Here is a 1,153,433-nt window from a genome sequence, read left to right on the forward strand (position 1 = left end):
AGGAACTGGTCATTTATCATCTATTTTTCTGTGATCTTGATGGATAGGTTGTGGAGGAATAGTAATCACATATGACAATAAATCAATCCCTGAACCATCACATTTTAGTGATAAAAGGGACCTAAGTGGGCTTATTATTTAAATGAGAAAATAGGCCAGAAGAGACTGACTGACTTCTACAAGGTCAACTGACAATTTATATGACTATCAAAGTGCCCTCACACCTCTTACCTCATTTGACAACCTAAGAACAATCCTGTGACACATGAAACTTGATTGGCTTTTTCCAAGTGTTTTCTCATCAGTGATATTATCTTATTCTCATAACAATTCTATAAAATGTGAGCGGATAAGAATTATGTACTGAATATGCGGTTTATGAATATGGGGACAGGGTCAGAAAGGTTAAGATACTTGCCTAAGGACCCACAGCATGCAAGGCACAGAACCAGTTCTAGAATTCATCTGCCTGGTTCTGTTTACTTTTTTAGTGTTACACTTGAATCAAATAGTGAATTTAAACTGACAGACCTTCTACTTATGTAATAATATAAAGCAGTATGGTAAACTGATAATCATTAAGGTTTTCAACTCTTACCATTGTGAAGTTACATATTTGTCTTATATGAAAGTCAAACACAGGGACAACAGAGCTTGAATTCACAAAAGTAAAATTCAAATATCAGAATTTGGGGGAAATAATATAAACAGGCAAGATGAAACTAAATTGAGAGAGTTTTAGATCTGGACAGGAGATTATAAAATAAAAAGAAAGAATACCTCTTTTTGTTTTGGGTGTGTGTGTGCAAGCTAAGTTGCTTTAGACATGCCTGACTCTGCCACCCCATGGACAGTGGCCCACCAGATTTCTTTGTCCATAGGATTCTCCAGGCAAGAATGCTGGAGTGGGTTGTCATGCTCTCCTCCTGGGGATCTTCTGGAACCGGGGATCTTCTGGAACCATGGATCAAACCCATCTCTTATGTCTCCTGCATTGGCAGGCAGGTTCTTTACCACTAGGGCTGCCTGGGAGGCCTCTTTCCTTTTGGGTAGGGAAACTGATTTTCAGAAAGTTGATATAATTGGCCTCAAATCCTATTTCTGGCCTATGGTAGAGACTGAGCAAGAATATACGTATTCCAATTTCTTGTTGCATTAAGGCATTTCATTGTGGTGATTGAGATGATCTAAATAATTCTGCAGTATTTTTGATAGTGTGAGGCACACCAGCCTTGGGTGGTACTCAGAGTGAACTTTGATGACTTCTAGACATGCAATTAAGTAACATTGATTCAAGCTTTGAGAAGGTAATTTTCTTTAATTCTCTTTAAACTCTTCTGGTTGCATTCAAGGGAAATTCTCTGCTGGATTCGAATCTGACCTTAACACCTCTTGAGTACTTGCTAATTTCCCTTGTTTAGCAGAGTGTGCAGGCCACAGGCTCACAGCATGTGAGCAAGGTGAGAGCGCTTTGTGGTAGGCAAGAGTGCCTGGCCAGAATTTGATAATACTGTTTTGTGTTCATTGTGTGTATTTTGCACATATGACAAATCATATTAATTTTCAATTCATGTAATGGCCTAGCATTTTTAAAAAAATAAGTTCTTTTCAAAATTTATTTAAATAAAAATGAGTTGATTTATGAAAAAATCTTATGCACATCACAGTACAGATGATGGAAATAGTACACAGATGTGACAAAAATCCAAGTGACAATGAATAGATGAAGTTGAATCATTATTGTCACAGGAACTCTTACCAAGTTCAGGCTCACTCTACTCACTGTGTGACAGGCCAGTAAGTCTGACAGACAAGGTGTTAAGGCAAGGAATATGACTACTTGGAAAGCCAGCTGATCAAGATGATGGCAGACTAATGTCTCAAAATAACCATCTTATGAGGTCTGAGTGCCAGGTTCTTTCATAGAACAGAGATGGGGGAAAATGGGGAAACAAAGTAAAGAGGCCATTAATCTCTTAAATAGCTCCTGGAATGGCAAGCCTTGGCAGAGGATATGTTAATTTCTTCTTTCCTGCCATCCACAGGTAGACAGGGTCCTGAACAAAGGCACTTTAGTTTAACAGTAGGCAGAGGGGCAGGGTTTTCTGAGGAAAGCCATCATGTAATGATTATAATAACAAAAGCAATGAAAAGCAAGCTGAAGAAACATTTCCAGTATGGAGCCAGAACTGGCTCCTCCCTACGACAGAACTGGGTCCAAGGCCATTGTGTGGGGCACATTGAAGACTCCCAGTCCTGCTACCAAAGTTAGCTGTGTGACCTTGGGCTAGATCCTTCATACCTCTGACTGTCAGAGAGAGAGAAATAACTAATAATACTTCCTATGCAAGGCTGTTGTGATGATTAAGAAATATCTATAACAAAGACCAAGCACAGCACCCAGCACTTAGCAAGTGCTAGAGAAAGAGTACCTCTGAGGAGAGAAGAGCTTTCAAAGAACCTGCAGTAAGGAAGAGAAAAGTGAAAGGACAGGAGAAAGCAGTGAAGCACCAAATGCAGCCTTGATTTTAACCTCCGTTTTCCTCACTTGCTCTCCTGCAACGGCCAAGTAAGATCACAGCCGGTTAAGTACATCTTTGCTCCAGGAGGTCTGTTTGTCACTTTTGAAAAAGGTAAACTATAGTCCTTGAGGCTGCTTTATTGCTCAGAGACTGACTACAAGTTTGCTTGATGGCAAAGCAGCCTTCAGGGCACCCTGGGAGGTGGATTCATTTGTTATTCTTGCGTAGGAGGCTTTAGCTTCTAGGTTGTTAAAGAACAAACAAAAATACCTCTTAAAAAATGGGCTATGGTTTGGTGAAGCTTGAAATGTAATCCTTTGGTTCAGCCCTAAGACAAAATCTTCATTAAGCTTCCTGAGGTTTGCCCTGGTGGGCTATGTATGGTTTGTTCTGTGGGCTGTAGTTTGCTTGATTGATTTCTGAAGATAGTGTATTAAAATGCTATTTATATTTATTACTGAGTTGTGGATTCCCCCTTAAATAATCCCTCCAAGGTGCATACCTTACCGGCGTCACACTAGTCCTAGCCCTGTTCCCTGGTCCACAGGGACCAATTTCACCCCTCTGTGAGGAAGACGGGCTATAATTGCAGTGAGGTCACCTGCTAGGTCCAGTATTTTTGGGCTTCCCTGGTGGCTCAGGCAGTAAAGAATTTGCCTGCAATGTGGGAGACCTGGGTTCAATCTCTGGGTTGGGAAGATACTCTGGAGGAGGGCATGGCACCCACTCCAGTATTCTTGCCTGGAAAATCCCATGGACAGAGGAGCCTGGAGCACTATAGTCCGTGGGGTTGCAAAGAGTCAGACAGGACTGAGCGATTAAGCACTGCACAGCACCCCTGCTAGATCCGAAGGTAAATAATAGCATAAGGGATTTTTATTTGCTCAACATAAGCCGGACAACAATGAAATAGTTTACTTCATAAAATTATGCTTGCCTTGCTATGGTGAAAATATAACCCAGATTACATAACTTCATGTAAGAAGTCTAAGAGGGTTGAGTGTTCATGCACTGTGTGGGATGCTTGGATAGAAAACCTTCACATGTAATTGCATGAATTGAATCCATTCTTTCATCCAGCAAATATTATTTGGAGTGTCAGTGCTATGCTAGACACTGATGTGAATGCAGGTGTCAAGAGACCATGTGGCCATCCTTAGGAATTCCCATTTCTCAGCTATGAATGTGGCACAGGTAGACAAAGAATGCCAATAAAGTAGCTAGCATTCACTGAATGCTAACTGTGTATAAGGCACTGGGGCTGGGTGTTCTACAGATATTATTTTATATTTTTATATAAATAAAAGGTTCATATAGTGAAATTCCCAAATCTTATGTGTACAATTTGATAAATTTTTATCTATCCCTGAGTAACCATGATCCCAATCAAGATACAGAGAGATATATCAGTGTGTACCTTGTTGTTCTCACTGTTACATTTAAAATAGATAACCAGCAAGGACCTACTATATGCACAGGGAACTCTGCTCAATGTTATGTGGCAGTTTTGATAGGAGGGGAGTTTGCTGGAGAATGGATGCATGTATATAAATGGCTGAATCCCTTCACTTTTTGCCTGAAACTGTGACATCATTATTAATCAACCACACTCCAATATCAAATAAAAAGTTCTTTTAGAAAAATGATACTGAGAGAAAACATTTTCACTACCCCAGTTAACAGTTCCTATATGCCCTGTCCCAATCAATCTCCATTCCCCTCAGAGGCAATCTCTGCTTTGCTCTCTAATAATATATTTTTGTTTGCCTATTCAAAGACTGAATATATGTGAAATTAGTGTTAGAATTTGAGACTGCCTTCCTTAAGTCAGCATGTTTTTGAGATGCATCCATATTATTGTAGATTTCATTAGGTGTTTATTCCCCAGTAGATTCTCCTTGTGTGAATTTAGCCATGTATTTTCTCAAAACTGTTTATCTGTTAATAGTTGTTTCCAGTTTTGAGGTGTTACGAATAAGGTTAAACATTGTTTTGCATGTCTTTTCTGCTAGGTCATGAGGTAGGGCTATATTTAACTTTTTAAGAAATTGCCAAATAATTTTCCAAAGTGGTTGGATCATTTTACATTCCTACTCAACAATACATGAAAGTTCTAGTTGGTCAACATCTTTGCCAATATTTGGTGTTGTTGGTATTTTTAATTTTAGCCCTTCTAGTAGATATGTTGTCGTTGTTTAGTTGTATCCAACTCTATCGCCACCCCATGGACTCCTGGACTCTGCCAGGCTCCTCTGTCCATGGGATTTCCCAGGCCAGCACGCTGGAGTGGGTAGTCATTTCCTTCTCCAGGGGACCTTCCCAACCCAGGGATTGAACTTGTGTCTCTAGCATTGGTATGTGGATTCTTTACCAGTGAGCCACTAGGGATCACTTGCTATAGAGTAGGTTCTCATTTGTTACCTATTTTATACTTATTAGTATATATATATATGTCAGTCCCAATCTCCCAATTCATCCCACCCCCCTGTTTCCCCTCTTGGCAACCATAAGTTTATTATCTACATCTGTGATTCTATTTCTGCTTTGCAAATAAGTTCATCTGTACCATTTTTCTAGATTCCACATATAAGCAATAGTATATAATATTTGTTTTTCTCATTCTGACTTACTTCACTCTGAATGACAATTTCTAGGTTTATTCACATCTCTGCAAATGGCATATTTTGTTCCTTTTTATGGCTGAGTATTCCACTGTATATATGTGCTGCACCTTCTTTATCCATTCCTCTGTTGATAGACATTTACACTGTTCTCCATAGTGGCTGTACCAATTTACAATCCTACCAACAGTGTAGGGGGGTTCCTTTTTCTCCACACTCTCTCTGGAATTTATTGTTTGTAGGTTTTTTGATAATGGTCATTCTGACTACTGTGAGGTAATACTTCATTGTAGTTTTGATTCTTAGTAATTAGTGATGTTAAACATCTTTTCATGCCTTTGTTGACCATCTGTATGTCTTCTTTGGAGAAATGTCTATTTAGGTTTCCCACTCATTTTTTGATTAAGTTTTTTTTTTTTTTTTTTTTTTTTTTTTTTTTTATATTGGACTACCTGAGCTGTATGCACATTTGGGATATTAGCCCCTTGTCAGTTGCTTCATTTGCAACTATTTTCTCCCATTCTGAGAGTTGTGTTTTTGTTTTGTTTATGGATTCCTTTGCTGTACAAATCTTTTAATTAAGTCCCATTTGATAGAGTTTTTCTTATTATGAATGAAGAGCTGTTATAAAGATTTTTGTAGAGGTTTTGTGTCTGTGTACATTTTCATTTCTCATAAATATCTGAGACAGGAATTGCTGGAGTCAAATGGTAAGTATATGTGTGTGATACATGTATTCTTAGCTTTATACAAAACTGTCAAATTCTACTGCAAGATTGTTGTACCATTTTGTGCTCCTACTAGTAGTCTTTGAGAATTGTAGTTGTTCTGTGTTGTGGATACTCTTTCTTTTTTATGCTGAGGTAAGAATGTCATGCTAACAGATGTGTATTAGAAAAGTATTGTAGTTTTAATTTGCATTTTCCTAATGGCTAATGATGTTGAATCTCTATTCATGTGCATATTTGCCATCCATATGTCTTTGCTGAAACTATTCAAATCTTTTTTGCCCAATGAAAGAAAATGGCTTGTCCATTTTTATTGCGACTTGAAGGCTGTTTATATATCCTGGATACAAGTCCTCTGTCGGGTAAATGTTTTGCAAATATTTCCTCTAGTCTAAAGCTTATCTTTTCATTTTCTTAACAGTGTCTTTTGTGGGCAGATGTTTTGAATTTTAATGAAATCTAATTTATCTTTTATTTTTTTCATGTATAAACCATGTTTTTCATGTTGTATCTAAGATATCTTTTCGTAGCTTAGTTGCAAAGAATTTTTTTGGTATATCATAGTAAACTATGATATAAAATTTAAAATTTGAATCTGTAATCAACTATCTTTTAAATACATTAGAAGATAAACATCTAGATTTCACTTTTCTTACATATTTACCATTTTTGGTGTTCTATATTTACAGAAATCTAAGGTTTCATTCAGTGTCATCTATCATCATTCTGCAAAAACTTACTTTGCCACTTCCATGAATAGATCTACTAACTATTAATTCCCCCAATGTTTATTTCATTTATTTATCAAAATTAAAAAAAAAACAAAAAACAAAACTACCTTTAGTTTTAAAGGATATTTTTACTGGATATAAATTTATAGATTGACAATTTTACTTTCCTCAGAACTTTAAAGATGTCATTCCTTTGGGCTTCTGGTACATCTAGCCTCTGATGAAAAATCAGCCATCATGATATTTTTTTATCACCTTTATGTAATGTGCCTTTGTTGTCTGGTTACATTTAAGATTTTTCTGTTTATTTTTCACTTTTATCAGTTTGCCTCTGACATGTAGTTTTCTTTATATTGATCTTTGTTGGGGCTTGCAGTAATTTTTCATCTCTGGTTTGATCTTTTTTCATAGTATTTGAGAAGTTTCCAGCCAATGTTTCTTCAAATATGTTTTCTTCATTTTTCTTTTATCTCCTTATGAGTCTCTAGTTACATGTTAGACTGCTAGAAGTTTTCCCACAGGTCATTGAGACCCTGTTCTTATTTTTCCCATTTGTTTTCTCTCTGTTCTTAAAATTGGATAATTTCTAATTTCTATTGATCTCCTTTCAACTTCACTAACCTCTTTTCCTTTAGTCTCCATTCTGCTGTTAATTCCATTAAATGAATATTTCATATCTAATACTGTCAGTGCTAGAATTGTCACTTGGTTCTTTTCTGTAAATTTTTCTTTTAATAATCCCCTCTCATTCATTAATACAATTTTTTTCTCTTTAAGTTTCTGAGCATATTTCAAATATTAAAGTCCTGGTCTTATAACTACATCAGAGGTGTTCTGGGGGTCTATTTCTATTACTTGCCTTTTCCTTTGACCATGGATCACATTTTCCTCTTTCTTCTCACATATGACAAAGTTGGATGTTGTGGATGATACATTGTAGATTTTATATTTCAAATTTTTTCCTTGATCAGAATTTGTTTTACCAGGCAGTTAAGTTACTGAATGACCATGTTAAACCTGTGAGGGATTTTTAAAACTTTTTAATTTAAGTATAATTGATTTATAATGTTGTGTTAGTTTCAGGTGTGCAACAGTAATTAAGTTATATCTATCTATATATACATATAAAGTTTTATATATACTCTTTTTCAGATGTGAGGGGTTGATTTTATACATTTTTAGGGTATGAGTGTTTCTGGTTTGCTCCTAATCCTAGGGAGACTCCTCTGATCCTGAGAAATTTTCTTTACCCTATGTTATAGCCTTCCTGAACTGTTAATGGAAAGCCCAAGTCCTTTATCAAGGTCTCCTAACATGATGTGTTTAAACCTCCAAGTGCTATCTCCTCTGAAGTTGGCAGAAACTGGAATGTCACTGTAGGCATATTGCCTTCCACTGTTGATTTCTGCTTGATTCCTTGAGTTCTTCACAAGTCCTATTCTGGAGTTGGCCAAAGATTTTAGAGGTGTTTATATATAGGTTTTGGTGCTTCTTCCTCCATAGATTCTCACTTTGCTGGATTTTCTCCATCAATTTCTAGCCATTCTGGTACCATTGAAATCTTTACACACCTGTAGCCAATAAGACTACAGTGCTCTGTTTGATTATTAACCAGTCTATACCTCATGGACCAGAGAATGGCCTCAGGAAAAAAGCCAAATGAGTATGGATCTTACCCCATGTTGTTTCCTTCTTTCATGGGTAGAGTACAGTCCAATTTCTGCCTGCTTTTGATCACTCTTAGTGTCTTAAAGCATTTCATTCACAGTTTGTTATCTTCATTGGTAATTTTATTAGTGCAATACAAGCTGCTTTATTATTACTGAAATTAGAACTTCTCTTGATTCTGAGTTATTATATTTTTTCCTTAGAGTAATAGTTCTACTATTATTATGTTGTATATTTTATTATATTAATACATTCCAGTTATTGTAACCACTGTTTTCCTAAAAAGCAAATAAGGCTAGGAGAGATTAATATACTTTCTTGAAGTTACCCAGCCTTCAAGTGGTACAGGGTCTGGCTTTAAACGCTCTAACTTCTGCTATAAATCTAAAGTCTTGGGCATTATAGTTAATTCAAGGTAAAGAATGAAAAAAATCATGTGACCTCAGGGGAAAATTCAGCATGTTGGTGGTAGGGACATCCTGTGTTTAATCAGTCTGTGTTAGGGGTTAAGACTTTAATATATCAATTTTGAGGGAGACACAACTCATTCCATAACAACTAACCACTGGTCTCCATGTAGCATCTGAAATGACCAAGATCACACAGTTAGAATCAGATCTAAGAGTCACTCATTCATCCTACCTTGTTTAGGGCTTTCCCATTGGTGGGTAGTGCTTTGACTGTTTGTCAAGAAGGGCTCTTCTTTTCTTTACCTGTTAAATAGTCAGGAGACCTGGGTAAGAACTGTCCTCACAACGCTAAACTATCCCTAACTTTGTTGCCTGCCTGAAACTTCCACCATGAAAGAAATTCCACTGGATAAATTCATGGCCTTTAATAGTATAGATAGCCTGGTTAGAGGTAAGGCATTTAACATTTTAGCATGAATTATTAGTATTAATAGTTGATGTATTCCTTTCTGATATGAGAGCTTCTATGGATAAATACTAATTGGAAACCCTAATTTAAAAATTGACAACATATTTTAATAGATATTTCTTTGAAGAAAATATAGAAATGATCAATAAATATAGGAAAAGATGTTCAGCATCATTAGGGAAATGAAAACCAAAACCACAATGAGAGAGCACATCATACCCATTAGGATGGCTATTATGAAACAAAACAAAACAAAGTACTAGAAACTCACAAGTGTTGATGAGGCTATCGGAAAATTAGAGCTCTCATGCTTTGCTGGTAAGAAGGTAAAATGGTTCAGCTGCTGAGGAAGACAATTTAATGGTTTCTCAAAAAAGACATAGAATTATCATAGGATCTAATAATTTCACTTCTAGCTAAATACTCAAGAGAATGTTTAAAAAGGCACTTGAAGAGATACTTGTAAACCAGTGTTCATAGTAGCATGAGGCACAGTAACCAAAATGTAGAAACGTCCCAAATCTCCATCAACAGATAAATGACTAAACAGAGTTTATTGTAAGATTCCACTTATATGAAGTACCTAGGGCAGGCAAATTCATAGAGATAAAATAAATTAGGGGTTACCAGGGCCTGGGTTTTTTCCAGTAGTCATGTATGGATGTGAGAGTTGGACTATAAAGAGGGTTGAACACTGAAGAATTGATGCTTTCAAAACTGTTGGAGAAGGCTTTTGAGAGTCCCTTGGACTGCAAGGGGGTCAAACCAGTCCATCTTAAAGGAGATCAATCCTGAATATTCATTGGAAGGACTGATGCTGAAGCTGAAACTCCAATACTTTGGCTACCTGATATGAAGAGCTGACTCATTAGAAAAGACCCTGATTCTGGGAAATCAGATTGAGGGCAGAAGGAGAAGGGGGTGACAGAGAATGAGATGGTTGGATGGCATCATCTACTCAATGGACATGAGTTTGAGCACACTCTGAGAGATAATGAAGGGCAGGAAAGCCTGTAATGATCCACTCCATGGGATTGCAAAGAGTTAAATGTGCCTGAGTAACTGAATGACAATAAAAGGGCCTGGGGAGAGAGAAGAAGGAAGTGTTATTGTTTAATGAGTACAGAGTTTCTGGATGGTGAAGAAGTTCTGGAAATGGATAGCAGTGATGGTTTCACAGCATTGTGGATGCATTTAATGTCACTCATATGCTTAAAGATGGTTAAAATGGTAATTTATATATTATGTACATTTGATCAGAATAAAAATATTTTAAAATGAATTGGAAATATTACATTGAAATTTGATCCAGACAACTTTGTGTATGAATGGTATATAGTCACAAATTTGGATTCCCTTTCTGACTTACTTCACTCTGTATAACAGGATCTAGGTTCATACCCTTCATGACAACTGACTCAAACCACTCCTTTTTATGACTGAGTAATACTTCATTGTATGTATGTACCACAACTTATTTATCCATTCATCTGTTGATGGACATCTATGTTGCTTCCTTGTCCTGGCTATTATAAATAGGGCTGCTATGAGCATTGGGGTACATGTGTCTTCTGAATTATGGTTTTTTCAGTATATGTGCCCAGTAGTGGGATTGCTGGGACATATGGTAGCTTTATTTCTAGTTTTTAAAGGAACCTACATACTATTCTCCATAGTGGTTGTATCAATTTACATTCCCATCAACAGTGTAAGGGGATTCCCTTTTCTCCACATCCTCTCTAGCATTTATTGTTCATAGACTTTTTTTTTTTTAGATGATCATTCTGACTGGTGTGAGGGGGTATCTCATTAATGTGTGTGTGTGTGTGTGTGTGTGTGTAATCTAGAAAAATGATACTGATGAACCTATTTACATGGCAGGAATAGAAAAACAAATTTAGACAATGGACTTGTGGACATAGTAGAGGAGGTAGAGAGAGGGAAGAATTGAGGGTAGCATTGACATATATACACTATCATATGTAAAGTAGATAGCTTGTAGGAACATGCTGATTATCACAGGGACCTCAGCCCAGTACTCTGTGATGACCTAGAGGGCTGAGATGGCTGTAGGTTGGAGGGAGGCTCAAGAAGGAGGGGATATATGTATACATATAGTGGAAGTGAGAAATAGATTTAAGGGACTAGATCTGATAGACAGAGTGCCTGATGAATGATGAACAGAAGTTTGTGACATTGTACAGGAGATAGGACTCAAGACCATCCCCAAGAAAAAGAAATGTAAAAAAACAAAATGGCTATCTGAGGAGGCTTTACAAATAGCTGTGAAAACAAGGGAAGTGAAAAGCAAAGGAGAAAAGGAAAGATATACTCATTTGAATGCAGAGTTCCAAAGAATAGCAAGGAGAGATAAGAAAGCTTTCCTCAGCAATCAATGCAAAGAAATAGAGGAAAACAATAGAATGCGAAAGACTAGAGATCTCTTCAAGAAAATCAGAGATACCAAGGGAACATTTCATGCAAAGATGGGCTCAATAAAGGACAAAAATGGTAGGGACCTAACAGAAGCAGAAGATATTAAGAAGAGATAGCAAGAAGACACAGAAGAACTATACAAAAAAGATCTTCACGACTCAGATAATCACAATGGTGTGATCACTCACCTAGAGCCAGACATCCTGGAATGTGAAGTTAAATGGGCCTTAGGAAGCACCACTACAAACAAAGCTAGTGGAGGTGATGGAATTCCAGTTGAGTTATTTCAAATCCTGAAAGATTATGCTGTGAAAGTGCTGCACACAAAATGCTAACAAATTTGGAAAACTCAGCAGTGACCACAGGACTGGAAAAGGTCAGTTTTCATTCCAATCCCGAAGAAAGGCAATGCCAAAGAATGCTCAAACTACAGCACAATTGCACTCATCTCACACACTAGTAAAGAAATGCTCAAAATTCTCCATGACAGGCTTCAACAGTACATGAACTGTGAACTTCCAGATGTTCAAGCTGGTTTTAGAAAAGGCAGAGGAAACAGAGATCAAATTGTCAACATCCACTGGATCATCGAAAAAGCAAGAGGGTTCCAAAAAAAACATCTATTTCTGCTTTACTGACTATGCCAAAGCCTCTGACTGTGTGGATCACAATAAACTGGAAAATTCTGAAAGAGGAATACCAGACCACCTGACCTGCCTCTTGAGAAACCTGTATGCAGGTCAGGAAGCAACAGTTAGAACTGAACATGGAACAACAGGCTGGTTCCAAATAGGAAAAGCAGTACGTCAAGGCTGTATATTGTCACCCTGCTTATTTAACTTATATACAGAGTACATCATGACAAACGCCAGGCTGGAGGAAGCACAAGCTGGAATCAAGATTGCCGGGAGAAACATCAATAACCTCAGATGACACCACTCTTAAGGCAGAAAGTGAAGAGGAACTAAAAAGTCTCTTGATGAAAGTGAAAGAGGAGAGTGAAAAAGTTGGCTTAAAGCTTAACATTCAGAAAACTAAGATCATGGCCTCCAGTCCCATCAGTCAGTTCAGTTCAGTCGCTCAGTCATGTTCAACTCTTTGAGACCCCATGAATCGCAGCACGCCAGGCCTCCTTGTCCATCACTAACTCCCAGTCCCATCACTTCATGGCAAATAGATGTGGAAACAGTGGAAACAGTGGCTGACTTAATTTTTCTGGGCTCCAAAATCACTGCAGATGGTGATTGCAGCCATGAAATTAAAAGAAGCTTACTCCTTGAAAGGAAAGTTATGACCAACCTAGACAACATATTAAAAAGCAAAGACATTACTTTGCCAACAAAGGTCCATCTAGTCAAGGCTATGGTTTTTCCAGTGGTCATGTATGAATGTGAGATTTGGACTCTAAAGAAAGTTGAGCACAGAAGAATAGATGCTTTTGAACTGTGGTGTTGGAGAAGATTCTGGAGAGTCCCTTGGACTGCAAGGAGATCCAACCAGTCCATCCTAAAGGAGATCAGTCCTGGGTGTTCATTGGAAGGACTGATGTTGAAGCTGAAACTCCAATCTTTGGCCACCTGATGTGAAGAGCTGACTCATTTGAAAAGACGCTGATGCTGGGGAAAGATTGAGGACAGGAGGAGAAGGGGACGACAGAGGATGAGATGGCTTGATGGCATCACCAACTGAATGGACATGGGTTTGGGTGGACTCCAGGAGTTGGTGATGGACAGGGAGGCCTGGCGTGCTGCGGTTCGTGGGGTCACAAAGAGTCAGACATGACTGAGTGACTGAACTGAACTGAACTGATAACTGATTCAAGATATTGTACAGCAGAAACCAACACACCATTGCAAAGCAATGCTGTCTAATTAAAAGTTTAGAAAATGTAAAGTATAAAAAAAAAGAATGTCCATTTACCAGATGAAATTGTAAGAGGCCCAAGAAAGCAACACAGCATGTCAAGGTAACCTAGCAAAGAAGGGGAGACCAATAGTCAAACTGGTCTTCGTCCTTGATGTATGCGATGAGTCTTGGTTTTTAAGGGGGCGACATTATCAATAAACCATAAAGCAATTAATTTTTGATTTCCCAAAACTGTTCTAAACTCTGTCCTAGGCACTTCTGGGGATTGTCTTTTGGGAAATCAATAGTATAATTTCTAATCTCAACTATTCATAATCTGGTTGGGAACAACAGTTTAATCACACATAACACAATTTATGAGAAATCCAAGATTAAAAATTTAAGAGTTAGGCTGGGTAGTTTAAAAGTGTGAAGTTCTAAAGTCGGGGAGATTTAGCAAAAGGGCTGGTGGTGCCTGGGGAGGTGGTGACCTTGAGAGGAGTCTCGGTTGGCTTATTGTGTTGATAAGCCAGACATGTACTAGATCTGCTGCAGTATTGATGGATATCCTCGTGAATGCTGAGCAGGGGCCTGTGGTTCCAACAAGAGACTAAGAGTTTTATCAATTGCCATGAAAACTGTGGTAACTGGATTAACCACTAACATGGATTGAGGTTTTCATTGGGGTTAACCCCAATTTCAGCAAATTGGTTTCTCTCTTTTTTTTCCTTTTCTTTCCTTTCCTTGTAACTTGGCTGTTTAGAAGAGCCAGGTAGGACAATGGGTACAATACCCAGGTTTAGTTTTCTGGAGTTAAAGAAATATGGTGAAGGAATTTTTTTTTTAAATGGCCTTTCCCTGGTTTTTGTAACCTGGCGATTCAGTTAATGGGTGAGGAAATCTTGCCGGTGAATCCCTCCTCACAAGTTTCTCTGTCTTCCAGCCTTGTAGACTCTGTTGCTGCTCTAGCATTTCTCACAGTGTGGGGAGGCCTGAAGTCAAAAGGACAACTTCAGATCATCCCAATGTGGGAGTTACAGAACTGGTGTTTGCGAGACTAGTTCATGGTGGTTTAATCAATGAGCTCCATTTCTAGAGAGTCTTCCATCTTCTTGATGGTACTCTCATGGCTTCATTGATGAAGAACTGTCAGCAAAATCTCATCTTCTTTTGCTTTTTTCTCTTCCTTTATTGCCTCGTGTTCTTTTTCCTTCCCTGTTAATTGAGTATTGCTAAAAGATTAAAACTAAGTCTTGGTACATAAAAATGAATAAAACTCATAATTGATCCTTAATAAATGTTTTCTAAACTGAACTGATGGAGAAAGAAATGGCAATCCACTCCAGTATTCTTGCCTGGAGATTTCCTTGGACAGAGGAGCCTGGTGGGCCACAGCCAATAGGGTCACAAAGAGTTGGACACGACCGAAGGGACTTAGCATACAAACTGAACTGAATATATAATCATACACTCTTGCCATTGGAGCCTCAGCTTGGCATTCAAGTCTGACCATAAAATGGACGCACTCACTCTTCCATTCTTCTCTGAATGGAATCTCTTATCCAAAGATGCCCATCTCTCCTTTCAAACACAGTGTGCACATTTCATAAGGCATCTCTTTTCTCTGTCCCTCCATCTTGACTCTTCAAATCTCATTCCTAGACAGTTTTTCAAACATTACTCTAGATCCTATGGTTCTCTCCATCCTTTACCTCCCTCTCGTTCTCTCTGCTTCACTGATAACTAACATGCACACGACAGATTTTATCACTGACTCCTGGCAGGTGCTACCAAACTAGAGTGTGTTTCTGTGTTTGTCTCTGTTTGTCTCTATCTGTTTCAATATTACTGGAACACTTTAGTGGCTTTTCTCCACATCACCACACATTGAGTGATTGCTTTTGCAGCTTATCAGGTCTTTATTGGGCACCTAATCCCAGCATTGCCTGAAGTGATTTTTAGAAGCTCTTCCTTTAATTCTCCAAGTTTTCAGTCAACTTAGATACTCAACCTCAGCTCTGGTTCCATTGTGCTTGGGGGTTATGACTCAGTCTGTGACTAAAGTCTAGAGTCAGTTTATATTTGGAGTTATATTCTTACAGTAAATATATGTAAAATTGTAATTAACTGATGTTTTGTCTGTATGATGTGGGTATTTTGTTAATTACCATAGCCCTATTGCCCAGAAGAGATCCTGACACATATTAGTTGTGGAATAAAGAATTAATGAATGTTCTTACTCTGTGGTCAGGATCAGAGCCTAGTACTGGTTGCGGTTAAGGCTATTTCTGTGCCCAGGGTTAGCTGGCAGTCTGTGGCTAGTTTCAGGAGTCTGGTTGTTTGCAGCTGAGGTCAGGTTTTACTCTTTGAGTCGGAGCAGGACACAATTTGGGGTCATGCTCAGGGCTGAGGGGGAGTCTAGGGTTGGGAGTCAGTATCCCATCAAGGGACACTAGGCAAACTGGTCCAAATGGGATCAGATTCTTGATCTCAGGCTCACTGCCATTGAGTGCTAAACCTCAGCATTAACTATGGGCTGGGAGTAGAAAGTTTAGTAGAAAATCTCTCAGAACACACTACCTGATTACAACTTAGAGTAGTAGCCAGACTCTATGACATGTATACCCCCTTCTGGATGAATTTCACCAATAGTTTTCAATGGAATTATAAATAAGGGGATCTTCTAACTTCATCTGTTGAAGACTTCATGGTTTGGACCCACATTCTCACTTCTCTCTGTACTGGTTAAGTATCAGTCCCTGACTCCTCTGTCAGGGTGTCTCTTTGATTCTGCTGCTGTGTCTGTCTTGAGTTACTCTGGCTGTCTCTCTGGCTGTCTGCCTGCTCCTGTCCACGTTTCTTTCTCCTCTCCTGGTTTTTAGCTGTCACCTTGCTGGGTTCTTGCTGAAGCAGCACTGCTCCCAAATGATTAGTAACTTGGAAAATGACTCTGAATATGGTAATGGATTAATCACAGTGGAGAAGGAATAACTTGGAAGCCAGATGCCTTGGAAAGGAAATGATCACTAGAAGTTCCTTATCTAAATCTGGGCAAATTTCCTCCCCAACCTAGGCTACTGCATAGATATATAGAACCTCCTTGTAGCACCTAAACTTTCACAGTCCTGTTGAGTGGTGAACCCTAGCATTAGCTTTGCACTGGGGATGGGATGTTCAGTGCCATTGCTTCTTATGGCACCTTAACTTCCATGGTCCTCTTACTATTTCATTATCAAAACTTACATTTTAGGGTCCTACACTCTGATCTCTCCTTTGAGCCGAAAGACTCAGATTTTGATCTTGGATTTGTCACAAATCTGCTTTATACTTTGCACAAACTATTCAATCTTGAGACCTCAGTTTACTCATTTGTAAAATGGAAAAAAATAGCCTCCATGAGGAAAAAAGGAGGTAATCAATTTGTCAGTGCTTTGTATAATAAGTTGAAAAGCTTTGTGCAAAAGTAAGGATCAACTTTATGGGTCTTCCTATATAATCCTTTTTTCATCTTAGAAGAGAAATTTCTTTATGACTTACAGTCATAAATAATCCTAGGCTTGTCTGGTGGCTCAGATGATAAGGAATCTGACTGCTATGCATGAGACCTGAGTTCAATAACTGGATCAGGAAGATCTCCTGGAGTGGGGCATGGAAACCCACTCCAGTATTCTCTCTTAGAGAATCCCAGGGGCAGAGGAGACTGGCAGACTACAGTCTATGGGGTCACAAAATACCACTGAGTGACTGACATTTTTTCACACACACATGAATAATACAGACACTGGATGTCAGGGACATATGTGTTTGTCTGGAATGATGGGTACTTTGCAGGGTTTTACTGGAAACTGAATTTGTGTAGATATTCCCTTTTTTGATTAAACACAAACACATAGTTGTTCACATGCAAATAAAATGCAAACTTGTACATGACATAGGGAGTAAATTGAGGACAGAATCTTTTCTATTTTTTAATATTATCATAATTTCTCAATTAGTCACATTTTATTTACTAGAATTTATATGTGATTGTGATTAGGAATATGTGTCATTATTAATTTATAAAAGGAAAATAAAAATGAAAGAGAATGTGACAGGGTGATGAAGTGGAGAGTGCCTGTGATTTGAACTATGGTTCAAAATTGGGAAAGGAGTATGTCAAGTCTCCTATATTGTCACCCTACTTATTTAACTTAATATGCAGAATACATCATGCGAGATGCCAAGCTGGATGAAGCACAAGCTGGAATCAAGATTGCAGGGAGAAATATCAACAACCTCAGATATACAGATGACATCACCCTTATGGCAGAAAGTGAAGAGGAACTGAAGAGCCTCTTGATGAAGGTGAAAGAGGAGAGTGAAAAAGTTGGCTTAAAACTCAACATTCAGAAAACTAAGATCATGGCATCTGGTCCCATCACTACATGGCAAATAGATGGGGGAACAATAGAAACAAAGACAGACTTTATTTTCTTGGGCTCCAAAATCACTGCAGATGGTGATTGCAGCCATGAATTTAAAAGAGGCTTACTCTTTGGAAGGAAAGTTATGACCTACCTAGACAGCATATTAAAATGCAGAGACATTACTTTGTCAACAAAGGCCCATCTAGTTGAGGCTATGGTTTTTCCAGTGGTCATGTATGGATGTGACAGTTGGACAATGAAGAAAGCTGAGCACAGAAGAATTGATGCTTTTGAACTGTGGTGTTGGAGAAGACTCTTTAGAGTCCCTTGGACTGCAAGGAGATCCATCCAGTCATCCTAAAGGAGATCAGTCCTGGGTGTTCATTGGAAGGACAGATGTTGAAGCTGAAACTCCAATCCTTTGGCCACCTGATATGAAGAGCTGACTCATTTGAAAAGACCCTGATGCTGACAAAGATTGAGGGCAGGAGGAGAAGGGGACGACAGAGGATGAGGTGTTTGGATGGCAACACCGACTCAATGGACATGGGTTTGGGTGGACTCCGGGAGTTGGTGATGGACAGGGAGGCCTGGCATGCTGCAGTTTATGGGGTTGCAATGAGTCAGACACAACTGAGCAACTGAACTGAACTGAACTGAATACATTACCTTAAAGGAAATTATCCTTTTCCTACTTAAGATTTAAAAGCCCTGTGTTTGTATTGTATTTGATGTTTTTTTTTTTTTTTTTGCTTGCTTTGCCTCTTCATAACTGAGTTTTAATAGCACCAGAGCAGCAAGATGATATTTATATTAAAGCCAACTCTCCCAAGTTCATTTGTGATTTATAAGCCTACAAACAGTGGCAACTTTATTTCACCAAGGTAGATTTTGTGAACGTCATCTTTCACCTTGTTAAAGCCTGTTTCTCCTAGCAGCTTTGATTTTGGGCAGTTGTAATTGACTAAAATTGACTGCTCATTGAGAGATGAGACTAGGTAATCAAGGCTAGAAAGTCGAGCTGCAAGTTTTGTCAGACTTTCTGCAAGGTCTCCTCAGCCTAGGGAGCTGAACTTATTGAACAGGGACTGGTATGGATGGAGGAAGATTTAAATTGGAGCTGCTTTTCCATACCCTTTGGAAAGCTGCTGACTCATCTCCTAAACTAGGCCAGATCAAAGGCAAAGCTGAAGAAACTTTCTTAGGCATTTACTCTAAGAAAAGAATGAGAGTTTGGCCTACCATATGGAAGTAAAGTGAATTGTAAGGTATATCATCTCATGGGGACTACAGAGACCCTACTGACTGCTGTGGCCCTGCAAGGAAGCTTGAAATGCCTATTTCTTCCTTGATTTCAAGCATCAAAAGTTCCCTCGAAGATGCTAATGTTATGATGAAGTTGGACTATGTGATCTATTGTTCATGTCAAAGCTGATATTTTAGGATATTAGAATTCTTGATCTCTGAATAGAAGTCCATGGGATTGTAGACCTTTCTCCGAGTTAAAATCAGGCACAGGCTAATAAAGCCATTCCAAGTTTTTTCAATCCCAGCCATGGTTCTTCCACTGTTATGGTCCTGAGGCAATGGCTTCAGCCAGAGGAAGAAACCTGGTCATCCTGAGATACTGGAGCTGGTAGCTCATTGGAGATCAGCTAAGATTATTCTTTGTTATTTTTTAGAATTGTATTTTATTAAATATTTTTATGATTTTTAAGTTGCTTTTCATTTGAAATTATTACAAATTATTGGCTATATTCTCCATGTCATACAATTACATCCTGAGCCTATCTTACACCTGATAGTTTGTGCCTTCCATCTTCCCACCCCTTACTCCTATGTTTCCCCTCCGCCTTTTATTTACTAGTTGGCTGTATATTTTAGATTCTACATATAAGTGATATCATACTTTATTTGTATTTCTCTGACTGACTTATTTCACTTAGCACAGTGCCCTCCAAGTTCATCCATGTTGTTGTAAATGGCATAATGTCATTCTTCTTAATGGCTGAGTAGCATTCTATTGTGTGTGTGTGTAACATCTTCTTTATTCATTCATCTATTGATAGACACTTAGATTACTTCCGTATCCTATCAGTTGTAAATAATGCTGCAAGGACAGAAAATTACCAGTAATTAAATTGAAGCAGTAATTTAAAAATGCCCAGAAAACAAAAGTCCAGGACCAGATGGCTTCACAGGTGAATTCTACCGAACAGTCAGAGAAGAGTTAACACCTATTCTTCTGAAATTATTCCAATAAATTGCAAAGGAAGAAACATTTTAAAACTCATTATATGAGGACAAGATCACCCTGATACCAAAACCAGACAAATACATCACAAAAAATTTATTCATTATGTGTCCATTCTTTGCAATATTCATTCACAAAGCATGTATCAACCACATAACTCTTCATATAGGAAAAATAAGGCCTAGAGAAAGAAAAAATTTTGACTAAAGTTATCTATTTGGTGGCAGATCTGAGATGAGACAGAAACTAGATACCTTAATTCCCTCTCCCTTTCTCAACACTTACACTAAGCAAAAATATGCCTTTCTGTTTAATTTACAATTTCATCATTGATGTAACTACCTTCTAAATTACAGAAAAAGTTGGTGTCAACAGTACATTAGTGTAAAAGAAGCTATTTTATAGTCTTCAATCACTGGCTGCATGGAAGCTTGGAAAATTGGAAATAAATCACTTTTATTTACATCTGGTGGGTTCGGGAACATCCAAGTAAGAAGCAATTGAGAATCATGAATCTAGATTTGGCTAATTCAAATTGAGATGCATTCCATGAACTGTGAAGAAAGACTTTGCTAAGGCAACCACCAATATATATCTAATTTCAGGACTGTCCCTTCTCTAAAGCGTTTTAGAGCAATTTCAAACTAAATGAAAAGAGTAACCCAAATTAAGAAATACCGTGACTTGCAGTTTTCTATTACTTACTAAAACAAGTCAAAGTAATTGTTTCCTGGTATATATCCTTAGTTAATTTCATTAAAGTGAAAGCTGGGAATGATATAAAATTAACAAATTATTAAAAATATAAGTGCATGGTTCTAATTTGTGTGACAATGTTTGAAAAATAATTTTCTCTAAGGTTTCCTAAACATTTCCTCTGAAGATGCTAAAATAAAAATTTGTTTAATAAAGGAGGCAGTTTAGTTTAAGTTAAACTAGAGTCAGAATGATTCTGTTCCAACACGTACCAGCTATGTACCCCCAGGAAATTTTATCGAGATTTTGGAGACTTGGTTTTCTCAGTAGTGCAATGAACACAATGATATCAATTTTGAAGGACTGTTGTAGGATTTCCATCTGGCAAAACATTTTCAGTGTTTAATGCAATGCCTCTAACATACGTGTGAAATGGTGGTGGTGGTGATTTAGTCCCTAAGTCGTGTCTGGTTCTTGCGACTCCATGGACTGTAGTCTGCCGGGCTCCTCTGTCCATGGAATTCTCCAGGCAAGAATACTGGAGTGGGTTGCCATTTCCTCCTCCAGGGGATATTCCTGACCCAGGAATCGAACCCAGGTCTCCTGCGATGCAGGCAGACTCTTTACCAACTGAGCTACGAGGGAAGCCTAGGTGTGAAGTATGCTCATTAAATACTAGTATTACTTATATTTATTAATATGAATATTAGACATTTCAAATACTGGCTTCCCACTCTTAAACTATCACAAATTTTATATCAGCAGAAGATAATGAATGCTAAGTAAGTAAAGAATATTCTCACTGTAAATATCTATATTGGTGAGCCTGTTGACCTTAGCAGACCCAAGTCTGACTTGTTAAAGGAGAGAAAGGATACTCATTCCCAGGAAAGCCTCCATGAACTTTAAATTATTTAAAACCATCCACTTGAAAGGACACGAGTCCTGCATGACAGCTTAGGCCATTATTCTGATATATAGTTTCTTCCAAAGCTCTATCTCAGTGTAACCTGTGTCCCAGCCAGGCTGCAGGCTAGTCATGCTCTCACTCTATTGACTTGCCAAGGGGAATTATTTATTTGGCACCAGTAATATGCTCTGTACTGTATGGCAGTGGGGGTGATAATAATAGCTTGGGTTTATTTGGTACCTTCCCCCCAAGGAATTGAGAGGACATTCAGACACACAGGGAAGGGTAAGCTTCCATATTGCTTCTCCTAACTTGTAGCCCTGGCAAACCACTTTGGGATGATGGTAATGTTGATATGTATATTGGGGAAAATGTCAGTGGGAATGGAAATGAAGCAGAATAAAGGAGGTGGAGGGAAAGAGAAAATTGAGAAAGAGGAGCTGGGCAAAGATAGAATGAAAGAGTTGTAATTTCATTGCTGTAGGAAGCAAGAGGCATCTTTGAATTGATGTTATAGGAAGCCTGCAGAGTAAAAGATCCCTTAAAAATATGTCACTCTTATTTCTTTTAAGAGTCAGATCTTCAACTTGAATTCACAGATAGCTATAGTTGAGGTCACCCAACCTATATAACTTTCTCTCTTTTGTCCTCAACCTTGCCTGAATCAGACTCTCAGGGTCTAAAAATCCTTATCTCAGAAGGAAGACATCAAAATGCACTCAATCATAATCGCTAATGATAGAGTCTCAACGTGGGAAGGGGTGAAAGTGGGTAGCACCCACTTTCTTTGCCTTTGTCACTTCCTCAAACAGCAAACCCTTCTCAAATAAGTGAGATAGTTGGTTCTCAAACAGCCTTGGTTATAAAAATCTTCTTGTCTCACAAGATAAATCACTCCAGTGTTCAGAAGCCCTGACTGTCAGAAAGGTCTTTCTTATGTTAACTTGAAATCTGTTTTCCTCTAATGGCTAGTTATGTAGGACTTGTTAGCCTTTGTTCTGTGTGCTGTGCACACATAATTCCCAAGTTTCCCAATAATAATGAAAGATAGCTATTATTATCCTCATTTCTATAAATAGGAGAGAATAAGACTCAGGAGAGTTAAATGGCTTGTTTAAGCTGCTAGAGTCATATTCAAAGCCAAGTCTATTTGATTCTGTAACCTGTCCTCCTTCCACTTCTTAACCAATGTATTCCCTTCCCTTTCATCTATCAAAACCCTACTTGCTTATAAGGTTACCTTAGATTCCAATCTTCTATGAAATCTTTTTTTACATCGTGAGGTGTTCAATTTTTGTTATGAGCCATTTTATCAATTTAATTTTGTAGAATTCTTATAGCTCTGACTCCATTAGATCATGTATCATGAACTCTGTTCTACTGTGAACTTAAACTTTATTTAGATATTGTTTGATTCTTTAGAGTCATGGAATACCAGAAGTGAAATGCACATTGTTCAGTTGCTAAGTTGTGTCTGACTCTTTGCGACCTGATTGTCTACTGAATGGCAGTCTTTCCTGTCCTTCAAATATCTCCCAGAGTTTGTCTTTTCCAATTAGTCAAATGACAATAGTTCATGATTTTTTTTTTTTTTTAATTAGTTGGAGGCTAATTACTTCACAACATTTCAGTGGGTTTTGTCATACATTGACATGAATCAGCCATGGAGTTACATGTATTCCCCATCCCGATCCCCCCTCCCACCTCCCTCTCCACCCGATCCCTCTGGGTCTTCCCAGTGCACCAGGCCCGAGCACTTGTCTCATGCATCCCACCTGGGCTGGTGATCTGTTTCACTATAGATAATATACATGCTGTTCTTTCAAAACATCCCACCCTCACCTTCTCCCACAGAGTTCAAAAGTCTGTTCTGTACTTCTGTGTCTCTTTTTCTGTTTTGCATATAGTGTTATCATTACCATCTTTCTAAATTCCATATAAATGTGTTAGTATGCTGTAATGTTCTTTATCTTTCTGGCTTACTTCACTCTGTATAATGGGCTCCAGTTTCATCCATCTCATTAGAACTGATTCAAATGAATTCTTTTTAATGGCTGGGTAATATTCCATGGTGTATATGTACCACAGCTTCCTTATCCATTCGTCTGCTGATGGGCATCTAGGTTGCTTCCATGTCCTGGCTATTATAAACAGTGCTGCGATGAATATTGGGGTACGTGTCTCTCTCAGATCTGATTTCGTCAGTGTGTATGCCCAGAAGTGGTATTGCTGGATCATATGGCAGTTCTATTTCCAGTTTTCTAAGAAATCTCCACACTGTTTTCCATAGCGGCTGTACTAGTTTGCATTCCCACCAACAATGTAAGAGGGTTCCCTTTTCTCCACACCCTCTCCAGCATTTATTGCTTGTAGACTTTTGGGTAGCAGCCATCCTGACTGGTGTGTAATGGTACGTCATTATGGTTTTGATTTGCATTTCTCTGATAATGAGTGATGTTGAGCATCTTTTCATGTGTTTGTTAGCCATCTGTATGTCTTCTTTGGAGAAATGTCTGTTTAGCTCTTTGGCCCATTTTTTGATTGGGTCATTTATTTTTCTGGAATTGAGCTTCAGGAGTTGCTTGTATATTTTTGAGATTAATCCTTTGCCTGTTGCTTCCTTTGCTATTATTTTCTCCCAATCTGAAGGCTGTCTATTCACCTTACTTATAGTTTCCTTTGTTGTGCAAAAGTTTTTAAGTTTCGTTAGGTCCCATTTGTTTATTTTTGCTTTTATTTCCAATATTCTGGGAGGTGGGTCATAGAGGATCTTGCTGTGATTTATGTCGTAGAGTGTTTTGCCTATGTTCTCCTCTAGGAGTTTTATAGTTTCTGACCTTACATTTAGATCTTTAATTCATTTTGAGTTTATTCCCTTGTATTCCTATATACTAACAATGAAAAAACAGAAAGAGAAATTAAGGAAACAATACCATTCATCATTGCAACAAGAAGAATAAAATACTTAGGAGTATATCTACCTAAAGAAACAAAAGACCTATACATAGAAAACTATAAAACACTGATGAAAGAGATCAAAGAGGACACAAACAGATGGAGAAACATACTGTGTTCATGGATTGGAAGAATCAATATTGTCAAAATGGCTATTCTACCCAAAGCAATCTATAGATTCAATGCAATCCCTATCAAGCTACCAACGGTATTTTTCACAGAACTAGAACAAATAATTTCACAATTTGTATGGAAATACAAAAAGCCTTGAATAGCCAAGGTAATCTTGAGATAAAAGAATGGAAATGGAGGAATCAACCTGCCTGACTTCAGGCTCTACTACAAAGCCACAGTCATCAAGACAGTATGGTACTGGCACAAAGACAGAAATATAGATCAGTGGAACAGAATAGAACGCCCAGAGATAAATCCACGTACCTGTGGACACCTTATCTTTGACAAAGGAGGCAAGGATATGCAATGGAAAAAAGACAACCTCTTTAACAAGAGGTGCTGGGAAAACTGGTCAACCACTTGTAACAGAATGAAACTGGAACACTTTCTAACACCATACACAAAAATAAGTTCATGATTTTATGGGTATTTACTATGAACCATGCAATACTCTCAGTGATTTTCTTACATTAATTCATTTAAACCTTATAAAGTATGTACATATGTTATTTCCATTTTATAAATGAGGAAATGGAAATATTAAGAAATTAGTTAATTTTCTGTGGTTAATAGTTACAGATTCAGTCAGTTAAATACTTTGAAATGGAAAGTTATTTTTTTGAAAAACTTATTTGTCAGCAAAACTTGATGTGACTTAAACTGATCTTGTGATAAAGCCTGACATGACCTGACATCATACTGTTTATAATTATGTATGTCTCTTAATGCTAATATTAATATGTTTTGCTGCAAAATATTTATGTGTTTAATTATTGAGTACTACTCCAGACCTTTCTCAGGATAGAGGTATATTGTATAATATTTGTGTATTATTTATCTAATTCTGTCTCCCCAGCCTTCAAATAGTGTTTGCAAACACATGTGGCCATAAAGGCTTTTGCAGAAAGGATTAAAATCTGTACTTAGTGATGTATAGAACCATGTTTTAATTGAGGCTATTAGATGCCAGAACATGGATCCATAATAATTATGTCAGCTTAAAAATTTTTTTTGTTGAAGTATAGTTGATTTACAGTAGCATGTAAGTTTCAGATGTTTAGCTAAGTGATTCAGTTATATACATATACATATAATTTTTTCAGATTATTTTCCCTTAGAGGTTATTGCATAACATTTAGTATAGTTTCCTGTGTCATGCGGTAGGTCCTTGTTAGCTATATATTTTATTTATAGTAGTGCATATTGGAGAAGGCAATGGCAACCCACTCCAGTACTCTTGCCTGGAAAATCCCATGGACAGAGGAGCCTGGTAGGCTTCAGTCCATGGGGTTGCGAAGAGTCAGACACACCTGAGCAACTTTACTTTTACTTTACACTTTCATACATTGGAGAAGGAAATGGCAACCCACTCCAGTGTTCTTGCCTGGAGAATCCCAGGGATGGCGGAGCCTGGTGGGCTGCTGTCTATGAGGTCGCACAGAGTCGGACACGACTGAAGCGACTTAGCAGTAGCAGCAGCAGCAGCAGTGCATATATGTTAATCTCAGACTCCTAATGTATCCCTTCCCTGCCTTTGGTAGCCATAATTTTGTTTTCTGTGTGTGAGTCTCTATTTTGGAAATAAGTTTATTTGAGTCTTTTCTTTCTTTTAGATTCCACATATAAGCAATATCATATGATATTTGTCTTTCTCTGACTTACTTCACTCAGTATGACAATATCTAGGTCTATCCATGTGGCTGCAAGGGCCATTACTTCCTTCTTTTTTATGACTAAGTAATATTCCATTGTGTATATGTACCACATCATCTTTATCTGTTCATTTGTTGATGGATATTTAGATTGCTTCCTTGTCTTGGCTATTGTGAATAATGCTGCAGTGAACATTTGGGTACATATATCTTTTTGAATTAGTTTTCTCTGGATGTATGGCCAGGAGTGGGATCATATGGTAGTTCTATTTTTCATTTTTTGAGGAACCTCCATACTCTTCTCCATAGTGGCTACACCAGTTTACATTCCCACCAATAGTGTAGGAGCATTCCCTTTCCTCCACACTCTCTCTAGCATTTATTATTTATAGACATTTTGATGACAGATGCCAAATTTTATAATATTCCATGCAAAATATAAGAAAACTAAAAATTAGGGAGGAACAGTGACAAGGCCACTATTATATAAGTGGTGAAATACATGTTTTTCATATATTAGCAACCTTTAAAGCAGGGCACTTTTCATGTTGGCCTATAACTAAACTCTTAGCTCTCTGGGGACAGAAGCATTACTTGAGATGCAGGCATTTCTGTCCTGTGCCCACCATGGCACAGTGGTTGAGAGAACCCAAGCTTTGTGTTCACAGGGACCTGTGTCTAAATTACATCTCCATCACCTAATTGTCAGTATGTGGCTGTGGGTCATCTCACTAAGCAAAAGACACAATGAAGACAACACAAAGGAAACAGAAGGGAACGGTGTGTATAAAATGTAGTGTGGAGCAAAGATTAGACAACTGGAAATTTTTCTTCTTCATGGATTTTTGATGGCTGAGTTTAGATTAACAGGCTTTGGAATCCCTTTTTTTGTCTTTGATAGTGTTAGAAACAACCTCTGTGCTACAGCTTCTGGGTCTCACCTTTTCACTACAGTGAGAAGAATAAGCTCTTCTGAGAACTCTTTTTTTTGTTGCTAGCCAGCCGCTCATGACCCTAACTCAGTGAGGCAAACATAGAAGAGAAAATGATTTATCTTTCATTCTTAAAAGAATGGCATTTGGAGCTTGACTTAAGCAACATTAATTTGGGGCTGTATCAACAGAGAAAAACCTTCACAAAGAAGGCATTCATAGATATTTTATAGAGAATGAGTATTTAGGCATTGAGGAGCTCTGTCAATATTTAGTTACACATGAGCTAATCCTTTCCCAACTTTTAACTAGACTATATCAAGAGTGATTTACAAAGAAGAATGGAACTGGAGGAATCAACCTGCCTGACTTCAGACTCTACTACAAAGCCACAGTCATCAAGACAGTATGGTACTGGCACAAAGACAGAAATATAGACCAATGGAACAGAATAGAAAGCCCAGAGATAAATCCACGAACCTATGGACACCTTATTTTTGACAAAGGAGGCAAGGATATACAATGGAAAAAAGACAACCTCTTTAACAAGTGATGCTGGGAAAACTGGTCAACTACTTGTAAAAGACTGAAACTAGAACACTTTCTAACATCATACACAAAAATAAACTCAAAATGGATTAAAGATCTAAATGTAAGACCAGAAACTATAAAACTCCTAGAGGAGAACATAGGCAAAACACTCTACGACACAAATCACAGCAAGATCCTCTATGACCCACCTCCCAGAATATTGGAAATAAAAGCAAAAATAAACAAATGGGACCTAATGAAACTTAAAAGCTTTTGCACAACAAAGGAAACTGTAAGTAAGATGAAAAGACAGCCCTCAGATTAGGAGAAAATAATAGCAAATGAAGAAACAGACAAAGGATTAATCTCAAAAATATAAAAGCAACTCCTACAGCTCAATTCCAGAAAAATAAATGACCCAATCAGAAAATGGGCCAAAGAACTAAACAGACATTTCTCCAAAGAAGACATACAGATGGCTAACAAACACATGAAAAGATGCTCAATGTCACTCATTATCAGAGAAATGCAAATCAAAACTACAATGAGGTACAATTACACGCCAGTCAGGATGGCTGCTACCCAAAAGTCTACAAGCAATAAATGCTGGAGAGGGTGTGGAGAAAAGGGAACCCTCTTACACTGTTGCTGGGAATGCAAACTAGTACAGCCACTGTGGAAAACAGTGTGGAGACTTCTTAGAAAACTGGAAATAGAACTGCCATATGATCCAGCAATACCACTTCTGGGCATACACACTGAGGAAACCAGATCTGAAAGAGACACGTGTACCCCAATGTTCATCGCAGCACTGTTTATAATAGCCAGGACATGGAAGGAACCTAGATGCCCATCAGCAGATGAATGGATAAGGAAGCTGTGGTACATATACACCATGGAATATTACTCAGTCGTTAAAAAGAATTCATTTGAATCAGTTCTAATGAGATGGATGAAACTGGAGCCCATTATACAGAGTGAAGTAAGCCAGAAAGATAAAGAACATTACAGCATACTAACACATTTATATGGAATTTAGAAAGATGGTAATGATAACACTATATGCAAAACAGAAAAAGAGACACAGAAGTACAGAACAGACTTTTGAACTCTGTGGGAGAAGGTGAGGGTGGGATGTTTTGAAAGAACAGCATGTATATTATCTATAGTGAAACAGATCACCAGCCCAGGTGGGATGCATGAGACAAGTGCTCGGGCCTGGTGCACTGGGAAGACCCAGAGGGATCGGGTGGAGAGGGAGGTGGGAGGGGGGATCGGGATGGGGAATACATGTAACTCCATGGCTGATTCATGTCAATGTATGACAAAACCCACTGAAATGTTGTGAAGTAATTAGCCTCCAACTAATAAAAAACAAACAAACAAACAAAAAAACAAAAACAAAAGAGTGATTTACACTGAACTTCAATTTGGTTTTTGATTTCCATTAGAAAGAATTTACTAGGTGCAGACCAGTGGCTTGGTTTAACCAAAATGGTGAACGCCAGCTGGAAGACTGCCTGCCTTAGAATTACCACGGAAGCTTTTTAAAGTATAGATTTTTGGCCCCCAGAGATTCTGTGTTCAGTAATTCTGCTAGGACTCAGACATTTATATTTAAGTTCCCAAGTGATTTTGATATGTAATCAGGTTCATAAATGACTTTTCAAAGCAAAATACAGGCCTCAGAATGGAAGCTCATTTATTATTTAGCTTATTAATTTCAAGTCTTTTGCCAGCACTAGTCCCCCGGTTTCTCATCTGTGAAGTGGGAGGTCAGTGAGCTTATCTCTAAGTTTTTTCTGGTGCTGATGTTTTATGATTTTATTTTTGAGAGTATAGTAATTGCAGTATATGGCTCTAGACTGCTTAGAGAGATAGTTTTTTGTTGTTGTTATTTTTGTTGTCATTGTTGTTTGCCAAGATAGGCATTTTTCTATAACATAAGACATAATAAACTGGGTGTTGATACCAATAGTTTGAGTGGCAGTCCAGATAACCTTTTAAAAAATATTGTGATAAAAACATATAATGTGAGATACACCCTCTTAACAAATTTTAGAGTGAATAGTGCATTATTGTTAACTATAGTCCCAGTGTTGTACAGAAGATTTCTAGGAGTTTTCCATCTGCGTGGCTGAAATTTTATACCCAATGAACGGCACCTCCCCAGCTCCCCTTCCTGCCAGCCCCTGGGAACCACCATTTCACTTTCTGCTCTGATGAGCTTGGCTATGTTACACATCTCCTATACATGAAATCACATAGTATATGATCTTGTGACTGGATTATTTCCCTCAGCATAATGTTCTCAAGGTCTATCCATGTTGCAGCATGTGGTCAGATTTCCTTCCTTTTTATGAACAGTATGCCGCTGTATGTATGAATCCCATTTTCTCCATTCATCTGTTGGTGAGTATTTGGGTTGTTTCCACCTTTTGGTTGTTGTGAGTAGTGCTGCAGTAAGTGTGGGAGATCAGTCAGGATCCTGATTTCAATGCTTTTCAATAAATATTCATAAGTAAGAATGCTGGATCATATGGTGGCTCTATTCTTAATTTCCTGAGGGAGATCCACACTGTTTTCCGTAAAGGCTGAACCATTTTACATTCCTGCCAGTAGTGTAACAGGGTTCCAGTTTCTCCATACCCTCACCAGCAGTGGTTCTTTCTTTTCTTTTGTAATAGTCATTCCAACAAGTATGCAGTGATACCTCACTGTGGTTTTGACTTGCATTTTCCTGATTATTTAGTGATGTTGAGCACTTTTCATGTGCTTGTTGGCCATTTGTATATTTTCCTTGAAGAAACATCTGTTAATTTCATTTGTTCATTCTTAAAAGTTGGGTTATTTTGGGTAATTATTTTTAATTGGGTTCCTTCCAGTCTTGAGTTGTTAGAGTTCTTCACATATTTCAGATATTAATACCTTTTGGTATATGATTTACACATATTTTCTTCCACAGACTGCCTTTGAGAGATCCATGATTTCAATGAAAGAAAACTTAGGTTATTTCCTTCATTCTTTAAAAGCTTGTGGATGGTCAAGCCTTTAATGTCTGTTGTCTCAGTTTCCATTTTTGCCAAAAGGGATAATAATACCATTCTTAACTAATTCATTATCTTGTGAGTACCAGATGACTTAATATTTATTAAGATGCTCTGCATCATTCACTTAAATGATCAGCATTTTACATAACATGATCAAAATCCAACATGTAGGGTGAGTTTAGAGAGCTCGTTTCTCTTAGATTTCTCTGTGATAAGAGTCATAAAGAGCTTTTTGCAATCTCTGTTAGGTGGTAGGAAACAAACTTGTATATGACTTTTGAAATGCCTGGTCATCCATGCAACCATTCATCTATGCATCCAACTCTAGTTAAGAATAGTTAACTTCTCATAATTATTTTATTCATAATTACCATAATTATACTTGAAATAATTATTGTAATATAGTAATATCTTACATGTACATGGCTCTTTACAGTTTACAAAGTACTTTGCAAGCTGCATGTGTGTATTGTAGAAGTCCTTAGAGGCAATTGTTTCTCCCTATTCACATGGCTCTTTACTAAAGGTGACAGACTTAGCCTGTCTAAGAATTTTAACCATATTCTTGCTAATGAGAAACAGGGATGGCTATCTTAAATAACTATTCGTTTAACACATTGATCACATAACTTGTATCCTCATGTTAATATCATCAAGCTAGTAGGAGGAAGTGGTTAATTGCTTAGGAGGTATCCAACACCCAGAAAAAGTCCATGACGACTAAAATTAAAAAGAGATTTAAGCACAAGGGAAGATCTCAAGACGGAGTTTCCTCATTCAGCACAAATTCTGAACACCTGTGCTCCTGATGAACCTCAGTACCCTCATCACAACAGCATGGCTGTTTGCCTCATCCCAGAGAGCCTCCATCACTGGCTCCTGGCCACCTCCTTCTCTGCAATGCCTCAGACAAAAAAAAAAAAAAAAAAAAAAAAAAAAAACCATGTCACTCTTCTCCACGTCCTAACCCCATTCTGTCAGTCTTGCCCACATGCTGATGAAATATACTTTTGGCTGGGGGAAGAAAATTTGCAAGCCATCAACCCAGAGATGGTTGTGATGGGAGTTGCAGTGATGCAGTGACCAGGTTCCAGGGGGCAGAAATTGTTCTCTGGAGAAGGCTGTCTCCTCCTCCTCCTCAGTAGTCTCTGTATTGAGAAAGGGCACCCTGTTTGCTGTGCCAGCTTTCTTAAATTCATTATGTAACATAATATTAATACACACATGCATATATATTATGCACATTATTTATATGTACTCGCAGGTGCAAGCCTTACAGTGTAGTAAACATACAAGAATCATAGTGTAATGAACAAACATTGAAATTTATGAGTACAGCCTTACCATTTTACAGACAGTCAAACTGAGGCCTAAGAAGTCTGAAGGATCTTGTCAAGTAGAATTGCCATGCACATAATACAGTGGCAGAACCGGATCAGAACTCACGGAAGGCTGGCCTGACTGCACGGAGAAAGTACAACTACCAAACATTTCCAAAGCAACTCATATGTCTCTTTTATAGCACTTATAAAAATGGAAGCGACATAATTATGTATTTATATTTTGTTTACTGTCTTACTCCTCCACTAGACTCGGAGCTCCTTGTGGAAGGAACTGGGTTTGTCTTGATCTCTATACTATCCTCAGTGTTTTGCACAATGCCGAGTGCACAGAGAGTTCTTAATAAATATTTGTTGAGTAAATGAGCAAATAGATGAATATATTAATGATAAATTAATAAACCTGCTAGGAATAAAGTCTGTTTAAGATTCTGGAATAGTAGTCTTCCCTTGGAGCAAGCTGTCCCTCCATATTTTATATCTTGGAGCATATTTTATTTTTAATGATGGCATGAATGCATTTTTCATTCATTTTGTGTGCAAAGGCAAAAGGTCCCCTTGCTTTCAGGATGACAAATACAAAGTGATTGAAAATTATTTAGTATGTTGGGGACTGGAACAGGACCAAGGATTGGTTCAAAACTGTTGACAGTATCTGATGGCATAGCTGACTGACAGAAGGAGTCTGGTTGTTCCCAAGGATTATTTTTCCCTATACTGCATTCCACCCCATCCTATCTTATACTTTACTGCTCTCTTCATCCCACTCCTCTCTCACCCAATTACAGACCCTTGGCCAATTTTCCATGTAAAGGGCAGGGAGGGCTGATTCCCAGAGCTGGGCTCTGCTTTGCCACTCTGGGTTGCCTGAGTATTAGAGCTAGTGTTTGCCCAGCTGCTGGAGTCAACTGATTTCCTTTTGAGGACATACCTCTCCCCTTCCTTCTGCTCTCCTCCCCAGATGTTTGTGACCAAAGGCAGCCACAAGGCCTGGAGGACTAGTCTTCTGTTCTGGTCACTCCTAGGTCACCAGCTTGAGACCAGGAGGACCATCCTGCTGCATTATTTAGTCTAGGTGGGCTTCCTGGAGCCAAAGTCCCTAGAGGTGTTTAAATAGCTTGTGAGGGATTGTCGGTTCACTGGCAAAATTTTGTGTTTTCATCTTCTTGCCTGAACCACAAGCCAGTGAATTCCTCTGTCTGATTTTGGTTCTTGTTTCTCTGAACTGTGTGACAGCTCTAGCTCTCACCTCAGAGGGTACCATCAGAAACTGAACATTGAGATTTGAAGACTAGTTAATATCAGCCTGACACCATGTCCTATTTCTGACTTAAATCTGCTTCCAGTTAGAGAAGTAACAGGTCGAGAAGGGAACTTAGGCTTCACCTTCCTTGCAATATTGAAGAGTAAATGGAGATCTAGAACAGAATAATGCCTTTTCGAAGTCCCCACAGTGAGTTCCTCTCTCTTTATTCCAATTTGTGGTTTTTAAAGCTAGCCATGAAAGTAACAAATTGTTAGTCACAGACATTTGAGAAGGTGGATAAGAATCATCTAGGAAGCTTGCTAAATATATTCTGTTTCACTTGATCTGCAGTTGGGCCCAGGAGTATACAGTTTCAGCCCTCTCCCAAGGTTCTGTTTTTTGAGGACCACACTTGCTCTGATGTGGACCATGAGGTTACCCTGATTGATAAAGTAGGTACAGAAGGGAGAAAAAATGCCTGTTGAGTGACGCAAGATGATTCAATAGAGGTAGACAAAAAGATGGAGAAGGTGATGGTAGTGGTGATGGAGGTGGAGCAGAATGCATTAGTGGTAAATCTTATACAAGGTGTTTTGATAACAAGCAACAGAAATCAGCTCAAGCAGTATATACTAATTTTCTAGAGCTGCCATAATAAAATACCACAGGCTGGAGGCTTAAACAGTGGAAATTTATTTTTCATAGTTCTGATGGCTAAAAGTCCAAGATCAAGGTGTCAGTATAGTTGACTTCATTCTAAGGCCTCCTTCCTTGGCTTGCAGATGGGTGTCTTCTCACTGTGTCCTCACTTGATCTTTCCTTTGTGTGTACACCCTTTTTGCCTCTTTGTATGTCTAAATTTCCTCCAGTTAAAAGGATACCAATAAGATTGGATTCAGTTCAGTTCAGTTGCTCAGTCGTGTCCGAATCTTTGTGACCCCATGGACTGCAGCACGCCAGGCTTCCCTGTCCATCACCAACTCCCAGAGCTTGCTCAAACTCATGTCCATTGAGTTGGTGATGCCATCCAACCTTTCATCTTCTGTCATCCCCTTCTCCTCCTGCCTTCAATCTTTCCCAGCATCAGGGTCTTTTCCAACAAATCAGTTCTTCGCATGAGGTGGAGTTTCAACTTCAGCATCAATCCTTCCAATGAATATTCAGTACTGATTTCCTTTAGGATGAACTAGTTGGATCTCCTTGAAGTCCAAGGGATTCTCAAGAGTCTTCTCCAACACCACAGTTCAAAAGCATCATTTATTTGATGTTCAGTTTTCTTTATAGTGTAACTCTCACATCCATACATGACTACTGCAAAAACCATAGCTTTGACTAAACAGACCTTTGTTGGCAAAGTAATGTCTCTACTTTTTAATATGTTGTCTAGATTGGTCATAACTTTTCTTTCAAGGAGCAAGCGTCTTTTAATTTCATGGCTGCAGTCATGATTGGCAGTGATTTTGGAGCCCAAAAATATAAAGTCTGTCACTGTTTCCATTGTTTCCCCATCTATTTGCGATAAAGTGATGGGAACAGATGCCATGATCTTAGTTTTCTGAATGTTGAGTTTTAAGCCAACTTTTTCACTCTTCTCTTTCACTTTCATCAAGAGGCTCTTTAGTTCTTCTTCACTTTCTGCCATAAGGGTGGTGTCTTCTGCATATCTTTATTGATATTTCTCCCGGCAATCTTGATTGCCACTTGTGCTTCATCTAGTCCATTGTTTCTCATGATGTACTCTGCATATAAGTTAAATAAGCAGGGTGACAACATCAGCCTTAGAGTACTCCTTTCCCAATTTGGAACCAGTCTGTTCTTCCATGTCCAGTTCTAACTGTTGCCTCTTGAGCTGCATACAGATTGGATTAGGGTCCCTGCTAATGGCTTCATTTAATAACTTCTTTAAAAACCTTATCTCCATATATTTAGATTCTGCAATTCTGGGGTTAGAACTTCCGCATTTGAAGTTTGAAGGTACATAATTTAACCTGTAAACACTGACCTAGGTTCACAGGGTTGACAGGGTGCTGAGAGACCAGGCTCAGTAATGGGCAAAATCCAAGTGTTTGGAGTGAATGGGATGAGGTAGGTAGTCCTAGGGATGGGAAAACAAGTTAACTTGATAAACTTAAGGTGTTTAATATTCTTCATTTCCCCTTTCTGAAAGGCATACTTTCAGTCCTGCTGTGTTTCCATGAGATGAGAAAGAATTAAATTGTAAGGCTTTCATCCAAGTTCAAAAAAATCAAACACACAGATGCATGTTGAAGACATGATTTATCAATAGTGAATGAAAGATCATGATTGTTATTTAACTTGCCCTGAGGCAGCCATGAATAGAAAATAAAGATGTATGCTGAGAAATCTAGACTTAAGTTCCTGCTTCTACTCTTTGATGGAGATGCAGACAAATAGAATTACTGACAGAAGGAATCAACCAAAAATTTAAAACTGATAATGCAATAATAGACACTTGAATGTATCATCCATATGCCAGGCACTGTTTTAAGGGATTCACTTATATTAACTATTTAATCTTTACCAGCAACTCTACGAGATAAGCACTGCTGTTACAATCATTGTTCAGATGAGGAAATTCATACAAAGATCTTAAAGTAACATTCCCCATATACCCAGCTAGTGAGTCACAGAGCTGGTCATTGAACCCAGACAGTCTGACTCCAGAGTTCTGTATTATGTTGTCCCTCAGGAAAGGGTTCAAAAAATTGGAAATTTTTCCAGAACGATCAGTTTTCAGATGTATATTAAATTACTATATGGAAACACATTGTGTTTATTCTGTATGAGGCATCAGAGTAGATCTAACATTAATGGTTGAGAAGATACATTGTCAGGAAGTTTCTGACTCAGTTGTTTAAAGAACTTTGAAATAGTTCAACCAGGGATTGGGCTACTACTACAGATAGACATTTTTCTTTTTCTTTGCTTATAAAACTATTCTTCGTGATGGGCATTTTCCCTTTTCTTTGCTTATAAAACTATTCTTTGTTTAAGAGGACTGTAGGTCCAATTCCAAGGCGTGATTCACAATTGGTCAGGCTGTCCTCTGCACCTCTGCCAATGACTGGCTGAGGAATAAGCATGTGATCCTATTCTGACCAGTGAGATACTCAGGAAGTCTTAGGGGCCCTGGAAAGTTTTTCTAGTGTTTAAAAGGGAGAGATAGATGAGGAGAAAGCCACTAGTGTGCACCATTTTTCTTCTTGTTCTAATAGTATCAGAAGAGAGAAAGATCATTGAGCCAATGAGGAAAACCATCACTGATTTCCTACAAGGTGGAAACAGCCTTTGAACTTGGTGACTTTCTTGAGCAACCAAGGAAGTGTCACTGGTGCCACTTCCATCCAGACTTTTTGTTAAGTGAGATGTTAAAGTCTGTGTGGTTAAATACGCTGTTGCTTGTGGCTTGAATCATCCTGATACAATTGCCTCGGAAGGTAATGAATTCATCAATGTCCTTGGAGTTATGCAAGCAGAACCCAGAGGCCCACTTCTCAGGAATATGATAGCAGGGGCCCAGGCTTTAGATGGGCTTTATTACAGGAAAATTAAGGTCACTTCTAGTCCTAATAGTCTGTCTTTGTGCCCCTATGCAACCCTGGCACAAGTCACTCTGAGTGACTCCCTAAGCCTCCATCTACTGAGCCAGGCTGGCAGCCATGGTTGACATTCTCTATGAGTCACTTGTATTGTCAGGCCCTTGTAAAAAGGCAGAGGCTGTGATGTCACAGTTCCTCCAATGACAAAGCATCAGGGGACAGCCAGAAATAGACACGTGGAAGCCCTTGCCACTGGCGCTCTCTTGTACTTTGACACAAGTCACATTTCTCTTAGCTCAGATGCCAGGCTGCTGGAGAATTGGAGAACCAAAATAGACAGGCCCGTCTAGTCACCCTCCTAGAATTCCCCATCTGCTCTGACAAAGTTCTGGGGACACCCAAGGTGAAACTTGCCTAGCAGAATGTTGAGAAAGTGACAGATTTAGTGGGACTTTGTTTCCAATCATAGTGGGCCACTCACAAGAGAAGGCCCTGAGAAAATATTTTGAGTCAGCGTTGTCCTCAATGCGTTCCTGAAATCTCAGGTTGGGAAGTGTTGGAGACCACAGTCACTTCATCTCTGGCATCCTGGTGCTGTGGGTGGCTGGTGGCTGCTGAGTCTAGCAATCACCCCTTTAGAGCTGTGTCAGCCATCTGATGGAATGCAAAGAGGCCACAGATCTTGGGCACTTTTACTTGGGAACAATTTTTATGTAATACTGATGATCATAGAAGTAGATAATATTTGTAAGGATTTGAGGGGATCAGTAGGTAGTATCTACCTTTTCCCTTAAGTCTAAGCCAATTCAGAGATGGATGCAAGAATCAGAAAAATGGTTATCAAACTGTCAGCTCTATTACCGATGAAAGATAGGTTGGAGGATTTGACTGAGGGATAAGGAAGCAATGGATGTCCTAATACTATATCCCAGAACAGAACATTCTCAGACCAGGAGGGATGTCCAATCACAGGCCTCCTTTGCTGAGCCTAGTATATCGCTAAGAGCAGACCCCAAATTACCCTTCCACATGCACACTTGAATAAATCCCCTCTCTCCTGGGAAGTGTGAGCAGAAGTGGGAAGAGAAGCTAGGAACGTTGGTCTAGCAGAAGTCCTTGCACATGGAAATACAATGAGTGAGAAATAAGACTTTCTCCCAACCATATTGACTGAGTCCTTAATATTTGCCTGAAAATGTGTTGGGTATCTGCACAGACTGTGTAGTTTAATTCTCTTTTTAGCCTTTTGAGAAAAGTACTAGTATTATCTATGTCTCACAAATGGAGAAACTGAGGCCCAGAGAGATCAGGAACTTTGTTGAGGGACACACCCAGTATGTGGTGAGATGGGATCCAGACAAAGGTGTGTAGGAGGTCAGAACTCACCTTGTTAGGTGCCATGCCACATCCCCTCCTTGTCATAACTGTGTCCTGTGGCGAGGGTACCAGGAGGAGATAGGGGAACATAGGGTTCTTGATCAGAAGACTCAGTTTTGAGGACAGTGATAATTTTTGGTGATAAAATAATTTTTTTACTATTATAGACATTTATCTGAAGAATTTAAAAGATAATAAATTTAGCTTTGCATTTCAGCAATTTTATTATAGAAAAAAAAGTATTAAAAGAAAAATCTTTAACTAATTCAAATAATTCAACTCAGAAACATAAACAAATATCAGCTTTGTAGTCAGCTTTATGTCTTAAGAGGCACAAAATAAAGACCTAAATATAAAGACCAATACATATATATATATATATGTATATATATATGTATATCTCACGTTCTATATGTCTACTTCTATTCTAAATACTAAGTGCCTTTAGCTGCTTGTTTGGCATATGTCAAGAGCAGACTTTACATGAAATGTTCCCTTGGTATCTCTAATTTTTTCTTGAAGAGATCTCTAGTCTTTCCCATTCTATTGTTTTCCTCTATTTCTTTGCATTGATCGTTGAGGAAGGCTTTCTTATCTCTTCTTGATATTCTTTGGAACTCTGCATTCAAATGGGAATATCTTTCCTTTTCTCCCTTGTTTTTCGCCTCCCTTCTTTTCACAGCTGTTTGTAAGGCCTCCTCAGACAGCCATTTTGCTTTTTTGCATTTCTTTTTCTTGAAGATGGTCTTGATTCCTGTCTTCTGTACAGTGTCACAGACCTTCATCCCTAGTTCTTCAGACACTCTATCAGATCTAGCCCCTTAAATCTATTTCTTACTTCCACTGTATAGTCATAAAGGATTTGATTTACATCATGTCTGAATGGTCTAGTGGTTTTCTCCACTTTCTTCAATTTCAGCCTGAATTTGGCAATAAGAAGTTCATAATCTGAGCCACAGTTGGCTCCTGGTCTTGTTTTTGCTGACTGTATAGAGCTTGTCCATCTTTGGCTGCAAAGAGTATAATCAATCTGATTTCGGTGTCGACCATCTGGTGATGTCCATGTGTAGAGCCTTCTCTTGTGTTGTTGGGAGAGGGTGTTCGCTATGACCAGTGCATTCTCTTGGCAGAACTCTATTAACCTTTGCTCTGCTTCATTCTGTACTCCAAGGCCAAATTTGCCTGTACTCCAGGTGTTTCTTGACTTTCTACTTTTGCATTCCAGTCCCCTATAATGAAAAGGACATCTCATTTTGGGTGTTAGATCTAGAAGGTCTTGTAGGTCTTCATAGAGCTGTTTAACTTCAGCTTCTTCAGCATTACTGGTCGGGGCATAGACTTGGATTACCATGATATTGAATGGTTTTACTTGGAAATGAACAGAGATCATTCTGTCGTTTTTGAGATTGCATCCAAGTACTGCATTTCAGACTCTTTTGTTGACTATGATGCAAATGGTGATTGCAGCTATGAAATTAAAAGACACTCCTTGGAAGGAAAGTTATGACCAACCCAGACAGCATATTACAAAGCAGAGACACCACTTTGTCAACAAATGCCCATCTAGTCAAGGCTATGGTTTTTCCAGTGGTCATGTATGGATGTGAGAGTTGGACTATGAAAACAGCTGAGTGCTGAAGAATTGATGCTTTTGAACTGTGTGTTGGAGAAAGGGACTTTCTTGAGAGCCCCTTTGACTACAAGGAGATCCAACCAGTCCATCCTAAAGGAGATCAGTCCTGGGTGTTCATTGGAAGGACTGATGTTGAAGCTGAAACTCTAATACTTTGGCCACCTGATGCGAAGAGCTGACTCACTGCAAAAGACCCTAATGCTGGGAAAGATTGAAGGCAGGAGGATAAGATGGTTGGATGGCATCACCAACTCAATGGACATGGGTTTGGGTGGACTCCAGGAGTTGATGATAGATAGGGAGGCCTGGCATGCTGTGGTTCATGGGGTCACAAAGAGTCAGACACTACTGAGCAACTGAAGTGAACTGAACTGAAGAGCAGGCTTTATTTGAGGGATGTCTTCCCTTGAAGGTGGAGGAGCCTGCCCCTCCCCGGCTTAAAAGGTAGGAGACAAAAAGAGAGGGAAGGGAGTGAAAGAGCAGAATGAAGAGACATGGTCCTGATTTTCTCATCCCTGTGCTGACTTTGGCACAGGAAGCAGGAGGCTCTTTAGAGAAATTGGGGCAACATTGACATTCACCAGCCTAGGGCATAAGATGTACCCACCAGTCCCATGTGGTGTGGGTTGGTCCCAAGAATACTTGAGAGTGTATTTGGGGATCTTGCCAGTGTGGATTATGGTGCTTGGGGCAAGCTGGACCTGAAGTGAAGACTGAGTTTAGACCCACAAGGAGGGGAGAGTGAATTTCCAGCCAAACCTCAGAGAAGTCTCAGCAGCTAACAGTAGGTTGGGTGAAGCCAAGTAGCCAGGGGTCCCCAGTTGAAGAAAAAGAACAAATGGGAAGCAATGTCTAGCCAGCCTCCCTTTCTGCCATGTAGGCCAGAGGGGCAAGCGGAAATCAATTGGATAAGGGATGTGATCTCTGGACCATAATGGCCAGGAGGTATTCTTCTACATACTTATCAATGTGAATGACTGTAAACCGCAATCGTGAACTCTCTCTCTCCACATTTTCCTTATACCCAGAATCCCTCTTGCTGGAGAAACAAGGAGAGATTACTTGAAATATTAAAAAAAAAAAAATTATACTAGAGAGACTAATACTACTTAAAGTGACCATTTAGATAATAAGGACAGACAAGATTTAAGCCAGATGGATCATTTAGTTCATTTTTCTACTGTCAGATGAGAGTTATAGACAGCTGTAAGTTCACTTATAAGCAAAATAAATTCATTTACCATCTTCATCCAAACTGAAATGTGAGCAGAATTGTATGATCCAATTACATAAAGTGGTATTGCTGTTAAACATTTCTGACTGAAAGTAAACCATCTAAATATTGAACTTTTAAATATTTAAGCAACATTAACCTTTGGCCAAAACAAGATAATATATGTAAAAGTTCCTGGCACATATTAAGTGCTAGGTGAATATTAATTGATGTAATGTTGTTTGGGGCCAAGGTCAGGAAACAGAACAACTGTGTTCTTTGTATCACAGCCCTTTTAGAGCCTTAATGCTGGGCAAGATGGACCCAGAGTAGTATCACTGCTTTTCCTTTGTGTGATGATGTGAGGAAGTGTGGTCCAGATGAGAGATTCCCAGACCTGGTCCTGCATTAGAATCATCTGAATCAGCTTCTTTAAAAATATAGATTATTTCTCCTCTGGTTCCCCTTGTGATTGTGATTCAGTTTTTCTGGGAAAGTGCCAAGGCATCTTTTGAACACCATTAGAAATCTGTTCAGATGGCATTGTAAATACCAAGGGGCACCGTGGTACATCTTCAGTTATTTCTTTCCTTCTTTGATTGTTGTTGACTCTCACAGACTCATGAATAGGTAGACTAGAGAATGTCTGGTATGATTGTTTTGTTAGTTTTGTCTGTGTCCAACCAGCTCAGCTTCTGTCAATTCCCTAAATTCCAAAACAAAGCAAACGTAAGGGATGATGAGATATTTTGTTAGGCCAAGCCATATAAAATAGCATCTCCCCGTTACTTCAGCAGAATATAGTCTTTGTGCCAAAACCAAAGATTAGGTGGGAGGGGAAATTTGTCCTTAACCGGAAGAATCATTTTCTTGTTTTTCTCTCCTTCTCCCGGCCCTGTTTTTATGTCCCAGAGGTCTTTTCTTTCCATCAACTCTAAAACAGGAGTTTTACTGCAGTACAAACTGCATCTCAGGCAAGGTGTGTGCTAGAATTCCTATAAGAAAATCTTTCTTTGGGGTCCTAGCACTTTCTCCCACTTCTGCCACCAGTTTAGGATGTTGTTGCCTTACTGTGGCCTCCCCAGCACTTTCTGAGTCATTATTTTCAGTTGGTCACCTGACCAAAACTGGTGCCCTGGCTGAAGCTGGCAAATGGCCATAGTGCTAAACATAATCGTTCCAGTAAAACATGGCTGATTAGCATAGAAATCTCCATAAGCCTTTCTATTCTAATTTTGATGTTAGAATTCTGGCCCCTCTCGGAGGTCATGCTAACCTAGTTAAGGCTCTTGGAGAAAATACTCTCATTCCAGCTCATTGCATTTGCATTAAAATATATTGTCCTTCATCTGACATGCTAACCAGCAACTCATCATCTGCATCTTTGTGAAAAAACTGAACTGCAAAGCACCATCCATTATTTAAGTTGGAATCCAGGAAGCTCAGTGAAAATATATGGTGGGAACCAAGACATGAAGGCCCTTATAGTTCTGACTGTGAGCACTTCACTGTGGATAAAGTGAAATGATTTTGATAAAAAGAAGATTACTGCAAAGTGAAGGATGCTAACCTATTGGTGTCCTTACACTGTCACACCGCCAAAGGGGCAATATGGTATTGTGAGAGCATGAATCTCAGAGTCAGACTTTTTGGTTGAAATTCTTGTTCTCCTGCAGAAAAGTTTGGGAATTTGGGCAGGTTATCTAGCTTTTTTTGGTGCCATAATATATGTTTCTGTAAAACAGGAATGATAATAAAATAGTTTTCAATACATATCTCTTTGGGTTACCTGTGAAGCTTAAATGAGATCATTGCTCTATGTTACATATGCTCAATTGATGTTAGCTACTTTTATTATTAACCATCACACATCTACAGAATGGTTAATCCTTCATGTGTCTTATTGATATAATACTTTTTTAAAATTTATTTTTTAATTGAAGGATAATTCCTTTACATAATTTTGCCATTTTCTGTCAAACCTCAATATGAATCAGCCATAGTTATACATATATCCCCTCCCTTTTCAACCTCCCTCCTGTCTCCCTCCCCATCCCACCCCTCTAGGTTGATACAGAGCCCCTGTTTGAGTTTCCTGAGCCAGACAGCAAATTCCTGTTGGCTATCTATTTTACATATGGTAATGTAAGTTTCCATGTTACTCTCTCCATACATTTCACCCTCTCCTCCCCTCTCCCCATGTCCATAGTCTGTTCTCTATGTCTGTTTCTCCATTGCTGCCATGTAGATAAATTCTTCAGTATCATCTTTCTAGATCTGTATATACACTTAGTATGAGATATTTATCTTTCTCTTTCTGACATACTTCACTCTGTATAGTAGACTCTAGGTTCATCTACCCGATTAGAACTGACTCAAATGCATTCCTTTTTATGGCTGAGTAATATTCCATTGTGTATATATATCACAATTTTTTATACATTCATCTGTCAATGGACATCTAGGTTGCTTCCATGTTCTAGGTATTATTAATAGTCCTGCAATGAACAATGGGATACATTGTGTCTTTTTCAATTTTGGTTTCCTCAGGGTATGCCTAAGAGTGGGATTGCTGGGCCAAAAATAATACACCTGCAATGCAGGAGACCCCAGTTCTATTCCTGGGTCAGGAAGATCCACTGTAGAAGGGATAGGCTACTCACTCCAGTATTCTTGAGTTTCCCTGTGGCTCAGCTGGTAGAGAATCCACCTGCGATGTGGGGGACCTGGGTTCGATCCCTGGTTTGGGAAGAGCCCCTGGAGAAAGGAAAGGCTACCCACTCCAGTATTCTGGCCTGGAGAATTCTATGGGGTCACAAAGAGTTGGACACAACTGAGGGACTTTCACTTTATACCATGATGGTTTTATTCCTAGTTTTTGAGGTATCTCCACACCGTCTTCCATAGTGGCTGTATCAATTTACATTTACACCAACAATGCAAGAGGGTTCCCTTTTCTCCACACCCTCTCCACCATTTATTCTTTGTAAACTTTTTAATGGTGGCCATTCTGACCAGTGTGAGGTGATATCTCATTGTAGTTTTGATTTGCATTTCTCTAATAATGAGCAATGCTGAGCATCTTTTCATGTGCTTGTTCAGTTCAGTGCAGTTCCTAATTCTTGTCCGAATCTTTGTGATCCCATGGACTGCAGCAGATCAGGCTTCCCTGTCCATCACCAGCTCCCAGAGCCAACTCAAACTCATGTCCATCATGTCGGTGATATCATCCAACCATCTCATCCTCTGTTGTCCCCTTCTCCTCCCACCTTCAATCTTTCCCAGTATCAGGGTCTTTTCAGATGAGTCAGTTCTTCGCATCAGGTGGCCAAAGTATTGGAGTTTCAGCTTCAGCATCAGTTCTTCCAATCAATGTTCAGGACTGATTTCCTTTACGATTGATTGGTTGGATCTCCATGCAGTACAGGAGACTCTCAAGAGTCTTCAACACCACAGTTCAAAAGCATCAATTTTTCGGCACTCAGCTTTCTTTATAGTCCATCTCACATCCACACATGACTACTGGAAAAACCATAGCTTTGACTAGGTGGACCTGTGTTGGCAAAGTAATGTCTCTGCTTATTAATATGCTGTCTAGGTTGGTCATAGCTTTTCTCCCAAGGAGCAAGCCTCTTTTAATTTCATGGCCACAGTCACCATCTGCAGTGATTTTGGAGCCCCCCAAAATAAAGTCTGTCACTGTTTCCATTGTTTCCCCATCTATTTGCCATGAAGTGATGGGACCAGATGCCATGATCTTAGTTTTCTGAATGTTGAGTTTTAAGCCAACTTTTTCACTCTCCTCTTTCACTTTCATCAAGAGGCTCTTTAGTTCTTCTTCACTTTCTGCCATAAGGGTGGTGTCTTATGCATATCTTTATTGATATTTCTCCCAGCAATCTTGATTACCACTTGTGCTTCATCCAGTCCAGCATTTCTCATGATGTTTTTAACTCTGCATATAATTTAAATAAGCAGGGTGATAATATACAGCCTTAGCATACTCCTTTCCTGATTTGTAACCAATCTGTTGCTCCATTTCCAGTTCTAACTGTTGCTTCTTGACCTGTATACATATTTCTCAGGAGGCAGGTCAGATGGTCTGGTATTCCCATCTCTTGAAGAATTTCCCACATTTTGTTGTGATCCACACAATTAAAGGTTTTTGACTTTCAATAAAACAGAAGTAGATTTTTTCTGGAATTCTCTTGCTTTTTCGATGATCCAGTGGATGCTGGCAATTTGATCTCTGGTTCCTCTGCCTTTTCTAAATCCAGCTTGAACATTGGAAGTTCATGGTGCACATACCGTTGAAGCCTGGCTTGGAGGATTTTGAGCATTACTTTATTAGCGTGTGAGATGAGTGCAATTATGTAGTAGTTTGAGCATTCTTTGGCATTATCTTTCTATGGCATTGGAATAAAAACTGACCTTTTCCAGTCCTGTGGCCACTGCTGAGTTTTTCCATATTTGCTGGCATATTAGGTGCAGCATTTCACAGCATCATCTTTCAGGATTTGAAATAGCAAATAGATGATGGAATTCCATAGATGGAATTCCATCATCTCCACTAGCTTTGTTTGTAATGATGCTTCCTAAGGCCCACTTGACCTCACATTCCAGAATGTCTGGCTCTATGTTGGTGATCACACCACTGTGATTATCTGGGTCATGGAGATCTTTTTTGTAGAGTTCTTCTGTGTATTCTTGTCACCTCTTCTTAATATCTTCTGCTTCTGTTAGGTCCCTACCATTTTTGTCCTTTATTGAGCCCATCTTTGCATAAAATATTCCCTTGGTATCTCTGATTTTCTTGAAGAGATCTCTAGTCTTTTGCATTCTAATGTTTTCCTCTATTTCTTTGCATTGATCGCTGAGGAAGGCTTTCTTATCTCTTCTTGCTATTCTTTGGAACCCTGCATTCGAATGGGTAATCCATCCTTTTCTCCTTTGCCTTTCAATTCTCTTCTTTTCACAGCTATTTCTAAGGCCTCCTCAGACCACCATTTTGCTTTTTTGCATTTCTCTCTTGGGAATGGTCTTGATTCCTGCCTCCTGTACAATGTCATGAACCTATATCCATAGTTCTTCAGGCACTCTGTCTATCAGATCTAATCCCTTGAATCTATTTCTCACTTCCACTGTATAATCATAAGGGATTTGATTTAGGTCATATCTGAATGGTCTAGTGGTTTTCTCCACTTTCTTCAATTTAAGTCTGAATTTGGCAATAAGAACTTCATGCTCTGAGCCACAGTCACTTCCTGGTCTTGTTTTTGCTGACTGTATAGAGCTTCTCCATCTTTGGCTGCAAAGAATGTAATCAATCTGATTTAAGTATTGACCATCTGGTGATGTCCTTGTGTAGAGTCTTCTCTTGTGTTGTTGGGAGAGGGTGTTTGCTATGACCAGTGAATTCTCTTGGCAAAACTCTGTTAGCCTTTGCTCTTCTTCATTCTGTACTCCAAGGCCAAATTTGCCTGTTACTCCAGGTATTTCTTGACTCCTTACTTTTGCATTCTAGTCCCCTATAATGAAAAGTACATCTTTTTTTGGTGTTAGTTCTAAAAGATATTGTAGGTTTTCATAGAATTATTTAACTTCAGCTTCTTCAGCATTACTGGTTGGGGCATAGACTTGGATTGCTGTCATATTGAATGGTTTGCCTTGGAAACAAACAGAAATCATTCTGTCATTTTTGAGACTGCATCTAAGTACTGCATTTTGGACTCTTTTGTTAAGTATGATGACTACTCCTTTTCCTCTAAGGGATTGTTGCCCACAGTAGTAGATATAATGGTCATCTGAGTTAAATTCACCTATTGCAGTCCATTTTAGTTGGCTGATTCCTAAAATGTCAGTGTTCACTCTTGTCATCTCCTGTTTGATCACTTCCAATTTGCCTTGATTCATGGTCCTATGTGTGGTGCAGGAGCGGCTGTGAGGAGATACCCCATGTCCAAGGATAAAGGAGAAGCCCCAGCCAGACAGTAGGAGGGATGAAATTGCATTTAGAATCAAACCCCATACCTGCCAGAAATGCTCGGCGGGCTCAAGCAAACCTCGTGCATGCCAGGACCCAGAGACCCCACAGAGACTGAGACAGACTGTGTCTGAGCGTCTCCTGTGGAGGTGTTCGCCAGCTGTGGGCTGCCACAGGGGCACGGGCTTTGGATGTAGCAGACCTGGCTGTGGCATAAGCCCTCTTAGAGGAGGTTGCCATTAATCCCACCGAAGAGCCGCCAGAACTTACACAGGACTGGGAAACAAACTCTTGGCAGGAATAAACAGAACCTTGTGCACACCAGGACCCAGGAGAAAGGATCAGTGGCCCCGCCACAGACAGCCCTGGACTTGCCTGTAAGTGTCCAGGAGTCTCCAGCGGAGGCATGGGTCAGCGGTGGCCTGCTGGAGGGCTAGGGGCACTGAATGTACATGCATGGGACCTTTTGAAGGAGGTCGCCATTATGACTGTTACCTCCACCATAGTTTGGCCCCAGGTAAGTAACAGCAAGGGAACACGGCCCCACCCATCAACAGAAAGTTGGATTGATGATTTACTGAACATGGCTCCACCCATCAGAACAAGACCCAATTTTCCCCTCAGTCAGTCTCTCCCATCAGGAGGCTTCCATAAGCCTCTAACCCTTCTCCATCAGAGGGCAGACAGACTGAAACCCACAATCACAGAAAACTAATCAATCTGTTCATATGGACCACAGCCTTGTCTAACTCAATGAAACTATGAGCCATGCCGTGTAGGACTACCCAAGATGGATGGGTCATGGTGGAGAATTCTGATAAAATGTGGTCCACTGGAGAAGGGAATGGCAAACCACTTCAGTATTCTTGCCTTGAGAACCCCATGAACAGTATGAAAAAGCAAAAAGATAGGACACTGAAAGATGAACTCCCCAGGTCGGTAGATGCCCAATATGCTACTGGAAATCAGTGGAGAAATAACTCCAGAAAAGAATGAAGGGATTTCTGTGGTATCTATTTTATAAGAGCACTAATCCCATTCATGAGGACTGCAGTCTTATGATGTAATTACCTCCCCAAAGTCCTACCTACTAATGCCATCACTTTAGGTTGTTAGGATTTCAATATATGAATTTTGGGATGACACAGACATTCAGGCCATCACTCTTAGTATGGTTAAATGTATCATACTGTACACTTAACATTTTGCTAAGAGGGTAGATCATCAGTTAAGTATTTTTTTCTCACAAAAGGCAATGATTTATGACTTAAAGGGCAGGAGGAAATGTTTGGAGTTGAGATGTTTGTGGCATGGATTCCCTGGTGACTCAGACAGTGGAGTCTGCTTGAGATGTGGGAGACTAGCATAGAATGGCATAGCTTGTGATGTTGATTCTATAGGTGTTATACATCTCCAAATACATTAAACACATACAGCTTTTTGTGTGTCAATCATATCTCAATAAAATGGTTAAAATGAAACTATTAGGGATAGGATTGAATTAGCAGATATTCATAAAAGCACTTAGCAGAATCCCTGGCACTGGTTAAGTACTTAATACATGGCAGTGAATTTTTATTACTATTGTAATAAAATACACATCTTCTTGTGAAAACTTCCAAGTCATAGGAGTATTTTCCTTATGCAGATAATCTGAATGGGCTGCGTCGTCAGAGAAAAGGGAGACTCAACATCTCTAAAATAAAACACCTGAGACTATGGAGCCAATATGACAGTCAGGTAAGTTAGACTTATAATCCTCAAGGGTCACTTGTTGGACTAGATGATCCAGAATTTTCTGAGGACATTAAAATATGGATTATTGGGTCCAATGCCATATCCATTGAACCAGAATATCCTAAGGAAGCAGGTCCCTGGAATATGTAGGCTTTAAAGCTCTCAGGGTATAATTTATGGGCTGCCAGTTTTGGAAACCACACAATTAGGCTGCCACCTACATGAAGTGACTTACAGAGAGCCAAAAGATTGTCTTCAATTATGATTTGTTTCTCTCATGACCTTCCATTTATACATCCATTCATCCATCTGTTCACCTATCCATCAGCCAAACATGTGTTAGTGTCCAGGGTTTGCCTTATGACCTGCTACTACGGTGGTTGATGCAAAGATTAATGATCACTGCTCTTAAACAGTTGATAGTCTGAGATATTAGATAAATTAAGTATAAATAATATATGATGAGCTATAAAGTGCTATGGGGGTTCATAAAAAATGAGCCCTTATTCTAGGTTGTGATGGAAAAATCAGGACAGCTTTCACTGTAACCAAGGGAATCCTCTCCCCTGGGGATCCTTTTTGCATTCAGTCGTCTCCTGCCCTAAATGTTTCCAATACTATCTATGGATTCTGTAGCTTTCAGACTCACTCTTCACCTATTAGAGTTGCATGGTTGCTTACTTTATTTTTGTCCAGAGAGCCCAAAGTAAAGGCTGCATCTTAAACACCATCTTTCCTCCCAACCTCCTAGCTAGGTGCCTGGCTCTGACTGAGAACCTGCAGGAGGTACTCGATAAACACTGAAGAAGTTGGGTTGCTCTAGTGGTTATGCAAAGAGGGAAGCAATGGGAGCAAGTCTGGAGGGGTGGGTCTGGACCAGATGCTGAAGCGCCTGGAATTTGAGTTAGGGTTGGGCTTTAGTTTTTAGGCTGTGAGCCCATGGGCTGTCAGCCCCTGGTGGAATCACCGAAATGAGCTTTTCGGCCAACCGTGTGTGTGTGTGTGCGTGCACACACACAGTAGCTCAGTCATGTCTTACTCTACGGCCCCATTTTCCAGGCAAGAATACTGGAGAAAGTTGCCAATTCCTACTCCAGTGAATCTTGATCACCCAGAGATTAACCCGTATCTCTTGCGTCTCCTGAACTGGCAGGCAAATTCTTTAACCCTAGTGCTGTCTGGGAAGCCCTAATTCAATGTATCTATTGTCTATAAGGAAAAGGCAGATAGGGCAGGAGCTAAGGCAGTGTATCTCAAAAGTGTGGCAAGGCACAGAGATAATTTTAGATATAAGCTATGACAAATTACATTGAGTTGTATAGTAAGGCTCTTCCCTTTTCAGTTCTATTTCAATTCATCTGATTACTTCAAGGAGACATTCTCAGTTGGAGGCTTGTATTTTGTTGTTGTTGTTGTTCAGAAGCTAAGTCATGTCTGATTCTTTGGTGACCCCATGGACTGTAGCCCACCAGACTCCTCTGTACATGGGATTTCCCAGGCAAGAATACAGGAGTGGGTTGCCATATCTTTCTCCAGGGAATTTCCTGACCCAGGGATCGAACCCATGTCTCCTGCACTGCAGACCAATTCTTTACCGTCTGAGCCACCAGGAAAGCCCACTAGTATTTTAATACCTCTCTAAAACTTTCTAATCTACCCTTTGAACAAAGAGAAAACATATTTCAGGCTCAGAGGTCTGACAAGTACATTAGTTATCAATTGCCATTTAATATGTATGCAGCAAAATTAAAAAAAAAAACCCTCTGTGTCTTCTGACAATAAACCTTTATTTAGCTTGAGTGTCATCCATTAAAGCAAGTGGTTTCTTTGGCCTTGGACTGGATTGCTCTCAAGTTTTGCAGTTAGCTTCTCAGATGACTCTTTCCTGGGGTAACTGGGCTATACTTCATGTATTTCTCACATCCTTCCACTGGACTAGCCTGGGCACATTCTCATTGCAGAAGAGTGATCCCAGTCACACAAGAGCTTTCATGCCTCTGTTTGTGTCAAATTTGCTAACATACTCTTGGCCAGAGCATGTTCTGTGACTGAATGTAGAAGCAAGGAATGAAGAAATGGACTCTGTTTAGTGAGAGGAACTTAAAGTCATGTGGTAAAGAGACATGCATACAGGAGGAGATGAAAATTTCAATAGTTTCAGTGTATCTAGAATAGCAGGTAAGATTGTTTAGCTAGAATTTTGTAGCATGATTTCACTGTTATTTTTTCAGCTTTAAAAAGGAATAATTTTTGAGGCATAATTGACAAATAAAATTCTGAGACATTGAAAGGGAACATCGTGGTGATTTTATATATATATATTGTGAAAGAATTATCCTTGTCTAGTTAACTGTCACACCCATCACTTTACATGTTTGTCTTTTTTTTCTTTTTCTGGTGAGAACATTAAGTTCTACTCTCTTAGCAAATTTTAATTATATTTTGCAGGGTTATATTCACCATAGTATACATTAGATCCTCAGAATTTATTGATCTTTTGTAAAAAATTGAAGTATAATTAATTTATAATATTGTATTGATTTCTGGTGTACAACAGTGATTCAATAACTTTATAGATTATACTCTAAGTTATTACAAAATGTTGATGTAGTTTCCTCTGCTGTACTATATATTGTTGTTGCTTATCTATATTATACATAGTAGTCTGTATCTCTTAATCACATGCTCCTGTCTTCCCTCCCTACTTTCACTCTCTACTTGTAACCACTAGTTTGTTTTGATATCTATGAGTCTGTTTCTGTTCTGTGATAAACTTTTGTTTGTTTTATTTTTTAGTTCCATATATAGGTGATAACATATTTTTCTGTGTCTGACTTACTTCACTAAGCTTGATATTCATCCACATAGTTGCAAGTGTCAGAAGTTAATTCTTCTGTATGGATGAGTAATATTCCATTGTGTGTATGCTACAACTTCTTTATCCACTCATCTGTTGATGGACGTTTAGGTTGCTTTTGTATCTTAGCTATTATAAATAATGCTTCTGTGAATATTGAGGAGCATGTATCTTTTTGAATTAATGTTTTCATTTTCTTTGTATATACCCAGGAGTGGAATCCTGGATCATAAGGGAGTTCTAGTCTTAGTTTTTTGAGGAAACTTCTTACTAATTTCCATAGTGGCTTAACCAATGCAAATTTCTAAGAGTGTACAAGGGTTCCCTTTTCTCCACATCCTCCTCAACATTTGTTATTTGTGGTCTTTTAAATGAGAGCCATTATTAAAGGTTTAAGGTGATATCTTTTTATGGTTTTGATTTGCATTTCTCTGATAATTAGCTATGTCAAGCATCTTTTCATGTCCTGTTGACCATTTGTATGTCTTTGAAAAAAGTCTATTCAGAACTTCTGCCCATGTTTTAACTGGATTCTTTTATACTGAGTTGTATGAGCTATTTATATATTTTCAATATTAAACCCTGTCAGTCATTATGTCAATCCCAAAGAAAGGCAATGCCAAAGAATGCTCAAACTACCACATAACTGCACTCATCTCACACGCTAGTAAAGTGATGCTCAAAATTCTCCAAGCCAGGCTTCAGTAATACGTGAACTGTGAACTTCCAGATGTTCAAGCTGGTTTTAGAAAAGGCGGAGGAACCAGAGATCAAATTGCCAACATCCACTGGATCATCAAAAAAGCAAGAGATTTCCAGAAAAACATCTATTTCTGCTTTATTGACTATGCCAAAGCCTTTGACTGTGTGGTTCACAATAAACTGTGGAAAATTCTTCAAGAGATGGGAATACCAGACCACCTGACCTGCCTCTTGAGAAACCTATATGCAGGCCAGAAAGCAACAGTTAGAACTGGACATGGAACAACAGACTGGTTCCAAATAGGAAAAGGAGTACGTCAAGGCTGTATATTGTCACTCTGCTTATTTAACTTATATGCAGAGTACATCATGAGAAATGCTGGGCTGGAAGAAACACAAGCTGGAATCAAGATTGCCGGGAGAAATATCAATAACCTCTGATATGCAGATGACACCACCCTTATGGCAGAAAGTGAAGAAGAACTAAAGAGCCTCTTGATGAAAGTGAAAGAGGAGAATGAAAAAGTTGGCTTAAAGCTAAACATTCAGAAAACTAAGATCATGGCATCCAGTCCCATCACTTCATGGAAAATAGATGGGGAAACAGTGGAAACAGTGGCTGACTTTATTTTTCTGGGCTCCAAAATCAATGCAGATGGTGATTGCCACCATGAAATTAAAAGAGGTTTACCCCTTGGAAGGAAAGTTATGACCAACCTAGACAGCAAATTGAAAAGCAGAGACATTACTTTGTCAACAAAGGTCTGTCTAGTTAAGGCTATGGTTTTTCCAGTGGTCATGTATGGATGTAAGAGTTGGACTATGAAGAAAGCTGAGTGCCGAAGAATTGATGCTTTTGAACTGTGGTGTTGGAGAAGACTCTTGAGAGCCGCTTGGACTGCAAGGAGATCCAACCAGTTCATCCTAAAGGAAATCAGTCCTGGGTGTTCATTGGAAGGACTGATGTTGAAGCTGAAACTCCAATCTTTGGCCACCTGATGCAAAGAGCTGACTCACTTGAAAAGACCCTGATGGTGGGAAAGATTGAGGGCAGGAAAAGGGGACAGACAGAGGATGAGATGGTTGGATGGCATCACCAACTTAATGAACATGAGTTTGAGTAAACTCCAGGAGATGGTGATGGACAGGGAGGCCTGGTGTGCTGCAGTTCATGGGGTCGCAAAGAGTCGGACACGACTGAGCAACTGAACTGAACTGACTCATTATGTGCAAATATTTTCTTCCATTCAGTGAGTTTTATTTTCATTTTTTCAATGGTTTCCCTTACTGTGCAAAAGCTTTCAAGTTTAATTAGGTTCCATGTGTTTATTTTTGTTTTTATTTCTTTTGTCTTAGGAGACAGATTCAAAATATACTGCTATGACTTAAGTGAAACAGTGTTCTGGGTGTGTCTTTTCTCAGAGTTTTAAGTTTCAGGTCTTACATTTAAGTCTTTAATCCATTTGAATTTGTTTTTGTATATGGTGTGAGAAAATGCTCAAATTTCATTCTTTTATGTGTAGCTGTTTAATTTTCACAGCACCATCTGTTGAAGAGACTGTCTTTTTTCCACTGTATATTCTTGCCTCATTTTGTTGTAATTGACCATAGATGCATAGGTTTTTTCCTGGGTTCTATATTGTGTTTGTTTGAGCTGTGTGTCTGTTTTCGTGCCAGTACCATGCTGTTCCATTACTATCACGTTATAGTATAGTCCAAAGTCGGAGAGTATGATATTTTCACTTTTATTCTTTTTTCTCAAGATAGTTTGGCAATTCAGGGTCTTATGTTGTTTCATATCTTAAGATTATTTTATTCTAGTTTTATGAAAAGTGGCCTGGGTATTTTGATAGAGATTACATTAAATCTGTAGATTGCTTTGGGAAGTATGGGCATTTTAACAATGTTAATTCTTGCATCCCAGACCACAGCTAACATCATACTCAACAATGGAAAGCACAAATCGTTTCCTCTAAAATCAGGAATAAGACAAGGATGCCCTGATTGACATGACATGACATGACATTGAAGTCGCTCAGTCATGTCCAACTCTCTGCGACCCCATGGACTGTAACCTACCAGGCTCCTCCATCCATGGAATTTCCCAGCCAAGAATACTGGAGTGGGTTGCCATTTCCTTCTCCAGGGGATCTTCCTGACCCAGGGATCGAACCTGGGTCTCCTGCATTGTAGGCAGATGCTTTACCATATGAGCCACCATAATCAGAAATCTATCGCTTATCTCTACACTGATAATCATCAGGAAGATAAAGCAAGAAAGCAATCCTGTTTTAAATTGCATCAAAAAGAAGGCAATACCTAGGAATAAATTTAACCAAGGAGGTAAAAGACATATACTCTGAAAACTCTAAAACATTGATGAAAGAATTTGGAAATAATACAAAGAAATGGAAATACTTCATCATTATTTTTTTTAAACAGTTGTTTTGTGTGAGTGTTATAAGTTTTTTTTTTTTTTTTTTTTTTTTTTTTTTTTTTTTTACTTATGGTACTAATAAAAAGTTTTCTTGTAAAACAAAATTGAGACAAATGTAAGTGGATGTAAAGAGTAAGTCTTTTAAAAAAATATAGCCCATGTGGTAGCAAAAATTATCAGACAAAGGAAGTGATAAGTTTGGAAAACTCTGAACCAGGTTGATGACAATTAGGACTCTGAGCAAGGAATTTACCAAAGAGGTGCTGTAAACTCAGATAAATAAGCTTAATATCCACATCAGTTCAGTTGAATTCGGTTAAGTGAACATATATTGTATCAACATCCTACACAACACAGTGGCAGGAGGCAGAGATGCAAATGAAAAACTCAAAGACCTATCCTAAAACAGTTCATCACCTAGTGGGTGAGAGATATGTAGCAGAAAACTTTGAACCACTATGGTAAATTCTATTAATATATTTAGTCAACATGCCTTAGGCGCCTACAGAAAGGGCACTAAGCTTAAGCTGGAGAGTAGGCACTGGGGAAGGGTAACCAGCAAGTTCCCTGGAGGAGGCTCTGGAAGAATGAATAGAGGCTCCCTGTACGAAGAATGAGCGAAGGCATGAAGAATGTGAAGTACTCTTGGGAAAGTTCATTCTTATTGAAGCCTGATGTTTGAAACAGGAGATGAAACTGGGGATTGGGGGCAGCCAGAGTGTAGATAGCTCTGTTTGCTACACTAGACAGCTTAGAATTTTCCCTGTTATGGACAACAGGGAGTCATTGATGGTTCTCAAGCTGGGAAAAGACATATATATGCATTTATTTATAATATATGTGTTACAATTATATAAACAAATATATTAAAACATACATTATATACATAAAATACATTATTTGTATATAACATGTTTTTCTTTTCTACAAAAACTCCTGCGAGGTGATTTTGCCACCTTTGTTTTGCAAGCCGCCAATGACAGGGTCCTCATTATCCTACAACTGAGCCTGCTATAGTCCCGATTGTAACCAGGTAAGAAAGATAGACTTGAGGGACACAAAAATGATAATCAAGACTGTGCAGTAATCCAGGTGAGTGACACGAAGGGACTGAAATGAGTAGAGGGTCCGGAAATGAAGATAGAAGAGAGCTCTTGGTTTCATACTAAAGGCTGTAAAAATGTGAACTGTGGTTGTGCTTGCTTTAGAGCCCACTCTTCCTGCATAAACAACTCCCAAACCACACAAATACCCTTTCTTCCCCCTTATAATTGGACAACCCAATGCTGACACCCAGTGGCTGGTCCAGATTCCCCAAAACTCCCAGAGAGAGGATCCTGAGGGGCCAAGATAGACGTCAGCTAGCCCGCCCTGGCCCTCAGAGCAACTCAGGATCCTTAGCTGAAAGGGCAAGTCTAAATTCAGCTAGAGATGGCTGGCCATGTGATGTGTTTGGTCCCACACAAAGGATAGTTCCCTGTGAGTTTAATGCAGACAAAAGAGCTAAATTAAACCTGCAGATGAGAACAGCATTGCGTCAAAGTCAGCCCATTCTAAGGCAGAGGCAAAAGCAATTACCCTCAGAGTTCCCCCGAGAGCTCCCATCCAAAGCACCAATAAGAAAATGGGATATTTAAAGGTCAGTTCCTCAGTCAGATCAGCACTCTGTATGGCTGTATTCCAGACTTATTGCTTTGGATGGAACCTACCCAGACCCTGTTCTGACAGAGTCAGGGTGTGTTAGCACAATGAGAAAGTTGACAGATCAGGTGGTAAGACAGATCCAGGGAGGGAAGATGGGTTTCCCGGGGTCTCAGAGCAAACTAATGGCAGACTGTACGGGTTTCACAGGAAACATTTATTATAGCTCTGGTGGCTGGAATGTTCTGGGTTATGGTGCTGCCAGAGTCGATGTCTGGTAAAGTCTTACTTCCTGGTTCACAGGTGGCCTTCTCATTGTGTCCTTACATGGTGAAAGGGGTGAGAAAGCCCTTTAAAGTTTCTTTTACAAAGATCCCAGGCCCTTTCATGAGGGCTTCACCCTCATGACCTAGCCATCCCAAAGGCTCCACTTCCTAGGACCATTACATTGGCGTTAGGACTTCAGTGAATTCTTTTGCAGGGGACATTGTCCACAATGGCTAAAACTTTGGTTGCCTTCACTCTGCTGTCAATGCCTGTCGTCTACTTGGTATCACAATTTGAAGGACCCAGAGGAATGTTCAAAACCAAACTCCCAACTCCAAGTCCATCCTGCGACGGTTCTCAATGTCTGTGAGCCCAATGCTGTTTCATAGATAAGCTCATTAGTGTCACATTTCAGATTTCACATGTAAGTGATAGCATATAGTATTTGTCTTTCTCTGACTTCCTTCACTTAGTATGGTAATTTCAATTTGCATCCATGTTGCTGCAAATTGCATTGTTTCGTTCTTTATTTCTGGCTAAGTAGAAATATCTTATTTTTAATATCAAAACATACTATATATGAAGTGGATAATGCACATTAAATGATGCATTTCTATGGCTCTTAGTTGTTGGCTCTTTTTAGCTAATGTAAATGGTTTTATTAGACATGACACATGAAGACTAAATTGGATTTCATTCCTTATCTTTATTTGAAGGACATAATTTTAAAAAATTGTATTGGAGTACAGTTGATTTACAATGTTGTGTACTTTCTGCTGTGCAGCAAAGTGAATCCATTATATATATCCACTTGTTTTTTGTTCTTTTCCCATATATATCATCTATAGCCCTTGAGGAGGAACAGAAGGTCCTTGACTTTATTTAATGGTTAAAGTGTTATTATTTTGTCTTGCTTGACTGTTTCCTTTTCTTTCTGCATTTCCTCACTTCTCTGATTAAATTTACTTTTGGAAATTGGGGAAGGCCTAGGAGGCTGAAGTTTTTCCACAGATGAGAGGCAAACAGAGGACATGGTATGTGGGGGTTGGGGGTGGAGTAGGGGGTGTCTGTTCTGGGAAGGCCCCACTGAATCTTGCTCGGTTTCAAAAAAGAGCTTTGTCTGTTTGGTTATTACTGCACCTCCAATCTTGGAGAAGGAAATGGCAACCCACTCCTGTATTCTTGCCCAGAAAATCCCATGAACAGGGGAGCCTGGCAGGCTACAGTCCATGGGGGTTGCAAAGAGTTGGACATGACTTAGCGACTAAACCACCAGTGGTAAAAAAACCCACCTGCCAATGCAGGAGACATAAGAGATTCAGGCTCGATCCCTGGGTAGGGAAGAACCCCTGGAGGAAGGAATAGCAACCCACTCCAGTACTCTTCCCTGGAGAATCCCAATGGACGGAGAAGCCTGGTGGGCTGCTGTCCATGGGGTTGCAAAGAGTCAGACACCACTGAAGCAACTTGGCATGCATGCACATAACTCCAGTCTTAGGCCAGTGCTGAGTACAAAGCCCATGTTGGTCCATGCTTTGATGAATGAGTGAACATTCACATCTGTGTTCATATGATGGATCTGCAGTTCTTTGGGGTGGTGGTATCTACAGAGGATGAATAGGGTTAGCAACTGCCTGGGTATTGCCTAAAACTCAACTACCTGTTCCTGATCCTTTATGTAGTTTATTACCATAGAAGCAAATGTTACCGATCTGACAAAAGACTCAAAAAGGCAGGCCTGTCTAATGGAGGAAAAAAAAACGTATTTTAAATCTGGCTTCTCAAGGTAGGACACTTGGAAGATGCAGTCTTAGGCTAACATGCTCTGCTACTTTTATTTTCTGCTACTTTCCATTATGGCAACACCTGCAGGGAAGATGGTTAGTTACTGGTTCGTGCAGTAAGCTGGTGAACTTGACAGTTTAGCTGGTCCTTGACTGAGTCCACTTATTTACTTAAAATTAACTGTTCTATTCAAGGCCTTGTGGTGGAGACAGGTGGAGAGTCTCCTGCTTCCACTGCCGTTCATGCCTGGACCCCACAGTTGCATTCTTCAGGGAGCAGTTAGAACGTGCTTACCCTCTCTGTCCCTCCCTCCTACTCTCTCTCCCTCTTTGACTTAATACATAAAGCTTATTTTTACTCCATTACAAGCCAACACTAGTGTTCCCAGCCAGCTCAAGGACACCTTTGAGATTATCTGGAGACCCAGACACCTTCTGTGTATAACTCTGACCTCTTTTAGAGCCTCAGGGACTTCTGCAAAAGGGGAAAGGATGGAGAGGATTATGCATGGGAAGTTTTTAGGAGTCAAGTGCATGATCTCTTTAAAATGTAAGTTGTCCAGGATCTTACCCTACCTACCACCTTCAATGTTTTCCCACTTGCCATAGAATAAATCCCAAACTCCTCACCATGGCCTGCAAGGCCTTACGTCTTTGATCTCATCTTCCCTTTGTTTCTCTCTCCTCATTCACTCTGCTCCAGGACACACAGCCGTTTTTTCTTGGTCCTTGACATCCCAAGCTTTGACTTGTCTCAAGTTCTCTGGGCCTGTTATCCTCTCTGCCTGGATGCCCCAACTCAGTCAGCATGGCTGGCTGCTCCCCTTGCCTCAGTAGAATTCAGATCAGAGAGACCCTTTCCACCTGCCCTAATTAATGTCTCTCACCCTGTCTTCAAGGATACTCTATTTTATTACACTTTATAACTTTCTCCATAGTTCTTATCAGCATCTGAAATTATATGTGCTTACCTGTGAGAGTAATACATCTATCTCTTTTGTACATGATTGTTCATTCCTGTGGTTCAGAAGAGTATCTAGCACCTGATCAGTGCCTAGCTCTGAGTACCTCAGTTCAGTTGCTCAGTCATGTCCAACTCTTTGCGACCCCATGGACTGCAGTATGCCAAGCTTCTCTGTCCATCACCAACTCCCAGAGCTTGCTCAAACTCATGTCCATCAAGTTGGTGATGCCATCCAACCATCTCATCTTCTGTCATCCCCTTCTCCCCCTGCCTTCAATCTTTCCCAGCATCAGGGTCTTTTCCAGTGAGTCAGTTCTTCACATTAGGTGACTAAAGTATTGGAGTTTCAGCTTCAACATCAGTACTTACCATGAAGCAAATACTCCTTGAACCATTACACTAACTAATTTAATTCAAAAAGTCACTACTATTGCAATCCCTATTTCACAGAAGAAACTGAAGCCCAGAGAGGTTAAGTAACTTGTTTAGCGTCATAAGAGTAATAAGTTGAAAAGCTGGAATTCTGATTCTATGACCTTGACCACTATATTGTATTGTATTACCCTCACTCAGAATCCTAGTTTTGGAACAGAATTTGGTGTCATCGGATCACCTCACCAGCATTAAATGCATGGATATGCTCTGTGACATACCTTCTGAGGTTTCCTAACATTTCTTGAGCATTTTGGGGACAAGAACCCACTTTCTCTTGAGTGAACCCACTTCATTATGGAAATTAACCCAAAGGTTAATTTCCCCTCATGTTGAGATAAACCTGCCTCTCTATCACTTCTCCTCCAGCGATCAAATTCCACTTGCTCAGCCCTCTGTGTGCCCTAAGGAAGCCCATCAGCAGTGACCAGGTCTTCCTCCTGACACTTCTCTCCTCCCATGTGATAGTGCCAGGGTCACCATGGGCATGGTTTATCTTCCTTACCTTGCAAGGAAGTGCAAATGTCTGCCCAGGCTTTATACAGGTGAACTCCTTTGTTCCTGTCCCTCTCTGGGGAAGCTGTGGACCAGCCACGAGTTAGTGGGATTTCTAAACCCATCACATCTGATTTCTCTGAATCTCATCTCACAGCCAGGATGGCACAAAGGCAGTTCCTCCCTGGGACCATGGGAGCTGTTATCTGCTGCTCCTTGGATGATGCTATTAGCATTACTTATAGCTCCCGTTCCTCCTTCACAGCCTGAAATCACAAGCATGGGAGAGGCTGATAAAGAAACTGGCTTATATATGCCTTTCCTTTCACTGCTGATATGCTTGTCCCTTGTGGGTTCTTGCAGAATAATGGAATCACGAAGAGAAGAGAAAAGTTATCATTGGGTTAGGAAGTATGGAGCTCCAGTATGCGGGACTGTCTGGGGGTCACTGATTCAGGGGCTGGAGGTGAGCAGCGTTTACAGGCAGAATAAAACTTTTGCTCAGAAAAGGCCACGTCGTAGAGCTAAGACTCACTGACCTGTGTACAAATACATTTTATTTATTTGTTGTGTAACTCAAGCAAGTTACCTTACCTCTTTAAAATAGAGAAAGTAATACTTAGCTGACACAGCTGACATGAGGCTAGATGATACTTTTCTGTTTTGTGTGGTATGGGTCCTCCGTACACATGAATTCAGATCAATTGGACTCAGCGGAGGTTTCTTTTATTTGTTTAAAAGTCTATGTTTGTGGGATTGAAATCTCTATCCCAGGTATTTGGCTAAACCCACCTGTGAAATAGGGTGGTGCTTTATAAAGGTAGAGACATTTTTAGTAATGACAATTGAATATGCCTAGGACTTTACAATTTTGCAAAATGTTACCCCAAATGCTAATTCATTAATTCCCTTGACAACCTTATGAGGTAAGGATGCCAATTTTACATTTTATAGATGAGGCAACTAGGACACAGAGAGGTTATTTAACTTGTCCCAAATCACAGTGATTGAGTAATTAGTCACTATTTGAGCCCAGAAGACCTGGATAGGGACTACACCTTGAACTCAGGTCTTCTGATTTTAAACTCCTGCATTGAACAGAGAGTTCTTTGCTGGGCTTGTAGAAATTAACCTTGTGCTATTCATCTCTGTGTCTTAGACCTTAGTGCCTGGCACTCAAAAAGGCACCAAATAGGCATTTATAGAATTTTTAAAGTTTTAAGCAACCATGGATAATAAATGGATTTTGCAGGAATGGAGTTAATAGTCCAGTGTAGTAAATAAGACAACTTATAAATGAGCTACTACTTACCCACCCCACAACTTGCAAAGGTTATTCCCCACCCTGTTTCTTAACTTATGTGTGTCTTGGACTGGAATATTTGAGACTCCTACCATGAGGACAATTGTGGGGGAAAAGTGGCTAGTCCAAAGAATCTGTGTTTTTATAATTGAACAAAGAAAAATGCTGTGAGGACCAGACATTGCTTAGGGAAGCAGCATGTGGTAGTGACAAGGGTGTAGGTGTGGGGGTCAGTTTCTGGTTCAAGTCATGGATCTTTATGGAATTTATTCCTTTATGCATCTATCCATGATGGTAGGCAACCAGCCTACCATCTACCCTGCATGACTAGCACCAGTGACAACAGACTTCCAATTGCCCCCTTCATTTATTATCTTTCCTTTCTCTTTTATATTTCTAGCCCACTTTGCATACTTATCTAGTCCTTGCCACCACAGCTCCTGACTCCTTGCCTTGCCTCCCATTCATGGCTTCCTTCTTGGGCCTGACCCTTAGCACTATTTCTCTGGTTCTGACTTCAGGTTTCCCTTGTCAATTAGAATGAATTTTGTTTGTTTTCTCCCCCAAATGCCCTGAGAAACATATGCTCTCATGAGAGTAATTCCCTTCAATTAGCCTCATTTCTTTAAATTGGAGTTGACCCAATGGAATCTTTTATTTCTAATGTGTAACGATTCTATTCATTCATTGCTGTATTTATTCATTTCATCTTAGTCTGGTTGGGCTGCTATAACAAAGTTCCACAGAGTGGGGCTCACAAACAACAGACATTTACTTCTCACAGTTCTGGAGGTTGGATGTCTGAGATCAGAGTGCCAAGAGGGTCACATCCTCGTAAGGACCCTCTTATGGGTGACAGACTACTGTCTTCTCACTGTAAACTCACATGATAAAAGTGGGCAAGGGGGATTTCTTGGGCCTCTTTTACAAGGCCACTAATACCACCCGAAAGGCCGCACACTCCATCACCTTCAGTGTTAGGATTTCAACAGATAAATTTTGAGAGGAATGTTCAATCTATGGGACTTTCATTTAATCAACCAATATACATTAAGTATCACCTACTTGCCAGGCACACCAGTGCTGGAAGACCATGTGACTTGGACCCAGTCCTTGCCCCTGAATTCCAGCACATGGAAAGGGATGTGATGTAGCGTGGTGGTTAAGATCATGTAGGCAGATCTGGATTCTAAACACAGCCCTGCTACTTGCTGGATGTAATACCTTTGTTAACTTGGTCAAGGTATTTAACCTCTCTGATCCTGTTTCTCCATTTATAAAATGGAGATATCACCTTATAGAATTACTGTGCTATTAAGTGAAATAATCTCTGTTATAAGCCTGGTGCAGTGCCTAACTCATATTAGGTTATAACACACTAGGTCAGCTTTGGCTGATTGTTTTTATTAGTGAAGGACAAATAGGTAAGGTAATTAGAATATGGTGTGGTCAGTGCTATGATAGGGAGAGTATTGGTGATGGTTGTTCAGTTGTCAAGTCGTGTCCAACTCGTCATGTCCAACTCTTTGTGACCCTATGGACTGCAGCATGTCAGGCTTCCCTGTCCTTCACCATCTCCTGGAATTTTCTCAGACTCAGTGTCCATTAAGTCGGTGATGCCATCCAACCATCTCATCTTCTGTTGCCCACTTCTCCTGCCCTCAATCTTTCCCAGCATCAGGGTCTTTTCCAGTGAGTCGGCTCTTCGTATCAGGTGGCCAAAGTATTGGAACTTCAACTTCAGTGTCAGTCCTTCCAATGAATATTCAGGGTTGGTTTATTTATCGAGGTTTCAGAAGGCTTCCTGGAGGAGGTGACACCCAGTTAATACCTTAAGAGAGAACATGAGCAGTCCTGTTAAGCAAATGTGGAGCATTCCAGGAAGAAGAAACAGCATATGCAAAAGCCTGGAACAGAGAAACAGCAGCCCACTTTGTGTAGTTTAGTATGGAGAGAAAAATTGTGAAAATGGGTGGGGAGAGATGAGGACGGTGCTCTGCTTACTTCTTTTTTCTTGACTGCCTTCTTCCTCCTGCCCCACCCCAAGCGATGTCCTCATCTCTTTACCCTACTTTTCCTCTTTGCACAGCTGTGATTTGCTAGGGGCAAAAGATGCCCGAGAGAAAGTTGCTTCCCCTTGGTGACTTACTTACAGAATCGCTGATGCAGGTACCCCATGGAAAACCTGAGCCATATTCTATTTCGAGACATTCAGCCTTACACAGCACATCCAGCTGCTGCAGCTTGCCTCATTACCCATGAAGGGGACATTTGCATGGAAAGAAATGGTTCTGTTCACCTTGTTCTCTGGGCAGATCTGTCCTGTAGAGGATGGATTGGGAGAGTGAGCAAGAGGTCACCCAGAGGTGCTTCCAATGAGCCCCTGGTAGAAGCACAGAAAGTGAGACTGGGAGACTCTTTGTGGCTCATTTCTATTGATACTTTCCCATGGCAAAGAAAACTGTGAAAATTCTAATCCTAGATTCCAGGAATGATCAGGTGTAGGGGATGGGTAGAACTAGTAAGAAGAGAATGATAGTGATGTTGACAGTGGAAGAGTTTTTGCAAAACTATTAAAATTTGCCCCCCTGATCTACCATCAATGTCAAACATGTGGCATGGCTCCCTCTACCCCTCATTCCTGCACCTGTGGCAGACATTACTAGCTGAAGGCAGCACTTTTCTTTTAAGCCCTGATAAGATCTCAGAATACTTCTAAACATGGTGCTTTAGAGATCCACTGCTAGGTGTGTGGAGTTGGCACTTGCAGTGAGACACCCTAACTACCTTCATTGCTTCTCCTTTGATATGCAGGGCAAGTCAAACCCACCAAATAAAGCATTTATCCAGGATAAATCTGCACATTAAGGGCAGAGCTTAGGTTGCAAACCCTTTACAGGATCTGCTATCTTTAAAGGTATCACAAAGGCCAGTTAACAATTCTTCTTTCCAAAAAGATGTTGTTATCCTGCTACTCCTCGGCTCAGCATCCTTCAATAGCTCCCCATTGCCTATAGAATAAGATGTGAACAGCTTAGCAAAGCATTTCAAGTTTTCCATCTTTTGAGCTCACCTTCAGTTGAAGGATTCTTGTCCCTCTATTCATACTTCTGCATCAATTCGGCTGCCTTTATCCTCCAAAGCTTAGGTCAAGAATTTCAACTTCTCTAAAAACAGCCAGTCTCAATGCTATTGATCTTCTTTCCCTGAAAAACTCTAACTTTTATAGTTCAAGCCACATCACTTATTGGAGTTCTAGAGATTTTAATTCCCTGGTGGCTCAGATGGTAAAGAATCTGCCTTCAGTGCAGGAGACTCGGGTTCAATCCCTGGGTCGGGAAGATCCCTTGGAGAAGGAAATGGCAACACACTCCAGTCTTCTTGCCTGGAGAATTCCATGGACATGGGGATCTGGCAGGCTACATCCATGGAGTTGCAAGAGTCAGGCACAACTGAGCGACTGACACTTTCAGTTTCAGAGATTTTAATGGTGGAAAAATGACATCTGGACAATATTGCTCTAGATTCCAACTGTTGTGCATCACTAGAAAAGGGCAAGCTGCACCTAAAGGCTGACTTTTAATGAACACTGACCCTTTCCACCTGCAATCACAGCACAGCTTCAGTCCCAGTGTTGGACCAAACTAATGAAGTCTCATTGGCTTGAGGTAGAGTGAAGATGGGCGGTAAGTAAGCAAGGAACCCCTGTACTCTAGGGGACTTCATTTAATATGCACTGCCCCCTTTCCCCCCTTTTTCTTTTTTTGTTTAGCCTATCTGTAGGGCAGGATCTCATTAATCAATTTGTTAATAAATTATTTGTCAAGTACCTTCTATTTTTCGGGCACTTGCTTTTTGGACTTGGGAACACAAAAACAAGACAAACTCCTTCCTCTAATGAAGCATGTATTCAGACAGGAGAGATAGACAAGACACAAGTAACAAATAAATAATGCCTTTCTTGTCTAGCATATCCTAGGGGAGCATGATATGTACTCAATAAACACTAGTTACTTTTGCTTATTTAATATGTATTTTAATTGGTGTCTTCTTGGTTTGTGCTAATATTAGTTGAATGTTGAAATAGTCATGCATCTTATAATTACAATCAACAAAGGTGGTCCAGAAGCATGGAATGTAGGATAATGTGACCTAGAGTCAGCCCTATACTCTAAGCTCAGCTACATTTAGAGTACTGTTCTCCACGACCCTGAGGGTCTACAGAGTATCTGACAGAGGATAGTTAGGTTGGTATGAGGTCTTGGCATCATGTTACCTGAAAGACCTTTTAAGGAAGTGCAACTGGGTTTTGGAGAATAGTCTAGGATTTTGGTTGAAATGTGGGCAATAGTGGTTGATTATTTGTTGTAAATAATTGAAGAGCTAATATATGCCACAATGAATACATTTTTTATGTGTATCCCAGAGGATAAAACCAAGATCAGTGAAAAATATCAGGAGGCAGTCCTTAATTCAATTTAAGATGTTCCCAAATGGGATACACATACAACTCCAGTCTTGTGTAGAAGGAAGCTCCCTGACCCTGGAGAAGTTCACACATAAGTCACAGAGTTTATCGTGGGCATTCAGACATTCAGAAGATGTTTGTACCAGGCAGTCTGTAACAACTGTGTTAGCTTTATATCTAGTAGTGATTTGTCCTAGGTAGTGGTAGTTTAGTTACTAAGTCATGTCTGACTCTTGTGATCCCATGGACTGTAGCCCACAAGGCTCCACTGTCCATGGGTTTTCCAGGCAAGAATACTGGAGTGGATTGCCATTTCTTTCTCCAGGGGATCTTCTAGACCCAGGAATCGAACCCAGGTCTCCTGCATTGCAGGCAGATTCTTTACGGGGATTACTATTCTGTGTTATGAGCCAGAGAATATTTTCATGTAAATTATCTGATTTGATCTCACAAAGAAAAGATTTATACCATCCCCATTTTATAGATGGGCAAACAGACCTCAGGAGGCCCATCATTCTTGGCCAAGCTGAGACTAGGGTACATGGCTTATGACCTCATGAGCAGTTCTCTTCCTCCAGAGTTTAAACATGCTTGTGGATTCATCTTATAAACCAGGACGGACAAGGTAGTGGTTTGGAGCTACTCTGTGCCCTGTATATTCATGATTTTCTTTTTTTGAGAGAGCTACTGTTACATCGTCTCTGATTTTCTGTTTCAGTACCTATACGTTTCTTGCCTAAGGGATGGAAGGTGATGGCATTGTTTACATGATGCTGGAGAATTTAATTTGTGTGTTTCTTTCCAAGCTGTCCCTTCTTTATCTAGCTAATTTTAGTCTATCTTGAACCTCACCTTTTCCTGGAAACCTTCTATAACCTCAGATCATAGAGTTTTCTCCATTCATTTTGTCTCATATAATTTCTATTTTAAAATTGCTTAACATCTGTAACTTACCTATTCCTGCTTGGACTATGAAATCTTCAGTAGTACATTTCCTCCTTCCTTTGTACACCCCAAGTATCTCACCACATCATTGGGTGCCAGAGCACCTGATGACTTTGAATTCACCTCCATGGTCATCAGTCTTCTCACTGATGATATGTTAAAACACAGTTTCCATTTGCCCTTAAAAAAAAAAGCAGAAGCAGAGTATAGCTTTGACTCTGAGCCCTAGTGATCTTGCATTAGAAACTTGGCTCTGCCAGTGGCTAGAAATATGACCTCAGGGAAGTTTCTTCACTCCTCCAAGCCTTATCTGAAAAGTGGGAATCACGATAGTACCTACCTTAAAGAGACATCATGAAGGTTAAATCAAGAAATGGGTGCGATTTTTGCACTTGGTACCTGATACATTGTTAACATACAATGAATATTAGTGTTGTTATTCTTACAAGTGTTACTAAGTGTTGCTATTCCTACCTTAGAATTTGTCAGATAAAATGACCTGGATTTGTTTAAATGATTTGCTGTTCAGAATCCAGGGATATATACTAGTAAATCCAGAGCCCTATTTTAGGTATTTAAGTGTACATTTTTATGCTTGTACTTATTTATTTATACCTAGACTTGTCCTAAAAAAGGATATAAGGCAGCTTATTAACATGCATAGAATATAGCAAAGTAAAGTAAAATTTACAGAAGAAAAATGATGCAAAAGGAAAAGCAGGGAAGAGAAAGGCAAAGCTTAGAAATGAGGATAGCATATAAAATATATGCTATGAAATATTTTACCCATGATGGAGGTGAGCTATGAATCTGGTTTTGAGTTTCTGAGAGGCAAGGAGTAAAATAAGATCAGTTACTTAGTTTACTGTTCACAGAAGTTGGGAACAGGCTGCTTACGAAAAATGAAAAGTGTTATAATAATCTTTCCTAGTGGGATTGGAGAAGATTCTCCCATAGCCCAGAGGGGAAGCTGGGCAGAGTAGCATGCAGCGTCCTTGTGGTGATTTTAAAATACATCCACAAGTTTTTTGAGATTCCTCTCTTCCAGAGTGGGTGGGGTTGGTTCTAAGTCTTCCCTTACTGACTGTGAGACTTCTGACAGATTAAAGACACGATGGCTTTCCCCATCTCTCTCTCCCCCTCTCTAGGATCCCTCCCTCTAGGGAAAGCCAGTGCCATATTGTGAGGATGCTCAAGCAGCCCTGTGGCAGCATCCTGCCACAGTCTTGTGAGTTAGTTGTCTTGGAAGAAGATCCTTCAGTTTCAGTTAGGTTTCATGTGTCTATAGCTCTGCCTGGTAACTACAATCCTGTGAGACACCAGAGCCACTCAGATAAGCTGCTTCCAGGTTTTCTACCCTCAGAAGCTGGTGAGAGAATATGTGTTTGCTGTTTTATGCTACAAAATTTGGGGGCATTTTTTTACACAGCGACAGGTAACTATTCACACAATCCTGAACACCTTCTCAGAGTGATCACAGTGAGGAATTTCAAGTGAATACTTCTTGAGGTGACTCTCAGTTTGTGGTGAGTGCTAGGTGTGTGCAGGTAGATCAGGACTCAGGCAGACATGGAAAAGACTTAGAGATATAACAGTTTTGTAGGAGGAGATAGACCATCAGCTGTAATGTGAGTAGGAATGGCCATGTCTAAATGAGTTTCCTGGAGACTCTTCTTGAGGGTAGTGCCTTTGATGCTCTGGGGGAAGCAGGATTAGGCAGAAGAAGGAGTTCAGCTGAGTTCAGTTGCAACAAAAGTTTCAGTGAATTCTGTGGGGGAGGTTGGATCTGGGACAGTCTTTCAGAATTGTCTGGAATTGAGATAAGGGGTCTGAGCCTGTGTATCCTGCAGTGATCAGTCATCAGGGGAGGAAATATAACCTTGAGTGAGACACTTTCATTTAGTTAAGGGGAATTGCTGGACCGTCAGCAGACAGCATTTGTCCACTGATGGAATGAGTGCCTAGAGCCTAGAGGGGGATGAGGGTGGCACCCCACAGCATCCATTCTACCAGCTAATGCTGACTTGGGCAGTTGTTATAGTCATCATTATCATCATCATCATTATTACCATCATCATTATCATTTATTGGCTCCCAGATCTGAAAAGTCAATGGATAGGGCTGGTTTCAAGCACAGCTGGATTCAGAATCTCAAATGATATTTTTCCCTATAATGTTTTATTCTCCGGCCTCTGTTTTCCTTTCTGTTGGCTTCCTTCACACTCCGGAGTGTGGCAGAGAAAGTTGTCATAGCTCTAGGCTTACATTCTGCCTTCCTAGCATCTCAGTGGAAAGGCCCTCTTTCTCAAAATTTCTAGCAAAAGTTCTGGGCTGCCACTGGCCTCCTGGAGTCACTGGTATATCCTTGAACCTATCCCAGTGGCCAGGTGACTGTAGGCTTTGACTGACCAAGACTAGATCATATATCTACCCCAGAGCCTGAGTGGGGTCATTCCCACACAAACCACATGAACTTAATCCCAAGGAGTAGCTTATCAGAGGGAAAATGTATTGGAGTTTTATTATCCAAGGCTGAGAAATAGAAGTCTTCCAGAGGTAGGTGGGATGTCAATAGGAAATAAAAGGACAGAGGTCCATCTTAGCCAAGGGACTAACCTGAGCAATGACATGGGAGTGTTAAAGCATATAGCTTGTTCAGTGATTAGCACATAGTGTGTGTGTGTGCTCAGCCACTTCAGTCGTGTCTGACTCTTTGTCACCTATGGACTGTAGCCCTCCATTCTCCTCCATCTGTGGGGTTCTCTAGGCAAGATTACTGCAGTGGGTTGCCATGCCCTCCTCCAGGGAATCTTCCTAACCCAGGAATAGAACCCACGTCTCTTACATCTCTGCTTTGCAGGTTCTTTACCACTAGTGCCACCTGGGAAGCTGGCAAATAGCATATTTTTATGCAAAAACACATTTGATATATAAAAACCTCTCTGTCTCCCATGATACAGATATAGACCCATACCCCTTTACTCAGGGGAAGAAGAACACATTGGGAGTGATAAATTATTCAGGTCATATTTCCATATGCACACAGAGTCCAATCACTAGAGACACTGCGCTCCCCTGGGAAGCCTCTCTGAAAGATGATGGGACAGGACAAAAAAGAGGGAAAGGAAGGAAGAAAGGAGGAGAATGAGTTCTGGCAGGTTTTGCTCGCAGCTGGAGTGAGTCTGAATGAACCACCGATTTTCCCTGAGGCTGTTCCGTCATGACCAAAGTGGTCTGGATTGGCTACAGCAGCCTGGGCCAGCCGCTCTGAGGCATGCGATGACAGAGTGTGGACCTGATAGGAATTTGTGTCACTCTATGATGGGTGGCAGCTTTGGTGATTACCACAGAAGCTTGGAGTGAGGAGTTATTTGGTGTAATCAAAAGGTCTTGGTGCTTGGGAGAGAGCTGGGCAAGAAACTGGGGTATTTTTGCTGGGCGACTAACATCTTTTAGTGATGCGAGTCAGGTGCCCATGAAAAGACAGCAGTGCATTCTCAGAAGGACTACTCCCAACTCTGTGTCTGGATACGAGGATGGATAGAAGGTGTGTTTTAATAGATATGAGGGTAGCATAGCTCTCAGGGGCAGTAAACGGAGGCTCCTAGGGGAGAACATGGGCATACAATATGGAAGCTTGAGTTCAATAAAGTCATCAACCTGTCAGATTATGTCTGACCTTGCTAAGAGAGATCAAAGAGAGTTTAACCAGGACATTGACTTTACAGAATGAAAGAATTTATCTTTACAGAGGTAAGGTGGTTATGCCATATCATCTGAAGAATGAGAAAAAAAAAATTAAGCCTAAATGGGTTATACTTTTTATGATTATATAAAAAGATATTAACAAAGCTATGGTTTGCATTCAGTCTTTTTTTTTTATCAAAGTATAGTTGATTTACAACACTGTGTTAATTTCTGTTGTACAGCAAATTGATTCAGTTATACATATATATGTGTGTATATATTGGTTTTTATGTACCTTCCATGATGATTTATCTCAGGATATTGAATACAGTTCTCTTGTATGACTTTGATGCTTACCCATTATATATATACAACGGTTTATACCTGCTAATCCTAGACTCCCAATCCATTCCTCCCTCACTGCCCCGCCCTCCTTCACTTAGCAACCACAGGCATATTCTCTGTGTCTGGGTGTGCACTCATTCTTAAAACTTTGTCTTCCTTAATTTGAAAGTAACTTTCCCTCTTAGGGCTTTTCTAGTGGCTCAAATGATAAAGAATCTGCCTGCAATGTGGGAGACCTAGGTTCAATCCCTGGATTTGGAAGATCCCTTGGAGAAGGGACTGGCTACCCACTCCAGTATTCTGGCCTGGAGAATCCCATGGACAGAAGAACCTGGTGGGCTGCAGTCCATGGGGTCGCAAAGAGTCGGACAGGACTGAATGACTAACACTTTTACTTTCCCTATTTGGGGATCAGATAGTACAGATAAACCAAGTTAATTCATACTTCTTGAACAAATAAACATACTTGACAAGCAACTGAAAGTGATAGAAATTAAAGGAGAACAGTTACCTGGGCAAATATATGGACTACAAGGAGGTTTTCTGAGAGGTAGAAGGTGGGGCGTGTCTGTACCAGGAAGATGCAGCTGATTTTTCCAAGTGATGAGAAGCCAAACGATGTGATCCAAGAAGAGTCACCAGACAGCAGTTTCCCAAAATATTTTTATGAAGCACAAGTCTTAAAAAATTCTCTAATCCTTTGAGAAATATGTTTATCTCACTCTAGAAGATCCCCAGGGAGCATTAGCTTATTAAAGGCTCTGAGAAGTCCTGTAGGAAACACAACTGCTTAACTATTTAACCAAATATTTCTTAAATACCTTTGAACCTCTTTTCATTTTGTATTTTTTGTTCACAACACCTGTTAATAACCCACAGAAAGTGCTTTGAAAAATGCTATGGCAGATCAAGTGTACGACTTTGAGAATTTCTTTCTTAACTTTAGTCTTTATCTATAAAATTAGATAATTAGGTTAAATTTATTTTATTGAAGTATATTTGATTTACAATGTTACGTTCATTTCTACTGTACAGCAAGGTGATTCAGGTTTCTATTTATACAGTCTTTTTCATATTCTTTTCCATCATGATTTATCATAGGATATTGAACATGGTTCCTTGTGGTATACAGTAGGGCCTTGTTGTTTATCCATCCTATATATAATAATTTGCATCTACACAATTAGGTTAAATACTAGTTCCCTCTGAGTTCCTATGATTCTAATTATTGCACATTAGTGGCAGAATTAAAACTAGAAGAGAGGAAGCTTCTGTAAGCAACCATCATTTCTTGCCTGGACCACTGCCATAGCTTCCACCCTTCTCTGCCACTTCCAATCTTGCCTCTCCCTAAACTCTCCCCTACACTGCAGCCAGAGATACCTTCTAAAATAGAAATAAGATCATGTGTCACATCTCTGCTCTCAAACCTTTGAGGTTCCCTCCAGGCTCTGAGGCAGACCCCTGAGACTTTGTAAAATACCAGAAAGCTTCTGCTTAATCTATCACTAGCCACCAATACTTAGTGAAATCAAACATTTTTTAGGTTAAAAAAAAAGACAACTTTTTGTTTAGTAGAAATGGTGGACATCAAAAAGAAAAAATGTGTCAAACAGCCTGAATATCCAAAGAGGAGTCTACAGACTATGTGGGAACTTGATGGAAATGCTGGGACTTAGGCTCAGTCCAGTTCTTCTGAATCAGAATTTGCCTTTTGATTTGTGTGAATAGGAGAGCTTGAGAGGCACTGTATGATAAGAATCCAAGTCACTGTACAGATCCTTAGGAGTTGGGATCAAGGCACAGGCTTTAGATTCAGGCCTGGTTTTGAATCTAAACTGTCTTGTGACCTTAAGCAGGTTCCTTAGCATCTGAGCCTCAGTTTTTTCATCTGTACAGTGGGAGATTAAAACAAATTAGTATCTTGCTCATAAATAAATTGTGAGGCTTAAATGATATATTAGAGACAGCCTTTGTCACTGTATTGGCATATAGTCATTAATATAAGCTAGATTAATATATTGGGAAACTAATAAGCTCATGGAGGTCCTCCAGCATTTGGTATCATGGTCTAAAGGTTAGAACAAGGTAGGGGTGAGACAAGGTAGGAAAAAGGGGTAAGACTTATGAACCCATTCTCTTAGGAGTTACTGAGTACCTCTGATGGGCCAGCCCTCTGGAAGGAACCAGGGTTACTGGGGCGGGCAGGGCATTGTCCTTGCCCTCATGAAGCACACAGCCTGTTAGGTCACAGACATCATCGGCAGGGAGCATGAGTGCTACCGAAAATAGACTTGGCCACGCTCTGGCCTTGTTTGGCACAGATCTCGCTGCAGCAGGGCTTCGATTCCAGCTGATCCTTCTCACTGGTTCTTAATTCTCCCAAGGATTTCTCCTTGGGGAATTAAAAAAAAGTCCCATTTCCCTCCTCTACCTCAAGGTATTATTTTGTCCATTTGGAAAGGGAAAAATACCCATCAGCTGTTTTAGGTGGAAAATATCTTTTCTTATTTCTATGTGAAATCATATATTTTTTTCCAGGACTTTCTGGGTCACTGAAACCTCAGCATGTGTCTGTTTATCTAGGACTCTTGGGTGACCCCTTCATTTGCCGAGCAAGCTCTCCTGTGTACACAGGGCTTGGCAGCCTCCAGGATGGTTTTTCTAATCAAGATATCTCTCTTTCCTAGCTTGGCAGAGCTGGAAGTCCTGCCTGGGTAAGGCTTGAAGAGAAGCAGAGAATGAGGCAAACGCAAGCATGTTCTCATTGTCAAGTCTCCCCTACCCCTGGTTCCTCTGTAAATTTCCCATGAGTTGGTGAAAGTTCTATGAGTTTTTATACACTAAAACATAATACCTGCATGAGGAAGATAAAAAGGAATTGCTGGCTGGCTTCTATAATTTTGATAAACTTTCCTATTCATATAGGAAAGCTTTGTTGGAATTTTCTAGCGAGTATTTTCAGGAGAATAGACTTGACAGTTGAAAACGCTGTCTTGGGTGCCCTGTGTCCCTGGTTATGGCAAGAAAGAGCTTTGTGAGAGAGCCTAGAAGAAATACAACCATTTGTCTGAGAGAAGGGCTACATCAGGTCAGAGGAATGGAATTCCATTTTGTTTTTTTTAATTAATTATTTTAATTGGGGGCTAATTACTTTACAACATTGTGGGGGTTTTTGCCATACGTTGACATGATTTAGCCATGGTTGTATATCTGTCCCACCATGCTGAATTCCCCTCCTACCTCCCTCCCCAGGATTTCCATTTTAAATGAAGCCATCTCCCTCTCTAAGGCTATCCCCATTTTATTTTATTTTTTCTTGGCTTTATTTATTTATATCATTTTTTAACATTGAAGTATAAATGATTTATAATATTATACTAGTTTCAGGTAGATAGCAAGGTGATTCAGTTATATATACATTACTATATAATATATATATATTATTCATCTATATATATATATATTATTTAGTTATATATACACACATATATATATATGTATTTTTTCAGATTTCTCTACCAGACTTCCCTGGTGGCTCAGATGGTAAAGAATCAGCCTGCAATGCAGGAGACCCAGGTTCAATCCCTGGGTCAGGAAGATCTCCTGGAGAAGGGAATGGCTATCTACTCCAGTATTCTTGCTTGGAGAATCTCATGGACAGAGGAGCCTGGTGGCTCCCGGTGCATGGGGTTGCAAAGAGTCAGACACAACTAAGAAACTAACACAGACAGACATAGGTTATTACAAAATAGTGAGTAGAGTTACCTGTGCTGTAAGTAGGTTCTTGTTGGCTATCTATGTTATATGCTTATTTTGGGCTTCCCAGGTAGCTCAGTATTAAAGAATCTGCTTGCCAATGCAAGAGACACAGGTTCGATCCAGGCTCAGGAAGATCCCCTGGAGGAGGAAATGCCAACCCATTCCAGTGGTCTTGCCTGGAAAATCCCATCGACAGGAGTCTGGCGGACTACAGTCCATGGGGTCACAAAGAGTCAGACACGACTGAGCACAGATGGGTATGGGGTATGCTTATGTTAATCCCAAACTCCTAATTTAATCCTCCTCCCACTTTTCTTCTTCAGTAACCATTGTTTTTAATATAAGTTCATTCATATCAGTTTTTATTTTAAGATTCCAGATATAAGTGATATCATATATTTGTCTTTCTCTTTAGGACTTACTTCACTTACTGTGATCATCTCTAGGTACATCCATGTTGCCACCAATGGTATGATTTCATTTTATTTATGGCTGAGTAAAATCCCATTATATAAATATACCACATATTCTTTATCCATTGATCTGTGGATAGACATTTGTGTCACTTCCATGTCTTGGTGATTGTAAGTGGTGCTGCAGTGAGCACTAGCGTGCATGTAACTTTTACTGAAGTCTAGCTGATTTCCAATATTGTGCTAGTTTCAGATGTACAGCAAAGTAGCTATGTGTGTACATATATTTCAGATTATTTCCCATTATAGGCTATTATAAGATGTTGAATACGGTTCCCTATGCTGCACAGTAAATCCCTGTTGCTCATCTATTTTATGTATAGCAGTTTGTGTCTGTTAACCTCACACTCCTAATTTATCCCTCCTGCCCCTGTCCTGTTCCTCGTTGGTAACCATATATTTGTTTTCTATGTCTTTGACTCTGTTTCTGTTTTCTACATAAATTTTTTTGTACTATTTTTTAGATCCCACATGTAAATGATATATAATATTTTTCTTGCTGTCTGAGTTACTTCGCTTAGTATGATATTCTCTATGACCTGAGCCCTGAGATGTGGTAACCTCCTGGAAATGGGGAGACAGTGATTGTCTACTTCATTCAAACAGAAAGCACAAAGTATGTGAGTGCCCTGTCCAGCATCTGCCCTGAAGTTTTTATTTTCTTCTCTTCTTCCCTTTTAATTTGTTAAAAATGTCCTGGGTCTCTGATTTGTCTTTTGTTTATAAATGCTAAAGATATAAAGTTCTCATTTGTATGATTTTAGCTGCAAGATTTGAGAACAAATGCTTAATCTTTTAAGACTTGGTTTCTCTATCTGTAAAATATTCAGTTTGGATAAGATTATTTCTAAAGTTTCTTCAACCTAAACTCAGATTCCCAAGGATGCTACATTATTTGATGACTACTTATACCAGGTTGGCAGTTAGTAATTCGTTTCCAGGGCAAACCATTCAATATCACAGTAATCCAAGTCTATGCCCCAACCAGTAACACTGAAGAAGCTGAAGTTGGACAGTTCTATGAAGACCTACAAGACATTTTAGAACTAACACCCAAAAAAGATGTTATTTTCATTATAGGGGACTGGAATGCAAAAGTAGGAAGTCAAGAAACACCTGGAGTAACAGGCAAATTTGGTCTTGGAGTACAGAATGAAGCAGGGCAAAGGCTAATTGAGTTCTGCCAAGAGAACACACTGGTCATAGCAAACACCATCTTCCAACAACACAAGAGAAGACTATACACGTGGACATCACCAGATAGTCAACACGAAAATCAGATTGATTTTATTCTCTGCAGCCAAAGACGGAGAAACTCTATAAGTCAGTAAAAATAAGACCGGGAGCTGACTGTGGCTCAGATCATGAACTCCTTATTGCCAAATTCAGATTTAAACTGAAGAAAGTAGGGAAAACCACTAGACCATTCAGGTATGACCTAAATCCAATCCCTTATGACTATACAGTAGAAGTGAGAAATAGATTTAAGGGACTAGGTCTGATAGACAGAGTGCCTGATGAACTATGGACGGAGGTTCATGACATTGTATAGGAGACAGGGATCAAGACCATCCCCATGGAAAAGAAATGCAAAAAGGCAAAATGGTTGTTGGAGGCCTTACAAATAGCTGTGAAAATAAGAGAAGTGAAAAGAAAAGGAGAAAAGGAAAGGTATTCCCATTTGAATGCAGAGTTCCAAAGAATAGCCAGGAGAGATAAGAAATCCTTCCTCAGTGATCAATGCAAAGGAATAGAGGAAACAGCAGAATGGCAAAGACTAGAGATCTCTTCAAGAAAATTAGAGATAGCAAGGGAACATTTCATGCAAAGATTAGCACAATAAAGGACAGAAATGGTATGGACCTAACAGAAGCAGAAGATATTAAGAAGAGATGGCAAGAATGCACACAAGAACTGTACAAAAAAGATCTTCACGACCCAGATAATCACGATGGTGTGATCACTCGCCTACAGTCAGACATCCTGGAATGTGAAGTCAGCTGGGCCGTAGAAAGCATCACTACAAACAAAGCTAGTGGAGGTGATGGAATTCCAGTTGAGCTATTTCAAATCCTGAAAGATGATGCTGTGAAAGTGCTGCACGCAATATGCCAGCAAATTTGGAAAACTCAGCAGTGGCCAAAGGATTGGAAAAGATTAGTTTTCATTCCAATCCCAAAGAAAGGCAATGCCAAAGAATGCTCAAACTACGGCACAATTGCACTCATCCCTCACGCTAGTAAAGTAATACTCAAAATTCTCCAAGCCAGGCTTCAGCAATACGTGAACCATGAGCTTCCAAATGTTCAAGCTGGTTTTAGAAAAGGCAGAAGAACCAGAGATCAAATTGTCAACATCCGCTGGATCATTGAAAAAGCAAGAGAGTTCCTGAAAAACATCTATTTCTGCTTTATTGACTATGCCAAAGCCTTTGACTGTGTGGATCACAATAAACTGTGGAAAATTCTGAAAGAGGTGGGAATGTCAGACCACCTGACATGCCTCTTGAGAAACCTGTATGCAGGTCAGGAAACAACAGTTAGTACTGGACATGGAACAACAGACTGTTTCCAAATAGGAAAAGGAGTACGTCAAGGCTATATATTGTCACCCTGCTTATTTAACTTATATGCAGAGTACATCATGAGAAACACTGGGCTGGATGAAGCACAAGCTGGAATCAAGATTGCCAGGAGAAATATCAATAACCTCAGATATACAGATGACACCACCCTTATGGCAGAAAAGCCTCTTGATGAAAGTGAAAGAGGAGAGTGACAAAGTTGGCTTAAAGCTCAACATTCAGAAAGCTAAGATCATGGCATCTGGTCCCATCACTTCCATGGCAAATAGATGGGGGAAACAGTAGAAACAGTGTTGGACTTTATTTTTTTGGGCTCCAAAATCACTGCAGATGGTGACTGCAGCCATGAAATTAAAAGGCGCTTACTCCTTGGAAGGAAAGTTATGACCAACCTAGATAGCATATTAAAAAGCAGAGACATTACTTTGCCAACAAAGGTCCATCTAGTCAAGGCTATGGTTTTTCCAGTGGTCATGTATGGATGTGAGAGTTGAAATATAAAGAGAGCTGAGCGCAGAAGAATTGATGCTTTTGAACTGTGGTGTTGAAGACTCTGAGAGTCCCTTGGACTGCAATGAGATTCAGCCAGTCCATCCTAAAGGAGATCAGTCCTGGGTGTTCATTGGAAGGACTGATGTTGAAGCTGAAACTCCAATACTTTGACCACCTCATGCGAAGAATTGACTCATTGATGCTGGGAGGGATTGGGGGCAGGAGGAGAACGGGACGACAGAGGATGAGATGGCTGGATGGCATCACCGATTCGATGGACATGAGTTTGAGTAAACTCCGGGAGCTTATGATGGACAGGGAGGCCTGGCGTGCTGCGATTCATGGGGTCGCAAAGAGTCGGACACGACTGAGCGACTGAACTGAACTGAATTAGCTGGCAGTTAAAACAGAGCGTAAAGTTGAAATTATCTTGGTTGAGATCTGAAAAATGCCTGTTACCTTTAAAAACAATGTGAGCCATGTACACTTTTGTCTTAGTTCCATGTGTGTGTATAATGGTGGACACTACTGAACAGTTTCCCATGGAGTTGGAGGATGGTTGTGCAACAATATAGGTAGGAAGGAAGAATACTTAGCCATCATTCCTCTGGGTACTTCTGATCCCCAAGGGCAGATATCACTAGTCAATCTTATCATTCATTTCCACACAGGGCTCCAGAGAGCTAGTAGCAAAGTTGCGATGGAACCTGTTTGTCTTCCTTAGCACAAAAGACCCCCACAACACTGGCACTATCAGCAATGTTCTCTAATCTTTGAGATACTGGAGATTTTTCTTATTTGAATATAATTCATTCAGCACATTTTTTTAAAGCTACTGCTAGATTTCAAGCACAGTTCTTGCTAATGGTGATAAGCAATAAGTGTGTGTTTATTCAGTCATGTATATAGCTCCTTGAGACCCCATGGACTGTAACCCTCCAGGCTCCTCTGTCCATGGGATTTTCCAGGCAAGAATACTGGAATGGGTTGCCATTTCCTACTCCAAGGGATCTTCCTGATCCAGGGATCGAATCTGTATCAGCAGGTGGATTCTTTACCACTATGCCACCTGGGAAGCCCATGAATAAAGCAGACAAAATTCCCTGCTCTCATGGAACTTTCATCCTAGTGGGAACAGGGGAAGGACAGACAATAAACAAATAAAGATGTAAATATACAGTGTGTTAGGTACTGGTAAGTGCTATAAAGAAGCCAAAACAGAAAAACAGTAGATGGAGTGGATATGTATGAACTTGGAATTGTACTGCCATTTAAAATAAGATTTTCATGAAAGATTTTACTGAAGTGACGTTTGAGGCAAGACCTAAGAATGGTGAGAGAGGTCAGGTGACGATGGGGGAGCTGGCATCTAAGGCCATGTCACGGTGCGCAGAGGAGCAAAACTCATTTTAAAAATGAAAATATTCACTGATGAATTACCCCTTTGTAAAATTAGCCTGACTGAAGCATTCTTCTCTGCTTAACAATTGTTTCTCCACCCATCACATTGATATTTTTGGCAAGTCTGCTGATAAGTGATATGTATTGCAGACATCGAATAATACAAGCAAAAGTAGAATCAGTTGTAAAGTATAATGACCAGTGATAGTAAAGGTAATGAATCTGCTGAAAGTTATGTTGGAAAAGTGCTTGCATTATAACCAAATAACGATCTGAGTTTTTAGAATTAACAATTGAAAAAGAGAATCACTGAGGATTAAACACAGTAGACTTTCTCAAAGAAAATATTTAATTGAAGGACTAGGGGAAGCCTTTGGGAATTTTTAAAAATTCTTAAACATTTCTGAAAACATAAACCAGTTAATGATCATCTGTGAACATCAAACCTAAAAAAAGGTTATATCTTGCTTTGTGCATTCTTTTTTTTTTTAAAGTGTGCCTTCAACCCTCCATACTTGGTTTATTCTTTGTTGCTTCTGAGAATTAGCATGGAGCTGCAGTTCACTAAATGTAAGTTAGAAATAACTTATTTTAAAGATTTTGATTTTATTTTTAAACTAAGGTCCCAATGGTATCTCTTCCACTGTTTAGTAGAATGTTTTAGAACTTGTTTTAAGTGGATTTGCTTTAAACTGGCTGATTTCCATTATCAGTAAAATTCCCCTGAAGGAGGTGAGGTGAGTTTGGAGAGGTGCAGAAACCCACTCAAGGTCACATGATTAGAAGGTGGCAGAGACTAGGAAATGCTTTTTCTGTGTTTCCCAAAGGAGATCAGAGTCAGGTTGAAGCAAAACTCTAGCAGATTCATGGTTTGAATCCACATGGGAAATCACAGCTTGCAGACAGTTAATCAGAAAACTAGCACAGTGACTCTTTTTGAAAGATAGCTTTTTTTTTCTTTTAATAAGAGGACATTATTCTGATTTAAGACACATTCCTCATAGCTCATGGCAGTCTTCAAGGAAGCAATGCTCTCTTACGAGACCTGCAGAAGAGGATAAAATGTGCTTATTTCCCTGCTGAATATTGCAGTGAGGCTCTGAATGCCTTCTCCCCTCACTGTAGAGCATAAGAGCTCTAATTTGGATTAGGATACAGAGCATATACTGCATTAAATAATGGACCAGCATTTTTAGGAGTCATCTTTTCCCCTTTACTCTTGGGACTCTTAGAGAAGAAATAGATGCTCTCTATAGTTTCTAGTTTTTTGCTTTAGTAATGCCTTACATTTCCTTATTTGACCCATCCATACCTTGCGATCTGTGTTGTTTGAGGAGTACTTGGGGATTTTTGAATTTGCATTTTGCTTAAATACACAATAAGGAGATAATTTACTTGCTATTCACTTCTAAATGTAGACTGATAGACAAATAGATAGGATTTAGTTTCCCTGAGTACCTAAACACTTCCGAAAGTAACTTCAGGAATCATCTCTTATCCTTTTTATATTTTACACTGAGAATTGTACAGAAAGGAAAAGCAATGTGCCTCGGTCACCCAGCAAGGCAGTGACAGGTCTCACATTGGAATCAATATTTTCTGAATTATGGTTGGGTGCTGCAGTTCACCTCAGTATGAATGTCATTCCTCTATGAATTTATGCATGAGTAGCCAGCATATCATATATTTAAGATATCTGCTAGAATTATCTTTTTCTTTACTATGTCCCAGTACCAAAGAGGAACATACCATATTCTGCAGTTGTACCCATAAAATTTAGCAGTGTACTTATGGTTATGTCACTGAGAGCTATATTGAAATATCCACCCTCCCACTTCCCAAAAAGTTGGGTGACTTTGAATAAATGTTTAAAGTGCTTTTTGTCTCTATTTCCTCATTTTCTAAATAAAGATGATAATTCTTCCTTCTCAGGTGTATTTTGAGGATTATCTGAGATAATGAATATAAACCATTTAAGTGTGTGACATCACATGTAGGCTTCCTTGGTGGCTCAGTGGTAAAAAAAATTCACCTGCCAATGCAGGAGATGCAGGTTTCATCCCTGGGTCAGGAAGATCCCCTGCAGAAGGAAACGGCAACCCACTCCAGTATTCTTGACTGGGAAATACCATGAATGGAGGAACCTGGTGGGCTACAGTCCACTGAGTCTCAAAGAGCCAGACACGACTTAGCGACTAAATAGCAACAAATAATCAAGCATAGATAGAGCCCAGTAATATTAGCTGGCATGTGGTCATCATCACCATGAGCTACATCAGTCTTAGCATCCTCACTATCAATGTCATTAGCATCTTCATCAACGTTTTTGTTAGTGCTACTGGCAAGTTGCAATCAAACCTCTGAATTGTGCTTTGAGCACATCCAGTCCAACCTTGGTCTGATGACTTAATATTCTCCAGCACCCATGACTTAATATTCTCTCACATCCATGCCACGTGGCTGGCTAATGTTGGCTTGAATACCTCCAATGCCAGGGAACTCATTTCTTCCTAGGGTAGCCTGTTCTATTTCTAGAAAGGATTTTAAATACAACTAAACTAGGCTTTACAAGTCTCTAATATTTAAAATAAATGGCCAGTTCCAGCCTCATTACTCACATCTGAAATGATTTATATACCAATTATGTAAGGGATTTGCTTTCACTGTTTTCTCATAAATATTATAGATCAATTAAGTCCTTGTTTTTCCCTTGTCTAAGCATGAAGATTCCAGAACAAAACTTGGAAACTGGCTGACAGGAAGAGGCAGCAAGATGCCCCATCAGTCTTCATTTCCAGCCTGGGCTTTGTCACCAGTTGTAACTCTGGGATGAGGAGTTCCAACTGTTCTGCCAGGCTACTCCTCCTCTCAACCAGTCACTCCTCTTACTTCATTTGGCTGACGGTGGTATTGTGATACCTAACATGGGGCAGATACTGCTTTTGATCCTAAGGATGTGAAGATAAAGGATGTGAAGGTAGATAGACAAATTATATGATCTCAGAGAATTTACAATCTTATTGGAAAAGACCCTGATGCTGGAAAAATGAGGGCAGGAGGAGAAGAGGGTGGCAGAGGATGAGATGTTTGGATGGCATCATCAACTCAACAGACATGAGTTTGAGCAAACTCTGAGAGATAGTGAAGGACAAGGAAGCCTGATGTGCTGTAATGCATGGCACCCCAAAGAGTCAGACATGACTTAGCAGCTGAACAACCATGATAGGGGAATCACGGCAAATAAGTGAAGAAAGATGATAATTTCAGTGAGCGATAAGTGCTAAAGAAAATTAAAACCGGGCAATTTGACAGAATGTTGGATGGGGTATGGGGAGACATTTTAAACTGAGCAGTCAGGGAAGGAAGTGACAGTTTAGCAGAGGTCTTCCTGATAAAGAGGAGACAGCCATCTGAAGGTCTAGGAGTGCATTGGTCCAGGCAGAGGGAGCATCCTGCAGGAATGAGTTTGGCCAGCTTGATGAGCAGAGTGCTTGACTAGAGGGAGCTTTCAGGGCATGAGGCTGATCAGATAAGCAGGCCCAAAGACAATTCTGTTCTGATGGCCTTGGGAATCCATCAGAGGGCTTTGAGTAGTGGAGTGAGATTGTATGCTTCATGTGTTTAAAAGGTCACTTAGACTGTAGATGGATTGTACAGGGGTAGAGTGGAAGTGGGTGGTGAGAATATTGGTGGTTGTCCAGGTTAGAGACAATGGTGGCTTGGATTGGGTTCTTAGCAATGGAGATGTAGAGAAGTGGACTGACCCAGAGAATACTGGAGGTGGGGCTGAGGGGACCTGCAGGAAATGAGGTCAAGTAAGAAGTCAATGAGGCCTCTACATGTGAGGTTTGAGCAACTGGATGACTGGTGGTACCATTTACTGAGCTGGGGAAGACTGGGGATAAAAACATTTGGAGGTGAAAATTAAGAGTTCTGTTAGGGACATATGAATTGCATTGAGATGGATATTGACTATCTCAGAGGAGAGAGGGTACTGTAGTTCAGCATACAAGTCAGAGGTGGAAGTACCAACTCTGGGAGTTGTCAGCCTAGGATGGTATTTAAAGATGCAGGACTGGAGAGGGTATTCTCAGTGTGCCTTGGCAGAAATCCACTCAAAATTGTTAGCTGACAGCGGCCACTGGATTAGTAAGTGTGTGCCATTCAGATTTTTCTTACTTTTTTTCCTCTGATTGAGAAAACATACCTAAAGGGCCATGAAGATACAAGATGTTGGTTGGAATCAGTTAGAGAGATGATGTCTTCCTTCACCTCAGTGGATATGCAATCTATCAGTTGAAAGAGAGATGTACAAGTCATTAATTACAGAACATAGAAGGTTAACCTGAAGAGAAAGGGCAGGTATCAGCAAGTCCTGGACTAAAGCATAGGGAGGAGCAGTTTGGTGGGCATATTAGGGAGGACTTCACAGGGGAGATGCTCTCTGTAGGGGAACCTGAATGATGAAAGACATTTTAGAGATTTAAAAAGGGAGGTAATAAAAGCATTCCAGGCAGAGGGAGACCTTGCAGAGAATGAACTGGGATAAGGCAGAGAGAGACACACAGTAGGGACCACATAATAGGAACTCAAAACAGATTTGTGGAATGAATGAACCGTACCCCTGCTGATCCTGTGTCTGGGCTGGCCATTTCTCCTGTGCCCAAAGCTAGACCTTGTAATGGATTTGTCCCTGTGTTCTGAGATGTAGATCTTGCATAGCTCAGGGGAAGAAGCAGGAGCCTCTCACCTTGTGCGGAGAATCGAAGGGCAGAGAAGAAACAAACTCCTCCCATGAGGCCAATAATGATGACACTCAAGATTGTGGATGGCGAGCTTGTTCCAAAGGTACCGTTGGGCATGCAGGCCGCCTCGCAGTAAATCATGCTGCACCAGGCCTCGCAGCACATTACTGGCTGGCTTGGTGTGTTCTCTAGGGGAACAGGACAACAGATCCAGGAAGCGAAAGGCAGGTCTGCAGAGAACACGAGAGCCAGACAGGCACCCTGTGCGCCTCACTCTGGAGCTGGAGAAACCGAGGGTCTGAGAGAGCCATCACCTACCTGGCTGATGTGACAAATTAGTGCCTCTGCTCTTTTGCCCCCTCTGTTTGAGGTTGGAAGTGTTTAGCTGCTCCACGGGTACTTGTCTCTGGCTCCAGGGGAGTTGCTATCATCTGCTGTCATGGTGCCCTGGTCCCCAGCACTGCCCTCCTCTTGTCTTGTGCTCAGAAGGCTGGGTTGAATGCTGGATAGAAGCTTACTATGCTCTTCCACTCCCTGAAGAATCATGGCATCTGTATGATTCAGATCATCAATCCAGAGAACGGCAACACTTTGGGTGTGGACATTGTTGGGCTGTCCTTGAAGTCTCCATCATTGGGCAGATCTTCATCAAGCCAATTTTGACTGGAGGCAGTTATAGCTGTCTTTGGCACTTGAAAGACTGTTTTATGCTTCCCCAGAAGCCAAAGCATCATTTTCCTCCCTCCAAGCTGTCTGAATTGCTTCCCAAATGACTTAGGGACAGACGGTTGGCTTATGCTCCTGTTTTGGGTCTCCCTGGATCCTTCTTGTCTTGTGGCTGGGCTGGTTGTTCTTTTTGGAAATTGAAAAAGAAGATGCTGTTAGACCACAGGGAAGCTGAGGGTAGTAGACCTGTGTAGGAGAAATGAAAAGGGTGTGGGGTGAGGACCACAGGGAAAATAGTGGTGGGAAGCTGGATAATTCAAGTTGAGACACTTAGGCTGATGTATGACTCTTGTAAATCCATAAGCAGCTTCTAGATGCCTGGCAGACTAGTTTCTTCAGTGTAAATGCCTTGTTTTTTTCCTTTTAACGAGCCCGGAATAGCAATCTTGCAGTATGTGACAGTAGGCCTTTTGTTTACAGGCAAGTAAGGTACTGAAGATGAGAAAAAAAGGAAGAAAGTGTTATTATTTCTGGGCAATCCCATCTCCCTGAGAGCTAGGGTCCAACCAGTCCCGCTTACTGACCTCTTCTCACTAGCACATTACATGGCACATAATAGGTGCTCAGAAAGAATTTGTTGAATGAATAAATGATTCCCTAGAAGAGAATTAGTCTCTAAAAACACCCTACTTTCATCTTTTTTTCCCCCAGAATTTTCTAGCATCAGAAACTTCAGCATATTATTATGTTCACAAAAAAGAATTCAGTAATCGTTTACATCCACACAGCATTTAACAAGGTATTTCACGTTCATTGGCCTGACTGTGCTCCCCACTGGATTGATGACTTCTTAAGATCTCTTGTCCATCTCCTCTCTGTAACCCTGATCCTGTTGGCCCAAGGCTTGTGATTGACATTCATTCAGAACCCAATCAGCTGCCAGTACTACACCAGGCACTGGGTTACTGGTGGTGAGCTGTAGGGACAATAGATATACATGGAAACCTACCAAACACAGTGTGACCAGTGTTAGGAAGGAAGACAGTAGTTCCAAGATAGAGAATAACTGCCTCTAACTTATGGGTCAGAGGTCTCTAGGATCTCTGAAGTTTCACTTATCTGAAATCTTTATCCCATACCATCTTCCCACTCTCCTATGTTGTCTCCACTATGGGAAGTGACATGGTTCACCTGAGAGATGTGAAGACATTCAATGAACATCTCAGACTGGCTCCCTGGGTGATTGATTTTTTCCCTCCCTCCATCCCTTCTTTCTTTCATTCCTTTGATTCATTCGTTTATCCAACCAACTAACATCTATTCAGCACCTACAATTTTCCACACGCTGTGCTGGTGCTGCCAACATACCAATGAGCAAAACTGGCAGAGTCCCCACCTTTGAGGAGCTTATGGTCTCCTAGGTGGAGGCTCATTAATCAAATAATCCCAGAATGTCTTATTATGAACACCGGAAAGTGCTGTGAAAGCAGATTCCATGCTTCAATGAGTGTGTTTAGCATGGAGGCTTGAGCTGGTATAGGGGTTCCAGAAGGGTCTCCCCATGGAGGTGATGTAGACAAGGACATGAAAGGGAGCTGGACATCACAAGGCACCATCAGAGGAGGGTGGACAGCCCTGAGTGACTTATAGATAGGTCCTAGCATCACGGTTGGGGAATCAGTGACCTTCATGTTAATTCTGCAAAGTGGGCAAGGGTGACTCTATTATAGAGATGTATTTTTACAGATGAGAAAGAACTGTGGCTTGAGGAAGGTGAGCGAGTCACTCAGTCCCCTTGAAGCAGCACAGAATTGGGGATTGTGCCTCAATGCATAGCCTGGAACTCTCTCTAGAACTTCCCATGCCTTCCTGTGCCATAGTCTTCTGGCTATAGTTTAAGTATCTGATGCCTACCTGGATGGTTAATTGTTACTAGGCCAGTTCAGGCACATGGAGCACATACTAAATCCTGGTTGGGAATGTCACTTCCAGGTCCATTACTTTTTTCTCCAAATGAAGAAAGATGAAGAGTGGTAGTCATGTAAGCCTCAAAGCTGGGGATCTAGTCCTGTCTGTTCATCTTTCAAGTCTCTGCATCTAATTGCTAATATACTGTGTCACGTCCAAGGTCAAACTAGCAGTGGCATTTGGAGACTCTGGGCTTCTTAACAGAATACATCTTTCACCTCTTCTTCTGCCTAAAATACTTGGGTAAAAAATGGATGCCTGCTTAATATGCCTGACCCATTCCCATAAAGTTATAATAACTATCTTGGGCAGGAGAAAGCCCAGATTAAACACAAGTGTCTTATCTAGTTCCTTCTCTCCCTTGCTCTCATTCTCCCTTTCAGCTTTGTAAAAAGCATCATTATCTCCTGAAAGCTAATATATCACTGGGGATAACCTGTATTTTCATAGTAATACCCCCTGATTGTGTGGAATTTTAACTTTCCCCTGAAAATCCCTTATATGGGTTTTTATGAGGATGCTTGTTCAGACTGGGAAATGCAGTAGGTGTGAGGGCTTTGAAGTCAGCCCCAGCCCCACCCCCCGCCACTTGCAACTTAGCAGTTCTGTGATTGCAGGTAAGGTAATTAGCCACTCTGAGCTTCATCCCTCTCTTCTGTGAAGCTGAAATGAATGTTGGGAAAGAATGGGATGGGATCCAAGGAAGAAGCCTGTGCAAAGCACAGAGTTGAGGCAGCCTGGAACATAATTGTTTCTCATTCAACTTCGGTTGTCATATCACGGTTGTCCTCTTTCATAGATGGAGACCTGTGGGGACCAGAGACCAAAGGGGACCTGCCTGGGACCACACAGTTAGTTAGATCCTGAGTCTGGCCAAAGCCCATCCCTGCCTACCAGATGCCCTGCATCCTGTATGTCCACTCAATCCCTTATTCTTCAGGCAAAAAACAAACCTCAAATATCAATGGAAAAACAGCCTTCATCCCATTGCCTACTAGTGACCTGAATTCCTGGTAACTCAGGTGAGTGTTCCGCCCCCAGCCCCTTTCTTTTGCACCGGAAGTCCTCCGTCTTGCCGCGGCATGCAGAGGTATCATTAGGGAGAACATGCTAGTCACGTTTCCACTTATTTCTTTCCTCTGGGGTAGCCCGTTTTCATGAAAATAGAGCAGGGAGGAGGAGGAGTATTGGTATGATCTTTATCATCATTTATCAGAGCAAACTTGAATTGGTTTATTTTGGAGGAAAACTTTCTCTGAAGACTGACAAGGCAGTAGAAGATAGTAGAGCCACTCAGGCAGCCCAAGGGAGACGTGAGATAATAAGAATCCCTTACACTCCTGCAGGTTTTAAAGCTCTCACAGCATTTCACTTATACCACCTAATTTGATCCTCTTGGTAGTCCAATAAGACAGGAAGAATAGGGAGTCCTATCCTTAGGTGGGTAAACTGAGTCATGGGGTATCGGGTACGTCATATGAGGGCAAAGCTATTTCTGCAGTCATTTGTTCAGCAAATCTTAGGCATGGAGAGATAATCCAGACATTGACCTGGCCTGGAAGAACACCCATTAGCAGGGAAAATCAGCACAGGAACATGAATAAGAAATTGTATTATTTGGTTAGCACAGGGACATCCATATGTCAGAGGACATTAAAGGAAAGAGAAGAACACCCAGTTTAGCCTAAGGAGGAGTGGTAATCAGGGAAGGCTTCCAGGAGGGGGTGATGCCTGAGATTTAAGACTGAAGAGGTGTAATCTAGGTGAAGGGGTTGGGAAGATAGCACAAGCAAAGGCATGGCTTGGAGAAATGGCCTGATAATTTTTTAAAAAGAGGAATGGAAAAATCAAAGAAATCATGGAACTTGGATCTTAAAGTGCCCTGAATGCCTTGCTAGGGACCTTGAGTTGGTCACTGGGAGTGTGGATGGGGATAGGGGCATTGAAGGGTTTTGGTAAGGGGATACATGCCTAGTTTCACCCAGATTAGAACTCAGATGTTTGATCTTCTGGTGCAAAACTGATACCCCAGTATTACATCCAGGGCCACGTGTTCAGCCCTCATCACGGGTCTAAGCCTCCCTCAGCCTCCTAGAACCCACCAGCCCTTCATCAGAGAACCCACAGTTGGTCAACGCAGGTGACAAAGTGTCTCGGCTATGTATCCTTCCCCTGGCATTGTGCCTTTGTTCTGCTTATCAGGCTGTTGTCTTCTCAGGACCAAACCTCATATGCTCCAGCCCCTAGCAGAGCCCTTCTGCATATGCAATTGTCTCCATCCATCTGGCTTTAAGTGCCAGCCTTCACCCACACCCCTTGCACCCTCCCCCTGCCCCATCCACCTCCTGCCTTGGGAATGGCCCTTGCTGGGTGAAGTTTTGCTTTCATACCACTGTTTTCTATAGCATCAGGGACCCAGGACCTGGAGCAAGGATTCTTGCATCTCAGCAGCCTTGACTCTGTACTTATCTACTTTGTCGTTCTTGCCTGGAGAATTCCATGGACAGAGGAACCTGGTGGGCTATACAGTCCATGGGGTCACAGAGTTGGACACAACTGAGTGATTAACACTTTCACTTTCAAACAGAATAGCCTCTGACTGAATGCTGCCAGCTCTCCTAGTTTGTGATTCTACCACTGGAGTCTACATTAAGTCCATTCTCAGCTTCTGCAAAATCTGGAGACACTCAGGGCTGGGACGTCTGACCAGATGGGATGTCTGGTCTGGGCCAGAGGCTGGACTTGGAACTGCAGTGTCCCCCTGCCACTGCCTGGGGAAGGGAGAGGACGGTGCTATTGCCCATCCAACAGACACCAGCCCTCCCATCCCCAAGCTGCAACTGGAGGCTGCTGCTGGGAGTCTAATTCTGTGGTCCATTTTTGGTAGTTCTGCATACATTTTAAAGTTCCAGGCCAATCTGGGAAATTTGCCACAAATTTAGCTGGAGTCAGTCTTGTTCTTTGCTTTAGCCCCTCTGAAGTTTCTGTGCCTGATCAGGCAGCAACTGGTAGGTTCAGAAGATGGGCCAGGATAGGGTTCAGAAAGCTGATGGAAAAGAAGTAAGCAGAGGCTGAGAGGTGGGTTCTGAATAAATACTGGATGGATGGATGGATGGATGGATGGATGGATGGGGTGAGACTGCATAGATGGATGGTGGAATAAGTGAGGGAGAGGCCCTGAGGAGGACTGGCACCAATGCCTATCAGTGAGAGGACACTGAATAAGTATTTGCCAAGTTGATGTGGAAGAAATTTGGGAGAGAAAAAAATGAGATGGAAGAACATAAAGAGAGAATAGAGTTGGAGCAGGGTGGAAAATGACTGAGAAAGAAATACAGAGAAAGAAAACAGTAGACAAGGAAAAAATGACAATAGGAAGGAAGGATAAGAGGGAGAGAGGGAGGGAACCATGAAAGATGGATGTGACAGACAACAGATTAAGACACAGATGAAATTGGGGAAGTGTCCTGCCTATAGTCATTCCATATCCTTTGCTAGAGCTGCCTGAAGTTCCAACACTGAAATTAGAAACTGTGTGTGTGTATGTGTGTGTGTGTGTGTGTGTGTGTGTGTGTGTGTGTGTGTGTGGTGTGTTAAGGCACTGACCTCTACTAAAATCCAGAATTTCCTGAACTAGTACAAAACCGGAAATTGTTATCAGGTCATTCCTTCTTAAAGCCAACCTGACAGCAGTGTTTGGATTGAGTTGCCTTGGAAAGATAAGTAAGGAAGCCTAGGCCAGGTCCGTGGGCTGCATTTCCAGGGCAGTGATGGGAAAGGTAAACAGCAGAGAACCAGGTCCTGCAACAGGGAGTTCAGTTCAGTTCAGTCACTCAGTTGTATCCGACTCTTTGCAACCCCATGGACTGCAGCACGCCAGGTTTCCCTGTCCATCACAAACTCCAGCAGCCTACTCAAGCTCATGTCCACCAAGTCGGTGATGCCATCCAACTATTTCATCCTCTGTCATCCCCTTCTCCTCCTGCCTTCAATCTTTCCCAGAATCAGGGTCTTTTCCAATGAGTCACTTCTTCGCATTGGGTGGCCAAAGTATTGGGGTTTCAGCTTCAGCATCAGTCCTTCCAATGAATATTCAAGACTGATTTCTTTGAGGATTGACTGGTTGAATCTCATTGCAGTCCAAGGGACTCTCAAGAGTCTTCTCCAACACCACAGTTCAAAAGCATCAATTCTTCAGCACTCAGCCTTCTTTATAGTCCAACTCTCACATACATACATAACTACTGGAAAAATCATAGCTTTGACTAGATGGACTTTTGGTGGTAAAGTAATGTCTCTGCTTTTTAATATGCTATCTAGGTTGGTCATAGCTTTTCTTCCAGGAGAAAGCATCTTTTAATTTCATGGCTGCAGTCACCATCTGCAGTGATTTTGGAGTCCTCCAAAATAAAGTCTCTGACTGTTTCTGTTATTTCCCCATTTACTTTCCATGAAGTGATGGGACCAGATGCCATGATCTTAGTTTTCTGAATGTTGAGTTTTAAGTCCAAAAATTCTCTTATGTGTGAGGTCCTTTGACTTCTATTTCATTTGACCTCTGACCATTCCTAAGGGGCATCCCAAGTTGGAGCCAGAAGTCCCTAGAGATTGTTTGGTTCAGGGGTCCCCATCACAGGGTACATATACCAGTGGTAGTAGCAAGGGAATTTTTTAATAGAATGCAGGTGAACATTTCTGTTTATTTGAATAATTACACATATGCTGAGATAGTTATCCTCAACTGATGTGATACTGGTTTTTAAAAGTGATAAGATTTTCTTATTAAAATTTAAGCAAAGAGAGTTGAGGTAAAGACAGATTATTAAATAATTTATGATGAAGCTGTCATGCCATCTTGAAGAGGCACCAAGATGGTATAGCCATAGTTGGGGAAATGCATTTCTCATTCAAACTCCTCCTTTCACATATAGGGCCACTGGGACCCAGAGAAGGGAAATATCTGGCTCAGAACCAGGGGTGGAGTTGGACCAGAACCCCGGCCTCCCATCTCCTCAGTGAGCTTTCTATTTGCCTGTAGTGCCTCACAGTCCTCCTCTGATCATCCTTCTTAAAGCCCCAAGCAATCAATCTGTTAATTATGGGTGTGCTTGACAAATTCTAAACCCCCTATTGCTTCAATTCATGGATGAAAATAATTTGTTTCACAATTACTTGTCATGGTAGCTACCTTGAAATCATATGAGCATTAGACACAGTGCGATTGTTGTGGGTTGTCCTTGATTTATAGAATAAGGAAATATTGAGACAAATGGTGTACAAATCAAATTTGTACAAATCAAATTCCATTGATTTACTTTATCTTGGAGGTGTTTGATTTTAATTTTTGAATTCTTTTCAGTTGGTAATTGCTTCAAGACATTTATTGATTGTAAAGAAAAGAACACTAGACTGAGAGGTTGGAAAACTGGGTACCAGATCCAACCCTGCAATCTCATAAAATGTGATCTTGAGAAATCTTGAACCTCTTTGCATGTCAGCTTCCCCAAATGAAATAAAAAATGGCAGGGTTTGAGGAGAGGATCTCTGCAAGCCTTTCCTCTGTCTCTAATCTCAGAGGCTTCCCTGATTGTATGTTCTTGATCCCAATTGACTTTCTCTCCTCTCTAGTCTTTTCAAAGTTGAGAACACATAAAAGTTAGACCACCAATAGGAACCATTTCAAATCATGTCCATGCTAGGATTAGAAAATGGGGGTAAAGGGACAGAGGGAAGCCAAGGGTTGGCATGAAGTGAAGATGCAGTGAACAGCTTTGGAATTGTCTGCCCAGCATCCGCTTGCAAAGAGTTACCCCTTGTCATCATCAAAATCACTGCAGAAAGATTATATTATACTATGACCGCACATTTAAGACGTAAACTAATTGATTCAGGGGTTTGTAGGCACCTGCCCAAATTTGGGCTAATTAGAGTATCTCATGGAGAATTTGATTCTGGTCTTGAGAACGAGAATCTAGACTCTTTGAGTGGCTTTACTGTTGTAAAGCTTGGGGGCTGCTAGTGGTCATTTTTGTCTTCAGCCATGAATGCCATGATACCTGAAAGAAGGAGCAGAACAGAACTGAAGCAGGAACATGAGGAGAAAAAGAGAAAAGGAAAACAATATGACTTCAGTTCCTTATTTCTGAGACTTAGCTGCATTTCATCCTTACCCTTATTGAGATACCCCACTATCCTTATAAATTATTCCCCAATGCACTTTTTCTTATTGCCAAGGCTGGTGTAAGTTGGGCTCTGTCACTTGCCAGGAAGAAGATTTCTAAAGCTGACAGGGACCGCATTCCAGACCCACCAAATCAGAATCTGGGTTCCAGACATATATATATATATATATATATATATATATATATATATATAATTTATTTGTTTTTTAATGGAAGGATAATTGCTTTACAGAATTTTGTTGTTCTCTGTCAAACCTCGACATGAATCAGCCATAGGTATACATATATCCCCTCCCTTTTGAACCTCCCTCCCATCTCCCTCCCATCCCACCCCCTACATTGATACAGAGCCCCTGTTTGAGTTTCCTGAGCCATACAGCAAATTCTCCTTGGCTATCTATTTTACATATGGTAATGTAAGTTTCCATGTTACTCTTTCCATACATCTCAGCCTCTCCTCCCCTCTTCCCATGTTCATAAGTCTATTCTCTATGTCTGTTTCTCCATTGCTGCCCTGTAAATCAGTTCTTCAGTACCATTTTTCTAGATTCCATATATATGTGTTAGAATGCAATTTCTCTTTTTGACTTACTTCATTCTGTATAATAGGCTCTAGGTGCACCCACCTCATTAGAACTGACTCAAATATGTTCCTTTTTATGACTGAGTAATATTCCATTGTGTATATGTACCACAACTTCTTTATCCATTCACTGGGGCAAAGACAGCTATATAAATGGTGCTGGGAAACTGGACAGCTATATGTAAAAGAATGAAATTAAAACACTTCCTAACACCATAAACAAAGATAAACTTAAAATGGATTAAAGACCTAAATGTAAGACCAGAAACTAAAAAACTCTTAGCGGAAAACACAGGCAGACACTTCATGCCATAAATCAAAGCAAGATCCTCTCTGACCCACCTCCTAGAGTAATGGAAATAAAAATAAAAATAAACAAGTGGGACCTGATTAAACTTAAAAGCTTTTGCACAGCAAAGGAAACTATAAGCAAGGTGAAAAGACAACCCTCAGAATGGGAGGTAGCAAATGAAACAATTGACAGAGGATTAATTTCCAAAATATACAAGCAGCTCATACAACTCAATACCAGAAAAAGAAACAATCCAATCAAAAAATGGGGAAAAGACCTAAATAGACATTTATCCAAAGAAGACATACAGATGGCTAACAAACACATGAAAAGATGCTCAACATCGCTCATTATTAGAGAAATGCAAATCAAACCTACAATGAGATAGCACCTCACACCAGTCAGAATGGCCATCATCAAAAAGTCTACAAGCGATAAATGCTGGAGAGGGTGTGGAGAAAAGGGAACGGTCTTGCACTGTTGGTGGGAATGTGAATTGATACAGACTGATATTTGAAATAAAAGTTCCAAAGATGATGCTCATGTGCAGTCAGGCTCAAGAACCTGCTGAGCGGTGCCATGGAGAGAAACTTCTAGAGTAGCACACTTGAGGTGTCTCAATCTCAATCTGAGCACCTACGTGCTCTCAAGCTCAGTTTGTAAGAGGTCCTCACCTGTTAAACAGAGATCGTTATCCTCATCTTCCACTCTTCCCAGAGCTGTTGTGTGGAGTAAAAGCGGCACACCTGTGGCAGGTTGCCTTCCTCAGGAAGCTGACTCCGGCGGAGGCGGGTGGGCTGTGGAGACCGGCGGGCCGGAAGTTCACTCGAGCTGCTCTCAGGAGCCGCTCTTGTGAGAGGAGAGCAGGGCAGCAGGTTGGGTGAGAGGACAGCGGCCCCGCGGGTAGCTCTGCGTGGAGAAGACCCTTCAGCACTGTTCTCAGCTGGCGTGAGGCAGCCCTTCCGTCGTCAGTCACTGCAGGTGGGCACACGGCTGCCCAGACCTCCATTCCTGGAGGGGCGTCTGAGCAGCACTTCACAGGTTAGTCAATTCCTTCCTTTGTTCCATAAATAAAGGGAACTCCTTACCCTCCCGAGACCTGGCCTGCCTTGAGCGTGTCCTGTTAGAATAAAGCCCCTCCACCTCTCTAAACTTTGAAACCTCTAGGCAACCCCTGCTTCAACCTGAATTCAGTCAATCCCCACATTTTATTATCCTCTTTGTTTTTGCTACTCTTGTCTTAGTTCAGTTTGCTATCTTCTCGTTTGAATTATTTCAACAGCTTCCTGATAGCTCTCCCCGCTTCCTGAATTCTTTTTCTGAATTTCATCCTGCTGCAACTGCCAGAGGGATTCCTCTCAAAGGCAGAGCTGAGCCTCTGATTACTCTGCTTAAAACCTTTCAGTGGTTCCTTTCTGCCCTCAGGGTATAGACCACGTTGTAGGATGGCCCACGGTGGTGTCTTCATCTGGTCTTCCATTCCCTCCTTCCCTCCCAGTAAGCCGCTCACAGCCTCTGTCACATAGTGAGTGCACTGCTCTCTGCCTTCTTGCCTTTTCTTGTGCTGTTCACTCCTCTTAGAAAGACCTTACATTGAAACATGTATATTGCCATATGTGAAACAGATCGCCAGTCCAGGTTCGATGCATGAGACAGGGCGCTCAGGGCCGGTGCACTGGGACGACCCTGAGGGATGGGATGTGGAGGGATGTGGGAGGGGGTTCAGGATGGGGGACACACGTACATCCATGGCTGATTCCATGTGAATGTATGGCAAAACCCAATATTGTCAAGTAATTAGCCTCCAATTAAATAAATTAATTAAAAAATTTTAAAAATTAATAAACACACAAACCCCCCCCACACACACAAAAAAAGAATGACCTTGCCCTCCCCATCTGGCTAATTCATATACATCCTTTAAGATGTCACTTTCCCCAAAACAACCCTGGACTCTCTTGGGAGTTCTCAGTGCTTTCATCCAACAGAACTCATCTTTTTATGTTATGTTGCTTGCTTTTTATTATTAAAAATTATAATTCTAATATCTAACATATATTGACTGCTGACTTGGTATACCATGCTAAATTATATAGATTATCTCAAATAACCTTATGTAGTTAGTACTGTACTTATCTCTATAGAAGAGTGAATTGAGCCTGGAAGTTACTCGTTCAATGTCATGTAGCTAGTGTGGTTAGGATTTGAAGTCAAGGCTGTCTGATTACACCATTTTATTTTATTAATCATTTAACCTCAGAACTCAGAATGGTGTCTAGCATATCACCTTTTGAACTAAACCTGGCACAGTGACTAGATCATGGTTTGTTTTCTATAATGGATTTCCCTGCTGTATCAGATATGTTGAAATAGGTTAATTTGTCTTTCATTTCAGTATAGGTAATATAATGCCTATTTATTTTTCCACATGTTAAAGATAGGTTCTTGCTTGGTTTAAATTTCAGATCCTGTGTAGTAGCTATAACTTCTACCTGAGTTAGTAGGGGACCAAGTAGTAAAGAAATAGTAGATGTATATGGTATCTCATTCAACCCCTTTTAACCTCCCCACTACCCCAACAAGGTAGGTTTCACCTCAGTTTTACATCTTTGGAAAGAGAGGCCCTAGAAGGTAGAGTGACCTGATCATTGTCACATGGCTAATATGTGGAGGAGCCAGGGTTCAGATTCAGGCCCATCCAACACCACACCCTTGACTTATTCCTGAATCCCCTGCAGTCCTGCCCACCTCTGTTCCTGGAAAGGCTGGCTTGTCCCCAGAGATCAGAACAGCTTCTAATGATCATTAATGTTCTTAGGCATCTTCACTTGCTGGTGCAGTTGCTCCCCTGGGGGAGGGAGCTGCGTGATCTCCAGGTCCAGTGCTCTTCTATTAGGTAATGAGCAGGTAGTTCCCTGGGGAACCTGATGGAAACACTGGGGCAGAGTCTTGAGCAGAAAGGGAGCTGCTGTTTTCTGAAACTGCCATCTTTCAAGGGTCTTATCCAAGTATGTTGTTCAAGAGGAAGCTAAGAGTTTGCCTAAACCCATAGAGACAGAAAATTAATGAGTGGTTACCAGCAGCTGAGGAGTGGGGTAGGTCCTGGGGAGTAATTGCTTAATGGTTACCATGAGATCTCCTTTGAGGGTGATGAAAATGCTCTCAAACTAGGTGGTGGTGATGGTTGTGCAACTTTGTGAGTGTATGAAATGCACCAGAATTGTGCCTTTTAAAAGGATTGTGCTGTGGACTTAGTTGCTCAGTTGTGTGTAACTCTTTACGACTCCATGGACTGTAGCCCGCCAGGCTCCTCTGTCCATAGGGATTCTCCAGGCAAGAATACTGGAGTGGGCTTAAAGCGTTACAGTGGTAAAGTTCGTGTCATCTGCATTTTACCACAATTTTTAAAAAAGTTTCCATAAACAAGTGGGCCAGGTTTGTGGACCATTTGCAAACAGGTGTGGGTCTCCTGCCCATCTATGTGTCTAAGCTGATTTCTCACAGCTGCTTTGGTAGTAAAATATAGGAAGCTATATTTTATATATATATATACATAGTCGGCAGCTATAAACATACTCACAGTCTGCATGTTGGTGTGATTTGCTTTTACTCTTCACTCCTGCCCAGAACTTCTTCCCTCAATCCAGGGAGACAGCATGGTGTGGCAGAATGAGCCTGGGCTTTGGAATCACGTAGGCCTGCATCTGAATCCCAGATTGCTGTTTAACTTACTCTGCTTGAGAGTACTTGACTTATCTCTGAGCCTTGGGAATCTGTAAAATGGGAATGATAATAGCACTTTCCAAATAGAAGTTGGTGAAGATTAGAATTGCTATCCATAGAGTCTGACATCTAGAAGGTGATCAGCAAATGCTGCTTCTCCCTTTCTTGTTCTCCTCCTTTTCCTCTTTCTGCTTATGTCCCTCCTAATTCCTCTCTTGCTCCTCATTATTATTATTAAACAAAAAAGAAATGCTAAGGCTAGCAGAAGAGTGAGGACAATGGAAAGGGTTTAGAGAAGCAGAATGTTCTGTAAATGATAAAGCTAACTGTAACAGCAATGATATTACATGCATATTGACAGAACTGTGATACCTTCTGATCCTCCCACTCTGTTTCCCTCGTTCCTTACTTTTATTCTAGTAACATTCAGAAGACTTATTATTCCCAATTGACAGATGGGGACACTGAGACTCAGGCAGGTCAAATCGGTGACTCCAAGTCACACTGGAAATGGCAGAGCCAGAACTGGAACAAGTGTCAAGTACACGCCCATGTCTGGCCTGCTGCTTTCTGCAACCACAACTGTAGTCAGAGCTGCTGAATGTGTTTGTAACGTCGTTCATAAAAAAAGGACATTGAACTTTGCCATGCAAGGAGTTTGTCTTCTTGAGGTTGCTAAGAGATTCTGTTTGACTATTCTACACTCTGCTGATTCTCTTCACCAGGTGGCTTAATCGGAGTAGATATCATTAGTGTTGTCATTAGGAGTCCTGAGTTCTAGTCCTGACTTGTCCCTTAAAGCCTCCAGGAAGATAGCTTAAGTCATAGTAATATAGTTCACTTTTTAAAATTAGTTCATTCTTTCATTCATTCACAGGTTCTTAAATGAACAGGTTTTCTGCTAGGTGCCAGGAATAAATGGAACAATAAACAAGCCAGATTTTCTTCTTCCTTTATGGAGTTTATGTTTTACTGGAGGAGAAAAATAATTTAATAAGCAAAGCAGTACATAAATGAAATAATTACAGTTTATATCAAATGTTCAAAAGGAAATAAAAAATGAGCCAAGATTGAACATAAGGGGCAGAAAGGGTGATCAGAACAAAGACAGAAAATAGACTTTGAAACTGAGAGCTGACACCCAGTGAGAGGAGCGGGGTTGTCAAGGAAGCTGAGTTTCCAGAGGAAAATGTCATGGATAGAGTGCTAAGGCTGGAGAGGATTCAGGGGGGTTTAGGAACTGTCTTGCTGTACCTCACTGTTCACAATATTTGCTGAACTCAGTGTAGGCAAGGTGTGAGCTGAGAGGCTGAAAGAAAGCTCAAGGAGCCATAGTAACTGAAGACATGAGAGGCTGTGGGGCAAGAGAGCCTGACCACTGCCATCTTGGCTAATTTGCTCTTTCCCTGCAGGAACCTAAAGAAAACAGGGTGGCCAGAGCTTAGTGAGGAAGCAAAGAGTGGCCTGAGCTGAGAGTGGGGAGAGATAGAGCCCAGGCTGTTCAGAGAGTGCCTGCTATAATAAGGACTTTGAATTTTAAGAGCTATAGGAATCCTTTGAAAGCTGTGTGATCTGCTTTGCATTTTAAGAAGGTAAATCAAGTTGCTTATGTGAGGAATGGACCGGAGAGGGAAGCCAGAGGCCCATTTAAGACCCTGTAACCATGAAACAAGGAAGTTGAGTGGCTTTGAATTGGAGTGATGACAATGAAGACAGCAAGATACAGAGAGATCGATAATCTGTTTTGGAGATAGAATCTAAAGGACTTGATGATGGTTGGCTGTGGAGAGGGATGGTCGCTATAATTTTGTCTAAGGCCCCTGGAAGCTGGGGGTGAATTGGGTGGGAGTAGAGGAATAACTAGTTCCATTTTGAACATGTTGGACCATAAAGAAAAGGGCAGAGAGACGATGAGGAACAGGGAAACCAAGAGGGCCATGGTTTGAGGACCTTGTATAAGGTCTGGAACAGCCATTAAGGCACTGAGTGGCTGTAAGTTCTTTTTGTTCTGAGTCCCAGTTTCTCCACCCATACTATGTATGGAGTAGATGATATCTTGTGCTTTCCCTACTTAAGCATTCTACGAGTCTAATAACATGCTTACTTGTCACTCATGGAGCTATCTAAAATAGTGTAAACCTGTTTATTTTATTATTTTGGGGGGGAACACATGTACACCCATGGCTGATTCATGTCAATGTATGGCAAAAACCACTACAATGTTGTAATTAGTCTCCAATTGAAATAAATACATTAATTTAAAGAAGCAAACCTGTTTATAGTTGAAGTCTCTTCTACCCCTCATAGGGCTTCCCTTATGGCTCAACTGGTAAAGAATCTGCCTGCAATGAGGGAAACCAGGGTTCTATCCCTGGGTTGGGAAGATCCCTTGGAGAAGGAAAAGGCTACCCACTCCATGTTTTCTGGCCTGGAGAATTCCAAAGAATGTGTAGTCCATGGGGTCATGAAGAGTTGGACATGACTGAGCAAATTTCGCTCACTACTCCTCATAAGTCAGTGAATTCCTGCTGTAAATACCACTTCCTTTCATTTGTCTTAAGGGATTTTTTTTTTTTTTTTGAGGTCTTCACATGGGAGCCTGTCATCTGACTTCGTCAGAATTGGGTGAACCTCCACAGAGTTATGAGCCAGAACTTTAATTCTGTTACGTGCACCCATTTGTTACTTCTATGTTTCTAGCAGCTTCTTTATTTTTGATTGCTTAGACGTTAGCTCCCTGGTTTACAGACTTCACACATTAGAATTACCTGAGGATCCTTTAAAATTACTGATGCCTGGGCCTTACCCCCAGCTATTGATTTAGTTAAGATGTGAGCTGGGCATTGAGGGTTTTGAAAGCTTCCCAGGTAACTATAATGTGCAACAAAGATTGAGAATCTCTGTGTTCCTGATAATTAAGATGGATGCGTGTGTATGTATTTAGTTGCTAAGTCATGTCCAACTCTTTGTGACCCCATGGAATATAGCCTGCTGGGCTCCTCTGTCCATGAGACAGCAAGAATACTGGAGTGGTTTGCCATTTCCTTCTCTAGGGGATCTTCCTGACCCAGGGATTGAACCTGTGTCTACTGTATTGGCAAATGGATTCTTTACCATTGAGCCACCAAGGAAGCCTGATAATTAAGATACTGCTTGATAATTAAGGTATGAGCTAATAAATGGCAAGCTAGAAGGGAAAGACCCAAAACAGGGCCTCCTCTCTTAGGACTTTAGATGTTCCCCAAAGCCCCAGGGATTCAAAGGATAAGGACCGAAAGGTGGAGCAATAGGGTAAATTGTTTTTATAGGAAAGACAATCAGCTCTATGCCTTGTCCGGTGTGAGTCAACTACATAGCAAGTGTATTTTTCTGTTGTTTTCTCTCCTATTCCCCTCAACAGATTCAAGATTCTCATCTTACCTATCTTGAATCAAAATTGTGCTGTATTACTCAACACATATTCAGAACATATCCTGTCACTCCTATCACCAAACCAGACATTGGCAATCAATGAACTAAATCCTGAACATATCCTCTCAAACTCTCAATACTCAATGATTCTGGTAGTCACTGCATCAGTGGTCAGAGTTGGCAGAAAAATATCTATCATCTTGACTCTGAGGAATACATAGTCATGCATTTTTTTGGAGGAAAGAAAAAGGATGTGTTTTCATAGTAGGTAATACATGGCCCTGTCCTTCTGATATTAACTTTATGTTCTGGTCTTAAGTTTCATTATCTGAAATAGGAAGTTTGGGCCCTTTAGTCTCCTAGTTGCAAAAGCACGGGAGGCCTGTCATTGCAGTGGTTTTTTCTCAGGCTAAGATCAATGAGAGACAAATCAGATTCAATCCAAAGTCACATGTGGAAGATTCATTATTTGAGAAAAGGGAACCTTGAGGTCATTCATCCTCATCTAATAAGGATGAAGCAGATCTAGAAACCTCATCTCAAAAGGAGAGACATAACTTCTGACTGTTTTGAGCTAGGTTTTATATTTTTTCCCCCTTATTTAACCCAGTTCCTTTATGGAACATAAATAAATTCTGAGGAGTAGAAGCATTGGAGAAGATTGAAAGATGACTGCATTTTCTCCACCTCTCCAAATTTGAAGTTGAAAAATCGTATTTGCTTTTTTCTTCTTATTTATCAAGGACTATGAGCTTCCCTGGTAGCTCAGACAGTAAAGAATCTGCCTGCCAGTGCAGGAGACCCAGGTTTGATCCCTGGGTCAGGAAGATCCCCTGGACAAGGGAATGGCAACCCACTCCAATATTCTTACCTGGAGAATCCCATGGACAGCACAGCCTGGTGGGCTACAGTCCATTGGGTCTCAAAGAGTCGGACACGGCTGAGCAGCTAACATTTTCACTTTTTTTTTTCATGCAGTCGCAAAGCTTAGTAAAAGTAGCCAGAGGTATGAACTGTGTTTATAAAGGATGAGCTCTCAACACTCCTATGCCTCCTTGAGGTTCCTTCTTGTTTTCCCAACTTTTCTCTGTGGAGGAAATGCTGCTGCTTAGGAAAGACCAAAGCAAAAAGTCTCATGCAAACCTTCAGACTACTAGCCCACACTGGGGCCTAGAAAGCATGCCGCCTCCTTACTCTGTTAGTATGCAGTGCCATGAAAAGAGGCAGGCTTTGTAGCCAAACAGATGTGGGTTCAAATCCTAGCTTTTCTTCTTACTTGCTCAGTGGCATGGAAAACCTCACCTAGTCTCTCTGAGGCTTGGTTTTCACTGGTAGATAAGGTAGATAGTGTCTGTCTTTCAGACGTTCAAAAGTAGAGGGCCTGGCTCAGACTAGATGCCGGACTTGGAAAAACCACCCAGGAAAATCTGCTCAAGCCACATAGCCATGACCTCGCTATTTCAGGCTTGACAGGACAAGCCCTAATCCTTTTCCTTTTCCATGAACTGGCAGACAAAACCCTACCGGCCAGGCCTCTTGGTGGGAGGTGAATTTCTCCAACCTGATGCATGTGACTGCCTTTTGTCCACCTCAGGAGAACTACCCTCCTTTCCCAGTGTGTGGCTTTGGCATGTGGCCAATCCCAGGACCCTCTGCTTCCCTACCACAGAGAGGACAGGTGGTCTAAGATAGACCGACCCTATTCTCCTTCCTTAGAATGTGGATCTCAGTGGAAGCATGTGAGAATGGCAAGAACCTGGGGCAGAGGCTTTCTAAAGCTGCAGGAGAAAAAAAGACCACAAATTGCTTCGGTAGAAACGCCCAGACCCTCCTTCTTCCCTGGCTTCACAAAGCCCTTTGTTTGTTTATTTATGGCTGTGCTGGATCTTTGTAGCTGCACCGGGGCTACTCTCTAGTTGCGGTGCACGGGCTTCTCATTGTGGTGGCTTCTCTGATTGCGGAGCATGGGCTCTAGGGCACATGACTTTTAGTAGTTCCCATGCATGGGCTGAGTTCCCCCACAACATGTGGAATCTTCCCCAAACAAGAATCAAACCCATGTCCCCTGCATTGACAGGCAGATTCTTGACCATTGGGCCACCAGGGAAGTCCAAGCCCTGACATTTATGATATTCATTTATCCTCTTTCAATTCTGAGCATCACTCAGTGCTGATCTATGTAGCTTCCCCTTTCTATGCTAGAGTTAAAGCAGTAGGTATCCCTGGCTAAGAATATTTGACAGAGTTGTCCCTACCTGGATAGGTGTCTCCCCTTCTAATATGTCTACACTTACTAATTTTGGGTCAGTGTGGGCCTCATGGGACATCCAGCACAATGTCTTCATTTAATATCGAAGACACCTGAGGCTGGGAAGTAGCATGTGACTTGGTCATTTTCCCATAGTCATTTGGGGGAAGACCTCATCTTCAAATTCAGATCCCCTGACACTGAGCCTTATATTTATTCTGTCTCTTGCCATCCTGAACTTAGGCTGTAAACATTAAGTTCAGCCCCTGCAAGGCCACAATAATAGTTTTCATCCTCAAAAAAGCTAATGAGCTTTCCCTTGTGTCATACACCATGCTTGCACCCCTGACCAGGTCTCTGGCATTGCAGGCTATTGGTTCAGAAGAGGGAATGGGGAGCTGGTGTGGGTGATAGAGGTTGGATCCAAACAGCCCAGATCACTACACAAGCAGCAGCCCTCAAGACCCAATAAAACATTGTCTTTGCATGAGAGAGGTACTCACCTTAATCTTCTTCTTTGTCACAAACATTCTGACCCTACTCAATAATTTATCTTCTCTATCCTAGAAAGATGGAAGGGTTCCATTTCTGAAACAGAAAAAGCAGAGACAGAAGTTTATTAAACACTAAAAGAAAGAAAGGAGACTGTTTGCTTTTTCCCTTAAAGATGGCAGAGAATGCTGAAAGTAAACAGTGTAAGGACAAACACTAGTCCCTCTTTGTAAGTCTCAGGAAAGCGGGAGGAAAAAGCAGCCAGAGTGGGCCTCTTATAAAGTGAGAAAAAAAGCAGCCAGAGTGGGCCTCTTATAAAGTGAGATGAAGTTCATAGTGTGGCTCCTTGAACCAAGAGAAAAGAAGAAAAACGCTGGCTATAGTGTACTGAGCACTTACTGTGGCCCGGGCCTTGTATTGGTGTTATTTAAGCCTGCAGTCACCTTGGAAAGAAGTATTCCCATTACATGGCTTCCCTGGTGGCTCAGTTGGTAAAGAATCCACCTGCAATATGCAAGAAACCCAGGTTTGATCCCTGGTTTGGAAAGATCCCTTGGAGAAGGAAATAGCAACCCACTCCAGTATTCATGCATGGAGAACCCCATGTACATAGAAGCCTGGCAGACTACAGTCCATGGGGTCGCAAAGAGTAGACATGACTCAGCAACTAAACCGCCACCACCATTCCCATTACATAGGTGTGGAAACTGAGGGTCAGAAAAGGGAGATCATTTGCTAGTAAGTAGTGAAGCCATGGTTTAAGCCAGGACGATGTAAACCTCAGATCTTTACTTAGTATGCTTTACAGCTTCCCACCCACAAGGACTAAGTCCCTAACACAGTTTTGAAGTCTATGACAAACCAAACATTCCTGCTCTAGGCATCTACAGATTGGGATAGCACCTCGACTTTGCAAATTTAATCATTCCTTTTTTCCCTCCTCCCCTGAACCAACCTTTACCCAGTGCTTAGAAAGGGCTACTTAAATCCATAGCCCAAGAAAAATGTATCTTTGTGATTAATATGTGTTAAAATGAGGAGTGACATGGTAATAAAATGGGAAAGGTTTGGGGGCCTTTGGGGAAATCCATCTGACCGCGGGCTGTGGTTCCAATAATGAGGTTGCTATTTTGTGGTCCTGGAGGTAATGTTTTCTGATGCAGGTCGAATGATTAACAAGGTGAATATCTCTGCCTGGAGGAAGGAGGGGTGGAGAGGAAGTGCCGGCAGGAAAATGGCTCAGGACAGGAAACCACAGGCCTTTCCTTCTTCATTTTCAGGAGCTGTGAGAATTTTAATTAAGCTCAGAGGCCAGGAGAGGCTGGTTCTCTGCTCTCTTTTACTTTCAGTCTCATTCATTCAGTGATGTGGGGTGGGGGGGAGAAGAAAGGGGACTGGAAGTACTCCAGAGGAGAGGGAAAAAAACAGAAGGATTCATTTTCCTAATCCATTTTCTCCATTGCCTAGAAATTTCAGTCAGGTAATTCCTCTTCTGTTTGCCTGGAGAGCTGGCTTGCCTTGGAGAGTGGAGTGTTAGATGATGGGGGTACTGCAGTGCCATGCAAGGGGGTGACTATGATTATATGTAGCCAGAGGATCCAGAAGTATACAAACCCTGCCTTGATCCAGGTATTCTTCTTCCTATGAGCTTCCTCATAGAGTCATATGCAAAAATAACTGTTATTAGCTGAGCTTTAATCTTAAACCTCAAAGTAAGGATGGCCTGGGTCAGGTGTTAACTTTCTCTTCTTGAGAGCAGAGGCAGTCCAAGGGGCAAGTAAAGTCTGAATGACATATTTTTCTCCCAAATTTAGATCCCTCTCAGTATGGCGCTATGGAAATGTACGTCTGCTGATAGCAAAGAGAGAGAGATGGAAAGATGGTATCCTCTTCCATTGTCCCCTTAAGCTGTTTCAGGCTAGATTAGGCTAAGGCCTGGCTACAATGCCAGAGGAAGGGAAAACATCCTGAGATGTGGGGACAGCTGGACAGAGATCCCACAGCAAGTGTTATTAAGCCTGTGTATGTGTCTCTGAGAACGCCACCCTCAGAATAAAAAGTCTAATTCATTTTTTAGACTCTGACCAACCATATAATCATGACACTTATGTCTGGGGATGGGGTGATGGGGTGGAGGTGGTGGTGAGGTCCATACCTTTCACCTCATCTCATCTTTGGGAGAGAGATAGCAGCTGTGGAGACTCCCAAAAGAGCAAATGGAAAAAAGCTATTGAATCTCCCTGTATTCCTAGTCTTCTGCCCCAGTTTTGTCTTTCTGGATGAATGCTGTGGTCTCCCTGATAACTCTATCTTTGCTGTCAGAATGATTTTCCTGAATCAGCACTCTCATTCACATCACTAAATGCTCAAAAATATTCCATGGGTATCACTGTCCTGAGCAGCCATGGGCAACCTGGCCCTCCTGTTTTTGTAAATAAAGTTTTATTAGAACTGTTATGATCATCTATTTTCATATTCTCTACAGCTGCTTTCATGCTGCAGTGTCAGAGTTGGGTGCTTGTGACAGAGAGCTTATGGCCTACAAAATCTAAAATATTTACCATTTAGCCCTTTACTAAAGAAGTTTCCTGCATCTTGGTCTAGAGAACGATGTCCAGATGTCTATACCTGGCAGTTGAGTCCTGCTTGTATTTGTTGTTGTTCACTTGCTCAGTCATGTCCTACTCTTTGTGCTCCTCTGGACTGCAGCAGGCCATGCTTCCCTGTCCTTTACCATCTCCCGGAGCTCACTTACACTCATGTCCGTTAAGTCGGTGATGCCATCCAACCTTCTTGTCCTCTGTCATTCCATTCTCCTCCTGCCTTCAGTCTTTTCCAGCTTCAGGGTCTTTTCTAATGAATCACCTCTTCACATCAAGAGGGCAAAGTATTGGAGCTTCAGCTTCAGCATCAGTCCTTCCAATGAATATTCAGGACTGACTTCCTTTAGACTGGTTGGATCTCCTTACAGTCCAAAGGACTCTCAAGAGTCTTCTCCAACACCACAGTTTGAAAGCATCAGCTCTTCAGCACTCAGTCTTCTTTATGGTCCAACTCATATTCATACATGACTACTAGAAAAACCATAGCTTTGACTATCTGGACCTTTGTCAGCAAGGTGATGTCTCTGCTTTTTAATACGCTGTCTAGGTTTGTCATAACTTTTCTTCCAAGAAAGAAATATCTTTAAATTTCATGATTGCACACACAGTGATTTTGGAGCCCCCAAAAATAAAGTCTCTCAATGTTTCACTGTTTCCCCATCTATTTGCCATGAAGCGATGGGACCAGATGCCATGATCTTCATTTTTAGAATGTGTATTTTTAAGCCAGCTTTTTCACTCTCCTCTTTCACCTTCATCAAGAGGCTCTTTAATTCCTCTTTGCTTTCTGCATAAGTGTGGTGTCATCTGCATATCTGAGGTTATTGATATTTCTCCTAGCAATCTTGATTCCAGCTTGTGTTTCATCCAGTTTGGCATTTCACATGATGTATTCTGCTTATAAGTTAAATAATCAGCATGACAATATACAGCTTTGACATACTGCTTTCCTGATTTTGAACCAGTCTGTTGTTCCATGTCCCATGTTACTTCTTGACCTGCATACAGATTTCTCATGGGGCAAGTAAGGTGGTCTGGTATTCTCATCTCTTAAGAATTTTCCACAGTTTGGTGTGATCCACACAGTCAAAGGCTTTAGCAGAGTCAATAAAGCAGAAGTAGGTGTTCTTCTGGAATTCTCTTGCTTATTTTGATCCAATGGGTGTTGGCAATTTGATCTCTGGTTCCTCTGTCTTTTCTAAATCCAGCTTGTACATCTGAAAGTTCTTGGTTCACATACTGTTGAAGCCTAGCTTGAAGGATTTTGAATATGACCTTGCTAGCATGTGAAATGAGTGCAACTGTGCAATTTGAACATTCTTTGGCATTGCCTTTCTTTGGAATTGGAATGAAAATTGACCTTTTTTAGTCCTGTGGCCACTGTTGAGTTTTTCAAATTTGCTCACATATTGAATGCAACATTTTAACAGCATCATCTTTTAGGATTTGAAATAGCTCAGCTAGAATTGCATCACTTCCACTAGCTTTGTTTGTAGTGATGCTTCCTAAGGCCCACTTGACTTCACTCTCCAGGATGTTTGGCTCTAGGTGAGTGATCACACAATTGTGATTATATGGATCATGAAGATCTTTTTTGTATAGCTCTTCTGTGTGTTCTTGCCACCTCCTCTTAATCTTCTGCTTCTGTTAGGTCCATGCCATTTCTGTCCTTTATTGTACCCATCTTTGCTAGAAATGTTCCCTTGGTATCTCTAATTTTCTTGAAGAGATCTATAGTCTTTCCCATTCTATTGTTTTATTTCTTTGCACTGATCACTGAGGAAGGCTTTCTTATCTCATCTCACCATTCTTTGGAACTCTGCATTCAGGTGTGTATATCTTTTCTTTTCTCCTTTGCCTTTCATTACTCTTCTTTTCACAGCTATTTGTAATGCCTCCTCAGACAACCATTTTGCCTTTTTATACTTGTTTTTCTTGAGGATGGTGTGATCACCGCCTCGTGGGCTATGTTATGAACCTCTGTCCATAGTCCTTCAGGCACTCTATCTATCAAATCTAATCCCTTGAATCTATTTGTCACTTCTACTGTATAATCATAAGGGATTTGATTTAGGTCATACCTAATAGTTTGTGATTTTTCCTACTTTCTTCAATTTAAGTTTGAATTCAACAGTAAGGAGTTCATGATCTGAGCCACAGTCAGCTCCCAGTCTTGCTTTTGGTGACTGTATAGAGCTTCTCCATCATTGACTGAAAAGAATATAATCAGTCTGATTTCAGTATTGACCATCGGTGATGTCCATGTGTAGAGTCATCTCTTGTGCTGTTGGAAGAGGGTGTTTGCTATGATCAGTGCATTCTCTTGGCAAAGCTCTGTTAGCTTTTGCCCTGCTTCATTTTGTATACTCTAATGCCAAACTTGCCTGTTACTCCAGGTGACTCTTGACTTCCTACTTTTGCATTCCAATCCCCTATGATGAAAAGAACATCAGTTTGTGGTTTTTTTCTGTTAGTTCTAGAAAATCTTGTAGGTTCATAGAACCATTCAACTTCAGCTTCTTCAGCACTAGTGGTTGGGTGCATAGCCTTGGGTTACTGTGATGTTGAATGCTTTGTCATGGAAAAAAAAACCAAGATCATTCTGTCATTTTTGAGATTGCACCCAAGTACTGTATTTCAGACTCTTGTTGACTATGAGGACTACTCCATTCCTTCTAAGGAATTCTTGCTCACAATAGTAGATATAATGGTGATCTGAATTAAATTCACCCATTCCTTTCCAAGTTAGTTCACTGGTTCCTAAAATATCTGTGTTCACTCTTGCCATCTCCTGTTTGACCACTTCCAATTTACCTTGGAAACAATGAAAGACCTTTTTTTCTTGGCCTCCAAATCATTGTGGGCGGTGTCTTCAGCCATGAAATTAAAAGCTGTTATACCAATATGGACCTAACTAATTCTTCTTGTTTTATTTATCTCTATTCCCCTTCAAGTACCTTGTGTCCCAGCCGAGAAGTTTCCCCCTACTTCATGATTTTAGTTGTCTTTGAGCTTTTTATGGAATTATTATGTGTTTATAGCAAAACACCAGTATTCTAAGTATACAGATTGATGAATTTTTACAATACTGACATATGCTTATTAGTTCAGTTCAGTCGCTCAGTCGTGTCCAACTCGTTGCGACCCCATGAACCACAGCACACCAGGCCCTCCCTGTCTATCACCAGCTCCTGGAGTTTACCCAAACTCGTGTCCACTGAGTCGGTGATTCCATCCAGCCATCTCATCCTCTGTCGTCCCCTTCTCCTGCCCTCAGTCTTTCCCAGCATCAGGGTCTTTTCAAATGAGTCAGTTCTCGCATCAGGTGGCCAAAGCATTGGAGTTTCAGCTTCAACATCAGTCCTTCCAATGATCATCCAGGACTGGTCTCCTTTAGGATGGACTGATTGGGTCTCCTTGCAGTCCAAGGGACTCTCAAGAGTCTTCTCCAACACCACAGTTCAAAAGCATCAATTCTGCGCTCAGCTTTCTTTATAGTCCAACTCTCACATCCATACATGACCACTGGAAAAACCATAGCCTCGACTAGACGGACCTTTGTTGACAAAGTAATGTCTCTGCATTTTAATATACTGTCTAGGTTGGTCATAACTTTCCTTCCAAGGAGTAAGCATCTTTTAATTTCATGGCTGCAGTCACAATCTGCAGTGATTTTGGAGTCCAGAAAAATAAAGTCAGCCACTGTTTCCACTGTTTATCCATCTATTTGCCATGAAGTGATGGGACCTGATGCCATGATCTTAGTTTTCTGAATGTTGAGCTTTAAGACAAATTTTTCACTCTCCTCTTTCACTTTCATCAAGAGACTCTTCAGTTCTTCTTCACTTTCTGCCATAAGGATGGTATCATCTGCATATCTGAGGTTAATGATATTTCTTCTGGAAATCTTGATTCCAGCTTGTGCTTCATCCAGTCCAGCATTTCTCATGATGTACTCTGCATATAAGTTAAATAAGCAGGGTGACAATATACAGCCTTGACGTACTCCTTTTCCTATTTGGAACCAGTCTGTTGTTCATGTCCAGTTCTCACTGTTGCTTCCTGGCCTGCATACAGGTTTCTCAAGAGGCGGGACAGGTGGTCTATTATTTCCATCTCTTTCAGAATTTTTCACAGTTTATTGTGATCCACACAGTCAAAGGCTTTGGCATAGTCAATAAAACAGAAGTAGATGTTTTTCAGGAACTCTCTTGCTTTTTCAATGATCCAGCGGATGTTGGCAATTTGATCTCTGGTTCCTCTGCCTTTTCTATAACCAGCTTGAATATCTGGAAGTTCATGGTTCATGTATTGCTGAATCCTTACTTGGAGAATTTTGAGCATTACTTCACTAGTGTGTGAGATGAGTGCAATTGTGCCATAGTTTGAGCATTCTTTGGCATTGCCTTTCTTCCGGATTGGAATGAAAACTGACCTTTTCCAGTCCTTTGGCCACTGATGAGTTTTCCAAATTTGCTGACATATTGTGTGCAGCACTTTCACAGCATCATCTTTCAGGATTTGAAATAGCTCAACTGGAATTCCATCACCTCCACTAGTTTTGTTTGTAGTGATGCTTCCTAAGACCCACTTGACTTCACACTCCAGGATGTCTGACTCTAGCTAAGTGTTCACACCATTGTGATTATCTAGGTCATGAAGATCTTTTTTGTATAGCTCTTCTGTGTATTCTTGCCACCTCTTCTTAATATCTTATATTAAGACATATGCTTAAAACTGGCTCTAAATCAAGAAATGGAACATTAGTTACCAGTGCCCCAGAAGCCCTCCTCATTCTCTTTTCTATCCTGATTTCTAAAAGTTATAGGTCAGTTTTAGCTCTTTTCGATCTTTAATTTGTCTGACTTTGTTGTGGATGTTGTTCAGTCATTCAGTTGTGTCCTACTCTTTGCGACCCCAAGGACTGCAGCACACCAGCCTTCACTGTCCTTTACTATTGCTCAGAGTTTGCTCAAACTCATGTCCATTGAGCCAATGATGCCATCCAACCATCTCAGCTCTGCCACCCTCTTCTCCTGCCCTCAATCTTTGCCATCAGGGTCTTTTCTAATGAGTCAGCTACTTTCCCTCAACTTAATTTGTGAAATTCAACCATGTCATTGCATGTAGTGGTAGTTTGTTTATTCTCATTGCTGATTTCCATTTTGCATGTTTTACATGATTTATTAATTCTACTATTGATAGACATTTGTGGTTTCTACTTTGCAGCTATTTTGAATAGTGTTGCTATGAACATCATGTTACATGTTTTTTTGGTTAACGCATCTATGCATTTCTGTTGAGCTAATGCCTAAGTATATAATTGAGTCATAGGTACAAGCTACCTAATCATCCCCAGGTATTTATATTAATATATAGACCTATCAGGGCTAATTGAGAATTCCAACTGATGCTAAGGCTCCTTGTCAACACTTGAATTTTTATTGATGGTGTTTATTATTGTTCTTTTTCCTTTGGAGAAATTCTGGTGGGTATATGGGGAAACCTCACTGTGATTTAAATTTGTATTTCCTTAATGACTAAAAGGTAGGGCACCATTTCATAAACGAATTGGGTATTTAGATACCCTCTTCTGTGATGTGCTTAAGTCTTTTTTTTGTTCCTGTGCGATTATCTGTTCTTTTGCAGAAGTTTTTTATGTTCCAAGTGTGACTATTTTGTCAGGTTTATGTCTTGTGAACTTTGACTCTCTGGATTGTCTTTCTGCTTAAGAATTTTGTTTGATGAACAGAGGTTTATAAACCTAATACATTACAATTCATCTTTTTTCCTCGTGGTACTTTATGAATCATGTTTAATAAATTTTTGCCATTTTCAAAGTTACAAAGATGTTTTTATAAATTTTCTTCTATAAGCTTTATTATTTCATTTTTCTTACTATAGGTTTTAAATCTACCTGGCAATGATTATGTGTGTGTATGTGTGTACGGTAGGTATCAGTAAGGATCAAGATTTACTTTTCTTCATATGGATATCCAGTAGATCTACTTTTTTTAAAATTAAAATATTCTTTACCCACTAAACTGCAGTGTCACCATTGTCGTGTATTAGTTTGCTATTTTCTTGCATAAAAACTGCAAGGACATCACTATTTATATATATATATTACAAGAGTACATTATTTATGATAGTATCAAAATCCATCAAATTTCTAGAAATAAATGTAACAAAAGAAGCATAACCCTATATACTAAAAACAAGAGATAAAAGAAAAACAAAATTATAGTATATGTGTACATACGTGTGTGTGTATGTGTATTCAGCAGCAGCATAATAGGTCTTGAAATATGGTAGCATATGTCTGCAGCTTTGTTTTTCTTCTTTAAGGTTTCCTTGGCTGTTGTTGGCACTTTAAATTCCCATAATAATTTTAGAAATAGTCATTTGGCACTATAAAATCTGATGAGATTTTGAATTTGTAGATCAAAATGGGGAGAACTGATAGATTTGCAATATGCTAGTGTGTCTAATCTGTCTAATCTTTACTTAGACCTTCTTCAGTTTTTGTTAATAATTTTCTGTAGTTTTTAGTGTAGAGGTTTATATATATTTTATACAATTTATTCCTAGGAATTTGGTGGTTTTTAATGATGTTACAAGTGATAAATACTTCAAAAAATTTTATTTCTGTAAGTTCCCATGTTGCAAATAAATGAAAATCCAACTGATTGATGTTGTATCTAGTGATCTCACTTGATTTACTTAATTGAAATAGTTCATCTGTAGATTTTGAAAAATTTTGAACTTGTATTTTTGCTATTACTCTGCTTTTTCTTTCCTTATTTTATTACAATAGCTAAGACCAAAACTACGTTGTATAAATGAGGTCAAAGTGTGCAGCCAGTTTCTCCCCAGTGTGGGGTATCTGTCTCTCAAACCAACATGACTTATTTCATTGATTTGGTCTCTATAAACCACTTTAGTGAAAGGAATCAGTGGGTTGGTGATTGTTTGCAAGTGTTCCTTGTGACTAAGCAGAATTATTTGCTGCTTCCTCTTCCCTTACTCTATTTTACAACTATTCTTCAAGTGTAGATGAACGACCAAAATCTACTTATTAGATTTTTGGGTTAAGTAAGTGTAAAATTCTTTTGTTGGTTTGCACAACAAAGTTATAACCATAGCTATTACCTACTGAATATTTTTTAAGTGTTGATGGCTTTGTTTGCATTGTTTTATTTGATGATACCAACAATCCTATAAAGTAGTCATCAGTGCTTCTTTTGTACAAATAAGTAGACTGCAGAATAGAAGTGACAAATTTGGCCCAAATCACCTATGTGGAAGTAGTGGAGCTAGGGTTTGGACCTAGGCAGTTTGATTGCAGAGCCCTTAACCATCATGCAGCTGATTTTCTCCAAATAAGTTGAAATTTGCCTCCTTAAAATTCCTTTGTAGCCATGCAGAACAAATGCCTTTTCTTTCCTATGAATCCCTTTCAGTTGCTTGAAGATAGCTTCTATCAGCCTTCTGAGTGTTCTCTAGATTCAGTGTTCCTAGTTTCTGTCATTCCTTGCATGACAGCATTTAAAAATCTCCTTTGCTTTTCCAGTTAGCAGTTTTCTTCTCACAACTCCTCTTCAAGCATGGTGTTCAGAGAGAGCTCCCTTGCTGCGTTTGAATGATCTGAACTGTGCTGAGGGCAGGACTTTACCCTTCTTCATCCTGGACTCTGTACCCTTTCTAATGCATCTCGAGATGGAAACAACCTGGGATAGATTTTGAAGTTCAAAGATCCCATTTCAGTCTTGGCAAAGCCGTTTAATAGCTGTGTGATGTTGGGCAAGTCACTCTATATCCTCCTCAAGCCTCAGTTTTATAGTCTATAATATATGGGACCATGACTGCTACCCTGGTTACTCCCCCTCCCAGAGAATGGTGGGAAAATCATTTGAAATAATGGATGAAAATGTTGTGTGCAAATTGGGAAGCTCTCTCTCAATGTCAGTTATTTTTAGCAGACACATCATGCTGTTGACACATATTGAGTGAGTATTTGTACAGAATGGAGCAGAATTCAGCCACAAAGAAAGAGAACAAAAGGGAATGTAGTGGCATTCAGCCAACAGAAGGAAATGCTAGTTGGGCTACTTAGGAAGAGAAGCAGTGGAGAGTGAGGGGTTAGCCCCAGCAAAGGAGGACAGATACAGACCTGCATGTTCAGCTGAGAATTTGGGGAACCTGTCTTGGTCCACAAGGTCAGTGGGGACCAGGAAACCATTATCAGCTCTGGTGACCTGAGATGCTGAATGGTGTTTTTCTTTCTAGTGAAATGGTGAGGCAGAGCTCTTCTCTGCCTCCCTCGCCCCACACCCCCACCCCATCCCACAAGGCTAATTATTATAAAAATTCTCTGTCATTGCTTTGCAACGGTCCACAGCCTAACTAATTTAAAAATGCAAATGAATGCTAAATTACAGTCAGCTTTTAGAACTGGTTTTCTGCCTGTGCACCTAGTGATGCTGGGTGTCATTTCCAGAGCTGTAAATCAATCTTGGGCACCCTGGGTGATTTGATAATGGCCAGCGGCATCACTGCTGATGTCACAAGATGCTCAGGTGATGGTAGGTTTCCGCAGCATCGTGGACCATCAATCTTAGGCTGTCTCTGCCTCTGCAGCGGCATACTGCAGCGCCACGTTATTCCTCCTGAAAACCAAGGGGCCCTCCTCCTGCCATCTGTCAGGCCTCTGATAGGCCAAGCCATGAGCCTGATTCTGGTGGTTGGACAGTTCTGCCTTAACCATTATCCTTCCTAGCTGTGAGCTTTGGGTCTGAAAGCCTGTTTGATGATTACAGTGATAATGAGAAATGAAGTCCTGCCTGTGAGCTAATGTTGAGACTAGTGTGTCTCACAGTGTATTCCTAAGAACTGGGGTGCTTTAAAATGCAGCTTCCTGGGGTCCAGCTCCTATCTCCAGAATTGGAATCTCTACAGATGGGCCCCAGAAATGTATTTTTTTCATTATTTAGATCATCTTTATTTGACTTAGTTGTAATGGGCTTAATTACAAAGGGAATCCATATTTCAAACGTAAATACATGTTGAAATGAATTTAAGAAATTTACTACAGTGAAAATTCTTCAGATTAAGAGCTTCTTGTCATAGTTCAGTTTTAATGGTTGACTTTTAACAGTGTTTTTTTTTTTTTCATATTCCTTTACAAGGTGCTTTATTACAGGAAATGGAATATAGTTCCATGTGCTCTACAGTAGGACTCTGTTGTTTATTCATCCTATATATACTAGTTTCCATTTGCTAACCCCAAACTCTCCTCTGCCTCCCCACCTTGGCTCTCCATACCTGTGAGTCTGTTTCTGTTTTGTAGGTATGTTCATTTGTGTCATATTTTAGAGTACACATAAAAGTGATATATAGTGAGAAATGTAAATTTTTAAAATAGGCTTCCCAGATGATCCTTCTGCATGTGGAATTTTAAGAACTACTGTCTTACATTGTAAAATTATGGCATACTGGGGCTGAAAGAGCCACTCCCACCACCACCCCTGCCACAGACCTAGCGTAGTGGTTTTCAAACTTGACTGTTGCACATTAGAATTCTTTGGTGATATCTTAAAACTCCCAGTGCTGGAGGGCTTACCCCACACAAATGTCACGATCTCTAGGGTTGGAGTCAGGCTACCAGTGTTGCTTCTTAAAGCTCCCCAGGCAACTCCAATATAGACCAAGGGTCAGAACCACTGTTGTGATCCAACCCATTGGTTTTACAGCTGGGGATCCCATGGCTGCTCACAGAGGCAGTAGGGACCCAGCCAAGAGAGTCAGTGGCCCACACAGGATAGGAGCTCAGATTTCTTGTCTCCTCATTGGTGTTGCTTCTACCATAACTTCTTGCAGTTGAACCAATGACAACCCTGATTCCCTGTGTTCTATTTTATCCTATACAAAGCAAAATAACACCTAAGAGTTCGAGGTCCTTATAATCCAGAGAATTTTTATTCTCTCAGGGTGATCCTCTGACTCCAGCCAGAGTGGTCCCTGATTTCAGCTATGGCCTAAAACTCAGCCCCAGCTGCAGGCTGAGCCACTGTCTACCTTAAGTACCCTGGGGAACAGGACAACTGTTCCCCTGTCAACTGGAGAAGGCTTGCTGGGGAAACAAGCTTCTCGTTCTGCAAACTCAAGCTTGAGTTTGGGGAGCCTAAAGAAGATAACCTGGGCAGGGTCACAGGCTAGGATGCACAGAGGGTGGTGAAGAGTCACCCTCTGCCTGGAATCACTGGGTTGTGTATCATAACCGGACTTGTAGGGTCAGTCTAAAGCTGGGATTTGAGTCAGCATGTGGTCTGGATTAGGGCTTAACCAGTACAACACATACGGCCAACTTCAGGAGTAAGTTCAAGGCCATCCAGTTATTCATTTCTTTAACAAGCTTATGCTTGAGAATGTACTTTGTTCCATGCAGGTGAGAGGTGGTCCAGATAAATGGAGCAAAAGTCAGTTTACAATAGTGGTTAAATATGTGAGCCGTGGACAGATGACCTGGAACTGCATTGGGACTATACAGTGTGAGAATCTGTTTATGCCATTTTTCTAAGTTTTGTTTTCTCACCCATTCCATGAAGGATAACAACAGCTCTTTCAAAGGATGGTCACGAGCATCAAATGTGTGTAAAAAATGCTTAGCTTACTGCCGGATGTATCATAGATATCTAAGTGATGTTGGTTACATGCAAACCAGTTGGAAAAAAAAAAGAAAAAAAAATCAATCTTTGTTTCTAAGTATGGGCTTTGGACACTGAGAAAACCCCTGGCACATCTCGGGGGACAACTAGGGGATGAAGGGAGACTTCCTGCCAGCTGCGTCATTCACCCAAGAGACTCAGCTGGCACCTCTCTTGTCCCTTTAGACAGCTTGCCGCTGGCTGGGATGGTGGCAGTGGGCCAGTCACTGAGTTTAAATAGAATTTTCTTTGCAAATTGACACAGCAATGAAATTACCAAACTGCTGTGTTTATCTTTCCAAATAAAAGACAGATTTTAAGTACATTATGCCAACGTAATTGAAAATCAGAAGCAAATGAGGAGGGTGTGCTGTAACTTCTACGCTCATGTGAGATTCCACTCTCTGGATCCCCAGTTAGGTATAGGGGGTGTTGCAGGATATAAAAGAAGATGGTATGCTTTCAATACCCCTGTACTCATAACTGTTAAGATGAGCTGGATTCTTAGAGTGATGGCAACTCACCACTTGGGAAACCTGAAGGCCCAGGATCTCTCTAGAGATGCAAGTATAGCAACTTGAATTTCAATTAAAATTCTGCTATCCCCATGACAGAGTCCCCTTAATTCTTCTTCGGAAATGCTGGCTGGGTAATCAGACTCTTGCGCTGCCTGCTGCAGGTGGCTATGTGTAACCGGAGCTTTACTGCCCAGGCTCTCTGATGCAAGCTCGCCTGCTTGGGATCTATGTGTTACCTCCTGCTGGCTGTATGTCAGGAATTGCGATGTCTCCACGTGGGGTTGGAGGCTGGCGGAGAAGTACAGAGCTGGGAACCTTCATGGGAAGTTTCGGGACTGGCTGACCACCTGGCTTCATTTCTGGGGGGTCCTTTTCCTTGTCCTATCTTAGTGGTTGGTACCTGACAATGACCGTGAGGGAGGTGGAAGTGGTCTGACCTCTCTTCTAAACCCATCACCCCAACTCCTGTCATGTCAAATCAAAATAATGTTTTTTAAACTTTTTATTTTGTATTAGAGCATAGCTGGTTAACAATGTTGTGATAGTTTCAGGTGGACAGCAAAGGGACTCAGCCATACACGTACATATATCCATTCTCCTCCAAGCTCCCCTCCCATCCAGGCTGCCCCATAACACTGAGCAGAGATCCCTGTGCTACACAGTAAGTCCTTGTTGGTTATCCATTTTAAATAAAAATATTTTAGATGTGAACAATTACAAATATTTCCTTAACCTTGAAAAATGTGAAAGAAAACAGATTCTTTTGTTTCACTTAAAAATATATTCGTTGTGCACCATGTAGGTAAGATGAAGTAGTTTAAGATGGGTTGGGCAGATTTCTACCCTAAACCTCTCCTTTGTTGAGTCTCCTCCACTCAGCCTGTTCATCCTTCTTGTCTTACACAGTAGCATCTTGTGGCTTAACCACTCTGCGTGGGGATGCATTGCTGTCTGGAGATGCTGATTGTCCTCACATCTAGGCAGAAAACAAGCTGAAAAGTGAGAATCTGTGCTAGCAAGTTGGTAACAGCACACTGTCTGAAGAGAATGAGTAATCAAATTTTGCTTAAAGAATATTGGCAACTGAATATTATTTGCAGAATATTGATAGTCAAGTGATGTTACAGTCTTTTGTGATAGAGTTGTTTATGGAGCTCTCATCTTTGGTCTTTCAATGTGGAAATCTGGTTTGAGTGAAGTACTAGTCTGACATTATTGATGGGCAGGCAGAAGTTGCTGACTTAGGGTGCAGTTGGATTTCTTTGTCATTTCCACCTTGAGTTGAAATTCTCCTCCCTGATGTCCTTGTTTACAAAGGACCTTGGGGTGACCTAAAGAATCAAGCATTACAGTTGTATCTGACTCTTTGGGATCCTATAGACTGTAGCCCGTTAAACTCCTCTGTCCATGGGGATTCTCCCTGGCAAGAATACTGGAGTGGGTTGCCATGCCCTCCTCCAGGGGATCTTCCCAACCCAGGGGTCATTATGATTAAACCTTGAAGTTCTAGTTGTGATATATCTACTGACTTGCTATGTGACCTTGACCAGGTCATCTAACCTTTCTGGACCTCAATTTATTAATCTGAAAAATGGAGACAATAACAGCTGTCCAGCATATGCATACATATGACTGATTCATGTTGATATTTAGCAGAAACCAACACAATTCTGTAAAGCAATTGTCCTTCAATTAAACAATAAACAAATTAAAAATTAAAAAAAAACCTGTCCAACAATATCCAACAATAACGTTACAGAGCCTTGTGAGGATGGAAAAATGCATATGGGAGTTCTTTGAAGAACAGGACACACTATGTGAAAATGATACATTAATGATGTCACAATTTGTCTTTCTCTAGACATTATCTTGCCTGGCAGTCTTAACAGAGTTATGTTTTTTAAGAGTGGAGACTCAAGGGCTAGACTGCGTGGTTAGGATCCTGGCTCTGCCTCTTGCTGGATATAAGATCTTTGGCAAGTTATTAAACTTGTTGAGTCTGTTTCCTGGTTTGTGTAGTGGAGATGATAGGGGTAATATTGATTTCAGAGGGTCATTATGAGAGTTACAGACATAATACATGTGAAGTAATTTTCACGGGGCCTTGCACAGAGTATGCTCTCCACAAAGTTTTGTTCCTTGTACTATTACTATTAACTTCAGCTAGTACTTAGGTCTCCTGCAATGGATTGTGACACCAGCCATCTGTGTTGTTGGGATATGTTCCAGACACCTCTTGGAGGGATGTTAGCCCATCTCTGAAGCCAAGGCAGCAGAGAATGCCCATGTACATCCCTCAAGAGATATCTAAGCATAGCGACCAAAGTTTGTCCGTTTGGCGACCCCAAATGTTTTCTTTTATGTGGAAGCTCATAATATTCCATCATAAATGTTTCATAATTGCCTCATGAATTATTCACCTGCAACTTAATAACCTTAAATTTTATGGGATTATGGTTTTATGAGAGAAAAACATTATCAGCCTGGGACCCAGCTGTGAAGAGAAAGTGCTGACCTTAACAATTTATTTTCACTATGCTGTAGACCGTTTTTTTGTAACTATGAAATACAGAATATTAACAAAAGAGCAAATAAAAAACTAAAAGAAGAGGGAAAAAATCCTTACATGGCTCTTTCTAAAAAATTTAATCTCAAAGCTGTGTTTGCAATATCTTTTCCTACTGCCAAGAAGCTGATCCACCTTCATTATAGTTGGTATCATTTTCTTTGGTAATGCCTAAAAATTATTCTTTCTTTTCTTTCCTTATCTAGCCTTTGGCCTTCCTATACTTTCATCTATTTCTCAATTGTTTTTTAAGTCTGTATTCATTAGTAATTTTTGAATTAATATTACGCTGTCACTCTCCTAGGTTATCAGAATGTTAGTTTTGGAAGGTTGTCAGAGTTGTTCAAGCAGAGTATGGTAATACAGTGGAAAGAGCAGTGGTTGGAAGATAGTCTCAGTTTAGGCTATAACTTAATTGATGCATAATGTTAGCAATTCAGTTAACTTTTCCCAGGCTCAGTTTCCTTATAAATAAGATGGGAAATATTGAGAAATCCAAGGAAGCTAATACTGGGTTGACTGAAAAGTCCCTTTGGGTTTTTCCATAAGATGTCATGAAAAACCCAGATAATTTTGGGGCAACCCAATAGGTGAGCCTTCTAAAGAAGAAAGCAAGACCAGGGCATACAAGGAACTGGCCCGGCAACACAAGTGAGGGAAGGCTGAGGTGCTGAAATCACTGAATACAGCGGAAGGATGAATAGGAAGATAGAAAGAGAAAGCTAGTTTGTATCAATTAGGCAAAGAATCCAACTTTATTCAAGTTTGAATTTTCACTAGGAGCAGAAAAGAATAAAGCAAGGTCATCTATCCTCTAATATCAGAGAGAGGTACAACTGTTACTAAAACCCTTTTATTGCAAGTCACAGGGTATGTATACATACATCTTGGAATCAAAGAACTGTGGAAAGACAACAGAAATAGTGAATGGTTTATTCCATTGCCCCCCTTTACAGATGAGGAAACTGAGGCTTAGTGAGGAGGTAAATTTGATCATGGTTCTGTGGTGAGTTAGAAGCACATGCTAGGACTAGAAGCTGAGTTCTTTACTGATTCACCTTGTTCCCCATTAGATACCTACAAAATATTGTAAAATGGTTAACCTCTAATTAAAAAAAAAAAAAAAAGCCAGTTTCTTTGATTTCTAATACTGGATACTTGACTGCCCCAGAAAGGGCCATGGGTCCACTATAAGTGGGGACCTCTGGAATGGAGGGCAGGAGTTACTAATAAAAATGGGGCAGGTTTTGGGCAGAGTAGGGACTGAAGAAGAGCTAAGAAATGTTATTCTGCTGCAGGCGAAATGAGCCCATCTACAAGCCAAGCTTAGCCATGGGTGGGGCATGTTTTTGAACTGGCTAGACCTGAGTCATCCAATTAAAACAGAAGCAGGTGCCCCAGAGGCTGCACCCCCTCTCCTTCCCACAGTTTGCACTGAGTTCTAATAACATTTTATTAAAATTCTCTGGATCCTGATTAATTTTCCTGGCTGCTTTCTCTCTTATTGCTCTCCTGGCCACAAGATGAGAACAGTCAGTGCTCTAACGAATGCAGTGAGCACTTGGGCTCAACTCACTGGGTCTAAATGGCTCTCTGTCCTCTGCCTAATGAAGCTTTGGGGATTTATCCCCTGCCTGCACTTTGGGTGGATAATGGGAGATGGCAGCCATTTGTGTCTGAGAAGATAGGCAATACCAGGAACTTCTCTTCTGGGGCATCATCTGTAAAAAGATCATTTATTTGGTTACTGGAGGGTCTAACTGTCAGCTGAGAGAGGAAACAAAGTCGCGTTTGCTCAGTGCAGTCTATATGCTAAGCATTTTTATGTGACCCTTCTCTAGGTTTTTAGAGCATCCTGTTCATTCTTCTAGCACAGAGCTGGCAAGATCTGTTTTCCAAAAAGCATTGGGAGCAACTTGAGAAGAGACATTGTATCTTTCTCAATGTCGCATTCTCAGACTCACCATAATGGCCAACCAACTCATAGCAAGTTCTCAATAAATAGGTATTAGATTGATGAACTACTGCTAACTGATAAAGGTAGGCTTTCTTATCCAGTGCTCACCACCACCCTCACTCCCTTTCCTACTTCCATTTTACAGATGAATAAGGCAAGGCTCAGAAGGATTTGCTGATGGTCTCTCATATAATGATACATACAGGTCTGTGTAATGTGAAAAAGGATATGACCTTTCTACTCATTAAATATGCTGTCTATTTCTAGGGAGAGTGTACTATCTCTGGGACCTGCTGAATTTCAGTCTAGATCCCAGTGAAGACATCTGCCTTTGGAAGACATCTGTTTTGGACTTAGCCTTCATGGCAGACAAGTTGCTAAAGTATCCAGATTGTTCAACTTACATCATAATACTGAAAGTGTTATTATAGGCTGAGGGATGGTTTCAAAAATGACAAAACTGGGTATGGTGGCATATAAACTAGAGTCTAAGGAACAGTGGGTATTAAAGGGAAGATAATTCAGGATCTTCTGTGTACAGTATGATAATTCCCTCTAGCCCTGTCAACATATACTTGAAAGTGTGGACCACATTTTTTTGATTCTCAGTGGTTATGGTTGTTGAATTTGGATGTCAGTTCAGTTCGGTCTCTCAGTTGTGTCTGACTCTTTGTGACCCCATGGACGGCAGCACGCCAGGCTTCCTTGTCCATCACCAACTCCCAGAGCTTGCTCAGACTCATGTCCCTCAAGTTTGATGATGCCATCCAACCATCTCATCCTCTCCATCTCATTCCTCATTTCCTTCTCCTCCTGCCTTCTATCTTTCTCAGCATCAGGGTCTTTTTCAATGAGTCAGTTCTTCGCACCAGGTTACCAAAGTATTGGAATTTCAGCATCAGTCCTTTCAATGAATAATTGGGACTGATTTCCTTTAGGATTGACTGCTTGGATCTCTTTGCTGTCCAAGGGACTCTCAAGAGTCTTCTCCAACACCACAGTTCAAAAGCATCAATTCTTTGGTGCGCAGCTTTCTTTATAGTTCAACTCTTATATCCATACTTGACTATTGGAAAAATCATAGCTTTGACTAGACAGACTTTTGTTGGCAAAGTAATGTCTCTGCTTTTTAATATGCTGTCTAGGATGGCCATAGCTATTCTTCCAAGGAGCAAGCGTCTTCTAATTTCATGGCTGCAGTCACCATCTGCAGTGATTTTGGAGCCGCAAAAACTAAAATCTCTCACTGTTTCCATTGTTTCCCCGTCTATTTGCCATGAAGTGATGGGACCAGATGCCATGATCTGTTTTCTAAATGTTGAGTTTTAAGCTTTAAGTTTTTCTGAATGTTGATTTTCACCCTTTCACTTTCATCAAGAGGCTTTTTAGTTTTTCTTCATTTTCTGCCATTAAGGCTAAGGTCATTTGCATATCTGAGGTTATTGTTATTTCTCCTGACAATTGTGATTCCAGCTTGTGCTTCATCCAGCCTATCATTTCACATGATGTGCTCTGCATATAATTTAGATAAGCAAGGTGACAATATACAGCCTTAACGTACTCCTTTCCTGATTTTGAACCAGTCTATTATTTCATGTTCAGTTCTAACTGTTGCTTCTTGACCTGCATACAGATTTCTTAGGAGGCAGATAAGGTGGTCTGCTACTCCCATCTTTTGAAGAGTCTTCCACAGTTTGTTGTGATCCACACAGTCAAAGGCTTTCGTGTAGTCAATAAAACAGAAGTAGATGTTCTTAAGGAACTCTCTTGCTCTTTTGATGATCCAACAGATGTTGACAATTTGATCTCTGATTCCTCTGCCCTTTCTAAATCCAGCTTGAACATCTGGAAGTTCACAGTTCACATGCTACTGAAGCCTGGCTTGGAGAATTTTGAGCATTACTTTGCTAGTATGAGATGAGTGCAATTGTGTGGTAGTTTGAGCATTCTTTGGCATTGCCTTTCTTTGGGATTGGATGAAAACTGACCTTTTCCAGCCCTGTGACCACTGCTGAGTTTTCCAAATTTGCTGTCATATTGAGTGCAGTACTTTCACAGCATCATCTTTTAGGATTTGAAATAGCTCAACTGGAATTCCATCACCTCCACTAGCTTTGTAGTGATGCTTCCTAAGGCCCACTTGACCTCACATTCCAGGATGTCTGGCTGTAGGTGAGTGATCACACCATCGTGGTTACCTGGGTCATTAGATCTTTTTTTTGTGTAGTTTTTATGTGTATTCTTGCCATCTCTTCTTAATATCTTCTGCTTCTGTTAGGTCCATATCATTTCTGCCCTTTATTGTGCTAATCTTTGCATGAAATGTTCCCTTGGTATCGCTAATGTTCTTAAAGAGGTCTCTAGTCTTTCCCATTCTGTTGTTTTCCTCTATTTCTCTGTATTGATCACTGAGGAAGGCTTTCTTATCTCCCTTTGCTATTCTTTGGAACTCTGCATTCAAATAGGTATATCTTTCCTTTTCTCCTTTTCCTTTCACTTATCTTCTTTTCTCAGCTATTTTTAAGGCCTCCTCAGACAACTATTTTGCCTTTTTGCATTTCTTCTTCTTGGAGATGGCTTGATCATTGCCTCCTATAAAATGTCATGAACCTCCATTCACAGTTCTTCAGGTGCTCTGACAAATCTAAGGGATTTGGTTTAGGTCATATCTGAATGGTCTAATGGTTCACCCTACTTTCTTCAATTTAAGTCTGAATTTTACCATAAGGAATTCATGATCTGAGCCACAGTCAGCTCCCAGTCTCATTTTTGCTGACTATATAGAGTTTCTCCATCTTTGGTTGCAAAGAATATAATCAATCTGATTTCTTTGGATATCAGAGCTATATTAATAAGGGATTGGAGACAGGCAAGAAGGAGAGGCTGCAAAACCCTTACATGTAAAATGGATCAGCGAAAACAGTGGGGGGTAGAAAAGCAACAAGTAGAAGCAAGGATCTGAGAGCCAAATCAAGGATGGACAAATTTAAATGGAAGGCAGACAATTTTAACCTGGTGAACATGGCTGAAGATGGGTTTTGGGAGCTCAGGGTATTCTTCAGAAAATATGTGTAAAATTTGCATATGTGTATTACACTGGGAAGAGGATACATAAGCAACTTTTTAAAGGATTGTCAACCACTGTTTGGGGATAATTAAAGCAAGTCAAGGAGTCTTAGAATCAGTGTTCCAGGATGGGAGAGATGGGGCCAGTAAGTTTCCCTGAATTGTGTTTGGAAGATGGATCTATGTACAGGCTGTAATAGTTAATATTTATTGAGGTATGAATATGTTCACAATATAACTTTAAGCCCCCTTTAAAACCTTTTTCAATATTATCTTATGGAATTCCCACAACAGTGCTTTGAAATGCTCATCTCCATTTTACAAATGAGGAAATTGAGGCACAAAGAGATGATGTAATCAACCACCCAAAGTAACATCATTATCAAATGACATGGCCATGATTGGAACGGAAGACTAATTCCTGAAGCTGTTGTCCTGATCATATCCTGTGTTGCCTCTTTAGAGGAATAAAAATATCCATCGGAGTGATGGAGGCCTAGCATTTTGCATGTCTTTGTAGATCATGTGACTTTGACTCCATGGCTGCTGTTTCCCAAAATGGCTTCATGTTGGGTACTTGAACTTGTTCTTTAGGAAGAACCCTCGTGGATAAGGCCCAGGAATAGTCCCAGAGAACCACCATGAGAGAGTAACCCCACAGCGGCAACAGCAGAAGGAAGGTCCTGGAGATGTGGGTGGCTGAGGGAGACTTCTGTTCATGGAGGAGCTTGAAAAACTCGTCTGTGAAGGGGCTTTCCAGAGTGGGCCAATGGAAAAATGGTGAAAGTTGAGCCTCCATCTTTAGCATTTACCCAGGGACCTTCATGCATGTCTCTGTCCACCCTTACCAAGTCCTCTTCCCTGAGCAGCAGCACAGGAAAGTGGGTGAAGTGAGGACTTTAGCATCTCATAGGCCTGGGCTCTGCTCTCGGCTCTTACCCCTCCTGCTGCATGCACACCTTTGGGCAGATTTCTTAATGTCTTAGAGTTGCACAGGACTTAGAAACTCAACAGCAACAACAAAGAACGCCCTCTCCATCCTCTGTGAACGTGGGGCAAGGACCACCCACATCAGGGGCTGTTGGGACGGACACATGAAAGACTGAAGGGAAAGCACCTTGCCTTTAGTGAACCCTCGATATGTGGTCGCTGTGGATTTGCCCCTCACAGCCAGGAAGATCAATGTGCACCAATGGCAGAAACAGTCCTTGACCCAAAGGGATTCTATTCTCTTGCCAGCTTCCCTTGACCTCCCTTTATCTAACTTGTTACCTGCAACAGAACATGAACTTTTCTTCTCCAAATTCTTCATAAACTCCACAGCTTCAGGGAACTAGGAAGATATCTGTGGGCTATCTCCAATCAGCAAGAGAGAGAGAGAGAGAGAGAGAGAGAGAAGGAGAGAGAGAGATGTAGAGGGAGAGAGAGAACTTTAATATCATGATGTGCTGGAGCTGGCTTGTATCGTTTCATGAAAAGCTTGAAATTGGCCAAGATGAGAGTACTTGCACACAAAAATTGTCAAATACTACTGCAATCACAGCTTTATTTATTTTCTTCAAGAACTGGTTTTAAAAAATTTTAACCAGCATGCCACAGAATAACTAACAGTTATAAACTGTATTGTCAGTCACATATTATTCTAAAAGCCTTATCGGTACTAACTGACTTGATTCTTGCAAACACCTTTTGAAGTTGCTTTTATTATCCCCATTTTACAGACTGGAAGACTGAGAAAGTAAGTTGTTCAGATCATGTAGCTAGCAACTGGTAGAACAGGGATATGAACATAGGCGGGCTGGCTGCAAAGCTTGCATTCGTCGTTGGCTATCCTGCCTCTTGAGGGTTCTTGTGACAGTTCAGTGACTCACATAAAGAGCTTGGCCCAGGGTTTGGTATTTAGTAATTGCCTGATAAATATTAGCTGCTATTATTTATATCAGGGATTCTTATTTGAGGTTGTGAGAATTGGATAAAGACTGCAGGTCTTTTCCCCCTAAAAGATGCACAGTATGTACAGCACATGGATATATACACACACTCACTGTGAAGATAATATTAGGGGACTTGTGGGCTCTCCAGTGCTCATTTATCTTAAGTTTTATCTTCTTGGGTTCATGTCATAAATCAGCTGACTGCTTCTAGTTCCCCACAGTCTTTGAGTTCTCCAAACATAGGAATGCAATTTCCTTTTTGTTTCTCTTTTTCTAGAGGATCACCCCACATTTCTTCAGCTCATCTCTGAGGACTGTCTGTGTTCCCCACCCAAACCACTCTTTTTCCTATGGATGTACTCCAATTCACTTTGTGCTTATCACAGTGTGGGATTCAGAACTGGGCAGTCTTAGAGTCTCCTTCATTTTTCCTGATCCTCTGACAATGGATATCTTTTCCAGTCTCATTTTGCCTCAAGCGTCCTGCCTCAGGGAACTCTACAGGGTACTCTACTTTCTAGCTTTTGGGATATAAAACTGAGTTGTAGTTATACCACTGCTCATTTCACATGCACCTTGCATGATGCACCCTACAAACACAACAGGAAAAGATTTATTAATATGTGAACACACAACTTAAAGCTTCTTGACTTGCTTCATCTGGATGCCAGTGAACTGAGAGACATGTACTTTGGTTTCCTCCTGACTTTTAAACTTTCCTGATCACCCCATTCCTCTTCCTAAACCCCTAATCCCTGCCAGCCTGCCTGCTCTCCACACCCTAAGTGCATCTTACTTTGACCTGATGGAAGAGGAATAACAGCTGATACAAATTAGTCTTTTGACATGGCTGAAATGCTTTATATGTTACCTCATTCAATTCAACCCACACATAAAGCTGGTGAAGTTGGGGTTTCAAAGGAAACAAGTTCAGAGATATTAAGTAACTTACCCAAGGCTTCACAGCTAATATCTGGCTAAGCTAGAATTCAAACCTGTATCTGGGAACTCTAGGTTTACACACTTATCTTTGTGCATGGATTTTTTCCCCCCCTATGTAACAGCATTTACTAGTGTTCTGACACATGGCCCCTTCCCTGAAAATCTACAGTTATCTGTGGGCTTTGGAAGTTTACAGTGGTTGTAAGACTTAAAGGGATTTCAGTCACTTAGTGTGTGTGCATGGTCAATCACATCTGACTCTTTGCAATCCCATGGACTATAGCCCACCAGGCTCCTCTGTCCACGTGGGATTCTCCAGACAAGAACACTGGAGTGGGTTGCCATTTCCTTCTCCAGGGATCTTGCAGACTCAGGGATCAAACCTGTGTCTCCTGCATTGGCAGGTAGATTCTTTACCACTGTGCCATCTGGGAAGCCCCTCAGTCACTAGGCACTGGGGAAATTCTTGCAGGTGGAGGATCTTCACAGTGTTGTCACACAGATATTTTCTCTTCTACCAGCCTTGTGGCTCAGAGACTAGGTGGGAGCAGGTTACAGCCCATCTTCTTTTCCTTCCACCTCAAGGGGAAACGGGTTAACTCCCTTCTAGAAAATAAAGCAAGGGCTCTGAGCTGGATTTCCGACAGTCCATGTGTGTATGTGTGGGTGCTCAGTTGCTCAGTCATGTCTGACTCTTTGTGGCCCTTTGGGCTGTAGCTCACCAGGCTCCTCTGTCTAAGGGATTTTTCAGAGGAGAATACTGGAGTGGGTTGCCATTTTCTGATAGTCTATATAAGCCTTTAAATAAGAAACCGGTTTTGAAAACCTGCCAGGTAGGCATCCTTTCAGCTTTCTGTGGCTTACCAGCGGCCCCTAGTGGCTAGAGACTCCAAGTGCCTTGAGCAGGGAGTCTTGGCTGCTGCTGCGCTCTGCTCTGGCCTTGTGCCCTGCACAGTTTTAAAACACTGTATTAATTCCCAATCAACGTATTTTGCAGTGCTGGGGCAGGAAAATAGTGGAGTCTAAAACCCTGGGCAAAGAGGGCATTACGATGGGTGATCTTCACCTATAAAATATGGAACCAGGCTATCACTAAAATCTTTCTCTTTTTAATATTCCAGACCACAAACCGGAAGGTGTACAATAGTGTTATACCTGTTTAGCTGCTGAGTAAACTCAGGTAAGAGAGTTTAAATAGCCAGGGGCACACAGGTTAGTGGGAAAGAACAGTCAGGTCTCTTTGAGACTAGACTCTAAATTTGCCAGACAGGTCTAAGGGGTGTGTGTGTGTGTGGGGGGGTGTGGGTGTGTGTGTGGGTGGTGTGTGTGTGTGGGGGGGGGGTTGGTATGTGTGTGTGTGTGTGTGTGTTGGCCTGGCAGTGGTCTGGTCTTGGGAATGGTACTGGCAGCTAGCACTTAAGAATTCATTCTGAGGCAGGCACACACTAGATACTCTTTTGTGGAATACCCCTTCAACTCTCCCTAGCTGCCCTGTGAGATGCACGTCTTCAGTTTACAGGTGGGAATGTGGATTCTCTGCAAGGCCATAATTGCCAGAGGTCATAGAAATGAAAGGTAGAGCTGGGAATTAGGTCCCAGCTTGTTCAACTCCAAATCAGTGGCTTGAATTTACCCGCTGTGTATTGCACGAGTGTTCTCCTTGCAGCCAGTCTAGGTTACTCATCCTTAGTACCCGCTCACCTGAAATATCTCCCTCCTCTCCCCTTCTTGGTCAGTGCTCATGACAATTTCTGCCGGTAAGAGAGCAGGGAACTGGGGATGTCTGTTGGTGGGTGTCCCTCAGGACATAGATTTTGTATTTGGGAGGATGTTCACTCCTCCTTGCGTGTCTCATGCTCTCAGACATCCTCTCTGACTCTGGTGGGTGGTAGGTGGACTGGGTCATGTCCTGGAATCTTGGAGGGTTCCCTTTGGAGAAGTATATGGAGACTGTGTGACACGGTAGTCCTGGGGTAGGTTCTGGAGACTTGGGACACTGAACAGCTACTAAACCATTCAAGACTCGGTTCCCTCATCCACTCAGTGGACACAGCAGTGCCTATCTCATAGGGTCGTCGCAGGCCCTGTTAATAAGACAAATACATTTGATATTCTTAATGTAACACCAGTCACACGGTAAGTCTCCTTACTGTGTTCATGAGCAAAGGAACACATGGAAATTTGATTTATTTCCTTGGGAAGGGTGCCAACAGCAGGATTAACCATCAAGAGACCTGGCCCCTTGTTAGGTGTTAGCAGGTGAGATTAAGTGGTTTCCCTTGAAACAAAAAGCAATTGACTTAGGGGCTGAAGCAAGAACAATGTGCTGATGGAAGACAGTCAAAGCCAAAAAGACCCCTCCCATTGGGATACATTGGGTGGCAGGAGACAAGTGATGACAAATCCTTTGTTGGGAGCAATGCCTCCCAAATCCTTTGCCAGGAGAGTATTGCATCTTGGGAGTAACAGGAGACAGCCACAGAGGAATTAATTTGCCTCAGAAGGAATTGCCTTGACTTAATAGCTTTATTGAATCCATGGTTTTCAGCTCATTGATTCCAGTTGCTTTCATTCAGGATTGTGCAGGAGCGATGCCATTACTTTGCCTGGTCAGGTTGATTGGCCACGATCCCGTTGCTGTGGCTTCATGTCTCTCCTTCTTCACATATGTCAGCATTCCTTCCTTGACCCCTGCTTTATGTCCTCATTTCGCCCACCTCAGAGGCTGGGCTGGACACATGTACATGGTCTGGGTAAACCCTTTGAGTTCCTTGCTAACCGGAAATAGTGGTATGCCCCCTCACTTTACAGCTTTTTGTGCTGGTTAGCTTTTGCTTAAGGATTCATTTTCTTAAAGCCAAACTCTGAAGAAAACTTAATTTTTGACTTCTTTGGGAGGATTGTCCTATGTAGCCATGCAGGGAGATTTTTAGGAATGTTTTCCAGATGTCAGTGTGCACCAGTATCATGTGGGAGCTTGTATAAAAGGACATTTCTGGGCCCAAATATTTAGATTTAGCAGGTTGTCACACACCCCCCTCCTCCTTTTTAAATTGAAGTAAACGTCAGATGGCATAAATTTAACCATTCTAAGGTGAATAATCTGGTGCCATTTAGTACACTCATAATTTTGTGCAACTATTACCTCTATGTAGTTCTAAAACATTTTCATCACCCGCAAGGAGATCCCTCATCCATTAAGTACTCACTCCCAGTCTCCAGTCCTCCCCAGCCTGTGGCAATCATCAGTTTACTTTCTGTCTCTGTGGATCTAGCTGATCTAGATATTTCAAATAGATGAAATCATCCTGTATTTATCTTGTTGCCTCTGGTGTATTTCACTTTGTATAGTGCTTTGAGGTTCATCCATGCTGTATCATGTCCTAGTACCATATTCCTTTTCATGGCTGAGTAATATTTCATTGCATGCACATGTAGCATTTTGCTTATTCATGTAAACAAAGTCCTCCCTTGGTTCTGCAGCTGGTCATCTTTGTTTCACACTTGGGAATTGTTAGCAGTGGAGATCACTGCATTTTCCCAGGGAAGTCTGATGCATTCTTAGAGTAGAGTATGAACAGTGCCAGGCCACAGCTGCCATCGGGTATGATAGGCATTTGGAGCTGGACCTAGAAATGGATGATTAGGGAATGTCTCACCTGGCAGGACAAGGCATTGAAGGAAGGGCATAGACAGAGACCTAGGTAAACAGTGCCGAGAAATGCAGCTAAGAGACTTCAGTCTGGATCCCAGCTCTGTTGTCTCATAATAGGCAAGTTAAAAACTCTCTGAATCTCCTGTTCCTGATCATAAAACGAAATAGCAATAGTAATTCTCATAGCATTGTTGTTTAGATGAAGTAATTTATATTAAGTGCATCTTATAGGGCCTGGAACAGAGTGAATAAAGCCCAAAGTGGCCATGATTTTTATTACTTTCCCAGAAAAGGAGTACTGTGCAGTTGGAGTCTGGCACAGGCAATTTGCGTAGACGGGGGCGGGGGTGTTCTCATTGGGGTTGGCGGCTGGTCTGGGATCCTATAACATCTCCAAGAGAACTCATGAGAGCAAGGCATGGCTCCTGATGTAGGAAAAAAGAGGCCCACTCTCCAGCATGCTTGCCCCAGCAATAAAGCAGGAGGTTTGCATTTAAAATGAGGCATACTGTCAGAGTGGAAGCAGTATCCAGGCAAAAGGAATCACTTTTGTCATTGTTGGTCTATTTCACTGCTGGATTGTGAGTACCGGGAGGGCAGGGATTGTCTGTCCTTCTTACTACTCTGTTCCTTGAACATGTGTAGAGCATCCAGTCAAAAAATATTTATCACACGTGTGACTGGCTAGCTGGCTGCTGTGTTCTCTCTCTATTAGCTTTGTTGTTGTTTAGTCACTCATTCCTGTCAGACTCTTTGGCCCCCATAGACTGTAGCCCACCAGGCTCCTCTGTCCATGGGATTTCCCAGGCAAAAATACTGGAGTGCATCGCCATTTCTCCAGGGGATCTTCCCCACCCAGGATCAAACCCACATCTCTATATTGGCAGGCAGATTCTTTACCACTCAGCCACCAGGAAAGCCACCTCTCTATTAGTTTAGGACTCCTTAAATCCTTCTGAATCATGTACTGTTGGAGGAATATACTCTGCCTCAGGTACCCTGCTATGAGACTATTCAGAAATCTGCTCCAAAATTCTTAAAAATGTGCACAGCTTTTGATTCAGAAGTTCCACCTCCAAGTATTTAACCTAAGGAAATACCTAGGGCTTAGAAGGATTATGACTCAAGAACATTAATTGTGTGATTATTTGGAATAACAAAAAAGAGGAAAGAACTTGGTATCCAACAAAAGGGAGATTGGTTAACTGTATTATTATACTCCCATTCAATAAAGTGTTTCAAAACCATCAAAATAAGGAGGAAGATTGTTTAATGATATGAGAGAATATCCAAGTTATGTAGTTAGTGAAAACAGCAAGTCAGCAATATTTTGATATAATAAAACTGTTTGTGTGTGTATATGTATAAGTGTAACACTGGAAGGATATATACAAAATACACTTCGTTGTTCTGAGTGATTAAATTAGAGATAACTATCTTTTGAGCTTGTCTGTTAACTTCCATTGTTTTTTTACAATGAACTTGTAGTGAGTTAAAATAAGAATGAATGTTTTTAAGGATTATGTGGGCTTCCCTGGTAGCTCAGCTGGTAAAGAATTTGCCCACAATGCAAGAGACTCCAGTTTAATTCCTAGGTCGGGAAGATCCCCTGGAGAAGGGATAGGCTACCCACTCCAGCATTCTTAGGCTTTGCTGGTGGCTCAGATGGTAAAGAATCCACCTGTAATTCGGGAGACCTGGATTCGATCCCTGGATTAGAAAGATTCCCTGAAGGAGGGCATGGCAACCCACTCCAGTGTTCTTGCCTGGAGAATCCCCATGGACAGAGGAGCCTGATGGGCTACAGTCCACGGGGTCTCAAAGAGTTGGACACCACAGTGACTTAGCACAAACACAACACAGCACAAGGATTATGTTTCTGATAAGAGTTTGGCTCTTGTCTCTTGAGTGTGTCTGAACCTACAGAGTGGACCAAATGGCCTCAGCCATGGGGGCTGGGAAGCTGTGGGAAGAGACTGAGGACAGCAAGGCATCAGGCGTGGCTTCTGCTACATCCCCCAAGTGGGGCACATTGTTTTGCTTTTCTGAAAGAAAGGATGCTCTGTCCCTCTTATTGTGTCATGTTCTCCATCCACTCCTACATGTCAGTGTCAACTTGAAAGTGCAAGGTGCTCAGTCATAGCTGACTCTTAGCGACCCCGTGGACTACACAGTCCATGGAATGAACCCAGGTCTTCCACATTGCAGGTGGATTCTTTACCAGCTGAGATGCCAGGGAAGCCTGAGAATACTGGAGTGGGTAGCCTATCCCTTCTCTAGCCAATCTTCCCGACCCAGGAATTGAACCAGGCCCTGGTGGCTCAGAGGGTAAAGCATCTGCCTACAATGCGGGAGACCTGGGTTCAATCCCTGGGTCAGGAAGATCCCCTGGAGAAGGAAATGGCAACCCACTCCAGTATTCTTGCCTGGAAAATCCCATGGACAGAGAAGCCTGGTAATCTACAGTCCATGGGGTCGCAAAGAGTCAAACATGACTGAACAACTTTACTTACTTTACTATCCTGCATTGCAGGCAGATTTTTTTTTTACCAATTGAGCTATCAGGGAAGCCCCAGTGTCAACTTAAATAAGGGGTAAACTGAGACAAGCTCAGATTACCATGAATCGAGGTTATTTGGAAATAGTAGGGGAATTGCCATTTGGGAAACACATGGACTAGTAAGCTATAAGTGAGTCTGTTGAGGGTTTGGGATGAGGTGTGATTATGGGCAAGGAGTGAAAAGAGGGAGAAGTCCAGCTAGAGTCCAGGCAGGAAGTTTGCTGGCTTGATGATGGAAAGAGATATTAGTCAGGAGATAAATGTTCGTCTTCTGTACATCAAGCATTTGTGGAGAATCAATCACTCGGTTAAATTCCATTCTTCTGAGGGCAAATGAGTAAGAGTTTCCATTTTATATCCTCCAGTTTCATTTCAGGCTGAAATTTTTTTATATAACATTAAATACACCCAGGCAGTAGGGGTTATTTTTGGTTTAGAGGGTGGATGGATCCACATTGTAGGCTTCTAACTACTGAGGTAACCATCCACACCCTAGTTTCAAGAAGATAAATTTAAACTTTTCATGGACTGAATTGTCCATACAAATTTATTCTGTCCTGTGTTCTAGGAAATTAAAAGAGGGAAGTCTGGGCTGAGAAAGTACAAATGAAATTAATATTTCTACCAAAAGAGAAACAAGATGAGCACCAGCTTCTGATGTTTACTTACAAGCACCCCCCCACCCCACTCCCCACCCCCCGCCCCGTCCAGGCCTGAGACGGTGTTCGCGGGTCAAGCAGGTGTGTCAGACTCCATCTTCTGTGAGGTTAGGATATCCCCAGAGAGTCCTGGGCCCTTCACACTAACCTGTGTCCTCAGGTTGCTCTTTGGGAATTCTTCAATATGTCAGCATCCTAGATGGGATTGTGATTTAGACTCATGCTGGGACCTCTACAGAATCTGCAAACCCACAGTGATGGTGTACTGTAGAGTATGCTTTAAAGCAGAAGGAATATTGCTAAAGGGAGCATATAGGGAAGAACAACTAATATGAAAGGAGATGCAGTTTGACAGATGAATAGTTCTTCAGGAGTACAGAGAGAATGCATCATCAGAGGCAGAGGGAGCAAGAGGGAATTCAGTGTGTGATGGGAAGAGACCACATGAACATAGAGGGCAAGCAAAGGTGTTGCCAGGACTAGATAATGAAGGGGCTCGTAATCCATTCTCAGGAGTTGACCATTTTATCCTGTAGCTTATAAATTGCCATTGAAAGATTTTAAGCAAGATTATAATCTTTAGTAGTATGCACACTCTGTCTTTCCTATTAATCTGTGAGTTTCTTGAAGGCAAATCTTCTCCATTGCCCAGTATAGTCTGTTATTTATAATAAAAGCTATACTTTCATCACTTGCTTACTGTGAATCTGACATTGTGCTAAATGCTTTATGTATTGTACTAGTTAGGATTCTCTAGAGAAACAGAATTAACAACAAATATACATAAGTCTTATTTTTTTTTTAGATAAGAATTCCCTCTTATTTGGGGGGGGGGGGTCAGTCTTCTGAAGGATGAGACTTTCAGCTAATCAGATAAGTCCCACCCACATTAGGGAGGGCAATCTGCTTTACTCAGTTCATTGATTCAATTGTTAGTCTCATCAAAAAACATTCTAAGGGGGATCGGGATGGGGAATACATGTAAATCTATGGCTGATTCATGTCAATGTATGACAAAAACCACTACAGTATTGTAAAGTAATTAGCCTCCAACTAATAAAAATAAATGAAAAAAAATACATACTATATAATTTAAAAAAGCATTCTGAAATACATACCCAGAATAACATTTGATAAACTATCTTATCTGATAAACCCAGATAGTTTATCACCCCAACCACCACCATTGCTCAGTTTTGCTGACATATAAAATTAATCATCACACATGAGTTATAGTTAACTTATACAATGATCTTGCAAGGTTATTTCTATTTTCATTCCCATTTCAAAGGCAAGGAAACTAAACCTTGGAAGATGGATGTCATGTCTGTGAATAGCAACAACTGGTATGTGATTTAGCCCTGATTTAAACCCAGGGAACTGACTCATTCTTAACCACTATGCTATAATAAATATTTTTAAATTATTTTTTTCTAGAATTCTCATGTAGAAATTTAACAAAAATATAATCACTAATAATATGTTAATTATATTGAACATCCATTATTGATTCCTATAGATGAGTAACTAAATGTACTGTTAACACCAGTCTTCCAATAAATCCATGTTTGATTTTTTTCTTTCTAATTCTAAAAAACAAAGAAGTAGTGAGGAGAGTTTTGCTCAGCAAACACTGGCGAATCTGGTAGAGAATTCAGTCTTCTTTTCACAGTGTGTCCCTTGGGTCCTACCAGTTGCATTTTAGTAAAAAGAAGGAATTGGTACATTAAGATGAGTCACTTATATGTGAAATCTAAACAGAAAACAAATAAGCAAATATAACAAAAGAAAAGCAGAATCATAGATACGGAGAACAAATAGGTCCTTGCTAGAGGGTAGTGGAGGCGGGGAAGCAGAGAAATAGGTGAGGGAGAGTAAGAAGTGTAAACTCAGAGATGATGGTGTCAACTAAACTTATAGTGGTAGCCACTTCGTCATGATATTAAGTCAAATCATTATGCTGTATACCTTAAATTTATACAGGGCTTTATTTCAATTATATCTAAACAAAACTGAAAGGAATAAAATGGAAAAAAAAAGATGTGAAGATGTGGAGGCAGTCAGGGAGGGCTCTTAGTTATGATATCTGTGTTGTGCAAAGAGGAAACAGATATAACCAGCTTGCAGTTAGACTTGATTCCTGGAAAGAATAATCGTGTGATATTATTTTCTGGGGATTGTCTTGAGTGTGTTTGAATGAGGTTCGAGTCAGATAAACTCATTCCAGAGTCTCTGGAGTCATAGGCAATGTGGCTTGCCTGTCCCTACTAAGTGGCATGTCCTGGCAATCTATGCAAATAAAATCCTGCTTTCCTACTGATATTCATGGGTCACTAAGATAGTCTTCAGTTAGAACTGTTGCCTTTTATTCCTCTCCCACTACATTTTTCTGGGCAGTTTTTAATATTTGAAATATATGCCTTTGTGAAAGAAGAGTGCTCTAAATGTGAAGAGTTGATTTAGTAAAGCAAATTTACCCTCATCAATTATTACAAGTTGCAATGCTTAAATAAATAGCATTTAAATAAATTTTCTTAAATCAAGGCACATACAAATTTATAAGAAAACATCAGAGAAACCCTGTATTGTATAACTGAATTTTGCTAACAGAGTAGAGCATGTGTTCTCATCAAAAAATATGTGAGGTGATGGATATGTTGATTAGCTAGACGGTATGAATCCTTTCATAATGTTTACATATTTCAGATCATCATGTTGTACACTTCAAACATATTGCAATTTTATTTGTCAATTATGGATCCAGAAAGCTGGAAAGATATTTACATAATTAAGATTGACTCAGTGGAGAGTAATGTTAGGACTTTAGTGGCCAGGCTGGTGGGAAAACATGGCCTTAGTCTGGGAAATAGTCTATTTTGTCATACTGAGGAAGCAGCTCTGGGCCAGAGTAAGACCAGTGTTCACTACTTGAAGGGGATTCAGCATAGGCAAATCTTTTTGTCTGTTCCCATTTAGGCTGGTGTGAGTAAAGGAGAGTTTTGAAAGCTGACATGGGCATTTCATAAAATGAAACGTAACTATATACTTTGACCCTTGGACAACACAACTTTGAACTATACTGATTGTCTTATATTCAGTTTGTTTTTTTTTTTTTTTTTTTTTAGTAAATGCATAGAACAGTGCTACACTGTCCTCTGTAGTTGAATCTATGGATACAGAACAGGTACAAAAGGCTGACTGTAAAGTTATACATGGATTTTCAACTGTGTGCCTCTAATCCCCAAGTTGTTCAAGAGTCAACTGTACTTTGCTTCAGAAAGGTATATGCTTAGCTGAAAAGGTCCTAATGATAGGGTTTCCTCTTCTGTTCATTTTTCTCTCTCTGGTTGCATTTAAAAATGTTGGTTTCTGTCTATAATACAGCTTTCTAAGACAACTTGTCAGTAAGAATGTGGCTGAAAATAACCACCCCATTATTACTCCATGTCTCCACATGACCCTTTAGTTTAAACATATACTTGTGTCTGATTATAGAGTTATTTTTTCTTTTCTTTACTCAAATTCTCAAGGAAGAACACTCATTATTTCCTAGCCATTTAGTGCCTTGACTTTCCTTGTGTTGCCTTTTTCGTGTGTGCTAGGTTGTACAATTGTCTATGACTTGTAGTGGATCATATGGTAAAACACACCTATTTTTATTTACTCCTCAACAAAGGTTTTTTTCTATGATCCAATTTGATTGATGTTGGCAATTTGATTTCTGGTTCCTCTGCCTTTTCTAAATCCAGCTTGAACATCTGGACGTTCACAGTTCATGTACTGTTAAAGACTGGCTTGGAGAATTTTCAGCATTATTTTGTTAGTGTGTGAGATGTGTGCAATTGTGAGGTAGTTTGAACATTCTTTGGCATTGCCTTTCTTTAGGATTGGAAGGAAAACTAACCCTTTCCAGTCCTGTGGCCAGTGCTGAGTTTTCCAAATTTGCTGGCATATTGAGGGCGGCACATTAACAGCATCATCTTTTAGGGTTTGAAATAGCTCAACTGGAATTCCATCACCTCACTAGCTTTGTTTGTAGTGATGCTTCCCTAAGGCCCACTTGACTTTGCATTCCAGGATGTCTGGCTCAATTGCCAACGTTGTATTGTCATAAAAGCAAGAGAGTTCCAGAAAAACATCTACTTCTGCTTTATTGACTAATCCAAAGCCTTTGACTGTGTGAATCACAACAAACTGGAAAATTCTTCAAGAAATGGGAATACCAGACCACCTGACCTGCCTCCTGAGAAATCTGTATGCAGGTAAAGGAGGAACAGTTAGAACTGGACATGGAATAACAGACTGGTCCAAATTGGGAAAGGGGTACGTCAAGGTTGTATATTGTCACCCTGCTTATTTAACTTATATGCAGAGTACATCATGCGAAATACTGGGCTGGATGAAGCACAAGCTGGAATCAAGATTGCTAGGAGGAATATTAATAACTTCAGATACACAGATGACACCACCCTTATTACAAAAAGTGAAGAAGAACTAAAGAGCCTTTTTATGAAAGTGAAAGAGGAGATTGAAAAAGTAGGCTTAGAAATCAACATTCAGAAAACTAAGACCATGGCAGCCGGTGCTATCGCTTCATGGCAAATAGATGGGGAAACAATGGAAACAGTGAGAGACTTTATTTTGGGGGGCTCCAAAATCACTGCAGATGGTGACTGCAGCCATGAAATTAAAAGATGTTTGCTCCTTGAAAGAAAAGCTATGGCAAACCTAGACAGCATATTAAAAAGCAGAGACATTACTTTGCTTCCAAAGGTCCACATAGTCAAAGCTATGCTCTTTGCAGTCGTCATGTATGAATGTGAGATTTGAACCATAACAAAAGTTGAGCATCAAAGAATTGATGCTTCTGAACTGTGGTGTTGGAGAAGACTCTTGAGAGTCCTTTGAACTGCAAGGAGATCCAACCAGTCCATCCTAAAGGAAATCAGTCCTGAATATTCACTAGAAGGACTGATGCTGAAGCTGAAGCTCCAATACTTTGACCACCTGATGTGAAGAACTGACTCATTGGTAAAGACCCTGATGCTGGGAAAGATTGAAGGCAGAAGGAAAAGGGGATGATAGAGGATGAGATGGTTGGATGGCATCACCAACTGGATGGACATGAGTTTGAGTAAACTCCGGGAGTTGGTTATGGACAGGGAAGCCTGGCGTGCTGCAGTCCATGGAGTCGCAAAGAGTTGGACACGACTGAGTGACTGAACTAAACAACAGATTGGGAGGGAAATTCTCTGAGAGGAGAATATGGCTTTTTACTGGTCTCCTAATATTACACCCCACAGTAAGTCTCAGTAGAGCTGCTTTGTTTTTAAGAAAACAAAAGCCTTTTTATTTTGTATCGGGTGTAGCCGGTGAACAATGTGATTGTTTCAGGTGTATAGAAAAGCGATTCAGTCTTACATGAACGTATGTTGTTTCTCCCCCAATCTCTCCTCCCGTCCAGGCTACCATATAACGCTGAGCAGAGTTCCAGCAGGGCTTCTTTGTTAACCAGTGGTGTCACACTTTCTTTAATCCCAGAGGTGTCACATGTCTGTCCCCTGTCATCTGCATTAAGCAGGACTCAAACCAGTGGCTGGTAGTTTGGGTGACAGTTCTCAGTTACCAGAAGAAAGACACTGGCGTGTGTGTGATCAAGGTTCCCATTCAGTAAGCTTCGGCTTAGGATGGAATGCGAGTAGGTACGCAAATCAGGAACCAACATAGAGGCTGTCTCACGTGGGTAGGCCACCATTCCATGTGTATGAGCAGGCTTATGACTCAGCAGTGACAGTAAAAGCTACATGATGCATCAGAATCACCTGGGGAGATTAATCTCAGGGCACCTGCCCAGATCTGGCGATCTGAGGAGAAAGTTGTTTTGATAAGATCAAATGGTGACTCTAATGTTGGGTCAAGTTCAGAGACCTCTGACTTATGAGGGCCTCAGTCGGCTCCTGCCCACAGTAGATTCTGAATCAGCCTGTAACAGCAGGAGCCTAGATTTGCATACTTCTAGTCTAGGATTCTTTTCTTTTCATCTTTCTGCTGCCTTTAGAGTTAAAGAAGTACAGGCCAGCATTCTTTATATCAGAGAAACGGGGTTTGTCTTGGGTAACTGTTAGCTTTCATGCCATATGGTCAGGCTAGGAGAACTCAGGTAGATGTCTTAAGAGACTGAATGTTGAATATACGTGTCCCTAGCAAATGGGCTCTATCAATCACAAAAATTATATTTTAATGCGACGTTTTTCGGTTACATACAGTGACAAAGGTTTGTTTGTTGCTGATGTTGTATATCTATACTGGGTCTCCTGGGGGTTCTCCTATGAAGTTTTCTAACTCCAGGACCTAGGCTGGTTGCTGAGGCAGAGGGAAAGGAGAACATGGCAAGAATATCTTGGTTTTTAAAGCTTGCACCCCAAACTTACACACATCAGTATAGTTCATATTTCATTGGCCACATCAAGCCCTTACTTCACATAGGCAGGGAAGTATACTCTTACTCTTATGGGTCTCAAAGAAGAGACCCAATCATAAAACCTTGCACAGGGATTTTGGCTTGTTTTCTACCACACCCCCAACATAGAATAGTGTCTGGTACATGGTAGGTGCTTAAAAATATGGACTGAATAAACAAACGAAAGTAAATTAACAGTCCACATCACCCAGGATTAACCCTGGTTCCTGACGCATTTCTGAAATTACCTTAGTTGGAACATCTTAGGAAATAACTCCAGAAAGGACTACTTTTGGGAAAATTGTCCCCATATAGATTATTCATGATTGGAAAGGCCTGAGCTTGAAGAGGATCTGGGCTACATGCCTAGTGGCATTCTACATTTTGAGTACGGGTCTTTTTTTCATGTTTCTACAAGAGTATGTGGCAGGCCAGTTGGAATAGTTGTGTGATTCTCAGGATGTTAAGTGTAACATTGGGGGCGGGGAGTCATTTCAAGATTTCACATTAGAGCTCAGAGTAAAATTACCATATTGGCAATTACTGTCATGGGGATCCCCTTTTAGCCAAAATGATGACTCCTCTTGGGGTTAACATTAGTTCTTACATGAAATGGCCAAAAGATTGCACTTAAGTGACTATCCTAGGAGGCCTGGCTCCGAAATTCATAGGCACATTAAGATGAATGGCCATTTCTACTCTCCTGCCTTGTCCTCAGCAAGCATGGGTCCTCAGAGCCACTTTATGCCAAGAGAACAAATGTTTGCAAGTGCCCCTTCTGTTTCTGGGAAGTCTAAAACCTGCCCATAATTTGGCTAATTTGTAGTTGATCATGGGGAAGATAATGAGTAGGGGAAATTGAGGGAGCAGGGGACAGAGTTGCTAGGAAACAGATTTACTTCTCCCATCCAGACAAATAAACTAAAGAAATGGTGTTAATGATTCCAGTTACTGACAGTCTCAGTTCCAAGGAAGCACAAATAAAATATGAAGTCAGGTTACTGTGAAAAAGCATCAGAGGCAGAGGCTCTGTGGAACATAGTTGTTAATAGTACTTCTTAGAGCAGATGCGCTGTTGAAAAGAAATCTTTGATGGAAAGGACTTAGCATGGTATCTGCATAGAGGGGATGGGCAATAAATGTTAGTCAAAATCACTATAGTTGTATATATATATATATATATATATATATATATATATATATATATATATATATATGACCTATTTATAAAGAAGTTATTTTAATCCCATCACCTTCTAAAATGTTCTAGCCCTTTTGAGTCACTTAGTGATATCCAACTTTTTGCAACCCCATGGTCTGTAGCCCACCAGCCTGCTCTGTGTATGGGATTATCAGGCAAGAATACTGGAGTGGATTGCCGTTCCCTCCTCCAGGGGATCTTCCCAACCCAGGGATCAAATTTATGTCTCTTGTGTTTCCTTCATTGGCAGATGGATTCTTTACCACTAGTACCACCTTGGAGGCCCTCTAGCCTTTCTATTGCCTGCAAATATGTCTTCCATTTCCAGTTAAAATTTTTCTGAACCTTTCTTTCCTCATTTCACTTCCTCTGTATTGATTGTTATAAGGGTTAGTGAGGTGAGATGCATGTATGCAATTAGGAAATGGAATGATTTTTAAAAAATTTTATCTGCTTGTTTTTAATTGTGGTAGATGCCACAGAAAATAAAACATTTGCTATCTAAATAGTTAAATATATAATTCAGTGGTGTTAGCTATGTTTACTGAATGTCTAGAATATTTTTGTCTTGCAAAACCTAAACTGTCCTGATAGACCAACTCCCTCAGCCCCTGGCAGCTGCAATCCTACTTTGGTTCTCTATAAGTTTGACTATGTTAGATCTAAGTGGAATCATACAGTATTTATCTTTCTACACTAGCTTGTTTCACTTAGCTTAATGTTCTCAAGGTTCATCCATGTAGCAGTATATGTCAGAATTTCTTTCCCTTTAAAGGCTGAATAACATTTCATTGTGTGTATAGACCATGTTTTTGTTATTCATTCATCTATTGACAACATTTGCCTTGCTTCCACCTCTTGGCTCTTACGCATCACACTGCATTGAATATGGGTATACACATATCTCTTCAAGATCCTGCTTTCAGTTATTTTCGATAAATACCGAGAAGTGGGTAACCTTCAATAAATTTTACATCTACAAACGACATATTTTGTCCTCATCATTATTGCTCATAGTCACTTTCCCAGACACAAGAGGGGAATTTTTACATAGGTCTTTGAGGTTCCCTCTCTGCTGCTCTCTGCTTTCTCTGCACCTCCAATCCCAGTAATCTCAGCAGCAGTGAATTCTGATCTTTTTCCTCAACCCAGCAAAGCTATTTCTCTGCATCACCATTTGGAAAATGCCCTCAAGAAGAAAGCTGGTGTGAATGGGAAGTTTTTCCCCCCTGTGCTTCTCTTCTGATTGCCCTGCATTAGTAACTGTCCAACACATGAAAGCAGTTTTGTATCCATTTTGTTGTTGTTCAGTTTTATAGGACAGATTAAATCTGATATCATCTACTCCATCAAAGTTAGAACTAGAATTTAACCTAGGTGTCTTACATTTATACTTTATCCTGTTGCGAGAGGAAACAAACAAAAAAATCCTCCAAACAAACAGGCAAATTAAGAAAATAATTACAAATCAGGATACATGCTATGAAGAAAACAAAGTCGCGGAAACATAGGCCTTCCCAGGTGGCGCAGTGGTAAAGAATAGCCTGCCAACTCAGGAGACAGAGGAGATGTGGGTTGATCCCTGGGTTGGGATGATCTCCTGGAGGAAGAAAGGGCAACCCACTCCAGTATGCTTGCCAGGAGAATCCCATGGACAGAGGAGCCTGCCAGGCTATAGTCTGTAGCATTGCAAAGAGTTGGACATGACTGAACACGCAACATAGGGAAGGTGGGGAAGGAGTATATGATTTGGGAATATGGTGATAAGAGGAGGCTGCTTTGAGGAGTTTTACATTGAGATTTAAATGATGAGTAGGACCTTACTATGTGAAGCAGAGCTAAGAGGGGAGAACAGAAGGATGAGCTAAATAGAAATATGGATTCTGAATAAGTGGTCCTGGCCAAAATTTATGTGACACAAACAAGGACCAGAGTGCCAGGATAGGTAACTCATTATAACTCATACTAAGAGCAAGAGGTCTGGAGACCTTGAAAGGGAAGGGATAAAGAAGCCATCACTATGTCTGCGGATTGGGTTTGGGCAGTATTTGGGGGTGTGCTAGCATGAGTGCTATCTTCAGATACCCCAAGAGCTATCATGGGGAGAACAGACAACACTCTAGCACATGGGTTGGCAAACTACAGCCCACAGGCCAAATCCAGCCATACAACTTGCAAACTGTGGATGGATTTTAAACATTTTTAACTGGTTTATTACATTTTAAATGGCTATATTAGTACTTGTGTAATAGCCTCAAGTTTATTTCTGGCCCACAAAACATGTTATTTATTAGTGAGCCCTTTAAGAAAAAGTTTGCTGACCCCTTGCTTTGTTTGAGGCAGTTGATGCTCACAGAGTAAGATTGTCCTTGCCAATTTTATTTAATACAGGTTCACTGTGGGAATTACAATAATTTCACAAGCAAGTAACAGGCAGGACAATGGCTCTTAAGCCATCAAGAAATAACATTTTGAGCCAATGATAGATTAATTACACTCCAGTTCCAGGCAAGGGGAGTTGAAAGCAATAAAGACAAAATTCATTTGAGATGTGCAAAACCAACCAGTTGGTTCTCAGGGGAGGTGGTTTAGTCAACTGAGAACTGGTATCCAGCTGTCAGCACAAAAGCAAAAGTCACCTGTTGTTAGAGCTTGTTGCTAGGGAACAGTGGCATCACTGTTGACAGGCTAGATGATCTCCTAGGGGCCTTGGCACAGCTTTCATGACTGCTAGTAAAAGAATCACCTTTACCATGGAAGGAGCTAATGCCTCAGGGTCATTAGAGATCAGCAAAGGGTCACCTTGCCCAGATGGAACACTATTCTATGGTCCTTATCAGCTCTGAGGATTTATGGTCTAAACGTCCCCACCATAGTTGCTTCTTCATGTTCTTGTCAATAAGTGTCCAGCTGAGCTCCTGAGTGGTTACTGACAGCCACAGATTTGGATGATGACATCCTGACACACAGTTTCACCTTTATATCAAAACAGCTTCATTCTTAGAAATAACTTCACTCTGAAAAATGACTTCATTTTTGTCAGAAACAAGTAGACTTGACATCATATCAAACCACTACACGGCACCTGTGTTCTGGATCAATTGCAGGAATTTGATTTGCTGTAGCAAAAGGAATGAGTTAGCAAAGTTGGTATCAAAAATTCTCTAAAGGGAAGAGATTTTCCTGGGTGGAGTTTTGGAGGGACCTCCCTCCTAGGCCTTTCCTTGCCCATCATCACACACTGGGTAGTTTTCCATCTACTCAGTCCATGCATGAGAGAACGTCATTTGGCTTTTTGAGAACCATGTGGAGGCATTGGACCAACTGGTCAAGAATTTGATTCTGTGAAATTGGACGGTTTTATATTTGGCAGAAATGACAGTTTGATTTGAAAACACCTAATTAGTGACTGTAGCTAATCATTTCACTGAATTAAATTATTTTATCATCCCTCCAACTGGATTTAGACCATAAAGTCCTTGAGTAAAATGTCAGTATCTTAAATTAATCTGTTCCAGGTTGCCACCAACCAGGGGAAGACTAGTTTATAGTCTATAATGTGTGTGTTCAGTTGCTCAGTCGTGTCTGACTCTTTGCAGCCCCATGGACAGTAGCCCACCAGGCTCCTCTGTCCATGGGATTTCCCAGGCAAGAGTACTGGAGTGGGTTGCCGTTTCCTCCTCCAGGGGATCTTCCTGACCCAGGGATTGAATCTGAGTTTCTTGCATCTCCCGAATTGGCAGGAGGATTCTTTACCACTTGAGCCATCTAGGAAGCCCTATAATCTGTAATAAACTAGGCTAATTTCCCAGAAACTAGGCCATGGGCCCAGGTACTTCAGAAGGAAAGTACTAGTTTCAGAGCAGTCTTTCCTAAGAAAACCCACCCTAGTTTATGGTTCAGAGTGAAATGTGGTACCGAACTCATTCATGTATTTCTTTATCTGATGAGGAACTCACAGTCCAATGGGGAAAGTGAAAGTGAAATTTGCTTAGTCATGTCTGACTCTTCACGACCCCAAGGATTATACAGTCCATGGAATTCTCCAGGCCAGAATACTGGAGTGGGTAGCCATTCTCTTCTCCAGGGGATCTTCCCAACCGAGGGATTGAACCCAGGTCTCCCACATTGCAGGTGGATTCTTTACCAACTGAGCTACCAGGGAAGCAATGGGGAGACAGATAAAATAATAGTAAGTATATAGGAAATTCACTTAGTTTTTGCATTGTAATTGGGGAAAAAGCTTTCCATTACCCTCTTAGGAAACCTGGCTATGTCTGAAAATTAAGTTATTAAAGACAGACTGACAGGAGAAAAGCATACAAATGTTACTGAATTTTAACATCTATATGAGAGTCTTCACAAGACACTGAAGATTCTAAAAAGTGATCAGAGCAGAAAGCTATAACTTTCAGACGAAGAAAGAATACATTTGTGAAGAATTGATAAGACAAAGGGGCTTGACCTAGGGATAGTCCAACTAGGACTAGGTCATGATGAGGGTTAGTTTAACAAGGTTAGTTTGTAGATTCCTCTGGGCTGATAAAAGTCTGTCTCTAGAAAGAGAAGTATTTATATTATGTCCATAGACAGAAAAGAAAGTTTTTTTCTGTGTTTACTGCTTCTTGATTGCCTCCAGCTTATGACCATATTATGTTAAAGGGGCAAATTTTGTAATGATATATTCTGATTTCCTGATATGCATTATGTCCAGAGCACTATAAAACATAGTTGGACATTGAAGGAGGTCAAAGCAATTTTTACAGAGAAGCTGATGCCTGGATAAAATCTTAAAGAATAGGATGGGTATACTCAGATGAAGGGTGTGGGTCAGCTGTGGCAGTATGTGGGTGGGAGAATTTAGGCATTAGAAAGGATGAACCATGAAAAAATTTAATGCACTTAGAAAATTTTAGAGTATTCTATATGACTAGATTAGAGTGGAGAGAAATGAGGCTAGACTGTCAAAAGATAGCACAGCTGTGTTACACAAGGAGTATAGCACATTTGAGTTTCACCCCAAGGGCAGTGGAGAGCTAATGAAAGATATAAACAGTGACATGATTGTATTTGATTTAAAGGAAAAAAATTTTTCTGGTAGCACAATGAAGAGTTGAGTGGAGCTAAGACCAGAGCTTGATGGATGTGTTAAGATGGCTATTGCATGCTATTTTAAACATTTTTAAAAAAAATTCTCAACTGTTTGTTGCTAGGATATAAAAATACAATATAACTTTATGTTGACTTTGTGTCCTACAACCTTGTAAACTCATTATTTCAGGTAGTTTTTTTTAAGATTCTTATTCCTATTTACACATTATTTCATTCTCAATTAAAGTTTTACTCCTAAGGAAAAAAAGATTGCTATTTCAGTTATCCAAGTGACAGGTGACAGAGATGTAGGCAATAGTAGGGGTGATGGGGAGAGGGGCAGGAAATACCAAGAAGGTCAGAAAAACAGGATTAATTATTGCTGAATGTGTGCAGTAAGTGAGGGAAGAGAAACTAAGAATGCCATTCAGATATATCTTGAATGAGACGACCACTCAGGACAGAAAATGAAATACAAGGGAAGGAATGATTAGCAGTATAAAATAGTACAGTAAGTCCCCTACGTATAAACAAATTCTGTTCTGAAAGTGCATTGGTAAATCCAATTTGTTTGTAAGTCTTACAAAATTAGCTTAGGTACCCTACTAACACATTCAGCTATATAGTATGTACTGTAATAGGTATATAATACTTTTCACTCAAATACATAAAAGCAAACAAAAAAGAAAACATTTTTAATCTTACCGTACAGTACCTTGAAAAATACAGTAGCAGTACAGTACAGCAGCGGGCCTACAGGGGCTGGCATAGGGTGAATAGGCAAGAAGAATTCCTGGCTGGAGGGGAGAGAGGGAGCGGGAGATGGCAGAGCTGAAGGGCCGTCAGCAATAGGAGCCTGAGGGTAAGCTGCGGGTTCACTCATGCCTGACGTTGATGGCACAGGTTCTGGTTCCTTGCTGGAACCAAATGTATGTTCCCATCTTTGAAAGTTCACAACTTGAAGGTTTATATGTAGGAGATTTACTGGACTGAGAACTATGGAAATATTGACTTGGAAATCGGGGAAGGTTTGAAAAAGCAACAGTGTTTGAGATAAGCCGTGAATGATGGATGAGTTTCCCGAATGAGAGTTGCTTGTGATCCTTCTAAGGATGACATCGTTAGCAAAGGCTTGTAAGTGATGTGTACAAGGGTAGGTAGTGTTCGCTTTCACAGGTAGGTAATGGTCTGTGGTTCATAGTGTTTATTGCCAGTGTCCACTTTCTCATTTGACTGGGATGACATTTTCATGAGAAGAACTTGGTAACAGAATGGTCTCTTTTTCAGAGGTGAAGATGCTGACACTTGGGTTAAATGAGGCTTCCAAGCTCATCGTTTTGTAGGGAGAACCATGGCTTGAGCTCACATCGCACCGAGTAGGAGGCAACATAAAGCTGGATCCAAATGGAAGGTCAATCAGTTGCAGCTCATCTGTCAGGTAAGGACCTGAACAGAAATTGCTCTCTCAAACCAGATTCTGTTTTAGCAGTAGAATCCAGTCATGTTTCAACTGTGTCCTAGAGGGCAAATCTGAACCTGGAAGAGTAGCTCAGGAGTTTTAGAGGAATCTTCAAGGATACTGTGAACTAACCAAAACCACTGAAAGGCAGGAAAGACCTTTATTCTTTTACTCCTGGAAAGTAGTAGCTTGCATGTGGCCATTTAGAAGGGTTATACCATAAATCCAGGTATTATAATAATAATTATTACTGTAATTCAATGTGATTTTATTTTGTTGCTCAAATTATTTCATTTTTGGCCACTGGGAGCTTTTTAAGTTGTTCTCTGTGTTCTTCTGACATACCTTCATCATTGTGGATATTTATTTATGAATAAATTAGCACATCCTTACTTTCTGGCACTATGGGATGTTTCAGGCACATCTTACACATTTTCTGTCCCAGTTCTAGAATCAGTAGACTCAGTCATTTTTACAAAGAGGGCTTAGTTGGTTCTGTGTGTGTGTGTGTGTGTGTGTGTGTGTGTGTGTGTGTGTGTGTGTGTGTGTGTGTGTGTGTGTGTGTGTGTGTGTGTGTGTGTGTGTGTGTGTGTGTGTGTGTGTGTGTGTGTGACATTGGAACCAAGACCTGGGTGCTTGATGTGCTTTTTGTAGCTTGGGTGCCACAGCTTCTAGGCAGTCTCAGCTGACAGAACAATACAATATATTAACTTGTGTGTATGTGTATATATATGTGTGTGTGTGTGTGTGTATATTTCTCTTTAACTGTCTGTGTCTATATTAAGCTAAATAAGGGTTTATCTTGGTGTCTCTAACTCTAATCCATTTCCACATGGATCATTATAACCTACTCCCTTTGTTTATGTTTAATTTCTTGTTTCAGCAATGAAAACCTGCCTCCCACCATCTGTTAATCAGTCTTAATTGTCCCAAGCCAGGATGCATGCTTTATTGTTTTAGAGTTGTTCTGTACTGTCATGGGGCAAAAGGTTTTATCACTAGAGTATAGTGCTTATGTGTAGTTCCCTTTGCCTTTAATCTTACAGGCTCCACAGTTTTCAAAGTTAGGTTTATTCCATTCCTACAAGTAAGGGTGTGTCATACATTTGTACTACAGTTAAATTCCTCCATCACAGTCTGTATTTCATCCTGAGATTCTCTGATTTTCTAAATCATCATTATTTTTTAAAGTTTGTGTGTTAGGTTCATTCTTTGTGCTCTAACATTTTATAGGTTTTGACAAATGTATAATATCATATATCCACCATTACAGTACCACATAGAATAGTTTCACTGCCCTGAAAAATCCATTGTGCTTTAATGCACCTCTTCAACTCCTGGAAACAAATGATCAGTTTACTGATTCTATGAATTTGTCCTTCCAGAAAGTAATATATATGGGATCTCCAAGACATCCCCAGGTTTGATGATTTGCTAGGAGAACTTGCAGGACTCAGCATGTAATACTCACAGCTAAGATTTACTACAGTGAAAGAATGCAAAGCAATAACCAGCGCAGGGAAGAGGCACATAGGGCAAAGTCAGGATGAAGCCAGGCGCAAGTTTCTAAGCGTTCTCTCCCAGTGGAATCACAGTGGATGTGCTTAATTCTTCCAGCACTGAGTTATAGCATGATAAGTGTTGTCTACTGGGGAAACTCATTAGAGACTGTGTCAAGGATTTTCATCAGAGGCTGGTCCTACAGGCATACTCTGTCTAGTATATACCAAAATTCCAGGCTCCTAGAAGAAAAGATGTTTAGCATCCACCACATTGTTTGTATAAGCATTTTCATCACAAGGATCTTCTCTTATAAATACTTGCAATGGTAGGACTCTTCCTGAAATCTGCTTCTTGAAATACCAGACAAGGGGCAGCTTACAAACAGATCTTTCTAAGGATAGCAGTCTCAGGCCTGTTATGTTCATTCTTTTACACGCATGGTATACATGAAGTCACACAGTATGTAATTTTCTCAGATTGGTTTTTTCCACTTACCAAAATGAATTTAAGATTCATTCTTGTCTTTACATGGTTTGATAGCTTATTCTTTTCTAGTCTCTGAGTAGTATTCCATTGTTTGAACATACCACAGTTGATTTACCCATTCACCTAGTGAAGGATATTTTGGTTGCTTCCAGTTTTTGAAGGTTATTAGCATTGATTCTGTAAACATTTGTCAGCAAGTTTTTGTATGGACATGAGTTTCCTAGTCAGTTGTGTATACCTAGCATGTGGTTGCTTGATTGTGTGGTAAGACTGTGTTTCATGTTATAAGAAACTACTATACTGGCTTCCGAAGTAGCTGTACCATTTTGCATTCTCACTAGCAATGGATAGGTTTCTATATACCACATCTTTGCTAGCAATTGGTATTATTTGTTTTTTTTTTAGTTTTTATGTTAACCATTTGAATAGGTACACAGTAGTATCTCATTTTCATTTGCATTTTTTAAAATAACAGTTGATGTTAAATAGTTTTTCTTGCCATCCTGTATCTTCTCTGTTAAATGTCTTATATCATTTGCACATTTTAAAGTAGGTTGTTTTTTAGCCTTGATTAAAATTTTGTATGTGGATATTTCGAATCAAGTCCTTTACTAGATATGTTTTACAGTTATATTCTCTTAGTTTGTGGTTTGTCTTAACAGTGGCTTTCACAGGATCAAAGTTTATAATTTTAATAAAGCCCAACCTACTAATTTTTCTCTTTTACAATCATAATCATAGTGCTATATTTTAAAAGTGCAAGTCATTCATTCATGTCTGACTCTTTACGACCCCATGAACTGTAGCCTGCCAGGCTCCTCTGTCCATGGAATTCCCCAGGGCAGAATACTGGAGTGGGTAGCCATTCCCTTCTCCAGGGCATCTTTCCAGCACAGGGATCAAACGCAGGTCTCCCGCATTGCAGGTGGATACTTTACAGCCTGAGTCACCAGGGAAGCCCAAGAATACTGGAGTGGGTAGCCTATCCCTTCTCCAGAGGATCTTCCCGATCCAGGAATCAAACCGGGGTCTCCTGCACTGTAGGCAGATTCTTTACCAACTTCAAAGTCGTCCTCTATATTTTTCTTCTAGAAATTTTAGTTTTACCTTTTTATGACCCATTTTGAGTTTAAAGTGTAAGGTCTGTGTGTAGGTTCATTGTTTGCATATAGATTTCCAGTTATTCATCATCGTTTGTTGAAAATACTACCCTTTATCCATTTAATTGCCTTTGTCCAAAATCATTTGACAATATTTGTCCTGGTTTATTTATGGGCACTGTTCTATTCCACTGACCTGTGTTTCTGTTCTTTCACAAAAAGCACACCATTGGTATACTGTAGTTGGTAATAAGTTTTGAAATTGGGTAGTGTGTCTTGAAAATGTTCTTCTTTAGTATTGCATTGGCTATTCTAGGTCTATTGACTTTCCATATAAACTTTAGAATTAGTTTGTTGACATCTACAAAAAAACTTGCATAATTGCGTATTTTTAATTAAAGCACTTCTCAGAACCAGTGGAGAAGGAAATGGCAACCCACTCCAGTATTCTTGCCTGGAAAATTCCATTGACAGAGGAGCCTGGTGGGCTACAGTCTGTGGGGTCGCAGAGTCAGGTACAACTTAGCGACTAAAGAGCAAGCAGCTTAGAATCGTTAGTATACTAATGTCAACTATGAATATCAAGGGAGAATACATACTCGGCAGTGTTTCTCAGACTTGTCTTCAATATTCTTTTTTTTCCCGGACCTGTGTTGTGCTCAGTCACTCAGTTATGTCCAACTCTTTCGACCCCATGGACTGTAGCCAGCAAGGCTCCTCTGTCCATGGGGATTCTCCAGGCAAGAATACTGGAATGGGTTGCCAGGGATCAAACCCCAGGGATCAAACCCGGGTCTCCCACATTGCAGGCAGATTCTTTACATCTGAGCCACCAGGGAAGCCCTGGACCTGTGTTACATAACCCCAGAGAGAATTCCTTTCTTTTAACAAAACAAAGCTCTGAAGGTCGCAGAGGAGGAGTTGTTTTGGCTAGGGTGATGATTTTATTAGGTTCGAGGCCTGGGGTAGAAATATATTTATTCTGAGGCTATAAATGTATTTTGACCACTTTTATACACGACATACATCTCCACTTTCAGATAATTTTACAGTTAGTATAAAAGCTCAGAGAATCACACTGTAGATATTGTGAAAGATTTCATTGATTCATGGTAGATGAATGGCTTTTTATTCAACTTATTCTCAAATAATGAGTGATTAAATGTGATAGTATATTGTATATAATAATTTTTATCCATATTTTGATGTAAAATTGTACAGCTTATTGTTGTTCAGTTTCAAAGTCATGTCTGACTCTTTGCAACCCTGTGGACTACAGGCCTTCCAGGCTTCCCTGTCCTTCACTATCTCCCAGAGAATGTGTAAATTCATATCCATTGAGTCAGTGATGCTATCTTAACATCTCATCTTCTGCTACCCTCTTCTCCTTTTGCCTTCAATCTTTGCCAATATCAGGGTCTTTTCCAATGAGTTGGCTCTTTGCATCAGGTGGCCAAAATATTGTAGCTTCAGCAACAGGCCTTCCAGTGGCAAGTAGAAGATGTGGTTTCGATCCCTGAGTCAGGAATATCCCCTAGAGAAAGGAATGGCAACCCATTCCAGTATTCTTGTCTGGAGAATCCCATGGACAGATTTGCCTAGCAGACCATAGTCCATGGGGTCACAAAAGAGTCCGGCATGACTGAGCAACTAAACAACATTATTAGCCCCTCAGTTAAAGGCTGCTTTCCTGAAATACTGCCAGTTTATTCAAGCACATCTGAAGCGTCATTGAAGTCATCCTCAAGAGCCCCAGGCTAAGTGTTGTTTTACAGAAATGTGTGCCTCTCTTACTACCTCAGCTCTGTTGATTTAGGTCTTTTTATTCAAGTTGGGGCAACTTGGGCAAACAGTACCAGTGGATGATTCTCTCGGTGGACTTGTAGCTTTAGTTATATAACCAGGTTAACAGTGCCTGTCGTTAGCCAAAATCTCGGCCTTCTCTGTCCACCGAAGCTGAATGAAAAATACGGAGACAGAGTTTGGAGGAAATAAAGCTGGCTTTAATTCTCAGCTGGCAGAGAGGGGAACATAATAGGCTCATGACTCAACAACTGTGCCCCCCCGAATCCATGAGGAGTCTAAGAGCTTGTATAAGGCAGGGGTTTCTAGTCAGGAGTTGGTGATGAGGAATAATGGTGATAAGATCTTCATTTCTTCCTCTTGTATTGTTTCAAAGACAGTCATAGACTGTCATCATTGGCCTAGAAATTGAGTCTGGCAGTTGAATCTCTCTGTGGCCTTCTTTCTGCTATGTAACTAGAGGGTACATGTGTTAGTAAGGGTAAACGCCAGATACAGGGTATGTTTAGAATAGGGTCAAAGGAAAAAATGTGAATTGTAGCTCCTGCAGGGTTAGGGGGTAGAAAAGCAAATTTAGTTACAGACACACAGAGTTAGGAGTAGTTAACAGTTAAAAAAAAAACTGGAATGTTCAGGCCTGCTCACTGTTCTGTCTTCTTTGTTCTCAGGAGAGGGAAAGAGAAAAACTCATTCCTCTTTTTTCCTTTTCACTACAACAAAATGAAGGCATATTTTGTTATGTTAATGAGGTGACTTGTTGAAAACCCTTTGTTAACCTAAGAATGGTTGCCAGAAGAACCAACTTTGTGATTAGAGGGTTGGGTGGAGCTAGAGATTTTAATGGCTGATCATTCATGCGTCTGAGATGAACCATCAAAGACAGGGTTTGGAAAGCTTTTGGGTTGGTGATGAGAAATGGAGTATTTCCTGCCATATCAATAGACAAGGGTGTTACAGTCATCAGTGATTCCAACCCTCGAGGGCACTCAGGAAGAAGCAGAATACCTGGTGATCTGGCAGCCATGAGGCTGCAGCTGCTCCCTACACAGAGCCCTAAGGAGATTCAGGATGTGAGAACACAGGATCAGTCCAGTTCAGTTCAGACCCTCAGTCATGTCCGACTCTTTGTGACCCCATGGACTGCCCCAAGGCAGGCTTCCCTGTCCATCACCAACTCCTGGAGCCTACTCAAACTCATGTCTGTTGAGTTGGTGATGCCATCCAACCATCCCATCCTTTGTCGTCCCCTTCTCCTCCTGCCTTCATTCTTTCCCAGTATCAGGATCTTTTCCAATGAGTCAGTTCTTCTCATCAGATGGCCAAAATATTGGAGCTTCAGTTTCAGCATCAGTCCTTCCAATGAATACTCAGGACTGATTTCCTTTAGTATGGTCTGGCTGGATCTCCTTGCAGTCGCAGGGACTCACAGGAGTCTTCTCCAACACCACAGTTCAAAAGCCCCAATTCTTTGGTGCTCAACTTTCATTTTGGCTCAACTCTCACATTCATACATGACTACCGGAAAGACCATAGCTTTGACTATACGGACCTTTGGAAGCAAAGTAATGTCTTTGCTCTTTAATATGCTATCTAGGTTGGTCATAAATTTTCTTCCAAGGAGCAAGTAACTTTTAATTTCACAGCTGCAGTTATCACCTGCAGTGATTTTTAAGCCTAAGAAAATAAAGTCTGTTGCTGTTTCCATAGTTTCCCCATCTACTTCCCCATGAAGTGATGAGACTGGATGCCATGATCTTAGTTTTTTGCATGTTGAGTTTTAAGCCAGCTTTTTCACTCTTTTCTTTCACCTTTATCAAGAGGCTCTTTAGTTCCTCTTCCCTTTCTGCCATAATGTTGATTATTGATATTTCTCCCTACAATCTTGATTCCAGCTTGTGCCTCATCCAAACTGGCATTTCACATGATGTACTCTGCATATAAGTTAAATAAGTAAGGTGCATGTATTCCTTTCCCAAATTGGAACCAGTCTGTTGTTTCATGTGCAGTTCTAATATTGTTGCTTCTTGACTTGCATACAGATTTCCCAGGAGGTAGGTAAGTTGTTCTGGTCTTTTCATCTCTCAAAATTTTCCACAGTTTGTTGTGATCCTTTAGAGAAGTCAATGAAGCAGAAGTAGATGTTCTTTTGGAATTATATTGCTTTTTATATGATCCAAAGGATGTTGGCAATTTGATCTCTGGTTTCTCAGCCTTTTCTAAAACCAGCTTGAACATCTGGAAGTTCATGGTTCACGTATTGCTAAAGCCTAGCTAGTAGAATTTTGAGCATTACATTACTAGCGTGTGAGATGAGTGCAACTGTGTGGTAGTTTGAGCATTCTTTGGGGTTGCCTTTCTTTGGGATTGGAGTGAATACTGACCTTTTCCAGTCCTGTGGCCACTGCTGAGATTTCCAAATTTGCTGGCACATTGAGTGCAGCACTTTCACAGCATCATCTTTTAGGACTTGAAATAACTTAACTGGAATTCCATCACCTCCACTAACTTTGTTTGTAGTGATGCTTCCTAAGGCTCACTTGACTTCACATTCCAGGATGTCTGGCTCTAGGTCAGTGATCATACCATTGTGGCTATCTGTGTTATTAAGATCTTTTTTGTATAGTTCTTAGTATTCTTGCTACCTCTTCTTAATACACAGGATATTGGCCCCAGATAGTCAGGTGCATATGAAAGGAATGATTTCAGTGAGACCAGACTCTTGCAAATTCCCATACATAGAAAAGCACTAAATTCCTTAACTTGGAATAACTGGTTTCCTTTAATTTGCAATAATTTCTTGATGTTCAGGCTACTTGCCCTTTGTTGTAAAACTTCTATGTAACCTGGCTCCTCCCCTCACCTCATCAGAGCAGTTCTCCCAGGGTTATTTGAGATGCTGTGTTCTGGGCTTAAAGTCCTAAAAATTACCACCGAGCAAAATACAACTTTCACTTTTTAGGTTGTGTGTATTTTTAGAGGTGCTGGGAAGATGGGTAATGACACGCCTGGAGAAGGCTTTGAAGCTGCCTTACCCTACACCTTACCTGCCTTTACCCATACCTCTCTTCTGTCTGGTTGTTCCTGAGTTATATCCTCTTATAACAATCCTGCAATCTAGCAAGTAAACTATTTCTCTGAGTTCTGTGAGCTGCTCTAGGAAGTCAGTCAAATCAGAAGAGGGAGTCTTGGGAATCTATGATTTATAGCCAATTGTTCAGAAGTACAGATAAGAACTTAGGCTTGTGGCTGATGTTTTAAGTGTGATGGTGGTAGGATTGACCATTAACTGGTGGAATCTGATGCTGTCTGGGTAGTTATTTTGTTGTTTAGTCTCCAAGTTATGTCCAACCCTTTTGCGATCCCATGGACTGTAGCCCTCCAGGCCCCTCTGTCTGTGGAATTTCCCAGGCAAGAATACTGGAATGGGCTGCCATTTCCTTCTTCAGGGGATCTTCCCAACCTAGGGATTAAACCTGCATCTCCTGCATTGCAGGCAGATTCTTTTACTCTGTGCCACTAGCGAAACCTGCGTTTGGGTAGAGAGTGTCACAGTTGAGTGGAATTGTAGCACCCAGTTGGGGTGCTGAGAATTGCTTGTTGATGTGGAACTGTCTTCCCTTCCCCACACCTGCCCCCGACATTGGCACTAATACCAAGACCTATTTGATAGGTTCTCAGTAAGTTTTATTGAGTAAATGGATACCATTGAATGGTTGAATTCTAGGATGTCAGAGTTTAACAGCCCCAGGAAACTAACCTAACTGTCACAACTGGCTGATGATAGAGCTCCAGAAATGGGAAGTATCTTACCTATATGTTTTTACTTTATTTATTCATGTTTCCCAATACATGGGCTTATTTACTTATTTTTTAAAACTTGATCATTTTTGGCAATGGAGAGCAACCCATAGATAATAAAATACCTATGTCTATATGAGACTGATTTTACTTATATATATGAAATGTATAGGGGCTTCCCAGGTGGTGCTAATGATAAAGAACCTGCCTGCCAATGCTGGAGATGCAGGAGATGCAGGTTCAATCCCTGAGTTGGGAAGATCCCCTGGAGGAGGGCATGGCAACCCACTCCAATATTCTTGACTAGAGAATCCCATGGACAGAGGAGCCTGGCAGGCTATGGTTCATAGGATTGCAAAGAGTCAGACACAACTGAAGCAACTTAGCATGATATGCATGCATGAAATATATATATTATTTTACATATTGCTATAATTTAAAATTTTTACCTTTAGCAATTTGGAAAGAGACTTAAAATCCCCTTCTGATCTTCAGCATCTCAGAAGCTGAAAACAAATTCTAAAACCATAGGATAACCTTGTGGTTTATATGAAATATAAAAGTACATCAGGTTTTATTCATTACTTTATCTTTGTGATACCATTACCTGCATTGTTGTAATAACCTAATAACTGTCTCCCTTTTTCTAATTCATGCAACCTTTCCTGCTATGCTAAGTCACTTCAGTCGTATCCGACTCTGTGCGACCCCATCCCTGGGATTCTCCAGGCAAGAACACTGGAGTGGGTTGCCATTTCCTTCTCCAACGCATAGAAGCGAAAAGTGAAAGTGAAGTTGCTCAATTGTGTCTGACTCTTTATGACCCCATGGACTGCAGCCTACCAGGCTCCTCTGTCCATGGGATTTTCCAGGCAAGAGTACTGGAGTGGGGTGCCACTGCCTTCTCCAGCAACCTTTCCTACATATGGACGATTGCATCTTCCTAAATCTCAACTTTGATTCTGTTTCCCCCACTTAAATGTTTTATTCTGCCTTCACATTTCAACATGGAAAGCCCAAAATGTTTAACCTGGCCCTAGCCAATCTCTCCAGGTTTATTCCCTCCACTGCCCACTTGTTAAAAATGTGTAAAAATCCTCCTGATCACTAGACCAGTGCTGCTCAAACTTTAAAGCTTGCATGAGTCACTTGGGGGATCTTGTTACAGTGCAGATTCTGATTCACTAAGTCTGGAGTAGGAACCTGGGTTTTACCTTAAAAGTAAGGCTAATAAAGTGGGTCCTAGAACCACACTTTGAATGTAAGGCCCTGACAGTATTATGGCCATCTCCTGTATGTACTCATCACCTTTCATTTTTATGTGCTTAGTAACTGTCTTCCCATCACTGGAGAGTATGTCTCAGAGGACCGTATCAGATCTGTTAGGTTCACTGTTAAGTCTATTGTATGTGCTATGCCATGCTGAGTTGCTTCAGTCATGTCTGACTCTTTGTGACCCCATGGACTGTCGCTCTCCAGGCTCCTCTGTCCATGGGATTTTCCAGGCAAGATTACTGGGGTGGGTTGCCATGCCTTCCTCCAGGGGATCTTCCTGACCCAGAGATCAAACCTGCATCTCTTATGTCTCCTGCATTGGCAAATGGATTCTTTACCACTAGCACCACCTGGGAAGCCCCATTAAGTATATTGGTACCCATCAAAAGGAATCTGAGATTCTTAAAACTCTAGCTTTGGACATAACCTCATTTGTCCCTCCCCTGCAAGTTTCAGGCAAGGAATTGAATTCAGCGAGGGAAAGTGACCTTTTCCTGGTACATGGCAAGTGGTGGCAGAGCTGAGAGGAGGAACTGGTTTCTGAAATAAATACCTATTGTGTTGCAAAACATCAAGTAAAGGTCTTAGGGCAAGTAGCAGCTTATTCAGAACTTGCACCCCCAGGTATTGGAGACTTAACAGAGAACTTCCATTATAAGCACTTTGGCAAGTTGCAAGTGTCTGTGAGTAGGCAAGAAGTACCTCTGGGGTGTTTCTCAGAGTCCAGGGAGCCTCCACAATTAGACTAATAGCTTATAGGATAACTAGAGTGTGGCCAATTGAGAAGGATTGACCTAATTCTTCCTTTTTAATTACCTTAATTTTATGCATCAGGTAATTAATTGAATGACTTAGTGATTACAAATGCTTTCTCTATTTCCAGCCAGGAATGAGAATAAGTTACATAAGAAGCATTAGTGGGAAAAGGAGGAGAGATTAGGACAAGGACCACTTGTTAAGAGTCTACATGAACCCCAAGCTGTTACACAGAAATCACCATAGTTTTTTATATCTGAGCAATGGAGTCCCCGGAGCAGTAAATGAAATCCCATTCCAGTATTCTTCCCTGGGAAATCCCCTGGACAAAGGAGCCTAGTGGGCTACAGTCTATGGGGTTGTAGAGAGTTGAACATGACTGAGAGACTAAGCATGCACACACCCATACACATGTGCACACACATACAATGTATTTGTTTGCTCATAGAAGAAAAAAACAGGAAATGCCCCCCCCCCCCCCCAACAAAGGTTTCTAGGACAAGATTGGTGTTTCTCAACTTTGGCACTATTGACATCTCGAGCATACAATTATTTATCGTAGAGAACCATCTTGTCTGTTAAAGGATTTTCCCTGATGGCTCAGATGTTAAGGAATCTGCCTGTAATGCAGGAGACCCAGTTTCTATCCCTGGGTTGGGAAGATGCCTTGGGGAAGGGAATGGCAACCCTTTCCAATATCCTTGCCTGAGCATTCTATGGACAGGGGAGCCTGTGGGCTATATCTGGGTTTGCAAAGAGTCAGACACGACGCACCTGAGCAACTAACACACACACCATCAGCATCCCCTGAAGTTATAGCAATCTGAAGTGTCTCCAGACATTGCCATTTATCCCTTCGGGAGAGCAGATCTTCTCCAGATGACTCCCCAGTTAAGAACAACTGGACCAGACCGTTGGTCAGGCTCAGTATGTCACAGCACTTTGCTGCAGCTACACAAGTTGTGCAATAACAGTTCCATGGTGCACCATTCTTGTAGACTTCAATAACGCTTGGGGCAACTTACTGCAGATTTTGATAATATCTGCAGTCTGTGTCTTTGACCTTTGATAATGAGCCATTGTAGGCTAAATATGAAGTGACTAATTCACAAAAACCATGTGCTTATCAGAGTATCCAATGACTTCAGTATCTAAAAAGATGGCCCATTGGTCGCCTTCATCTCCAGTATTATTCTTATCTTCTGCCCCACCTCATCCTAAACCTTTATATCATTCACTGTCACCTCTGAAATCTTCAAGTATCTTTCTCTCTGATCACCTACCTCTGTGCTTCTGACTTGATTAATCATTTAGCCCTGCCACCAATATTTTGACCCCAACCCAATGCATTGATCTCACCCATTTGCTTCACTGACTATTCCCTTCTTATCTCTATTTGTCTATTTATTCAGTTCAGGCTCTCTTGTCCACCATAGAAATCATTCTCTTATAAAAACCCTTCATAATCTTGCCTTTTAACCCCATGATGTGCTTGCCTTGTTAAATCTAAGGCAGCAGATTGAATCTTATTACTCACCTTGTCTGTTGTGGTGGTGGTGTTCAGTCACTAAGTTGTGTCCGACTCATTTGCGGCCCTGTGGACTATAACCTGCCAGAGTCCTCTGTCCATGGGATTTCCCACGCAAGAATATTGGAGTGGGTTGCCATTTCCTTCACCAGCAGATCTTTCTGACCCAGGGATCAAACCTGGGTCTCCTGCATTGGCAGGTGAATTCTTTACCACTGAGCCATCTGTATTTACATCTAAACAGATTAACATCTGCACCTCAATGGAAAAGACATATACAGTATTATGACTAATCAACTGCAGTTTAAGTTTAAGATTACAAACCCCAAATAAGCACTCACACTGTCTGGATTTATTCCTTTGCTCCTCTCTCGGACAACTCTTCTACACTTCACTCCTTCAGATATCTTACCACTTGCATGCCCTCTCTCTTATCTGATAACTTTGCTTAAAAACAGAAGCAGAGGGGTGTCTCGTATTTACATTATCAAATGAGAATATATCCTTATTTAGACCCATATATTCTGTTTGTCATTCTTTTCCCATTTCTATTAAGGGCCAGTCTCCCCCTGTGCTGTCTATCCCAGCCCTTATAACATCCTTATGTGTTTGTTTCTGTAGTTTCCCCATCTCCTGCATCACAATTGTTTCCTTTTATCCAAATCATTCCCACTGCATATAAATACACTGCAGTTGCTCACAGTTTGCCTTCTCATGATCTGAATTCTACTTCTACTACCGTCATATTTCTCTGTTCTCTTTGACAGTAAATCTTGAAGAATTGGTCTACACTCACTAGATCCTTGTCCTTATCTTTCACTATTTCTTTAATCTGCTTCAGTCTAGCTTTCACTATCATTACTTCTCTAAAGCCTTTCCTATCCATGATCATCATTTTGCCAAAACTAATGAACACACCTTCAAACTTCTTAGTCATTATTTACTGTTGACCACACTTTACTTCTTAAAATTCTCATCTTGGTATCTAGGATACCATCCTCTCATAATATTTTAGTTGCCTTTTTATGTCCTCCTTTCGTCCCCACTCCCACATTTTCCCTTCACAATCCTGCCTTTAATTGTTTGAGTTCTCCACTAATTGGTCCCACATCAGTTCTCAGTCTGCACATTTTCCCACAGTGATCTCATCTACCTCACGGCTTTAAATACCAAATGGATGAAAACGGCTCCCAAATGTGTATCTGCATCCTGTATTCTTTCCTGTGTTCCAGATTTATATATCCATCTCTTTACTATTTATAACTGAATATATGATAGGCATGTTAAATTATCATTTTCAAAACAGAATTTAAAAAATTTTCTCCCTCTTCTTCTATACTCTGCACTTCCACCAAGACAATTTTATATCATTAAATGGCTCCTTCATCTATCTCAGAACCCACTCAGAGACTCTTCAGGCTGAAATCCCAAGAGTCAACCTTGATTTGTTCCTTACTTTCATTCCCTATTTATAATCCCTCATCACAATGTTTCACTCTAGTCCTGAAATATGTTTTCTTTACCTGGTCAAAGAGCAGCAGCTCCAAAAACTTGTTAAAGGTGACCAGACAGATTTTATTCAGACTGATGCAGTAAAGGAGAGAGACTCTAGTATAAACTGAACTCAACTCCAACTAAGACAAAGATAACTGAGGTTTTTAAAGGGAAAGCAGAGAGAGATCACAAAGGGGCTATGGGAGAGAGAAAAAGGGGGACAAAAAGGAATTAGGGACTGTAGGAAAATGGAAAATTACAGAGAGTAGAGAATTACCGAAAATGGTTTGGCAGTGAGAGTTGGAACAATGCACATTTTGTAGCTTGGCAGAGTTGCATTTTCTTGAGCAAAGACTCAGCACTGGGCTAGAGTCACCTTTAGGGACATGACCTAGTGCAGGTGGAAAACAGTCTATAGTTAAGTCAGTTTCCTCAACACAGTGTTTGTGCCCTGGGAGTTCAGTGTTCACAGCCTCCTTACTGTTAACACCGTGACCGTCATTTATTACTGGACTTTTGAAAGAGCTTCTTCAGTGATTTCCTTGTATAATTCCTTGCCTTGTGTCAATTAAATCAGTTGTTCTTTGATCATTAAGGAAATCATTAAGTCCAAACTATAGCATACTATTTCATATACATATACATTTCATATAATTATGATTAAAAAGACAGACAATAGCAAGTGTCAGTGAGGATGCAGAGAAGTGGGAACCTTCATACACTGATGTTAGATGGTACACCTGCTTTGGAAAACTGTTTGCCAGCTATTTTAAATATTAAATATTGAATTATTATATGACCAAGCAATTCCTTTCCTAGATTTATCTACCCAAGAGAAATGAACACATTTGCCCACACAAAATATGAACTAACTAATATTATCTCTTCACTATAGATCAGCAGAGGGATTCTACTTATTCAAGTTACTTGAGGACCTACGATGATGAAGTGGCCAGGATTCCTACCAACAGTTGTTAGTTGCTATTCTAGAAGGAAAATATAACTCTGGCAGATCTCACATAAGCAATTAAGTCATACAGATTACTTCTGTTCACAATTTAGAGGCTGGAATTAACCATGAGACCCCATCTAATAACAAGGAAATGCAATTCTGCATGTGTCTGGGAGGTGGAGAACCAGAATTCGTCAGCAAGCATGCTAATAAATTCTTTGCCTGGGTCCTTGCTGTTTCCTTGACTTGATATGATTTTCTTGACTTGATATGATATGTGCAGAGCTGGGTCCTTCTCACCTTTTAGCTTGCAGGACTTCCCTGAGAGAACTTTTGTGAAAAGTCTGTCCCAAGCAGTGTCTGTATCTCTTGCACAGTCCTTTGGAGCTGTTTATCCCATCTTCTAATGTTTTATGACCCTGCTTATTTCATGATCTGAAATTGTTGGATATATTTCTGTGTTCATCTTCCTATTTGACTAACTCTTCCCACTTGAACATAAACTTTTTGAGGCTATAATTTGTATTCTTCTCTGCTTTATTCATTTCCAAATCCCCAACATTTAGAACAATGCTTAGCAAACTCATAATAGAAAAATCAATAAATATTCATTAAATGAATGGACATCCTTTCCTGCTTCCCTAGCATTTTCATGCTATTCCTTCTTACTCTTCTTTCAAGCAAAACACTATATATTCTCTAATGTTCTTCTTTTTCTTGGGTATGGTTTTGATCCCTGTCTCCTGTACAACATCACGGACCTCCGTCCATAGTTCATCAGGCACTCTGTCTTTCAGATCTAGTCCCTTAAATCTATTTCTCATGTCCACTATATAATTGTAAGGGATTTGATTTAGGTCATATCTGAATAGTCTAGTGGTTTTCCCTACTTTCTTCAATTTAAGTCTGAATTTGGCAATAAGGAATTCAAGATCTGAGCCACAGTCAACTCCTGGTCTTGTTCTTGCTGACTGTATAGAGCTTCTCCATCTTTGGCTGCAAAGAGTATAATCAGTCAGATTTTGGTGTTGGACATCTGGTGATGTCCATGTGTAGGGTCTTCTCTTGTGTTGGAAGAGGGTGTTTGCTATGACCAGTGAATTCTCTTGGCAAAACTCTATTAGCTTTTGCCCTGCTTCATTCTGTACTCCAAGGCCAAATTTGCCTGTTACTCCAGGTGTTTCTTGACTTCCTACTTTTGCATTCCAGTCCCTTATAATGAAAAGAACATCTTTTTTGGGTGTTAGTTCTAAAAGGTCTTGTAGGTCTTCATAGAACTGTTTAACTTCAGCTTCTTCAGCATTACCGGTCGGGGATAGACTTGGATTACTGTGATATTGAATGGTTTGCCTTGGAAACAAACAGAGATCATTCTGTCATTTTTGAGATTGCATCCAAGTACTGCATTTCGGACTCTTTTGTAGACTATAATGGCTACTCCATTTCTTCTAAGGGATTCTTGCCCACAGTAGTAGATATAATGGTCATCTGAGTTAAATTCACCCATTTCAGTCCATTTTAGTTCACTGATTCCTAGAATGTTGACATTCATTCTTGCCATCTCCTGTTTGACCACGTCCAATTTGCCTTGATTCATGGACCTAACATTCCAGGTTCCTATGAAATATTGCTCTTTACAGCATCAGACCTTGCTTCTATCACCAGTCACAACCACAACTGTTATTGTTTCTGCTTTGGCTCCATCTCTTCATTCTTTCTGGAGTTATTTCTCCACTGATTTCCAGTAGCATATTGGGCACCTATCAACCTGGGGAGTTCATCTTTCAGTGTCCTATCTTTTTGCCTTTTCATACTGTTCATGGAGTTCTCAAGGCAAGAATACTGAAGTGGTTTGCCATTCCCTTCTCCAGTGGACCACATTTTGTCAGAATTCTCCACCATGACCCTTCCATCTTGGGTGGCCCTACACAGCATGGCTCATAGTTTCATTGAGTTAGACAAAGTTGTGTTCCCTGTGATTAGAAAGAAAAAGAAATGCAGAAGAAAGAAAAAGAAATGCAAAAAATCCAAGAAAAAGAAATGCAAAAAAACAAAATGGCTGTCTGAGGAGGCCTTACAAATGGCTATGAAAAGGAGAGAAGTGAGAAGCAAATGAGAAAAGGAAAGATAAACCCATTTGAATGCAGAGTTCCAAAGAATAGCAAGGAGAGATAATAAAGCTTCCTCAGTGATCAATGCAAAGAAATAGAGGAAAACAATAGAATGGGAAAGACTAGAGATCTTTTCAAGAAAATTAGAGATACCAAGGGAACATTTCATGCAAAGATGGGCTCAATAAAGGACAGAAATGGTATGGACCTAACAGAAACAGATGATATTAAGAAGAAGTGGCAAGAGTACACAGAAGAACTGTACAAAAAAGATATTCATGACCCAGATAATCACGATGCTGTGATCACTCATCACCTAGAGGCAGACTCCCTGTAATGTGAAGTCAAGTGGGCCTTAGGAAGCATCACTAGGATCTAAGCTAGTGGAGGTGATAGAATTCCAGTTGAGCTATTTCAAATCCTAAAAGATGATGCTGTGAAAGTGCTACACCCAATATGCCAGTAAATATGGAAAGCTCAGTAGTGGCCACAGGGCTGGAAAAGGTCAGTTTTCACTCCAATCTCAAAGAAAGGCAATGCCAAAGAATGCTCAAACTACCACACAGTTGCACTCATCTCACACGCTAGTAAAGTAATGCTCAAAATTCTCCAAGCCATGCTTCAACAGTACGTGAACCATGAACTTCCAGATGTTCAAGCTGGATTTAGAAAAGGCAGAGGAATCAGAGATCATATTGCCAACATCCACTGGATCGTCAAAAAAGCAAGAGTTCCAGAAAAACGTCTATTTCTGCTAAACGTCTATTGACTATTGACTATGCCAAAGCCTTTGACTATGTGGATCACAATAAACTGTGGAAAATTCTGAAAGAGATAGGGATACCAGACCACCTGACCTGCCTCTTGAGAAACCTGTATGCAGGTCAGGAAGCAACAGTCAGAACTGGACATGGAACAACAGACTGGTTCCAAATAGGAAAAGCAGTACGTCAAGGCTGTATATTGTCACCCTGCTTATTTAACTTATATGCAGAGTACATCATGAGAAATGCTGGGCTGGATGAGACACAAGCTGTAGTCAAGACTGCGAGGAGAAATATTGATAACCTCAGATATGCAGATGACACCACCCTTGTGGCAGAAAGCGAAGAAGAACTAAAAAGCCTCTTGATGAAAGTGAAAGAGGAGAGTGAAAAAGTTGGCTTGAAGCTCAGCATTCAGAAAACTAAGATCATGGCATCCAGTCCCATCACTTCATGGGAAATAGATGGGGAAACAGTGGAAACAGTGTCTGACTTTATTTTGGGGGGCTCCAAAATCAGTGCAGGTGGTGACTGCAGCCATGAAATCATAAGATGATTACTCCTTGGAAGGAAAGTTATGACCAACCTAGACAGCATATTAAAAAGCAGAGACATTACTTTGCCGACAAAGGTTCATCTAGTCAAGGCTATGGTTTTTCCAGTAGTCATGTGTGGATGTGAGAGTTGAACTATAAAGAAAGTTGAGCACCGAAGAGCTGATGCTTTTGAACTATGGTGTTGGAGTGGACTCTTGAGAGTCCCTTTAACTGCAAGGTGATCCACCGACTCAACATGTGTTTGGGTGGATTCTGGACATTGGTGATGGACAGGGAAATGTGGCATGCTCTGTAGAGTCTTCCCCTAGTTAGAGGTAAAGTCTAGCTCAACCACACTTTCATAAAATTTAACTTTTTTATTAATAGCTAACAGTCTGCCTTGTATCTTTCCAGCTGTATGTATGATTCTCCATTGCTTCCTAATCCATACTTAATTTGCTTTACAGAGTCTTTTTAAGGCCAAGTATTATAACTATTTCATATTCTAGTGCCCAACTCCGTCAACATATATTTAGTGAACATCTCTATTCCAGGCAATATTCTAAATGCTATAAATAGAATTATGAAGAGCTTAGAGTCTCTGTTCTCATGGGGTTCATTTTCTAAAGGGACAGACAGACCACCCAAGAAATAAATATATGACATAATTAAGACATGATAAGTATTTCACATAAAATTAAAGTAAGATATGGAGGATAGACAATGAAGATGGAGTATTGGTTAGGGAAAGCTTTTCCTAAATGTGACATTTGAATAGACATCGACCTAAAGTAATATACAAGCTGGCAGAACATCTGGGAGAAGTGTGTTACAGAGAGATAGGACAGTAAGTACACATGCTATGAGATGGGAATGAGCTGAGAATAATTGATAGAATAACTAACATTTGTTGCTAGGAACAATGGCCACTTCATCATCCTAGGTCCCTGAATAATTGCAATAGGCAGAGCCCCTCTGCTGATCTATAAAGAACAGATAATAGTAGTTAGATTTATTTTTTGCGTGGATATAGTATATGTTTGCATTTCTCCATGTAGGTGGAGTACGACTGAGTGCAATCAGAGAGTTGTTAGGATCACATTCTATGCATTCTGTGGCCTCTCTAGGCCATGAGATAGTTTTGGGTTTTGTTCTAAGTGTGTTGGCATGTCCTTAGTAGATTTTGAACAAATTGAGAGTTCTTAAAGCATGAAATCAACTATCACTCCATCTCTTGTGTGTGGGAAATAAAAGTGGAATCAAGAAAAGTAGCTAAGAAGTTTTCTGATAAGGTAAGGGAGGAGGGCTTGGATTAGAGTGGTAGTGAAGAAATGTTTGAGAAGTGGATGGAGGGTGAGTGTAGTGTCCATGGGGCCAAGTTAAAAAAGAATTCAATAGGGAGGAAGATGAATTCAACCAATTCTGTGGCAAAGATGAGCAAAAAGAGCCTTGGTAATTGACCCCTGGAGTCAATAGTGGGCTTAATAAATGTGGTTTCCTGGGAGTAGCGGAGAAAAAAAGTCTTACTATAGTGATTTCAAGAAAAGGTGGAAGCTGAGAAAGTAGAGACAGAGAATATAGACTCTGATGGAATTTTGCTATAAAAGAGAAGCAAATAAACGGAGGGAAAGTATATAGTGTGCATAAAAATGCTTGTTTAGAGGATCAAAATTTTTAAAAAATACAGTCAAGGAAGGGGAATGGATTTATTTATAATTATTGGGCACTTACTCTAAAACGGACCCTTGAGACTGCCTAATTCCTACAATAATACTTACTCACACGAGACTGTCTTCTCTGTTTACTCCTTTCACCTCTCGCTATCCCCAGGGAGGAGAAAGACTGCCTGTGGATCAGGGATGAAATGGACTCTGAGGACCAGCCAGGCTACCTTGCTAGTGGCAAAGGTTCTAGAGGAAAACATAAAGCGGGAGACTGCAGCTCTGTACTGGGCAAAGGCTCTCTTGTCCCTTTTAGGATCTCTCTCACTTGTTCTCATTTTTTCTTGGCCATGATACTCTTTCCCCCTGTTTTGGGTTTCTGCCCAGTGCTTTTGAATTTCACTTTCCAGAAAGCAAGTTGTCCTGGCCAGAACTCTTAATTGCAGATTAAAAAAGAGAACAACAGAAAAATCAAAACAGTAAAATTCAAAGCAAAAACTAACTCTAATTGGTTTAGCTCAAAATGATGAATCAATTTTTTTCTTTTTCTTCCAGTATTTTTCCCCATCAAAGAAATAAGACCTTAAAAAATAGCATTAGGTGAACCTAGGAGAAAATGCCAAAAAAAAAAAAAATAATTTTCTTATATTGAGTCTATACTAGGATCAGCAAACCATAACCCATAGACCAAATCTGGCTTATTACCTGTTTCCTGTAAATAACGTTTCATTGAATCACAGCTATGCTAATTGATGTACATGATGTCAGTAATTCCTTTTATGCTACAACCACAGTCCTGAGCAGTTTTGAGAGTGGATGGTTGTACAGATCTGATACTTACTTAGTTCAGTTCAGTTCAGTCGTGCCCGCCTCTTTGCGACCCCATGAATCGCACCACACCAGGCCTCCCTGTCCATCACCAACTCCCAGAGTCCACACAAACTCATGTCCATCGAGTCGGTGATGCCATCCAGCCATCTCATCCTCTGTCATCCCCTTTTCCTCCCTCAATCCTTCCTAGCATCAGGGTCTTTTCCAATGAGTCAACTCTTCACATCAGGTGGCCTAAGTACTGGAGTTTCAACTTTAGCATCACTCCTTCCAATGAACACCCAGGACTGATCTCCTTTAGGATGGACTGGTTGAATCTCCTTGCAGCCCAAGGGACCCTCTAGAGTCTTACTCTCACATCCATACATGACCACTGGAAAAACCATAGCTTTGACTAGACAGACCTTTGTTGACAAAGTAATGTCTCTGCTTTTTAATATGCTGTCTAGGTTGGTCATAACTTTCCTTCCAAGGAGTAAGTGTCTTTTAATTTCATGGCTGCAATCACCATCTGCAGTGATTTTGGAGCCCCCGAAAATAAAGTCTGACACTGTTTCCACTGTTTCCCCATCTATTTGCCATGAAGTGATGGGACCAGATGCCATGATCTTAGTTTTCTGAATGTTGAGCTTTAAGTGAAATTTTTCACTCTTCTCTTTCACTTTCATCAAGAGGTTTTTTAGTTCCTCTTCACTTTCTGCCGTGACCCTTTATAGAAAAAGTTTGCTGACCCACAAGTCTATACTACTGTTTCCCAAAATGTGCTCTCAGTAACATTACCACAGTGGGATACGGTGAACACACAGGCATGAAAACTCCAAGGTAAGTAAGGTTAAACAAATATTTCACTGTAGGACTTCACAGAGCCTTAAAATGCCACTATGACCATGAGTCCCTAAAAGGGGATAAAATGTGCTTTGCCGGTTTAAGAATGAAGTTTTAGGGTTATTATTAATAGGATGGTATGATGATTCTGATTCCTAAAAAATGCCCAAATTCTTGGCTGAGAGGTGTCTCTTCTTTCCATAAATTTAAGTAAGAACAAACTGCCACTTTATCAGTAGCTGCTCAAGTGTCCAAAACTCCAATACTGGCTCTCCTGTAAAAAGCTGTAGTGAAACACAAATTTATCATTTAAGACTACACAAGAGACTTCCTATCCTCCCCCGACTTAAATCTTGAAATATTACTGTCTCATGTCAGGCTATGGATAAAGGAAGTTGAAGGAAATGAACAGAAAGTTACATGCCAGGTATTTTTGTAGCCAAGATAGGTTTATTCAAGATCAGTAGAGAATCAAAAATTGAGGTCTACAATTGTAGTGAGCCACATACAAGTCCCCATGCAGCAAGGGAAACAAAAAGAAAGGGGGAAAAGCAAGGTGGCAGGGCTATGTATTAAAAAAAAGTTCATGGCTTCCAGGGGATGAGTCCTTGCAAGGAGAGGAGTCTTTCTTCTCCTCTTGGGCTCTGCTTTCTTACAGAGCATGAGAGCTCCCCCTACTGGTCTTCAAGTTCTGTTTATTCAGTAATTCAGTTCAGTTCAGTCACTCAGTCCTATCCAACTCTGCGACCCCATGGACTACAGCACACCAGGCTTCCCTGCTCATCACCAACTCCTGGAGCTTGCTCAGACTCATGTCCATCCAGTTGGTGATGCCATCCAACCATCTCATCCTCTGTCATCCCCTTCTCCTCCCTCAATCCTTCCCGGCATCACGGTCTTTTCCAGTGAGTCAGTTCTTCACATGAGGTGGCCAAAGTATTGGAGTTTCAGCTTCAGCATCACTCCTTCCTATGAATATTCAGGACTGATTTCTTTTAGGATGGACTGGTGGGATGTCCTTGCAGTCCAAGGGACTCTCAAGAATCTTCTCCAACACCATAGTTCAAAAGTATCAATTCTTCAGTGCTCAGCTTTCCTTATAGTCCAACTCTCACATCCATACATGACCACTGGAAAAACCATAGCTTTGACTAGATGGACCTTTGTCAGCAAAGTAATGTCTCTGATTTTAATATGCTGTCTAGGTCAGTCATAGCTTTTCTTCCAAGGAGCAACTGTCTTTTAATTTCATGGCTGCAGTCACCATCTGCAGTGATTTTGGAGCCCAGAAAAATAGTCTCTCACTGTTTCTATTGTTTCCCATCTGTTTGCCATGAAGTAATGGGACTGGATGCCATGATCTTAGTTTTCTGAATGTTGAGCTTTAAGCCAACTTTTCACTCTTTTCTTTCACTTTCATCAAGAGGCTCTTTAGTTTTTCTTCGCTTTCTGCCACAAGGGTGGTGTCACCTGCATATCTGAGTTTATTGATATTTCTCCTGGCAGTCTTGATTCCAGCTTGTGCTTCATACAGCCTGGCATTTCACGTGATGTACTTTACACATAAGTTAAATAAGCAGGGTGACAATATACAGCCTTGATATACTCCTTTCCCAATTTGGAACCAGTCTGTTGTTCATGTCCAGTTCTAACTGTTGCTTCTTGATCTTCATACAGATTTCTCAGGAGGCAGGTAACATGGTCTGGTATTCCCATTTCTAGAATTTTCCAATTTGCTGTGATCTACATAGTCAAAGACTTTGGCATAGTCAGTAAAGCAGAAGTAGGTGTTTTTCTGGAATTCTTTTACTTTTTTGATGATCCAACGGATGTTGGCAATTTGATCTCTGGTTCCTCTGCCTTTTTAAATCCAGCTTGAACACCTGGAAGTTCATAGTTCATGTACTGTTGAATCCTGACTTTGAGAATTTTGTGCATTACTTTGCTAGCATGTGAGATGAGTGCAATTATGCAGTAGTTTGAGCATTCTTTGGCATTGCCTTTCTTTGGGATTGGAATGAAAACTGACCTTTCCAGTCCTGTGGCCACTGCTGAGTTATACAAGTTTGCTGGTGTATTGAGTGCAGCACTTTCACAGCATCATATTTTAGGATTTGAAATAGCTCAACTGGAATTCCATCACCTCCACTAGCCTTGTTCATAGTGATACATCCTAAGGCCCACTTGACTTCGCATTCCAGGATGTCTGGCTCTAGGTGAGTGATCACACCATCGTGGTTATCTGGGTCATAAAGATATTTTTTGTATAGCTGTTCTTTGTGTTTTTGCCACCTCTTCTTTAATATCTTGTGCTTCTGTTAGGTCCACACCATTTCTGTCCTTTATTTTGTCCTCATTCAATAATTAAGGTTTATAAATTAATTTTATTTTGCATTCTTCCCACTTTGATCAAGATCTTTCTTTGAAAGCATCGCCATTCAAGAGTAGAGCTGTCAGTTTCAGGGTTTTTGTTTCTTGGTTTTTTTTTTTTTTTTGGTCCCTCAATGCTAGGAAGAAACTTTCCTGGGTGTAGTGCTGGCAGGAATGTGCAGATTGGAAACTTACTGAGGTCACATACGAGTAACAGGGGAGAACTCTCAGGCACTTTTTATCTAAAGTCCATATGTTATCAATATCATAGACATTGGAGGGCATCGGAAGCCATTACATTATCATCAGAGGTTTGGCAATAAATTCCAACAAGCCTTGTCTGGATATCTTGGGAAAACTGTCTCATCAGATATCTGCTTCAATTCTGGGAAATCTTTTTCCCCCACATACACATTTGCTTTAATCAGTAAAGCCAAAATTAACATTTTTGTGAATAGTGATACACTCATGTTTATGGTCGGGTCACAAGATAATGTGCAGGCCCAGGAGGGTTTGGTGCCTTCTCTAGGCGTGAATCCAACAGTGTATTCCTTGGAGTTTGGTTGCAGGGACATTTCTAGCAAGGCTGAAGAGAGTTATTCTGGAGGTGTCTTTTCCAATAGATGGAATCCTTAAGTTGCAAAGTGTGATGCTTCAGGTCTTTGTCTCCTAGACTACACTGTGAAAAGATTTTTCTTCCAAAATATGGTTATTTTTAATAGAAACAATTGGCCTTTTGCATATTGGAGTCTCCATCTCTCTTTTTATCACCATGGGTCAAAACAAACAGGAGGAAGTGCATAGGGCATCCTGTGACTGTTTCAAAGGGTGAGGGGTTATAAATTCCAAACAGGGTGAATCTGAGACTTAGAAGGACCAAGGGCAATGTTTTTGGCTAAGGTATTTGGAGGGTCTCTACAAATATTGTACATTAAGTCTTAATAATATCTTTGATGCATTCAGCTAAATCAGACAATTGAGAGTGATAAGCACATTGAAAGTGCAAAGCCAGTCCAACAGTACACTCTTGATGAATTACCTGACCTGTAAAATGGGTTCCTTGGTCACTGTGAAGTTTGACGGGAATTCCCCAAGATAGGGACAGTCTTCCTCAAAAGGATCTTAACCTAGAAGAGGCAGTGGCCCATCTGTAAGGGAAGGTTCAGTCCAGTGAGAAAACATACAATCTATGATTGAAACTTATTTGTATCCATTAGATGGAAGAAATTATATGAAACCCATTTGCCAGATCTCAAATGGCCCATTAGGCAATTTTAAATGTCCAGTAGCAGTTCAAATAAGTTTGCCTGTGTTCTATTTGGGACAAGCAGGGTAAGTGGGACAGGTACTTTTTGTAGCCTTGTTCTTGCTTAAACAGCCAATGTGGATTCACGAATGCTGTCACTTTGTCAGTAGACCAGTAGTTTAACCCACATACAATGGAGAGGAGTGGAGATTTTAGAGTTTTTAGTAGGACTGGGTTGTTTTTTTGTTTTTTTGTTCTGAGTCAGAGCTTTCTCTTTTTATCAGACTGATATTTGTTGAATTTGTTGACAGTCTTATTTTTCTTTTTCTGAGGCCAGTTGTGGGTTTCTCTTGCCATGTTTTCTAAATTATCATTTGGGGAAATATCCCTTTAGATCATGGCAGTGATTTGACTGCCCTTAATCTCTTTAAGGACATAATTTCTTGCAGGAATATCAGCAACACAATTTCCTTTAGCTTTCAAAGAGTCAAGTTTAGATTGTCCTGGAATTTAATAGCAGCAAAAGTGGCAGGTAAAATTATTTCTTCCAATAATTCCTGAACATAGGGGTCATTTTAAATTTTATTTCTTCTGGAAATAAGGAAGCCATGGTGCTTCTGCAACAGTCCAAAATTATCAGATATTCTGAAAACATCTTCTATCAGTTAAATATTGGCAGTTTTGCCCTTGACCACAGTACAATTGTGTGTGTAAGAGTGTATAATTGAGCCTGTTGGGCTGAAGTAACAATAGGTAAAGATGCTGCCTCAACAACATCAGAATGAGTTGCAATAGCATACCCAGCACAATATTTACTGTTGTCATCTCTTAAATAAAAACTACCACTGAATCATGAGAAGTCAGCGTTACCCAGGGGAGTTTCCTGTAGATCATAGTGAGGAGTCAGGAGGTGGTAAGTTAGTATTAAGTAGTCATAAGGGACTTGCTCCCTGAAGGAGGGCAGAAGAGTAGTTATTATAGGATAAAAGAATTATGTGAGAGGCAGTTAACAAAAGGACTTCATAGGAGGTGAGGTGGCTGAATGAGAAATGTTGACTGTTACTAGAATTCAGAAGAGCTTCTACTGCTTGAGGTACAAAATTGGTTAAAGGAGATGACACAGCAAATTTCCTGGTGATCTTAAAGGAAAAAAACAGTGGCTGTTCTAGCTTTCAGGCAAGTGGACATTCCCATGCCACAGGATTCAGTTGCTGGTTATAATATCTTCTGAACTAATGGTGGTCCTCATGTTTTTGGGTGAGTACCCCAAGGGAAATGCCTTCCTTTCTATACATAAAAAGGAAAAAGAGTCTGATAATCGAGATGACAAGGGCAGGTAGGTTCATCAAACTCTCCTTTAAGTGCTTAAAAGCTATGTTGTTCTGGTCTTCCCATAAAATTGGGTTGGGGTTGTTATTGTTTTCTAAAGCATACAGAGGTTTGACCATAACAAAGAAATCTGGAATCTAATTTAGGCAATAACCAACTGGCCAAGGAAATTGTCATGGTTGGTCCTTAGTTTTGAGTTTTGGAATCATAGCTCAGTTCAATTCAGTTCAGTCCCTCAGTCGTGTTTGACACTTTGTGACCCCATGAACCGCAGCACGCCAGGCCTCCCTGTCCATCACCAACTCCTGGAGTCTACCCAAACCCATGTCCATCGAGTTGGTGATGCCATCCAACCATCTCATCCTCTGTCATCCCTTTCTCCTCCTGCCCTCAATCTTTCCCAGCATCAGGGTATTTTCAAATGAGTCAGCTTTTCGCATCAGGTGGCCAAAGTATTGGAGTTTCAGCTTCAGCATTAGTCCTTCCAATGAACACCCAGGGTTGATCTCCTTTAGGATGGACTGGTTGGATCTCCTTGCAGTCCAAGGGACTCTCAAGACTCTTCTCCAACACCATAGTTCAAAAGCATCACTTCTTCAGTACTCAGCTTTCTTTATAGTGCAACTCTCACATCCATACCTGACTACTGGAGAAACCATAGCCTTGACTAGGTAGACCTTTGTTGGCAAAGTAATGTCTTTGCTTTTTAATATGCTGTCTAGGTTGGTCATAACTTTCCTTCCAAGGAGTAAGTGTCTTTTAATTTCATGGCTGCAATCACCATCTGCAGTGATTTTGGAGCCCAGAAAAATAAAATCAGCCATTGTTTCCACTGTTTCCCCATCTATTTGCCATGAAGTGATGGGATCAGATGCCATGTTCTTAGTTTTCTGAATGTTTAGCTTTAAGTGAACTTTTTCACTCTCCTCTTTCACTTTCATCAAGAGGCTCTTCAGTTCTTCTTCACTTTCTGCCATAAGGGTGGTGTCATCTGCATATCTGAGGTTATCGATATTTCTCCCGGCAATCTTAATTCCAGCATGTACTTCCTCCAGCCCAGTGTTTCTCATGATGTACTCTGCATATAAGTTAAATAAGCAGGTGACAATATACAGCCTTGATGTACTCCTTTTCCTATCTGGAACCAGTCTGTTGTTCCATGTTCAGTTGTAACTGTTGCTTCCTGACCTGCATACAGGCTTCTCAAGAGGCATGTCAGGTAGTCTGGTATTCCCCTCTCTTTCAGAATTTTCCACAGTTTATTGTGATCCACAGAGTCAAAGTCTTTGGCATAGTTAATAAAGCAGAAATAGATGTTTTTCTGGAACGCTCTTGGTTTTTCGATGATCCAGCGGATGTTGGCAATTTGATCTCTGGTTTCTCTGCCTTTTCTAAAACCAGCTTGAACACCTGGAAGTTCACGGTTCACGTATTGTTGAAGCCTGGCTTGGAGAATTTTGAGCATTACTTTACTAGCGTGTGAGATGAGTGCAATTGTGCCATAGTTTGAGCATTCTTTGGCATTGCCTTTCTTTGGGATTGGAATGAAAACTGACCTTTTCCAGTCCTGTGGCCACTGCTGAGTTTTCCAAATTTGCTGGCATATTGAGTGTAGCACTTTCACAGAGTCATCTTTCAGGATTTGAAATAGCTCCACTGGAATCCGTCACCTCCACTAGCTTTGTATGTAGTGATGCTTCCTAAGGCCCACTTGACTTCACATTCCAGGATGTCTGGCTCTAGGTGAGTGTTCACACCATCGTGATTATCTGGGTCGTGAACATCTTTTTTGTACAGTTCCTCTGTAGGACACCATGAAATATATCTGGATCTAGTTCTGATATCAATTTCTCTAAATATCAATCCTGGATTTGGACAAATACAGTTTTTCTTTGGTGACCTTGTGTTTCTTTAAGGTTAAAAGCTTTAGCTAGTGGATACTGTCTCCCTGTGAAGAGGTTTGAGAAGGAGAGCAAAGAAGCAAATCATCCACATACTGCAACAATGTTGAACCTCTATTGAACCTTATATCATCCAGATGGATCAGCCTCCAGGGTTTGTGAGAAATAAGGACTCTCAGTAAAACCCTGGAGTGTTACTGGCCAGGAGGATTGTTGTTTTTCCCAAGTGAAGGCCAAAAGGTACTGGCTAGCTTCATCAGCCGGAATACTAAAGAGTGCACTGCATGTATCAATTACTGTTAAGGAATTTGCTTCCAGTGGGAATGGATATCAGTAATGTACAAGGATTAGGAACAATAGGGTGTGTGGGATAACAGTGCTATTTATTAGGTGGGGATTCCTGGCAAATCTCCACCCTCAGCCCTTAGGTTTTCTCACCAGCAGAATGGGAGTGCCACAGGGACTAGTACAGGAAATAAATGAGGCCTTGTGCTTTGTAGTATTCTGTTATGGGCTCTGTGCCTTGAAGGACTTGTTTACTTATAAGGTACTGATTAATTCTGGGTAGAGGTTTTGAGAGATCTGTTTGAGTCTTGATGGGAGGTGCACTGTGAATTTTCACTCACTTGGAGCTTTTGCTCATAAGGAGGGTAGTAGCTGATTCAACAGGGACAAATGATTGATGTTTCCAGAATCAGCTGTAGTGTCATCAGAGATGGGACCAAAAAAAAAAAAAGATGTCAAAGGGTCATTAAATTTCCTGGTTTGTTACTTTGATCATTACTGTCAATTTCTAGAATTATTTCCTCCTTTTGTGAATAAGAAATTCTGGCATGTTTCTCTAAGAAGTCTTGACTAATAAAATGGATAGATTGGCATAGAAGAACTAAGGAGAAAAATGTGCATCTCTCTCAAAGGGCCTGAACAAAGGAATTATATTCAGAGACTGAAACCTCTTGAGGTCTGTTAAAGATGCCAGTATTTGAACAATTTGCTCTGAGCAGAGCTGTTTTATGCTAGTGGAGTTGAGCACCAAAAGTGTGGTTCTGGTGCCAATTAGGAATAGAAGATATTCTTCCCCAATCTGTGAAAATGTTTTTCAAGCTGGTTAAGAGGAAGGGATGGGGCAAGCCCCTGTAGCTCTTTGGAGCCCCATCACTGAGAATTGGGAGGGCTTTGGAGGGCTGAGGCCACCTGAAGTGCTTAAATTTGTAAGAATATTGCTTCCAATGTCCTGTGTTTGCAATACTAGCAGAAACTAGATGGTTTTCCTTTTGTATAGGAGTTTTTATTGGTTGGAGTTGAAGAGTTTTGGCTGCCTTCCTTTGAGATGGCTCATTTACAGTATGAGAGAGCTGGTTTTGCCAGATTAACTGAATCTGGAGTGGACTTAGCTTCTCATTCCATCCTGGTCCTTTTTACTAGAAGGGTTCCAGTTCAGTCCATTAATAAAGTGTTAAAAGTATCTGGTTGGAATTAACATCTGAATGAAAACTAGAATTTTATTTAGAAATAATCTGAAGTCAATTGTAATAGTCGTGAATAGATTCATCATGTTTTTGCATGCAAAGCTCCAGGTTTGGTAAAGCCCTAAGAACTGCTCAATGAAGTTGCCTTGCCTGATCATATAACAAGTTAAGGGGCTGGTTTCCCAGTTGTAATTCTAGAGACCTTTTAGGATTTTCCCACTCAGGAGTTTTCATCCAGCGCTGAACTTGCCTTCACTGACAAGTATGTGAGCTAGCTGATACAAGTCAGAGAAACCAGACTGATAAATTTGAATGACTACATAACATTCCTCAGCCAATCTGCGAGGATCTTTGGTTACTTTGGGAAAGACTTTAACTATGGCTGACATATCAGGTTTAGTCCAGGGAATGTGAGGTTAGGTGTTTAGCCTCTGGATACTTTAAAAGCTTAATTTTAAAGGGACAGGTTCTGAGATGTTCAGAGAAAAAAGGAGTAGGGAGAGTTTCAGAGGAAAGGGGAAGTTTAGCAGGAGAATTGGTATGAGAAAACTGAGGGCGTCAAAGGGTCATAGGTGGCAGTGAAGTGAAGTGAAAGTCGCTCAGTCATGTCTGACTCTTTGCGACCTAGACTATACAGTCCATGGATTTCTCCAGGCCAGAAACTGGAGTGGGTAGTCTTTCCCTTCTCCAGGGGATAGTGGCATAGAAAGAAATGAAAATGATTGTGCCAGAGGTGGAGTCTATTCTTGAGGAACTAATGGAGAGAAACAAGATGGCGCCAGAGGCAAGCCTGAGACAAAGGAGCCGAGGAATACTAGACTGAGGCTTCAAGAGCCAGTTTTTCTTTCTTCAGTGATTTGTTTGTCTCCATTAGTTTAAAGTCTTACTTTGCAGAGGGGAGATTTTAGACTCCTGAAAAGGTCAGAAAACCTCAAGATACCAGTTGAAATAAGCTTTCCATTCAATTCTGGACATTTTTGAGCTATTCTAATCCAGTTCAGCTTTAACAGAATTACATTTGAGGATTTCAAAAGTTGCCCATAATGACGATTGATACTGTAAATTACCTTTGGTCAGGTTGGTGCATTTAGTTAAAAATGCACATGAGGAAGGAACACAGTTTTTAAACACAAAATCTGCCAGAGTCCCTGTGGAGCAGGGGTGGGGGGAGGCACCCTCAAGATATTCACATAACTGGCATCCCATTTCTTGGAGATTTTTCTCTAGAGTAAAAGAGCAGTTTTCAAGTAGCTCACAGAGCTCAGTGTAGACAGCTTGCAACTCATACAGCCTGCAGGCCTAACACCTGCCAATCCTAAGGAGGCAGCTTTGTCTCTGACAGCCCCTATTTTAAAAGAATGGGCCAATGGCTGAACTGGCACAGATTCAGTGAAGCAGCCCTTGTTCCTGAAGGAATGAGCTGCTGGCATTTCAGCCAGCTTCAGCTGAAACAGTCTGATCTCAAAATCAGACTGAAGTGTCAAATGACTACTTGCATTCAGAAGAAAGCCTTAACCAGTAAGATGAAAATTAAAAGGGATCCCTAAAGGGACTGGGGAACTTCAAAAGCAGAGAATGTGAGCTTGGATCCAGGAGAAAGATACACATTTAAACTCCAGGGATCAGCAAGAAAAACAATGAGCTCAATGGGTTCAATTTTGGATACCAGACCTCACTAGCTGTGCAGTCTTTTTTTTTGGGGGCGGGGGGGGGACGGTGGTGTTGGTGGTCTTCTCTTGTCCCTGTATGGGGCATCAAAATGTTGACCTAGAATAAATAAATTACCAGGTATTTCTCCAGCCAAAATGGGTTTATCTGGGATCAGCAGGAAATCGCAATTCAGGATCTGCAACTGCATGTGAGTCTCATATAACAAAGAAAGGAGAAAGCTTTTATAGAGGAAAAGGGAAGTTGGGAGGGCTGTAGTTAACAAACAGTCCATGGCTTTTCATTGGCTGAATCCTTGTCAGGAAGGGAGAGGAATTTTTCTTCTTCTTGAAGGGTCCTACTGTCACTGGAGGGCCTGGGAACTCCCCTTTCTTGTATCCCAATTCTATTTAATTAAGATTTCTGTTTATTAATTTTCTTACAGGAATTCTTTGTATGTTAGGGACAGTTGAGTCTTTTTCACAAAGGAAACAATATTTGGATGGGTTTTTAGGCGAAGGCCCCAGAAATGTTAAAGCCTAGTTCTCTGCCTTATTTGAATATGCTTTCCGGAGAGTTGTAGCGTCTCCTCTTCTGGATGGAAATCACTAAGAACATTAAGAATAGTGTAGGTTACGTTAGCGATCTTGCGTGGATTGCAGACAGTTCACAAGGAAAATGAAGACTTACTAGAATAACTGTATGGAGCTGTCTGCAGAGAGAATGAGCTGCCTGGGTAGGCAGCAAACTTACATAACTAAAAAAAGTTCAAGCATGAGATACATTGTAGAGGGAATTCAAATATCTCACTGGTTCTAGGATTCTAAACTTTACACTTGATCTTAGCCAAAAGGCCAAGAAGTTCTAAGTTTTATAGTCCCAACCAGCTCTGAGATTCTGAGTCTGATGTATAAGCATTGCATACCATTTGTTGTTGTTGTTGTTGTTTTTTGAAGACAATGCCAATTTTGCACTTTATTTCTATAAAAATAACTTATATGTCCACTTGGGGGTAGTAAAGTATTTTTCAGTATCTCCAGGGAGTTTTCAGTATTTTCTCTGCAAATACATTAGATGTAAGTGAAAATAGCACTGACTAGTTGTGTTATTTCTTTTATTTTATAAGTGACAGTTTCTTCTAGTGCATAAACAAACACAATAGGAATTACAGGCAAACAGATTTCATTTCCTTTTTTCCCCCTGTAATGTCCAGAGATTTAAAAACAACATACAGATTAAAACTTTTATCAGCAACAGATATGCCCAGAAGCTGAATGATATTTGAGTTAACTCTATAATGGTAGTTTCATTATATTCAGTTCACTAAGATAGTCCCAAGATGGTTTGAAAATTCCTGAGTTGTGAAGATCGGCCAACACTTGAATTATTCTCCTCTTAAATTGCTTCAGAATTTTTACTGTTTTTTTTTTTTTTTTTTTTTTTTACCATAATAACAAATTACTATGAAACTCAGTGGCTTAAAATAATGAACCTTTATTATCTCACAGTTTCTCTGGGTCAGGAGCTTGGGTGCAGTTTAGCTATGTAAGCCTGGCTCAGAATTTCTCAGGAGGCTACCATCAAGGTGTCCACAGACCTGTTGTCTTTTCAGGGCTTGACTGGGAGACAATCTGCTTTCAAGCTAACTGGCAACTAGCTCCTCTGGAGAAAGCTAGCTAAGAAAGAGGGAAAAGGAGGCCATGCCAGGAGAGAAGCCAGTCTTTTCTGTAATTTAATCTTAAAAGTGATATTCCATCATATGCTGCTTGTTAGAAGCAAGTCAGTATCATCTCACCCAGACTTAAGGGGAGGGAATTACAAAGGACATGCGTTCCAAGGGATAGGGATTATTGCAGGGGGGTGCATTTTATAGGCTGCCTAACACTAGACAGATTTCACAGTTATGTAATTTTAAGTTATTTCTCTTTTGAATTATTGCTAAAACAGTGTTCAGCACTTAATCAGATTTCCACTTTACGGGTGGAATAACCAGAACCTGTCTTGCCCTGGTGTCAGTCAACATGGATTCTGGCCTTTCCTCTGTGCTAACTAGCTGTATTACCCCAGGTTTAAGTCCTGAATCTTGGTTTCCTTATCAATAAAGAGAGGCAATTTGATTATACTCTTTTTTAGAATTTAATTTTTATTTTATATTAGAGTATAATTTACAATGTTATGTTAGTTTCAGGTATACAACAAACTGATTCAGTTATACATATGTGTATATTCATTCTTTTTCAGATTCTTTTTTCATATAGGTTATCCCAGAATACTGAGTAGAGTTCTCTATGCTATGCAGTAAGTCTTTGTGGATTATCTGTTTTATGTATAGTTAGTTGTGTGTATATGTTAATCTCAAATTAGGAGTTTGGGGTTGCACTCTTTATTAATAAGATCCCTTCTAGTTTGGTTATTGTTTTCCAACAAGAAAGGTTCTGTTCTATTCTGTTCTGTTCAACTCTCTTTCCTTCAGACAAGAATTTCTTAGCCTCAGCACTGTTGATATTTGAGGTGGATAATGCTTTGTGGTTGTTGCATGGTGGAGGTTGCCTTGGGCCTTGTAGGGTGATGAGCAGATCCCTGGTCTCACTTGATGTCAGAAATTTGTGCCAATCAAAATGTCTCCAGGCTGTGAGGACCACAGATCTAGGCAGAGCTATACTTAATCTAGTAAAAAAATGATTTCCTTTTCTGCAATATTTTGATTTTTCTCCACTAAGAAAAAAAAAAAAAACAAACTACAAACTAACAAATACACAAGAGTTAATTTCTGTATTATTTTGAGTTACTTTCTGCAATATTTTGATATTTTCCATTAAGAAAAAACTCTATAACAAATACACCAGAGTTACTAACTTAACAAGTATTTATAGTTTAAAAGAGAAAGGATCTTTGGAGGCAGAAATTCAAGGCCTAGAGAAAACAGTGTTGCTGTTTTCAGTGACACTGTCAGGGAGTGGAGTAGAGGTAAGACACTATTCATCTTAATCATGAACAATACTTATTCCACAGAAAATAATGAAACTACTGGAGAATATTTTCCAGGCTTCACAGAAGTGATTGTGTGAAAGTATACACCTGTGATGGTTAATTTTATGTGTCACCTTGACAGGATCATGGGGTGGGGTCCAAACATGTGGTCAGACTGTTTTCTGGGTGTTCCTATGAGGGTGTTTCTGGATGAGGTTAACATTTGAGTTCATCTGAATTAGAAGAATGAGTAAAGCAGATTGCCCTCTCTAATGCAAGTGGACCTCATCCAGTCGACTAAAGACCTGAATAGGACAAAAAGCCTGAGTTAGAGGGAACTTTGCCTGCTTGGCTGGTTAAGCCGGGCTACTGGCCTTCTCCTGTCCTTGGGCTGGAAATTATCTGATGGACCTGCCTTTCCTGATTCTCAGGCTTTCAGATGCATACTCTGTGACTGCACTACCAGTTCTCTGGGACTGGGTCTCCAGCTTGCTTTAAGATCCTGCCTCTTCTCTGAGTTCATAATCACATGAACCAGTTCCTTATGACTAATCTCTTTCTGTCTCTGTCTCTCTTAAGATGGATGGAAGAATTTCAGGCAAGTCACAACTTTTCTAAGCATCATATTCCAGGGCCCAGCACTATGTAGCACTTGAGACATTTCTCTGTCCACCACAGGGTCCTCCTGTTCCATTCTCAACTCCCCAAAGCCATTGACAAGGATGTTCTCTTTGGTCAGACTTGCGTCAGCCTCTTTGGAGCCCTCTTTTTGCTGAGGCCTCTCTTTGGTCCCCATCTTTTATTTATTTATTTATTTATTTATTTTTTATTGAAGTATAATTGCTTTACAGAATTTTGTTGTTTTCTGTCAAACCTCAGCATGAATCAGCCATGAAGTGAAGTGAAGTCGCTCAGTTGTGCCCGGCTCTTTGCAACCCCATGGACAGTAGCCTGCACCAGGCTCCTCTGTGCATGGGATTTTCTAGGCAAGAGTACTGGAGTGGGTTGCCATTTCCTTCTCCAGGGACTCTTCCAGACCCAGGGATCAAATCCAGGTCTTCCGCATTGTAGACAGATGCTTTACCTTCTGAGACACCAGGGAAGTCCGAATCAGCCATAGGTGTACATGTATCCCCATCTTTGTCTGAGTCTAGCTATAGCAAAGAATCCTGCTTAGTCAGTTTATAGATCATCCTTGTTATCACTGATAGCCAATCAAGCTCTTTTCCTATTTATATCCTTTATCTAATCAAGTTGCTCTTCCCTTCCCCCACCCTTGATGCCTAACCATGTTTCTCTTGGTAGTTTTATATCCACTTCCTCACCTAGGCCTATGTCCATAAATCCCCATGAGGTCCATGTTATATATGAGCTGATCTCTTCTCTCCATTGTAATAGCCTCTATTCTTTATTACAATAGTCTTGAAAAAGCCTTCCTAACTATTTTTAATGTGTCTGGTGCAATTTTTATTTCATTTCACACCGCAGTGCAATGACAGCTCCAGTAAATAAAATTTTCAGTAGACAGATAAACCTAGATTCTCAGACATTTTTTCAGTTTGAGTCAAAGTATGATTTAGATTTTTTTAAACTCTTAATGTGAACCATGTAACAGTTACCTAGGCATGTTTTAAAGCTGCAATCTTCTGTCAAGAATTGGTCTGTGTGTAGGGAATAGAAACTAATTTTATAGCTAATCAAATAGACATAAACCCATTGATGAAATTTTCTTTCTTGAGGTTCAAAGACCAATATTATAGGTTTAAGAATTATGCTTTTTTTAAAGATATACTTTATCTTCTGAACTATCCAGGCTCTCACTTCTTGCCATTCATTCAGACGTAGTGAGATACAAGAGGAGTTATGAACAAGAGAGGGAGGAAATCAGTCCTGATGCCGGCCTTGGCACTCACTGTTTTATCTCAGACAAGGCACCTTTCTGTCTTGTGCTTTAGCTGTGTTGTATATATTTGTAACTCAGAGCTAGAGATCGGTATTTAGCAGTGAGTTAAACTTCTTCTTCAGCAATTATTAGCTGTGTGACCTTGCGTGAGTTCCATAACCTCTGTGTTTAAATGTATCTTTCTTCTATGAAATGAGGATTATAATAATGCTCATCTCTTAGGATTTGGGGAAGATTAAATCAGATGGTAAATATAAAGCTCTTAGTACAGTAGCTGGAAAAGTATCAATAACTATTATGGATGTATGGAAGAAATGTTGGGTTAGATGATCTTGAAGACTTCATTCTCTAAATCTCTATGAATTTCATAAGTTATATAGGAGTTTAAAATAGGTTACTTGTCTCCATTCAGTCAGGGTCAAAGTTAAGAATACATAAGGGAAAAAATGAATATAAATTTCCTTTCAATCAGTAAATTTGAATAACCATAGATTCAGTAGGTTAAGGATAAGGGCTTATTTGTCATTCATTCTGTGTTTTTATTTTTAAAATACTTATTATTTATTTGACTTGTCTCAGCTCTCAGTTATGGCACGTGGGATCTTTAGTTGTGACATGAATTCTCAGTTGTGGCATGAGAGATCTAATTCCCTGATCAGAGGTTGAACGTGGTCCTCCTGTATTGGGAGCATGGAATCTTAGCCACTGAACCACCAGGAAAGTCCCCATTCTCTGTGTCTTTAGATCAAGCTCAGTGTCTGCTACTTGACTTGTATTTAGTATTTGCTGGGGTGGCGCACTGAATAGAATATAGATGCACAGCATTGAATAAATTTCCAGTCCTACTTCTTGCCTTTGGCTCCTGGCCCTTTCATTTATTTGTTTGTATGAATTGCAGCTCAGTTATCCTTGTCAAGCCTTAGTTATCCCATCTGTCAAATGGGGATTGTTTTAAGATTTACTTGATGAAGATGTCAAGCACATGGTTCAGGATCTGCCTCCTATTAAGTGTCCAGTAAAATAGCCACATATGATATAAACGTGATACTAAGTTTTGGGGATGCAGCTAAATATCCTTTTCTACATGTACTGGAAATAGTGTACCAGTTAATACCCCAGTGGCTTTTCTCCTTGTTACTTATCTCTGAGTTTGGTGTTTATACTTGAGTGACCACATTAATTGGAACCTTAGCCCTGTCTTCTCATTTGGAAAGCCAAAAATCAGACATTTAATTCCCTAGCTGAAGATAGGCTGAAGGGCTTCAGAAGCAATTAATATGCATGGCTGTTCCTTAGCAGCTTGATACCTTGTAGTTCTGCTGACTGCCATATATCAAAATATTGATTAATCTTTTATATAATAGAGAAACAGTCTTTAATACATATTTGTGCCTTCATTATTCATGAAACCTTAGCAGTTGGTGATAGCATCTTGGGCAGCTTGTTTATGTGGTGAAAATGGCTACAAAACAAAAACAAAAATGCCTGACACAGTTCTTGGTGTAGCACTTATTCAAATCACCTTATGTTTGAATACTTTCAAAGAGTTTACAGTTCTTAAAAACTGTAAACAAAATAAAATGGTGTTAAAAAATATATCTTCATGAAACAAATGTTCTGATTCCTATGTGTCATTTTCTCACACTTATTATAGCACTTCCTAGGTGTCAGGCAATGTCCTAAGAATGTTACAAATCGTATATAACTTATTTAATCCTTATGTCATCACTCAGATATAGATACTGTTATTATGTCCATTTTATAGACAGGGAAACTGAGCCACAGGGAGATTAGGTAACATGCCCAGGGTCACATGACTAATCATCTTACAGCCAGAACATGAACGCAGGCATCAGACTCTTGTGTCCATGCACTTGATTTCTGTGTCTGCTGTCTTGTCTGTATTAATGATCTAATGGAAAGTCAGTGGAGAGGTAATATTTGGGGATGACATTAAATCGAGAGGCTTTTTGATGAAGTAAGAGTCTCACTTGGAATCAGTGTAGTGATGTGGGGGACCACAGATACTGGAGTCAGATAGTTCTGGGTTCACACTCACTGTACTGCTTACTGGGTGTGTGTCCTTGATCCATCATTTCACTCTGTGGCAGTGCTATACCTCCCACCCTTGCTGGGGCCAGGGCCTCACAGAGATTGATGTGGACTGCTGGCACCCCCCCACCCCGACTTTGGGGTTGACCATGTGACTTGCTGGCCACAAGAAGCAGGTGGCCACTGGTCTTCATCAGTGCCCCGCCTCAGTTGGAGGGGAGCCAGCCCAGCTACAACCTGTAGGTGTCTGAGTGAGATGTAAATACTTAGCACTGTATGTCTCACTCACACTTGGTGCTTGCTTGTCTATTTCCCTGAGTGTGAAGTGAGGCTAAGTCAGATTTTGTCAACTCTTAAGGGGGAATACAATACCTCCCTCTTAGTGAAGCTGTGAGAACTTACTGAGCTAAGAGTACAGATGAAAGTTATGAAGTAGAACTTACTTCAGTTTCTATTGTTAAAGAATTGGTAATCAAGTTAGGGTCAGTATTAAACTTTTCAGTGTTTACAAAGGGAAGTATGAAATTATGATATACTATGTGTTACTATAATATTCAAATATTATATTCAATATATTCAAATAGTATTCAAATAATAAGCAATATTTACCCAAGCCCTATTAAGATCTAGTTTCAAAATGTTTTTTTTTTTTTTTACTAACAATATTCTTATCTATGCATTAACATGGGGTTCTTAATATACAAGTACTTTCATGTATTTGAAATTAATAAAGTGCTTTTCTTTTAGAATGGGCTTTTTATTTTATTTTAACCAGCTCAGTCTAACCATTTTAGCCTCCTAAATTCACATGTATATTTTTTCACAGTGTGTTTATTTCTCATGTGTAATTTGGCTATATGCAACAATTTCTAGGCTATGTTAGTTAAAACTTTCAAACATTGACATAACCTGTAAAATATTTCCAAAGTATAACATATGCATATCTAATGTAGAGTCTAAATATGGTTTAATGATTTAAAAGGATAAAAAGAGAGGAAATAGATTGTTTAGATGAACTGAACCTTTGCTTGGCTTGCACTTTCCACATATTTAAAAAATGAGGTCTCAAGCCAAGGAGAGAGAATGTAGAAATTTTGCATCTTTATGCAATGAATCCTATGGGGTATTTAAAAAACAGATGTATAGGGAAGAAAGTTTGATCTGTTGCTTTTTTCTGCACTAATTTTAATGGATAGCATCCAAGGGTAATTCTTCCACTCTAGGTTAATTATAAAATGCTGATGAGTCTTTCATGTCATAATTAGTATGCTTTAGCTTATTTTTATCTCTTACCTCTTTGGTCAAAATCTGGTCCATTGACTTTTTTTTTTTTTCAATGAGTTAACTGCAACTTTAATTAGTCTGTAATTATAGCGGTGCTATTGGGGATCTATTCTACAAACAAATCGCATATATTGTAGCAAGATGGAGGGTTGCCAGCATATTGATAATGGTGTGCTGATAAGCCAGGTCTTTGATGGGCAGTGTTGGCCAGTTTCTATGGCATAAATATTTCCACTGTGGCTGATGTCAAGCTACCCATCCTTTGACAGCTTCCTCTCAGAATTCTAAATAGGTAACAATAAACTTCTGCAAGCAAGTTCAACCCAGCACACAAATAAACAGCTAATTCTTACATACTGGACAATTATGTTGGAATAATGATACCTGTTAATTATCTTGCAGTACCTTCACTCAACTGCAACTCATCCATTAAGAGAGAATCTTTATGTAAGACTGTTAAGGACCCTTTAGAACAGAGATTATAATCATTTAAGTCATAGACTACTTTAAAGAGCAAATCAAAGCTATAAATTTTCTCTACAAGTAAAAAAGTACACTCTAAGAATTATGACTGTGATTTCAGGGGATTCTTGTACCTCCTGAAACTTTTCCATGGGTCCCAGATTAATAATCACTGCTATCTCTTTGGGCCAAACTAATTTGGCAAGCAACATTCTGAATATCTTTGCTTCTGTTCACTGTTTGTAAATCACTAGAGAGCTCAAAAATCACTATGTCATTCCAGTAGAGTTGAATTGCCAATACTTTGTTAACTGTGTTTACTATCTGGCCTCTTCTATCATTATCCTAAAATTCAGGGATCACAAGGAACTCAAGAGATGATGAGGTGCTCTACTGAGTAACACTGAACAATTTAAGCTTTAGTTTCTCCCTTTATTCTACTAATTTTGTGTCAACTCTTATATAAGGTAACTCGAGGACTTCAACTTTCATTGAAGGAAATATTCCTTATAGAAAATATAAGCTTCCTGCATGTATATATGTGCATATGTATGTATGTCTCTATAGACAAAACCTTAACACTTTCCCCTCCTTTTTAGTGTAACACTTAGTTAAACCTATTGCTCTCTGACTTGATCAAACACTGTTTTTTATATATATAGTCCCACAGTGCTTATATTTGGATTTTGTGGCACATTTCACAATTAGATTTAAACAATTTTGTAATGATTTTCAAAAATAATCATTTCTTCTACTAGGTAAATAATTTAAAGATCAGGTGATGCCACAATGCACATTACCTAATGGGCTCTGAAAATTTGTTGAATGAAAGAATTAATAATCATTTTTTGATTTTTACATCTTTAAGAGAAGAAAGAAAAATGAGGATTTTAAAAGAGACTAAAGTTTTAGTCAAACAACCAGATTACTAGCTTCAGTTTTAGTATTGTTTCCTTTGGAGTTGATGTTAAAGATAGTAATTGTACTAGACCTTCAAAAGTCAAGAAAGAAACTCAATTGTCCGTTTTTTTTGAGGTTTTTCTTTGGTTGAGTCTTTTCAACTTAGTCCCTAAATGGCCAGAGAATTTTTGCTCACTAACATAAACCATCACTAAGAATTCAGATTCATTAAAGTTGGCTTATAATTAGCTAAGAGATTTAAAAAATATATTGAATTACTTTGAAGATGACTGTTCAGTTAGAAAATAATGTCAGAGACCAATATCCTCATTTATTAGTAGAATGATCCATTCAACTTGGGGAAAATGCAGACTGAAAGCTGGAGCTTGCATGTTTCAGCATCAGTAAGGCCTGGGGCAGAGAAGAGTCTTCTCACACTTGTAGACACAGCAGGCATGCCATTATAATCACTGCTGATTAAATGGCCAACTGAAGGTTAGATGTCCCTGTCAGAAACAGAATCTTGGTCTTTCAGCTCTTTCTCATGGTTTCCTGTGGAGCCATTTTTTGGCTCACTACATTGGAATGTGAGGTCAACTTATTTACTCATATTTATTGTGATTGTTATATTGTCAGGACTCCAGTAACAGCAAAAAGGAACACAGGATACTTCATGTCTTTGACAAATTTACATTCTAGCAAAGGAAGAATATAAATCATGGAAATACAAAGCAGGCTGAAGGAAAAGCTTAAGATACATAAACTGATAGAAAAGTCAGATTATACTCCTATTTGAATAAATCAAGCAAGGCTTCATGGAAGAGGTAACCACAATGAGCTAGATATTGAAGAATGGATAGATCACATATGATGAAGATTGGAGGCATAGAGAGCATTCTGTAAGCAAACATGCAGCTAGGGAAACTGGGGTGTGACTTCATAAGAGCAAGTAATTGAACTTGAGTAGAAATGCACAGTAGTTGTGACGATGCAATGGCGGCCACTATAGGAGTGATGAGGGCTCTAGAGGCAATGAAGGATTGAGTAGGAAAAGTCATGAGGTTGAGACCAGTAGTTATCACTTGACTTGTCCTTTTTATGAGACAGTAGACATACATCTCTTTATGACACAAGTTAATAGAAATCCAGGTCTAGACCAAATAATGAAAACAAGTAGTATAGGTTGACTCTTTGGACCTTCCACCATATTCTCTTTCTTCCCTTTCTGCTCCAAGTGGAACTTGTATCTGATTTCATCCCTGATGAGAAATGACTGATAATGACTTGTGGATCATTAATAGAATGGTGGGAATAATAATTCTGAAGAGCAGTCTTATGTTACCAGGACTCTTTAAGTCAAAGGCTTCAGGACTCCAAGGAATCACATTGTAATTGAACAGTATGAAGCAGGGTAGACAGATTGCTGTGGAAAAACTGGCATGGGCCCCTCAAATTACATTAACAGCATTTCCATGTCTCCCTCTGTGGCTCATAGGGACCACTGGTTGTAAGAATGACAGCCCGACTCAGAGTGTGAATAGCAAGACAAATTATTCCCAGTTGTGAGAATGACTCAAAGTATAGGTGCTGTGACTTGTTAGTCATGCTCTTTTCATGGACTAGTGAAGGACATGAAGCAGTTAAGACAGTGGAAAGCTAACTAAAAATCAAGAGGTTCTGGGTTTTAAATCAAGATTTAAGTAGTAATTTTCACATTTGTTGGGGGAAAAGCTAGAATTGGATATCTAAGTTCCAAGAGTCATTTTACCTCTTTAATATCATATAAGAAGGCATAAATTATGGGATATCCCCCCACACCTCCATCATACAGAACCACACAGGGATGTCAACTCTTTGAGAGTTCCTTTCTCAGTGCCTGTCCAGTACAGAGGGCTGTGGGAAGGTGAGAGCTGAAGACAGACAGCTGACAAGGGAACTGGGGACCTGCATCCTCAGTCAGCTCCACAAGGTGACATTCTGTCAGGAAGATGTTCCGCTGCACAGATGGCCCTGGTGAGTGGTTATGGGAGTGCTGCTGTTGGCAGGAAGGAGGGATCACGGTCCGGAATGCTGCTTGGAAGCGGCGAGAGAGCAGGTTGTAGATAATGGGGTTGACCGCTGAGCTCAGGTAGAAGAAGACACCTGGAATGCAGAGAGTTAAGAGACAGGCTGAGGAAAAACTGAGGGGGAGGCAACACACGGAGAAGCATAAATATTTAATAAAGGTCTCAGTCCCTTTGATTGCCTCTTTTGGAAGTGATAATATATACAAGACTCTAATTGAGAATACAAAATGCTCTGAACAGATCTACCACCTGTGTACTTTAGGAACCAAACCTAGGAAGATTAAAGAGTCTTGGAAAAATTTAAGCTGGCATGGGATCTCTCTGAGATGTTCAGCAACTTCCTTTGATCCCCACTTGTTTAATTAAAGAACATGTTCCCATAGCATTAACGAGAGATGCTTAAGTATCAGAGGAAAGAGATGTTTTTATCTTATGCTTCAATCTATCATTTGAAACTGAAAGTAATGGAGGAATAGTAAATCAGTCAAGGCATAATCTCTGTTAAGACTCATTATGATGCCAAATAGCTCTTCAAAGAAGCATTCCCCAGTGTCCTTTTCCTGCCAATTCCTTCTCCTTGATGGCTCTTCCCACCTTATTTCCAACCTTAATGAATTCTTGTATTGCTTTCCATTTGTTTTCTCCACCAAATGCCTTACACACTGCCATTTTCTTGGTTGATACACACTTTTCATTGATCACCATATCCTATTTTATTTCCCCAAGGCCCATGGGAGCCTGCAGAATCAGAGGACTTAAGTTTCTGATCTTGGCCCTTGCTTATTCTGTGGCCCTGGACAGAACTGGCACTTCAGTTTCTTGTTCTTTATAAAATGGAGATGATAATACTATTTTAACCCACCTCCCTGGTTTATTGTGAGGATTAAATTGAGGTACTGTCCACAGAAGGGTTGAGAATAAGAATATAAAACAAGTGATAGATGCTATCCTCAACACATCCATTGTCATTCTCATTTATATAGTCCAGGACACATAGAGGGCCATTTGCCTGTGGACAGAATTGGGCACAGAGGAATGTTGCTGTTTAGTCGCAAAGTCCTGTCTGACTCTTTTGCGACTGTATGGACGATGGCCCGCCAGTCTCCCCTGTCCATGGGATTTCCCAGGCAAAAATACTGGAGTGGGTTGCTATGCCCTCCTCCATAGGATCTTCCTGACCCAGAGATCTAACCCAAGTTTCCTGCATTGCAGGGAATTGTTTACCACTGAGCCATCTAGGAAACCCAGGGAGGACTGTCTGCGGACCTGTGGGGGAGAGGGGTCCTTTTCTGTACACTGTTAATTTGTTCAATAAAGAAATACTGATTGAACTTTTATTATGTGACTTTGAGGCACACTGGAAGGTAGTGGATTTAGACTTTGTTCTCCAAGGATTTAGAATAGTATTACAGAGATAAGATTTATGCCTTATTTCAGTAACTAACAAGAGGATGATACCTAGCAATATCTGTTAAGAAAAGAGCAAAATATGTGATACTAACCGTCATGTTATGGAAATTCACATAAGCACAAGAACTCTAATGATCATGACAAATCACCTCCATAATAGTGGGGGTGACTGGACTCTAACCAGAGCATGAAATGGATAGGAGACATTGGGGAAGAGAGAAAGGGGTCTCAAGAGAGGAGTGGAAGAGAGATAGAAGGCACAGCATGCACTAGTGTACTGAGGTGGGAACAATTATTATGTAAGAATAATGCAGGATGTGCAGAAACCCCTAATTCACCGACTTGAAAAGTATATGGCTTATGAATTGAAAATACTATAATCTGAGGGTCGGAAGGCAAGTTGGGGGCGTTTGGGGCATAGCACTTTAAGAGGTTTAGGTATCATCTGGTTGGTAGGGTCAGGGAAGAAAAAATTATATCTTAATAGGAAAATGTTATTGTGTTATAAATGCCACAACTTGGGAATCTTAAGATGATTGTCTTGATGCCTCTGGAGAAGTGTAATCAACTAGTGAAGCCTCATGTGATCTTGTGTGTTTTCCAATTATTTTTTAAAGAATAATTTATCTTATTTAAAACACTTTTTTATTGAAGTATAGTTGGTTTACAATGTTGTGTTGTGTTAGTTTCAGGTATACAGCAAAGCAAATCAGTTATGCATATACATATATCCTTTTAAAAAAAATTCTACTCCCATATACACCTATACAGAGTATTCCATAGAATCCCTCTGCTACACAGTATGTCTTTATTAGTTATCTATTATATCTATAGTAGTGTGTTTATTATTTAAACACTTCCATTTCTCAGACAAACCACAAAGATCAGAGCTATAAACATTTTTGAGATATTGTCCAGAATAATAAATAGTTTAACATGGAGGAAGGTCCTAATGTTCAGATATAGACTGTACACAAGCCCTGTTGAATAAAAAAAAAAAATGGTGGTAGAAAACAGATACTATATATGGTATTCAGTATACATATGAATGTTTTTGCTCTGTGCACATCTGGACTTTAATTTCTAGAGATTGCTCTTATCTTTCCTCCATAATGATGTCTTTGTCTTTGATAAAGAGCTTGTAGAACCAGCCAGTGACTAGAGGAGGTAGAGGGATAAAAGTGGTCTGAACTTAAGGCTAACAGTTACACTAACTGAGAAAGAAAGACTTGGGGGGCCATCCTTCGCCCCATTTGAGAGGAAGGAACCCTGAACTTGAAGTTAGATGACTCAAGCCTGAATCTTAATTTTACTATTTGCGCATTATCTTTGGACAAGTCATTTCTTTTTTGTAGAACTGTTTCTTTAACAATAAAATGTTGATGATAATGTTTACAGATTTGTGATAGTCATAGACAGATCTACTATAGTTTAAAAAGTTCTTTAATAGTTATTATTTTATTTGCTTCTCACCATCAGCCTGTGGGCTTTCCAGGTGGTGCTAGTGGTTAAGAACCTGTCAATGCAGGAAATGTAAGAGATGCAATTTGATCCCTAAATTGGGAAGATCCCCTGGAGTAGGAAATGGCAACCCGCTCCAGTTTTCTTACCTGGAAAATTCCATGAACAGAGGAGCCTGAAAGGCTACAGTCCATGGGGTCGCAAAGAGTTGGACATGACTGAAATGACTTAGCATGCATCAGCCTATGGTGTGTAGAATAGGCATTATTGCTGTATTATAGTTGAGGAAACTTGGGAAAGAAGGAATCCATGTTTTGCATATTGCTAAGAATATTAATGGTACTGAAATGCAAATCCAGGCCCTCTGATTCAGCAACCTTTCCACCACTCTCCACCATAGTCTATGATGTCCTTAATGAGCAGCATTAAAGTGGCCTAAAAGCAGAAATTGATGCCCCATGAATACCTTTTGGCTGGCTTTCAGGAAGATGTAACACTTGCTGAAGATAATACCTGGTTTCAGGGACATGGATGTTTAATAAATAAGAACCAATTAAATCCCATGGCCATTGGCAGAAAAACCAAAGGAATCATTCCTTAGACCATTTTCCTCCTGTGATCATCATGTTTAGAGTTGAGGGTTTTCATAAAATAGTGTCTAAAGTAGTAATATGGTATATTTCTTTTGAGCCAGTAACCTATTTAATCAATATTTAATACTTAATAATATTTAACTATTAAATATTTAATATTTAAATACAATAAAAATCAAATGTCTTCATTATATGTATATATGCATGGCAAATCTCCATGATACATTGGTATATACAGATAGAACCTACTTGCTCTAAGCAAGATGAAAAATCTGCAACTACCTGAACACTTGTGATGCACGCAAAGGATCTATAATTTTACCTGATACCACATGGATGAGATTGAACACAGCAGCCAGAGGTTCAGTCCACTCCTCCACAAAGCTGAAGAAGAGCCGATCGATGTGGAATGGAGCCCAGCAGATAGCGAACACTAACACCAAGACAACTGGAAAAGGAGGATGAAGGGGAGAGTAGAAGGCAGTCAGAGCAAGAAGAGGTATACAGCTCCCTCTGAGTTCCTGCTAGCATTTGCCCTGCATCTTTGTTAAGTTATACTTCCTAAAGGTCACTAGATCCTATAGAACTTCTACACAGAATATGTAAACATAAGAATGAATTTTATAGGATTGAGAATCAGTTTCCCAAATGGTTGTACAAGGTTTCTTGTATAATGTAAGTTTCCTTTAAGGTATTAAAATAGTATTGAATGCATTCAAAGTTCTGAAAACATTCTACTATGGAACGTAAATTATTGCCAGTAGACTGTTGTAACCACATAAACTGGATATGTAAGTAAAATGATTGTGCTCCAGCAAGTCCATGTTCTTTGAAGTTATAGATTAATAAACTATGAAGTGCCGTATGAATTTATATTGTTATTCTAGAAAAAATAGAAGCTTTTATGATTTTAATCATTTAAAATTCTGCAAGAAGTCAGGGAAAAGAGAAAGATTGAACAACCATGAGCATACTATAAGCATCTCTGGATTGGAATGGGGATGTGTCTATTATAAATTGCTAGGGCACAGAATTCCTTCCAGTTGCTTTATGTTTGTTTTTACTTTTTGTTTTTAAGTCATTACAGATTCACAGGAAGTTGCACCTTCTAGTTTCTTATTTTCAGCTCCCCAGACAGAGATTGGTGCTACCAGAGTTTCTCTATAGGGCATTTAATCTCCATAATATAAATATGTATGATTTTTCTTCTCTCCTGGAGTTGTAAAATACTTTTCCTTCCTTTTCTTTTGAGATCTACTTCAAAATAATCTTGTAGGCGCTAAAGGAGAGAGAGAGATGTAGAGGAAGCAACATTAGCTATGCACTGATAACTTTTAAAGCTGGATGATGGATACTTTGGTGTTCACTTTACAGTTCTCTGAACTCATGAGCATATTTGATGTGTTTCATAGTAAACAGTACATATGTTTCCCATTGGTACTAAACATACTCAGAGTAAGTTGTCTGCCTGCTTTATGTGGTTTCAGGACTGTTTGAAAAATTCTTCTGAATTTACCCTTGAAGAAAATGTCCCTAATCTGCTTACTACTGTCTACAATTTCCTCTAGTTAAAAATTTTAATTCCTGTTAAAACTAAACCCTCTACTTGCAAAAGGCAAAGGGTTAACAGTGTATTTTATCATTGTAGCTTTAGTGTGAGTACACTTCAAGTCTCCTAGTGAAAGATTACGTTCAAAAAGGAAGGGAGAGAAATACTGAAGGGACTAGATTGCTTGGTAGAAAAGGTCAGGTGCTAACAGGTGGTAAACAGTTTCCAAGATGATTAGTAAAGCTGAAAAGACATATTTTAGTGACCTCACAGGTTTTGTTGTTGTTGTTCATATATATCACATAGTTGCAGTGAATGTTTCATATGCATATTATCGTGGAAGATTTTTTTTTTCTTCTAAACCTCACATTTTGAGTTGGAAAGTACATCACAAACCTCCTTTCTTTAATTCATCAGTATCTTGTTAGACTAGTGCTGGATCTTGTATTTTTATAATATTCTTTTGGAAGAGTGTGGATCAATGCCTGGATTTTGTTTTATCTATCTATATAAAAGAGAGTACTGTTTATATAAAATCATGCAATGTCATAGGAGGAATGACTGCTTAGAATATTCTTAACCAGCTGTTCTTATTCTGGAAATAAAAGTTTCCATGAAGTCCAAGCTTGGTATCAGAGGGTTTTGTGATCCCCTGAAATGGACTATCAAACATTTGATGGATGCTCATTTACGTATCTTCTGAGTGGAAAATTCACTGTTTCCATAATACTTTTAAAGAAACTCATAATACAAAATAGGCTAAGAACCACCTGCTCATTTTAAAAGGGAAAAGAGCTGCTCAAAGGCTCTGAGAGTGGGTATGATTTACCAAAAACTGAACAGAGTGTATTATATTGGATGCAGTTTAGTGTGTTGTTCTGAGGTCTTTAAAACAGAACAAAATAGGCAGGCCCCAGATGCTTGAGTATGCCATGGAAGAAGAGGACATGATATTTTGCTTGAAGAGAATTTCGATCTGATACCAGCAACACTTAGTCATACCAAACGTAACTGCTTTCCTTCAACAAACAAACAGTTACAAAATAGAGGACTCACACAGCATTTTAGTGACTGATTTTCTGGATGGTCTTTGAATATTTGCAGTCGCTTTATCTGCCTCAAGGTGTTGGTCTTTCTTCAGCTGCAAGGGAAATGCAAAGAGATATAAAGAAAGGGAAACGGTTTTTCCTCCCTTTAAGATTTAAGAAGTATGAGTCTAACACTCATTTTGTAAGTTAAAAAAAAGAAATTAAGAGAAATGTAAAGTGAAAGTGAAAGTCACTCAGCCATGTGCGATTCTTTACAACCCCATGGACTGTAGCCTGCCAGGCTCCTCTGTCCACGGAATTCTCCAGGCCAAAATACTGGAGTGGATAGCCTATTCCTTCTCCAGGGGATCTTCCTATCTAGGGATGGAACCCAGGTCTCCTGCATTGCAGGTGGATTCTTTACTGTCTGAACCACCAGGGCAGCCCAAGAATACTGGAGTGGGCAGCCTATCCCTTCCTTCTCTAGAGGATATTCCTGACCGAGAAATCGAACTGGGGTCTCCTGCATTGCAGGTGGATTCTTTACCAGCTGAGCTACCAAGGAAGCCCCAGAGAAATGTTAAGAATTAGCTAAATGTTTAATAATAAGTTGGAAGTGGAACTGGACTCAGGTCACCTAACTCAACTGTATAGATGGTTGTGGCCAAGTTACAGGCAACCATTGGTCCTATGGGTTTCTCTAGTGGCTCAGATGGTAAAGAATCTGCCTGCAATGCAGGAGACGTGGGTTTAATCCCTGGGTCAGGAAGATCCTCTGGAGAAGAGTGGCAACCCACTCCAGTATTCTTACCTGGAGAATTCTGTGGACAGAGAAGCCTGGTGGATTACAGTCCATGGGATCTATGAGTCAGGCACAACTGAGTGACTAACACTTTCACGTTCATTTAACCTATACTATTCTGTAAAACTGTTGTTTTGTAGTTTATTAATAGACATTCCATGAAAAAAAAAATTCCTAAAGTTAAAAAGTTAGACTTTTCCATTCATTCATTCATTTATTATATACTTATTAGACATCTATTAGAATGAAACCCCTCTGCTATGAGATGGATAGGCAGTAGAAAACAGAAACAGGTATTATTTCTGCTTCATGATCTTTATAGTCTTTATTGTGGGTCTTCTTTGAGCCTCAAAATGCTAATAGGTATAACTCATCCTCACGGGAGAGAGTGTATCATCTTTCCTCCACCTCCACCTTCCACATCTCCTATCCTCTCAGGGGACAGTGCTTCTTAGACTAAACAATACCCTTCCCAACCCTTTTCAGTGGAATACCTGGTACCATCTTGAGAAACACAATTTGGAAAACTCTGTTTTACAAATACTATCCATAAAGGCTCATATGTTTCTGAGTTTAGATGTTAAAATAACTTCTCCTAACTGGCAGATATGGTGATCTGTAAAATAGCATCTGAAAATTTCAAATATTAACATTTCCTCTACATACAGCCTCTCTCACCCAGTTAAGTGCCACCTACTCCTGGGAGACTTTTGTGGCTACTGTAGACCATTATCACTTTCTTCCTCTGAAACTCAATAGCACCGAAGATCTACATCATTTGTCTAGTTGTGAATTTTTTTTTCTCTTTCTGTATTTCAAGTTTGTGGAGATGTTCAGCCAGATAAAAGAAGCTTTAAGGACTCATAATAAATTACTATCAGATGTCTAGAAGATAGTATAGCGCTTATTCTCCCTTCTCTTAAAAATAGTGCCCTGATTTTCCTTTAGGGAATTTATCATTCTCCAGTTCATAGTCATTAATTTGGATCTGAATGATCCCATCTCTGGATTCAGATTTGCTTTTGTTGTTGTTGTTTAGTTGCTCAGTCATGTTCGACTCTTTTGCTAACCATGGACTGTAGCCTGTCAGGCTCCTCTGTCCATGGGATTTCCCAGCAAGAATACTGAATTGGGTAACCATTTCTCCAAGGATAGAACCCATGTCTCCTGCATTGGTAGACAGGTTCTTTACCACTGAGCCGCCAGGGAAATCCCAGAACCATGTTCAGTCCCTATATAATGTAGGTGTCATCCTTCAGTCAGAGTGGTTGGATGATTGAGACCAATGAGATTTCAGATACTTATATTTTTAGGAATGAAAGTTTCATTCCTCTTTTATTGGAACTGCCAGGGAGAGTTATTTGCTTATTTGTTTTTTTTCCTCCTCACCATGAGGAATGTGTGTGAGGCTGTCGCGCTAACGCCATGACAGGCAGTCTAGATTAGGAGTAGGCCTGGTTTCCCGGCGTAACATAATTATCAGGCCTCCTGGAGCCAGCCAATCAACATATGCCTAGCAAGAAAAAAAGGAAACCTATCAGGGGAAAGCTGAAAGCCCCATGTTGGGCCAACAAAAATTACCTTGCAACTGTGTAACCAATCCGCTTACGCCAACTACCCACTGTGTAACCAATCCGCTTGCGCCAACCACCTGCTGCTTTTTTTGACCTAATAAATACCCGAGAGAACTGGGGCTCGGGGCCTTTCCTCCTCACACACCTGGTGAGGGCGGGAGGCCCTGGCTCGAGTCAGTAATAAATTCCCCTATTGCGAGCTGCATTGTTTCGAGGAGTCTTCTTTCCCGACCGGGGACTCGGACTATGGGCAGAACAATGTGCTTGGAGCCACCAATGGGCTGCTATGCAGATTTCGAGGTTGAAACCAACACCACAGACAGAAGAGCAAAGAAACAGAAATAAAGCTAAATCCTTGCTGTCACTGTATGTCCTACTAGATTAATCTTCCCCAAGAGCCAGCTCTCCCTCTGGATTTTTCAGGTCTGTGCTCCCTTGTATTTAGTCAGATTGAGTTGGAGTTTCCTCTTCACAGTGTGGAAAGTCCTGAGAAACTGAGACCATCAGTGGGAGGAAAATTCAACCTGTTTTATAACCTGTGTAGATTAGGATCAATTGATTGAGTTATAAGGAGACATATTTCAGTTCCAGCTAAAGAAGAAATTAGTGTGGTCTGTGTAACAATGGAACAGACTTAAACTTCTATAATAATCAATGACCTTCCTGGGCTAGATGGTGTTTTTACAAAGTATTTTAGAGAAGGTATTTAAAATTAAATAAGACTTGGAAGAAGGATCATTAAAAGTTGCCTCCAAAGTTCAACAAATCAATATCCTGTCTTCCTAAAAGACAGATATGCTCCTCAAAGTCAGGTAGCTCTCCACGCTGCACTGCCCTGAAGTATCTGCGTGGGTGATTAATAAACTTGGCCATCTTGAATATATTGGTGTTCTCTACATATTCCTGTGCCTTCAGAAAGTAGGGGACTAAGGTTCCATGAGATTTGACCCTTTGCAGTCATCTAGAACTTGGAAAGAAATAGAGGGAAATATTGTGAAGTTATTAGGAATAAATGAGAAGAAACTAAAGATGATAAGATTTATTTATATAAGAACAAGGGCTTCCCAGGAATATAAGAGTAAAACAAAACAATGCAGGTAGAGTTCTGAACTCAATGGCTGGCACATGATATTCAGTAAATTGTATATTGTGATTCTGGGAGTTCCCTGGTGGTCTCGTGGTTAGGATTCTTGGGCTTTCACTGCTGTGGCTAGGGTTCAATCCTTGGTCAGGGGACTGAGATCCTGCAAGCCATGTGGTGTGACCAAAAGAAAAAAAAATCATGTATTGTGAATCTGATTATTGTCCTGAGTTTACTCAAAAGGCATAATAAATTTTCATGAAATATTTATTTATAGCTGTGGGTCCACTCATCTGTATTATGGAGTCCCTTCTAGAAATTCTTCTCATGGTACCACTCGCCCACAAGCTATACCTGTGTTGACACAACTAATGATCCAGATACACTGAGAAGAGAAACACTTGTGTTTAAGTTTAGAGCAATAAATCAAACTACAAATCTTTCTAACTCACCTTCAATTAAATCTACTAAAGTTTCTGATTATTTCATACCATTTAAAACATTTGTCCTTATTACAAGATAGTTATTCCATTATTTGATTCTAGTCTGTAATCAAGAACAATGAAAGATTATTAAGATCTGTTAGTCATTTCCCTGGGTGCATTCAACAGTTCTCATTAGAAATTTTTCTACTCCAGGGAACAGTTTCCTTAAATCAAACAGCTGGCAAATGGCTTGCACAATCCTTTTAGGAACAGGCTTCTTTTTCAGTGTAGTTTGCACTGAAAAGAAAATTCATGTGTGTATTAATCATTACCTACATTTTGGCTTTCTTAGGTTACAGTGACACAACTATTCAACTAGAAGAAGATTAAGAAACAGAATATTTATACATGTTACACATGGTTTCAACAGAATTTGAGGGGTTAACATAGCAGAATAGAATCCAAACAACTTGTTTTGCCAATATTAAATGCTGCATTATTTCTTGCTGAATAATTTCCTTTCCCTTCAGATGTTTAACAAAATATATATTTACCTATTTGTTATTCCCACCCACCACTAAACATTTATTTTAAAAGTGAGGTTATAAAAAGAGGAGAGGAAAATTGTTATCACTCTGTAGGAAGTTCAGAAGTCTTGCTACTCCACTCCTTTTAGCTATGTATGATAAAAAGCGAAGGGAGACATGGGGTTGACTATCAAACAGATAATCCCAATCAGTTGTTTATACTGATTAAAATCATTTTACCAGTGATTCATTTATATAGTTTGTGAGTTCATTTGTATAATTTTAGAATACCAAGATATAATTATAGCTTTTGTGTAAGTAGCTCCACAATCTGAACAAAATCTGTTTATTAAAAAAAAAAATCAGTTCAACCCTGTTTGCCCTGGCTGAATACTGCTACTATTCATAATACATCCTCTCCAGTTCAAGCATTAATGCTGCATGCAGGAGATGGGAAGGGACTTGCCCTAGGATTGGCTATTTTCCATCTCCATCATGTTAGAACCATAGAGAGCAGCTCATTGGGGACTTGAGTCCTGGAATGATGAAGCAGCTCTGAGTGGTCAATTTTGAGCACACATATGGCTCCCTTCCTTCTTTCTTGCTCCTGGGATTTCATCAGTCTTGGTTTTCTGCCTTCTGAAGGCATTTGTCCAAACTCAGTCATCTCTTTAGACTTGCCATGAGAATCAGTACTCATCAGAGTTGATCAAATCTCTTTAAAATCTTTCAGATCAAAAAGGCCCTCTGAGATAATATTTCCACGTCTCCTACTTTGAAAGCAGAGAAGCTTAAGTCCAACAATAAAGGAAACAATTTTGGCTCATTCATTCATTCATTCATTGAGCTTACAGTCTAGTTGGAGAGGAAGAAGTTAAAGAACCCACAAGTATAGAATTATAAATTGTGATAAATGCAATGATGGGAAATCACTAGGAATCATGAGCACCTACAGGGGAACCAGGCAGTTAGGGAATCAGGGAGGACTTCCTGGAGGAAGTGTGGGTCAAGTATGACTTAAAGGATAAGTCAGAGTTAGAAAGGCAAAAAGGATTGTGGTGGTGGGCAGTAGGGATGTTTCCGGCAAAAATACAGCAAAAGGTGCAAAGGGCTTGAGACCAATGCCACAGACTAGGGTCTACTTTTGACCCCCAGTCTAGAAATCTTTAAAATCCTATAGAAGAGACATTCTAAGCAGAGAGTTCCTTTCCGGTGTCCTCTGGGTAACACCTCATCCTTCCTGAGAATAGAATGCTGCATACACAAAGCGAACTAGCCTGGTTTCTTAGCTGTTATCTATCACCTAGCTCCTAATAACCAGGGAGCAGTAGATTCATGACAACACAATGAAGTGAGACTTAAAGTAATTGTTTGGAAGAGGAATCATGCGTTTCCTATTCAGAGTTAGATAGTTCCTCCAAATTGACCCGAGAACAAGTGATTGTTCACTGTTAGTAGAGATTGTATTGGTACATTTGGGGTGCATATTTCTCATTAGGCTCATGGAATCATGCAGAAGTCCTTTCCCCACAGTGTGATGCACAGGGCTTGCTAAAGACATGGTGACTGTGAGCTAGTCTGGTTTGACACATGTCTCTGAAATTACAGGGGCCAGTCCACCAGGAGGCACAGTTCTCTGCCTGATTAGATTTACTCCTGTGTACTTAAAACCTGTTTTTCCTCCTTAGACTTTGCCATTCACTTTAGGCACAGTATTTATTCGAAGGACCACCTGTGGAACACTCATTTTTGACACACAGTTTTCTCAGAGATGCACTGAGATGGCAGTATATTAATTATCACATAATACATGGTACCAGAGCCATCTTACAACATAGGATGTGAATGTGATGCCTGTTTTGTTTTCCTTTCATTTATAAGTCACATTGCTTCCACTCAAAGATTTCCTTTTCCTTTTCTTAAGGAACCACAGACTGTTAGAGCGATCAGGAGTGCTAATACATAAGATCTGATGTAAATTTCTCATTTTATAAATACAAAAACTAATTCCAGGAGAGAATTGTGTGACATTACCTAAAGACATCTTATATATGAGCTTCTTACCTGGGAGTCTAAATGGTCTCATGACTATTTCCTACATAACTACCTCCTTAAATGGGTATAAAACTGTCATGTTTAGTTTTCCTCTCTGTGATTTTTGATGTAGAATATACCAGGAAAGGAATCATATAGACTCACTTCTCTTTTCATTAAAAACAAAACAACAGTTTCAGATAATTTAGATCCAGAAAAAAAGGAAAAAAAATCAGTGTATCACCATGAGCACATGAAGGTAAACTCTAATTATAAAATGTTGCAAACTAAGTAATAATATTCTATTAATTCCAGCTATATATTATTCACACTGTCTTCTAATCTATTTTAGGCACTCTGTTTACCTCTTTGTCCTTCAAACTCCACTTGTTCAAGTTGATCTCACTCAGGCCATATTTTTGCATTTTAATCTTATATTTCCACAAAAGGATCAAAGCAACCACCAAAAGGAAGTGTCTGACTTTAAAACTGTATATCTGTCTTGGAGTATAAACTACACAGGAATAGTTTATTTTATATTCAGACCAAGTTGGTGCAGAGGAAAATTTCAATGCAGGCAAAGCAGGTGAGGGCAGGAAAGAGACCACAGGATATGAAACAGTCTCTCCAGGGGTGGCTGCCTTGTGCTGTTTAAAATGAAGCTCCATCCCAGACCTACTGAATCAGACTTCTCTGTAGGAAGGGACTCACACATCAGTTCCTATGGTAAAGTTTCAAGGTGATTTGTAGGAATACCTAGGTTTGAGAACTACAGTTACAGAGGGAAGAATGATGAAAGGTGAGTTAAAGGAAATGATTTATAGCTGTGGTTACTGTCTGTCCAACTGAAAGCCAGTCTGTTAACTTCTGAGTTTCCCCTCTGAGTTCACCCTGTTTTTCTCTAAGGTCCCTTCCATTTCTGAATTTCTCCAGTTCTAAGTGTTTCTCTGAACTTTGAGTCAGAGAAAAGAGAAGGCATGCCACCCTACGGGTTTCAGCCAGCTTGGATACTCACCTTGAGCCCCATGAGGTAGTAGAGGACACTGATGACCGTCATGGGGAGGATGTAGAAGAGGAAGGAGGTGACCTGGATAATGAAATTATAGATCCACATGGGCTTGATGACCGTACAGGTGGCAGAGCCCGGGATGAAGGACCCGTTGGGGAAGTAGTGGAGCTTGATGCCATGGATGCTGGTGTTGGGCAAAGAAAAGACAACAGAGAGGCCCCAGACGATGCCAAGGATGCGGAGGGCCCGGCGCCGGGTGCTCTTGAGTTTGGCGCGGAACGGGTGGAGGACAGCCACGTAGCGCTCCACGCTGACGGTGGTGACGCTGAGGATGGAGGCGAAGCACACGGTCTCGAAGAGGGCCGTCTTGAAGTAGCAGCCCACCGGCCCGAACAGGAAGGGGTAGTTGCGCCACATCTCATAGACTTCCAGGGGCATCCCGAGAAGCAGGACGAGGAGGTCGGAGACAGCCAAGCTGAAGAGGTAATAATTGGTGGGGGTCTTCATCGTCTGGTGCCGAAGAATCACCAGGCATACCAGGAGATTGCCAACGACCCCCACCACAAAAATCAGAGCATACACCGCAGTCACCGGGAGGAAGAGGTGGCTGCGACGAGGCCCGCAGAGCAAAGCGAGGTAGTCATCCGTATTGTTCAGGTATTTCTTGAAGGGATCTTCCAGCTCCTGTTGGTAGATCCAGGAAGCATTCTCATGTTTTTCCATCACTGCTATTAAAATACAAGACCTGAGCCCCGTCTGAAATGAGCTTCTGTCCCAAGCTGAGCCACAAAGGAAAAAGAAAGCAGGCAGGAAAGCACAGGCTTGGGGCAGGAGGCCCGGAGAGGGATAGTGCTTCAGAAACTGCTCAGACCTCGGATCCCTTTTGAAGAGCCCCCGACACAGAAGCCCCGCCCCTTCGCGGGCTGTGGGCCAATGTACTTGTCAGACGTCAGTGAGAGGACAGCTGGGTGGGGCGTGCTGGTTTCCTGAGCAGGGAGCAGGAGAGGAGGGGAGACGTTTCTCTGAGTTAGAAGGAGCTGGGAAAACAGAACTGTCACAAACGGTGGCACTAAATTACGTAAGGTGTGGGCTCTCAGAGCAGTGCATTCTGCAAAGTTGTGGGAATCTGGGTGGAAATACAAATTGAGGTTGCAAGGTCATGCATAGAAAAGTACAAATCTCCATTGATCCTCGTCACCTGTACAGCATAACAGAAATGGGAGATCAATAGATTTCTCAAGTATCTTGTTCCATTGAAAATTCAGGGCTCCTGGGGGAAAGTGTGATCAGTATGCCTTTTTGGTTTTGATTGCCTCCATGATAGAATCCAACACCTGCTCATCACCTAGCCCTGCCTGCAGTCTGACACTTCATTTTTAACAGCACCTTGCTGAAGCAAAAGGCAGTAGGATTTAGAATCAGGCACACATGTAAGAAATTCTGTAAAACTTTGGGAAAGTAGCTCAGACTCTCAGATCCACATTTTCTTATCTGTAAACTGGAGAGTCGGGTTATGGTATTCAATAAATACTTCTTGAGGACTTACTGTGTACCAACGAGTGTTCTAGGCTTTGAAGAAACATCAGTGAACCAAGACCAAGTCTCTGCCTATGTGAACTTTTCTTCTAGTAGAGATTTCTGAAAACGTCCAAGCAAACTAATGAGTGAATTAATAGAGTTGCAGATCATAATCTGTGCTGTGAAGAAAAGAGACCATACTAACATAAGGCTATAGTCATTCCTTTTTTTTTTTTTAATCAAGAATGGTCAATGAAGACTTATCTCAGATGTCATTTGGGCTGAGTTCTGACTGATGAAAGGTCAATCATAAAAGAGCTAAGGGAAGTGTATTCCCAGAAAAAGTAATAGTAAGTACAAAGGTCTTGAGGCAGTAAAAAGCTTGATGTGTTTCATAAACATTAAGAAGGCCAGCTGGAACTTAATGAGTGGACAGGAGAATATGAGAGTTTGAGATTGAAATGACTCGAAGGGACCAGATTATATACATTTTTCTAGGATCTGATAATAAGTTTGGATCTTATTTAAACTGCAGGGACTTTGGATCTGGTTCAAGACACAGATAAATCTTTGGATGGTTTTAAGCAGGAAGGTTGCTCCTGGGAGCAATAATTCCCTTGTGTCTCTGGACTGTTCTTGCCCATGGACTGAACAGGCTTCCATATTATGGGTAAGAAAATAGAAGTGCAGAATGAATTCACAGTGTACCTCTATCAACAGAGGTAAATCTGAACAAGAGCAGGGCTACTCTCTGTAGCTATGGGCCAAAATAAATACATGGCATTTGTCTAGCAGTGATAGTGGGCAATGACAAAGATGCTATTAGAGGCTGGAAGGATCCATAGGTTGGGGGAGTGCTGATAATTTGTTCTTTAGTTTACAGGTATCTGGAACAGGAGGAGACACATGTGGATGTGATGGATAGAAATCCATGTACCACTCAGAGTTCCTGGACTTTTACAGTTGTGTCTGAATAGGAGTAAAAATCAGGGGGCCAAGGGGATGTGATGTGGGGGTACAAGTGGCATCTATGTAAAGCTTTCAAAAAATACAATAGCTAATATTTACTGAGCACTTATTCTTCCTAGGCACTATTGTGAACATTATGTACACACATGGTTTTCTCACCATCGGATCTATATGTGGTTCCTTTGGTTCCAGAGACCTATTAATTGAAGGACAACTTATCAGCCTCCCCTATGGATTCTTCCAGCCTTTAAATAACATCTTTCTTATTGCCACCATCTCATCCTTAAACTAATGCAATGCATTAAAAAAATATTTTTTATTGAAGTATAGTTGATTTGCAATGTTTTAATTTCTGCTGTATAGCACAGAGACTCAATCATACATACATATATATATATATATTCTTTTTAAAATATTATGGTTCATCATAGGATATTGAATATAGTTCTGTGTTATACGGGGGACCTTGTTGTTTATCCATTCTGTATATAAAAGCTTACATTTGCTACCCCCAAACTCCTACTCCATCCCTCCATAAAACTCCTCCCCCTTGGCAATCATTAGTCTGTTCTCTGTGTCCATGATTCTGTTTCCATTTCATAGATAGGTTCATTTGTGTCCTAATTTGGACTCCATATTTAAGTGGTATCATATGGTATTTGTTTTTCTCTTTCTGATTTACTTCACTTAGTATGATAATCTCTAGTTGCATCCATGCTGCTGCAAATGGCATTATTTCATTCTTTTTTTTGTGTCTGAGTAGTATTCCATTATATACATGGACCAAATCTTCTTTATGTTGATGGACATTTAGGTCGTTTCTGTGTCTTCACTGCTATGAATGGTGTTGCTATGAACTTAAGGGTGCATGCATATTTTTGAATTATAATTTTGTTCAGATAGATGCCCAGGAGCAGGATTGCTGCATCATATGGTAATTCTATTTTCAGTTTTCTGAGGAGCCTTCTTACTGTTTTCCACAGTGACTACACCAACTTACATTCCCACCAACAGCGTAGGAAGGTTCCATTTTTTCCATACTTTTTCCAGAATTTGTTCTTTGGTAGCTCATTGTAGTTTTTATTTAATGCCATGTATTTTAGAGTGTTTGTCACAGCAGTGCTCTGCTTCCACACACAGTTTTGAGTTAATAAATTGGACTACATTATGCTGCAGTAACAAACAACACAAACTCTCAGTAACTTTAAACAACAAAAGCTTATTTCTCTTTTGTGTGTGTGCTATGCATTGATGGGGCTGGGGAGAAAAAGCTTTGTAAATAGTCTCTTCATACAGGATAATACGGGAAAGTCTACCGTTGAAAACACAGTGATAAGACTGTTGGGAAGACCTGACATGAGGGTGCAGCTTCTCTGTCCCTTCCTTTTGGGGGACTTTTCTTCATCTTTTAACATCTGGCAGTGCTCTGGATATTGGGAACGTACTCAGCAAATGGGTTATAAATAAAGAGGTGCAGAAACTAGATTGTCTATGAAGCAATCTTACTTGATGAAGGAGTAATTAGGAAAATTGCTCACCATCTCATAAGAAAGTGTTTCTGTTATAGATGTGAGCAATTTGAACACATTTCTCAGAGACTCTGGAATGAGAACAGAAGCTTGGTTTAGAAAGAGATATAACATTCCCAATTTTTAACTTTGGCTTTCTCATGAGTCAGGAAGAGCTCATGACCTTGGATAACACTGACAAAAATGTAGTGTGTAAAACAAGGAAGGTTATCATCAATTCCGCTACACACTCTCTAAGCCAGACCAAGAGTATTGGCTCTACTCTTGACTCCTGCTCTTAAAGAGGGACTTAGTAAGTTGACATGATTTACTGAGGACAGTTGGAATGGTAGAGGGATTTGGAGTTACTGTTCTAGGAAAGAGGAAGCCTGGCTTAGACATTATTCCTGCCCTCAACTATTTAAAAATGTACATTTTTAATGGAAGAAGAATTTGATTTATCCCAATTCACTTCCTGGGGCAGAACTGAGAGCAATAGCTTGTCAATATTAAGAGGAAGATTTTGAGCGTTTGGAGCAGATTACAATGGCAATGGACCACCCATGTCACTAAAGTCACTCAACTAAGGCTGACTGGCCATCTGTTAATAGTTTGTCAGGTTATGTCAGTTAGTATTAGTTTGCCTTTAAGATTCCTGAAAACAGTCATATTGTGCTGCATATGTGCTATTGCTTACTCAGTATCTCCTCTTGGTATCCAATGTGCACCTCAAAGCTAACATGTCTAAAACCAAGTTTATGCATCATTTTCCCCCTTAAAAACGTGCTTCTCCTATATTCTCTGTTCAGTGAGTGAATTACCATGTGCTTAGCTGTCCAAGCTAGAGAGATGTGTATTATACTCGCTCCACCCTCTCATTTACTCACTATCATCTGATTTATATGCAGATCTTTCCTGTCCATTATACCTTTCTATCTCAAATATATATGCATGTGAATATATGTGTGTGTATATATATATATACACACACACACACGTATATGTATATATATATATCATCTACTATTCTCCATTCTCACTACCTCTGCCCTCTTCCAGGCCACCATCATCTCTCCACTGGATTTCTAGCTGGTTTCCCACTTCTACTTTGCTCTGTAAGTTGTCCCATCTTATCTTGTAGCTAGAATAATGTTTCTAAAATGCGTATATGGCCATATATCTCTTCTACTTCAAATCCTTCTAGGGTCTCCATTGCCTTAATATGACTCATAAAGTCATTCACGATCTGTTTCCTTCTCTTCTGTTACTTTAGTTCCCAAGTCTCCTTTATAAACATGCTCTTGCCAGAGTATGTTGCTGGCAGTTCCCCCACAAAGATCTGCAGACCTCTGTGTATGTTGTCCCTCTTCTTGAGATCATCTGCCCTCCTTCTTCATTTCCCTTCACTCTATTAGCATGTCTTCATTATCCAGAATTCAGTTTATTCAGCACATTTTATGAGAAGACATTGCCTGTATTTCCAAACTGGGTGAGCTGTCCTTCTTGTGTGCTACTCTTGCTTTTTATATGCCTTCACCTTAACTCTTTATAGCAGGATCAGAAAAACCGTCCACAGACCAAATACATCCTATCACATGTTTTGCTTCTGCACTACAAAGGAAACTATAAGTAAGGTGAAAAGACAGCCCTCAGATTGGGAGAAAATAATAGCAAATGAAGAAACAGATAAAGGATTAATCTCAAAGATATACAAGCAACTCCTGAAGCTCAATTCCAGAAAAATAAATGACCCAATCAAAAAATGGGCCAAAGAACTAAACAGACATTTCTCCAAAGAAGACATACAGATGGCTAACAAACACATGAAAAGATGCTCAACATCACTCATTATTAGAGAAATGCAAATCAAAACCACAATGAGGTACCATTACATGCCAGTCAAGATGGCTGCTATCCAAAAGTCTACAAACAATAAATGCTGGAGAGGGTGTGGAGAAAAGGGAACCCTCTTACACTGTTGGTGGGAATGCAAACTAGTACAGCCACTATGGAAAACAGTGTGGAGATTTCTTAAAACACTGGAAATAGAACTGTCATATGACCCAGCAATACCACTTCTGGGCATACACACCGAGGAAACCAGATCTGAAAGAGACACGTGCACCCCAATGTTCATCGCAGCACTGTTTATAATAGCCATGACATGGAAGCAACCTAGATGCCCATCAGCAGATGAATGGATAAGGAAGTTGTGGTACATATACACCATGGAATATTATTCAGTCATTAAAAAGAATTCATTTGAATCAGTTCTAATGAGATGGATGAAACTGGAGCCCATTATACAGAGTGAAGTAAGCCAGAAAGATAAAGAACATTACAGCATACTAACACATATATATGGAATTTAGAAAGATGGTAACGATAACCCTGTATGCAAAAAAGAAAAAGAGACACAGAAGTATAGAATAGACTTTTGAACTATGTGGGAGAAGGTGAGGGTGGGATGTTTTGAAAGAACAGCATGTATATTATCTATAGTGAAACAGATCACCAACCCAGGTGGGATGCATGAGACAAGTGCTCGGGCCTGGTGCACTGGGAGGACCCAGAGGAGTCGGGTGGAGAGGGAGGTGGGAGGGGGGATCGGGATGGGGAATACGTGTAACTCTATGACTGATTCATGTCAATGTATGACAAAACCCACTGAAATGTGAAGTAATTAGCCTCCAACTAATAAAAAAAAAATAAAAAAAAAAATAAAGTGTTTAGAGAAGAAAAAAAAATAAAGCATTATTATTATACCACATTTATTTGTTTATGCTTTGTCTATGGCTGCTTTTGTGTGACATAGGACAGAGTTGAAAAGACTGAGTTGTTCACCAAACCTCAAACAATTACTATTGGGTTGTATATTAATTTGCTAGGGCTGCCATATCAGAGAACCACAGATTGTTCAGCAACAGAAATTTATTGTTTCCCAGTTCTGGAGGCTTGAGGTCCAAGATCAAGGTATTGGCAGGGTAGGTTCCTACTGAGGGTTTTGACAATGAATCTGTCTCATGCCTTTTCCTTCTTCTGATGGTTTGCCAGCAAGTTTTTGTATTCATTGGCTTGTAGACACATCACCCTAGTCTCTGTCTTGATGGTCACATGGCGTTTTCCCTGTGTCCTATTCTGTCTCAAAATGTCCTCCTTTTATAAGGACACCAGTCATATTGAATTAGGGTTTACCATGTTGATCTTATTTTAAGTTGATTACCTCTATAAGACCTCATCTCTAAATAAGATGACAATGAGAGGTAATGCGGTAGGAATTCAACCTATGGATTTTGGAATGGACAAAACTCAGTCTGTAACAGGCTTTTTATAGAAAACCCCAGGTTTACAGTGTTATATTCAACCATATATCCCAAAGGGCAAGACCCAGGTCTTACTAATGATAGTATTACTAGTATTTAGCTTAATGCTTTGGACAGACTTATCACTCAATAAATACTCACTTAGTTAAGAAATGATTTTGAGATTCCACCTGGTGACCTGGCATCTCATTTTTTACCATATCTATGCTGCCTTATATAATTATTTTCCATTTTATAATTCCTTCTAGATGTCTGAATGTTTTCATCGTGGTCTTGACTCAGTCTTCAGTTATCTATAAATAAATTACTAAATCTCTCAAAGTGTGAGTTTCCTTATCACCAAGGCTAAGACCCCTAAAGCCCTAATATTCTATAATACTGATGGCATTTTGCAAATATGGTAGCCCTTTTATCTTTGGTGACTAATCTTGTCCTTTGTTTACGAAGCCCAGTGGGTCTGCACTTTGGTAGGTTTATAGGACAGAGAGAAGAGGAGGACTTTGATTTACCCTAATTTTCACAAAGGCTTCTCTGGGTTCATAATTTCCTGGAAGGTCAGTGGGGGCTTCTGTGGTAGGAGATGCTGTATATTCAGGAAAAGAATCATGGTAGCTGTTGATTTCTTTCTAAACTATCTGATGGAAATAAAGTTAATTTCAGCTTCAGTCTCAATGACTTATATTAACTGGAAAGAGAAAATGACTGAGGGTGCTTAAACCACTAACAAATGGAGGGTTTAGTAATTACCTCTTTATGAAGGTGTCACCCAGAACAGTTTTCTCTGTAAATCAGAAGGGGACTCAATGGAAGTCAACCTCAGATTATGTGGTGTGATTCACAAGTAGAGAAAAGCCCTCCTGGCTAAATGTCCTGCCCTGACATTGCTAAAATCATATTATTTCTTTAAGTTTCTCATCTTTTTGAGGGAAAACATACTTCTCCTTCGCCCCATCCTCCTTATTGGGAGCAGCAGTAGCATCAGCAGCAGTGCCAGCTTCCATGATAGAATGTTAACTAGGTGCCAGGAACTGAGTTAAGAGCTTTACTTTAACCCCCTAATACAATCCTTGAGACAACCCAACGAGAAGGTATTTTTATTACTCCCATTTTACAGGCAAGAAAATCCAGGATTTAGAGAGATTAAATGCCTCATGAACTCACATGGTTAACTATCATTAGTGCCAAGACCTGAACGGGACCTAACCCATTGCTTTTTGCCTTATTTATGAGTCAGAATTATCATGCAACAAATGCTATTTTATTCTCATGTGAATTACTGAGCCACGTATTTCTGGGATATCTACTTTCAGACAGAGTATTCCTATGGACCCAACATATTCATATGGAGGTCAGTCCATAGCTGACATGTACTCAGTTCTGAGATTCACATTTTAAAGGACCTCTGGTTTAAGTTAAAATATTATATTTTAAGCACTCAAGTTATTAGAACTTGTCAAACTTTCACATAGGAGCATATCTAGATTTTCTGTTATAAATTGGCCCACAAATTAAAGTAAATGGCAATTTTCCATATTAGTGCTCTTTGTATAACAGGGCTACTTGTAGATACAGCTTCCCAGGTGGATCAGTGGTAAATAATCCACCTGCCAATGCAGGAGATGCAGAAGATATGGGTTCGATCCCTGGGTCTGGAAGATCCCCTGGAAAAGGAGATGGCAGCCCAGTCCAGTATTCTTGCCTGGAGAATCCCATGGACAGAAGAATCTGGCAGGCTACACAGTCCATAGGGTTGCAAAGAGTTGCACCCTGTTGAACATGCAAGCATGCACTTGTAGATAACACCATTCAGTGTCCTTGTCACTGTGGGAAGTATTTTGAATAAAAGTAATCAGGATATTTTTGTGATCCAGTTGAAGAGACAGACTAATCAAGTAATCTCATAAATAGTGCAAAATCATTGCAGAGTTGCATAAAAGAGGTTCTTTATTAAGAAAACTATAAGATGTGATCTAGATCTAAAACCTGAAAGATGAAAAGCAACTAGAAGGAAGTGTTGAGGGTGGGAGTTGGGAGAAGAGCATGCCAAGCCAAGCAAAGAGCATGTGCAAATATCCTGTGGTGGGAGGGGAGCAGTCTAGTACATGAGGAGGGGGTGAGGGGGTGTCTGATTCAGGAGAGTCACGCTGTGAGATGGGACCATGCAGAGACAAGTGTAGACCATGCCAAGGACTTTCTTTGATTTTATTTCAGTTTGCTACTGAAGGAGCCAGTGGCAGATTTAAGCAGGAGAATGACATGATCTTCAGAAAGATCTCTTTTGACTGTAGTAGGAAAATGGATGGAGATGAGGAATATGAGGGGATACAGGCTTATCCTGTTTCTTGTTATACAAGTAAGAGATCACATTCACTTGGATTTAGATGATGGCAGTGGAGATGATGGGAGGAGATATAAATAGAGAAGAATGTCAACAGGACTAAGTGGCTACCTCTTCCTGTCTGTGTGACCTTAAGAAAATCCTTAACCTTTCTGAGTCACTGTTTAACACCTCTGTAGAAATTCAAACCATAATAGTATCTACTTCAAGGTTATTGTGAGTTGACATGGGTACCTGGCACTTGGTAAATGCTAAGTGAGTGTTAGTTGTTATTCATATTTGTTGTAGAAGACGTCGTCACAGTAATAATAGTCATATCACCAAATGCAGGATGAAGAGCTGAGTAGGGTGAAAGCATTTGCAATAACTGGATAAATAAAATTCCTGGGTCAAAAAGATATAATTAAAAGTAATTAACCTGAAAATATACTTCTTTGTAACTTCCTTTTGTGACTTCTTTGTAAAGCCTGGTGTTAGAGAGACTAAAAAAATTTAACTTTCACATTTTCATCCTTCCCCACAGCTCTTCAGAGTTATAGTCACACTGAGGAGACTGGAAGTCCGTATGCCACTCCCCAACCTTGCCAACACTAAACATCAGCAAAGTTTCCTTTTAGGGGTACAGTATTATTTAATTTTTAGTTTAAATTTGACTGTCTTTTCATGTTTAATGGTTTCCATTTTTTTTTTCTTTGAAACACCTTTTCACACAACTTGCCCAACATAAGTAATAAATAGCAAAGAAGACTTTTGATAACAACATAGAAACATATTAAAAGGCAACATTCCAGTAAATAGTTAGAATTTTGAGGAGTCAGATGAGGGCAACCAAAGTATTAAGGAGATTAGAAATCATCAAAGTGATCTTTGTACAAAGCCCCTAGGAAGATTGGTTCTGGAGCGCTTTGGAAGATTGTCATGTAGAAAATAAACATTTCCCATGGTGCTTCTCTGACCCAAATAATGATGCTACAAGCAGGTATGTAGTAAGTTAAATAAGTAAGATATTTCTAATGGTTCTCTGAATACAAATAAAGGAAGCTGTTTGAGACTCAGGGACTTTCCTAGCAGAGAAGACATTCAAGGGTGTCTGGAGACCTCTCAGATGTGCTGGAAAATATTATAAATCAGACAAAGATGAATGAGTTTCTTACTTTTCAGAGTGTCCTCCACAGACCAGCAGCATGAGTGTCACATGGGAGCTTATTAGACTTGCAGAATTCGGGTTCCAGCTCAGACTTCCTCAATCAGAGAGTGCGTTTCAGCAGGACTCCCAGGAGTATATTAAAGTGTGAGGAACACTGAACTAAATAACTTTGATAGTTCTTTTTTAATTGGAATGATCCTGTGAACTTAGGCATGATCTCTGGAGGAAGATTTGGGGCATGACTTAAGGATGGTGGAAGAGGTCCCATTGAGCTGGCAGGGCTTGTTGGGTTTTTCTAACTTCTCCATGCATTTCTGCACCAAGTTATTAGCAGTGCCTGTGGTGATACAGGAAGAAGTGGGTTGTTTCTTACAGAGTGAATATTGAACAATTGACTCTCAGAGTGAAAGACACTTGGGGATTATCTGGTTTATAGTTGTTACTTTTTTTTTTTTTCCATAGCTTTATTTCATGCAGAAAGGACTGAAGAGCAGAAAGGGGGAGTCACTTGCCCAGGTTAAAATTAAAACTGATAGTTTCTTTGTACTTCAACTTCTAAGTTTGTTCTCTCCCTAGCTTGCTATCCCTCTGCTCCTCCATCTCTTTCCCTCTCCACCTCTAATATACACACAATTCACAGGTTAACCTGCTTTTTCAGTTAATCTGGTGCCTGTCCTCAGTGCCAAATACCAAAACCAAGGTGATAGGGGATTGTAATACCTCAGAAGGAGTCTTTTCCAGGCTTAACAGAGCAGGCTGTGAAGAGCAGTATGAACAGCAGTTGAAAGTGAAAGGAATGTAAACTAAGAATGCCAGAGCTTTTTGGCATAACGTTTACTCTTTATTAGTTTGCCCTCAGGCTCTCCAGTTGAGGTTTACCATTCGTTTCAATAAAAAGTCTTGATCTAGACCAGAGAAGAAAATGGGGAAGAGCTAAGTTGTTGTTATTCAGTCACTAAGTCATGTCCAACTCTTTGCAACTCCATGGAACACCAGGCTTTGCTGTTCTTCACTATCTCCCAGAGTCCACTCAAACTCATGTACATTGAGTCAGTGATCACATCTAACCATATCCTCTGTTGCCCCCTTGTCCTCTTGCTCTCACTCTTTCCAAACATCAGGGTCTTTTCTAATGAACTGACTCTTTCCATCAGATGACCAATGTATTGGAGCTTCAGCTTCAGCATCAGTCCTTCCAGTGAATATTCAGCACTGATTTCCTTTAGGACTGACTGGTTCGATTTCCTGGCAGTCCAAGGGACTCACAAGAGTCTTCTCTAGCTCTAGAATTCAAAAGCATCAATTCTTTGGCACTCAGCCTTCTTTATGGTTCAATTCTCACTTCCATACATGACTACTAGAAAACTATATCTCTGACTGTATGGACCTTTGTTGGCTAAGTGATGTCTCTATGTTTTAATACACTGTCTAAGTTTGTCATAGCTTTTCTTTCAAGGAGCAAACATCTTTTTATTTTGTGGCTGCAGTCACCATCTGCAGTGATTTTGGAACCCAAGAAAATAAAGTCTGTTATTGTTTTCATTGTTTCCCCATCTATTTGCCATGAAGTGATGGGACTGGATGCCATAATCTTAGTTGTTTGAATATTTAATGTTGATTAGCAGTCCTAATCCCAGTGACCTGAAGACCTGCATATAACCCCAGTTCCACCATCTCAAGGATGTTTAGCATAATGGGTCCTTGGCCAAGTTATTTTATATATGTGTATTTCCATGTTCTTATGCAGAAATATATGGATTTTTCTTATATCACCTATTCACAAGGGTTTTGTAGTTCTCACAATACCTTGGGAAAATATTTTGTAGCTCCCAAGAGATTTTTGTAGTTTATTGCTTGTCAGCTACTGGGCTTCCCTAGTAGCTCAGATGGTAAAGCATCTGCCTGCAATGCAGGAGACCCAGGTTCAATCCCTGGGTTGGGAAGATTCCCCTGGAGAAGGAAATAGCAACCCACTCCAGTATTCTTGCCTGGAGAATTTCATGGACAGAAGAGCCTGGTGGGCTACAGTCCATGGGGTCACAAAGAGTTGAACACAACTGAGCAACTAACACACACACACACACACACACACACACACACGCGCGCGCGCGCGCGTCAGTAATAAAGAAGCCATCAATCTTCCCAATAAATACATTAAGATTAATAACAGCAGGGCACTCTTTCTTACTCATTATTTCACTTCCGTGGCTAGGACAGCATTGCCACATAAACACACAAAGAGCACTCAATCAGGCCTGGTTAAATGGATGGATACATGCCTGAAGGAAGGAAGGAAGAGGGAAGAAAGCTGGAAGGATAGGAAGCTGGCAGCTTGTGTGACAGTAGAGTCTTATTTGTGATGATCAGGTTTTCTCCAAGTTTCTTTCTGGTCTTCTGGTCTCACATTTCTTTCATAGCTCTTGCTTTTTCATTGATGATACTGAACTGATCAGTCGTATAGTGAGAAGAACCAAGGTTCTGTGGTCAGGTAGACCTAGATTTAATTTTGCTGCTTGAATCTGTATTACATTGGGCAAGTTATGTACCCTATGTAAACATCAATTTCATATCAGTAAGATGGGATTGCATGTGTGATCATTTGCTAAGTCATGTCCAACTCTTCTGTGATCCCATGAACTGTAGCCCACCAGTATCCTCTGTCCATGGGATTTCCCAGGCAAGAATACTGGATTGGGTTGCCCTTTCCTTTTCCAGGGAATCTTCCCAACCCAGGGACTGAACCCACATCTCCTGCCTGACAGGCAGATTCTTTACCGCTGAGACACCAGTGAAGACCAAAATGGAATTAACAATTCCTGAATTGTTAGCATTGTTGTGAGGATTAATGGCAAAATGGATATAAATAGTTAAGCATAGTGTTTGGTGTACAGCAGTTCAGTTCAGTCGCTCAGTCACATCCAACTCTTTGAGACCCCATGGACTGCAGCACTTTCGGCTTCCCTGTCCATCACCAACTCCTAGAGCTTACTCAAACTCATGTCCATAGAGTTGGTGATGCCATCCAACCATCTCATCCTCTGTTGTCTCCTTCTTCTGCCTTCAATCTTTCCCAGCATCAGGGTCTTTTCCAATGAGTCAGTTCTTCACATCAGGTGGCCAAAGTATTGGAGTTTCAGCTTCAGCATCAGTCCTTCCAGTGAATATTCAGGACTGATTTCCTTTAGGATGGACAGGTTGGATCCCCTTGCAGTCCAAGGGACTCTCAAGAGTCTTCTCCAACATCATAGTTCAAAAACATCAATTCTTCCGTGCTCAACTTTCTTTATAGGCCAACTGTCACACCCATACATGACTGCTGGAAAAACCATAGCTTTGACTAGATGGACCTTTGTTGGCAAAGTAATGTCTCTGCTTTTTAATATACTGTCTAGGTTGGTCACAGCAAGCATTCAATAAATGCTGTTTTCCTGTACTAACTGTTCAAGGAGCTTGATCTACTAATAAAAAGATTTGATCAATGATCATTATACTGGTACCAAGCAGGCATCCAATAAATGGTTTGAAGTAGAATGCATAAATATAATATTGATTTTTGCCCTCAATCACATTTCAGTTGAAGGCAATTTATAAGTCTGTGATTTTTTTACAGGATTGAATTTTTTAAATCTTTTATGTTAAAATATTGATTCAACTTCTGCCTTTTTGAAATTACTGAAATTTTTCTTTAGTTCTAATGTATGATTCATTTTTATAAATGTTGTATTAAAACTTGAAGAGGAAATGTATTTTCGATATGAGAAAATCTGCTCTATATAATTTCATCTTATCAGGTAGCTTTTTTCGATGGAGAGCACCAATGATGCTGTAGAAGCAGACAAACACACACAGCTTGTTTAGTTGTAGCCTACTCTGTAATTCACAGAATTGAGGGTAATTCACAGGATTAAACAACCTAGCCTCGAGCAGGAGAGGAGCCAGGTTAAATCTGAAGAGTCAGGCAGTAGATGCTTATGAGCAGCATCTTTGGGACACTGTTGTTTGATACCTGATTCCAACTATATTCTCTCCCTTAGGATCTCTGCTTAAGAATCACATTCTCCAAAGGAATAATGAGATTGACTTAGCTTAGGTTTCTTGCCTAATTCTGTGAATCACAGAGGAGGTCCGGTTCCCCACTAAAAGATGAGAGGAGAGAACCAGAGAGGCAATAGCAACAGAGGTTCATTACCTAACCTGTGAAAAGTCATGTCTTTATATATTCATCTCACTGTTTCCTCTTTGGTCTGCCAGATTAAGCCATTGGTGTATTTAGGACCCCGGAAAATGAGAACATAGTTCGCCACATAAGAGAACATGGCTAAGCTTGAGTTCAGAGTATTCTCTTTCCCTAGATTTGTTTGTCTCCATAGAAAGAGTGTTATAATACCACCCTTATACTTACTATTATCACAACCACCAGTACAATTTATTGAGTAATTTGTTCAGTATTAATATTTAAGCTATTTATTAAACACTATGTTGAATATCAGAGAAGTCAATGGCACCCCACTCCAGTGTTCTTGCCTGGAGAATCCCAGGGACGGGGGAGCCTGGTGGGCTGCCGTCTATGGGGTTGCACAGAGTCGGACACGACTGAAGTGACTTAGCAGCAGCAGCAGCAGCATGCTGAATATAATTCTGCCCCCATGGTGCTTAGAATCTGGTGGTAAGACAGTCATTTAGTGAAATGATCACATAAAATGATGTATGATTGTATTTGGAGTAACTATGATGAAAGAGAAATTCATTAGTCATAGGGAGAATGTAATATGGAGACTTGGTCTTACCTGGCAGGGCAAAGAAGTTTCAGAGCAGATAAGGATATCAGAGGATGTGTAGAAATTAACCAAGTGATAGGAGCTCAGGGATAAAAATTTATACAGAGATGAGTATGGAAAGTGTCCATGCCTAGCAGAAGCATGATTTATTTGAGAAATGGAATGAAAGATCATGTGCTTGAATTGCAGAGAACAAATGAAAGCATCCTGGGGAGTGTGGTGCAGTCATGTGGGACTCAATGGATCATTTTAAGTATTCTGGTGTTTAGCCTAAGATAATATAAATCTATTGGATCATAAGCATAGGAGTGACATGACCAAGTTTACGTTTTAAAATAATACCTCCAATTACTGTATGAATAGTTTGAGGGGTTAGGAGTCAATGTAGAGTATATCAGGAGATAGTTGTAGAGGTAGATGAGATTAATGAGGAGGGCTTACACTAGATTTGTGGAGCAGAGATAAAGAGAATTAGCTTTGGAAGATATTTAAGGAGCAAAACAGACAAATTTGGTGATTCGGATATAGAGAGAAGGAGGAGAGAGTGACCACTATGATTCCTAGGTTTAGCCTGGTGTAATTGAATGGATGATGATTTAGTCAATCATACCAGCCAAAATATAGGTAAATTCACATTAATAAAAAAGGTGGAAATAAGTCTGAACTTAGGGGGGATTATGTTTCATTTTAGACATGTTGGCTTTGATACATCTTGATGACAGCTATTCATAAAAATCCAGAAGTGGTTGGATATATGTAACTAGAATTCACAAAGAAAATCTTGACTAAAAATGTAAGTGTGTGAGGATTTGTTGGTAGAGGATAATTAAAGCTCTAGGTGTGGGTGAGGTTGCCTGTGGAAAGAATACAAATGAGAGGGGATCTAGATTGGATCCCTGAGGAATTCCAACATTTAATTTCAAGATAGAAGATGAACCTTACCCAGGAGCCTGAGAGATTCTCTAAGAAGTCAAGACAATCATTCTTGACTCTACGAAAGGTGTATAATTGTAATGGTGGGGGATGTGGATTGCACTGATCTGAGGAGACTGAGGGAAGTAAGGAAATGAGGACTTTTGAATAGGCAGCAATTGTAGAAATTATTTTGAGAAGTTTGGCTGTGAAGGGGGAGAAGACAGATGAGATTAAGACTAGAGAGTAAATTTTGGGTTATGGGATTATTACTGTTTTTAACAGAAGAGATTTATTTAAAAGCAGAAAGAATCCCTGTGAGAGAGAGAAAAAAATGGAAGAAAGATAGAAGAGAGAGAACTTAAAAAGAGCAAAAGAACACTATATGTGTGTAAGATTCGTTAGTAGGTAGGAAAGGGGGAATACACCTCCAGAGTTAGGAGAATTGACCTTGACAAAGAGGAAAAGACAGCTCCTTTATTGTGAGAGAAGGGAAGATGGTTTTTAGATTTTGTAGCAGAAAGTTGAGTGACTCTGGCCTGTGTCTGAGGGATTCTGGTTTCTTTGTGAAACACAAAGAAATGACTTCTACTGAGGTTTCAAAGAGGTGACTGCGAGAGGGAAGTGGGTGGCAAAAAGTCAGAGGTCAGGTGGAAGTTTGGGGACAGTAGAGAATGCCTCATTTAGGCTTATCAGCAAGCAGAAAACTGAGTTAATCAGTAAAAGTTGTAAGGTTGCTGGGTTAGTGAAGGTCCACCTTAGACTGGCAGTCCATCAGTCAGCATATATTTGTTGAGCCAGATATTGCTGTGTCCTCAGGATGTAGTAGTGAGTGAGAGAGAAAACTGTCTCCTATTGAGGAACCTACTTGTTAGTGACAGGGTGGTGAGCGATGGAGGCTTCTTGGCTCCACAAGAAGACCTGTTTTTCTTTAAAGTGTGAATATGGTACTAAACTACTCTTCTCTATTCTATGATTGTAACCAATCATGCTTGACTGTTGGATTATAGTCATAAATACAGTAGATAAAGTTTTATAAATAGGATAGGGATTTGCCTGAAAAGTGTAATTTTTTTAAAAAAGCAGAGAAACAATGGGAGTTTGAGTATCATTAAGCATATTTTAAATAATTGATCATAGATACTAAAATAATAGAAATTTAAAGAAGAGTAATGAATTCATGAACTGGTAGTTGCCTTGGGGATAGCTGAAGAGGCACTGGAAGAATAGGGGATATGGTTTGAGTGGGATTCATAGATATGTGAGTTTAGAGATAGAATAATTATGGTTAAAGGAAAAATCTAGAGTATAGTGCAAGACAGATCGGCTCAGATGGAGTCGAGGGGGCCACTACAGATGAGATGGTCATGAAACTGAATGGTCAGAGTGTCGAATGGATTTATACATGTGAAGGTGAAACACCAACATGATGATGGGCTTTGTGGAGAGAGGTGCTCTAAACCAAGTACTAGAGTCTTTGAGGAATGAAATACATGCCTGGAACATTAGTTCTAACAGCAGTGAGTGAGGAGACAGGATGGTGTATGTGATCTCATGATTCTCAGCAGTGCTTTTGTTCCTTCTCAGGGTGTCAGTCATTCCTAAGCATTTTACATATTATTTGTTCTTCAGGATATTCTCATTACTGTTATCTCATTTACAGATGGGGAAGCTGATTCTCAGAGATTTGGTTACTTCAGGCTATAGAATTAATAATTGGCAGAACTGAGATGCGAACCCAGGGCTGTCTGGTAGGAATTTTTGAAGCTCCAGGTTTTAGCTTTTCAGCTGAGGAAGTAGTGGTTTTTGAATTGTCCTACTGGCTCTTCATGGTGAGAGAGTCTGACAGAAACACTCCAAGCAGGTCCATGCACAGCAGGCCTTGAATAAAGCAGATCAGCAGACAGGGAAACTCTTCCTGTCTCCCACAAGATTACTGATGAGCCGTTTGAGTTGACTGAATGTGGTCACATCCACTGTAAGGAAATGAAAAGTTCCATGGTGCTCTGAAAGACCCTTGTCTGGAAGGCAGAACATGCTGGAAGTAGACAGCAGCAAGCTGAATTGCCATCAGGCAACTGGTGTAAGGGTTCCGGTATGGAGTAGTATGTTGTATGAGAATAGCTCAGCTGGAATTCCATCACCTTCACTAGCTTTGTTCATAGTGATGCTTCCTAAGGCCCACCTGACTTTGGACTCCAGGATGTTTGACTCTAGGTGAGTGATCATACCATCGTGGTTATCTGGGTCATGAAGATCTTTTTTTGTATAGTTCTTCTGTGTATTCTTGCCACCTTTTCTTAATATCTTCTGCTTCTGTTAGGTCCATACCATTTCTGTCCTTTATTGTGCCTGTCTTTGCATGAAATTTTCCCTTGGTATCTCTAATTTTCTTGATGAGATCTCTAGTCTTTCCCATTCTATTGTTTTCCTCTATTTCTTTGCATTGATCACCGAGGAAGGCTTTCTTATTTCTCCTTGCTATTCTTTAGAACTCTGCTTTCAGATCGGTATGTCTTTCCTTTTCTCCTTTGCTTTTAGCTTCTCTTCTTTTCTCAGCTATTTATAAGGCCTACTCAGACAACCATTTTGCCTTTTTGTATTTCCTTTTCTTGGGACAAAAAGCTAGTGGAGATGATGGAATTCCAGCTGAGCTATTTCAAGTTCTAAGAGATGATGCTGTTAAAGTGCTGCACTCAATATGCCAGCAAATTTGGAAAACTCAGCAGTGGCCATAGGACTGGAGAAGGTTGGTTTTCATTCTAATCCCAAAGAAAGGCAATGCCAAATAATGTTCAAATTACCATATAGTTGCACTCATCTCACATGCCAGCAAAGTAATGCTCAAAATTCTTCAAGCTAGGCTTCAACACTACGTGAACAAGAACTTCCAGATGTTCAAGCTGGTTTTATTTTTTATTTTTATTTTTAGTCTCCCTTACCCAGGGATTGAACCTGGGTCTCCTTTATCAAGCTGGTTTTAGAAAAGGCAAAGGAACCAGAGATCAAATTGCCAACATCCATTGGATCATAGAAAAAGCAAGACAGTTCCAGAAAAACATCTATTTCTGCCTTATTGACTATACCAAAGCCTTTGACTGTGTGGATCACAACAAACTGTGGAAGATTCTTCAAGAGATGGGAATACCAGACCACCTTACCTGCCTCCTGAGAAATCTGTATGCAGGTCAAGAAGCACCAGTTAAAACCACACATAGAACAGTGGACTGGTTCCAAATTGGGAAAGGAGTATGTCAAAGCTGTATATTGTCACCCTGCTTATTTAACTTACATGCAGAGTTCATCATGTGAAATGCCAGAATGGATGAAGTACAAGGTGGAATCAAAATTGCTGGGAGAAATATCAATAACCTCAGATATTCAGATGACACCACCCTTATGGCAGAAAGTGAAGAGGAACTGAAGACCCTCTTGATGAAAGTGAAAGAGGAGGGTGAAAAAGCTGGCTTAAAGCTCAATATTAAAAAAAACAAAGATCATGACATCCGGTCCCATCACTTCATGGCAAATAGATGGGGAAACAGTGGAAATAGTGAGACTTTATTTTCCTGGGCTCTAAAATCACTGAGATGGTAACTGCAGCCCTGAAATTAAAAGACACTTGCTCCTTGGAAGAAAAGCTATGACCAACCTAGACAGCATATTAAAAAGCAGAGACACTACTGTGCCTAAAAAGGTCCGTCTAGTCAAATGTATGGTTTTTCCAGTAGTCATGTATGGGTGTGAGAATAGGACGGTAAAGAAGGCAGAGCACCAGAGAATAGATGCTTTTGAACTGGTGTTGGAGAAGACTCTTGAGGGTCCCTTGGCCTGCAAGGAGATCAAACCAGTCAATCCTAAGGGAAATCTACACTGATTTTCCATTGGAAGGACTAATGCTGAAGCTGAAACTCCAATCCTTTGGCCACCTGATGTGGTGAACTGACTCATTTTAAAAGGACCTGATTCTGGGAAAGATTAAAGGCGGGAGGAGAAGGGGACGACAGAGGATGAGGTGGTTGGATGGCATCACTGACTCGATGGACATGAGTTTGCACAAGCCCTGGGAGTTGGCGATGGGTGGGAAAACCTGGCATGTTGCAGTCCATGGGGTTGCAAAGAGTTCAACACAACTGAGCAACTGCAACTGAACTGAATGGAGTATGAGAGTGATGGAGTGGCCGTTATTTCTGCAGTTCAGGCAGAAAGGCAGCAAGATGAACATGAGACATTGCAGAGCTGTCATTTTTGGCCAAGACTCTGATTGTATTAACCTAGGCAGGTTAATACTCCAGTACTCTTGCCTGGAAAATCCCATGGACGGAGGAGGCTGGTAGGCTGCAGTCCATGGGGTTGGTCTGACATGACTGAGCAACTTCACTTTCACTTTTCACTTTCATGCCTTGGAGAAGGAAATGGCAACCCACTCCAGTGTTCTTGCCTGGAGAATCCCAGGGACGGGGGAGCCTGGTGGGCCACCGTCTGTGAGGTCGCACAGAGTCAGACACAAGTGAAGTGATTTAGCAGCAGCAGCAGTGGCTAAGTTATATCCCATTCCTGGAGGTGCTGCAACATGCAGCAAATAACCCAGTTAGAGGTGTCAGGAACAGAGAAACTAGACAATACTTTTGGGGGCAGGCAGAGAACCATGTAATAGGAATATCAGCAAGGGAAACCTAATATCCATCTGTCTGTCTATCCCTGCATCTGGTAAACACTGGCCAGTGCCTACCAAGTGCAAGGCTTTGTGCTACATGAGGGAGATGGAAAGATGAAGTACGACTCTAGGGTTTCCTCAGTTGATACTCCCTTCTGCACTCCCAGAAGATTTTCAGCTCTTTGATTGCTTTTTATTTACTGCAAGTGAGGAAAAGATAGACTTAGACCCTGAAAAGAAATAAAGCTCCATATACCACCAAATGAGCTCCCCTATACTGGCCCATTTATAATATGAGTGGGAAACAAATATCTGGGTGATCAAGGTGCAATTTATAGTAGACCAGAGTGGGGTAAGCCTGACGAGAATGCCACAAATCAGGAACAGAAATGTAACATTCAACTCCAAGTCTCGACGTAAGAACTGCATATGATCAATTTACCTTTTCCAGGGTAACCCTTTTGATAAAGCTTAGAATACAAGTATGTATTCCTTCCCCTTTACCCTCTAGAAGCTCTGCCCTTGTTTATGTGTGGTTATTATACAGCAACTGTCTTCATTATCATCTTATTTTTTTTACTAATGGGAAGTGTTGCTATGGTGATCCGTGAATATAGGCCTGAATACAGACCATCATGAACTTATCCCAAGTGAGAGGCAGTGGATCAGTAAGGTATTGTAAATCCATATCCGTTCTTCCTTATGTATGAGCTTCTTCAATGAAGGGATATTTGAGTTACTAGAGAGGAGCCCTTGGCAGCTAATGGGATGGATATGGGTCCTCACATAGCTATTTCATGAAAATTTGAAGGTTAGCAAAGACATAGCCCAGTACCCTGAAGAATGGACAGTCTTTCCCTCTTCTCTGTTGCACAGGCATAGGCTGTTCTATGTTCCAAGTATCACAAAGGTTCACCGCTGTTAACAAATGGAACTAGGAGTACGTGGATGGCTTCTTATAAGCACTTTACTGACTCTAAATAGCTGAGATTCACGACTTATTGAGAGTAGTTAATTTGGGTGTTTAAATCAAGATCAAGGACCTTTAGAGCAGTAGAACCCTTAAATATAACCTAAGCTGAATTTTTGACTTGTAGGTGGGGAAACAAGGGCTAGAGGTGGGGAGAGATGGGTACGGTTTAAGATACTCAGTAACCAAAAGGCAGATTGATTAATTTAGAATGGAAAGCAATTTTTTTCCCTCTCTCTTTTTCTGATGTACTCTTCCACTAAATTCTTCTTTAACCAAAGACTTTCAGGGAACAAATCTTTTCTTCCCTGTTGGAAAGAAAGTTGATGGGGATAAAAATAAATCCAGAGATCTCGCTCAACATTAAGATTGATTTAGGCATCTAAAGCCACTGACCTAGCCTCCTAATAGAGTCTGGCTCACTTGGAAGTTGTTACTAATGGACCTGAAACCTTGAGGAGATGAGTAGTATCATTGCTCAAAGCAGGCTTCTCAATACATGTCTCAAGATATCTGACAGCAAGACTCTTTTATCTCTGGTTTCTTAGTCTCCAAGCCCATTAGTCTAGGCATCCTTTGATATGTTTCTGTCTGTTCCTTCTAGAGCTTCATTGCTATTTGTGATAAGTCTTGGTGACCTCACATCATTGGATAATATCAGAGTATTACTGTGACAATTATAGTTTAGACCAAAACATGTGGGTCTCTTGGAGACATTGGTGAACCTTGGTAGAAATGTGTATCTATTTTATTAATGTTAAGGTTAATTTGGGACTTTGTATAACCTTTTTACCACTGTCAAAAGCTGATGATCTTAAGAACTTTCTGCATGAGAAGAGACATAATAGTGAATATAATTAATTGAGATTTGGGATAGATGTCAAGGATCTTAGAAACAAATGCTGACTTTCTGTTGATAGAAAAGTTATTTTAACCTCTCTCAGCCTCAGTTCCCTCATATATGAATCAAGCTCAGAATTGCATAGCTTGTCAGGATTGTTGTGGGGAAAAGATGAGGACGTGCAAGAGAACTGGATTAGGGTTATCACTGTCTCCAGCTTTTACTCAGCACCCCATGTGTACTGGTACTGTGTGAAGAAAGATACAAGGGGCCTCTTTACTCTTGGGGGCCATTTGGCTCAGATTGCTTCTTCAAAGGGGTCTCATATCCATTGGTTCACTTAATGTTGACACCAATGATGAGAGGTGAACATGGGGGAGAAAACTGACATGTTCATCACCAGGCAGAGTTGGGACTCCAGAGTTTTAGTCCTGGCTGGGTTTTATTTATTTATTTGGAATTGATATATTTGTTTTTTAAAATTAATTTTTATTGGAGTAGAGTTGCTTTACTATGTTGCATTAATTTCTACTGTACCACAAAGTGAATCAGCTATATGTATGCATACATCCCCTCTTTGTCACCACAGAGCACTGACTATATTTCTCTGTGCAATATAGTAGGTTCTCATTAGCTATCTAGTTTATACATGGTATCAATAGTGTATATATGTCAATCCCAATCTCCCAGTTCATCCCACCCCTTCTTTCCCCCTTGGCATTCATACATTTGTTTTCTATATCTGAGTTCTATATTTCTGCTTTGTAAATAAGATCATCTATACATTTTTCCTATATTCAATTTCCTAAATTTCATTCCATATATGTGTTAATATATGATATTTGTTTTTTCTGGCTGGAGTTTAATATAACCCATCTGATCTTGAAGAAGTCATCCTCATAAACTGCAAAATGAATCATGTCTTTCCCCAACTTGAAATCCTTCATTAGCTTCCCTTTGCTGTTAGAATAAATCCCAACACCATCAACTTGTTCTACAAGATCTCACACCATTTGGCCTCTCCCCACTTCTCCCTCATCTTTCTCCTTTATCACTCTTTCTCAATGAATTTCAGCAACAAAAGACTTCTTTTAGTTCTCCGAATCCACCTTCCTTTCCTGCCTCCAGGTCTTGCCTATGCATCTATTTCAGCCTCTAATGTTCCTTCCCTTGGAGATTTGCAAACCTGCCTCTTTCTCCTACTTCAGTTCTCAGCGTAAATGTCCCTTGCTCAGAGATTTTCCCTGAATACCTTTCCTAAAAACAAGTGTATCATATTGTTTTCTGCTATAACCTTTGATTTCTTATCTTTGCAGCAATCTCAGTTTGTATTTCTTTTGTAATAATCACTTTCTTCTATTGTGTTTGCTGGCTTTATCTTTTTTGGTCTGTCTACTCCTTTGGAATGTAAGCTTCATGAGAGTCAGAACTATATTCCACTTATGGCTGTGTTTCCAGCATCTGGCACAATGGCTGGCACCTAGCAAGCACTCAGTGAAATTTGCTCCGTGACAAGTGAGTGAATCGATACATCACTCTCTGACTTTTTGGTTCATTATAGATGAACGTGTGCTCTAACAGCACCTCTCCTAGTTACTCTCTCAACTACAAACAGGAGAGGAAATGTGCCTCTTCCCTTCTGTGCCTGTCACTTCCTAGTCTCTCAGACCTGCTACTACTTTGTTTTCTCTCTTACATTTTCCTTTGCTTGCTTGAGCTATGTGTTCAGTTTGGCATACTGAATTTACTAAACCAAAAGTTGTAGTCATGAGAACACAAGACTGGAAGTCTGGAAATCTGAATTCTAGACTTAGAAAGGCTTCTGCTTACAATATGATATTGGATAAGTTAGGTGCCTACTTTGGCCCTTTAATTTCTCCCATGATTATAATGAGAAGATTGGACCAGAGGAACCAAAGAGATCTTTTTCCACCTGGAACATTATTTAAATCTAACCTAGATTGTTGGCTTCCCTTCCATTAATTCATCTGGACAGCCTCAAAAGGCAATTACTGTTAAAATAGCAGTGGTCTTCTGGAGTCATGTTCGGATATATTGGTTGAAATAGAATTGCCATTAATCAATTATTATTCACGCCATAAAATTTATAATCCCTGAGGGGAGATCAAGTTTCCGAATGTCTTGCCAGTGAACAAAATATTCCCTGCCCTTGATTCATGGTGGGTCTTTCCAAGAGTACACTGGGAGCCAAGAGTGGTGGCCCAATAGAAGGCAATAGTATTATGTCCTCATGTTGTTCTCCATCTGTTCTATTTGCAGGTCCACCAGAATTTTCCCAGCAAAACTGCTCCAAATTTCCCATTTCATCCCAGATTACACACATCTCAGCCCTCGCAGGGAGGTCCTCATTTAGAGCCAGTTTTGGAAACAGTGGAAATGTTTGACATAGATTCAGGTTTCAGTACTCATTACCTACCCTGCATCCAGTGGCAAAATAGAGAAGGTATGGTCTTGTTTAAGAGGTGAAGCTATGGAACCAGAAGCCTGGATTTGAGTTTGACAAGACTTGCGATAATGACTTAGCCATTCTAGGATAAGTTACCTTGTCTATGAGAAAAGCAAAATAATAGTAACAAAGTCATAAGCTGTTGACAAGGTTAAATGAAATAATCGTGTAAAATGCTAGCCTATCTAAAAATACTAAAATTTTAGAGTATTCAGGGCCTAAAATACTTGGCCCATGATAAGCAATCAGTATGCATTACTTAGAGATTTTGGGTTTTGTTTTCAAATTTCAGTCATTTAAATATGTTGTCAACTCCCAAGTGATGCATATAGTTTGAAATAAAATTATCTACAGTGAGTAAATTCAGTTTTGGCGGGAGTTACAAGTACAAAAAAATGATGAAGTCACTGGAAACTGGAAAACTATACAGACACTAACAAAATAATGTATTTAAGTCAATACCTAAATGGATTAGTTTATTTATTACTTATTTCATTAAACTATCTTAATGAAAATCTTAATAGCCATGTCATATTTTCTAATTAGAAAGAGTTATTGCAAACTTTTCAGAAAATTTGAAGAAAAAAAATAAATATCACCCTCCTTCCCCTTCTGCCTGGAGGTAACTACTACTAACATTCTAGTTATGCATCCATAAGAGATAGCCATTATTTACGGGTTTTATTTATTGTTTGAGTAAAAACCGGAGAATTTTTAGCTCCATCAAGAGTCTTTGCTTTATCTGTTTTTGATATATTGACCTTCTGTGTCCTCATCTGTAAAGCTGATGTTTGGATTGTAATCTTTAAGATCCTTCCTGCTCTGAAATGCTAAAGTGAATAGAATAAGGCATATGTGGTATTGTAAGAAGATAAACAATTGACTTTTTTTTCTAAAATATTTAAGAACTCTTGAGCACTGGTGAAAGATAGCTATGCTTTCTCAGTTACAAAACAAAAGTCAGAAAGTGAGTATACCGTAAACTATGAAGTAGGTAGCATTTTTTGGAAACTCAGACCTTCCCACTCTTCATCCTTCCTGAGATGTCTCTCCTGCATTTCTAGCCTCCTTCACCCACTCTCCTTCTCTCTTCTCTCATGGGCCTGGATCTCTGAGTCACACACCTTCTCTCTAACTGTGAAATGAGAGCTCTTGCTTCCTACTAAATAAATTTCATGCTCTTAGAAGTGAGGAGGGAGCATATTTCCATGAAGTTCTGTGATTGGACCATAATTTCCAGGGCCCTGATATAAATCTAGATTTGTGGCTCTCATATTTTTCATATTTGACAAAGAATTAGGACACACCCCCTCACACCAGTGATATGACCAGTTCTTCGCTCTTCACATGTAGCTGGTTCTGCAGCCACTGACCAATGATACGTTTCATTTTCAGGGATGCCTAGAATTTCTCTCTCACACTTCAACTATCTTAGAATTGTTCTAACATTCTCATTTTACTAATGGATAAATGGAGGCCTGGAGAGATGACATGAAATGCTTTATATCTCCACAGTGAATAAATGACAAAGCTTTCTGTAATAAAACCCGAAATATCATTACATGATACATTCCTTGGAGCATGCTGCTTTTTTATTATCTGTTTTTGTTTTTAATAAAAGCCTGTTATTAAATTTGCTTTTCTCTAGGATAAGGAGTGTGCTAAATTGGAAATATTAATACTTCATTCAGGTTCGTTGAGAATCAGTTGTTATTGAGGTCATACCAGGGCCCACCAAGATGCCTGAGGCACAAGAGGTACCAGAAAGTGGGGGGAGGAGTGCAGAGCACAGACTGGAGTTGTGAACTCGCCCTGGGTTTGGCAAGATGGGATTTGTTAGTGATTCTGATTATAGTAGCTTCTGTGTGATGGTGGAAGGAAAACCTGTCCAAAGTGGGTTAAAAAGAGCATAGGATGTGAGGAAGTGAAAGGATCCTAATATTTCATAGAATTTTTCCGTAAGATGAGTAGAGAAATGAAATAGCTAGAGAAAGACATGTGGCCAATGAAGGGATCTTTCAAAATATAGATTAAAGCACAGTCTACTTGTGTGCTCTTGGGAATGAGCCCATATGTAGGACGAAATTGACTCTGAGGAGAAAGAAATGTGGGTCACAAGGGCAAACTCTTGGGTGTGTGAGAGGGATGTGATCCGGTACACACAGAGAGGATTTGATTTTATACAGGTGTGAAAGCAGAGTTTATGAGAGAAGAGGCAGGTGGCTTGAGAAACTAGGTGGTAGAAAGACGCAGTGGTTCTCTTGTTTTCTTTGGTTTTCTTACCAAAATAAAATGTCAAAAGCTGAGAGAGAGGAAAAGGAGAGAGTGCTAAAGATTTCAGAAGAGATGAGAACATGTGAACATCCACCTCAGAGGCTGAAAGAGTGGGTTGGTTAGGGACATAGAGTGAAATTGTAGTAGAAGCCCACTTTCGTGTATTGGTCATACATTTACTGAGAGACAAGTTAGACTGTTAGTGAGTTTTTCTCCAGCCCCTTTCTGCTGCTTGAATGTTGTTGCAAACTAGGGGGAGGATTGATTTAAACTAAACTTGGGGTTTTGCCAAGCTAGGGTAAAAGAGGAGAGAGGAGACAGGAATTTGAGGAAGATATAAAAGGAGTGGTTGTAGAGACTGATCATTGAATTGGAGAAAAATAAGGAAGGAACTGGGGACATGAGATCGGTGATGGACAATGAAAAGTGGTGGGTCCAGTGGGCTGGAGGCCCTGATGTAGGTCAATGATTTGTGAAGGAGAATAAGGGAGAGTATAAAATTAACATAGTTGCAAAAATAAGAGCAGATGTTTGAAAAAATATTTCACAAGCAATGCAGTTATTAATAACAACAAAGACTAGTAACAAGAACAAATTATGGCCATGGTATTGAGTGGCCATAGAGATGAAGGATAAAACTAGAGATGAGATAGTAAAGGGTGGAGAAGCTAAGGAGTTAAATGGTGACATTGACATTTTTGTGGAAAAGATCAAGACTGTAGATGTAGTTATAGAGTGGAGGAGGTGAAGAGTAGTGATACAGCTGTGAGGGAGTAGTATAGAAAGGGTGCAGAGTAAGACAGTGTACTGAGGTTAGGTCTTCAGTGACTAAGGAAGCTAAGGAGGTGGCTTGTGACTGCAACAAAGCAGGATGATGGCTGGTAGAGCTTGATGGCTGGTAGATGCTTTTAAAATGGCGGGTTTTTAAAGAAAGAAGGAGGAAATAATTTGACTATAAATGATCGTGAGGAACATGGAGAGTGCCCAGTCTCACCTTCAGGTTCTGTGCAATGTGGAAGGAAAAACACCCTTCACCTGAGAGCCCTGCAGGGGACAAGAGTTCTGCAGGAAGGACCCTGGTTTCACAAGGAGCACACACATCATTATGTGATGGAGAAGCTAAAAAGAACTTGGAAGAATCAGGGTTTTCTGGGATACGCCACGCATTCTAGAGAACTGAGAGGAAAAGCTCAGATGGATGGTGGTGGTGGTGAATAATGGCTGTGAAATCATATTAGAGGAGGTCCATAGCTTATCTGAGTAACGATTGTTGATCCAGAATAATACTTCTCAAACTTGAAGTCACCTACAAGTCTCCTTGGGATATTGTGAAAATTCAGATTGAGGTCTTAGGGAGAAAAGGAGACAGGGGTTGAGATTCTGCTTTTCAAACATGAGGCAAGCTGATGCTGAGGCTGCTGACTTGAGGACTGCACTTTGAGGAGCGAGGCTCTGTAGGCTTGGACTAGTGTGAGTGTGAGAGCATCAAGGTTGGGAGGGGATCTCCGAGGTTCATTTGGCCAAGGATGTTTGGAGCTCTGAACATCCTCACAGAACTATTTAATAGTTCCCACCATTTTTGGAAGGTCAGTTTTTAACCTTCGATCCTCTTTGTTCCTTCTCTGAGCCCAAAGCACCTGTGTTTAATATTCGTTTGTTCCACTCAGTGTATTATCTTTGTTTCTTAGGTGTGTGTGTATTATTCCAACAGGATCATTCCTTAGAGCCAGAGACTGTGGGGAATAGTAGAACATTTGTGGATCATTGAGTCATACATAACACGTGACAATTCCCATCTATACCATTTACTAGCTCTAAAAAAAGCAGTGGAAAAAATCATTTACCTTTCTGATCATTTTTATATGTGAAGTGGGGATAATCATGCCTAACTGCCTTTTATGAAATTCAAATGAGATGCTTGATATAAAAAAGTCTTTGTGACCTGTAAAACAATATAATAATATGATGATGCTTACTACAAGGCTTGTGTTTCTCTGGTATGTATCAGCATGGCATTCTGGTAGTCACTGGTCTGATTGATCAGTGCACATTGCTATACCAGTGTTTAAATATTTTTAATAGAAATATATTAAATAAAATAAATTTTATTTATTGAAATTATTTATTTAATTTAATTAAATAAATTTATTGTTTATTATCTTGAATATTATGTTTCATAACTCTTATTATATCCTGTGTCTCTTTACAGTGCTAGCAGACAAATGGGCATGAAATAGTTGTTGTTGAATTAAAGGTGGGTGGATATATGAACATCTACCCCAGGGCACGTTGAGTGCAAATGAAGGTAATTTCAAAAATCTGTGAAATGAATTGTTTCTAAGGACAGTTAAGTCACTTTTACCAGGAAGCATTAAGGTGTCAGTTTTTGTTCCCTAAATTTTAAAGTGCCCTCATCATAGTTTCTTACGTCGTCTTCCTTTTAAGATTATACCTTTCATCAGCATTGCTGCTGATTGATGATTGATTCATGCAGGTGTCCTCAGCTAAGGAACAAGGCTGAGCACAGCCAAGCTATGATTAACCTTACCCGTTTAGTTCTGGATCAGAACTCTCTGTTCTAAAATGGATTTTGGGCACTCAGGTTCAAAGTTCTTCAAAGACCTACTAGATATTTTAGGAAAAGACTTCCTAGGTATATGGGAAAATATTCTTACAAACAGTTTGTTCTCTTATGATAGAAGTATATTGTTCCCTGCCCCCCGCCACCCTTGGAGGGCTTGCTTAAGCAAGGATTGGTTTTCCTATGTCTCTGGAGAAGAGATAAAAAACAAGGATTTTGGAGTTCAAGTTCTGGTTCCACCTCTTAATAGTAGTGAGATCTTGAACATTACCTAATCTCTGCAAGGCTTGGGATTCTCACGTGCCAGACTGGAATAGTTGTGGTATCTTCCTTATAGGATTGTTGGAAATGTTGAGACAATGTGTTTGAAGTAAGTAACACAGCATTAGCTCTAAATAAATGTTAGTTCTTGGTTACTGTTAGTTCTTGTACTATTACTACAACTACTGTTAAAAAAAAAATCCTGGATGTAGGGCTTGATTCCAGTATTTATTAAAAATTGTCTATATTCAGTGGTTAAAAACAAAACAAAAAAACAACCCAATTAAGATGGGCAAAAGATTTAAAAAGACTTTATAAGGTGTACAGATGGAAAACAGGCATACAAAAAAGATGCTTGACATTATCATTCATTAAGGAAATGCAAATCAAAACCATAATGAAGTACCAGTTTCAGTTTAGTTCAGTCATTCAGTCATGTCCAACTCTTTGAGACCCCATGGACTATAGCATGCCAGGCCTCCCTATCCATCCCCAACTCCTGGAGTTTACTCAGACTCACATTCATTCAGTTGGTGATGCCATCCAACCATTTCATCCTGTGTCATCCCCTTCTCCTCCCATCTTCTATCTTTCCCAGTATCAGGGTCTTTTCCGGTGAGTCAGTTCTTCTCATCAGGTGGCCAATATATTGGAGTTTGAGCTTCAGCATCAGTCCTTCCAGTGAATATTCAGGACTGATTTCCTTTAGGATTGACTGGTTTGGTCTCCTTGCAGTCTAAGGGACTCTCAAGAGTCTTCTCCAACACCACAGTTCAAAAGCATCAATTCTTCAGCACTCAACTTTCCTTATAGTCCAACTGTCACATCCATACGTGACTACTGGGAAAACCATAGCCTTGACTAGACGGACCTTTGTTGACAAAGTAATGTCAACATTACTTTGTTTTTTAATCTGCTTTTTATATGCTGTATAAAAAAACATATCTGCTTTTTAATATGCTGTCTAGGTTGGTCATAACTTTCCTTCCAAGGAGTAAGCGTCTTTTCATTTCATGGCTGCAATCACCATCTGCAGTGACTTTGGAGCCCCCCAAAATAAAGTCAGCCACTGTTTCCACTGTTTCCTCATCTATTTGCCATGAAGTGAGGGGACCAGATGCCGTGATCTTAGTTTTCTGAATGTTGAACTTTAAGCCAACCTTTTCACTCTCCTCTTTCACTTTCATCAAGAGGCTCTTTAGTTCTTCTTCACTTTCTGCCATAAGGGTGGTATCATCTGCCTATCTGAGGTTATTAATATTTCTCCCAGCAATCTTGATTCCCGTTTGTGCTTCATCCAGTCCAGCATTTCACATGATGTACTCTGCATATAAGATATATGTATTCTGCATAACTTATATGTAGAGGTACCACTTTATACCTCTCAGAATGGCTAAAATTGTAATACCAATTAATAGTACTAATGACTATAGTAAGCATTGGCAAAGATGTGGAGCAACTGGAGTTCTCATACACTTTTGATGGGAAAGCACATTGTAAAGCCACTTTAGAAAAGAATCTGGCCCTTTCTTAAAAGCTAAAGATACCACTACCACATGACCCAAACTTGCTTCTCCTAGGTATTTACCCAAGAGGATTAAAATGTATGTCCAAATAGTGCTTTATATACAAATGTTCATATGTTCATTTATAATAGCCAAGTATTGTGAACAACCCAAATTCCCATCAGTAGTTTAATGGATAAACATATTGTAGTATATCCATACAATGTAATACTAATCAACAATGAAAGGAATTTAATTTACTGATACACACACCAGGACAGATGCATCTCAACATAATTGTGCTGAGTAAAAGAAGCCAGACAAAAAAAGCACTTATTGTGTATTCCATTTATATGAAATTCTATAAAAGTGCAAGCTGTAGTAACCAAAAGCACATCAGTGTTGCCTGGGAATGGGGTAAGAAGACAATAAGAAAAGGCAGGACAGAGGAGTTAGAGAGGGATATGGGGAAATTTTTAGGACAATAAATATGTTAATTATCTTGATTGTGTTTATTATAGTGATAGTTTTACAGGTGTATACATTTGTTAAACTTATAAAAATTTAAACATTAAGCATAGTGGTCGATGATACCATTAAAAAGCTGTTAACAGAAAAGAACATATGATGGCTGCCGCCTTCACTGCCTTTCCAATGCTTCTAAGGCTGGAAGACTCTCCTTAATTTGATTCTGTCTTACTGATTAGCCTCATCTATTACTGAACCTTCTGCTGACTGAGACCATTTTCTTCCTCCCTTCCCCTGTGAGCTCCTGCCTTTCTGCCCCTCTGGTCATGGTATTGCCCCTGAGTGTAAGACCTTCTTCTTTCTTATCCTGACAAATATACCCCTTTCTAGAGACCACCCCCAAAACATTTCTTTTGTTCATTAATTGTACATTCTTGGGTACTGTTTTATTTCATATTTGTAATTTTATTTTGTTTTTAACTTTTTATTGTATATTGGAGTATAGCTGGTTAACAATATTATGGTAATTCAGGTGGACAGCAAGGAACTCAACCACACATATAATATGTATCCATTCTCACACAAATTCCCCTCCCATCCAAGCTACCACATAACATTGAGCAGAGTTCCCTGTGCTATACAGTAGGACTTTGTTGGTTATTCATTTTAAATGTAGCAGTCTGTATGTAGATCACAAACTCCCTACCTATCCCTTCCACCCTCCTTCCCTCGGAAACCATAAATTGCTTCTCTAGGCCTGTAAGTCTGTATCTGTTTTTTAAATAAGTTCATGTGTATCATTTATTTTTAGATTCCACATATAAGGGGTGTCATATGATATTTCTCCTTCCCTGACTTACTTCACTCAGTATGACAATCTCTAGGTCCATCTATGATGCTGTAAATGACACTATTTCATTCTTTTTAATGGCTTAGTTCATTGTGTGTATGTACCATGTCTTCTTTATCCACTACTCTTTTGATGGATATTTGGGTTGCTTCCATGTCTTGGCTATTGTAAACCATGCTGAAGTGTTTGGGGTGTATGTATCCTTTTGAACCATGCTTTTCTCTGGATGTATGCCCAGGAGTGGGATTACAGGATCATATATTAGCTCTGAAAGTGAAAGTTTCTCAGTCATGTCTGACTCTGCGACCCCATGGTCTATACAGTCCATGGACTTCTCCAGGCCAGAATACTGGAGTGGGTAGCCTTTCCCTTCTCCAGGGGATCTTCCCAACCCAGGGACTGAACCCAGATCTCCTGCATTGTGGCGGATTCTTTACCAGCTCTATTTTTAGCTTTTTCAGGAACCTCCATACTGTTTTCCATAGTGGCTATACCAAGTTAAATTCCCACCAGCAGTAAGAATTTATTACCCTTCTCTCCTTTTCCTTTCCAGCCTTTATTGTTTGTGGATTTTTTAATGAAAGTTCTTGGGTAGCTTTTATGACACAGAATTTAGATCAGGAGTTAGGCATCCTTCAGCAACCAGAAAAGTCCAACTCCTGCTCTCATGAAGCTCACAATCTGCTCAGAGGTATAGTCAAGTCAACTACTGTGTCTCAAATATGTTTATTATTTTTGGCCACTCAGCCTTCTTCATGTTATGGGAGAATTCCTCTTTAGGTGGAAAGTAGGACGTATTTCTTCCTAAAGGTGCTAGGACTCTTCCCTGCTCTCTGAGTATGGGCATAGGATTTCAGACTGCTAGCTTAGTGCTCCTGCCAAATGGGAAATTTTGAGAGAGTAACACAGAGATGTAAGTACAGTTTGGGTGGTGGCAGAATCAGAAGTTAGGAGCAGCAGAGCAAGTGCCTAGTGGTGCATTTGCCAGTGTCAGTATCTCAAAGAGACCATGCCTGTTCAGAACAATTTAGTTCTTACCCATCTTCAGATCCTATTTCAGATCTTCTTGCCCAACCTAATACTTGCAATGGTAGACTTCACTACTTGCCAGATCCCAGCTAGTGCCCCTTGCATTAGAATATCCGCCCCCCGCCCCCCGCATTCCCCTACCCAAGCTTCTGCTGAGAGATTGAATAGCAGCTGACAGCAACAAGAGTTGGGAAGGAACTGGCTGCAGCCTTGAGAAGAGTGCTATTATAAAAAACCGTTACTGTTGAGGTAAGAACAAGAGCTGGAAGTTCAATATGATCAGAATTGCTCAAAGTAGACCATGGATCCCTCTGGGGTAGCCTCTCTTTCTGCCTTTGATTCTCCCTCCTTTACTCCATACTTTCATCCTTTTCCCCATTTCCTCTCCTGCCCCTGGAGCACTAGGCACATGAGAGATGCAGGATAAGTCAGATTCAATTCCTGCCAGTAAGGAGCCCTGGACTGGGAGTTACTGCAGTACCTTCTAATGATCTAGATAACTTTGAGCAAGGGTTTCTGTTAACTTCTTTGTCCTTTTACTTTATCTCCTTATAAATCCAGGAACTAGGGATGATTTTTAAGGTTTATTTGCCTCTTCAAGTTTACTAGTTTTCACATATCATCACTTATCATGGGCTCGGCATTCAGTTAAGAATGTTATTTGATCCTCATGAAAATGAAACAGGCAAGTACTATTATTGTGTCTCATATTTTGTAGATGAGGAAACCAAATTAACAAGGTTAAGGAAATTGAAAAAGATAGCTCAGCAAGCTAGTAGATGGAAGAGTTAGAATTTGAATCCAGCAGGTCTAACTTCACACATCACCCCCATGCTATATTGCCTTTTCTTTTTTTAAAGTCAGTGGCTTTGTTTTACAGCTGGCTTAGCTAGAACTAATTGAAACTGCATACTTGCCTGGGCTCTGGCATCAGAATTGCCCATGTTCTAATGAAAGCTCCATTACACTATGAGTGTCTTAGGGCAAATTGCTTAACTCATCTCAGATTGTCAATGTATTAATAACAAATTTTATACTAGAAACTATTGTCACACTAAGTTTTGCTTTATGAATCAATAGCCATTGATTCCCTGACTCCCAGAATACTGTTACCTTCCTTATTTCAGTGCCAGTAATGTCAGCATGGACAGGGAGGCCTAGTGTGCTGCAGTCCATGGGGTCGCAAAGAGTCGGACATGACTGACTGACTGAACTGAACTGAACTAATGTCAGCATTATAATATAATATAATATCCTTTGAGAAAGCATTATCTTTTTAGCAAGATCCTGGTGGCTCAGATAGTAAAGCGTCTGCCTGTACTGCGGGAGACCCGGGTTCGATCCCTGGGTTGGGAAGATCCCCTGGAGAAGGAAATGGCAACCCACTCCAGTATTCTTGCCTGGAAAATTCCATGGATGGAGGAGCCTGGTAGGCTACAGTCCATGGGGTTGCAAAGAGTCAGACACAACTGAGCTACTTCAGTCACTTCTTGTTATTATTGATAATAAAAATGTTGATTGGGTTGAGGGATTATACTATGCCAGGCCATTATCTCATTTATTCCTCATGGCAACCATGAAGGATATGCACAGAGAATATATACAATAGTTATTCCCATGTCACATATGGAAGTGTGAAGTTCAGAGAGATGATGAAAATCACGCAGGTTATAACTGGTGGGACTGTGATACGATCCAGACTTCTCTGATTCTAGACTTATACTCTTAATCTTTCTGCCTTTCTGTCGCCAATAGATAGGCCTGGAAGAATTAGGATAGAGTCATTATTACATAAATATGGATTCATTTGTCTCTCCTGGGATCTTCTCCGTGAGAGGAAGGACCAGAACAGCATGAAGAACACAGTTGTGTGGGAGGAGTGGCCAATTAAAAAGAGAGGAAAAAGCCTTGAAAGCCAACTTCCCAGGGCTGAGGAGAGCTGGTTATGGAGATTTATTTGCCTTTCTCTGTTTGGCTTTGCCCTCATGCTGGGATTGCTGCTGGGAGACAAGGCAACCCTGATTCCAATTAGAATTACAGAGGCTCAGGGCTGGGAATCCTAGACAGCATATTAAAAAGCAGAGACATCACTTTGCCTATAAAAGTCCATATAGTCAAAGCTATGGTTTTTCCAGTAGTCATGTATGGATGTGCGAGTTGGACCATAAAGAAGGCTGAACACTGAAAAATTGTTGCTTTTGAACTGTGGTGTTGGAGAAGATTCTTAAGAGTCCCTTGGACAGCAAAGAGATCAAACCAGTCTATCCTAAAGGAGATAAACCCTGATTATTCATTGGAATGACTGATGCTGAAGCTGAACTCCAATTCTTTGGCTACCTGATGCATGAACCAACTCATTGGAAAAGACCCTGATGCTAGGAAAGATTGAGGGCAAGAGGAGAAGGGGGTGACAGAGGATGGGATGATTGAATGACATCACTGACTCAATGGACATGAGTTTAAGTAAACTCTGGGAGACAGTGAAAGGCAGGGAAACCTGGCATGCTGCAATCCATGGGGTTGCAAAGAATCATGCATACTTAGCAACTGAACAAAAACAACAGGGATTGGGAAAGAATTTGGAGACTGTAGCCTTCAACTCTCGCCTATTGAAAGCACCCACTCTATAACAACAGGAGTTGTTAATTTTCTCCCCCGTCTCTGCTGTACCACCTCTGTGACCATGAATTCAGTACAGCCTTCAGACTGGTTCCCTGCTCCAGAGCTCCTCTCTTGTCTAGTTTGAATTTCCTTTGCTTTGTTCTTTTTTGTTGATCAACAAAGAACAAATGTGCTAGTTTTTCTGTAGAACCGTAAAATATAATTATACATCTTTTAGGAAGAAACGATCACAAACCACATACCCTACCTCCCAGTCTTGGTGCCATCCACTGACCTGATTCCGCCTACTCATTCTTCTGCTTTTAGGTCTCACGTCACTTTCCTGAAAAGATTTTTCTCTCACACCTTAGACGAGGTCAGTTTCTTCTGTTTTTTTTGTTTTTGTTTTTTTGTTTGTTTTTGTTTTTTTTGCAGCCGCAACATCCACGCCAACAATTACATAATGATATGTTGAATGTTCATGTTTTCTCCCAGGAAAAGATCTGTTAAGGGCAAGAACTTATTGGTCTTGTTCATATGTGCTTCTTGGGCGCTGTGCTTATTCATTTCACTCAAAATTTTTATGGATAACCTCCCAAGTACCAATTACCATACTTTTGAACAAGAGTGATTCAGTCCTTTACCTGATGGACTTTAAAGTCTAGTGGAGTTTTTCATCCTTATTTCTTCAACTTTTATTTCTTATGGTGTTACTGAACACAGGTTTGTGTGCCCGACACACAGTGAGGCCAAACAAACCTCCATGTTGGAGTTTGGAGCAGAGAAAGGTTTGTTGCAGGGTCATGCGAGGAAAATGGGTGGTTCCTGCTCAAAACAACCCCAACCTCCTCAAAGGATTGCAACAAAGCATTTTTAAAGGCCAACGTGATGAGGGCAGGAGTTCACAGGTGGCTCAGTGGTGAAGAATCCACCCACCAATGCAAGAGACTTGGATTCTATCCCTGGGTTCAGAAGATCCCCTGGAGGAGGAAATAGCAACCCACTTTAGTATTCTGACCTGGAGAATCCCATGGACAGAGGAGCCTGGTGGGCTACAGTCTGTGGGGTCGCAAAGAGTCAGACACGACTGAGTGAGTGAACATGCATGAGGGAGAAGGATCGCAGGATGTGTGATCAGCTTGTGCACAATTCTCTGATTGGTTGTTGGTGAGGTGACAAGGTAGTGTGACAGGAATTAGCATTATCAATCCTTAGGCTCCTGGAGACCTGGGGGCTATGTACTCATGGCCATCAAATAGTTAACATCTTCCACTTGGTGGGGGGTTTTCACATCTGTAAAACAGTTCAGGAAATGTGCCTCAGATACTGTTACCTAGGTACTTCAGAGAGGAGCTAAAGCAGAGGATATGTGGGAAGTATCTACTGCCACTCCCCTGGGAAGACCCCATGGGGCCCTGCTCACTTGCAAACAAGCAGTAATAAAAGAATTTAGCTGTGTGATCGCTCTGTACACTACTTTTCTAAGTGTAAGGTGGTTCAGAGTGATGGTTCAGATGTGTGCTTACTGCCGTGTTTTACTGTCTAAACTGCACTTGACCTGATTTTGCAGATTCCAGGAACTGAGGCTAACAGTTCACCCAACAGTTGCACAGTAGGACTGCATCCATGTTATCATTCTTTTGTTTATTCCTTCATTCTTCTTTTCAGCTCCTGCTTCCTTTTGCGGTTCTGGTTCCACTTGTTTCAGCATTTGTGACAATGAAAACTTTGGCTGTGGTGTAGGCATGGACTTCAAGGTCAGAATGACTTCAGTTTTATGGAGCTCCATCCCGTACCAAATGTGTGACCTTGGGCTAGCCAGTTAAACTTTCCAATTCTCAATTTCCTAAAGAATTCCAACTGATACTTCATAATTATTTTTTTTTAAGGATTAACTGAGAGGTAGTAGTAATAGTATCAGCAGCAGCATCACCCCCGTTAAAACCACCAGCAGCATCAGATAATTATGTGATACTTCTTATGAGCCACTAGGGTTCCTGGTGGCTCAGATGGTAAAAGAATCTGCCTGTAATGCAAGTGACCCAGGTTCCATCCCAGGGTCAGAAAGATCCCCTGGAAAAGGAACTGGCTACCCACTCCAGTATCCTTGCCTGGAGAATCCCATGGACAGAGGAACCTGGTGGTCTACAGTCCATGGGATCACAAAGAGTCGGACACGACTGAGCAACTAACACTTTCTTATGAGCCAAGAATTGTTCTAAGGACTTGCATATGTTAACTCATTTAATCCCACCTATGAAGCAGATGTTAGTATTATCTCTATTTTACAAGTGAGGTAAAGGAGACATATAGCAGTTAATCATCATACCCATTGTCACCTAGCTGGTGAGAAGAGAGCCAGGAGAGAAACAACAGTATCTGGATCTGCAGCCCGCACCCTCAACAACCTGGCCATAACTGTCTCTGGACAAAGCATGCGGAGGCTCAGCTCTGGCTAAGACAGGTTTGTGACAGCTCTGAATTGGTTTGCTCCACTTTTCCTAGGAGATCTCATCAGATAAGAGAAGCATAGTGAACATGAAGCACTGATTATCCATTCTCAGGCTCCAATGAGCCCTAAAACTAGGCTTGTGCCAGCTCTAAGTGGTCAGATTGACAAAATAAAAGGAATAAATAGGTAAAGAAAGGAGAAAGGCATGGACTCTAATGAGGGGAAATGAGCTTCTGATGTGAAAACTGTCTGCAAGATAACAAGGTTGATTCCTGGGTCTTCCCTACAAGTCCCTTGGCTCTGAAAGCAGCAGAATTGTCCTGCAGCATCAGTGACTAAACTAACCAGTACTGTTTTGGTGCCAGTAATACCAAGAACTCTGAGAATTTTAGTTCTCTTGAAAAGAGGACAAACCTTCCCTGTGTTTGCAGGCTCCCACTCTGCATCTCAGGTGTTTCTTCATGGTGGAATAAGGAGGAGGATTTTCTGTGCATTCAGACCTCATCTGCTGGTTCTTTGTCTTACACAGCGCCCAAATCCCTTTCCTTCTCCCCTGTGTCATGCCTGAAACTTTGCCTGTCTATCTTTCCAGACTTTCCCCCATGCAGCTCTCCTTCCCTTTAAGGGTCAGCTCAGGTGCCTAGATGCAGTTTACTCATTCATTCACTCATTTATTTATTTATTCAAGAAATGTATATCTATTCTGTGTTAGACCCTAGGGCTAGATACAAGAGAGAACAAAACAAGCATGTCCCCTGACTTTTAGGTCATAGTAAGGAATTTAAGTTGTAGGTTCAAGGTGAAAACTTTAAAGGGTTTTATGTGGGGATTGTGAATAGTTGTGCATTTTGAGAAGAGGACTCAGGATGCAAGGTGGCAAATGGATTGGAGGAGTCAAGAGTAGGTGCTATTATATTAATTATGCATATTCCTGGGCTCTGCTCTAGACATTTCAATTCAGAATCTCTGGCTCTCAGAGATGGATTTTATCCAAGTGATTCTCATGTACATTTAGGTTTAAGAACCACTAAGTGATTTAGAGCTTCCGTAATGGCTCAGCAGATAAAAAAATCTGCTTGCAATGCAGGAGACACAGGAAATGCAGGTTCAATCCCTGGGTCAGGAAGATTCCTTGGAGGAGGAAATGGCAACCCACTCCGGTATTCTTGCCTGGAGAATCCCATGGACAGAGGAGCCTGGCAGGCTCTAGTCCAAAGGGTCACAATTGTCATACGTGACTGAGGAACTGAGCACACACAAATGATTTAGAAAAAGTGCTTTATCCAGTGTAAGGCATTATATAGGTGCAATTTTAAGAACACTTATTTTTGTGCCCAAATGGTCCTGGTCTTTGCCTCTCTTGGTCCAAAAATCTCTCTGGAGAATCACCCCTATGAAGGCAGCATCTAAATAGGCAAGAAATGATAGAGACACTCTATCTCCCAGCTTCATATTTCTCTCATGAATCCCTGTCATCTTAAATTTTCTTCCTGTAATCTACTAAATCCCATACCTATGGCATACTGCCTGGTGAGCTGTGTGGCACCTTGCCAAGGGTCCATGTCTGATTCTTGTCCTCCATGCCTAGCGTAGAACCTTACACGTTTTCAGTGCTCACCGCAGTGGTTTAGTTGCTAAGTCATGGCCGACTCTTGCAACTTCATGGACTTAACCTGCCAGATTTCTCCATCTATGGGATTCTCCAGGCAAGAATACTGGAGTGGGTTGCCATTTCCTTCTCCAGGGGATCTTCCTGACCCAGGGATTGAACCTGGGTCTCCTGGGTCTCCTGAACTGTCTGAGCCTATAAAAAATCTGAAGCTAAGAATTTCAGAGTAGGAAGGGCTCTTTGAGGAAATCTAGTTTGATCACTGTACTCTGCAAAGCCCAGGCAGATTAAATACCTTACCCATGATCACACATCAAATTAGTGATAGAGATCACATATAATATCAGAATTCAGAGGCCAGCTTCATTTTGTGAATGGTTCAAGGAATTACTGGAAAAAAAAGATCATTTCCCGCTTGTTCAGAGTCAGGCTCCTGTATGAAATAGGAAAGGAACTCAGGGTTTGAGAAGACAAAAATAGAAGGAGGAAAAAAAAAAAATAGAAGGAGAAAATACAGAGTTAAGAATAAAGTAAATATCCTCACTTGCTTCTCATACAAGATTGGTTTGTATTCTTATAGCAGTGAGGAGGTCTGGTGCTTCTAGACTGACCAGGTCATAGCCAGGGGGCCAGAGACAAGGACAGTGTGACCCTTGAACCAAGGCTGGGAGGACCATCTGACTTCCTGGGGTTAAGGAAAAACCTCCGTTTTGTCCTTCATTGTCACAAATGTTTTCTCTCTTTCCCTTCTCAGGCCTGTCCATGTACAACGTTCCTTTCTTTAATATGGCAGTGTTTTCTATCATATTCACATTTTTATTTATGCACAATAAATACAGAATTTTAATGTGAATGCCTTTGGATTTGGGATCATACATAATTATTGTATACATTGAAATCTAGCTGTCCCTTTACATGTAACATCTTGAACAAGTGTTGAAGTCTGTCTGATGATTAATTTCTTTATCTCTAAGGTCTCTAAAATTATCTGAAAAGTGATAATTAGCTGATATAGCCATTGTCAGGCTTATGTATAATAATAGGTCAAACTTTTTCTAAATTTGGTCTACAGACCACCTGCATCAGTTTCTTGCAGATATTTAATAGAATTGCATGGTTTTGGTTACATACTTTTGATTCAGAATGTCCGGCTTCCAGAGTTGCATTTTATCCAAGTGATTCTCATGTGCATGTAGGTTTAAGAACCACTAAATATTTTGGAAAAGTGCTTTATATAGTATAGGGCATTGCATAAATGCAATTTTAAGAATATTTATTTTTGCACCAGAATGGTCCTGGTCTTTGCCTCTCTTGGCCCAAAAATCTCTCTCCAGAAGCACCCCTACAGGGTCACCATCTAAATAGTCTAAGGACACATCGATGAAGGCAAATATCCACCTGACCGGAAATTTTGCAGTCTGCTTAAGGCTTGACTCACCAACCTTTTAAAGAAAATTCTGTCACGTTGTTGAGTGTGTGTAATAACAGGATGGGGATTCAGGCAGGAAGACTGAGACACATTGCTGAACAAAGAAAAAAAAATCTCTGTAGCTGGAAAAAAGAAAATGAAGCTGAGCCTAGTATTTCATATAAATGTAAGACCTGTCTACAATATTTAAAATATCTTACATGCTCACACACAGAGACTGAAAGTGAAATCTATACCTTTATCATCTCTTGACCAGGTTTCTATTAATCCCTCAATTATTGTCTGAAAAATGAAAATATTAGTCCCTCAGTTGTGTCTGATTCTTTGCGACTCTATGTACACTGTAGCCCACCAGATTCCTCTGTCCGTGGGTTTCTCTAAGAGCCAAGAATACTGCAGCGGGTTGCCATGCCCTCCTCCAGGGGATCTTCCTGACCCGGGAATTGAACTTGAGTCTCTTATGTCTCCTGCATTGGCAGACAGGTTCTTTACCACTAGCACCAGATGGGAAGCCTCCCAATTGTTGTTTAGTTAGGTAATTTTTCTTGTATCTCTCTGTGCATCATCATGGGGGGAGAAGAACCCAGGCTAAATCAGTCCCTGCCCCCAGCAAGAAACTGTTGCCTTGGCTGAGGTGGGCTGTGCGTCACATGAGGCCAGGGAGCAAGAGTACCTGGTGGAAGCCACATCACCTGGTCTGGTGCTGCCTTGCTCTTCAGGGAACTACTGACATCAAGATCAGCCTGAATTCTGTGCTGCATGAAAACCCAGAGTACTCCCAGACAGACTGTCTAAAGCTCAAGAGATAGCCATATGGGGTTTCAAGTCCTTAGATAGTATTTTCCTAATAGAAGCTCTTAAGATCTACTTTTGCATTCTGAACTTTTTAAAAAATGTATTTTCACTAAGGAAATTATTTTTATTATTATTTTCAACAAACCAAAGAGTAGAACAGAGAAAGCTATAAAATTGCTGGGACTTATGGTCTAGCTCAGAGGTGATTTTTTTCAACTCATCTAGGCTGAAATTACTGCAGTCTTCCCCTTAGAGCTGCTTTAGAGTTTATTTTCAATTTAGACTGTGTACCTGAAAAATAGGATGCAGAATGATACTGCAGTTTCTGAAGAAGAGTCTGGAAACCTAGACTGTGCCATGCTTATAAACAAATTCAAATATATTTGTTCTAAAGCCTTGCTTAGATTGAGATTTCAATTTCTCAATCACTTTACCCCGGGTCTCTATTATTAACTCTTTATCCAGTGTGTCTTGATAGAACCACCCTCCCCTCCCATGCTGCCTTTAAAGATACTTTTATGTGGAGTATAAAAGAAAGGTAGTAATGAAGAGACCTAATTTTTAGTTCTGAGTCTATTTCTCTGTATGTTTCTTTATAAAGATGTCATAACCTCTTGGGCCTCAGCTTTCTCACCAATGAAATGGGAAGAAGTTGAACTAGATCAATGTTTCTGAAGTGGTATTTCCTAGAACACAACTAAAATACCTAAAGCTAATTGCATGCAGAACTCAACAATTTAGATATTCTTAGTATGTTGCAAATCCCCTGACTTAATTTCAGGGTTAAATACTTAGAAAATCTGTAATATCCTACACCATGGAGCACATGTATGCAAAAGCTTGTTATTTGATTGCTAATGAAGGGACTGAGTCAGAATGAGGAGACCTAGGTTTGCAAAAAATTACTGTGTATCATTGGATGTGTCATTTTCACTCATTTCCTATCTGTTTTCTCATTTGTCAAATTTGAACACATTTGAGTTCTCTTCATCATGTTATTTTGATAATGATGCAAAAGAAGCCTGCAAAAAAGAGAGAAACTTCTAAGAAGAAACTTTAACTTTCATTATGAGACTTTATTGTATGTAAACTGAAATTGAATCAATGTTAAAAAAAAAAAAAATACAAAGTAAGTGACAAGATGCATTCCAGTGTCTTCTTGTTGCCAGTAGAGTAAGGTCTGGAGCAGCAGGTTGGTTCATCCCTCCGGCCCATTCCAATAGATTCCAGGGACTGTTGAATGTGAAGACATCTAAGGAGGCTAAGTATAAGAGCTGGGATCTGGGAGCCATGACTAGCATGCATCTTGGAGTAGGTCACAGCAGCATGTGTTCCACATGTAGGTGGGCCTGCACTTGACTTGTCCACCTTTTTGAGAGGATACATGCACACAGATAAAGTTGATCCTGAGGCTGTGATATTCTGTCTGTTATATATATATCTTTGGAGCATTTGGAAAATCCTCAGGTAAAAACAGTGAAAAGAGATGAACTCCATCAGAATTTCCATCTGTGGGAAACACAGATACTATGATAGAAATACAAGTGCTTTGGAGCTATTCCTTTTCTTATCCTAGAATTTCTTGCCTGTTTTTTTAGGTTTGAAGCTTTCCTCCTGATTTCTGTTTCATGGTCCAGTTCATGTCCCAACCTTCCATGAAGCTCTTAAAGGAGATCATAGCTTAACTTTCTTACACAGGCAAGATGTCTCATGACATCTTGCACAGGGATATTCACACAGTAAGTCATCAATAAATAATGATCCAGTCAAGCAATACATGAATCACTACCTATACTCTAAGAAATAATTAGTATATGTTTATATAACATTTAAATATGTTAACATCATAAGCAGTTTTATAAAGATGGGTAATATTAATTTTATTTTCAGTTGAGTTTATTGTTAAAGAAAATATAGAGAAAAGTAGGCAAGCAGAAGGATCATATTGTTGGCCAAATAGGTTTATTTTTCTTGACTCCTGAAGAAAGATCATAGTCTGTGAAAGAGAAATAACTTCACAAAGAGGGATGAATGAGGACTTTCCCAAATCTCGTCATGAAGTGCTGGTGCCTGGAGTTTCCTAGGTAGCCAACATGCCATTTAGAGGTCAGGGTAGGAGTCTCTTAGCACAGAAATGTGGACACCCAGAAAATTGCCATTGTGTAATCAGTTTTTGTGTTCAAAAACTGGAGTCAGGAAAGCAAAATACTTGAAATAGAAGTAGGTCAGATAACAGATTTTGTTTTAAAATTCATTTTCTGATCTTACAAAGAATTGCTGCATTGACTCAGGCCAGACCTCTGGAGGAATAATTAAAAGAATTCCATGTGGACTAAATGTACTCTCTCTTCCTTTCTATTGAGCACGTTAGCATAGGCTTCCTAATGTGTCCACTTTGCTTCTTTTTTGTTTATGTTCAGTTTCCTCCTCTAGAATGTAAGGCTAATAATAATAAGTGCCATATAGGATTGTTGAGAGAATTCAACGAGATAATGTATATGGATGTGCTTTATAAACTAAGAATACAAAATACTGTATAACTATATTATTATAACTTTTCTCATTTGATTGTGGATTAAATAGAATATCTCCACGTAGGAAAACATAGAAAAAAATCAGGGAAAATAGTAGCTATAATGGACAATCTAGTTAAGCGTGAAGGGGGAGAGAGAAACTTAGTTGAGCAGATTTCCTTTCTAACCTATATGAAGTTGAACGGTTTTTTACAGCAGAATACAATTCGGGTTCGATCCCTGGATTGGGAAGACCCCCTGGAGGAGGGCATGGCAACCCATATTCTTGCCTGGAGAATCCCCATGGACAGAGAAGCCTGGTGGGCTCTAGTTCATAGAGTCACAGAGTCGGACACGGCTGAAGTGGCTTAACACGCACACACCACTATTGTTAGAGTGTTCCAGTGAAGAGAGGAAACATGAAATAGCCCTTCTTTCCTTTCCCCCTTGTCAAGGACCTAAAAATCTGTTTAACACTTTTTTTGAACACCTACTGTGTGCCAGGAAGTGTTGTGGATGCTAGGATACAGTGGTGAACAAGACAACTGAAACCTCCATTTTCTTTTCAGTGATAATGAGAAAGAGAGGGGATATTAAATTAGTAAGATCCTATCAAATATGCTATGAAGAAACAAGCAAATGGATGTGATGGAGCATAGCTCCAATAGGGGGTGCGGTGACCATGAAAAATCTCTTATTCTGAAGAATATCACTGACGGATGGCCTCAATTGTTGCACCCGGAATCCACGGCCATGTTCATGCTGAAGTTACCCTTATCAAGGGCTGCTTGCCACCAGTCACTCAGCGTGTGGGAGGATGGAGTTCTAATGCTGGCTCGTTGCTGTAGGATGAAGGACTCTTCCGATGGTGACTGTGGCTTGAGGACTGGACATAAACCTGCCGAAATGTCATTAGAACTGTCGCATAGTCTAAGATGCTTCTTACCCAAGGCTTCTTCCTTTTCTCTCTCTTCACAGGGGTCAAACTTACATCACAGTGATGCCCCCACCCCCAACTCCCTCACAGGCATTGTCTCCCAATATGTCTCTTACATGTCTAATATCACTTGGTGCCTGCTTCTCAGAGGACTTCAACTCATTCAGGGGAGGAACTGCTAATTTCAGTGTGTGTCCGGCAATGCTTGTTGGAAGAGAGGATGGTTGAGGTGAGATCTAGAGGAAGAGCATTTTAGGAAAACAGAACGTCAAGTGCAAATGTTATAAGGCAGGATGCACTTGGCATGTTCAAGAAACGGAAAAGGACAGCGAGCAGAAATGTGGAGAGTGAGGAAAGGAACATTAGGACGGAAGATCAGAAAGGAAAGCAGGGACCAAATCATGTAGAATCTTCCAGGTGATGTTAGTAAAATTGGGTTTTATGTTAAGCATGATGCAAAGCTGCTGGAGCGTTTTGAGCTGCTGAGTGAGATGGTCTGAGAGAGAAGGTACTTTCTACAGCTATGTTCAGTGCAAACATGTCCTGTTGGCAGAAGACAGCGGGCGCCTGTCTTCTGAATTTTTCTCAAGTGGATCCTACATCTGCCTCTGCCTTCATCACCTCTTCTTCCCTTTCCTTCTTCAGTCTGGGAAGGGGATGAAAGAAGGTAAGTTTTGACCCTGACAACTGACAAGAGTTGAGAAAAGCATACCGTATTGACTTAATCCAAAGATTTAAATCTTTGATATTCCTCGTCTTGAGATTAAATTAGGGTGTACAGTTTCAGATCGGTCAGCCTGATTACTATTAGAAAATCTTTAATCCTTACAAATTCTCTTTGAGTCTGAGGTTTTATTTAACAACCCCCCTTCCTCCCATTTCTCTTCACATTTGCCAAATCTGGGATTTTAGGTCTTTTATTCTTCTCTTGCAGAAACTGTCTACACAAAGTACTCTTTGATTCTCATTTCATTTGTCCAGACAGGACTTTGGGCTGTCTATACCCCTTTTCCTGATTCAAGGCTTTCTTTCATGTACACGAGAGATTCTTTGTGATTTTTAACAAATGTAATTGAACATTGGTCACTTAATACTCTATTGACAGGATTTGCCAACCCTTAAGGACATGCTTACATGAACAAACAAATGTAATTACTTTTGTAATTACAGTAATGGCAGATGCCCAAAGGACACAAGTAGTATGCCCTGAGGCTGTGGGTCAGGTCTGGTGATTAAACCCTTAATGTTCTTATATCTCAGAGAAGTGATCATTTACTCTATCATGAATTATCTATTAAGTGGCCATCATGGGCCAACCTCTGATCTAGATGATGGGGATACAGTGGTGATGACCTGAATGTATATAGTCCCTACTCATGAACCTTAGTATTTTGTAGAATGGAAAGAGTGTGGAATTAAGGAAGGGAAAAGAAAGCCTGAGCAGGACATCTGCATTCAGAACTTCATAGCTGTAGTGCTTTGGGCAAATTCCTCTTTTTTCATTCTAAGCTTCTCATCAGTTAAACAGGGATATTAAGAACTCCCCTGCTGCCACTGGGGTGGTTGTGGGAGTCACATGAAGTAGTAAGTTTTTACAACTGTGCAGCACATTAGATTGTTATTTGTTTTATTTTGATTTTAAATAAACCGTTTTGGAAGTTTTAGATTTATAGGAAAATTGAGAAGATAATACAGAGGGTTCCTGTATTCTTCTGCACACAGCTTCCCCTACAATTAACATCTTATATTAGTATGATAAATTTGTTATATTAATGAATTGATATAGCTGATATTATTAACTGAAGTTTATACTTTATTTGCGGATCAGAGATAAAGAATCTGCCTGCCAGTGCAGGAGATGTGGTTTCGATCTCTGAGCCAGGAAGATCCCCTGGAGAATGGTAACCCATTCCAGTATTCTTGCCTGGGAAATTCATGGACAGAGGAGCCTGGCAGGCTACAGTCTATAAGGTCCCAAAGAGTCGGACATGACTTTGCAACTAAACAGCAATGACAATAATGTCCTCTGGATGCTCATCCATCCAAAATGTCACATTATGTGTAGTTGTTGTTGTTCTTTAATTTCCTCTCAGTTGTGAACATTTCTCAGACTGTCCATGTTTTTTTTTATAACCTTGAGAGTTTTGAACAGTACTGGTCAGGTACATTATATGGTGCCCCTCGTTTGGAATTTGTCTGTTGCTTTTCTCAAGATTAGACTATGATCATGGATTTTTTAGTAGATCACAGCCATAAAATTACACTTTTATCACATCATATTCAGGCTGCAAACTGTGAGTATGATTTATGACTGTTGATGTTGCCCTCAATGACCTGGCTGAGGCAGTGTTTGTCAGATTTCTCCACTTTATAAAGTTGTTTCTCCCCACGTCCTCTTCAGAAAGGTGTCACTATACACACCCATACTTAAGGTATAGGGAGGTATCTCACCTCTTTGAGGGCAGAGTATTTATATAAAGCATTTGAAATTTTTCTACGTGGGAGATTTGTCTCTTTTCCCCATCTGTTTATCCAGTCACTTATTTGTATCAGTATGAACTCATGAATATGTATTTTCTTATTTCAGTTATTCTTCAGTGCTATTGTATTTCATTACTCAGACAGTTTCAGCTTTGGTCGTTGGTTGTGTTCCTTTAGCATGCTCAGTCACCATGGATTTCTTCTCTTTCTTCCGTCCCTTTTTCCCTCCCTTCCTTCCATCCTTCTTGATGCCACACATTCCTCTTACATATTTCCTGCCTCATTGATAGAGTTGGTCATTTCTTCAGTCAGTTCTGAATTCTTTTACTGGAGAATGACAAGTTTGGAGCAAACAAGATTGGTGCCAGTTTATCCATCCACTTAGAAAGGACGCTTTGGTGGCCTCCATCATCTCCTTTGGTGGAGATTATAAATGAAGCTACTATAAACATTCATGTGCAGGGTTTGTGTATGTATGTGTATGCATGTGTATGGGGGGCAATTAAATGTTTGAGGCATTTCTAACTTCATTTTTTTATTTTTATTTTCAAAATATTTGTTATTGGTGTTGTTCAGTGGCTGAATTATGTCTGATTCTTTGTGACCCCTTGCACTGCAGCATGCCAGGCTGTTCCCCTGTCCTTGACTGTCTCCCAGAGTTCGCTCAAATTCATGTCCATTGAGTTAGTGATGCTATCTAACCATCTGATCCTCTGCTGCCCCCTTCTCCTTTTGCCTTCATTCTTTCCCAGCATCAGAGTCTTTTCCAAAGTGTTGGCTCTTTGCATCAGGTGGTCAAAGTATTGGAGCTTCAGGTTCAGCACCAGTCCTTCCAATGAATAGTCAGGGTTGATTTCCTTTAGGATTGACTGGTTTGATCTCCTTACAGCCCAAGGGACTTTCAAGAGTCTTCACCACCACCCAGTTGAGGGTACGATAAATGAAACAGCATCATACCTGTGTCACACATTGAAAGAGACTCAGAAAAACTGAGGTTCTCGCCTCAGTTTGTATAGTTGGTGAAAGGCAGAGCTGACACTTAAAGGTCTAACCCCTTTCTAACCCCAAATCTCTGTTCCTTCATTCATAATTTACATATTTTATAGCTTTCAGTAAATTGTTTGAGGAAATAATTTAAAACTCTTATATACCATCCAAACATTACTATATTTAATCAGAGTTACTTATTGTTCTTGTTTATCATCTTTGTCACTGCATCTATCCCCCCACAAATCATAGACAATGAAAGCGTAATCTGGTGTTGTATAAATTAAAAAGAGAACTATAAACATTACCTGTATTTTTTTTGCTACTTCTCCTTTTATTGCTTTACTTAGAGAATGCTGCCAAGACACCTTTTCTTCATGTTTTGCCATTGCCCTCTATTATCCTTTGCCATTGCTTTCAATAATTTTGGATGGTTTATATATGTTTTAAACAGATAATTTAAATTAATCATATTTTTAAATTAAAAAGCATACTATGTAGCAGTGATGCATTTACTGCATACTAGACACAGGGCTAGGCCTTTCACTTTCTTCATTTATTCCTCACAACCATCAGAGATAGCTTCTATTATAATCCCCATTTTACAGATGAGGAAACTGAGGTTCAAGGGAATTAACTTGCCCAAGAACATGCAGCGGGTAAGAGATGGGAATAGGACTTGGGATCTGTTGAAGTATTCTGTTTGCCACATTTTATTAATGATTTCCAGAGATGTATTACCTTCAAAAACAGAGTAGCTGTATCAGAGATAAAAGCCTGAAATTGAGTTTATGGGAGCAAGAAAGCTATAGTGAGAATGTACAATGCCTCCAGACCTAGAGTGGCAAAACCAGACAAGGGTGTCCTGTAAATACAGTTACTGAACAAAAGAAGTTGAACCTAAGGAAAGAGGAAATAGTATGCCCCCCTGGTGACACCGTCTAATAAGAACAGCAGCTGCTCTGGGGCACTGGCCCATTATGTTAAAGTGATAATGGTGCAATTAGTTCTTTCTTCATTTTCCCATGTTAACCCAGGGGTAATATGGCACACTGAGCAAATATACTAAATTACATTAAAGTTCATGTTCAATTTGAAAATCTTAGCTGCTGGCTGCAGAGAGATTAGCAGACTCTAGCAACTTTTTCTTTTTTTTAACTCGTACTCCACCTCCACCCTAATGAAAAACCTCAGCCTTAGCACTGAGTGTTTTTATCAGATGCAACACAGGTTCCTGCAGGCAACCCTGAGTTGGCACTGTGAGGCTTCCAGAGAGAACTCTTGGCATGGGTTAGCAGAGTGAATCTTATGTAATAACCAATAAATATTTCTTGGCAAGAATGTTGGCATAGGGCTGGGCATGAGGACGATGGCCATTTATACCAAAAACAGTTTGCCTCTGGAATCCTGATCTAGTCAGCATCACTTGCATTATGAAGACAGTACTAGTGGGGAATTCAGAAGTGGGACCCCAGCGCCTTGGTACCCTATCTGTGCAGAAATCCAGCTGGGTTTCAGCTCAGTGATGATTATTGAACTCCAGAACTTGCCAAGTGTTTCTAACATGTGGCTCTGTTGATGAAGCCAAAGTGGGGAGACTGAGGCTGTGGGCTTATTAAGGTCACATTTATTCATTTGACACATTTTTACTGATGACTTCTACTGGGTTTCAGACACTATACTCTCTTCTGGGTTCAGGAGGAAAAATAAGAAACAGTTCTAAACTCAAGGAAATCACAGTGTGGGGTTGAGATAGACAAATATATACTGATGTGTGAAGTAGTAGAATGAATTAATAAAGGAGGGCCACATCAGCTTATTGAAGCATTGTTTTAACGTGGTCTTTTCCAGCTATAAGAGACCAAAAATATATGTGTGTGTGGTGTTTGGGGGAGCACAACTTCTTCCCACATGTGTAGGAGCCTTTGAGCCTACCATTTTGTCTAGGATTTTTAAAAAATTTTTTTATTTTACATTGAAGTATAGCTGAGCAACAATGTTGTGATGGTTTCAGGTGCAAAGCAAAGCAACTCAGCTATACATATGTCAGGCATATAGCAACAGCACAATAAACCATCAAGATATTTTTACTATTTGTATTGCTTCTATTGTTATCACATAGATGTGATGTGTGCGTGTTTCTCAGTTGTGTTAGACTCTGCGACCCCATGGACTGTAGCCTGCCAGGCTCCTCTGTCCATGAACTTTTCCAGACAAGAATACTGGAGTAGGTTGCCATTTCCTACTCCAGGAAGTCTTTCCCAACCCAGGGATCAAACATGTTTCTTTTGTCTCTTGCCCATTCTCCCCAAAATGCCCCTCCTATCCAGGCTGCCACATAATGTTGAGCAGAGTTCCCTGCGCTATACAGTAGGTCCTTTTTGGTTATCCGTTTTATATATAACAGTGTGTACATATGGATCTCAATTGTCAAGGATTTGGTAAAAACAAAACACTTGTTTTTCAGGACTGCAAATGAAAGTTGCCAGACACAGAGTAAAACTGGCCTGTCCCAAAGAAAAGAGGTTTAGCTCCTCCTAGAATGAGTCAATAGGGTAATGAAACCATGTTTGTCTAAACTGTGCCATTGTGTCTTTCCTCAAAGTACTCAGAGAGGAGGTAGACTCTCTGTTGAGGATGTACATTGGGTGGGGATGGGAGGTGTTCAGTGAATGTGACAAGATGCATCTATATTAAACACTGGCCCGTCTTCAGATAGATCAGATGGTCGTGGACAGCGAGCAGTGTAACGGCAGCTGTAAAGAACTGAAGACCAGACATCTCTCTTCTCTATTTTGTTGGTCATATGTAAGTCCCTTCTCACTCACCACCACCTCAGAGAATAAATGATTCCACTGAGGTACTCAAATGTGACAATTTAAAAATATTTTTCCATCCTGACATTCAAGGATTTGAAGTGAAATTATTTTATTAAATTAAATGTAACTACAGTTTAATGTAAAAAAAATAAATGTAACTACAGTTTAATGTAAATATTAAGTAAGAGTGTAAACATTTAAAAGAATATTTGATTTGGAATGACTTTAGATTTACTAAAAAGTTACAAAGAGGGTACAAAGAGTGCCCATAATCCCTTACCTAAAGAACACTACAGTGCTGATGGTCTTAGACTTCTGGTCTCCAGAAGTGTACAAAATAAATTACTGTTATATATAAACCACACAGGATGTGGTATTTTGTTGTCACAGCCCTAATTGGCCAAGATGCTATGCATAGTTAGTTTATATTTTGTGTTATGATCCAGTATGCTGTTATTGATATTGCATGTGTTCCAGGTTTGGTCACTGAGAGTTCCATTAGTTTAGTTCTTATGTCCCTCTGAGGTGTCCTCATTGTTTTATTTCTTGAGCATTTTCTAACTCCCTGATACTACCAGATGTGTCAGGCTTAGCTCTTAGTCTCTTTGCCATGGCCCTACAATCGGTCATTTCTTCAAGGAAGCTTGGTTTATTTCATTGGAGAATGGTATTTTGAAACCAAGATCTGGGCCCTGGGAATAATGCTTGCTTCTAGAGTGACATTACTTGGTAGAGCTTGGTAGTATATGTACATATACTAACCCATGCACTTATCTACAACTGTTTCTCTATCCATCCAACTGTATATGCATATTTAGCTACACATAAATGTATATTGATGTACAACAAGGTTATTCAGTCTCCTATTCATGCAGTAAGTTTTCTTTCCAGTAATGAGAATTCTGACACTTGCCATCCATTTATTTATTTTTTCAAACCCAGTATACATATAAAGAAGTTTCATGTGTCCTCATGATAAACAGCTTTGACAACTAGAATGCACTCTCTATGCATAATTTTTTTGTTTGTCCTTATAGTCTTCAGTCTAAACACACTTTCAGAGTGACTTAGGTCATCTCTATTTCTCCCTTACTCTTATATTACAGTTATATTATATATTTATAATATGTAGTTAGACTAACATTTTTAGTCTGTACTTTATCTTAGGAATCTATTGACATTCTAGTTACTTATTTTTATTTTGTAGCTTACATACATCAATGTTTATTCTTTGTGATGTAAAATTCTATGAATTTTGACAAATGCATGGAGTATGGAGTCATATGTTCAACACTACAGTAGCATATAGAACAATTCCATAAAACTTCCTCTGAAGACTATAGTAACTTAATATTTCATGCAACCTAGTGTAAAAGAAACATATCAAATCTTCCTGAGACAGATACTGTATGTTGGCTCACTCTTTACCTATCCAGTCCCTCCGTGTCCCAGTTCTCCTTTGTACTCACCATTTCTGCCTCTGCCGTTTTTTAGCAGCCACTGATCTGTTTTCCATTCTTGGAGTCTTGTATTTCTTGAAATGTCTTATAAGTTGAAATGATGCAATATGCAGTTTTGGGGGTTTGCCTTTTTTCACTTATCAAAATGCCTTTAATATTTATCTGTGCTGTTGAATATATCGATGAACAATTTAATGGAAACCATAATGGATGGAAGACTTGAGACTTTTCCTCTTTTTTTATGATATCATATATGTCTACCCTTAGGGACTTCCCAGCCTACCAATGCAGGAAACCTAGGAGACGCAGGTTTGACACCTGGGTCAGGAAGATCCCCTGGAGTAGAAAATGGCAACCTACTTCAGTATTCTTGTCTAAGAAATCTCATGGGTAGAGGGGCCTGGTGGGTTACAGTCCATGGAGGTCACAGAGTTGGACATGACTGAACAACTGAGCACATATGCACATCCCTACCCAACATTTCAACATTTATGATTCTAGGGAGAGATTCAAAAATATGATTGATGTTTAAGTTTTCATCATCCTGAAAAGTAGGAATTTTAATCCACATCTAAAATCATCTTGATAAAAGATGAATGCAATAATTTGATATTTGGTGTAATTTAGTATAAAATAAATTTATTGATATTTCTGAGGCAGATAGTATATGTTGGCTTTCTCTACACCTATCTGATCCCCCCATCCTGGTTCCTCTTTTTTGTCTGATTTACAACGCTAGAGGCTTGTATACGTCTGTCCATATCCAAATTCTTTATCTATAACTATGTATGATCTATGCCTCCCTTGCAGCTTAGAGTGGCCAGTAAAACAGTTCATGTTATTAACATGTCTTTCTTTGCTTTTCTCTCTGCCTGGATTATGGACCTGGGGGTGTAGATGTTAGTTCAAGGTTTGGTAGCCATGTTAAGATAGTGGAAACAAAAAGGAGAGCAAGAAGATAGAGCCTGATTCCCTGACAGCATTGTTGTGCTCTGGTACAAGCCCTGGGCCCCCTGAATCCATCCTTGCATGGGATAAATAATCTTTTATGCATTAAACTACTGTTGTCTTGCTTTCCATTGTTCACAGACAAACACTATCCTAAATAATACATACTTTGGTAGTATATATGAGGTACTCTGGAACATGAAAAAAGTGACTAAGATGTCTGGCAATTCAGTAAAATAATTATTTCTCTTTAACAATTTTGTCTTGTTTTCCTTTTTTTTCATTTATTTTTATTAGTGGAAGGCTAATTACTTTATAATATTGTAGTGATTTTTGCCATACATTGACATGAATCAGCCATAGATTTACATGTGTTCCCCATCCCATCCCTCTGGGTCTTCCCAGTGCACCAGCCCTGAGCACTTGTCTCATGCATCCAACCTGGGTTGGTGATCTGTTTCACCCTTGATAGTATACTTGTTTCAATGCTATTCTCTCAGAACATCCCACCCTCACCTTCTCCCACAGAGTCTGTTCTGTACAACTGTGTCTCTTTTTCTGTTTTGCATGTAGAGTTATCATTACCATTTTATTTTAATTCCATATATATATGTTAGTATACTATATTGGTCTTTGTCTTTCTGTCTTACTTCACTCTGTATAATGGGCTCCAGTTTCATCCATCTCATTAGAACTGATCAAATGAATTATTTTTAATGGCTGAGTAATATTCCATTGTATATATGTACCATAGCTTCCTTATCCATTTGTCTGTTGATGGACATCTAGGTTGCTTCCATGTCATGGCTATTATAAACAGTGCTGCGATGAACATTGGGGTGCATGTGTCTCTTTCAGATCTGGTTTCCTCGGTGTGTATGCCTAGGAGTGGGATTGCTGGGTCATATGGCGGTTCTATTTCCAGTTTTTTAAGAAATCTCCACACTGTTCTCCATAGTGGCTGTACTAGTTTGCATTCCCACCAACAGTGTAAGAGGGTTCCCTTTTCTCCACACCCTCTCCAGCATTTATTGCTTGTAGACTTTTGGATAGCAGCCATCCTGACTGGCGTGTAATGGTACCTCATTGTGGTTTTGATTTGCATTTCTCTGATAATGAGTGATGTTGAGCATCTTTTCATGTGTTTGTTAGCCATTTGTATGTCTTCTTTGGAGAAATGTCTGTTTAGTTCTTTGGCCCATTTTTTGATTGGGTTATTTAATTTTCTGGAATTGAGCTGCAGGTGTTGCTTATATATTTTTGAGATTAACACAAATAGATGAAGAAATATAGCGTGTTCATGGATTGGAAGAATCAATATTGTAAAAATGACTATACTACCCAAAGCAATCTATAGATTCAGTGCAATCCCTATCAAGCTACTGACGGTATTTTTCACAGAACTAGAACAAATAATTTCACAATTTGTATGGAAATACAAAAAATCTCAAATAGTCAAAGCAATCTTGAGAAAGAAGAATGGAACTGGAGGAATCAACCTGCTTGACTTCAGGCTCTACTACAAAACCACAGTCATCAAGATGGTATGGTACTGGCACAAAGACAGAAATATAGATCAATGGAAAACAGAAAGCCCAGAGATAAATCCACAAACCTATGGACACCTTATCTTCGGCAAAGGAGGCAAGAATACACAATGGAAAAAAGACAACCTCTTTAACAAGTGTTCCTGGGAAAATTGGTCAACCACTTGTAAAAGAATTAAACTAGAACACTTTCTAACACCATGCACAAAAATAAACTAAAAATTAATTAAAGATCTAAATGTAAGACCAGAAACTATAAAACTCCTAGAGGAGGACATAGGCAAGACACTCTCCAACATAAATCACAGCAGGATCCTCTATGACCCACCTCCCAGAATATTGGAAATAAAAGCAAAAATAAACAAATGGGACCTAATTAAACTTAAAAGCTTTTGCACAACAAAGGAAACTATAAGCAAGGTGAAAAGACAGCCCTCAGAATGGGAGAAAATAATAGCAAATGAAGCAACAGACAAAGGATTAATCTAAAAAATATGCAAGCAACTCTTTAACAATTTTGAACCCTTATTAATTGAAAATTACTGTGCCAAACCTTCCTGTAGTTACAAAGATATCTTAAGTGAATTTTCTGTCATGAAGAAGGTTATGATGTAAAATAGTCAGTGTAGGATATATCCAAAAGAGTTTTGGACTTGGAGTTGAGATCTGGGTTCAAAACATGCCTTTTAATTAGTCATGTAACACACCTTCTTTATTGATTTATTGCTATGGTTTATTAACTCATTGTCAATCATTTTGTGCTGAACTCTTTACTATAGTTGATCTTCACAACTATAAGTAAGACTTGACATTATCCCCCATTTTCAGGAAGCTGAGGCTCAGAGTAATAAAATGAGCATTCAGAGTCACATGGTTAGTGAACAGCAGAGCTGGAATTCAAATCTCAGCCTGTCGAAACCCAAACTTTTCCACTCTTAATATCCTTATCTGTAAACTGGCTATGGTTATATCACTTCTTCCTGCCTCAGAGAGTTTTTTTCAAGACTAAAAAGAGAATGAAATTGGGGGCTGAAATTACTTTTTTTTCCTTTTAACCATAAAATGCTGTAGAATTATAAGTTGTCACAATCAGACCTAGCACATGACCTATACTAAAAAATGAATTTAATGTAAGATAGAGATCAATGTAAGAGATCACTCAAGTGGAAAAAAAGGACAGATTAATTCCAAAGTGATGGCGATTCAATTGTATCTTCAAAGATGGCTAAGACTTTGAGCATCTGTGAAGACCATTAAGTGGGCATCAGGTCTTTCCATCATTTCCTCATCTCCTGCTATACCAGAGTCATCAGTGGCATCAGCCACTTCTCATCCCTTTTTTCAATGCTCACTGTACAGAGTACAGGCGTTAGGCAAGGTGTGTGTCAGTGGTGTTGTAGTTGAATTATTCTGATTAGGAATGCTTTTCTTTGGCAAGGTTTCTTAGCTTCTTGAGGACAAATTGGTAATAGTTTACCTTCTAGCTTTTTTACTTAGCAACTTTTCAAGTACCTCTCCTAGAATCTCAAGAATCAAATTTCAGATCTCAGTTCAAACGCTATATGGACTTCAGAGACATTTTGTCAAGTGCTGTGTTAATTCAGGAGCAAAATGTTGAGAAATGTCATCAACAAAAGAGAAAATAAAGGTTAAGTTTAGACTCTTCCATTATATCAATGTTGTGGTAGTTCTGGGACTTTTATGTCAAGGTCATCCAAATACATGAATAAAATGGGGAAATTCCATAGCACTGAATAGTCCAATTCATTCATGCATCCATTTTGCAAACATTTATTGAGTTCCTACTTTGTGTCAGGCAATGTTACAGGCAGTAGGGATACAGCAGTAAAAAGAACTTTGGTGGTTGGTACGTTATTACCGAGTAGCTAGCTACTTTTCTCTTAGTCCTTTTCCCTCAACCCTACCTTAAAAAGGCTTTTTGCAAATCATACTTAGTGCCCTTATACAATTAGCTTTATTGAGAGTAGGAATCATGGTTCTTTTTATCTGGCTATTCTGTTGTGCCTAGCACAGAGTATCAGTGTGTCTATGTGTGTATGTGCAGTATCTGTGTGTTTGTGTGTTTATGTACGGGCAGTGGGGAAGTAGCATGGGGGTGAAATGAAAATAAACTTTGGAATCAGAATGAAAAGAGTACTGGATCCAAACCTTTAGTTAATGAAGTTCACCGGATTGTTACATAAGTTATCACGTAGTGTCTTGGATTGTTACTAAAGGTAGTAATTAGACTTCTTACAAGTCTGTAAGACTGTTACAAGGCTGTTTACTATAGATAAGGGCATTGGTTTCCTGGGCAGGTTGCTGCATGTTATGCATCAGAGTTCTATTTTTATATATGGCCCTGCCTTGTCCAAGTGTATAATCAGTCTCTCATAACTTTTAAATTTCTTTAGATCTGAGTGTTTCCTAATCTACGTACTGATGTTGGTAGGGCTGTAGTCAAGATAAAATGAGTTACTCATGGAGAGCTCTTAGAATCGCACTAACAGAGAGAGGGATGAGTAAGTATTTGCTACCTTCATCCTCTACAGCTTACTCCAGAGGCCGTGATCCCAGGCAGCTACACAGAAGGTTCAGAAACTCTCTAAGAGCACAGATAAGCACAGAGTGTATGGGAAGTGGCTGCCCGCAGCGGGCTGGTCATGGCTTGTCTCAGTACTTTCAGCGGCACAGAGGGACATGAACAGGATATGAGGATTGCTGTTAATAGAGATCAGGGATTTGAGTTGGAAAAATAAGAGTTCTGCTTAGTGTTAATTACTTACAGCTGTGTAGCCCCAGGCACGTAGCAGCCAATCTTGCCCTCTTTTATAAAATGGGGATGACATTACCATCTCTTAGTGAAGGATAACTAAATAATACATATAGAGCACCCCACATAGTCCCTGGCAGAGTGTTAGCACTGTGTAAAAGGCAACTTTTTAATTGTTATTATCATGGACTCAGCCAGAGGCCAAAGCCACACTTTTCCTGGAAACAGAAAGCTCCCATAAAGTAGAAAGGTCTGTCCTCTTGGGTTATCATCATTCTAGGCCCGCCTCTTTGGTGTTGTTAATGTATATGCACTAGGCATACCCAAGATGTTTACCATTGAACAGAATCTTTATGACTGAAACCCAGAACCATGCATGTTTAACATTCCCAGGTGATTTTTGTACACAGTAGGGTTTTGAAAACCATCCCTACAATCTCCTATTGTTTCCCTCTGTTCACACGTGTTTCTTTGAAGCAATCTTCCTTCCTCCTCACACCTGCTGTAACTTATAGGAAACTCACAGCCTGCTTCTCCCTTTACAGAGTAGAGAGGCTGCGAGATGTCCACCGAGAGGACAGGATCAGATCTCTGACTGTGAGGTCGGCGTCTCTTCTCCTAGTTTGGGAGTAAGTGCTGGTCAGTCCTGTTCTGGGCTTGCTGATAGACAGGTTTTGCCAAGATAGCCTCCCCACCTTTGGGCAGGTGGGCGAAGGAAAGACTGAATGTTTCTGGGAGCAGAATGAACTTTCAGTGAGAAAACTTCGTAGCTGACAGAATTTTCGAAATGCTTATATCTTTTAAAAATTATTTATTTATTTATTGCTGCACGGGGGTCTTCCTTGCTGTTTGCAGACTTTCTCTAGTTGTGGCGAGTAGGGGCTGCTCCCTAGCTGCCATGTGTGGGCTTCTCATGTATGTGGCGTCTCTTGTTGTGAAGCTCAGACTCTAGGGCACAGGCTCAGTAGTTGTGCAAGGGCTTAGTTGCTCCACAGCACGTGGAATCTTCCCAGACCAGGGATCGAATCCATGTCCCCTGCATTGGCAGGTGGATTCTTAACCACTTGACTACTAGAGAAGTCCTAAAATGTTTAAATCTGTGTGTCCTTCAGATTTGGAGAGCTAGTCAGGTCTAGAGCACAAGGCCACTACTACCAAGGAGGGCAGAGCTGACTGCAGGCAGAGCAGATAGCAGGTAGTGGCTCTCCTGGCCTTCAATGAGAGAGTGAGGCATTTGGGGGTATGTCTGAGTCTGACATCCTTGGACTCATGTCAGCTTTGTTCCAGGGTCCCAGGTAGCACGGGTGAATCTAGACTCGGGAGAGCAGATATCTAGAGCTTAGCATTAGCTCTCGAGCCTATTTCTATTGGTTTCTGGCACTGGAGGGTCTCCCTAGGGTTATTGGGTCTTCCACTCCTGTTTGAAAAGTCAGGAGCCTTGCAGGAGTTGGAGTGGTCTTGCCTTGTGCTGGCACATGGTGAAGTTTTCATTGACGAGGGATATCTGGTGTCAGTTTGGGGAGACTGGGAAGAGAAGGCAAGCATGAATGATCCAAGGGTTTTTATTTTGCATCTTTGATGGTACCCTCTTTCCCTAGAGGTATATGGCTGAAAGCTTGTTAGGTGAGTTTTGAAAACCAGCTGTATCTCTAGGTCATTCATACAGAACCTGGTCTATTACCCCTGGGTTCCACTGGCAGGAGGACTCTGCACTCCACTGAAGCTTGGACTCAGGCTGAGACTTACAGTCCACAGGATACTGAGGGAGAGGGAAGGCTTAACTGGTGCATTATAGATGCAGTAAGTTCCAATGGCTGCTTTTCAGTCACTAGTAGAAACTGATGAAAATAAGAACAAGACTTATGTGGTATCCAACTCTGTGACTGTTCTGATTTCTCCACATCGGAGGTGGCTTTTGCCTAGTTCCCTTGTGTATTGCAAACACTTGAACTTTTCAGAGACCCATGTGTTTTTGACTGTGATAGAGGTGCTGCAGGAAAGGGAAACAGTCATTCTCAAGTCCTTGGGACCAACCGCCAAGTGAGAGTCCTTGGCTTTCTGAAGGAAAGAATCCAACAGTGAGTCAAAGTAAAGCAAAAGCGAGTTTAGAGAGATGCTACTCCGTAGGCAGAATGCCCACCATCTCAGAGAGTGAGGGGCAGCCCTGGGGCATGGGGTTGTTGGTTTTTTTATGGGCTGAGTAATTTCATACGCTGATAGGTGGGAGGAATATTTCTGCTATTTTTTCTTTTTGAGTTCAAACATAATTTATTGAAGTTGAATAAATGAAATGGAAGATGACAGACATTTTATTTGTAGTTCTTAAAAGACAAAAAAGTTGAGTAAAGTGAGTTATCCTTTAGTTTTTAATTAAAAAATTTAATTGGAAGATAATTGCTTCACAAATGTTGGTTTCTGTGGTACAGCACCACACATCAACCCTGTCATGTATGTGTGTATATCTCCCCTGTGTCTCTTGAGCCTCCCTCCCTGCTTCTATCCCAGCTCTCTAACTCATCACAGAGCACCAGGTTGGGCTCCCTGTGTTATATAGCAGCTTTCCACTAGCTAGCTATTTTATGTTTGACAGTGTATATAGGTCAATGCTACTTTCTCAGTTTGCCCCACCCTCCTCTTCCCTTGCTGTGTCCACGAGCCTGTTCTCTCTGTCTGGGTCTCCATTCCTTTCCTACAATTAGGTTCATCAGTACTATTTTTCTAGATTCCATATATTTGTGTTAATATAAGATATTTTTCTCTGAGTTACTTCTCTCCGTATAACAGGTTCTGGTTTCATCCAGCACACTACAGCTGACTCAAATTCACTCCTTTATATGGCTTAGTAATATTTCATTGTATATATGTACCACAACTTCTTTATCCATTCATGTCTCGAAGAATATCTAGGTTGTGTCCATGTCTTAGCTATTGTAAATAGTGCTACAGTGAACATTGGGTACATGTGTCTTTTTGAATTATGATTTTCTCAGGGTATATACCCAGTAGTGGGATTGCTGGGTCATATAGTAGTTTTATTCCTAGGTTTGTTTTTTTTTTTAAAGAAAGAATCTCCATACTGTTCTCTATAGTGGCTGTATTGATTTACATTCCCACCAACAGTATAAGAGGTACTTTTCTCCACATCCTCTCCAGCATTCATTGTTTGTAGATTTTTTGTTGTTGGCCATTCTGATTGGTGTGAGGTGATACCTCATTGTAGTTTTGATTTGCATTTTTCTAACAATGAGGGATGTTGAGCTTCTTTGCTCACCTGTATGTCTTCTTTGGAGAAATGGCTGTATTCCTGCTGTGTTGGGGAAGGTGGAAATTTTCAGGTACTGAGCCGCTGCTGACTTTTTGGACTTTTTTGATTCTGCTCTGAAAATGTCATAGTGTTAAGGGACGGTGATTTTTTAGTATTATAATGAAGGCATAATGAGCTAAAGGTCAGTGACCACCCTGTTCTCCTTGATTTCAGCTGGTTGTGGCCAGTTTTTATTGCATTCTAAGTGCTCTTCCCTTTCTGCATTTATCTAGCAGCTGTGCCCTGCCCCTTTCCCTCCTGTCTCAGAGGGCAAGAATCACCCAGGAGCCTGGCCTGGGATTTCTGAGGGAAAAGGTACCATGTGTTCAGATTCAGAGGAGAGAGACTCATCCAGCTTCATGATGTGAAGGGAGTCAGGTTCTTGCCGTCTCTGTGAGAGATTATTTTCATTTTTTGAACCAACAAACAATTGAAGCCAATAGGTATCTCTTCTGTGTTGGCAGAAGACCCGGCCATCTGTGTGGCATAGCCTGAGGGCATGGGGGACCAAAGCTTCAGAAAATGTTCAAGGAAGACCTGGGGAGAGAAAAACAGAGATGGGGACCTGGGATGGGGGCCAGCAGTTGTGAAAACACAAAGAGGCTGAAAATGAAACAGGCAAGGAAGAGTTAAACAGTGTCTGAGAAGGAAGGATGTGACAAGGTGGGGTATCCTGAGGCTGGATACTCAGGAGGTAATAATTCATCCACTCACACAGGAGATGATTGAGAAAATATCGTGAGCTGATTAAATTGGAAAGACCTGAATGAATAAGGAAACATGAATTGGAAATATTCTAACAAATATATGTGTTCCTATGAATATATGAATGTTGGAAGGAAATTGTTGTATCTTTGTTCCAAGGAGAACCACATTATGACCAACAAATGGGCTTAACTGATGGAAATTCATGTTACTTGTGTTCACTCTCCTGTATCTATTCTTGGGAGGGAAAGGGAAAAAGAATAGACTTTCTCCCACTCTTTGGTTATAGGAGAGAGGAGAAGAGGTCTTGCTCTTTCTCTACTGTGTTTGAGAGGGACAGTGAAGTAAATGAATAAATGCAAAGATGAATCTGCTGTCAATTTCACTACTTTCAAACCACCACTCCAGGAGATGTAGGCATGTTGGCTATTCAGCAGAAGTTGTTTGCAGAAGTGGGATTAGAAGGGCAGGTGGGTGGTTGAAGTGCTCTGGGGGAAACTTTAGAGGCCATGTTACCAGATATTGACCAGACTCTTTCCTGAAGTTGTTTTTTTCCCCCTTCTGGGAATCACACATTTATTAGCAAATATACCTCTTCAAGAAAACTTCCACAGAGTCTCCTCACCTTAGATTGTGAGGCAATTTACAATACCTCTTCTCCCTGGCTTGTGGCAGAGCCAAGCAGAAGGCATCTACATTTTTATTCTTGTTTATGCTACTCTATGACTTGTACATTATGTACCTATATCTTTAGATATAAATACTGTTTTGTTTTGTTTCGTGTGTGTGTGAATGTGTTGTGCTAACAAGAGCAAAAAGATAAATACTCTTAAGAACCTAGATGCAGGTTTGGGGAAGATAACGGTGGAACGATCCCTGAGCCCTGGAAAGATTTATTGAACTGAATTCTCATTAAGTGACCAAGTCAAAGACTTGTGAAGAGCTTCTCCACTTTAATAACTGCTAAGTTAAGCCAGGGAACATTGAACTGATAGGTAGGTCACCTGTTAGTCAAGTGCATTACTTTTCTTTCCTTAAGGAAAAGAGGAAATAGCGTAGTAAGACTGAAAGGTCATTTATAAAGATCAGATGCAAAGTGAAGCTTTCTTTGCAACTGAATTCCTTTTTCAAGTATGTTAGATACAGCAAATAAGTAATTTAGCTTGAGGTTTCACAAATGAAGTTGAGAGCAAAGATCATGATCTTTTCTATTCTTATGATGTGCCAGGAACAAGCAGTTCGTCTCTCAGAAATTGTGACCAGGAATAAAATGAAGGCTAGAGACAGTATACTGTATTAAAGAATTCAGACTCTAAAGTTAAAATTAGCCTGGTTCTATTTAGCCTGGGGAATCAACTTAAGGGTTAAGCTGAGATTGAATCAAGTTGAAAGATTGGAGTCAACTTTTCTTTGAATTTTTGCTCTTTCAAGTTTGCTTCAAATAGCAATTTCTGTCATGCTTTAAATACACACATGGGAATCTGTGGGTTAAATGCTTTAAAATAACATACACGCTTTTTCATCAGAACTCTTATAGAAAGCCCCAACTAGGTAACTTGTTAGTTATTTTCTCTGTATCTGTGCATGAAGAAGTACAACATGCAGACAAGACTGCAGGTTCAGTGATTTCTAATAAGAGAAGGGTTCAAATTTCAGCTTCAGGATCTACAAGGAGCAAACCAGCCTGGAAAGGGCATGGCTTAGAAAATGATTTTTATTAAGTGATGGCAAAGCATGAAGTTATTGATCTCATTTTGGAATTGCTGTCTTCTAGGCAGGGTACAAGTTACCATTAACATTTTTTAAAATTAGAGTGTAATTGCTTTACAATGTTGTGTTAGTTTCTTCTGTAAATGAGGTAAATCAGCTATGGGTATAAATCCCCTCCCTTTTGAACCTCCCTACCACCTCCCCTCATCCCATTTCATCCCACTATTCTCAGTTCAGTTCATTTCAGTTGCTCAGTCATGTCTGACTCTTTGTGACCCCATGGACTGCAGCACACCAGGCCTCCCTGTCCATCACCAACTCCTGGAATTTACTCAAATTTATGTACATTGAATCAGTGATGCCATCCAACCATCTCATCCTCTGTCGTCCCCTTCTCCTCCCGCCTTCAATCTTTCCCAGCATGAGGGGTCTTTTCCAATGAGTCAATTCTTTGCATCAGGTGACCAAAGTATTGGAGTTTCAGCTTCAGCATCAGTCCTTCCAATGAATATTCAGGACTGATTTCCTTTAGGATGGACTGGTGGAATCTGCTTGCAGTCCAAGGGACTCTCAAGAGCCTTCACCAACATCACAGTTCAAAAGCATCGATTCTTCAGTGCTCAGCTTTCTTTATAGTCCAACTCTCACATCCATACATGACTGCTGGAAAAACCATAACTTTGACTGGATGGATGAACCTTTGTTGCAAAGTAATGTCTACTTTTTAATGTGCTGTCTACCTTCTAGGTCATCACAAAGCACCAAGCTGAGTTCCTTGTTTTATACAGTAGCTTCTCACTAGTTATTTATTTTACACACTATCGACATTTAAGACTGCTTTCAGTTGGGTGAAATCTTCCCATTCTGAAGATTTTATGACATATTTATAAATCATAAAATGGTAGAGATAGTAAGGAAAGAAACAGCATAGAATCTAGAATTTCTGGATTTGGATTCCAGACTTGCTGTTTCTTTGCTGTTGTTTATGAGAAAATAGTTTACTTTTAGTTCATTCCATCAAGTTTAGGCTTTATGTTTCTGTCTTTGTTTTTACCCTGTAATCATTACTAAAACATACCGTGTCTCAAAGGAGCATACCTTCTAGTTCAGCCTTTCTCTGCTGCCCTAAAATTCTTTGTCACCCATCACTTTGGTACTCAAAATATATTCTGAGAACCACTACCACTAACCTGAGATGTTTATTAACATAACTATTTCTGGGGCCCACCTCTCTCCTCTAGAAAATAATTTCGTGAGGAAGTAAAGGGTGTGTAAGCAGCCACAGGGTTTGCATTTTTAATGAACCATATCCCAGACAATTATATCAGGCTCTCAGAGGTAGAACCACAGGCATCAATATGCTTCTTAAAAGATTTTGCCAGTGATTCCATGGTATAACCCAGATTAAAACCCATTGCCCAGAAATTAGCGAAATAGGTTCTCAGTGTATGTTTGTTAAATGACTGTCCTCTGGGGTTCTCCAGAAATGTCAAGAATGTACGATGTTAGTGTTTAAAGCATTATCTCACATTCTCTAAACCCCCTTGTGTTTGACTGAAGAGGCGAATGACATCATTTTCTGTGATTGAAGGACACTGTATAACCTCTAAAAGGAGGATAGAGAGAGAGTGAAAGGTCTAGAGATTTGAAGGTAGGAAAAGGGTGGCTTTGAGGGTAGGTGTCACATCTCTGTCAATGTGATCAGCACAGCTGAGATCTGTGTGGAGGGCATATAGAGAGCAGAGATTCCAGAGCTCCTGGGGGATTTTTCACCTCCTGTTAGGGATTACCAGACCCCTTGATTCAAGGCTGTGACATTGCCTCCAGCAACTTGCTAATGCAAAAGGACTATTTGACTAAGAGACTTGACAGTTTTGCCCTCAGGAACTTGAGTTACCAGTTTGTTTTCCAAAAAATTTCCTCATGTTACTCAGCCACTTAAGGACATGTGTTTTCTTGGCAATGACATTCACCATTTTGCATGAGATGGATCTGAAATAAATTATATGTGATAGTGTGCAACCTGAATTCTAACCTGCTAAGTCCTTATATTAAAATCTACATGATATATATGTTTTTAGAAAAATGCTCCTAATCTTCCTTTCTTGCTTTTTATGTACCCCATTCCAGTAAAATGTCTCTTTCATAGAATTTAAACTCTATGAGAATATACAAAAAGAAATGTTGGTATTAATATAATCACTGTGCTGAGTTTATACCATGTGTGAAATAGAGGGCATCTTTGATTTTAAAAACAAAACAAAACAAAACAAAATAAAACCAATGCCCCAAACCTTTGAAAAATGATTTCCCTCTCTCATCTCTGTCCCTCTCCTTATGGACTTCTCTAGCAGTGTATATGTCTATGCTTGGGAATCATGGCCTTGGCAAGTTAGTATTAATATTAATGAGTATGCTGTGTCTGTCAGTCCTGCTAGGACAGAAAACAGTATTGATAGTCGTGGTAGGCAGAATAATGGATCCCCCCAAATGTCAGCATCTTAATTTCCAGTACTTGTGACTATTTCTTTCCACAGCAAAAAGGATTGTGCTGATGTGATTAAATTAAGGATCTTGAGACAAGAAGATTATTCTGGTTTATCTAGATGAGTCTAATGTAATCACATGAGGGTTTTTTTTTTTTTTTTTTTTTTTTTTTTTTTTTGGTATATTTTGAATTGGAGGATAATTGCTTTACAGTGTTGTGTTGGTTTCTGCCACACATCAACATGAATCAGCCGCAGGTGTACATCACAGGTCCCTTCCCTCTTGAACCTCCCTCACTCCTCCCACCCCATCCCACCCATCTAGGTTGTCACGGAGCATTGGGTTGAGCTCCCTTCATCATACAGCAAATTACCACTAGCTATCTGTTTTACATACGATAATGCATATGTTTCAGTGCTACCCTCTCAATTCATCCCACCCTCTCCTTCCCCTGCTGTGTCCATAAATCTGTTCTTTATGTCTACATCTCTATTGCTGCCTTGCAAATAGGTACTATTTTTCTAGATTATATATATATATATATGCATTAATATATGATATTTTTTTTCTCTGTGTTACTTACTTCACTCTGTATAACAGGCTCTAAGTTCATCCACCTCACTAGAACTGACTTAAGTCCATTTTTAATGGCTGCATAATATTCCATTGCATATATGTACCAGAACTTCTTTATCCATTCTTCCATGAATGGACATCTAGGTTGCTTCCATGTCCTGGCTATTGTAAATAGTGCTGCAATGAATATTGGGGTACACATATCTTTTAGAATTGTAGTTTTCTCAGGGTATATGCCCAGTAGTAGGATTGTTGAGTCATGTGGTCATTTTATTCCTAGTTTTTAAAGGAAATTTCATAGTGTTCTCCTTGGTGGCTGTATCAACTTACATTCCCATCAGTTGTGCTAGAGGGTTCCCTTTTCTCCACATCCTCTCCAGCATTTCTTGTTTGTGGATTTTTTTGATAATGGCCATTCTGACCAGTGTAATCACATGAGCTTTTAAAAGTGTAAAACTTTTCTTGACTGTGTTCAGAGGGAGATAAGACTATGGAAGAGAGAACCAGAGAGATAGCAGCATTAACAGAACTCAACCCAATATTAGCAGCTTTAAATGAAGATAGAGGAAGGGGCCACAAGCCAAGGGATGCAGGCAGCCTCTAGAGGCTGCAAAAAGCAAGACATTCTCCCCTAGAGCCTCCAGAAAGGAACACAGCCTTGTGATACCCATGTCAGAATTTTGACCTCAAGTACTGTAAGATAATAACCAGGTGTTGTTTTTAAGCTGCTAAGGTTGTGGTAATTTGATACAGCAGCAATAGAAATGAATATATTCACTGTCTTGGACTGAGGGTTGGAGTCCTAGACTCAAGTCCTTCATCATGGAAGAGACTGTACTCCTTGCGCTTTTGACAGTCTGTGAGCTGCCTTTTCCTCATCTGATAAATAACGGAGTTGGTTCCAATGAGTTGATTTCAAATGTTTTTACTCATGTAACTTTTCTTCAAAAGAGCTGTTACATAGAAGATGGACCTGCCCTATTGAAGCAGGGAGGCCTGGAGCCTAGTGGGCAGGAGCCCATTGTCCTCAATACAGGAGAGTGACCCTGTATTGTCAGTGTCACTGGCAATGTCAATTCCATCTCTGCTATAATTCATTTCCATTTCTGCTATAATAAATTACCACAACCATAGTGATTTAAAAAACAACACAGGGTTATTATCTTAACAGTACTGGAAGTCAAAAGTCTGACATGGTATCACAAAACTGTGTTCCTTCCTGAAGGCCATGTTCCTTCTGAAGAGCAGGCTACCAGGAGAGTTCATTTAGGGGAGCAGCTCCTATGGAGGGACAGCAATGGGGCTTAGAGAGCCACGTGTCTGGATTTCTTGAATAATATGCATGGGGAAATTACTATTTTTAAATTTTTATTGGAACGGAGGTACACCTATTCCTTTCCATATTGTATATTTTATGGCTAATGTCATTGGTCTTCTTAGAGAAATCACTGCTTTTGTCAAGGGCATAAGGGTACTATTCTTTGCTTTCTTGTAGAGGTTTTGTAGAAATGGCCTTCCCGCGTGGCTTCTGGTATCTTAGTTCCCTGACCAGGGATCGAACTTGCACCCCCTGCATTAGAAGTGCAGTGTCTTTTAACACTGGACCACCAGGGAAGTCCTGGGGAAAATATTTTTATTGAAATATAGATGATGTAAAATATGTTATAGGTGTATATTATAGTGACTCACAGTTTTAAAGGTTATGTTCCATTTATAGTTATTATAAAATATTGGCTACCTGTGCTATACAACATACCCTTATAGCTTATTTTATACATGATAGCTTGTACCTCTTAATCCTACATAGGAAAATTTTTAAGGGAAATATATCTGGTAATACTGATTATCAGAACAAGCACCTTGAAAATTGTTCTGTCAGAAAATTGAAAATAGTGCATTTCTGTTGAATGAGATGTTTATCTCCCTGAGAACATACATTCTGTATTTCTTTAGCAAGCTAGGATAAAATCAGAGGGGAAAACTTGTCTGAAGCTATATTAACATAGAATTTTACTAAGAACAATTTTACTAAGTCAATTTTGTAAAAAGTTCAGTGAAACAACTCTTCAGTTGTTTTAATTGATGCCAAAATAGTCTGTTTGATCATACTATTTTCAAATAGATGTGTTTGACCTTAGGAGCTAGCTTCTGAATCACACGTGATTTGTTGTTGTTGTTGTTAGCAACCTTAGTTCTTTGGTAATCCTTAGTATTCTTGTGCTGATATATTTTTTTAAATTTTATGAAGTATAATTGATTTACACTGTTAGGTTAATTTCAAGTGTACAGCAAAGTGATTCAGCTACATCCTTATATTTCAATTATGGTTTATCACAGGATATTGAATATAGTTCCCTGTTCTGTATAGTAGGACCTTGTTGTTTATAGATCCTGTGTATACCAGCTTGCATCAGCTGATCCCCAAATCTCAACCCATCCCTTCCCCAAACCCTTCTCCCCTTTGGTAACTATAAGTCTGTTCTCTGTGTATATGATTCTATTTCATAGATAGGTTCATTTGTATCATATTTTAGATTCTACACATGAGTTGTATTATATGATATTTGTCTTTTTCTTGTCTGACTTACTGCCCTTAATATGATAATCTCTATGTCTATCCATGTTGCTACAAATGGCATTATTTCACTATTTTTTATGGCTGTGTACTATTCCATTCTATGTATGTACCATATCTCCTTTATCAATTCCTCTGTTCATCAACATTTAGGCTTTTTCCATGTCATGGTTATGGTATACAGTGCTTCAGTGAACATAAGTGTATGTATATCTTTTCAAATTATGGTTTTCTCTGGGTATATGCCCAGGAGTGGGACTGCTAGATCAATATAGAAACTCTATTTTTAGTTTTTTGAGGAAACTCTATACTATTTTCCATAGAGGTTACACCAGTTTACATTCCCACTAACAGTATAGAAGGATTCTCTTTTCTCCACACTCTCCTGAGCATTTGTTATTTGTGGACTTTCTAATCATGGCCATTCTGACTATTGAGAGGTAATACTTCAATGTGTTTTTTTTTTTTTTTTGAGAGATGCTAAAGTTTTTTATTACAAAGTAATATCACTCAGATGGTGACTACAGCCATGAAAGTAAAAGACACTTGCTCCTTGGAAGAAAAGTTATGACTAACCTAGACAGCATATTAAAAAGCAGAGACATTACTTTGCCAACCAAGTTCCATCTAGTCAAAGCTATGGTTTTTCCAGTAGTCATGTATGGATGTGACAGTTGGACTATAAGCAAAGCTGAGCACCAAAGAATTGATGCTTTTGTACTGTGGTGTTGGAGAAGACTCCTGAGAGTCCCTTGGACTGCAAGGAGATCAAACCAGTCAATCCTAAAGGAAATCAGTCCTGAATATTCATTGGAAGGACTGATGCTGAAGCTGAAACTCCAATACTTTGGCCATCTGATGACAAGAACTAACTCATTGAAATAAGGCCCTGATGCTGGGAAAGATTGAAGGCAGGAGGAGAAGGGGACGACAGAAGATGAGATGGCTGGATGGCATCATCAACTCAATGGACCTGAGTTTGAGTAAACTCCGGGAGTTGGTGATGGACAGGGAGGCCTGGTATGCTTCAGTCCATGGGGTTGAAAAGAGTTGGACACGACTGAGTGACTGAACTGAATTGAATATGCAATTATGGTGAAACATCAAAAGCTATAGGAAGAAATAAGACAAAAATTACCAGCCCTATTTTTGTTTGTTCTTTAGTTGCTCAGTCATATCTGACTCTTTGCCACCCCATGGACTTCAGCACACCAGGCTTCCCTGTCCTTCTCCATCTCCTCAAACTTGCTCAAACTCAGGTCCATCGAGTCTGTGATGCCATCCAACCATCTCATCTTCTGTCATCCCTTTCTCCTCCTGCCTTCAATCTTTCCTGTATTAGGGTTTTTTCTAATGAGTTGGCTCTTCACATCAGGTGACCAAAGTATTGGAGCTTCAGTTTCAGCACCAGTCCTTCCAATGAATATTCAGGGTTGAGTTCCTTTAGGATTGACTAGTTTGATCTCCTTGCAGTCCAAGGGACTCTTAAGAGTCTCCACCAACACCACAGTTGGAACGCGTCAATTCTTCGGCGCTCAGCTTTCTTTATGGTTCAACTCTCACATCCATACATGACTATTGGAAAAACCGTAGCTTTGACTAGATGGATGTTTTTTGCAAAGTAATGTCTCTGCTTTTTAATATACTGTCTAAGTTTGTCATAGCTTTTCTTCCAAGGAGCAAGTCTCTGTTAATTTCATGGCTGCAATCACCATCTGCAGTGATTTTGGAACCCCCCAAAATAAAGTCTTTCTCTGTTTCCATTGTTTTCCCATCTTCTTCCTGTGAAGTCATAGGAGCAGATGCCATGATATTTTTTGTTTGAATGTTGATATTTGTCAGCTTTTTTACTCTCCTCTTTCACCTTCATTAAGAGGCTCTTTAGTTCCTCTTCACTTTCTGCCCTAAGGGTGGTGTCATCTGCATATCTGAGATTATTGATATTTCTCCCAGAAGTCATGATTCCAGATTGTACTTCATCCAGTCCAGCATTTCTCACATATGTATTTTGCATATAAGTTAAATAAGCAGGGTAACATTATACAGCCTTGATGTACTCCTTTCCCAATTTGGAACCAGTCTGTTGTTCCATGGCCAGTTCTAACTGGTGCTTGTTGACCTGCATACAGGTCTTTCAGGAGGCATTTTAGTCCTCAAAACCCAAGATTCATTTCTGGGATAACAATAGATTCATGTATGTATAAATTTTCATTTCAAACACAAGGTATCAGTTTATATTCATAATCTGTCAGTAAGTAAACTGAGTTGTCTAGTTCAGTGACATGGGTATACTGCCAGAGTCATTCTGAAGTCTTTTTATAGAAAGAGGAAAAGACCTTCAAAGCTCACAAACAAAATTATTTGGCCAGTTATCTTCAAAAGGGAGAAAATGGGTACAGAAAGAGAGCATTTTACACTTTTTATAAAAAGATTCAATTTCTTAGCATATTGATCTTTTAACTTAAATACTAAGTTGTCTTGAAGAATTACCTATGTGTAAATAAGGGCATTATCTTGTCTTTATGTCATCTTATGTTCCTTTAACTTCTGTTTTGTTTGCTTCTGTGCCTCAAAGTCACAAAATCACTTCCTTTTCCAGAGGAAATCATCATCATAAAACGTACAACCAGTTAAAGGAAATCCATGTTGCCGCTATCATTGAATAACTGGACATCTTCAGACACTAGAGGCCAGACGCACATGGCCTGAAGGGCTTTCAGAGTCATCCATACCCTGGCTGAACCGGTACCAGATAGTTGTCTGATAGTTTATGAGTGATCGACTATCTGAGCTAGAGGTTTTGTTTTGCACTATATTGTTTTTGTGGTACAATTGCTTGTTTTGTGTCTTATGTTAAAAATGAAACCCAGTCCCTATTGTCAAGGAGTGTAGAGCCTAGCAATTTTTATGACTTTTATCTGCTTATAAATGGAAGGAATTGACTGCTTTGTATGCAAATTCACATGGATTTGGAAAGAAAACTTGATGTCCTGGTAGCTTTTTTTAAAATTGGAGAGCAATTGCTTTACACAGTTGTGTTGGTTTCTGCCATATAACATCATGAATCAGATGTAAGTATACATACATACATATGTATATATACCTATACATATATATATATTCTCAGTGTAGTTTTGATTTGGCTTAGACGATAAAGCATCTGTCTACAATGCAGGAGACCCAGGTTCGATCCCTGGGTCAGGAAGATCCCATGGAGAAGGAAATGGCAGCCCACTCCAGTACTCTTGCCTGGAAAATCCCATGGATGGAGGACCCTGGTGGGTTACAGTCCCTGGGGTCGCAAAGAGTCGTACACAATTGAGAGACTCCATCACCACCACCAATATTTGTGCTACCTTTTTTTTGTTTTTTTTTTTTTTTGATGGCTATTTTCAATACAGATGGAAATGTTAGCTTGCAACTCAAAATGAGAGTTTGAGAAACTGAGATTGGGGGCAACTTGATATTCAGACGCAGTACGATTCTCTCAGGAGACAATGGGGTGCTATTCTAGACAGTAGTGCTACGGATGAGCTAGTAACATGGAGGAGAGGTTTGGAAGAGCAGTAAAATGATGGTGACACAGCAGTGACCCTGACATGGCATATATGTAGGTATATGAGAAAGAGAATGTGTTAGTCGCTCAGTCATATCCAACTCTTTGTGACTCCGTGGACTGTAGCCCACAGGCTCCTCTGTTCATGAGATTCTCCAGAACGAATACTGAGTGAGTAGCCATTCCCTTCTCCAGGGGATCTTCTTGACCCAGGGATCAAAACCGGGTCTCCTGCATTGCAGGCAGATTCTTTACCATCTGAGCCATCAGGGAAGCCCTATATGTGGGTGTATGTATACACATGTTTACATGTATATGTAAGCATATGCATACATACATATGAGAAAGTCAATTCCTAGTTAGGTCAATTCCTAGTCAATTCCTAGAAGTCCAGGGTTCCCGGTGAGGAGAAAAGGGTCCAGAGCCCTCAAGAAGGAGAAAAGAACAAATCTTCTTTTCTACATTGCTTTGTCTTAGTTAATATAACAATGTATCTTGCTCGAGGACATGTTTCTCCTTAACAAGAACCTTCTGACCAATCCTGTCATCTTTAAATGTGTATTATGGGAGTGGGTCTGGTAAGATCTTTCTATTGTTCATTCTAATCTTGTTAATTTAATATGTATATTGTGGGAGTGGGTCTGAAAAAAGTATATAAGGCCTTAATAACACTAGCAAGGGGGGCATTCTCTGTCTCCCTTCTGCTGTCTATGTCAGAAGCTTTCTTTGTCCCTTTTCTTATTTAATAAAACTTTGCTACACAAAAGCTCTTGAGTGATCAAGGCTTGTCCCTGGTGTCAAAGCTAAATCTTCTTCTTCAGAGATCACAAATCCAGCATCATTCACCATAAGCTATCACATGTACCTGTATATATATATTTATAATACAAAGGCATCCTGAGTATTAAAAATGACATTTCAGTCTATAAGAAAGAAAGTCTAAATTATTTATAATCTCACTTCTTAGAGACACAACAGTTCTGTGTGTCTTCTGGCTTTTTTTTGTGGCACCCAAATTCCTCACATAATCACCCTCATTCACTAAAATACATTTTGATATCATCACCAAGATTGTAGTTTTCTAATTAGACAACCCTGAGTAGAGTTTGATTTCTTCCATGTTACAGGAACCTAGTTACTTAACCTTTCTAAGATTCCCTCAAGTGTATGAGGAATACAACTACTATGCAAAGAATACTAGGAATGTTATCCCAAGGAAGAGCTAATATTATGATTCTCAGTCTTGACTGTGCATGAGAATCACCCAAAATCCTTGAAAAATTCTGATCACCCCACTTCCTCAGAGTGCTGACTTCATTGTATTGCCCTGGCTTGTCCTGTTTTTTTCTAAAGTGTTCTCTAGATGACAGTGATGCAGCCAGGACTGAAAAGCACCGCAAGAATGTGTGCAAAGCTCTCAATACTTAGAACTCAGAAAAGCATGCACATCATTATTATACTGTGTTTTTTAAAAGAAAATGAATTAATAAAACATGCTCTCAATGTATTTCTGTTTTTCTATACTATGCATGGTTTTTATTGCCAAGTATGTGTCACTGTCTTCTTTATCAAGTTCCGTGGCTGCTTGGTATTCAGTAGTATTGTGACAGTCCAGTTTACTTGATTAGCTGTATATTAGAAATTTAAGTCATTCTAAGTATTTGACTACTCTAAAGAGTATTTCAAAGGGTCTTGTGCTTATAAATCTTCATAACTGTTCAACTATTTCCTTAGGAACTGCTGGCTCAGAGGGTACATCCATTTTTGAGGCTTCTGAACATTGCCAAATTGCCCTGTTTAATGGGATGATCAATATCATTTAGGATGCATTACAGCTACAAATAAGAAAAAGCTTAGTTCAAATTGACTTAAACAATAAAGGAGATTTATTGGCTCAAATAACTGGTAAATCTAGAGATTAAGTGAATTTCAGAGCTAGTTGGATTCAGCATTTCAATGATACCATCAAAGATCTGTCTATATCACTTCATCTCTTTCCTTAGCCCTATTCCATACTAGCTTATTTTCCTGTGGTCAGAATAAGGCCGCCAACAGTTCCTGGGGCAGCAAGCTTCTTAATCTCAATACAGTGTAATAAATGTCTCTTTAAGACTTCTTCCTAAAACAAGGAAGCTTAAAATTTCAGCAAACCTATGCCTCACCTCTTATTGATCAGATTTTGATTAATCAGAGATGAGGATATCCTAATCAGTTTATGCCTGAGTCACATATTTTATCCTTAAGAAGGATGGAGTAATCTTCTCTCACAGCTCCTCCGGTGCAGAAGGGAGGCTTTGATACCTTGAAAGAAGGAAGAGCATAGAAGCGAGACTAGATAACCACAGTGACCAAGATCAACAAAATTCCAAAGAGAATCACAGCAGGATGCTTCTCAACAAAGTTGAAAAGAAGGGAAGAAAGTGAGTTGATGAGAAATGTGTGTGCTAAGTCATTTCAGTCATGTTCAATTCTTTGTTACCCTATGGGCTGTAGCCCACCAGGCTCTTCTGCCCATGGGATTTTCCAGGCAAGAATACTGGAGTGGGTTTTGATGCCATCTTCCAGGGGATCATCCTGGCCCAGGGATTGATCCCATGTCTCTTATGTCTCCTGTAATGGCAGGCAGGTTCTTTATCACAAATGCCACCTGGTAGGGTTATGTTGGATTAATAGTTATCTTACCAATTGTATCAGTTCTGTCTGCCTCCCGCATTTGGTACCAAACAAATGTGGATTTCAGGAGGACAAGGATGTCTATTACTTCTTAAGTTCTTGCCTCCTAGCACTGTACAGAGCACCTGTTTCCATATATTTTAAATCCATTTAATATGTCACCGACACAATTCCTAGAACGATAAGTGTTTAACTTATGTTGTTCAAACTGTAAAATGAGAGTTGTGTGTTTTTATTTGTTTAAGGAATATTCAGCATCTGTTCTCACTATCTCATCCACAATCTAAACTATAAGTTTCTTGAAGTACAAAAATAGAATTTTGGTGTGTATGCATGTGTGTGTGTGAGAGACAGACTGACTTGTAAATGGCAAATGTGTCCAAAAATACTCCATGAATTATAACATGATGAATTATAACTTTCTAGTGATTGTTGCAGGGTTTAATAGGTCATTGGTTCCTAATTAGTGCCTATGGATGACCATACTCTCTCATTTAGAGACACTCAGCTAAGGAACGTTCCATTCTAGCAGCACCTAGACTAAAACCCTCCTTACCTTCAGTTGGAGTCTGGATATAGACATCTGGAAAGATCATGCATTGATTTACTTGAAAAACATTACCTGTGTGGCCAAGTTCTAATTGGATTCCGTCTTATTATGAAAGAGATTGTACAGTGTTTCCTCTGGTGCTGTCCGTCTGGCAATTCCCCCAGTAACATTCTGCCTTGCTACCATTCTTTCAAACTCAGACCCAGAGGAGTCTGGGATGTGGAAGTATTAACATTTAGATTAATTTCTCATGGCAGTTAGGTTATTGGATTTCTCCCTCTTGCCAACGCTCCTTAAACTGCTGTAACTATCACAGTCTCCAGCGGACCTCTTAAATAGAAAGCATTGGTGGAATAATGTCTACTGAAAAGGATTATATCAATTCTGTCTACCTCCAGCATTTGGTACAAAAACATTACACTGAAATATATTTGTAAAAATGTCCGTATTTGTATTCCAGGGACCTTTGAAAGATCATTTAGTCCTTCCACGATTCTTAAGTGGAACAGTTGCTTGGCCAGGTTGGAGATGTAATTGTCATGACATATGTGAAACAAACTGTCCTCTTGTGCCTAAACCTTTTCTGCTGAAATCAAACATATATTTAAAGAATAAAGTTCTTTTAAAAATAAGACTTGGAGAAAATTGGGAACTTTTAGTTTTGGTATTAGATGAATTATTCCCTAATATATAGTTGAAATTCATTTATGTGTAATGAGTATAAATTTCATTCCACATATCTCAGTAAAAGAAATACCGCATCAGTTCATTTCTCTGTATCAAACTGAATTAAACTCTGAGATTCACCTTTCCATCCGTTAAGTTTTGAGGCACCTTCCCTCTCTCTAATTTTACTCAAGGACCAGACTATCCTGTATGTCTCTGGGTCATGGCCAAAGAACATTCATGAAGTTCAGCTCACCATGGTCATGTAGGGAGCTCACTGTCCAAACTTGATGGCTCACTGGTGGAGTGTGACTCTGCCACTGGGGACTGAGTGTAAACCTGCCACAATTTGTGACAGCTCCTAAGTAATGATGAAAGTGTCACTAAAATGGTACCAAAAGAATAGACTCTTCCCTCAAACATGTCTAATGGTATTGCTTCTCAATATTTAAGACACATAACTGCAGACACCTAACTTGAGCAGTGCAGTGATAACCAGATGTTAGAGCACAGTTTAACTGCTAGAAGAGCAAAATAGTGAGAAGATAGTCAAAGACTGCCATTTCTTAAAAAGCTTTGCTCTTCCACCAAATCAACAGGCTAGGTCTTACCTGCCAAGTTAGATCCTGGATACCTTCACCTGTTCCCCTTTTCCACTTCATCCTCACCCTTCACTGGGACTCTAGTGAAGGACCTGTAAAAATACAAGCTACTAAATAGGTGTAGGACTCTCCACTTACAAAATTGCCTCCCTTAAAAGGAAATGCCAGTATGCTAACGCATATATATGGAATTTAGAAAGATGATAACGATAACCCTATATGCAAAATAGAAAAAGAAACACAGATGTACAGAACCGAATTTTGGACTCTGTGGGAGAAGGCGAGGGTGTGATGTTTCAAAAGAACAGCATTGAAACATGTATATTATCTAGGGTGAAACAGATCACCAGCCCAGGCTGGATTCATGAGACAAGTGCTCGGGCCTGGTGCACTGGGAAGACCCAGAGGAATCGGGTGGAGAGGGAGGTGGGAGGGGGGATCGGGATGGGGAATACATGTAAATCCATGGCTGATTCATGTCAATGTATGACAAAAATCACTAAAATATTGTAAAGTAATTAGCCTCCAACTAATAAAAATAAATGGAACAAAAAAAAAAAGGAAATGCCAAACCTGTTTTCTTCTTCCACTTGAAGAAGCTCACTTAAGAATTCAGTCTGCATTGTCCATTTGTGGTTGTCCCCCTAGTAAACAGTAAACATGTGCACCATTGCCATCAGCTTCTGATTCTTGTTTGGAGATCCATGTTATTCCAGGGAAGGTGATCTGATCCTCGGAAAATCCTGACATTGATCATTATTTACTGTGAGCCTTTTGATGGGCAAGAGATGTTCTTACTCATTTCCAGCCTGTCTTAGGTTCTGTGTACTTCAGCCTCAGGAGTGGGATTTTCTCAGTATTCTTGATCCTCCCTCTGGGCTGCCAAATTCTGCCTTGTATCAGAGTCTTGTTTAAGAGCAAGTTTCCTACCTCTCCTTCAGTGGTGATTATTTAGGACTTAAGACAAGTTTCCTGACATCTCCTTAGTGGAGGGTGGCTCTGGCCTGGGACTGGGAGGTGAGAGTTTCCCACCGTTTAGTAGAAGCAGATTTTTCTTATTCTACTGTGATTCCATTCTTACTTATCCAACTGAGAAAAAAAATATATATATATTATAAATCTTTTTTTAAAATTTGCTTTTGATGAGATTATGGCAAAACAGGCTTTCTTCAATGTTTCTGGGCAGAGTGCTAATAGATCTGACCTCAATGGAGGGGAAATTTAATGACATCAAAGAAAATTATGTATTTTCTCAATTGAAAATTAAGAAATGCCTTTTAGGAATTTATTCCTAAAATATGCTGGAACAAATATGAAGCAACATAAGTGCAGGATTTTTTGTTGTACCATGTTTATAAAACAATGGAATCATCTGGTTAAATAAATGTATCTATACAATAGAGTATTAAGCTGCCACTTAAAAAAATGAAGGAAAATATTTGACATATTGTACATGACCACATATGTAGAGACATCTCTAGGCTAGATGGTCAAATGGAAAAGTAATAATGAAAGGAAGGGAAGTAGATGAGATGGTTAACTTTATATGATATCTTGGCTAAGCTCTGGTGCTCACTTGTTTGGTCAAATACTAATCTAGTTGTTGCTGTGGAAGCATTTTCTAGACATGATTAACATTTATAATCAGTTGGCCTTAGTAAAAGTGAAAGTCACTCAGTCATGTCCAACTCTTTGTGACCCCATGGACTATACAGTCCATGGAATTCTCCAGGCCAGAATACAGGAGTGGGTAGCCTTTCTCTTCTTCAGGGGATCTTCCCAACCCAGGGATCGAATGCAGGTCTCCGGTGTTGCAGGCGGATCTTTTCCAACTGAGCTCTCAGGGAAGTTGGTCTTAAGGAAAGCAAGTTATCATCCACAATGTAGGTGAGCCTCAACCAATCAGTTGAAGGCCACTGGAGCAGAATCCAGGTTTCTCAGAGAAGGAATTCTGCCTCCAGACTGTAACACAGAATTCTTGCTTGAGTTTCCAGCCTGCTGGCCTGCCCTACAGGTTTCAGACTCAAGACTGTAACATCAGCTGTTTCCTGAATTTCTAGCCTGCAAATTTTAGGTATCCTATTGGTTCTTTCCTTTTGGAGAACTCTGATTGTTACAGTAGATAAATAAAATATTAGATATAGTATGCTGCCTTTTGTGTATAAGGTAAAATATCAGAGGAATAAACTAGAAATTACCCCCACCCACAAAAAAAAAGATCAGCTAGAGGAGACAATGGGTACAATAAAGAAAAAATAGAAATTAGATCTATTTAAGTACACCTTAATAAACTTGTTTTTTACTTGAAATACATGTTTTTGTTTGTTTATTTTGAAATCAGGCAAAGTTCGATCTCTTAATTTAGCACCCTTTTCCTTTTAAAATGCATAATTATGATTGTCTAAATAACATAGTATCTAGTCTTACACATTTTTGACTTTTTATAAAGATGGATCATACTTTGGTTTGCAACTTGACTTTTTCCTCTAAGGTGTTTTTTCCTGGAATCCATTCATGTTGATATGTATTTATTCCTTTTTCTCTATTTTATAGTATTGTATTGTGTAAATACACCACAATTTTTCAATTATCTTGTTGATACTTCTATAGAAATTCTTGTACAAATTTTATTGCAGAAGGGCAAAAATTTCCCTAGGGTATTTAATTAGGAAGAGAATTGCAGAATTGGGTGAGGATAGCTCCCATTTCCTAGAGTAATAGCAGTTTGCTTTCTGTGGTTGTACCAATTTGCATTTCTAACTGGAAGTATAGGAATGAGTTTCTATTCTGCATTCTTCCACATCCTTACCAACACTTGTTATTGGCAGCTTTATAAATTCTTGCTGACCTAGTAGTTAGAAAATTGTTAAATTGTTAAATTTCAGTAATTTTATTGCTTGTCTTTAGGTCTTCCATTACTTACTATTTAAAGTTCTATTTCTCGGGGGCAGGAGCCAAGATGGCGGAGGAGTAGGACGGGGAGACCACTTTCTCTCCTAGAAATTCATCAAAAGAATAACTGAACGCAGGGCAAACTTCACAAAACAACTTCCGATCGCTAGCTGAGGTCACCAGGCGCCCAGAAAAGCAGCCCATTGTCTTCGAAAGGAGGTAGGACAAAATATAAAAGATAAAAAGTGAGACAAAAGAGCTAAGGATGGAGATCCGTCCCGGGAAGGGTCTTAATAGAGGACGTTTCCAGACACCGGGAAACCCTCGCACTGGCGGGCCTGGGGGAAGTGTTTGAATCTCGGAGTTTGAATCTGGCTGGGAGGGATAGAATAAATAAAACCCATAGATTACGAGCCTAAAAGCAACTCCCAGCAGAAAAGTACCCCAGACGCCCGCATCCGCAACCAGCAAGTGGGGGTGGAACAGAAAGGAGCAGGCGGCATTGCTTGGGGTAGGGTCTGGGCCTGAGTGCCCTGAGGACAATCGGAGGGAGCTTTTGTGGGTTCCCAGCTTGAACTGTGGGAGAGCAAAAGAGAGAGAAAATTAACCGGCCCGAACACACTGCCGGCCGATCGCAGAACAAAGGGACCAAGAAAGTCCTGAGAAGAGCTTGCAGGCTGCGGACCGGCCCAGCCCCGCCGGGGGCAGGAGGCAGGGGGGAGGGGAAGGGCGCAGGCTCTGCCCCAAGGACCGCATCCCCTACCACACTGCAAACGGGCCTCCACCTTCTAATCAAAGACCTCCCGAGATTCTGGATGGTCGACATCTGCTCGGAGGGTCGTGGCTAGACACGGTACACGCACCCGGCCAGTGCGGGCGGGGGATGGGGCTGGGGACGCGGAGGGCAGAAGGCGCACGCACCCGACTGGCACGGCGAAAACTGAGGCTGGGATAGCGCAGGACAGAAGGCGCGCCGCACCCGGGGAGAGAGCGCCTGACAAGCGCCTGGCTGCCTGAGCCACTTGGGCGGCGTAGGGACAAACCGCAGGCGCAGCTTTGTGTTCCGCGCTTTTGTGAATCACCCGAGGGCTGGAACCAGGCGCCTGGAGCCTGAGCAGCCCAGACGGAGAAAATAGCCCCAGCCCCTCCCTGCAGCGCCAGCCCCACCCCGGAGCGCGAGGGAACTAGCTACCTGAATAAGAATCCACCTCCACCCGCCTGCGTCAGGGCGGAAATTAGGCGCGGAAGAAACCGGCAACAGAATCCAAATAAACAAAGGGAACCGCTTCAGAAGGGACCGGTGCAACAGATTAAAATCCCTGAAGAAAACACTGACTTCACCGGAAGGGCCTATAGATATCGAGAAGTATAAGCTGGAACGAGAAGATATCTGAAACTGAGCCGAACCCACACTGACCGAAATAGCTCCAGAGAAATTCCTAGATATATTTCTTTCTTTTTTTTTTTTTTTTTAGTAAGAAAAAAAATTTTTTTTCTTCTTTTTTTCTCTTTTATTTTCCTTTAAAATTCCCTATTACTCCCCCATTACTCCTTAACTTTCATTTTCATAAGATTTTTATGATTTTTTTTATTAGGTAAAACAATTTTTTTTTCTCTTTTTTTTTCTTTTTCTTCTTTTTTTTCCTTTTCTTTTTTCTTCTTCTCTTCTATTTTCTATTTTTCTTTTTCTCATTTCTTTTAAAGTCATCTAGTACTCCTCTTACTACTCCTTAATTTTCATTTTCAATACACTATAACCTTACAGGGAAAAAAAAAAATGAAGAAGAGAAGCCCTATTTTTAAACCAAACATCATATATATTTCTAAAATTTTTTTTTTTTATGTTTTGGTTTTTGTTTTTAATATAGTATTTTTAAGAGTCTAACCTCTACTCTAGATTTTTGTTTTTCAGTATATGATATAAATTGTGAACATTTAAGAATCCAATATTCAGCTCCCATTTTTATTCAGGAGTGTGTTGATTATTCTCTCCCAATCTTGACTCTCTGTTTTCTACCTCAGAACACGTGTATTTCCTCCTTTCCCCTTCTCTTCCCAATCCAATTCTGTGAATCTTTGTGGGTGTCTGGGCTACGGAGAACACTCTGGGATCAGACAACTTCGTAGATCTGTCTCTCTCCTCTTGAGTCCCCCTTTTTCTCCTCCTGCTCATCTCTATCTCCCTCCTCCCTCTCCCCTTCCTCATGTAACTCTGTGAACCTCTCTGGGTGTCCCTAATGGAGGAGAAACTTTTCACCATTAACCTAGAAGTTTTATTATCAGTGCTGTATGGTTGGAGAAGTCCTGAGACTACAGGAAGAATAAAACTGAAATCCAGAGGCAGGAGACTTAAGCCCAAAACCCCAGAACACCAGAAAACTCCTGACTACATGGAACTTTAAGTAATAAGTGACTGTCCAAACGCCTCCAAACCTACACTGAAACCAACCACCACCCAAGAGCCAATAAGTTTTAGAGCAAGACATACCACGCAAATTCTCCAACAACGCAGGAACATAGCCCTGAACGTCAACATACAGACTGCCCAAGGTCACACCTAACACATAAACCCATCTCAAAACTCATTACTGGGCACTCCATTGCTCTCCAAAGAGAAGAAATCAAGATTCACGCACCAGAACACTGACGCAAGCTTCTCTAATCAGGAAACCTTGACAAGCCAATCATCTAACCCCACCCACTGGGTAAAACCTCCACAATAAAAAGGAACCACAGACCTCCAGAATACAGAAAGCCCACTCCAGGCACAGCAATCTAAACAAGATGAAAAAGCAAAGAAATACCCAACAGGTAAAGGAACATGAAAAAAGTCCACCAAGTCAAACAAAAGAGGAGGAGATAGGGAATCTACCTGAAAAAGAATTTAGAATAATGATAATAAAAATGATCCAAAATCTTGAAAGCAAAATGGAGTTACAGATAAATAGCCTGGAGACAAAGATTGAAAAGATGCAAGAAATGTTTAATAAAGACCTAGAAGAAATAAAAAAGAGTCAATTAAAAATGAATAATGCAATGAATGAGATCAAAAACACTCTGGAGGGAACCAAGAGTAGAATAACGGAGACAGAAGATAGGATAAGTGAGGTAGAAGATAGAATGGTGGAAATAAATGAAGCAGAGAGGAAAAAAGAAAAAAGGATCAAAAGAAATGAGGACAACCTCAGGGACCTCTGGGACAATGTGAAACGCCCCAATATTCGAATCATAGGAGTCCCAGAAGAAGAAGACAAAAAGAAAGGCCATGAGAAAATACTCGAGGAGATAATAGCTGAGAACTTCCCTAAAATGGGGAAGGAAATAGCCACCCAAGTCCAAGAAACCCAGAGAGTCCCAAACAGGATAAACCCAAGGCAAAACACCCCAAGACACATATTAATCAAATTAACAAAGATCAAACACAAAGAACAAATACTAAAAGCAGCAAGGGAGAAACAACAAATAACACACAAAGGGATTCCCATAAGGATAACAGCTGATCTATCAATAGAAACCCTCCAGGCCAGAAGGGAATGGCAGGACATATTGAAAGTAATGAAAGAGAATAACCTACAACCTAGATTACTGTACCCAGCAAGGATCTCATTCAGATACGAAGGAGAATTCAAAAGCTTTACAGACAAGCAAAAGCTGAGAGAATTCAGCACCACCAAACCAGCTCTTCAACAAATGCTAAAGGATCTTCTCTAGACAGGAAATGCAGAAAGGTTGTATAAACGTGAACCCAAAACAACAAAGTAAATGGCAATGGGTCCACACCTATCAATAATTACCTTAAATGTAAATGGGTTGAATGCCCCAACCAAAAGACAAAGATTGGCTGAATGGATACAAAAACAAGACCCCTATATATGCTGTCTACAAGAGACCCACCTCAAAACCACAGACACATACAGACTAAAAGTGAAGGGCTGGAAAAAAATATTTCACGCAAACGGAGACCAAAAGAAAGCAGGAGTCGCAATACTCATATCAGATAAAATAGACTTTCAAATAAAGGATGTGAAAAGAGACAAAGAAGGACACTACATAATGATCAAAGGATCAATCCAAGAAGAAGATATAACAATTATAAATATATATGCACCCAACATAGGAGCACCGCAATATGTACGGCAAACGCTAACAAGTATGAAAGAGGAAATTAATAGTAACACAATAATAGTAGGAGACTTTAATACCCCACTCACAACTATGGATAGATCAACTAAACAGAAAATCAACAAGGAAACACAAACCTTAAATGATACAATGGACCAGCTAGACCTAGTTGATATCTATAGGACATTTCACCCCAAAACAATCAACTTCACCTTTTTCTCAAGTGCACACGGAACCTTCTCCAGAATAGATCACATCCTGGGCCATAAATCTGGTCTTGGAAAATTCAAAAAAATTGAAATCATTCCAGTCATCTTTTCTGACCACAGTGCAGTAAGATTAGATCTCAATTACAGGAAAAAAATTGTTAAAAATTCAAACATATGGAGGCTAAATAACACGCTTCTGAATAACCAACAAATCATAGAAGAAATCAAAAAAGAAGTCAAAATATGTATAGAAACGAATGAAAATGAAAGCACAACAACCCAAAACCTATGGGACACTGTAAAAGCAGTGCTAAGGGGAAGGTTCATAGCATTACAGGCTTACATCAAGAAACAAGAAAAAAGTCAAATAAATAACCTAACTCTACACCTAAAGCAATTAGAGAAGGAAGAAATAAAGAACCCCAGGGTTAGCAGAAGGAAAGAAATCTTAAAAATTAGGGCAGAAATAAATGCAAAAGAAACTAAAGAGACCATAGCAAAAATCAACAAAGCTAAAAGCTGGTTTTTTGAAAAAATAAACAAAATTGACAAACCATTAGCAAGACTCATTAAGAAACAAAGAGAGAAGAACCAAATTAACAAAATAAGAAATGAAAAGGGTGAGATCACAACAGACAAAACTGAAATCCAAAGGATCATAAGAGACTACTACCAGCAGCTCTATGCCAATAAAATGGACAACTTGGATGAAATGGACAAATTCTTAGAAAAGTATAACTTTCCAAAACTGAACCAGGAAGAAATAGAAGATCTTAACAGAACCATCACAAGCAAGGAAATCGAAACTGTAATCAAAAATCTTCCAGCAAACAAAAACCCAGGACCAGATGGCTTCACAGCTGAATTCTACCAAAAATTTAGAGAAGAGCTAACACCTATCTTACTCAAACTCTTCCAGAAAATTGCAGATGAAGGTAAACTTCCAGACTCATTCTATGAGGCCACCATTACCCTAATTCCAAAACCAGACAAAGATGCCACAAAAAAAGAAAACTACAGGCCAATATCACTGATGAACATAGATGCAAAAATCCTTAACAAAATTCTAGCAAACAGAATCCAACAACATATTAAAAAAATCATACACCATGACCAAGTGGGCTTTATCCCAGGAATGCAAGGATTCTTTAATATCCGCAAATCGATCAACGTAATACACCACATTAACAAATTGGAAGATAAAAACCATATGATTATCTCAATAGATGCAGAGAAAGCCTTTGACAAAATTCAACACTCATTTATGATTAAAACTCTCCAGAAAGCAGGAATAGAAGGAACATACCTCAACATAATAAAAGCTATATATGACAAACCCACAGCAAGCATCACCCTCAATGGTGAAAAATTGAAAGCATTTCCTCTGAAATCAGGAACAAGACAAGGATGCCCACTCTCACCACTACTATTCAACATAGTGTTGGAAGCTTTGGCCACAGCAATCAGAGCAGAAAAAGACGTAAAAGGAATCCAGATAGGAAAAGAAGAAGTGAAACTCTCGCTGTTTGCAGATGACATGATCCTCTACATAGAAAACCCTAAAGACTCTTCCAGAAAATTACTAGAGCTAATCAATGAATATAGTAAAGTTGCAGGATATAAAATTAACACACAGAAATCCCTTGCATTCCTATATACTAACAATGAAAAAACAGAAATTAAGGAAACAATACCATTCACCATTGCAACAAAAAGAATAAAATACTTAGGAGTATATCTACCTAAAGAAACAAAAGACCTATACACAGAAAACTATAAAACATTGATGAAAGAAATCAAAGAGGACACAAACAGATGGAGAAACATACCGTGTTCATGGATTGGAAGAATCAATATTGTCAAAATGGCTATTCTACCCAAAGCAATCTCTAGATTCAATGCAATCCCTATCAAGCTACCAACGGTATTTTTCACAGAACTAGAACAAATAATTTCACAATTTGTATGGAAATACAAAAAACCTCGAATAGCCAAAGTAATCTTGAGAAAGAAGAATGGAACTGGAGGAATCAACCTGCCTGACTTCAGACTCTACTACAAAGCCACAGTCATCAAGACAGTATGGTACTGGCACAAAGACAGAAATATAGATCAATGGAACAGAATAGAAAGCCCAGAGGTAAATCCATGAACCTATGGACACCTTATCTTTGACAAAGAAGGCAAGGATATACAATGGAAAAAAGACAACCTCTTTAACAAGTGGTGCTGGGAAAACTGGTCAACCACTTGTAAAAGAATGAAACTAGAACACTTTCTAACACCATACACAAAAATAAACTCAAAATGGATTAAAGATCTAAATGTAAGACCAGAAACTATAAAACTCCTAGAGGAGAACATAGGCAAAACACTCTCTGACATAAATCACAGCAAGATCTTCTATGACCCACCTCCCAGAATATTGGAAATAAAAGCAAAAATAAACAAATGAGACCTAATGAAAATTAAAAGCTTTTGCACAACAAAGGAAACTATAAGTAAGGTGAAAAGACAGCCCTCAGATTGGGAGAAAATAATAGCAAATGAGGAAACAGACAAAGGATTAATCTCAAAAATATACAAGCAACTCCTGAAGCTCAATTCCAGAAAAATAAATGACCCAATCAAAAAATGGGCCAAAGAACTAAACAGACATTTCTCCAAAGAAGACATACAGATGGCTAACAAACACATGACAAGATGCTCCACATCACTCATCATCAGAGAAATGCAAATCAAAACCACAATGAGGTACCATTACACGCCAGTCAGGATGGCTGCTATCCAAAAGTCTACAAGCAATAAATGCTGGAGAGGGTGTGGAGAAAAGGGAACCCTCTTACACTGTTGGTGGGAATGCAAACTAGTACAGCCACTATGGAAAACAGTGTGGAGATTTCTTAAAAAACTGGAAATAGAACTACCATATGACCCAGCAATACCACTTCTGGGCATACACACTGAGGAATCCAGATCTGAAAGAGACACGTGCACCCCAATGTTCATTGCAGCACTCTTTATTATAGCCAGGACATGGAAGCAACCTAGATGCCCATCAGCAGATGAATGGATAAGAAAGCTGTGGTACATATACACCATGGAATATTACTCAGCTGTTAAAAAGAATTCATTTGAATCAGTTCTAATGAGATGGATGAAACTGGAGCCCATTATACAGAGTAAGGTGAGCCAGAAAGATAAAGACCAATACAGTATACTAACACATATATACGGAATTTAGAAAGATGGTAACGATGGCCCTACATGCAAAACAGAAAAAGAGACGCAGAAGTACAGAACAGACTTTTGAACTCTGTGGGAGAAGGGGAGGGTGGGATGTTTCGAAAGAACAGCATGTATATTATCTGTGGTGAAACAGACCACCAGCCCAAGTGGGAGGCATGAGTCAAGTGCTCGGGCCTGTTGGGCTGGGAAGATCCAGAGGAATCGGGTGGAGAGGGAGGTGGGATGGGAGACCGGGATGGGGAATTCGTGTAACTCTATGGCTGATTCACATCAATGTATGACAAAATCCACTGAAAAATAAAAAAAAAAAAAATAAAAAATAAAAAAAAAAAATAAAAGCAAACAAACAAAAAAAAATAAAGTTCTATTTCTCTCAATTTTTTGTTCTTTTTGATTTCTTAATGGTTGATGTTTTTAATCATCTTAGAGTTACTTTATAGTCTCTTTAAATTTCCTGTTATCCAAAGTTCTTGGGGGTTTTAACCATCCTATTATGTTTAACTCTCATTATTGATGGAAAGTTTCCTGTGTATTTTATACTTTTTAAATTATGTTCTTTTCTCAGTGGTACTTTATCTGATAGAATCTTGGGCAATTGAGGCTCCTATGTCTGTCTACAGTGTTTTTGCTCTGGCTTCTGGTGAGCACTGTTAAGAATGGGTACTTGAGCAGCTTGGGACCGACTTTACATCAGTTGCTTGACTTGAGGGTTTCAGAAACACTGATTAAGTTTTAACCTCAAATCTAAGGTTTTGGTGCCAAGACAACTTTAATGCTGTAGAAAAAGAAAGATGTTCATTGAGCATGTATCATTTACCTGCAGTTGTCCCAAGTCTGTTCTGAGAGGAAGTTCTGAAAGATTTTTGATCCCAACTAAAAAAGAATAGTGTGTTTTTAACTCTGTTCCCTTAAAAATAATTACATTATAGAGCTGGAGTTACATAAATCTTCAAGATAATTAACTTGTACTGATTTATTTTTATTTCTTTTAAAAACGTTCTGTATGTTCTAAGTACACATGAAAAACGTAGCTACAATATCTCTTATTTTGCTAATTTTGTGTGTGTGTTTTTTTTTTTTTAAAGCAAAGTATATAGTAGTTCAATAAACCACATTCTCATTTTCTTTTAGGTGAGTGAAGAAATGCTGGATAGTTATTTCAAAAAATTATAACCCAGTAATTCATCTAGCAGAAAATACCTGAAATGTAGGTAGTCTGTTAATTAAGTTGAGTCAAATTAAAGCTGAAAAAAAGCAGCAAAAATGTCCCTAAAGTAACTATTTTTTTCAAACCTAAATGTATGATGTACACTTTGCAGTCAAGGCTGGCTTTGTCCTGTTACTATCAATTCCATGGCTTTATTTCTATTCCTATTTGCCCTTTTCTTGGTGAAAATTACTTCTCTAACAGGCCATGTAGACGTTTCTCATCTATCCTCTTTAAAAACAAAATTCTACCTAATGTGATAGAATTTTTGTTGGGCGTTTTTTCTTGTATTAACTTAGACATTAAGTTCCTAATACTTCCACCAGGCAGTGTTATGAAATATTAAAGAATATGTGTAAGGAATATTTTTTTCAAGAAAATTACCTAAAATTACAATTTTTACCTAAAAAAAAAAGAAAAGAAAAAGAAAAAACCTTGTGATAAATGTCCAATTGCTTTTCCCTGTCTTTCCACCCAGCCTAAAAAAAAAAAAAAAAAGCTTATCTGGAGGTCAGTGATATAGTATACTAGCAATGCAAACGTTTTTTTAAAAAGTAAAAAGTCGTTGACGAGTGCCCCCCCTCCAATACATTCTCTTTAAAACTCACATTTTAAGTATACTGCGGTTATCCCTGTGTTTTGAGAGTAATTCCTACATACCAGTTCTCAGTTTGGATGTTGCTTCTGCTAGGGGATCACTGTGAGCTTCTTCTACACTCTCTCTCCACCAGCACCTTGAATTTCCCTTATTAGAGTGTGAATGGCACGGTATCATAATCTCCCGTTATTTGCAGCTGTCACAGATACATTACTGACAAGCACGTGACAGTCTTTCCATATGCTTTTCTCAGTCTTTGAAAGTGTTTGTTATAATCAGCGTGTCAAAAGAATAAAAGGATTACTGATATTCACCTTATTGACTGAATAAATAAGAAAAGATTCTAAAAGAATTTTACAGCTAAAATAACTCAGGAAAATTGGCTTAGTGTAGTCAAAGATACTTCAATTAAGCAATTCTAAAAAAATATTGATCTACCCATTCACATGTATGGCTGAGGAAATTGAAAACTAGGAAAGGAAAGTAGCTAACCAAAGAGGTGGTCATTGATAAACCTAAGTAAAAATATATATCTCTTGAATCTTATTTCAGGCTATTTCCAGGAGATAGTTGCTAAACATGACAATAAATTGAGTCTTTATTGTAAACTAGGCATAGTGCTAAGTGACTGACGTTTGCTTTCTCATTTAGTCCCCAAAGCAACCTGATAACGTTGATGCAGATATTAGCCATTTGTACAGGCCATAAAAGGCCTACGACTACAAGCTACTCCTAGAAGTTAAGAAACTTATCAGCAGGTAGAAGCAGGGTTTCTTCTTCTAACTCCAGAACCCACTTTCCAATCTGTGCCCCAAGTTCAGAACTCTTCCCCTAGATGACAGACTGCTAGACTAAACGGTTCAGTTCAGTTCAGTTGCTCAGTCATGTCCGACTCTTTGTAACCTCATGGACTGCAGCACGCCAGGCTTCCCTGTACATCAAAAACTCCGTAGCTTACTCAAACTCAATGTTCATTGAGTTGGTGATACCATCCAACCATCTTATCCTCTGTCATCCCCTTCTCCTCCTGCCTTCAGTCTTTCCCAGCATCAGGGTCTTTTCTAAGGAGTAAGTTCTAAGCATCAGGTGGCCAAAGTATTGGAGCTACAGCTTCAGAATCAGTTTTTCCAATGAATATTCAGGACTGATTTTCTTTAGGATTGGCTGGTTGTATCTCCTTGCAGTCCAGGGGACTCTGAAGAGTCTTCTCCAGTACCACAGTTCAAAAGCATAAACTGTTTGGTGCTCAGCTTCCTTTATAGTTCAACTGTCACATCCATACATGACTATTGGCTTTCACTAGATGGACCTTTGATGGCAAAATAATGTCTCTGCTTTTTAATATGCTGTCTAGGTTGATCATAGTTTTTCTTCAAAGAGGCAAGCGTCTTTAAATTTCATGGCTGCAGTCACCATCTGCAGTGATTTTGGAGTCTCAAAAAATAAAGCCTCTCACTATTTCCATTATCTCCCTATTTGTCATGAAGTAATGAGACCAGAAGGAGAAGGCAATCGCAACCCACTCCAGTACTCTTGCCTGGGAAATCTCATGGACAGAGGAGCCTGGTGGGCTACAGTCCATGGGGTTGAGAAGAGTCGGACACGACTGAGCGACTTCACTTTCACTTTTCACTTTCATACACTGAAGAAGGCAAAGGCAACCCACTCCAGTGTTCTCGCCTGGAGAATCCCAGAGACGGAGGAGCCTGGTGAGCTGCTGTCTATGGGGTCTCACAGAGTCAGACATGACTGATGTGACTTAGCAGCAGTAGCAGCAGCAGCAATGAGACCAGATGCCATGATTTTAGTTTTCTGAATGTTGAGTTTTAAACCCACTTTTTCACTCTCCTCTTTCACTTTCATCAAGAGGCTCTTGAGTTCTTCTTTGCTTTCTGCCATAAGGGTGGTGTCATCTGCGTATCTGAGTTTATTGATATTTCTCCCCAGAAATTCTTGATTCTAGCTTGTGTGTCATCCAGCCCAGCATTTCACATGATGTATGTACTCTGCATATAAGTTAAATAAGCAGGATGACAAGATACAGTCTTTACATACTCTTTTCCCAATTTGGGACCAGTCCGTTCCATGTCCAGTTTTAACTGTGCTTCTTGACCTGCAAACAGATTTCTCAGGAGGCAGGTAAAGTGGTCTGGTATTCCTATCTCTTGAAGAATTTTCCACAGTTTGTTGTAATCTACACACAGTTTGTTGGCATAATCGATAAAGCAGAAATAAATGTTTTCCTGGTATTCTCTTGCTTTTTTGATGATCCAATGGATGTTGGCGATTTGATCTCTGGTTCCTCTGCCTTTTCTAAATCCAGCTTGAACATCTGGAATTTCACAGTTCATGTACTGTTGAATTCTGGCTTGGAGAATTTTGAGCATTACTTTGCTAACGTGTGAGATGAGTGCAATTATGCAGTAGTTTGAACATTCTTTGGCATTGCCTTTCTTTGGAATTGGAAGGAAAACTGACCTTTTCCAGTTCTGTGGTCACTGCTGAGTTTTCCAAATTTGCTGTCATATTGAGTGTAGCACTTTCACAGCATTATCTTTTATGATTTGAAATAGCTCAACTGGAATTCCCTCACCTCCACTCGCTTTGTTCATAGTGATGCTTCCTAAGGCCCACTTGACTTCACATATCAGGATGTCTGGCTCTAGGTGAGTGATCACACCATTGTGGTTATCAGGTCATTAAGATCTTTTTTGTACTGTTCTTCTGTGTATTCTTGCCACCTCTTCTTAAAATCTTCTACTTCTGTTAGGTACATAACATTTCTGGCCTTTATTGTGCCCATCTTTGCATGAAGTGTTCCCTTGGTATCTCCAATTTTCTTGAGGAGATCTCTAGTTTTTCCCATTCTATTGTTTTCCTCTATTTCTTTGCATTGATCACTGAGGAAGGCCTTCTTGTCTCTCCTTGTTATTCTTTGAAACTCTGCATTTGAATGGGAATAACTTTCCTTTTCTCCTTTGCCTTTCGCTTCTCTTTTCTCGGCTATTTGTAAGGCCTCCTCAGACAACCATTTTGCCTTTTTGGATTTCTTTTTCCTGGGGATGGTCTTGATCACTGCCTCCTGCATAGTGTTATAAACTGCCATCCATATCCATAGTTCTTCAGGCACTCTATCAGATCTAAATCTGTGAATCTATTTGTCACCTCCACTGTATAATAGTAAGGGATTTGATTTAGGTCGTACCTGAATGGTCTAGTGGTTTTCCCTACTTTCTTCAATTTAATTCTGAATTTGGCAATAAGGTGTTCATGATGTGAGCCACAGTCAGCTCCAAGTCTTGTTTTTGTTGGCTGTATAGAGCTTCTCCATTTTTGGCTGAAAGGTTATAATCAATCTGATTTCAGTATTGACCATTGGGTGATGTCTATGTGTAGAGTATTTTCTTGTGTTGTTGGAAGAGGGTGTTTGCTATGACCAATGCATTCTCTTGGAAAAGCTATGTTAACCTTTGCTCTGTTTCATTCTGTACCCAAGGTCAAATTTGCCTGTTACTCCAGGTATCTCTTGACTCCCTACTTTTGCATTCCAGTCCCCTGTGATGGAAGGACATCTTGTTTGGGTGTTAGTTCTAGAAGATCTTGTAGGTCTTCATAGAACTGTTCAGCTTCTTCAGCATTACTGGTTGGGGCATAGACTTGGATTACTGTGATATTGAATGGCTTGCCTTGGAAACAAAGAGAGATCATTCTGTCGTTTTTGAGATTACACCCAAGTACTGCATTTTGGACTCTTTTGTTGACTATGATGGCTACTCCGTTTCTTCTAAGGGATTCTTGCCCACAGTAGTAGATATAATGGTCATCTGAATTAAATTTGCCCTTTCCAGTCCATTTTAGGTCACTGATTCCTAAAATATCGACATTCACTCTTTCCATCTCCTGTTTGACCACTTCTAAGTTACCTTGATTCATGGACCTAATGTTCCAGATTCCTATGCAGTATTGTTCTTTACAGCATTGGATTCTACTTCCATCACCAGTCACATCCACAACTGGATGTTGCTTTCAGTTTTGCTCCATCTCTTCATTTTCTCCACTCTTCTCCAGCAGCAAATTGGGCACCTACTGGCCGGGTGAGTTCATATTTCAGTGTCATATCTTTTTGCCTTTTCATACTGTTCATGGAGTTCTCAAGGCAAGAATACTGAAATGGTTTGCCATTCCCTTCTCCAGTGGGCCGCGTTTTGTCAGAACTCTCCACCATGACCCATCCGTCTTGGGTGGCCCTGCATGGCATGGCTCATAGTTTTTTTTTTGTTCTTGTTGTTGTTGTTGTTGTTGTTTTTTGACTCATGGTTTTATTGGGTTAGACAAGGCTGTGGTCCATGTGATCAGTTTGATTAGTTTTCTGTGATTGTGGTTTTCATTCTGTCTGCCTTCTGAGGGATAAGGATTAAGAGGCTTATGGAAGCTTCTTGTTGGGAGAGAATGGAAGCTTCCTGTTTGGAGATACTGACTGGGGGGGGGTGGGGGAACCTGGGTCGTCTTCTGATGGGTGGGCCATGCTCAGTAAGTCTTTAGTTCAATTTTCTGTTGATGGGCAGGACTGTGTTCCCTCCCTGTTGTTTGCACCTCCAAACTATGGTGGAGGTAATGAAGATAATGGTGACTTCCTTCAACAGGCCCCATGCCCGCCCTGCTGCACTCAGTGCCCCCCACCCTGCAGCAGGCCACCACCAACCCATGCCTCCACCAGAGATTCTTGGACACTCACAGGCATGTCTGGGTCAGTCTCTTATGGGATCATTGGTTATTGGTTTAAATGGTTATTGGTTCATAACTCTACAAGTCAAAAATTTCTGAACAGATGGGGGTTAAATTCAAAGTTAGGAACAAGATAAGCAGAGGACTACCTCAATTTTAGTAATAACCTGAAAAAAAAAATGAATACATTTGACAGGACATTTAGGATTTAACTTAGTATACTATATTCTATGAATATTAAAAAACACACAATATCTACATTGGACCTTTGACTCTTGTCAAAGAAAATCATCCTTGGAAGATTATGTATTTCTCATATGAAATATTTCTGAATATTTAACATATATAAAAGTATAAATGTTGTGCTTATGAAACTTGGAATACGACTCTGCTTTGTTTAAATTTTTGTGAGCAATATATGCAAAGAAGGAGCAACTTCTCAGGTAGTTTGGGGTGTAGCTCGGAGGGATTATATAGGGTCTCATGGCTGCCCAGCTTGTGCGTAGTTAAAGAGTGGCTTCAAGCCTGTTAAAGAGACTTGAAGCCTGTCTTTAGATGTCTGAAATGAACATGGCATTAGCATGAATCTTAACTCCTTCTGTACATTCTCTACCAATAGTGCTGATCCTACTTAGGAAATTTCCTTTCCACAACTTCTCCTGAAATAAAATATGTTAAAGCAATTTATTTGTTTAGAAATTATGGGGAAAGGGGGAGGAGAAGAAAGAAGAGACAAATATGGATTGTTTATAGTCCTCTTCTTTTTAGTTATTCTACAGGTAGAGGAAATCAGAAGGTAGTCAAGAAAGAGAGTCAGGAACCTTCTCCAAGTGAAGCTATTAATCTACTACTACTAAAAATGACAGTAAGAGCCAGTTCTTCCTGCAGGCCTATGAAGTGTGGATGACTTCATTTAATCCTCAGATTCACATATGAGGTGGATACCTCAGTTATCCACTTTTCCAATAAGAAGACTCTGAAAGTTTAACATGCTTAATATTCTATAGCTAATAATTTTCTTTCTAGAATCTTAGTTAGCTGTAACCATTTTTTATGGTGCATTAAAAGTATTTCCTTTTTGTATCAAGGGAAAGCAGGCATCTTCAGCAGAGAGGAAAAAGAGTGACCCCAGAGAAATTATTTACAGAGAAAAATGTGGGTTTGTTATGTGAAAGATGAGGAATTAGGAAAAGCAGGAAGGGTATATAGGAGAGGGCTATAACATAGTTCTAGACTCTGAAAGATAACTTCTATGTGTGTATTGTGACATCCACGTGAGTGAGGCCATATTCTTTAGTGTTTAAGAGCTCTGATATTTGCTAGATTCAAAGAGACTCTGGATATTCTTTTGAGGATCTCCTCAAAGATACTGTAAGTTCCCACAATGTTTGCTATATTCTCGTCACTAAAACCTATATTTCTTAGTATATTGAACTACAGAAATGTCCCTGATACTAACTTTTTATACTGTTCTATTAGAAAATATACACACACACTGATTACAGTAGGAGAAAGAAATGGTTTTAAGAACCCAGGATCTCAAGAAGGTACAGGCCTTCTCAGATCATCATCTGAAAAGATGATCCAAGATGCTAAGATGCCACTAAAAGCAACAGGAATGATGCCTTTAAAATTAATAGTAATCTGGCAGATTTATTTTTGTCTAATTTTATGTAATTAGAGTATTGAGCTTGGTTGATGTAGTGGAGCTGCTGGATCAAGCCTTTCATGCCTAATCTGATTATCCTTAGGCTGTGCAGAAGCAGGCATGCTGATGGAATTTACAGATGCAAAACATTTCCTGTTTCTACAGAATGGGTTCCTAGAAGTGAAATTGCTGAGAAAAAGAAATTCTCAATGTCATTTTGTTTAAGGTTGCCAAATTGCCTCTTCATAAATACCATCCTGGTTGATTATCCCACCAAAAGTGAAAGAAATTCTTTTATAAAACTGGTTCAAATGTCTCATTTCCACTAACACATTGTGATTCCTTTATTCCCAAATTACAATTTTTTTCCCTTTTTCTTATATTTATTGTCTCTCTGATTTGAGGGTGGCAAATGAGGCACATAGAGTGAGACCATCTTTGCCAACGTTTTAAACACAGATTTACTATGGGGCTTAAATAATTTCACAAGCTAGTATCATACAGAATAATGGCTTAACAAGACAACAAATAAATAACATACTCCAAACAAATGACAGATTAGTTACATTATTGTTCTCCAGAGGGAAGATGAGGGGATAAAGTCCAAATGTACTTTGAGGACTACCTTTATGGAGTTGGTTCTCAGAGATAAATGATTTAACCATCTGTTGGCCAAACAAAAGTAAAACCTTCAAGTTGCTAGAGCATGTTGTTAGGGAATGATGTGGTGGTTTTGACAGGTAAGATGATCTTCACAGGGCTGCTACACCAGCTTTCACCAATGCCAGTTAACAGAGTTGCCTTTACCATGGCAGGAGCTAATGCCTCAATGTCTTTGGAGAGGTATTTAGATCAGTCAAGGGTGGCCTTGTCCAAACCAGCCACTCTTGAATAGTTGTCACAAATGTGGGTGTGTATAGTCTAAATGTTCCCTCTCCATAGCTGCTTTTTAATAGTTGCTTGATAAGCCCCCAGCAGGACCCCTCTGCACCTGAGCTAGAGGATTTATCAGAAAACACAGACACTGTGACATCCTGACGCACAATTTCCCTTTTACTATATCAAAATGATAGCTTCATTCTTGAAAACAATTTCACTCTTAAGAACATCATCATTTTTGTTATAAACAAATGCGTTTGATATCATATCAAACCACTGCATAGCACTGTATTTATATTAGGTGAGTGAAACAGCATCTGCTTGCGTTCTAGCTGCCAGTATTTCCTTCCAGGAACTGAAGTCTAGATTGGAGAAAGGGGAGAAGGTGGGGGAGCATTGCTTGGGGTAACTCAGAGTGCAAAATAGCTGAGGATCCATGTATTCGGGGACCTTTACAGCATTATTCCAGACTGCTTGTTATAGCCATTCCTGTTCTTTTGAGGATCTTGTCTCTAATACATTAGAGGTTGCAGAATAAAAAGACATCATTTCAAGCATATGTGAAAGCTTTTAATTTTAATTAGGTCCCATTTGTTTATTTTTGCTTTTATTTCCAATATTCTGGGAGGTGGGTCATAGAGGATCCTGCTGTGATTTTATGTCGGAGAGTGTTTTGCCTGTTTTCCTCTAGGAGTTGTATAGTTTCTGGTCTTACATTTAGATCTTTAATCCATTTTCAGTTTGTTTTTTGTGTATGGTGTTAGAAAGTGTTCTAGTTTCATTCTTTTACAAGTGGTTGATCAGTTTTCCCAGCACCACTTGTTAAAGAGATTATCTTTTCTCCATTGTATATTCCTGACTCCTTTGTCAAATATAAGATGTCCATAGGTGCGTGGATTTATCTCTGGGCTTTCTATTCTGTTCCATTGATCTATATTTCTGTCTTTGTGCCAGTACCATACTGTCTTGATGACTGTGGTTTTGTAGTAGAGCCTGAAGTCAGGCAGGTTGATTCCTCCAGTTCCATTCTTCTTTCTGAAGATTGCTTTAGCTATTTGAGGTTTTTTGTATTTCCATACAAATTGTGAAATTATTTGTTCTAGTTCTCTGAAGAATTCCATTGGTAGCTTGATAGGGATTGCATTGAATTTATAGATTGCTTTGGGTAGTATACTCATTTTTCCTGTATTGATTCTTCCAATCCATGAACGCAGTATATTTCTCCATCTATTTGTGTCCTCTTTGATTTCTTTCACCAGTATTTTATAGCTTTTGCACAACAAAGGAAACTATAAACAAGGTTAAAAGACGCTTTCAGAATGGGAGAAAAGGATAGCAAATGAAGCAACTGACAAAGAATTAATCTCAAAAATATACAAGCAACTCCTGCAGCTCAATTCTAGAAAAATAAATGACCCAATCAAAAAATGGGCCAAAAAACTAAACAGACGTTTCTCCAAAGAAGAACACAGATGGCTAACAAACATATGAAAAGATGCTCAACGTCACTCATTATCAGGGAAATGCAAATCAGAACCACAATGAGGTACCATTTCACGCCAGTCAAAATGGCTGCTATCCAAGTCTACAAGCAATAAATGCTGGAGAGGGTGTGGAGAAAAGGGAACCCTCTTACACTGTTGGTGGGAATGCAAACTAGTATAGCCACTATGGAGAACAGTGTGGAGATGCCTTAAAAAACTGGAAATAGAACTGTCGTATGACCGAGCAATCCCACTGTTGGGCATACACACCGAGGAAACCAGAATTGAAAGAGACACATGTACCCCAGTGTTCATGCAGCACTGTTTATAATAGCCAGGACATGGAAGCAATCCTGATGTCCATCAGCAGATGAATGGATGAGAAAGCTGTGGTACATATACACAATGGAATATTACTCAGCCTTTAAAAAGAATACATTTGAAACAGTTCTAATGAGGTGGATGAAACTGGAGCCTATTATACAGAGCGAAGTAAGTCAGAAAAACAGCAATACGGTATACTAATGCATATATATGGAATTTAGAAAGATGGTAATGATAACCCTGTATGCAAGACAGCAAAAGAGACACAGATGTATAGAACAGTCCTTTGGACTCTGTGGGAGAGGGCGAGGGTGGGATGGTTTGGAGAATGGCATTGAAACATGTATATTATCATATGTGAACCGAATAGCCAGTCCAGGTTCGATGCATGATACAGGGTGCTCAGGGCTGGTGCACTGGGATGACCCAGAGTGATGGGTTGGGGAGGGAGTTGGGGGGGGGGGTTCAGGATGGGGAACACATGTACACCCGTGGCAGATTCATGTCAATGTATGGCAAAACCAATACAATATTGTAAAGTAATTAACCTCCAATTAAAATAAATAAATTTACATTAAAAAAAAATCAAGCATATGCAGGCATACCTCAGAGATATTGTGGGCTTGATTCCAGAATTAAACAACAGTCACAAAAGTGATGCAAACAATGTACTCTTTAATAAAATTCCTCAAATGTTAACATTTAATGCATGTGCTTTGTTTTCTCTTTTGCTTCCTTTTATACATGTGTATCTGTTAAATGTATACAAATATTATATAATGTAATAAATATAAATCTCTGGACTCAGTAGAGTACTGAGTAAATCACAGATATAATTATCCTTTACACACTAAACACATCAGTGTGTGTTTCTTAAAAACAAAGATATTCTCTTTTATAATACAATTTTCAAAATTAGGAAATTATCACTGGTACAATACTATTACCTGATATACAGACTTTATTCAAATTTTACCAATTGCTTAATTAGATAGCCTTCATAGGTAAAAGAATAAAAGATCAACAAAAACAAAAGCTTTCTGTTCCAAGTTCCAGTCCACACATTTCATTTGAGTGTTGTCTCTTTAGTCTCCTTTAGTCTGGTAGTTTCTAAGTCTTTGTCTCTCATAATCTTGACATTTTTGTAGAATGTCTTTTAATTTCTGTCTTTGGAAAAATAATTTTCTTGTTACTATATTTGAGTTATAAGTTTCTGTCAGAAATATCTAAGAAATGATGTTGTGTCCTTTCCAACAAATCAAATCAGTAGGCATATTATTTCTACTGGAATTGTCTATGGTGTTGTCAACTTTCATCACTTGACTTTGTCAGTGTCTACAAGTTTTCTCCACCATAAAGTTGCCACTTTGCCCCTTGTAATTAGAAAGTATTAATACTTTGAGACTATGAAAATAATCTGTTTCTCATTAAGCACTCACCTATTAGTTTTAGCATCAATCAATGGTTCTAGCCTGAGACAATTATTACTGTGGTGATTAACAAATGGTAACTTTTAAATCTCATCATTCTCTTCTATACTTTAGTTGGCATTGTAGTGTAGAAAGGGTTTTGTTTTTGTGTGTGTGTGTATCTCCCATTTAATTTTCTCATCTATTGTCTCTTGAATTCTTATTTATTGGACAAGATCTATTGATATGATTTATTATTTTTTCTTAATTTTTCCTAGATTTGGCCAGGGGGACTCACTTTCAACTAGTTTCCATGTCTTTTGATGTATACTAATCATCCTTGAGTATTCTTGCCTGGAGAATCCCATGGACAGAAGAACCTGGCAGGCTTCAGTCCATGGGGTCATAAAAAGTTGGACGTGACTGAAGCAACTGAGCTCACATACACAATCATTCTTTGAGTACTTTCTTACTTATGGAAAGCTCCATGTTCATATTTCACTGTGTCTGCCCCAGGCCTGGAGTCAGCCTTTCTCCAAAGAACCATAGGTTCTTTCATTGAGGGCCATATTTAAAAACTATAATCTGGACATGACAAGTTACTGGGTGTCAATGCTTATAAGTCTCCTAAATAGACTTAGATAAGAACTCCATAGATAGTTGTGTGTTTGTACATAAAAAGACATACACACCTGTATCTAGAACTGTGACTTCATACTGATATTTCCAATGTTATAGAATTCTTCATTCCCCTTTTCCAAATTTATAATTCTTTTCTCTGACGTTGAGAAACTTAACTCTAATTATCCAAAATATATTATTTCCTTAGTCCTAGAGTGCATGTAATTTTAGTATTTCTAACTAATATTTGAATTTGTGATGCTTAATTTAGTCAGTTTAGTTTTGCTAAAACTGAAAAACACATCTGTTGTCTAGAGTCTAACCTGTGTTTATTGTTCTTGTTTTTAGCTTGAGGGCATAGAGCAAAAGTAAGGTATTCAGTAGTTAACTTGGAACGGTTCAATTTTCTTCTTCACTGGGATTGTTATTCATTTGAATTATCTATGTTCATTTATTTCTGTTTCTATTCCATTTTATCTCCACAATCCTTGTCGATTTTATTTATATTTTATGTACACTAAAAATGTATTTTAATAGTCAGTACTGTACAAAAAATTGTACTCAGAAGTGTCACTCCTCCAACCTCTGTCACTCCTTTCTGTCGTTTCCAGCCCTCCATCCCCTTTACCCTGTACCTACACCATAGGTAATCAATCTCTTCCATATCTAGTTCATCATTTGTTTCTTCTTGTGCAAATGAGATTTCTACAAGTGTTTTTTCCCCTTCTTACTTACCCAAAGGCAACCTGTAGCTTCTTTTTTGCACTTCGATTTTTTTTTCACGTAACAGTATTCTTATAATCTTTTCTAATAGCTACAAGATTTGCCCTGGTGTTCCCTCTTTCATTCCTGATGTTGATAATTGTGCTTTCTCCCTCTTTTCTCCATATAATTTTCTGTGAGGAGTTGATCTTTTTTATTAATCTCTTCAAAGAAATTTGGATTTTAATCTTATCTACTATTTGTTTTTAATCTCATTTATTTCAGCTCTTTTCTGTAGAATTTCCTTTCTTCTACTTATGTTGAACTTAATTTGCCTAGGTTTTTAGGATGGAAGCAGATCATTGATTAAAAAATGCATCTCCCTTTCTAAGATAAGCATTTAAGACTATACATTTCTCACTAGCTACTATTTTAGCTATATGCAACACATTTCTATGTGTTGTGTTTTCACTGTCACTCAGTTTAAAATACTTTTTAAAATCTCTGTAACTTTGATCCATGAATTGCTTCTATGTGTACTGTTTAATTTCCAAATACATAGGGTTTTATAGATTTTTTTGAATGTATTTATTTTTAATTGAAGGATAATTGCCTTACAGCATTTTGTTGTTTTTTGTCAAATATTTTTTATTGATTTCTGATTTGATTCTAGTGTGTCAAAGGATATAGATCCTACTATAGCAATCTTTTAAAACATTTTGAGAATTTTTTAGTGGCTTAGCACATAGTCACTTTTTTGAACATTCTATGTATACTTGAAGAGTATGGGTCTTCTTGTAATTGCTATCTGCTGAGTGTAGTGCTCTGTAAATATTACCTAGGTCAAGGTAGCTAATAATGCTCTGATTTTCTATGTTCTTACTGACTTTATTTTCTGGATCTTTTGTAAGTTACTCAGAGAGGAATGTTAAAGACGTTAATGAGTACTGTGAATTTGTCTGTCTCTCCCTTTATGTCTTTCAATTTTGCTTGATATTTTTCAAAGATCTCTTAAAAGGTACATAAATTTCTAATTGTTGTCGTCCTAAGAAATGAACAATTTTGTCATTATGAACTGTTTTTCATTATCTCTTAAAATACTCCTTGCCTTAAATTCTACTTTACTATTAATATGTCACTCCAGTTTTATTATGTTTATTATATGTATGATAAATCATCTTTCATTCTTTTACTTTTAGGTTATCTTTAAATTTAAATAGCAGTATTTTTAGAAAGCATATAGTTCTTGTTTTTTATTTTCAGTACAGTCACCTTTCACTTTTAATTGAAGTGTTCAGTCCATTTTTGTTTAATGTAGTTATTAATCTGTTAGGCTTAAGTCTATCATTTTGCTATTTGTTTTTATTCAGATGGGCTGGATTGTTTGTTTACTTATGGTTTCTCCATATCTTCTTTCATGCCATTAATTCAGTTCAGTTCAGTCGCTCAGTCATGTCTGACTCTTTGCGACCCTGTGAACCACAGCATGCCAGGACTCCCTGTCCATCACCAACTCCCGGAGTCTACCCAAACTCATGTCCATTGAGTCGGTGATGCCATCCAACCATCTCATCCTCTGTTGTCCCCTTCTCCTCCTGCCCTCAATCTTTTGCAGCATCAGGGTCTTTTGAAATGAGTCAGGCCTTCGCATCAGGTGGCCAAAGTATTGGAGTTTCAGCTTCAACATCAGTCCTTCCAATGAACACCCAGGACTGATCTCCTTTAGGATGGACTGGCTGGATCTCCTTGCAGTCCAAGGCACTCTCAAGAGTCTTTACGAACACCACAGTTCAAAAGCATCAATTATTCAGTGCTCAGTTTTCTTTATAGTCCAACTCTCACATCTATACATGACCACTGGAAAAACCATAGCCTTGACTAGATGGACCTTTGTTGACAAGGTAATGTCTCTGCTTTTTAATATGCTGTCTAGGTTGGTCATAATTTTCCTTCCAAGGAGTAAGCATCTTTTAATTTCATGGCTGCAATCATCACCATCTACAGTGATTTTGGAGCCCCCCAAAATAAAGTCTCTCACTGTTTCCACTGTTTCCCCATCTATTTGCCATGAATTGATGGGACTGGACGCCATGATCTTAGTTTTCTGAATGTTGAGCTTTAAGCCAACCCTTTTACTCTCCTCTTTCACTTTCATCAAGAGGCTCTTTAGTTCTTCTTCACTTTCTGCCATAAGGGTGGTGTCATCTGCATATCTGAGGTTATTGATATTTCTCCCAGCAATCTTGATTCCAGCTTATGCTTCCTCCAGCCTAGCATTTCTCATGATATACTCTGCATATAAGTTAAATAAGCAGGGTGACAATATACAGCCTTGACATGCTCCTTTTCCTATTTGGAACCAGTCTGTTGTTCCATGTCCAGTTCTAACAGTTGTTTCCTGATCTGCATACAGGTTTCTCAAGAGGCAGATCAGGTGGCCTGGTAGTCCCATCTTTTTCAAAATTTTCCACAGTTTACTGTGATCCACACAGTTTAGGTTAATCAGATAGCTTTAGTAGTCTATTTTATTGGCTTTTTAACTATACTTTGTTTTGTTGGTTGTTTTAGAGATTATAATTTGCATTTTTTCCTGACTTCCCAGTATTTTTATTTTATTTATGTATAGTTGATGTACAATGTTATACAAGTTACAATATAATGATTTGCAATTTTTAAAAATTATACTTTATTTATGTAATTATAAAATATTGGCTATATCTTGTGTGTTGTGAAATATATCCTTGTAGCTTATTTTATACATCATATATGTACCTCTCAATCCCTTACCTCTATATGCCCCTCCCCACTTTCCTCTCTGGTAACCACTAGTAGTCACTAGTTTGTTTTCTTTGAGTCTATTTATTTTTTGTTATATGCATTAGTTTATGGTATTTTTTATATTCAGCATATAAATGATATCATTCAATGTTTGTCTTTCTCTGACTTATTTTACTTAGCATAATGCCCTCTAGATACTTACCCATATATTTATGACTGACTATGCTCTACATTAGTTTATAGAATCACAATCTGTCATCATTTTCCTTTAGTTTGACAAACATGCTTTCAGTTCAGTTCAGTCGCTCAGTTGTGTCCAACTCTTTACGACCCCATGAACTGCAGCACACCAGACTTCCCTGTCCATCACCAACTCCCAGAGCTTGCTCAAACTCATTTCCATCAAGTTGGTGATGCTAGCCAACCATCTCATTCTTTGTCATCCCCTTCTCCACTGGCCTTCAATTTTTCCCAGCATCAGGGTCTTTTCTAGTGAGTTAGTTCTTCACATCAGGTGGCCAAAGTATTGAAGCTTCAGCATCAGTCCTTCCAATGAATATTCAGGACTGATTTCCTTTACAATTGACTGGTTTGAGCTCCTTGCAGTCCAAGGGATTCTCAAAAGTCTTCTCCAACACCATAGTTCAAAAGCATCAGTTCTTTGCTGCTCAGCTTTCTTTATTGTCCAACTCTTCACATCCATATATGACTACTGGAAAAACTATAGCTTTGGCTAGATAGACCTTTGTTGGCAAAGTAATGTTTCTGTTTTTTAATATGCTGTCTAGGTTGATCATAACTTTTCTTCCATGGAGCAAGCATCTTTTAATTTCATGGCTTTCAGTCAGCATCTGCAGTGACTTTGGAGACCAAGAAAATAAAGTCTCTCACTGTTTCCATTGTTTCTCCATCTATTCACCATGGAGTGATGGGACTGGATGCCACAATCTTATTTTTTTGAATTTTAAGTCAGCTTTTTCACTCTCCTTTTCAGATACTTGCTAAATTTATAACAGTTAAAGAGGAATGTAGTATTACTGAATTCATAATTATTTTAAATGTAAAAGTATTTTATATTGCCTCATCTTATAAGTTTACATCACTAATATGAAATAGTACACATGTTTGTGGGAACATAAACTGGTGCAGCCACTGTGGAAAACAGTATGGAGATTTCTGAAAAAAAACTAAAAATAGAACTACTGTATGATCCAGTAATTCCACTCCTGGGTGTATATCTGAAAAAAACAAACCACTAATTCAAAAGGATACAAGCACCTCAATGTTCATCGCAGCATTATATACAATTGCCAAGATCTGAAGCAACCTAATTGTCCACCAACAGATGAATGGATAAAGAAGATGTGGTATATATAGATGATGGGATACTACTCAGCCATAAAAAAGAATGAAAATTTGCCATTTATAGCAACATGGGTGGATGGACTGAGGGCATTATGCTAAGTGAAATAAATCAGACAGAGAAAGACATATACTATATGATATCACTTATATGTGGAATCTAAAAAAAAATACACCAAAGTAGTGAATACAACAAAAAAAACAGGCCCACAGATACAGAGAACAGGCTAGTGGTTACTAGTGGGGTTGGGGAGGGACAATATAGGGTTGGAAAAATTGGTGTAAGATAGGCTACAAGGAGTTATACAGCATAGGGTATATAGCCAATTTTTTGAAATACATCCAAAGGGAAAGTAACCTTGTAAAACTATATAAAAATTTTTAAAAATTGAAAAAATATATAAACTACTATGTATAAAATAAGCAACAAAGATATTATGTATAGCCCTGAGAATTATAATTATCTTGTAATAGGAACTCCCAGGTGGTGCAGTTATGAAGAATTTGCCTGTCAATGCAGGAGACACAGGAGATGTGAGTTCAATCCCTGCGTCAGAAAGATCCCCTGGAGGAGGAAATGGCTACCCACTCCATTATTCTTGCCTGGAAAATTCCTTAGACAGAGGAGCCTGGTGGGTTACAATCCATGGGATCACAAAGAGTCAGACAAGACTGAGTGAGCGAGCATACATCTTGGTAATAGCTTTTAATTGAACAGAATCTTTAAAAATGCTAAGTCACTATGATGTGCACCTGAAACAAAATATTAAATCAGCTATATTCCAGTTAAAAAATTAAAAACCCAACCAATTAAATAAAAATAAATAAAAATTCATTTCCTTGGTCTTACTAGCCACATGTCAAGTGTTCAGTAGTTACAACTGACTAAAGACTGTCATGTTGAGCAGCATACATAAGCCTATATGATAAGAAATTATTTCTGTATTTTCAATAAATGAATTGGTCTTAATAATGGAAGCTATCAGTACAAGTACAATTTTACAGGAATTAAAAATAATATATACCGTTACTTGTATTTTGGAAAAAATAAAAAAAGTAGACCTTGTCAATATTTTCAGTGACATAAAATAAGTTCTAAAGTTTTGCAAAAAGATTTTAGAAACAGCAAAACCAAATCAGTGTGCATAATGTCCATTATTTATGTGAAGAATTTACCAACAGATTGCTATTTTTAATAGAACACATTGTTGGTTCTTCTATGAAATTATCTTTTGGGGATTCACATTTAATAATATCAAGGCTATAAAGTCTCCTACTTTGAAAGTGTCCCTTTTTGTTGCTAAATAATTATAATGATGATGTTGATTATTTAAAAAGTAGACTTTTGGTATTACAGTTATAATTGTCTTGATTCCCAAGGCAAAAATATGTCTAAATTGGCTTGTGTAAAATTCCAGCTCTGTAAACTAGCATAAAAATTTCACAAATGGTGTTTGGCTAGGTAGAAAATGTATCTACAAACTGACTGTACTGAGAGGAATGGTGGTGTATGTTGAGAGCTATATCTTAAAATGATTTATTAAAATTTTTATAGAATCAAAGGACAGTGTTATTCATTCTGGATTCCTCAGGATATTATTCTGGATTCTATGCACTGGGCTTCAGTAGCTTTTGAACTTGTAGCAGTGATCCAGGCTTCTAAGGAGAGGATTGTTTTACTTCTTTGAATTAAAATAATAGGATTCTGACCTGGAAGGACCCTTAGAGTATCTTTCCTAAACCCTTTGTCTAAATTTTAGACTTGTATACAAATTCTAAAGAGGTGTCAACGTGTTCAAGATCTCAAAGTCTGTAAGTGTCAGTCATTAGACCAGAGCTCACTTGTATTAACTCCCAAGTATTAGTTATTTCCTCTGTGTCACAGGTACCTCTTGTCTCACAGATATCCCTTATTCTGTCAAAGTTTTGGACCAAATAGGAGTCTAAATAGGAAAACTTGGCTGGCAGAAGTTTCAGGCCATCCAGGAGTTGCAATGTTCCCATCCAACAGTGATGCTTCAGTGTTCTGAGCTTTGCTATGGTGTGTAATGGGAGGGGGTTGTGAGTGAGGTTCTCTCGATTTAATTATCCATGAAACATCTGGTGCTCACAGAGTGAGACATGATTTGCTAACTTTGTTTGTTAGCCAAACTTTTTCATTAAGTAACATGCTTATACAATTGCTGAAAGGGCAATAAATATTTCAGAATCACAGAATTGCAAGGCTGTGTATCATGACCATTCTTCACTCCTTTCAATGGTTAAACCCTACTTTAATATACCCATCAAATAGGTTATATATTTCCTATATATATATTTATATATTCTAGCATCTTCACTGGACAGTCACATGTAGTTTCTCTTTTGTTATTTACAGCCCTATTAGAAAATTATTAACATTAACCCCATTTTATAAATGAAGACTTGGCTCATAAATATTATGAAACAACAATGGATAATACCACAGCAAGAATTAGGACTTAGTTCAGTTACAATCCTTACTGTATTCTATATTCTGTGTTCTCTCACATCGTTTTCCTTGCACACCTTCCATGATAGGGTGCTCATTAGTATTCAGGGTATTTCTGTTTGTCTTTGGGTTACTGCGGTTATGAGAAAGCTCATCCTTTAACAAGGCTGAAATTTGTTCCTGTTGGGCTTCTGCAGGGTAACTTTATTACCTGGATATATGTGGGTACAAAAGTGATAATTTTCACACATGATGAATATGAAGGGAAATCCCTCTGGTATCTTTTTTCTCTCTTCCTCAAGTTATATATTTCTTCACCTTTCAAATAGTCTCTCTTGGGACATGATTTCTAGTTACCTTGCTGTGCTCGGTTGTGAACTCATTTCATTTTAAATGAGCCTTAAAGCGAGGCTCATTATTGATGGAGCTGGAAAAAGAGATAATCCAAACAGTGAGTTAGATAATGTATAAGTTTCCTTCTGCAACAGGTAGATGTTCAGAGGTGAGAGGTCTGAGGCTAGTGGCATTGCTCTATGATCTTTAGGACAGCATTTCTACAATCCTCATTTCCCAGCCAGCAGTGTGGGGAACAAAAGGCATGCAGGGAAACAGCTCTGTCTCTAAGAGCATGGTTGGAGGTTTTGCCTTTCACTTCCAGCATTACTTAGGTGGCTACACCTAGCTGTCAGGGAGATGGGAAAATGCCACCTCAATCTGGACAACCATGTTCCTGGTGAAAATTTGGGATGTTCTGTTACTAAAAGGAGGAAAGGAAAAATGGACCCTGGAGGGCCATTTGCAGATTCTGCCACCTAGAATGAAGTGAAGATAAAAACAAAAAGACAGTGTATCTAGTTGGTCAGAGCATGGAAATATGAACCAGGAAGTTTTAGTTCTCTGATTTACCTGCCCTCTGCATGCATGCAGTCACTTCAGTTATATCTGACTCCATGCAACCCTATGGACTATATAGCCTGCCAGCTGTCCATGAGATTCTCCAGGCAGGAATATTGGAGTGGATTGCCTTCTCCAGGGAAATCTTCCCAACTCAGGGATCTAACCCTTGTCTTCTTTACCACTAGAGTCACCTGGGAAGCTGACCTCTACCTTTAGTTCTAGAAGTAATATAAATTATATTCCTTTTCTTTTGTTTCACAAAAATATTGTGATTTAATTATAAAAGTGATTTTACTTGTTGAATTAAAAGATTTTACAGTGGAATCATAGTCAATGTGATAATTCTTTAAGTGATCTCTTTGGAGTGAAGAAATTAGGACCTAGTGAAATGGAATTATAGGAGACAGAACATTTCCAAATTCCAAAAATGGCAGGCAGATGAAAATGCAAAGGGCCATCATTTGGGGTTACTTCTATTTAAAAATTTATTGTGCTACTTTTGAAAGAGAATTGTTTTTGTGACTATACTCTTTTTGTGATTGAAAAATCATCTAATAGTAAGCAGTATAGTACTAGTAGGAGGCTACTTTTTAATTGCTGGCAAACAGCTTTAAGTGCACTTTCTTCGATTACATTTCTATTTTTTGTCAAACTTGAATTTTCTGCTGAAGTTAACTTAAATACTGAGATATAGCTGGAAAACTTAGGAGATAGAATCAGATTTTTTTTTTCTTCCTATATCTAATTAAGCGCTGGTTTTAGTACTGTATTGTCTTTACATTGCTTATTCTTATTGACTGGATTCTGTCCCTCATTTACTTTGTTTCATTTGAAATTTAAAGTTATTTTCTTACTGTAGTTATCATACCTACTGTTTTAATGATATGCTTTCTTTAAATGCAATAAGTTTCAAGTTGATTGCATATTTCTTATTTTGAAAAAGTGAAGTTATTCAGAAAAACACTTTTAGGGATTTCCCTGGTGGTCCAGTGGCTAAGACTCCATGCTTCCAATGCAGGAGATACAAGTTCGATCTCTGGTTGGGGAACTAAGATCCCACATGCCATGTGGTGTGGCCAAAAAAAAAAAAAAAGAAAAAAATTAGAAAAACTTTTTTATATGTTAAGGCTCTTCAGCAATTAGTTTCCTCGTGGTTTAATATACCTTTTGGGAGGAAAATCAATTTAGAGTTAACATTGTTGTTTTGTAATGTTCAGCAGAAATTTAATGTGATTATTTCCCCCATTGAGTGATTTTGGAAGATACAAACTGATTCTAATAATTCTTCCAGAGATTTCACTGCAATGATAATTGGTTGTACCATGGATGAATCTAAGCATTTAGAAATTGCATGATAAATGAACTGTAAGCTCTCAGGAGCCCTGAGCATTTTTGTTAAACCTTGATACGCAGATTACAGTGTGTGACTAGAGAGAGAGAAAAAATGTGACTTCTAAAGAAAGGATTCGGAATCAAAAAATGTCTGCCCATTCTCTATTCCCTAAAAGTGAAAGTGAAAGTTGCTTAGTCATGTCCAACCCTTTGCGACCCCATGGACTATAGGAATTCTATGGGCCAGAATACTAGAGTAGGTAGCCTTTCCCTTCTCCAGGGGGTCTTCCCAACCCAGGAATCAAACCCAGGTCTCCTGCATTGCAGGTGGATTCTTTACCAGCTGAGCCACAAGGGAAGCCCAAGAATTTGAATATATGAACACGTGAATAGGCCCCAGACTGCCCTGAATAACATGTATATTGTCACTACTTTACTCCTACCAGGTATATCTACTCCTCTTCACATACTTCTTGTTCAGTTTTGAACTACATCTAATGAAGTGCTCTATGAGAGGCTCCTGTTTTAGAAGGTTTGGATCCCCTTTCCAAGCCCCACTGTCACAGTCAGGCCCTGTAGCAGAGACTGCTACTATCTCTGCCCTTTCTTCTTCCTTTCTAACAGACTTTGTTCCTGGGTGTGTTAATGTGCCCAGCCAAACTTCTGCCTTTTCCAGTGTCTCTTACAAACACAGGTGGGCCCACTAGTCATGAACAAAAGTGACTGGATAGTCTCCCTGAGAGCCTTGAGGCCGGACTAAGCATGATAGGATATGCTATTATGTTGGTATCATTTCTTCTCTTTTGCCTGCAGCTTGGATGTGGTGGCAGTAGCCACAATCTAAGGATAAAGAGAGAGAGAAACAGAAGGATCCTGAGTCACTGATGACTTAGGAGCTGCTGTTCTATCCTGGGACTGCTAGTTCCCTGATTTCATAAATGAGAACCACACACCCTCCTGCCCCCACAACTGTTTATACTACTAAAGTCTCAAGATGAGCTTTTGTAGAAACAGAACTCCAGACAGGGATTCAGGGGCAAACTTACAAGGGAGGGAGTATAGCAGGTTAAGGAAAGGTGAAGCAGGAGAGTGAGACTGTGGTCTCAGGTAAAATCTAATCTCTGCCCTATGGAGATGTGGGGAATCTCTGAAGTGTAAACTGCCCTGCAGAGGTGTTCCACTTTAAAGTAAAGGGGCAGCCTTTTGTACCACGTGTAAGGTAGACCAGCTGTGGGCTACCCTTAGAACGGGGAGTGTGCATAATTTCCTGGATGAGATCAGTCATGCCAACTGAAGATAGTTCTCCAGGGAGGAAGGACAGAGTAAACCCCCAAGCAGATGTCTTGGAGAGTCGGGGGTCTTTGTGTGCCAGCCCAGGATAGTTGTTCAAGCAGAGCATTGCAGTGTCTTGTGGGGTCCAGTTCTTGCATTGCTCATAACCACTTGCTTCTCACATGTTCATTCCATCCAACTATATCTTTCTCCAGGATTCCAGGTTCATTTCTTGGGGAAATTTTCAAGAGGAGGGTTAGTGGGATGAACTCTGGAGCTATTGCTTTTGGTCCTGAGGTTGTGACTGATTCTTATCATCTCCCTTCACTACACCCCATTCTAGACAATTCTCTCTCAGCCAGCACTTCTCAGGTGTTGGATGATCCAGACCCTCATCCCTAAGAGGTCTGAATCCTGTGGTTATTAAGCCTTTATCAGGCTGTAACAGCTCTTTCCCATCCTTTGCCATTTAGCGTTGAAATTAAACACAAGACTATCAAGAGATGCCCCACTAGATTATCTGAGTGTAAGATAGGTCCCCTCCTGCTTCTTAAGTGACAGCCGCCCTGTCCCCTCATGTTGTTGTTCAGTCGCTTGGTCGTGTCCTACTCTCTGTGACCCCATGGACTGCAGCACGCCAGGCTTCCCTGTCCTTCACCATCTCCTGGAGTTTGCTTAAACTCATGTCCATTGAGTTGGTGATGCCATCCAACCATCTCATCCTCTGTCATCCTCTTCTCCTGCCTTCAATTTTTCCCAGCAGTCAGGGTCTTTTCCAGTGATGTGGCTCTTCGCATCAAGTGGCCAAAGTATGAAACTTCAGCCTCAGCATCAGTCCTTCCAGTGAATACTCAGGATTTTCCTTTCGAATTGACTGGTTTGATCTCCTTGCACTCCAAGAGACTTTCAAGAGTCTGCTCCAACACCACAGTTCAAAAGGATCAATTCTTTAGCATTCAGTCTTCTGTATGGTCCAACTCTCACATCCATACATGACTACTGGAAAAACCACAGCCTTGACTATACGGACCTTTGCTGGCAAAGTGATGTCTCTTCTTTTTAATACTCTTTAATGGTCCCCTTATGACTATTAGGATTAATTCTTCCTGATAGTATGAAACCTTTTTTCTGTGGATATGTCTATTGACACAAAATCTTAAAGTAAGCAAGTGGCATCTTCGCTTTAAATTTAGTGGCTCTCTTACTCTGTCTACTGCTAGAATTGTTCCCTTCTGGGAATCAGCACCTTTAGAACCACAGAACCCAAAGTATGGATATAGAAAGCATGTATTTGCCTACTGAGGATGATGATTCCCTACACAATCACCTAAGAATGATGGTGAGGAGGCCACTCCTAATTTCATTCCTGAATATTCACTGCATATCCAAGAATATTCACTGCATTCTTTTTTTGCCTGTTTTGCAGAAGGGCTGATTCAGAATGCTGCTATAACTATAAAAGTGCTTTTTCCTATTATAACTCAACAGTGCTTTATCCTGTTGAGCAGGATAGTATTTTAATGTTAGTCAGTGTTGTTCCACAAGTGATCTGTTTGGGATGAGCCTACATAAAATGCCTATTGACCTCTTTTTTCTTTTTAAACTGGAATATGATTGCTTTACAACACTGTGTTTGGTCTCTGCTGTACAACATTGTGGGTCAGCCATGTGTGCACACGTATCTCTGCCTTGAGCTTCCCTCACGCCCCCATCCCTCCTGTCTAGGTCATCACAGAGCACTGAGCTGAGCTCCCTGTGCTATACAGCAGCTTTCCTCTTCTTTACACATGGCCGTGTATCTGTCAGAGCTACTCTCTCAATTCGCAGCCCCCCGGTCTGTTTTCTGCATCCATGCGTTTGTTCTTGCCCTGCAAATAGGTTCATCAGTACCTCTTTTCCAGATTTCACATACGTGCATTAATATATGATATTTGTTTTTCTCTGACTCACTCCACTTTGTATAACAGGCTGAAGATTCATCCATATCACTTCAACTGACTTAACTTCCTTTTTATGGCTGAGCAACATTCCACTGTATACATGTACCACATCTTCCCCACCCATTCATTTATCGATGGATGTTGAGATCGCTTCCATGTCTTGGCTATTGTGAATAGTGCTGCAAAGAGCACTATTGGGGTATGTGTGTCTTTTTGAGTTATGATTTTCTCAGGGTATATGCCCAGTAGTCATATGGTAGCTCTATTAATTTTTTAAGGAACCTCCGTACTATTCTCCACAACGGTTGTACCAATTTACAGTCTCCTTGGTTTTAGAGTAGAATGCCTCCCCAAAGAAGACACCTGGACCTCAGGGTGTCATCTCTACATGGTTCTCTGTTCATTTTATGTACCAGGAAGGTTCCTGTCCTAAGGTGTTTATCCTTGCCTTTTCCTCTGTCTGGAGTGTTCGTTCCCTGGATGTCTGCATGGCTCACTTTTTATCCCTTCAGGTCTTTCCTCAACCATCGCCGTCTCAATGACATCTTCTTTGACCTTTTTATGTAAAGTTTCAATTACATTCAAAACACTTTTCATCTACTTTCCATGCTCTATTTTGTGTCCTTAGTACTCAACATTATCTATTTACTGCATATTTTACTTCCGTATAATATTTACTATCTGTCTCATCAACTAGGATAATGAAAGCTTTAACAGGACAGAACAGTGCCTGGTTCTAGGTGCTTAGTAATTATTAGAATTAATGAAAAAAATCTGTTACAAATTCTGTTACTTCTCCATTTTAATGTAGGGGTTCCTTGATTTATGTTGCATATGTGATGAAAAGAATTTTCTTCCTAAGAGCCCCCTAAAAAAGAGTACATTGCTGAGAGTTAAAGAAGATTGAATATTAAAATCAAACCTCTGACTTTAGCAATCAGAATGCAAAGGCTTCAAAGGGGCTTGACTATCATTTCATCCACTCTTGCATTTTGCAAATGAGGAGGTTGAGCCTCAGAGCAAAGAAGTGACTCGCCTCAGATCATGCAGAGTGAGTGGCATGTGTTGATGGAGACCTTGGTAACCTGAGTTGCAGTACAGGGCACTGTGAATCATGCCTTTCTTGGACTATTGTTTATAAAATAACACATTTTGATAACATTTGAACTGAGATGTTCTTAAAATAATCATTCTTGAAAGAAAAATATTTCAGATGATAGCAAAACCTTGCTTAGCTTTTCACACATAAAATACCTAATAAGTGATTGTTAAAATATTCATATATATTAATGTACATATTTTGCTACATATAAGCATAATGAGCTATGTTCAATTTTGGAAGGGTGCCCATATTCTGAGAACCCTGGAAGGCAAAGAGTTGTCATTGTATTCATTCATTTACTTAACAAGTATCTGTGGAATACCTATTGTGTGCCAGAAATTATGCTAGGAACTGAAGTTTTAGGAATAAATAACATAATTGAAACCCTTGTAGAGGAGACAGATGGTAAACAATTAACAAAAGTAATTTCAGTAATGCACTTTGAAGAAAATAAACTAGGGGTATGCAGCAGAGATCAGATTAGGAAAATATTCTAAGAAGCTGACATCTGAAGAGACCTAAAGGGAAAGAACCAATCAGCCAGTTGATGATGCAGGGACCAAAGGTTGTAGAAAGACACCGGCAAGAGCAGAGGTATTTAAGCTAGAAGAGGCTTCTCGTATCCAAGGTAGAGAAGAAAGAGAAGAGTTGATTGTGGCATTGCAAACAAACAGAAAGTTGGTATTAGATGATGCCAGAAGAAAAGTGAAAACTTGGTCATTGAACCTCATACTCCTGGTGAAGATCTTGGGAAACCATAATAGGAAATTATTTCAAGGTGGGTAACTTGCTCTGCTGTAGATTTTTAAAATCCTGTGATGGTTAATGAATAGAAACATGTCTCAGAGGGGAAAAAATAGAAGGGAAACCAGTGAGATTACAGAAAAAAGATCAGTCAAGAGAAAATGGTTTTGGAGAAAGGAGGTTACTATGGAGATGTAAAGATCACATAATGTACCTGTAGGCACCACATGAACCACTGCTTCAAAGCAGATCCTGTGAAGTGCTTGGGTACATACCAACTCTTGCTGGTGTGACAAGTATGAAATGGCTGGTACATTGTGTCAGTTTCATCAAAAGAGAATCTAGCTTACTTCATGGACTACTGGTTTAAGAGGATGTTACTTAAAAAAAAAATGCAGATAGGATTGCTCTGTGGCCAAAGAAGTATAGGGAACAGACCCAATAATTAATATTCCCATTTAGAGATTCACAGTGCATACTGACAATTGTGAGTCTAGCAGTAAAGAAAGAAATTAACTTTGTCCTTCTCATACCTCCTAAGATCCTTTGATCAAGAAACCCTGTTGCCTTTTTCTTTTCTTTTTTTTTACCTTCTCACAGAACACTCACTTGTGAACTGAGGGGCATGGTTTTTGAACAAACTGAGACAGTGGAAAGAGAAGCAGAACAGGAGACCATTCTGCTCTCTGCCATCAGTGCCTCTGTTCTGTCAGCTGCTGACGCTGCTGCTGAGTCGCTTCAGTCGTGTCTGACTCTGTGCGACTCCATAGACGGCAGCCCACCAGGCTCCCCCGTCCCTGGGATTCTCCAGGCAAGAAAACTGAAGTGGGTTGCCATTTCCTTCTCCAGTGCATGAAAGTGGAAAGTGAAAGTGAAGTCGCTCAGTTGTGTCCGACTCTTCGTGACCCCATGGACTGCAGTCCACCAGGCCCCTCCATCCATGGGATTTTCCAGGCCAGGAAAGGTCATATCACTTTTCCTGTTGGAACCTCAGTTTCCTCATCAGTCAAATATGAGGTCACACCAACTGATCACTAACTTCTCTTTTATCAAGTTGTGTGTGTGTGTGTGTGTGTGTGTGTGTGTGTGTGTAAAGCTGTTTTTATATAAATCCTCAAAGGCCAGTTGCTTTCTGTGAAGATGCCAACTCAGTTTAATGATAGTTTGGTGGTATTGCTTCAACCCACCCTCTGTATCCGTCAGCTGATCATGACTTCCTCTCTTCATACTATCTGAGCATTTTTACCATCTTCATTTGGAAAGAAGACAGTTACTAGCTGGATCAGAATTGCTGCTGGCCCAAGATCTGATTTTCCTAACAGAAGAGTTGCAATACTGAGAAGGTGGGCCAGAGACCAGCTGGCTTTGGAGTATAGCTGGTATACTCACTTAGGGTTATTAGGCAACTGCACAGGGCAGGATAGAGTGAATGTCGATGCCCAGACTGTGTCTTGCAAGCTGTTTGCTTCACATCTCAAGGGCTACATTTCTTTGCCAAAAAAAGATTGAGTACTGAGAAAACATTCTCTTCTTGTTCAGAACATTTTCTGAAAACAAGGAAAATACCAGCCATGTTTCTGCATATTGAAGACTTAGTTATCTCTATTTACCAAAGGATCCATCCTCCTTCTCTCTTCGTCCTTTTCACCCTTCTTTCCTTCCTTCTCTTCTTCCTTCCTTGCTTTTATTCTTCCTTTCTCATTTTGAGAAATGGGTAATCATTCTCCACTTCTTATGACCTTGAACATTCTTAGCCATGGCTTTGGGAACCACCAGCAAGCCTGAGAAATAGGAGGAAGAGAGGAAGAACATCAGGAGGCTGGTAGAAGGAGGGGGGGTGAAACAGCCATGAAGTGTGGCGGAAGAGAGGATGAGAGTGATAAAGGTCAAGAGAAAGATTGGTGGACAAGTACTGTTCTCAGTTTGGAGGAGGTAATTTGGAAAGAAGAAGCATTTTCAAACAACACTTTGAGTTTGAAGAGAGATAAGAGCTGCTAAGCCAAGTCCACTGGGGTCTCACTACCTTTCCTTTTACCTGATATTGGTAGTATTAGAAGAAAATGTATTAAACAGTCTTTCTCCATATAAGAGAATTTTGTCTTGGGTCGCTCAATGTGTGAGCTTTTCCTCAGATGATTGTAACTCGCTTTGGGAAAGGAGGTAGATATGCCATGAGAAGCAGGAGAGGATAAAGCGTGGATTGGAGGAAGAAAACATCATGAGGGATAGAAGAAACTAGTAGATTGGGATTGCAAAGATGAAGGGTAAAAGAATAGAGTCATGAAGGAGGTTAATGATGCCAAGAATTTTAGTGAGGTTGAGAGTGAATTGGCGCAGAAAAGAGGCTTCAGAGCAGGTGTGAGGTGACAACAGGGGAAAGATGATTTGAAACAATATTTCTATGGGCTGTGAATTAGAGTTCCTTGTGTGTTATTGAGGGACATTGGTAAGACTGTGATTGCTTGTAATTGCTTCTGATTGCTGTTCTCTTGAACATGACGCAGAGCAAAGACTCGGGGACGGGCAGTCACTGTTTATGTGAAGATTACGCAAAAGACAGAAAGCAGTGGACAAGCTGAAAGGGGAAAATGAGGAGTATATACATATAAGTAAGTGCATAGTAAAGGAACTGTGAAATATTTACTATTTTCACCCAAGATTTAAAATTCTAAGCAAAAAAATTTAGATCTATGTGTTTTTCTTGATTGTAACAGTGTACCATGAAATTTTTTTTGATATTCACACAACTTGAGAAATCTGATTCCTCATTTTTAAGAACATGTTGACTGTGGAATCTTTGTAGCTTGCTGTAAGAACACATCTTCTGTGGGAGAAGAATAAGTGGAACAGATTTCCTAGTCTTAGCATTTGTGATTTAATGATTCAGTACCTTTGAAGCAAATTTTAAAATAGTCAATACCAGTTCTCCACCCTTATGTCAACACACTGTTGTCACTGGCTTTGCCCTCCTGACATCTACTTTCCATCAATGTTTTTCACATCGCTTACTGTCTTATTTCCTAGGCTGTGTCCAAAGAGCCTGGGCATAATGAAATAGTTATCCTGTTTCTGTTTATGTCAATGTCCACCAGGGATGTGCACTGCGAAAAATAATCACCCCAGAACTCTGATGGCCAGTGTACCAGTTACACTGGCAAAAGTTCAGTATTGTTTGAAGAAGAGTATCCACATAGGGAATCATTTCACACCTATTCCATAGGACTCCAAGCATGCAAGGTGATGTTTGTCAAAAAGGTTCCATAGTCACATCCAGCTATTTGATGCGTACTTGAAGCAATGCTGGTGTAAGATAAAAGACATTGGGTTAAGCATGAAGGGATTTGATTTCTAGTTCTTAGGCAGGCACTTAGCCCTTTGTGTGTCCTTGGCAAGCCACTAAACTCTGTAGGAACGTAAAACAGAGATCCATTATTTGTTTTCCCTGCAAGACAGGGCTGTACCCATCACTTGTTTGTAGTCTATATATGTTAAAGTCCTGGCTCTGTGGCCAGAGAACCTTTACTGGTCTTCTGGTTCTACTTCCTGAAGCTATGGACTAGGTCCATACTGAACTTACTGAACTTACCTGAGCTAATCCTTAGGTGTGAATGATATATTTATCTCATAAGGTGTTAGATCAAACAATTAATGATCATCATAATACTGTCAATACTTAAATACTTACTAGGTCAATCATAATAGCAATACTATATTTAGCAGCAAGAATGATTATAATTATTAAACTTACTATTAAAAAATCACACTGATAACAGGAGCAATAACAACAGAGTAGCTATGGTTTATTGAACACTTTTCCCCCAGGGACTAGTCTAAGAGCTTTACTTTCATTATCTTACTCAATTCTCAGAAAATCCTGTAAGGTAGGTATCTAATTCTCTCCGTTTTATGGAGAAGGAGGCTGTGGTTTGTAAAACTTAAGGTTACTCAGTCTCCATCAGTGAACAGCAGTGAGATAGGCCTCTGTTTAGTTCAGTGTCAGAGGCTTGTAGCCTAAGCTCTTCCGAAGTTCAGTGTCCCTCTAACCTGACCCTTGGTGCTGTTAACCACCCTGCCCTCCACGGTGAGGGCTCTGAAGGAAGCAAAGCTGGCATTCTCTTTAGAGCTCATCAGCAAATCATTACAAATGAAAACTAAAGACATGTGGACGCGATAAGGAGGCTCTAGAAGTACTTAGATTTCCCCACTGGTTTTTTTCTTTCTCAATGGCAATATTTATTTAAATGTCTAATTGTAATTGAGAAGATAGTGCCATAACTTGAATATGAAGGGAGAATTTAAGTACTGATTGTTGATTTAAAAAAATTAAGTGGGTGACCCTGAGTCCTCAGAGACGTTATTGCATTCTGAAGTTCATGAAGGCAGAATCTTAGCCCTCTGGGCTTGATGCATAATAGCACTGTGTTCAGGCAATGTTGTAAAGAGGAATTGAAACTTTGTATGTCTCAGAAGAAAAATGGATAAGATCGCCATCTAGTGGATTCTGAGTCAACTTCAGTCCAAAAAACACTAGCCCCGTTTGAGTGAAATTTATCTAAAGTGATAATAAGCAACACTAATGGATACATTATTTAGATATACAATGGAGAAATATAAATTGAGTCAGACCAATACTCAGGCTGAATTGTGAGTTGGCAAAATCAGAAGACCAAGGGGAATTTTAGGGGTTCATATGTATAGGATGTTAACACAGAAGAGAGTTTGAGATTAAGGGGCATTTTAGGGGTTCAGAAGCATAGGACGTTAGCACAAAAGAGAGTTTAAGATTGACATCTTGAATCTCCTGCTTTTACAGCCCAGGGAAGGAAAGCAACTCATTTAGGGTCACCAGGCTTCTTCATTTCATGTCCAGTGCTCAGACTTTTTTATCCATCTCAAATTGTATAAGTTCTCCCCATCAGAGACTATTGAGTCATAGTTACAAAAGAAGAAAGAAGATAGATGTGATAAGTGATAAGTTCTTACAGATCTTTTGGAAACATCTCTGTGCATATCATGAAAGCCCTACTTATGGCATGGTATTGAAACATCCCATTAGCTCCCTGAGAGGCCAGAAGTGTTTGTATCTGCTGTTGAGGGATTGGCCAAGGATACACATCTGAAGATATATTGTGGCGCTGTGTTGTGATTTTGTTGACTTTCATTCTACCTCCATCAGCCAGGGGAGAGAAATGACAAAAAGAGCATTATCTCATGTCATATTTAAGATACAGAGGGCAAGTATATCCCTATTTTGAGTCATGGCTGTGCTCCCTCTAGGCTGTGTATTAATAATATGAAGTTGGTTTCTTTTTTCCTCTCTTGAATGGAGGGTCTTTAGCTCAGAGTCCTCTTGAGATTTAAGATGAAACACAATACTCTGTCATAATTCCTGGTCAGTTGATCTCTCTGTCTTTCTGGGTCTTTCTCTATTCCCCTCACCCGTCACTGTGGAAAAAAAAATGTTTCATTTAAAAAATTGTTTTCCTTGCTTTTTCCCCCTAAATTCCAAACCTGTAAAAGACTTGAAAGAATAGGTGATACCCAAATACCCTTTTGCTAGGTTCACCAGTTATTAATATTTGAAAGTTGTATATACTATACCTTCCACTCATAAATTCTTCTGCACACATCACCAAAAATAAAAAAGTTTTTCAATACAACCATAATGCAATTAACATAACTAAAAATTAATAATTCTGTAATATTGTCTAACATTTAAATTTCTTTAATTGTCCCATGCTTTTACATCATTTTTCAAACCAGGATCTAACCAAGTTAGTGTATTACATTTGTTTGTTATATCCCCGTGGTTTCTTATAATTTAGCATGATACCCCCTCAAACTAACATTTTATTTTGCATAATGTTGACTTTTTGAAGATTTCAGGAGGTAGATTATAACTATCGGTGCTACTAAGTTGGATCATTTAAGTTGGTATTTCTGTTGTAAAGTCATGTTCTTCTGGTTATATTAAGTATTTGTGGATTGGTACTTTGAACCTGTGTGAACATTCTATTTTCAGATATATTTTGACATCAAAGTTTTAAGCCTCTATAGATGAACTGTAGCATCATTATTACAGGAGAAGTGGAAAAATGGTAATTTTCTTATTTTTTTATACATTATTTCACATTCTTTTCAAAAGAACTGTTTTCCCCTTCTCTCTCTTGGCTGTGACTATGGACTTGGATTTTTCAAAATCCAAAGTATTTTAACCCATTGCCACCATTTCCTTTCTACTGAAACTCAAGATGTTGCATGTTGGGTCAATGAGAGCTCCTTGAAGCTGGCTCTTCTGTTCTTGCAGGCACTTGATCACCTCCTTACTTCCTGGCACAGACCATCCCAGGCTCATCTTGTACTCTGCCTCCGCCACCCTGGACTTAGCACTAAAAGATACAGAGTATGATATTTAGAAACTGAGAGCTGAGTACTAGATGAAGCAGTATGCAAATATTTTCAAAACCCTGGTATGAGTATAAGATGTCGAGGAAAAATGCAGCCGACTTGGCGAAATTTGTCCCATTAACCCTCTGATTAAATCATCCCTCAATCTGTTTTAATTATGGTTTCCTCAAAGAATACCAGGAAAGTCTGAGGACCTCAGGATTAGACTCATTTCCCTGTAACATACAAGACTTCAGAGCCCCAAACTTCTCAATATTCATCACATCTCTAAATATTGAAAATATACCTCATCTGAAAACTCAACTAGGGAAGCAATCTTCTCAGCCTCTGTGGTGTTGACCAGGTTCAGTTCCTCACAGGCTGTCAGCCCTCAGGCCTCAGTCTCTCCCTGGCTATTGGCCAGAGTCCACCCTCAGTTCCTTGCCGTGTGGCGCTCTGCAGGAGGCATCTTACACATGGCAGCTTGCTTCTTCCAACTTGCAGGGAAGAGAGGGTAATGTACAGTATAACATGTCATCCCCAAGTTGATATCAAACCAACTATGTTGTATTCTAATAGGGATAGATGCAACTCACATTTAAGGGGAGGGGATTACACAAGAGTTAGTACAGAAAGTGGGGCTTATCGCAGCCCCCTTAGAGTCTGTCCATCACGTGGATGGACATGACGTTCTACTGTGGGGAAGCAGATGATTGACATGTGAAGTGCAATGTCAGATGGTAATTAATTTATAAAGAAAGTGAACAAAGTGATAAGATGGAGAACCGTTGGATGGGACACCTTGCGTGTGTGCGTGCTGTTGCTTCAGTCGTGTCCGACCCTTTGCAACTTCATGGACAGTAGCCCACCAGGCTCCTCTGTCTGTGGGATTCTCCAGGCAAGAATACTGGAGTGGGTTGTCATGCTCTCCTCCTTGGGATTGTCCAGACCCAGGGATCAAAACCCAGTCTCCTGTGGCTCCTGCCTTGTGGTCGGATTCTTTACCACTGAGCCAGTGGGAAAGCCCCATAGTGTACCTTACCTAGAGTACACTTACACACACTTACTCTGTGGGGAGGTAAAATTGGTTAAGACCTGAATCATTAGAAAGGATTAATTGTGTGAATATATGCAATGATCAAAAGAGTAAGTGCAAAAACCCTGAAGTAGAAATGAATTGATCATAGGAGAAGGCCAGTAGGCCTGAGGAACCATTGAAATGAACCTCTTTAAAGAGGGAGACAGTTACAAGACAGTACGGGACTTGTGAGCCATGCAGTAAAGAGTTTGGATTTTATTTAATTAGTTTGGAGCCAGTGGAGCAGGGTTAACATAGAGAGTGACATGGTCTATTTTCTGCTCATACAGTACTCATCCTGACTCCTGTTTTGTGAATGGACTGAAACAAGAGAGTGGAAGCAAGGGGACTTGTTCAAGGCTGTTGTAATAATGCAGTTGAGAGATGACAGTGGCTTAGACCAAGATGAGGGGAGTGGACTGGATGAAAAGTGATCAGATTCTGAGTATATGGTGGGAGACAGGGGCTATGGGATTTCCAAAGTGGGTGGAACAAGTGACCAAGAGAAGTCCTGATGTGATCAATCTATTGGGCTGAGCATTTGGATGGACAGCTCTAGAGGGAAGACATACAAAGAATCAATGCTTAGAGCATTTTCTTTTTAATAGACTTAATTTTTTACAGGAAATTTTAGGTTCACAGCAAAATTGAAGAGAAACTACCCATATGTACTTTTCTAAACACATGCATAATCTCCTCTACTATTAGCATCTTACTAGAGTGGTAGATTTGTTACAATCTATGATGCGATTTTCACTCAAAGTCCACAGTTTACGTTAGGGTTCAGTGGAGTTACATAATCCGTAGGTTTTGACAGATAAAAACGACATGTATCCAACTTCACAGTATCATACAGAATAGTTTCACTACCCTAATATCCTCTGTGCTCTGCCATATTCATCCTTTCTCCCTGCAAAACTTGGTAACCACTGACCCTTTACTGTCTCCATATCTTTATCTTTTCCAGAATGTCATATAGTTGGAATCATACAATATACAACTCTTAAGATGCTTTTCTTTTAATAATATGTATTTAACTTTATCCCATGTCTTGTCATGGCTTGATTACTTTTTACTAATAGTATTCACTGTCTGAATGTCTCATAGCTTGTTTATCCATCACCTACTGAAAAATATCATGGTGGCTTCCAAATTTTGTCAATTGTGAGTTAACCTACTGTAATCACCCATGTGCTGGTTTTTGTGTAAACATAAATTTCTAACTCATTTGGGTAAAAACAGAGGAGTACAATTGCTGGATTGTACAGAAAGAGTATGTCTAGTTTTGTAAAAAAAAAAAAAAAATCTTGGATCAATTTTTATTGTATTAAATTCCATACACACATCCTCTTACTACTTCCTCTATGTCATATGTGTGTATCACATCTAATTGGTTGTGGGATACTGCCATTTCTATATCAGTCCTTTTTATTGCCTTAATTTTTTTTTTTTTTTTGGTTCTCCAAGATTAATGGACTGATGTGGGTGCCATCTAGTGGAGGTAAGGAAAATATGTTTTGATAGAGCAACCACAGAAAAGATCAATTAAAAATAACTAAATTGAAATCTTATTCATTTGTCCTAAATAAGAAAAACATTTCAATGTTTTGGATATGGACCACATATTTAGACTACAGTGGGGTCCATAACTAGGAGAGGCATGGTAGAGAAAAGAAATTAGCAAAGATTAGTCAGCAAGTTAATATCCTGAAAATCTGAATTTATTTACCAAGGTGATTTCAGATTACCATAAATATACAGAGATTTTCTAGTATGTATATGTGTGTGTGTGTGAGATAGAGAAGGAGGGAGGAAGGCAAGGGGGGATGGAGAAGAGATGGAGGGGAAGAGGGAGAAGAAGAGAGAGAATATTAAAGAATAAAACATGGCTGTTGTCCTCATGAAAAAAAAATGCAAGATGCAATAACTCAATATTGAATTGTAAATTATAAATGGAAGGAGAAGGAAACCCAGAGCGTGAGGTCACAGGGAAATTGTCACTAAAACACTATGAACTGACATGGGTTTTGAAATATGAAGAAGATATGAATAGGTGACAGAATGAATATCATAGAAGAGGATAAATTCAGAGCAACAGAAAAACAAGTTTGAATTATAGAGCTCATCCAGAATACCAGTATCTGTTTGAACTCATTTGGACTTAAAGAGGAAGTAGAAAGGATAAGTGAATTAATTGAACTATCTCTATAAGAGATACAGTTAATTGAGCAATAGAGTAATTATTAATGAAGAGTAATTAAGATAGTAATAAAAGATGATGTTAGTATTAGCAACAACAGTGATGGTAAGTGCTAACCTTGATGTATTGTAGTTACTGTTCTAGTCACTGTTCTAATTAATTTTACTTATGATTTCATTTAAATTTCATAGCAATCCTCTGAGGTAGGTATTATAGTTCTCATTTTAATTTGAGTAAATAGACATCAAGCTTTTGATAACTTTCACTAAATCACAAAGCTAGTAATTACAGCAGCTTGGATTTAAACCCATTAGTCAGCTTTAGAAACCTTATGATCCCTTGAATTCTGCTAGATAGAGTGAAGCAATTGGGATGGACAGATTTAGGAACCTGAGTTTGCAGCCCTTGCTCTGTGATTTACATACTGTTCCTGGGAATCAGTTAATATCAAACCATGTTGCCTCTGAGGTTCAGCCAAGTTCTAAAATGTGTTAATTATGTTTAACTGGGGTGTTCAGTGTTTGGTTCCGATAGTTGACTAATATGAAAACACCTGAACGTATAGAACCGCAACACTTGAGAATGTATGTTAACATATGGGGATAATATAATGCACTCCTAACTGATCGCACCTCTTTCCCGATTTGCATGTGAGGTGGGGATTAAGACTGCCCTCTATGGATAACTCTGTTGCTAGCGTTGGAGTGAGGGTGATGCTGTGGATTGCAGTAGTGTCAAGGAGTCAGCACAGTGAGAAGGGCAGCTGTGGAAGGCTTACCATCCTTGACTTGTTTCTCCCTTACCACTCGGGTCTACAGAGTCCTATTGATAGAACTCCCCAAGCTCCTTTGAATCAATCTGAAGCTCTCCTGTATTTCTACAAAATTCTCCTAAGTCTGTTCAGAGCATTCCTTCTCACCATCTTTATCCTAACACAGGACATCATCTTTGTTCTTGAGAACAGTTGCAACAGCTTCCTAACAGGTCTTCCAGCCTCTAGCATGGCTCCTTCCCATCCATTTTTCACACCATGGGTGAGTAATCCATCCAATGTGATTCTTCTGCTGATACCCCTCCAGTGACTTTTCACAGTGCACTTGGGTTGAGTACCTAGAATTCTCATTTCTTTAACGGTGTTTAAGAGGCATTTCCTATTCCAAATACCACTTGCCTTCCAGACCAGGCCATACCACTCCCTGTTAAATTTTACCTTTTATCCATTTCTTTTTATGTATTCTTTGACCAGGCTCTTCTGAAATCGACCCCTCCATATCCCCCATCCCAGCAACACCCCTACACCCTGTGTCTGGCATGGGTTTCAGCTGAGATATCATTGAAAAGCGGCCCTGACTTCTGGCCTTGCGGTAGGTGACCCTTCTGTACGTTGCCATGACATGCTGCAGTACCCTGGTCCTAGCACCTAGTATAGGATGAATAGTTACCTTCATTGCCTACTGGACTATAAGAACTTAAAAGGGAAGAACTGTATCTGCCTTGTTCACACCAGTGTTTCCTGCTTGAGAGAAACGCTTATTACAAAGCAGATGCCTAATGAGTGAATGAACAAACACAGGAAAGGAACAATCAACTGAAAAATCAACACTTAAATATACCTTGAAGGTTTACAGAAGACCCAGGTTACGTGGGGACTTCAGATCATATAGCCAAACTTCCATGTGGAGCCTGCCTACTTTGTACACGCTGTTGACTCCACCCAACATCAGCTGGTCATAAGCATGATAAACCCCAGAGCTATACAAGACTTGGCCTCTGCTGTTCTTTGGAGTTTTCTGACCCAGACCCCTCTGAGCTGCTGAGCAACATCACCTAGACCTGTGAGTCCCTTCTGTCCCCTCCCCCAAGAATATTTTGTCTTCTTCCCCTCTGTTTGGTGTTCCCCCCTGTGGTGGCCACTGGAACAATCTCATACTTTGAGGGACTTATCCCCATCCCTTCCCCTCATTGAAACTGTCAGAAAGTAACTGTCATGTTAGTTGCTCAGTCCTGTAGCCCACCAGGCTCCTCTGTCCATGGAATTCTCCAGGCAAGAATACTGGAGCGGGTTGCATTCCCTAGGGATCGAACCCAGGTCTCCTGCATCGCAGGCAGATTCTTTACTGTCTGAGCCACAAGGGAAGCCACTGTCTGTCCGAGCATCACCTAAATAAATCTTGTTGCACTGCTCCATCTTGTGGTTACTTCTCCCTACCATCAGCTACAAAATCCCTTGAACTCATTGCAGTTTTTATAATGGGGTTGAGTTTTATTTTAAGAGTAGCAGAAAGTAATTGAAGTGTTGTAATCAGAGGGATGACATGATCTTACATTCTAAAAGATGCCTTAGTTGGAGAAGACCAAGAGGGGAGCAAGACCAGTTAAGAGGTTGATGCTGCAATCTGGGTGAGTGGAGATGGGCTAGGATTAGTCCAGCAGTAAGGAGATGGAAGAGGAGACAAAGGCAGAATAAATTCTGCAGATGGAGTTGGTAGGACTTTCTGATGGATTAGAAGTGGGAAAATAGAGAATCAGGAATAAATATTTGAGCAACTAGATGGATGTTGTGACCATTTAAAAGGTGCTCAAGATGGAGAGGAACTGATCTATGGATCTGAGAAGTACATTTTGCCAAAGTGGTTTTATTTATCCATTTAATTTTCATTTTATATTGGAGCATGGTTGATTAACAATGTCATGTTAGTTTCAGGTGTACAATATAGTGACTCAGTTATACATATGTATGTATCTATTCTTTTTCAAATTTTGTTCCCATTTTGATTGTTACATAATATTGAGCAGAATTCCCTGTGTTATACGTAGGTCCTTGTTGGTTATCTCTTTTAAATATAGCAGTGTATATATATCAGTGCTTTCTGTGTTCCCTCCCTGTTTCTTTGCTCTATTTTCTAGTTTCCCTTTACTTAATTTCCATTCCTATGGTGAGGCTGAAATTTCTGCTACTCTTTTTTAATATGTAAGAACTCTGGTTTTCAGAAACATACCCCTTTTCGTGTACTATTCATGTTTTATTGATTAAAAATCTGCTTTTAATGAGCTAGAAGTCTGGGGGGCGGATATCATTATCATTTTATTTAAGTTTCTTCTCATTTCTTGACTTTCTGTTGGTTGCATTCTATATTGGGGACTTCTAAAAATGATTTTCTAAGATGTTTGTGCTCCTTGGTGATTTTTTCTTGTTTAAGACTAGGGCACTTGAAATTGAGTGGAATTTTGGGTGTGAGATTGGTGTTCCTCCAAAGAGGGTTTTACTGAGGGTAATCTGGAGGAAGTGTTTACATGGGGGGTATCCCCGAAATGTGAGTATCTTGAGGTTTTTCCTCTTAAACTCATCAGATTCCCAGAGGAGATGCTCATAATGTTCTACCTGAAAGAATAGGCCAGACCGTTAGTTTTCTGAGACCAAGAAGGGGCAGAGGATGCCAGAACTCAACGGTCATAGTAACTATTGGTGATAACAGTTCAATAGTAATTATTGACAGTCTGGAAAAGAAGAAACATCCACAGAGGAGAGAGAAGAAGAACATAGGGCCCTGTTATTCGCAACCAAAGTGCCGTCAATCTAGAGCTGAATCAGGAAGGGGGAAGGAAACTCACTTTGATATAAAGATTAAGGTGTTCATCACTACATGTGACTGGAAACTGCTGGTTATTGAACTGAGACAAATTATACATATTATATACTGTTATGTTTGAAGGATTGCCTGACTTTTGCTATCTAAAAGTGACAAGAAAAGCCTTGGCAACCAGAAGAATTTTCCTTCAGAGATAGAGAAAGGTCTATTCCCATTGAGCAGGAAAAAGGTGGAAATTACAACTGTATGATAAACCCCGTGGTTTCCATTTATTTCAATGTCTCAGTAATACATAATTAAAAATCTGAGGTTAGCTAGCTTATTAAACTTTTCTGCTCAAATCGCAAGGGACTTAGAGTATTTTATCTCTGACCACTCCCAATTTAATGCAGTTTTTCTAGTATTTATCATTTTTTGAAGCTGACAACTGATACTATTTTAATATGAAGTTTATATGTTGGCATTTATCAACTATTTTTTTCTCCCTTTTAAAAAACTTCAGAACTTCTATCTGGGTCCTGTTGTAATTTTTCACAATCATGAAATTGGGAACTTGAATTGGGACTACCCTTTGGGAATTTCTTAAGGTTCTGCTGATGGCATGTTCTCAAAATTATTTGCTGAAAACATTTTTAGATAGTTTTATCAGGTGCATATTTCTAGATTGACATTTACTCTCTGGCTTCAATTTTTGCTGTTAAGAAACCTACTGGAGTTGAATTGTTCTTTTTAACAGAAAAGCCATCTCCCCTCTCTAATTTTTAAATCCTTCTTTTTGATTTAGTGCTCTGCAGTTAACTTCCTGGATAGCTCAGATAGTAAAGAATTTGCCCACAGTGTGAGAGACCTGGGTTTGATCCCTGGGTCAGGAAGATCCTCTGGAGAAGAAAATGGCAACTCACTCACATTACATTGTGCTTAGCTGTGCCATTTCTTGGCGATTTTTTGTATTTTGATGGACATGGTGCTTGGTTCTCCTGTTTGTGTTGTGGCCTTGCTGCTTTGAACTGTGCCTGGTGTTCAGGAACCTTCTGTTTACCCTCCCAGAGGATTAACCGCTAGGACTTTGCCAAAATGGGTGAAGGGAAGAAGCATTTGCCTGAGTTTGTGGAATAAAAAAGGGGATTCATTTGTTTGCTGGAGGAAATAGGCCCTGGTGCTTGAGTTGTGCCTGGGCAAGAGCAAGTAGTCTAGATCTAATTGAAGTCCCTTCAGAGGACACAAAGCCATGAATCTATCAGTCTAAATACAAAACCCATGATAGATGTCAAGGCACAGAGTTATTTTTTAAAAAGATGATGTGCAAGAGTATAGTCTGGCAGGATAAGGGGAACCCAGTATTAAAAGGTTGTGAGGGTATATTTCTGGGAGTAGAAGATGAAAGTGGAGTTGGGAGCAGCCAGATGGAGAAGCACTGCAGGGCTGGAGGGGCCAGTGTTGGAGACTAGTGAACTCCAGGAAGCATCCACCCTCCTCTGTATACTTGTTTCACCTCTCCTGTTCTTTTTGTTTGGCTTGATTTACACCTTTAAAAATACTTGGAATATTTTATGAGGTTTCAGGAAGAAACAAAATGTGCACAAAGATTCTTAAGTATTTTTTAAGTATGCAAGTTGCATTTCATGCAGTATTTGAAACAAAGGTTATTCATAATATTGGATTTGTGTTATGGTACATAATAATAACCAAACACCTGTGATCACATCCTCTGACCTAAGAAAAGGAACAGTATCCCTTCTGTCAAGATGCCTGTGTGGGCTCCTATGGCATCCTCTTGCCACTCTACTCATAAAGTCTTTTTCTTAAATTTGAATTTTCTTAATCACTTTTATTTCATCTCATAGCTCTCAAAAATTAATATATTGAGATTTATCTATCCTGTCTATTGGTAATTCCAATATTTGAAATCCTCTAGGGTCAAAATCTGCTGACTCTCATTTATGGTTTCTATATTTTTTTGTTTTGTATTTTAATGAGCACATTTAGCATTGAACTTGATCACAGAATATCACAGACCCTAAGATAGGGAGGTCTGGGTTCATGTCATACTTGTATTTGCTTCTGTTAGACACCAGAAGGTGCTGCAAAGCAGGGGCTCCTTTATTTTCTTGGCTTGGGCTTTCCCTGGCCAGGCGGATGCTATCTGTTTTAACTCTAGACCCAGGTGAGAGCAGTCTAGGAGTTAATATTCTCAAAGGATTCTTGGATGTGGAGATATTGAAGCCAGTATTCCTAGAAGTTTCCCTTTGCTGGTAGGCAGACTCTTTCAGCATGTAACACTGCTTTGTTGTTCTTGGCTTAATGGGGAAGTCTAAGTTCAACTCCAGAACTTTACAAGGGTCTAAATGCATGCTCAGTCATGTCCGAATCTTTGCAACCCCATGGACTGTAGCCCACCAGGCCCCTCTGTCCATGGGATTTCCCAGGCAAGAATGCTAGAGTGGGTTGCCATTTCTTTCTCCAGGGATCATCTTCATTTTTATCAAAGATAATCATAGTAAGACTGATTTGTTGCAGAATAAGTCTAGTCTCATTAACTTTGGCCTGTCTGTTTACATAAGAGCAGTAGAAATAGTCACTGACCATATACACTCTGCTGTAACTTTTCACAAGGAATCTTAGATTTTTACAAGGAATTAGATTTTTCACAAAGATTTGAAAAGCCTCTCCAGGCTAAGAAGCCAAGCCAAGAATTTACCATCAAACTATGTAAGGGTTTAGAGTTTCCCATTGTCTTTTGTCCATTTGCTTTGAGGGCAGCTGTGGCTCTTATATTAGCTTAGGACTCTGATTTCAGCAAGCTGTTGCTGTTTACATACCCTTATTTTCTTGAATGCTTAGCAATGACTTAGCAAACATGTTGGTTTTAATTTATCCAGATCTTGTTAAAGAATCCAGTGCACCACATTGCTAGATGAAAAGTCTATACTTGAAGTTTTATTTCTTTTGTGATATAAGAGCTGTTAGATTTGCATTTCTAAGTTGTTCAGTTACATTTTATAAGCTGCCAGTGTTACTGCTGCTGTTTTTCCTATTTGGCTTTTGCTTTTTATTATTTATATCTGTTTTTATTGCAAAGATTAAAAAATAAAGTTGGTATTTTTCCTGCTTTATAGCTTTTTAAAAAAGTTTTTCCTTGTGCTATATTAGGCATTTAATTTTTTTAATGATATATCGATACTTTAAAGAGTGTATTTCATCTTGTTTACTATATTTTTAAGATTCCCTTAATAATAATTTACTTTTATTCACTTGAAATGTCAAGTTTTATGAGATAAGTAGTTTCCCACTATTTTTTGTAGATTTTTCCTTCAGCGTCTCCAGAGGTTACTTTATGTATTTCAGTACTATATCTTTGAATGCTGAAAGGTTGACTGATGGCAGCTTATTTTTTTAGTAGATTGTAATGTTTATCATTATAAAGAAATTCTCTTTCATCATCACGTCTATGATACAAAGCATGTTCACCACTTTAGTATCAGAACTTCATTATATTTTGGTTTATCCTTATTTCAGACAATATATATTTCATTTAAATACTATAGTTTATAAGTATCACGGTTTTTAGTCATATCTCTATCATGTGTGTTTCTATCTTTAAGCAATATTTTGTTTAGTTTTACAGACTTTGCAATTGTATAGAAATAAGGTGATATTCATTTACTCAGCAGATATTAATTGAGCAAATATTAATTGAGCTAGGCGCTTGAGAGATTGAATACACAAGTGGGCCATGACCTGACCATATACAAAAACAGAATTCTGACCCACCATCTACATCAATCTGTCCAGGAAATCAACCCTCCTGTCTCTATTATCCAGTCCAGAAGCCAACCTGCTATGAGTCAGACTTACAGGAAGCCATTCTGCTATCTCCAGGAAGGCAAACAAAAATTTGTGTAATAATTGGCCCCAAATGCTCAGGATTTGATTAGTAACTGATAATTTCCTTAGTATTTGTCCCCTCTTCCAACTTAGAATCCTCATAGAAGGCTGAAAATGTATTTCCTAATCAATCACAGGGATGCCTCCTTCTACCAATAGTTAGTCTGCCTTTAGTTTCTCCAGGCTGGCAGCTTCCAATCAGGGCACATCTCAGATCTTCTCTCTTGGCACTGTGAAGCCTCCCCAGTGCTCTCCCCGCCTTTAAGTCTTTGCGAATACACAGTGATGGTGGCCAAGACACTTGCTCTAGCACGCTCAGAGTAAACAGCGTTTGTTTCTTCTCATTTGGTAGGTGTTTATTTCCACATCCTGCTGTATCTTGAGTATTAGACCAGAGAAAGAACAAAAACATACAAAATTCTGCCTTTATGGAACTAATGGGACAGGGATGAGAGAAGACAAAAAACATGTTAAATAAATTATATAGAGTATATGTAGGTTATGAGTACTAGAAAAATGAGCAAGGGGAGAGACATGGGGGGAACTGGGTTAGGAGGTTACCATTTTTTTGTTAACTTTTTATTTTATATTGGAGTATAGTTAATTAACAATGTTAATTAATTAACAAAGTGATTCAGTTATACATTATCTATTCTTTTTAAAATTCTTTTCATATTTAGGTCATTACTTCCAAAAGAACCCACCTACATTGTTGGTGAGAATATAAATTGGTACAGCCACTATGGAGAACAGTATGGAGGTTCCTTAAAAATTAAAAAAAAACTTAAAAAACCATGTGATCCTGCAGTCCCGCTCATAGGCCTGTTTCTGGACAAAAACATGGTCTAAAAGAATGTACCCCACTGTTCATAGCAACACTATTTACAATAGCCAAGATATGGTAACCCCTATATGCCCATCAACAGAGGAATAGATAAAGGGGTGGTACATATATACAATGGAATATTACTTGGCCATAAAAAGAATGAAATAATGCTATTTGCAGCAGCATGGATGGACCTAGAGATTGTCATACTGAGTGAAGCAAAGTAGAGAAAGAAATAGCATAGGAGGTTACCATTTTTAAATAGGATTGCCAGGAATCTGCTGATTTAAATAGGGTTGTCAGAATCTGCTGATATCCGAGCAAAAAGTGGAAGGGATTGAGAAAGTAATATATACAGCTGAAATGCAGGAGGAAAAAGTGTTGCAGATAGGAACCCCAGGACAGAGGCTCTGATGCAGGAATGTGCCTGACAATTTCTAGAAAAAACAGGAACTTGGGGTTGGAGCAAATCGGGGATGAGAAAAGGAGGCAATGTGGAGGCGGAGGCAATGAGAGGAGGCAATGAGAGGCCTCAGGGAGCTGGATCCTGGAAAGCTTTCTGGGACACTGGAAGCACTGTGGTTTCTACAGCAAGTGAGCTGAGAAATCTCTGAGCAGGCAACTCACAGAGTGTGACTTTTGTTTTAAAAAGACATCTTGGCTGCAGTGTTTAGATAGGGTGACCACACGCCCTGACTTGTGCAGGATAGTCTTAGTTTATGCCTGTTGTCCTGGACTCTTTCACATTCACGATGTCCTACGTTAGACAAGGAAACATGGGATCACCCTAAGCAAGGACAGTATGGGGGCAAGGATAAAGCAGAGAGACAGTTGGAAGCTATTCTAATAATTCCAGTGAGAAATGATAGTGCCATCGGATTGCTCATAACAGTGGAGGTAGTAAGAAATGTTTGCTTTGGGCTGTGCTTTCAAAGTAGATCCAGTGCAATTTCCAAACACTCAGAGAGAGAGAGAGGGGTGGGTGTGTGTGTGAAATATAAAGTAACTCCACTATTTTTGTCTTTTTGTTTGAGTAACTAGAAAATACATTTTTCATTTACCTAAATGAAAAACTGGAACCTAGTTTTCAGGGGAAGATTGGAAGTTTGGTTTTGGAAATTATACCTTTGAAATGTCTATCAGATGCTTATGGGGAGATACAGGATAGAACTTGAATGAGTTTGGAATTCAGGAGAGCAGTTCAGAGTAAACACGTAAATCTGAATGTGTATACATGCATGTGTGTGTGTGTGTGTGTGTGTGTGTATAGAAATACATATGAATGTATATATACAATATATAAAAATATATATTGAAAAATTTGTTGGATGGACAATTCTTTAAATATGCAGTTCCATTTCCAAACTATGTTGACATAGCTCTTAACTGCTTGCATGTAAACTGAGAAGTCAGGGCCAGTTCAGTTCAGTTCAGTTGCTCAGTCATGTCCAACTCTTTGCGACCCCATGAATCACAGCACACCAGGCCTCGCTGTCCATCACCAACTCCCAGAGTTTACTCAAACTCATGTCCATCGAGTCAGTGATGCCATCCAGCCATTTCATCCTGTGTTGTCCCCTTCTCCTCCTGCCCCCAGTTCCTCCCAGCATCAGGGTCTTTTCCAATGAGTCAACTCTTCACATCAGGTGGCCAAAGTACTGGAGTTTCAGCTTCAGCATCAGTCCTTCCAATGAACACCCAGGACTGATCTCCTCTAGGATGGACTGGTTGGATCTCCTTGCAGTCCAAGGGACTCTCAAGAGTCTTCTCCAACACCACAGCTCAAAAGAATCAATTCTTCGGTGCTCAGCTTTCTTCATAGTCCAACTCTCACATCCATACATGACCATTGGAAAAACCATAGCCTTAACTAGACAGACCTTTGTAGGCAAAGTAATGTCTCTGCTTTTTAATGTGCTATGTAGGTTGGTCATAACTTTCCTTCCAAGGAGTAAGAGTCTTTTAATTTCATGGCTGCAGTCACCATCTGCAGTGATTTTGGAGCCCAAAAAATAAAGTCTGACACTGTTTCCACTGTTTCCCCATCTATTTGCCATGAAGTGATGGGACCAGATGCCATGACCTTAGTTTTCTGAATGTTGAGCTTTAAGCCAACTTTTTCACTCTCCTCTTTCACTTTGATCAAGACGCTGTTTAGTTCACTTTCTGCCATAAGGGTTGTGTCATCTGCATATCTGAGGTTATTGATATTTCTCCCAGCAATCTTGATTCCAGCTTGTGCTTCTTCCAGCCCAGCATTTCTCATGCCTGTTTTATATATATATATATATATATATTTCCTATTTCAATAGCCACTCCTTCTGTCCCCTATTCTTATAGGATACTTTTAATTTTAAAATATAACTCAATCAGAATATATTTGTGATAATATTTATTAAAGTTTCCTGGAAAACAGGAAACTCATTGGACCTTCAGATAAACTCGTCTTTTAAATTCCTTTTTTTCCCCAGTATAGTTGAATGATTTTTTTCTGTTGCAATTATTTTTTTTCTCCTCTTCAGGGAGAACAATTTTAATATAATAGCCCTCTATGATCTTTCACAAAATATATATTAGGTTTTCCCTCACCACCTTAGTCTCTCTCTTTTTTTTTTTTTTCACTTCAGCATTATGTGATTTTTCTCAAGCCTGCCCTCATGTCACCAACTCATTATTTTTCATGAATGCCAAATCTGCTGTGGAAACTCCCTGTCTTTTTAGAGAGTTCACGTAGTATCTGTATTCCTTTACTCTGCTAGCTTTCTTTTCACTGTGTGTTATAAATTTATTTCCTGTTTCAGAGCCTTTATGTTTTATTTAATTTCCTTGACAGAGACAAGCAGCTAGAGCATGCTGCTTTCTTGTATTTCATGTCTCTTCCCTTCTTTCAGAGGTTTTGTGGTGGGTTCTTGCTTTTGCTTAGTTATCTTTCAAAATGTACTGTTCTGCTGAGTCCAAAGAGTAAATATGGGTTAGTGAGTGAACTGGATAGGGTAAGTCCTTCTCAAACAGAAAACAACTTTGATCTTTTTCTCTATCGCTGTCCCTCTGCATTATGTCAGACCTCTTTTTGAGGTCCCTGACAATACCTTGGGTATGTTTTATAGCTTTTTCTGTCACTTTCAAAAATAATAATAAATAGTCTCGTTTTCCAGGTCAAACAAAATCCATTCATTCTAACATCAGAGCATCAGTGTTCCTTCCAGTTTCAAACTTGACCCCTCCTGCAGTTTAAGCCTGATTCCTTCTTGGGTGCCTCCAGTGGAAGAGTTGGGAAATAGTGGGTTAGCTTTGCCACCTGCTCCTCTGTCTTTCCATTCCAGGTCGCTCACTTACAAGGCGGCTTCTCACTCCTGTATGACCGCAGAAGGGCTGTGGGCAAGGGGATGCCCAGTCAAGTGAGGGCAGGCAGAGTTCTTGATCCAGAGTTGATGCCTATGGTGTGTGTGTCAATGTGGGGGCTTTGTGAGGTCCCCTCCTCTTTCTCAGTGGCTCCTGGAAAAAAAAATAGGTAGGTAGGTTGTGACTTACTGCCTGCTGGTGATGGGTTCTAAGCATTTCATCTGTATCCAACAGTGTGAGGCAGCACAAAGAAAAATATTTAGCACAGTTGTATTAACTCCTCCTACTCTTAAGGGTACGAGTATACTCTTCTTACTACTTTTATGAGCATACCTTTAGCTTCTTTATTTTGGTTCTTTTTTTTTTTTTTTTTTTAAGGACTAGTGTTAAGAGAAATGGTATTTACAGACATAGAGAGCAAATATATGGACAGCAAAGGGGGAAAGGAGAGGTGAGATGAACTGGGAGACAGGGATTGACACCTACACACTACTATGTGCAAAATAGATAATGAATGAGCACCTATTGGATAGTACTGGGAACGTTACTTGGTGCTCTGTGGTGACCCAAGTGGGAAGGAAATCCAAAACGGAGGGGATATAAGTATCTTTATGGTTGATTCACCTTGCTATACAGCAGAAACTAACACAACATTATAAAGTCACTATACTCCAATAATTTTTTTAAAGCAAAGTGGTATTTAAATAGGAGATTATAACTACCAGTTTCCTTGGTCCTGGGAATTTAGGAGGATTTTATGTTTTTATTTATAGGCGATACTCTATTTTGTGGAGAGAAAAGTGTTGTTATTATTGTTTAGTTGCTAAGTGTTATCCAACTGTTTTGTAACCCCATGGACTATAGCCTGCCAGGCTCCTCTGTCCATGGGATTTCCCAGGCAAGAATACTGGAGTGGGTTACCATTTCATTTTCCAGGACATCTTCCAGGGATCAAACCTGTGTCTGCTGCATTGGCAAGCAGGTTCCTTATCACTGAGCCACCAGGGAAGCCCTAAAAGAGAAAAGTACTTAGAGTTTAATCCCAATCAGAAAAAAAAAACAAAAAACAAAAACACACATAAGCAACTGAGGCCCAGAGAGGGGCCTGTTCTGTAGGGGAATAGCCAGGACTGAAATATGGGACTTTACTGTCTTTAAATCTGGGCCTCAGCACCCGAGGTCTCCCATCTTGAGGGAAGGTGCCCTGTGCTTTTATGATTGAGTATAGAGGGCTGTCTGTCCGTCTGTTCTCACTGAATTCTTCCTGCTGTCCTGATGGGTAGCACAGTTGTGACATATAAGGAACAGTGAACATGTGTAATCTTTTGAGAAATAACCACCAGATGTCACTCTAGACTAGCTTTTGTCAAATGAGACTGCCTTATCCATTGTTTCCAAATATGCTCAGAGGAAGAAAAATGAGGCGGAATATGTGCCTTGCATCCTAATGCTTCAAATCATGAGGAATTTTCTGAGGCTGTCTTAAGGCATTAAGAGAGTCATTCCCGAGAAACAAATGCAAAAGAATCCTTTGGGTCCTACTCTCTCAGTAATTACAGTTTAGTGGGATAGGAGGAAAGAAGACAAGTTATTGTCCTTACTTGCAAGTGGAATGGACTGAGACAGGAGAAATTAGAGTGAGCAGAAGGAAAACTGACTTCTCCATAGAGGGGGAAAACTGTAAATTTTGAGGGGTATCTTAGATTCAGGTAAATAGAGTGTAGGAATGGGTTAGGAAGAGGTTGGCAGGGGGTGGGAGGTGGGGTTAGAAGCATAGTGCCATGAATGAGCCAATCAGCTTGGACTGTTTGGGGGATGCGAGGAGGACAGTGAGTTATCTAGAAAGGGTGAGTCACAGAGATCAGATATAAGACTGGAAATGTAGCATGGTAGTTAACAGTGTGGACTCCAGAGCTGGGCTCCCTGGGTCCAAAGCCTAGCCCTAGCAAGTGCTAACTGTTGGCACATGCTTTAGGGCAGGGCCCCCAACCTTTCTGGCACCAGGGACTGATTTCATGGAAGACAATTCTTCCACCAACAGGATCAGGGATGGTTTGGGGATATTTCAAGTGCATTACTTGTATTGTGCACTTTATTTCTATTATTATTATGACTTTATCTCTACCTCAGATCATCAGGCATTTCATCCCAGAGGCTGGGGACCCCTGTTTTGGGGCATGGTATTTATCCTTGTTGTGCCTCAGTTTCCTCAATTATAAAGTGAGAAGATATTATCATATCTAATTTCTAGGGTTGTGGAAAGATTAAATATGCTAATATTTTTCAAGTGCCCAGAGGAGCATGCATCGGCACTTAATAAGTGATACATCAAGTATTTGTTGAACAAATAAATTTTCTGTATAGAACTAGGCTCAAGAAATCAAAATAAGGTTAATGGCTGAATATAGACCTAGGATGTACCCTGCTCAGCAGTTGTTCACTGGACACTGTATGCCAGACAGTATGATGAACACTGAAAAATGTTAAAAAAAAAAAAAAAAAAAAAAACCTGAGAGAACAAGATGGTGGAGGAGTAGGTGGACATGGCGTACGTGTCTCTCCACAGATATACCAAGAATACACCTTCAGACACAGAAGTACATGCAGAACACCAGCTAAGAGCTGACAGGAGTACCTGACCAGAGGAAAGGAATATATAGAACCACACAAAACTCAGTAGGATGCAGGAACTAGGGGGAAAAACAGGAGTGTTAATAGGACTGGACCTGCCCTCCGTGGGTAGGGGAACTGAAGCAGGGGTCTGATTCTCACATCTGGGCAATTGTCTGAGTCAGAGGAGAAACATTTAAGGCTGAGAGTAAAACAGCTGATCTGTGGCAGTCTAAATGGAATGAGAATCAGACAGTCCTTGCTCCAGCTGTCCATGCCCCAAACAGGGACAAGGGTCCCCTGGAAGGTGCAACAGCTGGGAGCTAGAGCTTGCGGAGTATGGAGCGATCCCAGGGTGAAGGCTGCTGGTGACTGTGGAGATTGTGATGAAAAATGCCTGTGGAGGAAAGCCAGGCAGCCATGGGAGCAAGGCAATGCTGCTGAGTCCATAGTCTCGCTCTCCCTACACCCCGGCATCAGCAGCTGAATTATAAAGAGGTTGACCCGTCAAACACCTGAGGCACTGGACTACAGAGTAGGAACCCACCCAGGGTGCCCCTGTAAGTGCCTGACGCACCAATCTATAGAGTAGGACCCAGCCAGGGGGCCCATCTATGTGCCTGATGAGCCGAACAGCAGAGAAGGACCCCAGGCAAGGGAGCCCCCTGAGTGCCTGAATGGGTGGAGCTACAGAGAAAGACTGACCAAAGAGGCCTTCTGATCACCAGCTACAAGAGGTTCAAAAAAAGACTGATAAGGTCATAACTCCTGCGCCAGGGGCAGTCCGTGTCCCTGCACACTTGGCACCGCCAGCGTCCCTGAAGGCAAACCAGCTTCACCACCTTCACACTCGACTCTCAGCGGGGCAGAGCTGCCACAGGCAAAAAAGTCTTGTGTCTATGTGCGCAGGGTCGCTTTGGTCCTGTCCAACTCTTTGCAACCCTGCTAACTGTGGCCTGCCAGGCTTCTCTGTCAGGGAGGGGAGTTCTCCAAGCAAGAATACTGGAGCGTATTGGCCAATACTGGTTGCCATACCCTTCTAGAGCATTATATTTCCTGCTGCCCTAGCCGCCAACTCCCCTGAGTACCTGGTGCTGCCAGAATCTGCAAACCAAGCAGTTGTACCCCCTCCATGCCTGGCCTTCACAGGGGCAAACCTCACAAGGGCAAACCCAAGTCCTCCAGGGAAGCCTCAGGAGCAAACCCCAGTGGACGACCCACATGCAGAGGTGGAAATAAAATCACAATTGAAACCAAGGGGCAGTGTGACTAAAGAAGAAGGCCCAAAACCTTCCTACCAGCTGTACAAGTTGATTAAATCCACACAATCAATGATGGAGATTCCGAGTCTATGGAATATATAAAATGTCATTGAAGACTCCCACAAAAGAAAATGCGCTAATTCTGATAGCTGTGAACATTGGAGGCAAGAACACAGAGGAGTAGGACTGGATTAGCGTCTGAGCTGCCCCCACAGCAGGTACAGAAAGCAGCACAGTGTTGGAGGGCATCCAAGGGAGGTGAGGTGGACTGTGACTCCCAGAGAGGGAAAGGACTTTGACATCAGTGACTCAAAAAAAACCTTTATTAGTCTTACGTTTTGACTTGTTCTGTAGATTCTTTTGTAGTTTTTTCTTTTCTTTTCTTCTTTCCTTCCAATGGACACCCAGGACTGATCTCCTTTAGGATGGACTGGTTGGATCTCCTTGCAGTCCAAGGGACTCTCAAGAGTCTTCTCCAACACCACAGTTCAAAAGCATCAGTTCTTCGGTGCTCAGTTTTCTTTACAGTCCAATTCTCATATCCATACATGACTATTGGAAAAACTATAGCCTTGACTACATGAACCTTTGTTGACAAAGTAATGTCTCTGCTTTTTAATATGCTGTCTAGGTTGGTCATAACTTTCCTTCCAAGGAGTAAATCTCTTTTAATTTCATGGCTGCAATCACCATCTGCAGTGATTTTGGAGCCCAGAAAAATAAAACCAGCCACTGTTTCCACTGTTTCCCCATCTATTTGCCAGGAACAACTATATGGCAATAAAATGGATAACCTGGAAGAGATGGACAGATTCTTAGAAAAGTTCAATCTTCCAAGACTGAACCAGGAAGAAATAGAAATTATGAACAACCCAATTACAAGCACTGAAATTGAAGCTGTGATCAAAAATATCCCAAAAAACAAAAGCCCAGGACCAGATGGCTTCACAGGAGAATTCTGTCAAACATTTAGAGAAGAGCTAATGCCTATCCTTCTAAAACTCTTCCAAAAAATTGCAGAGGAAGAAACACTTCCAAACTCATTCTACAAGGTCACCATCACCCAGATACCAAAACCAGGCAAAGACAACACAAAAAAAGAAAACTACAGGTCAATATCACTGATGAACATAGATGCAAAAATCCTCAACAAAATTTTAGCAAACAAAATTCAGTAGCACATCAAAAAACTCATACATCATGATCAAGTTGGTTTTATTCCAGCAATGCAGGGATTCTTCAATATATGCAAATCAATCAATATGATATACTATATTAACAAATTGAAAGATAAAAACCATATTATCATCTCAATAGATGCAGAAAAAGCCTTTGACAAAATTCAGCACCCATTTATGATTAAAACTCTTTAAAATGGGCATAGAGGGAACCTACCTCAACATAGTAAAGGCCATAAATGATAAGCCTACAGCAAACTGAAAGCATTCCCCATAAGATTAGGAACCAGACAAAGGGTGTCCACTTTCACCACTGTTATTCAATATAGTTCTGGACGTCCTAGCTACTGCAATCAGAAGAAAAAGAAATTAAAGGAATCCAGATCAGAAAAGAAGTAAGCTCTCAGTGTTTGCAGATGACATGATACTGTACATAGACAACCCTAAAGATAGTATCAGAAAATTACTAGAGCTAATCAGTGAATTTAGCAAAATTGCAGGATATAAAACGAATACACAGAAATCACTTGCATTTCCATATACTAACAATGAAAAATCAGAGAAATTAAGGAATCAATCCCATTCACCATTGCAACAAAAAGAATTAAATATTTGAATAAACTTTCCTAAGAAGACAAGAGAACTATACACAGAAATTTATGACACTAACGAAAGAAATCAAAGATGACATAAACATATGGATAGATATTCCATGTTCCTGGGTTAGGAAGAGTCAATATTGTGAAAATGACTATACTACCAAATGCAATCTACAGATTCAGTGCAATCCCTATCAAATTACCAATGGCATTTTTCACAGAACTAGAGCAAAAAAATTTCACAATTCATATGGAAACACAAAAGATCCTGAATAGCCAAAGCAGTTCTGAGAAAGAAGAATGGAGCTGGAGGAGTCAACCTTCTTGACTTCAGGTTATACTACAAAGCTATAGTCATCCAGACAGTGTGGTACTGGCACAAAAACAATAATATAGACCAATGGAACAAGATAGAAAGCCCAGAAATAAACCCATACACCTATGGATACCTTATTTTTAACAAAGGCACAAGAATATACAGTGGGGCAAAGATAGCCTCTTCAATAAGTGGTGCTGGGAAAACTGGACAGCTACATGGAAAAGGATGAAATTAGAACACTTCCTAACACCATACAAAAAGATAAACTCAAAATAGGTAAAATACCTAAATGTAAGATCAGAAACTATAAAACTCTTAGAGGAAAACATAGGCAGAACCCTCGCTGACATAAATCAAAGCAAGATCCTCTCTGACCCACCTCCTAGTGCAATGGAAATAAAAACAAAAGTAAACAAGTGGGACCTAATTAAACTTAAAAGCTTTTGTACAGCAAAGGAAACTATAACAAGGTGAAAAGACAACCCTCAGAATGGCAGAAAATAATTGCAAATGAAACAACTGACAAAGGATTAATTTCCAAAATATAAAAGCAGCTCATACAACTTAATGCCAGGAAAATAAACAACCCAATCAAAAAGTGGGAAAAAGACCTAAACAGACATTTCTTCAAAGAAGACGTACAGATGGCTCATAAACACATGAAAAGATGCTCAGCATAACTCATTATTAGAGAAATGCAAATCAAAATTGCAATGAGGCATCACCTCACACTGGTCAGAATGGCCGTCATCAAAAAGTCTACAAGCAATAAATGCTGGAGAGGGTGTGGAGAAAGGGGAATGCTCTTGCACTGTTGGTGGGAATGTAAATTGATACAGCCGCTATGGAAGACAGCATGGAGATTCTTTAAAAAACTAGGAATAAAACCACCATATGACCCAGCAATCCCACTACTAGGCATATACCCTGAGCAAACCAAAAATGTATCCCATTGTTGATTGCAGAACCTACAACAGCTAGAACATGGAAGCAACCTAGATGTCCATCAACAGATGAATGTTTAAAGATGTTGTGGTATATATACACAACGGAATATTACTCAGCCATAGAAAGGAACATGTTCGCATCAGTTCTGATTAGTTGGATGAGCCTAAACCTATTATACAGAGTAAAGTAAGTCAGAAAGAGAAAGATAAATACTGTATTCTAATGGATATATACAGAATCTAGAAAAATGGTACTGAATAATTTGCTCACAGGGCAGCAGTGGAGAAACAGGCATAAAAAATAGACTTATGGACATGAGAGGGTGAGATGTACAGAAAGAGTAACATGGAAACTTTCATTACTATATGTAAAATAAACAGCCAATGGGAATTTGCTGTATGGCTCAGGAAACTCAAACAGGGGCTCTGTATCAATCTAGAGGTGTGGGATGGGATGAGAGATGGAAGGGAGGTTCAAAAGGGAAGGGGATATATGTATACCTATGGCTGATTCATGTTGAGGTTTGACAGACAACAACAAAATTCTGTAAAGCAATTATCCTTCAATTAAAAAAATTAAAAAAAATTAATAATGTCGCTGGTAATTTCTGCTATGTATTGAGCTGTAACCAGGTGTTAGCAACTCAGTTAACTACTTTAAATACTTCATTTAATCCTCTCCAAACATATGGGATAGGTGTTGTTATTATTATTATCATCATCTCTATTTTATTAATTAGAGGAATAAGACCAAGAGAGACTAATTAATTTGTTCAAAGTCATACAAACAGTAAGTGGCAAAGAGCCTGATCATTTAATCACTGTCTGAATATCTAAGAGGCATTGAAGAAATGAGGTTAATATGAAATAACCTCGTTTTTGAGCTGAGTACTTTAAGTCTCCCAAATTATGGATGAATAAGCTGAGTCATGTATATATTTAAGGATTTGTTCAAGGTCATTTTGGTTGAAGGGTGACAGTATGAGAACCTACATTTTGTGTTCCCGGTTCTGATAGTGAGGTTTTGATAATAAGAACAGAGAGCATCCATCTGGAACATTGTTTTTTTTTTTATTATTATTCCAAAAGACTGTTACACAATGTCTCCTTCACTAGGGCATAAGTGAGAATACCATGTTATTTTTTTCCCCCATATGTCAGTATGACAGTAATTCAAAGTATTTTTTTTCTATTATGGATGTAGATAAAAATGTCCCCAGAGTCACTCCTTTTTCTGGTTTCCCTGAGCTCAATATGTTTTTCCTTGTTTAGAGAGTTCCTCTTCCTATTGTAATGTTTTGTCATCTGTCTCTTCCATCAAAAGACCTGTTTCTAATGACAGAACTAAGGTGTTGCTCAGGAGACGTCATCTTTAAATTTCTTTCAACTCCACCAAATTTACCCTTCAACAAATTATACCAGCTCACAATGATTTTTCTATACAAACTCAAATTCAGGGTAAGTCACTGAACTCTTCCCAAATCCCCATTCATCCCAACTGCCCCCTTAATGTTCCTGTGTATAGAAATTCTGTAGTTGCCATTGACAGCCTTTCAAGACCTGTAACAAGGGGTTTTGGCTTTTGTCCTCTACCAAAGTGCTTGTCGTAGAGTAGACAGACTCTCAGCTCCCTCAACAAAAAGTGATCCTAGCCTCCCCAAAGGAGAAATGAGCTGTTTGTGCTTGCTTGCTTTGTCTGTTGCTAGCATTTTTAACTTGACCCTGGAACTGTGTGAACTCTGGCTGTGTTACAGAGGTTTCTGCTGTTCAGGCTTTTATTCATAAACAGGAGTGAAAAAGTAGAGCAGAAACCTGCCTGGGGAGTGTAGCGTTTAATCCAAAATGTGGATCAATTATTCTAATGAGTGTTTGAGCAATGAGTTTTGGAGAATGATATATAGTTTCTTTTGTCCTGAATGTCATGAAGAATATGGACTTAGTAAAACCTCGAAGATTCAGGAGTGTAAAAAAGAAATAAGTGAGCTTGAAGGATGCTTTTCAAACTTATTGAAAGTAAGGAACACCTACTGCCAAATGCCTTTTAGGAATACTGCTTCATGGAGTGTCGTGTAGGAAATGCTAGTTGAATTGAAATTAAGTTTGGTATCTGGATATGAATTTCCAATCCTGTGTAAACAAGTTAGCTGCAGTCAATGCTACTAAAATAAGGGACTGTGAGTTCACAAACTTCTTAGTGCTAGACTGCACTCCATAATGAGCACACACAGAATGTCAGTCAGTTATACCACTCAGAATACTGTTTGGTTCAAATGATTTTTTTTTTTTCGGGGGGTAGCAAAACTTTCTTGACGAAAGAGGCCATATATGCTGATTTATATTCTATTACAAGTCTGACACTTTGAGTAGTGTTAGCTGCAGTGATTGTAAGTAAACCACTTGACCTTTCTGTTCTGAATTTCACTCTCTCAAATGATGGGGTTGGAAAATAAACTGATTTCTCTAATTTTAAAACTGGTAGTTTCCCAGGAGTCCAGAGTTTTGGAACAAATTGAATGTCTATTCTAAGCCTCTGACGTAACCCATGAGAAACACAAGGGTTTGACTTGCATCTTCATTTCCAACTTTAAAATAGAAGCATTTAATATTGTCTCATGGGTACGTTCAGTCACTTAGTTGTATCCAACTCCTTGTGACCCTATGGACTGTAGCCTGGCAGGCTCCTCTGTCCATGGGGTTTTTCCAGCAAGAGTCTTACTCTATCCTAATTATATGACCAGTGATACTGACCCCATAAGTTTCTCCTTATTGTTTTTCAAAGTCCACAGATACTATACATTGAGAGATATAGAGGCTGATGGTCAACTTTAGTAATGCTGACTGGTATTTAGATACTATTTACAACAATGGTGTATCTTTCTTGGATGATGAACAGATTGCATTAGAAACCTTTCTGGCACAGTCATCATCTGAAGAACAGGATGAAGATAATTGAAAGATGGATGAGGATTTCGAAAACAGCCTGATACTCTGGAAGGAGTATGACTTCTGAGTTAGGTAGACCTAGATTTAAATTTTGTCTGCATCACATACTATTTCTGTGACCTTGGACAGTTTTATTTGTCTTTGTGTGTATTCATTTTCTCACCTACAAATCTCACAGGTTTGTTAAGAGAAATGAATGAAATAATGTTTCTGAAGTACCTCTTATTTTTATACTTTAAAAGAATTAGGCAAAGATATGAGTGAGAAAAAGAGAACACGAAATTAGGGCATAAGTATTTAGGAACAGAAATGCGAAGATCATAAAATGATGATGACAAAAAACATTGGTTTAGATGCTCAGATGCAGTACACTGAACTTGCTCAGATAATTCAGTGGAAGATGGGCATAGTTAGAGGTTTGAGGAGTTTGGAACCTGTGTTTATAGGCCAAAGATCAAGATAACAGTGGAAGCCTGGGCAGGAGTGAGGAGAATATCAGATTAATGGGATGGAAATTTATAACATGAATAAGTTCTAATCTATTAGGGGGTGAAGGCAGACAGAACAGCAGTCCATAAAGAGAGCTCTAACTAGCCTGGAGGGAGACTGGACTAATGCTCAACAGGGTGACAAGGCTGAGGGCATCAGGTGAGTCAGCATAATATTTGCTTCCCAGGGTTATCACCCTGTGTGGTAGGATTGAGTTTACTTAACCATAATTAAAATCAATAGAGCTTTAGGGGCCTGTAATTGTGGAAGATCTCTTGATGTTACAGAGTGAGCTCTCCAGAATATTTTCACTTAGTAATAGCTCCTATTCATAGCACTTGTATTTTACATGGCACTTCTCAATATCCAAAGCACTTTCATATATATTATTCCAGTGGGCATCAGCATAGCTAACAGGTCTCTCTGTGGTACAGAAGAAGAACCCAAAGCTCAACCAATGAACACAAGGATGCACAACCAGTACTTAGAAGAAATGGGATTAGTACCTACAGTTTTAACTGATGTAACAGCTTTTCCCAGAATGTGTTTCTCCCTAAGAGTGAAAGTTACCAGTTGCCATCCATCCTTTTCACTTGTACTAGATGATAGGAAATAGTGAAAGAGAAGTTTCCCTGGAAAGGACAGTAGAGATGCAGTTGGCAGACACAGACAACACAGCTTAAGGGTTATTTCTCAAAATACATCAATTAATCGCTATTTAGCTCAAAAATAATGGCCAGATGCCAACGAGATTATTTATTAGAGTGTATCTACGAGAGATTGCACAAGTTGAAAAATACAACTGCAGGCCTTCATTAGTTGTGGATGATTTAAATCAGAGAGGATAAGTAAATTGCACTCAAACTCTGCTTTCCTTTTCCATGACTGTGATGGACATCAGTCATCGATCACGACCTCCTTTCCTACTGCATCCAGATGGGGTTTCACAGGTTTCAATTTTGTGTCCCCAAGAGGCACTATAAAGTATTCAGAATTGGCCTAAAGGTCTGCCTCAGCCTTTCAATCCAAAACCGTATTTGAAACCCCATTTTCTTTTCTAGGTAATACTCATAGAGAATTTATCAGTTCCTTTATTATGTCTGAAACCTATTAACAAGGTAGCCTGAATTATTGCAATTCAAGCAAAATTATATAAACATTCCCAAGAACATGAAATCTGTGGAGGAGCTGACAAGCCCAGAACTTTTGTTTGTTATACATCTTTGAGGATCTTGTCATTTCTGCTTGTGAGAAGACAAAGCGGCCCTCCAGTAGTCATTGGTGAGTTTTCTGCTTCAAAAGCATGACTGTTGTGCACTTATTTCCTACAATTCTAAAAATTAATTTTATTTCAGGTACCCGGAGAAGTCAATCATTTCCTTTAAGGAAGGTCATCGCCTTGTACTTTGCTCATTGTTACTAGCTCAGAAAGCGGCTATTTGATTCATAAGGCTTAAGGCAGTGCTTTAAATCAAAGTTCCACTTCTATACCATAATTGAGCTCTTGGCACTCCATGCAACAAAGCAACCTGAGATTGTAGAGTTGTTATAGAACTAAGGATCTGTCAATCACTGGAGGGCCTTTCTCAAAATATATATGCTTATATTTTCACCTCCATGTTTCTGCTACCCCCACCCCCATTCTTTCTTTCTTCTGGTTTCCTTGGGGGCAGGGAAGTGTTAAGAGCAAATGTACATTTTTTAAAGTTCCTCCACCTAACATCTTCCTCCACTCCCCTAATGAGAACCTCTGATGTAATGAAAAGAAAATTTAAAGTGAAGAGACATAGTTAGATTTGAATCTTGGCCCTGTTACATTTCCTTGGTAACCTTGGTTATTATTCAGGTCTTACTTGTCTGCAAGAACAAGTTAAACTGGTCTCAGCAAAAAGAGGGGGGTTTTGGCTCACATACTGAAAATGTGCCGGGTCGATTCTGGCTGGAGTACAAGCAGTATTATAAGGAAATATATTTCTCCATCTCTGTAGCTCTTCTTCCCTCTGTATTGGTGCTTTTCTCCGAGTCTCAGGCACTTTATGATTAGTTGTCTCTGATCATTTAAGAACCTCCAAAGAGGGAGAGAATGTCTGTCTTCGATAAGTCCCACAAGGTCTTTGCTCCACTCTTTGGCCTGACTTGTCTCGTGTCTCTTTAGGAATGGCCTGACCATTCCTAAACCAGTCACCTGTCACTATACCAGTGGGAATGGAGCAGCCTAATGTGTTTACTCCCAAGCAGAGAAGATACTGCTCAGTTCTTGCCTGGGTAGTTACATTTGCCTGCAGCTGATATTTATGCCATCCAGATGTTAAGTGTTGTGAATGTTCCCCCTGTTCTTGGATAGCCCCAATCTGAGAGTTGAGAACAAATATGATTTCTCTTGAGTCTCAAAATCTGGAATTGTGAAAGTGATGTATTCTTCATAGGAAAATTATACTAGAAGGAAAGGAAATGAAAAAACCATTTTCTAGGAAAAGATATCTGTGCTTTGGGTCACAATTTCTCTGTATGTAAAATAGACAATATAAATCAGTTGGTCTTTATATGTTGCCTAATCATTTTAATTTTCTATGAAAAGAACAGTCTTTTGTAGCCTTCGTTTGTATATATTACACATTTTATATTGAATGTAGCTACATAAAATAAACATGTGCCTGTCGGTGTGTCTGTGTGTGTGTCTGTGCATATTTTGCATACCAGGCAACTGAGGAGAAGCCACCAGGATTCCCCAGAAAGGTGACAGAGCCAGTTATTTAACTTTATTTCTTAGTGGACAGCTTTTTTCCTTTATTCATGTATTAATCTCAGTATGTTAACCATTGAAAAGGATTTTACAATTTGTGAGAGTCTCTTAGAAAATAAAAAGTTATAACTCAAATGTATTAGTCTCAGATGCAGGAATTTGAGGTACTTTAACCAGAAGTGGGTCATAACACTGAAGGAGCATTGGAGTCATGACAGGGTCAGTGCCGTCATTTGGGGACAGAGTAATTAGCTGAAAAAATCCACCTGCCCTTGACTGCTTTTCTGTCTGCCTTGCCATGCTCCTGTTTTCTTGGCTATCATGCTTGTTTTCCTCGCAGTCTCTGCAATATCTTCATTCTAACGTATTATCAAACAATGAAAACGTGCCACTTTTTCAGAACATGGCTTCTCCTCCTTCCCTCGCTATTGCCCTTATAATGATATGTCAGTATGAGTGAAATTTTAGACTAGAGTAGTGCTTTTGGTAATTTAAAAATCATAGCATATTAGACCTTGTGTATTCCACGTAATTTTTCTGTGTTGCTGTTGGTATTGTCTATTTCTAGGTTAAAAAACTTGCTCTCTTCTCTACATCTTGCAAACATTTCACACAGAATTATTAGATAAGAATTTAAAATCCAAACCATGGACCCGGCACAAGGCACTCCATTTCATTCATGTGAAAATCACTTATTGAATGCTATTCTGTGTAAGACTGGATGATATATAAAGATGAATCACTGCCTTATAGAGATAAGACCTGGACATAAATCATTACAATACAAGATAGATAGTAATATGTGTCATCGGAGAGGAATAGATGAATTGCCATGAAAGGTGAAAGTATAAAGAAATTACTTTGTTGGAGAGGGGCTATAGAGTGCTGTACTTGGGCAGTTTTTGGCTACAAGTAGATGATTTCCTTCAAATGTGCTTAGGCTAAAGGCAAAAGCATGCTCACATTTAATTCCGGAAGGAAGGGAAGGCTTCATGAAGAAAAGTTCTAAGCTGGGCCCTTGAGAAGTCAGTAAGATTCAGAATTAATTCAACTCCAAGGAATCCTGCTCAGGATTCATATCACCTTGGAGAAGGAACACTCAAACCTATTGGCAGCCATTACATGCTTAGCTGGACAGTGACAGCTACTTGTTAGAATTAAAAGTGGATACCCCAGTATGGATGCATATGAAAAGAGGAAGGGTTGAGCACAAGCCACTGTCTGAAGATGCGGGTCACACTGTGGAATGGGGAAAGGCAGTGGGACTCAGGGGAGGGAGTTCTGCATCTGCTTCCAGGGAGGTTTGAAAGCATCTACCTAGAGCAAGGAGGAACCTGTAGATTAAAAACAAAAAGAATTGACAAAACTGAGCAGGTATTATGAAGACCAGTGATACAAGTGGGATATTTGGGGAATACATGCAATCTTCTCTAAAAATTGTTGTTTCATTTCTTGGTATGAAAAGGAACTAAATGGTCTGTGTTTTTTTCCCATAGAGAAGCTCTATTCAGGGTGTTGATAATACAGTAGCAAACAAGGAAAAGTCCCTGCTCCAAGGGAGCTTATATTCTAGTGTGGGGAGGGGATAAATCAACAGTAACTACATATGACGCATTTTATGGCAAACATTGTCTAAGGCTAGGCTTGAATCGTTTCCAAATAATCTACCCCAACTATCTATTCTGGTTCTTAGTCTTAATTTAAGATTGTATTTACTAGTCATTATTGAATAATCCTTCTATTTCTTTAATTTATACAAATATTCAACAAATATTAGAGCGCTTACCACATTCTAAGCATTGTGATGGGTGCTAGAGTACAACAAACAAGATAGATGGTGAACTTGGTCTTAAAGAACTTATATTCTAGAACCATGTCATAATTTTCTGTTGTCCTATATCTGCTTCCTATTGGGGTACCACCAGCTACTTGTGGTTACTGAGCATTGAAGCGTGACTAGCATGACTAAGAAACTGGATTTTTAATTTATGCCAGGAAACACTGAAGTCAAAAGGAGAAGGGGGCAGCAGAGAATGAGATGGCTAGATAGCATCACCAACTCAGTGGACATGAATCTGAGCAAACTCTGGGAGTAGTGGAGGATAGAGGAGTCTGGCATGCTATAGCCCATGTAGTCATGAAGAGTAGGACATGACTTACCAACTGAACAAACAACAATTTTAATTCATTTAAATTAGTGTGGCTTTTGAGTTACACAGCATAGTTCTAGGAGAAGTGATAAACAACTAAGAAATAACTTTAAATAAACAAATAATACATTTTAAATAAGGAATTATTTTGGATGCTGTGAAACAAATACATGAGATCCTAAGTGAAAACAAACAATGGGAGAGGATGTATTTTAAAGGATGCTGTGATAAAACTCATCACCACCTTTCAGTTGAGACCTGAAGGACAGGAAAGAGCAGTTAGAAAAAGGTTCCTGGGGAACAGAGAAGAGAAAAAGTCCATAAAGAAAGGAATTGCTTGGCCTGTGGGAGAGACTGAAGAAGAGTGGCTGGAGCTTGCTAAGTGAGAATAGTGTGGATAAGTGGAGGCTGGGGGTTGGGGGGATGCAAGAGCCTTATCATGCAGAAATCAGGCAGTGTCCATGTCAGTTCCATCAAGTGTACCATGCTGTCTCCTGAGGCATGCCTGGCCCTTGTTTTCCAGTCCAGTGGTCACTTCCTAATGCATGCTTTTTAATAGAACTAAATTGCCAGAGCACCTCACACTATCAACCCATCACATTTGATCATCTGCCTTCTCTACTAGGTGATTCACTAGGAAAATATTTCTTCTTTTGAAACAGTTAGGCAAGGTCCATACATGCAAGACATATAATAAACTAAATACTATTTAAGAAAAAAATTTTAAGTCTTTATTTCATTCGTTACAATATTGCTTCTAGTTTTTTCCTTCATATTTTGCTTTTTTGGCTACAAGGCATGTGGGAATCTTAGCTCCCCAACTGGGGACTGAACCCTTGCCCCCCTGCCCTGGAAGTGGGGAGTCTTAACCGCTGGACCACCAGGGAAGTCCCAAGAAATGTTATTTTAATAAGAATAAACAATTATAAATGACTAAAAATAGCATGAAAACTATTCTATTTTAATATTGCTAGAAAGAAGCTAGCTGATAAGGTCAGGGAACACTTCCTGAAAGCTTTTGGGAGGAAACATGAGGGAGATAAAGAAAAGGATAAGAAATTGACTTAGAAATAACTTGACTGTTTTTAAAGCTGTCAGTCCTTAGTTTGGATTTTCTTTTCTGAATGTATAGATATTCAGACTTTAGAGATAAGTGATGTATGCAGGGAGATGCAGTCATTATGCAGATAAAATGCCCATGGTAGGGGGTGCTGGCAAATAGCTGTGTTTTTCAGCTGTCACTTCTGTCAACTTCATTGATTTTAAAAATTGTCAGGAACTTGCATTATAGAATGTAGATTCCTCTGGGGGCAATGTTCATCCACATTTTTTTCTCTGTACTATCATGGTACATTAGTTTAGGTTCTGGAGCCCAGGGAATCACCACTAACTGATAAAGAATAAAAAAAAGTAAAATGTTATTATATGCTTCCTTCTGTAAAAATAGAACTTTTCATTAAAATAGCAGTGTGCATTATAGATGTGCTAATTTTTAATCCCATGGCTAACATTCACTTGAATGTCTTTAACTTTTTCAACTTGCCTATTACAGCACCACACATATTCATGTACTCTACATTGGCAGATTGTTTTTCCTAACTCATTGTGATACTAAAAGCATATAAATAAGTGTACATCTTTTGAGCCAGTCATTGTATCAGGCTTTAGACCTACCAGAATTCTCTCACAAATATGATATAATTTCATACCCCCAGCAGCCCTGTGAGAAGTTTGTGGAATGGAACTTTACCTGTCCCTTACTTAAAGGAACCCCGAGGCCGCATATTTTGTGCCTTGGGAGCGTGAATGAAATGTGGACAGAACTTGAAGTCAGAATACAGGCTGTTGTACCATTTGCCCCTCTTCTTGATGAAGAGAAGAATAGTATGGATTCTCCTCCACCTCTGTGTTAACATTCAGTGTCATGTGCTAGTAAAATCATGGATTAGTTTGAGAAAAGTCTTTGGACTTAGAGAAAGAAAGAGTCTACGTGTCACTTAGAAATCTTTGTATTACAAGCAACCAAACTGTAACACATCATGGTCTAAAGCTCAGCATGAGTTTATCGACTCTTATCGCTAAGAAGGCCAGAGAGGGCTGACTTCAGGGCTCAAATAATCAAGTCATGACCTGTCACTCCTCTCCTTGTTCTCTTGATTGGTTCCATCGTGAAATAAGCCCTCTTTCTCATGTACTTACTCAACTCATATTTACAAAAGACCCTTCCATATTTTAAAGATAAAGTAACACACAGTGGAAAGGACGCAGGTGTGGCAGTCAGGAAATCTGGATTCTAGTCTCAATTCTGCCACTGGCTACATGAGCTTCACCTGTCAGTGTCATTGGAGAAGTGTGAGTAGGTTCCTAGAATTGTATCTTTCCAGGTGCAGATCTAGAGTGAGGAAAGTGCAGGGGGAAGAAGGGAGGATGGTTGGAGAGGGGAGCACCTTGACCACAGTATTTTCAGAAAAGAGATTTTTCTCTGTCTGGACTCACATGTGTCTCATGCCCACCCAGAACCACTTATGCGGACTCAAGCAATGGAGTGCCACCTATGTACTTGTGTTACCTGAATGCTTTCTGTGTCCTCTATCCAAAAAATAACACACCAGGAAACATTACATTCACTGATCCCCTAAAAATCAAACCTCTGATCTCAACTTTTTGAGTTCTATGAGCTAATCCCTTTGGTTAGCCATTGACAGAACCAGAATTCATCCCTGCTTTCCCCTCGGAAGGACTCCCCAGTCATGAGATGCCCCAAGGGAAACTGGGCTGTTCCAGATGGCTTTGATCCATGCCAGTTCTCTTCATTATGTAAACTTTCCTTCTGACAGCTCACGCGGAACATGTCACATCTTGAAAGAGGAGTTTTCATTAACTACTTTGCTGCTGCCAAATGGAATCAGTGTATTATATGGCCCTCTGCCAGAATGTCAGGGAGAGAGATGGCTCCTCTGTCTGCAGCAGCAGCCTGGCTCCCATCGGCAGGCGGAAGCCTTCTGTTTTTCTGTGGTACATATACACCATGGAATATTACTCAGCCGTTAAAAAGAATTCATTTGAATCAGTTCTAATGAGATGGATGAAACTGGAGCCCATTATACAGAGTGAAGTAAGTCAGAAAGATAAAGAACATTACAGTATACTAACACATATATACGGAATTTAGATAGATGGTGGCGATAACCCTATATGCAAAACAGAAAAAGAGACACAGAAATACAGAACAGACTTTTGAACTCTGGGGGAGAACGTGAGGGTGGGATGTTTTGAAAGAACAGCATGTATATTATCTATGGTGAAACGGACCACCAGCCCAGGTGGGATACATGAGTCAGGTGCTCGGGCCTGGTGCACTGGGAGGACCCTGAGGAGTCGGGTGGGGAGGGAGGTGGGAGGGGGGATCGTGGGAGGACCCTGAGGAGTCGGGTGGGGAGGGAGGTGGGAGGGGGGATCGGGATGGGGAATACATGTAACTATATGGCTGATTCATGTCAATGTATGACAAAACCCACTGAAATGTTGTAAAGTGATTGGCCTCCAACTAATAAAATAATATTAAAAAAAAAAAAAAAAAAAAAAAAAAAAGATCAATGTATTTCCTAGCTCATGTAGCAGGGTGAGGTTACACAGTCTATGGCAGAATTGAGAATAGAATCCAGGTCTCCCGACTCTGTGTTTTGCTCTTTCCACTGTATACTGCTTAATCTTTTAAATCTGAAATGTCATTTTAAAAATATGAGTTGAGTGAAGTTTGATAAAGGGTATGTATTTATTACAGAAAGAAATTTGGCCACCATCGCAGGTTCCCTCTCCCACTTCTCTGCCATATGTAGTGAGTGAGTACATTCTTAAGTACTTCTAAATATCTTAAGTTTGGGGGGTCTTCACTCTCTAGACCACCATCATCTTTTTCCTGGATGACAGAAGGTCAATAGCTGTAGTGGACTGTCTGCTCACAGCAACAGACAAAGTCATATAAGCCATAAATCTAGCCCTGACTGTCCCTTACAGAAAGCTTTTCAATTGCTCCCATTGCCTTTGCCTCTAACTTTTAAGTCTTTGACCATGTCTCTCCCATTACTTCTCTTGCTCAATCCCCACCTCCATCATGGCACAGTGAACTTTTCTTTTTTTTTTCAATTGGAGTATAATTGCTATACAGTGTTGTGTTAGGTTCTGCTGTAGAGTGAAGTGAATCAGCTATGTGTATAGATATATCTCCTCCTGTTTGGATTTCCTTCCTATTTAGGTCACCGCAGAGCATTGAGTATAGAGTTCCTGTGCTATCCAGTAGGTTCTCATTAGTTGTCTATTTTATACATATTATCAATGGTTTTTATGTGTCAATCCCTATCTTCCAGTTCTTCCAGTTCGTCCCACCCCTTCCCTTGCCCTCTTTGTGTCCATCTGTCACGTTTTTCTCTATGTCTGTGTCTCTGTTTCTGCTTTGCAAATAAGATACCATTTGTCTAGATTCCATGTATATGCATCCATGTATGATATTTTATTTTTCTCTTTCTCGTTTACTTCTCTTTGTATGGCAATCTCTAGGTCCATCCGTGTCTCTGCAAATGACCTCTTCTGTTTCTTTGAAACAGCTGACTCTCCTCTTTTTCACTTCAAGGGCTTTGCCCTTGCTTGGAGTGTTATATTCCTTCCCATCTCTACTCCCTCCTATTAAATGTCTGCTCATTCTTCAGATCTCAGTTTAGAGACTCTCATCCTGACAACCTCTTCCTCATCTCTCAGTCTGGCTTAGCTGCCTCTACTACTTGTCTTGAGAACATCCTATAGTGTTTTAGCCCCACTCATGTGCTTTCTGTCCCATCAGCTTCTTTGCACACCCCTTGATCCCTTTATGTACACATATACACGCACCACACATTCACTGTCACTGTTTTGTGATTCCAATGTGCACTGCAGAATGGGGTGCTTTACCTCTCACAGGCCCTGCCTTTCTCCTCTCTTTCTTTCACGGCCGACGAAAATGAAGAGTCTTCTCTGTGACCCAACATGTGCCAATGGCAGTTGTATTTATTAGTCACATGTTTTTTCTTTTATAACCACGTTTTCTTTAGCTTCCATATAAAAGGAAGTATTTCCCTTAGACCATGTGTAGAGAAAGTCCTGACCCTTTTATCTACAGCAGCAGTTTTCTCAGTTTCTTCATTCAAATGTATGTGTAAGTGACAAAGATCTATAGAGTTCAGGTCCTCTGGGTAATTCACATCTAAATTGGAATTGAATGCTAAAGAAAAAGAAGAAGATCCTAAAGAAGAAGAAAATTTTCCTGAAGTTTCAGGAAGCATTCGAAGAAAGACAAGGCTGCTGGGGTGAGCAGGGCTCTTGAGTCCCTAGAATCTCACCTTGCAGGTATCTGTCCAAGGTCCAGAAGCCTCAGGGTAAGACACTTCATATTTATGACCCCATGACTAGTTCTTCCCCAAGTCTTTCAAACTTCTAGTCATTAGTGGGTCAGTGTGTGTGTATGTGTGTGTGTGTATATGTACATTCTGACCTAAAAGACTATTGATTCTCCACTGGATCAAGTAAATAACCTCTTAAACAAGTTCACTGATTTAGCCCTTGCTCTTCTGTGACTACATTCAAGCTACTGTATGGTAGCTTAGCTTGAATGGTGTTTTGGAAAAGTAGTCCTATCCACCCTCTGTCCAAGCCTTCAAAGGCTGCTGCTTTTACTGAGGAAAAGCCCAAGTGCTTAGGACGGTCTCAAGAACAGGATGTGTCCCCTGCTACTGTGCCACTTTGTCCTATGCTGCTGCCTCTCATCCATCCCACTCTGGCCACCCTGTCCTCTGTGCTCCTCACTCAGCTCAGGCCTGCTCCCACTTTATGACCTCTTCAAGAGCTGTTTTCTTGGCTAGACACACTGCACTCTCCTACAGAACTTCCACATGGTTCCCTCCTTCACCTCTTTCAGATCTGTGCTTACATGCCCCTTTCTCAATGAGGTCTGTCTTTATCACCCAATTTAAAATTATCACTTCCCCACAGCTCTTTTGATCTATCACTGTTATGTTTTCTTTCCATAGCTCTTATCTAAAATTCACCTACTTATTAGGCTTATTATCTCTCTCCCCCAGCTAGAATGCCGTCTGCAAAAACACTCCAACTAATAAAAAAAAATTAAAAACAAAACAAAACAAAACACAGGGCTGTTTGGCTGTGCATTTCACTGATGTATTTCTATCATCTGGAAGAGGTACTCAATAAATATTGGTTGAATAAATTAATGGACCATAACCTACTTTACACTCTTTCCAGTTTATCTGCAAGCTTTTTGAGAGTTTATAAAATACTTTCAGCACAATTATAAACCTCCAGTTAGTCCCAGCGAAGGATGTAACAGCTATTCTTGTATAATTCACCTCATGGTTAGAGTTGACATTCTATTGTTTAAAAAACACACCTAGTGGCTTAGTTGGTAAAGAATCCACTTGTAATGTGGGAAACCTGGGTTCGATCCCTGGAGAAGGGAATGGCTACTCACTCCAGTATTCTGGCCTGGAGAATTCCATGGATTGTTCCATGGGATCGCAAAAAGTCAAACACAGCTGAGCAACGTTCACTCACAGAGAAAGTTCTCAGCTACCTTGTAAATGCTCCTTTGTTATTTACATCTTCTTACAAACCCCTTTTAGCCCTTAATTTTGGTTCCTAACATGAATGTTTTGATGTTATTACCAGGCTCATCTTCCCGTCTTGCCTCATACTGCATTCAGCCTTACCTTTGCATCTTTTCCTTGGACACCTTTTGAATGAAAGAGAAAAAGACTTTCCTCCACTTAATAATAGTTCTTCAATCATCTAATAACATCACCTTTATAATCATAACTAGAAAGATGAGAAAATTTGCTTTCTCACTATTTAAATAGATATCAGAATCTGTTACTAAATATAATGCGTTTAATGTACAGTGTGACCCAAATGTATACACGGCACTGCTTCATTCTCATTATATATGATTTCAAAATATTTCTTACCAACCAAAACTAAGTGACTGGAGAATTTTTCATAAATCTGAGGTTTCCTGAGCTCAGCTAGGTGGACCTGTTTCACGTCAGCTGAGCACACGTGACGTGGCTGCAGTGTCCTGGAAGACCTCCCATCTTGTAGGCCTTACTTTTCTCTCAGCCTCTCATTATCTGGTAGTCTGTTCCGAATTTCTTTACAGCATGGAGGTTGGCTTCCTAGAGTGAAAGAGCAAGTTTCAGACCTGGGGTCCGACATAGCATCGCCTCTGGAGAATTCTGTTCATCAAAGCAGAATAGGGTTGACTCAGATTCAAACAGATCTGCCTATCGATGGGAGGAATTGTGGTCAGCCACAGTTGCAGATAAACTGCCATGCCTAGTGCTCAGAACTTAAATGATACGAAGTATAATTTAGAATGCGTAGCTAATGACAGAGACTCAAACAGTTGATCAGTTAAATAATATTTGTGTTGGTATGAGTGTATGTGTGTGTAGGTGGGTGGTGGTAGAAAACACATAAACATATAAAAGGCTCAAGATTTCCAAAATCATAGCACTTTGTGGGACATTTAACATGAAGGCAAAAGCATGTTGGATCCTTAAGAGCATTCATGTGTCCTAGCGTTGCTTACTAATTGTTGTGCCTGACTCTTAAGTTATAAGTAGCAGGATTATCTAATTACATGTATACTCTGTTCCAGTAGATGAAGAAATATTTAACTCATTACAGAAATTTTATAGGGAAAAAAGGGGGCTACTTTGAAAAAAAAAAGTTTGGGAGTCAAAGGAATACATTTTAATTAAGGAGAATTCACTTATGAATAATAGTGTATTTCCCATCCATATCAGGGAAATAATGAGTCCCCTCTGTAATTTTTACAGTTTATTAATTTAAGCACAGGCCTGCATACATAGTAGATACTGGGTAAATGACTGCTTATTAAAATCAGGCCATGAACAGAAGCTAGGCGGATGTGGATGTTCTCATTCCATCCAAAGGCACATTTCCTATTCTATAAAGATTAATCTTAGAGCTTCTAAAAATATTAACAATAGACTTTTACACAGAAGCAATGGTACCTGGGTGATTTAATTACCTTTTGTTCCCATTAACTAGAGGCAGATATTCAGGGCCCTTCGCACAGTGCCAAGGAAGTGATATTAGTCATGGTTTTGTTACAGGTCATGGGAGATAAATTGGGTTAATGAGAGCGCATGGGGACTGAGCGCCATAAGCCACGGTGGAGCGCATCAAATACAGAGGGTCTGACTGTGAGTGGACATGTGCATGCTTGAGTGCTTAGTCCTGTCCAATTCTTTGTGACCCTTTGGGCTGGAGGCCATCAGGCTCCTCTGTCCATGGGACTTTTCAGGCAAGAATACTGAAGTGGGTTGCCAATTCATTCTCCAGGGGATCTTCCCAACCCAGGGATCAAACATGCATTTCCTGCAAGGTAAGGAATCATTGCAGGTGGATTCTTTACCCACTGAGCCATCAGGGAAGCCCGAGTAATAGGATGAGGAAGAACAAATGCTCATTCTGAAACACCGAGGGTTTGTTCTTCAGTTTCCAACCAAGTAGATAGAAGGTACATTCTTGCTGGAGGAAAGACAGTCTTCTTGGAGAAATCAGCTCATCTTTGACTGTTTAACACCTCGGATGCTAAGGAATGCCCTGGAAGTAAAGTTCAGCTGGCATTTAAACCACTGACTGTGCCTGTAGAATCTGCCTTCTAAGAATAGCCTTAGAAGTCTCTATAGATTGGCTCCAACCTTAAAGAGAAATGTCGCATTCAGTGTTCATGACACTTGTTTCTCCAGTCTCCTGGACCTGTCCAGTGATGGGGAGCACTCTCACATTATAGGGTTTAGTTAATTAAAAAGGAAGTTTCTGAAATCAGAAAAGCCTACTTGAATACTGGACTCATAATTTATCAGCAGTGCTTTCCTTGAATAAGTGACTTAATGTCTCTGAACTTCCATCTGAAAAATGCTGATGGTGGGGAGGAGATAGTGTTTATATCACAAGGCTGATGGGGGGTTAAACGAGGTAATGAAGGGAAAGCATTTATCAGGGTCCCTGATCCATATCCAGTCCTCTGTACACTTTGTTAGTAATTTTTCAGTTCATCCTTACAAATGTCTAACATTATTTTTCCATTGAAATAGCACCATTGAAAGTATTTTGGATTCTTATCTCCTTAGATGTTTGTAATAGTTCTGGTAGGAATCATCATTGTTATAAGTCTTCCAATGAGAAGCTAGTGTCTCTGTGTGCTTCTTCTTTCTCTTACAGACAAAAAATGCAATTTTATCTTGGTAGCAAAGCTTGATAGACAAGCCTGGTGTTGGACAAAACAGTGCACACCTCCCCTGTTTCTTGTCCCCTTGCACCAGGTCTTCCTGACACCTCCAATCCTAGATGTCAAGAAATGACAAGATATTTCTCAGTATCTTCACTTGGCAAAGTAAAGACTCTGCCAACAGCCACTGCATTTTGGGGAGATGGCCTTTGAGTTCCCTCTCCTGGGGGTTTTAAAACTTTGTTTGGCTTTGAGAGCACTAAGACTTTTCTCAGCAAACTGAATTCCAGGCATCAGAGAGCAGGTACAGGTAAAATCTGTGGTCATTAAAGTTCACAACATGTGGGGTTCCCTGGTGGCTCAGTGGTAAAGAATCCCCCTGCCAATGCAGTAGACATAGGTTCGATTCCTGGGTTGGAAAGATCCCCTGGAGAAGGAAATGGCAACCCACTCCAGCATTCTTGCCTGGGGAATCCCATGGACAGAGGAGCCTGGTGGGCTACAGACCGTGGGGCTGCAAAGAGTTGGACAGGACTTAGCAGCTAAGGATGCACATGGTGTGTTCTACTTACATTGACTCATATTCCCTTTTCCTAGGTATCTGTAGGCCAGAGGAAAATTCCGGCTACTTAGCAGCTACAATTTTATTAGGGAAGAAGCCTAGAATATTTAGACATGAACATATTTTCATGGAAAGTGGGAAGATCATATCTTAATCAAGGACTATTAGCCCTGGGAGAGAATCAGTCTAATCTTCTTATCCTTCCAGAAGGGATTGGATTGGGTCAGGACTTAACCTAAGGTCCAGAGGCCCAGAGGTAAAATATACATTGTACTCAAAGTCAGAGGGACTGAATGTCAGGGCCTGCTCTAGGACCCAGGATTTCTACTCCAAGAGCCTGGGATTCCAGACCTGCAGGTCAACATCACTGATCAAAAAACCCACCCTCCCTTTGGAATGATTTAAACTCCCTGAGTTTGTGAATAGCAGATGGATCTCTTTCTCTGAAACTACTTCCAAAATACATAGGTTTCATTCCCTCCAAAGGTAGTCCTATATGTATACACAGTTTGAATGGTTCTCTTTGATAAAGAGCACTGAAAATTAAGTTAGAAAGCCTTAACCTTGCTCAGCATCCAGGGGCTGCATGGCCTGGTTGCTGGCCAAAGACAAGTCACTCTTTCTCTGTTGCAGGTTGTTCAAGCCACCCTGCCTTCTGCACAGACGCAAAAGACAACAGAAATGTGGACATGTTCGTAGATTTATTTCACATAATCTAAGCAAGGTTGGAGTCAACAACCTGAATTTAATTACTGTCCTGACAGTTGAGAAGCAATTAATCCTTCTCTCTCCCTCCCTTCCTCTGCCCAGCTTCAAAGTGTCATTTCTTTTCCCTCCTCCCTCTTGTACTAATTAGAAACATGCTGTAGGGTGAAAGGTGACCAGTGTGAAGCTAGCACCATGTCACCAAAGCCCCTTTGTTCGGAGAGAATGCTCACTGTTTAAGGAGGCTGATTCTCAACACAGGAGCATCTGCTTCGGGGAAGGAGAGCTGGGTGTGGAGCTGGCTTCAAGGTCCAGTGCTTCCCACCTGCTCCACAACTCAAGCAAGTCCCTTGACATCTCTTTGTATGTCCCCACATTTCAGAGTCAAGGACTCCCAACTTTTCTATTGCCCAGTGTCCATGAGAGCATAAAATAAAAGTGAATGTGCTTAGAGTAGTCAAAGCACCATCCAAGTGTATGAGATGAACCTGGTATCTTTATCATCTTGGCCGCCATAGCAAAACACCACAAGCTGGGTGGCTTAAGCAACAGACATTTATTTTTCATAGTTCTAGAGGCGTGGAAGTCCAAGTTCAAGGTCTTGACTGACTTCTCCATATGTCCTTACAGACCTTTTCTCTGCATGTGCATGTGGGTATGGAGATTTCTCTTCTTCAGTTCAGTTCAGTTGCTCAGTCATGTCCGACTCTTTGCGACCCCATGAATTGCAACACGCCAAATTTTTTAAATTGTATTAGGACCTCACCGTTATGACCTCATTGAACTTTAATTACCTCCTAAAAGTCCTATTTCCCAATACAGTCATATGGAGGCTTTAATAGATAAATTTTGGAGGAACAGACTTCTGTTCATAGCACCTAAAAAAAGGCTCTCTTTAGATTAAGCCATGGAATAGATTTAGAGACCCAGAACCCAGAAATATAGAGGATGCCGACTTCTTAAGCAATGTATTTAAATGTGGGAGTAAGTTTTTTCACACTGTTCTCTATTGTCCAATTGTCCCTTTCCTTCAGCAACATCTTTCTAGCAATAATGATGGGCTCTGCTTTGGCCCTGGGGCCAGATTCTTGAGAGCAGTGAAGAGAGATTCCAAAGCCCAAGGTCAAGGGCCCAATATTACCTCCTTCATGGTTCCCTCCAATGTGGGATTGAGCATCTGTGGTTCCTCCTAGGTTCTAGATCCCTAGATATTTTTTTCAACCATCAAAAATAAATAAATAAATCTGAACAATTTTGGAATTGAAGGTGGGACAGATTAATCATCCCAGGGGAGCTATAGAGAAAAAGTGACTTTTCCATGTCACTGGTTGGTTAGCTTTCAAAATGGGGCTAAAACCAAAACTTAACTGAATTCAAGTAGGAATTTTAGGTTGGTAATTAGGCTCTTCCATTATTCCCTTCTCCCATTTAAAGATGATTATGGCCCTACATCTCATTACATTAACTGGATAACTGTTTCCTGATGGAGACTACTTGTAGAGGCACAAAAAATGAGAATAATTCAGCTTAAATACATCCTTCTTTTCTCCAAGTGCTTTCTATCCATCTGGGTTGCATTTCTTACCCAAACCAACATGCTGTTTCCCACCCACCTTGAACGTATCATTTGATTTCTGAAAAACCACAGGGGCCAATCATAGATGAGAAGTTCTTTGCTTATATCATCATAGTATGATATACACCATGGAAACACCCACCTTAAAGGCTAAGAAGGAATATGAGTCTGCACAACTGTGGTGGCCTTGATCTTGCTGTTCATGGTGACCTGGCAGTTTTACTTCTGTTTTGTGTCCTGACTCCAGGAGCCATCAGTTTCTCAGGGACAATGGCCAAAATGATGCAAGCGTAACATATTCTGAACTAAGCTCATAGATTTTAGGGCTATTCTTTGTTGCCTGAGGGCCATTTTAGATCTGTTTAAAGTAGTAGTAGTAATAATAATTGAAATCTTACTAATTATTAATACGGGCTTCCTGGGTGGTGCTAGTGGTAAATAATCCACCTGGCAAGTCGATCCCTGGGTCGGGAAGATCACCCGGAGAAGGAAATGTCAATGCACTCCAGTATTGTTGCCTGGAAAATCCCATGGACAGAGGAGCCTTTTGGGCTACAGTCCTTGAGGTCGCAAAGAGTTGGACATGAGTGAGTACACACACACAATTATTAATAACAAAATAATTATTGCCTATAATATTATTAAAGCATGAATGACTTTTTAAACACTTATTGAATCCAATTCTGAGTAAGTCACCTTAAGGGCAGCATCAGCATTCTCACATGCTCCTTCCTGACGACCTGGCATGATATCTAGACACGCTCCCATGATATGTGAAAGGAGGGTCAGATGTGACCATGACCATCTGAACCTTTCAAAAACACACGTATGTACAATGTGAACAAAAGTCCAGTTCTGTTTGTTCTGCAACTGTGTGGAAATCACATTTTCCCCCTCTAGATAAAAATGAAAAGCAAGGGTATGGGAGGAGTCATTTATGGGACAACTCTCTGCCGCCACCTCTGAATGGTTACCTCCTTCACCTCCCTGAAACACCCTTGTCAGGTGCTTGGCTGGGCAATTTACTTCTTGACCTTTTTCTTTTTTAAAATTTTTATTGGTGTAAAGTTGCTTTACAAAGTTGTGTTAGTTTCCGCTGTCTAGCAAAGTGAATCAGCCACATGTTTACACATGATCCCCTTCTTTTTGGAGTTCCTTCCCATTTAGGTCCCCGCAGAGCGTTGAGCAGAGTTCCTGGTGCTGTACAGTAGGTTTTCATTGGTTATCTGTTGTATGTTAGGTAGTGTGTACATGTCAATCCCGATATCCCAATTCATACCCCCTCTTCCCTCTTTGGTGTCCATATGTTTGTTCTCTATGTCTGTGTCTCTATTTCTGCTTTAAAATAGGTTCATTTTGAACTTTATGATATCTGTTAAATATCTCCATAGGGTATGGAGATTCAGAAAGATTTACCATGACTTGCACATGTTGTAGATCCAGAATGTGAATCCTTGACATTGGAACCTAAACTCTGTACTCTTGATCACAACTCTGTCTTGCTACCAACTGCAAATGAAAGGATTTACTGAGTGGTCTTTTGAAACCCTTCCAACACAATCTACGATTTAGAATGGCATAGGGCAAGACCATATCTTCTTGTCTTCTTTTCTACATCTGGGGGAAGAGGATTCAGTGTGAACCTGATGCACTTTGTATTCAGAAAACTCAAGGTCATGATTATTACATATATATTATATATATATAATATATATGTTCACAGTATGCACAAAATAGTGAGCATGGTAAGAGCAGAGACTATTTTTTCCCATAGATATTCTCAATATCCAGAAAAATTCTTTACTCTTAGTAGGCAATACATATTTATTTTTAATTTTTTTTAAATAAATATTTATTGAGTAAATGCTGATAAGTCAATGAAAGCTTTAGTATCATAGAAGATGGTTCCATGTCTAAAAGTAACTGTGTATATTTGGGGGGTTTCTATGTCGTCAGACAAAAATCACTGCAGCAAGCTCCTGCTATTGCCACTTGAGCAGGGAAAACGTGGCTTTATAAATCAGCACCATCAATCGTGCCAAACGGCTGAACCCCACTTCCGAGGCTTCTTGGGTGTTGCGTCCTTTGTGGACAATCACGTGTGGCCTCTTCTGACCACAAGGGGGCAGTGCATGTTCACTCACGCCAGAAGCGGAATTTGTTCTGCATAATACCATCTGACAGTCTTTGTGTGGTCGTATTCCTCGGAGATGTCTTCATGGTGCTTACAAGTGCGGAACAAGATTGCTTTCTAGCTGCCTGTACTGCAAACAAATCGTGTGGCTGTTATTGTTTAATATTTAAATAGCTATGGTAAGAAGCACGTTCACTGCTTCTATAGGGCTGACACTGATAGAAAGCCATGTGACAGGAAGGTAGTAAGTAACTTGCCTTACCCATTTTGTTAGTCCTCTAGTCTTACTGGGGGTGAATTCCATCTGTATGGAAAAGCCGGCTCAGGCTTTATTCCATGGCCAGCACATTGGCAGCACCCAATTCTAGGAGTTATGACTTTTATTGTTTTTCAGATAGAAAATGGAAGGCTAGAATCTTGGGGATATGAAGGACCTTTAAGGTATGTCTAATTTCATGGTCTTGCAGTCGCTCTTCTAGCAGCTGATCCCAAAATGCTTCATCCTGGTTCCTGAGCTCTACCATGGCCCATTCCGTGGGCTTTTGAGGTATGGTGGAGGAGGAGCCCCCTCCTTTGTTGGTGAAAAATTGACTGTCCATTCTGAAATTGACCTTTAGTCACCTTGGAATTATTTCCATTCTTTCCAAATAGAGAATAGTTCCACTTATGTGACAGAGGTTTTTGAGGAATTGACTGTCACAGGCAGGATTTTGAAGTGACGTGAAGAATTAACCTTGTGATGAGATCATTAGACTGATGGACCAAGACTTTGCTTACAGTTGCTAGTGTAGATGATGAATTGCTATCTGTGGCTGCAGGAGACTACTTAGTTTGACTTACCTGTCCTGTCTTCATTTGACTTTGCCCTGTCTCTGTGGAAATCTGTCTGTTTCCACAATTTTCTTACTTTTCTGAAAATGGTTTTACTTTTGTTCCAGTGTTTTTCTGGCATCCTGGAAATCCAATCCTGGGGCTTAGGGCTGGCATATTGTGTAATTTCAGGACATGATTCATGTTGCCTCTTGTGTAAGTGCCATCCCTTGAAGCACAATTTCAACTGGAAGTGACTGAATTCCAGTGATGGTTCAGAGATGAGACCCGATTCTTTTGTAAGATTCTTTTGTAAGCATCTCAACCTGGGACCTAGAAAATGCTCATTTTAAATAAGCATTCCAGATCAGTGTGAAGGAAGTGATCAATGGACCACTCTTTGAGAAATACTGTAACATCCTAGAACATCCCCTTCAATAAGGCTGGGGGATAAAAATAGACTGGAAAGCAGTACTCTAGTGATTATTTAGTACTGATTCTGCCTCAGGTCCTGAGCTAAACATGTGTGGCCCTGTTATTGAACTTGTTTGAATTTCATCCAGTGTCTCTGCTTAACTTTCAGGAGAAAGTTGATTATAAAGTAATTGATTATAAGATAATTCTTCTATAATCCAGTGATCTCAATGCTCAAAAATGCCTGTGATAACAGCCATCCAGGGACCAAAACTGTACTGCTGGGAATTCTATTTCTCTCTACAGAGTATGTGCACATCCATGGGACTCAACTCTGGCTGACTTTTGATTTGGACAACCTTTTAGTTGTCTGTCTGGAATTTTCAAATGAAGCCAGAAAGATACATACTTTTTAATATGAAATTTCTTGATTTGTAAAAAAAAATGTCTCCTTTGAGTTCACATTTATCAAAAATACCAGGTAGGATAAACAAGAGCCCTCTGTGGGCCAGATGCAGATAATGGCTCACCAGCTTACAGTCCTGGTCTAGTCTTGGACAGCCGCTATTGGTTTTGAGATAGAAGAGATCTCTGATTCTGATAGATAATGGGAAAGGATACTAACTGTGTGGTCAGGGAGACTTGGTTTCAGTTTCAGTTCTGCAGTTCATTAGCTCTGAGGCCTTGAGTTGTTTGCCTCATCTCTCTGAGTATTAATATTTTATCTGAAAGGAGAGATGGGATTAATGGTATCTTCTTCACAAAATTTCTGCAAGGCTAAAGTGAAAGACTGTGTGTCAGCATTTTCCAAACTTGAGTAATTCACAAACAACCTTCACAGTTTTTGCCACATCCAAGTAATGCTTCTACTATTATTTTCTTAATATTTTTCTTTTGACTCATTTTTAAAAATCTAAAAATATCTATGTTGCTTTTAGTCAAAGCATTAACATATATAGAAACATGAGTTAAATTACAGGCCCCCCATCACACGATAAATTAAATCTGAAACCATTTTAAAAGAGTTTTGTTGTGTGCCACTTTACACTTTCAAAATCTTCAGGACTTTCATAAGACTAACATGTTTGTTAAATAAAATACAAATAAGGAACACAGTGTGAAGTCAAGTGGGTCTTAGGAAGCATCACTATGAACAAAGCTAGTGGAGGTGATGGGATTCCAGCTGAGCTATTTCAAATCCTAAAAGATGATGCTGTGAAAGTGCTGCACTCAATATGCCAGCAAATTTGGAAAACTCAACTGTGGCCACAGGACTGGAAAAGGTCAGTTTTCATCCCAGTCCCAAATAAAGGCAATGCCAAAGAATGTTCAAACTACTGCACAATTTAACTCACCTCACATGCTAGTAAAGTAATGCTCAAAATTCTCTAAGCTAGGTTTCAACAGTACATGAACTGAGAACTTCCACATGTTCAAGCTGGATTTAGAAAAGGCAGAGGAGCCAGAGAGCAAATGGGCAACATCTGTTGGATCATAGAAAAGCAAGAGAATTCCAGAAAGACACCTACTTCTGCTTCATTGACTATGCTAAAGCCTTTGATTTTGTGGATCATGACAAACTGTGGAAAATTCTTCAAGAGATGAGAATACCGTACCACCTTACCTGCCTCCTGAGAAATCTGTATGTAGGTCTAGAAGCAACAGTTTGAACCTGACATGGAATAGTGGACTGGTTCCAAATTGGGAAAGGAATACGTCAAGGCAACATATTGTCACCCTGCTTATTTAACTTATATGCAGAGTGCATCATGTGAAATGCCAGACTGGATGAAGTACAAGCTGGAATCAAGATTGCCGGGAGAAATATCAATAACCTCATATATGCATATGACACAACCCTTATGGCAGAAAGCTAAGAGGAACTAAACTGATGAAAGTGAAAGAGGAGAGTGAAAAAGCTGGCTTAAAACTCAACGTTCAAAAAACTAAGATCATGGCATCTGATCCCATCACTTCATGGCAAAAAATGGAGAACCAATGGAAGCAGTGAGAGACTTTATTTTTCTGGGCTCCAAAATCACTGCAGATGGTGAGTGCAGCCATGAAATTAAAAGACACTTGCTCCTTGGAAGAAAAGTTATGATCAATCTAGACAGCATATTAAAAAAGAAGAGAGATTACTTTGCTGACAAAGGTCCATCTAGTCAAGGCTATGGTTTATCCAGTGGTCATGTATGGTTGTGAGAGTTGGACCATAAAGAAAGCTGAGTGCTGAAAAATTGATGTTTTTGAACTGTGGTGTTGGAGAAGACTCTTGAGAGTCCCTTGGACTGCAAGGAGATCCAACCAGTCCATCCTAAAGGAGATCAGTCCTGGGTGTTCATTGAAAGGACTGATGTTGAAGCTGAAACTCCAATTTTTTGGCCACCTGATGTGAAGAACTGACTCCTTGGAAAAGACCCCGATACTAGGAAAGATTGAAAGCAGGAGAAGAGGGGGACCACAGAGGATGATGAGATGGTTGGATGGCATCATCGACTCAATGGACATGAGTTTGAGCAAGTTCTGGGAGTTGGTGATGGACAGGGAGGCCTAGCGTGCTGCAGTCCGTGGGGTCATAAAGAGTCAGACATGACTGAGTGACTGTACTGAATGAAAAGAGGTGAGTGGGTATGCTAGCTCCAGCATAACTCTATATTAAATTTTGACCATTACCTTTAATGAGGAGAAATTTTTTTTTTTTTTTTTTTATGAAGTATCTGTTTAAAGTAGCAGGGCTCAGTTTCTTTTCTTTTTTATTTTTTCATTTCAACTTGGCATTTGCAATTCATCTTCTACCTTTAATAAAAAGCAACATAGAGTTTGTAAAATCCAATAACTTAGGATGTGTTTAATATTGTAGATTTCATTCCACATTGATGTGTGCATTAATAAACATTTCAGGTTTTTAGCATCTCATTTTAGTGTCAAGTCAATGAACAGCAATATCTTAAAATGGATTTTTGTATTACATGGTTGGTGAGTCTATTACATTTCATTTCCTAAAACTGACTCTGGTAGTATTTATTCAACAAAACTGTACTAAGTATATATAATGGACATTGAAGATATAGCAGAGAACAAACCACAGTGTTAGTCCTTCAGTCTGGTAGGGGGAAACAGGTAATTGAGAATAATATATTTACTCTATCAAACAGTGATAAATGCTGTGGAATAAATAGCAAGATGGGAAGAGAGTGATAGTAGGGACGGGTAACTCAGAATTATTCATTTGGGACATGCTAATCTTAATACCTTACTATTTTATTATAGCATGAATAAGGTGAGCTAGTAACTCAGGATGTTACTTAGGAGGAGAGCACCCCAGGGAGAGAAAGAGGTATACAAGTCTTGATGTGGGCACTTGGCGTGTTTGTGGACGAGTGAAGAAGCCAAAATAGCAGTAGAAGGCCAAACAGGAAAGAGAGAATTTAGGGATTCCCTGGTGGCTCAGATGGTAAAGAATCTGTCTGCAATGCAGGAGACCCAATTTCAATCCTTGGGTCAGGAAGAGCCCCTGGAGAAGGAAATTGCAACCCACTCCAGTATTCATGCCTGGAGAATCCCATGGACAGAAGATCGTGGAAGGGTATAGACCATGGGGTCGCAAGAGTCGGACATGACCTAGCAACTAAACCACCATACAGGCAACCTTTTTAAAAAAGAAACTCTGAGTGAACGGGAGGACTTTGAGGGAATCTGAGCGAAGGAATGACATCACTTGATAGGATTTTGAACCATCTCTCTAGCTATTACATGGAAAACAGATTGTAGGCGGGGAAGAATAGAAAATGGAGATGGGTTCAGAAACCATTGTCATAGTCCAGTGAGAGATGATGGTGGACTAAAGGGACAGCTTTAGGGTCAGATTCTGGACACCTTTTAAAAGTAGAGCAGGTGGAGCAGGTGTCATTAAGAGAGAAATTTAGGAGTCAAGAGAATTCCAAGCTTTTCAAGAATTGGCAAGAGCATGAGGAATAAGTTTTGATTTACTGAAATTTTCATCTCTCTTGAGTCTTTCATATTTTCCTTATTTGCAGGGCTTCTTCTGTAGAGAATCCTGATATAGTTTACTTCTCCAGGTGGCAAAGGACAGTTAAAAATATATGCCTTCTTAGGCAAATGCCTTTGGACCTTGTCCATTTTTGTTCCAAAGGCAAAACCACCCACTGAAGAGCTCAAAATAGGCAGGGGATGAGGCTTCCCTCTGATCCTGGTTGTTCTCTGCTTGGCCTGTAGCTGTAATAATGCACAACCTGTACATTATTTATCCCCAAAGGCTGAATATCAAGGAAAACCATTCAACTCTGATTGAGTTATTTCTATTTTTCTCTCCCACTTTTTTATTCCCATAAACCTAATCATTCACTGTTTCCTGGCACAATTCCTGGACATCAGTCAGGGCTCTGTCTTCTTTCTCTTCTGTTAAATACTATACAGTTTTACACTTTACATATTAATAACAAGCTTAGTAATATGTCCACATGAACTCTAAGTTAGTTGTGTTACCTTCTCTTACAGTTGAGGCAACAGAGGTTTGGAGACTTTCCTTGAGTTAATCAAGCCTCAAAATGGTGATGTTGATACTTGAAGTTGGGAGTGGTTGATTGCCAGTGCCAGCTCTTAAAGGCTTTGCAGTTCTGCTTTTGCTGTATCACATTAGCAGTAGTCACCTTCTTCCCACTCCACTGCTTCCATTAGCTTCCATGAAGATGTTATTTTAAAGAAAAAAGATATTTCTAGAGTGGGAGGACTGCTTCCACTGTTCAGCCTCCCTTGAATGCCTCAGCATTTCTGGGTCTTATTTTTTTCTTGAAATACTGATATTCAAATATTATCACTGATCTCCCTAAATTCTCATCTCCTTTGTGAAGCCTTCCCACCTTTTCCCTCTCATGGTACTTAACCAGTTCCGTGATAATACTTAAAAAGTCTGCCTCTGATAGTATTGATACTGGCACAGTAGCACTTGTGGTATTGTTAGTTTGCTATTAGTGTCTATTTTCTGATTAGATGTGAGTACCTGGGCCTTTCTCTTTCTATTTTTCATAGGCCAGATTGGTCCTTATTGTATTTAATTCTTTGAGCATAAAGATATGACCTGTCTTATATCGGGTTTCAAGTTCCTAGCAAAAGTCCAGATACAAGCGGATGTTAAATATATCTCCATGAACAAAGAGCAAAAAGGAGAGTTGCTACTTCTCATATTTCCTTCTAAGAAAAAAAATTGGATGATCAGTTTGTCTTGGCTTTGCAACCTTGTGAATTTCCCTTCATATGGAAGACTTAGATTTTCGTCAAATGAGATTTGCTAAGAGGCACATGAGGCTTGTTGAGGTTCAGCTTACTCTTACGTGCAGCAAAGGCCAAGTCAGCTGGGAGACTCCTGCCACCCAACCCCAGCCTGCTGCAGACTTCATGCAGTTTTCATTTGCCTTCTTCTGGCCAGCCATCCCAATCCTAAGCTTACATAAAAATTCAACCCTCTGGCATTTGATGAATAAAACAACTCCTTGGCCAGAACACAAGCTCTCCACGTACTCAGATTCCCTCCTCGATGGGGCACCATTCCATTGCAGTGCGTATCAGCAATAGGCCTATGCCACTTGCTTACCTGGAGAGTCTTTGCAGCAGAAGACAGTGAGGCAGGATGACAGGGAGACCAGACTTGAAATCAGGAGATGGGGTTGTACTCTGCAATCTCTCTGAATATTCTGCCTCTGCAAAACGGGAATAAAAATTACTTCGATAAATAACCCCTCGATTGCCTCTAGAATCAAGTGAGAGAGGGCATATGAGACTGTTTGAGACTGTTCTCTAATCATAGGATGTTATTCACAAAAGAATCCTGAAATGATCTCATTTTTCAGACTGGCCATTAGTAAAATGAAGTGGAGAAGAGGGGTCCGGGTAAGGAAACGGAGGACGCAAGGCAGAAAGCACGTTGCGCAGTTCCCAGTTCATGGGAAATGGCTCAATGCAGCCAAAGCAGTTTCTGCTGTTTTTAATTGTTGTAGCCAATTTTCTTGATTTAACTCTGCCATGCAGATGATATCATTTGTAGACATATTATTACCATGTTTGAGTGTTTTGGATAGATTTCTCATTTAATTGTTTTAATAGCACCTTCTTTCTCCTCCTCTTCCTTCTCTTTTTTTCTTGTCCTTTTTATTTTACAACTGAGGGAATTAATACTGAAAGGTTATAATCAACTTCCTTAAACTAGGATAGGTTATAAGTAATGATGCTACTTAAGAGTACCTATACTTCTTGGCTATGAAATATTGGCTCTTGATGACATTTAACTCTGCCAAAAGAAAATACAACAGTGTTGTCTAGCTGAAACAATTCTAGAATGCTCTGTTAATAATCTGCCTTTGATCTGTGAAATAGAGAAGACATATTTTATTATCTTCATAAGTGAAGAGACTGAGGATTAGAGGCCTAAAATGATGTGACAGGAAACTGCTATTTCACAGAATTCTAGAACTCTTGAGCTCATCTTGTTTAAACCTGTCATTTTAAAGAGGAAATTTTTGCAGGGAGAAGGCATCATTTATTCATTGTTATATATTGCACTAATAATAGCATCAGGGTTAAAACATACTATCTTTTAATCACATTTATGCACAGATTGACTAGGTGAGGGGCACTGTTTACAATTACATGTCATGATATTAATTGATGCCCACAATGTTAGAATGACTAACAGATCTTCTAATCCATCTTAACTCCTTGATTATCTGCAAATATGGCCATTGGTTAGTTACTGGAGGAAATCCTTGCTATTATTTCCAGTGTGGGCAGCTTTAGATTGGATTATAGGAAGATATTTGAGGGTTTATCAAGATTCTTTATTAACACTTTGAGTGAGAAATACAATACAAATAGATTGTCTTGTAAGGATACTTGAAAAAATTGATTTGTCGAGACCAGCAGGGAAACTGATTCCCATAGAAAACTAGAGACACTAGAGGGGGACAGAGTCTCATTGACCTCACTGAGTCTGAGTTTCTTGGGAGTGACTGGGGTGCTAAGCCTTTGTGATCTGACAATGGGATGCCAACATTCTATGTGTAACCATGGTTTCTGGGATTACTCTTCCTCCAATTGAAACAGATCAGTCATCAGCAAAACACTTATTTTCAGTAAAACTCTAACAGTTCTTTCCTCATCTAAAATCTCATGCCTTGCCAATGATAGTTTGAGATGTTTTTTTCTTTTCCTGTGCAATGACACCCTAATATTGGTGATGATACTGAAAGAAAAAAAAAAACAGTAATAATGACTCATAAAAACTCTCAGGCACTAAACAGCAACAACAAAAAGATGGCAGTTTTAAGATTCTTTTGAGATTTGGCAGAAATTACTTTTTTGTCTTCATTTTATGTACTTTATCAAAAAACTTGCTGTAAAGCTTGGTGATGGCTCAGAGAGAATGCATGTGAAATGTTGGATGCTGCATCTTAAAATGCCACTGTTTCTCTCAGTGGAAGAGAAAAATATATACTTAGGGTTGTGACAACTGCTAGACAAAAGATGCATAATAACACTTCTGGGGAGCACTTGTACACAGGCTATTGTGGATGAATAAGTGGAGCTGTCCATGGGACTGGACAAAACCCAAGAATCTGTGCAAAGCCATCTGGAATATTTAGGCCTTCACAATGGGGGCAATCAGACCTCCTCTACGAGGACTGATTGCTAGTCTTGTTAACAGGGAGGAGTTGGTGATCAATGTATTTAATCACAGCCTGACAACAACTTCTAGTAAATACAGTTCTAAGGAAGGAGAAGTATTTTAGAAATGAATCGGTGTTCTATAGTGTTTGAAAAGTTTTGTGCTTTGTTTCCTCTCTAGTCTCCCAACCGAGGCAGCCTTTTTCCTATCCAGTGTCTGCCTTTTTTTTCATAGTAAAATCCACAGGATAAAGAATACTAGAATCTGTAGGGCACAAGGATGTTTACCTCATAGACATGTGTACGTAGGAGTCTATTACAGTGGAGGTGACTGTGTTTAGTGCTTATGCTGGGGCAAGAATAGATAGTCACGTATGCATGCTTATTTTAATTCAATGAATTAAAGTCCACTTTTAGCAGTTTCTCATTTGGGGCAGATTTAGAAATATTTCAGGAACAGTGCTAAATGATGTTGAAGTTAAAGAGCAAAAATGCACAATCCCTGATATCAGAATATAAAATGATATATAGTGTAACCAGTGCCTTATACCCAATACACTTCACTGTAAGGTGAAATAAGTTAAACCCTTTACCCAGAGGTGCAGAAAGTATAATACAAATGTAGCCCAAAGAGATCATATATTATGCAAATGAAAGACTAGATGTCAAAGATAGCATTTGAAAGAGTCTTTGACAAGAAGGTCATGTTTAAGTTCCTGGGAATGAGTCATGGCCATACATCATTTTATCTAACTGATAATCTTCTATCTCAATTGTAAAAGAGAAGAGAGGGGCTTAATTTGACAGGGATTTGGGTATGAAGTACAGAACAATGAAGCCAAGGAATGCCACTGATAACTGCAAAGTCTTAAAACAAGCACAGGTGTTTTGTCTAAGCACTTTGTCATGCATAACCTTGTATAGATTATATATAGTGAAAGAAAGCATACAGATTAAAAAAATTAACAATTTTACTGTTTCCTAATTGTTCAATTGAGTGAGACACTAACTAGGCAATGTATTTCAATTATTTATTCTGACCATATCTTGCGTTGAAATATATTACATAGAAATATATTCTTGTTTATTATTTTGCACTGAGAGAAAAAGTGTCCTCACTATCTCCTTGTCATTTATGCTCTGTCCTCCAACTAGTAAGTCTTTATTGTTTATCCTTTTTGCAGCAGGAATTTATAATGCTTAATAAGAGCACTTGGGTATAGGGGAAAATGTTGACATTAAGAGAGATAATTCATTGAGTAAACTGACACAAATTTATTGTGACTGAGGGTCAGTGTGCTGACATCAATTCTCTCAAGCAAAATTGCTTTATCAAAATACAAACCGGTGAAGAAAAATTCCCTATCTATTTTCCTTCCCTCGAAGAAATCACTCCTGGACCTTCTGATACAGAGTGCTGAATATTTCTGAAAGTAATTATTCCTCTAGGAAAATCAGCTTTCGACAGCTTCATGAGTTGTGAGAAGCAAAATGCCAATGAAAAATATCTGATTTTCTGGTTTCAAATAAGACATTTTCCCTTCCTGAGATTGTGGTGTTCAGCATGGACTAAGGTATGCATAGTTAGAGTTTTATAGCACTTGAGTATATTTGTATAATGTCTTATGTCAGTGGTTCTTAAGCTTGAGCATGCACCAGCATTTCTGATTCAGTAAGTCTGGGATGGGGTGTAAGAATTTGCATTTCTAATAAGTTTCCAGGTTGTCCTAAAGTTGCTGACTTAAGGACCACACTTAGAGAAAATGCTTCACACTGTTCTTTAAAAATTCATTTTACATTTTCATCAGATTCATTTGTCATTAAGCTTCACAAAATAGGAAATGTTGGCATAATTCCTTGTATGTTATGCATGGAAAAAAGCAGGTGCTGAGGTTAATTTGCCAGTGTTATTCATATGGTAAATCGGTGATGGAGTATGGAATCTATCTTCTAACTCTGAATGTTGGCTTTAGTGATGCAAATTCCTACCTTTTTTTTTCTTTTTTTCAAATGGGATCCAACTGATAAGTCCCTGTAGCTCATAGGTTAAAGAATCTGCCTGCAATGCGGGAGACCAGGGTTCAATCCCTGGGTCGGGAAGATCCTCCGGAGAAGAGAATGGCAACCCACTCCAGTATTCTTACTTGGAGAATCCCATGGACAGAGGAACCCAGTTAGCTACAGTCCATGGGGTCACAAAGAGTCAGACAAGACTCAGTGATTTAGCATGCACAATAAGGCCAAATGATAGGATATGAGATGATCTTTATTGTCAGGTAGGCTACATAGGATATAAATTAGGAACAAACTCCTCTGCCTGGGATTCAAAGTTTTATGATCAGTCCCTAAGCTAAGTTTTTGCCCATCCCCAAATTATCTATTTAAGCAAACTGGACTTTTCTCAAATGAGGCAAGATTATTTTCTACTTTCAGAAAGGGAGATGTTTAAGTTTTTTCCCTCCATCTCTTCTCACTAAAATTATGTTTCTCAGTATTCAGTGATATTGAAGAGGAAAAGTTAAAATTTAGATTAGCTTCTTGCTTGTTCTGCTTCTGTAACTCAGCTTGCTCTTTGCAAAGCCTGGATCACGTAAGTCACGTAGTCTCGAGAAAATGGAGACTTGCAGCAATACTAGAAACTAAAACTTATCTCACTCACCCTTGCTCTGCTTTTTCAATGGCCCAGCCGCTGTAATCCTGCATAACCATGCTTGTCTGTACAAAGGTCAGACATTCTCCTGCCTTGTGCTAAACTCTGTTATCCCTAATTTAAACCAGCCTATCAACAGTTAGCATTGCCCACTCTAGTCTGACGTCATGCACAGACTTTGCAACCCCTTTGTTCAGGGCTCAGAGCTTGGAGCGTTAACACCTCTGGGCCTGCCAGCATAAAAGCCTGTGTCCTCCAACTCTCCGAGTTTGGTGCTTGATTTCTCAATGGTCCAACTTCTGCAACAATATGTCACTTTTTCCTTAGAATTTTTTCTTTTTCAAATCTTTTTCCTAGCTCCTTTATCTTCATATAGTAACTTGCATCTCTTGCCTCTCCTGCATTGGTGTGCAGGTTCTTTACCACTAAGGCCACCTGGGAAGCCCCAAGTGCTGTGTACAGTTCAGTTTAGTTGCTCAGTCGTGTCCAACTCATTGCGACCCCATGGACTGCAGAACGCCAGGTTTCCCTGTCCATCACCAACTCCCAGAGCCTACTCAAACTCATGTCCATCGCATCAGTGATGCCATCCAACCATCTCATCCTCTGTCATCCCCTTCTCCTCCCGCCTTCAATCTTTCCCAGCAGCAGGGTCTTTTCCAGTGAGTCAGTTCTTTGCATCAGGTGGCCAAAGTATTGGAATTTCAGCTTCAGCATCAGATCTTCCAGTGAATATTCAGGACTCATTTCCTTTAGGATGGACTGGTTGGATCTCCTTGCCGTCCAAGGGACTCTCAAGAGTCTTCTCCAACACCACAGTTCCAAAGCATCATCAATAGAATAAGTCTTTCAATTTATGAATATCCTGTGTCTCTCCATTTTATCCAAGTGTTTTTATGTTATCAACATTTGTAGTGTTCAGTATACAGACACTATTAACATTTTGGCTTTATAGTTATGTATTTCATTATTTTGGAACTCTAACACATTTTTAAAAATTCTGTTTCCAGTTTTTCATTGTGAATATATAGAAATACAATTGATTTTTGTGTGTTAACATTGTATTCTGTGACCTATGTAAAATCAATGATTAGTTCCAAGAAGTTGTGGCTTATTGGGATTTTCTCCCATCATTTTCCTTCTCAATCTGTATCACTAATATTTCTTGTTTTAAGCTTACTATACCGGCCAAGACTTCCAATATGATGTTGAATAAGAGGTGAGAGTGCATAGCCAAGCCATGTTCACAGTCTTAGAGGGAAAGCATTCTGTCTTTCACTTTTATGAAAGTGAAGCCTCATAACATCGTATGACTATGATGTTAGCCATAATCTTTTTTAAATTGAAGTATAGTCACTGTACAATATTATATGTTATAGGTGTACAATATCGTGATTCACAACTTTTAATTGTTATACTCTATTTACAGTTCTTATACTGATTATATTCCCCTTGTTGTACAATAATTTTTGTAGCTTATACACTTCTCTAATCCCCTACCCTTATATTGTCCCTTACCTCTTTCCTCTAGTTTGTCCTTTGTATCTGTGAGTCTGCTGCTTTTTTGTTATTTTCTAGATTCTAGTTTTCTGTATTTTTTGGATTTCATGTATAAGTGATGCCATACAGTAGTTGCCTTTCTCTGATTTTCTTTTGCTTAGCATAATAAGCTCTAAGTCCATCCATATTGCTGCAAGTGGCAAAAATTCATTCTTTTTTATGCTGGGTAGTATTCTGTTGTATCTATATACCACATCTGTTTTATTCATCCATCTGTTGATGGACACAAGTTGTGTCTGTGTCTCAGCTATTGTAAATAAAGCTGCTTTGAACATTGGGGCGCATGTATCTTTTCGAATTAGTGGTTTTGTTTTTTATCTGATTTATACCCAGGAAAGGAATTGCTGGGTCATATGGTAGTTCTCTTTTAAGTTCTTTTTCAGAAACCTCCATACTGTTTTCCACAGTGGCTGCACCAATTCACAGTTGCACCAACAGTGTCTGCTGCTGCTGCTGCTAAGTCACTTCAGTCATGTCCGACTCTGTTAGACCCCATAGATGGCAGCCCACCAGGGGCCACCGTCCCTGGGATTCTCCAGGCAAGAACACCGGAGTGGGTTGCCATTTCCTTCTCCAATGCATGACAGTGAAAAGTGAAAGTGAAGTCGCTCCGTGGTGTCCGACTCTTAGGGACCCCATGGACTGCAGCCTACCAGGCTCCCCTGCCCATGGGATTTTCCAAGCGTGTTTCCTTTTCTTCACATCCTCACCAATATTTTTTATCTGTGTTCTTTTCTATAATAGCCATTCTGACAAGTGTGAAGTTTTCTCGTTGTGGTTTTGATTTGCTTTTCCCTGATGCTTAGTGATGTTAAGCAGTTTTTCATGTGCCTGTTGGTCATCTGCATTTTGTTCAAAAAAATGTCTACTTAGTTCTGCCCATTTTTAGATTGGGCTGTTTTTGTTTTTGCTTTTTTTACTATAAATTTATTTATTTTTCCAATAATGATTTAAGCTGTGAGCTTTACTTTATTTTTCATTTATTTATATTAGTTGGAGGCTAATTACTTTGCAATATTGTAGTGGTTTTTGCCATACATTGACATGAATCAGCCATGGATTTACATGTGTTCCCCATCCTGAGCCCCCCTCCCACCTCCCTCCCATCCCATCCCTCTGGGTCATCCTAGTGCACCAGCCCTGAGCACTTGTCTCATGCATCAAACCTGGACTGGTGATCTGTTTCACAATTGATAATATACATGTTTCAATGCTATTCTCTCAGATCATCCCACCCTTGCCTTCTCCCACAGTATCCAAGTATGTTCTATACATCTGTGTCTCTTTTTCTGTCTTGCATATAGGGTTATCGTTGTATGAGCTATTTAAGTATGTTGGATATTAACTGTATTTCGAGCACAACATTTACAAATGTTTCTCCCTTTTAGTAGGTTATCTTTTTGTTTATCAATGGTTTTCTTTACTGGGCAAAAACTTGAGTGTAATAAGGTTCCATTTGCTTATTTTTTGTTTTATTTCTTTTGTTTTAGGAGACAGATTTAAAAAAGAATATTGCTACTTCTGTCAAAGAGTGTTCTGCCTATGGTTTCCTCTATGAGCTTTATGGTTTTCAGTCTTACATTTAGGTTCTTGACACCATATACAAAAATAAATTAGACTTAAATATAAGGCTGGAAGTTGCAATCTTTATAAAGATATACCCTCTTTCAGTCGAGGAAGTTCCCATCCATTCCTACTTTCCTTGTATTAATAGCATTATCATGAAAAGATGTTTTGTTAAAATGCTTTTTATGTGTCAATTTATATTATCCTGTAGCTTTTATGCTTTAGATTCTTAATATGCTGGGTTAAATTGATTGATTCTCAAATATTGAACCAACCATGCACTCCTGTGATAAGTCACACTTTGTTGTGTTGTATCATCCTTTACTTAGAGTGTTGGGTTATATTTGCTAATATTTGGTAAAAAATTTTATCTTTAATAGGGAAATTGGCTTTTAAGTTTCAGTTCAAGAGCTATCATCTGTTTTCAAATTTTTATTTTATGTGTTTATTGATAAGTTAGTTAATACAAACAAAATAGGCAGAAATATGATTTCCATAATTTTGAATCATATAGATACTAGGTATTGTGGAGTTCACTGGGAGGTGATCAATGTAATTGCTGGATTTTGATGTTAGGGTAACTCAGATCTTATACAAGGAGCAGAGAAATGTTTTCTTATTTTAAGTTTTCTAAATATATTTGGTAAAATTGTTATTTCTTCTTTTAATATTTGATAGAATTCACCAGAGAAACCATTTGTGCTTGGGAATATTTTTCTAAAGACTTTTAAGTATGAATTCAATTTCTTTAATGATTACATAACTATTCATGTTATCCATTTCATTTCTCTTGCATTTGCATTTTTTAGCAAGTTGTCAATTTTATTCAAACTGTTAAGCTTATGTGCATGGAGTTTTTTTTTTTAATAATATATGCTTATTTTAATGTCTGTGAAATCTGTACAGGAATCCCCTCTTTCATTCCTACTTTGGTAGTTTGTCTCTCTGTCTCTATCTCTTTTCCAGTTTTGTCAGAGGTTTATGAAGTTTGAAGATCTTTCTGAAGAACAAGCTTTTGGTGTCATTGATTTTCCTCTATTTCATGTGCTTTATGTTTTATTGACTTCCCTTACCTTCATTATTTCCTTCCTTATATTTGCTGTTATTTTTCTAGTTTCTTTAGATGAAAGTTTGGGTTACTTACTTGAGATCATTTTCCTTTTCTAATGGAAACATTAATGCTATACATTTAGCTACTTGCAGTACTTCAGCTGAATTCTACAAATATTGGAACGTAGTATTCTCATTTTTCTTTAAATCACAATATTTTCTAATTTTCTTGGAGACTCCCTGTTGGATCTGTGGATTATGTAAAAGTGTGTTGTTTAATTTTCAAATATTTGGAGATTTTATTACTGTCCTTCTATAACTTAGTCCTAGTCTACTCTTATTATGGACATAGAAATTGCTGTGAATGATTTAACTTCTTTAAACTTTGCTAAAGTTTGTTTTATAAACAGAGATATGATGTATCTTTTCGAATATCCTATGTGCACTTGGAAAGAATATGTATTCTACTGTTATTGGATCAAGTGTTCTAAAATTGTCAATTAGATCCAATTGGTTGATGATATAGTACCGTTATTCTATTACTATGTTTTTACTGATTTATTACCTGTTCTATCCACTACTCAGAAAGGACTGTTGAAGTATCCACCTATAATTGTGGGTTTGACTCTATACCATCAATTTTTGCTTCATTTTTAAGTTCTATTATTAGATGCATATGCAATTAAGTTTATTTTTATTCTTTGTGGATGTCTTGATCTTGTTATCATTATTGTTCTTCTTTTTCCTTGTTGCTCTTCTTTGCTCTGATGTCTCATTTGTCTTACATTAATATAACCCTATCTTGGTTAATATGTGTATGATATATTTCTTTTTCATCCTTTTGGCTTTTAACCTAATTATATCATAACATTAGAAGTGATTTTCTCAGAGATGTAACTGGATCACTTATATACATTCTGAAAATCTTTGATTTTCAACTTCTTTGGTTAGGCCATTTAAATTTAACTTAATTATCGACATGTTTGCATTTAGGATTATTATTTTATTATTTGTTTTCTATTATCTCTTTTTTTGGTTTCTTTGTTTTCTCTGGTGTTATCTGAATATTTAAAAAAAATACTTTACTGTGTTTTTAAACTTTACCTTATCCTATACCTTTGATAGTGAATTCACTTGAGATTATAAGAAAATAATTAACTTCCTTGTAGAATCAGTATTTTACCACTTAAAGTAAAATATTAAATCCATATAGATTTATTTTTCCTACTCCCTTTATGTTGCAGCTTTCTTATGTATCATATATATAACCATTGAAAACCTCTTTAAACCATAATTTTAATGTTCAGCAGTTCAACATATTATTTAAAAGTACCCTCTGGGTCCATATGTATTGTTGCGAATGGTAAGATTTTGTTCTTTTTTATGCCTGAGATATCTCTCATCTTTGTCCATCCATCTATTAATAGGCATTTATATTGCTGCCATATCTTGACTTATAAATAATATTATAATGAATATAGGGTGAGTATGTGTGTGTGTGTGTGTGTGTGTATGTATATATATATATATGTATATACATATATATACACACTTTTAAGCTAATGTTTTTGTTTGGAAAAACACCTGGAAGTAGAATTGCTGACCTAGAGGGTTTTATGCTAAGTGAAATAAATCAGACAGAGAAAGACAAATTGTACGATTTCAATTACATGTGGAATCTGAAAAACAAAGCAAACAAAACAGAAACAAACTCACAGATATACAGAGCAACTAGTGGTTGCCAGAGAAGTCGGGTAGGATTGGCAAAATAGGTGAAGAGAATTGCAGTACATATTTTCAGTTATAAAATAAATAAGTCACAGGGGTGTGATATAGCACAAGAACACAGTCTCAGTACTTTTGCATGGTAATAGATGTCTTTTAGGCTTACTGTCACAATTGTTTCACAATGTATTTGATTGTCAGAAGACTACATTGTATACCTGAAACTACTGTACATCAACTATATTTTGATAAAAAATAAAGTGATTGAGGACACAAATGAAAAACCAATGGAAGAGTAATATAATGTATTAATCATATATTTACCACTTCTGTTGCTCTCTATTCATGACTGCTGATATCCCAGGTTTCCTTCTTATGTCATGTCCCTTGAAGAGCTTCCTGTAACAATTATTTTAGAGCAATGGTTTATTAAAATTTTTGTTTCATCTGAGAATCTCTTTGTTTTCATTCATGTAGGATTTTTTTTTTTCTAAATACAGAATTCTGGTTTTGCAGTCATTTTCTCTTAGTGCTTGAAATACATTTTTCTATTTTCTTCTTGGCTCTGTGGTTTCTAGTGAGAAACGTGCAGCTATTTGAATTTTTGTTCATCTATAAGTTATGCATAATTTTACTCTGTTTTCCATGTTTTTCTTTGTGTTTAGTTTCTAGTGTTGATTGTGATTTGTCCTGGCATGAACATTTGTCTTCATGTTTATCCTGTTTTGTGTATTCTGAGATTATTGAATTTGTAGGTTTGTAAGTTTTTCCTCAAATTTAGGAACTTTTCAGTCGTTGTTTCTCCAAATATTTTTTATTATGCTGTACCTTTTCTCATCTTATTCTGGTTCTTTGACATAAATATTTGACTCTTTGACAGTGTTCCACAAGTAACTGAGGCTCTCTTAACTTTTTCCCAGTCATTTTCCTCTATTTTTCACATTAGGACATTTTTATTGAGCTTTACGTTTTAAAACTATTCCCTCTGTCATCTTCATTCAGCTATTTGCCCATTTAGTGAGTTTAATGATACTTTAGTTATTCTGTTTTTCATTTCTATTTTGTTCTCCTTTACATCTTCTATTTCTTTTCTTAAACTTTTAAACATTCCAGACATTTCAAGAGTGTTCACAACTACTTGGAGTTATTTTAAAGTCTGTCAGACAATTACAATATCTGGGTCATCCGGGATTGGTATTTCTTGTCTTTTTCCACATGAAGTGAGGTTCTCCTGATTATTTAAATGCCATGTAATTTTGGCTTGTATTCTAGACTTTTTAAATTTTATTTTATGAGTCTGGTTCTTATTTAACCCCGTCAAAGAATTTCATCACTTTTGCTTTAGCATGTATTCAGTCTGCTTGGGTTTAGGCCACAAGTCTTGAGCAGTTTTGTATGGACAGTAGTTTCAGTGCCATCACTTCACGGCAAATAGGTGGGGAAACAGTGACAGACTTTATTTTTTTGGGCTCCAAAATCACTGCAGATTGTGAGTGCAGCCATGAAATTAAAAGACACTTGCTCCTTGGAAGAAAAGCTATGACCAACCTAGACCGCATATTAAAAAGCAGAGACATTACTTAACCAACAAAGGTCTGTCTAGTCAAGGCTATGATTTTTCTAGTGGTCATGTATGGATGTGAGAGATGGACTATAAAGAAAGCTGAGCACAGAAGAATTGATGCTTTTGACCTGTGGTGTTGGAGAAGACTCTTGAGAGTCTTGGACTTCAAGGAGAGTCCATCTTAAAGGAAATCAGTCGTAAATATTCATTGGAAGGTCTGACGCTGATGCTGAAGCTCCAATATTTTGGCCACCTGATGCAAAAAACCGACTCATTGGAAAAGACCCTGATGCTGGGAAAGATTGAAGGCAGGAGGAGAAGGGGATGACAGAGGATGAGATGGTTGGATGGCATCACCGACTCAATGGACATGAGTTTGAGTGAACTTCAGGAGTTGGTGATGGACAGGGAAACCTGGCATACTGCAGTCCATGGGGTTGCAAAGAGCTGGACATGACTGAGCAACTGAACTGAACTGAATCTCAGTGTCAGTTCTGTGGTCGAAGTCTCTGCAGTGTTAGTTGGGCCTGTCCTTCATGTGTGCCACCTAGTGGGAAATTTATTTTTATTGGAAGGTAATTGCTTTCCACAGAGAAGGCAATGGCACCCCACTCCAGTACTCTTGCCTGGAAAATCCCATGGACGGAGGGGCCTGGTAGGCTGCAGTCCATGGGGTCGTGAAGAGTCAGACATGACTGAGCGACTTCACTTTCACTTTTCACTTTTATGCATTGGAGAAGGAAATGGCAACCCACTCCAGTGTTCTTGCCTGGAGAATCCCAGGGATGGGGTCGCACAGAGTCGGACACGACTGGTGACTTAGCAATTGCTTTACAATGTGTTGGTTTCTGCTTTACAATGAAGTAAATCTGCCATCGGTACACACATATCCCCTCCCTCTTGGACCTCCCTCCCATCCCACCCCTCATCCCCCCACCTCTAGGTCATCACAGAGCACTGAGCTGAGCTTCCTGTGCTTTACAGCAGCTTCCTAGTAGGGCATTTGTCCCACTATAATTTAGTTCTCAGAGTCTTTGTATGCTGTTTAGAGTCAGATCCATACATGTTCAACCTAATTTAAGTCCAGCAGTTCATAAACAACCATATTATGAGGTCTCTTTCTGAGCTTTTTCCTCTCTGCAATTTCCCCAGTACTTTTTGTTTTCCTGGGGTTTTCTTCTCAATCTGGCCAGAAAGCTGAGACTAGTTCTTCTATTCTGCCATGCAATTCTGGCAACAGAATCAAAGTTTAGGGCCAGGCAGTGGAAGGATAGAGGGGGGAAAAGATCACTCACTCTTAGGACCACCATTCCTTTAACCAGAGAAGACAATAGTCTTCCCTTGGAGTTTTGGGTCCTGTGGCCTCTCTTATTGTCACTGCTGCCAATTGCTATGTGATTGTTGGGGGGTCAGGACACAAAAGAACAGAGAATTGAAAAAACAAATGTCTACTCTCCTTTCCCACTCTTTAAGTCACTCCTAGAGGTCTTCTCTGGGATCTCTCTTGGGCCTATTAGTTCCCACTTCCCAATTTTGAGCCATGTTGAATTTAGATATGGGGATGATGCATGAGGAAAATGAGTGTGCAGTTTCACTTCCAGTTGGGTGGTGCTGGAAATCGTGGTCCCCTTCCTCGGTCTGCCTGCCACTATTGACTTGTTAGAGTCTTCAGTAACCACTACGTGAAACAAAGAAAACTGCTCACCAAGGGCCGAGGAGGGGGGCAAGTGGAAAGATGTTCAGTTGATGTAAAATTTCATGTAAAAGTTATTCAAGATGAGTCAGTTCTACAGACCTGCTGTACAACATAATTAGCAATACTGTGCTGTCCACTTAAATTTTGTTAAAAGGGTAGATCTCATGTGAAGTGTTCCAAAAAGGAAGGGGAGACACAAACTTTAGGGGTAATGGATACGCCCATTACGTTGATTGTGGAAGTGGTTTCATAGGTGTATGCTTATCTGCAAACTCATTTAATTATAGGATTAAATATGTGCAGTGTTTTTGTGTATCAATTATACCTCATTGCGTGCGTGTGCCCTCGTTGTGTCCGACTCTTTGCACCTGCATGGGCTATTGCCCACCAGGCTCCTCTGTCTATTGAATTTTCCAGGCAAGAATACTGGAGTGGATTGCCATTTCATTCTCCAGGGGATCTTCCTGACTCAGGGATTGAACCCATGTCTTTTGTGTCTAGTGCTTTGGCAGGCAGGTTCTTTACCAGCTGAGCCACCAGGTAAGAAATAACTGCTACATGCATTTTGCCCAGATTTTTTAGCCACATTTAGTAGGAGAGATACAGTAGTGTGTGATTACTTTCTTACGCAGAACCAGAGACTCCCAACAGCCATATGATCTTTTGTTTGCTGAGGGGCATATTTTTTAAACCATGGTTTAAAAAATGGTGGTATATTTTTTAAACCTCATGGGCTCGTATGTATAAATTGATTTCATCACTGGTGGAGAGTCTTTATGATAGTAGGATACAGTTTTTTACCAGAGTTGTGTGACCAGCAGTGCTTAGCAGGATGTCTACGTTGTTCGCTGTTACTCAGAAAGTACTTGTTGAATCAGTTATTACATAAAGTCAGTTAACTTCCCCTCGGGATCATTCCCATGAAGCCAGTCTAGGGGAAATCCAGATGTTTTGAATACAGTTATGAATAACATGAAATAGTCATTGTGCATTCATCTCTTTACCAGAAAATCAAGAACGAGACCTGCACCTAAGTTAAATCCTCTTCTAGGAAAGAGAGCAAGGGAGGGAGGGGGAGAAAGAGAGAGAGGAAGGGAAAGAGGGAGGGAATTCAAGAAAGGACCTACATAACCAATTGTTAGAAGGTACTTAATGTCACTAAAAATAATGTCTAGAATTGATTTCCTAAGGAGAAAAATGCCAAAATACCTACAGAGGGCTCTTCTGTCATTAGAGTTACATTAAATTTTTTAACATCATGATTTGAGTGTTACACAATTTTCATTGGTAAATCAAGCTATGACCAACCTAGACAGCATATTAAAAAGCAGAGACATTACTTTACCAACAAATGTCCGTCTAGTCAAAGTGAAAGTGAAGCTGCTCAGTCATGTCTGACTCTTTGCGACCCCATGGACTGTAGCCCACCAGGCTCCTCCATCCATGGAATTTTCTAGGCAAGAGTACTGGAGTGGGTTGCCATTTCCTTCTCCAGGGGATCTTCCCAACCCAGGGATCGAACCCAGGTCTCCCTCACTGTGGGCAGACACTTTACCATCTGAGCCACCAGGGAATCCCAATATAGTCAAAGCTATGGTTTTTCCAATAGTCATGTAAGGATGTGAGAGTTGAACTATAAAGAAAGCTGAGTGCTGAAAAATTGGAGCTTTTGAACTGTGGTGTTGGAGAAGACTCTTAAGAGTACCTTGGACAGCAAGGAGATCCAACCAGCCCATCCTAAAGGAGATCAGTCCTGGGTGTTCATTGGAAGATCTGATGCTGAAGCTGAAACTCCAATACTTCGGCCACCTAATGAGAAGAACCGTCTCACTGGAAAAGACCCTGATGCTGGGAAAGATTGAAGGCAGGAGGAGAAGGGGATGACAGAATGAGATGGTTGGATGGCATCACCGATGCGATGGACATGAGTTTGAGTAGGCTCTGGGAGTTGGTAATAGACAGGAAAGCCTCACATGCTGCAGTTGATGGGGTCGCAAAGAGTTGGTCATGACTGAGCGACTGAACTGAATAATTAATAGATAGATCAAGCAACTTCAGAACCACATTTATTAATTTGATAGAATTTATTAGGCAAATATCAAACTCCTGCAGTATGAAAACCTCTTGATAATGTGATGGGATGAAAGAAGTGAGTGAAATAATTACTTTCTTCCAAGGTAGATGTTGACAGACTTTTTCTTGAAAGGGCCATATACTTAATGTTTTGGACTTTTCAGGCCGTAAGTTTTCTGTCACAGCCACTAACTTAGTCTGGTAACAGTGCTGCTTACAGAAGTCTTCCTGGAAAAGGTAATGGCTGAGATAAGTTCTGAAGTGAAAGTAAAGTTAGGTGAAGAATTATCATAGAGAAAAGGGCAGAGTTAAAGTACATTTCATTAAAAGGAGATAACATGAGCAGAGTTATGGAGCTATGTGTAAAGAATTACCCATAGATGAGGATTTTTCTGAAGCTTTAAAGAAAAGGCCAAGAGTGAATTGTTTTAAGCAGGTGTGTCGCTCAAGGGAGAGATGAATTTGGAAAAGTTGGTCACTTGGTATCCAGCAAAGCAATGTTAGGCAAAGCTGCAATGTGTTCAGGTTTTCATTTTATAAAAATACCTCTGGGACCATGAAGAAGAATGGTTGGGGAAAAAAAGAACCAGCACAAGAGATAGTCATATTATTAGGAGACTGTTCAAAAGAGGATTGATAGCCAAAAATAGAGTAACCACGAAAGACATTAGAGAGGCAAAAATCAGATTCAAGAAGCATTTAGAAGACAAAATCATTATGGTTTCTAACGACTGACTAAAAGAATAATTATACTGTATATAAAGATGAGAGAATGATGAGAGTAAGGGATAAATCTTAGATTTACAACTTCATGGTACCACCACATGACATCTAGAATATGTATAGAAAAAAAGAAAACAATTTGCAGTGGAGAATGTGAATTTAGACAAGCTGTGTTTCAGGCAGGTGAAGTTGGTCAAACTGTGGTTGAATATACATAAAGAAGGGATTAAAAAAAGAAGCATGCGTATATAAAGAGAGAGCAACTTCTGGAGGGAAAGACTGAGGAATTCTCCAGTAAATTTAATTTCTCCATTGATGTTGGACTACTTGATCTGAGAAGCAGAGAGAGCATTGTAGAACTGATCCAAAATTATGAGCTTTCTAAATGTGTGTGGAACTCATGAGATGGAAGACAGAGGGAGAAAGCAAGAAGTGTGCTGAGCACATCATCATTTCCTTGCTATCACTGGATTTTTTTTTTTTTTTTCTTTCTGGGTATCTTACCTGCAACAAGGCTGGATTTTATGCTGTGACTTGCAACAGGCTTCAGCTGATTCTTTCCTTTCCCTCCCTTTGTGATTTTAAGGCAAAGCAGAACACCAGTATCTGATGGTAAACATTTTCCATCTTTAGTGAATAATAATTGACAACTATAATTGTACATATTGAAAATATACAGTGTGATGATTTGATATACATTGTGGAATAATCACCAAGATCAAGATAATATATTCCTCACCTCACATAGTTAACTCTTGGTGTGTATATGTGTGGGTGTGTTAAAAATGCTTAAAATCTACTTTTAGCAACTTTCATTATAAAATGCTATATTAACTGTATTCAAGATGCTATACCCTAGGTCCTCAGAAATTATTCTTTAATTTAAGGTTTGTACCCTTTGATCTGCATCACCACATTTCTTCCTCTCCTTCAGTCCTTGGCAACCACAAGTGTGTTTTCTTCTATGAAATTGGCTTTTTCTCTTTTTTTTTCCTTTTTTTTTTTTTTTTTTTACAGTTCCCACATGTATGTGATACTTTTTGATTCCACATGTAAGTGATATTATAAGGTATTTGCCTTTCTTTGAGTGGCTTATTTTACTTAGCATAATGTATGCTGGGTCCATCCATGTTGTTGCAAATGACAAAATTTCTGTTTTTATAGCTGAATAATATTTCACTATATATATACACGATATATGCAATATAAGACATAAGATATAGGATATATATACAGAGAGAAATTTTGTATTATATACATATATATGAAGGTGTTCCTCCACTTAAAGTTGGTTTATATTCTGATAAACCCATCATCAGTTGAAAGTATCTTAAGTCAAAATATGTTTGTTGTAACTACGTATCAAACATCACAACTTAACCTAGCCTACATTAACTGTGCTCAGAACATTTACATTAGCCTACGGCTGGGCAAAATCACCTAACACAAAGTCTATTATATAGTAAAGTGTTGAATACCTTATGTAATTTATTGAATACTATAATGAAAGTGAAAAAACAGAATGGTTGTGAGAGTATGAAACCACTGTAAATATGAGGAGGGTGTTTACCCTCCTCATCCCATGGCTGGCTCAGTGTCACTGCCCAGTATCACAAGAATGCATGCATGCCAAGTAGCCTCAGTCATGTCTGACTCTTTGCAATCCTATGGACAGTAGTCTCCTCTGTCTAAGGGATTCTCCAGGCAAGAATACCAGAGTGGGCTGCCATGCCTTCCTCCAGGGGATCTTACCAACCCAGGCATCGAACCTACTTCTTTTTAAGTCTCCTGCATCAGCAGGCAGGTTCTCTACCACTAGAGCATATTACTAGCCCAGGAAAAGTTAAAATTCAAAATTTGAAGTACTGTTTCCAGTGAATGCATGTTACTTTCATGGCATTGTAAAACTGAAAAATATAAGTTGAACCATTATAAGTTGGGGACTGTCTGTATACATACATCTCACATCTTTCTTATCTATTCATCTTTTGGAAGACATTTAGGTTACTTTAGTATCTTAGCTATTAGGAATAATGCTGTGATGAACGTGGGTGTGCAGATATCTCTCCAAGATACTGATTTCGATTCCTTTAGGTATATGGTGGTAGTTTAGTTGCTAAGTCATGTCCAACTCTTATGAACCCATGGACTGTAGCCTGTGAGGCTGCTTTGTCCATGGAATTCTCCAGGCAAGAATTCTCTAGGTGGGTTGCCATTTCCTTCTCCAGGGGATCTTCCTGACCCAGGAATCAAACCTAGGTCTCCTGTATTGCAGGCAGATTCTTTACTGACTGAGCTATGAGGGAAGCCCAATATATACTGAGGAGCAAGATTGATGGATCATATATTGTTCTTCTTTAAGTTTTCGAGGAGTGGCTATACTGTTTTCCAAAGTGGCTGTACCAATTTATATTACCACCAACAGTGTGTCAGATCCTCTTTTACCCACGTCCTCACCAATATTTGTTATGTCTTGTCTGTTTGATAAATAGCTGGCTTCCCTGGTGGCTTAGATTGTAAAGAATCTGCCTGCAGTGTGGGAGACCTGGGTTTGATCCCTGGGTCAGGATGATCCCTTGGAGAAGAGAATGGCAACCCACTCCAGTATTCTTGCCTGGAGAATCCCATGGACAGAGGAGCCTGGTGGGCTATATACCCTTTTGGGTCACAAAGAGTTGGACCCAATTGAATGACTAACACTTTCATTTTCACATTCTATCTTAACAGGTGTGAAGTGATATCTTATGATGCTTTTGAGTTACATTTCACTGATGGTTTGTGATGCTAGCCCCCTTTTATATGTCTATTGCCCATTTGAATGCCTTTGGAAAAATGTCTGTTTGGGTCCTTTGCCCATTTTTTGTTTGTTTTTGCTATTGAGTTGTATGAGTTCTTTATATATTTTGGTCATTAAATGTATACTTTAAATGTATATTTTGCAAGTGTCTTATCCCCTTCTGTAGGTTGTCTTTTGATTTATTGTTTACTTTGCTCTACGGAAACTTTTTCGTTTGATACACTCTCATTCACTTATTTTAATAGTTGCCTATGCAACTTTTTTTTTCTGTTTTCTTCTAGAATATTTATGGTTTTAGGTCTTACATTTAAGTCTTTGATCCATTTTGAGTTAAGTTTTGTGAGTAGTATAAACTAAGTGTCCAGTTTTGTTTCTTTGCATGCGACCATCAGGTTTTCTCAACAGCATTTATTGAAGAAAGTTATCCCTTTCTTATTGGATGTTCTTGGCACCATTGTCCAAAACTGACTGACTATATATGCATGGATTTATGTCTGGACTCTCTATTCTGATCTAATGACCTATTTGACTGTTTTTATGCCAGAGCCATATTGTTTTGATTACTACAGCTTTGTAATATAGCTTAAAATACAGAAGTGTCTATATTTTAAAATGTATCATCACAAATAATAGTATGGTAATATTCTAATTTGAGAGCAGATGTCAAGAAAGTAAACCTGAGCAAGTATTTTCAGTGTAGACTTTCTCAAGTTATTTTATTGCCATCTGCTTGAAAATTACAGTAGTACCTCAGTGTATAAATATAGGGATTCGAGCTTCCCTGGTGGCTCAACTGGTAAAGACTCTGTCTGCAATGCAGGTGGGACCCGGGTTTGATCCCTGGGTCGGGAAGATTCCTGGAGAAGGGAATGGCTACCTACCCACTCCGGTATTCTTGCCTGGAGAATTCCTTGGATAGAGAAGCCTGGTAGGCTATAGGCCATGGGGTCTCAAAGAGTCAGACATGACTGACTAACACACACACACCCAGAGGGATTAGAAATGTGCCCTCTAGTGTTGGGAGACAGAAAACTTGCACAATAATAAGCAGTCATCCTGCAAAGCAAATAACATGCTCTTTTCTTGATATACACAAAATAAAACAGGGCAACCCTAAAGGAAAACCAAACTCCTGATTCAGTTATACCTCTGTCTTGCACTGTATTAACTCTGCTTAATTCTTCCTACTTTGTCATCTCTAATTTCTAATCCAGAAGACCAATATATCTGGAATAGAAATCTTTTCAGTTCATTGTACTTTACCTTGAGGTACATCTTGATTTCCAGATGTCATAGGAACTGTTTCTACTCAGCAAATACATTTCATTCATAGGAATCCATACTTAATCACCAGTCATCACACTGAAAAACCCATGGACAGATATGAAAGAGATAAACCACCTTCCCCTATCCAATTTTATCTTCTTTTTTATGCTTTAGAGACATAAGTTCATTTTTGCTTTCATGAAGAGACTGGAGTTAACAGTTGTTTGCCTGGAGTCATCCTAATGGATGTGTGAGTTTTCAAGTTGTTGAATCTGGATTCAAATGTCAGCTCTTGCACTTAACTATGATTAATGTCTAAACTGAGAAATTTCGATGTTTAAGCTCACTTTCCTTTTTCATATATATATATATATATGTATATACATCTATATGGATGATTTAGCATAAATTAAAATTCATAGAATTTTTGTCAAGATTCAAACAAAATTTTGTAGGTGTTATTAGCTCTTTTCAGAAATGAAAAAATGAAAGGTACATGAAGTATGCTATACAATCATGTTCTTTAATAACATATAGCATATTTGTACTCAGAAGATTTTAGTGTCATATGTTCTTTTGATCTCTTTTCTGTATGGGAAAACAAAACTTAGATTTAACTCATGTGTGTTATGTGTGTGTTAGTCACTCAGTCGTGTCTGACTCTTTGCAACCCCATGGACTGTAGCCCACCAGCCTCCTCTGTCCATGGGATTTTCCAGGCAAGAATACTGGAGGGGGTTGCATTTCCTCCTCTAGGGAATCTTCCCATCCCAGGGACTGAACCCTGATCTCCTGCATTGCAGGCAGATTCCTTACCACTTGAGCCCTCTCTAAACTGTTGAGTCAGGTCAACAGAATTGGAATAAGATGAGGCTGGCATATTTCCTGCCCTATAGGAATTTTTGTTCAGATAAATACCTTATTTCCCTCTGACTTGAAAGGTTTACACACATGCTAATGTGTATGTGCACACATACTTAGCAGAGACAGCCAGTCTAGCAAGAAGCCAGAGGCAATCCCAAGATTCTAGTCAGTGCCACTTCTAAATTCAATTGCTTTGAGCTGACTTAAATCCATCTTTCTTCATATCCAAGGCAGGGTCTCTGCAGAGACAGGGTAGTTCTGAGTCTGTGGCCTCATCTGGTACAAAACTGTTCTCTAATGAAAGGCCTGGAGCCAGAGACCTCACTTCCTTTCCCCAGAGCCTTCGCAGATGGCAGAGAGGATTTCTGTTTCACAAAGCAAAAGGGTAGGCTATCACAACTACACTGTCTGCTTCTCGATTCAATAAAGCAAATTCAAACCTAACGTCCCTCGCTGCTGACATTATCACAGTGACTGTGTATTTTTAACATGGTTGTCTCCTTTGTGACTGTGTTTAACTCACTGCAGGACCAGACTCTTGCGTGCATGCGAGGGATGCTGCAGAAACCCTGTCCTTTCCTTTTATGTACTATACAGGGATGATCATTAGAATTCCATAGGTTCACCTTCTTTTATAAATGAGGAATCTGAGGCCCAGCAGATTAATAACTTTCCTAAATTTATGCGTAAGCTGGTGGAGGTATCCTAAAATGGCAGCCACAAGAGGTCTGCGTGCCACTGCCCAGGCGAAATCTCTGCATTACAAACTCGCATTCTGGAGGGCCTGCTCTGGTGTGCTCTGTTCGTCATGGAGAGTGGGGCCAAAGACTCTGAGGTCACAGTGTCTGGGAAATTCTGTGGACAGAGGGCTAAATCCATGAAGACTGTGGGTGGCCTAGTGATGCACACTGGGGACCTTGTTAACTGCTATGTTGATGTCACCACGTACCATGTCATGCTAATACAGGGCGCATTGGGCATCAGGTGAAGATTACGCTGTCCTGGGGCCTAAATGGTAAGATTGGCCTTAAAGAAGCCCCTGCCTGGCCATGTGAGCACTGTGGACCCAGAGTTGAGACACTACCAACCACCTCTTCTCAGAACAGAAGGATGGGAAGCCAGAGTTGCCTGCTATGCCCCAGCAGTACGCCTGGCATAACAGGGTCTCCTTGACAGCTCGATCTGGAGAGTCTGCAGGTTGGTCTATAATGACCTTTAGTAAAATCTGTTCAAAAAATGAAAAAAACTCGAGATCTCACACAAGAGTCTCAGGTTGTATTTTCCATTTACTCATCTCTAATCATCACTTATTTTACTCTGAAGCAGTGTTTATTTCAGACCAGAGTTTCTCCAAGAGAAATCCTGAGAAATTTACATTAGAATCTCCTTGTGTGCCAATTAGAATGCATATTCTTGAACCTTGCTCCAGGACTGCTATTTTCATGCCCTGAAATTGGAGAAATTTGCATTTTCAACATGTACCTGAGGTGACTCCTATGAAATACCATGTTTTTACTTTTTCTTTTGAAATAATGTTAGACTTATAGAAGAGTTGCAAAGATAGTATAGAAAGTTCTCATGAATATTTCATCCAGCTTTTAATGTTAGCATTTTACTTAATAATACAGTATACCTATCCAAAAATCATATCATTGGACCATTATTCCTACCAACCACGAACTTTATTCATATTTCTTTTCAGTAATTATCTTTTTGTTGTGCTGAGATCCAATTTAGGGTCACACATTGTTTTTAGTTTTTATGTATACCAAATTTTGGGTTTCCCAGGTGACTCAGTGGTAAAAAATCTGCCTGCACTTCAGGGGACCTAGCTTCAATTCCTGGGGTTGGAAGATCCCCTGGAGAAGGAAATGGCAACCTGTATTCATGCCTGGGAAATCCTATGGACGGAGGAACCCAGCAGGCTACAGTCCAGGGGGTCACAATGAGTTGGACATGACTTTAGTGACTAAACAGTAATAGTTACAGTGGCTGAATTCTGGCTCTGAAGGCAGCCAAAGGCCCAATTCAAGTACTGATATAAGTATATTTAAATTCAAGCCACAATGATAGTATTCTTAATAATGGTGCAAAGATTCAATCACCCAGAAATAGAACCGAAGGAGACATAAAAGACCACTCAGCCTCTGATTTTGTGGATAGAGTTCCTAGAGGAGAAGTGTGAGCAAGGTGATGGAAATATTGAAACTAGAGTCTATTTCACTGGGGCCCAGATTTCCTTGTAATTTCTTTAAGCACTTACCTGATATTATAGCTTTCCCCCTTTATTCTCAAAGTGAGGATCATGAAAAGCTTTTTAAAAAAGTATATCTGTGATTTCACATGGTTTTCCACTTATCCATGAAAGGAATGTGAGAAATCTAGTTTCCACCAATTTAATGATCAGGGAACATGTTCAGAAAGGAAAAACTAAGGTCCTCAGGGTTCCATGGCAAGCATACCGCTGACTCTATCCGTCCCTCGACAAGCTGATCCTGAATTAGTGCCTTAATGCAGTGTGCCACACACTTCCTCTGGCCCTGAATTTATACACTCTGTGCTGAAGTGAATATTTTGTGTATTCAACTAGAACATTTGGAGGAATGAGTATTTATAAACAAATTCAAACAGGGGACCCAAATGGGGAAATGTTGTGAACCTGGCTTATTTAGCAATTATAAATGGGAGACATGACTGTGGGAAGGGAACTGACATAAATCAGCATGAATATCTGTTCCTGGTGGAAAAGACTAGATAATTCTAAGGGTTTTTTTTTTTTAAATTTAGGCACCTCATTCTCTGTCCTGAGAATGAAATAAATGACTCCTATGACTCTTGTCATTGCTCACAACTTGGCATGTTTCTGGGGGAAAAAAAATTGTTTATGGGGGAAATCAGGATAATTTAAGACTCCATTACACACATAGCTACCGACAAAGTTATATACAGGAAAGGTAGAATTCTAGTCAATTTTTTACCAGTAAAACTAGTTTTGTGCCTATACGCAAGTAATTGCTTGCTTGTTTGTTTGTTTGTTTGATGCTGTGCCACAGCCCAAATGTAAATGAGAGCATGAGAATTGATCCATCACTAGGGATTACTGTGGGAAGGAGTTGGTAGGTTAAGCCTACCTGTTGTGTGGATTGATGGGGGTATATTCATATGAAAAGCTATTCACCCTTTGCTGTGTTGGCCATGATTCCCAATGTGTTGCTCCAACTCTGTTTCCTCTGAGTTGGATGCAATCTCATGCATGCCTTTGTTTTTATTGATTCCTTTAAAATCATAACTAGGGTAGAAATATTCTCCTGCTCTCCATCCAACTGTGGCTGTGCTCTAGGGTCTTGGCTGAATTCTTATACTTCTTAAATTTCCAGGACTGTAGTGTTTCTCAGCAAGTAGAATTAAGAGGCTTTCTCTTCTGTGAGGTTTTAGATCACAGACATTTGGCAGAGTGGGCAGTCTCTTTGGCAGAGCCATATGAAGCATTCATCTATCAAATCTAGAGACCCAAGTGTGCGAGGCAACCTTGGTGAATTAGGAAATAAGTGACGTGTGACTTTCATGTCCAGCCTTTAAGTGAGAAACATAGGCATAAGGGGTTGTCCTGCCAATTGGATTTGCCTTCTAACAGTGGAACTTAGAAGATCCATCAGCCCAGAAAAATATATCTTTAAAAGTAAAACTTCTGAAGGGTATCTGGGATCATGAAATATATTGTTAGTTAACCCGGACATACCCCCAAAGCCAACAAAATGGGTATTTATCTTTCACTATATAGGTAAAATTAGCCCAAGGAGTTATTTTGGTAATTTTACTTAGATTTGAGATACATGGCAGACACAAATTGGCTTTTTCTCTCCTATATTACTTCCTTTTCATACCAGGACCATAGTTACAGACAGTGATGACACCATAATTTCCCTATGGGAGAGTCTTAAATGGCCTGGTAAGCTTGTCTAGATATTGACACATTGTTTGACTTTAATATACTCACTTGAGGTAGCTAGAGTAGAGAGTCACCTTGCCAAGAATGGAGACAACTATAGGTATTACTTGCTTTGACTTTTCTCTAATTTGATGAGAATGTCGAATTCAAAGATGGGGGTTAGGTAGGTAGTAAATGTTCCAAGTCACAAAAGGGTTGTGTTTGAAAACCAAGTCTCAATTTCTGAGGAAAGCAGATCCTTTCCCATAAAGCAGTTACTTAACCTTATAGCTTCAATAGGAGAGAATCTCTGCTTTCTAAGGTGGGTACCCTTTCTCCAAGGCCAGCTAAACACTGAGTGCATTGCAGTCCTACTGATCCTACAGAACACTGTGTAGTTCTCTAAGGTGTGCCAAAGGTTTTTATTTGTGGGTCAGACTTGAACTTCTTAGCCTACAGTATTTTATAGATATTCTAAATGAAAGCATGATTTCTGTTTAGATGTACAAGTATTTTGTGAGTCATAGAGAAGAAAAAGAAAGGCAATAGAAGAAGATTCTGTTCTAGAATTATATAATTTCAAGGTGTTATGTGAAAGGGAAGTTTAGTAGAACTAGTCAATCAATGAAGACTAACAAGGCAGCCAGGTCTCATCTCAGAGAATAGTTAGGCTCTCAAGTCAGTATGTGAGGCAAAAGTAGTCTCGTTAAAACCACCCTTGAGAATACCTATGCAGCTGGCACAAAACCTGAGAGGTCCAACCAGGACTTCTTCCAGTTTTTACTCCATAGAAAAGAGGTGCTTATTTTCTGGTGTCACCTCCAGTGACAGAACCTATTTATTTGCATGAATACGAAGTATTTTCAGGGTTATATGGAAGAAAGTGCAGTATGTCTAAAGATAAATCACATATAACCTTATAAGATGCTGACTCAGAAGGGAAGGTGCAGTCAGGTGAGGAGGGGACCTTCTGAGGAAATAACTTTTTAAGTCCCCACTGAGGGGAATGGTGTGCGGAATCACACTCCTGTTTTCTCTCTCATCTTTTTACTTATTGTTCTTCCCCACTGCCCAAGGATGAGGCTAATTGAATATGCCTAAATGCACATCAGATAGTTTAGTTCAGTTCGTTGCTCACTCATGTCTGACTCTCTGCAACCCCATGAACCAGGCCTCGCTGTCGATCACCAACGCTCGGAGTTTACCCAAACCCATGTCCATTGAGTCGGTGATGCCATCCAACCATCTCATCCTCTGTGGTCCCCTTTTCCTCCTGCCCTCAGTCTTTCCCAGCATCAGGGTCTTTTCAAATAAGTCAGCTCTTCATATCAGGTGGCCAAAGTATTGGAGTTTCAGCTTCAACATCAGTCCTTCCAAAGAACACCCAGGACATCTCCTTTAGGATGGACTGGTTGGATCTCCTTGCAGTCCAAGGGACTCTCAAGAGTCTTCTCCAACACCACAGTTCAAAAGCATCAGTTCTTTGGCGCTCAGCTTTCTTTATAGTCCAACTCTCACATCCATACATGACTACTGGAAAAATCATAGCCTTGACTAGACAGACCTTTGTTGACAAAGTAATGTCTCTGCTTTTTAATATGCTGTCTAGTTTGGTCATAACTATCCTTCCAAGGACTAAGCATCTTTTAATTTCATGACTTCAATCACCATCTGCATTGATTTTGGAGCCCCCCAAGATAAAATCAGCTACTGTTTCCACTGTTTCCCCATCTATTTGCCATGAAGTGATGGGACCAGATGCCATGATCTTAGTTTTCTGAATGTTGAGCTTTAAGCCAACCTTTTCACTCTCCTCTTTCACTTTCATCAAGAGGCTCTTTAGTTCTTTTTCACTTTCTGCCATAAGTGTGGTGTCATCTGCATATCTGAGGTTATTGATATTTCTCCCAGCAATCTTGATTCCAACTTGTGCTTCTTCCAGCCCAGCATTTCTCATGATGTACTCTGCATATAAGTTAAATAAGTAGGATGACAATATACAGCCTTGACATTCCTTTTCCTATTTGGAACCAGTCTGTTGTTTCATGTCCAGTTCTAACTGTTGCTTCCTGGCCTGCATTACAGGTTTCTCAAGAGGCAGGTCAGGTGGAGAAGAAATTAAAAACCAGGTGTTTTTTTTTTTTAATTTTTTATTTTTTTTAATATTTAAAGAGTTTAGAAAATGCAAAGAAATATTTTTCCTTTATATGGAATTTCTTTTTTTTTTCATTTATTTTTATTAGTTGGAGGCTAATTACTTTACAATATTGTAGTGGTTTTTGTCATACATTGACTTGAATTAGCCATGGATTTACATGTATTCCCCATCCCAATCCCCCCTCCCACCTCCCTCTCTACCCGCTCCCTCTGGGTCCTCCCAGTGCATCAGGCCCGAGCACTTGTCTCATGCATCCAACCTGGGCTGGTGATCTGTTTCACCCTAGATAATATACATGTTTCAATGCTGTTCTTTTTAAACCTCCCACCCTCGCCTTCTCCCACAGAGTCCAAAAGTCTGTTCTGTACATCTGTGTCTCTTTTTCTGTTTTGCGTATAGGGTTATCGTTACCATCTTTCTAAATTCCATATATATGCGCTAGTATACTGTAATGGTCTTTATCTTTCTGGCTTACTTCACTCTGTATAATGGGCTCCAGTTTCATCCATCTCATTAGAACTGATTCAAATGAATTTTTTTTAATGGCTGAGTAATATTCCATGGTGTATATGTACCATAGCTTCCTTATCCATTCGTCTGCTGATGGGCATCTAGGTTGCTTCCATGTCCTGGCTATTATAAACAGTGCTGCAATGAACACTGGGGTGCATGTGTCTCTTTCAGATCTGGTTTCCTCAGTGTGTATGCCCAGAAGTGGGATTGCTGGGTCATATGACAGTTCTATTTCCAGTTTTTTAAGAAATCTCCACACTGTTCTCCATAGCAGCTGTACTAGTTTGCATTCCCCCCAACAGTGTAAAAGGGTTCCCTTTTCTCCACACCCTCTCCAGCATTTATTGCTTGTAGACTTTTGGATAGCAGCCATTCTGACTGGCGTGTAATGGTACCTCATTGTGAAAACCAGGTGTTTTTAAAAAACTTGATTAATTATTTATGACTGCACTGAGTCTTCATTACTGTGTTGGCTTTCTCTAGTTGTTGTGAGCAGGGTCTACTCTGTCATGAAGTATGGGCCCTGGAGTGCACAGGCCTCAGTAATTGTGGCTTATGGGCTTCAGTGGTTGTGTTACCTAGGCTTAGTGGCTCCAAGGCATGTGGAATCTTCCAGAAGCAGGGATCAAACTCATATCCCCTGCATTGGAAATTGGATTTTTAACCACTGTAACACCGGGCAAGTCCAAAACCCAGGTTTTGACTCTGGTTCTAGTCTGATGTTTCTCAACAACCACACTTCTTCTGTCTCACCTCTTCCCTTTTTTCGACACGTTCTTAGTTGTGTCTCTACATGGAGACTCGAGAAAGCACTCATGTTAACCAGAGTCTTACCCCTGTCGTGTTCACAGACTTAGTAGGGGAGAAAGAAATTAAAAACAACAAATAATTGCTAATAGATTGATTCCATGAAGAGGAAAGGCAATCATGTAACCAGCCTAATCACATCAGGCTTGGGTTGGGGGGAGGAGAACTCATGCTATTTGATACTTGTGAGACTTCCAGCACATCACCTCAATATCTCAATTTTTATTTCCTCAGCGACTGTGTATCTGTTGTAAGAATTCAATTGAATAGGGTAGCCTGTTAGTTGGAACATAAATTATTTGTCCTATCATTGCCCATCTCTCCTGTGTCCACATTTTTACTGGGCTACACCAGAAATTCCTGAGAGGTATAAGATACAAACTTGCTTCTTTTTTTCTGCATGGAAAATCAGATTAGTTCAAAGGAATAATAAAGTGATTATATTGTATGGCTTAAGCAAAACATGTCACTTGAGTTCAAAGAAGGGAGCAATCTAGAAAGGAGAGTGGAAATATAGATCAGACTTTAAATAGTTGACTGGGTTTTATCTAGAGGGGACAATGAGTAATGTGGAGTGTTATAAGAGGGGACATGGAATATAATGCATATATGTGTAAGGATGCTATCACATTGGTCTAACATAGGTATAGTAGGATAATATTAAAGTAGGGCAAACCATTATGGATCCAGATGAATGGATTTTCACTACACTGATTTTTTTCCTTGCAAAAAATTTTATTTTTTTATTTTATTTTTTTTTTCAAAGTGAGCCAGCTATGTGTGACATATATCCCCTTCCTCTTGAGCCTCTCTCCCATCTCCCAATCCCACCCTTCTAGGTCATCACAGAGCACCCAGCTGAGCTCCCTGAGTGCACTGATATTTCTTACCATAACTTGAAAGACAAAAAAATGTCCAGCTTCTAATTACAGACCATTAAAAAGTACTGCATTATGATAATGTCCCTATTAGTAAACACAAGTGAGTGAGAATGTTTTCTCTCCTGCTCTTTTTTTTTCTTCTCTAGTGCTAGTTTTTGGGATAGTCATGCATTCCTTTAGAGATAGTTTCTTTACATCCTTCTTTTCTCATATTTCAAGGTTTGTTTGCTGTCTTATGAATTACCTTACTATTCCATAATTCTGCAATTCAAAGGGAGACAGAAACAGTTTTTGAGATTCTTATATGAATCCTATAGACCATATAATTGTTTTTAATGTAAAAAAAGATTCCTCCTTTCTATCAAATTTCTTCACTGCCAGTCAAGGCATTTACTAAAATGGAGAGCTTTATAATCATCTTTGAAGGTGTATGAAATTCATTCATAACTAGTTTTATTTCCTTAATGCTCACAGTGTACATTTTATAGATCACACAGTGGAGCATATAATTAAATGCTGCCTTGGATTGTATTCTGTATTATTGGTTGGTTACTTCTGTAGGTTCAAAAATATTTTAGTGCTAAATCCTAATGACCTTTGCATTTCCCACTTAAATGCCTAACAGAGAGCTAAGCATATATTTAAAAAAAATTTTTTTTCATTTATTTTTATTAGTTGGAGGCTAATTACTTTACAATATTGTAGTGGTTTCTGTCATACATTGACTTGAATTAACCATGGATTTACATGTATTCCCCATCCCGATCCCCCCTTTTCATTGCTTGACATTTTGTTGGACACTGTGTTCATGTTTCTTGATTGAGCAGATACCTGACACATATTAAGCTATTAATAAATACCAGTCTGATGCTTCCCTGGTAGCTCAGTGGTAGAGAGTCCACCTGACAATGCAGGAGGCTTGGGTTTGATGCCTGGGTCAGTAACATCCCCTGGAGAAGGAAATGGCAATACACTCTAGTATTCTTGCACGGGAAATCTCATAGTCAGAGGAGCCTGGCAGGCTTCAGTCCATGGGGTTGCAAAAGAGTTGGACATAACTTAGCAACTAAACAGCAAACAATACCAGTTGAAGGGATGATTAAAGTTGGTCAAAAGACATGAAGAGGCTCAGCATGTCATCATCTTGAATATCTTCACATTAGGCTAAAGGAAAACAGTGGTTATCTTTAACAATGTGTCTTTTGCCTACTCTGAATTTCAATCCCAGCTCTAGCACTTAATAGGTATAAAGTAGGGTCTCTCAAAATATGGGTAGTAATGGTATCTACCACATGGAATTATAAAGATTAAATGAAACAATGCATTTAAGGTAGTTTGTGCACTCTTAGAATGTTACTGCTGCTGCTGCTGCTAACTCGCGTCAGTCACACTCATTAAATGTTAATATTATCTTCAAGAGACCCAGTATAGAATGACTTTATTTTTAATGCTTAATTTGGTAGGGGGCTTTTTCAATATATTATTTTCAGAATTAATCAACTCTCCATAATAGTCCAATTCAGGCATTTTCCCCTGAGAATTATTATAGCTGAGGATAAGACCTCTGTGGTCTTAATTATTACCTGACCAGCCCACTTCAGCTAAATTAGAGCTCTGCATGGAAATCACTGAGGGCTTTCAATACCATGCCTGACATTAATGAGTGACAGGAAATGGCCTGGAATCCTATGCTTTTTGGCAGCTCCTCCTTACCAATTGAGGGCTTAATATTTCCTTGCTTATTGCAGCGTGAATCAAGAACTTAACTCACTGTGACACTTTACTTGAATTTCAAGGTATAATCAATCAATATTTGCTGAACCAAGAAGCAAACCACCCATTCTGTGGATCATGAGTCCAAACTGGGTCCTCTCCTTCATGTTGTGTTTCATCATTGTGGATGTCCTCAAGACTTGCCACATAAAAATTTTTAGACCTATCTGCTTAAAGAAATGTTGTCTTCAAGGCAAGAAAAGAAAATGGCCTCTATACTCAAGAAGTCCCTTTGAAAGCAGCTGTATTTCCTGAGGAATTGGTGGTTATTTGTTCACTAAGCGTTATTGCATGCATCCCGTCACTCAGACATCCTATCCAAGAATAGTTCTTTCTTTCACACAAGGTGTGCTCTACCTCAAAATGTATCCTGCATTCTGCCACTTCCCTTCATCTTCACAGTCACCTCATCAATGTACTACAGTTACTTTTGACCCAGTTGCCTCCAAGCAGCCCATTCTGCACACAGTAACCAGAAAGATCCATGATTTTAAAAATAGAAATAATAAAAATAATGAAAAATAGTAGTAGTGATGACTAGCCCTGGTACAGCATTTACCATGCACTGAATCCTGTTTTTGTTTCTAAACAACTTTATTGATATATAATTGACATATCATATAATTATGTACCTTTTCAAGTACACAAGTCATTGGATTTTAATATATCCACATAATTGTGTAATCGTTACTACTATCTAATTTTAGAATACGTTTCATCACCCCATCAAGAAAATCTTGTATTTATTAGCAATTCCCTCCATACCTCTCAGCCTCTGGCAATCACTAATCTTTTTGTCTTTGCAGATTTGCCTAGGTTTTGCTGGATATAGAATTCTTTATTGATACCCTTTCTTTCAGCACTTTGACTGTGTCATGCCATTACATTCCAGCCCCCGTGTTTTCTGATGTAAAGTATACACTTAATGTTTCTGAGGACTCTTTGGATGTGAAAAATACTTTTTCTCTTGCAGCTTTCCAGATTTTCTCTTTAAATAGTTTGAACATGATGTGTCTACGTGTAGAATACTTTGAGTTATCTTACTTGGAGTTCATTGATACTGTTGGATATGTAGGTTACTGTTTTTCATTGTCAACTGAAAGAAAAATGCCCAACCTCTCAGTTTCAAGTTGTTTCTTTTATGGCCTTACTGACGACTATAGCCTGAAAGACAGCTTCTCAGATAACTCTGCTCCAAAGAGGTAGGGGAACAGGCTAAGTTATATATGATTTTTTCTTCATCAAGGAAATACATGTAGCCAAGCATACATCTTGGTAAGGATTACTGCTTGTCACAAAACTATCTCAATGATTAAAGTGCTTTTCTATTTATGGGAAGATATTAGTTAGTAAGTGTTAGCTAACAAGAATCTGGATTCATTAAAATTATTTCTGAAATGTTCCTAACTATCTAAGGGGCCTAATTGTCCAAAACACAGAGCATTGTATTATTGTCTTTAATTTCTTCTTTCTAAAGGCAAAGAGTGCCCTATTGGTCAGTGACTGTAGTGTGTTAATCTTTGTAGATAGACCTGGATGGTGAGTGAAATGCTTTTTGTTCTTTTTTTCTTTGCATCCTCAAATTTGGAGAGTTTTTGGCCATTATTTTTCTAAAATATTTTTTCTGTTCCTTCCTCCTAGATATATACCAAAGAAAAATGAAAATGTATGTCCACACAAAAACTTCTATGCAATTGTTCATAGCCACATTTTTCATAATAGGCAGAAAGTGAAACAAGACAAATGTCTATCAACTGATGAATGGATAAACAGATGAATGGATAAACTGATGAATGGACAAACAGTATATCTATGCAGTTAAATGTAAAATATCATTCTCCTATGATAAGGAATGATGTGCTAGTGTATACATACATATGCTTAGATAAACATACATGAACCTTGTATGTTACATAGATGAACCTTGAAAACAATATGCTGAATGAAAAAAGTCACACACCGTTAACATATTATCAGATTCATTTATATGAAATGAAGTCCAGCAAATTCTTTTGCATCCAACAGCTGGTATTTCTGTTCAAAAGCAGTTCATCTGAAGAATTAAATATTATGTGCTGAGTACTTACCATGGTAAACGATACCGTGAGAGGCATTAGCTATATATAAAACAGGAACATGTGACATGTACAGGTAGCAGTCCATCATTGAAATGTGCAGTGAGGGACTTACCTATGATAAGGGATGTGTGAAAAGATACAGTAGTGGGATTTGGGGATTAAGCAGAGCTCAATTCCTGACTCTATCCCTTACAAAATTACTGATTTAGTTTAGAAGTGTTTTTTGTTGTTGTTGTTGTTTTTTAACAAATTTGATATATGTTTTTCATTTTTAATATCGATATAGTTACAAATGCTGAAAAATGACCAAAACAAGTGAGATAGCTCATGGACTATTCCTAGCACATAGCATTTTCTCAATGCAAGTTCATGGAGGAGTTTCAGTGCTGAGACAGACAACTTCAAAGCAGGCGCTCTCGCAAGTGGCTTACTGAAGGAGCCTAAAGTTGAGCAAATAATTATTTTTGAAAAAGACATATGTGTTAAATGCCAAATTAATGGTACAGGTGGTGTGTATTATTGTAAAGACAGAGTGAAACTGAGAAGTGTTGAAAGTGTTAATTGCTCAGTCATATCCAACTCTTTGTGATCCCATGGACTGTAGCTTGCCAGGCCCTTCTGTCCATGGAATTCTCCAGGCAAGAATGCTGGAGTGGATAGCTATTCCCTTCTGTGGGGAATCTTCTTCATCCAGGGATCAAATGCTTCCTTACAGGCAGATTCTTTACCATCTGAGCCATCAGGAAGCCCAAAGGCAGTGTGAAAGTGAAAGCCGCTGAGTCATGTCCAACTCTTTGTGACTCCATGAACTGTAGAGTCCTTGGAGTTTTCCAGGTTAGAATCCTGGAATGGGTAACCCTTCCCTTCTCCAGGAGATCTTCCCAGCCCAGGGATCAAACCCAGGTCTCCCGCATTGCAGGCGGATTCTTTATCAGCTGAGCCACAAGGGAAGCCCAATGTAGTTGACATAATTTCATGTGAGACCAGTGTTTGAATGCCCTAGGTCTACCTCTCACTTAACTGTGAGATTTCAACCAACTTTGTTTTTATAATCTGGGAAAAGGGAAATTACGCTTTTTCATTCTTAGAGTGTTGGAGTTATATAAATAGATGAAAAGCCGTTACCAAAATGCCTGGTCCCCAACAAATTGACAATAGACTTTTGTTGGAGTAAAAAGAGTATTTCAGATCCAAATAATCAGAAAAGTGTTATGGAGGTGGTAGAACTTGTGGTGGTAGAACCCCAGAACAATAGTTGAAGAGTTGAATTTTCATAAGTACAGGGCCTTCAAGGTCTGAAATCTCTCACACTAGCTGTTCCTCACTTGAACTTGATAGTTGTTCTATCTTTGGTTATTGTCTGGTTCCAGGTTGATCCAGGTGGAGAAATAGTGAGACAAAGTGTGCAGGCAGGGGTCACTCAGTGCTGATTTAGGTCAGAGGTTTTCAAAGTGGAATGCCTGCCTAGCAAGAGGTAGGGGAGGGAATATATCCTACATTTATATATCCAACTCTTTGGGACCCTATGGACTGTAGCCCACCAGGCTCCTCTGTCCATGGGGATTCTCCTCTGTCCATGGGGATACTGGAGTGTGTTGTCTTTTCCTTCTCCAGGGGATCTTCCTGACCCAGGGATTGAACTTGGGTCTCCCACACTGCAGGCAGACTCTTAACCCTCTGAGCCACCAGGGAAGCCCATTTATATGTATTATAATATTGTATAACTGGATAGTAAATTCAGGAAGTGACAAGGTTTATTTATATAGGCTTCTTGGTCCAGTTCCTTATCTCTGGAGATGAGGGTGTCTTTCTACCTCTAGACACAGGAAGGGCACCTTTCACATGGAAGGTAAATTTCCTGCATTCAATGAGACTGAGAGGAAGGTCAAAGTATTTCTTTTGCATCAGTTCTTTCTTAAGTAACTTTAATTCAAAATAATCAATATTTCATTAAGGTGTATTTTGGGACAATGTACCCTGGGTCCCAACAAAACCAAGATTCTTAAAAAAGCAGAAACAACTGCTTGAATAGAATAACCGAAGAAATGTAGCTGGGAACCAGAGCCTCCCATGAAACAACTGTTTTTCTTGGGGTGATGGGGAAAATGTATGTGCCTTGATGTGGGTATGGTTGTTAGAGGGGTCACAAAGTCAGTCTTTAGTTTTTGTTTTTGTCTTTTTCTCCTAGATAACTCTGGCAAACCTTAGTTACACCCAGGCCCCATAAGCATGTGTTAGAGAAGCCAGTGCTAAGAAAATTCATCACTCTTTCCCCTGCCAGAGTTCTCTTCCATGACTTGTGGTATCCTCTGTTGATTCTGTTTCAAAAATGTAATTTCACTGAATGACAAATGCTCTTTGTGATAAAACACAACTCTCAGTTCCTGTGACCTGGGTGCCTAAAAGGCATGAATTTTTCTCTCTGTGGAATTACCTTGGAAATCACCGAAGCATCTGTGAAGCCATTATTGCCAAGCAATATTTCTTTTTCTCCCTCTGCAAGGAAAGGGGAGATTGGAAGTCTGGTTGAGGAACCTGTCCCCATTGAGAATTGTTTGCATTTTAGATAAGAGAATCTCAGGAGTAGTCTCCATCTATTAACTCATGTGAAAATGTCTCTATGGCTTAGATCAGCAATCGTTAAAGGCACAGTCTTGATTTTGTGCTTAAAAGATATACAGATAGTAACAGCTTTGGGCAGCAGAAATATATTTGTTTATTGAATTTAAGAAAAATGATTTTTCTAGTAGAAAAAGGAATGATATGTTTTATAGATTAGATCATTAGGAGGGAGCAATGCCCCCAGGAAAATGTTGTGTTCATTTAAAATGTAAATGAATCTCCACCATCATTCACTCCAGCTGCCATTTTGTGCAATTATGTGGGGTTTTATATAGAGAAGCTTTTCTGCTCACAGCATGCTATTCCCTCTCCACACTGACAGTTGTCCTGCTTCAGATTTCTCTTGGGCTTCCTATCAGAGGGAAGACCCTTTCTGCTTGGCAGAACCAGGGCCTGCTCAGTGGGATGGGCAAGTTTGCCCCTGCAAGAGTCCCATCAGCATCCTCTCAGTTAATGAGAACCTTCCAGTGCCTCCCTCTGAGGGAATCAAGCATGCAGAGGGTGGAAAGGCCAGCAGAGAGAATGCCTTAATGAGGGACAGATAGTTAAGAAGCAATGGATCCTGGGGCCATGGCTTCAGAGAAACTGGCAAGTGATTAGAGTGAGAAGCGGTGGGTTAGACCTGACAGTGATGAAATGTGAGGGAGAGGACTGGATGGCAAAAGAAAAGGCAATAAATTGCAAATCTAGATACTGGGTTCTGGCCTAGGCTGAACATCAGCCATCCGTGGACTCTGATGCACATCATAGTAGACTTTGCCCTTTGGTTTCCCTGTCGGTAACATGGCAGGTTTGCATAACCTGACTTCTACAGCTTCTTCTAACTTTAATACTCTGTTGAGCAGAAAAGCCCATGTGTTTCAGTTTCCATTTGGCTAGCTGTTTATGATATTGTCTAAGGCCTTTTATTCTAGATTTCCACATATATTGTGTTTACATAAAGTTTTCTGTCTCTGAAGGAAATTTAGTACATCTCAGCACTCTTCTTTGTAATCGATTTGTGGTCTATAAAACCAATACATGTAAAGTAGACAGAGAAATTATTACCTGAAACCTGGATGTCCATGAATTTAAACAGCGCTTCATGGCAAGAGACTAAGGAAGGAACACTGCTGTGGAAGGGGTGATAACCCAGCTGCCTGACCTTGGGAGTATCCTTCAACTCTTCTGAAGTACACAGTGGTGGTGATGTTTGCCCTGCCTGAAAGCACAGGGCATGACCAGGTTATCACTTTAGGGTCTGTGGAATGCATGCATTGCTAGTTGCTGCAGAGAATTTAACTCCCTGGATGCTTCTTGCTTTCACTGAAGCTGTCCCCACAATTGTCTATTTAATCAACCCAGAAAGGCAGTGTGATGCAGTGATTGAGGCTAGACCCCTGAGCTTGAATCTCAACTGTGTCACCTGCTAGTTCTTTAACTTTGCACCTGTTTGGGCCTCAGTTTCTACACTTCTAGAATAGGAAGCACAATAACAGTAAACATAAAAAGTTTCATAAGGATAAACTGAAATCATACACATAAATCACCTATGTCAGGATCTGATGTGTAGTAAGAACATAGTAAAAAAAAACAAAACACAAAAAAACCAGTCATTATTCTCAGATGATTCAAATCAACCTTAGATGCCACCTTCTCAATTAACACACTTTTATTACTTTGACCCATAGTGATCTATTTAGTCTCAAATGACAGCACTTAATATTTTTACAAACTCATTTAGCTCTTGCCTACACACCATCTTGGAATAGTTCCTAATGGCAGAACTTCCCAATCATATAATAAGCTCCCTTGTGGAAAAGGAGGGGCCTGAGACAACTTAAGTATCTTGATCAAAGTGAAGCAGCCTAGTAAATGGCTCACCTCTTACTTTCTGGCTCCCAAACCACTCTATCCCTCATTGTTTCTCACAATATTCCTCTACTTCCAAAAATGAAGACTGGTTGAGTTTTCTCATACGTGGTGCTAAGTAGATAGCCCTTTCCTAGGAGCTAGTAATCCATGCTGGAGGAATGTCACAGTTAGACTGGTAGGCTACCATATTCTAGAAATAGGAGCCTGGAGCTTTCGCTTTCTAAGCTTCAGTTTCCCCAGCTTTAAAATAAGATGGCAGTGGACATAACTGGTAAGAGCTTGAGCTAGGGTTAGACAGAATGGGCCCCTTTGGGTACTGTCACTGGTGTGTAGCCCTGAGCATGTTACTAACCTCTCTAAATTAGCTCAGATTCTTCAGGTAAGTATTAGATATTAACACCATGCCACATGAAGAACTGTGACCATTAAATGAAGTAGTACATGTAAAGCACTTGGCATAATGCAGGGACCACAGTTTTCCTTTGTTGTTGCTGATATTTCTATCCTTAAAAACAGTAATATCATCACCACCACTATCATCATCTCTATTAGCTTTTATGGAGCAACGGGAAAGAATATAGACTGTGAAGTCAAACTCTACTTGGATTTGAAAGCCAACTTCGTTTCTTACTAGCCATGTGACCTTGGGCAAGTGATTTTGGTCTTCTAATTCTTAGCTAATTCATTAGTAGAATGGGAGTAGTGATAATGGTTACTTTATAAGCTTGGCATGAGGATTAAATGAGGTATTGTTGAGTGTTTTCTACATTGTCAAGCATTTGGGTAGTTGAATACAAGGTATTCAAATATAAGTTATAAGGATAATCTCTTCAGCTATGACTTTGTGATGCCCTAGTTATAAGTTGAAGCTTGGAAAGAAATCAAACTTATGCTGTGGAAGTTGGTAAAGCCATCTGTGGGTAGGCGTGGAATAAACGTCCTCAGATGCAGCCTGTCAGACATCTTGTCTACAGCCAGTGCAGTGGCCTTTGAAAGAAAACAAATGGGATGTGGCAGGCTTTTGGCCTCCTTCCGTAGGACCTGCATCTTGGCACTAATGTTTCTGCTTCCGCAGACCAGCTGGTCCAATGAAGACTAGCTGACTTTCTCCCCACCCCACTCCTCAACTTAGCAAATGAAGGCGAACACACGAGGTTTCCCTGGAGGAGGTGTGATGAAACCTAAGACCCTGTAGATGATGATGAAGTGCAACAGTGATGAAGACATTTTGGAGGAAATAAGGAAGACAGGAAAATAATGTCAGTAAGAATAAGTGTTCTTTACAAAAAATACTTCTCTTTAATTAAAAGAGACCTCCTTTAATTAGATGTGTGTCTCATCACAGAACCCAAAACTCATGGAAAGGAGAGCCTGGGAGTAACCCCATTGGGTCAAAGAATTTATACTTCCACGCTGAACCAGAAATGATTCTTTTTATAACCTACGTCATAGACTTTAGATTCAGGTGTATTTGGGTTTAAAATCCAGATCTACAACTAATTAGCTGACTGATTTGGGGCAAATGATATACATTCTACATTTTTCTCATCTATAAACTGGAGATGTTTCTGATTGCTTCTACAATATCATTGGTAGGTGATTTGAAAAAGATGATGGTAAAACACTTAGCCTAATGTATGGCATTTAGTAATCAATAAATTTTGACTTGGGGCTTCCCTGATAGCTCAGTTGGTAAAGAATACATCTGCAATGCAGGAGACCCCAGTTCTATTCCTGGGTCAGGAAGATCTGCTGGAGAAGGGATAGGTTACCCACTCCTGTATTCTTGGGCTTTGCTGGTGACTCAGCTTGTAAAGAATCTGCCTGTAATGTGGGAGACCTGGGTTTGATCCCTGGGTTGGGAAGATCCCCTGGAGAAGGGAAAGTCTACCCACTCCACTGTTCTGGCCTAGAGAATTCCATGGATTGTATAGCCCATGGGGTCACAAAGAGTCAGGCACAAATGAGTGACTTTCATTTTCACTTTTAAATCTTAACTAAATGAAGGTAAGATTATGGGGTAATCCTGTCTCTGTAACTGAAAATTAAGAAAATCCCTTATCTTTTCTGAATCTCAGTTTCCACTTATATACAGCAAGAAATCTAGACACCGATCAGTAGTATCTCCTAAAGATCTCCACACCACAGTCTCTTGCAAGCAGTAACTCAGGAGACAGAGTTGGAAGAAGCTGACTTTGGAGGTTCTAGTTTCAAAGGTTTGGGACATGATGAAGGCATTCTGTTTTCCTTTGATGATATATTTTCCTGAATCTGTCTTTTAGTTCTGCGTAGCTATTTGGAAGTAATAAGTTTGCCAGACTTAAAGAAAAAAGAACTTTGAAATGGGAGATGACTCTGTGGTCCTTTGATGTTAAGTAGTCTTGTGGCCTGAGGCAAAGGTTAATTTTCTTCAGTGGTCAAATGTGGGGGCCTTCCTTGGATGAATTATAAGGTTCTCGAGAGATCTGAAGATCTGAGTGTAGGGTTCTAAACCATTTTCTGTCATTTATCCTGAATTTTCCTGACCAGAGCCTTACAGTTGCATTAGTTAAGGTTGCCATAATAAAATACCTATAGCAATCAAAAAAGAAAAGAAATAAAAGAAATACAAATTGGAAAGGAAGAAGTAAAACTGTCACTGTTTGCAAATGACATGATATGATACATAAAAAACTCTAAAGATACTACCAGAGAATAATAGAACTCATCAATGAATTTGGTAAAATTGTAGGATAGAAAATTAATATACAGAAATCTGTTGGATTTCTAAACACTAACAAAAAATCTGAGATAGAAATTAAGGAATCAACCCCATTTACCATTGCATGAGAAAGAATATGTAGGGTTAAACCTACTTAAGGAGGTAAAAGACTGTACTCTGAAAACTATGACGCTGATGAAAGAAACTGAAGTCAACACAACCATGTTCTTGGATTGGAAGAATCAGTATTGTTAAATAACCATACTAGTCAAGACAATCTATAGAGTCAATGCAATCTCTATCAAAACAGCATGGCATTTTTCACAAAGCTAGAACAAATAATCTTAAAATTTGTATGGAAACACAAAGGACACTGAGTAACCCAAACAATCTTGACAAAGAACAGAACTGGAGGAATTGTGCTCCTTGGCTTCAGACTATATGACAAAGCTACAGTAATTAAAACAGTGTGATACTAGCGGAAAAATAGACACCTGGATTAATGAAACAGGGTAGAGAGCTCAGAAATAAAGCTACACACTTGTGGTAAATTAAGCCACAGCAAGGGAGGCAAGAATACACAGTGGAGGAGAGACGGTATCTTCAATAAGTGGTGCTGGGAAAGCCACATGCAAAAGAAAGCTACTGGACTGCCACATGCAAAAGAATGAAATTAGAATATTCCTTAACACTCTATACAAAAATAAACTCAAAATAGATTAAAGACCTAAATGTAAGACCAGATACTATAAAAATCCTAGAGGAAACTCTTTTACATAAAGCACAGCAATTTGTGGGAGAATCCATTTCCTAGCATAATCAAAATAAGAGTAAACATTAAAGATGGAAACTAATTAAATGTAAAAGTTTTTGCACAGCAAAGGAAACCATCCCCACTACACCCTGTCTAAATTTCTAACTCACAGAATTCACAAACACAATCAACAGCTGACTCTGGAAGTGTTCCTGGAAGCTAAAAGAGAGAAAACACTTGTGATGTGGTGATGGAAAGTTTAGGAACACTATCTCCTGTGATAATATGGAATCTGGAAAATGGATTGAATGGTCTGGATAAATGAACATGGAACTTTCTTTCAGCTTCTAGTGACACTTTTCTTCCATGCCTTTAATCCCTCACTTTCAATCTTCTGAAGAGCCATCAAGGTTTCCTGACTGACTTTATAAGACCCTTGTTTTCAGAAATAACCTCCTCAATGTTTCGCCAGTCTCTGCCCGCCTCCAAGTCACCCACTGGTTTTAGGTATTTTTGTAATGGCATTTCCCTACTTCCAGGTATAAAAATCTGTTTCCAATATTTGGTGCTGCACAACAAATTACTATGAAGTTTAGAATATAAAATAAGCATCTGTTGTGTTCATGGATTCTCTGAGTTAGGAGTTTAGGCAGGGTGTGTAGGGATGTTGTGTCTTTCCTCCATGATGTCTGAGTTTAAGCTAGACGATTCATTCTGAGGACTGGAATCATCTGAAGGCACGTTGATTCAGTATGGTGGTTGATCAAGCCTGTTGACTGAGGTCTCAACTTCTTTCCACATGGACCTCTCTCCATGTGATCTTTTCATGTGGGTGAATGTGGAGCTTTTCACAGCATGGTGGTTGGTTTCTCAAAGCAAACATCCCCCACCTCCAAAAAAGGGGATTCAAATGAAAGCTGTATTTCTTTTAAAGACCCAGCCCCAGAAAATAAAGTATTGTTTCACTCATTTGGTTGGTTAAAAGTCACAAGTCTTCCCAAGTTTGATGGGAATGAAAATAAACTACAATTTAAAAAACTTTTTTTAATACTTATTATTTATGTATTTGGCTGCATCAGGTGTTAGTCGTGGCACGTGGATCTTCATTGTGGTGCACGTATTCTCTAGTTGTGGCATGCGGGCTCCAGAGGGTGAGGGCTGAGTAATTGTGTCATGTGGACTCTAGAGAGTATGAGCTTAGTTGCTCTGTGGCATGTGGGATATTAGTTCCTTAACCAGGAATTGAACCTGAGTCCTCTGCCTTGCAAGGCAGAGTCTTAACCACTGCCTCCAGGGAAGTCCCAACTACAACTTTCAATGCGGAGTTGCAAGGTTTTGGAGGCATATGTGGAACTAAAAATATTATTGTGATCTTTTTAACAAACTACAATCTTCTATGCTATCTTTTATTTACATTACTAAAGCATTCCTGGTTAAAAAAAATTAAACTAATATATATAAATAAAGATAAGACAAAAAAGATAGTACGAAAATTAAAAGACTCCTCTGCTTTTTCCTACCAATGATTCTGCACTCCTGTTTATTAAATAGTGATGTAATTTATCTTATTAGCTTTGCATAATCTTTCAGAAGTATTCTGTGCATGTACCAACACACACATGTAAATACTACTGTATAATATTGTCTATATATATTTGAGTTATAAAATCCTTTCTCATTAATCCATACTGATAGGATAAGAAATCAGAGAACACTCAAACTTTAGGAAGTTACTCTATTAAAAATTTTTATAAATCTTTTTTTCTCAGTAGGTGTGCCATAACTATATTTGTATTTCTAATTGCTTTCTGATAATGGCCAGAGGCAAAACAGACGCTCACCTTATGCTAGGATGTTATAATGGCCATTGATGAGGAAAACAGTTGGTTCTTGATGGCCAAAAATAGGTCTGGTTTTGTTTTCTTAACTATTTGGTAGGGCAGAGAACAAACTCATACAAAGATTTTTGCTTGTGAAATGTAATAATCTCAGGACCAAGATTTAAGGATTTAAGATTTAAGATGAAGGAAGAATGTATTTTGGGTTTCTGATAGAAGCTACGTAGTAGGAACAATTCTGAGTTGGTATTTTAGAGAATTCATGTCTGGTCTTGATCTTTTTACTGCAAAACTCTGTGACCTTGAGTAAGTCTCCTTTTCTTCTCTACCTCTTCATTTTTTTAAAATGCGTAACATGAAGAGATTGGAACTGAACTTTGCTACTCTGAGTCCGGTCCATGAAAGAGCAGCACCCACATTGCCTGGAATTACTTGTCTTCAGACCTATTGTATTAGATTCTGCATTTTTTCAAAATCTTCTGATGGTTCACATTAAAGTTTGGAAAGCACTGGACAGAAGACTCTCTAAGGTCCCTTTCTACTGTAACTTTTAATGCTTACCAGGACTTAAAAGAAAAAAGTAAAAACCAAAACAAAGCAGCTTCAGTGACAATGCTGTTTTATTCTCTCTGAGAAGTAAGAATGACCTATATTTGTGATGTAGATTGCAATGCTCCCCACTGACATAGTCAAAAAACTTTCTTTCTTGTTAGTTCAAAATTATGGAGGCAAAAATGCCAAGGGATACAAAGAGTTCTTATGCTTAGTCATTCTTATAGCTCTGTTGTAGTTTCCAGCTGTATCCTTTTCAGCTTCCCTGGCTCTTGGCATCAGTCAGCCTCTCAAGGCTGCTTTAAATAATTCTAATGGAAACAAACTAGGAAAAGTAGAGAGACCTACCAAAGGTCATGCCGCAAGGCAGTGCTGAAAATGCCAGTAATAATGAATAGCAACAATACTCCAGAAAGATCTAAATATGTAAAGTATTTAGTCCAATGAAACCTAGAACAGTAAATAGTGTTCAAGGTGATTTATTATGTATATATTTAAGTACGGGGAATGACATTATACTTCCTCAAATTTTTAACACATTTATCCCTAATGTAACCCCTTACCTGAACACAAGAGAGGCCTATTTCTAATGGATTTATTCTTTCTTTAATATTTCCAACAAATATTTATTGGTACTTAGTAGGTGTCAAGCATTTTGCTAGTAAAAAGAATAGGAATATTGCTCTTTTATTTTTTAATAGCTCTACTGAGATATAATTCACATACTGTATAATTCATACATTTAAATAATGAAATTCAATATTTTTTAGTATTGTTACAAATATATGAAATGTATTTCAGATGTTCAATTTTAGAACATTTTCATCATCTCAGAATGGAACCCCATACCAGTTAGAGATCCCCTTCTCCCCCAAATTTGTCCCCTCCCAGCCCTAACCAATCAGTGATTTGCTTTTATATTCTGGACATTTTATAAGAATAGAGTCATGTAATATATAGTCATTAGTGATTGACTTCTTTCATTTCTAATAATGTTTTCAGAGTCCATTCATGTTCTAGTATATATCAGTATTCTATTCCTTTTTATGGTCAAAATATTCCATTATTTGTATATATCACATTTTGCTTATCTATTCATTAGTTGATGGACATTTGTGTTGTTTCTACCCTTTGGCTCCTATGAATAATACTGCTGTAAACATTTGCATACATTATTTTATTGGTGTGTGGTTGATTTAGTTGTGTTAGGTTCAGGTATTCAGCAAAATGATCCAGTTATACATGTATGTATATTCATTCTTTTTAGTGCATACATGTTTTTGTGAGGACATGTTTTCATTTTGCTTGGGTACATAACTAGTTGTAGAGTTGTTAACTCTATATTCAATCATTTGAAGACTATTTTGGGGCTTCTCCGCTAGCTCAGCAGTAAAGAATCCTCCTGTCAGGCAGGAGGCACAGGAGACATGGGTTCCATCCCTAGTTGGGGAAGATCCCCTGGAGAGGGAAATGGCAACCCACTCCAGTCATCTTGCTGGGATAACCTCATGAACAGAGGAGCCTAGAGGGCTACAGTCCATGGAGTTGCAAATAGTCAGACATGACTGAAGAGACAGCATGCATGCAGACTATTTTCCAAAGTGTGAGAGTGTGTGCGTGTGCATGCACACACACTCAGTCATGTCCAACTCTTGCAACCCCATGGACTGTAGCCCACCAGGCTCCTCTGTCTATGACATTTTCCTGGCAAGAATACTGGAGTGGGTTGCCAGAGGATCCAGGGTATCCCCATGGATTGAACCTGCATCTCCTGCATTAGCAGGTGGAATCTTTACCATTTGAGCCACCTGGGAAGCCCCCATTTCCCAAAGATATGGCATGGAATTTCAGTCTTGGTGAGCTTAAGGAAATGAAGTCAAATTGGAGGTGGCAGAGTGTGGGATGTTGGAAAATATGTATTCTGTCTCTCATCACCCCATCTATTTTATTCTTACCACCTCAATCTGTATAGGATTCTTAGAACAGCTCTTTCAAAATGTTATTTCCTTGCTAAAGAATCTACTTTGGAAACCCATTGAATGGTAGGATTATATCCTCAAAGATAGGGTATTCAAGGTCCTCCATATTATAACATAAGCAAAGCACAGTGGTTTGAACAGACTTTAATATTAAGGTGAATTAAGTTCTAATTCACCTTTAGAACTTTATTGCTTTGTAGCCTTAAGTATAAAATTAAATTTATCTCTGCCTTAGTTTGCTTGTCCCTGTTTTTAAAATTATTTTTTATTGGAGTATAGTTGCTTTATAATGTTGTGTTTGTTTCTACTGTAATCAAAGTGAATCATGTTGTATGTATACATATCCCCTCTTTTTTTGAACTTCCTTTCCATTTAGGTCATCATAGAACAATGGGTAGAGTTCTTTGAGCTACACATTAGGTTCTCATTAGTTATGTTTTATACATAGTATCAATAGTGTATATAAGTCAGTCCCAATCTCCCAAACCACCCAGTCCCTCCCCCTTCCCCCCTTGGTGTCCATGTTTGTTTTCTACATCAGTGTCTTTATTTCTGTTTTGCAAATAAGTTCAACTATGCCATTTTTGATAGACGGTATTTGTTTCTCTCTTTCAGTCTTACTTCACTCTGTATGATGGTCTCTAGGTCCATCCACATCTCTACAAATGAGTTTACTTGTCTCTTAAAGAGACTTCTGTAAAGACTTTAGTGTGGAGCATGTTTAGTATAGTCTGTGGCACATTGTAGGTACTCAGTAGATAATGGTTGATATACTGTCAATAGATACTAGCAGCACACACTTGAAACACAAACTTTAAATATACCATGTACAATAGCATAAAAGATACCCATAAAATCTTGGGATAAATTTAGCAAAAAGATACATGAGATTTCTCTACTAAAAATTCTAAAATATATGGTGGAGATTTCATGAACTAAAAGATCCAATGTTGTTTTGATTAAACATAATCTCGAGTAGGGGCTTTCCTGGGTAGCTCAGCTGGTAAAGAATCTGCCTGCAATGCAGAAGAACCGGGTTCAACTCCTGGGTGGGGAAGATCTGCTGGAGAAGGGATAGGCTACCCACTCCAGTATTCTTGGGCATCCCTGATGGCTCAGATGGTAAAGAATCTGCCTGCAATGTGGGAGACCTGGGTTGAATCCCTGGGTTGGGAAGATCCCTGGAGAAGAGAATGGCTACCCACTCCAGTATTCTGCCCTGGAGAATTCCATGGACAGTGGAACCTGGCAGGCTACAATCCCTGGAGTTGCAAAGGAGACAACTGAGTGACTTTCACTTTTCAATCTCAAGCAAAACTTTTCCACAAATTTTTTGTGTGGAAACAGAAACTCTTATTCTGAAATTTATATGAAAATGTAGAGAATATACAATATTTGAAATTGTCTTGAATAATAACAAAATAAGGTGAATTGTATTACTTGATATAAGCCACAGTAATCAAGACAGTATTGTGTTATATAAAGATACATAGGTTGAGGCAAAGTAGTGTTCAGCACTAGATCAGTACACATATAATAAATTGCATAGAAACTTCAAGGCAATTCAGGAGAAAAAAAATGTTTTTAAACAAATGGTGCTGGAACAATGGGATAAACATATGGAAATATGAATCTCAACTTTACATCATCCACAAAATTAATTTAGATAAATTATAGACCTAATTGTAGAAACTAAAACATTAAAATTTTTTTGAAATAAACATGGAAGCATATATTTATGATCTTTGAGCAGGGAGAAGTTTCTTGGAGTGAAAGAAAAAGCCACAGAAAAAGCCACCTTGAATATCACCAGACAATACCTCTACTCAGCAAAAGAAAATTAAAAGTTTAGCTACAATATGGGAGAAAATGTTTACAGTATATATTTTACAATAAACTTGATCCAGAATAAATAAGGAAAAAGCCAATAATAAAATCACAAGCAATTTTTATACAATGAGGCAAGAGATCTGGACACCTCACCAGGAAGAATGTATGAATGGTGAATATGAACATGAACAAGAACTTGATATCATTAGTTACCAGAGAAAGGCAAATTAAAACCATAGTGTAATACTACTTTCTTGTTGCATCAGCAAATGCTGTTGACAGTGTGAAGTCGTACAACTCAGGTACTGCTCAGGGAAGTAGGTATGTAACAAGACATGCACTTTAGAAAATAATTTGGTAGTTTATACTAAACACATTTATAGCAGCTTTATTAATATTCAGCCAAAAATCATTACTTAAAAACAGACAAATGATCATCAACAAGACAATTGGTGAACAAATTGTGGTATATTCATATAACGGAATACTCCTCAGCTACATAAAGGCAACTCACTACTGACACAAGGAATAATATAGATGCATATTTAAAAAAAAAAAAATGATGTTGAACAAGCCAGTAAGAAACAAATGAAAGGACTTCCCTTGTGGTCCAATGGTAAGGATTCCGCCAGTCAATGCAGGGCACATGGGTTCATTCCCTGGTCCAGGAAGATCCCGTATGCCGTGGGGCGACTACGCGCATGCGCCACAGCTACTGTTCCCATGCTCCAGAGCCCCGTGCTCCATGACAAGAGAAGCCATTGCAATGAGAAACACGTGTACTGCAGATAGAGAAAGCCCAAGCGTAGCAACAAAGACCCAGAGTGGCCAAAAATAAAATATTTTAAAAATGTAAAAACAGAAATAAATGAGAACACCCTATACAATTTCATTTATAAATGGGGGGTTCCAGTTCATAATGATAGAAATTGGAATCATAGTTGCCTGTGGGGTGTGGAGTGAGTAGAACGGGATATGGGGGAATTTTTAAGGTAATGGGAATACTTCATATCATGATTGTAGGTTTGGTTACATGGGTGTATGTATGTATTTGGCAAACACATGTAATGGTATGCTGAAATCTGTACGTTTTGTTTCATGTAAATTTTATCTCAAAGAGACAGATGTAAATATATCCTGTATTTCTTAGCTTTATAAGCTTGGCAATATAATTTATCTTTCTGTGCATTACTGTCTTCATCTCTTTATTGACTTGTTAAAACTTATAACTATACATCAAGTGTTTAGTGATTTTTGGCACATTATTGGCACTAAGAAAGTGCATTGCATCATCAGTGCAACTAAATTTCCAACTAGCCAAATATTTGCTATAATCAAATAAGAGTCTTGACAACTTTTGTACATTCTCCTTTTATATTTCCTCTATGCATTTGCTTTTGGGCATCTTCTCTATTGGAACTTAATCATTGCATTAAGGCAAGGCTTGCTCCCTACCAAGTGCTAATATCATCTTGAACAAATCCCTTTACTTTTTTCATCTTTAGTTTTCTCATCTTGATTCTCATGCCTTGCTGTATATTAGAATCACCTGGTGAGATTTTCATATCACACTGATGCTTTTTTTCCACCCTCAGAAATGCTCATCCAGTTGATCTGGTATGGGATCCAGGCATTAGCATTTTTTAGATTCAGGGGTTTGAATGTGGTGTCAGAGTTGATCACCAACCAGATCAGGTGATCTTTTAAGACCCCTGGTTTAAAAAAAAAAAAAAGAAAAGACTTTTGCAGCTCAAATGGGAATCTAAGCTGTGAACATTCAATTATTTTGTGAAAGCGCATTTTTTTAATGTTGTTGCTATTTATATTATTGAACAATAGTATGCTTAGACAGGGCACAGAATTTCCAACTGGACATCAACACTGCTTTCTGTTGCCTCATATCCATCCTTTTCAGATATCTGCTTTATCTCCCGGGGCCTTTAAAATATTAGACTTCTTATTTGTGATCTTATTTATGGTTTTCAGTCTAAATATATTCACCTACTATCGTTGTTTAGTCACTCAGTCGTGTCAGACTCCTTGTGATACCATGGACTTTAGCCCACCAAGTTCCTCTGTCCATGGAATTTTCCAGGCAAGAATACTAGAGCGGGTTGCCATTTCCTTCTTCAGGAGACCTTCCTGACCCAGAGATCGAACACTGGTCTCTGTGTCTCCTGCTTTGCAGATGAATTCTTTACTCCTGAGCCACTGGGGAAGCTCATAAAGCCCAGCATTTACTTATAAAAATTAATTGCATTCATGGAGAACAAAGTCAGACTTTATAAATTTGATGTAAAATGTTACTAGTTATTTCTTATTTGAGAAAAACAGATCAAACCAAAAAGGTTTCATTTTCATTACACCCCCTTACATAACAAATTATCAGACTCATTTGTACATATGGGTGTACTACCTTAGCATATTTTTATAAGTAACCTAAAGTCTGATTGCTTCTTTATTAATTACTGTTATTTTTATTGTCCTTATATGTGAATGAAAGCCATGATCTTAGTCATCTGGAAAGACAGAACTGTGATACTGGAAATTTTGAATACAATCTCTCATCTTTCATTGCTCAGTTGCAGAAAGTTGGCTAGAAATTTGCCCCTCACAGCTATTGTGTGTATTGCTGTATCAGCAGAGTAAGGAAAAGGAAATCTGATTTAAAACCTTCTGAAAATGCAGAGATATTTCTTTTTAATCTGGAAATTGCAGATGAAAAAACAGCTTCTTTCTTTTCCTTCCACTTATAATAAGGTAGTCAACTAGGGTAGAGGTGATGAGGTCACTAACTGCATTACAAATAGCTTGATCAGGTGGGCTGATTCTTGCAAGGATGATGACTTAGTCACATTTTTAAAGAGAGAAAAGAATGGGATCTCAAGATTGCTCTTGAAGCCCCTTTCAGCTCAAAGAAGCTGGGCTAATGCTCCCCATCAGTGATAAATGATTTGCTATTGTCCAATCTTATTAAATGACTGATGGTATAATCTACAGCTCAGAAGTCTGTATAGAGAGGACATTTTTTGCTCTTATATGGGGAACAATAAAAGAGTAAATCCTATGATGATTGAAGTCAGTGATATCTCACTCTAGCCATCTTGGTCCATTCAGTAATATGACATATTTCACTTCTACTTAATTTTGATAGAAAAATTGGGTGCCTTTTCATAGAAATTCCTTCATTCTTCTTCCTAGCTCCTTACTTCTTGTGCTTAGCACATAAGCTATGCCAAATCTTTCACACCAGTGCCTAGCAAAGAGGAAAAGATATCTTTCAATGTACATACTTATAAGTTGGTTAAATGCATGACTTTTTAAAGAGTCCTTCCTTGCCACCTGACATGAAGCATTTGTTGAGAGATTTATAACTGTGCCTCTTCTTCAATACCTGAGATATTAGTAACTCTTACTACTTCATAGGCTGTTTATCATTTTTGGATAGGTTTTGGTATTTCCAACTACCAGTTGTATTCTGTTGTCTGAAACCATATTCTAAAAATCTAAGCACTCTTCAATATGACAGAAAGCAAAGGAGAAAAGGAAAGATAGACCCATTTGAATGCAGGGTTCCAAGGAATAGCAAGGAGGGATAAGAAAACCTTCCTCAGTGATTAATGCAAAGAAATACAGGAAAACAATAGAATGGGAAATAATGGAGACCTCTTAAAGAAAGTTAGAGATATCAAGGGAACATTTCATGCAAAGATGGGCACAATAAAGGACAGAAACAGTATGGACCTAACAGAAGCAGAAGATATTAAGAGGTGGCAAGAATACAAAGAAGAACTATACAAAAAACTATATCTGGGTTATATACCCAGATGATAACAATGGTGTGATCACTCACCTAAAGCCAGACATCCTGAATGTGAAGTCAAGTGGGCCTTAGAAAGCATCACTACAAACAAAGCTAGTGGAGGTGATGGAATTCCAGTTGAGCTATTTCAAATTCTAAAAGATGATGCTGTTAAGGTGCTGCACTCAATATGCCAGCAAATTTGGAAAACTCAGTGGTGGCCACAGAACTGGAAAAGGTCAGTTTTTATTTCAATCCCCAAAAAAGGCAATGCCAAAGAATGCTCAAACTACTACACAATTGCACTCATCTCACACGCTAGCTAAGTAATGCCCCAAATTCTCCAAGCCACGCTTCAGTGGTACATGAACCATGAACTTCAAGATGTTCAAGCTGGATTTAGAAAAGGCAGAAGAACCAGAGATCAAATTGCCAACATCCATTAGATCATTGAAAAAGCAATAGAGCTCCATATAAAAACATCTGCTTTACTGACTACGCCAAAGTCTTTGTGTGGATTACAACAAATTGTGGAAAATTCTTCAAGAGATGGGAATACCAGACCACTTTACCTGTCTCCTGAGAAATCTGTATGCAGGTCAAGAAGCAACAGCTAGAACTGTCCATGGAAAAACAGATTGGTTCCAAGTCAGCAGAGCAGTACGTCAAGGCCGTATCTTGTCACCCTACTTATTTAACTTATATGCAGAGTACATTGTGTGAAATGCTGGATTGGATGAAGCACAAACTGGAATAAAGATTGCTGGAAGAAATATCAATAACCTCAGATATGCAGATGATACCACCCTTATGGCAGAAAGCAAAGAAGAACTAAAGAGCCTCTTGGTGAAAGTGAAAGAGGAGAGTGAAAAAATTGGCCTAAAACAACATTCAGAAAGCTGAGATTATGGCATCTGGTCCCATCACTTCATGGCAAATAGATGGGGAAACAGTGGAAACAGTGAGCGACTTTATGCTTTTGGGCTCCAAAATCACTGCAAATTGTGACTGCAGCCATGAAGTTAAAAGATGCTTACTCCTTGGAAGGAAAGCTATGAGCAACATAGACAGCATATTAAAAAGCAGAGACATTACTTTGTCAACAAAGGTCCATCTAGTCAAAGCTGTGGTTTTCCCAGAGTCATTTATGAATGTGAGAGATGGACTATAAAGAAAGTGGAGGACTGAAGAATTGATGCTTTTGAACTGTGGCATTGGAGAAGACTCTTTGAGAGTCCCTTGGACTGTAAGGAGATCCAACTAGTCCATCATAAAGGGAATCAGTCCTGAATATTCATTAGAAGGAGTGAATGTGAAGCTGAAGCTCCAATACTTTGGCTACCTGATGTGAAGAACTGACTCATCGGAAAAGACCCTGATGCTGGGAAAGATTGAAGGCAGGAGGAGAAGGGGATTTCAGAGGATGAGATGATTGGATGGCATCACTGACTCAAAGGACATGAGTTTGAGCAAGCTCTGGGAGTTGATGATGGACAGGGAAGACTGACGTGCTGCAGTCCATGGGGGTGGCAAAGAGTCGGACATGACTAAGTGCCTGAATTGAACTTTAAGTATTAGGTAAAACAAGGTAACTGTTTTCAAGGTCTTTTCATTATAGTAAATATCCTCAGGTTCCTTGATGTTCAGTCATTTGCTACATGCCACGATTTTTTGCCCATCTGCATCCTGGACACTCTAAATAAATGAACTCTAGTTTTTCCAAAAACACTGTGAAGTATTTCTTGTGGAATTTAGGACTGTCTCCAATGTGTTGTCTGAAAACCAGAAGTAGAATGAGATTTTCATTTACTTGTTTCAGGACACTATTGTTTATTGCCCCTTTAAATCTTTCTTGGAGGAGGGGAGAGAATAAATAAATGGCTGTTGTTCTATTTAACACAGCCTTAGATTGCATTAGCTTTTTTTTTTTTTTTTTCCTTTTCCTTGGCAGCCTCATTTTTCCTGTTCAGTGAACTCAATCTCCATGGCTGGTTAATTCTGTCACTTGAGAGTGTGATTCAAATGAAGCCAGGCTGAATGCCAGGCCATCCTGCAGTCATAGTCCATAGCTCTCTTTCCTGCCCATCACTAGTCTATAGACCCTTGGTTATATGAGAAATTGAGACATGCTTTGTTTGTCTGATTGCCTCAAATGGCAATCTTGAGGCCATAGGAAAAAAAATGAGCTAGTTTTAGCTATTTGGAGTAACAGTTCTCATCTGATCAGAATGGCTGGGTGACCTAGGGTAAGTGTTCTAACAGGGCTTTTGGAAGCCACTGTAAGGATTAAATTGACACAGAGCACTCCCCTTACCCATATCAGTGTTCAGTGTTCAGTAATATTTGTCTTTTTTTTTTTTTTTTTTTTTTTTTTAGAGCTAGTCAAACTGCCAGACCTTTCAGATGTCGTTTAAGTGTGAGAATTTCAACTGTCCTTTTCTTTTTCCTTTGCACGGAATTGTTTTGAGTATGGAAATTCTCTTTCTTTAACTGTTACCTGACTTTTAGACATGCATTTCAGTCCACACTAGTTTGAAGCACATAGAGGAGTTTTATTGTTGAGTGTATTCTGTTGTTTTTAGTAATAAACATGGAGGTGGATGGAGTTTAAAAAACAAAGATTGGAATTGTGAAATCACGTTTTGAACTAGAGGTTAATGACCTAAGATCTTAAGCTATTTTAGCCATCCAGCATTGTGCTAAGAGGTCATCACCAGTGTTCAAACCCATAGCAATATTGCTAAACCTGTGACCTTATCTTTGATTATTTTACTTTTCATCTGTCATATTTGGGCAAGGTTGCACTTGTGGTTGGCAGTTGTTCAGTCTTTGGATCTCAGGTCTGTGTTGTAAATACTCACTTTGCACATCTCTCCCATCTTCCTAAGGGTAGTACACTTCCTCCATTGACTGTAGCACTCCTTGTCAGGATCGAATACAGTCAAAAACAGTTCTCCATATAGCATCATAGATGGTTATTGATAGTTGACATGGGGATGAAATATCCTCATTTTAGCCTAACACTCTAGAGCTAGACACCAGAGTTCAAGTTCAAACTCTGCCTTTTTTTCAGCATATTATTTATGATATTATACATATTTCCTCAGCATGATTTATCTGTCTCAGTTTCCTCATCCACAATATGGAGATTATAATAATACCTACTTCACAGAGTTGTTGAAAAGATTAAGTGAGATAATGTGAAGATGCTGGAGCAGTGTCCACACAGTTAGTTCTTAATAAATGATAACTTTCAAGTGAACCCAACAGTCCATTCCTTTATGCAATATGACCTTCAGATATAATAGTTAAAAACTTATTTGATAACTCACAGCTGTATAATGGGCATTAGGAGTGATATTTGATAATTACAGATGTTCAAGTGTGTGTTTGTATGTTTGTATCATACTTGATTCCTCTGTGCCTTTGAGGAGATGGATCAAGATGGAGAATAATTTACATTTTTTACAATTTTCTATTTTAGTCAGTATTTGAATTAGACCCTTTGGTAAACATTTCACTAAAATATCCTTTCCAAAATGGGCAGTGATCTGGCTAATGATAGCACTTAGCCACTAACCTGAATTTCTTCCCTCTTCAATTCTATTTACAGAAGTACAGAAAACTCATCAGTTGCTCAAGGAAGCAGGTATCAGTCATGCTGATCTTTCTGTCGGCATTTGGATAGGTCTCTCTGTTTTTCTGATTGACAATGGCAACCTCTGTCCCTATGACTGTCTGCCTGTCTTTAAAGCATTTGTGCCCTCCATTTCTGCATTTGTTTCAGGCAGCTTGCTAAGGTGCTGCTACTACTCTTGTGGATATAAGCAGGGTGGAAAGTGTGTGTGGGGGGGGTGTGATTTGTAGGTGTGCATTTATGTGTGTGCATGGACAAATGAAGGCTTCCCTGGTGGCTCAGATGGTGAAGAATTTATCTGCCAATGCAGGAGGCGTGGTTTGAATCCCTGGGTCAGGAAGATCCCTGTGAGAAGAAAGTGGTAAGCCACTCCCGTATTCTTGCCTAGGAAACCCCTGAGCCTGGCAGGCTATAGTCCATGGGGTTGCAAAAGAGTCGGGCATGACTTAGTGACTAAATAACAATGGACGGACACACGAGTTGTACATATTGAGGAATACAAGGATACTGTGTACATATGTAGTGTCTGTGGGTGGAGGAAATACATAACCACATGTGTTTCTGTCTCTGTGTTTGCATGTGTGCACCCTTGAGAGTATAAAATACAGTCACACCTCTAGTTGATGTTTTCTTTAAACAGCCTGGTCAGTATAATCCCATATTTTTTTCTCCCTTTCCCTCCCCGTTTTCTAGCCCCTCTCTATCACTTTCCCTTCCTCATCTCTGTAAGTTTTGCCTCTTGGGTGATTATCACCACTTTGTGATCTGTCCTGTACCCTTGTTCTCTTAGAGCCTCTCTGCGTATACCTGCAGAGGGACTCACAGGTCAGATCTACTTGGTTTCTCAGCAGTTCTATGCAAGATAGCTCATGTGTACCCAGGGCATATATCACTTCAGGCTTTCTGGAGAAAAACACATGCCTCAAATCTTGAATTTCAGTTTTTCTGTACTGCTCCTTGACAAAGTAGTTCCTTTCTGCAGGTTCCAGCTAGGCAGATAGGATATTTGAATTATGCTCCTTTTAATGGTGAGGAATTTCAGGCCAGTAATTTACAGAATCAAATTAGAACTTGGTGCTCTTTTTACAAAGTCATTTATGTGGAGGGTTGGGGAGGAGGGAGTGTTTAGATCAGACATGTGGAGAATATTACAGTATATTATTTTACCTTCCAGCCCTTTCCTGCCCCCTGACATTATTGAGTCATTATCCATCACAGGCCTTAGTAGAGACCTGTTAGTCAATTGATTATTTTCTCAGGGCTTCTGTGAGATGTATATCCTTTCCTTTTTAGTAGTATTCCTTGGACTATTAAGTTCTGGATAAAGGAGTTTTCTTTGCTTCATACTCTGTACTGATGTTGACAACCTACCCTGGGAAAATTAATAGTAATATTAATAATTGTGGCAGGTCATGAACAAAATCTGTCAGTATCACTAAATATTCATGCTTTCTGCACCCTTTTCTGTTTACAGTTCTAATAATTAAGCATCACAGAGTTCAGTTAGAGAAATAACAACTGAATTTATTGATGATAACAATTATGGATATGAAATTATACAAAGCACTATTTACATAATGCAAATAGGGGAATTAATTACAAACCTAGAAAAGGGAGAATGTTCTGGCTTGTCAGTGAACTCTAAGACCTATAACATTCACACTAGGAAAGCTTTTTCATTTTTTCCGGCAATGACATTGACCTCCAGGTATCTGTGGAAGGAAGGCTACAATCTGGGGATCTAGAAGGTATAGGTTTAAATATGACTGCTTTATATCTGACTCACGGGGTGATTTAAGGTTAAAGCTAGTACCTGACAGATAGAATGTCATTTGAATTCCACATTTTCCCCCTAGACATGGTATCATTTAAGACTTAAAAACCTCATGAGGAAAGAAAAGTCAGATTTTAGTATTGAGGGAGTAAAGTTATATAAGCTAATGGGATACCTTTGAAAATGTTGTCTCAGCTCACAGTCCCCTTGTGACTGGGATGGACCTACCTTCTATTGGGCCATAGAACTAGGCCCCAGCTATGGTCTCTAGAATTGATGTATACTCTATTAATGCTTTGGGGTTCTGGGGAAGACATCTGGCACTAGCTAGGCTGCTCAGATCTTTGACTGGGAATCGGGCATAGAAACAAGAATTGAGACTCAGTTGTTCTTGTGGCTGGACCTACGCCATTCAAACTTGGGTTATTCCATCAGGCATACTAGGTAGCAAAAAAATGATTGACTGAGGTGAGAAAGAAGCAGATTCACAGAAGGAAGCAATAAGGAAAGAGGAAAGAAGTTTTCTTCCTAGGCATGCAGTGCCACTGTAGCTCCCTTACCCAGTGCTTCTGGGACTGTGTGTTCCTCCCTTCGACTTCCATGAAATGCCTGTGCATCCTTGAAATAAACAACTTGTTTTATTGTCTTTACTTAGAGCTTTTGTGATTGCTTATTATTAAAAAATGGAGTCCCAATATGACAAATAATTTGCTCAAATCACAAAACTAATGAGTAGTGCAGAGAGAGAACTCACGTTTCTTTCCCACTTCTCTGCAGTTTTCCCCATAGCTGTAGTTTTCTCCTGGAGCTGTTTCTTATATTCCCCAGTCCTCATCCTCTATTCAGAACCCATCTAGCCCCATCATGAGGGTGGAGCCCGCTTTGGGTTTCTCAGATCTCAGAGTTGGGGACGAGAGCATTCAGCTTAGCTTCTAGCATGTACAGACGTGCTCTATCAGGATGCTGCTTGATTCATTAAAATTCTACAAGAAGGAAATGCAGCCAGCTGCCATTCTCCTTGCTCATCATCTTTCCTGGTGTCAGTCGCACCTCATTGCATTTGGCAATGCTGTTGACGTGAGTGACATTAGCCAGAGCACAAATCAGGTAGCATCTGCTGAGGAGAGGAAAAAAAATCATAAACACATTTATAAAAGGGGAAACAGCATCAGGGTGACATCCAGGTTGTCTTTTTGATAGTCTCTGTTTGGGGGTTTGTGTTTGGAATAGATGGCTCCATTTTTCTATGTTTTAGTTTAACTGTTTCGATGGCTGGCTGTTAGTTTTATCTCAGAGGAAACTCATAATGTTGAATAGATACAGTAGAAGAGGGGTTATAATTAGGATAACCACTGGTCCAGTTTGTCTTGGATGATCTCAATAGCTATTTTCCCAATATAATTTTTAGTAGGACCCATTTCCCTCTCAAACATACCCTGATTTGGATGATAAATTACTTGATTATGCTTGTAATAGGTGATTGATCACATTTGAGGTGCTATCCATCAAGATATTTACTGAACACCTACTGTGCATGATGCTGGGAAAGACTCAGGACAGGAAGAGAAGGGGATGGCAGAAGATGAGATGGTTGGATGGCATCACCGACTCAATGGATATGAGTTTGAGCAAGCTCCGGGAGATAGTGGAGGACAGGGAAACCCGGTACGCTGCAGTCCGTGGGGTCACAAAGTCAGACATGACTTAACAACTGAACGACAACCAACAAAGTGATCAAAGGTGGTGTGAGATGTGTGTATTTGTGTGGCTGGGTGTATAAATATAAGTAGTTCACGGTCTCTGCCCTTAATGAACTTCCTTCCAGTTTAGGAAAGAAAGTAATATAGAAAAATGGAATAATAACCTCAGGGGACAAAAAATCTTCTTAAAGGTTGGACTGGAGATTGCAAGGCAGTTGCTCCTTAGCTTACTGCTCTTGTTGGAAGCATTGTAGGCAAGGACAGAGAATCTGGAGACAGACAGCTTGGGTTCATATCCCAACCCTGCCATTACTAGCAGCGTGACCAGAAAAGCAACTCATCTATTTAAGTCTCTAGGTTCTCAGTTACACATGTAGACGATTAGGGTGCCTTTCTTCTTGTTGGGGTTTTGTGAGGATTATATTATGTGTAGAAGGTGACTACCATAGTTCCCAGTGGAAACTAAGACCTCAGTAGTTGAGAGTTAACCTAGGATCTATAGCAGTGTGTCCTTACTGAGTTAAAAATGTTTGGAATCAGCCCCATCTCTATCACTCAACCTCTGTGACATATAATGTAGGGCTACACATAGAATCCCAGTACTGTAAGGTCTTGGACTGTTATCCCAGCTCCAGCCCAGCACTCAGCAGTGAGATGGGTGGGAGGTAAACAACATTCCTTAGAATCATTCATCACATGTCTTCTCGACATTTTCAAATAGGGTTGTGACAGCAAGGCAAACTGTGTGCTCTGGGCTTAGGAGAACAGATGGTGTCAGAAAAATTTAGCATGTCAGGGAAACACATGGTATGTTCCCATCCAGCACAGGAAGGGGCAGGGACCACGAGTACTGGATTATTCCTCCTCCTGGTGGTGAAGGTGGGAAGTAAAAGGAAATAGTGGGATACCAACAGCACAGTCCTACGTGGAAAAGGTCTAGAATGCTGCTTCTCTAGAATTTCCTCCCTGGACCTGTAAAGGTTTTAACCTTTGAACACATGTTTCTTGGAAATGCACTAGGCACTCGTTCTATCAGTTGACTGAAAAGTGTGGGATATCTTGGGACCTTGGTCAAAGAATATGGGCTCTTCAAAGAAAAAAATCAGATATAAAACTAAAGTTATAGTACTTACTATGATCTTTTAAATTAATGACTAACTTTATCGAGTCCTGTATGTCAGATCTGTCAAAAGCTTTACTAAGCATTACCTCATTAAATGTCTATGGCCGCATTCTGACATAAGTGTGATGATAATTCCCATTTTGTGCATAGGTAAACTGGTTCAAAGAGGCCTAAGGATCTAAACAGCCACTAGGAGGAAAGGCCTTTCACCTGGGCCGACTTGAGTTCAAATTTTATATTCTTGATTATTATGCTGTACACTATGATGAGCTTGTCCTAAAAATAATAGATGATAGAACTAGCTAAGCAAATGATCTTTAATGATTACTGTGGTGAAGGATAGAATAATATTGAATGGAAGAAGAATTAAAATACTCAGGGCTAGAAGGGCACTTCTTGTTTGACTGACTTTTCTTCTTCTTCCCGATTTAAATTATGTGGGGCTCTGGCCTTACTGCTGGGTAGCCAGTCTTGTTTCACAGGGAAGATCTTTTATGTTTTCTCTGGACAATATTCCAAGATTTTAGTGATACCAAAATGCCAGAAAGTGCCAGAAAATTCTTCCTAATTTTGAATCTAAAGTCGTGTTATTTAGTCTAATTAGATAATATGAGTAGTATTGAGATATAAACTATTTTTGGTATGTTGACTAATAAAGCGCTTCCTCATTTTTCTTTCTTTTCATTCTTTTGTCTTTTGCAACTTTATTTAAATGTAATTGATGTACAGTAATATGCACATATTTAAAGTGGAGAATTTGATGAGCTTTGACATATATTGCATCTAGAAAACCATTTTCTAAATGGTTTTAAGCTAAACAATTAAGATAATGAACATACCTATCATTTCCAAAAGTTTCCTTCTGTCCCTTTGTAATCCAGCCCTCCCTTCCCCATCCCCAGGTAACTACTACTAGTCTCTGTCATTATGAATTAGTTTGCATTTTCTAGGATTTGTATATAATTGGGATTATACTTGCCTCCTGAGTCAAGTGTATGAAAATGCTTTGGAACGATTTTTAACAAGACTCTAAATAAGTGGTCTAGGTTATGTAGGGATGGGATGGGAGGAGGCTCAAGAGGGAGGGGACATATGTATACTTAGAGCCGATTCACATTGTTGTACTGCAGAAACTAACAACATTGAAAAGCAATTATCCTCTAATCAAAAATAAAATAAAAAGAGGATACAGTGAAAGTTGGTCTATGACAGCAGTGCTTCTCTAATTTTAGGATGCATCAAAATCACCTGGAGCAATCATTAAAACAAAAATCTCTGGACCCCGCCCCCCCCAAAAAAAAAGTGGTATAAGTAAATTTTTGGCTGATCAGATGTTATATAGTATACTGAAAAGGCTATGGAATTTTCAGTTGGAAGATCAGAAAATCAGTTCCTGCTTGTGTTATCTTAGACAATAAGCTGAGACTCTCTAGGCCTTACTTTTGTCATTTGTGATCTTGGGCTAATAGTTACCACTGGGCTCATTGTGAGGATCAAATAAATAACATATGGATTTAAAAAAAATCTGTAAATTGAATTACTATTAACCAGGAAAATAACTTATTTGATAGATCCCATTCTAGAGGCATTCTGATTAATTGGTATGATTCTACACTTTTATGTCTGCTTTTTGCTACTGTCTTCCTATATTATTGTATCGCTGAACAGACATGACCATTAGTTTTGGAATCATACATATTTTCTTATCCATATAAAATTCATATTTCTATATGCTGTACTCTGCTCCTATATTTCCTGTGGTTGACGACAAAGAGTTTGTTCATGTGGTATCTGAATATGTATACAAGTCTGAGGAAAAGATATAGTTATTAAAACAAAGGAAAAAAGGAGAAACTTCTCACAGATAAGGCAATAAAAACAGGAGTGGAAAGCTACTAAGTATCTGGAAAGTAATAAATATATTTAATATACCTGTATATGTCTGGCACTAGATTAGTTAAGGTCCTTGGACTTGCCCTTGACTTTGACCTTGGCCTTGAACTTATCTTTGAACTTGGGCTTGACCTTGACCATCTTTTTATTCTTTACTTCTACTAATATTTATGATATGCAGGCTCTTTGCAGATATATACAAGACCCAAGGCAAGGGAAAGAAACATAACACCTATTCTCATTAAGTTTATTCTCTTGCTTTGACCTGGGGGGGAGGGGGGAAATGATTATGAAATCCTGCCACATTCAATAGTAGGGTGTATCAACTGCAATTTGTCATTCATCTATACTTAAAGTTTAGTTGCTTGCATATGTTTCTAAGTGCATTCACAAGCTGTCTCATAATAAAGCCATGGAGACATAAATAGTGTAGAGTTTAATGGCTGATTGCCTTGATTCAGAAAGGTGAGAGGGTCACAGCTTTGGTGAGTAACCCAGTATAAGTTGTTACATTTCTCCAAGCTTATTTAGTAATTTACAAACTAACCCTCTGCCCTCCTTTCTCTGCAGGCGAACCACAAATATCAAACCATTTTCCACATGAAGATGTATCTGTCCCAGAGTTGAAAATGCACCTGGAGCCAGAGGACTCTAAGGAGTTGGTTTTGAAGAAGAAGCTTTGCCTCCTTTTCCCTGTCTACTTTTGGGTGAGTCATCTCATTTTCTACTAAGGAGGAATGCTTTTCCATATTCTGCCTACCTGGAGGATGGTCCAATGTTAGGATCCTGTGAGATGGATTTGAAAGCACTCCATAGATTCAAGCCTTTCTAGTTTAATGGAGCTTCAATCTGATAGTTTATTTCATGCCTATGAAATAATGTCAAATGTTGTGGCTGTGTACCTGGCAATAGGAGATGATTTCTTTGTGGGTTGTATAGGACAAGAAAATGGCAATGTGAATTATTCTATGAATTTGGATATCACTGTAACCAAATGTCTCCTGTGATACAATCACTGGTAAGTGACCAAGTTGAAATGCCTGTGTAGTCATCTATCAACACAGCAAATAATCCATTTAATATGAATTGGTCCTCAAACTTCTGTTCCTCCTTCCCATTTAGGAGAGATGTCCATGGCTCCTGGCAATAAGCCCCCAAATCTGCCTCCAGATTACAGAGTATGCTCAGCAGGGAGCTGTTCCCTTGTCAACAATGAGCATTAGTACAGCAGTTGGACTGGAAGGAAAAACCTTTGTCTGTTAGGAAGCCTGCCGAGCTTGGTTGCTAAGCAACCCAGTCTGGAGGCAGCAAACAGTGTGCACCACAAGGGAATCCAGGGAGGTGGGCCTGGAAAATAGGGAGAAGGGATTCCTTATTCAGAGTCAGCTGAAAAGAAAAAGCACTGCCTACTACCCTGTTACAAATGAGGTACACACATTGAATTAAGTTGTGCATTTTAGCATCAAACATGTTAGGTACCAATGCTCACAGGTAACTCTATGATTATCTGGAGAACTGTATGACCTTGGGTTGGTGACTTTCTCCTGCTTCAGGCTGTGTGACCAAATCAGAAAGCCAAGGAGCCAAGTATCACTAAGTTCTCATTTCTACCACTGCAGCCATCAAATGTGCATGTACCTCTTTCAATAGGAGACACGTGATTCAGATCTTTTATATACTGTATTTGCACGAAAGGATGGATAGAAAAGGCTGTATTACTAAAAACCCCAGAGTAAATGTGCTTTGTAATTTTTTAAGCTGAAGGTTCTAAGTTAAATGACTATTTCCTATGCCTAAACAGCACTAAATATTTACATAGGGCAGAGTATGCCAAAATGGAGATACAGGGGAAGTAATCTTTCATACAGCCAAGCTCTTAGAGTTCCTTTCTCATCAAATATGTTCCTCACTAGGCTGCCAGCACATTTGAAAGATGCAAGATTAAGTACTTTTGGGGGAGTTAAGGCATGAACTACTCCTGAGCCACTTAGGAAGTCTGACATATCAGGTAAATATTCACTGATTCTCAGCTTATACCTGACAGCTTATTTGAACACAAAGGAATGAGGCAACTTCTAGTGAGATTTGCTATGAAAGGCACCCAGGGTTGAGAACTGGGCTGGGGTTGGCATGTGTAGGTGCTTGAGGGTTGAGTCATTACAGAAAGAAGGCACTGGGCAGTAAGATTTGCAGATTATAGATAGACATTTGAAGCAGGACTTCTTCCCTTATTTTAGTTGTTAACTAAATGTTAACATGTTAAACATGTTAACATGTTACCTAAGTTCTTTGATGCACAGCTTATTCACCAGTACAGTGGGGACAGGAATAGTATTGACCTCTGAGAGATGCTATGCACTGACATATATACATGGCCCTGTGTAAAGCAGACAGCTGATGGGAAGCAGCTACAGCACAGGGAGCTCAGCTCGGTTCTCTGTGAGGACCTAGAGGCAGGAGGTGGGGGAAGGAAGGCTCATGAGGGAAGGGATATATGTATACATATCGTTGATTCACATTGTTGTACAAACCAACAACAAAGACCAACACAATCCTGCAAAGTGATTATCCTCCACCCACTCCAGTCCTCTTGCCTGGAAAATCCCACAGATGGAGGAGCCTGATAGGCTACAGTCCATGGGGTTGCCAAGATTCGGACACGACTGAGCAACTTCACTTTCACTTTTCACTTTCATGCATTGGAGAAGGAAATGGCAACCCACTCCAGTGTTCTTGCCTGGAGAATCCCAGGGATGGGGGAGCCTGGTAGGCTGCCGTCTATGGGGTCGCACAGAGTTGGGCATGACTGAAATGATTTAACAGCAGTAGCAGCAGCAAAAATAAAACATGATCAAATGGACAACCAACAAGGATCGAGTGTATAGATCAGGGAACTCTACTCAATATTCTATGATTACTTATATGAGGAAAGAATCTAAAAAAGAATAAACATACATGTATAACTAAATCACTTTGCTATACACCTGAAATCAACACAGACTTGTTCATCAGCTAGATTGTAGTATAAAATAAAAAGTTAAAAAAAGAGATGATATGAACTTTAAGTAGAATAATGCAAGGGAATCACTTAGCAGAGGCCCTGATATATTGTTAATGATTAAATAGAGACTGGTGAGCTGATCCATGTAGGTACTTAGGTCACTGTCACAGAGTAAAACTGGGCAATATTATTTTTTGAAAGAAAAAACAAAACTCAAAGCTCCAGGGCAGGATGTTGGAATGGAAAAGGCCTCTAGTAGAAGCTGGGAAACCTGGTATCTGTGAGGGTCTAGGTCCCCACTAGGCACTTCAAGCCCCAATGTGCAGCAGTGACAGCATGGAGTTGGCACTGAAAGAGCAGGCCTATGCCCAAGACTGCCTTCCCAAGTACTAGGGAGTCCTGCTCCAGGCAGAGTTTAGGAAAACAGCTCCAAATCCAGAAGCGATAGGTCTTGCTTTTATGCAGTGTGTGTCCTTCCTGTGCTCACCCCCACCACCCTGGCCCTGGGCTACCACTTTCTCACCAATAACAAGAAAGATTGACCTAAAGGGTCTTTGGATTTACTCCATCTCGTCTTTTTATGCTTTTTCTTAAGAGTCTTGGCACTTTCTGTTCATTCACCAAATGAATTTTATTGAGTGTCTACGAGGTACTAGTTGCTGCTATAGACGCCGAAGATACATACAGTGGTCACGTCCTAGCAAAATGTCTGGTATCAAGTTTACAATGACAGGAGATGACCTGTATCAGGTAGATAAAATGATTATGTCATTTGGTGGTAAATGCTCTATATGGGAAGTGGGTGAAACCTCTGAGAAACAGTGATATTTGAACTTAGACCAGAATGGTATAAGAAGATCAGTGACAGGAGGATAAGAACAGAGGTGTTGAGGTAAGAAAAGCTTGGTATTCCTGAGGATCTGCGATTAGGCCTGGATAACTCATACTTGGTGAGCAAGAGGAAGCAGTGATGAGATCAAGTTGGTGAGGTTGGGTAGAGGCCAGATCTTAAGGCCTAGAGGACCATTGTAGGAGCTTGGATTTTATTCTGTTACATGCAAGTGAGAAGCCATTCATATGCTTATAAAAGAGAATCATCTGCTCTGATTTACACATATAGAAACAAAAGTCAGACTTCTTTGTGAAGAAAATTTAAGAAAATTGGCCCTGTCTTTTCAATAAGCCAGAAATAGAAAAAAGGGACCATGCTAGATTAAGAGTATAATGAAATTATGATCCTGGAAGAGGGAAAATGTGTCTCAAGACATTTCAAGATCATTGGAGAGATTTTAAAGATTACTGAAATGCAGACGCAACACTATCAACCAAGGTAAAAGTTACTAAACAGTAGAGACACTTTGTTCTCACTTTGGTTAAAAAACAACACATACAGACACACACACATATGGAGAAAAAGATCCATAAAGACCTACACTAAGGTGTTAACCTTGGTGGTGATCCCCGAGTGTAAGATTCAGGTTATAGTGTTCTCATTTGCATAAAAATAATGGATGGCAAAGAGAAAAAGAGTGAAAATTGGGAGTCCAGGTGGGAAGTTGTTACACCTGAGAGAAAATAATCACTCTCAAGGCTGATTACAGTGAAACTGGTGAGAAGTTAATAAATCAGAGAAATAATTTTGGGGTAAGGGTAGTTAGGCCTTACAGATCAACTATCCTAGAAGAGGAAAAAAATCAGTTAAGAAAGACTCCTAGGTGTTTGGCTTGAGACATGGATGGGAAGTAATGCCTTTTTCTGAGATGCAAAAGAAAAAGAAAAATAGTCAAGTCTGGCTTGGGGACCTTTTTCAGAGGGAGATTAAGAAGTGACTAGATACCTTGTGATAGGTCATCCCTAAGGAGGGATTCTAAGACCCCGATATTCTTGGGTGAGCTGCCTTCATTCTCTAGTGTTCTCTTCAGACCAAGGCTTGTGAAGCAGAAGATAAATGAATGACAGCATGTCTTGAAAAATCACCTGGGGTGATAAAGTAGAATGTAAATTACATAGCACAGGAGGTTCTGTGGAATATTGGTTGCCTCTTAAGCCTCTCCATTTTAGAAAGTCAGTGCCAACACTTGAGATGGTCCATAGAAATGAAACCTAACAACTTACCATACATAAAAAAGACACCATTAAAGAATAGAAAAAGGAGTAAAAGTTACTGTGTCTACAAAGTAAAAATCAGACATTTTGGAGGCAGGTTCTCAGTGTTGTTATTGTTGTTGTTATTCAGTCATTAAGTTGTGTTTGACTCTTTGTGACCCCATGGACTACATACAGCATGCTAGGCTCCGCTGTCCTTCACTATCTCCTTGAGTTTGCTCAAATTCATGCCCATTGAGTTGGTGATGCTATCTAACCATCTCACCCTCAATGTAAATAATCACTGATGAAAATTTTAATTTTTTTTTAGCCAAGCCAGCTGTCAGTTATCTGAAACCCCCAGGTAGTCCAAACTCATATCATCCGTGTGATCATGGTTTCATTGTGATAGTTTTCATAACTTTGTGGGATGGCATGGAAGACTTCCCAGTCAGTGCTGAAGTTAAACCAAACAATGTGGCTTCTTTTTTAACTGTAGCAAGAAAAAGTTTGTTTAAATATGAGGAAGAGTTTCCAAAATAGAAAGGCAAGATTAGACTAGGTGATTCTTTGAAAGGGTTTCCACTCATTGAAGCTCCTTTCTAATTTATGATTTTATGGCCAAGTATTTAAAGCAAGAATAACCAGGTGCTTGAAAGGTAACTCCATCCAGTCTGATTTTTTTTTTTAACCTGGCCTATACCCAGTCTACCCAGATGCATCACAGCTGACTCAATCCAGATGGTTCTTTGAAGCAGCCAAACTGAGCATTTCAGACATGCCACAAATTTGTATGCGGGAGATCCCAGACTCTTAAGCAAATAGTAAATCTGAGATGCCAATTATAGAAGCTCAGAGACCGCAAGAATTAAAAGGGTAGGGACAAAATGTCACGCAGTAGGGAGGAGTAGAGTTTAATAAGAAAAAAAGTTCCCTAATCTTCAACCAAGGTCAGGTATTTAACATAGTTCTTTTATTAATGTTTATCCAATTTTTATTATTTGTTATTACTTCAAAAAATTTTACATTGTCTGAACAACAAATGGATTTAGAAAAGGTAGAGGAACCAGAATTGAAATTGCCAACATCCATTGGATCATCAAAAAAGCAAGAGAGTCCCAGAAAAAAACATCTATTTCTGCTTTATTGACTATGCCAAAGTCTTTGACTGTGTGGATCACAACAAACTGGAAAATTCTTCAAGAGACGGGAAAACCAGACCACCTGACCTGCCTCCCAAGAAATGTGTATGCAGGTCAAGAAGCAACAGAACTGGACATGGAACAACAGACTGGTACCAAATCAGGACAAGAGTACATCAAGGCTGCATATTGTCACCCTGCTTATTTAACTTATATGCAGAGTACATCATGAGAAATGCCCGACTGGATTAAGCACAAGCTGGAATCAAGATTGCTGGGAGAAATATCAATAACCTCAGATATGCAGATGACACCACCCTTATGGCAGAAAACAAAGAAGAACTAAAGAGCCTCTTGATGAAAGTCAAAGAGGAAAGTGAAAAAGTTGGCTTAAAACTCAATATTCAGAAAACTAAGATCACGGCATGTGGCCCAATCACTTCATGGCAAATAGAAAGGGGAACAATGTAAACAGTGAAAGAATTTATTTTTTGGGGCTCCAAAATCACTGCAGATGGTGACTGCAGCCATGAAATTAAAAGACACTTGCTCCTTTGAAGGAAAGCTATGATCAATCTAGACAACATATTAAAAATCAGAGACATTACTTTACCAACAAAGGTCCATCTAGTCAAAGCTATGGTTTTTTCCAGTAGTCATGTATGGATGTGAGAGTTGGACTATAAGGAAAGCTGAGCACAGAAGGATTGATGCTTTTGAAGTGTGGTGTGGGAGAAGACTTTTGAGAGTCCCTTGGACTGCAAGGAGATCCAACCAGTCCATCCTGAAGGAGATCAGTTCCGAATATTCATTGGGAGGACTGATGCTGCAGCTGAAACTCCAATACTTTTGTCACCTGATTTGAAGAACTGACTCACTAGAAAAGACCCTGATGCTGGGAAAGATTGAAGGTGGGAGGAGAAGGGGACAACAGAGAATGAGATAGTTGGATGGCATCACTGACACAAGGGACATAAGTTTGAGCAAGCTCCAGGAGTTGGTGATGGACAGGGAAGCCTGGTGTGCTACAGTCCATGGGGTCACAAAGAATTGGACACAACTGAGCGACTGAATTGAACTGAATAGCAATATCTCTCAGAATATTGTGTTCAGTGTTCTTATTTAAGAAGCAATTTACCAATGGAAAGGAGAGAATGTATAAAATATTTTGTCATCTTAACAGTCTAAAAAATATTTGGGTGCATAGTCAAAATATTCACTTTCTTTAGCAGATTAGACTGTTAAAGATAAATTATAACTGTCTTTAGCTTTGTAAATTAAAACTTTACCAGAGGCTTTGCTGGTAGCTCAGCTGGTGTAGTCTACCTGCAATGCAGGAGACCTGGGTTTGATCCCTGAATTCCGAAGATCCCCTGGAAAATTATTCCTTTCCTATAATAATTTTCCCATCTCACTTAGAAAATACCTTATCAACTCAGAGGGACCATATTTCATCCCATAATTATGAAATACAGGCTTGGAGACAGCTATGTAACTAGAATTCATGGTATTGTATGTCCTTCCTGTCTGTTCAAATCTGCTCATGTGACCTGTTGATAATAAGATCTTAGTGGTTTTTGAAAAATTTCCCAGTGAGTTTAAACTCACGAATAAATGGATCAAATAAAATAGATGGACACTAGGCTGAGAAAGTGACTACAAGTCAGATTAATCACTGGGACTTAAGATGTTTCTAGCTGGTTTCCACAGAGAAAGGAAAAACAAGAAGTATGACAGAATGAATTGGAGGTTGTAAATAATCCAGAGGTGCCCTCAGATGCTGAAAAGAAAAGCCCAGAGATTGGCCACAGCCACTCAGCTTGGTCTCCCCTTTTGGGAAGAAGATATCAGAGGAGCCTGGCAGGCTACATGAGGTTGCAAGAGTCAGACAGGACTCAGTGAGTAGACGCAATAACATGTTCCTAGGAGAGGAAAGAGCAATGTCAGACAAAATATCTCAGGTTATAAAACCTCTCCCTATGGAATCACACAGAATTGAATGCATGTTCTGAGTTTAGCAATTATTCATTCTTAAAAGAACCTGGCACTTCATTCTCTGTTTCCATTTTCTTATCTAAAAAAGGTTTGGTGAGGAAGATTAAGTAAGATACTACTATATAAAATATTTGTATAACATTTGACAACTAAGCAGGTTCAATGGGTATTTTTAAATTTTTGCTTACGTTTTAGAATTAAATTTATTTATTTTTAATTGAAGAATAATAGCTCTACAATATTGGGTTGGTTTCTGCCAAACATCAACATGAATCAGCCATAGGTATACCCATGTCCCCTCCCTCTTAAACCTCCCTCCCACTTCCTCCCTATTCCCACCCCTTGAGGCTGTTAGAGGCTTGGTTTGAGTTCCCTGAGTCACATAGCAAATTTCCATTGGCTATCTGTTTTACATGTGGTTATGTATGTTTCCATGTCACTCTTCCTTACATCCCATCCTCTCTGTTCTCCCCCACCATGTCCATAAGTCTGTTCTCTTATGTCTGTGTCTCCACTGCTGCCCTGAAAATAGGTTCATCAGTACCACATTTCTAGATTCCATATATAGGCATTAATATATGATATTTGTTTTTCTCTTTCTGACTTACTTCACTCTGTATGATAGGCTTTAGGTTTATCCACCTCATTAGAACTGACTCAAATACATTCCTTTTTATGGCTGAGTAATATTTCACTGTATATATGTACCACAGCTTCTTTATACATTCATCTGTCAATGGACATCTCGGTAGCTTCAGTGTCCTAGTTTTTGCAAATAGTTCTGCAATGAATATTGGGGTACATGTGTCTTTTTCAGTGTTGGTTTCCTCAGGGTATATTCCTAGTAGTGGGATTGCTGGGTCATATGGAGGTTTTATTCGTAGATTTTAAGGAATCTCCATACCATCTTCCATTTGTATCAATTTACATCCCCACCAATAGTGCAAGAGGGTTCCTTTTCCTCCACACCTTTTCCAACGTTTATTGTCTGCAGATTTTTTGATGACACCATTCTGACCAGTGTTGGGTGATATCTCATTGTAGTTTTGATTTGCATTTCTCTAATAATGAGCAACGTTGAGCATCTTTTCATGTGTTTATTAGCCATCTGTATGTCTTCTTTGGAAAAATGTCTGTTTAGGTCTTTTGCCCACTTTTTGATTGGGCTGTTTGTTTTTCTAGTATTGAGTTGTATGAGCTGTTTGTACATTTTTGAGATTAATCCTTTGTCAGTTGTTTCATTCGCTATTATTTTCTCCCATTCTAAGGGTTTTATTTTCTCCCATTCTAAGGGTTGTCTTTTTATGTTGTTTATAGTTTCCTTCACTGTGCAAAAGCTTTTAAGTTTAATTAGGTCCCACAGAAAAAAGAGAGTGAATGAATCAAAAAATAAAAACAATAAAGAAAGCAAATATTATTAGCTTTTTCTATTGTATAGAAACCATGTTTCTGAGGATGCTATATTTCCTTCAAGTAGAGAATCAATTTACATTGAAAGCCCTTACTACTAGAAAAGATGTGACTCTTTGAATGTGTATAGCCTGTGTCTTTTTGGAGTAGCTCTTGTTATTTATGTTTGCACTAAGCCACATCATCGAAAAAGCAAGAGAGTTCCAGAAAAACATCTACTTCTGCTTTATTGACTATGGCAAAGCCTTTGACTGTGTGGATCACAATAGACTGTGGAAAATTCTGAACGATATGGGAGAACCAGACCACCTGACCTGCCTCTTGAGAAACCTGTATACCGGTCAGGAAGCAACAGTTAGAATTGGACCTGGAACAACAGACCAGTTCCAAATAGGAAAAAGAGTACGTCAAGACTGTATATTGTCACCCTGCTTATTTAACTTCTATGCAGAGTACATCATGAGAAACTCTGGGCTGGAAGAAGCACAAGCTGGAATCAAGATTGCCGGGAGAAATGTCAATAACCTCTGATATGCAGATGACACCAGCCTTATGGCAGAAAGTGAAGAAGAACTAAAGAGCCTCTTGATGAAAGTGAAAGAGGAGAGTGAAAAGGTTGGCTTAAAGCTCAACATTCAGAAAACTAAGATCATGGCATCCGGTCCCATCACTTCATGGCAAATAGATGGGGAAACAGTGGAAACAGTGGCTGACTATTTTTTTTTTTTTTTTTTTTGGCTCCAAAATCACTGCAGGTGGTGATTGCAGTCATGAAATTAAAGGACGCTTGCTCCTTGAAAGGAAAGTTATGACCAACCTAGACAGCTTATTAAAAAGAAGACACATTACTTTGCCAACAAAGATCTGTCTCGTCAAGGCTATGGTTTTTCCAGTAGTCATGTATGGATGTGAGAGTTGGACAGTGAAGAAAGCTGAGTGCCGAAGAATTGATGCTTTTGGAGAAGACTCTTGAGAGTCCCTTGGACTGCAAGGAGATCCAACCAGTCCACGCTAAAGGAGATCGGTCCTAGGTGTTCATTGGAAGGGCTGATGCTGAAGTTGAAACTCCAATACTTTGGCCACCTGATGCAAAGAGCTGACTCATCTGAAAAGACCCTGATGCAACTCCGGGAGTTGGTGATGGACAGGGAGGCTTGGCGTGCTGAGGTTAATGGGGTGGCAAAAAGTCGGACACGACTGAGCGAAGGAACTTAACTGAAGCCACATTTGATGGTAGACATATATCTTAAATTGTCATGGGACCTACAGAGAGAAGATGACTTATCCCACTGTAGGTTCACCCTTAGCTCCCTGACTTTCCAGGTTTGCGTGGTTAACTTTTTGGGTGAGCTCAGTCTGGGAGTGAGAAGATGGCACGACTAAAGACAGTTTTTGCCTGTCACTACAGTTGTTCTTATTTAACCCGTAACAACCACCACTCTCCTATCTTCATTTTTCCCTGCATGAATAGCATCTGTCCTCTTCTTCTGTGAACTTGAACACATCCAACATGTTTTGAGGGCTTCCCTGGTGGCTCAGACAGTAAAGAACCCACCTGCAATGCAGAAGACACTGGTTTGATCCATGGGTCATGAAGATCCCCTGAAGGGAATGGCTACCTTCCCTGGTAAATTGTATTCTTGCCTGGTAAACCCCATCAACAGAAATGCCCAACAGCCCACAGAGTCACAAAGAGTCAGAGATGAATGAACAACTAACACACATATACAACATGTTGGCTATAGTATTTCATTATATTAAGTCTACTCCTTCTAATAGTCCTCTAAGGCCTCTGGAATCTAATGCCTAAGGATCTGAGGTAGAAGTCATAGAATAATAATAAAAATAAAGTACATAATATATGTCAGTCAGTTCAGTTCAGTTGCTAAGTCGTGTCTGACCCTTTGTGACCCCATGAATCACAACATGCCAGGCTCCCTGTCCATCACCAACTCCTGGAGTCTACCCAAACCCATGCCCATCGAGTCAGTGATGCCATCCAGCCATCTCATCCTCAGTCATCCCCTTCTCCTCCTGCTCCCAATCCTTCCCAGCATCAGGGTCTTTTCCAATGAGTCAACTCTTTGCATGAGGTGGCCAAAGTACTGGAGTTTCAGATTCAGCATCATTCATTCCAATGAACACCCAGGACTGATCTCCTTTAGGATGGACTGATTGGATCACCTTGCAGTCCAAGGGATTCTGAAGAGTCTTCTCCAACACGACAGTTCAAAAACATCAATTTTTTAGTGCTCAGCTTTCTTCACAGTCCAACTCTCACATCCATACGTAACCACTGGAGAAACCATAGCCTTGACCAGATGGACCTTTGTTGGCAAAGTAATGTCTCTGCTTTTTAATATGCTATCTAGGTTGGTCATAACTTTCCTTCCAAAGAGTAAGTGTCCTTTAATTTCATGGCTGCAAGCGCCATCTGCAGTGATTTTGGAGCCCCCCCAAAATAAAGTCTGACACGGTTTCCACTGTCTCCCCATCTATTTCCCATGAGGTGATGGGACCAGATGCCATGATCTTAGTTTTCTAAATGTTAAGCTTTAAGCCAACTTTTTAACTCTCCTCTTTCACTTTCATCAAGAGGTTTTTTAGTTCCTCTTCACTTTCTGTCATAAGGGTGGTGTCATCAGCATGTCTGAGGTTATTGATATTTCTCCCAGCAATCTTGATTCCAGCTTGTGGTTCATCCATATATAAGTTAAATAAGCAGGGTGACAATATACAGCCTTGACGTACTCCTTTTCCTATTTGGAACCAGTCTGTTGTTCCATGTCCAGTGCTAACTGTTGCTTCCTGACCGGTATACAGGTTTCTCAAGAGGCAGGTCAGGTGGTCTGGTATTCCCATCTCCTTCAGAATTTTCCACAGTTTATTGTGATCCACACAGTTGAAAGCTTTGGCATAGTCAATAAAATAGAAATAGGTGTCTTTCTGGAACTCTCGCTTTTTTGATGATTCAGCAGATATTGGCAATTTCATCTCTGGTTCCTCTGCCTTTTCTAAAACCAGCTTGAACATGTGGAAGTTCCCCGTTCATGTATTGCTGAAGCCTGGCTGGAGAATTTTGAGCATTACTTTACTAGCGTGTGAGATGAGTGCAATTGTGAGATAGTTTGAGCATTCTTTGAGATTGCCTTTCTTAGGGATTGGAATGAAAACTGACCTTTTCCAGTCCTGTGGCCACTGCTAAGTTTTCCAAATTTGCTGGCATATTGAGTGGAGCAGTTTCACAGCATCATCTTTCAGGATTTGAAATAGCTCAACTGGAATTCTGTCACACCCACTAGCTTTGTTCGTAGTGATGCTTTCTAAGGCCCACTTGACTTCACATTCCGGGATGTCTGGCTCTAGGTGAATGATCACACCATTGTGATTATCTGGGTCGTGAAGATCTTTTTTATACAGTTCTTTTGTGTATTCTTGCCACCTCTTCTTAATATCTTCTGCTTCTGTTAGGTCCATACCATTTCTGTCCTTTATTGAACCCATTTTTGCATGAAATGTTCCCTTGGTATCTCTAATTTTCTTGAAGAGATCTCTAGTCTTTCCCATTCTGTTGTTTTCCTCTATTTCTTTGCATTGATTGCTGAGGAAGGCTTTCTTATCTCTCCTGGCTATTGCTTGGAACTCTGCATTCAAATGGGAATATCTTTCCTTTTCTCCTTTGCTTTTTGCTTCTCTTCTTTTCACAACTATTTGTAAGGCCTCCTCAGACAGTGCACTGGAATCATCTTGAAACCATCCCCCCTCTAGGTCCATGGAAAAATTGTTTCCCACCAGACCAGTCCCTGGTTGCCAAAAAGGTTGGGGACCATAGATAAGGGGCTAATCAAGTTTAACAAAGGGCACATACTGAAACAATAGGACAACTGTTACAAGGCCATGTTTTACATGTTAAAACTCTAATAGTACATATGCATACATAACACTACATTCTATTGATGAGGGATCTGAGGTCCAGGAAAGACCAGGTCACATGGCCAAGAGGAAGGGAATTATTATTCAAGCTGCAGTGTTCTGACTGTAAGTTCAATGTTATTTCTGTTCCTTTTGGCCTGAATGTTTTGACTTGAGGAGTTGAGGTGAGAGAATGATACATGTGGTAGGGATAATCAGGGAAAATTTCTGGGCAGAAATGAGTGTCAAAGTCCTGATAGACATTGGCTGGGCCAAGGGAGCATTTGAAACTAGGCTAAGCCACACACATCCTAGCTTGAGGATAAAAACTCACACTTTGCATTTTGGGGTAGAAAATCTTAAGTCTCTCATTTGAAATTCTTTTTATCTTCATGCCAGCAATGTTATTTTCTAGCACGGAGTACTTTCCTGCGCAGTTGGTGGTCCAGCTACAGTGACTAATTTAATCTTTCACTGAATATATTCTCTCAAATACAGTATCTTGGTTGACAGTTATTAAACGCCTGGTTGGCACCAGACATCAAAGAATTGGGGAACAAATACGAGGTACCGCAAATTCATTTAGCAATCAAAGATAACTGCTGGATAAATAGCGACCAGTGTAGATTTATTTTCAGGATGAATGGGCAGTTGCTACATGAATTGCAATTTCTGAATTTGTCCTCTTCACCAGTCTGCCAGAACACTCCAAAGGCCCTTGTTTGAGGCCTTTCAGAGATGGGCTTTTAAATTCTTACTGCTGCTTAATGATTGGTCCTTTTGGATGCCAAAATGCATTTTCCTCTCATATCTTTTGTGCTTTTGTTTTTTCTTGTTACTCTGGCTGGCATCAGTTCATTTTAGTTCAGTCGCTCCGTCCTGTCTGACTCTCTGTGACCCCATGGACTGTAGCACACCAGGCTTCCCTGTCCATCACCAACTCCCAGAGCTTGCTCAAACTCATGTCCATTGAGTTGGTGATGCCATCCAACCTTTTCATCCTCTGTCATCCTCTTCTCCTCCTGCCTTCAATCTTTCCCAGCATCAGGGTCTTTTCTAATGAGTCAGTTCTTTCATCCAGTGGCCAAACTACTGGAGCTTCAGCTTTAGCATCAGTCTTTCCAGTGAATATTTAGGACTGATTTCCTTTAGGATTGATTGGTTGGATCTCCTTGCAGTTCAAGGGACTCTCAAGAGTCTTCTCCAACACCACAGTTCAAAAGCATCAATTCTGCGGTATTCAGCTTTCTTTATGGTCCAACTCTCACATCCATACATGACTACTGGAAAAACCATAGCTTTGACTAGACAGACCTCCGTTTGCAAAGTAATGTCTCTGCTTTTTAATATGCTATATAGCATCTGTTAAATTTATAAATTCCTGGGTGCTAAGACTACCTGTGAAAAAGGGATATGTTAGTGGTATGATCATATCCCACCTTACTTCCCAACCTCAACAGCATCAATTGAAGAACTAGGAGAGTGGTAGCTGATCTAGAATATCAGGAAAGATCTCATAAAATCATACTCTTTGTTCTGCTGCTCTTTGTCCTCTGCACTCAAAGTATTTCTGGGAGATGCTCTTACCCAAATTGTCACCTCTTCATCCTATAGTGTAGACCTTTGCTCCAATTTGGGCTTCCCTGATGGCTCAAGAGGTAAAGAATCTGCCTGCAATGCAGGAGACCCGGGTTTGATCCCTGGGTTGGAAAGATCCTCTGGAGAAGGAAATGACAACCCACTCCAGTATTCTTGCCTGGAGAATTCCATTGACAGAGGAGCCTGGTTGACTACAGTCCATGGGGTCGCAAAAAGTCGGACACAACTGAGTGACTTTCACTTTCACTTGCTCCATTGTATCTTACAGAAGGTTGAATTAACTGGTGACACAAGTAAAATTCATTGTATGCCATCTCGATCATAAAGTATGTTTAGTATTTAGCAAAAAGTAAAGGAGAGTCAGGTAGCAAAAATATAAAGTGTCCAGGACTGGTGGAGCCAGTGGTCAACAGAGTCCATTCCCTGACCTAAAATTATTCTCCTTTATCACTATCATTATCGTTTTCTCTTTTGTGAAGGACCAGTCTTTCAGGCCAAACTTAAAACATCCATCAACCTGACTGGTCCTGGGCCCCCATTTGTAATTTCTTAGTACTTTAAAGTTTGTAAATCATTGTCCTATTTATGTGCATCTGATCCCCAGGACAACTCATAGAGAGACAATACTATTTAGTTCTCTTATGCAAATAAGAGAACTCAGCTCAGTGACTTAAAGGAGGCTAGGAAGGATTTGGGACCCAAACCCAGGCCTATTACTCATAAGAGGCCTGTTATGAGTTCTCTTCTTTGTACTAGGTCTATCCCTAGTCTTCATCTCTTTACTTCTTTCCAATTCACCTTTGCTGTCTAGGTAACTAAGGCCTCATCCTCTGCCCTAGTCTGGCAGGATACTACAAAGAGTCCAAGTCTAGGCAGACTTGTCTGAAGTCTCAACAGTTTCCCCTTCCCACTCAACATCATTTATCCCTGCTCTGACATTCTAAAATGGCTATTAATGGCTATTATTCTGTTTGTCTGTTAGTGAGCGATTCTAGATGAATAATTGTATACATCAGGAATTTCAGCCATCACAATACTAGAGATCTTGCGTCAGTCTTTTTTTTTTTTTGAGAGGAATAGTAGGACTTATTATTTTGGTTTGGGTTTTTTTTTTTTTTTTTTGCATGAACAATACATAGCCTTACATATGTTATCTGACAGTAATCAAAAAAAGTAAGTCAAACTTCCCTCAGACTTCATCATTTAGAAACTGGCAATAATATATGTACAGGAAAAACTTTGTGGTGAAGTAGACTTTTATTGCAGGAAGAGGGACTCCTTCTGGGGCCTGACAGTGGACTCTTGTCTAATACTCAGAAATGAATTATCTGAGGAGACACACATGCTGACAAAGTAAGAGAGTTTATTGGGAAAGACCCCGCCACCCCAGGTGGAGAACAGTAGGGTTAGGGAATCCAGGAGAGTTGTTCTGCCTTGTGGCCCCCAGTCTTGGGTTTTATGGTGATGGGATTAGTTTCCAGGTTGTCTTTGGCCAATCACTCTGACTCAGGATCCTTCCTGGTGGCACATACATTGCTCAGTCAAGATGAATGCCAGCAAAAAGGATTCTCGGAGGTGGTCGGACATGTGGTGTCTCCTTTTGACTTTTCTAATACTTTTCCAGTGGGTGGTGGCTTCTTGGTTCCATGTTCCTCACCAGAACCTCCTGTTATAAATTAACTCATGCAAATTGTTACTTTGGTGCCTGGTCAGGGTAGGTGGTGTGGGCTTCCCTTGACACGTTGGGTAAGTTCATTCAGCTGCTTGTGTCTTAGCTTCCTTGTCCTCAAAATCAGTAGCCATAGTCGTGACCTTACTGTTCTGAGAATGAAATGAGATAATGTGAGTAAGGCAATAGTGCAAATAAATACATCTTGAGTGGATATTAATAATATAGCCCAGGTCTGTCAGAGTGCAGAAACTGTCATCTTTCTTTGTTTTTGTAGTCTTCTCTCCAACAAAGCTCTGAGGGACTTAGAGACAGAAGTAGTTGCCTGCCCACCACTGTTCACACCTAACCCCCATATGACTCAGTATTTTCTTTCTGACCCCATAGTATGAAAATGACCTCAGGTGGTATGAATATACAATTGTATACACAAGAGAGGCAGGTCACAGTTGTCTGATATTTCTGTCTGAACTCTGGGATTTCAAAAAGAAAACAAAACATATACAGTTCATTTTCTCTTTGGTGTGACTCTTTTTTTAAGTTAAATCATAATTTTCTTTTTTAACCCTTTAGCTTGTTCAGACTTGTTCTGAAAAACAAAATGTTTTCACTGGTTTGCGGTGAGGAAGCACTCTGTAAATACAGATCTTCCAAAATTCCATAGGAAGGAATAAGTGTGATTGAACTGTGAAGTTACAAGGAAAGTTAGAGAAAACCGAAGCCGGCCTTGTGAGAGGGACAGCTGAGAAGGGAAAGTGTGGGAGGGGCATTGATTGAAGTGGAAACAATTTTCCATTAGAATAATAATCAGGAAAGAAATAAGATGGTATAATGAGAGTAAGAAATCACCCAGATAGTGTTGTGTTGGTGTGTGACCTACTCTGATAGTAAAGGAATAAGGTAAATAAATATATTAACATGCACGTAAGTACAAAGCTGTGACCCAGGAGTGGAGGATGGTTTCCTGGATAGCTGTGGACAAGGTTGTCATTCCCACTGTGAGTGAGGTCAGTGCAATCCTTGCTGAAAGTCTGTGGCTGAGGGAGCGGGCTGACCCACCCAGGGAAGCTCTGGAGGACGCGTCTACTTCATAGCACCTCCAGGTGGTACTAGTAAAGAACCCACCTGCCAGTGCAGGAGACCAAGAGGTGTGGGTTCAATTCCTGGGTTGGGAGGATCCCCTGGAGAAGGGAATGGCACCCCGCACCACTATTCTTGCCTGGAGAATTCCATGGGCAGAGGAGCCTGGTGGGCTACATTCCATGGGGTGGCAAAGAGTCAGACACAGCTGAGCACACATACCATCCCCCAAACCCCTCTAAGGTTAGTTGTGTGGGTAGATGTGTGCTTCACTGTCCTCTACAAAGGGAATATCCCTCCACCAATGATTTCCTTCAAGCTAAACCCTAAGGCACTGAGGCCATCTGGCCATACCTTCTGAGACAGTTATTTTTCAAGGCAACAGGCAGTACTTTTGTTGCTATTTCTTTTCCTGGTTCCTGAGTTTTTGCCAAGTTAATGCAAGTAGTTACATGCCTTCTGCTGTGGTATGGTCATTGTCAACTGGCAGACAGGTGGGTCTCCAGCTTGGTTGGCCCCTGCTCCTACCCTGGTTAGAAAGTCAAGTCACTCAGATCTGAGATGGGCACACAACTGTGCCACCTGACTGACTGTGAGACACTGGATGAGATATTTAACTTCTGGAAGCCACAGTTTCCATAACTATATAATGAAGAACACAATGGTTTAAGTCTCAAAGGTTGGAAAAGTTATCATTTGTGAAATACTTAGGATTGTTTAGTTTAACCTTGTTGCTGAACCTGTAGTCAAGTTACATCAAAACCTAGTCATGACAAATCTTATAGAAGTTGGTTGTGACCCTTCTTATATCTATAAGCTAACAAAATATAATTTTATTTGGAAAGGAAAAGCTTAGTAAATTTATTTTGAGTAATAACTTAGAAATTGATGCAGTGTCCTTGGCATTCTGAGAGAAACAGTAAGCAAGAAAAGCAATGAAGTTGTTAACCTTAAATTGAGAGCAACATGTATAATACCCACAGGCTACTCAACTAATGACTGACTTTCCACCTTTGCGATAAGAACCCTAGAAAGCAGATAATTCTTAAAGACTCTGTTATCACAATCAGAATCAGAAGAAACTGTATCAAAGATCATGAATATTCTCTTCAGAGAGCTTTAAGAGTAATCTAGTCTATTCCAAACCCAGTGCTTGACTTTTCCCTACACTAACCCTCCTGTTTCTGCTTCCATACCTCAGAGTAGGAATCCTGTTACTATTCAAAGCTGTTTATTCTCTTCTGGACTTGGAAAGCTCAAACTGTTCTATTTAAATTCAGTGTAAGAAAGACACCTCTGACTTCTTACCTCTTCTAGAAATTCAATTCTTGCTCTCACAAGGTACATGATGAATCTTTTCTCAGCAAGGCGGTTTCTTCATTTGATATCATAAGCGTTAGAATCTTTTCTTCCCAGTTAAATATCTGAGTTTGTTGAAATGTTCTCCATGGGACCTAACTTTAAGATCCTTTTTCTCTCTTGGCAAGTTTTCTCTTAAAACATTGACCTGACAATAGTGTCCTCCTTAAAGGGTGGCGCTGAAAAAGCAGCACACTCTCTTAATCTGCATTCTACATCTCACAGTTCTCACAGGATCAATTGCATGTCACATTTTCTTCAGTTTTCATTCCACTCCTGCCAGGTCACAGCTTCTTGTCTCCTAGGTATACACTTGTTTGCACCTTATATTGAAGATATATGTTTCTTTCTGCTAGTTTATCCAGAAAGAATTTTCACGTTTTTTGAATCCCCAGCCAGAACAGTACTTGATTATCTCAATGGTGAATACTTTTGCCATTGAAAACAATTTTGCACTGTGAAAACAATTTGTTAGCTTGGGCCAGGTACTTAAACTCCCTTAGCTATTATGTAAATTGGGCATAAAACTAAGACCTACCCTACTACCAAAATGATTGTTGAGAAGATTTTTAAAGTTATACAAGAAGTTCTGAGTGCAATGCCAGTCCCCTAGTAAGTACTCAAGAAAAGGTCCAAATTGTATATTAATAAGGGTAGGTTGTAATTCCCAGAGAAGTCAAATCTATAACCTCTCAAGTAAATAATTTGCATTTTCTCATAATCTCCACATCCCAGTAGTACTTTGTGTCTATCCATTTGGCTTTTTCTTTGGTCTCATGCCTAAAAAGAAACTGATTACCAACTTCTACAAAATAACTTTAATATAATACTTCAAACTTTCGTCATCAAGAGGTTAAAACAACTATGGCAGTTGTCTTGACATTCATTCTTAGAACTCTGTTTTCAAGGCACATGAACTTATAGGAAAAAGAGAAAGGGAATGTGTTATAAGAAGCATGAGAAATTTATCTTCAGTCTTTTTAGACAATTCTCATTTTCTGTTTCTTAAAACTTTAAGGGGAGATTTAATGAAGCTATAAGAAGTAAATAGAACCATTTCTTTAATTGTGGAAGAACTATACACTACGTTAAGTAAAGAGATTGTTTTCAGGAAATGAATACTCTTGATGTAAATTGAGATTTAAGAGCCTAGGTTTTAGCTGTGCTATGAAATTAGGCAGCCTAATTGTCCATTTATAGTGAAAACGCTACAAATACTGTTCTGAATTTGGGCTATGTTTTGGACATTGTTCCCTGTGAAAAATGGGATTTCATACATATAAAAATTAAACAAATTGCTTTTTGTATGTTTATAAAACTTTAGTAACTAATACCATATTTTTTTGAATCCATCTTTATTTTGCCCATTGAAATTCGGAGTTTATATAACCACTTTATATATGAGTAAATTGAGGCTACTCTAATTTCATAAACTGAAGTTTTGGGATGGAGGTTATTATTATCTTCTTGGAAAGAAGAGAAACATTAAGAACTATTAAATGAATGAAATACTCATTAAAACAGTATGGCACAATTATAATGCAAGGATGAAGGAAATATTCCAGTACTAATAGCACATTTGCTGTGAATAGTAAGGATTTGTTTCTGTGAAGCATTCTCTCCAATCTTTCAACATCCATAATAGATATCAAGGAGCCATTGATATAAAAGGGCTAACAACAACAACAACAACAAAAAGGCATGGTGGTACAAATAGATACTTGAATTTTAATAGTACCTTAATCAAACCCCTTTGTCCTTATTGAAATCACAGGTTCTCTCTTCACTAGGCCAGGATTTCCTTAGCTTATTGCTTCATTAATGATCTCCACACAAGCTTGAAAACCATAGAGAATTTCTATATAGACATATATAGCATAATGTATTGGTTGTGTAAGAAATCTGCCCTGCCTTGGATGCCACCAATGTGGGGTGCACAAGTAAAGACTGTAAAGTATTCTAAAAGAAAAGAAGAAACAATGCAAGATGATTTGCACACATTTTGAGAGCTGTGTGTGTATGTGTGTTCACATGCTCAGTCATGTCAGACTCTTTGCTACCCCATGGACTGCAGCCCACCAGACTCCTCTGTTCATGGAATTTTCCAGGCAATAATACTGGGTTGTCATGTCCTACTCCAGGGGATCTTCCTGATCCAGGACTCAAACCTGTATCCCTGGGATCTCTTGCACTGGCAGGCAGATTCTTTACCACTGTGCCACCTGGGAAGCCTATGGTTATTTAAGCAAGTTAACAGTTTGGAGAGAGTTCTGGACAGCAGATACTACACCTTTACTAGTCATCAACATTTAGGTTGTATTTACATACTACAAAAAGATGAGATTAACTGGGGAGTGTGTACAGACAGAGAAGAAAAGAGGACCAAGGATGGAGGCGTGGATTGCTCCAACATCTTGAGGTTGGAGAGAAAAGGAGGAAGTGGTACAGGGGTTAAGATGGAAAGGGTAGAAGCAAAACCAGGATAGGGAAGTATCCTGGAAAAAGTGAATAAATGTATCAAAGAGGAGCTGATCTTATACCCAATACAACTGATAGGTCAAGAAACATGAGAAAGGAAAATAGATCACTGGATTTAGCAACATGTATAGAGCAATGGTGACCTTAATAGCTCATATCTCCTGAATCAGCAAGAGGATTCTTTACCACTGTACCACCTGGGAAGCCCAATCTTAATAGAGAGTAGGTGAAAGTCAAATGGGAGTTGGTTCAAGAAAATATTGGAAGAAGAACTTTGAAAAGAGTGAGTGTTATAGAAATCCTTGCAGGAGTTACGCTGGGAAGAGAAGCAGAGCAGTGGGGAGGCAGCTAGAGAAGAAAGTAGGATAAAGTTGTTTTGTTGTCATTTTGGTTTATACGATGGGAAAGATAATGGCATATGTAGTGAGTTGGCTAAAAAGTCACTTGGGTTTTCCATAAGATAACCCAAGTGACTTTTTGGCCAATCCAATGTGATTTGATTGAAAAAATCAAATAGTGAGGGAAGACATTTCTTGATGATGTATTAGAGAATGGATCAAATTGCTGGAGTGATGTTTTTGAAAAGATTCAAGATGACATTCAATGAACAAGTACAGGAACTGACTAGATGGGAATTTAGAGCATGCAAGGGAAGGCTTACGATGCCTCACTCTGGTCAAGTGGCAGTGGTCTCTGAATTTGCCTGCCAACTCCGCCATTCTTAATACTGACTTCATTCAGTTTTAGGAGGATTACCTGATCTCACAGGTATAAAGTGCTCAGCATATTGCCCAGCTCATAAAAAACAAACAAACACAGTTCAAAAGTCTGTTCTGTACTTCTGTGTCTCTTTTTCTGTTTTGCATATAGGGTTATCTTTACCATCTTTCTAAATTCCATATATATGTGTTAGTATGCTGTAATGTTCTTTATCTTTCTGGCTTACTTCACTCTGTATAATGGGCTCCAGTTTCATCCATCTCATTAGACAAGTGCTCGGGCCTGGTGCACTGGGAGGACCCAGAGGAGTCGGGTGGAGACGGAGGGGGGAGGGGGGATCGGGATGGGGAATACGTGTAACTCTATGGCTGATTCATGTCAATGTATGACAAAACCCACTGAAATGTTGTGAAGTAATTAGCCTCCAACTAATAAAATTAAATTAAAAAAAAACCCACAATAATTAGCAGTTGGTGTAATTCTCTCATCATTTGATAAAAAGTCACATTTTCCAAGACAATAATGGGATTTATTATCAGATTTAGCCTATTATGAGCTAGTAGGATTTACCTCTGCTTTCTTTGAAGTCTAAGAGAAGAACAGGGATATTCCTAGTCACTCCCCTGGGAAAGCCCAATATGGTAAGAGGTCGATGTTTGCAGTTTGATATTTCTACTAGTTATTATCCTCATTCTATAAATGTTTATAAACAATTCGGTATATGTTTAACTGCTTTTTATGTAATATTATTTAATTTTCAATAACCCTTTGAGATAAACAGTATTATTTTCCTCCTGCTATAGAACCAAGCCTGAAATTTAGAGAAGTACCGTCACTAAGGTGACATTGGAGCTGGGTATGAACCCAGGCAGTTAGACTTTGTTGTTGTTTAGACACTAAGTCATGTCTGACTTTTTGTGACCCCATGGAGGCAGCATGCCAGGCTTCTCTGTCTTCCACTATCTCCTGGAGTTTGCTTACTGCCCCTCCAAATTAGTCAATATATAAGCACTTACAATTTGCATTATGCTTTCTTGGTCCTAGGCATTCTTACCTGATGGTTTGTATCGATAGATAAGGATACAGAGGGGAATATTAAATTAACCAAGCCACACCTTTAGAGAAGAAGGGAGCGCAGTTATTAGTTATTACAAAGTGAAAGATAAGCTGAACAAGGCCACTGGGAAGAAAGCAGAATAGAGTGAGTCATACATTTTTTTCAAAAGAATTCTGTGCCCAAGAGAAGAATTGAACAAGAATTGCTGGGCTATAGCTTAGTATGCTGAACTAGGGTCTCTTCCAGAAAGGCCTGAGGATTAATCAGTTAATCATTGGGTGACATTTAATCAAGAGCCAGAAATCTAATCAATGGCTGACCCATTGTGACATTGGGGTACTGGTCTGGCTTCTTGCCTGGACTGTCCAATCTTAATTAGCAATTATCTCAGCTGGGTGACCCTTTGCCCCTGGGAAATTTCAACAAGGAATAGCTATTTCTAAATAGAAATTTCACCTTTTGCCTCTATCACTTGTCATTAGGCAGTGTGTTGATTCAGTTTCCAATGTCTTATTGGGCCTATCTGATGGAAAGAGCTGGCATTAGACCAACAATTACTTTGATGAGGAGAAATAATGAAGCTCTCCTAAAGGGAGATAGAAGATCTGAAATTTCCGTCACCTTCATCTCCTTTATAACTTTCTCCTTTTCTGTCATTCTGAAATGTGGCCTTATTTAATTCTATTGATTGTAGTTCTTTCTGGACTAAAAAGAAAAAGAAACCCAACCCACAGTCAAGAAGAATTTTTGTTTCAACTTGGAATATGAGAGATTTCATTTTAATTGCTTTCTTAAGATAAAGATAAATCTCTGATCTCTTCCTTTCAACAACAGATTTTTTTGACCCCTGCTTTGAAAGGTCTTAGATGCAAATTGTTGCTTTGCTCCTGTGTGTCAGGGGAATTAATCCCTTTGAGTCTGTCTCGAGAGGGGAAGGTCAGGAAAGGCCTTTCTATAGAGATGTCATTGAGCTATGAGCTAAAGGAGCCTACTCTATGATCAAGAGTGAGGACTCTGCAGGGAAAAGAAAGAACAAAGGCAAAAGCTGTGAGCCTTGGTAGGGACGTCTCAGATGGTGCTAGTGGTAGAGAACCTGCCTACTAATTCAGGAGATGTGAGAGGTGCCTGTTCAGTTCCTGGGTCAGGAAGATTCCCTGGAGTAGGAAATGGCAACCCACTCCAGTATTCTTGCCTGTAAAATCCCATGGACAGAGGAGCCTGGCGGGCTACAGTCCATGGGGTCCAAAAGAATCAGACACAACTGAAGCGACTTAGGATGCACGTATGCATGAGCCATTGTGGCTGGAGTGAATGAGCCGTAGGAAGAGAGGCACATGCTAGGTCAGAAAGACAGGCAGAGACAGACCATACAAGATCTGATCTTGCAGATGGGGCAAGATTTAGGAAGATTTTGCTTTATATGGAAAGGCGATCCATGAAAGGAATTTATAAGTACTGGTATGACATAATCTAATTTACTTTACTCCCCAAATCTCTTTAGTTTCTATGTAGAAGACTGATTAGGAGTAAATATAAGGAGAGTGCTTAGTGCAATGTCTTATTTATAGTAGTTGAGAAGTGTTAGCTGTTTCAATCCTTCTATTACTTTTTTTCATTCTCAGAGAGGACTGTAGAAAGGCATGTCAGAATCTTCCATGAGAAGGACCTGGGTCTCAAACCAGTAACTCCTTAACCCGCAAAGCTTCTAGTCAAGTTCTACAGGAAAATGCTCTTCCCATCCTCCGTCCATAACTGCCCTCTCAGCCTGGGGAGTGTCATCAATGGTCATGCTATGTGTTGGCCATCTTAGGTGTGGTGGGGGTGGAAGCGATGTTGAAGACTCCCACATTTACAGCCAGCCTCCTTCTACAGAATTACACTGCCATTGGGCTCATATCAAATTCAAGCTTGGTATGCAGATCATTAGAGAACCCATTTCTATACTAAATGGAGAAACGTAATATTTGCAGATAAGGCACTTTTCAAGGGACTCATTATAACCTCAATTTTAAAAGCTGCGCAACTGAAAGCAAGTTAAAATTTCTAACTTATGTACTTGCTGCTGTTAATAACACCAACACGTGGCCTTGGATGACACTGAATATATGGGGAAGCATCTTGAAAAGCTTCGTTCATCTCATTTGACCTTCACAAGACTGATGACTTAGGTAAAGTTAGATCTGAGACTTCCAGTTTTGGGGGTAAATGCTGCAGTGTGGGAATTGTGTGACATGTCCAGCCCCACAGACAGCACCTAACTGGGACTCACCATGGCAAAACAGTCTGGATTTCTTTTTATCATCCCCAGTGACTGCTGCTACCCCTGGCCCTATGTTCACTGAGGTTATGGAGGACAAGAACATTGTAACATCAGAACTGAGATTTTTAAAATGTCATGGTGGAAAAGATACCCATATTAATTTAACAGTATTCAAAGCGGAGGAAAATTCTGAATAGGTACCCTTAACAAATGCAAAATGTATGTCTTACTAATGTAGGAAAAGCCTAGATTTTCCTTAGAAACCAAATCTACTCAAAATTGATTCTATATCTCTCTGGCACATGAGAAAACCTAAGGTTTGGAGGATGAGCTGGTCAGATTTATTTTGTCTTAATACATTTTTGTTATTCATTCGCTCAATTGTGTCCAACTCTTTGTGACCTCATGAACTGCGGCATACCAGGCTTCCCTGTCCTTCACTATCTCCTAGAGTTTTGTTCAAACTCATGTCCATTGAGTCAGTGATGCCATCCAACCATCTCATCTTCTGTCGACCCCTTATCCTCCTGCCCTCAATCTTTCCCAGCATCAGTGTCTTTTCCAATGAGCTAATTCTTTGCATCAGGTGGCCAATGTATTGGAGCTTCAGCTTCAACATCAGTCCTTCCAGTGAACATTCAGGGTTGATTTCCTTTAGAATTAACTGGTTTGATCTCCTTGCTATCCAAGCGACACTCACCAAGTCTTCTCCAGCACCACAGTTCAATTTATACACTTCTTATTAGCGAAAGATTCTCAAATAAAAATACAGCTATTTAAAAAAAATTATCTTTCAGTTGAAAGAATTCTTTATATATTCTGGACAGTAGTTATTTATTAGATTTGTAATTGGATTTCCCAGGTCCCCCCAGTGGTAAAGAATCTGCCTGCCAATGCAGGAAACACAAGGGACACCAGTTTGATCCCGGGGTTGGAGAGATCCCTGGGAGTAGGAAATGCCAACCCACTCCAGTCTTCTTGTAGTTGGTTTATTTTTAATTGGAGGATAATTGCTTTACAGTATTACACAAATATGATGTACATGCCATGTATCAGCATGAATCAGCCATAAGTATAAACATATACCCCTCCCCACCCCTCCCCACCCCTCTAAGCTGTCATAGAGCACTAGATCTGAGCACCCTGTGTCACACGGCAAATTCCCACTGGCTGTCTAATTATACTTATGTGATGTATATGCTTCAGTGCTACTCTCTCTAGTTGTCCCACCGTTTCCTTTCTCCTCTGCGTCCACAAGTTTGTTACTCATGTCTGTGTCTCCACTGCAGCCCTGCAAATAGGTTCATCAGTACCACCTTGCTAGATTCCATATATTTTCATTAGTGTGTGATTTTTTTTTTCCTCTTTCTGACTTCCTTCACTCTGTATAACAGGCTCTGGGTTCATCTACCTCATTAGGACTGACTCAAATGCATTGTGGCTGAGTAATATTCCACTCTATATGTGTACCACAGCTGTTGATGGACATCTAGGTTGCTTCCCTGTCCTCACTATTGTAAATAGTGCCGCGATGAACATGGGGGTACATGTGTCTTTTTCAGTTATGGTTTCCTCAGAGTATAGGCCCAGTCGTGGGATTGTTGGGTCATAAGGTAGTTTTATGCCTAGTTTTTTTTTTAAGGAATCTCCATACAGTACTCCATAGTGGCTGTATCAATTTACATTCCCCCCAACAGTGTAGGAGGGTTCCCTTTTCTCCACACCCTCTCCAGTATTTCTTGTTTGTAGATCTTTTGATGATGGCCATTCTGACCGGTGTTAAGTGATACCTCAATGTAGTTTTGATTTGCACTTCTTTAATAATGAGCAATGTTGAGCATCTTTTTATGTATTTATTAACCATCTGTATGTCTTCTTCGGGAAATGTCTGTTTAGGTCTTCTGCCTAATTTCGTTTGTTTTTCTGGAATTGAGCTGCTTATATATTTTGGACGTTAATCCTTTGTCAGTTGTTTCATTTGCTATTATTTTCTCCCATTTTAAGGGTTTTCTTCACCTTATTTGTAGTTTCCTTTAGTGTGCAAAAGCTTTTAAGAAAATTCCATGGACAGAGGAGTCTGATGTGCTGCTGTTCATGAAGTCACAAAGAGCCAAACATGACTGATCACACATGGACACATGCACACAACTGGTAAATAGTCTGTGGTTATTCTTCTCTGTAGTTTCTTCTTTTCACTTAATGGTCTGTTTTAAAGAGCTAAAGATCTAAGTTTGAATAAGATTGACTTTTTTTTTTCCTTTTAAGGCTATGCTTTTGGTGTCATATCTCAGAAACCTTTCCCTAATATAATGTCACAAGGGATTTCTCCTTTATTTTCTTTTTAGAAGTTACGTATTTGTAGCTCTCACATTTAGGCTTATGCATCTTGAGTTAAGTTCAGCATATAGTGTGAATTAAGGGGTTTTGTTCATTGTCTGTGTATGGCTATATTCAACTGTTCCAGCGCCATTTGTTGAAAAGATTATCCTTTCCTCTTTGAGTTGCCGTGGTATGACCACAAATACAGGTTTTATTTCTTGACTTATTTCTATTCTTTGGATTTATATGGATATGCTTTTGTTATTAAGCTTTATATATAACCTTTATGTGCTCCATTGCTCAGTTGTGTCTGACCCTTTAGGCCCTGTGTACTGTAGCCCACTGGGTTCCTCTGTCCATGGAATTTTCCAGGCTGGAATACTGGAGTGGGTTGTTATTTCCTACTCCAATATAACATTCATATGTGTATATTATTTGCCACTATTTGTAAAAGCTAAAAGCAAAACCCGGTATACACTGGGTTCCTTATTTCTCTTACCCTAATCTCTCTCTAGATACAGGCAAACCCTCTGCTTTTAGGCAGCCAGTAGAGCTAAAAAACTTGTTGTAGGTAGAAAAATATTTGTTTCCCTAAACTATAAACCAAACAATTTGAATCCTCTTTGGGCAAATGTGCTCTTCTGTTAACTCTGGACTTCTTTCTAGTTCTTGGGAATGTGGCTTGGACTAGAGTCACCTGCATTCAGCCCCAAAAACCCATTTTGAAATGTGAAATACAACCTAACCCCACAATTATGTGGAGCAGGAGATGACCTGCATTCTATGGTTTTGAGAGAAATCTGGATTTGGATTCCTTTACTGTTTAGCCTGGAAAACTCTCAATGGGACACTCTGAGATGTGCAGAGTCGAGTAATAAAAGCAGAATTAGAGATCCTTAAGGAGCCACCTTCCATCTTCCATTATTTGATTTTAGCCAGGGGTCATAAGAGCTGATCTGCTGTATACACAGAGGTCTAGTGTTGCTACACTCAAATCTAGTCACATATAATACTCTAATGTCATTCCAGAATACCATCTTGTAATCAAAGAGAAAAGCATTAATTCTCAATCATGCTGCCTTCCCTCTCTTCTCAGGACAGTGTTTCCCTGTTTTTAGAGCATTCATGATCTTGCTCCAATGCAAATGCTGCACACTACTCAGGAAGTCTTTTATAATTTTCCCAGTCAGGATTAGTATGTATATTTCTGCCCTAATTTTTACTTTGTTGACATAAAGGTTACCCCTTGAAAATATACAATCCAATGGCTTTTATAGTACAGTTGTGCATCTAACACCATTATCTAATTCTACAATATTTTTATTACCCCAAAAGAAACTTCCATACTCAGTGGTCATTTCCCATTCCACCTGCTCTTAGAAGTCACTTAATCTACTTTCTGTCCCTGTGGATTTGCTTATTTGGCACATTTGTTTAAAATGAAATCATAAAATGAATGGGCTTATGATTCTGGCTTCATTTATTTAGCATTTTCCAAGATTAATCTATGTTGTAGTATGAGCAACACTTCTTTATTTTATGTGGCTGAATAACAGTCCATCGTATCAATATACCATATTCTTTTTGCCATTTATTAGCTAATAATACATCCGAGGAGCTGTTTCCACTTTTGGCCATTATGAATAATGTTTCTATAAACATTTAGGTACTAGATTTTGTATGGACTTTTGTTTTCATTTGTACTGAGGAACTTGTAAAATGTTCTATAAAGTAGCTCTACCATTTTACTTTCTCACTAGCAATGTATGACATTCTAATTTCTCCACAGTCTTCCCAATACTTTTCAAATATTGTGTCCATTCTAGTGGTTGTGAAGTTATATCTCATTGTCATTTTACTTTGAATTTCCTTGATGATTATGAGCATTTTTCACAGCTTATTGGTCACTTGTATATCTTTTTTTTCTCAGAGAAATGTCTTTCTTTTTTAATTGAGTCACAGTTATAAATTTCGTATGTTGTTAGTTTGTTTACATTCATCTTGAAGTGTTTTCAAATTTCCCTTGTGATTTCTTCCTTGGCTCATTGGTTATTTATGAGTGTGTTGCTTTATTTATTCATATGTATAAAATGTACAGAATTTGCTTCTGTTATTGATTCCCAATTTCACTCCATTGTGCTTGGAAAACATACTTTTTATGATTTCAGTCATTTAAAATTTATTGAAAATTGTTTTGTGGTTTAATATAGGGTCTGTTCTTGAGAAGAATACTTATTCTAACTGCTATTGGCTAGAATATTCTATAGGTTTCTGTTATATTTAGTTAGTTTATACTGTTCTCAAATTTTCTACTTTCTACTTGATACTCTAGTTTTATCTATTACTTAAATTGGGATATTGAAGTCAGCATTCTGCCAGGCAGTTAACGACCCCGACTTAGTTTTCTACTTCTGCAGAAACTCAAAGTAAGTCCAAGATAAGCCCTTAGGGTCTTCTCAAGTGTATCCTAAGCATTTACATTAACCATGAGTGTGAGCACAGCATTGTGTGCATGGCCTCCTAGATACTGTGGAATATGTCAGCATTTTTCAAAACCCTCTTTGGATATCTCATTCCTCTGATTTCCTTTAAAGCTTTTTGGTTAGCCTGTTATTTAGCCCACCCGTTTTCTAGGGCCTCAGATGTTGCGCTCCATGTTAGGTCAGATAAAGATAATCTTGCTAGTAGGCTCGTCCAGAAAATCACCAGGCAGATTCTCTGATAATGTGGTTTTGAAAGTGCTACAGTCTCATTCTGCTCCCTTGAGTGGTTGCCAGGCCTGTGATTTTTCAAGGCTAGTGTATTACTGGGGAGAGCAAACAAACAGGACAAGTGTGAATGCCATAATGCTCATTGTTTTACCTAGGGTCAGCCATTGTTCGTAAATATTCTTAGGGTTTCTGTAAGCTTTTAGTTAATTTGCAAAATAATGAAAACATCTATTCTGACAATTTATACCAGTGTTCCTCTTGTTTTTATGGAAGAGAAGATTGTCAAACATGCTTACTCTGCCATCTTGGTTGTCTTTTAGTCTTCCACTTCTAATGTTCCTCTTCTTTGGCACTAGTGAAGTTAGGTGTGCTTTCAAAGATAGTAAGTAGAATCTCCTTTACTAAAGTCACAGACTATGTGCAGCCTAGAATGAAGAAGTCGGACTACAAAACAGAATAAACAGGAGAGAGAGAAGATGGTAGTTTGTAAATTAGTTTGAAAATGAGATTATGGAGGAGTTGTGGTATTGCTATTCATAAGGTCTAGGGAAAGGGTAGGAGGAAGAATACTGAAAAAGGAAACATTTGGGAATTGAAAGTTCAGGGATTTTAAAAAATCCCTATAGTTACTTTTTAAATTCACTAAAATTGAATTTAGGAGAAAGGTCAAATAGGGAAGGACATCGAACCAAAGTTTTTAAGAAATGAGGGATAGTTACACAGATTCGTCTGACAGCTGAGCTAAAGAGGAGGTAATATATATTTGAGCCAAGTAATGTGAGACTCCAGTGGGAGTTTAAAAAAAAAAAACAACAAAGAGTTGGAAGTAGCAGTGAAAAGCAAGAAAGTGACACCCAGGCCTCTGGTAAAGACGTGGGGGAAGAATCCACGAGAAAACTTCAGAGAGAAAGCACTGACCTCAAGGGAAACCTAGGTTTCTATGAGAATAAGAAGGTGATGAGCATTTTTGTTTGTTTTAGATATGTTAATAAATACCGAAGGCTTTGGGGATTTCTATTTACACTGAATTAAAGAAAGAGAAAAGCAGTAGAATTGTAGCAAGGTTTGCTTATTCTGCCCCTCTCCTGTTTGCTAACAGCTATTTTAATGGTTTCTAGTGACACAAAGGGGCTTCCATGATGGCTCAATGGTAAAGAATTTGCCTGCCAAGGTCGAAGGTTCTTGAAGGCAAGATTGAAGACATAGAAAGTATGGAGAGTTTGTGGAAGGAGCCCACTGGGCACAGGATATGGGGGAGGAGAGGAACTGGGGTCAGCAACAGTGATCTACATACAGAGTCACGTAGGTGTTAGCGCCTGGAGGAAAATGGGTTCCCACGGAGTCCTGGGTTTTTTGTGGTGACAGTAGTCACAAGATGATGCACATGAGGCGTGGAGAGTGATGGGGTTTCCTACAAGTATGAAGAGATCTAGGGTTTAGGCTTTACTCTTCCTGAAGGCAGGAACTAGTTGAAGTACCTCTTGATGAGAGAATCACATCTTTCCCTGATGGAGGCACCTAGCCTCCCTTTGCCCATTAATTCCCATTCTTATGTCTGGGTTCAGCATAAGGTTTGATGACACAATCTTTACTGACCCCAGCCCATTTATGAGCTGTACTGGCCTTGTAATCAGTACCTCTTTTTGTATAGTCTTTGCATGTAAGACCAGAGGTCTTCAGCTAATTATCAGTCTTCTAAAGTTCACAGAGGAACCTTAACTAAGCAGTTTCTTATAAGTACTAACCATGCCATCTGGCCAAAAAGGTGTCAACCCTTTTCTACTATAGCATACACGACACATGGTGTTCCAATGAGTGACAGTTTCCCATGGGTACACCCACATCTTCATATGGCCTCAAAAACCTTGTAAGTGCTACAGTAATTGACCAATTAATTACATACCTGTGATTAATGTCCATTCAGGATGATTCTCAACATCCTAGATGTAACTCCATCTCTTTCTCTTCCTGTTTAGAAATGATACCATAGTAAGAGTGGTGTAATTGCAGTGATAAACTTGTATCTGCTCTATTGTATAAATCATTTTCCAATTTCAGTACTTTGCTATGAGGGAAGATTATTCAGGACCTAACTTACAATTGTTTCTGGATATTAGTGTCATGACCATACATTGAGAACTATTGTGCTTTAAAAATTGGGTAGACACATCTGAGTGCCTACCATTGAAATTTCTGCATTTGTGACCTGTCCTGTTATAATCAGTAATAAATTCCTTAGGCAACAACTATCCTTTTTTACCTTAGGAACATGAAATGAAACATTTTCTTCTATTATAGCAGCCATGAAAATCCATCTTCAGCAGATTTATTAGTTTCTCTGCCCTCATTTTCCACATTTTTAAGATCAGTACATATATCATAGGTTTCTTGTGAGGATTAAGTGAGTTAAAACATACAAAGTACTTAGAACAGTACCTACTACTGAGTAAGTGCTCAAAAATGTTTAGTTGCTAAGATATATTTCTTATGGGCTACTGTTTACATTTTGCTTTCTTTGGAAATGGAAGGGTTTTCATAGAATCTTCCATAATGTTTCTTTGCTTTCTATTTTCCCTGGCTTTATTGAGATACAATTAGCATATAATGTCACATTGTGTAAATTTAAGGTTTACAATGTGATTATATATTCGCACATATATATACACATTTATATATATAGTGAAATGTTTACCACAGTAAGGTTAGTTACCTTGTCCTTTACCTCAAATAATTGCTCCTTTGTTGTTGTCATGGTGAGAATGTGAAAACTCTCATCTCACTGTCAACTTTGAAGTGTACAATACAGTGTCATTGAGTGTAGTCACCATGCTATACATTAGATCCCCAGAATTTATTCATTTTGTAGTTGAAAGTTTGTATTCTTTGATCAATATCTTTGATCTCTCCTAATAAACAGAAATGTGGTTGTTAGCTTTATCCTCATTATTGTTATTATTAATATGACTTTTATAGGGTGCTGCCCTAAGCACTTTATGTATTTTAACTTAATGGATCCTTACAACAACCCTCTGGGGCAAATGTTATTATTACCTTAATTTTACAGATGTGGAAAAAAATGCACAAGAAATTTTAGGAATTTATTCAAAATGCTAATAAGTACCCAAGGTGGAATCCATACCCAAGAGTTCTGGCTTCAGGACTGCACACATAACCCCTACACTCCGCTGCATCCCACAAGGAAAGGTAGACATTACATTGGTGAGGTTACAGGTAGGGTTCCCGATACTAATACGGGCGGCACACCAACCCTTTGGGAAAATGGGTCTGTGGCTGTGATGGATGTCATTTCCACCATTCTATAGGTTCGCAGTATTAGGACAGATTAGTTCAACAAACAGTCACTTAGCAATGTTTCTAGCACTCCTCTAAGCTCTTGGATACAGCCATGAAGAAAACAGACAAAACCATTACTTTCCAGGAACTGGTATGGAGTTGAGGGGTGCAGACAGTAAACAAACTGGGTAAGCAAATTATGTAGTATGCAAAAGGACAATAAATAGTATGGAAATAATAATGCAGGGAAAAGGAAAAGACTGTATGTGAATGTAAGTATGTGTGAGTATGTTCCATTTTAAATAAAGTTGTTAGAGGAGGCATCACTGAGAAGGAACCCTGTGAGAATGACCTAAGTGAGGAAATGGGAGCAACCGTGTGTGCATCAGGAGGAAGCATTCCAAGCAGAGGGAACAGTCAGAAGACCTAGCACAGAAGCCATTATGCCTGAATCAAAGTACCCCAGAGATCAGAAATCTGGAGGTGGGATGGGGCTTGTCATATAGGATCTTATAGATCTTTGTAAGGACTTTGTGTTTTCTGAATTAGATGGGGAGCCATTGAAATATTTTAAGCAGAGAAGTGAGATGATCTAACTGGTGCATTTTAAAGTATCATATGGCTTATGGATTGACACTAAGGTGCAGGGGGCTAAGTTTGAAAGCAGGAGGCAACTGAGATATTCCAAGTAAAATCTGATGCTGACTTGGATTAGGGTGGTATCAGTGTAGGTGGTGAGTAGTAGTAAGAGTGGATAGATATTGAAGATGGGGCAAATAGGATTTCTTGAAAGATTAGATATGGAGTGGAAGAGAAACAGGAATCAAAGAGGACCTCATGATTTTGGCTTGAGCAATTGGAAAGAAGGTGTTTTTATCGGCAGAGGTATGGATAATTAGATGGGTCTGATTTGACCACGAGTCATGTGTTGGGGGAAAGTCATGAGGTACATTTAAGATACGTTGAGTTTGAGATGGCTATTATACATTCAAATGACATTAAGTAAGAATATGGTTATTAAAAGGGTTTCATGATGAAGATAAAGTCCTAGAGTCATGGCACAAGGCAGTGAACATAGAAAAGAGAAGTCCTAAAGCTCTGTATTACTTCTACTTCACTATGAAAACTTAATGGAGATGACACCAACAAGGGATATGTGAAGGAGTGGAGGGCAAAGACAGAAGGAAACTAGGAGAGTGTATTTTTGGAAGCCAAACATAGAAAATGCTTTGAGAGAGAGTAATCAATGTCACATGCTACAATGGACAGGTGACCATGAAGGCATCAGTGTCAGAAGTACGGAGATAAAAGCCTAAGTCGGGCTTCTCAGGTGGCGCTAGTGGTAAAGAGCCTGCTTGCCAAAGCAGGAGATGCAGGTTCGATCCCTGGGTTGGAAAGATTACCTGGAGGAGGAGGGCATGGCAACCCACTCTAGTATTCTTGCCTGGAGAAGTCTATGGACAGAGAAGCCTGGAGGGCTATGGTCTACAAGTTGGACACAACTGAGGCAACTTAGCAGCAGCGAAAGCCTAAGTAGAATGGGTTCAGGAGAAAATCAGAAGTGGAGACTAAATATAAAGTCTTTAAGAAGTTTTGTTATCAAGGAAAGCATAGCTATGAGGTGATAACTGGAAGGAAAAAATGAGATCATCAAAAGTTCCTTAGGATGAAACAAACTGCAACATTTGTATATGCTGATGGGAAAAGATGCAAAAGAGAAAAGAAAACACATGTCCCAGGAGGGAGCAGAGGAGCAGTGCAGGAGCTATGTCCTAAAAGGCAAGAGGGCGTGGGGTCTAGTCCACCAGTGGAGGTGCTGGTCATTGAAGGAAGTAGAGAGGGCTTCTTTCAGGGAAGATGATTCAGGTTCCAGGGCACATTTCCTGGGGTCAAACTCAGCCTCCACATGCCTTCACTGAATGCCTGTTTTGGGTAAGTTATTTAACCTCTTGTAGACTTGAAAAATACTGAGCACGGGGCTCAATTACCTATCGTTATGATAAGATAAAGTTAAGCTTACTTAGTTTCACAACAACAGCAGCACAATTTTCAGATTTCCTGGATTAACTGTCTACAGCATGTTTTTCTAAAATTTAATACTCCTCTATGTGCTGTATTTTCCAATGGCACACACGGATTTGTGTATTTTGCACACGCTTTGCCTTGTACATGACATGCACTGCTCAGGAAGGTAATTATCCCAGCAAACTAAGCTGTGTGAAAAGATAAACTGCTTACTGAATTAAAATTGCATATTTTATATAACCCAATGGCACAAGCATCCTTGTTCTGCTCGGTCAGTGTTTCATCTTTGAGCTTTTCCATCATCACTGTCTTTTCTCTGGTGGTACAATCTTTCTGCCCAGGGTAGAAAGGAATCTTTCTCACTGCCAGCAACCTTTCTGGACCAGTGTTAATAACAGAACCAAGTAGCTTAGTGAATGAAGTCAGAAGCATTTCCACTGAAGGAGCCTTTCTAGCTTAGCTGCAAACCAAATAATGTTGCTGCCTCTAACTGGTCCAGGAAGTTTTGCAATTGAAATGGGAAAATCACTTGGCGGGGCAGGGTGCTGATCAAATTGTCTGTATGATTGTCAGACAAAATAAGTCCATTTTGTCCTCAATGAGGCAAGAGATATTGCATTTAGAAAGGAGGAAAAATGGGTGTAATTAAGTCACAAAACGTCTAAAGTCTGTCCCCAGAGATTTTGACTAAGACAGGATGCATTCTTCACTTCCAAAATGAGCAGATTTTCAACTTTCTGAATGCTGAGATGGACAAGAAACTTGATAAATAGTTCCTCTCATTTTAAGGTTCTAAAATCTACACTTTTGATAGTCCTGTTCTTTCCCCTCCACGAAACCCATGACTTGCCCCTACTCTAGCAGCTTCAGGAACACCGGAAGGATAGTCCTCATGATTTCACATCTTTTACCCTTTCTGTTGACTTGTGATTGCTCTATCTCCTTGCCTTCTTGTTTATTTCACTTTAGCACCTACAGGGGCAGACACACCGTAGGTACTTAGTAGTTACTGCCAAATGATTTCTTGAAATGTTCTGGAGGGAGGAGAATATACATATGAGAAGGAGGAATCTGGAAGAGTCTTATCAGGTGAGAGCACATATTTAGTGTTTACATTCCAAACATCTTATCAGCACTCTCTGTTAAGCCTTTATTTTTGCATAGGAATTCCTCACTCTTTCACGTTAGCTCTAAATCATAGATTTAACACTTGGAAATATTCAACACTAAGCTCCATAAAACAAATGTTGACAAAGCCATATGGCATGGAGAAGAGGCTCCAGATTGGAAAGTTGACTGGAAGAGTGGTGATGTAAGGACCTGGGTTGTTGGTACTGGAAATAGTGCTCCCTGGGCTGCCAGGAAACCTGCAGTTATGAGGTAGAAAAGAGAATCGACTGTGGTGGTCTGCTCTAGAAGGAAGAGTTAAGTGGTAGAATTTACAAGAATATAAATCTACAGACATTGAAGGTTGCTTTATGATATAGTGAATTCTTCCAAGGAATTGTTCAAACAAGGTCTAGGTAACAATAACAGAGGAAAAAAAATTGGAATTGTGGGAAAGATCACTTAAGATTTTAAAATTTCTTTCAACTTGAAGAAATATACATGCATATCTATGATGATAATTTAAAATGTTGTGATAAATTATTTAAAATCACAGTAAGTATCATTAATTTCTTTACATGCACCAGAAATTGCGCTAGTCCTTTAAATTCATTCACACCATATTCATGACAGCCATCTGTTTTTATTGTCATTTGGGTGCTAAGTCATGTACCACTGTTTGTGACCCTGTGGACTGCAACAAGCCAGGCTTCCCTGTCCTTCACTATTTCCATGCCCTTTTTAAAGATGTGGAAGTATCAGAGCTGAGATTCAAACCCAAGCATCTGACTCTAGAGCCTGCATTGTTAACCACCCCACTAACTCCCTTGGCCTATGGAAGAAAATAATGAGTAACAAGAGTATGTTATACAGAATTAAGTCAAAAAGAGAAAAACAAATATCAGTATTAATGCATATATATGGAATTCTAGATTCCATATATGGTAAGGTGATGTGCCTGTTTGCAGGGCAAGAATAAAGATGCAGACATAGAGAGGAAACTTGTGGACACAGTAGAGGAAGGAGATTATAGCACTGACACATATTCACTACCGAGTGTAAAATAGCTAGCTAGTGGGAAGCTGCTATATAATAGGGAGCTCAGCTTGGTGCTCTGTAACAGCTAGATAGGTGAGATGGGGGGTGGGTAGCTGGGAGACTCAAGAGGGAGGGGATAAGTGTATACTTAGGCCGATTCACGTTGTATGGCAGAAATCAACACAACATTGTAAACCAATTATCCTCCAATTAAAGATACATTAAAAAATAAACCATCAGTGAAGCTCTTCCTTTTAAGTTACAATATTCCAAAGACTTCACTGAGTATAGATATTTTAGCTGAGAACTGGAGAGTAGAAGACAGTTGTGCACTAGGGGTAAAACCCTTCTAAGACAGGGAACATTGCTTGACACTGAATGAGTGGTAGTCTGCTTCCAAATAGCCAGAAGGAGACAACTGTCAAGGGAACAAGGTGAGGAAGAAGGAAAGGGATTCTCAGTAAGGTCAGAGTTTGAGGTTGTGTTCAGAACACACAGGGTGCACTTAAGGGCTTTGGATTATAACCTAGTATAGTGAAAAGGTCTATGACAGGGGAAGGATGGATACCATAACCTGTTTTATAGATGAAGGAGAAATCCCAGTAAAGTGAAGACATTTCCTAAGGTTCTTAACAGGCTATATGATAGTCAAAGGTTGAGAACATAACCATCCTCGTTAGCCACTGTGATGTGGAGTGTGTGTGGGGGTGTGTGTGTTATTGTGGCATATCCAAGCAAAGGCTTCCCAGGTGACTCAGTGGAGAAGAATCTGATGGCTAATGCAGGAGATGTGGGTTGAATTCCTGGGTCAGGAGGATCACATAGACAGACGAGCCTGGCCATGGGGTCACAAAGAGTCGGACACAACTGAGTACACAGACAACTAAGCAAAAGCTGAGTAGTACTCTACAAGTAGCAGAAGAACTGTGAGGAAGGATAGAAAAGTTTGATGTAGGCTAAAAAGGAACCATGTTTTCAAAGACTCTGTGGTGGTAAAAGGTATGATATATGTATGATATATTGTGGATTGCAAATGGCTAAAGTTTTCTAGTCAAAGGAGGGATTGGCACAAGAGAAAACTGAAGAATTAGTCTGGGTCCAGGCTTTACAGAGTCTTGAAGATATTTTAAGAATCTTAGATTTAATATTAAAGGCTTTAAAATGAAGTCATTCAGTCATGTCTGACTCTTTGCGACCCCATGGACTGTAGCCCACCAGGCTCCTCCATCCATGGGATTCTCCAGGCAAGAGTACTGGAGTGGGGTGCCATTTCCTTTTCCCTTAAAGGCTTTAGGAAGCCAAAATTCAATGAGATAAATATATATTTATGTTACAAATAAAATCAACTTTTTTACCCTAAAATATTGAAAGCTGCAGTCATTATAACACTTGACTCCTAAGTTGTCCAGCATAATTAAAATATCTTCTCCTAAGTAAGCACAATATTGTTACCACATTTAAGCAAATTAAGAATACTTCAGTGTTTGAGACAAAATATTACATTTTTTCAATGAGCCTCATAGAAAACTAAACCTGTAATATAACAAAGATATTTTTTAAGCACTATTCATTTGATAAGAAACCCTTTCATTTAACCCAAGCACAGAAATCACGTAATTTTAAAACTCTCACCTTCTTGGTGTGAAGATACATATATATATATGTGTGTTTGTATATATATATATAATTTCACAAGCTATTGATTTACCATTTACAGAGATGGGCCTAGGAATGATGTTAATATTTCTAGCTTGGCTCAACTTCATCATTTCTGTGCTACTGGGACAGCTTGGGGAGTCTCCCTTTTTCCAAGGGCAACAAGGGAATCAACATAGGCCAAGTTCTATCAAGAATCACTGCCTCTCCAGCTAATCCATTTTTAATGTATCAGTCTGAAGTATAGCCCTCCATCAACATGTTTCATCTCTGTCCACTTTCGGAGGGCTTCAGATGGCATGGTTTATTCCTAGGCATCCATCTTACATCTGTAACAACTGGCTAAACCCAGACATAATTTAGAGCCGTGGACCTAGTCAGGAGGCACTGTTTAAAGCCAGTATTTTTTATCCATGGGTCCAATGGGAATATTGCTTAAGACAGTTTAATACAGCTGCAGGATCACAGCAATTTATTTTCAGGTTCCTGCACCAATGCCCTCTTTCACTTCCCTAAATGCCACAGCAAGATATCTTTCCTTGAGCCCCAAGAAAGGCCCATGGTACAGGAGAGAGAAGATGACAACAATCAATCATTGCTATATTACCTACAAATTTCAGTAGCTGTCAGTTTAGCATAATAATGGACCAATGGATGCATATGCATTTCAAAATATGCATTGGCTTAGAGCTTTTCTGTCTTCTAGTAGCTCAGAGAATATATTCAAAACAATTTAACCAGGAATTTTAGACCCTCTATTATGTCTCCTTATGTGCTTTCTCTATTCATGCATTTCTTCTGAATAGTTCTTCCTCCTCGTGGGCCAACAGCTTTCACTTGTGCTGGAAGGTTAATTGGACATCTGCACTGAATAAGCATAGATTCAGTATGCCACTCTTTGGTTCTCTTCAGTAATTGATGGTCCCTTGCCACATCAAGTTCAGGACCAGTGGAGAAAAAACACAGGTACAAGACTAGACCCCGAATATTGGAAGAATCCTGATAAAGTTGGATTGGAGAAGGAGCCCTAGGTTCTGGTTACAAAGTGCAATTTCTAATCCCTTCATATATCCCACTAACTGTAGCCTGCCAGGCTCCTCTGTTCATGGGGATTCTCCAGGCAAGAATACTGGAGTGGGTTGCCATTCCCTTCTCCAGGGGATCTTTCCGACCCAGGGATGGAACCCAGGTCTCCTGCATTGCAGGCAGATTCTTTACCACCCAGTCACATGCCAAGTAGCACAAACATTGCAGGCTGTTTCAACGGCACTAATGTGTTTGGGTTAAGGCCAAAACCTACACAGGAGGAGTAGTACATGTGCAATGTACATATGTGTATGTATATATGCATGCATGCAGATCTCAAGACAACAGCTCAGCACTTTCCAAATTTCTTTCCTATCTTAAGAGAGGAGATGATTTGAAACTGAGGCAGGATCAAGGTGGTGGAATTAGGGGATGTAGAACTTACCAACACACCTCCTCTCCACCAAGAACACATCGAAACTACAACTACCTGTAGAGCATCCTTCTCTGAGAACAACCTGATGACTTACAGAACAGCTCTTCTACAACCAAGAATGTAAAGAAAGAACCATATAGAGGATGGCAGGAGGACAGAAGTGTGGTCTAGGAAAAGTACCTGGGTGGGAGACCTAGAAGAGGAGGGAGTTACCATAGCCTCTCATATCCTCCCTAAAAGGCAAGAGGTTCAAGCCCCATACTGGGTATCCCAGCCCTGGGAAGGAGCCTCCTGGGGGCTTACCAAAGGGACGTAGGAAACCAGGACTCTGCTCCTAAGAGTGCACACATTGCTTGTTGCTCCCAGTCCTAGAATAAAGGCAGCAGACTGAAAACTGCCCGACTGTTCTGGTGGGCCTGCCAGCACACCCTGCAGTCTGCACCAGGCTCAGCTCTGCTCCAGCCCCTCCTGCCCTGGCACTGCTCCTGACCAAGTTAGAGACGGCTACCACAGGCACTGAGAAGTGAAGTGTTAGCTGCTCAGTCGTGTCCAACTCTGCAATCCCGTGGACTGTAATCCGTCAGGCTCCTCTGTCCATGGGATTCTCCAGGCAAGAACACTGAAGTGGGTGGCTGTGCCCTCCTCCAGGGGATCTTGCCAACCCAAGGATCCGACCCAGGTCACCACACCTACTGAGGAGGAACATAGCTTACTGGGAACTGTTGTCCTCATACCTTAGGTCCCAATCCCACCCCTAATCAAGGCAGAGACATCACTACATAGGGGAGCAGCAGAGATGGCTTATCTCCAGCCCCATCCTCAGTCAAGTCTGAACCTCCCCCCACCACCACCCTATGGAGGAGCCAAACTTCCTCAGGGCTCCTGTTGCAGCCCCTTGGGCTCTGACCCCACTCCCCAACAGGCAGTGGCCACCGTCAAACACCCCTGGTTCACACCAGGCTCCTGTGCTAGCCCCTCTGATCTCAGCCGTACACCACCCCCACCAAGGTGGCAGTCATCAGCACACCCCCAGCAATGAAATGCAGCCCATGCTCATTTCAGGTGCAGCTTTCCCACCAAAGATCGCTAGGCTCACGAGATTGCATAGGGACACTCCCATACAAGGACACATCGTCAGGATCAGGATAGGTAACAGTTTTACCTTATATCATAGAGACAGAGAAAGCCCAACAAGATGAGAAGCAGAGGAATATCTTCCAGAGGAAAATCATCATAAAATGAGAGAGAAAACCTAATGAATTAGAGATAAATAATTTACTTAATTGGTGATGGACAGGGAGGCCTGGCGTGCTGCAGTCCATGGGGTCATGAAGAGTCAGACACGACTGAGTAACTGAACTTTATTTGAATACCTAATAAAGAGTTCAATAAGCATAAAAATAGACCGTGAGCTCAGGAAATGAATAGAACTACACAATGAGAACTTAAAGAACTAGGAAACTTAACTTGAAACAATAAGCAATCAGAGCAGAAGAATAAAAGAATTAAAATGAAAAGTATACTAGAAGGACTTCACAGCAGATTATGTGACACAGAAGAATGCATGATCAACCTGAAAAACAAAATGGCAGAAGTCACCCAAATAGAAGAGGGAGAAAAAAGATAGTTTAAGAGACTCTGGGGACATCACTCTTACCAACATCTGTATTATATGGCTCACAGAAGAAGAAAAGAAAGGGACAGAAAATGTATTTGATGAAATTATGGCTGAAAACTTCCCTAGCGTGAAAGGGGAAACAGATATCCAGGTTCAGGAAGCATAGAGAGTCTCAAACAAGGTTAACCTAAAGAAACCCACACCAAGACAGAGCATAATTGAAAGGGCAAAAGTTAAAGAGAGAATTTTAAAGGTTGCAAGTTAAAGAGAGAATTTTAAAGGTGGCAAGAAAAAAGCGAAGCGCCACATACAAGGGAACCAACATAAGACTATTGGCTGATTTTTCAGCAGAAACTTTGCAGGCCAGAAAGGAGTGGCATGATATATTTAAAGTGATGAAAGGAAAAAATCTGCAACCGAGATACTCTGCTCAGCATGGTTTTCAATCAGAATTGAAAGATAAAGAGTTCCCCAGACAAGCAAAAAGTAAGAGTTCATTGCCACTTTTAGGCTTTACAGGAAATGGAAAAAGTCTTCTTGAAGCAACAAGGAAAAGGCTATAACAAGCTGTAAGAAAATATATGAAGGACAATGATCTCACTGGTACAGGTAAATATATAGTAAAGGCAATAAATTCATAGTAAAGGCAGTTAGGCTATTAGAAAGATTAAAACACAAAAAGTTATAAAATCAAATATAACTACAGTAAACAAGGGATAGCTGTAAAAATGTAAACTATAATGCTAAAACATAAAACATGGTAAAGATGTAGTGCTTTTAGAATGTGTTTGAACTTATTTAAAGGAAGCAGATAGTAACAGGTTGATATATATATAAAACTTTTTGTCACTATCATTCAGAAACCTACAATAGATGCACATACACACACACACACACACACAAAGCACTGAGATAGGAACTCAAATACAACTCTAAAGAAAATCATCAATCCATAGGAAAGAGGCTAAAAGAACAGAGAACCACAAAAACAGTGGGAAAATAAGTAACAAAATAGCAAAATCATATAACTATGAATGATCACTTTAAATGTCAGTGGAATAAATGCTCCAATCAAAAAGTATAGGGTGCATGAATGGATAAAAAGTATCACCCAGCTGTATGTTGTCTATAAAGGCTCACTTCACAGCTAAAGACACACAGACTGAAAGTGAAGAGATGTAAAAAGATATTCCATGTAAATGGAAATAAAAAGAAACCTGAGGTAGCAATACTTACATCAGACAAAACAGACTTTAAAACAAAGCTTATAACAAAAGACAAAGAAGATCATCGTATAATGATAAAGGAGTCGGTCCAAGAAGAAGGTATTACTTTTGTGAACCTATATACCTGAGAGAAGAGCCTAAATATATAAAGAAAATGTTAACTTACATAATGGGAGAAATTGACAGTAACACATTAGTAGTACAGGGCTTTTACATCAATGGATAGATCATCCAGACAGAAAATCAATAAGGAAACAGTGGCCTTCAAAAACATATGAGACTGATAGACTTAATAGATACCTATACAATACACCCCAAATCAGTAGAACATGCATTCTTTTCAAGTGCACATAGAATTTTCTCCAGGATAGAGCACATGCTAGGCCAGAAATCAAGTCTTAATAAATTTAAGAAGGTTGAAATTATATTAAACATCTTTGTTGACCATATGATCTGAAACTAGAAATCAATTACAGAAAGAAAAATAAGGAAAGAACCCAAAACATGTGGAGACTAAAACAACATGCCACTAAACAAACAATAGGTCACTGAAGAAATAAATCAAGAGGATAAAACCTGAGACAAATGAAAACAGAAACAAAATTTCCCCAAATCTATAGAACTCAGCAAATGTAGTTCTAAGACATAAGTTTGTAGTGATAAAGGGTTACCTCAAGAAACAAGACAAATCTCAAATTAATAACCTAACTTTCCATTTAAAGGAATTAGAGAAAAAGGAGACCAAACAAAGCCCAGAGTCAGCAGAAGGAAGGAAATAATAAAGATCAGAGAGGAAATAAAACATAAGATGCCTTTTTTCCCCTCCCAAAAGAAAAAAAAAAAGGTAAAAGGTCAATAGAAGTAACAGCTAGTCTTGGAAAAGATAAACAAAATTGATAGACCTTTAGCTAGATTCATTAAGAGAAAAAGAGAGAAGTTTCAGACAAAAATAGAAACTAAACAGTTATAGTTAAATCCAATATAACAAATATATTAGCAATCATAACAGAGAATTGTGAGCAGTTACACACCAACATGTTGAACAGCCTAGAAGAAACAGATAAATCCTAGAAACATATGGTTTTCTAAGACTGAATCATAAAGAAATAGAAAATGTCAACAGACTAATTAGTAGTATTTAAATTGAATCAGTAATAAAAAAAATTACAACAAACGAAAGTTCACGATCAGATGGCTTCACAATGGAATTCTAGCAAACATTTAAACAGTCAATACCTATCCTTCATGACCCATTCTAAGAAATTGAAGAGGAGGAAATAAGTCCAAACTCATTCTACAAGGCCAGCATTATTACCCTAATATCAAAACCAGACCAACACAGTATAAACAAAGAAAACAATAGGTCAATATCCTTGCGAAAAGTTTTGCCAAGAGAACACACTGCTTATAGCAAACACCCTCTTTCAACAACACAAGAGATGACTCTACATATGGACATCATCAGATAATCAATACCAAAATCAGATTGATTATATTCTTTGTAGCCAAAGATGAAACTCTGTACAGTCAGTAAACAAGACTGAGCACTGACTGTGGCTCAGATTATGAACTACTTATTGCAAAATTCAGACTTAGACTGAAGAAAGTATGGAAAACCACTAGGCCATTCAGGTATGACCTAAATCAAATCCCTCATAATTATACAGTGGAAGTGACAAGTAAATTCAAGGGACTACATATGATAGAGTGCCTGAAGAACTATGGACGGAGGTTCATAACATTGTACAGGAGGCAGTGATCAAGACCATCCCCAAGAAAAAGAAATGCAAAAAGGCTAAATGGTTCTCTGATGAAGCCTTACAAATTGCTAAGAAAAGAAGACAAGCAAAAGGCAAAGAAGAAAAAGAAAGATATACCTATCTGAATGCAGAGTTCCAAAGAATAGCAAGGAGAGATTAGAAAACCTTTTAAGAGAACAATGCAAAAAAATAGAGGAAAACAATAGAATGGGAAAGCCTAGAGATCTCTTGAAGAAAATTATAGATACCAGGGGAACATTTCATGCAAAGATGGACACAATAAAGGACAGAAACGATATGGACCTAACTAGAAGCAGAAGATATTAAGAAGAGGTGGCAAGAATACACAGAAGAACTGTACAAAAATGATCTTCATGACCAGATAACCATGATGGTATGATCACTCACCAAAAGGTAGACATCCTGGAGTGCAAAGTCAAGTGGGACTTAGGACGCATCACTATGAACAAAGCTAGTGGAGGTGATGGAATTCCAGTTGGGTTATTTCAAATCCTAAAAGATGATGCTGTGAAAGTGCTGCACTCAATATGCCACCAAATTTTGAAAACTCAGCAGTGGCCACAGGACTGGAAAAGGTCAGTTTTCATTCCAATCCCAGAGAAAGGCAATGCCAAAGAATGTTCAAACTGTCACACCATTGCACTCATTTCATACACTAACAAGGTCATGCTCAAGATTCTTCAAGCTAGGTTTCAATAGTATGTGAACCAAGAACTTTCAGATGTACAAGCTGGACTTAGAAGAGGCAGAGGAACCAGCGATCAAATTGCCAACATTTGTGGGATCATAGAACAAGGAAGAGAATTCCAGGAAAACTTCTGCTTCACTGTCTACGCTAAAGCCTTGGACTGTGTGGATCACAACAGAATGTGGAAAATTCTGAAAGAGATGGGCATACCAGACCACCTTATCTACCTCCTGAGAAATTTTGTATGTAGGTCAAGAAGCAACAGTTAGAACCAGACATGGAACAACAGACTGGTTCCAAAAGGGGAAAGGAGTAAGTCAAGGCTGTTTATTGTTACCCTGCTTATTTGACTTACATGCAGAGTGCATCATGCAAAATGCCAGGCTGCATGAAGCACAAGCTGAAATCAAGATGCTGAGAGAAAAATCAATAACCTCAGATATGCAAATGACAGTACCCTAATGGCAAAATTTGAAGAGGAACTAGAGTCTCTTGATGAAAGTGAAACAGAAGAGTGAAAGAGCTGGCTTAAAACTCAACATTCAGAAAATGAAGATCATGGCATCCGGTCCCATTACTTCATGAGAAACAGATGGGGAAACAATGCAAACAGTGACAGACTTTATTTTCTTGGGCTCCAAAATCACTGAAGATGGTGACTGCAGCCATGAAATTAAAAGACACTTGCTCCTTGGAAGAAAAACTATGACCAACCTAGACAGCATGTTAAAAACCAAGACACTTGAGAGTCCCTTGGACAGCAGGGAGATCAAACCAGTCAATCCTAAAAGAAATCAACTCTAAATATTCATTGGAAGGACTGATGTTGAAGAGGAAGCTCCAGTATTTTGGCCACCTGATGCAAAGATCCAACTCATTGGAAGATGACCATTACCATCACTTCTATTTCACATAATATTATAAGTCCTAGTCACAGCAACTAGAGAAGTAAAAGAAATAAAAGGCATACAAATTGGAATGGAAGAAGTTAAATTGTCACTCTTTGCAGATGACATGATGCTATATTTTGAAAACTCTAAGTTCTCCACCAAAAAAGTTTTAGGATAAGCTAACTCAACTAAGTTTCAGGATACAATATATAGAAATCTGTTACTTTTCTATACAGTAATAATGAACTATCAGAAAGAAAACAATTTCATTTATAATCAAAAGTATTGATTATGATCAAATAAAAAAGAGTATATGTAGGAATACTCAAAAACTGTAAGACACTGCTAAAATAAATTGAAGATGACACAAAGAAATGGAAAGATATTCTGTTTTCATGAATTGGAAGAATTAATGTTGTTAAATTACTGTTAAATTAATATTGTTAAAATATCCTGGGACAGGAGGGAGAGAAGGGATACAAACACACACATGTAGTTACAACTGATTCACATTGTTTTACTGCAGAAACCAATACAAAATTGTAAAGTAATTTTCCACTGATTAAAAAATAAATAAAGCTAAAAAACTATCCTTACTATCTATAGATTTAATGCAGTCCCTATCAAAACTCTCATAACATTTTTCACAGAATTAGAACAAATGATATTAACATTTATGTAGGACCACAAAAGACCCTGAATAGTCAAAGCAATCTTGAGAAAAAAGATCAAAGCTAGAGGTATTATACTCCCTGACTGTAGACTATACTACAAAACTACAGTATATTATAACAGTATGAAATGGCACAAAGAGAGACACACAGGTTAATGGAACAGAATAGAACCCAGAAAGAATCCCACATTTGGCCAATTACTCTACTACAAAGGGAACATGAATATACAATAGGGAAAAGACAGTTTCTTCAATAAGTGCTGCTGGGAAATATGGTCAGCTACATGTAAAAGAGTGAAACTAGAACCTTTTCTCACTCCACATACAAAAATAAACTTAAAGTGAATTAAAGACCTAAATGTAAGACTGGAAATTATAAAACTCTTAGAATAAAATATACACAATATACTCACTGACATTGGTCTTAACACAGCTGGGTGATCTGACTTTAGGAGAGTTCTTTAACCTCTCTGAGTTTCAACGTTCTTATCTTTAAATAGAGAAAATAATAGTACCACATGATTATAATGAGGGCTAAATGAAATACTGCCAATAAAATTGTTAAAAGAGGACCAGGCACATATGGTAATTTTTTTTTTTTTTTTTTACATTATCACTCTTTATAATTACTATAAAGTCATAACTTTTGAATTTAGAAAAAAATTCAGGGGCAATGCTTATAGCATTATCCTATTTTTATAAAATTGTATGTATACACATGCATATGTTTTTCTATGTTTTGATTGTAGATAAAGTATAACATGATAAATACCAAACTAACACTGGCTAGGTGTCTCAGATGGTAAAGGAGTCGCCTGCAATTCGGGAGACCAGGGTTCTATCCCTGGGTTGGGAAGATCCCCTAGAGAAGGGCATGTCAACCCACTCCAGTATTCTTGCCTGGAGAATGCCAATAGACAGAGGAGCCTGGCGGGCTACAGTCCGTGGAGTCACAAAGAGTAGGACATGACTGAGTGATTAGCAACACATTCAAGAAGAACTGCTTGGGGTTAGGGGAGAATGGTGGATAATATCCCCTTTTATTAATACATCAACACCTTGTTTATTTACAGTGAGCATGTACTTTCTGCCAATTAAAGAAAGTCTCCAAATTCAGTATCCACTTATTTTATATTTTATTTGCATTTTTAGAGTTATCAAATTCTGAAAATTAGAAGTGTTAATTGCCTACTCAAAAAGCTTTACCTACAGAATGACATCTGAATACATTAGTACATTTTTACAAAACCCTTTCTAAGCCAGCAATTCAATTTGCTCTTTTAATCTCTCCAATTGCCACTGATTACTTTCAAATCATCACTCATATTGTTTTCCCCCTCATAATGCAGGACATTGAGTATCCCATCATTCATGCCACAGGATGTGCCATTTCCTCTGCCCTTAAATGCCCTTCTCTAATTCTTGGTCTTGTGATTGTGTGATCCCCCCACTTCTTTTTTACACACTATGAGAAAATGTGATTTTCTGCCAGTAGGTTTCATCCTGCTGCTTCCATTCCCAGTTACCTTATCTCTTCTAAACCATGACCATACATGACACTAATTGGTTTGGGAGCTGTTTTAAGTTAGATTCCAGACCCTTCTAAGACTCTATTGCTACTCACTTTGATTTCCCATTGAGCCTTGTTTCTCTCTGGAGTCTTGCAGATTAAGTCTCTTATGATTCTTACTGATGATCAAGTCAGATTAATTACCTGGATAAGTCTGAGCTAGTCCATGGCATCAAGGAAATTGTAATCTAATTATTTTTCTAAATGTGAATATTCTTTTGTTTATAAAATATCACCAAACCAGTTAGCCTGTCAACAACCAGTATGGTTGTTGTAGAAAAAAATTTTTCTGGGCAATCAATGGGCAAGGAGAGAATGTAGAGGAGTATGAGTGGGGTGTAAACAGAAAGATAATTTTTAAAAGCCTGTAGTGAAATATTAAGTTCAACTTATTTTTTATTATGATTAGTCCTGTTTGAGTCCTGTTTAAGAATTCTTTGCCACCTGCTCACCTCAAGGTCATGAAGAGTCTCCTATATATTCTTTTCTCAAAACTTAATTGCTTTTTACTTTTCCAGACCTAGGGCCACAGGCCCACTGACCCTCTTGATGGGCAGAGGAACCACCTGGAGGAAGCTGGCTTGGAGAAAACTGAGGCTCAATGTCCTTTAGAGCTGAGAATAAAAAATTTGCTGCCCTGTCAACAAAGGATGCTGCAGCTGTCTAGCCATCAGCCAATACTGTGGCCTGGTTGGTGAGCCCTGAGGGGCTGCAGTATGGAGACCAATGGGCTGACTATTGCCAAGCCTTCAGCCACTGCAGACACTCCCAATGGTGCACCCTGAGGGGATTCAGGATGAAAAAGAACAAGATACTGGCATTGGATAGCTAAGGTGCATAGCAAAGGAATGATTTTACTGAGTCCAGATTCTTGCTTCTTCTGCTACACAGAAAAAAGCTAAATTCATTCATGTGAGATGCTTGGTTTTCTCTAATAGTAACCTTTTGATGTTTTGACTACCTGCTTTTGTTGCAAAATTCTTATATATCCTTCAGAACAGTACCTCAGAGCTATCTGAGAGGCTGTCTCCTGGGCTTGAGCCCTCAAAAAGTCTGTTGAATAAAACAACTCTCAACTTAAATAAATAAATAATAAGAAAAAAAAAAAAAAAACCTGTGAAAAACACAAATATCTGGAGGCTTAACAATACACTAGCAAACAACCAATGGATCACTGAAGAAATTCAAAAGGAAATAGTGCTGTGATGAACATTGGGGTGCACATGTCTCAAAAAAAAAAAAAAATACCTAGAGACAAATGAAAACAAAAGCACAATGATTCAAAACCTTTGAGACTCAGCAGAAGCAGTTCTAACAGGGAAGTTTATAGTGATACAGTGTTATCTCAGAAAAATCTCAAACAACCTAATCTTACACCAAAACAACTAGCAAAAAACAAACAAAACCCAAAGTTAGTAGACAGAAAGAAATCGTAAAGATAAGAGCAGAAATAAATGAAATATAGAGATGAAGAAAACACTGGAAAAGACCAATGAAACTGAAAGCTCATTCCTGGAAAAAAGAAACACAATTGATAAACTTTAAATCAGACTCATCAAGAAAAAGAGGGAGAGGGCTCACATCAATAAAATTAGAAATGAAAAAGAAGTTATAACAGACACCACAGAAATGCAAAAGATCATAAGAGACTACTACAAGTAACTCTATGCCCCAAAATATAGACAATCTAGAAGAAACAGAAAAATTATTAGAAATGTATAAACTTCTAAGACTGGACCCACAAGAAGTAGAAAATATGAACAAACCAATTATAAGTACTGAAATTGAAATGGTGATTTAAAAACTCCCAAAAAACAAAAATCCAAGAGCAGATGGTTTCACAGGCAAATTCTATTAGATATTTAGAGAATTAATACCTATCCTTCTGAAAAGTTTCCAAAATATTTCAAAGTAAGAACACTCTCCAAAGTTATTCTGTGAGGCCTCCACCATCCTGATTCTAAAACTAGACAAAGACAGCACAAAAAGAGAAAATTACAAGCCAATATCACTAATGAATATAGATGCAAAAATTCTCAACAAAATACTAGCAATCCAAATCCAACAATATTTTAAAATGATCATACACCATGATCAAGTGGGATTTATCCCAGGGATACAAGGACTTTTTAAATATCTGCAAATCAATCAGTGTGATACACCATATCAATAACTTGAAGAATAAAAACCATGTGATATCTCAATAGATGCAGAAAAGTTTTTGAAAAAAATCAGCATTCATTTATGATAAAAACTCTCCAGAAAGTTGGCGTAGAGGGAAGCTACCTCAACATAATAAGGGCCATATATGACAAACCTACTGCTAACATAATATTTAACAGTGAAACACTGAAGGCATTTCCTCTCTCTCCACTTTTATTCAACATAGTTTTTGGAAGGCCTACCCATGACAATTAGAAAAGAAAAATAAGTAAAAAGAATCCAGATCAGAAAAGAAGTAAAATCATTCCTGTTTGCAAATGACATGATATTATACAAAGAACATCCTAAAGATGCTATGAGAAAACACTAGAGCTCATCAATGAGTTTGATAAAGTTGCAGGATACAAAATCAATACACAGAAAATAAACATTTCTATACATTAACGATGAAAGATCAGAAAGAGAAATTAAATAAACAATTTCATTTACCACTACATCAAAAAGAATAAAACACCTAGGAATAGACCTACCTAAAGAGCCAAAAGACCTGTATTCCAAAAACTATAAAATATTGGTGAAAGAAATGAAGATGGAAGAAACAGATGGAAAGATATACCATGTTCTTGGATCAGAAGGATCAATATTGTCAAAATGAATATACTACCCAAGGCAATCTACAGATTCATTGGAATCCCTATCAGATTACTAATTGCATTTTTCTTTCACAGAACAATTTTTTCACTAGAACAATTTTTTTTAATGGAGAAACAAAAGACTATACAATGGAGAAAAGACAGTCTTTAATAAATGGTCCTGGGAAAACTTAACATCTGCATGTAAAAAAAAAATGAAATTAAAATATTATTTAACACCATACACAAAAGTGAACTCAAAATGGATTAGAGACCTGAATAAAAAACTATATTATATGGATACTATAAAACTCTGTGGGAAACAGGCTAAACTCTCTTAAACATAAATCACAGCAATATCTTTTTTGATCTGTCTTTTTGAGTACTGGAAACAAACAGAAATATACAAATGAGACCCAATTAAACTCAAAAGCCTTTTTGCAAACAAAGAAACCCAGAAACAAAACGAAACTACAACCCCAGAATGGGAGAAAATATTTGTAAATGATGTGACTGACAACAGATTAATTTCCAAAATTTACAAACAGTTCATTAGGCTGAATATTAAACAAACAAACCAAATCAAAAAATGAGGAGAAGAGTTAAGTAGACATTTTTCCAAAGAAGACATACTGGTGACCAAGAAAAGATGTTCAACACTGCAATTTTTAGAGAAATACAAAACAAAACTATAATGAGATATCACCTCACACCAGTCAGAATGGCCATCATTAAAAAGTCTACAGACAGTAAATGCTAGAGAGGGTGTGGAGAAAAGGGTATCCCCCTACTGTTGATGGAAATGTAAATTGGTGTAGCCACTATAGAAAACAGTATGGAGATTCCTTTAAAAACTAAAAACAGAACTATAATATGACCCAGCAATCCCACTCCTGGGCATATATTCAGAGAGAGAAACATAGTTCTAAAGAACACATGCATCCCAGTGTTCATTGCAGTGGTATTTATGATAGCCAACACATGGAAGCAAACTAAGTGTCCATCAACAGATAAATGGATAAAGAAGTCATGTGTATATATATACAATGGAATATTACTCAACCACAAACAAGAATGAAGTAATGCCATTTGCAGCTACATGAATGGATGTAGAAATTATCACACCCAGTGAAGTAAGAAAGACAGAAAAAAGGCAGATATCATATGATATCATTTGTATGTGAAATCTAAACAAAATGATACAATTGAACTTATTTACAAAAGAGAAACAGACTCATAGACTTAAAAAATGAATTTACGGTTCCCAGGTTGAAAGGGTTCAGGGGAGAGAGAGATTGGGAGTTTGGGATTGACTTACACACACTGATATATTTAAAATAGATAACCAACAAGACCTAGTGTATAGCACAGAGAACTGTGCTCAATAGTCTTTAATAACCTAAATATGAAAAGAATTTGGAAAAGAATAGATACATGTGTATGTGTAAATGAATCACTTTTCTGTAACACATCTTTTTTAATCAACTACAATATAAAATGATTTTCAAAAAAATTACAGAAAGTTGTCAACCATAGTTAAAGAAGATCTAGGTAAATGGAGAGACATACCAAATTCATGGGTTGGAAAACTAGATATTTCCAAGATGGCTATTCTATACAAATTGGTTTAAAGACTCAATGTGATTCTCTGTTAAAGTTGTAAGAGGCTTTTTCCCCCCTGTATCTTGAAATTCATTCAGTAAACTTTTACCATTATAGTAACAGTACAGCTTTGAAAATTCCTTTTTTCCTACTTTTGAAAGTTTATGTTCATTTCTCTTCTAGGATGCCTCACTGTCCATACTTACTCATTCAATTTTTCCAGTTCCTACCCTCATTCTGTCCCTTTTAAAGTACCATATGGAAAAAAATAACATATATCTGATTTATAATAATAATTCAATGGTCTGGAGGCTGTCCCCATTGATGGTCTGTGAGGATAACCCTATGCAACTAAAAAGGATGAAACTGTGCCGAGTAAAACTGTGCATGATGGTGAATGCTTCCCAGCACGTGCATCTCCTTTGGCTTCAGCTATTAAGGTTCTGATGAGCCTTTTTTCACATCTGTGAAAAAAGATCTGTGATGTGTGCTTCTTTCCTCAGCTGCCACCCTGGGAGAAGGAGTAAGAAAAGACAATGGACTCATCCAGCAATTCATGGTATTTCAGCTCATTTATAAGGTTTCTAATAATAATTGTTCATACCTTAGCCTGATGGCAATTGCAACTTCCTCCCAGAAGTTACCCCCGATACTGCCTCTTGGAATTATGTTTTTTTGTTTTTTTTTTTTTATCTTCTCTGTGTGCTAATGGCACTACATCTGAACTTCTCTTATACAGGTATTTAAAACTACAGGAAAGAGTTATAGTCTCTTAAATACAGGCTTAGTCTCTTAAATCCAGGCATTTATAGCTATAGGAAAGAGCAGAATGTAATTTGTAGGCTTGCTCCTTGGAAGAAAAGCTATGACAAATCTAGACAGCATATTAAAAAGCAGAGACATTACTTTGCCAATAAAAGTTCATATAGTCAAAGCTATGGTTCTACAGTAGTCATTTACAGATGTGACAGCTGGACAATAAAAAAGGCTGAGCACTGAAGAATTGATGGCTTTGAACTGTGGTGCTAGAGAAAACTCTTGAGGATCCCTTGGACAGCCAGGAGATCAAAGCAGTCAATCCTAAAGAAATCAACCCTGAATATTCATTGGAAGGACTGATGCTGAAGCTGAAGCTCTAGTACTTTGGCCACACGATGTGAAGAGCCAACACTTAGAAAAGACCTTGATGCTGGAAAGATTGAAGGCAGGAGGAGAAGGGGATGACAGAGCATGAGATGGTTGGATGGTATCACTGACTCAATGAACATGAGTTTGAGCAAACTCTGGGAGATGGTGAAGGACAGGGAAGCCTGGCGTGCTACATTCCATGGAATCACAAAGAGTCAGAAATGACTGAGCAACTGAACAACAACAAAATTATGTCTATAAGTTCCTTGAAGACAAGATTGATCTCTAAATGAGAGCTCTGTCCACATGTTGGTTAGTATGTCACTTTGTACATTATAGTTAATAAGGAAATTTGTTAACGGATGGATATAAGAGTGAGAGGAGAGGAAGAAAGAGCATAAATCAGTTCACAGCAACTGATGCTGCCATAAAGAAATAAGGAATGTACTGATGCTGGGCAGGGAGTCTGGGGAAAGAAAGGTCTTTATTTTTTTGGCCACACACAATGTAGGATCTTAGTTCTCCCACTAGGGATCGAACCCATGCTCCCTGCATTGGAAGCGCAATGTCTTAACCACTGAACCAGCAGGGAAGCCCCAAAGATGTTTTTAGTGTTAAAGCCAAACCCTGTAGGTAGGCCCAAATCTTGGGTAGAGATTATGGTGCAGATTAGTTTACTGGAGTCACATGCTAACCATGGGCAGGAATAGGACCCATGTCTAGTCTTCTGACTCCCTAGCAGTGTTCTTTTCACTCTGCCATGGTGCTGCTATGATTGAGCTAGACACAGACAAGACACAGGAAGCACAGCAGCTACTACTGACAAAGAACTATCAAAGACCACCATCCGCACCAATATCAAAAGAGTTTCCTTTCTTTTACGGAAAACCTTGGGCACAGCCCCAGTACATTCAACCAATAAATGCTAAGTGACTGTGATTACCACAGGGGCCAGGGGTTAGTTAGTTGGAATCAAAGGCTTCCCACACTATTTGACTTTCTCCTTTCTTTTCTGACCAATCGACAGTGTTTCCTCAATACCTCAGTAGAAGTATCAACCTCTAAATGACATGATTTTAAAAGAGGGATGTACCAAAACAGAATGGGCGCAGCCACTTCCAGTGTTATACATGGATTCACTGTCAAATGAGCGATCTTGTCATTCCAGCCCAGATACGACAACGCCTCTGAAGGAGACTTTTATTCTTAAAAGTCAGAAAGTGTAAAAACAGAAAACGTAGGCTTTGAAGGTCGTCTCTCCTGTGCTATAAATTTGAACCTGACAGCAGTCACTGACTTGAAAATATCCAGGGGGCTCAGGCCACGCTTAGGAAATTTATTTCGACACATAGACTAATGTGGAGGGAAACCTGCTATCACTCTGGAGCAGTTGATCTGCAAATCAGTCAACCGACAAAGCAATTTACACGTGTCAACCCCTTTCCTTCTTCTTGGAAACGATAATGGGCTCTCCACTCACTAAGGTGGCAAGCAGCGCCAGGCTTTGGGATGAATTCGATTACCTGCTGAAATGTATATTGCATTCTGAACCCCCTTACTGTGTAGTGAGGATTTAAATTCTATTCTATCTTACTAATTGGGTAGGTGGCTGACCATTCTTCCGAAATGAGTCCCTTTTCGGAGATTAGTGTCACAGAGCCCAGGAAACTGTAAAAGCAGTCAGCAGGCCACCACAAGGCCTCTGCTTCCCTGAATTTTTTATTGATCGCTCACTCCTCTGCCCCACATGACTGCCCCCACCTGCTCCTGACTCCACTGCTCCAGAGAGATGCTCCGAAAAATTGCATTTGGAGCTGCTCAGTCTCACGAGTCAGAAAATCTGATTAGATTTCCATGCCTTCCAAATACAATCCTGCATGCAGCCAGCCAAGCAAATCACTGGGCCCTTTTAATCACTCATTTCATGGAGAAGTTTCTGGGGCCCTGGGCAGTGGCATCCTTCCAGAAAGAAGGCATAGGAAACGTTCACAAGAAGCAGCCAAGGCCATGTGGGCCCCAGCTTGGTTGGATGTATGGCTGAGAACAAAACAAGTTCAGTTTTAGAGTACTTCACACTTTACTTCACACATTCACGTGCCTTATTTCATCTGAGGTCCTGAAAAAGTCTATGAGGTAAGACTAAAAGGAGATCTTCTAATACCCACTTTCTAGTTTTTCAAAACTGTGTTCACACAGATAGTTATTCATCCAATCCCATGCAGTTATTGACAAGGCTGAGATTCAAAGTGGGATTCTGTGATTCCAAACCCTGTGATTCCAAACCATTTCCCTGCACGATGCTCACACAAACTACCTTCACCAGAGGGAGAAGCTAACACTCAGTGAAATGCTATCTCTTAGGTGCTGTGCGCAAACTGTGCCTACATTATCATTATAGACACTCTGTGAGATGGGTACCCACTTGTTCCTGTTGAGCACAGTGAGGCTTAGAAAGAGTGTAGCTTGTCTGTTTCCCTGTCTTCAGGTTATTGCAATTTTAAAACATGATGCTAACCTGTCCTCATTTCAACTAAAACTGCCTTACCCTCAGGAAAGTGAGTTTAGTGAGTTTTTGTTTCTGTCCCTAAATATTACATGACTGTGGGAGGGTCTCACCTACACAGTCTCAGCAATCTCTAAAGAGGTAGCTCCTTAAGACATTGGAGATATGGTAAGGGGTAACCATGGAAATATGGTTATAATTCCACTTCAGTTAACCGTCAATAAAAATGAGTAAGAATATAGGATTCTTTCTATATTAAAGAAGAATACAATTTTTATTATTTATCCCTTCCTCCACACCCACCCCCCACCCCCATCCCCACAGTTCGCCTATGTAATAATGTTACCAACTTCAAAGGGAAGCTGGAATGAGGAGGAAGGAACACAGGATTATTGTGTTTGTGTGTCCCTTTGATTTGGGTGCTGTGCAGTGGAATCCTATTGTGTCTGCTGGTTGAGAGGTCCTTTTGGTCTGGCAAGCTGGAGTGCAAGGTGAGAGAAGGCTAAGTAGGAAGAGAAGATAAGCAGTCTGGGATGAAGATAAAGGGAAAGATAAATGCTCACAGTTCCTGGAACTGTCTCGGTTGGTATTTGGTGGGGTGGGGTGGGGGGGGCAGGGTGGCATGCTGGAGGAAGGAACATGTGACTGTTGTGGTAGCAAACTTGAGTAGGCCATGCAAACTGGCACTATCAGTCCAGTTATATTTCTTTTCATTCTGGAAAGCAGAGCAAGAAGTTGAGGAAACATTATTTATAACATTTTTTTGTAATGAGACATTTCTTCAAAGTAGACGTCTGGGGAGGTGGCTTTTCTACCTGTGGATGCCCTTTCTTTCTCTTCATCATCACCATTCCAAGTCTCCAGCCTCCTTCAAGGTCCCCTAAGGTCAAGGAAGCCTTCCCTAATTCTTATGTCTGTTCAGAAAAACATCAATAGCAGTTTGTGTCAGAACTCAACAAACAAAATTGGTTATACACACTTCCATTATTCTATATTTATTTAGTCTTATTGTCTTAAATAAATCTGAAAATCCTTGAGGACAATGATCACACTGTCATCCTCTTCTATTGTATCTTAAGCCTTCTGTAACTTACTGGGGCCTGGACGCACAGTAAGTGATAATGCTGCTGCTGCTGCTGCTAAGTCGCTTCAGTCGTGTCCGACTCTGTGTGACCCCATAGACGGCAGCCCACCAGGCTCCCCCATCCCTGGGATTCTCCAGGCAAGGACACTGGAGTGGGTTGCCATTTTCTTCTCCAATGCATGAAAGTGAAAAGTGAAAGTGAAAAGTGAAAGTGAAGTCGTTCAGTCGTGTCTGACTCTTAGCGACCTCATGGAGTGCAGCCCACCAGGCTCCTCTGTCCATGGGATTCTTCAGGCAAGAGTACTGGAGTGGGGTGCCATTGCCTTCTCCGTAAGTGATAATGAACCTTAATAAATGCTTGTTAGCTGTGATATACATGTAAAACTTCATCCCCTAACTACATATCTCTCATATATCCAAGCATTCAGCCTATGCACATAAGTTTAAATTTGGACTAATGGTAACTATTGATGAGGGAAGAGAAGTTGCAGAATCACAGTTAACATAATGTTTAACCTTCAACTCCTAGAGTTGTTTTCAGAAATTCTAAACTGAAGACTTCTGAATCTGCTCACCTTTCAGTGATACCAGTGGATGACATTTTGTTTTCTGTACTTGTCAGAAAGCCTGCCAGAGCAAATATTCTTCCCTCATCGAAATAACTCCAATTAAAGCATAAACCCTTAATTAAACAAAATAGAATACAAACTCAAACTATGTATCTTTGGGTGTAAAATCAACCACAAACAATATATTGTGGATTAATTTGCATCTACTGCTGGAGAAGGGTTATTGCTTGATTTAACCAATATTTTAAATTTCTCAATTTCAGGAACCACTTAAGGAAATAGGACAAGATAAAATATTGGCTTTTAAAAATAGCACAAGAAAAAAAAAAATAGCACAAGAGAACATACCAAGACTAAGTGTGTTCCTGCCATTTGGAACAAAGTCTCAGTGTCATAGCACGGATTTTCTGTAAGAGAGAGCTTGGAGGTGAGCTAGTCTAAGCTCGTGTCATAGGTGAGACGACTGAAGCAGAGTTAAATGTTAAATGACCCAAGCAGAGTCACACAACATGGACAGGAGACTAGGTTCCAGCATCAGTTCCCCTCCAATGAGATATATGAACTTTAGGAACACAAAGATGATAGGAATTAATATAAGGTGGAATAGTCTAAGAACATTTACATAATTCTTATATTCATTTACTGTGTTTCTTCAAGATCAGTGGAAGGACTGGTCTTTTTTAATTTTAGAAATTCTACTGCCTGGGATATTAAAGCCCTATAGTAAATGGTCTGAATGCTGAAAAACTATAAAAGGCCTCATCCCTGTTCATCAGATGTAAATGTAACAATTTGACTATAGCTGTCATTAACTGGTTAATAACTGTTTATAACCTCAGGATGCAGTTCCTACCCAGTTAATGGGCTACGTAGTAAAGCTGTGATTTTATCTCTGTTGTTCAGGCTCTTGGTCTCAGTTGCTTGCATTAAGGGGTGAGTAGGTTCTGCTGATTATCTATATAATATGAGATCATGTTGCAAGAACCTTCAGAAAAACTCTCATCAAACAAAATTGGAGTTGTGCCTGAGAAGGAAGCCTTGCAGAATAATATGTTGATTGCCCCAAATAGCCCTCATGAATAGCACTTACAAGGAAATTTATCATAGGTTTTCTCAGCTGCATTTTCAAGCAATTTGTGAATCCCTAAGCACTGTGATAATATGTCTGCTGACACATCTCAAACAAGATTTCTCCAGGATTCTTCCACATAGCCTTAGAGATGGCACCCACCTCTTGTAGGAACAGATTTGTGGAACATGCTAAGACTCAGTTGTGTCTGAGCTGGGCTCTGAGTACAGGGGCTACTTCTCAGTGGTTGGCCAGATGGACCTCAAGGAAGAAAAGGTTTAGCAATGCCTACATCTGCTACCCTGACTGTGCTTCAAGTCAACCTGCATGCCCTTCTCACTCTCTCTTTTTACCCTTCAAGAAACTGTGTTCATTTCAAGAGTGTATTTCTTTACCCTGCTATACACAATGTGTTAGGACAAGAGAAGACGTCAGGAAAGAAGTTTAAAATATGTTCGCTGTTCACTCTGGTCTTGCAGTTTAGTTTACAAGAGGAAATATACACAGAAGCAATTTTTTAGAATCTGACTGCTTTTCATTTATCACTCTTGATGAAATGACCATTACCTTTGGCCATATTATTGCAATGTCAGTAACCCTAACCAATATCCTTTTGTCTTTTTTGTTGAAACATTGTTTCCATGCCATCATTTTCTTCCTACATATTCCCCAGTAGCTTCATGTTCACTTTATGCTGAGCCAAAGTCCACCACGGCCTGTAAGGCCATCTATGACAGCCCCATTCTTGGTCTGACATTATCTCCTGCCTCCTGTCCTCTTCTCTCATTCTCACCTGACTCCACCACCCCTTGGCTGTTTCTCAAGTGCAGTAATGATTCAAGCACATTCCCTGTTATTCCTTGTGTCTGGACTGTTTTCTCCCTAGGCACACACAAGGCGTTCTCTTTCATTTCATTTAGGTTTCTTATTAAATGTGGACTTATCAATGAGGATGGCCCTGACCCATCAATCTAGAATACACTCATTTCTTTCTTTCCCCCATGATTTATTCCTCTTCTCAGCATTTAAGAATCACTAAAATGGTTGATTTATCTGTCCCCCTCCACCAAACTATGTAATCTTGATGAGAAAAGGACATAAAACCTAGAATTGTGCCTGATGTATAGGAAATGTTAATACTTTGGCTGAACTGTAAAACCTAAATGGCTTAATGATTACAGAAGATGAATGAATGAATGAATAAAATGCTAAGATGCGCTCTCCACTGTCTTGTAAATGAAATCCTGTCTCTCTATCCTGGCCTCCAAAGTCACTCTGTTAGGAATACTTTCATATTCAACTAACAACATACATGAACAACAGTGGTTTAAGTAATAAAGACACTCAGTTAAGTTTTACAGTAAGAAGCTGGAGGTAAGCAGTCTTGACCTAATAGGTGCTAAAAGATGTATCAACCATATAATCTCTATCTTCATCTTTACTGTTGTTACCATAATGATTTGGAGCTGCATGGTCATGGGATGGTGGTTGTAGAACTGGGCAGCATGAATATACTCAAGACAGAGAAGGTGGAAGTGGTAGTAATAAAAACATCTACCCTATTTTTCTGGATAGTAAGAGCTTTCCAGATATCTTTTCCCGAGACTATTAAAATGTGCCATTTATTCATTTCTTAACGTAGGAAAGTTGTTTTTTTTTTTCCTCCCCAGTCTTTAAGGTGAAAGTGAGCATTAAAGTGGATTGTGAATGGGTTTTGATGTAGCCAACCTCTACTGTCTATCACAGTAGACAGTAATGCCTTCCAATATATGATCCCTGCCTGATTTCCCACTGCAGTACTGTACAGTCCCTCTTCCAACCCAACTATTTACTATTCCCCCAATAATTCTGCCCCCTATGTTTCAAAAACACAGACATTTTTAAGAACCATTTCAGATTTACAGAAAAAGAAAATAAGAAGGTAGTACAGGGAGTTGTTATATATCCCACACAGAATTTCTCCATTGTTAACATCTAACTTTAGTTGGTATATTTGTTACAACTATTAAACTGATATTGATAAATTATTATCAATTAAATTCCATGCTTTATTCAGACTTCTGAAAAAAGCCTTTGTGTAATGTCCCTTTTCTTTTGGGAAACACATGTAGGTGTCATGTTTCTTTAAGTTCTCTTGGCGTGACAGTTTCTCAGACTTCCCTTGCTTGTGATGTCTTTTGACAGTTTTGAAGAATTGGTCGTGCTTTATAGAATGTTCTCTACTATAATTTGGTATTTTTTCTCTATATTGTTAGATTGGAGTTATGAGAGGTTTTGGTGAAGAAGACCAGGGATCAAGTACCAGTTGCATCATATCAAAACTGTACTATCAACATGAGGTGTATGTCAAATTTCTCTAATATAAAATTACACCTTTTCACCCTTCACATACTGTGTTCTTTATAAGGAAGTCATTATGCACAGCTGACACTTGAGTAAAGAGTTATTCTTCTGCTCCTTGAAAGTGGAGTATCTATATACATTATTTGGAATTCTTCTGCATGGGTGATATGTCCCTTTTCCCCAGTATATTTATTCATCTTTGTATATGTATCAGCATAGATACATTTATATTTACTTTATACTGTGGGTTAAAATCTAATACCTTATATTTTTGGTCAAATTAATTCTGCTTTTGTCCATTGGAAACCCTCTTAGTTAGCTTCTGTGTCCCTCTGACATACCCACAAAAATATGGATCTGCAGTTTTTAAGCACTTTCTTCTTGGCACTGAAAAGTGCTCCCAGCTCATCTTGCATATTTTCTGCCCTCGTCTGTTTTACTGGAGAATGGTAATTGAAACCAAGATCTGGGTGTAGATGTGCACACTGTTACTGAGGTGTCATTGTTTCTAGATCTTCTTAGGTGATAGAACAAGGAACTACATGTGTGTTTACTAACCTGTAAACATACACAGATTACTATTTCTATATGAAATCATATATGCCTTTACGACATTCATTATGAGTCAGACTTATATCTCCGACTTTGATACATCACCAGATGAATCATTCTAGCTTTCTCTCCTTATCTATAAACTCCTACACCTACAGTGAGAGACCTGGCTCCCACCATCTGCCTCCCAGTTACTTAGTCACTGGGTTCCAGTTTACATGTATAACAGTATCATAATTGTTAACCTCTATCTCTATGAGATACAATTTTACCAACTAGAGAATAGCCATTGTATGTAGCTCCTTTTGGCTTTAGACTTTCTGACTCATTTCCTAGGTTACTTAGGTCAGCATCTTTTTGCACCACCCTCTTCAGTAAAGTTGTTTTCCTATATCCATAATACAGTCAGATTATCTTGTCAAAGTCTACAACCTTCTGGGATCACTCCACCTCCTAGGTGACTTATTTTAATTTATCTATCAATACATTACACTTCATACATTTTATGCTATAAACTTCAATGGCTTTTGACAAATGCATAATGTCATGTGTCTACATGGTGTCTATTATGGTATCATATAGAATATTTTTACTACCCTAAAAGAAAACCATGTGTCCCATTCCCCTGACATCCTGGCAACCACTGATCTTTCATTATCTCTATAGTTTCACCTTTTTCAGAAAGTCATGTAATTTGAATCATGTAGGATGTACCCTTTTCATATGGTTTCTTTACTTAGCAATATGCATTTAAGGTTCTTCCTTGTCTTTTTGTTAACTTAATAGCTCATCTCTTTTTATCACTAAATAACATTCCATTGTATGGATGTATCATAGTTTATCCATTCACCTATTAAAGGACATCTTGGTTGTTTCCATTTATCACTAATGATTAATAAAGCTGCTTTAAACATAATACCTAAGATTTTGACTATATATAGCTTTGGAAGAAACTGAGAAACTGTCTTTCCAAGTAGCTGGACCATTTTGGATTCATACCATCAATCAATGAGAGTTCCTATGGTTCTACATTCTTGTAAACATTTGTTATTGACATTTTGAAGTCATTTTCATAGATGTGTTGAAGTCTGAAAATTGCTCAGTCATGTCTGACTCTTTGTGACCCCCTTGGAATTCTCCAGGCCAGAATACTAGAGTGGGTAGCCTTTCCCTTCTCCATGGGATCGTCCCAACCCAGGGATTGAACCTAGGTCTCCCGCATTGCAGGCAGATTCTTTGCCATCTGAGCCACAAGGGAATCCCAGATGTGTTAGTGGTATTTCACTGTTGATTTAATCTGTCCACATTTCTATACCTTCCCTCAAAATAGGAAAACTCTTTCCATTCAAAGCTGATTTCATTGCCACTTACTCTTTAAAGTTCCTCTAAAAGTATCCATCTTCTCTACCAAATGAACTTCCTTTTTTAAATTTCTAATTCCAGTAGTCATGTATGGATGTGAGAGTTGGACGATGAAGAAAGCTGAGTGCTGAAAAATTGATGCTTTTGAACTGTGGTGTTGGAGAAGACTCTTGAGAATCCCTTGGACTGCAAGAAGATCCAACCAGTCCATCCTAAAGGAGATCAGTCCTGGGTGTTCATTGGAAGGGCTGATGTTGAAGCTGAAACTTCAATACTTTGGCCACCTCATGTGAAGAGTTGACTCATTGGAAAAGACCTTAATGCTGGGAAGGATTGGGGGCAGAAGGAGAAGGGGATGACAGAGGATGAGATGGCTGGATGGCATCACCGACTCGATGGACATGGGTTTGGATAGACTCCGGGAGTTGGTGATGGACAGGGAGGCCTGATGTGCTGTGATTCATGGGGTTGCAGAGAGTCAGACACGACTGAGCTACTGAACTGAACTGAATATCCTTTATCACTAAAATAAATTCTTAATATTTGAAAGAGACTTCCCAGGTGGTGGTAGTGATAAAGAAACTGCCTGCCAATGCAGGAGACATAAAAGAAGCAGGTTCAGTCCATGGGTTGGGAAGGTCTCCTGGAGGAGGGCATGGCAACCCACTCCAGTAATTTTGCCTGGAAAATTCCATTGACAGAGGAGCCTGGCGGGCTACAGTGCACAGGGCCACAAAGAGTCAGACGTGACTGAAGAGACTTAGCACTTCAGTCTAAGTTTATATCTTCAAGAAAACCACATAATATCTTCAAGAATACCACCATATCACTTTCCACAAAAAGTCAGACATTTAGAAATAAAATCTTTATCAACACTTCGGATGCTTACTAATAGTTACTATGCAGATGCCAATGAAGAGAAAGCAACCAAGCCACACTACAGAGATATTAGGAAGACAGCTTAGTTCATTTACCAATGATGTGATTTATTCCTAAATACCAGAATTGCCCCAGAATTCAATCATCTCAAATTCTATCATGCCATGGGTCACCTCAATAACTTTTGAATCATCAAAATCATGCATATTAAATCTGTGAATGCAAAACACCTAAAGAACATTTTCCAGGGCCTACTCTTTTTTTTTTAAATAGGAATTTTTGCTTATGTCTTTATTTTCCTTCTAGACTAAAAGGACTTGAGGATAGAATATATCTCTAATTTCATATTCAGTAAATAGTTATCGAATAAACAAATACAAATAGTGCTATAGAGCTTAAAAGGAAAAGATTGTTCTTTCTTACAAAAGCATTATGTGCAGTTTAATTGCTTCCTTGAGATTTCAAAGAAGCCTGAAAGAGAATAATAAAACTCTAAAATAGACCAGAAATTTAGGCACCTTGTAGAGAAGGCAGCCCCTGCATTAATATCAAAGCCCTCAGGAGGGATGTGTGTTCCTTTTGTCCATGAAGGCTATGTCTATGGAGTGGGTGATGGTGCCTAAGTGATCAACTCGCTTGTTGCCATGGCAATTTAGCCACCCTTGCTGCAGTTGGCAGGTCTCCCAGCACTGCCCCTGCAGACTGGAACCACCCACCTGTTCTTTCTCTGTTTTCTACCTAGTACACTGCCTTTTATTGATCACAAGGGGGGTTCACAAATTCTGTCTATGCTAAGGACTAATAGACATGCCAGAATACAGGTAAGCATAAAAGGATGGTGTGGGGGAAAGGGAGATTGATATTCTTAGAGGATCTGGGAAGGTTATCTCTGCCACATAGATAGGGACCTCTTTCTTTGAAGGAGCAAGGCATTTACAAGGAGGTGCTTTTCAAGAAAATTCTCTTCCATCCCCAAAATGTGGTTCTGTCCTGTGATATCTATCCAGAAAACAAATCCACAAGTGACGCTGCAGGCCTAGGACAGTACTAAGCAGGAAGTTGGTGCTCAGGAAGGAGGGATCTTAAGTCAATAAAATCAGTGTTCCTGTGGGTCCCTGATGCTTTGCATATCCAGGGCTGGTCCTGGTGAAGGAAGCTAAAGTGAGTAAACCTCAGGAGGCAATTGGGGGAGTTAGTTGGAAAAGACCCTGATGCTGGGAAAGATTGAGGGCAGGAGGAGAAGGGGACAGCAGAGGATGAGATGGTTGGATGGCATCATTGACTCAATGGATATGAGTTTGAATTTGAGCAAACTCTGGGAGATGGTGAAGGACAGGGAAGCCTGGTGTGGTGAAAAACTTGGGGTTGCAAAGAGTTGGACCTGACTTAGCAACTGAGCAGCAACAAATACTAGTTATCAAAGAGCCTGCACATCCTTTACTAATTTCAACAGATTTTTTTTTTTTTTTTTTTTTAGCATTTCTTCCATGTCAAGCTCTGGAGATAGATCATAAATCAAGACAGATATGGCCTATACCTCATTAATTCATTTAACCTTTAAATATCAGTTTTTAGATATTCCTTTGGGTTACATAGTCACATTTAGAAAGCCTCTATTGCAATTCATACATTTACTAGAAATAATAACACTGTCATCAACAAAGCTAGTAACAAAAATCTCTATATGTTTATAGCACTTTTGAATTGTCACAAAATTCACAATCCCCTCAAGCAGACCTATGAAGTAGGTCAGGCTAGAGTTTTCAGCTCTATTTTGCAGTTGAAGAAACTGAGGTTCAGAAAATACATCTAACTCATCTAAGTCAAAACACTAGTTTTCAAGGTGTGGTCTGAGGAACACTTGCACTAGGATTATTAGCAGAGGTACTTTTGTAAATGGAACTAGGAAGGCCAACCCAAGATATCCTGGTTCACAATCTACAAGGATACATTCTAGAGCTTTCATTTTTTGATAGTCCTAACTCTCCATTAACAAACTACCATCAAGTACCTTGGGCTTCCCTGGTGGCTCAGTGGTAAAGAATCTACATTCCACTTCAGGAGACTCAGGTTCATTCCCTGCGTCAAGAAGATCCCCTGGAGAAAGAAAAGGCAACCCACTTCAGCGTTTTTGCCTGGAGAATTCCATGGACAGAGAAGCCTGGCAGGCTATAGTCCATGGGGTCTCTAAAAGAGTTGGATGTGACTTAGTGACTAAACAACAATGTGCCCAGGTGCTTTGGTTCATTCAGGATTTTTAATTCGAGTATGTTGAGCCTGTTACACTTTCTACACATCGTGTTGACAATGTGACCTGGGATCATTGCTGCCTCTTAGTCACACGAGGCAGGTTTGAGATTTTATGGATCGGTCAGTCCTTTCCTAGCTAAATGCTTCTGTGGAAATGGAAAGAAGCCCATGGGAATGATAATTCAATTTCCTCATTAACTACCCTTCATCCCCAAAGACTGACCTCTTAGAGCATAGAGCTGCAGTGGAATGTTTGATTCACCAGGAGACTTTTTGCTGGTAGCAGCATTTTGTCCCTGGTGTTTTCTATTTTGACAACTCATCAGCAGAGTCACTGGAAGGTGACAGGAACTTCACCGTTCAATTAAGGCTTGAGTGTCACCAGAGTACGTGGAGGAGGAGAAGGAAGAGACCTGTGTGGAGGCAGCTGAAATCAATGAGCTTTAACAAGCAGATTAGCCACCTTTCAGAAGTCAGGGCCTTCCCAAGATTTCAAGCCTGGTGCCTTATACAGTGGGATACCCCACCTCCTTTCACAGCACCTGTTTCCTGGTTTACATGTATTGTTCTTCATAAATTACTGTGGTTTACAAAAGTAAGGGATTATCATCAACTCAACAAACCTTTATCAAGCATCCACTCTGCTATGTATTGTGGCTAAACAACAGAGAGGTTGCTGCCATAGCAGTATAGCACACACAATAGCAAGGCCCGCAGGCCTAAAATGAGTAATGAAGGACTTTCACGGAGGCTATAACAAAGGTACTCTAACGTCATTTAGTAAAAGAAGTTAACATCACTCAGGGCTTCTCTAGGTGTGGTCTGAGAGCTACCTGCTCAGAACTCCCTAGGATATTTGTTAGTAAAAAATGTAAAATGCTTGGATCAATACCTAAGATACTCTGGATATGGGCCCTGAGAAGCTACATTTTTAACAAACTACTTAGGTCTTTCTTTTGCACACACTGAAGTTGGAAATCATTGATATGTGTGCATGTGTGGTGATAGCTGGGGAAGAATTCAAAGAAGGTCTTTTGTGCAAGATGAGGCTTAAAGTCAGGGGGCTTGGGTGAGAGTTTTCCAGATAGGAGTAAGAGCCACGAAGATCCAAAGTGAGTGGAAGGAGACGATCTTCTGTAGAGAAAAAGAGCAGCAATGGAGAAAGGCAAGACTTCGGATGCAGGGGCATGTCAGTGTTGTTTAGGATTTCAGATTTGCCCATAAGCCACTGAAGAAATTTAGCCTATGGAGGAGCATAGTTAAATATTTATTTTAAACAAATTTAAAGCAGATTGAAGGGACTGGGATCTCTAGAGAGGATATTGGGCAGTGAGGAGTGTTTTACCACATTATTGCAGTGTGGCAATAATTTGGTAATAAGAAATGCTGTGTGTATGTGTGCGCTCAGTTGTGTTCTATACTTTTGCAACCCCATGACTATAACCCGCCAGGGCCCTCTGTCCATGGGATTGTCCAGGCAAGAATACTGTGGTGGTTTGTCAAGCCCTCCTCCAGGGAATCTTCCTGACCCAGGGATCAAACACATGTCTCCTATGTCTCCTACATGAGTAGGTAGGTTCTTTACCATTGTTCCACTTGGGAATGCTACCTTGAGTTAGATCAGAGGCAATGAGAATGGAGAGAAATTGATGGATTCCAGAGGCATTAAGGAAGTCCAATCAATAGGACTTAGCAATCCTACAGACACTAAATGCCATCACAATCCTGTTAATGCTTGCTCTGGTTTTGAAGATAGGAACTGAACTGAGGCATTGCTGCCTTGATGAGAACACATTCTTTGAGGAGACCTCCTGTTGCCAGGCTCCTCTGTGGACAAGGATGTGCTTTTGTTTGGATAAGACGAAAGTGATTGGGGTAAAAGTCTCCAGTTCAAGGGGTCAAAAGACATTTGGTTGGCTCCAAACTCTGAAAGTAAATCCCTTGGACCTAGTCAGGGCCTCAGGTTTCTCACATGTACGTCATGCTATTTTGATACACTCATGGTGCTTTCCATACTTTTTCTCCTTAGCACTAATAGTGACTTAAAATTAAGTGAGAAATACCTCCAATTATTTGTGAAATAACTGTATCATCCATTTAATGATAAGTTCTACTGGCTGGCTCATTATCTCCAGCTCTAAGAGTATACATGAAACAACTATAAAACTGTAACTGAGGAGATACTCCACATCCAAGGGCAAAAGAGAAGCCCAAGCAAGATGGTAGGAGGGGCAAAATCGCATTTAGAATCAAACCCCATACCTGCCAGAGATGCTCAAAGAGGGCTAAAACAAACCTTGTGTGCACCAGGACCCAGAGACCCCACAGAGACTGAAACAGAGCTGTGTCTGAGTGTCTCCTGCAGAGATACAGGTCAGCAGTGGACTGCTGCAGGGGCTCTGGGTACAGTAGACCTGGGTATGGCATAAGCCCTCTTGGAGGAAGTCGCCATTAATCCCATCATAGAGCACCAGAACTTACACAGGTCTGGGGAAACAGACTCTTGGAGGGTACAAACAAAACCTTGTGTGCAGCAGGACCCAGGAGAAAGGAGCAGTGACCACACAAGAGACCCAGACTCACCCATGAGTGTCCAGGAATCTTCAGTGGAATTGTGGGTTGGCAGTGGCCTCCTGCAGGATTGGGGGCACTACACATGTACCAGTGTGAACATGGAATATTTTGAAGGAGGTTGCAATTATCTTCATTACCTACACAATAGTTTGACCTCAGGTCAAAAAACAGGGAGAGAATACAGGCCTGCCCACAAACAGAAAATTGGATTAAAGATTTACTGAGTATGGCCCTGCCCATCAGAACAAGACCCAGTTTCCCCCTCAGTCATTCTTTCCCATCAGGAAGCTTCCATAAGCCTCTTATCCTTCTTCATCAGAGGGTAGACAGAATGAAAACCACAATCACAAAAAACTATTCAATCTGATCACATGGACCAGAGCCTTGTCTAACTCAATGAAAATATGAGCCATGCCATGTAGGGCTACCCAAGACAGCTGGGTCATAGTGGAGAGTTCTTAAAAACATGGTTCACTGGAGAAGGGAATGGCAAACCACTTCAGTATTCTTGCCTTAAGAACCCCATGAACAGTATGAAAAGGCAAAAAGATAGGACACTGAAGATGAACTCCTCAGGTCAGTAGATGCCCAATATGCTACTGGAGTTTAGTGGAGAAATAACTCCAGAAAGAATGAAGAGATGGAGCCAAAGCAAAAATAATACCCAGCTGTGGGTGTGACTGGTGATGGAAGTAAAGTCCAATGCTGTAAAGAGCAATTATGCATAGGAACCAGGAATGTTAGGTCCATGAATCAAGGCAAGTTGGAAGTGGTCAAACAGGAGATGGCAAGAGTGAATATCAACATTTCAGGAATCAGTGAACTAAAATGGACTACAATGAGGGAATTTAACTCAGATGACTGTGGGAAAGAATCCCTTAGAAGAAAAGGAGTAGCCATCATAGTCAACAAAAGAGTCCCAAAAGGAGTACTTGGATGCAATCTAAAAAATGACAGAATGATCTCTGCTTGTTTCCAAGGCAAACCATTCAATATGACAGTAATCCAAGTCTATGCCCCAACCAATAATGCTGAAGAAGCTGAAGTTGAATGATTCTATGAAGCTCTACAAGATCTTCTAGAACTAACACCCAAAAAAGATGTCCTTTTCATTATAGGGGACTGGAATGCAAAAGTAGGAAGCCAGGGAACACCTGGAGTAACAGGCAAATTTGGCCTTGGAGTACAGAATGAAGAAAGACAAAGATAATAGACTTTTGCCAAGAGGACACAGTGGTCGTAGCAAACACTCTCTTCCAAAATGCAAGAGAAGACTCTACTCATGGACATCACAAGATGGTCAATACCAAAATCAGATTAATTATGTTTTTTGCAGCCAAAGATGGAGAAGCTCTATACAGTACACAAAAGCAAGACTGGGAGCTGATTGTGGCTCAGATCATGAACTCCTTATTGCCAAATTCAGACTTAAATTGAAGAAAGTAGGGGAAACCACTAGACCATTCAGGTATGACCTAAAACAAATTCCTTATGATTATACAGTGGAAGTGACAAATAAATTCAAGGGATTAGATCTGAGAGACAGAGTGCCTATGGACAGAGTTTCCTGACATTGTACAGTAGGCAGTGATCAAGGTCATCCTGAAGTAAAGGAAATGCAAAGAGGCAAAATCCTTGTCTGAGAAAAGCTTACAAATAGCTGTGAATGAAAGGAATCAAAAGGCAAAGGAGACAAGGAAAGATACACCCATTTGAATGCTAAGTTGCCAAGAATAGAAAGAAGAGATAAGAAAGCCTTCCTCAGTGATCAATCCAAAGAAATAGTGGAAACAACAGAATGGGAAATACTAGAAATCTCTTCAAGAAAATTAGATACCAAGGGAACACTTCATGCAAAGATGGACACAATAAAGTACAGAAATACTATGGACCTAACAGAAGCAGAAAATATTAAGAAGAGGTAACAAGAATACACAGAAAAACTGTACAAAAAAGATCTTCATAACCCAGATAATCACAATGGTATGATCACAATGATATGAACCTGACATCCTGAATGTGAAGTCAAGTAAGCCTTAGGAAGTATCACTATGAACAAAGCTAGTGGAGGTGATGGAATTCCAGTTGGGTTATTTCAAATCCTAAAATATGATGCTGTGAAAGTGCTGCACTCAATATGCCACCAAATTTGAAAAACAGCACTGGCCACAGGCCTGCAAAAGGTCGGTTTTCATTCCAATCCCAAAGAAAGGCAATGCAAAGAACACTCAAACTACTGCACAATTGCACTCATCACACATGCTAGTAAAGTAATGCTTAAAATTCTCCAAGCCAGGCTTCAGCAATACATGAACCATGAACTTCCAGATGTTCAAGCTGGTTTTAGAACAGGCAGAGGAACCAGAGATCAAATTGTCAACATCCACTGGATCATTGAAAAAGCAAGAGAGTTCCAGAAAAACATCTATTTCTGCATTATTGACTATGCCAAAGACTTTGACAGTGTGGATCACAATAAACTGTGGAAAATTCTTCAAGAGATGGGAATAACATACCACCTGACCTGCCTCTTGAAAAACCTGTAGGCAGGTCAGGAAGCAACAGTTAGAACTGGACTTGGACCAACAAACTGGTTCCAAATAGGAAAAGGAGAATGTCAAGGCTGTATATTGTCACCCTATTTATTTAACTTATATGCAGAGTACATCATGAGAAACTCTGGGCTGGAAGAAGCACAAGCTGGAATCAAGATTGTCGGGAGAAGTATCAATAACCTCAGATATGCAGATGACACCAGCCTTATGGCAGAAAGTGAAGAGGAACTAAAAAGCCTCTTGATGAAAGTGAAAGAGGAGAGTGAAAAAGTTGGCTTAAAACTCAACATTCAGAAAACTAAGATCATGGCATCTGGTCCATCACTTCATGGCAAACAGATGGGGAAACAGTGGCTGACTTTATTTTTCTGGGCTCCAAAATCATTGCAGATGGTGATTACAGCCATGAAATTAAAAGATGCTTACTCCTTGGATGAAAAGTTATGACCAACCTAGACAGCATATTAAAAAGCAGAGATGTTACTTTGTCAACAAAGGTCCGTCTGGTCAAGGCTATGGTTTTCCCAGTGGTTATGTATGGATGTGAGAGTTGGACTATAAAGAAAGCTGAGCATAGAAGATTGATGCTTTTGAACTGTGGTGTTGGAGAAGACCCTTGAGAGTCCCTTGGACTGCAAGGAGATCCAACCAGTCCATCCTAAAGGAGATCAGTCCTGGGTGTTCATTGGAAGAGCTGATGTTGAAGCTGAAACTCTAATACTTTGGCCACCTGCTGCAAATGGCTGACTCATTTGAAAAGACCCTGATGGTGGGAAAGATTTAGGGCAGGAGGAAAAGGGGATGACAGAGGATGAGATGGTTGGATAGCATCACTGACTCAATGGACATGGGTTTGGGTGGACTCTGGGAGTTGGTGATGGACAGGGAGACCTGGTGTGCTGTGGTTCATGGAGTCGCAAAGAGTTGTACACGAATGAAAGCCTGATCTTAACACACACTATTAAAGTAATGCTCAAAATTCCTCAAGCCAGGCTTCAACAGTACATGAACTATGAACTTCCAGATGTTCAAGCTGGATTTACAAAAGGCAGAGGAACCAGAGATCAAATTGCCAACATCCATTGGATTATCCCAAAAGCAAGAGAGTTCCAGAAAAACATCTACTTCTGCTTTATTGACTATACCAAAGTCTTTGACTGTGTGAGTCACAACAAACTGTGGAAAATTCTGAAAGAGATGAGAATATGAGACCATCTGACCTGCCTCCTAAGAAATCTGTATGCAGGTCAAGAAGCAGCAATTAGAACTGGACATGAAACAACAGATGGTTTCCAAATGGGGAAAAGAGTACATCAAGGCTGTATATTATCACCCTGCTTATTTAACCTATATGCAGAGTACATCATGAGAAATGCTGGACAGGATGAAGCAGAAGCTGGAATTAAGATTTTTGGGAGAAATATCAATAACCTCAGATAAGCAGATGACACCACCCTTATGGCAGAAAGTGAAGAACTAAAGAGCCTCTTGATGAAATTGAAAGAGGAGAGTGAAAAAGATGATTTAAACTCAGCATTTGAAAAACTGAGATCATGGCATCTGGTTCCATCACTTAATGGCAAATAAATGGAGAAACAGTGGAAACAGTGGCAGAGTTTATTTTGGGGGGCTTCAAAATTACTGCAGACCATGACTGCAGCCATGAACTTAAAAGACGCTTGCTCCTTGGAAGAAAAGTCATGACCAACTTAGACAGGATATTAAATAGCAGAGACATTACTGTGCCAACAAAGATGTTTCTAGTCATAGCTTTCATTTTTCCAGTAGTCATGTATGGATGTGAGAGTTGGGCCTAAAGAAAACTGAGCACTGAAGAACTGATGCTTTTGAACTGTGGTGTTGGAGAAGACTCTTGAGAGTCTCTTGGACAGCAAGGAAATCCAGCCAGTCCATCCTAAAGGAAATCAGTCCTGAATATTCATTGGAAGGACTGAAGCTGAAACTCTAATACTTTGGCCACCTGATGTGAAGAACTGACTCATTTGAAAAGACCCTAATGCTGGAAAAGATTGAATGCAAGAGTTGAAGGAAACAATAGAGGATGAGGTGGTTGGATGGCATCACTACCTCAATGGACATGAGTTTGAGTAACCTTCTGGAGTTGGTGATGGACAGGGAAGCCTGGCGTGCTGCCACCCATGGGGTCACAGAGTCGGATATAACTGAATGACTGAACTGACCTGAAATTCCTGCCTGGACTCACTCTTTGGAGTATGGTTAGATGAATATGATATTAAGAGGGAAAATTGACAGAATCCAGTGACTGTTCACAAGTGGAGAGTGATGGTGAGAAAGAATGAAAGTCTAGGAGGGTCCCCATGTTTCTAGCTTGGTACATGGGTAGATGGAGTTACCAGTGATTGAAGCATAGAAATCTATAGAAGAAACACAGTTTAAAAGTAAACCAAGACTAATTTAAGGCATCCAACTGTCTGCAAGATATACAAACAGAAATGTCTGGTAGGCAGTAGGCTATAGGATTTTGAGGCTTTGAGAAGAGTTTCAAGTCAGAAATTTTGCATATACTTTGTAAAAGTAGCATGGGCTCTTTTATTTAATAAAATGGCAGAGAATTTAATAAAATCCAATTAATAACAGCTGTTATTTATAACAATTGACAGTCTCAATTTTACGTACTTTGATTTATTTCATCCTCATGTCAATTCTTGGGGTAGATATCCTTGTAATTTCCATTTTGAAGATGAGGATACTGAGGGATAGAACGTTTGAGTACCTTGCTCAAGGTTACACAGGCCACAAGGGGTGAAGACCGCCTTTCAATCCCAACTGTCAGAAGTTACTTTCCTTGCTCTCAGGGTGATGTTCTTCAACCTGACATGCACCTGATCCTCCATCACTCCATCACAGGCCATCCTCCATCACTCAGAACACACATCATAATAACTGTTTACTGTCTTACTCACTTCAGAGCTTGTGAAAGTCTTGGCTAGAGATATCGCCTATTGGTCTTCGTTATTTTACACGTGCAAAAACTGAGGCAAAGAACGATAAAATAACCTCCATACTGGTCATATAGTCAGGGGAGTGGGGTGGGGTATTTGAACTCAGCTCTATTTCCAGGATTAATAAGTTTAACTGTTCCATAACTATAAAACAGTAATTTTGAATACAAACTTTTCCATCACTAGAAGCTGACACAGGAAGTGCAAGCATTGGTGTGGGAAGAGGTTAAGTAAAATATAGTCTAGGAACCACCATTCAATTTGTGATGTCAAAGCAATGTTACATGTCCCTTTTGATCTTTAAGTGGAAGCATTTAAATCAGTTAGTCCATCAAGCTCTAAGATAACTAGTGAGAACCTACTGTGTAACTTAGGGGCCTCTGCTCCATGCCCTGTGGTGACCTACATGGGAAGGAAATCCAGAAAAGAGGGGATGTATGTATACAAATAGCTGATTCACTTTGGTGTACAACAGAAACTGACATGGCATTGTAAAGTAATTACATTCTAATAATTAAAAAAATAAAATAAAATTTTGAAAGTATTATATAGGGAGGAAAAAAATGTTGAACATCTTTAGACATTACCAAAACCAGCTTTAAAATACCAAATAATTCTTGTTGTTCAACAGAGATTGATTTAAATGCGATATTCTACTTGACCCTCACAATCAGTACGAAGTGACATTGTCATTTATTATGTGTTGGTAAGAAACAGGGCAACACGCCCAACAGGGAATCATTTATGCCAAACCCCATATCACCAAACTGAGACTTACAGTTTCAACTCCTTCACAAATGCAGTCTTAAACCAGTCAGTCGGGAATCTCCTGATTCACATTAGTTAGTAATCTTCCTGGTAGACCCCTGCAAACACAGAAAGGAGAGTGACCTTGGAACAACCAATCTGCTTTTTTCGCTTAGTATATAACTTCCTTGTTCCTGCTCCCTTCTCCCTATAAAAGTCTGCCATTCTGTACAGCTCCTCAGAGCTCCATTTTATTATCTGCTAGATTGGATGCTGCCCAATTCATGAATTGTTGAATACAGCCAGTAAGGTATTTAAAATTTATTCAGTTTTTTTTTTTTTTTTTTTTTTTAACACCATCCTGCTTCCATTCTTTTACAGAGGAGAGAATTGAACTTTAAGTAAATTAAATAAACATCTCAAGGACACACAACTTGTAAAGGACACTGCAATTTCAAATTTATGTATGTCTCATGCTCAAGCCGAAGAACTTAAATATTCTATATTATTTCTCTTTGACTTATCATAGAAATGACTCTGCTAAACCTGAGATTTAGTTAAGAGACAACTGAAGCAGGTAATTTTACCCTAGAACACTGTTTGTGTAAGATCAGTAACTTAGGTATGCACCACAATGAGAGTACTTTTTTATTGTCTAAGACAGAAAAGAGGTATTCACAACTCTTCAACTGCCCCATCCAAGTTTTTCAGCCTGTTTGTAATGATGCTGAAAAATAGTAAGTTCTACTGTATTGACTGCATATTATGGAGAAGTACAACATTGACCATTTCTAGTGTCATTTGGACATTGGGATGAAAACAGGTGCTAAGAAATGGGTAACCCCAACTGATGGTGATAAATAAGTTTACTCAAATACATCTCTTACTATGAACTCACAGTCGGGTCTTTTCCCCTATTCATTCACTGGGTTTCTTTTCAATTTTGGTGTTTTGGAGTCTTACACTTTATAACAATCTTATATCTCTCCTGGATTTCAGTATATGGCTGATAGAATCTTTAGCTGAACAATAAACAGAAGAAGCAAATGAAAAAGAGGCTGGTAAAGATTGAGGAAAACTGGATAGGTGCTACAGGTGAAATAAGGGATGGCAAAAATCCTAGTTGCCTGACGTCTTTTACTTCCTCTTGGAAAATGCAAATGCCCCTGAAGGGCCAGAAGATGGCCATTTATAGCTTAGTAGGAATTAGTTTATTCAGTTTTCTTCCTACCTTCTGGGCATATTCCTGAATTAGAAGAGTCTGAAAGATCACCTAATTCAATCTCTCACAATCAGACTAAGTCACTGAGGGTGGGAGACGGGGATGGTTTGATCAGGAATCCACAGCTAGTTTTATAATTAGCTTTGGAACTCAAAAAGGAGGAACCTCAATACAGTGCTCTTCTTTTCAATACCATGCTGTTCCAGATATTAAAATGTAGAAATACCATTATAGACACAGCATAACATATAGTTGAGTGGCATGTGGAGACAAATAGACTTGGCTCCTCTACTCACTAGCTTTGGGAACCTAGGAATATTTCTTATCTTTTCAAAGCCTCAATTTGTTCATCTGAAAAATGGAGATAAATATTATCTATCTCATTATGTTGCAAAAATTAAATAAAAGGATGCATATAATATTCTTAGAAGAGTGCCTGGTGGCAGCAGATAACTGATACATGCTGATTCTTTAAAATGTACCACTTTAGAATTATTCAAACCTCGACAATGGTTTATTTGAATACAGGTGGATTAAGACCTTGGATAAAGATTTTGGTTAAAATAACTTCTTCAGGATCTAAATCAGTTTTATGTTAGGTAGCACTTGTCAAATGCTACTATAAAATGCCAAGGATGTATGCAGTAAACAATACACATCTTTAGAAATTTCCCTTCCTAACATCTTCCTAACTGTGCCAGGCAGAACACATTCTGTACAATTGATATTTCTTGAGATAGATGTTTGAGTTTATCATGGAAGGGCTGATCAATGTACTTACTTCCTGTGAATTTCTAGTTTTCATGAAGAAGCTTTGGTTCCGATAGGGACAGAGTAAAGGGGCAAAATAAGTGAATAAATAGTTAATCCCACTAGGGGATTGTAGGTAAAGAAAAAAGTATAGGAGATCCTGTATGTTAATGATTACTCAAGAAAGCAGGTTTGCTTAACCACAAAACCAAGCAGACTTGCTTAGCAGCAAAATCATGCAACAGAAGCATGAGACATGCCCCTAAACAATAAAAAAATGGTGACATGAGACCCACGCCCTGCCCAGTGAGCTCAGTAAGTTAATGACCCCTAGGACATGCTCTGTGCACACAGTTTAAAAATAATGATCAAAAAAAAATAAATAAATAAAAATAAAAATAATGATCAAAATATAACATTTCAAACTGAAAGGCACTCATTGTACTGACACCTGAAATAATTTTTCCATAGTGCTATGACAGTCCTAGCTTGATCATGTAGGGACAAGAAAACTACCCACCCTCTCAACCTGGAGGATAGAAGTTTGATGTCTACTCAAGAATGAGGAAGAAAATTGGTCTTTTCCCCTTCCTACTTTTCTTTTGACTATAAAACTGTAGCCACTAAGTCTTGGGGCATTGCACCCTCTCGCCCACCAGCTTGTAAGCCTCACAAGCATCCAACTCTAATGAATCACTTCTTATCTATCACTTTGCCTCTCACTGAATTCTTTCTCTGCTGAGACACAAAGGACCAGAGCTCAATGACACCTAGTTATTTAGCGATTAGCCACCACTAATTAAATTTCAGAATTCTCATATTTTTAAGGTCTTGAGGAAACTAGAGATCAGTGAGGATTTTTGAGATGGGAATTAAACCAGAATATATTAAAATGTTGGAGAGACATTATGATCAGAGGAAAGAACAGCAGCTGATGAGACAATTTCTCTAGGAGATTGAGAACTCTGTTATTTGTCAAAATTTGAACATGTGATAAGCAACAGATACAATTTTAGCAAGGTGGTTTTTTTTTTTAATACAATATTCAGTGAAGATTAAAATGAGATCAATTGCTTTTAGAGAGCTCAAAATCAGACACAGGTAAAGTAAGAGAATCTTCTAGTAGTTTTAAATCAGATATAATCAATCATAATTAATGGATTGATAATATTTTAGATTAGGATTATATTACTGAGGAAAAACTCTAAACATATGCTTAAGAAGTTAAAGTGGATTTCTGGCTTCTACTCAAGATATCAAAAGCTAGAAGGTGTTGCTTTCACTTGAACATTAAGGAAATAAAATGGCATAATTTCTGAAAGCATAAATTTTCCTGAATCCATCAGAAACTGAGGTCTCAGAGCAACCAGCTATTTTGAAATACAGGGAGAGACAGGCACCGGCAAGGAGATGTAGGCGCTGGCTTTTCTAAGAGCATAGAAGAAGACAGACCCGCCATTCAAGTGGGTGAGTATAGTTTAGCCAATAGTTCTGGCTAATTGCCAAGGCCAAGTGGACTATTATTAGGATTTAGAAGCCCCTAAAATGCAGACACAAAGGGAACTGGCAGAGACTCACATATTGTTCTTTATGGACAATAAATAAATCTTCTTGTTCTAAGCACAAGATGAGGAAGAGATTGAACAAATCCTCCCATGGGGTATAGGCCTCAAGGTGAGGCCACCTCCTCTCTGATAAAACCCTGTTTGGACCCTTCATGCAAAACAGTGTTATTTATTTAAAGTGTTGCCTGAGAGGCAGGCATCTAACCTAACATACATCTTGGTACTGGCTGGGGCACGCTCTGGGAACGAAGGCTAGTGGGTGCCATCTTTGTGCTCTCCTTCTACTTCATTCCAGCTCCCCAGGATCTCCTAGAAAGAGGCTTGCACCTTCTTCTGTCACCCTGAGTTCTGTGGCTGCCTGCCACCCGGAGGACACTTGCATATTGCCTGGCTCTGGGAGCCAGTGAGGTTGCGCCTGTGGATCCCACAGGACCATACCAGTGGGGAGAGGTCTTGGGCAGCTGCTACTCCCAGGGCGAAGCAAGAGGCAAGAGTCCCAGGGCTGCAATCTTTCCACGAAAGAGTCCTATTAACTTATCTTCACAGTTGGGGCCTGAGGGGCCGCCTTCTAATTAAACATATAACTAAAATCTCACTGTAATCCTTTTTTCAGAAACTCAGAGTGTGGATGCTCTTTGCACACTCCACCTGCTGTACTCCTGGACCTCCAAGGTGGCGCTAGTGGTAAAGAACCTGCATGCCAATGCAGGAGATAGGGGTTTGATCCCTGGATCAGGAAGATTCCCTGGAGACAGAAATGGCAACCCACTCCAGTGTCCTTGCCTGGAAAATACACTGGACAAAAGAGCCTGGCGGGCTACATCCATGGGATCGCAAGAGTCAGACATGACTGAGCAACTATTGTCACCCAGGGGACACTTCATATTGTACTGGCTCTGGTGGCCAATGGGCTTTCACTCCTGGTTCCTAGGGGATGGTAATAATAGGAGAGACAATTCTTCACCAGTTAGAGATCCCAAGACACTGCACGGCGAATAGACTGAAATATAGCTCCAGGTTCCTTGTGAAGGGTGTCTATTGAATTGTCCTTGAGCTTTAACCTGAGGGGCAGGCTTCTGGTCTGGCACATTTAGAAGCCTACTGAGATAAACTCTGGGGAGGGAGGATGGTTGCTTCCATGTTTACACTCTCCTCCCTCATTCCAATTGCTGGTATTTCCTGGAAACAATCTTGCACATTCATCTGGGCCCCTGATTTTTACAACTCATGCCCAGGGGATACTTCTAATCACCTGGCTTTGATGGTTAGCAGGATTTACACTTATTTGCTATTAACAAGGCATCATCTGAGAGTATGACTTCCTAAACAAGGACATTCTCAGATAAACAACCTAACTTCACACTTCAAATAACTATAAAAACAAGAGCAAATGAAACCCAAAGTTAGTAGAAGAAAGGAAATGACATAAATCAGAGTGAATAAAAATAATAAATAAATATAAATAATATAATAAATAAATGAAATAGAGAAGAAAAAGACAACTGAAAATCAATGAAACTAAAAATTAGATCTTTAAAGAGGTAAACAAAATTAACAAAACTTTACCTAGTGTCAACAAAAAAAAAAAAAAGGAGAGAACTCAAATATAATCAGAAATGAAAGAGGAGACATTACAACTAATACCACACAAATACAAACAAAAATAAGAGACTATTACAAACAATTAAATGCCAACAAATTGGACAATCTATCAGAAATAGATAAATTCCCAGAAACAAGAAATCTACCAATACTGAATCATGAAGAAACAGAAAAGCTGAACAGACTGATTGCTAGTAAGGATACTGAATCAGCAATCAAAAACCTCCCAACAAACAAAACCCCAGGCCAAACAGCCTCACTAAGGAACTATATCAAAACATTCAAAGAAGAATACCAGTCCTTTTTCAACTCTTCAGAAAAAAGAACAGGAAGGAGCTCTTTTAAACTCATTTATGAGGCCAGCATTACTCTGATCACAAAATCAGACAAGGATGCTACAAGAGAAGAAAATTACAGGCCAATATCCCTGATGAACACAGACACAAAAAATATCAACAAAGTATTAGCAAACCAAATTAAATAATACATTAAAAGGATCATATACCTTGATCAAGTAGAATTTATTCCAGGATTCAAAGATGGTTTAAAATCTAAAAGTCAATGTGATGATTCACCTTGACAAAAATATTATCATCTCAATAAATACAGAAAAATCATTTTGACCAAATTCAATATTCATTGAGAATAAAGACTCTCAACAAAATAGGTATAGAGGAAATGTACCTTAACATTATAAGGGTCATATATGGCAAACCCAGAGCTAGTGTCATTCTCAATGGTGAAAATCTAAAAACTTTAAAGATCAGGAAGAAGACAAGGATGCTCACTCTTGCTACTTTTATTCACCAAAGTATTGGAAGTCCTAGCCACAGCAGTTAATCAAGAAAAATAAGTAAAATGCATTCAAGTTGGAAAGGAAGAAGTAAAACTATTGCCTGTGGGTGTGATGCTTTTACATATAGAAAATCCTAAAGATTACATAAAAACCTGTTAGAATAAATGAATTCAGTAAATTTGCAGGGTATAAATTCAATATACAAAATCATTTGCATTTTTATGCACTAACAACAAAATATCAGAAAGAGAAATTAAGAAAACAATCCCACTTACATTTGAAAGAATAAGACACCGAGAAATGAATTTAACCAAGGAGGCAAAAGAACTATTTACTAAAAATTGTAAGATACTAATGAAAATAAATAAAAAAGACAAAAGTAAATATAAAGATATCTCATGCTCATGGATTCGAAGAATGAATACAGTTAAAATGTCCATTATACCAAAAGCAATCTACAGATTCTGTGCAATCCATATCAAAGTTCCAATGGCATTTTTCAAAGAACTAGAACAATCCTCAAATCTATATAGAACCACAAAAAATCCTGAATAGTCAAAGAAATCTAGAAAAAGAAGAAGTAAAACTATGAAAAATAAAAATAAAGTTGAAGGTATCATGCACTGTGATTTCAACTACTACAAAGCTATAGTAATTAAAACACCATGGTTTTGGCATAAAAACAGAAACATAGATTAGTGGAACTGAACTAAGAACCCAGAAATAAACCCATGCATATATGGTGAATTAATCTGCAACAGAAGAGGCAAGCATATATGAGAGTACATAGCAATCTCTTCAATAAATAATGTTGGAAAATCTTGACAGTCATGCACAGAATAAAGAAGCTGGAAATCTATTTTACATAATACACAAAAATTAACTGAAAATGGATTAAAACCTTGAATTACAATACAACTATACAACTCTTACATTAAAAACTGGTGGAAACCTCCTTGATGTTAGTCTTATCAGTTCAGTTCAGTCACTAAGTCATGTCTGACTCTTTGTGACCCAGTGGACTGCAGCATGCCAGGCTTCCCTGTCCATCACCAAATCCCAGAGTTTACACGAATTCAGTCCATTGAGTCGGTGATGCCATCCAACCATCTCATCCTCTGTCATCCTCTTCTCCTCTGGCCTTCAATCTTTCCCAGCATCAGTGTCTTTTCCAATGAGTCAGTTCTTCACATCAGGTGGCCAAAGTATGGGAGTTTCAGCTTCAGCATCAGTCCATCCAATGAACACCCAGGACTGACCTCCTTTAGGATGGACTGGTTGAATCGCCTTGCAGTCCAAGGGACTCTCAAGTCTTTTCCAACACCACAGTTCAAAAGCATCAATTCTTTGGTGCTTAGCTTTCTTTATAGTCCAAGTCTCACCTCCATACATGACTACTGGAAAAACCATAGCCTTCATGAGACGGATCTTTGTTGACAAAGTAACATCTCTGCTTTTTAATATGCTGTCTAGGTTGGTCATGACTTTTCTTCCAAGGAGTAAGCGTCTTTTAATTTCATGGCTGCAGTCACCATCTGCAGTGATTTTGGAACCCCCCAAAATAAAGTCTGCCACTGTTTCCACTGGTTTCTCCATCTATTTACCATGAAGTGATGGGACCCTAGGTCGTGTTCTTAGTTTTCTGAGTGTTCAGTTTTAAGTCAACTTTTTCACTCTCCTCTTTCACTTTCATCAAGAGGCTCTTTAGTTCTTCTTCACTTTCTGCCATAAGTGTGGTGTCATCTGCATATCTGAGGTTATTGATATTTCTCCTGGCAATCTTGATTTCGGCTTGTGCGTCATCCAGTCCAGCGTTTCTCATGATGTAATCTGCATATAAGTTAAATAAGCACAGTGACAATATACAGCCTTGACATACTCCCTTTCCTATTTGGAACCAGGCTGTTGTTCTATGTCCAGTTCTAGCTGTTGTTTCCTGACCTGCATACAGATTTCTCAAGAGGTGGGTCAGGTGGTCTGGTATTCCCATCTCTTTCAGAATTTTCCACAGTTTATTGTGATCCACACAGTCAAAGGCTTTGGCATAGTCAATAAAGCAGAAATAGATGTTTTTTTGGCACTCTCTTGCTTGTTGGATGATCCAGCGAATGTTTGCAATTTGATCTCTGGTTCCTCTGCCTTTTCTAAAACCAGTTTGAACATCTGAAAGTTCATGGTTCACATATTGTTGTAGCCTGGCTTGGAGAATTTTGAGCATTGCTTTAATAGCTTGTGAGATGAGTGTAATTGTGCAGTAGTTTGAGCATTCTTTGGCATTGCCTTTCTTTGGGATTGGAATGAAAACTGACTCTTTCCAGTCCCGTGGCCACTGCTGAGTTTTCCAAATTTGCTGGCATATTGAGTGCAGCACTTTCACATCATCATCTTTTAGGATTTGAAATAACCCAACTGGAATTCCATCACCTCCACTAGCTTTGTTCGTAGTGATGCTTCCTAAGGCCCACTTGACTTCATATTCCAGGGTGTCTGGCTCTTGGTGAGTGATCACACCATCGTGATTATCTGGGTGGTGAAGATCTTTTTTGTACAGTTCTTCTGTGTATTCTTGTATTCTTCTGTGTATTCTTAGCCTTATAGAGAGTTCTTTTTTCCTGATCAGAATCCAAAGTCAATGGCAACAAAAGCTAAAATAAACAAATGGGATTATATCAAACTAAAGAGCTTCTGCACAGTTTGCAGAATAATATAAATAATCAGAAGTTTAATTATATCAATCTAAAAACCATCAACAAAATAAAAAACCAGCCTACTGAATGGGATAAGATGTCTGCAAACCATATATCAGATAAGGGGTTAATACCTTGAATAAATAAAGAACTCTTATAATTAAATAAAAGCCAAACAATCCAATTAAAATAATGGGAAGAGGGGCTTCCCTTGTAGCTTAGTGTTAAAGAATCTGCCTGCCAGTGCAGGAGAAAGGGGTTCAATCCATATTCTGGGAAGATCCCACATGCCACGAAACAGCTAAGCCCATGTGCCACAACTATTGAGTCTGTGCTCTTGAGCCTGGGAGCAGAAACTACAGAGTCCTCATGCCACAGCTCCATAGTTCTCATGCCGCAGCTTCCGAAGCCCTCGTTCCTTGGGGGTCATACTCTACAGCAAGGAAGCCACCACGATGAGAAGCCTGTGGACCTCAACTAGAGAGGAGCCCCCACTCACTGCAACTAGAGTAAAGCCCACGCAGCAATGAAGACCCAACACAACCAAAAAATAAATAAATTAAAAAAATTTTTTTTGAATGAGAAGGGGATCTAAATACTGATTTTTTTTTTCTGAAGAAGACAAACAGGTGGCCAACAGACATGTGAAGAGATACTTAGCATCACTGGTCATCAGGTAAATGTAAATCAAAACCACAGTAAGATATCACCTCATACCTATTAGAATGGCTATTATCAAAAAGACAAGTGATAATAAGTGTTGGTGAGAATGTAGATGAAAGGGAATCCTTGTGTACTGTTGATAATAATATAAATTCATGCAGCTACCCTGGAGAACAGTATGGGGGCTTGTAATAACTTAAATAAGAACTAATATGTGATCCAGCAATTCCACTTCTGGGTATTTATCTGAAGAAAGGAAAAACACTGCCTCAAAATTACATATGTACCTCCATGGTCCCTGCAGTATTATTTACACAAGACAAGATATGGAAAGAATCTAAGTGTCCATTGATGGATCATTAGATTAAGAAAACGTGGCCTATATATAAAACAGAATATTCGGTTTTTATATTTTTATGTTTCTTTAAGAATTTCCAAGTTTCTGCAGCTTGCTCCACAGGACCAGTCCATAGTGAAGCTGATCTTTCAGTTCAGTTGAGTTCAGTTCAGTTGTTCAGTCATGTTTGACTCTTTAGGACTCCATAGACTGCAGCATGCCAGGCCTCCCTGTCCATCACCAACTCCCAGAGTTTACTCAAACTCATGTCCATTGAGTCAGTGATGCCACCCAACCATCTCATCCTCTGTTGTCCCCTTCTCCTCCTGCCTTGAATCTTTCCCAGCATCAGGGTCTTTTCAAATGAGTCAGTTCTTTGCATCAGTTGGCCAAAGTATTGGAGTTTCAGCTTCAGCATCAGTCCTTCCAATGTATATTCAGGACTGATTTCCTTTAGGATGGACTGGTTGGCTCTCCTTTTAAAGTAAAAGAATAAAAGTAACCCCCTTCCCCAAAGAAAACACATATACCTTAATTTTTATGGCATGATTCCTTTCCAAGGGGTTTTCCTGGTGGCTCAGATGGTAAAGAATCTGCCTGCAAGGCAAGAGACCTGGGTTTGATCCCTGAGTCAGGAAGATTGCTTGGAGAAGGGAATGGCAGCCCACTTCTCTATTCTTACCTGGAGAATCCCATGGAGAGAGTAGCCTGAAGGGCCATAGTCCATGAGGTCACAAAGAGTCGGACATACCTGAGTGACTAAGACTTTTCCTTTCCAAGAATTAACCTAGGAAGATTTACTGATCCCAACTAGCTGTAGCTGGCAATTTGGTTTCCTCTGTGAATGAGGAATTGCATCTCAGCAGGCAACTAGCTTGTGTTTTGCAAAAGAAGGAAACATAAAATAATTAAGGAAATAGGAAGCTGCATGTATTCATTATTTCTGTAATTAGCTACATTCTGTGCTCTGAATTATGAATTTTTGAGAAGACCACATCACATTCCTTATGCTGCAGTAATAAAGGCACATTGTGGAACCTTCCAGAAAAGAGGATAAAATAATAATAATAATAATAACCACTGAGGTAAATGTCTCAGGGCTTGTTGACCACCTATCAGTTTCTTCTGCCTGTCAGAACCATAAAGCAGAATCCAGCCAGCACTTTCAACTTAGAGGTCACTTCAATCTATGGAAAATTATAGCCATCTGTGAATTCAGTTTTGGTAACTTCACAGAAATTTATAGTCATATTACAAAAAATACATTCTTTTTGTTTTAAAGCCTAAAGCAGAGATAGACACAGAGAACTACATCTCACTTTATCTTCTCTACTTATTATCATGTCTATCATTAGTCTGGAAATAGATCTTATAACACTAAGAATTTTTTTTTTTTTTATATCAATGGATAAAAATCAGAAAATCTTGCTCAATTTTTTTCCACCTATTATAGAATAAGCACTTTTTTTCTCTTCTACACTCATTAACACTTGAGCTCTTTTTTATCCCCAATGTGAACAACTCTGGCTTCTTATTTCCTATGCATTTGTTCCTTACCAATATAGTAGAACATTCAGCAAGTATTTACAGACTGACAAAGACTCCTTGACCAAAGTCAAGGTCCTCTAAGCCCTCTTCTCAACTAATCTTCAGTCTACATCTGTAAGAACTGCAACCCAGAGCAAAAATGATTTCTCCCACCCTCACACTAAGAGGCAACAGACACTACCAACACCTCTATCAGCTCAAGGCTACATTCTTATGATGATTACCTCAGCTTTTCGAATGTCTGCCTGAGAAGGTTCAAAAACAATTTGCTGTTCATTCCAACTGAAACCCTGACTACAGGCCCCTTTCCCTGGAGCATTTGCTTTGGAAATTGTAAATTCTTTTCTCTGTCTCTGAGATGTGTTGCATCTTCTTTAACCCAGGAATGTCTTTCTCAAGAACCTGAGAGCCATCCCCTTGAAATGTAATCATCAGTACAGACAGGAATCCTGTCTTCCCATCTCTGAGGGAGAATAACAGCCTAACCTCAGTGAGCACTGGTTAGCTGACACAGAATCATACCAAGCTGAACAATCCTACACCTGCTTTTTGCAATTTTTCTAATTTCCTTTCTCTACTTAAGCCTTGCTCATCCTTCCTCCATGTAACTTCACTTATCCCTCTAAAAAGCTGAGTCACCCGAAGGCTCTCTCTCCTACTGCAGTGTGTTATGTTTAGTCCCTCAGTCGTGTCTGACTGCAACTCCACGGACTGTAGCCCACCAGGTTCCTCTGCGCATGGGATTTCTCAGGCAAGAATACTGGAGTGGGGTTGCCAAGGGATCTTCCCGACCCAGGGATCAAACACAAATCTCCTGCATTGCAGGCAGATACTATACTAAGCCACCAGGGAAGCCACTCCTACTGCAGCAGTACTGAATAAAATCTGTCTTGAAATTTAAAAAAGAAAATGTCCCATGCAATTTTTTTTTTCCTTAAGAAGAGTACTATATACTGAGACAGATACTGGGGTACTATGTTAAATAAAATAGATGTAGCCTATATCCTTAGGTGCCCAAGACTCTTCAGGGGCTGACTGGAAAAAAAAAACCCAACAAATTCTCATGTAAATGAGTATAAATTTACAAGTGTGATGATTGCTAGAAAGGAGTGGTAGCTGGTACCACAACAGCCTACAGCATGGAGATCTGACGAAATCAGAGAAATCAGAGGTATCCTTGAGGAACTGAAAAACTGCCAGAATCTTAAGGGTGGAGTAGGAGTTAAGGAGATACAAAGGCCTAAGGAAGAATATCCCATACAGAGAAAATAGCACAAACAAGACTTGCATAGGAGAGATGCTTAGAAAGGATATAAAAGTTAAATGTGGATAAGGTGGCTCAAGCATGAATGCAAGGGTCCAAAGTGAAGTAGGGTGCAAGATAGTAAGGCCAATTCAATCAGGGATTCCTTTTCTATCTTTTGAATTATTACAGGAAATTAATACATATAAAAAAAGAGAAAATACCATAATGAACTTCTAATGTATCTATCACCTAGCTTCAACAGTTCAACCAGAAGCCAATCTTGTTTTATTAAGTCCTCACCTACATGTTTGGAAAGTTTATCAGCAAATATACATTTGTATTTGTATCTCCCTCTTCCCTTGGATAAGTGGTAATGACCATGGTATGGTAGTATACAGAGATGTGTCTTGTCCTTTTTACAGTATCCCGAAGGATAAATGCATCACTGTTTATTCAACAAGTCCTCTACAGATGGACACATGGGTGGTTTCCAGTCTTACAGTTGTATAGTACTACAATTCACAGCCTGATTCATATATTTTTTTTCATCTTTTTGGCTTGAATAACTTAAGGATAGAATAATAGAGGTGGATTGCCAGGTAAAAACATGTATAAGAGGTGTTCCTAGATATAACCACTAAGTTCTCCATAGATAATGTAACAGTTTGCATTCTAACAATATATGACATAACTTGGTTTTGTTTTCTTTTTCTTTTTTTGAAGAAACTGTCTGATATTTGGATCTTTGCCAATCTGAAAGGTAAGTAATCTATCACTATCTCAACAAATTGGAGAGTGGTAAGAAAGCAAGCCCTGGACCAATAGAAAGATATAGTCAACCACTCGTAAAAGAATGAAACTAGAACACTTTCTAACACCATACACAAAAATAAACTCAAAATGGATTAAAGATCTAAATGTAAGACCAGAAACTATAAAACTCCTAGAGGAGAACATAGGCAAAACACTCTCCGACATAAATCACAGCAAGATCCTCTATGACCCACCTCCCAGAATATTGGAAATAAAAGCAAAAATAAACAAATGGGACCTAATGAAAATTAAAAGCTTTTGCACTACAAAGGAAACTACAAGTAAGGTGAAAAGACAGCCCTCAGATTGGGAGAAAATAATAGCAAATGAGGAAACAGACAAAGGATTAATCTCAAAAATATACAAGCAACTCCTGAAGCTCAATTCCAGAAAAATAAATGACCCAATCAAAAAATGGGCCAAAGAATTAAACAGACATTTCTCCAAAGAAGACATACAGATGGCTAACAAACACATGAAAAGATGCTCAACATCACTCATTATCAGAGAAATGCAAATCAAAACCACAGTGAGGTACCATTACACGCCAGTCAGGATGGCTGCTATCCAAAAGTCTACAAGCAATAAATGCTGGAGAGGGTGTGGAGAAAAGGGAACCCTCTTACACTGTTGGTGGGAATGCAAACTAGTACAGCCACTATGGAAAGCAGTGTGGAGATTTCTTAAAAAACTGGAAATAGAACTACCATATGACCCAGCAATCCCACTTCTGGGCATACACACTGAGGAAACCAGATCGGAAAGAGACACGTGCACCCCAATGTTCATCGCAGCACTGTTTATAATAGCCAGGACATGGAAGCAGCCTAGATGCCCATCAGCAGATGAATGGATAAGGAAGCTGTGGTACACATACACCATGGAATATTACTCAGCCATTAAAAAGAATTCATTTGAATCAGTTCTAATGAGATGGATGAAACTGGAGCCCATTATACAGAGTGAAGTAAGCCAGAAAGATAAAGAACATTACAGTATACTAACACATATATATGGAATTTAGAAAGATGGTAACGATGGCCCTATATGCAGGGCAGAACAAGAGACACAGAAGTACAGAACAGACTTTTGAACTGTGTGGGAGAAGGTGAGGGTGGGATGTTTCGAAAGAACAGCATGTATATTATCTGTGGTGAAACAGACCACCAGCCCAGGTGGGATGCATGAGTCAAGTGCTCGGGCCTGTTGGGCTGAGAAGATCCAGAGGAATCGGGTGGAGAGCGAGGTGGGATGGGGGACCGGGATGGGGAATACGTGTAACTATATGGCTGATTCATATCAATGTATGACAAAACCCACTGGAAAAAAAAAAAAAAAAGAGAGAGTGGTAAGAAAGCAAACCCTGGACCAATAGAAAGATATAGTCAAAGTGATAACTGGAACAAAACTGGAGTCACAATATATTCAGGATGGAAAATGACAGGATTGAGTGTAAGTTCAAATTCAGAAATAGAAGAAAGGGAATACAAGAATGACTTTTAAAAGAACTGTAACAAAGTTAGGGTATTTTTCTTCTATTTTCCTCTCCCATCCCTGCCCTGTAAAGAACAATTTTTGTATACTTCCCGCTCTCTACATAGAACAGTCTTTTAATCATGAAACTATTTTGAGCGAAATTTTTAAAAACATATTTGCCGAGACGTGGATGGACCTAGAAACTGTCATACAGAGTGACTTAAATCAGAAAGAGAAAAACAAAATTATAAATTAATGCATATATGTGGAATCTGGAAAAATGGTACAGATAAAGCTATTTGCAAAGCAGAAATAGAGACACAGAAATTGAGAACACATGTATGTACCTCAAGGGCGGAATCGGGTGTGGGATGAATTGGGAGACTGGGATACACACTACTATTATAAAATAGATAATTAATGAGAATATACTGTATAGCACAGGGAACTCAGTGTTTTGGGGTGACCTAAAAGAGAAGGAGATACAAAAAAGAGGGGATGTGTGTATACATATGTCTGATTCACTTTGCTGTACAGAAGAATTTAAAAGATTTTAAAGCAATTATATTCCAATAATTTTTAAAAAATATATGAAAATACATTTACTAAGGCAAACTGCACTAAAGAGATTTGAATGGGTCAAGATAAACATCTATCATTTGAAATATGCTTAAGATTTTGCTCTATGAGGCAAATTCCCATCTGGGGAGACTTCCTTCTCCTTTATTCCTAACTGAGCTAAACAGGAAACAAAAACCCATAAGGCCCTTAAAGTCCAATAGACTGCTGGAGCATTTCATTAATTAACTCTGATTCCCTGGGTAGAAATACTGCAGTGCAGATTGAATTATTTGTAATTGTTTCTAACTTCACCTCTCTCTTCCCATCTCAACACTGTCAGTCCATTCTAAGTTCAGTTTGCTCGTCACCAGCTGCTAATCACCTGTTTGGTGGTACCGTTCCCCATCAACATGGCTCTTCTCTCTGCTCAACACCAATCCAAACCCTAACTGTACTCCAAAGTTTATATTCTTAAGATTCCTCTGTACCGTTATCAACTTCTCTATATAGTCTTAGCACCCACATGAGCCTTCCTTATTCTGAGTACAAGATATGCCCAAAAGAGTAGAGAGGAGCTGGTTGAGTTGAGTGGGAGAGGGAGATTAGAGTCCAGGGGACAAAAAGAATGGATTTAAGTAGAAAAAAAAGACCTGGGCTTTCTGGTTTTTGTTTTTTCCTTGAATCTGAAGCTAATTTAACTTGAGACAATCATGTAACTTTACTGAGCCTCACTTTCCACATGTGTAAAATATAAAGAATAATATTTGCCCTGGTCCTTCATGGAACAATTTTTAAAGAAAAATTATGGATATATAGTCAAAGAGTACACATAGTAAATAACTGAGAACAATCAACCACATTTTTATGTGCCTGTCTAGAACCTGATTTTTTAAGATAAACGGGTACATTCATAAAGTTCATTTTGTAGTCCATACTTTAAAACATATATTTTTCAATGAATACAATTTTAGAAGGTACATTCTGATAAAAAAATCAAATCTGAACTGTGTTAGGAATACTACACACACACACAGTATGTATACATGCCTACATAATAATATATGTATTAAAGGCATGTGGGTGTGCATATGTGAATGTGTATATATGTATAGTATAGTAACTTATCTATACAGTAAAATTGTAGAAAACACTGTTAAACAAGTAGGCACTAGAAGTTGAAAGTTAATACAATGAAATGTAATCAGAATATCTTTTTAAAATTCTGATTACTGATACTTGAAGAAAAATGAATTTAATTAGAGGAAGTGCAGGAAATAGATACTTTTATAGAGATTCTGAAGGGGATATCTAAACACTTAAATGCATTTTAGAACTTTACAGCATACATTCATAATTATGCATCACACTAGTCTTTTTCATGTCTGGATGAATGTGGAGTAGCAAAATGAGAGAGGATTTTTTTCCCCCCTAATATATTAGCAAAAAGTAGGAGGGAAAAAAGGCCAAAAAAAAAAGTAATTTAATAGCTACCACCTAATGAGGGATTAATAAGAGACAGATAAGTGTTTTTCTTAAACTAAGTACTAGTATTTCTGTTAGTTGGTTTGCTCTTGTTTATGGTCAAATTTTCTATCAAAGGATAATGTACATGTTATTAAATGCACAAATTGCAAGTGTTCACCTTGACACATTTTTATAATTTGAACACACCTGGTGTGTAACAAGCATCTAGAGAAACAGGCAGACATTTACTCCAAGAAACCTTCCTCAGTCACCCTTCCAGTCAAAGACCCTGTGCCCTGGGTAAGCACTGTCCTGACTGCTAAAACCATAGGGTAATTAGACATGCTTTTGAACGTTATATAAATGCAAGCACACAGTATGCACTCTTTTGTGCCTGGCTTCTTTTCCATGTTGTGTGTGACAGCCATCTGTGATTTTGTATGCAGTTGCCATATGTTCATTTTATTGCTGGACAAATGTGGCCTCTCTGATGAAGTGTCTGCCCAAGTCTTTTTGATTTTTGTATTGAGTTGTCTGTCTGTTACATGTTGATTTATAGATTTTTTTTTTTAATAACCTGGGTATGAGTCCAGGGAATTATTTTTTTCTACTTCATAGCTTGCATTTCATTTTGCTCCTGGTATCTATTATCATTAAGAAACTGGAATTCCCATTACATGTTTATTTTATGTAATGCTTCATTATGTTAAAAATAGAACCATTGGTTACTATCTATGCCTTGTGTAGTTTTTCCCTGATTAAGAAATTTTGTATACACCAAGGTTATGAAGATGTTTTGCTGCATTTCCTTTGGAAACTTTCTTCCTTCCTTTTCTATTTCTTTATCTCTTCATTCATCTACCTTTTCTCATTTAGGTAGGCAAATTTCTGGAATCTATTTTTGTTCATGGTGTGATGTCAGGGGCTAGAGTTTCCATACTGGAACTTGTGTTACTTTTATATTGCTACTTTAATACATTATCACAAGCTTGATGGCTTAGAACAACACAGCTTATTATCTTGTAACTACCTAGGTTAGAAGTCTGACGTGAGTCTCACCCAGCTAAAATCAAGTGGTTGCAGGGCGGTATTTTCTTCTGGTATTTTCTAGGGGAAAATCCATTTTCTTGGCTTTTTCATCTCTAGAAGTCATTCGCATTCCTTGGTTCATCTGCTTCTTCCATTTTCAAAGCCAGCAATAATGAAACAAATTCTGTAGCTGAATCATACTCTGACTCTGACCTCCTCTTCCTCCTCCTTCTACTTTTAAGAACTGTTTCAATTACTCTGGGGGCTTCTGCCATAGTTCAGTCAGTAAAGAATCTGCCTGCAATGCAGAAGACCCAGTTTTGATTCCTGAGTCTGGAAGACACTTCGGAAAAAGAAATGGCAACCCACTCCAGCATTCTTGCCTGGGAAATCCCATGGACAGAGGAGTCTAGCTGGCTACAGTCCATGGATCATAAGAATTGGACACAACTGAGCGACTAAATGACCACCAGAATTACTTTGGATCCATCTGTAAAATTTGGGATAATCTCCCTATTTTAAGATCAGCAGATTAGCAAGCTGATCTCACCTGCAACATTAATTCCTCTTTGCCATGCGTAATAACATAGTCACAAGTTCTGGAGATTAGGATGTGAACACATTTGGGGAGGTATTATCCTGTCTATTAAAGTATTTAGTTTAGTCTTTCTGCCACTGCAGTGAACTGTTTTCTTTGTTATAAGCTCACCAGTGTTTTCTATTTTTCTGTTCTGATAGTCTCTTTGTACATTTTTGTTAATACATTGGGTTAATTGCTGTGTTTTATAAAAAGTGTATTCAGCAATTAGGGCCTCCAATCTAATTTTTCTTAAAGACTGCCTCAGCTCTTTGTCTTTTCATATAAATTTTCAAACCAGCTTATCGATTTTGACAAACTGATACTGCTTCAGATTGCAGTGAAATGATAATTCATTAAGGAAAAACTGACATTGTTGTTACATCAATTTTTCCACTGCATGTGCATGATACCTCCCATATTTGGGGAAGGAAGCTGTTTTCTCACCTCAGTAATGTTTGGTATTCTCTATGCAGAGGCCATTCACAACTTTTGTTAAATTTGTTCTTAGGTACTTGATTTCCTGGGTTGGGAAGATCCCCTGGAGGAGGGCATGGCAACCCACTCCAGTATTCTTGCCTGGAGAATGCCATGGACAGAGGATTATGGCTGGCTATAGTCCATAGGTCACAAAGAGTTGAATGCAACTGAGCACAGCTCTTGATTTTTTAATGGAATTATAAATTGCAGCCCTTTAAAGAAACTGGAAAGTTTTATTTATCTTGTATCTTGAATGTTGCTACATGAACTTATAATTTATCTGTAGGCTCATTTTGATTTTGCATGTACACTATTATGTTGTCTGAGCAAATAGTTTTATTTCTTCTAGTTTGATACTTTTACCTTTCAGGTTTTTTTTGTGTGTGTGTTGATTGGCCATTTATGGATCTTCTCTAAAGAAATGACTTTTCAAATTCTTTGACCATTTCTGGGCTAGTTGTCTTTTTATTATTGACTTGTAAGAGTTCTGTATATATTTTAATACAAGTTCCAGATTCATTATTTCCGTAAGAATATAACAACTTCTTGGCTATGGTTTTTCCAGTGGTAATGTATGGATGTGAGTTGGACTGTGAAGAAAGCTGAGTGCCAAACAATCGATGCTTTTGAACGGTGGTGTTGGAGAAGACTCTTGAGAATCCCTTGGACTGCAAGGAGATCCAACCAGTCCATCCTAAAGGAGATCAGTCCTGGGTCTTCACTGGAAGGATTGATGAAGCTGAAACTCCAATACTTTGGCCACCGCATGTGAAGAGTTGACTCAATGGAAAAGACCCTGATGCTGGGAGGGATTGGGGGCAGGAGGAGAAGGGGATGAGAGGATGAGATGGTTGGGTGGTATCACCGACTCAATGAACTTGAGTTTGAGTAAACTCCTGGGATTGGTGATGGACAGGGACGCCTGGTGTGCTGCCATTCGTGAGGTCGCAAAGAGTCGGACACGACTGAGCGACTGAACTGAACTGAACTGTCTATTGATCTGTACCTGCATCTTTTCTGAGTCATTTATTAGTGCTAATAGTATTTTGTGGATTCTTCTGGGGTTCTCTATAGATGAAATGATGTTATTTGCAAATAGTGATTTTTACTTATTCTTTTTCGATCTGAATCACCTTTTATCCCTTGCTAACCAATGTGGTTAGAACCTCCAGTTCCAAGTTGAATAGAAGCAGAGAGAATAAACATCTGTGTCCTGTTCCTGATTCCAGAAGGAAAGCTTTCAGATATTCACACTTATGTCTGATGACAGCATGGATTTTTCATAAAAGTCCATTTTTAAGTCAAGGAAATTCCACTTTCTCCCCCAATTGTTGAGTGATTTTTTTTTTTCTAATCATGAAAGGGAGTTGAATTTTATCAAACATTTTGTATGCATCTATTGAAATGATCACATAAAATTATCTTTTCCTTTATTATTATGATATATCACTTTGATTGATTTTCATATGTGGAACTAATCTTGCATTCCAGGTATAAATCCCATTGGATTATTGTGTGAGATCTTTTTTCATATGCTGAAGTGTTCTTTTCTAATGTATACATTCAAGACTAATTTTTCTGTTAAGGGTTTTTTAAACCACATCCCATAAGATTTGATGAGTACTATCATCAAAAAGTATTTAAAAATATTTTCTAATTTCTATTCTTATTTCTTCTTGGAAGTTTCAGTTATTCACATGTGTTCTGATTAATTTCTAAATATTTAAGGATTTTAAAGTTAATTTAAAATTTTTGGTTTTACTAATTTTTATATAATTCTGCCTAGTTTAAAAAAACTATTCTGTATGATTTAAAACTTGATATTTGTTTTAAATTGATTAAATGACATCAGTTGGTAAATACTGATAAATATTCCATGTAGACTTAAAACATGTTTCAGTGCTGTTTATATGCGTGTGATCAATTTTGTAAGATGTGTTGTAAAAAGCTTTGCTATTATTACTATTTTTGTTCTGTTATTGAGATATATTAAAAATTTTTAGATCTGACTCGTTCTTCTTTCCTTTTGCCAGGTTCTTTTGCTCATTCTGTACTTTGGAGTTACGTTAATTTTGTGGGTGTATGTATGTAGATTGTCATTTAGCACAATGAAATGTTCCACTTAGGCTCTGGTAATTCTTTTTCTAAATTTTACATTGTTTGATATTAGTTCTCATTTGTTTAGGATTTACATAATATACTTCCTAAGGTATCTCATTTTTATCTGTGTTCATGTTATTTAAACCGTGTCTCTTGTAAGTAGCATTGCATGATTTAACTCTGACCTGACAAACTTAATATTTTAAATGGAATATTTAGTCCATGAAGATGCATATGACCACATAATATTTGGGCTTAAATAAATCATTCTACTCACTATTTTCTATTTAGGTCAACTATCTCATGTTACTTTTCTTGCCATTTGAAAATTAATCTATTATTGTTTTACTCACTGATTTTTCCATTTTCATTTTGCCACTTGTTACACATTAAAATTATTTTTAATTACTCTAGATATGCTACTATGCATTATTAACTTATTAGCATTTATCATAAATTCATGTTTTTCCACTTTCCAGACAAAATAACTTAAAAACTCATATATCATTTTAGCACTTCATACCTTTTGTGGTATTACTATCATATTTAAATTTTACACATTTAAAACTCCAAACCACATTATCGTTGTTGTTTTAGGTTTCCAGTATTCATTTAGTGTTGTATATATTTGCCCTTTCTTGTGTTCTTCATCTCCTCCTGTATTTTCACACTTCTGAGCTTATTTTTGTTCCACCTGAAGATGTTCCTTTGTTTCATTGTGAACCTGGCAACCTTTTATTGAATGCCAGACATTTCATATTGAAAATGAGAGAGATGCAGGATGGGGGAATCTTTTTCCAGACATGAATTAGTTTTGTTCTTGACAGGAAGTTAGACTAGAGGTGCAAATACCTGAATACAACCAGGAACGGCAATTTTTCATGACTGAGGTTTACTCTTGTAAAGCCCTGCTCTATTTTGATGTGTTCTATGGCTTAGTTCTTCAGAGTCTTCAACTGAAAGCCGGAGTATCTACACAGTCCCTCTTTTTGGGAAATCTGAATTCCAATTATAAGGCTGACATCTCAACTTACCTTCTCCTTTTCCCTTGGTTTTCATACTGCTGCTTTGTGCACTTTAGGAAGAGGCAAACTCATTGAGGGGAAGTCATACACGATATTGGACAAATTTCTTTGTGGTTCTGTACTTTCTCTGAAAACAGGGCCTCTCAATCCTGGATGCCCATGTTGCTCTTCAGTGTCTTCATATGCTGTTTCTTTTTATTTCCCTTAATTTATGTAATTGTTCTTAGCAGGAAGGTTAAGGTTTTAAGCTGCTCCATCATAACCCAAAGTGGAATTCTTTCTTTCATTACCTCATACATTATTCTATAAAATGTTTGTTATTACTCTCATTTTAGAAAACTGGTTCTAAAAAAGTTATATAACATTTAAGGTCACACTAGTGAATGGTGAAGCTATGCTTATTTTTCTGATTCTTGAAATTGTGTTAATTAGGAAGCAATATTATAAGGTGAAATACAGAGAGATTCTGGAGAAAACTGAGAATATGATACATGCTAGGAAGAAAGAAATGGTAGAGAAACACAAGGTCCCTGAAGCAGTCAGCAATTGAAACCTAGGTCCATCACAACTCAGTGGCCATGTCTGCAGGAACAGACAGTATTTAAGTATTGAATCTTAAGATGCCCCCAAATAAGATAATCACAATTTAGGCAAGGCTAATATGACTTCTTCACTCAGATACATTATAAATTTCTTAAAAATATAAATTACCTACTCTGTTTCTATCACCACTAATTAAACCAAAGGCAACGTTGTGTGAACCACTGATAACTACTGAATAATAATAAATTTAACTAAACTACAGTGGTAGGCTTGCCCCTTTTCTAGTCTACACTCTAAAAAATAAGTATATAATCTGGTTATTGTTTTAATCATGCATGCTATGCCTAAATACAATGCACAGAATGTCTATCAGGTACAGAAGAATTCTGAATAGGTTTTTTTTATGAAAATTCCAAACAAATTTCCTGGATTTTAAGTTTCATGATAGTAGTATCTCAGGGTTGTCTTACTTTAGATGTCCACAGTGAATTTCAAGTTATATCAGATAGTTAACTGTTAATGGACACACAACTTCATGTATATATAACCCTTACCTAGAGGAAGAAAAGGTAACAGCCTGAGCATAGGTGGTAACTGTGGATGTGGAAAGACAGCAGAAATTCTTGAAATACTTGATCCTTGTCCCTCCAAAGAACTCCTAACTGCCAAGTTTTACTACATAAATCATCATCAAAGGAGACAGACTTACTCCTCCTCTTAAAATGATGCCAAATCACCTCTGAAAGTTAATATCTTATTGATTAAATGCATTTTGCCAAGAGTGGGCTTGTTAGCTCATTTATGAACTTAATATATCTTTATTTAGTACTCGCTCCTTGAAGGTGAGTACAATTTATAAATTGAGCACATACAATATGGTTCCTGCCTTCATGGAGCTCACAATCTACAATTAGGTCAATAAAAACAGCTGCAGCATAGCATAACAAAAAAGAATTTCAGTTTCATTTTGCAATAAAATTCCTTTGAATAAAATTCTAGTTTCACTTCTTACTAATAGTTTGAGTTGATATAATTCAGTTAATTTCTCTAAACTTCTATTACATCCTCTGCTAACTAAGGATTATGGCACTTGGGGTTGTTTTGAGATAAAATATTTAAAGTACTTAACATTCTACTTGACGGCAGACACCATATATAATGCATGTAAAAATTATTTTAATTAAATCTTGGAAATTAAAAAAATTCAATAAAATAGGTAATATCAGACATCCAGAGATTTAAATTGTCACCACTGAGAGTACATCAAGTCAAAAATTTAGATACAATAAAAAAGACATATTTCAGGAGTTTCTGTCCTATTCCAATGATCTATATATCTGTTTTTGTGTCAATGTAATACTATTTTGATTATTATAGCTTTATAGTATACAGTCTGAGGTCAAGGAATCTGGTTCCTCCAGCACCTATAGTCAACTGATCTATGATAAAGGAGGCAAGAAAATATACTGGCGAAAGGACACACTCTTCAGTAACTGGTGCTGGTACAATTTGGCAGCTATATGTAAAAGAATGAAATTAGAAGATTCCTTAACACTACAGATAAAAATAAACTCAAAGTGGATTAAAGACCTAACTATAAGACTGGATGGAGAAGGCAATGGCAACCCACTCCAGGACTCTTGCCTAGAAAATCCCATGGATGGAGGAGCCTGGTAGCCTGCAGTCCATGGGGTTGCTAAGAGTCAGACATGACTGAGCAACTTCACTTTCACTTTCACTTATAAGACTGGATAGTATAAAACTCAGAGGAAAAAATAGGCAGAACACTCTCTGACATAAATTGCAGCTTGTCTTTTTTGATCATCCTCCTAGAGTAATGAAAATAAAACTAAAACAAATGGGACCTAAGCAAACTTATAAACTTTTTCACAGCAAAGGAAGCCATGAACAAAATGAAAATACAACCCACAGAATGGGAGAAAATATTCACAAATGAAATGAACAACAAGGGATTAATCTCAAAATATACAAACAGCTCATGCAGGTCAATATCAAAATCCAAAAACAAACAAACAACAACAAAAATCCACAACCCAACCAAAGAAACGGCAGAAGATCTAAATAGACATTTCTCCAAAGAAGACATACAGATGGCCAAAAAACACATGAAAAGATCCTCAACATCACTAATTATTAGAGAAATGCAAATCAAAAGTACAATAAGATATTTCCTCACACTGGTCAGAATGGCCATCATCAAAAAATCCACAAACAATAAATATCGAATAGGGTGTGGAGAAAAGGGACCACTGCTACATTGTTGGTGGGAATGGAGAGCAGTATGGAATGTAGTATGGAAGTTCCTGAAAAACTAAATGTAGAACTACCATATGATCTAGCAATGCCTTTTCTGGGCATATATCTGGGAAAAAAAACACAATTTGAAATGATACATGCATCCCAATGTTCAATGCAGGACTATTTTCTGTAGACAAGACATGGAAGCGACCTAAACGTCTATCAACTGGAGAAGGAAATGGAAACCTACTCCAGTATTCTTGCCTGGAGAATTTTATGGACAGGGGAGCCTGTTGGGCTATGGTCCATGGGATCGCAAAGAGTTGGACATGACTGATCACACAGCACAAAGGTCTATCGACAGACAAATAGATACAGAAGATGTAATATATATATATATATACACACACATACACACACATAATGGAATATTGCTCAGCTGTAAAAAATGATGAAATAATGCCATTTGCAGCAACAAGGATTGACCTAGAGACTATCATCTAAGTGAGGTAAGTCAGACAGAGAAAGATAAATATCATATGATGTCACTTATATGTGGAATCTAATAAAAAAGATATAAATGGACTTGTTAACAAAACAGAAACAGACTCACAGATCTCAAAATGAAACTTAAGGTTATGAAAGGGGAAACATGAGGGGAAGTGATAAATTAGGAGATTTGGATTAACATATCCACAGTACTATATATAAAATTGATAACTAATAAAGACCTACTGTATAGCACTAGGAATTTTACTCAATATTCTACAATAAGCTATATGGGGAAAAGGAAAATATGATATACATGTGTGTGTGTGTATATATATATATGTGTATATATATTTAAATAATTGAGTCACTTTACCTTATACCTGAAACTAACACAACATTGTAAATCAATCATACTCCAGTAAAAGTTTTAAAAAGATACATTTCAAAGGAGAGTAGCCAGTTGGGAGAAAACATTTGCAAATATCTAACAAAGAATCTGTATTTAGAACACGTTAGAAAGTCCTACAAATCATTGAAAATGATATGCTAGGAATAAGCAAATCACTAAAGGCTTATGCAAATGTACACACTAAATAATTCTCAGCATCATCGGGAATTAAAGACATTCAGTTACAGAATATTTTCCCCCAATAAACTGACAATGATGAAATACTTTGATAATATTGGTTAATTGTGATGATCTGGAAAATGTTTATGTAGAGCTCATGATGGTACATATTGTCCCTTGGGAGAACAACTGATACACTATATAACTGTGTATCTTAAAACAGTTGTTTAGTGTACATTTTATTATGCAAAACAACTCAAGAATGTGTAAGCATGTACTTTTCATTAAGTGAAAAGTAGCCTTACTTAAATATGAAACATTATATAAACTTCCAATATTAGGTAAATTAGGTAAATCCATTTTACTTAAATGTCTTTACAGTGAAAAATCAAAATTTGCAATGCATACTAATTCCCTGAAACTAGCAGAGAAGCTGGAGAAGGAAATGGCAAACCACTCCAGTATTCTTGCCTAGAGAATCCTGTGGACAGAGGAACAACACTATGGGCTGCTGTCCATAGGGTTGCACATAGCTGGACACAACTGAAGCGACTTAGCGTGCATTGCATGCATTGGAGAAGGAAATGGCAACCCACTCCAATGTTCTTGCCTGGGGAATCCCAGGGACAGAGGAGCCTGGTGGGCTGCCATCTATGGAGTCGCACAGGGTCGGACTGAAGCAACTTAGCAGCAGCAGCAGCAGCAGCAGCAGCAGCAAGGAAGCAAATAACAATGGGGTAATATATTGTGCAGTGTTGAACTGGAGATAGGGAAGTTGTTATAAAAACATTTGACAAATCTAAATGGAAGAATGGAAGGGAACAGCCATGTTTTGTTTTAATGAAATGTCAATGATTTTATTTTTGATCTAGGCGTAACTTTATTTTTCACAATTTTTTCAGCCTGTGTTTCTCTGGTGTTTCCTCCTGACTGGTAAACTAACTTTGTTCTAAGAAGTTTATAAGGAATTTTTTTACAACATGAAGTAAATTGTTATAGTTATTTTCAACCTACCCGTTATGCAATCAGTCACCCTACATGTACCATTTAATGACTGAATCTTAACCATGCTCCTCAATGAATTTGCAAAGTAATAAATTATTCTTGTATTATTGCAGTTTTCAAAGAACGTTTAAAACATCCTGTGTGGAAAGATCAAGTGTTTACCAGAATAGGGAGATTAGTGTAATGAATTTCCATGATTCATTATTGCGTGTTGTATGTGTGTGCTCAGTAATGTCTGACTCTTTGCAACCCCATGTACTGTAACCTGCCAGGCTCCTGTGTCCCTGGAAATTTCCAGGAAAGAATAGTGGAGTGGGTTGCCATTTCCTACTCAAGGGAATCTTCCTGATTCAGAGATTGAATCCAAGTCTCTTGTGTCTCCTGCACTGGCAGGCTGATTCTTTACCACTGTACCACCTGGGAAGCCCTATGTATCCATCACCCAGCTTCAATAACTCATACTTCACTCTATTTAATTTACCCCACACTTGCCATCTCAGCAAAGTTATTTCAAAGAAGTTTTCAGGCGATCTATAATTTCATATGTAAATATTTGAATGTGTCCAGAAAAGACGGGATTTGTTACTTTTAAGATTATAATGAATATGTGGTATGCCTAAAAAATAATGGCTGTTTCTTTATAGTGTCACACAAAGCCAGTGTTCAAATTCCCTCACTTGTAATATAACTTTTCTTTATCATTTGTTTTTGCATTAGGGTCTAAATAAGGTCCAGATACTGTAACAGGTTGTTATGAATTTTGACTTTCATCTCTTTTAAACTATGTTTTTCTCTCATTTATTTCATTTCCAACTTTTGTTCAAGTAACAGGGTTCTTGGACTTGTAGAATTTCCCATATTTTGGACTTTGCTGAATTTTATTGCCATGACATTTCCAATAGCTCTTATATTTTCAGCAAATTGGAAGTTAGATATAGAGACTTGTTTTGATTCTACTTTAGTTTACTCTGGCGCAATAGTGTCATTGGTGAAATAGTGCATTCCAATTAGAAGGCACATATTTGACTGTCTTTCCTTTTGTGATGTGTTAGCAGTCATGGCCTATATCAGTGCTACTTAATGTGTATTCTGTAGACCAGCGTATCAGTACCACCTGAGAGCTCATTAGAAATGCAAATTAATAGGTTCCACTGCAGACACATAAACCAGGGTCTCTGGAAGTGGGGCCAAGAAGCTGTGGTTTTAACAGATTTCCCACATGATAATTATGTACACTAAACTCTGAGAATGGTTAATTTATGACAATTAAATTATAGGTTGTAAGATTGTGATAATATAACTATCATTTCTTTTAATTATTCAGCTCAGTTCCTCAGTTGTGTGCGACTCTTTGTGACCCCATGGACTGCAGCATGCCAGGCTTTCCTGTCTATCACCAACTCCCAAAACTTACTCAAACTCATGTCCATCAAGTTGGTGATGCCATCTAATCCTCTGTCATCCCCTTCTCCTGCATTCAACCTTCCCAGCATCAGGGTCTTCTCCAATGAATCAGTTCTTCACATTGGGTGGCCAAATTATTGGAGTTTCAGCTTCAGCATCAGTCCTTCCAATGAAGATTCAGGACTGATTTCCTTTAGGATGGACTTGTTGGATGTCCTTTCTGTCCAAGGGACTCCCAAGAGTCTTCTGCAACAACACAGCTCAAAAGGATCAATTCTTCAGTGCTCAGCTTTCTTTATGGTCCAACTCTCACATCCATACATGACTACTGGAAAAACCATAACTTTGACTAGGCAGACCTTTGTTGGCAAAGTAATGTCTCTGCTTTTTAATAGTCTGTCTAGGTTGGTCATAGCTTTACTTCCAAGGAGCAGGTGTCTTTTAATTTCATGGCTGCAGTCACCATCTACAGAGATTTTGGAGCCCCCCAAAATAAAGTTTCTCACTGTTTCCATTGTTTCTCCATCTGTTTGCCAGGAAGCAATGATAGCTATAATTCTAACTTAACCCTTATGTTCTCACTTCTCTAGTTACACTACATGTCTGAACCGATTTTCCAAAAGACTCTCATCAAGTGCCTTTAGGAAAAATATTCCATGTATTCTGGAATATTCATGATTTCTCTTGATCTTTATATTGAATTCCAGACTGGTTGAAAAGAAAACCCGAGGGTCATGTTTTCTTTCCTTGAATATTTTATATACATTACTACATTATTTTTTTCTCAGCACATTATCAAGTAAAGGTTCAGATAAATAAAAAGCTGACAGAACTTTATAGTGAACCTCAGTATATCCACCACCTAGTTTCTACCATCAACATTTTCTACACTTGTTTTTATCACATTTACCCTTATCCTCAGATATCAAAGAAACATCTTTTTGATGCATTTCAAGTTAGATTGAAGACAGAGACACCTGGTCTCAATGCTTCAGCATGCATGTCATTAACCAGTGTTCATTATTTTATTTACATAAAATTCACATGCAACTAAATGAACACATTTAAAATGTACGTTTATTGAATTTTTACAAATGTATATATGTATGTGATCCAAACATCTGTCAAGATATAGTATATTATTATCATCCAAAATGTTTATTTCTAGTAAGTCTTCACCAATTCTCCCTCGTCTTCACTACTCTGGAACATTCATAAAGAATTAAACTATATATTTTATATAAATTCACTCAAGTTATTTCATGTAGCTGAACTATGATCCTTCTCATTGATGTATGACATTACATTACATAAATATATCACAGTTTGCTTATCCATTCTCCTATTCCTGAGAGTCCCTTGGACTGCAAGGAGATCCAACCAGTCCATCCTAAAGGAAATCAGTCCTGAATATTCTTTGGAAGGACTGATGCTGAAGCTGAAACTCCAATAATTTGGTCACCTGATGCAAAGAGCTGACTCACTTGAAAAGACCCTGATGCTGGGAAAGATTGAGGGTAGAAGGAGAAGGGGACAACAGAGGATGAGACGGTTGGATGGCATCACCAACTCAATGGACATGGGTTTGAGTAGAGTCTGGGAGTTGGTGATGGACAGGGAGGCCTGGCATGCTGCAGTTCATGGGGTAGCAAAGAGTCAGACATGACTGAGAGACTGAATTGAACTGAGCTATTCATGAGGCCCTGGGTTTATTCTTTTTGGTTATTAAGAAGTTGCTATGGGGGGTTGGGGGTGGTACTAAGATGGTGGAGGAATAGGACAGGGAGAACCACTTTCTTCCCCACAAATTAATCAAAAAATCATTTGAATGCTGAGCAAATTCCACAAAACTTCTGAACACTGGCAGAGGACACCAGGCACCCAGAAAGGAAGCCCATTTTCTTCAAAAGGAGGTAGGACAAAATATAAAGACAAAAACAAAGACAAAATAGCTTGGGATGGAGACTCATTCTGGGGAGGGAGTCGTGAAGGAGGAATACCAGGAAACCTTCTTACCAGTGGGTCTGTGGGGAATTTTGGAATTTCAGAGGGCAACATAACTGGAACAACAACAACAACAACAACAAAAAAGCCCTAACTGCAACTCTCAGCGGAGAAGTAGCCCAGAGACTCATGTCCGCCAGCAGCGAGTAGGGGCTGAACAGGGAGGCATGGGCTGCATTCTTAGGGTAAGGACCAGACCTGAATGCCCTGAGGACAATCTGGGAGAGCTAACATGAGATAGCAACCCAAACTGTTGGATAGCCAGAGAAAGAAAAACGAAAGAGAGAGAGAACTTTCCCTCGAAAAGCACTAACTTAAGGCACATGCTGGCCAGCTCACAGAACAAAGGATTGAGGAAATACCAAAGGAGAGCTAGCTGGCTGTGGGCCAGCCCATTTCCCCACCAGAAGCAGAGAAACAGGTGAGCAACAGCCAGAGCTGTAGGCGAGGGGTAATCTCGGCCCCAGAGATGGCATCCTCCACCAAACTGCAAGCAGGCTCCCAGTTGCTAACCAAGTCTTCCTGGGATCCTGGATGGTTGACATCTGCCAGGAGGGTCGCAGTCAGAGATCAGCTCCCCAGAGGAGACACATGGCACACCTGCTCAGATCTGGGAAGGGCACAAAACGCAGCCCCGACCGAGTCTGTGCCTTTGTGGAGTACCTGAGAACCTGAACCTGAGCGGCTTAGACTGGGAAAGTGCATGCAACCCAGGGCCCACTTTAGACAGTTCCCCTGCAGAGCAACCTGGAGCCTGAGCAGTGTAGACTGGGAAAGCACACACGCTGTGACCAGGGGCAAACCCAGTGTGGCCTAGACACTGTGAGCACTCCCCACACACACCAGTGATATTTGTTTGCAGTTTTCCTCCCTCCCCACAGCACAACTGAACAAGTGAGCATAATTAAGTGACCACCTTGACCTGTGTCAGGACAGAAATTAGACACCGAAGAGACTTGCAAACAGAGGAAGCCAAAATAAACAGTGAGGGAACCACTTTGGAAGTGACAGGTGCAACATATTAAAACACTGTAGTTAGCATTGACTACATTGGAAGGGGCTGATAGACCTGGAAAAGAAGAATAAGCTGGTACAAAGACTATGTGAAACTGAACTGACTCGACAAAACAGCTCCAGAGAAATTCCTAGATATATTTTACTATTATCATTATTTTTTTTTAATTTTTAAGTAATTTTCCTTTAATTTTTGTTTTTATAACCTACTATTACCTTGTCAAAAAAAAGCCCCTATTTTAAGGCAAATTTCATATATATATATATATATGTATATATATATATATATATGTATATATATATATATAATTTTTGTGATTTTGCTTAGTTTTTTTAATATTGTATTTTTGAGAGTCTAACCTCTACTCTAGATTACTAATCTTTGCTTTTTGGTATTTGTTATTACTTTTGCACCTTTAAGAATCTAATCTTCTGTACCCATTTTTACTTAGGAGTGTGATTACTGGCTTGATTGCTCTCTCCCCTTTTGACTTTCCTTTTTTCTCCCCCAGGTCACCTCTATCTTCTCCCTCCCTTCTCTTTTCTACCAGTTAGGTGTTCGTGGCTGTGGAGAACACTTAAGGAACTGACTACTAGCTAGATCTGTCTCTCTCCTTTTGACCCCCCCCCACCTTCTCCTGGTCACCTCTATCTCCTTTCTCCCTCTTCTTCTCTCTATGTAACTCTGTGAACTATGTGTGTGAGAGCACATAGGAAACTGGTTACTGGCTAGATTGCTCTCTCCCCTTTTGATTACCCTTCTTTTCCTCCTGGTCACCTCTATCTCCTTCCTCCCAATTCTCTTCTCTGTGTAACTGTGAACCTCCCTGGGAGTACCTCACTGTGGAGAACCTTGTCACCATTAACCTAGATGTTTTATCCTTGGTGGCGTATGGATGGAGAAGTCTCAAGGCTACAGTAAGAGTAAGACTGAAAGGCAGAGGCAGGAGGTTTAAATCCAAAACTTGAGAACACCAAGGGAACTGGTGTTCTCAGGGAACATTAATCGACAAGAGCTCATCCAAAAGACTGCAGGGAACATTAATCGACAAGAGCTCACCCAAAAGCCTCCATACCTACACTGAAACCAAGCTCCACCTAAGAGCCAACAAGTTTCAGAGCAAGACATACCAAGCTAATTCTCCAACAACACAGGAAAATAACCCTGAGCATTAAAATACAGGCCGCCAAAGTTACACCAAACCCATAGACCCCTCAAAACTCACTATTGGACACTTCATGCACTCCAGAGAGAAGAGATCCAGCTCCACCCACCAGAACACCGACACAAACTTCCCAAACCAGGAAATCTTGACAAGCCACTTGTCCAACCCACCCACAGAGAGAAACCTCCACAATAAAGAGGAACCACAAACCTCCAGCATATAGAAAGACCACATCAAACACAGCAATCTAAACAAGATGAAAAGGCAGAGAACTATCCAGCAGGTAAAGGAACATGATAAATGAAAACGAAAGAGGAGGAGATAGGCAGTCTACCTGAAAAAAAGAATTCAGAATAATGATATTAAAAATGACTCAAAATCTTGAAAACAAAATGGAGTTACAGATAAATAGTCTGGAGACAAGGATTGAGAAGATGCAAGAAAAGTTTAAGAAGGACCTAGAAGAAATAAAAAAAGAGTCAATCAATAATGAATAATGCAGTAGCTGAGATCAAAAGCACTCTGGAGGGAATCAACAGTAGAATAACTGAGGCAGATGATAGGATAAGTGAGGTGGAAGATAGAATGATAGAAACAAATGAAGTAGAGAGGAAAAAAGAAAAGAGAAATAAAAGAAATGAAGACAACTTCAGAGACCTCTGGGACAATGTTAAGTGCCCCAACATTCAAATCATAGGAGTTCCAGAAGAAGAAGACAAAAAGAAAGGCCATGAGAAAATACTTGAGGAGATAATAGTTGAAAACTTCTCTAAAATGGGGAAGTAAATAGCCACCCAAGTCCAAGAAACCCAGAGAGTCCCAAACAGGATAAACCCAAGGGGGAACACTCCAAGACACATATTTATCAAATTAATGAAGATAAAACACAAAGAACAAATATTAAAAGCAGAAAGGGAAAAACAACAAATAACCCACAAGGGGATTCCCATAAGGCTAACAGCTGATCTTTCAATAGAAACTCTTCAGGCCAGAAGGGAATGGCAAGACATACTTAAAGTGATAAAAGAGAAAAATCTACAACCCAGATTACTGTATCTAGGAAGGAAATATGAAGGAGACATCAAAAGCTTTACAGATAAGCAAAAACAGAGAATTCAGCACCACCAAGCCAGCTCTTCAACACATGCTAAAGGATCTTCTCTAGACAGGAAACACAGAAAAGGTTTATAAACTTGAACCCAAAACAACAAAGTAAATGGCAACAGGATCATACTTATCAATAATTACCTTAAATGTAAATGGGTTGGATGTCCCAACCAGAAGACAAAGACTGGGTGAGTGGATACAAAAACAAGGTCCCCTATATATACTGTCTACAAGAAACCCACCTCAAAACAAGAGACACATACAGATTGAAAGTGAAGGGCTTGAAAAAGATACTTCATGCAAATAGCAATCAAAAGAAAGCAGGAGTAATAATACTTACTTCAGATATAATAGACTTTGAAATAAAGACTGTGAAAAGAGACAAAGAAGGACACTACATAATGATCAAAGGATCAATCCAAAAAGAAGATGTAACAATTATAAATATATATGCACCCAACGTAAGGGCACCATAGTACGTAAGGCAAATGCTAACAAGTATGAAAGGGGAAATTAACAGTAACACAATAATAGTAGGGGACTTTAATACCCCACTCACACCTATGGATAGATCAACTAAACAGAAAATTAGCACGGAAACATAAACTTTAAATGATACAATGGATCAGTTAGAGCTAATTGATATCTATAGGACATTTCACCCCAAAACACAAGTATTTCACCTTTTTCTCAAGTGCATATGGAATCTTCTCCAGGATAGATCACATCCTGGGCCATAAATCTAGCCTTGGTAAAGTAAAAATAATTGAAATCATTTCAAACATCTTTTTTTATCACAATGCAATAAGATTAGATGTCAACTATAGATTAAAAAAACTATGAAAAATACAAACATATGGAGGCTAAACAACATGTTTCTGAATAACCAACAAATCACAGATGAAATAAAAAAAGAAATCAAAATATGCATAGAAACAAATCAAAATGAAAACACAACAACACAAAACCTATGGGATTTAGTAAAAGCAGTGCTAAGGGGAAGGTTCATAGCAATACAAACTTACCTCAAGAAACAAGAGAAAAATCAAACAAATAACCTCTCTACACCTAAGGCAACTAGAAAAAGAAGAAACGAAGAATCCCAGGGTTAGTAGAAGGAAAGAAATCATAAAAATTCGGGCAGAAATAAATGCAAAAGAAACAAAGGAGACCATAGCAAAAATCAACAAAGCTAAAAGCTGGTTCTTTGAGAAGATAAATAAAATAGACAAACCATTAGCCAGACTGACCAAGAAACAAAGGGAGAAGAATCAAATCAACAAAATTTGAAATGAAAATGGAGAAATCACAACAGACAACACAGAAACACAAAGGCTCATAAGAGACTACTATCAGCAACTATATGCCAATAAAATGGACAACTTGGAAGAAATGGACAAATTCTTAGGAAAGTATAACTTTTCAAAACTGAACCAGGAAGAAATAGAAAATCTTAACACAATCAGGGAAATCAAAACAGTAATCAAACGTCTTCCAACAAACAAAAGCCCAGGACCAGATGGCTTCACATCTAAATTCTATCAAAAATTTAGAGAAGAGCTAACACCTATCCTACTGAAACTCTTCCAGAAAATTGCAGAGGAAGGTAAAATCCCAAACTCATTCTATGAGACCACCATCACCCTAATACCAAAACCAGACAAAGATGACACAAAAAAAGGAACCTACAGGCCAATATCACTGATGAACATACATGAAAAAATCCTTAACAAAACTCTAGGAAACAGAATCCAACAACATATTAAGAAGATCATACATCATGACCAAGTGGGCTTTATCCCAGGGATGCAAGGATTCTTCCATATTGACAAATCAATTAATGTGATACACCACATTAACAAATTGAAAGATAAAACCATATGATTATCTCAATTGATGCAGAGAATACCGTTGACAAAATTCAACATCCATTTATGATAAAAACCTTTCAGAAAGCAGGCAAAGAGGAAACATACCTCAACATAGTAAAAGCCATTATGATAAACCCACAGCAAACATTATCCTCAATGGTGAAAAATTGAAAGGATTTACCCTAAAGTCAGGAACAAGATAAGAATGCCCACTCTCACCACTACTATTCAACATAGCTTTGGAAGTTTTAACCACAGCGATCAGAGAAGAAGAGGAAATAAAAGGAATCCAGATTGGAAAAGAAGAAGCAAAACTCTCACTATTTGCAGATGACATAATCCTCTACATAGAAAACCCTAATGATTTCACCAGAAAATTACTAGAGCTAATCAATGAATATAGTAAAGCTGCAGGATATAAAATTAACATACAGAAATCCCTTGAATTCCTAAACACTAACAATCAGAAAACAGAAAGAGAAATTAAGGAAATAATCCCATTCACCAATGTGATGAAAAGAATAAAAAACTTAGGAATAAATCTACCTAAAGAAACAAAAGACCTATATATAGAAAACAATAAAACACTGATGAAAGAAATCAAAGAGGACACAAATAGATGGAGAAATATACCATGTTTGGAGGAATCAATATAGTGAAAATGAGTATACTAGCCAAAGCAGTCTATAGATTCAATGCAATCCCTATTGAGCTACCAACGGTATTTTTCACAGAACTAGAACAAATAATTTCACAATATGTATGGAAATACAAAAAACCTCGAATAGCCAAAGCAATCTTGAGAAAGAAGAATGGACCTAGAGGAATCAATCTGCCTGACTTCAGACTATACTACAAAAATACAGTCATCAAGACAGTATGGCACAAAGATAGAAATATAGATCAATGGAACAAAATAGAAAGCCCAGAGATAAATTCATGCACCTATGGACACCTTATCTTTGATAAAGGAGGCAAGAATATACAATGGAGAAAAGACAATGTCTTTAACAAATGGTGCTGGGAAAACTGGTCAAACACTTGTAAAAGAATGAAACTACAATACTTTATGGGTATCCTATATGACCCACATCCCAGAATAAAGAAATAAAAGCAAAAATAAACAAATGGTCAACATATTTTTTCATTTATTTTTATTAGTTGGAGGTTAATTACTTTATAATATTGTAGTGGTTTTTGTCATACATTGACATGAATCAGCCATGGATTTACATGTATTCCCCATCCTGATCCCCCCTCCCACCTCCCTCTCTACCCGATCCCTGACAAACAAACAAATGGGACCTAATTAAACTTAAAAGCTTTTGCACAATGAAGGAAACTATAAGCATGGTGAAAATACAGCCTTCAGAATGGGAGAAAATAATAGTAAATGAAGCAACTGAAAAAGGATTAATCTCAAAACTATATAAGCAGCTCCAGAAGCTCAATTCCAGAAAAATAAATGACCCAATCAAAAAACGGGCCAAAGAACTAAACAGGCATTTCTCCAAAGAAGACATACAGATGTCTAACAAACATATGAAAAGATGCTTAACATCACTCATTATCAGAGAAATGCAGATCAAAACGACAATAAGGTAGCATCTCACGCCAGTCAGAATGGCTGCTATCAAAAAGTCTACAAACAATAAATGCTGGAGAGGGTGCTGAGAAAAGGGAACCCTCTAACACTGTTGGTGGGAATGCAAACTAGTATAGCCACTATGGAGAATAGCATGGAGATTCCTTAAAAAACTGGAAATAGAACTCTTATACAACCCAGCAATCCCATTGCTGGGCATACATATTGAGGAAACCAGAATTGAAAGAGACACATGCAACCCAATGCTCATTGCAGCACAATTTACAATAGCCAGGATATGGAAGCAATCTAGATGTCCATGGGCAGACAAATGTATAAGGAAGTTGTGGTACATATACACAATAGAATATTACTCAGCTATTAAAAATAATGCATTTGAATCAGTTCTAATGAGGTGGATGAAACTGGAGCCTATTATACAGAGTGAAGTAAGTCAGAAAGAAAAACACCAATACTGTACATTAATGCATATATATGGAATTTAGAAAGATGGAATGATGACCCTATATGTGAGACAGCAAAAGAGACACAGATGTAAAGAACAGACTTTTGGACTCTGTGGTAGAAGGCAAAGGTGGGATAATTTGAGAGAATAGCACTGAAACATGTATATTATCATATGTGAAATAGATCACCAGTCCAGGTTCAATACATGAGACAGAGTGCTCAGGTCTGGTGCACTGTCATGACTCTGAGGGATGGGATGGGGAGGGATGTAGGGGGGGGGTTCAAGATGGGGAACACATGTACACCCATGGCTGATTCATGTCAATGCATGGCAAAAACCACTACAATATTATGAAGTAATTAGCCTTCAATAAATAAATAAATGAAGAAGTTGCTATGGAAATTTATTCATCAGTCTTTTTGTTGACATTAGTTTTCTTTTTTTTTTTTTTTTAATATGGCAGTGGAATTGTATAGGAAAGAACCAGAACACTTCTCAAAGTGGTTGTACTGTTTTACATTCCCACTTGCAATATAGCTTTCTTCATACTTTTTGCTCTTTTTAAAAATGAGGTTGTTTTATTAATTCTTAGAATTTCTCTATGTGTACTGGATACTAGTCCTTTGTTAGGTATATGTTTTGTGAATATATTTTCAGAATCTGTGGTGTACCTATTCATTTTTAATAACATCTTTTGATGAAAAAATATCTTGTTTTAAAGATGCCCATAGTATCATTTTTTACTTTTATGACATTTTCCTTTATGTTCCAGTTAAGAGACTTTAGTTTTTTCAAGTAAGAAAATATTTTACTTTTCTGAATATATTTTCCTTTTTTCCCCCCTAAAAATTTTGCATAATATTTGACTCAAGTTCAGGTAATTTTGTGCTTGGTATAAGATGGGGTCAAGGTTCATCTTGTTCAATTTTATGGATATCTAGTTGCACCAGGAAATTTTTTTGAAAAGACATTTCTTTCCTCATTGGAATTCTTTGGCATCTTGGTCAAAACTCAAATGGCCATGGAAGACTGATTGATTTTATCTTGTTCTATTAATCCATTTGTCAATACTTATTCCAGTACCACATCATCATAATTACTAGTTTTATAGAAAGCCTTGTAGTAAGGTAGTCTATGTACTTCAACTTAATCTTTCTTTTCAATAGAAGTTTATCTTATAACTCAATAACAAAAAATAAACAATCCAATTTAAAAATTGGCAGATCTGAATAAACATTTTCTAAAGAAGACATACCAGTGGTCACCTGGTGCATGAAAAGGTGCTCAATATCACTAATCACCAAGGAATTGAAAGTTATAACCACTACAAGCTATTACCCCATACCTATTAAAGTGACTATTATTAAAAAACAAAACAAGAAATGACAAATTCTAGAGAAGGTGCGGAGTAAATGAAACACTTGTGTACTATTAATGGTAATGTAAATGGTACAGTCAATATGGAAAAGAGTATGGAGAGTCCTCAAAAAATTAAAGATATAACTACCATATGACCCAGCAATTCTGCTTCAAGGCATCTATCTTAAGGAAACAAAATCACTAAATCAATATATATGTATATATAAAATATATTATTATTATATAAAATACATATAATATATAAAATTATATATATATATATATGTATATATATATATATATATATATATATAAAATGCATCACCATGTTCATTGTAGTGGCATTTATAATAGCCTGATATGGAAACAACCTAAGTGTCCATCAACGGAAGAAAGGACAAAGGAAATGTGATTTTATATAGATATATAAAATCATGTGCATGTGTATAGACAAATACCATATTCCTACACTTAGATATTGGAGAAGAAAATGACAACCGCCTCCAGTTTTCTTGCCTGGGATTCCATGGGCAGAGGAGCCTGGCAGGCCTCAATCCATGGGGTCACAAGAGAGTCAGACATGACTTAGCAACTACACAACAAATTTATACATGGAATTTTTTAAAAAGAGAGAGAAGGAACACAGATACAGAGACTAGATTGGTGGGGTTGGGGGATGGGCAAAATGGGTGAAAAGGGTCAAAAAGTACAAACCTCCTTATATTTTATACAAATTATAAAATAAATCATAGGGATGTAATATACAAAATGGTGACTATAGTTAATGATAATGATTGCATATTTGAAAGTTACTAAAAGAGTAGATTTTAAAATTTATCATGAGAAAACAAAATTTAACCATGTATGGTATGGGGGTGTGTCTGTGTGCATGTGCGTGTGTGTGTGTGTGTGTTAGTCATTCAGTCACATTTGACTCTTTGCAACCCAATGGACTGTAGCCCGCCTGGCTCCTTTGTCCATGGAATTCTTCAGGCAAGAGTACTGGAGGGAGTAGCCATTCCCTTCTTCCAGAGGGTCTTCTTGACCCAGGGATCAAACACAGGTCTCTGCACTGCAGGAAGAATCTTTACCTTCTGAATCACCAGGGAAGCATACCACGTGTGTTAACTAGTCCTAGTGAGAGGGGCTGGATGGAGGAGTGCTTTGGTAGCTTAGGTGCTTTGCTTATCCACACAAATTTTTAAATTATGTTAACTTCTACAGAAGTCCTGCTGGGATTATGTCTGAAATTACATTGATCTAGAAATAGGGATTTTCAGCTGGGGTGATTTCCTTCCCCAGGGGACATTTGACAATGCCTAAGGACAATTTTTGCTGTCATAACTGGGGGAAGTATCAGGAAGTAGAGGTCATGTATATTGCTAAATATCCAACAACTCACAGAAAATCAAAGCCACTCTCCTGGCAATAACAAATTTAGTTCAAAATGTCAAGAGTGCTGAAGTTAAGAAAGTTTGCTATAGGTCATTCTAGAGACTTAACACTTTAAAAAACACTGAGTCTAAAGTACATCTGTGTCTTTTTTTTTTTTTCTGTTTTGTATATAGGGTTATTGTTACCATCTTATAAAATTCCATATATATGTGTTAGTATACTGTATTGGTCTTTATCTTTCTGGCTTACTTCAGTCTGTATAATGGGCTCCAGTTTCGCCATCTCATTAGAACTGATTCAAATGAATTCTTTTTAATGGCTGAGTAATATTCCATTGTGTATATGTACCATAGCTTCCTTATCCATTCGTCTGCTGATGGGCATCTAGGTTTCTTCCATGTCCTGGCAATTATAAACAGTGCTGCGATGAACTTTGGGGTGCACGTGTCTCTTTCAGATCTGGCTTCCTCGGTGTGTATGCCCAGGAGTGGGATTGCTGGGTCATATGGTAGTTCTATTTCCAGTTTTTTAAGGAATCTCCAACTGCCATATGCAAAACAGAAAAAAAAAAAAAAAAAAAAAGAGAGACACTGATCTACAGAACAGATTTTTGGACTCTGTGGGAGAAGGAGAGGGTGGAATGTTCTGAGAGAATAGCATTGAAACAAGTATACTATCAAGGGTGAAACAGATCACCAGCCCAGGGTGGATGCATGAGACAAGTGCTCAGGGCTAGTGCACTGGATAGACTTAGAGGGATGGAATGGGGAGGGAGGCGGGAGGGGGGATCAGGATGGGGAACATATGTAAATCCATGACTGATTCATGTCAATGTACGGCAAAAACCACTACAATATTGTAAAGTAATTAGCCTCCAACTAATAAAAATAAATGAAAAAAAAAGAAAAAGAAAAAAGACTGAAACTTTTAATTCATGAACATCAAATAACCCTCCATTTATTTAGATATTCTTTAATTTCACTCAACAGGATTTAATAGTTTACACTGCAGTAATCTTATATGTGTCTTGCTAAATGTGTTCCTTGTTTTTTTGTGCGTGTGTATGACAAAATCATAAATTCAGATGCTATCTTTAAACTTTATTGAGGTATAAATTGTGTATACATGCTGACTTTGAGAATGTAATGTATACATTTTTATCATGATAAGGAAACTAATATCTTCCTCTGATAATCTTCAACAATCAGAAATTGATGTTAGATTTTGTAAAAATATGTTTTTAGCATCTATGGTGATGATCCTATAATTTTTATTTTATTTCTCTTACAACGATGGATTAAAGGGCAGGGTTTCCTAACATCACACTATTCCTGCATTCCTAAAATAAACCTCACCAGGTCATGATATATGATTTCTAATTAAATTTTGCTTGATATTATTTTTATTTATGATTTTGCATCAATATTTTAAGCAAGGGGTTTATAGTATCTTATGACCTTGAAAAAAATCAGGTTTTATTATCACTGATAAACTTTGCTCATAAAAAGCATTTATATTTATTATGGTCAGAAATAGTTCAGGTTTTAGTGTTATCTAAATGGTTATTAAAATTATGTAAAGTCATTTGTGCTAACGTTTTACTTTATTTTGTTTTCTATGGGAATTTCACTGTTATTTCTCACTCTCATCCCCAATGGAAAAATATCTGCTTAACACCATCTATCTTCACAAGACCTGTTTGGGCAAGTTATGTTTCATAGGAAATTAGACATTTTCTGCAGACTTTCAAAAATGTTGTATTCACAATTTTATACAGATCTTCCTTAATTTATGATATCATTATATCCCAATAAATTCATCACAAACTGAAAATATAAATAAAAAATGCAGTTAATACATTTAACCACACCTATCTTAAGTATTCTTAGAATACTTACATTAGCCTACTCTAGGGTAAACTCATATAACAAAAAGCCTGTATTATTGTATAGTTCTTAAATATCTCATGCAATTTATTGAATTCTGCAATAAAAGTGAAAAAAATAACTGTCTGAGTACAGAATGGGTCTAAGTATTTAGGTTGTGACTGCATGGCTGGCTGACAGCTGTGGCTTACTGCTACTGCCTAGCACCATGAGAGAAGATAGTACTGATAGCCCAAGAACAGATCAAATTCAAAACTCAAAATGTGATTTCTACTGAAACTTCATCTCTTTTCACCATCGTAAACTCAAAAAATCCTAAGTGAAACCAGCAAAAGTCAGGGACTATCTGTAATGGTAATATTCACTCTATGAGACTGACAGGTGATATTTTATTTTGAAATATAGATTTATAAAATAAAAGAAATATACATGCATCTTGTCTTTCCTATATGAATTCTATTATTTGCAACCAAACAGGGGGTGAGGGAAAGTATTCTGTCATAAAATTATTCTCCAAGTAGATCACAAAACAGTATTAAGATATTATATTTTACAACCTCCAATGAAATACTGTATGCTCGCTTTAAGCAGAAATAGGTTAACATCACAAAGAACAAAAACTAGATGTTAGGTATCTCCTGATGCAAGAACCTGGTACCACAAAAAGAAAAAAAAAATCATTCTTCATTCATAAGAGGTCAAACCTGAGTCTCACCAAGTCTTTGGATTCACCTCCCAGTTTTCAGGATATATAAAGTACAGTGAAGCATTAGCAGTTTAAAATAGACCATTAAACTGATAAGATATTTCAGAAAGCCTCAAATTAACTACAAAACAAAAACTAGTAGTTGATACATTAAAATTAAAAAAGAAAGTATACTATTACAGAAAATCATCTATTCACAAAGGCAGGCAGGAAGAAGGGAAGAAAGCAAAAAGCAAAAAAAAAAAAAAAAAAAAAAAGATAAAATAGCCAAAAAGACCTAAATAGGATGGCAATAGTAAGTCTTTATCTATCAATAGTTACTTTAAATATAAATGGATCCAATCCTCTAATTGAAAAACACAAGAGTGGACGACTGAATTTAAAGAAACAAAAGACCCAACTATATGCAGTCTAGAAGAGACTGCTGTTTCAGGAACACAAAAACTCAAAAGTGAAGGAAGAGGAAAAGATACTCCATACAAATGGAAACTGAAAGAAAGAAGAAATAGCTGTATTTATATCAGGCAAAATAAACTTTAAGTCAAAAACCATAATAAGGGACAAGATCGTTGTTATATATTGATAAATGAATCAAATCATCAAGAGGATATAACAATTTTAAACTTACATATGCGGCACTGGAGCAGTGGCTGTGCTGCCCTGGAGCAGCTATGAGGAGATATAACACAATCAAGGTCAGAGAAAGCCCAGCAAGCTGGTAGGCGCTGGAGCGGTGGCTGCACAGTACTGGAACAGCTGTGAGGAGATACCCCATACCCAAGGGCAAAGGAGAAGCCCCAACAAGATGGTAGGAGGGTCGAATTCATGTGTAGAATCAAACCCCAATCCCGCTGGAGACACTCAGAGGGCTCGAACAAACTGTGTGCACCAGGAACCAGGGACTGAGACAGAACTGTGTTTGAGCGTTTCCTGTGGAGGTACAGGTCAGCAGTGGCCTGCCGCAGGGTCAGGGGCACTGGGAGAAGCAGACTTGGGTATGGCATATGCCCTCTTTGAGGAAGTCACCATTAACCCCACCATAGAGCTGCCAGAACTTACACAGGTCTGGGGAAACAGACTCTTGCAGGGCACAAACAGAACCATATGTGCACCAGGACCCAGGAGAAAGGACCAATGATTGCACAAGAGACTGACCCAGACTTGTCTGGGAGTGTCCAGGAGTCTCCAGCAGAGGCATGGGTGGGTGGTGGCCTGCTGCAGGTTTAGGGGCACTGAGTGTAGCACGGGATCTTTTGAAGGAGGTCGCCATTATCTTCCTTACCACCATAGTATGGCCACAGGTAAATAGGAGGGAGGGGACACAGCTCCAACCATCAAAGGAAATTGGATTAAAGATTTACTGGGCATGGCCCTGCCCATTAAAACAACCCAGTTTCCCCCTCAGTCAGTCTCTCCCATCAGGAAGCTTCCACAAGCCTCTTATCCTTCATCAGAGGGTAGAAAGACTGAAAACCACAATCACAGAAAACTAGCCAATCTGATTACATGGACCAGAGCCTTGTCTAACTCAGTGAAACTCTGAGCCATGCCAGGTAGGGCCACCCAAGAAGGACGGGTCATGGTGGAGAGTTCTGACAAAATGTGGTCTACTGGAGAAGGGAATGGGAAACCACTTCACTATTCCTGCCTTGAGAACTCCATCAACAGTATGAAAAGGCAAAAAGATAGGACACTGAAAGATGAACTCCCCAGGTCTGTAGGTGCCCAATATGCTACTGGATATCAGTGGAGAAATAACTCCAGAAAGATGAAGAGATGGAGCCAAAGCAAAAATAACACCCAGTTGTGGATGAGACTGGTGATGGAGGTAAAGTTCAATGCTGTAAAGAGAAATATTGCATAGGAACCTGGAATGCTAGGACCATTAATCAAGGCAAATTGAAAGTGGTAACAGTTTCCCATTATACAGAGTGAAGTAAGCCAGAAAGATAAATACTAATCATACTAACGCATATATATGGAATTTAGAAAGATGGTAACGATAACCCTATATGCAAAACAGAAAAAGAGACACAGATGTACAGAACAGAATTTTGGAATCTGTGGGAGAAGGTGAGGGTGCGATGTTTAAGGGGAACAGCATCGAAACATATATATTATCTAGGGTGAAACAGGTCACCAGCCCAGGCTGGATGCATGAGACAAGTGCTAGGGCCTGGTGCACTGGAAGACCCAGGTGAATCGGGTGGAGAGGGAGGAGGGAGGGGGGATCGGGATGGGGAATACATGTAAATCCATGGCTGATTCATGTCAATGTATGACAAAAACCACTACAATATTGTAAAGTAATTAGCCTCCAACTAATAAAAATAAATGAAAAATAAAAAATAAAAAAAAGAAAGAAAGTGGTCAACAGGAGATGGCAAGAGTGAACATAGATGTTTTAGGAATCAGCAAACTAAAATGGACTGGAATGGGTGAATTTAACTCATATGACCATTATATCTACTACTGTGGGCAAGAATCCCTTAGAAGAAATGGAGTAGCCATCATAGTCAACAAAAGAATCCAAAATGCAGTACTTGGATGAAATCTCAAAAATGACAGAATGATCTCTGTTCGTTTCCAAGGCAAACCATTCAATACAATGGTAATCGAAGCCTATGCCCTGACCAGTAATGCTGAAGAAGCTGAAGTTGATCGGTTCTATGAAGACCTACAAGATCTTCTAGAACTAAGAGATGTCCTTTTCATTATAGGGAACTGGAATGCAGAAGTAGGAAGTCAAGAAACACCTGGAGTAACAGGCAAATTTGGCCTTGGAGTACAGAATGAAGCAGGGCAAAGACTAATAGACTTTTGCCAACAGAATGCACTAGTCATAGCAAGCACCCTCTTCCAACAACACAAGAGAGGACTCCACACATGGACATCACCAGATGGTCAATACTGAAATCAGATTGATTATATTCTTTGAAGCCAAAGATGGAGAAGCTCTATACAGTCAGCAAAAACAAGACTGGGAGACGACTATGGCTCAGATCATGAACTCCTTATTGCCAAATTCAGACTTAAATTGAAGAAAGTAGGGAAAACCACTAGACCATTCAGGTATGGCCTAAATCAAATCCCTTATGATTATACAGTGGAAGTGAGAAAAAGATTCAAGGGATTAGATATAATAAGACAGAGTGCCTGATGAATTATGGATGGAGGTTTGTGACACTGTACAGGAGACATGGATCAAGACCACCCCCAAGAAAAAGAAATGCAAAAAACCAATATGGGTATCTGAGGAGGCCTAATAGCTGTGAAAAGAAGAGAAGCAAGCAGCTAAGGAGAAAAGGAAAGATATACCCATTTGAATGCAGAGTTCCAAAGAATAGCAAGGAGAGATAAGAAAGACTTCCTTAATGATCACTGCAAAGAAGTAAAGAAAAAGAATAGAATGGGAAAGACTAGAGATCTCTTCAAGAAAATTAGACATGCAAAGCGAACATTGCAAGCAATGATGGGCTCAATAAACGACAGATATGGTACAGACCTAACAGAAGCAGAAGATATTAAGAAGTGTTGGCAAGAATACACAGAAGAAGTATACAAAAAAGATCTTCCTGATCCAGATAATCACGATGCTGTGATCACTCACCTAGAGCCAGACATCCTGGAATGCGAAGTCAAGTGGGTTTTAGGAAGCACCGTTATGGACAAAACTAGTGGAGATGATGGATTCCACTTGCGCTCTTTCAAATCCTAAAAGATGATGTTGTGAACATGCTGTACTCAATATGCCAACAAATTTGGAAAACTCAGCAGTGGCCATAGGACTGGAAAAGGTCAGTCTTCATTTCAATCCCAAAGAAATGCAATGCCAAAGAATGTTCAAACTACCACACAATTGCACTTATCTCACGTTTTTAAAGTAACAGTCAAAATTCTCCAGCCAGGCTTCAGCAATACATGGACTGTGAACTTCCAGATGTTCAGGCTGGATTTAGAAAAAGCAGAGGAACCAGAGATCAAACTGCCAACATGCGTTGGATTATTGATAAAGCAAGAGAGTTCCAGAAAAACATCTATTTCTGCTTTACTGACTATGCCAAAGCTTTTGACTTAGTGGATCACCACAAACTGTGGAAAATTCTTCAAGAGATGGGAATACCAGACCACCTGACATGCCTCCTGAGAAATCTGTATGCAGGTCAAGAAGCAGCAGTTAGAACTGACATGAAACAACAGACTGGTTCCACATAGGAAAAAGGAGTATGTCAAGCCTGTATATTGTCACCCTGCTTATTTAACTTATATGCAGAGTACATCATGAGAAATGCTGGACTGGAGGAAGTACAAGCTGGAGATTGCTGGGAGAAATGTCAATAACCTCAGATATGCAAATCACACCATGCTTATGACAGAAAGCGAAGAAGAACTAAAGGTCCTCTTGATTAAAATGAAAGTAGAGAGTGAAAAAGTTGGCTTAAAGCTCAGTGTTCAGAAAACTACTATCATGGCATCTGGTGCTATCACTTCATGGCATAGAAGAAATAGAATGGGAAACAGTGGAAATGGTGACAGACTTTATTGTCTTGGGCACTAAAATCACTCCAGATGATGACCCCAGCCATGAAATTAAAAGATGCTTGCTCCTTGGAAGAAAAGTTATGACCAACCTAGATGGCATATTAAAAATTAGAGACATTACTTTGCCAACAAAGGTCTGTCTAGTAAAGGCTATTGTTTCTCCAGTAGTTATGTATAGATGTGAGAGCTGGACTATAAAGAAAGCTGAGCACCAAAGAATTGAGGCTTTTGAACTGTGGTGTTGGAGCAGACTCTTGAGAGTCCCTCAGACTGCAAGGAGATCCAACCAGTCCATCCTAAGGGAAAATCAGTCCTAAATATTCATTTGAAGGACTGATGTTGAAGCTGAAACTACAATACTTTGGTCACTTGATGCAAAGAAATGACTCATTGGAAAAGACCCTGATGCTGGGAAAGTTTGAAGGCGGAGGCGAAGGGGAAGACAGAGGATGAGATGGTTGGATGGTATCACCAACTCAATGGACATGAGTTTGAGTAAACTCTGGGAGTTGGTGATGGACAGGGAGGCTTGGCATGCTACAGTCCATGGGGTTGCAGAGTCTGATACAAGTGAGCGGCTGAACTGAACTGAACTGAACACACATTGGAATATCTAAATATTGTAAGCACATGCTAACATATCTGAAGGGAGTATAAGACAACACTCACTATGAGTTAAAGACTTCAATATCCCAGTTATATCATCCATACAGAAAACGGAAAAGAAAATATTGGTTTGAATTATACTTTAATCCTAATGGCCTTAACAGAAATACACAGAATATTCTGTCCAACAACAGAAAAAGTGCAGTCTTCTAAAGTGCACGTAGAACATTCTTCAGAACTATAATAATTCTTTTTAAATATTGAAATCAATATTTTATCAAATATTTCTGACCACAATGGTATAAAACTTAAATCAGTAATAGGAAAAAAAAAAAAAAAACTGGAATATTCACAAACTGTGGAAGTTAAACTACACACTTCTAAACCTCTAATTGGCCCATGAAAAATCTGAAAAGGAAATAAAATATTTTGAAACAAATAAAAATGGAAACACAACATACCAAAACATATCAAATAGAGCAAAAATATTGCTAAGAGGGAAGTTAATAAGGCCTATTTTAAATAAAACCTCAAACAGCCTAACTTTACACATTACCACTATAATATTGTAAAGTAATTAGCCTCCAACTAATAAAAATAAATGGGAAAAAAATAAATAAATAAATACTTTTTAAAAAGTACTATAAAAAGAACAATAAAGTGAATCCGAAAGTTAGCAGAAGGAAGGAAATAAAGAGCATAGCAGAAATAAATGAAATAAAAAACAGGAAAACAATATAACAAACAAACAAAAATAAGATACACTTTTTAGAATGTTAAAGAAAACTATAAATTATTATGTAATTATAAATAAAAAGATGACATTATAACATCACACAAATACAAAGGGTTAAAAGGAAATAATATGACCAATTATATGCCAACAAATTGGTCAACCTAAGAGAAATGGATAAACTTCTAGAACTATGCAATATAAGAGATCTGAATCATAAATAAAAGGAAAATCTTAATTGACCAAAAACAAGAAGATTAAAACAATAATCAGAAACCAACAAAGAAAAGCCCAGGACGATTTGATTTCACAGGTAAATTCTATCAAATATTTAATGCCAACTGCTCTAAGAAACTGAAGAGGAAGTAAAACTCCTAAACTCATTTTATGATGCCAGTATTACCCGATATCAAGGTCAGGTAACAATACTATAGAAAATATAACTACAAGTGAGTGTACTGTATGAATATAAAAGCAAAACTTCTCAAGAAAACATTAACAAATTGAATTCAACAGCACATTAAGGGATCATACACCAAGATCAAAAGGGATTTATCCCTGGAATGCATGGATGATTCAATGTATGCAATGTGATATAAGCCATATACAGGATTAAAAACAAAATTTCATATCACAATAGATTAAGGGAAAGCATTTGATAAAATTTAAGATCCATTTATGAAAAAAACTCAACGAATTGGATATAGAAGTAACATACCTCAATATAAACAAGATCATATATGGCAAATCCACATTTAATATTATACTCAAGAATTAAAGTTTAAAAGCTTTGGCTTAAAGGCCAGGAATAAAACAAGGTTGTCTACCCCCACCAATTCTATTCAACATAGTTCAGAAAGTCCTAGCTAGGTAATTAGGCAAGAAAAAGGAATAAAAGTTATCCAAATTGGAAAAGAACAAGTAAAACTGCTGTTTGCTGATGACATCTTTTATGTAGAAAATATTAAAGATTAGCAAAAATTTGTTAAGAACAAATAAACTCAGTAAAGTTTCAGGAAACAATATCAATATATAAAAATCAGTTGTACTTCTATATTCTGACAATAAGATGTATGAAAACATAAAGAAAACAATCCTATTTATAATTGCATCAAAATAATAAAATACATAAGAATAAATTAAACCAAGATACACATTGATGACTAAAAATAAAGAAGACACAAATAAATAGAAAAATATCTCATGTTCATTGTTCAGAAAAGTTAATATAGTTAACATGTCTATTCTATCCAAAGTCACCTATAGATTCAATGCAATCCCTGTCATAATTCCAATGACATCTTTCACAAAAATAGAAAAAACAACCTTAAAATTTCTATGGAACCATAGAAGATTTCAAATAGCTAAAGCAATTCTGAGGAAGAAGAACAAAGATAGAGGGATCACACTTCCTGATTTCATACTATACTTCAAAGCTACAGTAATCAAAGTTGTGTGAGGCTAGCATTAAAAGACATGTATACCAATGACAGAGAATCAAGATCCCCGAAATAAACTCCCACATGTACGATCAACTAATATTTGAAAATGGAGCCAAGAATACTCAATCGTGAAAGCACAGTCTTTTAAAAAAAGGTGTTAGGAAACCTGGATAAATTCATGCAGAAAAATTAGATTGGATCCTTATCTTGTGTCACTTACATAAATTAACTTACAGTGAATGAAAAGACATATACATAAGACTAGAAACGATAGACCTCTTAGAAGAAAACATAGGGGTAAAAGCTTCTTGACATAGATTTTGGCAACAATTTTTTGGATACGACATGAAAAGCATTTAGCAATGAAAGAAAAAATAAGTGGAATTACATCAAACTAAATGCACAGGAAAAGAAATAATCAATAGAGAGAGAATGGAATAAAATATTTGCATATCATATATCTGAAAAGGGATCAATATCCAAAATATATAAGCAACTCATACAACTCAAAAGTTAAACAAATAAATTAATGAAGGAGCAGTGTGATTAAAAACTGGGCAAAGGACTTTGTCACATTTTTCTGAAGTTGGCACACAAATAGCTAATAAGTACATTAAAAGATATTCAACATCAGTAATCATCAGGGAAATGCAAATCAAAACCACAATGAGATACCACCACATTCCTGTTAGAATATGGCTGCTATCAGAAAGACTAAAGATTAAAAATGTTTGTGAGGACATGGAGAAAAGGGAATTCTGGTGCACTGTTGGTGGGAATGTCAATTGATAACAGCCTCTAAAGAAAACAGTATAGAGAGGTTCCTCAAAAAATTTAAAATAGCTCCCATATAATCCAGAAATCCTACTTTTAAGTGCTCTCTGATCATTTCTCTGAGTACTCTCACACCCATTTAGCTGCTCAGTAGCCCCTGCCCCAAAGCTGTCCCTCACATGGTCCATGTGACTTGTTCACATGCCCTCCTTAAGTTTTGTAGCAGTATCACCTCCTCAGTTACCACTCAGTTTAAAATGACAATTTTAAACATGATTTCCCTGCTTTGTTTTATAATATAGTGTTTCATATGTCCAACATTTTACATATATTACTTGTTTCTACATCTATATAGACAGGGATTTTTTAAACTATGTTTTGTGTACTTCTATATTGCCAGTACCTTGAAAAATGCCTCCTAAAGGAAATCAACCCTGAATATTCATTGGAAGGATGATGCTGTTGTTCCAATAAATTGGCCATCTGATGTAAGGAGCTGACTCATTGGGAAAGACCCTGAAGGCAAAGCTTGGAAAGACTGAAGGCAAAAGGAAAAGGGGGAAACAAAGGATGAGATGGTTACATATCATAACCAACTCAATGGAAAAATTGAATCTGAGCAAATTCTGGGAGATAGTGGAGGACAGAGGATCCTGGTATGATGCAGTTTATGAGGTTGCAGAGTCAGACAAGACCGAGTGACTGAACAACAAAGGACAATACCTGGAACACACTGGTGACTCAACAACTATTTGTTGACAACATGATCAATAGAGAGCTTAAGCCTTTGTGGTTTTTTTTTAGTGATGTTTCCTGTATTTCTTAGTTCACATGAAGCAGAAATGAATCATTTCAGCATTGACTCTCTTGTGAGCAGAGTGCAGACCATTTTTTATCTTGTCTGCAGTGACAGAAAAGGAGGCAAATATATTTGAGAGTTGCATCCACAGCTCCCATCCTCGAAAAGCTCTTCAAGTAATGGAAAAGTCTTTAAGAGCTCTCAACATAAGGTTTTCTCTATTCTTCACTGAAGTCAAAGGGGTTCATAACCGTCCTCCCACCTGAGCTGAAGCAGATCATGTTATTATGTGTTGTTCACAGGGTCTAAAAACATGATGTAGTGTGCATTTATGGATCTATGACAGAGCGCGTAGGAGTTACAAGGTTGAGAGAAATACATCACAACAGTTTATTTTAATCCATGTGGCCATATGCTAAACATTTTAAAAAAACTAATGCTATTTTAAATTCAAAAATAAATAATATCATTAAAAGTAAATCAAACATATTGGGAAAAACTCCATTGTTTAAACTCAATCTCCCATTTCCTTAGAATAATGAAATACATTGAAATGATAATTCTGATCTAGGTAACAGTAATTTCATGCTTTGATTTGCTCACTCCACTCCAAATACATCACAATGATATGCAAAACACAAATGAACAAATATACAACAGGGTCCCAAAACAAGACAAAGAGAAATTGATTAGAAACAAAGCAAAAGGAGAACCAAAGCCATGAGCTGCTCTGGGCCCATCACAGACTATGGTGGATGTATGTAGTTCAGCTCTTGAGTGAAAGTAACAGTAGCTAAAATGTCACTTTGCAAGAAGGAACACATAAAATTAACCTCAGGGGATGATTTGTAATAGACTTTAAAATGTATACTAGTGTATATTTATGATGTTCAAAATGTAGGTAAGTCACTTTTATTAACATACTAAAATAAATCACAACCATAGAATGAAAGAAATGAAATGAGAGGTAGGTATAAAAGAAGCAATTGGATACCTGAGCAGTGGTGAGTTTATGATTACAATCCTCTTTTGGCTCAGTGGACCAGATTCAGAACACACATGGCCAAGGCAGAAGGGGACACTCCCCTGGGTCAGGGAGTAAAGCAGGCAGTGGGAACTCTTTAAAGTTAGTGACCTAGAGGAAGGTTCACAGCTTCTAGCCAGAGCCTGGGATAAAAAATGTCTAATTCTGGAAGATCGTTCTCCCACCCTATTCCAATAAAGGTTGTCAATCTTTAACTGGGAAAGCTTTGTCAGAGCTAAGGGCCTGGGAGGCAAGGAATGCAGATGTGGACTCAGTCTTGGGAACAAGGCCAAGTTGTGCACTAGCTTTGGATCTGACACCATCCTGACATCATGGAAGAGGCTCTAATTCTGAACTTCTAGCTGTAAGTCTAAGAGGTCACTGTGACCTCTTGCAAGGTAGAAGCTAAGAGGGTTTCCAAGTCTGCTTGGAAAGGAGATGTCTAATGTGGACTTTGCATGAAAAGAAACTTTTAAAAATGTGTTTTGTCATGACACTGAGATTTCACGATTTGTTTTCTTTATGGTCAGGTTGTGTTAATAATCAAATTAATATGACAGCTATTTTTATTTGTTTAGTGAAACAAAAGTAACAAAGTAAAATGGTTAGTTAAAATATGCCATGGGTTCTTTCTTGGCCTGGAAAAGAATTGAAATCCTGAATAGCTTTAGAATTTTTATTTATTTGAAGATTAAATTTTTTATTAATGTAACAAAAGGCAGAGGAGAGGATAAGAAACACAGAAAAAAGATGGTAACCATGTGGTAGAAATAAGTCCAAATACATCAATAATTGTAATGAATATAATGAAATTGAACTCACTGATTAGAAGACAAATATTACCATATTACAGAAAGATAGCAATATATAGCAATGACCTATTTATAAGAAAGACATCTGCAACACTCCTGAAATGAAGCTGAAATAAAAATGAGCTGGATAGCAATATTAAAAATGGGAATAACTTATATTACAGGGCAGATCTCATTAACAGGAATAAAGAGGAACACTACACAGTAATAAAAATAATAATTCACTGAGCAGATATAAAACCTGTGAACTCTGAATGTTCACATCATCCTGGCATTAAAGTATGTGAAGTAAAATCCAACAGCATAAAAGGGAATTGACAAATCCACAATTGTATTGGGATATTTTAAAACACCTTTATGAGAAATTGACAGATGAAGGAGAAGAAAAAATTATCAAGACTAAGAATCTTAAAAGAATAAAAATAGACATATATGTCTGTAAATCTATACATTTATCTCTACATCTGCTAAAGTAACACTAAGATATTCTCTTAAGAGTACAAGAATTATAACAATTTAAAGGAATTCAATGTAACTCCCTATTGCTTCTTACAGAGTTGAATTTGAATTTTGAGTATCTTTTGAGCAGCAAGAAATGAGTTATCAATCATCTGTGCATCTGCATTCCTGATTTTTTAGTTGGTGGCAGTGATAATGTAATGCATCATTTGCACTGCTTTCATTGTCTTTAGTAAATTTTTTTTGAAGTTCAGTTATATAAACAATGAGTAGCATATGTATGCTTTGTTAGCAAAGTTCTAAGTGATCAGTGTGTAAAAATTAAAAAACTGCTACATGGAGTAACGTGGAAGAGAGACATTATGGAGTAATTTATTTGAAGAGAGTTTTTGATAATTGCATTTAACTTTTTAAGGCATTGTGTTTGTTGAGATGTGTATTAATACAGTGGTTTTTTTGGGGAGGTGTTCCTGAGGGATGTTTTAAAATGCTTTCCACCAGAACAAATAGTAAACACATATCTGTATTACAAACACTGGAATTAAATATTTCATAAGGTAGAAATGATTTTAAAGACAATACACTCATTCAAGCATGCATAAACTGGAGCAAAGTCACACACTTGGTTTCAGATTTCAAAGAAGTACTATCATCTAATCTTCTTTGCCCTACAGGTATTAGTTAGGAAGTATTCATGAAAGGGAAGCCCTCCTTACCAAAAAGCAAAGGAATACATTTTAGACACCTGAATTTTATACATCACTGAATCTGTAGGATTGACATATGAGAATACTAAATGAAAATTTGTGTCGTGTAGCTAAAAAGTATTTATAAATCTATATGTTTAAGTTCATTTGTTACTAAACAAATAGAAAATAAATGCTTTTAAATTTCTAGTTTTTAATTTTTTTTTAAAGTAAAGACCAACCCTAAAGACAGGAAGATTACATTAAAGATTTATAAGAGAGAAAACAAAGGAACAAAAGAGGGACTCTACAAAACTGGAAATTCATTCTTTTAAGATAGTCTAATAAAATACAAAATTCTCTAACAGGACTAATTTACAAATTTGTGTGGCTGGGGCAGGGAGGAGATAAAGAGTACAGATAGATAAAATCAGAAAGGAAAAAGAAAAAAGTATAACTTACTGGTATGCAGAACCTAGAAGATACTAGAGAGCTGATAATGGACCAATTCCATGTTCACTGATGCCATGCTGATAGCTTGAAATCTACTGTGGCAAAGTATTTACACCATGGAAATTGACAAATGCTACAGATTAAAGTTACTTTGGGGGATACAATTTAAATTTACCAGTATATAGCAATTCAGAGAAGAATCTTTAATCATTATTAATAAATAACTTTATGTCAATAATTTTGAAAAAAAAACAGGATTGTTTTCTAGAAAACTATGAATAACCCAAACCAGTATGAACCAATGGGCATTGAAAAACTGAATATATAAAAGTGTCCCTTCACAGGAGATCCAAAATCCATACGGTTATTATGTCAAAATTTAAAAACATTTCAGAAAATAGAAAAGGAGGGGAACTACTCAACTCATTGTATGAGGTGCATATAACCTTAATTCTAAATAAGAAAAGGACAGCACAGAAAAGAATCACAAAACACTCTCTTCTAAGCACAGAGATCAAAAAGACTAAAGAAAATAAATACTGGCTGAATTTAGCAGCATATTATAATAAATACAATAAATATATAGATAGAGATATGTAGAATAAGTAGGCTTTGTCAGGATTGTAAGATTATTCAAAATAATAAAGTCTATAAAATATACCACTTTAATAGATACAGAAATCAAAATGTGATCATCTTATCAGACACAGATTAATCATTCAAGAGTCAAAGATTTTTTATGAAGACAATCATTCTCATTTAAAACCAGAAGATGTTTTTCTTAGCCTGACAAAGGATATCCATGAGAAAACTATAGCAAATATATTAAGTGACTACATTTTAGATGCAATCCTGAAAATTAATAAAAAAAGATAAGGGTAATCTCTATTTCTTTTCCTTAACATGTACCAGAGGATCCAGCCACATGAAACAAAACAGAGAGAGAGAGAGAGAGAAGCGATACAGGCATCGAACAGGATATTTTATTTAGATTAATAAATAAACTTCATGCAGAAGTCTACAAGGCACTGTGTGACCCAACCTATGTACCTCAAGATCCTTTCATTACACTCTCCTTCCTGCTCTGTCCTCTGGCTACATTTGCTTACTATGAGATTTTTATTTAGGGTCTTTAAATCTTTTTCCCCTTTTTCTAGAATGTTTTTTCCCCACATTCTATTTATGACCAGCTCCTTGGAATTTAGTCCAGCTTTTTCATTGTAGAGGACTGGAATGCAAAAGTAGGAAGTCAAGAAATACCTGGAGTAACAGGTGAATTTGGCCTTGGAATACAAAACAAAGCAGGTCAAAGGGTAACAGAGTTTTGCAAAGAGAATGCACTGGTCTTAGCAAACACGCTTTTCCTGTTGGAAGGGAAGACTCGACACATGAACATCCCCAGATGGTCAATGCCTAAATCAGATTGATTATATTCTTTGAAGCCAAAGATGGAGAAGCTCTATATAGTCAGTGAAAACAAGACTGGGAGCTGATTACGGCTCAGATCTTGAATTCCTTATTGCCAAATTCAGACTTAAATTGAAGAAAGTAGGGAGAACCACTAGATCATTCAGGTATAAACTAAATCAAATCCCTTACAATTATACAGTGGAAGTGAGAAATAGATTCAAGGGATTAGATCTGATAGAGTGTCTAAAGAACTATGAATGGAGGTTCGTGACACTGTACAAGAAGCAGGGATCAAGACCATCCCCAAGATAAAGAAATGCAAAAAGACAAATGGTTGCCTGAGGAGGACTTACAAATAACTGAGAAAAGAAGAGAAGTGAAAGGCAAAGGAGAAAAGGAAAGATATTCCCATTTGAATGCAGAGTTCCAAAGAATAGCAAGGAGAGATAAGAAAGACTTCCTCAGTGATCAATGCAAAGAAATAGAGGAAAACAACAGAATGGAAAGATTAGAGATCTCTTCAAGAAAATTAGATACAAAGGGAATATTTCATGCCAAGATGAGCTCAATAAATGATAGAAATGGTATGGACCTAACAGAAGCAGAGGATATTAAGAAGAGGTGGCAAGAATACACAGAAGAGCTATACATAAAGATCTTCATGACTCAGATAACCATGATGGTGTGATCACTCACCTAGAGCCAGACATCCTAGAATGCAAAGTCAAACTGGGCATTAGGAAGCATCACTATGAACAAAATTAGTGGAGTTGATGGAATTCCAGTTGAGCGCTTTCAAATCCTAAAGGATGATGCTATGAAAGTGCTGTACTCAATTTGCCAGCAAATTTGGAAACCTAAGCACTAGCCACAGGCCTGGGAAAGGTCAGTTTTCAATCCAATCCCAAAGAAAGGCAATGCCAAAGAATGTTCAAACTACCACAAATTGCATTCATCTCACATGCTAGCAAAGTAATGCTCAAAATTATCAATGACAGGTTTCAGCAGTACATGATCCATGAACTTCCAGATGTTCAAGCTGGATTTAGAAAAGGCAGAGGAACCAGAGATCAAATTGCCAACATCTGCTGGATCATTGAAAAAGCAAGAGAGTTCCAGAAAAACATCAACTTTTGCTTTTCTGCTTTATTGACTATGCCAAAGCCTTTGACGGTGTGGATCACAATAAACTGTGGAAAATTCTTCAAGAGATGGGAATACCAGACCACCTGATTTACCTCCTGAGAAATCCGTACATAGGTCAAGAAGCAGTAGTTAAAACCAGACATTGAAGAACACACTGGTTCCAAATTGAGAAAGGAGTACATCCAAGGCTGTATATTGTCACCTTGCCTATTTAACTTATATGCAGAGTATAATATGCAAAATGCTGTACTGGATGAAGCATAAGCTGGAATCAAGATTTATGGGAGAAATATCAATAACCTCAGATATGCAGATGGCAGCACTCTTATGGCAGAAAAGTGAAGAACTAAAAAACCTCTTGATGAAAGTGAAAGAGGAGAGTGAAAAAGTTGGCTTAAAACTCAGCATTCAGAAAACTAAGATCATGGCATCGAGTCCCATCACTTCATGGCAATAAATGGAGAAACAATGGAAACTGAGAGACTAGATTTTTGGACTCCAAAATCACGGCAGATGGTGACTGCAGCCATGAACTCAAAAGACACTTTCTCCTTGGAAGAAAGGTTATGATCAACCTAGATAGAATATTAAAAAGCAGAGATGTTACTTTACCAACAAAGGTCCACCTAGTCAAAGCTATGGTTTTTCCAGTAGTCATGTATGGATGTAAGAGTTGGACCATAAAGAAAGCTGAGTGCTGAAGAATTGATGCTTTTGAACTGTGGTGTTGGAGAAGACTCTTGAGAGTCCCTTGAACTGCAAGGAGATCCAACCAGTCCACCCTAAAAGATATCAGTCCTGAATATTCACTGGAAGGTCTGATGGTGAATCTGAAACTCCAGTACTTTGGCTACCTGATGCGAAAACAGATTCATTGGGAAATGACCCTGATGCTGGAAAAGATTGAAGGCAGGAGGAGAAGGGAGGACAGAGGATGAGATAGTTGGATGGCATCACTGCCCCAATGACATGAATTTGAATAAGCTCTGGGAGTTGGTGATGGACAGGGAAGCTTGACATGCTGCAGTCCACGGGGTCGCAAAGAGTTGGACGTGACTGAGTGACTGAATTGAACTTGATACACCTGGTATGCCTCTGTTTATCTCTTTCTTTGTACTTTTTATAGTCTGTAATCCATGACTTGGTTGTACATTAATTATTGATTACCTTCCCTTTTGTATGTTTGGGAAAGGTATAAAAATGGTTTTTTGTTTGTTTATAGTCATATCTTTAAAACTCAACACAGTGTATGGCACAAAATATACTACTCTGTCATTTGCCAAAGGAATGATGAGTAAATCTATAAATACTCTGACACAGATACTAGAAACTTCCAAGTGGGGTACAGAATCTTCTTTCCTGGATATATTTGAGAGATGTTATCAAACTTTACTCCTCTTCACTCCAGTTTTCTAGAAATGCAGATTAATCTTGCTTGGGATAGCTCATTTGTTTTTCAGACAGCATGGTGTCATTATTTGGACATAGTATTTTCTTCATTACAATCATAAATACCATTATATCTTGTGCAAAGGCTGACATTAAACCTAGGCCACCTAGGCTTGATCTGGAGGTACTCAGAATATTTCTTGTCAACTCAGAAGTATCTTTAGTGGGTGGCTTTCTGTTAGCACCACAACTTCCCAGACAGCGCAGTGGTAAATAAACTGCCTGCAATGCAGGAGACCCAGGTTTGATTCCTGGGTTCCAAAGATCCCCTGAAGAAGGAAATGGCAACCCACTCCAGTATTCTTGAAAAATGCCGTGGACAAAGGAACCTGGTGAGCTGTAATCCAGGGCATAACAAAGAGCTGGACATGACTGAGCATGCACATACACAGTGACAACATCCTATTGATAACAGTAGAAAGGAAGCATAAATATCATATATGTGGACAGGTATGCATACATGTGCGTGTGTACTAAGTCGCTTCAGTTATGTCCAACTCTTTGTGACCCCATGGACTGTTGCCTACCAGGCTCCCCTGTCCCTGGGATTCTCCAGGCACGAATACTCACACACTCACATAAAATGATCTAAATCTATTTCTTGTATATTTTTAAATTTAAACTAGGACAACATCTTTCCACTTACCTACAGAGCTCTAGATAATATGTAATATAGTATCTAGAAAACAATATATAATATGTAAAATAATAAATATGTATATCATCTACATTACCTTTACTGTACATTGAATATATCAATCCCACTTCAAACAATAGAGTTTTCCTTGAAAAGCTATTATTAAAATGATGGTAACCTACAATCAAGAAAATAAGGCAAGCAACTGGAGTTAAATGCTCATTAAAAAAAACTGGCAACTGAGCTCTGGAAAAGTGAGATACCCTCCATGCAATGCCCCTCTCCAGTGACCCTGCAATAAAAGTGTCAAATCATTAATGCTTGTAAATCAACTGTGTCACTTAGCACTGATGAATCGAGAACCACTTTGTAAAGACTGTCCAAGTCCTGGCTAATGAAGTGGCAGCTGACTTGACCAGGCCTGCTGAGGAGGTTGTCATCTTCAAATAGAAACTGACTCTTCAGGTTTTTCTCCTGTCATCTTTAATAAGACCCAGCATCAATGATTTTGGGGCAAACATAAGGGGAATCTACATGATGACATGCTTTGTTCCGTTATGTTTGTCTACCACTTTCTGTGGGATTATAATTAGAAAAAGATCAAGGACTTCCCTCTATCCTCTTTGCTTTAAAGAAGCACAGCTATCGGGGGCCACAGAGAATAGAGGATTGGAAAGCTGAGAGGCCAGATATAACACATCTGACATGTCTGGGCATTCACAGAGACTGCTTGGCTACCCATTTGACTATGAGGGCCATAAGAAAAAGTGCTTATCTTGCACACACTTAAGACCAGGTGTGGAAAATGCTTGGATACCACTACTCATTTGAGAAATCTCATCAGAGGGACAGATATCAGAACAGGGGACAGAGGTGAGCTCTGGTTTCAAGTTGAACCCTAATCATTAATGCCACATTCCATACATTTTGCTCTTATCATAGAGAAGCCTACAAATTTGCTTCTTTTAAGAAAGCCTTAGGAAGGTTGATGACAGAAACATCTTAAGGTATCTGCTGTGGTTAGTTCATGGTTTAACAAAATTACACTGAGTACAAAATTACATCCTGATGCAGCATGACCCTAAACACAATAGGATATGCTGATTTGAACGTTTGGGATCTAGATTCAGAAGAGAACCACTTGGGATTAACATCTCTGCTGCTGAGTCAGTTCTTACAAGCCATTTAGTCTGAATCTTAATTCTTATTTTCCCTTTTTTAAAATGTAAATACCAGACCTAGTTCATAGGATCGTTGTAAAAATCAGATAATACAAAATATATAATCGGTATACTACCTCACACTTAGCAAGGACTTTAAGGTTATTATATTATACTAACTTAAGTATGATAGAATCTATTCACTTCCAGTTATTTACCTCTTGCATCTTTATTTTTACTCAGGTCCTTGGGCTTAGTAACTCAGTAACTCTCACATCAGCTAACAAAACAAACTCTCATTCACTTCCCTTCCACGGAACACTGAGCCTTCACACCTACATTTGTGAATGTAACAAACAGGAAAACAATTCTTAATCCAAAGCATTACATGTGTAGAAAGCCAGAGGGAGAAAAAAAAAAAGCACTGTCAGATAATTTTTTTTTACACTGAACATGCTGGGCTCCTGGATTTGGGTTTTTAATTCAGTCCATAATTGACATTCCTGAAGCATATCTAAACAAATCTGAGGTATGACAGTATTCTTGCATTTTCCCTGTGTTATATTCAGTCATTCACTCAACAACTATTTGATTATATAGTAGAATCAAAGAACTGTGACACCAGAAAGGAACTTAGAAATGATTACAATGTCTCTTTTTCAAGAAAGAGGTCCAAGGAGGTTAAGTGCCTTGTTTGTAATTCCACAGTGTTCCACAGAAAACAAAAAACAAAGCATCCTGCAAAGCAGTATGGGGAAGAAAGTGATGATTCAGAGCTTCCACTTAGTCTCCAGGATCTTCAAGTTTAATGGGGAAATGATATGGATGTGCAAATAACTGTAATGCAAGATAGAAAACTGTAAAGTGCTATGGGAATTTTAATAGAATAAGATGCTACTTCCAGCTAGAAGAAATAGGTGAAGTACAATATCATGTCTGTGCCATCCCAGCATCCATTCCCCTTTATTCTGTTAGTAGAATTCATATTTTGCTCCCAGGATTCATCCTCCATTACTCTTTGTCCCTGTAGTATAGATGGACATAACCTCATCCTCAGGACCAGGTTCAGCATATGACTGTCAATAAGAGTACCACATCCCCCAGCCAAGGCAGTCACTTTAGAGATGGACACATGATCCAGTGGCAGCCACAAGGACCCTACCCAGAACCTTTTTTGGCCACGATAACAATAAATAAATTTTTACATATTTTCTCACTTTAGTAGAGCTGGTAAAGTAGTAGAACTTAGAGCTTTTGGAAACCTTTTATTTATTTAATTATTTATTTAGTTTTTACTCCAAAAGGAGATCTTGATGAAAAATCTGTTCAGTACAAAAGAAATCAGAGCTAAGAGGTAGGAACATACAGATTTACTGACGATATCCTTTTAGCATCTAGCAGTTATACATTAAGTGAATGCAATGTCTGATCTTTTCACTTTTGTGATATAAATTAAACCAGTTTAATGTGGGATTCTAATTTATAACTGAGAGAAGTAATATTTTAACTTGGTCTTGATAGACTGGCAGATATTAGATGTGTGTGCATGAGAAAGAGTTAGAAGGTGGAGCTCTAGAAAGAGGGTAGAGATATGAAAAATACAGATTAGTCTGAGAACTGCAAAGCATGATGTTGGTTGCAACCCTAATGAATGAGGGGACATAGTGAGAGAGCGAGTTTGGAAATGCAGGATAGGATATATTTGGGAAAGCCTGCAATCTTATACCAAAGAGCTGAGCTTAGAGAAGAAATATGAAACATCACAGACTTTAAAGAAACTTTTGGCACAAGCAGAGCTGTGCTTTAGAAAGAGTAAGAAGGACATTGTATCTAGGGTGGTTTTATAGGGAAAAGGATTTTTTCTCTTGGGTAGAGAAGGCCATGTGATAGACATGTTATTAATGTTCTTGAAAGTCTCTCTTCTTTTTTTCAGATGCAACACTGCACTTCTATTTCATTCTTGACATAAATTTGTGTTCTGTGAGTTGATTCGTTCCACTGATGTTTTCAATTGCTTAAATGTCACTCTTGCTTCCTGGGAAATTCTGGGGGTGTCATTTCACATTCAGGAACATATGTTCACTTCCAGTAATTATTTATAAATTTAATCTCATTTCCTTGAAATTGTCTTCAACTCAACATTCCTCAAACCCATCACCATTATCTTAACATAATATGGGGAAAAAATAATTATACCCATCACGAGCCTGTCTACATTTTGGAATAAGTTTTCAATAATGATACCTTAAATTCTTATGTATTCTTTTACATTTTTTTTTTCATGGTGCCATAACAACCATTCCCTCCTTTGAGTTTCTACATATCTTGTTAAATACCTAGGAAATCTTTGATCCTGTTTTAGCCAATTAGACGACTACAGCCCAAAGATGCTAAGCTAGTTACTTACCAAGAAAAGACATGATTATTACAGGGTTAGGCTTTAACTCTAAATTTCAGACTCTACCCCAGAAATCTTTCCATAATTCCAACATAATTCTTCTAAGAAATTAGAGAGTTGAAAGAGGACTGCTCCATCGAAGTGAAGAATAAATTCACTTAGGGACATTTAAATGCTTTGGGATAAAATGTGATGATAAAATTTGTGACAGTAAACCTTTTATCCTATAACTTTACCAGTGGTGCTTGAGGGTTAAGACTGACATACTCAAGTATTTATATTAAATATAGAAAGACAACTCATACCAGAGTCACCAGTTTGACAATGATCTAGAAAAGGAGGTCTGATCATCCTTCCTGCAACAGGAAAATCTTGCCACAGAGATGTCTCAGAGCAACCAAAACAGTGTTGCTCAAGCTTCAAGAGATGTCAGAATCAATCATACAGAGTGCTTGTTGATAGGGTCCACGTGGGGTCTCATTGATAAGATGGTTTGTTACGTCGACCTTGCAAATGAAAAATAAAATCACAGTGATTTGTGAGACTGACCAAATTGCCCAAATGGCGTCCTGTTATCTCACTGGTGCTTATCTTCTCAAAGCTGCAAGACCACCAGATTCCAGACCTCTGGCTACGTGATCATCCCTTCAGAGAATTTTTCATTGGTGGGGTATAAGAAGGACTCTGTCAGAAAGTGAGAATGCTGGTTCTCCTTAAGAGCCAGTCACCCTCTCTTTTCCCTCTAATAAATTTCCTTTTCTTGCCTGACTGCCAGGCTCGCTCTCTTTTTCTCTGCACTTGCCTTACACTCATAAGAATGCAAATTCCTCAGGCCTACCTTCAGAAATACTTTCACAATGGGTGTGGATGGAGCCCTGTAATCTGTTTCTAGTGCCTAAGTCATACTTGAGAACAAAAAGTTCTCAACCTGAACCATACTAGTCAGGCAGGCTCTGAAGTGATGTGACCAGAGCAAGAGTTGTACAGGAGTAGAGTGAAAAGCTGTTCCAACCCAGATATGCATAATACTGCCTGCTTAGAGTTCAGCAACAGAAACTGATGAGGTTAGAGGTATGTAAAGTCACCGTAAACAATACTGACAACCAGATATGAGACAACAATTTAAGTAAGAAATGACTAACCTGAGAGGTCAGGTATAAAGGCATAAGAAAAAGGTCTGCCAGGAGCAAAAAGTAGCAGCAACCATCCAAGGAAATTAGATCTCTGACTCACTCATGGGCTAGTTCCCATGGCAGGTTTATTCCTAAAAAGGAAATTAGCTGTGAAAGAGTCTGCTGAATTCTACTATCACACATTTGAAATCAAATATGTAAATTCCTTTATCTGGTTCATGCTGTTGAAGAGGTCTTGATTGTGTGTGTGTGTGTGTATGTGTGTGTATATTTGGTTTCTCACATAGTCTTCTGTATAGAAAGGTTGTGATGTTAGGCAAGCTACATAGATATTTCAACTCATGTAACCCTTTATCTATTTACAATGAGAAACACTGTAGGCATTCTGGACCCTTTATCAGTTTCTATGATTGTGATAAATGATGACAATGCTCTTGAAAGCTGAGTCTCCACTGTATTTACTAACAAAAATAAGGTTTCTAAACTTTCCAGTCTGGATCTTCTTCTGCTTGACTGATTGCTCTTCCATTAAAGCACTATTTGTTAACCTTTTTTCATTATTACTCCTTCAAGGAGCCTTTTAAACTAATTTTGGATTTTTTTTTAACCTAACTGCTGCCCTATGAAATTTTAATGTCACAGATATTTGCATATCAGTTTATATACTGTATATATCTGCACTTTATGCATAAGGAGTAAATTATTTTGCCCTACCTTTCAAGGATCAACTTTTACCTCCTTGATGTCAACACTGTCCCAATTAAGAATACAGGCTCTTGGGATATTGCAAACTTACTTTCTGTCTTGCAATTAAACTTCAGTGTGGTACAAGAGATTTTTCAAAAATTCCAGTTTGGCTTCATGTATCTGCACAATGATTTTAAAGGGTACTGTCAGAGTGACAGGGATCTCCAGGTGACTCAGTGGTAAAGAATCTGTCTGCCAACGCAGGAGATGTGGGTTCGATCCCTGAGTCAGAAAGATCCCCTGGAGAAGGAAATGGCAACCCACTCCAGTATTCTTGCCTGGAAAATCCCATGGACAGAGGACTCTGAAAGGCTACAGTCCATAGAGTCACAAAGAGTCAGACACAACTGAGCATGTACACATGCATGCATTACAGTGACACTGTAAAAACAATTATGAAACTACGTTCATTTCCTTTGTGCAGAATAAACTATGTTCTGCACTTACAAATGTGAACTTGAATATGTGGGCTCATGATTTATCCAAATCAACTCACCTGATCTAAGTTTGTATCTCGACTGAAAGTCATTGGCAAAAAGAGAAGTACCTCTTACATTTTGTTCCTAGTTCTCAGTTACTAGTATTCAGCTACAAGAACTACACATGAATCTTTCTGGAATTCCTGACTGGACTTTGGCAACACTTGTATTTATTAAACCTCTCCTTGTCCTTTTTTTTTTTTTTTTCTGAGACAAGTGTCTGTTGATTTCATCTGTGTCCCCAAATACAATGTGTCTATTTTTACACCTGTTCCTCTTCTTGCTTGGAATGCTTTCCTCCTTTCTATCCAAACAAGTTCAAGGCACATTTCTTTAGGTGGTTCCAGTCCATGTTCTATTTCTTCTTTCTTCTGGCAGCATTTCTTACCTGTAGTACTCATTTGGTATATATTTATGTACTCCAATAAGCCAGAATAGAAAACACAAATATACTGCAACAAACTGAGGCTGGAGGCCCTCTTTGCTCATGCCAGTCATCCATAGTCAAGTCGCTTCAATCCTACTAAACAATGAACAAGTGCGAGAGACAGACTATCCTCAGGAATAACTATTTCTTTGGTAAACAAATGTATGAATGCATCTATCTAATGCGGATGTCTCCGTGAATGCCACGGTTAACATCTCAGAGCCCAGTGGAACCTTAAATGGAAAAGTCAGAGGAAAATGAAGACCTAGGTGGGAGAGAAGCCTCAAGTCATGTCTGGCTCACATATGAGCTCTGAACATCTGTGGATATTTTTTTTTTTTTTATTAATGATGGATAATTTATTCTAGGATTAAACCCTTAAGTTTTCCTATATCTGAATTCTTAGAATTATTATTTCTTATTAGTCTCTTGGACATGGAAATATTTGCCAAGACAAAAGAAGATAGGTGAGCCCCAGTCACTGATTTCATATAAATGAAAAAAGACAGTTCTTACAGTAAATGCTGATTAAGGTCAGAGAACACTACCTTTGGAGTTGTGTCCCATGCAGCCAGAGGTATTGAAGAATACATCTGGCAGCTTGGAAAGGAATTGTTAGAAGGCATTCAAACATCAAATAGAGGCAGGGGGAGACCAGATCATCATTAAGTTCTTCTGCAGCCCCAGGAGATTATAATTCAGATAGTTCATCCAGGACTGCATGGATAATTCACTGAGAGCGTAATATTCAAACAGTATGGGCTGTTGTTTGAAGTGCCCGATTCCTTTTCCTTCATGAGGACACACGCTATACTTTCAAACCCTGCTACTTCCTGTGCTCAGTGACAATCAAAGGAATCATCACATTGCAGAAGAGAAAAAAAAGTCTTTTTACAATTACTGTTATTACTGCTGCTGCAAAGAAAAGCATTTAATTCCCAGCCTTGTCCTACTCAAAAAAAATGACTAAGAAGCTCTTCCCAGGTGTGGGGTGGCTGTTTTGATTACAGACTGTTTGAATATTACATTTCTTCCCAGACAGCTACTTTCTGCTGTAGGCAAATTGAGCTGTTTTCATATAAATACAGCCGATGCTTCGACAATGTTTTAATTACCAACTTGAATGGGTAATTGACTGGCTTGTTTTTTTTTTTTTTCCCCCACATCAAAATCCTCTGAATGACCTCCCTATTTCAGATAGATCCAGAGGAAGATCATTAAACGCAAAGTTGAAACATTTCCTAAAATCCCTCTATTATAATACTTATCATACACATTTCAAATTAATATCTTTTGCAAGTAACCCCATGCCTTTTCTTAGTAGAGAAATTTTCATAAAAATAACTAATGTCTGCTGAGCACATACTGTGTGCTAGTTACACAATGACTTCTATTTACTATTTAATTTTATCCTCACAACTGATGAAGCAGGGATTATTATCTTCATAATCTTATTACATAATCTCATCACCTGATCTCTATAAGATCAGGTGGTGATCCAAGAAGATTCAGCCACAGGTAGTGTAGCTAGGCTTCAAAACTATGCCTCAGTTCAGTTCAGTTCAGTTGCTCAGTCGTGTCCGACCCCATGAATCACAGCATGTCAGGCCTCCCTGTCCATCACCAACTCCTGGAGTTTACTCAAACCCATGTCCATTGAGTCAGTGATGCCATCCAACCAACCATCTCATCTTCTGTCGCCCCCTTCTCCTCCTGTCCCCAATCCCTCCCAGCATCAGGGTCTTTTCCAATGAGTCAACTCTTTGCACGAGGTGGCCAAAGTATTGGAGTTTCAGCTTCAGCATCAGTCCTTTCAATGAACACCCAGGACTGATCTCCTTTAGAAGGGACTGCTTGGATCTCCTTGCAGTTCAAGGGACTCTCAAGAGTCTTCTCCAACACCACAGTTGAAAAGTATCAATTTTTCGGCCTACCTGGTTCCAAAGCCTGAACTCTTCACAACAATATATGTTTTAAGCCAATGATCCTCCAGATGTGTTTCCTAAATCATCAGTATCAGCATTACCTGGGAACTTGTTAGCACTATAAATTCTCAGATACCACCCCACACTCTGAATCACAAACTCTACCTTCTAGGTGATATTATTGCACTTTGAGAACCACTTCCCCTAAGACGATAATACATGTTCACTCTGTGTCGAGTATGATGCTACGCACCATATAGATTCTAAGAGAATGGAAAAGCTTGGTTTCTGCTGAAAAGTTTGATTTTAAAAAGATTAAAACTATAAAAACGAGTAATGTACAGAAATGCACATGCCAAGTATTTAATAAATATTTATTCATTAATTCAAAACAGATTCAGATCATAGTCTGATTTTGTGGATTTGAGTTTTCCACATTATTTTTGGTTCCCTTCTGTATACATATTCAAGTTTGGGCAATAGTTTATACTTATCAAAAATATTTCACCTTCAGATGACATCATATCTGTATCTCCCAGCCTCATATGTATTTCTAATGTTTGGATGGCATAAACATGTTGTAAGTACCCTGCATTTTATTTTGATTTTCAGAATATTTTCCAGTAGAGAAGGATATTTCTTCAAATCTGTGAGCTACAGGGAGCTAAGCTCTGTTTATCAAAATTACACAGTGGTGGAAGCTGAAATGGGAACGAGTGGCCACAGGTCACATGTTGTGACCCATCTAAAGTCCTCAGAGTGATTTTTGACTCTATTCTCCAAATGCCTTGGCATTATTATTCAAACTGTCAGGTCATCATTTTAGAAATATGATCTTTTAAACAACCTAATTAGCATCTTGTAGAATATGAATACATCAGTTCAGTTCAGTTCAGTCACTCAGTCGTGTCCGACTCATTGTGACCCCAAAAATCGCAGCATGCCAGGCCTCCCTTTCCATCACCAACTCCTGGAGTTTACTCAAACTCATATCTATCAAGTCGATGATGCCATCCAGCCATCTCATCCTCTGTCGTCCCCTTCATCTCATGCCCCCAATGGCTCCCAGCATCCAGGTCTTTTCCAATGAGTCAATTCTTTGCATGAGGTGGTAAAAAACTATTGGAGTTTCAGCTTCAGCATCAGTCCTTCCAATGAACACCCAGGACTGATCTCCTTTAGGATGGACTGGTTGGATCTCCTTGCAATCCAAGAGACTCTCAAGAGTCTTCTCCAACATCACACTTCAAAAGCATCAATTTTTTGGTGCTCAGCTTTCTTCACAGTCCAACTCTCACATCCATACATGACCACTGGAAAAACCACAGCCTTGACTAGATGAACCTTTGTTGGCAAAGTAATATCTCTGCTTTTTAATATGCTATCTAGGTTGGTCATAATTTTCCTTCCAAGGAGTAAGCATCTATTAATGTCGTGGCTGCAGTCACCATCTGCAGTGATTTTGGAGCCCAAAAAAATAAAGTCTGACCCTGCTTCCATTGTTTCCTCATCTATTTGCCATGAAGTGATGGGACCAGATGCCATGATCTTAGTTTTCTGAATGTTGAGCTTTAAGCCAACTTTCTCACTCTCCTCTTTCACTTTCATCAAGAGACTTTTCAGTTCCTCTTCACTTTCTGCCATAAGGGTGGTGTCATCTGCATATCTGAGGTTATTGATATTTCTCCCAACAATCTTGATTCCAGCTTGTGCTTCTTCCAGCCCAGCGTTTCTCATGATGTACTCTGCATATAAGTTAAATAAGCAGGGTGACAATATACAGCCTTGACGTACTCCTTTTCCTAATTGGAACCAGTCTGTTGGCCCATGTCCAGTTCTAACTGTTGCTTCTTGACCTGCATATAGGTTTCTCAAAAGGTGGGTCAGGTGGTCTGATATTCCCATCTCTCTCAGAATTTTCCACAGTTTATTGTGGTACACACAAAGGCTTTGGCATAGTCAATAAAGCAGAAATATGTTTTTCTGGAACTCTTGCTTTTTCCAGTGGATCCAGCGGATGTTGTCAATTTGATCTCTGGTTCCTCTGCCTTTTCTAAAACCAGCTTGAACATCTGGAAGTTCATGTTTCACATATTGCTGAAGTCTGGCTTGGAGAATTTTGAGCATTACTTTACAAGCGTGTGAGATGACTGTAATCAGGCAGTAGTTTGAGCATTCTTTGGGATTGCCTTTCTTGGGGATTGGAATGAAAACTGACCTTTTCTAGTCCTGTGGCCACTGCTGAGTTTTCCAAATTTGCTGGCATATTGAGTACACCATTTTCACAACATCATCTTTTAGGATTTGAAATAGCTCAACTGGAATTCCATCATCTCCACTAGCTTTGTTCATAGTGATGATTTGTAAGGCCCATCTGACTTCACATTCCAGGATATCTGGCTCTAGATAAGTGATCACACCATCGTGATTATCTGGGTCATGAACATCTTTTTTGTACAGTCCTTCTGTGTATTCTTGCCACCTCTTCTTAATATCTTCTGCTTCTGTTAGGTCCATACCATTTCTGTCCTTTATCGAACTCATCTTTGCATGAAATTCTCCCTTGGTATCTCTAATTTTCTCGAAGAGATCTCTAGTCTTTCCCATTCTTTTGTTTTCCTCTATTTCTTTGCATTGATCACTGAGGAAGGCTTTCTTATCTCTCCTAGCTATTCTTTGGAACTCTGCACTTAAATGGGAATATCTTTCCTTTTCTCCTTTGCTTTTCACTTCTCTTTTTTTCACAGCTATTTGTAAGGCCTCCTCAGACAACCATTTTACCTTTTTGCATTTCTTTTCCATGGTGATGGTCTTGATCCCTGTCTCCTGTACAATGTCATGAACCTCCACCCATAGTTCATCAGGCACTCTGCCTATCAGATCTAGTTCCTTAAATCTATTTCTCACTTCCACTGGATAGTCATAAGGGATTTGATTTAGGTCATACCTGAATGGTCTAGTGGTTTTCCCTACTTTCTTCAATTTAAGTCTGAATTTGGCAATAAGGAATTCATGATCTGAGCCACAGTCAGCTCCTGGTCTTGTTTTTGCTGATGGTATAGAGCGTCTCTGCTTAATTTAATGAGTGGTTCTCAGCAAGTGTAGGGTCACCCCCAAGAGAGCACTTTTCATTGTCACAATAGCTGATTGGTGTTACTAGTATTTATCTGGGTAAGTTGAGTGAAAGTGAGAAGATATGACCCCAAAATATACTACTGCTGCTTATTTAACTTATATGCAGAGTACATCATGAGAAACGCTGGGCTGGAAGAAGCACAAGCTGGAATTAAGATTGCTGGGAGAAATATCAATAACCTCAGATATGCAGATGACACCACCCTTATGGCAGAAAGTGAAGAACTAAAGAGCCTCTTGATGACAGTGAAAGAGGAGAGTGAAAAAGTTGGCTTAAAGCTCAACATTCAGAAAACTAAGATCATGGCAACTGGTCCCAGCACTTCATGGGAAACAGATGGGGAACCAGTGGAAACAGTGGCTGACTATTTTGGGGGGCTCCAAAACCACTGCAGATGGTGATTGCCACCATGAAATTAAAAGACGCTTACTCCTTGGAAGAAAAGTTATGACCAACCTAGACAGCATATTAAAAAGCAGAGACATTACTTTGCCAATAAAGGTCCATCTAGTCAAAACCATGCTTTTTCCAGTAGTTGCGTATGGATGTGAGAGTTGGACTATAAAGAAAGTTGAACACCAAAAAATTGATGTTTTTGAAGTGTGGTGTTGGAGAAGACTCTTGAGAGTTCCTTGGACTGCAGGGAGATCCAACCAGTCCATCCTAAAGGAGATCAGTCCTGGGTGTTCATTGGAAGGACTGATGTTGAAGCTGAAACACCAATACTTTGGACACCTCATGCGAAGAGTTGACTCATCGGAAAAGACCCTGATACTGGGATAGGTTGAGGCAGGAGGAGAAGGGGATGACAGAGGATGAGATGGTTGGATGCTATCACCGACTCAATGGACATGAGTTTGGGTAGACTCCAGGAGTTGGTGATGGACAGGGAGGCCTGGCGTGGTTCATGGGGTCGCAAAGAGTTGGACACAACTGAGTGACTGAACAGCAACAAGACCTTATAAGAGGAGAGGGAAAGTTATTTTTTTTTCCCCAAGAGTAGTGATGGAGATGATGAGGGATAAAAGTGGTACAAGATGAGTTAACAGAGGCAAGCAAGGAACAAATCCTATTTGGCTTCACAGGTCTTAGTAATAGCACTCAGATTATATTTGAAGAACATGTGAGGCTACTGGAATTTTTTAGGGAGAAGAGATGTAAGAATTTTAAAAGATGACTTTAGCTCTAACTACAATGAGGAGAACGAATCACCAGCTTTCAATAGATACTTATTTAATAATTAAGAGCCCAAATACATTCATGCATGAATGAATGAATAAATATTTGCATTCAATGATGCAAAAAAAAAAAAAAAAAGAAAACGCCAAGGGCTGCACCCTTATGCTGGACTCACACCTCCCCTCCCCTCTTTCCTGCTTTGCCATGTGACCACCCATTAGTCCCTTCCTGAGCCTCAGGATCCTCATAGAACAATCCTCCTTGAAGATTCCCTCCAGTTCTGAGATAATTCAGTAACTCCTGCCAGCCCCGCCCTACTGCCAAGGCTTTCAAAACTTTAAGCAGCTGAAAAGAAAAGCTGCTGAATGTCTCTGCTCTGTTTATCAGCATTAGTGTGGCATTTTGTCTGCAGCTGGCGCCCTCTCTATAAGACCACTCAGCATCTATAAGCTGACTAATTTCCATGTTGATTGCAAAGCTGGATATGTATACACTTGTCATTCTTATTCTTGGCCCAGATGCTTTGTGGCAGACAGTAGCTCTGACGATGGAGCGCTGACACCACTTGCTAGTTATTGTCTGATGTGCAATTGACACGAGTGGGTTTAGAAGGAGACACAATTTGATAATCAGAGTGCATCTGCAAAGCAATCATGAGCCACATTATGAAGAAAATGCAAGTAAAACTGGGGATGCAACTGACTTATTTTTGACTTCCCTTATCCTAGCAAAGAGGGAGTAAAGAGGTATTGATGTGTGAGCCAAAATTTTTTTAATATAATGAGCCTCTCTCAGAATTTTGATTTTCTGTAAGTACAGCAAGTGATAGGCTATAAAACAGTGTTTTCACATATATGATTTCATTTTGCAAATGCATTGTATTAGAGTTATTAAGTAATATGTATTTGATTAAGATATTAAAACCACACAGAAGTATACAAAATTGAAAGAAAGTATTTCTGAAGTGAATGCCCAGTTTACCCTGTATGATGCAGTGGCTTAGATAAGACTCTATACAGTCAGACTAAATGAACTTGTACCCTGCTTTCACCTTTTAGGATGATTTTCTGTTCTAACTCCAGACATGTTTTTTTAATTCTCTTTACCTCATCTCTGCTAAATGGCAATAATAGTAGGGCCTATGTAAAAGAGTTGTGATAGGGAACTTTATGACTGTACAATGTAGAATAGTGCCTGGTATGTATAAGAGCTTCATCAATATCAGCTATTCTTTTTATCCATTTCATTACTCTTCCACTCCAAAGCCAACCACACTTGGTGGGTACCCTACAGTTCTCAATCTAAACGTTCATCTACTGATGAACATTTTATCTCTATTTTATTTAAATAAGACTATAAGCTACTACAAATTTTTTAAAATTTTCTTTTTAAATTAAAAATACATCATAGAGATTTTCCTTGTCAATATACAGATCTGCACCATTAATAATCACATAGTCTTGAACATGGGTGGGCTAGCACTTGTTTAACTTCCTTGTCAGTTTATCTTTGCACATTCCTAAGAGTTTCTCTATAGGACAGATCTGAGAAGTACAAGATCCTCTCAGCTATATTTTTGCAGAAACTGTAAGGGTAAACAGGGTAACTGAGTGCCACAAAAGAGATTAAATTCCAGAAATTCAGGAATTTCCCTAACATTTCTCAGAGAGTACTTATAGCACATAGTAGAGGTGAGGCAAATATTCAGGTCTTCTAATTCCAAACCCCAACTCCCTGGGTATGTCTGATAAGCTCTATAGCCTACAGTGTTTCTCATGTTAAAAACCGTAATAGATTTATTAGCTCTGGCTACAGATGGGTCTGTTAGGCCTAACTATAAACTGAACATGCAAAGCCAGCCAACCCTGCTTTTTATTCATGCCTGTAGAAAGATCCCCAATCCCTAAACACGGATTAAGGATAATATTTGCCGAGAACTTAATACAGTAAACATACTGCACAAAGGATTAAAAGGAAACAAAGTTGAATCAGACTCTGTAGAGAGATGTCCTAATTCAGCTCATAGTCTAGCAGGTAAAATCACTGTGCCTACATAACTAAAATACAGCGTAGCTTAATTATTTGGGGGAATCGACAAAAACAGCCTTTGAGAGTTTAGTAAAGGAAAATTGAAGTACAGCCTACCTGTTTTTTTTACCCCTTAAGATCTCCAATACCACATCACTTAAGTAAATTGGGTATGGTGTTAATACTATAGCCTCCAGTATCCTTGAAGACTCTAAATTGAACCACAAAATAATCATTCACTCATGAATCAACAGCAACCTTGAACTCAGCCACAAAGGCTTAGCTTCTATCAGCCATTTGTGAACATACTTTATAAGGTATAAGAATTGTTAAGGTTAAGTGGGTAAATGAGATGGTGTACCTCTAAGGTTGCACTTTTTGGTCAACTTTATATCATATTCTGGAAATATTCATCCATGTGAATTACAGGGCATTTTTCTATTTAGTTGTCATTTTGATATTTTCAAGAAAACAAAAGTAATTATAGTTCCGGCCTTGCAGGTCATTGTCAAGCAGTTAACAGAATCTTCTCACAGAATTTACTAGTCATTATTCTGGGGCTTTTATAATCTTGGTTTGAATCTACCACAATAAAATGAAATTCTGTTTCTTTTTGGTGTTTGTGGTTATTTAAAATAAACAAATGGACAGATGAAGTGCTCATTACCACACTTACACCTCAAATGACTCTGCTTTTTTCTATAGACACAAAACTAAACAGCAAATCTTTATCTATCTTTACTATAAATCAGTGTTAGTTATTAGGGAACTTAACATGTTGAATATCCTCCTCCTAGCAGTTTCAGATACAAAATTGATTGCTGGTGTTCTTTGAAATTGTTATTTTCCAGAAGACTGATGCCATTAGCTTTCATTCAGTTTTCCAGATGGAAACAATCCAGCACAGAGAACTGCTGCTTTATAATTCTACCTCCTGTGTGATCAGTAATTAAACTATGGAAAAGAAGGAGGTGGAGGAATTATCACCAATATCTCAGTTAATAGCAGCCAACTCTAGAACATCAAAATAAAATATTTACTGAAAGCCTTGAAAGCATTTATGAGTTGGGAAAGAAAAAAAAGATTAATTTGACTGATTCAGTGTAAACGAATCAGAAGCATATGTCTTGATTTTCTCAATATGGGAACATGGCTGACAAAATTCATTTAAGCTTTATAGATCCTTGAAAAGGGATTTGACAGACTGAAATTATATCTGTGGTATTCTATAAGTAATGAAAATAATTCTTAAATTAAGCACAGATTTTTTTCCCTCCCTGCAGTGGGTCAGGAAACCTAACTGCATAATAACAGCTTACATTTCTATAGTTCTGCTTTCCCCTGCTCAATAATCCTGAAATCGTGTTACCAGAGTTATCATTTTTCCCTTCTGTACTTATAGTAAGATTGGTCTATGAAGCAGAACACACACACACACATGATATGTCTAGTATGTATATACTGTATCTAGCATATGGATATATATACAAGTATATGTGTACATATATATGTATATGTATATATGTGTACATATATACATATGTATATATTCACACACACATATGGAAAGAGAGAGAACACATACATGACATTCAGTTAAGTATAAATTTTTGATTAACAACAAATAATATTTTAATATAAGTATAAACCATGCAGTACTTGGGGTCACATTTATACTAAAAATAGTATTTAAATTTTTCTTTTTAGTACAAGCATGTGCTATGAAATTTTTGGCATCGGTATATATTAAAATGTATTTGTTGTTTATCTGTAATTCAAATTTAAATTTTAACCAGTCACAGAATACATTACAGGGATGTAACATAAAGCATGGTAACTAATAATACTGTATTGCACATTTGAAAGTGGCTAAGAGAATAGATCTTACAAGTTCTCACCACAAGAAAAAACATTTGTAACTATATATAGTGATAAATATTAATTAGTCTTACTGTGGTGATCATTTTGCAATGTATACAAATATTGAATCATTACGCTGTCCACCTAAACCTAATATAATGCCATACATCAATTGTCAATTAAAATAAAAGTTTAACTGGATATTCTGTACTTTTCCTTAAATCTGACAAGCTAGTTCTATTGCCTCTCCAAATTAGATAAATGAGACAAGAACTCCAGTTTGTGGGCTAGGCAATTTTTCTTTCAAAGAAGAAAACATCTAGAATAAGAACAACCTAGAAGAGCAGAAATTTCATCAATATTGGTTTCAGAAAAGAAAGGCTCACCACTACAATTACATAAGGAACATGATCATGGCTTTTATACACATGACTCTACTGGTGCTCTGCTAGAAGCTCCTGCCTACTTTCAATCATCTTATGGAGGAATTAAGTATGCTTAGAAGGAGCATGGTACATATATTTTATTTGGGGGACTTAACAGGAAGGCAGAGAATATGAGGTTACTGCCCACTTGAACAGGAGAAGAAAAGGGCAAACCCTGAGGAAAAACAGCAGCCTGATACATGTGTGGGTACTAAAGCAGGCGCAGTATACTAGAGAAGGACGCAGACTAAGAGTCAATAGTCTGTGCATTTCATCCTATATTTTGTTTACTATTATATTCTCAGTTCTAAATGTTGTGCTTGATTATGTGGGTACTCAATAAATATTTGTGGAATAAATGAATGAATGGACTTTCCCATTGCTAAAATCAAAGGATGACACCAGGTCATATAGAACTCGAATATTTCAAACTATGTCTAAGTATCTCAAGATGTATCTCTGAGGGTCAGAGGCAGGCAGAGAGATCTAGGCACACCCATAATGCTTCAACCAAAGAACTTCCTTGCCATACTTTTTTTTCTGCACTGAGGTTAAGATGAAATTTCATCTAAAAATGATTTAGATGGGGGGCTTCCCTGGTGGTCCAGGGGTTAAGAATCCACCTGTTAATGCAGAGGACATCAATTTGACCCCTGGTCTGGGAAGATGCTACCTGCCATGGCAACTAAACCCACATTCCACATCCATTGAGCCTGTGCGCCGCAGTGAGAGAAGCCGCCACAATGAGAAGTCTGGGCTCCTCAACAAAGAGCAGTCCCTGCTCACCACAACTAGAGAAAGGTCATTGGCAGCAACGAAGACCCAGCAGAGCCAATGATAAATAATGTAATAGATAAAGGAAAATGATTCACTGGGAAAATTAAATAGTTGTAGAAATACAATATTTAGAAGATATACCTTCGTCCTAAGTTCTTTTAATCCATTCACAGCCTGTCTCCAAAACAGAATGTCCACACATTTGCTCCAAGCCAGCAGAAAGTGGCAGACAACACACAGTCCTGAAAGACAGGAGAGTAAAAGCAAACTTAAAAAAAAGTGTTTCTTACTCTTACTCTTAGTAGCAGTGATTTTTGCCTGTTGAATTACCATATAAAAACGAGGAAGAAAAAAATCACGTGCAATCTCTCCAGCAGTTTGTTATATTGAAAATATGGCATAATTGATTTGACAAATGCACCAAGGGAATACAAAACCATAGTCAGTTTTTCTGTAGCAGTTGTATCTATACTGACAGAAGCCTAATTGTGTAATTTATTATTATGAAATAAACTGTAGAGATTACAGGTATACATGGTAATCTGCAGGATGTGTTACTACCTTTTGTGTAAATCACAGTTGGCATTTTTTGTTCAATACATAAACCAGTCTTCATTTTGACCATGTACAACTATATTCCAATTGCTATGTTAAGTATTTCAATGACCTGTGTAATCTATTCAGTGTGATATTTCTGTCCCCACCTCCACCTCCAGGAAATTTGGACCTGTCTCTAGCTCATTGGCTCAGATGAGGATGTTACTGGGGATGAAAGAAGGGAACTTTAAAAGTGCCCTTGAACTTTGTTCTTCTCTAAGAATTAGGCTTCCATAACTGCCCATGGAAAAGAATTCCAAATCCTTCAAAGTCCTTATCTCTAGCCACTCTCCTTTAGCATTACCACATACCTACTACATCACAGTTATATATGATTACTTGCCAGTCACTGAAAACTTGATCAACTTTTCATTCTCTGATCCTTTGTTGATTTCTCTGAATCCTTAGATTCTACAGACATATTAAAAGGTCTACATGTGTAAACCATTTTAACATTAGACACGCTTCTAAGAACATACCTGCCATTAAAAGGATAACAGACTTCTGATGGTAGGAGAAAAGACTAAACATTTCCCTATATTTCCTGCTAACTACAAATGAAACTTCTTATATCAAACAAATATAAGAAATTCTGAAAGGTGAGGTGGAGGTGGCAGCCTAGAGAAGGAACTGTGCCATGAACAATGAATTGCGTTGGTTTTCTTCTTGCCTCATATACCCCAGACTGGGTACTGCAGAAGCCAGTAACTGGAATGTGCCAATGGGCATAAGAACAACAAAAGACACAAAAATTACTACCAAAGGGAAACAAAATGGGCTTTACTCTTCTCCCCTCTGAGTGGTATAACAAGAGACCTGATGAAGAATCAGGTCTTCACACCACCAGTGGTAATAAGGCCACTGCTCCACTTTAGTGTCAGTGGGGGCCACAGAGAAGTAAGGCAGGCTCTTCTTACAGCAGGTGAGATCCCAGAGGAAGCCTAATGGGAAACGCTAAGTCCCAACAACGTTCAGTAACGAGGAATTCCTCACCCTAAAGTGTTAATGGAGGCCAAGTGGGAAACCTGGGCTTCTACTCCTAAATGGCTATAACAAGGTAAAACCCTCCTATGTTTCCACTGCCAGATGAAGTCAGAAAGTGCCAATAAAAACACAAGGTATAAATAAGATCCAAACAACACTATCCCATATATCTAGGTTTTAATTAAAAATCACTCAACATATGAAGAACCACAAAGACATCAAAGTGAATGAAAGAAGCAATTAATAGATGCCAGCATTGAGTTGAAAGAGAGGCTAGGCTTTTCTGAAAAAGGTTTTAGAGCAACTATCATAAAAATGCATCATCAAGTAATTAAGAACATATTTGAAACAAAATAGAAAAATAAAGTCTTAACAAAAAAATGGGTATAAAGAAGAAATAAACAGAAAGTATACATCTTCAAATATGGTAGCTATCCCTTGCCAAAAAAAGTCAATGAATAGGCTCAAAAGAAAATGTACAGAAAAGAAAGAATAGAAATTACCCAATATGAACAAAGAGAAAATGAACAAAAAATATAGAGTCTCAGGGATTTGTATGTCTATGAAAAAAAAAAAAAGATTTAACATTCTTGTCATCCAAATCTTGGTAAGAATTGAAATTATAGTGCTTTGTCTGACTACAATGGAATCAAATCATAAATCAATAACAAAAAGATAATAGAGACATCTCTAATTATGCTAAAACTAAACAATATACTTCCAAATAATCCATGGATCAAAGAGGAAAGCTCAAGAGAAATGAAAAAAATGTATTGAAATAAGTGACAATAAAAATATGACATATCAAAGAAGATGAGAGACATATGAAGAAATGTTGCATGTCAAAAAAAAAAAAAAAAAGACCAGTCACATAATAACCATTTAATAAATATTTGTGAAAAAATGAAAAAAAAAAGAAAAACGCAAATTAACAATTATTAGAATGATCAAAATCCAAAACACTGAATCCATCAAATGCTGGTTAGGATGTGGAACAGCAGGAACTCTTGCTCATTGATGGCAGGAATACAAAATGGTGCAGCCAATTTGGAAGACAGTTTTGTGGTTTCTTATACAATTAAGCTCCAGTATTTGGCCACTTGATGCAAACAGCCAACTCACCGGAAAAGACCCTGATGCTGGGAAAGATTGAAAGCAGAAAGAGAAGAGGGCAACAGACGATGAGATGGATGGATGGCACCATCAATCAATGGACATGAACTTGGGCAAACTCTGGGAGATGGTGAGGGACAGAGAGGCCTGGCGTGCGGCAGTCCATGGGGTTGCAAAGAGCTGGACACGACTTGGTGACCAGACAACAACTACAAAACAACTGAACATTCTCTTACCTCATGACCCAGTAATCATACCCCTTTGTATTTACACAAAGGTGTTGAAAACTTGCATTCACACAAAAATGCACACACATATGTTTACAGCAGCTTTATATTTATAACTGCCAGAACTTTAAAGCAACCTACCTTCAGTAAGGTGAATAAACAGATAAACAATGGTACATCCAGACAATGGAATACTATTTAACACCAAAAAAAAATAAAGGATTACAACTTGAAAAGACATGTAAGAATCTTAAATGGCTATTACTGAGGGAAGGAACCCAATCTGAAAAGGTTACATACTATAAAATAATTTTAAGTATATGACATACCAGAAAAGGCAAACCACGGAGACAATAAAAGGATCAGTGATTCCCAGGGGTAAAGGGGGAGGGCAGGATGAATAAGCAGAGCACAGAGGATTTTGGGGACAGCAAATCTATTAAATATGATAGCAACATTATGGACAATTGTCATTATATGTTTATCAAAACACATAGAATGTAGAACACCTAGAATGAATTGTAATACAAACTATGGATTTTGGGTGATTATGATATGTCAATGGAGGCTCAATCAATTTTAAGAAATGTACCACTCAGGTGGGATGTTTATAAAGACAAAGGCTTATACCTATATGGAGGAAGGGGTATTTAGGAAATCTCTACCTTCTCCTTAATTTTGTTATGAATCTTAAACCACTTAAAAATAGTTGTAAATAGACAAAGAAACACACACTATATTAAAAATCACGTGGCACAGCTAACACACTGCTGTGAGAAAAACTGACAGTACTAACATATGCTGAAAGTGAAAGTGAAAATCACTCAGTCGTATCCAACTTTTTGCAACCATGAACTATCTGACTCCCCTGTCCAGGGAATTCTCCAAGATACTGGAGTGGGCAGTCATTCCCTTCCCCAGGGCATCTTCCCAACCCAGGGATTGAACCAGGTCTCCCACATTGCAGGTACATTCTTTATCATCTGAACCACCAGGGAAGTCCAAAAATACTGGAGAGGGTGGCCTAACCCTTCTCCAGCAGATCTTCCCAACCCAGGAATCAAACTGGGGTCTCTTGCATTGCAAGTGGATTCTTTACCAGCTGAGCTCCAAGGGAATCCCAAAAATACATACCTTAGAAAAGAATAAAATTCTCACATCAATAAATGTAAGAGCAGAAATAGATAAAAATGTAACCAAATGAAATAAAGAGAAAAATCAATGAGATAAACAATTGGCTCTTTGAAAAGATCAATAAAATTGACAAACCTTTAGCAAGACTGACAAGCACAAAAAGGGAAAAGATGTAAATTATTATTGTCAGCAATGACAAGAGTTATTATCACAAACCCTGCGACATAAAAGAGATAATAAAGGAATACTATGATCAATTTTACACATATAACTTGGAAAAGAGATGAAATGGACCAATTCCTGGAAGCTACCATAGTACACTCAATATGAAATATTAAGACTAGCCTTTTAACTATTAAGGAAATGAGGTTTATCATTTAAAAACTCCCATCAAAGTAAAATCTCCAAGCCCAGAAGTTTTCACTGAAAAATTCTATCAAATCATTAAAAAGAAGTAACACCAATTCTACACAATCTCTTCCGGAATGCAGAAGAGGAAGAAATACTTTCTAATTCATTTATGAAGATAGCATCAAGGTGATACCAAATCAGACAAAGACAGTATAAAGAAAGAAACTGCAGACCACTATCTTTTATTAATATGACCACAAAATCCTTAACAAAATATTAGCAAAATAAATAATATATTAAAAGAATTATAAAGTAGAATTTGTTCCAGAGATGCAAGGCTGGTTCAACATTCAGAAGTCTCCTGGTGTTCATGTAGGAACACCTGGAACTTACTTCCTCCCACAAACATAACAAATCTATAACTAAATATAAAGTAATTCTCTCAGAAAGGGACCTGAAAATTGGATGAACAGAGCCTCCACAAAAATGGGTAAAATGACAGCATCAACACAGTTGGAAGAGGCAAAGATACGGGCTGGTCTAGGAAAATGCACACCATATCTGCAGCAATCCACAATTGAGAGCAACCACAAAGGTACAAATATTCCCTGAGAAATGAATGATTTGCGCTCCACATCAAGCACCATAACCGCTAGGTCCTTCACTGCAGAGACAAGCTCCCTGAAACAATTGGACTTGTAAATCAATAGGGAATATGTACCCCAAAATTACATAACTGCAGTGAATGGAAAATTCACTCATAAAGAGTCTGTGTACAGACTCACTTGGCCTGAAAACCAGTGCAAAAACATCAGCTAAAAGTGCATGGAACATAGGCAAAGGGAACTCACATACTAATCCTGAATGTCTGAGGATATGCAGGAATCAGGTGGGACACCTCTTGAGGAATTGGCAGGAGCCACTTATGTGATCTAAGCTTAACTTGATAGTATCAATGCTGCTGCTGCTGCTGCTAAGTCACTTCAGTCGTGTTTGACTCTGTGCTAGCAGGTGTCATTTTGGAATTCTCCATTTAACCTGTCAGTGCCAATTGGCATATCCATTGAGAGCCCTACTCACAGCTGCACTTCTGCTCAGCCTCACAGCTGGCTGAGCATTAACACCACATACCAGTACTCTGTGACCCCACAAAACAGGAAGGCAAACGCAGCCTACTCAGGGGAAAATCACTGAGCACCTAAATCTGGTGGTCATTTTTCATTTTGCTATTCTGTTTGGGTGAATTCTACTGTTTTATCTTATGGTTCACTATTTCATTCTTATACCTCATTCAGTGTTCTGTTGAACCCCTCGTGTATTGTGCTTCTGAGCCCTACAAGACATCTCCTAAAAAAGGTCATTTTTTAAGATTGGGAGAGGAAGCTGATATATTTAATTCATAGAAATAAGCACACAAAATGAGGCAAAATGAGGAGACAGGGGACTATGTTCTGACTGAAAGAACAAGGTAAAACTCAGAAAAAGAACTAAACAAAACAAAGATAAGCAATCTACCTGATAAAAGTTCAAAATAATCATCATAAAGATACTCACTGAAATTGAAAGAATAAGGCATGAACATATGAGAACTTCAACAATGGGATGGAAAATATAAGAAAGTACCAAATGCAAGTAATAAGAGTAGTGGAAAATACAAGAGGGGTTCAACAGACCACTGAATGAGGTAGAAGAAGGAAACAGTGAGCCATAAGAGAAAACAGTAGAACTCATCCAAACAGAATAGCAAAATGAAAAAAAAAAAAAAAAAGAGATAAGATACCTTAAGGAATTTTAGGAGCAACCTTAAGTATAGTAACATTCACAGTGTAGTTATCTCAGAAGGAGAAGAGAGAGATAAAGGGCCAATAAAATTGTTTGAACAAATAGTAGCTGAAAATTTTCCTAATATGGGGAAGGAAACAAACCCTGAGGTCCTGGAAGGCCAGAGAGTTCCAAATAAGATGAACTCAAAGAGATAACCATTAAGACATATTATAATTAAATTGGTAAGAGTTAAAGATAAAGAAAGAATCCTAAAAATAGCAAGAGAAAAATAACTTGTTATATACAAGGGAAATCCTGTAATATTATGAATAGATTTCTCCCAGAAACTTTATAGTCCAGAAGGGAATGACATAATATATTCAAAGTGCTGAAAGGAAAATAAATTTCCAGTCAAGAATGCTCTATCCATCATGGTTATCATTCAAAGTTGAAGGAGAAATCAAGAGCTTCCTAGTTAAGCAAAAAGTAAAGAAGTTCACCACTAAACTGGCTCTATGAGATAAATTAATGAGATTGCTTTAAGCTAAAAAGAAATGGCACTAATTAATAATAACAGAACATACAAAAGTAAAAATCTCACTGGAAAGATAAACATAAAATAAAGGTAAATGTAAAATATCAATCACTTATATGATCATAAAGGTTAAAAGACAAAAAGTATTAATAATAAGAAAAGTATGTCAATGTATGCATAAAATAAGATGTAAAATGTGTCATGCAAAGTATAAATTGTCAGAGGTGTGGGAGTAAAATATAAAGCTTTGGAATGTATTCACATTAACTTGTTACCGACTCAGAATGTCATATGTAAGTGAAAATCATGGTGACCCCAATGGAAAACCTTATAGTACATACACAGCAGATAATAAGAATAAATTTTAAACCTACATTACAGAAAGTCACAAAAACATATGGGAAGAGAGAGAGAAAAAAGGGGAGGTGACAAAGAGGAGCTACAAAAATAGCTAAGAAGAATTAACTAAGTGAAAATAAGTATAACAATTATTACTTTAAAAGTAAATAGACAATAATCTCCCATTAAAAGACACTGAGTGGCTTTGTAGTAGAGTCTGAAGTCAGGCAGGTTGATTCCTCCAGTTCCATTCTTCTTTCTCAAGATTACTTTGGCTATTCGAGGTTTTTTGTATTTCCATACAAATTGTGAAATTATTTGTTCTAGTTCTGTGAAAAATACCGTTGGTAGCTTGATAGGGATTGCATTAAAAACTGGAAATAGAACTGCCATATGACCCAGCAATACCACTTCTGGGCATACACACTGAGGAATCCAGATCTGAAAGAGACACGTGCACCCCAATGTTCATCGCAGCACTGTTTATAATAGCCAGGACATGGAAGCAACCTAGATGCCCATCAGCAGATGAATGGATAAGGAAGCTGTGGTACATATACACCATGGAATATTACTCAGCCGTTAAAAAGAATTCATTTGAATCAGTTCTAATGAGATGGATGAAACTGGAGCCCATTATACAGAGTGAAGTAAGTCAGAAAGATAAAGAACATTACAGTATACTAACACATATATACGGAATTTAGATAGATGGTAGCGATAACCCTATATGCAAAACAGAAAAAGAGACACAGAAATACAGAACAGACTTTTGAACTCTGTGGGAGAAGGTGAGGGTGGGATGTTTCGAAAGAACAGCATGTATATTATCTATGGTGAAACGGACCACCAGCCCAGGTGGGATACATGAATCAGGTGCTCGGGCCTGGTGCACTGGGAGGACCCTGAGGAGTCGGGTGGGGAAGTAGGTGGGAGGGGGGATCGGGATGGGGAATACATGTAACTATATGGCTGATTCATGTCAATGTATGACAAAACCCACTGAAATGTTGTAAAGTGATTGGCCTCCAACTAATAAAATAATATTAAAAATAATAATAATAATAATAAATATTAAATAAAAAAGAAAAAAAAAAAAAAAAAAAAAAAGACACTGAGTGACTCAAAAAAAAAAAAAAAAAAAAAAAAAAAGACTCATCTATAAGCTCCCTATAAGAGACTGACTTCAGATGAAATTTCAAAACACAGACTGAGAGTGAAGAAAAAAATATATTCTCTGCAAATGGAATGAAGAGAAAAATGGAGAGAAAAAGATGGAGATGTGATGAAGAGAAAAAATGGAATAGCTATACTCAGATAAAATAGACTTTAAAACAAATAATAAAAGACAAAGAATGGAATTACATAATTAGACAAAGGGATTAATCCAGCAAGAAGTTACGACATTTATAAATGTTTATGTACCAAGAAGATAACCAAGAAATGTAAAGCAAATATTACATAAAGGGAGATACTAACTGTAATGCAATAAAATTAGAGGACTTTGATACCCTACTTGTATCAATGGATAGAACATCTAGGCAGAAAATCAATAAGGAATCATTAGACTTAAATGATACATTATACTAGATCTTAATAGATATATATTTTGAGCATTTCAACTAAAAGTAGCAGAACATATATTTTTCTTAAGTGCACATAAAACATGCTGCAGAATAGATCACATGTCACATCACAAAACAAGTTGAAATAAATTCAAGATTGAAATCCTATCAGGCAGCTTCTCGAACCACAATGATATGAATTAGAAATCAGTCACAAGGGAAAAAAAAAAGAGGTAGGGGCAAGGGGGAACACAAAAACTGAACAACCAATGGGACACTGAAAAAAATTAAAAAATAATCTAGATACTAGTGAAAACAGAAATATATTAAAATATACACGATTTAATGAAAGTGATTTTAAGAAAGAAATTCAGAGAAATACAGGCTTATCTCAAGAAACAAGAAAATAATAAATGAACAATCTAGTTTTTTATCTAAAGGAGCTAGAAAAAAGTCCAAAGTCCAAAATCAATAGGAGATAATAATAAAGATCAGAACAAAAATAAATGAAATAGTGACTAGAAAAAAAATAGTAAAGGTCAGTGAGATAAAGAAGTGGTTCTTTGGAAAAATAAGCAAAATTGACAAAACTTTAGCTAGACTAAGCAAGAAAAGAAGAAAGAGAATTCAAATAAATACAATCAGAAATGAAAGAACAGAAGTTCCAATTGATACCACAAAACTATAATAGATCATAACAAACTACTATGAACAATTATATGCTAACAAATTTGGACCACTTAGAAAAAATAAATAAGTTCCTAGAAATGTAAAAATCTTCTAAGACTCAATTATGAAAGAATAGAAAACCTAAAAAAAATTGATTACTATTAAAGAGACTGAACCAGTGATCAAAAAATCTCCCAACAAACAAAACCCCAGTACCAGATGGCTTAAGTGGTGAATTCTACAAAACATTAAAGGAAGACTTAATAACTGTCTTTCTCAAACCTTTTCAAGAGATGAAGAAGAGGAAAAAATTTCAAACATATCTTACAAAGACAACATTACCCTGACAACAAAAGCAGACAAGTACACTACACTACACATACACACAAACACACACATAGACAAACTCTTGTTTTTACAGGCCAATATCTTTCACGAACATAGGTGAAAAAACACTCTACAGAATATTAGCAAACTGAATCCAACAGTGCTTTAAAATGACTATACATCTTGATCAGTTCAGTCACTCAGTCGTGTCCGAGTCTTTGTGACCCCACAGACTGCAGCACGCCAGGCCTCCCTGTCTATTGCTAACTCCCGGAGTTTACTCAAACTCATGTCCATTGAATCAGTGATGCCATCCAACCATCTCATCCTCTGTCGTCCCCTTCTGCTCCTGCCTTCAATCTTTCCCAGCATCAGGGTATTTTCCAATGAGTCAGTTCTTCACATCAGGTGGCCAAAGTATTGGAGTTTCAGCTTTAGCATCAGTCCTCCCAATGAATATTCAGGACTGATTTCCTTTAGGATGGACTGGTTGGATCTCCTTGCAGTCCAAGAGACTCTCAAGAGTATCCTCCAACACCACAGTTCAAAAGCATCAGTTCTTCGGCACTCAGCTTTCTTTATAGTCCAACTCTCTCATCCCTACATGACTACTGGAAAAACCATAGCTGTGACTAGATGGAACTTTGCTGGCAAAGTAATGTCTCTGCTTTTTAATATGCTGTCTAGGCTGGTCATAGCTTTTCTTTCAAGGAGGAAGCATCTTTTGAGTTCATGGCTGCAGTCACCATCTGCAGTGATTTTGGAGCCCCCAAAAATAAAATCTGTCACTGTTTCCACTGTTTCCCCATTGATTTCATGAAGTGGTGGGACCAGATGCCATAACCTTAGTTTTCTTAATGTTGAGTTTTAAAACAGCTTTTTCATTATCCTCTTTCACTTCATCAAGAGGCTCTTTAGTTCTTCACTCTCTGCCATAAGTGTGGTGTCTTCTGCATATCTGAGGTTATTGATATTTCTCCTAGCAATCTTGATTCTAGCTTGTGCTTCATCCAGCCCGGCATTTCACATGATGTACTCTGCATATTAAGCAGGGTGACAATATACAGCCTTGAAGTACTCCTTTCCCCATTTGGAACCAGTCTGTTGTTCCATGTTCGGGTCTAACTGTTGCTTCTTGACCTGCATACAGATTTCTCAGGAGGCAGGTCAGGTGGTCTGGTATTCCCATCTCTTGAAGAATTTTTCATGTCATTTTTTTGTTTTCACATCTTGATCAAATGGGATTTATTTCAGGGATGAAAGGATGATTCAACAACCACAAATTGATGTGATACATTGTGTTAACAAAATGAAGGAAATAATCATATAATCATCTTGATACAGAAAACATTTGACAAAATTCAACTTCTGTTTACAGCAAAGACTCAATAAAGCGAGTAGAGAGGGATGTGTCTCAACATAAAAAATACATGACAACCCATGACTAACATTGTGTTCAATAGGGGAAAGCTAAATGCCTTTCCTCTAAGATAAGGAACAAGACAAGAATGCCAAATTTAGCTACTTTTATTCAACACAGTGTTTAAAGTTTTAGCCATGTCAATTAGGCAATTAAAAGAAATAAAAGGTAACCAAACTGGAAAGTAAAAAGAAAACAGCCACTATTTGCAGATAATGTGGTACTATATGTAAAAACACATAAATATTCCACCAAAAAATTGTCAGAACTAATAAATGAATTCAGTAAAGTTGGAGAGTGCAAAATGAATACATGGATATCTGTGGCATATCTATACATAACTAAAGATAAATTTAGAAAATAAATTTACAAAAATAAGTTTAGATAAATTTAGAAAAATTATCTCATTTACAATTATATCAAAAGAAAGGAAATAAATTTAATTAAGGAGGTCAAAGACCTGTGCACTGAAAACTGTAAGACACTGATGAAAGAAAATAAATAAGACACAAATTTTAAGATATCCTATGTTCATAACTTGGAAGAACATTGTTAAAATATCTTTATACTACCTAGAGAAATCTATAGATTCAATTCAATTCCTCTCAAAATTCCAAAGACAGATTAAAGAACTAGAACAAATAATTCTAAAATTTTAATAGACTCACAAAATATCCTAAATAGCCAAAATAATCTTGAACAAAGCTGAAGGTACCATGCTTCCTGATTTCAAACAATGCTACAAATTTATAGTAATCTAAACATTATAGTAATTGCACGAAGCACATAGAACAATGAAACAGGATGTGAGAGCTCAGAAATAAACCTACATGTTAATTTATGACAAAGTAGCAAAGATCATACAATGTTGAAAGTATAGTATTTTTAATAAATAGCACTGGGAAAACTGGACATGTACATGGAAAAGAATGAAACGAGATTATACCATACATTATACTACATACATATACTACATTATACCATACTTGCAAATTAATTCTAAATGTATTAAAGTCTTGAATGTAAGACTCAAAACTATAAAGCTACTAGAAGTAAACAAAGGGGATAACCTCAATGACATTGGCCTAGCGATGTTTTTCTAGATCTGACTCCAAAGGAAAAGGAAACAAAAGCAAAACTAAACAAATGTGATCACACCACTAAAAAGCTTCCATATAATGAAGGAAACTATCATCAAAATGAAAAGACAATCTATTGAATGGGAGAAGATATTTGCACAGCATGTATCCAATAAGGAATTAATATCTTAAATGCATACAAATCAATGATTAAAAAAAAAAAAGATTAAAAAGTGGAGAGAGGAACTGAATAGATATTTCTCCAAAGAAGAGATACATATGGCTGACAGGCACATGAAAATATATTCAATATCACTAATTATTAGGGAAATGCAAATCAAAACTGAAACCACACCTGTTAGAATGGTTTTTATCAAAAAGATAAGAAATAAGCAATATTGGAGAGGATGTGGAGTAAAGCAAACTCTTGTACTATGCTATGAAGACTGCAAATTAATGCAGCCATCATAGAAAACAGCATGGAGACTCCTCAAAAAATTAAGAACATAACTAGATATTCTACTTACAGATATTTATCCCCAAACCACTAATTTTTAAAGACATATATACCCTACTGTTCCTTACAGCATTATTTACAATAGCTAAAATATTGTAACAACCTAAGTGTCCAGTGATGGATGAAAGGATAAAGAATACAGTGTGTGTGTGTGTGTGTACACAATACAATGTAATACTATTCAGTCATAAAAAACTCAATCAAAAAGTCACAAAAATCCTAAACAGACATTTATCCAAAGAAGACATACAAATGACTAACAAACACATGAAAAGATGTTCAATATTGCTCGTTCAGTTCAGTTCAGTTCAGTTCAGTCACTCAGTCGTGTCCAACTCTCTGCGACCCCATGAATCGCAGCACGCCAGGCCTCCCTGTCCATCACCAACTCCAGGAGCTTACTCAAACCCATGTCCATCGAGTCAGTGATGCCATCCAATCATCTCATCCTCTGTCTTCCCCTTCTCCTCCTGCCCCCAATCCTTCCCAGCATCAGGGTCTTTTCCAATGAGTTAACTCTTCGCATGAGATGGCCAAAGTACTAGAGTTGCTCGTTAGAGAAATGCAAATCAAAACCACAGAGATATCACCTTACACCAGAATGATCATCCGCGCAAAATCCATAAATAACAGATGCTGGAGAGGGTGTGCAGAAAAGGAAACACTTTTGTACTATTGGTGAGAATATAAATTGATACAGTGACTATGGAAGATAGCATGGAGATTCCTTAAAAAACTAGGAGTAGAACTATCATACGATAGTTCTATATAATATAGAACTCTATATTATATATCATATATGATACCCTATATCAATATCACATATCTATATCATATATCTAGCAATCCCACTACTTGGCATATATACAGAGGAAGTTAAAACTGAAAAAGGCTCATGTACACCAGTGTCATTGCAGCATTATTTACAATAGCTAGGACATGGAAGCAACCTAGATGTCCATCATCAGATGAATTAATAAAGAAAATGTTGTACCTATACACAATGGAATATTACTCAGTCATAAAAAGGAATGAATTTAAGTTGGTTCTAATGGATGTACCTAGAGCCTATTATATGGAGTGAAGTAAATCAGAATGAGAAAAATCACATATATTAATGCATATATATGGAATCTAGAAAGATGGTATTGATGATCCTATTTACAGGGCAACAGTGGAGATGCAGACATAAAGAAACAGACTTAAGGACACAGGTGGGGGGAGGAAGAATAGGATGGCAGAAATGGAGAGAATCACATGGACATCTATACAATACCATGTGTAAAATAAATAACCAAGGGGAATATGCTATATGACTCAGGGAACTCAAATTGGGGCTCTCTAACAACCTAGATGGGGTGGGAAGGGGTGAGAGGGAGGTTTAAGGAGGAGACACGTATACTTTTGACTGACTCATGTTAATGTATAGCAGAGGCCAACAAAATATTATGGAGAAATTTTTCTTCCATTAAAAATAAATAAGTTTGGGGAACAAAAACAGTGAACTTGGGAAAATAGATGTTTGCAGTTTCACAAATAAATACTGAATATCCAGAGCTAGGAGGCATTGGTTAAATAGATGATGCATGCCATTAAGATGGAATATTATGGTACCATCAAAATATGCCAGCAAATCTGGAAAACTCAGCAGTGGCCACAGGACTGGAAAAGGTCAGTTTTCATTCCAATCCCAAAGAAAGGCAATGTCAAAGAATGCTCAAACTACTGCACAACTGCAGTCATCTCACACACTAGCAAAGTAATGCTCAAAATTCTCCAAGCCAGACTCCAACAGTACATGAACCATTAACTCCCAGATGTTCAAGTTGGATTTAGAAAAGGCAGAGGAACCAGAGAGCAAATTGCCAAAATCTGTTGGATCATTGAAAAAGCAAGAGAGTTCCAGAACAACAACTACTTTTGCTTTATTGACTATGCCAAAGCCTTTGACTGTGTGGATCACAATAAACTGTGGAAAATTCTTCAAGAGATGGGAATACCAGACCACCTGACCTGCCTCTTGAAAAACCTATATGCAGGTCAGGAAGCAACAGTTAGAACTGGACATGGAACAACAGACTGGTTCAAAACAGGAAAAGGAGTACCTCAAGGCTGTATATTGTCACCCTGCTTAATATGCAGAGTACATCATGCAAAATGCCGGACTGGATGAAACACAACCTAGAATCAAGATTGCTGGGAGAAATATCAATAACCTCAGATATGCAGATAACACCACACTTATGGCAGAGAGTGAAGAACTAAAGAGCCTCTTGATGAAAGTGAAAGAGGAGAGTGAAAAAGCTGGTTTAAAACTCAATATTAAGAAAACTAAGACCATGGCATCTGGTCCCATCACTTCATGGCAAATAGATGGGGAAACAGTGACAGATTTTACTTTTGGGGGCTCCAAAATCACTGCAGATGGTGACTGCAGCCATGAACTCAAAAGATGCTTCCTCCTTGGAAGTAAAGCTATGACCAAACTAGACAGCATATTAAAAAGCAGAGACATTACTTTGCCAACAAAGTTCCATCTAGTCACAGCTATGGTTTTTCCAGTGGTCATGTATGGATGTGAGAATTGACTATAAAGAAAGCTGAGTGCCGAAGAATTGATGCTTTTGAACTGTGGTTTTGGAGAAGACTCGTGGGAGTCCCTTGGACAGCAAGGAGATCCAACCAGTCCATCCTAAAGGAAATCAGTCCTGAATATTCGTTGGAAGGTCTGATGCTGAATCTGAAACTCCAATACTTTGGCCACCTGATGTAAAACTGACTCATTGGAAAATACCCTGATGCTGGGAAAGATTGAGGGCAGGAGGAGAAGGGGATGACAGAGGATGAGATGGTTGTATGGCATCACTAACATGATGGACATGAGTTTAAGTAGGGTCCAGGAGTTGGTGATGGACAGTGAAGCCTGGCATGCTGTAGTCCATGGGGTCACAAAGAGTTGGACATGACTAAGCGACTGAACTGAAAAATAATGTTGAATATTTAACCAAGTGCACAAATGGCCAGGATATTTCATTGAGTGGATAACTATCATCTGTTTAACCAAAATAATATGTAGGATATTATCACAGTTTTGTTCTTAAAAATTAAAAATATATACATAGGAAAAAGTATGCAAATATATGTACCAATAAACTTTTTGTAGTTAAAAATATACTATAAGTCCTGCCATTTTCAATACTCTATATGAAGAGTGAAACTATTATTCTAAGTAAAATAAGTAAGATAGAAAAAGACAAATTTCACTCATGTGTGGAAGTTAAATACAGAGAACAAATTAGTGGGTACCAGAGAAAGGGGGCATAGGTAAAATGGTTGATCTCCTGATCAATGCATAGTGATGAATGGCAACTAGATTTGCATTGGTGAGCACTTTGTAACATATGCAGATGTTGAATTATAATGTTGTACATCAGAAACTTGCATAATTTAAAAAAAACTCTCAATATATCTCACCATGTTAATGGATTAGAGATGAAAAATACATGATCCTATCAATAAATACAGAGAAAGCATTTGACAAAATTCAGTATCAATTCAACATTTTAAAAATTGATCTCAGAAACATAGGGATAAAGAGGAATTTCCTCAAGTTGACAAAGAACATCTATTAAAAAAAAAACAAACAAACCAACAACTAACAAAGCACTTAGTGATAAAAGACTGGATGCTTTTCCCTAAGATCAGAAACAGGCAAGGATGCTGTTCTCCCCTCTCTAATTCAACATAGTGGTAAAGTTTTACCTACCACCAAAAACAAGGGAAGGAAATAAAGGGCATACAGATCAGTAAGGAAGAAATAAAATTATACATATTGCAGATGATATGATTGCCTAAAAAGAAAATTCCAGAGTATCCACCCTCCCAAAATTAAAAATCACATACGGGGGTTCAGCAAGTTCAGAAGATATAAAATAAACATTCTAAAATCCATTCTACTATATAAAGCAAGTGAGAATGTGGACATAAAAATTAAGAAGATAATGATTTATAAGGACTCAAAACAAATACTTAAAGGCATTTCTGTTGTTTTCAGTAGCTAAGTCATGACCAACTCTTTGTAACCCCATGTGCTATAGCACTTCAGGCTCCTCTGCCCTACACTATCTCCTGGAGTCTGCTCAAATTCATGTCCATTGAGTCAGTGATAGATAAACTTAAATGTATATCTAGCAAAATATTTATAAGACTTGTATGCTGAAAACTAAAATCTGCTCATGAAAAAAATCAGTATATCTGAATAAACATACTGTGTTCATGGATTAGAACACTCAATACAGTAAAGACATCAATTCTCCTCACATTGATATATAAGATTTAACATAATTGCCATCAAAATTGCAGTAAGATTTTCTTTGTACATAAATGCAGTGCAAAGGAACTATGTATTAATATATGGAATGCAAAGGAATTTTAATAAGTACTACCATTTTAAAAACAAGAATAATACGGGAAAAATTTCTACTTGATTTCTAGCTTTAAAATATAGCCTTAGTAATCAAGACTGATATAGTGGCCAAGGTATAGCCATAGAGATCAATGGGGCAAAAGAGAGAACTCAGAAATAGATGCACACAGGTATGTCCAACTCGTTCTGGATAAATATACAAAAGCAATTTGACGGAGGTAAGAGATCCCTTTTAACAAATGGTGCTGGAATCACTGGACATCAGTAGTCAAAACAAACAAATAAAAAACCCTAAATGTCACTCCTTATAAAAATTAACTCAAAACAAATCATAGATTTAAATATGATTTTGCAAATCTATATATATTTTAGAGAAAAGTAAGATAAAATCTTTAGAATCTAGTTCTAGGCAAAGAGTCTTTAGTCTTGACATCAAAAGCATAAGCCATAAAAGAAAGAAATTGAACTTCATTTACATTAAAAAAACTTGCTCTGTGAGAGTGTTGAGAGATAAAAAGACAAGTTACAGTGTGGAAGAATACATTTATAAAACATGTATCTGAAAAATGACTAGTTTCTACAAAATATAAAAAATTCTCAAAATGTAATACTACTGAAAAATCAAACATTCAAATTAGAAAACAGGCAAAAGACATGAATAAGTATTTCACAAAAGAGGATAAACAGATGACAAGCAGATGAAAAATGGTTCATACCATTAGCCTTTGGGAAGTGCAGGTCAAAACCACAGTGAGATATCATTACACACCTAGAAGAATAGCTAAAATTAAAAAAAGAAAAGAAAAATGAAACAAAACCTCCAAATGCTTGAAAGGAGCCAGAAAAATTTGATCACATGATCATATTACTGGGAAATGTAAAATGACACAGCCACTTAGGAAAACAACTTGGCAGTTTCTTAAAAAAAATATAAAGTATGAATATGATGGGACCAAAAAATTATAATCCTGAGCTTTGTCCCAGAGAAATGAAAATTTATGTTCACACCTAACCTGTACACGAATGTCTATAGCAGCTTTATTCATAATTTTCCCAAACTATTCCATCAAAAACAACCTAGATGCCCTTCAACATGTGAATTATTAAAAAAATAAAAAAACAACTGGTAATCTAGGGGGTGGGAAGGAGGCTCAAAAGAGAGGGCATATATGTATGTGTATAACAGATTCACTGTGCTATGCAGCAGGGGTAACACAACACTGTAAAGCAGTTATACTCCTATTAAAAAAAAGAGCTGCACCACTTTTGAAGTGGTGGAATTTTTCTGTATCTTGACTGTATCACTGTCATCATCACAGGTTATAATATTGTACTATCGTTTCACAAGATGTTATATTACAGTAAACTGAGTAAATAATAAGTAGATGCCTTCTGTTTATTTCTTGAAACTGTTAATCAAGCTATGATTATCTCAAAATTTAAAAAAAAATTACATATTAAGTGGTATGGAGGAGAAAGAGGGGTGTATTTTTAGATAAAAGTAAATGAGTTATACAGCAACTGATTTTATATTTGAAGCAATCTACAACACAACTCCTGTCCTACTAATTGCAAGATGCTAGTATGTCATCTGGCACCTCAGACCAACATCAGGCTGTACCATTTGATTCTTTTACTGTATTCCCCTGATCCTCTTCCTTGCTCCTCTCTGTTTTCCATCACCACCTATCTTCCCTGTATCTCTTCAGTTCAGTTCAGTTCAGTCGCTCAGTCGTGTCCGACTCTTTGTGACCCCATGTATCGCAGCACGCCAGGCCTCCCTGTCCATCACCAACTCCCAGAGTTTACTCAGACTCATGCCCATCGAGTCGGTGATGCCATCCAGCCATCTCATCCTCTGTTGGCCCCTTCTCCTCCTGCCCCCAATCCCTCCCAGCATCAGGGTCTTTTCCAATGAGTCAACTCTTTGCATGATGTGGCCAAAGTACTGGGGTTTCATCTTCAGCATCAGTCCTTCCAAGGAACACCCAGGACTGATCTCCTTTAGGATGGACTGGTTGGATCTCCTTGCAGTCCAAGGGACTCTCAAGAGTCTTCTCCAACACCACAGTTCAAAAGTATCAATTTTTTGGCGCTTAGCTTTCTTCACAGTCCAACTCTCACATCCATACATGACCACTGGAAAAACCATAGCCTTGACCAGACTGACCTTTGTTGGCAAACTAATGTCTCTGCTTTTTAATATGCTATCTAGGTTGGTCATAACTTTTCTTCCAAGGAGTAACTCTTAGGCCCTCAATATTCCTTTCCTTATCAAGAGATACTGTAGTGAATGGATCTAACTGATCCAGGCAACTTCAGAAAAACATCAGAAATAAACACCTATATCATTTCTTGTAGAAGGAAAAAAATCGCTAGAAACAGACAATCTGGGGTTTAATTTCAGCTTGATAGTTCCTTAAGGAGTGATCACAGGTGAGTGACTTGACAGCAGTAAGTCTCAGTTTCCTTTTCTTTAACATGATTAGACATCCTGTCTGTTCTACATCATAATGCAATGATTGTAAGGATAAACAAACAATATAATTGGTGACAGTGGTCTCCAGACACCTTACATGTCCCTGACATTCCAGCAGGGCTCCTGGATATATGAGGACAAGGTGGCCTGACAGCATCAGGGGTACCAATTAATAACCATTCTTTGAGCTAGAATTATTATTAGTCTCAGAATAAACGCTGAATGGCTAATGCAATTTTATCTGTCTTCAGCAAGGTTTTAATTTGCATGCTTTATGACACTAATATTTGTACAGTAGCCAGTAGATAGCTTTTAAAGTCTGTGCTTCTCTCCAACATTTAAATGCAGTATGGGAAGAAATTAGTTTTTCCTCCCTCCTTGTCCCTAACACTTCTCTTTCCTCTGGGGATTTCTGTGCAGCTTTCATATTTCCATTAATTTATCTGCTTGTTAATTTAACATATGTTTAGGTGATTATGAGCAGAGACCACGGCAGAAACTATGGTGGGAAGTGGCTCTCAGGAACGAGGCATGCTCACCAACTAAGCAATCTCTTTTCTCTTACCCTGAAATAAGAATCAACCCATATTTGCAGTTCCCCAAGCCCATGATGTTACTCCAGTCTTCATGTCTTGGACCTGTTATTCCCTTTTCCTGGGTCTTTTGTAGTAGACCTGGCCATCTTTAAGATTTGGCTTAATCTTCATCTTTGAAGCCATGAATCACTCTTGATCATTTTGATTGTGGATGACAGAAAACTCAATTCTAGCTGGTTTATATTTTAAAAGGACATTTATTGTCTTATGTAGCTTATGTATATTTCCCTTAGCATTTCTAAGGGATTTCTGGCTTTAAGAATAGCTTGCTTGGGAGGGAGATGGGAGGGAGGTTCAAGTGAAGAGGACATAGGTATACCTATGGCTGATTCATGTTGATGCCTGACTGAGAACAACAAAATTCTGTAAAGCAATTATCCTTCAATTAAAAAATAAATAAAATTTTAAAAATATCTTGTTTCAAGAAAATATCATGAAGTTCCAGGTCTCTTTGTTTCAAACTTTTGTTCTCCATGAACTCCAGACCCTATAAACAGACCCTATGGTCTCTCTATCTATCTCTGTTTATATCTATCTCTGTTTCAATTGGACTATGTTAAAGTCTTTGACTGTGTGGATCATGACAAGTTGTGAAAAACTCTTAGAGAGATGAGAATACTAGACCATCTTACCTGTCTCCTGAGAAATCTGTATGCAGGTCAAGAAGCAACACTTAGATCCCTGAAAGGAACAATTGATTGGTTCAAGATTGAGAAAGACCTATGACAGGGCTGTCTGCTGCCATCCTATTTGCTTAATCTATACACGGAGCACATTATGAGAAATGCTGGGCTGGATGAGTTACAAACTGGAATCAAGATAGGTGGGAAAAACATCAACAACTTAAAATATGCAATGATACCACCCTAATGGCAGAAAGTGAAGAAGAACTAAAGAGTCTCTTGATGAGGGTGAAAGAGGAGAGTGAAAAGAGTTGGCTTAAGACTAAATATTGGGGGGAAAAAAAAAAGCTAAGATCATGGCATCTGGCCCCACTACTGCATGGGGCCAGTAGAAGGGGAAAAGGTGGAAGTATGGAAATGGAAAAAAAGTGGAAATGACAGATTTCCTTTTCTTGGGCTCCAAAATCACTGCAGATGGTGACTGAAGCCATGAAATAAGAAGACAATTGCTTCTTGGCAGGAAAGAATAGCAAACATAGACAATGTGTTGAAAAGTAGAGACATTACTCTGTTGACAAAGGTCTATATAGTCAAGGCTATAGCCTTCCCAGTGGTCATTTATGGTTGTGAAAGTTGGACTGTAAAGAAGGTAGAATGTCAAAGAATTGATGCCTTCAAACTGTGGTGCTGGAGAAGACTCCTGAAAGTCCCTTGGGGAGCAAGATCAAACCAATTAATCTTAAGGGAGATCAACCCTGAATATTCACTGGAAGGACTGATGCTAAAGCTAAAGCTCATCTGATCTGATTTTGGTCATCTGATCTGAATAGACGACTCATTGGAAAAGTCTCTGATGCTGGGAAAGATCAAGGCAGAAGGAGAAGAGGGTGTCAAGGGATAAGATGGCTGAACAGCATCACCAATGCAATGAACATGAACTTGGGCAAACTTTGGAAGATGGTGAGGGACAAAGAGGCTTGGTATGCTGCAGTCCACGGGGTCACAAAGAGTCGGACATGGCTGAGCAACTGAAAAACAACAACATGGTCTGTTGGTTTCACACCATAGGGAAAACAAGAATGTGTTCCTGTAAATCTCTGAGAAAGCTGCTGATGTTTCTCATTGGTTGGAATTGCATCTCATGACCATTCTTGAACACATGAGTGTTTTCAGGCATGTTATCACGCCTAATCAGATGATAGTCTTGTTGAAATGTGAGTACCTTGAGAACCACTTTATTCCAAGATGCAATCCTGCTTTCCTTTAGCTCTAAGAGAAACTTACAAACCTGTATCTACTCTATGCTTAGAAATTCACTGTAGCAGGTGAGATGGAGAAATGGTAGACATGGTGATAAGGATGACAGAATCTGTAAGACACTTACTTGCAAAGATGTTTTATATATATGTGTGTATAATATGTATATATGCTAACATTGAATATATGTATACACACATGTATATATATGGGCTTCTCAGGTGGCACAGCAGTGAAGAAACCACCTGCCTATGCAAGAGACTCAGGAGACGTGGGTTCAATCCCTGGAATGGGAAGATCCCCTAGAGGAGGGCATGGCAACTCACTACAGTATTCTTGACTGGAAAATTCAATGGACAGATGAACCTGGCAGGCTATAGTCCTTGGGGGTCACAAAGAATGGGACACAAATGAGCACACATACACACCCATATACACTATATATGTATGCACTATATATCCATATGTGTTTCTCTGATGGCTCAGCAGTAAAGAGTTCGCATGCAATGCAGGAGATGCAGGTTTGATCCCTGGGTCGGGAAGATTCCCTTAGGAGGAAATGGCAACCCCATTCCAGTATTCTTGCCTGGAACTTTCCATGGACAAAGAAGACTGGCAGGCTACAATATAAAGGGTCACAGAGTTGGACACGACTGAGTGACTAAGCATATATACATGCATATATATATATGTGTGTGTGTGTGTATATATATGTATGTATATATGTATATGTATATACGTGTGTATATATATGTATGTATATATGCATACATGTATATGCATATTGTTTGTGGCTTTCTCTGATGAAAGCATCACAAGGAATACACAAAATTATACTTTAAAAGAGGAGATATGGTCTATATCCAAGAAACTGGATGGTGAGTGTCAAATGTGACTCTAATTAAAACATCATTAAAATATTTATTATGCTGCAGATACTTTGCTGAAGACTTTACTAACATTTTGCATTTAAATTGCATGACAATAATGTGCAGATAGGAAAAAAGCTTTTTAGCTTTAACCTAATAGTTTTCTGTCTTTCACCATTTTAATATATGTGTATGAAAATATGAATCCACTGTGCCAAGAGATGAAAATATAATTATGTACAAAATGCCAAAATGTATTGCCCTTATAGAGAGATACAGCCTTAGCAGGAGAGAAAGACATTATTCAAATAATCATGTACACCAGGATGGCATTACATAGAGAGTGGCTTATAGCGAAGGAGCACAGGGTACTATAACAACCCAGAGCAGGGCATCTCTGAGGCATCAATAAAGGTTCTTTTGGAAAAGTTATGTTTCAATTATGACTCTGGGGACAGACCTCAGGTTAAGAAGATGGAAGAAAGAGGAATATTTCATACAGAGGACATAGTGTGGTCAAGTGTTCTCAGGGACAAGGAAGCATCAACTATTTGAGGATCTGGAAGTACAGAGTAGCTAGGATACTGATAAACAGTCTGTCCTTTGGATAGGCTAGCATGGAATCAAACTGTAGAGATAGTGGCCAAACTTATAAGGCTTTGGTGGGCTATGGCATGTATTCTGATTTTATAGTAACCAAAACACTTGCAGCATTTCACCAATGGCTCAGCGGTAAAAAGTCCACCTGCAAAGCAGATACCTAAGAGATGTAGGTTCAATCCCTGGGTCAGGAAGATCCCCTGGAGAAAAACGTGACAACCCACTCCAGTATTCTTGATTGGAGAATCCCATGGACAGAGAAAACTGGCAGACTACAGTCCATGTGGCCTCAGAGTCAGACATGACTGAGCAACTAAATGACAAGGACAAGCAACAAGGAACACTTGTAGGATTTTGAGCATAGGAAACGAGTGACTGTTAGACTGTACTGCAGAGCAAGCAAGAAGCTAGGGGGAGACCAGCTAGGAATGCACAGACTATCCAGGAGATAGTCTGCTGTGCTGTTAGCAATAGAGGTTTGAGAAATTGACTATTAGAGTGATTGAAAGTGTGAATCCTTTAGTCCTGTCCAACTCATTGGGACCCCATGGACTGTATCCCACCAGGCTTCTCTGTCCATAGAATTCTCCAGGCAAGAATACTGGAATGGGTTGCCATTTCCTTCTCCAGAGGATCTTCCTGACCCAGGGATCAAATCCAGCTCTCCTGCATTCCAAGCAGATTCTTTACTGTCTGTGCCACCAGGGAAGCCCATTGGAGTGATTACAAGGGGATAAATTCAGAGGTACTTAGTCATAACAGGAGGTTTGGATTGGATGTAGGAGGTTGGGATGAGAGAGGGAAGTGTCAGGATCAAAGCCAAGTTTGTGCAGTTATCTCAAAAAAAAAAAAAAAAAAAAAGGTAATAGGAAAACAAAAAAGTAAGGTAAATGTTTCAGTAGGAGAATTGGGGAATGCAAATAGGAGGTGAGGCAAGTGTGTAATCAAAAGGAAAGAGGCAGGCCAATGGGAAGGGGTGGTTTGGGTGAGCAGAAAGTTGGCAAAAGCCACATGTTGAGATAAACAGTAAGAAATTAGGTAGGGAAAACAAGCCGGGAACAGATCAATGAGAGTCTCAGGATCCAGGCTAAGGTGTTTATGCATAATCCAGTAGCAAGTGGGAGCCAAGAAAGCTTCAGGAAAGAGGAAGTGCATGACTAAGTAATAACATCAGGAAGATTCTCATGACTGCTTATAAAAGATGGATTAAAAGGCAGAGTCAAAGAGAGTATAAGTGATTAAACAGAGGGGGAGCAATTAGGAGGTGATGCCACATATTCTGAGAAAGACATAAAGGGCTGGAAACAGGACAAGTGGAGATAGGGAAGAAAAGCAGATTCAAATTCTAAAGTTATGTGAATGTGCATCATGCTGGATGCCATAATATTCATGAAGAATTAATAGAGTGATCCTCGCTCTCAAGGCATTTATGACTTAGATAGGAGTAAAACTTGGTTTCACATCTATAAGCCCAAATAAGTAGCATACGATAGGAGAAGCCGTAGAACTTAACAAGGCAGAGAAGTAGTTCTCTTTGAAAGGATCAAGGGAACCTCAAGAAAGAGGGGTCTCTAAATTTTCAAAGAGTACAGCTTTAATTCAGTAGACAGAGTTGAGGAAAGCATTTCAGATATCATGATCTCAAACATCTACGTCCCCAGAAGAATCTGGTTTTTGTGTGCCTAAAATTTCACTGTAATCTGTCTGACTTCTTGTGATAATTTTGCATCTTTGTTTACAGCCCCTGCCAACTAAAAATCCTGTGCAAATTTCTCTAGGAAAATATGCAGCCCCTTTCTGGAGTAGTTAATGAAGATGGTAATGAGATTTCATTGAACTCTGATCCCAGAATCCCCTCCTGTAAACACCCTGACCTTCTTGAAGTCTGTGATGCCACCCATTGTCACCCTTGTCATTACGTTTTTTGACAATGTTCAATCCTGATGACAGTGTTCATATCCAAACCAATTTACAATTAATTTTACAGGCAGGCACTTATCAAACTGTATCAGACAATTTCCTGAGATATCAACATTTAACACCCAATGCATTCTTTTCATGTATTATAATTATAATTCTATCAGAAAACCAGCCAAGGATTTCTAACATTTTTATCCTCATAACTCTAAGTAGCATATTTATAGCCATGGGATTGATGACTTTGTTAGGAAATGAAGTTGTAATTACCCATGATTTCCCAGAAATGATAGGAAAAAATATTTCACAGTAGGAAGGGAACCAAGGTCATCTGACAGTAACTATAATATTTGTTCAACAGTTTTACAGTTTTTAACCAGTCTTGTCATTTGCCCCATGAGACGCACTGGGCAGGAATTGCCATCTCCATTCTGTAGTTGAAGGAACTGTGTTTTAGAAAGTAACATATTTTCTCAAGATGACACAGCTAGCAAGTGGCACATAAGCCACAAACTTAGATCTTCTGATTCTGCCATCACTATTCTTTGTACTTTAGTTTGCTGGTCTATAAAGTATGAACACCCTCAGAGAGTTGTCAAAGTTAACATCAGGTGACTTAAAAGTAAAAGTACCGGGAGTACTCAGGTATTAAAAGTTGGGAATAATGGAATGATGGCTGAGAGGGAGAGTGCATGTCCTGTGTAAAAGCAGTAACAAAAACATAATCCAAAACACTGTGCCAAACATATCACATGTCTGCGTAGCCTGATCTTTGGGCTGCCAGGTTATGATCCTTCAAAATACATATGAGAAAATAATTACACAGTTCTAGTTCCATCAACCTTTAGATTTTTAATATTTTATGTATCTTTGTGAGAATGTTTGACATTTTCCTTCACATGTTTTTTGTCAAGTGCTCAATCCATCAGATTTTTATATGTGTTTTTTAGGATCATATTTATATCAGGAAATTTATTAGGCAAATGGTTATAACAAACTGTGGAAAATTCTTCAAGAGATGGGAATCCCAGACCACCTGACCTGCCTCTTGAGAAATCTGTATGCAGGTCAGGAAGCAATAGTTGGAACTGGACATGGAACAACAGACTGCTTCCAAATAGGAAAAGGAGTACATCAAGGCTGTATGTTGTTACCCTGCTTATTTAACTTATATGCAGAGTACATCATGTGAAATGCCGGGCTGGATGAAGCACAAACTGGAATAAAGCTTGCCAGGAGAAATATCAATAACCTCATATACACAGATGACACCACCCTTATGGCAGAAAGTGAAGAAGAACTAAAGAGCCTCTTGATGAAAGTGAAAGAAGAGAGTGCAAAAGTTGACTTAAACCTCAACATTCAGAAAACGAAGATCATGGCATCTGGTTTCATCACTTCATGGCATATAGATGGGGAAACAGCGGAAACAGTGACAGACTTTTTTGGGGGGGCTCCAAAATCACTGCAGATGGTGACTGTAGCCATGAAGTTAAGAGGCTTGCTCCTTGAAAGAAAAGTTATGACAAACCTAGATAGCATATTAAAAAGCAGAGACATTACTTTGCCAACAAAGGTCCGTCTACTCAAAGCTATGGTTTTTCCAGTAGTGATGTTTGGATGAGACAGTTGGACTTAAAGAAAGCTGAGCACTGAAGAATTGATGGTTTTGAACTGTGTTGGAGAAGACTCTTGAGAGTCACTTGAATTGCAAGGAGATCCAGCCAGTCCATCCTAAGGAAATCAGCCCTGAATATTCATTGGAAGGACTGATACTGAAGCTGAAAATCCAATACTTTGGCCACCTGATGCAAAGAACTGACTCACTGGAAAAGATCAGATGCTGGAAAAGATTGAAGGCAGGAGGAGAAGGCGATGACAGAAGATGAGATGGTTGGATGGCATCACTGACTCAATGGATGTGAGTTTGAGTAAACTCAGGGAGTTGGTGATGGATAGGGAGACCTGGCGTGCTGCAGTCCATGGGGTTGCAAAGAATCAGACATGACTGAGTGACTGAACTGAATTGAACTATGACAATTAAGATAGTATATGTATAAAATCAAAGGCACAGTCAAAATTAACATATGATTTTGGAGAAAGGAAGTTTTCATGAGGACTCAGAATTAATAAAAGCCTCCTGGAAATGATGCTTCTTCAGCTAAATTTAAAGAAGGGAGAGTCCTTAGTTGATGATGATGTTCAACTGCTGCTGCTGCTAAGTCACTTCAGTCGTGTCCAACTCTGTGTGATCCCCAATTAAGGGATCCAACACAATTCACTTGCAAACAACGAGGATACTATATTTTAATTAATTTTATCTCTTCCTATTTAAAGTTTTGTTTATGCTTAGATGTGCAGATAGGTGTAGACTAATATCTATACATAATGTATAAACAATAAATATTCATATATTTGAGTACACTAAAAAATGTTCTAAGAAAAATATGGTCAAAAGAGTTTGAAAACCATTGAATAGATAATGATGATAATTACTAGTTTTGAATGAATATTATGAGGTAGGTACTTTGTTTTTCATTTAATTTGTTATTGCTCTTCTATTTATTATTTCCATCTGTCTGCTTGCTTTGCCTTTAATTTGCTATTCTTCTTTTGAGTTCCTGTGGTTGGACCTTAGATTATTGATGTGAGAGTTTTCCTTGTTTCTTATGTATGTATGTAGTGTTTTAGCTGCTCCTCTCAGCTGTGCTTTAGCTAAGGTTTTTTTTTTCTCTTGAAATTTCTTTTTTGAGTTATTTAGACATACTCGATTTAGTTTCCAAGTCTTTGAAGACACTGCAGTTACCTTTAAGTTGATGATTTATAATTTGATTCTTTTGTAGTTATTTCAGTTCATTTAAATTTGTTGAGGTTTGTTTCATGCTCAGTATATGTTCTCTGAGCATATGTTCTCTCTCAGAATATGTTCTCTGGGCACTTGAAAAGAATGTGGGTTCTACTTTTGTTGGGTGGAGCATTCTACAGATATTTACTAGATTTTGTCAATGGATGGGCTTGGTAGATTCTTCTGTATCCTTCTTGATTTTCTGTCCAGTTGTTTCATCGATTGTTGACAAGTGTATGTTAAAATTTTCAGCTGTAAGTGCAGATTTGCTTGTGTGTGTGTGTGTGTGTGTGTGTTTTGTTGTAATTTTAATTGGAGTATAGTTGATTTATAATGTTGTGTTAGTTCCAGGTGTACAACAAAACAAATCAGTTATATATACACATGTCTACTCTTTTCCAGATTCTTTCCCCTTATAGGCCATTACAGAGTATTGAATAGAGTTCCCTGTTCTATATAGTAGTAGGTCTTTCTTAATTATCTATTTTATATATAGTAATGTGTATATATCAATCCCAATCTCCCAATTTGTTCCTCCCCAATTTCATCCCCTGTAACCATAAGTTTGTTTTGTAAGAGTGGATTTGTCTGTCTCTCCTTTCAGTTATAAACTATTTGGCTTTGTGTAATTTGCAGTTTTGTTATTTAGAGTTCCATAGATTCTTAATATTCCATTCTACTCTTGATAATTTTCTCTGTGGGAAAATCTGCTTTATCATATATTAATATAGGCACTCCTTCTTTCTTTTGATGACTATTTGAATGAGACATTTTACTGTCAATCTGCCTATATCTTACTTGAAGTGATTTTCTTATAGACAGCACATTGATATTTTTTCACTCTGTCCATCTATGTCTTCAAATAGGTATGTTTAGACCATTTTAATTTAATGCAATTATTGATGTAATAGGGTTTAATTCTGCCATTGTATTTTTTGACTTATGTTTGCTCTCCCTTTTTTATTTCTTTGTTTTTTTCTTCTGTTTTTCTGTAGATGGATTGAATATTTTTAGAATTCCAGTTTGATAATATCCAGTGCTTTGTAGTATATTTTTGTATAACTTTTATAGTGGGTTCTCTGTATATGCATAACTTAATAGGCTACTATGTCATCTGTTAATAGTTTAAATGAAAGATACAAATTTTGCCTACTTTTATGTCCTTTTTTCTTCTTCCATTTGTGGCTTAGTTCAGGCTACTATAGCAAAAATGCCACAGAGTTAGGACATAGACAACAGAAATTCATTCCTCACAGTTCTTGAGGGTGGAAGTCCAAGATGAGGATGCTAACATGATCTGGTTCTGGTAAGCATTCTGCTCCTGACTTGCAGAAGGCCATCTTCACACTATTTTCTCTCATGGTGTGGGGAAGGAGTAAGAGAGGGGAACAAGGAGACAGGAAGAGAGAGAAGGCACGCAGTTTGCAGTCTCCTCTTATTATATAAGGGTACTAATTTCACCATGAGGGCACTATCCTCATGACCTCATCTAAGCTTAACCATCTCCCAAAAGTCCCATCTCCAAATATCATCACGCTGGGGGAAGGTTTCAACATATGAATCGGGGGAAGTACAATTCAGCTCATAGCATTTTAAAAAGTATAGTTGTCTTATTTATATTTTCAAATACATTTAGAATCACATGAAAGAGTACTAAAACTTTTGCTTCTATTGCCAAACAATGAAGACTCAGAAGAAGACCCCCTCACAGAGCCGAGCATGTAGTAAATAGGTGCTCATGGACTTTAGCCAGGAGTGCTATGTATTTTCTCCTCTGCACTCCTGGAGTTCTTCAATCTTGTATTGCAATCCTCTTCTTCTTATTATTCTTTTTTTCTTTAAATATTTGTCTGTTTATTTGGCTGTACTGGGTCTTAGTTTTGGCATGTGTGTGTGTGTGTTCATCACTCAGTCATGTCCAACTCTTTGTGGTCCCATGGACTGTAGCTTGCCAGGCTTCTCTGTCCATGGAATTTGCCAGGCAGGAATACTAGAGTGGGTTGCTATTTCCTCCTCCAGGGAATTTTCCTGACCCAGGAATCAAACCCACACTTCCTGCATTGCAAGCAGATTTTTTAGTGCTGAGCCATAAGGGAAGCCCCTTTAAACAATGAAGGAAACTTGAGAATGACACTTACTACATTTATCCTTATTTTTGGCTTACCTGTTCTTCCCTTCTAATGTTCCAAGAAACCTTCTTTTATTGTGTCCTTTCTGTTCAGACAACTTTCTTTTGCTATTTTTTTTCTTGTCATTCTTTTAAGGTAAATTTGCTGGAATAAATTGTTTATTTCATCTGAGAATATTTCTTTTCTTTCTTTTTTTTTGGAGAAAGGACATTTTTGTTGGATATAGAATTTTGAGTTGACATTTCTTTCAGTAACTTGAAAATGTGGTGCTAATTCCTCCTGGCATCTATAGTTTCTGGGGAGAAACCTGCTGTCATTTGAAGTGTATCTCAATAGTTAAGCTGTCCTTTCTCTTAATTCCCTTCTTCCTATGATTTTTCCTTTGTCTAGTTTTCACAAGTTTGTGTATAGTGTGTCTTGAAGTGTATTTTTTGAAGTTTATACTATTTGCTAAGATACTTGAATCTGTATGTCTAATCTTTTGCCAAATTTTAGAAGTTTTAATTACTTTATTAGCCATGCCCTTTTCATCCTCTCCTTCTAAGACTTCAGTAATAAGAGTGCTATATCTTTTATTCCCACATGTCCCTGAAGCTCTCTTCATTTTTTTTTTTCTAGTCTACTTTCTGTGTTTCACACTGTATCATTAGTATCAAGCTTCCTGATTCTTTTCTTTGTCTTCTGTATTTGCTATTTATTCATCCATTAAGTTTATTTGGTTACTGTATTTTTATGGTTAAAATTTTCCATTTAGTTCTACTTTCTAATTTTTTTTCTTTTTTGCTGAAACTTTCTTTTTACTTGTTCCAAGGATGTTCATAATTGTTTGTCTTTCATTTTTCCAGATGGTTGCTTTCAAGTCTTTGTCAAATGATTCTAACATTTCTTTTATCTTGGTGCTGGCATTCATTGTTACCTTTCATCATTCAGTTTTAGATCTTCCCAGTTCTTGGCATAATGACTTATTTTCAATTTAAACGTGGATATTTTGAGTATCATAAGACTGCAGACTTGGGGTGTCTGGTGTAGCAGAAAAACCATCAGCATATCATAATAATAGGGCAGAAGCTGGTTTCCTTGACATGAGTCAGTAGTCTATTGTTTGATAAGAAACTCAGTGATTTCTCTCTGGGAATGGATTTTTTACTCTATTCCATAATACTACTTTTTAAAATCGTAATATATTATTTCCTTAGTCCCTGCTCACTTTTCTATTATAATTGTATTGCATTTTGGCATTCACTGTGAACCTTCAAAAGATTATAAAAATAAAACAAGTCTGGGGCAGATAAGAATATGGAATTATTAGAGGCAAGTATTCTTTAACAAAACGCATGGCAGAGTTCATGACTGGCAACCATAGGTGGCCCAGATGTCATTTCACTCTGCTTTTTGTTTGTTTGTTTTGACAAGTCCATCACATACAGCTGCCATGAAGCCTTCGATGACAGTAGGCAGCTGCCACCTCAGGAGAGCTGGTGTGATAACCTACTTTCAAGAGCACCTGCTTGCTTGACTGAAATAGTGTGCTGATTTCATACAAACTGCCCATCTCACTGAATCCAGGGCCTGTGACTTAAGCAGGAAAAAGAACAAAGATTTTACACAGAGAACTAGAATTTACCTTCATAGTTATACACTCCCTAGAGTTAATACTGTGAATTCTTCTTAGAGTTAACATTGTGAATGTGTCTCTCACTAGCTTTGAATTACATTATTTTCATTTTAATACCAGGAAATTTGTAAGGTTGTGAAATGCTTTAAAAATTAGTCTATGCCCCCAAATAGCTTAAATGGAAATACAATCCAAAGAGTCAAAATTAATTTTTAAATATTATAATATTTTATGCTTTTCAAGAGACGTTCCTCATATGACTTTTTCTCCTTTCCAAGCCTCTTGTATGCAATACTGCAAGCAATGCTTTTTGCAATCTCTGTGGTTTTTCTTTTTTTCTTGAATATTATGTCAGTGAACCTAACATGTTTTATTAAATCTTATTCTCTCCTCTTTCTCCTTTTTGGTTTTATCTTTATTAGTTTATGCACTTACTTCTATATTAGAAAACCTTGAGAATATATCTATAAAGGCAAGACATTCTTCCAGTGATGTTCAGAATGAATTGGGGAGAAACTATGAAAACACTTCTTGATTCCATCATAGCTGCCAATGCTTTTTATAGACTTAGTTTTTTAAAGAATGATACCTAATGTAATAAAAATCAACATTATTTCATCTGCCAGCATCTCTGAGTTAATTAGACCTCATTAAAGGAATTTCTCAAAGCCTCATTTCACTGTGTAGGCGAGGACAATGTTCATGTTATTTTGTATGCAAGACCCAGAGGGTGGAAACAGCACATTTAAAGCTGGACAATATGTATCCAGCTCTAAATATTTCTCAATAGTTGTATGAACTGGAAATGAGCTCAGAAGACTATTAAGTCCTGTGTTTCTGAACCTGGAGTGTATGTGTTTCAGTGGTGCACCAGAGGATAGGCAAAGCCATAAGGCAACTGCACATCATTCTAGAAAAGCAATTGTATTCAGTTGTGAGTAAATGAAAACATACATTTTAGAGTAAGACAAGCATAGATTTTTGAAAAATAAAACAGTTGCAAACTACTCTTAAGACATATTGTGACACTTCAAAGAAAGTGAGATTTTGCATTGCTTCAGACTATCGCCCTATACTTCTGTGTGTGATCAGTCACTCAGTCGTGTCTGATTCTTTTGTGCCCCATGGACTGTGGCCTGCCAGGCTCCACTGTCCATGAGATTTCCCAGGCAAGAATACTGGAGTGGGTTGCCAGTTCCTTCCCCAGGGATCCTCCACACCCAGAAATTGAACACGTATCTCCTGCATTGGAAGGCAGATTCTTAACCATTAAGCCACCTGGGAAGGCCACCCTCCTACACTTATTGCAGTATATATTCACTCCTTCTTCATTTGGGACAATTGTTTCCAAATTTGTTTGTACACTACAACAACCTGGGATGCTTTTTAAATGATAGTCCTCTGGTGCACATGAGTCCCAGCCCCCACTTCAAACATGCTGATATCAGAATCTCTGCACAAAGAACCTAGGCATCTGGGTTTTACTTTTGCTGTTATTTATTTTCTTTTTTAAATTAAAACTTCTTAGGCACTCTGAAACCAGCATTGGGAAGCACTGATTTAGAAGGTACTTTAGTAGAACTATAGAAAAAGTACTGCACAGATTATTATTTTCCTTTTATACTTAAGGCAGCTAAGGCTCAGAAATAGGAAGGAACTCACTCAGGTGACAAAGCACATTATTGTCAGAGTTAAAAGTAGAATGCAGATCTCCTAATGTTTATGCAGTGTTTTTCTAACTAAGTTTATCTTTGCAACACTTGTAACTGACCGATGTCAGTTTTATAGACATTAGCTACACCATGGCTAATTAGAAAATGGACCTCAAGGCTAAACCACTGAAGAAAGTACTTTCTCTATAATAATAAAAACACCCATAGGTTATTTACATGGGAATAGCCTGATTACAAAGAGTCAGACATGACTTAGCAACTAAACAACAACAACAACAATAAGCCTGAACTTAGAAGAGCTAGGATATTCTCCCATTCCCAAGTATATTTATTTATTTATTTATTTTAGCTCAAAACATGTATTTAGGGATAGTCCATAGTCCAGTGTTGACCATCCCAAGGAAAGTAAAGAGAACCACACTTTCCCAGTGCCCTCAAGGAACTTTCTGGTCCAGTGGAAAAGTGAGACATCACAACTGCTATCAGCTGAGGCAAGGTAGAACAAGACATATAATTAGATGCCAACACAGATGCTGGGGGATAAACAGAAGAGGAGTGATGTTTTAGGCTAGGGGAATGAACAGTGTTTTATGAAAACTTAGCCTTGAAGGCTGAGAAACACTTGATTAATGTAGAAGAAAGTGTGTACCCCACCTACAGTAACCTGAGACAAGGTAGTCAGGTGGTGATATATAGGACATACAATGGAATTACTTTTAACAGAACATGTAGATCTCAATTAGGGATAATGAGAAAGCCACATACAAACAAAGGGACACTTAAACGTTCTTCAAATCATCCATAGACTAGAATACATACTCAGCTTATGTAACCAATCTCACACTGTGAACCTCCTGAGAATGAAGGCAATGTCTTAAGATTCTTTGCATCAGTGACTTGGTACATAAGAGGTGAACCATAGATATGGAAAGAGAGGACAGAAGTAAGAAGATTAGATGACTGACACCTGCTTCACAGGCTTGTTATAAAAAAATTTGTTAAAATGTTTTCTACTGTGCTTTGTACACAGTTTTGCCCATAATAAAAGCCTGCTGAATTTGAAATTGAGCAGTTCCCTGGAAATAATCAGAAAGCAAAATGTGCTGTTTCTCTGGAAACTTGGAAACAATTTATTTCTCTTCAAGACATCCTCACATGGCTGAAGGGATCAAGTATAAACTGTGCATATGTTCCTGGGCTTCTGAACAAAGAAGGTAGATCCCGTGCCTTCTTTCTTGTACTTTCCTCCTGAGCACAAGAATCATGTTAGCTCATAAGAGTGTTTTCCCACTCCACCTTCCAAAGTGCTCTGCTACCTAACTAACTTGTACCCCTTGGATGTCATCATTTCTCACTATGCTTCTTTTCTATTTCATAAGAAAATTTATGCAAAGCTTCCTAAGAGACAATACAGAAAAACTCCATTAAAAAATGTGGTGCTAACACATTTTGATCAACTGTACAATGCATCATTTATCCTTCCCACTTTCTGTGCTTCATCTCTTCTGTAGAGTTTGGCAGCTATATGTATGTCTATTACACAGAATGCCAAGGGCTTGGTTATGACATATGTAAATGAAAACTGCTAGCTTCTCAGTTTTTATAGCAAAACCTTAAGAACAGTAAAGTCCACTACTTTACAGACAATGGGGAAGTGTGGATCATCAGAAGATGAGAGGGAGGAAATAAAAGGATGGCTTGAGTAGTAAAGGAAGGTGGAGAGTGTGGACAAGTGATGAGAGTCAATAAGCATCTCAGACATTGTGCATTACAGGTTCATGACTGGCGGGTCTTGGAAAGGAAAAAGTATCTCACATACAAAATTGTATTGAAATGTGGGAGCAAAAGAAACTCTTCTTCTGAGGTCACTGTAAGAGATGTTAGCATCAGACTGTATATAGCCAACAAATTAGTGGATGGGAAGAGAAAGAAACTCACTCAATCACATTTTAGCAGAATATAAAGAGTTCATGGTATATTAACTGTAATTGCAGCCAGGATTAATCAGGAGGCTACTGCAGAGATGTAAGTGGCTCACACTAGGGCACTATTTCAGTTCGGTTCAGTTGCTCTGTTATCTGCAAATATTTGTTACCACATGGACTTGCAGCACGTCAGGCTTCACTGTCAATCACCAACTCCCAGAAGTTGCTCAAACTCATGCCCATTGAGTTGGTGATGCCATCCAATCATCTCATCTTCTGTCATCCCCTTCTCCTCCTGCCTTCAATTGTTCTCAGCATCAGTGTCTTTTCAAATGAGTCAGTTCTTTGCATCAGGTGGCCAAAGTATTGGAGTTTCAGCTTTAGCGTCAGTCTTTTCAGTGAATATTCAGGACTGATTTCCTTTAGGATGGACTGGTTGGATCTCCAACCAGTGATTGATCACACCATTGTGAGCATCTGGGTCATGAAGATCTTTTCTGTATAGTTCTGTGTATTCTTGCCACCTCTTCTTAATATCTTCTGCTCCTATCAGGTCCATACCATTTCTATCCTTTACTGTGCCCATTTTTGCATGAAATGTTCCCTTGGTATCTCTAATTTTCTTGAAGAAATCTCTAGTCTTTCCTATTCTATTGTTTTCCACTATTTCTTTGCATTGATCACTAAAAAAGGCTTTCTTATCTCTCTTTGCTATTCTTTGGAACTCTGCATTCAAATGGGAATATCTTTCCTTTTCTTCTTTGCCTTTCACTTTTCTTCTTTTCACAGTTATTTGTAAGGCCTCCTCAGACAACATTTTTGCCATTTTGCATTTCTATTTCTTGGGGATATTCTTGATCTCTGCCTCCTGTACAATGTCACAAATCCCTGCCCGTAGTTCTTCAGGCACTCTGTCTACCAGATCTAATCCATTGACTCTATTTCTCACTGCCACTGTATAATCATAAGGGATTTGATTTAGGTCATACCTGAATGGTCTAGTGGTTTTCCCCACTTTCTTCAATTTAAGTCTGAATTTAGCAATAAGGAATTCATAATCTGAGTCATAGTTAGCTCCCAGTCTTGTTTTTGCTGACTGTATAGAGCTTCTCCATCTTTGGTTGGGAAGAAAATAAGCAATCTGATTTCAGTATTGACCATCTGGTGATGTCCATGTGTAGAGTCTTCTCTTATGTTGTTGGAAGAGGGTGTTTGCTATGACTAGTGTGTTGTCTTGGCAAAACTCTATGAGCCTTTGCCCTGATGCATTCTGTACTCCAAGGCCAAATTTGTCTGTTACTCCAGATATTTCTTGACTTCCTACTTTTGCATTCCAGTCCCCTATAATGAAGACGATATCTCTTTTGGATATTAGTTCTAGAAGGCCTTATAGATCTTCACAGAACTATTCAACTTCAGCTTCTTCAGCATTACTGGTCAGGGCTAGACTTGGATTACTATCATATTGAATGGTTTGCCTTGGAAATGGACAGAGATCATTCTGTCATTTTTGAGATTGCATCCAAGTATTGCATTTTGGGCTCTTTTGTTGACTATGATGGCTACTCCATTTCTTCTAAGGGATTCTTGCCCACAGTAGTAGATATAATGGTCATCTGAGTTAAATTCACCCATTCCAGTCCATTTTAAGTTTGCTGATTCCTAAAATGTCGATGTTTACTCTTATCATCTCCTGTTTGACCACTTCCAATTTGCCTTGATTCATGGATCTAACATTCCAGGTTCCTATGCAGTATTGCTCTTTATAGCATTGGACTTTACTTCCGTCACCAGTCACCTCCACAACTTGGTGTCTTTTTTGCTTTGGCCTCGTCTCTTTATTCTTTCTGCAGTTATTTTTCCACTGATCTCCAGTAGCATATTGGGCAACTACCGACCTGGGGAGTTCATCTTTCAGTGTCCTATCTTTTTGCCTTTTCATAATCTTCATGGGGTTCTCAAAGCAAGAATACTGAAGTGGTTTGCCATTCCCTTTTCCAGTGGACCATGTTTTGTCAGAACTCTCCACCATTTCCCATACTTCTTGGGTAGCCCTACATGGCATGGCTCACAGTTTCATTGAGTTAGACAAGGCTGTGGTCCATGTGATCAAATTGCCTAGTTTTCTGTGACTGTGATTTTCAGTCTGTCTGCCCTCTGATGGAGAAGGATAAGAGGCAGTAACAGTATAGATAATGACAACTGATGTAACTTTGGATACATTTTGATGACAGGAGATTTCCAGATGGGGAACATATATATCACAACAAAAAGAGAGGGGGGCATTTCAGCACTGTTTACAATAGCCAAGACATGGAAGGAACCTAAATGCCCATTGTTAGAAGAATGGATAAAGAAGATATGGTACATATATATAAAGGAATATTACTTAGCCTTTAAAAAGAATGAAATAAAGCCATTTGCAGCAACATGATGAACCTAGAAATTGTCATACTGAGTGAAGTAAGTCAGCAGGGAAGGATAAATATCCTAAGACATCCCCTATTTGCAAAATCTAAAAAGAAATGATACAAATGATCTTATTTATAACATAGTAATAGATTCACAGACTTAAGAAAATTAACTTATGGTTGCCAGTGGGTAAGGACATCAGGAAGAGAGAGTTAGGGAGTTTGGGGTCAACATGCACACACTGCTATATTTAAAATGGATAACAAAAAAGGAGCTACTGTATAGCACAAGTAACTCTTTTCAATGTTATGTGGCAGCCTGGATGGGAGGGGAGTTTGGGGGAGAGTGAATACATGTATACATATGACTGAATCCCTTCACTGTGAACCTGAAAGTATCACAACATTGTTAACTGTGTATTCTCCAGTACAAAAAAAGAGTTTAAAGAAAAAGGCAATCAAAGATTATTATTTTCTCTGTTCAATACCACTAGTAGGTCAAGTAAGATGAGGACAGAGAATTAACAACAAATTTATCATTGTGAAGGTGGTCATTGGTGAACTTAATAAGAATACTATTTGGTGGAGTAATGAGAGTGAATCTTGCTCAAGAGAGATTGAGAACAATATCTGTAGTGAGTAACTACTTCATGAATTTGAGGGACCATCAGTTAAAATCTTGCCTGCAGCAACAAGACATGACCACATGACTTTGGGTTGGGTATTCCAAGCAGGGCAGGATGAAAGAGTTAATGTAATAGGCTGACTAAGAACAAAGAATTAGAATAGAAATGATCAAGTGTTGAACACTCACATGTACCAAGTCCTGCATAAGAGTTTGGCATGCATTGTCTCCTTGAATGCTTATAGCAATCCTAGCAGGGAAGTTGTATAATTTCCCTCATTGTACTTAGGAAAACACAGGGGTTCTCAGAGCTTTTATTATTTGTCCAAGGTCATATGATGAATAGCAGAACTCTAAAGCTATGCTCTTACCTACTATGACTTAGAGCTTGCCTTAAGACATAGTGAATTCCAGAAATAATTGAGATGATTTTAGTGTGGAGATGGAGGAAGATTTGGGGAAGATATACTTTGCCCTTGTTCACATGGAGTTAAATAATATTGATCAAAACAATATAAATGGTTTTATTTTGTTCATGCCTAACATTTATAAAAGCATTCCTGTAAAAATACACTAACTACAAAAGTAAATTTGTACTCTGATTTTTCTTCCTGCCTGTTGGGGTCCAGCTTTTTCTTATTTCTTTTTATTTTAAAGAAACTATTTTCAGAATAGTCTTAAGTTCACAGAAAAGTTGAGTGGAAAGTACAGAGAGTACTTTTTGTATATTTCTTCTTATTTGAGTTTTGGTAGATTGTGTTTTCCAAGGAAGTCATCCATTTAATCTAGGTTATCAAATATGTGAGCACAAGACATTCAGAATACTCCTTTATTATCCTTTTACTTTCTATGGGATCTGTAGTGATGGCCATTCTTTCATTCCTGATATTAGTAGTTATGTCTTCTCTTTTTCCTTAATTACCCTGGCTAAAGATTAATACATTTTATTTGTCTTTTCTGGAAACCACCTTTAAGTTTTATTGATTTTCCTATTGATTTTCTGTTTTCAATTTCATTGATTTTTGCTTTATTTATTATTATTTCTTTTCTCCTGCTAATTTTGGATTGTTTTTCTATCTCTTGAAGGTGGAAATTTACATGACTGATTTCAGATCTTTCTCTTTTTCAAGTATGTGTATTTAATGCTATAAATTTCCTCTAAGCACTACTTTCATAGATTCCTACAAATTTTGATAAATTGTATTTTCATTTTTATTAAGTTCAGAATATTGTAAAATCCCTCATGAAATTTCTCCTTTGATTTATGTGTTATTAAAAGTGTGTTTTTAATCACCAGGTATTTGGAAGCTTTTCCAATTTTCTTTTGTTAATGATTTGTAGTTTAAAATATAATTTTCCCCCAAGAGCAGACATTTTATGATTTGTATTTTTTTCAGTTTCTTTAGACTATGTTTTTATGGTCCAGATTGTTCTCTCTCTCGGTGAATACTACCTGTGACTGTGAGAAGAGCATATATTCTGCTGTGGTTGGGTGAATTAACCAGTAAATATTAGTTATATCCAGTTGGTTGATGGTGCTGTTGAGTTCAAATATGTCCTTACTGATTTTCTGTCTGCTATATTGGTCCATTTCTGATAAAGAGATGATAAAGTCTCCAATTATAACAGTGGATTCATCCATTTCTTCTTGCAGTTCTCACAGTTTTTGCCTTGCATATTTGATACTCTTTTTTCACACAGTAAAGATCATTATGTCTTCTTTGAAGTACAGACTCCTTCATTTTGCAAAGCCTTTCTCTGTGCCTGTTAATTTTTCTTGCCCTGAAATCTGCTCTATCTGAAAGTTATACACTTCTACTTTTCTTTGATTAGTGTTACCATGATATATTTTTTCTCCATTCACACAGTTTTATTCTATACGTTTCTGTGTATTCAAAGTGGGTTTCTTGTAGACAGCATATAGCTGTTTTTCTTTGATTCATTCTCAAAATTTCTATTATTTAACCTGCTGTTTAAAGTGATTGGTGTTTTTCAATCAGTCATGACCAACTCTTTGCAACCCCGTGGACTGCAGCATGCCAGGCTTCCTTGTCCTTCACCATTTCCCAGAGCTTACTCAAACTCATGTCCAATGAGTCTGTGATGCTATCCAACCATCTCATCCTCTGTTGTCCCCTTTTCCTCCTGCCTTCAATCTTTCCCAGGATTGGGGGCTTTCCAATGAGTCAGCTCTTTGCATCAGGTGGCCAAAGTATTGGAGCTTCAGCAAAATCCTTCAAATGAATAGTCAGGGTTGATTACCTTTAGGATTGACTGGTTTGATCTCTTTGTGGTCCAAGGGACTCTCAAGAGTCTTCTCCAACACCACAGCTCAAAAGCATCAATTCCTTGGCATTCACCCTTATTATGGTCCAATTCTCACACATCCATACATGACTAAAGGAAAAATCACAGCTTTGAATATATGACCTTTGTTGATAAGGTAATGTCTCTGCTCTTTAATACTCTGTCTAGGTTGTCATAGCTTTTCTTCCAAGGAGCAAGCATCTTTTAATTTCATGGCTGCAGTCACCATCTGCAGTAATTTTACAGCCCAAGAAAACAAAATCTGTCACTGTTTTCATTGTTTAACCATCTATTTGCCATGAAATGATGGAATTGGAAGCCATGTCCTTTGTTTTCTGAATGTTGAATTTTAATCCAGCTTTTTCATTCTCCTCTTTCACTTTCATAAAGAGGCTCTCCAGTTCCTCTTAATGCTTTCTGCCATGAGAGTGGTATCATCTGCATATCTGAGGTTATTGATATTTCTCCCTGCCATCTTGATTCCAGCTTGTGCTTCATCCAAACCTGTATTTCTCATGATGTACTCCGCATCTAAGTTAAATAAGCAGGGTGACAATATAAGCCTTGACGTACTCCTTTCTTCACTTGGAACCAGTCTATTGTTCCATCTTTGGTTCTAACTGTTGCTTCTTGACCTGCATACAGATTTCTGAGGAGGCAGGTAAGGTAGACTGATATTCCGATCTCTTTAAGAATTTTCCACAGTTTGTTGCAATCGACATAGTCAAAGGTTTTAGTGTAGTCCATGAAACAGAAGTAGATGTTTATCTGGAATGCTCTTGCTTCTTCTATGATGCAGTGGATGTTGACAATTTGATCTCTGGTTCCTCTGCCTATACGAAATCCAACTTGAACACCTGGAAGTTCTTGATTCACGTACTGTTGAAGCCTGGCTTGAAGAATTTTGAATATTACTTTGGTAGCATGCCAAATGAGAGCAATTGTGTAGTTTAGGCATTGTTTAGCACTGCCCTTGTTTGGGACTAGAATGAAAACTGACCTTTTCCAGTCCTGTGGCCACTGATGAGTTTTCCAAATGTGCTGGCATAGTGAGTGCAGCACTTTCACAGCATCATCTTTTAGGATTTGTAATACCTCAGCTGGAATTCCATTACCTCCACTAGCTTTGTTCTTATTGATGTTCACTTGTCTAAGGCCCACTTGTCATCACATTCCAGGATGTCTGGTTCTAGGTGAGTGATTACACCACTGTTATTTGAGTTATTTGAGTCATTAAGATCTTTCTTTAGTACAGTTCTGTGTATTCTTGCCACCTCTTCTTAATATCTTCTGCTTCTGTTGGGTCCATACCATTTCTGACCTCTATTGTAAGCATCTTTGCATGCGATGTTACCTTGGTATCTCTAATTTTCTTGAAGAGATCTCCAGTATCTCCCATTCTATTGTTTTCCTTTATTTCTTTGCATTGTTCACGTAGGAACACTTTCCTATCTCTCCTTGCTATTCTTTGGCACTCTGCATTCAGATGGGTATATCTTTACTTTTCTCTTTTGCCTTTATTTTTTCTTCTTTTCTCAACTACTTGTAAGACCTCCTCAGACAACCATTTGTCTTTTTGCATTTTTTTTTCCTGGGGATGGTTTTGACCACTGCCTCCTGTACAATGTCATGAACCTCTGTTCATAGTTCTTCAGGTACTCTGTGATTCAGATCTGATCCCTTGAATCTATTTCTCACTGCTACTGTATAATCATAAGGGATTTGATTTAGGTCATATCTGAATGGCCTAATGGGTTTCCCTACTTTCTTCCATTTTAGTCTAAATTTTGCAATAAGGAGCTCATGATCTGAGCCAGAGTCAGCTCCCAGACTTTTTTTGTTGTCATTGACTTTATAGAGCTTCTCCATCTTTGGCTGCAAAGAATTTAATCAATCTGATTTCAGTATTGACCATCTGGTGATGTCCTGGTATAGAGTCTTCTCTTATGTTTGCTGGAAAGGGTGTTTGCTATGACCAGTGAATTCTCTTGGAAAAACTCTGTTAGCCTTTTCCCTGCTTCATTTTGTTCTCCAAGGCCAAACTGCCTGTTACTCAAGGTATCTCTTGACCTCCTACTTTTGCTTTTCAGTCCCTATAATGAAAAGGACATCTATTTTTGGTGCTAGTTCTAGAAGGTCTTGTAGGTCTTCATAGAACTGTCAACTTCAGCTTCTTTGGCATTAGTGGTTGAGGCATAGACTTGAATTACTGTGCTATTGAATGCTTTTCCTTGGAAACAAACAGAGATCACTCTCATTTTTGAGACTGCATTCAAGTACTGCATTTCAGACTCTCTTGTTGACTCCAAGGACTACTCCACTTCTTCTAAGGTTTCTTGCCCACAGTAGTAGATATAATGGTCATCTGAATTAAATTCACCCATTCTGACCTATTTTAGTTCACTGATTCCTAAAATGTTGATATTTACTCTTGCCATCTCCTGTTTGACCACTTCCAATTTACCTCAATTCAGGGACCTAATATTCCAGGTTCCTATGCAATTTTGTTCTAACAGTGACTTTACTTCCATGACCAGTCACATCCTCAGCTGGGCATTGTTTCTCCTTTGGCTCAGCCTCTTCATTCCTTCTGGAGCTATATGTCTGCTGTTCTTCAGTAGCATCTTGGGCACCTACCAACCTGGGAAGTTCATCTTTCAGTGTCACATCTTTTGCCTTTTCATACTGTTCATGGGGTTCTCAAGGCAAGAATGATGAAGTGGTTTGCCATTCCCTCTCCAATGGGCTGCATTTTGTCAGAACTCTCCACTATGACCCAGTTGTCTTGGGTGGCCCTACACAGCATTGCTCATAGTTTCATTGAGTTATACTAGGTTGTCATCCATATGATTAATCTGATTAGTTTCCTGTGATGGTGATTTTCATTCTGTCTGATTTTCATTTCATCTATCATCTGTATGACTGAACAAGAAGTCTTGTTCCGGTGGCCAAGGCCATGCTTAGTAAATCTTTAATCCAATTTTCTGTTGATGGACTGGGCTGTGTTCCCTACTTCAAGTTTAGTCTGAGGCCAAAGTATGGTAGGAGCAATGGCAGTAATGGTGACTGCCTTCTAAAGGACTTTTTACAGCATGCCACAGCATGTTGCAGTCAGTGCCTCTGACCCCACGGCAGGCCAGTGTTGACCCATGCCTCTGCTGGAGCCTCTCTGACACTCACAGGCCAGTCTGGAACAGTCTCTTGCGGGGTCACTGCACCCTTCTGCCACACAGGGTGCATACTCCTACAGTCTTTTCCCCAGTCCTGTGGAAGTTCTGTAATCAAATCCCACTGGCCTTCAAACAAATTCCCTGAGGGTTCTCAGCCTCTTCGCTGGATCCCCAGGTTGGGAAACCTGTTGTTGGCCCTAGAAACTCTGCAATAGTACAAGAACTTCTTTGGTATGATTGTTCTCCAGTTTGTAGCTCATCTGCTTGGTGGCTCTATTGTAGAACTAATGGCAAGCTCCTCCAAGATGACTTGTGTGCACACCAGGCCTCCCAGGTCTGCTGCAGCCAGAGTCCCTGTCCCCAAGGCAGGTCACTGCTGACCCTTGCCTCCGCAGGAAACACTGAATCACTCAGAGGCAGGCTGGCTCAGTCTCTGTGGGTCCTGGTGTGCACAGGGTTTTGTTAGCATCCGCTGAGCATCTCTGGCAGGTCTGAGATTTGATTTCAAATGCCACTGCGCCCCTCCTACCATCTTGTTGAGGCTCCTCCTTTGCTAGTTATATTAATATCTACCATACTGATTACTTAAAAAGAAGTATTAACCTATCCTTTGTTATATATTTTTTTAACTTTCTGCACGTTTACTGATTTCTGTCATTTTGAGCATTTCAGATGACCCCATTTTCTCTTCTTAGAAAATTAGTTATTTTTCCTATCTATTTCTTTAACATTTTTAAGCCATTGATCTAGAGTTTACAATGTATTTCCAACTAACCCAAATCCATTTTCAAGTAACACCATACCACTTCCTGAGCAGTGCAACTTATAACAACACAGCATTTCTAACTCCCTCCTCTTGTCCACTGTATCATTATTATCAACCATTTCACTGATACATAAGCATAAACATACATTGCTGCTATTATTATTTTGAAAAAATGATTATAGCACATCAATTAGGAATAAAAAACTAAAATCTTATATTTTATTGTATTCATTTTTTATGTCCTTTCGTTATGTAGATTTGTGTTTCTGACCTGTATCATTTTCTTTCTTAATTTTTTAAACATTTCTTACAAGGCAGTTCTACTGGCAACAAATTGCCTCAGTTTCTGTTTGTCTGAGAAAGTCTATTTCTTCTTCACTTTTGAAGGTTAATTTTGTAGGATACAGGATTCTAAATTACTGACTGGATCTTAATTTCCAAAATTAATAGAAACTTTAAGTTCTTATTTACTAAGTTATTATTTAGTAAGTATGGAATTTCGATTTGAAAGTGCCGGAGGTAAATAACCATACACACACATGTGAAAGAAAGAGGGTGTGGGGGTGTGGGAGAGACACATACATACTATTGATACTACGTATAAAATAGATAACTAAGGAGAACATACTGTATCACACAAGAACTCTACTTAATACACTGTGGTGACCTGAATGAGAAGGAAATCAGAAGAGAGTGGATATATCTATATGCATGGCTGATGCATTTTGCACAGTCAAAACTAACAACACATTGTAAAGCAACTGTATTCCAATAAAAATTAATTTAAAAAGAAAAAAAAAAAAAGAAAGAAAGAAAGCCCATTATGAAGTAATGGTGAATAGTCTCCTTGAAATCTATTCTTTCACTCCAACCCACTGATTCATTTCAGTTTTTGAAACCCTGTGGTCCTACAAGGAGACTCTATGATAAATTCAAGTCTCTCAGGCTTTCCTAACTGAGGAAATCTCATATTCCCCTCCTCCCATTCCAGAGAGACATGGAAAATTATTCAATGAATTATTAATGTTACTAATAACATAAAATTAATACAACTCACTCCTCTCAAGCTGAGGAGAAGTTGCCATCTAATTAAAAGAGTAATCACTGCTCCCATCTTAGGAGATGAAGGTGGTTATTTATTAAGAGGAACATTACCTTTTAGTCAATGCTAAAATGAGGGTGCTGGAAGTGTAATGTCCTTTCAGTCTTGTTTTTAACCTTAAAGAGATATGAACATCTACTTCCACTGAGTTTCACTTTCCCTAGAAAAGCCTAGTATGGATATGGTATTGACATATCATGCAGTGATAGGAGAATAAGAAGAGTGAAATAATGTCATTTTCAGCAACATGGATGGACCTAAAGATTATCATACTAAGTGGAGTATGTCAGAAAAGAAAGACAAGTACTGTATGATATCACTTACATGTGGAATCTAAAATACAACACAAATGAACATATCTATCAAATAGACTCACAGAGAGTAAACTTGTGGTTGCCAAGGTGGGAGGGCAGAGGGGAAGATTGGGAGTTTGGGATCAGCAGATGCAAACTAGTATATATAGGATGAATATGCAACAAGAATCTAGTGTACAAAACAGGGAACTGGATTCAGTATCCTGTGATAAACTGCAATGGGAAAAATATGAAAAATAATATATATATGTGTAACTGAGTCACTTTGCTGTATGGCAGAAATTAACACAATGTTGTAAATCAAATATGCTTCAGTGAAATTTCTTTTAAAAAGAGAAAAAGAAGAGGATAATATAGTAACTTAAAATTTCTCTATGTTCTCTTCAGCATCTAGTACAGAGGAAGTACTAAAGAAAGTCTCCCTGGTTTGAATGTTATAAAAAACTTAATCACTGACCACTGAGAAACCAAGATAATGGCATCAATTTTTACACCTTTAAGTTGGTATTCTTATCTTCCAATTTACAGAAACTGACTTCAAATATTTCAACCAATTAAGAGAAATATGCTAGAGTGATTGGGTAATATCTTAGAAGCCAAAGATAATGAAAGGTACAGAACCAGAGACTAGAAATCCATTCAGAACGATGGCAGTGATTTACTTCCATCTTTCACCTACTCTCTCCTCCCCAGCACTTGGGCAAACACAACTTCCTCAAAGCTCTAAGGTTAACATTTCCTCTATTCAAGCAAACAGGTCAGAGTGAGAGCTATCTCAAACCAAGTGCCAAATACCTGACAAAGACTGATCAACTTCAAACCAAGTGTCTACACAGGTCCTTTCAGTTATGGCCATGAGAGGGAGATAGGATCACATCACATAAACCTGGCTTCTGGAGCTTACCCCTCTGAATAACTCTTTCTGGCAGCTGTCAGAGGAACAGGATCATTATAGTCTGATCACATGTCCATCAGTGATGGACCTAGAGATTTGTCCTGAGATATCTTTCTTTCTAGAAGTCTCTGCCCCATCAAGAGGCATCATCATACTACAGACACACACTGGGAAGTGGGACACAAATTAATCCAGCATCTCTCCATGGTATAATTTGTTTATCACTCACCCTCACATATTTACTATGGTTCTTCGGTTTATCTTCGGTTGTCTTTTTTTTTTTTTTTTCTTTCCCGTCAAGAAGCAGATGTGTCCTCTGAAAATTAGATTTGATATAGCATTGTCTTTGGTTTGTCTCCAGATGTGGCTAATTTTGCGGCTCAGCCAGAGGATGGCAAACAAATGCTTTCTCGGGAGACATCAAATAATGACATTTAAGTCTTAATTGCTCCTTAGAATAGATCACTTTTTAAAATGTTTCACTCAAATACAGTGATTCTCATGGTTCTCTAAGTTTAACTTAAAAGAGCTGTTGAGTTAAAAAAAAATACAATGCACTTTCATAGCATTTCTGAAAACTAAGAGCTATATTTTTCTTTTAGTTTTAAGAACGTTTATGCAACTCTTTATATATTCATGAAGCTTGACTACTATGTATTTAGTTCTATCATAGTTTATATTTCATCTCCCACATACCTACTGATGTGCAAAATCCATTTCTTATTGTAACATGAAAATACTGCAAACAACTGTCATCCTATATCCCCCACAACTATACAACAACAGGATCTTGTATTTGTGAAGAAGCAAATTAGCATAGTTTCTTTTTGCAAGCCCTGGTATCTAAAATTCTGTCCTCAAAATTAAATTATTTTATTTAAAGAATGCACTTCTAGGAATCTCCTGTTAAAATTCAAATACTACTAGGAGAGGCAATATATTCATTTATTAGCTGAGTGATGCAATTTAGTTCAATATATGCTGAAACATTGCAAGCCTATGCTAATAAACTGGCCCAAAAGAAAAATGAGATGCCTAAAGAGGTGATAAATTCCCTACTGTAGAAGGTTCTCAAGTGGAGGTCAAATAGTCACCTGGAAGAAGTATCAAATATAAATATTTAGGCATTGAATGGAATATTAAACATAATGATTGCTCATATACATATGAAATTCTACCAGTTTACTTGCATCTTTCTCCATTTATTCATGCATTCAAGCATGCATCCATTCATTTAGCCATCATGTATTCAATGTCTGCTACTATTATAAACTCTGGCCAATCAGTTGTAAACAAGCAAGAAAGACTGATGTTGGAGAGATTATAATCAAAGGCTCTATGATTAGCCATTGGTATTAAAGCATAAAGTGGTTTATGAAAAATTTAGGCATGTAAGTGCTCAAGCAATTACAGATAATTATATGGTAGGGAGACTGCTAAATCTGGTCCAGCAGATGCCTAAGTAGATCATAGTGATAGGAGACCTAGGGTAGAAGAACCCAGGAAAACTTGGCATCAGTGAAAATGTACCATGGATACCCACAGTATGATGCCAGAAAGGCACTTTGAGAATGAATGGGTCATGGACATGTCCATCTCATGTCAAATTATCTCCAAACATTTTGTTTCCCACATTTTAAAAATAATACCCAATGGCAACTACCTTGTTGCCTCCCCTTGAAGCACGCAAACTTTCATTATATTTTAGACCTAACTACTAGTAATATTAACAAGAATATCAGCCACAACTATAATAACAATTATAAGTATGTACCCCCAGGTGTCACAGCGGTAAAGAATCTGCCTACCAATGCAGGATACAAAAGAGATGTGGTTTTGATCCCTCAGTTGGGAAGATCTCTGGAGTAGGAAATGGCAGTCTACTCCAGTATTCTTGCCTGGGAAATCCAGCAGACAGAGGAGCCTGGCAGGCTATTGCCCATGGAGTCACAGAGACAGACACAACCGAGGATGCATGCACTATGTATTGGACATTGTGTTATTTATCTGCGTGTAGTATCTCATTTTAATCTGTATAAATGTCCTATGAGATAAAAGTCTAATATCACCTCCACTTCACAGTTGAGATTACTGAGGCTCAGGGCAGTGAAGTGACATTAAAATGGAAACACAGTAAATGGTCAAGCTGGAACTCAAACCCAAGGCAATCTAAAATCCAAATTATTTCTCTGTAACTTTTTGTATTGAACTGAAGTCAGTTTCTCTGGAGCTTCAAATCACTAGTTCTTATTCTACTGTCTGAACTATCATAAAAGGTACACAGTGCATGACATTAAAGATATGTTCCCCAAACTAAACATCTCATTAAATATCCCCATTTCCATCATTCTGGCTTCACAGTCATCTCTGCTTAATCTTGTAGCTCCCTATTCATTAGAATTCAGTGGCATTCTTCTTATCCCTAGAAGTGGAATACAGGTGAAATCTTATAAATACTAAGTGGGACAGGACCAACAATGTCATCAATCCCATTCATCAACCATTGTCCACTGCCATTATCACAACAGCAATTAATACTCTAATTTAGAGGACTTCCTGGTGATCCAGTGGCTAAGATTGCACTCCCAATGCAGGGGGTCTGGGTTCCTGGGTCAGGGAACTAGATCTCACAAGCCACAACAAAGGATCCTGCATGCTACAACTAAAGATCCCACATACTGCAATGAAGACCAAAGATCCCACTATGACTTGGTGCAGTCAAATAAAAAATAAGAATTAAAAAAAAATTAGCAATACTCTAATTCAAAGTTTACAAGTTCAGAATTTAAATACATAATGAAAACTCTCGATCTTTACCATCTCCTACTGGTTCTAGAACCAACACTATAGCTAAAGGTCATTTAAGCTTTTTCTCTAGAGAAGTCCTCCATGTTATGAGTTGAAGTCTGTCTTTCTGTAGCAATTAGGCTTTATTCTCAATTCTGTCTGTAGGGGGTTATGAAAATAGTGTGTAGAGGTGCTGGGATTCCAACACAGGTCTATATAACTTCAGGGCCATACTCTTTGTGACTTTTGTTCAATTATTTTGCTGTCATATACAAATGTAGTCAATATGCGTGATCCGAGTTACTAACAGAACTGATCAATAGAACTAGGCTGAGGAAATAACACTGTTAGTTTTCATGTGCTTTTTCTTTTTGGGCTCTTTGTCCATCCTAGAGTCCATGAGAACATTTGAAAAGTCAATTAGAACCTTATCATACCACCTGGCAAATTAATGTCAGTGTTTCCAAGAAAGCTATAAAAACAGAGTCCTATAATTTGCTTCACATAGTCAAACAACTTACTGCGCTTCTCTGGTGGTAAAGAATCCACCTGCCAATGCGGGAAATGAGGGTTCAGTCCCTGGTCTGGGAAGATCCCCTGCAGAAGGAAATGGCAACCCACTCCAGTATTCTTCCCTGGGAAATTTCATGGACAGAGGAGCCTGATGGACTACAGTCCATGGGGTTGCAAAGAGTCAGACACAACTCAGTGACTAGACAACAGCTTCTTACTCTGAGGAGCAGAACATTTTGATCACCACTCAGGGGACAGCAGTTTCAGTACTAGAATCTTTGTGTAAGACTGAAATACTGGATTTTAGATAATGTTTTTAACTCAGATATACTAACTTAACAATTAATTATTATTCCTTTGGAGTTATGTTTAACTCCTTTATAGTAGTAACTGAAAGCTATATCTAAAAACTATAATCTCCATGAAAAGATTTGTTGCTCAGTCATTTTTGACCTTTTATGTCCCCATGGACTGTAACTCATCAGGCTTCTCTTTCTGTGGAATTCTCCAGGCAAGAATACTGAGTGGGTTGCCAGGGCTTCTTCTCCAGGAGACCTTCCCAACCCAGTGATGTAACCCACATCTCCATATTGGCAGGCAGGTTCTTTACCGTCTGAGTCATGGTTTTAAATCCAATAAGGAACTAGTCCTCTGTGTATAGTGAGGAAACAGGCCTTCAGCATGAACATAAGTTCCTTAATTTTATATTTATAAAAACTATAAATTCCCTTAATTTTTATATCACTCTCTTTTATCTCATAACAGAACAGGTTGGAGTGGAATTATTTCCTCCTAAATAGTCATGAAACAATTTGGACATAGAAATAATATTTATAATTCATAAAGGGTCTCATAATAGCAACAATGTGGTTAAGATGGCATAAAATAAGACATGTTACTTGAAGTGATAGGTATGTCAAAAGAATAAAATTCACACAGTTAACACATGGAGAAGGGTATTATTGTATAGAAAAAAACAGAGTAACTAGAGTTACTACTAGCTTTCTATGAAAATTAACTCCAGGCATATTAGCAGCAAAGAAGGAAAAAGGAAAACCTACAGACTCCATAAAGTTTATCATTTAGAAAAGGAAGGATACCAAACATTGAGCAAGAGAAGCATGCATTACAGAAGTCACAAAACTGATTACAGGAAACACATCAAGGAGAGAGTTGATATAATAGACCCACACACTTCAAAAACTGGAAGCAAATTCAGATCTCTTTGAATGACCTAATTTCACAGACAGACTTGGGCACAGAGAAGAGAAGTAAATTTCCTAAGATCACCTAAATCATGAACCGGCTAATACAGGGATCAGAGGCTCAGAGGCAACCAGGCTTCCCATATTGTTGCATCATTTACCTTGAAACCCACCTAGCGCCTTCCTCCGGGAGGAAAGAAGAACCACATGGGTCTGATTCCTGGCTTGGTGCTAGAAATTTGAAATATAGAACCAAGCTAGCTCAGATTAAAGAAAGGCTCAAACATCTTTCCCCCTTTTCTCTTTGAAGAAGTCTAAGTTTAGAGAGCTATCTTTAGCTAAGTTTTGGTTGACGAGTAGAACTGAACAAAAAATTATAGGGCACAAAGTCTCTGCAATTTTCAAGGAAGAACAGGACAAAGAAAGAAGAACAATATATATATTGTAAGTAAAGAATTATATATATATGGTTTGCACCAATTTTAATCAGAGACACAAAACAATATCTATAGCAAAACCCAACAGCAATTGGAGTCTGAGTATGTGCCAGACATAGCACTAGGTATTTTACATGCATTATCTCATTTAATCGTCACAAGATTCCTAAAGCAGAATTCTCATTTTACAGATAAGGAAACTGAGGCAAAGAGGTTATGTGAATTTTCTAGAGATAAACAAGTCTTCAGGTATAAAGCCAGAATTTGAACAATGGTCTGTATGAGTCAAAAAATCCTCACTTGGCTATGACATGAAAAGGACCTAACCTCAAAGTAAATTCAAAACGAGAAGGAAGTCCAAAAACCTAATGAGTGAGTCGGTTTTGTTCAGCTTTTGTTTTGTGTCTCTAATATAATAATATCTAAATATAGATTTTTTATTCTTTTTTTTAAAGTATTTTTCATAAACATGGAAACCAAGTTTTGTTTCCAGTAATCAAAAGAATCCTGACCAATACAAGCTGCACTGTTCCTCACCCTGTACATCAAAAGTTAAACTAATACGCCCAGAAATTCAAGCCTGCTGCTGTGGAGCACGAAGGTTGCTGTGGATCCAATACTTTCCAATCCACATAATCACTGTACCACTGTATTCATTGCTCTTGGTCATATTTTAACCACCAAGAAAGGATAGTACTTCTTCCTTATTGTGCCCTACTTATTTAAATACCCTGTGTTTTACATAATTAGAAAACAAGATAATTTTTTTTTAATTTCCAAAATGAAGGTGGGGATGAAAGAATTCAAGCACATATCAAATGTGCATATCCACAGAGTAAAGAATTATTTTAAGTGCTTTCTGAAGCACTGTAATTTAGAAGTACTTTCTTTTTAGGGTTATATATCCCAAAGACAGAGGTGACTGAAAAGAAGTTTTAGCAGCCTTCAGTTACAATATTATTAGTAAAAATACTATTGACAATGTACTTTTGATGTAATTATAAATAAGTTAGAGGATAGAGCAAAAAATCTGGACTTAGCTTTAGAAAACAAGAACTTCAATATAAAAGAAATGTGATGTAAAATCAAAGAAGATTAAAGCCTTATAATCACAAATTTCAATTGTAAATAATAATATATATTCAAGAAGTGTGTATTTTTCTTCTTTTATTTATTTTTTTCACTTCTTCTTTCCTACCTCTGTCCACTGAGAAGGACTATAAATGATACCTTAACCTGGTAGTAGTGAACACTCTAGGTATATACATTTACCTTTCAAATGTAACTTTCTAACTTAAAGGCACCAGGGATTTTAAAGGAAGAATGATTTGAAGTTTGAGATAAGAAATAATAAGAGGACCCTAGAGTTTTGTCATAACAGGCATCAAAGAAGTTATCAATTACTACTAGTAAAATGTCAGTATACTCATTTCACATGTTAGCAAGGTAATGCTCAAAATCCTTCAAGCTAGGGTCCAATAGTACATGAACCAAGAACTTCCAGATGTACAAGCTGTATTTAGAAAAGGCAAGAGAACCAGAGACCAAATTGCCAACATCTGCTGGATCACAGAAAAAGCAAGAGCCATCCAGAAAAACATCTACTTCTGCTTCATTGACTACACTAAGGTCTTTGGCTGTGTGGATCACAATAAAGTGTGGAAAATTCTTAAAGAGATGGGAATACCAGACCACCTTACCTGCCTCCTGAGAAATCTGTATGCAGGTCAAGAAGCAACAGTTAGAACCAGACATGGAACAATTGACTGGTTCCCAGTTGGGAAAGGAGTATATCAAGGCTGTATGTTGTCACCCTCCTTATTTAACTTAAATGCAGAGTATATCACATGAAAAGTCAAGCTGGATGAATCACAAGCTGGAATCAAGACTGCTGGGAGAAATATCAACAACCTCAGATATGCTGATGACACCACCCTAACTGCAGAAAGTGAAGAACTAAAGAGCCTCTTGAAGAAGGTGAAAGAGGAGAGTTAAAAAGCTGGCTTAAAACTTGAAAAACTAAAATCATGGCATCCAGCCCCACCATTTCATGGCAAATAGATGGGGGAAAAGTGGAAACAGTGATAGACTTTATTTTCTTGGTTTCCAAAATCACTGCAGACGGCGACTGCAGCCACAAAATTAAAAGACACTTGCTCCTTGGGAAAAAAGGAATAGCAAACCTAGACAGCACATTTAGCAGAGACATCACTTTGCCAACAAAGGACCATATGGTCAAAGCTATGATTTTGATGTGAGAATTTGCCCATAAAGAAGGCCGAATGCTAAAGAATTGATGCTCTCAAACCGTGGTTTTGGAGAAGACTTCTGAGACTCTCCTGGATAGTAGGAGATCAAAGCAGTCCCACCCATGGCTGACTCATGTGAATGCATGGCAAAACCAGCAAAATATTGCAAAATAATTAGCCTCCAATTAAAGTAAATTAAAAAAAAATTTCAATCCTAAAGGAAATCAGCCTGAATATTCATTGGAAGAACTGATGCTAAAGCTCCAATACTTTGGCCACCTGATGAGAAGAGTTGCTTCATTGAAAAAGACTCTGATGCTGGAAAAAATTGAAGGCAGGAGAAGAAGGGGATGATAGAGGATGAGATGGTTGCATGGAATCACCGACTCAATTGCCATGAGTATGAGCAAATTCCAGGAGATGGTGATAGACAGGGAAACATGGCATGCTGCAGTCCATGGGGCTGCAAAGAGTAGGACATGCCTTAGTGACTGAACCAAAACAATATCATGTCAAAGAGACTCAGGAGCCAGTTTGAATAGACTCAGCTAGGAATGTTACAGGGCTTCGTTCAACAAGAAAAATAACTGCAATGACTTAAATATATATCTAATAATTATATAAACATTTAATAAATGTATTAGTTCATAATAAAACCAAGTAACAGCATGTGAGAAAAATGTATTGGTCAATGTTAGCATATGACAGAAGACAGAGTTTATCAGTTTGAAAGCTGGTAAAGTGAGTCAAGTGTTTATCCTACTTATTTTATGTGAATAGTAACTTGGGATACATGAATGGAAGTTTCCAGACAACCATTTTCAGTTCAACCATTGATGCATGCAACAAATAAAATAGCTATTGTGTACATTCCACTTTTGAAGATTCTTGCCAAAAAAAAAAAAAAGCTACTGATGTAGTTCGCAAATTGCAGAAAATTTTGTAAAGAAAAATATGAAATAATGAGAATCAAGAATATGGGAAACTACAAAAAACAAACTTTTTTCTTTTCTTTTTAAAATTGCTTCTTTAACAAATATATTAGAAGAAAAGGGTATGAAATATAAAGAGAACCTAAAGATTAAGGAACTTAAAAGACATCAATCAATTAAAAACTTATAGATCTAAGTTTTATTTTTGGAACCATTCATGAAAAGCAGAAAATAAGAGAGACACAGGGACACAGAGCTTCTGAGACAATTGAGAAAATTTGAATACTTTAATGATTATTATTAATATTTGTATCTACTTGGACATGATAATATTATAGGTGTTATATCTTTAAAGAATATTTTCAGAGATATATTCTGGTATATTTATGAATGAAATGACATGATATGGTTTGATTAAAAATCACACATTATGAGGTATACAAAAGAAACAAGGTTGGCCATAAGCTGTCTCATAAAAAAAAAATTGAGAATTGTTCTTTTTTTATTATCTAAAATAAGTACTGAGACTATGTGATCTTTCTATCTTTGTTAGAATTCCTCTGTGAATCATCTGGGTCTGTGGCTCCTTTCATGAGGCAAAGGAGGGATGTGGTTTTAAGTGTACACCTTTTGAGGCTAGACATAAATTTGATTTGGCCCTGCTACTTCCCAACTTAAGTTCACTTAGCCTAAATTCAACAGTACAATGAAGATAATAATGCCTGGAACCCAAGATGTTCTTTTGCATCATCTAGAACATTTACACATGATGTTTGCTCTATTTAGAGTTCCATTCCATCTCGTTTGCCTAGTTAACACTTACTGATCCTTCTTATGTCAATGCCATCATCATTTCTTGAGTAAATCCATTCCTTTTCCTTCCTAGCCAGTTCAAGTTCCTTCATTACCTGTTCCTGTACAATTATACAATTCTCCTTTGTGGTTCTGATCACAACTGCAAGTTCACATTCGTTAGTTGATGTTTGGTTCATATTTACCTCCCCATTAGACTGTAAGCTCCATGACATCAAGGAAAAGTGTCTATGTTCAGCATTGATTATCCCTGGCAGATAACATAGTGTGTATACAGCAAATATTGCTTGAATAGATAAATGAACTGGCAAATGAATCATGAATCAAGTGCTTAGCATGATATCTTAGAGCCAGCATTCAGTAACCACTGGTTACTGTTACACTTCCTGTTATTGTTTTTTGGTATTAGACTTCTGCAGTAGTTGAGAAGAAAGGGATAGGGAGATTAGAAAAAATATAGGCTGTTAAATGTAGGGTATCAAATATAGGATGATAAGGTTTAGAGCAGTTCTCCAAGCTTAGTAGAGAATAAGAAATTTATATGGTAACTGAACAGAAACCCAACTGTATCATCTGTTCAACCTGGACCCATGGGTTGAAGGGTCTCTAGCCTGAGACACAGACATGGGACCTATATTTAAGATATTCTCTAAAATTCAAGCTTCTCTGGTCAGAAGTTTAGGCAGAATGGGGTTGGAAAAGGCGGAGGGTTCTTTTTTCACCTTACTTTCCATGTGCTGAGAAGCACAGTTTCCTCTAAGTTCCCAATGAGTGTGTTGAGTTGGTTCTCATTGTGTTGAGCTCAGTGGTTTAGAAACAATGATAACATAATATGCTGACCACAAAAGAACAAAAGGTCAGGTTGGCTTTTGGTTTCACAAGTCTTGTTATATGAAAGTATGTGAAACGAATAGTTTTGCCATGATTATTCATTTGCTAAACTTCATCCCCTGATTTTTGAGACATAGAGGGAATAAAAAATAATGAATGTCATTTCTGTAGGCTGCTGAGAAAGGGACTACAAAGTACCCCGATTCTACCTGCTAGAAGTTTGTTTTAATTTTATAAGTTGGAGATGACCTGTAAATGTTTTATAAAACATCTAAGGCAGTGTCCTTAAATTTTGCAGGTTATAGTTCTCTCTGAGATTCCAAAGATAAAAGCAGGTCCTTCTCTGAGAAATTCTAATACAAACATCAAGTTTCCACAATCTGCTTCAGGATGTTCATGGAATTCCTGGGTCTTAAACAGAGATCCCAGGGCAGAACAATTACTATGGAGATATGGCCAACACACACAGGCCATGTGTCTGTATTCTGTAGATTAAATCTAGCTTTGCACAGTGTGATGGTTTCTCATGGTTGTTAAATCCCTTGATTCATGATCAACGCTCACTGAAAAACAAACAAACAAAAAACATAGGGAAAAAGACCACCTAAACATACTACTGAGTTAATGATTATATCATTTGGATTAAACTGATCATTTTAACTCCTCCCAACAGTAAAAACAAGCCATATCTATATGTATTGGTGTGTGCATGATGAGTCATTCAGTTGTGTCCACTTCTTTGTGAACCCATGGACCTTTTTTGGCATGGAATTTTCCAACCAAGAATTCTAGAGTGGGTTGCCATTTCCAACTCCAATATGTATCAGTACAAATTTCCAAATCACTTAAGTTAAAAAAAACAAACAAACATGATCTACATGGTTAATGTTATTTATATTAAATGCAAAGTATATGTGTTCATATTTTTGGATAATCAAATAGGCAGCATAAAAATGAGAAAATATTCATGGAAATTGTAAATGCTCAAATTCATGATAATGTTTCTTTCTGGGCAGAGAGGGAGGGAAATGAATGTAGGTAGAACATAGGAAATTTTAACTGTAAAGTTTTCTTCATAAAAATGGAGAAAGAGAACTGGAGTAGATGTAATATTAAAACTTGAAAAATGTGAGCTGGTGAGTTCAAAGAGGTTCATTATATTATTTCTCCTTAGTGTTCATATAAGTATATCAAAATAAAGATTTGAAAAATGAAAATAACCTAGCTCACAAGGATGTCATTAAAAACAAATGACCACATAAGCAAAAATGCCTTGGAAAATGCAAATGATACACGAGGGGCACACAGGTATCCCCCCCTCGCTAAATTCATCTCATTAAAATTCAACCCAACAAATATTGATTAAGCACAGTAAGATTCCATCGGACAGAAGGACCAAATTGATATAATGATCACAGACTCAAGATTCTATGGGATCTTACTATTTATCCTGCTCAGTAGATTTCAGAGGGGGATATAAATAAGGGTGAAAGCACTGTTTAATTTGTCATTCATCCTGTTTAATTAGGCATTCATCCTGCTTCAACCAGAAGAGCATTCTTTATGTTTTATACACACACACACACACATATAGATATATTTCATGAAATAATGCATTGCTGAACCTGAAACTCCAATACTTGGGCTACCTGATGTGAAGAATTGACTCACCGGAAAAGACCCTGATGCTGGGAAAGACTGAAGGCAGGAAGAGAAGCAGACAACAGAGGATGAGATGGTTGGATGGCATCACTGACTCAATGGTCATGAGTTTGAACAGGCTCTGGGAGTTGATGATGGAGAGGGAAGTCTGGCGTGCTGCAATCCATGGGGTCGCAAAGAGTTGGACATGACTGAGCAACTGAACTGAACTGAATATTAATTCACTGCTATAAATTTACTAAAATTGTTTGATCTGATCTTATCACTTCTCAAGGGCTCAGTACTATGATGGAAACTTTTCACTTTTGCTACTGACCTTTCCTTTCTTCTCATGCCACTAGAGACTTGATTTTGCTTCATAGAATATGCTTCACACACTGGATACTGTCTTCCAAAATAACAGTAAAGATACTTCTGGGTAGGAGAAGCAATTCTTATCCAGACCTGGGCTATGATGAAGCTATGATGAAGGTCAGGGAACTCACACTTCAACTCTGAGCCAGTGCTGAGACCAACATGAGCACTAGACAGAGAGGATTTGTTATTTTCATTAAACTCAAAACTGATCCATAGCATGTAAATCTGACTCTCTAGAAGCCATCTTGCCTGCATGAGGGGCCAGGACTTGCCTGGGACAATGGAGCTGACTGATGAAGACATATAGATCCACCATAGAAGAGAGCAGAGTCAGGAAACAGATAGACACTAGGTCCCGTGATATTAATTGAACCCCTGGATTCTGCTGGGATTATACTACTTAGCCACCTGAAAATAATAAATTCTCTCCTTCCTTGAAATAGACTGAAGAGTTTTGGTTTTTTGTTGTTGTTGCTATTTTTCACTTGAAACTGAAAGATATCCAAATCAAGTAGTTCTTAATGTTGCCATACACCCAAATGCTCCAAAAGACTGAGAATTTCTAGCCATATGTGAGTTGCATCCTTGGGCTGACTTTAGAAAGGTCCTAGTGTGAGCTCCATCCCTGGGCTGACTTTAGAAAGGTCCTGAATGTGAAATGAATGTGAAGTCGCTTAGTCGTGTCCTACTCTTTGCGACCCCATGGACTGTAGCCAACCAGGCTCCTCCAGGCAAGAGTACTGGAGCGGGTTGCCATTTCCTTCTCCAGGACAGAAAGGTCCTATATTTAGTTAAAATTTGTCTCCTATGCTATACCCATTTCTCCTTTCCTTTCATTGGAGTCAGATGTCTGTTTCTTCACAAAAGCACATAGATATCTGGGTATAATACTATCCCTCCTCCTCACCCATTCCATCTTCTTCACCCACTCTCTGCCCATCCCCTACCCAAAGTTTCTTACACACTGAGATTTCAAACCTAAACTTTAAGCTTGTCTAATCCATAAAATATTTTAATAAGGACATCTCAAAATCACTATATTTGTTATTGTGAACAATTGTTGGAATTAACATTAAATTATCATTAGGTGTCTGTGCACAAGTTGAACTTTTTTCTTTTTCATTTCTGAAGCTGCCTATAAAATGTAAACACTTGAATGGAGAATGATTAATACATTCCATTTACACAGAATTGTGTAGGCTCATGTATCCCAAAGCAACATGAAAACAGCTGTCAAACCTACTCACTTCATTTTTCATGGAATGGAAACAGATGCTAAATGTCTCATAAACATCTAGGGCAAGACATAAAGAAGTTGCAAGGGAAACCCTTTCAAAGCAGGAAGTATATGCTTCCAAATCTTTGAAAAAATAATCATAAACAGTGGTAAAATCAGTAAAATGTTAAAATTTATGCATGGGTTCCACAGAATACAGGATACTTTCCCAAGTCAGAAAGAGACAGGAATGAATCTCAGGTCTTCAGACCTTTACATCCCTTCTGTTTTGATGGTGTCAATTTCACTCAACAGAATATGATCAACTGTCTATTAAATTAGATAGCAAGTGCATCAGATTGCAGGTGCATTGGATTTGGAAGAAAGGGATACTCATAATCAGGAATTCCCCCCTAACCCCCAATATAAGAGGTGGATTTGATAAGCAACCAGTGAGTTTGTCAATGGCTGAGATTTAGCTGGGAATTTCACCTTCATTCTGCCTAAATTTCTAATCTAAATGTAATCTAATTCAAATGAAATTTTATGAACCAAGGAAAATTCTAAGAGTCAAGGTGTTCAAGTATTCGTGAAGGTACATATTTAGCAAACATTTTAGACAAAGCACTGTGTTGAATATGTTGTATGTGTCGTGAAGGCAGAAGGTGTGGAGGTGGGTGGGAAATAGATGGTGCCTGCTCTCAAGAAGTTTACAAACTCTGAGGAAGTTCCTAAGATATGTATTTTTCAGTGTTAACTAACAGTAAATGAGTACTATGTTTACCTTATCCTCCCTACTAATGTCATGGGGAACATTCTTTGTCTCTAGAACAGAGTAGACCACACTGACCTGAAGGGGTAAATAAATTTGGGTGAACATTTGAGAATCCTAAATTATGACCTTAAGTGTCTTATCTCTTTCTCCCTTTAGTTTTTCAAAGACTACTCATCTTCAAAATCTATTCTAATTCTGTTCAGTTCAGTTGCTCAGTTGTATTCAACTCATTGCGACCCCACAGACTGCAGCATGCCAGGTTTCGCTGTCCATCACCAACTCCCAGAACTTACTCAAACTCACGTCCATCAAGTCGGTGGTGCCATCCAACCATCTCACCCTCTGTCATTCCTTTCTCCTCCTGCCTTCAACCTTTCCCAGCATCAGGGTCTTTTCCAATGAGTCAGTTGTTCTCATTAGGTGCCCAAAGTGTTGGAGTTTCAGCCTCAGCATCAGTACTTCCAATGAATATTCAGGACTGATATCCTTTAGGATTGACTGACTGGATATCCTTGCAGCCCAAGGGACTCTCAAGAGTCTTCTCCACTACCACAGTTCAAAAGCATCAATTCTTTGGCACTTGGCTTTCATTACAGTCCAATTCTCACATCCATACACGACTATTGGAAAAACCATAGCTTTGAGTAGACAGATCTTTGTTGGCAAAGTAATGTCTCTGTTTTTTTAATATGCTGTCTGCTTTTTAATATGCTGCCTAATCCTGTGTTTATCTACAAAGCTTTCTTTGAAGTCTCCTGCACTGACTTTAACCTCTCTATGAGTCCTTGTAACATACTATTGGCAAAGTTTTTGGATGCTTAAGCATATGCTGCCTAATACAGTTACTGTACTGATTTCTATGTCGATTCCTGGGTCAGGAAGATCCACTGGAGAAGGGATAGGCTACCCATTCCAGTATTCTTGGGCTTCTCCTGTGGCTCAGCTGGTAAAGAATCTGCCTGCAATGTGGGAGACCTGGGTTTGGTCCTTGGGTTGGGAAGATCCCCTGGAGAAGGGAAGGGTTACCCATTCCAGTATTTTGGCCTGGAAAATTCCAGGGACTATACAGTCCATGGGGTTGCAAAGAGTCAGACTGAGCGACTTTCACTTTCACTTTTCTATGTCATGGCTTAGTTCCCCAGCTGGACTGAACACCTGAGCAATATAATTTACCTTTTCCTTAGTTCCTAGAACAGTACAACTAAAGTGTTTCATGTAATTCAAATGAATAAATGAACTAATGCCAGTTCCCTTTGATCCTCCATGGCTCATCAAGATTACTCCAAAAAACTTTTCCCGCTAGCCATCTAAACCCAGTCAGGCTTAAATTACTTGAATACGTACCTTCAGGTACATCTGATTTTTATTTTTATTGTACCACAGCTTCTCTAAATGAAGAAAATCCCTTGGTTTACCTACTTAATCCACTACTAGCCTTTGGGATGTGTGTGGAGGGATAGAATTCGGTGATAAGAAATCATGAGAATCAAAATAGTCATAGTGGTATAAGATTGTTTATCATGAAAGCACAAAATAACCCAGAGAAGTCTAGCCTAATAGAAGTGCAGCAATTGAAAACTACAGCCAGCTCATCAAGGATCTTACTGGAAAAAGCAAGAAACTGGTGTGTGGAGGGGATGAAAGAGATTTTCAATGTTGTCAATGAATGTGTAGAGTCCCTGGTTAAAAACAAATATATTTAGAGTTCAGCCAACAATATAAGTGATAGTCTAAGTAGCTGAGGAGGAAGAAAAGCACTAAACTTCAATGATTCTTAATGGAACCTTGGTAGGCTACTAGGAAGAGTCCATATACATACGGACTTCCCTGGTGGCTCAAGGGATAGTAAGAAACAGTAAAGAAACTGCCTGCAATGTGAAAGATCTGTGTTTGATCCCTGGGTTGGGAAAATTCCCTGGAGAAGCAAATGGCAACCAACTACATTATTCTTACCTGGAGAATTCCATAGACAAGAGGAGCTTGGTGGGTTACAGTTCATGGGGTTACAAAGTGTTGAACATGACTGAATAACTAATACTTTCACTCATATATATAAATATATATATATCCATATATATGTATATATATATCCTCCTCCATATATATATATATATGCCAAGTGTATATTTATGTCTATATATACATACACTTTTTTTTTCATGATATTGTTGGGGAAACTGACTGAATCCATCCGCCAAGACCAGGCACCATAGTAACCACTTGCTTGAATTATCTTAACAATAGGCGCTCCTGGTAAGGGACATGAAACTGACAAGCTACTACTAAACAGAAGAATTTGGGAAAGGTCAAAAGGAGAGAGACGACACCAGTCCATATGTCCTACCAACCTCCCAGAAGCTTTTCTGGAAGCCATCTTGGCTGAGTGATACACAGCACCAGGACCCCAAGTGAGACCAATGGGCCAGAGATAACCTGGAAATCAGCCCCATCACCATAAAACCTCAGGCTGCCAGCCACATGGCAGAGCAGTTCTGTTGGGTTCTCCTACCATGCTGCTCGCGTCCAGGCACCCCTGCCCAATAAAGTCTTTTGCTTTGTTAGTTTGTGTGTCTCCTCAGACTATTTACGAACATTACACAAGAGACAGCTCTCAGGCCCTGAAAGGGGCCCCCCTTCCTGCAACAATATTGCATGGCTGCCATAAAAATAAAAGAAAGAGCTTCCACGTTTGATCTCTTCAGTTCAGTTCAGTCACTCAGTCGTGTCCGACTCTTTGCGACTCCATGAATTGCAGCACACCAGGCCTCCCTGTCCACCACCAACTCCCAGAGTTTACTCAAATTCATGTCCATCGAGTCGGTGATGGTATCCATTTGATCACTTAGGTCCCTTTTAATACCTTCTCAGCAGGTGGGGCATCTACCCTGAGAATCTTCTCTGAGGCAGAGGCAATTTTTAAAGCTGTCATCAGGCAAGATCAATGCTCCTGAACTGTCCTCAGAAGAAGCACCTTAAGGAAGAATTGTTCTTTGTTTTTGTTATTGTTCTCTTTAGTCTCCAACAAAATTAGCATCTGTTAACTGATATAGAGTAAAAAGAATAATACAATAGGGTCCAATTACACCCAGTCCGAAGCTGAAGCACAGCCAGATGAATGCTAATTCAGTTATTAAATAACAGCCTGTATTTATTCTAAATGAGTGGCTGGATCTTGTACAAGTGGCAGGTCTTTGCAGATTCTCACTTACTAGAAAGCACATCCTTGGCTATAAGACAGTGTCATTTCTATCTATCAGGACAAAGAGAGTAGATAATGTGGCTGATCTGAAATCTTGTAGCACAGAAAGTCTTCTCCAGCCTTCTTTCTAATATGTGTTTTAGTCTTGTCTGTTTGTGACTCTATTGACTGTAGCCTGCCAGCCTCCTCTGTCCACGGGATTCTCCAGGCAGAAATACCGTAGTGGCTTGCCACTTCCTCCTTCAGGAGATCTTCCCAACCCAGGGATGAAGTCTCTTGCATTGGTAGGTGGCTTCTTCAAGCACTGGGCCTCCTGGGAAGCCCTCTTTTCAATTTACAAATATTCTAAGTTCTTGTCTCTAGGTGTAACTGAGCAGGACTCTAAGGGGCCTTCCGGGGACAGGCCCTCCCCCATATCCTCTGCATCTGAGGCACATTTCCCAAGTTATTTTACAGATGTGAAACCCCACCCCCCCCACCCACCCAATCAATGAAAGACTAACTACTTGATGATCATGAACACATAACCCCAGGTCTCCTGGAACCCAAGGACTGATAATGTTAACCCCTGTGACATCACCTTGTTACCTCACCATCAGCCAATCAGAGAATTGAGCATGAGCTGAACACACACTCTGCCATCCTCCCTCCTTACTTGGCTTTTAAAAATGCTTTGCAGAAACCTTTCCAGGAATTCAGGGTTTTTTTAAGAGCATGAGCCACCCATCTCTTTGCATGACCCAAATTCTGATGTTTCACCTTGTTTAGCCTCACTGTGCATTGGGCACACAAAATTGCACTAACACTAACACACTGATCATTTAGTCAAAACTACTTTTTCTTCAAGTTGTATGACAATAGAAATTATGCTTCAAGCCAGAACAGTTTTGATAGTGAAAAGAAAAGTGAAGGTGTTAGTTTCTCAGTCATATCCAGCTCTTTGTGACCCCATGGACTGTTGCCTGCCAGGCTCCTCTATCCATGGAATTCTCCAGGCAAGAGTACTGGCTGCTGTTGCTGCTAAGTCACTTCGGTCGAGTCCGACTCTTTGCAACCTCATAGACGGTAGCCCACCAGGTTCCCCCATCCCTGGGATTCTTCAGGCAAGAATACTGGAGTGGGCTGCCATTTCCTTCTCCAATGGATGAAAGTGAAAAGTGAAAGTGAAGTCGCTCAGTCGTGCAACTCCATGGACCTTAGCCTACCAGGCTCCACCGTCCATGGGATTTTCCAGGCAAGAGTACTGGAATAGGTAGCAATTTCCTTTGCCAGGGGATCTTCCCAACCCAGGGACTGAATCCAGGTATCTGACATTGCAAGCAGATTCTTTATCATCTGAGCCACCAGCGAAGCCCCACTGAAATGATTATGCACTCTTAAACTGGTTTCATTTTTATTTTATTTTATATTTTTTATTATTTTATATTTATTGTTCTATTCCTAAACTATCCCCAAAAATAAAAGTATTTCTTAAAATACAAAAGCAACATTTGCATGCAAATTTTATAAAACTTTATATTGATTGCTTAAATATTAAAAATAAAATGATCAGAAAAAGAGATAATTGAGTTCTTTAGTCAGTTTCCCAGCCATATTTGTCTTTTATCAAATATAGTATTTATTTAGTTTTTCTGAGGAATGTATGTTTTCCCCAATAGTGTGGCTTTGTTATTATTACTACTTTTTCTTTAAAATTACTTGCAAGTTTCTTCAAAATTGCATTTTGGGTTTAATAAATTTGACAAATTTGACAATTTAAAAGTAACTTTTTTCTACAAAAATTTTTTAAATTATAAAGCTTCTCTAGATATGGCATATACTTATTAGAGGTCCATTCTGCTAAATAGAAAATAGTCTCTTGTATACAAATGTTTTCATTTTTTAGCTTTGACTTAAGAGTTCATTTCTTCATTAAATATTTTTATGGGAAAAAATTCTTCCAAGTAACTTACCTCTATGATTGATTTGATATTTTTAAGTTGATAAAACACAATCATATATCATTTTAATTTCATTCTATTTCAGTAGGGAGTAAAAATCTATCCATTCAGAATATGAGCTTCATCAAAAGGTTTTCCTTATACATCAAGATAATACCCCAATTGTAGAATTTCAAGTTTAAAATTCAGCATAACATTTTTGCACTCTCATGATTTCATGTGACTGGCTCCTCCTCATTTTATAGGAAAAGTTTGTACTATTTTTTAGTTTGCAAGATTTGTTACAACAGTGGCAGCCATTTTAGAAAATGGTATGGTAGTTTCTTATACAGTTAGAAAAACATACACTCACTAAATCATCCAGTAATTCCTCTGCTGGGTATTTACCCAAGAGAAATAAAAAGTTATGTTCACACAAATATGTGCATGTGAATGTTTGTAGCAACTCCGTCCATAATTGCCAAAAGCTGAATACAGTCCAAGTGTCCTGCAAATTGTTCCTGGGTAAAAGAACTCTGGTACATACACGCCATGAAGTACTACACTACAGAGGAATGAAGAATGCATTACCCTAAGAGAAAGAATCCACTCGTAGGATTACTACTGCATGATTCAGTTTACATTACATTCTGGAAAAGGGAAAAAACATAGGAATAGAGAGTGAGAGTAGGAAAGGAACTGACTTATATAGGACATAAGGAGACTTTGATAGAACCATTATATACCTTGATTGTGGTGGTAGTTATAAGATTAAACAAGCTCATCAAAATGAATAGAAATGTACAACAGAGGGAGTGAATTTTAAGGTAAGTAAATCTTACTACAGTGAAATTATTTCCAAAAAAAGCTCTTAAAAACAAACAGATCCCCCCCAAAAAAATTAATTCAAGTTTAGAATTACATGGTAGCTCTAATTAATATGAATATTGGAAACTCATGTCAAAATTACTAATATTTTCCCAAAGTAATTAAAACTCAGGTAATTAATATAATAATTGGACCAGAAAACAAATAAATACACCTTAAGGGGTTGAAAAAACAGGTAGATATACTTTGTACTCCACTGTACTACTAATATTTGAATAAAGACTGCCTACAAATTCTTTTGAAAACAAAACAAAACAAAATGTAGAGTTCTTTTACAAAAATCAGTGATATAATAAGACTCCATTAGATGACTTTAATGAAAACTTAAATATTTCTGAAAATCAACTAAATTTGGGCAGCAAAGAAAGTGAGTGTCACTGCAATGAAAGTTTAAAAAAAAATACATTCAATCCTATCTTTGTTAAACAAATGTCATGGTTTAATTATCCTAATTCTTCCTGCATAAAAATTGTTGTAAATTTTGACAACTGCTATGTCTATTTTGATTGGTTAAAAACAATAACAACAACAACAAAAAACCTCATGTTGCTTGGAGGCAGTTATAAATATGGATGTCTAACAAATAGTGCCAAATACATTTCAGCTTCATAAATTTAATTTAGTAAGAACACTTAATTTAGAACAAATATAATATTACATCACAGCAAAGTGTGCATTCTTTTTACCACCATAAAAATTATTTTCAATGATGAAATTTTAAATTGAATTTATATTAACAATCAAAATAATGTCATATTTCACCACTGACAGATGAAGTTTACAAAGTTTTACGCTGATTCCATGAAATGATTAACACTGATTCATGACTGGAATGAATTAATTTTATAATAGAAGCATTTGATGGTAACAATGGAAAACAGGCATCGTTAGCAACTTGCAAAGTCCTTTTTCTGCTAAACTGAAGCCATGCATTATCAGTTATTGTTTCATTTTCTGTGCATTCACAGAAAACTTAGAAATACAAATGAGCAAAATTAAACATAGAAGATTATAAATTTGATTTTTGACTAGACATTTATTAAAAAAAAAAAAAAAAAAGCAAATTCTTTGACCCCCAACCCAAACCTACTTAAAGCAAAAACTCTGGAGGTAGACCTCAGCTGTCTGTGTTTTAACAAGGCTCCCAGGATACACAGATGCACATGTAAATATGAGAATGTTATCTCAATGAAAAGTCACATTTCACAGAGTGCTCTGCAAATGTACCTTCTGCAGTTAGAAGCATTAAATCTCTGTTTTAGAGAAAGTCTTCATGAAACAATTATTGACTGTTGAGTTCAGAAATAGACCCACACATATATTTTTAATTGATTTTTCAACAAAGGTGCCAAGGCAAATCAATAGAGAAAGGGCAAGCTATCAATAAATGTTGCCTCAACAACTGGATGGTTCTATGCAAAATAAAAAAATAAAAACCTCAATCCACATCATGCCATATGTAAAAAACCAATTCAAAATTGACGTAAAAGTAAGTGCTAAAAGTGAGCCATCCAGAATAGAAAAGAATATGAGAAAAACTCTGTGACACAGTGTGGAAAAGACTTTTAAACAAGACACAAACAGAACAAATGATAAAAGAAATCAATTAAATTTCATCAAAATTTAAACCTATGCTCCTCACAAAATGGTGAAGAAAAAGTAAAGGCAATCCACAGCATGGGAGAAAATAATTTTGCAAGACTGATCTCTAAAAGTAAAGCAAACTAGAACAGGAAAAAACCTTTGCTTTGTTTTAATATCTTTGTTTTTATAAATAACTTGACTGAGAAATATTGGTCAAAATTGGAACAAACACTTCAAAGAAGATATAAAGATGGCAAATAACCATATGAAAAGATGCTTACCATCATTCATCATTAAGAAAATGTAGGTTAATACTATGAGATAGTACTGCACGCACATTAGAATGGCTACAATTTAAAAAACTGATCATATCAAATGCTGCAGAGATAAGGAGGAATGGGAAGTCTCATATATTACAGATTAGATCCTTTGGAAGAGAGTAAATTTGGGGACTTTCTTGTACATATTCCACCATAACACAATTACTCCACTCCTATGTATTTACTCAAGAGAAATGAAAACAAATATTTACCCAAATATTTACTTGTACACAAATGTTCATTAACAGCTTTTTTTGTCATAGCCCGGAACTGGGAACACCTCACATATTCATCTGTAGAAAGGGTAAAACCATTGTAGTATATCCATATGAAAGAGCACTAATTAGCAATAAAAAGAAACAGATGACTGGCACATGCAACAACATGGATGAATCTCAAATAATTACACTCAGTGAAAGAAGCCAGACCCTCACCTCACATACCAACAAGAGTGTATATTTGATGATTCTATTATATAAATCTGCTGAAAATGTAGACCTATAGTGACAGAAGGTAGATCAATGATTCCCTTGGGACAAAGTGAGATTCGGTGGTGGGTAAGGAAGGGCCAGGTTGCAAAAGTGCTCAAGAAAACATTTGGGAAGATGGACATATCCATTATCTTGTTTGGGGTGATAGTTTCACAAGTGTACACAGGCATCAAATTTCATACAGTAAACATGTACTGTTTATTGCATTTTGATTATACCTTACTGAAGGCAGGGGAACAAAAGAGAAAAATCTAGCTAAATGCTATGCCAGATGGTATAAACCAAGATTTCCCCAAGCAAACCAAGATGTATGGTTTACTTTATAGACGTACACACCTGCCTGTATTGTTAATTTTTAATATCCTTTTGACATTTAGGTTAATCTGCATCTCTCATTCCTTCAAATAACTCATTCTGAATTATTCCCAATTAAATTTCCTTTATCTACATTTGCTTTTAGCACTGTAATCCTCTTTTTTTCAGGACTTATCACATTGTATATTTGCATTTATTTCCACTGAATTAATGTCTACCTCACTCAGTGAGACTGTAAGAAACATGAACCTTAGAATCTTGTTGCTCCTCATTATTATTGCAGTCTCAGTGTTTGGTACCTGTGCATAATTAATATTGGTTTGAAAGAGTAAAAGAATCTGACAGCAAAATTAAGGATCTGGTAAAGGATCAAAAAGGCTTTATGTATTTATCTAATTTACTTACTCCATCAATGAAATAATTATAACACTATGAGTTTACAGTTAAAGCGTTTACATGTAAACACACACTCCTCTCATCTACGGTTTTATTTGATTTTTATAAAAATTTTGTAAAAAAGGCAAAATAAAGTATGTCCTTTAAGGAAAGAAACTGGAACTCAAGATGGCACAGAAACAAGCAAGAAATGGAAATAAGTTCTAAACCCAAAGATCTGACACAAAGGTTGTTTGCAGGAATTCACAGCTATTACTTCAGAGACCATTATCATCTTATTCCTGGATATTGCAAGGACCTCTAACACAGATGCTCAGCCTTGGATACATATTAGAATTATCTGATTTTTTTCCTTAAAGTACCTATATCTCTATCTCATTCTCAGAGATTCTGATTAATAAGTCATGGAGTCCTGTTGAGCAGGAAGATTTGTCAAAGGGTTAGGTTTAGGGTTTAACTAAATGGTAGCAAAGCTTCGAGTCACTGGTTTATCTGAGCTTGGTCTGGAGAGTTGTACTGCCTCCAATCCATTCTAACTCTGGAGCTAACATCATCGATTTCAAAAACAAATACAAATATGTCACTTGCCCACCTGAAAGCCTTTGATGTTGCCAAACAACCTACAGAGTGTCCCATACTCTAAACTTCAGATCTGAAAAAAAGCCCTACTCAAAGAGAAGAATCAAAATAACTGATTCAGGGTATGGGGCAGGGGAAAGATAAATTGAGCTCAGATTATCTAGTGCCAGAAAGCAAAAATACTATAGGAAAATGACGAAGGCATGCTAAAAGTTCACAGGAGACAACCTGAAGGGATTCCCCCTGGCCAATTTCAGCCTCAAAATAAATGACAGCACTATATAATAACCCCTAAATTAAGCACCCAGGATTACATACTGATGATAAACAAATAAAGGAAGAGAAGGGAAAAGCTTTCTTAACAATAGAATGCCAATAAATCTAGAAGATGGAGTTAGATCAGTATTTTCAACCACCACACTAATAAGTGACTGAGACAAAAAAATCAAGAGATCCTAATATCAGTGAGTGAAAGTCTTGTGAGAACTTAATATTGACAGCCTCAAAGTATCTCCCATAAAGTACTTAGAGAATCTTTACCTACTGTATTTTTTTTTTAGAAATTTACAAAATTTTAACATATTTTTTACAATAGGTAAAAATAGTAACTTTACAATGGTTGGACCTGACATCATCTCAACAAAGTGATCACAGTTAAGGTCACCAATAAAAGGACATCTTGTACCTCTGGATGTGATGTTCTGAGAAGGACACGGTATCACTTTTGCAAAATTCCTGCCAAAAAAATGTAACATTTAAATCTAATCATAAGAAAAAGTCAGACAAACCCAAAGTGTGAGACGTTCCACAAAATAACTAGTATGTACTCTCCAAAAATGTCAAGAAAAACAGAGGAACTACCCTAAATTAAAGGAGACTAAAGATATCTGACAGCAGATGCAATGACTGCTGTACTGGGTACTGAATTGAAGGGAGGGGGGAACTCAACACCTATGAAGAACAGTATTGGGTCAGTGGCAAAGAATGAGTATCAAGAAATATTAGCAATACATCTATGCTAAATTATTTAAGTTCAAGAACTGCATTGTGGTCATATGTAAGAGAATATTCTTGTTCTTAGGAATACACACTTCAGTGTGTGAAATATCAAAAGGACAACACGTTTTGTATACTGTGTACTGTGCTAAGTCAATTCAGTCATGTCTGACTCTGTGTGATGCCATGGACTGTAGCCCTCCAGGCTCCTCTGCCCATGGGGTTCTCCTGATAAGAACGCTGGAGTGGGTTGCCATTTCCTCCTTCAGGGGGTCTTCCCAACCCGGGGATTGAACCTGCATCTCTTAAGTCTCCTGCATTGGCAGGTGAATTCTTTGCCACTAATGCCAACTGGCTATTGCTGTAATATTGCTGCAAACATTGCTGCAAAGAGCAATACTGCATAGGAACCTGGAATGTTAGGTCCATGGATCAGGGAAAATTGGAAGTGGTCAAACAGGAGATGGCAAGAGTGAATGTCGACATCAACAAGCGAAAATGGACTGGAATGGGTGAATTTAACTCAGATGACTATTATATCTACTACTGTGAGCAGGAATCCCTTAGAAGAAAAGGAGTAGTCATTATGATCAACAAGAGTTTGAAATGCAGTACTTTATGTAATCTCAAAAATGACAGAATGATCTCTGTTGTTTTCCAGGCAAACCATTCAATATCATAATAATCCAAGCCTATGCCCCAATCAGTAATGCTGAAGAAACTGAAGTTGAATGGTTCTATGAATACCTATAAGACTTTTTAGAACAGACACCCAAAATTATGTCCTTTTCATTATAGGGGACTGGAATTCAAAAGTAGGAAGCTAAGAAATATCTGGAGTAACAGGCAAATTTGGCCTTGGAGTACACATGAAGCAGAGCAAAGGCTAACAGAGTTTTGCCAAGAGAATGCACTAGTCATAGCAAACACTCTCTTCCAACAACACAAAAGAAGACTCTACACATGGACATCACCAAATGATCAACACTGAAATCTGATTATATTCTTTGCAGCCAAAGATGGAGAAGCTCTATATAGTCCACAAGAACAAGACTGGGAGCTAACTGTGGCTCAGATCATGAACTCATTATTGCCAAATTCAGATTTAAATTGAAGAAAGTACAGAAAACCACTAGACCATTCAGGTATGACCTAAATCAAATTCCTTATGATTATACAGTGGAAGTGAGAAACAGATTTAAGGGACTAGATGTAATAGACAGAGTGCCTGATGAACTATGAATGGAGGTTCGTGACATTGTACAGGAGACAGGGATCAAGATCATCACCATGGAAAAGAAATGCAAAATGGCAAAATGGCTGTCTGAGGAGGCTTTACAAATAGCTGTGAAAAGAAGAGAAGTGAAAAGCAAAGGAGAAAAGGAAAGATATTCCCATTTGAATGCAGAGTTCCAAAGAATAGCAAGGAGAGATAAGAAAGTGTTCCTCAGTGATCAATGCAAAGAAAGAGAGGAAAAGAAAAGAATGGGAAAGACTAGAGATCTCTTCAAGAAAATTAAAGATACCAAGGAAACATTTCATGCAAAGATGGGCTCGAAAAAGGACAGAAATTATATGGACCTAACAGAAGCTGAAGATATTTAGAAGAGGTGGCAAGAATACACAGAAGGACTGTACAAAAAAGATCTTCATGACCCAGATAACCACAATGGTGTGATCACTCACCTAGAGCCAGACATCCTGGAATGTGAAGTCAAGTGGGCCTTAGAAAGCATCATTACGAACAAAGCGAGTGGAGGTGATGGATTTCTAGTTGAGGTATTTCAAATCCTGAAAGATGATGCTGTTAAAGTGCTGCACTCAACATGCCAGCAAATTTGGAAAACACAGCAGTGGCCACAGGACTGGAAAAGGTCAGTTTTCATTCCAATCAAAAAGAAAGGCAATCCCAAACTATGCTCAAACTACCACACAATTGCACTCATCTCACACACTAGTAAAGTAATGCTCAAAATTCTCCAAGCCAGGTTTCAGCAATACGTGAACCTTGATGTTCAAGCTGGTTTTAGAAAAACCAGAGGAACCAGAGATCAAATTGCCAACATCCACTGTATCATTAAAAATGCAAGAGTTCCAGAAAAACATCTACTTCTGTTTTATTGACTATGCCAAAGACTTTGTGTGGATCACAATAAACTGTGGAAAATTCTGAAAGAGGTGGTGATACCAGACCACCTGACCTGCCTCTTGAGAAACCTGTATGCAGGTCAGGAAGCAATAGTTAGAACTGGACATGGAACAACAGACTGTCTCCAAATAGGAAAAGGAGTACATCAAGGTTGTATATTGTCACCCTGCTTACTTAACTTATATGCAGAGTACATCATGAGAAACGCTGGGCTGGAAGAAGTACAAGCTGGAATCAAGATTGCTGGGAGAAATATCAATAACCTCAGATATGCAGGTGACACTGCCCTTATGGCAGAAAGTGAAGAAGAACTTACGAGCCTCTTGATGAAAGTGAAAGAGGAGTGTCAAAAAGTTGACTTAAAGTTCAACATTCAGAAAACTAAGATCATGGCATCTGGTCCCATCACTTCATGGGACATAGATGGGGAAATAGTGGAAACAGTGTCAGACTTTATTTTGAGGGTCTGCAAAATCACTGTAGATGGTATTGCAGCCATGAAATTAAAAGACGCTTACTCCTTGGAAGGAAAGTTATGACCAACCTAAACAGCATATACAAAAGCAGAGACATTACTTTTTCAACAAAGGTCCATCTAATCAAAGCTATGGTTTTTTCAGTGGTCATGTATGGACGTGAGAGTTGGTCTGTGAAGAAAGGTGAGTGCTGAAGAATTGATGCTTTTGAACTGCGGTGTTTGAGAAGGCTCTTGAGAGTCCCTTGGACTGCAAGGAGATCCAACCAATTCATCCTAAAGGAGATCAGTCCTGGGTGTTCATTGGAAGGACTGATGCTGAAGCTGAAACCCCAATACTTTGGCCACCTCATGTGAAGAGTTGACTCATTGGAAAAGACCATGATGCTGGGACGGATTAGGGGCAGGAGGAGAAGGGGAAGACAGAGGATGAGATGGCTGGATGGCATCACCGACTCAATGGGCATGAGTTTGAGTAAACTCCGAGAGTTGGTGATGGACAGGGAGGCCTGGCGTGCTGTGATTCATGGGGTCACAAAGAGTCGGACATGACTGAGTGACTGAACTGAACTGAGCGCCAACTGGTTAGCCCAAAAGGGCAACATATCAGCAACTTTTAGCTGAAACACAATTACAGACAGACAGAGATGGGGAGGGGAGAGGGAGAAGTGGAAGGTCAATAGGACACAATGAAAATAAGAGTACTTTGCTCTGTGATAACTCAGAGGGTGGGTGGGTAGGGGGGAGACTCAAGAGGGAGGGGATATATGTGTGTGTGTATATATGTGTGTGTATGTGTATGTATGTGCATGTGGGTATATATACACACACACACATACACACACACAAATATCTACAGCTAATCCACTGTGCTGTATAGTAGAAACTAACACAACACTGTATAACAATTATACTCCAATTTTAAAAAGAGTACTTTGTACTATTTTCATGATGTTTCCCTAAGTTTGAAATTTTAACAAAATAAAGTGATTAAAAACAGTCAACAAAAGAAAACAGAAGGTACATACCTCTGCACCCTCTGCTTTCCCAGACCCCCTATTCACACGTCCAGTTGCCCTCTACTGAGCCTGTGCTCTGCCCCGAAGTCACTATGCTCTTTGTGGTTTATACATGACCTGCTTCATCTATCTGGAATGTGTGGACCCCTTTCACCTGAGTAATTCCTACTCCTTCTTTCAAAGTCCTGGAAGGTATTCTGTGTTCTGTGGATCATTTTCTGGTGTTCTCCAGCCCACCTCACCTCCCATAGAATGAACTGTGCATTCCTCTGTCATAATTCTGGCCACACTACTGCCACTGTGTATCTCATCCACTGAAAAGCAAGGGTTTCTTGTTATTGTCCTTCAGATCCCCGTTCTCTCACATGAAAAAAGCAAACTGTCAAAAATTGATGTACCGATGGTTGAATAAATACCTTCCATTTAGTATCAGCATCCAACATCGTATATATTTTAGTAGATACTTTAAAAATGAGAAAAGAGGACTGCTGAATTAACTTATTTCCATGATTTTTCTTTCAATATATATTATCAGAGCATCTATTATATGCACTTCATTGTATAGATAATAATAGAAATTGTTATCTTAAAAATTGTCTTCTGACACAAATAGTTATTTTTCCTCTTCCCGTTTCTAAGGAGACTAAGCCCTAACAACTGAGCAGCATTTGTTCAGTGAGCTCACATCATCTCTCTGCAAACATCCTCATATTGAACCATATATTAATGATGGATATGGCTGGCCGGTGGATGACGAGAATCATTCTGGAAAAGAAAACAAGGATACAGAGAGCTTGGGAGAAAGATTTGGGAGGAGGACTGGGCTGATGGCTGCCCATGGGGAAAGGTGGGAGGGAAAGTGAGAGACCAGGAGATATAGAAGCTGAAAAGAAGGTAAAGGAGAAGAAGATACCTTACGGTTAATGGCATTTAATTAACATTTGCTGAAAAAAGGCACGAAAGTGTGCTGTGTATTTGGAAAGTGAAATTCTATGGACTATAACATCCTTTCATGTTTGCACAAACCCTCTGGTAAGATAACTAGATTCATTAATGTCAATAGAGCAGATAGAGAGTAGAAGATGGATAGGCTTGCTGAGCAAGGGGGAGGCTGGAGAGGACAGAATCCCATGGGAGCCTGCTCCTTACTCCACTTGGAGTGCATGACACAAATACTCTGCAGGCAGCACAGGGAGGGCTGTGATGGCTTTTCGTTGTTATAGCTAGTATCCATGCTGCTTGGTCAGGGCCTGTGTTGTAGACCAGTTGATAAATAATTTTAGTGTCTCTAGTAATAACATGGTAGAATACATGTGATAGCACAATATGATAAGTCAAGAAGAAATGTGCACAGATTAATTTAGAACATGAGCTATAGTAACAGAAAAAGCTACCTAGGAAAAACAGTCATAAAAACATTTCCAATTAGGACTCTAGTCAATAAGTGCTTCTGGTGTTCAAATGTCACAAAAAAATTGGTACCAGGATGTTTAAGTGGAAGCATTCTATATGCCTCATTTTTGTGTGTGTGTCTTTTTTTTTTAATAAAAAGTTTCTATAAATATATGTTCCAGGTTATTATTACACATTCATTGTGTTAAGATATATTTATTAAAAAAATATGCTGGATACTGAGGCTTTACCCTAAAGGAAACTCTAATCCAGAAAGCACATATATATAAACAAATAGTCTAACAAAACTATTGTTGGAACTTATTAATACAATTGCAAATTCTTTTGAGTCTTAAATTATTTAAATAGGTTACAAAATAAACACCAGGAGAAAAGAGGCAAAACTTCACTGATCTTCTGTATAATGTAAGAACATTAAAATTCAGCCATATGGCAAGAGTTCTATCTCATGGCACTGATTTGGGGGTCAGATACCCCAGTAGAAGCTTTGACTTTGCCATTATCTCAATGTGTGATCTTGAGTAAGTCACTAAGCCGACATGAACAGCAATTCCTTTTTCGTATATTGAGGGGTTGGTTAGGATCAGGAGGTTCAAATACTCTGTCAAAAGGGCCTATGGGGTTGAAAAGTGTCTAGTAGGCTGGATTCTGTGTCTTCTACTCACCCTGCCAATGAAAGGAGTCCCACTTTTCTCTATTTTATATGTTTGAATTTTGTTTCTCTTTTGTTTGAAAAGTTCCATCACTAAAAACAGAACTGCTGCTGCTGCTAAGTCACTTCAGTCGTGTCCAACTCTGTGCGACCCCATAAATGGCAGCCCACCAGGCTTCCCCTTCCCTGGGATTCTCCAAGCAAGAACACTGGAGTGGGTTGCCATTTCCTTCTCCAGCACATGAAAATGAAAAGTGAAAGTGAAGTGGCTCAGTCGTGTCCGACTTTTAGCAACCTGATGGACTGCAGCCTACCAGGCTCCTCTGTCCATGGGATTTTCCAGGCAAGAGTGCTGGAGTGGGATGCCATTGCCTTCTCCGAAACAGAACTAGGTTTCCTAAAACCATGTTCCAGCTCATAAGAGACCTGACTATTTTTTTTATAGGGGGAAGAATTCAGAGATAAAGCCTAGTGAATGTGTTCATGAAAGTTGCATTTTATTTTTAAGATAATAACTGTGCAAGCTGCCAAAGAAATCTTTTTAGGTTGAAGTTTGTGCTATACTATGTATATTATATGCTTCTTTCTCCAATTGTCCAAAACTGCTTTTCAGTACCAGGATGAAAAATCCATTGCTTTTTCCAAAATGCTAAGTGCTGAAAAGTAAGGATTTTGTGCAAGCAGAATTCAATTAACAAACTTAATACATTCATCAACTACTAATTTAATTAGAACATTCAGAAAATTGCCATCAATGTACCCAAAGCTGGTAGAATGGCTCAGATAGTTTGAGGAAGTCAGGACCACAACACAGACATCTTTTGTATCTTTCAGTTCAGTTCAGTCTAGTCGCTCAGTCATGTCTCACTTTTTGTGAACCGATGGACTGCAGCACGCCAGGCCTCCCTGTCCATCGCCAACTCCTGGAGTTTACTCAAATTCATGTCCATTGAGTTAGTGATGCCATCCATCCATCTCATCTTCTGTCGTCCCCTTCTCCTCCTGCCTTCAATCTTTCCCAGCATCAAGGTGTTTTCAAATGAGACAGTTCTTCGCATCAGGTAGCCAAAGTATTGGAGTTTCAGCTTCAGCATCAGTCCTTCCAATGAATATTCAGGACTGATTTCCTTTAGGATGGACTGGTTGGATCTCCTTGCAGTACAAGGGACTCTCAAGAGTCTTCTCCACCACCACAGTTCAAAACATCAATTCTTTGGTGCTCAGCTTTCTTTATAGTCCAACTCTCACCTCCATACAAGACTACTGGAAAAACCATAGCTCTGATTAGACCTACCTTTGTTGGCAAAGTAATGTCTCTGCTTTTTAATAAGCTGTCTAGATTGGCCATAGCTTTTCTTCCAAGGAGCAAGTGTCTTTTAATTTTTTTTTTTCTTTTTTTTTTCCATTTATTTGTATTCATTGGAGGTTAACTACTTTACAACATTGTAGTGGTTTTTGCCATACATTGACATGAATCAACCGTGGATTTACATGTGTTCCCCATCCCGATCCCCCCTCCCATCTCCCTTTCCATCCCATCCCTCTGGGTCTCCCTAGTGCAACAGCCTTGAGCACCCATCTCATGCATCCAGCCTGGGCTGGTGATCTGTTTCACCTTTGATAGTATACTTGTTTCAATGTTGTTCTCTCTGAACATCCCACCCTCACCTTCTCCCACAGAGTCTAAAAGTCTGTTCTGTACATCGTGTCTCTTTTTCTGCTTTGCATATAGGGTTATCATTACCATCTTTCTAAATTCCATATATATGTGTTAGTATACTGTATTGGCCTTTTTCTTTCTTGCTTACTTGACTCTGTATAATGGGCTCCAGTTTCATCCGCCTCATTAGAACTGATTAAAATGCATCCTTTTTAATGACTGAGTAATATTCCATAGTGTATATGTACCACAGCTTCCTTATCCATTCATCTACTGATGGGCATCTAGGTTACTTCCATGTCCTGGCTATTATAAACAGTGCTGCGATGAACATTGGGGTGCACGTGTCTCTTTCAGATCTGGTTTCTTTGATGTGTATGCCCAGGAATGGGATTGCTGGGTCATATGGCAGTTCTATTTCCAGTTTTTTAAGGAATGTCCACACAGTTCTCCATAGCGGCTGTACTAGTTTGCATTCCCACCAACAGTGTAAGAGGGTTCCCTTGTCTCCACACCCTCTCCAGCATTTATTGCTTGTAGACTTTTGGATAGCAGCCATCCTGACTGGTGTGTAATGGTACCTCATTGAGGTTTTGATTTGCATTTCTCTGATGATGAGTGATGTTGAGCATCTTTTCATGTGTTTGTTAGCCATCTGTATGTCTTCTTTGGAGAAATGTCTGTTTAGTTCTTTGGCCCATTTTTTGATTGGGTCATTTGTTTTTCTGGAATTGAGCTGCAGGAGGTGCTTGTATATTTTTGAGATTAATCGTTTGTCTGTTTCTTCATTTGCTATTATTTTCTCCCATTCTGAAGGGTGTTTTTTCACCTTGCTTATAGTTTCCTTTGTAGTGCAGAAGCTTTTAAGTTTAATTAGGTCCCATTTGTTTATTTTTGCTTTTATTTCCAATATTCTGGGAGGTGGGTCATAGAGGTTCCTGCTGTGATTTATGTTAGAGAGTGTTTTGCCTACGTTCTCCTCCAGGAGTTTTATAGTTTCTGGTCTTACATTTAGATCTTTAATTCATTTTGAGTTTATTTTTGTGTGTGGTGTTAGAAAGTGTTCTAGTTTCATTCTTTTACAAGTGGTTGACCAGTTTTCCCAGCACCACTTGTTAAAGAGGTTGTCTTTTTTCCATTGTATACTCTTGCCTCCTTGTCGAAGATAAGGTGATCCATAGGTACGTGGATTTATATCTGGGCTTTCTATTTTATTCCATTGATCTATATTTCTGCTTTGTGCCAGTACCATACTGTCTTGATGACTGTGGCTTTGTAGTAGAGCCTGAAGTTAGGCAGGTTGATTCCTCCAGTTCCATTCTTCTTTCTCAAGATTGCTTTGGCTATTCAAGGTTTTTTGTATTTCCATACAAATTGTGAAATTATTTGTTCTAGCTCTGTGAAGAGTACCATTGGTAGCTTGATTGGGATTGCATTGAATCTATAGATCGCTTTTGGTAGTATACTCATTTTCACAATATTGATTCTTCCAATCCATGAACACGGTATATTTCTCCATCTATTTGTGTCCTCTTTGATTTCTTTCATCAGTGTTTTATAGTTTTCTATGTATAGGTCTTTTATTTCTTTAGGTAGATATACTCCTAAGTATTTTATTCTTTTTGTTGCAATGGTGAATGTTATTGTTTCCTTAATTTCTCTTTCTGATTTCTCATTGTTAGTGTATAGGAATGCAAGGGATTTTTGTGTGTTAGTTTTATATCCTGCAACTTTAGTGTCTTTTAATTTCATAGCTGCAGTCACCATCTGCAGTGATTTTGGAACCCCCAAAAAAATAGTCTGTTATTGTTTCCACTGCTTCTCCACCTATTTGCCATGAAGTGATGGGACAAGACGCCATGGTTTTAGTTTTCTGAATGTTGAGTTTTAAGTCAAATTTTTCACTCTCCTCTTTCCCTTTCATCAAGAGGTAAATTGGGAGTTGGTGATGGACAGGGAGGCCTGGTGTGCTGCAGTTCATGGGGTCACAAAGAGTTGGAGACGACTGAATGACTGAACTGAACGGAACATAAACTTTACAAACCTAGTTAGAAGAACAAAAAAATTAGCATATTGTCATAGCTCCAAATTAACAGCATCCACTATAATTAAACTCTTTTTTTTCCTTCCCATACTCCCATTATCCTTCCCTCTGACTCTTTTACCGGGGATGCTCTTCTCCTGAAACCCTGAATATAGGCAATGACCTTAACCAAAGCAAGTCAGCAGTGAAGAGATCACCTCTGCTGTCCCCCCCATCCCGCCCCCAGAGTCCATGTTAATTATGGCTGTCAGAGGAATTTAGAAAAGGAATTGCAGTGGAGAGCCCTTAGACTGAGTGATTGGCTTCTTTGAGCTCTGCCACTTCTTCCTACTACCCAGGCTGAAAGGGGTGATGCATTTAATAGATACTAAGGCAGGCAAATTATGCAGAGAGCTGATTTAGTAAAACAGAAGTAGAGGCTTTTTAGTCATACAAGCCTGGATTCCAAACTGACTCCTGCCACCCTCTAGTCTAAGGATGTTGGCCAATTCTGGTTCTTCTTGTACACAAGGGCATGGATAATTACTTATCACTGCATTGGTGCCAAATTAAATGAGATAACAAAAGTAGGGTTATCTGAACATTGTTTGGCCCAAAGCAATTATGTAATAAATTTTTTCCAAATTCTATCAACATGCAACTCCAAATAAAGAGACGACAAGTTTCTCTTGGTAACCAAGAGTGTCAAAGACATTCATTAGGCATATGAGGAGAATCACAGTGATTCTCAAATATTATGGATATAATAAAGGTAAGTGCTTAACATTTCTCTCACACTCTATAAATCCCCTATTTTCTCAATTCTATGGTAATAGTTTTTGTAATATTTTTAACTATTTCTGAAATTAGGGTGAGTCTTAAAATTAACACATGCATTTAATGTGACACCTATACCTATTTTCCCTTAAAATATTGTATTGAAATCAAAAGTGTCTTATAATCAATAGTGTTTTTTATAATTATATAATTATTATATAATTAAGTAAATTATATAATTAAGTAAAATAGCATTATGAAAAATTAATCATCTCCTTTAATAAACAATCAGAGCTATCCTCTCAGAAGTCTGAAAGACCTAGTTGACTATCAAGTGTCACCAAACTCTCCCTTTGAATTTTTTATATGTCCTTGAGTCTCCCACATTGATTCTTTATTGCCATTCCCTTCTTCAAACTATTGTTTCTGATTACTTGCTATGTTCCAAGTACACTGCAAAATGCCTTATAAATATTATATTTTACTCCACACAGCCCTAAGGTGAAATGAAAGATGAAGATATTGAGGCTTTGATGAGAAAACTGAGGTGCAGACAAGTAAACATGGCTCTAGTTCACAGAAGCTGAGATATGCATCAAGTTCAGGTGAGATCCAAAGCTTTGATTCTTAACCATGACTGGATTTCCTTGATTATAAGAAAATGATTTCAACATTCAAAATAATAATCCAAGTTATCACAAGAATAACCTCAGAGGTAGGGCCTAGGGGAAAGCAGAGGAGAGGGCTATCCAAGTAGCACTGTGGAAACAAAATTATCAGAATCAAACTACATATGGTGTGTCTTCATGTGTAATTTTACATCAGTTCACACTATATATTTTGAAGATGTACTTTAAGTACAATGCAAAATAATATGCAAGACTGATACGAGTATATTTAATGCTTATTCCCTGTATTTTTGCATTTTAAAAATAATAATTCAGTAAAATCTATAGAAGTACGTCAAGGCTGTATATTGTCACCTTGCTTTTTTAACTTATATGCAGAGTACATCATGTGAAATGCTGAACTGGATGAAGTGCAAGCTGGGATCAAGATTGCATGGAGAAATATCAATAACTTCAGATATGCAAATGACATCTTCCTTATGACAGAAAGCAAAGAGGAACTAAAGAACCTCTTGATGAAACTGAAAGAGGAGAGTGAAAACTCTGGCTGAAAACTCAACATTCAAAAAACTAAGATCATGGCATCTGGTCCCATCATGTCATGGGAAATAGAAGGGGAAACAATGACAGACTTTATTTTCTTGGGCCCCAAAATCACTGCAGATGGTGACTGCAGTCATGAAATTAAAAGACACTTGCCCCTTGAAAGAAAAGCTATGACCAACCTAGACAGCATACTAAAAAGCAGAGACATCACTTTCCCGACAAAGGGCCATCTAGACAAAGCTCTGGTTTTTCCAGTAGTCATGTATGGATGTGAGAGTTGGACTATAAAGAAAGCTGAGTGCTGAAGAATTGATGCTTTTGAACTGTGGTGTTGGAGAAGACTCTTGAGAGTTCCTTGGACAGCAAGGAGATCAAATTAGTCTGTCTTAAAGGAAATCAGTCCTGAATATTCATTGGAAGGACTGATGCTGAAGCTGAAACTCCAATACTTTGGCCACCTGATGCGAAGAACTGACTCACTGGAAAAGACTCTGATGATGGGAAAAATTGAAGGCAGGAGGAAAAGGATGAGATGGTTGGAAGGTATCACCAACTCAATAGACATGAGTTTGAGCAAGCTCCAGTAGTTGGTTATGGAACCTGGAAGCCTGGTATGCTGTAGTCCATGGGGCCCTAAAGAGTCGGACATGATTGAGTGACTGAACTGGACTGAACTGATAGTCTATAGTGGAAATGACTTTCTTGGAATCACAATTCAAAATATGACAGTTTCATCTTTTAAAAACTATGGATATATGTTTATCCATATTTATATCCATGGATATAAATGCAAACTATGAAAATTTGCTGGGGTAAAAACAGTAAATAATATAACTGTTATGATACAGGGAAAAAACCCTTACAAATGTAGACTAAAGAAGCAATAATTAACTAATATTCTTATGGTATATTAAACTAACTTTAAGTCATTTATCTCTTGCAGCCATAAAATATTCTCAACCATACATACTTTAGAGCAAAAGAGTCTCCATTTGCCCAAGATAGCCCTGGCTTATGCTGATGTCCCAAAGTGATTGTCAACATCCTCAGAATTGTCCCAATTTGGACAGTAAATTATATGGTCACACTAATAATACTCAAGAACCTTGACTTTTTATTCTAACCTTGCCTATTATAAACCATAAAATATTTTTACTCTTCATATTCTTCTATAAGGCAGTTTACTTGCATGGAATAATAGAATTTGTTTCATAGTTAATTAAAAAAAAAAAAAAAACTAACACCATGGAGTTTCAGAAGTTAAAAGGTAAGTATAAGGTGATAGCTACCTCTTTCTACCAGAGTTCCTCTTTCTGCAAGTGCCTGCTCGTTTGGCCCACAAAAATGTATTACAACCATCACTTTCCACTGCACCAGGTTTCTTGGAAGGAGAATGGGGTGGGCCATAATTCATGAGAGATGATGCTTAGAAACTGGTTAACTATCAACAAAATGTCCCTCATCAGAAGCATCAGAGACATGCTTCTAATTTAAATATCTGAAATTTTTACAACAAAGTAATTTCTTTGGACACAGTCAGTTTTCTCCTCTAGGTCCAGCTATGGCATGGTCAGAGTCTTCAACAGTTTTTATTAGGCACTCAACATTCCTTTCTCCTTTGTTTATTCTTTTTAGAACTCTGCATACATTCAGGTTGCTAAATTTTTCAAATATGATTCAAGGAAAGATGACCTTACCATCTAATCCAGGTACAGATTTTGACTGGTTCAAGCTAGCAGCCCATGGTCTTTTCTGGATGACTTACAGAGTTCAGAGATGACCTCATTTAGTACAAATGGGACATCGCAGACTATGCTTGGTTGACTGGCTTCAACTTCAGTCGGTTTGTGTAGCTGTCTCTTTTCTACAGAAAATAAACAGAACACCACATGGTTACAAATATCAGAAGACATCACATTGCTACCATAAAGGAACCAGCATTATAATAAAATAAATACTGAGGAAGACAGAATGGAGACATGGAAAAAACTGGGTCCACAGTAACATTATTAAGACTTATCCACTTCTGAACTTTCAGTTATAGACATAATAAACACACTCTAGTTTAAAGAGATTTGAATCAAAGATTTTTTTACTCGCATTCAAAAGCAAACACATGAATACATTGCTTGAGGAGGCATACATGACTGATCAGAGCTAACATGGAAGATGAAACTGCCTTAGCAAGTGGCAGCAATATCAGCCCAACTGGTCAAGCCCAAAATCTAGAAATTACCTTTGACTTTTAAAAAAGAATTTCTCACTTCAAATCTATCAGAAACGTGTGTCTCTTTTCCTCCAACATATTCTGCATTCTGTCTACTTTTCTTAAACTCCATTTCAGCACAAGTATCCTGCAATTTGTCCCTGGGACATTACCACATGCACATAAATAGACTCCCACTACAAATAATAACCCAATCCAATTGTTCTCATCCATACCACTAAAATAATTTCAAAACCTTTTCATGGCTTCCCACCACACTTGAGATAAAAGTTGTGATTTTTTAAAAATAAATCAAGACATACAGATTCTTTTCATGACCTGCAACCCATTTTTGCAACCTCTTTTCTTTTCCCAACATTTGTTCTGTCTCAACTGTCTGGCCTTATCACTGGTTTGTTTAAATTCATTCCTGCCCTAGGGCCTTTACACTTTCTTCTCTCCCTAGAATGCTTTTTCCATGGCTTTACCTGGCTAGCTCCTTCTCATCCTCCAAGTTTTTGCTTAAATATTACCTCTTTCAAGAAACAATTCTTGACCCCTTCATGTTTCAGCCCATGATTCTACCCTGATGTATTAAACACTGATCACAGCATCCCATATTTACTACATGTGTCCAAATCTAATTATTTTCTTATTTATATGATTTTATTTGCTTATTGTCTGTCCATTTCTTAAAGAGATCAGCTCCATTAAGAGAGGAATCTTAGTGGCTATGTCTACCTAAGACACTGACTTATTATAGAAGACAATTGGCTATGGCAGGTTTAGAACCTGGCTGTAAATTCTTTGATACTCTTTCCACTGAGAGGTAAGATCTATGTTCCTGGCTCTTAAATCTGGGAAAGCTTTAATAAATAAAATACAGTGGAAGGGATGCTTTGTGACTTTTGAGAGTAAGTCATGAAAAGACATGCAGCTTCTGCCTTGTTTGCTGGGAATGCTCACACACAGATCCTTGTGCTGCCATGTAAGAAGTCCATTACTCATGCTGGAGGGGCCACACATGTGAGTGTTGGTAAATAATCTAAGCTGATCCCTTTATCTATCTCAACCCAAGATTCAGGTATGTGAGTAAAGAATCTATCTTGCAAGTAGATCCTTCAGCTTCAGGTGATTCAGTCCTCATTTGAGTCATCCCAGAAAAGCCCTGGAAATTGTAAAATCACAGAGCAAAACGGAGCTGTTCTGGTGATGCCTGTCATGATTTCTGATGTGTGTAATCAATAAACATAAGAAAATGACTGTTTTATGCCACTAACATCTCAGACTGTCTTCTAACATTAGGATGTTTTCTAACATAACAATAGGCATCTGGAGCAAAGGCCCACCAAAGTTTGAAAAATATTTATTGAATGAGGCTGACCAGCTACCTTGTAGGAACACTCCTCTAGGGACTTGGGTTCTAGTCCAAGTTCCATTACTAATACATTATCTAACCTTAGGAAATCTTATCTATAGGTCTCAAGTTCCTTCTATGTGCATTGAGGTAATCTGACTCATTTAACTCTTAGGTACTTGCCACTGAATTCTTAGTCTATAAATGAAAACTAAGGTTTTCAACAATAATGAAAAAGATAAATAGCCAGAATTAGGGGCTCTGTCTTCTCTGGGCATTAAAATGATCTTAAAAGGGTGTGCTCCTTAGAGTTCTCTGAGTGAAAGGGAGGAGGAAGCAATTTGATAAATTTGACAATTGATTGACTTTCTTGAATCTCTATATTCCCAAGGAAACTATGTCTGTGTCTTTAAAGTCAAATCACATCAGGATGAAGGGCTCAATGGACAGATGGGTTAACTAGATGGGAGACAGGAAGAAGCTGCAAACAAATGGCTTCTGAAGGCTCCCATTTTCTAACTAAACCATTTTCCTGTTTCTTTCTACAGAACTGACTTCAGAACTCAGAGGGTGGGACTATGGCAGCAGCAAAAAATGTGGTAGAAAGATTACTGGGTCTGGGAGCTATCCCTGAAAGTGGGAAGCCTTGAGCAGTCACCACTCTGATCTTCTGCTGCTGAGGAGAAGGATGGTGACTCCTCTCTGCTCTTCATTAGGAAATGAGGTATCTTTTCCCAGGGCACACAGAATAGAAAATGGAAATAGGAAAAGAACATGGGTCTCCTGATTTGCAAGGGTCATAGTATTGCCCCAAGTACCGAACTCCACGTCTTATACATCACTCAGCATAGGTATCAGGTTCTGAAAAAGGGGAAGCACAGACAGCCGGGTATGAAGGATGGGAGCACAACTACCTTTCGAATTTCTGTGAGACTGTTCACTGAGAATAGATCTTTGAGTATGATTAGATGAGAATTCTAGAGACTAAAAAAAGAATTCCTGGGAAAGCTCATTCTCATGATGAGTAGGAGTAGGTAGGGTGGAAGTCTTAACTTGTAGACTTATTAATTGCTATGGTTTAGACCCATCTGAACATGGAAGAATCACACTTTGGGAAAAATAACTAAGAATATGGTAAAGGGGGGGGGGGTCTATATTTAAAATTTTATTAAGCAAACAGCTTAGCTTACCTCTCTGCCAGCTATTGTTTAGAGTTCCCTGACATCCCTTTGGCTAAGGTTATATGTATTCTCAGTATCTTTCTAATCCCAGCACAACCATAGCCAATAGATTAGAGCTATTTTAAGAGACCAGAAATATTTTCTGTCACTGCACTCAGACTCCTTCAGAGAGAGGAAGTGATTTTGAATATGGCCTAATGTTCAGGAATCAAATACTTTCCCAAGTATATCCTTCTGTAAAAACATAAGGTCAGATATGTGTACAATAAGAGGTATCCAAGTTGGGGATATTTTAATAAAGTCACACTAGGGCTTCCCTTGTGCCTCAGATGGTAAAGAATCTGCCTGCAATGCAGGAGACTTGGGTTTTATCCTTAGGTCAGAAGATCAATTCCTGGTTCAATTCCTGGGTCAGGAAGATCCCCTGGAAGAGGGAATGACAACCCACTCTAGTATTCTTGCCTGTAGAATTCCATGGACAGAGGAGCCTGGTGGGCTACAGTCCATGGGGTTGCAAAGAGTCCAACATGACTGAGCAACTAACACTTTCTGTTTCACACAATCTGACACAAAACCCAGGCTACAATTTCTGTGGTTCAATGTCCCTTGCACTACAGTGCAATGCTTTTAGGAATTCTATCTAATGATGATCCAATGGCCTATAGTGAAAACAGGGTAGAATAGCTATAAGAACTAAAACAAGTGACAATAATGTTATACGATATGACTCTGTTTCATGTCACCTGCTTGAGTTTAGGTGCCTCTTATAGAGGGACCTATTATAATACAGAACACACAAAAATATTTTTCTCTCAGGCCTGTTGATTTATATCATTCCTTTAAACATAAAAATAGAAAAAATAAAAAGAATTATTTATAATTTAAAGTACTATAAACATAAGTGATTATTACCATTAGTGGTTTCAGTGTATCTTTAAGATTCTGATTTCCTTTCAAGACAAATAAATTAGTAGAAGATGGATGTTTATTGGAAACAACTGAACAAGTATTCCACATTATCACTTTAGCTAAAATAAATTTAACTCTAATCAATTCCCTCCTGTTCAGACAGAACGGATTAGAAATCAGAATGCTAGTAAAAGATTCCATCATATATAGGGGAAAAAAAAAAAAAAAACAAACCACTGCATGTGAAATGTAGTTTACTGCTTTTGTGAGGAGTAGCCCAGCCATAATGAGGCAGGGAGGAAAAGAGGACCAAACAAATGTATGATGGTAAACACAGCCCACCATCCCCTTTTCCCACATTGATACAGACATTACAAATTAATCACAGAGCTCTTTTCTGTTAAGAATTGGTGTTGGAATCCTTCTGCAAAAACTATCCAGACTACTACAGTGGCCAACTGGATTTGACATATAAGATAACACCAATTTGCAGAAACCTGGACTCTAGTCTCAGATTGGAAATTAAGATACCAGTGTTCTAGATCTAGCTTAGCCACTGATCTGCCCTGTACTATGGACTAATTTCTTCCCTTTTCTGGGTATCAGCTACCTCCCTGAGGTCACAACTGTCAATATTTATTGCCTATGCTAGAATCGCCAAACTTTGTTTTTCCCCTCCCCCGGAAGGTATCTTATAGATTAGTTGGCTTGCTAACCCACTGATGGAAAGGATGTGGGTGGCAGGGAGTGTTTCCCTGTTACTTTTGTAAAGTTATTTTAAATTCACAATCAAATAAAAGTGCAATAATGCCATCTCAAATTATTACCACTTGCTTTCTTTCCTCCTGTAGTTTAACTCTAGCCATTGCAGCACTGTTAAGAGAATTCCTTGGGGACATCTCAGAATGATGCAGTGGATTCTGAGCAAATCTTGAAGCCTGGGTTATATAACTTTGTTAAAATAGCTTCTCCTCTAGGATGCTACCTGTTACAGACATGTCTATCCCTGTGTTCTATGCTCTCAGATCCTAAAAAGAACACTAGAGTATACTGTGGAATCAACAACAACCAAATTATCTTTCTCTTGTAAATCTAAAGTATGATTCATGGAAACTGGAAGCCAATCCATGGAAGTCTCTTTGGTGAGAGGTTACACAGAGATGGGATTTGGGCAGTGATGTCACTTCATGTTCAAGATGAGGTTGTTGTTCAGTTGCTCACTCATGTACGAGTCTTTCTGACCCCATGAACTGCAGCATGCCGGGCTTCCCTGTCAATCACCAACTCCTGGAACTTGCTCAAACTCATGTCCATTGAGTCGGTGATGTCATCCAACCATTTTGTTCCCTGTTGTCCCCTTCTCCTGTCCTCAATCTTTCCCAGCATCCATTTCCAATGAGTCAGTTCTTCACATCAGGTGGGCAAAGTACTGGAGTTTCAGCTTCAGCATCAGTCCTTCTAATGAATACTCAGGGTTGATTTCCTTTAGGATTGACTGGTTTGACCTCCTTGCAATCCAAGGGACTCTCAAGAGTCTTTGACAGCACAGTTCAAAAGTATCAATTCTTTGGTGCTCAACCTTCTTTATGGTCCAACTCTCACACCCACACATGACTACTGGAAAAACCATAGCTTTGACTAGATGGACCTTTGTTGGTAAAGTAATGTCTCTGTTTTTTAATACACTGTCTAGGATTGTCATAGCTCTTCTTCCAAGGAGCAAGTGTCTTAATTTCATGGCTGCATTCACCATCTGCAGTGATATTGGAGCCTAAGAAAATAAAGTCTGTCACTGTTTCCATTGTTCCTCCATCTATTTGCCATGAAGTGATGGAACAAAATGCCATGATCTTCACTTTTTGAATGTTGAGTTTTAAGTCCTTTTTTTTTTTTTTTTTTTTACTCTCCTTTTTCACCTTCAACAAGAGGCTCTTTAGTTTCTCTTCACTTTCTGCCATAAGGCTGGTGTCATCTGCATATCTAAAGTTATGATATTCTCCCAGCAATCAAGGCAAAGATAAATGTCCAAGGAAGCACAAAACAGGCCACTTAAAATATCAAGCTATTTGCCTAGGTTCTAACTCTATAGTTTTCATTTCTAGTTTAACTGTGGCTCTGAGGGGTTTCATTACCCATTCCTGGATACTCTCAATTATCTGAAACCACGCCACACAGTGTCCTTTATTTTAGCTTGCTCCTGGTGGCCTAATCACATTCTGTTTAACAAGGGAAGTAGGATGGAGTAGCTTGAACTACGAGATCTCTGAAATCATGTTCATGAATTTATACTTGTTTATTTTCATTATAATGAATCCTATTTTGAGCCTGAAGCTAACTTGATGTCACACAAGTTTCTTTTGGGAATTTTCTCTGCCCACAGCCTCATCCTTCTTGGCCATTCATCTTTTTTTTTTTTTTTTTTTTTAGCATATAATTGGATGTTGTGTGAACCCTCGCCTCAGTGTCCATTTTGGGGCTGCCTTTGGTTGCAGTTTTCCCAGTTATCATCAGCCTCCTCTATGCCTTCCTCTTTTCTATCTCTGCTGCTCTATCCTAGAACTTTTTCTCTGCAAAATTTATCAATGCAAACTTAGCCCTCCACGTACTCACAATGTCTCCTGAAGACAGACGCATTTCTAAGAATCTCTCTTAATGTATCTACCTCAAATAGTTTTCCAAAATTATTAAAGACACTGGCTGCGGGTTGGAATCCCCTCCTCCATCAATTACTGGATATGCAGCTGTGGAGACATTACTTAATCTTTCTGAAACTCAGTTTCTTCATATGAAAAAGAAAGTTATATCAGATCCTATATAAAATTCCTTTGCACAGATCTTCAGATACAATAGTCAATAAATGTCATCACTGGTGCCATCATTATCATCACAATCCTTGGCTCAGCATGCCTTTGCCCTGCTTCTAATGCTTCTTCCAGGTTACAGCACATATCCATCACTACCTCTGTGGGGCGTTCCTTGATATTTCCTAGTTTGCTGTTTAGTCACTAAGTCATGTCTGACTATTTTGCAACCTCATGGATTGTAACCAGCCAGGCTCCTCTGTCCATGGGCTTTCCCAGGCAAGAATATTGGATTGGGTGGCCATTTCCTTCTCCAGGGGATCCTCCTGATCTAGGGATCAAACCTACATCTCCTGCATTGGCAGGTGGGTTCTTTACCACTGAGCCAGCCGGAAAGCCCCTTTCCTAACTTCACCTTTATTACAGTTATTCTTGTACTTAACACATACAAAGTGATACTTTATACATACATTTCTTGCGTGTATATTTCTGTCCACAAAAGTATTTGTAGGGAAAAACATACAAATAAAAATATGTATGCAAAATATCTTATACTTCATATGTGTTTTTTCTCCACAAATGTGAGATCCTTAATAACAAGAAAGTTGTGCCTGAAACCTCTTTCATCCTCAAAATGATTCAAAGTACTTCTGATTTTGTCTCCTACACATATCTCAAACCCTGCTCTCTTGGCTCTTGACCTTCACTGAGATGAATAATTATGATGGTAATTAATGGTTATACAAGTATTTCCAAATAGGTGCTTATATCCATTTACTTAGAAGAAGTTAGAAGGACAGAAAGAAGTTAAATGCCCTAGAGTCAACAGATCCTGAGCTCACTGTTTACCAGTTTCAAAGACTCTCATAGGAAAGCTTGTTCTGAGGTAACCATTTCCTAGCTGGATAACTCTATTAAATATATAACTCCCACTTCTCATTCAGCTAAAGTCCATTTTTCAACAACTTATATAATTATTATTTCAGAATCTTAAGCTCTTCAGGCTAAGTCTCATCCTTTATCCTTGTGATATCCCTCCAGACACTTGAAATCAATGATTTTATCTCCATTTATTCTTCCTTTGAACCTGAGCAATGCTGCCAGGTCTATCAGATTGCAGCAGAAATAATTAGAATGGCTGGGGAAGTGTAACAGGGAAATATTTCAGGCAGGGACAAAGAGTCAGTCTCTTCAGCAGGGAGATAGAACTAAGTGCTATTTGATATGACAGAGGAATCTAAATGATATGCCATAGGGCATCTAATTGGGTGTTCCTTGCTACCTGGTCCTATTGCCTACCCAGAAGGGGACAGCAAATGAAATTAGCAGGGTCTAAATTTAGAGAAGATCAAAGGAAATCCTTCTCTACACAATGTGCAATTATCCACTACTGCAGGATATTATTGAGGCAAATTGAAGCAAAAAGAATTTGGAAAAGGATTAGGTGCTTATATGAATAAGAACAGCTTGTGCAGTTACTAGCAAGAACAACAATTACATGGCCAATTAATCCCCTGGTGTCAGGGTATGCAGTGAGCTCAAGCTGGGGTCAGAGAATGAACTGCCTATAGAATAGTACAGTAGTATTCAATTTTCTAGGTGCATTATTGAATTTTCCTTTGGCTAACTCCTTTGAAGAATCTAAGGGAAAACACTTCAGTTGGTAAAGAATGAATTGCTTCAGGTTTGGGTTTTACAATCTGGGTCAGAAATAGAAATGGCCTCTGTGAAATTTCCCTGTAAAGATGTGGCATCAAAATCCTGAAATGACTTAAAAAAAAAAAAAAGAGAGACAGCATGGAAAAGACCACACACTAGTTGTCTAAGGACCTGGGTTTCTGGTCCTGTTTCATATCATTGACTAGCTTGGTGAGATCGCTTACCTTAGTGAACTTCAGTTTCCTTGTTTACAAAATGGCAGGCATTATCCTAGCCATCTATGTAAAATATAACCCTAGTTTTTCAGGCCTCACTGCCTAGGTGGGCACTGTCAAGGATAAATTGATTCTTAAATTTACGTGGAATCGAGATGAGTCTTTATAAAGCATATAAAGGTAGTGAAATAATTGTGCTTCAGGTGCCCATGAGAAGACTGCCTGACTCTCACATACATAACTGGGGGACCATGTGTCCTACTGTTGATAGTCACCACCCATCTACATATGCCATGGGGTCACTGATGCTGAAAACCCTCTCACACAAAGGTCTGAGCTAGCTCTTTGCTCCCTAAACTCCTACAACCAACTTTTCCTCGAGTCTCTACAACATGGGAAGCCTACCCTTAGATTCACATGAAATCTACATGGGAAAACTTTTCTCGTTGATTTCCTTGGACAAGTGTCCTCAGGGTGAAGTCAAAGGGTAACATGTACTTATGAGGAAATTTTGGGAAGTGAGGACATGGTTTTATCTTTATGCACATCTTTCTTTTCATTCTTCTTTCCCACCCACATGACCAAAAGAATACAATGAGGGGAGAAATTCAAACTAGGAATGGTATTGAGGAACGGGGCTGTCTATGCTACAGAAAAAGGGAAATATTTTGAAAGAAAAGATACAGAAAACACTAAAATGAAAAATGGACAAACTGGCTCATTATTGACCATATGTATAAGGCGTGTTGGCTGATAAAATGAATCTCTAATGAACATTCACTTATCTATATTTTCTAAATTATAAAGGGATCAAAGGAAAAAAATTAATAAATAACATGTTTTCATTCTAGTAATGTATTTGGGAAGTACCCATATGGCATATTTGTGTTCATTTTACCCAAAGAATATGAGCACAGAAGTTGAATCTCCCCCAAAAGACCACTCCTAGGTTAGAGACAGGTTACTCCAGCTAATTGACAGCTATTCTAGTGAACGTAAAGAAGGAATTTTTTACTATGTCCAAGTTCTCTTGCTCAACCACTGCCCATCCACCTCTGCACACATGTATGGATCTCCCAACTGTCAAATAAAACTACAGTTTTTACTTGTACAGTGTTTGTTGGTTTAGTTTTTAAATCTGAATTTAAAAGGTTGGACTTCAGAACCATACAGTCTAAGAGTTAATATCAAGTAGCTACATCTAAAACTCATTTGGAAAGACAAGAGAAGAGAGAGAACTTTCTGAACAACTGGAAAGCGGCCATGGTGCAAATGAAAAACAAATTAGGGATAAAACACAAGTGTTCCCACCATTTCATAAGGGCTGTTTCAGAGGTACAAACTTTTTAGATGACTCTAAAAATAAGGAGTATAGACAGCTAATAACATATCTGTACTCTTTATGGGGAGGGGATGAAACTGTGGGCCCAAGATATGTTACCTCCTACAACCTGCTCAAAGGCTTTAACAAGTAGGGAATCTTCCTGACTATTCTCACCAAGCTAACATAATTCTGAAAATAAAACCTAATAAAGACATGTATATGTATATACCTCTAATAAAATGGATCTGAGTTAAAGTCATTTATAAAGCATAATATATCATGAACAAACAGGTACTATTTAGGCAGACAATAATGGTACAATATAAGGAAACCTATCAGTGTAATTTTTTGATAAACAGATCAAAGGAGAAATAGCATTATCTCAAATGAGGCCAGGATTCAACTGACAGAATTCAACAGACATTGGAGCTAAAAAAAAAAAAAAAACAAACAAAAAAAAAAACAAAACAAAAACCTCCTCCTGGCAATTTATAAAAAAGAATGCCACTAAATTAACATGGAAAAAATATATCTAAAATTAACTCTCAACACTGTACTCAAGGTAAAACTACATTGGCTTTCCAACTAAAACCTGAGAAAAGAAATAATGCTATCTTCACTAGATTCTGGAAATTCTAGACATCAAGATAGGGTAAAAATCACATAAGATAAATGAATACAAATATGAAATTTATTTAAAAAGTCAATGCCAAAATTTCATTAACTGCTGAAGTACTGGGGATGAGATGATTCATGTAATGAGCCTAAGGGGAAATGGAATAATTATTAAATCTCTAGAGTTTGGCAAGATAATTTATTACTTAAAAAAAAAAAGGAACAATGCCTAGAATCCTACAAAAACAAGTCAGAAATGTGAGTTTTAACAATCTTATTCATACATAAATAAAAAACAGAATATTCATTTCACTAAACTTACCTAAAATGTGTAGGATTCATTCAAAATAAATCTTTAGTTAGTGACATAAAAGATGATTTGTAGAACTGAAAATAATTGCCATTTTCAGAGAAAATTTCACAATTTTATGTATCTTCATCTTCCCCTAATTTATTTTAAAATTATGTGTAATTCTCATTGATTCTCAATGGAAATTATACTTTCTTCATAACTGAACAAAATGAGTAGCAAAGGAGTAAATGAGAAAGAAGAGTGAAGAAAACTTTCGAAGACAAATTAACAGTGAGTAGCATATTTCCAACCATTCAAAATATGTATACTAATTTAGTTATTACTAGTAATGGCTACAGAATAGGCATTCAGGTGAATAAAAAAGAAGTGAAATACATGAAACACACACACACAATAAAATTCAGTTTAGGATAAATGTGGATTTAAAATTTCCAATTAAAGGATGGATTGTTCAATCAATTGTGCTCAGAGGAAAGGAAAGTTGGACCTTTGTTTCATGTGATGTCCTAAAATAATCTTGGATTAACTGAATAAATAATTGTTAAAAAGAACTAGGCAAAGAAAAGCTAGGGAATTTTTTCCCCAAATAATTAGAGAGTATGAGACATTTTTAAACACTGAATGCATAAACCACAAATGAAAAGAGGAAAAAAAAAGGCTACACAGATATTTAAAATCACAGAATAAAAGAAATCTATTTGAAGAATGTTAAAAAGTAACTGAAAATGTGGGATATTTGCAATATCAGTGACAGGAAAAGGCCAACATTATAAATTAGAAACTCTTCTAACCTGGAAATAAGAAGACAGCCAAACTAGTAAAATATACCAAAAAAGATTATGTTGTATGCAATTTACAAAAGATAAAAAATGCTAACAGTACAAACGTCATTCATCTTAATAACATAAATTAAAAAATACCATTTTCATCTATCAAACTAGAAAGGATTAAAATATATTAAGATTGTGAGCTGGCAGAGATACAGTGAAAGGTACATGCTCATATACAGATGTTGGCATTTAAAAATGCATCAAAAGCATCTAAAATATGTGCAAATCTTTAACCCATTAATCCAATTGAGGGGAATTTTAAGAAAATCATTATGAATATATACAACACAAGCAGTTCTTTGTAACAACATTTACTGAACAACACTTAGTTCACTTTGGTGGCTCAGTAGTGTCCAACTCTTTGTGACCCCATGGACCACATCACATCAGGCCTCCCTGTCCATTACCAATTCCCGGAATTTACTCAAACTCATGCCCATCGAGTCGGTGATGCCATCCAGCCATCTCATCCTCTGCCGTCCCCTTCTCCTTTTGCCCCCAATCCCTCCCAGCATCAGGGTCTTTTCCAATGAGTCAACTCTTCACATGAGGTGTCCAAAGTATTGGAATTTGAGCTTCAGCATCAGTCCTTCCAATGAACACCCAGGACTGATCTCCTTTAGGATGGACTGATTGGATCTCCTTGCAGTCCAAGGGACTCTCAAGAGTCTTCTCCAACACCACAGGTCAAAAGCATCAATTCTTTGGCGCTCAGCTTTCTTCACAGTCCAACTCTCACATCCATACATGACCACTGGAAAAACCATAGCCTTGACTAGATGGACCTTTGTTGGCAAAGTTCTCTGCTTTTTAATATGCTATCTAGGTTGGTCATAACTTTCCTTCCAAGAAGTAAGCGTCTTTTAATTTCAAGGCTGCAGTCACCATCCGCAGTGATTTTGGAGCCCCCAAAAATAAAATCTGACACCGTTTCCCCATCTATTTCCCATGAGGTGATGGGACCAGATGCCATGATCTTAGTTTTCTGAATGTTAAGCTTTAGGTCAACTTTTTCACTCTCCTCTTTCACTTTCTTCAAGAGACTTTTTATTTCCTCTTCACTTTCTGCGTAAGGGTGGTGTCATCTGCCTATCTGAGGCTATTGATATTTCTCCCAGTTATCTTGATTTCACCTTGTGCTTCTTCCAGCCCAGCGTTTCTCATGATGTACTCTGCATATAAGTTAAATAAGCAGGGTGACAATATACAGCCTTGACGTACTCCTTTACCTATTTGGAACCAGTCTTGTTTCATGCATCAGGGTCTTTTCAAATAAGTCAGTTCTTTGCATCAGGTGGTCAAAGTATTACAGTACTATTTTTTGAGCAACACTTAAAATAGTGGAAAAAAACTAGAAACAAAATGGAAACAAATCCTCCAATAATAGAGAACTGGGGCTTCCCTGGTGGCTCAGACTATAAAGAATTTGCCTGTAATGTGGGAGACCTAGGTTCAATCCCCAAGTAGGGAAGATCTCCTGGAGAAGGGAACGGCTACCCACTCCAGTATTCTTGCCTAGAGAATCCCATGGACAGAGGAGTCCATGGGGTTGCAAAGAGCTGGATACTACTGAACAACAAACAAAATATACACTGATGCATTAATATTACCATTTTTAATAATGCTGTTGAAGATAGAGCAAGGGAGTGTTTACAGGAGACGTTTAAGCTTTAAAACCATATTACAAGTCAAAATATATACAGTCTGAAATACAGAACATGAAACTGGTAACATGTTCAACTGTTTGGGTATACACACATGTCAATTTTATATGCCTTAGTGTACTAAATTTTTTTGTTGTTGTTTTTGGTAAACTACACATAGATACACTGAACATAAAGTTCTGGAATGAAAAAATTCAATAGCATATGGCTTTGGTTGGCATATGGAACTTTTCTCCCGTAAGTTTTTTTTTTTTTTTTTTCATGTAGCTTAATTTTTCTATAATTTTTAATCTCATCTTAAAATATTTTTAAAGTAAGCAAGGAAAGATAATATAAAAATATCCCCAATACCTTCCCTACCCAAATTCTTGGATTGAAACAAAATTCCCATATTGTCCATTTTTTACACTGATCCCCAGCCTAACTAGCACCACATGAAGTCGAACGGAATTGTCTTTGTCAACTGTAACATCAGCTCCAGGTTGTTTATCTGGTCCTTTCACTGTAACAGAACACAATTAACCAGGGGAACAGCAAATCTTAGATGTCAAAATTAGGTCCCACCCAATTCCCTCAACACACACACACACACACACACACACACACACACACATGTTGCCACTGTTGATCCTGAAAGACTAAAAGTCTTATTGCTAAGGAGAATTAAACATGACCTAACACAGAAACTTTCAAGAAAGAGCATTAATGGAGAGAATGCTCATCTAAAACTACCTAGCATGCAGTAGAAATTTGCTTTATGATGTAGGGAGCTCAAATTCAGTGCTCTGTGACAACCTGAATGTGCCTCTCTGGTAGCTCAGCTGGTAAAGAATCCACCTGCAATGCAGGAGACCTGGTTCAATTCCTGGGTCGGGAAGATCTGCTGGGAAAGGGATAGGCTACCCACTCCAGTATTCTTTTTCCCTGGTGGCTTAGCTGGTGACAACCTAGAGGGGAGGGATGGGGTGGGAGGTGGGAGGGAGGTTCAAGAGGGAGGGGACATACGTATACCTATGGCTGATTCATGGTGATGTATGGCAGAAACCAACACGATGTTGTAAAGCAATTATACTCCATTTAAATATAAGTAAATTTAAATAAAAATATCTGACATGATAGATGGTTGCAGGAACCAGCATAGAGGACCTAACAGGTGGACAGTGATTTTTGTCAAGCTTTTTTCCCAAAAGGAAACCGTGACTGAGTTATAGGGATGCCATTTTCTGACAGCAGACATTATATAAATGCATATGCAGAGACTATTTCATTTTCTGTATGATTAAAGAAAGAATTTACCACATAAAGCTAGGTATAAAGGACAGTTAGTGGTGCAGTGCATCTTTACTCAAGATGAAGCCCAGGGACCAGCAGCATCAGCATCGCCTGGGGAGGGGTAAGAAATGCACAATGTTGGGCCTCATTCCAGACCTCTTGAATTAGTGTCCTTATCCTAAGCAGATTCCCAGGTGACTTATATGCATATTCAAACTGGCGAAGCATTGATGTAGTGGACATACTGTCTTCAGCTCTGGTTTTACAATGGTATGGAAATACTGGTCCACTATGGGTCAGAGGGGTTCCTTAGCAGAGAAGATCAATCAGGGAAATTCTACAGTTCTCAAACTACACACCAGGACCAGGGTCATTTCTTATGTGCTGCTATTGAAGGAACAGATCTAGAGAAGAGAAATGGAAGAGAGTAGAAGAGATTTTAGCAAATAGTTGAGTAGGTCTCTCATGTGAAATAAGAAATACAAGTTGTTCGCCATTAAGAAGGTATGCCTAACAATGATTGCCAGAAACTGAAGTAACATAAAACATCCCCTCGATCTAAGTTGAGTTCAGTTCAGTCACTCAGCTGTGTCCAACTCTTTGCGACCCCATAGACTCCAGCACGCCAAGCCTCCCTCTCGTTCGTCACCAGCTCCCAGAGTTTACTCAAACTCATCTCCATTGAGTCGGTGATGCCATCCAACCATCTCATCCTCTGTCGTTCCCTTCTTCTCCTGCCTTCAACATCAGGGTCTTTTTTAATGAGTCAGCTCTTCACATCTGGTGGCCAAAGTATTGGAGTTTCAGCTTTAACATCAATCCTTCCAATGAACACTCAGGACTGATTTCCTTTAGGATGGACTGGTTGGAGTCTCTTTGCAGCTCAAGGCACTCTCAAGAGTCTTCTCCAACACCACAGTTCAAAAGCATCAATTCTTCGGTGCTCAGCTTTCTTTAGAGCCCAATTTTCACATCCATACACAACTACTGGAAAAATCATAGCCTTGACTAGACTGACTTTTGTTGGCAAAGTAATGTCTCTGCTTTTTAATATGCTGTCTAGGTTGGTCATAGGTTTTCTTCCAAGGAGCAAGCATCTTTTAATTTCATAAGTAAGATCATCTAATAAATAGTTACAAGTGGAATAGGCTGTCAGAGAGCCAATGTTACTTCTATTACCCCTACACTATTTCAACTAGCAGAAATTAATTGCATCCTTATTCTGTTTGTTTTTGTTCCTAGGTATTTTATCTTTATATATATAACCTTTTTAACTTGTCAGCCCACATGAAATTTAGAGATATAACATAATTTATCTAAGATCAACTCGTTAGCAAGGGGTAGAACTAGCATCCAAATCCAAGCCATACCTACTTCCACAATGATCACTGAAATTAGAGATTCAGAAGAGTCTCCATGCATCAGATAAACCAGGGACAACTTAAAACTTCCCAAACCCTTCATGCTGAGTCCCAGAGCCATCGTAAATGCTTTTGTAAAAATGTAGATTCTAGAGACTCAGTACTGGGTAGTATGTTATAGTCAGGTTGGGGGCCAGGAAGGGGTGGAAAATATGCACATTTTGAAAAGTTTCTTGATATTTGGAAAAGATTATTATTCTGTGCTTCCTCTGATCTAATTTAACACAGGTGTGGGAAAAAAGAATGTGATATATAATATAGATAATGTATGCTCAGTCACTTTAGTCATGTTTGACTCTGTGATCCTATGGACTGCAGCCTGCCAGGCTTCTCTGTCCATGGGAATCTCCATGCAAGAAAAATGGAAGCGCTTGTATTGCCCTCCTCCAGAGGATCTTCCCAACCCAGGGATCGAACCTGTGTCTCTTTTGTCTCCTGTATTGCAAGCAGGTTCTTCACCACTGAGCCACCAGAGAAGCCCATAACATAGCTAATAGATCTCCTCATATCTGTCCGTGGGTTATGAGCAGTCGAAAGCACACACAAGGATAAAAGTTAGCTTTCCCTCAATCCCAAAACTGAATAGTTGAACTCAGAAGGACCCCCAGATCCTAGATTTTCAATGAAATCCAGCATTTGACCCAGGAAAACTAGTCAACAGCTCCATGCCTCTGTAGCTGAAAAATAGGGTTAATTATGCCTTGCTATTCCCTGGGGATATTATGAGGCACTTTAAGAATGTGAAATACTTTTATCTTCTTGTAGAGAAGCAGGAGGTGCTTTGAATAATAACGGCAACAAAAGTAAAAATAAAAATAAGCATAAAGAGCCAAACAATTTCTCTAGAAAAACACATTCTTAAGTGCATTAGCTATCCAAAAAAAAAAAAAAAAAAAAAAGACAAATAGAGTTGCTTTCATTTTCCTAGCTTTATTCTTATAAAGCTCATTAGGCAGAAATTAGGCAATAAATATACATGGAAAGATAGCTATAGTCTTTGAATTCTGTCTGCTGAGATGTCTTAATACATGAATGAAGAAAAAAATGAAACTTCATATGAACTTAGCAATATAGTCATTTTGAAGCCATAAGCGCACAAAGCAGTTCAGTGTATTATGCTGAAATACTTCATGAATGGAGGAAGAATATGTTAATACCTAATATATTTTAGAAATGAACAGTGATTTAATATTCTAAGTAATCATCACCTATGACTAGTATCATTTTCTACTCAAAGAAAGACTGTATCTCTCTAGATAAATGTTATCTTTTCTTGTCTTTACAGGATCAACAACACCATCACTCTGAATAACTTCTTAATGGACATAGGTACAGTGGAAAAACAGAAAAAATTTTTTAAAGATAGACCTCTAATAAATCTCATGTCTATCACCTAAATATTAACTATTTATACACTTAGGTGATTTCCATAACTACTCTGGGAGTTTAGAATAACAGTTCTTCCTCAAATGTTTTGAGCTTCACAGGTAGCTTATGTAAAATAATCAGCATAGCACTTAGCAACTGTAACCATTCAGCAAGTGTCATTTTTCAAATTCTCCCCTTTGTCTATAGCGGTGGGAAAATGGAAGGACCTCTCTCATGTAAGGTACCCAGACCCTCCAAAAAGTGCTGTTTTGTAAAGAGGCTTCCTACCTTGGACCAGAGAATGATCCTCTAATCCTTGAATTATGCAAGACATTTCATAGGACAGTTTGACTTTAGGTACAAATTTCATGTGACTCTAAGGGTAGGCTTGCTTTTTAATGCTTGAGGAGAGGTGCAGGGAACTGGTATATATGAGGTCTATAGTGCCTGACTTCTTTTGGTAAGAATTGTGGGTGTACCTTTCAGCCTCATGAGAGAAAACATTTTGGCTAACATTCTGATGAGACTTCACAGGTGGCTCATTGGTAAAGAATCTGCCTGCCAATGCAGAAGACACAGCAGATGCAGGTTTGATCCCTGGGTCAGGAAGATTCCCTGGAGGAGGAAATGGCAACCCACTCCAGTATTCTTGCCTCCAAAATTCCATGGACAGAGAAGCCTATTGGGCTACAATCCATGGGGCCGCAAAGAGTTAAGACATGACTGAGTCACTCAGTAGGCATGTGACACCCTGATGGAGGCAGGTGCATATACTTAAGTCTATGCCAAAGCAATGAACAGAACCTGTGGCCAGAACTGCCGTCTTTGCCACAAGTGGACGAGGTGACCCAGAATCATAAGAGACCTGAGTTTTGTGGAATGACACCTACTTCTTTCCATCATTGGTTCATTGGACACATCACTCTGTCTGGGGTGGCAATAATGTGACCCCTATTCTACCCTGAGTTCCTTTTCCTTCCACTGACTCTGGAGTGGCAAGAAGTGTCATTAAGATTTATTTTTAAAAATTCTTACTTAGAGAATTTTGCATTCCCCATGAGCGCACACTCAGTTACAGAAAGAGAGTTTACTCTTAGTTTCAAATTTGGCACTACAAAATGTGTCTCTAACTCACCTGAAATATCACCAAAGCAAATCTATGTGTCTCTGGGAGCAAAAGCATTAAACGCTGTCTGCCCCAAAGCAGACTTCGCCTTAAACTTCCCCATGTGTGTTCAGCCCTGCATGTCGGAAGAGAACCGAGTCTCCAGCAAGCCTGCATTGCTCCTTCACTCAGGAAATGGCCCCTTCTATTCCTCATGATTTTATACTTGGGACTGAATCTTCTGTTTCTTGGGGTCCTTTCAGACATGACTGTGCATGGACCAATAATTCCATTACTTTGAGTTTTCCCTTTGTTAACATTTTTGAAGAATTTGTACAGTCACTTTTTACCATCTCATCACTCTTTCTCCCACTTATTTTCACCTTGTAAGTCAGTGAATCTCTAAATCCATCTCTTGTTCTTTTGTTCAGTTCCAGGTTGGCTTGTGCACTCCTAGGTAAGTAAATTCAAGGACATGACTGCAGATAAGATATCTCTGGGCATAGGAAAAGAAAACATACTCCTTTCCCAGGTAGGGAACTAAAAGATACAAACTACTATCTACTAAAATAGATAAACAATAAGGGTATATTGTACAGTACAGGGAAATGCAGCCATTATTTTGTAGTAAATTTAAATGGAGTATAATCTGTAGAGATAATGAATGACTATGCTGTACACTTGAAACTAATATTGTTAATCAACTACACTTCTCAAAAAAAAAAAAAAAAAAAAAACCCTATCCTGCGTATAAGAAAGAATCCAAAAGCTTTGAAATTTTTTTTTTTTTAATTTTATTTTATTAGTTGGAGGCCAATTACTTCACAACATTTCAGTGGGTTTTGTCATACATTGACACGAATCAGCCATAGAGTTACACGTATTCTCCATCCCGATCCCCCCTCCCACCTCCCTCTCCACTTGACTCCTCTGGATCCTCCCAGTGCACCAGGCCCGAGCACTCGTCTCATGCATTTCACCTGGGCTAGTGATCTGTTTCACCATAGATAATATACATGCTGTTCTTTTGAAACATCCCACCCTCACCTTCTCCCACAGAGTTCAAAAGTCTGTTCTGTACTTCTGTGTCTCTTTTTCTGTTTTGCATATAGGGTTATCATTATCATCTTTCTAAATTCCATATATATGTGTTAGTATGCTGTAATGTTCTTTATCTTTCTGGCTTACTTCACTCTGTATAATGGGCTCCAGTTTCGTCCATCTCATTAGAACTGATTCAAATGAATTCTTTTTAATGGCTGAGTAATATTCCATGGTGTATATGTGCCACAGCTTCCTTATCCATTCATCTGCTGATGGACATCTAGGCTGCTTCCATGTCCTGGCTATTATAAACAGTGCTGCGATGAACATTGGGGTGCACGTGTCTCTTTCAGATCTGGTTTCCTCGGTGTGTATCCCCAGAAGTGGTATTGCTGGGTCATATGGCAGTTCTAAAAGGGCTTTTATTACATCTAGTTCCTACAGACTGAAAATGAAATTTCTAGTAGAGCAATTTGGTATCCTAGAAAAGCCACAAGCTCTGAGTTCATATTCCTCATCTGCCATCCACTGGCTGAGCAAACACGGTCAAAATCTTTAACCTCTCTGCATCCTTGTTTCCTCATTTATAAAGATGACAATACTACCTACAAAATATGGTGATCAATGACAGGCTAAGGAATGTAAAAATGTCTTGCATAGTGTTTGCATCAGTCATCACAGAATGTATATTTTCTGAGTAAGTAAAACAGATTCTAGCCCTAACCCTTAACTGTAAGGCTGGTTAAGAATCATGCAGCCCTTCTTCACTTTTGGTAGTTTCACAAGTAATTGCAAAAAATATATATATTCTTACTGCAAAATACAGACTTAAATTTAAGAAGTAGGGAAAACCACTAGACCACTCAGTATGACCTAAATAAAATCTCTTACAGTTATACAGTGGAAATGACAAATACATTCAAGGGATTAGATCTGTTAGAGTGCCTGTAGAACTATGGACAGAGGTTCATGACACTGTACAGGAGGCAGTGATCAAGACCACTCCCAAGAAAAAGAAATGCAAAAAGGCAAAATGGTTGCCTGAGGAGGTCTTATAAATAGCTGAGAAAAGTAGAGAAGTAAAAGGCAAAGGAGAAAAAGAAAGATATACCCATTTGAATGCAGAGTTCCAAAACTAGCAAGGAAATATAAGAAAGCCTTCCTCAGTGATTGATGTAAAGATATAGAGGAAAACAATAGAATGAGAAAGACTAGATATCTCCTCAAGAGAATTAGAGACACCAAGGGAACATTTCATGCAAAGATGGGCACAATAAAGGACAGAAACGATATGGACCTAACAGAAGTAGGAGATATTAAAAAGAGGTGCCAAGAGTACACAGAAGAACTACTCAAAAAAAAAAAAAAAAAAAAAAAAAAAAAAGATCTTCATGACTCAGATAGCCATGATAGTGTGATCACTCACCTAGAGCCAAACATCCTGGAATGAGAAGTCAAGTGGGCCTTAGGATGCATCACTACAAACAAAGCTAGTGGAGGTGATGGAATTCCAGCTGAGTTATTTCAAGTCATCATATTTCAAAATATGATGTTTTGAAAGTGTTGCACTCACTATGCCAGTAAATTTGGAAAACTCAGCAGTGACCACGGGACTGGAAAAGGTCAGTTTTCATTCCAATCCCAAAGAAAGGCAATGCCAAAGAATGTTCAAACCACTGCACAGTTGCATTCATCTCACATGCTAGCAAAGAAATGCTCAAAATTCTCCAAGCCAGGCTTCAACAGTACGTGAACCATGAAATTCCAGATATTCAAGCTGGATTTAGTAAAGCAGACGAAACAGAAATCAAATTGCCACTGTTCGTTGGATCATAGAAAAAGCAAAAGAGTTCCATAAAAACATCTACTTCTGCTTTATTGACTACACCAAACCTTTGACTGTGTGGATCAAATACACTATGGAAAATTCTCAGAGATAGAAATATCAGACCACCTGACCTGCCTCCTCAGAAATCTGTATGCAGGTCAAGAAGCAACAGTTAGAACCAAGCAGTGAACAACAGACTGGTTCTAAATTGGGAAAGGAGTACATCAAGGCTGTATATAGTCACCCTGCTTTTTTTAACTTATATGCAGAGTACATTATGTGAAATGCCAGATTGGATGAAGTACGAGGTGAAATCAAGATTATTGGGAGAAATATCAATAGCTTCAGACATGGAGATGATACCACCCTTATGGAAGAAAGTGAAGAGAAACTAAAGAACCTCTTGATGAAAGTGAAAGAGGAGAGTGAAAAAGTTTGCTTAAAACTCAACATTCAAAAAACAGATCATGGCATCTGGTCCCATCAGTTCACGGCAAATACATGGGGAAACAATGGAAACAGTGACAGACTTTACTGCAGCTCCAAAATCAGTGCAGATGGTGACTGCAGTCATGAAATTAAAAGACACTTGCTCCTTGGAAGAAAAGCTATGACCAAACTAGACAGCATATTAAAAACTAGAGACATTACTTTGCTGACAAATTTCCATTTGTCAAAGTTGTGGTTTTTCTAGTAGTCATGTATGGATGTGAGATTTCGACCATAAAGAAAGCTGAGTGCTGAAGAATTGACGCTTTTGAACTGTGGTGTTGGAGAAGACTCTTGAGAGCCCCTTGGACAGCAAGGAGATCAAACCAGTCAAACCTAAAGGAAATCAATCCTTAATATTCATTGGGAGGACTGATGCTGAAGTTCCAATACTTTGGCCACCTGATGTGAAGAACTGACTCATTGGAAAAGACCCTGATGCTAGGAAAGATTTAAGGTGAGAGGAGACAGGGATGACAAAGAATGAGATGGTTGGGTTGCATCACTGACTCAAAGGACATGACTTTGAGCAATCTCTGGGATGGACTTGGTGATGGACATAGAAGCCTGATGTGCTGCAGTCCATATTGTTGCAAAGAATCTGACACAACTGAGTGACAAATTGAACTGAATATTTAAGAACAGTACCCAAGTAGTATATATGGGTGAGGACTTACACATTCTGTTGGGAGTAAAATTTGTCATCTAAGGAGATTCACCCACATTCATGTTTCTAATACTTTTTGACAGTCCCCAGTATATGTTGTACATGTTTTCACTACCCATATCCAGATGGGGTGGAAGAGTTCTAGTTCCAACCATATGTCATGGGTAGGGCATATTTCCTTATTGTATGCCCAGGGATATCTTTTCTATAACCTTTCCATTGGCACGGTAATGCCCCATTATCTTTTAGTTTTATAGTTTTTTTTTTAAGGAGAATTAAAATATTTTTTTGGTCCAGTGTTATTAGCAGATTTTTCGGGCAATGTAATCAAAACAGTTTGGAGAATCTAGTTCATTATTCCTAGGAGTAGATGATAGAAGGATAAGGGAACTACAAATTATTCAATGATTGTTCAAAGATTTTTTTTTTCCATCCTATCCAAAAGACTCATTTTGGAGACAAACACAATAATAAGAGTGACCATAGAAAGCATATTTACTGGTATAAGCTCTATTTTATGAATGAGGCACTAAGCAGAGAAGTTAAACTAACTTTCTGAAATCACCCAGACAGCAAAAAGTAAAGCTAAGATAAAAAGCCACACAGACAATCTACTGAGTTCATATTCTTAACCATGACAAAAGCATGATAATTTTTGGCTCCATCCATGCAATGATATGGAAATTACTTTATTACACAGAATCTTTTGATACATCACTATATCACCTGGCCCTAACTTTTTTAGTTTAATCTTTAAATATTCCCTTGATAAACTAGGTATTTCGTATTTTTAACACTCTTCTCCTTTCAATGCCGTGGTTGTCTGGTATCTGCTTTAGTTTCTTCTCCTTAGACACATTATACCTCACTCATCATTACCTATCCAAATATTTTCATTCTTCAAGTACTAGTATAAACACCATCTCTCTAAGACTCTCAGTGTATAAAACACCAGACACGGGCAGTTTCATTATTGTGCCAGTTTTATTTTTAAAGTGAAGAAATGAGGTTGTGATGATTTAAACAACTTGGTTATCCCAAAACTGGCATACTATCAAGCAGGATTGATTCCTTAAATCTTTGCCTCCCAAAGTCTGGGTCTCTAACCCTTATCCTGTGTGTATCTCCTGTATTCTAATACAAATGTCCTTTGTATGAACTTCCTGAGGTTTCTTTCCACTTTATACCTTGAAGGCACATTCTTTCAGGAGATGCCTTATCTTTCTCACTGTAGAATAAACACGTTGGGACATAGGCTTTTATCTTATGGTAAGACTAGGATGATATTTATACATAGAAGGTGCACAAGCACAGTCTGTCTTTTGGTAGCTGGATAGACTGTTGAATACAAGGAGAATTATTTCTCCAATGACTTAAAATTGTTTTTTTTTTTGTTGTTGTTGTTGTTTTAGAGTTTTCATCAATGTTTATTATCTCCTGTGAACAACTACTTTATTACCCTTGGTGAGATGTTCCGTATTAGATTGAGGTCTGCAGGTTTCTGAAAGGACCTTCCCTGGTTTTTTAATTACTGATTGTGAGATAAGCCCTGATTAGCAAACAATGATCTATAAATTACAAAGACACTGTTACTGGTTACAGGGCACTTGGAAAGTTATAAGAAAATTGATGGTGTTTAATGAATAGTAGGAAAAAAAATTAAGGTCATTCTTTCACATATCAATTAGTTATCAATTTTAAGTCTTTAAAAAGCATTTGGCAACTGTCCAAATGCTGAAAGAAGCCACATAGTTTACAAGTAAATTGGGAATGAATGTAGGTAAAGGCATAGACTAAGAGAAGTGTAGAAAGATCAGTATTTGCTGCTATACTTGTTACACTGTATACATGACTATGTTAATCCTGCTGGTAATGCTCATCATAAACAGGTGAAACTAATTACCCAGTAGGGAGTCACAGAACACTGGCCTCTAAACTTACTTATAAAACCTTATGAGGTATCCTCTCAAACAGGAACTTGGCGTCTAATTAACACACAAGAGCAATGTGCCTATTAAACTGGAAATATAGCCATCTGGAGAGACATTTAAACACATTATTTCTTATCTTGGATGCAAAGATAACCACCACTCTTAATTTTTAAAGCCTCCAGTGAGACTCTGGAGCACTGAAGGGTTTGTATGCTTCCCACAGTGGCACTGCAGAGACAAAGGTGCCCAATGGTGTGCTCTGAAAACTGGGTTGCACGGATGAGCCTTCTGCAGATTGAGAGGTTCAGGGCTTTCTTCTACATTCTGGGCCTTAGATTTCTTATCTTTAAAAAGAAGAATCTGGACTCAATAATCTCTAAAGTTCATATCAGTTCTAAAATTTGTGATGACATTATACATGGCAGGTTTTTATCAGCAGGTAGTTCTGTTGCTACTCTTCTTATAAAATCAACTTCAGACCCCTTTTGTGACTAAGTAAACAGCTCTCATACACAGCTGAAAATGTGGAGAGACAAATGCATAAGATACAAGCTATAATATGACCAGGAAAACTGTTGAGGACTGTTATGGAATTAAACCGGGCTGGATGAATCACAAGCTGGAATCAAGATTGCCAGGAGAAATATCAACAACCTAAGATTTACAGATGATACCACACTAATGGCAGAAACTGAAGAGGAACTAAAGAGCTTCTTGATGAGAGTGAAAAAGTTGGCTTAAAACTCAACATTCAAAAAATGAAGATCATGGCATTTGGTTCCATCACTTCATGGCAAATACAAAGGGGAAAAGTGGAAAGAGTGACATATTTTATTTTCTTGGGCTCCAAAATTATTGCAGATGGTGACTGTAGCCAGAAAATTAAAAGACACTTGCTCCTTGGAAAGAAAGCTATGACAAACATAGACAGCATATTAAAAACCAGAGACATCACTTTGTACACAAAGGTCCATATAGTGAAAGCTATGGTTTTTTCAGTAGTCATGTAGGGCCTTGAGAGTTGAACCATAAAGAAGGCTGAGCACCAAAAAATTTATGTCTTCAAACTGTAGTGTTGGAGAAGAGTCTTGAGAGTCCCTTGGACTGCAAGGAGATCAAACCAGTTAATCCTGAAGGAAATCAACCCTGAATTTTCATTGGAAGGACTGATGCTGAAGCTCTAATACTTTGGTCACCTGATGTGAAGAGCTGATTCGTTGGAAAAGACCCTGATTCTAGGAAAGGTAAGGGCAGGAGAAGGGGACAACAGAAGATGAGATGGTTAGATAGCCTCACTGACTCAATGGACATGAGTTTGGGCAAACTCCAAGAGACAGTGGAGGACAGAGGAACCTGGCATGCTGCAGCCCAAGGGATCACAAAGAGTTGGATGTGACTGGGTGACTGAACAACACTTAGGCAAACAAATGATGATGAGGATGAAAACTAACATTTGGTAAATTTTTACTATGCTCCAGGTAGCTGCTCTTAGCGTTTTGGAGATAATATTTTAATTGATCTCCCAGACTATCCTAAGAGGCTAGCACTATAACCACCCTCATAATACAGATGAGGAAACTGAAGCCCATAAGTCAGATAACTGTCTTAAAATCACACATATGTTCAGTGGCAGAACTTGGATTTAAATCCAGGGAGTCTAGTTTCAAACATTGCTCTCTTCAGGCCAATTTTCTGCCTCTTGAAAATGGAATGGGTTTGAAACCATGCCTAGAGAGTCCCCAAAGGAGATAAGAACATCAGTAAACTTAAAGCAAATATTCTTTTTCCCATTTAGTGAACTTGTAAACTTAACCAAAGTGCAACGAAACTCTGACGAAAGGAGCTAGAACACATACACTAAGATGAAGGCTTAAGAATTTTCCATTACTCCCAAATTGTACCCTGGATTCCTTACTGAGGTAGAAATTACTAGGCAGTCAGTGTAGAACTCTGAGACCTCAGTCATGTTTTCAGTAAACATCCCACTCCATTGTACTGAATTCCTGGAATGTGTCTTTAGCCTGATAAATTATCAACACTCAGATCCAGGGAAGGGCAGTAATTAAATTCTGTTCCATGTGCTTGAGGGAAAAAACAACAACAACAAAAAAACTGGTGATCATTAATCTTAAGCCCATATATTTGGTCCATGGTAAAATGGCCAGAAGGCATGAGAAAGGGTGGTGACTTCCAAGGATCTTCAGTTCAGTTCAGTTCAGTCATTCAGTCCTGTCCGACTCTGCGACTCCATGAATCGCAGCATGCCAGGCCTCCCTGTCCATCACCAACTCCCGGAGTTTACTCAAATTCATGCCCATCGATCTAGAGAAGCCATACAGATGTTAAGTATCTTGACCTTTAAGTTGGTTGGTAAGAAATAATGTGATTTAAGGAAGGATATAAAAACTGCTCTAAGTCCGACCTTGGGGGGACTCTTTACCCTCTCTCAGTGTCTGTGCTGAGAGCTTTGTACTTTCCTCCTCTTAAATAAATACTCTTCACTTGCTACCATGAGTGTTTGTGGATTCCATTCTTCAGGTCCTTGGACAAGACTCAGATTCCTGTCTCTTTACCACTTCAGTTCTACAATATCAGTGTAGGGAAAGAAAGACTCAAGACAAAAGAGAAGGGTTTCCTGGAAAGCTGGTTGTGTCATTTCCAGGAGGGCAGACCCTAATTGCAATCACTCCTCTCATGATAAGAACAAAACACAGTGTAGAGAGAGAGAAAAAAATCTTGACACATAGCTTTGGAAGTAAAGTGATTCTACCATTAGCAAAACTTTCCCAATAAAAGTATTAGAATTTGGCCAATCAGATTTATATTTTTTTCCTGGGAATAGGATGCGGGATGGAAGAATGGGTGGGAAGAAAAGCAAAGAATGTCTTTTCCTTCCTAGAGGCTCGTGATTTCTATTGCACAAGGAGAAATCCAGACAGATTTATTGATAGAGACAAAGTTTGAAGTGAGGCCAGGGTTTCTGTAGGTTGAGATGAGAAATGGATATTCCAGACAGAAAACTCAATGTGCAAAGGCAAGGACAGTGTGAGCAAGTGAGAAGACTAGAGCGTAGGCAGAGGGTAGTGGGATTAGATAAGACAGAAATTAAAAAATGGAGTCTCATTAGATAAGACTAGTTAAAGAAATAACTATGTAATATTTCTCTCTACAAATATAATTGGAAGTTCGTTGGTGGGGGGAGGAGAGTCTGAGATTTGGAGAGCAACAGGGTTGTCAGAATTTCCCTATTCCATTCTATTTGACCAGCTGTTATAGACAGTTATCATAAAGCCAACCAGACTGCTTCAAGGCAGCCCTTTGGCTAGCTCTAAATACTGTGCTCTGGTCCCCTGCAGTACTTCTCCTTTCAGTCTGCTCTTTGTCGTGGTGAGAGGACATCCCCAGAGGTCAAGTCAAGTCTGCCTTTCTCCTTTGCCTTCCCTGATCACAAACTGTTTTATTCAAAAGCTACTCCCTGCATGACTGCCTCCTTTCCTTAAGTTTGAATAAGCAATTGTCGCCTCAGGGTGGTTCAGAAAGCAGCCCCCATAGCACCGAGCATTTATCATCTCCTTCCTCAGCAAGTAAGAGCCAAGAAAAACCTAAAGACATGTTATTCTCCATTTGAAGGAGCAGCAGGGAAAGCACAGTGTTTCTACAGGAGGGAACAATTAAGCAGAATGAGTAGCACAATGACATTTCCAAAGTCAGATGGAAGATTTGGAAAGCCTCCATCAGTCAGTAAGTAGACAGTGATTTAGGCAGAGGCTGGGATTCCCAACTAAGACAAGATAGTTATTGTGTGGCCAAGGGATAGGGACAGGAACTAGGGACAGTGCTATTTTCTCTGACTGATTATTCCTTACCGCAGCCCCCGGATGATCCATATATACCAGTGCTAGCAAAGGGCAGAGTACCAGTGTGGGTCACATATTTTGGTCCTTTCAATCCAAGAGTTAAAGTGATCAATAAATGTGTGACATTACAGCCAGCTGTCATAGAAGGAGTCCAGGAATCAGAGACAGATCTCTTTGGCTAGAACTCAAAATATACTACTTGCTTAATCGAAATTCAGAGTTCTTAAACTGCCAACTTCAGGGTCAAAAGTAGCCTGAGGGCATAAGTTGCTTAGGTTACACACATACAACTTTTTTTTTCAAGTTTGCTTTGGGTGCTAACATTTAAACACTGGGAAATTTCACATATTAATCTAGTGTTCAAGCTTCTCTAGGCAGAAGTTGTGTGGATCTTAGTACACCTAGCTTCTAAGTCCTCTGTCTATGGTCCTGATTATGTATTACTGTTTTCCAACAATAAATAAGAGTTATCTGCATTTGTTATGCTTTCAAGGGACTTTTTTCCCCTTTGTGTTTGAGATGTGTCCTCTATCCTTTTATTTTGAATACACTGCTAGAAAATGAAAGACCAAATGAGCTGCATTTCTTCACACCTTACTTTATTACATCATCTGCTTGGTCCCTTTATAAGCATTAGAGTTTGTGTTCCCCTGTGGTAATAGCTTACATTATTCCACACTCTGTATGTGCCAGGAATTCTTCTGGTCCCTACATATTAACTCATTCAACAAAGTACGGAGCCGCTACTCAGTACTCGCTTTATCTCCAGTTTGCAGATAAAGAAACCAAAGCACTAAGATATTAGAAAACTTAACCAAGGTCACACAGCTATTGTGACCTTGGGCTCAAACCCAGATATTCTGGCTCCCGAATCGAGTCAGAACCTCCCCAAAATACTGCTTCTATCATAGCAATCCAATGAGAACAGAAAGAGAAACAACCACAGTGAACACTGGACATATCTCTGCCATTTAAAAGCAGCATGAAATGGATAATGAACAAGGACCAGGGGAGCCCTGCTCAACGTTACATGGCAACCTACATGAGAGAGGAACTAGGGGGATAATTGATACCGGTATGAGTGAGTGAGTGAGTGAGTGTGCGTGTGTGTGTGAGTGTGTGTGTGTGAGAGAGAGAGTGTGTGAGTGTGTGTGTGTGTGTGTGTGTGTGTGTGGCTGAGTCCCTTGCTGTTGTCCTGAAAGTATCAACATTGTTAATCACCTACACTTCAGTATAAAATGAAAAGCTCTAAAAAAAAAAAAAAAAGCAGTATGGCTCATTCTTATGATAGGCCTTTGAGGTACATCACATTAAAAAGTTGATGGAGAGCAAGCTGTCCTTAGCACAAACATGCATGCAATAGAAGCAAGATACAAATGATAAAGTGAATTTTCCTTGAGCTTGAAAGTTATAGCTCATTTTTCTCCTATTATTTATGCTCAATTTCACAAATTTTGTTCAATGAGCTTTTACTGTTATCAGAAAATAAGTTACATTCAACAAAATATTATTGCACAGATAAGAATAATTCACAATGCCTCTCCATCCTGAGTGTGCTGGAGACTAAGTAGCAAATGGAATGAATACACCTACCCACAGACCACTATGAAAGTTGGCTAGATTTCATGATTCTATTTTTCTTTAGGTAGCAAATGGTTTGGAGGAAGGTGAACTATAAACGTGACCTTTATCAGTAACAGAGAGGGCTAAGACTTAGAATCATGGTAATGACTGTCTGAAAAAAAAAATCCATATATCTCTGGGTATGTGATTACTCCTGGCCTCTTTCTCCAGGAAATAGTTGTGACCACTCAGCCTACAGTTGAATTTAAATAAATAAATAAGCATCCTTACTTTGGATTTGGGACTCAGGATCTACTTACATATCTCCTTCCAGGAAATGGCCTATTCAGAAAAAAAGCCTTGTATATCCCCTTATCAGAAGTTTCTTCAAGAACCCAGAAATGACCATACTGTTCTTCCCAATTCTATATCCTTTACTCCATCCCCTCTCCCCACAAAACTGTATGTTCTAAGCCAGAATTCTTACTGCCAAGCTTGACATCTAATTAGTACATAATAAATATATGAAGGAGAAAAAGAGGAAAATGTTGCTTGTGCTTTGCAAAGTGAGAAAACATCTTCTCTTATGTGTCTTTGCATGTAATGAGGGTGATCATATAATTTTGGAGTGGCAACTGGAAAAGATGCTAGAGCTTTCTGGGTTCTAACAAAGCTATAATCTTAGATAATGTTTAATTATTGAAAGTGTTTGAGAACTGACATTTTCACTGCAAATTAAATCATATCATCTTACAGTAGGTGATAAAAGAAAATATAAACCAGAACAGTCACATCTAAGACGTGGGCACACCTGATCCTGAATTGGGACAAATAAAAAAATATCATCTCTCTATGTTAAAGGCAATTTTAAAGAAAAGCAGAAAGAAATGAATTAGAAGAAATCTAGAATTATTTAGATTGGCAAAAATTTGGACATATTTAGAAGGAATAGCAAGAACAGAAAATAAAAACAACAGAGGGAAGAAGACTACACCTTCCACCTTTGGAGACCAGCAACATTTGACAGGCTTCCTCTGTGAAGCCTTCTCAGACCACACATGTGGATTTTGCCTATCTTCTGCATTCTCACAGAGCTTCTGTAATTCTGCTATAGTATTACCTCTACTGTGTGCACTTATCTCTACCATAACCTTGTAAGCTCTATGATTTTATCATAAAATGTGTATCTTCAAAAGTGACATATGCCACAAACTGAGAGATTAAAGAAAGATTGAAGGGCTGAGTTTGTGCTTTTGAAAACTGCTGGCCTAAAGGAAATACTAAAATTATCTGTCTAGTCCAGATGTCCAAGCCCCTCTTACATGCACTTGACAAGGTCGTGTTGGAGGGATTCACATACAGGAAGAAGGCTACTTTAAAGGATGCTGGTCTTCTAACTGTATCATCTTTGACAGCAGTACCTCACTCTACTAGCGAGGATTGCTGGTTTATAGTAGGCTGCTGACTACTATCCCCAAACTTGCTAAGGTTCTTTCCCCCTCATGGATCAGGCTCTGGCCTTTGCTCTGCTTCACTGATGCCCCAAGTTTGTACTTCAGCACCAACCAACTTAGAGATCCCTCTGCCTAGAAAGCATGTTCCCAGAACTGGGCAAGTTAGGCTCCATTTTTTATTCGTGTTTCAGCTTCAAAATACCATTCCTCCAGGAGAATACAACTTACCACCCTACAAAATTAGCACTCTCTCCAGTTCATGCTGCCTTTTACATCACTGTTTTAACTGTCACATATAATACTATCAGAAATTGCTTTTTTTTTTTTTTTTTAACTCATTTATTTCCTGTTTCTCCACTGAAAGCTTCAGGAGAGTCTGCCTGTTCTGTTCCTGGCCAGGGTTCTCACTAGTGCCTGGAACACAAACGGTACTCAGTGAATATCTATGGAACAGTGAGTACAAAGAAGAAGTGCTTGTTGAGCATCTACCATGTGACTAGACTTGGACAGAATGTTTTCAAATAGCATTGAGAGCTCTACTCAGTGCTCTGTGGTGACCTTAAAGGGAAGGAAGTCCAAAAGAGAGTGGATATATGTCTTTATCGCAAACTGCGGTTTCTGGAAAAGATCCTTTGGACGGTAAGGAGATCAAATCAGTCAATCCTAAAGGAAATCAACCCTGAATATGCATTGGAATAACTGATGCTGAAGCTCCAATACACTGGTCACCTGATGCCAAGAGCCAATTCATTGGAAAAGACCCTGATGCGGGGGATGATTGAAGGCAGGCAGAGAAGGGGGTGACGGAGGATGAGATGGTTGGATGGCATCACCAACTCAGTGGACAGGAGTTTGAGCAAACTCTGAGAGATAGTGAAGGACAGGGAAAGCTGATGTGCTATAGTCCAGGAGTTGCAGGGAATCCGACACAACTTAGTGACTGAACAGCAATAACAATATGTACACATATAGCTGATTCACTTCACTGTACAGCAGAAACTAACGTAACACTGTAAGGCAACTACACTCCAAAAAAATTTTTAAAAGAACAAATACATTGCCTTATTGATTCTCAGTTTAGAAGGAGACATTTTTTTGTTTTTGTTTTTTGTGATCTGTCGCTCAGTCATGTCTGACTCTTTGCTATCCCATGGACTGTAGACTGCCAGGCACCTCTGTCCTTGGTTTTATCCAGGAGAGAAGCTGGAATGGGTAGCCATTTCCTTCTCCAGGGGATCTTCCTAACCCAAGGATTGAACCTGTGTCTCCTGCATTGCAGGTAGATTCTTTACTGCTCAGCCATTTGGGAGTTAATCTCCAATTTGCAAGTGAGGAAAAGTCTCAGAGGGGTAAAGTAATCGGTCTAAGGTTACACAGCAACTGCTCAATAAATATTTTGGAAGGAAGAAAGGTAGACAGGTAAGTGGGAAGCTAGAGAGGGGCAGCTCCACCCAGGAGAGGGCTCCAAAGTCCATGCTTGTTTCATTTCATCATAAAATTTTAAAGTACATCAACCTCTTTTTTGACAAGGTGAACAGTGAGTTTTGTGACTCCCAGGTCTGACCTTTTAAAAGTATCTTGCTTACAGTTAGAATCAATACTTTTTGTGTCAAGCTGTCATTTTCACCACCAATCTGACACACTATTCCCATGTAACTTTGCTTCCTTTGATGCTAGCTAAAGACTGTCATCCTCCAATTGCTAGAGGACAGAATTCAAAGTGAAGATTGATACCATTAATTCCCTACTGTAGTCAGGAGTCTAACACCTCGATGTGGAGAGGACTCACACCTTCAGTTAGCATTTTTAACAATGCAAAAAGCAGCTCCCACCCTTTGGACAGTCTGACCTTTGCAGACTCCTTTACATGACCATGAAGAGTCTCCTTTTCATGATCATGACCATGTCAGTCAGATGCTGTTCTTCTGTTGTGTTCCATGTGGAAACTTAAATGACTTCACATGGTGTATAAAGTCCAGCCTTATCTGATTGTTGCCTACTTCTTCATCCCCGTTTCCTGCCATTCCCCCATCTCACATCGTGTCTCAGCAATTCACATCCTACTTGTTTTCAAGTAGTGCTCCGTGATCTCTAACATCTTCCTGCTTGGATTTCCTGTCAAAATACCCTTCACCTACTTCTTCATCTACTCTAATTCCTCTTTATTTTTAAGATGCTTTCCCTAAATGTGGTTTTCTCCATAAACTTTCATGGATCATCCACATTTTCTTGGCCAACCTTGGTGTCTTCATTGATATTTACAGTGTACCTTGCAATATCTCCATAACAATTACATTGCATTTTCATGAATTGTATTTGGCTTTTCTCTCTACTCGGAGAAGGCAATGGTGCCCCACTTCAGTACTTTTGCCTGGAAAATCCCATGGATGGAGGAGCCTGGTAGGCTGCAGTCCATGGGTTTGCAAAGAGTCAGCATGACTGAGTGACTTCACTTTCACTTTTCTCTTTTATGCATTGGAGAAGGAAATGGCAACCCACGCTATTGTTCTTGCCTGGAGAATTCCAGGGATGGGGTCGCACAGAGTCGGACACGACTGAAGTGACTTAGCAGTTTCTCTCTACTAGATTACAATTTGAGGCTGATTATCTGTCTTACACTAGGAGTAGCAGTAGAAAGAGTTCACATTTATTCAGGGCTTACAAAGGGCTAGACGTTGTATCAGATAATTTGCATGTATTATTTTTTTAATTCAGGAAACAACAGCATTACTATAGATTGAGCATATCATTTGCTCCATTGAGTACACAGTTTTGGAGGTATCTCAGATACAACTTTGAATTCTCATAAAAGTATGTAAGGTGCATCATAATTTCCATTCCACAGATGAAAAACTAAAGTCCAGAGATGTTGAATCACTCACTCAAGCCAAAGAACTAGCAAACGGCAGAGCCATGATTCAAACCCAAAAGGAACACTCATTCTGTATTAGGTTGTACACTCCTGAAAGTATCTATGTTTCATTTCTATCAATATCTTTTGAATGAGTGAGTTTATTCCTTTTTACTAAGCATGATATTTGACGCTGTCCATAAGCCATTGTTATTACCTATTCAATCTCATCTATCCAGAGACTTGCTTAAAAGCCAACCTAATCATTTTATACTCCCCAAACTCACTCACTCAGTTCACTTCTGACACATGTCTCTCTTGGCTTAACCTGAAACGTAGGCATTCTTCTTCCTTTTCTATACAAATATCCCCCCAAACACCAAGTACATTTTTTTTTCTTTTAGTTTTCTTTAAGTTCATATTGTAGAACCTCAAATTGAAAAATACAGCAAACTTTTTTTTAAATTTTGAGATCACTATCTAGTCATGAATTTTGTTCCATCTTTAATATTCAATCAAGCAATAGATGATATAGGAAGATATCAGCTGCCTAGAGTTCAGCTCCAGAGTTCAACAACCTTAATTCAAGTACTAGCCCCTTCAGTTTTGGGCTCATATTTAAATCACAGTTTCCCTTTCTATAAAATGAGGACAGCATTATTTCCTAAACTAACAAGCTGTAGAACAGCTTGTAATAATTAAAACAGAGAATTCACTTCTGTCCTTAGCACAGCTGCTGCTTCATATTAAGGGCTCAAGAGATATATATTACCTCATATTATTATCTCAATAGATTTGAGGTCACCAATACTAAACTGGACTAATCACTGAGTTTACAAATGGAGAAACGGGCCAAGATGGGTAAGCTACTGATTCAGTCACACTACTCAAGAATCACATCTAAGATGGCATGACTTCCAAACCTCAAGCAATTGTTTAATGTGTGTGTACTCACTTGCTCAGTCATGTCTGACTCTTTGTGACCCCATGGACTGTAGCCTATGAGGCTTCTCTGTCCATGGAATTTTTCAGGCAGAATACTGGAGTGGGTTGCCATTTCCTTCTCCAGAGGATCTTCCTGACCCAGGGATCAAACTCCCGTCTCTTGTGTCTCTGGCACTGGCAGGTGGATTCTTCACCACTAGCACAACCTGGAAAGTGCAGTTGCTTATGAATCTATTTCTATCTGACAAGGATGTGTAACTACATGGTAGAAACACTTACTCAATCTTCTATAATATTCTTCATTACTCCTAAACAAGTGCACATTATTTGTTTTCCAAATAATGAATTCCAGAGTTTCCAAAAGGTTTTATTTAGCTGAATCTTAACACTCAGCCTCATTTTTCTCTGCCATGACCTTGGCTGTCTTCGAGAACAGAGCTAGAGTAGCCACAGTACATTCAGAATGCAGGAAAAGGAAGGGCGAGGAAATGAGGAGAGAGAGACCCGTTATAAACAATTCTAGAAATAGAACCACAAGGCTTGCAAATTCCAAGCATCTGGGGAAGGAATCAGACTTGTTACAGGAAATGGCTATTTACTGAGAGATGAAGGGACTTTGTTTCCCTAATCTCAGGCTTGCTAAGCCTTATGTTTCTAGTGTCAAAGAAAATGAAAATTGGAGAGAATAAAATCATTTCTCTTTCTCAAAATTTCTCTTATCAAGAAAGACAAATTTTCCCCAGATTGCTAGACCATGGTAAACAGTTTCCTCTTTAAAATCCAAAGACACACAGCCCAAAGAATACCTCGGAGTTATACAGTTTAAATGTATAACTCTTCTGCTATGGACCACCATCAACAAAATTAGGAAGGAAATGAAGTTTATCATTCCCTATCTATGACCCATCTCTGCAGTCCTCTCATCTTTTATTCATCATTTTTTCATCATTTATTCATCATTTATCAACAGGCTCTCAAAGCCACATATCACTCCATGGATGGCCAAGGCCTTTTCCAGAGGACAGTCTCCCACCCAACCCAGGTTCCAGGTTCCTAGAGTTCAACAATCACCATCTTTCCTCAACATCCTGATTCTCTTAATATGAGAATCATAATTCTACCATAAGATCCTGGACAATGGAGTCTTCTCTTATGACTATATCTCCTAGAAGAGCAAATGTAACATATTGGGTCAGCCAAAATTTCATTTGGGTTTTTCTGTATGAAGTACCTGAAAAACCTGAATGAACTTTTTGGCCAACGCAATACACAGTTGAAAGTCATCCATATTTGGTAGGTTTAAGTTGGCTTAAAGCTCAACATTCAGAAAACTAAGATCATGGCATCTGGTCCCATCACTTCATGGGAAATAGATGGGGAAACAGTGGAAGCAGTGCCAGATTTTAGTTTTTTGGGCTCCAAAATCACTGCAGATGGTGACTGCAGTCATGAAATTAAAAGACGCTTACTCCTTGGAAGGAAAGTTATGACCAACCTAGATAGCATACTAAAAAGCAGAGACATTACTTTGCCAACAAAGGTCCATCTAGTCAGGGCTATGGTCTTTCCAGTGGTCATGTATGGATGTGAGAGTTGGACTGTGAAGAAAGCTGAGCACTGAAAAACTGCTGCTTTTGAACTGTGGTGTTGGAGAAGACTCTTGAGAGTCCCTTGGACTGCAAGGAGATCCAGCCACTCCATCCTAAAGGAGATCAGCCCTGGGTGTCATTGGAGGGACTGATGCTGAAGCTGAAATTCCAATACTTTGGCCATCTCATGTGAAGAGTTGACTCATTGGAAAAGACCCTGATGCTGGGAGGGATTGGGGGCAGGAGGAGAAGGGGACAACAGAGGATGAGATGGCTGGATGGCATCACCGACTCGATGGACTTGAGTTTGAGTAAACTCTGGGAGTTGGTGATGGACAGGGAGGCCTGGCATGCTGTGATTCATGGGGTTGCAAAGAGTCAGACACAATGGAATGACTGAACTGAACTGAACTGAGATGGGTAGAAAAATAAAGAAATTCATTAAATGTAAGAATGAAAGAAGCTACACAAAATAAATTATAGATAATATAGTAGCTAGCTCCCTGGTACTTTCATTTTAGCAGGATATTAATTTTTTTTCCAAATGCAGTATTTCTATAGAAGATATGTGAGATAAATGCCTTTTTCATATCCTTCAACACCTATGGACAGTCACATAATACATACATTTAGTAAGATCTGGATGTGTGATATCTAAGTATCTTCTTCTAATATGCAAAGATGCAAGTTCAGGGTAGGGTTTTGCTTTATTTTTTATTTTTAACTGGAGGATAATTGCCTTACAATATTGTGTTAGCTTCTGCCATGTATTAACATGAATCAGCCATAGGCATACATATGAACCTTTACATACATACGTCCCCTTACATCCATACGTCCTCCATACATACATATGTCCTCCCTCCACCTCCCACTGCATTCCACTCCTCTAGGTTGTCACAGAGCACCAGGTTTTAGTTCCCTGCATCATATAGCAAATTTCCACTGGCTATCTATTTTGCATATGGTGATGTGTATGATTCAGTTTTACTTTTTCAATTCGTCCCTCCCTTCTCCTTCCCCAACTGTGACCACAAGTCTGTTCTCTATGCCTGCATCTTTGAAGACCTAAGCAGACTTTTCTCCAAAGGAGACATATAGATGACTAATAACACATGAAAAGATGCTCAACATTGCTCATTATTAGAGAAATGCACATTAAAATACAATGAGGTATCACCAGTCAGAATGGCCATTATAAAAAAAAAAAAAACCTGCAAACAATAAATGCTGGAGAGGGTATGGAGAAAAGGAAACCCTCTTGCACTGTTGATGGAAATGTAACCTGGTATAGTCACTATGGAGAACAGTATGGAGATTCCTTAAAAAACTAGGGATAAAACTACCATATGACCCAACAATCCCACCACTGGGCATATACCCTGGGAAAAACCATAACTGAAAAAGACACATGTACTCCAATGTTCACTGAAGCACTATTTACAATAGCTAGGACACGGAAGCAACATAGATGTCTATCGACAGATGAATGAATGAAGAAACTGTGTTCATTTGCAGGGTTAGGGGTTTTAGACCCACTCTGATTTTGATGAGTTCAAACTATATCCCTGCCAATCCAAAGGCATACATTAACACAGGAAAAAATAAAATAATAATAATAACAGAAAAACACAATAAAAATAACAATATTTTAACACACAAATCTGTGTGTACAATAACAGATAAAAACAACAAAAATAACAATAATAACAACAAAAAATAAAAAACAAACAGTAAAGCCAAATGTTAGGAGGATAGAGGAAAGAAGTTAGATAATAAAGAGAACTTGCATTCAAAATATCTAGTATAGAACAGGCTTTGTCCAGAGTCAACTGATGAAGCTCATTCAAGGAGAAATGAGAATTGAAACCTTTGTGGAGAAAAAGCTAAGATATATCCCTCTTAAAAGAACTATGATAGGCAGTTGAAACTGCTACAAAAGGAGCTTTGCACCATAAATGTGAAAACTTGAATTCGACTTCTGCTTCAACAGACACTTTCATTCTAGGGTCTGGGTCATTTATGTCACTAGTCATGTATCTCATGTACAAAATGAGAAAGCCAACTGCAAAGTGCCGCAAGTGTCCATTTTAATGGGTGGGAGGCCACATTGCCCCTAAAGAAACATCATTACTGGGAAGATCATCAAGACCCCGTGTGAAGAGCCATTCTCTTTCCTCCACTCCTACAGACAGAAGGACCAGCGGGCCAGATAAAGATCCCACCTTGCAGCTCAGGCTGAGCTTTCATCAGTCTGTGCCGCCTTCAGGATTTTGCACTACCCGACATTTTGAGGAAACCAGTGATTTGCTCTCTTTCTGCAGCCAGCTGACAGATCACACAGTGGCCTTGGCTTTGTGGTGACATGAGCAGTTTTTCAAAGTCAAAACTATTTCAATTTATCTCTTCCTCTTCAATATAAGCTTCTTTCCAAAGGGGCTGTAAACTATTCTGGTTGAAGCTGTTTCCTTTCATCAAAGCTCCCTCAGATGAAAGACAAAGCAAACATTAGCCAGTATGACAATGGTATTGGAGGGCTTTGCTTGCTTTCTTATTGCAAAAGAACGATGAAATTCTGACCTGAAGACCATCCAGTAGTTCATTCAGGGCTGGCCTTTTATGGTCTTAATATTTATTTATACTGCAAAAATGTCTAGAGCAGCACCATTAGATAGAAATATTATCATACTAAGTAAGTCAGAGAAAGACAAATATCATATGATATCACTTATATGCAGAAGCCTTAAAAAAAAATGATACAAGTTAACTTATTTACAAAACAGAAGCAGACACCCAAACTTAAAGAACAAACTTACAGGTACCAATGGGCAAGGGTGGGATGGATAGATCAGGAGTTTGGGACTGACATGTACACTGCTATGCTTAAAACATAACCAACAAGGACCTACAATATAGCACAGGGAACTCTGCTTAATATTCTGTAACAACCTAAATAGGAAAAGAATTTGAAAAAGAATAGATGCATGTGTGTGTATAACTGAATCACTTTGTTGTACAGCTGAAACTGACACACATTGTTAATCAACTGTACTCCAAAATAAAGTGAAAATGAAAAAAATTAACAAATAAAATGAAGTTAAAAAAAATAGAGAGGGCTTCCCTGGTGGCTCAGTGGTAAACAATCTGCCTTCCAATGCATGTGACACAGGTTTGATTCCTGGTCCAGGAAGATCCCACACACCCCAGAGCAACTAAGCCTGCGTGCCACAACTACTGAGCCTGTGCTCTAGAGCCCATGAGCTGCAACTAATGAGCTCACATGCCACAACTACTGAAGTCTAACTGCTCTTGAGTCTGTTCTTTGCAACAAGAGAAGCCACTGCAACAAGTTTGCACCACAACTAGAGAGTAGCCACCACTCTCCACAACTAGAGAAAAGCCCGGCAGCAATAAAGACCCAGCATGATCAAAAAAAAAAAAAAAAATAGAGATAAGAAAATGTGAATCACACATGCAAGCCATGTTATTAAAATTTTTCTAGTAGTTACACTAAAAAAAAAATTGTTAGAGACAGGTGAAATGAATTAGCCTATTATATTGAATTCAACATATCGACAATATTATCAGTTCAAAATGCAATCAATATAGAATTATTTGTAGGATTTCTTCCTAAGCCTACAAAATCAATGTGTATTTCATACTTACAGCATATCTCAATTCAGACTAGCCATTATTCAAATGCTCACTAGATCCACATAACGATTGGCTGCTTTATTGGACAGTGTAGCTCTAAACTTTGGCTGCATTTATATATTTAACATATATGTCACTAGTAGGATTTACAGGGGATTTTTTCCATCAGGAATGAAAAATTAACACAGAATAGGCTATTAATAAATGTTTGCTGCTTTGGAGATGGAAAAACATATTAATAATTTATTTTTTAATCTCATGATTCCTTATTTGGGGGAGTATGCAAGGTGAAATAAGGCTGGAAGGCCACTGAAAACAAATAAAGAAATGAAGGTGATAGAACCATGCTGTCATAAATGGAAATAGCATCTTAAGTCTTCATATTTTAACAGGGAAGAAAAATGTTTTCAAGATCTTTAAATGTCAATAAACTCACTAAGCATCTAAATCCCAAAATGAGATAAACAAACAATACATTTTATAGAAACTGAAGAGACAAAATTCTACCTTTTGAATAATCAAATATCTAAATGTTGCTAATGTTCATGGCTGGAGGGAAGGGGCCACACTTCCATTTGTTACTGGAAGTAAATGTGACAACGCTTTTGAGGAAAAACAGTCAAATATCCTTAAATTTTTTTTTACTTTTGATACAACTATTTTAATTCTGCTTCTTAAGGGAATTACTGGATAATCACATAAAAATGAGCATAAGGGATGTCTACTTCACTGATCAGACTTTTGAAAATTTGGAAACAATCTAAATAGCCACTGAAAAGGCAATGATATACTGTTACACTTATGTATATATACACATAGATATATCTAGTAGAATACTATACAACTATTAAAAATGCCAATGCAATTTCATATTTATTGAAATGCGTGTATGTGTTTGGGCTTCCCTGGTGGCTCAGGCAGTAAAGAATCCACCTGCAATGTGAGAGACCTGGGTTCCATCCCTGGGTTGGGAAGATCCCCTGGAGAAGGAAATGGCTACCCACTCCAGTATTCTGGCCTGGAGAATTCCATGGACAGAGGAGCCTGGCGGGCTACAGTCCATGGGGTCACAGAGTCGAACATGACTGAGCAGCTTTCACTTTTCATATACACATTTATTATTAAATGAGAAACTTCAGGTTTTGGGACAATATATAGAAAACACCATTTAAAACAAACATATAGCAGTGGGGATGTTTAAATTTCTGTCTTGTACTTTTTGGAAAACATTACTTTAGTAAGTATACAATCCTTAAATCAGAGAACAAAATAAATCTTTACATTGTGAAAATGAACTATACCTTGGAAAGTTTTAAAAGGTCCAAAATATATAAATAAAGGGTTATGGTGTGCTGCAGTGGATAGAAGTTTCTTCAAAGGGAAGAGCATTGCTACAAGAAGAGAAAATAGAATATTCTTCTTCAGAAGTATTGCATTTTCCTATGATCATTGATCTCTAAAATCATTTAGTTGCAAGCCCTTGATCTTCTTCAACTTGAAATGCAAGAGGAAAAAAAAAAACAAACACATCAAAATATGCCTGTAAGATGAGTCCCTATTTGGCAGTTTTAAAGATTACAGCCTTCAGTTGGGCCTGCATTCAAGTTTACCTGGGAAGGAGGGGCTTGGAAGGGTTGAACTGGGAAATGTCAATATATAATAGCACAGCAATTCAAACATTATCAGCTCAGCGGAAGGTCCACTGAGGGTATGTCCCACGCAGGGCCGTTCGTGGAGAAACAGAGCACCGCCTACCGCTTGGCTTTCCCAGAAAGGCTCCATCTTACTGGACCTCCCTCCCAGCCACACCCCGTGTCCCACGTACCGTCTTCTTTCCCTCTCACTTTCCAGAGCTTTGGTCAAGTCCATCTGACCACCCCCACCTGGACCACTCGACAGCCTCACAGGAGCTCTCAAGCTCCTCCCTCTCAGCCCCTCCTAAATGCCATCCTTTCCAGACTCCTTATCAGCGACAGCTGCTCCCCAGCGCGTTCTGGTCAGCCCGGAGGCTACAAATGTGTCATCAGCAGATTATGCCCTTACATGCTTGGGGTTTTGTTATTGCTGTTATTTTGCTTCACACAGCGCTTTAAAAGTGTTTAGTTGGCTAGTCTAATATGCAGAATATTTCACATAAACTCCTAGATTCTCCACTAAACTTGAAAAGTTCTGTGATGGACAACACTGAGCTCACCTCCCTGGGACATAACATGTCCTTGAACTGAAAGCCGCTTAAGCAGCAGTGGCAGGGGCCTTGGTGACCTGCTTTCCTTCCTGCCAGCTTCCTCTTGCTCTCTCCTTCTCTCCCTGCCTCTGCTCTGTCTTTGTTCCACTTATTTATATTCCCTATTTTTTTTTTTAATTTATTTTTTTATTTTTCAGTGGGTTTTGTCATACATTGATATGAATCAGCCATAGAGCTACACGAATTCCCCATCCCGGTCTCCCATCCCACCTCCCTCTCCACCCAATTCCTCTGGATCCCCCCAGCCCAACAGGCCCGAGCACTTGACTCATGCCTCCCACCTGGGCTGGTGGTCTGTTTCACCACAGATAATATACATGCTGTTCTTTCGAAACATCCCACCCTCACCTTCTCCCACAGAGTTCAAAAGTCTGTTCCGTACTTCTGCGTCTCTTCTTCTGCCCTGCATATAGGGCCATCGCTACCATCTTTCTAAATTCCGCATATATGCGTTAGTATACTGTAATGTTCTTTATCTTTCTGGCTCACCTCACTCTGTATAATGGGCTCCAGTTTCATCCATCTCATTAGAACTGATTCAAATGAATTCTTTTTAACGGCTGAGTAATATTCCATGGTGTAAATGTACCACAGCTTCCTTATCCATTCATCTGCTGATGGGCATCTAGGCTGCTTCCATGTCCTGGCTATTATAAACAGTGCTGCAATGAACATTGGGGTGCACGTGTCTCTTTCAGATCTGGATTCCTCAGTGTGTATGCCCAGAAGTGGTATTGCTGGGTCATATGGCAGTTCTATTTCTAGTTTTTTAAGAAATCTCCACACTGTTTTCCATAGTGGCTGTACTAGTTTGCATTCCCACCAACAGTGTAAGAGGGTTCCCTTTTCTCCACACCCTCTCCAGCATTTATTGCTTATAGACTTTTGGATAGCAGCCATCCTGACTGGCGTGTAATGGTACCTCATTGTGGTTTTGATTTGCATTTCTCTGATAATGAGCGATGTGGAGCATCTTTTCATGTGTTTGTTAGCCATCTGTATGTCTTCTTTGGAGAAATGTCTGTTTAGTTCTTTGGCCCATTTTTTGATTGGGTCATTTATTTTTCTGGAATTGAGCTTCAGGAGTTGCTTGTATATTTTTGAGATTAATCCTTTGTCTGTTTCCTCATTTGCTATTATTTTCTCCCAATCCGAGGGCTGTCTTTTCACCTTACTTATAGTTTCCTTTGTTGTGCAAAAGCTTTTAATTTTCATTAGGTCCCATTTGTTTATTTTTGCTTTTATTTCCAATATTCTGGGAGGTGGGTCATAGAAGATCTTGCTGTGATTTATGTCAGAGAGTGTTTTGCCTACATTCTCCTCTAGGAGTTTTATAGTTTCGGGTCTTACATTTATATCTTTAATCCATTTTGAGTTTATTTTTGTGTATGGTGTTAGAAAGTGTCAACCACTTGTAAAAGAATGAAACTATATTCCCTATTTTGTCACTGCAGGTACAGAATTACAAGCCTTCCATGGTGTAACTTGAAGTCCTTTTCAATGTAACTTAACCTGTTTTCCAGACTCACTCATTTGGCTCCTTCATTCACCAGTCTATTCTGTGTACTTTCAATATGCTTTTCTCTTTTCCATACCCCATATGGGGGGCTTCCCAGGGAGCTTAGATGGTAAAGCGTCTGTCTGCAATGCAGGAGACCCGGTGTGATCCTGGGGTTGGGAAGATCCCCTGGAGAAGGAAATGGCAGCCCACTCCAGTACTCTTGCCTGGAAAATCCCATGGACAGAGAAGCCTGGTAGGCTACAGTCCATGGGGTGCAAAGAGTCGGACACGACTGAGCAACGTCACTTTCACTTCACTTTTCACCCCATATCCTGTCTTTATATCTTGAAGAGAACCCTTACCTTTCATGCATCATTTTTACTTTGTTCTCTGAGATTCCTGACTACCTGCAAAAGTCAGGTCTTCTTCCTCCAGGTTTGGTAGGAAGCTAGCATCCAGACCTTTCATCTGACAACTATGAATTACCTGCTATGCATGTTCTGATACTTGGTAATGTTTAGCCTAATAATGCTGTGTTCCCTATAAAATAGAAGATAATGTTCAACCAATTTCTGTGTATTGATCCATTTACAAATTGGGAAATCTGTCTTTGCTTTTCTCATCTGGACTAGTTTTAGCCACATGTCATCCATGAAGCAGAGAACAATAAAATCTAGAAAGCAGGATCTTGGTGATGCATAGATTAATTGGACAGTTGCCAGAAACTCACTCAAGTCACACCCCGTGGAGAGCATCCTAGTAATGCAAGAAGGATTTCTTTGATCATTATCAAGACCGTTTTCAAGTGAATGAGTGCTATGATTATAAAAGAGTTTTTGCTTATTTCACTTTACTATTGAACTGAAAAACAAGAGCTTAGTTCCAGGGCCAATTTGTATTCTTACACTTTCTCTAGCTCCGATGCTTACTAAAAAGCATTTCTAATGATCTGTGCTTTCAACAGAGACAAGCTCTTTTCCTGAGAAAGACACATCAATTTTATCTTGTGCACATCGGCTGTAAGTAAAGCCTTTAGTCGTCGTGATTTGTATCTCAGTGATCACACGTTATTTGTTGGCTTTCACTGAATTATTACTCTGCTGCTCACCCTACGACAAGGGTTTAAATATCTCTCATCTTGACCATTCATTGAAGAGGCCCTCATTAGTCTCTAAGTCCAGGAGAAGAAACTTAGGTTAAGATAGAGGAGTAGAGAGAAGTGAGATGCAAATATCCTTGGTCACAGCAGAAGGCAGCTTCAATGCTAAAATGCAACCCTACCCTTATTTAGTACTGTTTCTTTTGTCTTCATTTCACACCCTGTGGGTATTAAGACACTCATGTCAACTTTAACCAGGATTTTCTGAAATACTGGATGTTTGCATCAACTCTAGGATGGTCCTAGTTCAGGAATCATAAAACTAGAGCATGTAGATCACCACCTGCTTCTGAAAATAAAGATTTTATAAAGAAAAGTCATGTTCATTTGTTTATATATTGTCCACAGCTGCTTTGCATAGGAAAGATTGGAATAGCTGCAACGGGAAGCATATGGTTACATATACTAAAATATTTACTATGTGACTCTTTACCAAAAAAAATGCAGATGCCTACTTTCTCAGTTAACTGGAATGAACTGCAAAGGCAGATGATCCCCTTTAAGGAACATTAAGCCCCACCTGACTGATAGAAAAACAGAAAGATGAATGAATAAATGAACAAGCAAACAAATGAACTTTTGAAGATTAATTCAGAATACCCTGATCTGAAGCAGGTGAGACTGTCTCATCACGGTCACAGAGATGGAAACTGAATCTAGGAACTTGGATTTTCTCAGTGGGGGCATCTGGTCTCTAAGCTAACCTAGTTTGTTGTTTTGGTCACTAGGTCATGTCTGACTCTTTTGCGACCCCATGGACTGTAGCCTGCCAGGCTACACTGTGCATGGGATTTTCAAGGCAAGAATACTGAAGTGGGTTGCCATTTCCTATTCCAGGGGATCTCCCCGACCCAGGGATTGAAACTACATCTCCTGCATTGGCAGGTGGTTGCTTTACCACTGAGCCACCAGGCAAGCTCAACCTTAGTTGCTGCTGCTTTTGTGAGTAAATGTGACAGCTTTGACATCCTGACTATTTCATCTACTCATCTTTGGTTCTTTTCAAACTTTAATGAAAAAGTGTGATTACTACATGCCTGGGGCTTGGTGTGTCACAGGGATCAGACGTCTGTGTAGAGATGCGGCCACACACAGCTCGTGGGAGACTACTTCCAGCAGTCCTCACCCATCCTGGGGGCTTTTGCTCTTCTCACTCTCACTGAATTGACAGTGAGGGAACAGTGAGAAAAGGCTGACAGCTCTCTGACCTTTAGTTAATTGAACAACAGATTCTGCAGTTTCCAGAAGCAGCAGGAAAAGGAAATGGAAATGATGAATCACATCAATAAATATTTTTTGATCCAGCCATCAAGTAAGTTACACGTGATTATATAATATTTTCTTGCAGGGAGAGGAGATAAAATGAAAACATAGATGCAAATTCCAATGAAAACTGTTTTAAAAAATTATATTCAACCTCAAGAGGAACAATATTAAGTCAGGGCTTTTATAACTGACAGGCAGCCATAATGTCTACTTTGCAAGATTTGCCATAATGTGTAAATTTAAATTAGTGTAGTACCTCATGCCAAGCAGGTATTTTATATGAACAATTACAGTGATGATTTTGAAGACTCTAAAAAGATTCTAGCAGCTCAAGCTACCTCCACAGTGGTACTTGATGTCAGTTTTAGCCAGCATTAATGTATGGGGTTGGGGAGGAGGGACCAGAACACAGCCATTTATAGAGGAAATATTATATTCACTAATAGTATTCTCTAAAGTTCTGTTGTTACTTTATTCATGGGTACTGAATTTAAAACTTCTCTCCTTGCATTCCCACCAACAGTGTAAGAAGGTTCCATTTTCTCCACACCCTCTCCAGCATTTATTGCTTGTAGACTTTTGGATAGCAGCCATCCTGACTGGTGTGTAATGGTACCTCATTGTGGTTTTGATTTGCATTTCTCTGGTAATGAGTGATGTTGAGCATCTTTTCATGTATTTGTTAGCGATCTGTATGTCTTCGTTGGAGAAATGTCTGTTCAGTTCTTTGGCCCAGTTTTTGATTGGGTCATTTATTTTTCTGGAATTGAGCTGCAGGAGTTGCTTGTATATTTTTGAGATTAATCCTTTGTCTGTTGCTTCATTGCTATTATTTACTCCCATTCTGAAGGGTGTATTTTCACCTTGCTTATAGTTTCCTTTGTTGTGCAAAAGCTTACTGTTGGTGGGAATGCAAACTAGTACAGACATCATGGAGAACAGTGTGGAGATTTCTTAAAAAACTGGAAATAGAACTGCCATATGACCCAGGAATCCTACTTCTGGGCATACACACTGAGGAAACCAGATCTGAAAGAAACACGTGCACCCCAATGTTCATCGCAGCACTGTTTATAATAGCCAGGACATGGAAGCAACCTAGATGCCCATCAGCAGATGAATGGATAAGGAAGCTGTGGTACATATACACCATGGAATATTACTCAGCCACTAAAAAGAATTCATTTGAATCAGTTCTAATGAGATGGATGAAACTGGAGCCCATTATACAGAGTGAAGTAAGCCAGAAAGATAAAGATCAATACAGTATACTAACACATATATATGGAAGTTAGAAAGACAGTAACTATACCCCTATATGCAAAATAGAAAAAGAGACATAGATGTACAGAACAGACTTTTGGACTCTGTGGGAGAAGGTGAGGGTGGGATGTTTCAAAAGAACAGCATGTATATTATCTATGGTGAAACAGATCACCAGCCCAGGTGGGAGGCATGAGACAAGTGCTCGGGCCTGGTGGGCTGGGAAGACCCAGAGGAATCAGGTGGAGAGGGAGGTGGGAGGGGGGATCAGGATGGGGAATACGTGTAACTCTATGGCTGATTCATATCAATGTATGACAAAACCAACTGAAATGTTGTGACGTAATTAGCCTCCAACTAATAAAAAAAATTTAAAAAAAACAAAAAAACCTTGAGGGAAGATGCTTCTACTTTGGTTTTATTTCTTAGTATTTACATCAGTAAGGAGTTTGAGATGACTGGAAGCAAGGAGAAGGGGTAAAATGGTGAGGTGAGCTAGGTCAGTGGTCCAGCCATGAATTCTCTGTAAATGATTCCTCTTGCTGTGGTATTACCTCTGATAACCTGGGGAATGAGATTCTCAAGACCCACATCTAGTCCAGAGGAAAACAGTCTCTCATAGGACAGCCTGGGAATCTGCATTATAACAAATACCTCAGCAGATTCATGAACACATTAGAGTGTGTGAACCAATCATACTGCTTTCTTCCAAAATCTGAGTCAGAAACCACAGACCATCCTCTGTGTGTTCGCCACATCCCTGACATCAGTGGGTACTGAACACTACGTATGTCAGTGTCAGCTGGTGGGAGTGGGAGGAGAGTGACTTAAATGCACCGAACTCTGCTTCTGGGACTTGGATTCCGTCTCTAGGATGGGATTTTTTTTTTTCATTTATTTTTATTAGTTGGAGGCTAATTACTTTACAATATTGTAGTAGGTTTTGTCATACATTGACATGAATCAGCCATGGAGTTACATGTATTCCCCATCCCGACCCACCCCCCCCACCTCCTTCTCTACCTGATCCCTCTGGGTCTCCCAGTGCACCAGGCCCGAGCACTTGTCTCATGCATCCAACCTGGTCTGGTGATCTGTTTCACCATAGATAATATACATGTTTCGATGCTGTTCTCTCGAAACATAGGATGGGATTTTTAATGCAAGTAGATTCCTAGCTACGCCATGAGAAATAATACCGTAAAACCAACTGGCCAGCAAGTCCTGTTGCTTTTACTTCTCTAGCATCACTAATTCTTCTTTAATCTTCTCTCCCTCCTCACAGTCACAGCAATAGGCTATTCTCATCTCTCATTAGAAATTTAGGAAGAACTTGCTTATTACTCTTGCTGCCTTTAGTCTTACCTACTTCAAACCACTTTTTTAAACTGTTATAAAGTATTTCAAACATACACAATGAAGTATGCCTCTTCCTGGCTTTATATCTCATTTCTGATTTCTCACCCATTAAGGATAAAGTCCACATTTCTATTCCTGGGGTACAAACCCCTCTGTGATCTGCCCCCAGTTTCTCATTCTACCCCAGCTGGTACTCACCCTCCACCTCTCACTCTGATCCATACACAGACATTTATACCCAGTCTCAGGAATCTCACTCATAGCTCCACAATCCTGTCCTCTCATTAAACCACCACATGGAATTATATTGTTAAGTGATGACAATGAAGGTCACTCTTCACACTTCACTTAAATCTCATGAGTGTAGAATCACATCTGTTTGAACCTAGTGACTAATACATTATTTAGTCTTACCTAAGAACTCTAAAATTCTGTTATGTAGAGGAATAAAATATAAGGCAGTCAAAACCTGTTAATGCTCCATGTATAAAAATGCTAATTCTCTTGCTTGGGATGACTTCCTTTCTGCCCCTTTCAATCACACCACTCAAATCCTAGTTCAAGTATTCTGAGCATACTCTTTTCTTGTTTCATTTCCATTATTTTTTTTTAAAGAACCTTCTCAATATCATATCCTTTGATATGACTCAAACAAAGTTTACTGGTCTTGCCTACTATGTTCTCTTTACACATCTGATTGCACTTATCATTTATATTGCAATTGTTGGCTGAAATGTTTATCTCCACTCTGGTACAATGAGACAGCTTAGAGCAGAAGTTGTATTTCATTGAATTTTGAGTTCCAATACATAGCACAGTACCTGACATAGACTAGTTGTCCATTAAATTTTGGTGACTGAATCAGTGTAGAAACAAACAAGTCAGTGAGTCAGTAGCTGGGTAAACCTATGAATGAATTAATGATCATGTTGTAGAAACACACTTTTGTGCAGGCTCTGATAGCAAGTGGAGGTCAGAGTCACATATGTCCATTAAAACTGGAGAATATGGCCAGTATTTAGACTTTTCACAGATGGCTTACTGACTCTATCCAGTAGCCCCAGTGAGGTTGGGAACACAGGTAGAGGCTGGTCAGAATTTATCACCTTGAAGTCAGAGTCTTCTCTAAACACAGGTATGGACATGCCATGGATTTCATCATGGTCATTTGATCATTTTCCAATTCCTGTAGGAAAATGATCAAAGGCTTTAAACTGTCATTCAAGAAATACTTAATATCAAGGTTCAAATTATCTTTTAGCCTTTTATCCCTATTCCTTCCTCATACACACATTTGTTCCTCCTGTGAAGACCACTGTATCTTCATCTGAAATTACTATCTTTTTGTATTTTAGCTCATGCCTCTCCTTTAATGGGCAGTCCTGGCCCATTTTCTCCAAACAAAATCCTATTCATATTTAGTAACATCTCAAATATCATCTCCTTCATGAACCCTTACTTGATTCTTCCTGTTAATAAAAGCATTCTGGCTTTTATATAGTACAGTGGCAATGTAAACACTTTTCAGAGTCAGACTCTTTGGTGTTGATTCAGCTCTATTGTCAATCTGTTCTGTAAGCTGAACCATTCACTTCCTGCCACTTTAAACCTGTTTTGTTTGTTTGTTTCTCACCTGAAAATGGGGTCCATAATAGAATCAACTTCATAGAATTTTTGTGAATTAGAGAGTAAAGGACTTGGTCCATTGGAGAACTTATACATAATGCCTGGCAAGAAGTAGATATTCAGTAAGTTGGTCGTTCCACTTCTTCTCCTTTGTATTATTGTATTCCCATTATTTTTTTGTTAATGCATGCTTTGATTATACAAACAATTGCTCTAAAAACATCATTAAGTATTGCTGGTATATCCAGAATGATTTTTCATTTGTTTCATTCTGATACCTCCTGAGAGAAACTTGCATTACGTCATTCTCTTTCACTAGTCTAATTTTGGTTTTCTCAGGGTAATTTGTGCCTGCCTAAATCTTTCTCATTGGAAAAGACCCTGATGCTGGGAGGGATTGGGGGCAGGAGGAGAAGGTCACTACAGAGGATGAGATGGCTGGATGGCATCACCGACTCGATGGACATGAGTTTGAGTAAACTCTGGAAGTTGGTGATGGACAGGGAGGCCTGGCGTGCTGCAATTCATGGGGTTGCAAAGAGTCAGACACGACTGAATGACTGAACTGAATTGAACTGAACTCTTTCTGAGCCTTGTTTGTTTGTTTGTTTTTTCACCTAGAAAATGGGATAATACCAATATGCTTTCAGGATATGAGTATTTAATGAGAAAATGTATACAAAGTGCCAAATCTCAGTCACCTGCTCATCATGACCCACCCAAGGTCATCACTTGTCCATCACTGGATATAACTGAGGACATGAGATCCCTCAGAAGTGTTTTGAGAGTATATATCATATCCCAAATCACTGGTTATCTAAGCAGGGAGGAATTTAGATTTAGTCTAAAGTTGTTCCTCACTCTAAAGATAAAAAAACTAGTGAATGCAGTTACCTCTCTGGGACTGAAATTCACACAGTAGATGAATCTGGGTCTTCTGACTAGCAGTCTTCTGCTCTATGTTTACCCCACTGACTTAGATTCACATTCTCTCTTCCTCTCATCTGACACTGCCTATTGATTTGCACACCTCTGTGATCTGTTATCCATAACGGTCTTTCTGAAATATTTTGCTTGAAAAAATTAATAAATGCTTGGCATGGCTATGAATGTTATATCTTTCTTCCTTTGCCATTCACTATCAACTTGCCATCCTCATGTTGCTTCATAGCCACTCCCTTCTCAAGGCAGACACAAGGTTTTCAGAAGGAAAGATTCATCATAAGTCTAGGAGCTGAAAGAAGATAACAAGTTCTTTCTTGAATCTCATCTGTTCCCTTTTCCACTCCTCAAGTAAGCAAAACTAAGTTCTACAGGCTACCCAATAAACAGCACAGGGTTCTCCTCCTCTTGTCTAAGACCACCATTTGTTTTACCCATGAAGAAGGGAGGGTTTTAAATGGCAGTAAAGGAGGCTTCTTTCTTTTCTTCCATAACCGAGAAGCACACAGTATGGACTATAGCGGTTCAGAATACAAGACACTTCAGCAGTTGGACAGAGTTACAGACTGGTTTAGGAGAGTCCAAGTTCATAAAAGTAAAGTATGTATGGAAAACATAATAAAATCAAATATTTTTAAAATTATACATGGATACCCAGAGATAATCAGCTAAGCTAGCATAGTGACTAAAACAAAGAACAGGATCTAAAGAGACTGCCTGTCAAACTACTTCTTAGGGAGGAGAGAACTTTGCACAGACTTGAGGGGATAAAGTTAAAACTGAGTATTGAGATTTAGCCAGCAAGAATCTCTACTTTGACAGCCTCAGCTGACCTGGGATATATTTTAAGAGGCTTCTCTCTCTACTCTTCTAGAATTGAGCTCTGCTGAAGCCTGGGAGCATCAATCATGTCACACATGTCTGCATGAATGTGGGGACAAGGCAGAGAGAAAGGTCATTTCAGGGAAATAACATGATGTGGAGATAGTTTTAATGAAGAATCTTCAGCAAGGAGACAGGAAAACAGGCTCATGTTCTGGCTCTGACACCATTGGGCCATATGATTTAGGGCACCTTTCTTTCTCTTGCTTATCCTGAGCTTTTGTATGTGTATAAGAAACGGACTAGCTGTTCTCCATTCTATATGCACATTGAATTTACCTACATATCTTAAACAAATACATAGCCCTACAGCAGATCAATTAAATTTGAATTCTAGAGATAAAGTTGAAACAACAGAATTTTAAAAAGTTTTCCAGGTATGAGCAGGCTTGAGAACTGGATGGAGGAGATCATAAGTCCTCAAAGCTAAGAAAGAAAGACTCAATAAATTCAGAAGACTTTCCTAAGGAAGTGACTTTCCGAATGGTAGAATGAAGACCTCTGTAAAACCTGTTCCTCCATAAAAGTAGGGAAGACATGAATAAAAACTGTCAAAAATCAGCATTTTTAGAACTCTGAAAATTAAGTAAAGGCTTGCAACAATCTGGAGTGTTTATTCAATTATCTTGTTAAGACAGTGAATTATGTGGCAATTCAACTTGCCCTTATCCCATTGTTGTCTTCTCAGTACCATGGTAGCCTGAAAAACCAACTTGAAAGTATAGTGGTTAGGAATAACAGCAGCATAGAAACCACCAGAGGCACTAGAATGGATGTGGAGGTTCCCAAAAAGTTTATCCCCAAAAGAATTGTCACTACTTGACTTTTCTGTCAGCTACTAAAATGAAAAGATCGGTTTTCAAGGGTTATCTTTGTTTGACTTCACTTAGTGCTTACTTTGTGTTAAGAACCCTAATTGAAAGGTATTTGTTAAAACAATCAGTTGTAACTGTTTAACACTGCAACTGCCTGAGGTGACCTTTCCAATGTGTTTATCAAGCAGAGGGATGGGAGAGGAGGGAGGTGGGAGGGGGTTTGGGATGGGAGAACACATGTACACCCATGTCTGATTCAAGTCAATGTATGGCAAAAACCACCACAATATTGTAAAGTTATTAGTCTCCAATTAAAATAAATAAATTAACTAGGAAAAAAATAAAAAGGTTATGGGTAAAACTCAGCAATAAGATGTTTACAGGAGATTTTGTAAAGCCCTAAAATACTTGGGAACCTAGAAGAACATGTGTAAGCATATGTCTGTGGGTATGCCAAGGAAAGATCCAAGAAAGACAGTTGGCTGACTTTGAAGCACTTCACTAGTAGCATATGTATATGTGAAGGCAGAGCTATAAACTCTGCTCGAGTGTTGAATGTATACTCCAACCAATAGACACAGCTCCTCAACAAAGACTGACTAATACACTGATTTGAGGTATTTAAGGAAATCTCATCTATTAATCTGACTGAGTACAGATCAGTGAACACACATGACAAAATACACAGACATTAAGGAATTAGTCTAGGAGTCACTAAACAAACAAGCATCAATAATAATAAATCCTGAGAAGGAGGAGAACTTGATTTCCAGAATTACCACACCATATTGTTCAACACCATATTGTTCAATTGTCTAGTTTTCAACACAAAATGAGAGACAAGCAAATAGGAAAGTACAACACAGGAAATGTCAAAATCAATCAATAGAAATTGTTCCTAAATGAGCCAAGATGTTGGACTTAACAAAGACCATTAATCAGTTACTTTAGCCATGATAAAATAATTTTTTAAAAAATAAAAGAAATTAAAGGAAAGCATGAGAACAATGTCTCACCAAATAGAGTAAATCAATAAAGAGATAATTTCGAGCTGAAAATAAAAATTAACTGAAATAGAAATTTCAGTGAAATTGTCCAACAGCGAAGAAAGAATTGGTGAACTAGAAGACAAATTGGGATTATCCAATCTGAGGAAAAGAATCAAGAAAAATAAACAAAACCTGGCACAGTGAGGAACCAGAAGGAAAGAAGAGAACAAGTGGAGCAGAAAGAATAACTGAAGAAATAATGGTTAAAATTTTCCCAAATTTTATTTTAAAATATTAAGGTACATGTTCAAAAAGCTTAGTGAACTCCAAGAATAAATTCAAAGGATTTCACCTCTAGAGGCATCAGTCAAATTGCTGAAAGTAAAAATAAAATATTAAAATTCACAAGAGAATCAATTGGGACTAACCACCTACAACGAATCCTCAATAAGACTAATAGCTGACTTATCATCAAAAGCAGAAGGTACTAAGATAACATATTTAAAGTGGTTAAATAAAACCATCACCAAAATTAAAATTTTAAATTAATGGGAAATTATGATATTCCCAGGAAAGACAAAATCTGAGAGAATTTATTGCTAGTAGACCTGCTTGACAACACACCTATAGAATAGACTACCTGTCAACAGAAAAATATACATTCTTCTCAAGAACACAAGAAATATTCTACAAGTTTATAATATATAAGGCCAGTAAACAAATCTTAATAAACATAAAAATATTGAAATCATACAATATATGTTCTATGGTTGCAATTTATGAAATTACAAATTAACAAAAGAAGAGTACTTGGTAACGTCAAAAATACATGAGAATTCAAGAACAAACTTCTAAATAACCAGTATAAGAAAGAAATCACAATGGAAGTTAGAAAACACTGAGGTAAATGAAAATAAAAACATAACCAAGACTCATGCAATTTAGCTAAAGCAGCACTTAGAGGAAATGTATAGCTATTAACACATAAATTGAAATTAACAATCAAACATTTCACCTTAAGATGAATAAAAAAAAATTTTTTTAAAGGAAACAAACCAAAGAAAGCAGAAGAAAGAAAACAATAAAGACTGAGACAGAGAAAAAAAATTGAAAAATAGAAATAATGAAACAACAGAGAAAATAAACCTAGAAGTTGTTTCTTTGAAAAAATTAAACAAAATTAATTAAATTTTAGTTATAATGATCAATGTAGTGTGAAGCAAGAAAGGAGAATCTACTAAAATCAAGTATTAAATAAAAACTGATATCATTGTCAACTTTTTAGAAACTAAAAAAAATTATAATGGAATACTATATGTACTATAAGCCATCAAATTAATTAACTTAAATTAAAAGGACCATTTCTTAGAGACACAAACTGTTGAAACATAAGAAATAGAAAGTATAAATAGGCTAATAGTAAGTAAAGAGATTAAATGAAAAACTTCCCACACACGGAAAAATATCCAGGAACAGATGGCTTCATGGGTGGGTGAATTCTCCCAAATGTTTAAAAGAGAATTAATTCAAATCTTCCACCAATTCTTCCAAAACTGAGAAGACAACTGAACACTCCACAAGTCATTCCTTGAGACAGTATTTCTCTGATACCAAAACCAGAAAAAGATACAACAAAATAAGAAAACTACAGACCAATAGCCCTTCTGAATATAGATATATAAATACTCAGCATAACACCAACAAAATGAATTGAGCAACATAGAAATGATTCTATAATTAAGTGGACTTTGTCTTAGGAATGCAAGGCTGCTTTAATACAACAAAGGTAATCAATGTACTACAACACATTACCAGAAAGAGACAATAAAATTACATCTCAATTTATGTAGACAGAATTTTATAAACTTCCTTTCATGATAAAACAAAAGCCATCAACAACTCAGGAACAGAAAGGAACTTCAACAAAACAAAATATTGTGTTCCTAATCTGCCCCCTAATCACTAGAGCCTGTACATTTTACCTTTTTTGTAAAAAAGAGTATTATCTTACACTGAAATGTGTGTAATTCCGCTAAGGATCTTAAGAGGAGCTTATGCTGGATTATCTAGGTAGGCCCTAATGCAATGATATGCACTCATAAAATACAGACATACAGCAGAGAAAGTGAAGTGAAGATGGAGACAGAAATTGTAGTGATGTGGCCACAAGTTTAGGAATGACAGAGTGATCACCGGAAGCTGAAAAAGGCAAAGGATAAGTTATCCAGCAGAGCTCCCTGAGAGAGCGCAACTCAACCAGATTTTGAACTCTAAGTCTACATATCTGTGAGAAAATATACTTACATTGTCTTAAGTCAGTAAGTTTATAGTAACAGTAACCTAAAGAAACACAGGCACCCACCAAAATTCCAAGGCTAACAACTTGAGTGCTGAAAGATTAAAAACTCTCCCTTTATAACAGGAACAAGACAAGAACACCCACTCCTGCCTCTTCTATTCACACTATAATGGAGGTTGAAGATCGGGAATTTGGGCAAGAAAAATAAAAAATAGCATCTAGACTAGAGAAAAGTAGTAAAACTATATCTCTGCAGGTGACATGATTTTGTATATAGAAAATTCTAAGTGAATGGCAAAAATTATTACTGCTAATATACATAATCAGTAAGGATACAGAGGGCTATACAAAAATCAATTATATCTGTATATAGCAACACAAACAATCTGAAAATGAAACAAAGAACTCAATTTCACTTACAGTTGACATCCAAAAAAAATGATATTCAACAATAAATTTAACAAGGAGATTTTATACTAACATTATGTGTATGCTCAGTTGTATCCAAATCTTTGTGAACCCATGGACTATAACCTGCTAGGCTCCCCTGTCCATGGAATTTTCCAGGCAAAATACTACAGTGGGTTGCCATTTCCTACTCCAGGGGTTTTTCCTGACCCAGGGATGAACTTGTCTCTTCTGCACTAGCAGGTGGATTTTTTACCACAGAGCCACCTGGGAAGCCCCTGCCACAATGAACCTTTGTGAAAATTCGACTAGAAATATGAAGCAGCATAACATGAACATTTAGAAGACCTAAATGAGTAGAAAGAAACATCTTCTGTTCATGGATCTGAAGACTCTTTTTCCTTAGAGAAATTGAGAAGTTGATTCTGAGATGCACATGAATATGCAACAGACCCTGATTAGCCCAAACCACCTGCCAAAAGTTACTACAAAACAATAGTAAGAGAGTGTGGTACTAGCATAGACATTACCATACAAATCAATAGAATAGAACTGAGTGCTCAGAAATGAAACCTTATGTTTGGTCAATTGATTTTTGACAATTCAATGGTCAAAGAATGGTCTTTTCAATGAATAATGAAGGCACAACTGAACAGACATATGCATAAGAAATGACCCCATACACAAAAATTCTCAACCTATAACCAAAAAGTAACTCAAAATAAACCATAGACCTAGATATAAGTGCTGAAAGCCTTGAAAATCTTAGAAGAAAATAATGGGCAAATATACATGGCACTGGATCAGGCAACAGTTTCCTAGGTTTAATACCAATAATACAAGCAATAAAAATAAATAGAAACTGGAATCACAAAATTTTTAAAAATTTTCTTGAAAGGATATCATCAATTAAGTGAGGAGACAGTACAGAGGATGAGAGAAAATACATGAAAATAATTTATCCGATGAGGGACTTTTATAGAGAATATATAAAGAACTCTTACAACCTAATAATAAAAAGATCAACAACCCAATTTAAAATGGACTGAGGATTTGAATACAGTTTTCTCCAGGAAGATCGTCAATATCCAGAATGTACATAAAAGATGCTCAGTGTTACTAGTGAGGGAAATGCAAATCAAAAGCACAATGAAATGCCACTTCACATCCCTTAGTAAGACTGTAATAATAAGACAATTGGAAAGCAAGAAGTATTGGTGAGAATTTGGAGAAATTGGAATGCTAATTTGGAATGCTAAAACTGCTGGTGGGAATGTAAGATGTTGTACCACTTTGTAAAACAATTTTGCATGCTCCAGAAAAACTAAGCATGGAGTTACCATATGACTCAGCAATTCCATTTCTAAGTTCATAATCAAGAGAATTGAAAACAAATCCACATGAAAACTTGTACATGTACATTCATACTAGCATTATACATAATGGCCAAAAGTGAAAACAACCTCAATTTCTATCAGCTGATGAAGAGATAAACAAAATATGGTATTGAGGGAAATATTATTCTGCTATACGAAGAAATGGTGCACTAATACAAAGTATTACAAAGTAGAGGAACCTTGCAAATATTATGCTAAGTGAAAAAATGTGAACCGAAAAGGCCATGTATGATTCCGTTTATATGAAGTGTCCAGAATAGACAAATCATAGATTAGGTGTTACCAGGGGTGGAGGTAAAGGAGAGAGAATGGGGAGTGGCCACAAATGAGTAGTGGTTATTTTTTTTGAGATGATGAAAAAAGTCTGGAAATAGGCGGTGGTAATGGACTCATATCTCTGAGGTTTTTAAAGGCCAATGAATGACATACTTTTAAAAGGTAAATTTATGGCATATGAATTATATCTCAGGTTAACTGTTCTGTAAGAAAAGTCTTAAAAGATTTGCCCGGTGTTCTAGTGGTTAAGAATCCACCTTCTGAGGCAGAGGATGCAGGTTCGATGCCTGGCTGGGGAACTAAGACCCCACATGCTCTGGGGCAACTGTGCCCACACACTGCCACTAGAGAGGTTGTGTGCTCTAGAGCCCATGTGCAGCAGCAAGGGAAGCCCGTGCGTCCGACTAGAGAAAAGCCTGTGTGCCACAACAAAGACTCAGTGCAGTCAAAAATTTAAAAAAGAAAAGAAGACTTTCTCAAGAACATGCAAATAGAAGGAAAGATTAATGATGAATTTGAAATAAATCTGTGCTCCCCTAAATCCTGTGATTATTATTCCATAGTACTTGCTAGGCTAACTCTGCCTAAGGTTAACTCTACCTACTTGATTAAGATAAAGTACGTAGTGTTTGGTCACACTATACTTTGCTTTCAGCTTTCATGCACCCGTAAAGAAAAAAAAAATGTTTTATAGAGGACAGGAGCCTCAGAGAATTGTAAAAGATGTTCATGAATTCCAAGTCATGTCTCCCTGAAATACAAACCACAAGAAAGGGGATATGGCTTATTCAAGGGTGTACTTTCCTTCTGAGAAGTCAAGAAACCTCAGGACAGAGACCACACTCAGCCTTGGCTACGGAAATGAGAGTTCAAAAAGCTAGGAAAGAGCAGTGAGGTGCTCTATTAAATACTGAAGGTCAAGCTCTGTCCTCACACTATCTGCTGACAAGGAAGGGGGGGGGGGGGAAATGTAGCTTTAGGATGAAAACCAGGCAACTAGGGAGAAATCTTTGGGCGTTTTTTGGTTGCTCTCTTAAATTGGAGCTTTTTCATTGAAAAAGCAAGAACATTAACCTTTGTTAATATTTTTTTAAAGGTAGGTGAGAAGTTTGACAGCTCAGCGTAGAAAGAATAAGAGGTGTGGGGAACTAGTAATTACTGCTATTCAGAGACAAAGGCATGTGTGTGTGTGTGCGCATGTGTGCATGCACTTGTGTGTTCGCCGTTCTCTGGTTTCAGTTTATTATTTAATTTCTTTCTTCCTGCCAACAGAGACAGCTTTCTCCTGTGACCTTAACAAAGGGAAGTTAAAGAACAGAAAAGACATTGAAGTTCACTTTAGGGTGGAAATTTACTAAATACATAGGAGATCTGTTTTCCAAGTTGAAAAATGATTTTTTTCCAAACTTAGCTCTCATATTGTTTTAGGAATATACCTTGGGATTCCTCCTCCTTCAAACCTGTATTTCTCTTTTGTCCATGTTCTCCTGTACAGTCAACTGATGCATCTTTAAATGTTTTAAATGGTAAATGACGCCATTTAAAAGCTCTAAGGTTGAAGCTATATTCAGAACATGATCATGAGCCAGAAAAAAAAGAGGAGCAAAAAGGTCAAGAGAAGCAAGGATAAATGTCACTAATTCACATTGTAACACAATTTCCTATTAGAAAAGCACTTCACTCTGAGGTTTTTCTTACAGTTGGTTTAGATGCAACTATACAATGCCTGGCCATGATAGTCATGTGGAAGTGAAGGGTATCATACTAGGAGACAATATGAAACTTTCACCAGTTCTTGAGTCTTGTCAAACAGAGCTAGAATCATATTCCTATACTTTTATTGGCTATGTATTCTTTGGCAAGTTTCTTAAACACCCAAGGCTCATTTGTTCAAATGTGAAGTGAGGATAATAGTGCTCCACCATCTTTAAAGAATTTGTGAACATTAGAAGTGATATGTATAAAAAGCCTAGGATAAATTTGGGAACCCAGAGATGTTTAATATAAGAATAAAACACAGCCATTACAACTCTAATTCAGTGCCATTCACAATGAAAAAAAAAAAAGGTATGGAGCATTTTCTATGAAAATATCCAAGATACAGAGGAGAAGCTAGGATAGTTGAGTTAAAGTATAGGAAAGGGATGACCAAGAGCTTTCACTAAGCCCCCAGGTTCCTGTCCAATATCTCATCATATCCACATCATCATGCTGCCTTTTCAACTGAGAAACCCAGGAACGAAAGAAAGCAACTTTTCTAAGGTTATCAGGCTGGCTGTTGGCAAAGCCATTAATAAAACCCAATTCCCACAACTCCCAATCCAGCTCCTTTTCTTACACTGCAAGCCTTGCCCAAATTCATTTCTCATTTATTCTTATATAAGTAATGGACACAAGATATTTTCAGAAGAGAAACTAGACTGTGCAAAATAGATACCCAAAACACAGGAATACACAACAAGACACCATGAGAGAGGAGATAATGAAACTAAAAAGACAAAATAAATTCACATGTATTGCCATTGGCAAAAATTTAGTTGAACGACAAACAGAGCTATTCAATTGTGCAGAAAGAACACATTTCTTATGATAACTCTAGTCTTGAGGAGGAGTTCAGGTGTATCATAAATTCTTCATAAAAAGTTGCTGCTGCTAAGTCGCTTCAGTCATATCCTACTCTGTGTGACCCCAGAGACAGCAGCCCACTAGGCTCCTCTGTCCCTGGGATTTTCCAGGTAAGAATACTGGAGTGGGTTGCCTTTTCCTTCTCCAATGCATGAAAGTGAAAAGTGAAAGTGAAGTCGCTCGGTTGTGCCCGACTCTTAGCGACCCCGTGAACTGCAGCCTACCAGGCTCGTTCATCCATGGGATTTTCCAGGCAAGAATACTGGAGTGGGGTACCATTTCCTTCTCCGAAGTTAAGATGGTCGAAAAACTATTCTGTATTTATATACAAAATGGGCAAAATATTTAAAAAAAATACAACAGTTTTGACTTGTAGAGTGTAAGCTTCAGTAATCTGGAAAATTCAGTCTTTATCAAACACTACATGCCTCAATGATGTTAGCTCTTTGGGGAGGATATTCTATTTGTGTAGTATATTTATTGATTGCTTTCATTCAAATCATTCCTGTTGTTTGAAAAGACAGATACTGTTGTAAAACAGAAGTACATGGCTAGAAGGAGGGGAAAAAATGCTCTGCTAAAGGTCAGGCAAGGAGAAAAAAGTATCTCATTGCTTCTCATAATTGCTAGGCTTGTTGTTATTGCTTAGTCTCTAAGTCGTGTTCAATTCTTTCAGACCCTGTGGACTGTAGCCCACCAAGCTCCTCTGTCCATGCGATTTTCTAGGCAATAATATTGGAGTGGGTTGCCGTTTCCTTCTCCAGGGGATCTTCCCTCCCAGAGATTAAACCCAGGTCTCCTGCACTGGCAGGTGGATTCATTCCTGCTGAGCCAGTGGGGAGGCTCAATTGCTAGATGCACGTGTATCAGTACTTTTCAGTATCAAATACATTTCACATTTCCCCAATATCTAACAAAACAATCACCTCCTCCTCAGTACATTCTCTAACAACTCCCAGCCCACACTGACTTCTCTTTATTCTACTCAGGTGGCATCTAAATGCTTTGCAACATTCCTTGAATCATTCGTATTATATTCTATAAAAATTATAGACTGTTAATATCACATGTGCATGTATCTTACATACACAGTTAATTTAAAAATACTTGAATACATATTCAATGGTTGCTATTTCATCTCATCAACCAAGATGCACAACGCTCAGGAAATGTGTTTAATAAGTAAATGAATAAATGTATGAACAAATAGATAATGAATAAATTTAGAAGTCGTGTTCAAAATATTGAGTGAAAGCAACCTGGCCTAATGAATACTTTAGCAATGTTTATATATGAATTAAATTAATTTCACACCTTTCAGGCATGAGATACTGGCTTGTTCAATGACTTCTCAGCATGGCGTATTGAAGAAGAAAAACGGAACTGGAATGTTCATTTCCTGGCCAAAAAAAGACACTGAATTTTAAGCTGGTTACATTATATCTAGACCTATTTCCACATAAGTTAAATAAGCAAACTGAATTTGGATCTTTGAGATCCCTTCCAATTTTTAAGATCTTTGACATCCCATCCAATTTTTAGCTACATATCATATTTATGATATGACAGGAAATAAGGAAATGACCAGATTGGAGGCCTTGGGTTGTTGTTTCTTCTCAGAAACCATTTATTCTAAAATCTGATGGCTCTTCAAAAATTACCCATGGGATTTTCAAAAACAGATGCATAGATTATTCCTCACAATGTTGTATCCCATGTGTGTTCCAGTTGCTTCTGAATAACCAACAAATCATGAAACAAATAAAAAAAGGAAATCAAAATATAAATCGAAACAAATGAAAAGGAAAACATGACAACCCAAAACCTATGGGATTCAGTAAAAGCAGTGCTAAGGGGAAGGTTCATAACATTACAAGTTTACCTCTAGACATAAGAGAAAAATCAAATAAATAAGGCACCTAGGAAAAGATGAAATGAAGAACCCCAAGGTTAGTAGAAGGAAAGAAATCATAAAAATTAGGGCAGAAATAAATGCAAAAGAAACAAAGGAGACTATGGCAAAAATTAACAAAACTAAAAGCTGTTTCTTCGAGAAAATAAATAAAATAGACAAACCATTAGCCAGACTCATCAAGAAGAAAAGGGAGAAGAATCATATCAACAAAATTAGAAATGAAAATAGAGAAATCACAACAGATAACACAGAAATACAAAGGATCAATCATAAAAGACTACTATCAGCAACTATATGCCAATAAAGTAGAAAACTTGGAATAAATGGATGAATTCTTATAAAAGTATAATCTTCCAAAACTGAACCAGGAAGAAACAGAAAATCTTAACAGACCCATCACAAGCACAGAAATAGAAACTGTAATCAAAAATCTTCCAATAAACAAAAGCCCAGGACCAGATGGCTTCACAACTAAATTCTACCAAAAATTTAGAGAAGAGCTAATGCATAGCCTACTCAACTCTTCCAGAAAATTGCAGAGGAAGGTAAACTCCCAAACTCATTCTATGAGGCCACAATCACCTTAATACCAAAACCAGGCAAAGACGACACACAAAAAGAAAACTACAGGCCGATATCACTGATGAGCATAGATGAAAAAAATCCTCAACAAAATTCTAGCAAACAGAATCCAACAACATATTGAAAAGATCATAGATCATGACCAAGTGGGCTTTATCCCAGGGATGCAAGGATTCTTCAATATTCACAAATCAATCAATGCAATACACCACATTAAAAATTTGAAAGATAAAAACCATATGATTATCTCAATAGATGCAGAGAAAGCCTTTGACAAAATTCAACACCTATTTATGATAAAACTCTCCAAAAAACAGGCAAAGAAGGAACATACCTCATCAAAATAAAAGCCATATATGATAAACCCACTGCAAACATTTTCCTCAATGGTGAAAAACTGAAAGCCTTTCCCCTAAAGTCAGGAACAAAACAAGGATGTCCACTCTCACTACTACTATTCAGCATAGTTTTGGAAGTGTTGGCCAAAGCAATCAGAGCAGAAAAAGAAATAAAAGGAATCCAGAAAGGAAAAGAAGTAAAACTCTCACTGTTTGCAGACGACATGATCCTCTACATAGAAAACACTAAAGACTCTACCAGAAAATTACTAGAGCTAATCAATGAATATAGTAAAGTTGCAGGATACCAAATTAATGCAAAGAAATCCCTTGCATTCCTATACACTAACAATGAAGAAACAGAAAGAGAACTTAAGGAAACAATCCCATTCACCATTGTGATGCAAAGAATAAAATACTTAGGAATAAATCTACCTAAAGAAACAAAAGATCTATATATAGAAAACTATAAAACACTGATGAAAGGAATCAAAGAGGACACAAATAGATGGAGAAATAGACCATGTACTTGGATCAGAAGAAACAATATAGTAAAAATGAGTATACTACCCAAAGCAATCTACAGACTCAATACAATCCCTATCAAGCTACCAATGGTATTTTTCACAGAACAAGAACAAGTAATTTCACAATTTGTATGGAAATAGAATAAACCTCAAATAGCCAAAGCAATCTTGAGAAAGAAGAATGGAACTGGAGGAATCAATCTGCCTGACTTCAGACTATACAACAAAGCTACAGTCATCAAGATAGCATGGTGCTGGCACAAAGAGAGAAATATAGATCAATGGAACAAAATAGAAAGCCCAGAGATAAATCCACACATCTATGGACACCTCATCTTTAACAAAGGAGGCAAGAATGTACAGTGAGAAAAGACAACCTCTTTAACAAGTGGTGCTGGGAAAACTGGTCAACCACTTGTAAAAGAATGAAACTAGAATACCTTCTAAAACCATACACAAAAATAAACTCAAAATGGATTAAAGATCTAAATGTAAGACCAGAAACTATAAAACTCCTGGAGGAGAACGTAGGCAAAACACTCTCTGACATAAACCACAGCAGGATCCTCTATGACCCACCTCCCAGAATATTGGAAATAAAAGCAAAAATAAACAAATGGGACCTAAGGAAATTTAAAAGCTTCTACACAACAAAGAAAACTATAAGCAAGGTGAAAAGACAGCCTTCAGAAAGGGGGGAAATAATAGCAAATGAAACAACGGACAAAGAATTAATCTCATTAGGTCCCATTTGTTTATTTTTGCTTTTATTTCCAATATTCTGGGAGGTGGGTCATAGAAGATCTTGCTGTGATTTATGTCGGAGAGTGTTTTGCCTATGTTCTCCTCTAGGAGTTTTATAGTTTCTGGTCTTACATTTAGATCTTTAATCCATTTTGAGTTTATTTTTGTGTATGGTGTTAGAAAGTGTTCTAGTTTCATTCTTTTACAAGTGGTTGACCAGTTTTCCCAGCACCACTTGTTAAAGAGATTGTCTTTACCTAATGAAAATTAAAAGCTTTTGCACAACAAAGGAAACTATAAGTAAGGTGAAAAGACAGCCCTCAGATTGGGAGAAAATAATAACAAATGAGGAAACAGACAAAGGATTAATCTCAAAAATATACAAGCAACTCCTGAAGCTCAATTCCAGAAAAATAAACGACCCAATCAAAAAATGGGCCAAAGAACTAAACAGACATTTCTCCAAAGAAGACATACAGATGGCTAACAAACACATGAAAAGATGCTCAACATCACTCATCATCAGAGAAATGCAAATCAAAACCACAATGAGGTACCATTACACGCCAGTCAGGATGGCTGCTATCCAAAAGTCTACAAGCAATAAATGCTGGAGAGGGTGTGGAGAAAAGGGAACCCTCTTACACTGTTGGTGGGAATGCAAACTAGTACAGCCACTATGGAAAACAGTGTGGAGATTTCTTAAAAAACTGGAAATAGAACTGCCATATGACCCAGCAATACCACTTCTAGGCATACACACTGAGGAATCCAGATCTGAAAGAGACACGTGCACCCCAATGTTCATTGCAGCACTGTTTATAATAGCCAGGACATGGAAGCAACCCAGATGCCCATCAGCAGATGAATGGATAAGGAAGCTGTGGTACATATACACCATGGAATATTACTCAGCCGTTAAAAAGAATTCATTTGAATCAGTTCTAATGAGATGGATGAAACTGGAGCCCATTATACAGAGTGAAGTAAGCCAGAAAGATAAAGAACATTACAGTATACTAACACATATATACGGAATTTAGATAGATGGTGGCGATAACCCTATATGCAAAACAGAAAAAGAGACACAGAAGTACAGAACAGACTTTTGAACTCTGGGGGAGAACGTGAGGGTGGGATGTTTTGAAAGAACAGCATGTATATTATCTATGGTGAAACGGACCACCAGCCCAGGTGGGATACATGAGTCAGGTGCTCGGGCCTGGTGCACTGGGAGGACCCTGAGGAGTCGGGTGGAGAGGGAGGTGGGAGGGGGGATCAGGATGGGGAATACGTGTAACTGTATGGCTGATTCATGTCAATGTATGACAAAACCCACTGAAATGTTGTAAAGTGATTGGCCTCCAACTAATAAAATAATATTTAAAATAAAAAAAATAAAAAAAAAATAAAAAAAAAAAAAAAAAGAAAATAGAATTGACACTGAAAAAAAAAAATAAAATAAAATAAAATTTTTTCTAAATGTTAAAAAAAAAAAAAAAAAAGAATTAATCTCAAAAATATACAAGCAACTCCTGCAGCTCAATTCCAGAAAAATAAATGACCCAATCAAAAAGCGGGCCAAAGAACTAAACAGACATTTCTCCAAAGAAGACATACAGATGGCTAATAAACACATGAAAAGATGCTCAACATCACTCATTATCAGAGAAATGCAAATCAAAACCACAATGAGGTACCATTACACGCGAATCAGAATGGCTGCTATCCAAAAGTCTACAAGCAATAAATGCTGGAGAGGGTGTGGAGAAAAGGGAACCCTCTTACACTGTTGGTGGGAATGCAAACTGGTACAGCCACTATGGAGAACAGTGTGGTGATTCCTTAAAAAACTGGAAGTTGAACTGCCATATGACCCAGCAATCCCACTACTGGGCATACACACTGAGGAAACCAGAATTGAAAGAGACATGTGTACCCCAATGTTCATCACAGCACTGTTTATAATAGCCAAGACATGGAAGCAACCTAGATGTCCATCAGCAGATGAATGGATAAGGAAACTATGGTACATATACACAATGGAATATTACTCAGTCTTTAAAAAGAATAAATTTGAATCAGTTCTAATGAGGTGGATGAAACTGGAGCCTATTATACAGAGTGAAATAAGCCAGAAAGAAAAACACCAATACAGTACGCTAACGCATATGTATGGAATTTAGAAAGATGGTAATGATAACCCTGTATGGGAGACAACATGAGAAACACAGATGTATTGAACAGTCTTTTGAAGTCTATAGGAGAGGGCAAGGGTGAGATGATATGGGAGAATGGCATTGAAACATGTAAATTATCATATGTGAAACGAATCGCCAGTTGAGGTTCAGTGCATGATATGGTGCTTGGGCCTGGTGCACTGGGATGACCTAGAGGGATGGGATGGGGAGGGAGGTGGGAGGGGGGCTCAGGATGGGGATCACATGTACACCTATGGCAGAGTCAAGTCAATGTATGGCAAAACTAATACAATGTTGTAAAGTAAAATAGATAAATAAATTAATTTTAAAAAATAAATAAATAAAAATAACACATTTGATTCAGTTCTAATGAGGTGGATGAAACTGGAGCCTATTATACGGAGTGAAATAAGTCAGAAAGAAAAATACCAATACAGTATGTTAATGCATATACATGGAATTTAGAAAGATGGTAACAATGACTCTATATGCTAGACAGCAAAAGAGACACAGACATAAAAAGAACAGGCTTTTGGACTCTGTGGGAGAAGGTGAGGGTGGGATCATTTGAGAGAATAGCATTGAAACATGTATATCATCATATGTAAAATAGATGACCAGCCCAAGTTTGATGCATGAAACAGGGCACTCAAAGATGGTGCACTGGGACAACCCAGAGGGATGCGATGGGGAGCGATGTGGGAGGGGGTTTCAGGCTAGTGAACACATATACACCCATGGCTGATTCATGTCAATGTATGGCAGAAACCACCACAATATTATAAAGTAATTAGCCTCCAATTAAATATATAAATTTAAAAAAATACTAGGATTTTGCTCAAGCTCACTGAAGGTAGGGCTCTCTAACACAAAGACCAGCATAAACAAGTTTGCAATTTTCTGTAATGATGTGATGTATGGCCGGACACAGTACTGGCCAATATAACACACTAGACAAAAGTATGAAATTTTGTGGCAGAAAGACTTGGTCTGACAAGAATAAGAAATAAGGGGGGACAGTCTTATTAGTCTTATATTAAAACCCACTATTAAGATACTTTAGTTAGGATTATACTGGTGCATAACTGGATAGAAATATCCATAGAATAGAGTAAGAAATCCATAATTATCCCTCAAACATATGAAAGTTTAGGATAGGCTAAAAAGGAGGCATTCTAATGAGTGGGCCTAAGATGTATTTTTAAGGGATACTAAGAAAGATGCATACCTTTTAGAAAAATGACAAGCTTGGATCCTTACTTCACATCATATACCAAGAAAAAGTTCAAATGGATTAAAGATCACAGTGTAAGGGAGGAGAGGGGAATCTGTATGAAGAAAACACGGCGTATACTTCTTTAAAATCAGAGCGGATGAGATATTTGTAACAAAGATTCAAAATACAGAATCAATAATATAAAAGATAATTTTTTAAAGGTAACTAAAATAACTATCACAACAAAAATTTTCAAATATATGAAATAATATCTAAAAATAAGTGGGAAAATATTTGTAATTCATATTATAGACAAAAATTTACTCTCCCCAAAATAAAAAAGAACAATCAGAAAATAAGAGAAAGACAAAAAACACAATAGAAAAAAAAAAATAGGCAAAGTACATGAACAGAGAATTCGCGTAAAATAAAGACCATGACTCTCTATGAAACAGACACTCAATTTCAGTCCTAAGAGAAACACAAACTAAAACAACATGAGGTAGTTTTGGTGCCAACAAGGGCAGAAAAGTGTGTACTGGATTAGCCTTCCTGTAAATAACAATCTTTAAACACAGGACAATAAGTATACCATGACTATTTAAAAATACTAGAGTGCATTGCCTAAAACTAACACAACATTGTTAATCGACTATATCCCAATTCAAATAAAAGCTTTAAAAATAAAATAAAAGCACTAGAGTGCAAACAAGATCAGGAAGAAGCTGAAGAGGATTCACCTTTGAAAACAGCAAGTTCATTTAGTAAGTTCTGCATTTGTAGGATATTGCCTCAGAGAGCACTCTTGTCTGTAAGGTAGTAAGTGGATAGAATTCAATGACTAAGCTGAACTTTTTCATAATGAGGTGTCAAAGCACAGGGGTCAGTTTTTTAGAAGTAGTTGGAAATCTCTACATGTGTGCATGTAAGAGGTAATGATATAGATGGATACCTAGCCTAAGAAAACATAATGGTGATTTCTGCATAGCAAGGATGTGGTGTTTTATTTACTTATTTTAACTCTATATTTTCTTTGGGGGGGGGATTTTAAAAATTTACCTATTTTAATTGCAGGATGGTTACTTTACAATATTGTGATGGGTTTTGCCATATATCAACATGAATCAGTCACAGGTATACATGCGTACCCCCATCCTGAATCCCCCTCCCACCTCCGTCCCCACCCTATCCTTCTGGGTTGTCCCAGAGCACTGGCTTTGCGTGCCCTGCTTCATGCATTGAACTTGCATTGGTCACCTATTTACATATGGTAATGTGCATGTTTTAATGCTATTCTCTCAAATTATCCCACCCTCACCTTCTCTCACTGAGCCCAAAAGTCTGTCCTATAAGTCTGTGTCTCCTGTGCTGCCCTGCACATATGATTGTTGGTACCATCTTTCTAAATTCCATATATATGCAATAATATATAAAAATTTTTCTTTCTCTTTCTGGCTTACATCATTCTGTATAACAAGCTCTAGGTTCATCTACCTCATTAGAACTGACTCAAATGCACTTTTTAAAAAACTAAGTAATATTCCATTGTGTGTATATGTACCATAACTTCCTTATCTATTCATCTGACAGTGGATATTTGGTTGCTTCCATGTCTTAGCTATTATAAATACTGTTGCAATGAACACTGGGGTACATGTGTCTCTCTAAATTCTGGTTTCTTCAGCCCATATGCTCAGCAGTGGGATTGCTGGATGGTATGGCAGTTCTATTCCCAGTTTTTCAAGAAATCTCCACACTATTCTCCATAGTGGCTGTACCAGTTTGCATTCCCACCAACGGTGTAAGAGGGTTCCCTCTCCAGCATTTATTGTTTGTAGACTTTTCAATGATTGCCATTCTGACCAGTGTGAGATGACACCTCATTGTGGTACTGATTTGTATTTCTCTAGTAAGTGATGCTGAACATCTTTTCATGTGTTTATTAGCCATCTGTATGTCTTCTTTGGAGAAATGTCTGTTTAGGTCTTCTGCCCACTTTTTGATTGGATTGTTCATTTCTCAGGTATTGAGCTTCATGAGTTCCTTTTATATTTTGGAGATTAATTATTTGTCAGTTGTTTCATTTGCTGCTATTTTCTCCCATTCTGAAGGCTGTCTTTCCAACTTGCTTATAGTTCTTTTGTTGTGCAAAAGTTTTAAAATTTAATTAGGTCCCACTATTTAATTTTTGTTTTTATTTCCATTACTTTGGGAGGTGGGTCATAGAGGATCTTGCTGTTATTTATGTTGAAGAGTGTTTTGCCTATATTTTTCTTTACAAGATTTATAGTTTCTGTTCTTACATTTAGGTCTTTAATCCATTTTGAGTTTATTTTTGTATATGGTGTTAGGAAGTGTTCTAGTTTCATTCTTTTACATGTAGTTGACCAGTTTTCCCAGCTCCACTTGTTGAAGAGACTATCTTTTCTCTATTATATGTTTTTGCCTCCTTTGTCAAAGATAAGGTGTCCATAGGTGTGTGGATTTATCTCTAGACTTTCTATTTTGTTCCATTGATCTATATTTCTGTCTTTGTGCCAGTACCAAACTGTCTTGATGACTATAGTTTTGTAATACAGTCTGAAGTCAGGAAGGTTGATTCCTCCATAAAACTGGAATTTTAAAAGATGTTTATTTAATTTCAAATAACAACAAACCCATAACCCATTCCATGTTAACACAAATATTTTTATGAAAATGTTTATTATTATAAAATATTTTCATTTATCCCAAAATAAAGAAGAGTGGCATTTTTTCACATTAAAAAAAAAAAACCACAACACAACACCTCTGTGTGTGTGTTAGTGCTGAGTCATGTTCAACTCTTTGTGACCACTTGGACGAAGGAGTTCACTAGGCTCCTCTGTCCATGGAATTCTCCAGGCAAGAAAGAATACTGGAAAAAAATCTCTGACATCTGGCTTAATAAAACACAGCTGGATTCTTATATATGTTTCTGCATGCAATTTGTATTATACATCACGTAACCTCTGGAAAACGTCACTGTACACTCATGAAAGATCAAGAGTGTCAAAAGCAAATAATGACTTAATATTATAATGAAAATTGTATTGATCTTTTAGATTCTCCTAAAAGGTTCTTGGGGTCCCCAGGTCTATATTTTCTACATCCACATTTACTGCATTTGTAAAAAATTTAAAAATAAATAAAAGTATAAACAAAGAAAAAAAATTAAAGACCTTAATGTATGATTCAGCTCTAACCAACCTCAGGAGGAACCTGAGAAAATTACTTGATTTTCTAAATTCTTATTTTTCTCAACTAAAAATATAGATATGTGCCCAACACCTATTATTCTTAGGAACTTTAGTGGATAAAACATATTTAAACCTCTTAGCACAGTGCCTGGCATGGGTGCTAACTGCTGGTGATCATTATCCTCATCCTCATTGTTGGTGTCTGATTACCTTTGTCCATTGAGCAAATGAGCAAAATCAATCAATGAACGAATGAGACCCACACCATCACTACAAGAGGGCTGGCCCAGCTTTCAGTTTCCCCCTGCAGGGCATTCATGCTCAGTACCCTCAGTAGCTGCTAAGGATGTTCAGGCCAGGCTGGCTATGGTAGGATGACAAGTGACAGTGATGTAAGGACAGGCCGCTAAGTGCTGAAATGCACAATCACCTGCCTCCTCTCTTCCAGCCACAGCAAGACAGCACACATCAAGGAGGTGATGCTGTTAGCCAAGCTAGGGAGCCTAAAGTCAGGTGTTTGTCAAAAGCACAAGTTGAAAAGGTGTTACATATGACAAAGACGGACACAGGCAAATGGAAATTCATCCTAGTGGGTTCTTATTAAAGCAATCTTAAAACTGTCTTGTTTCTTTCCCCAAATGATTGAGTCTAGTTAATGGGCATGGACTTAGTTTCCCAGATACATGGAAATAATAGCCTCCCTTGAGTTTAAATGAGAAACTAATGAGAGTTGGATGGAGAAAAGAAGTATATTTTAATAGCAGAAAGTAGAAGCGGTCCCTTTTATAAATGTAATCTTTAAAAAACTGGTTGCCCTCATTATGATGGAGAGAATATTTCATTAGAAATAAATTAATTTTTGTAGGTAGAATAGTATTAGTAGTAGTAATGGCAGAAGTAGCTATAATGATACAAACACAAGGAATAAATTTGAATGTTCTCTCCCTTTACTAGCAGCCTGGATTGCCAAGTGACCTTGTAGCTGTTATTGGATAAATCTTACAGAGTAGAGGACTCTGACCAGATTGTTGCCAAAACTCATACAACTGTCCCATAATGTGCTCAGCTTAGAACCCAGGATTGCTGAAAACCAGCTTCTCCACATTTTCTTCTTTTTCATAAGATTTCTAGATCATGTATTCTCCTGCTGCTTTTCTCTGAACATGTATTCATTTGCCTTTACATCAGTAAAAATATGAAAACACAAGCCACATACGAAATACCTTAGAGCTGTCCCTCATGCTTCAACTTCACAGGCAATTTCCCAATATTAACTTTGGTAGCTCATGAATTTCAAAATCAATTTGCCCAAAACACTTACCATCTTCATCTCCCTAAACACAGCCCCTCCTCCAGTGTTCCCACTATTAGCGCATAGCATCACAATTTAAGTCCTCCAGTGATTCAGATCTGAATTCTAGAAACCAGCCCCCTTTTCCTATTTTCCTATGAAGGAGTGCCACAAACCGCTCCTTCAGTACCCAATCCAGTTAGTCCATCTCATTGGCTTCCTGTTCAGCCTTTCTGCTCCACCACACTACTTATATTTCTTAGGCCACCTTTCTCTCACCCTTCCAGCCTTTAGTCTTGAATCCTTCCAGTCCATCTTCCACTGGTCCTCAGCAATTCTCTTCCCTTTATATCAGTTTTTGAACTATCAGAAGCATTGGCACAACTGATTGTTTCCACCTTCTTGAAACCCTCTTTCTTCACTTAACTTTCAGGTCACCAGTCTCAGTTTTCCTCCTATGTTTTCTGACCAAACTCTCTCAGTTTTCCTTTGCTGTCTGTTTTGCTTCACCTAGATGTCTACTGACAGTTATTTCCTTGGAGAGATATCTTCCAACCATATTAAATATTTAAATTTTAAGTGCGTTTATATGGTGATAACACCCACATCTACATCTGCAGCCTGGACACACCATGTGAACTCCTGAATCAAGAGTCTATCTGTCCCCATGTCATCCTACTTAGATGCTTAAGAGACATTGCAAATTTAATATGTCCAAAATCAAACCACAGATGTCCCCTTCTGGACACAACTGCTCCTCCTGCAGTCTTCCCACACTCAGTCAATGGACAAGTCACTCTTCCAGTTGTTCAGACTCATTTTACCCAGACTGGCCTCTCCACTATCCCTCAAACAGGTCAAGCGTACACTTGTCACAGGGTCTGTGTACCTGCCGTTCCTTCCATCTGGACCAGTGTTCCTCTAGATCTTATGTCATTCCCACACATACCTTAGCTTGCTGATCAAATGTTGTCTTATCAACAAAACTTTCTGACCACTCTGCAGAAAACTACTGTCCTAATCACCATTCCCCCCTCCCTAGTTTGAATTTCTCCATACAATATTTCTAACTATCTGAAAGTCTTTGTTTGTTACTGATTCTTTTTCTCTCTTCTTCTACAAGACTTTAAGTTCTGTTAAGGGAGGAATTTTGTCTATTTTGATAGCAGTTGGATCAGGCTTTGTATAATAAGATATGGCAGCCACTCAAATACTTGTTAGATAGACAGATGGATGGATGAATAGCCCATGTTTTCCACAGCACTGTAATTTATATATCTGCCAGAACATTTATGCTGTATTATAATTATTGGTTAATTTTTTTCTGTCATCACCAAACTGCAATCTTCTGAAGAGGAGAGCCATGTTTTAATCACAACAACATCTTTATGCCTAAAATAGTACTTGGTGCATATTAGGTATATATGTTTGTTGATTTCAAGAAAACAAATTAGTGGGGGGAGAAAGGGAGACACATTTTATATATGACCAGGTCAACATAGAGTAACTGGGATTTATCTCTTCCTTTTACTTGAGAAATATACTCTTTTTATAGCTTAAAATGACTTTACTTTTTTAAAAAAGCAATTAAAAAATATATTATCTCCAGGAGCCATAAGTTTATAGGGTAATGCGTGAATATGCTAACAAACAATGCCTATGAATGACAGCTATAAGCCTCGGATTTCCATGTCAGATAGACATGGAAATTTAAATATACTGCCTTCTCAATCTGCACTGTGTAACATAAGCACATTATAAAATATTAATGACAAAAGCCATATTTGAATCCAGCTTCATTCATTTACAGATAACTAAAGTATTTTTTGGGCTCCAAAAATCACTGCAGATGGTGACTACAGCCATGAAATTAAAAGACGCCTACTCCTTGGAAAGAAAGTTATGACCAACCTAGATAGCATATTAAAAAGCAGAGACATTACTTTGCCAACAAAGGTCCGTCTGGTCAAGGCTATGGTTTTTCCCGTGGTCATGTATGGATGTGAGAGTTGGACTGTGAAGAAAACTGAGCGCCGAAAAATTGATGCTTTTGAAGTGTGGTGTTGGAGAAGACTCTTGAGAGTCCCTTGGACTGCAAGGAGATTCAACCAGTCCATCCTAAAGGAGATCAGTTCTGGGTATTTTTTGGAAGGACTGACACTGAAGCTGAAACTCCAATACTTTGGCCACCTCATGAGAAGTGTTGACTCATTGGAAAAGACCCTGATGCTGGGAGGGATTGGGGGCAGGAGGAGAAGGGGACGACGGAGGATGAGATTGCTGGATGGCATCACTGACTCGATGGACATGAGTTTGAGTAAACTCTGGGAGTTGGTAATGGACAGGGAGGCCTGGTGTGCTGCGATTCATGGGTTTGCAAAACGTCGGACATGACTGAGCAACTGAACTGAACTGAAAGTGAGATCAGGAGAGTCATTCTTCAGTCACGGAGCAAATAAATAGCAGTCAGAATACAAAACTATTTTCCTGAATTTCAGTTTCATTTTTCCTAACACTTTACAGCCTCATCACTTCTCCACATTCAATACATCTTTAACAAATGTTTGTACCTTTCTCTTGATTGATATGACCCTATATTTAATATAATTAAAATGATGAAGAAAACATACTCCCAAACTCAAAGTTGGGGTGGAAGGTTGCTTGTTATAAGCATCAACTTACCAATTAGGAAATGAGGAAGGTTGGATCATAAAGACACTAAGCTGCTATGGAAATTAAGGTTGTCAGCATATAACTATATAAATGTAGCCAAAACTATCCAGTTAATTGACCTTGAAGCCCTTGGTACTCACATTTGCCCTTGACCATAGCTGTAAGCTTAGAGTGGCTCTGGGTTGAGCTTGCTACCTTCTCTACCCAAAGAACAAGATCTTCTGCTGAAAGACCGGGAGGTCTTTAGAGGTCTTTAGATTTAGACCCATAAATTATTTCAATATACCCAGATAGATCATTCATCCTAAAAGGAAACTATTCCCTATTAAGAGTTTAATAACTTGTTTCTTCTTCAGGATCCCTGTCTTATTAGAAAAGCATTATCATTCACCCAGTTGATCAACCCAGAAACATAGGAGTCAACTGTGATTCTTCACTCTTCCTCCTGCTACCATCCTTACCCTCATATCCAATCAACCACCAAGTCCCTGGCTTCCACTTCAAATCCTATGAGTGCTCTAGGAGTTCCCACAATGATGTTCCCTCCTGAAGTCTTGTGCCCTCTTATTCATTGCATTCAGACTGATAATTCTAAAATGTCTCATCATATCATTCTCCTGCTCAATAATCTTCAAGAGATCGTTGTTACCCTAACAACAAAGATCAAACTTACAAGTATGATTTGGCATCTGTATGTTTTCTTCTCTCTCACATACAAATCCCCATAATCCCTTCTTGCCTAGAAAACAAACATTTACTCATCTTTCATTCCTGTGCTGTGTAAGTGCTCTCCTAACACCTTCAATTACCCTCATCAGACATGTAGTTTTATAAACTCTTGTGATTTCTCTCTCTCTCTAGATTTTAAGTCCGTAAAGGCAGGACCACCTGCTTACCCTTCACTGTATTCCCAGCATATAGAACAGTTTCCTAGAGGGTAAGTAAGCAACAAGACTTCTTGGATGAATGAGATGGTGGGGTAGAGAAGGCAATTTATAAAAATTATGCAGGAAGATTAAATCATGAAGAACATCCTGCCACAGAAGGTTACTTCTAAAGCCCCTTGAATGATAAATACCAATTTATCCTAGAGTGCACTAGTACTAAGTTGAAATAACCTCTCTAATTTCCTTTCTTTAAAAAAAAATTATTTACTTGGCTGTATTCGGTCCTAAGCTGCAGCACATGGGATCTTTGTTGAGTCATGTGGGGTCTTTCATTGCGATGCACAGACTCTCTTGTGGCACGTGGGCTCCAGAGCACATAGGCTCAGTAGCTGTGCTGCCTGGGCTTAGTTGCCCCACTGGACCTGGGATCTTACTTTCCTGACCAGGGATCTAACCCGCATCTCCTCCATTTGAAGGTGGATTCATAACCACTGGACCCCCTGGGAAGCCCCTCTACTTTCCCTTTTATATGGCCACCAAAGGAAGAGCCACTGATCCTTCTTAGCAGGTCCTGTCTATTGCTGGGTCATACGGATGACATGGAGAGAAAGAATCAAGGATTAATGACAGACTAATGAGGCAGCAAGGAATCAGCACACAGGATGTGTTGCCATCAGGGAATACCTGATACTTGTGGACCAAAAGCAACCAGAATTGTACCTCAGAAGCATTCAGGGTCAAGGCTACCTATCGGATCTCAGGGTTTAAGGCAGTGATGACAGACAGGGGCACAGATAGGCAGTTTGGCTGGGCCAACGGCCACACAACCTGAGGGCAGGAATAACAGTCCTTTGGGTCTAAAGAATAATTCATACAAAACTCACAGAAACTGTGGCCAGAACAGTTCCAGGAAGTCTGTGGGAAGCAACTGCTGCCTGAGGGCCTCCAATGCCCTTCAAGAGATATAAACCTGATCTCCAATTGGTTCTGACTACTACTCATCAGCTTTTCCTGCTCTTTGTTAAGTTGGTCTCATGAACCACTGGCATTTGATAAATGTTCATGTGCTGCACAGATGAAAGAATTCATAAGGAACATGTGGACGACTCAGTCCTGGAAGGTGTCTTCCTGTTAACAGTTTCCCATGATGCTGAACAGGAGTCTTGGCAACAGAGACCCTGTTGTCAATCAAGCCTAAAAAGGAGACACAGATGGATCTTTTAAAGAAGTACTTGCAAGAAAAAAAAATTTGGTTCTCAAAAAGTAACAGTAAAAAGGAAGGAAAGAAGGAAGAAGGAAAGAAACAAAGAAATAGCGGCCACTGTGGAAAACAGTATGGAGGCTTCTCAAAAAATCTAAAAATAGAACTACCATGTGTGCATGCATGCTCAGTCATGTCCAACTCTTTGCAATCCCAGGGACTGTAGCTCATCAGGTTGCTCTGTCCATGGGATTTCCCAGGCAAGAATACTGGAGTGGGTTGCCATTTCCTTCTCCAATATGACCTACCAATTCCATTCCTAGATATACATCTGGAAAAAAAAATAACACCAATCTGAAAATATACATATATCCTAGTTTTCATAGCAGCGTTATTTACAATTGCCAAGGCAAGAAAGCAACCTAAGTGTCCATCAATATATGAACGGGTAAAGAAGGTGTGGTATACACACACAATGGAATACTACTCAGCCCTAAAAAAGTATGGAATTTTGCCATTTTCAACAATAAGGATGAAATTAAGAGAGTATTATGCTAAGTGAAATAAGTCAGAAAGACTTATCAAATATTGCACGTTATTGCTTTTATGAGGAATTTTAAAAATACAACAAATTAGGAAATGTAACAAAACAGAAGTAGACTCACAGATGTAGAGAACAAACTAGTAGTTACCAGTGATGAGCAGGAGAGGGGCAATATAGGGGTAAGAGAGTGAGAGGTACAAACTGCTGGACCTAAGACAGGCTACAGGGATACATTTTATATCACAAGGAGTATTGGCAATATTTTGAAATAACTGTAAATTGAGTATAACTTTTGAAAAATTATATAAAAATTTTAAAACAGTTTTTTAAAGTAATAAATAGAATAGACACTTAAGGCTATGAGATAGTTATTGTATATTTAATTTTATTATTTATACAGAGGCTTTTGTATAAATAGTGTTTCTATAAACTTTTGAAATGTTTACTACATGCCTGACACTATGCTAAATACTTTCATACATTGCTCCAGTTAATTTATATCACAACTTTATTAAAATCTGCATTTAAAGGATGAAAAAACTGGGATACACAGAATGTAACTCACTCAAGGCACAAAACCAGTAAATAACAGAATCGGGGCTTGAAGCCTGTGTCTCTACCACAGAGCTCAATGCTACCTCCCCCCTGTCCTTCATTCCCTTCATTTGAGGTTCTCTGTTTAGGCCAGTTCAGGGATAAACCCTCTGTTCATTAAGCAGGCATCTCTCAGTTCTCAGGAGTTCCTAGAAGTCAAGTTCTTTCAGTCCATTTACATTTATAGCTGCAGCCCAGAAAGTTCCTGGTTATACCACATGTTTTGTTAAGAACTCTAGCATTACATCCCTAAGTATCCAACTTCAGTTACCTACATATGATGTGTGAAACAGGAATGCCACACAGTCGCAGAGGGCTAATGGGAGGTAGTGAGACAACCATCACACATTCTTGGAGTCTGGGGAGAAATGCCAACTCTGGAAAGAGGGTTTTTTCTTTTTTGTTCATTTTTTGTGGGAATGTGTGTTTGTCAATGATGGCTTAAAAGTACCTGAGGGAAGTGGTGGTGCTAAACAGCTCTAGCTCCCTACCCACCAGCTGGGCTGGGTTTTGCTGCTTCCCTTCCTCCCACAGCTAGTGTAACTCTGTGAAGAGGGAAGCTGCCATGTTTAAAATAGAAAGCCATGAGGATATTAGGCTCCTGACCCTGGACAGTGGGTGGGTGGGTAGTAGCAATATTGAATTATGAGAAATTACAACTCACTATCATCATGCAGGACTTCTCAGTACCTACATCATCTTAGGCAAAGACAGTAAGTAACTCAGTGTCCCTTTAGGACCAGTCTGGTACAGCTTTCTCCAGAGCCAACTACCTTGCTTGAGTTAAAAAAAAAAAAAAAATACATAAAGCAAGCAAAATGATCTTGTCCAATTTTGGAAGAATATACTGAAGTCCAAAAAGAGTATGGGACTCAGGAGTTAGTGGTGGAACAATTGCTTTTAGGATTAAGATCCAAATTTTAGGGCTCCTCGTTGATCTTCCATGCTCATTTCCCACTACAGTCCTAACTCACCAAATTCCACCTTTTGTCACCTTGATGTTATACTTCCCAATTGTTTCACAGCATAGAGAATAATATTTGTAAGACCCAGTGGGAGAAATGTACAACACCTGTTGCATTCATAGGATGAAGACTAGGGTCCCAGTCCACCTGTCCCCGCCTCTGGCTATGGGTGGACCTTGACTCTCTAACACTCTGGGTTTTCCCTGTCCATGCTGTCCCATTTGCTTGAACTGCTCCTCTCCCGGTTAGCTCATACTTATCCTTCATTGACCAGCTGAAGAAACTTTTCACCCCAGAAGTCATCCCTGAACCATCCATCATCAGAACCCTTTGACATATGCTCCTAGAAAACTTAACTGCCTCTCTGTAGGGCCCTACTCAACATGCAAACACAACATTATGTGCCTTTATGATTATTTGATCAATATCTATTAATACCTTCCAGTAGTGGAATATGCTGGCAAATGATGAGACCAAAAGTCATGTCTCTCTCGTTCATGATTAACCTCTAGCCATTAGCAGAGTATTTATTATAGGTACATCCATTCATAATAGGTTTTCATTAAATATCTATTGTCTAAATGGCTGGAGCTCAAGTCCCAAGATGGTAGAGGAGTACTTTGCCCTGATAGGCCTCTTTCTAATCATGTTTGTTAAACTTATTTAACCACTATATTTTTTTCTCCAGGTAAAATATGGTTATTTTTTGCAGATGTAGAATTTTCCAGAGCACACTTTGGGAAAGGTTAGGAAAGAGCACAGAGGTAGGTGTCAGGAGCACTAGATTCTCTGCCAATGACTCTTTGCAGTACCTTGGGGAAGTCTTAGGCCCCCCGCCCCCCTGTCCTTCAGTGGTCTCATTTGCCAACAAGTTGGTCTCTTCCAACTCTACTACTCCATCATTTCTATGTTAAATCACCTTTCATGCCCTTTGCTCCAATTTGATGTCTTCTCTCCCTGATATGCAGTATCTAAGTATTTCCTTCTGAATGTGCCTGTGGGCCTGTCTGTCCCCAGTATCACCTAGATTCCTCACCCTTTCAAATCTGACTTTTTCCATTTACTTGGAGATTTGGATTTCTCCTTTAGTGACTCCATTCAACTCCTTCCTGTTTAGCTTTAGGGGCAGCTAGTGGCTGGGTGAGCTACTCTGCATAGGGAAACATTATTTTAATAAGTGCTCAGCTTTCTTCATCCAAATTGGAATAGCTCAAGCACCACAGCAAGGTCAGTAGATAAAATATTTTGGATCAGGGAAGATCTTTCAGTGATTCAAGTAGTGTTTCACACAGACCCCTATCTATACAGAAGGTTGATGCTGAAAAAAGGCATAATTATAAGTGAATTAACAAAATCCAGTTTGTGTATAGCTCTGTGAGTCTTTGTAGTCAAAACAGAAACTCTGCTGTTTCCCCAAGGGTAGGAAGGCTTCCAGTGGGCAGGCCTGCTGAGTCAGCAGGAAGATGGATTGGGCAAAGACTAAAGGACACTGCAAAGGGGAAGATATATGCCAATCTGGTTCAGAACACACAGCAGGATCATCAAGAACACTGTAGCTAAGAGAGGACGGATCTGAGCCAGATGCCTCACAGCTGGAAGCGAAAGCGCTGTTCATTGCTCTAATGCCATAAAACAAATGCCACATAGGAGTGGAAATTCACCAGCCCCCAGATGGTACAAGTGCCGTTGTACCACCACTGAACTTATATTAGGTAGCCTCAAGTGAAAGCCCCTCTGGGGTTTGATGAATTGAAAAGCAGCCTCCTCAAGCATCCTACCAGAAGCAAAGTCTTATAGGATCCAAAGGACTCCTCAGCCTCATAGAAATGAAGACCCCAGATCCACCTCTGTGAGCCCCCTAAAGAGCCTAGCCTCATGAGTCTCTTTGGATTTCAGAGATCAAGTCCAAGATCCACCCTCACTGACTCTCCCTCTGTAGGACAAGTTAGCCATCTATTTCTGTAAAATGTCATAAAGTAAATACTTTAAGCTTTGCAGGTCATATTCCCTCTCTTGCAAATACTCAACTCTGCCATTGTAGTATAGTGGTAGCCACGGGAGATATATAAATAAATAAACATGGCAGTGTTCCAATAAAACTTTATTGACAAAGGCAGGTAATGATATGAATTTGATCCACCAATTGAAGTTTACTAACCCTGCTCTCCAGCTGTTCCAGCAACTAATATTACCCCTTCTTCTGATTTGCTCAAACCTAGTACTTCAGTTGGCAAGGTCGCCGAAGTCCCCAGATTCAAAGAGTTGGATTGCCTTTCCTATGCCCATAAATCCTTTATTTCCACCTAACTTTCTTCCCCCAGCAAAACTTCACTGGGCACAGAGCTGTGGGTTTAGTCACATATGTTTTTAATGTCAGGAAGTCAGATAGCAGGAATAAAGACTAAGGGAGAAGATAGACTAGATTAACCAGCAGATAATCAATGGTTTGAATAGCTCTACAACATTACTACTGAGGAAACTGCACTCAGGAGTCTTACTCCTTAGCTTTCTCTCTTATACTACGGGTTAATAATCCAGGCTAGATGATTGCAACTGAGGGGAATTACTGGCCGATTTTACTGACTGAAATTTTAAAGAAAAATCACAAAACAAAGAACAGAATAATATGCAATACCTTAGAACTGAAGTCAGAAGATTAGAGACCCAGGCATGGGGATGACTATTTGTCTGATGTCTTTAAATTAGTGTTTAATCTCTCAGAGCAATTCTTCTCACTACTAGACTGGGGTAACACTTTTGCTGATATATCTTGTCAGCTTCCCAAATAAAATCCTCTTAGATAAAAACCAAACTCCTTGCTTACCTCTCAAGTCTTACCTCTTACAACTCTCCCTTCATATTCAAACCTGTACCCATGGGAGAAAGACCCCTGTCCCTACTCACAGACCTGCACAGATTCTCCCTCCCAGTAGATGCCAACTATGCCCCACTCCTACCCTCCTTACCTCTCAATCTTGTTTATTTCTAGTCCCTCTTTAGATGTCCAGACCCTCCAAGACTGGATTAGATGTTTCTATTTTATAATCTCACATAAACATATTATTACCCTCATCACTCATTAATCTACTTACTCACCCTATGAGATCATAATGTTCTGAGCACTAATGTTTTCTTCTTACTCATCACCATATCACCAAAGTCTAGTATTTTTTCTGACACACATTGAGAATTCAATTTGCCGAATTAATTAATAAGACAGTATATTTCAGAAATGGAGAACTCCAGAAGCATTTAATTCTCAGAAATTAAATTGTGAAAAAAATCATCAAAATGTTGCTTTGATACAAACGGTTCCCCTTGATGAATAGATAACAGCTCACCCCTCACCTCCAAACCCTTGTCCAAACAACATTTTGAAACTAGAACTCTGCTTCAAAATAATCCAATTTGTATAAATGAATTGAAATAAATTTAAAAAGATTAGCTCTAAGTTAATAATTGTTCAAGCTGGATGATGAGTACATGGGAGTTTAGTTGAATATTATATGATATGCTTCTCTATATGTTTGAAATTTTCCATGATGATAAGTTTTACAAAAGGTAAGAATTTACAGCAGGAAAAACAAAGTGAGAGTCTGTAACAGTTTTACCTTCCCACTATTTTCATATATACTCCATTTAAAATAGAATTCTCTACAGCAAATTACTTTGGGTTTTAAAAACTAGGGATTTAAATGCAGGATCAATTGAAAACATATAACTTAAAACTACAATTTAAAAATTACACATCTTGCTTTGCCTTAATTATAATCTCTGAAATTGTGCTATTCATGATTAATCAAAATTATGCAAACTGTAAAAAGGAAAAAATATAATTTGGGTAAATTTCATGGAAAAGTGGGAAAACACAGCACTATTCCAAAAATAAAAACAACTACAGCGTTCAGAAGAAAGTTTGCATGGAGTAAAATGGGAGAAGAGGCAAACACAATCCTCTCTGTGGCTGAGGAATCTCAAATGGCTTTTCCATAATTAGTGGTTTGTTAAGTGTTAGAGAGGACCATTAAAAGGCTTTGTATAAAAAGGAGTCTCAGTACTTCATTAAAGCAGCATTGATCAGTTACTGGTGTTTATAGCCTGGCACATCTTGGAGAAGTCATCATCCTGGTTCAGAGATGAGCTATACGATTAATCACTCAGTGCTACCTAACAAGGCATTCAGACAGATGGTTTACTCACCAACAAAGTAAACATCAACTAGAAAGTCAAAGACTTTGGTTTTTCTCAATTCTTTCTCTTTTTATCTTTTTGTTATTAACTCATAATAGGTAGAAATGTCTTTGAGGAGATATAGAGCCAACTTTCATATACCATGAGAATATATGCTAGACAAAGAGGGAACACTGAACTTGCAAATTTTAAGGACTAGATCCAAGTCCTAGCTGGGATGGTTACTCTCTGGTCTGGCCTAAGTCACAATATGCCTCTGAATTTCAGGTCTCTCATGTATAAAGCATGACTTGATGGCAGGGATGGTTTTAGGGCTTACAGCATGTAATGCACAATAGATGCACCAACAAGCATAAACTTAGTGGCTTAAACAGATTTCTTATCTTACAGTTATGGAATTCAGAAGTCAAAAATGAGTCTCACTGGGTTAAAATCAAAAGTTGCAATTCTTCTGGAAGGGAAGTATCCATTACTATGAGTTTTCCAGCTTCAAGAGACTAACTGCATTCCTTGGCTACTGGCCCCTTCCTCCATCTTCTTTGTTGTTCAGTTGCTCAGTTGTGTCTGACTCTTTGAGACCACAAGGGCTGCAGCACACCAGGCTTCCCTGTCCTCGCCATCTTCTGGAAATTGCTCAAACTCGTTTCCATTGAGTCAGTGATACCATCCAACAATCTCATCCTCTGTCATCCCCTTCTCCTCCTGTCCTCAATCTTTGCCAGCATCAGGGTCTTTTCAAATGAGTCAGCTCTTCGCATGAGGTGGCCAAAGTACTGGAGTCTCAGCTTCAGCATCAGTCCTTCCAATGAACACCCAGGACTGATCTCCTTTAGGATGGACTGATTGGACCTCCTTGCAATCCAAGGGACTCTCAACAGTCTTCTCCAACACCATAGTTCAATAGCATCAATTTTTCAGTGCTCAGCTTTCTTCATAGTCCAACTCTCACATCCATATATGGCCACTGGAAAAACCATAGCCTTGACCAGACGGACCTTTGTTGGCCAAGTAATGTCTCTGCATTTTAATATGCTATCTAGGTTGGTCATAATTTTCCTTCCACTCTACTATATTTAAAATGGATAACAAGTTCTTACTGTATAGCACAGGGAACTCTACTTAATGTTATGTGGCAGCCTGGATGAGAAGAGAGCGTGGGTGAGAATAGATACATGTACATGTGTGGCTGAGTCCCTTTGCCATCTACCTGAAACTATCAACAACATTGTTAATTGGCTATACAGCAATACAAAATAAAAAGTTTAAAAAAATAAAAGAAATACCACCTGACACATTGTAAATGATATTTAGTAAAACAATTATGGGCATCTCTAGTCCCAGATTTCTAAAACACTAGTGAACATCAATTAACAAAAAGCTGTACCTTCCATTAACTCTAACTTCATCTCCCTACTTTTTCATACTCATACACTCTGTTTAAAAACTAGAAAGAGGTACTCACTTCTCCCTTTTGTCTCCCAAACAATGAATCTCACCACCCTATCCACACCCTGAGAAAATTCCCTTCAGCCATTTTTTACTTGGCCTACACATTACTCAGTATCTTGCCTACAATTTTCTAGAGGATAAATCCTCTAGAAGTTATCAGGGGAGAATAGCCACATTATTAGGAGGACCCTGAATGTTTGAAAACCTAGAGCTCCTTATACCAGAAAAGAGATGACTCAGTGGAGAGGTAAATGTTTATTCTTGGCTGTGTATCCCCTGATTCCCTTCAAATGGCAGTAACTTTCCAATTTTCCTTGGAAAAACTATTCTTCCCTCATTATGAATCTAAGTTGTTCAAAAGGGTCTAACTCTGCTTGGCTCCAGGAGTAGAGGAGACACAGAATCAGTCCAAACAGGGCACTGAATTTGTTTCTTTGAAAGGTTCATAACTGGACTAATGCTCAATAAAATTAACATAAATTCTTAGACTCTCCTGGATCTATTTGGGAAAGTCACGCTATGAAATCTTGCATGACAATGAAGCCAATTCAGAAGAAAGACAAGAAGAGAGAAGGAAATGTATTACCAAAAACACCTACCCTGAATCTATTTGTACCTGAAGCTGTTCACTATGGGAGTTTTCACTGATGTAAGCCAATGCATTCCTACTTTTTGTAAGACAGTTTAAGCTGGGACCTAAGTCTTTTTTTAGGCTAAGTCAGGACTCTTTACTGACTCAGGAGTCTTGCCTTTATGAGCATGAAATAACAGCATCATTGAACTGAGTTCATTCACAGGAAAGGTATTTATCTCATACTCATTCTGTGCCACAGTCTTACAGATTTCTGAAAAATTCTGGTTGGAACAGATGACTAATTCATAAATTGACCTTGGCCTATATAATATAGCATTTTATTAAGCCTAATACTTGAAAGAATATTCTTTAAGGGGATAGGATTAAGGCAGAGATAATCTCCTCTACTAGAGTAAATATTTACAGTCACATTTCTTATTTTTTCCAGTAAGGTAAATGCTTAAATGCTGTAAAAAGCATATCTCTTCATGATAAGTAAAAGTGGTTTAGAAAAGGAAAAGGGATTTGCCCAAGAAACTCAAGAGTACAGGAAAGAGACATGAGAATGTGAAAACATAGGCCATGAATTCATACTGATTGGATTTTAAATCCAGACTCTGCCATTTATTAGCTGTAAACTTTTAAATGACTAACTTTTTTATATTTCAGGTTCCTCAGTCATAAATTATCAACAGGTGTCACAACTCACAGGTCCTTGTGGGGTTTAAAGGAGATTTCTTATGTAAACAAATTAGCATGTTTTCTAGCATAAATTTTACTAACATCATTATATCAACAAATGGGCTTAAATTTGTCTCCCCACTGCAACAAAACTCTAGATTTGGTAGAGTTGTTTTATCCATTACATTCTACCTTAAATTTTGTTCTTTTCTCTGAGATACTTAAGAAAGATCTGCCCATTCTCTGTCTTGTGTGATTTAGTTAGTTATATGGCTTTATCCAATAACCTTTGCCATCCTGAGGTCTCATGTCAAAAATATGAATGAGTATCATTGCTGTTATAGGAGAGAGAAAGTCATCCATGTGATGATTAATTTTATGTGTCAATTTAACTGGACCACACACACTCAGATACTTGGTTACACATTATTTCTGTGTGAGTGAGGGTGTTTCTAGATGACCTGAACATTTCAATCAGAGAACTGCCATAAAATGGTTTGCCCTCTCCAAAGTGGGTGGTCATTATCCAATCCAGAAGGGAACAAAGAAGCTGAAGAAAAAAGGATTCAGTCATTCCTGCTTGAATGCTTGAGCTAGGACATCGATGTGCCCTCCACAATCCTGGTTCTTAAATCTTCAGATCCAGACTGGAACCTAATCTTCAACACCCCTGGTTCTTAGGGCTTCAGACTTAGACTGAACTACTCCAGCAGGCTTCCTGGGTCTCCAGCTGACAGATGGAAGTTCATGGGGCTTTTTCAGCTTTCATAATTGTGAGAGTCAATTTCTTACAATAAATCTCTTCCTATATATATATGTGTGCGTGTGTGCATGTGTGTGTGTGTGTGTGTGTGTGTATCCTAGTGGATCTGTCTCTAGAGAATCTTGACTAATACTTAAACTGATACCAAGAGGTGAGTGCTCTAATGAATACCTAAAAAGGTAATAAAAGTGGCTTTGGAACTAGTTAAGAAATAGAGACTGATAGAGTTTCAAGGAGCATGCTAGAAAAAGCCTACATGGCTATGAAAGAATTTTTAAAGGTGACTCTGGTAAGAACTCAGAGAAAGCCTCAGTCTTCTTAGAGAATACCTAAGTAAACCTGGACAGAATATTTATGGAAATATGGATAATAAAGACCATTTTGGTAAAATCTCAGGCTGAAATGAAGAAAATATTATTGGAAACTGAAAGCCAGGCACTGCTTGTTAAAACATGGCAAATCAATTGGCTGAACTGTATTTCTGCTCTAGTTCTTGATGGAAGGTAGAAACTGCAAGTTATGAAACTGGATATTTAGCTGAGGAAGTTTTTAAGCAACACGTTGAAAGAAAAGTGAAAGTCGTTCACCAACTCTTTGCAACTCCATGGAATATAGAGTCCAGGGAATTCTCTGGGCCAGAATACTGGAGTGGGTAGCCTTTCCCTTCTCCAGGGGATCTTCCCAACCCAGGGATTGAACTCAGGTCTCATGGCAGACAGATTCTTTACCAGCTGAGCCACAGGGAAGCCCAAGAATTTGTCTGCCAGTGCAGGAGACACAGGTTCTATCCCTGGTTTGGGAAGACCCCACATGCCATGGAGAAACTGAGCCCCAGAGCCACAGCTATTGAAGTCTATGGGCCCTAGAGCCTGTGCTCCACAACAAGAGCTGTTTCACAACTGCAGTGAGAAGCTCATGCACGACAACTCTCCTCACAACTGGAGAAAAGCCCACACAGCAACAAAGACCTAGCACAGCCAATTAATAAATAAAATTATATATACAATACATATATAAATCATATAACAATATACAATTATAAAATAATTTTATAAATTTATAAAATTTATAAATAATAAACTATAAATATATATTATATATATATATATATTATATATATATAAGTGCATTAGTGTATATCAACCACCTTGACAGAGGTCAGATGCTATTCTTCAAGACAATGGAAGAATGACACTGAAGGTGATTCACGTGACCCCACAGTCTCACACAGGATCAGAGTGCAAGGGACTAGAGGCAGAGAAGTTTCAGGATTCCCCTGCCTGGAGCGTCGGGGGTAAGGCCCTCACAGAAGTTTGCAGCATGGACTGTGTCTACTGGAGCTATGAGGTGAGGCCACACAGAAGAGCCATGGATCGGGGAACCCAGCCTGGAAGAGCTGCAGGTGTGGGGCCCAGCAGAGAACCACAGTGGAGACAAGATAGGACCCGAGCAGACAGTCACTGCTGTGGGGCAGTCCCAGCAAATCATGGGGGTCATGTTTACACCCCACTGGGCTTGGAAAGAAGAGCGCCAAGGCAAAGATTATTCTCAAGCCTTAAGGGCTCATGAAATTTGCACCACTGGGTTTTCAATGTCCTTGGGACCAGCCACTCCCTCCTCCTTTAGTTTATTTCCCTTTGGCAAACAGAATGCCTATCCTATACTTGTCCCATCATTATAGTTTGAAAATATGCAATTGATTTGCTGTAACAGGTTCACAGGTAGAAAAGAAATTTTCCTCAGAGTAAATCATACCTCAAAGTCTCACTCATATCTGATTTAAATGATATTTACATGTGATGCTGAACTTAAAGTGGATACTGGATTGAGGTAAGACTTTGGGGGTGAGAAAGGAAATATTTCCTGCCATATCAGTAAACAAGGATGTCACATTCACCAGCAGTTGTAGCCCCACCACAGATGGTGAGCAGGTGAGTCCTGAAGGAACTCAGGAAAGAAAGAGTATCTGCCATCTAGCAGCCATCCAACTGTAGCCATGCTCTATGGTGGGTCATGAGGAATTTTAGGATGTGAAAAACACAGGAAACTGGCTCCAGATATCTGAGGTGCAAATCTAAGGAATGGTTCAGTTACCCCAGACTCTTACTTCTTCCTACACAAAGAAAGGGCTTCCCAGGTGGTGCTAGTGGTAAAGAACCTGCCTGCTAATGTAGGAGGCATAAGAGATGCAGGGTCGATCCCTGGGTTGGGAAGATCCTCTAGAGAAGGGCATGACAACCCACTCCAGTATTCTTGCCTGGAGAATCCCATGGACAGAGGAGCCTGGCAAGATACAGTCCATAGGATCATAATGAGTCAGACACAACTGGACCAACTGAGCATGTATATATAAAATTGCCATATACCATAACTTAGGATATCAGATTATTTAAATAATAATAATCTTTTGATGTTCAGACTACCTGCTCATTTTTGCAAAACTTCTGTGTAACCTGGCTCCTTCCCTCACCTTCTTAGAACATTCTCTCAGGTTTACTTGAGATGCTGCCTCCCAGGCTTAAGTCCTAAAAATTTCCACCAAATAAAACATAACTCTCAACTTTTAGGTTGCATGTATTATTATTATTTTTTTTTTTTTAATTGACAGGGGTACTGGGATGAAATGAATGTATTTTTACTTGAGAGAAGGATGTGAATCGGAGGGTCAGGGGCAGAATGTTATATACTGAATGTTTGTGTCCTCTCAGTTCATATGTTATATTTGGTGGTAAGAACTCTCGGGGGTAATTCCAAATATGACTAGAGCCTTCATGAATTGTTCTCCTACAAATGGGAAAAGTGCTCCCAGAGACCTCCCTTCCCTTTCTGCCACATGAGCACACAATAAAAAGACTACTGTGATGGGGGCCATGAGAATTTCCAATCTGTAGTCAAGTTGGACAGAAATTGTGTGGTAACCTCCTTGTGTTTGGCATTTGAAGTGAGGGGTAGTCTCATGGGACTCAGTCCTTAGCTGGTTAGTGTCAGAATTGAATTGAATTGTAGGACATGACTGGTGTCACAGAGAGTTGCTTGGTATGAGAAAAAGACCCAGACATCTGGTGTCAAAGTTTGAGTGTGGTAATGAGAATACAGTAGAATAAGTTTTTGACACAACCACAATCCCATATTGTTTATCACCAATTCGCTATTACTCTCCCATGTAGGATCCACATCCTCGTCAACAATTCTTATGTATGAATAAAACTATTTACAATTAGTATAGACATTCCAGAATTCCAGGATGGGTATCAACTTAGTTTGAGACTAGAAACCTTGGGTTCCACTACTAAAAATACAACAAACACAAAAACATACATATACCTAATTTTTTGAGTTAGAAAACAGACTTCTTAAAATGAATATAAATAATAAACTAATTTTGCATTCAATTTATTGGGCTTTTTTATTATCTTAACTAGGTGAAATTAATTTAAAAGTGTCATAATTGTTCTGAATTTGATCAAATTCAGCTTATTCAACAGATTGTATTTCATATATCCAATTTACTTACTCTAACACTTTAGGCAAATTTTATCAACTGATTTGGAAATTTATCCTCTATGTTAATGAGTTAATTTGTGCATGTGTGGACATGAATTTATAAACAATGAGAAAATGCAAAAAAAAATGAGAATATGCTCATGATTTATAAAATATTAAGTGCAAATGAACTTAATATGTTTTAAATGTTCAATCTGTTTTATTTCCAGGTGAGAAATGTCCAACTTCTTTTATTCTAAATGAGAAAAGTTAAGGCAAAAAAATTCTGAAAGAGATGGGCATACCAGACCATCTGACCTGCCTCTTGAGAAACCTCTATACAGGTCAGGAAGCAACAGTTAGAACTGGACATGGAACAACAGACTGGTTCCAAATAGGAAAAGAAGTACATCCAGGCTGTATATTGTCACCCTGCTTATTTAACTTATATGCAGAGTACATCATGAGAAACGCTGGGCTGAACGAAGCACAAGCTGGAATCAAGATTGCTAGGAGAAATATCAACAATCTCAGATATGTAGATGACACTACCCTTATGGCAGAGAATGAAGAAGAAATAAACTAAAAAGCCTCTTAATGAAAGTGAAAGAGGAGAGTGAAAAAGAATGGCTTAAAACTCAACATTCAGAAAACTAAGATCATGACATCTGGTCCCATCACTTCATGGGAAATAGATGGGGAAACAGTGGCTGACTTAACTTTTTTGGGCTTCAAAATCACTGCAGATGGTGACTGCAGCCATGAAATTGAAAGATGCTTACTTCTTAGGAGGAAAGTTATGACCAATCTAGATAGCATATTAAAAAGCAGAGTCATTACTTTACCAACAAAGGTCCATCTAGTCAAGGCTATGGTTTTTCCAGTGGTCATGTATGGATGTGAGAGTTGGACTGTGAAGAAAGCTGAGCGCCGAAAAATTGATACTTTTGAACTGTGATGTTGGAGAAGACTCTTGAGAGTCCCTTGGACTGCAAGGAGATCCAACCAGTCCATCCTAAAGGAGATCAGTCCTAGGTGTTCATTGGAAGGACTGATGCTGAAGCTGAAACTCCAATACTTTGGCCACCTCATGCGAAGAGTTGACTCATTGGAAAATACCCTGGTGCTGGGAGGGATTGGGGGCAGGAGGAGAAGGGGACGACAGAGGATGAGATGGCTGGATGGCATCACCGACTCGATGGGCATGAGCTTGAGTAAACTCCGGGAGTTTGTGATGGACAGGGAGGCCTGGCGTGCTGTGATTCACGGGGTTGCAGAGAGTCGGACACGACTGAGTGACTTAACTGAACTGAAGGCAAGAAAAGTAAAGGCATTCTTGAACTTAATACTTTGAAACAATTTATCAAAAAGAAAGATTTATCTAACTCAAAGGATAGCAAATTTTGGCAATGTTATGTAGAAGCAACTGCTCTGATTTTCTCACCTTCTGTGTACAAGTGTAAATGTTTGCCATGTTCTTCTAATTATGTTCTCCAACATTTCTGTCATCAAAGACTTAATATATTATCTCCCTACAGTCTCCACTTTTTATTGTGACTATAAGTTAACATGTTTTGGTATGGTTTTATATATGCATGTATGATTTAGTTTCAGTATCCAACCTGAGAATAGCTAGTTAGCACTTTCCCTACCTTTTTTTCTTTTAGTATTTTCCCTACTTTAATAGAAAATGCTCATTCTACAAACAGAGGCTTACGCAAGATTTAGTTACCTTTCTCTCTAACCAAAATCAAATGTTTGCTTAATTAGCTTAAGAAGTATTATAAACACTGTTATATGAAAAGATGTAAGAATGTGGCAAGTCTAGAGACATCCTTCAGAATGGTGCCTAGGATTAGGATTCATAAGTTTCTTAGTTTAGATATTAATGTGGAATATTGTGTCACTTGACTCCAATTAGAAGTTTCCACAATTCAAGTAAACTTGTCCCCCTATATTTAACTTCTCATATGGCCAGGACTTGTCTGCCTACTTGCTTATATTTATGATAGATATTAGTTTGTGAATTACATCTTTATAGCATATAAATCAGTTGTAAACTCATGAAGGAATAAATCTATAAATGTGCATACTTCTAAATCATGGAGTCCACCCATATTAACCAGAATCATTATATAATTACAAATGACCCAATAGGTCAGGTCAGTTTGCAAGAGCAGAGGTCAGTTAGCAAGAATCTTCTTTGAAATTTTTGTTTGAACAGGGATTATTTGAGCACCACCAGGATATTCTGGAGTCAGATACAAAATCAAATTGTTAAATAGACCCTAATTCAATGTTTCCTCAAAAAGGTTTAAAAACACAGGTGACTCTGTGGCTTGTCCATTGAAAATTGTCTTCTATTGGTTTTATTATCCATATTATTTTTTTGGATCTGGATTCCATCAATACAGAATAATAGCACTAGGTTTTTATTAGAATATACACCTGAGGACTCTGTCATAATTACAATAAAGTGATAGCTATCATAGAACTAAAATGATTACAATGTTTATTCTAGAAAATGTTTCAAGTAACCTGCATATCAAAAAACAGATATCATTTAAAACTAAAAATTATAGATATCTTCACCATTGATTTGTAGAAATCAGGTAGAAGGAAAAAAATTAAAAGGGGGAGTAAAGAAATTTTCCCTGTGAAATGCATTTCATATTTAGATGTGTCTTAGTTTTGGAGTCATGCAACTAAATTATCTCTTCTGATGGCCAAAATAAACAAACAAGCACAAGTGACAGCAGCGCTCCAGAACTACCGAACTAGGATTTCTAAGGATAAGACCTGGGTATCTATATTTTTCAGAGTTCCACGGGTGGTTCTCAAAAAGCCAACCTGATACAACGTCATGAACCAGTTGCCCTTTGGAAATCACAGAGCAAAAGGAAAAGTTTAATCTGTGATTCTATGTCTCTATGACTCCTCCTTGTTAAAAAGGAGCCTTTGCAAAATCAATTGAAATTTCCATAGTGGAGAAGACAAGGCAAAAAGAGAGGAAACAATCAAATGATGGATCATGGAAAGAGATGGTCAGTATTAGGGGGATGGGGAGATGCTATAGGAATTCTAATGAAGGATTTCTGTATAATCCATGATAATTGCAAGGGCCACCAAACAGACACCCTTCTTTCCCTGGAACTGAGAAATCAATCATAAGCTAACAGCTTATCTTTGCCAACTCTCAGTTAAATCCCTGGCTAGAGTTTGTCTCAAGTAAATGAATTCTAGTTATTTTTCTTAACTCTTGTTGGCAGAGCACAAGACATTTACCATCTGCTCAGCTTTGCACTGGCAATAGATAAACATTGCCTATTTCCCCAAGTCAACGAGCAGAAAGAGGTAACACATCACAGTAGACTTCGGGGTGGGGGGGCTCCAATATTCTGGCAGTGTGATTCCACTGAAAAGGATTTCTGAACCTGGAGAGGACTTGCTTAGCTATCTAGGGTCAAAGACCTGACTCCTAGGCACTCAACCAATGCTTCTGGAGAACCCTATCATGGTGAGAATTCAGCATTCTTACATATTTTTTTCATCCTTTACACTTTCTTCAAGCTTTTGTACTTCAAGGCTAAGATCTGCTAAGAGTAATTTACTGACTTTTTTGTTAACTCTTCTGTAGTCACTTTGCTGACAAAGGTTCGTGAAGTGAAAGCTATGGTTTTTCCAGCAGTCATGAATGGATGTGAGAGGTGGACCATAGAGAAGGCTGAGAACTAAAGAATCAGTGCTTTTGAATTGTGATGCTTCAGAAGACTCTTGAGAGTCCCTTGGATAGCAAGGAGATCAAACCAGTCAAACCTAAAGGAAATCAACCCTGAATATTCATTGGAAAGACTGATACTAAAGCTGAAGCCCCAATCCTTAGGACACCTGATGTGAAGAACTGACTCATTGGAAAAGACCCTGATGCTGGGAAAGACTGAGGGCAGGAGGAGAAGGGGGTAACAGAGGATTAAATGGTTGGATGGCATAACTGATTCAATGGACATGAATCTGAGCAAACTCTGGGAGACAGTGAAGGACAGGGGAGCCTGGAATGCTTCAGTCCATGGGGTTGCAAAGAGTTGGACATGACTTAGTGACTGAACAACAACAAAAGTCCCAGGGTTCTCTGCTCTCATGGAGCATGCAGTCTAGCATGGAAAAAAGTGAGTAGGTAACTGACAGTGTTATAAGAATTACAATAGGAATAACAGGTGCTTTGTAGGCCCATAGGAAGTACTCTTTTAGGAACAGAGGTAGGTGATGTCAGGAAAGCATTTTTCAGAATTTTTTTTTTTTTCTTTTAAAGACTCAAAGGATGGGTGTGAGTTAGCTGGTACAAAGTAGGAACCTTGTCTGAAAAAACCCAAATATACCTAACAATGTCAATATGCTTGAAGGCCAGAAGCAAAGATGGACAGGAAAGAGTTAAAGCTCAAAAGGGTAGTTAGAATCCGGATAATAAATATTTCAGACTATGTTATGGAGCTGGCCTTTCCTCCTTATAGCAATAGGAAGACCCTGAAGGATCTTAAATCTGAGAATAATAAGATGAGGCCCATTATTTGGCCACACTTTGCCTTAATGCATTCATTTATTATTCATTCAACAAAGATTAACAGCACATCTTCTATTTGACAGTACAGCTATCAGCAAAGAGATTTAGTGAAAAACAAACATAAAAGGCCCATGTTTTCACCAAGCATGAAAAATAACACATGCACTCATGAGATAATTTCTGATCATTATATGTACTTTGAGGATAATAAAATGGAACAATGCAATGGAGATTGACTGAGGCAGGGCATGTAGGGATGTTTTTCTCTTAGACAGTGAAAAAAGAGATATTAGAGATAAGACATCCACATGAAAATCTATATAAAGAATACTCCAGGCAAATGGAATAGCAAGGGCAAAAGCCATGAATTATACAAAGAACCTGGTGTGTTAAAGGAAGAGAAGGAATATAGCAATAGCTTCAAGGTAATTAACAAAGGATAAGAATATGGGTTTGGACTGGAGAAGTCATTCTGAACAATGTCTCTTTTTAAGTGCAGAGAATATAGTATTGAACATGCGTGCATGCTAAACTGCTTCAGTTGTGTCTGACTCTGCAACCCTATGGACTGTAGCTTGTCAGGCTCCTCTGTCCATGGGATTCTCCAGGCAAGAATACTGAAGTGGGTTGCCATTTCCTTCTCCAGGGGATCTTCCCAATCCAGGGATCAAACCTATGTCTCTTATGTCTACTGCATTGGCAGATGGGTTCTTTGCCACTAGTGCCACCTGGGAAGCCATACTAAGCCTAAGAGAAATTTCCCCTTCACATATTCCTTCCTACTCTGCCCCCTTTAATAAGGATGCTAGACTTATGCTAACATAAAAAGTCCTGCTTTATTTCTTTGTTCATCCTTGAGGATCCTGACCCTCTCTGATATCCTTATTTTAGATTTCTTTATTTTGGACCAACTTATTTTGGATTTCCTAGGACTTGCCCAGTATCAACACTGAAACTGTTACTTCCCAGAATGCCTCTCAGTCCCAGGTCAACAAAGACAGTTGGCCACCCTGTTGAGGAAAGCTACTCTGATCACCCCAAGGCAGGATTCTATACATAATCCTATTGTCCACACCAATGTTTCTCAAAAGATGGGTCTGAAGAGGCAGTCAGGAGTCAGATCACTAGGACCTTGTGAGTCATGGCAACAATTTTGGACTTTGTTCAAAGAACAGAAGGGTATAACCCTAAAGCATTAGCAATGTTATTTTAGTTACCTACTGCTATACATGACAAATCCCCCCAAAACATAGTACATACAGAAAAGAATCACTTAACTCAAAATGTTTATAAGCCAAGAATTCAAAAATGGTTTGACTGGACAATTCTGGCTTGGGTATCTCATGGGCTACAGTGAGATGTCAGCCAAAACAGCAGTCATCTTAAGGCTTCACTGGGCTGGAGGATCTATTTCCAAAGTGGCTCACTCACATGACTGCCAGATTGGTGCTGGCCATTTGGAAAACCTCAGTGCCTGTCTATGCGGGCCCCTCCTCAAGGCTACTTGAATATCCTTTTACAATATGGCTGCTGGCTCCCTGCAGAGTGACCCAAGAGTTCAAAGTAGAAGCTCCACAGCTGTAACACTGGGTTCAGAAATCACATGCTGCCCCAGACTGTCCAAGGTATTCTTTAGATACCAGCCTTGATATTCAGCATGTAACAGTACTATGCAAGGGCACAAACCCCAGGAAGTGGCAATCACTGGGGACCATCTTGGATGCTGGCTACCACAGATGTCCCTCCAAATCCCAGTTTACTAACTCACTAAAGAAAGCTGCTGGTCACAGAGGTAAACAGGTGAGTCCATTAGTATAGCTTTCCACAAGTTGACTTCTATGGATGGAACTACAACTTTAGGAGACATATGCAAATTACAAGCTATTGGTTAAATCTTTTCACAGGGACATGAGGGGATCGTGTCAGCTCTTATTTTTTGTCTTTAAGAGAGACCAGACTTTGATGCATGAAATGAGCCTACTGTACAGTGATAACTCACTCACCCATCTTATTGATTCTAACTGGCCACCACAACTGTGGGGGGCAGAGCCAAGGAGGAGGGATCACACTTACCAAGACTTGAGACTTTGATGTTTCTTAGCTCAGAACACCTGCTAGTGAACTTTGTATGTGCATCTCTTTACAAAAACTTAGAGATTTGGAATCAGAAGATGAGGTACAGATCTGCCTCTACCTGAAATGACTCAAAGATAAGAGAGACTTTGCGTGTTCAGCCATGAAGTCATGTCTGATTCCTTTACAGACCCCCATGGACTATGGCCTGCCAGGCTCCTCTGTCCATGGGATTTCCCAAGCAAGGATACTGAAGCGGGTCACCATTTCTTTCTTCAGGATCAAACCCACGTCTCCTACATTGGTAGATGGATTCTTTACCACTGAGCCACTAGGGAAGCCCAAGAAAGACCTGATAGCACCCAAAAAGTACAAAGCCCATGAGGCAAAAGTGTTAGAAAACATAAGAAGATAGAATAGTTGCAGATGAATGAAGCGGGTAGTGGAAGAGTTCAGTGGGGCAGCCAGGAGTCAGATCTGCTGGACCTGTAATACAGGTTAGGACACTGGATGTTTTCCAGTGTAATGGAAGACAGTGGAGAGTTCACACGTGGGAAAAAACACAGTATGACTTCTTTTAAAAGGATCACCCAGTCTGTTCTTGCTCTTCTATAGTCAGCCAGAATTCTGTCTGAATTGCTATTGTAGGTATTTACATTATCCTCCTCACTTTAACCAGATTTCAGAAAGAACTCTACTCAATATTCTGCAGTAATCTGTATGAGAAAAGAATCTGAAAAAGAATGGAAATATAAATATATATTTACATTCTACAGGTAATATATATATTACCTATACATAGGCTATATATATAATACCTATATATAGGTTTTATATATTTATATATAGCTAATTAATCATAACACTCTTTCCTACTGGTCCTAAATATGGCTTGAGAATGTCTTTCCAGAAACTATATATACATATGTGTATATATATATATTTGAATCACTATATAAATTTGAATTACTTTGCTATTATACCTAAAACTAACACAACATTGTAAATCAAAACTATGCTTTTTAATATAAAATAAAAATTAAATTTAAAAATAAGTTTTAAAAATTAAATTAAAAAATTACTCTGCATTATTTTTAATAGAACATATTATCAGATATAACAATATCCATATATATTTTAAAAGTTATAATCTACTCCCCCTTCTCAAAAGCAGCAGCTCCTTATTTTAGGCATTACCATCATCCTAAGGCAGCCTAGAATAATTCCTCCATTATTACTTCTTGAATGAATGCATTTCAAATGACCACTGAGATTTTTTATGTTCTCATTAAAGGTTCTCTCATTTCTTAAGCTCATTGGTCATAGATGACAAGTAGTCACATTAGATAAAAACTGATCAGCTGGCATGGATATCTGGAAAGCTTTGTGGAAAGAAATTTTCAGGCCATATTTGAGGCCAGTAGGAAAGAGTGTCATGATTAATTAGCAATGTCTATCGTGTGCGGGGGAGGAGAGGTGAACTTCACATAGGTATTCAGTTTAACCTTTCATATGATTCATCAGCCTTTGCTTTGACTTTGACCATGGGTGCCCAGGCTCCAGTTGATGGGCAGCTTTTTAAGGCCAGAAATTATGTATCTGTGCTTTAGTTTCACAAAACAGAAAAATGAAATCTTCAAATTGTAATATGAAAATGATAGGAGATAATACATTCTCGTCTCTGAGACAGCACCTGGGCCACAGCAAATGATGCAAAATATTAGCTGCTTTTGTTAAAATGATGGTGATGATGATGAGGAGGAGGAGGAGAATATTTCAACACCTAGAGCTAAATACTAAGTCTTATACATAGTAGGTAACAAAAATAGCTATTAAATAAAAGCAGATAAATTTTGTTCCCAAGGCTAAAGCAGTGAGTGAGTTGCCATGATTTATAAGCATTTGTTGTTTGTAACAACACACTTAAAAAACATGAGTCATCTTTCTCCTAGTTTAACAGGGTCTTGGCAAAAGATGGAGCAGCACTTTGAGAGATTTGTTGGAGGCCTAAGCTCATGTCTGAATATAGCCTTACCCCAGGTTAAGAAAATGCCTAACCAGGAAGGTGACGTATCACCTCCCAAGTCTGGGACAGATGCTTAATGACACACAGAGGGGAAACATCCAACACCTTAGCCTAGGTTCACACTGTTCGCCTCCTCACCGTAAATTCAACAGAGCACCTTGGACAGTGGGAGCAGATCCAGAGACCTTTAGGGAAAAGCACCAAATGTCCATGCTCTCTCTCTGTCAGAAGGACCACAAGCATAAAGATACATTTGCCTTACCCTAGTAATGCACTGTAAAATCTGTTCTACCTCTCTTTTCCAGCCTGGCCCCAGTTCATTCCAGCTCTAAATTAATTAAATGGGAGGCCTCCTTGCTCCTTGTAAACCCTTGAGGTACCACCTGTAATTACTCTACTATTTAGAGATGTCAAGTCTTTGCATTTAGGGTATACAGAGTGCATTCGGTCCCCAAGGATGCGGAAAATAGTGTTATAATAAAACTACAACCAGTTCCACTTGGAGAAAGATCAAATCCAAGGCAGCATTAAAACACACAGGGAATAATTCCTTCAGTGCCAGGCAAGTCATGTGCAATATAATGATATTAATCTTCCATTCTGTGCCAAGCATAATGCTAGGGTGTATGTAAACCATAAAATGAAATGAGACATGGTCCCTCCTTCAGGGGCCAACATTAGGGTACACAAAATCTTATCCACCATTAGAGTACACAAAACATATCTGGAAGCAAAGAGACAGCAAGGTGTTTTCAACCAAGAAAGAAACATTGCGAATAATAAAAGAACATGGAATCTAGGATGCAGATGGAACAGCCTTTGAATTTGGCCCAGCAGTATGACTTTGGGCAATACTTCCCCTACCTGTTTTTCAGTCTCTCCATCTGCTAACAGCAGGGTTTACTCCAGGTCAGTATTATAAGTACTCGGTAAGAAAAGACATGTAAAATGCTCTAGCGTCATGGCTGGCACAGAAGGCACTCACTGTGTCCATCCCCTCCGCCAATATTTAATATGTGCATGGTGTAAGGAATTATGAGATGCTGCGAACGAGATAGACACAGTTCCAGCTTTCATGCAGCTTATATTCTAGAAGGAGCAAAAGAGCTGGAAGAAGATGCTAACACTCAACATCACCTAAGATCTTACTCTGTGCCAGGTACAAAAATAAAGCAAGTAACCAGGTGCTCTCACTATTTTCCTATCAGTAAAATTTATGAAGAAAAGGACAAGAGCTGCTCTATTAAGTGTCTGATCTTGGGGGACAGTGGTATTTGGGATGGAGAGAATAGGAAGTTCTGGGGAAAGAAGGGTATCAGCTGGATGTTGAGACTGAGTGATATTTAGCATCAATTCAGCCACTCAGTCATGTCCAACTTTTTGGGACCCCATGGACTGCAACACACCAGGCCTCCCTGTCCATCATCAACTCCTGGAGTTTACTCAAACTCATGTCCGTTGAGTTGGTGATGCCATCCATCCATCGCATCGTCTGTTGTCCCCTTCTCTTCCTGCCTTCAATCTTTCCCAGCATCAGGGTCTTTTCCAAAGAGTCAGTTCTTCGCATCAGGTGCCCAAAATACTGGAGTTTCAGTTTCAACATCAGTCCTTCCAATGAATATTCGGGACTGATTTCCTTTAGGAAGGACTGGTTCAATCTCCTTGCAGTCCAAGGGACTCTCAAGAGTCTTCTCCAACACCATAGTTCCAAAGCATCAGTTCTTCAGTGCTCAGCTTTCTTTATAGTCCAACTCCCACATCCATACATGACTACTGGAAAAACCATAGCTTTGACTAGACGGATCTTTGTTGGCAAAGTAATGCCTGTGCTTTTTAATAAACTGTCTAGGTTGGTCATAACTTTTCTTCCAAAGTCTTTTAATTTCAAGGCTGCAGTCACCATCTTCAGTGATTTTCACACAAGACCAAATAAAGTCAGAAGATAAAAACAAATATTGTATTTTAACACACATATGTGGAATATAGAAAAATAGCACAGATGAACCTATTTGCAGGGCAGGAATAGAGATGCAGACATAGAGAACTGATTTGTGGACACAGGGTGAGGGAGGGGGACAGGATGACTTGGGAGATTGGGATGGACATACACACACTGCATGTGTTTAATAGACAACTAGTGGGAACCCGCTCTGTAGCACAGGGAGCTTAGCTCGGGGCTCTCTGATTACCTGGAGGGGGTGGGAGGGAGGTCCAAGAGGGTGGAGGTGTATGTTATACATGTAGCTGACTCACTTGGTTGTATAGCATAAACTAACACAATATTGTATAGCAACTACACCTCAGTTAAAAAAAAACTGTAATGAACACACACATACACACACATACTCACACACTCATCCTAGCTCTGGACACTCACACAACACTTTAAACAAAGCGTCAGAGGAACTTAAATTCATTTCCATTTGTGTGTGTATGGCCGTTTTTACTCAATAATGACAGAGCTGAATGGATGGTTTAGACAGAGATTCATCATCTGGCCCACAACACACAAAATATTTACCATCTGACCCTTTACAGAAGAAGCTTCCCAAGTCCTGATTTAGCAAATACAAAGCACATTTAAATAAATAATACTGTTGGGCCCTCAAGCACTCTTGTGGAGGTGGGTACTACTGGAAAGCCTATGAATGGCACAGAAGTCCAGTGACAACCACCTCGGTCTTTCTCCAAAACTTAGAGTGTAGCTAAAGGTATGTGCTTGGCACCCATTCAATCCTGCTTAAATGTGAATGAATGAATTGTATGTCTCAGAGGGGTTTTCACACAGTATACCTAAGAAGGTCTGCTTCACTTTACAGACAAGGGAATGAAAAACTTTAAATAGATTAAATCTGACAACCATGTGTCTCATAAGTCCAAGTTCCATTCTCTTTTTTTACCAACATGCCACAGGTGAGTTCAAATCTGGAGTACCCCCACTTTCCAACAGCCTACACCAAACCTGATATATGAACCGTGACTTCTTTCCTAACCTTTATCAGAGCTTCAGCCAAACCTCAGGTCTCTGCTCACTCTGACACATGGTCCTAATTAATCACCATATGGCACTACTTTTGCTGGACCACCTGCTCTTGCCCATCCACAGCTCTGTTCAGTTCTGGGAACATACAGGGGAAGTTTGTTCGTTAATGGACATTCCCAGCCAGCAATCACTGGAAGTCCCATAGGCATAATATCATGACCTCTGGAAACTTACTAAATTTAAGTCTTCCACCTACTCCATCACATGGATTCCTGCATGCATATTGGGAAACTTTAGCAAGGAGAAAAGATTCTCAAATCCTGCATATATTAAAGACAAAATGATGTATCACCAGGGACAGTAGACTAAGGATCAGAAGTCTGAGTTAGTCCAGGGCTGCAGTTAGTCCAGGACTGCAGAAATAAAGACACCGCTTGCTGAGTTCAAGTCCTGCTCTGCCACTCACCAGTTTTATGGCCATGGAAAAGTTATAAGATCCTTTTTAGTTACAATTCTTTCACTTAGTGAAATAAGAATGATGCTATTACACATTTCATAGGATTATATGGTCCACAGGGACCAGAACTATTTGTGCCAAGAGTTCACAAGAGTCCTTGGTAACAGAAAGCACTTGTTGATAAAAGAAGAAAATGATGCTAATACAAGTGATGTGCCAATGAGTCTGCTCTAATACAATCAGCCAGATGACTCTGTGCAAGGCACTGAATCCTCGAAACCACAGCTCATTCATCTGTAAACAAGAATAATAATGTTCCCTAGATTTCAGAGCTTCTGTGAGGACCAAACGATCTAAGAGAAGATAAAGTACTTAGCAAATATTCTGGGCATTTATTAATGGGTCATTAAATGTCACCTGATGGAAACAAATCCAGCAAAAGATGCTAATATCTGCCTGGCCAAACTCACACAGCTCTTTGAAAATTTTTAAAAAAAAAATTTTTTTTTAATTAAAATGACTTTGATGCACTAGACTTCACTGCATATACTGCAAGTTGTCAGACTGACTACCCAGTCGAGGAAGCCAGTTAATGTCTGTTTATTTGGCCTGTGATTGGCAGGTCATTCAGGGGTGTTGGATATTTTGGTGGCCAGGTGCTAAGTGAAGCTGGGGATTAATTAACCTGTGATCTATGACTTTTAATTATTGTTCTCAAGCCTCACCTTATATTTGCAAGTGACTTTTTAAAAGCCATATGGCTGAGCAATAGCATTTGGGACAGAAACATATTGTAAGAGAGACTCTTCTGTGTGATTTCACTCCCCTGATTAGGTTTATAGAGAGAGAAGACACTTGCTGCTGAGTTGTAGGCTGGCCAGTTTAGACTGGAAATTTAGGCTTTGGAGTTTACATCCAACACATGTGTTGGACTACGTATATATGTGTGTGCACAAGCTCACACAGGGCAACATGCTAGGCACCATGGCATAGTAGACAGAATATGGGCTCTGATGTCAAACTCAACTCCAGATTCCAATACTCAATAGCTTTATGAATTTAGATGAGTCACTGGGCCCTCATGTGCCTCAAATGTTTCACTTAAATGAGAATAATTGAATCTACCTGGGAGGATGGTGGCACGACTGAAAGATGAAATATTTAGACACCTAGCCAGAAGTGACAATCAACATATGGTTATAGCTAGTTGAATAATATAAATTTTTAAATGAGTCCTGTAATTTTTTATGTGACCTTAAGTCATTTAGTTGGGGCTTCCCTGGTGACTCAGATGGTAAGGAATCCTTCTGCAATGCAGGAGACTGGGTTCGATACCAGGGTTGGGAAGATCCCCTGGAGGAGGGCATGGCAACCCACTCCAGTATTCTTGCCTGGAGAATCTCCATGGACAGAGGAGCCTGGTGGGCTACAGTCCACAGGGGTCTCAAAGAGTTGAACACTACTGAGCAAATAAGCACACACAAGCACAATTTCACCCTTAAGAGAATAGGGCTAACATAATCTATCCTGCGGATTTTTTTTTTTTCACCAATTTTAACCAATATTTATGGAGCATCTTCTCTGTAGCAGGTACAGTGATAATTAAAAGGAACAAAATGATAAACAGTAAAAGCACTGCCCTTTCCCCTAATGGAACTAAAGCACAAGGAAAGAGAAGCTTTTGATAAGAGTAAATATAGGATAACTAGTTAGGTGTGACACAGTAAGAGATGGTCTAGAGATTATAAAGGGAGAATTTACATTTAACCTTTTATTTTATATTGGAGTATAGTTGATTAACAATGTTATGTTAGTTTCAGGAGCACAACAAAGTGATTCAGTTATACATATATATGTATTTATTCTTTATCCATTTTTTTTCCATTTAGATTGTTACTTAATATTGAGCAGGACTCCCTGTTCTATACAGTAGGTCCTTGTTGATTATCTATTTTAAATATAGTAGTATATACATATCAATCCCAAACTCCCTAACTACTCCTTCCCCCTAGGTAGCTATAAATTCATTCTCGAAGTCTGTTAAGTGAGAGTTTAATGTGGATTAGGAAGTCAGGGAACAACTTTCAAATGAATGACGTTTAAGCTTAGATCTTAACAATGAACAGACGTAGCAAAAAATAACAAGGAGAATGTCAGACAGACAGGGCAACATGTACCACCGCACTGCTGAACAAATAAGAGGACATCCTGTCCTCCAGGCCCTGACAATGTAGAGGTGATGAGACAGATCATTTCAGATTGTGCGTTGCTCATATTAGGGAAAGAATAAAGAAGAAAAAACATTTAAACCCCTAAGCACAACACAGGGCACAAATGTAACTTTCATCTATGGAAAACAATAATCAAGATCCATGCAGCAATGACAATAAGTAGAAAAGTAGCAATACATGTCCCCAGGGAAAAATAAACTCTGCTTATTCAAGACAATGCTCTGTAAACATTTTTGTGGCTAACTTGGAAGAAAAACAAAAAAGTCCCCTCCTCACTAAAAAAAAGTTTTTCTAAGCATGTCTGTTTTCGCAAAAGAACATGTTCGGGATTCATATTAGACTTTGAAGCACCTGTTTATGGTTCAGTCCCTGAGAATCGACCACATAGTAAAAGAGGGATTTGGCATCAGGTCTGTGAAGTGGTGATCTTGGTCTCTCATCTCTTCTTCAAGTGAACAATGACAGAGGGGCCTACCTCCAAAAGTTTCTGCATGCGTGCATGCTCAAGTGCTTCAGTCATGTCCAACTCTTTGCGACCCTATGAACTATAGCCCACCAGGCTCCCCTGTTCTTGGGATTCTCCAGGTAAGAATACTGGAGTGAGTTACCATGCCCTCCTCCAGGGGCTCTTCCCTGAAGGGATCAAATTTATGTTTCCTGTGTCTCCTGCATTGTAGGTGGATTCCTTACCCACCAAACCACCTAGGAGTGACATTGCTCAGTCGTGTCCGACTCTTCCACCCCATGGACTGTAGCCTACCAGGCTCCTCCATCCATGGGATTTTCCAGGCAAGAGTACTGGAGTGGGCTGCCATTTCCTTCTCCAGGAGATCTTCCCAACCCAGGGATTGAACCTGGGTCTCCTACATCGCAGACAGACACTTTACCATCTGAGCAAGGTCCTGAGTGTTCCATGAATGGAAGGGCTCAAGGACTGCCAGCAGGGCTACATCTAAGATGTTCATCCTCCACTTGGCAACAGTTAACATGGTCTCTGAGGTTTCCAGAAAGTCAGTAATTTCGAGTGCTGGGGTCAGTGGTAGGGAAGACATACACAAAATCCAGAAACAAGCAAAGAATTGTCCTTTATAAAGGATGAGGATGATGTGTAGAAAAGTCTTCTCTGGCCAGGTTGTACACCCCTATTGATGCCCCAAATGCCACCATGGATGACTGGTTCTTTGGTTCAAGGAGAGCTGTCTCATAAATACCTGGCAACTGACATGAAGCACTCCACAATCATACAGGCAGAGACATTGTTCTTCTTTATCTAAAACGAATCAGACATCTGTTTTACCTATGCCGAACTCCCCGTCTCTTTGAGGCCATTCAGATCCAAAGACATGGAGTGAAATCTTCGAGGTCACACAACCTGGCAGGGACAGATCCAAGACCAGAATCCAGATTTCCTAAGTATGATTTCCTCTCCTGGACCTTCCATCTCTGAATCCACATTCAGAAAATCTTTGTATTTCCCCATGTTCTTTCTCCCCGATTGGACAATAGGGAAATTACACAGTTCAGGAGTTGGTGGTTTATGGAATAAGAACAAAGCACTCAGAAGAATTAGAACCTTTCCCTGGAATTGGTCACTTCCCAGCAGGCTTGTCCATGCCTCTGGGAATCTCTGACATCAAGAACCCACTGATAACAAGCAGTGACAGCAGTTTCATCTCTCAGACACTGTCTGGGACTCAGGATAATCAAGGCTTTAAGTGTTTCTTGCTGGCGGCTGCTTTCTTCCACTGAGACGCCCTTCAAAACTCAGTCAGCACCTCAGAGGATCATTCTCCCCTTCCTTTTAGGAGAGTTCTCAAACGTTCTCCCCTGAACCTCTCTGTGCCCTCTGAAAGTGCATAAAATGAGGCTCTTTGCTTTGACAAGCAACCTTTGAGACATTCTGATTCTTGAAAAGTTCAGGCAACAAGAGTGGCACCCCTTCTTTAAAGACATTTTAAGAGGATAGAGTCACCTTTTCCTTGGGCTAAAAGTTGTGTGATGCTAGCTACCAGCTTGCCACAGTCCATGGGATCGACAAGAGTCAGAAACGACTGAGCGACTGATATTTTCACTACTACCAGTTAGCTACCAACTACTCTTGAACCTGTAGGCTTTTAAATGGCCCAGTCTGGTACCTAAACATCTCTTCTCTTTTTTGATGGGACAGAGGAAAGACCTGAACACAGAGTCTGTCATAAGAGGCAACTTAGAGCTTTAGAATGCCACATTCTAACCCTGGCTCTGCCAACTCTGGTTGGCCGGGTCATTTTGAGTGAACCCCTTCTTCTCTCTGAGCCTCAGTTTTATTTTCTAGAGAGAATATTTTCTTTGACTACACAATGTTGGTTTTTACTTTTATTTAATGTTAAAATTTTTAAATAATAATTTTCATATAAATATCCTGACTCCCCTAAAAATTAAAAGACCTAACTAACTAGATTAGTGATACTACATGATAACCTGTGGGAGTTCCACAGTGGCTTCCCAGTGTTACAATTTGTGTGTACTGTGGCTCACTCCAGCCCACACATGTCTATATGCCTCAACTTGGTTAACTGTCTGAACCCAGGAAGTATTGGAGTTTGTGATCCTGGACTGGCAGTAAGTAGGAACACCAGGCAAAACATCCCCTATTCAGGCAGAGTTTATGCATTCATAAAACACTGCTATTTATTGGATATGTGACTTTTTCCCTAACATCTCCAATGACATTAATAACACTCTCATGGTAACTCACGATTTTCTATACTAAGTTTGATATTTTAATTAAGGCCGCTAGACTACTTGCACCTAGTATTTTTATCCAGTTAGTCCTGGGATGTTTTAAATGCCTCTCACCCATCAAAACCCTTTGTCTATAATAATCATGACCCTCTATTTTGGTCTCTTATCTATGTGATTCACACCGCACATTTCTTTAACATCTTTTCCAGGTTTCTCAGGGGTTCCTACAAATGTTCATTTAAATCTGCATCCTTTGAAACTTCTCAGTTGAGTTCAGTTGCTCAGTCATGTCTGACCCTTTGCAACTCTATGGACTGCAACATACCAGGCTTCCCTGTCCATCACCAACTTCCAGAGCCTACTGTAACTGATGTCAATCCCGTCAGTGATGCCATCCAACCATTTCATCTTCTGTTGTCCCCTTCTCCTCCTGCCTTCGATCTTTCCCAGCATCAGGGTCTTTTCCAATGTGTTGGTTCGTCACATCACATCAGATAGCCAAAGTATTGGGGTCTCAGCTTCAGTCCTTCCAATAAATATTCAGGACTGATTTCCTTTAGGATTGACTGGTTTGATCTCTTTGCTGTCCAAGGGACTCTCAAGAGTCTTCTCCAACACCACAGTTCAGAAGCATCAGTTCTACAGTGCTCAGCTTTCATTACAGTCCAACTCCCACATCCATACATGACTACTGGAAAAACCATAGCTTTGACTAGATGGACATTTGTTGGCAAAGTAATGTCTCTACTTTTTAATATGCTACCTAGGTTAATCATAGTTTTTCTTCCAAAGAGTAAGCATCTTTTGATTTCATGGATACAGTTACCATCTGCAGTGATTTTGGAGCCCTAAAAAATAAAATCTGTCACTGTTTGCAATGTTTCCCCATCTATATGCCATGAAGTGATGGGACCAGAGGCCAGGATCTTAGTTTTCTGAATGTTTGGTTTTAAGCCAACTTTTTCCACTCTCCTCTTTCACTTTCATCAAGAGGCTCTTTAGTTCTTCTTTGCTTTCTGCCATAAGGGTGGTGTCATCTGTGTATCTGAGGTTATTGATATTTCTCCCAGCAATCTTTATTCCAGCTTGTGCTTCATCCAGCCCAGCGTTTTACATGATGTACTCTGCATATAAGTTAAATAAGCAAGGTGACAATATACAACCTTGACGTACTCCTTTCCCTATTTGGTACCAGTCTGTTGTTCCATGTCCAGTTTGAACTGTTGCTTCTTGACCTACATACAGATTTCTCAGGAGGCAGGTAAGGTGGTCTGGTATTCCCATCTCTTTCATAATTTTCCACACTTTATTGTGATCTACACAGTCAAAAACTTTGGCGTAGGCAATAAAGTAGATGTTTTTCTGAAACTCTCTTGCTTTTTCAATGATCCAGTGGATGTTGGCAATTTGATCTGTTTCCTCTTGCCTTTTCTAAAACTAGCTTGAACATCTGGAATTTCACGGTTCACATACTGTTGAAGTCTGGCTTGGAGAATTTTGAGCATTACTTTGCTAACATGTGAGATGACTGCAATTGTGTGGCAGTTTGAATATTCTTTGGCACTGCCTTTCTTTGGGATTGGAATGAAAACTGATCTTTTCCAGTCCTGTGGCCACTGCTGTGTTTTCCAAATTTGCTGCCATATTGAGTGCAGCTGGGTGTTCACTGGAAGGATTGATGTTGAAGCTGAAACTCCAATACTTTGGCCACCTGATGCGAAGAGCTGACTCATTGGAAAAGACCCTGATGCTGGGAAGGATTGAGGGCAGGAGGAGAAGGGGATGACAGAGGATGAGGTGGTTGGATGGCATTGCTGACTCAATGGACATGGGTTTGGATGGACTCTGGGAGTTGGTGATGGACAGGGAAGCTTGGCATGCTGTGGTTCATGGGATCGCAGCAAGTCGGACACGACTGAGAGACTGAACTGAAATGAACTGAGTGCAGCACTTTCAGAGCGTCATTTTCTAGGATTTGAAAGAGCTCAACTGGAATTCTATCAGCTCCACTAGCTTTGTTCATAGTGATGCTTCCTAAGGCCTACTTGACTTCGTATTCCAGGATGTCTGGCTCTAGGTGAGTGATCATACCATCATGGTTATCTGAGTCATGAAGATCTTTTTTTTTTTTTTTTTTTTCCTGTATAGTTCTGTGTACTCTCGCCATCTCTTCTTAATATCTTCTGCTTCTGTTAGGTCCATACCATTTCTGTCCTTTCATGTGCTCATCTTTGTGTGAAATGTTCCCTTGTTATCTCTAATTTTCTTGGAGAGATCTCTAGTCTTTCCCATTCTAATGTTTTCCTCTATTTTTTGCATTTATCACTGAGGAAGGCTTTCTTATCTCTCCTTGCTATTCTTTGGAATTCTGCATTTAAATGGCTATATTTTTCCTTTTCTCCTTTGCCTTTAGTTTCTCTTCTTTTTTCAGCTTGTAAGTCCTCTTAGACAACCATTTTGACTTTTTGCATTTCTTTTTCTTGGGGATGGTCTTGATCCCTGTCTCCTGTACAGTGTCACGTACCTCCATCCATAGCTCTTCAGGCACTGTGTCTATCAGATCTAATCCCTTGAATCTATTTGTCATTTCCACATATAGTTGTAAGGGATTGGATTTAGGTCATACCTGAATGTTCTAGTGGTTTTCCCTAATTTCTTCAATTTAAGCCTGAATTTGGCCATAAGGAGTTCAGGGTCTGAACCACAGTCAGCTCCTGGTCTTGTTTTTGCTGACTGTATAGAACTTGCAGTTCTTAAATATATATATATGCAAGCACTTGTTTAGATTTATAAAATGCATTCAAGTCTTAAGAACAGTCATTTTTTTCATGTCACCTGTCATGCCAACAGATAAAGTAAAGAGTAAGATTCTGTCTAATTGGTGGAAGCTTACCCATCATTCACCATGAAAACTGCCAAGCCAAGCTTTGGGGAGATTAATAGAAGCATTAGAAGAGTCAGGGTAGATAGTCCTAATTCTACCTCCATGGTAGAAGAAGTAACATGTGGCCGTTCTCCCAGAGAGCCTCAGATAAAGTCACTTTGCCACCAAGACAAGTGCCACCAAGTCACCCTGTCACCTGCTGATTGTAAGCGAGGTAATAGCGAAGGGTACCAAGGTTGTTTCTGAGGCAGATCCAAAGCCTCTCTTCTCTCAATTTTCTGATCAGATCATGAAGCCACTGATTGAGGCATCTGATTGTGACCGAGTCACGCACACTCACCTAGCTAAGAACAATGAGTTTTGACTGAGTCACTTGCTTGTCTCAGTGGACTGGACAATTCAGTCACTTTGGCTATTCTTTGGCAGCCCACCATTTGGGGAAACATAGTCACTTAATTCAATTTGCTGCAGATGAAAACTTTCCATTTGTCTGAAATGCATTCACACTTAAACCAGTGATGTTGCCACTGCATCAAAATTTTGTGGTGGGATACTTTCCAAGGTCAAATTCCTTATGAAGCATCCATACTATGTTTTATCTCCTTCTCTTGAAACTTACTCATTAAGGCCTAGTTAGCTTTCCACTGACATATTTTTCCTTGACTACCTAACTTGATTTGATTTCTCTCCTCCTTCTTCTATATTCTTTTAAGGCTTATCCATCATTCATTCATTGACTAACTTAGCTATCTGTTAAAAAATTTTAAAAAAGTCCACTCTCAGAGTAAAGGATACTTAAAAGTGGCTCCATTAAAGTGGAAACTAAAGTTTCATAGCACATTACAAACAATACATTTGAAACTTTTCTTGAGAACCACCATTGCATATATTTAGCAGGATTTAGGTTTTTATAGCCAAGCACTGATGTTTAGAATAACAAAGGCATGAATCAAAGATTGGGGATGAGAATAGTGGCTTTTTGTTGCTGTTTTTTATGGCAAAAGCATATGGGAGCACAAGAACAATGTCTTTTATTTTATGTTTGCAACATTATAGTTAAGCAGGTTGTTTTTAGCCATCATATTTGTTAGCCTTATCAATTTATTTGAGGAACTTGGCTTTACCTTCAATAATCATCATTTATGTCCTTATTTTATCATCCTTGATAATTTGATCTGCCTCAATTGACTCACTGTTAGCACCTTATTAGCCAATGAATTTGCATCATATTCCAGTGTCATGTCCCTAAACTTTACAAAATCCAACATCTTTTGTAAGACTTGAAAATTTGCTTTGCAATTAATTGTTAAAGTATTCTCATGTGGTGTCTGACATTTCAAAAATGCAACAATCAGCAAGAGGCTGATGATACAAATTCAAAGACATTAGCTACTCTTTTTAACAAGCATATGGACTGGGCTGAAATTAATAAAACCTCATTCAGTTCAGTGTGATTTTTTTTTTTTTTTTTTTTTTGTTACTGTAGGGTTATTCAATCAAAGGACACTAAGTACAGTTATTGTGACAACAAAGACAGGATTAGGATCTTGAACTTCTTGACATGAAAAAAGTCTCTTCTATTGGAAAAAGGAACAAATAATGCAGTCCAGTGATCATCAGAGAAAAGCCCCCAGACCAACAGCATCAGCATAACCTGGGAACTTATTAAAGCTTATTAGAAAAGGAAATTCATGGGTTACCAAGTCAGAAACTCTATTATGAGTAGAGCCCAGAAATCCATGTTTTAACTAACTTGCCAAGTAATTTTGACACGTGCTAAAGTGTAATAGTCATTGATTCAATCCAATCTTATATTATTGAAGCAACAAGAGCCCAGGAAAGAAAATGTGATGCAATTATTGAATTGCAAGAACAGGCAACTTGTGTTCTAATTGCATGGAGCATTCCTTCCACCCTGTATAAAGCACTCTAAAATACTTCATTTATACGGGGCACACAAAGTCTGCTGTGCACTTATTGAATTATTACTACTGTTCTATGAATAGTTTTATCATCTCTCTTTTACAAATGAGAAAATGTTCAGAGGGAGCAGGGGTTACAAGGTGTCATTTAATAAGGGATGGATCCTGGATTCAATTTCACTTTTTGGAAACTTCAAATTTTTTGTGTCTTTAACCTAGCTATAACATCTGATGTACCTAACTGCACTATAAATTCATGAAGGCAGAGATTTACCTTATTCATATTTTTTGTCACAATATTTGAGTCATCTTTACAGGGGCTGGCTCACCCCTTGGTGAAGGAAGTAGAAAAGTATTTTGGAGAAAGACTATTTCTTGTCTATATTGATGTAGCCACAGTTGATTGTATTCACTCCTTTTCTGGGCTTCTCGGGTGGTGCTAGCAGTAAAGAATCTGCCTTTAATATGGGAGACTCAGTTTGATCCCTGGGTGGGGAAGGTACCCTGGAGGAGGGCATGGCAACCCACTCCAGTATTCTTGCCTGGAAAAATTTTGTGGACAGGAGAGCCTGCCAGGCTACAGTCCTTGGTGTTGCAAAGAATCAGACACGACTGAAGTTACTTAGCACACACTCCCTTGCTAAATTTCAGCAACAAAGCAAAAAATCAACCTACCTATATATCAGCTTGGCCCAAAAGACTATTTTTATTCTTCATTGTTATGTATAAAATGCTTCTGCTTGTTGTATATTTGGGGGCTGTTGTTTAGATTTTTAAAAATATTTTAAGTGGTGTTCATTTATTATACTTGAGGCTTCAGGCTATGTTAGCAAGTGGTACAATTTTAGAAATCTGCAAAAAAAATTAAATGCCATGTGGTAAAAGAGTATGTTAAAATATAGATTCTCAATATAGAAGTACATTTTCCTTCTAAAAAATGTGTTAATTATTTTCAGTAGTCATCAATAACCACTAATACTTAGAGAGAGCTTACTATTTTCTAGAATGTGAACTAGGCACTTTTTTATGTAGTACATTTTATAATTCTCATAGTAATCTTATAATGTTCATATTGGTTTTTCCCCATTTTATACAGGATGAAACCAACTTTCAGAGACTAAATAAACTGCATAAAGTGACACAGTCTACAAAAGTCAGCCACTGGAGCTGAATCCTGGAGACAGATTTACCACCTTCTAGAATCCAGAAACCACCACCTTCTACTCTTTCTCAAAGCAGGGACTTCCACAACCCTGCCCAAGCTTTAGTAGCTCCTTCTTGCTACCAAATATGTAGGCTGGTAGGAAAAAGGTCCCACAATCTGACCACAATCCACCACTTTACAGATTTGTTTCACGCTTATAACTGTCACACTGCTGTTGTTCAAGTCATGGCCTATTTCCATGTACATCTGCCATTTTCCACCTCTAGGTGACGCTCCCCCTCCTCCATCTCTAGTACAGCTTCTCCCCTCCCATCTCAGCAGATTCCAGCACGATCTAATTCTGTTCAGCCCAATGAGAGTTTTGAACTGGGGCAGCAATAACACAACTCATCACCCTGACCTGCAGCAAAACGGGGAAGATGTGAACACAGTCCTACTGGTCCGACCTGTATCCACGGAAGTCAGCAGCAGTGGTGTGGAGTTTAGCGATGCTCTGGTTCCTCACCTCTGGATTGCTTCTCTGTTCACCAGCTGGCAGGACCTCCTTGGGCCACGTGAGTGAGTGAGACAGTGTTGGAACAGAATGATGATAAGAATGTTAATCTGCCGGAGGACAGACCATACAAACTCAGACCACAGAGGTAGCAAAATCATTTTCAGATTCTTACCCTGGGTTCCAATTTCTCTGCAATGTCCCTGGTTTTTCTTATCACTACCTCTCAATTGGCACCTATACTCATTATCTTGTGCTGTTGGCATTCTCCCAGGCATTCATATCATAACTCATGTCCTAAATGAGGAAATAAAGGAATAATTTCCTTAATGCAAAAATTTTTTAAAGGCTCTTTGAAATCGATGAAACAATTGAGCAGTTTGGAAAACATGCAAAGGCAACTCAGAGAAAGCCAAATAATACAAGATGCTCAGCTTCAAGTTTATTTAAAGAAAAGAAAATTTTTTAAATGGTTTAACATTTTCTACCTATCTAATTGATAAAGTGAAGTTGCTCAGTCATGTCCGACTCTTTGCGACCCCATGAACTGCAGTCCACCGGGCTCTCTGTCCATGGGATTTTCCAGGCAAGAGAACTGGAGTGGGTTGCCATTTCCTTCTCCAGGGGATCTTCCCGACCCAGGGATCGAACCCGGGTCTCCCGCATTGTAGGCAGATGCTTTTACCGTCTGAGCCACAAGAGAAGCCCATCTAATTGATTAGAGGCCTTAAAATACTGTAATGCTCAAAACTGACAAACTTATGAGATACTTGGTATATTCTACTGCTGAGTGTGTGTCTGCTACATATTGTGTGTGTATGTGTGCTAAGTCACTTCAGTTGTGTCCGACTCTGTAGCCCGCCAGGCTACTCTGTCCATGGGATTCTCCAGGTAAGAATACTGGAGTGGGTCATTATGCCCTCCTCCAGGGGATCTTCCTGACCCAGGGATCAAACCTGCTTCTCTTACGTGTCCTGCATTGGCAAGCGGATTCTTTACCACTAGCATACAATACCGATAGGTAATGCTGGTCCATTTTTGCATTTTACTTTATGTATTTTTATCTCAATATAAGGAATTTTGGCACAACACACACAGGACAATTACACAGTATTTATCAAAATTTCAAATGCACATTTCTTCTGTCCAGAGGTTACAGTGCTGGTGATTTTCCTATGACTCTCTTCTTACAAAAATGCTAACTATAAAAAGGAATGTGTAATGAAAAATTATTCTCAATAGCTTAAAGCTGGAAATAACCTATAAATTCTTTCATACACAACTACATATTTAATACTAAATACCCAGCTAAATCCCTTCTTGGCACAGAAATTTCAAAAAATGTTTTTATACAAGTTGTGGTCAGCTTTTTGTAAATCAGTTCGTGATTAGCTTTTCATTTAGAATGGCAAAGGAGACTTCCAAGTTGGGTGGAGTCCAAAAAGAGTGGCCTCAGAAAAATTAACAGAATGATCCTGGAGATGGAAGACTCTTCATCTCCCAGATTCTTCAGTACTTCTGGTCTCAGTGTAAGACCGCTTCTGCTCCCAAATGCTGTTCTCCATGCTCAGGGTGCTTTTGCAGTCATTTGCAGACAGTCACAGAGCACTGAAAATCTGAACCACAGAGCAAGCGTGTCCCCAAATGACGTCAAACAAAAGGACACTCTGCCTTCCTGTGTCAGTTTTCATCCTATAAACAAGAGCCCTTTCACAGTCTATTGAACACCATGTTTTCCACATGTTTGTGCTTGTATTTGCTGCTATCACTGTTTAAAAGAGTTCCCCTGAGCAGAGTGCTAAAGCATGTCTAGTGTTCCTAAGAACAAGAGAGCTGTGATGTGCCTTATGGAGGAAGCAAGTGCATAAGGTAAGTTTTGTGCTGGCATGAGTTACATCACTGTGGATTGTGAATTCAACGCTGATCAATTAACGATATACATTAAACATGAGGTCTCTGAACAGAAACACACATCAAACAAGCTTCTGTGTTGATCAGTTGATGAAAATGTTGTGACCAGAGCCTGTAGGAAATTAACTCTGTATTTCCCTTAGGGGTAATGGTTTTATCATGAAGTTGAAAAAGCAAGAGAGTTCCAGAAAAACATCTATTTCTGCTTTATTGACTATACCAAAGCCTTTGACTGTGTGGATCACAATAAACTGTGGAAAATTCTTCAAGAGATGGGAATATCAGACCACCTGACCTGCCTCTTGAGAAACCTGTATGCAGATCAGGAAGAAACAGTTAGATCTGGACATGGAACAACAGACTGGTTCCAAATAGAAAAAGGAGCATGTCAAGGCTGTATATTGTCATCCTGCTTATTTAACTTATATATATGCAGAGTACATCATGTAAAACGCTGGGCTGGAAGAAACACAAGCTGGAATCAAGATTGCTGGGAGAAATATCAATAACCTTAGATATGCAGATGACACCACCCTTATGGCAGAAAGTGAAGAAGAACTAAAGAGCCTCTTGATGAAAGTGTAAAAGGAGAGTGAAAAAGTTGGCTTAAAGCTTAACATTCAGAAAACTAAGATTATGGCATCCGGTCCTATCATTTCATGGTGAATAGATAGGGCAACAGTGGCTGACTTTATTTTTCTGGGCTCCAAAATCACTGCAGATGTGAAATTAATGCAAAATCACTACAAATGAATAAAAAGAAATTAAAAGACTGCAGCTGTGAAATTAAAAGATGCTTACTTCTTGGAAGGAAAGTTATGACCAACCTAGACAGCATATTCAAAAGCAGAGACATTACTTTGCCAGCAAGGGTCTGTCTAGTCAAGGCTATGGTTTTTCCAGTGGTCATGTATGGATGTGAGAGTTGAACTATAAAGAAAGCTGAGCTCAGAAGAATTGATGCTTTTGAACTGTGGTGTTGGAGAAGACTCTTGAGAGTCCCTTGGATTGCATGGAGATCCAACCAGTCCATCCTAAAAGCTATCAGTCCCGGGTGTTCATTGGAAGGACTGATGTTGAAGCTCAAACTCCAATACTTTGGCCACCTAATGCAAAGAGCTGACTCATTTGAAAAGACCCTGATGCTGGAAAAGATTGAGGGCAGGAGGTGAAGGGGATGACAGAAGATGAGATGGTTGGATGGCATCACTGACTCAATGAATATGGGTTTGGGTGGAATCTGGGAGTTGGTGATGGACAGAGAGGCCTGGCGTGCTGTGGTTCAAGGGGTCACAAAGAGTTGGACACAACTGAGCAACTGAACTGAACTGAACAGCATTCCTGGCAACTATGTAGAACTTAACTACCACAGCACAGAAAAGAGAACAAGTTTCCAAGTATCCTGTAGGAATACAGAGCATCACTGAGCTGAGAGTCAGTTATTTCTGTGGGGTCTGTGTAAGAGATGAACAGACCCCACCATTGAGACTTGGTCAGTGGAGGGTAAAAAGGCAGCCCTTTTCAGGGACTGGATGGAGAATAAGGGCCACATTTCAGGTTGATAGCACCCCTAGAGTGGAGATGGTCCAAGACAGCCAGAATATCTGACTGGGTCCTGTGCTGTAAGAAGGGAAGAAGTTCTGCACATGCTGATAGAAGATTATCTCCCAGATTTATACTTTAAATTTAAATAGGCCAGAAAATATATATATCTACACACATATACATATATATACACATATATGATATATATTATATATAATGCAGATGAAATGATCTATAGACTAAAATTATATCTATGCACACGTTTCCTATAAACCCATGCAATATTTTTACAAAGATGCACAAGAAAATATTTAAAAATATAACTTTAGACTATAAGCTTTGTCAAGGCAGGGAATATATCTGTCTTCTCGCATGTATGTTCTGTTCCTAGCCTGATGTCTTATGTATATTATGTGCTTTTCAGTATTTACTGAATGACTAAGTCATTGAATAAAAATGAGAAGGGGGGAATGTCAGAGGGTTTTTTTTTTTTTTTTTTTTTTGTATTCTCTGTTTTTAGCACCTGTTAACATGAATACATAACACATTCAGAATTTTTTTTAAAAATCTGATGATTACACTCATTTATCCTTCAAATGCTGTTAAGCCCCTTTCAATGTCACAACCATATTTTTAATTCTTTGGTAATTATTCCATCTCATCCCACTCCTTTCTCTAATCCATAGAGACAGAGTGGTTTCTCTAAAAATCATGTTGGGACTAAACTTCTGCTACAGCTTATCTGACCAGATGTAGATGCTTGACATCATCTAAGCCAATCTGATTCTCTCTCTTGTAAATGTGAACTTGTATGCGCTTGAAACTTTATACACTGGTCTCTCTGGAGCCAGAATCATAATTGTATATGTAGGAGTTATCGATATTTACCATGGGCTCTGAGTAACAAGGCAAGGGAATTTTTTGAGAAAGAAGGATGGAAGAGAAACAGAGCGAAGCCTAGAAGCCATGAGAGGCAAAGAGAGGGGATACTAAAGGCTCTTGACATCTGTGTATTTTCAGTCTCTTTTTGATGACCCATTGTATCTCCTCTTAGATACTTTAAGATGCTTTTATATTTGTAATGAAATAAACATTATTTAGTCACTTTGAGGTGGTTTCTGTTAAATAGATACTTTAGGACTCTGATCCATACATTTCCCCATTGTTTTAATGATAAACATTGAGCATTACTGTCCGTATACAAAGCCATAAACACGACATTTCAAGATTTGGTCCTCATCAGCCTCTGCATCCTAGTCTCCTCTCACTCCCTTATATTTTCCCTCCCTGCTCTGCCCTAGGGTCTGGTGGCTCAGATGGTAAAGAATCTGCCTTTCAATGCAGAAGCCTTGGGTTTGATCCCCGGAACAGGAAGATACCCTAGAGAAGGGAATGGTTGCCCACTCCAGTATTCTTGCCTGGAGAATTTCCATGGACAGAGGAGCCTAGTGGGTTACAGTCCGTAAGGTCACAAAGAGTTGGACACAACTGAGCAACCAACATTACTACCACTCCACCCTTTTCTATTGGGTTCACATTGATTCACTTCAGCATTCATCTCTTAGGAGAAGCTTTATACAGCCATTGCCGCCACCATCACCAGCTCTGTGCCTAGATGACAAGTCTGGCATGCCTCCCTCTATGAGACAGGCACTCAACACTCTGTAAACCTTAGTGTTCCACATGCTTGATGTACCTACTCAACTGTAGCTTCCTTGAGGATGGGATCCTCTTCATTTGCAACTTTATCATCAGTATTTAACATGGTCCATGTCTCTCACACACAATGTGTTTACTGAATGAATTATTCTTACTGTAACCATGCCCTACAAAATCTTAGATTTCCATAGAAGTTTCATATTTCATCACAATATCTAATAAAACATGTGAACAGTGAAAAATAGGCCAACCTGATACTATTGCACGCCCTGTAGTTTGAACTCAAGATACATGTAGGATTGGTGGGTTCTGTGACCGCATACAGACTTGAGTAACTCAGGATACACCAAATCAGAAAACCCCAGGAGAAATTAGCTAATTACAATTAATTTCAAGCTGTGACTATGACAACCAGACATCAGACAATAGAAACAACTCTCATAACCGCAGGCTTTTCATAGTTACAGAAAATCCTCTTGAATCCAAAAGATAAAAATGGTAAGAAATGTCTCAAATCAAGATAATTATTTTCTCCCTACTTTAACCAAGTTGTTGTACTTTTATCTTTTTCTACACTGCTTCACTTTATGACTAGATCGAATCTCCTCAATCCTCCTGGTTTTAGAGATGGGGAAATGCAGATCCAGATAGAAGTGGTGAGACTAAGTTGAAAGAGCCAATTAGCAGATGAGCTGGGAATAGAACTCATTGCTTGCAACTTCCTCCTTTGATCCAAACTGGTTTCCCTCATCTTTCATAGAGAGTTTGTAGCTTGATCTCAGTGTCCTGAGCCTGAGTGCACCTAGAATTTAACCTTGCAGACTTGTCAAGCTTTAGCCCCTGGATAGCAGAGGTATGCAAAAGCCAGAAGAAATTTTATTGGAAACCAATCTCACAGGCAGAAATCAAAATGACATCAGTTACAATAAATAACTGCAGTATACTCTTGAAGTAAAGGTTGGCTGTGTCTCAAGCGAGGTCAACTTGTGGAATCCACAAGAAATAAATATAAGGCAGCTTATCTTTTTGAAAGCAGGAGACTATAAAAACAACAATTGCCAGAATGGGAGAAAATTGAAGCTGATTTCCATGGCAACAAAGGAGTTACACAGATGAAATAGGGGCACATAAAAATCTATGTACGAAACATTAAAGGGAGAAAAATGGAAAGTAAACAGGGGATTGGCATTCATCAAAAATGTCCCCAGCGAGGCAACTTCCACCAATGCTCCTTGAGTCTGGGGGTCAGGAGAGGAACACTTCCTAACCCTAGGAACACTTCCTAACCCTAGGAACACTTCCTAACCAGAAATCCCAGGTCTGGCTACTGCAATCTACAAATGCCCTGGTGGCCATGCTCCCTCTATGTTAGTATGTGTGGTGGGGGAGACTCTTTATTTATCATTTGGGTATTTCTTGCAGTAAACTCTGATAGATTCATTGACTCTCTACGACTCTGTGGTTCCCAATCTCTTTGGCATCAGGAACCTGTTTTGTAGAGGATATTTTTTCCATGGACAGGGGTTGGAGTGATGGTTTAGGAATGATTCAGCATTACAATTCATTGTGCACTCTATTTCTATTATTGTTACATCAGCTCCACCTCACATCAATATGCATTAAATCCCTGAGGTTGGGGACCGACCCCTGCATCTAGGTAAAAGATTTGTTGTGAGGTTATCAGACACCTTCCTGACATTAGAAACCTCTCAAAATTGTTACTTTTCTCTATTATCTAGCCTCACCTTAGTTCAGGTGCCCATGTTAACTTGCTGTGTAGGGTCTTCCCCATGCAGGTATGTTTGACATCCTGCTGACTTTATTTTTCTAAAGTCAGTCTGTGTCTGGATCCACTGAAAGCCCTTACTATGGATCCAGACTGCCAAACTCCATAGCTTGGCACACCAGCTCTTCATGTTTTAAGGGCATATAAAAATCTATGTATGATACATTAAAGGGAGAAAAATGGAAAGTAAACAACATGGGGTTGGCATTCATCAGAAATTCTCACCTCATGTCATGTACCCAGCACTCAGAACCTACTTTTCCCAGTTACGTCGTCTCTCCTGGGACTCCTGTCTTTGCACACACTGCTCTCCTTGTCTGCACCATCTATCTCCGTGGTTCGCCATCCCTCTCCCGCTCTTGCCCAGCATTCCCTAAATGAGAGCAGCAGGCCCTCTGCCTGGAGTCCTCCGCTAACTGCTCCACCCCCCTCAATGGCCCAGATGTTTCTGATAAGATGCTCCCCTGGCACCCTCTGCAAATGCTTGATTACAAATGCTTATTATACTATATTGTAACTGCCGGCTCACTTGCCAGTCTCCCCTGCTAGGTTTGTGAGCGTGTTGTGATTTATCTGTCATAATAGCCCTAGTGTCTGGCAAACAATACACATTTAATATACACTTTCGGGCTGAAATGAACTAAAGATAAATATATCCCCCATGAGTGTTTGCCCAGGTTCCTGTTGCATGCCATTCCTAGCTTGAAGTTCATCTGCTCTAATAAAATCCCAATCCCATTCTTAAATAGTTCAAGCATGTAGGAAGTTCTTCCTCATTTTCATTTTTTAGGTGCACACATTTTCAACCTTTATGAATCATTACTTTATGTTTCATTGTTTAGAAATCCCAAAACCTCCAAGCAAGCTCCTGACAGTGTCTTCCTACCATTCAGTTGCTCATGAAAGAAAATTCATAGAAACATAAAATCCAATAGTCTGTGTGTCTGTTTACCCACTACCTGGGGCTACTCCTTCAGGTACTCTCAGTCTCCAGGGAAAAGGAATGAAGACACAGAAATGAAAAAACCAAGGGAAAGTGAAGACTATGACCACACAAAGACTACACACCAATGCTCACAGCAGCTTGTTTCTAACAGTCACAAAACTGAAAACAACCCAAACACCCATAACAGAAGGTGAATGCATAAACATACTGTAGCATATTCGTGCCATGGAATACCACTGAGCAATAAAAAGGAAGAATCTAATATGTGCAATAGAACAAATGACCCTCAAGACAATGTTGAGTGAAAGAAATCAGGCAAAAAAAAAAAAAAAATACATACTGTGTTATTCCATTTATGTAAGATTCTACAAAATGCCAACCAATCTATAATGACACAAGGCAGTTCACCAGATGCCTGGTGTCAGGGAATTGTGAAGGAATGGAGGGAGAGATTACAAAGAATCAGGAGCAAACTTTGAGAAAATGGATGTATTAACTATCTTGATTTTGATGAAGGTTTTGTGGGTATATGGGCCTCCCAAGTGGCTCAGTGGTAAAAAATCTGCCTGCCAATGCAGGAGACACAGGAGATGCAGGTTTGATCCCTGGGTTGGGAAGATCCCCTGGAGAAGAAAATGGCAACCCATTCTAATATTCTTGCCTGGAGAATCCCATGGACAGAGGAGCCTGGTGGGCTACAGTCCATGGGTCTTAAAGAGTCGGACACAACTGAGCAGACACACATTGCAGGTATATACATGTATCAAAACTGTACACTTTAAATATGTGCAGCTTACTGTATGTCAATTATAGCTCAATGAAGGAAGAAAGGAAGGAAATAAAGAGGGAAATAAAGTAGGCAGAGGAAAGGAAATTAACTGAAAGATCACAGCTATGTCACATCATACAGTCAACATGACAGTCTACCAGCAACAAAATAAAAAAATATAGTTTACCTAGGGATACAAATCTCAATGTGGGGATAAAGAGTGGAACCCAATAAGGTTTTTTTTCCTCTCTCTAATCACATGGGAAGATGGTGATAGGACCATAATTCAAGGCACTAACAGGCAAAAGTAGGAAGCTACACATTATGATTCCCCCTTTATTCCCTATTTTTTTTTGTTCTGTGGCAATACTCTGTTCACAAATTGGTAATGGTTCTCTATCATCAGAATCAAGTCTTATCTCAAAAGCTATTTGGAGAAGGTCTAAAACATGGGTCCCAATATACTTTACAGTTTTATCTTCCATCATCCTTCCTCTGCTATCTAATTAAAACACTCTACATCACATCACATCAGGCTTTTCTGTTTTCTTAGTAATCAATCCCCCCCTTTTCAGCCTCCATACAAGTAATTACATAGATTATGATCTACTCTGCATACACAAACACTCAACTGATTAAGATCAATTCATTAGAACAGACCCTGATGCTGGGAAAGGTTGAGGGCAGGAAGAGAAGGGGATGATAGAGGATGAGATGGTTGGATGGCATCACCAACTCAATGGAAAGGAGTTGAAACAAGCTCTGGGAGTTGGTGATGGACAGGGAAGCCTGGCAGTCCATGGGGTCACAAAGAGCCAGACATGACTGTGAGACTGAACAAGAACAGCTCAGCTCAAGTCAGATCCCACCTCCTTCCAAACAGTGAGGCACCCCTGTTTTGTCATCCCTCAGGCCCCTGGTGGGAGTGATGTCAGGGATGAAGCCATGGGCTGCCTTATCTCTGAGCTGTCTACATATATATATTTACTCCCTGTTAGACTTGGACTTCTGTAGAGTAAAAATGGCTTTCCCTGCTGGCTCAGAGGTAAAGGATCCACCTGCAATGCAGAAGGCCCAGGTTTGATCCCTGGATCAGGAAGATCCTCTAGAGGAGGGCATGGCAACCCACTCCAGTATTCTCGCCTGGAGAATCCCATGGACAGAGGAGCCTGGTGGGCTACAGTCCATGGGGTTGCAAAGAGTCAGACACGACTGAAGTGACTGAACACAGCACAGGGTAAAAACATGCTTTCCCTTCCTTATTCCTCACATAGGCTAACACATGTTTTTCAAATCTTCTTTGAAAATGAAAAGAAGATCATTTTACTCAGATAAAGAAGGCAATCTTTTCTGTGCTCTTGTTGAACTAGCCACTAGACCTTTATACTTTATTAGAACAAAGACAGTCTGTTCTGTCCACACTACATTCAAGGCTTAATACCATGCTCAAGATGGAAGGCACCTATGTGTGCACACCGGATGAAATTGGAGTTTTGTGTGGATCTGAGGCAGAGGTGTGTCACTTACATAACCCACCAGGCACTCTTGGATTTGAGTTACTTTCCTTAGATCCCGCTATGTCCCTACAAGACTGATGGGAAAAACACTGTAGTTGACTCATTTAGAAATGGAGGCTTAGGAGATTGGCAAGTTTACAAGGCTCATAATATCCAAGACAGGACTCAAAGGAGCACCTGCCATCCTTCCTTTCCTCAAATATGTACTTAGTGAGGTGTGTGCCCAGAGATAACAGTGAACAAGAAGGGCACGGTCCTTTCTTTCAAGGAACTTAATGTCAAAGAGAAAGACAGAAAAGCAGAATGTACAGTTACACAGCAGCACTGTGGCTGTGTCTTGAGAATGGCAGGAGGGTGGAGGATAGGAAACTCTTTCCACAAAGAAGGGTAAGAAGCCGAGCCTGATGGATGAACAGGAACTGCCACTAGTTGCAAGAGTGAAGGGGGCAGTGTTCCAACCAAAGGTCGTCTTTTTTTTTTAATATCATCTTTATGTAAATTCATAGTTTAGATTTTCCTCAAAATCTAGACTCTGTTGGAAAACTTGAAGCAACTTGCTATAACCCACTTCCCTTTCCTAAGGTGAATCAGATCTGATTTCTTATTTTCTTGTATATAGGATAAATTGTTGTTTAGTCCCAAGTCGTGTCCAGCGCTTTGCGACCCCATGGACTGTAGCCCACTAGGCTCCTCTGTCCATGAGATTTCCCAGGTAAGAATACTGGAATGGGTTGACATTCCCTTCTCCAGGGGATCTTCCCAGCCCAGGGATCAAACCTGGGTCTCCTGCATTGCAGGTGGATTCCTCACCACTGAGTCACAAGGAACATCCCATAGAAGAAATACAACAGGCTAATTTTTTTTCCTGAGGTCAACTCTGGTATACATAGACCTGTTGCCATTCTTAGATTTAGAAGTTAATTTCTATGATTTTGCAGCTGATGAAATATTAAAGTAAAAAACACAAAGCAATACTTAATGGCATTATAGTAATTATTAATCAGTATCCTAGTATGTGAGACACAGGGTGCAAGTGTCTTTCATGTATTATTCCATCTAGTAACAACAATTTGCTGAAGAAAGCACTATTATCATTACAATGATGTAAATACTGTTAATTGCTACTTAGTTATAACTTGCCTAAAGTATGAGGCAACTAAACTCAGGAACCAAAATTTAAACCTTATGTGGTTTACAGTGTTTCTTCCTGCCGCTGTAAAAAATTACTGAACATTTAGTGGCATAAAAACAAATTCATTACCTCACAGTTCTAGAGGTCAGATCTTCAAAACGTGTCTCTCAAGGCTAAAATCAAGGTGATGGAAGTGCTGCAACTCTTTTGTTTCTTCTGTTGATCTGAGGGATGAAATCTCCTCTTGCTTCTTCAACCTTTTAAAGCTAACCTAATTCCTTGGCTCAAGGGTCCCAGCCATGAACTTTATCATTCCAACCTGTACTCTATTTATAACATTCTTCTTTGACTCTCCTGTCTCCTTCCATTTACACAATTGTTATCTTATTGGGCCCCATAGATAATCCAAGATAATTTCTCCATTTCAAGATCCTCAACTTAATCACAGCTTCAAAGTCCATTTGCCATGCAAGGTAATGAAATTATATGCTCCAAGGGTTAGAATGTGCACATTGGAGGGGGTTCTTAGTCTGCCTACCATAGTCTTTTTCCATTGTGCTGTGGGGTATGATTGAGGCTAGTGACACAGTGATATGGTTCTAAAGAATGATGCTCAAGACAAAACATAACTTAATTTGTTCTTACTGCTAAAATTGCCTCTTTCTTAATGGCTTTCGGATTTCTCGGAGACAATAACTCAGGTGGCAGACCTAGAAGAGATGTTACTGACTCTATAATGCCTTCTCCCTTTATGACAATCATTTTCACCTCCAAATTTGGTGCTATCTCATTTGAACGGATGAACAACATGGAGTTATCATAAAAAACCCTAAGTAAATCAAGTCTCCAAACCCTCGTAGTGTGAGAAGTTTACCTTGTCTTTTGAATGCTGCTGGAATTCCTAGGATCATAAATGTTAGGTCAACTAGTTCCAAAGAAATCAATACCATTCTGATAAAATAATAAAATGTTAATGGAAAGCACACTGTGTTAAGAGTCAGTGACCCACATTCCATTTGGAGAATCAAATATTGGCATTCTGCTTCATAAGCTGGACAAGTCACACAGCTTGTGGGGCTGCTCTGGGTCTCAACATCCTCAAATGTGAAATGAGATGAGTAACCTTTCCCCTCCCTCTCTCCCTCCCTCCCTCTCAGGACTGGTGAAAAGACCAAATGAGATCATCAACACAAAAGTGCTTTGCAAGCCAGATGAGCAGTCAGTGTAATTATTAGTGGTGAAGGGTCTGCAAGGCACTGTGGGAAAGATAAACATGCATAAGGCATAGCCTCTACTTCTAAAGGAATCTAGAATTTTGATAGAGCTCAGTCATGGGCACAGATTAGCTTGTTCATGTAACTTTCTTCTATAACAGATTGTTTTCAGCCCCATCTAAAAGCAATTTTATCATGGGATTAACCCAAGTGAGGGCTGAGGGCTTTGTGTAACTTTGGAAACATTCTAGTCATGGACACTTGAGTATACTTTTAAATCTCCTACTTTAACTCCAATAACACTAATAGGTAAGATTTATTTAAAAAATTATGTTAGTGCTGAGTATTTCTGCACTCTTAATTAATATTCATTTCTTATGACATGAACTTAAGTAGCCTGTCTCCACTCTTCTATTCACTTTGTCACTCATGTAATGGAGAGGATTTTCTGATGGACAAGTTTGTTTAGAGGAATTAAGAATGTTTCATCAGCCATTCCTTTGCCTTCTTGGGGAACATAGCTCCTTCTCTGCACATCTATGTCTCTACAAGAGACTTTTTTGTGAAGGGGGCCTATCTTGGTTAAGTACTGCCATGACTGGGGACTAAATCTGAGCTTGCTTATTAGCAAGTGCATTTGGCAATTAGACTTAAAGCTATATTCTCCAACCTGCCCTCTATCATCATATAAGGTGATGTTTTGGTCTCTAGTTTTTCTTTTATTTTCTGATCAAAGTTTTACAGGAAGTTTATTCCAAGACCTCCATGACTAATGTGTCCCAGGAACCATGCTCAATATTTTTCATGCTGTATGTCAAATAATCAAAATAATAACACATATGTTTGAGGAATTTGAGGTAGTTCATATAACTTACCTGAGGTCTCTCAGCTAGTAAGGAGGCTGGGAGCCAAACCCAGTTCTTTCCAAATCTGAAACCCGTACATTCGGCTAGCTGTGCATAGATAAATCATGCAGGGACCTCATCTCTACCGGATATATTAACTTAGATCCCAGCAGAACCACAGCAATGGCCAGCATTTAGGAAGTCTCCCTTCCTTCTTCCCCTTGCAGACTGACCCCTGGATTTTCATTTCCTTGTATGTAAAATAGAAATAATAGTAATATGGAACTACCTCGGGCACCTGAATATTGTAATGGGCACATGAGAGAATGGATGGATGGAATCTTTGAAAAACCTGATGGTATGACACCAACAAAGTGGTCAGGGTTTTCATAATTAAGATTTTGTGGTAAGATTGCCTCCTGGCAACATTGTAGGAACTGAATATTGAAACTGTCATATAGTTCATTACAAATTCCCAACCAAGGTCTCAATCCAACAAACCTAGCTCTATTGCACTGCCTTCTTCAAGACCACAACTCCCTCAGTACCACTCTGCCCTGTGATCAGAGGACTCCCACTTCAGATGCACAGCCTGAACCACAGCCCCCAAGTCTGAGCCTAGTGACTGACAGACTGCAACCTCAGTTCAGATTCAGAAATCTGTCTTCTGTGTGAACCACAGATTTCTCCGTTAACAAAGGAATTTCTGGGGATTGTCAAAAAGAATTTTTATGTAATGGGGACAGAATTTTAAAAGCATCTATATGTTCTTTTTAAAAGACTCATAAAGCCTCAAACTTCAGCTCAATCATGATAATGAAGCCTAAAATTAGGTCCTGACATTGCAGATGGATTATACATCATGACTGAAGCTTCTATAAGTCACCAGAGAATTGAAAACTCAATTAATTAGGGAGCACTAATATTCCACAAAAGATTTTGATATTAAAGCTAAATAGACTATCAATTTATCTAATTTTATCATCTTTGCTTGAAAAACCAAGTGGAAAAAACTACACCCATGATGAAGACAAATTAGTACTAAAACACAGTAAAATGACTCATGGCACATTTTGAATAAGGCTCAAATTGGTCTTTAATGTGAACAAGGAATAATTTGTGAGAAAAAACTATAGCCAACGTGATTGGTTTTACACCTTTTAAAGACTTGACTATCAGCTCGAGGTAAACTGATTACCTGTCATTTGATATTACCTTATAAATCCAATGACATTACCAATTGGGTACTCTATCCAACTAAGCCTTGATCATCAAGACAGGATATCAGGTGTGTAGGAATGGAATCTGTCACTGCTTCAAGTGTGACAAATTCCAGGGCAGGATAGATGCTTTCTTGAGTGAAGCTTTCTTCCTCACAACTAGGTTATAAGACAACATGCCTGAGTCATGGAAAGTTGCCATGTACTAGTTCCTGGTAGAGGCTTCTCACACCAGTCAGAATGACCATCATTCAAAAGTCTACAAATAATACATGTTGGAGAAGGTGCAGAGAAAAAATAACCCTCTTACACTGTTGGTGGGAATGTAAATTGGTGCAGCCACTATGGAGAACAGTATGGAGGTTCCTCAAAAAGCTAAAAATAGAGCTACCATAGAATCCAGCAATCCTGCTCCTAGGCATATACCCAGAAAAAAACTATAGTCTAAAAAGAAATACATGCACCCCTATGTTCAAAGCAGCACTCTTCACAATAGCCAAGACATGGTAACAACCTAAATGTCTATCAGCAGATGAATGAATAAAGAAAAAGTTGTATATATACATGGTGAAATATTACTCAGCCATTAAAAGGAATAAAATGTTGCCATTTACAGCAACATGCAGTCTGTGGATGAACCTAGAGAATATCAAACTAAGCAAAATAAGTCAGAAAGTGAAAACAGGATAACACTTACATGTGAAATCTGAAATATGACACAAGTGAGTGTATCTATGAAACAAACAGACTCAAAGACACAGAGAACAAATTTGTGGTTATCTGGTAGGGTGGGGAGAGAAGGATTGAGAGTTTGGGAGTAGCAGGTGCAAACTACCATCCATAAGATGGATAAATAGCAAGGTCCTAATGTACAGCACAGGGAACTAACTATACTCAGTATTCTGTGATCAATTGTATGGGAAAGAATATAGGTATGTTTAACTGAGTTACTTCGCTATATAGCAGAAATTAGCACATTGTAAACCAACTATACTTCAATAAAGTACTTTTAAAAAGAGGCACGCTGTGGTGAGTCTAACCCCATGACCTTCAGCCTCTGCCATGAGAATAGCATGCCCTGGAGGGGGCTGTTCCTCCAGTCTGAGACCTACATGAGACAACATGGTGTACCTGACACCAGAACTGGCTATGTGGTTTTCAGGACCTGGTGAAAAATGACAATCCAGGGCCCCTTGTGAATGGAAAGAGCATGACAACAGAAGCTTAAACCAAATGCGGGACCCCTCTGAGCATGAGACCCTTTGTGATGCTACCTATAGGCGGCACACCCACAGATCCGCCCCTGCTTGCCAGAGCTCCGGCTGAGCCCCAGGTCTCACACAACCTGGGCAAGCAATGCTTGCTGCTGCACTCAATTTCTGATGCTGTTACCAAAGTTTTGGAGCTGCGGTCTATAGCAGATGCTGACTAATATAGCAGACACCTAAAATGAGTAAAGCGATGGGCTGTAAAATGTTTGCTGTGGTGGCATACTGGTGTCTTGGCCCCATCCAAAACAGGCATCAGCTACTCGTTCCTGCCAACAGTTGCCCTGTCGCGCACCCTTGCCAACATGCACACCCAGCGCTAACAGTTTGTTTCTCATTACTGGGTGGAAATCCCCGTTCTACGTGAGATAATTTCACTTTTTATCATGGGTGGCTTAATTTCTAAGATATTATACAGGGAGAATAAAATAGGCCTGTTGTCTATATTGTGTTTAATTAGCACTAAGCCATGAGGTTTATTTCATGGTACTGATGAAAATAGAAGGTAGTTCAAACTAAGAGGTAAAATGATAACTGAAATTACTTTCCCAGTCTACAAGTGGATTCCTCAAAAGCCAGAGCTTTCTCTTCAGAAAGTGAAGTCACAAAATAAGGTGAGGATCATCATCAAAAACACTTTGTAGGTTCTTCCTCCAAACCCCTGTAAGATACAAGGGGCTCTTACAGACTTTTTGAGAACATAAAAAGATATCCTGTAAATCAAAATAAAATCCAAGAGCTCACTACTCCAACAAGCAAGAAAGGTCTATCTATGATATACATGTACACACACATGTAAAAAGAATTTATGCAAAACTTGGCTTGACTCTTTGTCACCTTTGTCAAGATTCTTAACTGCATTGGGTCACAATGTTCTCATCAGAAAAACATGGTGATTTTTAATAGAACTTATCTTGTAGAGTTATTTGAGGATTCGTTAAAGTAATGCATAAAGTTTTAGCACCATATGTGCTAAATCATTTCAGTTTTATTCAACTCTTTGTGACCCCATGGACTGTAGCCAGGCAGACTCCTCAGTCCATGGGATTCTCCAGGCAAGAAACTGGAGTGGGTTGCCATGCCCTCCTCCAGGGGATCTTCCCAACCCAGGGACTAAACTCACATCTCTTACATCTCCTGCATTGGTTGGTGGGTTCTTTACTACTAGTACAACCTGGGAAGTTCCTGGTACATTGTAAGTATAGCTTTAATTTTGATACTAATGGCAGAATCCCATCAGATTTTATATACCATTGTATATATAATCCCTAGGACAGTCTCATTATATAGTAAATCTTTAAATGAATATTTGTGGAATAAAATAAATTAATGAAACAATTACATCCAATAGCATTCATTGAGATCTGAGCAGCAATTTTGAGAAATGCAGAGATAGCTAAGTCAAAGCTGTGGCAAATACTTCGTCTGTAGAACACAGATTCAGTGTATTTAAGTACTCTTGATCCTATTTAATAGAGCTATTTCTTCTGTGATTGCTAATAGAACTTCAGTTTTATTCAGCAGACAGACACAATGGGTTCATCAAAGACAGGCCCCTCCCTCAGGCCCAGGGGATAGATTTTGACTGACCTATAAACTTAGACTGATCTTAGCCAATAGTGATAATCCATTCATTCCCTTTTGCTGGTCATTGGTTTGAGGGCAGGTTTGTGAAGCAGTTCTGGCTAATGAGACATAGAGAAATTCCAATGGAGAACTCTTGGGAAATCTCTTCTTTCCAGATGAATAACTGGGAATAATGTTTCCCTGGTTTACGGAGGCAATGGACCTGCTTCCTTCCTCTTTTTCTCCCTTCACCCCTGGGGAGGTGTTGTTTGCTGCTGTGGCAGCCACCTTGAGTCCATGAGGGGCAAATGAAGAGATTCACAGAACAGAAACTGCAGGCCCAGAACTGTGGAGAGGTTGAATTAATAAATTCTAGAACTCTGTTAATTTAGAACTTCCATTAAATGAGATAACAAATATGTCACTATGTAAGTCAATTTTAGTTGGGTATTCTGTTTCTTAAAGATTCAAAGCATCCTAATGATACAATAATCTCTACAGTGCTAAAGCCCAGACTAGAGGATGGACAAGTATGAAGAAACAAGATATACAGTGTTAAATGTCACAGGAGAGGAAAACCTGAAACTCTGTGGAAGTTCAGGTGTAGTCTTGTCTAGTTTTTTTGTCTGTCTCTGGTGGGGTAGGGTTTGAAGGATAGAGTCAGATAAAAAGATTCAGAAGAGTTTGTGCTTGAGACAGCTTCTGAAATGAAATCCAAATGATGGGTAAAATTTGAAGAGGCAAAGATGATGCCCTTGTAGGTAGATAATACTTCAGAAGGAAGATGTTAAAAAAAAAAAAATGTTCAGTCTTATGAAAGAAATTCATCATTGGTATAAATGTAATGAATTACTAAGGAATAAAATAGTGTTCTGGTAAAAATGAACAGTAATTAGAACTGCCAAATTCTATGACGTAGTAATTAGAACTACCTCATGGAATAGGAGTACTTAATATATTCACGCAGAAAAAAATGACCCCCCCCATAGATAAGAGAACCCCTGTTTGTTGGAAATATGAGAACTTGAGACTTATACAATTCAGAAGATGGATCTCACATTCGATGTTGCCATCAAGGGGGCAGCTGCTGTCCAGAGACATCTCCATAAAAGAGGCAGAATGTAGGAAGAAATGATCCATGGTTTTGTTTTGGAATTAAAATTCACATGAATACAGGTTTTTCTAGAGTTCCAATAGACACATTCAGGTGAAAGTGATGGACAGTAGCCATGGTGGGTTTGATCTTCTCCACTGGCTCTGAAGCTTAACCTTGAATCATGGAAGGGTTGGAAACAATGTTGTAACCAAGTAACTAGTTCCATGACTGTTTTGTGAGACAGAAGGTTAAGTATTCTTGGCTTTATGGTACAGTAGGTAAGATACTGTGCTTGGACTTAAAACAGCCCAGGTTTCAAATCTTGGCTCTGCCTCTTACAAGCCATACCTTGGGATAAGTTGCATAACCTCTCTCGGTTAACTTATTCAAACAAAAAGTGAAGATAATGTTGACTTTAGCTGTTTTGCCTGAGGTGAATGAAATAATTATGTGCATGTAAACATCAGGTTCAGTGATTTACCTCTAGGAAACACTCAAGAATTTTTATGGGAATGACAGGAGTGAAGAATGGTCTAAATTGTGAAGATACCAGAACTAGGTTTTGTTTGAAAATGAAGGGGGCAATGACATCTATTGAAACCTACAAAGAAAGAACAATGACCATTTACTTTCCATATAAAAATGACATATCTCTAGCATCAAAGGAAAGAGTATGCGAAACAGAGAAGTCTTTAAAAAAAAAAGTCACTAAAGTTTTAATGATAATATAGAAGAATGAAAGGAGTAGAAAAAGGAGGACAGCTGGCATTTCTTGAGCCCATGTAGGTCAGACCTACTGATAAGCAATCTGTGCATGAGGCATGTAACAACCACCCTCTGGGGTAAGCACTCTTACTGTCTACCTTTTACAAATGAAGGAAAATTAGGCTTAGAAAGTAAGCCACCCCTCTCCCCTTGATGAATAAACTATGATTCACAACCCACACCACAACCACTCCCTTGACACGTGATCTTAGATAGAATGGGCTCTGTGTTCTCTGTCACCAACTCCCAGACATGATCCCTTCCAGCTATAACATTCTGTGATTCTAAGTATTTTAAAATATTTCTCTCTGCTACAACTGCAGCTTCAGGTGCCAGATATTTTTTAATCTCCACAGAAACAGACTGAAAGGAAAATATGTATATAAACACATTTTTCTTTTTCAAATTTAGTCACTTGCGCTCTGCTTACAAGTTGTATCCATCCATTATTTTAAGCACAAACTCAACCGAACCTCCAAAACCAGGCAAAGAGTAACAGCACTGATGTACAGAAAAAAAATTAGTAAATCAAGGTCTCTTTGTGGGTGGTTCAAATGCTATTTAAAAACCATTTAGCACCAGGCAGCCCAAGGAGGGAAAAAAAAAAATATAGGAGCATGTGCAAGAGACTGGTCCTTTTCCCCTCCCCATGAAAGCTGCATCTTTTGTCCTGCATTTTCTAGTATGATTATTTATTTAGGTGGTACAGACAGAGACATTCATTAAAATAGGTAATAAATCTGGGGGCTGATTTTAGAATTATTTTGCTCCATAAGTATAATAAATCTGAAAATAAAATAGGCTCTAGAGTAAGAAAGATGTAGGTTTGAATCCTAATTCTATGACTCAATTAGCTGTGTGGCTTTGAACACAATGGAAAATGAGGAGAGTCATAGAATCCAGGTCCCAGGATGACTTCGGGGATTCAGTGAGGGAACACATGTAAGCGAACCACTGGATAGTAAGGATTTAAAATATTACTTCTTAGGAAGGGCAGATGAGTGAATCAAAGTTCCTTTAAATACACACACACACACACACACATACACACAGAATAAATAAGAAAAGTACAGAAGGAGTTTCCCAAGCAAGAGTGCTAGTATCCACATTGTGCCATTTATACACAGAGATCCTGTCCTCCTGGATCCACACAAAGGGAAGTAGATATGTAACAAAGTAGTTCCCTATGAGGCCTTCCCCAGACAGACTCCTCCCCCACATCCTCCACTTCAGCTCCCTCTGACCTCTCTAGAAAACAGTATGTGAGGCATATTTCTTGAGTTGTTTTACAAATGTGAAAGTGAAATATCTTGCAGTGACTTGTAATGGAAAAGAATTGAAAAAATATTAATAATATAGACATTTACCAAGTCTTCCCTTGTGGCTCAGATGGTAAAGAATTTGCCTGCAATGCAGGAGACCTGAGTTTGACCCCTGGGTTGGGAAGATCCCCTAGAGAAGGAAATGGTAACCCACTCCAGTATTCTTGCCTGGAGAATTCAATGGACAGAGGAGCCTGGCAGCTACAGTCCATGGGGTCACAGAAGTCGGACACAACTGAGTGACTAACACTTTCACTTTCATATGTGTAACCAAATCGCCTTGCTGTGTATATCTAAAGCTAATACAATATTGTAAATCAACTATTTTCAATTTAAAAAAATGATGTTGAGTGCAAAAATGTGCTCAGAATACAAAACATGAAGAATGGGTACACAGAAAGTTATCATTCCAGTTTGGGGTCCTTTTATATGGTATCAACCAATTCAACCAGAAAGGATTATATTTATCTAAAAAGAAATGGCACAAATGAACTTATTCACAAAAGAGTACCAGACAACAGACTTATAGAAGGAACTTATGGTTACCAGAGGAAGGGACAGTTAATGTAGTTTGAGACTGACAAATACACACTGCTGTATTTAAAATAGATAACCAACACGGACCTATTGTACAGCACAGGGAATTCTGCTCAATGTTATGTGGTAGCCTGGATGGGAGGGGAATTTGGAGGAGTATGGATACACACATATGTATCCACCTAAAACTATCAGAACATTGTTAATTGGCTAAACTCCCATATAAAATAAAGTTTTGTTTTGTTTTTTAAAACAGAAATGGTTATATTCAGGAGAATCTTTTTCCAGGGGAAAACTCAGCAAGTTGTTAAGTTATTTGGTGAACTAAGAGCTTCATTAAGTCCAAGCTTATAAACATTTACAAGACTGTCTTAAGCTTCAGTCCAGATGTTCAACTTTTCTTTTCCAAAGTGCCCAAAGGTATTTAGAGGATCATCTTGCTTTGGGGGCTTTCTTCTTAGATTAACAGTCTCATTGGTCTAAGGAATTTTCTGAAGCTGTGGAAGACAATTATAAACCGTTCACACTAAACCTCTTTAAAAAATAAAAATTTATGATGGAGAAAATGATGTGGTTTTCCCCATAATCATCCAATATACACCCCTCCCCTCCAAACACATACAAATCCTCTTTCCTACTCTGAAGTCTGTCTCTTTTTCTCATAGCATCATGCATAAAAATGAGACATTCCTGAGAATTCTAGAATATCATATTTGGAATAAGAGACAGCAAACAAGCAAACAAAAAGACTACAAATTTGAATTATCTTTCTCTCTCCCACCCCTCTCCTTCCTTCTCTGTTCTTTGTTTCTCTTCCTGGTATGCATTTAAGAAAAATAACTCCTCTTATGAATTCTTTTAATTAGGGATGTGTCTTTGATTACACCAGTAATTTTTAAACTTTTTTAAACTTTTAGAATCATTTTATCCTCTTAAAAAATTACTGTGGACTCCAAATAGTTTTTGTATATATGGGTTGTTATCTACCAATATGTCCACATTAGGGATTAAAACCAGTCAATCCTAAAGGAAATGAACCCTGAATGTTCATTGGAAGGACTGATGCTAAAGCTCCAATACTTGGGCCACCTAATGCAAAGAGCCAACTCACTGGAAAAGACCCTGATACTGGGAAAGATTGAAGGCAGGAGGAGAAGGGGATAAGTGAGGATGAGATGGCTGGATGGCATCACCAATGTGATGGACATGAGTTTGAGCAAACTCCAGGAGATAGTGAAAGGCAGGGAAGCCTGGCATGCTGAAGCTCATGGGGACTCAAAGAGTCAGACACGACTTAGTGACTGAACAACAAGAAGGAATTAAACCAGATAAAGACGAAAAATTTATACATTTATTTAAAATTATTCTCAATCTATTATATACTAATATAGAAATTATTTTCAAAATAAGTAACAAGTGACTGAGTCTGGTCCTGTTTTACATTTATTTTGCAAATCTCTTTAATAGTTGATGTAATAAAAATAACTGCATTCTTATATTTGTTTTGGTATGATATTTTGAAATACATGAATAAAATCTCATCTCACATATAGAATATGCAGTTGTAAAAAGCAAGAATGGTTGAGTAGACTTTTCAAGGTAATTATGGTTATTCTTTGGTATTATACTAAAATTTAATAAGTGGTATATTTTTAAAGCTTATTACAATGTAAAATATTAAATCATATTAATGAAATTTGATACTTTATTACATTAAAATCTACCAGTCATCTTGTGTTTTGAATGGACCTTTTGCCCACTCATGATTTTGTAACATCATATATCCAGAAATTATTATTTATCTAACTAATGCAAATCTTCTCAATGTTGACACACTTGATTGTAAAATATCAAAAGAATACCTTTGTTTATATCACCATCAATCTCAGAACAATTTGAATTAAAAGAAACTGTTAGGCTCAGTGTAGAGTTAGGAGTTTCCTCAAATTCTAAATTTTGCTTCAAAAATTTCTATTACTGGCAACAAATACTATTGAGTTGTTTTCTTTGAAGTGACAAGCTCACTTTGATCACTTTGGAGAAAATTTCCATCAAAAACAAAAGTTTGCATGACTATAGCTTCATTCATTTTAAACTTAAATGGAATTCCATAAAAAACTTGCTAGTCTGGCTTGTAGTTCAAACAGCAATATGAGTTACTTTTCTCTCATCAACCATCACAGTGTTTTACATATACTTGCCATTCCATCACATAGAATATTAAAAAGATGTGTACTCAAAGATCTAGATTTAATAATACTAATAATTTTACTGCTTTATGAAAGGCATCTCTAAGTGAAACTGACATGTTAAAGAAAATACATTGCAAGTGTGCATGAGTGAGGAATACAATGACTTATAGGATGGTTTGAAGCCATTGCCTTGACTAATGTGCTAAGGCACCATAGAATTTTACTACCATTGCTTTTGAAAAATCAGTAACACAACAATGCAGTGAAGAAAGTAAACAGTGTCCTGCTGTGATTATGAATGAGTGGCTCTTCAAGAACACATATGTGGAATATAGAAAGATGGTACAGATGAATCTATTTGCAGGGCAGGAATAGAGATGCAGATGTAGGGAATAGATATGCAGACATGGCATGGGGGGTGGGTGGGACAAACTGAAAGATTCAGTCCAGTTCAGTCACTCAGTAGCTACAACTATTTGAGGCTCCATGAACTGCAGCACGCCAGGGCTCCCTGTCCATCACCAACTCCCAGAGTTTACTCAGACTCATGTCCATTGAGTTGGTGATTTTATCCAACCATCTCATCCTCTGTTATCCCCTTCTCCTGCCTTCAATCTTTCCCAGCATCAGGGACGTTTCAAATGAGTCAGTTCTTCACATCAGGTGGCCAAAGAACTGGAGTTTCAGCTTCAGCATCAGTCCTTCTAATGAATACTCACGACTGATTTCCTGTAGGATGGACTGGTTGGATCTTCTTGCTGTCCAAGGGACTCTCAATAGTCTTCTCCAACATGACAGTTCAAAAACATCAATTCTTTAGCACTCAGCTTTCTTTTTAGTCCAACTCTCACATCCATACATGACTACTGGAAAAACCATATCTTTGACTAGACAGACCTTTGTTGGTAAAGTAATGTCTCTGATTTTTAATATGCTGTCTAAGTTGGTCATAGCTTTTCTTCCAAGGAGCAAGCAGCTTTTAACTTCATGACTGGAGTCACCATCTGCAGTGATTTGGGGGCCCCCAAAAATAAAGTCTGTCACCATTTCCACTGTTTCCCCATCGATTTGTCATGAAGTGATGGGACCAGATACCATGATCTTAGTTTTCTGAATGTTGAGCTTTAAGCCAAAATTTTCACTCTTCTCTTTCACTTTCATCAAGAGGCTCTTTAGTTCTTCACTTTTTGCCATAAAGGTAGTGTCATCTGCATATCTGAGATTATTGATATTTCTCACAGCAATCTTGAATTCCAGCTGTGTTTCATCCAGCCCAGCGTTTCTCATGATGTACTCTGCATGTAAGTTAAATAAGCAGGTTCATAATATACAGCCTTGACGTACTCCTTTCCCTACTTGGAACCAGTCTATTGTTCCATGTCCAGTTCGAAATTTTGCTTCTTGACCTGCATAAAAATTTCTCAAGAGGCAGGTCAGGTGATCTGGTATTCCCTTCCCTCGAAGAATTTTCCACAGTTTGTTGTGATCCACACAGTCAAAGACTTTGGCATAGTCAATAAAGCAGATTTTCAGGAACTCTCCATTTTTCGATGATCCAGAGGATGTTGGCAATTTGATCTCTGGTTCCTCTGCTTTTTCTAAATCCAGCTTGAATGTCTTGAAGTTCACGGTTCATGTACTGTTGAAACCAAGCTTGGAGAATTTTGAGCATTACTTTACTAGTGTGTGAGATGAGTCCAACTGAGCAGTAATTTGAGCATTCTTTGACATTGCCTTTCTTTGCAGTTGGAATGAAAACTGACATTTTCTATTCCTGTGGCCACTGCTGAGTTTTCCAAACTTGCTGGCATATTAAGTGCAACACTTTCACAGCATCATTTTTCAGGATTTGAAATAACTCAACTGGAAATCCATCACCTCCACTAGCTTTGTTTGTAATGTTGCTTCCTAAGGCCCACTTGACTTCCATTCTAGGATGTCTGGCTCTAGGTGAGTGATCACACCATCGTGGTTACCTGGGTCATGAACATCTTTTTTATACAGTTCTTCTGTGTATTTTTGCCACTTCTTCTTAATATCATCTGCTTCTGTTAGGTCCATACCATTTCTGTCCTTTATTGTGCACATCTTTGCATGAAATGTTCCCTTGGTATCTCTAATTTTCTTGAAGAGATCTCTAGTCTTTCCCATTCAACTGTTTTTCTCTATTTCTTTGCGCTAAACACTGATGAAGGCTTTCTTATCTCTCCTTGCTATCCTTTGGAACTCTGCATTCAAATGGGTATATCTTTCCTTTTCTCTCTTGCCTTTCACTTCTTTTCTTTTCACAGCTGTTTGTAAGGGCTCCTCAGACAGTCATTTTGCCTTTTTGGATTTCTTTTTCCTGGGATGGTCTTGATCACTGCCTCCAGTAGAATGTCATGAACCGCCATCCATAGTTCTTCAGGCACTGTGTCTGTCAGATCTAATCCCTTGAATCTATTTCTCACTTTCACTGTATAATCACAAGGGATTTGATTTAGGTCATACCTGAATGGTCTAGTGGTCTTCCCTACTTTCTTCAATTTAAGTCTGAATTTGGTAATAAGGAGTTCATGATCTGAGCCACAGTCAGCTCTCAGTCTTGTTTTTACTGACTATAAAGCTTCTCCATCTTTGACTGCAAAGAATATAATCAATCTGATTTCGGTATTGACCATCTGGTGATGTCCATGTGTAGAGTCTTCTCTTCTGCTATTGGAAGAGGGTGTTTGCTATGAACCAGTGTGTTCTCTTAGCAAAATTCTATTAGCCTTTGCCCGACTTCATTGTGTACTTCAAGGCCAAATTTGTCTCTTACTCCAGGTGTTTCTTGACTTCCTACTTTTGCATTCCAGTCCCCTATAATGAAAAGGACATGTTTTTTGGGTGTTACTTCTAGACGGTCTGGTAGATCTTCACAGAACCATTCAATTTCAGCTTCTTCAGCATTACTAGTCAGGGCATAGACTTGGATTACCATGATATTGAATGCTTTGCCTTGGAAACGAACAGAGATCATTCTGTCATATTTGAGATTCCATTCAAGTACTGCATTTCAGACTCTCTTGTTGACTATGATGGCTCCTCCATTTCTTCTAAGGGATTCCTGACCACAGTAGTAGATCTAATGGTCATCTGAATTAAATGCACCCATTCCAGTCCATTTTAGCTTGCTGACTCCTAAAATATCGACATTCACTCTTGCCACCTCCTGTTTTGTAACTTCCAATTTGCCTTGATTCATGGACCTAACATCCCAGGTTCCTATGCAATATTGCTCTTTACAGCATTGGACTTTACTTCTGTCTCCAGTCTCCTCCACAACTGGGTGTTGTTTATGCTTTGGTTCCATCTCTTTATTCTTTCTGGAGTTATTTCTCCATTGATCTCCAGTAGCATAGTGGGCACTGACTTACCTGAGGAGTTCATCTTTCAGTGTCCTATCCTTTTGCCTTTTCATACTGTTCATGGGGTGCTCAAAGCAAGAATACTGAAGTGGTTTGCCATTCCCTTCTGCAGTGGACCATGTTTTTTCAGAACTCTCCACCATAACCCATCCATCTTGGGAGGTCCTACATGGCATGGCTCATAATTTCATTGAGTTAGACAAGACTGTGGTCTATGTGATCAGATAGGTTAGTTTTCTGTGATTGTGGTGTTCAGTCTGCCTGCCCTCTGATGGAGAAGGATAAAAGGCTTATCACTGAAAGAATTGGATTGACATATTACGCTACCATGTGTAAAATCCATAGCTAGTGGGAACTTGTTATGTAGCACAGGGAGCTCAGCCCGGTACTCCGTGATGACCTGCATGGATGGGGTGGTGTGGGTGGGAGGGAGGGAGGTTCAAGAGTGAGGGAATATATGTATACATATAGCTGAGTTACTTCACTATACAGCAGAAACGAATACAACCTTGTAAAGCAACTACTCCTCAGTTTAAAAAAGAAGAGCTGATGGGCTACACAGTCATACAGATGCATAATGCTGCCCTTAAGAATGGAGCACGGGGAGAATGGAGGAGGGGGTTTGGGGAGCTATTTTCAAGGACCAAGATATGCACTCTTGGCGTGACCATTCAAAGAGTCACTTTTCACTTTGGGGTCATGGAGCGATAAATACCAAAGAAGAGAAACTTAAACTCCTCTACTTGGAGAGCTGAGATGGTTCAATACTCCATGGCACAAATGCCTAACATCTAGTAACAAGGGATTACTTTTCCCTTAAGAGACAGCTTTTCAACCAATGGAGCTGAAAAATCACCTCCATTACAACTACCTCTTTATGTGGGGCTTTGTATATAACAGGCCCTGTTCTAGACACATCACCTTTCTTAAACCTCACAATAAAGTAATACTGTAGGGAATAATTTATTTATGATGTATAGGCCTGCTAATGAAGATTCAGTAATCTGCATAGAGCATCACTACTAGGTTCCAGTAGGACTTGTATCCATCCCCAGACATTTTGACTCCATGGTCTAATTTATCAAATGCTAGAGTCATTCTCACAGACATAATGATCCAGCTAATTTGCCAATGGAATCTGGAATTAATCCCACCCAGTGGGAAAAATCAGTCCCTTCTGGATCATCACCAAGCAACAACGATACAATCTGCTTTTTTCTAATTTGTTTCCAATAGCTTAAGTACAAAGCCAAGTTCTTATATTAGTCTAAGAACGAAATCCCTGGTAATTACATCCTGAAAGATTTTACGTCCAGGCCTTCCTATGGCCTCCTTATTTGTCATTGAGATTGTTCATTTTCTATTAGAAAAGGATTCAGACACACTCTTGGAGCAAGGCATAGCTGGAGCTGGACATACATCTCACCCAACCCACTCCAGTACTCTTGCCTGGAAAATCCCATGGATGAAGGAGCCTGGTCAGCTGCACTCCATGGGGTCGCTAAGAGTCAGACACGACTGAGCAACTTCACTTTCACTTTTCACTTTTATGCATTGGAGAAGGAAATGGCAACCCACTCCAGTGTTCTTGCCTGGAGAATCCCAGGGACAGCGGAGCCTGGGGAGCTGCCGTCTATGGGGTTACACAGAGTCGGACATGATTGAAGCGACTTGGCAGTAGCAGCAACAGCAGATAACAACATCTTAACAAGTTAGCAGTGTTAGGTTCCCAGGAACAAGTTCTCTCTTGGAAGAGAGCAAAAACAGATTGAATTGGGGCAAACACTTTCTCCTGCCCTAATCAGTTCTTTTCTTCTTAACAGGTAGAAAGAGAAGAAAAGCAAATCCAGTTTATCTGACACACACTGAGGTAGTCTCATCATTGCTGTGTCCCTGTTCTCATTCAGCTACCATACAACATGAGTCAAATTCCCTGAGGATCCACATGCATGCATACACAGAACTGCTCACACACATCCACATAGATGACTTTGGAAGGAAAAACACTAAGATGTTAACTGTGGCTCACTGCATGGTGGGAATGAAAGCATTTCTAATTTTCACCTTTACATATTCTCCTATTTTCTACAAAAAAAAAGATGGTACTTTTATAATCAGTAGAAACACTTCTTGAAATACTACATCCCAAAGTTACAATAGACTAGAAGTCAGAAGAGCTCTGTCTATGTTCCCACCTCTATTCCTACCAGTAGTGAATCTTGCAGTAAGCCACTTAATTCTCTACATGCATGTTTGTCAACTGTAAAACTGAAGTGTTGATTCCTAAACAGCCTTGAAAGAATTATGGAAAGGATTAGAGGGATAATGTACACGAAACTCCTTGTTAAACTATATCCAAAGCTGTGATAGCACTATCTTTATGTAACAGCAAAGGTTATTACTTAAAAGCAAGACCAGTTTTGGAAGCTCCATCTCACTGATGAATCTAGCAAAGGGCTGAAAGACAGGATCCCTAAAAACAAATGAGTACTTGATTCAAAATTTTTAAGTGATACGGCCTCCACTGGAAGGTTTACATAACCTTTTCATTACCATAGATGCTTATTATCAGATGGTATCCCCAGAGACAGTAATGAGTTTAACTATTATTTAGGGAGAGAGGAAGGGGGGAAGAATGCAATGTACTTGCTTAGACATTCTATTTTTTCCCAGGTGTAAAAATCTCCAGACAGAGAATTAAGTTACAGAGGTGGAATACCCCCCACAGGGAAAAATTAGACTCCAAAGGTGCACAGCTAAGTGTATTTTTATGATGATTCAAAATGTACATTTTGAATCTTTTAATGTGTTAGGTTTAGGAAGACTAATGAAGGCTGAAAGAAGCTAAGCACGTCAAGTTGGGTAGGAGGAGTAAAGAGGAAGATTAAAAAACAAAACCAAACCCTTGGACTCCCTTTTCTATTACCCCAAAGTTTTTCCCTAGAGACTATCTTAGGAATTTTTAATGTTTTCCTAAGAACAATGGGCTGACACAGAAGGGATTTCAGCAGGAAAATGAGAAGATCAGGCTTAAGTAAGAAATAAGCAGAATTAGAGTTTTTCATAAAGGCTGAAGGTAATGTTAAAAAATATAATGATTAATATTAAGGTGGAAACAACAGCCCTCTATTTTTTCATTTATCCAAGTAGTTTGGAGTATGGTGTTTACTCCCAAGAGCCAAGGTCTCAAGGGAACCTCCACCAGGGCTACCACTCTGGCGAGAGGCTTAGAACACAGGTCCTCTCAGAAACACTTGAACAGACAAGAGATACTTCCTAAGGAAGATAGTGCATGGGAAACATGATCATTTACTTATAGTATTTGAAGGACTATTCACATATCTGGTCATCTTGCAGGGCAAATCAGCTCAACAAAGATACTCTTCCCAGAAATATCAAGTGTGCATCTTGCTATTCTCATTGGTCTATATCCTTCCAGGAACCTAAACATCCACTAGGAAACCAAGATTGGGGAACTCCAGTATAAAGCACTCTAGGAAAAGACTTACTCTAAAACTGTATGTAACTATCTAAATATTCTAAACTGCAACAGACTTCTGACCTAAGGAGAGGGTAAGTGATAAAAACACACACACACACTGGGTTTTAAGTTAGTTCTGAAGTGATAATCTCAGTGTTATGGAAATCTAAAACTACATGCTCTATTTATTTATGAACTCTAACAAACAAATATATAAAAGAACTATAAAAAGCACTCCTTAGGCACAGCTTCTTTTTGTGGTGGAGTAAACACACAATAATAAAAGTTCATGACTGCTTTTATTCCTTCCAGCCATCTCTTTTTATTAAGAAGAAATCTTTTAGTAGTATTGACTTCTGTATAGGAAAAAGGATATCCTTTATGTGAGTAAAATAACAGGAGGAAATGTATGTAATTTTTCTTTATAGTTTTATCAAGTAATGCATTCTTATTTTACAGCATAAATGTACTTACAGTATGAATATAAAGAAAGAAGTAACATTACATATCTTTTTAAGATTTTTTGTTGCAGTAAAATATAAAGTTTAGATATTAACTATTTTTAAGTGGCCTTAAATACATTCCCATTTTTGTGAAACCATCACCACTATCCATATCCGTAATTTTTTCATCAACCCACAGAGAAACCCTATCCATTAAACAATAAATTCACAATGGAATATTACTCAGCCATAAAAAAGAACAAAATTAGGTTATTTGTAGAAAGGTAGATGGACCTACTCCAGTACTCTTGTCTGGAAAATCCTATGGACGGAGGAGCCTGGTAAGCTGCAGTCCATGGGGTCGCGAAGAGTCAGACATGACTGAGTGACTTCACTTTCACTTTTCACTTTTATGCATTGGAGAAGGAAATGGCAGCCCACTCCAGTGTTCTTGCCTGGAGAATCCCAGGGATGGGGTCGCACAGAGTCAGACACGACTGAAGTGACTTAGCAGATGGACATAGAGTCTGTCATACACAATGAAGTCAGAAGAGAAAACAAATATCACAAATTAACACACACATGTGGAATTTAGAAAAATGGTACAGATGAACCTATTTCCACAGCAGGAATATAGATGCAGACACAGAGAAAGGACATGTGGACTCAGTGGTGGGTAGGGAAGGGTGGGGAAACTGAGTAGTATTGACATATATACACCACCACGTGTGAAACAGCTAGTGGGAACGTGTTGTAAGCACACAGAGCTCACTTCAGTGCTCCGTGATGACTTAGAGGAGTGGGATGGGGGTGGTAGGAGGTCCAAGTAGGAGGGAATGTATGTACAGATATAGCTGATTCACTCTGTTGTGCAGAAGAAACTAATACAACATCATAAGGTGATTATACTCCAATTAAAACAAAAACAGTAATTTTACCCCATCCTTCAGCCCCTGGGAACGATTGCTCTACTTCTTGTCTATGAATCTGACTAGTCATCTCATAAGTGAAATCACACAATATTTGTCTTTTTAAGGTGGCTCATTCCACAAAACATAATATTTTCAAGCTTCCTCCATGTTGTAGCATTGGTCAGACTTTTGTTTCTTTATAAGGCTAAATAATACTCCATTGTATGTACAGACATCATTCTGTTTATCCATTCATCTATTGGTGAACTTTGAGTTGTTCCCACTTTTCGGCTATAGTGACTAGTGCTTCTATAAACATTAGTGTGTATGTGTTCAAATCCCTGCTTTCAGTTTTTGGGGGTATATGCCTAAAAGTAGAATTACTGGATCATATGGCATTTCTATGTTTAATTTTGAGGAGCCGCCATATTGTTTTTCACCATAGCTGCAATATTTTCCATTCCCAGTAGCAATGCACAAGAGTTCTAATTTGTCTGCATCTTTATCAGCACTTTAGTTTATTTATTTATTTTTTTGAATAATAACCATCCTAGCATGTGTGAAGTAAAACTGTTGGTAGATATATATGCATAACTATATTAAGTTCATATACAAATTTTGACAGGTATAATCTGCTTTATGTTAAGACTGTATATCCAAAGCAGACTTTCTGATTTCTCAAGTCTATTCAAGATCTTTGCCCCAAAGGGATGTTCCAAATACTAGCGACTATCACCAGTTCTTTCTGTAGGTCACCTGAGAGTCAGAGGCTTGTGTTCTGGGCTGAACTTTGTTGAATGAGGGACATCCAACCTTGGACAAACCTAGTTTTCCTCTAGGAGCCTTGGATTTATAATTTAAGAGCATGGACCACACAGCTTTTTATTATTCTTACAATAAAAGACAAAACTCCTTAAAATAGCCTTTGGGAACTTGCACAATCTCCCTACTCATCTCTCCAGCCACCATTACCCCAACCAATCTGCTTCTTGTTCTCAAAGCTTGCTGTACAGACCTTTTTCCCATCCCTGATCATGCCTTGTTCCTCCTATCACAGGGCATGTTTTCCCCATCTATGCCATTTCCTCTCTTTGAAACGCTTTTGCCTTTTCTGCTCACCTACTTCATTTCTGGTGATTCTGCAGGTTTATGTTTAAAAACTACTTTCTCAGGAAAGCCTTTTCTACTGTTCTTTTTCAGTCCATTATAAATTCTCATTGAACTAAGTATTATATCTTTTTGAGTAGATGTTTTAAAAGTATCTACTAAATTGGTGCTTCCCCAACTAATGTGTCTGCTCCTCTAAATTATGTATGCCATATAAGGACAGGCAACAGTGGTTGATTTCCATAGAATTTCCAAAGCCTCAGCCATGATCCAACACAGAGATAGCACATTTTTCAAACACTTTGGTTGCACGTAACTGAAAACACATTCCCAACTTGCTCAAGAATAAGTAATTTTAAACTCACAGGCTGGGCTGGCTTTAGGACTCTCTTAAGACGAGAGATAAATTCAAGAACCCTATCTTCAGATGCAAAACATCCTTTTGTAAGCTGTGAACACAGTGTTCCTCTGTGTCTCGCTGGTAACAGGTTGAGGGTCCTAGAGCTAACTGCCAAGAACACAGGAATGATGTTCCCAGGAACCTCACGTCCATTCCAGCTTTATTGTATGGGCTTTGCTGTGAACACTATTGCACTTGAGAGCAAAATATGAACCCAACTGTGCAAATGTACGCCACTGGGAAAATCAGAGTTCCTCTGTGGGGGACTAATGTGCATTAGCAGGGAAAAGTGAGGGCAATTTTCCCCGCAGTGAATCTACTTCTCCTTCCTGTGGCTTTGTCAGGTGCAAGGCAGAAAAGGCAATTACATGTTCTTTATTTCATCTCTTGATTTTTGTGTTTTTTTTGTTAAAAGCAAAGAAACTAAGACTTGTGGAGTCTTTGGTTCTCAGATTTAGAAGGGACTTCAGCTGGCAATGAGATCAAGGGCAAAGACATTCCTTTCGCTCCTTCATTCGTTCAATGGAGTCATTGTCAATGTCATACATTCCATGAATCCCTTCTTCCAAACATCTTCTAAGTTCAAACTGAACCCAAATTTGTTGCCAAAGAATTGAGGTCCAGGGACCTATTTGCTGTCTTTCTCAGTTACTTAACTTTTTGATTTAAATTACATTAATTTCTACCCAGTGGACAGCTGGAAGGTAGTCAAGATATGGATTAAAAGCTGAGAAAAGAATTGAGGCTTTTTTAGCTGATATAGAATGAACGTCACCTGCAAGTGATTATGAGTTGGCCTACAATTCTAAATTATTTCCAAATTAACTTTTCTCTGCTGAATGTTCTTTCATTTTATCTAGAGAATTTATACAAGATTTGTGGTGTATTAAGTATTAGCAACTCTGCTTTACAAAAGGTGAGCTAAGAGCTCATTAAATCTCACTGGTCATGGTTACAGGTTCAGAAGGACAGGAAAAGAATAAATCTGGTGGATGATGGGTAAGCATGTCTTTCACCAGCTGCTCTGAAGTACTTTGATTTTATGTGTCTGGTACTGCGCTAGGGGCTTCAAATAATCTTCACATCTCATTTGGCCTTCATATCAGCTCTACAGAGTAGATATTATTATCCCCATTTTACAAATGGTGCAAAAGAGGCTCAAAGAATTTGGAGCCACAATCGTGAATGAGTCAGGGTATCTCAGAGCAGGATTTCTGTTCCACTCCTAAATCTATTATTTTAACAATTGATACAAAGTCTCCCACTTGGAGGAGCAGATGATCTTTCAGTGATAATTTCCCTCTATTCATATACTGAGCTACCACTCTGGGCCCAGATCTATTTTGGAGGCTGTGGAGAAGCAAAAATAGTGTTAAAGATCTTACATGTTATTAAAGAGTCAACCAATGAAAATGACTTAGACAAATACATACGCATCATATATCACAGGGGAACAAAACTTGCTACCTCAAAATGTCTCTCTGGCATGCTGATTATTTTGAGTTGAAAGCAATCAAGGCTCAGAAGAGGGACTTGCCTGGTGGAGCACTGGCTAAGACTCTGTGCTTCCAATTCAGAAGGCCTGGATTTGATTCCTGATTGGGGAACTAAAGACCACATGCCACAACTAAGACCCAATGCAGCCAAATAAATACATTTATAAAGACTCAGGAAAAAAGTTTCCTTCCCTTTAACTGCCTGAAGAACTTTGATATTCTATTCCTGCAATAGACTATCACCAGAGATATCTGCAGTGAATATAGGTAGGTGTGATGCGGCAGGGTTGGGGGGGGGGGGGGTGTTGGGGTGGGATCAGGCCTAGAGATCAGAATCTACTCTTGTCTCATTGTCTCTGCATGGTCCATCAAACATTTATTCACCAAAATTTGCTTTTACATCTCCAGGTAAATTGCTTGCCTTCCCTCTGAAGTGCCAAACCTTTACTCTCAACAGACAGCTTCCTTTATCTTAAGCTAAAGATAGTACTTAAAGTGAGTTTCAGGCATTCTGGTGAGTTACTCAGTTTTTCTGGGCCTCTCCGATGTATACATGTTATTAAGTTTTGATTTTCTCTGTTCATCAATCTCATGTTAATTTAAATGTAATTTCTAGACCAGTAATAAGGACCTAGAAGGGTAGAAAAAAATTTCTTGCCCAACAATATGTTCTGTAACATTTGGTTTCCACAAGCTTGTACTGTTTCCCATTAAAAAAATAAAATAAAGATGTATACAAAGCAATGCAAAGCACAAGCATCTACTACTTTTTCTTTTTTTTATTTTATTTTATTTTTTATTTTTCAGTGGGTTTTTTCATACATTGATATGAATCAGCCATAGAGTTACACATATTCCCCATCCCCTATTGTGACTAATAGCCCTGTATCTCACTTCTGTCTGCCTTTAGCCACTCATTCAAGAGTTTCAGTTTGTTTCAGCCACGCTGCTGAAATCCCAGGGAACTGGGATCTCAGTTCCCTGACCAGTGATTGAACCCACACACCCTACATTGGATGCATGCTAACCAAACCACTGACTGCCAGGCAAGTCCCATCATCCCAGAGTTTTAATGAGTAAATATGATCTAACAAAAGCATGCTGTCACATACACTGAGGCCCAATTACAATCTACTGATCTCAAACATCCTCATGTGTACATAATGTTTTGAAACATTCATTCAATTAAAGACTGAGTGCTTTCTACCCTCAAGGCACTGGCCAGGGGCTAAGTACACACCTTTGAGGCTTTCTTCACCACACCAGACTCACTTTTCCTCTTTGCTTTTGTCCCAAGCAACTTTGAAAGAGCCATGCCTTAGGAAAACCATGATATCTTTCTGATTTCAGCTACTAAATCACTATGTGATAAGGAAAATAGAAGGAGAAAAGCAACAGCAATGAGATGTTTTAGGATAGACAGGCTAGTACAGGACAATTTACCAAACTTTTTGAAGAAATTGTGTGCAATATGCAGTGTTGATTTAAATATCTACAATTGATATTTTTAAATTATATTTTATATAATGTTAAGAGATAATAGCAATGATGGATAAGACATATCAAGATTTGGGCTAAGTAATACCAACTTAAAAAATGTCACTTGCCAAATGAAGAAGGGAGAGACAGAAGATGACATGGTTGGATGGTATCACCAAATCAACAGACATAAGTTTGAGCAAACTTCAGGAGATGGTGAAGGACAGGGAAGCCTGGTATGCTGAAGTTCATGGAGTTGCAGAGAGTCAGACACATCTTAGCAACTGAACAAGTGATTGTATAAGAATTAAGTCAGTAGTCACTGTAGCCACAGAACTTCCACATATCCCAAAAGGAGTTCAAGGAGGAAATCAGGAATGAAGCACTTTGGCTCTGGAAAAACTGGCAGAACAAGCCTTCAGATAGTTGCTATTTTCAGGAGAAATCTTCTTTTGCTCTTGGATTCTTTCCTCTTCCCATACTTAGAAAAGCACTAAAATCATTAACTGAGGTATCTGCTCCTAGTGACTAGCAGCAAGCTTCTAGCAAGATGTGCTTGGCTGCACACGTGCCCTTCATCAAAATCACATCTATGCTGACCTATTCCGTTACCTTTTTGGAGCAGTCCCTCAGAACTACCAGAGCAGCTGTCAGGAAATCCCCAAACAAAACTGAAACTCACAGATCTCACAGGGTGCATCTTTATGTGTCAACAGTGTTTATACCCATTTTGCCTAACAAGAACTCCGAGGTAGGTCCTGTCATGGTGTTCATTTTGTAGACAGCCAATGAGAATGCAGAGGGAAACTGCCCAAGGCCATTCCAGAGCCTACAGCAGGGGTTACTGTATTATGGTACTCTGTTTGCTCCCCAGGTGCCCGGTGCTGATGATGGCAGAGACAGGAAGAAATGTTACTTTAATAGGACAAACAGACGCTGAGTACAAACAAGAGTGAGATATTACAGGTGGTCCCTGGGTTACAAACCATGAACATCCCCACAAGAAAAATGAAGGCTGAGAGCATCTGCCTGTGGATACTGACTCTGTGGCACAGGCACTGAGCCTGTCAGAGCCTCGCTTGCCTCACCTAGGAGGAGGAGAAGACGGCCAGAGCAGATCCCGGCATGTGACAGAGAGCACAGAGGAAGCCCAGCGTAGCTCCTGACACAAGTAGGTAGCTGGTAAATCAATCGAGCCTAAATCTGAAGGGTGGGGTTTTTTGTTTTTTGTTTTTTTTTATTCTGTCTAGTCCCTGAAGATAGAAGGAACATGTACACTGGGAGGAAGGTTGTACTATGTCATCTCATTGCTTTTTCCTCCCATACCGCCACCCTGTTCTTGTGTAGAGCATCAAACCAATGCACCAGGGAAATTCTATGGATATGAAAATCATAGGCTCCACTGAAATGGGCTTTTATTCATAACCCCTGGATTAGATTATTAATAGATTCATTTAGGGGGTTTTGTTTTCCTACAACAGCACACTGCTCAGGAGATGTGACATATTTCAGCAGTAACAACTTCATAATGACCATGAATCTAGAGCACATGGATAGATTAAAGAAATCAGGAAGCATATGTGATAGGACCTCCAAAGAGGGAGGAGTATATGCCTTGGGAAAACCTTCATCAGGTTATGGTTCTATGTACCCTAGGGAAGGCAGAGGGGCTTTGAGACTCCCGAGATTCCGGTCTAATAATTTCTAAAATAGGTTAGGGACAGTGCTGGTCCATCCCTAAGTTTTTATCACCTGGAATAAAACTAGAAAAATAATGACTTCTTTTTTTTTATACAAAAATTATATTCCCTTTTAATCAGTACCCTTCATCCTGAGGTCATGTATTTCCTACACTTGGAGAGTTAAGATATTCTTCTTCTTATAAAAAATCATAGTGATTATCGGCTGTGGTATGTTTTGTTCTTGTCATTTAGACTTCCAGTTGAGGGGGGAAAATTGGCGAATCCAGGTCAGAGATTTCCTTGTTTTTAAAATATTACTCCTTAAATCCAAATATACGGGAACTGATGATCTAATCCAGTATCTCAACTAGAATAATGAGTAGAAAAGCTGTGAGAAAGTATTTAATACTAAATCTCACTCAAACCTAAGTATTATCAGCATTGGCTTCTGAAAGTGTTAAAGACGTCACTGCAAAATTCTCAACAGCCCTTCATGGACATTATGGCTTGTCTAACAGTGCATCTAAAAGGTTTTTGACCTTACTTCTAAGATCATGACTTCTTTCTGGTTTTATTCTTTCCTAATAGCTAATCTTCATTTATTGTTAAAGACTAGAATCAGTCTTAGCTAGAGGCAAGAAAGTCCACCAGTTTTCTTGGCTACAATTTGAAGCAACTGCTAAACAACCTTCTAAATCAGTCCTTCTACTTACATGTCAATACATATATACATAACATTACAAAGGAGAATATTATTTAGTGTTAATATCACAATTTCTACTTTGCATAAGATCAACTATGTACAGCCTTGAGTCCAGCACTGCTAGCTACTGTGTGACCTTGAATGAGCCTCTTCCTTACCCAGAGACCTAGAATATGAGATCAAAATAGACAAGTCTTAAGATTCCACCTGCTTCTGAAGGTCAAGTATAGTGGGCTATCATTTATGAAGGACTTACTGTATACTAGGCATCACTTAAATGCTTACATTGCAGCATCTCCTTTAGTTATCTCAATTATCCTATCAGTGACTACTATTGTAAATGACTTCATATAGAAGATACTGAATCTTAGAGAAGTTAAATACATTTTCAAGACTATACTTGCCAGTAAGTGGCAGAATCTATGTTCAAATCTTAAGTTTGGGAGCTTGAAATTCAGGTGTAAATGATTTTATCAGATAAAGAGTTAAAAAGTAGAGTTCAGTAGATAAATATTAGATATTTTTATACTTATAAAATAGAGATAATAGCTATCATAGAACATTTAGTACTGCATCTAGTACAATAGCAATTATTCCATAAAATGTTATTATAAAATGTAACCAGAGATGCTGATAGAGCCCTTAAACTTATAACAAAAATTACCTCTACTTTAGAGTCCTATTTGAGTTCTAATAATAGTATCTCTTGGATCAGTTTTCTTGTTTCCACTCATCCCATCCAATCACCCAGTTCCATGGCAAGCTAGAGAGCAGTTAGGAGCACTGGTGAAGAGTCTAGGGACTTGGATTCCAAAGTGTGGTTAAGAGAATGAGCACAGGATTCAGGCTGTCAGCCTTCAAGGTCAGATTCTACCATGAAGTGGAGTTATAGAAACTCTCTATGCCACAGTTTGTATAATGACAATAATAGGCCTTTTAAGATAATAATTCACATAAGAAATTTAGCACAGTACAAAGGATATAGTTAGCCCACAAGATCTGGGATTGAATACCAGCCATATGTTGGCTATGTGACCTTAGGAGATTTACTTAACTTCTCTGTGCCAAATTTCCTTATGATAAGGAGAATAATAATGATTGTGTGTGTGTGTGTGTGTGTGTGTTAGTTGCTCAGTTGTGTCTGACTCTTTGCCATCCCATAGACTATAGCCCACCAGGCTCCTCTGTCCACAGAATTCTCCAGGCAAGAATACTGAAGTGGAATGCCGTTCTCTTCTCCAGAGTACTAAAAGAGTTCCATCAAATAATACATGTACAGCAAAAGTTTAAAACAGTACTTAGCATTGAATAAGTCTTTTTTTTTTTTAAATATATATTTACATAGTCCACTATTAAGATCTGGGGTAACCTTGGCCAAGTCCATTCTCTCTCTCTGGAACTCTGGTGGTTTCCCATTGCATAGATCTATGTTTGGAAGCGGCAAATCCTCTGTTGATTTTGCCCTGTACTATCTGACAGCTGTAATCCTTGGAATCAGCTAGGAGAAACTGAAAGAGTATTACAAAATAAGCCCCGTCTCCGCCCAACACCTCCTCCTTCCTGTTTGTCTGGCTACGAGGGATACTAAGGCAGGGCATGTGGTCACATGGCACTTCTTTTCCCTGTCATTTCAGCATCCTTTCCATCGAGGCCATCTCCTCGAGGAGCATTCCTCCTCGAGGCCATCTACTACGACCCACATCAGAGGAAGAAAGCCAGGTTTAGGGAATCTTAAGCATGGCCCTTTCTGGGCCAGTCTCTAATCCAGAATGACCTTACACTTAGCCTGTAGTAGCACTACAGAGTGAAGCTTCTTCTATTTATTTAGTTTTTAAGTGGACCACTCGCTGACACTTTATATTTGCAAAAATAAATTCTGAGTCTTCCAATTCTGTCAACATAGCTGCAAACTGGCCTTGAGACAGCAAGAGGAGTACAGGTAGAGGCCAGGGTCTGTTTTCAGGGCAGACAATGAGTTTCCAAACAGAAGGTGTTTGAAAGGTCAGGTCGAGACACACACTGCTTCCAGAACAGTGCCGCTAGGCTTTCCTCTGTACCTCTTCTGAGCTGCTCTTTCCCAGCCTCTGGTTTGAAGAAGCCAGCTCGATCAGTGAGTTTCAAAAAGCCACGCCAGGAAAAGACAGCTTATAATCCCAGCATCATTAGGATTTATGTGTGAAACAGGTTTGAGAAATGCCAGTAAGATAAAGGGCCAGTCTCAATGCATGTGGATTTTTATTAGTAAGATTCTAGTCTCCCCTGCTAGCCTGGTGCCTTCTAGAAAAGGCTGTAACTTACAGGTGAATTTTTGCTAAAGCGGTAAAACCTGTTTGCCCCTATTAAGTGTGATGAGACAGGTGAAGAGGATAAATGTGGTAACATCTCAGTTTTGAAACCAACACAAGAGGATGTTCCAAATAAGTTTCTTACCTGTGACCTGAATTAGCAGAAAAGAGGGTGCAAGGGGGGAGGGGGGTGGGTGTGTTAGTGCATATGCAAGGAAGTCCCATTTTAAGCAAACCAGTCAAGAAATACATTGGCTCTATAACAACAGCAAAAAAAAAAAAAAAGCAAAAGTGTTTCTGAAACTTTAACGGAAATGACAGTCACTTGGAGATCTTACTAAATGAGAATCTGCATTTTAACAAGTGTGTGGGGGAGACTGAGATTCTACATTTCTGACACATTCCCATGTCCTGGTCCATAAAGCATCCTTTGAGTCACAAGGAATCATATGACAAATTGTCACTTGATAGAGGATTCAGGATAAGATCTACTTCATATACACAGGTAGTCCACACACACTTTTTCTTTCACTAAAACTATGCATATTTTGATTAACAACTTTCATCTTCTCAGAAGTAAAATTTTCTACTTTTTAATCTTTTCATCTCTCTGAAATGAGGATGCCCTCTGCAATTCACAGTATTCTATAAACTGTCAGTTATATTGAAGGTACCACTGCCTGGGCACCTGGAAACATCAAAAGCTTAAGCGTCAAAAATGCAGAAAAAACCAAATTCATGGTTAGCCAAGGGGGAAAGTGGGGAGAGAGGGATAAATTAGGGTAAATTGTGGGACTTCACAAGTACACACTAGTATATATAAAACTGATAATCAAGAAGGACATACTCTAGATCACAACGAGCTCTACTGAATACTCTAACAATCTGTATGGGGGAGAAAAAATCTGAAAAAGAAAGGATATATGTATGAAAAGTGAAAGTGCTAGTTGCTCAATCATGTCCAACTCTTTGCAACACCATGAACCATAGCCTGCCAGGTTCCTCTGTCCATGGAATTCTCCAGGCAAGAATACTAGGGCAGGGAGCCATTCACTTCTCCAGGGGATCTTCCTAACCCAGAGATCAAATCTCCTGCATTGACAGGCGGATTCTTTACCATTTGAGCCAACAGGGAAGCTCTGGATATATCACTTTGTTGCACACCTGAAACTAACACAACGTTATAAATGAAATATGGGAGGTTTGGGGGAGCACGGATGCATGTTATGTATGGCCTTTCATTGTTCACCTGAAACTTTCACAACATTGCTAATCTGCTATATCTCAATAAAAAATAAAATGCTTAAAAAGAGGAAATATATACCAATATAAAATTTAAAAATAATTAAAAACAAGAAATATGTAAAACAAAACAGAAAACCTGCAGAATGGGTGTCAGTAGCTTAGAGAAAATCTCTAAGGCAATGGAGGCAAATGATGTGTGGAGATGGTAGAGGTAAGTCAGTTGTTTCCAAACATTCCTGAAGTAGTCACTACAAGTAGGCTTGGTCTACTATGCCACAAAGCCACCTTCACAGCCCGGCTTTTATTCAGGTGCAGGTTCTAAAAATGCTCCATTGTAAGTGCTCTGGATGACAGAGAAGAGGATTTTGCATTGCAAAAAATTGGTTCAACTTCTGCCTGGCTTGGCTGACAGATTATAAAACACTACTGATGATCCAGTTAAAAGTGTGTCAGAGTTCGATTCTGAATAAAGTTTTAGGAACAGCTTATTTGTTCATATTTTTTTTTAATAGGCACAACAGTAATTAAGGATTAAAAAGTCTCCAAATAAATCTAAAGTATATACTTATATCATGGTATAAATACACAGGAATTCTAAATTATGAAAGAGCAGTGTGTCACCATTTAATTGGCAGCTTTTTCTTCCTCCTTAGTTTAAAAGTGATGGTGAATTTTATAATCCATGGCATCTTATTGTTGTTGTTGCTCAGTCACTAAGTTGTGTCCAACTCTTTGCAACCCCATGGACTGCAACCCACCAGGCTGCCCTGTCCTTCACTATCTCCTGGAGTTTGCTCAAATCATGTCTATTGAGTCAGTGATGCTTATATAACCATCTCATCCTCTGTGATCTCCTTCTCCTTTTGCCTTCAGTCTTTCCCAGCATCAGGGTCTTTTCCAATGAGTTAGCTCTTTGCATTAGATGGCCAAAGTATTGGAGCTTCAGTTTTAGCACCAGTCCTGAATATTCATTGGAAGGACCGATTTCCCTTACGATTGACTGGTTTAATCTCCCTGCAGTCCGAGAAACTCTCAAGAGTTTTCGCTAGCAGCACAGTTCAAAAGCATCAGCTTTTCAGTTCTCAGCCTTCTTTATGGTCCAACTCTAACATCTGTACATGACTACTGGAAAAGACCATAGCTTTGACTACATGGACCTTGTCAGCAAAGTGATGTCTCTGCTTTTGAATACGCTGTCTAGGTTTGCCATAACTTTTCTTCCAAGGAGCAAGTATCTTTTAATTTCAAGGTTGGAGTCACCATTTGGAGTCCAAGAAAATAAAATCTGTCACTGTCTCAGTCTTTTCCCCACCTATTTGCCATGAGGTAATGGGACTGGATGCCATAATCTTAAGTCTTTTTAATGTTGAGTTTTAAACCCACTTTTCCACTCTTAACACTCATCAAGAGGCTCTTTAGTTCTGCTTCACTTTCTGCCATTAAAGTGGTATTATCTGCATATCTGAGGTTGTTGATATTTTCCCCAGCAATCTTGATTCCAGCTTGTGATTCATTCAGCCCAGCATTTTGCATGATGTACTCTGCATACAAGTTAAGTAAGCAGGGTGACAACATACATCTTTGCTGTACTTCTTTCCCAATTTTGAACCTAATTCACTGAGCATCTTACAGCATTGGGGATGTTAGCATTTGAAAATTCAGGGATGATCTAAGTTTGAGGCGTCACATAAAGTATCCCTCAACTGCTGCTTCTTGATCAGCATACAGGTTTCTCAAGAGACAGGTAAGCCATCTCTAAGGATTATCTGCAGTTTGTTGTGATCCACATGGTTGAAGACTTTAAGCATAGTCAATGAAGCAGAAGTTTTTCGTAGCATCTTAGGATTAATTAAATGTAGTAGTGCTTTTTATTGTGCACTTTTCTTGTACCAGACAAGATGCCAAAGAGCCGATTCTCAGAAAACTCTTCAGATATACAACTATTACTCCTCACATGGCAAGAACTTATAATTTGTACTAAATATCATCAAATTTTTTTTTTAATTTTACAGAAAATACTGAGGCATCAGAAGGGGTAACTTTCTTATTCAAGGTCAGACTGCTAAATTCCAACTCTTAATTGCTAAATTAGCTGTAGACAGGTTGGATTAGCATCTAACTAGCCTTTCCTCTAACAGATAGCTTCTTCAAATGGGTCTCAATCAGGTGTGTACCTACCTGCCACTATGTATGAACCTTTGGAAATGTACCCTTTTATGTTTTGGGCCATGGTGGTAATGGAGAGGGTGATATTTGGTCATCACAAGGGCTAAGGGGGGATTGTGACATTTAATGAACACAGCGAGGACTCCAAACAGCTCAATGCTTAATACAGCCCTGCAAGGTTCAAAGGGCCCTTCAGGAAGGTTAACAGCACCCCTGCTGAGAAACATGATCAGGTATTTTGCCCCAAGAAAATATTTCACTGTAGAACCATGGTAGTGTTGTCCTAACGCATTCCAGAAGCTTCAATCTATTTCACCTTAATTCTCTGACAAAGGAAAACCTCCCTCTACATCTAAATCCACTTAACCTATAAGCTGTCATTATGATACTTTCAGAATTGCTAAGGTTGTAAGTCTATAGATTTTTTAAAGATGCAATCGACTTTACTCCTGTTAAATCTGCACTCTAATATATCAAATGGCCCTTTGGGAACCTAACTGATACACAGGGTAAATACAGCATGAGAATAATGCAAAACTCTCTGCTAACTTTGAACCAGAGGTTCATGGATGGTATTATTTAACTTTCTTGGGAGCCTAGACAGATAAGGAGGGTCCTCACAGTCTTTGCACCTACCTTCAAGTTTCATTCCTCATACCTATTTCATCACCACCAGGGTTATCTTCCTACAACAGAATCATTATCACCATTAAAATAATTATCAATATTCTGTGATAAACCACAATGGAAAAGAATATCAAGAAAGAATAGGGTTTCCCTGGTGGTCCAGGGGTTAAGAAGCTGCCTTACAATGCAAGGCACAAGAGTTTGATCCCAGGTCTGGGATGATTCCACATGCTGTGGGGTGCCAAACCCTTGTCCCAGAACTGCTGGGCCACCCCTCTAGAGCGGGAAGCCACACTGCTGAGACCACCGTGCAACAACAGAAGCCCACACGCCTAGAGCCTGTGCTCTGCAACCAGAAGCCACTGCAATGAGAAGCCTGCACACCATAACGAAGAGTAGCCTCCACTTGCCCCAGTGAGAGAAATGCTTGGGCAAAGCAACGAAGACCCAGCACGGCCAAAACTAAAATCTTTTTTTTTTTCTGTAAAAAAGAATGTATACACATATATATGTAAACATTAACAATCTTGTGTTAATTTCTGCTGTACTGCAAAGTGATTCAATTGTATATATCAACTTATATATATTTACAAATGTATATATAAATATATGTATGTATATTTATAAATGCATATTTTATATATAACTGAATCACTTTGCTATGCAGCAGAAGTTAACACAACATTGTAAATCAACTATACTTCAATTAAAAAAAAAAAAAGGTACTTATTCACGGCTTCCCTGGAGGCTCAGTGATAAAGAATCCACCTGCCAGTGCAGGAAACATGGAAACTTCTCATTGCAGAGACTTCTCTTATTGCAGAGCACGGGCTCTAGGTCGTGTGGGTTTGAAGAGCTGAGGCACAAGGGTTCAGTAGTTGCGGCTGATAGGCTGTAGAGACCACGTGCTGCAACTATGGAAGCCTGCCCACCCGAGAGTCCATGCTCTGTAACAAGAGAAGTCACTGCAATGAGGAGCCTGTGCACCACAACTAGACCACAGTCCCCGTTCTCCAAAGCTAGAGAAAAGCCTGCATAGCAACAAAGACTCAGCACAGTAAAAAACAAATAAAATTATTGGGGAAAAAAAAAAGTACTAATCCAGTGTTTACTACATGCCAAGCACTATGCTTAGAGCTTTATGTGATTCATTTTGATGATTCTTGAACCCTTTGTTTATACTGTTCATTAGAATATTTTGGTTGTTTTTAAGATTTTTAATGAAACTTGAAGGTAACTGTTAACTCACAAGCATTTTAAGAAATACTATGAAAGGATCCTATGTATTTTTTACATAGTTCTCCCCAAAGGTACCATCTTGCAATAATGTAGCACCATCTCTCAAGATACTCATGTTAATATAATCAAGATACAAAATATTTCTATCATCACAAGATCACTCATGTTATACTTTTAAAGACACACCATGTCTCTCCCACACCTACTCCTCCTAAACTAGTATCAATCAGTAATCTCTTTCTAAAATTTTGTCCTTTCAAGATTATTAATGTATAAATAGAAACACCTAGTTGGTGACCTTTTGAAATTGACTTTTTTCACTCAGAATAAATCTCTGTTGATTTACCTAGGTTGTTGTATGCTTTGCTGTTTTATTTTTATTGCTGAGCAGTAGTCCTTGGTACATATATACCAGAGTATGTTTAACTATTTCCCCACTGAATTTGGATTGTTTCCAGCTTGGAGTTATTAGGAATAAAGCTGTTATAAACATTTGTGTATAGGTTTTTATATGAACTTACATTTATTTCTCTGGGATAATGTTTCAGAGTATAATTTCTGGATCACATGACAGCTTGATTAATTGGGGAAAAAAAAATGAATACTGCCAATCTCTTTCCCAGAGTAGCTGTACTATTTTATATTCCTATCAACAATGTATGAGTGATCCAGTTTCTTCACATTCTTGTCACCATTTGGTGTTGTTCTTATTCTTTTTTTTAATCTTAGACATTCTGCTAATGACAATATATTGATTTTATTATGCACTTTCCTAATAGCTAATGATGTTAAATATCTTTTCATGGACTTATTTGCAATCTGCACACTCTCTTCAAAGAAAAGTCTTTCATATATTTTTCCTGTTTTCTAATTGAATTGTTTGCTTTTATACTTACACTTAAGAGCTCTTTATATATTCTAGAGACTAGTGACTTGTTGGATGTATGATTTGCAAGTATTTTCTCCCCGTTTGTTGTTTCTTTTTATCCTGTTACTAGGGTCTCTCAAAGAGCAAGTTTTCATTTCAATGAAGTCCCATGTGTCACTTTTTCATTTTATGGGTTGCATTGTTGATGTTAAGTCTGAGAAGTTGTTTAGGGAGTCCTAGATGCCAAAGATTTTCTCTCTTTTTAAAGTAAAGCTTTATAGTTTTACATATCACAATTATATTCATGATCCATCTTGAGTTAATATTTCTTTAAAGTGTGACACTTAGGGCAATCTGTTTTGGGGTTTTGTTGTTTTGCCTATGGAATGTCTCCTTGCTCCATTATAAATTGTTAATGAAACTATGGAGCTGGTCTGCTTTCTTCTTCCCACTTCTTAGAGTCTGTTTGTTTTATGTATTTTATACCCAGGGATTTTTAATTTTACTTAATAGGAGGAATAGAGAAACTTACTTCTATCTTTCTGGAAACAGAAGTATTTATGAACATTTAGTTAGGCAGAACACTACAGTGTGAAAGAACGGGATGACTATGTGTAGAACATTCTTTCAAATGCAATGGAACAGACAAGAGACGTCTCCACCAGGGTGGAATTTTAGGGTCATACAAAGGTGGTAAGTTTGAGAATACATAGATTTATCAGCATGCTCAAAAATGAAGGAAAATGTTACTAAGTTGCTTTAAGACATCTCTTTGAAATTCAGGTTTAAATAACTATATAATTGTTTAGTCCTTTAGTTACACTTTCAAATTTTCTCAATTTCTGCTAAGTTTATAGTATCAAAATGTGCCTTTGAGCAAAATTACGTTCTTCAATTTCATTTTTTCAAAAGCACTATACTGAAAAGAAGTGTCAAGATTTCCAAAGTACTTTAGACAACTGTAAAACAGCCTTGGACACCCATGTAACAACTGGAAAGTGATTTCAAGATTTAAGTACTAGTGGCATCGCCTTGGAAAAATAATTTACTTCTTAAGATTATTTCCTTTATCTAAAAATAGGCCTGATACCACCTACCTCTCAGGTGTCTTGAGATTAAATATATATATATATATATATATATGGATGTTTATCTAAAACAGGAACCTGCTCAATACTCTGTAGAAACCTAAATGGGAAAAGAATTTGAAAAAGAATAGATACCCATTGTGTATCTATTGTATATACACTGAAACATATTCAGTGTATAACTGAACCATTTTGCTATACACCTGAAACTAACACATTCTCTAGCAGTGGCTGGCCAAGTCCAGAAATAAGTCTGCCTTCCATCAGCAGCTCCAAATGGGGAGGTGAGGGGAGTGGGGGGGTGGGGGGTGATAGGTTCTGAATATTTAAAAATTAATATATTTTATCTCATTTTTGTGAATAATATAAAAATCCTAAAGGGCTAACACATTATTTCTTAAATAGTTATTGACATCTTGGTGTAAAGTTTACATACAATTAAATGGGAGTTTGAATCATTGATCAAGAAGGTAGTTTTCTTCCTTGACATTGATGCAAGGTAACAACAGAAAGTAGGAAAAGAGCTTTCGAAGAGTACTACCAGAAGAATATCTGCTGAACTTGACAGGATGACTCAATTCAGCCCTAAAACCACATAGGACTGATGTGCATTTCTAGCCAATGGTGCTCACTAAAATTTTTCATATTTTTACAAATACTTATTTAGTGCCTACTATGTGACAAGTACTATTCTGACTCTTTAGATACAACAATATACTTTTAAAGGATAATTTTTAAAAAGCTGTAAAATCAGGACTTTCACACAGATATAAAACAACCAAATATTAAGGGTTTTATTTAACTCATTACTAATGAAGAACCAGGGAGATATTAAACCAGGAAGTTCAAAGAACAGGCACATTTAATAATTGTGAATATTTAAATGAATTTGTAAATAAATGCAAAACTGGCTTCTTCCACAGTAAAGGAGGCGAGTCAGAACAAAAATTTTGACCTTCATGGCTTTATATCCTTGTGGAAATAAACAAACGGTATATGGTACATTTGATTGTGTGGGAAGTACAAGGGGCCTGGGGTTCAATTATTGACTCATTGGTTTGAGAAGATTTTGAAAAGGGGATATGTTGATATCTGAACCCAAGTAACTTGTGTAAAATTTAGGAAATTAGACTGCAATTCTAATAAACTTCAGGTTCTTTCTATCTCTAATTTTTATGTCTCTAATTTTATACTGGTGTTAAGAAGTCTGTCTTATATATTTTACCATATGATTCAAGACTCCCTCACCTATAGGCTTAAGAACTCTTACTGCTGAACCTAAGTGAGAAAAGAAGTACTTCCCTGATAGCTCAGTTGGTAAAGAATTTTCCTGCAGAACAGGAGGCCCCAGTTCAATTCCTGGGTCAGGAAGATCCTCTGGATCTACCCACTCCAGGATCTACCCACTCCAGGATACTTGGGCTTCCCTTGTGGCTCAGCTGGTAAAGAATCTGCCTGCAATACAGGAGACCTGGGTTCCATCCCTGGGTTGGGAAGGTCCCCTGGAGGAGGGAAAGGGTACCACTCCAGTTTTCTGGCCTAGAGAATTCCTTGGACTCTAGTCCATGGGGTCACAAAGAGTCGGACAAAACTTGAGCGGCTTTCACTTCAGTGGTAAATGCTCACATTGCATGATTCAGCAGTGGAAGAAATCTCAGAGCTGGAATTCAAGCCAGGACAGACTTTACTCACAAAATCCATATATCATACTAGACTTCTGTGCCTGCTTATTGTTCATTTGACTTCTCTGCTCATTCATTTGTTCCTGATGTCATGCATTCACTCACACACACACATTCCTTCATTCAATGCAGATGAAAATTCAAGAGTGAATGACATCATTTGTAGAAGTCATCCTACCATTGGGTTGCCCATAGATTGGAGGGGATGACTACACAGACACACATGTAGGGTCACGTGGATGGCTCACAAGGATATTTGGCACACTATATAGACAGCAAGCATCAGAGAATGTTCATGGCAGGAGGCAGATAGTAATCGGGTTTTTAAAGGAAAAGCGTGCTTTGAAAAGGTAGATAATATGGGAACATTCAATTCAGGTAGGAAGAAATGCACAATGTTTCAAATCTAAAATGATCCTTCATGACAGTGGGGATCTATTCTTTTGCCTACACAGTCATTTTTATTCTGGCACAGAGCCCCAGTTTTCCTTTGGGGAGCTACCCCCTCACTCACCCTCAGGTGACACTATGCTCAGGATGTTAGGAATGGCATCTGGTTTTGGTGTGGCTCATCAAAATTGGACATCCTCCCTGGAGGGAAGGGATAGTTAGGGAGTTTGGGATCAACATGTACACACTGTTGTATTTAAAATGGATAACCAGTAAGAACCTACTGTATAGCACAGGGAACTCTGCTCAATGTTACATGGTAACCTGGATGGGAGGGGAGTTCGGAGGAGAATAGATTTATGTACGGCTGAGTCCATTTGCTTTTCACCTGAAATGACGTTAATTGGCTATACTCCAATATAAAATAAAAGTTAAAAAATAAAAATAAAACTCGACTTACTCCCTATTAGCTACTTGACTCAGTTCAAAAAGGAGGTCAATTGTGAACTATTAGCAAAGAACAGCACCCTTTTCTGCAGAGATTGCCAGGTTTTTTTAGGGAATAAACCGGAGATGCCAAGAACAGTAATCCCAGTGAGAAATGGCCTGAGGAGAAAAACAACATGGAAAAAAATGGAGCAGTCTCTGGTGATTTGAACACCTGGATCCAGCCAAGTCTATAACCAACCAGAGTTACACCCTGAACTTCCCGATCGCTTTGCTTGAGCCAAGAAATTCTTTCCACTGCAGCCAATGTTGCTTAGGTTTACTGTTACTTTAAACTATTATTTAAAAATACAAGCTAATAAGACAATTTTTAAAAAAAAAAGTTAATCCTGGCACAAAGAGTATACTATGTAGAAAAGTATGAAATAAAATTGAAAAGTAATTTGGGACAGGAAAGGCTCAATAAAAGAAAAATGATAGAATTTTATATTAGAGCAGGTATTCTCAAATTGTTACATCAGAATCACCTCTATTTGCTAAAATACACATTGCTGAGTTTCATGTTCAGAGTTTGACAACAAGCCTAATGGCAGCCAACCAAAGATCTGGACGGCAATCTATGGCTCAAAAAGATATGCAAAAACAATAGGATTCCTCCCTTGATTGATCTCATTTAAACATGTAATGAGAAGACATTTGGCCATGGAAGTTGGACTTGGCAGATCTAGATACAGGGAGAAGCCAGGGTAATCCTAATGGGCCACAAACAAGCTCAAGAGTTGAAACAGATTGCAGCCCTTCCTGAGCCAAGAAAACCAAATACTGTCAGTACTTTCCACCTCAACTCCACTTTGTCCACTGTGAAGCTTTATTCTCAAGTAGGCTTCATACCAAATGAAGACAAAGGTAGTCACCAGCAGAGCCAGGCTCACATCATCACAGATCAGCAACCATTGGACAAAGTTGGCTTTTCTTTCTGAATATTTCAAACTGAAGTCCCAGTAGCTTATTTTATTGGTCTGACTCAGGCCACATGTCCAGACTCATCACTAAGACCAGGATTGAACACGGCCACTGGCCAGGACTCCCATCCACTCAATTCCTGGAACTTGGAATGGAACTCAGTCTGCATATGAGCAAGGGTGTCTTAAAAGTGGGGAGAAGAATGTATTATTTGTCAAGGAAAGAGGTTCTGAGAAGACAGAAACTACCATGTCCAGTTTAACACACAGCACAAATTGCCTACCCAAATTTTGTCCTTCTCAAGGAAGCCATCCTCAGGCCATGCTGGCTGGAGGCTCCTTATGCTGTTAGGTTTTATATCACTTGAGCAAAATAGCATCAAGAGGATGCATCTGGAAAATTCAACATTTCAAGGACTATTAACCAACATATATGATAGTCTTAACTAGAGTAGAGGTAGAGAAGGAAGACAGGAAAGATAGGAAAGAGGGTTGGGAGAAGTCCTGCTTTGGGTTATGCTGGGTTATAAAGACATTTTCTGACCTTCTTCACTTTGCAAGGCTTATAAAGCAAGTGAGAATGTACTATGTCTGTGAGAACTTTTCCTTCTAATAATACCTTGCTCTGACAGAGCACCACATTTTTTCAAGATCTCAGAGGGTGTGACAAACCTAGTGTTCCTGTGATATTTGACTTATTCCTTTCAGGGGAGAGAGACTGAGGCAAAAGATCTAGGCAAGCAGGAATCATGGTACAATCTCACCTAGGCTAGGATTTGGAGTGATTAGCATTCTAGGGCATTAATGCCGGTTTTTCCTATTTCCTTCTCATTTCCAAGAAACGGCTAATGTTAGGGGGGAAATGAACCTAAACTTGTGTTTTCATCATATTAAATTCTATTTCTTTAATACATATTTTGATAATAACTCTCATAATATCCGTAAATATCAATGAAAAAAAAAATAAAGAAGCTGAAGGTGCTACTTGCCTTGGATTCAGGGGACAGCACAGACAAGAGAGTCTAAATCCACTGCTATTTTGATGCCAGTCTATAGGGTGCAAGTGGATCACTCAAAGATACAAGAGTGACTAAGACTGTTTTGTTTTTGATGTTGATAGAGTGTGTCAATCTACTGGTTAAAAAAAAAAAAAAGAGAGTTACTCAAACTGATAAAAGAGCTTAGTAAAGTCAGAACTGTCACATGTGCTGCGTTCCTCCAGCTAATGATGTCTGTAGTGCCAAAAAGAACTAGTGGCCATGAGAAACCCAGAGCAAAAAATTATTTTGTAGGTATTAGAGAAATATTGGATTTCTTTCTTCCATGAAAATTATTTGTACCTAGACAACTTCTATTTATCCTCAAAGACCTCAAACGTCTTGCATTTACTCTCTTAAAAGAAATTTCTTTTTAAACTGGAGTATATTTGCTTTCCAATATTGTGTTAATTTCTGCTATACAACAAGGTAAATCAGAAATGTGTGTGTGTGAAAGTGAAAGTCACTCAGTTGTGTCAAACTCTTTGCGACCTTGTGATTGTACAGTCCATATGGAATTCTCCAGGCCAGAATACTGGAGTGGGTAGCAGAAAGGACAAAATTCAAGAATCAATTAACAAAGACCTAGAACAATTAAAGAATAAACATATAGAGACAAACAACACAATTACTGAAATTAAAAATACTCTAGAAGGAATCAATAGCAGCATATCTGAAGCAGAAGAATGAATCAGTGAGCTGGAAGACAAAAATGGTGGAAATAACTTCTGAAGAGCAGAATAAAGTAAAAAGAATGAAAAGAACTGAGGATAGTCTCAGAGACCTCTGGGACAATATCAAATGTACCAATATTCAAATTATAGGAGTCCCAGAAGAAGAGAAAAAGAAAGGGTATGAGAAAATTTTTGAAGAGGTTAAACTTGAAAATTTCCCCAACGTGGAAAAGGAAAGAGTCAATCAAGTTCAAGATGCACAGAGTCCCATATAGGATAAACCCAAAGAGAAACAGACCAAGACACATACCAATCAAACTAACAAAGACTGAACACAAAGCAACAATATTAAAAGCAACAAGGGAAAAGCAGCAAGTAACATAGAAGGGAAATCCCATACGTTTAACAGCTGATCTTTCAGCTGAAACTCTGCAGGCCAGAAGGGGATGGCAGGATATATTTAAAGTACTGAAAGGGAAAAATCTACAACCAAGATTACTGTACCTGGCAAGGATCTCATTCAAAGTTGATGGAGAAATAAAAAGCTTTTCAAACAAGCAAAAGTTAAGAGAATTCAGTGCCACCAAACCAACTTTACAACAAATGTTAAAGGGACATAGATAGTCAAGAGATACAAGAGAAGAAAATGATCTAAAAAATCAACCCTAGACAATTAAGAAAATGGCAATAGGAACATATATACCAATAATTACTTTAAATGTAAATGGATTAAATGCCCAAACCAAAAGACACAGACTGGCTGAATGGATACAAAAACAAGACCCATATATATGCTGTCTACAGAAATCCACTTCAGATCTCAAGACACATATAGACTGAAAGTGAGATGATGGAAAAATATTTTCCATGCAAATGGGAAGCAAAAGAAAGCTGGAGTAGCAATCCTTGTATCAGACAAAATAGACCTTAAAATAAAGAACATTACATGAGATAAGGAAGGACACTACATAATAATCAAGGGATCAATCCAAGAGGAAGACATGACAATTGAAAATACCTAGGTCAAATATGCAGATGACACCACCCTTATGGCAGAAAGTGAAGAAGAACTAAAGAGCCTCTTGATGAAAGTGAAAGAGGAGAATTAAAAAGTTGGCTTAAAGCTCAACATTCAGGAAACTAAGACAATGGTATCCAGTTCCATCACTTCATGGCAAATAGATAGGAAAACAGTGGAAACAGTGGCTGACTTTATTTTTGGGGGCTCCAAAATCACTGCAGATGGCGACTGCAGTCACCAAATTAAAAGATGCTTATTCCTTGGAAGAAAAGCTATGACCAACTTAGACAGTGTATAAAAAAGCAGAGACATTACTCTGTCAACAAATTTCCGTCTAGTCAAGGCCATGGTTTTACCAGTAGTCATGTATGGATGCGAGAGTTGGACTATAAAGAAAGCTGGACACAGGAGAACTGATGCTTTTGAACTGTGGTTTTGGATAAGACTCTTGAGAGTTCCTTGGACTGCAAGGACATCCAACCAGTTCATCCTAAAGGAGATCAGTCCTGGGTTTTTCTCAGAATGACTGATGTTGAAGCTGAGACTCTGATCCTTTGGCCACCTGATGCGATGAGCTGACTCATCTGAAAAGACCCTGATGCTGGGAAAGATTGAGGACAGAAAGAGAAGGGGATGACAGAGGATGAGATGGTTGGATGGCATCACCAACTCAATGGACATGAGTTTGGGTAAACTCCAGGAGTTTGTGATGGACAGGGAGGCCTGGCATGCTGCAGTTAATGGAGTTGCAAAGAGTCAGACACGACTGAGTGACTGAACTGAATTGAACTGAGGCACCCAACATAGGAGCACCTCAATACATAAGACAAACACTAACAGACATAAAAGGAGAAATTGACAGTAACACAATAATAGTCGGAGACTTTAACACCCCACTCACACCAAAGGACAGATCATCAAAACAGAAAACTAATAAGGAAACACAAGTCTTAAATGATACATTAGATGAGATGGATCTCATTGATACCTTCAGGACACTCCATCCAAATACAGAATATACGTTCTTCTCAAGTGCACATGGAACATTCTCCAGGATAGGCCATATCTTGGGTCACAAATCAAACCTCAGTAAATTTAAGAAAGCTGAAATCATATCAAGCATCTTCTCTGACCAAAATGCTATTAGAGTAGATATCAAGTACTAGAAAAAAAACACTGTAAGAAACACAAACACATGGAGATTAAACAATACACTTCTAAATAACCAACAGCTTACTAAAGAAATCAAAGGGAAAATTAAAAAAATTCTAGAAACAAATGACAATGAAAACACAACAACTCAAAACTGATGGGATGCAGCAAAAGCAGTTCTAAGAGGGAAGTTTATAGCAATACAATCCTACCTCAAGAGACAAGAAAATCATTGAATAGATAACCTAACTTTACACCTAACACAACTGGAAAAAGAAGAAAATTAGTAGAAGGAAATAAATCATAAAGATCCAGCAGAAATAAAAAAAATAAAATGAAATAAACAATAGTAATGATTAATAAAACTAAAATATGGTTCTTTGAGAAGATAAACAAAATTGTCAAACCTTTAGCCAGACTCATCAAAAAAAAAAAAAGAGAGAGAAGAATCAAATTAACAAAATTATAAATGAAAAAGGAGAGGTTACAACAGACAATGCAGAAATACAAAGGGTTATAGGAGACTATTATGAACAACTATATGGCAATAAAATGGATAACCTGGAAGAAATAGATTCTTAGAAAAGTTCAATCTCCCAAGACTGAAACAGAAAGAAATAGAAATTATGAACAACACAGTTAGAAGCACTGAAATCAAAGCTGTGATCAAAAATCTCCCAATGGCTTCACAGGAGAATTCTATCAAACATTTAAAGAGAAACTAATGCCTATCCTTCAAAAACTATTTCAAAAAATTGCAGAGAAAGGAACACTTTCAAACTCATTCTATGAAGCTACTATCACCCTGATACCAAAACCAGACAAAGACTACACAAAAAAAGAAAACTACAGACTAATATCACTGATGAACATAGATGCAAAAATCCTCAACAAAATTTTAGCAAAAAGAATTCAGCAATGCACCAAAAAGCTGGGTTTATTCCAGGGATGCAAGAATTCTTCCACATACAGAAATTGATCAATGTGATACACCATATTAACAAATTGAAAGATAAAAACCATATGTTATTCTCAATAGATGCAGAAAAGGTCTTTGACAAAATTCAGCACCCATTTATGATTAAAACTCTTCAAAGAATGGGCATAGAAGTCACCTACCTCAACATAGTAAAGGCTATATATGATAAGCCTATAGCAAACATTATTCTCAATGGTGAAAAATTGAAACATCCCCCCTAGATCAGGAATAAGACAAGGGTATCTGCTTTCACTACTATTATTCAACATAGTTTTGGAAGTCCTAGCTATAACAATCATAGAGGAAAGAGAAATAAAAGGAATCCAGATTGGAAAAGAAGTAAAGCTCTCACTGTTTGGAGATGATGTGATACTATACAGAGAAAACCCTAAAGATACTATCAGAAAACTACTAGAGCTAATCAGTGAATTTAGCAAAGTTTCAGGATACAAAACCAATACACAGAAATCACTTGCATTACTATATACTAACCATGAAAAATCAGAAAGAGAAATTAAGGAATCAATCCCATTCACCATTGCAACAAAAAGAATAAAATATCTAGGAATGAATTAACATAAGGAGACAAAAGAAATGTACACAGAAAATTATAAGACAAAAATGAAAGCAATCAAAGACAACATAAACAGATGGAGAGATATTCCATGATCCTGGGTAGGAAGAATCAATATTGTGACAATGACTATACTACTAAATGCAATTTACAGATTCAATGTGATCCCTATTGAATTACCATTGGCTTTTTTCACAGAACTAGAAAAAAATTTTTTCACAATTCATATGGAAATACAAGAGACCTCGAATAGCCAAAGCAGTCTTGAGAAAGGAGAATGGAGCTGAAGGAATCAACCTTCCTGACTTCAGATTATACTACAAAGCTACAGTCATCAAGACAGTATGGTATTGGCACAATAACAGAAATATAGACCAATGGCACAAGATAGGAAGCCCAGAAATAAACTCATGCACCTATGGGTACCTTATTTTGACAAAAGAGGCAAGAATTTACAATGGGCAAAGACACCTTCTTAAATAAATGGTGCTGGGAAAACTGGGCAACTACATGTAAAAGGATGAAATTAGAATACTTTTTAACACTACATCCAAAGATAAACACAAAATGGATTAAAGACCTACATGTAAGATCAGAAACTATAAAACTCTTAAGAGGAAAACATAGTCAAAACATTCAATGACATAAATCAAAAAAAGATCCTCTATGACCCACCTCCTAGAGTACTGGAAATAAAAACAAAAGTAAACAAGTGGGATCTGATTAAACTTAAAAGCTTTTGAACATCAAAGGAAACTATAAGCAAGGTGAAAAGACAACCCTCAAAATGGAAGAAAATAATAGCAAGCGAAAAAACTGACAAAGGATTAATTTCCAAAATGTACAAGCAGGTCATACAACGCAATACCAGAAAAACAAACAACCCAATCAAAAAGTGGGGAAAAGACCTAAACAGACATTTCTCTGAAGAAGAAATACAGATGGCTAACAAACACATGAAAAGATGCTCAACATCACTCATTATAAGGAAAATGCAAATCAAAACTACAATGAGATATCACCTCACACTGGTCAGAATGGCCATCACAAAAAGTCTACAAACAATAAATGCTGAAAAGTGTACGGAGGAAAGGGAAAGCTCTTGAACTGTCAGTGGGAATGTAAATTGATACAGCCACTATGGAAGATGGTATGGAGATTCCTTAAAAAACTAGGAATAAGACCACCATACGACTCAGCAATTGCACTTCTAGGCATATACCCTGAGGAAACCAAAATTGAAAAACACACATGTAACCCATTGTTCATTGCAGCACTATTTACAATACCTAGAACATGGAAGCAACCTAGATGTGCATCGACAGATGAATGGATAAAGAAGTTATGGTACATATACACAATGGAATATTCAGTTCAGTCGCTCAGTTGTGTCCGATTCTTTGTGACCCCATGAATTGCAGCACGCCAGGCCTCCCTGTCCATCAGAAACTCCTGGAGTTTACTCAAACCCATGTCCATCGAGTCAGTGATGCCATCCAGCCATCTCATCCTCTGTCGTCCCCTTCCCCTCCTGCCCCCAATCCCTCCCAGCATCAGGGTCTTTTCCAATGAGTCAATTCTTCGTGTGACGTGGCCAAAGTATTGGAATTTCAGCTTCAGCATCAGTCCTTCCAATGAACACCCAGGACTGATCTCCTTTAGGATGGACTGGTTGGATCTCTTTGCAGTCCAAGGAACTCTCAAGAGTCTTCTCCAACACCACAGTTCAAAAGCATCAATTCTTCGGTGCTCAGCTTTCTTCACAGTCCAACTCTCACATTCATACATGACCACTGGAAAAACATTGGCCTTGACTAGACAGACCTTTGTTGGCAAAGTAATGTCTCTGCTTTTTAATATGCTACCTAGGTTGGTCATAACTTTCCTTTCAAGGAGTAAGCATCTTTTAATTTCATGGCTGCAATCACCATCTGCAGTGATTTTGGAGCCCCCAAAAATAAAGTCTGACACTGTTTCCCCATCTATTTCCCACGGAATATTACTCAACCATAAAAAATAATGCATTTGAGTCAGTTCTAATGAGGTGGACAGACCTAGAATCTACTATACAGAGTGAAGTAAGTTAGAAAGAGAAAGATAAATAACATATTCTAAAGCATATATGTGGAATCGAGAAAAACGGTACTGAAGAATTTATTTACAAGGCAGCAATGAAGAAACAGACATAGAGAATAGACTTATGGACATGGGGAGAGGGGAGGAAAAGAGAGTGAGATGTATGGAAAGAGTAACATAGAAACTTACATCACCATAGGTAAAACAGATAGCCAAGGAGAATTTGCTGTATGGTTTAGGAAACTCAAACAGGGGCTCTGAATCAACCTAGAAGGGTGAGATGGGGAGGGAGATGGGAGGGAGACTCAAAATGAGGCAGAGAATATAGGTATATTTATGGCTGATTCATGTTGAGGTTTGACAGAAAACAACAAAATTCTATAAAGTATCCTTCAATTAAAAAATAAATAATTTTTTTTAAAAAAACCATAAAAAGCACATTAATTCTTCAGCACTCTGCTTTCTTTATAGTCCAACTCACACAACCATACATGACTACTGGAAAAACCATAGCTTTGACTAGATGGACCTTTATTGACAAAGTAATGTCTCTGCTTTTTAATTGCCATTTGGGTTTGCCATAGCTTTTCTTCCAAGGAGCAAGTGTCTTTTAAATTCATGGCTGCAGTCACTATCTACAGTGATTTTCAGTTCAGTCCAGTTCAGTCATTCGGTCGTGTCGGACTCTTTGCGACCCCAAGAACTGCAGCACACCAGGCTTCCCTGTCCATCACCAACTCCTGGAGTTTACTCAAACTCATGTCCATTGAGTTGGTGATGCCATCTAGCCATCTCATCCTCTGTCGTCCCCTTCTCCTCCTGCCCCCAATCCCTCCCAGCATCAGGGTCTTTTCCAATGAGTCAACTCTTCGAATGAGGTGGCAAAAGTATTGGAGTTTCAGCTTCAGCATCAGTTCTTCCAATGAACACCCAGGACTTATCTCCTTCAGGATGAACTGGCTGGATCTCCTTGCAGTCCAAGGGACTCTCAAGAGTCTTCTCCAACACTACAGTTCAAAAGCATCAATTTTTGGCACTCAGCTTTCTTCACAGTCTAACTCTCACATCCATACATGACCACTGGAAAAGACATAACCTTGACCAGACGGACCTTTGTTGGCAAAGTAAACCTAGATAGCATATTAACAGTGATTTTGGAGTTCCCCAAAATAAAGTCTATCACTGTCCCCATTGTTTCCCCATCTATTTGCCATAAAGTGATGGGACCAGATGCTAAGATCTTTGTTTTTTGAATGTTGACTTTTAAGCCAGCTTTTTCACTCTCTCCTTTCACTTCATCAGGAATGATTAATAGTCCACTGTGGATATGCAACATGTCTTCCCTTTCAGGTACTCTCCTTTAACTTTTGGATTTTACCAGTCCTTTGTTTGAACTCCTTTCCACTCTCCTACCAATTAATGGGACTTCTCACTGTCTCTCTCCTGTATTCCTAAACCACTCTCTCTCTTCAAGGTAGCCCATCTCTAGGTTTTTTTGAACACTGAAGGCAGCATTATTTGGACACCTAAAAGGTCAATTCAGCCTTGTAACCCTCAGTGGGCCTCTGATCTCCAGATTCAAGTCCACATTTCTTGATGGGGCAAACAGCCTTGACAATCCCTCCCTCCTTCTCGGTGCCACCATTCAGCCATCCCCACCTTCCACTGTGCTTTGGCCATGGGGAATAAAGCATTTGCAATTCCATCCACATGCCCAGCTGTCTCTCATCCTGAGGTATTTACACCTGCCATTCTCACTGCTGAGAAAATCCTGTCTTTTGCTTAACTAATCCCAACCTATCCTCCTTGGGTCTTAGATTAAATATTATCTCCTTCTTTGCTAATTCCCTTAACTAATCTCATACTTACAGTCCCCATGCGGTAATACATATGATGGCAACACTTGTACATGCTCTATGTCAGTACTCATTCAGTTGGCACATATTAATTATATACCTACTATGTATCAGGTCATGTGCTAGGTGTTGAATATACACGGATGCAAAAAAAAAAAAAAAGTGATCTCTCCAGTACTCTAAAGCATCTCACATTTATTATCTCATTCAGTTCTTAAAAATAATCTTACAAATTACTTTGCTTCTAGCTCACCACATTGTGTTTGAATTTCCTATCACAGATCTGGCCTTCATCACTGGAACTTAAAGTCTTTCACAAAATAACTATATATTGTGCTGCACTAATTCTTAAATCCTGAGCATAGTGCCCGGAACATAGGCTCAAAATAAATGTTTGCCAAATAACTTTTGTCCATTAATTGCAATAGCCTTACACATTTGAACCACCCGAGGCATGTTAGAATGGAGAAGGCAATAGCACCCCACTCCAGTACTCTTGCCTGGAAAATCCCATGGACAAAGGAGCCTGGTAGGCTGCAGTCCATGGGGTCGCTAAGAGTTGGACACGACTGAGAGACTTCCCTTTACTTTTCACTTTCATGCGTTGGAGAAGGAAATGGCAACCCACTCCAGTGTTCTTGCCTGGAGAATCCCAGGGACGGGGGAGCCTGGTGGACTGCCGTCTATGGGGTCGCACAGAGTCGGACACGATTGAAGCGACTTAGCAACAGCAGCAGCAGCAGGCATGTTGAGAAATATCACTTCTCCTTAGTTAGGTAGAGAAAAGAATCAGATTTTTCAAAAAACTGTTTCAACTCTCCCTGTCTCCCTTTATCCCTTACACACATACACACACACACACACACACACACACACACACACACACACACACACACACACTTTAAATAGAAAATAATAAAAAGTAGCAAACATATGGAATGTTTATATAGTCTGGCTTAAGCAGATTGCTTTGAACACATATGTTCTCATAACATCCTATGAGATAGGTATTAAATTATGATTCACATTTTACAGATGAGAAGATAAAGCTCAGAATTTAAGAAAAGTCCTCTAGACCAAGAGCAAGTAAGTAAAATGGTGAAGTTAGGGAACAAATACAGGCTTGTCATAACAAAAGCCTAACCTTTTAAATATTATATCATGTTTATCTTTCTAGGTAAACAACCGAAAACCAAACCAAAAATATCCGAGAAATCAATGTGTTCATAAAACACAAAGTCTTTATTCTAAAATCCCCTAAAGTGTTAAGTGTTAGTTGCTCAGTCTTGCCATTCTTTGTGACCCCTCCTGGCTCCTCTGTTCATGGAATTCTCTACCCAAGGATACCATAAAGGGTAGCCATTCCCTTCTCTGGGGGTATTTCCAACCCAGGGGTCCTCAAAACCAACCATTAAAAACTTCTGTCAAAAAATCTTGCTCTTTCTTTTTTTGGCTCTGACTTTTGGCTCTGAATAAATGACCCCATAATTCTCTTTTTCAATTTTTAAGTCACATATCAGCCTTATCTTCAACATTTCTGTCACTAATGCTCTTTCCCTCTAGATACCAAAGTTGAATTTCTTACCACCTAATCACAGAAAAAGGTAAAGCAAGGAAAAGATATTTAACATTTAAACCATTTATATCTAGAAGGACCTACTTTAGGCTTCCCTTGGGGAAACCTTAGCATATGTAACCTGCATAAATTCCAGAGCTTCAGTAAGTCCTTAGAAGGTCAGAACTGCCTTTAAACATGCATATTTGTACAGCCAAAGATATAAACTTTCCAATATTAACCCAAGCCTCACAAGGACTATTCAATGAGTTCTACAATGTAAAATGATTTTTCCAGTAGGCAAGTATGGATATGGGGGTTGGACCATAAACAAGGCTGAGCACTGAAGAATTGATGCTTTCAAACTGTGGTGTTGGAGAAGATTCTTGAGAGTCCCTTGGACTGCAAAGAGATCAAATCAGTCAATCCTAGAGGAAATCAACCCTGAATGTTCATTGGAAGGACTGATGCTGAAGCTGAACCTCCAATACTTTGGCCACCTGGTGCAAAGAGCCAACTCTTTGGAAAAAACTCTGATACTGGGAAAAAGTGACAGCAGGAGGAGAAGGGAATGACAGAGGATAAGATAGTTGGGTGGCACCATTGACTCGATGGGCATGAATTTGTGCAAACTCCGGGAAATAGTTAAGACAGGGAAGCCTGGCATGATGAAGTCCATGGAGTCACAAAGAGTTGGACAGAACTGAGTGACTGAACAATACCACAATGTAACCTACAGAAAGCTTCTGAAAAGTGCCACACTCTACTCTGTCCCTAACTTCGACACTTAGAAGCTGATGCCCCAAACCACTTGATGTTACTTTCAGCTGGAGGTCCTCTCTGTCAGCCTGTATTTATCTTCTTTCTAAATCAATCTCCCTCTTGCCTGGTATCCACCCCATCTTCTGGTTTCTCCAGTACTCCCTTCCCATGAATTAACCCAAATCCTCTTTAAAGTTTGGGGAGGGGAACCCATGGAAATATTAACTGCAGTGCATTAATAATCAAGGTCCTAAGTACATGCAAAAAAACATACAAGGAGACAAAGTACAGTGCCACAATCTTCCTCAGCTTTAATAATTTCTTTAAGAAATGACTTTTCTCAAATTGAGAACCTGAGACCTAAAAAGACAAAGACCATATCACACCAAGACGTAATTCTAGATCTGTGAATAAGAACCCTAATCCCTTGCTTGCAGTTCACAGGACCTCCTGGAAGACTAAATGGCAACAAATAAAGCCAGCGAGACACATGGCTGGCTGAACCCAAAGCCCATGAGGTCTTCACAGCAGAGACTCCTCAGAGACCATCTGCTGCTGAGCTGGGCTCTCAGAGACACAGACATTGACCCACCACACCCGAACCACAGCCAAGAAAAATACCGCAGCTCCTCAAGCTATCATCCTACCCTCTCCAGCTCTGCAATTCACGCTCTGTGAATGGCCTGGCTGATTTCATTTAATCAAGCACATTATGCATTTATTGCCTCATTTTTTCACCCTGTTGTAGGGATTATTACTTGAATAAGTCTCAGTGGATAAGAAATGAACAGGAAAGCATCACTTACAGACTTGTTAGTGAGACATGGTTTCCTTGCATTAAGATCTTCATAAACCTTGAATAAACCAAAGTCTTCCTTATTTATGTCAAAGAAAACAAAGAAACATTGCATGCATACGTATACATATACACATGCATACACACGTTAATACATACACACATATATAAATATGTATGTACATAACTAAAAGGCTCCTCTCTTAGGAATTCTCTAGCAGCATACTTCCTCAGGAATAGTACACTCTTAAGTGAAAGAACAGGAGATGCTGCCATGAATCACCCTCAACCCTGCTTGGCAATGGGCACCTCGACTCCGAGTCGCTGCCTGCATCATCCTGATAGTGAAGTAACGAAAAATGTCAGCAGCACCTGTGTGCTCATATTGCCTGGAATTTAATAATCAAACATTCTCCCACACTTTTTTCAGAACTTCTACTGGAAAGAAAGAAAAGTGTCATGAATACACTGGAATCTCTGCGCCCTCTACTACCCTCTATCTCATTCTCTTCCACCCGTGCAGGGAACCACTACCCTGAAATAGGTACATAACTCTCCCATTCATGTTCTTATGTTTATTACATATGTTCACACTATTAATTTACATAATCAACATAACATTTTGTACATTTTTAACATTTTCATATGGGTCACACTTTCACCATTTGCTTTTGAAATGCAATGGATTTGCATTTCAACTAAAATGCAAAACTAAAAACTAAAAAATTTAGTTTTGTCTACACTGACATACTGATGTAAAGTCATTTATTGTAAATGGCTAGTATAAGTTTATTGTAAATGTACTATACTATTGTCACTGTAAACTTATTCTATTATTATGTCATAAAAAGTTACCACAATTCATTAACCCATTCTCTGATTAGTGGACATTTGTTTCCAGTTTTTACCATGGAAATAATGATGCAATAGATGTTCTCAAATGTGTCTTCTTTTGCACAGAACACTAGTTTTCCTAGGATATAACCCTGAATATATATGCACAATAGCTGGCTATTAGGGTTCACCAATATTCATCCTCATTAGATATTGACAAAGTACATGACACACCAATTTCTCTGAGTCACAAACAAGTATCCACTTCTACCCTGAGGAGGTAAGGCTCCAACCTGTGTGGTCTCCTTACCCAAGGATTTTCTACAGGAAGTCTCAAAGAGGTCAGTTAGCTTCAAATTGGTGCAGACACAGTATGGGAAATTAAAGAGATACACATTCTGCTGCTGTTTCCTCCATTACTCCTAGTGTGACCAGTTTCTCTAAGCTTCTTGCCCCCATACGTGCAATGAAGGTAAGACCACTACCACCTATTAGAGCTACTGTCAGGAGTAAAGGAAACACTGTGGTTACAGCATCTGGATAGTGTCTGACTACCTATGGGGCATTCAGTGAGTCTTTTTTTTTATTTAATTGTTGACTTCTATGCTATAGATCCCAAAGTGTTTTGGGGGTGACTCAGGTGATGCAAAACTGAACAGATCATGAAAAACTAGTGAAAAAGAGACAATTGCCAAGGTTTCACCCATGTATTGAGGTTTCACAAAAGGGTCAAGGAAAATCTCAGGGGTAACAGAGCTTGGGTGGCCTTCAAAGTAACAGCAATAGGTCCTGCATTCATGTTCCAAGATTCCATAAGTGTTCTTTCTTCCTTTCTCTGCTTAAAAACAAAAATCAAAGAACACATCATTGGAACTCTTAAAAAAAAAAAAAAAAAAAACCCTCCCCAGAGAACTCCATGCAGCAAAGAACCCTATAAGCAACCCCTACTCATTTTCCTGAAGCCCTGGGAGGCTACTGATTGTCCTTCACACACCCACAGTAAGCTCCCACACACCTTCAATGCAACCCATTTCTCTAGAGGACACAAGTATTAAGAAAAAAAGAAAAAGAAAGATAAATAAAAAGGTGCTCCCTCCAGAATGTTAGCAGAGGATGCCAGCACCTAAAACCCCAGTGGGAGGAACCCAAGAAGGAGAGAGAAAGAGATGCTAAGAGTGAGAGAAATAAAGTAGCGACTGAGAGCAAGGAAGGCTGAACACCAAGATTGCTGTCTAAATAGGATAAGTTGCAGGGTATCTCTTTTTCCTGACAAAATCAGTAATGGATCACCTGCACCGATAATGCATTCTCCCCTTTATTTTGCACAGAAAGAAAAGCACAGTAAGTAGACAGAAGTGTGGCTGCTTAGGAGTCCTGAACAGGAGACAAAAATGCGATGTCAGTTTGTTTGGTCATTAACAAATGCATTGGCAAGACTGAATCTGGGCCCGTCAGGATTTGGAACAAGAGTACGATCTTGTGAGTCACAGAGTCTCAGGGGGTTGGTGTTCATTCCTGTATAATACAGAGGAATTTAACTGTGAGTAAAGGCCCTGATGTAGAAGGTCAAAGCAAGCATTGCAGGTACCATGCCCTTTGTTCCATCCCTCATCCCTCCAAGTCGAGCAGGATGAAAGCCTCTGAGCCTAAAATTATCAGACCAATTAGCAGGATGGATGAGAAGACATTAAGCAAGAAATGTTCCCTAGTTCTGTAAAATATCATTAATTCAAACCCCATTTGATAAGTTGAACAGAAGCTAGAATGAAATCTACAATAGAGTACAGCTGTGAAGAACATAGTCCCAAGTAAGGAGGACCTGTCCATTAACCTCCCTAAGCCTCAGTCTTCTCACGTGTAAAATGGGCATACTAACAGTACCTTATTTATTACTAGGTTGGTGTGGTTCCACGATCTGGGATTCCAAGATCACAAGGAATAGGTGCTGTCAGATGTTTTGCACAAGGACTAGTATGGAGCTGCATGCTAACCCCTTTCAGTCATATCTGACTCTTTGGGACTCCATGGACTATAGCCCACCAGGCACCTCTGTTAATGGGATTCTCCAGGCAAGAATACTGGAGTGGGTTGCCATTTCCGTCTCCAAGGGATCTTCCCGACCCAGGGATCGAACCCTTATGTCTCTGATATTGGCAGGAAGATTCTTTACCACTAGTACCACTGGGAAGCCTAGTTCTCAATAAATTTGACCTATTATTTTTAATTATCAGTATAACTCAAGTCACAGAATGAAGAGTTTCTGAACCCTAAGTGATCTTAGCCATCAACTGGTGCAGCGTTTTTGCAGAAAATTAAGAGCCCAGCCCAGCTCAGAAACTTGTGTGAGTTCACCCAGCCATTCCATGCCTCCTGTGTTCTAGGAAAATATATCCATGAACCTCTGTCACACATGACTCACCAGGCATTAGCACCTTATGACCAAATAGGGAACTCTCTTTAGAAAGAACTTTATGTCCTCATTAAATCAAAGCTATAGAGACCTCTACTTACAAGTGCTTGATAAGCAGCTAATCCTAGGTAGGATGGTACTTAAAAGAACAAAGTTGTTTTAAAATAGAACAGAAAAGGCCCAAACAAAGCAAGCCACTAATTCAGACTTGATGGTACCCAGAAACATCTTTTCTTCTCAAAGTCCACCCAAATATTGAGCTTTTATCCATTAAAAGTAACCCAATATTTAAAATATATAAATAAAAAAAAGAAAGCTCTTTTTGTTGAAGGTAAAAGGAGAAGGTAGAAGAAAAGCAAATGAAGAATGGAGACAAGAAAAAACAGAGATCAACAAAAGGGCTTTGTAAAGAATTCCACCTTAGAATGACCACTGGAAACTGAGGGTCTGTGGTGAGTATACTATTCCTTTGGTCTGTGCCTGAGGCTCCTACTCAACACCCTACTCCAAATCAGGGTAAAGCAGATATATTTAAAAGTATAAATTTAATCCAGAGAAAACCATAATTTCAAAAGATATATGCATCTGATGTTCATAGCAGCACTATTTACAATAGTCAGAAAATGGAAGCAACCTAAATATCCATTGTCAGAAGAATGTAGGAAGATGTGGTACATATATACAAAGGAATACCACTCAGACATAAAGAGGAGTAAAATTGTGCCATTTACAGAGATGTGGATAGACCTAGAGACTGCCATATGATGCGAAATAAGGCAGAAAAAGAAAATTATTGTATATAAACATATATATATATATATATATATATATATGGAATATAGAAAAAATGCTCCAGATGAACCAATTTGCAAAGCAGAAATAGACACAGAAATCGTAGAGAACAAACATATGGATGCCACGGGGGAAGGTGGGGGTGGGTGGGGAAAACAGAGAGATCAAGATTGACACACACACAACACATAAAATAGATAACTAATGAGGACCTGCTATACAGAACCGGGGTGGAGGGGTGGGAAAAGGGTAAATTCTGTTTGTAGGATGTATATCAAGCTAATCTTAAAAATGCATTTCAATATACATTCAGCTCAGTTCAGTACCTCAGTCATGTCTGACTCTTTGGAACCCCAAGAACCGCAGCAAGCCAGGCCGCCCTGTCCATCACCAACTCCCGGACCTTGCACAAACTTATGTCCATTGAGTCGGTGATGCCATCCAACCATCTCATCCTCCCTCATCCCCTTCTCCTCCTGCCCTCCATCTTTGCCAGCATCAGGGTCTTTTCCAATGAATCAGTTCTTCGCATCAGGTGGTCAAAGTACTGGAGTTTCAGCTTCAACATCAGTCCTTCCAATGAACACCCAGGACTGATCTCCTTTAGGATGGACTGGTTGGATCTCCTTGCAGTCCAAGGGACTCTCAAGAGTCTTCTACAACACCACAGTTCAAAAACATCAATTCTTTTGATCTCAGCTTTCTTTATAGTCCAACTCTCACATCCATACATGACCACTGGAAAAACCATAGCCTTGACTAGATGGGCCTTTGTTGGCAAAGTAATGTCTATCATTTTTAATATGCTGTCTAGGTTGGTCATAACTTTCCTTCCAAGCAGTAAGCGTCTTTGAATTTCATGGCGGCAATCACCATCTGCAGTGATTTTGGAGCCCCCCAAAATAAAGTTAGCCAGTTTTTCCACTGTTTCCCTATCTATTTGCCATGAAGTGATGGGACCGGATGCCATGACCTTAGTTTTCTGAATGTTGAACTTTAAGCCAACTTTTTCACTCTCATCAAGAAGTTCTTCAATTCTTCTTCACTTCCTGCCATAAGGGTGGTGTCATCTGCATATCTGAGGTTGTTGATATTTCTCCTGGCAATTTTGATTCCAGCTTGTGCTTCCTCCAGCCCATCATTTCTCATGATGTACTCTTCATATAAATTAAATAAGCAGGGTGACAATATACAGCTTTGATATACCCCTTTTCCTATTTGGAACCAGTCTGTTCCATGTACAGTTCTAACTGTTGCTTCCTGACCTGCATACAGGTTTCTTAAGAGGCAGGTCAGGTGGTCTGGTATTCCCATCTCCTTCAGAATTTTCCACAGTTTATTTTGATCCGCACAGTCAAAGGCTTTGGCATAGTCAATAAAGCAGAAATAGATGTTTTTCTGGAACTCTCTTGGTTTTTCAAAGATCAATGGATGTTTGCAATTTGATCTCTGCGTTTTCTAAAACCAGCTTGAACATCTGGAAGTTCTCAGTTCACGTATTGCTGAAGCCTGGCTTGGAGAATTTTGAGCATTACTTTACTAGTGTGTGAAGTTACTAGAGTGTAACTGTGTGGTAGTTTAAGCATTCTTTGGGATTGCCTTTCTTAGGGATTGGAATGAAAACTGACCTTTTCCAGTCCTGTCGCCACTGCTGAGTTTTCCAAATTTGCTGGCATATTGAGTACAGCACTTTCATAGCACCATCTTTTAGGATTTGAAATAGCTCAACTGGAATTCCACCACCTCCACTAGCTTTGCTCATAGTGATGCTTCCTAGGGCCCACTTGACTTCACATTCCAGGATGTCTGGCTCTAGGTGAGTGATCACACCGTTGTGATTATCTGGATTGCGAAGATCTTTTTTGTATAGCTCTTCTGTGTATTCTTGCCACCTCTTCTTAATATCTTCAGCTTCTGTTAAGTCCATACCATTTCTGTCCTTTATTGAGCCCATCTGTGCATGAAATGTTCCCTTGGTATCTCTAATTTTTTGAAGAGATCTCTAGTCTTTCCCATTCTGTTGTTTTCCTCTATTTCTTTGCACTGATCACTGAGGAAGGCTTTTTTATCTCTCCTTGCTATTCTCTGGAACTCTGCATTCAAATGGGAATATCTTTCCTTTTCTCCTTTGCTTTTCACTTCTCCTCTTTTCGCAGTGATTTGTAAAGCCTTCTCAGACAGCCATTTTGCTTTTTTGCATTTCTTTTTCTTGGGGATGGTCTTGATCCCTAACTCCTGTACAATGTCATGAACTTCTCTCCATAGTTCATCAGGTACTCTTGTCTATCAGATCTAGTCCCTTAAGCCTATTTCTCACTTCCACTATATAATCATAAGGAATTTTATTTAGGTCATACCTGAATGGCCTCGTGGTGTTCCCCACTTTCTTCAATTTAAGTCTGAATTTGGCAATAAGGAGTTCATGATCTGAGCCACAGTCAGCTCCTTGTCTTCTTTTTGCTGACTGTATAGAGCTTCTCCATCTTTGGCTGCAGAGAATATATTCAATCTGATTTTGCTGTTGACCATCTGGTGATGTCCATGTGTAGAGTCTTCTCTTGTGTTGTTGGAAGAGGGTGTTTGCTAATATGCATTAGGTTTACCAATATACATTAGGTGCAGACAAATACTGTTTGATTCCATTTATATGATGTCAGGAGCCAAGGGGGGATGGGGAACGGGGCTTAGTGTTTCATGACTGAGTTTTGGTTTAGGAAAGTGAAAAATCTGGGATATGGATGATGGTGAGAGTTTGACAACGTGAATATACATAGTGCCACTGAACTGTACAGTTAAATATGGTTAAAATAGAATCACTTATGTGAGTTTTACCAAAATTAAAAAATTAAAATATATAAAAACTTAAATAACTGCTTACTTTTCAACTAAAATGTCCTTTTCTTGACAGATTTAAGGTATCTGTGTTTTGAGTTCTTGACTCTGAGGGAACTGGACCCATAAAGGACATTCTTGGTTTGTTTGTTTTAATCAGTTCTTGATGGGTGTCTTTGGTACAAATTCACACAACATGCAGCCAGGGCATTGAGATTTAAATTTCACTAAAAAGCAGGTTAATCAACTTGTAGTTGTTTCCATTTTAACCAAAAGAAGAGAGATTCTTCTCTTTCTTCCCTCCTTTGCCCTCCTTCCCCTGGCCTCTCTCCTTCCTTCCCTTCCTTTTAGGGAATCTAAGACAAACCGAACATGTTTAACCTGTCTCATGAAAAGTCACTTGTGTTGACCTTAAGGTAGGAGTATGACCGATAGACACTTGATTTTTTAAATCCATCTTTTAGTACATCCTCTCACCTGACCCTCTAAAAAAAACAAACCGAAACCCAGTATCCCCTGAGCGCATTTTTCCCTAACCCTGACAGCCCCACATGGCACATTGAGGCTCTGCTCTCATGGGGGCTCTGGTCTGCACAGTGGCAGTCAGCCTCTGACAAAATATGCCAGGATGCTGCTTCTGTTAGAGCTGCTTGTGGCCCAGAAAAAAAAGAGGGAAAATAAATGCAGCTAATGAACTAGAAAAATAACACACTTGGAAGAATCAGTATACAGATTAGATGTGTCCTATTCTCAAGAAAAAGAAAATCAAGTCCAAGAAAAAAAAGAAAGAGAAAAACATCTCCCTACCCCCAAACATTCACACCAGGTTACACCCTGGTGTTTGGTCTCTCTCCTCCTTGTCTCACTGTGTATACGATGCGTGTCAGTGTGTTTGTCTCTGAATGTCTGTCTGTCCCTCTCTCCCAGGCATAAGCACCAGAAGATTCTATGTTACAAGAGTTAGAACACAGCATTTCTGGGACAACACAGTGGCTAAGTTATTCAGAGGAGAAGGTTTCACATTTTAAGTCTCAGAAGTGGATGAGTGGGAAACTGCATGTTGCAACCAAGGACAAGTGCAGCCTCCTCATTCTCGCAGACATTAGCTCTGGGCCATTTGCCACATACACATTACAGTCCTGTGGGTCTGTTATCTTTTTCCAGTGATATGGATATATGAAATGGATAGCTTAAATTCCATATCTTCTGTTAAAGGAGGTCTATCCTAGAGGCTGACAGCACAGCTGGGTTCCTAATGGACTGGAGTGAGAGTTAAGTAAACACTGGCTGAAGTCAGTACAAATCCCCACCAAATCTCTTGTGGTCACCTGACTTTCAGGGAACACTGCAGACCAGAGTAACCTATACTTGCTGACTGTAGTAAACATCACTTGTTTTTGTTTCCCCCATGTATGTTCTTTAACAAATTATTGCCAGCTGCTAGCTTCAAAGAGTGGAAATTTGGAGGCCAGAAATGTAAAAATCCAGGTGTCCTCGGGGCTGGTTCCTTCTGGAGGCCCTGAGTAAGAAATTGTCACCATGCCTGTCTCCTGGCTTCAGTGAATGCTGGCCATCTGTAGGATTTCTTGGCTTACCCATGCATCACTCCAGTATGTACTTCCATGTTTACATTATTGATTCCATTCATCTTCTTTCTCTTCCATGGATACCAATCACTGGGTTAAGGGGATCCACACGAATCCCAGATGATCTCATTTTGAGATCCTTAACTACATATACAAAGATCCTTTTTCCAAATAAAGTCACATCCACAGGTGCCAGGTAGACATATCTCTCGGTCTTTTGGGGGACACTACTCAAGTCATTCCATCTAGTATCTATTCTCCTGTCTACTGGTAATATCACCTGAGTTCTCCCTTAAGATACTCTGATTACTTCCTGCTCAACCCACAGAATTTGATTGGACTCTCCTGGACTCCGAGGGTGAATCCATGGCACAGAACAAGCCAATCAATAACCCATCTCCAAAGTCTGTCTGGATCAACCTGCAATCTAGCTGTCCATTTATTAATAGATTCCATCTTGGGTTATTTTCAAGAAGTTAATGGGGGTAAAACCATTTTCTCCCAGAGCTGTTGGCAAAGTTAGAGGAAAGGTCTGCCTGAAAGAATGTATCCCCATAGAGCAGACTCAGGATGAGGAGAGAGCAGAGAGTTTCTGGATCCACCCATGCCTTATGGTACCCTGGGATTTCACGGTAATGTGTTCTATTTAAGACAACCCCCCCCCCCCCACCCTTCAATTCACTTTACTTGGGTCTTGAGTTTCCTTCATTTCCAAGTGATTAAAAAAAAAAAAACTGAGTAATGCATGATCATTCATTCCACAAATATTTGAGTGCCAATCATGAGTCATGCATGGTATTAATCACTAGGGATAAAATGTAATAATAAAAAATGATGTCCCTGTCTTCCACAAAGTCTCATAGGAATTATTCAGATGTTCTAACGGGATTTCTGCAGTGGGTAAGAGGGAAGCTTTGAGATCATCTAGAGTTCAGCCCCATCTTTTCACAGAGGCACAGAATCTATGAGTAAGATCCATAAGCCAGAAGAGTCTGAGGACAAATTTGCAAAACACTGTCATCACTCCCAAAGCTCTGGGAAAAGACAAAGATACGGAAATGAAGGTAGACAGAGAAGATGGATTGCAGATCGGCTGGCCCTGTTCAACCCGGAAGGAGCCGGCCCTCTCCCCAAGGTATTTTTAGCTTTCTATTCTTAGAGATGATCACAGCATCCCAATCTGCTCAGTACTTCCAGCTGAGGAAAGGCCAGCAATAATGGGAAGATACAGGCTTCTGGAGACACAGGTGCTGGGAAGCAGCTGGGTGTCCCAAAAGAAAAGCTAGCGACAGCCCCTCCACTGGGTAATCTTTCTAGGTAAATTCATAGTGAGACAGCTAAATGTCTACTAATAGAAACCAGTCATAGATTAAAATTGTGTTATGTATTTAAAGCATGATTATGTATTTCCAATTTGACTACAAATTCCTGGAAGATAGGAACTCTAGGGGATATGGTTCCTTGGTTGGTCCTGAGTTTCTAAACCTCCTTCTTGTATTAGGGAATCCAGTGTTTCACAAAACCCAATCTAGGTGCTTCCATAGGAGATAAAATATGAGCCTTTTGGGGTGGAGGGTGTGGGCATGGCTCCTGGGCTCCGCCAATCACACCTATCAGCACCGTGTTGAACTGCATGTGAGCGATGGGAACACTGGGCTTTTCTGTGATGGCAGCAAAACACGATGAGCGGTTCCCATGTTTGTGGGTGTGGTATGCAGGATTGCTGCTTTCATCAGTAGTACACGGTGGGGAGGCAGGTTCATGATGGGGGAACACATGTATATCTGTGGCTGATTCATGTTGATGTACGGCAAAAATCATTACGATATTGTAAAGTAATTATCCTCCAATTAAAATAAATTAATTTTTAAAAAGAAAAGAAAAAACAATACATGGTGAGGTATCTGGTGCCCAGAGATCGTAGTATCTTGGCCGATCCTCTTGCATGATTTTAGATGTTGCTGGGTCCACAGTCTCTGAATCTGCTTCTCTTATCTTCCTGGAGATTCGTATCTACTTATTGAATTTCTTTTCTGTTTAATGAGAGCTATCTTTCACTGTTTGAAACTTAAGAATCCTGACATTGCCTCTTGCTTTAATCCTCTAGCTAACCCCAACAGAAGAGTTGTCCAATAAGTAGTTACTTCAACATAGTATCCTTGTTGACAACCCCCATGTCAATTTTTCCAGGCAGGTATTATCTTCTGCCTCCCTCAAAAGGTGGGAAATGAGGCCTGGAGAAGTTCAATGACTTACAAAGTTGCATGGCTGGCAGTGAGATATCCCTTTGCAGTTGTACCAGAGGATACAGAATGCTGTTTGTGAAGGCAACAAATAATAATTAGGACATCTCTTATTTCTAGACTGGATGTTCAGCTTCAAAGTCATGTAATAAGGTTAGACTAGCCCTGCACTCCTACTCCTACTGCTAATGACCTACTAGAGCCAGGCTGGCCCTCCTCTCCAAGGACAGAGCACACACTGCCCAACTCCTAACAGTTCCTGGCACCCTTTTATTTCACACCCTACCTTCTTCATTCACCTCATCTGCCTGGCTCTTGAACTGTACGCTTCTACCTTACAGAAAAAAAAAAACAAACAAGAATTCACATCTTACTCCTTCAACTTTAGGACAATATTCTTGATCTGAAGTGCAAAAGCTCAAAACAAAATATAGCAATTTAGGGAACCAGGATTCTGGCCAATGGGTCATGGTCTGATGAAGAATCAGGCGGAGGAAATGCCTTGCCCATGCTTCATGTTGTTGCCGTTTTAATATTTATTTATTTTTGGCCATGTTTTCTCTTTGTTGCGATGCACAGGCTTTCTCCAGTTGCAGCAAGTGAGGGCTACTTTCTAGTTGTGGTGCTCAGGCGTCTCATTGTCGTGGCTTCTCTTGTGGTGGAATATGGGCTCTAGGGCACACAGGCTTCAGTAGCTGTGGTGTACAGGCTTAGTTGCCCCCACAGAATGTGGGATCTTGTTCAATCTCTGGACCAGAGATTAAACCCACGTCCTCTGCATTGGCAAGTCGATTCTTAACCGCTGGACCAGCAGGGAAGTCCCTGTGACTCATGTTTTATTCCTTAGGTACTAGCCTAATCTTTTCAACTAAAGTTCAAATTAGATCATGCAGAATTCTTTTTTTTTCCTATCAATTTCATTTTCAGATAGCAAAAGCAGTGTGTGTTATGTGGTTAACTTAGAAAGTAAAAAGGCAAGAAAAGAAGTAACATACACACCGCTCAATTTCTCAATCATTGTTAGGATATATCTATCATCTTGAATTCTCTTTTGAAGTGTTTTAAATCATAAAGTTCTCTAGAAAGGTACATTTTTTTTCCTACTATACTTTGCCCAGGGCTCAACTCCCACAAAACATAGTAACAGATGATTTGAACTACTAAAAGTCAAAAGCAGACATCCACAGACCTGGAGTCCAGACAGATGAGGTTCCCTGGGCACAGAAGAATTCTGGGACAGAGACGAAGGAAGGGGAGAGACAAAGTTCTTCTGTCAGTCTTTAGAAAGGACAAGAACCCTTAGCTTAGCTGTCAGAGGTAAGGATGCAGTGATATGGAATAAGTGCCCAGAGCTAGGAATGGAAAGAGACATCTCCTGCTTCTCCCCACGGGCCCCCCTTCCCCCAGTAAGGAAATACAGAGGCAATGAGGCATGATTCAGGTAAAAGGGTAACCTCCCTGGGCTGGAAGAATAAAAGAAGCAGATGAGACGCACCCCTTACCCCCAAGGAAAGGCTGAACAAAGCTGAAACAGTATGGGGTGGAGGCAGGGGGAGGTAAACTCAAATACCTCCAAGAGGAAGGCAAGTAATGCAAATGAATGAAGTAGGCCAGGTGTGAGGAAAATCAGATGCTTTGCTGGAATTCTAAACACACAGGCATAGTCTTCATTTCCACAAACAAGTATTCTGTCTCACTTTTTAGAAACATGGCAGTCTTCTTCATTTATTTTTCATTTTCACACTTTTGAGAGAGATTTCTTCACAGTAGGAAAGACAGCAGGTCTTTGGATAATACATGGAAATTGACAACAGGTCTTGGTTTCAGGCAGACAATTGCACGTGGTGGTGCATCTATCAGACTGAGGAACTCGTATACCATTCTAAAGTGCTATGTCCCAACTATTAAGAATAAAAACAATCAGAAATAAACATTATCAGATATTACAAGCTTCCAAGAGAAGTCAGAAATATAAATGCTTATATGCATTTTTCTGGCTTTTAAAGTTAGTTCAAGACTTGTGTGTTGATTTTTTTTTTTAATAGAAGCTTTACAATGCCATATTCATTTCTGCTGTGCAACAGTATGAGTCAACTATATAGCCTCTCCCTCTTGGAGCTCCCACCGTGTCCCCATCCCATCCCTGTAGGTCATCACAGAGCACTGAGCTAAGCTCCCTGTGCTATTTAGCATGTTCCCACTAGCTGTCTATTTTACATGTTTGTTTATTTTTAAATTAGATGAAACACATTCCTATACCCTCGTAGGTACTATGAACTGCCCATTTGTGACTAATGCCTCATGTGTTTCTGGATTTCATGCTGTGCTGACAGTCACCCAATGGGATGGACATCTGTGATTTCCTTCTCCTATACACTGTAAAAAACATGACTCCTAAAACTGGCACTTAAGGGAGATGGTGACAAATTCAGTTATGATCAAAGGTCAAGAAAGGAACCTGAAACTAAACACACTGGGGAATACTTCTAGGAAAAGACAAAGATAATGATATGATATAGTGCCTGGCAGGCTACAGTCCATGGGGTTGCAAAGAGTCAGACATGACTGGGCAACTAAGCACAGATCAGAACAGTGACAAAAGATGATACAGAATGCTCCAGGATGCTTTCTAGTTCACATGATATTTTCACATCCGCTCTGTCATTGGAACCCACAACAAATTTCAAAGGCAGACTGAAAGGCATTATTAATACCACTGATAGGAAGGAAGTAACAAAGGAAAGAGAATTAAGTAGGAACAGTGGCTCAGAGATTAAGTGACTTGCCAATATTATAAAAATATGCACTGGAAGAGATGACTCGTTAATTTATAAAAAAGGGAAAACTGATGCTGAGTATCATTTATAGAAAACACAATAAATTATTTTTGTTCTAAGAATACTTTCACAAAAGCACTGAAGTCAATAGAGTATAAATGATTGTGGGGGGAGAAAATGGTTAACATTTTCTGTTTTACTTATGCTTTGAAGAATTAATGCTGATGTCTACATCTTCTTCCTGTAAAGGATTCATGGTTTTTATATTTAACTTTTACCTATAAGAAAGAAAACTGTACAGTGTAATATTTTAGAATACTATAAAAAACTTCCCATCAAGAACTATTCACCTATGGTAAATAATACAGCACCAAGAGTCCAAATATTGGGCTCTAGAACTAGCACTGCCCATGGCTTTAGCCAGGCATCAATCTCTCAAGTTTCAGTTACCTTTTATTTGAAATGGGTATAATAACACCTGAGTATGGGCGTAGGTGAACTTTCTGTAAATTAACGAGCATTCCAGACATAAATACAATGTAGGGTAGGCTAATAGGAGTGAAAAATCTGTAAACACATTAAAAATATTTTGTATTAAATGTAAACTCCATACTTTGGAGTTCAAGGATCCTGCATCATCTAGTTCAACCCAGCCCAGCCAACCTCATCTCCTTCCACCACGTCTGATACCAACTGTACTCTGGAACCTTGGGAGCATCCGATTCCTGAGCCCAGAGATGCATGGATACCTGAGGATTCAACCCACATACTGAGCACTTGGTTGTGTCAGTTAATCCTACATAACTTCTTGCCTCCAACCCCTACAGAAATCCCCCATGGACTATTCTCCCTCTCCGTCACCACTCAGTTCTAGAATGCTATCTGTTTTCCACCCATATCCTTCTGGTCTCAAAAAACTCAAGTCTTAAACCCCAAAATTCTCAGTCTACAAAAAGTTGTTTCCCTGGAAATAAAATCTAGACCAACCAGATATAGTTCAAATTCCAACTTCACAAGCTTAGCTTCTCTGATCTTGTTTCTTTACCAGAAAATTGCAATCCTAAGGCTGACTTCAGAGGTGGTTTTACATAGACATTCTTCCCTCATGACATAGAGATTCATTAACCTTTGATCACCCAGAGCTGCGTGACCATATGTCCTATCATGTGTGGGGCTCCTCACCATCACCACAGTTACTACATCACACACTTCCTGAGGATGTGGATCATTCATTCACTATCTTTTAAAGTATCTTTTCCCTGCTGGACATTTTTCTCAGACCTGGCACTCTCAAGGAGACTGGCTTCCTTTGCCCTCAAGATCTAACATTCTGAGGAGAAGCTGCTGATCAGCAATGAACTTAAATAAAACATTGAATAATAAAACAAAAATTAAAATAAGCTCCTAGCAAATGGTATAAACAAAATAACTGAATAGCTGAGAAAGGAAGAGAAGAAAAAGACATATATCTTTCCCGCTTGAATGAAGAATTCCAAAGAATAGCAAGGAGAGATAAGAAAGTCTTTTTAAGTGAACAATGCAAAGAAATGGAGGAAAACAATAGAATGGGAAATAATACAGTCTTCTTCAAGAAAGATAGAGATACCAAGGAAATATTTCATGCAAAAAGGGGCACAATAAAGGACCGAAACAGTATGTACCTAAAAGAAGCTGAAGAGACTAAGGAGCGGTGGCAAGAATACACAGAACTGTACAAAAAAGTCTTAATGACCCAGATAACCACGATGGTGTGATCACTCTCCTATGGAGTGTGAAGTCAAGTGGGTCTTAGGAAGAATTACTACCAACAAAGCTAGAGGAGCTGATGAAAATTCAACTGAGTTATTTCAGATCCTAAGATCTTTTAAAGTGCTGCACTCAGTATGCCAGCAAGTTTGGAAAACTTAGCAGTGGCCACAGGACTGGAAAAGATCCATTTTCATACCAATCCCAAAGAAGGGCAATGCCAAAAAATGCTCAAACTACTACACAATTGCACTCATTTCACATGCTTGTAAGATAATGTTCAAAATCCTTCTAGCTAGGCTTCAATGGTATGTAAACTGAGAGCTTTCAGATGTTTAAGCTGGATTTACAAAAGGCAGAGGAACCAGAGGACAAATTGCCAATATCTGTTGGATTAAAAAAAAAAAGGAGGGTGGGGTGAGAATTTCATAAAAACATCTGCTTCATTGACTATGCTAAAGCCTTTGACTGTGTGGATCACAACAAACCACGGAAAATTCTTCAAGAGATGGGAATGCCAGACCACCTTACCTGTCTCCTGAGAACCTGTATGAAGGTCAAGAAGCAACAGTTAAAACTGGACATGGAACAAAGGACTGGTTTCAAATCAGAAAAGGAGTATGTTAAGGCTGTATATTGTCACCCTACTTATTTAACTTATATGCAGAGTACATGATGCGAAATGCTGGGCTGGATGAAGCACAAGCTGGAATCAAGACTGCCAGAAGTATCAATAACCTCAGATATGCAGATGACACCACTCTTATGGCTGAAAGTGAAGAACTAAAGAGCCTCTTGATGAAAGTGAAAGAGGAGAGTGAAAAAGTTGGTTTAAATCTAACATTCAAAAAACTAAGATCATGGAATTTGATCTCATCACTTCAAAGCAAGTGAAAGTCACTCAGTTATGTCCGACTCTTTGTGACCCCATGGACTATGTAGTCCATGGGCTAGTCCAATTCTCCAGGCCAGAATACTGGAGTGGGAAGCCTTTCCCTTCTCCAAGGGATCTTCCCAACCCAGGGATCAAACCCAGGTCTCCTCCCACATTGCCGGCAGGCTCTTTACCAGGTGAGCCACAAGAGAAACCCCTTCATGGCAAATAGATGGGGGGAAAAGGAAATAATGACAGACTTTATTTTATTGGATTCAAAATCACTGCAGATGGTGACTGCAGCCATGAAATTAAAAGATGCTTGCTCCTTGCAAGAAAAGCTATGACAAACTACATAGCATATTAAAAAGCAGAGACATCACTTTGCCCACAAATGTCCATCTAGTCAAAACTATGACTTTTCCAGTAGCTATGTATGAATGTGAGAGTTGGATCATAAAGAAAGCTGGGCACAATAGAATTGATGCTTTTGAACTGTGGTGTTGGAGAAGACTCTTGAGAGTCCCTTGGACTGCAAGGAGATCCAACCAGTCCATCCTAAAGGAGATCAGTCCTGGGTGTTCATTGGAAGGACTGATGCTAAAGCTGAAACTCCAATACTTTGACCACCTGATGTGAAGAACTCATTGGCAAAGACCCTGAAGCTGGGAAAGACTGAGGGCAGGAGGAGAAAGGGGCGACAGAAGATGAGATGGTTGAATGGCATCATTGACTCAATGGACGTGAGTTTGAATGAACTCTGGGAAATAGTGAAGGACAGGGAAAGCTGGCATGCTGAAGTCCCTAAGGAGGCAGACAGTCAGACGCACTGAGTGACTGAATGACAACAAGAAATAATGTGAACAATATCCCCTGAGGTAGCAAATATATGGACCTACTTTTTTTTTTTTTTAGAAGAATTTTTTTGACATGGACCATTTTTCAAATCCTTATTGAATGTTACAAAATTGATTTGGTTGTATGCTTTGGTTTTCTAGCCCCAAGGCATTGGGGATCTTAGCTCCCTGACCAGGGATGAAACTCACAGCCTGGAAAGTGATGTCTTAACCTCTGGACCACTAGGGAATTCCCTGGGCCTACATTTGATAGGGGGGAAGGAGGGCTTTTGATGCCACAAACTCTGACATATGAGAAGCCAGCTACACACAGATCTGAGTGGGAACACAGGCAAAGGGAACCAAGCAGAAATAGAGAAGAAGAAATGTGCCCTGGGTCTTTGAAGAACAGCAGGGAGGATGAGGAAGCTGAGCTTTGGGGAGAATTACACCAAATGATGGAGGGGTGGGTGGACTCCGTATGTCATAGGACTGTAGGCAGGGGAGGGCTCAGATCCTGTGCCTCTTATTTCACCATCATTTCCTTGTGGTTAAACTGCACATCAGTTTTCTGTTTCTTTTTATTTTTGTTTGCAATGTGATGTCATCTAGGTCATCCTTGCCTCAGCACCTTGCAAGAAAATACCTGATGTCACACCCAGAGCTGTCATCCCCAACCTTCCTATCATCTCCAGGGGAGAAACTTGGATGAGGAACCCTTTGGCTCATTTTGAGGTCCTATCCTTCCAACCACCAGAGCTTCACTCAGTGTGACAGGCCAATAAGCACTGCCTCAGCCCATATTCTGCTTCTCGCTGGCATTTGGGAAGTTGGCTCTGTTGCCTAAAGGAGACATTTTAGGAGAGGTTTCCATAGAAACCCAAACTTTCTCTCCAGCTGCTCATGTAGTGTATCCCTTATTTTAAAATAAGCATTATTTTTCTTTCATCAGTTTTTGGGCACTTGATTCTTTGGGTACCAAAGAAATAGTATCAGATCTTGAGGAACATAAGTTGTCACATTCTACACTCAACAGTCTTTCCGAATTGTGTTTCTGTGGCTGACAGGAAAGACAGAAGCTTTGATGCCAAACTAACAATTTCCCTTGTGAATATACACTTGTCATCTCGGAATTCCTTTGGAGGCTAGCTCTTCATCATCAATGTTCTGTTGGCATCACTGGCTTTATAGAAGTCTCACTGAACTATTGTCCAAGCCTCTGTCTCTTTCCCAAACCTTCTCCCTGAATGACTATATTCCAAATCTAGAAACAGTTGCACTTTTATTCTTGTTCCTACAAGCTGAAGTCTTGCCTACTATGGGCCATTAAAAGCATCATTTCTTTAAGCTTCCTATCTCATACTCATTCTTAATTCATGCTAAACCATAGGCATCATTTTCACAGTGGAGACTATTTTACCTGCCAAAATGAGGTTATATTTACTATGTTTTCTTCCTAACAATTCCCATAATTCTAATGACATCATTTTGGTGGTTATACATTTGATGTCTCTCTCCATTAAAATGCAAACTCCTTAAAAAACTGTATCTTACCAATGTCTGGATAGATAGCATCCAGCACAGTGTTTTGGAAAGAATAAAAAAATTAGGGGAATATTTATATTTCAGCCCAAAAGAGAAGTAGAAACAAGTAACTAAATAAATTCTGCTTTGTGCATTTATAGGAATAAAGTTTATTTTCTCCAAGGAAACACAAATCTATGTCACCTGTTGTGAAACAAGTGGGAAAAATAAATCTGTTTTGGTTTTAGAGAAGCCATTGTATGATACGGTATGAATAAAAGCAAAGGACAAATGCACTTAAGAACTGCAGAAAGGATTTGATGTGCGAATCATGTAACTCTTCACCTCTACTGTGTACAGCTGAGCAACAGGTAAGCAGGAAAGTCCAGAATTTTTCCCTCATGAGGAAGCTGAGATAGAAAACACAGAGGAAGTAAAAACAGAGGGAAAGAAGGCAATGAGAGAAGTAGAGGGACAGACAGACTATTTAAGAAAAGGAATAATAAAAAGAGACCACATCCAAAGAGGAAAGAGAGAGGATTCCTGGAGACCCCAAGTTCACCTTAGGGAGGGAGAAGGGAGGGGCAATGCAAATGAGTTGGAGAGGTGGGGCCTGGGGAAGGGGGTCAGCCCACATCTCAGGCACTCCGGAATTCCTGGCAAATTACAATTCTGTTTAAAGTAAACGGACAGATACTTGGCAGGATACCTGCCAGGAGGCTGATGTGCGAGATGATTTCTGTGAGCCTGCAGGTCAAATCTAATCACAGCAGCCAAGATTTACCGAGTCTCCGATACATGCGCCAGGTGCCTTTGACACACTGTTGTATCAATCTTGGCAAGAACTCGTTTTACCCATGAGGAAACTTGAGACTCAGAAAGGTGAAAGTTCCTGCTTCAAGAGACCCAGGTAAAATGCAACAGAGCCTATGTCTGTCTGTCTGTCTTCAAAGGTGGGCTCCATCTATCATGCTACCCTGACCCAACTCATAGAAGAGGCTTCAAAAAAAGAGGTCTGTCGTTCTGCAACACAATGGAGAGAAAACTACAAAGTGAATATATAATGTGCATGGTGTTCAATTCAGCTTTCTAATAATGGAAAAGCTGCTCAAGAAGGGACTGAGCTTCTCTGTGAGGAAGAAACCTCACTATGAGGGATGGACCAACCTGATGTGCTCTTTGAATGTTACCCACTCACCCTCCCCTAATACTCTGCTGTGGTTTCCCACTGTACTTGGGATGACACTCGCAGTTCTCACCACAGCCTGTAAGACTCGGCACCATCCAGCCCCTATCTGTTCCACAGCTTCACCCCAACTCCGGCATGCAGAGCCACGCAGGTCCACCTCGTCCTGGCTGGGCAACACATCATCCCAGGAAGGGCACACCGTCCCATCTCCCCTCCATAGAAGCTTCTGCCCTCCATTTTTCACTTGACTTCAGGCAACTCTGTCCTTCAGAAAAGTCTTCCTGGGTCTCAAGATGTAATTCAGATCCACACTTTCCTCTTTGCTGTCACATCTTGCATTTTTCCTTTGTCACACGACCGTGAGAATCTTTGAATACATAGCCATATAAAGATATGCTTACTGTCACTGGACAGCGAGCTCCAGGCATACCAGAACCATGTCTCTAGTTCACTAAGGTATCCCCAAACCACAGTACAGGGTCTCAGATATTGTGGAATTGTAAAAGTTTGAATACTTTTTGCGGACTACTACAATGAACTTCAGGAATGCGCTTAAGGAAATGCCCTAAGGAGTGAGGTAATGAGATGACCACTGAAGAAACTGCTAGTTACAACCATGACCTGTGTCACTAGCTTGCCATATCACTTCCCACTGCTCAGAAAGAGCGGGCATCATTTGGAAAGTGAAAACTAGTCTGTACTCCCCTACCCAACCCTCAAAACTACTTTACCTTACTTGATGGGTTTTGTTATGTGTCTTTGTTCTCATATGCATTTGTTTTACATCCATTCCTTCTTTATTCCAAATACCCATGAGAAAGCCAGTGCCACAGAGATCCAGGTCCTCAGAGACCATTAGGAAAATGAAACCAACGTTAATTACCAACAGTATTGGCAACAAGACAGTCTCTGAACCAGACTTTGGCCCCAATCTGTTCAGTCACCCACACATTTCCACCCCAACGACTATGGTATCACCATCCCAAAATTTTGAGTTCAGGTGGGGCCCAACTCAGAAACCTGAACTTTAGGAAAACAAAGAATCTGTTGTTATGCAAATCACTTTAGACAATGAAAAAAAGAGGAAATGAAAAGGTAAGCAAACACAGACTGCATAATGCCACCTGGCTGCTAAAATAGTCCCCTCTCTAAACTTTCAATAGGATGTCAGCTCACTGGAAACAAAGTCTCTAATCACAGAGAAACTGTTTGACTCAAATTATTTCATTTTCTATTTTGGTAGCTCTTGCAATGGTGCCATTGTGCTTTCAGAGAAAAGAATAACAGGAGATCCTGAATGTTTTCTTTGTAGGGAGAGAAATTTCCACTTCTGTTGCCAAATGGGCGATCAGGCCCTGTGCTTATTCAACCAGCACCGATAGTGTATCAGGTACAGTGCTTGGCCCTAGGGGATAAAGTATGGAGAAGAAACAGAAAGGCCCTGTTTCCCTGGAGCTGGCAGCCTCGTATGAACACAGTCCAGCTTAGACATCACCAACACGTCTGCCTTGCTGTTGGAATACACGCAATATGGCACTTTGTGCTTCACAAAATCCTCTCACATATATCACCTTTTTTTTTTTTTCCTTTCATCCAACAACCTTGTAAGAACAGCATGAATGCTAAGACTTCCTTCTTTTCTAAAATGAAAGGAAGGCTCAGAGCCCAGAAGAACTGGCCATAAGTCACATCAGTCATGTTCTTTCAATTACACCAATAGCAACAAAAAACCAAATGTTTAATAGCATTTACAAATGCTAAGCTTTTTCACACAATACCATAGTGAATTCTTGCAACAAATTTATGATTCCCAATTTATAAAACAGAAGAAAGAGACTCAGAGTTTAAGTCATTCAGGAAAAAAGAAGAGAGAGAGAGAGGGATTGAAGTAGAGATTCAAATCTAAGCAATGTGACTACATCTGGCATTTAACCAGTGACTGACTGACAATACAGCATAAGTTGGTCATATCCCTTATTTTAATTGGAGCAACTATCATTACAGTCAATTTAAAAACAGAGTACTGAGGTGCACAGAAGTTTAGAGCCACATTCAAGGTCATATGTTTCAAAGTGCTAAAATTAAAGTAGCATCTCAATTCCCAAGGTGTGAATCCAACTCACTTTTCCACTCGACCAAAGGTTCTCACCCATGCACAACTGAAAGAGAAGGAGAGAGCCCATCGGGTCTACACTGCTGCTTCATTTCATGGTGAATTGAGAAGTCCCCTCATACTGGACCTAGACTGTCAGCACTCTGGGTGCAAGCAAGAGCTGAAAGTAGAACATTTATAGTCAGGAGGCTCTGGTCCACCAAAACCTCAGAGGTACTGGAGTCCCTATTCTAAATGAAACTTGATTCTCACCAATGTGTCAAAGTTTGCCTATCTAAAGAGGTTGACAACTTCTGCCCTTTCAAAGAAAAATTGTTAATAGAACAGCTCTCATTAGTAAGAGTGTAATTAACTGGAGCTACATTTGGGTAGAATTTAGGGTTAATTCAAGAGAGAATCAGCTTTCCAGGTGGCTCAGTGGTAAAGAATCTTCCTGCCAAGCAGGACATGTGGGTTTGATCCCAGGGCCGATCCCCTAGAGAAGGAACTGGCAACCCACTCCAGTAGTCTTGTCTGGAAAATCCCATAGACAGAGGAGACTGGCGGGTTATAGTTCATTGGGTCACAATGAGTCGGACATGACCAAACCACTAAACCACCAACACCACCAAGAGAGAATCAGGACATAAAATGCAGAGCAAGATTGACTCCAAATCATTCATCCATCTAAAAAAAAAAAAAAATCACTGACTACTTTCTAAAAGACCAGAAATATGTTTAGTCCTCGGGAACAAAGTTGAACATGAAAGAAATAGTCCCTGACCTCCAAAACCTTACCATCAAGTACCCCATGAATCATACAACTCAGTTTACAACTTTTTCTGCAGGTGCTAGAAAGCTGTTGAAGGTTTTCAAGAAGGAAATGATTGGATGGCAGCTATTCCTCCCACAGACTCAGAAACTCTGAGTTGAAACAACTTTAGAGGTTATAAATACCCTCCCCATTGGCGTTCATAGCTGCACTTTGCACTAGTCACATATAGCCATTCAACACTTGATATGCAGCTAGTCCCAGATGAGATGTGTTCTAAGTGTAAAAAGCACACTGGATTTTGAAGATTTGTTATAAACAAAAGGTAAGATCTCATTAGAACTTTTGAAAATAATGATTAACAATAGATATGGCAGCATTTTTGGTACACAGTGCTCCCTCACTATCTGTGGAGGGATACCAAAACCAGTGCAGAAAACCAATATCTGCTCAGCCTCAAATTCCCAGTTGGCTGTCCATATTGACAGATTCCACATCCATAGATTCAACCAACTGTGGCTGTACACAGCTCAAGATCTGAGGTTGGCTCAATATGTGGATGTTGAACACAGAGTTTCAGAGGACTGACTGTATGGGATTAAGTATATTACTAAAATTAATTTCTTCTGTTTCATTTTTGAATGTGACCATGAGAATATGTCTAGAATATGTGGCCACTAGAAAATGAAAGATATAGCCATTTGAATGCAGTTTCAAAGAATAGCAAGGAGAGATAAGAAAGCCTTCCTCAGTAATCAGTGCAAAGAAATAGAGGAAAACAAAAGAATGGGAAGACTAGATATCTCTTCAAGAAAATTAGAGATACAAAGGAAACACTTCATGCAAAGATGGGCACAGTAAAGGACAGAAATGGTTTGGACCTAACAGAAGCAGACATTAAGAAGAGGTGGCAAAAATATACAGAAGAACTGTACAAATAAGATCATCATGACCCAGATAACTGTGATGGTGTGATCACTCACCTAGAGGTAGATATCCTGGAATGTGAAGTCAAGTGGGCCTTAGGAAGCATCACTATGAACAAAACTAGTGAATGTAATGGAATTACAATTGATCTATTTCAAATCCTAAAAGATGATGCTGTGAAAGTGCTGCACTCAATATGCCAGCAAATTTGGAAAACTCAGCAGTGGTCACAGGACTGGAAAAGGTCAGTTTTCATTCCAGTCCCAAAGCAGGACAATGCCAAAGAATGTGCAAACTACCACACAACTGTACTCATCTGACACATCAGCAAAGTAATGCTCGAAGATCTCCAAGTCAGACTTCAACAGTACATGAACTGTAAACTTCCAGATGTTCAAGCTGGATTTAGAAAAGGCAGAGGAACCAGAGATCAAATTGCCAATGTCTGCTGGATCATCAAAAAAGCAAGAGAATTACAGAAAAACATCTACTTTTTAAATCAATTATTCCAAAGCCTTTGACTGTGTGGATCACAACAAACTGTGGAAAATTCTTCAAGAGGTGAAGACCACCTTACCTGCCTCCAGAAAAATCTGTATGCAGGTCAAGAAGCAACAGTTAGAACTAGACATGGAACAACAGACTGATTCCAAATAAGGAAAGGAGTACATCAAGGCTGTATATTGTCATCTGCTTATTTAACTTATATGCAGAGTACATCATGCAAAATGCCAGGCTGGATGAAGCACGAGCTGGAATCAAGACTGCCCGGAGAAATAACAATAACTTCAGATATGCAGATTACACCATCCTTATGGCAGAAAGTGAAGAAAAACTAAAGAGCCTCTTGATGAAAGTGAAAGAAGAGAGTGAAAAAGTTGGCTTAAAACTCAGCATTCAGAAAACTAAGATCATGGCATCCGATCCCATCACTTAATGGCAAATAGATGGGGAAACAATGGAAATAGTGACAGACTATTTTGTTGAGCTCCAAAATCACTGTAGATGGTGACTGTAGCCATGAAATTAAAATGCTTGCTCCTTGGAAGAAAAGCTATGACCAGCTTATACAGCATATTAAAAAGCAGACACATTACTTTGTCAACCAATGTCTATCTACTCAGAGCTATGGTTTTTCCAGTAGTCACGTATGGATGTGAGAGTTGGACCATAAAGAAAGTTGAGCACCGAAGAACTGATGCTTTTGAACTGTGGTGTTAAAGATTGCTGAGAGCTCATTGGACTGCAAGGAGATCCAAGCAGTCCATCCTAAAGGAAATCAGTCCCAAATATTCATTGGAAGGATTGATGCTGAGGCTCCAATACTTTAGCCACCTGATGTGAAGAACCGACTCCTTGGAAAAGACCCTGATGCTGGGAAAGACTGGAGGTGGGAGTAGAAGGGGACAACAGAGGATGAGATGGTTGGTTGGCATCACCGACTCAATGGACATGAGTCTGAGCAAGCTCTGGGTGTTAGGATGGACAGGGAAGCCTGGCGTGCTGAAGTTCATGGGGCCTCAAAGAGTCGGACACGACTGACCGACTGGACTGAACTGAGAATATGTCAAATCACATATGTGGCTTGTACTGCGTGTCTTTTGGACAATGCTTCTCTGTAGAATTCCTGCTAAATGTTCAACTAGGTTTTCTTGAAAACCTCTGTAGACTGAACATTCTCCTGTCCTTGAGAAAATCCATTCTGTGGCTTCAAGGCTGTATATTAGAAGTAATTCTTTTTGTTAAACCATAAAATGTCTTTTTGCATATTTTACACGTTGAAAATCATGATGCTCTATGGCAGTGGTCCCGAATGATTTTAGCACGAGGCACTGGTTTCATGGAAAACAAATTTTCCACAGACTGGAGGGTATGGGGGTGTTGGGTGGGCATGATTTTAGAATGATTCAAGCTCATTACATTTCTTGTGCAATTTGTTTCTATCGTTATTACATCAGATTCACCTCAGCTCATCAGGCATTAGATTGCAGATGGTGGGGACCCCTGCTCTATGGCATTCTTCCAATAGTAACCCTGAACTATCTTTCATCTCCCCCCGCTTCCATTTTCCCCAGGTCATCCAGTCTTCCCTTGTTCCAAGCAAATACCTCGAATTAGTTTATTATTCCTTTCACAGTATGTTTTCTGGGTCTCTAATGTTCCCCATCACTTTTCTCTACACACTTTCTCAATTATCAGCATTCCTTCCAAAAAAAAAAAAAACACAACATAACTTTTCTGGTTGTCTCATTGGAGGTAACAGTATATGATGGTAAAATGACCCTTAGATTAGAAATTAGAGATAAGTTATTTCTCATCTCACCCAACCTGGGCAACCTTCTATAAGTAATTTCACCTCGTGGGCAAAAGCTTATGAAAGTGAACTTAACAGGAAAACCAAATCAGAAGGAAAAGAAAAAAAAAAAATGATCCACATACAACCTAAACAGTGAACCTTTATTTTTAATAGCTGAGCATTCATGTCTCCTGCTAATAGAACCCATCTTCTCCACTTTCAAAATGTGCCATTTTTCAGTTGTTGGAGGGAGGAAGAGTAGGTTCACCCTGTCCCTCAGCTTCAGGGAAGACTGAGACCAGGATTGGAGAATCAGAGGCACAGAAATTAGTTCAGTGACCAGCAAAGTACTCAGCTGAGGCAAATGCATTACACGGAGAGAGCTTGCTGTAGGAGGATGCTAACAGGGGAAGCAGAACTCTAAGACTTTGGGGTGGAGGGAAGGACCCAATGATGCAATTCACATTATTGCAACCCCTGCTTACAGCTGTGCTTCAAGTAATGCACTTTCTGGCCTTTTTTTTTTTTTTTTTTTTTTTTAAAGAAAATAAAAGAAATTGAATTAATCTATTTCTTTTTTCCCGTAACATCAGTTTGAGTCTACAACCAAGAGACCTGTTGCACTGTTTTCAGAAATTAAAATGCTTCCAGATGCTTGACCTCATTTCCAGACTTCTGGTTTGTCATTTATGTACCTGGCTTCATGAAATGACCAGTGATGTTCCGTATATCAATATGGAAGGGTATGGACTTCCCTGCAACCCAGTGGTTAAAACTTCATACTTCCTGTATATGGGGCACAGGTTTGATCCCTGGCAGGGAAACTAAGACACTATGTGCCACGTAGGGAAAACAAAAAATAAACCCAGAATGACAGACGTGTTGAGATGGCAAAAGTCAAGGATGGTAGAACCCTGATTCTGAGTCTCTGTCCTTTTCTCTTAAGCAGTGTTATCTGTCAATCTTTCACCCATGTCATGGAAAAGCTTCATGGTCAATGCTTCATTTACTCAGCTTGTCTTTTCATATTAAAATGATACTTGCTTTATAGTGTGGCAAGTAATTAACATCACAGCATGCTTTGTTTTATAAAATCAATGCATGTGCAGAAACAAACTGACTCCCATTAAGATTCACAACCTGCTTGATTTTCACTTCTCATGGATCTTCCGTAGGCAACATCTTCCAACACTTCTAGTTCTCTCCTCTGCACCAACCACCCCACCCCCACCCCGGCCCCAGGTCCTAACACAGGTTTTATTGCAGCACTCGAGATCTAGAAAGGGCTTTAAGACATGGCTGCTTAATGCCATGACTTTATACTGTCAGTGTAAAAGGATATCCAGAGAATGGGAAGTGACTTTCTCAACATACAGTACAGTTGGAAACACACCCTAGACAAGAGTTCTGTGCTGTCAGAGTATGGCATCATATAGCATCTGTATTCTAAATGGAGTCACCTGTCTAGAGGCCTCTTTGGGTAAATCATTTCCCAATTTTCTTCTTTCACAAGATCATTTAACTGCATCTCAGTGTTTGTTTATAAAGTGGGCTTAACACTGTTTGGATGCATAAGTTGTTAATAGGTGCATGCTGAGTGTGTGTGCTCAATGGTGTCTAATTCTTTGTGACCCCATGGACTGTAGCCCCCCCCGACTCCTCTGTCTGTGGAATTTCCCAGGCAAGAATACTGGAGTGGGTTGCCATTTTCTTCTCCAGGGGATACTCCCATCCCAGGGATTGAACCCTTGTCTCCTGTGTCAGCAGATGGATTCTTTACCACTGCAGCACCTGGGAAACCCACTAGTAGGCCTAACCACTATTTATGTACCAGGCATCTACTATGTGCTTATGAATCCAACCTGGCTTAATCATCATAAATATCTCTGAAGTTTGTACTCGAAGGTTTCTCTTTTTTAAAAAAAAGGAAGTTGCGATTTCAAGAGGTGACAGAGATAGCCTAAATCAGATATCTGATAAATACGGTCAACAGGATTGAATTCAATTTCTAGCTCTGACTCTAGAGCCTGAATTTTTAACCTGAATATTCTATCTTCTCAGAAAGATTAAGCAAACTCTTTCATTAGAACATGTCTGGAAATAGACAAGGCTGTAAAATAGAGTGATCACTTTCTGAGCCCTCATTGACCTGTAAAACATTTTAATAAATCACCAGCTATGCTCAGGAACATCCCTGTTCAAGCCTGTGACCCACTATTTAAATGTATAGTAAACAAAAGTCCATAATTCACTTACATTTTGCTATGTGTTCAATAGCTACAGATGTTTCTACAGAAATTTTTAAGAGAGACAGAAATGTAAAACAGGAGAAGAAGAGCAGAAACCTCTCTTATTCCCACTGCATCTTCTGCCCTGACATGTTTCAAATACACTTTCTATCTAGCTGAGTGTCTCCTTTACAACAGAGGATTGTACCTAAGAACCCTAGATTGGCTGTGTGGTAGTTATCTATTGCTGTGTAACAAATTATCCCAAAGCTTAGTGTCTTAAAACAACATTCATTTTTGGCAGAAAGTAACAAACTTATTTTAGAATTCATATGAAAATTCAAGGGACACAGATAGCCAAAATGATCTTAAAAAAAGAAGTTGGAGGATTCACAATTTCCAATCACAAACCTTACTACAAAGCTAGAGTAATCAAGAAAGTCTGAAACTGGCATAAGGATAGCCCTATAGATCATTGGAATAGAACTGAGAGTCTAGACATAAATCTCCCAATTCATAGTCATTTGATTCTTAACAAGGATGCCAAAACAACTCAGTGAGGGAAAGAACAGTCTTTCTAACAAATGGTTCTGGGGAAACTGGATATCCACATACAATAGACTGAAGTTGAATGCCAACTTCACACCATATATGAAAAGTAACTCCAAATGGATCAAAGACCTACTATTTTATAGCTACAACTATAAAATGCTTAGAAGAAATCATAGGTCTCAATCTTCATGGTCTTGGATTAAGCCATGGTTTCTTAGATATGATAGCAAAAGCAATGAAAGAAAAAACAGAGATAAACCTGACATTACCAAAACTCTAAACTTTTGTGCTTTAACAGGCACCATTAAGAAAGTAAAACACCACCACTTGAGAGTAAAACAACCCAATAAAGGCCTTATTTCCAGAATATACAAAGAACCATTACAACTCAAAAATAAAGACCAAAAAGTGACCAAGGATTTGGATAGACAATCCTCCAAAGAAGATATACAGTCAGTAAGCACTTGAAAAGATGCTTAACATCATTAGTCACCAGGAATATGGAAATGCAAACAACAGTGAGATACCAATTCACATCCTCTAGGATGGCAACAATCAATTGGACAGATAAGTGTTGGTAAGGATGTGGAGAAGCTCAGAATAGGCACTTTGGAAATGTTTGGCAGCTCCTCAAAAAGTTAAACAGAGACCTAGCTCTTTCATCCATACACACACACACCCCCAAGAGAATAAAACATATGGAGCAATACCCATCTTGCTCAGAAGTCAAAAAAGCTGAAAGAAAAAATAGTTTTAGTTGCTAGAGGCTCACCTGCTATTCCAGGCCAGCCTGCAACAGTGCCTCATGCCCTGCTGCAGCTCAGTCTAAAAAGACAAGATCGTTATAGTTCTGACTTCCAAATCTCATTCAAAATGTCCTGTGGTCCAGGCTAATCCATAAGTAGGTAAGAAAGGAAACTCCTGGAAGTTTAGTTTCAGTTTAGCTAGATTAGCATAGCAAAATTAACTTCAATTATTATTAAAGAATTTTTGAGTCAGGAATGGTGTTCAGTACAAAAAATTGTATTTCTGCAGAGATATTACTTTGCCAACAAAGGTCCAAATAGTCAAAGATCCAGTTTTTCCAGCAGTCATGTATGGATGTGAAAGTTGGACCATAAAGAAAGCTGAACACCAAAGAATTGATGCTTTTGAATTGTGGTCTTGGAGAAGACTCTTGAGAGTCCCTTGAACTGCAAGGAGATCAAACCAGTTAATCCTGAAAGAAATCAATCCTGACTATTCATCTGGTGACTCTGGCCACCTGATGCAAAGAACTGAAGCATTAGAAAAGACCCTGATGCTGGAAAAGATTGAAGGCGGGAGGAGAAGGGGACGACAGAGACTGAAATTGTTGGATGGTATCACTGACTCAATGGACAGAGTTTGAGCAAGCTCCAGGAGTTGGTGTAGGACAGGGAAGCCCGGCACGTTACAGTCCATGGGGTCTCAAAGAGTCTGACACGACTGAGTAACTGAACATCAACAAGAAATGGAAATTTGTACTAAATACCTTGGTATAAATTCCTCTTAAATATCAGAAAGCTGCAAAGGGTATGTTCTTTAAAAAGAGTTTCTCTTTTTCTGTTTTGCATATAGGGTTATCGCTACCATCTATCTAAATTCCATATATATGTGTTAGTATACTGTAATGTTCTTTATCTTTCTGGCTTACTTCACTCTGTATAATGGGCTCCAGTTTCATCCATCTCATTAGAACTGATTCAAATGAATTCTTTTTAACGGCTGAGTAATATTCCATGGTGTATATGTACCACAGCTTCCTTATCCATTCATCTGCTGATGGGCATCTAGGTTGCTTCCATGTCCTGGCTATTATAAACAGTGCTGCGATGAACATTGGGGTGCACGTGTCTCTTTCAGATCTGGATTCCTCAGTTGTAAAGTGATTGGCCTCCAACTAATAAAATAATATTTCAAAAAAAAAAAAAAGAGTTTCCCAACCTCAGCACTACTGACATTTTATGTTTGGTAAATCTTTTTAACAGGGGGCTTTCCCATGCATTATAGAGTGTTCAGCAGCACCTTGATATCTACAAATTAAATGGAGTTCTCACAAATCAAAAATATCTTCAGACAATGTCAACTATTTCCTGGGGATCTAAAATTGCCTCCAGTTGAGAACTACTGCTTTGAATGATACTAAATATTCCAAAACAAAGATGCTGTGTAAACTCAGGTCTAGCTGAAATTAGATTATATGTTATGCTGCTTATATATTTAATTCCCTGTGTGTGTTTAGTTGCTAATATTAATTCACTACTTTGGAAGAGACTCTCTCTGGTTGACTTTGAGTCAAAGCTTAATAGCAAGGCTCAGTTGGTCAAGGTCACTAATTAAAAACTATGGATGTGTTAGCTTTAGAAGATCCCATCTTTTATCTCAGCAAGGGGAAGGATACAGCAGCTCACAGATGGCCCAAGGCAAATCTACGCCTGTTTCAAGAAAGTTTGACAACTAGTTCCCTTGGTATAAAACACTACAGAGATGACACCCTTTCAAGAGTGAATTGTCTTTCTTGACCATTTCAAAATCTTTCATTATTATAAGCAAATTACGTTTCTCTTAAGTAAAATGATTGGATTCAATCTTGTACTCTTGAATGGCCCATCCTGTAGAAGTTTCAGCTATTTCAAAAGTGACTAGCTGTGCCAGATAACCTTATCAAGAGAGAAGATTCAAATGGTTGCATCTTGCCCTCTGTCAAATCATACTCTAATTCAAGGGCAGAAAACTCAAATATCTTCAGGGATCAAGTAGACAAAGTTAAACACACAGTGGTTCTTAGCAACTATAGTAAACTGGAAAGCCTGTGCTCCCCGCCCCCCCCAAAATAGTATACAACCTCTGCTTAGATATGTCATTTACGAAAATGCAATTTTTTTTATTTTATGAAGCCAGGAGTCCATATATGTATATGAAATTAGTTGGCAATTAATTCAATTGTGAAAAATCATTACAAAACAATATGACATAGGGAGAAGCATGTGTGTGTGTAGCTACATTCCTGTGGGTAAAAGCAGGGCTCAGTTGGTAGAGATGGTGTGTATGCATTTGTATGCATGTATATATGTATGTATACATGAGGGCTTCCCAGGTGGCACTAAAGAACCCGTCTGCCAATGTAGGAGACTTAAGAGATGCAGGCTTGATCCCTGGGTCAGGAAGATCCCCTGGAGGAGGGCATGGACATAGGAATATCTCCAATATTCTTACCTGCAGAATTCCATGGACAGAGGAGCCTGGCAGGCTACAGTCCATGGGGTCACAGAGTCTATGGTGAAACAGATCACCAGCCCAGGTGGGATGCATGAGTCAAGTGCTCGGGCCTGGTGCACTGGGAAGACCCAGAGGAATCGGGTGGAGAGGGAGGTGGGAGGGGGGATCGGGATGGGGAATACGTGTAACTCTATGGCTGATTCATATCAATGTATGACAAAACCCACTGAAATGTTGTGAAGTAATTAGCCTCCAACTAATAAAAAAAATAATAATAATAAAATTAAAAAAAATAAAGAATATTTTGTTATCCAAAAAAAAAAAACATAACTGAAGTGACAGCATGCACACATGTATTCATGTGCATATATAAACATGTGAGTTTGCCTGTAGGCTGCATTCACCCATCAAGAGACTAGATTATCATTTTTATTCTCATCAGCCAACCGAAAGGCAAAACAACTTACTAATAAGGGAGGTGGAAAAATTAGTTATTTCAGAAGATTTTTCTCTTATTTTGTCCTAAGTGACTTCTCAATACCATCAATAACTCCTTGTTGTCCCACATTATCAAAATATCCATGGTAAGCTTAAAGTTATTCAGACCAGTAATAAAAACTTACTTCCACTCTCACAAAAGAAAACGGAGGATCAGACAGTTAACATGACCTCAGGTCATGTAAAAGCCTCAGATCCCAAAGCCTAGAAGGAGTGAAGCCAAGGCTGAAACTCGTCTCCTGAAACACGCACCTAGCACCCTTCGGCTACTACGTAATTATGTCTAGGACCTTGTGGAAATCATCTGCCTTAAGTTAACATAAATCCAGTAAGTATCTGTGTGCAATCTTCGTTTTTGAAAAAGACTATTTTATCCTTGTACGTCCCCAGGTGGAAATTTGACAAGTGTTGTGCTGAAAACAAATTATGCTGTACTGTGTGCACATTAATTTCTTGGCTAATATTTCAGTTCACTACATTGTAAACCCCTTCATAGTCATCATGATCTGGAAGTACATGCTTTATTGCTTCTAAATATTTGAATTCCAATACGAAGGCCTGTCAATCTACCCAGACTCATAAGTTGGCTTAACCTGATTTTCTCTGCTTCATGACAACATTGTTTAGTATGCACTGGGCTGTATCTGACATAAGGAAATCTTATATTACATTTAATCAAATAGATTGAAAGCTGCTAAAATGCCTGCTCTTCCCAAATTTGCAAAGCATTGCATTTTTCCCCCCTTTTCTTTTTTGACTCTGGTGAGTCTGCTATCAAAGTATTTACAGAATTTATGTACATTGGGAAGCTGTCAAATGCATAAAACCCAGCATGGGGTGAATCTCGGTTTTTGAAGAAAAGATTAAAAGAGTTCCCTTTAGTCTCCTGAGGACCCTCTCATAGAAGAAATTCTTAGGTCTGTAAGTAACTTGGTTATCCAGTGGCCTATATTTACAGTGCATGTTATCTTCAAATCAAAATATAAATTTTACATTTATCCCTACCCTGTCCAGTAACTGTCCATGTCTTTTCTTTCTTACTTCATAACAGAAAGAAAGAAACATGTTAAAAATCAAAAAAACTGTTCTCAAAGCCTTGACTGCATGAATAATGGAGAGGGAAATTTCAGTATACCCTGTCTGTTCCAACTTTAAAATAGCTCTGAAGCTCACCCTTTTCTTCATCTCTAACTTTTTACTCCATCACTACACCAACTCTCTATTGTAGCTTGAGCCAAAAACTTCCATCTTCTAGATTTCAATGGTCTCTCTCTTTTATACTTTGCCATCTCCAAGCCACTGCCCACACTACATTTGTGGCAGAAGCTGCTGCTCACCTTCCCAGTAAGCACCCTTGCATAGTAACAGAAATTCAGTTTTCTTATGAATAGCAGTACACTCAGCTTAAAAGGCTCTATTTCCTGATCTCTCTTGCAGTCAGCAGTAGCTAATTAATAATATTTGGAAGTCAATGAACCAAACTTGCAGGAAATGGAACCAAGACCAGTCAGACAGCTATCACCCCCTACCCTGTCTCCCTACTATGTGAATGATAGAAAGGATGCTGGAGTTGTAGCAGCCATTTTGTATATGTGAGGATGTAAACCAGGTCTAAAGATAGCAGAGCAAAAGAACAGGAGCCTAGGTCCCTGATGATTTTATCAAGTTTACATGTCAGTCTCAGAATGTGTTCTCTATATTCTTTTCCCTATGTAACTAGCCCCAATATGTTTATTGTCCCTAGAATTGACAATAATATCATTTATTTAAGCAAAAAAGTGATCATTTAAAAAAGCAAATCAGACCAAGTTACTAATTCTCACCTTCAGATTCTCACCTTCTTTCAATGGCTTACACATCTCTGATTTCATATGAATCACTAGCCAAACTACCTTCACACCACACCTTTGGCTGCCTTTCAGTACCTCACACTATTTTGTAATTTTTAATACTTTCCTCTTCACACTCACTGGCCTCAATGCCTTGACAGTGTGGTTAATTCTGTCCCCATTTTTCAGATATCACCTCAAATAGCAGTTCTTCTGAGGGGCACTCTCAACTTTCCCAACAAAAAGTAATTTCTCAACATCACTTTTATCTTACTCATGCCCATCAGATAGTGTATCACAGTCCTTAATTATCTCATTTACTCACTTATTAGTTGTCTGTTTCCACAGAATAGAAGCCTTGCTTTTTATGGAAGCACATAACATTCACCTGATAGATTTATCATGGCTTTAAGTGAATAAAGTTTTCACTTCTCCTATCTAAAAAGCTTACCACAAGCCCACTTGCTTTGGTCACATCTTAAACTCCTCCTATACTTATAAATTCCATCCCCTAGTAAATACGTTCTTTTGGGACATGGCCTTTTATCTAGGCTCCACTAACCACACTTCTTGAAATGTATATTTTATTCTGATTTGCATGTGCATTTCAAATTCACCTGGCTGGATCCTAACTCCTTGAAAATCTCTCCAAGGCATCACCTTCTCCAGAAGACTTCCTGGTGTTCAACTCTCAAATCTGTGTTTGTTGTCTCTTCTTACAGAGGTATGATGATTATTAAATAATGCATCACACTTTGGGAGCAAGTGTTCTGTCCTTAAAGTCAGATAATTTTGGTTTAGATCCCAGATCTGCCACTGAGTGATTATGTGCCTGAGAACAGTTTCAGTTCAGTTCAGTTGCGTCCGACTCTTTGAGACCCCAAGGACTGCAGCACACCAGGCTTCCCTGGGCATTGCCAACTCCTGGAGTTTACTCAAATTCATGTCCATCAAGTCGGTGATGCCATCCAACCATCTCATCCTCTGTCATCCCCTTCTCCTTCTGCTTTCAATCTTTCCCGGCATCAGGGTCTTTTCCAAGGACTCAGTTCTTCACATCAGGTAGCCAAAGTATTGGAGTTTCAGCTTCAGCATCAGTCTTTCCAATGAATATTCAGGACTGATTTCCTTTAGGATGGACTGGTTGGATCTCCTTGCAGTCCAAGGGACTCTCAAAAGACTTCTCCAATACCACATTTCAAAAGCATCAATTCTTCGGTGCTCAGTTTCCTTTACAGTCCAACTCTCACATCCACACACACCTACTAGAAAAACCATTGCTTTGACTAGACAGACCTTTGTCAGCAAAACAATGTCTCTGCTTTTTAGTATTATGTCCAGGTTGGTCATAACTTTTCCTCCAAGGAGCAAGGTTCTTTTAATTTCATGGCTGTAGTCACCATTTGCAGTGATTTTGGAGCCCAAAAAGATAAAGTCTGTCACTGTTTCCACTGTTTCCCCATCTATTTCCCAAGAAGTGATGGGACTAGATGCCATGATCTTAGTTTTCTGAATGTTGAGTTTTAAGACAACTTTTTCACTCTCCTTTTTCACTTTCATCAAGAGGCTCTTTAGTTTTTCTTCACTTTCTGCCATAAGGGTGGTGTCATCTACATATCTGAGGTTATTTATATTTATCCTGGCAATCTTGATTCTAGCTTGTGCTTCATCCAGCCCAGCATTTCTCAAGATGTACTCTGCATATAAGCTAAATAAGCAGTTTCAGTCATCATTAATTTAAAACCTAAGATGACTTCAGCCTGCGCCAGTCTATGTAATTGACATCAGATAACATGTGCAACTGACCTTTTCCAGTCCTGTGGCCACTGCTGAGTTTTCCAAATTTGCTGGCATATTGAGTGCAGCACTTTCACAGCATCATCTTTCAGGATTTTAAATAGCTCAACTGGAATTCCATCACATCCACTAGCTTTGTTCATCATGATGCTTTCTAAGGCCCACTTGACTTCACATTCCAAGATGTCTGGCTCTAGGTGAGTGATCACACCACTGTGATTATCTGGGTCATGGAGATCTTTTTTGTATAGTTCTTCTGTGTATTCTTGCCACATCTTCTTAATATCTTCTGCTTCTGTTAGGTGTATACCACTTCTTTCCTTTATTGAGCCCATATTTGCATGAAATGTTCCCTTGGTATCTCTAATTTTCTTTAAGAGATCTCTATTCTTTCCCATTCTGTTGTTTTCCTCTATTTCTTTGCATTGATCGCTAAGGAAGGCTTTCTTATTTCTACCGGCTATTCTTTGGAACTCTGCATTCAAATGGGAATATCTTTCCTTTTCTCCTTTGCTTTTCACTTCTCTTTGTTTCACAGCTATTTGTAAGGCCTCCTCAGACAACCATTTTGCCTTTTTGCATTTCTCTTCTGTGGGGATGGTCTTGATCCCTGTCTCCTGGAAAACTCAGCAGTGGCCACAGGACTGGAAAAGGTCAGTTTTCATTCCAATCCCTAAGAAAGGCAATCCCAAAGAATGCTCAAACTACCGCACAATTGCACTCTATCTCACACGCTAGTAATGTAATGGTCAAAATTCTCCAAGGCAGGCTTCAGCAGTACGTGAACTGAGAACTTCCAGATGTTCAAGCTGGTTTTAGAAAAGGCATAGGAACCACAGATCAAATTGCCAGTATCTGCTGGATCATCGAAAAAGCAAGAGAGTTCCAGAAAAAACATCTATTTCTGCTTTATTGACTACACCAAAGTCTTTGACTGTGTGGATCACAATAAACTGTGGAAAATTCTGAAGGAGATGGGAATACCAGACCACCTGACCTGCCTCTTGAGAAACCTGTATGCGGGTCAGGAAGCAACAGTTAGAATGGGACATGGAACAACAGACTGGTTCCAAATAGAAAAAGGAGTAAGTCAAGGCTGTATATTGTCACCCTGCTTATTTAACTTATATGCAGAGTACATCATGGGAAATGCTCGGCTGGAAGAAGCACAAGCTGGAATCAAGATTGCCAGGAGAAATATCAATAACCTCAGATATGCAGATGACACCACCCTTATGGCAGAAAGTGAAGAAGAACTAAAGAACCTCTTGATGACAGTGAAAGAGGAGAGTGAAAAAGTTGACTTAAAGCTTAACATTCAGAAAACTAAGATCATGGCATCTGGTCCCATCACCTCATGAGAAATAGATGGGGAGACAGTGGAAACAGTGTCAGATTTTATTTTTGGGGGCTCCAAAATATATGCAGATGGTGACTGCAGCCATGAAATTAAAAGATGCTTACTCCTTGGAAGGAAAGTTATGACCAACCTAGACAGCATATTAAAAGTGATAGACATTACTTTGACAGCAAAGGTCCGTCTAGTCAAGGCTATGGTTTTTCCAGTAGTCATGTATGGATGTGAGAGTTGGACTATAAAGAAAGCTGAGCACCAAAGAATTGATGCTTTTGAACTATGGTGTTGGAGAAGACTCTTGATAGTCCTTTGGACTGCAAGGAGATCCAACCAGTCCATCCTGAAGGACATAAGTCCTGGGTGTTCATTGGAAGGGCTGAAGCTGAAACTCCAATACTTTGGCCACCTCATGCGAAGAGTTGACTTGTTGGAAAAGACCCTGATGCTGGGAGGGATTGGGGGCAGGAGGAGAAGGGGACAACAGAGGATGAGATGGCTGGATGGCATCACCGACTCGATGCCCATGAGTTTGAGTAAACTCTGGGAGTTTGTGATGGACAGGCAAGCCTGATGTGCTGCGATTCATGGGGTTGCAAAGAGTCGGACACGACTGAGTGATGGAACTGAACATTGCAACATACTTGACATTTTCAATAAATTTTCAGGTCAATTTTCAATCAAGGATGACTACATCATCATTAATAATTACCTAAGGTCACTCAGTGATAAAGAATCTAGGTCAGGAAGATCCCCTAGTGGAGGAAATGGCTACCCACACCAGTATTCTTGCCTGGAAAATCCCATGACAGAGGAGCCTGGTGGGCTAAAATTCATGGAGTCACAAAGAGTCAGACACAACTGACACTTAATCAACAACAGCACTCAACATCCTGTGTCATCTACTATCACTTTAACAAATGTCATAAACATCATGTCTCTTCTTGATTCTTTTCCCACTAAATTGTGAGTTCAATAAAAGATTGGCTATGCTTCTTCCTAACTCATAGCACTGAGCCCCAAACCTTTACAAAGTAAGTGTTCAAGTGATCACTGAAATACTAAGATGGTGATGAAATCAATTAATTAAAATATTATGAAGTGAAATTCTATACCTGACTGTGCTCAAAGCACAGCAGCTGACAGACTGGTGCTCATCTTCATAGATTTATAGTCTATTACAAGAAGATAATCCAATGAGTCTTTGCAACCGTGAGAAATGTCATGAAGGGGAAAGCGCAGGAGGCAGCCATGTGGACATACAACAGAAGGATGAAACTTTATCTAAAGGGGCAAAGATTCACTGCCTTCTGCAACTTCTAAGGCCACCCACCACAAAGCCCCACATGGCAGGTATTCAGTGGGTGGTTTCGGTTTCTTTGTAAGACATGTCTAGTGTTTGCTCTTCTGTTTAAGATTGTTCCCTTCAAGCATCAGGTCTCCAAATACCCCTCAGACTTCACAAACTTAATAAACTTTGTTGTTCCCTAGATGATTAAATTTCCTCAGAACAAGGGAACAGTAAAATGTGCAAGCAAATGCAAGCATCATTTAACTTGCTTTTATTTAGAATTTAAGTCTATTATCCTTCCAGATCGGAGGAGGAAAAAAAAAGGAAAATTTAACATAAAAAAAGAACACTGACCACAGAGTAGATGCTGCAGGAGTGGGGAAAAAATACAGAAGAGAGAAAAAAGTATAGAGAAATGACCAAAACAAAGTGGAAATCCTGATGGACTTCCCTGGTGGTTCAGATGGTAAAGTGATTGCCTGCAATGAAGACCTGGGTTCGATCCCTGGGTTGGGAAGATCTCTTGGAGAAGGAAATGGCAACCCATTCCAGCACTCTTGTCTGGAAAATTCCATGGATGGAGGAGCCTGGTAGGCTACAGTCCAAGGGGTTACAAAGAGTCGTACATGGCTGAGCGACTTCACTTTCATTTTAACGTGCTAGGACAGTCTCATGACAAGCAGTTTTCATTCTCAATCTCTATAAACAAGTTATAGAAACAAGTAATTATAAACTTTTGCCAAGGAATAGATTTCAGGTTTTGGAGTTTTCCCCCAACCAAAGATTATGAACTCACACAACAAGCCCATTCATCTAGGCTCTGTTCTGAGTGATGAGCACAGACAATAGGATTATGGGTTGAAAATACATGCTTTGCTGTAAACCAGAATTGGCTTAGAACTCTGGTTGTCATACACAATGGCTGTGTGACTTGGATAAAATAACTTCTAAGTGTCATATCTCCTCTGAAAAACTGGGGTAACCTCTGGCTCCTAAGGCTGAACCCAAACCTGAAAGAAAAAAAAAAGTCATAGAAACCTATAGCACAGGTTAACTTTCTTGGCAATGATGCGAAACAGCTTTCTCTGAAATCCAAGCTCTGGAGAACACAGCAGACCTTCACTTCCCAGCGCCCACGAGGCAGCGCCAGGTGAAGCAATTACCAGGTTGATTGCAGGGGCTGGAATGTGCTGGAATGAGTCACTGATTAAGAGATTTATTTGGATTTCTGTTTGAGCTGTGTTTGATTAGCTTGTCCATGAAAGTGAGCAATTCCGTCTCCATGGACACATTCCACTGGACACAGAAGAGCTCTGTATCCCCAGCCGCAACTGTTGTTCAGGAAAGAGGCATGAGTTGATATCATTAGCACATGTTCATTTGTTTTAATGGGGCATTAAGACTGATTTATATGGTGGCATTCAAGGTGAAAACTCATTCCAGAATTACACCTGTATAGGAACACTTAACATTAGCTTGCCAATGGGCCTTCCAAAAGGATGAAGACCAGTGTTCCTGATTAAGGGAATTTCCATTCACTTAGCCATCAGGAGGACTGGTCAGAAACAAATGAACAAACCAACGAAAAACAGGAGCAGCAGCCCACAAAGAATCCTCTTGTGAGTTTCTTTTTGGAAACCAAGTTCATGTTAGTGCTGCAGAATTCCAAGGTCAGTAGAGAGAAAAGTTAATATTCATTTGCTCAAATTCTGTGACTATCCTAAAGGTGACTGTAATTCCTTCTACTGGAAATGTTTCTCTTTCATTGGTAACACTAAAACTTTGAGATACTGATATAATCATCATTGATTTTGCTATCATTCGTCATGATGGCCTTACGAGAACTCAGTTCCCTATTTCTTTACAATAGCAAAGTCAAGAAAAACAACACTGCAAATTATCATTCTTTTTATACAATTTGCTCCTCAACATTAGTTCCTCTCCAGGTCCTGTTTGCTGTTCCACCTCCAGTTCCCTAATGACTGTCCTTTTATCCTCATCATTAATTGCTGGTGGTTCTGTTGGCAAAGAGAAATGGAGGGGAACGTTATAAAAGTCATTCCAGCTAATATCAGGCTCATTCAATTGAAAATATGGAGAAAAATAACTTCCTACAGAGGACTTTGAAACAATCAGGAGGAACAACATTTTCAATGCCTGTACTGGTGTTGATGTGAAGAGAGGTAAATATTTAGTGACTTAATACTTAGTGATTTATTTGTAGGTTATTCCTTTAAAATCTCTGTCTTGTTTGTTAACCTTAAGCTATGAAAATAAGATCTGAGTTTCAATATTCACTAATGAATCCCCAATTTTGTTTTTCCATCAATATTTGTCACATAGGGTTTCCCAGGTGACTCAGTAGTAAAGCGTTTGTCTACCAATACAGGAGATGTGAGTTGAATCCCTGGTTTAGGAAGATCCCCTGGAGTAGGAAATGGCAACCCACTCAAGTATTCTTGCCTGGAGAATTCCATGGACAGAGGAGCCTAGCGGGCTACAGTCCATGGGGTCACAAAAGAGCTAGACTTGATCTAGTGGCTAAAAAAAAACAAAACAAAACAAAAAAAAACCTCGCATAAGGTGATTGATAAATCCACCAAAGTAATGAATAAGAAGGGAGCGTAGTTTGCCAGGACTATTCCTATCTGTTCACTGTCAACCCTCCTTGTTAGCAGAGTAAAATTAACAGGCAAGTATGTTCCTATCTGTCTTTATTAAGACCTTCCTAGGCTCATGGGATGAATACCTAGCCTTGCAAGTGCATCTCTAGACCTTGATGCAAGGATCCATCCATTACACAAACCAACAATATTCATAACAACACACAGTTTTCAAAAAGCAATTTTAGAATTTAAGAGCTGGAAAAGGAAGAGAGTGCTTAAAATAACAGCACTACTGAAGTCTCTACTTGCGTTCTGACCCAACAGGATAAAAATTTTATTTTCAGCCCAGGTATGAAATTCAAACTAAATATTAAAAAAAAAAAATATGTATTTAAAAAGGCATTCATATTTCAGTACAAGATTTTCTTCAGATTACTACTTATTATCAAGGCAAGAATATTTCAAGAAGTGGGACATGTTTCCTAAGTGAAACCACCTTGAGCTTGTTTGAAACTCCAGGGATGTACCAGTGTTTGTATTACCAACACCTCATCCTTCCAAAAATAAATGCAATCAGGCCTCCAGATACTTCTAAACATATTGCACTTTTACTTTCCATCTGAACACAAAACATCTCCCAGGTGTTTGTGATCTTTATGTTTTAAAAATAAGGTTTAAGGTGTATATCCATCCATCTCGCACATCTGATTTCACATCTTGTTAGTCTGAACTGAATTCATTTATTTTATCTTTCAGTCTAACACCATCAGTAATTTCACATGAGAATCAACTCTAATATGTTCATATCTCATCAAGAAAGATAATAGTCCTGCCAAAAAGATCTATTTCTTTAGGTGTGCTTCTGCAGTGAAGGAGAGCTTTGCACTTGCAAAGCAAGAGGCTAGAAAGATGTTTGATTTTCATAGCTGTAACTGATCCTGTCATATTCTCAGTAATAGTAGCTGTCAATCAGGAGAACATTAGATTTAAATTATTTATTTTGTATCACTTCCTATGGCTTCCCTTTATGCCAAGCATCTAGGCTGATGAATTTATTATACTATAGCAGGTGGTTTCATCCATGCTGCAGAAAGAAAACAATTCAAGGAAGTAATCCCAGGGAACAAACTGTTCTATCATGAAACTTACATCTTCCAACCATCACTTTAAGCACTAAAGTCCTTTGAACTGTCAAAACAATGGGGCAGTATTCATGATTTCTCTCCTATTTATAGAAAACGTGTCGTTTCATTATTTCTAAGAAAGAAACTGTGCATATCCAAGTAGGTTGAGGCAAAAAGGAAGATTTTCAGTAAGAGGCAGGCAACTGGCCATATCTAAATAGTGTGTTGGGGGGAGGGTTGCAGTAATAAAACCTAATTTCTCATTCTATCAACAGGACTGATATCCAGATTCAAGTATCAGGTAGATTTTGATGAACTTTAGAATATGAGCTCCCAACACTACAGAGTCACAGGAGGGTAAAGCTATCATTGAAAAAAAAAAAAAATTAGGGAAAGGTAAAAATCATGGATCCCCTACAGGTATAAAAGTTAATATGTGTTAAAGATTTTATTTAACTCATGAAGGAACCAGCAGATGTTATAACCTGTACCAAGGAAAAGTCACAGATGCATGCATTTATATGAAGTAATCTCAAAATAAACTACAAAGTGGAGTTTTATTTTGTACAACTAATTTTTGTTTGTCTGTCCCTCACAGAAGCAACAGGAATTGAAGTCAACTGAAACTCTTATGCCAGAAAGTTAAGAAGAACTAAAGAATCTCTTGATTAAAGTGAAAGAAAAGAGTGAAAAAGTTGGCTTCAAGCTCAACATTCAGAAAACAAAGATCATGGCACCCAGTCCCATCACTTCATGGCAAATAGTTGGAGAAACAGTGGCAGACTTTATTTTTTTTCGACTCCAAAATCACTGCAGATTGTGACTGAAGCCATGAAATTAAAAGACACTTGCTCCTTGGAAGAAAAGCTATGATCAACCTAGACAGCATATTAAAAAGCAGAGACATTACTTTGCCAACAAAGGTCCGTCTACTAAAGGCTATGGTTTTTCCAGTAGTCATGTGTGGATGTGAGAGTTGGACTATAAAAAAAGCTGAGCACTGAAGAATTGATGATTTTGAACTGTGGTGTTGGAGAAGACTCGAGAGTCTCTTGGACTGCAAGGAGATCCAACCAGTCCATCCTAAAGGAGATCAGTCCTGGGTGTTCATTGGAAGTACTGATGTTGAAGCTGAAACTCCAGTACTTTGGCCATCTGATGCGAAGAGCTGACTCATTTGAAAAGAGTTGACTCATTTCCCTGATGTTGGGAAAGATTGAAGGCAGGAGGAGAAGGGGATGACAGAGGATAAGATGGTTGGATGGCATCACCGACTCAATGGACAAGAGTTTGAGTAAACTCTGGGAGTTAGTGATGGACAGGGAGGCCTGGCGTCCATGGGGCCAGAGTCAGATGTGACAGAACTGAACTGAAACTCTTCCAGACCAGACAGAATCCACATGCCTACAAGATATCTGCCATTTACAGAATTTTAAAATAGTTCCCATAGAATCAGAACATAAGACAGAAGGCAGAAGGGTACACTGTAAGTAATGTCTTCTTTCCCACGGAAGCACAAAGTGTTAACTAGGAAAAGGGAATAAACATAACAGGCTGCAAACATCCTCTCTGGGTAAAACAGGAAGCCTACCCAACTCATATTAACTACTTGCCTTGCATCTTGACTAGCTGTAGCCTCTGTTTCACATACACTTCAGTATTCCTCCTCAAACTAGCATGTGGCATTTTTCTACTTGTGCTGAAATAGACAAAGACAGGGAACAGACTCTCCATACACAAAACCCAGTGAAGCTGTTCAAAAAAGGCCTCCTCAAGATGTACTGGGTTGACCAAAAAGTTCATTTGGGTTTTTCCATAAGATGTTACAGAAAAACCCAAATGAACTTTTTGGTAATCCCAATACTACTCTGGCATGTGAATTTTTTTGAAGTAATGGCAAGAGAGACTATGTGGGCTCCAGACAAACCATGGCCCCTTCTTTAACAATTGAGAGAAATTTAAATTGGGTTACCTTCCCCAGAAAAAGAGTTATGACCAAAGGTAAAATTTAGATGTTGGCCCATCAGTATGGCACAACAAACTTCTCTTCTGCTGTGAATGGTGCAGGTGACTTACTGAACTGTGTCAAACCCACAGATTTGAACTGTTTGGATCCATTTTTACAGGCATTTTTTCAATAGACACATACTACAGTACTGCATGATCTACAGTTATTCAAAACCTGTGTTCCAGGAATGTGGAACTACAAATATAGAGGATAATCTGTAAAATGACATGCTAGTTTTCAACTGTTTGGGGATTGGTGCCCCAGGTCCCACATTTTGCAGGTTCAACTGTATATACTTCATTTAACATTTCTGTACCTGAATCTCTCATATTTGAGGGGGTCCTCTCATTAAGTGGGGTTCCCATGCATATGAAATTAAAATTGATTTTTTTTCCTATGAATCAGTCTCATGTCAACTTAATTCTTTGACCAGACACAAGAACCTAAAAGGACACAAGTGTTTTCTTCCTCTGCAACCCAGGATTCTAACAGCTGTGCATGTATAGATGACATTTAAATACTCAACTATTTCATGAATCTATATGAAGTGCCTGTACCAACACCCTCTCTTCTGGGTTATGGAATCTTAATGTTATATGATGAAGATGGAGACAGACACCATACTCCATCTCAGGAGACTTTATTAACATGAATAGAAGAAAACATCTAGTTGTCAAGGCTTAAACCAAAGGACGTTCATGAGGAATGCATACACAAGTCACTACCCAAAACACTATGCCTTTTTTAAAAAATTTCCTCCCAACTTCAGTTTCCTTCCATCATCATCATAATATAATGATCAGAACAACAGCTATGGTTTTCCCTTTCTGGGCTATTAGTGACATCCCATGACTTAAAGAATCCTTAATTTAAACTTGAGAGTAGGAGATATTGCCAGCCACACTAGACCTTCCCAGTTTCTTGCCATATTCAAATCTGGCACTGTGCTTTAAAGACTCAGGTTATGAATATATTATATAGCAGGTAAAGGAAGCTAGGTCTAAAATGTAACAGATGAAGGAAATTAGATTTTTATCAGGCAGCCATAAGAAGGCATGAATTGAGAAAATAAAAAAGAATTAGCCAAGTGTTCAAAAGCAATTTCCTAAGGAGACAGAGAGAACAATGAAAGACAATTAGTGAAAGAAAAGACTTTCAGTCTATTCCTGACCAGAAGAAATAAATTCTGTTCTAAAACTGGGCTTCTGTATTAGTAATATTAATATGAGGATTTAATAGTAACCAATCAAGCCCCAGTAGTTTTGAATTGGTAAAAGACCTTTTATTTTTTTTCATGTATGCTTCCATTTAAGGGCTTCCTTGATAACTCAGTTGGTAAAGAATTTGCCTGTAATATAGGAGACCCCGGTTTGACTCTTGGGTTGGGAAGATCCACTGGAGAAGGGATAGGCTACCCACTCCAGTATTCTTGGGCTTCCCTGGTGGCTCAGCTGATAAAGAATCTGCCTGCAATGTGGAAGACCTGGGTTCAATACCTGGATTAGGAAGATCCCCTGGAGAAGGGAAAGGCTACTCAACTTCCGTATTCTGGCCTAGAGAATTCCATGGAGTGCATAAGCCATGGGGTTGCAAAGAGTCAGACACAACTGAGTGACCTTCACTTTCACTTTTCAGTTTAAGTTTATTTTAGCAAAAACCGATTTCAAATCAGACAACACCAAACCACAAGTGGTTAGGAGTGCTCCACCAACAGAGGCTCAGCGAAGAACATTTACAGAGAAAAGGAAGAAGGAAAGAAAGTCATTGATGGTTATAGCCTAAACCCTACTTTGCTGTTGGTGATCAGTGGCCCATAGCTTTCAATTTCATAACCTTATTTCCAGCCTTATTTCCAGCTTATTAGGCCTCCATGGCAGTAGAGCCTCCTTAGTTTCATTGTCTCCTTGTTTTATTTAACAACTTGGAGACAAACTGTCCCTATATCCTTGCCCCAATCACTTGTATATTTCTTAGCTTACATTCTGTACTTTGCCCTCTGATCATCAGCAAGTCTGTGAGAGGTGAGGGTAGGGAGATAAGAATTAGACATTGTAACTGTCTGACAAAGGATTAATACAGTAATGCCACAGATTTATAAGTAAAATAAGACTCTGGATGATCCTATTCAAGTCTTACACATCTTCTAGAAATAACTTTGGAGAAAAATGGTAATTTGAAAAAATTGCTTGACTGGGAGCCATAAGACCAGGGCCAAACATGCCTCTAATTCAGGTGAGAATTTGAACACAGATAGGCCAGTCACCAGAGAAGGCAATGGCACCTCATTCCAGTACTCTTGCCTGAAAAATCCCATGGACGGAGGACCCTGGTAGGCTGCAGTCCATGGGGTCATGAAGAGTCAGACTTGACTGAATGACTTCACTTTCACTTTTCACTTTTATGCATTGGAGAAGGAAATGGCAACCCACTCCAGTGGTCTTGCCTGGAGAATCCCAGGGATGGGGTCGCACAGAGTCAGACACGACTGAAGTGACTTAGCAGTAGCAGCAGGCCAGTCTCAGTTGCCACATTTTCTGAAACAAAGTAAGGTTTTGGAGAAGGATGGAAAGGACGATGACTCCATCAGTGTTCTAAAGACCCTCATTGTCACACATCTGTGCCTGTGGGGCTGAGGGCCAGGATGAAGGCAAAGTCCTGGGGCAGAGTTACTGACCTCAAGCCCACTTCCACATGAGCAGAACAGTTGTTACTCTTGACATGATCTGCAAACTTCTGCTTGATCTTCCTCCCTACAGCCACAATGCCAGTCCCTCTCCTCTTTATCTTGTGTTCTCTAGTCTCCCATGCTTCCTTCCACTTTCACCAGTGCTTATACCTACTTCAAGTGACTTTGCTGAATAGAACTCTGTGCTGAAAATTGAAACCAAGCAGGACCCTGTGCACAGAAGCCTTTCTGTGTCCCTCTTTCTTATCTACAGGATAAAGATTTGAGCCTCCTACCAAAGAGCAGATTTAAACAGTTGCTAACCAGGGAAGTAAGGAAAAGGGGCAAAGAAGGAATAATATTGCAGCTATTAAGACAGAATCCTGATTCCTCTTCAAGGGATATACAGAACAGCATTTTTTAGTTCTTCTAAAGGAAGCAAGACTCTCATCCAGATGAAGGGTGGTGATTTAAGGCTGAGCACAAGATTCCTGGAGCACCATTCTGTCACCCACCACCAATCAATGAGAAGAAAATCATATGTCCTGGAGGTCTCAGCCCACAATTTGCCTATAAATACTTCTCCCCCAAACCATTGTGGAGTTTGGGTTTTTTGAGCATGAGCCACCCATTTTCCTTGCTTGCCCCGAAAATAAACTTTCTCTGCTCCAAACTCTGACATTTCAGTTCATTTGATTTCACTGTGTTAGGCATATGAGCTTTTGTTAACAAAACAAACCTTAGAATAAACTCACTCTTGGGTTTATGTTCCATCCCATTGCAATGGTCTGTAGTCCTTACATGATCTGGCATCTTCTCACTTCTGAATTCATCATGCACTGCTTTCCCTCTCATTTTTCAAACTTTATTCCATGCTGTTCTAATTTCCATTTTACAAACATGACATGCCACTTCAACCTTGGGGTCTTCTGTCCTGCTTGTGTGTGCATCTCTCCTTACCCCTTCTTCATCCAGCTAACAACTACTGATCCTTCATATGCCACCGCTAAAGCTTCTTTGTGGAAACCTCCTTACCATGCAGGAAGTCTACAGCCGCAAACAACAGCATGCTATAATTTAAAAGGTTTAAACAAAAATAAATGTATTTCCTCACATAAAAATCCATCTGGGGATATAGTTCCAGGGCTAACTCAGGTGTTCAGTCAGCTCATCAGGTCCCTAGGTTCTCCGCACTTGTCTGCTCGCTCCTAGGTTCCTAAGATAGCTACAGGAGCCCCAGACATCACAGGGAGACCCTTAGCTTCCATAGAACAGAGAAGTCCCTCCCTCCATGTCTGCCTTTATCAGGATATAAAACATTTCCCAGAAGCACTTCCACAGCTTCCCAACTCCAAGTGGCCAGCATTGGCTAAATTTTTTTTTTTTTTTTTTCCTAATTGAAAAGGAAGTGGGCAAGCAAAGTTTATTTGTACTTTCTAGGATGAGAGGCAGAGGCTGCTATGAAGAAGATATATGCATGCTAGATAGGCTCTCTTGCTGTAAGCACTTCCTATTCTTTGTTATACTTAACAGTAGTAATCACAAGATTACTGTTAACCGTTTAATAACTATTCATTTCCTATGTTGTCGTTCAGTTGCTCAGCTGTGTCCGACTCTTTATGACCCCATGGACTGCGGCACACCAGGCTTCCCTGCCCTTCACCATCTTCTGGAGCTTGCTCAAACTCATGTCCATTGAGTTGGCGATGCCATCCAACCATCTCATCCTTGCAGTGTAACCTGAGGCAGCTACCTCACTTGGCTGAGAGTCATTTTTCTCAAATGAAATATGGTAACTAAAATGGTGACTTCTGTTCAGTGAAGAGTGTGATTAAAATCTTAGGAAAAAGTTGAACCTTACTTATCTCAAATAATTATAATGCTATTAGCATTATAATCATTACTACTACTGATATTATAGAAAGATACTTTGCTTCATTTTTTTTCCTTATGATGGAGTTTAGGGAAGGCTACACCAAATATGTCACTTTAGTATATCAATTATTTGCAATTAAAGTTACTTGAACAACTGATACAAGAAGGACACACTGACTGTCCTTGGTCCTGGAAAGTGAAATCCAGCAGGATCCCATATGGCCTTCCCTCATATCCTCTAGCTAGATATCCCTCAGATCCTCTGCTTCAGCTCCTCTCTGAAGTACCTAGACAACAGTATTTGATGAGCATTTCCTGAGTTGTTTAGCAGATGTAAAAAACCTCCCAATCACCAACAAAGGGAAGATGTTAACTACTTGATGACCATGAGCACATAACCCCAGGGCTTCTGGAGCCTAAGGATTGATGCTGTTTACCCCTGTGGCACCACCCTGTTACCTCATCATCAGGCAATCAGAGAACTGTGCACAAAATGATCACAGATCCTACAAACTCTCTCCTTCACCTGGCTTTTAAAAATGCTTTGCCAAAACCCTTCAGTGAGTTTGGGTCCTTTAGAGCATGAGCCCCCCTTCTCCTTGCTTGACCCTATGATAAACCTTTCTTTGCTTCAAACTCTGATGTTTCAGTTTGTTTGACCTTACTGTGCGCCAGACACACAAACTTATGTTAACAAAAGCAGGAAATAAATGCCCCAGGTCAAAGAAGCCCTCCCTGTATTAGGACATCCTTATCACCAGAGAAGGCTCTATCAACAAACCTTGCTATTGAAGAAGGAATTCATAGGGCCTGGACTCCATCTCAGGCCTGTCCGTGCTGATCGTGCTCGGCTGCCTCTCCAGTGGACTCTGAACTCTCTGCTTAGTGCCTGTGGGAACGACAATGGAAGGATAAGACCCCCTCCGGACAGGGGACCCTTGAAGATCATATCCAGGTTACTCATCGCCTAAGAGAAAACAGACACTAATCACCCCTGCCTCCGGACACTATCTATCAGCATGTAAGCACAGGCTTATCGGTTATTAACTGTTTGGAATGTAACTGCGGGCTGATTGATTATTGACTGTTTGAACACATAACACGGGAATGATGGGGTTATTGTAGTTGTATTTACCCTGCCTTTGTTTATGTAAGTCTCAAGGGAATTGAGGTGGTGGGTTTGGACACGTACACATGGGGTATAAAAGATTTTCACAAATGCTGGACGGGGTCCTTGGCTAAGAGGTGACTCTGCCTTGGGCCCGCCGGTGTAATAAACTGCACTCCACTATCTGCATTGTCCTTCTGAGTGAGTCTGTTTCCCGGAAAGCGTGGCTATAACACTATTTCTTTACCGCTTTACTTTCTAACTTACTACCCTTCACCCAAACCCCTCTGTCTTGTCAATTCTTTACAAATGTATTGTTTCCCCCCCCCCCCCCAAACAGTAAAAAGGCTGCCTGCTTTGGTCATTTCTTTGAGGCTCATATTCCTATGAACGCCCATAGGAGTTAATATCTTTTCTCTTCTGTTGTGTCCATTTAATTGCTGCAACAGCCAAAAGAACCAAGAGCGGGAGAGATTATCCTCCTCCCTGAAACTTAACCGGTATGTTCATCACAGCAAAAAGGAAGCAAAAAGCCCTAAGTTTCCTCCTCTGATATCAGAGGGGTATATGAGAACAATAGGAGTGCAGAAGAACTGAGACCCAGAAGAAAATAGAATTCTTCATCAGCCTAAGCTTAGAGGGAGAGGTCAAAGTCTAAAGGCTTCTGTGAATCTGCACAATGAAGCCTCATTCTGCTTTTTGTTCAGATATTAGGCCTCCCCAGCATGGGAATAAATTTTTTTTAAAAAGAACCTTTTTAACACCTTCCAACTGAAAACCCTGTGAATCTTTTCGAAAAGGCATCTAGTTTTTTTCCCAGCATATTTATCACCATTGTTATCCTCGCCCTATTAGGAAATTCAATTCAAGATGACAGAATCCATGGTATGTTTTTTGGGTTTGTTTTTTTTTTTCCCTAAACAGTGATATTCTGAGAAAATGTAAATATCTGGAGAGAGAGCAGGCACACATGGTCACTTGGGGGGGAGATGACAACACATTATGGCTTCAAAATCACAGTCACGCCTCTCAGAATCACATTTTCTCCTGCCACTGAGCCCTGTGCACCTTTCAGAGCACGCTGTGGTCTCTGGAGTCCCCACTGTGGTTTCAGCCGCCCCTGTAAAAGCCATCTTTCCACTTTAAGAAGTGCTACCAGCCTGGGCAAACAAAAGCAAGAATAACTGAGTAAACAAAGCCAGGTGCAATTTGAATGCAAGTTTAAAAAAAGAACACCTTTCAAGGGAAAACGACTACAGATCTGATTTTGTAACAGTCAGGTTAGTTACTGTCTAACGTCCTAATTAGTGAAGAGGAACTAAAAAGCCTCTTGATGAAAGCGAAGGAGGAGAGTGAAAGTTGACCTAAAGCTCAACACTCAGAAAACTAAGATCATGGCATGTGGTTCCATCACTTCATGGGAAATAGATGGGGAAACAGTGTCAGACTTTATTTTTGGGGGCTCCAAAATCACTGCAGATGGTCATTGCAGCCATGAAATTAAAAGACACTTACTCCCTGGAAGGAAAGTTATGACCAACCTGGATAGCATATTTAAAAGCATAGACATTACTTTGCCAACAAAGGTTCATCTAGTCAAGGCTATGGTTTTTCCAGTGGTCATGTATGGATGTGACAGTTGGATGGTGAAGAAAGCTGAGCACCAAAGAATTGATGCTTTTGAACTGTGGTGTTGGAGAAGACTCTTGAGAGTCTCTTGAACTGCAAAAAGATCCAAACAGTCCATCCTAAAGGAGATCAGTCCTGGGTGTTCATTGGAAGGACTGATGCTGAAGCTGAAACTCCAATACTTTGGCCACCTCATGCAAAGAGCTGACTCATTGGAAAAGACCTTAATGCTTGGAAGGATTGGGGGCAGGAGGAGAAGGGGACGACAGAGGATGAGATGGCTGGATGGCATCACCACCTCGATGGACATGGGTTTGGGTAGACTCCGGGAGTTGGTGATGGACAGGGAGGCCTGGTGTGCTACGATTCATGGGGTCGCAAAGAGTTGGACACGACTGAGCAACTGAACTGAACATCCTAATTAGCAGTAAACACTGGATTTTAAATGGGTAACAATGGAGGGGGGCTCCAGGAATTAGTACATTTGCATTTTGTAATATTATTGAATTTCTCCTTTAGAATATCATGACCAAATATATATAGTCATGGTTTGGTGGTTCTTCCACAAAACTGGGTGAATACTTGTCATTTATAGTTGGGATGACAGACAGAAATAGTTGGACTCAATGATTTAACAAGTCAAAACATCAACTAACTGTCTATATACCAAAAATTTTTATAGGGGACAAAAATAGAACTGTTTAAATTTAGGGACAATACTTAATTGAAAACTGAAAAAAAAAAAAAACTGACTGTGAACAGAGACTTCACATAAAACGTTGAGAATCTGAGTGATTGATGGAAATAGTTGTCATTCATATCAGGCTAGTTTAACACTTGTCCTCATAGAGAAAACATAAATGTCTAGATGAATGTATTTCCCATGCTACCTATACACCACCTGATCTGAACTCATTATATGTAGAAGAGTTATTTGTGTTTATTCATATCCAGGGTTTTGTTTAACTTTTTCAATAGTAGCTAAAATGGAGAATGTCTTTCATAGTGTCAGATATCACTATTGGCTTATACTCAGAACTGGATTCATTATTTACACTCAGCTTGAAATTCTAATTATCTAAACCTCTAAGTAGCCAATATATCAGTCATGTAACTTGACATTTATATGAACATAAAACTGTAACAATTTCATGGATCTTTATGTCTGCCAAATTAAAGAATCCAAAATAACACTCAGGGTCAAAAATGATTGTTAACCAGAATTTTTCTCTCCCCCAAAGTATAATGTGCCATTGAGTATATTTTGAAGAAATACTTAAATTATGGAGTATGTAAGCTCAAGAAGAAAATGTGTTATGAAGAGCAAAAGCAAAGCAAAACAAAACAGTAACAACAAAACATATGAAAACAATAAAAAAGAACAACTATTTGATTCATTTGCTATCTTGCAAAGTTTGTTATTAATAAATAGTGCAGATGAAATCTTCACTCCATCACAGTCTGAGAATAATAAAACCAAAAGACATCCTTCTGTTGAGTTGAATAAAAGTAAACAAGCAAAAAACCCTTACCATTAAGGAAGGGAATAGACCTTATCACACTACCAACATCAATTTACCCCAAAACACTGCCCAAGCAGGCAATGACAGAAAGGGGGGAGAGTGAGATGAAAGAACAATTAAGTGACAGAGAAGACTGAGGATCCTAGCATGTACCATGTATTTGGCAGCTCTAAAGAAACAAAAAAGGAAGGTGGAAAAGCAAAATTTGAATAAAAGTAGTTGATTTTTTTTTTCTCAAAATGAAAGAAAACTCACATTTTAGATTAAAAGAGAACCGCTACTGCCAAGGGTAAATACAGTAAGTCTACATATAGAAACATTATCATCACCCTTCAGGAAGGAAAAGAAGCTGAAATTACCAGGGATCAAAGACCAACTATCCTCAAAGGAAGGACAATAAACTGAAAGCTGATTTTTAATCACTGACCACTCTGGGTGGAGCTAAAAAAGTGAAAATAAAGGCAACAACAAAAACCTCATCAACCAAGAAATGCTATCCATTCAATCATTCATAATCCATTAAACAATTATTTATAGGCATATGAGAACTAAGATAATTTACCCAAATCAACTATTAAGAGAAGAAAATTGAACTCAATTAGAAGGTGTAGAGGTTACCAAAGAACAGAAATCTTGATTTAAAATATTGGTAAATTTTGGGGTCCTATAGAAAAAGTTGTATAGTGTACTATACTTAAGCTTTTAGTTTGAAATAATAGTGGATCACTACACAGTTTTAAGAAAGAAGACCAATTTAGGAGGGAACACTCAGAATGTTGGGTTACTATTTACATTAAAATATTGAGGACTGACCAGGAAAATGTGGAAAGCAAGCTACAATAATTGGGACAATAAAGTGACTATTTCCACTGAATTATAATACAGACCAATTCATGCAAGAATCATTAATGGGGGATATGATGCTGAAAATTAAGACATGAAAAGTTTTATATTTTGTAATAAAAAGCCTGACTTCAGTATTTGATGTTTAACTAGTGACAGGTTTTAAGTCTCATCCCTCTCTTTTCCCTCTGGTCCCCATCTGAGTAAAAGGATAAGGAGGCCACAGCACTCCTTTCATTGGCAGGAGTTTCAAATCCACCAAGCTCCCGCCCATCTATAGGAAGTCTTACCCAGGCCCAAGACCCTAACCATTGTAAAATGCCAGTCTCCATTCCCTGCTCTCTCTCAAGGGCCTGTTTGGGAAGCTGACTCTCCTGCTGTCTACCCATGAAGTAAAAAAATAAAACATTTTCATTTGAGTAATATATCTTTTCATGCCCTCTTTCTGTGTGTGGCATCATCATTGTTACCATTTCAGTCAAATTTTGCACTGAGTCCATCCCATTTAATCAGGATTGAGTCTTGAATTCAAGATTATTCCTGTTAATCAGTTTTCAAGTACCAAGTTGTAAGGTAAAAACATACACCGTGGAGAAATAAGACAGGATTTTGACTGGGGGATCAAAGTTGACATCACTGATTAGGGGCAGACATACCCAGTGAATCCCCAAGAATGACAGGCCACTGTGCAGTTTTCCAACTCAGAACATATAATTTAAAAACAAACCTGAGGGAAGATAAATTAAAAACAAGAAAGATCCCATTAAAAAGGAGAGAGGAGAATGCAGATTTTATTCTTCAAATGTGTCAATATCTTTAAAAAACAGGGAAGGCTAGAGAAATGTGTCAAATTAAAGAATACATGACAACTAAATGCAGCACCTGACTCTAGACTGGATTCCATATTTAAAGGGAAAAGTACTATACATGGCACTGGGTCAACTGATAAAAATGGAAGGTAGATAATTTATTTATTATATTAATATTATATTTACTAAAGTTGATGTGTGTACATGTGCTAAGCCATGTCTGACACTTTGTGACCCCATGGACTATAGCCCGCCAGGCTCCTCTGTCCATAGTATTCTCCAGGCAAGAATACTGGAGTGGGTTGCCGTTACCTCTTCTAGGGGATCTTTCTGACCCCAGAATCGAACCCTCATCCCTTGTGTCTTCTGCATTAGCAGGTGGATTCTCTACCACTGTGTCACCTAGGATGCCCACTGAAGTTGATAACTGCCCTTTATTTAAGAAGGTATCCTGCTCTTAGGAAATATATACTTAAGGAAATATATACTTAAGTATTCAGTTTAAAGGGCTGTGATGTAACACTCTCAAATAGTTCAGAAAAAACCGCATGTGTGTACACACATACAGACTATACTTATTAATGATAAAACACAAAATGAGTAAAATATTAACAATCCATGAATCTAGGTCAAGTGTATATAGATTTTCTTTTTACTATTAAAACCACTTTTCTGGAAACTAAAAAATTATTTTGAAATTAAAGGTTGAAACATCTTGTATGTTCTTCCATATGCATAGTTTGAGAAACAGAAGAAAAACTTTAGTGACAGATTTTAATCTACTTGTATAGTAAAAAAATTGATGCCTTTTTTTTTCCCAGTAAGTGGCCTGAGATGAACCCTAAAAGTGATACACTATTCACTCAATCCAGAAAGCCCCACAAAACCATGTATATGAAGAGGTTCAAATCATGTTTAAGAACACTCTTGAAACTGCCCAGGCCATATAGGGTATGCATCTCCGAAAAGCCACCAAGTATCTGAAGGATATCACTTTAAAGAAGCAATGTGTGCCATCCTGTCGTTACAATGGTGGAGCTGGTAGGTGTGCACAGGCCAAACAGTGGGATGGATGCAGGGTCGGTGGCCCAAAAAGAGTGCTGAATTTTTACTACACATGCTCAAAAATGCAGAGAGTAATGCTGAATTTAAGGGCTTAGATGTAGATTCTCTGGTCATTGAGCACATCCAGGTGAACAAAGCCCCCAAGATGTGGCATAGGACTTACAGAGCTCACAGTCCAATCAACCCCTACATGAGCTCTCCCTGGCACATTGAGATGAGCCTTACTGAAAAAGAACACATCATTCCTAAACCGGAAGAGGAGGTTGCACAGAAGAAAAAGATATCCCAGAAGAAAATGAAGAAACAAAAACTTATGGCCCGAGAATAAATGCCGCAAAAAACAAATGCAAATAAAAGAAAAAAAAAATAGATGCCTTACATATTTATAAAAAAAAATTTGATAACACACTGGGACATATATATCCCTTCACCTAATAAGTAATAAATATACATGTTTTAAAATTCATGTAACATGTAGAAAGTGTGAAGGTTCTATACCACAAAGGACCAATGACAACAATTTATTGTATTAGAAAACAACAGCAACAAGAACCTTAAAGACTTGGAAGCTTAAAATAATTCATGTGCTATAAAGAAAATCAAACTGGAAATACTCTTGTAAGAACTGGATATTCTTGTAACTGAATGATAATCAAAATATCATATGTTACAACTGGAAGGAGCTAAAATGGTGCTTAGAATTATAGCCAAACTTATCTCATTTTTTTTAAACTTTAAATAAGCATCTCCCTACAAAAGCTGAAACAACATAATAAGCCAAATGAAAGAAGATGAAAGAATAAATAAGTAAACATCAAAGCATAATTGAAAACATGATGACCAACTTTCCTGTTGGTAGAATCTGCCTGCCCATGCAGGGGACACAGCTTTGATCTTTGGTCCAGGAAGATTCCACAAGTTGTGGGGCAACTAAGCCATTGCACCTCAACTACTGAGCTCACACAACTAGTGAAGCCTGCTTGCCTAGAGCCCATGCTCCACAAGAAGACAGGCCACCCCAGTGAGAAGCCCAGGCACTGCAACTAGAAAGTACTCCTCACTCGCCGCAACTACAGAAAGCCTGCTAAGCAGCAAGGAAGACTCAGTACAGCAAAAATAAATATTTTTCTTTTGAAAGAAAACACAATTGTGATTTTTAAAAAATGGTAAATAAAGTAAAAAACATTATCTTATGAGCTAGACAAGCTCCAGCTAAGCTTATTGGAGGGAAAATACTGAGAAAAAGAAATGACATAACTGGAGATAGGATAGAGCTTCAGTGTGTTATCTGAATGACAAAGATACATACAGAAACATTTTGTCTATAAAACTAGCTCATTTGTACTGATATGGATGATCCTCGAGTCTGACATACAGAGTGAAGTAAGTCAGAAAGGCTTCCCCGGTAGCTCAGTTGGTAAAGAATCTGCCTGCCATGTGGGAGACCTGGCTTAGATCCCTGGGTTGGGAAGATCCCCTGGAAAAGGGAATGCATTACCCACTTCAGTATTCTGGCCTAGAGAATTCCATGGACTGTAGTCCATGGGTTCACAAGAGTGAGACACGACTGTGTGACTTTCACATTCATTCATTCAAATCGTAAAGAGAAAAACAAATACCGTATATTAACACATATATATGAAATATTAAAAAAGAACACGGTACAGGTGAACCCACTTGCAGGGCAGAAATAGAGACACAGACATAGAGAATGGACATGTGGGCATAACGGGGGAAGGCAAGGGGGAGGCAAACTGGGAAGGCAGCACTGACATATTCACACTACAATGTGTACAATAGCTAGTGGGGAGCTGCTAACAGCACGAGGAGCTTTGCATGGTGCTGTGTGATGACCTAGAGGAGTGGAATGTGGGGGTGGTGAGAGGGAGGCTCAAGAGAGAGGAGATATGAACACATATGGCTGATTCACACTGCTGGACATCAGAAACAGCACTATAAAACTATATTCCAGTTTTTAAAAAAAATGATAAATACAAAAGAAATAAAATGGCTGTTTTTTAAACAAAAATACTAATTATTAAAACCACCCAGAACAGGAGAAAACAAAAATCAGCAACCACAAATATTCCACTCAATTCCACCTCAATATTTTTTTTTAATCCACCATGAAGGACACTAACCAGCAAGGAGTAGATACTTCTTTTATAATGTAATAGATGCAGAAAGTAGGGAAACAGGAGAAAAAATGAGCTAGTACAGTTTGACACCAAGCCAAAGAAGTTTAGGAAAAAACTTAAACCATTTCCTTTGTCTACACAAGTGTAAAAAGACTGGGGATAGGGTGTGCTGGGATCTTTACATTACTCAGGAACATTCTAACTCCTTAGAAGTTACACGGTCTTAATTGTTGACATACCAGATTCTCCTACTAGGCTGTTAGCATCTCAAGAACAAGCGCTGTGAATTTTCCATTTTACCACGGCAAAGAAGGTCTTAAATGAGCATGGTCATAGAATCAGCTATAGAGGATTTTTTGTCCTGGTTTTTGTATTGTTTTCATTTATATCTGCAAATTCTGTCCCCAAAGAAATTGATGAGGTATATGTAGACCAAGACAGAACATAGGTGCACTTTTTCAAAAACAAATTCTACAGACAATTCCAATGTCAAGCTCTAATTAATAACTAATATCCTCAAACATAATGCAAAGTTCACACATGAGATATGGTGAATATTTTATCGGCCATAAAATATGGTCAATAAGTGCTTGTTAAATAGAACTTAGTTTGCAATAGTCCACCCTCTATTTTTTCCCTTGACTTCTCACAGCCTTCTCAGAGAGGCTTACCAATAAAGTTTTAGTTTCCTTAGCCCAAATGTGCCTTTCCTCATACTGCTCTGAGCATTCAAGTCCTACTCTTTCTGCTTCCCTACCTCAGCAAAACCCATAAGCCATGTCAAATCCATTGGATTCCTGGATCATAGATGCCCCTGGAAGAACCAGGACCCAGAGATGACAAACCCTCAGCCTGAAGAATCAGTACTCAATGACAGCATGGCTCAGGCAAGAGGAACCACATGGGTACATCTGCTATCTTCCTGATGAGAGTTGCTCTCTTGGTGACTATAGTATTAAAGGTCTTCATGGCTAGCTTCCTAAGGGATCTGCCCTCTGGGAAGATTCATTTTAGCCAGACCTCTGTCTTTTCCTCCTTCCCAACTATGCAGTGGATTTTCCCAAATCTCCAGAAAGGTGTGCTGGGTGCTCGTGAGTGTGTCCACCCTACAGAGCATCAAGCTTCAAGGTGTGTTAGCCAGTGTGCTGGGGCCCATTTAATTTGTCAATTAAAAGTAATATTAGGCTCATTTATTCTCACAGGCTGATGATCAAATAACTCAAGGTTACTGAGATTCATGTACCTTCACAAGTGACAGATTTAAATGGGAAAAAAGATACTGACTTAAGGTTTGAGAATTAGACTGTCCTTAGAATCCACCAGCAATGCAGGAGAGCTAAGTTCCATCCCTGATTCAGGAAGAGCCCCTTGAGAAGGGAGTGGCTACACACTCCAGTATTCTTGCCTGGAGAATCCCATAAACAGAGGAGCCTAGCAGGCTACAGCCTATGGGGTCACAAAGAGTCGGACATGACCGAGTGACTAAGCATACAAACATGCATGCACTAACATGGACAAAATAAGGTGAAAAAATTTAAAAACTGAAGTTTATTAACTGGCAGTTCTTTCTATACAGTATCTTTGATGAGGTTTAGAAGCAAATTCACTATCATGACTAAGTGAAAGATTGGGAGCAAAGAACATCTTCATCTGAGGTTCAAAATCTGATATCTTTTCAGGACAAGACTAGTTGGAAGTGTCCATCCTCCCTACTTTCCTTCCTGCCTCCACACATTCAAATCTCACACATCAGTTTGCTGATGTTAGAAATGCCTTTGAGTAGAAAAAGAGAGAGATGAGGGCCAAGGGACCTCCTGCAAAACAGCCTATCCCATGAAAGAAAGATGTCAAGCAGAACCATCTTGACACAGTGACAGTCAACCAGTGCGGAAGTCCAGACCTTGCACATACTATGGAAGCTATTATAGATCCATACTTAATCTGACCCTAGACACATCAAGATGGGGTGTGAAGGAGGGAAACAGGGGGCAGGAAGAAACTTCTTGATTAACTCAGAGAGGAAAGAATGGTGTAGTTAGTTTACTGGAATAAACTTGGGTGAGCCAAGCAGCACCGCTTTGGGTTCCACCTAATGGTGCAGTACTGAGGGCTGAGGGGCCTTCTCGTCACTTGACCATACATCATTGTATAGCTATGACACCAGGGAGGCTCCAGCACACTGGTTAACACACCCCTTGAAGCTTGGTGCTCTGCAGGGCGGACACACTCACGAGCACCCATGTGCGCCTTCCTGGAGATTTGAAAAAATCCACTGCATAGCTGGGAAGGAGGAAAAGACAAAGCCGTGACTAAAATGAATCTTCCCAGAGGGCAGATCACTTAGAAATTTAATTTGTCAATTAAAACTTAGTTTGACCTCATTTATCCTCACAGGCTGATGATCAAAGAACTCAAGGTTACTGAGATATCAAGTACCTTCACTAGTGACAGATTTAAATGGGAAAAAAAAGATACTGAGGATACTATACAGCAGCAGCCCCCAACCTTTTTGGCACCAGGAGCTGGTTTCATGGAAGACAAATTCCACATTGGGGGAGAGAGGTGGAGGCGACAGTTTGGGGATGATTCAAGCACATTACATTTACTGTGCACTTTATTTCTGTTATTATTACATCTGCTTCACCTCAGATCATCAGACATTAGATTTTGGAGGTCGGGGGTCCCTGGGAACTAATTAATCTCTTTAATTAGTCCATCTGATAGACACTGCCATTATGCAAAAAACATCATTGCAAGAAGACGCTGCCCAGCAACTTTTTAAAGAAGTGTCCACATGTTCTACTCCAACTATTACTACCCAGGAGTACAAGAAAATTATTGGGGAAAAATTCTAGGTGAGTCTGCTGCTGGTCCAGAAACATTTCTTTTATGTAAATATTATCTTCCAGTCACTTTGAGAGTGATTTCATCATTAGATTAGGTGTCATTATTCTATGTCCCTCTCTAAAGTTGATTTCTTTTATGACTGAGTCCATGCTATGTTTGTTTCTGATCTTTCTTCTCTTATTTACTATGATCATATTCATTTTACACACTGCAGGCAATTAATATTTTTCTGCTTATAATGGCTGAAGCCCATCAACAAGCATTAGCAGATGACCTCCAACAGAGCCACACGTGCTCCCCAATACCCAACTGTGTAAGTAGTCAATAGAGAATCTATTATAGAGTTGCTGATGATTGATTTTTGGGAGAACAGACGTATGCACAAGAGACGATAGGCAAACAGACCAAAATGGTTTACAATTAGATTTTGTATTGTTTGACTCAGTCTATTAGTGAGATAGATCAGAAAAGAAAGATCAATGTAGTTTGAGTCACTAAGAAAATTTTAGAAAAGGCTAAATGTGTATTGGCACTTGAAGGATGGGTAAAAATTGTAAAGGAGGAAATAAAGAAGTCGGAATTAAAACATAATGTTTGATAACCAGTGGAAAAGGAACTTACTCCTGTCTTTGGGGAGTTCCCTACTATATAAAAAAGAATTGGCCAATACAGAAGCTGAAAATATCACATTATCTTATTTTCAGTTAGCCCTTTCAGTTTAGGCATGAACACATGACCTGGGTTTGTCATATCAAATGATCCCATTCCAGGCTTTTCATCAGAAGCTGGATGCTGAAGTAAAGAACGATTTGTCACATAACTAGCTACAGAGGATAGTCTCTAAATCAATTTGAGACAAATTTGGGGCATTGTTTTTAACTTCATGACCTCAAAGCTTGGTTTTCTGGCTCCCCTGAATATTTTTTATAAGCTACTATCCATTCTTTTAATAAATATCATTTTCTTTTGAAACTAACCAGAGGTGGTTTCTATTGTTTTCTACTAACAACCCTGAATGAAGGCACATAACAGAACACTAGGTATAAGACAGAGACACATTAGCACAAGTAGGCAATAGCCTGGCTTGGGAAAAACAGCAGAAACGGGAGTACCATCTTTTCTTAAATCTACCTGACAAGTTCACATGGCTGATCAAATTAACCAGTGAACACCAGACACTTAAAAAATATATTGCCAGTTTGGATGAAGAAGTGATACCAATCTCTCGTTCTTCTCCCAAGTTGATCCCATTACATGATCATCACATGATATGATCATTCTCTCTCTCTAGTAGGGCAGGCTGCTGCCCTACTTCACTTCAGTCGTGTCCGACTCTGTGTGACCCAATAGACGGCAGTCCACCAGGCTCCCCATCCCTGGGATTCTCCAGGCAAGAATACTGGAGTGGGTTGCCATTGCCTTTTCCGCGGACAGGCTAGGAAATGATATAAAATCAATTACTTTTTCCATTTGGATCTTAATATCCCATCTCTGGATCCCATCAAGACAATCTTCTAGAGGAAAGTTGAAGGTGATGAATCTTAAAATATGCTACGTAAACATCCTGGAAAATAATCCACTGGGAAACTTACTTACAAATGCAGATTTCCCAGCCAGTCCTCTCAAGACTTTTTTCAATAGATTACTGTGGAAGGCCCCAGGATCTTAATCTTAGTAAGTCAACTGGGTCGTCCCAGAACACTTTTATGTTAGGGAACCAGTGACCTATGGACTCAAAGTGAGTTTAGCACATCATGAAAAAGTACCACTTCATTTCCAGACAGGAACTAGATCTTATAAACGGTTTTCCTTCAAGTCCTGTCCAGCAGAAACAGGTTCTGTTTCTCTGTGATTTGTTTCCTTACTGATCATGCACCAGAATTAGGATTTCTTTATTCTTATAATTTTATCAAAATTGAATCTAATTATTGCTTTACCCTCTTCATTTTAATTAGGGATTCCAAAATTAACATTAATATAGAGACATTATGTCTTGGCAGAAATAGTTTGCCTTGTTAGAAATATTTTTGAAATGGTCAACTATTGAAGCAGACAATTTAAACCAGAATGTATCCATCATGATTTATGTCTATCCTTCCCAAGTCTGCTAAGGACATGATTCCCATTCACAAGGGATCCAAAGATAAGGGGAAATTAAGTTTGACGAAAAGGAACCAGGTTTATGGAAAAATTTTAACTAAGATCATCAGCACACTGAGTTTTTGTGGATGTAAACAATACAGTGAAAACTACTCTGTCACCTCCCCATCACATGTTTCTTAATCATGGTAGGTGGATTCTCAAGAGCCTTGTGTTTACTTTCTGGAATAGGAGACTTTAATTTTTTTTACCTTGATTGCTGTAACAAATTACCATAAGCTAGATAAGTTAAAGCAAAAGAAATGTATTCTTTCACAGTCTTGGAGGCTGAAGTCTGAAGTCATGGTGCCAGCATCTCCAAATTCCCTCCAAAGGTGCTAGGATAGCACCCCTTCTTGGCCTCTTCCAGCCTCTGTTAACTATTAGTATTCTTGACTTAGGGCCATATCATATCAACGTCTGCTTCTCTGGTCATATCGTCTCCTCCACTGTGTTGGTCAAATCTCCCTCTGCTTCACAACCTGTAAGAACACTTATTGTTCTAAGGCCCACCTAGATAGTCCAGGATAAGATCCTTCTCTCAAAATCCTTAATTTAAACACATCTTTTGGCATATAAGGTAATATTTACTCTTATAAATAGTATTCACAGGATTCAAGAATTAGGACACTGATGGCAACTTTTGAGGGCCACCATTCAGGGGTCTTTAGATTTAGGGGGAGACTATATTCCTTTAAATGCAAAATTATTTGTACAGGTGTTTTTTCATTTTTATTAGATTCCCAAAATGTTCTTGATTCAAAAAAATTTTTTTCAATTACTGCTTTAGTAAGAGATGCAGTTGAACAATACTTGGAGGATATATTGAGAAAGTCTAACTTCCTCAATTGCCAATACAAGATTTATTGAAAGCTTTCATTGCATCTCTCCCACACTTCCTTCTCTCTCCCCAAGAGCCCCTGGGCTACTCCAGGACAGCTTATATGGAATCCACCATTAGCTCCCAAACTAACAAAAAGGGCAATTTGCCTGTCACTGTGCTGCTTTACTCCTGTCACTGCTTATCTGTGAACCTCAGACACTCTCATCTCCAAAGATGTGAAACAGTCCTGAACGAAGCAATTTTCTAAGGTCTTTCCCGGTATCTCCCAAGGCTAAGAGATCATTACGAAGTGATACCTGTCCCTAGCCCACCATGACTACATCATGACTTTTACTGGATCAATAAACATGCTTCCAGATTTCCTGCAATCATTCCTTCCCCATCAAGCTCCAACTCAGAGGAAAAGTGAACCAGTTTTATTCTGTTCTAAGAGACTAGGATGGGATTTCTCTCAACAATTAACAGCTGTGAAACCCTTCTAATGTTGGTTAGGGAGCTTCCAAGGCAGGATGATTATAAGAGCTCAACAGAGAGAGTAGAGAGGTTAAATCTACAGATAAAACACGGGAAAGATCAGTGTTACACAAATTCATAGCATCAGGTAGTTTCTCTGCATGCCTTTCTCCTCTTAAGGCACCCCTCTTCATTTCAGTGTTCCCCGCCTTTGCGTGCCACATCTTTTTGGGGTATCATGCCGTGAGGCTTGTGGGATCTTTGTCCCCCAGCCAGGCATCAAACCCAGGCCCTCAGCAGTGAAAATGCAGAGTCCTAACCATGGGACTACCAATGAAGTCCCATGCCACACATTTTTTTCTACTCCCATTTTAGATGATCAAATTTAGTATCTTACTACAAACTCACCTATTGTTTCTAAAGATGAGCTGCTATGTAAAGCATGCATATATGCCATACTTGTACAAATCATATTTAATTACCATAACTCACTTCTACTAAAATTTATATTCTAGTGCACAGCTCAATGTGCTAGTTTTTCTGTAATACCATTTAGAGGTAACTACTAAAATTTGAAAAATGCCCATGAATCCGTCCAAACCATCTTGCATACCTGTGGTATTCATTCCATCTTTGGGAAATACTGCCTTCACTAATTCACTTACCTATTCCATATGTGCCTGCTGTGTACCATAGTCTGTTTCACATCCCAGTAGTAAGTCTCTTAATAACCCTTAGGGATTAAAAGGTATGACCCCGATTTGAAAGGAACCCACCAATCATGTAAAAGAGGAGAGCAGCCTTTAAGGGTCATTTGAGACACATCTGCTATTACACAGCTGTGTATATCCCATCTCTTGGGAAAACTATTTTAAAAAAGGAAAAGATTCCACAAAATCAACTCATGACTCATAGATTCCTTGTCAGTTTTTCAGCTTCCCCCCACTTAATGATGCCATACCTAGCAATCAGTTTTGTAACTCAGTCAGACTCTTTACTGTGAATTGGGCAGTTCCAGAAAGCCTAAGTCTCCAGACTGAGCACACACTTGCAAAGAGACAGGTTATACCAAGGCAAATGCAACACATGCTTTATTGAATGAGCTGGAGGTGTAGAATCAAAACAGAGCAACTTTCTACACTGGGATGGAGAATGAAAGCAACATATCACATAGATGAGAAGTCCTTGTGTTCTATACAGAAGACAAGACTAGAGACAGGATGGACTATGGCAAGCAGTCCATGGCCTATGTGTGTACAGATCAAGCACCTGGAAAAGAATTCAGGACTGAAAAAGGAGTCATAGAAAGGTTCTATCACTGTCTAAAACATTATTGGACTTAGAGCCTTCTCTTCCACTCTTCCAGACTCATTGCTTTATCTACATAATTTTAAAAGATCATAAATGAGTCTTGATACATCATGGTTATCAAAAGTGTAGCACCTACAGTCAAATATACTTGGGTTCAAATATTGGCTTCATCACTTTCTAACTACATCACCTGGAACAAATAATTTTCTATTTCAGTTGCCTTGAGCACAAAACCTCTGATTGGGAGAATCAAAGAAGGTCATTCATGAACAAATGGCCCAGATCTGGTAACCAGCAAATGTTCAGGAAATGCAGCCAAATTGTCACCACTCTATTAATCAGCCCAAGTCAGGAAACCTGAATAACAGAGAGACTGCAGGTGACCTGGAACAGCAAAAAGTGGAAACTGAGTGGACACTTGTAGATAAATCCCAAATTTGAGTCATAATTAGATGTTTCCCATGGACCAAGTGCCAAATGTATCCAAGAGCATTCATCAATCTCTATAGCAGCCTTTAATAAAAAGATTCCTTGGACCACACCTTTGGAGAGCAGATCTCATACAGTAGGTCTGTAACTGAGCAGGACCCATGGGGCCTTCCCAGGACAAATACCCACCCACTCCACCTGTCCCATGTCCTCCATCTGCCTTTTGTCTGTAGAAAAATTTTAGTCAAACACTAAACTTAGAGAAGTGAAAAAATGCAGAAAGAAAGGGCAACAGTCAAGCAAGACAAAATAATAATAGTTCAGTCATTAAACTCAAGAACCTTATCTACTCAAGGGCTATTGGTAATATTTTATGTCCTTAATGTTTTACAGATACTGAAACCCACACCAGGTGGAAGAAGTTAACTATATGCTGCCTCAAAGCATGTAAACCTCATAGTGGCTGAAGCTAGAAGGTTTTTGATGCTGACTCCTGATTACCTCACCACCAACCAATCAGATGAATGTCTACAAGCTGATTACACACCCCCAACACACCCCTTCACCCTACCTTTAAAAACTTTTCCCTGAAAGCTTTTGAGAATTTTGGGCCTTTTAAGCACCAGCTGCCCTGGACTCCTTGCTTGGTGCCTTGAAGTAAACACTGCACTTTGTTTCACCACAACCCAGAGTCAGAAGATTGGCTTTACTGTTTGCAGGTGAGCAAACGCAAGTTCAGTTTCGTGACAAGTCTAAATGGAATTGCTGAGACTTATTTTTAATTTTGAGCTTATAAGGAGTTAAGGATAAATACAAAGGACATAGAAACATTTCTGTCTGTATATCTACAGATGAAGCAACTCATTCCAGGATTTTTTGAAAAGGAATTAAAATCTCATAGACTCTTTTGCCCTCCTGTTTGCTCGATAGGCTATTCCAATGGCCATCAAGAGAGGACCCACCCCCTATCTAGGACAGGCCTTCTCACCTAATCTCACCTGGTCTCCCAATTACACCCTTCCCTGTGCCTCAACAGAAAGCCATGCACATCACAGCCCAATCACACGCTACCTTCAGGTTTAGAGACTTGGAAGCAGCTTGCTTTGTGGTCATACACTCTCTCCCTACTGGCTAATTCTACACAAGGGTCCATACACTTCAACGTGGCTTTCCCTCATGGCCCCACATGCCGGGAAGCTGATTCCTGGCAATGGACTCATCAGAGGGGAGCCAATCCCAGAGCACTGCTCTCCTACAAATGGTCTGTAGCATTCAGACTTGCTTTTTAGTAGTTCAGACGCACCTCCCTCACACTCTAAAGCAATTCCTCCCTGGAGAAACCCTGACAAAGATGTAAACTCGGAAGAACACATCAATGAATTGGACCTGGTGACACAGCAGAGAATCAGAATAGATCAAATCTCCTTTCTGTCAGTCTGCAAGCTTAATTACAGAACCTCCGCTGCTCATTACCCATCTTTCTTTGCAGACTGTGTAAGCAGAGGGAGCAGGGAAGACTTAACAAATGCAGAGGTTACGGGGCTCCAAGAGTACACCCTTGGGACTCTATGAAGTATGTTTTAAGCAGTGGTGAAAAGAAAATCAGCCTGTAAAGTTATTTGGATGAAAGGCACCGTAAAAACGCAGCTCATTATCATTATCATTAAGCAGCTGTTCGGGTGAGATGAGCCCAACTCGGCCTCCCCATCCTCCCCTTCCTAGAGTGGAGAAAAGGACTGAACTGGTCCCTGTCCAGTGACAGGAGAAAATGTGGCACAGGAGGAAATTTTGACATCTGATTTTTGAGCCCAGGGTCTTTAATAGACAATGTACCTTATTCTCCATTTACAGATGCTTTGAAATTCTTAGGCCAGATTCTGACCCAAGTCCTTGCCTCCCTGAGGAAATGATACACCGTGAAATCTAATAATTAGAAGTGACTCACCCTGGTGTTGACACTGAAGGTGGAAGCACCTTGTGGGCACTGAGGAAGAAGCTGGTCAGACAAGCAGGCTTCAAGGCCCAAGGAGCAGATTGGAAAAAGCAGAACGCCAACTCCAGCTTCAGTTAAGTAGAAGCACAGTTATGCTGATGGACAAAATCTGGCTAAAGGGGGCTGGGTCATGCCACATCACCATGGAGACGCCTAACACCTCTAATAAGGGCCACATGGTTACCTTTTGACTGCTACATGCTGAAAGTAGCAGCTCTCCAAGAAACTGGGGATAAAGCAGGGATTCTCAAATTAGCATGCACCAGAATCACCTGGAGAAGTTATAAAATACAGATTTCAGGGTCTCAAGTTTCTAACTCAGTAGGCCTAAGAATATGCTTTCCTTGTAAGACTGCAGGGGATACTGATGCTGCTAGTCCAGGGAAGACACTGGCAAAGGGTAAGAGGCCAGAGCTGAAAAGGGAAAAAGGATTTGACCTATATTCCTGGCAAAACTTGGTAACCTTAAGTCCATCACTTCCCCTTTCTGGCCTTAGCTGAGACATCTGAATGAGATCATGCTTCTCAGAGAATGTGTCTTTTCATCAACGACTGAATCAGATGCCTGGGCCCAAGCCCATTTATATCAGAATTCTAGGACTGGTGCCTAAGATTATGTATTTTCACCATCATACCAGCTGATTTTTATAATTATTAAAGTTGGAACATGGCTAAACTCCAAAACTTCTATTGTATCTGTTAGCTCAAAGAGGCCATAAACTCTGTTTATAGAAGAAAAAAAAAAGTCATTTTCTGCTCCTGAAGAGACAATAATCATCATCTCCATGGGTAAGTAAACCTTGAGGATTCAAATCCAGACAGATTATTTTGAAAGAATAAATCAAATATTGGCTGCCTATTAAGATCCACTACATTGCTTATAAAAGAAACACATGCACCAATTCCTAGTATTAAATCCACATTTTTGGAATCAGAGTGGAGGAGAAAGAGGTAAGAAGATTCAAGGAAGAAATCAATATATTTTCAATCCCCTTTCTCATTTTCCTATTTTTCTCATAATGTTTATCACCTATATTAGAACTGTCCAGCAAAACAGAGCCAACAGGATATACTGAGAGAGAGGAGAGAGAGAGAGGAGGGAGGAGAGAAAAGTTTTGTTCGAAGGGACGGACTCAGAAAATTATAGAGGCAGACAACACCAAAATCTGCAGGCTGCAGGCCTGAGTTCCCGGGAAGAACAGATGTTGCAGTTTAAGATCAAAGGCTTTCTATTGATATTGGGTTGGCTAAAATGTTTGTTCAGGGTTTTGCATGTTATTGTATGGAAACACCCAAACAAACTTTTTGACCAACCCAATATAGTTCTTTTTCTTTTGAGCAAGGTCAATCTTTGCTCTATTAAGGCCTTCAATTTACTGCATATGGACAATCCACACTATGCAGGGTAATCTACTTTACTCAAAGTCCACCCATTTTAACGTTCATCTCATCTGAAAAAGAAAAAAACTAAAAGACAAGCCTTATAGGAACATCCAGAATAATGTTTGACTAAATATCTGGACACTGTGGCCCAGTCAAGTTAGTGTATAAAACTAATCATCACATCACCCTCTAACCCACTACACAGCATACTTATCATGTTTCTTCCCTGTCATATACTGAGAGCATGCAAGTCAGCTCCATCAGGGCAGTGTTTGCCTGCTTCATTCACTAACACATCTCCAGAGTCAAGAACACTATCTGATGCACTGCAGAAACATTATAACTATCTACTGAATAGATCTTTATCACATTATCACCCCCCTCACCTTCATCCAATGTCATATGGTTATTTTGGTAAAAGCAGAACTTCAACCCCCATCCATTATTCCTCACATGCCATGTTCTTTCTATTTCTATTATGAATCATCCATCTTCAGAAATACCTGTAAGTTTCAGGATTTTCTCAAATACAGTGGATGTATTTAGTCATTGAATAGGTTTGTGTACTTTAGAACCCAAGGAAGACCCATGGGTTATGCTATGGGTATTCTCTCTCTTCTGCCAGAGAAGATGAGAGGGTTTTTCTTCCACATGCCGAAGGAGCATCCCAGCTCTCGTTACCATCAGAAATCTGGGTGCTAGGCAGCCCAGAACATAAAAAATGATGCTAATTGGAAATTATTTATGGCTTTAATATTCCTTTTATATCTTGGCTGTCTGAGTTATAGAATTCCTACTGCCAAGATTCACAGTGACAGGCTGTGGCTCCTGCGGTTTCTTTCCCTTCTCCTTTCCTCATCTCAGATTCATGGCCCTGAACTTGCCAGTTATTTATGGATAATTCCTGGGCAGGGCCTTCAGTGGAGGAGGAATAGTGCTCACTTCCAAAGGGCTATAGATATTCATAACCTGTGCAGGAAGATGTTTCAATAACTGACTGTCCAATCCTGTCAAAATGAAACAGAGTGAAAATTGATTCAGCCTTTTGGAAACCAATCGGTGATAACATGGATCAAAAAATTTAACAGTGACCTTTTTCTTTGACCCAGTAATTTCACTATGGAGAATCTATTCTAAATGTCAGGAAAGATTTATACTCAAAATGTCTATCATGATATTTGTTCAAACAACAAACATTGGTAACAGTTTAAATGTTCAATATAACAGTTTTCCTTGAATTGTAGTTACTCAGTAGAATAAAAACAGGCATCCTAAATATCATTTACAACATGTAAATAAAACTCTTCATTATGTTGAGTGAAAACTCAGTACATAATGCTTCTTCGTAAAATACTGTTCTATATAAAAATGAATAAAAAATAAACTTGTCCAAAAAAAAATGAAGAGAGGGTAAAAAAGACAGTATAACATTATTTTTATTTGGCTAAACTATGAGTGATTGTCCCTCTTTAAAAATGTCTTAGGTTTTATGTACAATGCATATATACAAGTTTTTGACCAGCATGCTAAGTAATGATGCAGTCTATTTGTTAATTTTCAGGAGATACATATTTTATTAGTGCTCCCTCATAGCTCAGTGAGTGAAAAATTTATCTGCAATGCAGAAGTCACAGGAGATACAGGTTTGATCCCTGGGTTGGGAAGATCTCCTAAAGGAGGAAATGGCAACACATTCCAGTATTCTTGCCTGAGTAATCCCATGGACAGAGGAGCCTGGCAGACTATAGTCCATGGACTCACAAAAGAGTTGGACATGACTGAGCAACTAAACACACAAACCTCTTTTACCATAGTCAAGGCCAAAATGGATATTTTCTCTCCTTTTCAGCATCTCCCAATCTCTCTGTCTGAAGCTGGATACTTTCTCTCTTTCCTTGCCCATTCTTCCACTAAAGAGCCCTTCAGCACATGGAAAATGTCATTCATTGTCCAAGCCTGGGTATTGATGAAAGGGAAGCAAGTACTATTAATAGCAATACAGAGACAAAAGGTATAAACCAGGAATGTCCAGGGTAAGCAAGAATGTGGGGTCACCTTTCCCAGAGAGTCTCTACCAGGCGACGACTGGAGTGGAATCTCATCCACAAACATCCAACAGCTGCATATGAAGGCTTTGGTCTCCTGCTCTTCGTGTGACTGCTGAAACCCCAGGCTGAGGTTCCTAGTTTCCCTGGAGGCAGCCACTCTTTCACGCTTAAATCTTTGCTTTAGTAGACTGGATTCCCTTGATCTTTGTTTTTGGATCCTGTAAAATGTCCTCAATCTAATCACAGGGACCACAGCCTTGTCTAACTCAATGAAACTATGAGCCATGCCATGTAGAGCCACCCAAGACAGACTGGTCAAAGTGGAGAGTTCTGACAAAATGAGGTCAGCTGGAAAAGGGAGCAGCAAACCACTTCAGTATTCCTGCCTTGAGAACCCCATGAACAGTATAAAGTGGCAAAAGATAGGACACTGAAAGATGAACTCCTCAAGTTGATAGGTGCCCAATAAGATACTGGAGATCAGTGGAGAAAATAACTCCAGAAAGAATGAAAAGACAGAGCCAAAGCAAAAACAACATCCAGTTGTGGACGTGACTGGTGATGGAAGCAAGTTTCAATTCTGTAAAGAGCAATACTGCATAAGAACCTGGAATGTTAGGTCCATGAATCAAGGCAAATTGGAAGTGATCAGACAGGAGGTGGCAAGAGTCGACATTTTAGGAGTCAGTGAACTAAAATGGTCTGGAATGGGTGAATTTAACTCAGACTGAACATTCTATCTACTATTGTGGGCAACGATCCCTTAGAAGAAATGGAATAGCCATCATAGTCACCAAAAGAGTCCAAAATGCAGTACTTTGATGCAGTCTGAAAAATGACAAAATGATCCCTGTTCATTTCCAACACAAATCAGTCAATATTACAGTAATCCAAGTCTATGCCCCAACCAGTAATGCTGAAGAAGCAGAAGTTGAACAGTTCTATGAAGACCTACAAGACCCTTGACAATTAACACCCCAAAAAGATGTCCTTTTCATTATAGGGGATTGGAATCCAAACGTAGGAAGTCAAGAAACACCTGGAGTAACAGGCAAATTTGGCCTTGGAGTACGGAATGAAGCAGGGCAAAGACTAATACAGTTTTGCCAAGAGGATGCATTGGTCATAGCAAACATTCTCTTCCAACAACACAAGAGAAGACTCTACACATGGACATCACCAGATGGTCAACACTGAAATCAGATCGATTATTTTCTTTGCAGCCAAAGATGGAGAAGTTCTATACAGTCAGCAAAAACAAGACAGGGATCTGACTGTGACACAGATCATGAAATCCTTATTGGCAAATTCAGACTTAAATTGAAGAAAGTAGGGAAAACCATTAGACCATTCAGGTATGACTTAAATCAAATCCCTAATGATTATACAGTGAAAGTGAGAAATAGATTTAAGGGACTAGATCTGATAGAGTGCCTGATGAACTATGAATTGAGGCTCATGACGTTGTAAAGGAGACAGGGAGCAAGACCATCCCTAAGAAATGCAAAAAAGCAAAATGGCTGTCTAAGGAGGCCATACAAATAGCTGTGAAAAGAAGAGAAGCAAAAAGCAAAGGAGAAAAGGAAAGATATTTCCATTTGAATGCAGAGTTCCAAAGAATAGCAAGGAGAGATAAGAAAGCCTTCCTCAGTGATCAGTGCAAAGTAAGAGGAAAACAATAGAATGGGAAAGATTAGAGATCTCTTCAAGAAAATTAGAGATACCAAGGGAACATTTCATGCACAGATGGGCTCAATAAAGGACAGAAATTGTATGGACCTAACAGAAGCAGAAGATATTAAGAAGAGGTGGCAAGAATACACAGAAGAACTGTACAAAAAAAGATCTTCATGGCCTAGATAATCATGATGGTATGATCACTCACCTAGAACCAGACATCCTGGAATGCAAAGTCAAGTGGGCCTTAGGAAGCATCACTGCAAACAAAACTAATGGAGATGATGAAATTCCAGTTGAGCTATTTCAAATCCTAAAAGATGATGCTGTGAAAGTGCTGCACTCAATATACCAGCAAACTTGGAAAACACAGCAGTGGCCACAGGAATGGAAGAGGTCAGTTTTTATTCCAATCCCTAAGAAAGCCAATGCCAAAGAATGCTCAAACTACTGCAAAATTGCACTCATCTCACATGCTAGTAAAGTAATGCTCAAAATTCTCCAAGGCAGGCTTCAACAATATGTGAACCGTGAACTTCCAGATGTTCAAGCTGGTTTTAGAAAAGGCAGAGGAACCAGAGATCAAATTGCCATTATCCCCCCCAGATCATTGAAAAAGCAAGACAGTTCCAGACAAGCATCTATTTCTGCTTTTTTGACTACGCCAAAGCCTTTGACTATGTGTATTACAATAAACTGGAAAATTCTGAAGGATTTGGGAATACCAGACCACCTGACTTGCCTCTTGAGAAACCTGTATGCAGGTCAGGAAGCAACAGTTAGAACTGGACATGGAACAACAGACTGGTTCTAAATAGGAAAAGGAGTACGTCAAGGCAGTATATTGTCACCATGCTTATTTAACTTATATGCAGACTACATCATGAGAAATGCTGGGCTGGATAAAGCACAAGCTGGAACCAAGATTGCCAGGAGAAATACCGATAGCCTCAGATATGCAGATGACACCACCCTTATGGCAGAAAGTGAATAAGAACTAAAAAGCCTCTTGATGAAAGTGAAAGAGAGGAGTCAAAAAGTTGGCTTAAAGCTCAACATTCAGAAAACAAAGATCATGGCATCCTCTCCCATCATTTCATAGCAAATAGAGAAACAGTGGAAACAGTTGCAGACTTTATTTTTGGGGGTTTCAAAATCACTGCAGATGGTGATTGCAGCCATGAAATAAAAAGGTACTTACTTCTTGGAAAGAAAGTTATGACCAACCTAGACAGCATATTAAAAAGCAGAGATATTACTTTGTCAACAAAGGTTCGTCTAGTCAAGGCTATGGTCTTTCCAGTAGTCATGTATGGATATGAGATTTGGATTATAAAGAAAGTTAAGCACCAAAGAATTGATGCTTTGGAACTGTGGTGTTGGAGAAGACTCTTGAGAGTCCCTTGGACTGCAAGGAGATCCAACCAATCCATCCTAAAGGAGATCAGTCCTGAATATTCACTGGAAGGACTGATGATGAAGCTGAAACTCCAAAACTTTGGCCACCTGATGCGAATAAATGACTCATTTGAAAAGACCCTGATGCTGGGAAAGATTGAGGGCCAGTGGAGAAGAGAACAATAGAGGATGAGATGGTTGGATGGCATCACTGACTCAATGGACATGAGTTTGGGTAAACTCTGGGTGTTGGAAATGGACAGGGAGGCCTGGCATGCTGCAGTCCATGGGGTTGCAAAGAGTCAGACAAAACTGAGCAACTGAACTGAACTGAAAATGTCCTCAAGTTCTAACAAGGTCAGCTGTGTATTTAAATAACTTCCTGCATTTTATCCAGGACCCTTGGTGGATAGTAGATGTTTCTCCCCTACTTCAAGCCAGCTTTCAGTCCATGCATTGCCAGAATTTTGCAGAGGTCAATTAGTGATTATTATATATCTCCCGGGAAGCTTTTGGAAAATACATTTCCAAGAGTCTCTCCAAAGATTCAGCAGGTGATTCGTGGACCTAACATGAGATACTTATATCATATTGGACAGTCCATGGGGCAGAAAACATTGCTGAATTCACAAAGTAAGGCACCCTGGTTCAAAATACATGCTCAGTAATTATTTATAAAATAAATGCATAGGTAAATGAATGAACAGTCATTTACAAAAATACCTGATGATTTATTGTGTTTTACAATATTCTATTTACTTTCTAGTTCAAAAATTATGTAGTTCAACTACTTAACCTCAAAATAGCTTAAATAATTACATTACATTATTACTTGCATATAGTCATTAGAGGATTAAGTACCTAAATGCTTTCTGTTTTTTTTTTTTTCTTTTTTGGATAGCTTCCCTAAATCATAATGTTTTATTTGATATATAAGTGTGTATATACACACAGACACACACACACACATAGATATACATATATTCATATAAATGTGTGTGTGTGTGTATATATACACACACACATACATACACATACATATACGTATCCTCTGGAGGAAGAAATGGCAACCCACTCCAATAGTCTTACCTGGATAATTCCATGACCAGAGGAACCTGGCAGGCTATAGTCCATCGGGTTGCAAAGAGTCAGACATGACTGAGTGACATGTGTGTGTGTGTATGCGTGTATATGTGTATATATGTGTGTGTGTGTGTGTTTGTTTCTTGAACTTCCATTGAAGAATGGCTTAGCAGATTTCAAGTACAATAGTTGGAATTAAATAACGCCTGATAATTTTCTATCTAACTAGAAGATGCTTTTGATTAGTTTTTATAGAATGTGGCTGTTACAGAAAAAAAAAAAAAGTCAATTTATAAAAGATCTAATGAAGAAAGAAGATAAAAGTGTCCTTGGTTCTCCAAAGACTGAAACCCACATTCTACTAGCAAACTAAGCACAGCACTTTAAGAAAAATATTTATTCAACTTTCCTAAAGATATTTTATTGTGGGGAAAAAGCTATAGGCTGAGATAATGCATTTGACAATAAAGTTCTTCATAAATGCTACTGAAAGGAAGGGTTAAATCAAGACAAACCTCAGGTGTCTGAACTCTGTGTCAGATATTTATACTCATGACTTTTTCTCACCGCATTTCTTTAACTAATAGTCTATGCCTGCTTCCCAAGGTCCATGTCATATGAATCATTTCTTCAATTCCTCCCCAGTTTGGTTGGCCTTTAAGCAACAGTAAAAACCCCTTCCCACCCACAGTTCTCCTTGCCATTCACTTAAATTTTTGACTTTTATTATAAGATAACCTTATTATATTTTGCAAATGAAACCAAACTCAAAAACCAAAATTTTCATTTATGTGCAAATAAAGACACATAAATCAATCCACTATATTTTGTTTTAAATTTATTCCAAAAAATCTATTATTGACAGTGTGCAATCATAATTCCAGAAGTGTCTTAAACACAAATGGGAACAAGGAAGCTCCTTTCTCCAATGGAATCTACACTCTACTACTATCTATCTATCTACTCTCTACTATCTATCTACTTGGAGGGAGGATGTTTAAAATGGGAGGGAATAGAGACAAGATAGAAAACTAGGGAATTAACAAATGTAATTTACAAATGCAGCAGTCTAGTCTGACAGAAACAAATGGTATATATATTTTGGGGTAATTGGCTGTTTCCTTAAGGTATGAGTAGAGGAAACCCACAAGGAATAGTGTGGTGCCCTGAAGTTAGACAGCATATTAAAAGGCAGAGAGATCACTTTGCTGACAAAAGTTCAGTCCATATAATCAGAGCTATGGTTTTTTCAGTAGCCATCTACAGATATGAGAGTTGGACCATAAAGAAGGCTGAGTGCTGAAGAACTGATGCTTTCAAATTGTGGTGTTAGAGCAGACTCTTGAAAGTCCCTTGGACACAAGGAGATCAAACCACTCAATCCTAAAGGAAATCAACCCTGAATATTCACTGGAAGCTGAATATTCATGCTGAAGCTGAATCTCCAGTAACTTTGGCCACCTGATGCAAAGAGCTGACTCATTGGAAAAGACCTTGATGTTGGGAAAGATTGAGGGAACGAGAAGGGAGCACTAGAGGATGACATGGTTGGATGACATCACTGACTCAAGGGACATGAGTTTGAGCAAACTCTGGGAGACAGTGAAGGACAGGGAAGCCTGGTGTGCTGCAGTCCATTGGGTCACAAGGAGTTGGACACAACTTAATGACAGAACAACTGAAGTTAGAAGAGCTGGGAGCTCTTTTGATGTCTGAGTCTGAAAAGCGAGTGGAAAGGGTGATTACCAAGGAGAGAGCTGTGTAGAGGCAGCTGCTTGATAGAAGCTATAGCCTGGGGAGAGACAGGAACAACCCATAGCAGCTGACCCTTTTCCTCCCTCACCACTCATCTCCTGCCTAGTAAAACTGAACCAGAAGCTGCAGGGCAAAAATCCTGTTGCAGTATAGCATGAAGATCAGCCTTCTCTGACACACAGGAGGAGGGGGAAGGGTCAATACGGATCAGAAGTGGGGCAAACCAGTTACCCAACCCAGTAGGGCAGGGTTCTATGAAAGCTCTCATAACGGTGCTTAAACACCCCATTGGAGGGCCAGAGGAGGAGATGCTCCTTGGAGAAAGCAGCGCATCTCAGTGCAGATTTGAAAGGTGGGAACCAGTTACCCAGCAAGAACATCACAAGGTGTCCCATGGGGAAGTCTCTACATGTGAGGGAACACGGCCAGTGCCACCATGCTTAAAAGAAGGGCACCATGCATAGAAAAGAAAAAAAAGAAATGAGCAGGAAATGAAAGGTGAAAAGGTGTGACAGGAGACACGTGTGTCCGTGGGAAGCTATCAGACTGGTTTGTGTAAGAAAATGACACATATGACTTTATCTGGTGCTATGATATTGAGAGGAAACTGAAACTCAGATGGAAAAACCTCTGGATGTCACCAGGCCAAAAAAGTCATGAGATTGTGTTCAGGCTTAAGAAATATTCCATCCCATAGTGAGGTCTTTTCTAATTTCTGTACTAACCCATCATGTATAGATAAAGGTACTGAGTTCTAAGAGGACAGGTGCATCTTTAACTCCCAGCTTCTTAAAGGGTAACTCACTATACAGCCCTGCAGCCTCCCTGGGGCCTTGCAGTTCCAAAGGGCTAGGCTCCTGTAAGTTGATGGCTCCTGAATGTTACAGAGGGCTGTAGGAAAAAAGAAATACTATGGAGTCCAACACAAACCATAAGGGTGGACAATCTCTACCCTAGTTTGTGAGTTTGTATTCTGTTCCTGAAATAGCTATTAAAGTTTTCCACCAGATGAGAAAGTTCTGGTGTTTTCAATTTCATTGTCATTAAAGTTACATTTCCTGGTTCAAAAGTAATTCTTGGAGAGGAGAAGAATGGAAAACCTCAATTCTAAAAGTCCAACCAGCAAGGGCTGCCCACTCTCCCTGGAGAACTGAATTTTCCCCCTTTGTCTCTTTGCTAATCTGAGAAAGTAAAATGCCACTCTGTAATCTTTAAGTGCATAGCCATTGAATAACATCCGGACACCCTCTTTGGAAATACATACTAATGTGGTGAGATGTGAACTGAAGCAGGAGTCAGAAGACCTGGGCTCCATCGGGTGATAAATTCTCTCTGCCAGGACACTTCTCCAGTCACCTTGGGAAAGTCACTTCATTTCTCTGGGCCTCCTCTGCCCATATATCATGCCAATAAGGTTATTTGTTCACCCATTCATTCAACAATACATACTGAATATTCTATGCCTGTCACAGAGGGCATGTGAATATAGCAATGGTCAAGACAGATGAAAGGGTCTGCTCTCACAAAGTGTATGTTAGTGAGGGGAGAAGGCAATGATCAACACAGAGCAAAATAAAAACACGGTATGTTAGACGGTAGTGAGTGCTATGCAGTAAGATATAGCAAGGGTGTGCGGGATGAAATAGACAGTAGATATGAAGTTCTCAATGACGGGGTGATATTGGCATGATGATTGGAAGGAGGTAAAAGGCTGAATCATGTGGATATTTGAGTGAAGACTGCTCTAAATAAAGGCAATCTGTTCAGTTCAGTCGCTCAGTTGTGTCTTACTCTTTGTGACGCCATGAATTGCAGCACACCAGGCCTCCCTGTCCATCACCAACTCCCGGAGTCCACCCAAACCCATGTCCATTGAGTCAGTGATGCCATCCAACCATTTCATCTTCTCCTCCTGCCCTCAATCTTTCCCAGTATCAGGGTCTTTTCAAATGAGTCAACTCTTCGCATCAGGTGGCCAAAGTATTGGAGTTTCAGCTTCAGCATCAGTCCTTTCAATGAACACCCAGGACTGATCTCCTTTAGGATGGACTGGTTGGATCTCCTTGCAGTCCAAGGGACTCTCAAGAGTCTTCTCCAACACCACAGTTCAAAAGCATCAATTTTTCGGCACTCAGCTTTCGTTATAGCCACTGCAAAAGTCCTGAAACAGGAATATGTCAGGCATGGTTGAAAAGCAGCCAGTGCAGTTAGAACAAAGGAAGTGGGGTAGGGATGGATTGGGGAGAAGAAAGCAAGAATAAGAAATGAAGCCAAAGAAAGAATAGGGAGTCAATACAGCACCATCTCAGGTCAGAGTAAGAAGTTGGGTTTAACTCAGACAGTAATCAACAGATAACACCTACTGACTTCTGTATTACTCTTGTCTTTTCTTGAAACAAAGACAACTGGAAAGAATATCTATTGCTCCTACTCTGCCCAAGGAAGAAGGTAGGAATTATGCTCCCAGACCTTGGCATCCCAACATTGTCCCTTGGGCAAAGTTTTACAAATGGGAATGACCTCTACCATTTAAAGTCAGGAAACTGGCTAGGCCCCATTTTCCACTGCATACGCAGGCAAGCTGGTTAAGTGGGTCTCCACGTGGTGTGCAAGCTGGCCATTCTCCAGTTGCACAGAGGTCCATTTTGCCCTTGCAGCTAGCCTCAAGGTCTGCTCTGTGGACCCAGTTCTGCCAAAGACTTGGTGAAAAGGATGGTTTGGGAAAGGAGAAGATCCTAGTCAATCTCATGTCTAGAGTTTATTCCCTTGGTCCATCCTCCAAGACTGCCCCACCCTTGGTGGAATATTGGGTTGCTTCCATGGATGTTAAAAACTGTCAACATTTATTACACTGAACTAATGCCCCTTGTGTATATTCTTCCTTGGTTCAGAATTAAATTCTAACATTTGTTCCATCTTTAAGTTCTCTGGTCTTCATTACAAAGGATCTACAGTTTACAAATGTTAGAGGAGAGGACTACTGTTTATATGACTTGAAAATCCAAAACCAAATAAATACATATTAAAGTTCAGCCAAGAGTTGTGGTTTTGTGCTGATATAAAACCAGCTTCAGTTATGAAATGAAGAAACCAACATTCTAGTCTCAGATCAGCAACTAATCCACTGTAAATCATTTCAGATGGTCACTTAATTTCTTTGTATTTTATTTCTCTCATCTGTAAAAATGGAGAAAGTTCCTACTCATTTACCCTACTCACGTCACCAATATTCTCAGGATTGATGAATATAAATGAACATAATTTGGAAGAAAAAATACTTATACAGTATTCACAAACACAGTATTACTATTTTACTATTGTAAATATTGAGTAATATTTTCCACTTGCTCTTGGGTTTATAGAATGTAGCTTGACCAACATAGCATCAAAGTCAAATCTTATCAAAACTCAAACTCCATCTCTCTGGTAAATTCTCCCTCAGCCACCCAACAATTGTGTTAATGATGGTAATGATAATAAGAAAGGGAATAATAACCTAAAAATCATGTAAAAGATGGATCCTGGATTTGAGGTTTAATCCAGCTTGAAGAAAAGACTCATACATCATTAGAAAACAACGTAAAATGAACTGCAATCCATCTAAATCATACAGTATAAAAATAAATGCTTTGGGAGTTTAAAGAGGAAAAGAACAAAGCAGACTGGAATTGCACTGGGGGAGAGCAGGAAGAGTTGTACCTCTTGCTCTTATTCCTCCTTGAGAAACAGAGGCAACCTTCTAATGAAAATGCTCCCCCTTAGTCAGTACAGAGTGGCCTCAGTGGAAAGTTTCAGGAGTTGAAAGAAGACAGAGTTTTAGACGAAGTGAAAGAATCCATAGTCAATCCACCACCAAGACTATTTTATCAAGGGAACAAAGGTAAGAGAAGGAGTATTCTCCAAAAAAGAATGAAATCCATTTTCAACCCATGTTTCTTCAATACTGCCAAGTACTGTTGGGTGAAATTTGTTCTTTTTCCTCCAATACTTACTCACTTATCTTTCAAAATGTATTTTCTTGTTTTACATGGGACACATACTCACTGTAGACAAATCAGAATATATACAAACACAAAGATAAAAATTAAATATTATTCCATCAATGAGAAATTCCTATTATCCCTTAATATATATGTTCCAGACTCTTTAGATATATGTGTACCTAAGCTGGTTCCATTTCATTTTTCAAAAATGTGTGGTGTTTGTAACCTATTTTCTATTTAAAAGATCCTCAATTCCCCCTACTAATTGAAGGGATTTCCACAATACCATATTTATAGTTTGCATACCACTTTGTATAAATGAACCAAAATGTATTTCACTGGTATTAAATTGATAAACATCTACATCCTTGTCAATTTTTCACTCTAACAGAAAGTGGGGTAATGAACATCCCCGTAGCTAAACCCTTTAATACAATTGTGTTTAGTTCATTAAGATAAAATTCTAAAATAGATTCATTATTATAACAAGAATGAATTACTCAATACTACTCAAGTACAAGAGATAACACATGGCTTTATTTTCTTAGAATCAAAACAACCCAGCCCTGAGTCACCAGTGGCTTTAATATTCATCATCCTCCCTGTTACTCTACCACTCCCCTGAGTTACATAGCTCCCTGGGCCTCGTGTATTCCAGAAAAATGGAAGCAAGGGCTGTGTAGTCCTCAGTGCATTAGTAATGCTGTCATCATGCCTCCACTGTTGTAGTCAGCAACTAGGGTTTCCCACCTGCTTAGGGTACAGCCACTTTGGGGGTCCCAGTCAAGTCAGTTGACATGATACTATGCGACTGGAGGTCAATGACACTTTAAAGTACACCTGTGGCAAGAGTCATGGAGTCCACAGTTCCTTTACTTCTCCAACCTGGAGGGCTGCTACCTCCCTGAAGACTAAAATGACCCTGGAGGCTGCTCGTGTTCCTTTGTACCTTTGGTGCATTTTCCTTATACCACACGTTACCTGGCAGTTCAACAGTAATTTAAAATGAAGGCAACTTGAACTGTGATTGTGCTATCAATCTCCCCAATTTTGCAAACAAGTTCCAGCTGCCAAGGTCAAGGGGATAAGTTCCCAACCCTGGTAAGCATCCATTTCAGGTATTCCCCCACTGGAAAGTGGTATCACCTCAAGGGCGCTGCATTGAGAGATTAGGATTTCTGCCTAAGAAGTCCGCAAAAATCATAAGTCCCCTTTGGAGAAATATATGTTTAGTTTTTTGGCCCATTTTTTGATTGGGTCATTTATTTTTCTGGAATTGAGCTGCAGGAGTTGCTTGTACATTTTTGAGATTAACCATTTGTCTGTCGCTTCGTTTGCTATTATTTTCTCCCATTATGAAGACTGTATTTTCACCTTGCTTATAGTTTCCCTTGTTGTGCAAAAGCTTTTAAGTTTAATTAGGTCCAATTTGTTTATTTTTGCTTTTATTTCCAATATTCTGGGAGGTGGGTCATAGAGGATCCTGCTGTGATTTATGTTGGAGAGTGTTTTACCTATGTTCTCCTCTAGGAGTTTTATAGTTTCTGGTCTTACATTTAGATCTTTAATCCATTTTGAGTTTATTTTGTGTATGGTGTTAGAAAGTATTCTAGTTTCATTCTTTTACAAGTGGTTGACCAGTTTTCCCAGCACCACTTGTTAAAAAGGTTGTCTTTTTTCCATTGTATATCCTTGCCCCCTTTGTAGAAGATAAGGTGTCCATAGGTACATGTACTTATCTCTGGGTTTTCTATTCAGATGGCTAACAAACACATGAAAAGATGCTCAACATCACTCATTATCAGAGAAATGCAAATCAAAACCACAATGATGTACCATTACACCCCAGTCAGGATGACTGCTATCAAAAAGTCTACAAGTAATAAATGCTGGAGAGGGTGTGGAGAAAAGGGAACCCTCTTACACTGTTGGTGGGAATGCAAACTAGTACAGCCACTATGGAGAACAGTGTGGAGGTTCCTTAAAAAACTGGAAATAGAACTGCCATATGACCCAGCAATACCACTCCTGGGCATACACACCAAGGAAACCAGACCTGCAAGAGACATGTGTACCCCAGTGTTCATCACAGCACTGTTTATAATAGCCAGGACATGGAAGCAGCCTAGATGCCCATCAGCAGACAAATGGATAAGGAAACTATAATACATATACACAATGGAGTATTAGCCATTAAAAAGAATACATTTTAATCAGTTCTAATGAGATGGATGAAACTGGAGCCCATTATACAGAGTGAAGTAAGCCAGAAAGATAAAGACCAGTACAGTATACTAACACATATATATGGAATTTTAAAAGATGGTAATGATAACCCTATATGCAAAACAGAAAAGAGACACAGATGTATAGAACAGACTTTTGGACTCTGTGGGAGAAGGTGAGGGTGGGATGTTCTGAGAGAATAGCATTGAAACAATATACTATCAAGTGTGAAACAGATCGCCAGCCCAGGTTGAATGCATGAGACAAGTGCTCAGGGCTGGTGCACTGGGAAGACCCAGAGAGATGGGATGGAGAGGAAGGCGGGAGGGGGGATCGGGATGGGGAACACATGTAAATCCATGGCTGATTCATGTCAATGTATGGCAAAAACCACTATAATATTGTAAAGTAATTAACCTACAACTAATAAAAATAAATGAAAAAAAAAAAATCATAAGTCCCCTGTCAGAACCCCAAGGAGTACAATCAACCCTATCTTTGGAAGAGGGCCGCCTCTCTTTTGCTCTTGAAACATGAATTTGCTCCTCTCTCCAGATAATAAAGCTTCAAAGATCTCCTCGGACCTTTAAAAGCTTCAAAATCAGTTGTTTCTTTGGTGTTTGCCTTATTGGTGTCAGGCACAACTTCTCTGCCTCCACCTTTGCTACCATTTCCATCATTTCAAATCATCTGCAAAAGACTACTTAACTGTATCCTTCAAATAAAAGAAAAATTGCCAACTACTATCTCCAAAATTTCACCATGCATACATTTTAAGAATTTAATGCATTCTTATCCTCAGTTTTCTATTCATTGACATCTTCCCTAATGAAATGAAGATTTCATTACATTGACACCTCACCATAGAAGCTTTGATCTCTGTAAACCACAAATGTTTTCAAGCAGGGGCAATTTTACTCCCCAAGGGCCAGATAGCAACGTCTGGAAACACTTTTGGTTGTTATAAACTGGGAACAGGCACTGCTGGCATCAAGTGGGTAGAGGCTAGGGATACTGCTAAATATTTTGTGATGCCCAGGGCAACCCCCACTACAAATAATTGTGGTGACAAGGTTGAAAAACCCTGCTCTTAATTTATTTGACAGTTAATGTATGCAATCCATATTTGTTTGTTTTGCAAGGTCCTGGGGGTAAGAGACCTGTCTGAGAAAATTTTCTGCCATCTTCCCCAAAGCTTCTATCCCCAGATCTTAGATGTGTCTGGCTTTCAGAGATTGTCGATTGCCTGGCAATCTCACCGCAAAATCCCCAAATGATGAAGGGGATGTCTTGGAACAAGCTGTGTCTTCCTGGATCCCTCTCTCTAGGCATCCCAACTCTGGCTGCATTATATAATTCATCTAGAGAGATTTCAGAAAGTATTTTAGCCTGGGCCTCCCCCAGAGCAACTTGGAATGAACTTGGGCATGAATATCTTTAAAACCTTCCCAGTGGCTGTAATGTGCAGCCAGGCTTGAGAATCCCTCTTCATGCTGTCTTTCAGAATCTGCCCCTCTGTCCTCACCTCCCATCTCTCAACACACACTTAAACCTCCTCATGCTAACGTTAGACACAAAATAAAAGAGCTACAAGCCTTACTCCCCTCGGATGGATTTGCTTTAAAAATAAGGATCAAAGTCTTAAGCTACCCCCCTCAGGCTCTGATGCTCTGATGGAGCATGGTTAAGACCCCATCCAGGGAGTCCAGGAGGCACTGTGGAGCTGGAAGCCATTTCTATCTCTTTGAAACTGCATCCTTTCTTCTCTGGCTGAAATTGACTCTTTACTTAGGTGGCATCACATTCCACCTGTTAGGGCTCAGGCCTGTCCAACAGCTTGCTTCACTAACCTCTCTAGGTTTTGAAGCCACCAAGGACTGGATTCAAACAGAGTGCTTCTCCATTTCCATGTGGTGTGGTGTAAAGATTAAGTTATATCACAAGACTGATAAAGAAAAACATTCAGGACTATGCCTTGTCAGTAATGCGACTTTCTCTCACCTATATCTCCTTTACCCTTTGTTGCCTTTTGTCCCGCACTTTCTTCCATTTTCCATCCATTTATCCAACTCATATTCCCTGAGCACCTACTTTAGAGGTACATGCACTACTCTAGAGGCAAGATAACAAAGTTCCTGGTCTCAGAGTTCTTATATGTTAGGGGGGCTGAAAGCACACATGAAGCAAAGGGTAAGTAGTGTAATATCAGGTCATGATTAATGCTGTAAAGACAACAAACCAAAGTTAAGGGCCAGAGGATGACACTATAGGGGGAGTGCTTGGGTTGGTGTGGTCAAGGGTGGTCTCAGTGATGAGGCATCGTTTGCACTGAGAACTGAACGAGAATGAGCCTCAGGTGCACAAGTCTGGAAAGAGGACAATTCAGACAACAGAAACAGCAAGATCAAAGGCCCTGGGGTAGGACCAAGCTTGGAGTTTTCAAGGAACAGAAGATAAATGTGGATGCCTAGACTTGGGATGAGGGTAAGTATTGGTGAAGGAGGAAACAGGACAGGCTCTATCTTGAAAGCAGGACACCATCTTGGGCCAGACTGTGGACTTTGAGCTATATGCCCAGTATCTATGGAAACAACATACCAACAGGAAAATCAGGCCCCCGGAAGGAAGAGCCTCAGAGCTCTCCATTGCTAAAAGAATACCCTAATTATCTGTGTAACCGAACAGAATCATACATTCTATTATGCTTACTAGGGTATGACCACAGGCCTATTGATCATTGTACTGTTAACTATCTAGGCTTAGGGCATATGAATCACGGGTTGACTTTGATTGTCAGGGAATTTGGGGAGGTGGGTTTGTGCACGAACACTTAGGGTATGTAAGGCTTTCACAAAAACTGGTCGGGGTCTTTGGCTAAGACGAGACTCTGCCTTGGGCCCACCGGTGTAATAAACTGCACTCCACTATCTGCATTGTCCTTCTGAGTGAGTTTGTTTCCTGGAATGCATGGCTACAACATTGGGACTTCAGAGGCTAATGGGGGTCAGAAGGTAGAGGATTTTGTAGGCCACATGGGAGTTTGTATTTTACTGTATACATAAGGAGGCCAATGTAAGCAGGGAGTGATGCCATCTTATTTACACGACAGAAGATCTCTTGGACTACACCTGCATAAGGAAGTGTTGGGGTTAAAAGAGTGCCTCCAGAGTGGCCAGGAAACTGCTACAATAGACCCAGCATGGATGATGGTGGTTTTCAAAGCACATTTCCCTCTCTGAAAGCAATGAAGTTTCAGGGGACTTTCCTTGGGTCCAGTGGCTAAGACTCTACACTACCAATGCAGGGGGCTTGGGTTCAATTCCTGGTCAGAGAATTAGATCCCATAAGCTGCAACTAAGAGCTGACACAGCCAAATACATATATCAAAGTTCAGGTTCGAAGCCTGAATAAAGACATATTTATCTGGATAGTTATCTGATCAGTGGGAACAAACATACAGATTCTGAAGTCACCGAATTCAACCACAAATCTAGTCATACGGGAGAAGTGGCAGGTGGAGGTGCTGAGGATGCAAGAGGTGATCTCTGTTAGATATTGATGGGACAGGGTAACTGAACTTCGACATGAAAATTTAATCAGAGACTCTTCAAGTGAGAAGTCACCCGAGAAATTGTGCCCAACACTTCTACCACATAGCTGGGAAAACTGGGTCTCAGAAAGAGATTGACTCCCAAGGTCACACTAAGAGCTGGTTATAGAAGCCACTTCTCACAACTGACACCTGAGGCTCCTTCTTAGTGTGACCACCTTTTGGCATCACATTAACTGTTTAAATATAAACCTGTGCTCAGCCAGATGAAGACTGCACCCCTGGATGTTCCCTCCTTCCCCTGCCTTCTCCCCTTCTCCACAGTCCTTGAATCAAGCTGCTTTCTGCTTAGCCCCTTGTTATTCAGGGATGGGAACAACTCCTGTCTCCTTCCGGGTGGCTGTCTGCGTGTTCAGGTGTTCTTTTCGGAAACCTAATCCCTGCCTGGTACAGATGTAGATTGCATCCTCTCTCCACCCACCTGCTTTTCCTTCCCTGACTCACTGCTTCTGGCCTGCTGGGAGCTGAGCGGGGGCGAAGGCGCTGCCTCTGCCGCAAACTCACCAGCTTCCTGTTTGCCGGAGCTTCCAAACAGACCCCAGCTTTCCGCCAGGGGAGTAAATCTTTCATCAGCGTGGTGCCCACAGACAGCTGTGTATGGGAAGGCACAGAGAAAGCAATCACGGAGAGAGATGAAGTAGTCAAGATTACTGATCAAAATAATTCCTCTCCAGTCCCCACAGCTGTGCCTCCCTTGGACAAAGGAATTCTTGAATGTCCACGGAGATAAAGAAACTCCCTTTACATATACATTTGACAGTTTTCAGAACTTGTCCACAGGATCTGTGATTTTCTGACATCTATACCCTCACCCTCCCACCCTCAATTCAGTCACTCCTCTCTGATTCTGTGGCATCTCTTTCCCTTGTACAAACTTCAGCTTTGTTATTTCTCATACTATTTTGAAACACTCTACTTGTCTTGCTTCCTCATTGGAATGTATTTCTAGTTGGTAGAACTGTGCCTTCTTTATTTTAGTGTCAACAGCCCTTAGCAGAGTGCCTGGCACATAAGAGGAAGCAAATGATGTGTGCTGACTTCTAAGAATTGGCCTTAGAAACTAGGTCTTGGCCCTCAAAGTACAATCCAGGGGTCTAGATTTAGTATCACCTTGAAGTTTGCTGAAATGAAGACTCTCAGTCCTCACATCAGATCTACTGTTTCAGAATCTGCATTTTAAAAAACTATCCAAGGCATTCATAAACACATTGCAGCTTGAAAAGTAGTCCATCTAAAACAGCTCCATCTTTCAGAAGGGAAAATTGAGACTCAGAAAGGGGGATGCATGTGTCCAAGTTCATACAGCTTATGGGTTATAGAAGGCAAAGCTGTGGGCAAGACCTAGTTCTTGCGTAGGTGTCTAACGCTCTTGTCACTTCTTCACCTGCCTCTCTGTTTACAATCCTGAGTCTGACTCATCTCCATCAGGAATTGGTACAGACTTAAAAAGGAGAGAGCTAAAAAAAAAGAAAAGAAAAGCAGGGGGAGATCTCATAGGCCATAGAATAGAGTCCTATACTGTGTAATCTGAAGAGTCCCTCAAGGCCCTTAGCTTAAATCTTTTATCTCTACCTCAAGCAGAGTCTGAAATTTCACCATTAGAAATCAAATAAATATTTCGTTCTTAAAGATCAATTATTAGCTTAGTGGGGCTTATCTGATCCCTAGCTAAGAGACAGGGGTTGCTGTTTCTAAGAGCACACGTTTAGAAATTGGATGGACCAAGGCATCACTGAGTGACTTTGGGCAATATGGCAGTCACTAGTCTGTTCACTAACATTCTACACTCTTCCTGGATTAGATTATGAGATTGGATTTCCCATCCCCCTTGGAAGGAAATGTGGCCTTGTGATTTGCCATGTCCACTGAGAGATGAGAAGTAACACATGCCATTTCTGGGTGGAATGCTTCAGAAGCAGCACATCATGCATCATGCTCCCTCTGACCCTCTGCCTCATGGGCAGATCATCATTGGGAACATCCATTCTACTGGCCTGAGTGCCAGGCTGAACACATGTCAAATGGAGCTAGCAGACAATCCAGGATGGAAAGGAACATGAGAAAGGCAAAGAAACATATATTTGTTATTTTAAAACTCTGAAATTCAAGGTTCTTTACGTTACCATGCTTTTTATTTCTTATCCTGACTCATACTGACAGAATACTTAATTTTTCTCAGCTTCAATTTCCTAAACTCTAAGGAGATAATACTACCTACCTATACACCTGGGACAGAGTATATAAAATGCTCCCCAGAGAGTCTGGTTCATAGAGGGAGCTCAGTAACTCCACCATCTTCCTTTCATTGGCTGGAAATTTAGTCCTACAAAAAAGTATAGAAATGATTAGGGGGAAGGAGAAAGAACACCAGGGAAGGCTATTAGAATGTGGGTAGTAAGGAGCTCAGAATGTTATAGGAAGAGCCTTGCAGTGTATTTATGTAGGTGAAAGAATATTAAAACTGAATATCACTAACTGTCCTCAAGGAGATTCAAAGTTACCAAGAGGCACCATGTAATTCACTGGAAGGTAAATGAGGGAAAGATGGGTAGACAGGAGGATGGTGGTACCTGCATTATACATACAGCATATAATATATACAGCTACCTACTCCCTCCCCTTAACCCAATTCTTCCCATCCTTCATTACTCAGATCCAGTATCACCTGCTCTATGATTTCCAGATTCTCAATGTTTCAGCTGAAATATATGCTTTCTCTGCATTTCCACAATGCTCAATCTGGACGGTCTATGTCAGCCATCAGACAACATATGGACTACTAAGGAAGATGCCCTCACCTCATTCAACGCTGCATACTCCAAAACATCAGGGAGAGTACACCCTCTGAGGGTAATCATTCTGTTTATCAACATAGGCCTACTCAGGAGCACTTTAAATGCCTTAATTTTCCAGTAACCCTTTAAATCACATACATTTATCATTTCCATTTTTACACATGAGGGCACGAAGAGTGGGAGAAGTTAAGCAAGTGGCTGTACAGGTTTATGCAAACCATCTTACAATACAGCTCACACACAAACCCATTCTGTCTGACTCCATGTTACTGTTCAGTCACTCAGTCGTGTCTGACTCTTTATAGCCCCCCTGGACTGCAGCACGCCAGGCTTCCTGTCCTTCACCATCTCCCAGAGCTTGCTCAAGCTCATCTCCATTGGATCAGTGATGATATCCAACCATCTCATCCTCTGACTCCATAGGCACCCATTGTTTTTAACAACCTAAATCAGTGTTTGTTGAATGCAAGAAAGAAAGATGATAATTATCAGCTATCTTTAATACATGGGTTGAAACCAACTTCTCCTTCCCTGCCTGCCATGCTGAGTGTCTGTACACGCATGTCTGAGGCTCTAGGGAAAGTACAAAGGCACAAGAGAGCAAAGGAAGAGGTCCGTTGGATAGATGTGCCACATCTTCTACATATGAACCTATCTGCAATGCAGAAATGGAGACACAGATGTAGAGAACAAATTTATGGACACAAAAGGGGGTAAAGAGGGGTGGAATAAATTGGGAGATTAGGATTGATATATATAAATGATTATGTATAAAATAGACAACTAATGAGAGCCTGCTGTGAAGCACAAGGAATTCTAGTCAGTACTCTGTGGTGATCTAAATGGGAAGGAAAGCCTAAAAGAGGGGATGTATGTATACTATAGCTGATTCACTTTGCTGTAGAGCAGAAAGAATATAATATTGTAAAGCAACTATCCTCCAATAATTTTTTTTAAAAGTCCTGAAAATGTACTCATGATAACCTCTGCTTTTTTCTGTTGTCCTAAAATGTAGGCCTGTTTCCTTACCTCCTAAGTATTTTTCTACAAAGCATGAAGGTTTGTAAACATCTAAAGGGAATGGCAACAAAGTTATAAGAGAGAGATGTAAAGCAAAATATGACTTCAGCTAAAGAGATCTCATTAAAAGACTATAAAAGCTGATGGATTATAAAGCAAATAGGGAGGTATCCATGGGGTGGTTCCAAATTTTCATCTCACTCCCAAACCCTTGGTTTGATCTAACTTTGATCAGATTTCCCCAGTACAGTATCTTCCCACCGGCTTCTCAGTTGACTATGATGACTTTATTGATTTTGCCCAGAGCAAGCTGGTCTTAACATGATTCCAAAGTCCAGCTTGCTGGATCTCCACCAAGTCCACCTCTGTGTTTCAGAAAACCAATCATCAATTTCACAGAGCTCACTGGTAACTAAGCTCTAGAGAGAAAGCTGATCTCCAGACTCCCCATCCAGTGCTCTTTTTATAAGTAGTTTCTGGCGACCGAGATCTATCCTCAGAGGCATGTGCTCACTGATTATCCATGGGATTCAGAAACAATTCTAACTACAGGGAACAGCTGTTGGCAAATTCTTTCATCAGAATCCTCATGATAGTTCTATTATGAATGATCATAATGTATCAGCTGGAATCAGATCCTGAGCCTCCCCCAAAACTGTCATCCCCCCAAATATTGATTGAGGCTCGGCTCCTACTAAGAAATGCAAGTGAAATTTGAGTACTTCATTGCTTCCTGGCAGGCGGTAAAGACTGTAATAAATTAAAATGAGCTCAGTCCCAACAGATGATTTTAGACACCAATATAAATGTAAATAGGTTTCTCGTGTCTAAATGCACTAAATGTTATCCCTGTTAATGGACATTGGCTTGAGCTCAGTAGAGATCCAGACGTAGCTCTAGATATGTGTTCAGGCATAGACAACAAAGTATGGGATACTAGTCTGGGTTTCATCTGTGGTTTATTCATTCCATGCTTAATACCAAATACATAAAATACTGTGCTAAGTGTTGGGTACTTAGAAAAACATAAACTGAAGGCTAATCCTACATCCAAAAAGCACCAAGTCTATTTAGAAATTAGATTAAAAAATATACAGAGTTAACAAAAGGGAGTGATGGAAAGCTTTTTACAAATGTATCTACCTTTTATTCTTTTGAGTTGAACACGAGTGTGCACATTTGGGCTACAAACTGGTGAGATGAAACTGCTCAGTGAGATAGATGGAGAGCGCTGTGGGGTTCCTAGGGACAGTTCAATTTCAGGAACAAATGACAACAAAATCTGAACCATAATTATTTCTATGTTCACATCTCTAGCCCTAAGATCTCAAATATAACAGATATATAAATACACCATGAGTTCATCTATCATTCTGTACAGAATTCCTAGTCTCGTCCAATCAAATGATCCTTACCTTCCAATGCTCTGATCAGATCTCTCAGCCTCTGCACAGGCTCTAGAACATGACCTTTGGGCTGCCAACACGATAAAATCTGTATCCCTGAATCTGGCATTCCAGGCTTTCCATACTAGACCCTATCCTCCTTTATCTTCTATCATCTCCTGGCTTCTGTTCCTTAACCCTGCTTCTTTATAGCTGGCCTGCCCTGTTCAACTGCAGTGTTTTTCTCAGGCTCCATTCCCTGCCTGATCCCTCTTACTCCAAGATGTCTGCTGAAGCCTGACCCTTCTTCCAGATCACATACCTACCTTTTCCAAAAGGCTTTCCATTGCCTCCAATGCTTTCTAACAACGCAATCGCAGGCAACGTGCTTATCCTCACTTTTTGTTTTGTTGTCTATTCGCTAACTCATGTCCAACTCTTTGGTGACACCATGGACTGTAGCCCGTCAGGCTCCTCTGTCCATGGGATTTCCCAGGCAAGAATACTGAAGCAGGTTGCCATTTCCTTTTCCAGGGGATATTCCTGACCCAGGGATCAAACCTGCGTCTCCTACATTGGCAGACGGATTCTTTACCACTGCACCACCTGGGAAGACCCTCCTGTTTCCTCACATAAAAATGGATGACAGTAGCCAGTCCACATTGATGTGGTGATGACTGAATGAGATAGGATATCTGAAGCACTTAATAAATTATTAACACATGTTTCACAATGAGCATTTAAAGCAGTTTTAAGGGTAGTGACCATATTACTATTATTTCTCTGTTATCTCACTGAGTTTGATTCCTCTGATACAGCCTCTGCATACACAGTGGGCCTTGGGTTACAACTACAATCATTCACTCAGTTGTGAGAAAGCTCACAATGCACAGTGCCCATGTCATATTCATTTCTTCTCCCAGCATTGCCCTGCGCCAGGCATGCTGCTTCTGCTAAGTCACTTCAGTCGTGTCCAGCTCTGTGCGACCCCACAGACAGCAGCCCACTAGGCTCCTCCGTCCACAGGATTCTCTAGGCAAGAATACTGGAGTGGGTTGCCATTTCCTTCTCCATGTCTGGCACAGCCCTGCTCTTAGCACAGACTTGACAAATGATTGTTAAACATTACTGAACATGCATATTATTTGTGTCATAAAAGTTACAACTTATATTCAAGAAGAGACCAACAGCAGAAATAGTCTGAAGTATAATGTTTCACAGCCCAAAATTGAGTCAGGCAGAAGAAAATATATTTTCATCAATGCAGAAGAATTTAATTTACAAGGTTAATTAAGAAAAATACAACCATGGGATAATGTGTATGTGTGTGTATTTATTGTTTCTTTCTATTTTAGTGGTTTGCTTTCTCTAGAATCTCTATTTTGTGCCAAAGGCTAGTCAGGACAGGGGTATAATTTTACCTGAGAGGAAGAAGAAGGGTAACACTTAGGAGAGAGAGAATCAAAAGCTCTTATTCTCTGCTGCTTAGAATATAATTTAGTGCCCCCTATAATTAGTGATATATATTAGGAGCCTCAAATAAGGACATGGAAATGACCTAGATGTCCATCTGCAGTTGAATGGGTAAGGAAGTTGTGGTACATATACGCATCAATATGTTATTCAGCTATTAAAAAAAAAAGAACACATTTGAGTCAGTTCTATAGAGATGGATGAAGCTGGAGCCCATTATACAGAGCAAAGTAAGTCAGAAAAAGAAACATCAATATAGTATATTAACACATATATATGGAATTCAGAAAGATGGTAAAGATGATCCTACATGCAAGGCAGCAAAAGAGACACAGATGTAAAGAACAGACTTTTGGACTCTGTGGGAGGAGGCAAGGGTGGGATGATTTGAGAGAAGACCACTGAAACATGTATATTACCATATGTAAAACAAGTGATCAGTGCAAGTTTGATTCAAAAAGTAGGGCACTCAAAGCCAGTGCACTGAGGCAAACCAGAGGAACGGCATGAGGACAGAGGTGGGAGGGGGGCTCAGAATGGGGGACACATGTGCACCCGTGGGTTATTCATGTCGATGTATGGCAAAAACCACCCCAACACTGTAAAGTAATTAACCTCCAATTAAAATAAATTAATTAATTTTAAAAAATAGGGAGTTTGGGATTGACATATACGCACCACCATGTATAAAATAAACAACAAGGATCCTACCATATAGTACAAGAAACTATATACAATGTCTTATAATGACCTGAAATAGAAACGAGTCTGAAAAAGAAAAGGATATATATAAATACATACACATACATACATATATATCATTGAGTCACTTTGCTGTACATCTGACACTAACACAACATTGCAAATTAACTACACTTTAATTTAAAAAAAAAAAATTATTAAGAAAAGGACAAGGACAAGAAATTAGGCACCTGAAAGTAATTTTGTCCAAGTCTCTCAAAAGAAGACGCAAAAGTGCCAGCTGACATAATTATTGATTTTAAAATCATCTGTGAAAAGAATACAGTCATGTATGTTGATATGTATAATGTATAGTCATATATAAATATTTTACAATGTATTTCTTTGTGTGATACCACATCACATGAAAAATGCTAGAAAGATATTCATTAATTTTGAATAATGAGTTTGGAAGGGTATAAGTTAAAAATACTGGTTCTGTGGGGTTCTGGGGAGCACTCCAGGGGGAAAAATCAGACCACTTCAAGAGAAACTAGAAAAAATGATTCAATGAAAGATCAAGTGACTCTTACTCCCAAGCAGTATTCCAAACACAGTAAGATAACATGGACAGAAAAAACAAGCCATGATTTTAAGTAAGAGTCTTATGTCTAGGCATGAGAATAGATGCCCAAATTGCAGGTTTGTTTGCCACCGAGTTGCTTTTAACAAGGGCAACTGCCTAGGAAGAGGTCTGGCAGCAATGGCTTCACTTAATGATGGTTAAAGTTCTCCTGGACAACAGCGTGGAGAGAAGCTGGCATCTATACATTTATGAGCAGAGATATGTGAGCCCTCACTGTCTGATCTCCTGGTCCCCTACAATGGAGGTGAAATCAAAAGTTGAAGGGTTGGGGATCTAGAGATAAATATTGCCTATTTCATCATTTCCCTACTGCTAACTGGAAGAAATAACGAAAGATCGAGCTTGGTAACAATATATCCCAGTGCAGAGAGTCATGTTTTGTTCCCGCTAATGGAGGCCACATTCAGGTCATAAGTCTCTGAAAAACTCTGGTTTTCATTTTGACTTTTCAATTGCTCTCCACTGGAAGTGGATGCCTCACAGCTTGCGTGCTTGGTGGTCCAAGGAGGCCTATGCTTACCATCTGTTCCAAGGAAGATTTCATCCTTAAGGGTAAGTTTAGACTGAATGGCACTGAGAGAGTTCTCTTCACTCAACAATCTTCTAATTTGCACCTATCCAGGAATTTAGTATCAATGAGGATTTTTTCTAAGTAGTTTTCCTGCACAAGAATCTTTCTATGGGCTCCCCACATTGCTAGGGTAGTGAAAACAGAGGTGCCCCAGCTTTCTTATTAAAGGAACATTGTGCACACAATTAAACTCAAGAGATGAGAAGTACAAGACCACAGTTAGGAGTGCTGGCCTGGTGCCCAGGCTTCCTAAGAAAGCTGCATTGTAAAGAGTTTATTAGAGGAGACTAGGAATCTCTTAGGAACAGTCATTTGTAATAGACCCCCCCCCTTTTTTTTTTCTTTTTTTTTTGCCTTTTGAGCAAATCCCAGTGTTCATGATAGTTACAGTCTAAGGCTTGGCTTCCCCTCCTCAGTGCTCATGTAGACTAAGTGAAAGTTTCCAACTGCAGGCTAAAATTTTCATTCTTCCAGACATGCTCACAACAAAATGTCAAAATACATCATATGTGAGAAATCACTATGAACTCTTAGAGGTTCAGAGAGTGGAAAGAGCATGGATATTTAGAGTCAGACCCACACAGGTTCAGATCCTAGCCTCACCACTTCCTTTTGTATGGGATCTTGGCCAAGTTTTTTTTCTACATATCAACCTCCTCATCTGTAAAATTAGGATAATGATATTTACTCTTCAGGATTATTGCAAAGATTAAGCACATTTAAGGTCCTGATTGCAGTTCCTGAAATGTAATACACAGGGTTGTTTTTTGTTTTTCTCTTCCCCCTCTCTCTCTCTTGCTTTGCTGTTCTCAAAAATATTACCACGTATGTGGGGAGACAAACATTAGTCTCTTGGAAATTTCAACTAAAGGGAAGACCAGAGAGAAGCTGCAAAGAAGTGCCGCTGACTTCTAGTGCCCAACAATAGAAGATACTTCCTCAGAATAGTCATCATAATTAGTTGAGCAGGTGCTACTTCACCTTTCATATCTTTCTTGGCCCTTCTCATTTTAGCTCATACCAGCTCACCTTCCAAACATGAGTCTGTCTGTGGCTTTCACGAGCCACTAGAACCCACTCTGTTCACAAACCTGGCCAGCCAAAGATGCAGGGGCAGCCTTCAGGAGCAGTCCTTAAATAACTATTGATGAGAACTGGTCGATAACAGTTCTCAGATTTCAGTGGGAAACACCAGGTGTTTTTACAAGTGGTGAGGCTTCAGTTGGTTCATGCCCTGCAGGGCCTATCCCAGAGTTTCTGATTTCAGTAGGTCTGGGATGGGACTGAGAACCTGCATTTCTAAAAGCTGCCAAATGATGGAGATTCTGCTGGTCCAGACATCACACTCTGAGAACCACTAGGATGTATATATCCTGCTGCTGTCAAGCCTCAGGTGGGATAACTTGGAGGCATGTGGTCTGCACTGGCCACATTAGTGTTTGGGCTGCTATAATAAGCTCCCACAGATAGGGTGGCTTAATAACAGAAATATATTTTCTCACAGTTCTGGAGCCTAGAAGTCCAAGATTAGGGTTTCAGCCTGTGCCTCTCTCCACATCCCTCAGATGGTTGCCTCCTCACTATGTCCTCAAGTGGCCTTTGCTCTGTACCCATGTTTCCCTAGTACCTTTTGTTCTCCTTGCAAGAAGACCAGTCTAATTGAACTAGGGTCCTGCCCTTAGGACCTCGTTTAACCTTAATTACCACTCTAAAGGCCCTATCTCCAAATGTAAAGCAATTATCCTCCAATTAAAAATAAATAATTTTATTAAAAAATAAAATAAAAAACACACAAGGGACTTCCCTGGTTGTCCAGTGGTTAAGGCTTTGCCTTCCAATGCAGAGGGTACTGGTTCACTCCCGGGTCAGGGAGCTAAGATCCCACATGCCTTGCTGCCAAAAAACAAAAACACAGAACTGAAGCAATATTTTAACAAATTCAATAAAGACTTTAAAGATGGTCCACATAAAAAAATCTAAAATAAATGAATAAATAAAATAAAAAGCATACAGTGCTTAAATCAACATAGTGAAATTAAGGTACAGAATTAAAAGTCAAGAGACAAATTATAATTCCAGCTTTGGAGCTAACTCACTCGGAGAAAGCAATGGCACCCCACTTCAGTACCCTTGCCTGGAAAATCCCATGGATGGAAGATCCTGGAAGATTTAGCTGCAATCATCCATGGGGTCACGAAGAGTTTGACATGACTGAGCGATTTCACTGTCACTTTTCACTTTCATGCATTGGAGAAGGAAATGGCAACCCACTCCAGTGTTCTTGCCTGGAGAATCCCTGGGACAGCGAAGCCTGGTGGGCTGCCGTTTATGGGGTCGCACAGAGTCAGACACAACTGAAGCGACTTAGCAGCAGCAGCAGCAGCTAACTCACTTATAATGTGCTAACAATCTTAAAATGTTGAGTAATCGACTCTCTTTAAGCTTCAATTTCATTATACAGTAAATGTATGTACCAAACTCAGCCATGACTGACTTCTTCAGGCAGTGTGAAGATGTGTATCACTTACATTTCTTTGACTACAAGTAATAGAAGGTTATTCCAGATAGCTTAAGCAATAGGAAGGACTTTATTAGAAGGTTATCAGGCAACCCACAGAATTGGAAACTGATGGGAACAAGCATTTTCCGTGTCAGCAGACACTCCTTGACCCCGTGCCTATGGAAGGATGCCAGTGTAGCAGGGGGTCATATGAAAGTAAAGCCAGGACCAAGAACCCTACAGGGGAAATTATCTAAATATGTAAATAAATCAAATATGTTTCCAGTACAGTCTGTTGAGTATATATACTTTTGAGTTAGAGACTGTTTAATTTGATAAGTACCTTCATCAATCAGGCTTGGAGGATTCTCACTTATGAAGTATGTGCCTCAGATTTGATGGAATTTCCTTTCAAGCAAGCTGCTGACATTTGGGTTCACTTAGTGTGGAAAATCAAAGAAAACCAGGGGAAATGGAAATGCTCTATCCAAATAATTGCTGTTGAATATCATTCACAATCTTGGCACATCCCTGGACCCGTATTTTTGAAGGCAAGTAAGATATTAGTTAGCTTTTAATGATAAATGATTATCTGATCTTCATGGTGTAATCTGTCACAACATTAATTTTATATCTATTACAAGCCTAATGAATGACCTCTAAATTGGTCCTCATCCTGAAGCAATGAATTTAATATCTGTAGTCCTGAGAGAGACAGTCTGATTGGAAAAAGCTTGAGTCACATGACATCCTTTGTCTGTATAAGGCCAGCCAAAGGAAAAATCTGAAGAAATAAAACTCTTAGTAACACTGACAGCTACAGTAAAAAGTCAGGGCAACTCAGTTTGCAGTCTCACTGAGATCACATGCATGCATGCTCCATGGCTCAGTCGTGTCAGACTCTTGAGACCCTATAGACTGTAGCCCGCCAGACCCTCTGTCCATGGGATTCTCCAGGCAAGAATACTGGAATGGATTCCCACTTCCTACTCCAGGGGATCTATAGGAAAAGAAACCTCTCACACCCATCACACATGTGCCTTTCTGTCAGGAAGAGGGAGTGAGTGATGAGTGGATGGCTCAATATTACCAGTCTCCATTACAGAAAAAAAAAAAAACCCAAAACTTAAATACTACTGCTTTTTAAAGTATACAGTCATATACCAAAACAGAAGATAGTGTCCTCCTCCTATTATATAGAATTATTATTAGGATCTTGAGAGTTTTGGCAAAGAAGTCTGAGCAAGGAGTCTGAAAAAGATATAAATTGGGGGCCTGATTCACCTCCTACATAATGAGTTCATCCAAAGAAATGCTGCCACAAGCTCTAATCCTATGAAAATTTTATGAAGGAGTATAAGCAATATCCATCGTTTTTGGTGGGTATATCTAGAGAACTTGACTTGGTGACTATGGTATTTGACTTTGCTAGCAGTGGAGTGTGCTGTATTCTCTCACTGGTTTAGTCACAAACTTGTCGTATGACCTGGGCATCTCCCATATTCTCCAAAACCTCCACTTCCCTATCTCTAAAAAGAGGATTGGATTAGGTCTTTGCAGCTTCAATCTCATGTTTCACAACTAAAAGCTAACTGAACAATAAGAAGCTCTACTCTAGAGTCAGAGAGTCAATATGCTGTAAAAGGTTCCCACGGAGTTAAGGCCCTGCCTGGGGAACCCAGGAGATCCAAAGGGAAGAGAGAGAGACAATGGCAGGTCAACACCACTGTTAAGAAATACCATGGACTCCCATGGATAATACCTGGCTTTAAGAATCAAGATCTGCTTCTACCACCAAAGCCCATTCAATATTTCTAACAAGTTGTAATTGCCCAAGTGGAAGCCTATACCATAGGTAGGACTATAGCACTTTAGATTAAAAACTAAAATGGACAAAGAATCACAGGGGGAGGTAAACCTCCAGCTCTATATTCACCACCTCTTAAAAAATAATAATCATGCCAGTGTCTTCATTGGTCAGGAAGCCTCAGAAACAATTTTTTTGTCTGTAAAAGCATGTGTGGGTGAGAGAGGTGGGTGATTATTTATCAGATGTTAGCCTTTGTAAACACTCTATTGATGATGTGTCTGAGACTTGGGTTTCTATGACACTGAATCAGATAAAGGTAATAATGACAGTGTCAGCTTGTGAAGACCTGCAGCCTGAGAGTGATAGCAGTTAAAAATTCCTTCTCAAGAGCTAAATATGGTTACAGCCTGATATGATTCAGGCTAGGCAAATCATGGACCTCAAGAGGAAATCCAGATTACTGGAGAAATTCTGTCTCAGAACAGCATCCAAGTAGCAGAATACAGGACTCAGGGTGATAGAGGAGGACAGATATGAGCAGGTTACTTCATTCATTCATCTACATTAGGGCAGGATCACTCAGAAACCATTCCATGAATATGCCTTTTAAACATGAGTTCCAGACTTTTATATCTGACCAAGATGGAATAAGAAACCCAATTGGTTCTCCTGTACTAAACTACTAAATACAAACAAAATATATAAAACAATGGTTTCAAGACCCTGGACATCAGGCAATGAGACAATAAATAAACAAAGTGAATCCCATGATTGTCCCAGGTTACTGTATTGGGAGTGTTTTCAGGCTCTGGGCAGAAAGAGAGATCTGAGATCTATCTCAAAGCCCCTGAGTTGAGGAAACAGCTGAAAATCTGGAGAAATCAAAGTAACTAGAACCCATAGAAAGTACCAGAAAGGAGAAAGTATTCAAAGAGGCCTATGGAGTATCTCCCTCAGGTATTCAACAGAATATTAATGAGTGGGTGAATGTGTGTGCATGCATGTGTGTGTAAACTACTCAAGGTCAGAGAAAAAAAAAAAAAAAAACACACCTCTGATAGGATTAGAGGGAGGAATAAGTGATTCTCATGGAGAAGGAAATGGCAACTCACTCCAGTCTTCATGCCTGGAGAATCCCAGGGACAGCGGAGCCTGGTGGGCTGATGTCTATGGGGTCGCACAGAGTTGGACACGACTGAAGCAACTTAGCAGCAACTGACACTCAAACCAGGCTGGAAATATAACTGGTTCCCACAAGCTGGAAATGAAAATTCATGGGAGAGTCATGGAGCATTGGACTAAATATTAAGGAAGGACTTGCCTCATTAGTGAGGAAAAATTAATTCTAGATGAAGTACTGCTCTGTCCCACCTAATGAATCATAAAATCAAGAGCCTAAAAAATTCAAGCTGCTTTCAAATAACTAAACCACATACCACATTAAATCTCAAGAAATACGCATTACCCAACAAATTATGTATCCAATCAAGGATTACCAGAGATCCAAAGAAGCAGGAAAACATAACTCATTATAAGAAGAGTAATCAATCAGAATCAATCAAAACAAATAAAAAATTATCACAAAAATTAGAATTAGTAAACAATGACATAAAGACAGGTGTTACAATTGTATTATGTATGATCAGATTTAAGCAGAAATGCTGAAGATACAAAAAGGGCCTGAAAAAACTTCTAAGGAAGAAAAATGCAATATCTCAGATGAAAAAATATACTGAATGGAATTAATAGCAGCTTATGCATTTCAAAAGAAAAGATTAGTAAATTTGAATTCATAGTAAAATAAAGTTTCAAATGAAACATATGGGGAAAAACAATTAAAAAGAAGAAATGAACACTAGTGAACTATCAGTCCAGTTCAGTTCAGTCACTCAGTCGTGTCTGACTCTTTGCGACCCCATGGACTTCAGCACACCAGGTCTCCCTGTCCATCGCCAACTCCCAGAGTTTACTTAAATTCATGTCCACTGAGTTGGTGATGCCATCCAACCATCTCATCCTCTGCCGTACCCTTCTCCTCCCACCTTCAATCTTTCCAGTATCAGGGTCTTTTCCAATGAGTCAGCTCTTCGCATCAGGTGGCCAAAGTATTGGAGTTTCAGCTGCAACATCAGTCCTTCCAATGAATATTCAGAACCGATTTCCTTTAGGATGGACTAATTGGATCTCCTTGCAGTCCAAGGGACTCTCAAGAGTCTTCTCTAACACTACAGTTCAAAAGCATCAATTCTTCGGCGCTCAGTTTTCTTTATAGTCCAACTCTCACATCCATATATGACTACTGGAAAAACCATAGCCTTGACTAGATGGACCTTTGTTGACAAAGTAATGTCTCTGCTTTTTAATATGCTGTCTAGTTTGGTCATAACTTTTCTTCCAAGGAGTAAGCGTCTTTTGATTTCATGACTGCAGTCACCATCTACAGTGATTTTGGAGCCCCAAAAAGTAACGTTTGACACTGTTTCCATTGTTTCCCCATCTACAGTGAACTATGTGAACCTCAAATTGCTTAATATATACATAATTGGAACATACAAGAAAATATGGGCAGAAGAAGAAAAAAAATCTGAAGAAATAATGACCGAAAAAATTTTCAAATTTGATGAATAACTGTAAAACCAAATATCCAAGAAGTTCAGTGAAACTCAAGTACAAGAAACGAAGAACACTAAAACAATGCACATCATAACCAAATTGCTCAAAACTAGATAAGGAGAAAATCTGAAAAGCAGCTGCAGAAAGGAAAAACACTGTACACAAAGGAAAACAAAGTTAACGGCAGACATCTCGTTGGAAACAATGCAAGCAAGAAAACAATGAAACATCTTTAATGTGTGGGTATAAAAAATTCCATCAACTTATAATTTTATTCCTTGTGAAAAATCTTTCAAAACCAAAACTAAATAAGGAATGCATCAGCAGCAGACTCACACTAAAAGAAATGTTAAAGAGAGTCCTTCAGGCACAAGGAAAACAGAACCAGAGGTAAATATAGATCTACACAAAGTACAGAGGAGAACAGAAATGACAAATACATAGGTAAACATATAAGATTTCTTATTTAAATCTCTTTAAACTACAAAGTCATGCATAAATAAAAGTAATAGCAAGCATTTATGGTATAATACTTATAAAAGTAAAATTCATGATCAGAAATTAGATAAAGGATAAAAAGAAGTATATACCACTATCAGGATTTTAAATTATATGTGAAGTGATATATATCACAGGAAAGTAGATTATGATAAAATGTAAGCTAAAAAGCTTAAAGCAGCCAGTAAATAATAAAACAGAGTTACAGATAACAAGTCAACAAGAAAGGTTAAATGATATCATATATATTCAATTTACAAGAGGGAAGAAAAATAGAAAGTAAATAGGGCATTAGAAAACAGCAATATGATAGATTTAAACCTAATTATATCAATAACCACATTAAATATAGACTATTTTTAAAAACCCAATTAAACATAATAGATTGTCAAACTGAATAAAAATGTAAGATTCAAAAGTGTGCTATATACACAGGAAACACTCTAAATGCAAAGACACAAATAGATGAAAAGTATAAAGGTAAAATTGTATATACCATAATAGCTAGTCAAAAGAAAGCTTGATTAATATCAGACAAAGTACAATCCAGAGCAACAGACAGTTTCAAAGACAGTAATTTCATGATGATAAACAGGCCAATTTATCAAAAATGCATAGCAATCTTAAAAGCTTTTTGACAGTAAAAGTTTCAAAATTCACTCAGCAAAACTTGAGAACTAAAAGGAAAACAGATGAATTTATAATTACAGTTGGAGATTGTGATACCCCCTCTCAATAACTGATACATCAAGAGGTCAGAAAAATCGTTCATGATATAAGCCTTTAATAAGACTCTCAAACTACTACTACTTGATCTAAGTGGCATGTTTGGCACATTCCACTCAACATCAACTGAGCACACATTCTTTTCAAGTCTACACAAGTTTTGAACAAGGTAGACTGTATTTTAGTACTTAAAATAAGACTCAATAAAATTTTTAAAATTTAATTTTTTTCAAGTTATACAAAGTATGCTTTTTGACTAAATGGTACTTTTTTTTAAAATTTTATTTTATTACTTGGAGGCTAATTACTTCACAACATTTCAGTGGGTTTTGTCATACATTGACATGAATCAGCCATAGAGTTACATGTATTCCCCATCCCGATCCCCCCTCCCACCTCCCTCTCCACCCGACTCCTCTGGGTCCTCCAGTTAAAAGGTACTTTAAAATGTACTTTTCCATTGACCTGTGGGTAGTGGAACATTATAATAGATACTGTGTTATTTTGCCCATATCCCCCTTGTAATATGGAGGCATTCATTTTTCCAGATGTCAGTAGGGCTGCCTGATGGCATCACACTATGTCTTTCCCCAGGAATTGCCCTCAGCCAAAGGGAGTTGCTTCATCTAAGTGTACATCCCCTCCCCAAAGGCTATCTCAAGTCCAGTAACTGGCAAATGCAAGGTCATCTCAGTTTCAAACATTCCTATAGAACTGGCTGAGGTCTCTGTTTTAAGTGTACCATGTTCCTCATTACCTTATAGGTGCTATTCTCAAGAATTCTCACAATAAAACATGTGAATGCAAATCTCTCTGAGTCTGTTTCCCAGGAATAGGACCTAAGACAAATGTTTATTGCAGCATCATTTATATTTCACTAAATTGAAAGCAACCTGAGTGCCCATCAATAGTTAACTAGTTAGGTTAAATAAAATACTGTGCCACTATTAGGAGATAACAATGGTAGACCTCTTGAAATTTAAATAAAGAAGAAAAATTAGTAGGTAAGGAAGACAAAACAGGGCAAAAACATGTAAACAATGATCACAGTGATAACAAGGGAGACCAGCCTCTTACCTCATATTAGAGGGCTGAGACCAGAAATGCCAGAGCCAGGTAGAAAGGAGTGAGTCTAGTTCACTGATCAAGATTCTAAGCTATTAAAGCAATAGAAGGAAAGATGTTAATGTGAAGAGTGGAAAGAGTGCTGAATTTGGTGGCATGTGACAGAATTCATGGGAAAGTTGGAAGTGGCAGCCTGGAAAGACGAATCTGGTCCAGGGATAGAAGTACGGAAGGATGGAACTGGGAAATAGGAACTGAGTCAATACTTGAGTGCAAGAGGAAGTTAGCTGGAAGTGATGCTATGACTAGGAAATCCTCTGTGGACAGAGTGAAAGATGGAGCCTGAACCGGAGCTCTGGGTCAGGGGTGGGACTCTGGTCAAGCAAATTCAAAGCTAAAGGAGGAATAGAACTGGGACTGAGAATAAGGAAAGCTGGCACTTAAGAGAAAACAAAAGGGGAGGCTGATGGCAGGTGTAAGTAGATCAGATTGAACACTGAAGATTAAAAGAAAGAAGTTACAGATTGCTGAGAGATCTGTAGATCTCTCTGGAGGCTGAGGAGAGTGTGTTCCCCTCACCTTACAAACCAATAGACGCAGAAAGAGCCAGTGATTGTGTAAAGTGATGCCTAGACTCCTCTTACCTTTATATTGACCTTTAAATAAGCTTTCCCAATGCAAAATGTTCTCAACAGCAAGAGTTGGGGGTAGGCTTCTGTCATTACCTGTAATAGACTGCATTTTCCAAAGGTATCCATACAAATATCTCCCATCCACATGATCATCTTGCAAGATGATCTTGACATTCCACCTTTAGGAATTCCTCCTTGAATTTGGGCAGGCTTGTGACTACAGAGGAAGTGATGCTACATGATTTCTGAAGCTGGCCTATGAAGTGTATTGCAGCTTCTGTCTTGCTCACCCTTTGGAAACGTGTACCTTGGGAACTGTAAGACAACAAGTAAGACGTCTGCCTTTCATGAGGCCTCCAGGCTGGAAAGATAACATGGTGAGACTACTCAGTGATAAAGGGATAAAAGGGAGCCAAGTATTCCAGCCCTCTGTTCCTTGTCTCATTCTAGCCCAGTCAAAAGACAAGAGAGTGAGCAAGCCTTTAGTTGCTTCCAACTCTCATATTTTGAGCTTCCAGCTGATTCCAAGTGGGGCAGAGATGAGCAACTTTCACTGAGCCCTGTTCATATTGTTGAGTTGTGAGAAAAATAAATGTTGCTTTAAGTTATTAAGTTTTGTGCTGGTTAATTAGGTAACTGGAACACTATTCCATTTGCCACTTGTTTGGTAAAATAGCTATAGACAAACTCAGTGATCCTTTTGGGGTTATTGTGATGATCAGGGTGATGGGATGGTCATTCTGGGACACCCTACTCACCACTGAGACTATGAGATTAACCGGGTTAAGAGGTTAGCACATTTAACCATAAGTGCTTTTGAGATTTGGTTCAAACCAATGATTCTACTCTGGCCCTATTACTCAAAAATTAAACAGAGGAAAAAGTAATCCTGGTGGGCAGTGTGGGAATAAAGCTTATTTGATCTGCTCCTGGATGCAATGGTACAGTTTTTAAATGTGTGCTATTTTAAAAATCAATAAGTTGTTTTAAATAAGGCAAAGGCCGAGAAGATTAAGATTTCAGTATATACTCAGAGTGTTGGGAAACCATGACTTTTCTTCTTGTGCAATAATGTGACTAAGAGTGAATTCATTTGCTGACACAAAAGGTCATTTACAAAGCAACTGAAAACACTTTTAAGCTAAACCTAAAACTAGTAAAAAGATATGTTACTTGAAATTTCATTAATTAAAAATTTCTGGAAACCAAAATTTCTTATATGCCCCCAATTCAATTTTCAAGCTAGTAACCAGCACCCATTCTCACAATTAATGTGAGTAACAAGATGAATTTCATAGCATTAGAAATATCCCTAATAAGGACTTGTTAGGTATTATTATTATTATCATATTCAGGAGAAAAATAAATTAAACTCAGTCTAACGGGACTTTTGTTACAAATTTCAATAGGTGTATCCTAATACACTGAGGTAATCTGGAATGAAAGTGATATTGGGCCACACCGATGGTTCAGCAGGTAAAGAACCTGCCTGAAATGCAGGAGACATAGGAGATGCGGGTTGGATCCCTGGATTGCGAAGATCCCCTGGAGGAGGAAATGGCAACCCACTCCAGTATTCTCACCTGAAAAGTCCCATGGATAGAGGATGTCGGTGGGTGACAGTCCACAGGGTCACAGAGTCAGACACAACTGAGCGACAAAGCACAGCACAGAACATCAAATTTCTACAATCCATATTTGCAAGGATTATGTATCTTTTAGCTTGGAGCTAAGCAATGGATCATGGGAACATTTTATCTGAAAGATTTCTATGTGAAAATGAGAGCGAATGTGATCTGTGATGTCCTAAGTGTACTGCCAGGACAAAAAGGGGTGGTACAAGAAACTTAATTTCAGATTAATACTAAGAGCAATAGTAATAATGAATTCTCTAATGAATCAGTTCAATTCAGTCGCTCAGTCGTGTCTGACTGTTTGCAACCCCATGAATCGCAGCACACCAGGCCTCCCTGTCCATCACTAACACTCGGAGTTTACTCAAACTTATGTCCATCGAGTCGGTGATGCCATCCAGCCATCTCATCCTCTGTCGTCCCCTTCTCCTCCTGTCCCCAATCCCTCCCAGCATCAGGGTCTTTTCCAGTGAGTCAACACTTCTCATGAGGTGGCCAAAGTATTGGACTTTCAGCTGCAGCATCAATCTTTCCAATGAACACCCATGACTGATCTCATTTAGGATGGACTGGTTGGTTCTTCTTGCAGTCCAAGGGACTCTCAAGAGTCTTCTCCAACACCACAGTTCAAAAGCATCAATTTTTCGGCACTCAATTTTCTTCACAGTCCAACTCTCACATCCATACATGACCACTGGAAAAACCATAGCCTTGACCAGATGGACCTTTGTTGGCAAAGTAATGTCTCTGCTTTTTCATATGCTATCTAGGTTGGTCATAACTTTCCTTCCAAGGAGTAAGTGTCTTTTAATTTATGGCTGCAATCACAATCTGTAGTGATTTTGGAGCCCAAAAAAATAAAGTTTGACACTGCTTCCACTGTTTTCCCATCTATTTCCCATGAAGTGATGGGACCAAATGCCATGGTCTTAGTTTTCTGAATGTTGAGCTTTAAGCCAACTTTTTCACTCTCCTCTTTCACTTTTATCAAGAGGCTTTTAAGTTCCTCTTCACTCTCTGCCATAAGGGTGGTGTCATCTGCATATCTAGGTTATTGATATTTCTCCCAGCAATCTTGATTCCAGCTTGTGCTTCATCCAGCCCAGCATTTCTCATGATTTACTCTGCATATAAGTTAAATAAGCAGGGTGACAATATATAGCCTTGACGTACTCTTTTTCCTATTTGGAACCAGTCTGCTGTTTCATGCCCAGTTCTAACTGTTGCTTCATGACCTGCATATAGGTTTCTCAAGAGGTGAGTCAGGTGGTCTGGTATCCCAACCTCTTTCAGAATTTTCCACAGTTTATTGTGATCCACACAGTCAAAAGCTTTTGCATAGTCAATAATGCAAAAATAGACACTTTTCTGGAACTCTCTTGCTTTTTTGATGATCCAGTGGATGTTGGCAATTTGATCTCTGGTTCCTCTGCCTTTTCTAAAACCAGCTTGAACATCTGGAAGTTCCCGGTTCATGTATTGCTGAAGCCTGGCTTGGAGAATTTTGAGCATTAGTTTACTAGCATGTGAGATTAGTGCAATTATGCAGTAGTTTGAGCATTCTCTGGGACTGCCTTTCTTGGGGATTGGAATGAAAACTGACCTTTTCCAGTCCTGTGGCCACTGCTGAGTTTTCCAAATTTGCTGGCATACTGAGTGCAGCACTTTGACAGCATCATCTTTCAGGATTTGAAATAGCTCAACTGGAATTTCATCACCTCCACTAGCTTTGTTCATCGTGATGCTTTCTAAGGCCCACTTGACTTCACATTCTTTTCACAGCTATTTGTAAGGCCTCCTCAGACAACCATTTTGCCTTTTTGCATTTCTTTTCCATGGGGATGGTCTTGATCCCTGTCTCCTGTACAATGTCACGAACCTCTGTCCATAGTTCATCAGGCACTCTGTCTATCAGATCTAGTCCCTTAAATCTATTTCTCACTTCCACTGGATAATCATAACGGATCTGATTTAGGTCATACCTGAATGGTCTAGTGGTTTTCTCTACTTTCTTCCATTTAAGTCTGAATTTGGCAATAAGGAGTTCACGATCTGAGCCACAGTCAGCTCCTGGTCTTGTTTTTACGGATTGTATAGGGCTTCTCCATCTTTGGCTGTAAAGAATATAATCAATCTGATTTTGGTGTTGACCATCTGGTGATGTCCATGTGTAGAGTCTTCTCTTGTGTTGTTGGAAGAGGGTGTTTGCTATGACCAGTGTGTTCTCTTGGCAAAACTGTATTAGCCTTTGCCATGCTTCATTCTGTACTCCAAGGCCAAATTTGCCTGTTACTCCAGGTGTTTCTTGACTTCCTTCTTTTGCATTCCAGTCCCCTATAATGTAAAGGACGTCTTTTTTGGTTATTAGTTCTAAAAGGTCTTGTAGGTCTTCATAGAACCGTTCAACTTCAGCTTCTTCAGCGCTACTGGTTGGGGCATAGGCTTGGATTACTGTGATATTGAAAGGTTTGCCTTGGAAACGAACAGAGATCATTCTGTCATTTTTGAGTTTGCATCCAAGTACTATATTTTCGACTCTTGTTGACCATGATGGCTACTCCATTTCTTCTAAGGGATTCCTTCCCACAGTAGTAGATATAATGGTCATCTGAGTTAAATTCACCCATTACATCTACTCAATTAAGAAACATAGTCTGTATTTCTAGTGTGTTCAAGCAAAAGCTAAACACTGGCATATCAGAGTCAAGAAGAAACTGGGTCTTCTCTGGTGGTCCAGTGGTTGAGAATTTGCCTGCAATGCAGGGGTCACAGGTTTTATCCCTGGTCCAGGAAGTAGGATTCCACATGCTGCAGGGCAACCTAACCCCTGGGCCACAACTACTGAGGCCACACTCTAGAGCCTGTGCTCCACAACAGGAGAAACCACCACAATGAGAAGACGGCACACCTCAACTAGTAGAGTAGCAGAAAGCCCATGCACAGCAATGAGGGGCCAGTACAACCAAAAAAGAAATCAAGAAGAAACTAAATGAAAACTGCGTCTTCAGTAGAAGTGAATTTCAAGGGCAGAGGCCATGAGCAATCACCCTGTCTTGCCCAAAGTCTTAGCTGTAGTATTCCACACCATGATGGGCCCATATCAGGCTCTCAGCAAATATGCTTTGCATCAATGAATAAATGCATGATGCAGAGCTGCGCTCAGTGACCCACTCTAAACAGCAATACTTCCATTCTGTCCTCAACTTTATAAAACCTGAGGACAAGGCTCTTCGAGCAATTGATTCAACTTTCTCAACCATATGCTGCTGTGACACACACAAGCTGATGAAGCAGAAGCTTTTCTTTGGATTCCAACGTGAGACATTTTTTGCTTATATTTTAAAGCACCAATCTAGCCATCCAAAATGCCTTTGTTCCAATAGAATAATAATCAAATTATAGTTCAACAGCTGTGTGCAATGCATATTTAAAAAGAACATTTTTTTGTGAATTATTCTCATTTCCATTTTTCCATGCAGCTCAGTGTTTCTATATTGATGCTATTAAAACTATAGTTGTGAAGAGTTGAAAAGAAGAAGGAAGGAGCACAGTGAATGCCCATTAATCTCTCAGAGGATGCTGATTAGACATGAGAATATTTCTCTTTAGTGCTAAAAGGGTTTCCTAATTCTAGACTGAGAGACAGCAATCTTTTATTGCAAAGGTCTAAATAGTAGATAGATCTACGTGGCACTAGTAGTCAATCTTAAAGGAGGTCAACCCAGAATACTCATTGGAATAACAGATGCTGAAGCTGAAGCTCCAATACTTTGACCATATGATGGGAAATGCTGACTCATTGGAAAAGACTCTGATGCTAGGAAAGGTTGAAAGCAATAGGCGAAGGGGACAGCAGAGGATGAGATGGCTAAATAGCAACACCGACTCAATGGACATCCTCAGTCCACGGGGTCACAAAGAGTTGGACATGACTTAGCAACTGAACAATTGAACACCACAGTAAAATAATTAGGCTGTATAATTTCTGGTGAAACTCCTCACTTTAGGACAAAGTAGCCATGCTGCTAAGTCGATTCAGTCGTGTCCGACTCTGTGCGACCCCATAGACGGCAGCCCACCAGGCTCCCCCGTCCCTGGGATTCTCCAGGCAAGAACACTGGAGTGGGTTACCATTTCCTTCTCCAATGCATGAAAGTGAAAAGTGAAAGTGAAGTCGCTCAGTCATGTCTGCCTCTTCGCGACCCCATGGACTGCAGCCTACCAGGCTCCTCCATCCATGGGATTTTCCAGGCAAGAGTACTGGAGTAGGGTGCCATTGCCTTCTCTAAAAGTAGCCATAGACAATGCTTATATGATGAAACATGGCTGTATTCCAATAAAATTTTATTTACAAAACAGGTGGCAGACAGAATTTGGCTTGTGGGGAGAGTTTGGTGATCCTTGTTTCAGATGATGTGTTTTGCTCGTTTGCTGCTGTGGGTTTTATATAGGGCCATGAAATATATTGTCTCCTTGGAGCCTCAACTGGCAGTTTGACATAGCAGGTGTTCTGAACCCAATTTTAGAAATGCAAGTGTTAAGGTGCAGAAAGCTGAAGCCACTTGAACTGGATCATAAAACAGTCAGTTTTTGTGTGTGTCAGAACTAGAACTTTGGTCCCTAAACACCTATTCTGCCAGCTGGTAAACCAAAATATCCTGTATATCTTTGTATCTCCTCATGTGGAAGTATTTGGTCACATATATAACATGATTCAAAGGCTAGAAATATACCTCCCACACTGGTGTGAACTTGTGCTGATTTTCACAACAGAAATTTATTTCTCTGACTAAGAATATAGTCTACTTTAAAATTTCCTTTAGATAGTGTATTTTTCAGGGCAACGTCAGAGAAGGAGACCCACACTCAAAGTGGCTTAAGCAAAATAAAAAGAATGGGAATTGACTGGTTAACGTAATTAGAAAGTTTAGGGATGCACTGGCACCAGATATGGCTGGGTCCAGGGTACAGTCTTACTTTCCAGTTCTGCTGGTTCTGGTGTCCTCCAGGTCAGTATCGCCTTCACTACACAGTCCCTCCATGCAATGTCCTACAATATTTCCAAGTTTAGACCCTCAGAGCTCTATGCTAGCGGAAAATGAAGTCTCTCTTCCTCAGCAGTATCAGCTTGGGCTTAGGCTTCTCTTTCATTGACCTAAGTTGGGTCACATGTCCATCACTAAGAAATCAACCAGTCCAATCAATCCTAGTGAAAGTCATGTGCCCAATTGGCTTATGCATGACTCACTGGCCCCTGCAGAGATAGAATCAGCCTCATTCCAATCAAACAGGCTGAAAGTGTGGGTGGTTTGGCTCCAGAAAGGAAAGTTGGATTTTCTATTGCCAGAGGAAGGAGGAATGGATTTTGGCAACAAAGAGAACAGATGTTCACTATGGAAGGACAAAACAAAAACCCTGTATTAATCAGTATCCATTTATTGGGAAATAATCTCAGCAGAAATTAGTCATTCAATTATTTTGCATGCCTTGAAATAAATTAATTTTGAGGAGTGAGTTGGCAAAACTAGTCTAGCACTTGGGCATGGAAACAAATCATGATGGTTAGATTCATATCTTCCATGGCTCTGTGCATAAAAACTTGTGCTATTTTGGTTATCAAGTTGAGATTCCTACAGAATGCTACCCCAAGTTTATGCACAACCCACTTTTCTCTTACCCTTCTATACTACAAAAGATAGAAAAGCTAAAATTTTTTATTTCCTGCTGTTACTTGCATATAAGAATGGCCTTGTCACACAGAGGTAAACAATGAGATTGGGAAAATGTTTCTGGGAAGGGATCTATTTTCTGCCCTAAAGACAGAGACCTGCTAGAAATAGGCCTTTAATTCCTTCTTCCTGGAAAGTGGAAATGAGCCCCAGAGATACAGCAACCATCTTATAACCATGAGATGACAAAGGATCACAAAATTACTATAGCAGCCCTGGATTGCCTACCTCCTAACTGCTTATAGCACTCTTATTTCTTAAAGCCAATAAAGTGGGGTTTTCTATTTTCTTGTAACTGAATATACTCCTGCCTGATTTAATTCTCAAACTGATTTAATGTTGCTTAGGGATGCTGAGAGACTGGGACCAGAGTCCCAAAACAGCAGTTCCTACATTCTAGAAATTAACAGATCATTCATAATTTTGGACATTTTGGCTTACTGTGTTAGAAGGATATTACTAGCACGTTTTGATTATCTCCTTCTACAAAGTTTAGAGAGACCCCTGGGAACTCTAACAGCCATATGGACCAAGACCTGAAACGAGGTAAACTGATTCTCTGGTTATATTTACACGGCATTTACTCAGACATTTTCCTCGGCAAGTAACACTATAAAATTGCAATACTCTATCCCCAAAAAATCTGTTGACTCCCTCCCCCTGCAAATTTTGCCTAGGAAATACTCAGAAAATGCTGGGAAGCATAAGAGATAAACATTTTAATCTTCCTTAAGTTTCTGAAAATATGGAAAGATTTGAGTCCAGAGAACAAAAAAGAAATAAAAATTCCAAGACAATACAGATAAAGATTTGAATAGGGAAATTCTACCACAATTTCTTTAGTAGGTTTAGAGGACAACAGAACAACTCTCTCTAAATTGAAAGCAAACAAAAAAAAGTATGTTTTCACTTTAATTATAAATTAGCATTTATCACAAGGGAAGAAAAAGACCAAAATGTGCTACTTCTTCCTGGGGCAATAGTCCACCAAATGGCTTTTCAGTTCATTTCATTAATTTTCACTCTCACCAACAGTGTAAAACACAAATCATTTCCCTATATGTATCATCATGAACAATTTAACATATAATATAATGTTACTGAATATTTTCAAACACTCTCACTTCTCGCACTCAGAAGGCAGTCTGTAAAAAAATGAACATTAAAGGGTCAATGACAAAAATATTACTTTATGAGTGTAATAATTATTTTAGTGAATATTCTATCTTATCAACACCTCCACCTTCCAAATAATTATTAAGAATCTAAGTGCAACTCTTGCATATTCAGTGTAGCATTATTCACAACAGCCAAGATATGAAAATAATCTAAATGTCAATGAATGAACAAGTAAAGAAGTACACATATACACATACATACACACATGCACAATGAGGAAACTCTGCCATTTGTAATAACATAGAATAACCTGGAGACATTACACTAAGTGAAAGCAGTCAGACACAGGAAGACAAACAGGGCATGATCTCACTTATACATGAATCTAAAATAATCAAACTCATAGAAATAGAGTAGAAGAGTGATTTCCAGGAGCTGGGGGAAAGGAGAAATGAGTGATATTGGCCAAAGAGTACACAGTTTCAATCATGCAAGATAAATAAATACTGGGGAATCTAATGTACAGCATGGTGACCATTGTTAACAATACTGTATCATCATATGATTGAAATTTGCTAAGAGAATAGATCTTAAATGTTCTCACCATTTTTTTTTTTTTTTTTTTTTTTTTTTTTTTTTTAGTTTAAAAGGAATCTAGATAACCACCAAGGACATTCTGTATGTGCTGTGCTAAGTCACATCAGTTGGGTCTGACTCTCTGCAACCTCATGGACTGCAGCCCACCAGGCAACTCTGTCCATGGGATTCTCCAGGCAGGAATACTGGAGTGAGTTGCCATGCCCTCCTCCAGGGATCAAACCCCAGTCTCTTTTGTCTCTGGCACTGGCATGCAGGTTCTTTACCACTAGCCCTATCTGGGAAGCCTGACAAGGACATACGGCATAGCACAGGAAATGCTACTCAATATTCTGTGATAACCTGTATGAGAAAAGAATCTTAAAAAGAATGAATAGATGTATATATATGCACATATAACTAAATCACTTTGCTGTACATGAAACTAATACAACACTGTAAATTAAATATAAGTCAATAAAATTAAAATGAGAAATGAATCTAAGTGTAAGATGCGGAGAGATGGTGAGTCAGATGTGTTCCTGAGGCTCTACTAATTCACTTTCCTTTTGCCCATCACCATGTATCTGGTCAAATTGCATCATGTTTTTAGCATCAGTTTTTCCAGCCATAAAATGAGAAGAAATGTTGAAGTTACCACTATCTTTCTCATGGTTCATATGCTGTAATTCTTGATTATATACTCTTTAAATAAGTTAAGTGTTAAGTAAATGTGTGTATGAGAGAGAGAGATCAAGTTGCTGCATATATAACAAAGTAGAGATTAAAAGTGTTTCTTTGGTCTCAGGCCAGTTACTTTACTAGAGAGTCTATCAGGAAATTTAGTCTCTTAAGCCTCCTTTCCATCATCTCTAATATTGGGATAACAGAACCTACTTCATAGGGTAGGTTTTAGGATTAAACAAGATAATTCACAGAAAGCACTTCAGAACATAATCAGTGTTCAACAAATTAACTATTATATTGTTACATAACTGACAAATATGAAATAACATCAGTTAAGGAGGACAGTTTATAGCTACCTCCTAAACCGTACCATTGATTACGTGTGCTGTCAAAAGTGAGAAGACCCAAAGATCCTACTTGTCTTAGTTTATTTCAAGGAGTAACTGCTCACTAAGCATATTTTGAATGAGTGAGCGAATGAATGTTTTCAGGATAATCTACCTAAAAGTGTGTTTCACATGATTATATTCTCCTGGGTGTCATCTGAAAGGAGCATTTGAGACAAAGACCTGCAAATAAGATATTTTTTGAGGCACATGGGAGTGAAGAGGGAAAGAGGAAAAACCACTCAGAGGAAGAAGGGTTACCAACCTGGTCACCAGTGCAAGCAACCAATTACTGGATCGACTCTTATGAGCAGCTCTCAGAGCCCTCACCTGAGAGAGGAAAGAGACAAACTCTACTTCCTTCCATCACCTGTCTCCCCATCAGTCACAGGTGGTGCCAGACATTTATCAGCCCTACACTTCTGGATTGCACATATGTGGGTGGCAAGTAGGATCCTGGGGATTCAGTAGTGTGAGAGAAGCCTCCAAAAGCAAGGGAGAGACATAGTGCAATGCTGAGATGAGGCTGTGTCAGCAGAAAGTGGGTCCAAGTCTGAGCAGGACTGTGTGTGGTCACCGTGGCTGGAGTGCAAGGTAAGTCCAAGAGGATGACAGATGTCATGTGGAGGTGCTCATTTCAACAAACAGAGCTCATGCAGAAGAGAGCAAGTCAGGGTGATGAGGGCACTTTCCAAATCACTTTATCAGAGGAATGGAGACTGTGGAATCATAGTCAGTGTGTGACCATTGCTGACTACGCATTCACCCATCTGTGTGTGTGATCAGTCTCTCAGTCATGTCTGACTTTTTGTAATCCCATGGACTGTAGCCCGCCAGGCTCCCCTGTCCATGGAATTTTCTAGGCAAGAATACTGGAGTGGGTTGCCATTTCCTATTCCAGAGGATCTTCCCAACCCAGGGTATGAACCTGCATCTCGTGCATCTCCTGCACTGCCAGGTGGGTACTTTACCACCACACCACCCATCTCCAAATGTAGTGCTGGAGAAGACTTTTGAGAATCCCTTGGACAGCAAGAAGATCAAACCCGTCAATCTTAAAGAAAATCAACCCGAAATACTCACTGGAAGGACTGAAGCTGAAAGTTTCAATACTTTGGCCACCTGATGCAAAATTCTGACTCATTGGAAAAGACCCTGATTCTGGGAAAGATTGAAGCTGGAAGGAGAAGAAGGTGACAGAGGATGAGATGATTGGATGGCATCACTGATTCAATGGACATGAACTTGGGCAAACTCCAGGAGATGGTAAGGGACAAAGAAGCCTGGCCTGCTGCAGTCCATGGGGTTGCGAAGAGCCAAATACAACTTGGAGACTGAACACCACCACCACCCATCTAAGTGCTTTATATTCACCACCTCATCAAATCCTCCTAACAGGAGACAGCCTGAACTTTCAGATTCTAGAGTTACTGATGAGAGGCTGGAAGCAGATGCCTGTCCATAAGGTAGATGAGACTTGGGATTGTACAACTTGTTAACCCTCCAGAGCTGTAAGCCTCTCTGTTAGACTGTAGCTGTCTAAACCAAAGAACACTCAGAGGTGAAGCATCACTCTTCCAATGTGTGAAGCACTGTCTTTCATTATGAGTGTATTTTAATTCATACTTAACAGACGGCCCTTGTCTTTTATTAGTTCAACTTTCCAACAGTTCACCGTTTTAAGCTTTATATGTTGACAGCTCTAACCCTGCTCTTGACTGCCAAATCTCAACTTCATACATCAGATAATGAATAACATTCCAAGATAATGATGTCATTGGTGAAGCCTGTTTCAACACATGGTGTGCAGACACACACATACACACACACAAATGCACAACTACCACTGGCTACTTGGAAAGCCACCTTGCCCGATACTGTAGCCAATCGAAAATTAGGACTACTAAATCCAATCTTCAAAAATATTGAGGAGATATTGGGATTATGTTATATCTAAAATTACAGTAAGATTAAAGTTTAATCAATTTTAGTTCTGGGGAATGAAATCATGATTACATCATGCATATGCATTTTTTATTATTTATGCACACACATTTTGAGCAATACATTTGTTATAAAAGTAGGAGTCTACTTAAAAGTATTAGATAAGTATGAAATAGCTTGAAGTGGTGCTTTGCTGGTGGCTCAGACAGTAAAGAAACTGCCTGCAATGGAAGAGACCTGGGTTCGATCCCTGGGTCGGGAAGATCCTCTGGCGAGGAGAATGGTAACCCACTCCAGTATTCTTGCCTGGAGAATTCCACAGACAGAGGAGCCTGGTGGGCTACAGTCCATGGGTCACAAAGAATCGCACATGACTGAGCGACTAACACACTTGTTTACTTACTTAGTACTTAAAAGTATCAGATAAGGATAAAATATCTTGAAGTGGTTTACAATAAAAGGCACAAATGAGAAAAGATGTTTATAACATAGAAAACAGGTTAGCAAATGCCATACACATAAAATAGAAATTACATTCTAAAAATCTAAATTAATAGTTTTTGAGCTTCTTAGCAGGCAATCAAAAAAGATAACATGATATTCTCACAGAGTGCAAAAAAGGTTTTTTGTAAAGTAAAATAAAGCAAAATTTCATTTAATCTCATCACTTTCAAAACTCTATTTCCTTTTGTCTCACCCTAGCTCTAGAATAGAAATTACAGGCAAAACCACAAGTTTAGATATTGCTGTATAAGATTGAAAGGGGTGTATGCATGGTGTAAAATGAGGAGCATAAAAGACTCATATGACTAAATATATCTACCCTGTAAATGAACTGTAATATTAAAATTTCCATCAGTTGGAAAGACTAACAATGGTGTATTTAACTGGATTTTAAAACAAGTAAATCACCCTAATTAGAGTGTGGACTAGTGCACTGATATTAAATAGGAGATCAGACTCTAGTCTTCTTGCCACACAGCATCAGTCTCAATCAAGTTCCAGTAAATAGTTTTATATCTGAGTTGGATAAGGACATTGATTGCATTTGAATCAAATTTGCAGATGCTACAAAGCTGGAAGAAGCAATAAACATTTTATATAATCATTTTAGAATCCTAAAAGTTCTCAGTGTGTTACGATAAGAAAAATTTTAAAAGTTGAAATTTATTTGGGATAAATAGAGATTCTTAGGGAATTGACTAGTTAATAACTTAGGTGTATCTCAAACCCTGAAATACTACTGTTTGATTCCAAACGGGGTTGTGGATGCATGCTTAGTTATGTCAGACTCTTTGTGAGACCATGGACTGCAGTACACCAGACTCCCCTGTCTACGGGATTTTTCAGGCAGGAATACCAGAGAGGGTTGCCATTTTCTACTCCAGGGAATCTTCCCGAACCAGGGATCGAACCTGCATCCCTTAGGTCTCCTGCTTCGGCAGGTGGATTCTTTACAACTGAGCCACCTCGGAAGCCCTCTAAACGGGGTTGTGCTATGCTGTGTAAAGTCGCTTCAGTCGTGTTCAACTCTTTGTGACCCCATGGACTGTAGCCCACAAGGCTCCTCTGTCCATGGGATTTTCCAGACAAGAATACTGGAGTGGGTTGCCATTTCCTCCTCCAGGGTATCTTCCAGACCCAGGGATGGAATCTGCATCTCTTGTGTCTTCTGCATTGGCAGAAGGGTTCTTTAGCACCAGTGCCACCTGGGAAGCCCCAGATGGGGTTGAGTATCCTCAAACGCAATGGAGTTGTGGTTCAGGAGGTGTCATTCACTGACACTGCAAAAGGGATGCTCTTTACCTTCCTCCCCACTACACAGCACAGCCACCCTTAAGTGTCCAAGTCCATCCACTCTGTCTCCACTACTATCACCTGGTACAGATCACCACTATCTCTCTTCTACGACACTGCAATAGCCCATGAAACATCTCCTCTCTCCAATATGATCACCCACTAAAATTTCTCTGACCAAACTTCTCAAATGTAAAATAAACTTTTACTATAATATGTAAAAAATGTTTGCATCGTTTCTTCTTAAAACTCTTCCCATATTTACTCAATATTAGATTTTTTAAAAAAATCTTGATCATAACTCTTACAGCCCCACAACATTAGGCCTCTCTGTTATCTCTTTGACCACTTCAGTTACCCCCTTCCCACACACAGAGTTCACTCTGATCCCACCACACTAGCCTTCCTTTTGCAAATATGCCATGTTGTATTCCAGGTCAAGGTCTTGGGACTGTGCTGCTATCTAGAACACACTTCTCTCAAATCTTTACATGACCAGCCTAACCTCATCATTTTTTTTTTTTTCTTTTTCTGTGTTATTTACAGCAACTATACTGGTTTTTGTATTTTACTTAATTTCCTATTGTGTCTATTTTCTCCCTCTTGTTAGAACATAAGGTCTATAAGAGCTAGTTATTTGGATGTAATTCTCTACTGAATTCCCAAAGTCTAGACAGAATAATGCCCAGAGTGGAATTTAATATGCATTTGCTGGAAGAGAGTGAGGGAAAAGGGAAGGGAGGGGGGAAAGAGGAAAGAAGGAAAGAAAGGAAGAAAAGAAAGAAGGAAGGAGGCAGGAAAGAAGAAAGGGAGGGAGGAAAAGCAAAAAGAAATTGCCTGTAAAAAAAACCCTTTAGAACTGGGTACATGCTTGATTCCATTAAAAACAATAACTCTATGACACCAAATTTGTACTCCAGAAGTTACACTCACCCTTCAAAAACAGTAGAGAATAGGGAATTGTGCTATTTATTATCTTCTACAGAACAGAACAGACATTGTCTTCAAACAAGGTGTTTTCCTCATGTAATTTGTCATTCATAGCTAAATCCAATTAATCAAGTTCCCAGTAATAAGACTTGAATTTTCACTGAAAGAGTAAAATTAAAGATCCTTATAAACAATTATGCAAAGAAGAAAAATCAAACTATAGTGGGCTATCTCTTTACCTCCCAATAAATAAATAAACAATTACATAAGAAAATAATTTTCCTTATACCACTTAGGGGATCTAGTGTGTCAGATGGCAGTAAATTTCTGCCTAGGATGTTACCAGTTTTTTTTGTTGTTGTTAAGTTGTAGCAGCTTTAGTCCTATAATGAATCTACTTTCTGATGGAAGGCTAGGGATTAGTAGCAATAAAAAAAGGAGAAAGATTTGACATTTTCATAGGGAAAATGTGGGAAGCACTTGTTCTCCCATTAAACATGATATTTCAGTGGCTGGCTGCTCTGAGGGAGAATGTTCTGTACCTTGGCTGTGTCTTCTCGGGTTGAGAGGAAAGCAGCAGCTTAAGGTATAAATAACTGTTTGAATTGTCTGCATTTTGCATGGCTGTAATGTTCCTAGCCAACAAAAAGTCCTTATTGTACCAAGCCATGGTGATGATGCTGAAGAGAAAAGAAAGGCTTTGCTTGTTCAGGATATTATAGCTTTCACTGTGTCTCTAAAAAGGTTTTTGTCATCAAATTAGCCAAATCCTGTGTCCACTTGAATTTCTCATTTGCCTAGTATTCCTTTTCTTTGAATGAGAAACATCTGTGCTGACTTCTATTCCTGCCCATGCTGTACACATTTTGAAATACAAGAGCTTTCAATGGATTGAGAATCAAGCATATCTTTCTTCTCCTACTCAGTGCCCTTGACTGTGCTCAATTATTTGCTAATCCAACAAATATTTACTGAGTCCCTACTAAGTGTGAGGATATGGTATTGACAGAAACAGTTCCCACCTACGTGAAGTTTATAGTCCATCAGGGATGCTAGATGTTGATCTAATAGTCAGTTCTGTGAGAAGCATTTTGAAAGGTGAAATACAAGGTGGTAGGTCATGATTTGGGGCTTCCCTGGGGACAGCTCAATGATAAAGAATCCACCACCAATGTAGGGGATGTGGATTTGATCTCTGGGTCGGGAAGATCTCCTAGAGAAGGAAATAGTAACTCAGTGTTCTTGCCTGGAAAATCCTATGGACAGTGGGCTACAGTCCATGTGGTCACAAAGAGTCAGATATGACTTAGCGACTAAACAACATCATGATTTAGCTCTCTCTAAGAAAGTGATACTTAAGCTGAAATCTGAAGGATGAGGACACACGACCCATACTGAAAGAATAAAGAATATGGGACGGGGTAAGGGCTAAGCTGCAAAGCAAAGGAAGAAGTGATATAAGTCCTAGAGGAAAAGAAGAGGGTGGAGTTCCTTCAAGGAACTGAAAGAAAAAGGTCAGGAGAGAAAGACTTGTGATGAAAAGATCATGCCAGACCCTCTAAATCGAGCCTCTTGGAGAGCTTTATGCACTAAGGTAACTTGACCAGATTTGCTTTTTTATGAAAATGATTCCAACTACTCTTTAGAGACCTTCAGGGAAGGAGAAGGTGCCATACTCCAGGTAGGAGAAGATGGGGGCTCCAGAGAGTGCGGGAGGTGGACTGGGGGATAAGTGGAAAGATAAAAGGGAGATGTAAGGAAACACTGCAAACAGACCATCTAGGGGTGAGGGATGATGAGTCTGCTTCAGAGAACCAGGTGATGAATGGCCACTGATGTGAGATATCAAACCTAGAAGGTCACATCAACCTTTCCAGTTCTCCAGCCAAGAATCTGCTACCTAAAGAGACAAGTTCAGTTTTCTCATTCTATCTAAAAGAAATTTTCTCAGCACTACTGATATTTGACTACTGATATTTGACTGGTGATTCAGACAATAAAGAACCCACCTGCCAAAGCAGGAGCCACAAGATACCTGGGTTCAAGCCAGGGGTTGGGAAGATCCCCTGGAGAAGGGAATGGCTACCCAATCCAGTATTCTTGCCTAGAGAATTCCATGGACAGAGGAGCCTGATGGGCTACAGTCCATGTAGTCTTAAAGAGTCAGACACAACTTAGCGAGTAACACTTTCACTTTTTTTCTATTCCTGTGCACTTTAAAATGATGAGCAGCATTCCTGGTGTCTAGTCACTAGAAGCCAGAAGCAGCTCTGCCTGCCCAAGTTTTGACAACCAAAAATGTCTTTGGAGGGCGACATCATCCCTCTTGAAGACTATAAACCTGTTCTGCTTCCACTTCATCCACACATCTTCTTATCGTTCTTTCTCCAATGTACCCTACCCTGGACCATCACATTCTTGTCCTCACTACTTCCTACATGTGCCAAAAGACCACAGGAGATTTGTTTAATAATGCCATTTCTGGCATCAGAACACAAACCTGGGTTATCCTAGCTCCACAGTTCATTAACTGTAAAATATTACATTACTTAACCACTTTTAGTTCTTCATTTGTAAACTATCTTCCTTGTGAGACTATTCAGAGGATTATCACAGTCAAATGAGAAATACAAAGCATCATACATTTTAGGTTCTCAATTTATTTTAGTTACCAGGAAAATATACTCATTTCACCTTTCATGTCCCTTCCCATGACATAGCCAGGGCCTAAAATAACACTTATCTCTGCGAACCACCACCCAACTATTGAATTTAAATTTGACTTATCTCTCAGGATCCTCACTGACATTTCCTACCCGTGGAAGATTTCTACCAATTATTCTTAAATATACTGATTAGTGCTATTTTCAAACTCCAGCAGCAGTTAGAGCTCGTACTGTATAATTTAGAACTTATTCATTTATTAACATATTTTCCCTTTTTCTGTGCAATTCTTCAAACTTCCTAACAGTATACAAATTCCATGATGATAAGGGGAGGATATATTGTTATGGGCAACAACTGATGTTGAATGGATGCCAATAGATTGAAGCCACCCACAAGTGGGAGGAAAAGTCAATTTCTAATTATAGCTAAGTAGCCACAGGACCACCCTGTGCAAAAGCAGCTGGATGGATAAGATCATCTTATTCCTTCTGATCTTGTTCATGCACATGGATGCCAATCTGCATAAAATATAAATGAATTCCCAGCAAGAGTGAGCTTCTCTAAGAGACTGACCTTTCTCTTGTGTTTGACGAGAAGGAAGAGTTCCAGGAATTCAAGGTGAATAAATGGCGCTGCCACACACCTTCACAGGAGGCTCTGACTGAGAGCTAGGATCTCATTTGGCTTTGAACTCAGCATGAACTCAATTCTCAAATCTACTGTAGAAACTGATTTGAAATTAACCATTTATTCTTTGACCTTGACTTTGCTAAGACACCAAAGTGGACTCAAAGGAAACAGAAGTCTTGACCATTGGACCCATGAGGCAGAGAGTTAGGAAATGAGGCTTCTATTAGTACTTATATCAAGAAGCTTGCTGGATTTTTGCTATTAGCCAAACTCTTGGTAGGTGTTCCATAAATGTTTATGGAAATAGATTCTCCAACTCCATGTCTTGAAAAGGCCTTTGTGTCTCCAGCTTCAGTTTTCCTATCTGCAATATGAAAAGCTGAATTAACACCATGAGGTTTCAAACTAAACGTCTAGTATTTCATAGAGCTGTCCCAAAGTTCACTTGGGACTGGTGATTGGTCAGAAGACATTAAGTGACCAGGATTCTGAACTTGTCATTCTCATTTCAATCAGATAATCAGCTTTTTGTTGTTATTGTTGCTATTTTCTAATTTTGTGCTCTGCTTAAGTTTTATTTGAATTGAGGAGTCAGCTTCTTAAAATAAACAAAAACTTTCAAATCACTGACCTAGACAATCTTTAAGGTTCTTCCAACAGTGTGGTGTGATCTATGATCTTCATTATGGATAAACAAAAGGAAATGAGAAAGAAAAAAGAAAAAGCTCTGCTTTTCTGCTTTAAGGAGAGATTTAGGTTATATTTAGAAAAGAGTTTAACTGGAAAAAACTTAAGAGTTAATGATAGAATAAGGAAATTAGGCAAATCTTTTCCCTAAATAAGTCAAAGTTTGGCTATCACTGTAAATAGACATTCTGGGGGAGCAAGTTCAATTTCTCTCAACCAACAACAGTATCACTACAATGAGTATAGCCCTAGATTGCGTACTGGATCCTTAAGAGTAAAGAGCCGTGACTCAAACAAGTTTCCTATCCTCAAAATGTTCACAGTCCAGTAGGGAGCTAAGACATCTAAAATATTTAGCTGGGATAAAATTAATAAATTGTAAATGCCATATGATTAATACACACACACACCCACACAGGCACACACATACAAATACATATGCCTGTGTGCCCAGTTGTGCCTGACTCTTTGTGACCCCATGGACCGTAGCCTGCCAGGCTCCTCTGTCCATGAAATTTTCCAGGCAAGAATACTAGAGTGGGTTGCCATTGCCTACTCCAGGGGATCTTTCCAACCCAGAGATCAAACTTGCATCTCCTGTGCCCTCTGTATTGGCGAGCAGATTCTTCACCACTGTGCCACCTGGAAAGCCCATATATATGGATAAAGCCTCTATTTATATAGATAGAGCCTATATAGAGAGATAGATATATATCTTCTTTATCCATTCATCTGTTCATGAACAATGAGGCTGCTTCCATGACTTGGCTACTGTAAGCAGTGCTGCTATGAACAAAGGTGCATGTACCTTTTCAAATTATAATTTTCTCCAGATAGAATAAAATAAAAGCCACAGAAGACAGATGGAGAAAGTACAGAGGAGTGTTATGGGAGATCCAAGAAGAGAAAATTAATTTTGATGGGAAAGACAAGAAATTCCTTAACTGAGGAAGTAACTTTTGCACTGAACCAGGAGTAATTTGGAAACAAAAGGTGGCAGAAAGGTCATTCTGGTTAAGAAAAGACAATGAACCAATGCCCTGAAAAGAGAAATAGTAGGCTCTATCCAGAACACAGCAAGAAGAGATTTTGTTGGCAAAGAAGTAGGTCCTCATTTGTGCTCTGCACCAAACATGCCCAGTGCTATGTCAGGGTACCTTCCCCAACCCCTTAAAACTAGAAGAAACCACTTGATAGAGATTTGAGAAGAAGCAAGATTTGCTGCTTCCTTGGTGACTTAGATGGTAAAGAATCTGCATGCAATACAGGAGACCTGGGTTCAATCCCTGGGTCAGGAAGATTTCCCTGGAGAAGGGGATGGCAACCTACTCCAGTATTCTTGCCTGGAGAATCCCATGGGCAGAGGAGCCTGGTAGGCTACAGTCCACGGGGTCGCAAACAGTCAGACACGACTGAGCGATGAACACTTTCACTTTTTCCAAGTTTTGTTCCATGGCATTTACTCTACCTGGGCAGCAATGGAGTGTGGAGTCAGAGCCTCGTTCAGATTGGTTTCCAGTCACAGACACAGAGCCAACGCCCTCAGCCAGCCCTTGATAGATACAAGTCCTTATTGTTTTAAGGCACAGAAATATAGTGTCTGATTGTTATCACATTGTGGTAAACAGAATTCTCAGGTAGTCTGCATATTTCCACCCCATGGTAGCCTCACTTTTGTGTAATCCTCTCCTCTTTAGTGACCCTCTTCTAACCAGCCAAATATGGCAAAGGAGGTGGCAAAGTATCTCTGCGATCACCTTGTGCAATGTCAAACTCCATCTTAACAGATCCCACTCTGGTTGTGAAAGATGTAAAAGATTGTGGTCTGAAAAGACCACGTGATAAAGAAGGGTGGGTCTTTAGAAGCTAAGAGTGACCTCTAGCTGACAGTCACAGGAAAGACAGGAATAGAATGCTTTCACGCATGTATTTCTGCAGGGAATTGAATTCCACCAGCAACCAGGTAAACTTGGAAGATGCCCTCAAACTCCAGAAAGAATAGCAGTCTAGTCTGTACCTAGACTGTAGCCTGTGAGACCTTGAGCAGAGGACACAAGTAAGCTGTGCCCAGATTCTTGACCCACAGAAAGGAGTTAAGAAATGAGCATTGCTTTCAACTCTGAAATCTGTCGTTGTTCGCCACACAACAGTAGACAGCAAAGACACACAGCAGAAACTAGCCTCTCCTCATTCATACAGAACAGTGGAAATGACGTCTGTATTTCAGGTGTCTCCTTCAGAAGGCCTCATATACTTAGCTACTGAATCACAGCTCTTTTGTGGACAATGAAAGCTTTTGAAGGTCTTTGAGCAGAAGGACAGCTTGGTTACAAGAGTACATTCAGAGGAGTAATTTGCAAGCATATGGATGGAAAGATGTATTTGAAAAAAAAATAGATTTGACATTTATGCATTTTTAGATACAACTGAGGAATTAAATAAATGCAGAATATTAAGTTCTCTTATCAAATCACTCGAATGTAGAAGGAAACCTGTTCAGAGGAGCAATGCTGGCAGTTTTTCCTATATCAAATAGGATGCCGTTTCTACCTGTAATTCTAATTCAGCATGATTAAAATACCTCAAGTCTGTCCCTGGAGTTTAAATGACAAATGTACCCAGTTGCACGCCTCCATCTTGTCACCAGGGGACTATTCCATTTGTTAATAGGCTTTGCTTTTTGCCAGGAATTTCGTTTTGAGCCACGAGTACATTGCCTTTCATCTACACCAAAATTTGAAACATGTACAAAAGTGGTTTATGTTTTATTTACCACTTGCTCCGGCAGGGAGATGGGTTTAGCAGAGCTTAGATTCACTTTCCCAAGTCATGTGGGCTGCAGTAGGAAACTTTACTGCAGTCTTTTATTTGCCATGCTATTAAGCTCATGGGGACAAAACCATTTGGCTTGTGAGAATCCCAATACAACCACTTTCAGAGAAGTATTCAAGCCAGCACAAGAGAATTTTTCTTTTGCTGGTGAAATTCCCTTTCGAAAAAGTATAACCCAGCTGATCTTCAGTTTTTTCAGACTTTAGAGGCCAGTCTTTCCTTTAAAACATTGGAGTGGACAGATGTCTAAAGTCCAATGTTCATTCTTCCTACTACATACTTCTTCTGGCAAGTCACCCTCAACCCCATTTATAGACTATACGAGTTGGTTGAGACACCACCACTAATCTGAGAGTGACTTAGGTTGAAGTTCAAAATAGCTCCTTCTAGGCTCATTTGAACTGACTAAACAGTGCATCTCAGGCCCTTTGACGAAGGTATTAAAAATTAAGCTCCTTCTCCTTATCCTATTTGAACACAAAAGGATGTGAACCCAGAGCTGGTGTGCCATCTTGCTACTATATGGGTCTGCAAAGCTTGTTAACAGGAGGATGACAGATGACCAGGCCCTGATGACAGCGTTGATGAACACAGCATCCTGATGAACACTGCTTTATCCAGCAGAACTTGACATCAGTTAAACCCTGTGTTCAGCTATTCTTATTTATCTGAGTCAGTAAAGGCCCTTTAATATAAGCAACAGCCAACTGGGTTTTCTTATACTTTGAACTAAACCATCATCCTGCAGATCTCCAGAAGTCCATTTCTTGACCGTAATCTTTCTTCTAACATTGCAAGTAATATCTGAGGGATGCACACTGGACACTTCTCTGTCATTGAACTGTGATTTTGCCCATAGTTTCAGAATTGTGTGCATCAACTCTTGCCCTCCCAGAAGTAAATGCTTACTGTCATTTGCTTCTGCTTCCCTCATAACTCTTTCAGATGTGCATACATCCCAACCTATGATTCTCCAGAGAGAGTAAACTAGGTGACAGACACTCACAGCTGTTGATGGTGCATTTCCCAAGGTCTGCCTCAGAATAGTCCATTCACAGACCACAAGTAGACAGTGTGCTAGAGTAAGACAGGTCTCAGACCAGTATTCCCTAGTTTCATTTAAAAGTTACAAAGTTATCAGATCACATTGTGCTCTATTAGCAGAACTTCAGTATGAAAAGAAAGCAACAAAAGCCTCGTTAATTGGTACTTCACCATCAGGGAAATAATCAGCTACATACAAAAAGGAAGTAATCTAAATGAATCTATCTATTGATCCATCTATCTATCTATCTTTATCTCCCCTCCCTCCACATGCTGCATATGTATAAGTGTATTAATGGTGGGAAAAGATACTAAAGAAAAAGGCTATAAATTGCCTATCCAAAAACTCTTGCCACCCCTTCCTTGCTGACTGAGAACCCCTACACGCACGCACACACACACACACACACACACACACACACACACACAGAATTGAAATGCCAGGTCTTTAATTTCTCAGCTTACTTTGCTAGAAGGAAAGATTCTATGGCTAACTTTGGTTAATGGGGTATGAGGAGAATTGGGGGTTCTGAGAAATGTTCCCCCTCTTCGCTGAAAGAGAGAGGATGACTAAAGAGAAACTGCCCCTTTTCTGAACATGAGACCCTTTGCAAGAATGTGAAGCCTGGAGCTGTACCAGGCTTCTAGGCATCCTGGCATGACTGACCTGAGAGGGGAAGCCACCACCCAGAGGAGGCTGAGGGAGAAGGAGAAAGCTTGGTCCTAATGACACTGATGACAGGATTGATACGGAACTACTGGGACTCTGGATTTTTTACAAGAAATAGTGAACATCTCTATTGTTTAGGCCATGGTGAGTTAGTCTGTCCTCTGTGGCTTCAAGGTGCCCTGGCTGAGAAAGATGTAATAAGATAGAAATTAACAAAACCACCAGGAAGACTGAGAGATCAATCTGAAATGCAAAAGAAGAAATATGTGTTTTGAGAAAAATAAAAGTGGATCTGCAAAGTTAGGCTAAACATACAGGAACATAAATAAACAGCAAATAGATTGAAAACAATTTGAAAGAACTATGAAGATAGAAACCAAGGATGTTTATATAGAAACTAGATTCTGAAAGTGGAATTAGGTCCCATTTTCCCTAGTTACTGTGTGTATTGGACAAGCCACATGGGATCATGTATTTAATTTTTTTTTAAATAGAGAAAATAACACCAACATTACCTCCTATTGCTTTGTTGATGTTATTGGTATTGGTGATGGTGATGGTAGTGTGGTGGTGGTGTGTTTGTTTGAATGAATACCAAATGAAAAATAAGTGAAAATGCTTTGTAAACAGCAAATCTCAAATAATGTAAAAGTTGAGAGAACACTGTCTTCATCACACCCTCCTTGTCATCACCTACACGTTAGGGACTGTTGAATTGTTAGTACTCCACCCAGATCCCCCTACCTGGCCTGGGTGCCTATCTTCTAGCTGCTGAGACTGCTGGCTGATAAGAGCTCACAGCTGCCCCCTTCTCAGCCCACTGCCCTCAGCTCCAGAGTGTGATACTCCCCCTGAAGGAAGCCATACTCTTCCTCCTGCAGAGAGCCTACAGACAGTGACTGCCAAAGAAGGAATCTCCAATAAGAAATAAAGTGAAGTCTCATAGTTGTGTCTGACTCTTTGGGATGCTATGGGTGATAGACAGCCAGGTTCCTCCATCCATGGGATTTTCCAGGCAAAGACACTGGAGTGGGTTGCCACTTTCTTCTCCAGGGAACCTTCCTAACTCAGGGATCAAACTCAGGTCTCCCGCATTGCAGGCAGGCTCTTTACCTTCTGGGCCACCAGGGAATTCCAAGGACTCTCCCAAGGGTGGCCTTGTTCTGGGGTACAATTTACAGTCCAGAGTTCCTCAGGAGAGGAGGCTGAAATCAGTCCCTAGCTGAAAACCACATCCTCCCCAGTTCTGCCTATGCCCTGCTCGGACTTCCGCACTCCTTTACAGGTTCCCCCGGAAGCACACTCTCCATCAATCCCAATGGCAATCTCTACTTAGAGAAACTCTTTCCTAAGACTTCTTCCAGACACACACAGAGACGGCATTCAGAAATTAGGGAGTGGAGACATCATATGACATCCCTTATGTGCGGAATCTGAAAAGAAATGATAGAAATGAACCTACTTGCAAAACAGAAAGAGACTCACAGACTTAGAGAATGAACTTATGGTTGCTGGGCCAGGAGGGATAATTAGGGAGTTTGGAATGGACATGGACTCGCTGCTATATTTAAAATGAATAAGCAACAAGGAACTACTGTATAGCACATGATACTCGGCTCAGTGTTATGTATAGCACATGAAACTGTTCAATGCTATGTGGCAGTCTAGAGGAGAGGGGGGGTTAGAGGAGAATGGATACATGTATACATATGGTTGAGTACCTTCACTGTTCCTGAAATTATCACAATATTGTTAATTGGCTATACCCCAATACAAGATAAAAAGTTTAAAAAAAAAGAAATTAAAGAAAAAAGTGCTGAGGAACTAAAACTTTCAAGTTACAGAGGGAAGTCCAGACAGTTTCTAAAATGAATAGAATAAAAATATATACATACTACTTTATTGTTTAAAAGTTATAAAAATGAGCAATAGAAGAAATAAAAATACTAATATAATCATCAAACATTTGGGGAAGATAAGAGGGAAAAATAATAGAATGAATAAGTCTTCAGTTCTTATACAATGGAGTAAAAAGATATTGCCTAAAGGTAATGAATCAAGAAATGGTGTGCAGACACATTATTTGGATACATGGGGGTATCTTCAGGAAAAAAAGAAAATAGATATAGTTAACGAGAGTTTGTCTCTGAGGAACATGATGAAGAACAGAAAAAGGCAATCAGGGGGACTGTAGTTTTTCACTGTAAACTCTATATTTTGTCTTATACATGAACCCCGATGTACAGAAAGAAACACAGATATGTATGCACATACACACATTCAAAGGTAGCAGCCCTTTTCCTCTGGAATTGACTGTAGCATATTAATATATCTTAATCATTCTACATGATAATAAGTCAAAATATTAAAAATTTTAGGTATTATCATAAGTGAAATAAATCAGACAACAGTATTTCATAAAGGTATTAAAGGTATTATCATAAGTGAAATGAATTAGAGAATGACAAATACGGTTCAATTTCACTTCCATGTGGAATCTAGAAAACAAGTGGAAAAACATAACAAAACAGAAACAGACATAAAGATGCAGAGCACAAACCGGAGTTGGCCAGATGGGAGGAGGGGAGGAGACGGAAGTTAAAGGTGAGGGAGACTGAGGTACAAAGTGCCTGATGTAAACCAAATGAGTCATGAATATGGAAACTACAACATGGGGAATAGAATGAACAACTATACAATATCTCGCTTTGGTGACAGATCATAACTTGTTCACTGAGATGATCATTTTGAAAAGTAGAGAAATATAGAATCACTATTCTGTGTAATAGGAACTAACAGAAGTCGATCATACTTCAGAAGTAAAGAAACTCGCAGAAAAATAGATTACATTTGTGGTTACTAGTGGTGGGGAGTGAGGGGAGGAGGGGGAGTAGACTTAGACAAAGATGGTCAAAATGCACTAACTTCCAGTTATAAGATACATAAATCAACCCAATAAATTAACACTGCTGTATGTTACACATGAAAGTTTTTAAGAGATTAAGTCCTAGAAATTCTTAACACAAGAACAAATTTTTTTTTCTATTTCCTTAATTCTGTATCTATAGATGATAGATGTTCAGTAAACTTATTATTACAATCATTTCATGATACATATAAGTAAAATCATTATGCTATACACCTTAAACTTATATAGTGCTGTATGTCAATTATATGTCAATAAAGCTGAAAGAAGTAAAAAAGCTTTACGCAGTCTGATTTAATCCTCAGAGACATGCTATGAGTTAATTACTATTATTACTCCCATATTAAAAGCTGGAAGACTAAGGATCACAGAGGTTAAACAACTTTCTCAAGGTCATGGAATAGATTTTCAGAATAAAAGAAAGATTCAGTTCAGTTCGTTTCAGTCATGTCTGACTCTTTGCGACTCCATGGACTGCAGCACACCAGGCCACCCCGTCTGTCACCAACTCCCAGAGTTTACTCAAACGTATATCCATTGAGTCAATGATGCCATCCAACCAACTCATCCTCTGTCCTCTCCTTCTCCTCCTGCCCTCTATCTTTCCCAGCATCAGGGTCTTTTCAGATGAGTCAGTTCAGATCAGGTGGCCAAAGTATTGGAGTTTTAGCTTCAACATCAGTACTTCCAATGAATATTCAGGACTGATTTCCTTTAGGATGGACTGGTTGGATCTCCTTGCTGTCCAAGGGACTCTCAAGAGTCTTCTCCAACACCACAGTTCAAAAGCATCAATTTTTCGGTGCTCAGCTTTCTTTATAGGTCAACTCTCTCAACCATACGCAACTACTGGAAAAACCATAGCTTTGACTAGAAGGACATTTGTTGGCAAAGTAATGTCTCTGCTTTTTAATATGCTGTCCAGGTTGGTCATAACTTTTCTTTCAAGGAGCAAGCATTTTTTAATTTCATGGCTGCAGTCACCATTTACAGTGATTTTGGAGCCCCAAAAGATAAAGTCTGTCACTGTTTCCACTGTTCCATCTATTTGCTATGAAGTGTTGGGACCGGATGCCATGATCTTAGTTTCCTGAATGTTGATCTTTAAGCCAACTTTTTCACTCTCCTCTTTCACTTTCATCAAGAAGCCCTTTAGTTCTTCTTCACTTTCTGCCATAAGGGTGGTATCATCTGCATATCTGAGGTTTATTGATATTTCTCCTGGCAATCTTCATCCCAGCTTGTGATTCATCCAGTCTGGCATTTCACATGATATACTCTGCATATAATTTGAATAAGCTGGGTTTCAATATACAGCCTTGACGTGCTCCTTTCTTGATTTGGAACTAGTCTGTTCCATGTTCAGTTCTAACTGTTGTTTCTTGACCTGCATACCGATTTCTCAGGAGGCAGGTCAGGTGGTCTGGTACTCCCATCTCTTTCAGAATTGTCCACAGTTTGTTGTGATCCACACAGTCAAAGGCTTTGGGATAGTCAATAAAGCAGAAGTAGATGTTTTTCTGGAACTCTCTTGCTTTTTCAATGATCCAGCAGGTGTTGGCAATTTGATCTCTGGTTCCTCTGCCTTTTCTATATCCAGCTTGAACATCTCGAAGTTCATGGACAGAATATTCCAGAATAAAAGTGAGATTCAAAACTGAAAATTCACACCCTTAACTGCTTAGCCATTCTTCCTCCCAGATCATTTAGAATGTCCTGCCCTGTCCTGTGGGAAGGTCTACCCTGAAACTAACACCTTTGAACTTCCCAGACTGCCCAATGAATTTATCTGCAATGGTGGTGTTCATTTCTTGAGAAGTAGTAGTGAAAATAGAATGAATTTTAAAACAGCTTTCACACACCCAAGTGTCAGTACACAAATACTTTTCTGCATCTGAATTCATGAAATAAAAATGAGTAATCCAGTTGATGAATTGAGTACTTTGCTATTTTCTATTACTCGCTGATTTTCTGGCTTTTCAGATCTGTTACACAGCCTTGATAAGCTTGCATATAAACTATTGAGTGGTTTCATGAAAGCATCAAGCAATGCTCTTAAACTTTTTAAATAATCATCAGTTGATAATACTGGGCGTAGAAGATATGAATTGTCCAATTAGTGCCTGCATCTGCATTTTAAAAGAAAATGGTGCACATAATTAAATCCTACAAAAAGGTTCTTTTTTGCTTGAGAATGAACTACAAAGAGTATCCCCCACCCTCAAATAAATCTTGCCTTTCATTTTGTACATTCATTTTAATTTTTCTCTAGCTGAGATGCCATAAAAACCATCCAGCTCAACATTAGAAATTGAAAGTGAATGCTGGAGCGTGATAATGGCTAAGAATAAGAGGAGAATATCCTGGAATCATAAGCATTTCTTGCAAACAAACAAAAAAAAAAAAAGATAATTTATTGCTCTGTGAAGCCCCACAGGGGGTTTAATTGATGCATTTATCACTTTGTTCATGCAAAAATGAACAAGTGAATGTCTGAGTATCTCCCACACCCTCTCCTTAGAAAATGTGGATCAAGTCTCCAATGCTTATGGTGAAATGGCTTCTACTGTGAGTGTTCATGAGGTAAACAAGCAGAGTACATTTTGCATATGCAATATCAGGACCAGCTATCCTGGCCAGGCATTCTGAGAACACCCAAAAGTCCTCCAGGAATCTGGTCCTATCTTCCAGCCTCACCTCATCTTCTTTTGCTCTCTTCTTTTGCTCACCTCACTTCTTTTGCTCACTGGGCTCGAGTCACACATACCCTTTCTTTTCCTCAAACCCCAAACTTCTCTCTTTGAGCTTGAAGAACTTCTGAGTTCTTTGCATCTTCTGGCCACATCTCAAATGTCAGCTCCTCAGAAAGATGTTACAGAATTTCTCCTACACACAATGCTCTTTATTTCATTCCTATCTTTTCTTTCTCCAACCTTTCAAAAAAAAAGTTTTTAAGTCCAGAAATTGATTTTATTCATTTGGTTCACATAATCCATCATTGGCTCATAAAATGGGCAGCAGGAGGAGAGTTTGGTACCTGGTTTCCAATTCATGTTTCTGCAGTAAAGGGGCTGTGTGGCTTGGAGCAAGTTTTCTTTCATAATTTGCGGGCTTGAATTCTGAGACTCTGAACCATCCCCACTCAGCTTCCTGTCTACTGTGATATGACATTGCCAGTCCTCTGTCTTCATCAGCATATATTTACTATTCCAAGAAATCTTTCCCAGGAAGAGAAAACAACTTTATTGTACATTCCAAGAACTTACCTGAAAGATCCATCAATTCTTCAACAGAAAATACTAGCTGACTGTTCACACCCCTAGATCCTTTTAATTGTTTACCTCAAAGTCCTTGCCTTATTATGTCTACCAACTCTAAACTATCATATCATGATTCCATCCAATCGTAAAAAGACACCCCTCCTCTCCTAAAGGACCCATCTTAAGCCAGGCTTCAACAATCACCCTGATTGCTCCTCCCCAGCTAGATACAATCAAGACTGGCTATGTAGGTAGTGTTTTCTCTTCCCACTGTGAATGATAAAGTCAGCTCCGACTTATCAACAGGTTGTTCTGATGACTTATGGAGGAGCCTGCATTGGGCTACATGGGTTAGATTAAATCCTTCTTGTCCTCAGGGTTTCATTTATAAATTAAGAAGGTGGGTCTCAAAAGTCGCTGAGACCTTCCGACTTTGATGTTCTCTAAGATTGCTTAGGAAGGCACTCCCTTTCCCTCCGGGTGGTCTTTTTGCAAGCTGAGAGCTGCTTAAAGAAAATCACAATAGCTTCCTGTGGTTGTCAGAAAGTGGATTCAGGTCAGGCTCTTGGGGTGGCACGGAGTTTAATGGCTGAGTTTTCAAAAGCTGACTTTCTACTTTCCTCTTCTTGTCACCTCCAGGAGAGACGAGGTGGCCATTGTTCACTTTTATCTGGCTGCACACCAAAGCCACTGACTCAGAGGGTAGAAAGAGGCGCTGTCTTCTTGGTTATGAGTCACACTCGATGCCTGAATGGAGCATCCTCCTGAGGAGTCTCCTCTCAGCCCCTGGGGAGACCTTTGGCTGCAGCCACAGCAGCAAGTAGCTAATTGTCTCAAGTGCAGCGCTCCTTTGGCTGCACAAACAGAAGCACAAAGCCTTGTGAAGGTGAGAGTTGAACTGACCTCACATCTCCTTGAACAATGTGAAGATGGATTATGAATGGGTATTTCAGAAACAAAACAAACACAGTGATTTATATTCATGATTGGCTAATCCCAGAGGGGCTTCTGGAATGGGCACAGAAAAGAGTTCTTTGATCTTTCAGAGTGTGAATTGAGTGAAAAATTATTTCAAAAACCATTCTCTATGAGGTCCAGAGACCAGAGGGTTGGGCTGTTTATAATGATAATTTGCTTTTTAACCAAACCTGGATTTGGAAGGTTGAAAGAAGGGCAACATAAGGACTCAAATGTGATTAAGTCATTTGGGGCAGGGGAGGATGGGAATAAAATAAAAAATACATTTAAAATACAAATTTTTATTATCATTACTATTATTATGTTTCAATGAGGTATCTGAATATATTTTTAAACTGCAGAAACATGTGTTTGACTACCTAATTCAATGAATATCAAATTGAGTTTGGGGATATAGGTACTTGGGTTCTTTGATGCTAATATATAATCCTAATTCCACAGCCCCAGCTCTGTCCCCATCCCTCTTTTCTATTTTTCCCCACATCTCTTAATGTGTCCCCTTGGCATAATCCTAGATGTGATAGTTGGGTGTTTTAACTATTTTCTTAGTTCCTGGTGTAGGAGGAATCATGTCAAGGATTCCTTTCATATTTAAAATGGGCACCTTTCAATCTGTACACAGGAGCTTTTTTTTTCTTTTCTTTTCTTTTTTCCATTTACTAATACAAGGAATGCCAATACTCTTATTTTCATTCAATAAGAAAACTGGACACATACATTGAAGGACAGGAAAATGTCCATTTGTTTCTAAATGCTTACACATGGACATATCTTATTTAAACTCTAAGTACTTTTAGGGTCTCATTTAATACCTTAGTCCTGGAAACTCCATGTCTACAGGCCTTGTAACTGATGGGGTCTTAGAATTATCCAACTTTACTTCTAAAAAAAATTTTTAAGTTAAATTAGGCTATAACCCGGAGAAGGCAATGGCACCCCACTCCAGTACTCTTGCCTGGAGAATCCCATGGATGGAGGAGCCTGGTAGGCTGCAATCCATGGAGTCGTGAAGAGTCGGGTACAACTGAGTGACTTCACTTTCACTTTTCACTTTGATGCATTGGAGAAGGAAATGGCAACCCACTCCATTGTTCTTGCCTGGAGAATCCCAGGGACGATGGAGCCCGGTGGGCTGCCGTCTATTGGGTCACATAGAGTCGGACACGATTGAAGTGACTTAGCAGCAGCAGTAGCAGGCTATAACCGCTTTACAATGCTGCATGAGTTTCTGCTATACAACAAAGTGAATCAGCTATGTGTATACATATATCCCCTCCCTCTTGAGCTTTCCTCCCATGCCACCTTCCCCATCCAGTCCCCCTAGGACATCACAGAGCAGCAAGCTGAGCTTCCTGTGCTATACAGAAGCTTACCACTAGATATCTATTTCACACATGGTAGTGATATGTGTCAGTGCTCCTCTCTCAACTCATCCCATTATTCAGCTAAAGAATGGGTCTGAGAGATCCTGAAACAATGCTTTCTACAGACCCATGCTCTTTGGGTATATTCCCTTTATCCCTCCCTCCTTCCTTTCTACTCTACTTGAATGGAAAATGAGCCAGGAATCCTCCACATAGAGGAAAGCTTGACAGCATTCCCTTTATCACATTTGTGATAATCAGCCTTCCAGTGCTCACCAGATGATCACACTCTTTCACCTATTTATAAAGGGTATGTGTATTTAAAAAGAGGAGAAAGCCGTGCATCAAAATCAAATTACTCAGTGTGATTACCTTTTCTTCCACTCTGAAAAAACAGAGTTTCCATTTAACCTGTTTCCATTCAATCAGCGTCTTTGCAAATTAACACAGTTAACAATAGGAAAGACGTGCACAGCCAAGGCTCTGAATAATCTCATTACGTATCTCTCAACAATTAAGTACATTAATTAAGTCCCCATTTCAAAGGGGATGTTGGTGAAGCCACTCATATTCAGTCCCATCTTTCTGTGCTTCCTCTTCCCATAAGGTTTTGAATAACTTTTCATTATACCTCAAAGGGTTTGGGTTTATTACCAAAAACATGAGGGACGAGATTATCCTGCATGAGTGACTTCCAAAGTCCCCAGATGTTCTTTTACTTCTCTTTGTAGCAAGGAAGGCTTTAGTAACTTTTAGTGTGGCTTCAAAGATCAGAAAAATCTGGGCCCCCATCTTGGTTTATCCACTTTGATCTCTGACATCTCTCTGCCTCACTTTCTTTATCTGTCTTAAAAGATCTATAAAAGTATCAAACTCATGAGGTTGTTGTGAATATTAACTGATGTAATTAAAGGAAGCTACATAGATCAGTGCCTAGTTTGTAGTGAAACACTCAATAAATCATAGCTAGTAGTAGTCTTAGTAGCAGTAGTGGCAGCAGTATAAATTTAACAATGTAGGCACATTGCTGTATTGTGATATGGCAACAGCGCAAAAGGCAGATAAACAGAAAACTTGGGCTCTGATTCTGTCTCCTATTAGGTCTTTTGACCTGTCTCAATTACCCTCTACTGTGCAAGACTGTCATGAGAATAAACTGTGACAATAGATGTAAATTCACTTTTTAGACTATAGAGACACATATGATTAATGTCATTAGAAAGTCATCTGTAATGTTTTTGTATTTTTCAAGTCTATTAAGAGGGTAATTGCAAAAGCACCTAAAATTGTATAAATTTCCGCTCATCACTAATAATTGCAATAGTCAAAACTCTCTGATTACCAAAAACCAAAATCAAATCAAACTGCTCATGTAAAAAGGAGGTTTGTGGAGAGAGTATCATAACATATCACGAGTATCCATTCATCCATTAACAATATATTATTGAATATTTACACTGTTCTAGAAATTGTGCTTGGTATTGAATATATTAAGATGCATCAAGAAGTTAACACTATATTGGAGAAAATAAATGAAAAGTATGGTGGGAAACAGGCAAACATATGGCAACAAAAAGCTCACACACATTTACAAATTAAGAAAACAATGTGAGGCTATGCATGTAATAAATAGTATATCATTACAGGAAGCACGTGGGAAATGGTGGGATACCATAGAGGAGAAAGCTTTTATGTCCACACTTGAAGGAAGAACCCAAGGAAAACTTTGTAGGCAAAAGCAATGTAATTTTAAGACTTTAAGGAGGAAAGATCTTGGCAAATCAGAGAACTGCAGAGGCATCCAGTATGAAGGGCTTAGTACAAAACACATGGGGGGATGGCTTGGGGCCAGGCAGAAAACACAAATCCAGTTCATTTATTCATCCATCCATTCATTTAGCGCACATTCATTAAGTATCAACTTTGAGTCAGGTACTCCTAAAAACCAGACACATAAAGTTTGCCCAAGGTGACTGAACTCACATTCTAATGAGAAGACAATTTTTTTTTTTTTAAAATGAATATATACATAAAAATGCAGGCTACATCAACATACAACTAGTATTACACCAAGATCATCTGTAAAAAGTGTCTTTGTTCAAACTGCTGTAACAGAATACCACGGGCTGGGTGGCTTATAAACAACAGCCATTTTTTATCACAGTTGTAAAGGCTGGGAAATCCAAAATCAATGTCCCAGCAGATTCGGAATCTGGTGAGAGCATGCTTCCTGGATCATAGACAGCTGTTCTCTTTATGTATCATCACAAGGTAAAATTGGTAAGGGTGCTCTCCAGGTCTTTTATAAAGGGAACTAATCCTATTCCTGAGGATTCTACTCTCAAGACCTCATCATCCCAAAAGCACCACCTCCAAACTTTCAACATGTGAATCCGGGACAAGGGGGACACAAACTTTCAGCCCATAGCAGAGCTGAGAACTGTGAACTGAGAAGAGATGTGAACTGAGAAGAGAAGATAACTTAGAATGGAGTCCAGGAAACTCCACATCTTGAGTTCAGAATTAGAAAAGAAGCCAAAGGACTGGGAGAAGGATTCTGAGAGGTAGGAGAGTAGTAAGAGAAGTGTCATAGAGATAAGAAAGGAAGGTCAAGGGAAAAGTGACTGAACATGGTGAGGCATTTCCAAGAAGGTCAGTAATGGATACCTATTTTTCTTTCTGGAAGGCCACAAGGTTATTTCCACTGCTCACATCCATTTAGTCTCCTCTGCCTTTCTATTTCTCTTAACAGACTTACTTCTTTAGTGACTCCTGGCTACCATATGCTCCTCCGGAACTCTGGTTTATATGGCCTTTGGCTATATCTCCTATCACTCCCATCCAGATCCAATTCTACATGGACTGTTACTTTCAGTGCCGTCATCATCAGCCACAGAGCCAGCTTCACACTATTGCAGTTCAGAACTTCTGGGAGATAGAATCTGATTGGTCTGTCTCAGATCAGGAGTTGACTTTTTGTTCCATCCTTCTCTGACTAAGGTGAGGATCGTCTCACAAGGTTTCTGGTGTTTCCAAGCTAATCCCCACACCCCTTCAGCAGGGTTGTGGGTAGGAAGAGAAATAATTTTAAAGAAGAGTGTGTGATCTGGGAAGGAACCCAAAATGGGCTACTCTAATAATGTACCTTGATACATAACATTCCCTTAAATCACTAGTGGATGCCTCTGTGTCTAATAACATGCTCACAATTGTCCTTGTCAAGCAAACCACACCAAAGCAAGGTGCTACATTCTAGGTACCATATCAAGGGCGGGCAGGCAGGCACAAATATCAATTCAAACACAGAATGCAATGAACATGAAGTGAAATACTGCAACAGTAATGTTGGGTGAGTGTGTAATTTCCTTGGTTCTGTCTCACTGCAGCAAAAATATGACCAGTGTTACTGCTCAGTTACAACTCAGTTTAAATGCTGGGCCAGTGTTACAGCTTGGTTACAGGTCAGTTTTATTTGGCAAGCAAAGGAAAATGCATCCTCGAGGCGTGAAGGCGGGTCGACCCAAAAGATGCAAAAAGAAGACAGGGGCTCAATTTTGGCTTCTCTTTTTATATGTTTTTTCTCCTCTCAGTGAGCCGGCCCTATGTAAATTGGGCTAGCCAGGAAGGTGATTTGTTTCACCTGAGGTTCTCACTCTGGTCCTTGGACATTCCTTTTTTCTATTGCCATGGGCTTTTTCCTTTTATCCTTTTAGCCACCACTATTTTGGAGTCCTTTTTCCTATTCTAACTACCTAACAGTATTATAGCAAGGGGCAAGGGATGGTTGAGACTGTGGTCAAGGAGAGAAAATTATATTAATATTTAGGTATGTAATCTAGAAAAATGGTACTGACGAATCTATTGGCAGGGCAGCAATAGAAATGAAGACATAGAGAACAGACTTGTGGACACAACGAGGGGAAGGAGAGAGTCAGGTGTATTGAGAGAGTAGCACTGACATACACACAATACCGTGTGCAAAGCAGAGCTATCGGAAAGCTGGTGTACAGAACAGGGAGCCCAGTGTGGTACTCTGTGATGACCCAGAGGGGTGGGATGGGGGAGGTCGGGTGGAAGGGAGGCTCAAGATGGAAGGGATATGTATATACTTATGGCTGATTCACATTGTTGTATGACAGAAACCAACAAAACGCTATAAAGCAATTATCCTCCAATTTTAAAAAAAAGGTGGGGGAGGCAACCCCTTCTCACCTCTGACTGATAATTATCATGCAGGAATGTGGGGCTTGTATTTGCCAGATCTTCTGATAATTCAAAAGGTTTCAAGAAATGTAGATGAGGATGCAAAATTATAAACTCTCTCAATTTAAAGACTGGCAACAACAAAAAAGTTCCTTGGCTACTGCTGCAAGGGGCAGTCTAAAGTAAATCTGCGGGTAAAATCCAGCCCATATGCTCTCTGGGTGATGCCTTCACTCTAAATCCTATGCTGGAGAACTTAGAAAAGTTGAAAAATCCACTCAATTGGACAATTTTCTATTATTATACTATTATTGTTTAAGACACCATCCCAAGTACTTTAAATGTGAAATCTCATTTTATCTTTACAAGAACCCTGAGACAAAGGTATTTTGCTATCCTTTTTATAATAGAGGGAAAGGAGGATGAGAAAGGTAAGGTAACTTGTTCAAGGTCACCTATTTAGTTGACCTTGCCTATTGAGTTAGGCAAATTTGTACTGTGATGAAGCAGGAATCTGAGCCAAAGTTATCTCATTCAAAACCTTGTGCTTTGCTTTGAAACTCCTTAGGTTTCATTATGTCGTGTTTATGCTGTTTCCCTCTCTAAGAATTCAGGATTTCCTTTATCACCATGCTGATGCTCACAGGATCCTTAAGCTCTTTCTGGTTCAGAGCAGCCACATGTCAGTCACTAAACCCTCCGTAGAATGAGCTGCTTGCTCTGAGTGCCAACCCCACTCTTACAGATCCCTTAAAATCTCTCTCATGAGGAAGTCTCCCCCAAGAGTTGCTGAGCCCATGCTATCTAAGACACAATCAGTTTCTTCATTTTTTCTATTCAAATGGTGAGGGATAGCAAGGAAGGAGAAGGATGTCTGTGAAAGAGTGGGGGTGGGGAAGATGGTGTGAAACAGGAAGTGATTCATATGCACATTTATGTATGATTCAGACAGAAGCTGACAGATGCTTAGAAAATCCTTTAGAAAATGGACAAAATTTTATAGTCCCAAAGACATTTGATTAAAAATCTAAAGCTTGGCACATTAGAGACCTAGAATATGTATGAAGAGGAAAGTAGTAGGAAGGTTCAGAAGTTAACCTGTCCTTCCCAGAACTGGTTAACCTATGCTCCACCCCAGTTAGGGATACTGACTCCAATTCTGCTTCTGATGTAGCCAATCAGTAATTAAATCACGGCCCTGGCTCTCTGCTGCTAAAAAGAACTGGATTTTAAAATAGATCTATTGCTTAGCAAATTCTTGTGGGTCTGGGATTTTCATTCAATTCTGATAAGCTTTTTGCTGCCTAACTCTCTTCTCCTCTCAATTTATTAAATACAGAGCTAATTCCTTGAATTTCTTGGTGCAGCCCAGGGACCGCGTCACTTGAGGGAGCTAAAACACATCCTTGGGCTGTTTGGCCCAGTTAGGAATGAGTTCAGCCTTTCCACTGGGCAGGCATATAAAATGAGGCCCAGTGAAGGATATGACAGCCATGTCTGCAGCAGTGAAGAGAAACTCCACTCTGAGTCATCCCAAGCTCTTTCCAGTTTTTCATACTGCCCCACTCATAAATAAGGGGACAAAGACTCATCCTGCAACATGACCCTTCATCAGTGCTCTTTTGTCTGTCTTTATTCCAACAATGGTTAACACTTACAGAGTGCTGACCATGTGCCTGGTGAAGACCATTACAAGTGATATTGTTACCTTAATCAATCTTCAATCTTCTCCAAAATGCTCATTTTACAGATGAAGAATTTGAAGGCCAGCATGGCTCAGTCACACTTCTAAAGACAGAGCCAAGATTTGAAACTAAATCTCTTCAATGCTCAAGCTGTCCTCTTAGCCATAAACCATGCCAAGACTAACAAATCACATATTCTGATTTCTCTGCTCATTCAAAGTGTTGGCAAGACTGGCTGTAAGAGCGTGATTCCCTCCCCTTCCCCAACCAGCATAATTAGCATCTCCTGAGAGGTGTGAGAAATGCAAAAACTCAAAGCCCCACCCAGGCCTGCTAAATCATGATCCACATGTTCATAGGATGCCCAGGAAAAGCACAGCTGATACACTGAAGTTTGAGAAGGGCTGGACCAGAAGTTCTTCCATAAAGAAACATAGCATAACAGAGAAGCTTTTTAGGAGCATTTGATCAAATATCCTGATTTTCTGGAAAAAGGAACGAAGGCTTCAAGAGTGACTCCCTGGGCCCACCTTCTAGATGGTTAAGTAGTTGATTCATTTTCTTAGGCAGTGATACCAAGTGGATGATAAAGATTGGGGCATTTTCTCTATATATCCCCCAGGCCTCACCACCTCCATCCTCACCCCAGATATTAGGTAAGGGCCAGAGTGCTATGGTCTATCATCTCTAAACTACTCTTACCAAAGAGACCAATAAAACTGTATGTAGTTCAGAGTCAATATCAGACTCCATTTCTTCTAGTCTTATTAAATTCAGACCCAGCTATGAAGATTAAACAACAACAACAAAAAAATTATATTCAGAGAATTGATACTTTTCCTCTTGTTAAATTGAGCTGTGGGAGGTATCACATGCTGAACTAGTACATTTCAAAAGACAAAAACCCTAATGGTTTAAGGAGTGTTTTTCCCCATTAACATGTTGCTAAGCAACATTTTTACAATATCAGCAGCTCTATAACTGCAAGCTGAATGAATGTCTGGAAATGGAGAAAGAATCAGAGGAACAATGACAGAATTTATTGCCCCTGTTAGCGTTTCAAAACTTCCTTTGCTATTGAAGTTGGAGTGATCTCAAATATGTTAAAGCAGAGATAATGGAACACTTTCTCCCATTTCTGTTAATCATAACCATGTGATATTCATGAGGGTTATGCCCTAATTTTAGTAATGCAATTTTTTAATTAATTTTTATATTATGGAAAACTTCAAACATGCACAAAAATAGGCAGAATAGTATCATGAACTCTCATATATCCATAAACCAGCTTTAACAATTTTCAACTAATGGCCAATCTTGCCTTACTTATTTCTCCTATTTTCTCCTTATTTGAATCAAATTTCAGACATATTTTATCTGCAAATATTGCAGTGTCAAACTTGGTAAGGTAAAGGTTTTTTTTTTTTTTTTTTTAACAAAAGTAAGATCATTATGAATCCTCAATCAAAAATGAATAATCATTATTCTTTAATGCTAACAAACATCCAATCCATGATCCAATTTCCAATTATGTCATGTTCACTTTTTCACCACTTTAATGATGATCCAAATAAAGTCTATATATTAGATGATATATGCCTTAATATTGTTTTAACCTACAAGTTCCTCTCCATCTCTTTTTTTTTCTTTCAATTTATTTAATAAAGAAACCAGATTATTTGTCCTGTAGAGGTTCCTGAAGTATTGATTTTATGCTTGTATCCCTGGGCTATTTGTAAACTATTTGGATCTAAAGTCATAATCAGATTGAGGATTGATTTCTTTTTTTTTCTTTTTTTGGCAGACTAATTCACAAGTGACACTATATTATTGTATCAGGAGGCATATGAGATCTGGTTGTCTCTCTTTTCGCGATGTTAGCAGAACTTTAAGATATATACCATGATCCATTAATTCATTACAGATTGTGAAATGGTGATATTCATTTATTAGCTGTAATACTTCTATAAAGAGAAACTTGCCTTCACCATCTATTTGAGTACCAAGAATATGGTTCATATAGGAAAACAGGATAAATGCATGATTCTTTCTTGTTATTCAGTAGTTTTCAAAATACCATGTTGGATTACTAGTATCCGTCCATAGTAATCAGTTTGGATTTGTTTTGTTGTCATCATAGATGAGATATTTTGTATGCTTCAGTCTTTGACAGCTACTCTTTGTTTATGTTAAATGGCCAGGGAGAGCATCTTCAAGTTGGCTTAGGTCCCTTTTCAGTGTTGGTGGTGGGGAATGGGGTATACAAGGAGTGATGCTTTATTGGGGTGAGTTCTTTAACCATTTTATCTATTTCTTCTATGCATGTCTAACTTTTTTAGACTTTGTGTCTTTAATGAGGACAATTTTGATAAGTCACATTCTTCTTTAAATTAACCCAGTTCATTTAGATTTCCAAATTTTAATGTACAGAGTTGTACAAAATAGTCTCTGATGAATTTAAATTTCCTCTGTTTTTAAGATTATTTCTTCGTTGTCATTGCTAATTTTATATACGCATGTGTTCTTTTTTCTGTTTATGTTAGCTAAGAGCTTGTCTATATATATTTTTGCTATCAAAGAATCAGCTTTTGGACTTATTAATTCTACTCATTCTTTGTTTTCTAACTAAATTCTGCTTTTATGAATTTCTTCTGGTCTCTTTCCCATTACTGTGGTTTTCTTTTCTAGCTTTTGATTTTTGTTCTTAATTTGCTTACATCCACAGTTTAATTTTTCGTGTTAGGGATAATCAATGTTCTCAAATTTTCTCTAGTACTTCTTTAACTATATACAATTGATTCTGGTGTATGTGGGTGTGTGGGGGTGGCGGTGGTCATTCCTGTTAATTTTTAAGAAATACGGTGACCCAAGACTTGTTTAGTAGCAGGATTTGTCCTTTTTTTTTTTTTTTTTCATTTCCAGGCTAAGGACATTAATGGTTCTGATTTCATTATATCTTATTTTAGTGCATAGCCACCATAGAATGTTCTTCATATCATCTGCGTTATTTCAAATTAACTTTTTCTTTTTGGTCTATGTCATCAATTCCTGTGGACACTCCATGTACACTTGGAAAGAAAGTATATTCTCTATTATCTTGGCTTACAGTTTGATATCCGCAAGATTTATTTTATTGGTTATATTATTTAAGTCTTCTAAATTTCAACTCACTTTTAGTTCATGTTCTTTATCATAGATTGAGAAAAATGTATGAACATATCCTTATAATTGCTGTGTCTATGTCAGTTTTATCTTTGCATCTTGTTTTTGTTTCTGCTTAATGAAAATACTGTGTTACTGAGTATGTAAATATTAATAACTGGCATACCTTCATTGTGAAGTGGAGCCTCTAGTTTTCCCCCTGTCTCTGTTATGCATTTCTTTATATTTTGCCTTGTTATGGTAGCAATATCATGACTTTCTCTTTCTTTTTATGTGCATTTCTCTGGTCCAAACTTCCCCTCCCCTTCTCATTATTTTAGGTATTCACATTGTATATAGTACCATTTTACTTTGCTAACAAGTCAGAAAATTGTTTTTTTTTTCTTCTTAATAGGTTGGTAAGTCCAATTAAATTTGTTGATATGATAGATATGTCTGACTTCATTTCCACCATATTGTTTAGTGTAATTATTTTGTATTTAAAAATATTATGTTTATTTTATTTTCTTCGTATTTTTGTTTATTCATTTTAGTTACTTACTGCTGGTTCACAACAGTGAAGAATACTGAGTTAGGTAGCAACTTCTTTCCCCTCTACTCATTTGTCACTAAATTCAGTAACTAAGTCATGTCTGACTACAACCCCATGGAATGCAACACACCAGGCTTCCCTGTCACTCATCACTCCTGCCGTTTGTTCAAATTCATGTCCATCAAGTCAGTGATGCTATCTAACCAGCTCACTTACCTATTATCTAATATGCCATCTAACCAGCTCACTTACCTAGTATCTAATCTGAAGTACAATTATTTTCTTCTAATTAATAACAAGAAGGGAATTAGCAAACATACTTTTCATGTATTTTCCAAATATTCATTCCATTTTTTAGAGTTATGTGTTTATAATATCTAAGTATATGGCTATTTTACATATTTTACTCTCTCCCACAGAATCATCATTTACTATTAGTTCTATCACTTAGTGCTCATGAGTAACTACATCGGTGTATTCATAATCATTTAAATTATGTAAAATGTATTATACAGTGGAAGTGAGAAATAGATTCAAGGAGATAGATCTGATAAACAGAATGCCTGATGAAGTATGGACAGAGGTTCATGACATTGTACAGGAGGTGGTGATCAAGACCATCCCCAAGAAAAAGAAATGCAAAAAAGCAAAATGACTCTCTGAGAAGGCCTTACAAATAGCCATGAAAAGAAGAGAAATGAAAAGCAAAGGAAAAAGGAAAGATACACCCATGTGAATGCAGAGTTCCAAAGAATAGCAAGGAGAGATGAGAAAGCCTGCCTCAGTGATCAGTGCAAAGAAATAAATGAAAACAATAGAATATGAAAGACTAGAGATCTCTTCAAGAAAATTGGAGATACCAAGGGAACATTTCATGCAAAAATGGGCACTATAAAGGACAGAAATGGTATGGACCTAACAGAAACAGAAGATATGAAGAAGAGGTGGGAGGAATACACAGAAGAATATACAAAAAAAGATCTTCAAAACCCAGATAATCATGATGGTATGGTCACTCACCTAGAGCCAGATATCCTATAATGCAAAGTCAGGTTGGCAATAGGAAGGATACTACGAACAAAGCTAGTGGAGGTGATAGAAATCCAGTTGAGCTCTTTCAAATCCTAAAAGAAGATGCTGTGAAAGTGCTGCACTCAGTTCAGTTCAGTTGCTCAGTCGTGTCTGACTCTTTGTGACCCCATGAATTGCAGCACGCCAGGTCTCCCTGTCCATCACCAACTCCCGGAGTTTACTCAAACTCATGTCCATCGAGTCAGTGATGCCATCCAGCCATCTCATTCTCTGTTGTCCCCTTCTTCTCCTGCCCCCAACCCCTCTCAGCATCAGGGTCTTTTCCAATGAGTCAACTTTTCGTATGAAGTAGCCAAAGCATTGGACTTTCAGCTTCAGCATCAGTCCTTCCAATGAACACCCAGGACTGATCTCCTTTAGGATGGACTGGTTGGATCTCCTTGCAGTCCAAGGGACTCTCAAGAGTCTTTTCCAATACCACAGTTCAAAAGCATCAATTCTTCGGTGCTCAGCTTTCTTCACAGTCCAACTCTCACATCCATACATGACCACTGGAAAAACCATAGCCTTGACCAGACGGACCTTTGTTGGCAAAGTAATGTCTCTGCTTTTTAATATGCTGTCTAGGTTGGTCATAACTTTCCTTCCAAGGAGTGTCTTTTAATTTCATGGCTGCAATCATCATCTGCAGCGATCTTGGAACCCCAAAAAAATAGTCTGACACTGTTTCCACTGTTTCCCCATCTATTTCCCAAGAAGTGATAGGACAAGATGCCATGATCTTAGTTTTCTGAATGTTGAAACTCAGCAGTGGCCACAGGACTGGAAAAGGTCAGTTTTCATTCCAATCCCAAAGAAAGGCAATGCCAAAGAATGCTCAAACTATTGGACAATTGCCCTCATTTCACATACTAGTAAAGTAATGCTCAATATTCTCCAAGCCAGGCTTCAACAGTACATGAATTGTGAACTTCCAGATGTTCAGCTGGATTTCGACAAGGTAGAAGAACCAGAGATCAAATTGCCAACATCTGTTGGATTATCAAAAAAGCAAGTGAGTTCCAGAAAAAAACATCTATTTCTGCTTTATTTACAATGCCAAAGCCTTTGACTGTGTGAATCACAGCAAAGTGTGGAAAATTCTTAAAGAGATGGGAATACCAGACCACCTCTTAGGAAATCTGTATGCAGGTAAGGAAGCAACAGTTAGAACTGGACATGGAATAACAGACTGATTCCAAATAGGGGAAGAAGTACTTCAAGGCTCTATACTGTCACTTTGCTTATTTAACTTATATGCAGAGTACATCAGGAGAAATGCTTGGCTGGAGGAAGCACAAGCTGGAATCAAGATTGCTGGGAGAAATATCAATAACCTCAGATATGCAGATAACACCACGCTTATGGCAGAGAAGAAGAACTAAAGAGCCTCTTGATGAAAGTGAAAGAGGAGAGTGAAAAAGTTGGCTTAAAACTGAACACTCAGAAAGCTAAGATCATGGCATCTGGTCCCACCACTTCGTGGCAAATAGAGGGGAAACAGTGGAAACAGTGACAGACTTTTATTGGGGGGGGGGGTGGCTCCGAAATCACTTCAAATGGTGACTGCAGCCATGAACTTAAAAGATGCTTACTTCTTGGAAGAAAAGTTATGACCAACCTAGACACCATATTAAAAAGCAGAGACATTACTTTGCCAACAAATGTCCATCTAGTCAAAGCTATGGTTTTTCCAGTAGTCATGCATGGATGTGAGAGTTGATCTATGAAGAAAGCTGAGTGCCAAAGAATTAATACTTTTGAACTGTGGCGTTGGAGAAGACTCTTGAGAGTCCCTTGGACAGCAAGGAGATCCAACCAGTCCATCCTAAAGGAGATCAGTCCTGAATATTCATTGGAAAGACTGATGTTGAAGCTGAAACTCCATATTTTGGCCACCTGGTGTGAAGAACTGACTCGTTTGAAAAGACCCTGATGTTGGGAAAGATTGAAGGTTGGAGGAGAAGGGGATGACAGAGGATGAGATGGTTGGATGGCATCACCAACTCAATGGACATGAGTTTGGGTAAACTCTGGGAGTTGGTGATGGACAGGGAGGCCTGAAGTGCTGCAGATCATGGAGTCACAAAGAGTCGGACACAACTGAGTGACTGAACTGACTGACTGACCTTCTGGTTTAGTGTTCATTTCTGAAATGAATTTTTTTTTTTACTCATAATTCTGTTATCTCATTCCTGATTTTTCAAATTTATATTCTTCTGTCTGTGGTTCTCATGTTTATTGTGTCATTTTATTTATTTTATCTGACTGAGAATAGGGATGCTTTTCCTGATCCTTCTTATCCTTTATTCTTATAATAACTTTCTACAGGATTTGAATGGTAGTCTTCACTGTTGCTCATGTCTACATAAGGTTACTTTTCGTAAGTGTGTATGAAAGAAGATACTCCTTTCTGAGCTTATTGATCTAGCGCTCCTTCTGCTGTATCTGTAGCATGTGAGTGTACACACGCACACACAGACAGACACAGACACAGACATAGACACACACACACACACACACACACACACACACAGACACACACACACACACACCCTCTCTTTCTCCAATACAATCTTTCATTTTCCAAGATCTTTTGTTTCACCAAGTTCACCTGAGTCATCTTTTTCCTTTGATCCTATCATGCCTGTTTTACTCAATTTGGATTCTACTTTCAGTAATTTCTTTCAGTCCTGGAAGGGAGAATCAGTTAGTCAACTTTGAGAAGTATTTGGGTGCATCATATTTTGGACACCTTATACCTTACTATCAATGCCTTGTGCTCACTCTTGAGCTAGAATATGCAAAGAGTCCTTAGAGATCTACTACTCTTCTTAAATTCATTCACCATGGTTTCTTGTGATATTAGAATTCTCCTAGTCTCAGTTTTATCCAACACCCCATTACTTCCCTCTGCTTCCTTCCACATAGATTCCAACATGGCAGACACATAGCTGGTGGTTTGTCTCCAGCTTTCCAAACTGCGGGTTTATTACGGATATTATTGATGAACATTATTTTCCTATCCTAGTTCTCTATTTCTACAGAAAAGTTTGAAGAAATTTTTAAAAGTACACCATCATTATAATTTTCTTCAGTAAAATTTTAAATCATCGAGCAATACAATATCTGATAATTCTTTATCATGTTGGCAATAGATCCTTGTGTGCAATCTTAGGACTGTAAGAATCCTCAGAATCAGAATCCATTTTATCCCTCCATATTTTATCTTTCTACAAATGCCTTTTTATACCTAACGGTTTTCCAGCCTTCTGGGAAACTCATTTTATTGGCAAAAGTCTGGATTGAATAAAAGACATCTTTTAGGTTGTAATTAAATTCAGGGCCTTAGTCTACATTCTAGTATAGCGCTAGTCAATTTTCCTGGTTAGGTCATATGAGGGAAGCACATTAAGAATAAGAATACAACATATGTTTTTAACATAACATATCTTTGGAATCATTTATCATGTACCCTTTTCATACTGGCTTCTTACACTTAGTAATATGTGTTTAAGAATTCCAGCCACTATGGAAAATAGTTTGGAGACTCCTTAAAAAAGAAAAAAAAAAAACAACTGAAAGCCACCATATGATGGGGTCACAGGAGTTAGACACAACTTAGCTGCTAAACAACAACAAACATATTATCAGTGGTTTCCTGGGGTGGCAGAGATGGGGCAATAAATAGCTTGTATGTGCTAAGTTGCTTTGGTCATGTCCAACTCTGCAACCCTATGGATTGTAGCTCACCAGGCTCCTCTGTCCGTGCGATTCTTTAGGCAAGAATACTGGAGTAGGTAGCCATTCTCTATTCCAGGGGATCTTCCTGACCCAGGAATCAAACCCACATCTCTTACGTCTCCTGCACTGACAGGCAGATTCTTTACCATTAGCACCACCTGGGAAGCCCCCTAGTAAATAGCTTGAGTCTAGATAATTCTCAGGACAATGAAAATAATCTGTATAATCCTATAATGATGTATTCTTGTCATTGTGCATTTGTCCAAACCCACAGAATGTACACCACACCACTGAGAATGAACCATAAGGGAAACTATGATCTTTGGGGGGGAAAAAAGGAATAAAAAACAACAATAAAGAGTACAACACAAATGAAGGAATTCAATTCTCATGTGCATGAGTTAGTAATTACATAAAATTACAGTTTTATGGCAATATCTGTAAGCTAACACTGGTTCAGCCATCTTAAATATATGAGAAAAAAAATACTGAGCATTTATAATGTTATGTGTAAGTGTTTTACACATTTTAACTAATTTATTCCATACAATACTCTTTATGACATGCTCATGTTTATTATTTTATACATATAGAAACTGAGGCACAGAGAATTTAAACAACTTGCACATGATCATACAGTTGTTAAGTAGCAGTGCCAGAATTCAAACTCAAGTAATCTTAACCCAAAGCTCACTATCTTAACTAGTATGTAAATATTTTTGCTGGGAAGGTATCATTTTAAAAGCAGGCAGTGTCCTCTACTTATTCCAACAAGTCAGTTATAAATAAGCCATTAAAATCCCCATGCCTCCCTGGCTTCTATTCTTTGATTATACTATAAAAACTACTCTATTAATTCCCACAAGTCAGGGATCAGAGGAAACGTTTTATGTGTGTGGAACATTATTATTGTCTAATAGTCATTGTATTTACTTCAAAAAGTATTTCTTCTATAAAGTGGATGGCTTCTGAAGACATCTTATCCTTCAGAAGTCTTTGCTCATTATTCCACAACCTCTTCGGCAACAAATTCCTTTATACTGTTTCAACTGCTGCAAACACTATCATCTGAAGTTTACTACACGTGTGAGCCCATAAGTTCTTTAGATGAATCATCCCATTTAATCTCTGTAATAACACATGGAGGCAGGTAATATAACAATCCCAGTTTTACAAAGAGGAAACTGAATTCACAGAGGTTTTAAAAATCACCCCAGGTCATGCTCCTAGTAAGTAGTTAGAACCTTATTCTGTTGGGTTCCATAATCACACCTCTTAATGCTCGCATTAAACTGACCTGGCGTGGTGTAAAATGGTGGTGATGTGTTTGTGGTGACACAGCATTAGCCATATTTTCAGATGAAAATACTAGCCCATGCAACTAATGCATTCACCCAGAGTCAGAGAGAACTACATGAGGAAGTAGATGCATTTTGAGTTTTAGAGGCTTACTATCATGTCACCTGGCCTTCCCACGTGGCTTGTCAGTAAAGAATCCGCTTGCCAGTGCAGGAAACACAGGTTCAATCCCTGGGCCAGGAAGCTCCCCTGGAAAAGGAAATGGCAACCCACTCCAGTATTCTTGTCTGGGAAATCCCATGGACAGAGGAGCCTGACAGGCTACAATCACGGGGTTACAAAAATGTTGGACACGACTCAGCAACTAAACAACAGCAACATAACTTTGCCTGCCATAGAGTACGGCAGCTCAATAAATACTCCTTTAAAGAACATAAAAAGGTATTTTTTTAAGATTAAGAAAAAATACCCTTCAAGCAAGATATCAAAGAGACATGTGCTCTTTCATATTTATTCCAGCATTATTCATAGTTGCCAAGATACAGAAACAATTTAAGAGCCCATCACAGATGAATGGATAAAAATGTATATACACTTAAACACATACACACACACATAAATGTACATACATTTAAATGTATACACATTTATCTGTATATATATGTAATGTATATATATGTGTGTGTATATTAATATATATACACATATGAAATGAAGTCATTTACAACAACGTGGGTCAACCCTAAGCACATCACACTAAGTGAGAAGTCAGACCGAGAAAGGCAAGTACTGTATTATGTTGTTGTTTAGTTGCTCGGGTCATGTCCAGCTCTTTACAACCCTGTGGACTACAGTCTGCCAGGCTCCTCCAGCCATGGGATTTCCCAGGCAAGAATACTGGAGAGGGTTGCCACTTCCTTCTCCAAGGGACCTTCCTGACTCAGGGATCAAACCTGCATTTCATTTCCTGCATTGCAGGCAGATTCTGTACTGCTGAGCCATAAGGGAAGCCCATAACTACTGTATGATATCACTTATATTGTAGAATCTAAAAAAAAAGTCAAACTTGTAAAAGCAGAGTAAAGTGGTGGTTACCAGGGACTGAGAGGGGAGGGATAGGACAGGGACTTTTCTAATGGTACATTATAATGAGTAGGAAATAAGCCCTAGGATCTAATGCACAGTATAGTGAGTATAGACAACAATACTATATTACAGTCATCAAACTTTCTAAGAGACAAGAAATGAATGTTTCCAACCACTAAAAGGAAAGGACACTTATCTAATGTGATAAAGGTACTAATTATCACTACAAAGGCTATTAAAATGTATGTGTATCAAATGAACATGCTGTATACCTTAAATTTGACTTCCCTGGTAGCCCAGATGAAATAGTATCTCCTGCAATGCAGGAGACCTGCGCTCAATCCCTGGGTTGGGAAGATCCCCTGGAGAAGGGAATAGCAACCCACTCCAGTATTCTTGCCTGGAGAATCCCATGGACGGAGGAGCCTGTTGGGCTACAGTCCGTGGGGTCACAAAGAGTCAGACATGACTGAGGATCTCACACACACACATATCTTAAATTTATACATTGTTAGAAGGGAACAGCTACCCACTCCAGTATTCTGGCCTGGAGAATTCCATGGACAGTGTACAGTCCATGGGGCTGCAAAGAGTCAGACATGACTGACTCTCACGTATATCAAACATATTTTAATGAAAAGTAAAGAAAAAATATCCTTCTTGATCATGGGATTTTATCAATTTTTTACTCTCCTCCCCTCATACCCATTGTCAGTTTGTTTATTCATCTTAGTCAAAGGATTTTAAAGTCAAAGGCTTTATGGTCAGAAGGAGTACACATACGAGTGAAATAGGCTGAGTGAAGAGTTCAAACCATCCCAAAAGAAGTATATACTATTTGGCTTGTGGACAAAGAATGTCATCTGGCCTAGATAGTCAAGATATACATCAAAGTAATGATTCCAATGAGCCCAGACTCATGTATCATCCATAGAAAAGTACTAAATTCACTAACTTGAGATATCTGGTCTTTCTTTAATTAACATTAATCTTTTGATGTTCTGACTGTCTAGTTTTTGTTGTAAAACTTGTACATATTCTGGCTCCTCCCCTAGATCTTCAGAGCAGTCCCTCAGAGCTATATGAGGTGCTGTCTTCTGAGTTTAAGTCTTCAGCAGTCTGCCAAATAAAACATAAATTTTACGTTGTGCATTTGTTTGCAGTCCACAAGCTGTAGCCTAGTTTTGGAAAATGGATCCTTAAACTCTGAACGTATTTAAGTGAAAATTACATATGAGCCTCAGTCTTGTCAAATCTCAAATTTTTTTTATGAGAATCCAGAATACCAGATTTGATTATTAAATCCTCAGTTGTTAGATGACTGACAACTAAGTTAAAAATGTTTAAATTCTATATTGTCCTGCAAAAAAATCATCCAATCCCATGTTTTGCCAGGTCTTGGCATAAGTCTTTAAATAAATACACATGGATGCCTTTACCATAGGGGGAATGAGAAAAAAAAAAACAAAAAACAGGATGAGAAGAGACTGATAGAAATAAGTCTTTCCTTCTTTTATTGAATCTACCATGTACCAGGCCATGTGCTGGCTAATTGGGATACAATGGGGAATAAACCAGGCAATATCCCTGCCTTAGTGAAGTTCAGAGTCTAGAATGCCAAACAGGCAAAAAAACAGAAATTACACTATGATAAGGCTCGTCACAGCAAGTCAGGGCGTGTGGCTCAGTCAAGAGGGCATATAATTTGGACTTAACAAATACAGAATTTTTTCTGAGAAAAGTAGCAGTACAGCTGAGACTTAAAAAATGAGAGAATTACTAACTATGGAATTAATCAGGTTATTATTAGTTTTAATCATATTCCAGGCATACTGCTAACTCATGCTCATGTTTATAACATGCTAACATGTTTAATGTTTATAACATGTTATGAATAAGTTAGATGATGATGTGATGATGGTTGCCTCACCTTTTACAGATGAGGAAACATAAATGTAAGGAACATAAATGTAAGAAACTCAGCTAGTAAGTGGCCAAGCTAGGAATCAATTAAATTTGATTCAAGTGTCTCTGACTCCAAAATTCAAGCACTTTCGTAATAATTACTAGATTGATGTTTATGGAGCATTCACCATGGGTCCATCACTTTTCTAAATGTCCTAATATGGGTTTATTCCTCACATTAGAAAATCTCATGAAAATCTTCTGAGATACTGTTATTTTCTGGATGAGGACAGTAAGGCTCACAGAGATTCAGCACTTTTCCTATAGTGTTACACAACTAGTTAGTGTAGACCTAGGACTGGAACTCAAGGAGGACTGCTCTCAAACACTGGGCCAGAGGATGGTGGGCAGGATGAGGACAATGAGTGCTCTAGATGGAGGGAATCCCATATGTATAGACATGGAGTTAAGATGCTAGGACCCACAGGAGGAATCTTATTCAAGTCTACCATGCCTGGATCTGACAAGAGAAAGTTTTGAAGCACAGTTTGATATTCAACTTGGGTACAAAAGTGAGAGCTTATAGGGCTTAATATGCTTTTTTTTTTTTCTAGTAAGTGCTTGGAGAGCTTCACTGTCAGATGGGAACAGATGATGGGACACAAGTTCCAGCTTAATTCCATCTGCTGATATGCCTAGGAAAATTATTTTTCTGTTCTTAATGGGCAGAAGTTTGGGGTACCAAAATACTTGTACGTTGGAGTCTGTTTTCCAAGAATCTAGGTTATCAAAGGCATCATTTCCTAACAAAGAGGCTCTTGACTTTTAATTCCATTTGGCCAGTGTTTCCTCCCTATCTCCTTCTCCAGAGAACATTTAGTCCCCCAGTTGAATTCACTGATGTCGAAGGCAGGGTTCTCACCCAGGAAATTGTGAAACATAATGCCCTAGATCCATGTGGTAACACCACAAGCTTGTCAGCATGTGGCCCATTTGGGGAATTTTTTTTTTCCCTCTTTATGCAGCACTTAAAACATGTAAGAGAATCCAAGCCCAATGAAGAGTGAAGAGGAAGATGAAAACCTAATCCTCCCTGCATAATAAAGACAAAATTCAAGACTTTTAAAAAGAGGATAAGGCAGATTTTTCCCTTTATGTGTGATTTTTGATTCTTCAAGAACTACATATAGTATTTCTATAAAGATGAGCAAATTAACCAGGTAGTTGTTAACCAAGGGTAAGGTAACTAGGTGTTCAGTTCTACCTGTGCCACTGACCTGCTTCGGAATGTTGAGAAACTAAGTCTCCCTCTAATAGCCTGTTCTCTTATTCTGTATGCTATTTGGCTGTGCCTTTGCAGAGAGCTGGATTTATTTCTGATGTATCACTGTTGCCCTCCATGCCAGTATATAACACTGCCCCATGAGGGTATCTTGAAAGGTCAACTTCAAATATCCAGTGGCTCCATGACTTGGACAGAGGGGAAAAAAAGACAAAAAACATTCTATGGCAGTTTGGAAAATAATTTTTTTGGATCAAAAGGAAAAATACATTCTATAAAACACTGAATTCCTGGCTGTAGTACACACTGAACACTCTATTAATTAACTTCTTATCTGGCTTCTTGGCATGGAGCCTTTATTTATAAACCAATTTCTCCTGAAGGTAGAGTGAATCGAAGGTTCAATTTTAATCATGAAAAACCTAAGTGTACCTAGTTATAAATTCTCAACTGAACTCCAAGGAAGGCAGTATGTTGCCCTAAGTAATATGGAGTCAACCTCAGGCAACAGGAGGTGACAGAGTTGGGTTGGTTGTGCATAAACCATGCTGATGGCCTATGATTAAGCAACAAATCTGTCTAGTTGCTATGTTTTGCCTGAGAAAATGTGACTCGTGTGTCTGATTGTTCAATTTCTATGATGCATTGGAGGAAGTATCAACACTAATAACTAAATATGTAGCAATGAGTCACTAAGTATCAGGCATGATACTTTTGTTCATTCTTTGTTTTAATAAATACTTATTGAATGCTTACCATGTGCTCAGACATCCTTTTTGGCAGCTGAGATACATCAGTGAATAAGTAAGCAAGATCTCTGTCCTCAAAGAACTTGGAGTTGTAATAAATAAATGATAAGTAATAATAAACAAGTAAACCAAATAGTATATGAGAAGGTGAAGTGCTAGAGTAGATTAAAGGGGATCTAGCACGCTGACGGGAGCCAGAGGCTGGGCTAATTGTTGCCACATGGAAATGACCCTGAAAGATCTAGAAAATAAAACAATCAAAGAGAACCCCCTTTGAATTCTGTGTCTTAGTCTGAGTTCTCTGACAGTAAATCACAAGGACTTGGGTACAGATAGTTTATTGAAATATGATCCCAGAAAGTAGAAACAAGGAAGTGAAAAGAATTTGCAAAAGAAAAAGCAACACAAATGAATATATTATGAAGATTGTTGACTTTAAGCAACAAGAAGTGGATTCTTTTAATGAGAAGTATCTGGAATTTCAGGGCTTCCCTAGTGGCTCAACAGTAAAGAATTGCAATGCAGGAGGCACAGGAGATGCAGGTTCGATCCCTGGGCTGGGAAGATTCCCTGGAAGAGGAAATGGCAACCTATTCTAGTATTCTTGCCTGGGAAATTCCAGGGACAGAGGTGCCTGGGGGGGGTATGGTCCATGTGGTCACAAAGAGTCAAACGTGACTGAGAACACACTCACACATCCAGAATTCCTTCCAGGACTGTTCATGTGAAGGCCAAAAGGATGGGGCATTTAGCCAGTCCCACTGACTGAGGGTTTTATGCAAGGATGTTAACTCTTTTGAAATTCTGTGTTGTACCTGTATACAGGTTAAATGAGTCCTCTGGCTCAGGAGAAAACTCTGAAGCATCAGAGCTGAAAGATACTGGCAAACCCTTAAGGTAGAACACCGAACTTGCATGACACTGCTCCCCACACTGCAGCTGAAATAAAAGACACATTAAGGGCAGATAAGACAAGCAACCCAATTCTCTCTCAAGACTCCATTTAGGAGCATCTAAGATAAAGTCAAGGCTATGGTTTTACAGTGGATATGTATCGATGTGAGAGTTGGACTGTGAAGAAAGCTGAGTGCCAAAAAATTGATGCTTTTGAACTGTGGTGTTGGAGAAGACTCTTGAGAGTCCCTTGGACTGCAAGGAAATCCAACCAGTCCATCCTAAAGGAGATCAGTCCTGGGTGTTCATTGGAAGGACTGATGCTGAAGCTGAAACTCCAATACTTTGACCACCTCATGCAAAGAGTTGACTCACTGGAAAAGACCCTGATGCTGGGAGTTATTGGGGGCAGGAAGGGAAGGGGACAAAAAAGGATGAGATGGCTGGATGGCATCACTGACTCGATGGACATGAGTTTGAGTAAACTCTGGGAGTTTGTGATAGACAGGGAGACCTGGCGTGCTGCAATTCATGGGGTTGCAAAGAGTTGGACACGACTGAGTGACTGAACTGAACTGAACTGAAGACAAAAATCAGTGGCTAGAGAATCTGGAAAATGTACCTCAGTCCCAAGACTGGATCAAGGAGCAGAGTTTCAGAGAGCAGATTTGAGGCTGAGAGTCATTTGGTAAATCCACATAATACCCAAGTGGAGATGCTGAGTAAACACTGGATATGCAAATTAGGAGATCTCAGATGAAAGCATGCATGCATCGGGGTGGTATTCAAAGCCAAGATGGGATAAGATCAACAAAGAAGCCTGAACAGAGAGAGTAGAGTGTACACAGAATGAGCAACCCCAATCATTAAGAGGATGGGAAGAAGAAGAACAATCAGTCAGGGAAATAGAAGGAAAAACAAGAGAAGGTTGTGTCCTAGAGCAGAGGTCCCCTACTTCTTTGGCAACAGGGACAAAAAGCAGAGACAAAAGCAGAGACCTTTGTCAACAAAGGTCCATCTAGTCAAAGCTATGGTTTTTCCAGTAGTCATGTGAGAGTTGGACCATAAAGAAAGCTGAGCACTGAAGAATTGATGCTTTTGAACTGTGGTGTTGGAGAGTCCCTTGAACTGGGAGTCCTTTAAGGTTACAAGGAGATCAAACCAGTCAATCTTAAAGGAAATCAACCCTGAATACTCATTGGAAGGACTGATACCAAAGCTGAAATGCCAACACTTTGACCACCAAATGCGAAGAACTGACTCATTGGAAAAGACCCTGACGTTGGGAAAGATTGTAGGCAGGAGGAGAAGGAGATGACAGAGAATAAAATGGTTGGATGGCATTACCAACTCGATGGACATGAGTTTGAGCAAGCTCCGGGAGTTGGTGATAGACAGGGAAGCCTGGAGTGCTGCAGTCCAAAGAATCACAGAGTTGAACATGACTGAGCGACTGAACTGAAATGAACTGGGGGTAGGGTGATGGTTTGGGGATGATTTGCATGCATTTATATGTATTGTGCATTTTATTTCTATTATTATTACATCAGCTCCACCTCAGTTCATCAGGCATTAGATCCTAGAGTTTAGGCATCCATGTGACTAAGAGTACAAGAAAAACTGGATCGAGCCAGATAGTGGTTATTTTTTTCACTTTTTAAAAAAATTGGGGTATAGTTGCTTTATAATGTGTTAGTTTCTGCTGTATAATGAAGTGAATCAGCTATATGTGTATGTATGTGTATATATATATATGTCCTCTCCCTCTTGGACTTCCACCTCCAATACCACCCATCTAGGTCATCACAGAGCACTGAGCTGAGCTCCCTACAACCAGATGATATTTTGCCAACCCATGAAAGGGAGAAGAGAAGCAAGGAACTGACTGCAACAACTGATGCAGCATAAGGAGATAGTGACGGTATCAAAAGGAAGAGGGACAGTGAGAATTTTGTAGGATCATGGAATGGAGGACCTTGTAAGATCAGAGGATCATTGAGGTACTACAGTCAGAGCTAGAGAAAAGGGGTTGCCAGGGAAAGGGATATATGAAATGAAAATAATTCAGGGTTTCAAATTATTGATGATGAAATGAATTTAAGAATATAAGTCCAGAAATCAGTTCATTCACTTTTAATGGTCATTGGCTTTAATTTTCCTAATAATTGCCTCCATTCTGGCCTGTGTCCATTCTGCATGTTTAGATTCAATATAACTCAGCAAAGCTACTAACACACCTATACGAACCAAAGTTAAATTGTAATATATGGGAGGGAATCTTATTTGTCATTGAGGGATTTCATGCTGATTTTAACCTAAGTCATTCCTATTACCTCTAATGATCTTAGAAAATTGTTAGGGGAACTCTGTGGTTCCCAGCTGACATATGATTTTTACAATGGGTTCAAAATGCTTCCTTTGAAGAGGAAGCCAGTTCCAAGGTTCCAAAAGAATGAACATGCGGCTGCTTTTGATAATTCAGGAACTCACAGTTCTGTTGCAAACTGGTGTTAAGACTAAAAAGCAGATTTTGCTGTTTCCTCCTCAACTTATTTCACAAAAGCCTCCTAACTGGTTTATCCTTCTGTAGTTTCTTTCTCACTGAAACCAATCTAACTTGCAACTTCTCAAGATGCAGTTTACCATTTTATTTCCTACTTTTGAATCTTTCAAAAGCTCCCAGTGAATTAAGGGTAAAATTCAAATGTCTTAGTTTGGCACTTACTTAAGACCATTGACTGAATCCATGTCTTTTTTAAAAAATAATTACTCAATATACCTAGATTTCACCCAAACTAGTGTTAGTTGCTCAGCTGTGTCTGACTGACTCTTGCTCCTCTGCACACAGGATTCTCCAAGCAAGAAAACTGGAGTGGGTTGCCATGCCCTTCTCCAGGGGATCCTGCTGACCCAGGGATCAAATTCAGGTCTCTTGCATTGCAGGTGGACTCTTTACCATCCAAGCATCCTAACATTCATAACTGTGTATGAGTTTCTGCTGAGGCAGTTTCTGTCTCTCTCTTCATTTCTACCAAAGATCGCCAAGTAGAGACTCTCTGGTTTCCAAAATCAGTTTCCTTTCATTAAACTTAGTCTGATCATTTATTTACAGAAGTCTGGTGGAGAATAACCATTTCTTCTAGAGTCTCTTTTACATCTGCTTCACTGGAGCTTTCCCTAAGGATTGCATATAAAGATGTTTTCCTGATTGATTTTAGTCACTTTCCTCAGAACCGGAAAACTAATTGGAATTCTGCTGAATGATGAACATGCGCCTAGGTTAAGTTTCTGCTCGGAAATTCATGCACACCCTGAGTACCTAACATTTTTAATTTATGACAAACTTTTTCCTAACTTGATATTGATTCCTATTTTTCCCACCTTCCAGAAAGGCCCTTTTTCCCTGCCCCATCTAACATCTTCCCTGGTGGTTCAGTGGTAAAGAATCTGCTTGAAATGCCAGAGACCTGGGTTTGATCCCTGGGTCTGGAAGATCCCGTGGAGATGGCAACCCACCCCAGTACTCCCTTGCCTGGAGAATTCCATGAACAGAGGAGCTTCGGAGGCTACAGTCCATGGGATCACAAAGAGTTGAACACAACTGTATAACTACTTTTCACTTTCTTTTCTATTATCTAATTTCAATGTGCTTTTTGGGAGCCCATGAAAGGAAGTGAATTCTCCCTTCTCAGATGCCTCTTTGCTAGGTACAACATAGTTCTTCTGTGATGCTTGTTTAGGGGGAAATATCACTATTTATAGGCCACGGACTTTCTGGAAAAGAAAGGCCCCTTGGCATTTATCCCAAACTTTGAGAAAGAGGACAGAGACAGTGCTACCAAAAGCCACAGTCCATGATTAGGGGAATGAGGAATCCACAGTGCAGCAAGAAAGGGTGGGGCCAAGACAGGACCCAGCTTGGCCTCTGACAATGATGATGAACAGCTTGAAGACTCACCATATAAAGATCTCTTCCCTTATTTACAAGAGTATCTTATTTAATCAACAAATAAAAATGAAGACCTAATACATTGTAGCCAAAAAATATGCATAAAAATGAATATGATCCCTGATCTCATGGAGATAAAATTATGGGCAGGTGGAAGCTTGGGTGAAGTGCCAGGAATCCTCAAGACCACCTTCAGATGATAAGCAGTAAAGGTAAAATGCAATAGGACAGAGTCCAAGAGAAACCAAGTGCAAGCTTCCAGCTATCTTTTTCCAGCAGAGGCACAGAGCAATGCCTAATTCTCCCAACAATAATGTGTGACAACATGTACAAAATATGCCCAGCAATGAAGCTCATCTGAGCCTTGGTATCCACAGTGGAGGTCAGTCACACAGGCATGGGACACCTGTAAGACTGACCTCAGCTGCTCAATCTTCAGCATTGACCCCAGATGTCAAACAGATGCAGCATGGTCCAGGGACCCAGATGAATAAAAACAGGTTGATGTTGTTTCCTTGCTAAATTGGGTCTGACTCTTTTCAATCCTGTGGACTGTAGCCCTCCAAGTTCCTCTATCCATGGGATTTCCCAAGCAAGAATGCTGGAGTGGGTTGCCATTTCCTTCTCCAGGGAGTCTTCCTGACCTGATCGACCTTGCATCTCTTATGCCTCCTGCATTGGCAAGCAGGTTCTTTAATACTGAGTCATCTGGGAAGCCCATAAAAACACATGTTCACTATAAATTACACTATTAGCATAAACTATCTGGCATGGTTCAAGTCTTCACATGTACAAAGATGCTCTTACTGGGAAGTATATTCTGATGACTTAGAGGTTATCTTCTAGGAGTTCATCAAGGACCTGTCCTGAAGACCTGTGGAATATACAGAGACTGCACAGCTTGGGATGCACTCTAACATTCTAGTATTCAAGGAATCAGAAATACACCAGAAATGAGCTCTGGCACTTTCTCCATCCCATAGAATTAACAAGCCCACCATGTTTCCCTTTATGCTTTTTTTCCTGCCAATTATGCTTAGAGTTGGCTAGTTGGATAACAGAAGGTAATGGCCTCCTTATGGATAAGCATTTGCTTAGCAACCACTGATCATAACTAGCACTTTAGTAGACTACTCATCTTTTGCCACTGATGCTGCACTAATTTAACATGTGGTAATAAACTCTTCTTACAGGATCACTGTTTTCATGAGTTAAAAGCCAGCTAATAGCTATGGTTCAAAGAAATCCCCTCTTCACCAAACCCAGTCTAAGATTTTAGTATTTAGTGGCTATTCAAATGCAAGTTAACTTATTAACTTATTGACAACATATAGAGATGGTTTAATATTAGCTGGTGGGTACTAGGGCTGGTATGTTGACAGATACAATTTAAATGAATTGATCCATGCACACAAGAGTATCAATTTTAAATAGCATCTCTAAGAGTTTCTTAAAGCATTAATTTCCAAAATGTTTTTACTGTATACTATATCAGTAAAAAGTTTATTCATACATAAATGTGCTTATACTCTGGCATATATATATTTATCTAACTATAAAGTATATATATATATGCCCTACTATTTTTAATACATTATGTCATAAAAGAATTTCATATGTTTTAGAGAATAAAATAAACAATATTAAAATAAATTATAAAATACTAATTAAAAGAAAATTTAATACTATACCATTTATTATTGGTATACAATGTGACAATCATTTCTTATTTCTTAAAAATACTGATTTAACATTTTGTGGTAAACCAATTTGAAGCTTTGGTTTTAAGTTTCAGGTCATGTTTCTATTAATGTAATACTTTAAGAGCTGAAGAAGATTCTCACAAAGATGTGATTTTTCAGAACTTCATTGAGAAAATAATTTAAACCACTCCTGATTTTATTTTGGGTTACCTCCATAAACACAGGAGGTATCTTAATCAGTGTTTTCAAAGTAAGATTTTACTTGCTTCTTTCTTTGAAGAAACAGTCTCCGAAAATGAGTATAGAAAAATTCCTCTTGACCTCTACCCCTGATGCTCATCACCTATGACACATACTTCATATATTTTTTTGCTGCTTCCAATCCCCGGTGAACAAAAATCTATGTTCTTCACAAAAATAAATTCTTATGATTGATTAATAATCAGAATAATTATTCTGATTAATCAGCAAAACTAATCCCAATACATGGTCAAATAAAGGATTTTGAGGCAAATCAAAAAAAATCAATTCTGAGAATATAGCTTTCCTTCATTGTATGGTGGACAAGTCTGAGCAACACAATACCAGTTCAAGATGCAATACAAGCTACAGTGAAAATAAAGCAATAAACTTGCAGGTTTGTGTGTTAGTCGCTCAATCATGTCCTACTCTTTGTGACACCATGGACTGTACCCTGCTAGTCTCCTCTGTCCATGGAATCCTCTAGGCAAGAACACTGAAGTGGGGAGACATTCCCTTCTCCAGGGGATCTTCCTAAGCTAGGGACTAAACGTGGGTCTCCTGCATTGCAGGCAGATTCCTTGCCATCTGAACCACCAGGGATTCAAAGGTGTACACAGCACTCGACCAAAAATAGTATGATCTCATATAAACAAACTCATGTGAAAACTTGGGAAGCAAACAGGACCACTAGGCTAAAAACACATTTGACTGTATATTTTCATATTTTAGAAAAGTGCTTCTCAAAGTATGCTCCTGAGACCAACAGTAGCAGCATCATCCAGAAACTCAGTTCAAGTGTTAAATGTTCAGGGCCCACCACAGATCTACTGAATCGGAAACTCTGAGGTGTGACCTCTAGCCTGCCAGATGCTTCTGGCATATCCTAAAGTTTCAGAATCTTAAGTTCCAATATGCCTTCATGTAATATAAACTTAGTTTTCTTCCAGTCATGATGGCTTCCCACCATCACTGGATATTCTGTCAAGGTACGGTTTAGACATAGGGCTAAGTTCATAGCTCAAGATGGAAGACAATCATTTTTAAAGTTCTCCAGGTAATTCCCCAATGTACATCCAAGGGAAGAGAAGACCACATTAAAAAAAAAAAGTCTCATTCCTTATGGGAACAGCCATATGACAGGAGGTAGGAAAATAGTGGATAATTAGGCAAGGAACAACAAATAAATAATTTAGACATTATTTCAATATCCTCACCTTTGGCTATTATCGTTTCCATCATTAGGGAATTTAAGCCCTAGAGTGGTACTAGCAAATTGGAGAATCCGTAAAAGTATCAGAACACACTTCTTTAAGACTATTTTTCTAAAGCAAATTCTTTACAGCAGTAATTCTATGGGATATTCTATGAAAAGATTTAAAAAGTTATGGAAGTTTGAGAAACACAGTTAAACAGATCTCTTGACTACTTATTGTAGGAATTCTTAAAGCCTTTCATATCATTAATCTCCTAGAAAAGGATCACTGTATAGGGTATTTCTGAAACTTTTTTAAAGAACACTTTTGCCTAGAAATACATATCAGTGGCTAGAGGACTATTAGTATTCCACATAATACACTTCAGAAAGCACTGCCTTGTGTCAAAAATAGATTGTATATGTAGCAGAGTAGAAATGCTTTTTGGCTGCTCAACTTCTACTTTCTAATAGCACCCTGATTTCCTTTTGAGGAAGTGTATCTCCTCTTGAGTACAGGGCAGTAAACTAAGATGTCTAGTTTATCAAAGAAGTCAACTGTATTTCAGAAAAGAATAAAGTTTTGATTTCTCTCCCCACACATGTAGAATGGTAGTAGTTATACACCATCCTTAAAAGAACTAAGAAAATGGTCATACAAATCACTTTCTCTGTTCTATGACTTAGTTGAGGAAGCTATTTGAGATCCTCTTCTATGGTTAAGGACTTCCTTGAGGTATCTTACACCAGAGTGATTCTCCTATCATCTAAGTAAACTTGATAGTGGGCATACACCCTAATTTAGGCAACTACCAGTCTTAAAAAACAAAGACAGAATATGAATTAGTTTCTCCATGTGTCCACGACTGGTCTTCCAGCCTTCCTACTGGTTCTGTGTGTTGCTAGTGTCATTTAAAAATGTGTTAAATTAGAAACATTAGGTTTATCTTGCCTATAATGCATGATATCACTGAGATAATAGTAGCTTTCCAAATAACTAACAATTTGGGGAGCTTTTATAGAGAGGACAGAAAAAAAATAAAAACATACTCAGGAATATGGGTAGAAAATTCAGTTTTGCGATATGGTTGTAATTTGGCACCAAACCTCAATTCAACATGATATACTAAATTTTAAGCTGCATCATTTTCTCTCAACAAGCAACTTCACTTCTCTGCACTCACTTGGTGATGAAAATAGGCAAATACAATGAGGTGCTAAGTTCCTGATAGGATCCTTGGATGATATAACTGTATAGATAAAAACACAGATACCATATACTTCAGACAGAGACACCTTTAGGGATGAAACAAGATCAATCTTCAACAAGTGGAAAAATAAAAGAGAAATGAAAGGCAAATGCACCTACAGGAAACAGATGTCAGAGTATTCATCATGCTAACTGGCTCTTTTAAGAGTGGCCACTAGGTCCAGGAGAGAATGAAAAAGGTCTGTAGCAAAGGACATCTAAAAATACCTAGAACATTTACTTGAATTTTTTAAGCAGACCACCTTCTGTTTTATAAGTAATTATTTGTGCTTTAGCAATGAAAGGCAGTTATACTGACAGCAGGGAAGGTCTCAATTATACTCCCATCCTGATACTGAATGTGAAGACCTCCTTGGAAGCCAAAAAAAAAGAAAAGAAAAAAATTAACAAATGTTCCAAACCAGATGTTCACTTTGAAATTTAATGGAGATCTCCCAATTAGCCTTCTTTCATTAATGAAGTTGTAGAGCGTTAGCATGTGGTTTTACAAGCAGGAGGCCATGCAGGAAGTATCCCAGTCCAGGAACATTTCTACAAATGCACAGTGTTGGAGACTTGATGGGAGGGAGGGGAATGGAAAGGATGTCCTACTCCTGCCACTTACTCATGATGTCCTTGGATTTCGTCACCAAGCCAGTTTAAGCATCTCTACACTGACCCAGTGAAATTAGAAATCAGCCCTCCAATCACATTTCATTCATTCTGGCATTCTCTACACCATGTGGAGGGATATATAGATCATATTTCTTAAAATAATATGGTGTGCATTCATTTCAAACAGCAGCCTCTGAAAATGAATATGGAAAACTTCCCCTTGCAGATCCTGATTACACACATACAAAGCAACACCTTACATCTGGGGGAGAGAGGAGAGGGAAGAGTGACACATTTTAATTAACTTTCTCATAATAAATTTTCATTAAGATTACAAAAGGTGGTTTTCTCAGATTAAATACCAATTGATTTTCAAAAGCACATTAGTTGAGCAATAACAACCTGGTAATATATCTAGATTTGTTATCTGATGCTTAATATACAGTGATTTTTAGTCATCAGTTATGTTTGAAAATAACTTAAGTGAAAAGAAAAGTGCAGGTGGATTAGAAAAAGATACAAATTTTAGATCTGACAGAGGAGAGTCTTACAACTTGCTGGGAGAATATTTGAAAAGGTTATCAGTACCTAAACTTTTAGTCAGATGAGGTCTTTACTTAAGTCAAAGCCTTTAAAATGCTTTAAAAATGTTGTTTGTTATGTGGGTGCTGTTTTATTTTGTTTTGTTTTTTCTTTTGGTGTATGCACACATGTGACAGAGGTAGAGAGAGAGCATGCAAGAGAAGTGAGAAAGAGGAGGAGACAGAAGAGAGAATAGAAAAGAGTGATCTTGAGGAGGATAAAGGCAGCACAATAACTAAATACTAAACATTAAAATGACATGAGTCAGTCAGTTCAGTTCAGTTGCTCAGTTGTGTCCATGGAGTGCAGCACACCAGGCTTTCCTGTCCATTACCAACTCCCAGAGTTTACTCAAAATCATGTCCATGGAGTCAGTGATGCCATCCAACCATCTCATCCTTTGTCACCCCCTTCTCCTCCTGTCTTCAATCTTTCCCAGCTTCAGGGTCTTTTCCAATGAGTCAGTTCTTTGCATCAGGTCGTCAAAGAATTGGAGTTTCACCTTCAGCATCAGTCCTTCCAATGAATATTCAGGACTGATTTCCTTTAGGATGGACTGGTTGAATCTCCTTGCAGTCCAAGGGACTCTCAAGAATCTTCTCCAACACTACAGTTCAAAAGCATCAATTCGATGCTCAGCTTTCTTTAGAGTCCAACTCTCACATCCATATATGACTACTGGAAAAACCAAAGCTTTGACTAGACAGACTTTGTCAGCAAAGTAATGTCTCTACTTTTTAATGTACTATCCATGTTGTTCATAGCTTTTCTTCCAAGGAGCACGTGTCTTTTAATTGCATGGCTGCAGTCACCATCTGCAGTGATTTTGGAGCCCAAAAAAGTAAAGTCTCTCACTGTTTCCATTGTTTCCCCATCTACTTGCCATGAAGTGATGGGACCAGGTGCCATGATCTTAGTTTTCTGAATGTTGAATTTGACATGAATATAGGTCACTTATACAGTGCACGCTCAGTCATATCTGACTCTTTGTGATCCTTTGGACTGTAGCCCACTAAGCTACTCTGTCCATGGGATTTCCCAGGCAAGAATACCAGAGTGGGTTGTCATTTCCTGCTCCAAAGGACCTTCCTGACTCAGGAATCGAACCCATGTCTCCTGCATCTTCTGTGTTGGCAGGTGGATTCTTTACCACCAAGCCACTTGGGAGAAAATCTGGAGAAAAATCTGGAGAAAAATATATTGATTCTCATATCTATATTCTGTTGGTCAGACTTGACTATCATTCAGTAAAAAAAAAAAGAAAAAAAATGATTTTATCATATCTAAGTGTTAGGAAGAAGAACAGGACAGTGCATGGAGGGTAGATTGGGTTCAAGAGGAAATGGAGGGGTACAGATCAGTTAAGAGGTGTTATAGAAGTCCCAGTGATGGGATACTAGCAGCACATATAGCACAAGTGGCAGTAAGTTTTAGGGACAAGAAGAAAAAAAAAAGATTGCTGAGGCAAGGGACATTCTCTTCAGAGGAAGGAGTTCCTGGACATGTCCAAAACAAGGTGTTTCTTGTTTTATCAAAAATTTATATCATCTCATATCATGTGAAAAGAAAGTAAAAATGTTAGTTGCTCAGCCACGTCCTACTCTTTGCAACCCCATGGAATTTAGCCTGCCAGGCCCCTCTGTCCACAAAATTCTCCAGGGAAGAATACTGGAGTGACTTGCCATTTCCTTCTCCAGGGGATCTTCCCAAGCCAGGGACCAAACCTGGATCTCTCACATTGCAGGCAGATTTGTTACTGACTGAGCCACCAGGGAAGCCCTCACATCATAGTTCAATTTAGTCACTCAGTTGTGTCCGACTCTTTGTGACCCCAAGGACTGCAGCATACCAGGCCTCCCTGTCCATCCCCAACTTCTGGAGTTTACTCAAACTCACACCCATCGAGTTGGTGATGCCATGCAACCATCTCATTCTCTGTCATCCCCTTTTCCTTCCCTCTTCAATCTTTCCCAGCATCAGGGTCGTTTCCAATGAGTCAGTTCTTTGCATCAGGTGGCCAAAGTACTGGAGTTTCAGCTTCAGTATCAGTCCTTCCAATGAATATTCAGGACTGATTTCCTTTAGGATGGAATGGTTGGATCTCCTTGCAGTCCAAGATACTCTCAAGAGTCTTCTCCAATACATCATAGTATTTAGCATTAATTTCTTAAGAAACTGCATTAGGTCACAGACCATATTTATCTATTTTGTTGTTGCACACACTGTATATGGTGAAATGTCTAGAAAACAGTAGACATTTAATGCATATGAATATAAATCCAAAAAGTAAATATGTATTCATCTCAATAATATTCACATATACTTAAATACAGTAGTATAAATACATGTGAGGTAATTATTCTTGGTTCATACATAATTATTCCTGTGTATACAGATTAAACAACCTCTTCAAGTCTTCTATAGCTCACTGTATACCTCCCTCTCCCTGGGATCCACAGTCCATAAGCTGGAAACCACTATCTTAAGAATAGTCTACAAAAAAGAGCCACACTTAGAAGTTCCAGGTCTACAGATGGCTTCACAGCTGAATTCTACCAAAAATTTAAAGAAGAGCTAATATCTATCCTACTCAAACTCTTCCAGAAAATTGCAGGGGAAGGTAAACTTCCAAACTCATTCTATGAGGCCACAATCACCCTAATATCAAAAACAGACAAAGATGCCACAAAAGGAAAAAAAAAAAAAAAAAAAAAAACTACAGGCCAATATAACTGATGAACACAGATGCAAAAATCCTTAACAAAATTCTAGCAAACAGAATCCAACAACATATTTAAAAGATCATAGATCATGACCAAGTGGGCTTTATCCCAAGGATGCAAGGATTCTTCAATATTCACAAATCAATCAATGTGATATACCACATTAACAAATTGAAAGATAAAAACTATATGATTATCTCAATAGATACAGAGAAAGCCTTTGACAAAATTCAACATTCATTTGTGATTAAAAAAAAAAAACTTTCAGAAAGCAGGCATAGAAGGAACATACCTTAACATAATAAAAGCCACATATAATAAACCCACAGCAAACATTATCCTCAATGGTGAAGAATTGAAAGCATTTCCCCTAAAGTTAGGAACAAGACAAGGGTGCCCACTCTACCTCTACTATTCAACATAGTTTTGGAAGTTTTAGCCACAGCAATCAGAGAAGAAAAAGAAATAAAAGGAATCCAGATTGGAAGAGAAGAAGCAAAACTCTCACTGTTTGCAGATGACATGATCCTCTACATAGAAAACCCTAAAGACTCCACCAAAAAATTACTAGAGCTAATCAATGAACATAGTTAAGTTGCAGTATATAAAATTAACACACGGAAATTGCTTGCATTCTTATACACTAACAATGAGAAAACAGAAAGAGAAATTAAGGAAACAATTCCATTCACCATTGCAATGAAAAAAATAAAATATTTTAAATAAATCTACCTAAAGAAACAAAAGACCTATATATAGAAAACTATAAAACACTGATGAAGAAACCAAAGATGACAAAAATAGATGGAGAAATATACCATGTACATGGATCAAAAGAATCAATTAGTGACAATGAGTATACTACCCAAAGCAATCTATAGATTCAATGCAATCCCTATCAAGCTACCAATGGTATTTTTCACAGAACTAGAACAAATAATTCCACAATTTTCATGGAAATACAAAAAACCTCAAATAGCCAAAACAATCTTGAGAAAGAAGAATGGAACTGGAGGAATCAATCTGCCTGACCTCAGCCTATACTACAAAGCTACAGTCATCAAGCAGTATGGTACTGGCATAAAGATGGAAATACAGATCAATGGAACAGAATAGAAAGCCCAGAGATAAATTCACCTTATCTTTGACAAAGGAGGCAAGAATATATAATGGAGAAAAGACTCTCTCTTAAAGAATGAAACTAGAACACTTTGTAACACCATACACAAAAATAAACTCAAAATAGATTAAAGATCTAAATGTAATACCAGAAACTATAAAACTCCTAGAGGAAAACATAGGCAAAACACTCTGACATAAATCACAGCAAGATCCTCTATGACCCACCTCCCAGAGTAATGGAAATAAAAGCAAAAATAAGCAAATTGGACCTAATTAAACTTAAAAGCTTTTGCACAATGAAGGAAACTATATGCAAGGTGAAAAGACAGCCTTCAGAATGGGAGAAAATAATAGCAAATGAAGCAACGGACAAAGGATTCATCTCAGAAATATACAAGCAACCCCTGCAGCTCAATTCCAGAAAAATAAACGATCCAATCAAAAAATGGGCCAAAGAACTAAACAGACATTTCCCCAAAGACGACATACAGATGGCTAACAAACACATGGAAAGATGCTCAACATCACTCATTATCAGAGAAATGCAAATCAAAACCACAATGAGGTACCATCTCACAACAGTCAGAATGGCTGCTATCAAAAAGTCTACAAACAGTAAATGCTGGAGAGTGTGCTGAGAAAAGAGAACCCTCTTACACTGTTGGTAGGAATGCAAACTAGTAGAGCCACTATGGACAACAGTGTGGAGATTCCTTAAAAACCTGGAAATAGAACTGCCATATGACCCAGCAATCCTACCGCTGAGCATACACACCAAGGAAACCAGAATTGAAAGAGACACATGTACCCCAATGTTCATTGCAGCACTGTTTACAATAGCCAGGACATGGAAGCAACCTAGAAGTCCATCAGTAGATGAATGGATAAGAAAGCTGTGGTACATATACACAATGGAATATTACACAGCTATTAAAAAGAATGTATTTGAATCACTTCTAATGAGGTGGATGAAACTGGAGCCTATCATACAGAGTGGAGTAAGTCAGAAAGAAAAACACCACTACAGTATATTAACACATATATATGGAATTTAGAAAGATGGTAATGATGACCCTATATTCAAGACAGTAAAATAGACAGAGATGTAAAAAATAGACTTTTGGACTCTGTGAGAGAAGGCGAGGCGAGAGTGGGATGATTTGAGAGAATAGCATTGAAACATGTATATTATCATATGTGAAATAGATCGCCAGTCCAGGTTCAATGCATGAGACAGAGTGTTCAGGGCTGGTACACTGGGATGACCCTGAGGGATAGAATGGGGAGGGATATGGGGGGGGGGGGTGTTCAGGATAGGGAACACATGTACACCCATGACTGATTCATGTCAACGTATGGCAAAAACCACAATAATATTGCAAAGTAATTAGCCTCCAATTAAAATAAATTAATTAATTTTTAAAAATTAAAAAATAAGAAGTGCCAAGTCTAGAACCTGACAAACCTTTCCCATTGCCTCTTATAAAACTCTTTTTTCTCAAGCAAGTTATTAGTATTTATAGCCCTTTGTTTTCTCATCTTCAAAATGGTGGTAACTGTATCAACTCAACTATTGCTTTGAGACCCAAATGGCAAATTAGCCAAGTAATTGGCACATGGTAAGGGCTTTGATATTAACTAGTGTTATTAGAATTATTTTCACTCTTTGGAGCTTTTACAAAAGAGCTGGTGGGGGACAGACCTGGATGGCTCTATAATGTTCATCCCCTCTTCCCCACGCCCAGCTCACACACACACACACACACATACACATGCACACACACCTTCTGAGTAGCTTTACAAAAGTGAGCTCAGGAGGTCTGAGTACTCAAGTCTTCATCTTTCTAACAAGAGCACACCCCTCATCAGAGTGCTTCCATTATCACATAGTTGCAGCTATATGCTAGTAGAGTAGCTCCCCACCCCCACCAAAAAATTTAAAAATTCCCACTTTTCAGAGTTCAACATGCAAATGCTCTCACCAAGGCCAACACCAACCTAGTGGTGTCAAGTCACAACGGCACAGCTGAGAAAAGGTGAGCACAACTAGCTTTACAATGCAGTGGAAGCCTGCCCCATTGTACTCCTGAAATAGTCAATGGATGGTCCTTGTCCCTGTGACCCTGTAAGTATGTAGAGCATTCACCAGGGCCTCTCTTCCAAATGGTTGGCCATAACGCCTGCAGAGCAGTTAAGCCTAGACTATGCACTCTACCACTTCTGCTATAATTTTTCCTTGACAAACCCCATGTTATATTTGCCCTTCTGGGTTCAAGTAGCATATGACCATTACACCCCTTGGATGACAAAAGTAAAGCCTGACACAAAGAGCACTGGCTTTTCAAGCATCAACAACTTAGAGGAGTGGTAGAGACGAAGCATCTCAATCAGAACAAGTAGATGAACACCTACTTTACTTCCCCAAGCATAATACTTTAGAATCTGGAAATTTATAAAGCATTTCTACAGAACTTGTTTTCTGTTATAAATCACCCTGGTATCTTAATTTCCTGTATTGAAAATGACTTCTAATATGACCCCTAAGGACACCTCCAGCTTTCACATTCTTGAAAACTCACCCACATTTTGAATGCTTTGAGCACTGCCTAGGTCTGTCAGATATTTTTTTTCCACCCCAAAGAGTAATTTTATTTTAAAAACAGAAAAAGCATACAGAGAACTATAAAGGCTTAGGCACAGAATGAGGCCTTTCTGTTGTTCTTATCACTGATTAAACACATTTAAGAAGAATGACCCTATTGAGAAAAACTGTTAGCTCTTTGTATAAGCTTGAAATGTAGAATAGTAAAATTCTGTCAAATGCAGAATTTTATTGTGCATAAATCTATACATTGGCTGATATTTATTAAATGATTCTTTCGCTGTTAGCAAGTCTGTTCCGCCTTGGCACACACAACTTTTAATTCATTTCACTCAACTTTTTCTTTTGCTCCAAGTGATTGCCTTTGGCTATGGGTTTTTGTGAAAAGGGCTTAGGGGCATATTTCTCCTCTGATATAAGTCTAAACTTATTCCAAGTTTCCTTTCCAACAGGTTAAATTTCCTCTCATCTCCCTTTAAACTCTTCATGTCTCCAGGCCACTTTACCAACCTATACTCCCATTGCACTGTCAAATGTCCCTTTGGAATCAAGAGGATGAAGTCTGGGAAAGAAGGTATAGTGATCTGGGTTCTAAACAGTACACTGATGGTATAGTGATCTGGGTTCTAAACAGTACACAGATTGAGCATCAGGAACATTTTGGGAAATGATGGCTTGAAATTAAATAATCTCTAATGTCCTGACTAGCTTGTACATTCTGTATACTTCCATAGCTCAAGCAGTTTGTAATGGATACGGAAAGGATTCTATACAATCCACCTCTCAGAATGGTACAACAGCACCCTAGTTTCAACAGTAAGAAAAAGGAATAACAAAAGTAGATGAGGTATTTAATAAGTTCTCAGGACTATCATTAGATGTGTTACCTCATTCAGTTTTCTTTAGAGCCCACATGAACCAGTATTCCGGTTTTTCTAATGAGGAAACTAAGGCTAAGAGTCAATACTTTCGTCCAAATGTTTGTAGCATACAATGGTCAGCTTGCAAACTGTATCGTGGTCTGAAGCAAAACTGTGTTCTTAACCACTCAACACTTAACACTCTACACACAGCCTTCATTCAGTACATCTAAGTTTAAAAAATGTTAATATTGGCAAAACACGTGCTATTTTCCACAGCTTGAACAGACTATATTCTATTTTAATCACTGTCTATGATTGATCCACAGTAGAAGAAATGGAGTAGCCATAATGGTAAACAAGAGAGTCCAAAATGCAGTACTTGGATGCAATCTCAAAAATGACAGAATGATCTCTGTTCATTTCCAAGGAAAACCATTCTATATCACGGTAATCCAAGCCTATGCCCCAGCCAGTAATGGTGAGGAAGCTAAAGTTGAACAGTTCTGTGAAGACCTACAAGATCTTTTAGAACTAACACCCAAAAAAGATGTCCTTTTCATTATAGGGCACTGGAATGCAAAAGTAGGAAGTCAAGAAACACCGGAGTAACAAGCAAATTTGGCCTTGCAGTACAGAATGAAGCAGGGCAAAGGCTAATAGAGTTTTGCCAAGAGAACACACTGGTCATAGCATACACCCTCTTCCAACAACACAAGAGAAGATTCCACACATGGACATCACCAGATGGTCAACAACGAACTCAGAAGGATTATATTCTTGGCAGCCAAAGATGGAGAAGCTCTATACAGTCAGCAAAAACAAGACCAGGAGCTGACTGTGACTCGGATCATGAACTCCTTATTGCCAAATTCAGACTTAAACTGAAGAAAGTAGGGAAAACCACTAGACCATTCAGGTATGACCTAAGTCAAATCCCTTATGACTATACAGTGGAAGTGAGAAACAGATTTAAGGGACTAGACCTGATAGACAGAATGCCTGATGAACTATGGACAGAGGTTCATGACATTGTACAGGAGGCAGGGATCAAGACCATCCCCATGGAAAAGAAATGTAAAAAGGCAAAATGGTTGTCTGAGGAGGTCTTACAAATAGCTGTGAAAAGATGAGAAGCGAAAAGCAAAGAAGAAAAGGAAAGATATTCCCATTTGAATGCAGAGTTCCAAAGAATAGCATGGAGAGAGAAAAAAGCCTTCCTCAGTGATCTGTGCAAAGAAATAGAGGAAAACAATAGAATGGGAAAGACTAAAGATCTCAAAAAAATTAGAGATACCAAGGGACCATTTCATGCAAAGATGGGTCTGATAAAGGACAGAAGTGGTATGGACCTAACAGAAGCAGAAGATATTAAGAAGAGGTGGCAAGAATACACAGAAGAACTGTACGAAAAAGATCTTCATGACCCAGATAATCACGATGGTGTGACAACTTACCTAGAGCCAGACATCCTGGAATGTGAAGTTAAGTGGGCCTTAGAAAGCATCACTACGAACAAAGCTAGTGGAGGTGATGGAATTCCAGTTGAGTTATTTCAAATCCTGAAAGATGATGCTGTCAAAGTGCTGCACTCAATATGCCAGCAAATTTGGAAAACTCAGCAGTGGCCACAGGACTGGAAAAGGTCAGTTTTCATTACAATCCCTAAGAAAGGCAGTCCCAAAGAATGCTCAAACTACTGCATTATTGCACTCATCTCACACGCTAGTAAAGTAATGCTCAAAATTCTCCAAGCCAGGCTTCAGAAATATGAGAACCATGAACTTTCAGATGTTCAAGCTGGTTTCAGAAAAGGCAGAGGAACCAGAGATCAAATTGCCAACATTCACTGGATCATCGAAAAAACAAGAGGGTTCCAGAAAAACATCTATTTCTGCTTTATTGACTATACCAAAGCCTTTGACTGTGTGGTTCACAATAAACTGGAAAATTCTGAAAGAGAGGGAATATCAGACCACCTGACCTGCCTCGTGAGAAACCTGTATGCAGGTCAGGAAGCAACAATTAGAACTGGACATGGAACAACAGACTGGTTCCAAATAGGAAAAGGAGTGTGTCAAGGCTGTATATTGTCACCTTGCTTATTTAACTTATATGCAGAGTACATCATGAGAAACGCTGGGCTGAAAGAAGCACACTCTGGAATCAAGATTGCTGGGAGAAATATCAATAACCTCAGAGATGCAGATGACACCACCCTTATGGCAGAGAGTGAAGAGGAACTTAAAAGCCTCTTGATGAAAGTGAAAGAGGAGAGTGAAAAAGTTGGCTTAAAGTTTAACATTTAGAAAACTAAGATCATGGCATCTGGTCCCATCACTTCATGGGAAATAGATGGGGAAACAGTGGAAACAGTGTCAGACTTAATTTGGGGGGGCTCCAAAATCACTGCAGATGGTGATTGCAGCCTTAAAACTAAAAGACGCTTACTCCTTGGAAGGAAAGTTTTGACCAACCTAGATAGCATATTAAGAAGCAGAGATACTACTTTGCCAACAAAGGTCCATCTGGTCAAGGTTATGGTTTTTCCAGTGGTCATGTATGGATGTGAGAGTTGAATTGTGAAGAAAACTGAGCACAGAAAAATGGATGCTTTTGAACTGTGGTGTTGGAGAAGACTCTTGAGAGTCCCTTGGACTGCAAGGAGACCCAACCAGTCCATCCTAAAGGAGATCAGTCCTGGGTATTCATTGGAAGGACTGATGCTGAAGCTGAAACTCCAGTACTTTGGCCACATCATGCCTTTGCATGTTGACTTTCCAGAGTTGACTCACTGGAAAAGACCCTGATGCTGGGAGGGATTGGGGGCAGGAGGAAAAGGGGACGACAGAGGATGAGATGGCTGGATGACATCACCGACTCAATGGGCATGAGTTTGAGTAAACTCCAGGAGTTTGTGATGGACAGGGAGGCCTGGAGTGCTGAGATTCATGGGGTCACAAAGAGTCAGACACAACTGAGCGACTGAACTGAACTGAACTGATGATTGACCCTCAATAAGCAACAATCGAGTTTAAAGTTTCCTCAATGCGCTTCTCTTATATACATGTTTTAAAAAGTGTATACTAAGGAAGGTTTAGCTATCTTCAAAAGAAATAGTAGAAAAGTTCAAATGAAGACTTGGAAGTATACTCTAGTAAAATCATTGGTCCTAATTTTTTGTATCGTAGGGTTATGTCGTTTTGCAGAAGCAGCATATTGCTTTATGTTCCATCTGAACAACAGACTAGAACAATGCTGAGTGTGTCACATTTTCTGGGTGGTTGAATGATGATAACATCAGTCCTTCATTTCTAATGACATTAGGGAATGTTTACTAGATGCATTCCCATGCATTATCTCATTTTACCCTTACCACAATCCTGTGGGGTAGTTACTGTACCCATTTTCAGTTGAGAAAACAAATTCACACTGTCACACATTAACAAATGATCTAGCCAAGACAGAAATCTTGGTTCTCCAATTCCAGATTCTATTCTATCCCATTTCACCACTCATAATCCCAAATTCAAAATATTCAAACACGTGTAACTTTGTCATGAGTTTTATGTCTATTTGATTTTTTTTCCATTCCCTTCTTTCTTTCATTAGATATTTCCTGGTCTATAAAAACAGTGAAACTAAGATATGCTACAACTGATCAGGTTCTTCCATCCTAAATGTCCAGAACTAATTTAGAGTATTTTCTTTCTAAAAGAAGGTCATAAAAAGCAGGAAGAGAGATGTCCAGATTAGAACACAGAGAACCTGGGGTTGAATTCTATTATATCCCAACACCTCAGAATAGGATATATTCCATAGTCAAGCTGCTCTGTCTTTCAGTGACTGGCTGAACTTCTTGGAAGTTACCAAGAGAAAAAGTTGCTTCTATGTCAGATAAAGCACAAGGACAGTTGTTGAATTGCAGACAACTTGACTGAAGACTTAATTTGCAATAGTTCTTTGCTGGGTGACCACAACATATTCTATTTTCATTTGTGTATTAATCTTCATATAATAATACACATAATCTTGAGTAGTTACTCTTTGCTAATCACTATATCAAAGAATTTCCACAAATTAACCAATTGACCCTACTTTACAAAAACCACTATGTAAGAGTCAACAAGGATCTACTGTATAGCACAAGGAACTATACTCAATATTTTGTAATAATCTATTAGAGAAAATAATCTGAAAGAAATATAAATACATATGTATAACTGAATCATTCTGCTGTACAACTGAAACTAACACAGCACTGTAAATCAACTATACCCCAATTTTTAAAAATGAGGTACATACTATTAACATTCCATTTTTACAGATAAGAAAACTGAGATAAGGCAGCACAATCTAAGAGTCCTTGTTCCATGATTAGAAACCCTAATAAACTCTCTTTATTCTCTTAATATCATTTTCTATACCTGAAACATGGAATTAACAACATAATCTCAGTACTATACTGAGTATTATGGGATCTAGAATATAAATCTACTGTAATCTTAAATATCAAGAAGCTTACAGTCTAATTTTAAAGAAACATTTTTCAGTTACTATAAAAAAAAAAAGGAGACAGATAAATTTCACTACAAAATGAAAAGTGAAATAAAACATGAGATGAAGTCAAAATGCATGGAAAATATGAAGCATTGAATACTATTTATTCTCTTGGAGATATAAAGGCTCTGAGAAGGAAGAAACCGGTTGACCTCTGCTCAATTTATAGTTGCCCCAAGTATTTTATGGATGAGGTCAAGGCGAGGAGTGCAGAACATATCTTCTCAGCTCCACTTCAGATACAAGCCCACTTATAGGAAACAGGAGGGAACATGCAATTAATTAAACACCTATTCTTTTCATAGATCACTTCTAAAGCTCACTGGCTAAACTAAAGAAACTCAAAGGGAACTGTAATAAAAGAAAAGGAAAATGTGCTTCTAGTAAAGCTTATGTCTGTTAATTAGAAACTGGATCCAAACTAGAATACTGAGCTAAAGGGCCAAACCTACTAAAAACAATCAACCCCCACTTCTCCCAGCTCTGAAGTAGGTGTCCAAGGTCAGTGTTTCAACCTTGGTGCTAACATTAATTCACTTTGAGAATTTTAAGGTATCACAAAGCATCAGTTTGCTTATGTGTGAAGTGGATTCTGTAAATTTAGTTTCAAACCCTCATGGATTGTTCTAGGATGAAATCATGTGTATGGATTTTGAAAGCTCTGATCGGTCATACTAATGCAAGAGATTAAAAAAAAAACAGCCTGAGAATTTCAGGGTATAGACTAGAAATGTGCTTTTTGTACTAACAATTATTCTTTCAATTATTGTCATATTATTTACTTAGTGATCATTGAGCTTCTTCCCTTGCTTTAGCTATGTCAGCACACACAAAATTAAATGGAGCCACAGAGACACTTGCTACTCAGAGATGGTAAGTCAGTTCCTGATTGACTGACAATGCCTATCTGAACCAATCTATTGAGAATGTGGAAGCTCTATCTGGAGGTAGCATCAGCTAGTGCTGTCTGACATGATCATGGAATTGAGGAAGTAATAGTTTACATGCCAGCCATATGCCCACTCTGTCTTTTTCCCATTAATTAAGTCCTATCATTCAGACTATTACATATTCTAGAATTAAGGCCACTTAGGAGGACATTGGGAGAAGGCAATGGCAACCCTTCAGTACTCTTGCCTAGAAAATCCAATGGACGGAGGAGCCTGGTAGGCTGCAGTCCATGGGGCCTCGAAGAGTCAGACAGGACTGAGCGACTTCACTTTCACTTTTCACATGCATTGGAGAAGGAAATGGCAACCCACTCCAGTGTTCTTGCCTGGAGAATCCCAGGGACAGGGGAGCCTGGTGGGCTGCCGTCTATGGGGCTGCACAGAGTCGGACACGACTGAAACGACTTAGCAGCAGCAGCAGCAGCAGGAGAACATTGACTCATTTCTGTCGAATTAAATCTCACTTTCCTTTCTAACCTAAATGTGTAATATTCTCCTTCATGTCTCGTTTTATAAACCACACAGATTCCCTGTCTTCCATTTGCGCCCTGTACTCTCCCAACTCTCAGTGCTTGAGCTATTTTATTAGTATAAACAACCAACCTTTATTGGGTGGTTATTGTGTGCTAGGCATTCTCCTTAGTGTATTACATGGACCATCTCATTTCATTCTCAGAGATATAGTTAAAAAGAAAAAGATATGATGATTCCTAATTTATATATGAGGCAACATAGGATTATACATATTATATAAATTGTCCTAGGAAACATCAATATTAAGTATCAGTCTAGCATCCAATCCTATCTGCCACTTGCTCAATGAAGCCTTTTTTTGATGTCCCCAATCTCAAGGATCCTTTTCTACTGGTGACCACTAGAGCTGCTCTACTTCCATGACACTTCTCCCACTTAACCTTGAAATATGCAAACTGGTTACAAATATTTACAATGTAGTGAGGCACCAGGTACTCAGAGATGAATAAGACACAGGTCTGCCAGTCTTAATACAGTCAGTTAGAGGGTACAGACATGTCAGAGATAAAATATGATATATACAATCTCTCTCTCTCTCTCATACACATACACACACACACACACACACACACACACACACACACACAGAGTGCAGCTAAAATCCCTGGGACAGGCAGTTGGGAGGTTGCACTTCTGAGCTAAGTATTGTCAGGAAGGAAATAAAGAGTACTCCGACGATTCTGGCTTAAGCAGTTGGGTCAATGAGTGTTTTATTCACAAAGCACTGGTAGCCAGTAGGGTAGGATAGGTCTGAGTTATACGTTTATTCTGGACATATTGAGTGTTTAGTATTTGCAGGATATTTAAATGTGATCATTCATTTAATAATTGAAAATGCTCTGGTGAAAATCTGAGCAAGTTCTAAAAGTTTATGAGTTAGCATTTAAAAGTCAGAAGTGGATACTTCCTTCCTTCAATCACCAGAAAGAGATGAAAAGCAATATTTTTGACTTATGTTTAACACACTTCTCCTCTTGATAAAGACACAAGCTTCATGACTTACATCCTTCCACCAGGGTTTCTCTGCTTATCTGTTTGCCTTGGGCCTTAGCATAATAAAGTGAAATCAGTGAATGATGACAGTCCAGAACACTGTAAGATATTAATACTGAAAGGTCAGACACAGGAAAGTGAGCCTACAAGGGACAGAGAAGCTGCAGCCAGTGTGGAATGAAAAAACTCAGAAGAGATTTGTCATGGACACAAAGGTAGCGCATGACTCAGGAAGAAAGTAGCTGATGAACTACTATAAAATGGCCAAAACTGGTAAGACTACCAATACATACCAATACATACATATGAATTCAGATATATAGGTACATGTGATTCCTCAGGGACAAAGAACATGATACTACATGTAAGCATAAAGTGCAATAAGCAGTGGCAATAGAGAATAACAAAAATAAACAACAATAACATGAAAATCTAAAAATAATCAAAACATAAAGAATAGTGCATTATGGAATTCAAAGTATATGTGGAGTTAAAATATTTGTTTTTTTCCCTTTTTCTGGTAGTGTTGTAAGTTGCATTTATTGATGCTCAAATTTTCAGCCAATCTTATTCAAGAGTTTTTGTTTTAGTTTTGTTCTTTTGTTTTGCTTTGTTGATGTATGTGAGAGAGAGAGAAGCACGGGAAGAGGAGAGTAGATGGAAGGACAGCAGAGAGGAGATAATTTATATACAGATTACAAAATGTTACAGAAATTCAAAGGAAAAGAGTTAAAACTATTTAGAAAGAAGAACAAAGTTGGAAGATTTACCAAGTATCAGATTTTATTACAAAGTAACAACAATAATGGTAGTGCTCTATTAGCACAATGATAGAAATAAAAAGACTGAGGAAATATAATGGAATAAAGAGTCTAGAAGGGCTTTCCTTGTGGCTCAGCTGGTAAAGAATCTGCCTGCTATGTGGGAGACCTGGGTTCGATCCATGGGTTGGGAAGATGCCCTGTAGAAGGTAAAGGCTACCCACTCCAGTATTCTGGCCTGGAGAATTCAGTCCATGGTGTTGCAAAGAGACAGACACAACTGAGTGACTTTCACTTTCACAAAGAGTCTAGAAATAGACTCACACATACAGTCACATGATTGATGGTAAATATGACAGATACTACAGAGAAGAAGGAAAATCATTGTCTCTTCAATAAATTATGCTAGATACATTGGATATTCATATGAAAATATATATAGATTTTAAGTCCTATTTCAAACTGTACACAAAACTCTAGGTAGAATGTTCGTCTAAACAGAGAAGGGAAAACAGTAAGCTTTTAGACCCCATAGGAGATTATCTGTATGAACTGAGGGGAAAAACAGATTTCTTATACAGGACTGTTTCAAATTTAGAAATTTCTTTCATCAGAAAAAAAATGAAAACAACATAAAAAGAGCAAAAGACAAGGAATAAAGTGGGAAAATATGCTTGCAACACATTCATCTACCAAGAATTCACAACCAGCATATACTAAAACTTCTAAAACTCCTATTTTTCTAGAGAAACAGAAAAATGGTCAACCAGCCACTTTACCAAAGAGGATTTCTAAATGACCCATAAACATATAAAAAAGAGCTCAATTTAATTAAGGAAATGCAAATTAAAATCACAATGTCATACCATTACACACACACTGGGATGAAAAAAAATGAAAATAGCAAGTGTTGGCAGGAATGTGGGGGAGTTGGAACTCTCATACACTAAGTGTTATCCAATACAATCATTTTGGAGAACTCTTTGGTAATACATAAACTGAAAAGTACATACCCTGTTAACCTCCCAAATGCATGCTCAACACAATGCTTAATATGTTTACCAAAGGATACATAAGATCACTCACAGCAGCATTAACCCTAGTAGCCAAAACTGAAAACAGCTCAAGCGCTACATGTTTATTTACAGAGGAATAGATAAATAAATCATAGTATATTCACACAATGGGTAGTGTCCAGAAATGAAGATGAAGAAATGAAGATACCTAACAGAGATCAATCTCAAATACAGTATGAAGCAAAAACAGCCAGATATGAAAGAATACATTCCATGTGTTTCTATTTGTTATAAATTCAAGTTCAGCTAAAACTAAAAGCTTATGAAAACTAAAATTGTGAAATATAGGGAATCATGACAGACTAGGCTTGAGGAAGGTTTCTGGATGGCTGGTCATATACATTCTGACCTGGGTGCTGGTTTTATGAGTGTATTCATCTTGTACAAATTCATGATTCTACTTATGATCTGTATACTTTTCAAATGTTTGTTTCCAGTCAATTGAAAGAAAAAGAATACTGAGTTTGATGAACTTGCTGAGGTAAAACCCTTTGGGATGTAACAGTGAATGAAAATGAGAAGTAAATGCTGCTTTCAAGGAGCCATCAGCTTTATACATTGTACTGCATTAAATTATCATGGGTGAATGAATGTATGAATAAATATAAAGAAATATTTGAGGCTTGAAAGTCTGATTAATTAATAGACTTTTGCTTTTTACTTACAATCTACAGGCATAACTATAGACTCCCTGAAACAAGTTGTAAATGTTTAGTTTTTTGCACTGGAATTGAAGTTTTGGATTCCTGATCTCCTTATAGGAGTATAAGATACCTGGTTACCTAATTAATTAAATGCTCCCTTTTTTGTTCTCTATGTAATCTTCAATACATGAAACATTAAAACTTTACTCTGGAAGAAAATGGAAAAAAGCATACAATTCAAACTAAATATCAAGCAGAACCTCCCTGTATTTATCTGTCTTTCAAAGAACTCTCAATTTTGAGATGAAAGTATATAAAGTTGTGTTACATGAATACAAATATGGGTAATTACAATAAAGTTCTAGCCATCATTTTTTACCATTATATTTTTACCTATTCCTTTGGAGAAAAACATGTATTTCTGTATTTTCCAAGCTCATGACTATTTAAGAACTTCTTTGAAAGGTTTTTCCAGAGTATTCAAGAGAGTAATGTGTTAATATTTATGTTTATGTATTAATTAATATAGGAACAATAATCTGCAAAGGTCTTGTTCAGAGGTTAAATAAATACACAATGAGGGTTCAGTAATTATCATCATCATTATGCTTTGGGATTTACAAACTGTCTTATCATATTTATAGCAATTTTACCACCATTCTTTCTTTTATTTCTTATTTGACATGGTGAGGAAGGTATTTCTATCTGTATTTTACACATACACACACACACACACACACACAAACACACAGACAAAAACCTACCACTGAGAGATGTGAGATGCCTGACTCAAGGCCACATACATAAGTGACATAGACAGTACTAGAATTCCTAATATTTAGACTTTAAAGTCAGAGTCTTTTTCTACTTACCCCATGTAGTAGAAATCTGTCACAAGTTGAGTTTTATGGGGAACAGACTCTGAAAGATTTTAAAGGTGCAGCATTTTTATTGGGGGTGGGTACCCTTTGAATTAACACCTGTAGAAGGGAAGAGAGGAAATCAGGATTCAGCAGACAGCTGTAAAGCAGACCCAACAACATTCTTAGCCAATCCACAAAAAATTCCAGAACTAAATGGCCCACATTATCCCCAAGTGGCTGGGCTTTTATATCCCAACCTTGACCAGTTTTTGGATCTGGCCATCTAGGAAGGACATGACATTGGATGAGGTTGACCCTCAATGGCATGAAGATGCTACCAGCTGAAGGCCATTTGCTGAAGAGTTCCCAGCAGCCTGAAGCTCCAGTCCTCTTTGAAGGGCAAACTGAATAGCACATTTCCCTTTCATCACCAATCTTAACAATGATCAGCAAAGCCAAGTGACATTTTTCTTATCTTCCTAACTTTCTAACAGAATGCCCTGTTGCTTCCTAAATACTAAATTGGCCAAAAAGTATGTTCAGATTTTTCCATAAGATGTTACAAAAAAAGTGAATAAACTTTTTAGCCAACCTAATATTATGAAACTTGTCTGCAGAAGTGTGTCTCTGAAGCACAAATAGGTATGGGTGGAAATCTAAGGAAACCTGGACCTAAGTTTATCACCCTGGCTCTTCTTTTTAAGTCAAAATTTACTAGAGGTAGAAAGAAAAGTTCTCATTTAAGAACATAGCACAATATTATAAATCAACTTCATTGCAATTAAAAAACAAACAAACAAACACAGAGAGAATGACTCTCAGTCATCCTCATGTGACAAATTACCTGGTTTGTTTGCATTTTGTTAGAGAGTGAGTATTTGTCCCAAAGAGTTAAGGGCAGTCAACTATGAAGGCTTTCTGCAGGACTTAAATCCATGATCACAAGACAGTTATCTCATCCCCTAGATAACCTGTGGTAGATTCAGTGGTTAATCTTATTTAGTTTCATCTTCCCCAAACCTATAGTTTCAACCTGTAGAATCTCTTTATCCAGCATGCTTTATAGATTTTATACAGAAGAGGAATACTTTCTTTTATTCATCTTACACTCTTCTGCAACTCCTGCTAGAAAACACTGGCAGTCATCATTATCATCAGCTTTACCACCGTGAACTTCCAGATATTCAAGCTGGTTTTAGAAAAGGCAGAGGAACCAGAGATCAAATTGCCAGCATTCACTGGATCATCGAAAAAGCAAGAGGGTTCCAGAAAAACATCTATTTCTGCTTTATTGACTATGCCAAAGCCTTTGACTGTGTGGATCACAATAAACTGTGGAAAATTCTGAAAGAGAGGGAATATCAGACCACCTGACCTGCCTCTTGAGAAACCTGTAGGCAGGTCAGGAAGCAACAGTTAGAACTGGACATGGAACAACAGACTGGTTCAAAATAGGAAAAGGAGTACCTCAAGGCTGTATATTGTCACCTTGCTTATTTAACTTATATGCAGGGTACATCATGAGAAATGCTGGGCTGAAAGAAGCACACGCTGGAATCAAGATTGCCAGGAGAAATATCAATAACCTCAGAGATGCAGATGACACCACCCTTATGGCAGAAAGTGAAGAAGAACTAAAGAGCCTCTTGATGAAAGTGAAAGAGGAAAGTGAAAAAGTTGGCTTAAAGCTCAACATTCAGAAAACTTAAGATCATGACATCCGGTCCCATCACTTCATGGCAAATAGATGGGGAAACAATGGAAACAGTGACAGACTTTATTTTTGGGGGCTCCAAAATCACTGTAGATGACTGCAGCCATGAAATTAAAAGACGCTTACTTCTTGGAAGGAAAGTTATGACCAACCTAGAAAGCATATTAAAAAGCAGAGACATAACTTTGTCAAAAAAAGGTCCATCTAGTCAAGACTATGGTTTTTCTGATAGTCAGGTATGGATGTGAGAGTTGGACTATAAAGAAAGCTGAGCACCGACGAATTGATGCTTTTGAACTGTGGTGTTGGAGAAGACTCTTGAGAGTCCCTTGGACTGCAAGGAGATCCAACCAGTCTATCCTAAGGGAGATCAGTCTTGGATGCTCATTGGAAGGATGGTTGTTGAAGCTGAAACTCCAATACCTTGGCCACCTCATGTGAAGAGCTGACTCATTGGAAAAGACCCTGATGCTGGCAAAGATTGAAGGCAAGAGGAGAAGGGGATGACAGAGGATGAGATGGTTGAATGGCATCACTGACTTAATGGACATGAGTTTGGGTAGACTCTGGGAGTTGGTGATGGGCAGGGAGGCCTGGCGTGCTGCGATTCATAGGGTCGCAAAGAGTCAGACACAACTGAGCAACTGAATTGAACTGAACTCACCATTATGACAACTAATAATTATTGAAAGTTTTCTATGTATACTTTTACCTGTGATACCTCATCCAGTTCTCAAGACAATATTACTATCTAATAAACATGGGAGAAAGACAACATGTATTTTGATGGTTTAGGGCCTTTGGAAGTATGATTTGGGCAACTCGAAGACCTTGATTCACCACAGGACAGATACTAGACATATCCCACCTCCAACTCTTAAAAGTTTTGCTTTTGTTATCCTTGGGTAAAAAATGCGTACTACCTGTTATCTCATATCACATTATGAGTGGGTGCATATTATAGGAAATATGAACTCCAATGAGACAAATATGTTTAGTAAGAATTTTGAGACTATGCCACCAGAGAGAAACTGGGATACAAGAAACATCAAATCACCTGCTATTATGGAAAGGGAAAGATCTCAAGGGATAAAACAGAAAAGGAATCACAATACACTAATAGAATAAAACCATTCCACCAGAAGTAAACACATGGGCGGGTTCTCCACCAACAGTTCTGTGAATATTGGTTAGTGTTCTTGAAGACTAGGCAATCTCTCTCTTACCTGATCCCTTCCCTGCTCACTTGGGTGCTAACTTACCCAGAAGTTACTGTTAATTCTAAATATTTGCTGTGTCTCTTTTGTCCCAGCATCTGGGTAACCAAATATTCTCAGAGGTACTGATATTACTGATAATAAAATCAGTACTGCACCTGAATGCTTGTTATTCCTTGTTTTCTGGTTCTGCTGGGCAGAATATCATCACTGCCTTAACAGAGACATAAGAAATCCTTTGTTAAAACCAGAAATTACTTTCATAATTAATTAAAGAGAGAAAAAAAGTGTGTAGGGGCACTATTATTAACAGAGCTCCATGCATGTGCCAGGCATTGGGCCAGTTCTTAGTATACATTGTCAGTAACTTATCATAAAAATTCTGTGAAAAATGCACTGTCATTCTTATGTTTAGAGGAGGATGCTGAAGCTTAAAGAAGCTGAATGACACAACTGATGAGGGAGTGGATAGGGAGTAGGCACTTCCCTACTCTCAAAACAAAAACAATTCTGCCTCACATCCTCCTGATCCCCAAACCATGATTTGTTGTTCCATTGTATGTAAGGGAGAAAGGACTCTGAAGCCAGATTCATTACGTCTCCGGTACTCATTTTTCCCCAACATTTCTCATTCACTCAAACAAATTTCACATCATCAAAAGGCCCATCTGCTCTTAAAGTACAAGACTCCTAAACATCCACATTTCTCCAACTATTTCAACAGCTTGAAATTCTCATTTACCTTAAAAGTCTCTTCTTTTAAAAGTCTCTTCTCTCTAAAGAGAGAAGAAGACTCACAGACTATGCACTTGTATTAATAATACAATGACAAAACAGAAATATATATATATATATATATATACACACACACACACATATAAGGGCATTCATGTATACCCATGTGCATATACATATAATTATTACTTTGGGAAATTCCAAGCCACTTTTTCTTAAAGTTGTTTGTCTTTTTTACAACCAGTGATATTTTTTATTCAATTCTTTATTTTCATTATATGAACAGTCTCAGAGGATATTTGAGGCTCTGGATGCCCCCAGAGACTGGCTTCTGTTTCTAGCAGGTATTGGGCTCCAAAATCACTGTGGACGATGATGACAGTCATGAAATTAAATGATGCTTGCTTCTTGGTAGAAAAGCTAGACACTGTGTTACACTGTAGACAAAATATACATTTCTCTAGTATGACAAACCTAGACAGTATATTAGAAAGCAGAAATGTTACTTTGCCAACAAACATCCATATAGTCAAAGCTATGGTTTTTCCAGTAGTCAGGTATAGATGTGAGAGTTGAACAATAAAGAAGGCTGAGCATCGGAGAATTGGTACTTTTGAACTGTGGTGTTGGAGAAGACTCTTGAAAGTTCCCTGGATTGCAAGGAGATCAAACCAGTCAATCCTAAAGGAAATCACTCCTGAGTGTTCTTTGGAAGGACTGATGCTGAAGCTGAAGCTCCAATACTTTGGCCACCTGATGATGAGAGCCGATTCATTGGAAAAGACCCTGATGCTGGGAAAGACTGAGGGCAGGAGAAGAAGGGAATGACAGAGGATGAAATGGTTGAATAGCATCACTGATTCAATGGATATGAGTTTGAGCAAACGCCAGGAAATAGCGGATGACAGAGAAGACTGGTGTGCTGCAGTCCATGAGGTCACAAACAGTCGTACATCACTGAGTAACTAAACAACAAGGCAGTTTGAACAGGAACAGTTATTTTAACACCATTGTGGACTGGGTTAATTTAGAGTGAGACCTCAGTATCTTATGAGGATTAATCCATTTCCCGTTCACCTCTGCTGTTAGAATGAGCCCATGATTAATACCTGGATTATTTACCAAGGACCTTCCTTGTGGTGGGCTTTAAAGTACAATGTATTATGGCCTCTAGTCCAGTGAAACTCGTAAAAGTTCTGCTCAGTTTTTCAGTTTTAAAAAATTTAAAGCGGTTTTTTTAATTGGTCAGTGACTCAATTTAAAATTTAAAAAAAAAAAAAAAGATGCTGAATCTTAGTTTCACTTCTCTGAGCTCCTTCTCTCTCTAGTGGCTTGTCTGTTAATTGCTCTCTGCCTTACTCCTTCCCCAACATCTTTAAACAGATCTTTTGGGGGTACAGCTTTTCTGGTATTCTCAATGGAACTCTTCATTTCAAGTAAGAACATTGCTGGCAGAAGAAATTTCCACATATAAATCTGAATCTATTTTATACTGGAGGAATAAGTCAGTATAACACAGTAGGTAAAAGCTCACATTCCAGACTCAGGCTGCCCCAGGTTAGCATCTGAGTACCACCAGTTATTAACTGTGTCTTTGAGCAAGTTCACTTCAGTTTTGTATAGACCTTTGCTCTAACTAGAAAATGGGGAAATTAAGTTACTTTTCTGAAAGGCTTGTTACGGGGATGAAATGGGATAGTGCACATTTAATGTTCTAATCAGTATATGGCATATAACTAGTGCTCAATAAACATAAGTTGATATCACAATCACTTGAGTACTACTACTTAAGGCTACTATTTCTATAACGTTTTACTACCATGAAAAACAAAAAAAAGTTTAAGTATCTCCCCATGTAATACTTCATTTGCACTCTACAAGAACTCAGTAAGGTATTATTTTATTGACTTATTTCCACTTTCAATTTCAGGGAAACTGCTTTAGATCATCTAAGTGACTTTGTCAAAACATCACATGACTAATAAATGGCAAATGTGACATTTACATACTAGTGCCTCTGAACCCAAAATTGGGAACTCTTTTTATAAAATTATTCACAGACCACTAGCAGTATTTAGAGTCTGTCTGATTAAGCTCAGTGTTAGTCGTTTAGTTGTGTCTGACTCATTGCAACCCCATGGACTATAGTCCACCAGGCTCTTCTGCCTATGGCATTCTCCAGGCAAGATTACTAGAGTGGGTTGCCATTCCCTTCACCAGAGTATCTTCCCCACCCAGAGACTGAACTCAGGTCTCCCGCCTTGGGGGTATATTCTTTACTGTCTGAGGCACCAGAGAAGCCTCTGTCTGGTTAAAGGCCCTAGTTTAGTGATAGATGACATGTTTAGATTCAAGACTTAAAGTTTATCTAATCTTATACCACAATTTTATAATGGGGGAAACCAAGACTCAAAGGGGGAAAGGTTTTGTTTCATTTCACATGGCTAGAAATAGGCAGGACAGAAGAAGGTTTCAGGCTATTCTTCAAGTCAGGTAGCTTCTTCCATGTCAAAAATATTTACCTAGTAATTGCTATTATATTGACCTTGAAATATCATTAATAACAGCAATACATTCATACATTCCCCCCCGTTAAAGGAGCAAAGCCGAAGAAAAGTGATCTTATCCCTGATGCTAATGCCCTATTACTATATTACATCAGCTTAAATATTTTATCATGAAATTTAAAACTTAAGGCAGCATCATCTGCTCGGCTAGGAGGTTAAGTCAAGATGGATGTTTATGATGTGTTCAATTCAATTACTGGTTTATTGTGTGTGGTTTGAGCTATTATAAATCAATTTAAGTGATACCAATTTCTCAATAGCCTGAGAGGTGTTTTTTTTTTGGGGGGGGGGGGTGAGGGTGTCCAATTCCATGCAGTATGTAGTACTATCTGTGAAGCAAATAACAACACTAAACTTTATTAGAAGTGCTAACTGAAAATATTCTGTTCAGAGCTCCCTTTGGGTACTTAGATGTTAAAATAATACTGTGTTCTATATTGAACTTTGCTCAATCATGTACTCAGAAAACAAGCACTGAGCACTAGAAATCCTAAGGAAGAGACTTCTTTATATAGATTAGTAATATATTCACTCTTAGACAACAGTTCTGGCCAGCTGGGAGGGACCAGGTGAAAACATGCCTGCTTCCACAGGAAACTTATGAGTGGAGTCTGTGAAGGGCCACTTCCCAGAGGAATCTTTTGTATTGGGAGGGGTAGGATGGCTTGGCATAAAAACCATAACCTCCCACACAAGTATTCCCTGCATTGCATCCTGTGCTGAGTCACCCCAGTTGCTAAGGGGGAAGAACCCTGTAGCTTGAGGTTAATGGAATCCTAGATGAAAGGAACATTTCTGGTCTTTAATGTAAAGGGTTTGGGCTTGATTCTGTTGCTGTCATCTCCTTTTTAAAAATCATTTCCTTTTCTTCCTCCTTTTGCTCTCCAATTCAAACACATTTTCTAAGGGCACATACATGTAGAGTGAAACATTTTTTTAAAATTCCAATTAAATTACCCTTTTCTTCTGAACATTATTTTCCCAGTTTCAACTTGCACCTAGCTTGTGCATGAAACCAAAAACACCCTGACTTCTGAATTTTAACTCCTCCTTCCCTCAACATCCACAGCAGCTTTAGATCAAGGACTAAAAGTTTAGTGAAGACTGGTTCTGGTGACTTCACCTCCTCTTTCTGTTCTCTCCCACTTCAAGTTCACACCTCACTTTTCAACATCTTCTTCAAGAATTTCAACACTGTTGGAAACATTACATTCATCATCATATAGGGAAGAGACTGGATGAACCTATTCACTTCAAGTTGAAGATTTAAAGTATTCATTCAAAGTAAGATTCAATTTCTCAAAGAAACCAGAAACTGCAAATATCATCCCCTAAGGTTGAATAATTGACTTTTTTTGAGGTAGAGATAGGTATTTGGCATGGTGGTCCTACTTAGTCACCCTCAAGTCTCCTTTAATTTGCCTCCAGAAAAGTGTGACTAATGTCACACCAAGAGGAAAATATAATGTTCTCGCCTATCAAGCTGTACAAACAGTGCGCCCATGATGTCCCCTTGCCCTAAATATTCAGTGGAAAGATACTGCCTTTATTTTGGGAAAAAGCACACCTTGTCACAAAGGGCACATATTTCTCAAGGTCAAAATTAACAAAAGAATGTGCTGAGGCACTAAAACAATGAGCTTATGACCTGTAACTCCTTTAAAAAAACAATAACAGTAGCTCTATTGAGATATAGTCCATATACCATATGTGCATATGTGTGTGCTAAGTCAATTCAGTCATGTCCAACTCTGAGTGACCCCATGGGCTGTAAACCACCAGGCTCCTCTGTCCATGGGATTCTCTAGGCAAGTATACTGGAGAGGGTTGCCATGCCCTCCCCCAGGACATATACCATACAATTCACCCCAATTCAATGCTTTTTAGATCACTTACAGGGTTTTGCAATCATTACTATAATCTTAGAACATTTGTTAAATCACGCAATGAAGAAACCTGTACCCATTGTCAGTCACTCTCCATTTCACAATTCATGAAACTTAGCCTCTGTTGATGGTTTTAGAGATGATCTCTATGTGTCGTATGTGTCCACTTATTCTGAAGGACCAACAGCCTGAGAAGAGGACTTCTCTGGTGGTGCAGTGGTTAACACCCACCTGCCCATGCAGGGGACATGGGTTTGACCCCTAGTCCAGAAAGATTCCACATGCCACAGAGCAACAAAGCTGGTGAACTGCCACTTAGCCCACGTGCTCTGGAGCCCACGCTCTGCAACAAGGGGAACCACCTCAATGAGAAGCCCACCCCTGCAACTAGAGAGAAGCCCCTGAGTACTGCAACCAGAGAAAACCTGCACACAGCAACGAATACCCAGTGCAGCCAAAAATATGAATTAAGTAATTAACTAATGAAAACTAAAGATAAAAAAGAGCCTGAGAAGAGGCTTTTCTGGGCACTTCAACAATAGCAGTCCTCACTTCCAATGGGGCAGGACTGAGTACAGGTAGCTGGCACTACAGGCACAGAATTGCTGAGAGGAGTGTGGTCACCCAGTGCGGTATCCAAGGTCAGAAGGCAGCTCAGTGTCAGAACTCAGCCCAGGATCAAAGTGCCCCTGATTCCCAGCTCAAGGCTCTTTCTACTATAATGTTTTCTTTGGGATACACTTTCAAAGGTGCAGGAACTTCCTCCCCAACCTACTGAACAAAGCCTAATATTTCTCCCCCAGAAAAGCCTCACCTTTGTTTGCACATGTAGAAAGAGGCAGAAATGCACAACAGAAATGGAATGAGCAACATTCTGGGCCTCCATAGAAGAGCAGGAGAAGGATAAAGGATCAACTAGCTATCCCAGGAAGGGCCCGACTCATTTCTGACTTCCCCGGGACTGAGGTCTGTGCCCGGGGCAAGTGTGGGCTGTACAGCTTCCAGGAATAATTGCTCTGAGCTTCAGTGACAGTCTTCAGTGTTTCTATGACTTCAATCAGGTTGGGAAGAAACAGTCCTTATTGGTCTTTCTTTCTAAAAATTGCTGAGTAGGCTAACAGATTCTCCAAGTCTGAGATGAACATAGCATAATTAAAAAGAAGTGTACCTAAGTAAAAGTTTAGGCCCTAGGGAGATGTTACAGAAGAGTGACGGATCTTCATAGAGAAGTAGGCCATATCTGTCTCTTCCATTGGAATAACAGGACATTCTATGGCTACTTCTGCATTTAAGAAGTCTATTTTGTATGATTCCTTGAAAGAATATAGCCTGAGACAGACAGCACAGTAGAAAGGCATGATATTGGGTGTATCAACAAACAAAATCTGTTTCAACCATGGTAGCCTTGAAAAAGTTATTCCTTCTACATAAACTGATTTCCTCTACTGATGATATTATGCACTATAAACTGTTTTTGTTTTTCCTTTTTTGAAGAGTAGATGATAAAAGGTAGGTAGAGTTATGTAAAAATGCCAGGAGCAAAGTAAGTAGCCATCGTTATGACTGCTATTGATTCCGAATCCCCACCATGATCTATCTTCATACTCTCTCTCCTCAATCCTGTTCGCAAAGGGACTAAAACTTTTGTTTATGTCCGTTCAATTCAGTTGCTCAGTCATGTCCGAGTCTTTGTGACCCCATGGACTGTAGCACGCCAGGCCTCCCTGTCCATCACCAACTCCCAGAGTTTATTCAAACTCATGTCCATTGAGTCAGTGATACAATCCAAACATCTCATCCTCTGTCATCCCCTTCTCCTGCTTTCAATCTTTCCCAGCATCAGGGTCTTTTCCAGTGAGTTAACTCTTTGCATTAGGTGGCCCAAGTATTGGAGTTTCAGCTTCAACATCAAGCCTTCCAATGAATATTCAGAACTGATTTCCTTTAGGATGGATTGGTTGGATCTTCTTCCAGTTCAAGGGACTCTCAAGAGTCTTCTCCAACACCACAGTTCAAAAGCATCAATTCTTTGGCACTCAGCTTTCTTTATAGTCCAACTCTCACATTCATACATGACTATTGGAAAAACCATAGTCTTGACTAGATGGACCTTTGTTGGCAAAGTAATGTCTCTGCTTTTTAATATGCTGTCTAGGTTGGTCATAACTTTCCTTCCAAGGAGTAAGCGTCTTTTAATTTCATGGTTACAAACACCATCTGCAGTGATTTTGGAGCCCCAAAAAATAAAGTCACCCACTGTTTTCACTGTTTCCCCATCTATTTGCCATGAAGTGATGGGACCGGATGCCATCAGATAATGGTTAAAAGGAGGTCAGTAGTTACCCCTCTCAATGACGTTTGTGATCTCCTAGGGACAAGTGAAAGACATAAATGAAGTGTTTACCAAAAGATGAAATTTCAGCTATCAATAATCCATTGGAGAAGCTATTTAGAGAAACATAATGGCCTCTTAATTAGCTACACCAAAAAGAATTCTCCTTATTTGATGTATAAAAAGTACACCAAAAATACACAGTAACTCGGCTTGGTCCAGATGTCAGCTCTGGTGTGGGAGGCTCCGGATGGGCCTTCATAATGATGAAATTACTGCGTCTTTATTGGTCGGGAGTTAAAGCAGGTTGTAGGTGAGTCACTGCCCTTTACTGGTCTCAGTTTCTCTTCCTGTCAAAGCAGTTTAACTGACTTTCCCCAAATAAGTGAGAATGTGTAACTTTCAGTCAACTTCAAAGTATTGGATGTTGGGGCTGGGTCAAAGGGTAGGATTTATAGGCTGCAGGATATGGGGGGAAGAAAAGGATGAAGGAAAACACACAATGTTACCAACAAAGGTTGGAGAAATTTTCCAAGGCTGGGAAGTGCATTTGATGGGCTGTGACACTTCATAAAAGTAAGAAATGAACTGCTAGGGACACTAAACTGTCATAAGAACTATGTCCTGCCTGCTCATCTCAAAGAGTTGTTCTGCAATTCAAATGAGATAATCTCTGTGAAGACAATTTGAATGTCAGCAGTATTATTACCGCAACTTTATGAGAAAATTTTCTTTTTACACCAGAGGGAAAAAATGCCCTCACCCTGAAAGGATAAACCAGATTCCCCACAGTTATTTGATATAGTCAGAATTTAAAGTTTTAAGGAGTTTAAACTACCAAACTAACTAGTTATTATACATTTACAGCAAGTTTGGGAATAGGGAGAGACACTGTTTTCAGAGATGAGTCCTATGTCATCACTGTACCACTTAGCAACTCTGCATACATGACCTCAGGCAAGTAGTGTAACCTAGTTGTACCATCTGGGTGGGGGGGGGGTGGGGGGAGATAATTATGCCTGTCTTAGTAATGTCATTGGAATCTAGTTAGGATTAATTTACAGACTGCAATGTGCAAGCACTTTGCAAATGGACATATGTGGTATAAATAATAGGTAAAACTTAAAATGTAACCTTTCCTAAATTCATCACTCAGACTCACTAGAAATTTTTGCCCTGGCATTGCATATCACATCCATTTCATAAATGTGCCGCATGTCCACCCCCAAGCACTTACACACACACTTGTGCCCATGCACAGACACATCTCAATCTGTCTACAATGCCAGGTCAGTCCCCAAGACAAGTGGAAGAACTGCATGAGTGGGCTGGACATAACTCATTTGATCCATTGGTATGGAGTACACACAAGGAGCTTTGTCTTTCTCCTAGAACTTATTAAGGTCCTGTGGACATTAAGTATCCTGGGATGGGATACTGTGTCCCCCACATGGCAGGAGCCTGACTGTATGACTTCATCCCCTGAGGCTGTGGCTGCACTGAGAGCATCAGATCAATTTCAGAAGGATCGCTTCCTTCTCTATTATCTCTTTTTTCTGTTCTTATTAAGAACAGTCTCTCCTCAGTTGACATTCGGCAGTAGGAGGAAGACAAGTGGGATCCAGAGGCTCATAGCCAAGTGTCTGATTGGAACACTGATACTGAATGTGTCTTCTGGGAGCTGCCATGCCCAAATTACTCACGCCCCCACCCTTTTGGCATATGGGCATGCTGTACTGAAAACCATGTTGGGAGCTGGGTTCATCCTTAATGACCTATCTTATGGCAACATTTAGGGCTATATTTAAGAGTTCCTGATATAATAATTATAGAAGATTACAGTAAAAATTCCCCCAAGTTTATCAGGTATTATTTGTTTTGTTTTAATTGGTTTTATTAACGTGGACAAAGTTTGAATAAGGCAGAATAAACAGGGACTTGGTTGATCCTTTAGTTGATTAGGGTTTAATTTCATTTGATTTTGCTTGATTTTTAAGTTGCACAATTAATGTATGCAAGGGTATAGATTCATATAATATAAAAAGGCAAAGAAAATAAAAGGAAGCTTTCCCTATTACACTATTATTTAAGATATTAGAAGTTTATATACATATATATATATATATATGAAACAAGAACAACTTAAATAAGAAATTATAATCAAAGTTAGAAGTAAAATAAAACATAATTGGAATTAGAACCAGACAGGTAAAGAACAGATCTTAGTAGATCAGGTCAATTTTAGCAAGAACGTCCACTCTGACCAATTAGTATAAAAGGAACTTTCAACCAAATTACTAATTAGATTTTTATGAATAACTAATACTAGGTAAAGTGAAAAGGTGCAAAAAGTAACAGAATAGAGTTAAAGAGACATCAACTGTTTCTAGTCAGGCATCTAGAGCAAATACCTAGACAAAAGTAAATTATGACATTTCTTTTCAGATCTATCTAACATTCAATGAATCATTAATAAAGTTAATTTCATTTAGGTGTTTGTATCTACATATATGGGAGCTTCCCATGTGGCGCCGGTGATAAAAACCTGCCTCCCAGTGCAGGAGATGTAAGAGATACAGGTTCAATCTGTGGGTCAGAAAACCCCTCTGGAGGATGGCATGTCAACCCACTCCAGTGCTCTTGCCTGGAGAATCCCAAGGACAGAAGAACCTGGTGAGTTATGGTCCATAGGGTCACAAAGAGTCAGACACGACTGAAGTGACTTAGCACACATGCACATCTACATATATATCTTTGGTTTAAGTATTAGAAACATGGTCCTTTATATTTTAAAAATATCCCAGGATTCAGAGTTTGGTAGGCAGGGCATATCAATCAACTTTGCAAATCTAATCTCAAAGTCCACGTTCAAGATGAATGCTCTATGTGTCATTCCACTTTTATGAACTAATTGATCTGCTATAAATCAATTTTTTCCCTTCTAGGACTGCAAATGACAAAATTTTATATGGTTTACAAGTCACTTTCAGGCTTATTTTTCCTTGTCTCCAATTCTATTCTGAAACAAGAGCCATGGTTAATAGGATTTCCTCAACTTTATTGGATTAATTTGCTGTATTCAGTACAGTACAATCACCCATTCATGTCCGACTCTTTGAACCCCATGGACTGCAGCATGCCAGGCTTCCCTATCCATCACCAAGTCCTAGAGCTTGCTCAAACTCATGTCCATAGAGTCGGTGATGCCATCCAACCATCTCATCCTCTTTCGTCCTGCCTTCAATCTTTCCCAGTATCAGGGTCTTTTCCAATGAGTCAGTTCTTCCCATCTGGTGGCCAAAGTATTGGAGTTTCAGCTTCAACATCAGTCCTTCCAATGGATATCCAGGACTGATTTCCTTTAGGATAGACTGATTGGATCTCTTTGCAGTCCAAGGGACTCTCAAGAGTCTACTCCAACACCACAGTGCAAAAGCATCAATTCTTCGATGCTCAGCTTTCTTTAGAGTCCAACTCTCACATCCATACACGACTACTGGAAAAACCGTAGTTTTCACTAGACGGACCTTTGTTGGCAAAGTAATGTTTCTGCATTTTAATATGCTGCTCATGTTGGCCATAGATTTTCTTTCAAGGAGCAAGTGTCTATTAACTTAATGGCTGCAGTCACCATCTGCAATGATTTTGGAGCCCCAAAAATAAATAAATAAATAAAATAAAGTCTCTCACTGCTTCCATTGTTTACCCATCTATTTACCATGAAATGATGGGACCAGAAGCCATGATCTTAGTTTTCTGAACATTGAGTTTTAAGCCTACTTTTTCACTCTCCTCCTTCAGTTTCATCAAGAGGCTCTTTAGTTCTTCTTTGCTTTCTGCCATAAGTGTGGTATTATCTGTGTATCTGAAGTTATTGATATTTCTCTTCACATTCTTGATTCCAGCTTGTGCTTCATCCAGCCTGGCATCTCCCATGATGTACTCTGCATATAAGTTAAATAAACAGGGTGACAATATACAGCCTTAAAATACTCCTTTCCCAATTTTGAAGCACTCTGTTGTTCCACGTCCAATTTTAACTGTTGCTCCTTGACCTGCATACAGATTTCTCAGGAGGAAGGTAAGGTGGGCTGGTATTAGTATCTCTAAGAATTTTAAAGACTGTTGCAATCTACATAGTTAAAGGCTCTGGCATAGTCAAGAAAACAGAAGTAGATGTATTTCTGAAATTCTTGCTTTTTCGATGATTCAGTGGATGCTGGCAATTTGATCTCTGGTTCCTCTGCCTTTTCTAAATCCAGCTTGAACATTTGGAAGTCCATGGTTCATGTACTGTTGAAGCCTGGCTTGGAGAATTTTGAGCATTACCTTACTAGCATGTGAGATGAGTGCAATTGTGTGGTAGTGTGAACATTCTTTGACATCTCCTTTCTTTGGGATTGGAATGAAAACTAACCTTTTCCAGTCCTGTGGCCACTGCTGAGTTTTCCAGATTTGCTGGCATATTGAGTGCAGCACTTTCACAACATCATCTATTAGGATTTGAAAGAGCTCATCTGGAATTCCATCACCTCGACTAGCTTTGTCCATAGTGGTGCTTCCTAAGGCCCACTTGACTTCACATTCCAGGATGTCTGGCTCTAGTTGAGTGATCACACCATCATGGTTATCTGGGTCATGAAGATCTTTTTTGCATAGTTCTTCTGTGTATTTTTGCCACCTCTTTTTAATACCTTTTGCTTCTCTTAGGTTCATACTGTTTCTGTCATTTATTGTGCCCATCTTTGCATGAAATGTTCCCTTGGTATCTCCAATTTTCTTGAAGAGATCTCTCGTCTTTCTCCTTCTATTGTTTTCCTCTATTTTTTTGCATTGATCGCTGAGGAAGTCTTTCTTATCTCTCCATGCTATTCTTTGGAACTCTGTATTCAAATGGGTATATCCTTCCTTTTCTCCTTTGCCTTTGGCTTCTCTTCTGTTCTCAGTCATTTGTAAGGTCTCAGAAAACCATTTTGCCTTTTCGTATTTTTTTTTCTTTGAGATGGTCTTAATCACTGCCTCCTGTACAGTGTCATGAACCTCCATCCATAGTTGTTCAGGTACTCTATCTATCAGATCTAATCCCTTGAATTTATTTATCACTTCCACTGTATACTCATAAGGAATTTGATTTAGGTCATACCTGAACGGTCCAGTGATTTCCCCTACTTTCTTCAATTTAAGTCTGAATTTGGCAATAAGGATTTCATGATCTGAGCCACACTCAGCTCCCAGTCTTACTTTTGCTGACTTCGCAAAACTTCTCCATTTTTGGCTGCAAAAAATATAATCAATCTGACTTTGGTATTAATCATCTGGTGATATCCATATGTAGTCTTCCCTTGTGTTGTTGGAAGAGGCTGTTTGCTATGACTAGTGCATTCTGTTGGTAGAACTCTGTGAGCCTTTGCCCTGCTTCATTCTGTCTCCAAGGCCAAATTTGCCTGTTACTCCACTTATCTCTTGACTTCCTACTTTTACATTCCAGTCCCCTATGATGAAAAGGACATCTTTTTGGGGTGTTAGTTCTAGAAGGCCTTGTAAGTCTTCATAGTAGTAGATATAATGGTCTATAATATCTTTGTTTTATAACATATTTGTTGTATAAAAATTTTTTGTATACTTAATATATAACATTAAGTAAAATTAATACATACATGTAGGATATGAGAGTTGGACCATAAAGAAGGTTGAGTGCTGAAGAATTAATGCTTTCAAACTGTGTTGTTGGATAAGACTCTTGAGAGTTTCTTGGACTGCAAAGAGATCAAATCAGCCAATTCTAAAGGAAAACAGTTCTAAATATTCATCAGAAGGACTGATGCTAAAGCTGAAACTATAATACTTTGGCCCCCTATGCAAAGAACTGACTCATTGGAAAAGACCCTGATGCTGGAAAGATTGAGGGCAGAAGGAGAAGGGGACAACAGAGTATGAGTTGTTTGAATGGCACCACTGACTCAATGGACTTGAGGTTGAGTAAGCTCTGGGAGATGGTGAAGGACAGGGAAGCCTGGTATGCTACAGTCGGTGTGTTCACAAAGTCAGACACAATTCTGTGACCAAGCAACAACAAGGTGTACACTGTATTATTTTGATAATTTTATATTAATATATGCTTATATATCATTGTCATAGTGATTTTTATCACATTATAAAATTGTATAATAGCATTGCCTATGTTCACTATATTGAGCTTTAGATCTCAATGTCTGATTTACTACTAATTGCAGGTTTGTACCTTTAAACACCATCAATCTTTTCCCTACTGCCCATCCCCTGGCAACTATTTTACTCTTTTTTATGAGATTTTAAGTTAAACATTCAGGTGATATCATACTGCATTTGTCTTCCTCTGTCTGACTTAATCTCATTTAACATAATGTGCTCAAGGTCCATCCATGTCACTGCAGATGAGAAGATATCCTCCTTTATCACATCTGGATAATATTCTATTGGGCATATGTACAACATCTTTTTTACCCATTTATCCACTGATGATTATTTGTGTTGTTCCCATAACCTGGCTATTGTAAATGGCACTGCAATAAACATGGAAGTGTGTATGTGTGTGTGTGTGTGTGTGTATATATATATATATATATATATATATATATATATATCTCTTCAGAATCCTGTTTCCATTTCTCCTGGGAATATTATCCTAGAATAGAACTGCCAGATTGTAGGGTAGACCTCAAGGCCCATATAGTCAAAGCTATGGTTTTTCCAGTAATCATGTATGGACAGGAGAGTTGGACCTTTAAGAAGGCTGAGAACCAAAGAACTGATACTTTCAAACTGTGGTGCTGGAGAAGACTCTTGAGAGTCCCTTGAATTGCAAGAAGATCGAATCAGTCAATTGTAATAGAAATCAGGGGTAGCAAAGACTACCCAGTGGACATGACTTAGCAATTGAACAACAACAACAACTTAATTTTTTGAGAAAATTTCATATTGTTTTCCACAATAGTTGGTAAAATGTGCATTCCCACCAAGAGTATATAAGAGTTCACTTTTCATTACATCCTCAACAGCACCTGATATCTCATCTTCTTGATGATAACCATTTCAACAGATGTGAGGTGATAGTTCATTGAGATTTTAATATGTTTTCCTCTGATTTTTTGATGTTGAGCATCTTTGCATCTGCCTGTTGCTTCCTGATTTTTACATCATACTACAAAGCCATAGCAATAAAAACAGTATGGTACTAGCAGAAAAACAAACATATAGACCAATGAAGCAGAATAGAAAGCCAAAAATTAAGTCTCAGTATAAATGGTCAACTAATATTTGACAAGGGAGCTAAGAATACCCAATGAAGAAAAGACGGTGCTAGAAAACAGTGGAGAAACACATGCAGAAAAATGAAACTGAACTCCTATCTCACACAACTCATAAAAATTAATTTAAAATGCATCAAAGGCTTAAACATAAAACCTGATACCATAAAACTGTCAGAATAAAGCATAGCAAAGAAGCTTATCAATATTAGTCTTGGCAAAGATTTGCTGGACAGGGTACCAACTACACAACAAAAGCAACAATCAACAAATGCGACCACATCAAACTCAAAAGCTTCTGCATAGCAAAAGAAGTAACTAATAGAAAGAAAATAAAATCTACAGAATGGGGAAAAATTAGCAAACCATATGTCAGAAAAGGGATTAATATCCAAAAAGGAAAGGAAAAGAGCTCCTTGATTTTATTTGTATCCACAGAGTTTAATCTTCAAGACCAAAGTCCCATATCACAGATAGCACCATCCTAAACAAAGGGTGTTTTTAACTCCATAAAATAAGAATATAGCATGACCCACATTTTCAAAGAGTTTACAATTTGTAGAGACCACAATGATCTATGAAAACACAAGACTAAAAAAATTAACAGGAGGGAGGAAGGAAGGAGAAAAAGAATCAACCTAAAATTCTACATAACAAAAGGGGGGATGGGGGGACAGAAAAAAATCTAGTTACTGGGGTTTCAGGCAAGTTATTTCCTCTCTCTGGACAGTAATTCCTCCATTTTAACATTAAGAAATACATTACACCAGTGATTTCCAGGTTGTTATATACCCAACCCAGTAAAATTTTAAAAAATCAAATTTAAATGACCAAGACAGGATCCTGAGCTTTTAGTTTTGCCATACAAGAACATCAAAAATATTTCCTATTTATTAATGTTATTTTTTTTTTGAAAAAGATATTTTAGCACCAAAAAGGACATAATCACAGAAAAGAAAAAACTCTTCCCTAAACAGGACAATGCATTCATTCATTTACTGAAAGGATATGTATTGAAAGCCTGTTGTGTGCTACACTGCTCCTGGGGATGGAAATGCTGTGATGAGGAAGCAGCCAAGAGCAGTGGAGGTCCCATGGAGGAGATTAGGGAGTAACAACCTTTGCAATCTGTACCCTGTATAGATTTATTTATTCATTCCTCCACGCAATAGCATAAACATCATGCAAACATCCATTCTTGTACCAGAATTTGGAAACCACTACTCCAGAGGATCAACAGTTCCCACACTTTGGGTAATAAAGCCCAGAGTCTCTATGACAAATAGTAAGAGAGAACATGTGAATAATTAGTTGGAATAATTTAAACCCAATAAAAGAATCTAAGAGGACATGGAAGGCATTTATCTTTATTTGAGTTTGGTGGGAAATGAGGTAAATAAGTCCTCAACCTTGCTTGGAATTCTTTTTTTTTTTTTCCTTATAACTGGCCAAATTAGTATTGCATTCACAGTACTGCTGATTATTAATATCAACATCATAATTATTTGTAGCACCTTCTCTAGTAACACAAAATGGAGGTGGCATCCTAACTTTCACAGAACACCAATGAAAAGTGATGACACAGTGTTTCCAGGAGGCAACGGAAAAGCAATTTCTTCTCACTTGGACAGTTTCTCTGCCTTGGAAGATGTGATTACAAAGGCCCATGACACCACCCTTATGGCAGAAAGTGAAGAAGAACTAAAGAGTCTCTTGATGAAAGTGAAAGAGGAGAGTGAAAAAGTTGGCTTAAAGCTCAACATTCAAAAAACTAATATCATGGCATCCAGTGCTATCACTTCATGGCAGTTAGATGGGGAAACAGTGGAAACAGTGGCTGACTTTATTTTTCTGGGCTCCAAAATCACTGCAGGTTGTGATTGTAGCCATGAAATTAAAAGACTCTTACTCCTTGAAAGGAAAGTTATGACCAATCTAGACAGCATATTAAAAAGCAGAGACATAACTTTGCCAACAAAGGTCCGTCTGGTCAAGGCTGTGGTTTTTCCAGTGGTCGTGTATGGATGTGAGAGTTGGACTGTGAAGAAAGCTGAGTGCCGAAAAATTGATGCTTTTGAACTGTGGTGTTGGAGAAGACTCTTGAGAGTCCCTTGGACTGCAAGGAGATCCAACCAGTCAATCCTAAAGGAGATCAGTCCTGGGTGTTCATTGGAAGGATTGATGTTGAAGCTGAAACTCCAATACTTTGACTATCTGATGCAAAGAACTGACTCATTTGAAAAGACCCTGATGCTGGGAAAGATTGGGGGCAGGAGGAGAAGGGGATGACAGAGGATGAGATGGCTGGATGGCATCACTGACTCAATGGACATGAGTTTGGATGGACTCCGGGAGTTGGTGATGGACAGGAAGGCCTGGCGTGCTATGGTTCATGGGGTCGGACACGACTGAGCGACTGAACTGAACTGAACTGATAGCTAGCTGGTACAGCTTTTCTCCAGGTCAGGAGATGAGTGAGCATACTGATTGCAATCATTGTCTGACTCATCCTGTCATTGGCTTGTCCATGTGATGAAAGTCCTGACAAGTTCCTTTTTGGGTTCCTTGGTAATTATATATAATGAAGAGGCGTGAGCAAATGATCGGCCACGATATTCAGAGCATCATTCCCTCAGCAATGAGACAGGCGAGGTGGTGGTGTTATCCTTCACCCTAAAGTTTCTACTAAATCAGACCTAACATCTAGGTGAATGGCTTGTGGAGAAATTAATATGTGTATAACTGAAGGAAATCCTAGGGCCTCCTGGGATAATAGGAATGGGAGAGAATGAAAATGGACTTTAAGTAAGCAGAGATGGGACAGAAATTATGTTAGCATTGAGCCATGAGAGGGACAACTAAAAGATGCCCAGTTATCATGGAGAAGAACCAAACAGAGAGAGGAATAATCATGCTTACGCGTGGCAGCTAGGAAAGTCATTAACATTGACTCAGGAAACATGGAAACCTTTGTTCTAGTTCTATTCTGTTGTTAATTCACTGTATGACATAAAGAAAATCACCTGCTTTCTTTCTGCTCAGTTATCACCTTGCTGTGTATTGGGAGGGTTGAGTGATCCTTGCAAGCCAATCCAGGCAAGGGAAGTTGTGGTTGAATGAAAAGATACTGTAGCCAAATAGTTCAGTTCAGTTCAGTTCAGTCACTCAGTCATGTCTGACTCTTTGCAACCCCATGAACCACAGCACGCCAGGTCTCTCTGTCCATCACCAACTCCCGGAGTTTACTCAAACTCATGTCCATCGAGTCAGTGATGCCATCCAGCCATCTCATCCTCTGTCGTCCCCTTCTCCTCCTGCCCCCAGTCCCTCCCAGCATCAGGGTCTTTTCCAATGAGTCAACTCTTCACATGAGGTGGCCAAAGTATTGGAGTTTCAGCTTCAGCATCAGTCCTTCCAATGAACACCCAGGGCTGATCTCCAATGAACACCCAGGGCTGATCTCCTTTAGGATGGACTGGTTGGATCTCCTTGCAGTCCAAGGGACTCTCAAGAGTCTTCTCCAACACCACAGTTCAAAAGCATCAATTTTTCGGCACTCAGCTTTCTTCACAGTCCAACTCTCACATCCATACATGACCACTGGAAAAACCATAGCCAAATAGAACAGGGTTCATGTCATGGATCCAGCATTTGCCAACCCCAAATGCAGACCATTGTATTCACTCTATGCCCCATTCTTTTAACTGGTGACATGGGAATAAGAATAAGACCGACATGATATAGTTTTTGTGTGTGTGTGTGATTAATAAGTAAAACGTGCATGTGAAGCTCTTAGCTCAGTGCCAGGCACACAATACTCTTAATATTCAGGACTACTGCAGACAGGACTGGGTAGGTCAGGGCCTCACCAGGCAGCAGTTACATCAAAGATTAAGTCTTTCCAGGAACTTTTATTTACCATCTGACTATACAAAGTAACAAACCCAGCAGCCCCAGGGAAGGAAGTGAATTCTTAGAGTTATCAGACAACTAGCAGCCACCACATCTTCCCTTGTACTTGCTGTTGCATGTAACAAAGATAAATTCTATTGTATATTTTTATATAATACTCTACTCTGTATTACATATTCTTTTATATATACACATACATATAGATACATATGTTTTATTTATGTGTATTTATTTACATATTTACTTATATATATTTATTGAATATATATTTATGCATATGTGTATATGGGCTTTCCTGATTGCTCAGCACATAAAGAATTCACCTGCAGGGCAGGAGACACAGGAGACATGGGTTTGAGCCCTGGTTCAAGAAGATACCCTGGAGGAGGAAATGGCAACCCACTCTAGTATTCTTGCCTGAAAAATTCCATTGACAGAGGAGCCTGGCAGGCTATAGTCCAAAGGGTCACAAAGACTCAGACACAACTGAGCACACATGCATATGTATGTGTTTATGTATGTATGTGTGTGTGTATGCATAAATAAAATAGGACCTTCCACAAACTAGACATCACACTGACTCTGCCACCTCTCTTCTGTTCCCTGTCTTCAGTGAGTATGGTTGAAGTAGGAGAGGAGTTAAATGCCACAGGGATAGGGCAAACAGACAAAGGTAGCTTCTGTTTCTCCCAAGGAGAAGTCCTTTCTGGCAGAAATATGAGTCAGTTCCAATGCTTTTCCTCTGAAAAGACGAGTCTATTTTCATGATATTGAGTATTTCATAAAATTTTCCTCAAGTAAAGGCAATCCAACTTCACAAACATTTATTACATACCTACGACAGCTTAGGCACAGTGTTTCAATTGCATGAGGGGGAGTTTATAAAATAAATAAGACATTTTTCCCTGACCCCTACCTCTAATCACACACACACACACACACACATGTGTGTGTGTGTGCACGCAGAGAACCAAAAAATCATGAAATACTGAGTACAGAGGTTCTCAAAGCTTATTTCCCTCACTGGCAGTATCAGCTTCACCTGGGAATCTGTTAGAAATGCAAATTCCCAGGCCCTGCTTTGATCTCTAGACTCAGAAACTCTGGGGATGGTTCCAAGCATTCACTGTTTTAACAAGGCTCCAGGGGATTCTGATGCACATTCAAGTTTGAGAAAACTTCTCCAGCAGAACTTTATACTGAGTACTTCTTGAGCGAGAGGAACTTCAAACCCAGACAACCTCAGTTTCAATCTCAGAGTCAGCATTCATCTGGAGGAAATTCATCAATCTCAATGTGTCTGTTTCTCAGCTGTATACTTTTGAAGCATGCTCTGATATATACTCGAACAGTCCTGAGAATGTGCCTTGATCACCTTCTATAGTTGTTGTTCAGTCACTCAGTCATGTCCAGCTCTTTGTGACCCCATGAACTGCAGCATGCCAGGCTTCCCTGCCCTTCACCATCTCCCAGAGTTTCCTCAAACTCATGTCTATTGAGGCAGTGATGCCATCCAACCATCTTATCCTCTGTTGCCCTCTCCTCCTCCTGCCCTCAATCTTTCCCAGCATCAGGGTCTTTTCCAATGAGTCAGCTCTTCATATCAGGTGGTCCAAGTTTTGGAGCTTCAGTATCAGTCCTTCCAATGAATATTCAGGGTTGATTTCCTTTAGGATTGACTGGTTTGATCTCCTTGCAGTTCAAGGGACCCTCAGGAGTCTTCTCCAACACCACAATTCAAAGGCATCCATTCTGCAGTGCTCACTTTATGGTCCAACTCTCACATCTGGGGGCTTCCCTGGTGGCTCAGCTGGTAAAGAATCTACCTGCCATGTGACAGACCTGGGTTCGACCCCTGGGTTGGGAAGATCCCCTGGAGAAGGGAAAGGTTTCCCACTCTAGTATTCTGGCCTGGAGAATTCAGGCCATGGGGTCACAAAAAGTCAGACATGACTGAGTAACTGTCACTAAAATCTGGACTGTACTGACTACTGGAAAACATCATAGCTTTGACTATCCAGACCTTTGTTGCCAAAGAGAGGGTAACTTAGGATCCCAACTGATGAACTTTGAAATCCACCCCTACACTGGCACAGACACCATGACTCCCTCTGGCTGCCAGCTAATGACTAGACCCGGAGGGGCACCTAAGACAGAGCCATCCTAGGAGACAGACACCACTGATGTCCTGCATCACATTGAGACTCTCCGACGTCTTGGCTGAACCTTTCACAGATCGCATGGCATTTCGTGATGATTCATTCCACCTTCTATCTCTCTTTCAATTGTCTCATGGCACTGCAGCTCTCTCAACCTTCCTGATTCCTTCCCTCTTTTCTTTTACACAAGTATTGCCCCTAAAATAAAATCTTTGCACATTCAGTCCCATCTTGGTGCCTGTTTCACAGAGGACCCAGACTGATGCACTCTTCTCGGCCAGTTACCCATTTCAGAGAATTCTGTTCCAAAGACATCCCCTCTGCCTGGGAAAGAGTGGACTGATAACTCCATTTATGATTGCCAGTCATAAAGCATCAATCCCACTTGATTAGATTTATTAGAAGAGGACACACAGAAAAAGGGATCAGGATACACTACCCTAAAATATGCCACTTTGACCTGAATGCAACTGAGAATCAACAGATGCAGAAAGAGTTCTCTGCCCTCATCCTCTTCTGCCTAAAGGTAAAGCATAAATCTCTTTTTATGCAGATGGCATAAATTTTCCTTGTGACAGCATATCCATCCCCCATACCAAGAAGAAGAGGGTAACACATGACTGGAGGCAAAGAGTCAGCCTGAGATAAGTCTGTTCAAACAGACCTCACTTGTTTTAGTTGTTTTACTGTTGCCTTCCATTAGTTTCCTCCCTATACTTCTCCACAATGCACCAGTCTCTGAAGCCCAGATCCCTTCTCTTTTGCTAAAAGCATTTATAAGCCCTCAAGTCTACCCTCTTTGAGTTTCACTTATTTTCTGTGAACACCAGTGCAAATAAACATAAATAAAACTTACATGCTTTTCCCCTTGTTACTCTTTTTTATTTGTTTGTTTCTCACCCTCCCACCCCCAACTCTTGAACCTAAGAAAACAGAGGAACAGGTCTTCCTCCCTGACAAATACAAGAGGAATAGTGTACACTCTCAAATTTTAGACCTCTGTTTTAAGAACTAAACTTCTGCTTCATTTACAGTCTGCATCACAGCGATACTTTCTGAAAATTCTGCTTCTGGTACCCACAGAGCACTCTTAGGTTGTGACCTGATTTTTTTCTGTCTTTCCCTTTCTGTCTTCAATGTGAGCCATGGAACCTGCTAAGAGATTTCCCAGGTGCTCACTGAGCATCTGTCTCTGAACCTGTGAACTAACCTTTCTCCCAAGATTTCCTGACTGCTCCATACATCTGAGGAATCACTTGTTCCTCTCCTCTATCTGAAATGTAACAGTTAAAAGTTCAAGCCCTGGTGTTAAGCACACTTGACTTTGAATCTATCCCCCAGTAACTGATACCCTTGGACTTACTACTAATAACCTCCCTGAGCCTCAGTTTGGCACCTGACTCCTAGACTTATGAATAGTATTCAAGAAGAAATCATTCTGAAGGGCTTAGCACAGAGATTGACATCTAATAAGTGTTTAATACATAATAACTCCTGCTATTATTACCACCATTACTACCTGGACAGACCAAGTACTATTATATCCTTTGAACAGCATCCTTTGTCTCGAAGCAAAATTAATTTCTCAGGTTGTCATCCTGCTCTGAGGGAATGGGTGATTAATACAATTCTAGCTACTGGTTTTCTCTGCTGCCAGTAGGCTAGATGCCCAAGTCCTAAGATGGAGTGATCTCTTATCTCACAGGGCACTGAGCATAGAAAGCCCATCAAACTGGGTATGTGAAAGGTCTTTGAGAAATATCAACTAAAGTCACCTGAGAGCACGCAGTGTGTCTTAATTCATCCGCTTCCCCTCAGTGTTCTGTAGGGTACCTGGCACTTGGTAGAGTCAGGAGATGTTGAATGGAGGAGCAATTTGCTGAGCATTTAGGGGAAGGAATGCTTCTTCAACTCTTGAGGGAATTTCAATATTCAAGATACTCCCAGATGTCTTCGTGCATTTTCTGGCTGCACCAAAAGTGAGTGGTGTAATTTACACAGGCAGTAATTTGGGGAAAGGAAATAAGCATGCTGCCTTCAACAGCTCCCATTCCTTCTCTCAGTGAGTGCACTGCCTGTAGGAAGCAGGTACTTATCCTCTTCTGCATGCTGTACGTTTGACCATGAGGCTTAGTTAGGAAGTCCACTGGGCTCTTAAGCTAAGATACATCCCTCTGATACAGTTTTAACAATTGCGTGACATTTTTACTTCCATATGCCTTACTCTTTGTCTTAATTCTCACTTTGTTTATGATCTAAACAAGAAAGAAGGGCCCTGTTTATTAGCCTCATTTGAAGACCCCCAAGGTAAGATGTGTCAGAAGCCCCAAAATGGGTCTTTTCAAAAAGATACATACAACCCAATGTTCACGGTAGCACTATTTACAATAGCCAGGTCATAGAAGCAACCTAAATGTCCAACAACAGAGGAATAGACAAAGAGGATGTAGCACATATATAAAATGGATTATTACTCAGGCATAAAAGGAAATGAAAGAGTGTCATCTGCAGAAATGTGGACAGAACCAGAAACGGTCATACAGAGTGAAGTAAGTCAAAAAGAGAAAAACAAATATCATATAATATCACTTATATGTGATATCTAGAAAAATGGTAAAGATGAACTTATTTGCACAGCAGAAGGCAAGAGCTGCATGTAGGGAACAAACACATGGACACCAAGTGAGGAAGGAAAGGGTGAGATGAACTGGGAGGTTGAGGTTGACACATATACACCACCATGCATAAAACTGGTAATTAATCAGAACCTATTGTATAGAACAGAAAACTCTACTCAGTGCTCTGTGGTGACCTAAATGGGAAGGAAATCTAAAAAAGAGGGAACATATGTTTATGCAAAACTGATTCACTTTGCCGTATAGCAGAAAACAGTGGTGCCCAACCTTTGGGGCACCAGGAACCAGTTTCAAGGAAGACCATTTTTCCATGGACTGTGTGGGGGTGGGTGGTTTCGGGATAATTCAAGTGCATTACATTTATCATGTACTTTATTTCTATTATTAATACATCAGCTTCACCTCAGATCATCAGGCGTTATCTCCCAGAGGTTAGGGACCTATTGTAAAGCACCTGTATCTCAATAAAAATTAATTTTAAAAAACAAGCAAGCAAGCAAACAAACAAGTCTCACCTTTAACCCAGATATTCTGAGTCTTGGAATTTAACCAAGGAAAAAATTCAGTAATTCAGTCAAAGATTTCTATAAAAAGTGTCCATCAGTATTTTTAAAACTATAAATGTTATTTAAAAATTAACCAATGAGGGGAGAATATGCTATTCCCATGTGATAAAAATGGGATATAATCCTACCAAATCATTTTTTTCCAAAGAGTATTAATGACATTGGGAAAATTCTTAGGAAACAATGGGAAGTGGAAAAAAAAATGATACAAACACTATAAATATACATAGATACACACACACTTGTTTAGTTGCTCAGTCATGTTCGACTCTGCAACTCCTTGGACTGCAGCACACCAGGCTTCCCTGTCCTTCCTCATCTCCCGGAGTTCAGTCAAACACACACAGAGACACACTTTAATTTAAAAGATATCTTAATAGTATGTGTTCATCTTCTAGGAGCAAACTAGCTTTGCTTCTTTTTCCCAACAGAGAAATGCAAGAGCGGATGTCTACTGTGGCCATTTAGACTGTATCTCATTCCTACAGTGATGGAAAAATGGCACCGGATTGAGGAAAGCGAGCCAGAAAGGGTTGAATTCTTCTGATTCTGTCTCCTGTCTATCGTCCTTTCCTCTATCTCGGATTCCATGTCTGAAGGAACTGGAATCATTGATCTCCAAGACCCTTTCACATTCCAACATAGAGCACCCATGATCTTATCACTGTAAACTTTATGCCGAGTCATTCAAGCCAGTTAAGCTAGAAGGCCGACAATTCTTTAGCAAATCTGATCTCTGTTAACTAATTAAGTCACTGTAACCCCCAATAGGCTAAATGGTGCAGTAATAGTTCTTCTAAACATTTTTCAAGTTACCAGGATGATTTAGAGAAATCAGCCATAACTCCATACTTAACAATTTCCTTTTTCTGTTGCCCTCATTCTTTCTCACAAGTCTTTCTTCTGAAAATAGAGGAGGGAAAAGATGTTGGCTTTCTAATTTTTAAACACATTATCATTTAAAACCCTCAATGACTTTGTAAAAAAGAAAAAAAAAAAAAGCTTTATGGAATATTTCTTTCTGCAGATGCAAAGGCACTTAAAAATCCATGCAAAAAACAGGCATATAAAGAAAGAAAATTGGTATCATTTTGTATTTGCTTTTAAAATGGGGGAAAATAGTTATTGCTATCCAGTTATTCAAGGAAATGCCATCATTTTTAATGTCTCATTGTTTCTTCTACTGACATTCACAACAAAATGATTTAGTTTTTTTTTTTTTTTCTTTCTGCCTAATAATTTCATAAGCTCTAGTTGTTTCAGAAAGATATGACTCACTTCAGGTTGAGGCCTGCTGGATCCTTTCTCTCTGAAATGGGACATTATCCTATGATCACCTCAGCCCATACCTTTCAGATAAAAGAGGGACTTCAATAAAATAGAAATAACCATGACTCTCTTTCCAGAAGAGAGTTCTTGTATCTCACTGTTTTAATTAAGCAATAAGTTAGATGTCAAGAGCAATTACAGCCTTGAAGGTCAAAGCTTGTTTAATTAAAAAATTAGAAGAGCCTCTCCTTGTTCAACTATTTTGAAAGCACTAGAGACCTATAACATCTACATGGGGAATCAAAGGAAATGAAGTCGTGGTCAAACAGGCTAATACTTTGCCTTGGAATTCAGACTCATGCTGCCTCCTGCTAGATAGCATTGGCCTCCACAAAAGCCCCTAAATTTGATACATAAATTGAATGTATGGCATTATGACCCAAGGCAGCAAACAGGTAATGTTCTGAAAGTGCTATTAAATGGCAGAGAATTTCAGCTAGATTTTAGGTTTCTGCTGGTGGGAAGCAAATGCTAAAAAATGTTAAATCTTTGATGGGTCCTTATTCCCAGTATATTTTCATTTTTTCAGGCATGGTCCTAAAATTGCTTTCATTAGAAACGTCTCAGAAATTTGATGCAATACACACTCTACAGCCATCTCCAAATCAGGAACTCTGGAAATGGACCCCTAGAATCTGCATTTTACTAAGTCCCCTAGGTGATTCTTATATACAATAAAATTTGAGTAACTATGGATAGAATGTATTTTTTTCTCATTTTATCAGTGAGATGAAATATCTCTGCTAAACACATCTGGGGTCAGAATTACAACCCATGCCTTCTCATTTCATGTTCATATTCTTTTCCAACCAATCAGACTACCCATGTAGTCTGAACCCATTCAACCAGACTTTTTCACATTTGGGTTAACAGATATGTTTTGAATATTCTTGCTCTAAATGATACTACTTGTCATAATGACTAATAGTATTCCCACAATCAAGTTTTAAAAGGTGTTAACCATATTTCTATATGACAATCCTGAGTACTATTCCTCTCAGTCCATTCTTTCCTGTGTTCTATCATCTTGTAATCATATTTTTATCATTAACATTTTCTGCTTCCTTGAATATTAGCAATCTGAGCTATTCCTGAATTGAGAGACATTTATACCATCTCTAGATATTCCTATCATCATGCTCCTTTTGTAACTGGAACCCCTATTATCTAAAAAACAAAAGCACCAAGATATAATTGACCTCAAAATTTTATGCAACTCTGAATTACAGAAAGAATACAGACCTAAGAGTTGCATCTGGTTTCTAATCCTTTCTCAGTCACTAACTCACTTTAAGCAGGACATTTCCCATCTGAGCCCGCATTTTCTCTTTGGAAAAAGAAGAAACAATTCTTAAAAATAGGTTTCTTTTCAGTTCTTTCATGCTGTGAAGGAAAGCAGAAAAACCAGGACCCTATGTTGTCATTAACTCACATTGTTCTTGAGTGTGAACAAGCAGGAGATGCAAAACTTATGTCAAGCTGCCAAAGTAACAACTGTCAATACATTCTATTATTTGGCTGGAGAGGAGCTCCAGGAATTGTTGAGTTCCCTGTGGTTAGAGGGGAAGAAATGAATGAGCTCCTATAGGAGGTGTTAATGAGGCCCCAGGGTTTGTGTGGGAGGGCAGAAGAGACTACTGGGAGGAAACATCTCCAGAGGATGTGGTCCCGGCTTTGCTCTTTCTGCAAAGGCTAAGGAGAGGAGGGAAGAAAAGGCTCTTCAAAGAAGAAGAGAAATTTGATTTGAAGTGCAGGAAGCTCCACTTAGAACATGCTATGACTAAACAATTCAACCTAATTACAGCATTCTCAAGTGACTCGGGAAGAAATGCATGTGTGAGATTGATGTTTTCTCAATAATTCCACAGTTAAGAAAAAAAGAGTAATAGAAACATGCTCCAGGTACCTAATTACCAATGAGACCTCATGACATGTCAGGAAAATCTGGAGACCTTTGGAATCTGGATTTCAGTGTCACCTGTCACAATTTAAGGGTCCTTGTATAAATGGTTTGATGCCTGTAAGACTCCTTTTCCTTCTCATAGAATGGATTTCGTACTGCCTTCCCTGCCTCTCTCAAATGATGGAAAAGGAACAAAAATCAGTGTGAGATGGTATGATGTAGTCATACTAAACTTATTATTCAAAAAGTAGAGACAAAAAAAACAGATTCAGGAAATACACCGAATTTCAATCACTGCTCTTTCATTTTCCAAATGGGTGACCTTACATGTGCTTCATTTGAAATTTCCATTCTTCTGTTTCTTATATAGGAAAAAAAAATCAGTAAGAAAATTACTAACTACTTTACATGATTGTTTTGAAGACTATCTGAGATGAAGTACACTGTCTATCTTAGGGTATGTCAGAATGAAGGCTATCCATTATATCACCATCATCATTGCTACATCATCCTTACACTCTGCATACTTACATTACTTTTATAAGAAAGTATGAAGAACACAAAAGAGAACAAATGTATGATCACTGCTTTGTCTTAGGTAATAGTCTCCTCTTAATGTTCTAGGGATAGAATACTTGACCCCAAAGTAACCAAGAGCCAAAGGGAGGAGCATCTACAGGAGAACTGACAGACAGACCCAGACCCTTCATTCCTAGTAGTACAGTTGTGTCTTCATTACTGACTACTTGATAGGTTTACCATATTTCTAATCATATCATCTTTCTTATTTATGCCTTTATATAAATGTTTTTATATTCTGTTACATTTTTATTGTGAAGCATAACACAAATACAGATACAGATATTTAAAACATAAGTGGACAACTCAGTATACTAATGTAAAATAAAGGCACATGTAACCATAACCTGGGTAAAGCAAGAGACAAAAACAGCACTCCAGAGTCACCTGCTTCCTTCTGTTATATTTCTAATTTAATTCCTTCTCTCCCATAGGGAAAAAACCACTCTCCTGAGTTTCTTATTCACCGCCTTGATTTTCTTTATCATTTTACTACCTAAGCATGTCTTTCTAAATACTATATAGTTTTGGGATTTTTAAATATTACTGTATTATGTAAATTCAATTTACACACTGTAATTTGCTCATTTAAAATGTACAAGTCAATGGCTTTAATACATTCACAGAGTTGTATAATCATCACTAAAACCAATTTTAAAAACATTTTCCTCATCCTAAAGGAAAGTCCATACTTATCAGCAGTCACTTTCCATTTTCAATCAAATATCCTAACACTAAACAAAATAACCTACTTTCCTTATCTATGTATAGAATTATTTATTCTGAACACTTCATAGAAGTGCTATCATACAATATATGGCCTTTCACGTGTGCTTTCTTTCACTCAGCAAAATGTCTTTATGGTTCATCCATGATGTAGATACCTCAGTACTTCATCCCATTTTATTGTTGAACAATATTCATTTGTATTTCCATATATTATGATTTTCTTGTCAAGTTACACACATATATATATACATATAAAAACTACTAGGATTTTGATTAGAATTTCACTGAATCTATAAGACACTTTGGTGATAATTCATATTTTCTGACACAGTATTCCAATCCATGCTTATGATATTTTCCTCCATTTATTTAACTCTTCATTAAATATGAAGAGCTAATATTCCACAATTATCTCTATAGGAATTTGGTATATCTCTTTGTAGATTTCACCCTAAATACTTCATTTTTTTCAAAATTGTCCTAAATGATGTCTTTTTCAAAATTGTATTTTCACAATGTTTCATGTTGGTAAACAGAATGAAGTCAGTTTTTGTACATTGATTTTTATATTCAGCAAATTAGATACAATCTTGAACTCTTTTTATTATTTCTAATAATTTATATGTAAATTATTTTGGCTTGTCTACATATGTGATTAAATAATTCTTAATTATGGAAGTTATTTATTTCTAATCCTTGTGTGTTTTCTTTCTTGCCTTAATGTACTGACCAGGATACCAGATGCAGTTAAGCAGAAGTCGTAATACTGGAAATACTTACATTGCTTCTAATATCAAAGAAAAAAATTCAAGGTTTCACCATTAAGCATGACATCTGTTGTGGTTTTTGTAAATACCTTTTATCATATGAAGAACATAACTACTGTTCTTAGTTTACTAGGAATTTTTATCCTGATTGAATGGTAAGCTTTATATTTTCTCCTAATCTATTGATTTATTTTATCCATATTGTTAAATGTGATCAATTACATTGATTTAAAGATAAACAATATGACTTTAGTAAGATAAACTCAGCTTGATATAATTGCATTATATTTTTTAAATAAATAATGCTGGATTCCACTTGCTAATAGTATTTAATTTAGAACTTATGTAGATGTTCTTACATATATTTTGGATTGAAAGCAGTATGATGCTTATCATGATTTATCATGATTTCATGATTTAGTATCATGTTTTCATGATTATTGATTTTTTGGGTCTTATCTCCCTCTTGTTGGAGAGGAGCAGGGGGAATCTGTCATGAGTGCTTTATCAACTTAAAAAGTTATTTCAGAGAAACATTGTTTGGCTTTGTTGATTCTATCACATACACACAGTTTTAAAAAATTAATATCTACTACTATCCTCTCTGCTTTCTGTTTATTTTGCTATTCTTTTTTCTAATATTTAGCTTCTTAATTTTCAGGCATTTTTACCTTCTACTATATACACTGATAGGAATGAACTTCCTTCTAATCTCTGTTTTAGCTATACCCATCAATTATAAATTGTAGTGCTTTCCTTATTATTCAGTTAAAATATATTCTAATATTCATTATAATCTTTTCTTTAACAAAAAGAATATTCAGAAATATATTTCTTAATATCCAAATATATGTTACTGTCTATTAATTGTGTTGGGGTCACAGCAAATGCTCTATGTAATTTCAAACATTGGAATTTATTCAAACTTCCTTTGTGACCATTTTTTATAAATATTTGACATGTGCTTGAAAAGAATATATGTCCTGCAGCCATTTGAACTTAATATTCTATTTATAACTACTATGTCAACTTTTTGGACTTCCCTGATAGCTCAGCTGGTAAAGAATCTGCCTGCAATGCAGGAGACCTGGCTTCCATCCCTGGGTTGGGAAGATCCCCTCAAGAAGGAAAAGGCTACCCACTGCAGTATTCTGGCCTGGAGAATTCCACGGACTATATAGTCCATGGGGTCGCAAAAAGTCGGACACAACTGAGTGACTTTCACTTTCATCCTGCACTCAGGATTCTGCCATGAAAAGAAGGACTCACGTCAACTTTTTAATGACACTGTTCAAATTCTCTAGATCCTAACTGATATTTGATTTAATTATTCCATCAGTTACTAAAATATGTGCATTAAAATTGTCTGATTAGTTTTATATATTTGTCTACATCTTCTTGTATTTCTATTTTTTCTTTATATATTTTGAGAAAGTGTTATGACACGTATAAGATTGTTATGTCTTCCTGATGAATCAAACTTTTTAGTATTATGAAATGACCCTCTTATCTCTAGTAAATCTTTTTGCTGTAAGTTATCAATATGACCACACTAGCATTCTTTTAGTGAGTGTTTGGGAGCAGTGTATTTTTTTTCCCCTTCATTTTCAATCTCTATGTACCTTTATGCGTAGAATGTTGAGTTTTTGTAGAAATCCCAAATAAGTTTTTCTTTCCTGCTTTTTAATATTCATTCTAATCTCTCTTTTTTTTTAAAACTTCTACACAGAGTGTTTAGATCCATTAAATGTAATGTATGTTTCTGTGTGTTTCACATTTTCCTTCCTTGTTCTATGTTCATTCTACTCTTCTCTGCCTTGTTTTGAGATTTCTTAACTAGCGCATAATTGCACTCATCTCACACGCTAGTAAGGTGGTGCTCAAAATTCTTCAAGCCAGGCTTCAGCAATACATGAACCAAGAACTTCCAGATGCTCAACCTGGTTTTAGAAAAGGCAGAGGAACCAGAAATCAAATTGCCAATATCCGCTGGATCATCGAAAAGGCAAGAGAGTTCCAGAAAAACATCTATTTCTGCTTTATTGACTACGCCAAAGCCTTCGACTGTGTGGATCACAATAAACTGTGGAAAATTCTGAAAGAGAGGGAATACCAGACCACCTGGCCTGCCTCTTGAGAAACCTGTATGCAGGTCAGGAAGCAACATTTAGAACTGGACATGGAAAAACAGACTGGTTCCAAATAGGAAAAGGAGTATATTATCACCCTGCTTATTTAACTTATATGCAGAGTACATCATGAGAAACGCTGGGCTGGAAGAAGCACAAGCTGGAATCAAGATTTCCGGGAGAAATATCAATAACCTCAGATATGCAGATGACACCACCCTTATGGCAGAGAGTGAAGAGAAACTAAAAAGTCTCTTGATGAAAGTGAAAGAGGAGAGTGAAAAAGTTGACTTAAAGCTTAACATTCAGAAAACTAAGATCATGGCATCTGGTCCCATCACCTCATGGGAAATAGATGGGGAGACAGTGGAAGCAGTGTCAGACTTTATTTTTGGGGGCTCCAAAATCACTGCAGATGGTGACTGCAGCCATGAAATTAAAAGACACTTACTCCTTGGAAGGAAAGTTATGAGCAATCTAGATAGCATATTAAAAAGCAGAGACATTACTTTGCCAACAAAGGTCCATCTGGTCAAGGCTATGGTTTTTCCAGTGGTCATGTATGGATGTGAGAGTTGGATTGTGAAGAAAGTTGACCACCGAAAAATTGATGCTTTTGAACTATGGTGATGGAGAAGACTCTTGAGAGTCCCTTGGACTGCAAGGAGATTCAATCAGGCCATCCTGAAAGAGATAAGTCCTGGGTGTTCATTGGAAGGACTGATGCTGAAGCTAAAACTCCAATACTTTGGCCACCTCATGCAAAGAGTTGACTCGTTGGAAAAGACCCTGATGCTGGGAGGGACTGGGGGCAGGAGGAGAAGGGGACACAGGATGAGATAGCTGGATGGCATTACCGACTCGATGGGCATGAGTTTGAGTAAACTCCGGGAGTTTGTGATGGACAGGGAGGCCTGGGGTGCTGTGATTCATGGGGTCGCAAAGAGTCAGACACGACTGAGTGACTGAACTGAACTGATTGAAGGATTTTATATTTAATTTTTCTGTAAGTTTGAAATATATACTCTTCTTCTATTCTTTGTGTATTACCCCAAAATTACCATTGTTTTTAACTCTTCATCCATGAAAAGACTTTAGCATACCTTAATTCCTTAATGGGATTTCACTACTGATATGATACTGTTGTTGGATATGTTATCTCTGTATTTTTACATCCATGAGTGTAATTATTTATATAATCAATATTCATATAGATTGACCTATAAGCTTATAAGTTTTTACTGCAAACCTCTGAGCTTCAAACTTCCAATTATTTTATATTTTGACAGGCAAAGTTATATAAACTTTATATTACTTATCACCTCCAGTAAAATCTGATCAGTATGTCCCAACTGTCCACATTATTATCTCTACGGAAAAATGTGTGACAATTCATTTAAAATGGAATAAAGACTATAAATAGGTTCAAGTCATTTCAGGTCAGGTTTACCTTACCTCAGATAAATTCAGATCAAATCTTGCTGTTCTTAGCAGGTTTGGGATTTGAAATTGTGGATAAGAGATTGTGGGGCTTCCCTGGTGGCTCAGGGGTAAAGAATCTGCCTGCAATGCCAGACACTTGATCCCAGGGTTGGGAAGATCCCCTGGAGAAAGAAATGTCAACCCACTCCAGTATTCTTGCCTGGGAAATCCCATGGTCAGAGGAGCCTGGCAGGCTACAGTCCATGGTGCCACAAGAGTCAGACAGCACTTAGCAACTAAACCACCACCACATAACAGATTGGAGGCAGAGTTTACAGAATATCTGGTTTGCAGACGCTTCACAAACGCTGTTACTTCATTTGTCAGCAAGATTTTTTATGTAACTCTTTTTAGCTAGATGGTGGGGTTTGGGGGTACTGTGTCTTTATCATTGCAAGTCCACCAGTCTAACTGGCACACATTCCTGCACCCAACATGCTTTTGCTGGAAAAGCTGGAACAATGAGCTTGTGATGCTGGTTTAACTTCACAGACAGAAGGCTCAGCGCAGGAGAGGCATCTGAACACACGGAATCTCAAATTTTGTTCCTCTCACATTATCCTGACTCTGAGAGTGGGAAGAAAATATGACAGTTGGATGAAAACAAGAGATGCAAACCAAACAATGAAGGGCAAACGACAGTCAAGGAACAAAAGAAAATCTTCCTCACAGACAAATGATGTGGAGGAAGATCCTGACAGGACCACTGGAAGGGAAGCAGACAGGGGGTGGTAATCAGCATCTACCTGTCTTGGATGGAGATATGAATAATCGGTTTCAGCTGGAAGGGCTTTACAGCTTCATAGATTTTATGCAGAAATAAATTATTTTCAACATGGATTCAACATTTATTACATCAATTACATCATTATTCATATCTCTCCCCTAGAATGGTCCGACATGCATGCATTTTAAGATATGGATTTACAGAACTTCTTTTCATAAATCTCTCTTTTAAAAACCATTAGCTATTTTAAAGGGAAAAACCTTATTCTCTTAGTGGTTTCGAGTTTCCAAGGACTGAAGAGTTAAATCTATCCTTGATAAACTTCTCAACTCACAACATCAAACAATCTTGGAGGTTAAAAGTGAACACTCTCTTTAAGATAATCTCAGCGAGACCTAAACAAATTGTTGCTGTCTTGTACACAAATTCATTAACTGTATGAGAATTACTCACGCTATTTGGAGCCATTAGAAGCAGAAAGACTGAAAAATAAGAAAGCAATGCTGAAGCAGAACATCAAAGGATAAAATCACCTAACATTTCAATTGATGCAGAGAAATGATTGCTTTCTTAAATTGTTGGTGGGAGAATGAAGTGTTATAATATAATCTTTTAAGAAATTAATCTGGCAATATTGGTACAAATAAAAAAATAAATTGACACAGCAATATCACTTTTGGGAAATCTAGCCTATAAAAATAAAAGTGCCAGTACATGACATTCTGCATACATATATAATGTTTATTCTTTCAACAAGTATTTATTGAGGGCCTACTCTCTGCCCATCATGAAAGATAGGCAAAGGTTCTGGTCTTACAAAGCTTGCATTCCAAGGGACAGAGAGGGATGATAAATATATAAGGAAAAGTATACGAGATAAATGTTATCTAGAGACTAAATAGAGTGATGTGATGATGTGCAACTTTGAAATGGATGACAAAGAAAGGGTCTTCTAAGCAGGTGACATTTAAGGTAAGACTTGACCAATAAGAATCTGGCCTTGAAAAACTGTAATAATGTTTATACTTATAAAATCTGAAATAACCTGAACTGAAGCAACAAAGTGCTGGTTAGATTAATTACCTTATGGAATGTCATATGTCTACTAAAATAATGCCCAATTGGCATTGCAAACTTAAACATACCTTACAATTTAATTTCTCCTCTTGCTTTTAAAAATTCTGCTCAATTTGCAGTCTGTCTCATTGAATGTATGGTGACTCTTCCATGAGTTTTTAGGATAAAAGCCTTGGTACCATCCTTGACTCTGCATTTTGTTTTACAACCTATATCTAATCCCTCAGCAAATCTGGGAACTCAACTTTGAAAATCTATCCAGAATGCTGTCGCTTCTTGCCACACCTACTTCCACTATCCTGTTCCATCCTCTCCTTCCTAGATGATTATAACCACCTTTCAACTGGGCTCCCTGCTCAGACCCTTGTTACCCTCCATTCTGTTCTCAGCACAGCAGCCCAAGTGATCCTGGTAAATGTCAATCATGGGGTGCTATTCCTTGGATCAAAACCATTTGGTCTCTTTCAGAGCAAAATCCAAAGTCCTTACAAGGACTTTTAATATGCAGCAGGGGCTGTCCCCCATCAGTGCTCTGACCTCCATCCTTTCTAATCCATCCTTCGATCAATCACTTTACCCCTAGTTGTTACTTGAACATGCAAGGACACTCCCACCACAGGGACTGGGTCCTTACGCTTCCCCTTCCCCAAATATGATGCTCTTCCCACTAAAGTCCTCACCAGTTACACTGAAACACAACCATCAACACTTCTAGCCCCAGCTCTTACTTTATTTTTCTCCTTACTATGTATTTTACTCAATTTTACTGTACATTCTCTCTCTCCCCATTATTAGACTATAAGTTCTAGGAAGGCCAAGTTTTGTTTTTTTAAACTTTTAATTATATATCAGGGTACAATCGATTAACAATGTTTTGATAGTTTTAGGTGGATAGCAAAGGGACTCAGCTATATATCCATTCTCCCCTAAACTTCCCTCCAAGCCAGGCTGCCACATTACATTGAACAGAGTTCTTTGTGCTATGCAGAACACCCATGTTTGTTCTCCGGGACTTCCCAGCTGGCACCAGTGGTAAAGAACCCGCCTGCCAATATCCTGCATATAAGAGACGTGGGCTCAATCCCTGGGGGTGGAAGATCCCCTGGAGGAGTGCATGGCAGCCCACTCCATTCTTTTCTGGAGAATCCCATAGACAGAGGAGCCTGGCAGGCTACAGTCCAGACAGTCACAAAGAGTCGGACATGACTGAAGCAACTTAGAGTGGCATGGCACATTGGTTATCCATTTTAACTATGTGTTTTAAAAGACATTCACAAAATTAAATTGATATATATGTACATATGTATGAGTTCATAGATTCTTGTCGCAGAATATAAATCAGACTATTCACATTGATTCCCTCAGGGAGTAGAAGCAAAGGCAATGAGGCAGTTCACTATTGCTTTTCCTCAAGCATTTATGAATTAATGGACCTTTTATTATACGGGTTACATTTGCGACCTTTTGAAAAAAAGCATTATAATTTAATTTTACATAAAACCTATTGATGTTAGCAAGAAAATGGACTTAAACTCCTCCAATTCAAAGAGTAACACATTTATCTATTTCACCATTTTTATCTGTAAAAACTGGACTCACATGAACATTCAGGCTTGGTAATTATTCATATAATCAAAGATCTGGAAATTTCAGTGTATTTTGGACTTCACAGAGCTAGAAGCCATCCCAGGCTTCCTCAGTAAAAACATAGCTCCTGCATCATGACCAAGGATAATCTAAACAAAGACTGAACAAATCAACCCTCATCCAAGGGGTGTGTTTCGTACTCTGATTAATATTAGCATTAGGGGAGCATTTAAGAAGAGTGAAAACACTTTTTGTTTTTCTCCAAAAGAAACAGTATCAGAGACAAACAAAAACACAGATAAAGAGGGTGTGGGGCTGAACAGCAGACTCTGAGGCCTTCCCTGGGTAGCCTCTGAGACAGCCGAATGGAAGATTTAGGGGTCTGCGGAACCAGAAAATTTACAAATCATGATGTGGACATGATGAAGAGCAGAAAAGTATGTGACTTCTCTAATAAAGTTGAAGAAATTCTTGAAATAAATGATACAAGATAACTGTCTTCAACTATTTTAAGAAGCAAGTTGACTGTTATGTGAGCAGATTGTAAAGCGTCTGCCTGCAATGCAGGAGACCTGGGTTCGATCCCTAGGTTGGGAAGATCCTCTGGAGGAGGAAATGTCAGCCCACTCCAGTAGTCTTGCCTGGAAAACTCCATGGGCAGAGTAGCCTGGTAGACTACAATTCATGGGGTCGCAAAGAGTCAGACATGACTGAGTGACTTCACTTTCACTTTTCTTTCAGAGTACATCAGTAAAATTAGTGAAGGGAAGGCTCAAGAAGGCAACTTGTTTGATATTAGGAAAAACAAACTGTTTGGAAACCAGAGTTGGCCAATAGTGGAATGAACAGCCAAGTACTGGGTTGACCAAGAAGTTTGTTCGGGTAGAAAAATCAGAACAAACTTTTTGGCCAACCCATATAATAACAAACCTCCTAAGGAATTCAAGCAGAGAGTACCTAGGTAACAAAAGACAGAAGTACAATGCATGGCATCACTTACCCAGTGGGAGATTACATCATTAAGATCCCTTCTGATTTTCAGTTCTAGGAGTCCATGTACTCAGACTCTTTGATTACAAATGATAGAAACTTTTTTGTTGTTGTTTGTTTTAAACTTGCACAATGGAAAACCTCCAATTAAATCCTATCTTCAGATATGGCTTAATTCAAGAATTTAAGGTTCTGTGTCTCTTATCTCCCTCCCTTAAATCTTTTTTTTTCCCCTGAATTCTCAGGCAGCTTCAGTATGTCAGCAAAGGTCTTCAACAATCCCAGCTTATGTTATCCTCATACTTTGAAATCCTCAAGAGAGGCAATGACTCATGCAGGAGGATCTAGGGGGAAACCTTGATTGTCCCAGTTCTGTTCATGTTCAGCATTCAGGTAGGTGGGACTCACTGCCTGGATGGTGGGTGGTGAGCCTGTACCTGTCATAGGCAAGGAAGGGCCATGTGAATGACAATTCCACCAGGTGGGGGTAGACCATTTCTCCAAAGGAAAACTATACTGTGCAGAAAAGGAATCAAGATACATTATATTCTGAAAAAAAAGCACATAAAGCCAAAAAGTTTGTTACATACATTTGATCACTTAGGTGAATTCAAAATGAGGTAATAAAGAATATAGTCACCTTGGCTCAGACAGTAAAGAACCTGCCTGCAATGCAGGAGACCTGGATTTGATCCCTGGGTCAGGAAGATATCCTGGAGAAGGGAATGGCTACCCACTCCAGGATTTTTGCCTAGGAAATCCCATGGACAGAAGAGCCTAGAGGGCTATAGCCTGCAGGGTTGCAAAGAGGCAGACACAACTTAGTGACTAACACTTTCACTTTCTTTTTCACTTCACAGTCACCCTTTTGAACCTTACAATTAAGAAGACACTTCCAAAAACCACTACAATATTGTAAAGTAATTAGCTTCCAACTAATAAAAATAAATGGAAAAAAAAATGATAAACCTGATACAAATGCAAAAAAAAAAAAGGCACTTCCCTTGTAGCTCAATTGGTAAAGAATCTGCTTGCAGTGCAGGAGACCCGGGTTCAATCCCTGGGTTGGGAAGATCCCCTGGAGAAGGAAATGGCAACCCATTCGAGTATCCTTGCCTGGAAAATCTTATGGACAGAGGAGCCTGGTGGGCTGCAGTCCATGGGGTCCCAAAGAGTTGGGCACGACTGAGCGACTAACACTTACTTTAAAAAAGAGAAGGCACTGAATCCTCTCACATGTTTTGGCTTAGAGAGCACTTTCCAGAATTAAGGGAGAAAATCATGCTGTTTTCACCACTGCACTGCAATGGGATGGTACTAGGATTAGGAGATGTGTGCTGTCACTGAATATGTTTCTATAACAGATGGGAATTGCTTTTTCTTGAAATAGCTACTGATGTGGGGATGTTAAGATTAGCTAGGGCAATGGTGTTCCATTTGGAGCAACTTGTATTATGATAATCAACCTACCAGAAGGAACTGTTAGTCATCCTTTCCCTGTTTAGAGGCAGAGCTTTGCAAATGAAAGAGAACAATATACATGTAAGATATACGTACTGTGTATATGTTTTCTCTTCTCCTACATATATGCAGACATTTATAGACTATGACCAAAATGAATCTACATGTTTCTGAAAAAAGGCAGAAAAGCCTCATGTGCAAAAGCAAGGTTTGGGGACCGCTCTGTTCAAGTTCAGATCCTGACTCCATTGCTTACCAAGGTATCTCATTATTTATTTTTTTTTCTCATCTACTGCTAATAATAGCAACCATCCCATAGATGATTCAACAGATTAAACGAGTTAACAGCTGAAAAAGAATTTTAAAAGATGCCTAGAACTCCATGAGTGCACAAGAAAGTTGGTGATTATTACTATTATAGTCACCAATTTTCTGTGTTACTTCACATATCACTTACAACCCCAGGGCCCCCATTCCGTCTCCCCAACAGCTGTTGCAGGGGTTCTAAGGAGTGAAGTTCCCACGGAATTCTAGCATGCTTTGTTTCACTCTGCTCAGAATATTTTCAATCTTGTGATTTTTCATTATGAACATATCAAACAGCAGCCAAAACAATAGTCTAGGCTTTCAGAAACAAGATACCCTTCCAAAAGATAAGCTAACAGACAAGGAAATTGGCCTAGTAATGAATCGTTTCTATTAAAAATCCATATGCAATATTTTGGAACCAAAGTAATTCTGTAAGTGTGAGTTTTTCAAAATGGAGAAATATCAGAAATTGAGCATTTAATTTCTTGAGATGAATTAGGTCTTGATCAAGTAGTGTTTGTGGCATGAATAGTACATATATTCAAAGAGGAAGACAGGAAGAAAATGAAAACCAATTTTATAATGTTGCATTGTAAAATAAATTCATCATCACTTATTAGTGATTAACTCAAATGTCAGAAAATTGTGAGGTACAGACTTATTCTGGGCCCAGCTTACTTTATAGAGAAATAATTTAAAAATGGAAGATGATGGTTTCCAGAAGTTAAATTGTTGTATACGTCACCAAGTTTACTTCTAACTTTCTTCCCATGAAGATGATTTGCTGGATATGAATGGAAACTTTCCCTTTTGGAATCCCCCATCTTCACTGTATAAATTGGATTCAGAGAAAGTAATTTGGTTGCTGCAAATAGGATTTCAGCATCACAGGTAGGCCAGGCAGTAGAACAAGGCAATTCTCAGAAATGAAGACCCAGTTTCAGGAAATCAACCGTTTTAGGGAAGAATGGGGAAAGAAAACTAGCAAATATTTTAACTCAAAGCCAAATTATCCTCAAACAAAACACAAGCATTTTGTGAATTTCCAAGAAGCATCAATTACCTCAATGGTTGCTAATGCCTTTTAGCTGTTATGATGTCACCTAATGTGGTTTAACAGCTATAGTTGAGAAAAGAGGACTAAACAGGGAGAAAAGAAAACTAGCTAATGATGGATATGCACAATACAGATGCAGCCCAGCTTGTTGACAGCCTGAGCAAGTGATAATACTTATTCCAGTGAGATTTTTTACCTGTATTTGGATTTACAGCTACCAGGAAGGTAAAGCTGGAAAGAATTTTAGAAGACATCTAGTTCAATCTTTCATCTCAGGCATGAATCTCTGTCATAATCGTCCTCAAAAGTAGACTTTCGTCTTGACTAGAATACACCCGGTGGTATTTTCCAGAACAATTTATCACAACATTATGCAATGTAGATTCTGAAAAAGTTCCTTTTAAAACGGAGTATAAATTGATCTCCTGGGAACTTTAACAGTTTAATCCTAGATTTACCTCCTTAGACTTTCTCTATAATTACTAAAATACATTTATTCAGTAGCTGTGTATTAAACCTCCGTCACAGGTAATCCACTCTTTTAAAAATTCATCTATGTATAGGGGATACCACAATTTAAAAAAAAAAAATAGTTGGTTCCCTCAGCTGCTTACAGAGACAAAAGAGAGAGATGCAATTAGTTTCAGCACAGATCACTTTTATGGTACAAGCTACAAGAGAAATGCAAGCAAGACTTTATTATTTCAGTGGAGAGAGGAATCACTTCCTCCTAAGGTCTATAGTGAAGGCTTCTCAGAGGCAAGAGGATGGCAAAGTGATATCACAGAGGGACTCTAGAGCATGGGTAAGGCAAAGGTGAGGAGTTTTGAGTCTTGATGCCTCCTGGATTTTCAGCTGTGCACTAAGATGGTGAATGCTGAAAATGTTCTGTCACTGCATGTGGGCAGTTTTTGACATTTGGGCATGTCACAAACTGTCATAAAGCAGTAACGGATGGACTTCAACTTGGTCACTTCCCTGTCTGTGAAGAACAAAAGATGCTAAACTAGAAATGAGTTATTACATTCTCTACAGTTGCACTGTGTGCATATGTATGTGTGTGTCTAATTACATGTTTTTGTTGGTGTATAATACATGTTTGCATGTAATATATATATTTGTATATATATATATATGCAGGTATTTATGCATATATATGTCTGTAATATATATTTGTAATATATATATTTGTATATATTTATATATATGCAGGTATTTATGCATATATATGTCTGTGATGTGAGATGCTGCTAAACTGACAAAAAGTGACATCTCTCACCTTGTCAGTCATCTCTGGATTTACTGTAACCTTTCCTGGAGGAGAACCAAGTGAGAAAGTCCCAGATGGATGGAGCTTTAGCAACTGATGTTTTATGCTTGTCTAAAATTGAGACTATCGGCCTCACTGATCTCAGGTGGCAGAAATGCAGTGGTGACCACTTCAGGGGAACTAGGCAAGGCTCCAGCATAGTGCCGAGTTTGCTTCTGATTGTACAAGGAACCAGCCCTTTAGAGAATGGAAAACTTGCATTTTAAATCTGACAACTGTTATGTCTTTTGTATTTTCTGTAATTATTGCCTTTTTGTTCTCTGAGTATTAAAGTTCTTTTTGAAAATGTCAGCCTGTCTCAGCTGAGCAAAGGAAAACAAGAAAAGTTGTTTCAATTCATGCATTTGCAATTTTTAAGGGGGAATAGGGGCTCCTTGGAGACTGATGTAGTAGAGGCCACAATAATCTAATGGAGAAGAAGCCCCCAGAGAAAAAAAGGACATTTAAGGAAAAGAAGTTAGATGGGCCCATAACAAGCCACCCTATTCACAGAGACAATTGTCTGGACTTTTTTTAATATTATCACATTATGAGATAGTCTATATTTTTCAACATTTTCAAAATTAAATGTGTTATCAAGGAAAAATGCCTGTGCATTGTAGAAAAAGATAGAAGATGCAGTTAAGTATAAAACAAAAAATCAAAATGAGCAACATTCTCTCACCTGAACATTGGTAACCTTCTGGTTTTTTCCCCCTACCTTTTTTTTTTATCCCCCTACCTTTTATTTTATAAATTTACATATCTTTTGGCACAAAAGTGCAACTAAATGGAATGTAGTATTTTGATTTTTTTTTTTTACTTTTATTATACTGTAAACCTGTTTCTATTGATGGCAGTATTTTTAGTGATAGCATAGCATTGTACAATGTAGTTAATCACCTCTCAATTGTTAGGCACTTGGTTCCATTTGTATACATTTAACCTGACATTACGATAACTATTTTCATTAGAGAGAAGGGAAGGGAAGTCAGAAGGCACTTTTACAGCTCAAATCAGTTCCATTCATTTAGACATTTTATTGTAGCTTCTGGGTCTACTTCAAGCACACCTTAGAGCCTGGGTGGGAAAACTCAAACGACCAAATAGGAAGCACTTCTGACTTTTTGAGCCACACAGTCTCCGTTAGAACTTCTCATCTCCACTGTTGTAGCACACACACAAAAGCAGTCATAGAAGATGCATGAACAAATGAGCAAGCGTTCAATACATCTTTAATTACATAGGCAGACAATGCGCTGAATTTGGCCCATGCACCATGATTTGCCAACCTCTGTGTTAGAAGTCACTTCTAATGTTCAGAGCCTGTATATAATCTGTTCTACAATTGGCTTAATGTAGCCCATGCTCTTCTAGACTTGGAAAAAGCAAAAATGAAGTAGACACAGATTTGTCCTTGTGGACTTTAACATTCAGTAACACTGGTCTGAGAGCAAGATTTTAATAGGAATATGTCCAATCAAGTTTGCGGATACTGCATTTAAAGTTGTCTCCACAGTCAGGATGACAGAAACATGACAATAATGGCCAGTAATACTTCCTCTACCTCAGTTAAACAGACTCGGCCTGGGAACCCTAATATGCAAAAGGAAGACACAGTTATTGAGCAGACAGCAGAAGTCACAAAACTCTAGTACATTTCTTGGAACTCACAAGGAACTCACAAGTGTGACTTTGAGCAACATCTTTAACTTCTCTAAGTCTGTTTCCTCATCTGTAAAACAGGGATAACAACGACAGTGAATGAGGATTAAGTGAGGTGGTACATGAGAGGTGTATTTCCCAGTATACAAGTAAGTCCACAATAAATATCAACTATTTTTTTTTAGAGGAAAACAATCATATTTGGGCCCTTAGAAAAATAAATGCCTATAAAATTGGGCAAGATTCTTCACTCATGTGTTCACTAAATATTTTTAAGTTATTTTGGAAGAACACACACAGTAGAAAGAACATACTTGTCTGGGACAAGTCACAACAGAGGAAAGAAAGAAAAAAATATAAAATTAGGTACCAGAACTCAAACCTGGAGATCCAAAGTCATTTATAATGACTTGCCTTATATTGCCTAATATATACTTGCCTATATACATTGCCTAATATATTGCCTAATTCATCACACACATAAAGATACTTTGCATATACTGTGTCTGACCAAGATTGTGCACTTTCTCAAACTTCTCAATCCTGTCTGTTCCCCTCCCCCTACTCAGCTCTTAGATCTGATCCAAGAGCAGCCAGAAGCAGCATACATCATTCTCATGGTCATAAAATTCTGGCCATGTGTACCAGAGCCTCCCTGGGGGTGAGAGTCATGGGATTCCTGTGCCAGTTTATACCCCCAACCCAAATGATGACTGTCCTCCAGTAACTACCAGGAGGATAAAATAACTCAAAAGGGACAATCTTTTACAAGTAAGGGACAAAAAACAGCAGAGCAGGTAATGTGCTTACTCTTTCTCCATCCCTCAGGCCAGTCTGAAGTTTCAACCTAACACCCCAAAAAGCATTAACACTCAAGTATGTGTTACATGTGAATTGTGTCTCAGATTCTACCATCCAGGGAACCTAGGCTAAGACACATAATATTCCATCTAATCCTCAGACAACCTGAACTGCAACCCTGTGACACAGATGACATTTCTTTTATAAATGAGGAAATGGCTTGCTTCCTGAGTGAAGCAGCTAAATCAAAACTGGACCCAACATTTGACTCTTAATGAATTTCCATGACACTAAGCTGTTCCTAACATCATGTGCTTCCAACAGGGTTTTATAAACCTTCAGGGTGAAGAAGATAGTACAGCTGACTCATTCGCTTCTCTTACCCTCATTTCATACCAACCCAGGGCTCAGAACCAGGGCTTAGAAAAACCCAGTTTTTCACCTGTTGTAAGGAAAAACTTTACTTTGGTCTACTTCCTGTGTGTTTTTCTTTACTACTCACACACATACTTCTGACAACACGTCTGGTCACCAAAGGTGGGGATGGTTTTCCCCACAACAAGCAAGTCTCTGGCACCAGTTGGAGGGGGTCATACAACTTAATTCTAATGCAATGTACCCAGAGATAGCATTAGACTTCACAAGTTAAGGGCTAAATCCCACATGACTGCCAGGGAGTTAGTGACTGGAGCAGCCTCAACCCAGATAGGAGAGGAGTTTGCAGATGAACACCTTGGCTTCCTTGTACCTGGTGAAGGTCAATTCTGAGATGTGCTCTCTGCACAGTCTCTCAGAGGGTCCCCAGCAGGACAAGTCCTACTTGCCCACTCTGGCGATCCACTCATTCACAAGCCCCTTCTCAGTTCACTTCCATCGCCTCACTTCCCAATCCCCTCACTGGACTTCTAGGATGAACTTGAATATATACCCTATGTACCAAAATATTTGCCCCAGGCCCAGTTTGGCAGACCCCTATCTTGCTTCTTTCAGAGAAAAGTTTTAAAACTAAGTCATGAGCTCCACTGCTAAATTCCAGAAGAGACAGGACTATTTTGATCCCTACTGAATAGCTGTCACTTAGCACAGCTTCTGGCATGTAGCAGATTTTGAATATTTGTTGAATTAAAAATTGATTGAAGCTGACTTGACCCAGCAATGCTCATGAGGAGTTTCCACAAAGATACTTAACAAACCTAACACATTCAACAGATGTCAAGGGTTCTTCCCTTCTCTTTTATCCACTCCTCTCTGGGTCTGTTCCTAGTGATTTTGGAGCAGCTAAACACAACCCAGAGTCTGTGTGACCTTCCTCTAGGTACCTGCCTCCCATCTTCCCCACAACCTCAACCCCTCAGAAGCTTTTAAATACTCATCATTCTCTGATGTGCTGTTCTGTCTGCACTCACCTTTTAACATAAAAGCATCAGTTAGTGGCTACGGCAAAAAAAAAAAAGTTACATTGGTGCCAATCAATGCCTTATGAGGCTCTCCATGATGCTTTAAAAAATTCATAAAGGATTCCTGAGTTTTTCCTGCCTTCTTCCTTCAAGATGCATAACCAAGTTTATGATTTCTTATATGCTAGAAACAAGAAAAGAAAGATCAAGTATTTGGAAAAAACATGAAGTTCAAGGATGCACTATTTCATTAGATTTGGCTTTCCAGTGAAATCTGGAAGAGGTTACAATACAGCTGGAGCAAAACTACCATGGTTTGCCAAAGGAGAGACCACCTTGAAGAGTTCATACTTGCCATCTCCCAGTGTCAGGCAGTATTTCCGAAAAACAAACAACAAAAACCCATCCCAGAAAGAAGTAATGCTTACAGGTTGTTATATCAGTAGCTGTCTTTTATCTGAGAAATCCAGAGGGAAGGACCTTTGCATCTGGCCCTCTTGGTTTACAGATGAGTCATTTGAAGCAGAAAGATGTCCACTTGCTCAAAACACACATAACACATCACTGGCAGAGCTAAGGCCAGCTCCTTGGCCTTCTGAGTCTTCCTGATGCTTCTTCACTACATGCTGCCTCCTGAGCACTAGTCAACGTGGGGCGGGGGGGGGGGGGGGGGGGGGCCAGTTATATAGGAGGAACATAAGAATGTAGGTAACTGAATTTTGGTGATTCATTTTCCAGGATTTATATCAGTTTATTTCAAGAATATGTTTATGAAATCAGCCACACTTTCCCCCTAAACTAAGAGCCTTCTTAATTATGTATGCCTCACCCTATTTTCTTTGTCTAACATTTTAGGGACCATGAATCTACTCATTATAGACCTTCTTTTGGTTATGTCTTTTCTGGGACTGTCTTTCCCATCAACAAGCCAAGGAAGTTGGACGAGTATAATCAGTAATGTTACTTTAACCGGCAAATCCTGTGTTCCCGGCAGTTTTGGTGGCACTTATCATTCGCAGCATGGGCTTTTCTTGTCCACTGCTGTTTGTCACTGTCTAACATGTATCACTAAACCACATTTCCTTCATCTGATATATGCAGGATTGTCGCTATGTTTGCTGGGTGGATGAATGGATAGCTGGAAGGATATAAGATTGAAAGACTCTATCTTCAGAAGAGGTAGACTTCTTACATTGAAATTGTAACTATAAATCATATTGGTACAGTCGAAAATAGAAACTCAGCAATTGACATATTGAAAATGTAGCATCTTAGATTCACATGTGTTAATTTGCATATTATCTTAATCTACACATTCATTCATTCACAAATTCATACTCCACACATTTCAGTTATCCTTCCATTTAATCATTCATTTATCATTCTTTCCTTAATTAATCCACCAGTTAACATTTACTGAGCATTAACTGTATGATATTCCTTCACCAAACTAACTTACTTCTTAAATGATTTGCATGCTAAATTAGACCCAAAAAAAGAACAATAAAAACTTAATTGGTTTGACAAGAAAAGAAATGATAGTTCATGGTCTTCACAAAGGTCTTTGTAATATTTGTTCAGTTATTCATTCATGTCTGACTCTTTGCGACTATTAGTAAGCCAACATATATTGCTCAAGCTATGAATCAATGTCTATCATTATTTATAACAAAGCATCTGACAAACAAATATATTCTGGAACAAGAAACACATTGCAGAAAATTTTAGGTCAACTTTAGCCAAGGCACCTTAACAGTTAGAAGAGCTGACTGAATGAACTCCCTCTGCAGATATTCAGACCTAGACTGGATGACCACCCACAAGGGTTATTTTGGTTAGTTGTTCTTAATAATGCTGAGGTTATTAATTGCTTTAAAATGTTAATAAAATATGTTGATCCTTCCTAAAGAAATGCCTGTACACAAACACATTTTTGCTTATAAATTCAGAGAATCCAAGATTACCAGCATTCCACTCATTCACTTTAAGCACACTTGCTCTGGGAAGAGCATTTGCTGAGAGGCTGGAATAACTGACTTCTACAAGACCTCAGAGCTTTGAGAGGCCATATTTCCTCTAAGTAGGATGATTTCTTTATTCCCTCTATTCCAATGTAAATGTTTCTAAACCTGGGATGAGTTTACCAACCAACATATACATTTAATGAAGTGGGATTTTGGCTTGTTTTCTGAAGAGTATTTATTAAATCAATGGGGCAATCTAACAATCAATAGCATCTCTGAAGAAAGTAAGAACAAAGCCTCTGTCTTCAAAAAGCTTGCAGTCAAAAATCTAAACCAATGGAAACAACTCATGTCCATCAACAAAAGAATAAAGAAGATGTGAGATATATTAAAATGGAATATTACTAGGCCAGAAAGAAGAATGAAATAGTGCCATTTGCAGCAATATGGATGAACCTAGAGATTATTATACTAAGTTAAGTAAGTCAGAAAGAGAAAGACAGATACCATATCACTTATATGTATCTGAAACATGATACAAATGATTTACAAAACAGTTTCACAGACACAGAAAACAAACTTATGGTTAACAAAGGGGAAGGGGGGAGAGAGAGAGAAATTAGGAACATGGGACTAACAGATATATACTCAATAGGTAAAAAGAGATAAACAACAAGGATTTACTGTACAGATCAGAGAACTAATAGTCAACATCTTGTAATAATCTATAAAGGAAAAGAATCAACAAAAAATTCAGGTATATCTCCAAATCACAATGCTGTACACCTAAAACTAATATAATATTGTAAATCAACTATACTAAAAAAATATCTAAACCAATGTTTATGAAGTACCATCAATCTAGCAAGTAATCATCTGTGATGTAGACAGTTTTCAGAAGAAATAGATATCAGTAGAGGTAACAGAAAAAGTTAAAAAGGCTTGAAATGGATCAAGTGGCTATGAATTGAATCTATGTAAGGGGCTGGTAGGGTTGGAGAGGGGCTAAAACATTTAACAATATTCTGCCCAATGGTATGGTTATGTGAGAAAGACAAATTGGTATTTAAATCTGCCAGCAATTTATTTTAGGTATAGGAGACGAGTTACTAAAATTATCATCGAACATCCAAAAATGATGGAATGGGGAAGGATGTAAAAAATCTGCTCTGCATTCTAGAGTGAAGCTAGAATGTGTTCTTCATACTGGCCTGGCCTTTGTTTTGAGAGACCACTTTGGTGAGTCATTCAGTCAGAGATATTTCAGTCAAGTACCCACTGATGGTTCTTAGAAAAGCCCAAAGCAGTGACATATTCCAAATGTTTCAGGCCAAGCATTTTGCTTATGAATATAAAAGTTGTCATTCATGGGGGACACAGTTTCCTCCCTGCAAAAATTTATTCTACTTTTATCAAGTGCTACAAACTTCAGTCCCCATTACGGTTGAGTCTAGATCAGAGTAGAGAAGACAGGACTGGGGCCTCTAATCTATGGAGGACCAATGGGCACCTCAATGTGGCTTCAGACCAGGCTCCCAGGAGAGAGATTACCACTGGGAAATCTTCTGTGGGTGTCACAGTAATTATATATTACAGCTACTATTCCCAGTATTTAATTTCACATCTCCACCATCTTCATACTGTAATTCTCTCTACTCCCTAGCTTTTCATTAAGTACTATCAACTCTACAATTTGACATTAGCTTTTTCTAAGAGAGGGACTTAATTCTTATCTCAGTTAAAATAGATTATAGACAGTGGCATGATATGAATAAATGTTTTTAAGCTACAAGAGGGGACTGATAGGTAAGTTCAGAGCAGGAGGTGATAAGCAGAAATCAGAGCAAGTATGAAAATTCCCCAAAGAGACTCAAAAAGGATATTCAAGAAGGATAGGGTTCACTTGATGTTAGTGAAGTACTCAAGAGAAACATGAATCTTTGAGGACCTCTGAGCAGGAATGCAGTAAATATGTTTATGGTTTTGGGGGAGTCAGGGTCCTTAGATGCTTTATAACTGAGAGGAGATATGCTCTCCTTGAAGTGATCTATGACTGTCCCCAAAATATTATGAACCATTAAACAAGATGTTGATGCATGGTAAGAATTAGGGCATGGGCTTCTCAGGTGGTTCAGTGGTAAAAAATCTGCCTACCCATGCAGGAGATGCAGGTTTGATCCCTGAATCGGGAAGACACCCTGTAGAAGGAAATGGCAACCCACTCCAGAATTCTTGCCTGGGAAATCCCATGGAAAGAGGAACCTGGTGGGCTACAGACCATGGGGTTGCAAAGGAGTTGGGCATGACTGAGCAACTAAACAACAACGAAAAGAATTGGACAGTCAAGAAAAGAAGTGATTTTACAGGAAAATGAGATTTTCCCTAAAAACACATTTTAAATATACTAAAGAAAACACTTTGGAATGCCAGCTACATGTTTGATAATGATTAGATGTAATTAGATTTTAAGACATACAATATTATGCTCTTTGAATCATTAGTTTTTGGTTCCAATGTTCTCCCAGCAAGTCAACAGATGATGCAGCTACCCTAGGGAGCCTATTCTTTGAGGAAGGTTGCAAAGCCCTGGACACCTGGCTTAATGAAGAGCAATTTATCATTTTAGACTTCTACAGCATTAAAGCATGCCAAGCATTAAAACTAGAATTCATCCTAAGAAGATAATCAGATACATATATATATATATATATAAACACACACATACTTACACACACACACATATATATATACACAAAAGTGGATAAACAAGGGTGCTCATCTTAAGTTTATCTATAACAGAGTAAAAACTGAAAACAAGCTAATATCTAATGTGTGAGATTCTTTCACCAAATTACAGCTTAGTCATATGATGAAATATAATACAGCCATTAAAAATTACACTGCATCAAAATGTTAATAAAGGCTATCACCAATCAAAATGATTATGACAGTTGTGGATGGTGTGTTTCTTGATTTTTTTTTGGTCATTGTTTTGGTTGCTTAGCAAGCAAAAAAACAGAAGTTGCCTAAATTGAGATAGAGAAGAATACTTGTGATCTGGGAAAAACCATTCTATATTTATAATTTTAAAATGTAGTTTTAAAAGTATATTTGTAGGACAAGGCTGTCTAAAACATAGATATGTACAGAAAAAAATTACACAGCAGATAGTAAAATACTACTAGGCAATTATTATATTTTAATTTCTCTTCTGTTGTATTTTTTAGTTTTTTTTCCACTGAATATGAGTTAATTTTTTAGGTTATTAAAAAAATAAAATGAAGGGGTGGGTGGTAAATTTCATCATTAGGACATTTCTATTTTAACAAAGAGTCCTGTCTAAAGTCTTGGTATCAACATCCAGCAGTTCCATTTTAGCCCTTTGTGATGTTTTAGAAATGGTCAGCCACCGTTTGGGGAAACAGTATGCTCTATCACCCACTGAGAGGCCAAATTAGGTTTGTGGTGATATCTCCACTTAATGGTGTGGTTGTACGTGTACATGTATAATGTACATATGTATATAATACATACAGTGACAACACTATCCTAATCCTCCCAATAAGCTTCCTGAAAGTGAATGAGTTAGTTCATTAGTTATGTCTGACTCTTTGCCACCCCATAGACTGTAGCCTGCCAGGCTCCTCTATCCATGGAATTCTCCAGACAAGAATACTGGAGTGGGTAGCCATTCTCTTCTCCAGGGGATCTTCCCAACCCAGGGATCAAACCCAGGTTTCCTGCTTTGCAGGTAGATTCTGTACTGTCTGAGCTGCCAGAGAAGCCCAATAAGCTTCCTAATGTTCAGTAATTTAGCAGAAAGAAGCTTCCAAAACCATCAATGTCAATAATCTCCAAGACCAACACAAAATACACATAACTACAGGCAAAAATGCCACAGACTATAGGCAAAAACAGTTGGACAGTTAGAGTTGGTTAATGGATGTGGAATTTTTAAATTTTCAGTTTTAATGTGCATATTAATCCTCACTACTGCTCCAGCCCCCCTCAAAGCCTTTCACATCCCCTTGTCCTTTCTTCAGCTACTGCAAATCTTCTGTGCAGGAAAGTCCACTCCATCCTTCTCTTCACTACCCATTTTTTAATCCATGGTTTAAGGTCACTCAAGATAACATTGGGGGTATCAGGTGGAAAACCATGAAGAAAAAGTACTGGGCAATTTGAGCGGATTGAATAAAGCGCTTTTTCCTCTGTGCAGGCAAGGTTGAAGGAAACTAACAAAACAGCACAGAGCTCCAAGTCCAACAACAGTTGAAGATCCAGGGTCTGTGGCACCCGAAGTTTACTCACTTACGCACTTGATTAACTTTAACAAAAAGAATATACTATTAACACTATAAATGAATGCTTCCAAATAGGAAAACAATTACAAGCTCAAGCAAAGCTTAAACAACTGCCATAAAAACTGCAAAAGCTAGAAAAACAGCATAGTTTCATTAATTGCCTCATGAAATGCTATATCACTTTTTCCCTAAATTTTTGGCTGCATATTTTTTGACTGCCTTGTCAAACGACAGTGAATTGCTTCATAAACTGTTATTGGTGATGATATGTAAATTGGTACCATTTAAATCAAAGTTGAGAAAACCCATAAGCATCTCTTTTTATTTACTTCAGTTCCATAACTTGTTTTAGGTAATGTCATATAAATGTTTAGGATGACTTTGAAATTATGATCAGAAAATGTTTACCAAGTTTCTTTTAATGTGTCATGTACAATTTGGAAGAATTTTCTACAGACTAGGTTTTTGGCTGTATATATTTCAAATCTTACTTATTCTCTAGGACCCAGTTACTTCTGTATCGGGCGTTGTCAGACATGTTACAATTCAATTCTCACCAGGCATTTTCTTATGGCAGTGTCAGATGAACCAGTGTAGGGGGTTATAGGAGTACTTCTGGAAGCTAATCCTCTACCAGGAAGGCTACCCATGGTAGTCTATTCACAGAATGACTGTGAACCATGTAAAAATGATGCCCCACTAGTGATTTTCAAATATCTTTTGATATTGATTTCTAACATAAATCCACAGTGATAAGAGAACAGACTCTGTATGATTTCAATACCTTTAGACCATGCAATCTTCACACCTTGTTTTATGTCCCTGGATATGTTCCAGTGTCTCCGAGTTTATAGTCTATGGGAACTTGAACAGAATTTGTATCCTACTGTTGTGTGAAGATTGCATAATCTTAATTATGTTGAATTGGTTCATGGTGCTTTTCAGGTCTACTATATCCTTCTACTTTTCTGTCTATTCATTCTATCAACTTGTGAGAGTTTGATATTAAAACTCCAGCTAAAAATCCCAATTTATCTACTTAAGAAATAATTGCAATATAGAGTGGAACTATATGTAACTTTGTTCTGTATTTTCCAATTCTCCTATAAATGTGTTGTCATACTTTCATAATTTACAAAATAAAAAAAGAAAGAAAAAGCTGATGTCCCACTCAATCCAAACTAAACATATAAGCAACTCATGCTCCCCTTAATGAGATTCAAGTTACCTGACACAGAGAAGGAGTACAAAGGTAAAGTGGAATAGAAAGAGAAGGCTATCTTATGCCATAGAAGTTAAAGTTGGTGTACAACACGTTATCCAAATCTTAACAGCTAAAAGCAATGCCCATTTGTTAGCTCACAGTTCTGTAAGTCAGAAGTTCTCTAAAATTTCTGTCAGGATATCACAGAGCTAAAATCAAGATGCCAGGCTGTGTCCACACTTGGAGCATCTGGGGAGAAATCTGCTTCCAAGTTGATTCAGGTTGTTGGCTAAATTTAGGAGTTTACAGCTACAGGACTGGGGTCTTTGTTTCCTTAAAAGCTGTCAACTGAGGGACTCCATCAACTCCTTAAAGGTGCCTGTGACCCTTACTTTGTGACCTCTTATCTTGTGATCCTCTCCATCTTCATGCCAGTGGTGATTCATCAAATCCTGCACCTGCTTTAAATCTTTCTGCCTTCCTCTTCTGCCTCCAGTTGTAGAAAGCTCTCCATGGTTAAGGGCTTTTGTGATTAGATCAATCCCACTCTGAATTCCTAAATTAATGCCAATTCTGCAATACTATGATACTACATAATCATGAAGCAATATCTCATCATATTTATAGGCTCCAGGGATTAAGACATACAATCTTGAGGATCATGTTTATGATTCTATTAGGAGACGTTATTTAACAAAGTATCCAAAAACACGTGACCATTTCAATACATTGGTGGGGTCCCTCCCAGGGCCTGGAAGGGACCTGTACAAGTGAAGGGCACTGAAAGATGAGGGCATTATTATTAGAAACCAGAGAGTATACCTATATAGAGATGCGCTTTAGTAGAGGAATGAAGCCATTACGGTGACTCAGCATTAACGGAGCCTAAGGAATAAGCACCCCAGTTTCACTATCTTAGGATCTACTTTCTTGTTCCTCCCATTTATTAAATCCACTGGAAATCGGAAAACAAAGGAGCCCATTGATACTGTCAATGCCTATCAGGCTCCTAGGGCACAAAGGAAGGTGAAGATACTCAAAAAACAAATTTGAAGACAAAATGAAAACGTCCATCCCAATGATGGATCTCCTTCTCTAGTATTTTAGTTCTTACTGACGGATGCTATGATGTTGGCAATCATACTCTGCTTTCTAGTATTTGAATTATAGTGTAAGTAGATAAGGACATTCCTACCTCCAGATTGTAAATTAAATAAGAGAGAAGGCATAAACCTTAATTTTCTTCCACAACCCACAACAACATTTTTTTGAGCTCCTTAATAGCAGGATCTACATGAGATAATTGTTAAATTCTTGACTGACAGCACTGTTTTTGGCACATAATTAAGGATATGATTTATCATCCAAACACAGATACTTCTGCCAGTGTAAAGGGATGCTATTTCTTGATACAATTACATTGTTGTTATTGTTTACTTGCTAAGTCTCTTTTGTGACTTCATGGACTGTAGCCCACCAGGCTCCTCTGTTCATGACATTTTCCAGGGAAGAATATTGGAGAAGGCTGCCATTTCCTTCCCCAGGAGATATTCCTGACCCAGGGATCAAAGCCACATATCCTTCATTGGCAGGAGGATTCTTGACCACTAAGACACCAGGGAAGCTTATACTGCATCAAAAAATATTAGCTGAGGGCAGCCCAGATGAAGCAGGATATATGGTTACACAATTCACAATTGAAGATTTTAAAATATGTTGATTAGTAAATGAAGGAAAGGGAGGAGGAAAAGCTTTACTGGAGTTGACTCATTAGAAAAGCCCCTGATGCTAGGAAAGATTGAAGACAGGAGGAGAAGGGGATGACAGAGGATGAGATGGTCGGATGGCATCATTGACTCAATCAACATGAGTTTGAGCAAGCTCTGAAGACAGTGAGGGACAGAACTGGCATGCTTCAGTCCGTGGGATCGCAAAGAGTTGGACACAACTGAGTGACTAAACAACAAAGCTTTACCAGAATGTTCCATTACTGCCCTGTGTCCCTGTGCTCTCTTCCTGTGTTCTATTCTCTACTCCTTTGACTTTTATTATCAGCTATTTATCTCTATCCCTGACCTTTCTCTGGAGATTTACACTGCAATTTCTTAAAGACCATAAAAGCTTTTAATCCAACATGTCCGTAACTAAGGGTACTACTTTTTACTCATTTATACTGTTCGCCTGTCTTTCCTATATTTGCAAATAATACCACAAACTGACTCCAAGAAGTGAGTGACTTTAGTAATATTGGACACCTATCTTACCCCAATACCTTCCACTCAGTCAATTGTCAACTTGTGTCATTCTGTCTCTTTTATTCTCTCTCATATTACTATTACTACCCTTTCCCGGTTTCTATCAGATTTCCATTGTGCTACGTACTACTTCAGCTACTTAACTGGGCTCCCACTTCTAATCTTTCACTTTTTCAGTCAAATTGTGATTCTAGGACTGAAATCATTAGCCCACTGTACAAATGGCATCATAAAGTGTCTCTGATAAGTGATGTGTTCCCTTAGTTGTGTCCAACTCTTTGTGACCCTTTCTACTATAGCCTGTCAGGATCCTCTGTCCATGGGATTTTTTCAGGCAAGAATACTGGAGTGGGTTACCATTTCCTCCTCCAAGGGAACTTCTCAACCGAGGGATCGACTGAGAGATCGAACCCGCCACTTCTGCGTCTCCTTCATTGGCAGGGGGACTCTTTACCACTGAGCCACCTGGGAAGCTCTTGATAAGTGTGGTGTCTGTACAATGAAATCAAGCCTCCCACACTGATGTTCAAGGGCTCTCATAATCTGACTCAATCCTACCTTGTCAACTTCACCCACCACTCTGTCCTCTAGATATCCTAGGTAACCAAACTTCCCCTAATATGTATTTACACTTTTGGACATCTACCACTGCAAAGGATTCCTAGTTTTCTTTTTAGTGATATCCTGGTACTGATAGGTAGTGTTTTCCAATTTCCATGGTGCAAACACATTTATGATAGTCTATCCCAAGCAATCAGTGGGGTGTCAGTGAATGCTGATTTAGGGAAAGGTGTGCACATTCAGCTCTCAAGAGTGAGCCCCAGCATTTAACAACTCCCCTTGTCTGCTTGTAAAAATCCTACACATTCTTCAAGGGTCAGATCAAGTGACTGCATCTTCTAGGATATTTCTGTTTCTACTTTTCATCCCAACTCTGGATCATTTAGAATTACCTTAGCCCTCTTAACATGACTTGCATAGATTTATAGCACATTTTTCATTCTATCTTAAATCCTAGCAAGCAGGTGAGCTAACAATAAATCTCATCTAAAATGCATGATAGTTTCTTCCTTGACACATTGCACTCTGCATTGCTCAAGTCAATAGCCTTCCTAAGCACAGCTCTGCTTTAGATTCAGGACTATTTCACTATTTATCACAGTTGGACTTTTATTATTTTGTGAAGAAATCTTTAAGATACAACATAAACAATGTGTATTTCCTCCAGACTTTCATTCTGTGCCATGATATACCATGGGCCATGGTACACCATGAGTCAAGGGCCATGATACACCATGAGGTCAAAGAACTTGGCTTTCAGAATCATGGGATCCTACTGACTCAGGAACTCTGAATCACAGGAGTGGGCACAATGATCTGAAACTCAGCTCACAAAAATAACTTTTCCCTAAACTTGTATAGTGCAGGTCACCTAGCTCATGTAACACTTCATATCATCCAAAGAGTATATGTTCAACAGATCTGAAGTAAAAGCCCTGGTTCTATCACATCCTGTCTGTGTGACTTTAGAAATATTACTTACTCTATCTATGCTTCCATTTCCTCATGAATAAACAGAAGAGTAATTCCTAACTCATAAAACCACTGTAGAATTAAAGAAAATAATGTTTATAAAGTGTTTAATAGAGTAAGTAGGGCTTCCCTGGTTGCTTAGATGATAAAGAATCTGCCTGCAATGCAGGAGACCTGGGTTCGATTCCTGTCAGAAAGACCCCTGAAGAAGGGAATGGCAACCCACTCCAGTATTCTGGCCTAAAGAATCCCAAGGACAGAGGAGCCTGGTGGACTGTAGTCCATGAGGTCACAAAGAGTCAGACACAGTTGAGCGACTAACACTTTCACTTTCAGTACAATAGGCCCCTACCCAGTTCAATGGAGGTCACATTAGTAATAATGGCTTTTATAATTCATATCCAATATTAACAACTCCAATGTGAAAAAATATTATTCACTTTCTTCTCATGACCATATCATACCTGTCCTGGCATCAGGGGGCATCTGTGAAACAAGCATGTATGTTACATTTGTTCTCATGATTCTTGAGCATCATTATGTAATCTCTGTGGTTAATGTACAGGTGGAAGCTATAGTTTAGTCATTAGTTTTTTCTTTAATCTGTTTTTTATAATTAAGATTGCATTTACCTCTTTATTAGAAGATTTTGCTTTGCCATATGACTATTTTCTTTCTTCTTTCATGAACTCCTTTAACAATCTATCCTCAATACGTATTGTTGGTTAACAATTTTATATATAGCAGCATATATATGTTAATTCCAACCTACTGTATAGCACAAGAAACTATACTCAATATTTTGTAATAACCTATAAGGAAAAAGGATCTGAAAGAAATAATACATATATATATATATATATATATATGTACACAAACATACACATATATATATATACACATATACACACAAAAATATATATATAAAACAGAATCACTATCCAATATACCTGAAACTAACACAACATTGTAAATCAACAATACTTCAATACTTTTTTTAAAAAGCAAGTGTAGGCTTGATTTCAAAACAATATAATTTAAAACAAAAATGCCTACGTAATTAATACTAAAACATGAATATATGTCCTAGGAAAAAAATTTTCAAATTAGCCCCTGATATATATAATATATATTATAACAATACATATTATGTTAATATTATATTACACATGATATCATATATTTTATTATATTGTATATGCTATATTAATTATATATTATAATATTAATTATATATTATATAATATATAATTATATTACATGTTATATATAAAATGTAATATATAGATAATATATAAGGGAGATATATTATTATATAGTATATATTATATTATATAATATTATAATAAAGTATATAGTATATTATATATAATTATACTATATTAATATATAATATAATAATTATATTGCATTAATTATATATATTACTTATATTATATGAACATATAATAATTATATTATATATTATATATTATATTTTAATATATGATATATGACATATGATTTTAATATCAAAATATAATTAATATGATATATATATTATGTGATATTAATTAATTATGATATGAATTAATATGATATATATATGATATAATATATAATAGTATATATCATAATACATAATTAATATATATAATTATAATATATATTATATAAAAATACAATATATATATATTTACCTAAGAAGAAAAGCAGAAGATAAAGGAGAAAAGGAAAGATATATCCATCTGAAATCAGAGTTCCAAGATACCATGATCTTAGTTTTCTAAATGTTGAGCTTTAAGCCAACTTTTTCTTATTCCTCTTTCACTTTCATCAAGAGGCTCCTCAGTTCTTCTTCCCTTTCTGCCATAATGGTCGTGTTATCTGCATATCTGAGGTTACTGATATTTCTCCCAGCAACCTTGATTCCAGCTTGTGCATCATCCAGTCCAGCATTTCTCATGATGTCCTCTGCGTATAAGTTAAATAAGCAGGGTGATAATATACAGCCTTAGGTACTCCTTTTCCTATTTGGAACCAGTCTGTTGTTCCATGTCCAGTTCTAACTGTTGCTTCTTGACCTGCATACAGATTTCTCAAGAGGCAGGTCAGGTGGCTTGATATTCCATCTCTTGAAGAATTTTCCACAGTTTGTTGTGATCCTCACAGTAAAAGTCTTTGGCACAGTAAATAAGGCAGAAGTAGATATTTTTCTGGAACTTTCTTGTTTTTTGATGATCCAACAGAAATTGGCAATTTGATCTCTGGTTCCTCTGCCTTTACTAAATCCAGCTTGAACATTTGGAAGTTCATGGTTCACGTACTGTTGAAGCCTGGCTTGGAGAATTTTGAGCATTTCTTTACTAGCGTGTGAGATGAGTGCAATTGTGCAGTAGTTTGAGCATTCTTTGGCATTGCCTTTCCTTGGAACTGAAATGAAAACTGACCTTTTCCAGTCCTGTGGCCACTGCTGCATTTTCCAAATTTGCTGTCATATTGAGTGCAGCACTTTCACAGCATCACCTTTTAGGATTTGAAATAGCTCAACTGGAATTCCATCACCTCCACTAGCTTTGTTAGTAGTGATGCTTCTTGAGGCCCACTTGACCTCACATTCCAGGATGTCTGGCTCTAGGTGAGTGATCATAACATCCTGATTATCTGGGTTTTGAAGATCTTTTTTGTATAGTTCTTCTGTGTATTTTTGCCACCTCTTCTTAATATCTCCTTCTTCTGTTAGGTCCATACTGTTTCTGCTTGATTGCACGAAATCTTTTTTTTTTTTTTTTTTTGCATAAAATGTTCCTTTGGTATCTCTAATTTTCTTGGAGAGACCTGTAGTCTTTCCCATTCTATTGTTTTCATCTATTTATTTGCATTGATCACTGAGGAAGGCTTTCTTATCTCTCCTTGCTATTCTTTGGAACTCTGCATTCAAATGGGAATATCTTTCCTTTTCTCCTTTGCTTTTCGCTTCTATTCTTTCCTCAGCTTTTTGTAAGGCCTCTTCACAAAACCTTTTTGCATTTTTACATTGCTTTTTCTTGGGGTTGGTCTTGATCACTGCCTACTGTACAATGTCATGAACCTCCATCCATAGATCTTCAGGCACTCTGTCTATCAGATCTAGTCGTTTAAATCTATTTCTCACTTCCACTGTATAATCATAAGGGATTTGATTTAGGTCATACCTGAATGGCCTAGTGGTTTTCCCTACATTTTTCAATTTAAGTCTGAATTTGGCAATAAGGATTTCATGATCTGAGCCACACTCAGCTCTCAGTCTTGTTTTTGCTGACTGTACAGAGCTTCTCCATCTTTGGCTGCAAAGAATATAATCAATTTGACTTAGGTGTTGACCATCTGGTGATGTCCATGTGTAGTCTTCTCTTGTTTTGTTGGAAGAGGGTGTTTGCTGTGACCAGTGCATTCTCTTGGCAAAACTCTATTAGCCTTTGCCCTGCTTCATTCTGTACTCCAAGGCCAAATTTGCCTGTTACTCCAGGCTTTCTTGACTTCCTACTTTTGCATTTCAGTTCCCCGTAATGAAATGGACATCTTTGGGGTGTTAGTTCTAGAAGTTCTTGCAAGTCTTCATAGAATCATTCAACTTCTACTTCTTCAGCATTACTGGTTGGGGCATAGACTTGGATTACTGTGATACTGAATGGTTTGCCTTGAAAAGGAAGAGAGATCATTCTGTCATTTTTGAGACTGCATCCAAGTACTGCATTTTGGACTCTTCTGTTGACTCTGATGTCTACTCCATTTCTTCTAAGGCATTCTTACAGACAGTAGTAAATATAATGGTCATCTAAGTTAAATTCACCCATTCAAGTCCATTTTAGTTTGCTGATTTTGAAGATATCTATGTTCACTCTTGCCATCTCCTGTTTGACCACTTCCAATTTACCTCGATTCATGGACCTAACATTCCAGGATCCTATGCAATATTGCTCTTTACAGCATCAGACTTTACCTCCATTACCAGTCACATCCACAACTGGGTGCTGTTTTTGCTTTGGTTCCATCTCTTCAGTCTTTCTGGAGTTATTTCTCCACTGAGCTCCAGTAGCATATTGGACACCTACCGACCTGGGGAATTCATCTTTCAGTGTCCTATCTTTTTGCCTTTTCATACTGTTCATGAGGTTCTCAAGGCAAGACAACTGAAATGGTTTGCCATTCCCTTCTCTAGTGGACCACGTTTTGTCAGAACTCTCCACCATGACCCGTCTGCCTTGGGTGGCCCTACATGGCAAGGCTCATAGTTTCACTGAGTTAGACAAAGCTGTGGTCCATGTAATCAGATTGTTTAGTTTTTTGTGATTGTGGTTTTCATTCTATCTGCCCTCTGATGGAGAAGGATAAGGGGCTTATGGAAGCTTCCTGATGGGAGAGACTTACTGAGGGGAAAACTGGGTCTTGTTCTGATGGGTGGGGCCATGCTCAGTAAATCTTTAATCCAATTTTCGGTTGATGGGCGGGGCTGTTTCCCCGCCCTGCTATTTGACCTGAGGCCAAACTATGGTGGAGGTGATGGAGACAACGGCGGCGGCCTCCTTCAAAAGGTCCCAGCATGCACTGCTGCACGCAGTGCCCCCAACTGTGTAGCAGGCCACCGCTGACCCACACCTCCCCCGGAGACGCCTGGACACTCCCGTGCAAGTCTGGGTCAATCTCTGTGGGGCTACTGCTCCTTTCTCCTGGGTCCTGGTGCATGCAAGGTTTTGTCTATGTCCTCCAAGAGGCTCTTTCCAGTCCTGTGTAAGTTCTGGCAGCTCTATGGTGGGGTTAATGGCGACCTCCTCCAAGAGGGCTTATGCCACACCCAGGTCTGCTGCACTCAGAGCCCCTGCCCTGCGGCAGCCACTGCTGACCCGCACCTCCTCAGGAGACGCTCAGACACAGCTCTGTCTCAGTCTCTGTGGGGTCTCTGGGACCTGGTGCACACAAGGTTTGTCTGAGCCCTCTGAGCCTCTCTGGCGTGTATGGAGTTTGATTCTAAACATGTTTTCGCCCCTCCTACCATCTTGCTGGGGCTTCTCCTTTGCCCTTGGACCTGGGATATCTCCTCAAAGTCGCTCCAGCACCCTGCAGCCACCGCTCCAGCGCCACATGGCCGCCACTCAGACGCCACGCAGCAGTAGGACAATGTTCAAACTACCACACAATTGCACTCATCTCACATGCTAGTAAGGTAATGTTCAAAATCCTTCAAGCTAGGCTTCAACAGTATGTGAACTGAGAACTTCCAGATGTACAAGCTGGATTTACAAAAGGCAGAGGAACCAGAGATCAAATTGAAAACATCCACTGGATCAATAAAGGAGGAGCGGGGCGAGGGGAGAATTACAGAAAAACATCTATTTCTGCTTCACTGAATATTCTAAAGACTTTGACTATGTGGATCACAACCAACTGTGAAAAATTCTTATAGAAATGGGAACATGAGAACACCTTACATGCTTCCTGAGAAACCTGTATTCAGGTCAAGAAGCAACAGTTAGAACCAGACATGGAACAACAAACTGGTTCAACATTGGGAAAAGAGTACATCAAGGCTGTATGTTGTCACCCTTCTAATTCAACTTATATGCAAAGTACATCATCTGACGTGCCAGGTTGGATGAAACTCAAGCTGGAATTAAGATTGCCAGGAGAAAAATCAATAACCTCAGATATGCAGATGACACCACCCTAAAGGCAAAAAGTGAGGAGGAACTAAAGATCTCTTGATGAAAAAGGAGACTGAAAAAGCTGATTTAAAACTCAACATTCAAAAAATTGAGATGATGGCATCCAGTCCCATCACTTCATGTCAAATAGATGGGGAAGAAATGAAAAGAGTGACAGATTTTATTTTCTTGGGCTCCAAAATCACTGCAGACAGTGACTGCAGCCATGAAATTAAAAGATGCTTGCTCCTTGGAAGAAAAGCTATGACAAACCTAGACAGCATATTAAAAAGCATAGACATAACATTGCTGACAAAGGTCAGTTGAGTCAAAGCTATGGTTTTTCCAGTTGTCCAGTTTTCCAGTTGTATGGATGGATATGAGAGTTGGATGATAAAGAAGGGTGAGAGCCAAAGAATTGATGCTTTCAAACTATGGTGCTGGAGAAAACTCTGGAATGTTTCTTAAACAACAAGGAGATCAAACCAGTCAATCCTAAAAAAATCACTCCCAAATATTTATTGGAAGGACTGATGCTGAACCTGAAGCTCCAATACTTTGGCCACCTGGTGGGAAAAGCCAACTGATTAGAAAAGACTGCAATGCTGGGAAAGACAGAAGGCAGGAGGAACAGGGGACAAGAGGAGATGAGATGGTTGGAGGACAGCACTGATTCAATGTCCATTAGTCTGAGAAAACTCTGGGAGATAGAGAACATCAGGAAAGCCTGGTGTGCTGCAGTCCATGGAGTCACAAAGAGTAGGACATGACTGAGTGACTGAATAACAACAACAAAATTATATGTGTTTGCCAACAAAGATCTATCTAGTCAAGGTTATGGTTTTTCCAGTGGTCATGTATGGATGTGAGAGTTGGATTATAAAGAAAGCTGAGTGCCAAAGAATTGATGCTTTTGAACTGTGGTGTTGGAGAAGACTCTTGAGAGTCCCTTGGACTGCAAGGAGATCCAACCAGTCCATTGTAAAGGAGATCAGTCCTGGGCGTTCATTGGAAGGACTGATGTTGAAGCTGAAACTCCAATACTTTGGCCACCTCTTGCGAAGAGCTGACTCATTGGAAAAGACCCTGATGCTGGGAAAGATTGAGGGCAAGAGGAGGAGGGGACGACAGAGGATGAGGTGGTTGGATGGCATCATCGACTCGATGGACATGGGTTTGAGTAGACTCTGGGAGTTGGTGATGGACAGGGAGGCCTGGCATGCTGCGGTTCATGAGGTCTCAAAGAGTCAGGCACAACTGAGTGACTGAACTGAACTGATGCACATATGAAGAGAAACTTTACCAAAAAGATTTTTAGATTAATGTAACATATATTCCTAACAGATGAAACTAATAAGTTAACTGAAGCAAGAGGAAAAAAATCCTCAAAATGTGAGCTGAGATGTTTGACTTCATTATGACATCTCCCTCTTCACTCTGTCAGGTATATGTACAGAGGATGGTCATCTGAATCCCACTAAAAGAAGCAGGACCCATAGAGGAAAAAAAAAAAAAAAATCTTATTGGATCAACTAATGATTCAAGTGGGGATAAAAAAAAAAGAGTCTATTCTTTCCAAACCAGTGTTTTCTACCTTCAAATCAGTCCTGGAAAGCGAGTTGCAGGTTCTCCTGATACAGTGAATAAATAGAAGAGCATCTTCCTATAACTTTCCTAATGAGGGTTTATTTTCATGAGCAAATGTCCTCAGTACACCATTAACCCTGGTATCAAACTGTTTTCAAAAATAAACAGCTACAAACTTCAACTGGTTTGAAACCAACATAAATTTTGGCAGATACCCTCTCTCACACCTCAAAACACTGAGTTGACTCAGTGCTAACAACTCCAGGAGCAGATCAATTCATTTGATCCTTATATTACCTTTCACAACTAGTATATCTCTGAGAGTTCACCATGGTGTCACAAGATTCAGAGGTTGGTGTTATTAAAATGTGCTACTGAGGTATGTTTAAATGATCATGTTCGATGATAAGAACCCCCTCCTGGGAAAACATTTTAGGCCAATGGTTCTTAATCTTGGCCACACGTTAGAATTATTTTGGAAGCTTTTGAAAAATCTCATTTCCCATCCTGCATTACACACCAGTTAAATAAGACTTTCCAGGACCCAGATATCAGGACCCAGATAAATAAGACTTATCATGGGGCCCCGATATCACTATTTTTTAAAGCAACCCAGGTGAATCCAACCCAGGTGAATTGAAAACAACTGCTCTAGTTTAATCATGGCCATAGTCTGTGGAAGCTATTCTCAAACATTTTTATTTATTTGTAGCAGGGGTAAATTTTATCAAATAAAATTATAAATTACTGTGATAGGCTCTTAGGTAATCCTCTCCTCTGAATGTGGGTTGAACTTATTGACTAGTTTCTACTGAATAGACTACTCCAGAAATAATGGGATGTCATTTCTGAGATGAGGTTACCGAAAGGTTACAACTTCCATCATTGGTTCTCTTTCTCTATCTTTTTTAAAACCTTTTATTTTGTGTTAGAGTATAGCCAGTTAATAATGTTGTGAGAGTTTTCTCTCTTGTTCTGTCTTGGATTGCTTGCTTTGGAGGAAGGCAGCTGCCTTCCTGAGGCAACACTATACAAGGGTCCACACGAGCAAGCTTGGAAGTGGGTTTTCTGGTAACTGCCAACAGCCGTGTGAGCAAGCCATTTCTTGGAAGCAGATCCTCCTCAAGTAAAGCTTTGAAATGATTGCAGCTCCAACCAACATCCCAACAACAGCCTCTTAAACTATCCTCCGTCAGAACTACCCATCAACAATTCTACCCACTCCATGACCGACAGACACTGTGAGATCATAAGTGTCTTGTCTTCTGCTGCTAAGTTTTAGAGTAATTTGCTACAGAGTATGAGATAAATGGAGAAGGCAATGGCAACCCACTTCAGTATTCTTGCCTGGAAAATCCCATGAACGGAGGAGCCTGGTAGGCTGCAGTCCATGGGGTCATTAAGAGTCAGACACGACTGAATGACTTCACTTTCACTTTTCACTTTCATGCATTGGAGAAGGAAATGACAACCCACTCCAGTGTTCTTGCCTGGAGAATCCCAGGGATGGGGGAGCCTGGTGGGCTGCTGTTTATGGGGTCACACAGAGTCGGACACGACTGAAACGACTTAGCATGAGAGAAATAATATACCAGTTAAAGTCTTGCTTACAGGGCTGATGGGGACAGCCATAGGATAGTTCATCTCCACAGACCCTCTGACAGTCACCAGTACATGAGCTCTATAACTCTGCTCCATGGTGCCAATCTGTGGGACCTCAGTTGTCCATTTGTCCAAGGTTTTCACAGACCAAGTACTGTCTACTGAAGAAATAGTTGGTCTTGCCCATGAGTCCATCCTAGTCCTACAACTAAGCAGCATAAGGCCTCCATCTTTGTCACATGCTTCCAATGTTTTAAGAAGACATCAAATCTGCCCTTTAATAAGGTGAATGAGCCTATTATGCAGAGTGAAGTAATTCAGAAAGAGAAAAACAAATATTATATAAACACAAATATACAGACTCTAGAGAGATAGTATTGATGAACCTATTTGCAGAGCAGCAATGGAGACGCAGACATAGAGAACCGACTTGTGTACGTGGGGGTGGGGGAGAAGGAGGTGGTGGAACCAATGGAGAGAGTAGCATGGAAGCATATGCACTACCATATGCAAAATAGATAGCCAGTGGGAATTTGCTTTATGACTCTGGGAACTCAAACCAGGGCTCTGTGACACCCTAGAGGGGTGAGATGGGGGGGAGGTGGGAAGGAAGTTCAAGAGGGAAGGGACATATGTATACCTATGGCTGATTCGTGCTGATGTATGGAAGAAACCAACACAGTGAAAGTGAAATCGCTCAGTCCTGTTCGATTCTTTGCGACCCCGTGGACTATAGCCTACCAGGCTCCTCCATCCATGGGATTCTCCAGGCAAGAGTACTGGAGTGGGTTGCCATTTCCTTCTCCAGGGGATCTTCCCAACCCAGGGTTCAAACCCGGGTCTCCCACATTTCAGGCAGATGCTTTACTGTCTAACCCACCATACAAAGCAATTATCTTTCAAATAAAAATAAACAAATATTTTTAAAACCTGCCCTCTACTTATTGACTATCAATGCTTATATATCTGTTCCTAACTGGTGACTGAGGCATTCTTGGTGTATACCAAGAATTTGCTGCTTCTCAGAGTTTATCAAGAGGGGCTTCCCTCATAGATCTATCAGTAAAGAATCTGCCTGCAATGCAGGAGATCCTAGTTCAATTCCTGGGTTGGGAAGAGCCCATGGAGAAGGAAATGACAATCCACTCCAGTATTCTTGCCTGCAGAATCCCTGGACAGACGAGCCTGGCAGGCCACCGTCCATGAAGTCACAAGCATCAGACATGACTTAGTGACTAAACTACCACCAGAGTCTGTCAAAAGTTCTATACTGAACAAGAATGTACATGGAGGCTTTCTTGAAGATATATAGAGCTAATATTACTCTTAAAGTCCTAATCCCACCCTCAGACCCAGCCAGATTGCCAGGGAGCTGTACATCTGGAACACAGTGTCTATTTGTTGTTGCTGTTCTTATAGAATTCACTTTAATGACAGGAGCTAGGGTATTTCACAACACTACAGGCTATTTATAGAATATTTGCTCTTGAGTATTAGTGAGAACATTGCTGAAGATGCTGTTTCTTAGAGAAGCAGCATCTACACAAGACCCAAGGATGGGATATTCTTCTGGTTTTAGGAACCTGAAAAACATCATGTTATTTTGCTTTTACAGATGCAATATCTTAACTGATCACTTATCCCTCTTTACCTTGGCTCTTGGGAAGCTCAGGGCCAAATTGCAGTGGAGATCAGCAAAGATATACTATCTAATCCCTGGCCTCATTTTCTCGTTTCCATGTTTACCTTTCTCAGGTTTCTTCATGTTTTGGGGGGGGATATCCCTGCCTGAAAGGAAGAACAATAGGAAGAAAAAGAAAAAAAGACAGAAGGATGAAAGGAAGGAAAAGAGGGAGTGAGAAAAAAAGAAATGCAACAAAAAGATACTATCTGTCTTCACACCTGTCTCTTCACTGGTTTTAGAAATTTGTCTCAATTATCATAAGACTGAGTATATACTAGGTGCTTAATAGTGATTGTTAATACATTCTTTTAACCACTCTTTCCCTCTGGTCTTTTCCCCCATGGGTCTGGCAGAAGGACAAGCCCTTAGATTTACAAATTCATCTGTAAATCCTCATGGTCATGATACCGGCTATGTCACTGTTTACTTGATTCTATTAATGTATGAGAACAATTTTCATCTGTTCAATGTCTCCCATATGCCAGGAATTTCTATATTCTTCATAGGACACATCATCTAACCTCCACAACCACCTCCTAAAGTATCATTATTTCCATCTCACAGATGAGAAACCCAATATCAAAGCAGTGCAGAAAGTTTCCAAAGGTCACATATATAAATAATGAGTTCAGTTCAGTCACTCAGTCATGTCTGACTCTTTGTGACCCCTAGGACTGCAGCATGCTAGGTCTCCCTGTCCATCACTGACTCCCGGAGTTTACTCAAACTCATGTCCATTGAGTTGGTGATGCCATCCAACCATTTCATCCTCTGTCGTGCCCTTCTCCCGCCTTCAATCTTTCCCAGCATCAGGGTCTTTTCCAATGCGTCAGTTCTTTGCATCAGGTGGCCAAAGTCTTGGGTTTTCAGCTTCGGCATCAGCCCTTCCAATGAACATTCAGGACTGATTTCCTTTAAGATGGACTGGTTGGATCTCCTTTCAGTCCAAGGAACTCTCAATTCTTCAGTTCTCAGCTTTCTTTATAGTCCAACTCACATCCATATATGACTCCTGGAAAAACCATAGCTTTGCCTAGATGGACCTTTGTTGACAAAGTAATGTCTATGCTTTTTAATATGCTGTCTAGGTTGGTCATAACTTTTCTTCCAAGGAGCAAGTGTCTTTTAATTTCATGGCTACAGTCACCATCTGCAGTGATTTTGGAGTTCCCAAAATAAAGCCTGTCACTGTTTCCCCATCTATTTGCCATGAATTGATGGGACCAGATGCCATGATCTTTGTTTTCTGAATGTTGAGCTTTAAGCCAGCTTTTTCACTCTCCTCTTTCACTTTCATCAAGAAGCTCTTTAGTTCTTCACTTTCTGCCATAAGGGTGGTGTCATCTGCATATCTGAGGTTGTTGATATTTCTCCCAGCAATCTTGATTCCAGCTTGTGCTTCATCCAGCCCATATTGTTTCTCATGATGTACTCTGCATGTAAGTTAGATAAGCAGGGTGACAATATACAGCCTTGACATACTCCTTTACCTATTTGTAACCAGTCTGTTGTTCCATGTCCAGTTCTAACTGTTGCTTCTTGACCTGCATACAGATTTCTCAAGAGGCGGGTCAGATGGTCCAGTATTCACACCTCTTTAAGAATTTTCCAGAGTTTTTCTGTGGCTCACACAGTCAAAGGCTTTGGCATAGTCAATAAAGCAGAAGTAGACATTTTTCTGGAAGTCTCTCTTGCTTTTTTGATGATTCAATGGATGTTGGCAATTTGATCTTTGGTTCCTCTGCCTTTACTAAATCCAGCTTGAACATCTTGAAGTTCACAGTTCACGTACTATTGAAGCCTGGCTTGGAGAATTTTGAGCATTTCTTTACTAGCGTGTGAGATGAGTGCAATTGTGTAGTAGTCTGAGCATTCTTTGGGATTGCCTTTCTTTGGGACTGGAATGAAAATTAACCTTTTCCAGTCCTGTGGCCACTGCTGAGTTTTCCAAATTTGCTGGCATATTGAGTACAGCACTTTCACAGCATCACCTTTTAGGATTTGAAATAGCTCAACTGGAACTCCATCACTTCCACTAACTTTGTTCATAGTGATGCTTCCTAAGGTCCACTTGACTTTGCATTCAAGGATGTTTGGCTCTAGGTTGGTGATCACCCCATCGTGATTATTTGGGTCATGAAGATATTTTTTGTATAGTTCTTCTGTGTATTCTTGCTACCTCTTAATATCTTCTGCTTCTCTTAGGTCCATACCATTTTTGTGCCCATCTTTGCATAAAATGGTCCCTTGGTATCTCTAATTTTCTTGAAGAGATCTCTTGTCTTTCCCATTCTATTTTCCTCTCTTTCTTTGTACTGAAATCAGAAATTGAAGTCGGAACTTAGAAAGTCCCCATGTAAATTTTTCAGACATTACTTTAGTGGCTGACAATATATGTTATTTGATATTTACCAAAATGTAAAAGAGAAAACAAACCACAAATTCTGAAGCATTAAGCTGGTGGCATTTCAGAGCAACCCTCTGCATCTGGAAGAGCCAAGATGAGGAACCTGAAGCCAGGAGACAGAAAGCAATTCACATGAGTTCACTTCCTGCTGGATCAAGGATCTTCAAAAGATAGGACAGTTAGCTCTTAGAAATGCACAATTCAGTTACAGACATATCGGGTCTGAGGCCCATCACCACTAATTTCTTCATTCCATAAGTATTTACTGAGCAACCCCTATGTGCTAGTCCTGATTTGAGTGCTGGAAACTGTGAACAAAACTGAAAAAGGAGTTTTCTGCTTTAATGGAGGTTACATTCTGTTTGGGGAAGATAAGTGACTAGACAGATAGATAGATCAGTGATAGATACATAGATAAGATCATATCAGGCCATTTTCAAATAGAGAAATTTTTTTAAAAAAAATCAAAGTCACGTCACAGAGTGAAGGGATGTGGAATAATTGGATCAAGGAGGGCCCCCATGAGGAGGTGACAGCTGAACTGAAGCCTGAATGATGGAAGCAGCCAACCACATGAAGACATGGAGGAACAGGGGGTCAAAACCAGGAGACAGCATGTACAAAGGCTCTGAAGGGGGAGCAAGGCTCTCTGAAGAACAGCCACTTACTAGTGGATTCATTACATTTTTCTGGGCCTCACTCTCATCCCTGGAAACCAAAACACCATCTTTACAGAAACTAGCATAGGGCAAGCACTTAGCAATTGTCTGTTGAATATATGAAATTGATTCTATTCTTTTTTCCTTTCACCCACTGCTCAGCATCATGCCTAAAGGGGAAGTCTGGGCAGTCTTCCATTCCCAGGGTTCTCTCTCCTTTCTACAAACTAAAAAATATGGTAAAATAAAATCCAAGTTGCATTTACTCAAGAACCTTACCCAAATCAGTTGTCCAGGTGCAAAGTCAAGCTCAGCCAGGGCATCTGGGTTTGCCTCTCTGTCCTTGATCTGACAGTCTGGGATTGCTCCCTGAATATTTTCTGTCTTAACATGCCTCTCTCCAGATGCAGGGCATTAATTCCAAATCAGCTCCCCCCACACTTTCCTGTCAGAGGTTGTCATTTGCAGAGCCAGTGATAGAAGGACTGAGTGATGGATGGCAGTCCCTTTAGAGCCCGTCAGCTTCATTCTCAAAGCAAACACTGAAAAATTTGAGGCTGGTGCCAAGCCAGAGGGCTCAGGGAGGGAGTCAGCCACTTCCTCTCAAAGGTTGAGATAATGAAAATCCCTGGTCAGTATCACATTGCAGTCTAAGTAGGACACAGTAACCCTGATTATAATGTTAATAACAATAAGCTGTATCCATCAAGCATTACTCAACAATCCTAGAAGATCAATAAAACCCACTGTTCTCCATCCGTTCAATAGATACTTATCAAGCACCCACTGTGTACCAACAATGCTGTAAGCTTCTGAGGTTAGAGAAATGAACAAGACGAAGTCCTAGCATTGATGAGACTTGACATTTGAAAGATGGATACCAACAATAAACCATCAAACACTACACTCTGATGTCAGGTAATAAGGGTTTAGAAGAAAAAGCAAGCAGGAAAAGAGTTTAGGAGGCATAGAAAAGGGAGCAGCTAGTTAGATTGGGTGGATGGTCAGGGAAGACATCCTAGGACAGGATTTCTAAGCAAAGACCTGACTATGGTAAGGGAGCCAACCATGAAAGTGTCTGCAAGAGAGTATTCCAGACAGAGCTGAGGAACCAGGAGCTTGGAAGTCAGGAAAAGGAGAGATGTGTCTCTCAAAATAGTAGTGCCTCAGTCATTTCCTACCTTGGTCTCCTCCTTGAACAGTATTCCTGCCCTAGATAGAGGTAGGATAAGTCTTTATTGTGGGGGTCATCTTATGTGTTGTAAGATGTTTAGCAGCAACTCTGAAATCTACCTATTAGAAGCCAGTAGCACCTGCCCCCTTGTATTAATCAAGATTCCTCTTCCCAGCAACTACTGGCCCTCTGGGTCCTCTCTCTAATTCTTGGCAGGTGCTCTTATCTCTAGGTCAAGTACATCAGATGGATCTGACCAACTATGGATAGACTCCTTGATATCAGGGACCTCGACTGCATATCATTTTAAAATATGCACAAAGGAAGATGTACAAAGAAATTAGGGAAGCTAATGGAGGTTTCAGGAGCCCTCTCTTGCAGGGGTTCCTTCCATAGCTCTATCCCTAATTTTATAATTTTGTACCCATTTTCTTAAAGTAAATACCCAGAGTAAATCAGCTATATTTATTCATTTATGGGTATGGCTCCATCTCTGGGTATTGATTTGAACACAATTCATGCAATTTACAAACCAGACCATCATCTAGTGGGTGTCAGCATTTTACTTGCCTCCCTCTTCCTCATTTATCAGTCAACTTCACTCAACCCTTACCACCATGCTCTTAGCTCCTTGAATATGCCCCCTTTTAAAGTGGTGATTTGGGGAGAGATTTGTCTTTGTATGTTTTTAAAAGGAAGAGACATGCCTACCTTACCCTTCTTCCTATCAAGCACATTGTCTAGAACATGGAGGGTGGTTAACAATTAACTTTTATTGAATACATAAAACAAGGAAATTTAACATATATTGAGGAATTGCCAACTGGTGTTTTTCAAAGTATGGTCCCTGGACCAAGAGCATCAGTGACAGCATCTGGGAACTAGTTAGAAATATGAATTCTCAGACCCCATCTAAACCTAACAAATCAAAACCTCTGGGAAAAAAAATTCTGTTTTCATAAGCCCTCCTGTGAGTCTGGCCACTAAAGTTTTAGAACAAATGTTCAGACAATGACATTTCTACAAACAATCTACCCAATGTTATTTGGTACTATTTTCCAAGAGAAACTCTCCTAGGTTAAGTATTATTATTATCACCACTTTACAGGTCTGAGTCTGAGACTCAGAAACATTATTTCACCTAAGGTTACTACAATCAAGTACAAAAGTTGGAACTTCAATGCCAGAATGTCTGACTTCAAAATCCATCTTCTTTCCACCGTAACACATTTATTCTGTCACAAGTTTCTAAAATAATTGTCCCCTTGGAATAACAAGTAAATGCCTTACATGGCTGTGAAACAGTATTACTACTACCAAAAGGGATAATCATCATTATAAGGAATCATATTTTGGTACATATCTGTTGTGCCCAGTCCTAAGGACAGTGACATCCTGGTACGGCTTTTCAGAGACTTTTTTTTTTTTTTTTTCAATTATTTTTATTAGTTGGAGGCTAATTACTTCACAACATTACAGTGGGTTTTGTCATACATTGACATGAATCAGCCATAGAGTTACATGTATTCCCCATCCCGATCCCCCACCCAATTCCCCTGGGTCCTCCCAGTGCACCTGGCCCGAGCACCTGTCTCATGCATCCCACCTGGGCAGGTGGTCTGTTTCACCATAGATAATATACATGCTGTTCTCTCGAAACATCCCACCCTCACCTTCTCCCATAGAGTCCAAAAGTCTGTTCTGTACATCTGTGTCTCTTTTTCTGCTTTGGATATAGGGTTATCATCACCATCTTTCTAAATTCCATATATGCGTGTTAGTATGCTGTAATGATCTTTATCTTTCTGGCTTACTTCACTCTGTATAATGGGCTCCAGTTTCATCCATCTCATTAGAACTGATTCAAATGAATTCTTTTTAATGGCTGAGTAATATTCCATGGTGTATATGTACCACAACTTCCTTATCCATTCGCCTGCTGATGGGCATCTAGGTTGCTTCCATGCCCTGGCTATTATAAATAGTGCTGCAATGAACATTGGGGTGCACATGTCTCTTGCAGATCTGGTTTCCTCGGTGTGTATGCCCAAGAGTGGTATTGCTGGGTCATATGGCAGTTCTATTTCCAGTTTTTTAAGAAATCTCCACACTGCTTTCCATAGTGGCTGTACTAGTTTGCATTCCCACCAACAGTGTAAGAGGGTTCCCTTTTCTCCACACCCTCTCCAGCATTTATTCCTTGTAGACTTTTGGATAGCAGCCATCCTGACTGGCGTGTAATGGTACCTCATTGTGGTTTTGATTTGCATTTCTCTGATAATGAGTGATGTTGAGCATCTTTTCATGTGTTTGTTAGCCTTCTGTATGTCTTCTTTGGAGAAATGTCTGTTTAGTTCTTTGGCCCATTTTTTGATTGGGTTATTTATTTTTCTGGAATTGAGCTGCAGGAGTTGCTTATATAATTTTGAGATTAATCCTTTGTCTGTTGCTTCATTTGCTATTATTTTCTCCCAATATGAGGGCTGTCTTTTCACCTTACTTATAGTTTCCTTTGTTGTGCAAAAGCTTTTAAGTTTCATTAGGTCCCATTTGTTTATTTTTGCTTTTATTTCCAATATTCTGGGAGGTGGGTCATAGAGGATCCTGCTGTGATTTATGTCAGAGAGTGTTTTACCTATAGTCTCCTCTAGGAGTTTTATAGTTTCTGGTCTTACATTTAGATCTTTAATCCATTTTGAGTTTATTTTTGTGTATGGTGTTAGAAAGTATTCTAGTTTCATTCTTTTACAAGTGGTTGACCAGTTTTCCCAGCACCACTTGTTGAAGAGGTTGTCTTTTTTCCATTGTATATCCTTGCCTCCTTTGTCAAAGATAAGGTGTCCATAGGTTCGTGGATTTATCTCTGGGCTTTCTATTCTGTTCCATTGGTCTATATTTCTGTCTTTGTGCCAATACCACACTGTCTTGATGACTGTGGCTTTGTAGTAGAGTCTTAAGTCAGGCAGGTTGATTCCTCCAGTTCCATTCTTCTTTCTCAAGATTACTTTGGCTAGTCGAGGTTTTTTGTATTTCCATACAAATTGTGAAATTATTTGTTCTAGTTCTGTGAAAAATACCGTTGGTAGCTTGATAAGGATTGCATTGCATCTATAGATTGCTTTGGGTAGAATAGCCATTTTGACAATATTGATTCTTCCAATCCAGGAACACGGTATGTTTCTCCATCTGTTTGTGTCCTCTTTGATTTCTTTCATCAGTGTTTTATAGTTTTCTACGTATAGGTCTTTTGTTACTTTAGGCAGATGTACTCCTAAGTATTTTATTCTTTTTGTTGCAATGGTGAATGGTATTGTTTCCTTAATTTCTCTGTTTTTTCATTGTTAGTATATAGGAATGCAAGGGATTTCTGTGTGTTAATTTTATATCCTGCAACTTTATTATATTCATTGATTAGCTCTAGTAATTTTCTGGTAGAGTCTTTAAGGTTTTCTATGTAGAGGATCATGTCATCTGCAAACAGCGAGAGTTTCACTTCTTCTTTTCCTATCTGGATTCCTTTTACTTCTTTTTCTGCTCTGATTGCTGTGGCCAAAACTTCCAACACTATGTTGAATAGTAGTGGTGAGAGTGGGCACCCTTGTCTTGTTCCTGATTTCAGGGGAAATGCTTTCAATTTTTCACCATTGAGGGTGATGCTTGCTGTGGGTTTGTCATATATGGCTTTTATTATGTTGAGGTATGTTCCTTCTATTCCTGCTTTCTGGAGAGTTTTAATCATAAATGAGTGCTGAATTTTGTCAAAGGCTTTCTCTGCATCTATTGAGATAATCATATGGCTTTTATCTTTCAATTTGTTAATGTGGTGTATTACGTTGATTGATTTGTGGATATTAAAGAAGCCTTGCATTCCTGGGATAAAGCCCACTTGGTCATGGTGTATGATTTTTTTAATATGTTGTTGGATTCTGTTTGCTAGAATTTTGTTAAGGATTTTTGCATCTATGTTCATCAGTGATATTGGCCTGTAGTTTTCTTTTTTTGTGGCATCTTTGTCTGGTTTTGGAATTAGGGTGATGGTGGCCTCATAGAATGAGCTTGGAAGTTTACCTTCTTCTGCAATTTTCTGGAAGAGTTTGAGTAAGATAGGTGTTAGCTCTTCTTTAAATTTTTGGTAGAATTCAGCTGTGAAGCCATCAGGTCCTGGGCTTTCAGAGACTTTGAAAGGGTTAATCCACGTCCCAGAAGCCCTGACTTTCCTGCAGTGAGTCACTCTGACACAGGGGAGACCAGGTACGTGGGTGTAAGAGCACACAGCACAGCAAGCATGCATGCACGCGCCTCCCCACAAGGAGTGAAATGAAAATAGAAATGGAAAGCAAAGCCCCTTCCATCCATGCCTGTCTCACCCTGGTACCTGTCACAAATCTTAAGAGACCAGAGTTTTGGGGCAAATTAGCTTCTCTGAATCTGTTGCATGTGGTTTTTTGGAACACTGGTCTAAGGTCTAGCTGTGAATGCTCGGTGTCGTGTATGGGTATTACCATCAGCCCCCAAAGTCAACGGCTGGCGAAGGAAAAACACAAAGAAAGCAGAAAAAGTAAGATAACTGGCTATTTATATCTGCTCTGTCGGAAGTGGTGACAGGTATAATTACTGAGTAGAAATTACAGGGCTGATTCCAGTGGCGGTCCTCCCGCTGTTTTCGGGAAGATAAAAGATTGAAAGTGTTCCTGACATCTCTTCAGAGCAAGGATGCTCTGGCATTCACTTTCATTTATTTTCAGATTGATTAAAAACAATTTCTTGTTGTTCATGGTTGAAGCAAGACACTCCTGGTCCCCTAGATTCAGTAAGACATCTTTGAATAAATGGCCCCTTTTTGAACCCCACTCTCCTCCCATCAGCCCTCTACCCAGGTTCTGTGCTCCAGGGTCCTTCAAGTCAAGAGAAAAACAAGCTATTAAATTAATTGACATAAAGATGTTACTGATTTAATGGACCATAATCCCAGGGGTATTTGCATTGAAAACAAAAAATGAACATAGGGTAAAATCCTATGATATTAAAGCTGGAAGAGGCATAAAAAATCTAAATCAATGTTTTCCAAACAGAATCAATTATCAGGGGTTCCTTTACCCCAAACCCACTCAGACCTAATGAGTCAGACGCTCCATGGGTCACACACAGGAATTTGTAATTTATGAAGCTCCTTCAGCCATTTGGCTTAGACAGCTTCTGAAACGCTGATCTGCCCCAAGCTCCTTAATTTACAGGTGTATAAAATGAATGTAGAAAGAAAGGCTAGGATGAGGTGGAGTGAGGCACACAGCATTCATCCAAAATTTTTAAAACTTCAGTAATCAAGATCAACACTATTTTAATGCAATAAATTTAAAAACTCAAAATGAATGTCAAATCCTCATGGTGAACAAAATCTGTTTTAAATAAAGACAGGATTAGTATTACTAAAGTATCATTTGTTGTCCGGCTTTAATATGGCTTTGCATGGCACTGTTTTTTTCTGATTATTTTGGAAAATATTTCATTAAATATAATTTATTTTGATTACTGAGTTTTTTCATACCACCTTAAATTTTATTTCCATGGGGAATGTTTCAGTCACCACACCTCATATTTGAGCAAATGCTGAAGTATGTTAGCTATGAGTACAAATACAATCTGTAAAAGTCCATTTTTTAGCCAGTGTATGCATTTTCCTTTGTTTTAACTTGTTTTTCTAACCAAATTATCTCCCTGCATTAAAATTAGGAAGAGTTAACATTTTTAAAAAATTACATTTGCTCTTGAAAATCAGAAGGTTGATTTTTGTTTTTTCAAATTTTTTTGTTTGTTTATTAATCAGGCCCACAAATTCTCATGACACAAACTGGTGAGAGCTGAGAGACTGCTGTTCACTTTCACACTGATCAAGGATTATTGGCCATAGTCAACAGCACCTAATAGATAACACTTCACTCTTTTTGTGTGTCCTAAATGTTCAATATGGACATTTGATTTTTGTGATCTCTGGTATAGCAGAAAATCACACTAAGTAGCAGTAGCAAGATATTTTGTAACCCAGTTTATTCATTTATTAAATAGAAGTAGACAGTTACATCACACCCTCAATATGGCAAACACTACAGTCAGGCATGTCTCTCAGGCCATCACCCCTGCCTAGTTTCTTTATCTCAACTCGCGACCCAACTTGCAAGTCCTCTCCTGCCCAAGGCTCTGAGACAAGCATTTTCATGTGGAGAAATTAAAGATACAAAGGAAAAGCAGATATTTGACCAACTCCACTTCAGTTGATTTCTTTCTTAATTTACATCTACCTAAAACTTTCTCGCTCAGTTTTTTCATTTTCTGGCAACGAAGACCCAGTTTGAACACTTTCCTGGCTTTTGAATCATTTCCCTTCATCCTGTGCCCACTCCCTCAGTACTTTCAGCACTGAGTGCCCTTATAATTGAGGAGACTTCAGATGTAAGCCTGGTCCTACAAGCTGTTGACAAGCATTTTGAGGTTTTGGTGCACATGATGCTAGAGTTACAGTTATTTATAACATAAAACTGCTACCCACATGGAACTTTTAATCTATTAGAGGCCATAGATAAGTATATAGGCCCTTCACCATGGTGATACTCATTGCATTTTCCAGCAAACTCCTACCAGTTTCTGCAAGGTTGCAAACTCAAGTATTAACAGAAGCATGATATAGCATTAATAAATGAAGAAAGCTCAGTATAAGATGAAAGGAAGTATAAGAGTTCATCAATACTATATCTACCCCAAACAAATATTAAATAAGCTTTTCTAAGTATGAAAGAAAAGGGTAAAACAAATAGAAAAATAGGAAAGGAAAACACCCACTAGGAAAAACAAATGTATAATAAGGGCTGAGAATCAAACTTGTATAAAGATAAAAAGACAAAAAGTTGTAAAAGCATTACATTTACAATAAACAATGAAGGAATAAGAATGGAGATGTAAAATATGACTTCAAAGACACAAAATGTGAAGGAGGGGTGTAAAAATGTAGACATTTTGGAAAGTGTTTGAAATTAAATAACTTATCAGCTTCAAACAAATAGACATGGTTATAGGTCAACATATATGAAACCCCATGGTAACCACATGTATAAACCTACAACAGACACACAAAAACTAGAAAGAAAGAAACGCATGCATACTACTAAAGAAAATCATTAAATGACAAGAGAAGAAACATAAACAACAAAAACTGGACAGAGAAGAACTACAAAAACAGCCAAAAAACAAGTAATAAAATGGCAATACGTACACGCCGCTGCTGCTGCTAAGTCGCTTCAGTCGTGTCTGACTCTGTGCGACCCCATAGACGGCAGTCCACCAGGCTCCCCCGTCCCTGGGATTCTCCAGGCAAGAACACTGGAGTGGGTTGCCATTCCCTTCTCCAATGCATGAAAGTGAAAAGTGAAAGTGAAGTTGCTCAGTCGTGTCCATCTCAGCGACCCCATGGACTGCAGCCTACCAGGCTCCTCCGTCCATGGGATTTTCCAGGGAAGGGTACTGGAGTGGGGTGCCTTTGCCTTCTTCGAATATGTACATAGCCATCAATAATTACTTTAAATGTCACTACACTAAATGTTCCAGTAAAGACATAGGGTGGCTGGTTGGAGAAAAATCAATACCCATTTATATGGTGTCTACAAGAGACTCACTTCAGAGATAAGGACCCACATAGACTGAAAATCAGAGGATAAAGAGATATTTCATGCAAAAAGAAATGACAAGAAAGTTGAGGTAGTAATACTCGTATCAGACAAAATAGACTTTCAAATAAAATTTATAACAAAAGACAAAGAAGAATTCTACCAAATATATAAAGAAAAATGAAAACTTACTCTTCTCAAACTATTCCAGAAAACTTAAGAAAATGGAACACTCCCAAATTCATTCTACAAAGGGACATGATACCAAAGCCAGATAAAGATGCTACAAAATAAGAAAATTACAGGGCAATATATTTGATGAATATAAGTGTAACAATCCAACAAAATATTAGCAACCCAAAACAATCCTATAAAAAAGACCATACACCTTGATCAAATGGGATTTATTTCATGGATGTGAGTATGGTTCAGTATTAACAAATCAATCATTGTGATATACTACATTAACAAAAGGAAGGATAAAAATTGCAGGGTTATCTCAAAAGATACAGAAAAGCATTTGACAAAATTCAACATCCATTCATGATAAAAACTCTCACCAAAGTGGGCATAGTGAATAGACCATGAAGATTTAGAAAATAAAAATAGACCAGTTACCAATAATGAAATTTAATCACTAATGAAAGCAACTACAAACAAACAAAAGTCCAGGACCAGAAGTCTTCACAAGTGAATTCTACCAAACATTTAGAGAAGACTTCCCATCTATACTTCTCAAAATATTGCAAAATACTGCAGTGGAAGGAATATTTCTGAACTAATTCTATAAGACCAGCATTACTCTGACCAAAACTAGACAAAGAGATCACAAAAAAGAAAATTACAAGTAAATATCACTGATGAACATAGATGCAAAAATCCTTAGCAAAATATTAGCAAACTAAATTCAACAATACATTAAAAGGATCATGAACTATGGTCAAGTGGGATTTATGCCAGGGATATAGGGATGGCTCAAAAGTCACAAATCAATCAATGTTATACACCATATGATCAAATTGAAGAAGAAAAACTATATGATCATCTCAGTAGATGCCAAAAAAATTTTGACACAATTCAATATCCATTAATGGTAAAAATCATCATCAAAATGGGTATGGGGGAATACATATCAATACAATAGAAGTCTTTTATGACAAGCCCACAGTTAACCTCATACTTAATGGTGAAAAGTTGAAATTCTTTCTTCTAAATTTAGGAATTAGACAAGAATGCCTACTCTTACCACTTTTTAAAACACAGTATTGGAAGTCTTAGCCACAGCAATCAGACCAGAAAAATAAGAAATCCAAATTGGAAGGGAGGAACTAAAACTGTCGCTATCTGCAGAGTACATGATACAATCTATATATATACATACACATGGAGAGAGACAACCCTAAAGTCTCCACCAAAAAAACCTGTTAGAATTAATAAATTAATTTACCAAAGCTGTAGGATACATGACTAACACACAAAGATCTTTTTTATTTATGAACTAACACTGAAATACAGAAAGAGAAAGCAAAAAAAAAAAAAAAAAAAAAAAAACCCATTTAAAATCTCATCAAAAATAGTAGAATACCTAGGAATGAACTTAACCAAAGAGTTGAAAGATGAATATTTTGAAAACTATAAAACATCAAAGGAGGAAACTGAAGATGACATAATGATATTCTGTACTCTTGGATTGGCAGAATTAACTTTGTTAAGATGGTCATACTACCAAAAGCCATCTATAAACTTAATAATCCCTATCAAAATACCATAACATTTTTCATAGAACCAAAACAAATGATTCTAAACTTTATATGGAATGACAAATTGTCAGAGCCATTGTGAATAAAAGAATAAAGTTAGAGGTCATGCTCTCTGACTTTAGACTATACTACAAAGTTACAGTAATCAAAACAACATGATACTGCCACAAAAACAGACACATTGATCAACGGAACAGGCTAGAGAGGCCAGAAATAAACTCACATACTTATGGCCAATAAATCAATGACAAAGGAGATAAGAGTATACAGTGGGGAAAGACAATCTCTTCCATAAGTGGTGTTAGGAAAACTGAACAGCTACATATAAAAGAATAAGATTAGAATATTTCCTTGTATCAAGTACAAAAATAAATAATGTAAGACTTGAAACTACAAAACTTGTAGAAGAGAAAGTAGGCAGAACACTCTCTGACATAAACCATAGCAATATTTTTTTGTATCCATCTCCTAAGACAAAAGAATTAAAAGCAAAAATAAACAAACTGGATCTAATTAAACTTAAACATTTGTGAACAGCAAAGGAAATCATCAACAAAATGAAAAGACAATCCACTGAGTAGAAAAAAGATTTGCAAATGATATGACCAGTAAAAGATTAATATCCAAAATACACAAAGAGCTAATAACCCAACAGCAACAAAAATAAGCAATGTATTAAAAGGGGCAGAAAACCTGAATAGACTATTTTTTTTTTCAAAATCATACAGTTAGGCACATGAAAGGTGCTCAACACTGTTAATTACTAGAAATATGCAAATCAAAACCACAATGAGACATCACATCACACCTGTCAGAATGGCCATCAACAGAAAGTTTGTAAATAACAAATATCAGTGAGGATGTGCAGAATGGGAAACGCTTGTATATGGTTGGTGGGAATGCAAATTGGTGCAGCCACTGTGGAAAACAATGTGAATTTTTCTCAGAAAACTAAAAAGAAAACTACTATATGACCAAATAATTTCACTCCTAGATATGCACCCCAAAATAAAACAAACAAACAAAAAAAAACCCTACTAATGTGAAAAGATATATGCAGCCCAATGTTCATAGTGGGCTTCCCTGGTGGCTCAGATGGTATGGAATCCTCCTGCAATGCCAGAGACCTGGGTTCAGTCCCTGGGTTGGGAAGGTCCCCTGGAGGAGGGCATGGCAACCCACTCAAGCATTCTTGCCTGGAGAATCCCCATGAACAGCAGAGCCTGGAGAGCTCCAGTCCATGCGGTCACAAAGAGTTGGACACGAGTCAGCAGCTAAGCACAGCATAATGTTCAGAATAGCATTACTTACAATAGCCAGTACATGAAAGCAGCCCAAGTGTCCATCAACAGAGAGATGGGTAAAGAAGATACAGTATATACATACAAAGGGATATTACTCATCCCTAAGAAAGACTGAAATTTTTCCATTTGCAGCAACATGGATGACCTAGAGTATTATGCTAGTGAGAAAAATCAGAAAGAGAAAGACTACTGTATGACATTATTTATATGTGGAATCTAAAAAATCAATGCATATAATAAAACAGACTCACAAATATAGAAATCAAACTAGTGGATACCAGTATAGACAGGGAAGGGGAAGGGGCAAAATAAGAGTATGTAATTAAGAGATACAAACTACTATGTATAAAGCAGACAGGCAACAAGGGCATATTGTATAGCACAGGGAAATAAAGTCACTATTTTGTAATAATTTTAAATGGAGTATAATTATAAAAATATTGAATTACTATGCTGTATACCTGAAACTAACCTAATATTATAAATCAACTATACTTCAATAAAAATATTTTTAAAAGTATTAGGCACTGGGCAGAAGTAGGGTACTTCCTCTATTTGATGGTATAAAAACTCATATAAAGTATGTGTGGGGCAAGCAGAACACATATTCTAACAAAACCCTGCTTCTGGATCACCAGTTTGCCACCTCTGCCTAAAGGTTTACCAAAAATCCCTCCTGCAGCTTTGCTCTGTTTTCCTGATTCTGGTCTGCTGCTTCTGCCAAATCTCTGTCACATATTCCCCACAGACCACAACTGGTCTTTTCTCAAGTATTGATCTTTGTCTATCCTAATTCTACTCAGGCAGCCCTAGACCACAATAGACCAAGTCGCCAAGCTAACCAACGTCAGCTCCACTTAACTATCAACATAATTAACCTGTTTTGTGTTGTGGATCCCTTTGTCAAGATTATACAGCCTATGGAATCATACTCAAATAATGTTTTTAACACAAGTTAAAACACACACCACTACAATGGAAACCAAATATACTGAAATATAGATTTTAAATACTAAACATAATACATTTGAAAATAATAATACATGTGTTCCTACATGAATGTATTGAATGATAAGATCTAGCAGCACATCTATACCTATCATAATTTCAAAGTGGCAGGAAGAAAGAAAGATATTAAGATATCTGCAACTACCACAGTATGATAAGAAACTATTCATGATTTCTACAGATGATGAAGTTCCAGCTACTGCCAATACCACTGTTTATGTTTACAGCTGAGGAAGAGGAAGTCTCAATCACAGTTGGAGATTAGTGAAAATAAAGCTGTAATATTTTTGCCATCAGGTACATGAGCCCCCAAAATTCCATCTGAGGACCTTTTGGTCACCCATGCAAAAGAAATTGATCTGGAGCAACAGTTCCCAAAGGGCAGTGAAAGGCCTTGAAGAATTTCAAGGTACATCAAATGTTAGGAACACTAAAAATGCTAACTTCATTTTTATTGAATTAGACTAGTAGTGACCAATGGGAAGTTGAATAATGCAGTCATAGCATTATTGGCATACACTCCTGGCAGGAGTGTAGTTTGGTATACTCAATCATCTGACTGCATTTCAAAAGTCTTGAAAAAGTGCTGATGCCCTCTGACCCAGAAATTTTGCTTCTCAAATTTATACTAAGGAGTTATTAAAGCTCTAAGCACAAGGATGTTCATGCCCAGCTGTGTAAATAATATGAAGCCAATAAAGAACATATAGATTGATCCATGATTATTGGCAGAAAAAAAAGACAAATATAAAGTAAAGGTAGTAGGGGGTTTATAAAAATAATTGCATATGCATATTACTGCTAAGGAAAAAAACTTGCAATAGTATATACTATCAGTGGTGATTTAATTTTACTTTTCCATACTCATATTTTCTCTTTTTTTTTTTACCAATTAAAATATATTATTTTCATAAACACAGAAAAAAAAGAGAGGGACAAAAATGTCACCATATTGAGTACTTGTTTATTCTGTTTGGGGAGATATTTCTTGGGGAAACATTCTGGGGAGAAATAAGAAATTACATATTTTTACTCATTCAAAAAGCTAGGTGCCAATTACTATTCTAGATGCTGAGGTGCAAAATTGAATAAGACAAACAAGGCGCCTTATCTCACAGAACTTATTTTCTAGTGCAGAAAGCAAATAGTTTATCCAACCAACAAATGCATAAATAACAATGCACTGGGCAGAGATAAATGCTCTGAAAAAAATAAAACAAGTGGAGGTAATAAGGAATAGATGGAACAAGGAAGACTTTCAAAGGTTCAGCCCTTTCCATGGAATTAATGTTTAAGTAGAAAGAGCAAGTATCAGTCTTCTATACATCAGGAATAGGGAAGAGCATTTCGTGCACTGAGAAAAGCTGATTCAAGGTTCTAGGGCAGGAAAGAGTTTGGCATATTTTCTGAGCTTGGCAAAATTGATGAGAAACCAAAATATCAGTGTGTCTGGAAAGCAGTGGGAGAGGTAGACAGTGGCATTGGATAGTATTGCATAAGTAGTCAAGAGCTTAATCACTTAGGGTTTTGAGAACACAGTAAGGAATTTGAATGTTATTCTAAGTGCATGGTAAATGAAATTCTTGTGCATAATTCTTTACTCCAAATACAAGTTTTGCAAATCTACAGCCTTGAGATAACCTCATATTGGAAGAAGTATACTTCTCCTTGAATCTGGGCTTGGCCATGTGACTAGCTTTGGCCAATGGCTTATTGGCAGACATGACATGAGCAGAAGCTTAAAATGTGCTTGTGCCTTTAGGTTTGCCCCTGGATTTCTGCTACTGCTGTGAGAATACACTTAGTGTAGCCCATTGCCCAACTCCCCGCCAAAAAGCAAGAGACATACGGGCATACTTGAATCAAACTTGCAAACTGGAGCCAAGCTCAACTCAGTCCAGTAGATCTACAGAGCTATCCATCCAATGCACAGACACATGAATGAGAAGAAATGATTGTTGTTCTAAGTCACTGCATTTTGGGGTGGTTTGTTATGTTAAATTGTGGCAATACTAACACAAGGAAAAATGGGAAAGCAGTGAAAGCTATTAAGTAGAGAAGTGACAAGACTGATTTATATTGTAAAAACTTACTTTGACTATGTAGAGAACAGGATTGCAGAGGGAAGGGTAGAAATAGGAGACCAACTAGGAGCCTAATATATTTGACCTAGTGGGAGATGATGACATTGCCATTTACTGCAATGGCAAAAATCAGGAGAGGAGAAAGTTCAGCATGGCAGAAGAGGAGATAAATCAGGACATGTTAAGTTCAGATGGCTAAATGACATTGGGGTTGAGTGTCCCTGTAGTCAGCTTAGAACTAGGGAAGAAGTCAGGATGTTCACAGAAATATAGGAGTCACTCATTCAAAGTGGAAATTCCTGGAGGATGTTTTAGGTCTGGGAAGTGGTATGCCACAGCTAGGAGGCCACCAATCTAGCTCTTTATTTGTTTTAGCCTTGTTGTTAGCTTTCTGTTAAAATATGATGTCTCAGAGATTTCATGCCATTTTCTTTCACACCTCCACTTCCTGAATAAATAGTCTCAGTACCCTTGATAGAAAGAAGTGGAAGTGAGGAAAGTGAATGCCATTACTATGCCCTGAAAAGGAGAAGACATACCTTGGAATTTTTACAGTTATTACTCTAACTCTTACAAAAAAGCAGCTTTTCCCAGTATACCACATGCAAAGCACCATTTCTACAAGACATGAAGAACACTCTCTGGAAATAACAAGGCTCTCTTTCTTTTGTCATAGAGAATCTCACAGTTCTAACATTCTGTGTAACACATTTTGGGAAATGTAAACCAGAGACATTTTTCCATCATCCTACATACTCAATGGAAAAGTCAGTGAATGAAATTGGTCCTTGTTGGCAGGTAGTCACTACTAGCTTGAAGACCTAACCTCACAAGAGAGTCAGCTCTACTTTCAGACATGTCTAGTTGCAAGTCCCTCCCCCTGGAACTAAGATACCCTCAGTTTTCACCTATTGATGGTGGTGCTTGCCATGATGCCATATGGAAGAGTATACACCTCTGTATTTGAAAGTAGTTTGGTGTCTAGCCTCCTTCTAAAGCCTTCTCTTGTAAAAGTCGGACATTTGTATTCCCTTCAGTCACTTCTCACATAGCCAGCCTCTGATGAGTCTACATCAGTGACCAGTATATCTTGCATTATCTTGTACTTGGTTGTTTACATGCCCCAGTTTACATATATCACAAGAACAGGTATACTTTCTTCTACACTCTACAGTGTCTAGAACTATACTCTCCACATAGAGAATGTGGGTGAGCATTTGATGAACCGAATTAATATATCTGAAGACATCTATTATGTTGTTTCCAAAACTGTTCATTTCCAGTTCCCTCAACCTAGGTTCTTTGTATAAAGTTTGCATTATAGAGCTGAAACTAAGTTAATACTTCACTTCAGATGAGATGTGAGAAATCCGGTGGAAATCCTAAAAGCTAAGTCCCCTGTTTAAGACCCTTAAAATTGTTTTTAAAGGAAGATCCAGGAAATATTCTGTTTCCCAATCCCTCCTTTTTCTTTGGTTCTACTGGGAATTATGTTGGTTTGTTACCTAGCAACAGAGCTTATCACTAGGCAATTTACAACCATTTCTCATTTGTCATCATTTGTCTAATCAAATCTGATCACAAATAAAATCTGTACAAAATCAACTGACTTCTGTTTGTAATTAGAATCCATCTCCACCAGGGGAAGGACATTAATAGTCTTGCACCTTGCATGTATTGACTTATTTGTGCCTTTTTGTCATTTTGTAATACGCTAGCCTTCACCATCTTATATGATTCAATCTGTCTTGATTCCCTTCAGCAAAATTCTATCTTTTATAGTGAATTGCTATCAATCCAGGTGTCTTTGGATAAAATTTGTAGGTCATCTCTGCTCATTTATTCTGAGTATATCATCTGCACAAGGTGACTTAATTTTGCCATATATTACTTATGTTTAACACTGCTCCTTGCTCTCTTTCTCTCATACCAACTAGCTTCACCTGATCAAGTCAATGTCACAAACATTTCTTATTATGAATTGCAGTAAGCTTGAGTTGTTTTGTATGTCTGGCATTATTCTCCCCTTTTCAGCATTTCAGATTTTCCTTTTTAACAGAAATCCCATTCCTTTGGGGATCCTAACCATAAAATTATAGTTTGGGCTGCAGAGCAGAATACTTTATACCTTTGGTCATAGAAAGAGATGTTTAAAAAAATTTACCAGCTATGATACCCCATTCCCTGGTCATGGTGCTTGATCCAGGATGGGTCCATGATATAAACCAGACCAAACTTTTGGGAATTCTCCAAATTAAGCTTACAGAGAGGGTCATCTTTTCCTCTCACATCTCTAAAATAAAACATTAGGCCAGTGTTCCCCATCATCATATCTGTTGCCATGTGGAGAAGGCCCATGGTGCAGAGAAGACAGAGAACAGATTGGAGAGGCTAAGGGTTATACAGAGGTGGGCAACTGAAACAGATATGGGGGAGGTGAGTGCAGTGAGAGTATGAGAGACGGAAAAGAGAGAAGGGGAGGATGCAGGGCAAAGGAGGGACGGAAAGAGATGGAGAGAATATGAGAGACAACGCTGATGGCATCTGAGTCCCTAGTTCCAGTTCCAGAGATGACAGAGTTGCCCTGATTCCTTTGGTTGCAGGAGCTGTCCCAGCACTAATATCTTTGCCATAAAGCCCATATTTTTAAAGCACATTTAAGTTGGATTTTTCTCAGTTACAATCCATACAATTGACTTACAATTATGTGACTTACTGTTATCCCACAAACTTGTAAAGTACTGTAGCCAAGACATGGGAGAAACCTAAGTGTCCATCAACAGAGGAATGAATAAAGAAGATGTGGTATATATACACAATGGAATATTACTCAGCTATAAATAGAATGAAGTAATGTCTCTCTCTCTCTCTTTTTTTTGTTTAACATGCCACACAGCTTGCAGTTCTAGTTCCCCAACCAGAGATCAAATCCAGGCCCCTGCAGTGGAAGCATGGGGTCCTAACCACTGGACCACCAGGGAAGTCCTAAACCAATGTCATTTGCAGCAACATGGATGGACCTATAGAATATCATATTAAGTAAAATAAGTAAGAGAGAAAGACAAATAGCATATGACATTGTTTACATGTGGAATCTAGAAAATTATACTAATGAACTTATTTACAAAATAGAAAGAGACTCACAGATATAGAAAGCAATGTATGGCCACCAAAGGGAAAAGATGGAAGGGTGATAAATAAGGAGTTTGAAATTAACAGATACACACTTTTATACATACAATGGATAAACAAAAAGGATCTACTATATAGCACAGGGAACTATACTCAATATCTTGTAATAATCTACAATGGAAAAGAATCTAATAAAGAATAGACAGATAGAGTATAACTGAAACTCCACGGTACACCAGAAACGAACACAACATTGTAAATCAACTATATTTCAAAAGAAATTTTAAAAATACAATAAAAAGTATTTTCACATTGATCATCAGTTTGGATTCTAGCAACAACATTTGACTCCTTAGAAGTGGTTACTGTAGAGGGAACTGTACCCATTTTATAGATTAGAAAATAGGGATACAAAAAAATGACTTATTTGGTAATGCATCTAGTGGGGACCAGATTTCTGACTCTTCAGCCCACGCTCTGTACAATAGAGCAGTTACTTCCCCACTCCACACTGAGTCTGGTGACCACAAGCAGCGTGAGAGCAGCTGAGCAGCTGCAGAGAAACATATAGTGCAGTAGCTGGCTTGGCAATTCTCTAATACGGGGAGATAAAACAGATTCAGTTACAATGGCAGCTGAAAACACAAAGATCAGTTCTCTGGAGACAAAACCAAAGTAATAACTAGAGCAGTCCGAGGCTGGGTTCATCAGGAAAGGAGGAGTCCAGATAGAAGGAGGAGGGAGAAGACACTTCAGGTGCCCCAGAAACAACGTGAGTCAAGGTTCAGAAGTCAGAGAAGATACAGTGTGCTGTGGGGACGCATCTGGCTAGTTGATTTTATCTTCTAAATATAGATTGAACTCTTCCATTTCTCTCCTTCTCCACTGCCTCTGATCATTCTCTCAGACTCCTATGTTATTGAAGTAGCCTCCTAATTATTCTTCTTGTATTTGTTTCTTTATTGAAATCTATTCTCCTTACTACAGCCCAAGTGATCTTTGAAAACAATATATCTCATCAGATCACTCTCCTTCCTAAAACTAAACAATAGTCTCACACTGCTCTCAAAGGGCAGACCTCACCCCTTACATGGGTTATGGGATGCTATAAACTTGCCAGCCTCAGAGGACACCACGCTGTGTCTCCTTCCCACTCTCCAACCACACTGAATGCCATCTCATTGGCACAAGACATCTTGCTCTCTCTGCCCTCAGGTTATATGCATTTGATGGTTTCTATCTCTAGAATGTTGTTTCTTTTCTCCACTCTCCCTCTCATCCCTTTCTCTCTTTCTTTCTTCATTTATTCAAAGAGTAATAACTGGATGTGTCTTATGCACCCGAAAAGTGAGTTTTAGATCACCATTAAGAATAAGGATTTGTAAAGCAATCATCATCGAAAAAGCAAGAGAGTTCCAGAAAAACATCTATTTCTGCTTTATTGACTACGCCAAAGTCTTTGACTGTGTGGATCACAATAAACTGTGGAAAATTCTGAAGGAGATGGGAATACCAGACCACCTGACCTGCCTCTTGAGAAACCTGTATGCAGGTCAGGAAAAAACAGTTAGAACTGGACATGGAACAACAGACTGGTTCCAAATAGGGAAAGGAGTACGTCAAGGCTGTATATTGTCACCCTGCTTATTTAACTTATATGCAGAATACATCATGAGAAATGCTGGACTGGAAGAAGCACAAGCTGGAATCATGATTGCTGAGAGAAATATCAATAACCTCAGAGATGCAGATGACACCACCCTTATGGCAGAAAGTGAAGAGGAACTAAAAAGCCTCTTGATGAAAGTAAAAGAGGAGAGTGAAAAAGTTGGCTTAAAGCTCAACATTCAGAAAACTAAGATCATGGCATCTTGTTCCATCACCTCATGGGAAACAGATGGGGAGACAGTGGAAACAGTGACAGACTTTATTTTTTGGGGCTCCAAAATCACTGCAGATGGTGACTACAGCCATGAAATTAAAAGACATTTTACTCCTTGGAAGGAAAGTTATGACCAACCTAGACAGCATATTAAAAAGCAGAGACATTACTTTGCCAACAAAGGTCCGCCTGGTCAAGGCTATGGTTTTTCCAGTGGTCATGTATGGATGTGAGAGTTGGACTGTGAAGAAAGCTGAGCACTGAAAAATTGATGCTTTTGAACTGTGGTGTTGGAGAAGACTCTTGAGAGTTCCTTGGACTGCAAGGAGATCCAACCAGTCCATCCTGAAGGAGATCAGTCCTGGGTGTTCATTGGAAGGACTGATGCTGAAGCTGAAACTTCAATACTTTGGCCACCTCATGTGAAGAGTTGACTCATTGGAAAAGACCCTGATGCTGGGAGGGATTGGGGGCAGGAGGAGAAGGGGACGACAGAGGATGAGATGGCTGGATGGCATCACTGACTCGATGGGCATGAGTTTGAGTAAACTCTGGGAGTTTGTGATGGACAGGGAGGCCTGGTGTGCTGTGATTCATGGGGTCACATAGAGTCGGACATGACTGAGCGACTGAACTGAACTGAATTGAAAGCAATCATCAATTAGTTAAAAATAAATAAATACAATTATTTTAAAAAAATTAAGGATTTGGGGACCAGACTGTTGTGTTGAAACCTGGTTTGGATACCTATCACCTGTGTGACATTTTAGAAAGTTACTCAAATTTCATTTGTCTCCATTTAATCATACTTGTACTTACTTCGTGTGGTTGAGGATTAAATGAACACACAGCAAGGCATTTATCAATAATGGCTATATAAGTGTTTGCAATAATAATTATTACAGCTGAATTCTGCTCACTGTGAGGATGCCATGGTAGGGGTTATGTACTCAAAGAAGGTTTCTCTAAGTCCCTGGACTGACCTGGGCCCCTATGCTATATAGACTTGTTCTGTTTTTCATTTCATTGTACTCATTTTAATCCATTTTTTAATTGGATTATACATACTAAGGAGGCAAGGATCACATCTATTTTGTTTATTGCTTCATTGAAATGTTCTAGTTCAATAGCTGGTTCAGATTAAGAGTTAAATATATTATTTACTTATGAGAGAGTCAAGGTCACAATGGTGATTGCTGTGAAAACCAGGGAAAATGAATTGGAACTTCACCTGGATGCAGTGGGGGAACTGTCTGTGCCTCCCTAAGGTTGGAAAATACACAGGGAATATTTCACTTTAGGGAGTATTATATACATAGCAACTTATACACATGCATCTTAGCTGATCCTGCCAGTTCTTGTTATCACCTGAAACAGCAATGATGGGAACAGCTTCTAAGATGTTTGCTTCCCCCATCTAGGACATGCTGGGGCAATCTGTGACTCATGATAATGGATGACAGTACCTCCGATCACTGACACTGAGACCTTAAAAGATATTACCAAAGATATCATCAAAACCAGGCCAAAGCAGGAGGACACATGCTCACAGGAAGGCCAGGAAGATTTTGAAATATTAGAACAAAGGAACAGCACTATTTCCACACAAGGGCTCAACAGCTAAAAAAAAAAAAAAAAAAGGCAAAAGAAGGCTTTAAAATGGGATTTGAGGAGCATAGATCACCTAGGAGAGAGCATACAGAAAGATTCACATGGCTGCTTTGAAGGTACCCATTAAACCTCTCACTCAATTCCTGCCATTTCATGTGTATTGTGGCCCACACCATAATGTTTCTCGGTGATAGGAGAGTATGTCTCTCAGTATGGACTAATGAAAATTTAACCATTGGAGGCTATACATCTGGTGTCTTTCCTTGTCTGTTGCATGACATTTACTCATTAGACAATGATTTGTTCAGTGCCTATCATGTCACATCTGGGTGCTAGAGATGGAAAGGTGAGAACACTTCCCTTGGGAAAGTCAGAGCATCACTGGGACATGTGAGGGAGAGAAGCCCAGCTTGGTCCTGTGTTCAAAGAAGGTCTGGGAAATTAGTAACCTAAAACCACTGATGTGCCTTAATATGAAGTACTCAGAAGTGTTCTGGGAGAGATTCAGGTAGACAACATACAACAAAGCCTTGAATAGTAGAGGGGATGGAAAACTCTTAACATAATGTCAACCTCCTCCAACTTCCTTTTCTTATCCAGCCAATCATGGACCCATGCCTGAGTCCTTAGAGAAAGAAGAGGGAATACTGTGAGTCAAAACTGAAAGTAGAGCGTTCACAGAAACCCTGTAAGCAATTAAAAAACAAGGCAATATTGCCTTTGTACCCTGTCCCTAAAGGAGAAGAGAGGACCTTTCTGTCTGAGCTTTGGCTTGGTTTAGCACATTGAGAGCAAGAGAGATCACAGTCCATTGACATCTCCAGGGAGCAAGAGCACCTAAGGTAGGTGAATTCAGTGGAAATGACAGCTGAGAATTGGACTAATAACAGCAGGCAAAGGGTCTCTGAGCAGTGGTATGTTGGTAAAAGTTTAACAACTGGATCTCCAGGAAAAGAAAATGTGTGTATGTATGTGTGTGTGTGTACATATATATATTTAATATTATATATTCATAACAAGTTTCATATAAATTTTACTAATTTTAAAAATGGATAACATACAATTTGCAACTAATCATAAAATATATAACATTCTTTATTGTAAATCCCTTAGAACCAATGGATTCTCAGAGAATGCTTTCATTTGATGTTTATGGAACCCTTGTACCTATAACCAACTTACCACTGCCACTGACAAGTGTAGTTCTGACAAGAATGTTAGTTGATATTTTCTTCATGCTAATGAGTAAGATGAAAGTCAAAGAAGTAAAACATATTTCAGAATTTCACTCATGGTCAATCATGACTTCTTTGCTGAATTGGATAATATTAATAGTTTTTGAGTACTGGAAGAACATTTCCTCAGATTTTTTGTTCCATTCACAATGTACTGGCTCCAGACATAACACATCTTAATATATAGTCTGTATTATTGACATTTTCTTTATCAGCTTCTTATGTCTAGACAACCAATAAAGCAATAAGTCGAGCTCTGGTTTGTAGAGTTTGCCAGATTTCATGGTATAAGTACTCTCGATATGAGCAATTTCAAACTACCAATGTGATGTCACTGTATTATAGAGCATAATATAATCATAGAGATACAATTATAGAGGAACAATTGACATACATATCCTCATGAGCATAGGTAACAGTAAAATGTAAAAGAATAACTAGGAAATGATATTTACTTGCAAACTTATATAATCGATTTTTGATAATGGCTGTGTTCAAATTAACTTGCAAAATTCTTAGCAAGTTAACCATCTGCTCCAGTACAAGCTGGCTCCTGCACACACTGCATCTGGCAGACATGCAGACTCTCCACTCAGACCCTCTGTGAGAAAAGACTCCCCCTGGGCTATGAGGAGGGTAGTTTGTTAAGAGCCGTAAAGTTCTGCTTCCGTTTTCAAGCCAAGGGCCTGGTCATCTCAGGATGACCCTCAACCCATGACTGAGCAATAATGACACAAAACTAGCCATTTCTGTAAAACATGGGGCTCCTCTGGTAGGAAGACTTCGCTCTCCAGCTTCCCTTTGGACTGGCAGGAAGTTTGCCTGCTTGGCATTACAGTTTGACATTTCTGTAAAACATGGGGCTCCTCTGGTAGGAAGACTTCGCTCTCCAGTTTCCCTTTGGACTGGCAGGAAGTTTGTCTGATGGCATTACAGTTTGACATCTCCCCCTGCTCTCTTTTCTTTCACACGTGTTTCTCCGAAGAACCCATCATACTCTCAGCTGCATCCCACTGTCTACTTCCCAGGGAACCCAACCTCCAACAAGGAACTGGAGTTAGAAGGGAAGCAGCCTCATGTGGTATCACAGAGAGTGTGGACCACAACAAATGGAAATGTCCAAAGAGGACAGTGGAGGCAATGGCATCATCAGGAGAAACCCGACTGGACTCATTCATGTGCACAAGGGAAATGCGCTCTCAACCCCACAATGCGGTCTCTGAAAAATAAGTAAAATTTATCTGGTGTTAGGAAACCTGAAAGAACAACAAGGCTGAGAAATGAATTAGCCCCCTTTTCTATTAATGTGACGCTATCAGTCCATTCCCACATGGGACAGCCAACCTGGGAAAGTGCAGGTAATTCTAACGCAGTGTGATAAGTACTCTGTTGGAGGTATGAATCAGTTTTCCTCAAAACAAAAAAGGCAAGTCTTTAAATAATAAAAGAAGCCGAGAAGGCTTCACAAAGGAGGTGCTATTTGAGCTGGATCCTGAATACTGAGTAGGAACTGGACAAGCAAACAATACACTGGGAGAATTCGATGGGCGGGGGTAGACTGCCGCAGGTTCTAAGATATAATTACTGACTCAGTCACCACCATTATTTTAATTACTTCAAGAGCAGATCCTCATTTCAGTGAAACATCTACACAATTTCCTGACCCTCCCTTAGCATCAAGAATGTGTTTGTGAAACAACTCCAGGTGGGGAGTGGGGCATGGGTAGAGCAGACTCAAAACTCACAGAGGGCAAGTAAGCTGGTCCTGATGGAGATCAGCCCCATGGCTGGTTACATGCTTTCATCAGACTCGTTTTCTGACTGAGCTATAGTGCAAAGCACTCTAAGCCAAGAATCTGAGGAACCATACTCCAGTCCTTCGAAGACTGTCTCTCCACCTATAAAATAAAGTTAATAATCCAGGCCTCCCAGGACACAACAAAGCTCTGGTGAGGATCTATTGAGCTAAGAGACAAGAAAATTCTCTGAAAACCCTTAAAACACTGTGGCTGCTGCAGAGCGCAGAGAGCTCAGCCTGGTGCCCTGTGATGACCTAGCTGGGAGACAGGAGGCGATGGAAGCAGGGAATTGGGAGGGAGGTTCTAGAGGGAGGGGATACATGTACACACATAGCTGATACACTCTGCTGTAGAGCAGAAAGTGACGCAACATTGCAAGGAACTATACCCCAATAAAAGACAAACATTTAACAAACCCAACACTATGTGGCGCTCACTCTGACACTCACTCAGGAAAGCCGTATCCCATGGTCACTTCTCATTTACTGTCCCCAAGTCTAAAACAGGTCCATTTGTTAATGGTGAGTCTCAGCTCTCTGTAGTTTTCTATCACAGCACTGACGGTTGGGACTCACACAATTGTATGACTACTTCATGAACAACTGTCTTCTACCAGTAAGTCCATCAGGGCCGTATCACTATGAGCACACTCCTTTTGTTCCAAGTGCCTAACCAAGTATCTGGAGCATGTTAAGGGCTCAGTTAGTCTGATAAATGGATTATCTACTGCACCTTTCTATTAAGTTACATCTTACTTTTTTTTTTTTTTTTTAATCATTGAGAAGCTGACCCTGACTGTGAACTGTTTCAGAAAGCCATCATGTGCTTTAATATCTGCATTCTCAATCCCTACCCCAATGCCTGGCTGATAGTAGGTATGAATAAATATTTCAGTGGTAGATAGCTTACATATAACTTCATGGTGTAGTCTTTTGAATGTGGCAGAAACTCAATAATTCATTGTGCATAAAATGAATATGAAAATAGCTGTCTTTTCTTGTATACCTGTTATAAATATTAATATCTATGTTTTAACTACTAAGCATTTAAAAAAAAAAAACTATTCTACTTTCTTTGGGATGTTAAACCTCTTTGGGTAGAAGAGATGTCTTAGATGTGAGATTCTTATTTGAATCTAGATATGAGCCCTGCAGTCAGGGAAGAGTTACCTAACTCTCTGAGACTCAGTTTCTTCATCTATTTAATGGAAATAATGTTTTATAAATGTTAAATGAAATAAAGTATATGAGGGCTACTGTACAACCTTCGGTGGTGGTAGATTCTCAACAAATCTTTAGGATTTCTTTTCTACTGTGATCTCTATTCTATCTCCTCTGACATGTCAGGCTTCCAAACTTCTCTCCAAAGGCTAAAAGAGGAATTAAGTGACTGTTTTTCCCTATGGCTCAGTGACAGCCTTTATCTCAAATGGTGCTCAGCCAGGTCACCTCTATAACCTCAGATTTTAGCGTGGGAGAATGAAAAGAATCTTAAAGTGGGAATCCACCTAGGTTTTAGCTCAGTGCCTGACACTGACCAGCTATGTATCCCTCTGTAGACCATTCATATCTTCAACCATTGTTCTTGGAGACTCTGACTCTACTCTTAGCGTTTGGAAATATATTAGAGGCAAAAAAAGACAAGAATTCCTGCCTTCATGGAGCTTACAAATTGTTCTCGGTAGGAAACACAAACCCAAAAAAATCAATACAACAAAGTGAATTAAGTAGTATCTTAGAGAATAATGAGTGCTATGAAACAAGTAAAATGTTGAACTGGGTAAGGGGGAACAGAGAGTTCTTGGGAGAGGAGAGTTGGAGGACAAGATCCAGCATTAAAATGGCTCACTGAGGAAGGGATACTTGAGTAAAGCCGTGAAAGAGATGGGAGATCAACCAGTGGGTATTTGGGGGAGAAGCATCAAAGCCAAGAGAATACCAGATAAAGACCCTGAGGGGATGTGTCTGAGAAACAGAAAATGTCCAGCATAGCTATTTTGATATAAGCAAAGAAGAGGACTTCCGGGTAGCTCCAATGGTAAAGAATCTGCCTGCAATGCAGGGGACCAGGGTTCGATCCCTGGATTGGGAAGATCCTCTGGAGATGGGAATGGCAAGCCACTCCAGTATTCTTGCCTGGAGAATCCCATCGACAGAGGAGCCTGTTGGGCTACAGTCTGTGGGGCTGCAAAGAGACAGACACAACTGAGCGACTAACACACACAAGAAGAGAGAAGGAGGACATGAGAACAGGGCAGTGAATACATCAGACCCTAAACAGTCTGGGCTTTAATCCAGATGAAATGGCTTTGCTGGCCTTGCCTACACATGAGGAAAAGGAATTTAGACTAGATTCTTTTTGAGATCCATCTAACTCATACATTCAAGGATTTTTTCTTTCCACTTGGGTACTGATAGCTATAACAACTGGCATAGGCAAATCATGTGGAACTGGACAAGTGTATACATGCTGCATTCTAACAGTTGGACACATACAGGATTTACATGTGTAAACAGACCTCTTGTCTAAAACTGAGACAGGTAACAGAACAACGGAACAGGACTCTGGCATTTTCTGTATTTGGACAGGGTAGTCGTTGGATACAACACCTGCAACTTGAGCTGGGCAGGTGCTTAACTCGTCTTACCTCCACGTTCTCACCTGTAAAGTGGAGATAACTGTGATTTCTTTCTCACTGATTTAGTGTGAGGATTAAATAAGATGACCCACCAAGTTCTTAGCACAGTACTGAACATGTATAATAGTAAACTCTGAATATATTTCACCATGTTTTATTTTACATACTAGGTATTAACAAAGACTTACTGAACTGAATTTTCAAAACATCTATATTTGGGGTTTGTGTGCTAATTTTACCTGTTGTATACCATCAAATGTGTCATTCCAACAGATGTCTGTTAGTTTATTACATGCAGTGCACAGATGTGTGAGTGAATACGAGAGAGTCCCTGATTTACAGGGACACAGTGGAAGAGACATATCCATAAAAGTAACTGTAGTTCAGAGCAGTCTGTTAAAATTATGTTAATAAAAGGGCCACACATAATGGCAGAATGGAGAAGGAGAGATTAATTCCAATGGGGGTTACTCCCAGTGGTTTCATGGGGGAGATGAGAGACATGAGCAGGTTGGAAAGTATGTCTCATATTTCCCTATGGATGATGCAGTAAATAGTCTTTATTTTCTTTCAGGCCGCATTAGTAAATTATGAGGTCAATGACTTATAAAATTGTTGCAAGTTTGTAGACACCTTAACTCATATTGCTCCTGGCAAAAGTGACTTCACAAGACCAATGCTGGGTCCTGAGAGTCATAGTGGTAAACTGTCAAATTCAGTGCACATTGTTGCCTTCCAGGGGAAGAGCAGATGAAAACTCAATTAGAGAGAGAGAGAAAGTGGAAGGAAGAAAGGAAAAAAGGAAGGGAAGGAGGGAAGAAGGATAAAAAGATAGATCTGTGATTGCACTCAAATTCATGATCAAGAAGGGTGTGTTAGTCATTCAGTTGACTCTTTGCAACCCCACAGACTGTGGCCTGCCAGACTCCTCTGTCCATGGAATTCTCGAGGCATGAATACTGGAGAGGGTAGCCATTCCCTCTTCCAGGGGATCCTCCTGACCCAGGGATCGAACCTGGGTCTCTCACATTGCAGGCAGATTCTTTACTGTCTGAGCCACCAGGGAAACCCAAGTAGGGTATAATTACAAAAAAAAAAAAAAATTATTTCTGAACGATTCTTTGCCCCCTCAGTCTTTTATTTCCAGATCCACTATTTCAGCTATTTGACAGCCTGAGGAAAATTGCTCTTCTTGGTATTTACGTACTGCTATTCCTACTGGGAAAATATGAGATGCTTATGAAAGATTTCACAAAACACTATCAGTTCACACATACATTTTCCAGGAGTTGGTCCAAGGAAAGCATGGATATTTCTAGGGCTATAACACACTTCTCTAATAGAACATACTCGGTGTTCCCAAAGGAACAAATGAAAATTTTAAATATCCTTGCCTCTCCCTCTTGCCTTCTTCTGCTCTCAAGCTGCATGGATAAGTGGCCAAGGCAATACATTATGAAACAGCTATACATTTCTAGACTTTTGAATTATGTTATTCTACTTAACTAATAGAAAGTTTCTTATTTTTTCTAGCAAGGCTATGGTCAAAGGAATATTCTCTGTAGCATATTCTTCTCTCAGAAGTATGGTTAGACAAGAGAAAAGTGATCTAAGATGTTTGATGATATATGAAAGTATTATGAACTTTTTAGATGGTGTTGCGGTATTTTTTTAAGTCACCGTTACTCATAAATGCATTCAGAGTTACTTAAGCATAAAATACTGATACAGTATTTGTAATTTGCTTCGACAAAATAGACGGGAGACTTGGTAAAGGTGAGATGAAACAAGATTGGCTCTGAGTACACGTGAGAGGTATCCAAGGCTCATTATACTATTTTCTGCTTTCATCATGCTTTAAAATTTCCGTATTTTTTTTAATAAAGAGAGAAGCTCAAGCTCAATTATTTCACTGATTATTTGAGAGAGAATTTGAAAAGAGACCTCAGTGCTCTAGAAGCATGGGAGGAAGGTTTGGGTTGGAAAGCAGGTCTTTGGCACTTAACATATCAGATGCACAAAGGGCAGATATCATGGCAGTATGATTCTGAGCCAGGAGGAAGGTAAACTTAATGGATGGGGGGAGATAAAGGAGCTATAAGGCCAGGGTTCTCAGTGATTAAGGACTGATCAATAGGATTATTTTTGTGATTTTTGATGCATAGTCTTGACTCAACTACCCTGTTCTTCAACTCTACAGTTCATTAGAGAGTGGATAGGGAACCAAGGATAGAAAAGGGAGAGTTGGAAAAAATACGAAGATATAAACCACATAAACAAACTTCTTGGACAAATTCCTCCCCCAGATAGCATATTAATTAATTCTTTGGATGATGCTACAGAAAGTTGCTTAACACACTTAAGAATGCCAAGCAGAAAAGGATAGAGGATTCATAGAATGATAGAAGCAACATTCTCATATCCTAATATGTCAAAATTGGGATCTGAATATACCTAGATGAAATAAAACAAACAAATGCAAATTCCTACCCTGGAATTCAAACACCAATGGCACAAACATAAGGTAGGAGACACAGAGCTTAGAAATGGCCCACAGGAATATACTTAGACTTAACAGGAAATAAATGCCCATATAACCAATGTGATGAGGCTGACAAACAGAAAAATTAATCCTTTTAAGTGTGCATTAGAAGTAATGGAATATATAAACTGACAGAAACGGTAGACCTATCTGTATTGGCCAGGCCTCCTTTGAAATTTCAGGTTCATTTGTTCCCAGAAGACAAAAAAAAAAAAAGAAAAGCACATTTTGAACAAAATACTGAATAAAGAAGGGGCCCAAAGCCCCGTCCTGGAGAAATGACTGAAGGAACTAAAGGGGTTGAGGTAAAACGATTCACTCAGGACATCTGTAACCTCTGAAGTGCTGGACTATGGAAGAGAAACAGTATAACTTCAAGAGATAGAATTGGGCCAAATGTGAAGATGTTACAGGGGATCAGATTACAGGTCAAGAAGAAGAAACTCTTTACAAAGACCAGATGCCTCCACAGATAGAAAGCCCTGTCATGTGGGTCACTGAATGTCTGTTAGAGCCATGAGATGATGAAGATGGTGGCTGTCATTATTATCGTTGCTATCATAGGTGTAAGATAAGTCTATCAGAGCTGTGAGATGTGTATTAGCGTTAGAGCAGTGCCATACAGTTGATCAGTAACATGTGGCTACTGAGTTCTTAAAACAGGGCTAGTCCAAATTGAGATTGTGCTACAATTACAAAACATGCACCAGATTTTGAAGACTCATCATGGAAAAAGAAATGTAAAATATCCGCTGCTGCTGCTAAGTCGCTTCAGTAGTGTCCGACTCTGTGTGACCCCATAGACGGCAGCCCACCAGGCTCCCCATCCCTGAGATTCTCCAGGCAAGAACACTGGAGTGGGTTGCCATTTCCTTCTCCAATGCATGAAAAGTGAAAAGTGAAAGTGAAGTTGCTCAGTCCTGTCCGACTCCTAGCAACCCCATGGACTGCAGCCTACCAGGCTCCTCCGTCCATGGGATTTTCCAGGCAAGAGTACTGGAGTGGGTTGCCATTGCCTTCTCCAGTAAAATATCTAATTAATCTCAATAATTTATGATATACTTTATCAATATGTATTGATACGTATTATGTTGATAATATTCTGGATATATTGGGCTAAATAAAATATATTATTAAAATAAATTTTACCTATTACTCTTTATGCTTTAAATTATGGCTGCTGCTGCTTAGTCACTCATTCGGGTCTGACTCTCTGCAGCCCCATGTACAGTAAACTGCCAGGCTTCTCTGTCCATGCAATTTTCCAGGCAAGAATACAGAAGTGGGGTACCATTTCCAACTCCAGGGGATCTTCCCAACCCAGGGATCAATCCGGCATCTCTTGGATCTCCTGCATTGGCAGGCATTTTCTTTTTATCACCGCATCACCTGGAAAGACCTTGGCTTAAATACTCTGAACCTTAAATTCCTATTTGAAAATGATAAAGTTGGACAGTCTCTGAGGTATTTCCAATTGCTGACATTTTGGGATTCCATGAGAAAGGCCTCTGCCCAGGTTAGGTCTAGGCATTCCTTTTAATTAGATGTGTTCCCGTCACTATTGTATGCAAGTACCCACTCAACCAATTTTTTCAATCTTCTCCATTTTCAAAGACTATGAAAAGAATGCAGTGTTCAAAAATAGACAAAACTGAAACTGGGACCTCACTACATCATGAACAGCTTCTCAATGATCGTGATCAGCTTCACCCTCAAACAATATCCAAGCTACTACTTGTGTGCTTACATTTGACTCGACCCACAGATGATACTTCATTTAAATCATCACAGACATCTTTTGAGGTGGATGCGATTATTACCCTTATATAATTGAGGAGGTAACTAGGTATTTGATCTGTTTGTATAAACCTATGAAAGGTTGTTGTTGAACCACGAAAGACGCTAGGATTCTTGACCTCCAGAGGAGAAGAATTTAATCCGGGGCCAGAGATGAGGCTTGATCACTCAGAGTTTTTGTTGTAATAAAGTTTTATTAAAGTATGAAAGATATAGAGAAAGCTTCTGACATAGACATCAGAAGGGGGCAGAAAGAATACCCACCTGCTAGTCTTTAGTTGGATGTTATATAGTTATTAGCAGTGTGCTAATGGAAGAAAGGAATGTTTCAATACTCAGAGAAAGGCACCAGGTCACTCACCCACAAGATGCATTTTGAGATAATCTTGGTACCAGGGGAGTCATCCTGGACCATAAAACAATTGACTTGAATCTTGTATAAAGGCAGATTACCATACAAATAGTTTCATTTACATGGATTAGGAGAACAATGTATGAGGATAACAAACTGGTTTGTCAAGTCAGTTCAGAGTCTTTAGGCAGAACAGAATCTGGGGTAAGTGCGCAGTACATTAACATAGCTTAAGACAAACATTTCCATAAGAAAAATGTATTGGTTAGCTCAAAATTTGAGAAAAGTTAAGTTCAGGTGGAACCAAGTGTCATGGTAACACAGTGTTTTAAGAGAAACCTCTTTCTAAATTTGTATAGAGAAGGGGAAAAATATAATACTAATTTGTTTCCTCCTGCCGCTTAAGACAGAGGAGAAAAAAAACGTCTGACACTTACAGCCTATTTCCTCCGTTTGGAGACCCCTGGCTTTCCTGCCTGTTACCCTCTCACCTGGATATGTCCTTCTACCTCTATAAACTGCAGGAAGATGGCATAGTATTGTCAATCACTATAGTACACCCAATAATGGTATAAATTGTAGTGAGGATTAAGTGAAAACATATATGTGGAGTTCCATTACAGTAGTAGATTTATAGTAGGTAGACAAGATAGAATCCTCCTGCTAACCTCTTTCTCTAAACCCTCCAAATCCTCTAAATACAGCTCCAGTAACACCCTTTTCAGAGCCTCCACCTTTCCCCCAGGTCTGGAAGTAAGGTCAATGCCTTCTGAATTAGCATAGCTCTTCATGTGATCATTTCTTATCAATCTCATTTCCAACCTTACCCTAAAGTCACATCTATTCTTCTATATTAAACTATAAAGCTCTTGGGTGATAGCTCTATACAAAATTCACACTGCAGTCAGTATAGTCTGTGGAACAGAGTAGATTATTAATACACATTAATTGAGTTAAAATTACTATTTGTCAAAAATTTAATAGTGCCAACCACTGCATGAAATTTAAGTTCCTTATATGCATATCTAATTTATCCCTCACAACCTAAAATGTAAATACTAATGTTACCCATTTTACAGATGAGGACATTGAGTCTTCAAGGAGCTGCTCAACATCACACTGATCTCAAGTGGAAGACCCAGGTTCTGAATTTTAACTGACTCCCTCCAAAGTCAATGGCAATGATCTTAACCATTGCAGAGAAAGGACAAATGGGCAGATGGATGGACAGAATGAATGAGTAGAAGCACAAAAATGTATCCTCTGAATTTAAACTCAAGATTACCTTTTAATCCCAGTTTTCCCTTCTGGATATCAAACTTCCTAGCTCCAGCTCCATCATCCCAGCCTATGACTAGGAGTTCAGCAGAGAAGGAAGAGAATCACATTTCATCATTTTAA

The 1,153,433-nt window shown here is 39.0% G+C and overlaps 1 protein-coding gene, 1 non-coding gene and 2 pseudogenes across 2 annotated transcripts; 3 read left to right on the plus strand and 1 right to left on the minus strand.

The window, feature by feature from the left end:
* Window positions 1-192,607: 192,607 nt before the first annotated feature.
* On the minus strand, window positions 192,608-207,046 carry NMUR2 (neuromedin U receptor 2). The gene is made up of 4 exons (XM_065936122.1): window positions 206,327-207,046; window positions 198,897-198,981; window positions 196,614-196,739; window positions 192,608-192,903 (listed from the first exon to the last, which is right to left on the minus strand). Exons 1-4 carry the CDS (start codon window positions 207,041-207,043, stop codon window positions 192,608-192,610), a joined length of 1,224 nt encoding a protein of 407 aa, XP_065792194.1. The 5' UTR covers window positions 207,044-207,046.
* An 11,948-nt stretch (window positions 207,047-218,994) lies between these two features.
* On the plus strand, window positions 218,995-219,066 carry TRNAC-GCA (transfer RNA cysteine (anticodon GCA)). The gene has a single exon. It is a non-coding gene; the product is annotated as a tRNA-Cys (tRNA).
* Window positions 219,067-403,512: 184,446 nt separating this feature from the next.
* On the plus strand, window positions 403,513-418,009 carry LOC136158438 (small ribosomal subunit protein uS3-like; annotated as a pseudogene).
* A 498,331-nt stretch (window positions 418,010-916,340) lies between these two features.
* Window positions 916,341-916,795, plus strand: LOC136168533 (large ribosomal subunit protein uL22-like; annotated as a pseudogene).
* The last annotated feature ends 236,638 nt before the right edge of the window (window positions 916,796-1,153,433 follow it).

Source organism: Muntiacus reevesi, chromosome 1, assembly GCF_963930625.1.
Source record: "Muntiacus reevesi chromosome 1, mMunRee1.1, whole genome shotgun sequence".
NCBI classification, from domain to species: Eukaryota; Metazoa; Chordata; class Mammalia; order Artiodactyla; family Cervidae; genus Muntiacus; species Muntiacus reevesi.

Excerpts from the sequence above, each read along its gene's own strand:
- NMUR2 (XM_065936122.1), bottom strand. The coding sequence starts at position 207,043 with ATGGAAAAACATGAGAATGCTTCCTGGATCTACCAACAGGAGCTGGAA. Across the intron at positions 196,740-198,896 it reads ATCAGTCACTAAAATGCTGT|TTGTCTTGGTGTTAGTGTTC; the intron begins GTGAGTCCTCTA and ends CTCCTTTTCCAG. Across the intron at positions 192,904-196,613 it reads TCTCATCCATGTGGTATCAG|GTGTCTTCTTCTACCTGAGC; the intron begins GTAAAATTATAG and ends TCTGCATTCCAG.